Raw genomic sequence first — 1,153,433 nt, forward strand, 5'->3', positions numbered from 1 at the left:
GATTTATCCGCCCGCTCGCCGTACCCAAAAAAAGCTTCCAGATGTGAGAGAACACCTGAACTGGGTGCCGACTGTGTGGCGCCCGCTGGCTGGATCGCAGGCTGCGCGCCTAAAAGAAGCGTGCCCGGTGGGTGGGCGAGGTGCGGCTGCTGGGTCGCTTCGGAAGATGAGCGCGGGAGAAGTTCCACGGGACTGCTGGGCAGCTGAGACGCGACGGGTTCTTTTTTCTTCTTCTTTCGCTTCTTCTTGGCTTTCTTGTCCTTGATGGCGTCCTTTGCTTCGCTCGCATCCAACTTTTCCGCGCCGGCTTTGGGGTGGAGGACCTTCTTGGAAACGCTGGCCTTGCCATCAGACTTGCCCTCTTTGCTGGAGGACTTCTTAGAAGCCTTCGGCTTCTTCAGCGAGCCCGTGCTGCTGTCTTTGCTGAGGGCAGCTTGCGAAGCAATCTTTCCGACGCCGTCATGCGTGGCTGCGTCGTCGATGACCTTCTTTTTTTTCTGCTTCTTCTTTGATTTCTTGCCACTTGCCGACCCGTCCTCCCTGGGAATTTTCATGGCGCTCTTCTTCGGTTCGGAGCCCTCCGGCTGCTCCTCGCCTGGCTTGGCGTCGCTTCCTTTCACGGCTTTCGCCATGGCAAATCGCACACTGGGGAGCTCTGCGGAACGTCGGCTGCGATCACAAAGAGAGATCGAGCTGTTCGCGTGCGAACGTTCTTGTTCTCTTTCTTGTTCCCGAGCAGTAATTACCCACTACGGAGGAAGAAGCATGTTAAGAATGTTTGATAAACCAAACTAAGATTTAGCTAGGAAAGGGCGGACCAATGCCTTCTTTCAACCCAATTTCGTTAATTATCCAACCCAATTAAGTTGTCTGCATTTATTTGCAGACAACTAGGCTTACCGCGAACAGATTTGTACCCGTCATTGAAAAAAAAGTTATGATTACAGTTACCAATCATGAAAGCTATTGACTTGTATTGACGTTGCCTTACGTTAGCATGCTTTGCGAATTTCATGCAGTGCCTTTCAGAATGATGTCCGTTTGTAACCATTTCCACGCCAACTGGTGCTTCTGGCTATGCTGTGGTTGCTGGATATGTGCTCGAATAGACAGCTTGGGAATAGGCAAATTGGGCCATTGGGTATGTGCGGCTGGGCATGTGACACTAAAGGTACGTGAACATTTGGGCAATCCTCCAGAATAGGTTTGTGCCACAGCGTAGGTGGCCCGCATAGATAAGCAGAACAAGCGGCAAGGAGAAGTCGATATATAGCAGAAAAAATCGAGGAATGCACTCCCCCTTCGTGTGACAAGTCACCCTTTCAATAAAGGTTCATTCATTCATTCATTCATTCATTCATTCATTCATTCATTCATTCATTCATTCATGTCAACTACGGAGAAGGGAAAAGGTTGGCATAGAAAGCAGCCGTGTGTGGAGAAAGAAGTGAGAAGAATGGGACCATGAAGAGCGTGCACTGAACTGTGCCCGGTTCTTGGCCAATACCCCAGAGTGCGTGTTGGCTACTAACATGTAGGCGCTACATCTAGCGCGGATATGTAAAATGTCATAAGGTATTGAGGGACGTAAAAAAAGATGGTTTCTTTCATGTTTTTTTTTTACTGGAAAATTAAACGGAAGTTAAAAAAAAAGACAATTTCACGCAGAGCTATGAAAAACCTGACACCATTTATTTCTTTAACACTAAAAAGAATATAATTGTTACATTATTGCATCACAAAAGTCCCAGCAGAGCTTCAGGGCTCAAAATCTAGGCGCGATTGTCACAACCGCTGCTAGCACACGGTCCAACAATCTGAATCAAATGTAGCCAGAGGTTTAGCTCACTCGACATGACGGTGCTGGCGACAGCCTTTTAAAAAGAAGCTTTTACATCCGTCGAAAGGAGTCGCACCGTAACAAAAGCATTCCGCGGGGAAGCTCTGTTTTCTTTTCTTTTTCAATTTTATTCTGACTGAAAAAAAAAGAGCCTGTTTTCCCCCGACATTGTCAATGTCGTTTTCAACCGCTTACATCTCTAATCCAGTGTGCGTTGAGCTTGAGAAGTGAAGGAGATGTCGGTAGCGGAAGTGTGAAGAAGTCGGTCACGCAGAAGTGAAGAATTGGGCGCTGCATTGGTGCGTCGCTACGTTGATTCAATGCTGTAATCGCATCACCGTCGACATTTATCGTCCAATGGGTTCGCGGGATTTCTCTTTCTTTCTTTCTTTCTTTCTTTCTTTCTTTCTTTCTTTCTTTCTTTCTTTCTTTCTTTCTTTCTTTCTTTTTTGGTTATTATGCGCTGACTGATTCTTTAGTTTTGCTTAAACAGCGCAACAAGATTGCATTGTTTAGTCTGTGTCGTTCGACAAACTATCGGGCATTTTCGTTAGCCCGGTTTTCCCTTATAGGCGGCGAAAAGGAGACTATTACAGGTGGCGACAACATGCAGTCTTCACCTCTGCAGCAGCTCACTTTCCCGCTGTCGAAGCTGCAAATGCAGCCATGCTGTTTCCTTTTTCTTCTTTTTCTTTCTTTGTTTACAATACAATACAATACAATACAATCTTTATTGTGCATAAAGAAAACAAAGTACATATAGCAGGCCTACCAAAGCCTCAGAGGGTTTGACTGGCAGTGTCTGACAGTCAGGTCACACAAAATTGCACAGGGTTAGCGGAGGTAGCTATTAGTGGGTCGGAGCAAAATGTTGAACAGTTATACAAAATGTTACATTAAACATCGACAATTCTAAGTAGTTTCTTAATCCCACGTCTTGTGTTTGCTTCTAACACAGGCGTTGGCAATTTATTAAATATGGCTGGAATATAGTATTGCCGGGTTCTCCTTCCGTATTTTGTCGCAGTCTTGGGGATGACGTAGGGTTCCTTCGGTCTTAAGGAGCGGACAGGCGTATATCGTGTTTTGAAATCATTATTGCAGAAGTGTTTAATTACAACACTTTCGACAATCAGGGAAGTGAAGTTTGGCAAATTCAACAACCTAAAGATGTCTGCATCTTGCTTTGGACACAAATCGTAAGCCACCGTTGACAGCAGTGAACGTAAAATTGAATTAATTCTTGAGCTCCACCTAAGAGTACAATGGCCATATACAGTCAAGCCATAACGTAGCACACTGTAGACTAAAGCATGGACAATAATTTTTCGAACGGAGATTGGCATAGGACATCGTATATTGTATAATACACAGGAGACCACGCGCAGCCTTTTACAGACGTGGGATAATTGCGAGTTCCATAAAAGATCACAGTCAAAAAGCAATCCAAGATACTGAACAGAAGATGCATTTTTAACAGGTTGACATGTACATTCATAACAGTCCGATGTGTGTAAGAATAATGATGTCGTAGGCAGGACTTCTTTTGATGGTGTTATGGAAACAGACAAGTCTCGTTTTAGAAGGGTTGATGCTTATTAAGTTAGCCGCAAACCAGTCCATAGCTTTAGTTGCCTCATTCTGTAAGGAGCTGATTGCATCAGAGTAATTAGTTGCACAGGATGCAAGAACAGTATCATCGACATATTGATATATATAATTACTTACTACACTGGACAAATCATTCACATAAATGTTAAAAAGCAGGGGGATTAAGAGGAAGCTTTAGCTCGGGCCCAACTCCGACGCGGCCTATTCAAATACATGTAAAACGCAAAAACGTTTTTATGAGATAACTCCTGGACCGATTTTGATGAAATTTGTTGCATTTGAAGAAGAAAGTTAAATTCTAGTGACTGTTGGAAGCGGAATTTCGATTTAGGGCTTGAATTTTCCTAAAACGATTTTCAAATATTTGACCGTTTGAAAAGAATAGAAGCACGAAGTTTACAAATTGATAGCTATGCATCAAGAACTGATATCGCTGTTCTGTAACCGGCATCCATTAGATCATTCAAAGCGGACAAATCCAATATGTCATTTTACATCTTACATGAATTTGTTACGTTGGTTACAACGGTTTTACAAAAGTTGTATTTCCCTATGATTAAATTTTTTTATATTCATGTGTAACATATCAATTTTGTCCGCTATGGATGTACTTTTAGATTCAATTCACAGAATTGTATTATAATCTTTAATGGTTGAGTTACAGAGTTGTAAACTTGATAGTTTCGTTTTTGAAAATTTTTGATTTTCGCCAATTTTTAATAAAAGATTGACGACCTAACTCCAAAATTCGAAACCAACAGTCACTAGATTTTAAGTTTTTCTTTTAAATGCAACAAACCTCGTCAAATTTGGTGCAGTGGTTGCCGAGAAAAACGAATTCTCCTTTTACGTGTATTTAGATAGGAGCACCCGAGCTAAAGCTTCCTCTTAATATTGAGCCCTGAGGGACTCCAGAATGAATACTGGTAAAAGCACTTAAACTATTTCGCACCTTTACACATTGTCGTCTATCCTGCAGAAAGTTTTTATTTATTTATTTCACAATAACCCTAAAGGCCCTCTAGGGAGGGTATTACATAGGGTAAATGTTACATAGGTGAGGTGAACAGTGCGTAATGTAAATACAATGGAAAAACAAAACTAGGAAAAGATTAATTACAGTGCATCAACGTACAAACACAAAAAAATAATGATAGTTATCAGTACAGGAACTCTAAATGGTTTGTACAAAATGTGACACTGTCGTGGAAGCTTGGTTAACGGCTCATTAACAAACAAAAAAAGAAAAAAATATGTTTACAAATCAGAGAGTCAGACGTGATATATTAGGTATTCATGGTACTGCGTAGAGCGTCTGTAAATTTTAAGGCATTTGTTTCGGTGACAATGTGCGATGGCAGATTATTCCATTCTTTCGAGGTGCGAGGTATGAATGACTGACCAAATGCGAGGGAATGACACACTATGCATTTAACTTTGCAAGAATGATCCCGACGCGGAAAAATGACTGAGGGTTTACGCATGAACTCGTTATGAAGGGATACGCGATAGTAGAGCTTATGGAATAGTGTTGAACGAGATATATTACGGCGAAGTGACAAGGCTTCAAGTTCGGCGCGATTTTTTAATGCTGTTATACTTGTTTCTCGTGAATAATCTGAAAAGATGAAGCGTACAGCACGGTTCTGCAGGGCTTCTAAGTCAGTTATTAGGTATGCTTGATGGGGATCCCATATGGCTGACGCGTACTCTATTTTACGGCGTATTAGTGTTGTGTATGCCAATTTGCGTAAGTGTACGGGAGCTTGTTTGAGGTTATGTTTAAGGAAACCAAGCGAACGGTTTGCAGAAGCGAGGATATGGTTAATGTGATCATTCCACGTCAAGTTAGGGGCTAAGTGTACGCCAAGATATTTGTAGTTGGAAACTTGTTCAAGAAGGCTGTTGTTTAAGATGTAAGATGTTGATGTTCTGGGCACCTGATTAGTAAAAGACATGAATTTAGTTTTAGTAAGATTTAGAGGCATTAGCCAAGTTGAACACCATACGTTTATTGCGTTTAGGTCAGATTGAAGAATGTCGTGGTCATAGTTAGAGTGAATATTACGATATATGACGCAATCATCAGCAAATAGTCTGATATTGGATTTGATGCCGTCTGGTAGATCATTAATATAAATTAGAAAAAGTAGGGGCCCAAGCATACTTCCCTGTGGTACAGCAGATGTTACGGGGACTAGAGATGAGTTGTGATTGTTAACCGATGTAAATTGCATCCTGTTAGAAAGAAAGTCTTTTATCCATGTTACAACAGTAGAGTCAATGTTCAGCTGTGTAAGTTTGTGAATAAGTCGACGATGAGGGACACGGTCGAATGCTTTTGATTAATCTAGGAATACGGCATCTACTTGAATTCCGGTGTCTATTGATGAATGTATGTCGTGAATAAAACCAGCGAGCTGAGTGTCACATGAATAGCCTCTGCGAAAACCGTGCTGTTGCTTAAATATGAGGTTATGTTCTTCAAGGTGGTTAATGACCTGGGAATGTATGATATGTTCGATTAATTTACAAATGTTACTTGTTAAAGAAATTGGTCGATAGTTAAGCGGTGAAGAACGATCCCCAGACTTGAAAAATGGCACTATCTTAGCCACCTTCCATTCGTGAGGGATAACGCCTGTTGATAGTGATTGTGAAAATAAGGCGGACAGTACTGGAAAGATGCTTTGGGCAATATTTTTTAGAATTGTCTTATTTAAGCCAGTATTATCAGCGGAAGATGAAATCTTAAGATTAGCGAGGAGAGAATAAATTCCAGAATCGGTAATTATTATTTCCGGCATAAACGAATCAGTGCTAGTCATGGTGGCTAACGGTTCCAAACATTCGCGCGTGAATACCGGTGAAAACGTTTCGTTCAGTAGTTCGGAACAATCAGTGTCAGTTAACGCTGCGCCGTCATGATCAGTAAGGACGATGTCAGAATTATGCTTGGGATTAATGACACGCCAAAAGCGCCAAGGGTTAGTTGTTAACATCGATGACAGGTCCCGTTTATAGAATTGTCTGCGCGTGGCTTTGAGTAAACTTTGGTATTCTTCGTCACATGCTTTGTACCGACGCCAGGATTTAGATAATCCATTTCTGTCAGCTTGCCTGAATAATCTTTTTTTCTTGTTATTTAGGCGACGAAGGTTCAGCGAAAACCAAGGAGCAGTGTTATCGGATTTTATGGAAATGACCGGGATGTATTTATCTATGAGATTAGTGAGTACGTTTTTAAGTAGTAACCAGTTTTCTTCTACTGTCCGCCACAAGTAATCTCTCAGAAAGTCGGTAGAAAAAAGCGATAGTTCATTGTTAATACGATCAAAGCTAGCTCTTTTAGTTAATAATAAATTAGTTAATTAGTTAATAAGCTAGTTAATAAATTCAAGAATGATGCACGAAGGCCTATAGTGGTATATATATATATCCCCAGCCCCCCTCTCCCTCCCCTTCACCCCCGGAAAAATGAAAACTTTCCGCCTATGGTCTCCCCGATTCAGTCTGGGTACATAGACAATATCTTTTCCCTAACACTGTTCATATTAAAGGGACACTAAAGGTTACCGGAAAGTCAAGTTAAAGTGGTAGAGCAATGTTCTAGAACGTCTAAGGCGTCAATATAATCGAGAACAGAGCTTTAGTAACCGAGAAATTGAGGTAAATGCATGACACAATTTGAGACCCCCCATGCGACATTCCGGTACTAGTCCGATGACGAAAGCACTCCTCATAATTTGTGTTACTAATACTCAACTACTCGTATTGAAAATATCATTTCATTCGATTATAAGACGGAAGAAAATGCTACTTGTCTACGTCTATTCGATTCTAAGAAAAAATAACATTTTGACGTTACCCTACTGTAGTATGGGTGGTCGAAAGGTTTCGTTTTCGCTCGACTCTGCTCGCTCGACTCTGCGCCGCGCACGCGTTGGAGTTTCAGTAGTTTCGTTATCGCGTCGTGCTGTGCGGGTTCTGCTGGCTCGCGAAACTTTCATTTCGAACAAGCAGTGAGAATGCCACGTCCTTGTGATGTCGTGGGAAGCCCTCGTTGCTTTCCCGCTCCGGAGAGCCGGTGTCGAGGCCGCCGTCATAGTACGCAACGACGCCGGCAGCGCGAGCCCTCAGCAGCAGGTCGCGCTCGTCAGTGCTCAAATCGCTGAAGTTTAGCCCAGCATCGCGAGCCAATCTGTCGTTGTCAGGGTCCATTGCAACGAGCGTCGAAATTTGCGTCATAGAATAAAGTACCAGCTTATATGGTCGCGCGTTTCTCCTTCCGCTAGCCACCATACTCCCGCTTTCGCTCTGCTGTCGGCTCTGTCTTGGTTCTGTTTCTGGCCGCGCGTTTGCGTTTTGCGCGGAAAAGCCGTAGCGCCGTCTGCGGACGGCGTTCTACTCACCGATGGCGCAACGTCACTATGAGACCGTGATGTCAGTACTCCTCGATCGGAGGGCGGGCGATTTGAACTGCGCTAGAGGTACGCGGACGCTTCAGAACGCATTTTCTCTTAAAATAAGTCTCTCCTTGGCACGAAACAAGCGTTTCGAGGTTTCTGGGATGGTATTTCAACAGTCCACGTTCACTTAATAGTAACCTTTAGTGTCCCTTTAACGTCCAACGATTGCCTTGATTACTTTTCTCGGAAGGTCGATTGGCTTACCTGGTGCTGGTGCAGCTTTTAAAAGAGACACGCTCACTCCGGTCGGGAAAATTCATTTTTCTTCAATCAGTGCATTTAGAATATTTGATATTCTTTCTCTCACATATATGTCGGGGATATATATGTCTATGTACCCATAGATATACCTCGAAGTACATTGGTCATCTGCATCCCTTCGCGCCACGCAGTTAATAAACCTGGTTTATTTCACTATAATATTGTTTTCTTTCATCATTGTCCCTGATGAATATTCTACCAGCAAGAAACGCGCGTAAAATGACACGATATCAATAAAATTTTCTTACGTAGCTTCATGTTGCAGAAAGGCGGCTTCTGTGGCAAAAATGACGAGTTGCTTTTAGAAAACAAAGTTAAAAACAACAGTTCACCTGGCTGAAACTACAATTGGTACCGGCTGACAAAACTCGCGGGCGCACCAAAGCAACTGAAGCCACAAAGAATTTTACTGCAAAGACTTTCTGCATGCTTTCTGCGAGAAAAACTGGGCGTCCGCCAGCGTCCGCGCAACGAACGCGAACTCGCTAGCAGAGTGAATAAAGAGCAAGGTGCTGAAGAAGAACAGAAACGACAGGACTTCTGTTCTTCTTCTGTCCTGGTCTATACTGCGCCTCGCTCTTTTCATTCAGGCATGAACCAACTAGCCCAAGCAAGAGTTTTGCTTACTCACTAGCAGACGACGCACTTGACGACAGCTAAACTGAAGACGTCACATTGTATAACCCATGCTTCAGATATGTATACGAAGCAAAAAGGTGTCAATGTAAATTAGCAGTTGAAATAAAGCACCATTATAAGAGCGTACCGGCGCAATCGGTCTCAGCGCCCTCAGAGAAATTACGTTGAATATGCCGCGAAGCTAGTCTCCGCCCCAATGGATGGATGGATGGATGGATGGATGGATGGATGGATGGATGGATGGAGCATCCCTTTTGAAACGGGGTGATGGCAGTTGCCACCATGCTCAGCTTTTTATTTTTGTTTAACTGTGTGTTATTAAAATTGGCCATTTTCTTTAATTACTTCTTCCTACACTTTTAACGTTATGTCACCTCTCTGCTTTTGAGACACCAATCTTCCAGTCTCTTTGCTAATTTCCACCTCATATTTATTTACATGACTGTTGTTATCTCTAAACCCTAGGACCCCACACTCTAAGAGCAGTTTACACCCTTTGGCAATTGCCCCTTTTGCCACATAAAAATAATCGTCATCTGCCTTGATGCGTTTCCTTTCTTAATCGCTGCGAGCCCAGAACTTTCCAGTAACGAATGGCACGCGCGTTATCAGCATAGAACAGTTTACACCCTTTGGAGTGCCCCTTCTGATAACGCGCGTGCCGTTCGTCACTGGAAAGTTCCGGGCTTGCAGCGATAAAGAAAGGAAACACATCAAGGCAGATGACGATTATTTTTGTGTGGCAGAAGGGGCAAGCCAAAGGGTGTAAACTGTTCTTAGAGTGCAGGAAGCGTGACTCTGCCTGCATCGACATTGGGATGGATACCATCACATTTTAATGTGAGGTGTTCTATTGTTTCGACAGGTTTACCACTTATGTCCAGGAAGGCTAAAAACAAAGGTCTATTTTCCGCTTTAGCTATTTCTATGCACTGGGTAAGCACGAACAGGCTATCACCTAAACGCCTACCACTTCTGAACCAGTTCTTAAGTTCTCCGAGTATTCTATTACTTTCTACCCATGACTGCATTTTTTAATTTCACCGCCTGCATCGCCAGCCTATATATAACTGATGTTATTGTAATTGGTCGGATGTATTTTATGTTCGTCTTATCGCCTTTCCCTTTATAAATCAAATTCATTTTACTCTGTTTCCAGCTGTGCGGAATTTGCTTATTTGTTATGACTACCTCCAATGCTTTTATCAGCGTTTCCTTGCTTCTTGGGCCAAGTTCATTAATTAACTTGATTGGAATTTCGTCTATTCCTGTGGACGTGCATTTTGGAACGTTTGCTTCTGCCTTTTTCCAGTTAAGATTGGTCAGTTCTAAGTTGTTTTCTATTGTGCTATCCTGTGTTGCTCCCTCATTTGAGGCGATTACCCTTTCGTCTTTCCTAAATGACTCAGCTATAACTGAACTAATGAAGTTCACAGCGTCATCTCCCTCTAAACATTTTCTCTCGGCATCGTCAATCTGTTCGTGCTTTCTGTAATTCGTTTTACCCAGCCAGCTTATATGGTTCCAGAATTTTCTTGACCCCCCTTTAGTTGCATCGCGAACTTCAGCCAGCCAGCAATCAGAGGACTGCGTTATTTTAGCCTGAACGAGGACCTGCACTTGTTTCCTTTGTCGATAAGATTCCCATTTTTGGCCTATTTCCTCTTCAGATAACTGTGCCCTCTTTGCTTCTCTGTGTTCCCGTGATGCCAACCGTCGTAGTTCGATGACCTCCCTAATTTCCTTATTCCACCAGCTTCGTGGCTTCCTGTTTCCTCTCCAGCGGTTTACTCCTTTTACTTCTTTTATTTTTGCACTAATGAGTAGTTCTAACTGATTATAATCCCACTTTTCCATGGGATGTTTCTCTATTGCTTCCTCTATGCCAGCCGCTATTTGCGCTATTTGCTCGTCATTTAATTTTGCGTACTCTTTTTCACTTCCCTGCATTTCTCTTTTGAGCAGGGAAGTCAAAATCCGCTTCAGTTCGATCACAGCGCCCTCGCACAATTTTTCTACACTCGGCACCTTAGCGTTATGCATGGATGGATGGATGGAGGGCCTGTTTGGAACGGGACGGTGGGTTGTCGCCACGAAGCTCTTTCTATTATACTGCCTAATATCCTATCTAGGTTAAAAAAGAAAAAAAAAAGACGCTACCAACTCCCACAACCAAATTTTCTGACCTCCTATTGGGAACTTTGCTTTTGTACGTCTCCGTTCTTTTGTCGTTTCCCTACTTCTCTTCCACCAGTCTTCCAATCGCCTCTTACTAATTTCTATTGCGGACATGTTTACTTTTCCCCTGATCTCGCTGAATCCAAGGGCTTCAAGGAGGCCAGTGGTGCCTAAATCGACCGCTGGGCAGACGTCTGCACATTCATAAAACTTGCTCCATCGTTTCCCTAGCTTTACCGCCGCAAGAACATGTTTCTTCCTCCTTCTTATATCTCGCTTTATAGGTGCGTGCATGTTCTAAGGCTTGTTCTCGCTTCGAAAAGTAATGAGCTTCCCTTTGAGTTATCATAAATTGTTCCTTTCCTAATTTCGTTTTTTCCTCTTAAGTAGTTACTCACGGCAGGCTTCTTTTCCATTGCCGCCACCCATGAGATTATAAGTGGACAAATTCGATATGTCATTTTCATCTTACGTGAATTTGTTACGTGGGTTACAAGGGTTCTGCAAAAGCTGTATTTCCATATTACTAAATTTCTTTTTATATTCATGTGTAACATGTCAATTTTGTCCGCTTAAGATGTGCTATTAGATGCAATTCACAGAATTGTATTATCATTTTTCGTTGTTGAGTTACAGAGTTGTAAACTTGATAGTTTCGTTTCTTGCAAATTTTCGATTTTTGCCAATTTTTAATAAAAAGTTGACTATTTAACTCAAAAATTGGAAACCGACAGTCACTACATCTTAAGTTTTTCTTTTAAATGCAACAAACCTTGTCAAATTTGGTGCAGTGGTTGCCGAGAAAAACGAATCCTCCTTTTACGTATATTCATGTAGGAGCGCCCGAGCTAAAGCTTAAGAAGTGCTGTCAGTGCGTTTCTTTTGCGTGCATCGTGCGAGCTCCTGATAGCAGACGACATAGCGCTGCGCTCTGCCAACTCATTTACGCTTGCGATACCGCCTGTCGGCTGAGAATGAAAAAGAATGACGCCACCAATCTGGCCGCTCACGTTTACGTGAGCGGCCAGATTGTGGCGCTAAGCTCAACCACACAAACACAAAGCTAATTACTATATTCTGCTTAGCTGCTGGTGTAAATTTTCGACAACAGCGTAATCGTGTTCACAATTACGCCGCTGCCACAAATTTGCACCAGCAGCGAAGCAGGGTATAGTGGCTTGCTGCAGTTTTAGCTCTGTGCTTGAGTCTCTAATAAATTACTGCTGCATTGCGTAAATGCCCGGTACACACGCTTATACTTCAGAACATGCCGTATAATATTTAATTTATATTTTATATTTATTTAGCAAGCACAAACCTTCCGCAGTACCTCGATTAGCTCATCATATAAATGACGTACACTTCGGAGGTCGCACCCTCTCATCTATTGATCGTGTCTTTCCCTTCCACCACCGGATTGGGAGTCGAACATTTAGTGACGTAAGCGGCAACACGAACTGTTCGTATTTCGAACCGTTATACGACTCGGCCCCTGCTGAAAAGCAAAGTGACGTCATTTTGTTCTTGAAAGCGCGAAATTTGTTTTGGTGGACTGCCATTAGAACTGTATATTCAAATGCCCCGCCATTCGACTTGATGACCGTTTCGAGCTTTCAGCGCAGAAAGCAATGCAGGAAAAGGCCATCCGTACGGGTGTCGAAATCGCACCAGTGCGCAGAGCATACTTTCTTTGGAGGCCGACGAAAGCTAAGTGTGGAGTGATAGTCCTGTGGGCGTCTTGCGCTGGTGTTTGAGATATAATAGCGGCGCCTGGTGGCAGCGCGCCAAACGTTATCTGGGAAGTACCAGCTTGGGTTGGCCTGTGGCGGAGCACGTTTCTAGCCCGCGTTTTGCGTCGATTCGCGCTTTTTTCTACACTGTTGCGAGTGCGAAAAGGCTCGTCACTTCTCACAGACCACGCGGACTACGGTGCGGGCTCGCCGCAGCCTATAGTCACGAAAACGGACTCTCCGTGAGACGTAATGCTGGAAGCAGAAGGAATCGGCGACGCCGATCCGGAGAGGCCTATAGCTCAGCCTCGAAAAAGCGCCACCGTCGCTACTTCTGCGTCGTGGGCTGCCATGAAAAAGAAGGCCTGAATCCCAACATCAGATTGTACCGTTTTCCTTCAAGGCCTCACGAAGCGGAGCGTCGGGCGCGCTGGATAGCTGCAGTTCGTCGCGCTGGGTAAGCGAGACTTCGCGCCATGCTGACTGCCTTGTCTGTCTTGAAGGTTGCTTGATTATCTGCGTTCTAAAATTCGGTCTTTTGCACCTACAATCCCGACGGCAGACCGACATAGCAGCAGGCATGGCTGGTGATTCACGATTCGAGACCCGGCCACAACGACAAATAAACATTCGACCGGTGCGAAGTGGTGAAATGACCAGGTGTGTTCGAATGCGCACAAATGTTCGGGATGATCGGTGACAATTCACTACCCCTCTACGAGCAGCACAAGTTATAGAGTTAAATGTGCTCATCCTTGACCTAAATTAAGACAGCACGCTGTAGCGCGATTCGCACGTACATTACTGCGAGCTGATATGCATTGCATCAGATATTTATCAGTTGCTAAAGGGACAGATGGCCGCTACTACAGTGCAGGCAGAACTACTTGTCTAGCGGCATGCAGTCAACAAAGATTGCAGGAGGCCCGCTGTTTTGCGGCATTTCGAAAGACTGCTGCCGTCGCGGCGCGTGCGATCGTACGCTCGAGCAATTCGTACATCGCGGCATGCTGAAAGACCGCTGCCGTCGCGGCGCGTACCGTCCTGCGCTCGAGCATATCCGTACACATGATGCCTGCTTATCGCTGCTGTGAATTCATTTATAGCATGCATTTCCTCGAGTTTGTGCGACTGAACCTCGCAGCGTGCAAACATTACCTGAAGTTCAACTTCGTACGCGACTCGCTTCACTTGCGATTGACACCGCGCTTAAACTTCGCCGCTTATTTCTTGAACGGCGTACGCGTATTCGGCGTTGCATGATTTATTGCCTTTACGCAGCGTGCCACCTCTGAAAATATCTTCGGCGCCCGATATTCGCTGCAAGCCGTGGTACAACAAAACCGAAAGTGGCGGGTCCATATTGTAAACGTGCTTTCCGAAGCAGACGACCGAGCTTAGTACTACCCAGTTCACGACAGAAGGCGCTTTTTAGCGCCATTTTCGCGCCGCCGCCGCCCGATTCATAGGGTTGAGCCACAATCATCCATCCATCCATCCATCCTCGGCAAACCAAATCGGCATTGGAGACATACAGGACGTTTAAGCAAGAAATAGCCAAAGAAAATATTTACGATAACTCTAAGGGAAGCTCATTGTTGTTTGAAGCCAGGACAGGTGTACTGCGGACTAAAACGTACCGAGCCAGATACCAGGAGATAGATTTGGTGTGCGAGGCGTGTGGAGAGGAGGAGGAAACGGCTGAACACCTGATACTTGCTTGTAAACAACTTCACCCTGCAGTTGAATCTAACGGGGAACTATTCAAAGCTTTGGGTTTTAAAGACAGTGAAAGTAGAATAGACTTTGAACAGGTAGAAATAACTAAACGGAGACTATCTGATTGGTGGATAATATCAACACAAAAGTAAAGGAGTAAATACATAGGTATGCATGCATATAGAACCATTAAAGGCTAGGTGGCGCGCGCTGCCACCGCCCAATTCAAAGGCTTGAGCCTCAATCACCCATCCATCCATCCATCCTCGCAGCGCCACCTGAGCAATGCAAGAGCCCCGATGCCAACCCGTCTGCTAGCGCAGTTGCACGAAAACGACTAAACAACTGTCTGGCGGTCGTAATTCACTACTTTTGTCTGAAAGGTTAAGAAACGATGAAGCTACCCGCGTCACCAAATACAGACAAGCGTAGACAAGCAAAACAGAACAACGTGCTGGGGGGGAGGGGGGCGTATTGAACAGATGAATTTTCCGTGAGCGCCTTTCTGCGCTGCATTGCATTGCATTGCATTGCAAATAATAGCGACGTCAACCAACGTTCTCAGACATACTTCAGTATCACATCTCCACTTGGGAGGTGGCCGAAGTGGTGGTCACGCGAACTAGTGGCGCTGCGATCGCGTCTTTCGCCCCTTCTACCTTTTCTGGTTTTGCTTCTGCTTTCATTTCTGTTTTCATTTCGGTGGTGCTGCTTCGTCTGTCGCTACTGTGGTCATGTTGTTGGCGCTGTGCGATGTGCGGCGGTTTCTTCTGGTGAAAAGCTTCACGCTGAAACGTTTCGGCGTCTCATAACAGGAAGAAGTTTTCTATGCAGTTCTGCTTTGCCCACGGCTGCTCCAGCGGCCAGATTCAACGTGATGCTGGTGGTCACTATTTTTTTCGCACCGTGACGACGGCAGAGAGTTTTTTATATGGAAATACATGCTGTGCCGAAAGAATGTCCCACTGTTAAGTCCGACGTGACCCGCCGTGGTTGCTCAGTGGCTATGGTGTTGGGCTGCTGAGCACGAGGTCGCGGGATCGAATCCCGGCCACGGCGGCCGCATTTCGATGGGGGCGAAATGCGAAAACACCCGTGTGCTTAGATTTAGGTGCACGTTAAAGAACCCCAGGTGGTCAAAATTTCCGGAGTCCTCCACTACGGCGTGCCTCATAATCAGAAAGTGGTTTTGGCACGTAAAACCCCAACTATTAAAAAAAAAATTAAAAAGTCCGACGTGTGTGAACATCATGTTGTGGACGGCGATCTATATTTCAATTGTTGAGAACAAATATATATTAATTCAATCGCTGGAAACATGGACGCTTTTTCACGGCGCGTTTCCGCGACTTAGTTATTCCCGGTCTTCGCGAACACATCTCGAAGCGAATAAATGTGATGCAAAAGCAAAAATCACCAACATAAGCAGCTCGAGTGTTGGCAGGCACTTCGGCAGAAGCTTGCAGGGATGCGCAATCCATGCAGGTAGCAAACCAATTGTACTTGAATGTTGTAGCGCTTGCCTTCGAAATATGCGCTACTGACTGTGATCAACAAGGTCACGACCGTGATTTTGCCTTCTGTACTCTGAAAGCTTTAAAGGGACACTAAAGCGAAGTAATAAATCAGTTGAGACTAATAAAGCATTCTTTGAGAACCCTGCAGGCAGTCATTTCAAAATAATAATTTGATTATTAGATGAGAAAATGAAGGTCGAAGTATCAGTATTTGAATTTCGCGCCGAAACCCCGATGCCGGTACGTCAGTGTGACGTCAGGGATTCCAAAATATGTTTTCGCATTTGGGCCGCGTTGGCTGAGTAAAGGTTCCAGAAACTTGCCATGTTTAACATTTGGTTCCTTAAGAACACGATGTGGTCAACCTGTACCGCTACATAATTAAGTAGGTCCTAGAAGATGCCATCAAAATCCATGACGTCACAGCGACCAGGTGCGGGAACTTCAAGGAGACGTCGCCATTCGCCTTTCGTTTTTGCGCTTTTTCTGGCTTACCAAGCGTCTTATCGCGGGAAGAGTGGTGTTTTGGTGTCATAGAAAGGTAATTTACTTATGCAGAAGAAATCATCTTTCTCTTTAGTGTGCCTTTAATGTGTTGAAGATTACGCCATGCAGCAGCGACATGTGAATCGTTTCACATGAAGCAACACGTAGGTGGAATCTTTTGAGTTATGAAAAGTGTTGTCTGTGAAGAGTATCGCACCTAATTTACTGCATCTAAAGCTACAACAATATCCACGAAGTGCTATTTCGAGCGGATATACTACCTTCAAAAGCATAACTGAAATCCTCTTCAGAGGAGCAGGCGGCTTGACAGTTAAGCATGGCCAGTAAAACAGCAACATACAAAATCATATGTGCACCACAAACAGTGTAGTGCAGTACTTGCAAAAGCTTGTGAACGTTATGTCTTGCTTTAGAGGCAACTTTGTTCGAGCAAGACTCTGAACACAACCCTTAAGCGACTACAGAAACATAAGTATGGGCAATACGATGAAGAAAAATGCCTGTAGCTTCAAATGTACGTGATTCTGTACCCCCACAAATCCCTTTATTCGCAGTGATATGAGGTCGTTCAAAACAATCCTGGCATATTCACCGTTATTGAAAGCGTACAGAATTAAACAATAATTCATCACACTTTACTGAATCCTGCTTCTGGCAATTTATTCTGGAACATCCCAGCCAGGCTGGAGAAACAATCTGTGCCTGCATTTGGATGTGAAGACTTGTAATCGTTGACATGACCAATCAAGTTTTGTGTGGGCTAGTGCGCGCCCTGAAGGACCCTAATAAAGTTTTTCATCCATCCATCCATCCATGCGCATTCGCTTGACAAAAAAGAAAAAAAAAAGAACGATATAAAACGACCGTTTACAGAGGACGTACACGTGACCCGCCAATACAAAACGCAAGATTACTTTGAGAAAATGTTGTTCAGGTAAATAAAAGACTTCACAATGTTAGTTGCGAATTTTATTCGTAGAAAATAAAATAATCCTTTGACCTATGAATTTTCACTCGTCGAATCGGTTCTTTAGACTTCCTACCGATCACATTGAACGTACATATCTTTATATGCGTGAGGGACGTGTAAAAAGGCGTGCAAAAATTAGGTTTATTGGACAGGGAACAGATGGCGAGCGGAGAAATTCACCGAGCACATTCAGTTTCCAGACAGGAATTTCGTTTGTTTACGGTTTTATAGCTTATGCAGATACCAACCATCTACATTTGCACTGCTTTAACAATGAAATGTACGCTTTAACTTCGCAAATTACGCGTTTTTGTGCCGACACAAGTCATTATACACTTTTCGCGTGACAGATTTTGCAAGGGTACTCGCCAAAGAACGTTTATGCATTAAAACAACGAGCTTGCTTATCAGCAGTGGAGTATAGCATTTGATGCGCCTTACAATACAGGCACTCGTCTTTATTACACACAGTATAAATACGCTGCCAGAAAAAAGCACTGAGCAGAGCAGTATGGTGCTTCTGACTAGGACAAGTTGGTTGGAAAACCGAATCGTCGCACCCGGCCGCTCATTTTCGCCGTACAGCTACAGCATTGATGCGCCAGCCACACGTGCATATCGAGGTCGGCGCAGGCAAATATTGTTTTTTGCATTTACCTTGGCATAAAAATTTGAGCGGGCAGCTAAACCACGTTCACTAACGATCAAGCAGTACAGGTTAGGTGGGGCAAATGATGCATCGCAGCAGTTATAGTAGACCAAGCACCGTGCGTGAAGAGAAAAGCGACTGCAAGACCATTAACTCAGATACACCGACACAGTGAAGTGGCTGTTGCTCAAGCGCCGCCGGTTTGTCACATAACTCAGAGTGCGTATCTAAACTACATTTACCGACGGATAAGCAGTACAGGCCAGTTGGCGCAAACGACGCATCGCACAGGAGCAGACGACGCGCGGCGCGTGACGAAAGACGCGACTGCAGCGCCGGTAGTCGCAGCGCCGCAGCGCCGGTAGCCGCTGCGGCCACGTCGGCCAGTGCATAGAGTTTCCTACAAAAATTACTAGAGGTACAGTGGCTAGACTCATAGAGTTTCCTACAAAATTTTGTAGGAAACTCTATGGCTAGACTCATAGAGTTTCCTATATGGCTAGACTAGAGGGAACTCTGGCGCTGCAGTCGTTGTCCTACCATGGGAATGATGAGAAGTACATGCATTTGTCTGATCTTCGTGCTTGTGGATTCAGACGTTCTTGTAGCTTTGTATATTACGCTATATAAATCTTATTGTCGTATATTTCAGCGCAATCTATATTCTTTGAAGTGCAGAAGACGCCGGGAACGCGTACAATTGCTATTAATTGCAGCGATTGAGCTTGTCCAGGTGGCCAAATCGAAACGCGCCAAGCGTCTCAAAGCACTGGCATGCCCGCGTTAAATTCATAAGGGTGTTTCATTCGCTTGTCGATAAATGCGTCCGAGGTTTAACGGTTTCAGTGTCAAGCTTCTGTGCTAGAGTCCCTGTGTTCGAATCCTGCCGTCGGGCAATTTTAATGATGTTTATTTAATTATTTATTGCGTAATATACTGTTGAAAATGACGAGTTTACAAAGTCACAAAGCCGTTTGAAGCTAAAAGGACGAAGTTTAGTCAAATCCATGTACTTCCCATAATTCCCATGCTGGGACAACCGCTCCCATTGCAGCTTCCATAGAGTTTCCTGTAGGAAACTCTATGGCAGCTTCCGTAGACACTAGCGCCAGAGTTCCCTCTAGTAATTCTTGTAGGAAACTCTATGGGTCAGTGGGCTCGCATAGGGAGCTGTGAAACTGTAACATGTCTACCCACGACCATAGAGTGAGAAACTCTATGCCCACAACGAAGCTATAACGAAGCGCTGCATGCGGCCGTAAAACAATCGTCAGTGTGGTGCAATAATAGTGTCCTCGATCACCTTGCCCCGGGATTGCCCCGAAACCAAAAAGGTGCGCTTTGCACCGCGGTGGTGGGGCACTGCGGAGCATAGAGCACACAAGGCACGAGTGTGTGTGCCATAGCGTCCGATGTCGACGCGCGATCGCATGTCAAACCTAAACTGTACGAAACTATTACGCATCCAAAAAACAGATTCGAAACCGAAATTCGCGTCATCCTTTATTGCATGAATGCGTACATCGTAATTTACATAAGTCGCGGACTTAGCGATCGCTTTCTGTAAACTTAATATTAACGTACCACCTTCATAAAGCCATCAGGTATGCATTTTTAGATGAGAAAGCTTAAGGTGACCTGTACTTGCTTTCAGCTTCTTCAATAGTAATTGCGCTGGCCACATTGACCAGTAACAACAGCATAGAGTTTCCTACAATTCTTGTAGGAAACTCTATGAGCAACAGGGCGGCGCCCTAGAGGTTCCCACTTTTCCGGCGCAGCTTTTCCTCTAGAGTTGTTCTACTAATTCTATGCTGCAGAGGGTCAACATCGAGGACAAAACTGCACACCGTGCAGGGTGCTTGCATGCAGCGCCACTTTACCCCTGGCGTGCAAAACGTGCGCGAACACGCGCGCGCGCACATTTTATTGTTTGCAGGTGCTGAGCATCCGCGGCAAGCGCTCGAACCTTGTCAAACAGCGTGCTCCAACATACCTGGTTGCAAGCAAACACCAATGGATATTATAATTAATCCTGACGACCCGTTCCTGACGACCCGTTCAACGAACCTGTCCACTTTCGGTCGCTCTTCACCACATTGTTTTTGGACCAGGTCGATCAGCATGTTCGTCGTCTTCGCTGTCAGACGAACTTGAAGAAAGCTCATCGATTGCGGCAACTACTAGCGCTTCCTTTCTCATTGCCGACATCTCTACTAGCTAACTCCGTCAACTCCGTTGCAACCGCAGCTATCGGGCCAGAGCGTCTGCGGTTCTGCCATGTTCTGCAGTCAGCTGTGCGCGCGCGTCCCGCAGTGCTTGCTGGGATTGCACCCCGGCGCACCGCCTATTTTCTCGGTGCGAGACGGGGCAACGGAAAACCGCTCCAACAGGGTGCGCTTCCGGTGATCGAGGACGCTATAAGTAGCGGTAAAATGAAACAGTTGCAATAAAATCGTATCGAGAGCGATAAAATAGTTAACTCACAAAAGCAGTACGTAACAGTCCGATCGCATCAAGAATTATTTTAGTATATATATATATATATATATATATATATATATATATATATATATATATATATATATATATATATTGTTTTTGTAGAAACAAGAATTAATTAGAAACGTGTTAACTTGTGTCCTAGAGTGGCCTAGAATATATATCATCTGATTGCTCTGGAAACAGCTAAACGTTTGGCTGGTGCATGGCCTTCGCGATTGCTGACGACGCAGATCGCGTGCGCGCCATCTCAAAGGCCATGGCTGAGACAGGCTTTCTCCGCCTCCAATCTCTAAAGGGCTCCGCATCGCATGAGACTCATTTGTTGCTACTCAGAAGAGAAAAGTAGAGAAATCCCATTGATGACTGTGAAACAGAGCTTTGTCGCAAAAAAAAGAAACACTGAATTGAAATGTTGAGTAATTGGTCACGCAACAACAGCTTGAGTTCTTCGGACTCTTATATAAGGCGCATCAACACGCATTGTATATATTATATACTACTGCGTCATTTGTCTGTTACTGACTGCATACCACTTTCAGCTACTATATTTAAGATACTAGTTTTCACGGCAAATTTAGCGCACAGACGCCTCGCTTCCAGATAAATATTACTGATGCACTGCGCATTTTTCGCCACCACTGGCTAGCCTAAGCTGCAGAGTTAGAGAATATATATTTAATCTAGTGCTTACGGTTAGTAGAGGTTTGTTATGCTTTAGTAACGAAGAAACTCATGCACCACACGACGTACGCGTCTACTGTAATAGCACAAACCGTATCTTTTCCTCGCCACTGTATACTTTAGTATATCTAGCTTCATCAAAGGGTCAAAAACCTGGCCGGCGTTAAACATGTGGTTTGCATATTGTACCTCGACCAAACTTCAAAGCTCACGAAACGAAAACTCGCGGGCCGTCATTGGAGCGCAGTACGGCGGCACTCGTAGCATCTTCCTGTAAACTGTTGCTCCCGTAGTTGCCGTAGTAGCGAGTATGCAACGGAAGTGATGTGACGGTTGCACTTAATGCAACAAGATTTTAAAAACGGCATGGACCGATGTGCCAATTTGGATGTAAACGATTAAATGTGATGTGGTAAATTGCAGGTATATTCTTCAAAAGACAAAGGAAGCGAGTTATAACAACACGCCTGTGAAGCATAGTAGCAAAATGGGTAGCGTAGCGCATCGCTAGCTACGGTAGCTTGCCGGGCTTGCCCGCTCCTCTCAAAATCGCCAATCAAAACAAGGATGGCGCCTTTTCTTGGGTAGCGCCCCTTTGCGCAACGAAAAGTAGTTCCCCTAACATCTGTGTTTTTTAACGTATACAAACCTATTATCGTGAAACTGTGATAGCAGATTTTCACAAAACACCGATTCATATTCGGCTGTTCAATTTAACTAGAAACCTATGCTGTTTTACTTGCCAGTCGAAGAACGGCGTGGCCCTTTGCAATACTGCGGCCGCCCCGTGCATGTGTCACTCACGTTGTTGCCCATTCCCATTAGGTTGGGTCTGGGACAAATTTTGTCCCCTCGAATCGGGATCTAATTTTTTCTCGTTTTAAGTAATCGGCTTCCAAAGTGAGTACAAGAAAGTTTTCTACACGTTGTTCGCGTTGCTTTAATAGTAACGAGCTGCATGAAGTGCTGTTCGCGCTGTTGAGGCGCGCTCACCGACTAGAGCCGGTCAGTCCTACGCCGGCCCTTTGTTTTGCCTGCCCTTGCGCGCGTTTCACTGAGAGTGAACGACAAAGATTTACAGGAGTCCGCGCTCTCCCAGCCAAGCGGAGTTAGGAAAGTGGCGGTAGGATGCAACGGAGCGGAGTGTAGTTGCAGCAACGGTAGTACCTAGCGTGCGATGCTAGCGAGGCCTAATTTGGCAGTTCGCCTTTTTGACTAGCGCCATGGCGGGATAGACGCCGGTGCACTTGGGTAGCGTGCGTGCAGTGATTCCCGGCGACCCGGGTATGCCCAGTTGAACTATGTGCTGCGATTGGCGTCCCGCTCTCGATTTGGGGCGTCGGTGAGGCACCTGGCTTGCGCGTCATCAGTGGCGTTTCCTTTCCATTTTTGTGACGCAGAAAACGATGGCCGAGGGTAACGGGGACGCAGCGACGGTGGAGCCCATGGACGAGTCGAGCGCGACGGAACACAGTGCCGACTACGCCAAGCTTGTGGGCCACGGGCTTCAGGAGAAAGTGGCTGCTCAGCTGGATGCCATCTTCCAGACGGGCAAGCTGGCCTACGCCGACTTGGACGAGCGCGCGCTGGACGCGCTCAAAGAATTCCCCGCCGACGGCGCCTTGGCCGTTCTGAAGCAGTTTTTGGACAGCAGTCTGGAGCACGTGTCCAACAAATCTGCCTACCTTTGCGGCGTGATGAAGACGTACCGACAAAAAAGCAAGCTGCCCGGGGCGTCGGGCTCGGGCGCCAACAAGGGCCCGGACGAGGAGAAGATCCGCGCCATTCTCGACCGTACGGGCTACTCGCTGGACGTGACGACGGGTCAGCGCAAGTACGGCGGTCCACCCCCCGGCTGGACGGGACCGCAGCCGAGCAGCGGCTGCGAGGTGTTTGTCGGCAAAATCCCCAAGGACATGTTCGAAGATGAGCTCATACCCCTGTTCGAAAAGTGCGGGAAGATCTGGGATCTTCGGCTCATGATGGATCCGCTCTCGGGCCTCAACCGAGGCTACGCCTTCATCACTTTCTGCAACCGCGAGGGCGCCCACAACTCTGTACGCGAGGTGAGTACCGTGAATCAGCCTGCGCGCCCAGCATGCGCATTGATTGTGCTCTTTGCTCGCCCCGCAGCTGGACAACCACGAAATCCGGAAGGGCAAATACATTGGGGTCACCATCTCAATCAACAATCATCGGCTTTTCGTGGGCAACATCCCAAAGAACAGGGGCAAGGAGGAGCTGTTTGAAGAATTCTCCAAACATGCACGTGAGTGTGCTTTTGCTTGATCTTGGGCAGAAGATTTTAAACTAGCGAACACGAAGGTTATGAGCTTTTTTATCGCCACTACGTTGAGTAATAAGGTGCAGCAGTTGACAGCAATGATATTGGTTCTCTCGTTTGACAATAATTAGGCGAATTAAGGTTTGGGGGCTTCTGTAGCAGATTTGGTTAGATTGCAGTGGAGCTGATACATTCTTTTAGTTAGGTTGTATTGTGAGCCAATTTCTGTTTCTGGTGCACTGCTCTTGGTGCAGCTCAGGTTCAGCAGTCGTCCCTGATGTAGCACGAATAGTGCATCAGCTTTGTTTTGAGTTTCAGTGTACATATTGTTTGTTTGAATGTGCACAGCAGGTCTTCATAACTGGTGAGTTAAAAGGTCTCAATGGATGCTGTGAGGCACACTGATAGATGGACTGAGGTTTTTTGTATTTGGAATTGACAATTTAGTAAGTTCCAATGTAAATGGTCTTCCAGTGATTGGCGTTTGAATGATCTTTCCCTCTTTTTGCTGCTGCTATTCTCAGTGGTGCGAATGTGTGCGTGCTTTTATGTCGGCACCTCTGCTGCTCCAGTTGACTGTTTCAGTACTGACAGGAAATGGGGAAAGACCTGTAAGCTATTCTCAATTTTCAATGAAGGATGGCAGTGACTGGCTTGACCTGTAGAAACAAAAAAAAAATGCTATTTATTGTAACGCCTTCTAAAAAGCCATACACATTTCAGCAATCCAAGATCCACAGTGTGGCAATAACTGTTCTGGACTACACAATAAAAAATGCCATGACGAGCTGCACATTTCAGCAAAAATTGGATAGAGGAGCTGATCACTTGTGTACCAATGTGTGCCCATTCTGTAGGTATCTGCCTCAGTGGCATTGTGCTGGAGAGCACAAGGTTGTGGATTCCACCATGGCAGCTCTATTCTGACAAGAACGGAATGCAAAAAGAAAGAAAAGAATAGGATGTTGTGGGTTGGGTGCCCAAGAACTCCAGGTGGTCTGAAGTGGCATTACACTATGCACTTTTGGAAAATTAGATGCAGTAATTTAATTCTATGGTGGCATCTGTAAGCACCTTGCTTTGTCATTCACAACTGCAGCAGCGTCTGGAACAGCAGCACGAAAAGGTAAAATGCTTGAATATTATAGCAATGCATTTAAGTGATTTCTTAGAGCAAAATAATATTACTGGTATGAAGCAAGGGTTTTGGATGTGGTTATTCCTTATTAGTTACTGTAGACTAGTTTGCCAGAGTATTCAGGAATTGTGTTGAGATTGGTGGTATTTCTTTAGTTCCTTGTTCAAAGCTTGGTTTGCTGAAACACGAAGTGAGTAAATCTGCTGTAGACCACTACCTCGTGTTGTGGCTATAAACACTTTAATCAGCAGGACTTCATGAATATTGCAATTTTCAAACCTAGCAACCTTGGAACAGAGAACAGCCAGGCAGTTTTAATGCGATTGGCATTCTTTGGGAACTTCACGCAGTTTGTGGTATGTCTTTATGTCCATTTGTCCACGGCTAACTGTTTTCCCGCCAACTTGGGTCACTGGGTAGTCCATGGTCTAATGGGTAGAGCATCGGGCTGCTGCACTGAGGAGGGAACCGGGTTCGAAACCAGACGTCGGAGCAACTTGGGTCACTGGATATGTAACACTGGGTATGTGCTGCTCTTCAATGAACCTCTTTCACACTGACATGGCTTGCATCCGCGAGCACTAGGATGCTGCTCCCACTGCTGCTTGCATCTGCAAGCAGCAGTGGGAGCTCGAGGAGGAAAGCTCTGTCTGGCTGGATGCGCCCCTCATAAACGACACATTTCGGCCGCGGCCATTCAGTGGGGTTACATTGCTTCAATGCGAGCAGTACTAACGTCGACATTCATTGTGCAATGGGCTCTGCCACAATTTATTTTCTGATACAAATCTCTAGTAAAACACACCTAGGGCTCGATCATGAACTGGAACGCACTTCCCAACAATTTATGGCTAATGTTATCTGCTTGACATTAACTGGTATTTGGTGTTTTACTATATACTTTTAAATGTTCCAATTATTCAGCATACTTCTTTTTTCACTTCATTTGAATTACTCTTTCTTTTGTTGCCAGGAATGCTCTTCTGAAAAAAGTGCTGCATTTGGTGTTTGTCCCTCTATGCTAGTGGAAAAATGTAGATTGCACTGGTGCAGAGAGATGCCTTGGCTATTTCGCAACATTGAACATACCATGGTAACATGCAAACAGCCAAGATTGGAAGGTATGGGGGTGAACAGTGCTTGCACCAGAAACACGCTAATACAGAAATCAAAGAAGATGCACTATTGTGGCCTTGTGTCCAACCACCCTTCTTGCAATCTGTACTGACAGCGTGGGCAGCAAGATCTGTACTGCAGATGTGTATTGAGAGTGCTCATTTGTGACAATCTCTACCACTACAGTGGTTCAGCAAGGCAAGTGTGAATTGCAAGGATTGATGGAATGGGTAGATGTCATCAGCTGCCACATGTGCACAAATTTTTTAGAGGGGATTTTTCTGCTGCCTCTACCTTTGTTATTGGTCTGCACTCGGCACTTGTTGGTTTTCAGTTTTGTTTGCTGCTTCTGAATATTTTATGGTCTATACACATGGCACAACAGAAGGTTTGATGGTCAATTCACTCGCAGACATGTGACATTGCTGTTTACTTTTCATTATTGCAGTACAGTGTATGGTGGCTGGCAAGCGCAAGTAGCTTTGCACAGTAGTCTCCTGATAAGCCAAATATTTGGATATGCAGAAGGAAGCTCACTTGGTTGGTTTTTCATGGTCATGGGCATGAAAAAAAAAAAAGCCCCCCCCCCCCCCCCTTATTTTTTTCAGTCAATTCAAACTTTTATGCTGACTGCAGTTCCAGGAGTGCCTTGTGATTGTGCCTTAGTCGTTGATGCTGAGCGTGGAACTTTTAATGACTGTAACCGTGGGGAAAAAAATTTTTTTCTTGGAAATGACTTAGTATGTCTAAAAAGCTCATTTATCCTTATGTGTGCAAATGTTCCTTGCAAGATAGCAAATGAAATCTGATTCACACAAACATGCAAGGAGTTTTCTGAATGTAAGAAAGAAAGGTTGTTTTGTCTCGGTCCTCAAAAGTTTTGTTTATTGAACCCACTGAAACATAGTATCACTGTCATCAGAACTGAGATAGAGAGCTCATGACTTACCAGGTTCGTTTATGGCCAGTTCGATATCCCTTCCACTTCGGGGCACTGATGTTTGGAAAGTGCATGTTTTCTTTTTGTATGAATACCACATGCTGATTTATTTGTGCTTCACACAGGGACTGCTATCTTAAAGTAGAGTGTAGCTGGTGCAACCAGCTCCATTCGAAGAATCTACCTTTGCTGGGCATTGTGCACCACCTGGCATTGTTATTTACAAATGCAATGCAATGGATGAGCAAGAGCTGTCTCCAGTACTGTATTATATATAAGGCCAAGCACCTTTGAACGAGCTTGGCTTGACTTCCACATTTTCTGCGAATAAACCCTCTGAAGAGCTGAGCTTGTCTTCTACTTGGAGAGGGTTAAAGAGCACAAGGAAACGAAAAAAAAAAAAAATGTTTCGGTGTCATGAGGGCTGCAACAGGAGTCATAACTGCTACATAAGCAAGGGATGAGGCAATAGAAAATGAAAGTGATCATCATGCTATAATTAGACTGGTCGGGTAGGTGGGCAAAGGAGTTTGTAAATACAAATATGCGAACTTTGATTGCTGTGCGCCATGCCTGTTCCAAAAACAAAGGTTGTGCAGTTCAGATACCTTTTGTAGTGTTGTAAATATTGCCAGGTGTGCAAGGTGCATGTCCAAGTTTTTGTAAGACTTAGCACATGCAGTGCAGCTGGTGTGGCTCTGACTTGACTGATTTTTCCAATGAGCACGAAGGCACAGAAGGGTTCCCAAGTAGTCCGAGGTGGTTGTTTGCATGCCGATTCAATCGGAAATGCAGTCGAAGATCACAAGTTGGTCCAAGTCAGGCTTGCAGTTACCCAGTGCAAAATTGGCTGTTTCAGCATAGAGCAACTGTAATTTGTAACATGCCAGTCGAGTGCTGCTTTTCTTGCTAGTTCACCTGCTTGTTCACACAGCCCATATACAGGGGTGGCATAGACCATAGGGTTTCCTTGATAGATTGTTAGAGGGAATTGAGACACTGTTGACTGTGGGAGCTGCAAGTTTAGCGAGCAGTTCAGCCAGCATGGAAATGATACTTGAATTTGCCTAAACTTTATCCTTGCGTCAAATTACATTGCAAATTGATCATTTAAAGTGAGTGTTGTAAATGCAACAATTAGCTATCATTATGCACATGCACAGATACTTGTTGCCTTCGTGTGTTTAGAAAACTAGAATTGCTTGGAAATTTAGAGAGCATAATAAAAAATTGACTCACCATCCTGGCCCTGCGAAAGTGGATGTCCAGCAAAGCTGTTGAAAACACCACTAGAACTGCTGAGGAGGGTATGCAATGCTTTATGCTTTAGAGTAATGGTAGTAATGGCAATTTTGACAGCATGCTGCCACTAGTCATATTGCTATTTCTTATTCCCTTTGCCACTCCTCGTATTCATGCTGCACCTCGGGAGTCCTAGCAGTGCGTTGTGTACCCATACTGGTGCTGCAACAATGACGAAATCAGTTGCTAGACTGGTTTTTTCATATATATATGAAAAGCTACTGATGGCACTCCCCGTGTTGCAAGCTGTTGTCGCCATGGCAGCTTGCGCAACAGTAATCTTTACCAGGAAACCTATAAAGGGGGCTACAGCATGCTTTGCATTGTTATCAGGAGCACCTTATCATCACTTATGTGATTCAAATGCTTGTTTTGTGCTCTCTTTATTGAAACGAATGCTGTTCTATATGTTCTATGCGTGATTCCTAAGAATGTATGCACATTTTGTTTCACTTTGCCTAGTGCTTCAGGCCTGCGTCAAAGCACCTTTGCGTGGGTTGGCCTGGTATTGCACTACCTCTGGGATTGGCCCACATTTTGGCTACCTCCGGGATTGGCCCACAGGCCAACTAGAGGCTAACAATTAGCTTTGCTGTAATGAAACCACAAGCACGAAGATTTGACAAATCTATGTGCTACCCATTATTCCCATGGTAGAACAGTCACAGCACCACATTTCACTTATGTAATTTTAGCAGAAAACGCTGATGGCGTAGACTAGTAGCTGACATCCGCCATAGTATTCCAGTGGCTATGGTGTTCTGCTGCTGAGCCGGAGGTCGTGGGTTCCCGGTCACATTTCGCAGGAGGCGTAATGCAAATGGAGTCCCTGGTAGTCAGAATTATTCCAAAGCCCCCACTACAGCCTGTGGCATAATCAGATCGTGGTTTTGGCATCCAAGACCCCAGATATCTTTTGGTAGCTGTCATTGGCAGAGCTGCAGGTGGCTGAGAGAGTAACTGTAATGTCATTCCATGATGCTAAAATGCCTTGTTTCTGGTATCGCATTTCGTTTGTGAAGGAATGGGCACTGGGAAATCCCTGCAGGTGTTTGAATATTCTTTTGAGCCGAACAACCCGGTATCATTTGATGTGGGGCTAGTGCTTTTATGCATCTAGCCGCACCATCTCTGCCATCATCAGCACAGAAGTTCCTGACAAACAAGCCTGCTGTGGAGCAGCTGGCTGTGCGTGTAGCCATGCATCCCCTACCTTGAGAATCATGGATGCCAGTCACTTTCCTGCTTACAATTCCCAATTTATAGGCATTTTCCTCTTGCATATGCTTGTTGATGTTGACCAGGAATATTGTAAGGGGCAAGTAACAAGCAGTAGTAATACCCGTGCTCTGCTGTTGACATCTAACAAGTAGCTTTGAAAATCTGCTGTCATTAGTTGTGATTACCGAGATTCATTTGAAGGCTGCATGCTAACTTGACGTTCAGTCTTTTTCTTCTTGAATTTGCAATTAATTGATTGATAGGTTTTGTGTGATAGCAAGAAGCTTTGGGTTTGACGACATATAGATGTGGCCAGAAGGGGAAGCTGTCGTGGCCACGGCTTATTCACACCGGCTAGTCATGAGAGATGTTTCTTTGAGAGCGGCAGGCAGATGTTGCAGCTCAGGCCGAGTGCACTAGCATGTTCTATACATAACAAAATCTACACACAGCAGTATTTTTATATGTAGTTTTGTAGCTGAGTGTTGCACTGGCTCACTGTGATTTCTTAGCATTCAGTACTTTGGGCTCCTCAACTATGATTTATTAAGAAAGCTGAGGTGCACAATGAAATTTTTACCTGCCCATGACTAACGCAGTGTCCCTTGTGTTTTTCCAGCGGGCCTGACAGAGGTGATCATCTACAGTTCACCTGACGACAAGAAAAAGAACAGAGGCTTCTGCTTCCTGGAGTACGAGTCACACAAGGCAGCCTCGCTGGCCAAGCGCCGCCTGAGCACAGGCCGCATTAAGGTGTGGAGCTGTGACATCATAGTGGACTGGGCAGACCCACAGGAGGAGCCTGATGAGGAGACAATGGCCAAAGTGAAGGTCCTGTACGTTCGCAACCTGACAGCGGACGTGACGGAAGAGAAGCTCAAGGAGCTGTTTGAGGCACATGGCCGGGTGGAGCGGGTCAAAAAGATCAAGGACTACGCATTTGTGCACTTCGAAGAGCGGGACCACGCTGTGCATGCCATGGAGCAGCTTCAGGGCAAGGACTTGTGCGGGGCCCCCATGGAGGTCTCGCTGGCCAAGCCCCCGTCAGACAAGAAGAAGAAGGAGGAGGTGCTGCGCAACCGGGAACGTCGCATGATGCAGATGATGCAGCAACGCATAGTGTGAGCACTCTATCCTCTCCCACCGCTGGAACTTGAATGGTGGCTCATCCATAGGGCCGCGTAGTAAAGTGCCCTGTGCATGACGTCATAACACAGCCAACTACTGCCGAATGGATTACATTCTGCTACACCACAAAGTGTGTGCCAGCTAAATGGGATAAATATGCACTCCAATGGTGCACTTGCATCACGTTCGTGTTGCATGGAATTGGTGCAAGCCTTGGGTGCTTCTCATTGTCAAATGGAGTTCCAGTTTAAAAAAAAAAAATTTTTTTTTTGTTGCAGGGACGTGTCGGACTACCGCATGATGGGCTGCATGCCCCCGCCGCCGCCCCTTCGGGGGCCCCGGGGCGGCGGGGGCGGCCGGGGCCCCCCCGTGGGTCCCAGGAGCTACGGTGAGTGTGGGGGCACCTGGGGGCACGGGGGTGTGCGTTTTCCCGGCTGGCTCAATCCTGATCCTTGTTGGTCTCTATGCTGCTCCGTAGATTACGACTATGACTACTATGGGTATAGCGACTACCGGGGCGGCTATGCGGATCCGTACTATGAGGACTATTACGGCCGCTATGATGACTATTATGACTACGGCTACCCAGCTGCGGCACCCCCCCGTGGCCGGCCTGCTCCAGAGCGGGTGGGTGGTTCCTCTTTTCCTTCCTTCTCTTGCCGACGGTTAGCATATCCGAGCGGCCGGGAAAGCGGGCGCCCCCGCGGTGGTTGAGGTGCTCGCTCTCGGATATGGTAGCCCGGCGCGCGCCTTGCCCGTGGCCGGGAGAGCAAGCCCCTAAGTCGGTGGGCCCTGATTAGTGTGGTGTTCGTGTTGCAGGCTCGTGGTGGCCAGCGTGGGGTGACGCGTGGGGGGCGCGGCCGTGGGCGGGCCCCCCGCGCTCGCGCTGGCCGGGGGGCGGGCCCTGTCAGCCGTGGGGGCCGTGGGGGCGCCCCCCCCCGGGGAAGCCTGGCCGGTAAGCGCAAGTTCGACGGGGGCCACCAGAACCAGGGCGACTCGAAGCGCCGCTTCCACAACAGCAGCCAGCAGCAGCAGGACGACGGGCAGCAGTGGTACCAGGACTCCTTCAAGGAGACCTGGGGCTGACCGCCACCGCCGCCGCTCGTGTGTGTGTCTTCCCGCCGCCAAGCACTCCTCCTTCTCGCGGGGGGGCCGGACTGTGATGGACAGGCGACGTGTAACCTGACAATGTGTGGAAAATAAAAGTGGCCGTTTTAAAAACTCCGGGCATTCTCTTCCCTGACACGGCTGTGCGCGAACAGCGCTCACAAGTGGACGGACGACTACGACGCCCACCAGGCACAGGTTTGGTATCGACGACCGGAGACTTATGTTTCTACTTACTGTTGTGCATAACGCTTGTTGAGTGTACCGCGCAACGCGAACAGCTGTTAAAATATCGGCTGGTCCAATAGAACGCTGCGTACATCAGCCCGGTGCGCGCCGTAGGGAAATGTAGGTGGCGTGGACGTACGACTTGTTTTGGAGAGGTGAAAGCACTTGAGACAAGTTTTTCCTCCTGTGTGCATTCAACGTGTAGCTGCCTTGCAATGGCGGTTTTAAGCAAGCTGCTGGAAACTAGCCTGCCATTTCGTTGCTATGAAATCGCGCACCCGTGGGAGCCTTCGTGCACTGCTAGCTGGGTGACACTGTTTTTCGACACCTTCAGCAACTCCATCAAGCTCTACAGTGTGCTCTACTTGGTCAGTGCGTTTACTTCCCACCACATATAAGCTGTCGTACTTGAAGTGGAAAAAAAAAGTCTGCGTAGGTCTGTAATACGCTGTGATCGCTAATACAGATGGTCGAATATGTGCATGAAACGTTCGTTGCATCGTTTTTTCCTCTCGAGGCGCTGCGTCGTTACGCCGTATGCGCGAGTCAGCTGACCGTGCGGACGCGCGTTCTAGTACGTCCCAAAGAGCCTTGCTAGGCCGCCCCATACGTAAGCAACTCGCGCGCACGTGTGAAAGCGACGCCGTAGGCTACTGCCGATAATTTGTGTGACATTTTTTTAGCGGATCTCCTGCAACGAAACTTTTGACCAGCCACTGTAACCGGATAGAGGATACTCGGATAATATCTTTGAGATTCGGTTGGGAACTGGCAGAGCCTAGGAAACGTTCATGCATGCAGTATGTACCCTTGACCGCTTTTAGGCGCCTCGGGGTTTGAATTTAGGTTCAGAGTACGACTGGAGCGCCCGAGCGGTAATCCGAGGCGTCTCTCTTGCGAGCCGCCGATGTGAAAGAGGTACGACGAGTGCGCCTTCGTTCATGCACACCAAACAAGCGCCACAATTAAATGGCGTTAGGTTAATAAAATATACATTGCGCGGTGTCTTTGTTATTGCTGTTATGGGCACTGTCGAACATTCTTTCTTTGCCTCTTTTGTCTCTGCTAACGCTAGCGCCCTAGCACCGTGTGGAGCGTGCGCCAATCAATATTTCGTGCTCGGAAAAAAAAAGAAAAAAGGAAGCGGCAGTAACTGTACGGTGTTGCTTTGACCATAATGTACCATGAACGCAAATGTTAAAGCATAAAAAGAACAAAATCCATCTATGTAAGAACTGAGCTGAGTGCGCGCCTGTAGCAGCGCCTGCGAAAGCGTTTTATCTCGCAGACGTGAAAAGCACATGTTCGCTCATTTGCTGTAATAAACTTGGCGTTTTGCTCTTGGTGGTGCTGTGTGAATTTCACTTTGTGTAGAATTAGCTGATCAGAACTAATGCTAAAGATGCGAACAAAAACGAGATAATATTTTGCTTTTATAATGCGTGGGTTATCGATCCATTCATTATACGGCAAAACTGCTCCACCTCATTGCACATGACTAAACCCCGTTTTTTTTTCTTTTTTTAATAGTATTTATGCCTCGACTATAGCTGGGGGGGGCCTTCAAAATTATGCACAGCCCACATACCGAGGCACTTAGTTATCACAAAATAGAATTGCCAGCGTTGTGGGTTCGTTTGTTTTGGTGTGTGTGCATGCATGCATTTGTTTGCTGGATTTTTATGCTTTATGTGAAACTAGAACATGGTCTGGTTGATTGCAAACATCACTTACAGTGCGTACACAGACAGGGACCAAAAGAGTGACGAAGACAAGCGCTGGTTGATTAACTGGGTAATGCACCAAATATTCCGGCAATAAAAGTAAATGAAGACTGCAGTAGAAATAAAGCAGACAGAGGGGATGCTGGACTTGTACAACTAGGATTTACTGGAGAAGTGCTGCTGTGGACGGGAAAGAATTGGCAAAATGGAAACAATATACTCGTGATGCTTTCTGCATACAAAGGAGGCTTTAAACACTTCTGTTGGTATGACACGTGCTTGTTAGGTTTCATTTTGTTCTGTCTTCATTCCTGCACATAGCAGCATTGCTTCAGCAAACCCTCACAAGTTGTAAGCCCAGCATCCTTTCTGTCCACCTCATTTCTGCCGTAAACTAGTTTTACCCCTGGATAACATGGGACATTACTTGACCTTTGTGTATTGTGGAAGTGAAAAGTATCTCTTGTGACAATGAAGACAATGCAAGTAAAATCACTATTTTATAACAATGGCTCATAATCTAGTACAGTTCCTGGATGTTACTGCTTGCCTTGGTCCAGCAAAGCGTTTTTCCATAACTTAGTTTGATGTCTCTGAGAGGTCCCATTTCCACTTTCCTCTTATCACTTCTCCACTTAGAGCAGGAGTGACATACCCCTTTTCTCATTTTTCTGTTGGGGAAGAAAAAGATACTGGCTGCACTACTTTGCCAGGCTATGTGGCCAAGCTGTAGAATTCATGCAGGTGGCGCAGCTTGTTAGCCGCAGGACCTCCAGACGGGCATTTGCAGAGACAGTGCTGAGTAGTATACGGTCAGCATCCTTCCTCGGCTATAATGTGATGCTCTTCATGTTCGTCATCTGTGCACTGAGGTGAGTAACTGTGATAGCAGTGGTGCACGCTCGCCTCCATCCTCAGGTGGGGCTTTGGCCGCCTTTATCTGCAGAATTCCACCTTCGTGGCTGGGCTTGCCTCAGGCTTTCTTTCCATTTTCGTCGAGCATCCGAGCAGGTAACAGCCTTTCTTGTCTGTCCAAGATGTGTTTTTCTGTGTCTATCACTGTTTCAAGTTTCAAGCCATCAAGCATTTCGTTCAAATGTTTGGCATGTCTTCTCTTTCTTTAATTTTCAGCATCAATGCCGCCTGATTAAGTTAGCTTTTAAGTATGAAACGCTTACGTGTAGTGTTAGCCAGCTCTCAGAGAGAAAAAGATAAGTGAGGTACAAAAAGTGAAATCGCAGTTGTGCCCATATATTGTAGCCCCGTATCAGTCTTTGGATAAGGGATTAGTGCAAGGAAAAGACTATTTTGTGACAATGGTTGAAGTGGGTGCAGAAGCCCAAGTATCTTGGTTCAAAGGCTGCCAATCTACTGCCCATGCCACTAGCTGATCAATATTGGCACGCACCGTACGAAGTGACCACTTCTGGTTGCAGTGATATTTTGCTATGTATTTCTTTCCATCTCATAAACAAACTTTGTCCCCAGGACTCTGTCTATTACTGCACAAAACTCTGTGTTGCCTTTCAGAATGCAGAAAAAAAAAAATCGAGAGCCACTTGATGTTTTTAATTAAAGCTGTGAGCATAAGTGTAACTTTTGAATGAACTTTCTTGGTGCTTGCTTATTTTGCTAGGAATGAAAATCTCAACTTGCTGTTCTATAAGCAAATTCGTGCAGCTAATATTGTAAAATTGTAGAAAACTGGTTAAGTTGCTATGCTCACACCTTGAAGATAACAGGGCCATCAGTTAAAGCAGGAAGAGGAAAAGAAACTATGGGTGTTAAATGTGATGTCGCAGCTATGTGCAGAGCATATTGCGCCATTGATCTATAAGCTGTGTGACATGGACTTTCATTTACAGTTGGTAGCACTATAAGTGTGAGAGAGGGAAGGAAAAAGGGCGCGTGCTGTAAGAAAGTGAGAAATGTGCTGCTGCAGTCAATTTGCAAAATGAGAGGAGAGCAACAAAAAAATTGTGAGAGTAAGACTTCCATCCGGCTGAGCACCACGAGGGTAATGTAATGTTCTGTGGACATTTACTACCATGTCTCTCCTGTTTCTCATTGTGAATGCTACCCACCACGGTATGGCGTTGTACTGCTAGGCTCATGATTGTGGGTTCCATCCCGCCCACAGTGGCCACATTTAATTGTGGGCGAAATGCAAAAACACCTGTGTGCTTAGATTTAGGTGCACATTAAACCTCCCGCCACCCCAAGTGGTCAGAATTATTCCAGAGCCCCCCCACTACAGCATGCCTCATAATCAGATCGTGGTTTCAACTTCTAAAATGCCAGAATCTAATTTTCTTATGACTGTTACGCTGGCATGTGGCAGGCTTGAGGCTTCGCAGTTGGCAATAGTGCAGGGTCTTCCACTAGTGGACTAAAATTCTTCACTCTGTCATGTTCCCCATGGCCTTTGAAAGGTGTCAATTCCCACCTTGGATGAATGTGATCAGTAAAACAACTGACGAAGCTTGTGGTTGTTTCACTTGTTATCATACTCAATCCTGTAACAGAATACACGGTTTCCACATTCCCTTTGTCACCAGCATCATAGTTGCGACACAAAGCACTGTGTCAGACAGCAGAGTACACACTATGGATGCTCTGAATTATTCTGCAAGCATGGGAGGAAACTATACCCACACAAGACCTGATAGGCAAAATGCCGGCATGGACAGGTGCGTCATGCTCTATCTCTTGATGAAATCGGCTATTCATTGGCTAGTAACTGCGTTTCATTGCCAGGTGTGACAAATTTCAAGTTTGTTAAAAACACAGCATATGCTTACCATTATATAAGGGATATGCTTACAGACTTCATTGGCATAATTTGAATCTATTTGCTGTGTGCATTTACAAGGATGACTGATTGTGATGCTGGTGGCAGTACGTTGAGAGCTATGAACTGCCTAAGACAGGATGTGAGAGTAATTGCTTAGGCTGTGCAGAATTTTGGGGTAGAATTTTACAGATCTTTTTTTTTCCCCTTTAGCCGCACGCATGCTGTGGGTTCTTTGAACCGACTTATACCCATGAAGTAGATGCCTTGAAACTCACCAGACACATCGGCGATAGCTGGTGTAATGCCAGGCTCTTAGACCATTCGGCAACTGTGCCGAGAGGTTGAGAACCAGCGTCCCTGCCCTACTTGCATGGAAACTGAGGTCCTGAGCACGCAGGCAGCCTGAAACAGCCAACAGACATGCAGTTGAAGCTCCTTCCAAATTGGTAACTTCCGAAGGTCACATGAGAGCTTGATGCGTAGGAGCTGTGATAGTGCACATTGTTTTTGGTACTTCTTGAGTAAAGGCCACTTCTTGATGCAGAACAGGAGACTGGCGTTCACCAGCACTGACACGCCAACACTGCCCCATCTGAAGGTTCAGTGAACTGAAAGTTTCAGTAGAATTAAATTTGATACTAATATCGAATTCAGTGCCGAGGTGTGTAAATTTTCTTCAATGTCATCTGTGTTGCTATCTATAATGGCCAGCAGCCTGCCATGTTTGCTACAACCAATTCATCTTGCAATATCTGGAGCATTACTTTGCCTAGACACTATACTGTAACATATATTGCAACATTCACATTGTGAGTTAGCCAAGCTGCAAGCGTAATTCTTGCGCTTTTTGCCACCATGTCCTGCACATTCCCCTGGTACCTCATTTAGAGTTGCTGGTTGTGTCTTTTATTTGAAGTACCTCCATAAAATTTGGGGATATCCTTCTTGGTGGCTTCAGACAACAAAGTTGTTTCATTGCTAGTACGTATCCTGATGGCAGATCTTGCTTTGCTAACAGCTGTGTCTGTTAGTGCACAGCCTACTAGAGCATGCTATAAAAATTGAAGATGTCAACAATTTGATTAATGCTCACCAATTAACGCTTGAATTTACCACCTGGTTGGCAGTGTTGGAAAAAGCAGAAGTTGAGTCTCATGGCATATTTGAGTCGTATTACTTCCAAGATATATACATTGCCTGCGTATGTCACTGAATGCATGTGATTATTGCTGCCATTTTCTTTTTGGACAACATTAGCTCCAGTTGTCCAGAAGTAAGCATCTGTTGTTATGACATAACCTTTCAGTTGTCTCTTCCATTGATAAAAAAAAGAAAATTATGGAGTTTTATGTGCCAAAACCACGATCTGATTATGAGGAACGCCATATTGGAAAAACTCTGAAAATTCGGACCACGTGGGGTTCTTTAACGTTGAAGTCTGGAAATCGCTGGTGTGCTGTCATTGATACTTAGTGTGTGAAAGCTGCATTGCTTGATCCTTAGCTTTTAAAGGCTTCTTGCTGCCACTGTTACATCACACCTATTCACAGAAACTGAAAAGCTGCAACATAAAAGTTATGAGCATAGGCGTGAAAGATTATTTTTCTGGGTGGGCCAACTTTCTTGAAGAAACTATGTGTAACCTCGAAGCACAAGCATTGTTCACTGAAGCGACGGCCTTATATATATATATATATCTCCCAAGGCAGGAATCGTGTTTCCTTCTGCTCATTAGAGAAAGAAATGACAACTGGAACAAAACAAAACGCACCTTTAAACCTTTGAACTGACATTGTCAATTCACTTTTGTGGTGGTAGGTATTGTGTGGGAAAAAAACACAGCTATCACAGCTTGTTTCCAACTAACACCAAATGCAACGTGTTACTTCAGCCGGGGCACAGCAGCTAAGGTTCGATAATGATGTTTTCTTTATTTCATGCTGACTGACACAGAGGAGCCTGTTTGATGGCGTTGCTTTATGATGCGGGTGGGAGTGCAATGGTGGTATTTTTCATATGTCTCTGGGTTCATTTATCAGTTGGAAAAGATTAGTGTACAATTAATACGTCGCTGAAAATATCGCAGTTAGATGTCCCTTGGCTGTGCCTACAAATGCCTCATTGACACTTTGATAATTAGGATAGTATGTCTCGAGTTAGATAATTAATTACAATTAACTCTCAGAAATGAAAAAATTACTAGCGGCTGCTCTACTGTACTGGAAACAATATGCACTAGGCTTTCTTCGAGTAACGCAATTGCTCTTTTTTAAATCTTCGTGCATCATAGTTAATTGGTGCACCATGTATATATTTATGACCTCTGCATGCAAGTGACGATGTTTCTATCCCTAATAAATGTTGTAACATTAAAAGAGTTCTTCTTTTTCATGAGTCATTGGCATTGCTTACTGGAAAGAGAAGCAATACTGAAACATAACATTCACATGCATTTCACACACCGTTGATAAAAGCCTTTGCCGAAGGGGTCACTGAAGTCTGCACATTTTTTTCAGGGTAGAAAAGCAAGCAAAGGAATTTGAGGCGAGGTGAACATACAGCAACACATTCATTCTCTAGGCTTAGGCTGTCCATACCTTTAGAAGTAATTGTTATTTGGCTACCTCCTCGTCTTTCAAAAATATAATAAACTTTGTCCTGTGTATACATTTAAATATATTGTGCATGTGCAGGGTGTTTACAGTGAAAATTTAAAACAATGTTGAAGTAAAAAAAATACAGATGAGGCAGCTGCCGCTGATGTTTCTAATGCATTTGCCATCCTATTGTCAGGATTTGAAGAAATAAAGCAAAATTATGAACTAAAAGCCATTGACGTCCATGCCAACAATGCTGCTGTAAGCTATTAGCCCTGATAAAATTTTAGGTGGAACGGCAGAGGCAAGTCAAAAGAAACCTCAAATGATTTTGGTGACAAAACTCTGGTAATGACATTTTAGGTGGGGGGGGTGGGGGGGAGATAGGCTTCGGCTCCCCGCTGGGAGGGCAGGCGCTCGGGGCCTGGAACCCCCCTCTATTCGGCACCTACGGTTATCAGTTCAATGTGTGCTGGAGACAAGGATTCTTTTTTTCCTATGAAGGTTTCTTTAATGACTTAACTGACTGAAGGAAGAAAGGCACTATGTGAAGACCTGTGTTTCATCTGTGAGTGGCTATTGCTACTGAATACATACACAGTGACTGCAACTACTTTTCTGGGTACACGTGACACCAAAAGTTGTCCAGGCCACATGCAACACATGTGATACATGCTCTAAAGGTAACCAGATTTCTTATCAAATAGCACAACTGAGGGCTGGCTAACAGAGTTTTCACACTTTACATGCAGTTTTGTGTTTCCCATTTTGCAGTATCAAACTGCACCAATAGCCTAGCTATCAATTCTGCCTGTAGCAAATGAATCTTAAGGCACTGTCTTGGAGCAGAGCAAATACTTTCTGTGTTCTGCATGGTAGTAATTCAGTATAGTTGGCCTGTCATACTGGGAAACTGAGTTGTGCTGCAAAGACAAGGATGGACGTGGAACACACATATTTTCGTGCTTCATAAACAGCCTTGACCTTTCAGTGCTATTTCAGTTTCCCAGAGTTGTGCATGCTATATGTTAAGCCATGTGCTGAACTTTAAAATGAACAGTAAAGAATGATAGAAACCTGTTTGCCTTATCAGAAGTTCTGCTTAAAGGCAGTGCACAGAATCTGTGGGAAACAACAAAGCCAGCTTATCAGGGAAATTATTTCAGAGGGGAGTCTAGGTAACTGTACCAGCAGTGAAAGAATACACCACAAGCAGTGTCTTGGAGTAAAATCACCTTGTTTCGCATTTTACATGCTAAGCCTCAACCTCTGTACTGTCCTTGGCGACTGCATGAAGTGCTCAAAATTTTGTTTTCTTACCTGTCACTTTCAGGCGTCGAGTTCTCTCTGTGTACATGCTCAATCAGGTGAGCTGGAATCAGTGTGTCTAGATGGGGTGGTGGGACATCCTTGACTGAGTGCTAAGAGATACGAATTTGGAACCACTTACTTCCCTCTAGTGCTCGGAGATCGTGTTCAACAGCCTGCGCAGCCGCAACATTGTGCATGATGTTCCTCATGGAGAGGTATGTCACCATCTTGAATTTATTTAAGAATGACATTGCCACACAACTAAAAAAATTGTTTGCTTGTCAGTGCAACATTTCTAGAAAGCACCCACTTAAGAAAAAGCGCTCTCACTGTTAGTGGCTGTAAGCCAAGCATCCTTGGTAACTTATAATTCCCCAGTTCTTAATCCTTTTCTGCAATAAATTTTTATTTGTTTATCTTTAAAGGCAAATCGCTGCTGCCAACATTTTGTTGGCACATCAGTGCTTTCACATTTATCATCCCCAGTGGTCTAAATTTAAGGATGCAGTACTATCCACTTCTTGATAGCTGCAATTGTTATACACAAATTCTGGCATACTTGTTCACGCTTTACAAACCTCATGTGACAAAATCATCTGTTTCACAATGCTGCATGCAGAAGCTTTGTACACCAGAGAAAGTGCACAAAAATATGATAATTTGCTGTTGCAGGGCACACAAAACAAAATTGTAATAACCACACTGCCCACTGCTCAATGGCTGCAGCATTCTGCTGCTAAGCATGAAATAGCAGGTTAGGTTCCTGACTCTGACAGCTGCATTTTACTTGAAGGCAAATGTGGAAACACTCACGTACTTGAGCTTATGTGCATTCATGAGGCCCAAAAATAATTCTAAGCCCACAACCATGACTTCTTTCTTACATTACTGTACATATTTGAAACAGAGAACTTCATCAGTTATATAGTCAATTCTATTTAGATTTTACTCGTAAAAAATCGCTCATTAGTTCAATATAGCATGTAATTAGATATAATGCTTTATGAAATTTGATAGCTAAAAGCATTTCTGAATATAAGGTTTATTATTTTTCTTAAATGCTTTTTTTTACGAAGAGAGATGCTGGTTAACTGTTATGTAAAAGTTCTAACAATATAAAATTGCATGCTCATTGACCGGGCCACATGAACTCGTGCATGTCACACCAAGTTATGGACGTTGTCACATGACCAAGCGACCATCTGCCTTTACCTGATGCCACCTGATGTTGTGGCCTGGCAACAACAGGAAGTTGAAGGCAATTGAAATGGGTGGCCGACTAGAAGCCTAGTGTTTTTATTTGATGTAATGTGATTGAATTAAAGGCGAACTGTCGCTTGATCACACAACATTATCGTGTCCAGATAATTGTGAGTGCATAAAAAACTGCAGGAGACAAATAGTTTCCTGAGAGCACACCAGGAGGAGTTCCTTCCCATATAAAAAGTGGAAATGTATTGTTGCTCCAGGCATTTATCTTAGCAGTGGTATAAACAGTCAGAAAGAAAAATAGAAGTTTGTCATCCTCGAGGGACAGTGACGCTTCATTCGCTGCTTTTACTTGCACTCACCTTGTCTCCAGCTATATGGCGAACATTTTATAAGGCATGTGCACTTGCTTAAGGAAACGGCTGACTTGTGGTTAAATATTTCATCCGTGGACTGACTGTTTTAATGTATCTCTTACATGCCATGACAGTTGACCTTTAATTCCGCCATGTTTGATTAAACAAAAGCACTAGCCTTCCCACTGGCCAGCCAGTTCAGTCATCTTCTGCTTCTTCCTCTTGATGCTAAGCCACAACATCAGGTGGCATTATGCAAATTTTTTGTCTTGAAGATGTGCCATGTTAGCATGACACACCCTCGTGCATGGCTGTAGCACTGAAAAGCTGTGCATGATGCATACCATGCCAAGAGAAAAATTTATTCTCCAATTTTTTTTCTCCCCTAAATCGCCCCTCACCAGGCCCCGTTGCAAATTTTGTTTATATACTGGAATTTGTAGGGTGCCATCTAGGGAGTGTTTCAACACGATGATTTCTAAAATTGATAGAGGAGACAGGAAAAATTAGGTGTTTGATTGTCTTGCTAGCAGCCAGAATGCAAGCTTCACTGCCAGCATAGACACTTGCCCCCTTTATCTCGAGTAGTGTCTGCAAGTGACATTCCTTCTCTGCCTTCTTCAATACCGGACCCAAAGGATTGTGTCATGTTTACATCATGAGCCCTGCTCCCACTTCTTTTCTTAATATTTTTTAGTCTCTTTCTTGCTGCACTACTCACTTCCAGTGACGTATTGTGCGTTCTGCGTTGGACGATTTACTGAAGTCATGTGTCACAAATCGATGTAGTTTCAGGCAGTGCACCTTAGCTAGTGCTTTGTGCATGTGACCTTGACTCTATGGGCAGAAGCGGGGCGCGAACCAAGAATGGTTCGCATGAAACATGTCTTGCACAATATCTCATGCTGTTGTAATAATAGTGAAAAAATATAAGATCAAGCTGGCTTGATGACAAAGCTACTGCATTGTGTGCATTGCTGTGCCATCTTCAGAGCTGTCACTGCAATGTTGAACTTGATCCGACTAACACAACTTTATACACTTGTCTTAAATGTCTGCAACTTTATATTTTCAGGTGGCTATGTTTGCTGTGAGTTTGGCAGGCTTCCTATATTGCATTCGGTAAGCATTCTAACGTGTGCAAAGCATGCTTGAAATTGACAAAAAATGTGCTTCATACAGAAAGTCACAGGTGTCTCTTGAACGGGTATTATAGGCAGTAGCTAAGCGTGGGAACTCATAAAGCAATCTGTTGGCTCATTATGGCATGGAATAATTGTGAAAAATGAAATGTTCTTTGGCTGTAACAAGGATTGATCTTGTATCTTTTGTGCTTTGAAGCCATCAAACAATACTCGGTCCGCCAAGCGTGTCTCGCCTTACTGGTGCCACACGCCTGTTCGAAGGGGACACATTGTCGGCTTCATGAAGCGATTTGTTGCAATGGGGCAGGAGAGGCTAGGTCACTACCCCGGCTGGCCGATCGTAACAGCTCCTCCATCGCCCGGAAAATCTCGACAGGCCAGTGCTGATAACCGCTGGGCAGGAAGAAAATGCCTGGTGACAAGGGGGATGACTTGGCTTGCAGTAACCAGTTGCAAAATGCTGACATACACCCTAGAATATCTCACTATGACAGGCAGCAGTAAAGCGAACCCCATAACACGGCTCTGCACAGAGATGAAGTATCTTAGATCTCGCTTTAGACTCGCCAGGCTTCAAAGAAAACATGAGTGCAAAAACAATAAATACTGCATTTCGCTATGCATATTTTGAATGAATTTAGTGCCGACAAAGTTAGCAATCATGGATGGAGTCCTGCTAAATGAAAGGGGATTGTCTTGGTGTAACAATGACAACAACAACAAAAAAAAACCTAGTCAGGATCTCTAAACGCATAACGAGTTTCATATTAGCCTGCTCAAGCCATGCATATTGCTATGCAGCTTTCTCTTCTTATATCTAACAGAGAAGTTGTACTGTTGGAGGGTGAGGCTCCATCGGAGCAAGCAACCATTTTTTTGTGACATTTGATTAAGCCATGTCAAAGGTGAATCTCGCTCCATACAAATAAGATGATAACTTCCGGGCTCCCCATTCCTTCTTTGAAGTGCTATAGGCTTCCTCTGTTACAATTAGTTTACGACTGGCATAGAGAATACGATGTTCCTCATTATCATCTCCGATCTGACTAAGTAATGCACCCATTCTCCTGTTGCTTCCTTCACACTGAACTATGAATTCCTTTGTATAGCCTGGTGCGTGAAGCATAGGACGAGAAACTAATAATGTTTTCAAACCTTGGAAAGTGTTCTCTTTGTTCTTATTCCAGTGCACATTACTCGTTGTTCCCTCTCTGAGTGAGTCCATTAAAGGACTTGCTATTTGCGAATAATTCGAATGTACCGTTAATAGTACACAAGTCCAAAAAATGGACAAATGTCTGTTTTTGTGCATGGCTGTGAAAAATCTACAATCATAGCTGTTTTCAGCTCGACCGGCCGTCTCATGCGCTGGCTGACAACATGGCCCAGATAACTTGGAAGCAGCCAAACCTACATTTTTCCGCCTCCATCATTAAGCCTGCTTCCTTCAACCATGAGAACACCTGCTTGAGGTGCGATAGGTGCTGTTTCCACATGTCAGAAAAAATTGTGACATCATCAAGATATGGCAATGCGAACTTCTGCAAGTCTTTTAGGACAAGATCCATCAACCTAGAGAAGCTAAACAGTGCATTCTTCAGCCCGAAGCTAAGAACAAGAGGGTGAAAAGTGCCAACAGGTGAGATAAATGTGGCATAGTGGCTGGCACTTTCTGAAAGGGGAACTTGCCAGTCCGCCTGAGATCTAGAGTTGAAATGTATTTAGCAGTGTTGACTCTTTTGATTCGTTCCTCAATGTTGGGTATCAGGTACAACTGATCTCTGGTGATGGCATTTAACTTCCTGTAGTCAACACACGGACAAGGGTCTGTGTGTACAAGGGTAACAGGGGGTTTCCACAAGTATTAGCGGTGACATGTAGTCACTCTCAGTGCGATCAATAACTCCCAACTCTAGTATGCGCTGTATCTCTGCCTCCATAATTTCTTTCTTTCATGGAGACACCTTGAAGGCTTTGATCTTACAGGTTCGGTTGATGTGAGCTCTATTTCATGCATTATTAGTTCGGTTCTACCTGGCTGATTGTTGAATCCGTCGAGATATTTCCCTAGCAGCTCCTTTAGCACATCTAGCTGCTCAGGTTTAAGAGCGTCCATGCTTGCTGAGTGTTCTACAACTTCTTCCAGGCTGATTTCAGAGTTGGAGGTCGCCTTACACTCATTAAACTCAGTATTAATGTCATCTGGCTCTTTGATGGTAAAGTTAACAACTCTGCTCCACTCCACGTGTGGCTTCATCAAATATTCTCACCTCCTTCCTGTGACCGGGCACTTTCAGAGCATAGTTAGTATCTGAAAGTTTGTGCAACACTTTAACGGGTCCATCCCAGTGAACTTCAAGCTTGTTCTTTCTTGAAGGTCTGAGGATCATTACCTGGTCCCCAGCATTAAACGTTAGAAGCCTCGCATTCCTGTCGTAATAAAGCTTGGCGTTCTTTTGTGGCACGCCCATGTTCTTCTCAACTAATGTTTGTGTTGCACTTAGCTGTTCCAGCAGATTTAGCATGTACTCTACCATTGTTTGACTATCTCCTATTTCCTCCCACATCTCTCTCAACGTTCTGAATCGAGAACGGAGTGTCCTCTCATACACTAGTTCTGCTGGTGAAAACCATGTAGCCTCATGAGGAACTGTTCACAAAGCAAACAAAGTAGCCGAAAGACAATTCTCCCAGTCCTCCTTGTGCTCTTAACAGAGTGCTCATAAAACTCATTTAAGCACTGGATGCCACCTCTCTGCACTATTCGCATGTGTATTAACTTTACCCCACACTATTCTAAGAATGTGGAACTCAGTGAGCTGGTGAATACTGACCCTTGATCCACCTGAATTTCGGCTGGAAACCAGACTCAGGTGAATACTGTCAAAAGTGCATCTACTACCTCAGTGGAGCTGAGTTCTTTCGGAGGGATTGCCTCCAGAAACTTTGTAGCCGGACACAGCATGGTAAACAGGTACCTGTAACCCGACTTTGTCTTTGGTAGAGGCCCTATCTTGTCTATCACAATTCGTCTGAAAGGTTCTGATACTAAGGGCACTACCTTTAGTGGAGCTTTCCGTGTTTCCCCTGGTTTACCCGAGCGCTGGCAGGCGTTGCATGATCTTACAAAGTTTTCTACATCCTTGAAACAGCCAGGCCTGTAGTATTCCATAATCAATCTTTCTTTCGATTTGTTTACGCCTAGGTGGCCAGACCACCCATTTCCATGACAGAGACCCAAAAGGTCCTCCATGTACTTAGTAGGTACAACTAACTGATCCAGAATCCTGACCTTTTGGTTTTTGTAGTGCCTATATAACAAGCCTCCTTTCTCGTGCATTGTCGCATTGCGCCTTGCAATGCTTTCTTTAGCTGTTACATGTAATTTAGCTATGCTGACATCATTCTTTTGCTCAGCTGCCAGTGTCTCTCTGTCCACACTCAAGAGCCGATCACAGTTCTTTGAGACCGGTGACAGTAACGACCCTGTCTCGCTTGCAAGTGCATCAACTGGCTCTCCGTGCAGGCGTGAACTTTGACACATGCCTTGTGGTATGCTCTCGTTGAGCTGGTCAGCTGGCAAGATTTCTTCAACCACATTTTCATCCCTCAAGCCTAGCTCGGTTTCTGTTGCCGAGGCAACCTTTTTTGCTACTTCTGCTGGAGTGGCTTTGCATTTTCAGATGAAAGCGATGCGATTTGACGAGCTTGGGATCGCGTCAATGCCTGTACTATGCCCTCTCCAAGTTTCAGCTCCTTCTCATGCAGTAACTGATCTGACTGATTCAAAAAAATGTAAAGGTACTGCAGTGACAAGAATTTGGAAACTGCAGCTTCGGTCAAGAGCTCCCCGAATGGCCCTCTGATTTTGGCTTTCGTCATCGGCAGAGACACGCTGTGTTCTTCCACAACCTGTTTAATCCGTGCTACTTTTCCAGTGAAGTCATCTACCGTTACGCAAGATGGATGGACAGTGTCCATGGTGGCGGCGCTGTCTCCTAGTACCTGGCATGGTTTTCCACTAATATGCAGGTCGTGAAGATATGGGCTTAAAAGTTCCATGTTCTTGCCTCTTTTGTCCACGTAGGAGAAAACTATGCTAGGCTTCCCACAGTTCACAGTGATATGTCCGAGATTGTGACACTTACAGCAGCGGATCGGTCTAAAAGACTTGAATTCCTTTTTCTGCTCTTTTTCTATGGGTTCATCATTTGACTTCTCTTTGCTCTTTTCTGACATTCTTTTCTCTGCATCTACAGGCTCCGGTCGTTTCGTCTGCATTCTCTTTTTGAACAGAAGTTGCTTCCGCGGTCCATTTCGACCGTCCCAATTTCCATCCTTGGCACTTGGCTTTCTGCGTGTTACGTATTCTTTGGCTAATTCAGCCGCCCTTTCCACTGTGTTTACATTTCCTCTGCCTTGCACCCACAGCTTCACAGATTGTGGGATGCTTTTGTAAAACTGCTCCAGACACATGCATTCAATAATCATGTCGCTGCTCTCGTATGCTTCCGCGCATTTTAACTACTCGACTAGGTTTGCCTTTAAGCCATATGCAAACTCCGAATATCCATCACTATCCATCTTGCCTGTGCTTCGAAACGTTTGTCGAAAAGCTTCAGGTAAAGGCAATACTTTTTCAAAAGGCTAGCCTTAAACCTTCGCGTAATCATATGCATCTTGTGTACCGAGTCTGGCAATCACTTCAGCATCTTCACATGGCAACGTAGACAGCAACCGATGTCGCCATGTACTTGGAGTGAAGTTCATCTTCTTGCAAGTCCTTTCAAAATTTCCTATGAACAACCCTATGTAGTTCCCGACTTCAAATGGCTTTAACAGCCTGTCCATGCGGTATGATTCTACCTCACTTGATCATTCCAGAGCCCCTTCACTTGCTCGAGACAACTCCAAACGTTTACTTTCAAGGCCAAGTTCCATATTCCTTAACTCGTGTTCTGTTCTGTCCGTTCTTCTTTCTCTCTCTGTCCCATTTCTCTCTTTTCCTAACAAGTTCTAACCAAATTCCAATGTCCCCCTCACTGGCCTGTTTGGAAATCAGCTTTAATATTCTCAATTTCTTCATTTCCTTGTTTACCTCTAGGCCCAATTCCTCACTGACAACCAACAATTCATCTGTCTGCAGTGTCCTCAAATCCATGATTGCTGCTTTACTGCCTTGGTTCTGCTCACTAAACATAACTAGGTAAACACAACCTAGCTAACCATCAATAATCCAGCTTCCTTATTGTTCTAAAGTGAACAACCACAAAATGAAGCCTAGACAGTCAAAGCAAAAACCAAGCACTCAGTGCGGACACAGCACTATGTTGTTGCAAAGTCAATCCAACCGCTGCCACCAGTTGTAAGAGTTGGGGTCAGGCATATAAAAAGGGGTAGCTGGCCCATGCCATCATCCGATTCATTCACGCTAAGCACGTTGTTGAAGGGAGGAACTAGGAGTACTGGGTTTATTTACAATATCTACATGACTGAAGTGAAGCACCCCAAGGAGCCGAGAACGTCAGCTTAAACCCCCTCTGTCTTCCCTAGATTTCTAGGCCAGGGAAATTGTCGTCCAACCTTCATCTAATCGGAGTGTCCGAAGTCGTCAAAGGACCTGCGTTGAGGGGGAGGGTTCACACACTCACACCTGCACCTTTGTTCACTGAACACACAGAAAGTAGGGGAGCCTCTCAGACAGGGTTTGTCACGCTCGACTCAAGCTGGCGCCTCTTGGTTACTGGGATGACCGAGCAGTTAGCTGGGCCATACATCAAACGAATGTGGCGGTTACTAGGGTCCGTGAGGAAAATTCCTTAGAACACCCTTTTCCAGGAGTTTTTTTGCTCCCATAGGTCCGTGAAGGCGACAGTGAAACAACAAACAATACTTGGTCCGCCAAATGTCTTTGCCTTACCGGCGATGACCAAAACGAGAACACGGTGAAAGCAGGAGCCAACATTTCGGCAAGTGGACTTGTCTTCTTCAAGGTGTGTGGCGCCAGTAAGGCGTGTGGCACGTTACTGGTGCCACACACCTGACCAAAGGAGACACATTATTGGCTTCATAAAGCAGTTCGTTGCAGCGAGGCAGTAGAGGCTAGAAGGTCATTACCCCCGCCAGCTGATCGTAACAGCACCCAAAATTGGCACTCAGCAGTGCAACATTCCTGGCAATGAATGCCACATTGGTTCACCTGATCAGAGGGTGCCTGCAACACTAACCTGGATGATTGTGCACACAGTGAAGTGTGCACCAGTTGTTTTTGCTGTGGTGTAATGTGAATAATGACAAGCATGCAGGCCAACCAAATGCAATGTTGAGTTTTCAGCCCCATTCTTGAAAAGGCAACAGACAAATATGAAGTATAGGAAAGAAAAGGGGCAAGCACTTCCAGAAGTCTATACTGGGCACCACAACAAGCCATTGTACGTGAGGGCATACAGGAGTACCTTCCGTTCTGCTGCAAGAATGGGAGAGCAGTGCATTGTGCTTGCAGTGGAGAAGACGTAAAGACAAGAAAGAAGATGATCGGACAGGGCCAGACCTATTCCTGACATTCTTTACTGTCCATTCATTTTCTTACTTTATTTTGCATCTTTTGCACCGAAATACATATGAACCAACTAGCCCAGCGACAAGTAGTAGTAAATGCATTGTAAAGGGTCATGGATTAATCTATTGATATTTTATAAAGGTATTGATTGAACACACTGCTGCCGTTTGGTTATTGCAAAAAGCCTTGCTGTTCTTTTTCTTTTGCTCTGATAAGTTTTGTATAGCACAACTCCTAGCATTCATATTGGATGTACTGTCATTTGTTGCAATGAAGCTTTCTCGTTATGTTGCATCTTTCTATTGTAGCTATCACAGCTACACATCTTTATCTCATGCAGGAACAACAACAAGCTGAAGGACCCTGTTTGCAGAGCTTTAAGGTTTGTATGAAGCACATACAAATACAACTACATCCATGTTCTATACTACATCTTTGCTGTGCATGCCACAGTGACAATACAGCACCAATAGGTGCTCTTTATTAGGCAGTCTCTTTTGATGAACCAGCAGCGACCATATATGTTGACAGACTGTATTGTACTTATCAGTCTGCAATACGTCTGTACACCTTGTCACATGGTGCAATAGAAGAGCAGTGAGACAAATTTGGTGGCACTCTCTTTTAAAGAGGTCTTTGGCAATAATTTCATTGCCTAGTCACAATGCTTAAACAAAACAGCTTTCCTGCTGGATACAAGTGTGGATCCATCTGTGTTGCAGTGGGATGTCAAATGCAAAAGCACAGGCCCTTACAGTAAGGTTCTACGATATCCTTGCATTCCAAGTATGAAATTTACCACAAGGAGGTGGAATCTTACATGGTATGCTCATGAAATAATAAAGCTTATTCTTGAAAATTTGCTTAACCCCTTTTTTAACTTTTTTAGGCCTGCATATCTTGCGCCAATTCTTTCTAAAAAATATAATACTAGAAATGCCTATCGCATTTTTACTGGTCTTATTGAAAAAGATAGCAAAAGTAATTGTATATTATTCCTAAAAATTACAAGAAACTGCACAAATACATATGTGCAAAAATAGCAGAAAGTTCACGAGTTCATCAGCAGTTAAAGGGTTAATTGAAGATGTGCTCACATACAGAAATTATTCTTCGAAATAGCATAGCATTCTTGAGCATCAATACGCAGTTACCAAAAATTTTGTCATGTGTTATAGCCTGCTTGGAAGCTTTGAACAGGGATCTCTTTCAAAGTACTCATCAAAGCAGCCGTGGAGGAGGGGGGGAGGGGGGTTTAAGAGGGAGTGTCACACAACAACCTTAAAAGCCTAGTCATACAAAAAATAAAAAGGACGATTAATGGAAAAAGCACCCAAACACATCACCATTCACATGATGGCAAACGATTGTTTCTAGCCAGCCCGCACAGCTGTGCTGGGTTCGTCATCTACTCATCTGCTGTGTCCCTTGGAAATTGTAATGCATGGTTAATCATGTGAGCACTCTGGAGCAACTATTGCTGTTGCAATAGCGACAATGTTTCCATATGCCAAGGGAGAGAACTAGCGGCCTTAAATGAGGCAAGCAGAAAGCGAGTGTCAAGGGCTGGAGAAAGCGGCGCCAACTCCAGCAACCAGCGGCCACGAAACTTGCCATTAATCAACACAACATTGAGATATGTCTGGAAGCTCTGGAAGTTATGGAAGATGTGTCTGGAAATTCCTAGGGTTAAATGTGCAATGCACATTGTGCAAGTGAAGGAACAGAGAAAATCACATCATAGAAGGATGTCATGCTCCTCTCCTAAGATTTTTTTTTCCTTTAATGTAGTGTGCAGCTTGCATGTTTTCAAAAGTCCCAGAATGGTATCCTTTCAAGCGAGATTTCAGCAGGGCGAAAGCCAGCCTGGACAAGATCTGAGCTATCGGAAGGTTGGGGTAGTGTTACAACAGCCTGTATTGCTAGAAACTGCATTGTGTAAAGCTGATCAATGACGCACTGCACTTTCACTCATGACACATTGCTCAAACAGCCTTCAGTGAGAGTCTTCAGTAATGCATTGCTCTGCTATCTGTTTCATGCATTTTCCAATGCCGAATGGGAAGGTTCAGTTCAAGTGAGATAATAGAAGTTATAGAACTGATTGTACTGAAATTTCAGAACATTTTCAAGCTTCATCTCAGAATTTTCTTCAGTTAAACGCTGCTCTACTGTCTGAAGCTGCAAAAGCGATGCTTGTGTCTGCCTCTGTTCATCATCCATTTGTGCTTTTATGTTGCAATGTGTGAGAAATTTGGGCCAAGAAGTGTGCTAATCTACCCACTTTTCAATCTGCTTGGTTTTAACTGTGACAGCTGATGCACGGTCAACTTTTCGGCAGAATTATGTTGAAAGCTGGGTGGGCAGCAGGTTCATTTCCATTAAAAAAAATAACTATGGGATTCATTGCGCTTATCTGGGACTGAATTTCCTCTATCACAATTTAAAGAGCCACGTAGCCATATTACCATGCGCCAAGAGGAAGTAACATGCCAGATTCAGTACCACTGGCACCAGTACCTTGCAGCCTCACATCTCTGCAGTTTGGTGTGCATATTTTCGTGGCAAGCTTGAAGACAGTTTTTGCAAGCAAGTGCGCTTAAAAATAGGGATAACCAGTCTGAACAGGCTGTTGTGTGGTAAGATGAAAAAGACTTTGCCCATCTTCTGAAACAACACGGTAAGCTACCGTGTGAGCATCACTTGATGAAAGAGCAGCGGGAGTAAGTGGCTGGGTTTTAGCAAAGGCTTATATATGATTAAGGAGATGCATGATTTAGTGATGTAGGCTCTACATGGTGTGAATGCATGCAATCCAACACTGAATTTCATTAGTAAGGAAGTAGACAATGCTCTTAGACTTTCCTGCATTTCCCACAAAAAATAACAGTGTGCATCTCTCCCTTTTTATCCTTGCTAGATCGCATTGCATCTTTCCTTTAACATAGTAAACCAACCTATCCGAGCATCAAGCTCCATTGAATAAAAATAAACTTGTGGCTACTACTATAATTATTCATTGATGCTAGGCTTCAAAGCGATCTTTTCTTGTTTTCAGCATATCAGCTTTATCTTTCCTCTATCATTTTTACACCTGTTTGTTCATGCATGCAGAATTTCACCTATATCAAGAGAGCATAAGTTAAGATGCAGTCAGGCAGGCATCTGCCTATCATTGGATGTCCCATTGAAAAAAAAAGAAAAACACGAATAAGTGATAGTGCTCCTTAAAAGCTTACTTGACAAAATATGTTTCGCTTGAAGATTTTGTGCACAAGGTACATTGTTCACAATGCAGACTCCTCATGGGTGCAGAGGAATTTGCGGCCCCCATAGCCGCGACTGACACGGGACAGCCATGTTGGCACTTGGGAAGCTGTTGGCGGCATGCTGCTGAGGTTAGTGCTGGGGAGCAGAGCCACCTGCATGTCCCGCTGTCATTCTCAAACATAAAACCCTCTCATCTTATCATCATCCTCACTTTGTTAAATTTACCGACCAGCCCACCCTCCTCTTAACTACTGAGAACTTATCAGCCTTCCCTCATCCTTCACCCAGTAGCCATTCTGTGCCCTCACATTTAGGCAGATTGACATTTTCAGGATTGCTTGCTTTCTTGATGGCATCCTTATCATCAATTGTCTTCACTGCTACACTGCAAGGTGAGGATGGGTATAGCAAAATCACTGAGGGAAGACGGAGATGGTACAAGGTAAGATACCACAGGTGCATACTATTTCTCGTACAATCTGGTATGAGAGATGATACAAGGCACACTTCAGGAGAAGTTTGCACTCTTTGGGACTTGTCTTGTCGTCAGGCAGTAATCTTCATCTATCTTGCATGTATAATGTTATCTGCCCGGTGCTTTCAGGTCATGAATAGCGCCCATGTATCAGCACAACAGAGCACTGTTGACGGGAAAGTTGCGAATGCAGAATGTCAAAGAAAGGAAATGCATGCAAAATGATGCTTATAGTTTGTTGTCAAGATAAGCTCCAATACATTTTAATGCGAAGCATCTTTGACAACTTCAGGCACTTTGAGTGTATCTGTCAATCTAGCCTCCTACGCTGCGGTGGTGGCATGGCCTACCAACTTGAGCCCCATGTATAGGCCCGTGTTCGCAGTGCCGTCATGGCCACCGCATCATGTCATTTGATCTCCGTCATCTGACTCTTGCCTCTTATTCTTGGGTAATACCTGTGCTCTAGCCAAGTGGTGCACGTAAGAAGATCCGGGCATTTTGGCTGCGGAACACCAGATGGTGGGTGCCTGCATATGAACGATAATTCAAAAGCAAGTTTGTCATAATTGTTGATTTCCGATTGCTGTACAGCAACACGCTGCCTCTTCCTTCCTCCCCACACTCGCACCAGACTTTCATGGCCCTTGTATTTACCAGGCCATTTAATCAAGCCTTGAGGCCTGCTTTTTTGTGTTGCACGTGTCATTAGAGTGAATCATACAACTTAAAGACATGGCACAAAAACTAGCAAATGCTTGAATCTGCATCTGCAGTCTAATATTGGAAATCAAAAGTTGTGCAAGTTCCAGACACTGTTCAACAGGCCTTGTCATGTTTCTGCACTTGCACATTTTGCTTCTTTCTCCTGTGCAGGGCATGCCTGCACCATTTCTGATAGGCTATGGGTTGCAAGCCCTGCTGTCGCTAGCATCACCTCATCTGCGTCGCAGACCTTGGCGGATACTTGGCCGGTGGGCACCCCTCGCACAGGGGGCATTTCTCGCCAGTGCAGTTGGGCTGTTCCGGGTGGGTCTCTCCAACCCGCTTGCTTTTCGATGCTTCACACATTGTCCCTTCACTGTAGTAAATGAATTTGCAATGTTGTAGGGGTGTGCAAATATTCAAAACTTTCTAATAATGAATTTAATATTGTCCTATTCAATTCAGTCCGAAAATCGAATAATCACTATTTGCAATTTCTAATACTTTTCTAATAGTTTTCATACATTTCACATAGTCAACCATGTGCTATCAAACATAAAACTGAAACAAAAGTGCAATAACTTTCATCCCAATGGCCATAGCTGACGTACATAAGTGGAAAAAGAGATACATTATTTTGCATTTTGGGTCTTATGAGCTAATCTGCGCAGGAAGTTGGAGGTGCATTATGCCAGACTGCTAGCCTTTGAACGTTCACCGCCATGTTATTTGCACGAAGTACGATGGTTACCCATTGTACAAAAAACTTGTGTACTCTAGGAATTCATCAATAGAAAACTATGCATCTCAACCAGTATGTCTAAAAATATGCACACGCTAGTGACAGAAAGAATACTGATAACTAGAGGCATTAGCTGAGCAAGAGGCTTGGCAAGGAAGTGCAGGTTTAATGTGTGGTAAGGAAAAGGAAAACAACGTGCACTTGCACTTGCACACAAACTTGTAAATATGAACAACAGCGAGCATAATGAAATGAACAAAGTGGAAAGTGAAGCTACAAGGCACCAGCAAAACAAAATATTATCTATCTCTGCCCCATGGTGGTAGCAATATACATCCTGTTTGACAATATAGAAGAAAGCCGTGATTGATAAAATTGTAGAATGAGCCTGAATTCGTAAACCTTACGGATAACTTGGAAGAATTGGCAAGTATGTAACAGTGAAAAGGCCTATTCATTATTTGAAAACCATTCAAAAGTATTCCGTATTTGATTTGATTAGACTCTGGCACAGTTGTATTTGTGTTTGAGTTGATTTCAAGCATTACTAATTCCTGCACCCATATGGTATTGTGTTACATTCCAAGTCTGTTTACTTACTTTTTGTTCCTTTCAAAACTTTTTTTCACTGTGCACTTGTATGAGCAGATGATGTGGAATACAGTAGCATGCTATTCTTGGAATACAGTTATTAAACAACTTCACCTTAATGAGGACTTCTTATACGAGCCAAAAGACATCTGTTGTATGCTTGACACCACTGTGTAAAAGGAACTGTTCAAAAATGAAAGAAACAGAAAATGGACCCTCAGAAATATTACATGGTTAGAATGGAATAAAGCACCATGCTTGCTTGAATATAATAAGACCATCTCTACAATGTTAGACAGACTTTTCTTGAGGTATGAGAAACAAAGGTGCATTATGAAATTATAATGCAACCAACTGTTGCATATGTCAAAGAGAGCCATACACTTGGGAAAACAGAAGAAATGCAAACAGATATTTATAAAAGGGTTCCTGTAGCTTTTAATGATATTGACCCCTCTGCTTAATTTCTCACTACCTGCAACTGGCAAGACCTGCCAACCTTACCCTGCTCCTGTCGTAGGGCCGTGCTGCATGCCTTGGACACAAAGTGGTGCACTCACAGAATATTGAATGATGCATGGGTTGACTTTATTCTATTGTTCAGCTTGGCTCGTGGCACAGCTGTGTGCTACACTATGTGATGCGTGCCATACTGCATGTCAATCTTTTACCCAAGAAAAGCCTAGTGTCCAGCTCAGTCTGACCCTCTGGTGTTAATGAACTAGCTTTTAATTTTTTTTAGAAAGCATTAATATTACCTGCACAAACAGTCTCATTTATTTAAGCCCTATGGCTCCCTGTGGACAGATCTGGTGGCAAAGAACTGTGATGATGGCCGCTATGCAGGCCACAGCACTGACAATGAGGCAAGAAAAAGCAAGCATAAAGCTTAAAGTTACAGGCACCAGTGTTAGGGAAGATGGAAAATAAGACATTAATTAAAAGCTACAATATAGGGAAGAAAGAAGTTAATTGGAAAATATTTTACGATAACTGGAGAGGCACTGCACTTCTTTCTAAGGCTAAGGCAGGCTGTCTAAGGATGTAAATTTATAAAAGGAAGTTCAACCCTTTACTCCACAATTTTTTGTTTCCTCAAAATATTTTTCATGGAGTTCTAGGGAAGGATAACAGTACCTGTACTCCCGTGGAAACTAACTTCAGCGAATTCCTGTGGTTTAAATTTGCAGAAGAAGGGTATGTTGCATATTTGCAACAACATGCATATAAAGAAGTTGAAGGTGAAAGATAGACTTAGTGCGATTCATACTCAGATGTTTATTTGCACGTCGCAATCATTGGTGCACCTATGATTTAGTGTAGAACAAAAAGAAGCAATTGTACTTGCTTGTGTACCACGGGTGATTCCCACACTTCGTGCACTACATCATGCAGATTCCCGTGCAGCCAGGAAACAATTCAGCGCTTTCACATTAATGCCAAAATTTAGAACATAGAAGCACAGACATAAGGCTGTGCCCATGACGACGTGACATAGCAGCGTGCGGATGCACCGCATCCTTCTGGAAGAAAGACAGACCAGAAAACATTTTGCACACATATTGAATCGAAACAGATTTACGCTTGGGGTTGTCATCACTCCTGGAAAGGTCGCTGTGTTCATTATCAGGAGGAATTGCTCGGCCATAAAAGCATTTGGGAGCCATTTCACTTTTCTGAAGAAAATAAACCATGTACAGTACACGTTGTTCCATTTGCGCAACATAGCAGCGTTCCGTCGTCAGGAACAAACTATTCTGAGATGGCAATGTTTTCATGAGTCAGGAGGATGTGGAGCTAAGCGTAAGAATGTTTTTGGGGCTTTGTCTTATGGAGAGATACATTTACAGTTGGCAAAACTTATCCGTATCACTGCTCGTGGGCATGCGCAGCCTCCGCCACGTTTCTTTTCGTAGAAGATGCGAAGGATGAGCACAGATGGCAGCACAAGGCGGCTCGCTTTTTAGACAAATGTTGTGGAAATGCAACAAGGTGCAGTAAAGGGTTAAAGAAGATGGCCTGTGCATAGCGTGCGAAAATTCCGCGAAAATGAATAGCACACATATCTTGTCAGAACATCAAAATATAGATTTAAATGTGCTTAAAAATGTGGTCACTCTCCATGAAGCCAAAGGATTTTAAGATAGTAATGAAGGGCCAAATATATTCGTGCAGTAAACAGAAGCAAGAGACGTTTGGAATATTAGTGGGCATAGTTAGGGAAGGACCAGAGTGATGTTGAAGAAAAGTCTGTGCTTAGCTGCAGGATGATGTAATCAAGTACTTATTACAGACAACAAGGAATGGATAATCTAAAAAAATATTTAATGACATCAACGCTGCATGTGAACTTAAATAGTATTCTGGAGTGTTTTGACACATGCCAACACCCAATTTCATAAGGGAATTCATTCATAATAATCATCATCCTGGCCCCTTGCACCACTAAGAACAACCCATCATCAGACCTGCTGGTGCACCATCCACGAGCCCCTCAACTATCTTGCTTCCAGAGAAGCTGATCCAGCATTCTCAACCAGGAAAAAGGGTGCGAGCATTTTCCACTCCTGCATAGTGTCAAAAGCTAATGAAACACGGAGCAAAAGTAACCAGAAAGTCTGCTATGCTGAGACAACAGTAGAGTCAAAGTGAGCTTTTCTTCTTCTTTGAGTGATAACCAAGGAATTCCTTTTTAGCAGCTTTATGGAGTGACTGCTTCTCCACATGGAACATGCATCTTAGCAGCTAACTTTATTGCCCAGCAAAGCTCACAGTAATTTTAGCATTGCTTGACTCACAGGAGCTTTAACATACAACTATGGTGCATAGTGCTAGTTTGCTAATCACATAATAAGCGAGTTTTGCGCCAAAGCCACACACACAAGAAAGGAGACAACACGGGCGCTTACTTCATCTGTTTAGTGAATGTAAAAGCATCCTACATATATAGCCCTCCCAGACCCCCGAGTGCATGTGCATGCGTACAAGGCACACCCCCCCCCCCCCAAGTGGATTCAAGTAAAAAAGACGTTATTGAGTAAGCATGAAAAAAATTTCTGCTCAGCCTCGTACAGGAAAACAGATGTGTCACGGACAAAATTCGGACAGCTATTCTAATGTAAAAAACTTCCAAGGTTTCACGTGCTGTTTGCTGCCTGCCTCTACCCAAAATCCTCACATCTCAGAACCGTGGAATGCAATTAGTGCAAGCCCTGTAGTGTTCTACTAGCTGTTCACCATCATTATTTTCTATATCTTTTGCATGTCTCCTAAGTCGGTCATACATGCAACTCATGCGATTCACGCCTGTCCAATGTAGGTTTTTCCGCAGGGCAGGGGAATTTCATTAACGGCGTTTGTGAAACGTTGGGCATGCCTTTTCTGACAGCCAACCTTCTGGCCTTCGCAAAATATGCGCCGGCTAAGCTTAAAGACTATTAACATTAAAGACTATTGTAAACTTTGTGCAGTTGCTTCCATAGTTTTGAATCCTTGTCACATGCTTTTAAATTCACTTCTCACTGCAGAGTTGAGGTGCCATATAAGTGCGCCACAATGGACTGACTGTACAGGAAGGAGCCCCGGCCAAATTTAACACAAAGCTGGTGTACAGCATTCTAGTAGAGAGGACTGATGCCATGACTTGCTTATATTTTTAAAGTAACAGATACAAATACGGAATAAACATGCCTTTTATAAAAATGGAATGAAACAAGATAGCATTGCACGTCAGCCAGGTCAACAAAATCATGACTATATCAACCGACCACCTGTGTGTATGTGACATGTCTCACAGCACTTCATCATCCATCATTTCCAGCATCATCACCACCAACAATCTCCACATCATCTGTGTATTGTGAATAAATTAGAGCTCAGAATCTGTGCCGAATGCTGCGTTAGTAACCTATAAGGTGTGGCCTACAAAATAGCTAAAACTAAATCTAAAATTAGCATTAGCATTTTTTCAGGGTGTGTCAAGGTTGCTTTCTTCACTTGTTCCACATTACTAAGCTTTCTTTAGTCTTCTGTCTTCACAGTTACTAAACTGGGCGTTTCTACAAATGACAAAATGTGCTTGCAAAAGAGAGGCAATCAAGAAGGGGGAGTGGACCGCACAAGCGAGGCTACGTTTATGTGCACAATATTCCTGCATCTCATCTTTCGCTTTCGTGCTTACAGACATATCTGATAATTTCCATCATGTGTGTGTCTGTTCCGTGATATCTGTTTCAGAGCTGCCGCTGCCTCCTGCGCCACTACTGTGGCTACGAGTCCCCCTGGCAGGCGTTTGCCAGCGGTCTTGTGGCTGGGCTCAGCATGGCTGCCAGCCCCAATACGACCCTCGCACTCTACCTCACCTGGAAGCTGATCGAGGTCAGAGTGCAAAGGACGAGTGCGGCCAAGCCTGGCCACTCTAGCTGTCTCATACAGGGCGTATCGCAGCTAGAAGAAACTAGACGACCTTCTCACTATTATCATACTTGCCATTACTTGACAAACTGAGGAGGCTATGCAGTGTTCAGTTTGCTCAGAATGCACTGCTTCAAAGGAGGGGACAACCGCTTTATTTTTTCTTTCAGGGCTAGACAACACTAACTTTTCAACACAAGAAAGGGCAGCTTCTGCTCAAGTCACATCAGGCAGCTGTACCAACTCACCAAATTTCAATTTTGCTTCAAGGCTGTACACAAGACCTTTCATTGTTGTAGATGCAGTGCCATCTACACTTTCCTATAATTTGCATGAATTTGTTTTCTTAAAATCTAGTCTGCCTCCGAAGCTACGTGTTTATTGTTTTAAATTATACAAGCAGTTGCAAAGTTACAGAAAGGTTGAAAATAACCGATACCTTTGGTGAATTGCATGGTCAAAACTTGCCAAAATGAATTCAACAATATTTCAGCTGCAACAGATGTCCGCTTGCTGGCCCATGGCAGCTAGTGTAGAAAAGCCTCACAACAGCAAACAAAATTTTATTCACTGTGCCATTTCAGTTAAGTTGAAAACTGAATGTTTGCTTAGACTAAACTGTGAAACCATGCTTGTTTGGCTAAAACTACAACCAAACCATGAACGGTACCTTTAAAGGGCCCCTCACAAGGTGGACGAGTGCCATGCAGCAAAAATGCAAGGGAAAAAAAATGAGAAAAGGCGGGGCTAGTGACATATGCATCGTTAGCCTCCAGCTTCGGTATAAGAGAATGTAGGGAAGGAATTTTGCTTGTGGAGGCTAAACGGGGCAAGTGGAGAGAGTATCTGTGTTAGTGGCGACTCTCGCCTCCGGAAATGATAGGTTTGTGGCACTGAAATATTTCTATCTCGGCTATTACTGAACCAATTTGAAAAATTCTTCCGGTAGAAACCTCCCTAGAGGGTATGTAACAACTTCTACTGTATAGCTAAAATTTGCCACGTGGCCTGGTGAGGAACCTTTTAATCATAAAGTGAGAATATCTTCCCTGTCATCAACATGGTACTTTTAGACTAGTTCTGTACCTGCAATATCCTGCTGAACCTGAAAATCGTTTCATACTCACGCAGTGTTACAATTTTACTGCCTGCCTGATACAGTGCTAAGGGGCATAGCTCAGCTTCTTAGAAATTGTTCGGACAGAACCTCATCACTGCGCTATTTAGTGCAACCTTTGTAAACCTCAGCATGTAATGCATCCTTTCTAATGCACTGGCCAAGCTGCTTGCTTTGAGCTGGCATGCTAATGTTTAGTGGGACTCCCTTTGAGAGACAGCTGTTGTAATTCTGCCAAGATGTGCAGTACTTGCTCAACAGACTCGTTTGCATGCATTGCAAAGCAGACTGCCATCATCTGCACAAAATTTTGTGAGTGGTGCCACAACCAATGAGCAAATTGTTTGAAAATTATATACTATGCTCATGGAGCAGTCACTTGTTCAGTCTGGGTGGGCTGGTAGATGTTAAACAGCACCAAACCACAACAGAGAAGAAAGACTCGGCAAGTGCTGACTCGCAGGATTTGTTTAGGAAAAACAGTAACTTCCTCCAGAGGAAAGCATTATTTTGAAAATGCGCGTGTGACCAAACAAGGTGACGAAAGCTGTAAGGTGACGATGATGATTGCCATAGAGTTTCTCACTACATTACCTAGAGGGAAATCTGGTGCTGCTGCGCTGTGGTATGCATGGGAATGCCGGTATATTGTGACTTCGGATCGGCATCGTTCTCGGAGAGACAGGACACCTTGAAGACGCGCTTGGCAAGCACCGTTCCGTCTGCCACGATTCAGTTTCTACTAAAACATCATGTAAAAAGCTGTTTTAGCTTTATTATTACACAAAAACATGTTTTGTTTAAATATGAGAACTTGTTATTGCGTGTACGACTATATGTTACGTAAAAAGTATAAGCGGACCGCTAAAGTTGGAGGACAGACGACAAGGTTTGCGCTCGCTCTGAAACAGTTTGTTGTCTGTTCTTGCTTTTCTTCTCTTGGTCATGCATTGTAGGTGAGTAAAGGCGTAATATGCGTGAATGGAAACATTTTATGAAGATTTTACTTTGAGAATGCGTTATTTGTGTAGCCATATCCACGTTTTAGATGAAGCCTCTTACAACACCAGCCAACGCGAGCTCCCAGATACATATACCGTCATTCCCATGCCGGCACGGTGCCCCCTTAAGAAACTCCCATAGATGGTGGCGCCAGATTTCCCTCTAGGTGTTATAGTGAGAAACTCTATGATGATTGCGTACATGTGAAAGCAATGAAGTCCACATTTAGCACTCGCTCAATAATCCAGGATATCATGCGTACCGTGCACTGGATGCAAACATTCCTACTGGAAGAAAGAAAGGACCTACCAGCACTGGAAAGATTGGCCAGCACCACTCACAGCCTGGCACTGGATGTAAAACATGCTTTAACCTGCGGGCATATGTTGCACATGATCTTAGGCACAGTCAACTAGGTGGCCGATAAACATCGGTGCCCTACCTCAAGGCACAAAGCTCCCAGAGTGAAGACCCCATGTATGCAATGAGCTGTAAAGCTTTTCGACGCTCCTACTGGTGGTTCTTAGCGATGTAGCTGTTCAGTGTAGTGGTCAGAATATTCTCCTATGTGCCTTTGCTGGTCAGACATACCATGAAGAAACGTATGTCATAATCTGGCTGTTCAAGTTGTATAAATGGATGACATTCATTGTAACACTTGCTGGAAGCACTACCAAGCAACATTTCAGTAAAATCACAGCCATTATGTGACATCAATTCCCATGCCTGCTTTTTCTAGGTGCTGTACTGCCAAGCAGCAAGAAAAGGCTATGCACCCACATTAACATGGGGCTCTGAACTACTGTTTGCCCTTGGATGTGGCGTCATGATGTTCTGTGTAAGTTAAAGCCTTGGGGTTGCAAACCATTGTCTACATCACATGTACAATGGCATCCAATGTGAGCTGCAACATGGTGCCCTCAGTCGAAGGAGTCCCAAGACTGCACGGTGGTGCCAACTTTACAAAATTGGAAAACTACACACTGTTCCAATTACTGCCATTTATTGTATCAATTTTTTTGTATGTCAGCACTGCCGTGCAGTCTTTGAGCCCATTTGACCATGGCTATTGTGTTGAAGGCCATATTGAACACAACTGTACATCACAGTACAGATTATATTATTAAATCGGCTGGAAATATACAGTGTGGTTTTTAAGATTACTAGTAGAGCTGGTAACTCCTAAAATAGGCGCTCTAAATCTGCAGGAAAATGCATCATTGTTCCAGTAATATGTTTCTGCACTGTGGAAAAATGAAGTGTGGAAAACTGTTAACTGAAACAGCAATTCATTTCAGAGTACACTTCGACAACATATTTCACGAAACGGGTGCTAGGCACAAAGTTTGGAGCAAAAGGCTGTGCTTTGAGTACTAACTGACATGAATTGCATTTACAACATGTCCCCTAAAGCCCGTAACACTTTCACAGACAGTAGAAAGCATGCTTCCCACCTGCAGCAAGGCCCATAGAAAGCATTATTCTCCCACAAGAATGTGTTGCCAACTTACAAGAACTTCGAGAAGGGATGGTGAGGAAGGAAGCAATCTGCTCGTGGCCTATGTTGTCGCAAAAATGAATCTACACTGTTTCAAGCAATCTCGGCAATGCTGTCTACTTGGATCATTTTGTGTGCATTGCAGCTTCTGAATGTGTGTAAACATTTTCAAACAATTTTATTAGCAACAAAACAGCATAATTTATTTGGAATTTTGTGACAGTCCGCTTTGTTGTGAATATATGCCAGCACGACAGCATAAGTCAGCAGAGAAGTGGACACAGTACATTTGCCAGAGCTGTGCTGTGCCACTTTGTACAGACCTCTGCATTTGCAGTATCAGGGAAGGTGAAGAACTGTTTAAGAATATTTTCCTTGCTTTGTGAGCCATAAGAAGTCTGCAAATGTGTAGCCCCACCCTTCTTTTTTTATTCAGTAATTCAAAAATTTGTTTGTGCACTTGTTGGGCAGTGCGATGAATATTTCCCACCAGAGTATTTACTCAAATTTGACAAAATCTGAAATTTTGCAGCATCTGCCGTAGCTTTGACCAGCATGTATTGTGACTTCAAAATGCTCTGTTGCAGCACCTACAATAACAGAATTAACATAATCTCTTAGTAAAACATTCTTGGGAAAAACCAAAAAGAAACCTACTGTTCTCATCCGAAGCTCCTTGTACTGTAAGAGAGTATACTATGAAATGTAGTGGATTTGGATTGTTTGCAGCATTGTTCATGCAGCTCAGACAGGATGATGAGCTTCACGAAGATCCCCAAAGAAATACCATATAGACTCCTGTGAAGGCCACACCCATGTAATGTAAGGGCAGCATCCCCAGCGCGCCAGCCCAAAATTTTGAAAAAAAAATTTCAATGGAGAAGCAATCGCGTTCTGTACCCCAACGATGTGCGCGTGCATAGGCAAATTTTCACTCACTGCGTACTTCTGAATGCCACTACTAGATGGCAAGATCTGCGTATTGACCTCTGATGCAATGGTACATAGGCTGTGCCAGCACCATTTTGACAAAAAGGTTCAGTCCTGTGTAAGGGCCGCACGTCACCAAAATTGTGGGAAAATAGTGAGACCCTTACACGAGTCTATACAGTGAACTACCAGAGAGATGTACATTTATAGCTGTACTTGGCGCCTTTGAAAGTTTGGCTGTTAAGGATTGCAAATTTTTTTGAAAATCCATGCCACCATTTCTTGACTGCATTATTTGCAATGCTTCTTATGGTGGTTGATGCAAATGACCTGGACCTTAACATTGTGCAAGTTTTCTCCTTTCTTTCAGGCCGTGGTGGAGCCTCACAATATGCGTCCATCGTATGCAAAATTTCTCAACGACATGACAGGTGATCGGTGAGTCAGCTTTGCTTGTCTGTTACCCAACTTGCAAAAATTGGCAACTTTACATCAAATACACAATGAAAGCTTTGAAGTAATGACAAGTAGTAGGGCTTTATTTATTGCCTTCAGTTCAAAGGAGAAATATATATTTTGGGCTCTTATAAGCAATAACGACTAGTCACAAATACAAGTTAACAACATTGCATGAGCGTACTGTAAAGCATCATTCAGTGTAAGGACTGTACGGCATACACAATGTGGCATTCCTTAATATGAAATAGATGCTAAATTGACATTTTTATACGGCAATATTATCAACAATAAATTGTACTTCAAGTCTGGCATAGAGGGCAAACTGTGCAGTGGCATGTGCAGCACAATTTTTTTCATGATTTCTGTACATGAGGGCAAATAGCTTGGGCAAAGCTCTAAGCTGCAATTTGTTAATGCAGGTTGCGTCGGGTCAATCGCCATCCGCTGGAAGTGCTTGGCTTCCACTGCTCCTCTGTGTACCCAGAATACTTTCCACAGCTTGATCAGCGATATGTCTCTCGGCATTTTGTGGAGCGTGTGCTTGTTTGGAGCTGACCCGAGGCCACTGCAATAGATTTGCACCCGCCTTTGCTTTTATGGCTGTTTCACTCTGACGTGGACACGGTACCAGGCGTTGTTCAGGACACCTCGCAGGTTCCAGACACCGGCAACACCTTCAGGTTGCGAATTGTATGAAGAGTCGACGGCTTTGCACACAATCTCCAGCTTGTCTGCGCCCTTGGGCACTGGAAGATCGAGCTGTAAAGCAGAAACATTTCATTTAGCCGTCAAGTATTTGTATGCAATGGCCAGCCACACAGATTTCTACGTAAAACAACGAGTAACATTCAGCCTAGTCAAGGTGTTGGCCTGCATAGCAAGGCTAATAAAAAGAGGCCTTGTATCTTAATTCGCAGTTTGCAAAGACCAGTGACTATGCTGCAAATAGCTGTAACAGAGTAACAGGAAACAAATAAAGCAGAAGATTATACAGAGTGCAACTAAATTTGTCCTTAGTAGTTATGCTGGTAATATAATATAGAGAAATTTAGTGCGCTTTGAAAACACTTTGATAGACAAGTGCAACATATCAGATGACTGCTGAAACTTTACAGCAAGGTCTGAGTGGCACATTTCACAAATTCTAAACAACGGAGACTTTTTTCATTCTACTGCAATTGTTTGCAGTTGAAACCATGTAGTTAGGTTTGTTTCTGGCGTCACTGTGTCATAACCCATGACCACAAATACACGTAGCCATGGCAAACTTGTCTGCAAGAAGTTGTACTGTCGCAGCACAATGTGTCATATTAGTCCTATCAAACTGGCTTGTAGTTTCTTTACTCCCATGTCCAGTTTAATTGACTCACTTAATCAAGTACCTTGTGTGCAGTAAAAAGTTAAGTGGTCCAGGAATCTGCACAGCCACTTGCATTGCATTTGGTGGAGCTTCAATACCCACGCAGGACTACAGAACATATCTAAACTTACTAGCTTGTACTGATTGCTGAACTCAAAGAAAATTAGAGAGTTGGAAGCATTTTAACTTCAGGTGAGTACCAATTTCTCCTTGTATTGTACACAAAATGAAAAAAAGCTATCACAAATCACCGCTATCGACAAAATTGAACCCTGAATGTCTGCATGTAACATGCAAATGATGCAGTTTAGGCAAATCCAGCAGAAATATAAGAACAGCTAGTGATGAAGCTAAATGGTGCAGCAATGCACACAGTATGCAGTCATTTGAGTTCAGCTGCCACTGCTGATTTGCTATTTTCAACTCAATGTAAGACATAAAGAAAAAAAAATTAAGAATGCATAATTACTGAAATCTTCATATCTAGTCTGATTACAGTCAACGTATAATTTTTCGGACTCCCTAGGAGCCCCGAGAATGTCCTGAAAAATCAGGCAGTCGGAAGAAGTAGACGGTCTGAAAAAAGCGAATGCATGTCTTTTAGTGCCCCCAAGGGCTCAAAGCGCCAGATGCACATCCAAAATAGCTCTGAAGGCCTGCCAGTACACTTATTAGGCGCATCGGTGCTCGTACAGTCACAGGAGACTGCAGGTGCATGCATGTATAAGGAATACATACTGTGTCCCGTATTCTACTTAAATTGAGGATTCTACTTAAACTGAGGACGATGCAACAAGCTATAGAAAGAAGAATGATGGTTGTAACGTTAAGGGATAAGAAAAGAGCAGATTGGGTGAGGGAACAAACGCAAGTTAATGACATCTTAGTTGAAATCAAGAAAAAGAAATGGGCATGGGCAGGACATGCAATGAGAAGGGGAGATAACCGATGGTTATTAAGGGTTACAGCATGGATTCCAAGGGAAGGGAAGCGTTGCAGGTGGCGGCAGAAAGTTAGGTGGGCGGATGAGATTAAGAACTTTGCAGGGACAACATGGCCACAACTAGTACATGACCGGAGTTGTTGGAGAAGTATGGGAGAGGCCTTTGCCCTGCAGTGGGCGTAACCAGGCTGATGATGATGATGACTGTGTTTCGTGACAATTGCCTCTGTCCGCTCTTGGTATGCTTCACTGCGCAACGCAGTGACAGGTGAAGCTGACTTTTGGGAACCGGCATTATGCAATGTGTCGTGCTTTTCAAACTTCGAAACCACTGGCAAGGGTTACAAAGGCGGAGTCAGCACCATTGCTAACAGCAGTGAATTGTTTTAATGAAAAACGGCACCGAACAGCAAGTAGCTTATTAGCGAACGTCGGAGTAGCTAGGCCTAGCGTTGCTGAGGTGGTGGCTACGGCTGCCAGCAGATCTACGTGCGAGAACGCCTGTTCAAGCAGCGAGATAATCAAAATGGCAGCAGGAGTGGCTTTGATCAATGCTGTTTCGAACCTGCAGTCATGGCAAAAAGCCCAGAAAATCGTACAGCGAAGGGTTTTTGCGTCCGAAATTTCAGACGGTCTTATACATTGACCCTCTTGTGTACTATGGCGGTGCTGCAAAGGCGTCCGAATTACCGGGAATGTCTGGAAAATCAGTCGTTGACTGTACTGTAAAAAGCTGCCTTTATTTTATTTGTTAAATTGAATACGCAATATTTTCTATACAGTAAGTATAGAAAAATGTTCTCAAGTATAGAAAAATGTGAAGTGGTCTAATGGGTAAACAAAAAACACTTGACACCACCGACGAGCGGAAGAAATAAAGATGAACTAAAGAGTGGGCAATGCGTAAATGAACATCAAGAGAAAGGTCACTGCTATGAGACCATGACAATGGGGAAGATGCATATGGAAGGATTGATTAATTACATACCACAAAGGAATGAAAACAACTACTAATAATAAGTAGCAAGTAAGAAATAAAACCGAACTCAACACTGCAAATAAGTGTTTCTAATGTGCTGTCCAAGTTACTTAAACTTTGGTGATAAATCTGCACACACTGTGGGAAGAAATCATCCTTATGGTGCACAAAAACACTAAGTGCTCACTCTGTGACACCTCCTGTAGTAGGTACTGTATCAATCAGAAAAGAACCTGTAGGAATAAATAGTTATTGCCATGTCCATTGGCTGGCTGGTAGCCATCATTTACACAACAGTCTTCAGCAAACCTACCATAATATACTTGGCAAGCATACATGCTTGAATAAAGCATGCATGTTGCCAGCAGCTTGTGCAACTATGCTTTCCAGGTTGCCCATTAACAGTGGCAATAACAAAAGTGCCAATGTTTAGCGATCGCTACTCATGTCCCGTGCCCATCATTACTGTTGTTGACATTTGGGGCAGAATATGAAGGGTTGCCAGGCTGAATGAACTGATGTCTGCCATCAAAAGCGTTTGCACCTGTTGAAAAAAAAATCCTTGCCCAATCTTGGCAATTCAGCTGCGATTACAGTGGAACGTGTCAGTCATGTCATGTGTGATCACTGTGAGCACCCCTTGGGAGATTTGTGCTGCTCATGGGTTACCTTCCAGAGTGTCCAGGCCCATGCCCTAAACAGAGAAGTGTCCTCGCTCTCCAATTGGGCAGGTATCCAGTTCTGGCCACCATCTGCACTCACATCCACACGCACCACCTTGCGGCCTCCCCCGCTCCAAGCGTAGCCCTTCACATGTATTTTGCCATCCTTGGGGGCCAACACTTCACCCTCAAGTGGCCTGCACACCACTGACGTGATAGGCAGCTCCTGAATTGCAGGTGCACTCTTGAAGTCCACCGTGTCCCAGTCAGTTGATGGGCAGAAGCCTGTGCACAAAATGAGTTCCCACTATGTTTATGCAAAAGTAGGCTAAAAAGCTTCTCTAAAACACATAGCGAGAAGAATAGAGGAAACCAAGGGGCTCGATTTTTTGTAAGTCACAATCACACAATATGACAGACGATGAAGCAAGAAATGGCATAGGGGAAGTTAACTGTTGTGTTGGATTAATATGTAGCTATAATAAGGAAAATAAAAATGAAAGTGGATGAAAAGATAGCTTGCTGCAGGTGAGGACTTCGAGACTAAATGAACGTACACTTTATGCACACTATACGTAGGAGATGTTCAGTTCTTGCAGGAGTGGAAGCTCAAACCTGTGGGTGTCAGTCACCTGCACCATTAAGACCCCACAAACTCCAACCATCCAGGTCAACAGCGTACAATCAAGTCAGTTGGCAAGCTGGATTGCATTTGCAAGGATACTTCAACATCTGCTCATCTGGAGCATCTTTGAGCAAAACCTGGCCTCAGCTATGACAACATATACCTGTGCTGTTGAAATGTATGCTTATGGCATCTGAAGCATTTCTAGCACTCCCAATACATTTTCTGTGCTCCAGCACAAATGGCAGCACTTTTGCATCAGGTCATTTCCTTAAATGTGGCAAAATTACAAAATTTTTCATGGTACATGGTCAAGTCCCAAAATGCCATGTGGCTGACCAAGTGGCTGCCCAAGGATCAAAGCAGAATTTGACTGAAAACATGCTCTGCCACCATTTTCTTGCATCGAGTATATACAACCAACTCTCACGACAGCCTACTGGGCTCTCAAGGAAATGTATGGCTGTTATGAGACATGCGAACTACTGTTCTTGTTCCATTAAACCTTGGGGCCTTTCAATTTAACTGAAGTTGAAGCATCAGGTGAGGCTTTCTAAATTTATCCCTTCCATGTGCCACTTATCTCTAGTAAGTTTGCACACACCAACCTTTGTAGTCGTTCTGTTGCCAGTGCGATTCACTCTCCTTAGGGCTCAACTGGATGCGTGAGAGCCACTTCACATTGCGAGCACCCACAATTCCCGGCGCAATAGCTCGCAGGGGAAAGCCATGGTCACGAGGCAACTCTTTGCCATTCATCTCATATGCCAGCAGTACATCCCCCTAGGGATACGAAAAGAGGAAAACAGAGTACAACACATTAAGCTGACCATCACTATGAGAACACTTGAGGCTTGATTGGATCTTCGAGGTCATTCCTTTTTCTGCATGTTCATAACAAGAGACGGCATGGAACAGTTGAAGGAGCGGCACTATAACAACAACCACATGGCTATTAACACCTAATGCTCTTAGCAAGCCAACAAAGTCGCTAATCAATGGCACTGCAAACATCCAATGCATATTTCCCTCTAAAGGCTTTCAGAAAGTGTGAAGATGTCTTCATTTTGTGCAGAAATATTTCTATACATAACCACTAAGATTATTATGTTTTATCCTCGATATATACAGTTAAACCTTGATATAAAGAAGTCTGTAAAATATAAAATTTGCTTTATTATATACAAATTTGGTTACATTGAAATTCGGCCTTTTATGCAAATGAGTACAGTCACCGATGGATTTTTCTTACATGAAAGGGGCTGCAAGATTTTCTGCATTATCGGGCAATTAGAAAAGGCAAATTTGAATGACCAAAAAAAATTTGTATTGTTCAATTTGAGAGTGGGTAATGAAAGATGTGGTTTCATGCCGTGTCAACGATATCTTCACATCAGTGGTATGAATGAAGTGAAGCCAACCACGCTTTCACGTTCACTCCATCCCTGTGGCTGGTAGGGTCGGCTGCAGTGGGACGATGCTATCATGAAAAGCGCTGACAGTAGAGAGCAGATGGTTTGTCTGCCTCTCGCTTCAACGTGTCTCTAAAACTCGAGATTGCGCAACCTCCTGTACTAAACGTGCAGGAAGACAGTGCACATGATGCCTTGCCATCTTGACACACCCACTCTTTGCACACGTGGCAGATTACCTCTAAAACGGGGCACAAGCCGCCTATGCGGTCAGCTGGGCTGACAGCCATTTAAAGCCACGGCCATGCCAGAAAAGGAGATGTGCACCAACCTGGCCCCCACTTCCTTCCCCATCTTCTCCCCTCCTGCGATCCTGATCGCATTATCGCGAGCAAGCTCGCCTTTCTCGCTGTTCGCGCAATAGGCCGGCAGTCATCAAGCCACCATCCTCCTAGGCTTACCCTGCGCTTGCTGTCACTTACCAAACGCATACAGTGATGGGGGCACGATAGTATCTTATCGTACTTGGACTTTAGACTGAACATGATGCTGCTCTGCTTTGATTGTCACTCTTGGTCACGTGTTGCTCGATTTGAGAGGTGTGTTTGCAAGCAGCCGCTTGTAATTCAACCATTTCACCATTTGCATCCGCGGCAGTTGCCATTTGTTGCCTCGGTATTTCTTGGCAGTGGCACTGAAATTTCGTTATATTGAAATTGTGTATAAACACACTTTGTTATTTTGAATGTCTAAATACATGATGTTCTAGGGACAATAAATTATAAAAAATTAAATAATTATACCGAGAACTTCATTATATTGAAGTTTGTTATATCGAGATTTAACTGTATTTTGGCAACACCGGGCCATTTCACTTACAAATACTGTTGTATTTCCGATTAGTTAACTTAATTAATCTCTCAATATAACAAAAGTGAAGCAAAGCTTGTGTACGGTGACTGTTCAGGTAATGTAAATACTGTAGCACTATCTTTTAGATGAAGCTGTTCTCTTGGCGAAACTCGGGCTGCAGCAGGGGCGCGAAACTCTTTAGGATGACACATGCAACAGCCGAGGCAAAGCAAAGGCAGTTGCAAATGCTGCAACACATACCAAACCGCAGCTCAACATTCATGTTCGGCAGCCCGCTTTTGCTCAAGCCAAGGAACTCGAGTTTCTGCGTTCTTCACATTTTTCTTGGCATAGCAAAGGCGGTCAGCCTTGGCAAATTGCCGCTCGTGCTCGTTCTTTGAGGGTATGCACCTTCGTGGGAAGGGGCATCTTGCTGCACAGTGGAGTGCTGGGAACTTTTGGTGGGAAACAGCCTTGTAGAGTGACACGGACTCAACGTCACATGCGCTCACTAATTCCCACACACCTCGATGTGTGTCTCTAGAAATCCAGAGGCGCCTAGGGCAGAGCGAACACAATGTATGTCTCGAGAGTGTTTTTGGAGCCATGCAAACACAGCTGGACTGAACTCAAGCAGACCCTCGCGCTATCACAAGGTTTGCTGTTTTTTCCAATGTAAATTATTCACTATGTATGTTCTTAATTCAGCCTACCAACAAACTATTCATGCATACTATTCTTTATTCAAAACTTAGGTGCCAGTGTGCTGTCTTGCAGAACACTGGCGCTCTCGCCAGTTCTGGGTGCTTTGCGAAAATGGGTCTGACAATGCCAAGAATGCTATTTGCAGTAATATAAGTTACTTTCAAATCTACTCGCTCAGTGGCCTAACATACGTGTGACAAATACCAGTAAAGTTGTTTTCAAGTACACTTTGAGGTACAGACTTTACAGAGGTAGAAACCTAAACTAAACAACTCGGACATGAATTAGATTTCTTTGTTCGTCCTATCAACAGTCACAGTGCTAAAGCAGATGACTACAGCAAATTGATAACTGTTTTGCAGAAGTAACAGCCTCTAGTGTCCATCAGTATGTTGTAAAGAGTCTATTTTCATTAGCTTAAACGGCACTAAAGAAGAATATCAAGTTAGGGCTACTCTAACTATGAGGAGAGGATTGCTAATCTACAAAGAAATGCAAAACAAAAAAAACAAGTGATGATGTCACTTTGCTCTTCCCATGCCAGCTCATCGTGTCTTTGTGGGTTATAAATCCTAAAAGGGGCCCTGAAATACTTTTCTAACTAATCATAATATGGCCTCACTATTAAAGGATGTCGTGTCATGAATCTGCTGCAATTTCTTTCTCTTTAATTCTGCAAAATAAGCATAGCTGGAGTTAGTTATCACACTGATTTGAGGCTTTCTCTCTCCTTTCTTTTCCATTAGCACATTGGAAACAACACAGTAGGAATGGCAAAGAAGCAAAGTCTTGACCAAAAGTTCTTTTTTTTTCCTTTACGATGCTACTTTCGGTTCAGGCGTGCACAGTACTCTCTTGGCGCAAGATGGGCACTTGAGCTGTGTCGCCCATAGAGACCAATCAGAGCAAGCAGTTGTCAGAGCATTTCGCTGACGAGACACTCTGTGGCAGCCGCAATATCTATGCTATGCAACGGACGCAGCCACACGCAACTGTGTTGCGTATACGTTATGCAAGGTAGGGCTGGGCATGCTACATGGTGTGGACTGGCTTTGTCCAGTACCAGCTTCGCTTTTTGAAGCGTAAGGCACTTAGCTAGGAGCAAGTGCATGCTGCTGTTTGCAAGGTGCAGCAGGCGCAAGGCATTAACTCGAACTCTGATATCTCGAAAGATCGGTCAAGTCGAATTTTTTTATGGCTGTGGTGTCAACCTATGCGTTTTTCACCTCTTACCCTAAAAAATATTTTGTGCCAAACTCCGGATATCTTAAAATCTTGACTCCTAAAATATTAAAAAAAAAAGCTATGGGGCAGTGTTGGCAGCACTCGTTTTCCACCTGGTGGCAGTGCACTAGCTGAGCCAGACACTGCGCCAGGCCACGCTTGCCATTAACGTAACAATGTGGTCATCATGATCATCATCAGCCTGGCTACACCCACTGCAGGGCAAAGGCCTTCCTATACCTCTCCAACTACCCCGGTCATGTGCTAATTGTGGCCATGTTGTCCCTGCAAGCTTCTTAATTTCATCCGCCCACCTAACTTTCTGCTACCCCCTGCTACGCTTCCCTTCTCTTGGGATCCAGTCCATAACCCTTAATGACCATCGGTTATCTTCCCTCCTCATTACATGCCCAGCCCATGCCCATTTCTTTTTCTTGATTTCAACTACGATGTCATTAACTCTCATTTGTTCCCTCACCCAATCTGCTCTCTTCTTATCCCTTAACATTACATCCATCATTCTTCTTTCCATAGCTCGTTGTGTCGTCCTCAATTTAAGTAGAACCCTTTTCGTAAGCCTCCAGATTTCCGCCCCGTAGGTGAGTACTGGTATGACACAGCTGTTATACACTTTTCTCATGAGGGACACCACAGCCCATTCTTATTCTGATTATTTCAGTCTTATGATCTGGATCCGCAGTCACTACTTGTCCTAAGTAGATGTATTCCCTTACTACTTCCAGTGCCTCACTACCTATCGCAAACTGCTGTTCTCTTCCGTGACTGTTAAACATGACTTTAGTTTTCTGCAGATAAATTTTTAGACCTACCCTTCTGCTTTGCCTGTCCAGGTCAGTGAGCATGCATTGCAATTGGTCCCCATGAGTTACTAAGCAAGGCAATATCATCAGCGAATCGCAAGTTACTAAGGTATTCTCCATTAACATTTATCCCCAATTCTTCCCTATCCAGGTCTCTGAATACCTCCTGTAAACACGCAGTGAATAGCATTCGAGAGATCGTATCTCCCTGCCTGACGCCCTTCTTTATTGGGATTTTGTTGCTTTCTTTATGGAGGCTATGGTGGCTGTGGAGCCGCTATAGATATCTTTCAGTATTTTTACATACGGCTCGTCTACACCCTGATTCCGTAATGCCTGCACGACTGCTGAGGTTTCGATTGAATCAAACAATTTCTCATAGTCAATGAAAGCTATATATATATATATATATATATATATATATATATATATATATATAAGGGTTCGTTATATTCTGCACATTTCTGTATCACGTGATTGATAGTGTGAATGTAAATTATTCACTATGTATGTTCTTTATTCAGCCTACCAACAAACTATTCATGCATACTATTCTTTATTCAAAACTTAAGTGCCAGTTTGCTGTCTTGCAGAACATTGGCGCTCCCGCCAGTTCTGGGTGCTTTGCGAAAATGGGTCTGACAATGCCAAGAATGCTATTTGCAGTAATATAAGTTACTTTCAAATCTACTCGCTCAGTGGCCTAACATATGTGCGACAAATACCAGTAAAGTTGTTTTCAAGTACACTTTGTTGTTGAGTAGCCTTTACGAAATCCTGACTGGACCTTTGGTTGACAGATGTCTAAGGTGTTCCTGATTCTATTTGCGATTACCTTAGTAAATACTTTGTAGGCAATGGACAGTAAGCTGATCAGTCTATAATTTTTCAAGTCTTTGGCGTCCCCTTTCTTATGGATTAGGATTATGTTAGCGTTTTTCCAAGATTCCAGTACGCTCGAGGTCATGAGGCATTGCGTATACAGGGTGGCCAGTTTTTCTGGAACAATCTGCCCACCATCCTTCTACAAATCTGCTCTTACCTTACCCTCCCCAGCTGCCTTCTCCCTTTGCACAGTTCCCAAGGCTTTCTTTACTTCTTCCGGCGTTACTTGTGGGATGTCAAATTCCTCCAGACTATTCTCTCTTCCATTATTGCCGTGGGTGCCACCGGTACTGTATAAATCTCTATAGAACTCCTCAGCCACTTGAGCCATCTTATCCATATTAGGAATGATATTGCCGGCTTTGTCTCTTAACACATACATCTGATTCTTGCCTATTCCTAGTTTTTCCTTCACTGCTTTTAGGCTTCCTCCATTCCTCAGAACATGCTCAATTCTATCCATATAATACTTTCTTATGTCAGCTATCTTACACTTGTTGATTGACTTGGAAGGTTCTGCCAGTTCTATTCTAGCTGTAGGGTTAGAGGCTCTCATACATTGGCGTTTCTTGATCAGATCTTACGTCTCCTGCAACAGCTTACCGTTATCCTGCCTAATGAAGTTACCACCGACTTCTATTGCACACTCCTTAATGATGCCCATAAGATTGTTGTTCATTGCTTCAACACTAAGGTCCTCTTCCTGAGTTAAAGTTGAATTTATTTTATCTGCAATACTGCCAGTCTCCGTGAGACCAAAGCAGGGGGGTACAGTTTTACAGAAAGAAACAAACAGATCATGTTGCATGGTACAGTAAAAGAAAGAAAGAAAAAAGGAAAAAGCTTCCTTAACTACTGCAGAAATCACCAATGATACAATACTTTTGGTTGGTATAACAAGATGGCTTTAACAATATAACGATGTAGTTGGTATAACAATATAACAGTATTGTATTACTAGAATTTATATAAAAAATAGCGAATGAATGACCCCTGTAAGATTAGAGAACTTGTACAGCTAACAGATAACCTTGCAGAAGTGGCCAGTTTGGGGGTTGAAATGCAGAAATTCCACGCACAGAAATAAGTATTACAGTTAAAGATATGTGGGCGTGTTAAGTGGCGTCTTCTCTGTTTGATGTCTCTAGCAGGTTGATGAACGATGAAATGACGGAGAGGAAACTATGTCTGAGTGGAAAAGATTCCATTCTCTCATCGCATGTGGGAAAATTGAAAACTTGAACATGTCATTGTGAACACTGTACTGGTTTAGTGTAACTGGGTGATTTTTTCGAGATAGACGTGATGTAGACAAAGTACCGTACTTAGTTCGGTCTATCTTATAACTGCCGTGTATTAGTTGCTATATTAACTTTAAGTGGGCTTGTCTGGCCCTAGCAGATAGTGTTTTGAGGCCTGCATCAACTAAGAGGTTTGTAGGGGAGTCATAGGGCCTGTATTTGTTAAAAATGAACCTCACATCTTTTCTTTGCACCTTTTCTAGTTTTGATATGCTAGTTAATGTGTGCGGAAACCAGATGATGCTAGCGTAGTCTAAGACAGGGGCGAACAAAAGTTGTATAGGCTAGTAGTCTGGTGTGTTTCGGTGCAAAACGTAAACATCATCTAAGGGAAAAAAGCTTGCGTAATGTGACTGAGGTAATATCAATGTGTAAGTTCCATGAAAGGTCAGAAGAGAATGTCAAACCTAGGTATTTGTGGTTATTTACTTTATTCATGCAAGTGCCAACGATGGCGTAAGAAAATTCCAAAGGCTTCTTTTTTGTTGTAAAGGACATGCATACAGATTTAGTGGTGCTAATTGACATTTGCCATTCTTTACACCAATTGGACACCAAATCAAGTGTTCTGTTTAATAATAAGTGGTCTGCGCAACTGACAATTTCTTCATAAATAATACAATCAACCGCGAAGAGCTTAATGTCACGTTCAATGTTAGCAGCAATGTCGTTAATAAAGATCAAAAATAGCAATAGGCCCAATACTGACCCTTGGGGAACACCGGAGGTGACAGCTACAGACATGGGAGGGGTGTTATCTACAATAACATACTGTGTTCGATGTGATAAGAAGTATTTTTTATCCATGCAGTAATCTGACCACCTCCGATTGCAGACTCTAGTTTTGCAACTAATTTTACATGGCTTACACAATCAAATGCTTTACTGAAGTTGAGGAAGATCATGTCTGTCTGGCTTTGGTTGTTTAGGTTAAGCGCTAGGTCATGCACCACTTCGGTTAGTTGCGTGACCATTGAGAGGCCACTTCTCAAGCCGTGTTGTTGAGGTATTAATGTATGTTATTGCTCATGCCTGTTCTGTAGCTTAATCAGGAATTCCTCTATTTCCCCTCTTACCGCTAACTCATTGATCGGCTTCTTATGTACCAGTTTCTTCCATTCCCTCCTCAAGTCTAGGCTAATTCGAGATCTTACCATCCTATGGTCACTGCAGCACACCTTGCAAAGCACGTCCACATCTTGTATGATGCCAGGGTTAGCGCAGAGTATAAGGTCTATTTCATTTCTAGTCTCGCCATTCGGGCTCCTCCACGTCCACTTATGGTTATCCCGATTGCGGTAGAAGGTATTCATTGTCCACAAATTATTACGTTCTGCAAACTCTACTAATAACTCTCCCCTGCTATTCCTAGAACTTATGCCATATTCCCCCACTGACTTGTCTCCAGCCTGCTTCTTGCCTACCCTGGCATTGAAGTCGCCCATTAGTATAGTGTATTTTGTTTTGACTTTATCCATTGCCGATTCCACATCTTCATAGATGCTTTCGACTTGCTGGTCATCATGACTGGATTTAGGCGCGTAGACCTGTAGGACCTTCAATTTGTAACTCTAATTAAGTTTCACAACAAGACCTGCCACCCTCTCGTTGATGCTATAGAATTCCTGTATGTTACCAGCTATATCCTTATTAATCAGGTATCCAACTAATTCCTCCAATAGCACTGCTAGACTCGCCTCACTAGATAACGTTCTAGTGTTAAACGTTGCCAGGTTCAGATTCCAATGGCGGCCTGTCCGGATCCAGAGATTCTTAGCACCCTCTGCTGCGTCGCAGGTCTGACCGCTGCCATGGTCAGCTGCTTCACAGCTGCTGGCGACTGAGGGCTGGGGTTTGATTGTTGTAGTTATATAGGAGGTTGTGGCCAAGTACTGCACCAGGGTGGCCAATCCTGCTCTGGTGAAGGAGTACGTTACCGGTTCTGGTCGCCAGGATCAGGCCACACTCCAGGCCTGTTTATGCAATTTTATCAACACGCATATATTTTTAAAAAAATCTAGTGGAAAATTGCATGGCACTGGGATTTGAACCACGGTCATTTTGCATGCAAGGCGAATGCTCTACCTCTACGCCATCGCTGCATCCTTGGTCACAGTGTGGTCAATGTGGTCACAGTGTATTAATCGCGACCTTGAGCAAGATGATGGGCACGTTTGAGCAGGCACAATCTGCCCATGTGCTGCACCCGAGAGAAGCCAGCATGTGAGCTCACATTGTTTCAGCGAGATCGGGGCATGATAAAAATGCTCCCTTCATGCTCGTGTGATGGGGAGGTATAAATGCCGCGTCACTCGTGGGCGTCTGCTGTGGCGGTGACAATTGCACAGTTCCGCAGTTGATTCTTGGTTTTCGAAGTGAAATTGTCCAGAATTCATTATGATGTAGAAAGCAGCAACATCAGCTTTTTGGATGTCTGGAATCGGTCATGCTCGGTTGACTGGCTTCAAATACATATTGCATTAGGATCAATCGTCCTGACTCAGCGCCAAGCATGTATGTCGTATTGGCACAGTGCCAGTAATGCCATTGCTCATATACGTCGACGTGTCCGGTGTTGATATATGCAAAAGTGACCAAGAATATATCACTAGGTGGCATTTTGTACATAAATGGTTTATGCGCCCTGTGTATGGCCAGTCAGCTTCTATTTTTGTAATATTGCTTATCTTGAAACTCCGCTTATCTCAACATTTCTTCTGGTTTTTAAAACTTAAAGTGAACAGGGTTTTACTGTATTTAACCAAAAATTAGCAATAATAGTATTACTAAGAATGTTCTTGTGGTCGTGAAATCTGCCAATACCTGTTAAGCTCGCTAGCTCCTGCTTGCAGCTTAGTCGCTGATGACATTGCAAAGGAGATAGCAAGCGATTTTTTACTGTTTTTGACCCGAGATTGTAAATTCCTTGCTGCATGGAGTGCAATAATGTTTGGCTTACATGTTTACAGGAAACTGGTCTACAGATCATCAATGTTTCCTTATTATGTTCAAAAGGTGTTTCAGGGCTCTTTTAATGGCAAGTTCTGATAACTTCTGTGCGAGGATGGCCCAAGTACAAGGAAGTACTTTGAAATCCGCGATGTCATATTGATATACAGACATTGCAAAACCTTTAATATGGAAGTTTTTCACACTCTAAATTAGTAATAGACGATGAGCAAAACGAGAACAAGGTGAAAGCAGGAGCCAACATTTCGACAAATGGACTTGTCAAAACGTTGGCTCATGCTTTCACCTTGTTCTCGTTTTGCCGATCGTATTGAATTTCCGTCTCCCACATTATCCGTGTCTTCCCTAAATTAGTAACAGACACTTTCTGCTGAATGAATACTAATAAGTATTCCAAAGAATACTTCGCCAGTATAAATTAATATACTATTAAACGTCGATATAACGAACTTCTATGTAAAGAAATTCTTGATATAACGAAGCATTTAACTTTTCACAACCTTTTGTCATAGGACACCATATAACGTCCACATAACGAAGTGTGTTTGTATGCGATTTCAATATAACGAAATTCACTTCCGCCAAAAAGGAATGGTGAGACAATAAATGGAAACATCTGCCAACGCAGATGGTCAAATGGTTGAATTACAAGCGGCTGTTTGAAAATGCACCTCTCAACAACCACCCCAGGCGACAAGAGTGACTGCCGAAATGGGGCCCCATCATATTCCGTATAAAGTCCAAGTGCGGTAAGATCCTATCGGGCCCCACGCACTTTGTGCTATTGGTGCGAGTGAAAGTGTGCGAGGGTGAGACAAGAAATATGATGGCTTCAGGAGTGCCGCCTTCCCACGCGAGCAAATGGAAAGAGGGAAGGGGAGTGAGTTCGCAGTAACACAATCAGTTGGGGAGGGGGGGGGGGGTGTAAGTTGGCGCGCGTCTTGGCTGTGGCTGTAAGCGTGGCTAAGCGCATATGCAGCAGTGCACCCTGCTTTAAAGCTAATCTACCGCGTGTGCAAAGAGCGGGCATGCCGAGATGGCGTGGCATCACATAAGCTGTCTTACTGTGCGTTTAGTACTCGATGTTGCGTAATCTCGAGTTTCCGTGACGAAGCATTCGCTCCCCCCTCCCATGACAGCATCGTCCCAGTGTGAGCGACACTATTAGCCGCAGAGGCGGAGTGCATGCGAAAGCATGGCTGGCTTCGCTTAATTCATACCGCTGATGTGAATATATCGTCGACGTGGCATGATACCGTATCATTCGTCACCGACTCCCAAATTCATCAAAATGAATTGTTTTATCATTAAAATTTACTTTTGTTGTGATAGCAATTATATGGACACTCCAGGCGCATTTCTACCATTGCTGTTGCCATGATGTTATGTATGAGTGAAAGCATGTGAGGGTGAGCTGGCGAATGCGGTTCAATCTCGCCTGCACGAGTGAGGAACATGGCCCGGATGTGTGGCCTCTCCTGTGGTGTGCGAGGCAGGGGGTGAGGCGAGGGAGGAGGGGCATTCTTCTCCGGTGGCTGCTATGGTACCTCGATGTCCTCCTCGTCCACCGCTCCATACAGAGTGGACACAACTGCGGCATCTACTACAGCGTTGACCACGCGAATTGTGGACACCGTAGTAGACGCCTTTGGTGGATGCCGTATGGACGCGTTGCCGGCACTCGTGTCTTGAAAGCGTTCTGTGACACTGCTAAAGCACACGCGTGGGCCTCGTCTTCAAAGCAATCTGCAATGTTTGCAGAGTGAGTGTAGTGCCAGCAGCTTCATATGCACTGTGCTTTCGACGTATCGTACGCGTTGAAGTGACACATGCATGGAGGTCAACTGGCTCGTGGCTGCTGCCACAATTCCTAATTCCAGCGTTTTTACCAACGGTTTCCGCTGTCATCAAGCAATGTGTGTTAATGTTACCAATGCGCGCGTGACACCGTGCTGGTAATTTAGTTAACACGTTGATGGGCTAGCTGGTTTGAATCCATGATAGAATGTGTAAGCACGACTGAACAAGGACATAGAAAGAAGCAGACACACAAAGACGGTGCTGTCTCTGTGTGTCTGTTTCTTTCTATGTCTTTGTTGAGTCACACTTACATATTCTATCATTGTTAATTTATTTAGTAAGTGAATATTTACAAGTTTATAAGGCCGATAAAACTATTATCCTTACTTCGTACAGCTATCTACTAATTTGCTATCGTTATCGGTGCTTCGCCTTTTCGGTGGAACTACGATTTTTTTTTAATGTTTGATGATTAGGAAAATTCTGCGGCCACTTTCCGTGTATGAAAAATCGATCGGCGACAGTACTTATTAGCATAAAAGGCCGAATTTCAATACATAGAATTTTCGATATAACGAAGCAAATTTCCAATTTTACCATCTTTGTTATATCGAGGTTTAACTGTAGTGCCACTCTTTAGTGTCACTTTAGAGAGCAATCTCAACTGCTGCAGTGCAATGTGGCAAGCAAGGAAGATTAGTGTTGCAGAGGAGTCTGTATTTTCAGTCCATCTCCTCATGCTGCAAAAGATAAGAATCGTACTGCCTTTGTGATTCAACTGTTGTGCTACGCTGTAGCAGCAAACATTACAAAACATTTTTCAGCCAGCTGGACTGTTAGATAGGCAGTTCATAAGTCCCTAAATTTCTAAGACCATCATTTAATCCACAAACAATGCACAAAACTTCTAAGTACCAGTGTGTTGTGTGCATTTTAACTGCAACTGGGCAAAGGACTGCAGCGGTATGGTATTTGTAAATCAAGGGACAGAAAATGACAGAAGAAAGGACAGTATGATCAGATGATGAACGTAGAGCCATGTTTTCAGGAATTCATTTTGCAGAATACTGCAAACATTATGTAGTTTTAATCGTAGAACTTAAGAAGAATCAATAGCAAAGTACCGTACTCCATACACTGGACAGTCAGACCATGACATTAAATAGGTCTTAAATATGTCATGCCAAAATGACATTTATTGCACAGGTAAAGCAATGTGGTTCTTCCCTGACAACACTTATATTTACGTTTCTGTGGAAGGTATAAACATGCGTACCAATCTTAAAATATATGCTTACCATGCTGTATTAATTATACACATTATTTCTTTTGACACCAATCTCACAGAAAAGGGAGTGCTATATTCTATACTATAATTTCCTGGAGCAACAAAATGCACCACATGAGGTGCAATTTTGTGTGGGTACACCAATATAAGAGTGCATCAATGAAAATTTGTATGCATCAATGATATTTGCATGTTCTTTGCCATGATGATAGTAACGCTTCACTGAACATGTATGTGTACTTAGTTTGCAGAGGTAGCTAAAACATTCTACAAGTCTCAAGTCTCAAATTTTGAAAAACATTATGCGCTGACCTTTGGATCCAGACCCTTACTTGCTGGAAAAGAGGAACCGTAGGGTGTCCCCGTAGGGTCCGTGTCCAAGCCCTCCATGACAATGTGCTGGATGCGCTCATCGGAAAGGTCAACTCCAAGATAATGCAGTACATCCACCAGTCTTGCCCCAGACCAGGTCGCATTGCCAATGGCACAAGGACCCCAGTCAAGGCCTTTAACTTTTTTTATCTGCATGGAAAAAAACACTGGCTGCGTCATCAATGGCTCCTCTGATCTGGCCTGCATTGACCACACAGACGTTGGCTCACTTATTCTGGTAAATTAGCTATGCTCAGTCATCACAGAGAGATAAACTGCCTGCCTGTTTTATACATTCATAGTTAAGTTAGGCTGAGCACTGTTGACAGTACTCTTTAGACATAACAGGTGCCATGTCAACAGCATGTGATATAACCAGTACTCCAAATGCTGGATTGCAAAGATTGCTTTGGTGAATCGACTTTCCCACCATTTTGTATGAAATCCACAATGTGCAGCAGCTTTCTCCTGGTATTTCTTGTCCGAGCAGCTGGCTTTAGTTTATTATTACTCCATGTCATAGACAAATTAAAAATGCCATTTGAACTGGTAGTGATTACGTTTATTAAATACAGTCTACACTGGAAGCTAAAAATTATCAATGCTAATTTACCCCCTCAATTGCTGTTCTACAATAATGAATGTCAAATCAGTACACAGTCTTCAAACTTCATCATGTCATTAGTTGCCCAACAAAAGTGAGCAACAGTGGCGTAGCAACAGGGGGGTCCGGGGGGCCGTGGGCCTCGGGTGTAAGGGGCCAGTGGGGGGGGGTGACAGAAGACCTATGGGCCCCGGGTGCCAGACGACCTAGCTACGCCACTGGTAAGCAACCTTGCATCTCTGCGATTTCATGCTTTACTGTAAATGCAATAGAGAGAGCAATGTTCATCAAACCCTGGCCTGTGGGCCCCTAGGATTCTGCATAATGTTGAGGGCCATTGTGTAACGGCCATAGTGACACATAATCGGGTCATCTGTTAACATTAAAGGAGTACTGGACACAATATATTTGCCCTTTCTCTTGTTTCTTTATGGCTACTCATCGACCCAGTAACTGCAGTATAAAAGCTCAATTCCTAGAGAGTGCAGTAAGACGATAAATTGCATTGACATTTAATTCAACCAGTTTAATGTGTGCACTAAGTGCAGCATGGCTTCAGACATAAAGCAGGAGGATGGTTACATCTCTGAAAATGGCAGTGGTGGTCCTGCAGTCCACGACTGCACCATTAAAGGCCAACTACACTGAGCACTCGAGATTAGGATGTGCGAGGAGGTGAGACAGAAGACCCCGAGTTGCCAGAGAAGCGACAGCTGTAGGGCACTGAGTTGAATGCAAGTGTAGAATGAAGAAGGGTGGAAGGGCCAGTATAGCAGCATGCGACCAGCTTTCAGCAACACAGCCCATGTGTGGTCTTCAACCGCTACACTGAGATAAATGGTACATGCACGAGACATCTGACATAGAATATTCTATGTGATGCAACACTGTACACATTGATTCAGGTGTAGGTGTAACAGGAATTAAAAAGCAGACACGGCTGTTCTTATACAAAATCACAAGTGGCTTCATGATTAGAATCTGGTACGGGCAGCCCTGTTCTGGAGATGCAACACTGGCTTTCTCATTAATCACAGGGCACAAATGTTAAAGGACTTAACATAACCATGGCAAGATAACACACTTTCAGCTGTTGCGCATCATGCACTGTGCATGATGTTTTTGTTTTTATGCTTTCATTCTTTCAAAAACTTAAGAATAGGTAACATTTGAGAGGTTCTGTGGATAACTTGTGAGCAGATCAAAGGACCCATGAGAGCTAAAAAGTTAGAGAACTAGTGATTTACACTACTAACTGTACACTAGCACTGCCAACTTGCCTTGTTCTGTTCAGAGCGTCGATTGCCAGCACACTGGATAACAGAAGTGACGGACACCTTGGAGAACTTGGTTTTGATATCATCCAGGGTCAGCTCATGGCATTTACCATCTGGGTCCTCTATCTCTAGGACGTAGTCCTTTGGGTCCACGTCAGGCACAGGCATGTGGTTCCGCACGTAGAATAACTCACTGTGCTGGCAAAGGCAAACACCAATGTTACTTCCTGCTTAGCAACAAAAGACCAGTAACCCTGCTTGTTTTTACAACTTTTCCTTAACTAATCTTTGCCATCTCAACTAACTATAGATTGCTGCCAATGAACAAATCCCCATTGCAAAACTACAGAAGCATATTTGATAGCTTTAGTTTCCATCGTAGAGTACAAGGACACAATGACCTTTCATGTGAGGTCACTGTAGAAAATTTCAGCACACCGACCTAGCATTTTTATTTATAGCAAAAAAATTTTAAAATCAGCCATAAAAAAGAAAGTCAGCATCCACCTAAAAAGAAAAAGAGCATGACACTACAAAATAATTCCATATGGATTCTTCATATGGGTTTCCTTTGTATCATCACAGTCACATGACATTTTGAGCGACTGCTAACATTTCCTTTTATGAAACTTTCATTACCTTGTAAATTTAGGTAGAAATTGTTTTGTTACACCAGCCATGTTGCCTTTTTCACATGACTGAGTTAAAAGGCTTAAGTTGAACAAGACTGCTGTGGGCCACAGCCTGTGGCAACGGCACAACACTGCGTTCTAGAGAAACCATGATTATTCAGGTAAAATCTATGTACAAAGCAGGTGCAGCTGTGCGTGTCTTGCAGGAGAGATGGGAACAGCAGGGTTGAGTGGAGAACAAGGCCTGCCCCATGTTTTATCAAGGATGGAAATGGGAGTGTTGGCTAAGATTATACATTGATCTAGATTGAGCAGTAAACATAATGAAGAGTGAGAAAGTATACAAAGACACAGTGGGCGCATAATTTGTCAATATCCTTGGAGTGCTTTCACAGAGCCTAAAACCCAAACCATAACAAAGCTGAATCCTCTTAATACAAACTTTGTTCAGTCAAGTTCTTTAATAAGTGAAACAGTAACATAGCATTTGCTCAGTTTCCCATAGATCCAGTGTATCGCTGTTATGCTAAACATTTATAGAAATTAAATACCACGATGCTCCTCTTAAAGGGAGTCAACTGTATATGGTAAAGAAAATATCAGTGGTCCACTTTCAGTTAGCGTTTCAAATGCATAGACAGAGACATGTTCAGTTGTTATCCCAGCATAAGGCCTTGGTGAAACATGTGTTTATAAACATGTGCTACCCTATTGACAATGTCAAGTGTGTATGTCTATGGCTTTGTAAAGACTAAGATAATCTCGCACTATAAGTTCCATCAGTGATGAAGCCTACCCTGGGCCCTGGCTGAGAGAACCAAGCAAAAATGAATATATGAACAATGTGCAGCCCTGGCCCTGGCTGAGAGAACCAAGCAAACATGAATATGTGAAGAATGTGCAGCTACGTCCTTGTAAAAGGCTGCCAAGCTGGCCCCACCAAAGCACTTGGCGATTGTGGATTACCTTGATCAAGATAAGTAGGCAAAATCTGTCAAGTTCAGTCAACTAAATAAATTTATTGGGGACTGTGAAGTGTATCTTTGAGGCACACATTTGTGGTGTGCACTGTTATTTAAGAGTTGCAAAGCTCGCAGTCCATGTGCACATGTGCACAGCCTTTTTTGTTTACACTGCCATTGTTGTGAACTAGAGGTCAATCTAAACTCTCCTACTTTTGTTTCGAAACAATCAATTTGTGTTATTTATATTGATGCTGGTGGCTGAACGTACACTTTGTTTCATGCTCCCCATTCTACGCCTGTATCTAGTATTCTTTCCGTTACTGCAGCATGACCATAATTTCAGCAAAGTGGTGCTGTGACTGCAGCATTTTCACCACAAATTCAAAGCATGATCAGGCATGGCCACATGTGCTGTAAGCCACACAGTAAACAACAATATAAAGATGGTGCAAGTGCGTACATTGAGGGGTGCACTGGGTCAAAAGTATATAGGGTAACAGTAACAGTAAATGAAATTAAGCTGTGTCTGAATTATTGATTATTCAACAAAATTTATAATCAGAAGCAAGACTAAACTTAATGCAAACAAAATTTACTTCTTCAGTTATATCTAAGTATTGTGTTGAAACAAAGTACACACTTTAGCCGTAAAGGAAGGTCACCAAACACTTTAAGAAGGTGCTTAAAACAAAGGACAAGTAATCGTGATCAGAGGGTAGGGGAAATAGCTGAGGCTTTTCATATTCAACGAGAAGATATGTTCATCAGCCGTACATCTGCAGTGCTACTTTATAGTGAACTTAAGCTGCCAGCTGTGCAAAAATTGATCTTGTTTTGGTTGTTTTGTTGCCTTGCCTTGCCTGGCATGTAAGATAGAGGAAGTGGTGGGGATGTTCGGGTGGCGCACATGAACTGTCATGGCATGGTGTTTAGGTACTTTTTTTTTTCAGTGAAAGCTCAGTTGCAGCCGGTGCATGTGTCCTGTCTCCCTTCTTCAAATTGTCCTTCAATTTAGGTGTTTTCTTAGAAATGAACCAGTACCAACTCGTCCCAGTTTGCCACTATTATCGAAATCACCTAACTCACTTCATAAAAAGCACCATTAAACTCCCTTGGCTTCCATGTGACAGTGAGCTCATATCCCTTGAGGTAAGGACAAGAGAGTTGAAAAGAGTTCACAGGCGCCTGTGTGACAGAAGTATTAAGCTGCGCTACACAACTTGGTATTGTGGCAAGCTGGTAATTATAATGAATGCAGTAAGAACAGAGCCTTTGCGCACTTTGGTGTCCTATAGTTGTCTGCAAGGGTGCCTAGGGGAGGCTCTGCATTGAACGGTTTGGTGGAGGCCGGCTTCAGGTCACAGTGCCGCTTGGGGTCCAGCAGGTAAGGGTCCTCAATGCCCGCAGACGCAGCACCGACATCTTCTGGTGCCAGGTTGCCAATGCGAAATGTCTCCAATAAGGCGAGTATCTGCACAAAAGTAGCAATCAGTGCATGTAGAGGCTGATGGCCCATTTTGAGGTTGCTCTAAGGCATCAGGATAAGTTTACTATTGCTTGCAGATGATTGCATCCATTTTGTTCCTGCAGTGGCTATGACATTCTGTTGTTGAGCACAAGTTTGCAGGCTTGATTCCCAGCTCAAAAGCCCATGCTGCCACACCAGTGTGACATCACAAATTTCAAAGTACTTTTTTGTATTTGAGCCAGTGAGGCTCAACAGAACTTCTTAAATCATGCTAAGTTCTGTCTATGGCTTTTTACAATGCAATGCAGTACACCTTTACTGACTAAAATTTCGCAGGCTCGAGCAGATGTCAAAATCTATGACACCACTGTAAGCCAGTGCAGAAACTTCAAGGCGACATATCGCCACTAATCTTTCATTTCTGGATCTTTTCTTGTTTACCAAGCCTACTCTCATGGTAAGAGGGGCTTTTCTGATATTGTTGGGGCATAGCCTACTAATACAACATAACATATATTTTTCTTTAATATCTCTTTAAAGACTCAAACCCAAAGTGATACACTGACCTGGAACCCTAGACTACAACACATCTCATGCCATTTCATAGCTCATGTTTATATACTGAGCTTATATATTGGATGTTGCCTCCTCAAATAAGTTTAGCTGCAAGTTTGCTGCTTTTTCTGTCTCCTTTATTTTTTTTTTGCTCGGGTTTTTTACTTCACACCACAGTACATCAGATTAGCTATGCACCAACTTGCCTAATATAATACTATACTATCCAAGCTGGAGCCCCTCACACTGGTCTATTTAACTGCCTATTTAATGAAGCTTCATCAATTAGAGGCTGCTGTGGCTGTTGTGTACGTTTGTTTTGGCTGTTGCTAACTTTGACAACGCTATATCTCAATGATACAGAATAAGCCATATTTAGGTATTTGTTCGCGGACGATGCTTACTACGTCAATAACAATGTACAAATTTGCACAAAAATAATTAAACTGTATCAGTTCTTAAATGGAATATGAATATTCAGAAAATGCTGCCCTCAAAAGTTTTCTTCTTTATTTATTCATTTCAAATACTGTTAACTCCAATGATAGGGGTTCTGGCAGAGTGGTACAAACAATACAATAAATACATGAGGAATGTATCATTTAAACTTGTAGAGCAATAAATTCTATGAATAAGATATTATCCTCGGTAAAAACGAAAAAGGAAAGCAAGAGACATAACAAAGAAAAACAAGAAAGAACATGCACACATCAAAAGCACTTCATTATTCCAAAAGATCCTGAAATTTCTAAAATATATTTTGTTTGACGATATTAGTGTTAAGAGCGTTCTACGCAATTATTGTTCAAGGAATGAAGGAGTACTTAAAGTTATTATTTTGGAAGGGGAGAGCTAATGTAAATTGATGTCAGTGCCGAGTAGTAAATCTGGAATAAAATTTAATATTGTTCGTTGTCTGCGTGTTCAGCAGACTCTTGACTACCTTAAACATAAATGGTCCACTCAATTTCTCTGCGATAGTTGCTTCAGATTAGCTTTCGTCAGCAGTTGAGCAATTGACATTCATTCCATAGCTATTAAAAATAAATTGCCTTATTTTAAACTAATCTAATTTGTTTATATTAATGTTTGTAAAAGGGTCCCAAACAATGTTTGCGTAATCAAGAATTGGTATTTTAGAAGATTTATAAGCAAGAAGTTTAATACGACTTGAACTGTCACAAATAAAATGTTAAAAAAATGTAAAGTTTAGTCATTGCCTTATAACAGATGCAAGCAATATGCAGATTTCATTTGAGATCATCACAAAAGTGGAGATCGAGGTATTTAATATCCTTAACACAAGGCAGTACGCTACCATTCACTGTGCAAGAAAAAGTCAGAGGTTGTTTATTATGAGTTAGACATAATTACATATTTCTGGTAATGAATGGACATCTGCCAAGTCTTACACCAATGCATTAATTTGTTTACTTCTGATTGGAGCTTTTGCTGAACACTAACAGACCTTATCTCTGAATGCACTACATAATCATCAGCATACAATTGGACAGGGACCATTATATTGTCAACAATGTCATTAATGTAAAGCACTCCGCTCTTTAAAGAGCCATTCGCCTTTGGAACTATCTTCCTAACGTCATCGCTTATGAGAATGACCAAGAAAATTTCCGGCACCTTCTAGCAACGAATTTTGCTAACTCTACATAACCTAACGTGTTATTTTTTTCTTGCCTATCCCGTTATTAATGTGCTACTATCCCTTAAATACTGTTTTGTTATAACCAAATATGTCCCACTCGCTCTGTAATTCTATTGGTTATATTTTTCTTTCTGAAAGTTTATTGTTCAGTGACCTCTCGCGTTCAAAAGCATTTGGTTTGTCCATTATACAATTTTAACACCACATTACTGTATATTAGCGCATTTCTTACACTGTATTTTTTATACATGCATTCACATATGTATTCTAATTATTCTATATTATAATCTTTGAGTGTACTCTCTCCCCTTACATAATGCCTCTAGGGCCTGTAAGGTGTCTTTAAAGAAAAAATAAAATAAAAATAGAAATAATAACGGGCCAAGCACTGAACCCTGTGGGACTCCTGAGACTCCCTGTAACACTTTCAAGGGTGTTTATGATAAAGGACCATATTTCTGCCTCGGAGTAAGGTATGACTCCATCCAGTAGCAGATCTGTGTATCCTTTAAGCTATGATGTAGCTTTAAAACCAGTTTAAAATGAGAAATCTTATCGAATGCTTTGGTGAAGTCTAAGAAAACTGCATCTGTTTGTGTTCTGTTGTTAACAGCCTGAGCGAAGTCATGAGATATTTCAACGAGCTGTGTGGTGGTAGAAAAACCTCTACTAATGTCATGGTGAGATGGGGACAGGAGTGAATGCTTATCTAAAAGAAATTTATATGTTTATGAATAATGTGTTATAAAAATTGAATGAAATATTGAATACTCTTCTGTTAAAATTACAGGGGCAGCAACAAATTTATTAAAGATGCTTAGTGTCCCTTCATATATGCACTGTGCTTACAAGTTTAATTGGACAGCTTGCATTTGAGTAAGGATTGGAAGGCCACGGAATTCTGTTAATAATGACACTTAAAATAACAGAGCAAAGAACATCAAACAAGTGCAAACAAAAGTTACGCTAATTGCACACTAATATAGAGCAGAAAACACTAGTTACTATCTTGTGTGACATTCACAGCACAAGAAGCAAGCGCAAAGTGCAAAATAAAACAAGCCTTCCTGTCCACTATTTTGTGCCACCTACCTGCACATGAGCCAAGTCAGTATCACATACAAGAAGATTAAATATAACAGCAACATGTGAAAGAAACCTGCAAATACACGCAAAGTGCCTCGAGCAACCAGTCATTTGGCAATTTTGTGTACATTCGAGGGCGTCTTTCATGCTTGGAAAAACATTTTTATGCAGCACGTATTGAGCAACAGAAAGCTGTATCCGGAGTTTTTCATGGTGCTCTACAATTTTCCCAGTGACACTTTTCATCTAAATATAATATTTGAGAAGTTGATTAATTAATGAATTAAGACGGCAAGCTGGGTGAGTTGGTGATTGAACATGTTCCTATGGGTGGGCAGCGCAACCCGGACGAAGGACAAGAGGAAGTACACAACACGAGCGCAGACTAACAACTGGTTTATTATTTCAAGCAACGGACTATAATATACAGAAAATGTAAACACGTGTAAAATGACGTTTGCAAGGGTGTTAGCCTATCTTGCCATTCAAGAAATCAGCTTCTTTATCCTGTAGAGAAGAAATCAGCTTCTTTATCCTGTATCCTGTATGCGTCAGCCAGCCTTCCATCACTCTACAGGATAAAGAAGCTGATTTCTTGAATGGCAAGATAGGCTAACACCCTTGCAAACGTCATTTTACACGTGTTTACATTTTCTGTATATTATAGTCCGTTGCTTGAAATAATAAACCAGTTGTTAGTCTGCGCTCGTGTTGTGTACTTCCTCTTGTCCTTCGTCCGGGTTGCGCTGCCCACCCATAGGAACATAATTAATGAAAACTATTTCTTTAATTAGGCAGAATGTAAAAAATGTTCTTGGTATCTCCAAGCGACGGCAAACAATATTACCTTGGTTCTGTCTAGCTACATAGCATTTGCATATTTTTAAATCTTGGTGCATGATAGTTGGGACACCCTGTATGGGGTGCTTTCTTTACTTTTTTTAGACTACAAAATTTTAAAAGTCACCCGTGGCAGATAGCACAACTCTAATCCTAGAACTGGACTACTCAAAGAGGCGGACATCACTTCCACAAGAAACCAAAATGCATAAGTGACTAATTGGCAGTACCTCTCCAGGCTTGGAGTGGCACCTGACACTGGCATAAAATACCGAGAGCCAGTGGGGCTATACTAGTCTATGTGCAACCAAATTAGGAAGGCCCACTAGGCTTCAACAACAGATACTCCCTCAGCAGAACAGGAATTGGCCTCCCTGGTGCAGTATTTCGCCACTACTTCCCTCATGACTCCTTCAATAAACCCATGGCCCTCAGTCCCCAGCAGCTGCAGAGCACTTGACTAAGGCGGCGGTCAGATCTGCAACCCAGCTGAGGGTGCTAAGAATCTCTGGACTCGGGCAGGCCGCCACTGGAAACTGAAACTGGCAATGTTCAACACACGCACCCTCTCAAGTGAAGCTAGCTTAGCAGGACTCTTTGAGGAACTATCAGGCATTATGTGGGATATTATTGGCCTTAGTGAGCTTAAATGAACTGGTGAGGCTTATGCAGTGCTGAATAATGGCCATGTCCTCTGCTATAGAAGACTGCCAGATAAGAAGCAATACGGGGTAGGATTCCTAATCCATGAGAACATAGCGGGCAACATTGATGAATTCTACAGCATTAGTGAGAGGGTAGCTGTAGTTGTAATCAAACTTAATAAGAGATATAGATTAAAGGTAGTACAAGCCTACACTCCAACATCCACTCACGATGATGATGAAATAGATCAGTTTTATGAAGATTGTGGATTAGCAATGAGAAAAGTGCAAACTCAGAATACTCTAGCCATGGGCGACTTCAATGCAAAAGTGGGCAAGAAGCAGGCTGGTGAAAAAGCAAGTGGCAACTACGGCGTCGATTCTAGGAACGCTAAAGGAGAGATGCTGGCAGAATTTGCAGAAAGCAATAAACTTTGAATAATGAACACCTTCTTCAGAAAGCGTAGCAACCAAAAGTGGACCTGGGAAAGCCCTAATGGTCAAACAAGGAATGAAATTGATTTCATATTTTCTGCCAATCCCGGCATAGTGCAGGGATGTAGAAGTGTTAGGTAAGGTTAAGTGCAGTGATCATACGTTAATGAGGTCTATGATTCACTTGAATTTGAAAAGAGAAAGAGTAAAATTGGTCAAGAAGAAACAGGCCAACCTAGATGCAGTAAGGATAAAAGTGGACCAATTCAGGCTGGTACTTGCAAATAAATGTGCAGCCTTATAACAGCGAGATGTAGGTGACATAGAGGTAATGACTGAAACCGTAACTAGGCTGGCTTCAGAAGCAGCACTTGAAGTGGGAGGCAATGCACCAAGGCAAACGAGTAGGTAAGCTTTCCCAAGCAACGAAGGACCTAATAAAAAAACAACAAAGAATAAAACAGTCCAACTTGAGAGATCAGATAGGATTCACGGAATTGTCAAAACTGATCAACAAGGAGAAAATAAAGGATATTCGAAATTATAATGTAAGAAAGAAGTAATAAATGGACGCAGCATGAAATCGGTGAGAACAAAACTTGGCATAGGACAAGCCAAGCTGTATGCACTGAAAGATAAGCTGGGCAATATCATCAGCAATTTCAAAGATGTCATAAATGCAGCGGAAGAATTCTGTACTGACCTGTACAATACCTAGAGCAGCCAGGACACCTCCTTTGAAAGTAGTAATGAACAATTTACGGAGGCTCCTTCTATAACTTGCAATGAAGTTAGAAGGACCTTAGAAGACATGAAATGAGGAATGAGGAAAGGTGTCAGGATGGAATAACAGTCTACATATTCAGAGATGGAGGAGATATCATGCTTGAAAAGCTTATGGCCCTTTATCCGAAATGTCTCACGACTGCAAGAGTCCCAGAGAACTGGAAGAATGCCAACATTATACTAATCCATAAAAAGGGACACATTAAAGAATTGGAAAATTATAGGCCCATTAGTTTACTTCCACTATTGTATAAAATATTCACAAAGATAATTTCCAATGGAATAAGAGCAACACTTGACTTCAGTCAATCAAGTGAGCAGGCTAGCTTGAGGAAGGGAAACTGTAGAATGGATCACAGCCATGTAATCAATCAGGTAATCCAGAAATCTGCAGTGTACCATCAACCTCTTTACATGGCATCCATAGATTACAAAAAGGCATTTGATTCAGTATAGAGATACCAGCAGTCATAGAGGCACTTCGTAATCAAGAAGTAGAGGAGGCTTAGGTAAATATCTTTGAAAATATCTACAAAGATTCCAGAGCTACCCTAATTCTCCGCAAGTAGCAAGAAAGGGGGCAGACAAGGAGACACAATGGAAGAAGCTTGGAAGAAGTGTTCAAGCTACTAAGCTGGGACAGCTTACAGGTAAGCATCAATGGCGAATATCTCGGCAACCTTCGGTTTGCAGATGGCGTTTTCCTGTTCAGCAACACTGGGGACAAATTGCAACAAATGATTGAGGACCTTAACAGAGAAAGTGTAAGAGTGGGGTTGAAGATTAATATGCAGAAAACAAAGAACTGCTCAATAGCCGGGCAAGAGAACAGGAGTTCAGGATCACCAGTCAGCCTCTAGAGTCTGTGAAGGGGTACGTTTACCAAGGTCAATTACTCACAGGGTATCCTGATCATGAGAAGGAAATTTACAGAAAAATAAAGATTGGCTTGCGTGCATATGGCAAACATCGCCACATCCTGACGGGAAGCTTACCACTATCATCGGTAAGAAAGGTGTACAAGCAATGCATTCTACCAGTGCTAACATACGGGGTAGAAACTTGGAGGTTGACAAAGAAGCTCGAGAACAAGTTAAGGACCATGCAAAGAGCGATGGAATGAAGAATGTTAGGCCTAACATTAATATACGGGAGGAGAGCAGTGTGGATGAGAAGGCAAACGGGAATAGCTGGTATTCTAATTGACAATAAGAGAAAAAAATGAAGCTGCGCAGGCCATGTAATGCATAAGATAGATAACCGGTGGACCATTTGAGTTACAGAATGGGTGCCAAGAGAAGCAAAACACAGTCGAGGATGGAAGAAAATTAGGTGGGGTGATGAAATGAGGAAATTTGCAGGCGCTAGTTGGAATCTGTTGGCGCAAGACAGGGGTATTTGGAGATCACAGGGAGATGCCTTCATCCTGCAGTGGACATAAAATATGCTGATGATGATGATTATGTATATTGATGATGATTATGTATACAAAGTGTTTAATTCTCCAAACAAATGTTGGGAATCAACTTTTTTGTTTGTGTTTGAACTGTGTGGAGAACCTCGCTTTGCAGTTGTTCTTACTTGTTTTATCCATCACAGCGCAGTAAAAATTCGAGACAAGCAGACAAGGAGAGGCACTGCAGTGCACCTATGCAGTCCTTTCGTAAAGCGTGCAAGTGGTGTTACAGACATGATGGGGTTACAATGTGGGAAGACATATATGCAGGTCAAAAGCATAAACTTTCAATAAAAAACAGAAGTAATGACATTCTGACAAGTTAGCTGTTGCACACATTTCATGATAAGAGGCATAGATTGTATTATCAATATATCTGTTTATATTTTCACCAATGGATTCCACTTCGACAGATTGCTGTCAAGGAGACTTGAGTCAGAATCAGAATCAGTTTTATTCAAAACAAAAATGGGGATAATTACATGATAAGTATATATAGAAAGACGTCCCGTAGTTAGAAACTGAAATGGGACCTCCTATGCATGATGACTAGAATTAATAAAACAACAATGGCAACATGGGAAATTTCCGATAATAAAGGTTTTAGGGGACAAGGCATAAATGAACAGAAAAGCAGCAGATGAATGTATTAAGCAATAACAAGGCTTAGGATTAGACAACAAAAGGTGAAACTAGAAAATATAGCTTAAGAAGAAAAAAAAAGTAAGGAAATGCGAGAGACATATAGAGAAACAAAGTGAAAGTTTAAAATACGACACATAGTGCACTCAAATGGGAAAGTCGGAGGAAGCTAAAAGAAAATACTTAAGTTTTGCATGAAACCTGTGAGCTTTGAACAATTTTAAAGGGACTGGTAATGTGTTCCATAGAGATAAAGCTGAAAAGCGTAATGACTGCTTACCATAGTTGGTGCGAACGATGGGTAAAATGAAGTTCATATTTCCTGCAAATCTAGTATTATTTACATTAGCAAGGGATGTCTTTGGTATGACGGTCACTGGAATATCATTGTTTAATGCCCTAAAAATAAATATGACCAGGCTATATTTAACAAGATCAGTCACATTCGAAATATCATGTGCATGAAACAGCTGATTTGCGCTTATGCTACGAGGTGAAAATGTTGTTAGTCGAATAGCTCGATTCTGAATGACTTGCAACGAAGTTAGGTGACTGTTATAAGTGTTTCCCCATGATTCAATGTTATAGTTAATATGAGAAAAGGTTAATGAGAAAATTATGAGTGCTGAGCACATGGCCCTGATACTTTAGCATATGTATATATCTGGAGTTTGATTTCCGCGCTGATTTGTCCACATGCATTGTCTTTCAAGCTGTAAGCAAAACTTGTCCCTCCATAACTTCGAATGGCGGTACTTTTCACTTTAGCAACGAATCCGAAAATTGAAAAACAAATCCAATAAAACAGCGTTCGCGTAACTTCATAGCTTACGCGACCTCGATTAAAATATTGTAAGGGGGTAATTATAAAAGACCACTCCTTGGTGCCTGTTAGCAGCTAGGCGGCGGCAACTGTCCACAGCGGTCCGGTCCCATACCCTTGAAGCTCTTACCGCCTTCAATCTTCGAACGATGGTTGTGTTCTGAATTTGCGATTGCGAGAGCTAATCAAGCAGTGCAGATCAATCCCAGCTAATATGCGCTGAGAGGTGTCAAGAGAGGTACTACATCGTATAACATGACTGCTGTGGTTTAGGTAGGCGCTGTGACACCGAGTAAGTCCACATACCTCGGGAGTCTTGTGGACTGCGTAAATATTCCAAAACGGGTCGATGCCGCCTCCGGCGCCGAGCAGTATCTTGTCTCCACCCGGGTGCTCGTCCACGAAGTCGGTGACGTCGTACACGCCACATTTGAACGAAATCCATATTCTTGTCGCCTTTGTGTCGTGCTTGGCGACTTCATCAGCGGTGTAGACTGGCAAGCCGTCCACGGCTTCGTCTGCTTTCGTTTCTGCAAACCAAGCTTTTAAACAAACGAGCCGGCAACACTTTCACTGCTTTTACCTTGTTTGGCGTGGACCGGAGATAACGTCCAGTATGAGAAAAGCCCCAGTGTTATGCCGCCGCCAAGGAGAGCCCATGCGCTCCCGCTGCTGCGTCGAAATTCATCATCGTCCGTTCTTCCTTGTGGACAGGCTAAAGTTAGCCGGCTGGTGACGCGGGGCAACGGACTTTTTGGTTGCACAGCGCTCCTCGCGAAGACGTGCATCAGACGGGAATAGCGTGTGCAAAGTGCCATCTTCACCGGCGTGTAGACGGCCAACTGCAACACGTCAGGAGAACTTCCTCCCTCGTAGCCCCGATGCCATCTGTCTGTTAAAAAACATTTAACCTCAAACCACCTGTTCGAATAGCAGATGTAGATCCTTGTGATGGATTGCGCTAAAGAGATATCTTCAACCGCTTTGATTCAGTTGCCAGACTCGATTCGCAAATGTGCGGATGGGAGGTGATGTGTGGAGCAAGGCGATGACGGCGATGGTGATAACAACGTGACGGCGGGGAAGTGTGTCGAGACGTCGAGTGCTCCTTCAGCATCATGCGATGTGACCTATATCTTGCACGACAGCCACTTTGAACCACTGCTTATCATCTGAGAACTCGCGCCGACAAGTTGCAGACTACACCTTTTCCTTGTAGGGTTGAAGCGGTTGTGCGGTCAAAGCTGCTCATTCAAGCACCCACATCTGACATTTTATTGCACCAGCCATCCCCGTCATGAGTACCAACGACCATACCGGTGATTCTAGTACATACTCGATAAATATATTTTCTGCACTCGTACGGTCAACTGCTAGCGTGGAACTGGTAAGAAGTCCGCAGTACATTTCTAAACCGATAGGATGATTGCTACTGCGAGTGCCCTTGTACCGAGCATGCAGTGAAATGTGCTTTGCGAAGAGACCCGAAAAACTTCCTTATTCCTACATTATGATAGCAATTCGTGCAGCCGAGTAACGTGGATTTCGGTGCACATAGCTTAATTCTCTGTTTGTTTCTTGCACAAAACACACATACAATGTGAAGCAGTGTAAATGTGTTCTGTAGTCAATGGTGGCACAGAGTGCATGTCGCCTCAGAATATCCGAATGCCAACTAACTGATGTCATCTTCTAATGCAGTTGTAACATGTGTACTAAGAACCCAGATTCAGCCACTAGCCTAACTGATTCACAACTGGTTGTTCCTACTTGCCCCATGCTGGTGCTGTGGAAGCACATGAAAATTGGATTTGCAGGTCTTACCCAAATGTTTTCATCTTTTCACACAAGGTAAAACTTTGAAACACTATCTTTCCTGGTATAAGGACTTATTATTTAAATATTCATTTTCCAATTATTAGTAAGCATCCCTTACATATGACTTCAACAGAAATGCAGTGGTAATGTGCTGGAGGACCTTTATTAGAGTGAAACTCTGAGACTTAATTTTGTCTTCATATTATGTTTAGGACTAGCTGTGGAAGCTGCAAATGACACTACATAATCACATCTGTCATGTCTTTTATCACAGCTTACCATTTTATCATTAGAGTTCAGTGATAATAAGAGGTGCTATGCACATGAATGTTTGCCGTGCAATTGGGAGAGTCAAAATGCTCCAATATGGCATTCATCATGTCGCATGCGAACTGCTATATTATATAAAGCAGCTTATTATACCATCCATCACCATTTGTCAGTGAAACTAGTTAAAACCCTAGGCTTATAGAGTAGTGAACAAAAAGATGACTTCTGCATTCTAGGTTCCCGAAGTTAAATTTCTCAGAAAGTTGGTGCTGCATTATGCCAGACTGCTAGCCCACAGCAGTTGCCTCTTGAACACTGACTGGCATGCTACGTTATTTGCGCTACATAACCCTGCATAGTCAACAGATCTGCATAATCAACAGATTGCATAGTTGACAGATCAGTTGACTACATTTCCCAGTTTGTGTGTAACTGAAAGTGTGCATATTTTTTAAATTTTCTCTCCATTGAGCTGTGCTGATACATTAAACCTACAATGGCATGCCATGCCTTTAACTTAGCTAACCTCTCTAGTTATCATTAATGTTTCTCTCAACAGCACGCACATATTTTCTCATACTAGTTTATCAGAGCACAGTGAAATGATGAAATTGGAAAGTGGAGCTTTATGGCACCATCCATAAACAAAATGTTCTCCATCCCTGGCCGTTTGGCTGCAGCAGTGCACACCTGCTTGTTTAACATTATCGAAAAACAAACAAAAACAATGTACCTAATAGCTTAGAAACATATGTATTAAATTTTTCACAGAACACAACAATATCGTATTGTTCACTACTGTAACTATGTGTTAGATGCATAAAGGGTAAGTTTCTTATTCTCATGTTTGTTCCTTATTTTTCAGCATAATTCCACGCTTCATGCTGCAGCTTCAGAATCACATGGCCCGTTTGCAAGAAGCTCAGATCCAGCATTGGAAATTGTTATGCACTACATCAAGCCCTTAAAGTGTGGTGGCCGTGAATCTCCCGTAGTGGTGGTCGACCTTGCGAGACGATTTAGTGTCCTAGCCTTGGCACATCAAGTTGGCGAGCCATATCTGCTGGACAGCCTATCACGTCTGCATGTGGTACACTGCCCTTGCCCAGAGTCCATATTCTGCACAGTAGAGAAACTGCTGCTCAGTGTTGTGCCTATTGCACTGCTTGCTATGTATGCAGCACCCATGCATCGCTGGCACAGCCCTCAGGGAAACTTGCTGGTGGCACGCCTTCAAGAGCTGGCCACTGCTCACGGAGCCAAATTCTATGCGACACGACCCACAGTGCGTCTTCGGAGCAGACCTAATGAAGCACGTCTTGCGTGTGAATCTGGCATCTCTGAGGTGTAAATTAAACTGTTCTGGAGGAAACAAAGTACATTACTGCACTTAACAAAACTGTTGGTGCCCAGGTATGGCTAGAGATATCAGAGAATTTTAGTTTGTCCATAAACTTCTATGAATGAATGAGTGAATGATTGAATGAATGAGTTCTAGGTTTTTACATGCCAAAGCCACGATTTGATTATGAAGCACGCCACAGTGGGAGTCTCCGGATTGGTTCTGACCACCAGGGGATCTTTAATGGGCCCCAAATGCACGGGACACGGGTGTTCTTGCATTTCACTCCTAACGAAATGCAGCCGCTGCAGCCGCTGCAGCCGGGATTTGATCCCGCGACCTCATGCTTAACAGCGCAACACCATAGCTGGTAAGCCACCATGACAGGTTACTTGGTTATCGGAGCTGTGAATGGCAGTAGCAAAGTTTGTAGATACATCTTGTGGCGTTTTGTCCACCTACAATGAGTTTAAAATTTTTTTGTCTAGAATCTAGAAATATAATAAAAGTATTACAAGTTAATGATTTCTCACTACCAACGCTTTGCACCAGCACTTAAGCAGTGCACGGGGTAATCATCTTTAAGTTCCTCAGAATTTTTAAAAATCGCTTGTTGCAGATAGCATCACTTTTAGTCCTTGTGCTGGATTATTCAGAGAGGTGGACATTACTTGCACAAGAAATCAAAACATATTCAGCTTAATAAAACATCACTAATTAATTTTTCAATTAATTACATTAGGTCATATATTGCAAGTTACTAATAGTAGCCGGTGAGTTTGCAAGGCTACCCACTTGGAATGAACTTCCAGAATGACACCGATCCGAAGATATGCACCAACACACCGTAAAAATGCGCTGTTGTTCCTCTTACTTTAAGAAAATGCTCTTTTGTGCATTGAAGCACAAAAGTAACTGGAACACCCATGTTCGTCTCACACTTTGGAAAATATCTTGAAACTGGTGTCATCCTGGAGATTTATTTCAAGTATATATGTATTGCAAGCTCGCCACCTGCAATTTGTAAATTGCAATATGTGCCAAAAAGTAGTTATGAAGTAAATTCATGAGTTTTTGTTAATTCGTTGAATATGTGTTTTGCTTTCTCGGGCCAGTAATGTCTGCCTCTTCGAATAATGCAGCTCAGGGCCAAGGATTATGCTATTTGCTGCAGGCAACTTTTAAAAATTTTGGAAGACTTGAGAATCGTCACCCTGTGTACAAGTCGCTACAGTATAAGCTTTGTGTGCTCTCTGGTTAAATTCTGCATCATCAGATGTTGCTACCAGCATCATTGCTGTAAAGCCCCAGGGGCTTTATGTTGCTGCTGTATACCTCACTAGTAACTAGGCCTTTCGCAAATGGCAGTACATCTACAGATACACTAAAACTCTCTATTATAGCTTTTGTGCCCCATTAACATCTCTATGAAGCATTTTGTATGCTAGATGTGAGTGACGTGTTTTTAGCTGCTCCCACTGTAGTGTCATCTTCATCACTGCTGCTACTTATTCTTACATAAACTACATCCCATTTCTACATCTGGTAACTGTCCTTGACAAGTATCTTCCACTTTGCCCATCAGTCACCCACTCCTTCCTTAGCATGTCGGTGTTGAGCTCCACCTATATTGTTGCCAAGAAGTGTCATATAGTGGTGACTATATAGTGACAATATAGTATATAAGAAGTGGTCACAATATAGTGTCACCACTGTATTGTCTCATCACCTCTTTTCAGGCTGATCTCATTTTCTTATTGTCACCAGAGAAGGTGATCACTGCAGGTACAGGTCTAACATACAACCACACCATCTTCGTCTTGCTTGATTAACACAACACTAAATATCAACAAATCATTTTATAATGGAAACATATTCTTTCAAGACTGTTTCATCCATTTGGCAGAAAAAGGATGATTACTATTGCTGCACAAAATGAAGACCAAATTTGACTTTGTGCATAATTGTGCATTTTCACAATTTTTTTCATTCAGCACTGAAACTTATGCCTGTATGCATGTCATCGCGACATCATGGATTTGAATCTGTTTTCTTCTACATGGGTTGTTTTAGACCAGAAAAACTTATTTAAACTTGCTAGGCTGTATCTTTGGTTTCCTAGGAATGCAATGCAGCCCATCTTTATCGACAAACAATTGAACTGGGGCTGAGTAGACACTCAAAATCCACAACATCACGGTGAGCTGATGCGAAAACTTCGTGGTAGTGCCGTCACCAGTCTTTCATTTTTTCACCTTTTCTATCTTCCCAAGCTTCCTTTCACACTAAGAGCGGGAGTTTTGCTAAGCAGAAGTGTTGTTTATCAGTACAGCTTAATACTTCTCTTTACTGTCCCTTTGACATTTGCTACAATGCTTTGGACAATGTTTCATGAGCAATGCAATCACAAACATTCTTGATGAACCATCTATTTAGTGTCTGCAGTTCAGCCACTTGAAACTTCTGTAGATTGCATTTCTTCATCTCCTTGCAAAACTACAAGTTATACGACTCATAAACTTGTCATTTTTACTTAGCTAGTGCCTTGTTGCACCAAACTCCTAAAACAACTTTGCCATCTTGTCTTGACTCTACAGCCATCGACATTCCATGCTACTTTCTTTATCCACCACAGCACATGAACAAAGTCGTTGCCTCGACTGTTGTGCCATCCAATTTTAGGTCCTTGTTTAAGAGGAAGCTGTAGCTTGATCCCAACTCCAATGTCACCTATTCAAATACATGTAAAACACAGAAACGCTTTTCCGAGATAACCACTGGGCCAATTTTAATGGAATTTGTTGCATTTGAAAGAGAAAGTTAAATTCTAGTGACTGCTGGAAGTGGAGTTTTGATTTATGGCCTGAATTTTTTAAAAGGAATTTTCAAAAATTGATAAGCTTGAATAAAAGAATGGAAGCATGAAGCTTACAAATTGGTAGCTCTGCACTAAGAACAGATATTGCAGTTCTGTAAACTGCATCCATTAGAGCATTCGAAGCAGACAAATTTGATATATCAAATTACATGTTATGTGAACTTTTTGCATCTTTAACAAGGGTTTTGCAAAGTCCTACTTGCATATTACTAGTCTATTTGAGAGTCACACATAGTACATCAATTCTGTCCACTTTAGAAGTACTATTAGATGCAATTTACAGAATTGTGATATCGTATTTCATTGCCGAGTTAGAGAGTTGATAGAGAGTTAGGTTGAAAGAGGTTGATAGAGGTTAGGTTGATAGAGAGTTAGGAGTTGAAACTTGATAGTTTCGTTTTCTGAAAATTAGCGATATTCAACAATCTATTAAAAGATTGACGGCCTAAATCAGAACAATCACTAGAATAACCAACAATCACTAGAATAACCCTTTATTTTAAATGTGACAAGCCGCATCAAATTTGGTGCAGGGGTTGCAGAGAAAAACAATTTCTCCCTCCCATGTATTCAGGTAGGAGCACCCAAACTAAAGGTTCCTCTTACGGCCTTTCTGTATTTTATTTACAGTCATCATCATCATCAGCCTGGTTACGCCCACTGCAGGACAAAGGCCTCTCCCATACTTCTCCAACTACCCCGGTCATGTACTAATTGTGGCCATGTTGTCCCTGCAAACTTCTTAATCTCATCCGCCCACCTAACTTTCTGCGGCGCCCTGCTACGCTTCCCTTCCCTTGGAATCCAGTCCGTAACCTTTAATGACCATTGGTTATCTTCCCTCCTATTTACAATACTGCTACTCATTTGAGTGTCTTTCATTTGGGCGATACAGTATATCTTAATGTATGTCAGTACACAGTATTTAAGTATAAAACATGGTTAAAGAGCATCTAGGCAGAATAGTTAAATGAAAAAAAAAATGCACGATACTTCAGGCCAGGCGCTCCATTTTGCATCTGTTAAGCCCTCAAACAGCATTTTATCCAGTGCTCCAGCTTTCTTCTTGAAAGACAAAGGCTGAGCGAAACCGACAGAATGTTGCCCCTCAGGGCGACCGACCGCGGGAGTAACACGCGCTGGAGTTGAGTAGAGACCACCCGCTGAGAAGACGTCAAGGCCCGCGTCACGGCGCCATTTAGTCGTGTCGTTCTGCAGGCGACTACATGAAGTTGTTTCTCTCTCTCTCTCTGATGTAGTGCAGAGGCAAACTGACACTTGTGAATTCATATTACAAGAAAATAAAATATAATATCAACCATACCCAATTGTTCTAACAATAAGAAGGGCATTTTGATTTTTACATGAGAGCTTTGTCCACTAAGAAGGAAGTGGCACAGCATACCAGCCTGAAGTTTAACTTCAGCTATGTTGAATATGCAGGCACGGAAAGATAGAGTAACAGCTCACATCCCTATTGCATGGCAACCCTTGTATGGTAATTTCTGCTATATTGTAAATATCAAACCTTTTTATTGTCACAATGTTCCATACCTATTGACAACAACTTCAAGGTAATGGGACACAAGTAAGGGCCTATTTCTTTATCACCTCTGTTAACACATAGCAGCACTGCTCAAACAGCAATGAATCAGGCAGATATCAGGTTTTGCCTGAAATGAAACTTTTGTTCGTTTAAATTTTTTACAATGCTTATTTTTGGCTTCCAAGTTAACCACATTTACACCATCCAAGGTTAACAAACACACTGATACTTAGCAGTCAGATGCCTCTGGAAGATCACTGCATATTTGCATTCTCCTCAACATTGGCTCAGTATACGACTACCTCTAGAAACTGTTTAAAGTAGCAACTTACACAATGCAACCTTGTGTCTCAGCACAGCTTCACCCATTCCATTGATTATGGTCATGACATGCAAGCACGGCTTGAGTATGCCCTTCACAGAAATCTTAAGAAAGCAGTATTCATCAAATAAAAAATCCATTATGGATGGCCATATCAGCTCGATAAGGACGAGGTTCGCTCACATGCAAGGGATGGAGCTGGATTGCAAATCTGATTTAATGGAGTCGTAAGGCCTTTGAAAAATGTTTAAAAAATGAAACTGAAGTGATTGTCTGCTTCAGAAAACAGTTTAGCAAATAACCACAGTGTTCCTCTAAGCTGCATTTAAGCACACTGGGCTTAAGTGTGCTTGAAACTTCACAGTGCACTCTATTAAACAGAGTGAATGTCGCATTTTTCAGCGCTAATGTACTGTTCATTCATACATTCTACATCATTTACAGACAGTGCATTCAGAAGTTCCAAGCATCCCTTGCATGAAAGCAAACACGAGGATATGCAATGCAACTGCTGTATCAACGTCAATGGTGATATAACTAAAAGCAAACGGGATGCAATGTGCCAGAGTCACACGCAATGTGTTGATATTTAAGGAAAAGAGAATGTTACAAAGAAGCAAAATGCCAGATTTTTTTTAATGTTTGAGTGACATTACCCAATTATTTTCACACACATTCTGATGTCAAATTGTACAGTGCCTCTGAGCACAAAGGCAACAGCCGCTGGATAAATGAATATCAAGGCAAAATACTATCGTAACCCAACACTGATTTGCATGTGCAAATGGTGGCTTGAGAGGAATTTTGACCCAATAGAAAATACAGCCATGGCCTCAATCTCCTAAAGCCATGGCACACAAGCTGCCACCTGTAAACACTCTTGTGGCTTCATTATCACAAACTTCATATATACATTAAATAAGAATAGTGCCACAAGAGGCTGCAATGCTGACACGTATGTCTGGTACTATTATCGCACTTTCTTAGCGCCCACAGCCAGTAACAGCTAGAAGTGGCGCATTGTATAGTCGAAGTCAACTGTTTGTGTGTAATAATTTTTGCAGAAACAGTGTCACTTGCTCAAAGCTTCACGATGCAAATGACATTTCGAACCAAAAGGTGGTGTTTTATTATGCTGAATGTCAGCCATGTGAATTACCCATGTCACTGCTAAGGGTTTGTCATGTATGTGCTGCTAGGGGCAGAGCCAAGCACAACAGTCAATTGCTGGGCACAGCTGCAAGCAAAACTAAAATGTGGCACAGTGCACGAAATCCTCAAAGCCGATATTAGCACATTCTATTCTGTATCAACATACTTTATTTTTTGTTATAATGAAGTATGGAAAATGTGACACATCAACAACTGCATATGTAAGTACACATGCATGGAAGAATACCAGCTCTTTGCCTGAGTGCTGAATGAGAACCTTTGGCAAGATTAAAATACCATGATCCCAAGAATTGGGGACGTGAGCAAGAAGTAGCGCCACCTTCAGAACAACGGTGAAGAGGCTTGTGACACCGTAAGCGCACCGGGTCGTGTGCGGAGGTCACAAGCACACATGGACAGCTTGGCCGCCTTGAGCACATTCAGTTGCACTACGTCCGGAAGCACACAACGCACAGGCCGCAAGAAGCTGGGAAGCTCCCGCAGAGGAGTCCTGCCTAGTCGCATATGGCCATTAGTCCAAAGCGCCACCTCCGACGGTGTCAGACGGCGCAGCTTGACACGCAAGTCTCTGCACCTATCCAACTGGTGCAGAGCCCGGCGGCTCAGACCAGTGCGGAGTTCACGCACGCGCTTCCAACGCTCTCGCTTGTTGAAACTGTACTGGTGACCTAGGTAACGGTGCTGTCTCGTGGCACGGTAGACGACGGGGTAGGACACTGGCAACGCTGGCGCGTGCAGGCGACCTCGCGAGCAGCAGTACTTGCTGTAGTTGGCGACCGCCGCTTGGGCACCGGGCCACTCACCGCCGTCGCAGTCAGCTGGCAGGCGCTCGACCACGGCCCGGGGACCACATTCACCGCTGATCGGCTGCAGCTCTAGAAGTGACAAGAAGCGCTCCTTGCTCAGCTCGAGCGGCTTGTAGTTGTTGGTGCCAGGAGTGCATCGGCGAGGACAGCGCAGGCGAGACTGATATGTTGAGGACAACGGGACATTGGTCTTGCTTGTACTTTTCTCTTTCACGGTGCAGACGAGCTCGTTGGTACTAATCCGGTAGACGTGTGTTACGCCCTGCTGCCCCTCGACGACCCGAAACATGATCTCATCAGCGGAAACGCATACGTAAAGCCGGACTCCCTTACAGTAGCAGAAAATCCACCTGTTGGCCAAGTCACGGCCTACGCCATTGCTCCACTGGCTACATCCTGCTGGACTTGTCGAAGACGACGTGCAGCCTTCGAAAATGCCGCGAGCACTGACCGAAGACGACAGCAGCTGCTCGTTTCCGCTTTCGTACTCATGAGTAGTCTCGAAGTCTACACTTTCGTACCATCAAAAAACTGAAAAGGTCAATGTACACGATGGATGTCAGGAACTGAGCTCTTTTCGGTGAACATAATGACTCCCACAGCGCATTTGGGTCACTCACGTAGTGGGCCGCGACATGTCGCAATGACACAGTGAAGCTCTGCAACACCACGCTGCAAGATGCAGATATACTCGGAATGGTTTCAGGGAACCACCGTCCCATTCAACTGTCACCGTACCATAGTTCAAAACCACTAGGCCTATCCAGCATCTGCCAAAAGAAGTGCGAGTAGCTTTCCAGGCTTTCCACTGCCCTTTCGCTCGTTCTTTCGCCCTCGCTCGTCTTCATCTGTCTATCCGTTGGTTCTCGGATCGGTGGCTCGGTTTCACTTGCGGTGTGAAAAAATACCACCCACAACCAAATTTACGCAAATCAGCCCATTTACTGAAATTAAACGACCACCGTTACATGATGTTCCCCAATAGCTCTATAAGTAAAATTGAACTTGTCGTTTAAACATTTAATAAATCGTAGTGGTCTCATAGACAAATAGCGCCTAGCTTATGATGCCGACGATCGCACATCATTTGCATTTTACACGATAGCGGCAGTATGCAAGGAAGAGGTTGAGACAAACAAATGATCTGGGGTAAGTTATGCTTCTGTTGCTGTCTGCGATATATATCGATACATATGTTTCGTGGCCTCCTTGAAAGTTGCCTACGGTTACATTTTGAAACGTCACTTGCGCCATCTCGCCGCTGCTAGAAAAAACTGCAAAAAGCGCGAATTTCAAATGTTCAGTACTGTGACCCACGAAAAGAACGGAGTAAAACATTCTGGAAAAACTCAACTCACTATGACTGTCGATAGTAATGCGATTAGCATTCAAGCAATGTAGCGACACACCGTAATCACAGTTCTCGTTTCTTTTACCTACATCTTCGTTTCTCTGTATCTCGACGCTTATTGCTCAAAGCTGCTCCTATTCACTTTGTTCTCCACACTCGGCTGCTTTTGATGCCGACTTTTATTGCGATTAGCATTCTTACCCTACTTCAGCAACTGTGTCTGCTATATATCTAGCCTCCTTACGGCGCTCTTCCTTCTCGCACGCCACCTTATCCTATTGAGCCACGCAATGTTTACCACTTTTTGCCTGTTTGGGCCACATATGTGCTGGCTGTTGTCTTGCCGAACGGGCAGCATGGGTAGAGTGTACTAGATACGGGGGAGGGGACTGCCCGCTGAGGCCTTTTTTTTTTTTTTTAAGTGAAAAGTTTATGGTGGGGGGCCACCGTCGAGGCTATCGCTTAATCAGAGACGACGACGCTTCCTTTCCGTGAGGGACCGCCGAAGATGCTGACGCACTGTGCGGCCGCTTACTTCGCCACGGCCCCCGCGCACGGTTCTTTGCACGAACCGCAATTGAGAGCTAGTGCGTGCGCGCAGTCACGCGGTTTTATTTCATATATCACGGGCTTTCTTTAAACGCCAAAAAACATCACTGCGCAGCATGTACATACGTTGCCAGAAAAAATTGGATCGGTCGTTTCTGAGCCCCCTCCACAACGCAACGAAAGGCACTTGGCCCTAAAGTGAATATTAAATATTTTTGCATAATTCATATTAATTAAGTAAATAAGCGGAATATAAAAGATACACTAAAAATAGGAGTGCCACATGACGACAAACCATATGCCGTTGGTTTCATTCAGCTGTTACTAACCACTTTTTTTTTAAATCCTTGGCACAAGTTACGTGAAACTATGCGTGAAACACACGAGAAGTTCATTTGAGGGATCGCCAGCAGTCTGTGCGCCGGCGCGAGCAAGAGCAGGCGCGCGAGAGAAAATCTGGGGGCTTTTGTTCCTTGAATCAGGCACGTACCCAAGGGGGGGCCCGGGGGGGCCCGGGCCCCCCACTCCCCGCTCACGCCACCATTTCTCACACACATTCCTAAGGCGCCGCTAAATCAATGTTGCGACTTGACGGTTATTCGGCGGTCAACATTTTGCTGCCTTTTTCACTCCTTTTGGATGGCGGTAGTTATCGGCGTCTCCTGGGATGTGATGGCCAGTTTCCTCATCAATTCGGTGCCTGCGCGATTAACTCGAGATGCATTCAGTTGTTGCCGTCTATTCAACGGTCACACCCATCGTTGTTGCTTCGTAAGTTCAACCTTCTTCGTGTAGACTGATCCAGGGACCAGGAAAGGGATTCAGTTCGTGGTCAGCTGGTCTGTATGCACGTGGAACGAGTTGCGGCCAGAGAAAACGCCAATTGCGTTTAACTTTTCTTTTTGTTTCCATATTTCCTCGAGTGACGGCTCGCCGCGACGCTGACAGATTCTCGGAACCATATACCCGTGATATGGGTTAGATAAGGTGGAAAATAAAATAATGCGGGATAGCATTCATCATCAAGCCCTGTAATAATCTTGAAACTTATGGGCAAATTAATATGACTGTCACCTGTTAACTCGTCTGGTTTTTCCCTAATTGTACAGCTCTTTTCGTGCAAAATTGCCTACTGGAAACGAGAGTCGCAAGGACTTGAGAAATTAAGTGATGTACTAAGGGAGATAGCCAAGGCAACAGCCAAACAGGAAGGAAAAGCGAGAATTAACAAATGCAACCATTGTTTATGAAAATATTCATGGATCAGCATCTTTTTATTTAAAAAGGGAGTAGAGAAAACGCCGCCGGAAGTGGAGGACAATTCCGTGTGTTCTGAATGACGCTTCTACAGTTATCATTCGAGCCGCTTAACGTTGCCACTTCTCTGCTGTGCTTGTGCAGGTGTTTTTCCAACCTTCGGCGGTAGGCGCAGTACGTGCAGAGTCGCAGCTTCCTGTGCCATACGCGGTTGTACGCGACTGGCGGCCACGCATCGTTACGTAACTTCCCAAATAACCATAAGAGTCGGTTGTGACTCTTAAAGGGACACTAAAGGTTACTATTAAGTCAACGTGGACTGTTGAAATACCATCCCAGAAACCTCGAAACGCATGTTCAGTGGCGTAGCAACAGGGGGGGCCGGGGGGCCGGGGGCCCCGGGTGCAAGGGGCCAGTAGGGGGGGGGGGGTCATATAAGTCTGAAGACACCCCTATTTCTGCCGGCTACACCCGGGGAGGGGGGTGACAGAAGACCTATGGGCCCCGGGTGCCAGACGACCTAGCTACGCCACTGCGCATGTTTCGTGCCAAGGAGAGACTTATTTTAAAAGAAAATGCGTTCTGAAGCGTCCGCGTACCTCTAGCGCAGTTCAAATCGCCCGCCCTCCGATCGAGGAGTACTGACATCACGGTCTCATAGTGACGTTACGCCATCGGTGAGTAGAACGCCGTCCGCAGACGGCGCTACGGCTTTTCCGCGCAAAACGCAAACGCGCGGCCAGAAACAGAGCCAAGACAGAGCCGACAGCACAGCGAAAGCGGGAGTATGGTGGCTAGCGGAAGGAGAAACGCGCGGCCATAAGCCGGTAGTAGTAGTAGTAGTAGTAGTAGAAAACTTTTAATGAGATCGTTTAAGAGATTCGCGGATTCGAAGCCTCCGTCGTCTTTCTTGGCGCCGGCGACTTGAGGCTTCTCTTCAGCAAGGTTGGGCCCCTAGTCCAGGGCTCCACTGAGTCGCGCTGCATCAGCAGCGTGCCGCACTAAGGCCCTTTGGGCCGCGAGCTCGCTGCTGGTGAGCCGGCTCTCCCATTGCTCCGCACTCGGGAATTCGTGTTGGTGGAATGCTTTATTTCGTTCGCACTCCCATGTGATGTGGTATAGTGTGGGTGTGTCGCCGCACCAGGGGCAGTTTGCTCTGTATTGTGTTGGTGACATCTTGTTATAGATGTACAAGTTGGGGAAGGAGTTCGTTTGTAGCCTACGCCAGCCGACTGCTTCCTCCCTCGTGAGGGCTTTGTGTGGTGGTGGGTACTTGAATCTAGTCCCCCTGTATAGTTGTAATGTCTCTGTGTATCCCCCCTCGCATGCCAGTAGCTGAAGCTCCAGAACATCTGACATGCCTGCTCGGTATGTAAGCCCTCGAGCTAGGCTGTCTGCTCTTTCGTTCCCCGCTACGCCTGCGTGGCCTGGGACCCAGATTATGTGTTGTATGGGTGTCTGCTCAGCAGAGGCTGCTGCCCCACTGATTATCCTGAGGGCCATGCCGCTAATTCTGCCCTTCGTATAGTTTTTACACGTGTCTTTCGAGTCTGTTAAGATGTTTAGGGATCGGCCTTGCCTATAGCCTTCTGCTACCGCCAGCGCGACGGCAATTTCCTCGGCCTCCGTTATGCCCACGACCTCCACTGAGGCGCATGTGGCCATGTCTCCTGTGCTATTAGCTACCACCGTAGCGGCTAAGCGCTTCCCTGCATGTACGTACATGGAGGCGTCCGTATAGACTGTGTTCTCTGACCGGCCTAGCCTCCTTTCTAGCTGCTCGGCCCTTGCTGTTCGTCTGTCCTCGTGTAGGTTAGGATCCATGTTTTTAGGCAGGGGTCCTACATTAAAGGTCTTTCTAAGGTCGTCCGGTACGTCCGCGTATCTGTCTACCAGTCCGCACGTGTTCCGACCCAACCTTCTCAGGAGCGCCCTTCCCGTAGAGGAGCCTCTGAGTCTGATGAGTTGTGCCCCCAATCGAGCCTCGGCAAGCTCATCGAAGGTATTGCTGATTCCGAGTTGGAGTAGCTTCTCGTTTGATGCGTTTCTGGGTAGGTGTAGAGCAATCTTGTATGCCTTCCTGAGAATACAGTCGGCTTGCTCTCGCTCCGCCTTTGTTGTTGCGTGGTAGGGCAAGGAGTACATAACTCTGCTAACGATTAGGCTGTTGACGAGTTTGAGGGTATCTTCTTCTTTCATCCCGTACCTTCTCTGAGAGACTCTACTGATCATTCTGCCAACCTGCTCCGCGGCTCTTCTCAGCAGGCTGATGGTATGGCTGCATTTTCGGCTGCTCTGCAGCCACATGCCTAGGATTCGTACCATGTTCTGCTCTGGGATCAATTGCCCCTCTAGAACTACTTCCAGCGAGGCTTTGGTAGGATTTCTTCCGATCCTGATGATTTCCGACTTCTCCGTCGAACATCTGAGGCCTCTCTCCCTGACGTAGGTCTCTACGCAGGTCGCAGCTTCTTGTAGTCTGTCCTGCTTCTCCCCTAACGATCCTTGGGTGACCCACACCGTGATGTCGTCGGCATACATCGCATGTTGGATGCCCGGGATTTCCTTGAGGCGTCTTGCTAGCCCGATCATCGCCGGTACTTTATTCTATGACGCAAACTTCGACGCTCATCGCAATGGACCCTGACAACGACACATTGGCTCGCGATGCTGGGCTCAACTTCAGCGATTTGAGCACTGACGAGCGCGACCTGCTGCTGAGGGCTCGCGCTGCCGGCGTCGTTGCGTACTACGACGGCGGCCTCGACACCGGCTCTCCGGAGCGGGAAAGCAACGAAGGCTTCCCACGACATCACAAGGACGTGGCATTCTCACTGCTTGTTCGAAATGAAAGTTTCGCGAGCCAGCAGAACCCGCACAGCACGACGCGATAACGAAACTACCGAAACTCCAAAGCGTGCGCGGCGCAGAGTCGAACGCGCAGAGTCGAGCGAAAACGAAACCTTTCGACCACCCATACTACAGAAGGGTAACGTCAAAATGTTATTTTTTCTTAGAATCGAATAGACGTAGACAAGTGGCATTTTCTTCCGTCTTATAATCGAATAAAATGATATTTTCCATACGAGTAGTTGAGTATTAGTAACACAAATTATGAGGAGTGCTTTCGTCATCGGACTAGTACCGGAATGTCGCTGGGGGGTCTCAAATCGTGTCATGCATTTACCTCAATTTCTCGGTTACTAAAGCTCTGTTCGCGATTATATTGACGCCTTACACATTCTAGAACATTGCTCTACCACTCTAACTTGACTTTCTGGTAACCTTTAGTGTCCCTTTAGCTCTTAACTTATCAGAGCAGTAAACGAGGGATCGAAAAGAACTGTGACTGTTCTGCAAATATATATTTCTGTATATTTCTTCCAGAGATAATTCAAAAAACGCTGCTATGGTGGCGTACAATTTAAGAGGAAGCTTTAGCTCGGGCCCAACTCTGAGGCGGCCTATTGAAATACACGTCAAACGCAAGAACGTTTTTCTGAGATAACCCCTGGACCGATTTTAATGAAATTTGTTGCATTTGAGAGACACAGTTAAATTCAAGTGACTGCTTGAAAAGGAATTTCGAATTAGAGCCTGAATTTTGTTAAAAAGATCTTCAAATATTCGACAGTTTGAAAAAAAATAGAAGCACGAAGTTTACAAATCCATAGCTCTGCGTCAAGAACAGATGTCGCGGTTCTGTAAACAGCATCGATTAGACCATTCGAAGCGGACAAATTCGATATATCGTTTTACATCTTATGTGAATTTGTTACGTTGTTTACAAGGGTTCTGCAAAAGGTGTATTTCCATATTGCTAAATTTTTTTAGATTCATATGTAACATATCACCTTTGCCCGCTTTAAATGACTAGATGCAATTCACAGAATTGCGATATCATTTTTCGTTGCCGAAAGACAGAGTTGTAAACTTGATAGTCTCGTTTTCTAAAAGTTTTCGATTTTGATAATTTTTAATGAAAATTGACAATATAAAGCGAAAATTCGAAACCAACAGTCACTAGAGTTTAAGTTTTTCTTTTAAATGCAACAAACCTCGTCACATTTGGTGCAGTTGTTGCTGAGAAAAACGAATTCTCCTTTTACATGTATTTAGATAGGAGCACCCGAGCTAAAGCTTCCTCTTAAGTCTGCAATGAAGCCCCGCGCCCTCATAGCCGCCAGCCACTGTTCCTCCGCGAGGCTGCAAATAATTCGTGCTTCAAACCTCTTCTGTTACCCAAATAAGGCGGTAGCTACAAAAATAAAATTATTAGCGTGTAATTTTATACCTTTCTCCTCGCCTATTATAGTTGAATGGCGAATGCCTAATTCATTATTGAACTGAAATAACATGCTTGCTTCGCTACAACTATTTGTTGTGAAGTTTCACTTCAGTTGGCAGTGAAGTTTCATGAGTAAAACGGGTTCAGCAGTGACATGAACTGCACAGCAGACTTTTGAATAGTGAAATGCTCAGAGTCGATACATTTTGTCCATGTCTGTTGCACACCTCATTGTTTCCGCCGATGAAAAGACTTTTGAAGAACAGCAGACGCTCCGGAGGTGTCAAGTACTACGTCATGTTGAAAAGGCCGCATGACGACGATTTTTTTTTTTTGCTTCTGTCATTGGCTGGCGGAGTAACACAACTCCGCGCGGTCCGTGTGCCTTTGTTTCCAACTACTGTTCTTAAAGTTCTATTCTACTAAAGTAATCTTCATTTTGCAGCTTCTCTTCTTTACTTGTTCTTGGCAGTGTTGTTCCTGCGCTTCTTTCCTGCGCAAGTCCATTTGGCGTGGTTCTTTGTTTGCCAAGTAAAGGAGAGGCGTATCGCACAGGCGTACCTGTAAAATACACCTTATTTCATTTCTTTTTTGTGGGTTTACGCGTTCTTATGGCGAATGGTGGGCGTTATTCACATTTGTACTAGTAAAGGTACCCCCCCCCTCATTTGCATAGAAAAGTTACCTTGGGTTACCCCTGAAAAAAAATCCTGGGTACGTGCCTGCCTTGAATATATGACTGACTAGGCACTACGGAGGAGGTTTCTTAGCGCGTGTTGTGTGCGTTTGTCCCTAGGGAGTGGGGTCGAGTTTGCGCTCGGACGCCGGCTGCCGGCGCGGTGAAATAGGTGAATCAGCGGGCACTGGCCGCCCCATTTGGCGACCGCTGTGTCGTACACACTGTCCGCACCTGCAGCGCGCTCTTAAGTCAGTCGTACCTGACCATAGCTATCTCGCGTCTTACGGACGTACCTTGGAAATAAGATCACAGACGTTTCCGTGGGAGCAGTAGGGACCATAGTAGACGCCGGACCACATATATTGGAAATCTAGAAGTCAGGGTGCCTTGGCAACCGCGTGTGAACGCAAGTGGCTGAAAGGCCGCCGGTGACGCTCGGCGCCCCTGCAACCACTATGAGAATACGTCACGCTACCCTAACGTTTCTTACGCTAACCTAACCAAACCAAACCTCACGTTAACCTAAGCAAACGTGGCCGAGACGGGGTATATTTATGCCCCGCCTGTACCCCGCAACAGTACCATCAGGCAGGCACGTAGTGAAGCCATTTGGCGACGCTACGGTTCGCAAGCTGGAGTGTACGTGGTCTACACAGACGCAGCGAGGCACCCTCGTGCCGACCTCATGACTGCGGTGGTAGCGGATCACAACGGAGGATTGATAGGGCATACATCAATCACCTCTATAGCGGCTCCACAGCCACCGTAGTCCTCCATAAAGAAAGCAACAAAATCCCAATAAAGAAAGGCGTCAGGCAGGGAGATACGATCTCTCGAATGCTATTCACTGCGTGTTTACAGGAGGTATTCAGAGACCTGGATAGGGAAGAATTGGGGATAAATGTTAATGGAGAATACCTTAGTAACTTGCGATTCGCTGATGATATTGCCTTGCTTAGGAACTCAGGGGACCAACTGCAATGCATGCTCACTGACCTGGAGAGGCAAATCCGAAGGGTGGGTCTAAAAATTAATCTACAGAAAACTAAACTAATGTCCAACAGTCTCGGAAGAGAACAGCAGTTTACGATAGGTAGTGAGGCATTCGAAGTGGTAAGGGAATACATCTACTTAGGACAGGTAGTGACTGCGGAACCGGATCATGAGACTGAAATAATCAGAAGAATAAGAATTGGCTGGGGTGCGTTTGGCAGGCATTCTCAGATCATGAACAGCAGGTTGCCATTATCCCTCACGAGAAAAGTTTATAACAGCTGTGTCTTACCAGTACTCACGTACGGGGCGGAAACCTGGAGGCTTACGAAAAGGGTTCTACTTAAATTGAGGACGACGCAACGAGCTATGGAAAGAAGAATGATAGGTGTAACGTTAAGGGATAAGAAAAGAGCAGATTGGGTAAGGGAACAAACGCGAGTTAATGATATCTTAGTTGAAATCAAGAAAAAGAAATGGGCATGGGCAGGACACGCAATGAGGAGGGAAGATAACCGATGGTCATTGAGAGTTACGGAATGGATTCCAAGGGAAGGGAAGCGTAGCAGAGGGCGGCAGAAAGTGAGGTGGGCGGATGAGATTAAGAAGTTTGCAGGGACAACATGGCCACAATTAGTACATGACCGGGGTAGTTGGAGAAGTATGGGAGAGGCCTTTGCCCTGCAGTGGGCTTAACCAGGCTGATGATGATGATGATGATGATGATGATGACATCAATCACGGCTGGCCGAGTGGTGGAAGCGGAGGAAACCGCAATTGCCATGGCCATGCATGCGGAAGCGAATACCGTGATCAGCGATAGCAAGCAGGCCATCGGCAATTTCGTCCGCCGTAGAATTTCCAAACAGGCGTACCATGTCCTCACGCGGCGCACCCTAAGCGGCTTGAAAACCCTCGGGTGGAGCCCCGCTCACGCGGCTGGGCCCGGCAACGCGTCGGCTCACAGTTTGGCTCAAGATCTCGCGCGCCGAGCCTCGTCCGTGGATGCGGACGGCGTGAACGAGGAGGAGAGACACGACGAATCCTGCGAGACTTATCACGAAATAGCCCATAGGCATCGCTTGATCCGTCGCGCGCTCCCACCACCGGCCAAGCAACTCAATAAAACACAAGCGGTCGCGTTTAGGCGACTCCAGACAAACACATACCCACACCCAAACTACATTAACAAAATCACAGAAGGCAAGGAAAGCGACCTATGTAGGCTCTGTTCACAAACAGGGACACTCACACACATAATGTGGGAATGCACATCGCTCCCGTTTTCTCATACCCCCGTCAGCAGCGTGACTGGTCAGCCCAGCTGCCTCAGTTCCGGGGACGTCGACCGACAGCTTGAACTGGTGGACTGGGCGGAGAAGGCCAAGCAGGCCCAGGGCCTTACCCCAGCCGGATCCCTCAGCAACCTCCCCTTTCCCCTTCCCCCTTTCAATAAGGTTTACCACCACCACCACCACGAAAAGACAATAATCCTCACGGCGTGACCGCTGTGGGAATACGCCGCGCCGTCCTAACGCCTTCTACGCTAACATAATCTAACCTAAGGTACCCTGAACCTAAGCTAAACTAAGCTAACGTGGGCGAGACGCAAAGCAAATGCTCCCTCACGGCGCGATATCACGCAGTGGCGTTCAACCGCGGTTGTAAGGCGCTGTGCGTTTATTTCACTGAAAGAAGACCACTCAAAAATGCTCTTGAGTAGTCGCAGACAGCAGCATACGAAAAGCTTGACAAGAGCGAAGAAGATACTGCACCAGGAGAGCAGGCCGGGCCTCTACTACGGCCCCTACTGCTCCCCCAGAAAAATCAAAGAGAGAGAGAAAGAAACGTTTATTATACGAAACAGTGTCCCGAGCGAGGACGCGTATCACCCTAAGGTGGGAAGGCTCCTTAGTCCAGGAACCCTCTGGCTTCGACTGCCCTCTTGGTCCTGGCGACGAGTTGTCGTTGGCCTTCCAGGTCACCGAGGGTTAGCTTGGCCTCCCACGTTTCGAATAGGTCGTTTGCTTCTATTGCTCGTTTTGCGTGCGTCTCTGGTTGCATTTCGCTGCCTTCCTGCCACGGGCATTCCCGGAGCAAGTGTGCCAGAGTGTCGGGTACGTTGCAGACTGGGCAGAAGTAGCCGTAGAGCGTCGGGTAGAGGCGATGTATTATCGTTCCGTGCGTGTACGTATTACTTTGCAGGCGTCGGAGGATCAGGCTTCTCTGTCGAGTTTAGGGTGCGGTGGAGGGTACACTCGACGCTCGAGCCTGTAATGTTGCAATATAGCCGAATAGTTGGTGGGTACGGCCTCCGCCTCTTCTGTCGCGGGTCCGAGAGCGCGTGGGGAGAGGGGAGCCCGGCTGACGTGCTCGCGGCCAGCGGCGTGGGCCGCTTCGTTCCCCTCTAGTCTCTCGTGTCTGGGTACCCACGTTACGGAGGTCTACGGGAGCGGAGTGCTTCGTCTTTTTAGTATCTTGAGTGCATCGGCCGAGATGCGGCCCCTCAAGAAGTTTCTGCAGGTGGCCTGAGAGTCGGTCAATATAACCGCTGCGTCTGTGCATGTGGTGGTGGCGAGAGCGATTGCCGCTTCTTCAGCCGTTTCCGGGTTGCGTGCCTTGATGGTAGCCGATGATGCTAGCTCGGAGCCTTGGGAGTCTACGACGCTGAGAGCGTACACGTTTCGATGCGGATACTTGGCCGCGTCGGTGTAGCGGGCATTCGGGTCATGCTTGAAACTTTGTTTGATGGCGTTGGCTCTAGCCTGTCTTCTACTCTTGTGATATATGGGATGCATCTTGCGCGGGACACGTACGATGCGAATGTACTCGCGAACGTCCGGTGGTATTCGCTCTTTCTTGTCCGTGTCTGCGACATACGTCTCGCTGTAGTTTAGGTGTCGCAGTACTGATCTCCCTGTGGGCGTGAGCTTGAGTCGTTCTAGCTGGCTGTTCTTGTGCGCTTCGGCGAGCTCTTGCCACGTGTTGTGGACGCCCATCTTAAGGAGACGTGAAGTAGAGGCCATGGCGGGGAGTCCCAGGGCGACTTTGATTGCCTTCCTTATCATGATGTTGAGCTTTTCTATTTCACCGTTCTTTAAAGCCAGGTACGGCGTGCCGTATGAGATGCGGCTGGTGAGCAGTGCTTGTATTATTCTTAGAGTGTCTTGCTCCTTGAGCCCGCTTCTTTGGCTGGAGATCCTCTTGACAAGGTGCGAAAAGGTGCGTTCTAGTCTCGGTAGGCTTGCAGCTCCCGATCCGTCTTTGTGGATGTGGAGTCCAAGTATTCGCATGGTGTCTACTTTCTGGATTGTTGTCCCGTTGAGTGTGATGCTGGGGTCGGGCTCTTCGTAGTTGGGTGGTCGGCCTCTCGTTCTTGCTTTCAGGACGAGGTGCTCAGACTTCTCTGGGGCGCAGCGGAGACCGCAGTTTCGGAGATAGGTTTCGATGGTGTCGACGGCTTCTTGTAAGCTACTTTCTTGCCTTCCAACGTTCGTAGCTCTGGTCCAGAGCGTGACGTCATCAGCATACATCGCGTGACGAAGATCTGGTATGGTCTCGAGGAGTGGGGGCAGCGTGATCATAGCTACGTTAAAGAGTAGCGGTGAAATGACCGACCCTTGCGGGGTGCTTCTGTTTGGAAGTAGGAAGCTTTCACTGCGGATGTTGCAGATTCCGACTGTTGCCGTGTGGTCCATCAGAAAGTTTCTGACGTATGCGTAGGTCCTAGTGCCGCAGCCGGTGTCTTCGAAATTGTTGAGGATCGCGTCTTGGCTAACGTTATCAAAGGCTCCCTTGACGTCTACTGCCACTATGGAGTATTTGCTTCGATTGTTTAGGTGATCTAGAAGGCCTTCTTTTAGTTGTAAGAGCACGTCCTGCGTTGAGAGGTGCTGCCTGAAGCCGAACATGGTGTCTGGTAGGTGGCCGTTGTCTTCCAGGTACTGGGTAATGCGGTCGTGAACCACATGTTCGAAAAGCATTCCCGCGCACGAGGTGAGGAAAATTGGGCGTAGTTTCTCCAAGCTGAGAGGTTTGTTGGGCTTGGGGATCATGGTGATGTCCGAGTGTTTCCACACAGCAGGCAGTTCTCCTTTCTCCCAACACTCATTGTAGTAACGGAGGAGAGCCTCGGTGGCCTGCGGCGGTAGGTTGCGTGGGTGTTTGTTAACGATCCGGTCTTTACCAGGGCTAGTATTTCTAGTCAGCTTGGATAGGGCTACGCTGATTTCGGCCTGCGTGAAGGGTCGGTCGAGTTCTGGATTCGGTTGGCTCTAGCCTGTCTTCTACTCTTGTGATATATGGGATGCATCTTGCGCGGGACACGTACGATGCGAATGTACTCGCGAACGTCCGGTGGTATTCGCTCTTTCTTGTCCGTGTCTGCGACATACGTCTCGCTGTAGTTTAGGTGTCGCAGTACTGATCTCCCTGTGGGCGTGAGCTTGAGTCGTTCTAGCTGGCTGTTCTTGTGCGCTTCGGCGAGCTCTTGCCACGTGTTGTGGACGCCCATCTTAAGGAGACGTGAAGTAGAGGCCATGGCGGGGAGTCCCAGGGCGACTTTGATTGCCTTCCTTATCATGATGTTGAGCTTTTCTATTTCACCGTTCTTTAAAGCCAGGTACGGCGTGCCGTATGAGATGCGGCTGGTGAGCAGTGCTTGTATTATTCTTAGAGTGTCTTGCTCCTTGAGCCCGCTTCTTTGGCTGGAGATCCTCTTGACAAGGTGCGAAAAGGTGCGTTCTAGTCTCGGTAGGCTTGCAGCTCCCGATCCGTCTTTGTGGATGTGGAGTCCAAGTATTCGCATGGTGTCTACTTTCTGGATTGTTGTCCCGTTGAGTGTGATGCTGGGGTCGGGCTCTTCGTAGTTGGGTGGTCGGCCTCTCGTTCTTGCTTTCAGGACGAGGTGCTCAGACTTCTCTGGGGCGCAGCGGAGACCGCAGTTTCGGAGATAGGTTTCGATGGTGTCGACGGCTTCTTGTAAGCTACTTTCTTGCCTTCCAACGTTCGTAGCTCTGGTCCAGAGCGTGACGTCATCAGCATACATCGCGTGACGAAGATCTGGTATGGTCTCGAGGAGTGGGGGCAGCGTGATCATAGCTACGTTAAAGAGTAGCGGTGAAATGACCGACCCTTGCGGGGTGCTTCTGTTTGGAAGTAGGAAGCTTTCACTGCGGATGTTGCAGATTCCGACTGTTGCCGTGTGGTCCATCAGAAAGTTTCTGACGTATGCGTAGGTCCTAGTGCCGCAGCCGGTGTCTTCGAAATTGTTGAGGATCGCGTCTTGGCTAACGTTATCAAAGGCTCCCTTGACGTCTACTGCCACTATGGAGTATTTGCTTCGATTGTTTAGGTGATCTAGAAGGCCTTCTTTTAGTTGTAAGAGCACGTCCTGCGTTGAGAGGTGCTGCCTGAAGCCGAACATGGTGTCTGGTAGGTGGCCGTTGTCTTCCAGGTACTGGGTAATGCGGTCGTGAACCACATGTTCGAAAAGCATTCCCGCGCACGAGGTGAGGAAAATTGGGCGTAGTTTCTCCAAGCTGAGAGGTTTGTTGGGCTTGGGGATCATGGTGATGTCCGAGTGTTTCCACACAGCAGGCAGTTCTCCTTTCTCCCAACACTCATTGTAGTAACGGAGGAGAGCCTCGGTGGCCTGCGGCGGTAGGTTGCGTGGGTGTTTGTTAACGATCCGGTCTTTACCAGGGCTAGTATTTCTAGTCAGCTTGGATAGGGCTACGCTGATTTCGGCCTGCGTGAAGGGTCGGTCGAGTTCTGGATTCGGTTTTCCAGAGTATTCTTTGCTGCGTGTTGACACACGGTAGAGGGTGCGTCTCCGCATAGTTTCTGTTGTAGTTCTCGCAGGAGGTGTTCTTCTGATCCGGCGTGGTTGTGGATAAGACTGTGAAGATGTTGCTTCTGTTTCGTTTTGGTGGGTTCAGTGGCCAGGAGTGCGCGTAGGAGGTGCCAGGTCCTCTTCGTGCTCAGAGTGCCCTGTAGCTTGTCACAGAAAGCGTGCCAGTTCTGCCTGGCGAGGTGGTCCGCATAGTCTTGAGCCTGCTTGGTAAGGAGAGCGATACGTGTTTTTAGCTTTGTGTTAAGCTTTTGTCTTTTCCATCTCTTCAGGAAGCCACGTCTTGCCTCCCAGAGATGGAGGAGGTGCGCGTCCACCGCGTGTGTATCGGCATCGAGTTGTATGATCTTGGTGCAACGTTCTACTGTGTCTAATACATTTTGAGACGATGAGCAAAACGTGAACAAGTTGAATGGAGGAGCCAACGTTTCGACAAGTGGACTTGTCTTCTTCAAGGCGACATATGCTTTCCTCGCCACAGTATATATAGGTGGGGTTCTTCTAAAGAGGAGGGGTGTGAGGCGGAACGACGCGGAAACGAGGGAAAAAGTGTTAGCGTGTCGAATTGAGTGTAAAGGAACGCCGGTGCACAAAGTCAAAGCCAGCCCCCCCCCCCCCCCCTCCGGTCTGTCAACACACGCGCGTTAGCCGGCGTGTCAAGGGCGTCTGACACGCCGGCTGACAAAAAAAAAATCAAAGGAAAGGGGAAAAGAAAAGGGGGGGGGGATACGCCAAGAAATCAAACTAAGTGTTGTTGCCTACAGCTTGAAGTTTAGCATAGCGAATAGATTCTAAAGCTCCCTTTGAAACGTTTATGCCTATTGGTTGCAATGTCTTGAACTTATGGATAAGGTATGATTCTCTGTATTTTCTTTCTCGTTCAGAACGGAAATTTGACTGTAAGATGTAGAGCTTAAGTTCATCAAAGTAATGACCTGGTTGGTTGAAATGCTCGGCGACGGCTTTGGGAAGCTTTTTAGCTGTGTCCGCGCGATGTCCGTTTAATCTGACGTTCATTGATTGTCCTGTTTCACCGATATATTGTTTCTTACAGAAGGAACATTCAAGCATATAAATCACATCCGAACTTGTGCAAGTGAAGCTAGATTTGACTTCATGTGTATAACTATTTGCGGTGCTTTTAATTTTAATGTCACTTTGAAGGTGCCTGCAGGTTTTGCACCTAGGGCGACAACATGCTTTTATTACGGGGGAATGCTGCTGGCTGACTTTTGCGTGCACTAACATGTCTTTAAAGTTCTTGTTTCGGCGATAGGTAACCCTGGGTACATCCGGGAACGCTTTTCGCAGACGCTCGTTACTTGATAATATCGGGTGGTATTTTCTTAGGATGTTGTTTATGTTTGGGAGTGCATTAGAATGCACTCCCAAATTAGAAGAGGGTCGTAGAGATGGAAGCGAAGTAGTGGCCGATCAAGAAGCCCGAGGTGGTGGGATGGCCGTTAGGCCATCCGTCTTTGTAGAAATGTCCTATAGTCTCGCCGAGAGCCCCGATGAGTCGAGGTACTCGATGACACTTAGGAAGGCTGGTAGCTGATTACGACAGGGGAAGAGGATATCTTCCTGTCGTGAACATGGGTGCCCCAGGCGGTGGAACTCTTGCAGAAGTCGACCGCGGTGCTGCAGGTGAGCAGGGCAGGCCAGCAGGAGGTGTTCCAGAGTTTCTGGTTCACCACAGGAGGCACAGGCTGGCGAGGTGGCTTTCCCAAGGCGGTGCCGGCGGGCTGCCGTCCAGTAGCAGCCAACCCGCAGTCGGAGCAGCAACGAGGCATCTGTTGTAGCTTCGACGGGGCGGCCGGACGAAAGGGTTACGGCATGAGGCCTAAACGGCCGGGGCGCGCAGCGCCGCAAGAAAAGAGCCGGACTGCTCCAGTCGGGGACCAGACAAAGAATGCTCTTTTATTTCTCCGAGGGGAAGCAAGAGGCAACTTACAGCGTTTGGCGCTGAGTGGTGCCCTGATGTAAAGACCCAAAACCGAAACCAGAAGTTAACTTAGGATACCACATCACCTCTCCCTTGAAAGGAAAAATGCTCTACTCGCTCTCCTCGCAACAAAAGTAAGTCGATCACGAGTCAAAGAACACATGTTAGCACTGTAACATACATGATTAGTGATGACATCTTTACAGAATAGAAAATTATATCTTTGGCTTCCCCATTTAAAAGAACGCACAACGTGAAAACTGAATATGAGTTATTGCACTCCAGTTCTGCAGTTCCAGTACCCGTCTTGGGAAGACGATGAGATGCAGCCTTGCACACACAGATCACACATGAAAAAAAATTCACTAAGTACAAAAGTAGAAAGTACAAACATCTGTGTGCCTCCTGGGACAGCACTGATGGGTGGCTCATTTTTTTTTTATTGCGATGAAGGCTTGCCCTTAAGGCATAATTCGTGGAGCGTATATCTGTATTATGTGTGCTGTGAGGCCGATTCGCCCTGAGCCCGACTCGAGACAGTCTCTGTGGCTGTCGTGGATTTGGCATTGTGCGTAAAAGCACTTTACACTCCATAGTCCCCCCCGTAAGAATGGTAACGACTTTTAATGTTAAAACTTTTTTGGCATGAAAGACAAATTAGTATGGCGGTCAGCACCGTAGTAATGATGTGCGTCCTGCACGATTACGCTACAAGAAACGTAATGTATCCCCTATACCAGTAGTAAGTGGAAGAAAAGGTGGGAGACAATCATCAAGGGAAGGATAGTCACTGGAGTGATTCTTTTCAGTGAATTTTCCAAGAAAATCCTATAGTGCAGGGCATTTCACAAGTTTGGATGCATTCCATCGTTTGCCATTTTCAAGCGTGAAAGTATTACGACCTACCCTACGGCTAATCTTAAATGGACCCGAGTATTTAGGATCGGACTTTCCCGAGTTGCGTACTCGAACAAGATCTCCTGGACGAAATTGAGATATTGGGGCACGACGGTCCACGTACGTCTGAACACTTTTGGCGTAAGAGCCGAATTCGCATGCAGTCTCCTCCTTAATGGTCTGGAAGCTATACTCGGTATCCTGATCCCAGACAAACGGTTGTTTTTGCTTTAGCAGTTTCTTAAGCGGCTCTACCAATTCACCGTACTGCGGGATCAGTTTAGCGTACACTATAGTATCGCGTGACACCGAGAAATGAATGCAGCGACTTCTTGTCAGTTGGCTGCGGTGCCTTAACAACTGACTGAACTTTGTTTTCCCGCGGCGAAATACCGTTTGCAGTGCAGACTTGCTCACGGAGAACCCGAGGTTGAGGACGCAGTTTCGCGGAGACTGGTTGCACTGACGCTCGAAGATGAACGTCGCGGATGAAGTCATTTGCAAGTTCTGATTGTCCTGAGTACGACTGGGCGAACTTCGAGGGAGCGTTGTGCGGGAGAGACGGAAACTGAACGCTTGCGTCAGCTGGAACTCCCGACACCTGCTGGCATGTAGCGAAATCAAGCTGCGTACGAGCAGGGTACTGTCGATGCTTTCGGTTCCTCGAACGGCAAACCGAAGCGAAATGTCCTACATTTCCGCACGCACAGCAGGAAACGTTCTTGGCTGGACAGCCTGGATCGGATGCGATGTGGTGAGGTGAACCACATCGGTAGCAATAGCCCGCGATGTGTCGACTGGCTTCGCGGAGTTCGGGCCACGCGCCATGTTGGCCGGCCTCCCCAGGTCGCGACTTTCCGCCATGCCGCCGCGAGCGCCATTTTGAAGCCGCCGGGTCGAGGGAGAAGGGTGGCGGGAACCGTCATCTTGCGCGCCCGGGCGAGGAAGGTGATGGCTGTCGACGCCATCTTGGCGTTGCGTCGAGACGCACTGAACGGACGAGCTGTCGAAGACTTGAAGGTCTTTGTGAACTTGCTGTACGGCTCGTCCGATTTCCTGGGCCTTCTATAGCGTGAGGGACGTACGCTCCTTCGTACAGTAACCTTTCTCTAATTCTTGTTGATGCGACGCCTTCGAGAATTTGGTCGCGAAGGGACTCGTCGTGCTCAGCGCCGAACGCACAAGCAGACGCTAGCCTTTGTAGTGCGGTGACGAAGTCCTGGAAGGTTTCTCCGGGTAGTTGCTTCCTTTCCCGGAAGATAATACGGTGCACCAGGGGGTTGGTGCTTTCTTCGTAGTGCTGGTCGAAGATGCGGAGAAAGTCTTCGAACGTAGTAGCCGTCTGGTCCGTTTGCGACGCGAGGTCGTAGTAGAGACGCTGCCCCTCGAAGCCTAAGTTGCTCAGTAAAATGGCTTTCTTCCTCTCGTCTTGTAGTGCCTCGCCTCCGGTTGCCTCGAGAAACGTGCGAAAGTACCGTTTCCACGTGAGCCACGGTACCGCAGGAGTGCCGGGTAGCGCCAGGAAAGGCGGCATGTGGGGTACGAACGCCATGCCGGGCACCGAAAACAAAGGCGGAGGAGTTGCAGTTGACGGAGAAGACGTAGCTGCGGCGTCTTGCACGACGGAAGCAGGAGGAGGAGCAGAAGTACGGCAAGGGCACGTAGGAAGCAGAGCAATGGTTTACCTCGTCAGCAGTTTGTTGTAGCTTCGACGGGGCGGCCGGACGAAAGGGTTACGGCATGAGGCCTAAACGGCCGGGGCGCGCAGCGCCGCAAGAAAAGAGCCGGACTGCTCCGGTCGGGGACCAGACAAAGAATGCTCTTTTATTTCTCCGAGGGGAAGCAAGAGGCAACTTACAGCGTTTGGCGCTGAGTGGTGCCCTGATGTAAAGACCCAAAACCGACACCAGAAGTTAACACAGGATACCAGAGCATCCCTTCGTAGGAGGCAGTGCTGTGGAGGAGGCCGTGGAGGCCGGCCCAGGGATACCCGTTTGTCCGGGTGGCATGCGATGATGTGCCGGCGCAGCCTGTGCCTCGAGAAGTCTGCGGCCGTTACAGCAGGGCTGAGGGGAACGCTTGAGTGGTGGGCACTTTTTGCCAGAGTGTCCGCCTCTTCATTGCCCGGGATCCCCACGTGTGCCGGTAGCCAACGCAAAGATACTGAACATCCTGCGTCCTGAAGGGCCGTCAGTCTTGAGGAGAGTAGCGCTACCCCAAGGCTAGCCCTGTCAGGGTTCTGCAGGCAGAACATCGCCGCCTTGGAGTCGCAGAAGATGGCTGCCGGGGTCGCTGGTAGCTCCTCTGCAAGTAGGTCCACAGCAAGGTGGAGTCCTGCTAACTCTGCTGCGGTAGAACTTGCGTGCCCCGGGAGACGGCACAGCTTGCTCTTTCGTAGGGCCGGTGCAACGCAGGCTGCTGCGGATGAGCCATTCTCCAGTATCACGGATCCATCGACGAAGATGTGAAGGTGGTCCCCAAGTCTCTCTTGAAGGAGAGAGGCTGCCGTCTGCTGTAGGGCACATGTTGGGGAACGGTTCTTCGAGACACCTGGCAGCTCCGTCGAGATAGGGATTGGTGGTCGATGTGGGGCGAGGCTGTACAGCGTTTGCAGGAGTGTCCCCTATGGCCTCCTTATAGAGGCCACACAGCCGTCCCATGTGTGATGCTGGCCGGGAGCATAGGCGGGTCAGGAGTGCTTGACCATCTGCGGCATGGTGTAGGCGATCAATGTGTTGCTGCCATCTCTTGTTCAGTTCGCTGGTTACTCGCACTGCGTGAGGAAACGTCAAGCCGCCGCTAGGCACCACCTTACGTACATTCCTTTTAGGGAAGGAATTAAGAGTACAACTGTCGAGGTACACAAAGGATTAAGTCAAGGTTGTCCTCTATCACCGCTCCTCTTCATGCTTTATATCATAAGTATGGAAAGAAGGCTACAAGGAAGCAATCTAGGATATAATCTGTCGTACAGATTAGGCGAAAAGGTTGTTGAGCAACGACTACCGGGTTTAATGTATGCGGACGATATTGTACTGTTAGCAGATAGCCAGGAAGATTTGCAAACTCTGGTAAATTACTGTGGAGACGAAGGAGACAGTCTAGTAGTGCAACTAAGTCCGGTGGAATGTTTTTCAACGATACAACTGATCAGGAGCTTACATTACAAGGCCATGAAATACCCCAAGTGGCCGAATACAAATATATCGAGGTATGGATAAACAAAGGGCAGAGGTACACGGAAAAGCAAGAACAGACTCTCATAGCAAAATGGCGAAGAGATGCCGGGATAATGAAACATAGGGCATTGTGGGGGTACAACAGGTATGAGGTACTGAGAGGTATTTGGAAGGGAGTAATGGTGCCGGGCCGGGGCTTACTTTCGGGAATGCGGTCCTCTGCTTAAGGGCAGAAGTTCAGTCGAGACTAGAAGTAAATCAGAGAGCTGTAGGAAGATTAGCACTAGGTCATCATCATCAGCCTGGTTACGCCCACTGCAGTGCAAAGGCCTCTCCCATACTTCTCCAACTACCCCAGTCATGTACTAATTGTGGCCATTTTGTCCCTGCAAACTTCTTAATCTCATCCGCCCACCTAACTTTCTGCCTCCCCCTGCTACGCTTCCCTTCCCTTGGAATCCAGTCCGTAACCCTTAATTACCATCGGTTATCTTCCCTCCTCATTACATGGCCGGCCCATGCCCATTTCTTTTTCTTGATTTCAACTAAGATGTCATTTACCCGTGTTTGTTCCCTCACCCAATCTGCTCTTTTCTTATCCCTTAAAGTTACACCCATCATTCTTCTTTCCATAGCTCGTTGCGTCGTCCTCAATTTCAGCAGAACCCTTTTCGTAAGCCTCCACGTTTCTGCCCCATACGTGAGTACTGGTAAGACACAGCTGTTATACACTTTTCTCTTGAGGGATAGTGGCAACCTGCTGTTCATGATTTGAGAATGCCTGCCAAACGCCCCCAGCCAATTCTTATTCTTCTGGTTACTTCAATTCAATTCAATTCAAATTCAATTCAAAGAGTTTATTCAGACAACGTGGTACAGTTGCCTAGGGCGCAGACCAAAAGGCAAGTGGTTGCCTGACAAGGAGTCTGTGCCCTTGCTCCCATTCGAGAGCACAAGACATTCAGCGCATAAAATAAACACTAAACAAGATCGAAATACAGAGTGGTTGGTAACATTGAGACGAGAGTTATTTCATATTGAATATGTACGTACAATTGGGAAAATTGCTGTAAGAGACAACAAAAAAAAACAAAACAAAAAGGAGTGGTTATGCCTGCAGTGACAATAGATTCAGTCTCATAATCCGGATCCGTGGTCACTACCTGCCCTAAGTAGATATATTCCCTTACCACTTCCAGTGCCTCGCTACCTATCGTATACTGCTGTTCTCTTCCGAGACTGTTAAACATTACTTTAGTTTTCTGCAGATTAATTTTCAGGCCCACCCTTCTGCTTTGCCTCTCCAGGTCAGTGAGCATGCATTGCAATGTGCCTCCTGAGTTACTAAGCAAGGCAATATCATCAGCGAATCCCAAGTTGCTAAGGTATTCTACATCAACTTTTATCCCCAATTCTTCCCACTCCAGGTCTCTGAATACCTTCTGTAAACATGATGTGAAAAGCATTGGAGAGATCGTATCTCCCTGTCTGACGCCTTTCTATATTGGGATTTTGTTGCTTTCTTTATGGAGGACTACGGTGGCTGTGGAGCCGCTATAGATATCTTCCAGTATTTCTACATATGGCTCATCTACACCCCGATTCCGTAATGCCTCCATGACTGCTGAGGTTTCGACTGAATCAAACGCTTTCTCGTAATCAATGAAGGCTATACATAAGGGTTGGTTATATTCTGCACATTTCGCTATCACCTGATTGATAGTGTGAATACGGTCTATTGTTGAGTAGCCTTTACGGAATCCTGCCTGGTCCTTTGGTTGACAGAAGTCTAAGGTGTTCCTGATTCTATTTGCGATTACCTTAGTAAATACTTTGTAGGCAACGGACAATAAGCTGATCGGTCTATAATTTTTCAAGTCTTTGGCGTCCTCTTTCTTATGGATTAGGATTATTTTAGCGTTCTTCCAAGATTCCGGTACGTTCGAGGTCATGGGGCATTGTGTATATAGGGTGGCCAGTCTTTCTAGGACAATGTTCCCACCATCCTTCAACAAATCTGCTGTTACCTGATCCTCCCCAGCTGCCTTCCCCCTTTGCATAGCTCCCAAGGCTTTCTTTACTTCTTCCGGCGTTACTTGTGGGATGTCAAATTCCTCCAGACTATTCTCTCTTCCATTATCGCCGTGGGTGCCACTGGTACTGTATAAATCTCTATAGAACTCCTCAGCCACTTGAACTATCTCATCCATATTAGTAACGATATTGCCGGCTTTGTCTCTTAACGCATACATCTGATTCTTGCCTATTCCTAGTTTCTTCTTCACTGCTTTTAGGCTTCCTCCGTTCCTGAGAGCATGTTCAATTCTATCCATATTGTAGTTCCTTATGTCAGCTGTCTTACGCTTGTTGATTAACTTCGAAAGTTCTGCCAGTTCTATTCTAGCTGTAGGGTTGGAGGCTTTCATACATTGGCATTTCTTGAACAGATCTTTCGTCCCCTGCGATAGCTTACTGGTCTCCTGTCTAACGGAGTTACCACCGACTTCTATTGCGCACACCTTAATGATGCCCATAAGATTGTCGTTCATTGCTTCAACACTAAGGTCCTCTTCCTGAGTTAAAGCCGAATACCTGTTCTGTAGCTTGATCCGGAATTCTTCTAGTTTCCCTCTTACCGCTAACTCATTTATTGGCTTCTTATGTACCAGTTTCTTCCGTTCCCTCCTCAAGTCTAGGCTAATTCGAGTTCTTGCCATCCTATGGTCACTGCAGCGCACCTTGCCGAGCACGTCTACATCTTATATGATGCCAGGGTTCGCGCAGAGTTTGAAGTCGATTTCATTTCTACTCTCACTAGCGCTAGGTACCCACGGGAAAACCACAAACGAAGCAGTACAGGGGGATATTGGCTGGGCATCGTTCGAAGCACGGGAAGCTCAGAGTAAAATCCTATACGAAAAACGCCTGAGAAAATTGGATGATAACAGGTGGGCAGCTAATTATAAGGTATTTAAATACCTATACAGGAAGAGCGTTGACTCACAATGGCGGAAAAGAACTAGGAAGCTAACCAGTAAGTATGCCAGACACGAGGATGGAGAAAGACAGAGCATTAAACGACAGGTTAAAAACGCGGAAGGTAAAAATTGGATAAATTCAATGGAACAGAAGCATAGTGTTGAACTATATCGAGACTGGAAACAGATCAGGAAGGAAGCGTTTTATGATAACTCAAGGGGCGGTGCTCTTCTCTTTGAAGGTAGATCAGGATGTCTTAGAACGCGGAGCTATAAAAAGAAATTTAACGAAGAAGACACAATGTGTCTTCTTCGTTAAACACACACCACATCGTTATCATATCACTTCGTTACCACACACAGTACATGTCATGTACTGTGTGTGGTAAATCTTTAGAAACAATAGAACACCCCATACTAAAATGTGATGGTATCCATCCCGATGTCGATGCGGACACAGTCACGCTTCCTGAGGTCCTATAGAGTTTAGAGATAACAATAGTCATGTAAATAAGTATGCAGTGTAAATTAGCACAAAGCGATTGGAGGTTTGGTGGCTCAAAAGCAGAGAGATGACATAAGGTTAAATGTGTAGGAAGACACATTTAAAGAAAATGGCGAATTTTAATAAATTCCAACACAGTTAAACAAAAATAAAAAGCTGAGCATGGTGGCAACTGCCATCACCCCATTTCAAAGGGGACGCTCCTACCTTCCATCCATCCATCCATCCATCCATTTCTATGTATGAAAAAGACGCCGTTGTCATAATTTGTGATTGTGCGAAGACATTAATCTTGATTACAATACAAACGCAGCAGTGAAAAGTGGACAACATTACAGAAAATTTGCTATGTTCAACCAATATTATTTCACATAAACGCGTTCTTTTAAAAAATGATGGCCCAAAACACAAATGCTAACACCACCCGAGAGCGATGCAAATACTATGAGCACGCGTTATGAACAAAATATTTTCATGGCGCCAAACGACGGGGAAAACGTGATACCAATTCCTCTCGGCCGCCATTGCATGTGGCTGCTCATTAGCATAATTCGCGCGGCTCGCGCACCTCTATGCGTCGCACCACAATTTCTAGGGGAAAATCTCTGCAAGGGCGGCCCAGCGCAACGTCAAATTGACGTTTACGAAACGGTCATTCCTGTGACGCTCGCCACGGCATATCCATTCATCTATAGAGTTTCATTGTAAGAAACTCTATGCATTTAGCCAGTCAGCAAGCCGACATGGCGCCTATCATCGATCACCACCAATCACAATCACGTATTCGTGAAATTGCAGATGCATTGCGCTGGCTTCTGTACGCTACCGCTCACTTTCTTTTTGAAGCGCCAACGTCCAAGGACGAGCAAAATGTGTAAAATTTGCAGCTCCACGTTACGTTTCGTCATCTTGATGAAAACGCAAAATTGCATTTTGCAAAACTTCCGTTTCCCGGCACAAATTTCAAGACACGTGAGCTCTCGGCAGCCAGTAAGTCATCATAGCGGATAATGGCGGCCGTGCAGCCGCTATGCGTGTCGAGAATATAGCTTTTGTTTAAGAGTGGGGTTTCTCGTCCCCACAATAATCGCACTGTAATTTGAACCCCTTGGCGACTTGTCTTGATTGTCCTCCAAAAATTATCGCCATCTATCTTGCAGGCCTTTATTTAACGCTGCATGCCCGGTACTTTGTCAGGAACTGCATGGACGTATTTACATAGCATTATTGATAGGCATGCGTTGGTCTTACCTTCCCCCGACTCTAAATACAGGGGGCTATCTTTCAGCGCTCCAAGGGGTTATGTCGCAGTCATAAATATGACGTAGGTTTCTTTTTAGAACTCGATATCTCCACGGCACAAATAAAGGCATTTAAAGGTAACATCTTCCTAGAAATGGAAAACACAAGACTTGCTTTGTACTATTTAAGGTAGAATCATCAAATCAGGATGCGATCGAGCGTAGGATCAGAAACGTAGACAATTTGAAGAAGGTTCTAGCGCTTACACATCATGTCCCTTTATTTAAATCAAAAAGCCTGCAAGCTTATTTTGACCAATGATCGAAGCTGGTACACACTGCAATGCCCTGCTCAAAGAAAAGAAATGCAGACGCAACCACTGATGGCGCTCATGGGATGTGGAGCTAATGACCTCGCTTTTATTTCCCAAAAGCTGTAAAGCTTTTGAGTATGATGTCAAGCTACACACATATACATATATATATACAATCCTACACAAAAATAGACCAAATCTCAACGTTCGTTACGCAAACATACAAGAAACACCACTTTCTCAGTTGTAACCCCTAGAGAACCGCAACAGTGAGCGATTGACGTACACACCAAGCAGACATATGTGTTTCATCCCATGTACGACGTTGTCCACGTGGAGGGGCAACAATAACAATTTTTGATGGTCAAATTCCAAACGTACACAATGCACAATCTCTCTCATTCTTTCACTGGCACTCTGTACGTTCCTATTTATCTTTAATGCGACATACACAACTATATCAGGCCGGAACAGCGTCTTTATTTCGGTACAAACGCCGCGAAATGGTCAGGCTACTGAGGCGCTCGTGACGTGACCACGGATCCATGCCAAGTAACTGTCCACGCGCGTGTACACGCCGAAGGTGAAGGGCCTCGCACATGCGTGCCCCCAGCTGACAACGCCCAAGAGCACGGGTCGCCCGTCCACGAATCCGACCAGGGGCCCCCCGCTGTCCCCTTCGCAGGCGTCGGCGCGGTAGGCCTCGCCAAATCCGGCGCAAAACGCCGTGGGCGCCACGTGCTCCACGGCCGCCTCGCAGCGCTCGCGGCTGGTGATGGGCAGTAATGCCTCCTGCAGCTTAAGCGCGGGGCCACCGCGGGGTCCGACGCGGCCCCAGCCGAAGAGGATGCCCTGCGAGAAGCGCTCGAGGTAGGCGTCGGCCGGCGGCAAGCAGGCCACGGTCAGCCGCCCGGCACGCCGTTCCAGCAGCAGCAGGGCGACGTCGTGCTCCCGCGACGGGGTCCCGCGCACGTAGTCCGGATGCGGCACGGCGCGCAGCACGCCGATCCGCGGGCCGTTCTGGCGCGTCGCTCCCAGCAACACGGCCAACTTGGTGTCGGCCCGTTCTGGCAGGCAGTGGGCAGCCGTGAGGGCCCACCGCTGGGCGATCAGGCTACAGCCGCACACGAAGCGTCCGGACAGCAGCAGCTGCGCCACCCAAGGTGCGTTGCGCGCGCGGACGCCGTCTGCCACGCGACGGCGGCGACTTCGGTCTTCGTCGGTGGGAGGGCCCGCGGTGCAGAGACCGCCGTCGTCCTCTTCTGTCACGAGCAGCGCCCACTGCAAGCTGGCCGTGAGGTTCCCTTCTCGCACACACAGGTAGGCGCCGGGCTCCCAGAACCGGTCGGGCGTGGGTGGCGGCAGCCTCTGGCCGTTGCGGAGCCAGTAGAGCCGGTCGGCCGAGCCGGGCGCCGAGTCGCACGCTTCTGTGGAAACACCGGGCGCCACTCGCGACCAGGGCAGCTCGGAGTGGGCAGACGCGGCGGCTGGCCCCAGGAGGGCGGCCACGAGCACGACCAGCATGACGACCGCCTGGCGGGACTCGTCACGCGCCTTCCTGCTGGTTGACCTCGATTGCAAAAGTTGCTTCGGTCGAACAGGCGTTTTTAACGACCTCCAGCAGGGCGGCATGAGCGCGCCGGGTTTCATGCATCGTACGCTCTAGGAGTCGACGCGCGACGGTGTTCGCATCTCTGGCACCGGTGATGAAGCACAACTCGAGAGGGCCTTGTCGCGCCGTCCTCGTCGCGCCCTCCAACACCTTTTTTTTTTTTTTCTTAGCGAGTTAATGGAAGGCACGAGGTGTTGATTTTTTTTATCCTCGCTGCTGTCTGTAGTCTCGCAGCTTTAATTCTTTGGCGAATTTGGCAGCGCCCAATTAAACGGACGCATGCTATGCGTTTGCATTTAGTGTGAATTATTCATTACAGACACATGTGTCCATATTCACGGTTGTTCTTGCAGTAATTTTACGGCCGCCGCGCTGCATATTTTTTGCCCCTCTCTTTCTGGTCAGATGCAATATTCATTACCTCCAGACTGCCTTATTCAATGCAATTTCATCCATTAACTGGAATAATGGCGGAACAGCATGCCTGTGACTGTTGTTTTAATGTTACCACGTGTTTTGCTGTTAAAAATATATGTATAAATAAAAAAATATTAAACAAATTTGCTCTTTGACTGGCATATACTCACAAAATAAAAGGAGAAAGAAAGCTTAGATAAACCACTTTGTTGCTACTTCACCTACATGGCAAAAAGCTGTGGCATCTGCAGTTAAACCAAGCTTCATCATCATAAACACATGCTATTCACAGAGGTCATCAGGTTGAACCCACAATGTTTACAAGCTTACAAGCACTTGCAAGAGATACAACCAGAGCGCTAAGGTCCTGTACATTAACAGCTTGTTGTTTGCTGCATCAGTACACTAAAATGAAAACTGTCAGTCTGAAGGTTTAATTATCACTTGGAAGTGAATTTCAGGCCCACATTCACTAATTTCCTATGTAACCACCAGCTATGGCCAAGCGATTTTGCCTTTTGTCACTGACAGAGCAGCCGCTGGCAACAATTGTAAAGCTTCTGATTAATCAGTGCACTTCACCAATAACTGCACCGCTTTTAACATGCTGGTCAAACAGCCTGCTCAATGTGGGAGGGAATAGAAAGAAGCAGCTGAATACAAGGATGAGGCACTCTGGTAGATGGGACAAAGTTTCATGGTCAATTTGAAAGAGTGTGTGCTATGTCACTTGTGCAGAGTGACTTGGCCTTCAGTAGGCCACCTTTAGTGCTTGTTGTAGCTTCAGCTGATGCTCAGGTTAAAATCTGCTATGCCATTCTGGCCTTTCCTGGCACTATCTTTATATAGAACATGACCATGCTTCCAGGAAATGCTTAAGTTGACCGTTCCTGATGAAAGCATGGTTCTAACTTTTTTTTGCATTTGTAAGTTCACATGCTGCCATTGTTTGCTTGGTAATATGGGGCGCGATTGGGGATCGTTGTTTGGAGCACATGGCTGACGAAGTCGGCGCGGCCTAGGCCAATTGCTCGCGGCACTACCGAGCGTGTGCTCCGAACAATGATCTCCAATCGTGCCCATGGTCTCTGTAATGCAACAATGCATATAATATTTGTCCATTGTGATGAGAAAATGAAGAAAAGGTAGAGGGGTCAGGCCAAGGAGCCAGCCTAGAGGGATGGGGGACAGGAATAAGAAAGGAAGGTGAGGCATGGAAAACAGTACTAAAGTCTACGGTTAAGGTGACATGAACCAACTACGTTAGGAGCGCTCCTGTTACGCAGCACATTCACGCTCTTTTGCCAGGCTCCCAGCATCTGCTCTGAAAGTGGGTCCTCATCTGAGCACCAAACACTTTACTAGTTATTTGTTTATTGTGATGAGGTGTTTGATAAAGGCACCGGGATCTCTCAAATACAGCTGCAACATTACCATGGTAACTTCTTCTGGATGTCTTTTTGCATGGGAGTCTGTGACCATGTAGCCTGGTGCACCAAGGCCTTGGATACGAGCAGGAAGTTACGAGGAATGCTGTACACTGACCCCAGACTTGCACTAACCTGCTCATCCATTTCCTGAAACAGCTGCCTGTGGGCCCCTATTTTCTCTGTATGGTTTGTGGCTCTGCTCTTTGTCTTATGTCTTTGACTCGAGCTCCTGAGACTTGGTGCGTTCCTCAACTTCGGACTAATTATGGCCAGCAAATGTTATGCTACTGGCTGCCCAGTCTACTCAATGATCTTACCAGATGCAATATCGATGTGTTGACTTGTTCCGCGAAAAATCTGCGTGATATGTTCCTCCAATCTTGACTGTGTACCGTTGTACTTAGTGATCTTTTGCCCTTAGTGCTTTTGCTCTTCTCTCTTTTCTTTCCTTCTTTTCTTCTCTCTTTTTTTTTTCCCTTACCGTTTCCCACCTGCCCTGCTGCTGCCATTGTAAACGGAACCTGGGGCCAGTCAAGCTGCTTCTCCGCAGCTTTTTTCCCCTTGTTTTTCCGCCACAACCATGTACCTCCTTGCTTGTGGAAACAAATAAATAAATAAATAAAATAAATGTTGAATTCCAATGGCGGAGTCGGAGCAAGTTTTTCTGCTCGTTTCGAAGCAAGTTTGTTCCAATGACAGAGTGGAGGCGGGAGTAAGGTGTTCCAATGAGAGAGTCGGAGGGGATTCAGAGCGGGAGTCACTCCGTGGAGCAGAAAAAGATGCTCTGCCAAAATCGGCGGAGTGATCCGGAACTCTGCGTGACATAATTCCTTTACCACGTTTGTCTGCTGGGAGGCGCCACCGGTCACGATTCGCGAGGAAGCAAAAGCTGCTGCGCGCTTGGCGAGATATCCATTCCGCACTTTAAAAAAAACAACAGGTGAACGGCGCTGAAGAGACAAGTGACCGGTGCGGCGGTGCTGGGAGCAAACAGCGGAAGGAAATGACAACACGCAAGGTATCCTGGGTAACTCGGTGATAGAACTTTCGCTTCCGCCTTGCTCCGGCGGCGCAGGTTGTGTTCCACTCGCGGATCTGGAAGCGTTGCTCTACGCCAGAGTCGAGTGCTCGCTCGCGGAGTCCGTCGGCTGCTCCGACTCTGCCATTGGAATTCAACATTACAGACCTGGCCAGTTTAGCCACATTGAAGGCATCTGGACCATCTGACTGCAGTGCCATAAGAGAGGTCATTATCTTTATACAGTGCCAAAAGCTTGGCATGAATCCCCTTGATATTTTTTCTTTTCAAATGTGGAAAATTGACAAATTCACAACAAACACAAGCGTAGACATTCCAGAGTGCTGGCACCACTTTGTTTCTGCCACCCCAGTGGTGTTCTATGGTGCAATAGCATGAATACTTATATGGCACCAAAACTAGAAGGTTGTGTTTGATGCCAGTTGTGTAACACCATTGCCTTTTTTGAAGGGGCTGGTAATTTGAACTCTGAGTGACCCTGGTATTTGTCAAGGCATGGTCAGTGTAACGTAAAACTATTCCGATCTTGTCTTTATTCCAAATCTGCCATCAGCTCTCCTTGATAGATCAGAATGGTTCGGGTACAGCACATGTGGCCGAGCGCCACGTCTATATAGACAGAGCCCAAGCCATTTTGACCTATCAGGGAGGGCCAATGGCCAATTTGGAATGAAAACAGACTGAAATATTTTCACGTTATACCGGCCCATGTCTACCACAAAGAAACATAATATTCAGCAGCAAGGCTTGTCATTTGTTATAAATATGTTACTACATACAGTTATTACATATTTTGCTTTCAACAGCACTTTTTAAGCATTTATAGTAACATTTGCACTTGTCAAGGGCTTGGACTCATGGATTTTCCAGCAGATAACCGTTTAGAACTGGGACAGAATACATAGATTACAATCACTGCAGGAGAGTCTGGTCAGGCTGAATACTAAATTTAGAGCTCCCACTGTGTGAAGTGAAAACAAACGCAGTGACCTGGAAGTGAGGAACATTTCTGACTTGCTAAATTAGTTTCAGAATAAAAACAACGAGACTGAGCAAACTGATGGAGAAATAAATTTACAGTGCTGCTACTAGTCATCCTCTTCATCGTCGGAGTGCTGCCGGCGGTTTCCAGCATTAAGGCGAAGTACAGCACCGGGACTCGGGTATGGGCGCATCTGGTAAAGTGGTCCACTTGCAGTCGTGTCAGCACCCGTTTTGGCTTCATTGCTCTTCTCCAGGCCTGTGGACCACTTCCCACTGCACATACACATGTGAAAGATTCCTTCTTTGCAACATTGGCTCAAATCAGCAACTCCAGCAGGCTCCCATAATGACTAATTCAATTAGGTCATATTCAAACATGCCGAGCAATATGCCAAGTGATTGGTTGGTTTCTCATAAATTCTATGCAAAAAGATTTGCTTAACACGAACTGTCAGTTCTCTCAAGCCGAACTTCTGTGGCCACCATTGATGCTTGCTAATTGGCTCAGCAAGAGGGTTGGAGTGACCTTTCACTCCTGCTAAAGCAGGCAGTTTTTTTATGTATTTAAACACTGCCAGTATTGACAATGATATGAAAACATGCAGAGTTGACACCATGGAAACATGAAGTCAGGAGATCCTCGAGGTGCCTTTGCAGGCTGATAGCAATGGTGAGCACACTGCCAAAGAGCCATGAACAAATGGCGCTCACACATGATGTTGCTGACAATGCTCTATTTTGACATATTGCTCCAACATGAGGGCAATGGATGACTTTTTAGCAAACTAGGTGAAATATTAGCTTCAAGAGAGCACACAGGTTTTAGAAGTGCCAGCATGCAAATATTACCAACCAATAGAAGTACACAAATCGATGCTTTGAATCATCATCATCATCATCAGCATCAGCAGCCTGGTTACGCCCACTGCAGGGCAAAGGCCTCTCCCATACTTCTCCAACTACCCCGGTCATGTACTAATTGTCGCCATGTTGTCCCTGCAAACTTCTTAATCTCATCCGCTCACCTAACTTTCTGCCACCCTCTGCTACGCTTCCCTTCCCTCGGAATCCATTCCGTAACTCTTAATGACCATCGGTTATCTTCTCTCCTCATTACGTGTCCTGCCCATGCCCCCATTTCTTTTTCTTGATTTCAACTAAGATATCATTAACTCGCGTTTGTTCCCTCACCCAATCAGCTCTTTTCTTATCCCGTAACGTTACACCTATCATTCTTCTTTCCATAGCTCGTTGCGTCGTCCTCAATTTAAGTAGAACCCTTTTCGTAAGCCTCCAGGTTTCTGCCCCGTACGTGAGTACTGGTAAGACACAGCTGTTATAAACTTTTCTCTTAAGGGATAATGGCAACCTGCTGTTCATTATCTGAGAATACCTGCCAAACGTGCCCCAGCCCATTCTAATTCTTCTGATTATTTCAGTCTAATGATCCAGATCTGCAGTCACTACCTGTCCTAAGTAGATGTATTCCCTTACCACTTCCAGTGCCTCACTGCCTATCGCAAACTGGTGTTCTCTTCCGAGACTGTTAAACATTACTTTAGAATCATAGAAGTGCAATAATTTTTTTTTCGCATATGCTTTCTGATTTCAATATTCGTGTGTGCTTAGAATGGTGCTTGTTTTTCTCCGTAATGGTAAACTTCTGATAAGACGAACAAATTTTCTTGGTTCCTTCGAGTTTGCCTTGACAGGCATTTACACTATCAAGCGTACAAATGTGACAAACTTATGCTCATCTCAGTAATAAAGTTCTCCCAGGGCTGATGATACAACACATACGGCAAGCATAAAGTTCTAAGCAAGTGCTCCTGCTCCCACAAACACCTGGTACCCCCATTTTCAGAGGTGGTGAAAATTTTCTCATAACGATTGAAAATTTTTAAGTGGAACCGAAAAAGAGTGCCCTTTTAAAAACGGTGAGGATGGGGAGTGCATGGAATATTATGGTGCATACAAAATAGACATCTGCTAGGTATGGGACATGATTACTTTTCTGTTGCGATATTAACACTTCCATCACAATTACCTATCTTTACCATTTAACTGGTTTAAGTCAAGCGAACTATAGATGCACTTCTGCACATGCTTGTTTGAGGTTTTTGTGTTCAAGTAATTTGTTCTTATACACAGCAGGGTGTACTGTTCTACGTAAATAATTGAATTAGTCAACTATGTGAGCAATTTAGGGCTTAGTCCAGTTAGACGTTTTAAACCAAATGAAGCTCTCATGTACGCAAATCGTGCTTGCATTTGAGCTCTTTGGTATGCCTCTGTGCCACATATAGAACTTTGATCACATATTAGCTTACATAACTGCCACCTGCTAGTGGTCTCGACATATTAAAGAAAAAATACATGTATTTAATATAGTATCCTAAGAAAAAAAAGAATGGTGTGCCGAGACTGATAGCTCGTTTTGTACCGTGGAACGTCCGAGTATGCAGCAGGATCCATGGGGTCAAGGTCGTTGCTGCGTGATCGGTCACCTGGAAGCAAAAGTGTGACAGATACATGCACCATGTGCAAATACTGATCTATCTATAACTTGTATAGGAACGTACTGCTTATTTCCATCATTTGCATCAACATATTGCATGAGAATTTCTTGATTCTCTCTATTTTTTGTGACTGCTTCCTCCCTTTCCCTAACCCTTTTAACTAGCACCTGAACAATAATCTGCATTAGGGCTAAGCAATGACTAAACATTTTAATGTGAATAATCAGGACTTTTTAATTATTAATTAACATAATAATCAAATTTGTTTATTTATGTGCGTGAGCTCAGAAATCAAAACTGGTGGTTTAAGTAGCACAGAATCTTTTAAGCGAAAGTCAACATTGGCACAAAGTGGCAGTTACCTATAATATGTTAACAACACTTTGTTAGTGGAAATACCAAGCATATCGAAACTTACTATACCTCATCTAATAGCCCTTAACTAAGGGCTCTTGGGGTAGAAAATAAATATATAAATAAATCACAAGCTGTGATGGGAAAGAAGCTTGTTAATGTTCTCTGACAGTCCAATCATGGTATATGCGAGCCTTCCTAATGCAGCTCCGGCAGTTTGTTTAATACTCATACAATAGCACATGCTATCAGCGACAGATCACACATTTTAAAATATTTTTTTTTTTATTTGGGCAAGTTTGTACATCTTTAATGCAATGTAGTACATCTTTACTGATAAGAGACTTAAATATGCCTGGGCAGACACTGTCAAAATCCATCACTTTACGGCAAACTGGCACGAGAATTTCAAGGCGGTGTTGCTACCTGTCCTTCCATGTTTGCATCTTCTTAGTATTGTAGAAAGGTAATTTACTAACGCAGTACAACAAATTTTTTTTTCTTAAACTTTTCTTTAAAGAAAAAAGGTAATTATAAATTTGTAGCTCTAGAACAGAGGTGTTTGCACAACTCACCACGACGGTCTGAACGGCTATGAGATGACCCTTTAGAGTTCGCAGACTCACGAGAGCGCCGGGGTGGAAGTGGAACCTCATCGTCATCTAGCATGTCTTCTTCTGAGCCCTGCCAAATAGACAATGTGTGGTACACTTGTAGGAACAACAGCTGTCCCAATACCTCAACAATCAAACACAAGAGAATGCAAAGTGTGTGGTTAGTGCAAATTCTTCCCTAGCAGCCCGTTATACCGAATGGGAGGAAGAAATTTTCATGCAGCTTTGGCCTGCTTACATCTTTTAAATTTGGAACATTAAAAGTGAGAACATGTTTTACTATCAAGCTAACAGCAAGGCACTTCACTTCAGATATTGCACAGCATGCACATGGTTTTGTTAATGTAGAGATCACGTCTTGCTATATTAACTTTTGAGGATATTTCAGTGCAGAAATTTTAATCACAGCACTTTCTCTGCACCTTTTAAATGTTTGAACCCAAAGCCTTTCTGCTGATGTTTTTTACAGAAACGTAAGGATGCAAATTTTACTTACAGCACTGTCCAGTTCCTGGCCATCATCAGCATCGGATATGAGTTCTGAGAAAAAAAAGCACGAAAGTAAACATTTATGTAGATTTCTTCGATTTTTTTACAAGGAAGAGGAAAAAAACGCACCTCGGAGCTTCTCAGCTGGCAGCGAAATCTTTGCCCTTGGGTGCCGAGGTGGCATCCAAGTGACGTCCTCGCTCCCCTGCCTCCAGTAATAGTGCCTGCCCCTACATACACAATCAGGGGTCACAATGGAGGGATTTCAGTGTCCAATGGTATCAATACTTGCAGAACTGCACAACAAACCTGTACAAATACAGTTATACCTCTTTATAACAAAGTCGGTAAAATCAGCAATTTGCTTTGTTACATCGAAATATTGTTCTATTGAAATTTGACCTTTTATGCAAATAAGTATCTTAGATGAAAAGGGGCCGCAGAATTTTCCGCATTATCGGGCAATCGAAAAATACAGATTTGAATGAGAAAACAATTCATTTTGATAAATTTGGGAGTCGGCGACGAATGATGCGGTTTCATGCTACGTACGTCGACGATATCTTCTCGGCAGTATGAATTAAGCGAGGTCAGTCACGCTTTCACATGCACTCCGCCCCCACGGCTGATAGGGTCGCCTGCACTGGGATGACAACATCAGGAAAAGCACCGACAGCGGGGAGCGAATGCTTCATCTGCTTCTCGCTCTAAAGGGGTCACCAAAACTAGAGATTATGCAACCTCCAATACTAAACGTGTGGAAAGACAGCTTGCACGGTGTCACGCGGTCTCGGCATGCCAACTCAGTGCATACGCTGCAGATTACATCTAAAGCAAGGTGCATGGCTGCGTATGCGCTCAGCTGCGGTTACAGCTGAGCGCAACCACGGTCAAGTCGCGCGCCAACTTAACCACCACTCTGCCCCCTCACACGCGCTGGAAGGCGGCACTGGTGAAGCCGGTCAAACTACCATCTTTCTTCTCTCACCCTCGCACACTTTCACTCGCACCTAAAGCACAGAGTGTGCGGGGCGCAATAGAATCTTACCGCACTTGGACTTTATACGGAATATGTTGGGGCCCCACTTCGCCAGTCCCTCTGGTCGCGCGATTTGAGAGGTGCGTTTGCAAACAGCCGCTTGTAATTCAACCATTTGACCATCTGCATCCGCAGATGTTTCCATTTATTGCCTCTGCATTCCTTTGTGGCGGCAGTGCAATTCCGTTATATCGAAATGGCATACAAACACGAGGTTTAACTGTTAGCTTCAATCTCCAGCTATAAATTGGGAGCCTTACTTTTTTTCATGTGTATATTGGGAGAACTATGTGCACACTTTATTGTAAAGTGTATACATTCATCATCCTTTATTGTCTATTTCTTCGGTGCTGCTTCACAGTATACTCTATATATTCCTATGCTTTTACTATTTGCTGGCCGATGGTTCAGGCGTCAACCTCAATGTTAGTTACAGCGTGGCCAGCAGCCACTTCCTTTTTCTTCCACATGTTATTTTATTGCTGCAATAAACAACCACTTCTCTCTCTCTACACAGTGTGTACACAGATAGGCACCCTAGCTATGATGCTCTTATAGCACCACTTTACTGGAAATGACGTACTCATGTTTCTATTGCCTGCCTGATGTTTAAAACAACTAAACTGAAAATCAAATCCATTTCTGCAGCCTATAGGCAGGCATTCTGGAATGTTGCAGTAATTGATGACACACTTAAAGCAGACAAAACTGGTTGATTTGGTAGTTTTTACATAATTTATGTGCGAAAGAGAGTGATGTGGATCAGAGAGCAAATGGGGATGGTCAATATTCTAGCTGACATTAAGAGAAAAAACTGCTGCTGGGCAGGCCCTGTAGTGTGTAATAATTGGTGAACCATTAGAGTTATGGCATTGCTGCCTAGGGAAGGGAAGCGCAGTCAAGTACAGCAGAAAATTAGGTGAGGTGATGAAATTAGGAAATTTGCAGGCGCAAGTTCGAAGCAGCTAATGCAAGACAGGGATAATTGGAGATTGCTGGCAGGGGCCTTCATCTTGCAGCGGACATGAAGATTGGCTGATGGTGATGACATGATTTATGTATATATGCGGACCGCCCTACAAGAATCAGACATAAGCATGAATGGCATGCATAAATGCTGACATTTATTGCGGCCACTGTTATTTCCTAACTGCCTGAAATTAATAAGGCTTAACAGGTGCCAATTTTATTCACAAAAATTCAACTTCTTGAAGCAGAAGAGATACAAATGCAGTACTCATCTATGGCACTAACTTTTTGTCATATAAGTCTTACTTATAATTTAATATATTTGATTATAGGAACAAGTACCTCCCCCCCTATTTGATTATACATCCTGTTCTTGTACTGCAGTTTCTATGCTGACACAGTTCAATATCATTAGAAGCTGTTGCTTTTCTTTGTACATACGTGCCAGGATCATACAGCTCACTCCAGCCCTCTGGCAGCGGGTACTTTCGCAGCATTCGCAAGCGCTTGCGCTCAGTGTGCGGGGACTCCTTTAATTTGCCAGCACCCCACTGCTGTTGGCAAAATGCACTGCATTCGTGGTACAAGTTCCACTTGTTGGGACATCCTGGGATGGGCCCGCCTACTCCCGTCTCGCCACCTCCCACAGGTCGACAGATGTCATCGTAGTCTTCAGCGATGACCTCTTCCTCTGGCTGATCAGCTGCGCAGGTGCAGTGAGTCAGAGTGATTTGCTTCCCAGAAAAATGCTTCTTGGGTAAACAGACTACAAACTTTTAGTGGAGACAATAAGCAGCACAAACAGGTAGCACACACAAGGGCAGATGGGGTATGCTCTGCTCATCACATCTCATAATGAATGAGCCCGCCCAACAAAAAGTGGTTAGCAGAGGAATTATGGGGCCTAAGAAAACATTGCGGGCCACCATGCAACCAATGCCACAAACATCATACTGATGGAAAATAAAAGAATGTATACTAGCATGAACTATAACTGCAAGAGAAAAAGAAAGGAGAAATGTGAGAGCTACATTAGGCAATGCATTGCACAGAAGGCCATTATAAAAATATATGATACACTGCAATTGAGAATGCACTCATACGTAGTGTTCAATCGCCATCACACAAGCACAGAACACTGGCTGTACTCGATCGCAGTAATAAAGGATGTAGTCATTACTGTAGCAAAAATAAATGATATACTTTTACAAGAATAATTTTAATCATCAGACTGAGCATCATGCGCTGTTGGAAAGCATTTTACATGCTAGGAAATTTTTACGGCGAAAATGCGTGTTCCAACAGTAGCATGGATTCTGCTCTCAATATATGCACCGTCCGCCCCGCATGGTTGATCAGTTTTCTTTATTTACCTTTTTTTTTATCAAAGGGCATGGTAGAAAGACTACAAATTTCTGCTATGCCAATTCTACCTTGGTTCATCTGGAGTGTGGCACTAGGTTATTTTCATAACTATTAGCATCAAAGTGAATCATTACTAAACCAAAACTCTCACTGCAGGGACATCAATCAGGCGTACAGACATGCCGGCTGCCGAAATGATTCAACATATCTCTGTCGCAAAGTTGCGGCGCACAGCAGCATAACAGGTACGGGTGACATTTTTTATTGCGCTTTGGACGCGCTTACTGTTGGAACACAATGCTAAGTAAGCTTACGCATGAGTGGCACAAAGATCGACAAATGTTATATTTTGAAGCGATTTGCGCGGTGCTTACCTGCCGACGGTTCGGCTTCACTGGCTTTTACAATTCCCCGCTTCTTCAATCTTGCAAGAAGGGCTGGTGGAAGAGGCATCAGGCCACCTATCCAAAATCAACAGCGAAGAGAACAAACAATATAAGTTTAAAGAGAGGCCACACCACACGTCATACTACAGTAGCAGCAACAACCGTAAAATAATTTTCGAAGCGCCGAAACGCCGAAACTACAAACTACCGCTTGCTACGCACTCGCCCACACACTTGCCGCAGTTACCGTAGTGACGGCCAGCGTGCACTCTCACTTCCATCGAGCCGCTCACTGACAAGTTCTATGAATATATCATATTGTAAAATTTAGGCACATATTTCTCAGCTTCTTAATTAGTGAGTGAACGACCAGTTACCTCTAATTAAGCGCCTGAACACATATCTTCAAATAAGCGCTGGTAAAATTTAGTACAGCCAAAAGAAGACCAAGCTAGCCAAACCACGCCAAATCAAGCCAAGTCTGTTTGAGCTGGAGTTCAGCTCAGCTGCCGAAGATTTACGGGCCCGGTGTCGGTCTGGCAGCTCTATCACGAAGACGTCAGAAAGTGTGCCATTCGCTTACAAAAACCAAATACAGTGCCCAGCTGGCTTGTGGTGCTGTGGATATGCCGTAGCTCTCACTTGCATTCTTGCGCACAACCTGCTCAGTCCGTTTTCAGATCCCGTGCGCACTTGTGCCCCAACACTGCCAAGTTTCGATGGGAGGTGCGGCTGTAACTTTCCTGAATGGACTGCTTGCTAACTCCTTACGTTGAATTGTACGCTGGGAAAATCACTACAGCCAGAAGGCTTCGTGGAGGTGTTGGAGAAGTTCGGCAACATTTCTTGGCAATTGGCCTTGATGTAGCCCGTCCTGTGGAAAAAGCAGTGACCAAGCCGCCCTGGCTTGAATCAACTGCATTCTCACTTGTGCAACGCTCGGGTAAACACATCAAATATGTGCGACTTGATCGGCACTTCGAGCTTGCTCCACATTGGAGACATCGTTTCTCTCTACGCCGAGGGCACCGTCTCCGGTTTCCTGTGCACCTTAGGGTGAGTTCTCGTGCGTCGCACCGTTTCCTAAACCGACTCGTAACGTATTTCTGACTCGCAACCTGCGTCCTTTCTTCTGCAGCCTGGTCGATGACCGGTGCGTGGTGCAGCCAGAGGCTGGGGATCTGGCCACCCCGCCCAAAAAATTTCGAGGTTAGACGGCAAACGGCCAGTGCTTAGTATTAAAGCGAAAATAACTAAACGTAATTCCCATATTTTCGATGGTCTTAAAGGCTGCTCGTCTGTATTTCAGATTGCCTTTTCAAGATGTGCCCCATGAACCGGTATTCGGCCCAGAAGCAGTTCTGGAAAGCAGCCAAGCAGAGTGCCTCCAGCGCAACAGATGCCGTGCTGCTGAAAAAACTGCATGTGAGAACTTTTATATCTCATATAGTAGTAATACTCGACCGTCGTATAGAAAAGCGCGCAACAAACGGCAAAGAATATTAATTTTGCGGAATTTAGATTTTCAGAGTTTCTTCCCCCGTTCAGTTTCCATAGGCTGAAGACATCCTGGATAATTTTGGCATACTTTTACATTTGTTGGAGCAAGTTGCTGCAATTGATTTTTGTACGGTTGAAGTCAGAGTTGCATGGATTGTACCAGTGAACCTGGATGCGGATCGTGTGTCTTCTTTGTTCTGTTTAGTTTTTAACCATCAGTTATTTTGATTCAACTGTGTTTTAGCAGTAAGTCACGCATGCATGCATGTGTACGTGTGTGTGCGTATAACGCAGCTTTGCAGAAGAGCTCTAAAGTCTCAATGAGAAGTTTGTACCCACTTGCTGATTGAGTGTGCACTGATAATTAAAACAAGTACAGTGGCATGGGTTAACGTCAGATGGTTACGGCACTGAAGTGAAATGTGCATTTTTTGAGTTTTTACTACCTAGGGCATGTGTTACTAATAGAAGATGATAATTTTAGTGACAGCTGTAGCTGAAGGTAGTGCATCCGAGGTGTGGGAAGCAGCAAGTGATAACCTATAGATAAATCATTGTTGTTTTCACACTCCTTTTTTTTGCCTTCTTGAACTCATTTTGATGCGAGTTAAATCTTTTTCTGCTGATGTTTTGTCCACTTTCTTTCTCTCCATAAAAACCCGCAAGAACCACATAATACCTGATTTGATCACTAATTAAATATAAACCTGTATTGAAAGCCTATTTTTATAATTGATTGTAGAGCTAGTTGATCACAGCACAAAAGCGAATTCCATCTACACAAATTAAAAGGGCTGTTCTGTGCTTAAGTTATTAAAAACAATGAGAAACCATATTTTAGACGAATATATACCAGACGTTTTTTTATCTGCACCAAGTTTTTTTAAAATTGCCTGGCTGATAGAACAATTCTGACTATTGATCTAAATTACTTGATGAGGAAGCCATTACTTACATAAGAAATCAAAATGCTCAATCTAATAATTAGTGTAATTATGCTAACTATATTTCTAATTAATCACTTTACCACACTATGAATTGTAGCTAGTGAGTATGCAAGGCATATCAAGTTAGAACAAATTCTCAGGACTACACCAGTTTCAAGATATTGATTTTCAGCGTCTCTGACAAAATGCATTGGAATTCCAGCTACTTGTGTGCTTCACTTCTTAAAGCAGCATTGTCTTAAAAAAGTAAGTGGAACAACAGTGCATTTTTACAGCAAGTTTGATGGTGCATATCTCAAAACAGGTGCCATTCTAAGAATTCGTTCCAAGTGGATACACCTTGCAAACTCACTGGCTATAATTCGTAGGTTGAAATATGTGCTGTAAAGTAATAATTAGTATGTTAATTATTCAATTAAGCATAATGATATTTCTTAGCAGTAATGGCTGCTTCATTGACTAATTCAGATCAAGAGTTAGCATTGTGCTATCTGCCACAGGCACTTTTTAAAAATGCTGTGCAGCTAAAAAAAAGAAAAGGAAAACACCCTGTATATATATTTCTTCCCCCTCACATACCTGCTATACCTTAATGATGTTTGAGCTTAAATTAAAACGAATGATAAGTTCAGCAGAACTTTTATTATGCTGACCAATTCCTATTTGTGATGTCACTCCCTCAAGGTGCTTGTATTTTATATATACACCTGTGTTTAAAGATACATATATGGAAGACTTACCAATGAAAAAGGTACCTTCATTTTTACTTGTATGCACAGGCAGCTTTGAATGCAGCTTTAATTTTAAATAAGTGCGAAAGTTTGGAGTGTTCTGAATGATGACATGATTGTCCAATCAACATTGCCCTTTTGGTTCGTTACCTGGTGATGTTTTTCACATTGAATGCCAGTGCTATTATTAAGAGGCATGCAGTCTCTTCAAAAATTTGTATTGAAAAATTATTTTTCATGTCGTTTCAAAACATCACTTAACATTTTTATTGTGGCACCACTTTCTGAAGTCTTGAATCCTGTGTGGGAGGACCCACTGGTCGGTCATTTGTCATATTTCTCTGATGCGTCGTGACCCACTGGTGAGTCGCCAGGGGTTGTGCTCCATTGAAACTTCATCAAGGTGCAGACAGATGACACTATGACGCATCAAACCAGAAACAATCAGTTATTATTTTCATTGGTTTCTAGAAAAGATGTCACTTGTGCACTGCCGAAAGCCCTGCACAAGTGCACGGTAGGAATAACTGCTATGACCCACCAGTGACCCACACCACAGTGAACATATTAAAATGAATTGACAGCTTTGAGCTCATATTGGCCCTGCAATGGTAACTCAGCAGTGCCTGAATAAGGGAAGCCTCCCACTATGGTGGCTCAGTGGCTATGTTGTTGTGTTGCTCATACCTACCAATTCTAGACTTTTTCATATCATTTATGAATTGGGCTTCGTTCTATAAATTTATGAATGTTCTGCCAATTTTTACAATAAAGAAATGCTGTTCGCAAAATAGCTTCATTCGTCGACCTCCAGTCATTCACTTGGAAGCCTTCTGATGGTGAAAGAACACCAGGAGGGTATTTGCTTGGAGCAAGTTTATTCGGACGCATTCTCGAAGCAGGCAAAATTAGCAACAGCATAGTCACTGAGAATGTTGCTGTGACATAAAAACAGTGTTGCTTGTCAGTTCTTGCTGGTCCAAGTTCACAACTGCATCTGTGCAAATGTATCCCACAAAAAATATGTATTGTGCTCAATGCAAACTTCAAGAAAAAGAAAAGAATGCGTGCTATTCTATATTTCCTTATTGGTGTCATGTCCATAGGATTCTCAGAAATTTTAAATTTCACTTGTTGGCAGGTATGTTTGCTGAACATCAGCTTGTGGGTTCGATTTCTAGTCACAGCGACTGCTTTCTAACGAGGGTAGAATGCGAAAATGTTTGTGTATGAGGCTTTAGGTGCACATTTAAGAACCGCAGATGATCAAAATTAATATGGAGCTGCCTGCTATGGTGTCTCTCATAGCTCCTGTGTTGCTTTGGGCTGTTAAACCGCATCAACAATCAAATCACTGGTGGCTGGTGTGGTTGCAGCACGCTGCCGAGTTGGAGAAGAAGCAGAATGAGAGCGAGAAGCGAAAGCTGGTGGGAGAAGTGGTGCAGTACGGAGGTGTGGTGCAGCTGCTGCATGTTAAGAGCAACAAGTACCTGACCGTCAACAAGCGGCTGCCTGCACTGCTCGAGAAGAATGCCATGCGTGTCTCCCTTGATGCCAATGGCAATGAGGGCTCTTGGTTCTATGTTGTCCCCTTCTACAAGTTGCGTTCGACTGGTGACAGTGTAAGTGCCCTTGGCAGCTGATGACAATGTAGACAGTGCAGTGCACCATGTTAACCATTGCTCTCCGATTCTTTACTCTATTAGAGGAGGATCATGAGAGCTTGACATTTTTAGGCATCCATTTAAGTCAAGGTTTGTTTATTTATACAAATTAAGTCTGGCAAATGATCTGAAAGGCACTCTTTTCTGATGCACAATAGTTGTGCACATTTATACAACTGCTTTTATGTACACTTCCTGTTTAATGATGAGCTCTAAAAGCCATTTTCTTCCATGATAACTTAAAAAAAAAAGCTACCTTGTCCCCATTCTTCTCCTGTTGCCCTGTTTGTTATAAACATTAAAAAATAAAAAAAAAGTGAGGAAGAGTTATGTCCAGAAATGTTCTTTGAAGTTATATGCTTCAATTGACATGATACAGTTCCCTCTATGAATATGACTACATTATCAGTCTTTCTGCATGGTGCAGCACTGTTCTGCATGCCTTGATATGGTTTTAGGAACAGCCTTGGTTCATTTTGTGCATGTCAGGAGACGATGACCACGTAACGTAGCACTAAATTTTATGATTACATTCGCCTTTTGCTTCATCTCATGTAAAGTCCTGAAGACCCGAAGATAGTGTTTGCTGATGCTGAACAAAATGTTTTAGTATGGAGCTGTGTCAAATATCTTATGTCTTCAACATCTGCTTGCAACTGGAGATTTGAACTTTATGTCTTTGTTTGAACTCCATGCCAATTTGTTAATGCTCTACCCAAGGAAAAAAAAAAAAAGCTTGGCAGAAGATCGGGCCAGTGTGCATGGCCAGTTAAAAAATAGATGGCCCGATATTGGTTATCTGGGTCAGGCCCAGGCTTGGTTTTTGCATATGGCCAGCCTGTTTGCCGACCACGAGCTGGTGATAGGCAGATGACATCAGGGCGATGTCATGGCAGCTGGTTTATTCATTGTGGCTGCGTTCGGCTCACGCATGGGCCGATGACTATCCCATGACCAGCGTTTTTTTGCCGATAGTCATACCGAGATATTTTTTTGTCACATATACCTGGTGTTTTTTTTATGTTGATTTTTTAAGGCGCTTGTCGCACATACAAGCTTATTCCGCTTCTTCAACTGGGTTTCCTTAACTGGTAGACGTTACATTCTGAATAAGTTGCAGGTGCAGGAGTATTTAATTGAAATAATAATGCTAATTTTGTTTTTAATTATTGAGTTGAGGGCATATGTTGAAATACTGGAATTGGAGCCCGTCAACATGCAGGGCCTATTCACGGAAACACAAAAATTTGTAACTAGCACCAGTTTTGAGATATATACCATAAGTCAAAGTCAGCAAATCGAGTTGGTGTCCTAATTATTTCCCTTGAGCTTCGCATATATTTGCAGTGTAGCAGGAAAATAGCTAGGACACCAATGCATTTTCGCTGCACAGTTTGATGTTTATCTTGAAACTGGTTCTAGGTACAAAATTGGTTCTAACTGAATAGGCCCTGCATGCTAATGGACTCATTTCTGTCATTGTAACTTATGCACTAACATTATTAGCTAAATGGTAATTAACATGATCTTCTCAATTAGCAACTTCTGCTGCACTACTCATGTGGAAAGTAATGTTTGCCAATGAAATGTAAAACCCAGCTGAAGAAACGGAATGCTGGTATCTATGAAAAAATGTTTTTCTTGCCTTTGCTTTGAGTTGTTGACAAATTCGACTTCGCCCTGCTATCTGCTAGCCACCTGGTTAGCTCAGATGGTAGAGCGGCTGCCCCAGAAAGGCAGTGGTCCCAGGTTTGAGTCCCGGACCAGGACGAATTTTTCTTCAACCGTGAAGCTTTTCTTTCGAGGAACCCGTATGGGTTTCCTTTGTAGGAGTTGCTATGATTGGGTGGATGTCTCCTTTTCCCTTAATTAATTACTTCTCTCCACCTTGCAGGTTTCCACAGAATTATTACGCCGAACTCTTGCCTTCGCTTCGAGTTGTTGACAAATTTGACTTCGTCCTCTTAATTCGCTTGCCCAACAAGCTCTGGCATGTTAACTCTTGCCCATTAAGTGCAGCTACAAAGACTACAAGGCATTGATTTTAAGCCACGCTGTTAACATATCACTTTCAACAGATTGAAATGTGCAGAAGAGCTCTCAAAACAATCAGAAACACAACCTCAACAGTACTTGTGCACTTTCTTTCCAAATTAACTCTAACGAAATGTAGGCTCGAATAGCATAAATAACACATGTGACTTACGTGTAAATATGGGGGCACATTTACATGTAGGAGTTAGAAATCTGCAGGCTGGAAAGTTCGCAGACCCTTCACGAACAAGAAGCACAGCGCTGAAAAAACTGTGTGAGGCTGCACCAATTGAGCAGCTTCTGAACATTTTTCTCCCACCAGAGGTTCCCCAGTCCCCCTTACCTTCTTACCGCTCTTTCTCATGAGGTAGTAGACAGAAGAGGAGAAAAGAAGTTGAACAGAAGAGAAAAGTCACTATCTACATGCATGCCCCATTGCTGGTTCCTTCCCTATTAATGCTGCCCGACCCGACTGCCATAGACGATTGAGGGGACCTGCTGCTCTCTCTTCTTTTGCTCCCCAATCCCCTTTCTCCAAAGGCGCTGCACCACATGTGCTCGCTTGTAGCAGAGATCGGCACTTTTTCAACTACCACCACCACTTCTAGAATAGGAGAAATGAAGTCGGCCCCGACTGGTGGATCCTACATGGTTGAGCAGCGGTGTCGGACCAGCATCAAGCCGATGTCTGTGGCCAGCCAAAACTTTCGCGCTTGGCATTAGGCTGCCCTACGCATCCATGCTGGCATTCGTGGCTGAGCCAGTGCCAGTGAGGTCGGCAACATAGATTGGCCTTTTCACGGCCCAAGCTCTTCATGCTGACTTGATTGGCTTTCAACGATCTGCCGAGCACTGATATATGGTCGGCACTTGGCCAATTTTTCTTGGGTATTTAGCATTGATTTTATTCAACAAGCTATGAATTTTAGTGGAAAGAGAACATTTGATAACAATGAAACTAGCATTATATACTTATTTTTGATTAACATGCTACTTCTGCAACTCCTTTGTTTTTCAGTCGCTGATTCCTGATAGGTACTTAAACATCGACAACCTAATCAATTTTGGTTGTTAGCTTTATCCTAATGACCAACGTAGAGTTTACTTGTTTCGTGCTTACTTATTGGCTTGTATCTTTTGTACTAGGTGGTGGTAGGTGACAAGGTGGTGCTGACGCCAGTGAATGCAGGACAACCGCTGCATGCCAGCAACCAAGAGCTGCCTGACAACCCAGGCTGCAAGGAGGCAAGACATATTCTTTAGTCCCATTCTCTGTTGATGCTTGCAGAGGAAGATTGATTTTAGTTACATATGCATTTTACTTGAAAAATGTCTTTATTCTGTACGCAACATAAAAAGGCTATGAGTGTAGCGTACATGGTGTGTTCACAAAATAGGTGTAAGGTAAAGCTTACATACTTTGTGGCATTAACATATATTTCAGAAGACTTTAGAAGTGCTTTTTGAGCTGTTGCTTCTTCTACATCAAGCACATGATTTTTGTATGAAGGGCTTATCAGAACTTGTTCATTCATGAAAATGCATGAGCTGCTATATAAATAATGATGCACCTATTACAAAATGAAAGTAACTTGTCAAGCAGTTTGATTATGCATTGCTGCTATGTTACTTTTCAGGTAAATGCTGTCAACTCCAACACGAGTTGGAAGATATCACTGTTTATGGAACACAAGGAGAATGTGGATGATGTACTCAAAGGGGTATGTGAGCATAATTTATTTTTATTTTTTGTTCTCCACTTATATCATTCGTGCATATATAATGTTTATCATGATTCATCTGCGTGCACCATTTCTTGTGGACATTACTAGTGCATTTGATTCATAATAATTTTGGAAAGTGATATTGCCTTTATAAGCAGAAAAAGTGCACATTATTTACAGTTGAATCTCAATATAATAGACACGGATATAACAAAATAATTAGCATAGTAAAGTAAGCATCAAAGGTCTCTCAGATACCATGCAAGTAATATATGATTATAATGAATATTTGATATAATGAAGGCTTTTTTGTGTCAGATGTGTTTTAGTTATAGTAAAGAGGGTCTATTGTAATTTTTCCAACCTTTGTCTATATTTATTTAATTGGATCTTTAGGTCTGCAATGTGTTTCATACACCAGTGCTAAGGTGAGGTCATGGTGAAGCTCTGTACAAATGTTCATAGCTATATGTGGGCAGCACAACAAAAGAAAAGAGGCTAAGATAATTTACTGGGAAACAGTGCATGTCCTGTCCATTTTCTTTGTCACTCTTCTTTTGTCCTTGTTCTATTGCCCTGCCTTGTATAACTATGAATTAGTTTCTCATCTTTTACTTTTTTTACATCACGCTACCCACACATATATATGAATTTGTGCCAACTTGCTTGCCTTTCAGTCATTGTACATTGTGCAAATGTGGTCATTGCACTTAACATGCTAGCTGACAGTTAATGAAGGAAAATTTCAATTAAGCGCAGGGGATAATGATACAACCGCTGAAGAGTGGCTTGCCTACAGAAGTTGGTCTTCTTACTGAAGCATTACATGCTATGAATTTTTACATTTCTGGCTTGAATATTGTCTGAAAAGTTAACTTTGTTGTAATGGTACAACAAAAAATATGTGCAGAGACCCACACAGACGGTCATGATGGTGTGATGGGGATAAATAATATGATGATGATGCTAATAGCAATTATGTATGCTCGGATGACACAAGGGGGTGAAGGACGTGGACGCAAGCCTTGGCATAACATCTGCTTGTTCCTAATGTCTTCCTGTTTCCTTTGCCTGTGCTGCCTGGCCACGTTTTTTCAGCGTTATATTTTTCTTCACTGGTGCTGGTGGCAGTGAGGCTGTTGTTTGATTGCTGATTATGATAAGAAAGAGGATGACAGAAAAGTAATCATTTATAACAAAATACACTTGCTTGCATGAGCAGCTCAGCATAGTTAAATGCCAATGATGGGTCTGACTGTGCCTCAGCTAGAAACTGTTTCATGTTTTATACGTGGTACTCAAGCTTATTAAATACAGATTTGAGTGTAGTGCTTCTTCATGTGGTTCCCAGAAAAATATTATTTGGCTGATATTGTGTGACACTGTAGGCTCTCATGTATATGGCTCAGCTACTATAGTTTTACATTCTTGTTTATGTTTATAATATAACATTTGCTGAGGTGATCTCTGTCAACAACATTGCCTGCTCAGGCTTTTAGATCAATATGTACATTTGGTCAATGTGTACTAAGTGAATGAATTTTTAACTGCGGCCTTTGGGCAAAGCACATGCTGGTGTACCTAGCGCAAAAATGTAAAGGACGCTCCACTCTGTGTGTGTACTCATGCAGGGAGATGTGGTGCGACTGTTCCATGCGGAGCAGGAGAAGTTCCTGACGATGGATGAGTACCGAAAGAAGCAGTATGTGTTTCTGCGGTCCACGGGACGCACCACTGCAACAGCAGCCACCAGTTCCAAAGCCCTGTGGGAAGTGGAAGTGGTACAGCATGACCCCTGTCGTGGTGGGGCAGGGCATTGGAATAGCCTCTTTCGCCTCAAGCACCTCGCTACGGGCCAGGTTTGTTGGGTGCCTCTTATTGGGATTGCAACTATACATGCAAGGGCAAGCCAGGAAAACTGATGCCTTGATGGGCATTGTCTTCCCGCACACCTAACATAGCGCTCATTGTTGGATGGCACATGATCTGCTGAGTTTCGAATGAATAGCGCAGTTGAATTAGTGAAGAGTGTAGTAGTTTGGAATGTTTGATTAGTACAAGTGCGCACTCCCAGCTGAAGATAAGTAAGTAAGTAAGCAAGTTTATTTTCCAGGTTCAACTGGAGGGTTTTCTGGCAAAAAGCTGCATGAGCAGCTTGACTATGTCCAGAAAACCCTAATCCAGATCCAGATCCAGATGTTCCTAATCATGCCAGCAATGTAACCGCAAGTGTCCAGTGGTGTGCGACACCACATTTATTTATTAGTAAGCTAATTTTTACTGCAATTTATACTGCCCATGGAACTATGTACCTTTACTTCATGTAATAGCCTTATACCTTGCTATTGCTGTGAGTGCTTCGCCTTTTGAGCAAAGCTGCTAAATATTGGCTAAGCATTATTCATGGTTGCCAGTGAGGGTATAGGAGCTAATGTGGACTGTGCATTTATGCAAGCTGGGATAAAAGCTCTTGAAAGTGATCTTCACAGATCATAGTTATTTAATAGAGCATACAGCTGCTTGATGAAACGCTGTTGATTCTGCAACCATAGTTTCGGTATGGCTGAATAGCATTATGGCATGTAATTCACATGTGGCCCATGAATTTTCCCGTGCTATAGTGAAAAATTACAAAATAAAAAAAGTAACAGGCCTGTATGGCACACACACAGCACAGTCACAGCGTAAACTGGAGGAGCGGCTACATGGGAGCTCCATTTTTGGCACCACGCACTACATGTCTCCGAGGCGAAGTATCTTCAGGTAGTTTTTACGAGAACGATCTGAATTGTCTGCCCAGTGTTGATGGTGAGCTCCGGCTTGTCCTGCTCTCTGCACAGCAGTCTGCTGAGCTTGATGTTGCCTGGTTGCAGCCACGCACGTAGCTCTACGAATCACTTCTTCAGGTTCGTCTCTTGTGAGGAGGTGCCATAACGCATACCGATGAGTAAACACAGGTATTTAAACACAGGTATTTTATCCCGTGTCACATCGCATGTCTCCTCATGCACTAGGGCATCTTTACACGGGATTTTTCCGCTGCAGTGGTAGAGTAGCTGACTCCCACGCAGCTGCCCGGGTTCGATCCTGGCGGGAACTGGGTATTCTTTTCTCATTCCCGGCTATAGCTGCTATGGACACCGGACACTGGCGGTGGACACCATCGCCACCCAAAATGGCTGTTGTAATGAGCCCATAACAACTTATGCTGTAAAAGCCTCAGAACTTGTTCCCATGAGTAAACATAGAGAAACAAGTAGAAATGCACAGAGCTTGGCTCTTTGTTCTGTTGTGTGCAATAATGATTGCAAATTACCTACCCAGTGCTCTTCTTTTATTGTCATAGAACTCAGGACAAGCATCTACATAAATAAGCACTTGAAAATTTCATTTTCACCTTTTCAGGGAAAGGTGAAAACACCTTGCACCCTGCTGTTTATGCTGTGTGCCTCTGCCTTGAATGCGAGTGACCTTCCATATCTTCTTTGCCATGCACAGCGATTGCTCGCTAATCTCAAAAGCAGTATCATCGTCGCGGTTCGACCGAAGCAGGGCACGTGCTACTGTGTGCCCAGTTTGGTCGCGCTTCCATGTTTTTGCACTTCGCGTGTGCCCTAGCTCTTTTTACCATGACCAGGTTCAAGGTGTTCATTATAACAGTGTGGCGATCTAAAAAATGTGTTATATCTGGAAGCAGTTTCAATAAGCAAGCTTGGAAAAATTGCTAATGCACTGAAATGTGGTTGTTATAACCGATAGATCATTATATCTGGAATCGTTATAAGGTCTGACTGTATTAATAGAGACTTTCCATCTCCATTTGCAGCATGGTTTTAGATTGTCGTCAGTGCAGCTTTCTGGTAAAGATCATTGTCATCATGTTGTTATGCCAGAGGTAAAATAAAATTCAATGTGCACTTATAGTTATCTCTATATGGATGAATGTGAAAGCATTGTGACCACCGCGCAATGCCTATGCTCTTTTACACGTTGAGGTCAAGGGTTTGACTCCTAACAAAGGTTGTGGGTTTGAATGCCTTAATTAACGTTGAATTCCAATGGCGGAGTCGGAGCAGCCGACGCACTCCGCAAGCGAGCACTCGACTCTGGCGCAGAGCAACGCCTCCAGATCCGCGATTGGAACACAACCTGCGCCTCCGGAGCAAGGCGGAAGCGGAAGTTCTATCACCGAGTTACCCAGGATACCTTGCGTGTTGTCATTTCCTTCCGCTGTTTGCTCCCAGCACTGCCGTACCAGTCACTTGTCTTTTCAGTGCCGTTCACCTGTTGTTTTTGTAAAAGTGCGGAATGGATATCTCGCCAAGCGTGCAGCAGCCTTTGCTTCCTCGCGAGTCGTGACCGGTGGCGCCTCCCAGCAGACAAACATGGTAAAGGAAATACGTCACGCAGAGTTCCGGTCCACTCCGCCGATTTTGGCGGAGCATCTTTTTCTGCTCCACGGACCGACTCCCGCTCTGAATCCCCTTTGACTCTCTCATTGAAACACCTTACTCCCGCCCTCACTCTGCCATTGGAACAAACTTGCTCCGAAACGAGCAGAAAAACTTGCTCCGACTCTGCCATTGGAATTCAACATAACTGTGCCTTAATTACCTTCACTTTAATGAATATCAAAGGTAGTGGGTTCGACTCCCTCCAGTGGTCGTAGGTTCGACTCCCACCAAAGGTTGTGGGTTCAAGTGCTTTAATTAACTCCGTCTTAATTAACTGTGTTTTAATTAATTCCACCTTATTTAACACTAAAAGTCATGGGTTTGACTTCCACCAAAGGTAGAGGGTTCGTAGCCTTAATTAACACCGAGGGTCGTGGGTTCAATTCCCACCAGAGGCTGATGGTTTTTAGCCTTTTTGTACCATTCTGTGGTCACACCTACGTCAATGATGATGATGTGGTCACACCTACGTCAACAACTACGCCGGATTTTCTGCCTCATGAGCCATATAATGCTTTTGCATTAATAAAGGGATAGAAGGAAAGAAGGTGCCTTCGCACACATTTTATGAAGAGGTCCCCCCGACAGTTTTCGAACTTTAGGGCCTCCGGATTTAATACTAATACTGTGTTCTCCCTGTAATGAGTTGCTGAATAAACTTGAACCTGGGCTTTAAACTTCTGAAAATTGATGTTCTTATCAAGTGCACCACCTGCATATTGACTAAGTTTACGCACCAAGAGCAGCTTTATATCTAGTTAAAGGGCCCCTGAAACAGTTCGGACAAATTTTGTAGATGCGTAGAATACAGCTACAGTTAACCATTCGCACCACAATTCGTTTGAAGCGTCTCATATTAAAGAGTTACGCACGATTACAAGTTACCCTCCTCAACAGCCATGCATTTTCTCCTCAACTCACTCGCCGAGTGATCGTGGCTAAGCTCCGCCTTCACTGGCTCTGCGTCATGATGGCGCATCGTGTCGTCTACTTCCGGTTGTCTAGGGGTAAGCGCGAAGCCTCCCCAACCTTTCCACCAGCTGCTTGGCAGTCGACCCCCAGCGAGAGCTGTCGAAGCCGGGAGCAGTGAAGAGTTATGAGCTTTCGATCCCAGCACCGAGTGTGTCCGGTATCCGGTAAGCACAGGCGAGATGGGCATTTCAACCAGAGGCATAGCCAAAGGGGGGAGGGGGGGGGGTGCTCATGGGGCTTCAGTCTCCCTCCGAAATTTTTTCATTCTGTGATGCGCCGTCAACGAAAACAACTTCCGGCGCCAAAAATCGTGCTGGTTTTTGTCTAGAATGTCCTTTTCACGCTCAAAAAGACATTTCAGCGCGAACATTGCGAAATCAGGCTGGATTTCGTGGCAACGCTCATGCATGAGGAGTCGCATATCGTAATGCAAGGAGCCCCATGCAAGCACAAAATTTCAAGGGCGTTTTGATAGTGAACGGGCTCGTTGCGGCATCTCGTGGAGGCCGCAGAATCTACAGAGCGTATGGATTTCAATTCTGAAACTTTATGGGTATAAAGTTCTCATAAGCTTTTGATGCGAAAGGTGCATTAACATTTTCAAAGTCGTGCTTTAGATTTTCAATTCCGAAACTTTGTGGGTTTAATGTTGAACATTTGATGCCAAAGGTGCATTGACTTTTCTAAAGTCAAACATTGGACTGTACAATGATACAAGCCAAATCAACACACTATCAGACAAATTGACAAAGTACGTAGCAAGGTCCGATGGGATGAAGCATTGTAGTGATTCATTTGTGGCGTTGCAAATGAGAGAAAGGCAGGGAGTGCATTTCGATGGGGGCAAAATGCGAAAACACCCATGTGCTTAGATTTAGGTGCACGTTAAAGAACCCCAGGTGGTCAAAATTTCCGGAGTCCTCCACTACGGCGTGCCTCATAATCAGAAAGTGGTTTTGGCACGTAAAACCCCAAATATTATTATTATTAAAGGCAGGGAGGTTAACAAAGTTTCATTGAAATGTTTCTCCTCTACTTGGTCATTTCATGGCCTTTACATTTTTCAAATCAGCGCCATGCACTGCTTTGCTGGTTTCAAACTGATGTAGTTCTAAAGTTCGCGTGATAGTTCCTTTACTTATTAATAAAATAGACAGAAAACATGGAAGCGTTGATATCAGTTATTTCGGCCACGTTCAAGAATTTGTTTGCAGCATCTTTGGCAATGGCAATGCAGTTATTATTAATGTATTTGATCCCTCGACAAATTATATAAGGAGGAGGCTGAGCTGCAATGTGAGCCCCCCCTTGAACGAAATTTCTGGCTATGCTACTGGTTTCAGCGGATGGGTGAAGGCATAAACTCAAGCTGGTAGAGTTTTAGCATAGACATACGTGAGCGGCCTGATCAGTCTGCATGGTCCAGCCACTTGGTGGCGCAGAGCTTGACCAGCCAAACAAAGAGCTAATATTGCTCTAACAAAGTGTAAAACATTTCAAACATTTACAAAAACATTGTGTTCACAATTACGCTTTTGAGAAAAATTTATACCAGCAGCAAAGTAGAATACACTTCGTTACAGCTACTGTGTTTGGTTAAGCTCTTGCCACCAGGTGGCTGCACTGTGCAGACCATTCACATTTGCTCTGCTCTTCCCGTAAAACGGCACGGTCAAATGGCCAGGTCCAGTCCGCTTGCGCTTGTGTTTACCCTAATACTGGACACGTGAAACACTATTGTGGTAGTAATTCTCCAGCATAAAGTGATGGCCACAAACGTGTAAATCCTGGCGCCGATTGGATAGCAACAGTCCGATGCGCTGCAGTCACTCCGCTTGTCTGCTGCCTTGCAGAGGGCCGCGATGTTGCAGCTTGACATATTGCCAGTAGCTACGTTTGCGGCCCACAATGTAGCAAGGGTGAATCATGGTGCTTGTGAAAATGAAGATTGAGATCGACACTGACCCGGAGCTCTCGTCAACATGGAGAAGGTTGTGATACAAGCAGACGACACTTGCTTTGTGTCGGAAGTGCTCAAGTGTAGTGAGAAATTGTCCTTGGGCATTCTCTTTCTGTTACTTTCTTTTTATAGAAACAAATTAACATTCCAACTATTATGAACAACATTTGTTCACCGTAAAGTTAGAAAAATTATCGATGACGCACCCTGGGCAGCAGTTCGAATAGCTCACCATACTGGCGTCATTAGGGCAACTTGCATCAAATGGTCGAGGGCGGCTGAAAATTCAGCCAAGTGACGTGCTGCGATTGGTAGCGATGTACGTTTTTAAAACTTTATAATAAATTACAGGCTTTACATGGAGCACTTAAATGCACCAATTAACCATCACAAGGACCTACCTTAACGACTCAGTATACTTGTACAAAATCGTCAAAATCATTTCAGGGTCTAAAATTTTTAATAAGAAATCGATAGGCTAAGAACTGTGCGCTTAAGTTCATGCGGGGGTGTGACATCATGTGTTGCAGTATCTAGCTGCTGAGGTGGATGAAGACCCGACCCCTGACCCAACACGGGCCAAGCTGCGGGGCCCACCAGGGAGCCCTGTGTACTGCCTTGTAGCTGTGCCACAGAGTAGCGACATTGCCTCCATCTTTGAGCTGGATGCGACCACACTCTCCCGTGCTGATGACCTGGTGCCCCAGTCTTCCTATGTGCGCTTGCGCCACTTGTGCACCAACACCTGGGTGCACAGCACTGCCATCCCTATTGACCGAGATGAAGAACGACCTGTTATGTGGCGCTTGGGATGTGCGCCGGCGAAAGAGGATCGGGAGGCCTTTGCAGTGGTGCCAGTGTCAGCATCTGAAGTGCGGGACCTCGACTTCGCCAATGACGCTTGCCAGGTGGGTGCTATTGTGCAAGGCTTGAAGCCCTGCAATTAACGGTGTGCCAATGTTCGAAAATTTCGAATATCATCCAATAGTAATATGTAATAGTCATATTCGATTCGAAAACCAGGTATTTGAAAATTTTTGAATATTCAATTGGGATACAAATGTTCTAAACAAATTGGTTATATATTGCTGGCTGTGTGGGAGCAAACACGTTACCTAGCATTTTTTTCTATCTAATCTAAGAATATGTTCTGATATTGTGCTGAATTTCATGATTTCTTGCAGCCCCGCAGGGGCATCTGCATGAGCAGGCCTTTGGTGCGTTGCGACACCACGTACACCATGCACATGACGGTTAGACCCTCCCGTATGTAGCCGTGCGTGGCTTAGCTGTCTCTGCGAAAGGGGGAATCTTGGGGGGGTTGAGCCGATGCCGGGTGTTCGGACCTTCAAACCTCCCTGGCGGAGGCAACACATCTCTTTGGCCTCGGCTTCACATAGACGGCACCTCCAGACTGACCCACCTGGAGGAAACTGGCAGTCACCTTTTCCTGTCTCTCTCCCACTTTTTGCACTTTCCTATCTTCTTCTCTCTTCCATTTAGTTCCTTTCTCCTTGGCGGCAAGAGTTAACCTTGTGTGGCTATCCAACCTTGGGTAATCCATATTTGGTTATAGTGGCGGCGTACGACTGGCGTCATGCAGGCTTGATTGCAAGCTCTGCTGCGTCCCCCCATTGGGCTCTGTGGTGAGCAATCGGTGCTGTTGCCAAATTTTTTATGTTTGTTCCTGGAAACTTCCTTACCCCCATTACCTAATTGCCCTCTTAAACGAGGGCGCACCAACATCTTTCAGTTTTCAGGCAACCGAACACATAACTTTCCCCGCTATCACATCGTTCACTTTGATCAAGCTGGAAAGACAGTGAGGATGATCTCCTCGTTTCTTGTCTCGAAATTTCTGGCTGAAGTCCTTGGACCAGGGTACAAAGCATTGAAAATGGCAAGCGGTGATCTGCTACAGGAGCTCCGCGATCAGAAACAGCATGAAAAACTAGCTAATCTAGTGTCCCTCATGGATGTTCCAGTGACAGTTGCCCCACACCGTACCATGAATACCAACTGCATCGTCGTCTCTGATGCCGATTTGTTGGAGCTACTAGTATCTGAAGCTGAACTCCTGGAGGGCTGGATTGATCAGAACGTTATCAGTGTCAAACGAATTAAGATGAGGCGGGATGGAAAGGAAATTCAGACCAAACACCTTATACTTACTTTCGGTTCTAGTGTTTTGCCCGAGACCATCGAGGCTGGGTCCCTCAAGATTGATGTTAGGCTGTATGTGCCAAATCCCCACAGATGCTTCAAGTGTCAAAGGTTTGGCCACAGTTCACAGAACTGTTGAGTCTGGCTGACTTTTGCCAAGTGTAGTGATAATAAACACTCCTCTGAAACATGCCAGAACACTCCACACTGTGTCAACTGTGATGGCAAGCATGCCGCATACTCGTTGTTCTCCCCGTCTTGGAAAAAAGAAAAAGAAATCATCACAATCAAAGTAAGGTAAAATATAATGTTTAAGGAGGCTCGCAGGTGGGTGTCATACCTGCCAGCAAACAGCTTTGCCGAAGTGGTGCGTCAAGGGGTGGTGCCACAACGGCTCCCGGCGACTGTCCGGCCCACACGCAGTGAGCCGGTGGTGACACCATCTGCCCCCTTGGCAGCTGCAGCTAGCGCTGCTCCGCCACCCCAGCAGAACGGGCCATCGACCTCCAGGCTGGTGGCCTCAAAGGGCTCTTCCAAAGTGTCGAGGCCTTCAGGTCAAGCACAGAGCTCGGAAGAGCGCATGTCCAGCGCCTCGCTAGAGGCAATGGACACAACCACCAGCCAGACGGTGTCACCAGCGCCTAGGGAGCGGCGAGGCTCTCGCGGTCGCTCCAGAAAAGACAAAGCTCGTGTCGCGATACCTGGCAAGGGCCCATTAGCTAATCTTTGTCTCCTAAACACACAGCACACAACACATTTATCAATAGGGAGACACAAATACTACAATGGAACGTTAGAGGACTAATCATAACCTTCATGATATTAGAGAACTCCTACACAAACATAATCCAAAGTTGCTGTACCTTCAAGAGACGCATCTAACATGCACACAAACAAACTTCCTTCGTCGGTACTCCATCTTCCGAAAGGACCGTGACGAGGCTAACGCCTCGTGTGGCGGTGTAGCAATCCTTGCAGACAAGTCTGTAGCTTGTCGTCACATAGCCTTACAGACACCACTTGAGGCAGTGTCAGTTAGAGGGGTTCCTTTCAATAAGTTGGTAACTGTTTGTTCTATATATGTATACATCCCCAAGCTATCACCTCCAAAAAACAGATTTCTGTAAACTCGTAAATCAACTTCCGGAACCCTACATACTTGTGGGTGATTTTAACGCCCACAACACTTTATGGAGAGATGGCGATGCGACACAAGAGGCCGACTCATTGAAAATTTTGTTCTTACATCTGGTGCCTGCCTGTTTAATAAGGAGGAACCAACCTATTATATCATCCAACACAACTCATATTCATTGATACGTCTAGCAATGGGCTTTGCTTCTCTTCTGCCTCATCTGGAATGGAATATCAACAATAATCCTTTGGTAGCGACCGCTTCCCTGTAACTTTGAACTTAATAACGCAATACGACAACCCTCCCCCTGTTCCTTTTTGGAAATTAGCATCGGCGGACTGGGAGAATTTTAAAGAACCATCTTATAGACATTTTATAAATGATTTTACTATAGATGATGCTGTTGCATAAGTTACTGCTTTTATTGTTGATGCAGCTGAAAAGCTTATCACGCAATTGAAAGGTGATTCACTTACAAGAAATGTTCCCTGGTGAAACGAAGACTTAGAGAGGTGCGAAAGAGGCAGAACAAGGCATGGGGCGTATTTTGCAGATCGCCAAATGCAGAAAATCTAATTCAGTTTAAACAAATTAAATCACAAGAAAGGCAGACGTGATGTCAGGCAAAGAGAGAATGCTGGGTGAGGTTCCTCTTGGGTATTAATTCGTACACGCAGGACGCGAAAGTGTGGAATGGCTTAAGAAAGCTAAAAGGGCAGCTAATCCATCCGTTGCCTGTGGGGGACCAGCAAGGGAATACCTTGCAAAACCAGGCAGACTTTCTTGGGGAGCACTTTGAGCGTATGTCGAGCTCAATTCATTATTCTCAATCCTTCCTCAAATACAAACAAGTAGAAGAACTTAAACTGGTCTTGCGTAAATGCAGACAGAACGAACCGTACAACCGGCCTTTCAGTATTGCTGAGTTGAGAGCTGCATTGATCGCATGCAAGAGCTTTGCACCGGGACCTGACAGAGTCATGTTTGACATGATCAAAAACTTATGTACTGACACACAAGTTACACTACTCGCACATTTCAACACTATTTGGGCTGCCAGATACCTTCCATCCACATGGAAAGAAGCGATTGTGGTCCCTGTTTTGAAGCAGGGTAAAGGCCCTTTCTTGATGGCAAGTTATTGCCTGATAGCTCTTATGAGTTGCCTGTGTGAGCTTTTTGAAGAAATGATTAATCGTAGATTCATATATTTTCTCGAACTCAACAACGTACTAGATCCCTATCAGTGTGGCTTCAGAGAACAGCATTCTACAACTGATCATCTTGTGCGCATTGAAAGATGTATTCACGATGTATTTATACATAAATAGCTTTTTTTATCGATATTCCTCGATATGGAGAAGGTGTACGACACAACATGGCCTCACGGAATATTGCGAGACTTGTCGGGAATGGGCGTCCATGGAAATATGCTAAACATAATAGAAAGCTTTTTGTTGAATTGTATCTTCTGCATGAAAATCGGAAACGTAGTGTCACTAGCTTTTATAGAAGAAACTGATGTACCTCAGGGAGGCGTGCTTAGCTGCAAGTTCTTTATCATGAAGATGAATACGCTTCGTACTTCATTACCCCCGGCCATTTTTTATTCCATCTACGTAGACAACATTCAAATAGGCTTCAAATCTTGTAACCTCGCAGTATGCGAGAGACAGGAATAGCAAGGCTTGAACAAGGTGCCCAAGTGGGCAGACAAAAATAGATTTAAAATCAACCCCCCTCGAAATGTTCTTGTGTTCTTTTCACAAGAAAGAGAGGCCTGGTTCCAGATCCTTGTATAAAACTGTCTGGACAACGAGTACCTGTCAACAAAGAGAATAAATTTCTGGGTATTATACTTGACTCCAGGCTTACTTTCATTCCACACAATAAATATCTTAAAGAAAAATGTCTAAAAACAGTGAACTTACTGAAAATTCTATCCCGCACAACATGGAGTAGCGACGAGGACTGTTTGATGAACCTTTGTAAAAGCCTGATTTGATCACAATTTAACTATGGTGCCGTCGTATCTAACTCTGCCACTTTGAATGCGCTAAAGATGCTAGACCTGTCCATCATCTAGGTATCCGCTTAGCCACTGGTGCTTTCAGGACAAGCCCTTTTGAAAGCTTATACGCAGAATCAAATGAATGGCCACTCCATCTGCAGCGTACTTACATAAGCCTCACACATTTTTTGAAAATACACTCCAATCATGAACGTCCATGTTTTAATACCATTAACAATATGACGTGTGCTACACTTTTCCATAATCGTCCCTCTGTAAGACAGCCTTTCTCGCTGCGTGTGAGGGAGCTTAGCGATGAAATGCATGTCCCCTCCTCGAGCATCGATTAATGCATCCAACCAAGCTGTTACCTCCTTGGTAGTGGCAGGTGGTAGAATGTGACATATCCTTTCTATAAGTCGCAAAGCACGCACCAGAGGTCGAAATCCGAATGCATTTCCTAGAACTCCACTACAAGCACTCCTATACAGAGTTTTACACAAACGCATCGAAGTCACATGCAGCCTATGCAGCCATCGGTCCATATTCCTTGGAATCCAATGTACTGCATCCGGAAACAAGTATCTTTACGGGTGAGACCCATGCTCTATTGTCGGCTTTGAAGCGTATTAGGAAATCAAAACTCCAAAAATCAGTTATATATACAGACTTCCCAAGTGTCGCGAAGGCCTTGATGTCACTCTGCAAGCATAAAAATTCAGTACTTAATGAACTCTACTATGTCCTGTGTAATGCGTATATATCTAACCAGCATGTCATTATATGCTGGGTGTCTGGCCATAGGGGCATTGAGGGTTATGTTCTGGCGGACGAGATGATCACGTCAATTGCATCGCAAGCTATAAATCCTACCGCTGCTGTCCCTGCCACAGATCTGAGGCCTTTCTTACGAAGGAAACTGCGAAACCACTGGCAACACTTGTGGGATGTGGAAACAAATAATAAGCTGCATGTAATAAAGCCACAATTAAGCTTTTGGCCCTCCGCAACAAAATCACGGTGAACAGATATCCTGTTCTGTCGTTTCAGAATAAGACACACATTCGGCACCCGTAATTTTCTACTTACTGGAAATGAACCTCCAACCTGTGGTAGATGTGGTGAGAGGCTGACCATCCTCCACAACCTCCTGAAGTGTCAGGAAGCCGAAGCTGAGAGAAGGAAACATTTTTCTCTTGCATGCTGTTATTGCGTCCCTCTTCACCCGGCTATGTTCCTTCGTAAAGAACCGCTCTTTAACACCTAAGCAATCCTCGATTTCCTGAATGATGTTGTTCTACATGCTCCAAGTCCATTAAATTCATAGTGCATCCTCTTTCCAGATGCTGCTGCTGTGATAATTGTGTTGTATGGCACATGCCTTCAAGCCCTTGTGTTTCAAGGGCTCTAATGAGGCAGCAGTGCTCTAGCCAATTTTAGCATCAGACATATTTTGTATATCATATCATTCTCTCGCAATGCATCTTAATGCTCATAGTGCCCGTCATTTGCCACCGCCATCATCTTATTACGCATAGATTTCATGCACTTTATAGCGACTATCTCTAAGGCCCCTCTACAGCCACGTCACATCAACTTCATAGAAATCATAACTCCACTGCAAACTCATTAACATTGGCATGGCGCTCTTTGGCCATACCTGGCCCTTGCGCCACTAAACACCGCACATTCATTCATTTATTTGGTGAAATCTTGTACGTAAAGTGTGCTCAGCCGTTGGATGCCTAAGCTGTGCGGTAAAGGCAGCCTCTCAGTAGCAAAGGTCACGGGTTTGCGGACAAGGGTGCACTTGTAGCTTCGCTAAAGAGGATGGAAGTGACTGTGCAAAAGAATCCAACTGCAGTAAGATTGTTCTTTCCGGGAGTATAGCCCCAATAGGCATGTCCTCAGCAGCGATGACCATTCACGTGGGCTCACTATGCAAATACACCAGCTCTCTGTTGTATGCCCATGTCGTGCTTCTGTGCAGCATATCGGATGCCTGTTGCAACATTTCATACTAGAGCGATGACCGATCTGCTATCGCAATGCATGCTCGAGCGAGATCCGAGACATAGTACTGATATTGCAGGGACTGGGTGTTCAGTGACGGGCATTACCACAATGCCTGCTTGCATTATGATATGGTAAAGGGCGCTATTCTAAGCGAATATGGATGCATTACACATGCTTACTTGGAGTTATAATCAAAACATCTTTTTTATACAATTGAAGGTGTTCTTTCCCTTCTTTGTATGTACAGTGAGTCGATCAGATGTCTCACACTGAAGAAAAACCACAGAAGGGGCTTGTTGCACAACCTGTGCTACAGAAGTCCTGCTTGCTTGTGGCATAAATCATAGTGTCATGTTGTGTGGATGTGCGACTCTCATGTGTGCCTTGATATGTTGTTTTCCCGCATAGCTCCTGTCTCCTGTAACTCGGCTTCGCCGCGTGGCCCGATGCCCATGGCAGACGGTCTGGTTGAAGCGCAGTATGAGAGATGGTGCGAGTGTTGTGCTGCTAACGTCACCTAACGGCGGGGCTACTTGGGCGTGGAAAGGAGAAGGCGCTTCCTCTTTGGCTCGGGTTCGGCAAGTGGTGTGGATGTCCCGGCAAGTGGATGTCCCGCGCATGCGCCGATCCATGCTTCAGCGAGACCTTCTCGCGAGGCCTCGTTCGGACACGCCACCATTCGCGTGACCGTACATGCGAATGACCAGGCGTTAGTGTCCAGCATGGGGCGAACATATTCGCTCGTTATCTGGTCGCGGTGAGTCGGACTTTCGCGATTTGTCGCGCGCCCATCGGCATGTTTTGTGGATAGCAACTCGGCTAGCAGGCATTGGTCTACAAAGGATGCAATAAATGCCCTTGTGATTGTTTGCATTACTGTGTTGTCGTTCCTTTGTCCCAAGAGCACGCATGAGAATCCCACAACGTAGTAGAGACAGTTAATAATACAGTGGTAAAACTGGGAATGATGGAACTAAATTTTTATTGAGCGAACTTGTGCCCACAAAAGCAAGTTACACTCAAAGCACAGCAATAGCGGCGAACACAGTCGGCAATTGTCGTAAATCTAGTCAGCGGATCAAGCATGTCGGCTTTTATATATCAGTCATCGAAGTTTCCAAAGTAAGTGCTGGTGCCCATGTGTCTTTCAGAAAGTACTACACCATTCATGTCACGCATACAGTGAAACCTCGTTAAACCGTAGTTGGCCAGAGCTCAGAAAAAGTATGTACTAAACGGTAGTACTGCTTAAACGAAATAGCGTGAGATTGCCCACTTACCTGTCAAAAACGGAACAACATGGCAGTATTTATTCACTTCGCACGACAAAGGTTTTATTTTCGTTTGATGCCGCGGCGGCCCAGCAGCGACGACAGCGGCCTGTCGTCGGCTCAGTCATAATTGGCTCATTTGCGCAAGATGCACAAGGCAGCCAATCGCAGTTGACAATTCCGATCTGCATCGGGCTTGATCATGATCAAAAGTGTTTACTGGTATTACTGAAGCTGCGAGTCAGCTTTTCCGCCAGCCCCCTCTTCTCTCCAAGAACTCGCATTGCAGATTCCTCTTTAGAATTGCATGTTCTCCGTGCGCGCAGGTGGTTGCGCTGCAGAAGTCGTGCGGCGCCCTTTTTCGTTGCAGGGTGCTGTTCTCGTCGCGGCGATTGCATTCATGAGGCTGACATAATGCGCAGTTTCAGCCACTGTCGGGCCTGAATCGTCCATGCTGTCGCTTTCCGTATCGTCCTCGTCACTGTCGCTGGTGGACACTTCGGCAACAACAGAGGCAACAATGGCGAGAAGTTGAACCTCGTAGCTGACATCTCTTCGCGGTCGCAGCAGCACTGCCGAGCAACTTCTTCGCATTCCAAATGCCACACACCGTAGTCAACAGTAAACCCACGTCGCGTGCCAGTGCCGGCTTCTTCATGGCACGTTCGATAGCACGAACAATGTCTAATTTTTCTTCTATGCTGAGCACCCGGCGTCTTTTTTATCTGAGCTTCGGCATGATGCAAATCCTTTGCATGACGCCGCAATGCTCTCTAGCACAGTGTCAAAATAATGTTGATGTTGATGTGTCTTCACACGCAAACGCACAGGTCGCTTGGAGGCCGTTCTGATCTCTGAGGTAGTTTGGCAAGGTGCAGAAGACCAGGACTCGAGAAGAAGAACACAAACGACAGGACCGGCGCCACTCAAAACTAAGTTTATTTTCGCAACAAGCCTGCCTTATGTAGGTTATTCACGCCAAGTCGCGCACAAAACTTTAGAAGTAAAAAACAGCAATCTATTGACCACTCAGGAATCTTATCTGGCACATATTATCGAATGAGCAAACAAGACCCACACGTGGATCAGCACAGGAGGCAATTGATCTAGTATAGTCTTTTTCCAAGCCAATGGGGACAAAAACCAGACATAAAAAGTACCGTCTACGCTTCACTACCAAACTATCCACAACGTAACACACTTCAAACGCCTAAGGCCCAGTCAGTGATAAAACTCGCACGACTATAGGAATAATGACCAACGAATAACACGGAAAAAACATAAAAAATGCGTCTAAGTACAGTGTCTGTGTCAAAACTAAAATCTCTAATAGTCACTCACCTAAAAAATTGATAAAACATGTGACCGCGCGAAAAAAGAACCACGTGACAAACAATGAAATGGACAAAAGTGTTGAACGATAAAGGTCTAAAGAACAGCGTCTGCTTCAAAAAAGAAAAAGAAAAAAGTGCAACAAAAGCTTAAGAGCCACTAGAAAATCGTCAACAAAATAAAAACTAGTTAAATAAAAGGAAGAAAGACGGTAAAACCAAATGAAATCACTGTAACATGAGGCCTAAATGAAACCTCCTAAAAAAGTCGTCTCCTTGTCACTAAGCATAATGGACAGCCTGCTGACGCATGCGTTTCCCTCTTTTTTTGATGAAATAGGCTTCCACAATTTCCCGCTCGAACCTGACTTTTCCAAACTTCAAAAATTTAGTTTTGTCAAACTGAGGGCGGCAATTAGAGCAGTCTCTGCAATGCTCTGTGAGGAAACTCCCTTCCTTGTTGCGCAGATTACGACAATGTTCCATTGCACGCTCATTGAAACATCGGCCTGTTTGTCCGATATAGCTGCGACCACAGCTCAGAGGGATTTGGTAGACTACACGTGTCCTGCATTCAGTGAACTTCTTCTGATGCTGAATTAAACAAGCCGGGCGTTTCTCTCCGTTCATGGCACAAAGCTTAGACAGCTTGCAAGGCGCCGAGAAGACAACCTGAACGTTATGCCTACTCGCCACTTTCTTAATGTTGTGCGATACCTTATGAAGGTACAGAATTACCTCAACAGAACTGCGTGAAACTGGCTCCCTGATAAGAGGTGGGTGCTTTAGTTTTTGGAGCATCGTTTCGCAGACAGCTGAAATCAGACGTGGCGGGAAGCCTGCCTGTTGTAGTCGTTGCACTTGAGCGCTAAAGCTACTTGACACCAAATGGATACAAGACTTAGTTAAAGCCATTTGCAGAGAATTGGTAGCAATTGCACGCTTTATAATCTTGGAATCGGTGCTCTCAAACGGTAGTAGGCCTTTCAAAGAACGCGGATTGTACATACAACAAATGCCTTCCTTTGGAAACACTAGCCTGATATCCAAGAACTGGAGTTGACCACAGCTTGGAACTTCCTTGGTAAACCTGAGACCCTGACTGTGGTTCGAGAAGATAGTCATGGTTCTCTCAACTGTAGAAACTAATTCGTGCTCAGGGACGTCCTTCAAAATGTCCAAGAAATCATCAACATATCTGTAAATGGACACTACATGAGGATCACGAAGATTATTACTGATCTCAGCTCCTACAACAGATAGGAAGATATCGCAAAGGACAGGAGCTACAGAAGATGTGGGGGTTCCACTCTGCGTGTGGCTAGGGCTGAAGGCAAGCTCCGGATCTAGCCCCACGCAGTCGCTTCGTGGTACTCCCAACCCGTAGCACGGGAATCGCGGCTACGCCGGGTTCGAACGAATAAGGCAACCAGCGGCGTCAACGGTAATAACGTTTATTGCAATTAGCAATAATGAACACTCGCAGAGGGACGTCCTCTCAGTAATAGTAGTAAATAGGCTTGCCTCGTTGTCTAGGTGGGTCAGACAAACGAGGTCACACACGGGATGCGACAGGTGCTTTCGTCCAGGCGGCAGGTGTCCGGCGTCCCAAGAGAGAGAGTCTCCCCCGGTGGCGCGCTCTTATGCTTTTTTACCTTTTTGCGAGGGGAAGTCCTCCTCGCTTGCCGGATACGTTTCCCTTTCCCGTGAGCCGCGTAGGGGAAGAGGGGTACGCGCGTCAACAGAGCGACGGAGAAAGGGAGGGCGCGTAGTGCCTCTCTCCCATGTCTACGCCGGCGCGACCCGTCGCCACGTGCGAACGGGATGCCGCGGGTACGCGGGAGGAAATGGAGGCGGGTGCTCCCCACAAAGAACCGATGCATATCCCTTTCTTCTGCACATAAAACTTGCCTTCAAACAAAATGGCGGTTGAGTTCAGGTAGAACTCTAATAAGGAAATGAAATTGTCTGTGCTTACACCTGCAGCATTCTGGAAGCGGACTTCACCAGTTGATTGGATCTTGTCCCTGACCGCCGCTAAGAGACCTTGGTGAGGGACCGAATAAAAGAGATCTTCAATGTCTAAGGACAATGCATTGTATTCACGAGGCGGCAAGTTGTCCAGATCCTTCAGCACTTCCAGAGAACTACGCACCAGGAAAGGGTCGTTGCTCACCACGTTTCCCAGATGTGTCTGAAGGTACCGGCAAACAAGACGTTGCCATGTTTCCCTTTCTGAAACAATGGTGCGCAGCGGACATTCAGGCTTGTGTGTCTTCACAGTGGAGAAGATCTCAAGAAACCTCCCTTTTTCATCCTTTGCCATCTTGTGCAGGTTTTCTAAATTCATTTCTCCCAAACGTTGAAGAGCCTGACCTTTTTGCTTCCGAACCTTGAACGCCACTTGTTTCTTCCTCTCTTCGTCTTCCTCTCTCGCCTTTTTATCTTTTGTCTTGTTTTCACTTCTCACTTCCATATTCTGGGCGGGAAGGTTAACCTAGTTTAATTATCCAGCCTTGGTATTTTATATTAAGTTATAGTGGCGATTCATGGCTGGCGTCTGCAGGTATTCTCCCAACCTTGTAGCGTCCCCTTGTTGGGCTCGGTGGTGGGTGACCACCACCACCGCCAAATTTTCCAACTTTGTATGGCAAATGCTTTTCCCCCGCTGCCTGATCGCTTCCTGAAGACGAGGCGCACCGATGAACCATTCAACTTCTTTATGCAACCGAAAGAGTCTTTTCCCAAATACCATGTTGTTCATAGTTGGCACAAAACTAAGACGATCCGAATGATCTCACTATTTCTCGTAGCCAAATCTCTCACTGAAGCTATAGGCCCAGGTTATAAAGTAACGAAGATGGGGAAGCGGCAATCTTCTTCTCGAAGTCATGACAAGCCACAATACGACAAGCTCTCAAAACTTGTAGCGTTTGGGGATATTCCCGTTTCAGTAGGCCCGCACAGGTTGATGGACACAGTGTGCGGTGTCATCTCGGAAGATGACCTTCACCAACTTAGGGAAAGTGAACTACTAAAAGGATGGCAAGAACAGGCCGTGTTAGACCTGTGGGATTCTCACACCCGTGCTCTTGGGACAAAGGAACGACGACTCAGTAGTGCAAACAATCACAAGGGCATTTATTGCACCTTTCATAGATCAATGCCTACTAGCCGACTTGCTATCCACAATGTACAAGCCGATGGGCGCTCGACAAATCACGGAAGTCCGACTCACCGCAACCGGATAGCGAGCGAATATGTTCGCCCCATGCTGGACACCAATGCCTGATCCTTCGCATGTACGGTCACACGAATGGTGGCGCGTTCAAACAAGCCCTCGCGAGATGGTCTCGCAGAAGCACAGATCGGCGCACGCGCGGCACATCCGCGCTGCTTGCCTATCTCGAGCCAAAGAGGAAGCGCCTTCTCCTTTCTGCACCCAAGTAATCCCGATGTAAGGCGACGTTAGCAGCGCAACACTCGCGTCATCTCTTGTACTGCGCTTCAACCAGGCCGACTGCCGCGGGCATCAGGCCACGCGTTGAAGCCGGATTACAGGAGACGGGTGCTATGCAGGAAAACAACATATCAGGGGATGCGTGAGAGTCGCGCATCCCCACAGACCGTACATCCCAAATCCGCGTCGATGCTTCAAGTGTCAGCATTTTGGGCATGCGTAACAAACCTGCAGAGGGTGTGCTACTTGTGCTAAGTGTAACTCCATTGAACACTCTTCTGACGTTTGCACTTCAGCAACCCACTGTGCCAACTTTGAAGGAGACCAGCCTGCTTACTTGCGATCCTGCCGCTCATGGAAAAAGAACAAATAGAACTCAAGGTGAAACTAAATCTGTTTTTCCCAGAGGCATGTAAGTGTTTCTATTCAAACAATCAGTCCAGTCCTTTCTACACTGATGCGGCGCGCTGGGGGAAGCACCACATCATTCGGCGACCGCCCAAGTCACGCGGAGAGTGACGGCAGTCACGCCATCAGCCCCCTTATTGAAACGGCCAGTGGTGTTCCGTCCCCCACAAAGGAGGGCCAGCAGACTCCAGGGCTGCCAGTCCCGGAGCCACTGCCCATGCAGATTGGCCCAAAACTCCTGCAAAAGTGCCCGCAGCGCGGGCTGTATCCACTGCCACAGATGAGGGGATGGATACGAGCACAACTCCGGCATCTCAGATGCCCAAGGAACGGCGCAGCTCCCTCGAGCGCACCGGGAAGAAAGAAAAATCCCATATCACGGGGCCTGGAAAGGTCTCGTGAGCTAATCTAATCTCTTCCACACAGCACAAAACACATACATTATGGATACACAGATATTACAGTGGAATGTCAGGGGTTTGCTCACAACCTAGACGACATAAGGAACTCTTACATAAGTACAATCCAAAGGTGCTGTGTGTCCAAGAAACACATCTTAATCCTTCACGCACGACCTTTCTCCGGCAGTATGCTATTTACCGAAAAGACTGCAACAAGGCCCTTGCTTTCTCGGGTGGTGTGTCAATAGTAGTAGATAAGGGTGTTGCTTGTCGGCAATTACAGCTTAAAAACACCCATAGAGCCAATTGTGGTCCACGTGGTACAAGTTGATAACAATTACCTCCCTATACATGCTCCCAAACTACCATCTTTCAAAAACAGAATTTGACAGCTTAATTTATGAACTGCCCGAACCTTATATTGTCGTAGGATATGTTAATGCACACAACACCCTTTGGGGAGGTTGTCGTTGTGATGGCAGGGGACTCTTAGTAAAAAAACTTCCTCTTCACTACAGGTGCATGCTTACTAAATAATAAAAAGCCTACATTCTATAGCATGGCAAACAAAACATTCTCATCTATCGATTTAAGCATTGCATCTGCTACACTTGTACCGTATCTAGAGTGGAATGTGATTAAAAATCTATATGGGAGTCATCATTTTCCGATTGTCATAAAATTAACAAAATGTGCTGAATGCTGTCCACACGTCCCCCACTGGAAAGCCGAGTCAGCCGACTGGAAACGCTACAAAGAACTCACGAGCATGACCTGGGAAGACATTTCTACACTTCCTATTGATGATGCAGTGGCGTATTTGACAGCATTTATTGTTGATACGGTGTCATTATGTATCCCTGAATCAAATAGATCGCCCTCCAAATGATGTGTTCCCTGGTGGAATGCGGAGTGTAAGGAAGCTCGTAGAAATAAAAATAAGGCTTGGAGTCACCTTCGCGACTCTCCTACTGCTGAGAACTTGATCAGTTTCAAGAAAATAAAGTCACAAGGTAGAAGAACATGCCACCATGCTAAACGGGAAAGCTGGGAACAATACATCAGTAGCATCAATTCATATACAGACAAACGAAAAGCTTGAAACAGGGTGAACAAACTAAAAGGCCGCGAAACTCATCCTCTACCTTTAGTAAACACACAAGGAGACACTATTGAGGACCAAGCTGATTCTCTAGGGGCACATTTTCAGTACATCTTTAGTTCATCCCATTACTCAGATGCATTCCTAAGATACCAGTGACAAGTGGAGCGACAGCTTCGGGATCAATAAGGAAATAAAAATGAGCCTTACAACTGTCTATTTAACATGGTGGAATTTCAGGCTGCACTAAATTGTTGCAATAAATTGGCTCCTAGAAGCGATCGAATAGTTTATGAGATGATCGAATACTTACACATCGAAACACACAAAACACTACTATCACTTTTTAACGCCATATTCTCTGCCAGTCATATTCCATCTGCCTGGAAGCAAGCAGTCATAATTCCTATTCTCAAAGAGGGCAAGGGTCTGACTTCGGACCCGCCGTGGTTGCTCAGTGGCTATGGTGTTGGGCTGCTGAGCACGAGGTCGCGGGATCGAATCCCGGCCATGGTGGCCGCATTTCGATGGGGGCGAAATGCGAAAACACCCGTGTGCTTAGATTTAGGTGCACGTTAAAGAACCCCAGGTGGTCAAAATTTCTGGAGTCCTCCACTACGGCGTGCCTCATAATGAGAAAGTGGTTTTGGCACGTTAAACCCCAAATATTATTATTATTATCTGACTTCGGCCAGCACCTACAGGCCTATAGCCCTGACAAGCTGCTTATCCAAACTCTTTGAGAAAATGGTAAACAGATGCCTAATTCATCATCTTGAAAGCAACAAAATACTAGACCCCTTGCAGTGTGGTTTTAGGGAAGGTAGATCCACAACAGATCACCTTGTCTGCATCGAGGTGAATATCTGAGATGCCTTTGTCCACAAACAGTTTTTATTATTGGACCCCGCAGGGGCGTCTGCGTCAGCAGGCGTTTGGTGTGTTGCGACACCACGTACCCGAGCACACGAGGGTTGGACCCTCCCGCGTGTAGCCGTGCGCGGCTTAACCGTGTCTGGGGAAAGGGGGATCCTGGAGGTTGAGCCGATGCTGGGTGTCTGGACCTTTAAGGCCCCCCGGCGGAGGCAACACACCTCTTTGGCCTCTGCTTCACATAGACGGCACCTCCAGACTGACCCACCTCGAGGAAATCGGCAGTCGCCTTTTCCTGTCCTCCTCTCCAATCTTCATCTTTCTCTCCCACTTTCCCATATTTCCTGTCTTCTCTTCACTTCTTATTACTTCCCTATTTCCTGGCGGCAAGGGTTAACCGTGTGTGATATATTCAACCTTGGGTATATACATTAGGTTATAGTGGCGCTGTATAGCTGGCGTCTGAAGGTTTCTTGGAACCTGTAGCGTCCCCTTGTTGGGCTCCGTTGTGGGTGGCTACCACCGCCGCCAAATTTTGAAACCATCCAATGGCAGAAGCGTTCCCGTGACTTTCAGATCGGCCTCTGAAAAGAGGTCGCACCGAAGCAACTTTCCAGTTCTTTTTGAAACCAAGCGAACACACATTTCCGAAATACCATGTTCTTCATAGTGAAGGCAACACCACCGTTAGAAAACTGTCACCATTCACAGTATCGAAATGCCTAGCAAACACAATTGGATTGGGTTACAAGGCCTCAAAAATGGCTAGCAGAGACCTCCTCCTTGAACTGACCAAGAAAAGTCAACTAGAAAAGCTCGCCGAACTCACCAATATCGGTGACATCAAAGTAACAGTCTCTCCACACCGCTCACTCAACACTAGCAGGGGAGTTATATCTGAAGAAGACTTCTTGAACCTCAGTGACGAAGAGCTACTCGAAGGATTTCAGGAGCAAAACGTAATTAAGGTTCAGAGAATAACACTACGACGAAATGACCAACAGATCCCGACGAAACATGTGATTTTGACATTTGGCAGTAGCACTGTTTCTAGTTCTCTCGACGCAGGATATCTGAAAATCAACGTCAGACCGTACATACCCAACCCAAGGCGGTGTTTCAAGTGCCAGAGGTTCGGGCATGCATCTCAATCATGCAGAGGAAAGGAAACATGCGCGAAGTGTAGTGCCAACGACCATGCATCTGACAACTGCAATGCTCCCGCACAATGTGTCAATTGCAAGGGCGATCATCCTGCTTACTCGCGGAGCTGCCCTTGCTGGAAAAGAGAAAAAGAAATAATTGCAATCACAGTAAAAGAAAAGATTTCATTCTACGAAGCGAGGAAAAGACTAGGGCACTTACCTCAAACAAGCTATGCCAGTGTGACGCGGCAGGGGGCAGCGTCGCACCGGCCTCAGGAATCTACAGGATCCACGTCCGGTACCCCTGTAGAAACCCCAACCGCCCCCTTGGTGGCTGCAGCCAGTGCTGCTCCATCAGCAACGAAGACGGCCCAGCAGACCACAGTGCCGCAGGGCCCGAAGTTGAACCGTACTCCATGGCCCGAGTCGCGCGTCTCAGCGCCTGGCTCTCGATCGTCCAGCGCCTCGGAAAAGGCGATGGAGGTCGATCCGAAAAGCCCTGCGTCATTGACGCCAAAAGAACAGCGCTCTTCTGAGTGCTCCAAAAAGGACAAGGTCCTTATAACTATACAGAAAAAGGGACAGGCAACCTGAACGGTTACCGCCCATTAAATGTGTACTGTCCCATACCGCATGTCACCTTTAACTTTTAAGTTTGCAAACATCAGTACATTTTTTATTTTACAACCATGGCTTTCATTGTACACTGAAATTGCAGAGGTCTTGTACACAATATAGGTGACATCAAAGACATTATCAACACTTTTTCGCCAGTTGCAGTGTGTCTTCAGGAAACGAATCTTGGCCCAAAATATAGTAACATTCTCAAAGGTTTCACCGTTGTCCGAAGGGACCGCGAACACTCTAGCCGTTTGTCAGGAGGAGTCGCCATAGTCGTTCAGGGCGGCACCCCTACACAAAATGTTCAGCTGAATACTACTTTCGAGGCTGTTGCCGTCACCGTTCTATCACATAAAACCATCACCATCTGTTCACTCTACATCCCACCCCATACTCACTTTACTACTAGACAACTGGAAAATCTAATACACCAGTTGCCGGAGCCTTTTATTCTAGTAGGAGATTTTAATGCCCATTGTAGCCTCTGGGGCAGCGATAGAACAGACCAAAGAGGGCAAGTAATCTAAGATTTTATTTTGTCTAACAGCATATGTCTTTTAAACTTGGGTTCACCAACATATTTCTCACCAAGCTCACGCAAATTTAGCTGTCTAGATTTAGCCTTCTGCTCGCCGTCTGTTTTTACTGATTTTAAGTGGGAAGTCTTGGACACTTCATATGGAAGTGATCATTTGCCGGCATTTATCAAGCTAACATCGCCATTACCTACCATAAACACTAAGCCACGCCGCTGGAAAACACATCTTGCCGACTGGCCGCTTTTTATTAAATATGCAAAACTCGAAGAAGTCCTTTTAAATGAACTCAGCGTAAATGAAATTAATGAGAAGTTCGCTGCGGTTTTAATTTCAGCGGCAGAAAAATCAATACCTCAAACATCCAGCCTTGTGCGAAAAAAACATTTCCCTTGGTGGACTCCTGAGTGCACAGAAACAAAGAAGCTTCAAAATAGGGCCTGGGGTATGTTACGAAGACACGTCACCTATACCAACCTTTTATGCTTTAAACAGGCCAAAGCCAAGACATGATTTATCAGAAGGCAGGCAGAAAAATCATCGTGGAAGAAATACGTATCGTCCGTAAACAGTTCAGTCATGTCTAAACGCATGTGGGAACAGGTAGGAAAGTTTCGGGGAGATTACTCATCTTACACAATACCGTTACTTACAAGTACAGACACACAGACAACAATACAAGATCAGGCAGATATACTTGGTGAACATTTCCGTGATGTATCCAGTTCAGCAAATTATACAAAGGAATTCTTACAGTACAAACAGTCTGCTGAAAAACAGAGGCTGCCCACTACTGGGGCATCAAATGAGCCGTACAATTCCCCCCTCACACAACAAAAAATAAACAGAGTCCTTTCTGCAGGGAAAAACACAGCGCCAGGACATGACCGTATTCACTACGCCATGCTGGCTCATCTATCCCAGGCATCTGTAGAAGCTCTCCTTAAGTTTTTCAACATAATCTGGGAATCAGGTATAATGCCCGAAGAGTGGAAAAAAGCCATAGTAGTTCCATTTCTAAAAGCCGGTAAATCCCCAACATCCGCAAGCAGCTACAGACCCATTGCCCCCCTCACGAGCTGTTTGGCAAAATCATATGAAAGCATTATCAATATCAGACTCTCATTTATTTCAGAATCAAGAAACCTCATAGACCCTCACCAGTGTGGATATAAAAAGGGTTGTTCAACTACTGACCATCTTGTCCGTCTTGAACATGAAATTCGACATGCATTTTTACACAAACAACACTGTCTTGCAGTTTTCTTCGATTTAGAAAAAGCCTATGATACCACATGGAGATATGGAATTTTAAGAGACCTGGCTGACCTCGGCATCCGTGGTAAAATGCTGAATTGCCTAACTGATTTCATGTCTAAAAGAACATTTCAGGTACGTCTGGGTACAGTTCATTCTAATACATTTACGCAGGAAAATGGCGTTTCGCAAGGCTGTGTTCTCAGCACGACGCTGTTTATAGTAAAGATGAATTCAGTTAATAAGATTATACCGTCGTCTCTTATGCACTCTGTTTACGTAGACGATCTCCAAGTGGCTTGCCGTGCTTCAAATTTGACAACCTGTGAAAGGCAGCTTCAAATAACAATAAACAAACTTACACAATGGGCCAACAAAAATGGTTTCCGTTTCTCCACACAAAAAACAGTTACTGTTTTGTTCTCTCAGAAACGAGGGCTACACAGCGATCCAGTCCTAAAACTGAATGACACCATACTGCCGGTGAAACAAGACCATAAGTTTTTAGGAGTAACCTTTGACACCAAACTTAACTTCCTAACTCACATAAAAGCACTAAAGATTAAAGCAAATAAAGCTCTAAGTATCCTTAAAATGTTGTCTCATAAGCACTGGGGTTCCGACCGAACGTGCCTTTTACGTGTTTGCCGGTCTCTTGTGCGTAGCCTTTTAGACTACGGCTCCGTGGTTTACGGCTCAGCCAGACTGTCCTACATCCAACGACTTGATCCGGTACATAACGTTGGACTGCGACTGGCAAGTGGTGCCTACCGAACTTCACCTATCCCAAGTTTATACGTCGAGTGTAATGAACCCTCCCCTCCTTACAGCAGCGCAGAGCATTCCTCACTTTTTCCTACATACTCAGAATTCAGTCTTCACCACAACACATATGCGACAACATCCTCACACAATGCAACACACGTCAGAAGAAGCCAACAAACACTGACACCAAGGACAACATAGGGGAAATTACTTTGTGCTTTAATGAACGAAATAAAGAAACGATAAATTAATGGAAATTAAAGTGGATGAAAAAACAACTTGCTGCAGGTGGGAACCGAACCCACAACCTTCGCATGTCGCGTGCGATGCTCTACCAATTGAGCTACCGCGGCGTCGTTTTCCCATCCACTTTCTTGGGTATTTATGTGTCCTAGTAGAACCCTGGGAGTGTTAGCCAGCGCCACCACACGCAGACCTTGGCGGCGGACGTGGAACGTCCTTCTTGCCCCAGGCGTCACGAGAACGTGATCTTTTTGGGTGAAGGCAACTGGTCAATAAACCCACATATGCTACCTGAAGGCATCAATGTTGCCGGATTCAAGACCCTCGTTATGTAATCAACGAGAAGAAAGGGGGTTAACCGAGGGGCCCGATTTTATTAGTCATATCAGAAGAAGCCAACAAACACTGACACCAAGGACAACATAGGGGAAATTACTTTGTGCTTTAATAAACGAAATAAAGAAACGATAAATTAATGGAAATTAAAGTGGATGAAAAAAGAACTTGCCGCAGGTGGGAACCGAACCCACAACCTTCGCATGTCGCGTGCGATGCTCTACCAATTGAGCTACCGCGGCGTCGTTTTCCCATCCACTTTCTTGGGTATTTATGTGTCCTAGTAGAACCCTGGGAGTGTTAGCCAGCGCCATCACACGCAGACCTTGGCGGCGGACGTGGAACGTCCTTCTTGCCCCAGGCATCACGAGAACGTGATCTTATTGGGTGAAGGCAACTGGTCAATAAACCCACATATGCTACCTGAAGGCATCAATGTTGCCGGATTTGAGACCCTCGTTATGTAATCAACGAGAAGAAAGGGGGTTAACCGAGGGGCCCAATTTTATTAGTCATATCAGAAGAAGCCAACAAACACTGACACCAAGGACAACATAGGGGAAATTACTTTGTGCTTTAATACACGAAATAAAGAAACGATAAATTAATGGAAATTAAAGTGGATGAAAAAACAACTGCGAAGGTTGTGGTTCGGTTGTGGTTGTGTTCGGTTGTGGTTGGAAGCGACATGCGAAGGTTGTGGGTTCGGTTCCCACCTGCGGCAAGTTGTTTTTTCATCCACTTTAATTTCCATTAATTTATCGTTTCTTTATTTCGTGTATTAAAGCACAAAGTAATTTCCCCTATGTTGTCCTTGGTGTCAGTGTTTGTTGGCTTCTTCTGATATGACTAAGAAAATTGGGCCCCTCGGTTAACCCCCTTTCTTCTCGTTGATTACATAACGAGGGTCTCAAATCCGGCAACATTGATGCCTTCAGGTAGCATATGTGGGTTTATTGACCAGTTGCCTTCACCCAATAAGATCACGTTCTCGTGATGCCTGGGGCAAGAAGGACGTTCCACGTCCGCCGCCAAGGTCTGCGTGTGATGGCGCTGGCTAACACTCCCAGGGTTCTACTAGGACACATAAATACCCAAGAAAGTGGATGGGAAAACGACGCCGCGGTAGCTCAATTGGTAGAGCATCGCACGCGACATGCGAAGGTTGTGGGTTCGGTTCCCACCTGCGGCAAGTTCTTTTTTCATCCACTTTAATTTCCATTAATTTATCGTTTCTTTATTTCGTTTATTAAAGCACAAAGTAATTTCCCCTATGTTGTCCTTGGTGTCAGTGTTTGTTGGCTTCTTCTGATATGACTAATAAAATCGGGCCCCTCGGTTAACCCCCTTTCTTCTCGTTGAATGCAACACACGCTTACACTACACAAATAAACCGAACACGATTAGGCCACTTGTCCTGCGGTATAAGCAATACTGTCGGGACTATGACATTCCCCACGAAGTCCTCCAGGTTGCCAAGAAACCACAATGGTTGGCCCCGTGGTACGATTTCACACACTTATGTGATTGGACGTTAACACATCTAAAGAAAAGAGGCATCCCACACGAACACATTATACAAGAATTCCGTGCACTTCAGGACAAATTTCAAAATAACATGCAATATTACACTGATGGCTCGAAAACAAAAGGTCACGTGGGTGTGGGGGCCGTAATGGAAAATTGGGAAACAAGTATTCGATTACCACAACATGCCTCTGTCTACACAGCCGAAGTAAACGCAATATGGACTGTAGTTAAAAAGAGCATTGCTGACAAACACGAAAACACAGTAATATACACTGATTCATTAAGCACTCTGAAGGCTCTACAGGCGAAATCCGAATATGAACCCCTGATAGGGGACATTTTAAACATGGTAACATTAAACAAATACGGCCGGTCAATTAGGTTTTGCTGGGTACCAAGCCATGTCGGTATACCGGGAAATGAAGCAGCGGATAGGTGTGCATCAATGGCAGCGCGCAAATACATAACAAACACGGCGCTTCCATATCGGGATAGTATCACGGCGATTAGGAAGGCCTTGATGGCCAAATGGCAACAGACATGGGACCATTGCTTAAGCAACAAGCTACATCTTACTAAACCCGTAATTGGTGAGTGGAAGTCGTGCACTCACCAGCAATGGTTCTATGAGGTTATCCTGTGTCGACTTCGAATTGGACACACACATTTAACACACAACTTTCTCCTCCGTAAAGAAAACCCGCCGACTTGCGAAAAATGCAATCAACCTCTTACAGTAATACATATCCTTATAACATGTCCACAGTTTGAAACACAGCGACGGAAGCTTTTACACGACCTATATAATTTAAATATGCCTTTACACCCTGCCCTATTACTGGCAGATGACCCACTAGTGCCATTTACTAACCTATTCCACTTTTTAGAGACAACTGGTTATTTACGTGAACTATAATGTAATGCAGGTTTGCCTGCTTTAACCTTTCGTTTCCTTTTGTCTTGTGACTGGCACAGCATGGCCTTAGTTGCCTTTGTGCCATTAAACCCCAACTAACTAACAAACTATTATTGGTATTTTTAGATATGAAGAAGGCATATGATGCAACTTGGCGTTTTAGAATTCTTCGTGTTCTGGCTGGTATGAGTGTCCGAGGCAACCTCTTGAACGTGATTTAAAGCTACCTCTCTAATCATACGTTCCGTGCCAGGGTTGCTAATGTGTTACCTTGTCCATTTACACAGGAAACGGGTGTACCACAAGGTGGTGTGCTGAGCTGCACCCTATTCATTGTAAAAATGAATTTCCTTTGTAGGGTCATACCATGCACAATTTTTATTCTGTGTATGTGGATGACGTGCAAATAGGATTTAAATCATGTAATATTTCTATCTGTGAGCGATGTGTACAGCTTGGCCTAAACAAATTGTGTAAGTGGGCTGACGAGAATGGATTTAATTAAACCCCCAAAAAAGCATGTGCGTTCTATTCTCAAAAAAGAGAAGTATACTACCTGACCCTGCTATCTTAATGGACAACGCTATCTGTCAGCCATGAACATAAATTTTTAGGAACTATCTTAGACTCCAAACTAACATTTTTTCCTCACCTTAGGTATCTGAGAGCGAGGTGTCTGAAGACAATGAATTTACTGAACCTCTTGTCACGCACATCTTAGGGAAGTGACAGGAGATGCCTTTTGAGCCTCTACAAAAGCCCTATATGGTCCCGCCTCCTCTATGGAGCTATAGTATATAGCTCTGCTGTGTCTAGTGCTTTGAAGATGCTAGATCCCGTTCATGACTTGGGTATACGCCTGGCTACAGGTGCATTTAGGACAAGTCCTGTAGAAAGCCTCTATGTGGAGTCTAATGAATTGTCATTACATCTCCAAAGGACATATCTAAGTTTTTCCTATGCTCTCAAGGTTAAATCAGACGTGGAGCATTCATGTCATTCATCTATTTGTAATGTGTCTACTGCTAGGCTATTTCGTAACCGCCCAGCTATTAGGGCTCTGTAGAACCTTTGTTTAATAGCACTGGCAGAAGAAACAAGTGTTCCATTTCCAGAGAATGTCCTAATGGCTCCCACTCACCTGCCCCCACCGTGGGAATGGCTGACCATTGAATGCGACATCTCTTTTCTAGAAATATCAAAGCGTGCACCAGAAGCACATATACAATTCCATTCAGGAGAAGTACTCTTATACAGAATACTATACAGATGCTTCGAAGTCCTCTAATGGAGTTCCTTATGCAGCTCTCGGACCTTCATTTTCAATATCCGGGGCACTAAATCCACACACAATTATCTTTACAGCGGAAGCCTACACTATACTCTCGGCTATTCAAAACATAGGGCTCACAAATCTCACTGTGGCTGTTGTGTTTACAGATTCATTAAGTGTAATCAGAGCCCTACATAGTCCAAGAAAACATAAGAGCTCAGTTTTTAGTGAGCTGTACAGTCTGTTCTGCTTTGCATATATGTGCAATCAAGTGATTGCCATGTGCTGAGTACCTGGTCATAAAAGTATAAAAGGCAATGAAGCTATTGATGAAGGCACTATGTCAGTAACTTTTAGCGACACAGATACAAACATTCCTGTCCCTTCCACCGATCTCAAGTCTTTTCTGCACCATAAGCTAGGGAAACATTGGCAAGGACAGTGGAATACCCAAGTATTGTATAAGCTGCACAGGATAAAACCAAAACTAGGAAACTGGATAACTGGAAAAACAGCATGATATAAGGTAGTACTTCTTTGTCAATTAAGAATAGGACACGCTTACAGTACTCACTCTTACCTTTTGACTGGCAGCGGTCCTCTGACTTGTAGTAAGTGTGGCAATAATCTCACAGTTCTCCATGTTCTTATTCAATGCCCTGCAATAGAAGCAGAGAGGAAAAAATATTCCCCTTCTGCATATCGCGAAAACATACCCCTACACCCGGCATTTTTTCTTAGCAATGAATCGCCTTTTATTCTGCAAATCGTCTTGGAGCTTTTAGCTGAAATGGACACCCTGAAAATCATTTGGCCAGGTAATTTTAGCACATGATTAACAGCCCTTGTATACAAGAGCTCTTTTGAAGTTCTTGTGTCACTGTTATGCTTTGCTGCATCATGTTTTAACGAAACCTTGTTGCCACAGCCTGCATCACTAACTAGACAGTGTCATTATTTTAGTACCTATATGTTTTATGCAATTTACAGCCAGTTTTCTAGGCCTTTTTACAGCCATGTCGCTTCCACCATGACAATTCATTGTCCATGCTATCCACAATACATTGATAACATTACAATGTTTCATGGTGCCCTTTGGCCATAACTGGCCCTTGCGCCGTAAAACACAACACATCAAGGCGCAGATTGGCAAGAGCAAATAGCGGGAATTACTCCATTTCTTAAGTAAACATGAGTCAAATACACAATCTTTTAGAATAATGACTTACTAGCCGAATTATTTATCGTTGACAACATAATTTTGATGTTCCAACATGTTAAAACAACTAAACTTGCTAATAAATTCATGTGGACATCATTATTCAATATTTGAGGCCAATTATTCGTATTCCATTCATATGCGGAAATTTTTCTTTTCGTGCACCCTGACCTGCAATGCAATAGATAACCTTACTGACGATTGAAAGTTGCTGTTTGGATCTTCTAGTAACCAGCGGCTGGGTTAGGTGGAAGAATTGTGCTGATTCAAGCTGCCGACCACGGCTGTTAGTTAGGGTTAAGAGTACACTGAATTGGGAAATCCAGAGTACTTGCTTCGCATGAACAACACTGCAGCTTTTACACTGCGGGAAAAAATGGCTGGAATTGAATGGGGCAAACGATAAATTGTTCAGATAAAGCAATGCTCCATGAAACCTTCATTTGGAAGTTGACAACTGTACTTCCTTTTCTTCATCATTTATTTTTTCTACAAAAAAGAAAACCCAGAAGGACATCCGGGACTTCTTCCATCGTGAATAAATTTCTAAAAATGAGTTTCTGGGTCTGTAACATGCTGATGTCATATTTTTTTTTGGTGATAAGAATTTCGGGTGATATGAATATCTTATGCAACCCCTTGAGTTTTTTATCACCGAGGTTTTACTGTAGACCAGTATGATTCTTGGGAAAAGATTTTGCCTCCTGTTCTTGCATTTATGTGCATGTGTTTAGGTTCCAACTCGGTTTTCTTGCCAGAAAATGTATAATTCAGAGAAATCTAGGTACCAGAAAACATAACATCCACACTAGTGCAGCACATAGTACACCATGGTTTGCCATTATATCATGTGTTGAATATTGCTTTCTCTTGGAAGCGTGATGTGACATTGCTATCAGTGCTGTTTCTGTAGCCCTTGTTGTCATGTCATGTCTAGGTTTTGCAGACACTGGTTGGCGCTTTGGAAAGTGGCCGTGCAGGTGTCACGGAGCGTCGTTCACTGCTGCAACTGCTTCAGGAGGTCATCTATTTCACGGCCAGTCGTGAGGGAGATCCAAACAAATCTGACCCTCTCGAACTAGTAGTGACTAAACCCAACCGGGAACGGCAAAAGCTGCTGCGTGAGCAGAATGTTCTTCGGCAGCTGTTCCACATCTTGCAGGTACTCCTTCATCGTACTTTTGCAGCCTTGAACTCTCTGTTACGGGGTTTTCCATAGAGTAATATTTCTTCTGCGACAAGTCTGCGAGCTTTACATTAATATACATGAGTTCTTATCAGTCAGCACAGAAGTTAAGCGACAGTTGTTATAGTGTTTAATGGCACAACAATTCTAACACCATCTTGTGTCAGGTCAAGCCATGTAAGAAGTTAAACAGACAAGGGTTATTGTCACACCATTACCAGTCTGCATGCCATCAGTGTACTTGTACAGTCAACTCTTGTTACAACGAACCCTGATAATCTGACAAAAAATGCCCGTTTTATTCAAAGTCTGTAATATCCGAAACGCCTCACTTCTGAAACTTTGGTCCCAATGTGTAACAATGATATTGTAATGAGTGAGTGACGAACATACAAAGTAAAAAACAAACAAGAAAGGTTGCAGTTTCACCAGAGAGGCGAAGCATCGATTGTGATAGCAAATTAGTAGACAGCTACGTGAAGTAACGATGGTAGTTTTATCGGTGGTATAAAGTTGTGAACATTAACTTACTAACCAAATTAACAAGCAGGGTGTCACGTGCTTGCAGGTAAACATGAACACATCTTGCTTGATGAACGCAGAAAGTAGCTGTCAGAACGTTGAAGTGAGTAATCGCGGCAGCAGCAGCGATTGAATTGACCTTCGGGCATCTCTCGCTTCAACGCAGACAAAGTGTTGAAAGCAAAGCACATACAAAGCTACCAGCACTGCGTGCGCTCTGCAAGCATTGCAGATCACTTTCAAGATGAGGCCCGCACGGGTGCGCACTTTGTCTACATCGCAAATAACTTTCAAGATGTGGCCCCCGCCCAGCCGTGCCGTAAGCAGCAGCTGCTGGAGTAGAACTCCCCTTTCCCTCGCCTCCCCCCCATGCCTCGCATGCAAAAGACGGAGCACTTTCCACCCGACTTCCTGTTTCTCTCTCTCTCTCGCACACGCGCGCAATGTTGAGCCACGATTGTCCGCCGACCCTAGCAAGTCAGTTGCCAGCCTGTGTTTACCCGGCAAAAAGTCTGTTTTATACACCCGATTTTGAAAGAAAATTGCTACTAATTTCATCCTCTGTAGCCGGTAGTCTATTGTAGTGTGGTCCATCAAAAGCAAACTTTTTAAGGGGGGGTAAGGGTTTTTTTATTTACAGTAAGCAGTATACAAAGCTCACTGCAGGGGCAGGGGCTAAAGGCAATCAAGCCTGAGAAAGGTCCCTGTCCCTCCGCAGTTCGTGGCAGCTCATACGCTTCGAGTTCAACAGCAAAAAAAAAAAGAGAGAGAGAGAGAGAGAGAGAGAGAGAGAGAGAGAGAGAGAGAGAGAGATCGCAGTACAGCATTTTCAGGAAAATGGACAACTAGCTACTTGCAAGAGTACACATAACAAATCACATAAACAAGAGAAATATTTATATAACATCTCTAAATAATCATACAGAAGAGGTCGCACGCACGCCATAATATATAGCTACACAAAATAAATTCAAGAAATTTGAAAATAAGAATGCATGAGAATACAATGAAATTTCATTATACATGGAAACACTCAAAATACTAATTTTGAATGATTTAAGCATTGGTCGAGGCATGAAAATTCACAGGTTAATGTTTATACTGTATACATGTGGTAATTAATAAGTTCTTTGCTTGTTTTTTAAATGCAGCACTACTACCCTTAAAGTTCAATCTATCTGCAAGGATATTCAAAACATGATGTGTCTGGTACGCAGCACTTTGTTTTCCGTAATTAGTTCTTACTTTAGGTGCTCGTATCCTTTGTTCTCGTAAACAGTAGTATGGTTTTTCGATGCGGCTTTGTTCATATAATTTATTTTGTTGAATTACTTGGAGCAATTTAAAATAGTATAACTGATCAACCCTGAGCATGGAATGTTTTATGAACAGTGGAGCAGTTGGCAGATCTTGTAATTTTCCCCTGTACTTTTCGAAACAGCGCAATATTTTCTTCTGCATAGTAACAAGTCTATGGTAATTTCTTTGCGATGTTGTTCCCCAGACTAATATCCCATAAGTTACCTTAGAATGAAAGAGTGCATAGTACATATTTAGTTTTAACCTTAATGGGATTAAGTGTACTGTTTTGTGAAAACAACCAACCATTCGCGCTAATGCGGTAATCAGGTGATTTACATGTGTATTCCAGTTTAATTCCTCCTGAAACCACACACCAAGAAATTTTTGTTCCCTAACGTGTGTAATACAATTTCCTTCAAATGTGACACGTATTTTGCTGATAGGCTTGTTTATAGGTCGGAATATCATATAGGTTGTTTTTTTGGCATTTAAGCGTAGCTTATTTTGCCTTAACCATTCTGAAAGATGCCCTAAATAACTATTTACACTGACTTCAAGTGATAATAAATTGTCTGATGAAAAGAAAACGTTTGTATCATCAGCGTACATAATAAGTTCAGGGGAATCAGGAATTTCTACAATATCATTTATATAAGCAAGGAACAATAGTGGCCCCAATATGGACCCTTGGGGGACTCCTTGGTTTAATTTTATCTTTTTAGACATTGTGTTATTAATTTGCACGAATTGATAGCGATCTTCAAGGTAACTTTTAAAGAGTTGAAGTGCGACTCCACGCACTCCATACCTCGATAATTTCTGAATTAACAGTTGGAATTGTATGGAGTCGAATGCTTTTTGAAGATCAAGAAAGAGCCCAAGTGTGTATTTTTTCTTTTCCATATGGTCGATTATCTTATCCTTGATATATAATAGAGCTTGCTCCGTCGACTTATTTTTTTGAAAACCATGTTGACTCTTTGTTATTATTTGATGTTTATCAAAAAAGGATGCAAGTCTACTGTAAATTACTCCTTCAAATATTTTTGATATTGTTGGAAGCACAGATATTGGTCGATAATTTGCCAAACTATTGATATCACCACCTTTATGTACTGCAGTGACTTTTGCCACCTTTAACTGTTCCGGAAATACACCGGCAGTGAGGGTGAGGTTGATAATATAGGCCAATACATCACATATCAATGGTGATATCAATTTTAACTCAGCAGAACCTATTTCATCAATACCTGATGCAACGTTATTTTTAAGCTTTCTGATGAAGTTTTCTACTTCGACCGGATTTGTGGGAACCAAAAAAATAGAATAAGGTACAGTAGACCTATCAGCAGTTGGGGTACTTTCCGTATTTCCATCGGTTGCAACATAGGAGCCCGCGTTTATGAAGTGTTCGTTCATGACATTGGCCAAACTTTCGCCGCTGAGTGTTTCGCCATTAATTGTTAGGTCCTGTGTCCTATGACAGCCTTTATTCCTGTTCGTAAGCCCATTTACGACTTCCCATAATTTCCTCTGATTGGCGTAAATTTTTTCAAATAACTTTTCATAGTAGTTCGTTTTAGCCTTCCTTATGTCTGAAGTTAAAACATTTCTATATACCTTATATTTAGTGAACGCGTCGGGCTCTCTCGAATGGATGAAATCGTGGTACAACTTATTCTTTATTTTAATGCGCCTGTAAAGATCAGAATTTATCCAAGGCTTTCTGCATTTTTTATTTATATCACGTGAGAACTCATGAAGTGGAAATGCTGCATCATAACTAGCACGCAACAGCTTTAGGAAGGCGTTATAAGCTTCATCAGGGTTATTTTGCCTATAAACAGTGCTCCAATCTAGGTTCTAAACTAAGTGAAAAAAATTTTCCCGAGTTTTGCTGTTTTTAGTTCGATGTAGAAATGTCTGGGTTTTTGGTATGCAAAGACGAGAAGTAGATAATACCAGAAAGAAGATGGGCATATGATCACTGATGTCACACGAAAAAACCCCGGTTTTTATATTCTGCGAACTTAAATTTGAAGGACATATATCAAGCAGCGTAGCGCTTACTGATGTAATCCTAGTAGGTAATTTTATAAAATTTGCACTTCCATATGTAAGCAAAAGCGTTTCAAATTCTTTCGCATAGGGATCATTGGAGCAGAGGTCAATATTTATATCGCCCATAATTATGCAAGGAGTATTCCAGAGAACAGTTGATAACAAAACGTCAAGGAACTGAATAAATTTCTTTTTGTGGCCACGGGGTGGCCTATACGTATACACCAACTACTAAATATGGCCCAATACACATAGTCATGCATTCAATATCATCATTCATGACAGAATACTTATCAAGCAATTCACAAGAAAGCGCAGCCTTAAAATAAATAGCAAGACCTCCACCTTTTTGTTGTTCACGACAAAGGATTTCATTTCGATAACCTGGAAGGAACGGTGCATCTTCTTTACAAGTGATCCATGTTTCTGAGAAAACCAGCACATCAAACCCAATTGATAGAGACTGTAGAAAAACAGCAATATCATCGACTTTTCTTTTTATACTTCTACAATTCATATGTAATGTCGAAAACAAGTTCTTGCCAGAGTGGAATTCGCTATTAAATTCTGCAACATCATAATACTTTCGGTTACTAAAAGGATCAGACATAATAAACCATTTTCAATTTCGTATTTCGCATTGCATGTTCAATTTCCTATTTTAGTCAGGCTTGCCTCATCCGCAATGTGTATCACTCGTGAACCTTCATCTTTGCGTGCTAGCACTTTGCCACCAGATGTCCGGACAAATTTCCAGCCAGTTTTTCTTTTTCTGTATTGCCGCTGCAAGCAAAGCCTTGCCCCTCTGAGTCAAATGCTCATTTACAAAAATGGGCATTTTCTTCTTATCCCCAAACACAGAACTATCCAGCCTTTTCTTTCTACACTTCGCCAGAATATCGTCACGTTTTGTTCTTTTGACAAAACGAACGATTATCTTCTGCACACCTGGTTTAGGGGTGTGAATCCAGTGGCATGTGTCGATGTCAGCCGGATCAATCGTCGTGCCGACAGCTTCCCCTATCTTTGTCACAACTGTCACTGGATCATTTCCCACCGGGGCACCTTTTATCTCAAGATTGTTTAGGCGCTGATACTGCTCCAGCTCATCGCATTTTTGTGCCAGTTTCTTGTTTTCTGCTTTTAGTTCCATGTTTTGCCTGATAAGTTCTTGCATTTCAGTTCTCATATTCTTAATATCGATGGCTGCATCTTTCACCTCACTGCAAGTATCAGAGCAAAAAGTTATGCTGTCTTTAATTTCCCTCATCTGACTTCTGAAATCACGTTTGAAGTTTTCAAACGCCTTTGACAGCTCTGCAAGATCTTTTGTGTCAGTTGTGTCCTTCTCTGCATCTTTTCCGGCATTCTTTACGGAGTCTTTCCCCATTAGCAAAGCAAATACACTTCACGCAAAACAAATACACTTCACGCTGTGTTCGGCAGCAGTGCACAAGAACAGAAGCAAATTTAAAAGCAAGTAACACCAATTCTCACCTGCAAAGGAAGAAGGTGTGTTACGATTTGCACTGTTTGTGCACCGCCGCCGAACTGCGTGGCCCACTCGGTGAAGCCGTCCTTTTATGCGTCTTTCACGACCAGCTGGCGTCGCGGCCACGTGATGATCCAAGCGCAGGCGCAGGACCACGGTGACCAAGCTTGCAGCGGGGCGTCCGTCCACGAGGTTGATAAGGGCGGTTTTCCGTGAGTCGAGCTAAGGACAGCGAGCTGCAAAGGAAGAAGGTGTGTTACGATTTGCACTGTTTGTGCACCGCCGCCGAACTGCGTGGCCCACTCGGTGAAGCCGTCCTTTTATGCGTCTTTCACGACCAGCTGGCGTCGCGGCCACGTGATGATCCAAGCGCAGGCGCAGGACCACGGTGACCAAGCTTGCAGCGTGGCGTCCGTCCACGAGGTTGATAAGGGCGGTTTTCCGTGAGTCGAGCTAAGGACAGCGAGCTGCAAAGGAAGAAGGTGTGTTACGATTTGCACTGTTTGTGCACTGCCGCCGAACTGCGTGGCCCACTCGGTGAAGCCGTCCTTTTATGCGTCTTTCACGACCAGCTGGCGTCGCGGCCACGTGATGATCCAAGCGCAGGCGCAGGACCACGGTGACCAAACATTATTAACTGCAGTAATAATGTTGGTAGAGCAAACTAAGGTTGAAATATGGTCCGTTATATCCAAAAGTATTATATACACGAGTCTTATATATTATAAGTATTATATACACGGGTCCGTTGTAATGAGCGTAGACTGTATATACTTATGGAAATTAGGGAAGTTCACAGAATAGAACCTTTTCCTTGTTCACAAGCTTGCTTCTCTGCTTTGCACATTTGCCTGACCAATAGTAGCACTGGTCATGGTGCAAATGAAGGTAACATGCTAGCTGCACATGCTGGGGCTTGTCTCTTGTATGGTCGCATTGCTAGAGACATGTCTGCATTTCTTTTTCTATTATAAGACAAGCAATCTGCACATGTACCCGCTGTGTGTAATAATGACTATGTCACCATTAGTTTGACAAACTCCCTCACAGGAAAACTATCAACTATAAAAGAGGTTCATTGCTACTGTGGAAAAAGTGAGGTCAGTCAGAATGTCTCCAGTTTATTGATGAGTTCCATGGCAGTGCATGACGTCCAAGTAGAGATGAGAGAAGACGGTGCCTCGGTTGCAGCCATAGCATTCGGGAACTGGCTTTGTTCTTTACGCGTGCCTCGCATGCTCCCTGAGTTGGTGGCAGTGGGGTTGTCACACCACGAAGACTATTCATACAATTGAAAGCAGGTGCGAACATCTGTGAGTTTAGTGTTGTTTGATTTATTGACCTCCTGATGTCCTGGTAGTAGCCACTTTTTTTTTTGCCTGAACCATTCTAATTGTCTGAGGCTTGCTCAAGTAATGCTAATGAAAACTTGCATGTTCTTCAGGTAGCCCAGTTTCGCTAATTCTGTGGGATAATGGAAACAAAGTATTATTGTTTCATTCTTTCAGTTTGATTTGAATGTTGGAAAAACTATTGTCCTTGGCAAACAGTCGCATTCTCTATTTTCTGCATTACATATGGTGTAAAAGTGTTTTCAGTTAGGGATTTAGCTTTGACATATACTATTAAGTACACAGTTTAAAACCTTCTGTGCTATGCACTCTTTGTTTTTTTGCTTTGTCAGGTCTTATATGGGAAAGAGGAATATGCAGCACACAGCCACAGTGCACATTTGCATAAAGTGAATGATATGGAGATTTGTGAGTGTTATGTGAGTGTCCTGCAAATTGTGCAGAAAATGAATTGATTCCATTGCCTAGTAAAGCACTACAAATTTCACGTTGATTTCTGTGTACCAAGTACCCGTACAAGTTTGCAGATATGTAATCTCATGTCTTGGCTTATTAACAGGCGCCGTTCACAGACAATGGGCAGGGCCCACTGCTGCGCATGGAGGACCTTGCAGACCCACGCTATGCACCTTACAAGCACATGTGCCGTCTCTGCTATCGTATCCTGAGACTGTCCCAGCAGGACTACCGCAAGAACCAGGAGTACATTGCCAAGTGGTTTGGGTTCATGCAGAAGCAGATTGGCTATGATGTGCTGGCTGAAGACACTATCACAGCGCTGTTGCACAGCAATCGCAAGCTTCTTGAGAAGCACATTACAGCGGCTGAAATCGAGACATTTGTCAGTTTGGTGCGGCAAAACAGAGAGAGTCGTTTTCTCGACTACCTTTCAGACCTCTGCATTTCCAACAAGCAGGCGATCCCTGTCACCCAGGAGCTCATCTGCAAGGCCGTGCTTTCACCCCACAATGCTGACATCCTGATTGAAACCAGGTAGGATCTGCAGGAGATGCATTTCTTGGTGTTATACCCTAGCATAGAAGCTGCAATTGTGGGAACAACTAACATCAGCTGGAGTACGGAGCACGATATGTTAGCCTAGTGAGGACAATTTTTAATGCACAACTGCTGTGCTGCTGAGCTTGAGGTTATGGGTATGACCTGGGCTGTGGTGGCCTCATTTTGATAAGGACGAAATGCAAAAACACTTGTGTACTTAAATTTAAGTGCATGTTAAAGTACCCCTGGTGGTCAAAATTAATCCGGAGTCCCCCAATATGTTGAGCCTGACAATGAGATTTGTGTTTTGGAATGTAAAATCCCAGAATTTAATTTTTAATTTTGGCACCTCTGCTAGGGGAAATTAGTCTCACTTTTACGAATAAAGTATTGCTATGTGACGTGGTACATGTGCCCAGGCATTTGAAAGCGCTGCTTGCGCGAGAGATGAACTGGTAAGGTTGTCATTCTTTTGAGCTGTGCATGCGTCAGTGACTTAGTGGGTGGAGCATTTGCTGCTGTGCTGATGGACTTGGGTTCAAAACCCACCATTGGACACATACGCTTTAGTTTTCTTAGTATTGAGGCTAATCAGCTGGACGTATAAAGATGTACGACAGAAACCCATGCGTCTATCCTAACAATGCTTTGCATTAAAACGCGGAAACACTTCATTGCAGTTTCTGGCCTAACCACCTTCACTGCTGTACGATAGTGCGAATTGTATGAGTGTCGTGAAGAGGGACGTTCCCTCTGTTTTCAGGGTGGTCCGCAGCCAGGTTGAGCTGGAGATGGAAGGGGGCCCACCAACCTTAGCTGTGGAGGAGCAGGTGCTGCTGCTGTGGGACAGCGGCCGGGAGGCGCGCAGCATCGTGGAGTTGGCGCAGGACACCGAGTGCCTTAGTGCACGAGCCACGCTCGACTACTACAGGTCAGGCTGGGCTGGCAGCTGTTAACAGCCAACGATCTTGGCCAGATCAAAATAACACATCTACAAATTTACGAGTCAAGGCCCCATGGGGAGTGGACAATAAAAATAGCAAATGAGCGGTCACAGCAAAAAGTAAACATTTGAAGTAAAATGTTTTTGTTGGTTCACATCTTGTGTATCTGCGAGGTGTTTTCTTCCCCCTGTTTTATGCAGACAAGAGATTTTGCATTTTATTGCTGTAACATACAATGGGATTGTGGCAGGGGACAACTATGCATTTTTCTTTCTCTGTTATGGACATACGAAATCATCGTCTCACGGTGAAGTGCCACATGCCATGCATTGTGAGGTCACTGGATGTTCAGATAACCTTCACAATACAGCATGTGGCACATGAACAGCATGGTTCCTTGCATTAGGCATTCTTTGAGATGGGCGTGTGATGATTAGATTCTTTGAGGTGCTGTATTACATCGGTGCATTTTATAAAAGACAAGGCTGCTTGCAAACATACAAAAGATGACTTCATCTATAACAGAAACTGACACTCACATTTTAAAACACCACAAAAACTCGGAGTTAGGTTACACTAACATTACATATACAATACAGAAAGATGGCTAAGGCATGTCACACATTGATAAGCTACATAGTCAACAGAGAGTTCACTGAGTTATCAAGAGATAACAAAATCAAAGAAAGTCAGGAGCAAATAGCAAATTCACCAGTTAGCTCTGATGATAGGCTTTGAGCAGTACAGATTAGGATGGCAGGAACCAAAATAGGTAGTAGTCGGAGGTGAGTAACCGGCTAGAGGCAGCCTACATTATGATGCATTCGAATGTCAGCTTGAGTCCGGGAAGTCGTCTTAGCAGGACATCCCAGGCACTGCAGAAGACAAGCAGCGATCGAGTAGAAGTCGCTAGGGTGTAAGTTCAGACACCTGGCAACCCGCTCTTCCGCACCTCGTTGCCCTGCTTCAGGAGAGCCGTCATGCAGGCTGCAGCCTGCTACGAAGAAGACACCAGGTTGTCGGAAGGCACAGATCTGGCCAGGTGGAAGCATCGCGAGCTCGGGTCCAAACGCCCGTCAAGCTCACATCTCTGCACCCTAGCTGCCTTCCCTTCTTCCAGCCCTTCTTCCTTCTCTCTCCTCTCTCCTTTCTTCTTCACCTTCTGCATTTGCACCCCGTGTACTGTGCCAGTTGGTGCTTCTCTTTTTTTTCGTTGTGACACCTGGCGCAGTCGTTTCAAACTTGTGCAGCACGTCGTCTTTGTCATCATCTATTGCTCCCGGCCATTTGACGCACCATACTTGTATCATCTCGTACACTTCACCTATCACATGGCATTGCTCAGCTTCTTCATATAGGCCGAGTTCATTCTGCCCTTCAATGTTGTCTGCACTGTGAGGCAGTGATGCACCGATGTCCTCCTGAGTGAGAGCATTGGGAAAAGTAAGGGTGATGCAGACGAGCTCTCCAGATGCTGTGCACCAACATGAACATTTGATTTACATTAAAATTATGGTTCCTGCAGGCACCACACTTTTTGCTACTGCTACCTGCAACATATTTCTCATGACGAATTGTTAGTCTCGTGATACTCTTCCAATTTCAGCACAGGGATAAGCAAACTAATGTGTATCAAATGCAAATATAGTGTTACTTTTCATATTGGCATGCCATTATATGAAGTCACTGAGCATGTGCTGGTGGGTGAGTTGGTAATGCATGATTACAACGAAGGAGCCAAATAAACGAAGGCGCCATTATATGCAAGGTGGTGTGGCAGTAACCTTAGTCAGCATCATGAACTAAGAAAAAGGGTAGGGCTGTCTTGGCTTGTAATGTAAAGCTATTAGGTAGTTTTGATTAGAGGATGCAAGCAGCTTGCATACTGAAACACCCAAAGTCTGCTTAGCTCTTGCTGGGATCTAAGTGGCTTGTGTACACAAGTGGAACTCAAGCCTTTTGCATCCCAGATTATAAAACTCTCTATTTTGCCTTTCCTATAAGCCCCTTTTGGCCTTTCACTTTTTTGCGCTTTTCTTGAGGAGGCTCTTGATTGACCTCCAGCTGTCTTGTTCGGAACACCGGTCCTCTCAAGACAAGGAGCCTGTAACAAGTGTTTTAAGCAATCCCATATTTTTTGTCCTTCTGTACAGGCACCAACTCGACCTATTCTCAGGCATGTGCTTGGACAGGCAGTACTTGGCTATCAACAGCCTGTCGCCTCACCTGGATATTGAACTGATCCACAAGTGAGAATGTTTCCCTGGCAGCAGCCTAATTTCCAGGGGCTGCAAGTAACACACTGAACTGTTTTATTAGATGATTTCTAAATTGTAGCAGAATACTGCCAGTTGTTTCTAGCAGTTTCTCTTCTGTTAAAACGGAACCAAGGTCAGTGCTTTTGCTAGGATAAAATTTTGTTTAAGCTTCGAAAAAAATTTACATAATTTCTTTTGTAGGTGAAACTGGGAAGCTGGTAGTGCAAAGTATCAGACATGAAAATGAAAGGCCCGAGATGAAACAGCGGATATTGCACCATTTCTTTCTTTTTGCCTTTCTGAAATGTATTTCTCAAACGCATTGTTTGTGGGATTGTTGATGTGCTTTCTATCTCATAGTTTGCCTTCTGATATGTATGCTGGTTGAGAATGCAAAATGTAGCTGTAATAAAAAAGCTATGCATGAAAAGCATGCATAGATTATGTGAACACAAGATCAAAAAAATTTTTATTGGCAGTCATTGGCATTGTGTGTTGCACAAGCTGCAGATGTGGGAAAATGAGAGTGGAGAGCAATGGTAAGACTTAATGTCACTCTTTTGTTTTGTTGATAAATTGAACATATTTATATAGAATCACCTTTGATGGATGGCGCGATTTTGTTTCTTTGGCTTGATGGCTTTCAAGAGGGGACACACAAAAATTAAACTTGCGGTGTGCGATTTAACAAATTGTAGCAGATCATTTGGGGTGGTGGTGGACTGACAAGCGGTGAAGCAGATGCAAACAAAAGTGCCATGCAAAACTTCAAAAATTAGAATTTCAGTTGCGGGGATTACATGCAGTACACGCACATTATGTAAAACAATGCTTTGACCACGTGTGTTTCATTGTCCCTGTGTATAGTGCTCTGCTCTTCTTTAGTGGAATACGAGCACACCCAAGCCTACACTATTTAACAAAATTACTCATGTCAATCCCATAATTCTGTTTGAATTTTTAAGAAATAGGCGGTATATTGTAACTGTGTTGCAGCAAGCTGATTGCTTTTTTGTCGGGTTTGTACGTCATTTCTCTTGTATTAAAATTCATTGACTAACTTATAAGATGGACAAAGCATAGTCTTCAACCCATTTTTTGATGCTTATCGATTCTAAAGCATGGCCTTCGGGTGCTATCAATGCTTGCAGGTGCATGGCAGATGAAAACCTGCCATATGAGTTGCGGGCAGCGTTTTGTCGACTCATGCTGCACATGCATGTGGATAGGGACCCTCAGGAGCTGATCACACCTGTCAAGTATGCACGCCTCTGGTCCGACATTCCTGAGCAGCTTTCCATTCAGGAGTGAGTAACCCTGTGCCAACCTTAATTTCCTCAATGCTTTCTCAATGCCTTCTTTGGTTGGCATATTTACTTTGGGCATATTTTCAAGCTGATAGCACTCAAAAATTTTTTTTGCTAACTTGTATGCTGCAGGTTGGTTTCTAAAACAATGAAACAGTAGAGGAGTAACTGCGGTATGTAATTAAGATATATGTATTTCTTTAACTATCTACTTCTAGCAATGCACACACAAGAGGCAAAATGTACATGCCCCTTGCCTTAATTGTTGTCCTTGTTGCTATTTTAAAATCAAGTATATTTATAGGCAAAGAGAATTGTCAGTCAGACAGCTTTGCAGTAGACCTGCTGACATGTACTCCATACATTTATTGGTTAGGTCTATTGGTTATAATGATATGAGGCATGTCGGGTGCCCAGGGTCAAGGGTAGGGTCCTACAACTGCAAGGCTTCAATTCATGAATAAAGCACAGATGGAGACTGGCAAATATACCCATAAATTCCTTGAGCAGAGCCCGTCGTCAGTGTGAAGACCACCCAAGTGACAGTCTGCATGAGGAAGTTCATTGCTGCTCCAGAACCTTAAGCAAAATTACATTTGAGCAAGTAGAAGTAGCCTTGGAAGGGAATGCCAGACCCTTAGGTGACACAGGACAGCTCACCCAGGAACAGGCTCTTGACAGCCGTCTTTCAAAACTGAAGACCGTGGTCCAAGGAGCTAGGCTTACAAGCTTGGACCCTGATAACCAAGGTCGTCTTCATGATCTGGCAGAGCAAACAGAACTGGAGCCAAGCAGACTGCTGGTTCAGCAAAGAAGTAACAAGAAGGTACCATGGCTACCTGATACCCTCTGACACCTGGCACTGGAGAAGGTACACTGCCACCTAACTGCAGGCCATGCCGGATTTTTCAAAACTACCAGACGTGTCTCAACATGGTTCGTCTGGCTGGACATTTGGGCTGACATATCAAAGTATGTGCAGTGCTGTGCTGTACACTACCACCTAACTGCAGGCCATGCCAGATTTTTCAAAACTACGAGACGTGCCTCAGCATTGTTCGTCTGGCTGGGCATTCAGGCTGACATATCAAAGTATGTGCAGTGCTGTGCTGACTGTCAGCGCACAAAAGCTAGAAGCCAGAAGCCTGAGGGCCTCATGAGCATTCAGTGGGCCACAGCTCCCATGGAAGAGCTTAGTGTCGATATCGGGCCCTTGCCATTTACACCTCGTGGCCACTAATACTTGCTGGTGGCTATCGAAAAATTCACTAAGTTTCCAGAGCTCTTCCCTCTGCAAGCGGCAACAAGTATGAAAATCTTAGATTGTACGGTTGCAGTTTTCTGTCACCGTGGCACACCTATGGCCATCACAAATGACAATGGGAAGCCTTTCGTGAGCACTTCATGGTGTAATCTCCTAAAACACTGGGGTATCAAAGACCGTCACACTGTGCCATATCGACCAGTGAGACAAATAGACGAGTTCCATAATGGCACCATTTAGCAGTGCCTACGAGCACGCTGCTCAAACCACAAGGACTGGGACCAGCACGTACCTGAGATCGCTCTTGCCATGCGTAATGCAGATAGTGTGGTCAGTGGATATACTCCAGCCTTCCTCTGTTACGGTCATGAGCATCACACCTCATGGAAACCCGCAAGTGACAAGATAAGAGCCTCTAGAAGCAGCACACTGTGCGTTTGCATCAGAACTCCAGCAGTACCTTGAAGCAGTACCTCAAGTTTGCTCAGAAACATCAAGCAGCTGCTTGGCAAGTGCAGAAGTCCAGTTACAACCGTCATCGGCAGCCAAGAGCCATTAGGGATGATGGCATCATGCTTTTGGATAGTCACGCCTTGAGTGATGCTATGAAGGTTCTCCCAGCCAAGTCGGCACCATGGTGACGTGGACCTTATCGCATGGTCAAGCGGTTAGGCGACATTGACTTTGTTTTGAGTGGCCCTACTATGGGACATTGTCGAACTATTGCCCTCGCAGACCAGTTGGTGCTTTACCATGGACCACAGCTTCTCTCTTCCCGTACTCCTTCACGTTTTGAGGGGGTAGAGACTTGAGGAGAGAGTGGTGGCAAAAGTGGACTGAGAGCTCCAAGTGAGGCGAGGCAAGGCGAAAGAGGAAGGACGGGTAGTGTGCAATGTGTGTTGCGAGTGACGTGCATGGATGGTAGGAAGAGGGAAAGGAAGATGCAAGTGGCATTAAGTGTGTGTGTTGTGGTGTGTGCGGATAGACAGAATGTAGACACCGTGGTCGAAAAGCCACTAAGTGCGACTCTTCCACCAATAAAGTGAATGTTTGCGACGAACATGTCTGCCTGTAGTTGTTCGTGACATATGCATACGTACACATAGGGCATGATGCCAACGCTGACACTGCAAGTGTGGCTGGAGTGTCTCTAAAATTGCTATCACAATAAAACAGTCCAGTTAAAAGCAGATTCTCAAGTTTGTATGGTTAGCTCTAAAGCTGAACACCTTGAGTCAAGTTCGCATTTGGAGTGTGGAGGTAAAACGAGCCCAAGAAAATTTGTTTCTTTCGAACCAAATTTGTTTCCACACCTTTATTGATTACTTCAAAATATTGCAAGCCAGAGCTATAGCTAAGTGGCAAACAGATAGAACAGAGAAGAATAACAAAAAGAGTAAAAGCAGTGTAGGTAATGCTGTTTAGAGAAGAGCACAACTAATAAGTTGAATCATTCATAAAGGCCAACAAGTACTTCTTTTAGCTAACTGTACTCTAGGTTTCCCGAACTTGTTTCACTTCCTAATTTAAAATAAGTTTTGTATTATTATTACTATTATGTGAAAAGCAGCAGCTGCCATCATTAGAGAGTGAACTAAACCTCTTTCCTTTATTTTCATTAAAGAAAGAGAGAGAATGTACAATAAAGACCACAAACACGGAAATAAGAAAAGTGATCAGCAATCGATAATAAATGCTTTGCAATAGCTCTTTGGCAAAATCAGGAGACATAAATAGCGCCTCTTGCTGCTAAAAAGCAATACAATCCAGTGAACACTGTTTTTTCAGGTATGGAGCTGTGTACTTTATTTAATTTTCTGCCTTCCCATTTCATACTGCTTCAGTAGAAAGACATTGCTAAGCGACTTTCATTGGGCAGGGTGACGTCAATGCTCACATCAGTCGAGACTGGTTGCAACATTGAAATTGCAGAAGAGCTTGGGCAGTGGCATGCAACATGCTTCCTGCTCTTTGGTTTGGTGTCAACAGCTGGCACTGAATTAACTCCTATTCTGAAGATTTTATGGATAAAGTGACATTTTACTAGGTGATCTCTAAAATAAAAATTTGGTTATTCTATGGAGAAAACCAAGCAATCTCTGATTACCTATTATACCTTAGTTGATAATGGTTTCGAAATTAGAGGTTCCAGCTCCCAGCATTGAGATGATGCTACCTGAAATCCAGACTTGTTTTTTTCTTGCACTTGAATGACTGTTAACAAAGATCACTAGTATTGGACACATTTGCAATGTTGTATCCAGTTAGCTCATACGTGTGTTATGTGACCTCTTATGACTTTGACGCAGCTATGATGCAAATCGTCATCCTGACTTAGGGAAGGAAGTGGTGCAACGCAAGTTCAAGCCCACCATCACCTTTGTAGAGGACTACCTTTGCAATGTGGTTGGACACGTGTGGTCTTTTGCAGATAGGGAGCAGAACAAGCTCACCTTTGAGGTTTGTTTTGTCTGTGTATTTAGTAATTTCAAAGGTGGTGTAGCAACATCTCTGTCCATGAGAAAATTTAGAAGGGAAATATGTTTCTTCATTCTATTGAACCCTAGGTCAAAACATTTATGTATTTTGAAAAGTGTGTAAAATTTCTTGCAATAATGTAATGTGTCAAGTCTTTTGCAATAATAAATGGCTCTACCTTCATCTGATGGGTTAGATCACATATTGCAATTCTAGGAGAAGGAATGCAGTGAAAAAAGTGTTTTCACTTATCACTCGCCTTTTAATTCATCTTGTCATTTTCATCATATGGCAGCTACACTTGTGCTATAGAGGTAATGGATGGTGGTGCATTCTTATATGACCCCTTATAGTGGTGCAGCTTGTGAAATTTTGACATTATACATATATGACCAGTACATAGTGGTATATTTAATGTATCTATAATGTAAGATAAGCCAGCCCAAGGTAATGCTCTCTAAGTGCATTTTTTAAAGCACAACATAAAGCATTGTATGACAATTTGGAAATAATAGTGTTGAATAATTTAATCTGCAAGATAAATTAAGGCATGTGCAATTCATTGCAAAAATTCATTCTAGTGGTCACTCCTTTTTTTCAGGTTGTTAAACTTGCTCGAGAGCTCATCTACTTTGGTTTCTACAGCTTCAGTGACCTACTCCGTCTCACTAAAACGCTCCTCAACATACTTGACTGCGTACCTGAAGCTGCCATTGCCAATGGTGAGTGCTCACTTAGAATCCTTAAGCTGACTTTGCTGATGTCTGATCTACTTTCTTGATAAACAAGCCCCTGAAAAGGAGTTGCAAAGTGAGTAGGATGGATATCCTGTCCATATTTGCCTTTTTCATTGCATGTGTTTGGTCTTCACTAATGTGTCATTGCTCTTGTTTGTGATCCTGAGAACCTAATTGGTAAATGTGAAGAAATTCACAGGCAGTTTTTTTTCACAACCAAGCAATGCTGTATCTGATAGCATGCTTGTCGTGTCCTGACTGGGAGTGCTTTGCTCTATGGCATTTTTGTCTTTGTCTTTTAAGTATAATTTATTCCTTATGATGTTGAAATGCCCATCTTTATTGTGTCTGATGCTGTATCATAGTTTCACTGCAGCTGCAATAATTTGCATATGATTGAATGAATTGTCTAAATTGCCTCTTGATTTCCCTGTCCACCTCAACCATGCAACTGTAATTGCCATTTGATTGTGCTCTTCCTGCATGCTGTTAAAGGCAGCCAGTTGAACAGGCAGCATGAATTTGGTTGTTATTGCCCTTTCTTGAATTTTACAGCTCCGTTTGACTGCATGTAAAGATATGCATTTTACTTGCAACATCTCGCTTGAAAAACATCCTTCTTGTGTACCTAGTTGCTGATATGTGCTTATTTGCCTGTGGTATGCAAAATTGAGGATGTGTTAAATCCAAACAGTTCTATGGAGACCTGTAAGGTGTAGGGAGTTTCATGAAAGAAACATTTGCTTCAATGCATTGAGCTTCCAGTGGCCTGATTTTTCATTTCATTCAGCTGTGCACTACTATCTGCTTGCATGATGTGACTAGCAAGTAGCCTGCCGGCAACCAGTAAAGCAGTTTTACAAGCTTTGATCCCTACCTAAACCAGGATGAATTTGTCCTCAGCTGCGATGTTTACTTTTTGACGAACCACGTGGCTGCTGTTGCACCATTCTGCAACCACTCAGGCAAATGTAAATATTCCACTTTTGAATTTTGTATGTTTGCTGAATTCTGCAGAAGTTTATAAACCTTTAAACATTGTTAGCTTGTGTACCAAATGAATGCTGTTGTCATTTCTACGTTGACTGCACTGACTACTTCAATATGTGTCGATTGTCGTTCTGCGGTATGTTTTAGCATGTGTCTCATCTTATCAGTGACTCTGAAGCATTTTGGGTACCTGTGCAGCCCAGGGCAGTGTATTGAAGTCTCTGGGAGATGTTGGCACAGTTGTCACAAACATGGTGCTTGGATCTAACACCTTGGCCAAGGCGCCTACGCCGGCACCACGAAAAAGTGCTGCGGAGGACACCCTTGTTATGGACACGAAGCTCAAGATCATTGAGATCTTGCAGGCAAGCATACATTATTTTTAGTCTTGTAATCGTACTCGAAGTTTTAGCATGTGGCTTTTACCTAATATTTTATTCCTGCCCATGTGCCAAAAATGTAGTTTGCGAGAGGAAATAGCAGTTTTTTTTTTCCTTTAATTGCTAAATACAATATGTGGTGTTGTTCTGCTCAACACTTGTTTGGTAGAAGGGCAGTGCAGCTCTTATTCTTATTGCATTTCTTTTAAGTATTTAATCTCATTTGTTTCCATCACCATAGCTTATGTATTATGTTTTCTTTTAATATACATTAACATATTTTTTTCAGTCCATCACACAATAATGAACATTAATAGCTTGTACCTTCTACAGGATCACACCACCTATTTTTGGATTGTCCTAAATGGAAAATGAAGGAAATTGTTATACCAAGCTGGATCAATACATGTTGCACTTCTAAAATAGAAAATAACATACTGAATCTGCTATGTGTGCAAAAAAATTATGCAGAAATGAAAGGCAGGAGTCAATACCACCATTGAATTCCTGCAGCAGCTTGGTGTGATTTCACTGACAGTGCCAACAACAGCCCTATGCTAATGAACTCTTTTTAGAAATGAAAGCAATGTTGCGTTCAGAGAACAAATAAAAAAATTGGTCTTGGATTCATGTTTCAAGCCAAAGATAAACCCAAATTTACGAAGGCACCAAAAAGGCTACGACATTTTGCAGTGATGCTTCCATTATAGCATTGCTCATGAAAAGAATTGTGAGGGCCAAATTCTATGTTCAGTCGAAAAGATGTCTTTTAATCAGCTGTATTTTTTTTCCACCAAATAAATGCTGAGAGAGTTTCAAAAGTGCATTTTACCAGCCTGGTCGGATTTAGTGTTTCACTTTAGTACCTTATAAATAGATGAGGAAAGGTTCTGTGCTTATTTTTGTGGCCACTGTTTTGCACTCAGTTCATCTTGAATGTGAGGCTTGACTACCGCATCACGGGGCTGCTGACTATCTTCAAACGGGAATTCCAGCAGAGCCATGAGAAAGCTGATGAGACCATTGTTGTTGGTGACAAAGGTGTGTATGCATAGCTTGAAATTCTTGCCTAGCTTTTTGCTGCCATTACAAGAACAACACAAAATGGATAGATCATTTTTGTGAAGAACACTCCAGACAAAATACAACTCCATATATTGGCACATGACTAAGGTCATATCTGATAAAGCTCAACAGCCAACTTATTTTACTTATTTTCTCTTGATACAGTGAAAATGTTGCTGGTTTCTTTTTTATACACATGATGTTGCTTTTATAAAGAGCTCAAAAATAAGAAGTTATTGCCTGTAATGCATAATTGTGCAGTCAAACCGTATTTTACAAAGCTTGGTTTAGTGGAATTTTTGGAGTAATGAACTTTGTGAATTCACCATGAGTGCTTCCATATGAGACCATATATGACCTCCTCTGATTCAGCAATGTATTTCTGGAGTCAATGAAGCCTTCAAGCATTGTACACATGCATTGTTCAGCTCTGTAAGGATTCGCATGGACATGCAATGCAAATTGCATTGCTCTGATATTTTCCAGCCAGGCATCTTCTTTGCACCCACACTGGGCATGTCCAATTTATGCAGATGAGGACACTCGGGTACAATAAAATGGGAAAAGGAGTAAGCCTTGGTGAGCTTATGGTGACAGCTGAACCTAGCTGTGTCTGTTTGATTTTTGATAGGCTTTTATGGCCAACTGATGGTGTCTGGGTCATAATAATGGATCAGTAAGTGGGATGTGGCATATGTCTTCTCACATTGTTTGTGCTGGCATATGCAGCTTAGCTAAGCTTTCATGCAGACTGACGCCTAGCTTGCCTCAATATAAAGCTAGAAAAGTGTCAGCTAAATATCGACGTTAAAGAAGACAAGGTTGATGTACGTGGTTGTTCAAATAATCCGATGATTAAATGTTGAGCATATGTCTCTGTTCTGTCTCTTTTTGATGTTTATTATTCACCTAATTCGTATCCTAATCGTATCGTACCTCACGCGTAGTTACCGTGATGACCATCAGGTCTCCTTGTCTGTCCTGCAATGTAGGAGGCGCTCGTATTCTTCAGAAGTTTCTGTCGCCACGAATCTGTTTTGCGTGACTCTCTTCTGTTAGGGTCCCCCCATGCTGCTTGACGTCCTGTGGCTCCTGGGGATGCATATGCAACAACAGCCCTATGCTAATGAACTCTTTTTAGAAATGAAAGCAATGTTGCGTTCAGAGAACAAATAAAAAAATTGGTCTTGGATTCATGTTTCAAGCCAAAGATAAACCCAAATTTACGAAGGCACCAAAAAGGCTACGACATTTTGCAGTGATGCTTCCATTATAGCATTGCTCATGAAAAGAATTGTGAGGGCCAAATTCTATGTTCAGTCGAAAAGATGTCTTTTAATCAGCTGTATTTTTTTTCCACCAAATGAAACATGAATCTTAACGATCCTTGGCTGTCTTCTTGCTGTGGCTGGCACGTGCATCGACACTCTCATTGGCCCGTCGAACATGCACAGCCTTGGTGCGATTGTGTTTCCTCTCTTCAGCATTGACAGCTGTGTTATAATGTGATGGCATATTGCGGTTACGAATCCCTCGGGGGCAATTTATATAGCCTGGCATTTTCAGCATCAGCAGTTGGTGAAGTCGAATATGTCACGCCGGTGATGTCAGAATTACCAAAGATTTGCCTCCTATGTAGTTTGTTACGTTGAACGTGGCCCACAGCAGAGCGGTGATCAGTTGTTGCCGCAGCGCATGCACACAAGTTCGTGGCGAGCGAGCCCTTTTTTATATTTGGTGAAACCACAAACTCAGCATGCTCTCTTCAATGCACCCAATGTTTAGGCCTGCATGCTGCAGACCAGCCAAGCTAGAGCATGAGGGACAGCACCCACAGAAGCAGTTCTGTATTGTTTTTTAAATTCTTATTTTCTTCTTTTTCTCTCATCTTTTGCATCCCTTTCCTCTTTCCCCTGTACAGGGTAGCCAACTGGAGATATCCTCTGGTTAACCTCCTTGTATTTCCTTTGCCTTTATATCTCTCTCTCCCTCACTCTGGTCTAGTGGATTTGGCTTGAGATAGGACATCTTCTATTTCTGTGCCAGAGCCCACCGAATGCTGCTAGTCGCGCTGACTGTGTCAAACTCTAGACTGTATGAGCGGCCATTCTTCACCAATGTAGCAGAACTGCTCCGCCCAAGGCGTGTGCCCGTGCTATGCTGTAGTATAACTTGCCCTTCACAGAGTCTGAGATACTGTGCAGCGCTAGGGCTTCAATAAGGCCAGTGAATGAAAACAGATTAGTAAGGCCGGCGCACTGCTTTTGCCTCCCCACGCATTCAAGGATGACAGGGTGCATACACACTCAGATGCACTTCTCCAACTCAGCTCTTATCCCTCCCAAATTCTAGGGTGCCTCCAGTGTGCGCACCCTTCCTCCCCGATAGGGTGCGAGGCACCCTATCGAACTCTAAAGTCAGTTGAACTTTTTCAAACTTGAGCACTCCATGCCATCTGCCAGAGAGTGCGACAGTTAAGTTAGGTGGCACTTGGTGGTGGCGCGGCAGAGAGCAACAGTGACACAGAGGCTCACATCCCATCCTCTTTATGGCTACTTACACTCGTTTTTTTATTATATCCTTAGTTGCTGACGATTGCTGCATATTCTCGGTATGATGAGGTACAATTTAATGGCATTGTAACATTTATTTATAGATACCTTACAGCAGTTTGTCGGAACGAAACGAAAACGAAATGAAAAACTAAAGAAAAGTTATTTTTGATTGGAACAAAATCTACCAAACGTTATTTATGGTTTTGTTTCGGAGTGAAACTGAAATATTTTTGATTGGTTTTCGGTTCAAGGCGAAAGTTGGCAATCCGAAACAACCGACGTAAGGCAACGTTGGAATAAGTGCGCATCTCAGCGGTTCGCATAAGCACTTGTCTCAGGCAGGGATAGCGCGAGCGATAGCCGCGGTCAAGCACTCCACTAATCTAACACTACTGCTCGGTGCATTTGCAGATTGGTAGCGCAGAGCAACCCAGGGCTTGCGTGCTGGAGAGCTTATCGTTTCATTTTCTGTGTGTACAATGCTCTGTTAGGAAAGTTTTATCATGAGTTCATGTTCGTTTAAGTTGATTTTATCGTAACAGCGGCCTTGCATTTCAGCGAGTACACTCGATGATGTGCTGCTTCTGAGATCAAGATCTCAGAAATCATAATTCACTCATTGAGAAAAATAAATACTATGTGCTTATCGTTGCTTTGCTTAGAAAATTTTAGCATGTGAACCGAAGCCGTTCTGAACTGTTACAGAACAGTTTCTTTTTTTCATTCCAGAGCAGAACTGAAACGTAACTTTTTTAAGTCGAATGCAACTAAAACCATAACGAAAAACATTTTGTTCCAACACCCTGCCTTTGGAGAGCCCTAGCTCGTGGGGCATTATATTAAAAAGGCAGTACAATAAACACATGCGTAATGATCAAAATACATTAACACTTTAACAAAGTAAAACATTGATTAGTGCAATAGGATGCAGATGAACCCAATAATTAAATAGGTACACTGTAAAAGCAAGAGAATAACAGTAGCATTCAAAATTGAAAAAACAAAAATGAAAATGCTATGACGAACAAAAAAAGCAACTTTAACTTAACAGCAGCAATGATATAAGCAAAGGCAGTGGTGAAATTGGCCACTGTAAAACGTCAGACTTTGGAGCATATATATATTTTTTTAGATTATCGTAAAACTTTTGGTGATTTTGCTCTTATACAAGGTTATCTAGAAAGTCATTCCAGAAATGGATAGCTTGTGGAAGAGCTGATAGGTTAAGTGTGTCAGTATCACCGTAGACGCACACTAATTTAAGGTAGTTATGCAGTCTGCGTGAGTTTCCATGAGTGAGATCATACTGCACAAACATAAAAGCTTCAGTTGAAGGAATTTTTCAACTTCAAAATGTTTAGATGGAAGTATGAGCATATCAAGGTGACGTTTGACTGTGCCTTGATTTTGCCACTTGCAGATTTTACTTTTATAATTCTATTTTTCGTTTGATCAAGTTACCTTATAGTCACATAATTTTTTGCATTGTTTATTACTTTCCTATAAGCATGCCAGTGCCTTCACAGCATATGCTACTCGGAAATAAAGACTCTGTCAGTGCTAGCTTTACATGGGAATGAAGACAACAATGCCCTTGATGGTGGTAACTGATCTATTGTTTATCACTACAGGTGTGGATATGGAGCGCATTGGCAGGGAAGCTGAGGCCATCTTCGGAGGCACGTGAGTAGCAGCTGACTGCATTGTCATTGTCTTCTACTGTGAGAAACGATGGCAAATGAACTGTCAGGGATTGTTTGTTTATTTTTGTTTCATTCAGCATCCTGCAACCCTGAAAGGCTATCGCTGGAGTGGGGAGTAGAAAATACAGAGATGGACAAAGAAGGAAAAAAAGCAGGAAACAAAACAGCATGCTATAAAAATCTGGTTAACAATATAAAAGAGGAATTAGCAGACAATGAAGATCTAACATGACCGGGTAAAGCATTTAACAGTTGTATAGTGTGGTAAAAGAAACTGTATTTAAACACATCAGTGTGGTGATGAAAAGGAGACACATTCAACTCATGGTGGTGTTTGGTGAATAGGTCTAGCAGGTGTGATGTAGCTGCTAAGTACAGGAAATTGTCGAGAGTTAGTCAAAGTGTGGAAAAACTTAGACAATTTGACGTGACAATGGGAAGAGAGAGTGGCAAGCCAAAGATTTTGAATATTGGAACTAAGTGAAAAATACCTGTCGTAGCAATGATAAGTGAAGCTTACAGCTTTCTTGTGGACATGCTCAATTTTATTGATATCAGATATTTTGTCTGGGTTCCATACGACCAAGCCATGCTTGAGTACTGGATGAAGTAGTGCTATATAAGTGAGGAGCCTTGTGTTGATAGGGGCCAAACGTAGGGTACGTTGCAGGTATCCTAGCTTTCACACGCACTTGCACATCTGTTCAGTGTGATGTGACCAAAACAGATCCTTCGAGAATATAAGACCAAGGTACTTATACTGTGACACATTTTCTATTGGAGAACCATTAGTCTGCCTTCAATACACTGTCATTGTGCTGACAGTGACAGTGTATTGAAGGCAGTTGTCATTGCAATGCCGTTAACTATGTAGGTCAGCGGCTGTGTTACTCAATAAAAGGTTGTACTGTTTACACTGTGAAAAGTCCTTGAAGGCTGTATACTCCTCGATTTTCCATATTTGATAATCTTCAAGTACGCAAGGACAACTTGCCTGAATTTTCATTTCAGGCTTGTTTACACCCTTGTCTTGCATCATATTGCCTATTTTTTATTTCACTTCATCACAATTGATGTCTGTTAAGGACACTCAGTAGATTACATCAAGAAATGCTATTGTTTCTAATTTGTTATCTGTTAAACTTAACAAATAACAGCCTGCAAATAATTCAACTTGCAGACAGTTGCTTGTTTTTTGTTATGCATCATTATTTGTTTACTGTCATGGCAGTGAAGTATCATAGTCAGGAAGTACATAGTTGCAGCTTAAATCTCTTAGAATGCATGTTGATAAGTCATGCAGTCTGTCGCATCATGCAATGAAGTAGCACAAGGCAATGGTACATATCCAGTGCAGCTCAAATTTTCCATTATCTTTTGGCGGAACTTGTCTCAGGCTTTCTCAAGATCCTGGCTGTTTCTGATGATATGCTGGGACATTCATATGACATTCTTTCTTCATACTTCCTTGTTTGTTGCATAAGGGATGCTCACTTCTGACATCTTTCTCTTCTCTTGACTCTGACTTCTCTTGACTCAACCACCTTCAATATGGCGCTTGCAATTTAAACAGGATATTTTCCATCTGGTTAGAAGTGGAATCTGCTAAAATACTGGATGCAGTAAATTTCTGTTAATTCAACTGGGGTTAATTCTATTTTTTGGTTGATTCGATCCTGACCTAAGTTACTTGCCGGCATCCACGCATTTCTGTGAGCCCAAACTTTTGTTATTTCGGTCCTAAAATTGGCCTTCGCCATATAATTCGAACTTGACCAGTCAGCATGCATGTGCCCGACCTCTATGGTGACCCCAATAGCGACCATTTTACTTGCAGCATCTGTCTCGGCAGAGCTTACGGGACAGTGAATGCAGTGAACATACGTCACCTCCCATAGAAAACGCCTATTTTGAGTCTGCCCTGGGAAGACATTCAAGGAATACCGGACGCTCATAATGTCTGATTACGGTATTTACCTGTTTCTAACGTGTGCCTCTTGTTTCTTATTTTATTTTTTAAGAAAATTGGGTCGGAAGCCGCGTTCGCGGCGTTCGTATGCTTTGCCGCATAATTGGCAGCACTGCGGCGAAGCTGACTTTAAGAAGCCGGCTGCCACTGTGCGACACATATTAAACCTTTGGCAATTTTTCTTGCTAAAGAACTGGGCGTGCGTTTGATTTCTGCTTTGATTAGGAGCTTTAATGTTATCACTACGTTTCCTTTTTTGGACACATAGAAAGAGGGCGCGCATTAGATTTAGGGGTGTGTTAGAATTGGGCAAATACTGTCAAATTAATCAGTGGTGTGTTTTGACATTTTTTGACATTTAATTCGACCCGCCGGATAATTTGATCGATTTTTTTGGTCCCGTCAGCGTAAAACTAACAAGTCTACAGAATTAGATTACACACACACACACACACACACACACACACACACACACACACACACACACACACACACACACACACGCACACGCACACGCACACACACACACACACACACACACACGCTATAGCGGTAAAATTGGTATAGTGTAATGTGCACACCAATTATTGTGTGACTCATGTCATGACTTACATACAGTATTTTAATATTTGGGCATCAGTTGCATGTGCAAAGAACTCTGCTGTTTAGACTCCTACCTGGCTATCTGTGTTACAGTTGTAGTGTTCCTAAGATGCAAAACTAAGGGGAATACAAAGCTTAATCAAGACTAATGTATTTTGCCGTTTTATTTAATAGTTTAAACACAGCATGCTTCAGCAATTACCTAACAACTCACACCACTGTAAACCCTGCAATATGTGCTCATTATACAGCTACCAATGTAGAACACTTAAATAGTGCCTCACTAGTGTGAAACACTTTCATTGCCCTGTGCTCTTCTTTGTGTTAAAGTCTGTCATCTTGTTTGCCAACATGCAGGGAAGACTTGGGTGATGTTGACTTGGATGGCGAGGGTGGGCGCACATTCCTCCGAGTGTTGCTGCACTTGACCATGCACGACTACCCTCCTCTTGTTTCGGGGGCCCTCCACCTGCTCTTCAAGGCATGTTTGGCTTTATGTATGGTGCAGCATTACTGACTGCCCCATAGCAGTTGCACTGAAGGAGTCATCTAGTCATCTTAACCCTTTTTGAACTACAAACAACTCCTCGTTCTTTTGGCTGCTACTGGTGCCATATTTTCGTTAGTATAATGTGATTTCTTTTTTTGCTGCAGTTGCAGCTTAAGCTCGTGCTTTTCTTGTGGTAAGCTCAAATGCGAGGTGACTGAGCTTTTTGTGAATGCCAAAATCAGTGAAAACAGTGACATGCATATGCAGGAGGGGGAACATGTATTTTAGAAAATAAACTCTAGGAAAGGGAAAGAGGTGGATATGGATGATGGTGCCAATCTATTGAACAGCCTCATTAGTGCAATCACATTTTTTTATAGCATCATACATGTATGTACCCATGTGGACCTCTGTGCAAGCGCAGCTAGCACAGGTAATTTATATCTGGTTCCTTGATGCAGTTCATCGTAACCTGTAGCGTAATGCGCAATGTGGTGCCGTCATGCATGTCCACACAGGCTCAGATCTTTTTAGTGGATTGTGAATCACAGTGTGCTAAAATATTTCATTCTATGCCCATGTCAATGGTTGAACTGTGCATTAATGATTGATATCAGAATCATAATACTGACACGTGTACTTATCTTTATCGGGCGACCTCGTTTCGCCGCCAAACAAATGTTATCGCACGGCGCGGGACGCGCCTGCATGTATCTGAAGTTTCTGGAAAGTTATCGATGCTTCTATCCGCTGTCTGTTTATCGAGCCTCCTTGCCGACCTTTCCAGCAGATCGGGATGGACTTGTTGGGGCCGTTTCCGACGTCAACATCCGGAAATAAGTGGATCGTCATGGCGACGGACTACTTCACCCGCTTCGCTGAAACTAAAGCTCTGCCGAAAGGTAGCGCAGCCGAAGTGGCAAAATTTTTCGTCGAAAGCATTCTGCTACGACATGGCGCCCCAGAAGTCCTCATCACTGACAGAGGAACGGCCTTTACAGCAGAGCTCACCCAAGCCATTCTTCTGTATAGTCAGACAAGGCAGAGGAGGACAACTGCCTACCACCCACAGACGAATGGTCTTACGGAGCGCCTGAATAAAACCCTCGCCGACATGCTAGCAATGTACGTCGACGTCGAACACAAGACCTGGGATGCCATCCTGCCGTATGTACAACACAGTGGTGCAAGAAACAACACAGATCACGCCGTTTAAGCTGGTTTACGGCAGGAACCCGACGACGGCGCTAGACGCCCTGCTGCAGCACGTCACTGAGGAGGAGAATATTGACGTCGCTACCTATCTCCAGCGCACCGAAGAGGCCCGACAGCTCGCCCGCCTACGGATCAAGAACCAGCAGAGGACCGACAGCCGACACTACAACCTCCGACGACGCTTCGTCGAGTACCAGCCCGGCGACTGTGATTGGGTATGGACCCCGATACGCCAATGAGGACTCAGTGAGAAACTACTGCGACGCTATTTCGGGCCCTACTAGGTCATCCGACGTATTGGCGCACTGGACTATGAGATCGTGCCAAACGGAATTTCGCATTCACAGTGGTGCCGCACACGATCTGAAGTGGTCCACGTTGTGCGCCTCACACCCTTTTACGGACGCTGACAAACTTCTTCATTTTGTTGTTTTCTTTGCTACGAGTGCTTTTCTTTATTACTTTCGTTTGTTTGCAGCATTGGGTCGATGCTTTTTAAGAGGGGGGTATTGACACGTGTACTTATCTTTATCGGGCGACCATGTTTCGCCGCCAAACAAATGTTATCGCACGGCGCGGGCCGCGCCTGCATGTATCCGAAGTTTCTGGAAAGTTATCGATGCTTCTATCCGCTGTCTGTTGTCGCCGAACCTTGTGTTATCTGATTTCATCGCCTGACGCGAATGGTGTAGAACTTTGTGGAAGGCACGCGGGTCCCAATGATTAGTCTGGAACATTCGACGACTGCTGTATAAAAGCCGACGCGCATGACCCGCTGATCAGATTTTCAATGATCGCCGACCGTGTTCGCTGCTATCGTTGTACTATATGTGTAGCCTGTTTTGTGGGCACAGGTTCGTCCAATAAAAGTTAGTTTTGTCGTTCACAGTATTGCTACTGTGTTTTTCAATGTCACCACCACATGACAATACTCTAAAACCTTGTTGTAGCAGTAGTTGAAGAGAGAGCCAGAATTACTTCGTTATAGTATCTATTACTTGTTATATTCATTATTGCATCTACTGCAGTATGAATATCTATGGGGATTTCAAAGGGAATTTTATTTGCTTTGTTATATTCATTATTGCAATATATCCTGATTCATTATCACAATGTTTGACTACCCGCCGTGTTTGCTCAGTGGCTATGGTGTAGGGCTGCTAAGTAAGAGGTTGCGGAATCGAATCCCGGCCACTGCGGCTGCATTTCGGTGGTGGCGAAATGTGAAAACACCCGTGGTACTTAGATTTAGGCGCACATAAAAGAACCCCAGGGGGTCCAAATTTCCGGAGTCCTCCACTACGGCGTGCCTCATAATCAAAAAGAGGTTTTGGCACGTAAAACCCCACAATTAATTAACAATGTTTGACTGTATTGTTATATTGATCTCCACTGGGTATTGCGGATTCATAAACGAGGACTTTTTCTGGGTCGTCCAATATTTGCGATAATACTGTGTTAACATTGTTAATCACTTATTCATGCGCGGCTCACCAATGGAAGCAAGTAACGATCTTTACTTATTACTGTGTAATGAATTGTGGCTTTTGTCACAAGCTAAGAATGCTTGCTCTGCTGTGGTATATCACATCATTTTGATACTTTCTTACTTTATTTTGTGACTTGCATAAAGAAGCACTGTTGTTTATGCACAAACATGCATGTGTACAGCAAAGTTTGTTGCACCAGTTTAAGCAACCACGAATGGGATGTGAGGTCACGTGTATGACCGGAGAAATCAGTAAGCCACCTATTTACTGGACACTTTCTTTTTGTGCCGTTGTGCTGCTGGGCCATTATGTGATGCAGAACTGTGTGCTGCTGTGCTTATAGAAAGCAATGCTTTGCACTCAGTCTGCAAGATTTTTTATGTAATTATGCTCTTGGCCACTGCTTAGTGCATAATTTTATTTACTTATAGCATTAGGGTGTTATTGGCCAAGTGTAGAGAATAGCAGTTTCACTACTGGCTGACAGCTGTGCAACCATTTTTTCTTCTCCTTGACTTTCTCTTGCAGCACTTCACCCAACGTCAGGAGGTGCTGCAGGCATTTAAGCAGGTGCAACTACTGGTGTCTGCCAGTGACGTGGACAACTACAAACAGATCAAGGCCGATTTGGACAAGCTGCGTAACCTGGTAGAGAAGTCTGAACTGTGGGTGTTCAAGGCTCGTGACGAGGACCCTGACCACGACCAGGAGCTTGACAAGAGGCTTGTGCTTCAGGGTGATTCACTGCGACCTGTGAGCCTTAACCTAGCCTTGGATTTTATTTTCGTTTATTGCGGTTCATGTTCACAGTGTCTGCACTGCTGTTTATGTTAAGGTATGCTTAAATGTGATATGCACATTTCTCAAGTTGTGGAGATGGGTTTGCACAAGGCTCACCCTACAACCGACAGTCATGAAAGGGCATGACGCTCCTCCGCTCCGTAATGCACAAAGGCACTACGGCAGGGTTTGTCGACTCTCCAACACAGCGCGGAGAAGGCTCCAGGGTCAGATCGCCAACAAACACAGGTTTATTCACCCAAGATACAGCACAGTGCGACAGTCACAGTGCTTACGGGGAAAAGCTCACCACGAGGCCGATTCAGTATGTGTGCCCGCTGCACTAGGGCTAACTGGGAAGCGGTCCACCAAGCGTGAGAATGAGAAGTCGCGGGAGCAAAGGTCCCATGCAGTCAACTTGTTGTGGGCCTGTGAGCACCTGCTGCGGCGATGAAGCGCTCAGTGGAAGACAGCTAGGGTGAAGGTACCTGGGGGCTACCACTCGAGAATGCAATGAGGGCACATCCCAGTGATGTATGCCTGTGTGGTGCCTCGACATTGGGGGATAGAAGCACAGTTTGCATGGGAAATTAACTCCACCGTGCTAGCCGTGTCCGCCATGTTTCCGTTGCAGTGGCAGTTCCCTGAGATTGAGCTAATCATAATGTGCGAGGCGGGGGAAGGCACCTTAGTTCCCACACCCTAAAGGCTACCAACAGTGCTTTCTTTTGTTCGTGTACGTGTAAAGTTTAGAGAGTTCATAGAGCTGTGCAAGAAACTGACATTAAATGTTATTTATAGGCAGTATTTCTGCCATTTCCTGCATTTTGTTGAAAAAAACATTTGATCATGGAGCAGTTGTGGTCGTGGCAGCTGGCATTATGTCTGCATTTTGAAGGGTACTGAAATAAAACAGCAGTTTTGATGCTCCAAGTTTATTAATGAGGCACTAAGGAGGAAAACAGTCAATGTTAGATTTTTTTTTACTCACTAGGGACCACCGTGGAAATGTCCAAAAAATTGAATGGATGCCTTTTATTGCCCTCATGGGCGCAAATCGGCACAGGCATGACCAGAATAGCTCTGAAAGTCCGCCAGTACACATATAAGGCGTATCGGTGCACACGTGTATAATTAAAGAATGCATACTGTGTCCAGTTACGATGACCCCTTTTCTCTCTTGGAATGTTTCACCGCATAGCACCGCTGTATTGCGGCCAAGTTGACTTTTGGGAACTGTCTTTATGTGACAGTTGACTCTTGCCGTGCCTTTTGCGCTTCGAAGCCATCGGCGAATATGACAAATGCGGAGTTGGCGCCATTGTTTACAGTGGCAAATTTTTCAATGAAAAACGTGGTATCTAAAAGCAAGAATCTTAGTAGTGAACATCAAACAGCTAGGCGTAGCATTACCGCGGTGGTGGCTACAGCTGCCAGCAGATTGGTGTGCGAGAGTGCTAGTTCGAGGCTGCAAGATAATCAAAATGGTATCAGTGGTGGCTTAGATTAATGTTTCGGGCCTGCGGTCACGACAGGAAGTCCAGAAAGTCGAATGGCTAAGGGTTTCATCGTCCAAAATTTCAGACGTTCTTATACATTGGTTTTGCGAAGTACTTGGCGGTACCGTGAAGGCATCCAAATTATCAGCCATGTCTTAAAAATAAGGCATCTGAAATATCAGTTGTTGAATGTATTACATTAAGCACGATTGGCAAATTGCAATTCTGTAATACCAAGAAGGTCAGTTTTACTGTGAATGGAGTCCTTCTAAAGCAGAAAAGGACGCAAATGCAAAACTGGTAGTGATGCCACCTTGAAGTTTCTTGTGTCATCATGTACTGTAAAAGCATCTGCTGGGTATTACTTAATAGTTCATCAATAAACTACTAAATAAATACTGTTGCAGGAAGAAAGCAGGCCCACAAGTGTAAAATAATGTATATTTACAACTGGCGTATATGGTGTTCAGGCAACTGCGAGACTTCGTCTTTGTCTAGTCCAATCCAACTTCTTCGTTCCCTTCACCGTAACATCACCCTCCTGGTGGAGTAGCTCCGTCCCGGTGCAAATTACAGAGCCTCACTTAATGGGGGGACATAGGGCTTAAGCCTGGCGACGTCAACAACATTGCTGGTGACGTTGCGATGCACTGAAGGCTGACCGACTGGGGCGATCTCGTATGTCATGTCGGACAGTTGGCGTAAGATCTGGTATGGACCAGAATACCGGGAAAGTAGTTTTTCCGACAAGCCGACGCGACGTGAAGGCGTCCAGAGAAAGACAAGGGAACCAGGTGAAAAATGGTAGTCTCGGTGCCGAAGGTCGTAGCGTCGCTTTTGAGAAGCTTGCGAGACTGTGAGGCGATGACGGGCGACATCTCAGGCCTGGGTAGCTAAGTCAATAGCATCGCGAGTGTAACCAGTGCTGGGTGATTGTACTGCGGAAGGTAGCAACGTGTCAAAGGGCAAGGTGGGGTCGCGGCCATACAAAAGGTAAAATGGTGAAAATCCGGCATTGTCGTGACGGGACGAGTTGTATGCGAAAGTGATGTATGGTAAAGCGACGTCCCAGTCACGGTGATCGTCGGAAACATACGTGGCCAGCATTTCAATTAGCGTGCGGTTGAGTCGCTCGGTGAGGCCGTTCGTTTGAGGGTGGTACGCAGTAGCAATCTGGTGTTCTGTTGTGCAGGAGCGGAGCAGGTCATCGACGACCTTCGATAAAAAGTAGCGGCTGCGATCCATCAGCAACTGGCGAGGGGCGCCGTGGTGCAGGATGACGACGTATACTAAGAAGTTTGCGACATCTGTAGCGCAGCTGGTTGGTAGCGCTCGTGCGATGGCATATCTCGTGGCATAATCGGTTGCTACAGCAATTCATTTGTTGCCTTTGATGGAAATTGGAAAGGGGCCCAGGAGGTCTAGGCCCACACGAAAGAAAGGCTATGTGGGGATATCGATTGGTTGAAGCAAACCAGCGGGAGGCGTAGCAGGTGTCTTTTGGCGCTGACACAGGTCGCAAGAAGTGACATAACGGCGCACAGAGCGATAAATGCCGGGCCAGAAGAAGCGGCGCCGCAGGCGGTCGTATGTACGAGTGACGCCCAGATGTCTAGCAGTAGGAGCGTCGTGAAGTTGCTGGAGCACGGCTAGTCGAAGGTGCTTGGGAACAACTAGGAGGAGCTCCGGGCCGTCAGGACGAACGCTACGACGGTATAAAGTTCCATCGTGCAAGGTGAACATGCGGAGGGACGGGTCATTAGGCAAGGAGCTTAGGTGTTTCAGAAGTGTTCGAATAAAAGGATCTTTGCGCTGCTCGTCGCCAATATGGAGGAAGTCAGAGATGGATAGAACACTGATGTCTGAGTCTGCATCAGTATCGTCCGGTTGATCCACGGGATTGCGGGACAGGCAGTCAGCGTCTTTATGCAGGCACCCTGATTTATACATAATAGAATATGTATATTCCTGTAGACGCAATGCCCAACGTGCAAGTCGTCCAGTTGGGTCCTTCAAAGAGGGGAGCGAGCAGAGGGCGTGATGATCGGTTACGACGCAGAAGCTCCGACCGCAAAGGTACGGCCGGAATTTTGCGACCGCCCATACGAGCGCGAGACATTCTCTCTCGGTAATGGAGCAATTTCGCTTGGACGTGGAAAGAAGGCGGCTAGCGTAAGCGATGACATGGTCTTGGCCCTGTTGACGCTGAGCGAGGACAGCGCCGATGCCATGACCACTCGCGTCAGTTCGTACTTCAGTGGGCGCAGAAGGGTCAAAGTGTGACAGAATCGGGGAAGTTGTAAGCCGCTCAATCAGGGTAGAAAAGGCTTTCTCCTGCATAGGTCCCCAAGAGAAAGAGACGTCTTTCTTAAGAAGGTCAGTGAGAGGGTGAGCGATGTCGGCAAAATTTTTCACAAATCGCCGGAAATAAGAGCATAAGCCCAGAAAACTACGGACATCGTTTGTTGAACAAGTTACAGGAAAATTTCGCACGGCGTGAACTTTCTGTAGATCAGGTTGGATTCCAGCGGCGTTTACGGGATGGGGGGGGGTTGCGAGCATGTTAATTTCACGGTGACCGAAATGGCACTTGGAGGAGTTTAGCTGAAGGCCAGCCCAGCGAAACACTGAGAGTATGGTTGTGAGGCTCCGCAGGGGGCTCTCAAAGTTCGGCGAAAGCACAATCACATCGTCGAGGTAACAGAGGCATGTAGACCATTTCAAGCCGCGCAAGAGAGAGTCCATCATGTGCTCGAATGTAGCTGGCGCATTGCATAATTCAAACAGCATGACTTTAAATTGGTACAGACCGTCCGGTGTGACGAAAGCTGTTTTCTCGCGGTCCATCTCATCGATGCTAATCTGCCAATAGCCGGAGCGGAGGTCAATTGATGAAAAGTATTGGGATCCGTGAAGGCAGTCAAGAGCATCATCAATGCGCGGCAGGGGATAAACATCCTTCTTTTTTATCCTGTTGAGGTGACGGTAGTCAATGCAGAAGCACCACGAGTTGTCTTTTTTCTTTACTAAGACAACCGATGATGACCACGGGCTACTGGAAGGTTCAATGATGTCCTTGTCCATCATCCTGTCAACTTCTTTCTGTATGATGGCCCTTTCTGTTGCGGAGACACGATATGGCCGCCTATGAATGGGGCTGGCGTCACCGGTGTTGATGCGATGCGTGACAACAGATGTCTGGCCAAGTGGAAGGTCGTCCAAATCAAAGATGTCCCGAAAAGATGACAGGAGGTGACGAAGAGCTGTTGTTTGCTCGGAAGGAAGGTCAGGGGCGATCATCTTAGAAACATCGTCCGCAGGCGTCGAGTACGGAGGAGTGGGTGACAAAGGTCCGTTGGTACTGACGAAGGATTCAGAGGTCAAAGAAGAAATCTCAAATTCTTCCAAAGGAGTGATATGCGCTATGGCGATACCGTGTGGCAGCACATGCGACGAAAACCCAAAATTGAGGATGGGCACGCGAGCGCAGTTTTCGCGGATCCAGATTAAGGTGCTCGGTAGGGCAATATTGCGCGACAAAACCACGTCAATAAGCGCCGACACGACGTACTTGCCATCAGGTACGGGAGGACAGGACGTCAGGAGGACATTTGTAGCCGCTTGTGGAGACAGCCTTGCAAACTCAGCAGAACATAAGCAGTGTGAAACACAAGTTGTTGCGTCGGCAGGAAGCGGCAGATCCCACTGTACAACACCTGCGGAGCAGTCAATTTGGGCAGAGTGTTTCGAAAGGAAGTCGAGGTCGAGAATTAGGTCGTGTGGACCGTGTTCAAGGACGATAAATAGAGCAACAGCATAATGGCCCCCAATGGTCACACGTGCTGTGCACATTCCAAGGACAGGTGAAGTACTCCCATCGGCGACTCGCACAGTGCGCGGTATGGCGGGTGTCAGAACCTTTTTGAGCCTTCGGCGGAGAGCAGCGCTTATAACTGAAAGCTGCGCTCCTGTGTCAACGAGAGATCTAACAGGAACGTCATCAACTTCAATGTCCAGTAGGTTTCCACATGTAGGCAGGGTCAACAGAGAATTTGTGGGCCGGGTCGGAGGTGCAGCTTCACCTCCGGGAGCTGCACCGCCTAGTTTCACGAAGCGAAGCGACCGGTTGCAGAAGGGGACGAAGAGCGGTGAACGAGAGGCGAACGGGACCTACGGCCTTGCGGAGACGGGGAGTGGCTGGATCTTGGTGGAGCACTGTCGGCGTTGATGTTCCTAGTCGGCGTATAGGGCGAGAAAGTACGATTGTCTGGTACTTGGCGGTAGTGACTCGGAGACGACCACCGAGGAGGCGACGACCAATGGTTGCGGCAATGAAGGGCGATGTGTCCAATACCGGAACAATTAAAACAGATAGGTTTATCATCCACTGTGCACCAGTCAGCTGGGTTGTGATGAGGGGGCGGAAAGCTTTGCGTCTGGGAGCGAGCAGCCGGAGAAATCTGGTAGGTGTTTGTATGGCGGACTGAGCAGAGAGGTGGAACGCCCAAACTTGCTATTTCCTCCCGAACGACCGCTTGTATAAGGGAAATAGCGGGCACGCTTTCCCGACAGTCAGAACGGAATGGAGCCGGAGCCATGGCCTCAAGCTCACGGCGAACGATGCGCGTGATTTCTTCCGGTCCTGTGGGCTGAACGAAGCGCGGCGGGTCTTCGCAAGAAGATATCGCGGCGGTATTGGGCAATCGGTCAAAAGTCTGAGCGACGCGGCGGCCCTTCGCTTGTTCGAAGCGCCGGCACTCCTTTATAATTGCATCCACAGTGGCACAATCTTGCACATCAGGAGATTGAAGGCATCGTCTGCAATACCTTTCAATATGTGACCAATCTTGTCTGCCTCGGTCATGTTTTATCAGCCTTGCGACAGAGGGCCAGCACATCCTGTATGTAGACGACATAGGATTCTGTGGACGTTTGAGCGCGACACGCAAGTTCTTTTTTTGCCGCCAGCTTGTGTCGGTTGATTTGCCATTGTGGCGGCGGGTAGATGACGTCCGCTGCGAAGTTCCGTGATTTTACCCCGCACCTTCCACCAAAATGTTGCAGGAAGAAAGCAGGCCCACGAGTGTAAAATAACGTATATTTACAACTGGCGTATATGGCATTCAGGCAACTGCCAGACTTCGTCTTTGTGTAATCCAAACTAACTTCTTCGTTCCCTTCACTGTAACAATACTATAATCAGACAGACATTGTAAGCTACGGTTATTGCTAGAAAATCTTCCCGGGCGAGCTGAAAAATAGGTGTTTTTGATGAAAAATGATGTGTGCTCAATGCATAAACTGTCCCATAAGCTCCACTGAAACAGACACTGCAACTAAATTGGTTCTTATTGCGGTCACTATGAATGTCAGGCACACGTGTGCTAACTGGTCAAGTTTGAATTTTCTGGTGAAGGGCAATTTTAGGATCGAAATAATCAAAGTTTGGGCCCATATAAATGCATGGGTGCCAGCCGGGATTTTGGGCCGGGATCAAATTAACCAAAAATCGAATTAACTAAAGTTTACTTAATGGAAGTCTGCTGTATTCAGTTTGAATCAGAAATTTCACTATTATAACACCCCTATAACCTTCTGGTATAGCTTAACTGATTTTTCTCTTTAGTGTCTTTTTAAACATGCATGTGTGATTTCATGAAATCAGCTTTGTTGTGGCTTCAGGAGCTGGTTTCAGCAAAGGAGGCTGGAGAGCACGAAGGTGCGCCTGCAGCAGCGGACAACTACTCAATCATTCGTGAAGTAAGTGGAACACTGTGTGAGGCCTTGATAATGGTGTTTCACATCAGCAGTGATGAGTTGTAATTATGACTGCCTTTCACTTATTGAATGGATGTGGATAAAATCATAGTACTTACCGGAGTGTAAGAATTGTTTGACACAGTGTAGAAGAACAGGCTGATGTACCTATCTGTTGAGGTTACTGTGAAGCACCCACCGCTTTGTGCTTGCTTTGTTCACTCTATGATCATGAGCCATGTGCTTTGACAATAATATTTTTTTCTTTTCCTTTGATATTTCATCTGATTCTATATTCCAGTACTCATCAATATATTATATAGCCTTACTTGAGGTGAGAGTTTTAGTAGCGAGTAAAAACTATAAAAAAGGCCATATTCCACAGTGTCAGCTGTACTTGTGAATTTGAGTATTTATAGCATGTGTGGACATTGTGTAGCTATTTGCCTCCTATTATCATAAAATTAGTGTAACTATGCATGTTTCAAATGAGAAGCACATGTGGCTGCTAAGTGGTGGTACTGCTGTGCTGAGCAGTGGAAGGTTTGTCTGGTGATGTGTTCAAGAGTATAAGAAGCACACCGCATTGTGCCTGGTACCTTTCATAAGGATAACATTATTGTGAAAGGTAGTTACTATAGACAAGATTGCTACAGTCGAGCCTGGTCACAACGAACATCTTCATTGCACAAAATGTGTTTGCTATATAGAATATTATTATAATTTGATTTTCCTTCCAATCTGCCGATAAAAAACAGAGTAAGGCGCGGAAGAGCTGCTTTATTCCCAAAAGTTACGTGCACTATGCTACACTAGTAGAAATTGCTATTTGTCTCAGTAATGTCGACCCAATAACAGCACTCTCCAAGATGCACATGGTCTTAGGAAAGTCCCTTGCATATACAAATGCTTGAATATGGTGCTTGAACAAGGCGGTTCAGCAGTGAATGCCTGTGTGATGTCACATTTGCGGCAGCACATGTGTGAGCCAGAAAGAGTAAACAAATAAACTAGAAAGAAAACTGAGGTGCTGCACTGATTGGCTCTTTCATGCGGCATGTGCTGTGGAGGCACCATGCAGCCTTCTCCCAGCCCGCGGCCCATTAAGACACAGTCATGCCATAGTTTATTTTGTTCTTCATTGTAACCAAACTGAGTAGGGTGCCTGGTTGTTATAAGTGGGCAGCTCTCCCGTAGCTTGTAAAACATTTTGGGTGTGCAAAAACTGTTTGTAGTAGCCGAAAGTTCGCCCTAAATGGGATTGTTATATGTCTGCTCAACTATAAGGAAAGTAAGGAAGACACGCATGAAGAGCCTGTTGAGCTGGAATGAGTATGAAGGGTAGGTAGAAATATACAACTGAAATTATCTTAGGCAAGCTTAGCGAGAAATGAAAAGAAGGCTTGGTGTGCAGCAAGTAACACGTGCAAGTAACACGCCAGGAGCGAAGTAACATCTTTGACGCCATCTATGGGCTGAACAGTGGCTTCTTGCCATTTCTGCATTCCAGATCTTGGAACGCTTCACCAAGTTGTGCTACCAGATTGGAGTGGGTGGCACCAAGAAGCAGCGCAAGCATGAGCAGCGTCTGCTTCGCAACATGGGAGCACATGCTGTGGTCCTTCAGTTGCTGCAAATTCCCTACGACAAGGTATACCAGGGGTCCCACCTACATATTGCAGAAGACTGGGTGCCCGATTAGCTGCGGAGGAAGTAGCATAAAGATTTGGTTAAATTTTCACGGTGAAGCTGTTATTGTGGATGGGGTGAAACATGTCTGCTGCAAAACATACACTTAAACATATTTTCTAAAAGTTGGTAGAAATTAAACAAGAAGGTTCTTGAAGCTAGAGCAATGAAATTTGAAGAAAATGTTCAGGGTACTTCACTGCACATGCATGGCAGTGACAATCAGCTTTAGGGTCACATATGGTACATTACTGTAGGCTGTCATATATTTGTACATTTGCAATACTTCTGGCGCCATTTGTGTGCATTATTAAATTGTTCCATTCTGTGCAGTTTGGAATTTGTGAACTTGGTGAATGGTTTTCTTGCTGGGGCTGTACATTGACTTCAGCACCTTTTGGAAACCTGTGTAATTTGCTGTGTTACAACAATTTACTTGATATGCGAATTCAGTAAAGCAATGTGAAATTTTTTTATACAGCAAAAGAGTCTTTGCATAAATGGTCTTCTGTGTGGCCTTGTTGCAGCCATGTAAATGCTACTACGGACGGCAGCAAGGTTTACATTGCCAGTACCACTAGTTATTACAGCCTTTTGGTGTACTCATAAGTCTGCTGTTGATTTTTAAATGGATGACACTTTTGTTCATAACATTAACATTGTTATTGATATTTCAGTGTTGTTGCAAGTAAATGAAAATATTTGAATTAACTTTTTATAATTAGGGAAGTGTGTTGATGATAGCATATCGTGTGCTTTGCAGATGTTGAATGAAAAAATGGTAAGCATTTGGACACACTATTACGTCCAGGTAGCATCACAGTGCCAACAGATTCACAGGATGAAACAGAGAATTTACGATCTCTGAAAGATGTCGTGCACTGTATTTGCATTGCTCGATTCTGATGCACCTTCTTCTTCTTGGAAAAATCACTTTAATGGTGATTGGTAATTGGCTCACACTGCATGAGGAGCAACATGTAGCAATGGCTGTGATGCTGTTTATGTGCTAAAGAAAGGTGAAGTTTCTTTGCTTAATTCATTGCACAGTTACAAAATAACACCTTAGTCACTGCTGTATATAGTAGTTTATTTCAGTACTGTGGGGTCCTCCTCCGTACTCTTGCGACAAAGGGATGACACCACAGTAGTGCAATCACAAGGGCATTTATTGCACCTTTCATAGATCAATGCCTGCTAGCCAAGTGGCTATCCAGAAAACATGCCGATGGGCGCGCGACAAATCTAGAAGTCCGACTCACTGCGACCGGATAGCGAGCGAATATGTTCGCCCCATGCTGGATCCTAACACCTGGTCATTCACGTGTACGGTCACGTGAACGGTGGCACGTTCCAAAGCGGCCACGCGAGACGGTCTCGAAGAAGCATGGATCGGCGCACGCGCGGCACGGCACTTCCGTACTGCTTGCTGTCCCAAACCCAAGAGAGCAAGCGCCTTGTCTTTCGGCACCCAAATAACCCCGCCTGTCGGCGGCATTAGCAGCGCAACACTCGCGCCATCTCTCGTACTGTGCCTCAACCACTCCGACCGCCGCGGGCACCAGGCCAAGCCGCGAAGCCGAATTACAGGAGACGCGCGATGCGGGAAAAACATATCAGGGGACGTGTGAGAGTCGCGCATCCCCACAGTACATAGGCGATCTGATCTTATCATGCTGTTGGTTTAAATTTATCAGTGTTTCAAGTAAACCTTCACAGAACTTGAGCATCATATTGAAAGAAGTTGTCTTAATATTTGAAAATTATTCGATTCATATTCGTGCTCAATTTGGTTTTAAAATTTGCCATTTGCATGCACTATACTCGTGGGCAACTTTCTGTGGCTTTGAAAGAAAAGCTGCAGAGGCAAAGTATGCAAAAGTGAGAGCGCTTATGAAAAGAGTCCCGCATTTTAATCCACGTTAGTTTAGGCTGGGGAAGAGCAAACATAAACACCTTATTAGCAACAGTTAAATAACACAGAACACACCACTGAGTCTAAATGTTTACTTGTTTTGTGGCTTTTCTCTTCCGCGTCTGGGGAAACACGAAATCGTTGCACGTGGAAGCTGTGTCGATTCAGCGTCTGTTCCAAGCAACCAAAAGCGCTGTCAAATGTTGCCAGATTACTTGGCGCGGTAACACATGTGCAGCAGCCACGTACCCATAGCTTTCCCTTCATAGCCACAGACAGTTGTCCGCGAGTATAGTATATTTGCTGAAAGATATAGTATTTAAACCAAAAAAATGCACACCATAGCCATAAAACTTGGACAGTGACATGAATAGTAACTTCAAACAACTGATTTATTGAAGCTGCAGATTTGTGATTAAACATAGAGACTCACGTACACACATCAGAGTACTCGATGCCTAATGGGACAACCAGCCAATGTAAGAGATCTCCGAGCCGCATAGCATATTTGGTGTGTGAGTTACGCAGTCACTAGCTTTCTTTTTTATGTGTTCTGTACCTCCATTAGTTCTCATGCAGTTTGATATTGTGGCCTTGGCCAGAATCATTACCTCATATACATATACTACATGGTTTACATATGCAATCCTTGTAGTGTGTGGGCAAGTTTGCTACTTCATTTCTCAAATTGAGCAAGTAGGCTTGCTCATTCAAGCATTCTGGCAGAGGACTATCTGTCCAATGTAGTGCTTTAATGGTTCTAATATTCCTCTATGAAATATTGTGAATCACATGAGGTCACACAGTTGGCAGTGAGAAATATTACCTGAGAGATGTGCAGTGTTGGACACAGATCAATCTTTGTTGGGGCAATTTCTTGTTCTGCAGAAAGAGGATGTACGGATGGGCGAGGTGATGCGGTTGGCACATGACTTCCTGCAGCACTTTTGCCTGGGCAATCATCAGAACCAGGGACTGCTGCATAAGCACATTGACCTCTTTCTCACACCTGGGGTAAGCACAAAAGACATTTTGTGGACTCTCAGGGAGGAGGCAATATTTAAGCACTGCATGGCAGTGATGAAGACCGCAAGTGCAGGGTTCGGTCTAGCTTGAATTCTGGGATTTTTATGTGCCAAAACAATGATTTGATTATGAGGCACACCGTAGTGGGGGACATCGGATTAATTTTGTTCACCAGGGGATTCTTAATTTGCCCCTAGTGCATGTGACATGGGCGTTTTTGCATTTTGCCCCCATCAATGGTTTGGTCTAGCTAGAGGAAAGGCTGAGAGATGGCAGTTTTTGTTCCTTGTCCCATGCTTAGTGCTGTTTGCTTCCCAAACACAGCAAGAGCCGCAAGTGCTGGCAGGGCCACGGGAACAGTGAATAATGGTGCGTGGATGTGAAAGGACACGCTGTGTGCACACTTTATTTTCTATCAAGCTCTTCTAATATAGTGTCAGTGTTTCGGATGAAGTCATGTAGCTTCTCGTAACTGCCACACAATCCTTACAACTAATTGCTGTAAGCAGCAGATAATTCATTAATCTACAGGATTATGATATACAAGTCTTTGAGCTTTGTTGATAGATTATTAAAGTATGATTGCTGTAAGGCCGTGTTGGTAGTACCGTGATATTCTTCCTGCTTTAACAGTGATGAGCTGGTTATTACCATTGCATGACATGTGTGTTGAAGAGAGGCAAAGGGTTAAGGGACCCTACAGTGACTAAGAATAAAACTTTATACTCAGAATTAGACATAGGCAACAAATGTATGTTTCCTGTTGCATTGTCCCTATGCATTTTACTTTCAAGTTTCTCCTTAATCATGCCAGTCTTATGTACCAAGATGCCAGGGCAAGATTGTGGCTTTAAGGCAAACTGTTGATTAGGATGCTTTCTCATCCTCTAAAACTTTCCGTGTGGTTTGCAAGTACTATTAGCTGAATGCCGGCCCAAATATTGCAGTTTCCAGATTGTCCAAAGCGGACAAGTTCTCATCACTGAGAGCTTTCGCTACAGATGAGATGTTTTAGCGACACAATTCACTTGACTCCAGTTCGCACTCTTACAGTGATATCAGTTCCGAGGTCGCCTCACTGCCTTCATCCGGTTCATGGCTGACAAAAGGTAGCTTTAGAAATAGTGTCCCCAAGCAGCTTTGGTACTCAAAAACCCAAGCTCTTTTGTATGCCTTTTGCCTTCTTTTGTTCTCTGTTTGCATTGTTTTGTACACCTGACCAATGGTGTCTTCCAACTTGGGTCCCCTATTTCTAAAGCTCCCTAAAGCCTTGCACCTTGCAGATGATGCCCTCATCTGCATACATGACTGATTTTCCTTCTCTGCAAGTGCTGAAAATGTCATTCCAGCTAGCGCAGTTTTCATCTGTTAATACCGAGTGTTAAACCTTGAAGATGTCTCAGGGCCCAAGGGAGTCTCGATGAAGGAGGCAGCAAACGCTTGAAACACTATTAAAACACTGTTACATAAATTAAAACTACAAGCAACACAAATGAAGGCTTGTAGTTCAATCCACAGCGCCAAATAGATAGCCAAACATTCTCATTGAATGTTTTGTAGAGATTGTTTAAAAGCCTCACTCTGAGTGACACAGATTTAGGGTTCTTTCTAACGTTTCCTTTGGCATGTAAGGTTTTCTGCCCTCTGTGATGTTTATTGCATCATTGGTTTGCCCGTTTATATTACAAATCACTTCCATGCTTTTGTATGCAGCTGCTGGAAGCTCAGACACTGTGCAGTGTCTTCAAGGACAATGTAGGGCTGTGCACCGAGGTGACGGAACGAGTAGTGCAACATTTTGTCCACTGCATCGAGACCCATGGGCGCCACGTGGAGTACTTGCGTTTCCTCCAGACTGTTGTGAAAGCAGAAGGCCAGTATGTCCGAAAGTGCCAGGACATGGTCATGCAGGAGGTTTGTGCACATGGATTTTGTGTTATTCAGATCTTGTTGCATCATTTGAAGACATATCTTAAGTTTAAAAAGCATGGGCTGCTTGTAAGGAGCAACCATCGAGTGGCTTGGAGGAAAAATGCATTAACTAGCACCATTCAAGGTGCTCAACCAGAAATCTCCAGTACCCTTCACAGGAGAAGCTAAAAGGCGCTGAGGGGGTGTTTGGGCTAAGTATGACAATGACTGTATGTGAAATACAGTGAAATTCCTGATAATCTGAAATCTCTTAAATTGAAGGAAAATTCTAACTGCTCTGTTGGTTCCGGCAAAGTCCCGTGTAATTGAATAGAGAGAAACTCCTGCAAATTTGAGCTTGGAAGTACCATGCAATGTTTATTTTGGACAAACTCTCTCACTCCCATGCACTGCTTTTCGGAAAAACCCGAGCCAAAGGTAAAGGCTTGATCCATCGCTAGCTACCGGAATGTCGTTTGCTGTAAAAATGATGAGAAAAGATGTGCAGGAAATCGTGACCAAACCAGCAAGCAGAGCAGTGCACACTTGATCACGTTATTGCATGCACCCCCCCCCCTCCCCCTTTCGTCTCAGCATGCGTTTGATCACATAACCATGCACTCACCTATGCCCCCCTCTTAGTGTGCGCTAGACCACGTAATGTCTAACATTGGGCACATGGGAGTGGCGCACCAAGCCACCATCCTTCTCGACTCACCCTTGCACACTTTCCTAGGCGTGATCTTATCACACTTGGACTTCATATGGAACCTGGGCTTCTTCCGGCACATGTCGCACGCTGATGGAGGAAAGACAACACTTTTTCAATGCAAGCCAAGTGATGATTTTGGTTTTGCACATTGCACCACATAATTGATCGGCCACTATATTTAAAGGGCTCTCCTTCGTTCGAACTTCGTTTTATTTGAATAAACTTCCGGTCCCCTTAGAGACTGAATTAACGAGTCTACTGTAGTTACTGCAAGAGCACTCCTTCACTTCAAATAGTGGTGCATCATGTCTACCTGCCGCAATGGCTCACTGGCCACTTCTGCTGCTGTGTTCTGCTGCTGAGCAAAAGGTCACTGTCTTGATTCCTGGCTCTGGCAGCCACATTTTGAGGCCGGCTGAATGCAAGAATGCTCATGTACCATAATTTGCTACATGAACAGGTGATCCCAGGTGATCACGATTAATTTCCCCCACTGCAGTCTCTCTCATAGCTTGATTATGGTTCTGGGTATAAAATTACATAATTTAATTGTTTGTGATGGTGCTGTAATCATCTTGTCTCAAGCAGCTTTATGTGTGTTTTGGAACTGATTTATAATTTAGCAGAGAAAAAAGTTTTGTGTGAAGTTTACGTTGAGTTCAGCATTGCGGACTGCTGTGCTTCTCATGTTGCATATCGCTTGTTAAGTCAGTGGTATCGTACTGTACATTGAAAAGGAACTGAGCAGCTTTGCATGGAGTAACTTGTATGCTCTTGTGTGTGGCTGCACAGCTGGTGGGGGCTGGGGAGGAGGCCCTGGTCCTCTACAACGACAAGGGTACCTCGGAGCAGCTGGTGGAGTTAATGCGCTCCGAGAGGCAGCGGCTTGACCCTGGCGGACCACTTCGTTACCACATCGATTTGGTCCGGCTCCTCGCCAGTTGCACCGAGGGCAAGAATGTGTTCACTGAGATCAAGTGCCACTCCCTGCTCTCCCTAGATGACATCTGCAGGTACGGCACTCAACTTCATTCATCCATTTGCCATTGTACAGCTAGTGACTTACCCAAGAAGGCAGGTTTTACTGTAGTGTTCTTTTATGTGTGTATAGGAATAGAGAAGTACCCTGATTTCGCAACTTTTGTGCCAATACTCTGATGTTTGGGTTCATTTTGATATTAGTTCTTTTCTTTTTTCCATCTTGTTAGCACTGCAAGCTCATGCTAGTAACTATATTTTGAAGTTTCACACGGCAAGCACACTTTAAGTGACTGTGTCTTCTCTAGAATTCTGGCCTCTTTCTGATTTTACTCTTCTGATAGCCCAGGAAGATGCCAGGAATGGGCTATGTATAGCAAAAGCTGTTTCAGACTTTGGTAGTGAACATGGTCTGGATAAGCAGCTGTGATTTGCTGATTCAATGTCTGTCATAGATTTAGATGTATTGTGCTATTTGAAACTATGATACGTGTAGATGGTTTGTGTATATAGCACATGCTTTCATATATGTACAGTGAAACCTCGTTACACCGTAGTTGGCCGGAGCTTGGAAAAAGTATGTACTAAACTGTAGTACTGCTTAACCGAAATACTAGCATGAGATCGCCCACTTACCTGTCAAAAATGGAACTCGGAGTGCGATAAAAGGGGAAAAAGACATGCAGTATTTATTCACTTTACGCGACAAAAGTGTTATTTTCGTTTGATGCCGCGACAGCCTAGCAGTGACGACAGTGGCCTCAAACTTACTGAAACTGCGAGCCAGCTTTTCAGCCAGCCCCCTCTCACAGATTCCTCGTTGGCGTTGCATGTTCTCCGTGCACAAGGGCGGTAGCACTGCAGTAGTTGCAGGGCGCCTTTTTTTATTGTGGGGTGCTGTTCTCGTCCTGACGATTGCATTCATGAGGCTGACGTAACGCGCAGCTTCTGCCACTGTCAGGCATGAATCGACCATGCTGTCGCTTTCCCTGTCATCCTCATCACTGTCGCTAGTCGACACTTTGGCAACAACAGAAGCAACGATGGCGAAAAGTCGAATCTCGTAGCCAACATCTCTTCGCGGTCGCAGCAGCGCTGCCGAGCAAATTCTTCGCACTCCAAATGCCACACACCGTAGTCAACAGTAGACCATGTCACGTGCCAGTGCCGACTTCTTCGTGGCACGTTCAGTAGCACGAACGATGTCTGATTTTTTTTCTATGCTGAGCATCCGGCGTATTTTTTATCCAAGCTTCGGTATGACGCGAGTCCTTGTTTGCACAATGCCACAACGTGCTTTGGCATGGCGCCGAAATCATGTTGATGTGGCTTCACGCGCAAATGCACAGGGCGCTTGGAGGCCGTTGTTCTGATCTCTGAGGCTTATTGTTCTGCCGGGCCACCCAATGGAGACGACGCACCGCCATGTTTGCACGACAAAAAGTGGAAACACTACGTGTTAACTGATACGTACGCAATAAGCTGGTACAGTTTATGCGGGTACAAAGCACATTATTTTCAATGGCCGCTGAGTCGGGGATTTGACTTTACTACTTTTAAAACAAAACTACTGTTTAAGTGGGTACAGTTTAACGAGGTTTTACTGTATATGTATAGCTTTAGTGTTATATGTATAGATAATGCGTGTGTTTGCGTATAGTGTAGATCTTCTTGTGCATTTGTCAGGGACACTGTTAAGTATGGCATCGTACAGCAGGTGGCTTAGCTTACTGTTTTACTATATCATCACTCTTCCTGCTCTTCTCTGCTTTCCTATGTTCTTCCCTTAGCACCAGTGTGGAGTAGCTCCACCAATGTGGAGTAGTAGTGGTATGCTCCATCCAGTCAACCTCCATCTTTTCATTAATTCAACCTCTCTCTTGGCACAATGATTAATCTTATATTGGCTTTGCCCTTGTTTGTTTGGTAGGAAGGAAGAAACCTGCCAATACTTGTTAATTCACGTTTCTTGTTGTTAATTCAGTTCAGCTAAGTGTGCTGGTGTCATGTTCACAAGGGGAGTGAATATGATAGGGTAGTGTGGATAAATAGGGGAGTGTGAATATCAAATTTTAAATTTTTAATCAAATGCAAATAATAAAAACCAAGTGCGAATTGAATAGAATATTTTTGTAATAAAAATACTATTGGTTATCAAAAGTAAAATTTTTTTTCGCCAACCAGAGGTATGAGAGAAAAAGAAAGAAAAAGGAAGTATATCCCATAGCCTACAGTAGACTCTCGTTACAACGAACTTCACGGGACCGCTGAATTTAATTTGTTAATTTAAATTATCAAAGTACTGAAAAACCAATATTTTCATATCAGTAATGTAACACAACAATGAAAATTACATACCTTTGCAGCAGATGCGCGTGCTCGCACGTAAATAATAAACGAGAATGCTGGACACAGTTTAACTACAATTTATTGCTTGAAGAAGTCTGTAATCTTCTTCTGGTGAGTAGACAGCAAGCGCTGCAGGACGAACGCTTTGACATTCTCGATCTTCCTCTGAACGTCATTGGGGACATCTTTACAGTGCTCGAGGAATGATGTCTTTTCTAGAAAAACTAAAAGATCTGAATTGGAAACAGTCTCTTCCTCTTCGTGTGTTGATCCAGTATCGGCATCGCCTTCGTCACTACTGCAATCTTCTTGCTCACGCACTTTATTCACGATGTCTTCGTTAGTGAGCTCTGCAGAAGTAGCCGCTGTGCTACAGCACAGCGGCTACGTCAAGCCTTTAAAAGGCCTGCCTTTCACCAGCAGTTGCTGATCGTGCTTGCCTTCACATTCCACCATGACCCTGTAAGCCTTTCTGCAGCTTGACGGATGTTTACCTGTGTGGGCAGCTTCAGTCGAATATTGATCAGGAGGCGCTGCGCAAGGCGCTTCCGAAATTCTGCGTTCACACATCTGATGATGCCCTGTTCCAAAGGTTGGAGCAAAGAAGTACAATTCAGGGCATAAATTCAAGTTGCACATTGCTCAATCGCACATTCATGATATGCGCTGAGCATATGGCTTGCATTGAAGTCAACAATGAGAATTTTTCTGTCTTTCTTCTGCATTGTGTCATTGAGCTGCAGCAGCCACTGAGTGAACAATTCTCGCGTCATCCACGCTTTTCTGTTGGCTCGGTAGTCGCAAGGTAATGAGACAACGTTTTTCAAGCAGTGCGGCTTAGCAGACTTGCCCACAGCTAGCAGCTTGAGTTTTTCTGTGCCCGTGGAGTTGCAGCAGAACAGAACTGATACTCGTATACGTAATTTCTTTCCGCCCTTGCACCTATCACCTTTGAAGTTCATCGTTTTATCAGGCAACAACTGATAAAAGAACACCGTTTCATCGTCATGGGAAACGTTGTCTGGAGAGAAAGGCTCGATGATCTCTTGAAAGCGCTCGTTCCGCCAGGCAACTGCACTCTGGGCATCTGCTGCCTTTTCTTCGCCACAAGCAACCTGCCATGCAATGCCATTCCTTTGCTGGAAGCAGTAAAGCCATCCGGCACTTGCATCGAAAGCGGAGATGTCCAATGCGGCCGCGAACTGTAGCGCCTTCTCTTGAATAATCGGGCCTGACAACGGCACATAGTTTTGTCTGGCATCCTGAAACCACGTGAGGACGACGGCGGCGACATTCTGGTAGTTGCCAAGCTGCAAGCGTTTCCTTGAGGGAGCCAGCTGTGACTCTCGATGCAATTTCATGATCTTTTCCCGATCCTTGAGTATCATTGCCATTGTTGACGGGGGAACATCACGCTCTCTGCACAGGTCTACTTGCTTTCTTCCAGCATTCAGCTGCATCAAAATGCCCACTTTTTCTTTGAGCGAAAACTGGCGTCGCTTCCTTTTAGCGGCGGCGGCCAGGAGAACTCATTGTCAGCAAAGCGAACGCACAACACAATCACAGCACCAATAACTTTGGAGCTTCTGCCGATCACTATCAACGTGGTGACATAGTAGGAGAGTCTGAACATGACCAGATGCGACGCTCACGCTGATGCCAATGCTGCTGGGGCTGTACCCATTGAAACGGTTTCCCCAGGGCATGACTGCTGCTGCTGTGGATGATGATCATAGGTGTAAGCCTCAGGGATTAGGTACCGAAACTTCAACGGAACTTCGTAATAACAAAGCATCTTGGTGATTACAGGATTGAATTACGTATGTTATTCTGAAATATTCGGTAATCTGAAATTTGTAGTACTGAAAGTTTTTTACATTGAAAATATATGCATTTTGGTGGGGAGCTAAATAAATTCGTAAATCTGAAAAGTTTGTTAATGTGGTGTTCATAGCAACGAGATTTTACTGTAATACCTTACACTAAAGATAGGCTTTCTGGTCAACAAAATTCTCTAGTACAAAACTTTTGCTTGACGGTATCATAACTGCAGTCATGAAGGATGAGTAGCTGCTTGACATGTTCGAGGAGCAGTGACGCCCTCCTGCATGTCACCAGTTCCTTCAGACACCAAAAAGAGCTGCTCAAAGGACACACTAGTGTCTGGTATCGGCAAGTATCAGTTCGCAAGCCGAGCCAAAAGCTTCTTTTTGTCCCAAAATTTCACCATGCACATATCTTTCAACCTGTGCTTTTGGAAGTGAAAATTGTTGACAGAAGCAATTGAATATTGCTACTAGTTGATGAATTGATAAAAGATATATAAAAATGAGGCTGCAAAGAATAAAACCTTGATCTTTGGGTTTAAATAGCTGCGAATGGGTTTAACTGCTTTAGGCATTCAGCTCTTTAGGTATGCTTCAGGTCGTATGGCGTCCCCTTGAGTAGTGAATAGTGCAGATACATCATAGGGAGTGGTAACTTGCCGTAGTGCGAACACAAATTATGATGAATAATTGACAAACTAGCGCCAGTGTGTATTAATGCTTTCACGTGTACTACTTCTACTAAAACAGATAGCATATTATGCTGACGCGCTCGAGGAATTTCTTTCCTGTTGTGTAATGCAGCTTTTCCTCCAAAAGCTATGTAATTTATTTTTCTGGGCGATGGTCGGCGAATTGAGAGGCTGGCCAAAATGGCAACATAGAGTGACAAAGGGGTGATGGCGAGCAGCGGCTGGCAGGACAGCAGCTAGGAACCATTTCAGACGTTGCAGGTGGCGATGGAGAGTGGCCGGGACGCAGAGCATAAGGACGGCGCTGGAAAGTGGCTCCAGCAGAAAAGTCATCCCATTCATATGTGTCAAATCCGCAACACTCGGCTTGCGAATGCTTGTTACTGAAACGTGCAGTGTGGCCATGATATGCACAGTAATAGCACATAGGTTGAGTCGGACGCCATGGCAGATACTAAGGTTGGTTAGATGTGTGGGAAGACACCGAAGCCAAGTGGGCTGGCGTAGGTTTTGGAGGCATCGAAGGAATGATGGCTGGGGTAACTGCGGCTATGTGCACGTATGTTAGTGGGGGCCTAGGAGCTAGAGGGTGTATGCAGTACCAGCCATAGTCACCAACTCCTCCTTGACAACTTCACGCAAAATAGTACTGGAGGCATGGGAAGCAATGGGACCTGCCACGAAGCCAAGAGACTGCAGCTCTTCTCGTATGACTGCGCAGACCATTGCGTGCAATGAGGGATCGGTAGTGGAGTTGTTTTCAGGGGTGTCCAGCGGCAATCGTGCAGATTCGAGTTCGTCAAAGCACTGGCACGTAGCTAGAATATCAACAATGGTAGCCGGGTCCTTGATGGCCAATGCATTGAAGGCGATAGGCCCGATGCCTATGAGTATGTGGCGTACTCTTTCTGAGTCTGTCACGGAAGCATTGATGTGGCAACAAAGAGTGAGGACATCCTCTATATATGACGTATAGAACTCTCTGGGTTGTTGCTTGCAACTTTCAAGTGTCTTCTTCGCGAGGGCGGAACGAACCGCCAGAGTACCAAAAAACTTGTCAGAGCTGCAGTCAGTGAAGTTGACCTCTTGGATGAAAAACCAAGTCTTCGCTATGTCCGTGAGATAGAAGAAGATGTGGCATAGCTTCAGCGCAGCATCCCAACGGTTAGCAGAACTCATCCGGTCATAGTTGTCCAGCCAATCCTCCACATCTTCACCACAAAGACCAGCGAACAGGTGGGGATAGCGCCGGGGGCTACTGATGATCCAAGACAGAGAAGCTGTGGCAGGCAGAGCCGAGATTGTAGATATAGAAGTACCAGATGGCTTGTTCTGCGGCATGCTGTTAGACAGCTGGCACAAACGGCAACTTGAGTGAAGCTCCAGCAGGTAAAGTGGGTGAGCAGGGGACAGTCACCGAGGAGCAACCTCCACCACATGTGACGTAGGAGTTAGTGCGGCCTTTAAAATGCCTCGAAGACGTTGCACAGATCAATCTCAAAGTGAGTCCCCACAAGTGATGAAGATGAAGAACCTGATGTGATGATGATGATAATGCGCAGACGATGAAGAAGTGCCTAAGAAATGCCCACGGTATGCTTAATCCTGCTGCAGCTAGAGCTTCACAAATGCATTATGTATGGAATCCTTGCTGCATTATATATGCTGATAGATGTCCTTTGTAATAATGTAATGCACAGAACTGCACGTCGAATTGCGCAGCACACTTGTAGGCCTGCCTATAATGATCCTGACTGATATCAAGGCTGCTTATTAAGTAGTTTCTCCATTTTATAGCGTATGGTAAGCAGTTTTTTTTAATGAAAAACCTTTTGGGGGCCAATCATTTTACTTAATGACAAATTATGGGCACGATCTAGTGAAAGGATTCCTTTCATTAGATTCTAATTCCTTTATGTTATCTGCTGCTCACGATTTCAAAATAATGTAGATGGTGTGCCAATTGGACCAGTGAGGAAGCTGGAAAAGAAATATAATTGGGATAGAATTATTGCATGGCTATGGGTGTATCATTATGTGCTATTTATTTCCTAAGTTAGCCAGGCTCAAGTGGCTTATCACAATACAGCAACTTTACTGTGCCTGGAAGTGGACACTAAAGTATAACTTTGCATAAAGCAAGAATTTTTATTTAGAGCTGTGCTTCTCTTGGTGACATTCACCAGGTTTAACTATTTCATCTGAGCTACTCATATGTTAGTGCATTTATGGTTAATAAAGCCAATCTCTTCAGTCATGTTCTACATTGAGCATCTTGGATTACTACCATCATTAGTAACTTGTAAGCGTCATAGCAACACAAGTTAATGTGGGCCATAATTGTTAGAATTATAGTTCCCAGAAAACCTTCCCCCCATGCATTTAAAGCTTATAATTGTTTAAACCAGGACATCTCTTTTAACTTTAATTTATTGAAAATTAATTCCTTCAATCTTTAGTAGTTGTTCTCTGGAGAAATTTTGTATTTGTGTTTGTGCATGTTTCGATTAATTATTCACATTATGTGTGAAAAGAGAAATCATGCTATTTTGTTTTCAGCAGTGTGCTGAGTTGTATAACATGAGTGCAGTTCAACTGAAAGCACTAGTACATCTAAAACTAATGTCTGGTTTGCATGAGTAGTTATAGCTCCCTGCTACATTGTTTTAGCTCTAACACATTGCATGCCTTTTGCGCAGGGTTGTATCCCATCCTGACTGTCTTCCCGAGGTGAAAGATGCCTACATCAACTTCCTTTCACACTGTTTCATTGACACGGAGGTGGAAATGAAGGAAATTTATGCATCTCACCACATATGGACACTTTTTGACAACTTTCTTGTCGACGTGGCCATGGCATGTATTACTTTTTGCACATGCTAACTTTGCCGACATGAGTAGCAGTGTTGGATAACAAAAACTTACTCCATTCCTGTGCTTCTCCATGTTTTATTTAGTGTTCGAGTAGTCAATAAATGCACTGAACTACAAATTTTTACTTGAACAATAGACATAGTGCAGTAGAACCTCATTGATATAATACCAATACATATGATTTTCTGGTGCCAACATTCGCAATCGAGAACACGAAAATTCACCCAATTAAGTTATGCTTATTTTTTGCCGGTTCATACGTTCCTGGAGAACACGATCTTTCGGCATCAATGTTCAACACATCGGAAAACTGCGATCGTATTATACATTTTCTGGCCGCCATGCCATGAAGACAAGAAAAGGCGTGAGGCTCGCATGAGGCTCACGCGATTGAGAACAGTAGTGACCCACCGCATAAGCTTCCATGCAATAGTCGCCCACCTGTCTCACGTGAAAACGCAGGCGTGCACTCGGTTTCTTGTTCCGATGCCAGCAAACCTCCTCCATGGCTGTCGCTTTCACAGCTATCGCCGCCAAATCCATTGCGATAAGCAGCTTCACCTGTCTGTTTCACAGCATGTGGGGCCTAGTGCCGTTGGTACTGTGCGCTTTTGTAGATGATAATGCAAACACGCCGCCATTCACTGCTGCAGCTGGTGCGATGTGAACGTCACATTTTGCTTCGGTGGCATCCGGTGTCACCCATCAGCTCGATTTCATTTCGGTTTCCTGTTGCTGTCTTAAAACACTACGCAATAGGAAAACAAAACGTGCCTCGGGCCGCCGAATTCCCACCAGCTCGATGCGCGTCTTGTGCAAAATGATTTGCATTATATAGATATCAACTGCAGTTGGAGTCTCTCAAATGTTTTAGCCACTTCGGATTGTGTATTTTTTCGGTTAGTAAACTTTTTCTTGCATTTTCAGTTTTTTTTTTCTTCAGAATGTATGAATGAGGTTCTACTGTAGTTGCACTTCTAGAGCTGTATGGTTTTACAGGATGAAGGATTTGGCTGTGTGTGCTTTGTGACTAAGTGAAATGTGGGAAACTAGTTATTTATGGGGGCAGAATTACCACATGGACTGCATCTTAATTTCCAAATGCAGTGATGGAAGCGCTGTGCCAATTGCGCCAAACTGGACCGTGAAGGAAATCCCAATACAGGCTGCGAAAAATTGTCATTTATCACATTTATTGCACCAGGCCTGTGTGGAAATGCACCTGCATGCTCCGAATTGGGAATACTTTGCACATGCATTAAACAACCATCCTTCATGACTTTACCCTCGCACGTTTTCTACAGCATATTAGTACTGCGGACGGCCGCCATCTCATCGCACTTAGACATACCATGGAACATCACGGCGATACTGACACCGGCAATGACCGCGCTAATTCGCCTGGAGTGTCCATATAATTGCTATCGCAATAATAATAATGTAATGTAATCATGGTGATGCACAACTATGAGGCTACAGCTTGGTGCGCCTTGCTCACGGTCGCATAGTGGTATATCGACTAGTGCTTGAGGCGCATTTCATTACGACTAGGCAACCCTGACATGGACGAAAAGTTCGAAAACGGGACAAAGGAAGTAGTCACGGACGCAAGTCACACAACACAGGTGCTGTTCGACCTATACCTACGAAAACAATCACAATAGTATCATTGTTTCTGTTCCATTTGGATTTGCGCCACTTAGTCCTGCTTCTGATCAAATGCCAGCTTGCTCAGCTACTGATTTCAATTTTAGTCATATATATTGTTGATATACTACAGCCACCCAAATCTTTATTAACATCGCTTGAGCGCCGAACAGATAGTGCACCAGTGCCTTGCTTCTTAACAGCCTAGATGACCATACGCTGTCACTAGCATGTTTAAGCGCATGAGATTATCCTTATGCATTATTGTTAATGTGCCAGGATACAGCCATATCAATGAAGAATCGGACAGCTGTGAATATTTAACTTGTTTTAGTGGATTAAATACCCTAAGAGATGAAATATTTACCAGATGAAGTGACTAATGAAGCCAAGGACAGCTTGGGGGTGGACGGGTTAACGTTTTATTGAAATGCAGAATTAACTGTGAATTAGGATTAAGTTAGTGCTTATCTTGATCTTCTTAGAACATAACAATAAAATGGAACAGCAAGTTGAAGAAAGAATGCTTGCATCTTAGTATAATACATATCCACTACAACGTTTCATGAAATTCTAACTTATACAAAGCTTCCTTTTTGCACCAGAATAGTAAGTTATTGCTCCAAAGCATTCTTTTCTCACTCCAAACAGCAAATTTTTCTGCTCCATATTGCGATTTTTTCTGCTCCAAAAACTGCTGCAAAAGACCAAGTGCTACGTCCATCACTTCAAATGGCAAACTCATGACCTAAGTCATAATGGGGGCTGACAGATGGAAATTCACTGTGGCATAAAAGGTGGATGAAACAGGGTAGAGTGCCTTAGAGAGGCTGGCCAACGTTTTGATAGGTAGGCCTGTCGTTTTTCAATGGGCACGCCTTGTATGAAAAAGAAAAAAAAAATACAAATTGCCTCTTGGTTCAGCAATTTTTCGCAAAAAGGGGAGTGTTTCATATGAGTGTGCCTTGGTGGTGCACCCATACAATTAGTATTCTAATTCTTCCCTGGTGCAATTTTTATGACAGAATGACATTTCAAGAAATGCATACTCTAATGATGCTTTACGCACTTTAGGACTTCTCTTGTCCACAAACAATAATTGCCACATATCTTGCATGCATTTTCTTTCTAATACTCTGCTTCCATTGCTTTCTTCTCAGGAACGTTATGCCGTTCAGGACAAGAAAGTACTGAGAGTGTTTCTGTAAAGGAAGGATATTGCCCCATAGGGTGCCAATTTTTCTTAAAAGTGTCGAGTATAATTTTTATTATATATATTTGCTTGTTTTTTCATTTAGCACTGCTGTTGTTCACCCATTGAGAGTGCATAGAGACATGCTAAAATTTTTACTGTTCCTTCCCATAGGTTTGCAATGCCACACATGACCGGCGTCATGCTGACCAGCAGTTAGAGAACTACGTCACAAATACTGTCATGAACATCATCACGACTTTCTTTAACTCGCCTTTTTCGGAACAAAGCGCCACTGTGCAGGTAAGATGTATTACAATGGTGAAATACTTGACAGCATTGCAGGAAGGAAACTGGTGGCTGCGACAGCAACAACACTTTTTTTCCACTTCCGCTAACGTTACATAAATAACATTTTGCAAAGATGGTTTTGTAAGTTCTGTTAAGACTGATACATGAATAAATAATATAAATCTAAGTCTCTTATATTTTTTCTTTTTACAGCCTGTCCTGGTAAACAACATTTTATTATACTTTCTTTTTCAAATTGGTAACTGTGTGTCAGATATGGCTTGTGCAACAGCAACCAGGTCAACTCGTCTTGAGTTAATGCCTAGCTTCTGCCATATTTTTCTTGTTGGTTGGCTACGCCTTTCATAATTGGTGTACATGAGCAGGGCACTTGATGAATTGATATGCATGGCATTGATGCCATTTGTTTGCATGGTGCAACACATTCACTTAAAATGTTGTTTTATTCTTGAGATAACAATATCCACAATTTAGCGTAAGGTTGTGCAAGTGCTTCTGAAGCATTGATTTATTTAAATGCAGGATAAAGGCATTATTTTTGTGCATGTTTGTGATCTGACCTACAGAATCACTAAAAAATAAAAATAAATTAATAATGTCATGCTGGAGGCCATTATTAAGGGCCGTGGATCACATACTAATCATCTTAGGTAAAGCAACTACTCCTATTGGCCACAAGACTATGTACAGTGCTTTCCCATCTATTACGCAGATTGAAAACATTCATAGAAAAAAGTGTTTATTGGCTACTCACTTCTTTGATGTGCTGTTTCACCTAATAAAAAGTGCATGCTATATGGCATAGAAATTGAATCTTGCACAACTCCCATAAAGCTTGCATTGCGACAGCTTGGCCGTGAATGCACGCTGAAAATTTTTAGAAGTGCTACAGGCTAACTTTTTTTCTATACTGCATCTGTTTTCTTCTTAACATGCTGCTTTTACAACTAGGGACAAGTAAGTGATTTGATAATTGTGGCTGAGGCTTCATCCACAACCAGATCTTAAAGCGAAAATCTATTTTCTTTTTTAGACTCACCAACCAGTTTTTGTTCGGCTTCTCCAAGCTGCCTTCCGATTATCCACCTGCACATGGCTTTCACTTCAACAGCGAATGAATGTTGAAGGTTGTATACGAACTCTGGCTGAAATAGGTTTGCACTGCATTTTGCTTATTTTATTTACTCTGTGTTTTATTACTTCGATTGGCTGTTAGCAGCTTGGCATATTTAGCGTAGTGCACAACATAAAAATTAAATGCAAGTGAGTAGAGTTGAACCCACTTATAACAATATTCAAGTGCCAAGAAAATCCTATTATTAGAACCAATAATTGTTATAACCAGGTTGCGCAAAAAAATATAGAGGGTACAAACATGCAGAGATCTTAATTAGACAGAAAGAAGTACAGTCAAATGCACTTATAACATTATTGGTTTTAGCAATACTGGAATGTACCAATGAGATGCTGCCCCACTGTGAACTTTTGCGTGTTCCATGGTAAAATAAATTGTTTACTTCAATGTTTCCATGCAGGATTATTGGCTACAGCAATCAAATTTGGCTACGGGGTGCCTGCATAGAAAATTAAAAAAAAATGCGCAATCCTGGAAAAGTAAAAAAAGAAAAAGAAAAAAGTGCTGCCGCAGCAGCCTTGTGCCTCACATAATTTCGCCACACCTGCCTTTGTGCTACGCACCCTGCACGGCACGCCTTCATTGCATCACCCTATTCAACGTGGGTTTTGCCTCTCTCCTGTCACCACTCCTCCGATATACGAGCCAACTATGTCAGACTAACCAACTATGTCGGCAGAGTGGAAAAAAGAATGGAGAGGGTGTGCTAGGCTAGGTCGACAAAGACGTGGTGCCATGTCAGGTGTGCGACACAAAGGCGAGTGTGGTGAAGGTGTGGGGCATGCAGGTTAATGCTGTGGCTCATGGCCATTTTTAAATGTGAAGCATTATACGGCTACTCACACCAAGGTCCAGAGGTGGTTTTTTGATCAGTCTCAAATAGACCGCTTTGGGGTGGCCCTGCTCTTTGGAGTCGAAAATTGTGCCAATACCTTTATGCATTCCATTGCCCCAGATTGGTGTAGAGCATTTATTCTTGCTTGATCGGATCCCTGATTGATAGACGATCCTTGATTGATTTGGCCTCTGCTATAATCATCATAAACAGGCTGTGGAATGTTTTTCCTCATTTTCTTACAACAGCAATTCTGGTGATGTCACCGTTTTGGAGTGATAATATCTCTGGTTCTACTTATCCTATCACAATACCACAAAAATTATATGTTTCTCGGAAAATTAGACAAATAGAGATTGCAGTGGGAATATAATATAGACAAATATTATGACAGAAATATTAAAAAAGTAATAGTTGGTCCTGAGTGTTTAAATAGTTTGGCATGCTGTAACTTTGGTTGAAATCAGTCTAGAGCATTCAGTCTTGTACCACTGCTTACTCCGATTACCAAAATTATTTTTATATGTGGATATATATTGACCACCGCCGCCGCTGCCGCTGCCGCCGCCGCCGCCAACAACAACAACAACAACAACAACAACAACAACAACAACAACAACAACAACAACAACAACAACAATCAGCCTTTTTTATGTCCACTGCAGGACAAAGGCCTCTTCCTGCGATCCCCCAGTTACCCCTGTTCTGCACCAACCAGTTCCAACTAGCACTCGCATATGTCCCAATTTCATTGCTCCACCTAGTCTTCTGCCATCCTCAACGGCGTTTCCCTTCTCTTGGTACCCATTCTGTAACCCTAATGGTCCAACGGTTATCTAATTGGTGCATTACATGACCTGCCCAGCTCCATTGATGTCAATTAGAATATTGTCTATACCCGTTTGCTCGCTGATCTAAACCGCTCTCTTTCTGTCTCTTAACGTTATGCCTAGCAATCTATTGCTCTTTGCGCGGTCCTTAACTTGTTCTCAAGTTTGTTTGTCAGTCGCCAAGTCTCTGCCCCATATGTCAGCACTGGTAAAATGCACTGATGGTACACTTTCCTTTTCAATGAAAATGGTAAGCTTCCAGCCAGGAACTGACAATGTCTGCCGTATGCAATCCAACCAATTTTTATTCTATGAATTTCCTTCTCATGATCAGGGTTCCCTGTGATTAATTGACCTAGGTAAACATACTCCTTCATAGACTCTAGAGGCTGATTGGCGATCCTGAACTCTTCTTCCCTTGCCCAATTATTGATGATTATCTTTGTCTTCTGCATATTAATGTTCAACTCCACGCTTACACTCTCTCAGTTAAGGTCCTCAATCATTTGTTGTAACTCGTCTGCATTGATGCTGAATAGAACAATGTCATCAGCAAACCGAAGGTTGCCGAGATATTCGCCACCAATCCTTACTTTTAAGCCTTCCCAGTTTAATAGCTTGAATACTTCTTCCAAGCATGCAGTGAATAGCATTGGAGAGAGTGTTTCCCTGCCTGGCCCCTTTCCTTATATGTATCTTCCTTCTTTTCTTGTGTAGAATTCAGGTAGCTGTGGAATCTCTGTAGATATTTTCCAAAATATTTACGTATGCGGTCTGTACTCCTTGATTACGTAATGCCTCTATGACTGCTGGTATCTCCACTGAATCAAATGCCATTTCGTATTCTATGAAAGCCATATAGAGAGGCTGATTGTACTCTGCGGATTTCTCGATTACCTGATTGATGACATGGATGTGATCCATTGTAGAGTATCCCTTTCTGAAACCTGCCTGTTCCTTTGGTTGACTAAAGTCCAGTGTTGCCCTTACTATATTGGAGATTATTTTGGTAAATATTTTATATAATACTGAGAGTAAGCTAATGGGCCTATAATTTTTCAATTCATTAATGTCTACACTTTTGTGGATTAGTATAATGTTTCCATTCTTCCAGTTTTCTGGGACCCTTGCATTGTATAGACACTTCGTATAAAGAGCCACCAGTTTTCCAAGCATTATGTATCCTCCATCTTTGATTAAACTGACTGTTATTCCATCTTCTCCTGCCACTCTTCCTTGTTTCATGTCTTGCAAGGCCCTTCTGACCTCATCGCTAGTCATAGGAGGTATCCTGGGTATCCTGTTCATTATTGTTTCTAATGGAGGTATCCTGACTCCTCTGAGTATTGTACAGGTCAGTATAGAAATCTTCCGCTTCTTTTATTATATCTTCGAGATTGCTGATGATATTACCCTGGTTATCTTTTAGTGCACAGTGCATACATCTTGGTTTGTCCTATGCCAAGTTTCTTTCTCACTGATTTTAGGCTGCATCCATTTTTTGCGGCTTCTTCAGTCTTTCTCACGTTATAGTTTCGAACATCTTATTTTCGCCTTGTTGATCAGTTTTGACAGTTCTGCGAATTCCATCTTATCTCTTGAGTTGGACACTTTCATTCTTTGTCGTTTCTTTATTAGATCCTCTGTTACTCGGGAGAGCTTGCCTACTGGCTGCTTTGGTGCCTTGCCTACCACTTCTATTGCTGCCTCTGAAGCCAGCCTAGTTACGGTTTAATTTATTAGCTCTATGTCATCATCAGCTCTCTGTTCTAAGGCTGCATGTTTCTTTGCAATTACCAGCCTGAATTTGTCTGCCTTTATCCAGTAACCAGTGATGCAGATAACCAAAAAAAGACATAGGTGGAAGTTTCCCTATAATCTTCCTACTCATCCTCTCATTGAAGTAAATTAATATAAATATTTGTGTGTGACAATAACTAACAGCCGAAGTTGGAAATTTCATGTCTTAAATGTATGTCGTGCATCATTTCGCAAACTATGTATTCTTCATCATAAACTAAAACAAGTGCCCCCAGAAACTAAACTTCATACATACAAATCACTCATTAGGCCGAAAATGTATTATGCATGCACCGTCTGGGATCCATGTAATAAACACAATATTAATGCACTGGAAATTATTCAGTGTGAGAAAAGGTTTATTGGCGGCTCCTAATGCAAAGGCACAGCAACCGGGAACGGCGAGGCAGCCCGAAGCACTGTCCAAACGGACGCCAGCAATCAACAGCGCGAGCCGAGACGAGCCGCGCGTTGGCGATGCGGCTGTGCCGCGAGGCGCGTCTTCTTCCTAACAATCTCCCCCTGGACAAAAAGAGCCATCCTGGCGCCTTAAGAATCGGGAGGCAGTGTGTCGTGGTAGTGCTTGAGACGCGAGACATGGACAATGTCACGTCCACGCCGGCGCAAGTCTTCAGGTGGTGACAGGGGCTCAATGAGAAAATTCACCGGGGATGTTTGCTCCAAGACTCAATAAGGCCATTCGAATTCTGGGACGAGTTTCGAGGAAAGCCCCGGCGTTTGGAAAGGGACCGACAACCACACAAGAACGCCTGGAGCGTAGATGGTGTTTGGAAGCGTGTCGATGCGGTTTTCTTTCTGGCGCTGCTGTTGCTCTGCCGTAAAGGAGGCGCGCTAGCTGGCGGCATTCTGCGGCTTGTCGGGCGACGTCAGTCACAGGTAGACACTTGGAGGCGTCAGGATGGTATGGAAGGAGCGTGTCGATGGTATGCGTAGGCTCGCGGTCATACAGGAGGAAGAAAGGTGAAAATCCCGTAGTGGCCTGGATCGCGGTGTTGTACGCGAACGTGATGAATGGAAGGATGCGGTCCCAGTTACCATGATCAGATGCCACATACATAGAGAGCATATCACCAAGTGTGCGGTTAAATCGCTCTGTGAGCCCGTTAGTCTGTGGATGGTATGCCGTGCTTGTCCGATGAATAATATGGCATTCCGAAAGCAAACTTTCGACGACTTCAGAGAGGAAGGTGCGATTTCGATCGCTGAGGAGTTCTCGAGGTGCGCCGTGTCGAAGCACGAAGTGATGTAGGACGAAAGAGGCTACATCCCGCGCTGTAGCACTTGGTAAAGCAGCAGTTTCGGCGTAGCGTGTCAAATGGTCAACAGCAACTACGATCCACCGATTGCAGTCTGGCGTCATAGCAAACGGGCCGTATAGGTCGATGCCGCACGATCGAAGGGTGTGGCAGGGCACAGGAGCGGCTGCAAGGCACCAGACGGGCGTAAAAGCGGCGATTTGTGGCGTTGACAGTCAAGACAACACAGAACAAACTTGAGTACAAAATTGTACATGCCGCGCCAGTAGTAGCGGTGGCGAATTCGTTCGTACGTCTTGAAGACTCCGGCGTGGCCACACTGGGGATCGTTGTGGAAAGCGGCACATATTTGACCCCTTAAGCTGCGGGGAACCACCAGAAGCCACCGACCACCTTCAGGAGTGTAATTGCGTCGGTGCACAGCTGGTCACGAATGGCAAAATCAACTGCTTGGCGTCCGAGGGTTCGGGATACAGGGATGGTCGATGATCCAAAAAGATAGTCGAAAAGAGAAGAAATCCACAGGTCATGACATTGTGCGGTGGCAAAGGAGTCCATGTCGAGAGATGACACGGAATGTGCGGAAGTTGTTCCGCAGGCCGAGTCTGGAGATAAAGGTGAACGAGACAGGGCGTCTGCGTCGGAGTGTGTGCGTCCGCTGCGGTATACGACGCGAATATCATACTCCTGGATTCGTAGTGCCCAACGGGCTAGGCGGCCAGTGGGATCTTTCAAGTTGGCGAGCCAACAAAGCGCATGGTCATATGTGACCAAGTCGAATGGGTGCCCGTACAGATATGGTTGGAACTTGCCAAGTGCCCATACTAAAGACAAGCACTCTTTTTCGGTCACGCTGTAACTGGCCTCAGGCTTCGTCAGCGTGCGACTCGCATAGGCGACTACGTATTCGGGGTAGCCCGGCTTTTGTTGGGCAAGGACGGCGCCGAGACCGACCCCGCTGGCATCTGTATGTACTTCAGTTGCAGCTGACACGTCAAAATGGCGAAGAATAGGTGGGGAGATGAGAAGACGACGCAGCGTAGCAAAGGCGGAGTCACATGCAGGGGACCAGCAGGAGAGGGCGGCGTCACCGCGTAGAAGCTTTGTCAATGGCGCCATGATCGATGCGAAATTTCGAACAAAGCGCCGGAAATATGAGCATAGGCCCACGAAGCTTCGAAGTTCTTTGATGGTCTGAGGCTTCGGAAACTTAGCGACTGCTCGAAGTTTTGCAGGATCGGGTAGAACGCCATGCTTGGACACAACGTGGCCTAAAATGGTAAGCTTTCGTGCGGCGAAGCGGCACTTCTTGAGGTTGAGTTGAAGGCCAGCGTTTGTTAGAGAGGTCAAAACTTGTCTGAGGTGGAGCAGGTGAGTAGGAAAATCAGGCGAGAAAACCACGACATCGTTGAGGTAACACAGACATATAGACCACTTGAGGCCACACAGCGTGTTGTCCATGAGTCGTTCAAAGGTGGCAGGGTCGTTACAAAGCCCGAAAGGCATCACCTTAAATTCATATAAGCCATCAGGTGTAATGAATGCGGTTTTCTGGCGATCGGCCGCAGCCATCGGGACCTGCCAGTACCCTGAACGCAAGTCAAGGGACGAGAAGAATTCTGCTCCCTGAAAACTGTCGAGGGTGTCTTCGATGCGCGGCAAAGGATAGACGTCTTTGCGTGTTACCTTATTTAATCGACGGTAGTCGACGCAAAAGCGGATAGACCCGTACTTCTTGCGAACGAGAACGACAGGAGATGCCCAGGGACTCTGCAAAGGTTGATTAACATCACAGCGCACCATATCTTCGACTTGGGTGGTAATGACACGACGCTCTTCGGCAGAGACGCGGTACGGTCGTTGACGTAACGGCTGATGTGAACTGGTGTCAATGTAGTGCTGCACTTCCGACGTGTGGCCCAAGTGAGGTTGTGAAACATCGAATGAACTTCTAAAACGGTGCAGGAGATCAAGAAGGTCGGCGCGTTCGGCAGGTGTGAGGATATCGGCGATGGCACTCGAGAATGCATCCCTGGACGTCTCCTCAAGCGTGGAAATCGATGATGACTGGCCGGAGTCAACATCAAAAGTGTCTCCGGGGACGTCAACCAAAGATGAAGAGTCGAGGAGTTCCACAAAGCCAAGGCATTCACCAACGAGCAACGTAATAGGGGCACAGAGGGGATTGTAAAAGTATGTATTGCTGCAGCCGCCAGCCATGTCAAGTGTCGCGAAGGGTAGTGGGAGAGATTTACGGCTCATGAAGACATCGGACGGTGTGAAGAGGACCGTTGCATCAGCAATGGCATCGCAAGAGACGGGTACGAGGGCGAAGGAGCCAGGTGGAATATCTGTGTCCTCGCGCACGGTAAGTTTAGAAGGGCGGTCGCTATCTTCGTCCAATTGTGCGTCACAAGGGGAAAATTCAACTTCAGCGCGTGCGCAGTCGATCACGGCTTTATGACTGGATAAGAAGTGCTATCCGAAGATGACGTCATGCGAGCAGGTGGGAAGAACAATACACTCGACGATGTAAATAATGCCGTGAATAAGCACACGTACAGTACAGGCTGCGTGCGGAGTGACGTGCTGCGCGCTTGCCGTACGAAGCGACAGTCCAGAAAGCGGCGTGGTCACCTTGCGCAGCGAATGGCACAGTTTGGCGGCTATCACAGAAATGGCTGCGCTGGTATCCACAAGAGCGAATGCAGGAACACCTTCTACAGAAATTTCGACCACGTTAGCAGGAGAGGCGCAGGACTTAGACAGTTTGAACGGGGTGCAGTTCTTGCCTCTTGAACTGCGACGTTCAGTTTTCCTGGTCAGGTGGTGCGGGTCGCCGACACATTGGGGAGAGCGAGCCTCGGTGAGGGGATGGTGAGCGACGCGAAGGAAGTTCTGGGATGTCAGCACGAGCGTACGGTTATTGGGAAGGAGCGGCGTATTGGCGAAATGGCTGGCTGCCGTACTGGAAGGGCTGCGAGGCGTCGCCGAACGCTTGAGGGCGACGGCGGCAATATCGGGCGACGTGTCCGGGAGTGCAGCAAGAATAATAAATGGGTCGATTGTCAGGTGTCCTCCAAAGATTAGCTTGCGGTGCGGTCAAAGATGCAGCATGGTCTTCCGGTGGCAGCAGTTGGGACTGGGTCGCGAAAGACGCCTGTGGAGGCCTGCGTACTGCCTGCGCGTACGTAAGAGGTGCGGCCAAGGCAGGACTGGCTGCGCATAGGTAAGAGGCGTGGCGACAGGCTGCACTGCCAGTGCAGAGTTGAGATTTGCAGCTGCAGGCGGCTGATGGTGTGCGGAAGGGACAACTTGGGCTACCTCTTCGGTAATGAGGGTGTGGAGCGTGTTTGTAAGACGGGAGGTGGGCTCCTGAGTGAAGGGGACTAAAGAAAGTTGGCAGGCAACTTCCTCATGCACGAAGTCCTTGACCCGCTGAAAGAATGAGGATGGGTCGTACATGTTGGCAAGGCTCGCCAACAAGTCATCGCTTCCCAGAGGACGCCGAGTCGAAGCGCGTTGCTTCCTTAACTCATCGTAACTTTAGCATAGGCTGACAACTTCAGACACAGTGCGCGGATTCCTGGCTAGGAGCATCTGGAATGCACCGTCATCGATGCCTTTCAGTATATGGCGAATTCGCTCAGCTTCGGGCATTGCAGCGTTGACTCGTTTACAAAGGTCCACGACGCCTTCTATGTAGCTTGTGAACGTTTCTGCCGTCTGCTGTGCTCGGGCGCGCAAGCGTTGTTTGGCACGCAGCTTGCGAACAGCGGGTCGGCCGAACACTTCCGTAAAGGTTGTCTTGAAGACTGACCATGTGGGTACGTCACTTTCGTGGTTGTGAAACCAGAGTTGGACAACATTAGCCAGATAAAAGATAACGTGGGTTAACTTGGCTGGATCATCCCACTTGTTGTGTGCGCTCACCCGTTCATATGACACAAACCAGTCTTCTATGTCTTCGTCGTCTGCACCACTGAAGGTCTTGGGGTCCCGTTGTCGTGGAACGCCGGCGCAGGTGACGGACTGTGGCGTCGGTGCCGTTTGGGATGAGCTGCCGGTCATGGCGGGCGGTAGCGTTTTTGATCTCAGCTCCAGGGTTTCAAGCGACGGGGTTTGAGTCACAGCACCTCCACCTATTGAGAAAAGGTTTATTGGCGGCTCCTAATGCAAAGGCACAGCAACCGGGAACGGCGAGGCAGCCCAAAGCACTGTCCAAACGGACGCCAGCAATCAACAGCGCGAGCCGAGACGAGCCGCGCGTTGGCGATGCGGCTGCGCCGCGAGGCACGCCTTTTTCTTCACAAGTGGAAAGCAGGTAGGTTTATCTTTTGCATGTACCGTATAACTGGCGATATAACTAACGACGATATTACTGCCGTGGAATGTACTGGTTTGTTAAGTAGTACGTTCGATCATGCACCACCTGCCAACAAAGCAACACCCCTCCACGGTGCTCTCCTAGCCCACTACAGTCGCTGCTGTGTCCTGCTCGACTGTTTGACCACATCCACATCAACCTCTATGGCCCACTCCCATATAGCTGATGTGGAAACCGCTGGATTATTTTTGGCGTCGAATATCTGAGGCGCTACAGTGAGACTGCAGCCCTTCCCGCTGTGACGTGATGTTCATTCTTCGTAACTTTGTCCTTTGCCACGGTGCTCATCAAGAACTACTCAGTGATAGGGGTTATGTCTTCTTGTCATAAGCAATACAATCCCCCCTTCAGTGAGTGCACGATCATTCACCGGAAATCGACCACATGTCACCCGCAAACGAATTCTCTCATGGAGCAGTTCAGCGGCACACTCGGCGACATGTTGATGTACGTTGTGGGGTCTCACACATGCTCTTGGGACAAAGGAACACTAATGCCTGCTAGCCGACTCACAACACACAGAACTTTCCGATGGGTGCGCAACAAATCGAGGAAGTTCAACTTACTGCGACTGGATAGCAAGCAAATATGCTCACCCCCATGCTAGACACCAATGCCTATTTGTGTGTATGGTCTCATGAATGGTGGTGTGTTCGAACGATCATGTACGTCTATTCCGGTATCATGTGAAGCCGGTCAGTGCATGCGCAGAACGTCCATGCCGCTCACCGACCCAAAGCCCAAGAGGAAGAGCTTCGTCCCTGTCACACCTGACTAACGCCACCATCAGGTGGCGTTAGCAGCGCCATACTTGCACCATCTTTCGTAATATGTTGCAACCACATCGACTCCTGCTGGCGCTTAGCTACGGGGAAAAGTCAGATTACAGGAGACACCAGAGCCACGTGGGGAAAATAACATCAGGGGATGCGTGAGAGTTGAGCATACCCACAACGTCACATCCGACCACACCAATTAGGACACCATAGTCCTGTTCGTTATGTTTGCATATAAAACCATGATGCAAGTGACCACTGGTCTTTCACCTTTTTTTCTCTTGTATGGACGTTAGCCTTTGTGTCCACTGGATACTATCCTGCCCTAGTGATCTGATGCCTCTGAGTGCATTACAATTTCAGAAGTCGCTTGATACGCTGAAGATTGCCGCCAGCTGGCTTGCTCACTGACCAGCAAGGATCAGGGGTGTCAGAATACAAGACGGAACAGTCATCAAGCCATGCCCACCTTCCCTGCCGATTTCCTTGTTTGGCTATAGATACCACCTCAAACCCCTGGCCTTTCTTCTAAACTACTTGCATGGTACCATGGTTGGTACCATCGATGCCACCTCACCTGTGAACTACAGTTAAACCTCAGTATAACGAAGTCGGTAAAATTGGCAATTTGCTTCGGTATATCAAAATTTTGTTCTATTGAAATTCAATCTTTTATGCAAATAAGTACAGCCACCGATCGATTTTTCTTACTAGGAATGGGGCCGAAGAATTTTCCAAATTATCGGGCAATTGAAGAAAGCAAATTTGAATGAGAAAATAGTTAATTTTGATAAATTACAGAGTCGGCGACAAATGATTAGGTTTCATGCCACATACGTAGACAACATCTTCTCGGCGGTACGAATTAAGCAAAGCCAGCCACGCTTTTACATGCCCACCCTCCCTCTCCCCCCTCTGAGGCTGATAGTGTCGCCTACACTGGGACAACGCTACCCGGAAAAGTGCCGGATTCAGGGCGCGAATGCTTTGTCTGCCTCTCACTCCAACGAGTCACCGAAACTCAAGATTACCCAACCTCCAATACTAAATACGTGGTAAGACAGCTTACATTGTGCCATTGTGCCATTGTGCTATTTTCTATGCATATGCGTCAAATCACCTCTAAAGCAGGGTGCGCGGCTACCTATGCATTCAGCTGTGCTTACAGCCACGTGCAGCCAGGGCCGAGACGAGTGCCAAGTTACCGCGCCCCCCCTTCCCCCTCCTGCCCCCTCCTGTGCACTTGTATCATGTTACCATGAGCTCACTCCCCTCCCCTCTTTCCCTTTCCTCCCCTCTTTCATTCTTTAGTGCGGGAAGGCGTGAAGCCACTATCTTTCTTTTCCCACCCTCGCACACTTCCACTCGCACCTACAGCACACAGTGCGCAGGGCGTGATAGGATCTTATTGCACTTGTACTCTATAGGGAATGGGATGCGGCTCCACTTAGGCAGTCGATCTTGTTGCACTGCATGCGATTTGAGAGGTGCGTTTGCAAACAGCCACTTGTAATTCAATCATTTGACAATCTGCATCCCGGGAACTTCGCATTTATTGTCTCTTCATTGCTTTGTGGCAGCAGTGAAATTTCGTTATATTGAAATTGCATACGAACACACTTCGTTATATTGAGGTTCCAAATACATAGGTTTAACTATATCGTGGAGCCTGTCACACCATTGCTGTACCTTCGTTGTTGGGGTCGTGAGATGGTGCATGTTAGCCAGCTGAAGCCATATTACGACCCCCTCATCTTGTCTGCTGCCTGAGTTGCCAGGATAACTCCGTTTTACACCCAGGGCCAGTGTAATGAAGCAGACGCGCTTCGCTTTTTTGGTATAGCAGCTCGAAGACGATGGTCACCTGTGCTGTGATTGCAAGAGAACTCGGGCTGTTTGCTGCTGCTAGGCTGATGCTAGACTAATTATCACCTTTCATTAAATCTCATTACATATCAATTAGTAGTTGAGAGTTAACAGTATAATGTACAGTTATGTTGGCATGAATTTTTCTTTTGCATTTCTCACTGCACATGGTAAATATGTGTAACTAAATAAGGAACAGCTTTGCTCAGTATTAAACGCTCTGCTGTGTGTGATATTTCTGTCCTTTTTTAGACTGCTGGGACTGACAGTTTGTTTTTTAGCAGCTTCGTTATTGGTTTCATTGTTAGCAAAAAGTAAAAATCATTTGATTGGGGTGTGTTCAAGGGAATTTCAATACTTGGAACTGGACAGAAGTAGAGGGATGGTCACTTTCCTGTGTTTACATTTATCAAGCAAGTGGGTTTTCTTGCTATTATTTGTTGTGAGTGCATTCAAGATTTCGTGAACTTGTTGCAGACATACAGTAGTAAGAAAAAATAAATTAATAAAAGGAGAAAAAAAGAAGAGAACAGAAAAATGGCTTGCAGTACAGTAAACAGTGCTTTTTGTCCACCAATTCTATGGAGTCTATGGATTATTTCTCCTGTGCATCCTAGGGCTAATGCAGCATGTGTTACTGCTCCGCACATAATTTACTTCAAGGAAAAGAAAGGGCTATGGTGTTGTATTACAAATGTTGATAGAAAGTATATAGAATGTATGATGTATCCACATTGAATTGTACTCGCTAAAAGTCTGTATTGTAAGAGGTAATCTATGTGACATGTCAGCAAATTGTTAATGGCTACTTAAGTTCAATGAGCTGGTTCTATTGTAGGCTGTCATGAAAGCTAGAAGGCCAGAGACACAGCAGTATTGGTGGTTAAAAATTTAATGCCTTACCAAGAATCTTGCACTTCAGTTCTTTTTAATAGGCTCAAGATTAGTTAGATTGGGAGGAAGTTACTGTTACAGAAACCTTATTTAGCACCTGGTAAAAACGGAAGGAGGGGCAGGGGGCATAACATATGCTCATGCTTATGATTTTTGTGGTTGCAGTTCATACTTACAAGTGCAGTAATCTAACCTTGCCAACCTTTCTCTAATCTCACCTTGATGTGTGAGCTGGTACTTGTGTAGTACACAACCATGCTGTGTTGCCTGCAGCTAAAAGCCGTGGAATTGCCATCCCCTTGGACCTCGAGTCTCAGGTGTCAGCCATGTTTGACAAGACTGCTTTGATCAGCAAACACACGCGTGCCTGGCTTTCCTCTGCCCGGGCACCAAAGCGAGAACCTGTGGAACAATCACCGCAGAGGCCTACTGTACGTATTGACTCGGTCAGAATTGGTACTTCAGATGGGTGTTGTACTGCATGAAAATAGCATTTTTTTTTTTTTTTGATTTGGTGTTTGGCTATAGGATTTGCATCATATCAAGCATAAAAGACTTTAGTTGGGCTGTCTGGCAATAAGACCAATAACGCCAAAAATAATGCTAGTTAGATCTGTTCTTAATGCCTTGCTAGAAAACAACCTCACCAGGCAACCTACAGTATTGGGCTAGCTATTAGTCTATAACTTGAACACTGCAGCACAGAAGTGGACAGGAAAAAAGAAAGGTTTATGTGCTGACATGGACGGATTTCAAGCAGCATATAATCAAAAACAGCTGTGACGGCGTTCTAAGCAAACAAAGATCACAGCGACATGTTGAAAAAAACAACACGGACAACAGGACTATGGAAAGAAAACAACACAGTGCTCATGTTGTTGTCTTACCATAGTCCTGTTGTCTGTGCTGTTTGTTCAGTATGTGGATGTTCAACCAACTAGCCCACATTAACGTTCCTGAAAAGTCACGAAGTCTGAAAACATTACAGAGAGCATACCTCTCTAATGCTGTGGCCGCATGCCCACTGTCTCTAGGTGCTGTAGTATTTCTAGCAGTGTTATGGCCATTTACTTGTTACATCTTGGCATAATGGCACTACTAAGATTACTGAATATGAAGTTTGAAGTTTATTTTAAGCGACCAGAAAAAAATGTACAGGTGCCTAGGGTACCAGTGACAAGGCAAAAAGCCTGACATGATGCCTGCCCTCCAAAAACCCAATTCGCCCTCAATATGACACAATGCTTAGTGTTAAAATTCTTTAAAAAGAATTGTGCACAAAATACCAATAGCTACAAGCACAAGAAATAGATGTGTGCAGTAGCACATTTTGACATAAAATATATGGAAAACAGAAATTATTATATTGAAGTTACAATAGAATATACAAGTGAGCTGAATAAATAACAAATATTATGTTGATAAATGTTAGCAAAAGATTGCTTTTTGTGGCTTCCAAATAACACAAAAGGTAAGAAAAAGAAAACGAACAGCAAACACTTCTTAGACAACATGACGAAATGGTTAGATTTGTATCAATAATAAATACGAATGTACCTTTCTTTTAAAAAAATGGCATGAGCCACTCTCCTAATTATGGTAGCTGCAAAAGGGTGCTGATTTTAAAAATGAGGAATCTGATAGCTTAGTTTTTAGTGCCGTAAGTCTTGCGAGGTTTTTCTTTTCTATAAGGAGTAGGCTATGGCTCTGGTTTTTTTGCATGAAGAAACTTCCTTATAAAACCCGTAGAGGGTCAGATGATGGTAAATAACTACGACAAATTTTTTCTCTTTGACATTTGTAATGCTTAGTACTTTGTGTTTTTTAAAAGGAGGCACCACTTCAAACCTGTATGACACTCCTCCTATTAGCCGTAGAACTTCCTTTTGCAAGACATGATTACTACCTCTGTTATCTTTAGTCGTATTCCCCCATACAAGAAGACTGTAATGCACATGCGAATGAACTACTACTATGTAATATGGTTTCTTCTTTAACCATTATGGAAGCAGTTGTCATGATTTGCAAATAATACCAATAGATCTTAAAATGCTGGAGTGGACATACTTAGTGTGCATGGACCAGTCTAAGTTCTTTTGAAAAGGTACCCAAAGAAATTTATCTGCTGTGATGTGTTCTATTCTTTGCCTCTCAAAAGTGATGTTAGCTTCTATTGTGATAGTCTTATTGCATGAGCAGAATAAAACATATTTGGTTTTCTTAGTGTTTAATATGCCTCCTACAAAAGCAGAGTTTCCCAATAAGTCACTCTAATGTGCTCCAGAGCATGCAGAATCCTTTAGCAAAGCTACATCTTGCACTCACAGGAGTTGTTATGTTATGGCAACAACAGCTGTTACCACAAAATACTGTAGAAGCACCCACCCCACTTTCACTAAAAATTGGGTTAATCTAGATATGGGCGCTTGTCCAGCCAAAGCAGTAAAAACCAAGATTGTGGTCAATGAAAAACTTCGAGGCAGTGCTACAGTGGCTACGAAATTGAAGAAAGCATGTTTATTTTCTAATGGTTCACAGTATTTCCCGAAACGCGGTGCCACTCGATGACTTCAATCTTCCTGGCGAAGGTGTAGGAGTGCATCGTTTGGCTAGAGGATTGCACGTGAAGTGTGGGAACAGCAGCTGTGTGCACATTTTACCAAGATGTGTTTCGCAAAAGCCCTGCTACTACTGGGTTTTCTTTTGAGGACTGTTCATTGTCACTCTGCATTATCGTCACCCCCATTGGTCTTTCCTTTCCACCGCAAGGAAACGAATATCACCATCATCAGCCCTAGTGGTCTCTTAGTGACTGCATTGGGGTGAATATTCTGGCTGATGCTGGTGGTTTGGAGGTGGTAGATGCTTAACATATAATTTTCAGAATTTTTAAGTTTTGAAAATGTTCACACTGGGTGCTTGTGTGAAACTGGGTGCTTCTGCGCTATGTTATGGTAGTTCAACATGCTTTGTTTCCAACAAGCGCACTTGTTTGTATAATAAACTGAATACTACTATCTTGTGGTGTCTGCCTAGTCCATCCAAGATACTGATGCACAGCAGCTGTTTGTTAAGTATGGGCTTAAGTATGGGGCTGATGCCGGAATTCTCATTGTGTACATCATTGTAACTGCGTTAGTGCCTTGTGTTGAAAGGGCGATCATACAAACTCTTATTTGAAGAATGCCAAGAAAGCAACCTGTTGACAGATTTTATGTGCATAATAAAAGAATATACAGGCATTTGTTAAAGATATTAGCATCTGCATCGGTCTGTCTACTAACAGGGGCCCAACTGGCAGTGGCTGTAGGTGCTGCTGTTGCAGTGTTCATTAGCTGTACTTAAGCAAGTGCCGCTCTGTGCTACGAGATTTCTGTGGAATTGCGTGACTGTGATTGGTGACTAGTAGCATGAGTGGAACATGTAAAGTGAATGTGTAACCCTGCTGCTGGTGGAAGCACATATCCAGAAGCAAGTCACGTTGAAATAGTAAACACATGCCTGTCAAGCTTAAAGATCAACTGTAAAGAAATTTTCGACTGAGTAAAAATGCCTAGTTTCAGATACCGTACGTATAGAACGTCTGCGTAAAACATTACATTTAATATACTAGTGCATCACAGAAAACTGGCAGGAATAGGTGGTTTTTGATACCGAAGCTGGAAAAAATTAAGCCATTACTACTCACCTGAAATGATGCAGAACCTAGAATGTTGAGAACCAGCACGCCTCTTTGGCATGACTTCCAAGGTTAGGCCGCACCTATGGCAACTCTGAATATCTCGGAGCACAAGTTCTGGGATATGCAAATAGGGGATTTGTGTCGTGTGGGCTAACCACCAGGTGCATGCATTGTCTGCTTAGATGCTACCATGTGCTGTTATTAATATTAAGGCTGGTAATAAGAAAATAGGAGAGTTATCATGCTTGCAAGGAGCGTTATCATGGTTGCATCTTTTCCAAGATTTCTTCGATAGTGTATATGTACTACAATTTAGCTAGAGTGAAATTTTGTTGCATTTTGCCTTGAAGCACTCTGTTGTTGCCATCCGGCAGGAGGTGTCACGCGGCCATCCAAGTGATCGAACAGTGATTGAGGTGCTGCAAGAGCTAGTGCTGGTGCTGGAAGAGCAGCTCAGGCCACTAGTACAGAGCGAGTTGTCGGTGCTGGTGGATGTTCTGCATGAGCCTCAGCGGCTGTTCCCTGCACGGCCCCAGGCACAGGCCCGCTGTGCCTCCTTTGTCTCCAAGCTGGTGCAACACACCCAGCGCCTGTTACAGGAGCGGGAGGAGGGGCTATGTGTGCGTGTTTTGCAGACACTGCGTCAAATGATGGCTGACACCGAGCATGGGGAAAAGGTGTGTGTTGGCTGTTTCCTTGCTCTTTCTATATTGACTGTGGAGAGGGCGGTGGGGTTTGTTTTCCTCTGATTACAAGAGGTATGATGAGGAAGAAATTTATAATAACCACTGCAGTAGATCTGTGGCTATGGCATTCCTGCTGTGATGGCCACATTTTGAAGGGAGTTGCATGCAAAAACACTTGTGTATTGAGACCTGGGTGCATGTGAAAGAACCTGCGGTGGTCAAAATTAATCTGGAGTCTTTCACTACAGCATCCCTCTGTGCAGTTTCTGGATGTTAAACCTCATGATTCTTAATATGTACAATACATGCACACATGGCAAAGGGAGCTGAATAAATCAGATGAAACATGAAAAAGCAATGGGGAAGCACTGCCAGACAGCCTATGCATTCTAGAGCGGGATCTCTCTTTCAGCAGCACTTCTCTTATAACAGTGCACTCTAACTGCCGCATGCAGCAATCACGAAAAATCTTACCAGCCTTTCACGCCGGACAGGTGCTGAACTTAGAGCTAACATTTGTCAATGTGATTGCTTCCCTGGAAGCCCTGGGAAGCACCTATGAAAATAAATGTTGCATAGCAGATAGGACGAATGCAGAGTGCCAAGAAAATCTAGCTATTTTTTACCCATATAGTAGCCATATTCCTTGTCTGTCAAGCTTTGTTCGTGCAGCAGTTGTTTTGTCCGCTTTCTTTTTATGCAAGTGTCTCTTCTCGTCACTGGTTGCCTCGTTTTTTCAGGAGTCTTTGTACTCCACAAGTGTAACTCGTCCTTTCTGTGCTTGGAGAGATAAGTTTTATCTGTGTGCACCCAGACTAACCAGGCATGTTTCAAAAGCAAAACAATTGCAACCAGTCAATCTTTGGATATGTCAAGGAAACATTCTGGCATTTAGGATTTGCCAGTCTCCATTGCGCTGTGACTACACTGCACAGCCAGGATGTACATGTGTTAAAAAGAGATTGTTCTCTCCTCGCTTTTATGGCAGGTGCTGCTTTACACTTGTGCATGAAGTAAATCTAGAACTTCCACAATTCTTGCAATTTTGAAGGAATTAAAAACAGTTTCCTGCACAAGTGATTAGGATGCCATAGTCACATAGGCAGTGAAAATCAGTTCAATCATGTCTATTAAATCACTAGAAAAAATAGAGAAAACCTGGACAGTATGAACAACTTGTAATTTTCTGGGGCTCCCAATGTAAATCTTACACATTCTGGACAACAGAATTGCTGAAATCCAGGTGCAAGCAGTTTGGTAGATGCATGTACATAGCTGACACTAACATTGGGACATTTTTAAAACCAAGATGTGTTGCAGAAATCCCAACTCTAGTTAAATTAATAAATTGTGTTGGCTACTGTTGACATATTTATGCATTATTTGTCATTGTCATTTATTCTGTTTGTGCTTTAAGGAGAGTGGTTATGTTTTCATTAACCAGACTTTGCAGCTATGCTTGTAAGTTGCCACACAGGCACCAACTTAGTATTGTCTTTTGCCACCACTAATGCAAAATCACCTTGTGTGGACACCAGTCCACAAAAAAAATGTGATGTAACCTTGTTACAAATATATAAACTCAGCACATTGCACTTAGAATGATTTAAAATGCATTGTACAGGGGGCTGGTTACTTCAAACTATAGTTGAGTTCGTTTCTGGTTTTAGGAATTCGAAGCTGTTGTCTTTGAATCCTAAGTTGGAGCCTTTGATTACTATCTCTTGCAAAGCTGAATGGCCTTTGTATTTATTACTGCCGTGTCGAAGGTCACCCATATTTTCTGATAGGAGCTGGAATTCAAGCCTTGTACTTTCCTGATTGTGGGCAAAGATTTCACCTGTACCGTGGTATTGACAGATAGTGCAAAATATCCCCAGTCTTCAGCTTCATGTTCTGCTATGTGCTTTTGAGTCTGTTCTTCATAATTGTGCTCTACAGCCACTGCCTCTCTGCAAATCACATGCAGTTAAGCTGTTTGATTTCTGTCCCTGTGCAGCTGCATTGATTCTTGCCTCAGCTTCCAAATGAGCCACTGTTGCCTCTTTGCATACCAAGTGTCACACATTTGTCGCGGCATGCCAAGATGAGACTTCATCTTGTAGCTTGTACTGTAGTGCAGTTTTATGCATAATGTACTTGACTGTTTCATGTAACACCCCACTTGTTAATTTTATTTATATGTATATGCTTTTCTGCTACACATTTATACAAATGCAAGGGTGTGCTCTGTGAATCAAACTTGGAACTTAACAAGCCAGTGCTTCAAACAAGGACTCTTGGAGCAGTATATGCCATGGTGTTTCAGTGACTATGGCATTCTGCTGCTGACTATGAGGTCACAGGTTTGACTCCTGGTTACAGCAACCACATCACAATGGGGGCAAAATGCAAAAATGCTTGTGTATCATCCTGCTGGTGCGCGCTATGAAATTACAAGAGCTCCCGGCTTCATATTGTGTTTCTCATAGCTCTTCTGTTGCTTTGCGACGGTAAATCCAATGACACTCTCAGTCTTTGGACAATGTCAGACACTTTGTGCTGCACTTGGTATAGAAGCGCTGGTTCATGCACTCCTCATAACCAGGAGCATTGGCATCTCTTGCGAAGCTCCTTTCTCTCATTGCTGTGCTTTTATGGTGTGGGTGGTTTCTGTTGCTTGGCCCGTTGTTTCCCCTCCCCTTGTGGTGGGTGTCCTTTGAGTGAATGGGGAGGGGGAGTCATCTCCCTTTGTTGGGAGTGAACTGCCCCCCTCCTGTGCTCACCCTGCACTAACCGCCTCAGCTCTCTGTCTTCCTGTGCTGCTGCCGCCTGTGGACTGCCGTCAGGTTGATGCCAACTTGCTCACTCAGAGAGAAATCTGTGACCTCGCACGGGTGAGGCTCTTTTGTTATTTCTCGTCTTTCTGCCTTCATGCCCCTATGGATCTACTTGTGCTCTTTGTGCCATTATTGTCTGTTGGCAGTGTTGTTCCCATAGAATGTGCTGCGAATAACATGCTGCTGTTAATACTCTTATGGTCACTTTGCATGCGCGCTCACACACACACGCACATGCACATGCACACACACACACAGTGGAAACCTATTGATAGGCGTCTCACTGTTGCATTTTCCAGGTTGCTGCCACCTAAAACCCATTGACTCCTATGTATTATGTTCCTATTGGATGCGTCGCCATTCTATAATGTTTCTACATCTTACATTTTATTTGAATGCAGCAGTCACGTAAATTTAGCTGTGCAGAGACGAATTTATTCTCGCACGTTGTTCTGGAGACGACAGATGTATATTCGCGGTTAAGCTTGTCAAGTCCTGCTCGTGGGCCCCACCCTGAAACCCTGGAGATACGTGAACGTCGGTCCCGATAAGCGCGTCTCGGCACGGTTGTAGTTGTTGCTGGTTTCCTAAAGTCAGCTTCGCCGCAGAAGTGTTGCTATGTGTTGAAGCATATTAACAGTGGAAGGGGACCATTGTCATGGAACATAGTAGGTGTAGTGCGGTAGCTAGCTGGCCGAGTCGGTACATCTGCATTATGATTACTTACCGCGCGCACTAAAAACAAAGAAGAGAGACGAAACACGTGTTTTGTCGCTCTTCTTTGTCCGTGTTTTTAGTGCGCGCTGTAAGTAATCATAATGTAGCAGGTGTACCTTAATTATACATGCGCGCACACGCAGTCTCCGGTCGCAGTACGAGTGCCAAGAAGTCTAACAACACTACTGGCAGCCATTCAGAGCTGTTTCTAATGTTGCTTTGGCGATTTGTGGCTGTCCTTGTTAGTTATTCCGGCTGTTGTGTTTTCTTTTTTAATTATCCCTTGGAAAACATATCAACGGGGTTATACTGTGCATGCGTGTGTGCATGTGTGAGGTAAGATGTGTCTTTGATAGGACACACCTGACTTCTGATAGGACACATCTGATAGGAATGATAGGATGCATGAAACGAAAGCATTTTATTTTTCCGATGTTTCAACCGGGGTCCGGCCTTTGTTAAATTTTTTTAAAGCCTTTGATGATTTGAAATTGTGCTTGAAAGGCAGCATAATAATATATATACTTGAGCTCATCACTTTGCATGAGTTGCAAGAACGAGCTTTTTAATCAGACATCTCAAAAATCAAAGTATTGAAAGCTCAAACTGCATTTTATTTCTACTATATATAACCATTAATGTGGTCTCCCGTTTGAACATCTTGTGCTACAATTTCAATTTATTCTGGTCATTCTGTATTTTTAATGAATATCTGAATATACTTGCAGTACTATGGCACGTTGATGTCTAACCACAGTAGTTTAGCTGGAATTCATTAAAAAATTACAAATGTATAAATAATTCAAACAGCAAGTTGAAGGAGTATGGAACAGTGCCTCACTTGCTTGAGACTGCAGTACATAATTAATCCCATTGCCTTTTATTGCAACCTTTGTCATGTGTCACATGTGCATGTACCGCAGTTTAGGAAATGAATCCCAGGGCTGGATATGTCATGTAACCTCAAGGTGGTTGTTATGTGGTACTATACTTCACTGACGCATGCTCTGACACCACAACTGTGTCGCAGAAAGCTGAGCTCACTTAGCACTCAATGGAGTGAGAGTGACCTCCTGCACCACATTGTCACATTGTAGTAGTGACAGTGAAGAAGCAGAAACATTGCCAGACTGTGAGTTAAGAGTCTAGCTCTTTATTGGATTAGCTTGTGCTCAGGGAGACAAGCAACACAGAAATCACAATGATAGTGGTGAGCACAGTTGTCGGTCATTGAAGCTGAACTTGCAGGTCAAGTTTGCTCCCTGCTTCTATATCTATCACTGTACATTCCAGAGTAACCACTGGTGCTTGCTGACATTGAAGAATGTGCAACACTATTTGAACCATGTGTGACTCCATAAGTGACTCCTTTAGCCAAACCACGGACTTATTTCTGCTCAAGTTTCACACAAAGGCAGCATCTTGCAGTGGGTTCAGTTTAAGACCACATTTACGAGTACTATTTGCCTGTTCCATTCACAGGAAAGTTTAAGTGTGCATTGTATGTGGTTACACCATTAAAAAAAATTTTAATTTGGGTGCAACATAATGGTGACAAATGGTGCTACCATTGCATGATGCTAGATGGTACTGTAGCTGCAGCTCAAAACTCGCCTTTAAACTGTCCAAATTTCAGGTCTTAAATTGTGCACATACTTTACCTGAACTTCACTGTTGGTAAGTTTTGACGTAATGAATTTGAGAATCATGTGACTGCTAAATGTGCGAGAAAAGGAGTACATCATATGATCAGAATGATCCTGTGTGATGCAGCAGAACAAAACAGAGCTTGCATTCAGTTTATTTCCTGATCTGGCTTGATGCATCTGTGGCTTTCACAGCAGCACATGAAACCTTTAACATGGCTTTTAGGCAATTTGGTGGCTGAACCATTTTACCAGCTTATACCATGATGTGCAGGGTGAAGCACTGCGGCAGAGCCTTCTTGTGCGTTATTTGGGCACACCACCCAAGCAGCCACAGCCCAAGCGTGGCTCAACGGAAGGCTCACAGCCACAGCAGCAACAGCCACAGCAGCAGCAGCAGCAGCAGCAGCAACAGCCACAGCAACAACAGCAGTCACCTCAGCCCCAAACACCCCTTGGTCGTCCACCTAGCCCATTGTCTGAAGTCCAGTGCCAGCTTGATCGTGAGGGGGCCTCGGATCTTGTTGTGGAGCTTATCATGATGAGCCCCAGCCTGGCCATCTTCCTTGAGAGTGTCGAGCTTGGTATCGCACTCCTGCGTGGTGGAAACCCTGTCATACAGGTGGGATTGTTGTGCCTGTTGCAGTGATACTTATTCTTACAGGCAACAAACAACACACACTGAAAGTGTGTTAAGTGGGAGCTAGCTAGGTTCATTTAGGACTTGCCTACATGTGGTTGTCCAGAGTTCAGGGTGTGCTTACCGAGTCATGGGCTGTAATTATGTGACCAAATAAAAAAGAATAAACAGTTGTGGGAGTCAAGAAGAGACATATGTAGAGATATAACTTCAGCCATCACCAAACTTGAATTCTGCTATGGCAGAGGATGTTAAGAGCACATATCAGAAAGATTGGATTGGTGCACTGTGGTACTGTGGTACTTTCACACGGGTGTGTGACACTACCTCCAAAAACCATCTTTAACAATACCCTTGCTGGGATCAGAACAACCTTCCTACATAGCTTTCAGTTGATGTGCATGTCTGTCTTTCTGCTTTGTTGTGTTCTTGCAAGTTTTTCTGTCCAAGCACTAAATAAGTGTGCTGCTCTTTTTGTATTTTAACGCAGAGGTCCATGCATGCAAAGTTGACTACTGGCAACAATGCAGAGAAGTTTTTTAAGGTATTTTTTGACAAAATGAAGGCAGCGCAACAGGAGATAAAGTCTACAGTCACTGTCAGCACATCTGACATGGCTGCCCGAGCGACCTCTGAAGAGAAAGACTTGCTGCGCAAGGACAACCTCCGGGAATCTCGCAGCCGCTCTCGAGGTTTGTGGCACAGTACACTGTCGTCTGCACTCAGCTGAAACCTAGGGTGATTGTTAATGCCTTGGTGTGAGCGTGACTTTTAAGAATGGTAAAATATACTAAACTGATTTGCGTATCTTTTTTGCCTTTTTTTCAACTCTAGTTTTTAGGAATGCTCACAATTGATTTTGTTTCATGCTTTTCTGATCGCTGCCTCTTTAAATGGCTGCAGGCAAATCAGCATGACTATACAACTCGCATTATGGTTGCCAAGGTGACTACATTCCCTGCTTTATAGTTTTCTTACCTTTTTGATTAGTTTCCATGGCAACATTAGTTCTTCTTGGGGAAATAATTTCTAATGATCTCATTGAACTAACAGGAAAAAAGTTAGTTTTAGCATTTGCTTAGGTTGTATAATATATTAAGACTTATTTGACATTAAATTTTCTTACAACTTCGTTTGGGTCTACACTTGCATCCATCTTGCATCCTTATTGGACATCCATGTTGTGGGTAGCTGTCATTTTTCTATTACATTTTTAGTAAGTGTCATACATAGTGTGACTGACATAACATAGAGGTCTTTGATTAATGAAGTCTTCAAGTGAATGCATGCACACAAAAGATTACCTTTAATATTGAATAGAACACTCAACATTCTTCTTCACGAGATGGAGGTGAAGAGCATATACAGTTAAACCTCAATATAATGGAGTCGCTAAAATTGGCAAATTGTTTGTTATATTGAAATTTTGTTTTATTGAAATTCGATCTTTTTGCAAATAAGTACAGTCGCCCATGGATTTTTCTTATGCGGAAGGGGTCACAAAATTTTCCGTATTATCAAGCGATCGGAAAAAGCTAATCTTAATAAGAAAAAAAATCATTTTGTTCAATTTGAGTCAGTGTCGAAAGGTACAGTTTCATGCCATATTGATGATATCTTGACATTGGCGGTACAAAGTGAAGCCAGCCACACTGTTGCATCCACTCCGCCCCCACATCTGATAGTGTTTCCCGCAGTGAGATGATGCTGTCGTGAAAAGCGCTGGCAGTGGGGAGCAAATGCTTTTCAATGCATTTTCCAAATTCAAGTTTATATGCAACCTTCAGCAAATACGAGAAGACAGTGCATGATGCAACAGCATATCAACTTGCCCAGTCTTTGCACATGCAGCAGATTACTCCTTGAACAGGGTGCACTGGCTGCGTATGCACTCAGCCATGCTGACAGCCATGCGCAGCCACAGCCATGCTAAAGTAGGAGATGTACGCCAGGGGAGCATCGCCGCTTGGCGGGAAATGCAGTGGCATTTCGTGCTGCTGTCTGGCAACCTTCACCACATTGCTGCTCGAGAAGATAACAGATGAATTGCTGTTGCCTTATTGCTGTGGTTGCTGCGCTCACAGCAGCTTGATCATATTTTTCAAGGCATGTTTCTCGTGTGGACGTTATAATCACAAAATTAGTTGATGATGCCACTTGCGATGAAATGTGCTGGTTCTATTATCATAAAGAAGTGATGAAGCGTGGTACCAAGAGTGGAAGCCACCAAACTAATCTGATAACACTGGCTTCCTTTCCCGATCACCTCCCCCATGTAAGCGGGGGAGTTCGACGAGGAATTCACCCTGGCGACCGATGTCAAGTTGTTCCTCTGATATCCTTCGCAGAGATCTCTACCATGGGAATACCTTTTAAACATGGCACCACCAAGTACTACTCGGAAACAGCAGAACTAATGCTTCATTACACTAATTATATTAATTACACTGCACATTATGAATTTAAACATATGGGTAGCGCCATTGAAAGTACAATAATTAATGTTACCTTGTCTTCTACTTCATTTTCAACAGTTGCAACTCTATGTATAATATACTGCTACTTGCACATAAATGTTTGATGATGCATGCATCGTCTGAAATCTGAACTATTGTGTTCTGTATTACTCTCGCAGGAGGAAAGGGGAGCCTGATGGTGTCTGATGAGCTGCGTGCCCAGTTGGAGGATGCTGCACAGGTCACAGGAAAAGCCTATGCCCATGTTCGGTCTACAGTGGGTGGTCTGAGTAGTGACACTGGTGGTGAGCGTGTTGTCTGTGTAAATTGTCTATGTAATGAAGCAAATCCTTGCCCTTTCATATTTACACTTGTATAGCTTTACCACTAATGTGACATGGGAGATGGCACTGCGAGGCCTCAAAAGTTTTCAAAAATAAGCTGTTACGCTTGTGCCTTTACTTGGCAATAAACAAAGCAGCCCCAGCCATGTGCTTAGATAAATAAAAGAGGTACTGGCTCAAAAGGGAGCCTGTGCACTATTAATTCATTCTGTCCTTATTTTCTCATATAACTACATCTTGCTGCCTTTCACTGGCACAACCAAATGGAGGTTTTTTTGCCAACCTTCTCTGATGCCCCTCTTGCATAATTTTCTACCATTTTAAATCCTTGACCTGTCGAGAAGTGCACTTACTCTGAATAAAGCACACTATTGATATATCACCTCAGTTAAAGTACTGCTTGATTACCAAGGTTGGCCATTGAAAAAATCACATGCAGTTAAACATCAGTAGAACAAAGTCGGTAAAATCGGCAATTTCCATCATCATATTGAAATTTCATTATTTTGAAATTTGGCCTTTTATGTAAATAAGTACAGTCACTGATGGATTTTTCTTACATGGAAGGGGGCGCAAAATTTTACGAGTTATCGGGCAATTAGAAAAAGCAAGTTTAAATAAGAAAGCAATCCATTTTGTTGATTTTGACAGTCGGGAACGAAAGATACAATTTCATGCTGTGTTGACAAAATCTTCACGTTGGTGGCAGGAAGTGGAGCCATCCAGGCTTTTGGTCCATTCCACTGCTGCTATTGATAGTGTGGCCTGCAGTGGGATGACGCTGTCATAAATAGTACTGGCAGTGGGGAACTAATGCTTCGTTGGTCTCTCGCTTTAATGCATCTTCAAAACTTAAGGTTGAGCTGCTTCCAGTGCCAAACGTGTGGGCCGTGCCATCTCAGCCCGCCCACTCTTTGCACTTGCAGTAGATTATTTCTAAAACAAGGCATGTAGGCTACGTGCGTGCTCAGCCACGCTGACAGCCTTGCGCAGCAATAGCCACGCCAGAAAAGGAGCAACATGCCTCCCATTCCCTCCCTACCATCCGTGTGCATGCTTGATCGTGTTACTGTGAGCAAGCTCTCCTTGTCCCCTCCCTCCCTTTCATCTTGCTTGCACGGGAAGACAGAACTCATCAAGCCACCATCCTTCTCGGCTCATCCTTGCATGCTTTTGCTCACACCCAAAGCATAGAGCATGTGGGGCGCGATATGATTTATCATACTTCGACTTTATACAGAACATGATGTTACTGTGCAACTCCGTATTGAAGGTGGCTGTTGGTCACGCAGTGCGCGATTTGAGAGGTGTGTTTGGAAGCAGCCGCTTGTAATTTTACCATTTGACTATCTGTGTCCATGGAAGTTTCCATTTATTGTCTCGATATTCCTTCGCGGTGTTAGTGAAATTTCATTATATTGAAATCTTGTATATGTATCGCTTAGACGGACTCGAAGAATGAAAAGAATGTATATTCAGGAACCGCCCAGAGTGTGTGTGTGTGTGTGTATATATATATATATGTATATATATATATATGTATATATATATATATATAGTCGGCATTCGCAGACACGTGATGCCGTAATGTTCGTGCTGTTAGTCAATGCAAGCTGATACGTGCAACGCGTGCATAGTCTGCACGATACATCTTCCTCTGTTTAATAGTTTCTTAAAGCTGAGATACACGATGCACTTGATTGAAATTGTGGTCGTACTGCAGCCATCATGGCTGACGAGTTATCTGCCTAGACTGTCTTGGCAGCGGTGTTGGGAGTTGAGCTGGGTTTGCGTGCACCCTAGGTAGTGATGTTTCTGGCTGGTCGTCCTCGCTTTCCAGCTCATCACAGTCGAGATCATCGTGTCAAAATTGCTCATGCGTTGGAATCAGGTGTCACCGGTTCTGGTGAAGTACTTGGTCATCTTCAGTAATGATGCGATAGGATCTCGGCATTGCCGGTCCCATGACCTGTGCTTTGCAGGTCCATGCTTTATCTGAGATCATCACCACTTCCCCTTTTTGGAGCGCTGGTAGGTCCTTCTTGTGGGCTTCGAGTTGTCTATGCTTAAACACAAAATTTTTAGGTTGCAAGCTGAAGTCTGGGAGCCTGGTTCGTAGCCGCCTGCCTTGCAACAGCTCGCCCAAGAAACGACCGTCCTTCAGTGGCGTAGTAGATCAGTAGCTGAGCAGGCCCAGCCAGAAATTGTCGTGATTTTCTTGTGTTTTTTTTTTTCATAATCCATTTTACTATGTGGACACCTTTTTCCGCTAGTCCATTGAACTGTGGAAAACCAGGACTAGATGTCATGTGCTTGAACACGTACATGGACTCAAAGATGGCAGATTTATGAGACACGAACTGGGGGCCGTTGTCACTGCATATCTTGCCTGGGATTCCATATTGCGCAAAAATGCAACTCAATTTGGCAATGACTGTGCCCGATGTGGTGTCGCTCAGTTTTTCCACTTAGAGGAAGTTTGACTGCACGACGAACACGCACAAGTACGAGCTTCCCCATGCTAAAAGATATCAGCGCCAACTCTTTACCAAGCATAATCTGGCGTTCGTCTGCGCATAAAAAACTTGCTCGGTTGCTTGTATGCATACTTTGGCATACTGTGCAACTCTTTATCATAGTTTCAATATCAGCATTAAGACTGGGACGAAACACCAATCGTCGGGCTCGTACTTTGCATTTGCTTACGCCCAAATGCCCTTTGTGTCTACGTTGAAGCATTTCGTCCCTCATTGACTTTCGAACAATTACTTTGGTTCCTTTTAGCACCACTTCCTCTGTTAACCCTTTGAGGGTCGATTTATTTCACCATACGTGATCGCCAAGGGTCGATTTTTTGTATTGCGGATTCCAATTCTTCTTAGGGACTTATTTCGAAAAAAATGTACCGTAATTGTTCTAGGGTGACCGTGAAATGAGAAAAAAATATTTTGCGTTGGTATATATATGTACTCTTCATTCATGAATAACAACAATGAAAAAGGAAATAAACTTATAAGAATAAAAAAATTTGATGCATTGTTATACACATAGATCAAGGCTTTGAAAATGCGCGCAAGAGAATATTTCACAAGTCTCAAATGTTCCTGCTCTTACACTAATATGTACGTCCATAGCGTAATCAAACTGCATAGGTACGCGCACTCAAGAAAACCATGTGGTTGTGTGCCCGTCAAAAAAGCAAAACGTGGGACAAACTTCCGCTAATCTTCATCTTATCCCCAACCAGAGGTAATTATTGCGAGTCTCCTTCCCCCAAGAAAAAGAAAAGAAACGGAAACACATGCATGGCAGCATCTTTCCTATGCGCACCCCTGTGAGCACTAAATGAGTGAGAAACAAGCAGTCACACTTTTGAGCAATTAGTAACGAGATAGCCATCAGTTTTGCAAGTGCAAGAAGCTGAAACCACCTGCAGAACAAAACCCAAACCGCTGCCTGTGCACACGCGCCAATGCGCGGGAGGTAGTATATAGACACGCTGGAGCAAACTAGATCTAAAACAAACCATGCAACAAAAACCGAGTGAGGGAGGTACGCGAAAAAAATTCCCTGTACTCCCACATAGTGGCAGCACATGACAGAAAAGAAAAAGTTGGGAAATTGCCACGCTTCTTAAATGTACAGGCGGCACCGTAAACATACGGTGTCGACCATTTTGGACTTCTTTGCGGCGCCGTATATTTACGTCAGTGACCCTCAAAGTGTGAATGACAGCTCAGCAGCAAAAGGTTTCACGGGAGCACCAAAATTGCTGCTGCCGCTGATATAGCACACCACTTTTTGCAACACAGGGTCACTTGCGTGTCGGCAATTAAGCGATTCAGAGTTTTTCTGCTTACCAAGTCTGAGATTGTGCCAATTACATGAACCTCTGTTTCTTCTGTTGAGCCACTCGCATCCCCTGGGTGGTTGATGGGCGTCGACCTTGAGAGAATGTTGGCCAGCAGAACATACTTCATTATATTGAGGTTCCAAATACATGGTGTTCCATAGACAAGAAATTATAAAGAATTAAATGTACTTTGCTATATCAAAAATTTTGTTATATCGAATTTCGTTATATCGAGGTTTAACTGTATTATGTTTGTAGCATGCCTTCATACAGGGTTTGTCAGTAAAGTAATGAGACTGGGTCTGGTAAAAAGGATTTATTGATCTGATCACTACATATTATTAAAATTCTTCAAAATAGTCTTATTGGGCGTTGATACACCGGTGCCAATGCGTTTCCCATGCTGCAAAGGCTCTGTGGAAGTCAGCTGCCACAACCTCTTTCAGAGACTCTTTGACAGCCCGTTGGATGGTAGGAACGTCGTTGAAATGGTGACCTTTCAGGCTTCTCTTGAGCTTTAGGAACAGGAAAAAGTGTGCCGGGCTCAGATCAGGGCTGTACGATGGCTGTGGCAAGGTTGCCACCTTTATACAGGTCAGGTAGGCGGTCACAATGAAGGCGGTGTGGGCTGGAGCGTTGTCGTGGTGGAGCTTCCAGTGATTGGCAATTTCCAGTCGTTTCCATTTTATAGCGCTGTGAAGGCACACAAGAACTTCTTTGTAGAACACGGTGTTGACGGTTCGTCCCGGGGGTACAAATGCTTTTTGGACCACCCCACACTTGTCAAAAAAGACAATGAACATTTATTTTACCTTGGACTTGCACGTTCTCGCTTTCTTGGGGCATGGGGAGTTTGCGGTATGCCATTCCAAACTTTGGCGCTTGGTTACGGGGTCATACTGAAACACCCATGATTCGTCGCCTGCTATTATGGCATCTAAAAAGCCACATTCACTTTCTAACTGCACCAACAGCTCACGGGAAATGTCAACTCGTTGTTTTTGTTCATCAGTGAACACTTCTGGCACCAATTTCAAACAAACGAGTTCAGTTTCAGAAATAATTTTGTGAACCGTTCTTTTGTAAAAGCAGTTAAGGTCTTTGGCGATCAATCTGATACTCAAACAATGGTCAGAGTCCAGGAAATTTTGCTTTGGCCACATTTTCATCTAAACCACTCGTTGAAGAGTGTCCACATTGCGCCATGTCTTCAACGATCTCCCGTCCATTCTCGAACTCACTGAACCACCGGAACACCTGGGCCCTTGACAGGGCATCGTCTTTGTAAGCCTCCTTACCCAAGGCAAGTGTCTCAGAAGTGGTTTTGCCCAGGTGAAAGCAAAGTTTAATTGCATTTCACTGCTCCAGCGAACGCTCCATTAGCTCAGATGTGACTGCTGCCTGGTGCGTTACTTAGCTTAGAACCCCCACCACAAATCCCACCTCTGGGGAGGCGGGATTTGTGGTGGGATTTGCGCTACTGGCAACTGCAGCACTGCATAACAGGCAGTTTCATTACTTTATGGACAAATCCTGTAGTTATCTTTTGGTACACTTTCAAGCTGCAAACCTAAAGAAAAGCAAACACAACGTAATAGTTCAAATACTGTAACCCCATGGCAATAAAATGTTTGCCCTCTGTGGCCAAAGAGAAAAAGCATTGCCAGATATGACAGACTATTGTCACGTGGTGGTGACGTTCAAGAACACAGTAGCAATACTGTGAAAGACAAAACTAACTTTTATTGGGCGAACCTGTGCCCACAAAAACAAGCTACACTTATAGCACAACGATAGCGGTGAACACGGTCGGCGATCGTCTAAAATCTGATCAGTGGGTCAAGCGCGTCGGCTTTTATACAGCAGTCGTCGAATGTTCCAGACTAATCGTTCGGACCCGCCTGCCTTCCACAAAGTTCTACACCATTCGCGTCACGCGATGAAATCAGATAACACAAGGTTCGACGACAACAGACAGCCGGGTAGAAGCATCAATAACTTTCCAGGAACTTCGGATACATGCAGGCGCGTCCCGCGCTGTGCAATTACATTTGTTAGGTGGCGAAACGTGGTCGCCCGTTAAAGATAAGTACACGTGTCACTATTTTCAATAAAGTGCAGAAGGTTGGTGATGGCAGCCACAGCAAATAATGAGGAAAATGGCAGAAGAAGTTAGAGTTGATGAGTATTGTGCTGGGCATGTCAGTCACGAATGCATCTCGGTGTTTTACATCATGAAAAGTGGGCACCTCATGATTGAGAAGAGCGTGCAATTTTGTGTCATTTGGTTGAAGCACCTGTTTAACGAGCTCAAGAACCCCAAGAAGCAAGAGATGCTCTAGTTCTGATTCCTTAGCTCTTCTGAGACAAAAAAGAAAAAGAGCTTTGTTCAGGATAAAGTCCTGAACATAAAAATGAACACATGGCATTGTTTGCACCACTACAGAAGTTGCCGTTGTTTTTAAAAACAAAATGCTTTTGGAGCCATATTGAGTCAGTCAGTGTACAGGGTGTTTCACGTAACTTGAACCCAGCTTTAGAAAAAAATCTGGTACATCTAATGGGAACAAGACCAACTGATCGCTGTTTACACTCTTCTAGAAGTGCATTTGCAGTGCAAGGAAAAGGCAGAGTATGAAATGGCTACCCTCATTTTAAAGGCTGTTTCCCTCCTTTTTATAAACTCAAGCAGAGGCATCAAGGATGTGACAGGACGTGTAGTTAATAACGACAGATTGGCACATGAAATCAAAAGCAAAAAATTTTGTGCAATGGCTACAAAGGTGCCAAAACTCAAGGCACTATCTTGGTGCACGCATTGTCTCTTGTCTGTGATTTATTGCCACATGAGGCTTCAAGCTGTCAACTAATTTCATAGGACATGCAGCTTCGCGCCTTCAAACCATTTTCAATCACTGTTTTCGGTGCATGTGCTCTAAGGTCTCTTCTTCATTTCTAGTGCGCACATTTATATATGTAAAATGGCAACAAAGTTTGGAACACTTCACAGCTTTGGAAAGCACACTTCAGACGCACAACTCGCGATAGGTGACAAACCGTGTGCAAAAGTTACTTCAGGGTGTCTACCAACCTGGAAAACAGGGAATTCTCATGGATTTTGAATAGTCAGGAAATAAAAGGGTCGTTTGGTAAGTATGGTAAAAATACAAGAGATGGCACTACAATTCTGTTTTTTTCTAGGCGGTACGCATGAAGCACCCTTCATGTGAGGGTGGAACTTGTTAACGCTGGTACCGACAGTTAGTAAGCTTCTGACTGCCATTGGCACTGAGCTGTGGGGTGATTGCTCCCAAAATGGAAAGAGGTGAATTTTGAGCAGTGATCAAACATCTTTATTTAAAACACTGGACGGATGCCCAAATTAAAGCTGAGTTGAGTGAAGTTCATGGAGGCTCTGAAACATCACTGAAGATCATTTACTACTGGATAAATGAATTCAAATGTGGCCGAACTTTGACGCGAGATGAAGCACATCCTGTATGTCCAGTTGAGGTCACCACGCCACAAATGGTATCGAAAATTTATGGAATTATCATGGAAGACCACCGAATGAAGGTACCTGAGATAGCTTAAATTGTAGGCATCTTGGCAGAGAGAGTTCACAATATTTTTCATGAGAAATTGCAGATGAAGGAGGTCTGTGCACATTGGATGCCGCGACTGCTGACGATCGATCAAAGGCGCATGAAGGCACAGATCTCGAAGCAGTGTTTATCGATGCTTGATTGCAATCCGCAGGACTATTGGTGTCGATTTGGTACAGTTGATGACACGTCAATACATCATTACACTCCAGAGTCTAAACAGCAGGTAAAGCAATGGACTAGGCCTGATGAACGTGCTCCAAAAAAAGGCAAAAACTGTTTGTTCAGCCAGAAAGATGATGGTGACTGTCTTTAGGATTCATGAGGAATAATCTTTGTAGACTACTTACAAAGTAGCAAAACAATAACAGGACCATATTATGCAACACTCCTAGATCAACTGAAAAAAAGAATTGCGCACTAAATGACCTGGGTTAGCACGGAAAAAACTCCTCTTTCACCAAGATCGCTTGTTGCAATGGCCAAATAGCATGAGTTAGGCTTCAAGGTTGTGCCTCATCCACCCTATTCTCCAGATTTGGCCCCATGCAACTTTTTTCTCTTTCCAAACCTGAAGAGTTGGCTGGTTGGAAAGAAATTTTCTTCAGATGAATAGGTTATCTCAGTGGTAAATCACTATTTCAAGGGCCTCGAGCTATCCTTTCTTTCTGAGGGAATAAAAAAATTGGAGCACTGCTGGAAGAAGTGCGTGGAGCTGGAAGGGAACTATGTTGAAAAATCAAATATTGTTTTCTGCGAACATGGTCTCTTTAATTGCTTTTTACCACACTTATCAAACAACCCTCGTACTCAGGGAAAACTCAGGCAATTTGTGCTTCTGTCAAGGAAAATGAGTAGTAAGTTTTGTTGAAAGGGAACGAAAGTCGGGGTGATGCTGGCTTGAGTAACAGAGAGGAATCGTAATGAATCTTCTTTGACGCCTTGTCGTCTGCTGGAGGAGTTGCCTGTGTACAGTCAAGACAGACTTTCCAGATGCCCAATAATTCGGACGGCTTCGTGGCACCACCACCAGCACCACCCTGATTTATGTCCACTGCAGGATGAAGGCCTCTCTCTGTGATCTCCAATTACCCTTGTCCTGCGCCTACCGATTCCAACTAGTGGCCGCGAATTTCCTAATTTCATCACCCCACCCAATCTTCTGCCACCCTCGACTGCGCTTCCCTTCTCTTGGTACCCATTCTGTAACCCTAATGGTCCAACGGTTATCTAACCGGCGCATTACATGACCTGCCCAGCACCATTTTTTTTTCCTCTTGATGTCAATTAGAATATCTGCTATAGCCACTTGCTCTCTAATCCAAACTGCTCTCTTTCTGTCTCTTAATGTTATGCCTAGTATTCTTTGTTCCATCACTCTTTGTGCGGTCCTTAACTTGTTTTCAAGCTTCTTTGCCAGTCTCCAAGTCTCTGCCTCATATGTCAGCACCGGCAAAATTCACTGATTGTACACCTTCCTTTTCAATGATAATGGTAAGTGTCCAGTCAAGAGCTGACAATGTCTGCCATATGCACTCCAACACATTTTTATTCTTCTGTGAATTTCCTTCTCATGATCAGGGTTCCCTGTGATTAATTGACCTAGGTAAATGTACTCCTTCACACACTCTAGAGGCTGACTGGCGATCTTGAACTCTTCTTCCCTTGCTCAATTATTGATGATTATCTTTGTCTTCTGCATATAATCTTCAAAGCCGCTCTTACACTCTTTCTGTTAAGGTCCTCAATCATTTGTTGTAACTCGTCTGCATTGATGGTGAATAAAACAATGTCATCTGCAAACCTAAGGTTGCCGAGATATTCGCCGTCGATCCTTACTCCTAAGCCTTCCCAGTTTAATAGCTTAAATACTTCTTTCAAGCACACGGCGAATAGCATTGGAGAGAGTGTTTCCCTGCCTGGCCCCTTTCCTTATATGTATCTTCCTTCTTTTCTTGTGTAGAATTCAGGTAGCTGTGGAATCTCTGTAGATATTTTCCAAGATATTTATGTAAGTGGTCTGTGCTCCTTCATTACGTAATGCCTCGATGACTGCTGGTATCTCTACTGAATCAAATACCATGTCGTAGCCTATGAAAGCCATATAGAGAGGCTGATTGTACTCTGCGGAATTCTCGATTACCTGATTAATGACATGGATGTGATCCATTGTAGAGTATCCCTTCGTGAAGGCAGCCAGTTCCCTTGGTTGTCTGAAGTCCAGTGTTGCCCTTATTCTATTGCAAATTATCTTGGTGAATATTTTATATAATGCTGGGAGTAAGCTATGGGGCCTATAATTTTTTTCAATTCTTTTACGCCTCCCTTTTTGTGGCTTAGTATAATGTTTGCATTCTTCCAGTTTTCTGGGACTCTTGAAGTTGATAGACACTTCGTATAGAGAGCCGTCAGTTTTTCAAGCATTATGTCTCCTCCATCTTTGATTAAATCGACTGTTATTCCATTTTCTCCTGCCGCTTTTCCCTGTTTCATGTCTTGCAAGGCCCTTCCGACCTGATCGCTAGTTATAGGAGGAGTTTCTGCAACCTGTTCATTACTGCTTCGAAGGGAGCTATCATGGTTCCTCTGGGTACTGTACAGGTCAGTATAGAATTTTTCCGCTGCTCTTACTATACCTTCAAGATTGCTGATGATATTACCCTGCTTATCTTTCAGTGCATACATCTTGGTTTGTCCTATGTCAATTTTCCTTCTCAATGATTTCAGGCTGCGTCAATTTTTTTTACGGCTTCTCCATATCCCACAGAGTCAATGTAAAGAATGCCTGAAATTTCGAACGCGAGAACCCTTCGCCGTCCGAGTTTCCAGACTCATTGCCGTGACCGCAGGTACGAAACGGCAATAATCAAAGCAACCACCACCTCCGTCATTTTGATTACCTTGCTGCCTCGAACTGGTGCTCTGGCACGCAAATCCGCTGGCAGCCGTCTCCACCACCACGGCAACGCTAGGCCTAGCTGCTTCGAAATTCGCTGTTAAGCTTCTTGCCATTATGTGCCGTGTTTTTCATCTAAAGAATTGGCTGCAGTCAGCAATGGCACCGACTCCGCCTATGTGGCCCTTGCGATTGGTTTCGATGCTCGGAAAGCGCGGCGCGTTGCCTAATGCCGGTTTCCAAAAGTCAGCTTTGCCTCAGTACAGTAATGTTACGTTAGTAATGTTACGTTACGTTACGGCAATTCGACTGCTGCAAGAACTCGACAAACTACGCCGGAGTTCAGTCACTGGCCACCGACGAACTATGTGAGACTATCCGAGCGGTCGTGCGGGAGGATGCTACAGAAGCTGTTCCCATCATCACAGCCTCAAGTGGCTTCGATTGCCGACGCCGTTCGTGAGCAGCTCCGACAACAACTCGGAGTAGCCCCTGAATTGCCGCAGCCTCAGCTGCAAGCGATGACCTACGCTGCCGTCGCCCACCGTCAAGGTCCCCCTCCACGACTGTGCCAGGGCCCTGTAACGCTGCAATTCCGTCGACCACCACCACCACCACCGCCGCCAGCACGCCCACCCGTCGCCCAGCGCAGCTACCCGAAGAAGACAGACGTTTGGCGTGCTCCTGACCACCGCCCGCTCTGCTACCACTGCGGAGAAGTGGGTCACGTCTGTCGACGATGCCCATACTGGGAGATGGGACTGTGAGGTTTCGCCGTTAACGCACAGTGCCCGGGGGAAGGTCAACGCCCTCATGACATCGCCGACTACCTCGCTGCTACTCAGTGGAGCCCTCGACGACCGTCCCGTTCGCCGTCACCAGGCCGCTACCTGTTGCCGCTGCGCGGAACATACACTGGCCCAGCCCGGGGCCAGTCAGCAAGCCCATATTCGGAAAACTAAAAGCAGCAACCGATGGAGGTGCGGTTGCTGTTCGTCGAACTGACAAAGATCCTCCGCCGCCGCCGAAGACACCGAAGAAACTACCTCGACGACATAACGACACGCCCCCGTCCCGACGAAGTCTGGAAGCAAAGAATACGACGACGAAAGACGACCTGATGTCGCAACATTCCAGCTTCAGTTCAACACGACGCAGCCACGATCCAACGCCGAGACCTAACTGCAACGCCAGACAAAGAACCACCGACCTTGACGTGCTTCTCAACGGCCACGCAGTTACCGCCTTAGTGGACACAGGGGCCGATTTCTCCGCAATGAGTGGACACATCGCCGCCCAGTTGAAGAAAGTTAAAACTGCATGGAAAGGCCCTCAAATTCGAACCACTGGAGGACACCTCATTACGCCGACTGGAATCTGCACGGCAAGAATTACCGTTCATGACCGTACTTACCCTGCCACCTTCGTCATCCTCCAACAGTGTTCACGAGACGTCATTCTCGGCATGGACTTCCTGAACCAACACGGTGCAATCATAGACCTGAAGTCAAAATCGATAACGCTGTTGGAAGATCAAGCGATACTGCCAGGCAGCTCTCATGGTCACCACGCCTTGAGTGTGCTCGAAAATCAAGTGAGCATCCCGCCTCGCTCGAGCATCGTTATTTCAGTCGGCAAAGAAATAACCGCTGACATAGAAGGCCTCATCGAAAGCGACCAACGTCTACTGCTCGACCGTGAAATTTGCGTCGCTAGAGGAATCACTCGACTGCACGGAGGAAACACGAAAGTGTTGCTGACAAACTTCAGCCAGGAGTTCAAGCACATCAACAAGGGCACGACGATCCCATACATCGAGGAAATTCTGGAAACCAGCAATTCGTTTGTCCTCTCGGATTGTGCCGCTTGTACCCCGACGGCCGTAGCCTGAACCAGACTTCGACATAAATCCATGTCTCCCCATGATTAAGCAACAACAGCTGAGAAGCTTACTTCGACGACACAAAGAGTGCTTTTCGACGTCATCAAGGATTCGAGAAACGCCAGTCGCAAAGCATCGCATAATAACCGAAGAGTGTGCTCGACCACTCCGGCAGAGCCCTTATCGAGTTTCTACACGAGAACGTGAGGCTATAAGGCGCCAAGTCAACGAAATGCTGCGCGACGACATCGTCCAGCCGTCCAAAAGCCCATGGCCATCTCCTGTAGTCTTGGTGAAGAAAAAGGACGGAACCCTATGTTTCTGCATCTATTATCGTCGTCTGAACAAGATCAAGAAGAAGGACGTATACCCCCTCCCACGAATAGAACGACGCATTGGATCGGCTCTGCAACGCTAAATACTTCTCGTCGGTGGACCTCAAGTCTGGCAATTGGCAAATAGAAGTCGACGAGAGAGATCGCGAAAAGACCGCCTTCATCACGCCAGACGGCCTCTACAAGTTCAAGGTCATGCCATTCTGACTGTGCTCGGCGCCTGCAACATTCCAGCGCGTCATAGACACGGTGTTAGCAGGATTGAAGTGGCAGACCTGTCTTGTTTGCTTGGATGACGTCGTTGTCTTTGCCGGAAATTTCGACGATCACCTTAGGCGGCTTGCGACAGTACTAGAGGCCATCAATTCATCAGGGCTCACTTTGAAGCCAGAGAAGTGCCACTTCGCTTACGATGAGCTTCTGTTCCTAGGCCACGTCATCAGCAAGTCTGGAGTCCGCCCCGACCCACAGAAGACTGCTGCCATTGCAAACTTCCCGCAACCCATCGACAAGAAGGCAGTGCATAGATTCCTTGGCATGTGTGCCTACTACAGGCGCTTTGCCAAGGACTTTTCACGCATCGCTGAGCTGTTGGCACATCTAACTAAATGTGATGTTGAGTTCAAGTGGGAAACGCCGCAGGCCAACGCATTTGAAGAACTCAAACGACGCATGCGGTCGCCGCCGGTACTTGCGCACTTCGACGAGTACGCCGATACAGAAATCCATACTGACGCCAGTAGCCTAGGCCTCGGTGCCGTTCTAGTCGAGAGGAGAAGCGGGGTTGAAAAGGTGATAGCTTACGCTAGCCGGTTGCTGTCAAAAGCGGAAGGCAACTATTCTACGACCGAAAACGAATGCCTTGCCATCATTTGGGCTACAGCTAAATTTCGCCATTATCTTTACGGCAGGCCATTCAATGTCGTCAGTGACCATCACGTGTTGTGTTGGCTAGCGAATCTAAAGGATCCTTCAGGACGACTGGCGCAGTGGAACCTCAGACTACAAGAATACGACATCACTGTAACCTACAAGTATGGACGAAAACACTCCGATGCCAATTGCCTATCACGCGCCCCCATTGACCTGCCGCCGCAAGATGACGAGAATGACAACGCCTTCCTTGGAATGATAAGCGCGGAAGACTTCGCTGAACAGCAACGGGCAGACCCGGAGCTAAAATGCCTCGTTGAATATTTGGAAGGGCACACCGACGTTGTCCCCAGGGAATTTAAGCACAGATTATCTTCCTTCACGCTTCAAAACAATCTACTCGTGAAGAAGAACTTCTCACTAGTCCGCGCCAACTACCTTCTTGTTCCGTCGGCGCTGCATCCAGAAGTACGGCGTGCCCTACTTGACAATCCGACCGCCGGGCACCTCGGCTTCTCCCGGACGCTATCGAGGATACAAGGAAGGTATTACTGGCCGCGCCTAACCGCCGACGTTGCCCGCTACGTCAAGACATGCCGAGACTGTCAGCGACGCAAGGCACCACCCACAAGGCCAGCCAGATTACTACAGCCGATCAAGCCTCCTTGCCGACCTTTTCAGCAGATAGGGATGGACCTGTTCGGACCGTTTCCGACGTCAACGTCCGGAAATAAGTGGATCATCGTGGCGACGGACTACCTCACCCGCTTCGCTGAAACTAAAGCTCTGCCGAAAGGCAGCGCAGCCGAAGTGGCAAAATTTTTCGGCGAAAGCATTCTGCTGCGACATGGCGCCCCAGAAGTCCTCATCACCGACAGAGGAACGGCCTTTACAGAGGAGCTCACCCAAGCCATTCTTCAGTACAGTCAGACAAGGCACAGGAGGACAACTGCCTACCACCCTTAGACGAATGGTCTTAAGGAGTGCCTGAATAAAACCATTGCCAACATGCTAGCAATGTACGTTGACGTCGAACACAAGACCTGGGATGCCGTCGCGCCGTACGTAACCTTCGCTTACAACACGGCAATGCAAGAAACAACACAGATCATGCCGTTTAAGCTGGTTTTCGGCTGGAACCCGACGGCGACGCTCGACGCCATGCTGCCGCACGTCACTGAGGAGGAGAATCTTGCCGTCGCTACCTATCTCCAGCACGCCGAAGAAGACAGCTCGCCCGCCTACGGATCAAGAACCAGCAGCGTACCGACTGCCGACACTTGTGGGGTCTCTCACACCCGTGCTCTTGGGACAAAGGAACGACAACACAGTAGTGCAAACAATCACAAGGGCATTTATTGCACCTTTCATAGATCAGTGCCTGCTAGCCGAGTTGCTATCCACAAAACATGCCGATGGGCGCGCGACAAATCTAGAAGTCTGACTCACCGCGACCGGAAGTGAGCGAATATGTTCGCCCCATGCTGGATCCCAACGCCTGGTCCTTCGCGTGTATGGTCACGCGAATCGTGGCGCGTTCGAAGGCGGCCACGCGAGGCGGTCTCGCAGAAGCATCGGTCGCCGCGCGCGCGGAATGTCCGCGCCGTTCGCCGACCCGCTGGGGAAGCGCCAGCCCCTTGTCTCCCCTGCGCCCCCAAGTAACCCTGCCGTGAGGCGGCGTTAGCAACGCAACACTCGCGCCATCTCTCGCACTGCGCCCCAACCACATCGACCGCCGTGGGCATCACGCAGGCCACGCGGCGAAGCCGGATTACAGGAGACGCGCCATGCGGGAAAAACATATCAGGGGACGCGCGAGAGTCGCGCATCCCCACACACTACAACATTCGACGACGCTTCGTCGAGTACCAACCCGGTGAGCGTGTTTGGGTTTGGACCCCAATACATTGACGAGGACTCAGTGAGAAACTATTGTGACGTTATTTCGGACCCTACAAGATCATCCAACGTGTTGGCGAACTGGACTGGTCGTGCCAGACGGCATTTCACAGTCACAGCGGCACCGGGCACGACCTGAAGTTGTCCATGTGGTGCATCTGAAGCCCTTTTACGCATGCTGACGAACTTCCTTATTTTAGTTTTCTTAGCTACGAGTGCTTTTCTTTATTACTTTCGTTTTTTTGCAGCATCGGGTCGATGCTTTTTAAGAGGGGGGTATTGACACGTGTACTTGTCTTTATCTGGTGACACGTTTCACCGCCTAACAAATGTTATTGCACAGCGGAGGACGCGCCTGCATGTATCGAAAGTTTCTGGAATGTTATCGATGCTTCCATCAGCTGTTTGTGACCGAACCTTGTGTAATCTGTTTGTACGTGTGCGCAACGCGAATAATCTAGAACTTTGTGGAAGGCACACGGGTTTCAGCTATTACTCTGGAACATTCGACGACTTATGTATAAAAGCTGATGCACTTGACCCGCTCATCAGATTTTCGCCGATCGCCGACCGTGTTTGCTGCTATCGTTGTGCTATAAGTGTAGCCTGTTTTGTGGGCACAGGTTCGCGCAATAAAAGTTAGTTTTGTCGTTCACAGTATTGCTACTGTGTTCTTCAACGTCACCACCACGTGACAATATTTTATTCGCTGTGCATTTTACTAACCCTACCTTTCTCTTTGCTTTTTAAATAAAACAAACATTACTTTATACTTTTCAAACTGCATTATTATATTTTTTTTATCTTGCATACTACAGAGGGACAGCATCGGGCGACATGGTGTCAACCCTTCTTGACGTAAAACGAAGTTTTGTGTCACTTGAGAATCTTGCAAAGGCACTCAGGGAAAAGCTGGAAAACTCAGTGAATTTAGAGATGTCAACTTGGTAGACACCCTGTAACTTGCACTCCAGGCTTTCCAGGCCACCGTGAGAGATTGACACATCTCATTCCGTGATGCTCTGGTGTTTCAAACAGCCGCAGTCCTGGCAGTATTAAAATGCTTAATACGAATGTATTAAAAGAATTTAGAGAGTGCTTGAGATGTTGGGCATTGTTTGGACATGCACATGGCACGTCATTTGAAAAAGAGCTTTGGAGAGTACCTGTTCCTGGTGAGAGTGAATGTGACAGAGTGTGCAAAAGTGGCCAAGAAGAAATGGAAGGTCAAAGCCATTCTTGCAGGATAAGATAGAATAATACAAGAAGACCCCAAATTAGACGTGTGCCTGAATTTATTCATGTTGTATGCAAATGGTGTAATATATTTCTTACTATACTGCATGTTAAATATCGTGTTGTTGTGAAAGCATGTTTTTTTATTGTACTTTTTGATGAAGATAGAAGAATTCTGCTTGACGCCGATGAAAATCAGCAAGATTGTTATGTAGATGACACCATCAACATAGGCGATGTCTAAGGAATGTATAAATCTTTGTACAGTATAAGCAGGTGTCTGCATGTGGTGAAAGCATGTAGTAGGTAGATGACCAGCTGCACTTACAGTACAAGTCATCAGTTATGAGATGAACTGATTTATGTGAACAGAGGGGAAGACTGTGTGCATACTTACTGCACAACTGGATTGCTATGACATCTTCATACAAAAGCAGTTTAAGTGACTTCCCAAGAAAATGTGTGCAGAATGAAGTTACAGGTCTGTTCCATTAGCTGTGATTGTTAGACTTAAATTTTGGCTTGCCAATTTTCCCTTGTTGACCATGTAGACCAGTTGTATTGACTCCTGAATTCCATCTAGTTGGGCCAGTAAAGAAAATATTTTGGTGATAACAGGATGGCGCAAGCAATCTGAAGATGTCTGTGAAGTGCCTGCATCATAATCTTTTTTTTCCTGAGCAAACTCAACACTTGGGCTTGACAACTTTGCAAATGCACCACTTGCACCTCGTTGATACGATCCCATTTTGTACGATTTCCTGGCGCCAATGTTCATCATTGAGAACAAAAAAAAAAAAGAAAAGACTCAATAAACTTGTGCTTCTATGTAATGAGTTAACACGTCCCCGGAAAACACAATATTTCGGCACCAACATTCAGTATATCGCTAAACTGCAGTTGCATATGTTTTCCAGCTATGAAAATGCTCTAGGCACACATGATCACGATCAAGAGAAGTAGGTGCCTGCCATGACAGCTTCTCCGCGGCACTCACCCGCCTGTGTCACATGAAAATGCCAGCATGCACTCAGTTTTCTTTTTCGGTACCAGCAAATCTCCTCGCAGGGCTTCACACATCGCATTCACAGCTGTCACTGCCAACCCTATTGCGATAACCATTTTCATCTATCTGAAGCACATGTAGCGTAGTGCCGCGTGAAGTGTACTGCATGCTTTTAATAGGTGATAACACAAATGCACCCCGTTTTCTCCTGCAGGCAGTGTGAAGTGAACATCCTGTTTCGATCTGGCTGTATCGTTCTAGCGTGGCTCACCAGCTCAATTTCATTTTGGTTTCCTTTCACTGTCTTAAAACACTACGTAAGAGCAAAACAATAAAGTGTTCCTTGGGTTGCTCGGGGCCCAACAGCTCAAGGCGCGTTGGCATCTTGTGCCATGAAGTGTCAAAACTTCCCACCAAAATGCTCTGCCCGAAGAAGCTGTTGAACCAGGCTGAATTTGAGGAGCGCAAACATAAACGTGTTGAAGCCGCAAAAACGACAATGCTTGCCTCGGGCAGCTCGTGCTGCAATGCTTCGCATTACATAGATGTCAGCTACAGTAGGCTCTACGAAACTTTTTAGTGACATTAGATTGTATGTTTTTCAGGTTAGTATGTTTATTCTCGCATTTATTTCCAATATGTAGGGTGTAGGTTCTACTGTATATGGTAGTACTCTTGCATACAGGAAGAGTTTGTCCATCTATGAAGCGTGAATGTTTTATAAGTTAGCAGATTTCTTGTCTCCTTCTGCATTTTCAGTTCATTCCACATATGTAGTTGATCCTGGGTGTAGTGTCTGCATGCAGTTGTACCGTGCACTTCTGTTTGAGCAGGCGGCAGCCCATTGTCCCCAAGTGAGGAAAATGAACGGCCCCAGGAGCCACGCCTGGCACCCGAGGTGTTGGTCATGCAGCCAGTGTTGCGTTTTCTTCAGCTGCTATGTGAGAACCACAACCGAAGTCTGCAGGCATGTCTGCTTTGTTTGACTCTATTGCACAAGTGGACAGTCCTTGCTGCTAGTTGTAATATTCTGGTTGCTGAAACTTCATTAAATTTGGTTTGGTTTTGATACTTGGTTTGAAGACACAACATTGTACTGAAGGCTGCTTCTGTGAATATCTATTGTTGCTTGGTTTAATTAATAAATTATGCATTTGGTTCATGTTCTTGAACTTGAGAGGGCATTTCTATGTGTCATTGACGTGAACATAATTGACCTAAATAAATTATGTTGACTATTGACTGAATTATTGTTTTAGTAAACAAAGAATGCCTTTTTCACTGTCTTGGCACCAGGAAGAGAAGAAGCTTGTTGCATAGTTAATGCTAAAATTGGGTCGTTTTAGCACAAAAGTGAGTCTTAATTATTCAGCCACGATACCAGCATTGTTCCGTTCTCCGAGTGTTGGATTGTTGTATGCAGTATATCATAGGCTGATGACAGTGTCTCAAGCTTTTTGATTAATGTTGTCCCTTTTTGCCAAGAAAAGAAAGGCAAGTGGGGAGAGAGCAAAGGGCTTATTGTTCTGAAAAGTACTGCATGTAAGAAATAGATACAAAATGAAAACAAAGTGAAAATACACTGAGTACAAACTTTGCATGATTTCAATTTACTGAAATGTATTATATAATATTTGGCATGCTTATATTGTCTTTAAAAAGACTAGCAATTACAGCCAAGATACTGCTGAGCATGATTTCCAAGGCCAAGGATTGTGTGAGGACATGAGAACAAACAATAACCATCTATTTTGCTTATGTAGCCCATGCTGGTCATGCCAGCTGATGCTGTAAGTGCCAACAGTAGGTGGTTGCCACGAAGACATACCAGAGAGAAACAAAGGATGCACTTTGTGGGGTCTCACACATGCTCTTGGGACAAAGGAACAACAACAAAGTAGTAAAAACAATCACAAGGGCATTTATTGCACCTTTCATACACTAATGCCTGCTAGCCTAATTTCTATCCACAAAACATGCCGATGGGCGCACGACAAATCTAGGAAGTTCGACTCACTGTGACTGGATATCGAGCAAATATGTTCACCCCATGCTGGACACCAATGTCTGGTCATTCACGTGTATGGTCATGCGAATGGTGGCATGTTCGAACAATCATGATTGTACATTCCGGTGTCCTGCCGCTAAGCCTCATGAGACGTTGTTGCAGAAGCACATAACGGCGCATGCGTGGAATGTCCTTGCTGTTTGTTGACCCCAAGCCAAAGAGGAAGAGCCTACTCCCTGTTGCAGTCGACTAACCTCACCGTTAGGTGGTGTTAGCAGCGCAACACTCGCAACATCTCTCGTAATATGTTGCAACTACGCCTACTGCCGCCGGTACTTAGCTACAAGTAGAAGCCGGATTACAGGAGACGCAAGAGCCATCTGGGGAAAACATCAGGGATTGTGTGATAGTCAAGCATCACCACAACTTAAACTCATAGGAGAAAGCTCAAAAAGAAAGAAATGATAAAGAACATTAACATAATGTTAAGTTCAGTCAGGCAGCCTCGGTGAACATGCCAACGAAAAGTTTAGCTAAAATTAAATTCTGGGGCTTTACGTGCCAAAACCACAATCTGATGATGAGGCATACCATAGTGGAGGACTCCAGCTTAATTTTTACTACCTGAGGTTCCCTTTTACACCTGCTGGGGTTCAAAAAATGTGGGCTACTTGCTGAATCCACACAAGTTTTCATAAAGTCAAGCTGACTGAGGTTGCCAATAAGGTAGCAATAGAAGTTGCAGAGAAATACACGCCACACTAGATACTATTTACCTGAGCAAAGAGGACCTGTAGCTTCTTTGAGAACAAAGGTTGTGTGTGCATTGAAGCTTGTCACAAAATATTTACATTGTGTGTGTTGCAGATATGTTGGAATCATGTGTTTAAATCATGGGAAGTTACTCAGAAAAAATTTCAGTGTAGTGATAGAAATAACAAGGCAGTTTGCTGCAGTGAAACAAAAGTTTCAAAAAATATGTCGAGTGCATACAGTGTGTCATCTTTTTTTCACTGTGAAGCTTTCCCCATTTTCATTTCTTAATTTGATTAGTTTGTAGATGGTGTTAATTTCTCTTTCTTTTTTTACCTACATGAACTTATTGCTTTTCGTCCTGCCACATTGACTGCCTTGCTTATGTGCAGGATTTCTTGCGCAACCAATGCAACAAGAACAACTATAACCTGGTATCAGAGACATTGTTGTTTCTGGACTGCATTTGTGGCAGCACCACGGGTGGCTTGGGCCTGCTTGGTCTCTACATCAACGAACACAATGTGGATCTTGTAAATCAGACCCTTGAGACTCTGACAGAATATTGCCAGGGCCCCTGCCATGAAAACCAGGTGATTTGTCAAAAATTGAACTCTCAGTGCCAAGGAGAACTCTCAAAAGCTAGATGTTGCTTTTCATATTTTTCATATTTTTTCACATTTTCATATATTTCATATTTTATCATACTTTTCATATTTTTCATATTTCAATAAATAAAAAAATAAATATATCAAGCTTTGCATTTTGCTCACGTTAATGTTACATTCGCTTATGTGTGGAAACATTCTTGAGCAGAGTAAATTGCAGAAATATCAGATGCATTCGCCTTTTGTGAGGTACTTCAACAGCTGCACATAGTACTGAGGTGCATGTATTTGAGTGGCTGCCTCTCTTCCTAATCTCTGCCCTGGTTGAATTATGTACACATTCAGTCATCACTGTTGCTCATAGGATTTACTTTCTTTTTTTGTCGTTGTTATTTTAGAACTGCATTGCCATGCATGAAAGCAATGGAATTGACATCATCATCGCCCTGGTTCTAAATGACATCAACCCACTTGGAAAAAAGCGCATGGATCTTGTCCTTGAACTGAAGGTAGTACATCTCATGCCTTTATGTTCTGTAGTCCTTCAGAACTCCTAGTTATAGTCTTATAGCTCCAGAGTGCTTTTCCTACTTATCTTATAGTGCACTAATTTCTTGCATCAGAAATTTGAGTGAAAGCAACATTTCACTACTTAAGGGGGAGGTTGGTCTTAGAAAAAAATATAATTCTTAGAGATATGGCGCTGAAAACTTGTACATATGTGTAATCTTATGTGCTTCTTTTGAACATGCAGTCCATTTTTGTTTATCTCTTCTGGTTCTAATTTTATGCGAGCTTCTTTTAAATAATTTTTAGTAATGATTTGAAAAGTATCAGTTCCTGAAATCTCGCTAAACAGAGTCCAAATGGCTTCTGTATGATTCAAGGAATACAACAAGACCAACCTTATTGCTCTGCCTTACCTAGAACAAGACCCGCCGTGGTTGCTCAGTGGCTATGGTGTTGGGCTGCTGAGCACGAGGTCGCGGGATCGAATCCCGGCCATGGCGGCCGCATTTCGATGGGGGCGAAATGCGAAAACACCCGTGTGCTTAGATTTAGGTGCACGTTAAAGAACCCCAGGTGGTCAAAATTTCCGGAGTCCTCCACTACGGCGTGCCTCATAATCAGAAAGTGGTTTTGGCACGTAAAACCCCAAATATTATTATTATTATTACCTAGAACAAGAGTTGCGAGACTTCAAAGTTAGTCACCAGAAAAACACTTTTTTGAGTTTGAAATAATTCAATACCCTGCAACTCGTGTTCTAGGGAAGGTAGAGAAATAAAGTTATTCTTATTGCATTTCTTGAATCGTGCAGGAGCCGTTGATACCCTATTTAGTGAAATCTAAAGAACAGATGTTTTTGCAAATCTTTGCAGAAGATAATTAAAGAAATCATGCATAATGAAATTCAAACCAAAGGAGATAAAGGAGATATACGAAAATGGACCTTACATTCTAAATAAGCATATAGCATTACATTTATGCTGAAGTTTTCAGCACTATAACTTGAAAAAAAAAATAGTTTTAAGAATTTTTGGTCTATGTCCCACATTCTCCCTTAAAATGTTTATCAATTTCTTCGTGTGCTTATAAACTTATTAAAAAGCCCAGCCAAACTCTAAGGAAAATATGAGCAATTGCGATTGAAGTAGGACAGTAGTTTGTGTGCTGCTCTAAAGAACAGACACAAGAGAAGAAAGACTACTTGAATGTCACTAAAAATAAGAAGTCTGTCTGGATTGTCATTGTGAACTGCGATGCCAAGGAGGAAGATGTGAAACTTTAAAAGGGTTAAAAAGTCATCAATCGTCGCACCGGCAGAGTTCTGAAAAGAAATAGGATCATTCCTTTCAATGCACTCCCTAACTGCAAAGAACAGAGCATCATGGGGAACAGTATGAAATAAATCAACAATATCCACAGAAAAAGCAAAGCCTGCACTACCTTCAGTTCCCAGGAATTTACTTCATCCGATCTTTTTGTTAAAAATGGATCTTGCACATTTAGTTTATGCAAATTCTTTAACAAGTAAGAGCTGAGTTGCTTCTGCCATGACCCTTTTTCCTATTCCAGTAAAATCGACAAAAGTCAAAGCCACCGCTGTGGCAATGTGTGAGCATCTGGGGTTGGCCAGCCTTGCCAAAGAAATTAACAAAAGCAAAAGTAACGCGCCTAAGGTGTTATTCTCAGTAAAAACGCACAAGAAAGACCTGCCTTTCAGAACAATAGTGACAGAAAAAGGGTCATGGCAGAAGCAACTCTTGTTACTTACTTGTTAAGAATTTGCGTAAACTAGAGGTGCAAGATACGTTTTCAACGAAATGATAGGATGAAGTATGTGAAGTCCTGAGAACTGAAGGTAGTGTGGGCTTTGCTTTTTCTGTGAATATTGTTAATTTATTTTATACTGTTCCCCATGATGCTCTGTTCTTTGCAGTTAGGGAGTGCATTGAAAGGAATGATCCTATTTCTTTTCAGGACTCTGCCGGTGTGTCGATTGACGACTTTTTAACCCTTTTAAAGTTTTACCTGGAGTCTACTTTTATAGTGTTTGACCACCAGTTTTTTCTGCAGAAAGCTGGTATATGAATTGGATCCTGTGTCGCCCTGTGTTATGTAACATTTTTCTTTCACAAATGGACCAAGTATTGCACCAGGTTTTACCAGCTAACAAGGTTTTTAAGGTTTTTAGATATGTAGATGATTTTTTAATTATTTTAACTAAGGATGGGAGTCTAAACTCCTCAGAAGTAGTGGCTAGTGTTTTATCTGTTTTTAGACAACATGGAAAAGGCTTGGATTTTACTCGTGAACTGCTGCAAGGAAATGTTTTACAGTTTTTAGATCTTAGCATTGAGTTTGGCAAGGATCATGTCTGTTCGTGCTATGCTCCATGTGCAAAGAAAGGGCTTCTGCCATTATATTGAGCGCATTCGAAATTGGTGAAGAGAGGAATTGCGTCACTCTGCCTCGAGTCTGCACTCAGGAAGTCGTGTGTTCACAAGATGGCATTGAGTTTTGACAATCAATTGGCTAGGCTGGCTTCAGCTGGGTTCCCTGGCTCGCTCGTAACAGGAGTAGCCGAAAGCCTCTTACAAAAAATGAAGAGAAAGGCGATGAGAGCTGGAGCAGAGGCCCCTCGGCAAGAGGTGAGACTGGTAGCCGTGCCGTATGTGCACAAGGCGGCCCACAACCTGAAAAAGGTAGCGAGCAGACATGGCGTCCCGCTTGTGTTTTCAGCTCCAAGGAAGCTCGGAAGCCTTTGCTCTTAAATCGCGAAAAGAAAAGAAAAAAGAACTCAAAAAGGCTGTGAAACCAAACATGGGCGACCTTTCATGAAGTGTGCCGAAAGGGTTGTGTACGAGATTCCCCTCTCGTGCGGTCGTTCTTATATAGGTCAGACCGGGCGCCGTGTTAACGAGCCTGTCAGGGGTCATGAAAGAAATGTTGAGCAAATGAAAGAGGGCCCAAATTTGCCTAAGCACATCGGGATCTGCCCCCACACTCTTGTGAACCACATTTTTCAGATGTGTGCATTCTTGCCCAAAGTACTGATACTAGAGCAAGAAAACTGGTTGAAGCCTATCACATAGGCAAGAAAGGCAGCTTGTGCATTAGCAAAGCTTCGGTATCATTTCATAGGGCCGAGAAGTTTCTTGAGCGTTATGTATCATGAATGTTTGATTAGATGCGTGAATGAAAACTTGCTCTGTGCGCATGTGTTGACTGATGGTATATATATGCCTGCATTCTGTGAATAATGCAGTTCCGAACGGCGCCCTGTCCCGTTCTATTTTCTTGTGCGTGTCCGTTTATTTGGCGTCTTCATTATTATATTTTTTGTATAAGTTTGCAACTCTTTTGATGAGGTAGAAATGATAGTGCGTGAAGTCTAAAGGTGTCTTTTTGTTTGTCTGAACTGTATTTCTCACCTTTGGAATTAAGAATTAAAATCTTGGAACATGTTATTTTTGCTGCGTGGTTCTGTTAAAATTCAGTGGCTGTAGATTGCACCTGTTAACGGAGCCTTTTGGTTGCTCTTGACGTGCTGTAACCACATTGCAGCTTGATTGTTCTGTCAGTATAGTTTGAGGATTGCAAGGTCTTGAAATGGGTGCTGCCAACAATCTCTGTAAAGTTATTTTGTTCTAGTTAGTCCACAATCTATTAATTGTTTCACATTGCCATAAAAAAGTTTCCAGTTTCGCCCAGAAGACGAAGCTTTCATTGTGATAGCTAATTATTAGACAGCTATACGAAGTAAAGGTAGTAGCTTTATCTGCCGTGTAAACATGTAAACAATTGCTTACTAACTGAATTAACAACTAAATAACATGTGCACAGGCAAGCATGAACATATCTCACTTGATGACTGCGGACATTCACTGTCAAAACACTGGCATGAGGAAGAGCAGCAGCAGCAGAATGCGAACTAAGCATAGGGAAAACAGTGCACACGATGCCATCAGCCCTTGGTGTACCTAAAATCTGCACCCACCACAGACCGCTTTCAAAATAGTGTCCATGCAGCCGTGCTCAGTTGTGCCATATGCAGCCGCCAACAGAGTAGAATGCAACCCCCCCCCCCTTCCCCGCTGCTGCTTTGCACGCAATGGAAGAGGGCTCACTTCCTCCCTTACGTGCGCGAGATCAAGCCGACAACTTTGTTGACTCACCCTCACACGCTTTGTTGGGGTCTGACATCTCACAATAGCACTGATCACCACGAGTTCGGGCTTAGTGAGCCACAGGGTTGCATTGGCCATCCCCTTGCGCAGTCTAGTGCACCCGCTCAGGCTGCAAAAGGGGGTGGCGGAGCCACCAAGCACTGCACACGCAAGAAAACACAGTATTGCCCTAAGTTAGCGGAAACAGTTTATTTGTCTCTGGCGACACCCAACACTGCACAAACACCTGGCCTCGGGCTGGCACAGAAATCAAAGGGGCTCCCGCCCCTAGAACGATAAATACAGACATAGGCGCCGCTAGCACATCACTGCAGTAGGATGGCTTCCCATGACATGCCGCTAGGAAAGTTCCCCACGGCAATGCTGCTTGTTCTCGCAATAATCAGTGGGCTCAGTCGCGAGAACTTGGGCAATCTCCATCAGCTTGGGCCTCCATTAAGTGCAGCTCAGCGTATTATGACCACGCATGAGCACTAGGCATCACTCTTCAGCTTAGCGTTCAGAAAAGGACCAACACAAGGTAAGGGGAGGCACTGCAGACCAGCTCAAGTCCAATGCCCAAACAAAGGGGCCAGCAGACGAGATGGAAAATGTCTATGTACTGAATGATGTTCCGATAGCTCTTCCTCATGCTCGCTCTGATCACTGCGCTGGTCGCGCTGCGGCCACCGTGGCCAGCAGTGTGAATCGTCATGTCTGTGAATTGGTCCGTGGCAAAAGCGAGTCCTGACAACCATCGTGAGTGGAAAGTGAGAGGCGTAGAGACAACAAAACGGGAATGCCTGCTCGAGGGTGCCAGGGTGCACCTCCATTACCAGAGCTTTCACTCAACCCACAGCATACGGCGCGTGACCACAATGTTATCGCACTTGTACTTTATACAGAACATCACAGTAACGGCGACAGTGATGCAGGTGGCAGAAGTGCACCTGGAGTGTCCGTATAATTGCTATTGCAATAAAATTTTGCTTAGTGGCAAGTTGCAGTTGGTGCAGGTATATTACACGCTCTCCTTGTGCTGGTTTCAGAACAATGCAAGCAAGCTGCTGCTGGCTATCATGGAAAGCCGAGGGGACAGTGAGAATGCTGAGCGCATCCTCTTCAACATGAGCCCCCGGCAGCTAGTGGAGGTAGCATGCAATGCATATCACCAAGACGAGGATGAAGATGAAGATGATGACGATGATGATGATGCTGTTGGGGACAACCGGGGTACGGGCGGAGGAGACGGAGTAGGTGTGTCTCCAAAGGAAGTAGGCCACAACATCTACATCTTATGCCACCAGCTAGCCCAGCACAACCGAGACCTGGCTGGGCTGCTGAAGCCGCATGAGAGCTCTGATTGCAAGACAGCCCAGGCTCTGCAGTACTATGCCTCCCACACGGCACAGATTGAGGTGCAGTATATGAGCATTGATTGATTAAATTTTGTGACTGTAAAGAATGCCATAGTCATGATTTCCATATATGTAGTACATTTTCAATTACCTGGCAGAACTGTCTAAAATTTCAGTAGGCGAGCATTTTTGGCATTCCACTTTGTCCACAGTGTAGTTCCCATGTATGTGCGCTACATGCATGATACTGAACCACTATGGTGGACTATATTAGAGGATGCTTGACGCTTTGAGCCTTGCCCCACTTGTAAAACTCTGTGGTGTGTGTGGTACTAGTGGAGGAGGATGATTAAAGGTAGAAAAAAGCTGATGCGAGCTGTTCTAACAAAGTGCCAGGTCCCACAGTACCAGCTCAGGTGTTTTTTGTTTAGCTGAGTACCATATTGTTTCTAAAGAGTCATTTTTCTTTCTTTTATTTTTTTTTTTTGCATTTTGACAGATGAATTGACAATGTATTTACTGTAGTACAGTCTAACCCACTTATAACAATACTGGTTTTAACAATATATTGTAAGGAAGATGACGAACGTGCGCACAGAGTCAGCAGCTTCGGCAGCATCAAGCGCGCAGCAGAGGCTCGAGCTCGGGAACTGCTCGGTGCATCCCAGGACCGACGGTTGCTACGAACCACAATAAATCTCCTTTATAAGTGGTGGAGGTTCTTGGCAACGTTCCATTCTACCATCCTGGAACTCTGTTCTCGGACGCTACCCTCTGCCATGCCGGACGTCGACCAGCAGACTCTTCCATCGCCACCTGCCCCTTGCGCTGGCACCGTTCGCCAGCGGGAGCCTCCTATCTTCAGCGGAACCGATGACAACGACATTGAAGAGTGGCTGTCATCCTACGAACGGGTGAGCATTCACAACAAATGGAATGACTTGGACAAACTGGCTTATGTATCATTCTACCTCGCGGGCGTGGCCAGTCTCTGGTTCAGAAATCATGAGAAAGATATCCGAATGTGGTCGGCGTTCAAGATGTCGATTACGGAAGTATTTGACTGACCCGCCGTCAGGAAACTATGAGCCGAGCAGTGTTTGCGTACACGCGCACAGGACACGGGTGAGACATTCACCAGCTATATAGAAGACGTGCTAGATTTGTGCAGGCGCGTGAACGCTGCCATGATGGAAGCGGAAAAGGTCAAGCACGTCATGAAGGGAATCGATGATGATGCGTTCCAGATGCTTCTGGCCAAGGACCCGCGCACTGTTGGCGACGTCATCAGCTTGTGCCAGAGCTATGATCACCGATCACCCTCTCCACGTCGCCGATCGCTTTCCCCTATGCGTCGACGACCCGTCTCTAACGAAGAGGGAAACTAGACGACGCAGTTCCTGAGGCAAGAACTGCTCAAGTGTCGACATGCTGAAGTCCTCCTCCTTTACCTGCCAATGTCATTGATGTGTTTATCGAAAATGTTGCCACAGTCGCCCTCGTCGATACCGGTGCCGCTATTTCAGTTATGGATGCCAGGCTTTGCCATTCGCTTCGTAAAGTGACGACGTCTCTGTCTCGATTGTCGCTACAAACGGCGAGTGCTCAACCCATTTGCCCTACCGCTGCTTGTACTGCCCGTGTGACCATACAGGACGTTTTGTACACGATTGAATTCATAGTTCTTTCATCGTGCTCCCACGCCGTTATTCTAGGATGGGATTTTCTCTCGTGCCACAATGCCATCATCAATTGCGCTCGGGCTGAGATTGAACTTTTACACTTTGGTGACCTGGCCTCCGCCGATGCTCATCCTGCCGCTAAAATTCTTGTGAAAGAAGACACCTGTATTCCCCCGTGCTCTACAGCATTCGTACTAGTCTTCTGTAGTACCATATCCGACGGGACGGTCTTCTTCATGCCCTCTCATCACTTTGTTACCAGAAAAGCGCTTCCTTTGCCCTTTGCAGCTCTTGACCTTGCCACCGGTGTCAGCACGATGCCCATTTCCAATCATCTTTCATCGCCGCTATCACTGCTCCGCCGCGAATGCCTTGGTTACGTCGAGTCGGTCGATTCAACACGAATTGTCTCCGTCCTCAACAAAGTGCCTTCTACTGCCGACCATGCACTGAGTGCCCTTTCCGTACCCGACTCAACATGGACTGGTGTGTTCAGCCCATTCATCGCCGAAAATCTGACGCACTCGCAGCGATCTCAACTTCTCGCAGTCCTTCAGCACTTCCGCCATTCTTTCGACGTTGCGCAAACATCTCTTGGCCGTGCATCGACGGTCGAGCATTACATCGACACTGGCTCTCACTCACCACTGCGACAAAGACCATATCGCGTGTCCGCTACGGAACATCGCGTCATTGCAGACCAGGTCGATGACATGCTCCGTCGAGGCGTCATTCAACCTTCCCAAAGCCCATGGGCCTCTCCCGTGGTCCTTGTCACAATAAAGACTGTTCCATCCGCTTCTGTGTTGATTTTCGACGGTTGAACAAGATCACTCTTAAGGACGTCTACCCCTTCCATGCATCGATGATGCTCTGGACTGTTTGCAGGGAGCCGAGTTCTTTTTTTCACTGGATTTGCGATCAGGCTATTGGCAGGTTCCGATGGCAGAGGCCGATTGCCCAAAAACTGCCTTTGTTACACCAGATGGCTTGTATGAATTCACCGTCATGCCTTTCGGACTTTGCAACGCACCTGCTACGTACGAAAGAATGATGGATAATGTTCTGCGTGGCCTCAAATGGAAAATCTGTCTTTGCTATCTTGACGACATTGTGGTGTTCGCCCCTGATTTCGCAAAGCACCTGCTCTGCCTCCAGCACGTACTCACTTGCTTGACCAACGCCGGGTTGCAACTCAACCTGAAGAAGTGTCGATTTGCTGTTCGTCAGCTCACAATTTTAGGCCATGTCGTGTCAAAGGAGGGCATTCGCCCGGATCCCGAGAAACTACGTGCTGTTACTGTGTTCCCAAAACCTACCACTATGAAAGAGCTACGCAGTTTTATTGGCCATGATGTCTGCTCTTACTTCCGGCGATTCGTTCGAAATTTTGCATCAATTATATCGCCTCTCTCACGCAGCTCCTTGGCGGCGCTAGAGATCTCTCATCATGGTCTTCAGTGCTCCAGTGCGTGACGACGCTTTCAAAACCTTGCGCCGCCTTCTCACGACGCCACCCATTCTTCGCCATTTTGACCCTCAAGCGCCAACCGAAATCCATACTGATGCAAGCGGTGTAGGCCTTGGCGCTGTGTTGGCACAGCATCAACCTGGCCACACAGAATACATCGTCGCATACGCCAGTCGCACGTTAACCTAGGCGGAGACGAATTACACCGTTACAGAAAACGAGCGTTTGGCCATTGTGTGGGCGCTTGGCAAGTTTCGCCCATATTTATACAGCCGATCGTTTGACGTAGTGACCGACCACTACGCACTATGTTGGCTGTCGACGCTCAAAGAGCCATCGGGCCGCCTTGCCTGCTGGGCATTGCGAATCCAAGAATATGACATTTGCGTGGTTTACCGTTCTGGGCGAAAGCACTCCAATGCTGACGCGCTATCCCGATCGCCGCTTCCCCCGAAGGCCAGTGACGACTCCGCCTGCGAGTGTACATTATCCTCTCTGGACGTTGACACTATCGCTGCTGCACAGCGTAATGATCCCTGGACTGCATCTCTGCTAGACCTCCTCTCGGATACGTCGAAAGTTCCGGCGTCACATGCGCTTCGGCGCCAAGTTCCTCATTTTGCGATTCGCGACCAGCTAGTATATCGACGCAACTATGCCCCAGAGGGACGCACCTGGTTACTCGTCATTCCGAGAATCTTGCGATCAGAGCTCTGCTCCTCGTTCCACGTCGACCCTCAGTGTGGCCACGCGGGAGTCTTCAAGACCTACGAAAGACTTCTTCACCGCTATTACTGGCGGGGAATGTACAATTTTGTTCGAAAGTTCGTCCGCTCTTGTCATGAGTGCCAACGCCGCAAAGCGCCACCGCACAACTCCGCCGGTGAACTCCAGCCTTTACAGTGCCCATCCCGACCCTTTGATTGCGTGGGCATAGATCTCTACAGGCCACTTCTGTTGACTCCTACCGGCAACTGGTGGATAATTGTTGCGGTAGACCACTTAACCCGTTATGCGGAGACTGCTGCTCTACCAAATGCTACAGCGCAGGAGGTCGCCAATTTCATACTTTGTCGTTTTCTCCTTCGTTACGGAGGTCCACATTTAACTTTCAACTTTTAAGCGACAGAGGCCACGCCTTCTTATCTGAAGTCATCGAACGACTGCTTGCTGAATGCGCCATTGTTCATCGTAAATGCACTGCTTATCACCCACAGACTAACGGTACCACGGAACGCTTTAATCGAACTCTTGGTGACATGCTCACCATGTATGTCTCACCTGATCACTCTAATTGGGACCTAGTTCTTCCGTTTGTCACGTACGCCTACAACACTGCGACTCAGGCCACTGCCGGATTCTCACCCTTTTACCTTCTTTACGGCCGTCATCCTTCGCACACAATTGACACCATTCTACCCTACCGTCCTGACCCATCTGAATGCCTGCCGATCTCGGAAGCCACCAGACATGCCGAGGAATGTCGCCAGCTGGCCCGCCGATTCACCTCGGACGACCAGAACCGTCAAAAAGCCGTTCACGGTGCCGAGAACTCGACTCCCACTTTTCTCCCGGGCGCTCTCGTTTGGTTGTTAGTGCCACACCGCACGCCTGGGCTTGCTTTAAAACTCCTTCCGAAGAATGACAGGCCATACCACGTCCCAGAAAACTTAAGTCGCCAGGATGGCTCCTTTATTTCCGCGGGGCCATTGTAAGGAAGATGATGAACGTGCGCACAGAGTCAGCAGCATCGGCAGCATCAAGCGCACAGCAGAGGCTCGAGCTCGGGAACTGCTCGGTGCATCCCAGGACCGGCGGTCGCTACGAACCCTAATAAATCTCCTTTATAATATCACTATTGGGGGCAAGCTCCACCACTGGAAAAGCTGGTGCCACCGTTGGCGTGACGTAGCATGCGGGATCACGTGGACACAGCCGCCACGTTGGCTGCTTTGAAAGCGCCGAAGCTAGCTGAAAACGAAAGTTTATAGAGTCCCACCTGCGCTGCTGTTCTGATTAAGTGGTGAGGCTATCTCGCCTTGGGTGTCTGCTTGAAAACATTTGAAAGCACTATAATAGGCAGTGACTGCCTTTGGAGATGTGCAGCATGGCGGGCTACTGCTCGATGCCGCAGTGCCGGACGTGTGCAACAGAGCCCAATGTCAGCCTTATCCACACACACGTAGCTGCAGGACGAGAAGCTGCGATAAGTTTGGCTCGCGAAACTTAGAACCGGCAAACAGCCATCGGCTACAACTTGAGTGTGCAGCAAGCACAAACGTGAGGAAGATTTCTAATGCGGTGTCGGGGCTGCAATGTTTGGTGAGTAGCAGAAAGCGTGCACTGAGATGCTCACCCGTGCATGCTGTCCAGCTTATGTCATGAAGTTTTGGCCTATGAGCTTGTTCATGCTAGATACTGGCAAGTTCGCAGCAATGGAAAGGGAACAATATAAAACACATAAAGAAGGCATGACATATGCTCACGCTTTTGTAGCACCAAACAATGAAATGTACTGGATTAAATAAACGAAGCAGTGGGTAATTGCTTGCTGAGAAGACCGATAAATATACAGTGCGAGGCAACTTGAGAAATAATGGTATTTAAACGTCCAAGACCTTAGAAAAAAACAAAAATTGAATCATCGCGACAGGACATCCCAAATCGCCCTGGTAGGTGTCGAAGTCCGTAGTTATAACGAAATTAATTTTGAACAGCTCTGATAGTTTTCACGCAACACTGGTTGCTTATGTGCTGTGAAATGCTCATACGCTGCTGCCCAAAGTTAAGGACACGATGCGAAAATGCGCTCGTTGCAAAAGGGAAACATTGTGTGTGTACATGGATGCAGGCGCGCAGTCGGTCATCGCCAACCCGTGCGATCTCTGCATTGAGGCCAAATTCTTTTATACTCCATTTAGTTACACAGACAGCCCACTATAAGAACATATTTTACATAGTTTACTCACAGCGTTTGCGTAGCTTTCACGCAAGAAGCCGGTTTGGGAGACTCCATCGCGGCGACCGCACGCTGTGTCATTCACTGTATGTATTCAGTAAAGAGACAGCGTCTGTAAACCATTCTGTGCTTTCAGTTTACCCAAGATTATTATTTCGACAGTAAAAAATTTCCCTCGATTTAAGAGTACTTACAGGAATGTCCAGGAGAGCTGCCGTGTGGTGTTTTTATTAAACGAACCTGTGAGGAGCGTGCCGCATGATCCCTCATACTATGCAAGGGAGGCGCTTCCGAAAGATGGCGACTCCGTAACTCCTTGCCCCCAATACAGGCACCATCAGTGTGACAGAAGGCTATGCAGGGTGCATGGCATAAAGGCAACTGTGGCGAAGTGGCTCGCATATCTTTTTAGGATTTTGCATTGTTTTTTCTTTCAGTGCAAACACCCAGTAGCCAGATTTAATTGTTATAGCTGAAAATGTGGCAAGGAAGTATTGTAGTAAGTGGTTTATTTTACCACAGAAGTTCACTGCTGCTCATTGTTACATTCAAGTATTGTTAAAAAGCAGTAATGTTATAAGTGGGGTTCCACTGTACTTCTGTCTACTTAGACTTTAAATTATGTCCCCTGTGCATCTTTCATGCGGCTAGGTCATAACAGTTGGATTTTCTTGGCACTTGGATATTGTTATAATTGGGCTAGACTGTAGTACTCTTAAGGTGTCTGCACATTAGAGAGTTGCTTCTTTAGTGACCATCGAGTCTTTGTCAAAATTTCATCACACCTTTATGTCCCTCTTCCCCCTCCCCTCTTCCCCCTCCCCTATGTGCAAAGTAGCAGGCTAGAGTGTGCTAACTCAAGCCGACCCCCTTTTTTTTTTTTGTAGTAACAGCGACAATGGAGTCATGTTGATATGTTTTAGTGATTTGTGGTGATAAAGTAAATGTGACATGCTAAAAGACACAAATAAGCGTACATGGTCTAACAGTATGCAGTACTACACAGTGTTTCTATAATTTTGTTTGGGCTCTGGTAGGGCATAGGAGTAGTGTCTATCTTTTGTACTAAACTGTGACACTGGTTATTATCTTTTGCATGCAGATCGTGAGGCATGACCGCACAATGGAGCAGATTGTGTTCCCTGTGCCACAGGTCTGTGAATTTTTAACACGGGAAACCAAGGTAAAAGTGTACAACACAACAGAGCGAGATGAACAAGCTAGTAAGGTGAGTGCTGCACATTGATTGTTCTGGGCTTGTGTGTTCAGTAGAGTGTCTATTTCAGGTGTCAGACTTCTTTGAGCGAACAGAAGACCTTTTTAATGAAATGAAGTGGCAGAAGAAACTGCGAGGTAAATGTTCATTTCTTACGCTCATACTTGTGTGTAGGCATTGCAACATTTTGAGTGTATTCTTGTTTCTTGGGAATGGTGTAGTCATTCAAAAAAATCATGTTTTCAGGTCAACCAGTGCTCTACTGGGTGAGCCGCCACATGTCAACATGGAGTACTGTGGCATTCAACTTAGCCGTTCTCGTCAATGTCATCGTGGCAACCTTCTACCCATTTGAAGGAGCCAAAGGTATAGGCATTTGCTTCTTTCAGCTGTTTACTTCTGATTTGATACATTGCGCTTCTTTTAAAGGTAAGGAACAAACTTGACAAATCAGTAAATTGGAGTGCTAGGGTTGTCATATACCATTTCAATTAAAATGCTTGCAAGGACGTTTCAGTGTCTACATTATCCTAGGTACTGCATTTTTGTGGGCATGTGCACATGTACAGGTAGAACTTTTACAATGTGCATCCCCTAAGCTGGCATTCTCACTTATCCTCCTCACCTTTTGTTTGAAGCTCACATATACTATATGGGAAGCCATTTTACAGAAATGCCACTACTTCAGTATTTAGTGCACTCTTACTGCTTCTCCAGCCAGTGCAGTAGTGTCGCTGAGGAATGAGCAGCACTGTGAATAATTTTAACTTGGCTGCTGGTTACAGTTAGAAAGAGGGTCCTCTGTGTATTGTAATTTAAATGCAGCTTTTATTTCCTCCCTTGGTCTTAGTTCCCAATTCCTTCAATTTCCATAGCTGCTCTTGAGCTGTAAGAATGTACTGCTTGTGGAATTGTCCAGACAGCCACGCACTCTGAAGAGATACAATTTTTGGCCTTGGAGAATAACTGTGTTTATAAGTAGAAACTGAGCTCATTGTGTAGTATATGCTTACATGGTTTCTGGTGGAAGCGCCTATCCTTTTAACTGTTGCATATGGTGTGCGCAGAACTGGACCCACGGCTGAGTGGCCTAAGTTGGGCACTGATGCTGGTATCTCTGGCAGCGGTGGTTGTGGCACCGCGACCATCATCTATACGAGCACTTTCTTGTGCCTGCATTCTGCGTCTCATGTCCTGGCTTGGCTTACAGCCTACACTGTGGTTACTGGGCACAGTAAATGTGGCCATCAGGTCAGTAATCATTTTCTCTATGCAGTAGATAGTGAATCTGTTTGCATTTAGAGACTATGCCTGGTGACTGTCCTTACTTGGGTACTCCAGCAATTATTGCGTTTACCTTTAAGTTCAAATTTTTGTAGGACATAAATTTTATTAAATGAGTGCATGCCACAGCTATTACATTGTCCTCTGTTATGCTTTCTAACATGTAGCAAGTCTTGTTCTGGAGACTATCTGGAGATTTTCTAGCCATGAAGCATGCTGTGATGTGTCCTTGTTGTCATCTGTGCTGAAATATATATGATGTGTCAGCAGGTTACTCTGTGAGAATCAAGCTTCTGTGACCAGCTTATAAGAAAGTTATTTTCTCTTAACACTTTGAAATTACAATCATAATGTTATAATTTATGGATACTGGATTACTGGAGCTGCAATGCTGGTTGCATCTTATCACACCTTGTCTGGCTGTAAAGTGTTCGAAATGTTTTTGTGTTGTGTAAGCATTCTCCTTGAAGGGAAATCATAAAAAGACTGCATGTGAGCGATTATGTTGCTATGTTAGTTAAGTAGAATATGGTGCATCACTGCAGTATTAGTTTGTGCAGTCTCTGGTTAAACTTTTCTTAACAAGATGTCGCTACCAGCTGCTACCGTTACCATTCTGTAAGCGTTACCATTCTGCAAATGGTAACATGTTTACAGACAAGCTAAGATTCTTTATTGCCTATTTCCCTGTAGTTATAAATGACCTATGGTTCAGATTGCAGGTACCGGTGCTTATACAAGTGTTTAGGACATGGAACAAAAAAGCTAAACATCTTTATAGCACACTAATATAGCAAACATTGAGGGGTGCAATTTGCAATGTTCTGTGATGTACAGAACAGACATCTCAAGCACTGATTGTATGCCTTGGTAATGAGATCAAGTGTTTCTGAGGTTTCATGTTTGAGAAACTTCTGTGAGCAATGGTGCATTTCTGTAATGTGGAGATTCTCAGTGCCTTTATCTTCTTTTCAGCACGGTGCACCTCGTGAGCATAGTGGGAAATCATGGGACATTTGCACGTAGCCTTGGCCACATGCTGTCCGATATGGAGCTCCTGTACCATGTCTGCTATTTGGTTTTTTGTGCACTGGGCTTAGTAGGACACCCACTGTTCTACAGTGTGCTCCTGTTAGATGTGGTCTACCAGGAGGAAACACTCCTTAATGTCATCAAGTCGGTAACACGAAATGGTCGCTCAATCATTCTCACAGCAGTGCTTGCGCTAATCCTGGTATACTTGTTCTCCATTGTTGCATTCCTGTTCTTCCGGGATGACTTTCTCATTGAAGTCGACAGCCGTGCTGTTCAGAGTGTGCCGCGAGGTAAGTGAGCTCCAATTCTATGTTTCGTGCTGTCATGGTTGTATTGCTTCTTGGTGCCACAACTGGAATAACCAAAATAAGAGAGAATTTGATGCAGATGTGTAAAGTGACAAGCTCTATGACAGTGAACACGAGAGTGCGTGCCGTAAGTTACCAGCAGAGCACTCTTGACTAAAATGACGAACTCTGACAAGCAGCTAACACACTCTTGTGGTTTGTAAGTTCAGCGAACACACTCCCTGGTAGCACACCTGCATCATCTGCTACTGCCACCACTAGATCCTGTGCTCTGTAAACTTTTGTGGTTGACTGTACTTCTACATGTCATCTTCGCTCTTACTTTTTTCATTCCACTTGCACTGCAACTTTTCAGAATCATCATGCACTCACTCTCCCATCAGACAAATGTACATAATTTTGCTGGTATGAATTCACGGTAGTGTTAATTTCATATTGGTTTAGGCATATTGGAACAAGTAGGTAATTGTATGTCATAAAATTAGTTGGCACTAGCATACGTGCAGCTATTTGGGCCTGCTAATCATGTCGCTGTTGTGACATTGTGCTCACCTGAATCCTGTCATGGCTGGCTAATGTATGTCAAATGCATCGGCTACTCAAGCATGTAAATAGGTGTTGAATACAGACACCTCTAAGCCTGAACAATGCATATAGAGCCTTGTTTCCTCATAGTTGGTAATATGTATCATTTCTTGGCTTTTATGAACTGTCGCATGTTGGAATCTTGTCCTGTACGTTACAACACTGCTGCCTGATGGTGATGATGGCACTATTGATGCTCTCTCTGTTCCAGCAACAGGGACTGGCCCTATATCTCATTTGCACTAGTTACACAGTTAATAGCTATGTTTTGTTAATTTCCGACAGTAAGGTAAATTTATTTTACTGACTGCCTGTTATAGTGCCCTCTTGAGCGAATAAAGGCAACAAAAAAACAAAATTAAACTTTATAATCAGATATCTTTGTACAGTCAACTTTCGTTAATTCAAACCTGACAGGACCAACGAAATCGATAGAGTTATTGTGTTATGCGGCAAATCGTGCAAATTTTGCGAAGGCGGTTTTGGTTTCATATCCGATTGCACTGTGCAGGCAAACTTCAGCCTAATTTTATTTTTAAAAGAAAGCACGCATTATAATCGGGTAAATGCGATAATCAAATATTGTGAGTTACGGTTGCTGCTTGAAAATCTTACTGAGCAGGCCGAAAATGGGCGTTTTCGGTGAGGGATGACATGTGCTCAATTCATTCACTGTCCCCTAAGCTCCATTGCAGCAAACGCTTGCAGTGAAGGGGTCGCTAGTGGCATCACCATAGGGGTCAGGAGCGTGTATCCCGAATGGTAAAGTTAGAATTATTCGACGAAGGCCAATTTTAGGATGGAAATAATTAAAGCTTGGGCCCACAAAAATATGAGGCACCAGTCGGGAGCTCTGGCTGCGATCGAATTAACGGAAGTCTACTGTATTTGGAAGGACTTTGTGTATCTTTTCAAGTGGTGCAGTAACCAGTAGTACCTATCTTTACAACCAGCAATCATTGTAAATGGTATTGTTATAAGTGGACTGCACCACAATATCTTGGAACTATATGTTCAACCAATTAAGTGCAATTGATATGGTATGATCTTGGTGCTCCTATTGCCTCTCTCACTTGTCAGTTTCAGGGCCAGAAAGTGATCCACCATGCCTTGAAGGTTTTTGTGATGCGTCTGAGCGGCCCAAGCTTGGCAACAAAGATGCCAGTGATTCAGATGATGATGACACAACAACCGAACGAGCTTGTGACTCACTCGTAATGTGCATAATCACCACGATGAATCATGGCTTGCGTAATGGTGGAGGTATTGGAGACATTCTACGACCACCTAGTGCTAAGGTGTGTACATCACCCATGGTATTTTTGTGCTTATCACCAACATGATCTGATGTTTGTGTTTACAGACCATGATTAGCACTGAATGCACATTGGTGATATTTGCAGTTTGTAGGTGCAGTATGTACTGAAATCCTATTGCGTGCACTGCAGCTGCATTTGTAAACACAGGTCTATGGCAGAAACAAACATGTGCATGTTTGTGCAGGAACCGCTATACTTTGCTCGAGTCGTGTATGACCTGCTGTTCTTCTTTGTGGTCATCATTATTGTGCTGAACCTCATCTTTGGCGTCATCATCGACACCTTTGCTGATCTGAGAAGCGAGAAGCAGCAGAAGGAAGAGACCCTGCGAAACACATGCTTCATCTGTGGTTAGTGAACAGCTGACCCACTTTTGAATGTTTTTGCATGCCACTGTCAATGCAGCTGCAAGGTTAGTTCTAGTAGTAACACATAAATACCAAGAAACTGGATGGGCAAACCACGCTGCGGTAGCTCAATTGGTTAGAGCATTGCACATGCAATGCAAAGACGTATGATCATTCCCCACGTGTGCCAAATTGTTTTTTCATCCACTTTCATTGCCATTCATTTATCATTTCTTTAATTCAATTACTAGGTACAAGTAATTTCCCCTATGTTTTCTTTGGTGTATTTGTTGACTTCTCACAATCTGATTAATAAAAATCGGGCCCCTCAGTTAAACCCCCTTCTTCTCGTTCTTACATAACGAGAGTCTCGAATCCGGCTACATTGATGCCTTCAGGTAACATGTGCGTTTTTATTGACCAAGTTGTCTTCACCCAGAAAAATCACATACTCGTGATGCCTGAGCCAGAAAGGATGTTCCACATCTGCCGTCAAGGTTTGTGAGTGGTGGCACTGGCTAACACTCCCAGGGTTCTACTAGGACACATAAATACCCAAGAAAGTGGATGGGGAAACAGCGCTGCGGTAGGTAGAGCATCGCAGGCAAAATTCGAAGGATGTGGGTTCGGTTCCCACCTGCGCCAAGTTGTTTTTTCATCCACTTTAATTTCCATTAATTTATCGTTTCTTTATTTCATGTAATTAGCACAAGTAATTTCCCCTATGTATCCCTTGGTGTCTGTGTTGGCTTCTCATCATATGATTGTCTCTGTCCATTACTTGACAGGATTATTTGGCATATTCATATTGTTACGGGGAGGACAGGGTGTGCCGGCTGATCGGTAGTTGAGTCTGTTGACTGGGCAAAGTGACTGGAGTCTAACATTGGCCAATTCTTGCCATACAGGGGTCTAGATGAGGTATATTACGGTGTGGGAATCGTCTGGGGCGTGAACTTGGGTAGGAACTGGGGAGGCAGCTTCAGTCTCCTGGCAGACGATGTGCACAATACTGTTGGATGGAGCCAGCACGGGTGGGAGACAGAGGTCCTCTCAGGTAGATATTGCAGCCGTGTTAGGAAGCAAGAAAAGTGGTGAACAATGCGACAGCTTTTGACTTCTTCGAAGCAGCGGCATTCAGCAATGTTGTCCTGTACTGTAGAAGAGTTCTTGAATACGAGGAGAGTAAACGTATCGTTGGCGATTCCTTTGAGAATGTGCACAACATTTTCTGCTTCCGGTACTTCCTTGTCAAATTTGCGACAACGCGCAAGCGTGTCTTGACTATATGTCACATAGCACTCTATGCAAGTCTGAACTCGGCACGCAAGGTCTTTCTTCGTGGCATGCTGGCAGCAAATAGGCTTGCCAAACAAGTCAGTGAGCTCTTGCCTGCGCAAGTCCCGGCTGGTGAGTTCCTCTTTGTGGGTCTTAAACCAGATGCTTGCCGTTCCCACGAGGTAAAATATCAGGTTAGCGAGCATCATGGTTTGGTCCCAGTGGTTGCTTGCACTCACATGCTGGGAGCAGGTGGCGATGTGCCCGAAGCATTCTCGCCTTAAACTGGCATGGCAGATGTAGCCAAGGAGTGCTTACTGCGTAAATCCATTGTGTGTTCAAATAAAGCCCACAACCTCCACCAAAAATTTTACGGGAAGGATCTATATACAAAGGATATGCATGTATTTACAAGGTAAGGCGCACAATGCTGCAGCAATGGTAGGACTAGTGCGTGCACCCCAGATAGCTGCACTGTCATTGTCGTCCAAGCATCGACCACAGTATCACCACCCGTGACGTTATATTTACAGGGTATTTATAACATCTTGACTGCCATTCAAGATGGAAGACAGTCTGCGCGACATCCACGAGCATTGTCAGTGCTGGTATTGCTTGGTAACAATATTTAACTTCACCATAATGAGCATTTAAAAGAATTGTTATCACATAGTTTGGGCTTCCTTATTAAAACACCGGGAGTATGCATCCAAGACATATCTGGAGGTGGAAAGAAAAGTCAAATAATTGATGATTCAGTATGTATGAGCTCTGTGGTGTGATGAGTATTGGGAACATAAAAGAACACTTGTACTTAAGATGGCCTCTTTATGTATTTCCTTTTAAGAGAAAATGTTTTGTGCAGCTTGACCACTTATTTCCTTGTCTGCAAGATATTTTTTTTTCCTTGTGACCAGGTCTGGACAGATCAGCTTTTGACAACAAGAGTGTGTCATTTGAAGAACACATTCGATGTGAGCACAACCTGTGGCACTACCTCTACTTTATTGTGCTGGTGCGAGTCAAGGACCCAACTGAGTTTACGGGGCCTGAAAGTTATGTGGACTCCATGATCAAGGTTAGCTGGACATCTGCTGCATGTTACTTCACTTCTTTTGCATTACGAGCAGTTTCTGAAGAGTATCCTGAACCCAACATAAGCCAGTATGAATCCAAGGGTAATGAGGTCCAGTACAAACCAATATAAATTGCTGTATTTATTTGATTATAAGGCAGTCAGAATTATAAGGCAAGGGTGGAGCGGGAGACTCAAGAAAAAGATCAAACTTGAGTATGCACACTATTATAAGGCCATCTGGAGGAGCCGTAAAATTATTAGACTCGGCAGGAATTGCCTGAAATAATGAATTGCTAACACGGCCAAAACGCAAAATGGCGACCATGAAATAGGGGGAGGAGAGCTTCAACATATGAAGTGCAGCTTATATGTGAATTTTGCCTTTAAGTGTGGCTTCACAGGAGTGCAAATTTCGCTTTATAGTGTGGCTTCATGACATCGCGGTGCACACTGCCGTAAGGCCACACTGTAAGGCGAAATTCTCACTGCTGTGAAGCCACACTATAAGGCAAAATTTGTGCTGCCATGCAGGCACACCAAATAGCAAAATTCACGTATTAGGCGGGGGGCAATTTCAAAGCTAAAAAGTCTGGGGAAAAACCTTGCCTAATATTGCCTTGCCTAATATATGTGCATTTTGTGCAACCAGAACTTTTTGAGGGCATCTACTGTATATAGGTTTACTACTGAGCATCTCATTGGATTTAAATGAGCTGAGCATAATTAAAGGAAGGGTTTATTGCCTGGCATATGGTATGTCCAGCAAGTATGATCTGTCTGAAGTGTCTGAAATGCTAGGGCAACAGGTAGATTACCTGGATACCAGTGGCTGCCGTAAGCACATTGTAGTGCTTAGGGTAGCCACTAGTTTTGAGACAAAATGCCATCTGCTAGTTGCCTGGTTAGCCCAGATGGCAGAGCGGCTGCCCCGGAAAGGCAGTGGTCCCGGGTTCGAGTCCCGGACCAGGACGCATTTTTGTTCAACTGTGAGGCTTTTCTTTCGAGGAACCCATATGGGTTTTCTTTGTAGCACTTAGCTACGTTTGGGTGGATGTCTCATTTTCCCTTTAGTAATTACTCATCTCCACCTCCTGAGTTTCCACAGAACTATTATGTCAATATATTTAAGTCTCAAATGCTATTTACTGCATGCTTAGAAGAAGTATTCAAGCTATTAAACTGGGAAGGCTTAGGAGTAAAGATCGACGGTGAATATCTCAACAAGCTTCGGTTTGCTGATGACATTGTTCTATTCAGCAACAATGCAGACGAGTTACAACAAATGATTGAGGACCTTAACAGAGAGAGTATAAGAGTGGGATTGAACATTAATATGCAGAAGACAAAGATAATGATAAATAGCCAGGCAAAGGAACAGGTTCAGGATTGCCAGTCAGCCTCTTGAGTCTGTGAAGGAGTATGTTTGCCTAGGTCAATTAATCGCAGGGAACCCTGATCATGAGAAGGAAATTCACAGAAGAATAAAAATGGGTTGGATCGCATACGGCAGACATTGCCAGTTCCTGACTGGAAGCTTACCATTATCATTGAAAAGGAAGGTGTACAATAAGTGCATTTTATCAGTGCTGACATATGGGGCAGAGACTTGGAGGCTGACATAGAAGCTTGAGAAGAAGCTAAGGACCGCGCAATGAGCGATGGAACGAATATTGCTAGGCATAACGTTAAGAGACAGAAAGAGAGCGGTTTGGATCAGAGAGCGAACGGGTATAGACAATATTCTAATTGACATCAAGAGGAAAAAAAATGGAGCTGGGCAGGTCATGTAATGCGCCGGTTAGATAACCGTTGGACCATTAGGGTTACAGAATGGGTATCAAGAGAAGGAAAACGCAATTGAGGATGACAGAAAACTAGGTGGAGCAATGAAATTAGGAAATTCGTGGGCGCTAGTTGGAATCGGTTGGCGCAGGACAGGGGTAATTGGAAATCGCTAGGAGAGGCCTTCGTCCTGCAGTGGACATAAACAGGCTGATGATGATGATGATTTAAGTTTGTAATATCGAGGTTAAACTGCAAATGAAATCATTGAAGTGGAGGACATTGTGCATTTGTGCAATATTTGTGTGAGCACTCCATCAAAGCTTTATCAACAAGAGAGTTAAGTTTCCTCAATAGACATTATGGGTAAAAGTGACATGCCATGGTGAAGTTTTTGCTTTCCATTTGGGTCTACACATGCTGTTTGATGAATCTTTGCATGGTGCACCAGCATGACTGTGACATGCTGGTGAGATTGAGTGAATACATATTGCACAGCATTTAAAAAAATAAAATGAATAAATTTGTTGAAAGTCAGCGCTGTGTGCATCTATTCCGGACTGTCCTGTCTTCACCGTGCTGTACGTATAGTAGTCATAAACCCCCAAAAAGCCCAACTTTCTACCCTACTGCAATTATACTACCAATTATGAAGACCGCCATTTTAATTACTTTTTTTTAATGGTTGTGTGAGACATGTTCACGAGTTAATACCTGAAAAAGACTTGAAAATGAGATGCATCTTAAACTGTTTTGGCAAGGGGTGTTGTACAGCCAATTTAATAAAAGGACTTGTCAGGAATATGTAACAAAGCATAGTACCTTGACTGAAAGCCTTAGACTTCACAAAGTACTCTTTAACAATGAGAATGCTTTCTACTAGTGCGAGCAAACACGAAATATTGCAGCTGTGCAGTAACTTAAGCAGGCATCACACGAACAATTTTCATTGGAAGTGTGATAGGGAATGTGGATTGATGGTATTGCCTTCCAAGACTAAATGCTAATTTGTTTAACCGTAGCTCTTTATTATGCACCAAGATATTAGTACCTGGACTCAGCATTGACCTTGTTTAAGTGTAGCCGCTGCACCTTGAAATCGAAGCATGGCAGCTGGTGGTAAAACAAACTAACCACTGTTCTGTTAGCTTAGGTTCCAAAATATAAGCAGAATGTGTAGCGAAGCCATAGCTGCATATTTAAGGACCCTGTGACATTGTTTGTACTTTGTGGTGCTGCAGGAAAAGAATCTGGAATGGTTCCCACGCATGCGTGCCATGTCACTCGCAGCAGATGAGGCAGATGGGGAGCAGAATGAGATGCGCACACTGCAGAATCAGTTGGAGGATACGCAACGCTTGGTGACTACCTTGTCTAGGCAACTGTCCGAACTCCGAGACCAGGTAACATGCTTGCTCCTTTTGCAGACCAATGGCAGCCATTATCTCTCATGTGCCATCTGCCCCCTTAGGAAACGTGCAGAAAACAAAATTTTTGTGGAATGCCGTATGTGCTTGTGAGTTTATGTACTGGACTTGTCACTAAATTTTGTGTGTTCAAGTCATGTAGTTGTGAGGTTTGCCTATGGACACATGGCAAAGCACTTTCAAGAAAAGAAATTTGTGTGCTTCAAAGGAGTGCCCAGAATTTAAGATTTAGGAAAAGAAAATAAACGTTGCTTGGTAGAACAGGAATGAAATGAGCATAAATGAGCAAGAGTTATTTTGAATACTTAAGGAAACACGCACACACAGTAGACTACTGTTAATTCCGATTTTTCAGTTAATTCAATCCTGAGCGCAGGACCTGGCTGGAATCCATGCATTTCTATGGCCCAAAATGTTTGTTATTTCAATCCTAAGATTGGCGTTCGTTGAATAATTCGAACTTGACCAATCCGCACTCACACGCCTGACTCTCATGGGGACCTCAATAATGACTGGTCTAGTGGCAGCGTCTGTCATGGTGGAGCTTAGGGGACAGTTTAGGCATCATCTCCCGTCAACGCCTATTTTCGGCCCGCCAAGGAAGATTTTTAAGCAATGACGGTAGCTCAGCATGTCTGATTATGGTATTTACTCAATTATAATGGGCACCTCTGGTTTTTCGAGGAAGTAGGGCCGAAAATTGCCTGCACAGTGCATTTGGATACGAAACCAAAACCCCTTTTGCGGCAAGTACTATTTACTGCATAACATGACTGTATAGCGGCGGAGCTGACTTTAGAAAAGTGGCCGCCATTTAAAAAAATTAGGTGCACAATATATTTCTACTTTGGCTAGAAGCTCTAAGTTATTTAAGTTAGTTATTAAGGCATTATCTTCTTCGGACACACAGAAATTTGACGCGCATTTCATTTGGAGGCATCTTAAACTTGAGTAAATAGTGCCCAATGGATCAGTGGTGTATTGTGGTGGTTATTTTTTTCATGTTTAATTCGATCAATTTCGTCAACTGTGTCAGCGTCGAATAACGGAAGTTGACTGCACATGTTTGGAAATTTTACATACCAGAACACACTTTCCCTTAGTCTTGATGTCTGTTTCCATGTCAGCCTTGGCAGAGGCATTCTACCATTTCATTTTATGTGTGATGCAGATGACAGAGCAGCGGAAGCACAAGCAGCGTCTGGGACTTCTAGCTCATCCCAATTCGGTGCCATTGGCTGCCACTGCCAGTCTGAGTATGCATTGACTCTCGTGCTGCCAACACATAAACAAACAAGTGGCTCTCCTCACAAAGGTCACCATGCATAGTGAGCCTGGCTGGGCCACCAGCATGAAGTGTGCTTGCTATGTCACTGCCCCGGTGGTGATTGCGAGATTGGGCCAAGTAAAACGGACTATGTGTCTTCCATCAACACGACAAGCTGTGTATGCAAGGGCCACAAGAACCACTCAGCTCTCTCATTGCACTTGGAACATCTGCGAAGGAGAAAGGGGCCACATTTTCCTCCCTCTTGCCAAAGTGCACAAAAAATATTCTGGATTAGTCTTTCAGCAGTCACTACAGCACCTTTTTGCAACTCTTCTTTTGGCTTTTTTTCAGTATTGTGTCAAGCACAACTACACTTAGGAGATAAGAAGCAAGAGTGGCACAAATTCCCATATACAATTGTGCAAGTAGGACGTTGTGATCACTTCTCACATTGACAGTGGTGCCTGCAGTGAAGCAGAACAAGGCAATCGCCACTTTTTTTGATGTGGGTTTTTCCCACCTCTTTTAATGAAACAAAAACATTATTATTATTATTTTTTTTTTGCCGTTGTCATGCGAGCATTGCATTCTCTATTAGTCTGCGGATATGATCTTAACCCATGTACCATGATCGAAACAAAGCTTCTTGCCGCAGTTATCACATAATGCAATATTTTTGCTGTTTTCGTGACTTGTGACAAACTGTATTAAGTGTGATTGTGGGAGGCAGTGTTTGTATATTGAACAAATTTTTGCTTTGCACACTTTTCACAATGATGGCTCAGGCTGCACCCTTGGGGTGAAATTTACTAGAAATCTAACATGCAACTTTCACACGGCAAAATGAACCAGCATCAAAACATTGCGTCACATGCTGCTCGATTCAAAGCAGAGGAAGATGGAGAGTCAGTATTTGCTTGACTGACCTACTAACCTCCCCTCTATTTGTCTACCTTGCCAGAGTCCTGCTGCTGCCGGTTGGAGGTTTTTCGCATGCTTCCGTGACTCCAGTTGGCCCTACAGTGTTTACTTGTCTGTGGTTTTCTTGTTTTAGCTATTTAATGTGTAGTTGTGTTCTTTCTTACACTTGTTTTTTCCAGTGCACATTTACACGTTTATATATGATGGTTTTATACTGGTATGCCGCTTTATATATTTAGATTGTTGGTGCATCTCTACATTACTTGTTGCATCTTTATTTTAAAGGTAGTTTGGATGCACTAATGCATAGAAATTTTAACAAATGTGTGAACAAATACTTATCATCTGGGATGGCTTTGCACATTTGATACCACTTTTAGTAGTATGGTGCAATTTACAAGCGTCAGTAATGGCAGTGTTGTGTGAAAGGTGCTTGCTACTCAGGCATTAACAGCAGAACTGCTATTGCAGTTTACTCACAGCTACTTCTCCTGTTGTTTTTCTTACCAAGTGCATGGTTAAATATGTTGCAATAGGTGCTTTCACTGCTACCACTGACTTGTACACATTTGTTTGTTTAGTCAGGGCCTGGTGTAGCAAGTGAAAAAAAAAGAGTGACGGCCTCGCATTGTTGGTGTCAAACGATTAATGGACGTAGAACCTGTGAAAAAGCTTATTGCCATGAAGCCTGAGCATGTGTAGTAAAGTTCAGAGTTGCAGCGTTCAACAGAATGTGCGCCCGAAGCACATTGGCCTACTTTTTGTATGGCCATGTTTTGTGGTATGTAGTTCGTTTTTTTCACAGAAGTTGCAGCCCATAAATTTTTTGTTAAAAGTGCATTGTGTTTCCCATTACAGGCTTTGTTCTTGAAGTTTTTCAGCCCTGAGGCACCTATGTTTGCAGCCTAAATTTCCTCCCACAAGCACTTCATAATTTGCAGCCATAACTATTGCTCAGTTCTTATGTTTTAAGCACATTAGAAGTGCATTTCTGATTGCAGAATGTGTGTCCGTAGTTTCCGCAGTTGCTGCAAAAATTCTTATGCGAGCAACTTAATTTACCATGCATGCATACGAAATTAAAGCTTCACTTTGTAACATATTCTTTCCCCCACTAGTCAGTGAACAAAAGAGATTGGTATTTATTACAGCACATTGATCAAGAAAATACCTTTTATTGTCTTTTATCAAGTGTACAAAACATCAATATATACATGTACGTATGTCTGTGCTCAAGCGTGTTACTATATCTTACTAAGCACCTGATAGCTTTCACTGTTCCATAATCAAATTTCAACTGTGATTTCAAGTGCTTTACAGAAACCGTAGCTGCCATGCTGAAAGATAGGGTACACCTCTTTCTCTCCACATAATTATGAATACCATGTTTTGCAAGAAATAGAAACGGTACTCAAGCAGCACAAGCTCCTTATCCTCGTTAGTGGTTGAAATTAAACCTAGGCTGAACTAGGAGGAATGCAGCACCCAATCTCATGGTCTTCATGTGAAGAATACTTCTTTCGTGCCCTAAGAGCACTTCATGGCAACACAAATACGATCTAAAGCCTCAACCATGCACGCTGAGAATTTCCTGGCATCTCGATGGGGGCTGTAAGCACTGACCAGGGCTCCTAACTTGTCATCCACCATGCCATAGCCGATGCCATAGCCATCTGGTACTACAGGCGCAAAGCCACCACCACTGAATGCCATACCATGTAAAGTGGATGTTGAAAGGACAAAGTGATTTGCCTTTTCGAAGCATCTGTCTGTGTAAATAGCGGGCAAGGCCTGGCCCTTCTCTTCAGCCAACACCCTCAGGGCAAACAAGTGACGGTCAAACCCTTGACCTGCATGTAAAATCAGAGGCACACCTCAGACATTGTGTGAAAGGAACGATGTTGGAAATATGCAAAAGGTAAGCAAGCACAGCCAGTCAAAGTTCTGGGCGAGAAAAATGGTCAAGTACTTTTCCTCTTATTCCTTCCAGAAGGTTGCTCAATTCCAAGCCATATCCAGCGTATTTTGCATTAAAGATGTAACATGAGCTAAACATAATTCAACTGTGGCAAACGTTATACAGTTAAACCACAATATAACGAAGTTGGTAATTTTCTTCATTATATCATAGTTTTCTTTTATATAGAATTTGAAACTTTTATGCAAATAAGTAGTCACTGATAGATTTTTCTTACACGGAAGAGGTTGCAAGATCTTCATAATTAGCGGGCAACCAGGAAAGACAAATTTGAATGAGAAAAAAATTAATTTTGTTCAATTTGAAAGTTTGTGATGAGAAATACAGTTTCATGCCGTGTTGGTGATAGGAAGTGAAGCCAGTCACTCTGCCACCGTGGCTGACTGTGTCGCCGGCAATGGGAAGAGAATACTTCGTCTGCCTCTCACTTCAGCGTATCTCCAAAACTTGAGATTACGCAACCTCCAGTAATATAAGCACATGATGCCATGCCATCCCAGCACACCCATTCTTTGCACATGTGGTAAATCATCTCTAAAACTGGGCGCGCAGCCTGCGTATGCCCTTGGCAGTGCCAACAGCCATGTACAGCCATGGCTGCACCGATTGAGAAGGCGACACACACCAACCTGCCTCCCTTTTCCTCCCCTAGAATGCGATTGATTGCATTACTGCTAGCTCACTCTCTTCCTCCCTTGCTTGCACAGGAAGATGGCAGTCACCAAGCCACCATCCTTCTCGGCTCACCCTTGCATACTTCAAAGCGTGGGGCGCGATAGGATCTTATCGCACTTAGATTTTATACAGAAAATGATGCTGCTCTTGGTTGCGCAGAGCGTGATTTGAGAGGTGTGCTCGCAAGCAGCCACTTGTAATTCAACCATTTGACCATCTGCACACGCAGAAGTTTTCATTTATCTCAGTATTTTTTTGCAGTTGCAGTGAAATTTTGTTATATTAATATTGTGTATAAGCACACTTTGTTATACTGAGGTTTTAAATACAGGGTGTCCTATGGACAAGAAATTATGAATAGTTCAATACTTTATTGCATCGACGTTTAACTGTAGTATAGTGAGACTCACGGCCACAGGCACACATTGCACTAACGTGTCGCCATTGCTCTGATAAACCAGATGAGCATGCATAGGAGTCACTGCTTTGCGCACATGGGACAGCGCAGGCATGCATCATGATAATGGACTGAGCCCTTCAGGTGCTTTGCATTTTCGTCTCCTTTAACCTTCATTGTGCTCTCGCTTCTTTGCTCACATGCCTTGCTCCTGCGCTTGTGCATCTGCATTCCCCCAAATCATCAAAAGGTTGGCTTTTCTGCACATCATAATCGCCTGATGGGTGAGCTTGACGGATGATATGTGAAATGCTTTCTCATGCCGATACTTTACTGAAAGCCACATAACATTTGTACAAATACTATAATTTATGTGATATACTACAGCAGTATCTTACCCATGGCAGCCTCCTTCGTGAGCTGGTTGTGGACTCTGGAACATTCCTCCAGAAGTGGCCGAGCAAGGTTCAGCTTTTTGTCCGAGCTGAGTGCCTCCACGCAACGTTTTGTGGCCATTGTTGCTGGTCGCACTGTTTCAGTTCGCCCATGCTTGAAAGCAGATGTGCTGCATGATTCATAAGTCGCTGCCGTGCCTCCATGTGCCAGGAAATAGGACAGCTGCACAAAGTGTGAGGAGAGCCGGCACTCTGTCGGTGCATGAGCAGGCATGCCTTCTTGTTCTGACTCAAATTACAAAGACTTGTCCTCAAGTATGCATAATAATATGCAAAGTTATCTTAAATGAACCATTGGTATAATTATTTAAGTTGGCTGCCTCGAAACGATGTTTACCAACCAAAAAACACTTGCCCAGAAACGAACTGTGAGAACAAATGCTTTTTGAGATTTATTCTGAATATTAAATGTTGTAATTCCCCCATGTCTTATCCCCACTGAGAAGGAAGGTATGGTTCTGATTGAATAGTTTTCACCACTGCCTGCTGTGTAAAGAGGTGTGCAGGGTTTCGGAAGTAGTCAAGGTGGGGCTGTTGAAGGGGGTCGTACTGTATTCCGCTACAGTCTGGTCAAGAGCTTTAGGGTGGAAAACAGCCTCTCTCGCATATGCGCTGCATGATTTCTGCAAATGGTCCATTATTTGAGCTCTTAAGAGACTCCAGTCCCTCTGTGGCCCATGGCCATGTTTAGTGATAGCAGAGAAACAAATTACAGCCATCTTGGTTGTGCTAGTACCTGGAAAGAGAGCTGCATGACTGAATCGGGACTGAGCTTGCTCTGCTTGATGAGGTCCCTGCTGAGGCCAGAGTGCACCATAGCAGCTAGTTGAAGGTTGCCAGTCTGCTCCTCGTAATTTTGCTGGGCTTTCTGCACAGCTGCCTTCACAGCATCGTTGACAATGAAGTCTGCACATGATGAGCAAAAAATGCTACATTGCATTTTGTTGCAGCTTGGATGAAAAAAAGGTTAATTCCATAACTAACTTTTGAAGACAAGGAAGCAGGTTGCAATTATAACTAGGAGAACACAATGTCAGCCACCAGTTGAATATCTTATAGTTACATATGCAATGATGTTTCAGCACTGATTGGTGTGCCTTGTAATGTGACACATTGTCAGTTTGTTTTGTGGTCCTTGTTCACTAGTACACAATACTGAACACACATATGAGCTTGGATATTCTGTAATGTTACCCAGTTTAAGTATCCCTTGAAGGTCATGAAAGACGGGCACAAAAACATAGTGCAGTCATAATGAAATGCACACTATATCATTGCTCTATACGAGGCCCACTTACCAAGCCGCTGTACGTAGGGCTCAGGATTGATGTTTGCAGACTGGCCAGGATGAATGTAAGGTTGCTCAGTGCTGTCAGTGTAGATGTCATTAAAATAGCGCAGTACAGCCACTCCATCACCCCATGAGTGCTCAAAGTTAATAGCTGCGTGCCCTTCTGCTGTGAGAAGCAGTGAAAAGGACTTGTCGAACCACCTGAAAGAATGTAAAGCCCAAAGCACTGAGTATACTTACAATGTGGCTGCTGCTAGCATTTACAGTGACTTCCATTAATTTGATCCTCACTGAAGGTTCCGGCTGGCAGCTGTGGCCTAAACTCGTTCATCATCATCAGCAGCATCATCATCAGGAGCAGCCTATTCATGTCCACTGCAGGACGAAGGCCTCTCCCTGAGATCTCCAATTATCCCTGTCCTGCGCCAACCGATTCCCAACTAGCTCAGCCATAACTTTCATTATGTCAATCTTAAAATTGGCTTTTGCTGGATAATTTGCATTTGGCCAGACAGCCCTAGAAAGATATTCAAGCAACAAATGTAACTCACAATATCTTATTAGGGTATTTAACCAATTGTAACACACACCTTGTTTTCTTTTTTACCAAGAATATTGGGCCGGAAATCGCATAGTGCTGTCAGATACGAAATGAAAACCACACTGTGTCATTCGCTACTTGACCGTATAACAGTAATATAATGTGGCGAAGCTGACTTTAAGAAACCGGCCACTTTTGGGCAACGCATATTAGACACTTGCCCATTTTTCTTGCTAAAGAATCGAGTGCATGTTAGATTTCTTATTTGTTTAGGAGCTTTAATGTAATTTCTATGCTTTTTACTTTGGACACATAGAAAGTTCATGCACATTTGATTTGGGGAAGTGTTAGATTCGGGCAACTACTGCCTAATGAATGAGCAGTGTATTTTGGCTTTTTCTTTTGTTTTTTTTTCTGTTGTTTAATCTGACTTCCTGGATAAATAGACCAGTTTCGTCAGGGTCGAATTAATGGAATTCAACTGTATTTCGAAGATGACATGCGAGTCGCATCATTACGGCATTTCCAGGCACATACCAGACTTCGTTTGCAGCTTTGTCACAGCAAAATTTGTTTTGATAGATTTTAGCATGAAGTGTCAAAACAGCTTTTCAGACAGGCAATTAACGTGCTATAATAAAATATTACAATGCTCCGTTTGTATTTGCCCTGGGGCAAAGGAGTCTGGGAAAACATGGCACATGCCTGTTTTGTGATGTGCACTCACAGTTACCTGTGAATGGCACATCTGCTAAAGCTTTTGTTGGCAAAGTTCCAGTGTACCCACCTATTATGGATAGGACCATGAAGAAAATGGTGGGCTATCTTCTCCTGTTCTGTGCCCTGGAATGCCTCGCTGTCTAGCACCAGCACAAAGAGGGCACTGTCTATTTGCCGCAGTGTGCTCTCATTTTGGGCAGCCAGGAGGTCCTTGCGTGCCCTAGCCCAGTCATCCCGAGGCCCTGCTGTCAGTGCTGACACAGGAACAGCGGGCGCAGGCCGATTGTCAGCCATGATGCGACTCAGGCATGCTTGGTAATGCTCAGGTCCAAAGAGGTTGCCTGCAACAAAATGTCCATTAATCTCCGAGAAAGGGGTACCAACATGAATAAAGGATTTATTTTTTTTGTTCATGCAAGGCAGTAGATCCTAGATGAGGAGAGGACTTATTATAATAAATGCAGAGAGGTAAGTTCGAGATATGCATTATCGTGCTACTACCTACAGGGGAAGAAACGTGGATAAAGAAGAGAAATAACGGAAAAGCTACCAACCTGACGGTATGTGTGGGCAATATTGTAATGAATACAAATAACTACAGTAACGCACTGGTAATACCCACTATATCTTACTACTGTGACACTTATTTGTTCTTGAAGTACGTGACCATAATTTCTATGAAGGCTCTGCATTGGGACTATGTTGGGACTCTACATAAACATTGTACAGTAATTAAAGCATTTGCAAACACAGCATCAAGCTGGTAGTACAACTGAAAGCTATGATGGAAAATGACATTCAAGTGTTACATGTCCACAATGCTGCGGAAGAAAAATCGGATAGTTATAACTGTCTCTTCATCATAATATGCACTTGTGGAAGGTACACACATATTTTTATGACCGCAGCAAAATGTAGCCTTAGGCATATTTTGAAACGGCTCATGTCTACTTGTGTACAGATTACTCACCAACATTAAAGGCATTACATAAAAGAAATGCTGTCAAAACTAGAATACCTTCATTACAGTGCTTGGGCAACTATGAAATGAAACAGTGCACTGGGAATTAAGCACACCAATATGTCCGAAACCTGTCTTTCTCTGGAAGATGGTGAATGACTGATGAGGTGCATCAAACCTACATAGCCTGTTTTATTGTAACTCGGCAAGCTGAAAGTGCTATGGAACAAAGCAAACCGATGAGAATGTGGCAACCTGAATGCCACACCAGCAGAATGCGCGTGCTCAAACTGAATAGGTGCCTTTCCCACTTCAAAGTTCTAGATGCAGCAATTAGGTAGCACCTAGAAGGCACCTTCTAAAACTGCCACTGGTGTGACCAACCTTTCTACGTAATTTAAAATTGAGTGATGTCCTAAGGCATTGTAACGAGAATCTGTTATAAGCTAAGCTGTCTGAAAACTAGTTTTTTGTTACCAGCAACTTGCTAAAATGCCTCTGCACCAAATATGTTTTGTTTTAAGGAAACAAGTTTGTTCTAATAAATTTAAACAAAAATTCTCTTTCTTATGGTAGTAGTGCCCTTATCTCTCCTCATTTGCCATGTTGCAGAAACATGGACTTAGCTGCTCTGTTTACACTGAAGATAGTAGGTGGGATTGCGGGATGTATGTCCGCAATTCGAATGACAGCAACATCTTGCAAGTAGATATTGGAGTTGAACCTGTAGCAATGGTTTGCACACTAGGATTTAACTATATAGTTTCATGTGTGCCTGTCTCAGATAATGTTGCCACTAAAAAAACGAAAGACAGAAATATACAGTAATGGGGCGTTTGGTTGGCACATTTCAAATGCAATAAATAGGGTGGCACATTTCAAATGCGGTGGCGTAGAGGTAGAACACCCGCCTCGCGTGCAAGAGGTCCGTGGTTCGAATCCCGGTGCCGGCAATTTTCCACCGGATAAAAAAAAAAAAAAATCCGCGTGTTGATAAAATTGCACAAACAGGCCTGGAGTGTGGCCTGATCCCGGTGACCAGAACCGGTAACGCACTCCCTCACCAGAGCAGGATTGGCCACCCTGGTGCAGTACTTGGCCACAACCTCCTATGAACACAACAATCAAACCCCGGCCCTCAGTCCCCAGCAGCTGCGAAGCAACTGACCACGGCGGCGGTCAGACCTGCGACGCAGCAGAGGGTGCTAAGAATCACTGGCTCCGGACAGGCCGCCATTGGAATATGAACCTGGCAACGTTTAACGCTAGAACGTTATCTAGTGAGGCGAGTCTAGCAGTGCTATTGCAGGAATTAGAGGGCAGTAAATGGGATATAATAGGGCTCAGTGAAGTTAGGAGGCCAAAAGAAGCATATACAGTGCTAAATAGCGGGCACGTCCTGTGCTACCGGGGCTTAGCGGATAGAAGAGAACTAGGAGTCGGATTCCTGGTTAATAAGAATATAGCTGGTAACATACAGGAATTCTATAGCATTAACGAGAGGGTGGCAGGTCTTGTTGTGAAACTTAATAAGAGGTACAAAATGAAGATTGTACAGGTCTACGCCCCTACATCCAGTCATGATGACCAGGAAGTCGAAAGCTTCTATGAAGACGTGGAATCGGCGGTGGGTAGAGTGAAAACTAAATACACTATACTAATGGGCGACTTTAATGCCAAGGTAGGCAAGAAGCAGGCTGGAGACAAGGCAGTGGGGGAATATGGCATAGGCACTAGGAAGAGCAGGGGAGAGTTATTAGTAGAGTTTGCGGAACAGAATAATATGAGGATAATGAATACCTTCTTCCGCAAGCGGGATAGCCGAAAGTGGACGTGGAGGAGCCCGAACAGCGAGACTAGAAATGAAATAGACTTCATACTCTGCGCTAACCCTGGTATCATACAAGATGTGGACGTGCTCGGCAAGGTGCGCTGCAGTGACCACAGGATGGTAAGAACTCGAATTAGCCTAGACCTGAGGAGGGAACGGAAGAAACTGGTACATAAGAAGCCGATCAATGAGTTAGCGGTAAGAGGGAAAATAGAGGAATTCCAGATCAAGCTACAGAACAGGTATTCAGCTTTAACTCAGGAAGAGGACCTTAGTGTTGAAGCAATGAACGACAATCTTGTGGGCATCATTAAGGAGTGTGCAATGGAAGTCGGTGGAAACTCCGTTAGGCAGGATACCAGCAAACTATCCCAGGAGACGAAAGATCTGATCAAGAAACGCCAATGTATGAAAGCATCTAACCCTACAGCTAGAATAGAACTGGCAGAACTTTCGAAGTTAATCAACAAGCGTAAGACAGCTGACATAAGGAAGTATAATATGGATAGAATTGAACATGCTCTCAGGAACGGAGGAAGCCTAAAAACAGTGAAGAAGAAACTAGGAATTAGCAAGAATCAGATGTATGCGTTAAGAGACAAAGCCGGCAATATCATTACTAATATGGATGAGATAGTTCACGTGGCTGAGGAGTTCTATAGAGATTTATACAGTACCAGTGGCACCCACGACGATAATGGAAGAGAAAATAGTCTAGAGGAATTCGAAATCCCGAAGGTAACGCCGGAAGAAGTAAAGAAAGCCTTAGGAGATATGCAAAGGGGGAAGGCAGCTGGGGAGGATCAGGTAACAGCAGATTTGTTGAAGGATGGTGGACAGATTGTTCTAGAGAAACTGGCCACCCTGTATACGCAATGCCTCATGACCTCGAGCGTACCGGAATCTTGGAAGAACGCTAACATAATCCTAATCCATAAGAAAGGGGACGCCAAAGACTTGAAAAATTATAGACCGATCAGCTTACTGTCTGTTGCCTACAAAGTATTTACTAAGGTAATTGCAAATAGAATCAGGAACACCTTAGACTTCTGTCAACCAAAGGACCAGGCAGGATTCCGTAAAGGCTACTCAACAATAGACCATATTCACACTATCAATCAAGTGATAGAGAAATGTGCAGAATATAAGCAACCGTTATATATAGCTTTCATTGATTACGAGAAAGCGTTTGATTCAGTCGAAACCTCAGCAGTCATGGAGGCATTACGGAATCAGGGTGTAGATGAGCCATATGTAAAAATACTGGAAGATATCTATAGCGGCTCCACAGCCACCGTAGTCCTCCATAAAGCAAGCAACAAAATCCCAATAAAGAAAGGCGTCAGGCAGGGAGATACGATATCTCCAATGCTATTCACAGCGTGTTTACAGGAGGTATTCAGAGACCTGGATTGGGAAGAATTGGGGATAAAAGTTAATGGAGAATACCTTAGTAACCTGCGATTCGCTGATGATATTGCCTTGCTTAGTAACTCAGGGGACCAATTACAATGCATGCTCACTGACCTGGAGAGGCAAAGCAGAAGAGTGGGTCTAAAAATTAATATGCAGAAAACTAAAGTAATGCTTAACAGTCTCGGGAGAGAACAGCAATTTACAATAGGCAGCGAGGCACTGGAAGTCGTAAGGGAATACATTTACTTAGGGCAGGTAGTGACGGCGGATCCGGATCATGAGACGGAAATAATCAGAAGAATAAGAATGGGCTGGAGTGCGTTTGGCAGGCATTCCCAAATCATGAACAGCAGGTTGCCGTTATCCCTCAAGAGAAAAGTATATAATAGCTGTGTCTTACCAGTACTCACCTACGGGGCAGAAACCTGGAGGCTTACGAAAAGGGTTCTACTCAAATTGAGGACGACACAACGAGCTATGGAAAGAAGAATGATCGGTGTAACGTTAAGGGATAAGAAAAGAGCAGATTGGGTGAGGGAACAAACGCGAGTTAATGACATCTTAGTTGAAATCAAGAAAAAGAAATGGGCATGGGCAGGACATGTAATGAGGAGGGAAGATAACCGATGGTCATTAAGGGTTACGGACTGGATCCCAAGGGAAGGGAAGCGTAGCAGGGGGCGGCAGAAAGTTAGGTGGGCGGATGAGATTAAGAAGTTTGCAGGGACGGCATGGCCACAATTAGTACATGACCGGGGTTGTTGGAGAAATATGGGAGAGGCCTTTGCCCTGCAGTGGGCGTAACCAGGCTGATGATGATGATGATGATATATACTTGCTAAAATTTAATTAGCACTTCTTTTTTTTTCATTGAAGCAGCAAACATTTTAATGATGCTAAGAAAGCTTAGTGTTAGCAGTGCATTGTTATGCGTGACATTGTGTAAGTGGGCCACACTGTTGCCAGTTCCACAGAATGTGTTTTTTACTGGCCTATGCAAAACTGTAATGTACTCACCTTTGTCATCTAAAACCTGAAGGGCATAAAAGTGGCCATTGCGAATAACTAGAATGTGCTTGGAGTCTGAAAACGCCTCAATGTTGTCACGTCCAATCAGTGGTATCCGTGTGCTTGCAAAGAGGTTGCGAAACTGGCTCATGTCGAGAGGGTAAGCCTTCCACAGCAAAGCACTTGCGTACCATGCCATAGCTTCTGGCAGCATCCTGCAAGCACATTAGTGATAAATAAATGAACTGTGAGCTCTTTAAAATCCTTTTTTATAACAATGATTCTGTAAGCACACTTCTCAAGAACCAAGTGTGACAAGCATTGCCAAGTATCAGTTATCAGTAACTGCTCTGCTCATAGCGACAGTTTAAGTACTGACTGTAAACTACCTTTCCTGTTTTCTCTTAAATATATCCCTTTGCTCCCATTAGTGACATCTCTGAAAAATTCACAGGAGTAATAACATAGGTGGGACACATCATTATTGCTATTAACCTTAAGCTAGGATGGTGCATTAAAATTCCACAATGGCAAATAGATTTATCAAAAGTAGAGGCTTGAAGATGACAGAGCTGAAAGACTGGTGGTGACACAACCTTAAAATTTGTGTGTGGGCTCCCCATGACACCCCAGATGGTGAGAAATGTCTGGCTGAGGCCACTTGTGTCTGTTTATGATTTTTAAAAAATCCCCAGGGTTCCAAAGAAATTCTTACATATGTGTGCAACCTTTCAGGAAAGACATCAAATACTGTGTGAGAAGTTAATGTTTGCCTCACAAACACTTAGTGCTCACAGGGTGTTACTTATCGTGGTGTAAATTTTGCATATTACCTGCAATTGGCAAGGATTCTGCATTAGGGGTGCGATCAGAGATCGCTGTTCAAAATGTGCATTCAGTTTGCGTTCAGTTTCGCCTCATGCGATTGGCCTCAGCTGCACTGAGTCATCAGCCACCCATCGGCCGCCTGGCTGCTTACGGGCGGCTGACAACTTGGCGCAACATATCGCGTGAAGTGAAACTGAACACAAACTGAACGCACACCTTGAATAACAATCTCCAATTGCGCCCCAGTTATCCAGTCCTCCCTTTTGCGCTGCCCTGGGCTGCACACTTCCTTTCAGCATTTATTTACTTATTTTCATATTCTCAGGGCCCTAAGGCATTACAGAGAGCAGTGGAGTTACAAAATATCAGCAACAGCATTTTTCAAGGTGGTGGTATCATTGTTGGTAGCAATAGAAGAAGGAAGGTAGTTCCATTCACTGCTAGTTCAAGGGTTGGCATACTCAGTGTGGTGAGCATCTGAAGCTATCATACAGCACACCACCACTCCATTCCACGTGTGCTGTGCTCTTTTTTCTGAGCTGCTGGTGTCCTACATTACCCCACTACATTGTGCTGTCACTCAAGCAACTGTGTGCCATTCTATTCTGAGTGATGTCACATTCTCCCCGCATGCTGTGTCCACTCCAAGGCCCACCAGCAGGTACCATGCTGCAATTTATGATTCCTGTACTTAATTATTTATTTCTTTCCGATCGTATGAAGAAATTTTACGAGATGTACAGTGGCTCAACTAGATGCATGCAAAGTTTCAGTCTGATATCTTTATTCCCTCCATTTGGATTGATTATTTACAAATCGCAAACACACCTGGGCTTCTTCGCTAGGCAATTTGTTAAAGTCAGTAATTATTTGCGTTGATTTTGGTCATCCCAGTGCATTTCAGAAAGCACATTGAATCTATCCACACTAGGCACTACAAATTTGCAATGTTTCAGGTGCTACAACAATGCCTGTCTGCAGCAACTCTTTGGAAACTTTTTAACAAGTTGTGCAGGCTCTGGTCACACGCACAGCATGGATGTAAAGGCAAAAAATACAGTTTGGAACTAGCATTAACTGCTGAAGCAGTAAAAACACTCGTCATGCACACTGTGATAAATGATTTTCTAGAGTAATAATTGACTGTATTTTGCAAAATTAATGAAGACAGACTTTTGGAAAACACTTTAGGAGCATAAACTGATTTCGTGTTGCTGTTGAGCGTTTCTTTAAAAATAACACTTTAGCAGAACACAAGAAATAAGTGCCATTGCTACACTCTAAACTTCAACTACTGACTTTGTAGAAAAAGTATTATGCTATTAGGGCACATCCAGAAGTAGAAACTGAAAAGATGCTAATAGCTCCAAGATAGCAAAAGGACAACAGCAGCTGATCAGTCTCTCTTAAATTATTTGTTTCATAACATAAAACTGTACACCCAACCACAAGCACCATGCAATGATAAAATTCTAAAAATTATGCACCTTTGAAAGTGTAATTATGCCACACAACAATAACTTTCATCAATCATGTGTTCATCTATCTCCTTTTAACATTTTGTACCCGGTATTTTCCTGTTGGGAATGCCACCAGGCTCTGGATGTGCATGGTGTTCCTGAAAGAAAAGTGCCGGATGTGCATTGATAGAAAAAGTAAATACAGAAGAGGAGAAAAAAACTGGGCCCGTTGGTACGGTTTCATGGTTAAGACTAATAGTGCAGCGAAGACAAGGAGGAAGACAAACAACACGGCAGAAGTGCTGACTATCAACTAGAAATTTATTGTGTTGCTCGGGTGGCCGGCACTGTAGAAAAGATTTTGTTGTGTGGCTAAATTACAACCTAAAGTATTGCTGTTTTTAAGAGCGTACTAATATCCTAGATGAAGAAAGCATTACTTGATGGTACGCCTGTATGTCTGCGTGTCGCTCTTTTTGGCATTGAGATGATACACCATGGGTTCCAGCTGATTGTTTTGTAGGGACCGCAAGAAGCGCAGAGAAGAGATCACCATGTTGCACGCACGAACAGTCTGCAAGGTATCATGCAGTAAATTCATCTGTTACATGAGCACATCCATTTGTATGAAGTATGAGTCCAGCCAACCTAAAGATTTTCCTGTTTAAGTTGCACTGCACAGATAAAAATGGTATAATCCCTATGCCAGGAGTGGCAAAACAGTGGCCGAGGAACCACATACTCCAAGTGTGGGTTTCACTTAGCTACAGGATCAGTAAATCCCCCTACCCCTCTTCCCTTGCAGTCTTTACCCTTCTGAATATGCATCCCAAACTAAGCATGTAGTAGCTGCATGAAGGAATATAAATTAAAATGTGGAGTTGAGCCAGCAATACCATGACATGCAACACATGATTAGTAACAAAATGGTTGTTTTTGTAGCTTTAAGGTTGAAGGTACAGAATTTACTTCCTAGACACTGTTCTCTGCATAGCAGTCAACATGCTGATGTACTGCAAAACACCACTAAAAGCTACTTATGGTACAAATTATATTAAAATGAAACCTATATATGTAGCGCTGCTGTATGTAGGGCATATTTGTATTCAAACTTGGATAACATTTTAGCGCTGGCGAACAAGGTGAGCGCAGAGGGGAGGCAGTTAGCACGAGGTTTATGTTAAGCAAAATGTTTTCTATTCACAATACACATTATTCCAGGCTTGAAGTATTATGAAATTACTGGGTGGCTGTAAAATTACACAAAAGTAAGATTATTAAGTCATGAGCAACTTCAATATTTCTAGAGATAAGAGGAAAAGAAAAAGTCCAGACAGGAAACTGTGTGGCAAAGTGGAACTAAGGACAAGCTTTGTTATACACAGTTTAATTTTCTAACTGTGCTGCCTGAAAAATAAGCAGCAAGTCATGTTGCTTGTGCAAATGAAATGTGGAGACATCAGTTATTCATTTTTGCTGGTGCTCAGACGTATTAACTTTCAGAAATAAATTAAAGTGGCTATGCTGGTGCTAGCCAAAAAAAAAAAGAAAAAAAAAAAGAAAAAAGAAGAACAGCTCAAGAAAGGGCTGATAATTTTGACAACAGGAAGTGCACTTTACCTGATCCATATATGCAGGCCGCATATCATCTTTCCATGCCAAAAAAGGATTGAAGTTGAGTGGAAGAGGTTTTCGAGAAGTCAGGTACATGTCAAACCAAGGACCTGAGAAGGAAACAGTGGCGACATTGTATACTAGAAATCAAGATTTCATAAAAATTGGGTTGTTCTACTAATACACACTAATACAGGTTATATCCTCTTCTATTATAAATTATGACTGACTGTCAATGAATTAATTGAAGTTGCATAATTTGGTACCCAGACCCCACAGACTCCACTGAAAGAAGGTCAAAGTGGTAATGGTAGGATGATCCGTTGTGCACTATCCAGTGAGTTTTTTAAATACAGAATAATTAATCAGTATAATGTACCATTTGTCTTGCAACAATTTTTAAAGAAAGATTTGAATCCCCTTTTCAAAGCACATGTACAAGTTAGTTATTGGCTGCAGACATAATGCAGGAGAATAAAACTATTCCTTATAACCAGTGTTGACAGAATGTGACAAGGTGAACACACCGTCAAACATGTTAGTGTCTTCAGTAGAGTGTTTGTGTGTGTGTGACAATAATCTGCACACAGAAGTGAAATGGAGTGACGTCAGGTAACCAGAGTGTTCAATTGACTTGTAGCTATATCTCCATGGTTTTCTCACTGTCACTAATGTGCAGAATTGGCAAAAGCAAGTTGCATACACAAATGAGTACACTGCGACTCATGGCGATACCAAACCATGTGCAAGAGGCATGGGCTGTGCCAGAGAGGGAAGTGAAGCATGCAAGAAAGCTATTTTCAACAGAAGTAACAAAACCTCAGCACAAAGACTACATGCACTCCAAGGCTGGCCTATTCAAGAATGAAAACAGCACGCTACTTTCATTGCGCTGTTTTCATTCTTGACACTATGTACCAACTAGCCCAAAAGAAAACTCTCCTGAACTATTGCTTGTCCATGCTGACTATGGCTTTTTGATATGCTGTGTACTGTAATTAATGCTACCACCATAAGCTGTTCACATACCTGAAATGTAGCTGGTGTGCTTGTTGGCCTTGTCCTTCTTTCTCAGCAGGAGGTCCAGTTCTAATAAAAGCAATCACAAGTGCTTATTTATGAGGCTTGTGTCTTGTCAAGAAATAAGTTTTAAACTTCTGACCAGTAACAGCCAGCAACAAGAGGAAGTTTACACCACAAGATGAACAAAGGTACAGAAAAATCCAGAGGCAATAACCAGTGTTACAGGGTTGAAAAATTCCTGCAAGGAAATTTCACATGTAACTGTATTAACAAATGTTTGCAGTTGCAGCGGAAGTGTAATGTAGGAATTGTTAATGCAACTTATATGAAAGAGTTGGTATTAAAATAGTTAAAGTAATTAATGGCCTGAGCACATAAAGCAGGTTATATGGCAACGAAAGTCCGCTTCAACACTATTCTGTAAAATTTTTTTCTTGCATTATTTGCAGAAAGGCATAATGAGAGAAATAAATAAAGCTTACAGGCACACCTTATGCAGATACTGCAGGTATGACTTATAACCGCCACATGAACATTGTTGGGGTGCGCTTGGTTGATGCAGGTGTAACTTTCAAGTTTACTTAACTTCAATACTGTTATACGACATGGACACTTTCAAGAACCATTTATTTCGTGGGTCCCAGCAGCTCCCTACTGTGTGCTTGAACAAAAGAATCAATTAGGAACATGGATTTCAATGGTCACTGAAAACGAGTGTGACTGCACTATTATGCTCACATGTGCTTCGTGCTTTGATCACGCTGGAAGTTACTATGTAGATTGAGCACAGTGAGTGTCTGTGTGACACTGGTGTCATAAAATCTGTCGTCCAGAAGCTGTTTTACTCATAACTGATGAAACTTGTGTTCAGTAAAAATTGTGTGTTCGAAATTCGCTAGCTTGCAATGTATTCTAATTAATTTTAATATGAGAAAGACCTTGCAAATGAGAGCATAGATTATGTCAATCTTACCTGCACCTTCATTATCCTTGAAGGCATAAACAAGAGCTCGTGTCTTCTCCAGTTCTTCTGAAGTAACCAGAGGCTCCAAAGCATGCAGGTAACGCTCGCAAGTTTTTTCCAATTTTGGAATAGGCAGTCGTGGAAGGCTCTTCTGAAAATGCATGGTGGGCAAGACACTCCGTTCCAGGAACTGGTACTCTGCTGAAGTGGTGTCTACTGACCTGAAACCACAACGAGCACTGAATCGTTGAGCAAAACTGTAATCTATTAGTGAAGGAACATAAACACAATCATATAGCTTAGTTTATTCCTTACTTAGAAAGCAAACCTGCAGGCAAATGTAGATTGGACTGCAAGCAGGGAAACAAACATATGCACACTATTTATGTCATATTTATATAAAATGGCTTGTGTAAAGTTTAACTTAAAAGACATAACGCGTACACACTTGTCTAGCTGTCTTTGATAGAAATGGCTTCAGCTAGCTTGAGTAAAGAATTAATTAGGCCAAAAATAGAGCACACACACACACACACACACACACACACACACACACATATATATATATATATATATATATAGTTTTGTCGGCCTTTTATCTTACGTACATTGAAAACAGCAAATTTGATTGCTGTGAACTTTCAATACTTTCAATATAATGACCTTAAAGGAAAGATTGATTGACCTACCCAGGCGTACTGCTAGAAGACAAGCGTTGCTGCGACGTGGACAACAGTCGCATCTTTACTTGCAAGCACGAACAGGCTGGCAGCACGGTTTTCTTAAGAAATGGCAAGTACCGTGCTTCGCACATGCGACTGCAGGCGTCGGAAGCTCTTCGGTACTGACATGCTCGTTGCATTGCTGCCATGGTTCACCTGCAGGTTTACCCAGTCTTATAGTGCAAGGTGCAAAGACGTTTGCCCTGTTCAGGCAAACGCTACAATCCACCAGGCAGACTATATTGCGCGGAAACTTCCTCACCCCGCAACGCGGACTCGATTAGCTCCGAGCTAGGAGTCTACACGTCTACACCCTCTATACTGTCAAGACACGGTTGCTTGCACCTTGCCTGTTTGTTAAACACCGGCACCGCCGCACCTTGTTGATTTCGCCATTTCGCCCGGGCGTCTTGGTTGGTTCCGTCAGTTTCGCTAGGTCACTCTAGTTTCGTTTTTAGCGGATCTGGATCCGCCTGCTGGGGATTCGAAAAATGACAATACTGGTGAAGCCATGCCGAGCCAAGCCAAACATGCTCAACCATGCGCTCAAAACGATGCGCAAAACGCATGCTCGTAAGGCGCAAACCGAAGAACACGTGTGTGGTGAAACTTTTGGAAAGCAAAATGCGCACATTGTGAATGAACGTAGTGGTATACGTGACTGAGCAAGTGATATGGCCAACAGATTTAAGGACACGAGTGGCTGCGTCCTTTCTAATTATGACTTGACGTGTGCAATCTCTATTCTATGTGAGCGCATCGGCAAACCGTGCCGGGGGCTCAATCAATGGCTTTGTAAAGAGGTGAGTGCTCTTGCTGCCTTGAATTGCTCACGACTCTGTGAAAGGAAAGCAAAAACAAAACAGTCTGATAGCTGGGAATGTTACCCGTACCTTGGTATTGCACGCGCGTTTACCCCCTTTTTACGCGTTGGAAATTCTTGTCAGAACAGATCAACTGTTTTGAAATTCCACTCAAGTAAAAAAAAAAAAAAAAGATATCCGACAGAACTTATCTTGCGATGACTGTCGACGTAACGCGATTAGCCTTCAAGCAATGTAGCGACACACCGTTTTGCTGAAGGCACCTTTATTTACAATCTGTATGGTAAATCTGAGATTTCCGTTGCTGCAATTATATGCGACATAACACTGCCTGCGGTATCGGCTCACTTTGCTATGACACGTACTCGTTCCTGGGACTCGCTTACCAGGGTGGCCCATGACCCTGTTGACGATGGCGTAACGACGATTGTATGACGAAGCTGGATTGATGACGATGGCCTCACTACGATATCATGACAGCGCGCGCTTGACGACAGCATGCATATTACGACGAAACTACGAAAGCGGTATGGCGACATTTGAATTATGACGGCGATAGCATGACAACGGCGGCATCATGATGATTGAATGACGACAGCATGATTCCAATGAAATGACAATAAAACAGTGAAATGACAAGGAAGGAATTATGTGGATGGAAAGATGAAGGCAGTATGACAACAATGGAATGCCGTTTCTGAAATGAAGATAGTGCGAAAACAGCGTGAAAACGACTGTATGATGATCATGATGGCATGGCAACGATGGCGTGACAAGAATGGCATGATGACTATGAAACGACAACAACGGAATCATGACAATAGTAGGGCAACGAATGCATGATGAGGACGTCAATGGCACAACAATGGCAACATGATCATGATTGAATGACGACAGCACGATGACGGGATGGTCCAAGTTAGTTGAAAACTTCAGTCATTGCATCAGCATAAGAGGCTAGAAAGATAGGCTCAAAGTGACTGAATGAGGCAAAGAATGCTAATCACATTAAAGGAAACCAAGGTCCTTGCGACTGTGCTGACTGATTTGGCCAAGCAAATTGGCATTTGCTCTGCGGTTGAAAGCAAGCGCACATGTTGCTTATATACTAGAATGCATTCGTGTTCATCATCAGTTTTACTTGCTCTTGTGAAAAGAAAGTATTGATCGTGTGCTACAACTGAGTGGGGATATCATGCCGGAAGCTGCTGTGGTCTGGAAACTTCTTGCCTTGTGAAACTAGAGGTTCTTAGGGATCTTGTATGAGTTATGAGTTGGAGCTAAGTGTAAGTATGTGCAGGGAAACCTTATCACGAAGCTCGAGCAGCTGTTGTTACCATTTGTTGCCTATAATGGTATGTTTCTCCTGATAAAGGTTGGTGCATTACACGAACTGGACTGTCTTATCCCAGTCTGAACATGCAAATGCTGTGCAAATTTCCACACCTAGTAGAAAAGTCAGAATTGTTTGATTTAGGGCAATAACATGAAAAAATCTGACAGAACCCATCTCGAGATGAATACCAACGTTAATGTGACTGGCATTGAATTAATGTTCTGACACACTGTATTGCCACTGCTGAAACACTTTGTGTATTCGAGGTGTGTAGTCAGCTAGGCTCCTCTCTAGTGCCTCTCTCTGGACATGCTGTGCCACCGTAGTGAGGTCCCCGCATGGCGCATGTGTGAATATATATTCAGACAAGATCGTCTAAATATTTCTGCGCCCAGCACCGGAGAAATTTAATATTCTTTTTTTGTCATTTAAGAGCAGCACATAACTAGTTGCACGTACCCAGTGACCCAAGTTGGCATGAAACAGGTTTATTGAAGAGAGCGGCACATACCCAATTGTACATGCACAGTGACCCAAATTGCGGTCAAGGAAATTCATTGAAGTGTAGCACATAAATAGTTTCACATGCTTAGTGACCCAAGTTGGAATGAAGGGGGTTCATTGATAAGTAGTGGCACATGGGCAGTAACACAAGTTGGCATTAATAGGTTAACTGTTGACTGGCACACACCTAATGTTACATACCCAGTGACCCAAGTTGGCCCAGCTATTGGTTTCGAACTGGGTTCCCTCAGCACGTCAGCCCAATGCTCTAACCATTAGACCATGTGGATTACCAGAGACCCATGTTAGTGGGAAAACGGTTAGAGAGACAGAAAATTGTGGCAGAACTCACGATAAATCTTGCTGTTAATGTGATTAGCAATGCAGTGATACACCATATTGCCACCGCAGAGACGCATCATATATGATGCTTGTATTGGGCTTCTTTCTCGCACTTCCCTCTGGACACACTGCATCATTCTGTGGTGATCTATTCTGTTCCTAAAAAAGCTGCCAGAAAGGTGTATGCGTACACTAGAGCAAATTATGATGCAATTAATTCGGCATTTGAAACCTATTTTCCCACTTTTGATACACTAGCAGCCGAACTGAATACTGAACAGTTATGGAACGTGTTTAAAGAAAAACTATTTGATCTGCGTGAAACTTTCGTTCCCATTCGAATCTTGTTTACTAAACGCACTAGAGATAAACCATGGTTTAACACTCTGCTGCGTACTCTACTGCGACGTATAAGGCGAATGTACAGGAAATGTAAAAAAAATAATTTTGTGGAAAACAAGTGTGAACTGAAAAGAATGAAACTTAACTTTCAAAGTCTAACTAAAGTAGCTAAGAATTCTTACTTCTCGAGTCTTGGTAAGAAGCTAGTGGAGGACTCGAAACAGTTTTGGAAATGCATTCGTCTCAATGGTAAAGAAAATACATCTATTCCTCCTCTAAAATATTCTCAAACAATCGTTGACGATGATGCGTCTAAGGCAGCCATCTTTAGCAACTATTTTTCGTTCGTGTTTAGTCCAAGTTTTGCACGCGTTGTTAACATGGTTTCTCCAACTGAGGCAGAAGTGATGCCCGAGGTCACTTTTAGTGTGCCTGGTATTCGAAAATTGTTAGAAAATCTCAAACCAGCTAAAGCGTGTGGCCCAGATGATATACCAGCAGCGGTAATAAGGAACTGTTCGGCAACGTTATCGTTGTACTTTCACCGTCTATTTCAGAAGCGCTTAGTTGAGAAAGCACTACCTTGTGATTGGAAGTTAGCACGTGTTACACCTGTTCATAAGAATGGGCCAAGAAATGACGTTGAGAACTACAGGCCGGTGTCGTTAACTAGTATACCATGTAAAATATTTGAACATGTCCTTTATATTTATATAATGACACATTTGGTTAAACATAATCTTCTGCATTCTAGTCAACACGGTTTTCGGCAAGGTTTTTCTTGCTCATCACAGCTTGTTGAGTTCACGCATGAATTGGCTCTAGCAATAGATAAGTGTAAAGTAGTTGACTGTATTTTCTTGGACTTCAAAAAAGCGTTCGATGTTGTTCCCCATGACCTTCTTATTAATAAATTACGGGGCTATAAACTGAATGAATCAGTTATTGCATGGACAGCCGAGTATCTCTCTCTAAGACAGCAGTCGATAGTTCTCAACGGTTGTTCCTCCGGATATGTTCCCGTGACCTCAGAAGTTCCTCAGGGCTCAGTTCTGGGCCCTCTTTTGTTTCTGATGTATATAAATGATATTACTATTGGCCTCAAATCTTCGTTCAGAATGTTCGCGGATGACTGTGTATTTTACAGGATTATAGAGAGTGAACATGATTCAGAATACCTGCAGCACGATTTGAATGTAATATCATCCTGGTGTGCCCATTCAGAAATGTCGTTGAATGTTAAAAAGTGTGTTCACGTCACCTTTACGAAGAAACGTTCATACCAGTTGAATACGTATACCATAAATAGCGCTACTTTAAGCACGGCCAGGGAATATAAATATCTAGGAGTTTATTTAACGAGTGATTTGAGGTGGACTAAGCACGTTCACCACATCAAAGTAAAGGCTGCACGTGTTTTGGGTTTCTTAAGACGAAATTTCAGCGAACTTCCATTTAATTTAAAAGAACAGCTGTATTTCACTCATGTGCGCTCATTGTTGGAGTACACATGCGTTTGCTGGGATCCGTATACCAAAGAGCTGGCCAATACGCTTGAAAAAATACAGAATAGGGCAGTGCGATTCGTTCTAGGTAATTGGGATCGTCAACTTAGCATGAGAGAAAGCAAACATAAACTTAAATGGGAAGAATTGAAAGATTGTAGACGAAATCTCAGGTTGAAATTTTTCCATAATATCTACCATTCTAAAACTGGAATCAATAAGGAGAAGTACATTCAAGAGCCGTCCTATATATCCCAAAGAAGGGACCACAGTCTCAAAGTAAATGAATTTTCCTTTAAAGGTGACGGCTTCCGCTATTCATTTTTTGTTAGATGTATAAGAGAGTGGAATGATCTTTCGCCTATGATTGTATCCAATGTGTCGAATGGTGCTTTTCACCGCGCTTTGTGTAATTAGTTTCTTTATTTGTCTCAAATATGATGCTTATTTTTATGTATCCCCCTGCTGTAATGCCTGCAAAGGCGAAGCAGGTGTCAAATAAATAAAAATAAATAAAATAAAATGATGCCACAAAGTCTGCACGTCGCGCTTGTATGAATATACATTCAGGCAAGTTTGTCTGATTATATATGATGGAGGGTTCGATTCCGCCTTACACTGGACAAATGTTAAATTAACTTTTTTTTCACCATTGAAGAGCAGCACGTGCTAGGTGGCACATAATTATCCATGTTCGTGTCAGAGGTTCATTGAAGAGCAGCACAAACTCAGTGGTGCACACCCATGACCCAAATTGGCATCAAAGTGGGTTGATTGAAGAGTAGCACATAACAAGGGGCACACACCCAGTCGCCCAAATTAATGTCGAAGGTGTTCATTGAATAGTGGTGCATACCCACCCAGGGGCACAGGTTGAAGTCGAGGAGGAGGTTCACTGAAGAGTGGCACGTACCTAGTGGCTCATGCCCAGAGACCCAAGTTGGCATCAAAGGGGTTCACTGAACAGTTTTATTTACCCAGTGAACCAAGCTGGTCTTATGATTGGTTTTGCACTCAGTTTCATCAGCACTGCAGCCCAATGTGTACTACCCATTAGACCATCGACTACCCACTCCCAGTGAACCAAGTTGCTGGCAAAACATTAGAGACAGATAGTTAGCCCCTGGATAGTGTGTGAAGTACAATAGGAAATATAAATGCATTAAAAATATGTTCTTTAACCAAAACACTAATGTGAAGGTGCATTAAACATTTGTGAGACCCTGCAGAATAATAAGGGCACCTCAAGCTACTACACACTACTTGAAAAATATTCTGGCGGAACCTATCTCACAGTGAATGTTGATGTTAATGTGATTAACATTGAAGCAATGTAACGACACATTGAATTGCCCATGCTGAAATGTATATGCAGCTAGGCTCCTTACTCGAACTTCCTACTACATGTGCTGCACCATCTAGCAGCACTCCTGTGAAGTTCACACATGTCGCGGGAAGAAATTTTAAAGGATCTTTTTTTTTGTCAATAAAGAGCGGCACATGCGCAATAACACATGCCCATTTACCCAAGTTGGTGTCGAAGAGGTTTATTGAAGAGCGGCAAATACCTATATGCACATACCCAGTGACCCAAGTTGGCGTGAGGTCCATGGAAGAGTGACACAGACCAAGTGGTAAATACCCATTGCTCCAAGTTGACATCAGAAGGTTAATTGAACAGTGCGAAATGCACTGTCAACAGTGTGAATGCACATTCACAGTGTGAAGTACCCAAACACACAAATTGGTCTGACAATTGCTTTCGAAACAAGTTCTCTCAGTACAGCAGCCCGATGCATTACCCATTAGACCATGGACTTCCAGTGACCCAAGTTAAATCCAGGGAAAACAGTTACAGACAGACAGACACACATAGTTAGCCCATGGAAAGTGTGTCAAGTACCCTAAGAGTGCTAATCACATTAAAAATGCCGTTTTTCAACAAAGTTGGTTCTTAAGCAGCATACTGTTGTGTTAACCTATGGACTTTGTTTCATGACAGGACTGGAGCCTGTCATCCCGGACAGCACTCCTCGATCGTCTGGCATCACTGCTGCACCAGCGCAGCTGCACAGACTTGGTTGCTCAATTGTGTCTGCCTTTGTTAACTGAGCTTCTGGCACGTTCCATTCTGCGTTCACACAATAAGGAGCAGTTTTGTGTTGCCCTCGGGCGCCTCGTTTCGAAATACCCAACTGCTGCACTCTTTGTGGACACCTACCTTGAACAAGAATGTGACCTGCCAACACTTTTGCGGGAGAGCCAGCTCGGGGGTGAGGGCGATGCTCCGCCTGCCAAGAAGCCTCGCACTGCTTCTGTGCCACTGAATGTGGTGCGTTGTTGCTGGCAGTTGCTAAGCAAGCAGCCTGGCTACCTGGCTCGACGCTGGGACTGGACACCTGTGCTGCCCTTCCTCAAGCATTCATCAGCTTCTGTGCGCTGGTAGGTGTACTGATTGCTTACATCTGCATAGCAAATTTCTGTGGCAGATTCTCTGAACACTTTGTGTGGTCCTCTAAGCCCAGCTGTGACAAAATTTGACTTTCATGATGCAGGGCTGGTAATCATCTAATTTTCTTACTTGTGCACCCAGTGGTTAGTGTATAGTATGACACAAATCCCAGACCGTGGCCTCCAAAGTACTCAGCTGCGGAGGCCATGCTGTCTAATCTCTCAGAGGCAGTGCTGAGGAGCTGTGCTGGTGCTCAATGTTCTAGGTCCTGTATCATTTCAGGTAAGCGGTAATGGTTGAATTTCTTTTTAGCTTCAGTATCAAAAACATCTGTTATTGCTAGCTTTTTGTAATTGCATCCAGTTGTACTTTAAACGCAAGACTTTGCGTGGATGCTGTTCTATATCATCTACACTATCTTAGGTTAGGTTTTTTAAGTGGTCCAAAATTCCATTACAGTTGTTCTTAAGACAAAGACACAAAGTGAATATTGTATTAAAACAGGCATATTGTATCAACATAGATGGTGAGTTTTGCATCAGCACTTTGTCTATAGTCTTGTAAAAGAAAAAAGAACTTTATCTAAACCAATTTAGGCCACATTTACATGATTAAAAGATGTGAACCTATTTGACCAGTGAACTAACAGTGCACTGTTACATACTATGCAGTGATGCACTGCATCATTGCATAGGTAGTCTTCACATGACGTCACCTACACAACTTGTCACCATGCTAGTACCAAAACATGGCAGCCACGATGATGTTGGTGCACTATAGTTTCAAACATACATTAGATTCGTTAAATTTGCCTGCACTGCCTGAATCAGTTCTTGAGGTGATGCACCCTGCCATTCGTTTCAGCAGTGCAGCAATGGAACCCTGTGAATTGCGCTGTTCATTTCTAGAGGTGTAGGAAAAGTGCAGAGCTGGTTCACAAGTTTCCACACCTTCCTTACTGACGGTACCAATTTGAAACAAGCAGGTGTGAAGCAGCAGACGATACAGCACACAGGCGCAAGCATTGTTGAAGCACTACTTATGGTATTTAAAAGGGTACGAGCTTGGGCTAGTTGGTAATGATGCATAGCTAAATGCAGTGCAAAATAAAACTAGGCCTGAGCGCTGGTCCTGTGTTGTCTTTCTTGTCCTAGTTTTACTTTGCGCTGATTTTTAACTGTTAAGTGCAACTGCTGTGTCCATGAAACACTGGGTGTGTTATGTGCGACATGTACGCTAGCATGTTGTGTATGTTTGCAGTAGCTCGCAATTCAGCTGTTCACGCTGATATAACCAATGATACTTTGGTTCAAACAATGTGTCTCTGTCAATATGTCAGCACTAGTATTCTTCTATTCTTTATTGCCCTGTAAAACCAAGGTAAAAAAATAGAAAACAGAAAAAAATCTCCTGCCTTCTCACCAGTGAAGGCACGACAAGTTCAGTTCTAAATGTATGCTGACAGCGCACAATGTTCTTCTGTAGTGTAGGAACAGTTGCTTTCTGCTGTTTTCAAGACTAAACACCTCAGAAGCGAACCTTACTTGCAATTTAGGACCCATCACTGTGCTTTACCTTTCCTCTCAAACTCGTGTGGATGGTGCTCATTAGGTGGAAAAACATAACACCTGATGCACCACTGAACTCAAGCTGCACGATTTTCGAGCTTCTGATTCACAGTAACGTAGAGGAAACAAGCAGACCTATTGTTTTGCTTTGTGACGGTGACCGGCTCCTACCTGATTATCCTTGTTATTTATTTGTCACTACTACCGTATTTACTTGAATCTAGGCCGACCCCGATTCTAAGCCAACCCCCTAAAGTCTGAACAAAAAAAAAAAATTACCTCGAATGTAGGCCGAACAAAAAAAGCGAGGCCAGCGTTCACAAAATGCAAACAGCATTTATTGAATCTGAACGAGCAGAGCTCCTTCAACGTCGTCGTCGCTGTGTTCCTTATCACTGTCACCTTCAAACAGTGCACTATCTTCGGTACCGTCAAGCGCATTAGATATGCTGCACTTTTTAAAGACACACGATCAAAGTACCTGGGATGTCATCCCACGCTGCAGCTACCCAGTCCGCCAGCTGCTATAGCAATGCACGTTTGATGCGGCTCATTGCCGTTAGCATGTGGTCTTCGTCAGTCAACCAGTCCATGTAATATTTCCGCAGACGATCCTTGAAAGGTTTGTTGATGCAGACATCAAGTGGCTGCAATTGGCCCATCATGCCGCCCGGTATGACGGCGAGGTCCGCGTTCGCTTGGGCGAACGCAGCCTTCACATTGTTGGTCAAGTGCCCACGGTATGAGTCGACGGCAAGGAGCGAGTTCTTTGTCGAAAGGGCTCCTGGATGCCGTCGCCACACAATCTTAACCCACTCTCCCACCATCGCACCCGTCATCCACCTGCTCTCGTTTACCCGCACAGTGACATACATTTCTTGGGAAAGTTTCTCGAGCAGGCAGTGCCTTCCTTTTAAATATCATATAAGGAGGGAGTTTATGTCTATCAGCTGTGCAGCACAGCATCACAGTTGCGCGCTGCTTCTCGTAGCCCGCAGAGCGCACCTTCACCTCCTTGGCACCCTTTTCATTCACAGTGTACACCATTGGCATATCAAAATATACAGCCGTCTGGTCGCCGTTGCCGATTTGCCCAATATTGTAGCCTGCCGCTTCTCTCTTTCGCAGCATGTAGCGCTGAGAAGCTATCAGCTTTCCTTTGAAATCACTTGGCAGCTTCTGGGGGATTGAGGTGCGACGTCGGAGGCTGGAGCCGCAGCGCTTCACGAATTTCTGAAGCCAGACCCGGCTGGCTTTGAAATCCTTTGGCGTTAGGCCTAGCTCTCTCGAAAGTTCCCTAGCTTTCGCTTGGAGCACTTCTGTTGTCACTGGAAGGGCAGCTGCTCTCTGCGTCCGAACAAAGTCCACCAAAACTGTCTCCACTTCGTGGTGACGGCCTTTCTTGGGTCCGCTAAATGCCATCCTTGTTGTGGCGTATGCGAAAAGCTGCTGTCGTCGTCCCTTCCAACGACGGACGTTTTTCTTGTCGACGCCGAAGTCCCGCCCGGCTTGAGGGTTCGACGATGCCTCTGCGGCTATCACAACTTTTCGCTGGAAAGCGGTAGTACTGTAGTGGCATGTCCTGCATGGTGCCATCGCGATAACACCACACTGCACACCGATACGGCCGACACGACACAGGTCAAAATGGTGACCTCGCTTGTGTACGGTTGGCTACTGGCGCGGCTAGTAGCGGCTGTGATACTGACTTTTCTAGATGGCGCTAGCTATGCACCATATTTAGCAGTTTCAATGAAAAACTGGCGTGTTCTTTAAAATCCTCGAATCTAAGCTGACCCTAGAGTTTGGAATATGATTATTTGAAAAAAAACTATGGGCCTAGATTCGAATAAATACGGTACTAAAATTACAATTTTGCTTAGCAGTTTTATTACTTTATTATGTTGACTAAGGTACTAGTATGAAAAATTGAAGTAATGCCATTATTGTTATGATCATTTTCTTTCAGATGTACTTCGGGAACATAATTTTACTGCAGAGTATGAGTTATGAGGTCTGGTCATAGCCACACGTAACATCGAAAACATTAGGGTTATAAATGATGCGGCGTTAGTAATTGCTGGCTATGTTTTTTTAAGACTTACAGGATCTTGAAAATGTTTGGCTCTTTTCTTTTGCTCTCTTCACTGCATGCATAGTGTCGTGTAATGGAAAAAGGCTGCAAAATATGCCACCGTTAGTTTTCTTCCTTTACAAGAATAAGACGAGTTGAAGTTTTCTTGACCCACCGCGGTAGCTTTGTTGTTATGGCATGCTGCTGAGCATGAGCTCATGCGTTTGATCTCAGTCATGGCAGTTATGTTCTGATGGGGGTGGAATACAAAAACACGGATGTACTGTGCATTGGGTGCACGTTAAAGAAATCCTGTCAGTTAAAATAAACCAGAGTCCCCCGCCATGACATGCTTCATCAACACCTGTGGTTTTGTTATTTATAATTCCAGAATTTAATATTAATTCTGAAGTCTTGTTGCATCTTACTAAGTTGTGCTAAATTCTTCTCTTCACAGTTAGTTGAGAGAACATGAGAAGCTGACTATCTGGGTTGTTTGACATTCTTAGCAATGTCTTGCATGATCAAGTTGCATGGCTTGCCCTTCTTTGACTTGTCAGGAACAATATTTTTTGAATATCAATACCATAAAATCTCGAGAGGTAGCCCACCTAAAATCGAGTGAAAATATGGGGTGGGGTAACTGTCAGGTGGTTAACTTTCAATTTTTAAGCCGAGAGTTTAGTGAGGGGTGGGTTGTCTTTTGGGGTTTCTTGCGTTCTCCAGGGTAGCGTACCTCACTGCTGCCGACCAGTTGTTGTGACGCCTGTTTTTTGAAGCTCGACCGACGTTACTATTCAGTAGCGTGGCGTTGGTGCACCAACTACAGGCATCGGGTAGACCATGGCAATCAGGCAGGAACGAGACGATTTCTAGTGCGAAACTTGCATAGTTTATTCAATGGTTGGTGAAAGATGAGAAGAGAATGAAGTGAAAAAGTACATTGTGGGGCCTTTTAAATAGACCCACTAAGGTCGTAGGCGGGATCTTGCTCGCGTCAACATCACGTGACATGCACTGAGTCCCACGGTGCTTGGCGGCGGCACCCAGTCGCCCGGCGACCTTTCATGAGCCTGCCTCCGCCGGGGCAGGAGTCTTGATTGGGGATAGGCGGCAGATCCCTTTTCTTTCGAGCGTCATTGGTTCGCGGAAAGGGCATCTGGTTGCGGATAGGCAGCTGATTCATTGTCCCAGTTGACGTCTTCACGAGCGTGCCTCCGCTGGCGGCAGTCCGCAGGTCCTGGGAATCGTAGACAGCTGATCACTTCTCTTTCGCACGTGGCTGGTTCGCGGAAAGTTGTGTGTCTGGTTGTGTCTGGCGTCTGGTTGTGTGTAGGTGGCTGATCCATTGTCCCAGCTGACGTTGTAAGTCCTCGTCGTGGCTTGATCCTTTCTTCTAGGCGACGTTGGTTCGCGGAAGTTCTCCTGGAGAGCTTGGCAGATCGAGGAAAGGGTCCTTCTAAAGTCTCACACACACACAAAGGGGCCTGTAAGCACTGCGGGGTGCCAGCCAGACCTGCAACTCCTCGAGACAACCACAAAAAATTGGGAATCCACCCTTTGTTTCGATGAGGCATGGTGCTTGAGCATCCTTTTTGCACGGGGTGCTACATGCCAACCATAACAGGGTGGGGGCATCTTTCAGGCGGGGGGCATCTCTCAGGATTTTATGGTATTACGATTATTTTTTTCAGGTATGCAGTGCAGTGCATGGTTCAGCTATTATGCCTCGGTGAGTCAGAACAGCAGGCGCTACTTCAGCAGCTGTTATTAGGTGATGAAGTGCTGCAGACAGACCTAAGGTAAGTGGAGCATATTGCCATCATTCTACATGACTATGTAACAAAAGGAGAAACAGTTGAATATCGTTAATTCTAACATGCTTAATTCGAACTTCCGGTTCATTTGAACATGCTATGGTCCCATCAAAGTTATGTCTCTTCCAATGGCCGAAAATGCCCGGTAATGTGAATGCGAAGCATTTGTGACGGTTAATTCGAACATATTGCGCTTCGACAATGCTCTCAGCAGCACGCCAAATCACGTGGCAGCGGCTCCGACCAGCATTGCTCTGATCCTTCCATAAAGGAAAAGCTTAGGAGAGACCCATCAATGCCACGCGCAATGGGGGAAAAGAAAAAAAAAAAAGTTGTGTTAATTTTATTCTCTCTCAAACAACAAGGTCGCCGTTTCTGCATCGCACCGTAATGCCCCAGCCACACTAGTGGCAAAACAGACGCTGCGGGAGGGACCGGTCCTGGACCAATTTTTTGCGACTCGCCAATGACCAATGAGAGTGGTCCCTACAGTGATGTATGTGTGGTAAACTGGTGTCGTGCGGACACGCCTGGCTGCTGTATTCGTACTCATGTATGGTTCAGCTGGATCGCTTGTTTCGCACTATCGTCTGCTCGCGTCGCCTCGCGCACTTGTTTTGATTGGCTTGGTTTGGCCTCGTTCATGCTTGTTTTTTTATAATGACAAGTCTAAACCAAGACGTCCCGATGGAAATGTTGCTGGAGACAGTGCGCCGTATCTGATTCTGTATGACAAAATAGACCCTGAATACAAGGACGTGAAGGTGACACCGAGTACCTCATTCTCCTTGTCTTTTGAACCCAGCGATGCCGCGACAGAAGGGAGCACACCAACAGATTATGAACAGTGGCAACAACTTCGTCACCTTGTTAAGACATAACTCGCATTAAGAACGTAGGACGAAGAACATAAACACAGCGCAGCAGGCGAAGAAAAAAGCATGCGAGCACACAGAGAGAAGCAGCGGCAGAGGCCCAGTCTGGCTTCGGCAACTCTGCTGCTTTGGTGGCAGTCTTAGGTGGCAGTAAAGTCCCTTGATGTACCCTCGAAAATACTGCAACTCTTCGAACTCTGCCGCTGCCGTGCGACCTTCTCGCCCTTTGCATGTCCCCTCCATGGGAACTAGTCTTGCACCCGTTTTCCTGCATGATGATTGGTCTCCTTGCTGTTGCCCTTGGAAACGCGTGCATCTTGCGTTTTGCTTGTGTGTTTTTTTTTTTTTTGGCTGGTGTCATTTTTATCCTTAGCTCTGCCGGCTCGGTACAGTGAATGTTGCATCTTGTGTTTCCTTCAGTGTCGTGCTAGCACTTTGCCATGCTGTAGCACATATAACTGCAGCTAGAAGCCTGAATATGGTTATACATATGATACCACAAGGAAAGCTTGATGGCTTGCACAAGGAGTAGTGGCTGCACAACATTGGCCGAAAGAATTTTGTTCCGACAAAGAACACTGTTGTTTGCGAGGTAAGGCGCCTTTCTTATTGCTCGTATCAAAGCATCCTCTAATGCTTCATTTTTCAAAAATTCTTCCGGCCTACTCATCAGCGTTGTTGCTGTGCCAATTTGTAAGTTGCATAAATATGGGGGTGTCCTGTGTATGCTGAATAATCTGCTGAAACTCGTCATCTCGCACAACGTCATCTGTTACTCAGTCGCAAATGCAGCACTATAGGTTCTGCTTTCCACCGTTAACAATTATGTGCAAAGATACAGCGTCTTGATCGCACTTTTCGTGATTATTAAGATCCGTTGCCCATTATACTGAACATCAATATAGTGACTTGTAGAGGAGCGTTCTTTCCAGCTTACTTCGATGTTGTTTGAATCCCACCGATGGCAACGGTTGTTGTGGTCGCACCGATGGTACGACCTGTTGGGAACTCGGCGCTGACGCCCGTTGTTGCACCTGGGTCGCAAGCCCCAAGGGTAGCGTTGGCCTGGCGGCCTGGGGTACAACTGGAAGCATCCGAAGGTCCCGGCAAAGCATGAGTCGACTGGTAACAACAAAACAACTTGTTTATTTTAACATCGTAAAGAGTTGGCGGTCAGGTTGACCAAAGTAGAGAGACGGGAGAGCACTTTACTCAACAGAAGAAATCGGAGCCCTCCTTTTGGCGTCCGGGGGCAGCTGTTTTTATACTCTCGCAGTTGAGGGCAAGAAGGAACCCCTCAATAGACGAGCACGTGATTGTACAAAGGGATAAGGTGACGCATACTGTCGTAGCGCCGCCGGTCGGGCACAAAGGCTGGGAGGAGAAGGTGACTCCTACTGTCGTAGCGCCTCCGGTCGGGCACAATGGCTGGGAGGAGAAGGTAACTCCTACTGTCGTAGCGCCTCCGGTCGGGCACAATGGCTGGGAGGAGAAGGTGACCCCTGCTGTCGTAGCGCCTCCGGTCGGGCACAATGGCTGGGAGGAGAAGGTAACTCCTACTGTCGTAGCGCCTCCGGTCGGGCACAATGGCTGGGAGGAGAAGGTGACCCCTGCTGTCATATCGCCTCCGGTCGGGCACAATGGCACATACACTCACACACGCACATGAAGACACGTGGCATCGGAACATGCCTGGACGCGCTTGGCGGGGAGCGTAGCGGCGACGCCGAACGGGCCAAAATGTCTGCCGCTTTGTTGCAGTCGCGCCGGCTAAACCGCGCGTCGTAGGCGAAACGTAACAATGTGTGCATCAGTAACATAAATAATATGAATGTAGACCCTGAACTAATTAATGGCAAGTGTACCTGTGGCATTGCGGGGGATGAGCACTAGCTAGTATACAATGCATTTTAATGTGTAAGCATTCTTTGGCGAGTATGCTAGCCCTGTCACTTGAAATGTGTGATGCCTTGTACCTGCACAAAAAATGCGTAAATTGCAAACTTTAGATATGTAACCCTTTCAGGGTCGATTATTTTCGCTGTATGTGACCGCCCAGGATCGATTTTTTTTATTGCAGGTTTAAATTCTTCAGAGGGACCTGCTTCGAAAAAAAATTTGACGTAATTTTTCTAGGGTGACTTTAGAGTGAGAAAAAAATATTTTAAGTTGGTATATATGTACTGTTTATTCATTAATAACGACAATAAAAAAAAGGAAATAAACTTATAAAAATTAGAATTATGATGCATTATTATATGCATAGTTCAAGGCTTAGAAAATGCGCACACAAGAATATTTCACAAGTCCCAAATGTTCGTGCTCTTACACTAATATTTATGTCCATAGCGTAATGGAACTGTGCAGGTGAACGCACTCAAGGAAACTCTCTGGTTGTGTGCCCGTTAAAAAAGCAAAACGTGTGACAAACCTCCGCCAATCTTCATTTTATCGCCAATTAGAGGCAATTAGTTCTTGCGAGTCTCTAAAAAAAAGAAAAGAAAAGGGACCGTATGCACGGCGGCATCCTTCCTATGCACATCCCTGTGAGCACTAAACGAGCGAGAAACAGGTGGTCGCCCTTTGAGCGATTAGTAACGAGATAGCCATCAGTTTTGCGAGCGCAAGAAGCCGAAACTGCCCGCGGAACAAAACCCAAATTGCGGTCCACGCGCGCGTGCACCAATGCGCTCCGGACATAGATGCTCCGGAGCAAACTAACTCTAAAAGAAACCATGCAACGAAAACCAAGAGAAGGAGGCGCGAGAAAAAAAATTCCCTGTATTCCCACATAGTGGCAGCACATGCCAGGAAAGAAAAAAAATTGGGAAATTGGCGCGCTTTTTAAATGTACGGATAGCACCGTAAATATACAGCATCAACCATTTTGGACTTGTTCGCGGCGCCGTATATTTACGTAATTGACCCTGAAATGGTTAATTGCTATAATATTGTAAATGTAGATCATTGGTAGTGAAAAGGGTGTTTAACTGAGCTGATTGGTTCATTCTTCGAGGATTGCAGCAGCATAACTTAAGGAACACGGGCGCAGAAAGAACGAATAGATGTGGACGCAACTGCACTGTCAACTGATTTCTTTATTGGAATCCCTGCACTTTTTATTTCGTCGCCACATTTCGTTTCTTTTTTATCTACCTGAGGCGTCTCTTAAAAAGGTGACTTCTTTTCTTGTCAAGGCCACTGACTGTGTGCTTACACATTGCGTTCCTGTTTGACTTTTCTCAAATGCCTCAAGAATCTCCGGAGTTAGCCTATCGTTGTTCCTTTTCAGGACTTGCACATCATGAAATTTGGGGGTGCACGTGTGTACTTGGCTATCTTTTTCCTTTCTGTTCATTTCGCAACGTTTGCAGTGCAAGGCTAGATTGCTGTCAGGGGTCCCTGAAAGTGATGATGCATTCTCTCATGTTCGATCATTTAAGGCATCTTTCTGTCTGCCCTATGGAATGTTTTCCACAGGACAGAGAAATGGTGTACACTACTCCTTCGAAGCAATCACAGTACAGTCGAACCTCAATATATTGAACAGCGCGATGATTGCAAAATAGTTCGATATAGCCAGAATTCTATATATAAAATAGCATAAAAAATGCGTCAATAACTTCTGCAGATCAATCAATGAACCAAGGGCGTGATCGGGGATCGTTGTTCGGAGCGTGCGTTCGGCTGCGCCGTACGCAAATGGCCTAGCTTGCGCCGACTTGATGAAATTGTGGGTTAGTGCATGCTCATATAAAATTTTTTCACAATTATTTTAATTTTTTGCAACTTCAGGTCCACTTTTGCTTCCTTGTTTTCTTTTAATCTTCTCTACGAGGCCTTCAGCTATGCTGCATAGCATCGACACGGGGTACCCTGCATTTTTCAGCCTACTTAACTGCCGCTGAAAATTTTGTTCAGTTTGACGCTGGCATAATTTATTCAGTGCTTAACTAAATGCTGCACTCGCTATTGCCCGTTTTACTTTCTTGGAATGGCTTGACGTGAAGGGAAGCAATTGTTTCTTTGCTCTGGGCGCATACCTCCAGCATAGATGTCCCGGTTTGAATTCTATGAAAATGTCAAGGAACTGCAGAGAACTGTGGTTTGGAAGCTCATAAGTGAAGTTCAGCTCCAGGCACATTGATCGAAAGGACTCCAGTACGATGTCCTTAAGTTGTTTGTAATTGGTTGCATTCTCCGTTTGGCACAGTATCAAGAACTCATCCACGTATCGATAGATCCGTGTGGTATGCCTTTCCTTGATGAATCCTTGAATTTTCTTGTCGCATGCTGCCAAGTACAAAGCACTCAGGATTGGTGCTTTTTTTGATCCAATGCAGACCCCTCAGTCTTTTTTGGACAAACAAGGTCCCATTATGCACAGCGATTGTTCTTTCTGTGTCTGTGTTCCTTAAGCTCTGCTGCTACAATCCTTGATGATTGGTAGCTTTATGAGTGATAAGGAACTATTTAAACCCCCAAAAAAATAAATAAAAGGAGAATAACCATAAAGATACATAGGACTCCTTAGAAAATGCACGGGGCAGCTTATGGTAGGGGTGGGTCGACTAAAATTTGGGGGTGGGCCAACTTGAAGTCTGGAGGTGGGACAACAGAAATTTGGGAGTGGGCCAAGTTGAAATCTAGGGGTGGAGCAACTTAAGTTTGGAGATAACAAAAGTTGAGATTTGTGGGTGGGCCAACTGAAATTTGGGAGTGGGCCAATTAAAGTTTGGGGGTATGCTTACGCATATCTATACAACTATAGTGGAGTGTCTACATTACTTTTCACTTCTTCAATATGCTTTGAATTGGGCTACCGTGCATGCATGAGTGGGTTACAATATTTATTTGGCTTTGTCACGAGTACAGGCAATATGTCAGGGTTGTTCACATAATCGCACACGCTTGCTCACACTGAAATTGCACAGCTGTCCTATTCAGTCTACAGACAACAGTGAAAAAGCTACTTTCACATTGAAAAGACCAACACATGTACGGACAATGCACTCTTGATGAATTCATTATAAGAAGGCATGCTGAATATAATACCTGCAGTGGACATGCATGCACAGGCAAGAAAAAAGAAGTCAGACACAGAGGGATGTGCTACAAGGAATACTAGATCAGATGCACAAAGTAAAGCATCTTATCATGCCGCAGAAAAAATGTCTGGAGTATGGAACTTGCCTCAAAGCTCCTTTTACATCAGTATGCCCCATTCATACTGCTTTAAGAAGAAACCAACCTGCTTATAAACATTACCTTCAGCATTATATATGCTGTTATCACCATTTTTCAAAATTTTCTAAACCACTGAAGCGTGCAACTTGCCCAAAGTCATGCTCCTCCATTGAATACTGCGGCCCGTCTGTGGAAGCCAAGGAGCAACAGCGTACTGTGCACAGCGCACATGGCTGGCATCTGAAGAGAATCAAGGAGATAAGTGCTGCGGTGAGGAGAGTGTTGCTACTTTCAAATGATCAAGGGGCTTCAGGTGGAAGAGGCAATTAGCACCATTCGTAAAGCTGGCGGGAAAGCAAATCTGCTTACCCCTTATGCAACTACGCTCCCCGCACCCTCCCTCTCAACTCCCTCACCTTTGAAAGTTTCCATGCATGCCCACCTCCAGGCCTGTGCCACTAGCCTTGCTGGCGCGGCACCAGCTTAGCCTGCTCCTTGTAGTTCCGTTTTCTGCTGTTATTGGGAAGCGAGCGTTTGCCGGCGTGGGTAGTTTCGTGGCCCTCGCTCACCGTGTGCTTGCGCACCACATTATTTCATGACTTGCACCATTCGTACATTGTGTTATGGTGCAAGAATAGTTCAATAACAAGTCCTTCTTTTATATTGAACAACTTTTCGGGCCCCTTCAAGTTCGAATTATCAAGATTCGACTGCATAACTGTAAAGTCCCGAAGATAGTCCACACTTGTCTTTTTGCATGATTTTTTATTTCTGCGAAAAGATCCACATCCATAAATTTCAGGCTGCAAAATCAGCCCAGATGATTTTGGCCAAAATCAGGCCTTAAAAGCAAACCATGTAAAACTCTCATATTTCAATAAAAGGACTGGGAATGGAATATGTCTTGACAAGTTACCATGAACCATTACCAACTAGTTACTGTTTGCAAAGGTAGTTTATGGTAAACATACACCGTATGCTCCCTACATAACTTACCAATCTTGAGTTTATCACCATACACTGTTATCCAATAGCCACTAGTCGATCCAATTAATTAAGTAGGCTTAGTTTGTTGTCCTGATCTATTGATTGAGAATCAAGTTGGTAAAAGAAATTCCATCTTTCTGAAACCATTTCTGGATTTGATAAGACATTCTTCTTAAATTATTTTTGGCAGTGCACCATATGGTAGACTAAGCCTTAAGCAAGTCAACTTGCAGTGCACGTTGGGTGGGATATTCCTTGAATTTTTATGGCACTGCTGCATTGCATTTGTGTAACCGTTACACTAGTCACTGAGGTAATGCAGCGGTTCTTGTGAATTGCCCGTTGTAGTACTAGTTAAAGGGGAATCGCCTATGACTTGGGCAACTTGTGGAGTGCAGTCAAGGCATAAAAGAGCTTTGATCTCATAGACGAGTTCTGGGGGGTAGGTGATTAGGGGGGTGGAACACCTCGGCTATCGGCTGACCACCTCTTGAATACTGAATTGAATAAAAGATGAAAATTTGTAGAATTCTTTTGACTAGCTTCAGAATAGCTTTAAAAAATAAAAAAATAAGCTTATTTGCAGTGGACTTTGAAGCAAAATGTCACTGACCATTTATTTTATTTATATTTATTTTTCATGTACTGCAGGCACAACATGGTCCTTGTGATATGTGCATACACAAGTACATGCAAACATTATCAAGAAGAACAATTCTAAGTAGCTTGTCAATGTATATTATGTAGTCAAAAATTGTGTTTCATTTGCCATTTGGGTTGCAATAATTGTAAAATGCTATCACACTATAAAGCAAGAATCTCATGCAATCACTGAGATGCACAACCTACATGTGGCATAACTGGTGGTTACAGGTATCCTGAAACTTCCTGTATTGGATAACACTCATTGTTCTTTCAGTGTTCTTTGATAGCATCAAGATAACATACCACTTCCTAGTGGTCAAGTGTACATGTGAAAGACAAGAAATTGCTTGAATGATTGGCTGAAATAGCATGCCAATGCCCTAAGTATACCACTTGAAGCAACCTAAAGGCAGCAACAACATTCAAGGGAATTGAAAAGAAGGCTATGGAGAGCAGAATTTCTGCACATGTGCCAGACTACTGCTAAGCAGTCCAGATTAGTTTCATGCTGCTGTAGCTTCTTACAGCTGCTGTGCCACTAAAAAAAAAAAAGTTTTAGCAAGACTAATAATGGCTTTGCCGCTATCTTATTGTAACAAATAAATTGAAGAGAAGAACGGCAAAAACGAAGCTATTGAACAATAAAACAGGTATGTTTTGAACGTCCTGCTTCTTCTAACATATTGGTGAAGAGATATTGGTGAGCTAGTTTTAGACACATGTATTAAAACTGAAAGAGAAATGCTGATCAGCACTTGGTGTTTCTCTCTTTCAGTGCTCATACATCTGTCTAAATGTGTGCTGTCTTTTGACAGGCTTCTGGGGTGACACATCCCTGCTAGGCCTACAGATGATGAAAACTACAACACAGATTTAAGAATGGAGGCTTTGCAAAAAGTTTTCACAGTCGAGGTATGATTAGCGAAAGTGAAAGCCTCCTGCAGTGTTCTCTGCTTAATGTAATTGACTATGTATGGACCATGGTGAATTTGTATTGAAGTGAGAGGAATGGGTGCTGCCATGCTCTTTGTGATGTCAATTTGGTGTGCGTACATTCTTGCTCTACAAGTTTAGATTTATCCGCTATGCAAACACAAAAACTAATGTTTAAGCTTTCTGGAAACATCCTATGTTAATAATAAAAAGGGCCCATAACCATATAACACTATATAACTATAAAAATGGCTGATAATCGACACAGGTTTAACTCTTATGTTTTAACTTTATAGCTTTGCCTGCAGTACCACAAATAGTTGTCACCAACTTTAATGCTGCACTGCGAGTAGTGTTGCTGTCTACCAGGGTTTCAAGAAACATCACTCCTCAAGCATCATTGTTGTGTGCTGACAGGAATTTGCTGAGACACATATGATGCATGCAATAGGCAACAAGCCTGTGTATTCACTATCAGCAGTGGCGTTATAAAAGACATTTGTGCTAATTGAATGGCCGTGCATTACATCCTTTATGTATTCTTTCATGCGAAATAATGTGCAATTTATGGTCTGGCCTTGTGCGAGTTCTTGATTGTGTTTCCCATTATAGGGGGGGAGGGGGGATTCAGGCTAGTTGATTATTCATCATCATTTATAACACCGCTGACATCCAACTCAGTTGAAACTCAATTAGAAGTTGTCAGCATTGTGTATGTCCCTTGTATGTTTGTCTATCCTTTTGTGCATTGTTATTAGAGGGTCTTGTTTCCCACTGTTTCCCAGTTAGGCATCAAGATGGTCCACAAGGGTTGCTATTGAACTTTGCTTACCACAGAGTAGGGACCATAGATGCCTTGTAATGCTGCTAAAAAACCAGGACTCTCATCCAATATAAATATGAATAATATAAAAGTAGCATTTTAGAAATTTAAAGACTACTTGCACATTTCAAATATTGAATATTGGTTCTTTATTTGAAAAAGCCAAGTATTTGTAGGTGTTGACATACTACTACAGATGACACAAGTACAGAAAGGAACAAGCACGGAGGCACCACCCTATTTTTGTGCGTCTTTCTTATCGGTCCTGTCTCACCTGTAGCACTTCTTTCTGAGAATAAGCTTGAATTATTCCAATCATGAGCTACGTGTTTGAGGCGCTTAAGATAAAACAAATCAGTCTTGTTTATAAGAAGGCTTTCTTAAAAACTAGGGGTGGGCAAATATTCAAAGTTTCAAATACTAATCAAATACTATGCCCTAATTATTCATATCTCAAAAATAAATATTCGGTACTTTCAAATATTGGAAACTAACCAAATATTTTGTAACAACTAAATTTTAAAGTATTGTTACTATTCTTTATCTGCTAGACAGTATTGGAAATCATCAGAATTGAGACAAATCCATGCAGAAAGAAAATTGGTAATGCAAGTATTGTTTCTGATTTTGAGGTGGAAGCCTGCATGAAAAAATGTGAATTTTGATTGTAGTCTGTCGTTTAGTGTTTGTGGTAGTCTAGTCATGTAGTAGTTTTGTCTTTTACGCTACAACTTGTGATGTATTGCTTGATGCGAGCCCTTCTACATGTGTCTGTGGCACACAAGTCCTTCAGCAGCTTTTTTTCCCCCACAACATCTGACCTTTTTTTCAGCAAACAACTATTATGCTTTCTTCAAAAGCTTGTCATGCAGCAGCAGCAACTTCCTTAGAAAGATTGATTGCAGCTACACTCTTAAGTTGTTGAGAGGAGCTATTTGTGTAGTTTTTTTAAGACTACTAGGGTTCTTGTGTTTAAAACTGATTCTTTATCCTGTATAATTAGCTGTTTGTTTTCCACAAGCAAGTGGAAGCGTGGTACCCAATTATGTGGAAATAAATATTCGTGCTGTAAATACATGCTTGGGCATTTGACTATTTGATATTTGATTCTATATTTGATACTTAATATTCATATTTGATTCATATAAAAAAAATTGATATTTGCCCACCTCTATTAAAAACTGTTTTGAATTGATAGCACAGTGTTGGACTCTATTTATCATGCTTGTATTGCTCCATGCAGGCTGTCCACAGAGGTTGCTCTTGATGCCCTTCGCCCGCCATCATGGCCCCCAACATCTGAAAAGCCAGGATGGCAATTGACCAGTTCAGACCTCAGTCCAGGTGTGATCTGTGTCTCTGGTCTTTTCCTGCAGCAAAGGAACGCTCCAGAGAAGGCTGCTGCTCAAGTTTTTTATCATGTGAGTCTGACTGCCTCCCAGCAACCTTTAGGTACCCTAATTCGCAGCAGACATGTTGCTTGCTCCTCAAATAATTTCGCTATCCTCCCAGAAACAATTTATTCTTTATAATGTGGTTAATGTCTCTAACTTAATGTTGCTAAAGCAAAGATTGTTTTCAAGTCCCTGTACAAAAATGCCAATGGATTACCTCAAAAACTATGGCTTAGCATTCATGAACTGGAAGAAGTGTGTCATATTACCTATCTAGACGTAGAACTAAGTAGTGAATTTAGCTGGAAATCTTAGATATATGCCTTATGCAGTCAAATGGCCAATTTTTCGGAATTCCGAAGAGCTGCGAGAACATCAGAAAAATTGGGCAGTACGAAGAAATGAATACATACTCTTTGCTGCCCTCGAGGGCTCAAATCACCACAGGCACATCCGGACTAGCTCAGCCAGTACACTTATCAGGCTTATGGTGCTCGTACTGCGAAAGGAGATTGTGGGTGTACACATGCATTTTAATAAAGGAATACACACTATGTCCCGTGACAGTGGCCTCTTCTCTACCTTCGTATGCTTTAAGTATAAACCCCATGCAAGCGATTTCTTGCGCGACAGCGACAAGCGACGCGATGGAGATAGAGATGGCTGTTGCGTTCGCTCGTCGCCCAGAAGTCAAACTCCAAGCGAGCGACCGCTTTGCGCGACAGCTCTCCAGTGTTGCTGATATTAGGGGATCGAGTTAGCGCCAAACCTGGCGTGGCATTTGCTATAATTAATTAAGTTGATTTGTTTGGCTGTACAAAGCAACATAAAGTATTTCTGGAGGTCCTGCAATAGATTGATTTTGTTTACATATCAAAATTTGGTAGTTTGCTCATTCCGTTTGTATACTGAGAAACGCGCACGTGCGCTAACCGGTAGTACGTCACTAATGTACATCCCATTCCAGCTGCTTACTATTGGCTAGTCGCTCATAGCACTTGCGGGCGATGAATGACGAATTCTGGATTTGCAGAACCGAGCGATCGCTTGACAAGACCGAGCGATCTGTTCAAGCGACAGCCCGATCCGTCGCTCGAAGCCGTCGCTCGTCGCTGTCGCGCACAAAATCGTGCTCATGGGTTTTAGCCTTTACCGCAATATACTGCTTATGCTTGACTGCGTAACACTGCTGTCTTGAGGCTAAGGAGATTATGGCAATTGGCATTATGCAACGTTTCACACTTGCTGTGCTTCCCACTTTTTGGAGCCATTTGCGAAGATGACACAGGTGAAGTCAGCATCATTGCTGACAGCGGTGAGTTCTTTAATTGAAAAACATGGCACCAAAAGCAGGAAGCTTGGTAGCTAACGTTGAAGCAGCTGGGCCTAGCGTTGCTATGGTGGCTATCGATCCATCTGATGCCATCGATCATGTGCTGCCAGATCATCAAAATGGCGGCAGCAGTGTCTTCGATTAATGCCATTTTAGACCTGCGGTCACAGCAAAAACCCCTGAAAATCAGACGGCGAAGGGTTTCGTCATCCGAAATTTCAAATGTCCTTATACATTGGCTCTATGATGTATGCGGCAGTGCTGCTAAGGCGTCAGAATTGTCGGGCATGTCTGAAAAATTTTGTGTCCAGAAAATTGGTCATTGACTGCATAAGAAACTATGACACTCGTGTTTTGTCCTGAGAAAGGCACATCAGTATATTACCTCAGATATACTTAACTGATGCTGTACCTATGTTAGCTTTAAAAGTTGCACTTAGCATACATTATTGAATCCTGTGCATTCACTTATTGATCTTACAATAGACATATCATGTTATTTTTTTTTACTTTTATGTATTTTTTCTATTTTAAGAATACTGTAAGCCTTGACAGGCTCTTACAGGAGTGGGAACATAAATAACAAAAAGTACAGAATGCTAACAATACATCATAGAATCCAAATATCAAAAATAAAACAAATAAAGAAACAGTACAGAATAACAGGAAAGGGTACACATTAGACACATTAAGTTTGGAATAAGAACTGCAAGGGGTGTACATATGGAAAACATACACTAAAAAGAACTGCAAGTGGCATACACATCAAAAAGGTACATACCGTGAGTAGCGCATTTGGGCCATTGGTCATAAATGAAGTTTTTCTTTTTTTCTACAATGGCACAACGTGTTGACCAAAAGATTTTTCAGTCTTGGCAGCAAATGTGTTGACAGATTCCGAGGACACAATGTCGTGTGGCAGTCTATTCCATAATTCTACGACTGATGGAAAGAAGGAATGCTTGAATGTGTTACAGTGAGAGATAAATGGCCTGATACTCTTCTTGTGGTTTGTTCTAGCTGAACGCTGGTATGGTGATTTTATTTACTCGTGCTTGTTTATATGAATGCTGTCATTATAAAGAAGATAAAGAAACTTTGAGGCAGCAATGCATTGCAGGATTGCCGAAGATTGAATGTTTGCTCTCTTGTGTAGTGTGGTTATGCTGATGTCACATGAATACTGCGCATACACAAACCAAAGAGCTTTATTTGGAATTCCCTTCAGTTGCTTAAGTAGGTAGGTTTGGTGTGGACTCCAGATAATGCTGCCGTGTTCAAGGGTGGGCCATACAAGGGCCTTAGTATAACTTGCTAGCCTAACTTTGGCAGGTGTAAGTGCAAGTTTCCTACAAATATATCTCAGCTGTCTATATGCTTTTGTGCACGTCCGGTTAATGTGAACATCCCATTTTAATGCGTTTGTAATGGTATCACCCAAGTATATAACTGTGTTGGCTCCTGTTACTTGTAATCCCATTCAGTTAATTAAAGGGAAAATGAGACATCCACCCAATCATAGCAATTGCTACAAAGGAAACCCATACGGGTTCCTCGAAAGAAAAGCCTCCAGTTAAAGAAAAATTTGTCCTAGTCTGGAATTTTTTTTTTAACTGAGAGGAAACCGTATTGGTTTCCTTTGTAGCGATTGCGACGATTGGGTGGATGTCTCATTTTCCCTTAATTAATTTCTCTCCACCTTGCAGGTTTCCGCAGAGCTATTGCATCAATCCCATTAGATGATACACATATTTTTGTGGAATAAAATATTGCACAAAATATGCAAATATTGTGGAAGAGAGCTTTTAAGAATAATAAGTTTTGTATGCTTGAGTCGCCCATCAGGGTCTCTGATCATGAAAAGTAATATAATGCCCTTTTTAGAACTCAGAAACTACTGCATTCATTTACTTTCAAATAATGTAACTTTTAAAGAGTCTTACTTTTCAGCTAATACAGCCAAACCTTAATATAACAAAGTTATCCTTGCAGTGTAAAACTTCATTAAATTGTGAATTTCGTTAATTCGAGCTTTTAAATTTTCAGCAGTAGAAACAACGGCAAATTTTCCCTGAGATTTCTGGTGGATAGTATCTGGGCAGGTCATGTAATGCGCAGGTTAGATAACCATTGGACAATTAGGGTTACAGAATGGGTACCAAGAGAACGGAAACACAATTGAGCACGACAGAAGACTAGGTGGAGCGATGAAATTAGGAAATTTGTGGGTGCTAGTTGGAATCGGTTGGCGCGAGGCAGGGGTAATTGGAGATCACAGGGAGAGGCATTTGTCCCGCAGTGGACATAAAACAGGCTGCTGCTGATGATGATCTTGTCAGTAAACGATTACAACCAAATTACAAGAAGGTTGAGCCACAATAGTGCGGTTATCAGTGCCAGCATGTGCAGTGCAGATTGTTCTGAGAACAGTGCATCGACATGGCTCACGGTGTCCGAGATTTGCAAGGGTTGTGTGGCGCAGCGCCGTAAATCTTCGACGCCATGGCTTACCGCGCTTAGTTCCCACAACCAGCACCTATAAATAAAAAAGAAAGTGTAAAAAGATACAAATATTCATCCTGAGCTAAAAAAATAAATAAATGAATAAAATAAAAGAAGTCACAACCCCACAAGAAAGGTGGAGCAAAGAGACAACTACACAAAGTAAGGTTTGTAGCTTTATCATTGTCACATGCTCAGGAAAACATGAACAGACCTCAATAGATGATGACGAACTCACTGTCACAATGCAAGTGAACGTTTCAGACCATGTTTGAATGTTTGACCATGAAATTTTTAACGGCCAACACTAGGTGCACGCAGGAACCCAGTGCACATCAAGGCACCAACCGTCTCGACTCAGGCGTTTCACTTGCCGTGGAGAGATTACCTCCAAGATACGGCGCGTGGAATGCGTATGCATGCACGCGAGGAAGAAAGGGGAGATAGGCGTGCGTTCCTGACGCCTCCGCAAGTTCATGCTTGATCAATTCATTATGTGTTCGCTTCCTCCCCTTCTCCTTTGAGCAGATTGGATTGGCAGCTCTTGTATTTCTCCGAGTGCTGCGAGCTGTCGCGCACTACGTGGTCTCTGCCAGTTGTTTACCAACGCGATAAATGGTGCAGTGTAGCCGTGTTTCCTGCTTACCGTGCCCCATTCTCCACGCTTTGACAGTGGTTTTACCGCTCAAACGTTTAATGCAGAAGGTCGCTTGAAGTAACTTTAGCCTTGGACAACATTTTTATAGTTTTTTGCCAGATTTACTAGCCATACAGGCTGCAAATAGATGCTTGAAATGTCTGAAAACATCGTTAAATCAAAACTGTGTCATACAATTACTTTGCTAAATTGCAAAAGAAAAGAAAATACACGGTTTTTAATGGAACTAAGATTGGGAAATGAAAATAGTTTGCTACATTGCGAATATCGTTATATCGAGGTTGGAGTGATGTCTCCTTTACTCGCATGTGCTCACAACATGCATTTTGGAGTAATGTTTAAGAATGGCTATGGGCAATGAAGTCCAAGACAGTGAACACTCGTTATTTGAGATTTCATGGCACCAAAAAAAAATGTCCGTGTTAACTGAATTGGATATGTTAACTGAATATGGAGTCGGATGGGTCCAAGCATATGCGTACTTTTTCTTTCTTTACTACCACAACCATGTGACTAGACCAGGAAGTCGGTTCCGTTACCTTAGCAACGACGCCGTCTCGCTCCATGCGATCCAGTTCAGCTCGGACGCGCTCCTGAAGGGCGATGGCTATTCGTCGCGCTGGCTTGATGACGCCTCGAGCTTCAGGTTTCAGCTCCATGTGGTAGGCTACGTCTTTGATTTCTCCCAGCCCCTGGAAAACATCTCGAAATCTTTCTACTATTTCGTTAGTCTCCAAGGCGTCCACGGTGTTTATGCGGCCAATCAGCCCTAAGCGTTCTGCCACCTTGCCACTCAATGTAGCAGGAACCGCTTGTTTCATGATAAAGAATAGCGCCGTGGTAGACTGCGTTGTACTGGCGACCTGAAGCTCGATCTTCTTCGTCGCCTTTTCTATATGCCCGAAAAACGACCGTAGCGTAGAGCAGCAGTCTTGTGCTGGCTTCGTAGTTAGGTTTCTGAGTGTCACTTCGGGCATGACGCAACAGTTGGCTCCGGTATCAATTTTGCAGTGTATGGCGGAACCTGCAATGTCAACAGTCGCTGACCAGCGGTCGTGGCCATCAATTGCATTGACTTCGAGTGTTTGAAGAAAATAGCCCTCGTCCTCTGCCATTTCGACCTGTTTTATCTTACATGCTTGGCCCCTCGGTCTCGCTTCTGGTTGGCGACACGCCCGCGCGAAGTGGTTTCGGCCGCCACACTTGTTACAGCGCTTGCCTTGCGCAGGGCACTTTTCTTTTCTGTGTGTGTAAGAGCAGTTTGAGCAAATTCCGAGGCTTGCTTTTGATTTCACAGCATGTACGGTGGCCTCATCGCTTGCACTTACTTCTGCCTCCCTGATCTCGTTAAAGTGCTCCTTCGCTTGTTCCCTTGCTCGGCATATTTCCACTGTTTTGGCATACGACGGATTTTCAGACAGAAGTTTCTGCTGCAGGTCCTTGTCTCTAACTCCTAGAATTATTTGACTACTCAGTAATCTGTCCTCCAGTTCTCCGAATTCACACAAGCGAGCAAGGGTTCGGATATCGATCAGCCACTCGTTAAAAGATTCGCCCTCACGTTGATCTCGGGAGCCGAAACAAAACTCGTTGAACGTTAAATTCTTCGCTGGTTTGTAATGGGCCTCGAATTTTTCAATGAGCTTATCGAGGTCTTGCTTTTCGTCCTCATTTGCGAATTTGAAGGTATAGAACACCTGCCTTGCTTCTTCACCAACTGTCACAAGAAATGTTGCTGCCTGAACTTCTTTAGGCCGCTTCCTTAGCCCGGTCGCCATAGAAAATAGAGTAAACTCACTTTTCCAGATGATCCAGTTCTGGTAAGCGTCACCCGTACTTTCCAGTGGCTTTGGCGGTGGTAGAACCGTCGACGCCATACTTCTTCCGCTGGAGTGTACTAGGGGTGCAGCTGGACGAGGGGGCGGGGAAGAACAGCGGTGAACGCGGCTTGCGAAACGCGTCGCCGCTCCACTTCTGACACCATGTGAACGGTCGGGAGGCAGGGAACAAAGTGTGTTTATTATCAAACAAGGGGCTGCATATATAGGGACGGATACAAATATGGGCATGCGCACTTTGTACCATAAGGGCACGTGTTAACATGACAGTGCGAATACTTACACCTCTATGAACGAAACCATGGTTGCTGTCGGTATAATTGGGGATGGAGCATGTATAAAGGCACTTGGCCGACGCGCACACAGATTCAAAACGAATCTACTGTTCGCTGCAACACCTGCAGAAACAACTGTGGCCGCTATATTTGCAACCATGGGTGGCGACTGCGCAGTTTGTGGGTTTTTGACCCATGCTCTTCGGACAAAGGAACGACAACACAGTAGTGCAAACAATCAAAAGGGCATTTATTGCACCTTTCATAGCTTGCTAGCCGAGTTGCTATCCGCAAAACATGCCAATAAGCGCACGACAAATCGCGGAAGTCCGACTCACCGCGACTGAATAACGAGCAAATATGTTCGCCCCATGCTGGACACCAACGCCTAGTCGTTCACGCGTAAGATCACGCAAACAGTGGCAAGTTTAAACGATTGTGTTCGTCCATTCCGTGGAAGGCCTCACGAGACAGTCTCGCAGAAGCATGGATTGGCGCATGCGTTGAACGTCCGCGCCGCTTGCCGATCCCGAGCCAAAGAGGAACAGCCTTCTCCTTTTTGCACCCAAGTAACCCCGTCGTTAGGTGGCGTTAGCAGAGCAACACTTGCGCCATCTCTCATACTGCGCTTCAACCAGACGAACTGCTGCTGGCACCAAGCCACGCAGCAAAGCCAGATTACAGGAGACAGGAGCTATACGGAAAAACAACATATCAGGGGACGCACGAGAGTCTCGCATCCCCACATCCCCCCAACCTTAAATCACTACATATACCGGTGAAACATGCCACATGGTCTAACATCAAAGCGTGCTTCACGAGCAAGGTAGTACGTGCAACAGCGGCTGCGCTGATGAAATGTCCACACGCTGTCCATAACATGCAGCCGACATTGTCCTTGGGATATCACCAGCGTCCGCTGGTCACAGCAGCAGCTCTGCGGACTCGACAGCACGATTCCAGGCCAGGACTCCGGAAATGGCGACGCAGTAGTCGGTACGAGCCAGCATCGCTCGCGCCAACGTGCCCTGCTGGCGAGAGCAGCAGTAGCTGTTGCAGCAAACGAGGTTGTTGTATCTCCTTTCCATCTCTATCTGTCTTCTTGATTTCACAGCACACCATTTCTCTGCGTTGTGCGGGTCGTTGAAAGACATCCCTCCGTGGGCGCGGTTACTTTCGGATAGCTTACTGTGCGAGGTCTTCAACTGTGGACTGGAGCAATGACTCTTCTGATTCCAAATACAAGCCAAGTTTTGATTCTGATTCTGAGAGCTTCTCATCCGAGGAAAGGGTGAGTTCCGCAGCGTCAGATTCTGATGTTGAAACGGTGGGGTCATCATCCCAGGAGCGGGCACAGTTCTTGAAAGCGAAAGGGAGCCGCACCCAACAGAGGTGTCACGCGTGTGCAAATGCTGTTCGAGGGGAAAAGGAAAGGCACCCTTGTTATGTGTGCTGAGTGCAACAAAGGATTGTGCCTGGACCCATGCTTCAGTATCTACCACACTGTGAAGAAGTACTGAGAACAGTGTGTTTTTTTTTGTATGTGTTTCTCATTTATCTCCATCTTGTTTATTAGCAACACCTGCAGAACACTAAAATATGCATATTTTGTTGGCGGTGTTGTATCGTAATCATAATCAAATAAATAACTATGCTCATTCCCTGATATTCTCGAAACCAAGCCGACACGGGGGTGCGTCACGGCCAGAAACACCCAACAGAGAAAGGGTTAAATGTACTGAGCAGTAGTACCCACAAGAACCTTGCTGAAGGTGCTACCATGTTTGACTGATGTATGTTTGATGTGGTGCATTCTGTCACAGTGGTGAAAAAAAAATTTATTTTGCTTTCTTGCAATGCTTACAGTGAACAATTAACCTGTGCATATGCTCCCAGTCATTTATGCGATTCCTTCTATGACAAGACACTGTACACTTAACTGTATAACACACTGGAACCTCGTTATTATGAAGTTCAAGGGGTAGCTGAAATAATTTTGTTATATCCATTACTTTGTTATATTGACTATTGCCCTTCACTGCAGTATGTAGCCAGTAAGTAGTTAATACTGCACCTGGGAGGCAGATTCCTGTTCTGGTGAGGGAGTGTCATTGTTGAAGCTTGGTGGGCCTTCTTAGTTTGGTTGCACCTGGACTAGTATAGCTTTGCTGGCTGTTGGCAGTTTCTTTTATTTTTTCTTGCTGTTGTTAGGCGCCACTCCAAGCCTTAAAATGTAGTGGAAGGGAGGAGGATTTGAAATTGTGATGTACAGATTAAAAGCCTGATGTTGTACCTCTGTTCCATGCCACCACTGGACCAGAGAAAAAGACATGGATAGCTGATATTGTAGTTGACATTAAGTGAAGAAAATGGAGCTGGGCAGGCCTTGTAACGTGTAGGGTAGATAACCGGTGGACCATTAGAGTTGCAGAGTAGATGCCAAGGGAAGGGAAGTGCAGTTGAGGGCAACGGAGGTGGGGTGATGAAATTAGGAAATTTGCATGCGCAAGTTGGAATCAACTAGTGCAAGACAGGGGTAATTGGAGATCTTTGTCCTGCATTGTACATAAAAATAGGCTGATGATGATGATACCCAGTGGTGTGCACAACTTTAAACATGCAAAAAAGACTACAGCTCCGCAGCCTGCCAAACCGCTACGCAGCTGTGTATGCAAAGAGAAGACTCTTTCGCATGCGCAACATGCAAATATTTAGCATCTGGCTCGACAGCCTTTACTATAGTGCCCTTATGTTCCAATGTGATGGTCTTTCGCTTCCTCTTTCCACTTGGCTGAAACCAGCTAAACAGTGATGCGATCGATGGGAACAGCTAGCATGATGCCACGTGAACAAAGTCTGTCGTGTTTGAGCAGCACATGACACACAACACGGTGCGCAGACTACGCAACTGGGGCGGTATTCTCGGGCGACCTCCATGACTTTTGATTATAGTTTCACTTTCGTGTGATGTCACGAACCTGTTGAAGTGTGCGGCCAACAGGGCTTGGTACAGCGGTAGTATCTCAAATGTGCTTGGCCCATAAAAGAAACTCTCTCTTGGACCCACGGCTCCGTAGTCCTGTCAGGTTTAACTCTATGTCTGCTATGTGAGTGCATCGGCTTGGCTTGGCTGGCTCATGCTGGTTTCACACAATCTTGGAGTTCATGCTTAGCTGTGGCAGCCAGTGCGGCATGCTGCCATGAAAGAAAGAAGGGGAAGCACTGGTTTCTTGGGATGCCATGTGCATGCATCATCACGGATATGTGGCGCAGCGCAGCTAGATGCGGCCTCCCGAGATTGTGATACCAGAGGGTGCACTCAGCTGCCTAGCTTTGCCAGTTATGTGCCACAGCAAGCGAGAGGTTTGATAATATAAGAAAGAAGTGGTGCTTGTACGCAGCCGCCATGTTTGTGGCGGTGAGAAAGAAGTCTTGCTCTACGGCATATTTGACGTGGGAATTTTGAACTGCTGCAAACGAATTAGTGTGGAACTTGGTGGAAAGCAATGTGCTCAGTGCACAACAGCTGGTACTTTTGGTTTCATAGACGAATCCAGTTCGTTAAATCAATTGGCAGAACAATTTTACTTCATTAAAACCAGGTTTTAAATACATGGCTCTCTATGGGTATTTCAAGGGAAAATATATTTACTTTGTTATGTCCATTATTTCATCATAGCCCGTCTTGTTATAACGAAGTTCAAGTGTAAATTGAGACTTAGTTACTCAGTCATTACGAGAACTCACTAGATTAGGTGGATGTCCAATTTTTCCTTCATTAATTACTTCTCTCCACCTTGCGGGTTTCCGCAGAACTACTACGTCGAACCCTTGCCTTTGCTTCGAGTTGTTGACAGATTTGACTTCACCCTGCTATCTGCTAGCCTCCTGGTTAGCTCTGATGGTAGAGCGGCTGCCCCGGAAAGGCGGTGGTCCCGGGTTCGAGTCCCTTACCAGGAAGAATTTTTCTTCAACTGTGAGGCTTTTCTTTCGAGGAACCCGTATGGGTTTCCTTTGTAGCAATTGCTACGATTAGGTGGATGTCTCAGTTTTCCTTGATTAATTACTCACTAGAAGATGTACAAAGCACGATCTCTATCGCCTTGACTCTTTCTCAATAGTGTCTGCAGCACCTTGGAATAAAATCTTGTAAATTTGGTACATTTATTGGTAGTTCGTCATAATTTTTGACTGAAGGGGTTATTTACACTGTCTGCAGGACTGGCTGGCACCATCGGCTGAGCAGGCTCTTCGCTGCCTAGCCGAATGTGTGGCTCGGGGACAACCCTGCCTGGTGCGGGGTTCCATAGGTGCAGGCAAGACAAGCCTGGTGCGCTCCCTGGCTTCCAAGCTTAACCAGCCCCTTGTAAGCGTGCAGCTGGGTGACCAGGCAGATGTACACACCTTGGTAGGCAGCTACGTCTGCTCTGATGTGGCTGGCCAGTTTGCTTGGAGGGAGGGGCCTCTGGCCCGAGCTATGCGCCAGGTAGGTTGTGATGGTCATTCTGAAGCGCTCAAACCATATCACAAATGTTGTGTAAGGAAAAACTAAGGTCGCGTTATGAGAATGAGCATGTTTTAGTGTGACATGGGCTTTGTTATCATCACTCTAGCCCACCTCAGCTTGAAGTACAGCTCTGTTTTTGTCCTACACAACCTGTGTATGACTGTCAGTGGGGTATAATGGCAAGTTGAAGATGCTGTAAGGGTTGGTAACTGGTGCTGGCCTAATTAGCTTATTGGCATGGTATGATCAGTGAAATGCCATGCTGAACTAAAAATGGTTTATATCCATTTCTAGGAAACTTGCTAGTTAACATTAGGTTTTAAATCAATGTGTTTAGTGAGAATCTCAAGGGGAATTATAATTGCTTTGTTATATTATTTTGTTATACCCTCTTGCATATAATGAGATTTTACTGCTTCTGTCACACTGTAGGGCAGCTGGCTGCTACTGGAGGACCTGGAGAGAGCATCCCCTGATGTGTCAAGCCTGTTGCTGGCAGTGCTTCAGTCGGGGACAGTGCCAGGTTTGCCACCCAGGGCAGCTGGCTTCCAGTTGGTGGCCACACATCGGGAATCAGTCCATCCAGTCATGTTGGCCACTGAAGCCCTGTGGTCCAATGTTCACCTGAAGCATCCCTCCCGTCAGGAACTGCTTGAGGCAAGCATTCGCATTCTTCATTTCCTTGTCGCCTTTCATATTCCTTGGTGACTCATAGCTTGCAGACTTCTGCTACTGAGTTTGAAGCCATGATTTCTATTCCTGCTGTGGCAGTCTCATCAGGCCAGTGACCCTGAGATTTCTGGTCCTTCCAGCCATTTGCAGTGATGATTAGTCAGGCCTGCTTAACCCTTTGAGAGTCAAACACATAAATATACAGTGCCATGAATAAGTCCCAAATAAACTGCATAAGGGATTGATGTTTGGCTAGTTGGTGTTGCATTTGGATGAGGAAACAGTGCCTAAGACGAGGACAATGAAAAATCAACAACACATGTGCTGAGAAGGATTGTATGTGTCTTTCATTGCCCTCGTCTTAGGCGCTACTTCCCCATCCAAAAGTCCCAAATGGTTGATGCTGTATATTTAGCCGCTGTCTGTATGTTTGGGAAACGCCAATTTCTTAACTCTTGCTTGTCCAGCAAGTGCTGCCACCCTGTGTGAATACAGTCAACTCTCGTTACAACGGACCCTGACAATCCGACAAAAAATGTCCGTTTTATCCAAAGTCCATAACATCCGAAATGCCTCACTTCCGGAACTTCGGTCGCGAAATGTAACAATGTAATTGCAAAAAGTGAATGATGAATGTCCAAAGTAAAAAACAAACAAAAGAAGTCGCTGTTTCACCCAAGAGGCAAAGCATTGATTGCGTAGCAAATTAGTAGGCAGCTATGAAAAGTAAGGATAGTAGCTTTATCGGCGGTATAAAGTTGTAAACATTTCCTTACTAACTAAATTAACAAGCACGGTGTCACGTGCGCCCAGGTAAACATGAACACATCTCGCTCGATGAACATGGAAAGTCGCTGTCAAAATGTTGGAGTCAGGAATCACGGCAGCAGCAGCGATCGAATTAACCTTCGTGCCATCTCTTGCATCAACATGAACAAAACGTCGAAAGCAAAGCTCATACAAAGCTACCGGCACTACGCACATTCTGCAAACATTGCAGATCGCTTTCAAGATGAGCCCAGTGCGGGTCCGCACTTGGTCCACATCGCAGATCGCTTTCAAGATGCGGCGCCCGTGCGGCCACACTGTAAGCAGTATTGAGCCATGATTGTCTGCTGACCCTCACAAGTCAGTTGCCAGCCCGTGTCGACGTTGCAAAAGTCCGTTTTATACACCTGATTTCAAGAAAAAGTGCTGCAAGTTTTGTTCGCTGTAGCCGATAGAGCGCGGTGCGTTAAAAGCGAACTTCGTTGCAATAATAATATAGGTGGAGCAAACTAAGGTTGAAATATATTCTGTTATATCTGAAAGTCTCTTGCACACAGGTTCATTGTAATGAGCGCAGACTGTACGAGGAATTTTAAAGAAACTGATATCTATATGGTTTCTAACATTTCAAAGGGGTCAAATGCTAGATGCTCGCTCGTTTATTGCTCACAGGGGTGCGATTACATTTGTTCACAGGCAGGCACTGGTGTATACAAATGATGCTGCAGTATATAAACAATACTGCCATGCCTGCATTTCTTTTCTTGAGACTTGTAAAAATTGTTAGCCCCTCGTTGGCGATTGGACGAAGGATTACTTCAAGTTTCTGACCCGTTTAGTTTTTCTGGCGGGCGCATAACGATAGTTTTCTTCTGTGTGCTTACATACAGTGATCGATTACCCTGTGGGCGTGTGGGCTGGTTGCTCTGCTGCGAGTCAAGTGGCGATTCCTAAGATGCCGACTACTGACCAAGTGCTGAATCAGAATATATTTTATTTCAATGTACAGTCGCCGACTGATTTTTCGGACTCCAAAAATTCGGACATGTTCGATTATTCGGTCTGCTTCGCGGCACTACCATTCTCCCGATAGACCATAATGTATAACAACTGTCGAAAGTTCAAACACCTTGCAACCTCTCGTCGAATTTTTCGGACACTTCTTGATTGAGAGCACCATGCGCCGACTCTGACCGGTGCATGGTTCGACTTGCTGAACGCCATTTTTGTTTTGAACGGAGCCTCCTTGCTGCCCCACGAAGTGGCGCTACTGCAAATCCCCGCTCATCATCGTCGTTTCTGCCTGGTTCATGGCTACAGCAGTTCTGGTCTCAGCTTAGTAAGCCATGTCAAGACAATCCAGCAGCTGATATGTTTCTTTCTTCGTGCACGACGCTGCGAGTAGGCCACATTTTTTGTTTGTGCGACTGGTATAGGCCTGACGGCATGGTGATGTTTGCTTTGTGTGCTGTGTCGAGGTTGCGGTGATGCATTGCGGCATACGGAAACATCGCATCAAGTGTCTAATAGCGCTGACAGTGCCCGCGCAGACTGCGCTGGGGAATGCCGGCAAGCGGGTGCCGGGAGGCCTAGGATTTGTCGCCTTCCGATGTGCACCCTACTGACACCGAAAATGTTCTGCCGATACCTGCGCAGTGGTTCCGGACACCGTCTCATTTGACACTTTCACAGGTGCTGACACTGCTGTACTGACACTGCTGTACTGACATGCGCAGAACTCGACGACGGCGAGATCATTCGTTAGGTTTCTGCTGCACCGCCGGACGATGACCGAGTCGGAAGATGACGCACCATATGCTACGCTGCCGTCGCATGCGGATCGCGTACAAGCAGTGACTGTGCTTTCAGCCGCCTATAGTGACCGTGCAACACTCTCTGAGATTCAGGCTTATCTGATTGCACGTAAACGGAACAGCGTGCAACGGCACATTCATGATTTCTTCAAGCCTACTGCTGAGCGAATAAGTGCGTGGAAATAAAGAATTTTTTTTTTCTTAATCTGCTCTTTCGGACACCTGTTTAGTCGGACATTTCCGCAGTCCCCGTGAGGTCCGAATAAACGGTTGGCAACTGTATCTACATTTTTATTCTTGTTATAAATATTTATGCTAGCCCATCTGCATTCATGAATAAACAAGACTTGAAAATATTTTTTTGTCACATTATGGTCACTCTAAAGTAATTGTGGTAGATTTTTTTCGAAATAGGTTGGTTTAAAGATTTTAAATCTGCAATGAAATAATTTGACTCTGGGGAGTCGAATTTTGTGAAAAAAGTTGACCCTCAGAGAGTTAAATTTAACTGCTTTACCCACTCTCACTCTTATTCACTTAACCCTTACTCCTTACTTCACCTGCCACCGGGACTCTCCCGTCGTGAAACAATTTTGTGTGAAGCACGAGGTCGTGGGATCAAATCCCAGCCACGGCGGCCGCATTTTGACGGGGGCGAAAAGCAAAAACACCCATGTGCTTAGGCGCATGTTAAAGACCCTCAGGTCGTTTAAATGTCTTGTGTTCCCCACTACAGCGTGCCTCATAATCAGATTGTGGTTTTGGTACATAAAACTCCATAATTTAATTATTTTAACTTTATGTGTCGCATATAGTTAGATGCCGCATTCATGAACGTTTACAGTCAAAGACCGATTTTCGGATGCCCGATCTTTTTCTTTCAGAGTCCAAAAAATCGGATGTTCACTGTATTCATTCCTTATTGGAATGCACGACATGGTTACCCTTAGGCCGCCAACTAGGCTAAGTTCAAGTACTTTATTGGAATGGCTAGCAGCGCTGCACACAGTTCTTGTTGGTGTGAAAAAGTATAGAGCAAACTTTTGTGCCGCTGTTATTCCTTCAACTCAAAAGTTCCTCATATTCTCCATGTGCTGGGCTAAAATATTTTAGTTTAAACAACAGCGACATGAGAGATTTTGCAGTAAGATACAGTTTTACAGTAAAATTTTACGGTAAAATAGGTTAAATTTCACCTCAAGATGTGATTTCACAGCAGCGTGAGCCATGCCACCATGAAGCCACTTTCATGGCGAAGTTCTCCGCCATCAGCGTTGCCAAATAGGTTGGGAACAAAGCAGCTGGTTGAAAATATGACATGGATGATTAGTGCATCCATGAATGGAGACAGTTTTTACAAATATTCGGGCATTGTATACAGTTGTTTCCATGAGTTTAACGCACACCTTTTTTTTAACGGGGTATTGCAAATGGGGGTGTGGCTTGTATGCGGAAAAATATGATATTCCTTTGTTTCGAATGCTTTGAAAACTTCGAATACTGAAATTCTACCTGAAACGAATGTTGAATAGCATACTATTCAATGGAATATTTAAAATATTGAATATTTGCCTAAGCCTAGTAACTGTGTCTGTGAATGTTATTTAGCAGGTGTTTCCATTCTTTCTTTAAAATTTTCTGTTTCCATTTTCCTGAGTGTAGGGTTTGCGGAAATGTATGACCCCAGTTAACCAACCTCCTTGCATTTCATTCTTTATCTCTCGTAATAAAATAAAATTTAATACAGTCAACATCTGTTAATTTGACCCTGACGAGACTGATGAAATCGATGGTCGAATTAAACAAGATGCAGAAAGAATTCCAAAACACACTGCAGATTCATTTGTTAGTATTTTCCTATTCTAACAAACCTCCGAATCAAACACGCGCCCACTTTCTATGTGTCCAAACTAGAAAAGTAGTGACAAATGACATTCAATCTCCTAAAGAAAGTAGTAACCTAATGCGCACCTGTTTTTTTTTTTTAGAAAGACAAATGGGCAGGGGTCTAATATGCGTTGCACAACCGTGGCCAGTTTCCTAAAATCGGCTTTGTTGCATAATTATAAAGTCACCTTTGTCGCTATACAGACATGTTATGCAGTAAAGCATATAAACATCATGGAGGTGGTTTTGGTATTGTGTCAGACTGCATTATGCAGGCAATAATTAGCCCAATTCTCATGAAAAAAAAAAAAAAAGAGGCCCACGTTAGAATTGGGTAAATACTGTAATCAGACATTGTGAGCTACGGTTATTGCTTGACTGTTGCTGGGGTAGGCTGAATATATGTGTTTTATAAGTTCCTCCGGGACAGACACTACCATTAAAGGGGTCGCTATTGGGGTCCCCGTAGGGTTAAGGTGTGTGTGTGTGCTGACTGGTCAAGTCCAAATTATCTGGTGAACTCAATTTATAGGATTGAAATAATGAAAGTTTAGGCCCATAGAAATACAAGGGCATCAAGCGGGACCTTTGGTGGGGATCGAATTAACTGAGAAGTCTAATGAGCCGGAGTCAAAATAACGGAAGTCTACTGTAAAATCATACCACTCGTACCTATGTTCTATTCATCAGCATTAAAGACAACCAGGCATTACAACTGCGCTTCATCTATTGTTGCTTTTTGCCTGCATATATTAAGTGTTGCTGTTGGTGCTGCTGTGCAGATGATTGTCCATTACTGGCCTCAGCTGGAGCCAATGGCAGGGCGTCTGCTTGATCTTTTTTACTGCCTTCGCGAACCTGGCTCACCTGTGCGGCGTACCATCTCCCAAAGGTAGGTCCCATCATGAAGAAGTGATCGTGAAGAATCTGACCTGCCGGTCCAGTGCATCGGCTTTTATACGTGACTCGTTGAAGGTTCCAGCATAATCGCTGGTGCCCACTTGCTTTCCAGAAAGTACTACACTATTTGTGTCACGCATAGAATCTGATTACACAAGCTTCAGTGATAACATTTGTGAAACTTCAGTTACAGAAAGGTGTGTCTTACACTGAGTGATAACTTTAAACATTTGTTAGCTAGTGGAACACAGTCAATAATAGAAGATAAAGAAATAGGTGTATCAGTATGTTCGTACCTGTGGATATTTACATAGAGATTGGGCATGTGATCACGTGCATGGGCTGAACTGATGGAAGTGACTATTAAAAGTATTTTGGTTTTGTGGTTTTGCGGCAACTACTGTGAATGCGTATAACAAATTCGTATGTGTCGGTAGGAATGGCGGAAGCTAGCATGTGGACATTTGATTGGATTGAAGCCAACTTTATTTATGCCTGCAGTTGGGCGCTCATGCGCCCCGACGAGGGCCTACGTCATCTCCGAAGTCGCCGTTACTCTGCGCATGTGGACAGGATGAATGATTTGAACTTAATTTGTGGAACATAGCCTAAACTGACAGCATTGCGGAGTCAAGGTCGTGTGTACAAGATTGCCCTTCGCGACGGTGCGCACCCGTAGCCTTAACCATCATGATATATTTTCGACCCCATCCGCGTCCTGGAAAAAAAAAAATGATATTGGCGACTTTTTACTTTTCGCACCCAGACTGAAGAGCCAAACAAAGAGCGACATTGTGCACAGGTTTGTTGTGGAGCTTGTGCTGCTGACAAGCGGCTGAAGCAACGGTTCCTCCATCACTTAGGCAACCCTCATGCATCCACAGAGTGCGCACATATGGCAGGTTGCTGCTGCATTTTTATTTCTCAGTTTCCTGTTTGTTTGTTCAGTATCACTTTCTCCTCCGAATTGCCCATGTCGCTCTCTTCTCGTCTGGTGCACCTTGCCACATTATAACTGGTATTTAATCTCATGTGGCTGCATTATAAGCGACATGCATCTACATGGAGTTCTTTGGGAGGGTAAATGAGAGTTAGAAAAAAAAAAAGAACGCTTTATATACACTTCTACACCATAAGTGCTTATGTTAGAAATGGTCTGTACTGTAGTATGTCTATATACTGACCTCTGTTCAGCTGCCTTAAGGTTTCCATCCGTCGCTTGTGTGTTCACGGAAGATCCTGATGGGCTGGATGGTTGAACTGGTATGCAGGGATCTGCTGAAGCTGTGTCAGCGCCTTGTGCTGCGTGGCTTCTCTCTGGAGGGGACGCAGGCTGCTGAGCACACATTCCAGGACACAATGGACTGCCTCTGCCAGAGCATCCGGGATTTGGCCAAGAGGCAGGCTCTGGCTCAGCAGTGTGGAGCACTCCTTGGACTCACCAAGTCGCAGGTCTGCACTTGCACAACTAATGTGGAAAGGGCAGATTATAGCTTATGGATGGGCAGTAGCATACAGTCACTGACTTGATTTCTCAGACATAGATGGGCTGCTAAAACATTTGAATAATCTGGCAGCTTGAAAATGCTAATTTCAATGGCAATAATAATTTCATTGTTTCTTTACCATCCCAATCGGGCAGAAAATTTGTGAGCACCTTGCTTTACGTTGTGCTTCATTCACGCAGCCCGACTAGTGACATCAACATGAAGCAAATAAGGCTTCTGTGACTGTCGTAGCCTAGACTCTTGGAAGACGGCTTTCTTGTCATTGTGTGTAACATTCAGTTACACATGTTTGATGTGGCCTGGGTTTGATTCTCACTGCTACCTACGGGTCAAAGTTGTTTTCTCTGTCGTTTGGTGAACAGATGAGTTAAGTTGGCTGCAACACAAATTCTCAATGATTTTAATCACTTTATGCCTTCTTCACTCTCACACCAAGAAAAAAAAAAGAAGAAAGAAGTTGTTCATATAGCTGTAGCTGTGATAAAAATCTGTTATTGTTCATAACACAGTTACACTCAAAGTTCGAGCTCTTTGGGCATATCTTGTTCTCAAATAATAATTATGATCTATCTCAAGTGCCTTTTCTTTCCTTTAGTGCTGTGTGCCAGGTCATGAATGCATTGCACATTATCAGCAGGACATAGCATTCCTGACAGAAAAGTTGCAAGTGCAGAGTTTTCTAGAAAGGAAACGCAAGCAGGACAGATAACGATTATTGTTTGGGGACAAGGTATGCCCTTAAGGGTATAAATATTTTTATAGTGTATCACCTCAGCACTTTTTTGTTTGTCATACTGCATTCTGCTGCCCTGATGAATGCTTTGGGTTTGTTTTCTTTTGATGCAGCTCACATTGCTCAATTGAATCTTTGCAGGCACTCTTTCTTTGCACAATGAACAAACCAGAGGTCAAGGTGACTGCATCATTAGTGACTGTGGGTCGTGTTGTGTTGCCTCGGCGAAGAGCTCAAGCGAAAGACCGATTGTCAACAGCTACAAAACTAAGCACCTTTGCTGGGACACGGCATGCCTTGGTGTTGACTGAGCAGTTGGCAGCTGCAGTAGCCAGTGAGGAACCAGTGTTGCTTGTCGGTGAGACAGGCGTTGGAAAAACTGCGGCTGTTCAGCATCTGGCTGAGCTCACAGGTAGGCACAGGAAGTATAGACTTGTATGTTGGTTATGTAATTGGCCTATCAAACACATAACGAAACACAACTTATGAATTATGTAAAATGTACTGAAGTAGAATGCAAAGGTGAACTAGTTGTCTAGTTATCACCGTGTAAAAAACAGCATGAAAAACATAAAAAGCGAGAGGACAGTCCTGCATCCGTGTCCCCTCACTTGTCCTGTTTTTCACACTGCTTTTTAATGTAAGATGTTTCAAACGTACACTCTATATGACATCTGAATCAAGAAAAATTTATTTAAAGTTGACTTGTTAATAGTGTTGTGCCATTTGCTACAGCATAGCTAGTAGGTCAATAATGCAAGATTGCTAAGGCAATAACGTCTTTTTTTATTGGATGACCTCTTTGCTTTTCTTGACATTTCTCATTGATCACCTCTCACATTGCATTGTGCCCCATTGCAAGATATTGTCATGAATTCAATATATACCTTTTGCATGATGTTGACAACCCTGTGCACGCGTTGGGTTCTGGTCACCATTGGAAAGATAGACAGGCGGGCAAGTGCTTGGCATGTGCAAATATTTGTGGGCCACATGCACTCTGCTACAGTTCTCATTGCATTTGCTGTAATGTACTGACATGCACATAGTGTGTTTGCCACATAACATGGCCCTACAAACGCAAGTTTTGGTTCCCTGCAACTGGATAGGCACAATATCTCAGCAAGTTCCCACGTTGGCTTCATGAAGCCATTGTTGACTGCTGTAGAGCAGTAATGGGCAATGGGGAGAGACTTGGACTGGAGGAGATAGGTGAACCCTGATTATATGACTTTCTCAGGACTGAAAAAGAAATTGTAGTATAATCCTAGCGTCACATAATCCAAACAAGAAAAATTAATTATACAATACATGATGAATGTGCGACAGAGTTGCGAGGAGCTTCAACTTAAGCTATAGTCAAAACCACTTATAATGATCCCAGATATAGCCATCTATCGGTTATAACGACAACATTTCAATGCATTTGCGATTTTCCTATCCTCCCTATGAAAATAAACGTTTTTTAAATCACCGTAGTGCTGCAATAAATGCTTCAAACCTAGACACGCTAAAAATAAGGCACACGCAAAGTGCCAAAGCATGGAAACGTGACCAAACTGGACATACAGGCACACGGCAGTGCGCGCCCTGCTCCAGTTGAACCGCAAAAATGATGCGGCCTTTGAGATGAGCAAGCGACTGCCTCACACGGATTTTGGAAACTGCAAAAAAGGTCACGCATGGTCACCTATTTTCACGGCATGCCTCCAAAGCAGAGGTGTGGCGCGTACAGCATAAAAATCATGGTGCGAGGCAGGTGCCGGTGCGATATCAGATGATGCGATGGCATCACTCTCGTTTTTTGCACAATTGTCCGTGCGGCATCGTGGTCATTATGCCTGTTTCAACTACTGTATTTGAAATGACCATCAATGTTTTTCCACCGTGGGAACAATGGCCGCTAAAGTGTTCCTGTCGACACAGCCCTACGTGGCCCGAGTTGGCGAGAATGCTGCACCATGCCCTGCCGCTGCACAATGTAGCAAAGGAGTGTCGATTACTAGCCGTTATCAAAAGATCACGGTTTGGTAGCACTTTATGCACTGCCAATTGCTGATAACTTTTCGTAGTGACATTTTACCTTTCGAACATTGCATTTTTTTTTCCTCTGAAGCAACATAGGTAACATAATTTTACAGCTCTGGTGTGGCTGATGTGCAGTCCTAATGCTGTCCGAGATCTTTGCAGCATGGCAGCATGCCACAGTAGTTTTCTAAGTTTATGCTTCCGGCCAAATAGAAGGCTTCACTCGTGTGAAGAATACAGCCATACAGCAAAATATATCATAAGCTCTCGAATAAAAATGGTGGCTGTGCTTGCAGTTTTGAAATGACAGGTGATCGGAACCGGGCACAGTTTTGAAAGAGTGACACGATGCCATATTCCGTTCTTTAGATAAACATTTCTAATGGAAGTTTGCAGTTAGGTGTGGGAATGCACCTGTAACAAAAATGACACTGAAAGTCTGGTTTTCCGGCCAAACTACTGCTGAATTGTAACTGCTGAAACCAACTTCAGTGTGGTTAATTTTTGAGCATTTTTAAGGGTGAGTCCATATTGGCGGTGAGGGCTTACAGGGTCGCCATCTGTTGGAAGTGCATTGCTTGCATAGTACTGGTAGTGGTGCGCTCAATAAAAGCACTACGAGAGAGCCTTCCTGGACATTTTTGTAAGTACTCTCGAGACGACAGAAGCGCTTTACTGTCAAAATAATAAGCTTGGGGAAACAGAGAGTACAGAGTAGTTTACAGGCGCTATCTCTTTAGCGACTATGTACAGTGAATGCCCACTGCGTGCAATTGTCATGGTGGAGTTCCCTGAACTAGTTTCTTGTGTGAAAGGCAGACAATCACTGAGAGCAAACTATGTGAAATATGTTCTTTTAGTGGGCTGTCTGTATAACCAAATGGAGCATAACAGAATGAAGCTTCAATGCAGCGATCGCAAGGGTTCACCGTGACCGACTGTGTTTCTGCGTGCATGTCCGTGCACATTCTTTTCGCTTTTGCTGTGAGCACGTTTTCACAACGTGCCATGAGCTTTAGGCCGCAACATGTGAGAATTTGACAGTACACAAGCGACCGTTGTTGTGTGGACCCTATCAGAGCTGTTAAAAATAATTTTGTTATAATTAGGGACTTTGATGCCTACGGTGACTTGTGATGTGCCATCGCAATGATTCAATTTGTTTTTTTCGTTTATTTTAAATTCTTGGACATTTCAGTATAATTATTTCTCAAGTTGCATTGCATTGTATATTTATCGGTCTTTCATCAAGCAATTTCCCACTGCTTCTTTTTCTTAATCCAGTACATACATTGTTTGGTGCTAACGTAAACATAAGCATAGGCGATGCCTTTCTTTAATTTTTAATATGCTTCTTACCGTTACCTTTCCACTCCAGTGAATTTGTCAGTATCTAGCATCAGCAAGCTCATAGATCAAAGCTTCATGACATTAGCTGGGCAGCGCGCACGGGCGACCGTCTCAGTGCTTGCTTTCTGCTACTCACTGAAAATTGAGCCCCGATCTTCCTCGCGGAAGTGCTTGCTGCACACCCAAGTTGTAGCCGATGGCTCTTGCTGGTTCTAAGTTTCGCTATCCTAGCTTCACGCAGCTTCTTGTCCCGTGTGTACATGTGAAGGCTGATACTGAGCTCCATTACGTATGCCCGGCACTGCGGCACCGAGCAGTAGCCTACCATGTTGGATGCCTTCAAAGGCAGCCACTACCTACTATAGTGCTTTCAAGTGTAGTCAAGCAGACACCCAAAGCAGGGAAAAACTCCCCCCTTAATCAGAACCGCAGCATAGGTTGGACTTTAAACTTTCGTTTTCAGTTTGCTTCTGTGCTTCCGAAGCCGCTGACGTGGCAGCTGTGTCCATGCAATCGCTCATACCACGTCATGCTGACGGCAGTGCCAGCTTTTCCAGTGATGGAGCTCGCCCCCGTGTAACGAACTACTGATATAACCACTACTTTTCGTGGTACTATTGAGTTCATTTATATGGTTTCAACGGTATAGGCTAATACTTTGTAGGACTCAGAAACCAAAAATGCGAAGAAAGTACAATGCAGTCCACTTATAACAATATCAAGAACGAAAAGCCCCATCATTATAACCGATCATTGCTATATCTGGACTGAAAAAAGACCTACCAAACATAGCTTTGAAGCCCTGAAACCAAATTTGCCACTTGTGCTAAAAATAGACATTGCAAAAAGTAGGCAGTGAAAAATAAAAAGTTTTATACAGTTAAACGTCCATATAATGAAATTTTTTATATAACGAAGTATTAAACTTTTCAAGACCTCTTGCCTACAGAACACCATGTATTTAGAACCTTAATATAATGAATTGTGTCTGTGTGCAATTTCAATATAACAAAATTTGACTTCCGCTGCAAAGAAATGCCGAGACAATAAATGGAAAATTCTGCAGACACAGGTCGTCAAACGTTTGAATTACAAGCGGCTGCTTTCAAATGCACCTTTCAAATTGCACACCGCGCGATAACGCCGAAGCCAGGGTGTCTACCAACTGGGAAAACCTGGAATTCTCAGGGACATTAAGTAGTCTGGAAAAACTCGGGGAAAACTCAGGAAATTTGTGCCTCTATAAGGGAAAATTTGCTGTAATTTTATTGAAAGGGTCGAAAGTCGCGGTAATGCTGGCTCGAGTAACAGAGAGGAATCATAATAAATTGTCTTTGACGCCCTGTCGTCGTCAGGAGGAGTTGCTAGTGTACAGTCAACGACTGCCTTTCTGGATTCCTGATAAATTGGACGGATTCGCCGCTTCACCACGTGCCCCATAGAGTCAATGTATCAAAACGTCTGAAATTTCGGACGTAAGAACACTTCGCCGTTTGATTTTCCGGACTGTTTGCCTTGACCGTAGATCCGAAAAGATATTAATCAAAGCGAGCACCGCCGCCATATTTATTAGCTCGCCACCTTGAACTGGCGCTCTCACACGTAGATCCGCTGGCAGCCGTAGCCACCACTGCGGCAACACTACGCCTAGCTGCTTCGACATTCGCTATGAAGGTTCTTGTCATTGGGTGCCGTGTTTTTTATTGAAATAATTCTCTGCTCTCAGGAATCGCACGAACTCCACCTTTGTGGTTCTTGTGATTGGCTTACAAGAGTGGAAAGCACGGTGCATTGCATAATGCTGGTTCCCGAAAGTTAGCTTCGCCTTTGTACAGAGATGTTAGTTGGTGAAGCATACATAAAAGTATTGCAGTGAAACATAACAAGCGTGGGACGGGGATATTTCCATGTGACACAGTATGTATTTCTTAATTATACACGCGTGTACTCGGTATTTTCTGTCACAGTACGAGCATCGATATGCCTAATATGTGTGCTGACAGGCCTTCAGAGCGTTTTCGAATGTGCCTGTGGCGGTTTGAGGCCCCTAAGGGCAGTAATGACAGGCATTTATTTTTTCCAACTGGCCGATTTTTCGGAAGTTCTCGCGGCCCTTTGAGAGCCCAAATAATCAGATGTGGACTGTGCAACTGACCAAGAAGATGCTTCAAATGGTCCGTGGGGCGAACGAGTGGCGGAAGGAGGACAAGAACAGAAAGAACCTACGTATACCACTGGGCTTGCTATCAGCTGATAGAAATGGCTCACATTCGAAAATATTTGCTTCTGTATGCATCTCCTTTTTATTCGTATTTGAGAATGTCCGACTTCATTTGCAATTTTTTCGAATACATTTTATTTGCTGTGCATTTTACTAACCCCTCCCTTCTATTCTCTTTTTGAATAACATAAACACTACTCCTTAGTTTTCAAATTGGATTGAGTCGTGCGTGTGTGTGTTTTTTTTTTCATATGCTTACTAGAGAGTGACAGCATCAGGCAATATGGTTTCAGCCTGTCTTGACATAAAACATAGTTCTGCATCACTCAGGGAATCTTGCAAAGACACTCAGGGAAAACCTGGAGAACTCAGGGAATTTGGAAATGTCAACTTGGTAGTGTGAGTGACGTGATGGGGCTTGGCCAGTTGGTGTGGGCTGCTACAGATGGCGCAACGTGACCTGCGCAACAAGTAGCCGCACCGACATCGTCACCTACCTAGTCCTGCTTCCGTTTCCGGGAGCCTCGCTTGTTTTTGCTGTTTGCCCGCGATGGGCGTCAGTCAAGCCATTGCCGCTGGAGTGATCAGTCGGTGTGTTAAATGTAACCTTAACCCGCATTAAACCGTTACCCTACTATGCGAGTCTTCCTGCGTTCAGCCCAAGCCTCACATCTGGCGCAGTCGACCCCGAACCTCTGCCAAGCCATTCAGCCATGGCAGCGCAAGAACGACGGTCAGTACGCCTCTTCAGCCGCATTCGGCATTGTAGTCGCGCCCTCACGCCGCCGAAGACTCACGCCTGAAGATACTTCAGCCATTTTACCGCTCGTCTGTGTTCACTCCGCATCAGAAGAAAAGCACGGCCGTCAGATGAATAGTGCCGTGAATGTTCACAACTAGCCCGGAACTAACTTGAATCCCGCGCACAACCTGTGGCTTAGCGCTCACTCACCTAGTCTCCCGTGCGCCCAGCCTCGCTTTGCGGTGCATCATGCCAGGAATTATTTGGGAGGAGCTTGACTCAACGACCATGTCGCGGCTTGGAGTCGACCTTATCCGCGATGAATTGGCCCGGCGCGAGTTAGAGAGCACCGGCTCTAAAGAAGAGCTCATTCAGCGCCTCAAAGCTGACATTCACCAACGTCGCGAGGCAACGCCACGGTCAAGCGTGGAGAGGGCGTTTACCGCCGGCAACTCAGGTTTGACCCTTGATACCGCGACGCTCGAAAGTCTGGCACTTCTACTTCAGCAGCTGCCACGCCCCTCGACTACAGTTACCACTCTGCCAGACCTATCGTCATCGATTGCTTACTTCGATCAGTCTCCAGCACAAAATGTTAATGTCTGGCTCAATGACGTCCGCCGGGTACAGCAGCTTGCCGCATGGGACGACGCCACCACCCGTCTCATTGCCGCAAGTAAACTGAAAGGCACAGCTCGTAATTGGCACCTCGCTTTTGGAAATCACCATTCAACTTGGGAAACATGGAGCGCCGCCCTGAGGGAAGCATTTTCATCGGAGCTGACCCTCATCGAATGGCAGGAACGCGTCATAAAGATCAGACAGGGCCCAGGCGAGAGCCTATAAGAGTACGCTTACGCAAAGCTGCGTGTAGTTGAAAGCTGCCCCGTCACCCTTACCGACGCCCAGAAGATTGATTACCTCCTACAAGGTCTTCAAGAACCACATGTCATTGCTGCCATCGCGGCTAATAGGCCGTTAACAGTGCGTGACTTCATGTCCACGTGCACAAGCCTAGACAAGTGCACTCAACGTGCCCATGACAGGGCAAGCGTAAAGCAACCGCTGCTTCCACAGAAGCCACCCCCTCATTCATCTCAAAGTGGCAATTCAGGACGTCAGCAATATAACTTCCAGCCACCAGCTACGCCAACAGCTACGCCAACAGCTACAACAGCCCAGCCAAGACAGCGCATTTCCGAGTTGCCCAAGGAACAACAGGAACGAAGATACGAAGCCATTTCTGCACAGTATGGGGCCCCAGCATTCCGGAGCGGCCAAGACATCGCACAAGCAACTTGTTACAAGTGCGAAGAGTTAGGGCATTTGGCGTCGGCATGTCCCTCGCGTAGCAACAGGGCACCACCGTCAACCATCCCTGATGCCCAACAGCCACGGGCCTTTCACAGTATGCCTGAAAAACTTGAAGGCTCCCAACATCAATGTCCATTTTTCACGGCGGCTATTGCAGGAGTCGGAGAACATGAAGCATATCCGGACTCTGGCTCGAACGTGACATTGATTTCTAAAGCCGTCCTACCTTCCGCAATGATCTTGCCATGGACTAATTTCCCTCTTGCCGTCGTTGGAGGTGGTACAGCGCTACCAGTTGGGTCCGCCCTCCTTAAGATAACTATTGGCCCTATCACTGGTGTGGTTGAGGCAGCAGTTTTGGAGAACAACGTCCTACCCCTTATTCTGGGTGAAGACTGGTTTTTGGCAGCGCGAGCCCGCTTGATCTTCCAGCCACCAGAGCCCACTCAGCTACAACATCCAGCCACGGGTGTAATGATTCTAGCCACTCAGCGTCTGGTCCCGCGAATGGCCAATGCCGTCATTTTAGCCCGCTCAAAACTTTTTGCGCCGGCAGAAGCAACGTTACAAGACTGTCTACAACGAGAACCCTTACCTTCGCCAGAAGAGCCTCCCTGGCAAGTTCTGGCGGCGAAGACAGTGCCGCTGGAAAGCAGCACTGCCACACAAGTCTGCACTACGGTGCCTGTGACCATCCACCCCGAACTTCCACCAGCCAGCCTAGGCAGCCAGCTCTCGCCTGAACAGCAGTCTGTCATTGCTGACATACTGGCCAAGAACAATGCCGTCTTTTCTCGCCATGAAGATGACATTGGTCACTTTACTGACACTCAACATCGCATTGATTTGCTGCCCAATACCGTGCCGTACAGCCGCAGCCCTTACAGATATACGCTAGAAGACAGGCAGTTCCTCGAAAGGCAAATTAAAAAGCTTCTTGCTCAAAATATCATCCTCCCTGCATCTGGCCCGTGGGCATTCCCAGTCGTTGTGGTGTCTTGCAGTGGAAAGAAACGCTTGTGTGTGAATTACATTCCACTTAATGAACGTACGATCAAGGTTGTGCACCCCCTACCTCTGGTGGATGACATCATTCAGGACATCGCTGGCTGCGCCTACTTCGCCACAATGGACATTAAGTGCGCCTACTGGCAAGTCAGCCTGAGACCCCAGGACTATGAGAAAACCGCATTCATCACCCACCACGGAACTTACATGTGGACCCGAATGCCATTCGGATTAAAGAATGCGCCGTCCACATTTCAGCGAGCCATGCAACTGGTATTCCAAGACCTTCAGCCTCGCCCGGATAAAAGCGGCATACGAGTATATCTCGATGACATCCTTATCTATGCAGAGTCATTCGCCACATTCGCAGACTTGATGGAAGAGGCCCTCCAGTTGCTGCATACCAGTGGACTTAAGGCCTCACTTGAGAAATGTTCCTTCGGTCTCGCTTGCATCAAATTTCTTGGGTTCATCATTTCAAGCGAAGGCCATCGCCCGGATCCAGAAAGAGCAGCTGCCATGTACCGTATCGCAACTCCCCGAAACCAAAAGGAAGTACTTTCCTGGATACAGACAGCCAGCTTTTACCGTCGATTCATCAAGGGCTTCGCTAAAGTGGTAGCCCCTCTTCAAGCCCTTGTCAAGTCGTCCACATTTCTGTGGTCCCCAGAATGCGAAAGTGCCTTCCAAGCTATTCGCTCAGCCCTTACAAAGCCACCGCTACTTGCTCATTTCAATCAATATGCAGCAACAACAGTAACCACTGATGCTTCTGGTGAAGCCATAGGAGCAGTGTTGTCACAATTTCAGGATGGCAAAGAACGTGTTATTGCCTATGCTAGCCGATCCCTGACGCTAGACGAACGCAAGCTTCACAGTAACGTGTGGGAAGGCATCGCAGTACATTGGGCAATAACAGTGAAATTTCGTCAGTATCTAATCGGAATCAAGTTTGTCCTAGTTACAGATAACTGGACTGTTGCTTGCTTGACGAAGTGTGTGAAACCATCTCGCAGATTTACTTCCATGCTCATGGACTTGGTTGAATTTGACTTCTCGGTCAGACATTTGCCTGGACGGCAGAATGTTGTAGCTGACCATTTGTCTAGACTTTCGTGTGCAGTCACACACTCCGCTCAAGCGCTGGTTACCGTTCAAGAAAAAGACCCCGAATGCAGTGCAATTCTTCAAAGCCTTGCTAATGGAGATGCCCCGGCCGAGTTCAACCTAATCGACAACGTGCTATACCATCGGACACCTTCAGGAACATATGCTGTTGTAGCGCCATCGTCATTGCGTCCCGCCATTCTCCAGGCACTACATGATGGTGCAGGTCACTTCGACGTCAAGCGGACTTTACACAAAGTGCAAGACCGCTACTGGTGGCCAGGTATGGAAAAGACAGTCAAGAGCTACGTGTCATCCTGCCAATGCTGCCAGCAGTATAACCGTCCAACCTCAAGAAGTGTTGGTTTTCTTGGCAAAATGCCAACTTCAGATGTTCCATTCTCGAGCATTGCTATCGACCACATAACTATGCCTCCCAGCAACTCATCACGGTACATACTGAACGTGATTGATTTTGCAACTCGCTTTATTGCTCCAGGAGCCGTTCCGTCAACCTCGGCACGCGAAGTTATTCAGACTTTGCATAAAGTATTTTATTGCTATGGTGCACCTGACCACTGTCTCTCAGACCATGGGTCGGCCTTTGAGTCGACAGAGTTCAAGCGGTTCATGCATTTACATAACGTTGAGCTGCACTATTCAACAGCCTACCGACCTGAAGGGAATGGCCTCGTTGAACGAAGCAATGGAACATTACTTACAGTATTACGGAAAATATGTGCTTTGGAACCTTTATCATGGCCTGCAAAGCTCCATGAAGCAGCCTTTGCGGTTAACACTTCGGTGAATTCGAGCACCAGCTTTTCGCCATTCCAGTTACTCTTCAGCTACGTGCCTAAGGTTCCTCTCCAGCAACAACGGTCGCTCCAACAAACCGGCCTTGTTGAGCGCGTCCTTGATGTAACAGCGCAACGTTCAGAGGCATCTGCCAATTCAGAAGCAGCTCAAGCCACCCGCAAACGCCACTATGATAGTACCCATCGCTCTCATAGCTTCACAGTAGGTGACCTAGTATGGATCAAACGTCAAGCGCCAGCGCCCCACGAGAAAATGGCACCGCGCTTTAGAGGGCTCTACCGCCTCACTGAGCAGTTGACTGCATCCACATTCAAGGCTTTGCGTGTGTCAGGAATGACAGCTCGCCTGCTTAACCAGCCAAGAACTGTGCATGTTTCGCAAATTAAGTTGTATGTGCCTCCGTCATCTCCTGTGGCACACCTTTCGTCCAGCCTTGAAGGGGAAACATCCGCCACTACAGTCCCTGATGATGAAACTGCCATCCACCAAACACAGCCTCAGCGCCAACAGCGTGTGCGCCACCTTCCCCGTCACTTGCGAGACTTCGTGCTTGAGTGACTATATGGACGCCAAGTTAGACCAAGGGACTTGGTCATCCGGACGGGGGTGGAATGTGAGTGACGTGATGGGGCTTGGCCAGTTGGTGTGGGCTGCTACAGATGGCGCAACGTGACCTGCGCAACAAGTAGCCGCACCGACATCGTCACCTACCTAGTCCTGCTTCCGTTTCCGGGAGCCTCGTTTGTTTTTGCTGTTTGCCCGCGATGGGCGTCAGTCAAGCCATTGCCGCTGGAGTGATCAGTCGGTGTGTTAAATGTAACCTTAACCCGCATTAAACTGTTACCCTACTATGCGAGTCTTCCTGCGTTCAGCCCAAGCCTCACAGTAGACACCTTGGAAGTGGAGCTGCATCAAGTTTCATATAAAGTCCAAGTGCAATTAGATCCTACCGCATCCCCACGCACTTAGTACTTTAGGTGCAAGTGAAAATGTGCGAGGGTAAGACAAGAAAGATGGTGGCTTCACAAGTGTCGCCTTCCCATGCAATCAAAGAGAAAGAGGGGGAGGGGAGCGAGCTTGTGGTAATGCAATGAAGGCGTGAACGTAGGGGCGGGGGGATGGAGGCGCTGGAGCACGCCTTGGCCGTGGCTGCGCATGGCTGTAAGCGCGGCTGAGCACATACGCAGCTATGCACCCTACTTTAGAGGTAATCTGTCGCATGTGTAAAGAGTGGGCGTGCCGAGACAGTGTAGCACCGTGTAAGCTGTCTTTCTGTGCATTATTATTGGAGGTTGCTTAGTGTCAAGTTTCGGTGACTCGTTGGAGCGAGAGGAAGATAAAGAATTCACTCCTCGCTGCTGGTGCTTTTCTTGATAGCATAGTCCCAGTGCAGGTGGCGCTATCAGCCGCAGGGACAGTGTGCACACGAAAGCGTGGCTGGCTTTACTTAGTTACGTCGTGACTTGGCAGTTGCGACGGAACTGTGAATGTTGTGTTAAATTATGTGCTTCTGTATACGCTCACATGCGTTTTTTTCGACGGTGATGCCCAAGCTTGCACACAAGGTTGGCATGGAACAAGCTGCGCCTGCGTGCTGCTGTGCGCGTGCGTGCTACTGCTGCGTCCTACCATGTGACAAGATGCAGTCTACAAGAGGAGCATTTCCGTCACCAGCTGATTCACTTGGCAGTAGCGACGGAACTGTAAATGTTGTATTAAGTTTTCTGCTTCTGTACAGGTCAATGTATATGCACATTGCATTTCTTACTAGCGAATTTTTCTGTCAAGTGTTCTGCCACTGCTGCCAAGTTGTCGGTTCTATTTCTGTTTTGCTGCATCTGTCTCTCATTTCCATACCTCGGTTAAAAAGTCAGTAACTGATTTGTTATGGCAGAAATCAAAGAGGAAGTAAAGACTGAATGCCTGAAACTTAACGAAGAAATACAGCAGGAACTTAAAACGTTTCGTGAGTCTGTACAAAGAGATTGCATAAATGAAATGCGAGAATTGAAAACCTAGAAAAGGAACATGACCAAAAGTATTGACTATACTCATGACACAATGGAGGACTTAAATAAAAAAACTGGATGAAGCTGTTGCAAAAAACGTCCAGCTCGAAACTGTAAAGGCTACTCTGCGCCAAGAAAACGCAACCCTAAAAAGCTCTTTGAATGATCTAGAGCATCGAATAACTAGCAGTGAGCAATAACCTAAGATTGTGAATTTGGAGCTACAGTGTATCATTAACAAAGAAAATGAATCTGTCGATGACCTGCTCTGCAAACTTGTTGCAGCCATTGGTGAGCCGATTGCTAAAGGTCAGGGGTGTAGCCACGGAGGGGGGGAGGGGGCTTATGGGGCTCCAGCTCCCCTCACCCCCCCAAAATTTTTTCGTGCTGTCATGCACCACCGACTAAAACAACCCCCGGCGCCGGAAGTCATTCTGGATTTTGTCTAGAATATCTTTTTCAGGCTTGAAAAGACATTTCAACGTGAACATTGTGAATTAGGGCTGGATTTTGCGGCAACGTCCATGGACCAGGAGTGACATAACGCAAGGAGTGTGGAGTTCTCACCCATGCTCTTAGGACAAAGGAACGACAACACAGTAGTGCAAACAATCACAAGGGCACTTACTCAGTGCCACCTTTTGCATGCCTGGCATGCCCAATGTCACATAAACCAAGACTGTATTGGCTCTCTCCTGCAGTTTGCGCAAAGAAGCCAATTGTGACAGAGAAATTCGATCCCGATCTGGCTCTGTCACGATTGAAAAGGCGCTACTTGGCACTCATATTAGATGTCCGCAGAGTTATGCTATTTTAGCTCTATCTTTTTTAGCTTTTATGGAGTAATTTTTCTTATCGAATTATTGCTAATGTCGGATTTTTTCGTCATCCGTTTCAATTCTTCATAATGAGGGTTTACTGCATCTCCCAACGTGATTACTGAAGAATATTGCCCCTGCTTTTGTCGCTGTTCCTTCTTTCTGTGTAGCACATAGGAATTGGTTCACTCAGTCATTGTGGTATCCTTCTTTCACGGATATTCTGGAATCTTGGGTGATGCTGGCCTTTGTGGCTCCATGTCATTTCTTCGCATCTTAGATGATCTTCAGCTTGTCCCCGAGTGGCAGTGCTGTTTGTTTCCACGACATTGTGAATTGCAGTTGCTGACACACCACTGAGGATGTACACGGACACGATTCAGTTCCTTGGCTCTCTGAGTGCTGTTCACTCTGATCACAACTGATGAAGAGAAAACATTGAGGACCTTCCTGATAGGAGCAAGTGCTGCTGAGAGAAAATGTCAAGAGTGCGAAATTGCAACAAAGACAGGTGGTGGTTGAGCAATGTGTATAGGAGCAAGGGATAGAAACAACGAGACAGAGCCACAAGGCTATATTGTAACAGGGCAGTGGACATGGAGGAAGGGAAATAGGAACAATACTAGAAGGGAGCATTCCGTAACAAATTTGAAGCCAAGTAAAGTGGCCCAATGCTTTAACATCATGTCATGGTATGATTTAGCATTTACCACCGCCATGCTACGGTGAGGAACCCCCATGCTCAGCACACGCTTGTCCGAAAAAAACACTAAGAGAAGGACGGCGACGTGCATCTGTTGTACTTGCGCATTACAACAAAGGCAAGGCTATAAATGTACACATTGCAATAAACACAGAAGTTGCATAAGCATGTAGAGAGGAAATGTGCAGAGAGTGGTTGGCGAATCTAGCAAAAATCCCAAACATCTGCATGTCAAATAAAACCTATCGGAAAGCAAGCACACTGGGCCTAGTCTGCAGAGCATGTTGCTGAGCAGAGGATCGCGTGTCGGGCAGACTTCATGAGAGAGAAAAGACGATGGTATAGTGTACTTTAGCAAAAGGGATGGCTTGACAGGTTTTGCTTGTTAAGGCTTGCTGCGTGACACTATTCTCCCTCCAAGATTATTCTTCTCTCTACAAGTAGTCGTCAAGCTTGGCATATGGTGGTCTCCTAGTCTTTTTTCTTTTTTTTCCTCCATGGCAGCCAAGAATGCTGCGCTGGTACTAGCTGGATCCAGTCAGATCTCTCCGCATGCAAAAGTGCGCTCTCCCCCTCCTAATGGAGGGTACAGCGCACGGTTCGTCGTTGGGTTCCTGGCTTCATGCTGGTGGTCATATGAGACGGGACATGCATAATCTTGGCTCATAAAAATGAGGTTTTCTAATGCATTGTCTCTATGGAGAGTTTGCTGGGACTGCGCTAATCTGTCGTAAAGCCCGGGATGTTGCATAATTGGGGGACACACTACTGGGGTTCTGCTCTACAACTTTGTCAAGTCTAATGTCATTCAGGATTTCATCAGAGCAAACTACACGCAAAATATGGAAGCAAATAGAGAAGTTTGACTTGCTGCAATATCTTGTGTACTGGTGTAGCAATTTCACGTGATGATATTCTCGCACAGCTGAAGTGGTCTCACAAACGCTAGAATTTTTGGTCACTTTGTTTTGGCGACTGTTAACTGCATATCATTCTTAGTTCAAGAGAGATGACTGTTGTTGCCTCCACTGTTTTAGGCAAGTGGTGCATCTCATTACAACAGCGTGCTGCAGCTCGTTAGTGTGAAAAATGCTGTACACATTCCTTTAGATATACTGTGTGACTGTTGAATCAAACATGCTGCACTTAACTTACAATTACTGCGAAATACAGCTGAATGTTTGGCACGTCCACGAAGTGGCTGAGTTCACAGGTGAAGTTAGTACATTGAATGCCATACTGAATCTTCCGCACTTATGTATATTTTACAGCTGGAACTATACATGTAGACAAATTGCTTGTATAGCGGCACGCAGCCGTAAGCCGGCATGTCGAGTTTCAGTGAAAGAACGCTGTAGAAACAGCATGAAACATACATGTATGCAGTGGGGCAGGTAACCTGCTACTGGAGCCTGCTTGTGTCTATTCCTCACAATGGCAGCTGAAAACTACCATCATCTGTCTACAGCATGGGGTTGTCAGCATTGTGCAAATTCCAAATAAAATGTTCTTGGCTGGGAAGGCTGGTTTTTATATGCAACGGGTGGTCATGTTTGGTTTATGCAGGTCACACTTTAGTGGTGCTCAACATGAGTCAGCAAAGCGACAGCAGTGACCTACTTGGTGGCTTCAAGCCTGTCGACATCAAGCTTCTGTTGTCCCCAGTTCGGGAGGCATTTGAGGAACTCTTTAATGCCACATTCTCACAGACTCAGAATGCGAAGTTCCTCAGCCACATCACTGTGAGTGGTGTCTCCTAGCCATTCTGTCTTTTTTCTAATTAGCTCATTCCTGTTGCAACCTTAAAGGGACACTAAAGCGAAACAATAAATCAGTTAAGACTACTTAAGCATTGTTTGAGAACCCTGCAGGCAGTCATTTTAAAAAAAAAATATTTGGTTATTAGATGTGAAAATGAAGGTCTTAGTATCAGTATTTGAATTTCGCGCCGAAACCCCAGCGCCGGCACGTCAGTGTGACGTCAGGGATTCCAAAGTATGTTTTCGCATTTGGACCGCGTTGGCTGAATAATGGCTCAATGTTTAATATTTGGTTCTTTTAGAACACAATGTAGTCAATCTGTACTGCTATATATAATTAGTAGGCCCTAGAAGATGCTATCAAAATCCAAGACGTCACAGCCCCCAGGTGCGGGAACTTAAGTAGGCGTCGCCACTCGCATTTTGTTCTTGCGCTTTTTCTGGCTTACCAAACGTCTTATCGTTGTAAGAGTGATGTTTTTGGTGTTGTATAACGGTAATTTACTGATGCAGAAGAGATCATTTTTCACTTTAGTGTCCCTTTAACTTTGTTGTTGTATGTTTAGTGTATGAAATTCAATACTACTTTCCTTGTGCATCTTGCAGCAACATTACAGTAGCATCTTCTTAATGTGAACTCTAGACCAGAAAATTACTTTAATAAAATGGAATTTAAACAAAGGAGAGCCCCTTTGAATCTAGCGCCCAATAAGTTGTGCGGGGCTGACATTGAAAAAGGTCATAGTCACTTAAGTATCCTTGAATGATTTGAAGGTGAAGGCATGAGGACTTGTCTAAGTTATCATCTTAAATTAAAACTCTACCTTAATCCACCTTGCTCTAAATTGTACCAATCTTAATTCACTTCAGCCCATATTGATCCAATTTTGGGAGTGGGTAAGATCTGACGCCGTGGCTGTTCATCGTGGCATTTCGCAGTGCGAGCCGCAGCAGATGCAGTGCCAGCAGCGTGACGTCACTTGGTCATGTTGGTTTTGGTACCATCGTATGGTAATGCCAGATGGCATATTTCTCGCTTCGTGGAGCAAATAAGGCTTTCGCCTTAGAAGTCTTATCTTTTCTCTGCTAGTGCATTACGGCATGGGCAGAAAGAAGCTTAGTTTCTATGTAAAGTCCAAGTGCGAGGGAAAACATAAGAGTGAACTAAGAAGGATAATGGCTTGATGTGCACCATCCTCCCACGTGGCCAATGTTGGAAGTCACTTAATCGAATGCTTGCTAGCCTAGAAAGAGGTGCTGGGGTAGGTGTGTGCACGGTTATGTGACAAAGTGTGCTCTGGGGCAGAGGGGAATATGCGCTGGTCACGCGCCATCTCTTGAATTTAATCCCTGCAGTGGGTGCAAAGTTTCGGCAAGCCGAGATGGCTGGTTGCTTCACATTCACCTAATATTGTATGTTGTGTAATCCCAAGTGTCAGACATGCATTGGAGAGAGAGGCAGGCTGAAGCGTTTGCTTTCCAAGGCCAGTGCTCCTCATCACGCTAGCATTGTGGCGAATATATGTTTCCCTATGTGCTCTTGACAGCGTGCTTGTTAATTTAATATGTAAGCGAATGTTTACTGCAATTTATACAGCCAATAAAACTATGAACCTAATTTCATGCAGTTATCCTACTGTTTTTCTAGCGCTATCAATGCTTCGTCTTTCAGGTGAAAGTGCACCTTTTTTTTTCTTCCTGCTCCTTTTAAAGGGAAGCTGAAACGGTTTTCAATTTCCACGAATTGCTGGGATTGGGAAGAACAGACCTAATAATTTACGGTTCCGAATTTTTTTTATTCGTTTTGTTAATATAAGGGGCGGAAATTGCTTTCTAAATCACCCCCGCGGACACGCCCCCATCGCTTCCCGGTGCGCCGGGTGAGGTGGTTGCCAGAGGAAAGAACCGGCGAGAGTGACGTCATTCGCGACGACCGAGCTGCCGGACCGGCGTGCCGGCATATACTGGCATGCCTCTTTCCGTCCTGCGCTTTACTGAAGGACGCTACGAGAGATCTGCTGCAGCCGCCGCTCACGTTTGTTTTCTTTTGCAATTTTCGTAAAATGTTCTTTCGTGAAGCTGCCCGTCGCGGCAGGTTCACGTGCATGCTTGCGCGAGCAAACGCCGCTGGCACGCTGCGAAGCATAGACGGAAACGCGCGCAGTAATAAATTTTAGTGACCAGACTTCGTGCGTAGCTTCTACAGCGTTGCACCTGAGGTATGAAATAGAGTATAGGCTTGCCTAGTGACATTCGACGTACGGTTGCAGTTATAGTGCTTACCATACGGCGGTGCTAAAACTGCCTAATATCTTTATGTCAACACTAGCATGGAGCACGCATACCGATTCTTGATCGAGCCACAATCGCAAAGTCGTCGAACCATAGTATGAATATTGCACATATAATACCTCTGGCCATCTCTGGATGTGTATGATAAGCAACTTCCGTAACTGTACCTCGCAGCACTGCATGTGTGCGGTTTGAAACGCGGCACTTATGTTCGCAATCGTGTATCAACACTCAAAAAACCACGGGACTTTAGACAAGCAGTGGCAAGGTGCTTGACAACGCGGAATTGCACCCGTGTTTACAATCTAATCAGAAGTTAGTGCTTTGGCATTCTTCCAGCAGCAAGTTCCCAGTGACACTTTAGCGCATTTTTTCTCTCGTCATTGGAACGTGCAGCTACATGAAAAAAAAAAAAAAAACATACGTACCAGCTAAGATTTCCAACGGCGCGAGAAGGTGCACAAATAGCTCTCGCTGTTGGCACACTCAACATCGTCGTTGCCGCCGTTACCGCCATTGCCGCCATCGTTTTCCGTATCGGCTGTCGGTTCGAACATGTACGGCGAAAATACAAGCTGTCCGAGACAGCGAGAACGTTCCATAATGCTTACAACTCAGCTATGAAGCCAGAACAGAACAGCGTGCTACGCTCTGAAACAGCGGCGTGTGGCGGCGCTGACCGGCGACTGCCGCGATTGACGTCACAGCGGCCCCGACCAATCACGGGCAACAGCGGCGTTCTCGCGATGCCCTGAGGCGCTGGTGCGCGTTTTCTTGAAAAAACAGCCGCTTGCATTTGTTTCCGCCCTTTTTGAACCAGATATTCGTGTTCAGGGGACTCAAAACTGTAGAATGCCGCAGAGAACTCATTTTTTTCTAAAAGTGTTTCAGCTTCCCTTTAAGCCGAATGGGAAAGAAGGGCACAATCTGCTTTGGTTGCTCCAGTTCGGTCTTAGCTCCCTGCGTGTCTTTCCTTGTCATATTTATGGCATGCGACATTATGATAGCTAGCAAAGCATCGAACCTTTGCCTTTGGCTTGGTTTTGTTCAAAATAACCATTGCACAGTTCTGGGAGTCTGAATTTATGGGAGTTTTTTTCCTATTCAGATACATATGACTTTGTTGGGACCCATGGAGCAATATAAGTTATCTGTCAATTCGAATTAAGAGATTTCAAATTATTGGGATTTCACTGCATTTATGATTCATTTATTTATTTGTGATTTACCCACAGCACCAAAAAGGCATTACAGTGGTAACAAGGGGGAGGGTTTCAATTTGTAAAGCAATAGTAATATCAGTAGAAATTCTTTCACAATACATAGAAACAAAGTTCAACAACATGAAATAAACATGGGCTGCACAAATAATAAGTAAAAGAATAATAATAATATTAGAAGACCTTTCATTGAAATACATATAAACAAAGTGCAAAAGTAGGAATCAATTAGCACGGGCTGCAAAAACAATACAAAAACAATTATAGACAGAACACTCACGACATCAGAAGGCAGCCTATTCCAATCATGAATAGCTTTTGGAAATAGGACATTTTCAGCAAATCTGACTTGCAGGCAGGTTCACGAACTTTTAGCGAGTGGTCAACATAATGTCACTGGTAATGGGGTTGCATTATATATCTCTCCCTTTGTATACCGACTGTGCCATGATAGATAGTGTGGAAAAGATTCAAACAGAATCTTTTTTGTTGACTCTGTAGGGTCTCCCACTTTAGTTCTTTCTTAACAATTGTCATACTGAAACTTGCACCTTATTTTCTTGAAACATACTGAGCAGCTAAGCTGAATTCTGTAGTCTCTCAAGCTTCTCTGTGTCACATGCTGTCGGAGGGTCCCATACCACACATTCTGTGTAGTTCACGTTTACAGCCCTCGGATCTTTCAAGCTATAGCAAGCATGAACCTTGATGAATACTCCTCAGCTTATTAAGCATCAGTATTGCAGTAACAATTACACTATATGCGCAAACCTGAGTGTCATGCAAAAGTTCTTGGAAAGGTCCACTCTGGATCAGTTTTCTCTTTGGTCAACTCTGGTAGACATGCTTTATTAAACTGAGCGCTAGTACCCCGCCACCTGTGTTATGTGTAAACACATTTCTGGATAATTTGTAGATTTATTCTATCGATTCATTTGAGCATACAATTTTTGAGCACTGTAATGTTATATTTTGGTGGGGACACAGATATTTATGCTTTATGTTGCTTCATTACAGACTTGTTTTGCTGGGCGTCGGTGGCGTGACTTGTTTGATCTGATGTCTCACACCCAAAAGTCTGCTGTGTCAAAGCTTTCAAGTAAGATAACCTCATTTCAATAGGAATTGGATTGAACTGCCTTTGCTAGCTTAAAGGGGCCCTGAACCACCCGTCGGGCTTGGTGAAAAGACAGTCCACGGATAGAACACACTGCTGTGAACATCTGAGCCAAATTTTGCAGTCGTGTGCAGCATGTGGGGCTTGCAAGTGGAGTGCGAAGTCACCTTTCTCTCAAACTTTTCTTTTCAACAGAAGCCTGCTTATCACTCTTCTCTAGCTGCTTTCTATCATAATAAAATGGATTTTCATACGCGGCTGCTATTGGCCAACAGCTGATGTCAATCAAGACGGGTGTTTGGATCAGTGCGCTTCTTCGTACTGTTACTGTTTATATTTATTGACGAAGTTTAATAAACAGGCTAAAGTAAGTAAAAATCTTCTTTCGAATTTCGATAATGATTAGATAGTACCGGAAGAAGCCAACTATCGTCTGCTCATCATTGCCGCGACCACGGGTGTAAGCCCTACTTGGAAAAAAGCAAAGTGCTGGCTAAACATAGTTCACAGCTGACACGTGAAAACATTGAGGCAGATTTCATTAGGAAGTTTGATAAATCATGCGTCAGTTCTCCTTCAATTGCACTTTGGTCTCAGGAAATGGCGTATCTTGACAGAGTTTGAATGGCAAGCATTCTGTGTGCTCTGTAGGTACATGGCAATCATTACCAGCATTGCGAATGATGTTCCAAGTTTTTTGCCAATCATTCACATATTGCGCACGGTGGCACCCTATATATTTATCCCTTCATGGCTTCATGACCAAACTGTTGTAAGTCAGCGCTGTGTGCGTGTCACTTTCGCATGTCCTTGTCTTTTTTGCTCTAGATCCTTTTTTTTCAATGAATCGCCAACAAGCCCAAGCTCCCACGCTAAATGGAGCTTATGAGCGCGAGAATGCACTCAAGCCCTGTCGTGCACAAAGTAAATGCGGTGCATACACACTACAATTGCATGTAGCTGTGGTCTGCTACGTAGCATTGATACCGTGGCCACCACGGGGTGCTACGCGAGTCTACTGGCTAAGCGCACTGCGGCTTACCGAGGACAACCATGTTTGGCTTACGTTTGGCGCGTCATAGGCGGCAAAATTGGAAGTAGTGGTGTCTGCGCTAACATCCAAAATTAAATGTTTGAACTGTGTGTCACGGGGACGTTCAGTATGCGGAGCATTGTGGACACACACCGTTTTGCCATATCTTTTGCAGTTCAAGGCATTGAAGAATGAGCTGAAGCATCGTGAAGTGTGTGTTTGATTGCCAATAACTCCGCTTATGCTGAATGCATTGAAGTACTTTTTGCGGCAAAGCATTTCTGAAATAGCCTATTTTACCTTCAAATGTATTTCTCCACTTCCATAAAAAGTGGTCCAGGGCCCCTTTAAGGCATTCTTGTAACTATAGTTTGTGGTGTTCTGCTATAGATTACATTTTTCTTTAGAGCTTCTGGAGCTATTAAAATGTTTATGAAGAACCCTAATTAAAAAGAATAAAAAAATTCTGGGGTTTTACATGCCGAAATCACAATATGATTATGAGGCACTTGGAGAGTGTTGGAGTAAGAAATTATCTTGAACAACCTGCTTTGGCTAATTGAAATGTTTGATTGCAGTGGAAGTTCTTTCATGGAACTAGTTTTAACTTGATAATGATTCTGCGAAATGCTGCACTAGCTGATTGCCATTCATTAGGACTACGAGCATACTTGTTTGTCTGCCAAGTGTAGTTTACTTGCTTCATTTCATGCACCACAGAGCCGGGCTGCAACAAGGGTCAGTTGGAACGCTGGCGTGCGCTTGGGGAGCAGTTGCAGAAAGCTGAGGCACAAGCACGCCAGGCTGAGAACAAGTTGACATTTGCTTTTGTTGAGGTGAGGTGCATTCTGAAGCTTGAGTGTGTAAGCAGTAAACAAGGGCAGATGGGACAGATGCAGTTCTTTGTGCACCTTCTTCATGCATTAACTCTTTGTTGGGATGCATGGACTGACTCGATTGCAAGCAACACAGTGGAAATACATTATCAGTCTCTGGTCAGTGTGGATGACTGAACAGAATGATCACCAAGAAGCATTTTGTTCCCACATGCTCTCCTGTTATGGCACTTTGTTGAGTTGATTATAAGAGCTCTCAATGCTAGAAACATTTTGGAAATCAACAGTTCACCTTTCCCAGAGGTACCACCCATTAGTTTATTGACACATGATGAGTGCATCCTGAAGGTGTTTGACTTACACAGTTCATTGCCTGAAAGACCTTCTATAGAGAATTTGAGGTTGCCAATGAATCTGACCACTTCAGCTTGAGTTGTCATGCAGGTCATTGGTTTCTTATGTGCAGGGAGCCCTTGTAAGAGCTCTGAAGGAGGGTTCCTGGGTTCTCTTGGACGAAATCAACTTGGCCGAAGGAGAAGCTCTGGAGAGCTTGGCTCCTGTACTGGATGGTAGCTCACTGGTGCTATTCGAGCGAGGGTACAGTGCAATTATGTTTTAGTTAACCCTTTGAAAGTTTTTGCCGTACATGTACGGCAGCGGTTTTCTGTCCCACAAGGTCTTTGCCGTACGGGTACGGTTCCGACCCTCCGTTTCAAATTTCGCGCCATAATGACGATGCGTGCTCACCGGGAGGTGCTGCCACCTCTTAGCACTTACAAGATGCGTTTGAAATTGGTGCTACCGTCTTGGCGAGATAAACAGAGCTGATTGCTAGCTTCAGCGCATCGCTCAGACTGCGGCAACGCCCCTTTGGCGGTTTCGGTGTCGCCCCGTTATCACAACGGAGGCGTGCGAAACGTTATTTTTTTTGTTGGCACTCTCTTGCAGGGTGGTGGAAGTTGATTTCTATCTTGATTGGCACTGCTCTTAGCTTGTTTATCACCGCCGCTCATGAGGTATTCTCGCTCTCTGCGGCAACGCGCTTACGCGAGAGGGTGCATCAGACCTCTGCCCAAGGCAGCCGCACGCAGATATGTCATGTTTGCGCCAACACAACTCCTCGCTCCAAGAGAACAGACATGCATTTTAGGTGTGCAGACTGCGATAAGGTGCTGTGCGTAGACCCGTGTTTAAAGGAGTACCACGCTCGGAAATACTATTGAACATTTTGCAGTTCTGAGTGATGCCGACACCAAAATACGGTTCCTAATTATTTTTTAGTATTTATTCCTGACTTTATACATTTTGTACATTCAAGATCCGCAATAAGGTAATTTGACCACCTGGGAAAGTTTTTTTTCAAAATAATTCGACCCTCAAAGGGTTAAAGTCCTTCTGTTATTATGATATTTGTTTTTATGAATGTTGCATGTAAAGAATGTGTTATGGAAAAGTTAACTCGCGCAATACAGTTGAACCTTGTTGATACATTCTCATTACATATGTTTTCCTGGCGCCAATGTTCACAATCGAGAACACAAAAAATGACCCAATAGAGGTATGCTAATTTTTTACCGACTTATACGTTCCCGGAAAACACTATGTTTTGGCACCAATGTTCAGCGCATCGCCAAACTGCAATCATATTTCTATCGAACCTGGGCTGTCTGACCATGAACTTATCATTGTATCGTTGTAGTTGAATGTTACCCGCGCGCATGGCACGCCTGCGACTACAATTGTGAAAAATTTTGCGCAGGCTGATGATGTGCGAATAACAGATTATCTTGATTCTTGCCTTTCTCAATTTGGCCAGAATGATCTGTCCTGTCGAGCCGGACAAACCTTGTACTGACAGATGTGGACCCGGCCGATGTTGCGCCAATCTGAGATTTGCAGTGTTTGGGCACTGGGTGTCTGATTCTTGCGTCAGGCTGACATCAGGGAAGGCTAGAAGTGACAAAGTTTGCTACCGTATCAACTGGGGTGACCGATCCATGGCATGCTTGCGGCTCCTTTTGCACAGAAAACGAAAGTGAAACATGCGCTCGGGTCGCATCGAGCACGAGGGGCTTTGTAGTGCACATTGCATGTGGCACTGCGTGGGTCTCTACACAGAATATATAAAATATTAAAAAATGAAATAGTAGATATTTGATTAGTGAATCAAATTATGCGGACGTTCACTATTTATTCGAATCAGTGATATTCAAGTATTCGAACATCCCTACAATGTAGGCGTGGTGGGTGCTGTCTAGCATAAGAGTAATGGTGAATGTGTGATGGGAAGGTGACTTTTGAAAGCAGATGGTTATATATCACAATACATGTAATGTTAAACAGTAGGCCACCACATAAGTTTTGGCACGGGATTATTACAAATGCTTCTCTGGCTCTACATTTGATTTTAATGTATGTGCAGCTGTAATTTGATTGCTCCCCAACACATGATGTCCCATTTTGTGAACACAGTAGTTGCAGTACATGAGACTACTGTGAACGTCTGTTAATTTTACTCGTAGTTTTGGCAGAAATGGTTACTTCCAGCTTATTTGAGGAGAACTCTTATTTCACGGCTTTCAGCGACCACTGCAAAAATTCCATGTGATTAGGTGTTGGATAATGTGGAAAGGTCATTAGAGTTATGACATCTGCCTCTGTGTAGTGAAATATGGGGAATGTCCAGATAACTGTTTCATCGGTGACCTAGATTTTGAAGAAGCAAGCACCATTAAATAACTAAAGAACCACACTTCACAAATTGTTAGCACTACTTCCTATTCCAACTTTCAAAGTTAAAAAAAATAAAGATCAATGGTTTTTTATAACCTCCCTTCTCCACCCCTTCTTTCTAATTAGGTTTTATAAGGTTACCAACATTTTTGCCAAAGGCTGCTAAATTCAGAGGAAGGTCACCAATAAGATGTGCACACTTAAAATACTTCATATTGTCAATGTCGTGCAAACCTTTCACACAGTCAGGAATGCAGAGGTTTGCACCTAGAGGACTGCTATCATTGCTAGAGCTGTCCGCGACATACTTGTTGAGTATTGTTGAGTTGTTGTTGAGAAGAAAGGAAAAGACAACACAGTGGTACAAACACAGAGAGGCCACCTTTTGTACAATAATCTAGTTAGCTGAAATATGACTACGTCTGTGCACTCCACTATTGAGGGTCTTCAAAGTTGTCTTATGACCTCATACAAAACCACAGTGTTGAAATGAGTTTGTGACATTATCCTTTGAGGTCACATCTTATGAACTTACAGTACCGCACACCACATCAAATGCGGAACGATTTTCAGCTTCCTCACTTTCTATACCAGTATACCGTCCTTTCCTCAGATACTTCTGATACCTTAGTTTGATATATTTGGGGTTCCTGAATTAAGTGGTTGTAGGTGACTTGTACAGCTGGGCAAAAGAAACAGTACCTTGGTGTTTCTCAAGTTTGACGTGTCCGTAGGCTAGCAAGGTGGTACTCATTACACTTGACTAAATACTGTGAATAGTTCTAATTATTAAGTGGCTTATTATGTTAGGTTGTATGCTCACATTTACATTTTTCTATTCTTCTTAGCGACCAAGAGCCCTTGAAGAGGCACCCCGAATTTAGGTTGTTTGCATGCATGAACCCTGCCACAGATGTGGGCAAAAAGGACCTGCCTGCAGGCATTCGGAGCCGGTAAGTGAAAGGCCCTGGATTTTCACTTGCTTGTTAAGTGGTTAATAAAAATGAGTATTAGTACCTCGTAATTTTTGTGGCTTTGATTATACACTGGCATTTCTTCTTAGCTCTTGTATAAGTTATGTAAGCTATGAAATGTTGAACATTCATGAACCTCCCTTGGTGACAGCCTCTATTCCATCTGCCTTGGACCTTTCTTAATGAGCGGCCAACTGGCTGAAGTGCACGGCTGTAGAATTGTACAGCCAGATGTGTTTGTGTTGTGTTTGAATCATCTTTTTCAGGACTCGACCTGAGCGCTCTATGAAATTGTCCAGAAAAGAAAAACACTTCAAAGCAACTAACTTATGTGTGAAATGCAGCCTTGTTGCATTTTATTTTACCACCAGCTGGAAAGCTCATCAATGCTCATATTGTTCGATCCTCTACTTCAAATATCTAGTAACTGAGTATTGTTATGTGCTTTGTGTTTGGCAAATGCATAGTCCTACTTGTGCTGTGCCAATCTGGCAAATTTTCAAAGTTTATGAGTGTTCTGAGTGCAACTCACCGACAGACAATAAATTGCAAGCTTTTGCCATTCTTTCTTGATTGCTCATGCAGAGTTCACTGCTAAGCACTGGCTGCTGACAAGTGCAACACTTCTTATAAGCCAGCACAGGCTGAAAGTGCACACAATCTATGTTGATCACTTGCTAACAAAACATTAAAAAATGTGAGATGATGACAGGCAGTGTGATCAGCATTTGTGTTACTTCTGGCTCACATACAACTTCTAGTTTTTACTTTTTTTCATGACCTTTGTTAATGGAAGTGGCTTCTAGAACAATGATCAAAACTTGTGCTTATGGTTGTGTGTTAGGATCATTTTGCTGTTAGGCATAGCAGCTTAACAGCACTCTGAGACAGAAGAAATTGCCTTACTATAAAAAATATGGAATCAGTGAAATGAGATAATTTGAGAAGTAGCTGCAGCTTAGGATTGTTAAGACATATTGCAGCCTTGTGCAGAAGCAGCAATAGTATTTCATTTACTGTTCACATTTTCAATGAGATATATATAGTTGAATTTAAAATGGCTGCTGAGTGAAAAGGGCCATGGAGGTACAGATGCATCAAATTACCATTTCTTAAATGAAAACATGAACTAGTCCAAACACTATAAAACTGAAACAAAGTGACCTAAGAAAAAGAAACGTCATATAGAAAGGCTGGGAGGCTTACCAGAGATGTAGTTTTGATCGGCTACTCTGCGCAAGTGGGAGGGGGTAAGGGAATAGAAAGAGAGGCAAGGAGCACAAACGACGTATAGCCATTATGTCATTATGTTATGGGGAAATACATTTCCCCATTATGTGATGAGGAAATGCAGTCTACACTTGTTACAACAGACCCGCATACAACAGACCCACTTACAAAAGACCCATGTACAACAGACTGCCAGATATAATGGACCATATTTCAACCTTAGTTTGCTCTACCTATTTTAATAATACAACGAAGTTTGTTTTTCATGGACGGAGCTACAATGGACTACAAGCTATAGCCGACGAAATTAGCGGCAATGTTTGTTGAAATCGGGCATATAGAACAGACTTTGCCCATGCCGACACAGGCTGGCAACTGACTTGCGAGGGTCAGCCGATGATCGCGGCTCAATATTGTGCACACGATGGGGGGAGGGAGGGAGGCGGGGCGAAAGTGCGCTTTCTGTTGTGCGCGAGGCATGGGGGGGGGGGGGGGGTAGTTTCGAATTGTCATCGAGTGCTGAAGACAACGGAAGGTGTGGAATACAGAGATAAGGCTACTTATGGGAGTGAATGCCACCGGTCTTCTTCTTCTTGTTCTTTTTTCTTTTGTGCTTTTTTTCATTCTGTTTTGTTTTGAGGAGGAGGGAGCTGAGGGTATGCATGCCAGTAGAGTCAAGGCAGAGTGACATAGGTCACCTTGGCTACAGGAATGCGACTGGCACATCGGCATGGCTGCTTTGGTGGCCTGACAACAGCCAGTGCCTGGCGCCACCAGTGCATTGGGAATTCTGTGGTGTCTGAATTGTTTGTATCAAGCACCTTGGGGTTCTCAGCAGTTGGAACTTAGCACGTTGTAATGTAATGACTTTTCGAAAATTCGTATACTGAAATTTGTACCAGGCATGATCGTATCACCGAGATTCTTCTGTATTAACATAGTTTCAGCTTTTAGTAGAAAGAGAGAAAAATCATGCATCTAACTAGGGCTAAAAAGTGGGAATACGCTTATGGGTGAGTAGGGCCACTGTATTGCAGCAATGCCTTTTCCAGTGTTAATGCATTTTTGCACTTCTTCAGTGGCCAGAACGACGCTCTGCCCGCATTATCAATGGCATCAGCCAGCCATGAGCAATGGTTGATAAGACTGGCATAGAATAGAGTAGAAGGGCTCGCTCGAAATTGCAGCCCAGGACTGACCTCTGTAGAAAATGTGAGAAAAGAAAATGTGAAAAGGAAGGTAGTTAAGAAGTGTTTTTGTGTGACAGCTTCACGGAGGTGTACCTGGAGGAGCCCTTGGAGGAGGGTGATCTGGAGCTGGTGGCAGCTGCCTATCTGGGTAGCAGTGGGTCACTACCAGTACGTGCTTGTGTGTCCCTCTACCTGAATTTGAGGAAAGCTGCTCAGGAGAACCTGACTGACGGCACAGGCAGCCGCCCCCACTACAGCTTGCGGACACTGTGCCGTGCCCTGCGCCATGCCGCCCCCGACCCCTGCAGTAGTTGGCCGCACTCACTCTACCAGGTCTGTACTGCAGGAGAGCTGCTTGCATCCTTTAGCTGCACTTTTCAGAGTGGTTTTTACCCCACTGTGCCACGCTGTGTGTTGAATAAATAGGATCACCAAGTGCACATGACTTTTTCAGCTAAGTAGCTGGCTGATTTCAGCTCAGATTTTTCACTTTTTTGCAGTGGGTTCAGTTTATTACCACATTTGGAAGCATTACTTGTGTCATTAACAATAGCGCCAAAGTATGTGCATAATTTGTGGTGACACCGCTACAATATTCATGCAGAAATCATTGAAGATGGTTATCTAAGTTACCCGCCGTGGTTGCTCAGTGGCTATGGTGTTGGGCTGCTGAGCACGAGGTCGCGGGATCGAATCCCGGCCACGGCGGCCGCATTTCGATGGGGGCGAAATGCGAAAACACCCGTGTGCTTAGATTTAGGTGCACGTTAAAGAACCCCAGGTGGTCAAAATTTCCGGAGTCCTCCACTACGGCGTGCCTCATAATCAGAAAGTGGTTTTGGCACGTAAAACCCCAAATATTATTATTATTATTATTAGTTATCTAAGTTGCTAATAGTTTGGCCTTCATTCACCTGCAGCGGTTGCTTAGTGGCTATGGTGTTCGGCTGCCAAGCATGAGTTCGCGGAATCGAATCCCGGCCACGGTGACCGCATTTCGATGGGGTCACCGTGGCGTAGGTGGCTTAGACCACCATATGCATAGGTCGTCTAAGCTTGTGTGTTGGTGCTACTTTGGTTATTCTTGTCTCACTTGGATGACATTCAGTCTGGACATTTTGTTTATGTTACTATCGCCTTAATTTTTGGTGAAATCCTTTTTAAACGTGCTAATACACAACACAGAGGCCATTCTTGTGTACTGTAGAACCTCACTCAAACGTTTTGTAAAAGAACGCGAGAAAAAGCTTTCTAACTGGCAAAATGTATGATTGGAAGCCACTAAAAAGATGATAGGCTCAACTGTAGTTGACACCTACGTAATGCAAAGTGTTGCATAAATCATTGTGGCGTCAGATGCACATTGTCATTTTTATGACTTTGGCAAGCTTACATTTGTGCTCCTCAAAATCGGTCTAGGTCAGCAGCTTCTTCGAGCGGAGCATCTTTGCAAAAAGTTTTGACGTGTCCACTTGGTGAGAGTCGTGGCACGAGATGCTGCTGTGTGTTGAGCTGGTAGGGCTCAGACGACAGGAGATGTGCTTTGTTGTTTTCCTATTGCGGGGGGTTTTAAGGCTGCTATGGCTATCCAAAACAAAATTGAGGTGGCGAGCAATGCCAGAAGACAATGCCATCAAAGGAGGAGACACGATGTTCACTTCGCGCCGCCTGCAGCAGGGAACAGCGGCACATTTTGGTGATGGCCTATTAAAAGTGTGCAGTATGCTTCCAACTGCACTAAGGCCCACGTGCTGTGAAACAGGTAAGTGAAGATGCTTATCGCAATAGGGTTGGCAGTGATAGCTGTGAATGCGGTGTGTGAGGACCAGGGAGGAGACTTGCTTGTACTGGAATAAGAAACTTAATGCGTACCAGCATTTAGATATGAGGTGGGCAGGCGAGTATTGCGGGGATGCTGCTGTGGTGGGCAGCTACGGCTTTCGACCACACGTGCCTCAACTGTTTTCTTTTTTTACATGGGATCCAGTGCCGGAAAGGGTATTATATGTTTACTGTTTCGTGATCTACTGAACTTTGGTCTCGAAAGAGCGTGTTTTCCGTGAACATACGAACTGGTAAAAAATAAGCGTAACTGTATTAGGTCATTTTATATGTTCTCGATCGTGAAGTTCGGCACCCGGAAATTGTGCTTAATGGCATCATATCAACGAGGTTCTCTTGTACTAATATGTGTGCAGCCATTCAGTTGATTCATTACAGCATTCATCATGAGGCCATGGATAAGCACGTTCATGGGAATAAAGATTGTCAGGGAGGCGGGACTGTCTTCGTCCTTTGGACAGGTGAATTGCTGCTAGCAAGATGAACTAACTCCCCCATATCGAGCTGACAGGACACAAGGAATTGCTACCTTATGTGGCATGCTTATTTCTTTGTAGTGTGATAATATCTCTGCAACGTCCACTTCAACATAGATAGTAATAGTTACTTTGTAATAGTCACTAAATTTCAGTAGCTAAAAATGTAGGCACGCCTTTTATAACAAAAATACGCCTTCATTTATGCTACTCTCCAGGGTATCTTCATTCACTGATGCTGTGCCCTTTTGAAACTTGTAAAAAATGTAGCTGTTGTGTGTCTCTTGCCTAGTGATACACATTTGCTTAGCAGCCAGAATACAGTTGAAACAAGCTTTTCCTTTGGTTCTCAATTGCTCCACAGGGCTTCTGTCTAAGCTTTCTGACATCCCTGGACCGCAGCTCTCATGCTGCAGTGGAGTGTATGATCCGCAAGACTCTGCTCAACTCCAAAGTGCCTCGGTCTCCACAAGCACCCTCTGGTGTGAAGGCAGTGCAGCTTGAGGGCTACTGGGTGCCCACTGGTCCACTGGAGCCCCACGATCCCCCTGGCTATGTGCTGACGTCCACCGTGCGAAACAACCTGCGTGACCTGGCCAGGGCAGCATCGTGTGGTCGTCACCCTGTGCTCTTGCAGGGTGAGACGTCTGCAGGAAAAACCAGTCTTGTGCGCTGGCTTGCTGCTCGCACGGGACATGTCTGCGTTCGTGTCAACAACCATGAACATACTGATCTTGAGGTAAGCTAGCATAAAGATTGAATATTGAACTTTAAAAAAAAAAGAGAGGATTAGTTATATATATCATCTAATTCATATAGAACTTTTGAATAATTGGATTACCATACATAAAAGCTTGTACCAATCGTGACAGCACTGTAGTGACGAAATGCAATTATTTTTGGCTTACTGTGGCATGAAATAATCCCTGATCTTCTTCAACATCTTCACTGCTTGGGAGAGCACGCATTTTTCCTTGTTGCTCAACGACTCAGAGCAGCTGAGGCAGCACCCTCTCACGTGCGGCAGAAGTGCTGGACTAGGGCAACAGTACACATGACGATGGAGCAGGTGGGCGCAGAATCTGAGTTGTCTTCTCTGTTCCCTTCACTCATGACCTGACAAACAATTTTGGTGATGAAGTCCTCATTCTCAGGCTCTATTGTGACAGTGACAACTTCCTCCATGGACGCAAACTCATGGATCGTTGACCTGTCAACGGTTTCTGGAAATGGGCAACTCGCTCCAAACTTTGTCAAAATTGGTGACAGCTTGGTTGCACTCATCAGGATAACTTTCACTGCATTACCTGAAATGAAAAAACTGGTATGATGGGAGCAGTTTTGGATTATTTTCTTTGGCCGAGCCACTCATCATAGAAAGTGCACCAAGCAAGTCAAACAAGGAATTTTGTATGCTGCAGCGACGTCATAGTTCTTCTCTTCGTGCTCGACTCGATTGGTAATTTTCGTCCTTACGGTGAATGGCAGATTCTGCTGTCATTCACACTGACCATCACGCAGCAACAAAGCAACGTGTGGAAAAACAGCAGAACAGAATGATGGTGCGAATGTCTACAAACGATATACATGGAAAAAAAAAAGAAGCCAGAACAACTAGAAATTCTGATTGGCAGTGTGAGCGAGCACTGTGAGGCAGGTGAGGTTCATTGTATAGGGGTACTGGCAGCTTGTCAGGTCGTGCCTGGTAGAGCAACACCTGGGTGGAGTCACAATTGCGTGGCCGAGTTGAACCACTATTTTTAAAGAGGGTATTGGCAGCTCAGCCGGCAGCAGTACAGGAAAGCCAACTTCTGGGGCAGTTTTGCACTCCTTGAAGTTCAATATACATATTAGGAGGGGCTGTTACTTTTGTTCTGTGCAACTGTACTTTTTGCTATATATTCTCACTGTAATTTTAGAGTGTTCAGAAATCGTTCAGTATAAGGGAGGATTCAGTCTAAATGGGTTCTATATACAGTAAAATCTCAATAAATGGAAATCGCTTAAACGGAACACCATTCTTATGGTTGGTTGGTTTTGTATTAATGCAATTGTATTCAGCTTTGTCTCTCGTAAATGGAAGTCCTGATAAGCAGAACCGATTTCCCTGGTCCATTGAGGTTCCGTTTAAAGAGAGTCCACTGTAGTCGTTTTCTACTGTACGTTGGGGACGCAAAACTATTGATAGTAGTCCACAGTTGGACAAAAACTGGTCAAACGAGTATGATACTTGGTCGCTATGAAACAATATCAATACAGTGGAACCCTGATTATACAGCTATCTCAGAACCGGGAAAAAGTATAGTAAAATGCGAGTGTCGTAAAATCCAAACAACAAAAATTAAGCCTATAAGAACACTGTTTCGTGCAACAGATTTACGAGAAACTTCAATGTAACCTACAAACTAATACTCTGCAGAACTTTTAAACCCAAATCACCAAAGGAGTAAATACGAAGAGAATACTGCAGTAAAGGTGCCAATCATGCTTTATTAAAACTAGCCTTGCTTCATACACGTTATGATGAACAGCATCCAGCGGCTGCTGCCGGCTTTATTCAGTTTGGCTGAAAAAACACAACCTTTATATTTCTCAGGCTTAACGTATCTGGTGGGTGGCACGGTGCATTGTCCATGGAAAGCAGTATCTTCCTCACCTTAGCACCCTTTTTGTTGTTGAGCTGCTCCAAAAAAATTGGTGAAGAGGCGAATTTTTGCCATCGCCGTTGCTGTGATGTTCCGTATAAAGTCCAACGGCGATAACTTTGTTGCCGCACGTTGTATGCTGTATGTGCGAGTGAAAGCAAGTAAGGGAAGCTGATGATCATGGCTCGATCTGGTGTGTGTGAAGAAGAAAGCGGAGAGCAAACGTGCTATCTTCTGCGCGAAAGGCCGTGGGGGGATGGCAGGGAGGTAGGTGGGAGGCGGCATTGTGCTCTGGCAGAAACTGCGCATTTTGTGACCAGGTGCTAGGGGAACTGACGATCAAGGCTCAATCTTGCATGCCATTTGGGGAGGAAAGCAGGGAGGCAGTGCCGGAGGGAGGGGGGGGGGGCAGCTTAGACTCCACCAACAAGTGTGTACTTTGCACAGCCGCACGTGCCGTATCTTGTAAGGGATCTGTAGTCGGCTCATATCTATGTGGGTGCTGTGTTCTGGCCGCTCTTGCCTCTTGCGTTGAAGCGAAGTGATGAAGGTCACTTTGCTCGCTGCTGCTGCCGCACTTGCTCAAACCAGCATTTTGACAGCAAGCGTCTATGCTCATCCAATATGATGTGTTCATGTTGGCTTGTGCATATTGACACCATTCTTGCTGACTTAGTGAGAGAATGTTTCCAAGTTTATACGGCCAATAAAACTACTATCCTTACTTCGTATTGCTGTGTACAGTCGAACCTCGATATATTGAGCAGCATGGTGATCACAATATAGTTCGATATAGTGAGAATTTGACTTATAAAATCGCGTAAAAACGCGTCACAAACTTAAACAAATCAATCAATGAACCAATCATGGTGCAGTAAATACTCACTTGAAGCTTTGCACAAAGTATTTATTTCTTTGGCTGAAAGTACTCCAGCAGTGTAGCCTGCTTCTTCTTGGAAGCCGCTTAACCATGGCACATTAGCCCTTTGAGGGTCGATTTTTCTCGCCAGATGCGACCGCCCAGGGTCGATTTTTTTTTATTGCAGATTCCAATTCTTCTTAGGGAGTTATTTCGAAACAAATTTACCGTAATTTTTCTAGGGTGACCGTAAAGTGAGAAAAAAATATTTTGCGTTGGCATATATGTACTCTTCATTCATGAATAACAACAATAAGAAAGGAAATAAACTTGTAAGAATTGAAAATTTTATGCATTTTTTATAGTTCAGGGCTTTGAAAATGTGCACACGAGAGTATTTCGCAAGACTCAAACGTTCGTGCTCTTACACTAATGTGTACATCCATAGTGTAATCGAACTGCGTAGGTGCGCGCACTCAAGAAAACTGTGTGGTTGTGTGCCCATCAAAAAAGCAAAACGTGTGACAAACTTCCGCTAATCTTTATCTTATCACCAAACAGAGGCAATTAGTTTTCACAAGTCAAAAAAAAGAAAAGAAAAGCAGCGGAAACGCATGCACAGCGGCATCCTTCCTATGCGCACCTCTGTGAGCACTAAATGAGCGAGAAACAAGTGGTCGCCCTTTGAGCGATTAGTAACGAGATAGCCATCAGTTTTGCAAGTGCGAGACGCCAAAACCGCCCGCGGAACAAAACCCAAGCCGCCGCTCGCTAATGTGCGAGCGGTACTATATAGATGCGCGGGTGCGAACTAGTGCTAGAACAAACCATGCAATGAGAACCTAGTGAGGGAGGCGCGCGAAAAAAATTCCCTGTATTCCCACATATTGGAAGCACATGACAGAAAAGAAAAAGTTAGGAAATTGGCACGCTTTTTAAATACACAGACGGCGCCGTATATATACGGAATCGACCATTTTGGAGTTCGTTCACGGCACCGTATATTTACGTCATTGACCCTCGAAGGGTTAACATAGTCTAAATGATCCACAAACGATAGGCCGGTGCCTTCTATTGCGTCGCAGTTGCGGCGTAGAAGGGCCAAAGCAGCTACTGCCACAGTTGAAGTCGGGCGCCGGGCAACATCAGCCCTTGCGGGATCAACCTCAGCAGTGTCTTTGTTTGGCCGCTACTTCCGCTGCGATCTCCACATCCGTGAAACGAAGCATTTTGAAACACGTCAGTAACAAATTATGAAGTGGTGTCTGCCAAGGCATCTATTAGTGAGTGCAGTGAACACACGCTGTTGCGCGTCTTTGTGGATGCAAACCGCCATTCCTCGCGAGGTGCGGCAGTTGCAGAGTGCGGCACCGAGGAGGAGTTGTTTTATAAGGCGTCGTCACTGCCTACTGCAGCGCCATTAGAAGGCGCATGCTTGGAGCCGCCTAAAAAGAAGAAAGAGAGGATGTAATAAATAGGGAGGGACTGAGTAATGTCTTCATTGATATCGTACTGAGTACTATGCACAATATAACGTAATTGGCGATGAGGGTTTAGCAACCCATATGCTATCGGCTTGCCCTTCATCTGTGCCATCGATTGCTACATATCATAATACTCTGTGATGAGTATTCCGGGGCTATAACCACCACCCCCATTCCTGTCGTCACCTGGGCACCCGGTCATCCCTGGGAGCAATGGTTTCAAGTGCTCAAGAACTACATGGTGGCATCGGGCGCCTCTGACCTACCTGCCATGTGTTGGAAGGTGATTCTGCTCAACTGTTTGGGCTTGGAAAGACAACGTATATTCCAGACCCTCGCGTTGGAGGACGACCCGGGCTTTTTGGCTTTGAGCACCACCGGAGGGATGTTGATGAGATGAGTTCGATCATGCTATTGCAACGCGTGAAGGTCACTACAAGAGTCTTGTCAATGTCACAACCGTGCGTCACCGCTGCGCGCCGTGCACAAGCCCCAGGTGAGACTGCGGTCAATTACGTCGCCGCACTCCAAGGTCTTGTAGGAGCATGCAATTTTGGTGACTTGGCGGACGACGTGATACGCGACCAGCTCATAGAAAAAACTACTAGCGAATACTTGCGTGAATGTCTTCTGCTGGAAGAGTCTCTTAGGCTTTCTCGGGCCCTTACCATTGCGAGACAGCATGATCAAGTGACTAGAGAAGCAAGAGAACTTGCACGACGTGAAGCACAAGGGATCATGTTAAAGACACAAATACTTCAAATACGAGAGAAAAGCACTGTGGCACATGCACATGCTATAAGATGCCAACTGAAGGTTGCCGAGCTTTGAAAGAGCAAGAATGTTATTGTTGTAGTTCTTTGGAACATCTGGCAAATAGCCCTCACTGCAAAGCTAAGACACATAAGTGTTGCAGATGTGAAAAGACTGGCCATTTGAAAAAGGTGTGCAAGTCTCTCCGAAAGTCTAAAAAAAAAAAAAAAATTCAGCATGTTGCGGAAAACGACACAGATACAGCTGACACGGATGATCACATAAGTGTTTGTCACATCTTGAGCCATAAGAAGCTAATTTATGCAGTGTTGGAAATTGAAGGAATTTCTGTGTCGTTCCTGATTGACACTGGGTCATTGGTTTCATTCCTAGCCTAAGAACTTTACCGGCGTCATTTTGCTTCTGTATTTCCTCTGAGATCAATGTCCGTCCAGCTCCTCGATCATTCTAAGTCAGTAATTCCTATAAAAGAATGTTTCATTGCTACAGTTTCATTTCATGGTGGATGCACTTCTTTTCTTCTGTACATTGTGTCTGGAGGAACAGCCATTCTTGGTTTAGATGGTATCGTGGCTCTGGATATGAAGATTCAAGGGTCGCCGCTCAGGTGTCTGCTGATGACACAAGAAGCTCCTGTGCTACCTCCTGAATTATGTTCCGAGTTCGAACACTTGTTTGAAAAGCAGCTAGGAACTGCCAAAGGTTTCACTCACAAGGTCAGAGTTCGCGCGTCCGTTCAACCAGTGGCCAGCAAACTGAGACGACTACCACTCGTCATTCGTGAGCAAGTCTTAGCAGAAGTACAAAACTTAGAAGCTCAGGACATCATTGAGTGCGTCGATTGTTCACAGTGGTTTCTACCAATTGTCGTAGCTAGAAAAAAGGATGCCTCGATTCGAATGTGCGTAGACCTACAAGAGCCAAACAAAGCTATAGTAGTGGACAGTTTTCCCCTGCCACAAACTAAGGAACTTTTGAACAGCTTGGCTGGTGCACAGCGATTCTCCAAGCTAGATTTAGCTTCTGCTTACCATCAGTTACGACTAAGCCCAGAGAGTCGTGATCTTACGACGTTTATAATGCACGACAGACTATTTCGCTGCAAGGGGGACCTGGTGCATGAGCAGAACTTTATTGTTTTTAACTCTGGAGATTTGAAACTTTCGGCTTACATTCAGTTTAGTGAGCTGATTGCAAATATGTAATCAGTTTTTTTCAATGTTTAATGAAAAAAAAGTTATGCAATCTAAATTTAGTATTATAAATTTGGGATGTGACTTGCAAGAAATTTATTGTACTGAGAGACCTAAAATTAACTAGGTATGTTTTTGAATGTTTGAAGAGTGCACATTTTCGTATTTCTATCTACATATTAGCCAAAGTTATCAAAATTTGAATTAGCAACTTTGGAACACAATTTTATGTTGTTAATTCTTGCAAGATTTGAAAAAGTTGCATTGCACTAGCATACTGTATTATAGTTTTCTTGCACTCTCTGACTGCTTAGCATTCAGGAAAAAAAAATAATCATGCAAATCGAAGAACTAGCAAAGACACAGTGCACATCCCAAATCTTCGGGTGTACGAAAATCATGATCTGAGAAAAATGTAAAAAACTTTTAGCAATGTGAAAAATCCTTTTTATGTGACAAAATCATGGAATTAACCACTACAATGAAACAGAACGCTACTGGAGAATAGTCGGAACCATGCTTTTCTTTGCGTCTCTTCTTGATGGCTTCCTGGAATGCTGCCCATCGATGCGCGCTTTCTGTCTGCGTTGACCCCATGGCAGCTGTCTTTCTCGGCTGCTCGCCTACTGCCTGTGCAAGTTTGTTGCACGTGCAGCCCACTGAGTATGTGCGAGCTAGACTGGTGGCTTCTGAGGTTGAACCGCATAACAGCTTCTGCCACGGCAGCCTCAACAGCAGACAGTGATGCATTCTTTTCTTTTGGCACCAGGCTCCAAATGATCGAATGCAGCGATTCATTGGCATTTTGTGTCTTCACTCTCTGGTACCTCTGCAAGAGCTTCTTATCAGAGAGGCGCTCGTACACTGGCCACAGTGCATTGCTTACAGCATATGGCAGATTGTATCTGCTTTATGGGGGGATGGGGGGCTCATTTTTTGCAATGGCTGCATTATATTTGCACCGTGAATAAGGGCCATGGGGACAAAAGCTATGGTTGGGCTTCTCATCAGTTGAGGTTACGTGGTAATATGTAGCCCATACTGCTGTGTGCATCTCATCCACATTTCCTGAGTGTGATTTGAATGCCCAACCATAATAGCTTGTCATCTTATTTATGAGGTCTCCTTGTCAGGCGGCCCTTACCACTGGTTCGCTCACCATTTTCCCCTTTCTGCTTCTGCACAAGATTCCGCAGCGCCGTTCCCATGCGTTTCTGCACGTGGTTTGCGCAGTCTTCCTTTTCCACGGGTACGAAGCCATAGACTTTTGCTTCATCAATGGCACTGTATGATCTGCTTTCGCCATGGGAGAGCATGGTTGTGTACCTCAGGCAAAGAAGGGAAAGTGAGCGCTGAAATAAAATTAGTGCTGCCTCCACCTCCATCTGACCTGCCTTGGAAGACATTCTCTTTTGGCATAAGTGCTGCGACTTGGCATAAGTGCTGAGGTTTAGGGCCAAGCTCACAGCCAAGGCAGAAATTTGAAAGGACAACATAGTACAAAACATAACCTGAAAAAAAGCTCTATAATTGTGGCCACTCGAATGTGAGATGAATGTTCCCAAGTGTGCCAAGTGCCATCAAAAGAAACTGCAATATTACCTGCATTTCCAAAATTCAGGCTTCGGTATGCATTCTTCCCTGAAGTGGTACACTTAGCCATATTCTCAGTGCAGGCACTTGTTGCAGCTGGATTTAGCTTTGATTTCAGATAGTGCTGATAGGTCTTGTTGTGAAGGCCTCTGTGCAAAACTCCGACAGCGGCAAAAATATCGTTAAAAGCACCGTCTGCCTGTTTCCCGTGCTCTATACAGCACGCGCCGCAAGAACGTTAATCTCTAAAGGATTGCAGTTGGCAGTGCCACCAATTCGTTGCGAGCTCCATTTCGTGTCAATTTTGCCGCAGTTGCTGCACAGAACTTTCGGCTTCACGGCAATGCCATACTACCGCGAGTCCCGCTCGATAGTCACCGCTCCACGGCACACTCGGCAACCAGCAACTTTCAGTAAACAGTTTATCATGGGGTGTCTGCTGTATGGTCACTGTCTGCCGTCGACATAGCAAGCGGCACCAACATTTTCTGTAGCACAGGCCGAGCGCCAACGCCGTCAGCCATCACGATCGCCTCTTCCCGTTGTGTTGCACCCAACTCCTCAGTTGTTCCGCTGTTCCGCGGCGTCTGCAAGTCTACCTGTCCGACAAGGTCGTCAGACATCACTGGTAGTTCCGATGAATCTTTTCGCTGCACCGCGCGCTTTCTTCTACGCTTCCAGAATTCATGCACTGTATGGAATTGCCGTGCACGGTTCGGCATTTCGACTGATTACGTCCATGCTGAGCGATGGTTTAGGCAAAATGGTGTCGCCAACGTGCAGCGTTCCAGCGCTCCAATCAGAAGGTGTTATTTAGTCACTTTATGGTCGCGTACCAACAGGATGGCGGGATTGTCTCTCTGTCTCTCTTGTTCTTGCCTGGTTGCTCCCTCCTGAAGCAACCAAGATGCTCGTTTTCGACGGGAAAGGAGCGGGAAAGACATGCTTTCAAACGAGACCAAAATGGCGGCACTCCGTTGATCGGTTTCCAGGAGCCCTTTTGACAAAGAACTGGCTCCTTGTCGTCGACTCTTACCGTGGGCACTTGACCAACAATGTGAAGGCTGCGCTCGCCCAAGCAAACATGGACCTCGCTGTCCTACCGGGTGGCATGATGGGCCAGTTTCAGCCACTTGATGTCTGCATCAACAAACCTTTCAAGGATCGTCTGCTGAAATATTACATGGACTGATTGACTGACGAAGACCACATGCTAACGGCAACAGGCCACATCAAACCTGCATCGCTATAGCAGCTGGCGGGTTGGGTAGCTGCAGCGTGAGACGACATCCCACGTACTTTGATGGTGCGTGCCTTTAAAAAGTGCAGCGTATCTAATGCGCTTGACGGTATTGAAGATAGTGCACTGTTTGAAGGTGACAGTGATAAGGAACACAGCGACGAGTGTAACAGTGACGACGACATTGAATGAGCTCTGCATGTTCAGATTCAATAAATGCCGTTTGCATTTTGTGAACCCTGTCCTCGCTTTTTTTGTTCGGCCTACATTCGCGGTAATATATATATATATTTTTTTTGGCTTGAGATTTTAGGGGGTCGGCTTAGAATCGGGGTCAGCCTAGATTCGAGTAAATATGGTATTTGCAATATATATACAAAACGAGTCAGATTAGATAATATGGCTGACCACCAACAGCATGCAGCAGCCAGTGTCTCCTATCTTCTTCTTCTTCCTATCTCTTCTTTCATTCTTCCGTAACAATATCGCTGTGCACCTCATGCGACTACTGGTGTTGCACCTGCTGTTCTTCTTCATGGATGCCAACCTCTAACCAGACTTGACATTGTTGGATTGCCTGAACACTTTCTATATCACCTGGAAAATCGCATGCATTTTTAATTTTTTATTTCGAATGGGGCTGGACGTAAAATGGCTATATCAAACTCCGCCACGCTGAGACCACATGCATTCTGTTAACAGGCGGTGAGCTTTCCCACAACACCCTCAAAGATAGCGGTGGCGTGATGGGCGTTCCCGACTCTGTGCACTACATCTGCACACATCGATCGCGCCGAGGGCGCCATTTGAGCATAGTGGCGTACACACGCGTTGTGGCTTGGCTAGTTCGACAAAGTCAACGACGCACTGCATTTGCGGCACTGACTCCATGTTGGTGCCACGCTCTGTGCCTGCCGCGCCTCGTGAGAACTGGCGGTTTGCATTAGTACACTCTAGTTTGCATCCACAAAGACACGCGACAACGCACGCTCACTGGGCTCAATCATACATGCCTTGGCAGACGCCACTTAATACTATGTTATTGACAGTGTTTCAAGATGCTTTGATTGATGGACGTGGAGATCGCAGCAGAAGTATCAACCAAACGAAGACGCTGCCGAGGTTGATCTCGCAAGCGCTGATGTTGGCCCGCTCCCAACTTCAACTGGGGCTATAGTTGCTTTGGCCCTTCTAGGCTGCTACTGCAGCGCAATAGAAGGCACTGGCCTATCGCTTGTGGATCATTTAGACTATATTGAGGACTTCGTATTTAAGCACGCAGCTGCCAATAAGAAGCAGGCTACACTGCTGCAGTAGTTTCAGCCAATTAAATAAATACTTTGTGTGAAGCTCCAAGTGAGTACTTACTGCGCCACGATTAGGGTGTGATCGGGGATCATTGTTTGGAGCGCGCTCGATTGCCATAGGTCGCACCGACTTCGTGTGGCGGATGAAGTTGACGCGACCTAGGCTAATTCGGCATGGCCTAGGCTAATTGCATGCCGCAAAATCGACTGCACGCTCCGAACAATGATCCCCATCGCACCCTTGATTCATTGATTGATTTGCAGAAGTTTTTGACGCGTCTTTTACGTGATTTTATATATCGAATTCTGGCTATGTCGACCTATTTTGTGATCACTGTGCTGTTCAATATATCGAGGTTCGACTGTACTATGGATAATGCACTAGCGATAATGCAAAATCAGAATTGAGCACTGCATGTAAACATTGCAGCATAAACTTGGCGAATTCTCCTTGTTCTCTATTGCAAGAACATAATGTTACCAATGGGCCAGCTATTATAACATTTTTGGTAATATCACACTGTCAATAGCAAACTATTGCAGTGCTATCAATAGTACTACTATCGGTACACAGTGATGCACGAATACTATCGATAGTCAATTTACCAATAGTTTTGCACCATTACTGTATGTACAACCCATATTCATGGTTATGAGACAAGCTGTAGTGTGGAAAGGCAAGTGATATGCAGTGTGTGATATATTGGGCAGTTGTCCTTAATTGGAACAGCAGGCCAGCACCCCCAAGGGAACTTTGTACTGAAGGGCATGCCTATGCTGCTCCATTTCCTAAGGTCTACTGGCCTATGAGATAAACATTACTGTACTTTACTGTAACCTAACCATGAGCTTTACTGTATTGTACTGGCCTACAAGATAAAGCTCAATTTTGTTTTTCTTTAAAACACTATGCTGCAGTTTAAGACACCAAAGCACCACGCAATAGGAAAACAACAAAATGTGCCTCGGGCCCCCAAAGCCTCACAAGCTTGATGCATGTCTCATGCGTTGTGTGCAACGATTCATACAGTGCTTCACATTACATAGATGTCAACTACAGTAAGTTGGTTAGTACGTTTTTCTCATGCTTTTTTTCCAAGAACATATGAACGTTGTTCTGCTGTAGTTGGTCATAAGCATAATGAGTGTTATTTAAAACTTAATTAGGGAATAAGGAGCTTCACGGATCAGGAACGTCCAAGTACGAATAAATAAATTCTGCAGTGCCTGTGTATAGCGATGTTGTTCCGACGATGGAGAAGAATATTAGAAGGTTCTGCGTGTATATTTGGGTCTACAAATGTGTGCAAATTTGAGATCTCTTCTAACAGTAGTAGAAGGTTGGATGAGAAGTCATTATATTGGGCCTTTACTTATTTCTTAATCGTATCCTTTTTTGAGTGCCACATGCCACACCTGCTTTTGCATGCACTGAGCTTATTTCTCAAAATCACAAATGTCCACAAAACCGATGACGTTTAAAATATATTTGCTGTATTCTAAGATTGATACTACATCAATGGTTCTATAATATGGGTCCGCAAAAGCATGCTTGTGGTAGTGTCAAGTGCGATGCATGGCTATAACAATTAAATCTGGCCAGGGAGTGTCTGAGCCAAAAGGAAAAAGAACACAAAATTTGCACTGTGGGCGTTGCACACAGGCAGGTGTGCCACAGGCACGCGGTACCACACTGCGGAGGCTTTAATTTTTTTTTTTTCAAGGACAATAGATTGCTTTGGTGCAGACACCCAGTAGCCAGATTTGTTATAGAGAATGGTGCAGCATGTGATTATTGTAGTAGTAAGCAGTTTATTTTATCATAGAACACACAAAAATTCACATTGCGGCAGCTACTCATTGCTTTAAATTCAGTATTGTTATAAGTGAGTTTGACTGTACTCACTTTATTTGCTGCAGTATCATACATGATGTGCTGCTTGTGCAATCGATAAACATTGTCAATTTTACATCGTAAATACAATCAATTTCCATTAATTCGACCCTGATGGGGCCAATGAAATGGATCAAATTGTTCGGTGGGTCGAATTAAACAAGTAGGAAAAATGGTAAATCACACTGCTTATTCATTTGGCAATATTTTTCAAATTCCAACATGCCTCCGAATCAAAAGCGCACCAAATTTCTGTGTGTCCGAAGCAGAAAACTAGCGTAGAAATGCGATTAAAGCACCTAAACAAAGTAGAAACCTAACGCTCATCCAATTTTCTAGCAAAAAAAAAAGGGGGGGGGTCTATTGTCTAATAAGTGTTGCACAGTGGCAGTTGGTCCCCTAAAGTAAGCTTCGCCGTATGGTTTTCAAATTGAGCTTTGCGGCAGTACTGCCTCATGATGCGGCAAAGCATGCTAGTGTGGGTATGTGACTGAAATTTTTTAGTATTAAAAAAAAGAAAACGTAGGTTACAGTCGGCTAAATACCATAATCGGACGTTGTGAGCAACCGTTATTGCTTGAAAATCTTCCCTATGGCAGGCTAGAAATAGGGGTTTTCGACGGCTGGTTTTTTTTACATGTGTTGAACACAGTCACTGTCCCTTAAGCTCTGTCGAGACAGATGCTTCCAGTAAAAGGTCCATTAGTGGGGTCACCATATGGGTCAGGCATGTGCATGCTGGCTGGTCAAGTTCGAATGACTCGGCAAAGGTCAATTTTAGGATTAAAATAATAAAAGATTGGACCCTTAGGAACGTATGGACACCGGCTGGGACCTTCAGAATTCACCTAAATATCGAAATAACTGCAGTCAAACTAAATGTAATCTGCTGTACTTCCTTTTTTTTTTTTTGTCACTGCATCCTACTCGAACTGCCACTCTTGCATGTTGACAAGCATAAGTATTGTGGTCATTGCAGTAAACTGTCGTCATCATCAGCAGCAGCCTATTTTATGTCCACTGCAGGACGAAGACCTGTCCCTGCAATCTCCAATTATTCCTGTCCTGCACCAACCGATTCCAACTTGTGCTTGCGAATTTCCTCATTTCATCACTCCAGCTAGTTTTCTGCCGTCCTCGACTGTGCTTCCCTTCTTTTGGCACCATGAACTAGCTTGCATGTGCACCCTGCTACAACAGTACTCCTAGTTACATTTTTAACAAACTGGGCAAGCATTAAAGTGCTCCTCACCAAGCTTCATTGTAAATTTTGGTTTATATTGAAAGTTGCTAAGCTTCATCTAAGGAGCACTTTACCAGAAGAATTTTTAAAGTGGTTTGTTATTGGAGGAGTTAGAAGAAATTGAAATGACATATTGTCATGCTGCCAGGAGGCAAGCTTCACTGACAACATGGGCACTCTCTCCCTTTGCCTTAACTAGCAGCCGCAAGCGACAATCCTCCCCTGCTTTTTCCCATACTGATGCTGAGGGATGAAGTCACATTTGTGTCACAAGCCCTCCCTTCTTTATTTTTTCTTCTCTTCCTTTTTTGTTGCATGGCATAGTTGCTGTAGTTGTATTGTGTGTTCTACATTGGATAATTTACTGAAGTCACATATCATGATTGGTGACATCTCAGGCTATGTGTCTGAAGTAGAGGTGTTGAGGGGTGTGAGCTTGATTCTCTGGCAGTCAGTGGGACTGCCTTGTGAGGAAAAGGTGCATAGGCTTTTATTTCATATTTCAGCTGTTTCCATGCCTTACAGTAGTTTCATACTTCGCTGACACGATTGTCAGTGTGTGATCTACACACCATACTTGTCTGTTTGTAAAGCCCAAATCTAGTGAGGGCCCCTTTAAGTGTCACTAGAGAAATATCTTTGAAAATCGTGTAGAGTAGGATGAAGGTAACACAGATACTAAAACTTTTGTAATGTGCAAATAATTTAAATATTACATGAATTTTAAAATGATGTTTCTGATATAAATGGGGTAAATGTTTGGAACTGTAGACTGGATACCTTTCTTTGGGGTTGGGATTGAGCATTCACAATGTACTAGTCTCATGGAATAAAACACATCAATTTAAGCTTAACTAATATTCTACTTTTATCCCCACAGTTTGTGTTACGTTGGTGCAGTTTTGACTCTTATGTTTAGATCAGAGTTTATGCCACTGTTTAGTGACCAGATGCATAGTACCATGACATTGAGTAATTGTGCTTGTGGGCTGTTCTGCTTCAAAATTTCCCATTTGCGTTTCATTCCATTAGTATAGTACATTACATGCAACTCTCTTGTAAAAATTTATGTTCTTGGCTGTTGTATTTTGGGACATGTTGAGGTGGAGAAGCTGCTTCCGTTAAGGGTAAAAAACTTGTGCCACAATTTGAAGATTGCTTATCTTGCTTTCTTTTTGCAGGAGTATCTTGGCAGCTATGGAGCTGAAGCTGGCACAGGCCGGCTGATCTACAGGGATGGCATACTTGTAGAGGCCATGCGCCAGGGCCATTGGATCATCCTGGATGAGCTGAACCTTGCATGCTCAGAAATTCTTGAGGCTCTGAACAGGGTTAGTGCATGGTGGGAATCTTTCCCCCTAGCCCCTAGTTATTGAAGGCCTTTGACATTGCATAATTGTGTGCTTATGCAAAATGTTTGTTTACCATGTTGAGAGATGAACTGGCTTGCATGTGCTCCCTGCAGTATTCAACACTTGTGCTTACATTGTTAACGAACTTGGCAAGTGTTGAAGTGCCCGTCACCGAGCTGCATTGTAAATTATGGTTATACATTCGAAGTTGCAAAATGCCATCTATGGAGCACTTTTGATTTGAGCACTTTATAATCGAATAAACAAACTGGAGATTTTGCAACTTAAAGGGACTGACAACTGACCAGAATATGTTGTGAAACATTTATGAAAATGAAAGGACCATGATTCATAGTGATAGAATCCAGCATGCTGTTTACGATTTAAGTAGGAATTATAATTTTAAATTGGCAAGGAAAGTCTCAAAAACCAGTAAGTGGCGAGGCCTGGCGGTGGAATCTTTGTACTTCGGATATATTCTATGGTATTGCTGTAGGTAAGTCGACTGTTATTAAGTACAGCATAATTATTGCCTAATATTGCAGTTGGTGTTTATTAGACACTCATGCTTTGTTCTATGCTTTGGAAATCAAAAGCACATGCATGGCTACGGCAACATGCTGAATTGCATATCACATGTAAAAGCGTCATTTCGTTCTCGATCCTATTAGTTTTAATTTTGACTCGTTAAATATGTACCAAAGCAGTTGGACAGGAAACCACGAAAACATGTAGCTATTGCCGCAGAAGTACTTTAACACTTTGGAAAGCATGAATCACACGACTATCAACTTGATAAGCAAAATAATGCTTTTTTACAACTATGGCCACACCTGTCATCTGGCTCTCACTAATGACGGCATATAATAGCTATAACGCTCACCTATCACTGTTTTCAGCATGCTTCCAGTGAACGACTGCCTCCTCACTGCAGATAGAAAAATTCGGAAAAAAAAATTTTCCACGGCGTTTTCTGCATTAACACTTCATGATTAGACCGTCTGACCAGTAAGCTTTCCATTGCACTAAAAAAAAAAGGCACATTGTTAATTGGTTGTCAGTCTTTTAGTGGAAAAGCCTGTCAAGTAAATCAGTGTGAATGTTGATATTATAAACTAATTGTATGTGTGTCATGCAAGAGACAAAAATATAAAATGTTGACCAGTCAGCGTGCATGTGCCTGACACCTATGGTATCCCCAATAGCGACCTGTTTAGTGGCAGCGTCTGTCTTGGCGAAACTTAGGGGATTGTGAATGCTTTGAGCACATGTCATCTCTCGTCGCAAACACCTGTTTTTAGCCCTTCCTAGGAAAATTTTTGAGCAATAAACGTAGATCACAATTTTTGATTAGGGTATTTACCCGATTAGATTGTGTGCCTGTTTTAAACTAATATTGGGCTAAAAACTGTCTGTGCGTTGCACACGGACAAGAAACCTGAACCAAAAGTGCTTTTGCACCGTTTGTGTGTTTTTCCTCCTAACGCGGGTGTATTGCGGCAAAGCTAGCTAAAATCATGTGGCGAAGCTAACTCTAGGAAACCAGCCACCATTGTCCAATTATCCTCTCTGCTAAATATTCTTGTGCGCGTTGCCTGTTTACTTTGTTTAAAAGCTTTAATGTAATTTTTACTTTAGTTTATGACTTAGAACACATAGAAATTGTGCACGCATTTGATTTGGGGGTGTGTTAGAATTGGGTAAGTGCTGCTATATAAATCAGCAGTTTGTTTTGACGTTCTTCTGCATCTTGGACTGTACCCACATATATACACAGTCTCCAATCACAGTACGAAGTCTGAGCTGTCTTAATTAGTGTCACTGAGATGTCTAATCAGAATAAAAGCATTGGTACGGCACTACGTTCTGTTGAAGCTTCCTCGTGTCATTGCAGTAGTCTAGCTTTTTAATTTCTGCATTCTTTTTCTTATGTGTTCTTCTTGTTAACCTCCTACATGCTTTCACTTAGGCAGTTGCTTTATGGTTTGCTGCTCATTAACCTTCTTGTATCTTTAACATCTAGTTAACAAGTTCCAGTGCATTAAATTTTGGCCTCATCCTTCCAAAAAACAATTACATTTAGACTGATATAATTAATTTCAATATAACGAAATTATCGGTATAACAAAATATCTAACTTTTCATAACCTCTTGTCCATAGAACACCATGTAATTAGAACCTCAATATAAAAAAGTGTGTCTGTGTGCGATTTCAATATAACGAAATTTCGCTCCCACAGCAAAAGAATGCCGAGACAATAAATGGCAACTTCTGAGGACGCAGGTGGTCAAATGATTGATTTACAAGTGGCTGCATGCAAACACGCCTTTCAAATCGTCTCTGGTGCGACAAGAGCGACCGCGGAAGTAAAGCTGTATCACATTCCGTATAAAGTCCAAGTGCAATAAGATCCTAAAGCGCCTTGCCCTTGCACACTTTGTGCTTTAGGGGTGAGTGAAAGTGTGCGATTGTTCGAAAAAAGATGGTGGCTTCACTGCTGCTGGGGCAGAATGCACACGAAAGTGTGGCTGGCTTCACTTAATTCGTACCGCCTATGGGAAGTTAACGTTGACGTGGCATGAAAACGTATCATTCTTCGCCGACTCTCAAATTCATCAAAACGAATTGTTTTCTCATTCAACATTGCTTTGTTCAATTGCCCGATACCGTCGAACCCTCTTATAACGATACCGGTTTTAACAATATATCGGTTATAACAATGAGAAGCTGCTGCACCGTCGACTTTTGTATGTTTTCCATGGTGAAATAACCCGCTTACTACAATGCCCCGATGCCACATTAGCGGTTATAACGATGAAGTCTGGCTACTGGGTGTTTCAGCCGAAAGGTAGTGAAGTGCGGAATCCTTTAAACGAAAAAAAAGAAAATGAGAAATTCGAGCTGTTGCACGATGGGCCGCTCCTCCATCAGCTGCTGCGCGGCTCTCTCCCATTGCCCTTGAACACGAATCTCCCATTGAACACGAATCTCCCATTGAACACGAATCTCCCATTGAACACGAATGGGCTGTGCCCATAGCTTTACGCCGCCCCTCCCTCCGAAACACAAATGGACTGCGCCAACTGCGCCGGAAGCAGACTAGACAGATTGCTCGCATGTTGCTCGCTGGCTCCTCATTCAGTGCAGTTCTGCGAATAGCTTAATTGCTCGCGTTCGTTTTTGTTGGTTGTGTCGAAGTCATTCCTGGCCACGCGGTTTCTCAACTTCGCTTGAGTCGCTGCTGAAACGGAAGATGGCTGATCCGCCCGCTGATCATCAGCAATGCACGACGTTGCCGGTGAAAAGAAAGCGCACGGCTATAGATTTGAAGACTGACTGCTTCTAATGGATGAGACGATCGTCGCGAATGTGCTTGCATTGATTGGATAGCGACAGCGACAACGGCAGCGATGATGCGGTAGGGCAGGCTGCCTCAACGTTGTCCACACAGGAGGCTCATATTGCAGCCCCTCCGGGGTTTCGTTTTTGCAAGGAACCTTCCACTGCACTAAGTGGAGTGCTTGGATGCCTTGGAGAAGGATGTTGGCAAACTTCGCGTAAAGTATGCATGGCTGACGGACACAGGTGTTTCTCGTGCATGCCAGTGAGAAGCATGTCACGAGATGCTTGTGGCGATCTCTCCTCAGCGTTTCTTCTGGATTTCTCAAGCTGACAGGCTGCCACGGCAGCCTTCTCGCAATTTTTTAAAGGCTCCTTTTGGCGCCACCAAAGTGATGCTTTGGCGGTGCTCGCATATCGCTTGCCACCCGTGACACCTCTTTGCAGTTGTTATTGCAGTGCCATTCTTTAACACCGGCAGCCGCAGCTTGTTACACGCTCGGAGCACCCAGGAAGCAGTTAAACGAGTGAGCACAATGAGCAGCCGGATGTAGGAAGGTGGTGGGGAGGGGCACATGCCTCCCGTCCATTTTCTCACATCAGCTCTGCCATCCCCCTATTTTGATTTTTTGATGCAACCCAGTTATAACAATTATCGGTTATAACAATGGAATTTTCGTGGCACTTGAATGTTGTTATAAGTGAGTTTGACTGTAATTCAGAAATCTTTGCGGCCCCTTTCCATGCAAGAAAAATCGATCGGCGACTCTACTTATTTGCATGAAAGGTTGAATTTTAGTACTATGAAATTTCGATATAACGAAGCAAATTGTCAATTTTTCCTGCTTCGTTATATCGAGGTTTAACTGTAATTCCAACATACAGTAGTTCTTTACACACGTGTTTGCAGCTGCTTCTCTGCACGACAGCTATTCAATGTTCGATTCGAAAATCAATTCGAATTTGCCTCAAACTCAATATCTGCTATTTGCACATTTTTTTTAGGTGTGTTTCAAGACCACATGAAAACGTTTTTAAATGTTATGTGGTACAGGTCCACCTGGTCAGAAATCTTACACTGCTCACACATTCAACAAATATATATTCTAAATTTATTTTCAGGCACGAATGTCACGTGCCAAACGAGAGAATCCTCTGCCCTGAGCCATTATTTCGACAGTGGCATAAGACAATAAATAATTATTAAAAGCCCCAGGCTAGATTTAGGACCTAGATATAATAGTTATTGTAAACATTTATGTGAACACTCACATCTTTGGAAGCTGTTTTGTCCTTGTTAAAGCACTGGGCCTCTTTGATTTTCGGAGTTCTGGCAGCCCGCTGGCAGCCAGATGGCAGCCAGCTAGTTCCAGTCCTGATAGGAAGTCACGTGGGCTGGGATCCCAAGATGACCCGAACCTGCCCAAAGTTTGCAAAATCGAACACCGGGACAGCTGGCCGAATGTGAACACGCTACCAGCATGGTAGCGCCCGGCGAGGCCAATGCGCGCTTGGCGTAGTCGGCCCATTTCTGCGTTGCCTGCTTGAAAATATATAGTTGGATTCAGGGATACGATCACTCTCACGCAACTCAGCGCAAGACGCGCACTGGGCCAACCTCACCTTTCGCAACGCAACAGATGACCTCGGATGCGTCCGATGACAAGACGCGAAATCGCGCGTAAGTAATTGTATACTCGAAAGCGATAGCTCGAGGATCCCTGCTCGCAGCGATCACGTCCCCCACCAGCGACGTTGATGAGTTGGCGTTGTGTCATCACTTAACAAGACATGAGAAAGCAGGATATCGGGTACGTCTCATACGCATAAAATTTCGTGCCGACCTGCTTGGGCTTCGGTTTCAGAAAGTTTGTTGTGGCTCATGGTGCTTCTCATTTTGACCTTTAGGAGCTGGGGACGCGGCTGGCGCACGAAAATGCACGCCGCCTGTGACCAGAGAAACGTTTCACACGAAAAACAACGTTGGTCGCGATCATGAGAGCAATAAGCCAATGTACGTGTGTCTAATGTACGTGTGCCTATTACTCAATCAATGCATTCTTAGATCAACGGCCTGCAGTTCGAACACATATCGGTTTCGAGCTGCTGCCCAAGCATACGACGGAGAGACAGAGTGAACACGGGCTAGCTGCAAAGCCTTCGCTAACTGCAGAAAAAGGAGATACAGTGGAATCTGGATGATACGATCACGGCTAATACGAATTTCCGGATGATACAAATTTTTCTGTGGTCTTGGCCGAGCCCCATTACTTTGCAACGTGTTAGAGAACGGTTGTTATGAATCAATTTTCGACCCGTGTTAGTTGATACGAAAATTACCAAAGACACTGGAAATTCTAAAGTGTGCTTGGCGAAAGCCAGACGCTGCTGCCGTCTGCACTCCGTTTCCCTGGCTGTGCTGTTCGGTGACATAGCCAGTCGCTGGTGAACGTCTGTGCTCCAATTCATTCGCTTTGGTGTTCGGCGATATCGCCTGTCGCTGCCGCCGCTTTCATTCTGCTTCCCTGCCTTTGGTACCCGGCGATCTAATCAGTCGCTGTTGGCATTTCCGTTCTGCCTCCCTTGCTTTCGCATCCGGTGACATGTTCGGTCGTCACATGCGCATTCGCTCCTTGTTCTTCTGGCGTTTGGTGTTGGGGGAAGCTGACGTCCGCTGCCGCTTCCCCGAACCGCTTGGCGCAGAATCACTGGGCCGCTTCAAAGCCATGCGTCTCACTCACTCGACTGCAACGAGACATCTGGCGAAGGAGCAGCGGGGCGCATGGCCACCACCGACGCATGGCCGACGCGCACGCGCTCATTCTACCGCTACTGTGTGACCTCACGGTTGCTACGCACAGCGGTGCGACCCCCCCCCCACCCCAAGCGGCGCGCCGGTTGTTTAGGAGTGGAGCAGGTTGCGCCACTGCGCAGAGGAGAGGCCACAGTTGGCACGATTCCAATGCATGGACGGACGCGACCGTGCATAGTCATGCAATTTCTCCCTTTCTCTCTTGGTGCGGAGGCGCGGACGCGGTGCCGGACAGTGTGGAGGCCGCGACTGGGCGCGAAGAGTTTGAAGCGGTGGTGCTTTTGTTGCTTTTGTGTTTTTCCTACTTTTCCGCGTGCCATCGAACGGAGTAGCTGCTGTGCTTCGGTCCGCGTTCTTTGTGTTAGACGTGGGCGACAGCGAAGTTCCACCACCGGTGGCTGAAACGCTGCACGCGCTCGATGTTCTGAGGCATGCTATGGCCGCGGATGAAATCAGCGACACGTGCACGCGTTTTTATGGATTTGAACAAAGTCTGCTAAGTGACCTGACAAAGTAAAACAGGCAGAAGGACATTAAAGACTTTTTCTTCAAGAAATAAATGCTTTTTACGTACGTGTGCCTGAGTGAGTTCACCTCAGACTCTGTAATTTAGCTAGCTTTAATTGTTTCGATAATACGAATTTCGGCTAATATGAATATTTTTCGTGACCCCGTGAGATTCGGATCATCGAGATTCCGCGTATATACATACGCCAGATATATGAAAAGGAAGACCACCAGAGAAAGATGAACTCAAAATGTACCGCAATGTGTCAATGAGCGTCTACAACTTGCGTGGAACATGATGCAGATAACATGCACGCATGAGAGCGTAGTGCACTGATCACCGCCGCAAAGAAGCCTTCAGAGGACACATACACACACGAAAGCTTCAAACGGTTCACCACTGCTCGTATCACACGGCTTCGCAATGCGGAACGAAGTGTAAGCACCTAAAAAAGATAACGCTAGAAGTTGTGGGGTTCTCACACCCATGCTCTTGGGACAAAGGAACAACACAGTAGTGCAAACAATCACAAGGGCATTTATTGCACCTTTCATAGATCAATGCCTGCTAGCCTAGTTGTAATACATAAAACATGCCGATGGGCACGCGACAAATCTAGAAGTCCGACTCACCGTGACCGCATATAGCGAGATGCCAACGCCTGGTCGTTCGCGCGTATGGTCACGCGAACGGTGGCACGTTCGATGGATGCCACGTGAGACGGTCTCGCAGAAGCATAGATCGGTGCACGCGCAGGACGTCCGCGTCGTACCTCGACCCGCAGCCAAAAAGCAAGCGTGTTCTCCCTTGCGCCCAAGTCACCCCACCGCAGCTTGCCGCAGTGCAACACTCGCGCCATCTCTCGTACTGCGCTTCAACCACTCCGACCGCCGCGGGTTCCAGGCCAAGCGGCAAAGCCGCACTGCAGGAGATGGAGCTATGCGGGAAAACAAGATATCAGGGGACGCATGAGAGTCACGTATCCCCACAAAGTAAGGAAATCCGAAGATGACCGTAGACGGTTGGCTGAGCGAGGTAAATTTAAGTCCTCAAGTGCCCGCGTTGCAGTCCGTGAAGTCCCCACAAAGATGGCGGCGAGCGCCCATCGCCTCTTTTAGTTGTCTGCTTGCCAGAGAACTTCTAGAGAGCAGCCAGACCAAAATCGTCCTGGCAGGTTCTGACAGCCCGCGGGTAGCCAGAACCGTCCAGCTTGAGCAAAACGAACGCCCAGCGAAGTGCGTGGCACGGTGGGCGGAGCAATCCGAGAAAAATGAAGGCGCTCTGGCTGGCTCTGGCAACCCGCGGATAGCCAGAAGTGGAAAATCAAAGAAGCCCACTGCTTGAACATCTGAATGGCTTGAATATGCTAATACAAGCAAAGAATAGGCGTGTTCAAACTACAGATGCTTATTGTGACATTGCTTGTGTAATGCTTTAGATTTCAATTGTTCATGTAACCATTTTTTAAAGAGTCTGTTTCTGTGAAGCGTTGTTCATGGGGTTGGCAAACCTTGATCTGTTCGCAGGTGCTGGATGACAACAGAGAGTTGTTTGTGCCTGAAACACAAGAAGTAGTCCGGGCCCACCCACATTTTATGCTCTTTGCAACCCAGAATCCACCTGGCCGCTATGGTGGTCGGAAGGTGAGTACATAAAAGATGTCATTCACCATGTTCTTGGTAGATTTCTTAAGCATGGGCAGTTGATGCTTGTTTCTGAAAGTTGAAATCTTGCCCAAATATTGCATCTTGAACCTTTCTCTTGACATTATGCTGCACTTTTCAGACTCCAAAGTAATGCGTTCTGTTTCTTGTACATGTCGTAGTGCAATAACGATTCACTTTTTAACTCCTCTATCCATTCATAGTATAGATAGAGACAGTCGACTGTGAGTGACTGTATATTGTTGTTACTTTTACAGCATTTATATCAGCTCTGGTTTCGGATCTCCTGACCCATATATAGCTACTGCCAGTTGCATTGATGCATAATCAGTAAGCTTGGCATTTGCCTTAGCAAGGGAGCTCATAATTTTTAATGAAACCCGTCATGGGAGCCAAGTAGTTATACTCCTTTTCAGTAGTTCTGTGCAGCAGAGCCAAGGCTACACGATTCACGAGCGCAGATTCTTGTGCAGCGAGATATAGTGCCACAGAGATGTATTGCTCGTTAAACTAAATGGGCTTGACAAGTGGTCTTGTCAAGAGCCGTTTACTTGGAAGTTTCTCTGCAGGTTGCACGGCATTTTATTGCTTGAGTTTGTTTCATTCTTCAATAACATATTTATTGAACCTCTATGATACTGCAAATAAAGTTCTCGTTTTGTTTGAATTGAAATTTGCAGCCAAAAAAGTACACTGCTGTCTACACGTATTCACACGTGTAGACAGCACAGCCACAACGCCGCAAAAGACTCCCTCCTGGGTAGTGCTTTGTCCTTTGCAACAATGCTGTCCGCAGACTTGCTTGTCTGGTATCATTCCAAGGTGCTTATTGGTTCCAAGGTTCCAATAAGTTGGCGTTAAACGTGCATGGAACAGTGTGGAAGGAGTGCGGTAAACGTGCACGAATCTTAATTAAGAAAACGGCTGCACTTCCGAATGTCAGCAAGTGCACCGTTTACAAGTGAATGTTACAAGAGTGATCAAGAGATGGCGTCACCATCGTGTGTGACACGCTGGCCAAGTGCTCCTTCTGAACCCTCTGCTTCCGCTATCTGCAATCTTTCTCTATATTTCGAAATATATCTTTAAGACATGCACCATTTCGGTGTGAATGCAAATATGGAACGAGTTGTCTACCGCTGCTATCACAACAGCTGATCTCGCTGTGCAGTTCCAACCTTAGTAGCTGATGCCGCCGCCTGTGTTGTAGCGCTGACTTCTAGCAGATGACAGGGCACGGAAGGGCATCTTTAAGATGTGTTTGCTCCCCAGATTGGTCAAAGATGCCTGTAGGTTCCACAGTGCTGCACAGGACTACTGAAAAAGAGTATAGCATGTTCTGCTGCTGAACATGAGGTTGCAGGTTTGATTCCTATTTGTGGCAGCCATGTTCTGATCGGGACAGAATGCAAAAATCCTTGTGTACCATGCTTTGGGCGCACATTAAAAAACACTAGATTGTCAAAATTAATCTTAAACCTTCCACTACACCATCCTTCATAGTATATTGTACGGTTCCAGGACATTAAATCGTATAATATTAATTTTTGTTAGGACATTTTTAGTAAGCTGCCATGACAGGTTTAACGGGACATTAAATTTATAAATCTCTCTGACTATGCTGTTCTGTAGGTGCTGTCACGTGCTTTCCGCAATCGGTTTCTTGAGCTGCACTTTGAGGAGTTGCCAGCAGAGGAGCTAGAAGACATCCTAGAGAAGAGCTGCTCTTTGCCACGCTCACTCAGTGTCAAGATGGTGTCTGTGATGACAGAGCTTCAGCTGCGCCGTCGTGAAACAGGTGTCTTTGCCGGTCGCCATGGTTACATGACTCTCCGTGACCTCTTCCGTTGGGCTGAACGCTACCGCCGAACTCCTGACCCGGGTGGCTTTTATGACTGGGACCAATTCTTGGCTAATGAAGGTACTAACCTTAACTTATGTCAATTGTTGGTCTTTGTTCAAAAAGTGTTGAACTAGGTGTGCAAATTGAAAGAAAATGCATGAGACAAAATATCAAGATGGTGTCACTACTTCTAGTAAAATTAAAATGTCATTTTTATGCAGTGAGTGCACAGAAATGTTAATGTGCTGGGAATTAAGGCATACTGTAGGTGTTAGGCATTCTTGCAGAACCTTTTGCTGTCTATTGCTAGTGTCTTCATCTATTTTATCTTCAAAGAAGGTTCCGTTAGATTCTTATAAACAATCAGCAAAACATTTACCTTAGACAGTGACTAGCCACTTCTCACATTTGTTCCATCATGCCTTGACTTGTTCTTAGTACTGTAATATTAAGTAAGCCATCCCTGAAATAGCAGCTGTGAAAACAGGCTGCGCTTGTGCTGTAGGTACCTTTATGCTTGGCTGTAGAACATGTAGCGTCACATTAACGTCTAGTGAGTGTGACACGACTTGCTATCAGCATTTGTTTCTTTGTTTATTGATACTGTCAGCACTAAGAGGGTGATTACAGCAGTGAAGTAAGTGAAGAAATAACAGGACAACTATACAGTGGCAAGAAATCTCAATGAAAATTTACGTAGTAATAGGTGCAGACATGCAATGCACAAGCTCAACGTAACAATTTCAGGAAATACAGTTGCAATAATTTACCCTATACTGTTTACATGAACCACTCAATCAGTGCTACATCACAGCAATTAACATAATTTGTTTGATATTTGTATTGCACTGCTAGCTATGGCAATTTTTGCAATGCTTTAAAGGGGCCCTGAACCACCCCTCGGGATTGGTGAAATAACATAGTCCACGAGTAGCATACGCTGCTGAGAACATCTCAGTCAAGTTTTGCTGTCGTACACAGTGCATGGAGCTCACAAATGGATCGCGAAGTCACCTATCTCTCAAACGCTCTGTTTTCAATGGAAGGCCCTGTCCTCACTCTCTTCTAGACGCACTATTTCGTCATCGGACACACTATTTCGTCATTACCTTGGATGGCTGCTATTGGCCGGTAGCTGACATCAAGCTGCGGTCAGCTACATGGCGTAGATACCTCGGCCGCTGCGGGGTGCCGCCATGAGTCCACTGGCTAAGTGCACTGCTGCTTGCAGAAGACAACATCTTTTGGCTTATGTTTAGTGCATCATAGGCACCAAAGGCGGAAGTCGTGGCATCTATGTTAACATCCAAAATTAAATTTGAACTGTGCGCCACGGTGACATTTAGAAGGCGGAGCGTTGTGGGCACGTCCCACTGCACTGTATCCTTCGCAGTGCAAGGCATTGAAGAAGGAACGGGAGCATAGCAGAGGCCATGTTTGATTGCCTGTAACTCCACTTCTGCTGAATGCATTGAAGTACTTTTTGCGGCAAAGTATTTATGAAATATCCTATTTTCATTGCAAATGCTTTTCTCCACTTCGATAAAAAGTGGTTCAGGGCCGCTCTAAGAGTTCTGGGATTGGTTTCACAATAGAATTCTCATCTCTCACCTAACAGACCTATATTTGATAACCAGATTTGGTTCCTAGCTCAAATGAGATTTTTTACTATGGTGCTGACATTGTTTGCATAGTTGTTTCCTTCTGTTCCAGAACATTGGGTAATGTTGCATAAACAAACATTACCTGTAATTAACCCTTTGAGGGTAAAAGATGTAAATATACTGGGCCGCAAGCAAGTCCTAAATGGTCGATGCCGTAAATTTATGATGCCGTCTGTTTGTTTGAGCCAATTTTTCAGTTCTCTGTTGCCCAGCAAGTGCACCTGTGCATGCGTGGTCATGTGGCTGTTAGTTTTGGTTTCACCTCGTGGGCTATTTCTGTTTGTCACGCTCGCAAAAGCTGATGTCTACTATCTGGCTTCTAATCTCTCGAAGGGTCACCATTAGATGCTCACTCGTCTGTTGCTCACAGGGGTGCTTTACACCTGTTCACAGGCGAGCGCTGGTATATTAGCAGCGATACCTCCATATACTAACAATTCTGCCATACGAGCGTTTCTTTTCTCAAGCCCTCGACTTTCAAAAACTGATTGCCCCTCATTGGTGACGGAGTGAAGGATTACTGTGAGTTTCTGATACATTTTGTTTTTTTTCTGGCAGGCACATAACCATAGAGTTTTCTTGCGTGTACTTGCATAGACAGTTTGATTACCTAGACAGTTCCATTACCCTATGGACGTGCGCATATGGATGGACATGCATATGGATGGTCTCCTGCAAGTGAGTCAAGTGGAGATTGCTTCAATGCGTCTTGCCCAAGTGCCAAATCAGAATATATCTATTTCAGTTGTTACGAACGACAACAAACCCGTACATTCGTCGCAAATATTCCCTTTATTACCACACTCTGCGACTCTTCCCCATGCTGTCATCTTGCTGTCCACCTGCACACATCATATGCAACACGCTGCGTGCCACCCGTGTCTTCCTTCCTCTCTCGCTGCTGCGCTTGCACCACCTAGACCTTTCCCTGGCAACTGCAGCCAACCGCACGCACAGCCTCCAAGCCTCACCTCACCTAGAGCTCTCGATCCACCACTTTCTCATAACAACTCTCCCCCCCTCAAAATGTGAAGCAGTATAGGAAGAAAGAGTTGTGGTTCATGGTAGAGCACCAACTGGTCTGTGTAGGCAATAGTCCGATGATTTCTCATAGTGGAGTCACTCAAGACAAAGTCATAGTTGCCTAACCACTTGACCACACAATAAGGTCAAGGTTGCCGTGGTGCCAGCTTGGCTGACACACTCTTGGCAGCATCTTTCAAGGTGTGGCTATTTAAGAGCACGAGGTCACCATGTTTAATGGCTGTTCGCTGCCGATGACAGTTGTAATTGGACTGCGCTTGCCAAGCAGCTGCTTGACGTTTCTGAGCATACTTGAGGGCCTCTTCAAGGCACTGCTGGAGTTCTGCATTAAAGGCAGGGTGTGCCACTGCTAGAAGCTTCGTATCTTCCTTCTCACCTGCGGGTTCCCATGGGGTACAGAGCTCATGGCCGTAACGTGGCAAGGCTGGAGTATATTCACTATTACAAATGGGCGCAACGTGATGTAGAGAGTGCTGCTGTTTCTCCTTTGCAGTGGCTCGCAAATTCTGATGGGGCCAGGCAGAAGACATGGCGACGACGTAGCGATGAACAAAGATGTTCAGTTACATTGTTACGTAGCGGTCAGCTCTACGGGCTCCATGATGGAGAGCGACACATAATCTTGCCTGTACTGGACATGGCTGAAAGGTGAAGTCCTTTGGCGAGGGAGTCTAGAAAGCTCTCACTCAGTAGAAATAGAGGGCAAACCCTCTCCACACTTGCATCTATAGGTGCTAGAGTAGGGGTAGTGGGCCGAGGAAGAGGTGCGGGCAATGCGCGCAGGAAGCAGGAAATCCGGGAAATGTTTGTTACCACGAGGTGGCGCTATGGAGCCTTTCACCTGGGACCCGCTGTGCCACCGCCGGGCTCGCGCATTGGCCTGTCGCCTGCACTCGTCCACATATTTGTGTTCTGTGTTCTGTGCGCGCATTTGTTATTTCGTGTGCAGTTTTTTCTCTGACCGATGAGGTGACATGACGAAACCTCATAGGAAGCAGTAGTTCGCTCCCAGTTTCACAAGTGTGTATAGTGGCGTGCAGAATGCGCCAAATTTGTTTGGTGTCCCCGACGATGACAAAAGGCGCTGTGTTTGGAATCGGAACATTCACTGTGCTGATAGGCCCCTGGAGATGACTTACGCTGTGTGCGAGCTACACTTAGAAAAACATACTTGCTTCGAGACTATGTTCACATCATTGATGGAAAGGCAGTGCAGATACCATGTGGATAGCTCTCACTTTCACCGGATGCAGTACCAACCATTCTGCTGAATGTTCCCAAGTACCTGTCGAAGGTGCCAGCACGCGAAAGACCTCCAAGAAAAAAGGTGTGAGCAGAACCTGCAGTGTTTTGCTTGTCTAAGAAACCTTGCTTGCAAGTTGATGAGCTTCAAACGAATGTGCCGGCAATTGATGTGCAGTACATGCCGTTTGGCTTATCGAATGTGTCTCAATCGACAGAGCAGTCGGCCGCTCATAAATTTTCCAACTGTGCTCCTTATATTCACGCCTCTTTTAAAAGTCAGTCTTACGCTGTCATGATTGAAAAGACTGTCTTCATTAATTCCGGAAGTACACAAGGCGACGTTGTCTGCCGGACATATGTTTGCCGTTCGTTGATATCAGAACCACTCTTGCACACCATGGAAGAAGCTAAACAGGTCCTGTGTGACTCTTTTCGTCCTGTTTTATAGCGAACCTGTCTGTGCCTGGGATTCCGGGATTTCTTCGTGGCGTAACATAGACGGAAAACTATTATCATCTATGGCTCATACCTTTGTAAGGCAGAGGCTACAAGCACTTACCAAAGTGAAGCGAACAGTGCATACATTCTCTGGAATCACATATACAACATACAGAGCGGCATACGTTTCAGTAAAGTATAAGCTTAAAACAAGCTTCCAAACCATGTGCATAATTGATGATAAGACAATCCTACGCCTACATGCAATGCGAAGCATGTAGCACTCCCCGCATATGTTTCCCAGTAAATATTAGCGTTGCGCAAACTGCCGCGGCGACGTCAGCTTGACTGTTGCATATGAAGCAGGTAGTGACGTAACTACACTTGCGCATATGCAGGAAGAACCCGCCTAGTCACTGATTTGTATCGTAATATGCACATATAATGAGGACTACTGAAGAGCAGCGGGCATACGAGGCACGGTGAATTTTTCTTCTCTCAGGCTCACTCTTTGTAGGTGCACGAAGTAGCGGCAAATGCCAAGTCGCAGGCCGTCGAAACGTAATAATTAGGTAAAGTTCATGTGAATGTTGCCACGTGAATAATTTCAACCTACATTGCAAAGGGTAATTGTTCTAGTTGTCATTCACAGCTTCGCTGTCCAACCACCTTTACAGCATGGATTTGGGCACATTTTTTATGTGTAAATAAAGCGCTCTCTGCAGAACTAAACCAGTGTGTACCCTGAATGTTTTCTAGTCAGTGCAGGTTCTGATAAGGCAATCGTGCCACCAGCACATGCTTGGACTCGCATATGCCAATGAAACCTTTTGAGCTTGTGTCCTCGCAAGAAAAGACAAAGCAACTCGGTTTCTTTCCCCTCTTTATCTCTCTTCTGTATATTAGAGAATGCGGTGGAGCGAATTGAAACGCATTTTTCCAGCCAGGCGAGGAGGCATCCAACGCGTATGCATGCATGAAGGGCCCAGGTGAAAGGTGCAGCAGCGCTACCTGTGTGTTTCTGGGAAAACTGCTTCACTGCGGAGCCTTCCTATGGCCCCCTACCCCTAATCTAGTACACTATACTTGCAGCTGCCACTCGGTGCATGGAAGCCAGCTCAACGGATTTTCTAACTGCCACTGGCCCAGCAGAGAGAAAGACACCACAGGCGTTTCCCTCATTGAGAAGGAGAATGCACACGTGAAGCTTAATTGTCTCGCTCACTGAAGGGAGACAGCACTGGCAAGCCTACACAGACATCAGGGCATCATGCGCATCATGGGGAAGGTGGAAAGAATGTGTGCACAAAGGGCTAACTTTTTTTTTTCTTTTTTTTTTTTTTTGCCATTGCAGCCTTCTAGGCGCTTTTTCAACGGTTGCGGATGATACAGCATATTTTAAATGTCTAGGCTTTCTCCGTGTCTTTGGCGGCATGACACAAATTGTTTATCATCCAGGCTAATTGTAACAGATGGCTCTGCCAGGGGAGGGAAGTCCCGATGGGCAGGGGACTGATTGTACTGTTGGTCGTAGCCGCAGGTAGTTGTCCCATGCTTACGTCCTGTAGACATTTGCTGAATTTCTTCCAACAGGTGCTTTGTGCCACATCCAGAACACCGCTGAATGCCTTGTGAGGTTGAGCTGCAGTCCCTGGTTCACAGCAGGCATCAGTTTGAACTACACCGAAAACACAGCCACTCAGCCGCCAAGCACGAGGCACAATCTCACTTAGCTTCGCGAGGCTTATTTTCCCATTTAAATGTCATGCTAATCTACCGAACTAAAGCAGCAGCACTTAAATCTCACTCATGAATTAGTCCTCCTGCGAAACACTTTCTTACAGAAAAGCATAAAGTAAAACCTTTAGTTCAAAAACTTGAGTCAGGAGGAAAAACAACACAAAGTTGATACTCATTGAGGTTTATTTGTGCGTTAAGCGCTTTGATTGAGCTATTGGCTTTACCTTTGAGTCACCCCCTTTTTTATGCACCTCGAAATATTTTTTGGCAACGCAAGGTTCCAGTTCGGGAGAAGACTCTTTTTGGAAAACGTAGTTGGCTGCTGTTGGAGAACATTGAGGGCAGTGACCCATCTCAATAATGGAACCGGAACATGCAAGGAACTTGCAATCACAGAGTCAACAGTTAGCCCTACTTTGATACTGTTTCTAGGAACATTCACTCTTTGCATTGCTGAGTTTATTTTCCATAGTACATGTTATACTAGATGTAATTTCTTTGTTAAGAATGGGCATTGTTATAATTAAGACTATGTGAGGTGAGTTGCACTGTTAGTATAAATTGGTAGCCAAATATGCAAAAATAAATGAGGAAACCTCTTGGGCATAATTTTTTGAAAGCTTGAAGTGACACAACAGCCTATGTACTATCAGGGCCAAATGAAACGTGAGCAGCAGATTTCGTGGCCCAAGCATAAGTGAAGGTATAGTGCACGCCGCCCAGTCATCACCATTGACACACACGCGCATATCTGGTTTGGTCGCACTGCACTATGCCCCTATAGAGAGATATTTTCGCTTCTGTTCTGGTTCTTATGTTTGAAAGGGATAAAATAAAAATAAAAACTGAAGCACAGTTCGCCGAAACCATAAGTGCTATCGGCGTCACACGAAACGCAAACAGTGGTGCGTGTGGTGTCGTTGGCACCGTCGTCATCAGAGATAGATTCGCTCATGCAGTTTCCGCTTGTGTGCCACATTCATTCTTTGTGTCGGCAAATTTGTGCACCGTGGTATTGGTGGCAACTGTGACAGTGGTTGGTGTGGGTGTGCCGAGCGTGTTTGGCCATTTGACCGGTTTGACTCCCAAACGAGCGCAGTATGGCCAAACTGAATGTGCTTGCCTGTCAATGGTTATGACTGAACGGTGCACACTATACCTCACTTATGCTTGGGCCACATGCTCTGCTGTTCACATTTCATTTGATGCTGATAGTACTCAATCACAGTACATGCTGTTACGAACAATGACAGACCGACACGTTTGTCACAAACATTGCCCTTATTACCACGCTTCGCAACTTTTCCTCATGCTGTCCCCATGCTGCCCATCCATGTACACCACATGCAACACGCACACTGCTCCACCCGCATCTTCCTTCCTCTCTCGTTGCTGCACTCGTGCCTCCTGGTCCTTCCCCTGGCAACTACAGTCAGCCGCTCGTGTGCAGCCTCTGAGAACCGCTTTTCTTGCCTTGCCTCACTTGGATCTCTCGGTATGCTTACGCTTCCACTTTCTCCTCACAACTCTCCCCTCTGCAAAACGCATGCTTATTTTACAGAGCATGCTCATCTCACACATGCCTCATCTTGTTGCGAATATTTGCTCCGGCATGTTTCTGTCCTTAGGCATCCTGCTTGAGCCTCAAATAACAAGGTACTGCCCCTTGTGTTATCATACAAATTTTCTCTTCCGACTTATTTCTTCCCATTCTTGCAATTCTCCACAGTCCTTTTTGTTTCCATTCTTCGCATTCAATTCGCTATCTCTATTTATCTCACTTTCTTTCTGATAACACCTGGTTGTCCATTTACGCTTTAAATTACCCTGTACTTGGTTGCCAACTTTCTTGACCTCTTCCTTCATTCTGCGTCCATGCTTTTCAGTTACAGACACTTGTGCACTTTAGCCGCCCATTTATTTTCACCCATGTTCCTGAGTCTTTCCTCAAAATCAATTTTGCTCTGTGTTTCTCTGACTTCAAACGAGGGACAACGCATATCCCCTTGCACTGCCTCATTTGTCGTTTTGCCGTGGGCTCCCAAAGCCAACCGGCCTGATCATTTTTGGTTAGTTCCAACCCGCACAATGTATACTATTTTAAGCATAGAATGGCATTTGTGAACGTTAATGCTAACACCATTTCTCCTTTCCAGATTTTACGTGCCACTTCATACTTATTGTGGCCCCAAAGTGCTCTATATTTCGTTATTGCTGCATTCCGCTTCCCCTTTATTTTCGGATTGTCTTGGTGGGTGCTTGAGTAAGTTTTTCCTTTGTTTATATTGTACTGTAAAATAGGGAGCAGTGGGGCTGTGGCTAGGAGAGAGACAACGACGACGAGAAAGAACAACCTTGTTTCGGTGCTCGGTCGGCTACCTTACCTCTCGCTGTGCCAACGTTCTAGTCGCGAATGCTTACTGCTCAAAGTGCTTCGCGACATGTGGTGGAGGTGCTCCAGTGCTCCATCATTATGTCCGCTCCTGTTTGGTTTGCCAACGCCGTACAGATCCCCCTCGTCGTTCTACCACCCCATTGCAGCCTTTGCCTTGCCCAGCACGTGCTTTTGATCGAGTCGGCATCGACATTTATGGACCTCTGCCAACCACATCAGATGGCAATCGCTGGGTAATCGTGGCCATCGACCATCTTAAGCGCTATGCGGAAACTTCCCCTTTGTCCAGCGCTTCTGCACGTGACGTTGCCTGGTTTCTCCTGCGCTTCATCATCCTTCGCCACGGTGCTCCCAGGGAATTACTCAGTGACAGAGGCCGCGTCTTCCTCTCCGACGTCAACGAGGCTCTCCTCAAAGAATGCCGCATCATTCATCGCACCACTACTGCGTATCATCCACAGACTAATGGCATGACCGAGCACTTTAATCGCACTCTTGGTGACATGCTGGCCATGTACGTTGCATCCGACCAAACCAAATGGGACCATGTTCTACCTTTTCTGACCTACGCTTACAACACCGCCACGCAGACTACCACGGGATTTTCGCCCTTCTTTCTCCTGTACGGACGCGAACCTTTTTCCACAATGGATACTATCCTTCCGTACCGCCCTGACTCCACGGAAACAACTACCCTATCCGAAGCTGCTGCACACGCAGAAGAGTGTCGCAAGCTTTCCCGTATATTTACGTCAGAAGACCAGCAACGCCAGAAGCACCATTGAGAGAGTTCCGATGCTCCTGTATCCTATGCTCCTGGCTCGCTAGTGTGGCTTTGGGTTCCAGCCTCTACCTCTGGACTGTCACCGAAACTCGCGTCGAAGTACCAAGGCCCATACCGCGTGATCAAACAAATGTCTCCAGTCAACTATATTGTGGAACCCCTCGAGCTACCTTTGGATCATCGCCGTCGTGGCCGCGAAATTGTGCATGCCCAGCATCTCAAGCCCTACTATGATCCGCCTGTGCTGTCCTACCCGTAGATCACCGGGACGGCTTCCTTTTCCGCGGGGGAGATAACTGTACTGCAAAATAGGGAGCAGTGGGGCTGTGGCTAGGAGAGAGAATGACGACGAGAAAGAACAACCTTGTTTCGGTGCTCGGTCGGCTACACTACCTCTCGCTGCTCCAACGTTCTAGTCGCGAATGCTTACTGCTCAAAGTGCTTCGCGACAATATATATGTCGAGCTATTTATATTGCTTGACTGTGGATATGACTTGCTGTTGAATTGACAGCACATAATTGCTCATCTTTTTATTAAAGATAATAATTTCCAATTTCTCTGTACTAAACTTAGAGACTAGATTTGTCGCTGCATTGCCACAGATATTCGCAAGTGTCTGTAAACCTCTTGTCCACTAGTAGCACTGTATTGTCCACATACATCAGTCGATGGACCTTCTGTTGCGCCATTTGTCCATTATGCATGTAGGATAAACCAAACCCTAATTCACTGTTTTACAGTCTTTCTATGCCTTTAACATCAGGTGTGAACAAAATTGAAGAAAGAGGGCATACTTGCTTGAGTCCTTGGTGTATTTCTGCTACTTCATTACATTTTTGGCCTTCCCATACAACTTGTACTTGGTTGTCTCTATAGTAGGGGCTTTCATAAAGTCTGTATTATCACTGCCATAAATTTATGAAAGGTGTACACCATAGGCATCAGAATGAATGTGCATCTGTCTACTTTTAGTGCAATGTAAAACTTGTGCTCTATATAGTACCGGGCAACACCGCTAGGGCACCAAAACAAAAACGGCAGTTCCGATAGGGAAAGTTGAAACACTTGCAGTGATTTGCTTTCTGTATTTGAAGGGACAAGATCCCAGAAGATTCATGCTAAGCTGATGGGGGGGTGGGGGGTGGTGTACGGGGACAATGCCCAAACATACGATGCTCTTGTCAAATGGTGCAGACGATTTCAGTGCATCAAACATGCCTGGACGACGAAGAATGAAGTGGCTGCCTGTCACTCGATGGTGAACCACAGATTGCTGTGCAAGTGGAGGCTCTAGTGCTCGCTGGCCGGTGGATAACTGTTAAAGAATTAGTAGACCAGGTTATCATGCGTGCAGGTTTTGTGCACAGCATACTTCACAACAACCTGCACATGACAAAAGTTGCCGCATGTTGAGTTCCACATTTGCTGACGCCACTGCAAAAAAGATTTGCAGGAGGAAGCAGCTGCAAAAATGTTGAAGCTTCGCAAGAGTGACTCCAGCGACTTTTTTGACTGCCTGATAACCATGGATGAGTGTTGGGTGTACAGTTATCACCCGGAAACTAAACTGCAAATCAAACAATGGAAGCACAGAAACTCACCCGCGCCAAAAAGGCAAAGGCTTTGCCATCATCAGGCAAGGTCATGCTGAGCATTATTTGGGACTGTCATGGTGTTCTCACAGATTATGCTCACAAAGGCAATACTATTACAGGAACGTAATATTGTGAGTCTCTCACCAAATTGAGTAAGAAGTGCTATCAAGGCAAAGCGCAGTAGAAAGCTCACGAAAGTCGTCTGTCTGCTCCATGACAATGCACCGGCTCACACAGCACAGTTTACAGTGACATATGCAGCCTCCTTCGGCTGTGAAATTCTTCCCCACCCACCATATTCACCCGACCTCGCACCAAGTGACTTCTTCCTCTTCCCTCGCATGAAGAGCACAGTGCACGGGAAACAGTTTCGGTATGACAGAGAAGTGATCACTCAAGTCGAGCACTTCCTGAACTCTCAAAATGAGGAGTTCCACTGCGATGGCCTGCGGCAGCTCATCCATCATTGGCAGAAGTGCATGACCTTGGGTGGTGATTATGTAGGGAAAGAATAAACTTCCACTCACGTTTCATTTCTTGGTCTCTGTTCCTTCATGCCAATAATACGAACTTTGTCACAAACGCCCCTCATATATCTCCCTCAGCAGCTCGATGAAATTGTCATTATGCTTTCGTACTTGAGAATATCCCATAACAATTCCCTGTCTACATTGTCGTAGGCAGCCTTAGTATCTAGAAATGCTATCCATAAAGGTCTACTCTGAGCTACTGAAATCTCAATGCATGAGTTAGTACAAACATAGTATCCTCTAAGCGTCTGCCTGGTCTGAACCCATTCTTTAGTTCCCCCAGTACATCATTTTTCTCCACCCACTTCGACAGTTCTAATTCTATGGCTTACATTGCCATTCTATATATCATCAATGTTACTGCAATTACCACTTTTGCCTTTGTATATGACATTGATCTTGCTTTCATGCTGTTCAACTGGCATTTTGTTTGTTAATCACTTGCTCCACGACATTAATCTCAGCACTGCCTTGCTCTTTGGACCGAGGTTTTTGATTAGCTGTATTGGGATTTCATCGGGTCCTGCTGATGTGTTATTAGGGACATTTTCTGTGCAATGCCCTCTGTATCCTACATGGTTTACTTTCAGTTTGCTTGCACTGAGTGCGTAAGCTTTCTGTGCTGGCATTTTCTTGTGAGTGTATTTCTTTTTGCTCTGCAGTTTCGCTGTGAAATTTCAGTGTCGCTGTTGCCTTCTGTTAGGATATGCCCTGTTGGCTGGACGAGTTCGCCGCCCCCAAGAGGCACAGCTCGTGGCAGAGGTGCTGAGCAAAAAGCTAAAGCGGCAAGTGGATCCGGAGAAGCTGTTCTCTAGGGTGCCATGCACAGTTGCTCCTGAGGGATTCAAGCATCTTGTGTGGACAGCTGACGCTCGACGCATGGCATACTTGCTGCAGAGGGCACTTCAGTTTGATGAACCTGTCCTGTTGGTAGGAGACACAGGGTGAGCAGCTAGCTGTTTCCTATTCTTGAGCGTCTCATTTTATGCCATTTGTTGCACTGTCTTTTCCAGGTATTATGCCTTTTTATTCATGTTAGAAGAAACTAGAAAAACAAAGCGCAATAAAAGATTAGTCAATCTTCTTAGTAATTGCTATGCATTCGTTAAATTGAGAAAGTATGGATTCTGTTTATGTTGCTCTGCTAATGTTGTGGACCTTCATTGTTGATGTGCTCATGGTGTTAGTTTTCATGCCAGGGCATTCTTCTTACTACTAATTTTCAGTGATAAATGTTTAAGGACATATTGGTGCACTGGTGAAAGTGAAGGTGAGGCACAGTTGAAAAGGGTGTAGAATGTAATAAAATAGTAAAGAAATACTCACTGATGTATTTTATTGAAAATTTAAATTGAATATTCTTGTATGACTCAATTTGAATAGTCAGTTCAGCTGTGGTGCTCGGTCAACTGCTCCTCAAATGCATTAGGCTGTGGAGAAGGCACATATTCGCTCATATCAAAGTAAGCCAAAGAGTAGGTTGAATTCAGCTGCAGATGAAATGCTTTCTTTAACACTTGTTGTTGGCCGAATTGGTTCATGCTGTGAGGAAATCTGCAAGGTTCATACTGCGAGACAATGTGATTGCATGTTTCACATATGTTCAACTAAAGACATATATTGACGAGCGACGAAGAATAAAGTTATAGCTGAACGTTAGTGCCTGTTTGTGTGCCTTACTGCGTCCTTGTCTTGAATTCTGTGCAGTACATTTATTTCCTCGTGAGATCCTTTCTTTTCAGGGAATTAATGCAGGGTTTCATTCATTGCTTCGTGCTCCATTTTGTGGACTTCCACTGAATTAATTCCTTTGGCTGAACAAACAGATGAAACAAGGAAGAAAGCATAAGAATTACGAAGACAAACACCGGTGCAGTTCACACTTTCATGAACATGTGTGAGAGATCATATAGCCTTGTTAGTGGCTGTAGAAAGTACGGGATAGTCTCGAGGTTTTCATGTGCAAACTGCTGCTGTTCATATGTCCCCTCTGTTCCCCCAAGCCTTTTGTCTCACCTGCTTCTTTTTTTTTTTTTTTTGTCAGGTGTGGTAAGACGACAATCTGTCAGTTGCTGGCCCTGCTAGGAGGACAGCAGCTTCGTACTGTAAGCTGTCACCTACACTCAGAGGCGGGCGACTTGCTGGGAAGCCTGCGACCAGGCAGGGAGCCAGAGGGCCCCCTTTTCCAGTGGGTGGATGGTCCCCTGGTGGAGGCAATGCTTGGTGGTGAACCCTTTCTGATTGATGAGATCTCCCTCGCTGAAGATGCCGTGTTGGAGCGTCTGAACAGCCTGCTGGAACCCGAGCGCACCCTGCTGCTACCAGACTGTGGGCGCGAGCTGGTGGCCAGCCCAGGGTTTCGTCTCTTGGCGACCATGAATCCAGGAGGCGACTTTGGCAAACGAGAGGTGAGAACTCTTTAGGCCCAAATGTGGAACACTGCTGTTGCAGATTGCAGGTTGACATGAACAGGTCTCGCACTAGGCAAGGTGTACTAGCTAACACAGACTAAGTATATTAAAAAAAAGAAAGAAAGAAAAATTGACTCCTTCTGTGTAGATGAAATCAAGTGTATGATGTTACAGCATAGACCACTTGTAACATAAGTTTCCAGAGTCACAAATTTCCGCACTATAAGCAGGGTCGCATTATAACCAAAAGACCATTTTTCAAAGGCTATGCACATGCAAAGCATGTAGGCCAAGCAGCCCTTTGTGTCCAGGGATTGAAACATATGACTAGGATGTGCCCTGATCTTCAGTGGTGATGTGGCTTCCCTGCTTTCCAAGTAGCATACAGCCACTGTGAAACATTTCGTTGACTCCACTTCAAACTACAACTTTATCCGCCGCCGAGACGGTGCTGGTTAGGCCTATCTGGCGGGAGTTTCAGTCTGCATGCCGTCGCAGGTAGCCTGTTGCAGATAACATAATTCTAGTCCTAGAGCTGGGTTATTCAGAGAAGTGAACATTACTTGCACGAGAAATCGAAACATATTGCTACAGGGTTAAAAAGTCAGACGTGTATTTACAGAATATTGTCGCTATTGTTGGCAATACAATACAATAATGACAATAATTATATCAGCTGACAAGATGGTAGGCAGCGCCTGAAGACCAGAACATTGTCTTCTTCCGCTGATGATTAAAACATGTTCTTCGTCAGCGTGTCACATGACCCCCAGCGGCTGAGGCACCGGCTCGGTGCTGGTTAGGAGGCGGGCGAGTGATACAACTTAAGACGCGTGACGTGCACCACGTCGGAGCATTGCTGAGCTGTGGTTGGCTCAAGAGGGACGATTTCGTATGTGACGTCAGTTACTTGACGCAAGACACTGTAAGGGCCGGAGTAGCGTGAAAGTAACTTCGAGAGGCCAATGCGTCGCGACGGCGACCAAAGGAGAACCAGGGCGCCCGGTGTGTAATGAACATCACGATGGTGGGCATCATATAAGCACCGCTGATTGTCCTGCGACTCTACAAGTCGATGTCGGGCAATATGGCGTGCTTCTTGTGCTTTGAGGATGGCTTCACGGGCGTACTTGGATGTAGAATTCAGACTAGCAGGCAGAACGGTGTCGAAAGGTAACGTAGGGTCGCAGCCAAACAAGAGGAAGAATGAAGAGAAGCCTGCGGTATCATGGCAAGACGAATTATAGGCGAAAGTAACGAACAGCAGCGCAACGTCCCAGTCGCGATGGTCATCGGAGACATACATGGACAGCATGTCAGTAAGGGTGCGGTTATGGCAATCAGTTACACCGTTCGTTTGTGGATGGTAAGCAGTAGCAAGTTTTGTTTAGTCACGCACGAGTGTAGAATGTCATTGACAACTTTAGAAAGAAAGTAACAGCCTCGGTTGGTGAGGAGCTGTCGAGAGGCGCCATGGTGAAGGATGACGTTTTCTAGGAGGAAGTCGGCGACATCGGTTGCGCAGCTTGTCGGAAGGGCCCGTGCAATTGCATATCGGGTGGCGTAGTCTGTTGCTACAGCAATCTACTTGTTTCCCAAAGCAGACGTAGGAAAAGGGCGTAAAAGATCAACACCTACACGGAAGAATGGTTCTGATGGTACGTCAAGTGGTTGAAGGCGACCAGCAGGGAGTGTGGTCGGCTTCTTGCGTCGTTAACAAAGTTCACACGCGGCCACATAACGGCAGACGTCACGGTATAGACCAGGCCAAAAGAAGCGCCGATGAATGCGGTCATAAGTCCGTGACACGCCAAGGTGACCTGCAGTCGGTACATCATGAAGCTGGGCGAGACCAGTCTGACACAGATGCTCAGGCACAACGAAGAGTCAGGCAGGGCTGTCCGGGCGCATGTTAGAGCGGTAAAATATACCATCTTGAAGTTCAAACATGCGAAGGGAAGGATCGGGTGCCGTTGAAGTGAGCCGTTGAATAAGGTGTTGCAAGGAGGCGTCCCGACGTTGTTCGGCTACAATGTCGCGAAAAGCAATCAGAGAGAGAACGGGGACAGGTATGCCGGCCGCAGAAACGTCAGGAGGGTCAACAGGATGGCGCGACAAGCAGTCCGCATCTTGATGTAACCGGCCGGTCTTGTACACAACTGAATAGTTGTATTCATGGAGGCGCAGAGCCCAGCGGCCAAGGTGCCCTGAAGGATCTTTGAGGGACGAAAGCCAACACAGAGCGTGGTGATCAGTGATGACCAGTCCGTCGTGCCAGTGATCAGAGCGTGCTGACCAGAGAGTGACCAGAGCATGGTGACCAGAGCGTGGTGACCAGAGCATAGTGACCAGTGATCAGTCCGTCGTGCGCCAAGAATTGGCGCACGACGGACTGTATCAATGAGACTAGTCGCCTGGCAATTGTCGGGGCCATGGGTTGGGGTCGTGACAGGGGATGCGACTTCTATTTCACGCCGGATGACATGGAGGATGTCACCAGAGCGATTAGGTGTGGGCGGACTGCGAAGGTCTTCGCAGGTGGATGTAGCAGCCGTGTTGGGAAGGCGGGAAAAAGGCTGGGCAACGTGGCGACTCTTGGCTTCTTCAAACCGCCGGCATTCGGTAATGATGGCTTGCACAGTGGAAGAATTCTTGAAGACAAGGAGATGGAAGGCATCATCTGCTATGCCCTTAATGCCCTTAATGACATGTGCAACCTTATCAGGTTCGGACATCTTCGGATCCACTTTGCGGCACAGAGCGAGCACGTCCTGGATTTACGTGAGATAGGATTCAGTGCACGTCTGGACACTCAAAGTGAGGTCTTTCTGGGCGGCACGCTGACATCTAACAGTCTTGCCAAACAAATCTTTAAGTTTCTGTTTACAAATGTCCCAGCTGGTAAGTTCCTCCTCGTGGGTCTGAAACCAGACGCGTGCTGTGCCCACGAGGTAAAATATCAGATCAGCGAGCATGATGGTCTGGTCCCAGTGGTTGCTGGCGCTCACCCGCTCATATAGTTGAAGCCAGTCTTCAACATCAGTGTCGTCGGTGCCAGAAAAGGTTCCTGGGTCGCGGGGTTGTGCTAGAATGACGGTGGGCGTGGGTGCCGACGGGCCCGAAGCATCCTCGCCTTGAACTGGCATTGCAGATGCAGCCAAGGAGCGCCCGCTGCGTAAATCCGTCTTTATAACGATCCCGCAACCTCCACCAAAAATGTTACGGGGTTAAAAACAGTCAGACGTGTATTTACAGAATATTTACAATAATTATATCAGCTGACAAGATGGTAGACAGTGTGCGAAGACCAGAACATTGTCTTCTTCCACCGATAATTAAAACATCTTCGTCAGCATGTCACAATATATTCAACTAATAAACAAAAATTGACTAATTATGTTATGTATTAATTACATTATGGCACATATTGCAGTTAATGAATTATAGCCGGTTAGTTTGCAAGGTGTATCCATGTGCAGTTAATTTCCATAATTATGTCAGTTTGGAGATGTGCATTATAAAAGTTGCCAAAAAAATGCACTGTTGTTCTAATTACTTCTTTAACGAAACGCTCTTTTATGCATTGAAGCACAAAAGAAACTGGAATGCCTATGTGCAGGGGACTCTCGTTAAAGCGAACTTGGTTAAGCCAAATTCTTGCATGTAACAAACAACATGAGAATGTTTGTTTGGTTTTGCCTAAACTCAATGCAAAAAAAAAAAAATAAGCTTAAGACAAACTGCCTCAGACGTGCTCTTTGGTTAAGATGAACATGCTACTGCTACTGATCCTGGAGGCTAGGGTGCCTCGATGCACCGCGCCCGGGGGTGCGCACATCAAGGCACCCTGCTCGATGGCTGCACATCGCCCATGGACAGAGGCGAAAACATGAGAAAACAAAAGGAGTCGGTGACATTTCACTTCATAAACGCAGGTGACGTGCAAGCGCATGGGCACTGTAGCGCATACAAAGCTATCGGCCCTCTGTGCGCCTAAGCTGGCTGCATCGCAGGTTGTATTCAAGACAAGGCTCACGAGTCCGTGCCATACGCAGCAGCCGCCGGAGTTGAATGTCTCCTTGTAAACATTCGCCTGCTACTAAATTAACAAGCACAGTGTAAGTGCGCACAGGCAAACATGAACACATCACACTTGATGACCGCGGACGCTCACTGTCGGAATGCTGGCGTGAGGAATCGCAGCAGCAGCAGCAGCGAGTGAAGTGACCTTCGCGTTATCTATCGCTTCAACACAAACTGAGCGGCGAGAACACAGCGCACGCTAAGCTACGAGCCATTGGCCCACCTGGACTGTTCCCCCAAAGCAGGTCGTGTTCAAGATAAAGCCGAAGTGGCTGAAGTACAACACCCCCCTTCTTTCCCCTCAGTGCTATGGTGCTACGGAAGATAGCGCGCTCCCCCTCACCCCCCCCCATTTCCTCATTTGCGCATGCGAGCTTGAGCTGTCATCGTCGGCTCACTGTCGCACGCTTTCGCTCACACACACAGCGTACGGCGTACGTGCACGATGTTATCACGAAACGAACCTGGTACGTCCATTTTGTAAACGAAACTTGTAGCAACTGCCAGAGGAGGTCAACCCAGCGTGCCTCCACCTACCTTCCTCCTCCGTGATGCTTCGCCTCGTTTCTCCTTCCCCACTCCGCTTGTTGCCACCTAGACTTTCCTCTAGGTTGCATTGCTTTGCCGCGCACTCAGCACGCTCCTTCGCACTTTCACTGGCTCAAAGCCTGCACCAATAACCTGTGAGGTGCCAGGTGCCTGCTTTAACTCCCTAGTGAACTTCTTCAAGCAGCACGAAGGCACAGAAGGATTTATAAAGTGATTAGGTGAGATGACATCGTTCGTAGCTGCTCGCTGATTTGCACAGAAGCGCCAAATATCCATCATGGAGTCGATGAAACCAAGCAAGAGTACCACTTAAAAACGGTTTTCTATCAAGTTAAGCTAAATAAATGCTTTTTCGCATTTTTCCCCTTTCTAAGTCTCCTTCATTTACCATTTTGAAGTAAGGTATTTGGATGCACCTGGTCATGCTGCAAATAATATATTGAAACTGGTGCCTTCCTGGAAATACATTTCAAGTGGATATGTCTTGCAAGCTCACTGTTTCCAATTCATTAATTGGAATATGTCATAAAGTGATTAAGCTAATTAATTAATTTACATTGATTAGCTAAATGTGTTTTGATTTCTTGTGTTAATAATGTCCGCCTCTTGAAATAATCCATCTCAAGGACAAGAATTATGGTGTCTGCCAGAGGCGGTTTTTAAAAATTCCATATAACAAAAATGATCACCGTGTATGTTCATACCTATAGGTTAATACACATTGATCTGGCCCGAGATCACACGCACAGACTGCACTGATGGCAGCATGTGTGAAGCGGGGCTCATGGCCAAACGATCAGTTGCCAACTACCAAACTATGGCAACTGCAAATGCATATAGCAAAAGATTGTATTACTTCCTCAAATGCCCCTGTAAGGGTATTACATGAGGGGTGTGCTGGCTAATAAAAAAAAAAAATGCCTTCGATAGTGGCCTTGGAGTGCGCTGTTCTGCAGTGGTACATGGCTTCTTCCAGCAGATCATTCCAGTCCCTTGCATTCTGGACAAAAAAAGGACTGGGAGATGTGAAGTACGTGCGAGTGGAGGATATAGAGCTTTCTGGTGACTGACGCGTGAAGAGTGGTGATGTATAGACAAGATTTTAGGTTGACTAGTAGTAGTTAAGTAATAGAATTTATTAAACATGTGCAGCCTTGCAATTCACATCTTACTTTTAAGTCGTGTAGATTATCTCGAAGTTTTATGTGAGACACACTGCTTGTCAGGATTGGGGGCTCAATCCCATCGCTCGTGATTCGTTGTCAAGATTGGAGTCCGGCATCAATTCGAAGGTAGCTGGCCCATGCCGTCGTCCAACTTATCCACACTAAGGACGTTCATGAAGGGAAGGACTGCTTCTCATCGAGAACGAGGAATATGGGTTTATTTACAGTATTTATATCAGTCTAACATGACTGTTTGAGAAAGTACATCAGTCTAACATGACTGCTTGAGAGAGAGTCCTGAGCAGCCGCACAACAGTGGTTTTTAAACACTCGGTCCTCCCTTGATACCCAGGTGAACAGAAACGGCTGTCCAAGCACCGTAGGCGAGTTGACCAGGCAACATAGGGGAGAACGAGGCACCGTAGGGGAGAACGAGGCACCGTAGGGGCATTTATTCCCTGAACTGCAGTGCGCTCGCCGGCAGCCCATTGTCTGGCGTCTTGGTCGGTGCGTGGGAAGGTGTGTCAGTAGAAGTTCCCGCAGCTCAGTAACAATAGTTGATCAGCCGAGCCCGTTTACTTACAATGGCGAGTTCGTCAAACTCGGCTCCAACGACGGAGAGTCGAGGACGCACATATTGTTGTTCACACACAGTCGACTTAGTTACGCCGTGGCTAGAGGTGTGCGGCGACGCTCCCGGAATGTTGCCACCATAGTCGCAACTGAGTGGCAAAACTAGCACTGCAGCTGGCCATTCTTAACATGCTGTAGTAGGAGTATTCATTATAAATAAATCTGGATGCATGGTTTTGAATACATTAGAGGGAGTTAGAAAAGTTACATAGATGAAGATTCCAGCTGCAGATGCATATACTTAAGGACAACATTCCAAACTGAATAATTTTGGAACACAGTTTAGACAGCATCGTGGAGTCAAGGTTACATATGCGATAACTGAACTTTGTGACGATGCACATTGGATGGGCGTGGCCTCGATTGATTTTTCCATGGTGCTTGAGTTGTAAAAAAACAACCAATTAATTCTACCGTGAAATTTTTTTTTTCTGGCCTGTTCAATAGTTCAGACATTTTATGACTTTATCTGTGTTCAAAAAAATTCAGTCGGTGACCATATTTGCTTTTCGCACACAAACAGAAGAGCTAAAAAGCAGCAATGCACAGACATTCCATGTGGGCTATGCGCCACTGACAAGCTACTGGAGCAAAAGGCATCTTTGTTACCTTGTCCGCGCGCCCGCTAAGCCATCACGCTGCCATCATATTTTTTTTTCCATCTGTTCCTTCTTTGCTCGCTCGATCTGCATCACCTCCTCCTCCTCCACATTGCCCTCATCGCTGTCCCCTCAGCCGGCACACTTTGTTGAGAAGCATGCTCATTGCTTCGCTTGTCTTTGAGATTTCCTGGCAACCAGAATATAACCAGTATTTTGCCTCGCGTGGCTGCACTATAAGCATTATGTATATACATTGAGTTCTATGGGAAAATAAACGCGAATCAGGAATGACTGCATTCTACAGTAGAATCTCATTAATTCAAACTCCAGCGAGGACTGGAAATTTATTCAAATAAAACAGAGTTCGAAATAAGGAGATCCCCTTTAAATATAGTGCCCGATCACTGAACTTCGTGGATCACTTGTGATAACTTGTGGAGTACAGTGCACAAAACCAAAAGTATCACTGGGCTTGCATTGAAAAAGTCAGATCTTTTATCTGTGAGCACCCTACAATATGTGCCGAAAGAAGCGTGGGTTCTGTATACACTATGCGCAAAACTCCGACAACGCAGCCTCTCGCCAAGGCTGTGAAGCGTAGGCGGGCTCAGGCGAGCGCTGTTCCCGTCTGCGCCTATGTGCGAGCTGTCATGTTGGCATTCTTGATCATGATTTAACGCTTCTGTCAGCCTTCCGCGATGTCTTCAAACAATTTTGTCTTGTTGGGGGCTTTAAAACGTACAAAAAATTGCCAGGCAACCACTTAGTTGCCAGTGCTGCTTCACCAGCAAGAGTGACGGCGGCAGTGTATCGCGGTTGTTCGACGGAGAAGATAAGCAATCACGCTTTGTTTACTGCAGTTTAGAGTGATTACTATGTTTTCATTTTTTTCGTGATGTCGTTGCGCCTTTAGTAAACACTTTCACGTTTACTTGAGGGTCGATTTTTTCCGCCATATGCGACCGCCCAGGGTCGTTTTTTTTTTATTGCAGATTCCAATTCTTCTTAGGGACTTATTTCGAAAAAAATTTTCCTTAATTTTTCTAGGGTGACTTTTATGTAAAGTGAAAAAAAATATTTTGCGTTGGTAGATTCATTCATGAATAACAACAATAAAAAGATAGGGTGTCTCCCAACCGGAAATTTTCCTTAATTTTTCTAGGGTGACTTTATGTAAAGTGAGAAAAAATATTTTGCGTTGGTAGATTCATTCATGAATAACAACAATAAAAAGACAGGGTGTCTCCCAACCGGGAAAACCGGGAATTCTCAGGGATTTTCAATTGTCTGGAAAAACTCAGGAAAACTCAGGGAATTTGCGCTTCTATCAGAGAAAATTAGCTGTAATTTTGTTGAAAGGGAAAGAAAGTCGCGGTAAAGCGGGCTTGTGTAGGAGGAGTTGCCAGTGTTTAGTCAACGACCGACTTTCAGGACGGCCCTATAATTCGGACGGCTTCGCGGCACCACCAACGTACCCCATAGAGCCTATGTATAATAACGTCTGAAATTTCGGATGCCAGAACACTTCGCCATCCGAGTTTCCGGACGTTTTGCCGTCATGGCAGGTCCGAAACGGCATTAGTAAAACCACCACCGCCGCCGTTTTGATTACCTCGTCGCTCCTCGAACCGGCGCACTCTCACGCAGATCCGCTGGCAGCCGTAGGCACCACCGCAGCAACACGAGGCCTAACTGCTTCGGCGTTCGCTATTAAGCTTCTTGCCGTTCTGTGCCGTGTTTTTTTCATTGAAAAATTCGCCGCTGTCAGCAATGGCACCGACTCCGCCTTTGTGGTCCTCGCGATTGGCTTCGGAGCTCGGAAAGCACGACGCGTTGCATAATGCCGGTTGCTGAAAGTCAGCTTCGCCTCACAACAGCAATATTACGCGGTGAAGCGTGTGCAAATTATTGCGGTGAAGCTCAACAAGCGTGGGAAGGGGCAGTTGTCACGGGACACAGCATGTATCCCTTAATTAAACCCACGTGCACCCGCTGCCTCCTGTCACAGGATGAGCACCGATATGCATAATAATAAGGCAGGCCTTCAGAGCTTTTTCTGATGTGCTGCGGCAGTAAAAGACATGCAGTGGCGTACCAACTATTTCTAGAGTGTGTGTGTGAGGGGGGGGGGGGGCGAATCGCAGATGGTCTGATCTTTCACTCTCTCTGTATATATATATATTCAGTTCATTTTTCGGGCCCTCATGCTTCACTAAATGTGATTCATAAATAGGTCCCTGTTTGTTAAATATACATATAACAGAAGCATTTCCAGGCTATTTCACTTATTGTTATTATATTTATATATATATATATATATATATATATATATATATTATAACAATAAGTGAAAAATATTGTTATAGTGATTGGCAATATATATATATATATATATATATATATATATATATATATATATATTGCCAATCACTATAACAATAAGTGAAATAGCCTGGAAATGCTTCTATTATATGTATATTTAACAAACAGGGACCTATTTATCAATCACATTTCGTAAACCATGAGGGCCCGAAAATGAGCTGAATTTGCATTTATCTCTTGCAACTATACAACATCTCAAGATGATACAGGGGCAAAAGGCAATGAGTGCACCAACAGTGGTCTCGGATCGCACCCAGTACAGCGTACATAAAAAGGCACATTTCCTACAAAGAATTTTAATAATTCAACAAAGAATTGTACTTGCTGCTTAAGTCTACAACATAAATGTATCGCTAGTTTAGGTAATAGTACTGTCGAGGTTATATGCAATGACGTACAATCAACATAAATTACTTGCAATATTCACACATAAAAAAATAAATGGACTTGCCATCCCGGACCTGCGACAGTGGACGTCCAGCGAGGCTGTTAAAAACCTCCACTACAACTGCTGAGGAGGAGGGTGTGCGATGCTTTAGTGCTTCATAATGCCCCCCTCCCCCAACCCTTCCCACCGCTCAATTTCCACTAGATATGATATCGGTTGAGTTCACAGTTATTCTAGGGCAATTGGGCAAATTCTTTGTTCGCAAAGCAGATTCATAAAGCTCTGAATAGCATACATGCGTAATGTACTAAAAATATCATAATTACTTCTCTATCTTTGAAGTTTGTCTTTATTTTCGCCAAATATAAACAAAATGTATTGTTTAGTTCATGGAGGACATCGCTGAAACAAAGACAGAAGTTGTTATGACGCATGAAAATAAGGAAAGAAAAATGACGGCTAATTATTATTTACGCTTTTAACCGGACGAGGAACGTAAAAATTTTGTCATACATTGCAGTTACAATGGCCCCCCTTCACTTTCCACAAAATATGAACCTGTTGTAAACTACAGCTACAGACACTGGGAAGCATAGTTGATAGCGGCCATATCACACGCTCTAATGCTTGAATAAGAAAATTTTACAAAGGCTGTATTTGATCCAACCACTTGGCTCAGGAAGTTTGCATTGGGCACCACCAATTTTCGTAAAATTTTGTCTTGGCGGCTTGTATAGTGCTGCCAGAACAGCGGGCTCAATTCTTCCGCTCTCGTCAGACATGCTCAAACACGCTGGAGTGCTTGCATACATAATTTATTACGAAAGCCATCTATTTTGAACTTCACCTCCACACCACCCATTAATTTGCCCTTACAGTCACCAAACCTAACGAAGCTGCCTTCTTTAGTTCAGTGAGGACACCAGCCGAAATTAGTATGTCATGCCTGACAAAGTAAGAACAAAAAAATGAGGGTTCAATGATTATTCGTAACCCTTCACAATAACCCAGAAATATTAAAACTATGCGAGACATTCCACTTGAATTGCTGCCTATTCCTTCAAAGTATAAAGTATCGTAAACTCTCTTGGGACAATAGCAGTAGCGTAATAATTTAAAACCCTTGTTCACCATTTTTTGATGCTGTATTTCATCAACACGCATTTACCATCGCACATAAACTTGGTGTATTGTTCCCCTTATGTTCGCACAATTTTATCTCAGTTGTTATTGTAATTATGCAAGTGCAGCTGTCTAAGTCTTACATCGCTCGTAAAACAGACCAATAAGGCTATGGACCACTGGCATACCTATTTTACTTGAAAATGCTCATTTAACCCATCAATTCGGAGCATCGCCTAAACCTTATCCATACCATGCCCCTAATTTACCCTAGAAATAAACAAGATGCCTTGTTTAGCTTACCGAGAACACTGGAGAAACAAACTACGAATCTCGTAATATCCCCTTCAGTCACGGCATAACATTTGCGAACGCAACTTACTTTTGTCATTACTGTGTAGTGGTTACAAGGAATAGACAGTGAACATTAGGCTTTGAGTAAATTGCACATTCTGCTTTCTTAAGGTACACCCATTCCACTATTCAGTGAAATGTATCACTTCAAATGACCGCTTTCAAGAAGGCGTTGCACTCTTTGATGTCCCTTCAAAGAGGGTAATGCTTTTTTGAAAGCGAAGTTCGGGGTTTGGGTAGTAATCGCAAAGGATTATTTCTCCCTTGTTGTAATGCTTGGGCTAAATAATTAACCTTTGCAAGTAATTTGAGTGGGTGATTCAATATATTTATTGAAGAAACGTAGCACGACTTACTCTACAATTAATGAATATTAGTTACTATGTATTTACGATGAGTCACTATAAAATTCAGAGGCATTCTCCCACCTTGACTTGCCTTCTATATGGAGTCTCCAGCACTTTGGGATAAAATTGACAGAAATAGTTCATATTCGAAAATATTTGCTTCTGTATGCATCTCCTTTTTATTAGTGTTTGAGAACGTCTCACTATGATCTTTACGCGTTTTTTCCAATATATCTTTTTTTCGCTGTGGATTTTACTAACTCCTCCCTTCTGTTTTCTTTTTGAATAAAGTAAACACTACCCCTTACTATTCAAGCTGGATTAAGTTGTTTTGTATTTATTAGCATGCTTACTAGAGAGTGACACCATCGGATGACATGGTGTCAGCGCGTCTCTTGACATAAAACAAAGTTTCTTGTTGCTCAGGGAATTTGGCAAAGGCACTCAGGGAAAACCTGGAAAACTCAGGGAATTTGGAAATGTCAACTTGGTAGACACCCTGAAAGAAAATTACCTTAGAATTAAAAATTTAGTGCATTGTTATACACATATTTTATAGCTTTGAAAATGCGCACACGAGAATATCTCGCAAGTGTCAGATGTTCCTGCTTTTACACTAATATTTACATCCATAGCGTAATCGAACTGCATAGGTGCACATACTCAAGAAAACTGTGTAGCTGTGTGCCCGTCAAAAAAGCAAAATGTGTGACAAACTTCCGCTAATCTTCATCTTATCGCCAGCCAGAGGCAATTAGTATTCGTGAGTGTAAAAAAAAAAGCACCAGAAATGCATGCATGGTGGCATCCTTCCTATGTGGAGCCCTGTGAGCACTAAACGAGTGAGAAACAAGTGGTCGCCCTTTGAGCAATTAGTAACGAGATAGCCTTCAGTTTTGCAAGCGAAAGAAGCCGAAACCGCCCGTGGAACAAAACCCAAACCGCCGCCCACCTGCACGCGCGCCAATGCGCGAGCGGTAGTATATAGACGCACGGGAACAAACTAGCTCTAAAACAAACCATGCAACGAAAACGTAGAGAGGGAGGCACGCTAAGAAAATTCCCTGTTTTCCCACATAGTGGCAGCACATGACAGAAAAGAAAAAGTTAGGAAATTGGCGCACTTTGTTAACGTACGGACGGCGCCGTAAATGTACGGTATCGACCATTTTTGGAATTGTTCGCAGTGCCGTATATTTATGTCATCGACCCTCAAAAGGTTAAACTTACATTAGGTTATTAGATTGTGGAGTTTTACGCATCAAAACCACGATCTAATTATGAGGCACGCAGTAGTGGGGGACTCCGAAAATTTGTACCACTTCGGATGTTTAAGGTGCACCTAAATCTAAATACATGGGTGTTTTAGCATTTCTCCCACAGCGAAATGCCGCCACCGGGGCCGGGATTTGATCCTGCGACCTCGTGCTTAGCGGCCCAGCACCGTGGCTACTAAGCAACCACAGCGGGTCGTTTCAACTTTGTCGCCTAGTCTACAGTCCAGAAGGTACAATAAACATTAAGTTGTCGTTACTAATGAGACGGGATGCCTTCCTTAAAAATAAAAAATAAAAGATGTGAAAAGCTAAGTCAGAGAATACGAAGCGAAGTTGTGGAGAGAGAGAGAGAAAGGAAAGGCAGGGAGGTTAGCTAGAGGCGAGTTTCTGGTTTTCTACCCTGCACGGGGCTAGGGCATATAGGGTTTGTAAAAATAACAAAAAGCGAGAGGAGAAAAAAGAAAGTAAAAAAAAAGAAGGAAAAAGAAAACAAGTAACAGAAAAAGGCATTCCAATCACAGGCGTTCACACAGGCCGGTCGATCTCGAGAAGCGCAGTAGTTCTTGCACTGCCTTCTGATGCGATGTTAAGTCATGTAGATGTTGTAAAATTCTTTCTTCCAACAGAGGCTGGTCATCCAACTGGTTCAGCTCGACGGAAAACGATTGTTTCTGCACACTGTACTGCGGGCACTGGCATAGAACATGGCGAATGGTTAACATGGTGAAGCTTTGAAGCGCTCATTGTGTTTAGACGCTTTGAACAAAGGGCTCCATATTAAAAATCACGTGATAGTACCTTCAAAAAAAGTTGTCACGCAATCTCCCATGGGTGGCATGGAATCGGCTGTTGCTCTACGTATTGATGGCACTGAAATGCGGCCTGCGGCATAGAACGTTCAGTGTACGCTCTCCTCAGCTGTCTGCATGTTGAATGTACAACCTGGCGCCTGTGGGCATTAAAGGCTTTTGACAGGGCATTCAACCGCGTTTCGAATGCCTCTTAATATCACTTTGCGGTAACGGGAAACGCCTTAACTTGAGAGCCCTGATGTTTACAACTAATGCAGATTCACTTTACCCCAGCTGTGTCATGCTTTGTGGTCAATTCTGAAACCTTCATGTTTCTTTGCTTTCTTTACTTGCTAGTGGTGCTAGCGAGTGCTTGTTCTCTTTTTCTTCTTTTGCATGAAATGGGTCAATATATGTTCATGTTGATTCATTATCGTGTCTCTGCTTTGAAAATGATTCCAGTGTCGCATGTGGTTTGCAATAATTATTTAATGCCATGTTTTGTACTTGCTTTCAAACTGTTGATATTGTGTCAGTGTACTCTTATAACTAATTAAAAAGTGCTGCATTGGCTATTCAGACTTGGGGCACTACAACAGACAATACAAGATGCAGTTTAATTCTGTATCTGGGTGCGAGGGTGGTACTAGGAAAAATGGCGGTGACACTAAAAAATAACATAATATATAAAAGTAAAATGCTCTTGACTCACCAGGCAGGCAAATTTTCAGCTATGGCATCTTCTGATATCTCACTTACATGCTCCCGTGAAATCATTGAAACGCTCTGCTTGATTAACGATGGAACATGTGAAATCCATGCTGTGCAGACAGTGGTTAAACGAAAGCATAAAAACAATCAACCCTTATTTATTGCCAGAGTCCTATACTTACTATTTTGCTCAAGCTAATAGTGCTTGTTTGCAAGCTTTACCGTTGCTGGCTTCTCACGTGGCCACACGTGTACAAATCATACATTCGCAGGCGTGACAGCGCTCTCTCAACCTACTGCAAAAATACACGGCATGTAAACAAAGCAAGTGTGTGCATAAAAAATGTTGGTTCACGGGCCAACAAATGAAGCCGTTACCGGCCAGGGCGTTGTAATGAAAGCGGCATATTGGTGATGAGCTCCACTTCGTAGGCAAGCTCATTGATGCTTATCTGCTGCAAATACTTGGTACGTAAGGAGATAATGTCATCCCAGACAGTTGTGAAGTCAAACACATGTCCACTATTGTACAGTGCGATTTCCTTGCATACACCGACACCGCAGAAGTAATTATCTGAGACGCACACAAGCGGCAAATCGCACTCACACACTTCAGTCATGCCTGCATTGGAAGCAGGCGTCTCCGGCGCGAGGCCTGCCTGCGGTTACAACGACCGCCGCTATGCGGCTTTCAGTGGCGCCCCTATAGGCGTCGTGCATGGCGTATAAAGTCAAAGTTTGATAACATTGCGCCTTGCACATCATTTGCTATGGGTGGGAGGGAAAACCTGTGAAGGTGGGCCGAGAAAAATGGTGGCTTGATGTGCACCACCCTCCCATGTGCCCCATATTGAAGATGACGTGATCGAGCTTGTGCTAGAAAAAGGGGGTGAGGAAGGGAGAGGCATAGGTGAGCACGCGGTAACGTGATCAAGCAAGCGCTGCGGGTACCTTCCTGCCCCTTTTAAGCAGGATGGAAAATAAGGGTGTGCGCTACTTTGCTTGCTCAAGTTCGGTCTCAGCTTCCTTCACCTCTTTCTTCATAATTTTTACGGCATGTAGTAGCTAGCGACGCATCGAACCTTTGCCTTTGGCTCAGGTTTGTCTGAAAAGTGGTCCATGGGAGCGACAAATTTTGTTTGAATTATTCGTTGTGCGGGTTTTAAAGTACGAATTAACTTGAGTGTTGTTCTATTAAAGTACATTGGACTTTGCCAGGACCAACGGAGCAGTGCGAATTATCCGTCAGTTCAAAATAAAAATTTTTAATTAATGGGATATCCCTCTATATGATCCTGCACTGTAAGTGGTTATGTTATAAGTGCTCTGAGCTGTAGCAGCCTCCAGTATTCTTTTTGCTTTAATAGCATAAATAGCAGTAATTATTTTTTAAATTAACTTTAGGGCAATAATGGGAATATGCAAAGTTTGTAGAGCAAGCACATTATAAAACGGCACTTTCAGTGGTTTGCAGTGTGTTACTTGTGGGTTGCATAGCTCTCTTTTCTATGCTTGAAAGAAAGCCTGCGAAACTACTAAAAAGTTTTCGCAGTTGGCCACTTGTACACTAGACAGCGGCTTTCTTTTTAAGAGTGGAAAAAACAGCGACTCGAACAGTAGCATATACAAACAATTGAAAGTGATGTTTTCAAATGTCTTTACAAACCTTGCATGGATGTTGTGGCTATAAATTTAATAATTAAAAACTTGGATAACAGTTCACAGCTAATTATTTCACAAGGTACAAAAAATACTTCTACGCAGGCTTCTACGCATATTGTTAGCAGGCTTCAATATGTGGTCGGTTTAATCTGCATTGCCATTTGTTGAGCGTGTTGGTAAACTGACTTGGAAAGCGTATTTAGCGCCACCGAACAAGGACAGAAGGGAGACGACACCACAATGCACTAACTTCAACAACTTGATTTTCAGGAAACACCCATGCACAGTGGCGCCACCTCATCCAAATTTTAACCATCCAAGAAAGCCGTCTCCTTATCTAACGAGTCGACCGAAGGAGCACTAACACACGTATCACTATTCCGACAGATAGCCTGAGCGTCAGTAATTTCTCGCACATCTTTATCTTTGTGCTTCGCAAGAACCCGGCAGGGCCCATACACCGGCACACAGCTGCATTCCTGACAGTGAGTTGACAGATGACCGTATTGCTTATTTCTCACGTTTAGTCTGTGTGCTCGTAACCGGTCATTAAGACACCTTCTGGTCTGTTTAATGTATTTTTTCCTACAGGACAGCGGAAGCTCATAAACAACATCTTCTATGCAACCCACTGGTGATGATTCGTAGAGCATCCGACAGCTGGCTTACGGTACGGGTCCGTTAACCGACATATTTTCGCGACTTTTTCTGGCGCTGAAAAGACCACTTTTGTGTCCACCTGGCTAGCCATTTTCTTAAGACTATATGCTGTTCTATGCAGATAGGGCACTACCGCTGCCTTCCCTCTGCGTTCTGTCCTCTGCGTTGTGCTGTCTGATCCGTATCTTTTTAGCAGCCCCTCTATGACCGAAACCTGAACTGACTCCGGAAACCCTGCTGCTGATAACCTTCCAACTCTGGACGCGGCAAATCAACGGACCATACAACTGATTGAAATGTGGCACACATATCAACAGTTGACTTACGTTGAATGAATTTGGTTACATTCTCCAGCTGATTTAATCAACCTTTTATCTCCTGTAGACGAGCTGAAATCTTCCTGCCATTGCCACATGAGCATAGACGAGCTTAGCTTGTCCATAGTACAGTAGCAAGGACTACTTGATTTGTATCGAATTCATATTGATTTGTATTCAAAATTTTAAATATTGTGCACCCTTATTAATAAAATATCTCTGCTTTTATTGAACAACTTGTAGGTGTGGCATTCCTGATACTGGCTTTTCCATATAGTAGTAGTGCTCAGCATGATTGCTGCGCACAACTGAGCATAATTGAGCTAATCATGTAGCAGCTAATGATATTGTACCATTGCCTGCAGTTGTCACCAGCATTGCGGAACCGCTTCACAGAAATCTGGTGTCCTGGTATGGCATCATCAGCCGACTTAGCAGCCATTGCAGACCATAACCTGGGCGCCACCATACATCTTGGTTCTTGTACTCTGGGGGCCGCTATAGCAGCATTTCTGGACTGGCTGCGCTCTGATGACCTGGGGCGGCGTTGCGTAGCCACAGCACGTGACATATTGGCTTGGACAGAGCTCATCAAGCGCACCATGGGCTACCTAAGCCCAGCAGCAGCCTATGTCCACGGAGCTATGATGACTTTTCTGGATGGCCTGGGAACAGGTAAGCTCTATTCTACTGGTTGCAGGGCGGGAATTGTGGAGAGCTTGGCCAACAGAGATTTAGTGTCAGAATGAATTGTACTACTGCTGCATTCAGGATGCTTAACACCACGGTATTGGCAACAAAACTGAATTTACTTGCTAATATTGCACAGAGTCTCGAAATATATACAGTTGATCCTCATAACAGTGGACTGTTATACCCCATTGAAAAATGTCTGTTATATTCGAAGCCTTTTCAATACAAAATTAGGGCAGCAGTATGCTGTTTAATGGCAGAAGTTTGCATGTACTGCTGTCTTACCAGCAGGTGATTGCAAAAATGATAAAAAACTCTGAAATTAAAATAATGAAATAAAAATAAATGAGCTTACATTAATTGTGCAAGCACGTGGTGAGCCATCTTGTTCGTTGTTTTCCGGACGTTAGTTGCTGACAAATGGCAGTTTCCCTGCTTCTAGAACAATGGCAGCATTAACGGCCAGCACAACAGTGGAGAGCCTGTCTGTCAACGCTGCCATACCAACCGCCCAGCCCGAGAGTGTTCCCACCACTGATGACACAAACATCGGTTACAGTTTGTTTTTTACAAGACAGCGGACAGCAGAGTAAACTCAAGTTTCAGTTTTATGTTTCACGACAAGCGACGACCACTTTCAAATATGTAGCATGAATGAAAGCTGCCGTATGAGGCAAGTTCAACTCGGAGCCCACGTCTGGCCGCTGGTGCACAGAATGTGAGACGGCTTGACCACATCAGGCACGTTGCAGTCTGGATAGTGCAAATCTTCAGCTTATCTTCATTTTTGTGCGAGTTGACGCAATTATGAATAAAGTGTTCACAAAACGACACATCTTGCGATCGCCAGCACTTGTTTTTGAAGCGCCGTATACTACGGCTTTGCTTCGGAGCTGATTAGGCCTAGCGACATCATTGACACTTGCTCGGCACCGAGTTGGCAGTGGTGGGCGGTACTGAGCAGCTTGCATGGTCGACACAAAAACTCTCTGCTGGTGGGGCGCTGTGCAGCACACTGTAGCGGGGGAAGTTTGCCACTAGTGGAATCATTCCCTAAAAAAAGTGCACTTTTGCAAAATCAGCAAGTGGCCACAGAGCACAATTTTGAACTTTTCCCAGATTATTGTCATGAAAGTAATTGAAATTTGCTCCAGATATCGTTGATGTCGATGGTGGGTGAAGTCCACAAGAAGTACTCAAGTTTGGGCATGTTAGTAAACTAGCACCACTTTAAAAATCTCTTTTAAGAAAAGGCCATCTTCGATTCTTTTAAAAATTTCCACAAGAAACTGAATTGACATGTGCTAGCACAATCCGGGGACTTGGACGGTCACTTTTGAAAATATCACCTCAGTGCACGCTGATTGGTTGGTTGAGTAAAACTGGTTGAGCTGATTGGCTGGTTGAGCAAAACCTCTCGAATCATATAGTGTGCTGTGTACTACGTCACACGAAAAGGATAGTATCACCGAATGTGATTGTCCGAGGATTTGTCGCCTGGAAAAACGTATTGCATTATTCTTTTGGCCATCCATCTCTAATGGAAACTAGGAAGGAATACCTAGTCTATGCACTGTTTTTGATCCTCCCAGTGCCTGTTTTGTAGACTCTGCAATTCTCCCCATCAGCAGTTCGTCTCTTCGTGATATTAAGCGTATTCATTGCCAGAAATGCCAAGACTCTATTCCGGGCACAGGGCAGACCGCCTCCTTATGCATTGAAGCAGCAAAATTACTGGAACGCCAATGTATGTTATTGCATCTTTTTGGAATGAATATTTCAAAACTGGTGTTGTCATACAGCGAATTTGTTCTAAGTGTATACGCCTTGCAAACTCAGCAGCTGTGATTTGTTTGTTGCAATACAGTTAAGCCCAACTATATAGAACAATTTCTGAACACGCTAAAGTTACAATAAAAATACTGTATTCCAAAAAAGCCATTAACAATATAGCAGCCACTAACAATATATCAAACTTCAAACAGCGAAAACTGACCCAGAAGTTGGCTTTCCTGTGTGGTGGCCAGGTGAGTTGCCAACAACACTTCAGAAAAAGTGATTTAGCCCGACTGCGCCTACATGGATATACCGCTCCGCATCTGGGTGCCCCCCCTACAAAATATTATCCTGGCCTGCCCTGCAGCACTTGCTTATACAGCCAATCAGAGTTTGTCATAGGTTCTCCTGCTGCACATTTGTGGCTTGTGGAGGTTTGTGCTTTCGTATTGTTGTGTTCTTTTCCCACATGTTACCTTTGTTTTTGTGGGATGGCTAGCGCGAAGCAGAATCTTTCGTTCACTGTAAAGTTGAAAATTATTGAGTCGAGCGTGGACAGAAAATAAATCTGACATTGCTACAGCCTCCTGGGCTGACAGTAAGAAGGAAACAGTCGATAGCTGCTTCTGTTGCGCTGGTTTTCACATTCCCGATGAAGACAGTGAAAGGTGTTCTGATGAGTCCAACGGATTTGTTACCGTTTTTTACGAAGTTTGGAGCAGTCAGGATTTGAGTTATTGTTCTTGTTGTTCCCTTCACTCGCATCCAGATTCACAACCACAGATTCATGGTCAACAAGTTTGTGTCCGCAGGCGAAGGTGCTGCAATCACAGGAGAGCATCAGAAGAAAGACTGCATCATCGAAGGTGTGAATCTGGACACTAGTGAAGGGAACAGTAAGGACAACAATGTGGATCCTGCACCCCCTGCTTCAACGTGATGCGTGCGATCTCCCCATTCCGGTGCTTCTGCACAAACGTGGAAGGTTGCGATCTCAGCAGTTCTGAGTGCTTGGACAATGTGGAAAAATGCGTGCTCTTATAGGCAACGAAGATATTAACGGAGAATTTTGGGGACTAATAAGTGTCTCAGTAAACCGAAAGTAGGCCCATTTTGTCATTAAAGTGCACTTAGAAATGTTATGTGCTTTTATGTTGTTCAATTGTTTAGAATGCTTATATAAAATTATGCCCCGTATTGAACTGGCAGGTGTTTTCTTGCTTGTTCGATATAACTGGGTTCGTCTGTATCTGCATGCATTTTGATTTCTCATGCAAGTAATGTCCACCTGTTAAGTTATCTAGCTCAAGGACTTGAATTGTGTTGCCTTCCACAAGCAAATATTTAGAAATTTTGTTTGTAGTCAAAAATTGTTATAAGAAACAGAATATAACGAAGTGAAATTTTAGAATCCTGTTTTAATGAAGTAAAATCGTCCTGCCAATGGATATAATGAGCTAGATTTGTCGGCAAAAAAAAGTCCCCCAAAAAGCCCAACCCTTGCACACCAAATATATTGCTTTCCGTGGGATTCTTCGCAGATACAGTGGAGTTAAAAACTACAGCATCCTCTCGTTGAATACTCTGTTGAGCAATGCTGGTCTTTCCCAATACCGCACGTAGCTGCGTGACATGCCATATTGAGAAAGAGAAGTGTGATGGAAATGGTGAGCCACTACTTGCGTGTGGCGGTGTAAAAGACCAGTGCATCCACTTCTCTCTCTCCCTGTGGCGTGCCACGCCGGCTGCGGTAGCTAGGCTTAGAATCCGAGATCGCATCAGCGACACTGCAATCTCGGGTGATCAAGCTGGCCTGGCCAAGCTGGCATGGCAAGGTTCATTGGCCTCATCATGCACACAGTGGAGCCACAAGAGTGCGGCAGATTGGCCTGGATCAGCTGCCAAGTCTGCATGTTGTGTTGTGGGCCGCATGCAGCTCGACGATGACAGGCTTCGTTTACGTCACAGGGTGCAATTTGTTTTCTTCGACCACATCACTGTTTTGCCGGTTTCATGGCACTATAGACAAGCCAAGTGAAAAGTGGAAACGGGAGACCATCACATTGTAACAGAAGGCTGCTAATGTAAAGGCAGTCACTTCAGCTGCTAAGAAGTTGCATGTTGCCATTGACAGCTATCGCCGCCAACCTATTGCGATAAGCATCTTCACCTATTTGTATTGCAGTGCATATGGCCTAGGAAGTGTACTGCACAATTTTTTTTAATAGGCGATAACCCAAACACGTCGCCGTTCTCTGCTTCAGGAGGCAGGAAGTGAGCATCATATTTCACTCTGGTGGCATCGTATTCCAGTGTTGCCCACCAGCTCAATTTCATTTTGGTTTGCCATCACCATCTTGAAACAACAGTGCGCATCTTGGATTGCTTGGAATCTGCGAGAGCATGTCAGCATTTTGTGCCACAACAATTCTTGCTAAGTGGGCACATCAAAACTTATTCCCCTAATGCATGCCCAGAGAAATTGCTGGCCCAGACTGCACTCAAGGAGTGGGAACGTAAGCTTGATGGAGCTGCAAAAACGACAACGTGTGTCTCGGACCGGTCAGGCATCACCAGGTTGGCACACATCGGCGTTTCATGCTGCGATGCTTCGCATTATGTAGATGTCAATTACAGTTAACTCTGCCGAATTTTTCGGTGACTTCTGATCGTACGTTTTCCCCATTAGTATGTACTGTCTTGCATGTTTTTCCAAAATCTATGAACGAGGTTCTACTATATCTTGTTTCTTTTTCATCTAATCAGTTAACTGCAGTTTCTTTGCTCCTTGTTTTGATGTTGCTTGTGATCACTCATGCTTATTTTCAGGCACTACTAGCAGTCAGGAAACCAGTGCAGTGGCTGCCTTGCGAAGGCGAGCTCTAGACATGCTGGGCAGTCAACTGAGGCAGCAGCTGGCTGAAATTCCAGATGATGCTCAGGAAGCTCTCCAAGAGATTGACGTGACTGTGTCTCAAGATGCCACCAGCTTACATGTGGGCCCTTTTCATCTTACTTCAGGCAAGTGAGCAAGCTGCAATGTTAACTGCAATGAAACATAAGTGTAAAGTACAGATTTCAGTGCAAATGTTGGATGACAGAAGCTGTTGGTTGTATGGCCAGTATGAAGTGCCCTACCATCACCTGTTAACTACAAGCTAGCTTGTGACATGTCTAGATCTTGCTCCTGATATGACTTGATGTGAGTGAATGAGAGAGCATGCACGAAACATAAAAGCACTCTAACTTTATTGATGTTCTTAAAATGCTGTATATTGACGCGAAATAAGTTTGCACATGATGACACGGGACCCTTAAGGCGAGAACGACGAAGTTCGTGGTTGCACGCGCGCTCTCTCAGGACCAGCCATCGCTAAAGGCAGACGTTTTTTTCTAAATCTGTCGGTGGTAAACTGTTTTAGTTGCAATAGCTGGGTGACATTTCTAGTGGACGTGCGGGGTACGATCGATGTTAAGTTCTCAGGAGCGTACCCCAGACCTAAGCCCGGCGATTAGTTCAACCGAGCTTACCCCTGTGCACGTAAGTGCCAGCCGACGTCTCCAGGGACTCCAGCCACAGCACGGTCTGCTACCCGAACGAACTAGAATGACGAACCAACCTCCTCCTGCCACTCCTGCAGCATCGCACGTTGTTGTCAATCACATCCGGACGCCGAATCTGTTCCACGGAAGTGCTTCAGAGGACGCCGATGACTGGCTTGACCATTTTGACCGGGTTGCCAGCCTCAACGACTGGAACCACGAGCGTAAGCTACGTTACGTTTACTTCGCTCTTGAGGATTCCGCAAAAACATGGTTTGAGAACCACGAGACGACACTGACGTCATGGGAAGAATTTCGTAGGCAGTTCCTCAATGCCTTCGCCAGGGCGGACAGGAAGGAGAGGGCGGAGTTAGCATTGAAGGCAAGAACTCAAGGCCCGAATGAGCGAGTGTACGTAGAAGACATGAATCGGCTTTTCAGACGTGCGGACCCTTTGATGACTGAAACAAAGAAGGTGCGCCATCTCATGCGCAGGGTCAAAGAGGAAATCTTCGCTGGCCTCATTCGAAATCCGCCGACAACACTTGCAGAGTTCCATGATGAAGCCACTACTATGGAAAAGGCCCTTCAACAGCGGGCCAGGCAAAACAACCGTGACGCCATGATTTCAAGGGAGCTCTTTGCCGTTACCCTCGGTAACGACATTGGTGCCTTGCAAGAACTCATCAGGGCTGTCGTCAAGGAGGAACTGCAGGAGATGCAGACGACCACTGCCCCTGTGGGACAACTTTCCGTTGCGGAAATGGTGCGTGCCGAGGTTCGACAGGCCATCCATATTCCTGGACAGTACGAGGCACCACAGCAGGGACCACACGCCAAAATGAGTTACGCTAAAGCAGTACGCTGTCCGCCACCCTCAAGTGCATGCGGCATGGTACACCCCACTCAACAAATGGACGTAAGCTTCAGGCCGCCTCAGCCCACCGCACATCGCCAAAGCGAGGACTAGGAAGAGCGACGTCTGGTGCCCCACAGACTACAAGCCCCTTTGTTTTCATTGTGGCGAAGCCGGACACATCTACAGAATGTGTCCTTATCGTCATGTGGGGCTCTGTGGATTCTCGCCGAATGCACCTCGTCCACGACCTGGTGAGCGGCCACCGGAAATAGAGAGTTCTGTCGCGAATCGTCGCAATGTTGATCAGCGATGGCAGGAGCCCCGTTCGTCGCCTCCTGCTCGTTACAGGTCACCATCACCAAGCCAAGCCTTTACTCGCGGCGCTCTGAGACGCCGCTCGCCTAGCCCGGTGGGTCGAGAAAACTGAGTTCAGCGACCTTCGGAGGTGAGGCCGCTGACGACGACCGTATGCAAGATCCTCGACTACGATGACAACGACGAAAACAGAACGACGCAGACGTACAGATGGAGTCAAACACCTTACGAGAGGTAGTAACGTCGAACATTCCCGTCACCATAGACGACAAAGAAATAACGGCGTTAATCGACACTGGAGCGGACACCTCAGTTATGAGCATGGATCTTGCCTGCACGCTGAAGAAAGTTTCTACCGAGTGGACTGGGTCTCAGATTCGCACTGCAGGAGGCCATCTGCTAACCCCGGTAGGAAGATGCACAGTGCGCGTGAGCATTCGTGGGTTTACGTACCTCGGAGATTTCGTTATCCTCCCAAGCTGTTCGAGGGACCTAATTCTGGGAATGGACTTTCTGCAGGCTAATGGAGCTGTGATTAACTTACAAAAGTCGCGGGTAACGTTTTCGACGGCGCAGGCGTTAGCAGGGAGCAGCACTGACGACACTTATGTCAACGCCTTGAGGATTGTTGACGAGAACCTCACGGTGCCGCCACAGAGCAGCGTAGTGACCCTCGTCACCTGCAACGCATTCGACGGCTATGAGGGTATTGCCGAGGCAAATATCCCGCTGCTGCTCGAAAGACACATCTGCATCGCCCGGGGCCTTGTTCGAATACAGCATAAGTTCTTGCAAGTTTTGTTGACAAACTTCAGCCATGAGTATCAGCACGTCCCTCAAGGTACAGCTGTGGCATTCGTGAACGACATCGGCACGTTACATGTGACTTCACCGGATGCAACAACTCACGCCTGCCTGAATACCCGTGTCCACATTAATGCTGACTTAGCAGATGTACAGAAGGATCAGCTGCTGGGCCTACTGACAGAATTCTCCGGCTGTTTTTCCACGGAATCCAAAGTCCAGCGCACTTCCGTTACGCAACACCGGATCGTTACAGAGGAGTCGGCGCGACCTGTTCGTCAGCATCCGTATCGCATGTCACCTTTGGAGCGGGAGGCGATTAAGCGTCAAGTTCAAGAAATGCTAAATGATGACGTCATCCAGCCGTCGACAAGTCCGTGTGCATCGCCTGTCGTACTAGTAAAAAAGAAAGACAACACACTCCGCTTCTGCGTTTACAGACGGCTTAACCGAGTCACCAAACGCGACGTTTATCCCCTGCCACGGATCAATGACGCTTTGGACCGTCTGCATCATGCTCAGTTCTTTACTTTGTTAGACCGAAAGTCAGGCTACTGGCAAATCGAAGTGGACGAGCGTGACCGTGGAAAAACTGCCTTCGTGACTCCCGATGGGCTGTACGAATTTAAAGTGCTGCCTTTCGGTCTCTGTTCCGCTCCTGCTACGTTCCAACGAATGATGGACACTGTACTCATTGGACTAAAGTGGCAGACGTGTCTAGTGTACCTAGACGACGTTGTTGTGTTTTCCAGCACGTTCGATGAACATCTCGCCCGGCTACGAAGTGTCCTTACCGCAATACGCAAGGCCAACCTCACCATCAAGCCTGAAAAATGTTACTTTGGCTTCCAGGAACTCAAGTTTCTAGGCCACGTGGTCAGCTCCCAAGGAGTACGACTAGACCCAGGAAAACTCGCTGCCGTTGCCGAGTTTCCTCGTCCTAAAGACAAAAAGGCTGTTCAGCGGTTCCTGGGACTCTGCGCTTACTACTGTCGTTTCGTTGAAGGCTTCTCAAGGATTGCTGAACCGCTCACGAAACTGACGCGACAAGATGTGCCCTTTGCATGGATGGAAAAACAAGAGCAGGTGAATTGCGTAAACGCCTTCAATCCGCTCCAGTGCTGGCGCATTTCGATGACACCGTGGCAACTGAAATACACACCGACGCCAGCAACGTAGGACTCGGGGCCATTCTGGTTCAATGGCAAGATGTCGCAGAACGTGTAATTGCGTACGCGAGTCGTAGTCTGACAAAAGCAGAAGCTAATTATTCAACGACCAAAAAAAAATGCTTAGCAGTCATGTGGGCCATCAGCATGTTCCGACCCTACTTATACGGCCGGCCATTTCGAGCGATTCGTGATCACCACTCGCTTTGCTGGCTTGCCAATCTACGAGACCCGTCAGGTCGTCTCGCTTGTTGGAGCCTCCGCCTTCAGGAATACGACATAACTGTTGTCTACAGATCCAGCCATAAGCATAGCGACGCTGACTGCTTGTCACGTTCTCCTATTCCCTTGACATACTCCGACTTGGAGCTAGATTTGCTGTTTCGTGGTGTCGTCGACGTGGTGCGCATGGCTGACTATCAACGTGCAGACTCTGAGCTGCTTCCAGTCATCCAATATCTCGAGGGAGCTGACGTTGTCCCTCGCCCACTTTCACGAGGATTGACGTTGTACTGCCTGCGAAACGATGTCCTGTACAAGAAAAATTTCGAGAACAGCCAGGAAACGTTCCTTCTCGTCGTTCCGATAGCACTGTGCGAGGAAGTTTTACAGGCGTGTCACGACGATCCCTGTGCCAGCCACTTAGGCTTCGCGAGGACATTAGAGCGCGTACGGCAAAAATACTATTGGCCACACCTATTTTCGTCGGTTCAGTGCTATGTGCAAACATACCGTGACTGTCAGAGGCGTAAAGTTCCACCCGTCAAGCCTGCCGGCCTCCTTCAGCCTTTGGATCCGCCTCCGGCACCGTTCCAGCAAGTGGGAATGGACCTTCTTGGGCTGTTCCCCACGTCATCCTTGCAAAATAAGTGGATAATCGTGGCAACTGACTATTTAACTCGTTATGCGGAGACGAAAGCTGTACCGCGGGGAACTGCTGCTGAAGTCGCCGGCTATGGTGCTTCGCCACGGTGCACCCGCTGTACTCATTACTGACCGCGGTGCAGCGTTTACAGCGGAGTTATTGCAACAAGTCGTCAGACTGATTCACACTGACCACCGAAAGACCACAGCCTACCATCCCCAAACTAACGGCTTAACAGAGCGCCTAAACAGAACATTAGCCGACGTGCTATCCATGTACAGTGATGTGGAACACAAAACATCGGATGAAATTTTGCCATACGTCACGTTTGCTTACAATACCACTGTGCAGGAGACCACCGAATTTACACCATTCGAACTTGTTTACGGACGTCGCGTTACAACCCCCTTAGACGCCATGCTCCCGGTAGACCACGGAACCACAAAGAATGACACCACTGAAGATTTTGTCGAGAAAGCCGAGGAAGTTCGCCAGCTTGCTCAGAATCGCATCTGCACCGAGCAGAATACCGACGCCTACCGTTACAACCGGACCCGACGGAATGTCCAGTATTTACCAGGCGACCGCGTGTGGGGTGTGGACACCTATCCGACACTGTGGGCTCTCAGAGAAATTGTTGCGCCGCTATTTCAGCCCCTGTGAAGTTGTACGCTGCTTCAGTGGGGTGGCGTACAACTACGAGGTGGTGCCTCAAAGCTCTGATCCTGGTTCGAACCTACGCCGTCCCCGTGCTGAAGTCGTCCAGGTAGTACGGATGAAGCCGTACTACGCACGCGAGGGCTAAGCAACTCTCACAAACCGCTTCAGCATTGTGTACATTCCTGTATGTTTTTTTTTTTTTTTTGTCTTTTCATGTTGGGGCACTCTTGCGCATAGTGCGCGCCCGCTGCCTTTGAAGCGACCGGGCCGGTCGCTTTTGAGAGAGGAGCAATGACGCGAAATAAGTTTGCACGTGATGACACGGGACCCTTAAGGCGAGAACGACGAAGTTCGTGGTTGCGCGCACGCTCTCCGAGGACCAGCCATTGCTAAAGGCAGACGTTTTTTCTCAATATGTCGGTGGTAAACTGTTTTAGTTGCAATAGCTGGGTGAGAATATTTAAATGTGAAGCTTTTTTAGGCTCTTCAGGTGTCTTTTCATTAGGTATGTTTCTGTCTATCTTTCATGATTCATCTCACTGCATTAGTAGGTGGCAGAGGAGGTGAACAGCGCAATACATGCCATCATAATCACATGGTCATTGTTGTGCCATTGCCATCGCAGTAATTTTCGTGCAATCATAGTTGTCGTCATGCTGCTGTCAACATCCCTTCGTCATGTTGTTGTCACACACACACATGCCTGCATCACATGCACTACAGGTCATCTTTCATGGACGTGTCGTGCCATTGCGATCCTAGATATCCAGCTACCTACAAAATGCTTCACATAATATTGATTCTCACAGTGTGTGGGATCTACAGAATTCTTCTAAAGTGTTTGTTTATTGGAAGGCTCTTGTCTTTGTAAAAGGATGAGCATCGAAGATCAGCAAGAGAGTGGTCTGTGTCAACTGGGTGATCATGTGTGCAGGACCTATGGGACCATGCCCTCTTGCACATGCTCACTACAGCCTACAGGCATGCACACCACGTGCCAATGCACTGCGACTTGTGCGAGCTCTCCAACTGGAGAAGCCCATTCTGCTCGAGGGCCCACCTGGAGTGGGCAAGACCAGCCTGGTAATCGCTCTAGCAAGAGCCACGGGTAACCAGCTTACCCGCATCAACCTCTCTGAACAAACGGTATGTGCCATTCCCTCATTTTTTTACGTACTCTGCTGCTGCTTACATTGGGCCTAAACAAAAGTAAATAATCTCCATGCGTTCACCTGCAGAGAAAGGCCCCTACTTGTGTTGTGTACATCAGAAAAATTTATCTCAAGAGCTTGCCCCCTATCATGTTTATTGTGCTTGTATAATTGCACATAAGTAAAGAAGTGTAATGGAGCAACCTAACTATTGTTTTTGAGAACCGTGTGTAGGGAATTTACCTATTTGACATGTTGAGGATGGCCTCAGTAACTTGTTAAACTTGCTTAAACAGAGAAACGGTTAAGGTCTGTGACACTGGCATAATTTTACACATGGTCTTGCATGGTGTGAATTTTTAAACTGTTTCGCATGAGGGACATGTAATTAAGGCGGTTTGAGCAAACTTTTGGACATAATGGACTGACTGGGCTCTGATCTTATGAAGATACCCTACTACCATTGTTTGTGGTGGTCCGATGAGCTAACTGGCAGTAAGGGCTCTCACAGCCTAAGTGCACCGCCATGAAGGATAACATATGGCCATTTGAGTGTCACACTGCAATGAAATTTTACATTGCTGTTTAAATATCTTTGTGGAATCTCTTCACATGTTTGGTACTTAGTTCCACAGTAACAGTACCAATTGTGGTTACATAAATTGGTGACACAATGGATGCTTGTTGTATGAAGCAAAAATGGGCTATTAATAATTTAGGAACAAGTTTATTAGTTGGAAACATTGCACGCTGGGATAGAAACACACATTGTATGTGAAATATATTACATAGTACAAACATTTTGATGAACATTTGTTATGAGGAATGATATAAGCTTGCTGTCCTTTGGCACACAACATTCTTGCTTCACACTGCAAGGTAAACACATAATTGTCCTTCATGAAATGTCTGAAAGCACTAAAACAACACTGTTAGTAGACAGAAGCATTTACATTTTTAAAAAATGATGTACCGTAAGATTTCGAGAGATGGGCTCCACCCCCGAAAGATAACCCACCCCTGACTAAGCGCCCGGCTCAAAAACTGAAAGTTACCCACCTGGAAGTTACCCACCACACTGAAAGTTAGCCCACCTCATATTCTCACTTGATCTTCCTTCGATTTTAAGTGGGCTATCTCTTGGGATTTTACGGTACCATCTTATCCACCAGAACAAAACATCTCAAGCGTTCTCTATACCTTTCCTATATTCCACTGCACAGAAATACAACAACAAGAAGTTCAACATTTCTTGCTTTGCACAGCACTATACCATACAACAATCATATTGGGTGCGATTCTGAACTTGCCTTGATGTGGATTCCACCAATTACCCCTTTCACGTAATATTTTTATGCCCTGTCGTACTGGCAACACATTGGTCAACACTCACTGCTCACATTGTATTGTTGGTAGCTTTTTCTCACCACAGCATCTGTTAGGATGCGTGATGGGAACATGCATCCTTATAACAAAGCCAACAACAGCACTTTTTTTTTAAACATTGTTGGCAAACTTGTTGCCCTACATGGCACTGTCCTTGAAGTTTTATGCTGTGTATAGAATTGTTGGTGTTTGCTGGTTAAAACTTGTGCAGCAGTGACATGCTCTTATTCACTCATTCCTAGTTAATCTGATAGTGGCACTGCATTCACATCTCTTTGCATTTTGGTGCACATGAAACTGCCTCATCAGACTTTGGCAATGCTTGCACTTTTATATTGTGGATGTTTGGGCAACCTAGGCAGGTTTGATTTTAATGTGCTCCGAAATGCAGGACATTTCCGACTTATTTGGGGCTGACCTCCCCATGGAAAACCAAACAGTGGGGCAATTTGCTTGGAGGGACGGACCACTGCTGCGAGCCCTTCAAGAGGGTCACTGGATCCTACTGGACGAAGTGAGTTGTGTAGTTTTCAAATCACCATATGTCCCATTTTCATGCTTTAAATAAGATTTTTTAGAACAGCTTGCTTGCTGTAACAGTAGTGCATTCAGTAGCTCTTTTCAAATGGTGGGCAGATGTGCCTCATTCTTGTGGAGGGAGTAAAGAAGAGAGCAGTGAGCCTTTTTTTATGAGGTTGACCATATTTGGTGGTGAGGCAATAGGCATGGCCAACCCACATCACCCGCTTGAGCTGTGGAGGATCTTTTGGAGTAGTTGTAGATTACATCCTTTCTTGCTTTTTTTTTTCTGGAGTGCAAGCACACTGGCTTAGAAAGCAACACATTGACACTTGTTTCATGAGCATCACACAAGCCATTGTTCTCAAGTTCTCGTTTCTATTCATTGTGGGTCGGGTTATTTCAAATCACCGTTTGTTCGCCGAGATTTCTCGAGAATTGCTGTATGCAGCACATGGCAGTGCTGCATACATCACGCAATGCAGTGGCAACAGTAAGTTACAATTGGCACTACTAGTGTTGCAGTAGTAGTGCCAATTGTAGTCCAAAACTATGTGCTATTAGCAACAAGTCTGGCAACAATGTGCAGACTGACTTCGTCTCGAGCAAAACCAACCATGTGCTAGGTACATGAATATAACCACCTTGTAGATGAATTTTGAAAACCAAAGCACCAATGATTTCAATCACTGCAGTTTTTTTCTACCTGACCTTTAATGCATGTGCTTGTGATCTCTCTTTTTGTGTGTTGATTTGTTACAATTGCTGATGAGGAAAATTAGTGAAGCAGAAAGACTGCACACACAGGAAGGGAAGACCCAGAAGACTTATTGCACTAGTTTTCCTTATCAGCAATGCAAAACCAACCAGACCAACAATTAATTATTCTTCAATTGCTACAAGCCTGTTTGAAACTGCATGTGGCCAGTCTAAATGCAGTTGAAGTAACTGAAACTTGTTGAGGGCATTCTGTAGTCAACTTCGTATGTTACCCTAATCACTGCATATAAAAAGACAAGAAAAAATTAAGTTGAGCTTTCGCAGTCTATTTGTGCTCATCACAGTATTGGCTATTATGGAGCATGTGTTCGAAATGAAGGCATCAGAGACTCAAGCACGGCTGTGCTTCTAGCAATGCTAAGTTCCCACCATTAGACAGCACTTGCTCTCTTGCCCACTTACAGTCATGTTTACTTGTTTCAGTTGAACCTGGCCTCTCAGAGTGTCCTTGAAGGACTAAATGCATGCCTCGACCACCGGGGTGAAGTGTTTGTGCCTGAGTTGAACCGCAGCTTCAGAGTGGGCCGTTCACGGTTCTTTGGCTGCCAAAACCCATATCGCCAAGGTGGAGCAAGACGTGGCTTGCCTCGCTCATTCCTCAATCGCTTTGTTCAGCTGAGCCTAGAGCCCCTAAGCAGAGATGATCTGCAAACCCTTGCGCAGTACTTGCACCCCATGCTGCCTGAAGACACCGTGAACAACATGGTTCTTTTCAGTGAGAAGGTAAGTACTAGCTGTGTGCTTCCAAAGAGTGGGCTTAAAAAGCATTGTGTGCACTTATAGAGTAGTGCGCCAACTTAAGAACATCTGTGGCATAAAAAAACCTTGTATGAGCATATCCAAATCTTCAATGTGGATGCATAGTTCGCAGGAGCTGGACAGAAAGCATTGCTGATATTGTAGATGCCTGATTGGCTGCTGTTGCAGTTAACACTCTCTCATTTCAATGTCACCTGAATACTTTATGCTATTTCTGGTTCAAATTAGCTATGCTTATAAGAAACATTATATGCTAGTTTTGTGAAATAAATCTTTATAAGTAATGTGGTCATATCAGGTGAGATATATCATGTGTAAAGCCTTGAGCAATTTATAAAACTTAATTGCCTTTTTCTGACCCTTGTTGAATGCTAAAGCGACAACCATCTTAATGCCTAGTAACTAAGCTCTCCTGCTTCGTCGGTGCTGCTGTGTGCAGAATTTCCAAAAAGTCAGTGTAAATAAAATCATGCAGCAAAAGAACATGTTTGGTTCTGCAATAATTGCTTTCCTTTGTGTAGTCATGATGCCTTTGCTGCATAGAAAAGTGTTCATCATGGGATACTCAGTGCTGCATTCCTTGCTCCTCTAGTTGGTTGATCAGGTGCAAAGCCAAAAGCTCTGGGCTGCCTCTGGAAGCCCGTGGGAGTTCAACCTGCGTGACATCTCTCGGTGGGCTTGCCTCATAGAACGAGGCCCGCCAGAGCCAGGCGCTCACGTAGGACTCGTCTATGCTGCACGGATGCGCACCCCTGAGGATCGAAGCAGGGTCAGTGCGGGCACTGTCAACATTCACAAGCTTTTATGTATAGCTTAGTGGAGTACATTTTAGTGCTAGAATTGTTCAGCCACCATGGAAATCATTAACAATTGATGGATGTTTCTCCTTCGAGTGACATGTGCATTGCCAAGTGTGTTTTATGGTTCCCTTTGTAATGCTTTGCTTTCTGCTTGCCTCACAATGTTGCTTTACTATGTTTCAGAAGCTAGCTAGAAGGTAGCTTCACACTTCTTCTACGGGTTTGTGCACTTCCTTGAAAACCCTTAAAATTGGAAAAAAATAATAATTCAACAGCCCTTAAAGCTTGTTGAAAATAAGTGTGCTCCTCTTGATTTTCTTAAAATCTAGACTTGGGGGCAATTTCTTAATACTCAAAGTAACAAACTCTGAATTGGCGCTATGCCGTGGACACTATATCGAGAAATGATTCCATATATTCACGTTTGAGTGTTTTGCTAAGCGATTGCAGTTTGGTATGTCCACATAGACTGTGGCTGCTCAGGTATAAGTCATTCAGCTAAGGAAATTTGAATATTTTTAGTGTATGTGTTATGACTGAAGTTTATTTCAACCTCCTTGAGTATTGGCCTTCAGCAACCTGGAAATCTTTTAATTGTCCTTGAATTTTACAATGGTTCTGTACAAACCCTGTTTTCATAAAAGGTTCCATTATATTTTAATTATTCTTTTGTATTAGACATTGTTTTACAGCAAAGCTGTTTATGGCTAGGTTCTGGCAGATCTCTTCTCCGTGGACACCGACCAACAATTTTTCATACTTGTGCTGTTCCCGAAAGTAGTGCAATGCCGGGCTGACTTACGGCGGTGGTGAAGCAGGCGTTTAGCACTCCCCATGCATAGGCCAATCCCGAAGATAGTGCAATGCCAGGCTGACCCGCGGCGGAGGTGAAGCTGGTGTTAAGCACACCCCATAGGTGGGCTAATCCCGAAGATAGTGCAGTACCGGGCCGACCTGCGGCAGAGGTGCAGTTCACAATCAAGGGGCCCTCATTCACAGCTTTGCTGGCCATCCTTCTTCACAGAGCGGAAGGGCACTGAGTTTTTTTTTTGTGGATTAACCAAAGAGAAGTATGCTGCATTTGTGTTAATAAAAGACGCAGGGTAACATTTGACAGCTCAGATTAAAAAAGATTTGCTGTTAAACCTCAATATAACAAAGTCGGTAAAATTGGCAGTTTACTTCATTACATCAAAATTTTGTTATTGAAATTAGACTTTTTATGCAAATAAGTACAGTCACATTAAACGGAAGGAGCCGCAATATTTTTCCAAATTATCGCACTATCAGAAAATGCAAATTTAAAAATGTCACAAATTTGTTTTGTGTAATTTGAGAGTCGATGACGAAAGGTAAGGTTGCATGCCATGCCGACAATATAATCACATTGGCAGTACAAAGCAAAGCCAGCCACACTTTTGTGTCCACTTCGCCTCCAAGGCAGATATCGTCGACTGCAATGAGACCAAATCTGCTGACAGCGGGGAGCGAATGCTTCATCTGCCTCTTGCTTAATATGTCTTCGAAACGCGAGATTATGCAACGTTCAGTACTAAACACGCGAGAAACAGTGCACATGATGCCGCGTCATCTCGGCACGCCCATTCTTTGCACACGTGGCAGATTGCCTCTAAAACAGGGCATGTGAGTGCTGTGTATGCACGCATCCGCAATGACAGCCATGCGAAGCCACAGCCATGCGAAGCCACAGCTGCGGCAATAAAGGAGAAGCACGAGAGATGCACGGCAACCTGCCCCTCCTCCACCCCCTTGTATTACCGCAAGCTTGCTCTTCCCCTTTCTCCTTCCTCATGCAGGAAGGCTGCACTTATCAAGCCACCATCCTTCTCGGCTCACACTCGCACGCTTTCACTCACACCCAAAGCACACAGTGCATGGGGCGTGATAAGATGTTTTTGCACTTGGACTTCGTACGGAACATGACGCTGCTCTGCCTCAACGCTCGTTCTAGGGTGCAGCGCACAATTTGAGTAGTGCTTACAGAGCAGCCTCTTGTAATTCAACCATTTGACCATCTGCACCTGTAAAAGTTTCCATTTGTTGTTTTGGTATTCCTTCACAGCAGCAGTAGGATTTAATCATATTGAAATCGTGTGTCAACATAGTTCCCTATATTGAAGTTCTAAATACATGGTGTTCTATGGACAAGAAGTTACAAAAAAAGTTGAATACTTTGTTATATTGAAAATTTCTTTATATTGAAGTTCTGTCATATCGACGTTTAATTGGGTTATCATTACCTGTGATCTGAACTAATGAATTGCAGTGCATCTGTATTGGTGGGCTTGAAATGTCTTTGAATAACATGATGCATGTTTGAATGATGTGTCATACTCGTTAATGAGTTGCCCTCAACAACTGAACACATGCATTCTGAATTATCTAATTAGCTAAATTGGTTGAGTGCGCTGCATTTTTAACTACACAATATGTATTTGTTTGCCAGTGGCACAATTGTTGCTATTATTGTACCTGTGCTGTTACCATGTTGCAGGTTTTACAGGCTTTATGCTAGTGGATATATACTTCAACAGCAACACATGGGACACTTCTGTCTGGCACACCTACTTCTTTCTGTCTGCGTTCACGTATTTAAAAGAAAACAAGATGTAAACATTTGTGTTTTCATCTAGATCATGGGGAAACAGGATCTTTAAATTTGGCACCCTTGAAAAGTTGTTTTTCTGTGGTCTCCAACACGAGACATGTCTCATGACTCCACTGTACAAGCATCCAAGTGATTTCAGTGTTGGGCCTGCTTTGCTATAAGCAACCACACAGCTTGAAACAGCCCTATGCATATTCAAAACAACATTATCTATGCTTCCTTTGGCATCCACATGCTTAAACAAACAAAGAGCAAAAACATTTGGACAAGCTAATACAAAAACCATAGCACCCTTGGTTGGTTTTCACAAGGTCTATCTAATTCCTATCATTTTTTAGTTTTCATATGATCACAACACTATATTTCTCTTTAGTATGTTTTTCTAGCTACTGTAATTTTGATGTCATTAGTCCCATTGTTACTTTCTTCACCCACCACCCTATTCCCATGAAAATCACATTTAGAATGGGCGGATGACAACTGTTCATTCAGATTATGCTCTATTAGCTGCTTTTTCAAAATGCTACCATTTTGATGCAGATTAGGGGTTTTACATGCCAAAACCACAATCTGATTATGATGCATGCCTATGTGGGGGACTCCAAAAATCTGGACCACCTGGGTTCTTTACCGTGCACCTAGATTTAAGTACACAGGTGCTTTCACATTTCGCCCCCGTTGAAATGTGGCCGCCGTGTCCGGCTTAGCAGCCCAAAGCCCAACACCACAGCCACTAAGCAACGACAGCAGGTACCATTTTGATGCACACAATGCACTCTTTTTGCTGAACTAGTGTATCAGTCAAGCACACCTTTTAAATGGCTCATTGAACTATGTCTGTTAACCATTATTGAAGCCTTCAAGCAGACAGCACATCAGATTCGTGAAATATGTGTGGACTGAGGTAATTCCTCTGCTCTGTAAAACCCATCTGCAGCACTCCTGTGGCTTAACACGAGGGAGCTACAATAAGCCTACATTCTTTCTTCATCCCTCAACCTACCCTGTGTCTGCCTATACAGGTGTTGGACATTTACAAACAAGTGTTTGGCAAGGCAGCCCTAGTACGGCCACCCGAGATGCACGTCACTCCTCACTGGCTGAGCATTGGCGGCGCCATTTTGCCCCGTAGAACTCCTGTGCAGGATCCCTCGTTGAGATGCAAAGCGCTTGAAGATCTGCGGCTCCTCCACACTCAGGCGCCTGCCATGGAGGTGAGTCAGCCTGAGATTGCGCACTTTTGTCCATTAAGTGTGATCTGTTTCTATGTAACTCAGGGCCTGGCGAAGTGCCTGGAAAATGGCCTGGCGACATTGCTTGTCGGTCCATCTGGAAGCGGGAAGACGACACTGGTGCGAAGCCTGGCCAGGCTGGCCGGTCATCCCCTGGCTGTCTTGGCAATCGCCACATCAACTGATGCTCTTGAACTCCTCGGTAGCTTCGAGCAGGTAAGTTTCTGCTAGCTGCAAACACTGTCTTTTTCTCTGGAAGATTGTCACGTAGCATTTTGGCAGGTACGCCTATAGGCCATCACAGTGTGGTCTCCCTGAAAAAGGAGAGAAGGAGAAAGAAAGGTTAATTTTTACATCTATGACAACAAACAAGCATATTAAAGCCACATAAGTAATTACCCAGCAGTCTAACTAGGATTCTAAAATTGCTATTTCAGCCAAAATATACAAAAAGCACCTGTCGCCTGTACAAAGAACACAAATAGATCAAATTCATCTCTGAAGAGCGCATAAATGAACACTTGCTGGTCTATGCTGCTCAATACTCTTTGAAGCCACATACATGACAGTATTCCCTATACGAGTACAATAGTTACATGCTAATTGAACAGGAAGATGCATCAATGTTCACTTAGGGAAAATGAACTACGTATTCTTCTCAATGCTATGTTATCTCTTCTTTAGTGACACTGAAAATGGTACTAAATAAACAGGTCAGTGTACATGAGACTTAGCATTGGTGTCCTAAATAAACTAGATTAGGCTTGTTTTATGCTCACATTCTAACAAGACGAACAATTTGCTTCCATTCATGTGCAAATTTGGGCCTTTTTAAAGGGTGACTTTGCTGTGAATCTTTTTAATTTGATAATCAGCACTTTTCATATCTTCACTCAAATTGTTAATTTAAAATTAACACCCAAGACATCTGTTTACCTTTTTTTGTTTAATAATGCTCCAAACTTATATGCATGAAGCTGCTTGTTAAAGCAAGAAGAGTGCACGCATTTAGTTGTTAGCAGTCTCTATTTGTGTAGTCAAGCATGTGCTGCTATTACATTGTGCTGATACAGTAAAACCTCGTTAAATCGTATGCACTTAGATAGTAGTTTCGTTTTAAAAGTAGTAAAGTGCAATTCCTGACTCAGCGGTCATTGAACATAATGCATTTGTATCCGCATAAACCATACCAGCTTATTACGTACGTATCGGTTAACGCGTAGTGTTTCCACTTTTCGTTGCGCAATTGTCATCCATCAATCGTCATCAATCGTCAGCAGTGTGCCATCCCCATCGGGTGGCCCATCAGAACAACACTCAGAAACCAGAACAATGGCCTCGAAGCGCCCTGTGCGTTTGCGTGTGAAGCCACATCAACATCATTTCAGCGTCGTGGAAGCAAGGACTTGTGTCATGTCGAGAGAAAGAGGGAAAGACAAAGGAAAGACAGGGAGGTCTCTCGAAAGAGGAATGGCAATGCAGTTGACGCCGTCATGGGCAGATCGGGCAGCTGCGTCTGCTTGATCATTGCTATGTATACCACAGTGACTAGGCAACCACTCATATATTATGTTGTGTCCTTCGTCAACTATCTGATGGTGGGCTTTTCTGATCTCTGCGACGAGCTGATCATGTGAATGTGTCATGCCGGAGCTCGGGAAAAAGCCCTGGGTGCTCAGCATAGAAGAAAAATTGGACATCGTTCGTGCTATCGAACATGGCACGAAGAAGTTGGCACTGGCACAGAACAGGCATCTGCTGTTGACTACAATGTGTGGCACTTGGAATGTGAAGAAGTTGCTTGGCAGCGTTGCTGCAACCGTGAAGAGATGTCGGCTACGAGACTTTTCGCCATCGTTGCCTCTGTTGTTGCTGAAGTGTCGACTGGCGACAGTGATGAGGGCAACACGGAAAGCGACAGCACGGGTGATTCAGGCCCGACAGTGGCAGAAGGTGCGCGTTACGTCATCCTCATGAATGCAATCGTCGCGATGAGAACAGCACCCCGCAATGAAAAAGGCGCCCCGTGACTTCTGCAGCGCTGCCGCCCCTGCACACAGAGAACATGCAACGCCAATGAGGAATCTGTGAAAAGAGGGGGCTGGCTGAAAAGCTGGCTTGCAGCTTCAGCAAGTTTGAGGCCACTGTCGTCGCTGCTAGGCCACCATGGCATCAAACGAAAATGAAAATAGCACACTTTTGTCGCGCGAAGTGAATAAATACTGCATGTTTTGTCCTTTCATCGCACTCTCCCTGAGTTCTGTTTTTGACAGGTAAGTGGGCAATCTCATGCTATTTCTGTTAAGCAGTACTGCCATTTAGTATGTACTTTTTCCAAGCTCCGACGAGCTACGGTTTAATGAGGTTTCACTGTAGCAGATCTAAAAGTTCAGTACACTCGTTTTCGAACCTGATAAAAGAAATGCTTGGTAAACGAGTTGCCTGAACCCATGCTGTCAGCGGATTCATTCTTGTGAGGCTTTGGTTGCCAACTCCCAGCGAAATGGCGCTGGTTAGGCCTAGTGTCGTAAGCAGTGCGGCCGGCAGAGTGGCTGGTTAGGTGTCGTGGGAAGCTCGCCATCAATATGTTCGATAGGGTGATGAATAAGATCACCTTATCGGTGATTGAACAAGAAATCAGACACACATACAGGCCAGACTGACAATTGTAGCTGCAGAGTGCATCCACGAGCGGTTCCCACCATGTCCAACTATGAGGTCTCACCCGTGCTCGTGGGACAAAGGAACGACAACACAGTAGTGCAAACAGTCACAAGGGCATTTATTGCACCTTTCATACACTAACGCCTGCTAGCCGAATTGCTATCCACAGAACATACCGATGGGTGTGCAACAAATCTAGGAAATCCGACTCACTGCGACTGGGTATCCAGCGAATATCTTTGTCCCATGTTGGACACCAACGCCTGGTCATTTGCATGTACGGGCAAGCGAATGATGGCGCATTCGAACAATCGTGTTCGTCCATTCCAGTGTCCTGCGCTCCTAGGCCTCGTGAGACAGTCTCGCAGAAGTATGGTCCATGCCGCTTGCTGACCCCTGGCCAAACAGGAAGAGCCCACTCCCTGTCGTGGCCGACTAACCCCACTGTTAGGTGGCATTAGCTGCGCAACACTCGCACCATCTCGTAATGTACTTTAACCACATGGACTGCCTTCGGCGTTTAGCTGCGGGGAGAAGCCGGATTACAGATGGTGCAAGAGCCATGCGGGGAAAACATCATCAGGGGACGCGTGATAGTCGAGCAACCCAACACAATTTGAAATGACATGTACTGGATCCAAGCGTCTGTTTTGCTAGTAGCTTGGCTGGTTAGATTGTAGTCAGCAAGCCAACCTGCCAATGCAGGGTGAAAACACTGATCGGGTAATTTTGCATTCATAGCAATGTAGGGCACGAGCATGTACTGTATTTTTTCGCCTGTAAGCCACACCAAGAATTAGTAAAATTTGACAGTAATGTCAGGGCGCGGATTATATGCAAATTTTGCCTTGAGGTGTAGCTTCACGGCAGTGCGCATGGCGCTGACATCAAGCTACACCTCAAGGCAAAGTTCTCCGCCATCTAAAGTTTTGTTATCTCCTAGAAACTACCACCCATGCACGTTGAAGCTACCTCTCCATTTCATGGTCGCCGATTTGCCTCTTGTTGTCGGATCACAATTTTATGTTTTAGCTGTATTAGCAGCTGGCGAATAGTGCATGCGGTGCCAGCGAACCATAACTCGAATCGTGAGAGCTGCACGTGATGGCAGTCTTTTACATAGCAGAAGATTGTTAGCATTGCCAAAGAGGTGAAGAACAGAGCCGCTGGCCGAAGATATAGAGTGGAAAAGTCATGCATCCCCGAGACTTATTTCTGTAGGTTCCATGCACATATATATTTTTTTCTTTCTGGGTTGTTCTAACTTGGGGTCCAGGTTATACATGGAAAAACACTATATTTATTGTTGCTCTCATGTCTCCTATTGGCACTTACGTATCCCCACTTGCGTTTCTTTTGCAAAGACTTAACTGCGATTTTTTTCCCGCCGATATCTGTGTGTATGCTTATGACAAATATCAGATGTAGTCAAACTTTGATATAACGAAACTTGACTTAACGGTATTTGCAATGTAACAAACTATCTTTATTTCATGGTCTTAGTTCCATTGAAAACAGTGTATTTCTTTCTGCTGTTTAGTGAAGTAATTTCACACAGCTTCGATTTAACAGTTTTCAGCAATTTCAATCGTGTACCTAGAACCTGTCTAGCTAGTGAGTGTGGCAAAGAAAGCTATAAAAGTATCAACCGACGCAGAAGTTATTTGCAAGGCTCTTTCGGCATAAAAAGTATGAGCGGCAAAAACCCCATCGAAGCTTGCGTGCCAGGACATGGCATGTTGGAAACACTGCTGCTGCGCATGCCGTATTAGTAAACAAATTGTGGAGGCTGCCGGGTGCGGGGCAGCTCGGAGTGCTCGGAGAAACACAAGCTGTCGATCCCTTCAGCGCAAGAGGGGTGGGGAGGGATTGAATATGCCTTAGCGTGAGCAAGCACGTACTAAAGGCAGGGGGGCGTGATGATGCTCCTTCTGCCCCCTCCCCTTAGCACATGTGTCTCCTCCTCTACCCTTGCCATGGCTGCACATGGCTATCTATGCACGGGACACATGCTGTATCTTAGAGGTAACCTGTGGCAAGTGCAAAGGCCGAGCTGATGGTTGGTGCCTTGATGTGCTCCATTTACGTTATCTCAAGTTTTGGAGACATGGTGCAAAGCATTCACATGCATTGCAGCAGTGAGGGTTTGTGGTCGAGTGAGATCTGTTCATGTTGATGCTGATAAAACTACGAACCTTAATTTGTGTAGTTGTCTCTTTGTTATTGCCATCAATGCTCCGCCTTTCTGGCGAAATTGTGACATTTCTTTTTCTTCTTCAGAATGAATACCCGTAACTTCTTATACTCTTGTTTTTTATTTGTTGGGTAACATCTGATGATCGCTGTGGGGACTACTGAACAGATATAATCGCCTGTCTCACGTCAAAACGACGGCGCAGTTTCTTATTCCGGTACCAACAAATTTCCGCCTCAGTCATTGCAAGCTGCATTCACAGTTATTGTTGCCAAACCTATTGCGATAAGCATCTTCGCTTTTCTGTCTTACAGCGTGAGATGCGTAGTGCCGTTGGTACTGTACTACACGCATTTATTAGGCGATAACCCAAACGTGCCGCCGTTCCCTGCTGCAGGCGGCGCGATGTGGGCATCATGTTTCGCTTCGGCGGCATCCAGCATCGTTCATCAGCTCGATTTCGTTTTGGTTTAAAGGGACTGAGAAGCAATTTTCATGGTAGCTATTTTTTTTTTTAGCGCAATGGAAAGCTTACTAGTCAGAGTGCTTAATCATGAATGGCTAATGCGGAAAACGCCGTGGAACAGTTTTTATCAGAATCTTTCGATCTGCAGTGAGTACTGTATTTACTCGATTCTAACGCGCACCCATTTTCCATGACCAAAAAAAGGGGGGGGGGGAAGCACAATACCGCGCACCTCGTGCTTTCACATAGAAATACTATTTTGTCTCATTTGGAAAACAGATTTATTCCCAGTACACTAAAGTTTCGATGAATAAAAACACAAATGGAAGCGACGTACCTCTCCGCCAAGATTTTCACTGCGCCGGTACGAGTCGTGTGGGGCAATTGATATCACTCGTCGTCACTATCAGACAACTCCTTATCGCTATCAACAGACCAAAGCGTTCCATCCTTGGTGCCGTCCATGGCATTCGAAATCCCACGCTTTTTAAAGGCCTTGACCATGGCAGACGAGATTGTGCACCATGCATCTTTCACCAATCCAGCAAAGCCCTGCAGCGAGGCATGCTTCATTTTATTGGCGGGCGTGAATTCATGGCGGCCACTGACAAGCCATTCGGTGTAGAGTGCCTGAATTCTATCTTTCACTGGCTTAGTCAAACAAACATCGAGCGGCTGGAGCTGCAATGTCATGCCGCCAGGTATGAGGACATGGTCGGTGTTGCATGCAGCCAGCTTATCCTTGAGGCGCTGGTCAAGGTGGCACCTGAAAATGCCGAGCACAAGCATCCCACGCAGACCCAAACTGCTGCCGGCTCTCTTCCGCCAAACATTATCAATCCAGTCGGTGACCAAATCTGTGGTCATCCAACCTTTTTCATTTGCGTGCACAATCTTGCCACTCGGAAACAATATTCCTTTCGGGAGCGTCTTCCATCTGAAGATAAGATACGGGGGCAGCTTGTGCCCATCTGCAGTGCAACAAAGCGTTGCGGTGACTAGTTTTTCATGACCGAAAGAAAAAATGCGCACTTGCTTCGCCTCCTTCTTTTCAACGGTTGTGGTGGCAAAGTAGAGCGGCGTCTGATCGGCATTTCCAATCTGTCTGAAGTGGTAGCCGTTTCTAAGGTGCAACTTCAAAGCGTACCGCTGAAAACTGCAATTTTTCATATTCTTCGAGCAATTTTTGGCATATCCCTGTCTGCCTTCGAAGAGAAAATGCCTTTTCTTTTAATAAAATTTGATAGCCAGCACCTGCTCGCTTTAAAGTCACTCCGTATTAGCCCTTTGTGTAGGGCTAACTGCATCGCCCGTACTTTGAGCAGATCAGTCATCACAGGCCGCTCACCGCTCTTGCACGTATTCCGCGAGCAGCTCTTCTATTTCAGCAAAGCGGCCCTGTTTCGGTCCACTGAAACCCTTCCTTGTTGCTTTGCTGGTGAAAATATTCTCCTTCTGTTTACGCCAGTCCCGTACCCAAGTTTCGGGAACTCCAAACAGCCGTGATGCGGCCTGATTTCCGTCCATCTCTGCGCACATGATGTTTTTTTCTAATGCAGCATCATGGTGGACTCGGCGTGTCTTCGCACTCGGCACTTACATGCTGATTGAATAAACGCAGAAAACGGGAAGACAGGCAGTAGACTAGGTTACACCTGCGCCTGGTTACATGTACAACATGGAGGTATGCACATGGAGGAAGCTATGGCAGCTAGGCTAGAATTGCGTATGAGGAGCCCATTTTTCTAATGCCGATGGCGATATGGTAACGCGGATTTAGGGTCATACTTGATTCTAACACGCATGAAATTTTTGGACCTGTTTTATCGGAAAAAAAGTGCGCATTAGATTTGAGTAAATATGGTAAGTGCGATCAGCCATGGCGTCTAAGATTTATGACAATGCGTGGTGCAACACATACAAATCTCAGACCCTTATGAACCACACTGACCTATGGATCAAAAGTGAAAAGTGGGCAAGTTGGTCCAGTCTTTTCTTGTGCCTTAGCTTGTGTCCCAGCAGTTCGCGCTCCGAATTTAGTCATGATCTGTTTATCTCTATGCGATCTGCACCGCATGCTCAGAACTGTGCTGATTTATGCAGCGTGAAATGTCCCAGACCCAAAAAGCAACAATTGTTGATTCTCTTGGAAAAAATTGAGTTGGTTGGTGATAGTATGATTGAAGTTTCGCCAAAGTATTTTTCACCAAAACATTTTTTTGCTGGTGTAAGCGCTCTTTAGAGTTCCAGCAAAAAAGCAAAAGGTGGTTGGAGGTAAATATTTTTTTAATCAAGTGTGAAACTAGATACAATGACAAATATTATTTCAGAATATTGTACTGGCGTGGTTCTTTTAGGTAACGTAATAGGTGAACACATGTGAGAATTTAGCCCATTATGCGCTAACACGCAAAAAGCACATGCAAAGTAGACAATGATGAAAACGCGACTTGAAGTTCTGGTCTGAGTGTGCCTGGCATCAAGCCATGTGTTTTCTCTGAGATTGCTCTCACCTGCTCTTAAGGAACGTGCTGACAGAACAGAGTTCCGCTCCCCCTCAGGCAGCAAAGAATTATGAAGAAGCAAAGTAAACTTTAAGAAGGAGTTTGGGGATAATGGAAAGGAAGCGAGAAATCGCGTGTCGCTGCGGCGTTCTGCCAGAGTTCTTTTTACCATTGTGGTAAATGAGGAAACAAAACGGCATTTTTCTCAAAGTGCCATTTTTGCATTTTTTGCATTAGTGTGCCTTTTCAGGATAACTGCATACCAGATTATAGTAGAACATTTACAGCTTATAGTGGAGCTAACAGTCTAGACCTAATACAGTAGAATCTCATTAAACGAAACCTCAAGGGATTAAAGAAATATGTTGCGATTAACAGGAGTTCAGTTTACTGAGAAAAAAAGTGCAGGACTACATGTCATACACTGTCATAACACTCTTAGATATGTTAAGCATAAAGAAGTCAATGCATCAGCTAGTTTTTCGCATGGCTTGGGTGCAGTTGATGGCTACTGGATTGACTGGACGCTTTGCTAGTTTAAGTTTTTGAAGGCGCTGGCAACATATCAAAACAAGAAAGTAGGTCTTACTGCTTCAGTCGGTGGCGAAATAACATGCAGTCATGCGGGGAGAGTCAAACTCATGAGACAGCGTATTGTAAAGCCTTCCATATATCAGCTGTCCTTCTTTCGGTCATCTATCGGGCACACCGCTTTTTAACGATGGCTTTCTGGCTAGAAGACAAGTGCTGCAAAAAAGATATACTTCAGGTCCCTCCGCCTTCTGAAAAAAATCTTTTAGAGCTTGCTCTTATGGTTCTGTTTGCAGAAAGTTGCAAAATCTTTTGTTGCGAATAATGAAAGTCTATTTGTGTTACCAAAATACAAAACTAATCAATTTATTGGCCGTTCTGTATTGAAATTCTAATGTATATTAAAACACTCGTAATATAATATTGGTGAAAAAAATTAAAATCCTGAAGCTCTGCTCTTATAAAATTCTTCAGGTGTGAATATTTTTTTCTTGAGCACTGCTAGTGCAGACCAAATCTTTTAGGTTCTGTTTGAAGGCAGTAATATATGGAATACCCCTGCCAATTTACCTAAATAGTCATCCTGTTTAGAGTTCGTGAGAAAAAGTATGTTGAAATCTGAAACTTATTTAAAATTTCATACATAATTAGAAAAGCTGTTGAAAATGGTGCATTGGAAAAACTATTGAAAGTTAAGCAGTGAAACCAAGGTGACCCATTTACCTTACTGTGCTCGCTTATCTGTTTGCTTACTTGAGGAACAGCAAAGAGACAGAAGCTTCTTTTTCTTATATTCTCTTATTTTTTGTGTGTGTGCGTTTAGTTAGAGGAAGTTAGACACATCAGCATTGGGATGCCTCCTTTTCCCAAGAAGGAAGTTTATGAGTGGGTTCAAAAATGTTGGACATCGATCTATGACGCCATTACTGGCAGCTGTGGAGTAGCCAGCACTAATGAAAAAGTGAATTGTAGTGGCATAATTTTCTGTAAGAGTACCTACTGTGTGCACATTAACCATCTTGCCTGGGAATTTATTATTATCGTTGTGTCTGTGAATTTAGTTGTAACTCATTAGCTTTTTTTGAATGTGTGCATGTGTCTAAAATGCTGACTGTGACTCACAGTTTGATTTCTATTCACATGTCCACAGCATTTTTAGCATACCATGATGAAAAAACAAATTTGTCTGAAATTGTAAATTCTACAGCACTCCCTGTACAGTTCTTATTTAGCCTTGTCTAATTAACACATTTTTTTTACTGCTGAAAGGCACTTTGGGGAATACTTGAGATTGATGGCAATGTTGAAGTGCCGCACACCTAACCTGGAGCAGAATCGCAATCTTATTTTTTGGGAATATGGAGGCTGGCGCACTGGTACAACTGATCTAAAAAAACAAAAATAGCTGGTGATGTATGTGCAAAATGCAGTAGATGTGCCTCTTCTCAGGTGGTATATCTTAGATAAAATTTGGCATCAGTTTTTGAAGGGCTTTTACACTTATCATTAAAGATCATTCATCATTAACATAAACTTTCTTGTGTTTATGCTTATCATTTGGGTTTCACTTGTGGATATGTTGATAGTTTCATTACAAGGGGGTACAGGCAAGGCTTATAGTATTTAACATGTTTGGAAGTTGCATTGCTCCAGATGTGGGTTTATATCAACAGCACACGGGCACATTTTAATGGCCGTCGATTTAGTGACTGTCAAGGCTAATGCTATTGAACTCAAAGGAGTTGTGTTGCTAGTACTCTGCAAACCCAGCGGCCAGAGATTTTTCAGTAATTTGACACCAAGCATTTGTGTTACTGCCATCCCCACTGGAAGCTCTGTATCTCTGAAAGGAACCAGGCAAGTAGATAACATAAAGTAAAGTAAAGGTTATTTTTGTTGCTGCACAGTGTTTTTTTTTTAATGTTCAATGAAACGGCTTTAGATCTTTAGTCACAATCATTTCCCGCTGTTTTCATGGGCTGGGCATCCATGTTGTATAAGTGTTCTGGCAACATTGAGATTGCTGGCTTGGGTGTTTTCATTATGGCATGATTATGGAGAATCACTTTTATGGAATCTCGCAAGGTGGAAGTGTCACGAAAGGGAAAAATTGTCATCCAGTCGAATGTAGCATTAAGCTGCAACGGAAACCCATATGGGTTTCTCAGAAAGAACGCTTTGCAGTTGAGGAAAAATTTGTCCTGGTCGTCATGGACCAGGACAAATTTTTTGCTCAACTGCAAAACATTCTTTCTGAGAAGCTCGTGTGGATTTCCTTTGTAGCTTCATGATATATTCAGGTGCATGACAATTTTTTCCCTTTCATGGAATAGATTGTGAGCTCTTCCTTCATTCATGTACGAGAAATAGTTTCTTATTATTACTTTTGTCAAACTTTTTTGTTATGGAACTATAGTGCAAACAGGCTGCCGATGAAAGTGTGCATCACCACTGTTCAAAGGCCTTCGAGATTGTGATAGACAAGTGTCACTTTATTGACTCGACAGACTGTTGACTCTGTATTCATTGAAGCTTCCTACGTAGCAGTATTCACTCAGCCGTTCAGCCAAGAGACTATAGATTTGAGGGCCTTTGAAATGCCCATGTGACACTAGTATTAGATTCTTAGTCAACATATGTGCCCTAACAAAATGGATATTGTAGGCCATTGTAACGATATGGCTGTGATTTGCTTTGGTATACCATTGTTCCTGAAATAGGTGAGAGATGATAAAGTGAAGTGGTGGCTACAGTGTTTACTTGGCCAATGACATAGTAGTGCCTTCCAAAGTTCTTTTCTAACCCTGCCCATGCTTAACAGGACCTCTAATCAGACCCCATTGGTAATTTTGGCTATATGCTGGAAGTTGTGAAGTGCCATCCAGATAGTATTTTACTAGCCAAGATAAAAGCAACTGAAATAATGGAAGGCTATTATGCAATGAGGCAGTATACCCTCCCCGTAGCAGATCTCTCTCTGTTGCCTTCACTGGCAGCTGCAAACGACATTGCTCACCTGCCGTCTCCCACATAGGAGTTGAGGACATGCCTCATTTTTTTTTGTTGTGACCCTTCCTTCTGGGACTGTCTCCCTTGTCTTTCTGGTGCTTAGCATATTTCCTGAGGTAATTATGCACGCTCTTCATTTCACATGACTTGCAAAGTTTGTTCTTCTGCTGGCTATTTGTGTGCTGCACGCAAAACGCCTGTCACATGGAAGCACCATGTGTGCGATTCCATCTAGTGAGTGGGCCAAGGCTCTTCAGCAAGAAGGGTGCACATGCTCTTGTTTGTATTTTCAACTGTTTTAGTGGCATATGTCAATGTTGTACTTTGCAGACATGATTGTCATCGCATGGTCTACCCATTGCACTATGTCTGTTTGAAATGCCCATGCTTTGCAAGAAGCCTCTCACAGGGTTACGATTATGGCATATTGGCAACTCCAGAATTCGTTACTTGTGCTGGCAACACTGTACAAGATAACAAAGATGGCTACGACATCCAGGTTCACAGCGACTCTTTCGCTTGGTGCTGTGCTCACGTTTATCGTTTGTGGTGTGGAATCGAGGTGTTTCGACGAAGCCAAGCGGGTCCTTGCTGCATGTGTTCGCGGTGTTGCTCCCCTGGTACATGTACTGTGCTTCTTTGTTTTCAACCTTCATAGGCAGCTCTGCACTGCGACTCATGTTGTAGTGTACCACATATAGCAACCCACACTAAATAGGCAGTAACGTCTGCCATTATTTTAGAAGCTAAATAAGCATATTCTGCGCTGATAGAATGACACTGGTAAGGAGTCGTGTATACTTCTTCAGGCCAAGAAACAAGAAAAAATAAGAATGCCACAGTTCTTATGGATAAAAGGAATGTGCAGTGTGCAAGCCTGAATATAGATAATTTTATTTGGACTTATCTATTATTTTGTGGCACATTATACATGTTGATGCAATTCAAGTGCTACAGCAGTGCCCTGTGCCATCAACAATGTACTGTCTTCATACTCAAGACAGTTTCATTTCACGGTGAAGCTTTAACACTTTATTAGTCTGAAATATGGCTACAAATGGGCCATTAGGGCATCTAAGATACTGCTACACACTTGGCTTATGAAATCAGACCTAACCTATCATATTGAAGGGAGAAAAATTGTGCAGTTTGAAGCAAGTATGTGACTTTGTAGCGTGAGAAAAATATTATGGTGACAAAGCGCAACATTTCCCCTAGGTTTTGTATTATGGAAGAGTCGAGAGCACTGCTTACACTTGTGCAACGGAGGCTTCACTGCATTGCATGGGAGAAAAAAGTGTAGGACCTCAACTTCTAAGCCTGCGGATGTGGAGAAGGCACAGTGAGGCGTGGGCATACTTACAAAGGCACCATCTGGTCAACGGGCAGCTGCAGGGGCGTCGCACCAGGGGAGCCCCGTGGGTCTGTGTCTAGCACGAGAAGCAGTGCAGGGTTGACTGTGGCGTGCACAAAAGCCACATGCATGGCAACCTGGTGCGGTAGGGGTGCCTTGGGCTGAACAAGCGTCACCACAAACAGTGGCCCCCAGAAGAGCATGTAGGCAGCCAGCAGCAGACCGAAGGCGCGCAGCCGCCGCAGCCCCCACCGCTCCTGGCGCTCCACGTAGTCCTTTAAGAAAAGCACTTGCCTTTAACCTCAGGGCAAACAGGCAAGCCTCGTTTAAAGAGAAAGATTATGCGTACGTATTTGTTGGGTTGAGCTCCTGTCTAAATGTGGATTCATGCAGTGGCTCGAGCCGCCGATTTAGAGTCCACGGACGTAGTGGGCGACTCTGCCCATCGTTAATGCGCCTCTGTGCTGTCTCTATGCTGACTTCCCCTCACTCTTGTGTGTGACTGCTCGGTTGGCTGACATTTCTCTGTATTTTAATCCCTGTGTATGACGATCTTTTTGCCTCACTAGTTGTTGGAAGTGTTGTTTGCCGCCCATGCTTTTCTGCATGCGGGGGAGAGCTTCTCGAGAAGGGCGACTGCCCATCCGTGTAGCGTGGGAGGAGGCGGTGCGGTGTCATCGAGTAACGTGTATATTACCGTGAGTGGGCCGCCATCGCGTGCCTGACGGAAGCGCAGCCAGCGATGGCGAGACGTTGCACGCACCTGCATGGTCCGGTCACCTGGCGAGGAGACCATCATCGCAGTGACGAGCGAGGCGACGCGCGCGGCCTCCACCTTGGAGCGGCATAGATCCCGGTGCAGCCGCCGCAGGTGCATGGCGGTGAGGAGCACGCAGAGCGCGTTGACGCCCACCCAGAGCAGGCCGAGCACGTAGTGCGGTCCCGGCTGCACGGGGCAGAGGTGCGCGGCACGGGCGCCCGCCAGGAACGTCGGTCCCAGCTGGACGGTGACCGACGCGAACCACACGAGGAAGAGCGCGAGCGCGAGGCACTGCGGCGAGTCCGGGCCGCCGTCGCTGAGCACCCACGTGAGCAGGTTTACTGTGGAGACGGTGACGAGCAGCAGGAAGGCCGACTCAAGCACGGGGCACCGCGGCGGCGCCCGTTGGCACAGGAGCAGGGCGAGGCCTAGCGGTAGTAGTAGACCGGCGCGCGTGCAGTCGACGAGGCCCTGATGGAAGAGCAGGCCCTGCGCCCAGCCGCGGCGGCGGGCGGCCACCTGGCCCATGAGCAGGCAGTTGGTGCCCATGCCGAGGGCGGCGAGCGCTAGCAGCAACGCCGCTTCGGCCGCTGCGCCGCCCGCCCAGGGCCCGGCCCACGGGCCCGAGCACGCCGAGCTCCCGTTGCCCGACGCCACGCTGGTCACGCCGCTCCTCTCCTCGCGGCAGCCATGCGCGCCGCTCTCCCTGCGCGGGTCGCTGGGGGAGGGCGGGATGGAGTCCCCTGGCGGCAGTTGCGGCAAGCGTTATCGAGGAACGTGACGCACAGGGGAAGTGATGGCTTCATCCCGCTGCTCTCCTCTTTCTCGCGCCTTCTCGTGCGCTTTCGACTCCTTTGTTTTTTTTTTTTTTTCCGTTTGGGTCTGCGCGTCTCGCCGGCGCTCTGGTCGGGACTCGCTGCGCGTAATGAACGCTCCACACGGATGCCGTGGCTAGATATTAAACGCACGAAAGCACTGAGACGAGTATCATTGCTAAAGTCGCACTTCGGCCGCTGTCTGCGTGTGTTTGCACAAGCGGCCCGCACGTCAATTGCGCCAGTATTTCCTTTGAGTCTATAAAAGTATTTGCTAGTAAGGTTAAGCGACGATGTATCCATCGTCAACTGAAAACGCTGTGCTGGTTTGCTCCTGTAAAGCTTGTTTTTCTGTTCGTCACAGGTGTTCACTAGTATAGCCTGTTTGAAGGGGGAGGTTATATGAGCGGAATGATAATCGCCCACCGCTCCTTTCCATCCCGAATTTTTTTCTTTTTCCTTAAATAAGCTTTTATGCTGATCCTCTATAAATCCTGCCACATTTTACCATCTGCTATTTATGCAAAGTTTGCCGCACTCTTTGTGTCAAAGAAACATGTTCACATGCCTTCTTTGGCTTGAAACTTGTTTTGAATGATGATTACATGCCAGTGCGTAATACAAGAGTTACTCGCTCTGTATTTTAATAGCGTTTATGTGCCGTCTGGCAGTGCCATCTTTCTCGGTTTCTTGTGTAACTTTAGTTTAGCTGCATCCCAGTAAAGAACAACAAAACTGCACTAGTTCAGGATAAAATGGTAGAAATGAAATTGCATGTTTTTTTACTTCTCATGTGGCCCTACAGCGCAATTGGCTGCCATATAATTAGTCATGTGGGCACTACTAGGTATTGTGTATTTTAGTTTCAATGACTTTGCACTTTTTTTTTTCCTGAATTTATGTGTTCGAAAGCTGCCTCCTGGGGCAGAATCTTATGACGGTTTGGAAAGTGAACTATTCACTTGGCCTTATGCGATTGGTCAGGATTGTGCTTGCATCACTGGCTGGCAGAGTCTGCGAGGCGGCACCGCAAATTATGAACACATCACGCATCTGTCAATCATTTTCAAAGCGAACTCATCATTGGCTAAGCGCAGAACTGGCGAAGAAGTAGTTTGCTTTGGATTCGGTTGCCGTGACTAGGCTGTTAGCTTGTGACCCTGGCCGCGTGACCTTGGAGCACGGAGTAAGACATTTTAGGAGGTGAAACTCCCGTCAGCGTGAGCGAGCGCGGGCGACCAGATAAGGTCATAATTGTTGTATGCGCCGACGGGGCCATATACAGTGGCGGCACCATGCGGCGCGTCGTAGAAGCCGCAACGAAAAAAAAAATGCAGCGCCCGGGCAAGCGGCTCCAGCGTGCTCTCAACAGCGGTGATTTCTTTTCAGGTTGCGAGGCGCCGCCAGTACGATAACGGCTCCGCGGGCATGTGACTTTTTCTGCTCGCCGCAAACAGCGGAGTTTCCACTCCTAAATGTTTCTTGCTCCGTGCCCTGGAGACACGCAGGCATCAAGCCCGTGTGTTGGTTGCTTTGGGGGATATCACTTGCCCATGTTATCTGCTTGGCATTGCTCTTTCGGTGCCGACGACAGCGGGAAGTGCTTTACATGTTCAAAAAGAGCGAAGAAAATTATTTGCACCGCCCCTGTCGGATTTCTAAGGAGACCTTTCGCAGGCTACGCTACGAACTAGAGGAGGCTCGGGTACAAGTGTACCAGTGGCCATTCCACGGAGAGGGAGGAATTGCACACTACAGTTCATCGCCACCGGCCTGGAGTGTCAGAAGCAAAACATTAATCAATGGCCTCAATCTCTGCTGCTGACACTGTCCACGAAGGAGGTCTTGCAATTACTGTGTCGGCCAGTAGAAGGGCTGGGTCAGCTTTCCTGTAACCCCGCTATCAAAGCCAATGCCAAGCAGATATTAGCTTGGCGAGATCAAATTCCCCATGCTATCGCCGGCATCCATAGCTTGCAGAACCCCATTCAGCAGTCAGAAGGATTCAACCTAGGCAGCTCCAGTGTTTCCTTTGTTCAACAGGTAAAACTTCAGACTCAGGACAGGAAGATTAAGGAGATCTCTTATTTGGCTGTGCTTCTTGCTCTAGTTTGGGAGTGCCACACTTTTGTCTTCAATTTCACAGTATAGCACACGCCGTCAACACCATGCTCTTTGATTTTACTTCGTGCAGGCAGTGCAAGGCCCGTATGTCGATAATGTTCGATTTCATGCTCCATTGCTTCTATCACGAGATGCTCCTTGAGACAGCGGCACTGCGGCGGCATGCGAGTCATGTCCTTGCCGATGATGAAGGGCGAAAAAAAGAAGGAAAAGTGATATAGACTGTTTGTAAAGGCGGCCCTAAAAACCAGTTCACGGTTCTGTTGCACTCGCTACTTAAAGTCCTGGCAGTGCATTCCTGGCACGTGCATCGTGCAAGCTTCTGGTAGCAGACGACATAGCGCTGTGTTCTGCCAACTCATTTACGCTTGCAATACCACCTGGCAACTGAGAAAGAAAAAGAATGACATTAAAAATCACTTTAAGCACTGTGTAAACGCCCAGCACAGCGCGTTTACAGTTTAAAGCTTGCTAGATAACATTTAATTTATATTTTATATTTAGTAAGCAAGTAGAAAAATTGCGCAGTTCTTCGACTAGCTGCAATATGACGACGCGCACATCAGAGGTGGTGCCATCTTATCTATTGACTGCATCTTCCCTTTTTTCCAACTCCAACTTGGAAGCGGCCCATTTAGTCACGTAAGCGGCAAAGTGAACCATTTGCTTTCCAAACCGTTTAAGATTCTGCCCTAGATTGTGAAGTTTTATTTTGGAATGCAGTCCCTGGGCAGTCAAGTGCAGCTGATGTATACGAATGAAGGGGTACTAAAGAGGAATAGTAAGTTAAGCAATATTTATAAATTATGCTCCTGTAATAGTAAAATGCCCATCTTCACCATGAGGAAAAAGCCAAAAGGAAAGAAGGGTGGCAGTGTTGTCTTCAGTTCCCACACCAGCTCACTGTGATGTCTTGAATTTTTACAGCATCTATTTGGTCTCATGGACTGTTTGTCAGCTGTGGAGGGCTGTATTGCATTCTAGAAGAACCAGAGGCTTCACCCAAGAAGTTTCAACTTTTTTTACTCTAAAACCAAGTACAAAAACATACTTTAAAACCTTTGACATCACACTGACTTACCGTCACAGAGGTTTGGGTAGGAAATTTGTTGATGGAAAGCTTGGCCTTTGGTTCCTTTATTAATATTGAACATTTTTCTGACAGTACAATAAAAATGGTTATTAAATAAATACTTCACCAGTCTAAACAGACATAGTGTTGCTCATTCCTACCTCTTTGTCACCCATTGACATTTCATGGCATCAAGCGTGATGTACTAAAATGGAAAGCTCGGTCTTGTGTCCGTGTTTTGTATGCTTGCTTTTTTTTAAGCATGAAACTTCTGCTTAAATGATGTTGCAGCACTGGCTGGACATTGACATCAATGTCCAGACTTCACTTGGAGGCACTTAATCATTACTCACACAGCTCACTGCCAATCTTGGTGCTGCTTACGGTTCGCTAGTGTGCAGTCATTGCTCATCATGGGGCTGCAAACTTCCACTTTAGCATTTTGCATGAAATGCTGATAAAATAATTAGTGGAAGCATTGCCAAGACGAGGGTCAAAAATAATATTCTTCTGCACCAGATAACATTTCGCATCTGTGCCATCTAGATGAACTCTGTCTGGCACTTTTCCACATTTGCTTCCCTGCTTGCTATGATCATGTCCAGCTTTGTCCTTCTGCTCAGAGGAAAACACAAATGCATAACTCAATGTTAATTATAAATCGCTGCCAGTCATTTGTCTTATTTTCTCTTTTTTTATGTTGTTGTCATCTTCGTTATGCTGCACTAGGAAGGTTTCTTCAGAGTAAGAGTTATCCATTCATAGCAGCCTCGACAAGCAGGGTGTCGAGAGTATCTGGAGTTTAAAGGGGATATTTTTCTATATAATGGACTGAAACACATGGGGCAATAGGAGCTGTGCCTGCAGTGTGACACCTTTTCGATTTAGCTGAAATTTTGAGGCATTTGAGTTTGAATTAATGAGGGTGTATTGTTATTGAAGGCCACATAAAAAATAGCTTTATTACCGTTACTTGATTGCAGGTGAAAGTCTCTATATTTGTGATTCTGAAGCAGCCAAAGTTATTTCACTGTCATTGTAAACAATTAAGTTTATCCTTCTTTTTCTTCAAAGTGTACAAATGCTGTTCATCTGCATTTGCTAGGTACAAGAACGAAGAGGTTCTTGTTTTGAAGTCTTCAGTCATCCAATCATAATTTTTCCAATTCCTAAAGTTCATTAGGAATGTAGGCTCACTTCTAAATATTCGTCCGAGTTTAGTTCTAAATTTTGACTCAAGAAACATTTTTATCAGGCAACTCATCTTTTCATTCCCTCTGTTTTCATAAAAGATTGCATGTTATTTTTGCTCTGCTTATCAAATTCATTCCACCGTGTCATTTTGATTTAAATAAGCTTCCACTCATCATACATAGTCTTATGCAGCTTCCTTGACGAACCAAGTGGTAGCAAGGAGCGCAATGTATTGCTGAGTTGTTTGCCTGCCTGGCATCCTTGGCACTCGCACTGGGTGCATTTAATTTCTGCCTGTGAAGATGTTGAGTGAAGCACAGCAACACTCAGTGAAGATGTGCAAAATGTGTGTGTGCATCTCAATTGACTGGATTGACTAAGACAGCCAAATATGGTGGTATCTTTGTGATTCACTTCTGTGGGGAGTGAATGGCAGTTGGTGCATACTAATGAAGGCGCAGTGAACGAAACATGAGTAAGCTTTTTACATAATTTTCAGTCTTGCATAGGCACACCAAAGTTTCCATGTCGGCTATTCTTTTTATTGCATTCTGGTGTGTTTCTTTGAGCTTAAAAAGTATGTGCACCCCTTGAAATTGACTGACTAGTCAGTGCCCCAAGAGTGCTAATTAAAGATGGATCACTTCCCATGCAGGTGGACCTGGTAAAGAGGTTCAAACAATTGCTCTCATCTGTGGACAGTCAATTGGACAAGCTCCTCAAACAGGCATCTGAAAGGCTGATGGATTGTGACATGGAGGAACTGCTGAAGCTGCGGCACCAGCTACATCAGATTATGCCAACAGACATGGCACAGCTTGAGGATGTGCTGAAGGGCCTAAAGCGACTCCGTCATCTACTTGGCAACAGCCTCGAGTCCAGAGGTGAGTGGAATTTTCTGCCTTGCGGTGCTGCACTAGGATGTCTTTTAAAGACATCCTAGCGCAGCACCGCAAGACACAGCACCGCAGATAACATGTCCTTTAAAGACATGTTATCTTTCTGTACGTGTGCATGTGTGAAGGAGGGGCTGATAAAATATATAATATTTATATATATGCGTGTGTATATATATATATATATGTTATATGAATGAGTAATATATACCACTGAAGCAATCTTGGCAACGCTGCAGTTCTGGTAATTGTATAGTTTTCGTGTTAGAAGCCTTTAAACGGCACCTATGCAGAAAAGTGCTTTCACCTGGTGGTTGTTGCTATGACGTATGAGCTGAGGGACGGAATAATCCAGAAGCAGGATGAAATCGTTGTATGCTAAATAGAGGTAATTGGAAAGAGATAGAGAAACTTTTATCTTTGACAACCCCTACCTTTTGTCATCTATTGAGCATTAGGTCATGGAGCATTAGGTCCTGCTATCATGGAAGGGTCAGGTGGTGGGCCCTGAAGATTGCTTTGAGAGGCCTTCATGCTGTGGAGCACATTTGTTCTTTGGCATTGCAGCAAGAACTTTAGGAGAAAATTAATGGTTTGAAATAACCAACCAGTTGGCTTACCAGAGGGATTCAGATTGCAGTTGGAGCATGCCATTCGAGTAGCTAAATTCATTATTCATTGGAAGTTCTGATAACGAGTGCTTACTCCTATAGAAGCACTGGCCACTGTTGAGAGTTGCACAGGCATTTCACTGGTTATTTGTAATGTGCATTGCTCTTCTCTTTGATTTTGAAAGGAAGGGCAAGGTGTGCTGCTTCAACATGAAGCTTGTTCATTCTATTGCAGGCTGGAAATCTACATTGAAGGAGCTTGAGCAACTTGAAAAGGCTGCCAACCGGCCTGGGACTGTCAGTGGGTGCTTTGAGTGGCAAGACAGCGTGTTGGTGACGAGCCTGCAGCAAGGCCAGTGGCTCATGCTGAAAAATGTCAACCTATGCACGTGAGTGTCTCAGCCTTGGTAGGTTCACTTTCAAGCATGTGAGCTGGTGAGAGTCAGTGCACATCTTGCAGTGAGCAGTTGTGTTGCTATTGGTTGAAAACTGCAGGGCACATTATCTCTTTTTCCAAAAAATCCTTCCCATCTGTGCATTTTTATCTGTGTATCCACCAATGCATGTGTGGGATAGCCTATCTGACTCGATTGTCACTTTATTGCCTGAAGGAGCACTGACACATACCTTCTATGTTGTGGAAAGTCTAACACACTCTCCTCACACCTAGAATGTGTTGCTCATAAAGAAATGAACAAGTGCTGTGTGTGTTTCTTTTGGTTGTGCTCACATGTGGCAGCCACAGTGATCACAGGAATGGAATGAGCTAATGTGTCATGATCTCTTGGCTAATCTACATCCTCGGGGCCGAAACCTAAACCAGTTCATAGAAATGAGCCTTAGTAGTAAATTGTTTAGGGTGCACTGGCACTTGGAATTATTTTCTCCAAGGTTTACAGGGCTCAGACTTCCGCATAGCTGGGGGGGGGGGGGGGGGGCGAAAAAGAGGCAAGGCGGGAATGTCATGTCGGTACTTCTTTAAAGGGCCCCTCATCAGGTCTGGCCATTTTGAGCTGACGAGCACACAGCATACAATGCACTCTAATGATTGTGTTTGCAAAGTATTACATCTCTATGCGCCGCGGAAAGATATAAAATTTGAATCAGAACTCCATTTTCCTTTTCCCTCGCGGCGACCGTGCTCCAAGCCGGACGGTGACGTATACGTGTCCCTGCGCCTGCGTACTCATGTTCGCAGTGTGACATCAATCATCGAGACACATGACTTCGAGAATTATTCAAGGCAACATCTGTTATTTATGTGATCTGTTGCTTGAATTAACGAATTGAAGTTTAAAGAAATAATAAAACACAAACGGAATGTCTTTGTGTTTTTCGTTTTACTTCACACCGAAGCAAGAAGCAAGAGAGGCGTGCTTCCGCTTCATCTGCTTGTTCCCACAGTCATACAGTCACATGCCCAGGTTCCGAAACTATGCCATTTTTTTACCGTGTTCCATCGTGTGATCACGCTCTGCGATCCGCTTGTTCTGCCTCAGTATTCGTGTAGCACTGAATTTACCGCTAGTCATGCGTCCTTGTGCACAGCGTGCAAAATCGTGCACTGTGTGAAATGGGACAATCACAACAGCTCGTGCGCGATGCCGTCAGCGGGACTGCTCAGCGCTGGAAAAAGAAAGAGAGAGAGGAGGGAGAGAAAAAAAATTGAAGGCGGGGCCCATGACACATGCGTCACGCGATCCTCGAGGTCCGGTATGGGAGAACGCAGGGAAGGAATTTCGCTTGCGGAGGCGAGACGGGGCGAGTGGAGAGAGTGTCTTGCTTGGAAGTGGAGCTCGCCTGCTGAAATCATAGGTTCGCAGCACTGGAATATTTCTGTCTCGGCTATTAATGAGCCTATCTGAAAACATTTTTGCGGCCAGAACACTCTCTAAAAGACACGTAACAACTTCCAGCATATAACCAAAATTTGCTATGGGGCCTGGTGGTGAGGGGCCCTTTAAAAGGTGTCAGTGAAATTACCCCTGTTAACTTTCCATGTTATCATATATATATATATATATATATATATATATATATATATATATATATATATATATATATATATATATATATAAACGAGAAGAAAGGGGGTTAACCGAGGGGCCCGATTTTTATTAGTCATATCATAAGAAGCCAAAAAACACTGACACCAAGGACAACATAGGGGAAATTTCTTGTACTTAATAAATTAAATAAACAAACGATAAATTAATGGAAATTAAAGTGGATGAAAAAACAACTTGCCGCAGGCGGGAACCGAACCCACAACCTTCAGGTAGCATATGTGGGTTTATTGACCAGTTGCCTTCACCCTAAAAGATCACGTTCTCGTGATGCCTGCGGCAAAAAAGACGTTCCACGTCCGCCGCCAAGGTCTTTGAGTGGTGGCACTGGCTAACACTCCCAGGGTTCTACTAAGACACATAAATACCCAAGAAAGTGGATGGGAAAACGGCGCCGCAGTAGCTCAATTGGTAGAGCATTGGACGCGAAATGCAAAGGTTGTGAGTTCGGTTCCCACTTGCGGCAAGTTGTTTTTTCATCCACTTTAATTTCCATTAATTTATCGTTTCTTTATTTCATTTATTAAGCACAAGAAATTTCCCCTATGTTGTCCTTGGTGTCAGTGTTTGTTGGCTTCTTATGATATGACTGTGTGTGTGTGTATATATATATATATATATATATATATATATATATATATATATATATATATATATATATATATATATATATATATATATATATATATGTATGTATGTATGTATGTATGTATGTATGTATGTATGTATGTATATGTATCATAAGAAGCCAACAAAGACAACAAAGGGAAATTACTTGTGCTTCCAGCAGTGGCCTGGCGGTAGAGCGTCTGTCTCATATGCGGGAGGTACCGAGCTCAAATCCTGGTGCCGCTGCAAACCAACTGGTTTTTTCTAATGGGTAGAGATGTTTCCTGCCTTGGTGCTTGGACCTCTTGGGAGGTCACATGTCGAATAGGGGGCCCCAGTAGAGATTTATGAGTTATCTCTGGGTGTCTGGTTGTCCAACCACAGACAGCCTTCTTGAAGAGCATTCACCGCGGCTGTGGGAGGCAAGTGCCGCTGCGGGTACCTACCGGTAAAATAGGTGCTCTCCCGGCCTGGTACTCAACCATTATGAGACCTCAGTGCTTGGGAAGGGGTGTCTGTCCTCAAACTGAAGGCGCCCCCACATAATTTGAGGCGCCACATGGGAAATAGCTGTCATGGGAGCGGTCCAAACATCAGTTTTTTTTAGGCTCACGATGGTTTCAATGGGAGTTTAGGGTGCAGGCTCCTTTCCCAAGTGTAGCACCCCTGAAGAAAGCCGTACACCAGGCCGGTGTATACTTGTGCCCATTTGAATCAGTGGGTGCCCGGCGGTGGTGGAAATCGAATCCACAGCCTCCCTCGGCTAAAAGAGCATCGCACGTATACAGTGAAACCTCGTTAAACCGTAGTTGGCAGGAGCTTGGAAAAAGTACGCATTATGTGGTAGTACTGCTTAACCGAAATAGCATGAGATTGCCCACTTACCTGTCAAAAGCAGAACTTGGAGAGAGTGCGATGAAAGGGGAAAAAACATGCGGTACTATTTATTTACTTTGCGCTACAAGCGTGTTATTTTTGTTTGATGCCGCGGCGACCTAGCAGCAACGACAGCGGCCTCAAACTTGTTGAAGCTGTGAGCCAGCTTTTCAGCCAGCCCTCTCTTCTCAGCAAACACTCGCATGGCAGATTCCTCGTTGGCATTGCATATTCTCCGTGCACAGGTGCGGTAGCGCTGCAGAAGTGGCGGGGCACTTTGCATTCAACAATTGCATTCATGAGGCTGACGTATAACTTCCGCCACTGTTGGGCCTGAATCGCCGATGCTGTCGCTTTCTGTGTGTCCATATCACGGTTGCTAGGCAACACTTCCACAACAACAGAGGCAACGATGGTGAAAAGTCTAACCTCGTAGCCGACATCTCCTTGCGGTCACAGCAGCGCTGCTGAGCAACTTCTCATTTCAAATGCCACACACCGTAGTCAACAGTCAACCCATGTCGCATGCCAGCGCCAACTTCTCGTGTCACGTTCGATAGCACGAACGATGTTGAATTTTTCTTCTATGCTGAGCACCCGGCATCTTTCTTTTCCGAGCTTTGGCATGACGCGAGTTCTCGCTTGCACGAAGCCACAACTCTCTATGGCACGGCGCCAAATGATGTTGATGTTGATGAGGCTTCACGCTCAAACACACAGGGCGCTTGGAGGCGATTGTTCCGATTTCTGAGGCTTGTTGTTCTGCCGGACCTCCCGATGGAGACGATGCACCGCCGTGTTTGCGCGATGAAAAGTGGAAACACTACGTGTTAACCGGTATGTATGAAATAAGCTGATACAGTTTATGCGGATACAAAACATATTATGTTTAATGGCCGCTGAGTCAGGAATTTGACTTTACTACTTTTAAAACCAAGTTACTGCTTAAGTGGGTACAGTTTAACGAGGCTTTACTGTAATGCGAAGACGTGGGTTCATATCCCACCTCCACCCAGTTGTTTCTCATCCACTTTCATTTCCATTAATTTCTGTAATTCAATTAGTAAGTACGAGTAATTTCTCTTATGTTGTCCTTGGTGCCTTTGTTTGCAGGCTTCTTATGATATGATTAATAAAAACTGAGCCCTTTAGTTCTGTTTCGTCTTGTTCTTATATCGCATTTACTTATAGCTTTATGCAAACAGTTTGACTTTATTGTGCAAAGCACCACTTGTGCAGCCCAGACTCTACTAATTGTTTTCTTTACTGCACCTTTTTTTTCTGTTTGAACTGATGATAATTGCTTTATAGCATTTTATATTCTCATTTTAATTTGTGATAGTGGCATTTAACCTGCTCATTTTTGTTCTGAAACATTTGCAACTCTGATTGAAATGTAGGGCTTCTGTGCTTGACCGACTGAATGGCCTGCTGGAACCTGGTGGCGTGCTTCCTCTGACAGAGCAGGGTGTTGTTGGTGAAGCCCTTCGTATCATCAGGCCGCACCCAAACTTCAGGTAAGCTTTACAACACTGGTTTCCTTTATACTTGCATGATAGTGCTGCTGCAGAATCGGAGAAGAGTATATTTCGTGCTTGCAGTAACATTCTTGGGGAGCGAAAAAGAGGTTTTGTTTAAAGCTCATCTAGTCGCTAAGAATCATGAAATTAAGTGATAAAGAACACTGACTACAAAATAAAATGGAAGGAAAGATGTTTCAGCTTCTCCTATGGGGAACTTATTGTAATGAAAGCAAGGATACCAAGCTGTGTCCTCAATTTTACTATGAACAAGGCTCCCGTCAGGGGAGCCAAACATTTTTCTTTGGTTAGCACCCTTTGTTACTTATTTTCACTCATGGGGTGCACGCACGAGGTGGGAAGGATAACAAGATGGGCAGATGCCCTGCTTTTGGTGAATACAGTCATAAGGGGGCCATTTTTTTTTTATTCCCTACTTTATGTCCACCAACTCTCAACAGCTTGCTCTCAATAACTTGTGTGACCGTATTTACTCGTTTGTAACACACCCTCGATTGTAATGCACGCCCGTTTTCCGTGACCAAAAATAAAAGTATACTTCATTATTGCGCACCTTATGCTTTCATACAAAAATATACCTTTCTCTCGCTTGGCATAACAAAGATTTACTCCCAATGTACCAAAGTTGCGATGAATAAAAGAAGTCTCAGTTTCGCCCGAAAGGCGAAGCATCAATTTTTTATTTATTTCATTTATTTCATTTATTTCATTGCCTTTAATGCCTGAAGGCGTTACAGAAGGGAGTGGAGAAAAAAAAAAGACATGATTGTTGTGATTGTTAGCAACTAGTGCATACAATAATAGTCATCCGCAGTGGATTTAAATGCAGCACTTAAAATGGTGATGACAGAGGTGGGCAGGTGGTTCCATTCCTTTGATGTCTTTGGCAAGAATGAATCAGAAAATAAGTTAGTATGGCCAAAAGAGACTTCAACTTTACGATGATGATTCGTGCGACAAGACAGATAAGATGACTCATTGAGAAGTTCATTTTTCAGATGTGGAATATGAAACATCTTATGAAATAAGGATGAACGAAACACTTTTCTGCACAGAGAAAAGTGATAAAGTTTCACAGTGTGTTCCATCAATGATACACTTAAAAAGTGGGAATAATTTGACAGAATGAAATGCGCACTACGGCTTTGTACTGATTCTTAATGGTTAATAAGAAATTCTTTACTGGAATCCCACAAAGCATATGCATATTCAAGCTTGGCATAACTTTAATTAAAGTGACCTAACGTGTGATTAGCATTGTTAACTAGCATTGTTAACGACATAGTTAACATGGTATTGCGATAGCAACTTAGTAGACAGCTATACGAAGTAAGGATAGTAGTCTTATGAGCCATATGGACTTGTAAACGTTTGCTTACTAACTAAATTAACAAAATGGTGTCGGACATGGTGACACCATGGTGTCAAGCATGGTGTCACTCAATAATCGTGGAATCTTGCTATCAAAACATTGGGAGTAAGGAAGTGCGGTAGCAGGAGCGACTGAATTGACCTTTGCGCTACCTCTCAAATAAAGGCACCGCAGTGGTGGCCGCAATGGTGGTCTAGCGGTAGAGCTTCCGTCTCGTATGCGGGAAGTACTGAGCTCAAATCCTGGTGCCACTGGAAACCCACTGGTTTTTTTCTATGGGTATATATGTTACCTGGCCTGGTGCTTGGCTTCTTGTGGGGGTTCACATCTCGAAAGAGGACCCAGTAGAGATTTACGGGTTGTGGGCCAGATAGGCACCCAGAGACAAGAGGGTTGTCCCACAGACGGCCCTCTTGAAGAGCATCCGCCGCGGCTGTGGGAGGCAAATGCTGCCGCTGGTACCTACCGGTAAAATAGGTGCAAGCGCGGTGCTGGCCTGGTGCTCGGCCATTATGGGACTTCAGTGCTTGGAAAGGGCTGTCTGTCCTCAACCCGAAGGCGTCCCTACCTCATTTGAGGCACCACATGGGAAACGGCCATCATGGGAGCGGCCTAAACATCACATTTTCTTTTAGGCTCACAAAGGTTCCAATGGGTATTTAAGGTGCAGGCTCTTTTCCCAAGCTTATCACCCCTGAAGAAAGTCTAATGCCAGGCCGAGGAGGTGCATTTGTTCCCATTTGAACCGGTGGGTGCCTGACGGAAGTGGGAATTGAACCCACAACCTCTTTCAGCCGAGGCAGGTGCTCTACAACTAGGTGACATTGCTTAGTTTGCTTCAATGCGAACTAAGCGCAATGCGAATTGAGCAATGAAAACATGGCACACACGAACCTATTGGCCCTCGGCGCACCTAGATGCGCAGACTCTGTCCCCATCGCAGATCGCTTTAATGATAGGGCCCTTGCGGCCAAGTTTCGGAAACTCCGAATGCTCGTCATGCGGCCCGATTACTATTTGTCTCTGCATGCATGATCACTTTCCTTTTAATTGTGGAATCATGATCAACTCCACATCTCTTCATAGCCGGCACTTCCATGCTGATAGAGAAAACAAAGAAAACGGGCAGACAGACGGTAAAATGACCTAAGCACTCATACTACAGCACATGGAGGAAGTTACAGCAGCTAGGCTCGAAGCACGTACGAGGCGGTCATTTTGAAATACTGATGGCGATATGGTAACGTGGATTTAGGGTGGTACTCAATTCTTAACAAGCACACAATTTTTGGACCTGTCCTATCAGAAAAAAAAGTGTGCTTTAGGTTTGAGTAAATACAGTAATTTCTTCCCTGCTACATGCCAATTGAATGCAGTTTGTCAGGCTGTGACATTGCAATGTCAACCATCTGCTGGCTATTAACGTGAGAGCATTGCTTAGCTCATTGCGTGACCTCGCTGTCATCAGAAAGCCGTGGCAGAAAAACAGCACATCAGTAACATCATCTTCATCGAACTAAATAAAAAGTGACCACGGTGAGGATTTGATCTTCAGCCCCACCACCACTGCTACTGCTCAGTAGCTGAGTGCGCTAATCACTGCCCCACTGTTGCATTATACCACCAATGCAATAGGCAACAGTGATGAATATGTTCGAGCCTGTGCATGTGGTTTGGCTCTGCCTGGTGAGCGATTCACTAGTTGGCAGAGCGAGCGGCTGTAGAGCGAGCACAGCGAGGTGCAGCCACTCGTTCTGCCTTTCACGTTGTCAGCGGCCCACAGACAACATTGCGGGAGCCCAGGGATGACGACGACAACGAATGAGATGCAACACGCTTCAGGCGCTCGTCAAACGATGATTACTACATCCACCCAGGGTACGAAGAACTGGAGTTCACCTACAGTCCTGATGAAGAAATGTAGTGTCAGCACCATGGTGCCACTCGGAAAAGGGCTGTCATTGCTCGGCAAAGTGGTGGTGTCATCCTTCGGAAAAGTGGTGTCATAAGGAAAGAACACTCAATGCAATGTGCGTGAAACACTAATGAGAACTCCGGAAATAACAATCAGCTGACAGCTCGCAATATGGCCGGTCTGTCGTCTTGCGTTGTTGTGACTTAATAAGCAACAACATTACGCTCAGAAACATAACGTAGCAGCACTAAACCTAACCACATTTCCCTGCAATGCCAAACTCAGCGACATAACTGAGTAAACCACTCAGCAACAAGTAATGTTCTCACAGTTGCATCACGAGAATCGCTTCGAGTAATGCTCTCACACTTATATCATAAAAATTGCTTAGATGCCCCCATAGTTTTTGTTTCCTGTCCGTGCAGTTATTCTGAAAACAGGTGGCAGAGGTGCCTAGCCATTCTTCTGAATTCAGATGCTGTTCTTGTGTTTGCCATTGCAGGCTTATTATGACCATGGATCCAAAGAATGGAGAGATTTCAAGGGCAATGAGGAACCGAGTTGTGGAGATATTCGTGCCTGGAGAGGTAAAGTAGCTTCCAAGTGTGCCGTTTCAGTTTATGATCATTTACATGTGCTTCTTTTATCTTCTTAGCCTTTTAAAAAAGCAGTAGTCGAAAGGGAAAGAAATAGTATTCAGCAAATGCTAGTCTTACGTGACCTCTGTGAATAAAACATCTTATAAATAACTAAATACTTTGTAACATACCGGTGCTGAACAAGCATATTCAGATTGAGGTCCAAATTAATGGAAAGCTTTAATCTAAATAAAACATCTAAATTGTTTTTTTATAAGCAATGATTTAAATACAAACCAGGGCCACATGAACAATGTACTCTCTGTGAAGGTGCCCTGTGTTTGCATTTATCCTGAGGAGCCTACAAACAAAGGCACCAAGGAAAATATAGAGGAAATTACTAGTACTTACTACGCATGTGATTCTCTAAGAGCATCGCACGCGTAATGCGAAGATGTGGGATCTTTTCCCGCCTGCAGCAAGTTGTTTTTTCATGCACTTTCATTGCCATTAATTTATCGTTTCTTGAATTCAATTAGTAAGTTACTAGTAATTTCCCTTATGTTTTCCTTGGTGTCTTTGTTTGTTGGCTTCTCATGGTATGATTAATGAAAATCTGGCCCCTTGGTTAACTCCCTTTCTTCTCGTTCTGTGTTTGCACTGTGTTTTGAGTAGGAATTAATGTGTCTAGGGCTCATGATTATATTACATGGAATGTTTCGGCCATCTTATTCACACTAGAGGAATACTTTTGTCTGCACAGGTGTCCTTCTGCCTAGTTCTCTGATTCACTCACCTACTTCTTAGCACACTGTATGTAACATGCTCTTCTTAAGTGGCATGTCAAAGGAGGTGATAAGAAAGATCACGTGAATGTGCAGTGAGCAGTGTTGGGTTTTCTTGAGATCTTGTTAGTGTCAAATTTGTTGTTTTGGGAAGCTTGTGCCAAAGGGCTTCATTGTAAACCCCTTTTACTTTTTTATTTATTTACAGAGTACCTACATTGCCATAAAGGCATTACGTAGGGGGGAACAAAATATAACCAGTAATACAGAGAAGCTTTCGGACAGATATACTTACAAACAGAATCATTACAATAGCTTTTAGAGAAAGGCATACAAGTAACGTGAAACAAGCAAGTTCCAAGATATATAACACATACATTTGTTTTACAAGAGCGCCGTCACAGCATTGAATAGAATAGTTCGTTATTTGACACATTTACTATATCATTTGATAAACTGTTCCATTGTCTAATTGTTTTGGGGAAAAAAGAGTAGTAGAAAGGGTTTGTTCTGCAGTTATAGGCTGAGATCTTTTTGTTGTTATCACATCGAGTCGATATATAATCTAGTTCCAAGAGATAGTTATAGCGATTAATACCTGTCTGATTATTATATATTCGGTGCAATAGTTTAAGCCTTAACTTCTGCCTACGCATATGTAGTAGATCCCATCCTAAAGTGGCCTTCATTTCGGAAACGCTAGAGTACGGGCTGTAATTATTGCAAACAAACCTTGCTGCTTGGTTCTGTAGTTTTTCCAGTCTATTAATGAGGTAATCTTGATAGGGATCCCATATTACACAAGCATAATCAAGTATTGTTCTAACATGTAAGAAGTATAAAGTTTCTTTAACTTCGCGTGTTGCCTGTTTAAAATTTCTGCAAATAAAATGTAACATCCTGCTAGCTTTTGCTATGACAGTGTCAATCTGTTTATGCCAAGTGAGTGATTCGGTAAAATAGACTCCTAAATACTTATATTCCAACTGTATGTCGATAAGCGTGCCATTGATGTTATATCGGTGCTGAAATTTGGATAATTTTCTGGAAAAACTAAATACTTTGTAACATACCGGTGACAATTTTGGAAATTTTCAGTGTAATGTGAATATTTCTTTTTTTTTTTTTTTTTTTGCATGTGTTCAGGGTGACAATGGCTATGTTGACCTGTGGGACAGCCACAGTCTTCTGGCTTCAGCGGGGCTAGCACTTCCTCAAGCCAGTGGGCCATTTCTTGAATCTCATGCAGCACTGGCAAAGACATCTGGTAAGAGTGAAAGCATTTCTAAGTTTGGAATTGTGAAAAAGCCTACACTTCTAAGTGGAAGAGTGCAGATATGTTTCATTTTATTGTGCATTCTTTTTCTTTACTTCATTGCAGTTCTGCTATTTCCCTTCTTTTTCGCAATGCAAATAGCAATAGTCGCTGTCCTGTAACGTGATTGGTAGTTAGAATAAGTTGTGCATGTAGGAGCTTTGTGTTGGCCATACATTTTGTGTAGTAACGATACATTGCACCCTTCATGGTGACCATTGTGAGCCAGATGTAGCCCCTCCTTTCTTCCACTTTCTTTTCTTTTTAACATATGACATTTCTTGCAGTGCACAGTAACAAAGTCTCTTTGGCAACCCTGCGGAAAGCAGCAGCGCTGTGTGTCCAGCGGCTAGAGACTGGCTTGCTTCCAAAAGAGGCTGTGCTATCCAGTTTGGCACAGACCTACCAGGCCACTTGGGACACGGAAGAGGCTCAGGTGCTTTCTTTACAAAGTTGTGATGTTGACTAGGAAGTGCTTGTGGCCAAGGCAGTGTGATTGAGCATGCTTGATTGATTGATGAAATGTTGGCGACTAGCACATTTTGTTGTGGGCTTCTGTGCAATGTTAAATTGTTAAATGAATGAAGGATGGTGATTGGTGAAGCGAAATATTTAAGCTGTTTACCAGTCCACAGCAAACACCAGGCAGTCACTCTTTGCTTGGCTTGGCTTGGGAAAGTGTGTGGAAATGATGGAATTTTATGGGTCCTTCAGGCTAGCTTAGTCTACCATTGGTGTCCAAATTGTGACTATGATGGCATGCTTTAACAATGGCAAGCTTGGTGCTGTGAGCGCATACATGCCTGCTTTACGTGTTGGTAACCATTAAAGCCCAATAAAAAGATCACCAGCTAGATATGATTGATTTTTGGTATCCACTAGTCTTCATAGCTTAGTCTACCATTGGTGTCCAAATTGTGACTATGATGGCATGCTTTAACAATGGCAAGCTTGGTGCTGTGAGCGCATACATGCCTGCTTTACGTGTTGGTAACCATTAAAGCCCAATAAAAAGATCACCAGCTAGATATGATTGATTTTTGGTATCCACTAGTCTTCATAATGTAACTGCATTGTGGAAGTTTTATGAATACTTATTTTGAACACTACGATGGGTCACATTATAAAGTATGCTGGGCCTTTATGGAACCAAAACTCTGTGCAGGTCCAAAAAGGCATGATATAGTTTGGAACTTAAAACAAAAATACTTGTATTGAATGGTGAAATGAAACGTAACTTTATACTGGCCGACTTAGCTTCCTGAGAGCAAAGTTAATATATTAGTGGCAATTATTTCTTGTTTGGAAGGTGTTTGTGCTATTAACTTCTGTAACATATGACTTCGGCATATAACCAGGAAGGGCTTTGCTGTTGCTTTCATAGGTGCCTAATACTATATCAATTCATACAGTGCAGTCCACTTTAACAATACATGTGTCAAGAACGAAAAATCCGATTATTATAACTGGTCATCACTATATCTGGGCTGCTGTAAAAAAAGCTGCCGAACATACCCTTGTAGCTCCGAAACCAAAGTTGCCACTTTAGCCGCGTTTACATGAATGCGACAACGTCGCATCGCATCGCATTTATAGCGCATCACATTCATGTAAACAGCAGTAATGCGCTAGGAAGGCGCATCGCATTAGTGCGCCAGGCGAGGGTAGATTTACGGGCGCGAGTCGACTCTCGCGGAGCATGTAAACGCAGGATCGTCGCATTAGGAATGATGGGAAGGAATTGGCCACCAACATGGCGGCGGTCCCGGCTGCCCGCTTCGAATTGAATTTGGCGTTGCTTTTGTAAAATGAACTTCGTTCGCAGCAAATGATTGTGTAAACGGCTTTCGCTTAGTCTCAGGCCGCTTCGACGACAGAGTATTATGGCTAACCTTGTAGTGTTTTCGAGATCGCAGCTCGTTTCGAACGGGTCGAAGCCTAACGAAAGAAACATTCGAGATGTCAGCGCTACCTATCTCTAGAGTCGGGAAATAGCCACAACGACGGCATATGGCCTCTGAGATCCGAAGATCTCGCTGGTCAACTAAAGCTGTAAAAAACGTGCGCTGCTTAGCGTACGCTAGACTATAGCGTATAGTGTACACTATAGCGTATAGTGTACGCTATAAGTTGCGTACGCTAAACCAAAACTGTCTATTTCTCGGCACTCAGCCACCAACGTGCACTCCGCCCACTACCGGATACCAGTTAGACCGGAAGTCGGCTGCACTTCCCTTATGCGACACCTTGCGGCGCTGCGTTCTCGCGAGAGTTAATGCGCTACATGTAAACAGCGCCGCATCGCCTTTCCCAAATGCGCTGGGAAATGCGATGCGCCACTGTCGCATTCATGTAAACGGGGCTTTTAGCTAAAGAATAGGCATTGTATAAAGTATACTGTGAAAAATAAAACATTTATTGGTACCTCGAAGCAGCATATCAAGCGTTAGGCTTGCTGAAATAGTAAGAAATCTGTACTTTTTTTCGCGGGAGTTTCAGATTCACAGTGGCGGTGTCCAGCTGCTGTACGAACACTGGTGGCAATAATTTAGTGGGCATGAAATCAATGAGTGACTCGATCGACGACAGTGCACTTTGCACGAGCATTGGTGTGCATGTATAAGACGGGTCATATCTCGTCAACCCTGTTGCGCATGCCAATGTATTTCGCAACGATAGCCCTGTTGGAGATCTCTTCGCTGGGAGTGTGCGAACATCAAAAATTTCAAATACGAATACTTAGCTTTGAATATCTAATATAATATCAAATAATGATATGCACTGCATTTATTAGCAATTCTGACATTTGTCCTGACATTAGCCGGGCAGCAGGCGTGGGCGAGCGTCTCAGCGTGCATTTTCTGCTACTCATTGAACATTGCACAGTCCCGGCACCGTAGCAGAAATCTTCCTCGCGTCTGTGCTTGCTGCATACCCGAGTTGTAGCCGATGGCTGTTTGCCAGTTCTAAGTTTCGCCAACCATGCTTCATGCAGCTCCTTGCCTTGCGGCTACGTGTGAATAAGGCTAACATACGTCCGGCACCGAGCAGTAGCCTACCATGCTGCACGCCTCCAAAGGCAGCCACTACCTATTATAGTAGTTTCAGATGTTGCCAAGTTGACACCCAAGGCGGTAAAGCCTTATTACTTAATCAGAACCGTGGCGCAGGTGGGACTTTAAACTTTCGTTTTCAGCTCGCTTTGGCACTTCTGAAGCAGCTGATGGAGCAGCTGTGTCCACGTGGTCCCTCATGCCATGTCAGCTTTTCCAGTGGTGGAGCTCGCCCCTGATACAGTATTAAAGCTTGCGTCACACCAGTTTCAGAATGTGCTTGCTGCCCTCATACCGGCAGCACTTGGGAGAGATAGCTCAAAGTCGTCGCGCGCATGGAATTTGAATAGTAGACGATGAGTGGATGCAACAGCCATTTACATCCGGTCCCTCGTGTTGGTCGCGTGAAGTATCGCTTACATTACATTTATACTTAAGGAACACATACTAGGCTCTAGTAACGGTCCCGTATATGGGGGGGGGGGGGGGGCACGCATTAGTGGTTGAAACGAGGGCTCATATCACCACAGAAACGTCAGAAACAGCTCTGAATAGCTGCCAGTATGCTTATTTAGCATCTAGCTGCTCATACTATGACTGGAGATGGCGCGTGCATGTGTGTATTATTAAGGAATGCATATAACGCACTTTGCACGAACATTGGTGTGCATGTATAAGACGGATCATATCTCGTCAACCCTGTTGCACAATGCCAATGTCTTTCGCAACGATAGCCCTGTTGGAGCTTCTTATGTATAATCCGTTTCATTCAATGTCGACCTGAAGTCTTTTAAAGGAGTACTAAAGAGAATATTAAGCAAAGCAGTATTACAGTAAAATCTCGAATTCAGAAATTCGGGTAATTCGGACTCATCCTCCGGTCCCGGCAGGCATATGCATCTGGCTCCTTTCCATTCTTTGTACGATTCACTGCATAACACAGCTGTATTGCGGTGAAGCTAACCAGTCAAATTTTAATTATATAGCAAAGGCAAATTTGGTGACTGAAATAATGTGCATCTGTGCCCATAGAAATGTATGGGCACCTGCCTAGACCTTAGGTCAGGATCAAATTAGCCGAAAAATTGAATTAGATGGAGTCGAAAGAATGGAAGTCTACTGCATTTGGAAAGCAAATGAAAGAATGTTTTGCCTGAGAACATCTTGAAGGGCTAGGTGGTTCACGATGTAAGAAAGGTACACCACATGAGAAGACACATAGAAACAGTGTAATTGCAGACTGCCAACTGGTCTTGTTGAAGTCAAAAATGACCTTATATATTTGTGGTGCAAAAAGCACAGCACATCTACTTGCAGCAAATGGCAACTGTACAGAATTTAAATGGAACACGCAATATTTTGTCTTGCTATTGTATTGCCCTGGTAGCTTAATGCTTTGAAACTCTTTATGTGCCTGTGTTTGCCATGCCTGGCATGGGCACAAGGTGCACTACCATGAGATTTTTCCAGCCACATAACAGCGAGATTGTAAGGGTGTTCTCAAGCAGCTTCTTGAGCCTCTACTGAATTTGTGGCAAATGCCCTTAAGCTAAGGAAGCACGTTTGAGAAACAATGCTTCAGGCCACTCTGATCCATGCCTAAATGTTCTTAGTTGCTGACTATGAAATATTCTTGTACTGCATAACTGATAGGCATTCAGGAAGATTTAGTTGAATGTTCCAGGACTCCATGGTGCTCTTTGTCCATATTTTGCCCTTGCGCCAATAAAATTCATAAATCGTCAGGATGTTCCAGGCAAAGAGCAGAATACTAAGACAAGCATGTTATTAAGCATAGCTATTTGGTGTAAGCATATCATTTCTCATTTTCTGCTTTTACACATCCTTGCTTTCTCTGCAGGTGGCCTGCAAGTCTCTCCTGAACATACCCTGGGACAGCCATGGGTTTCCTGCAGACCAGCAGCTGCTTCTCTCCCTGGTGGCATCACAGCCCCTGTGGTGCCTGGAACAGCACAGCACTGTCACTGAAATTTGGAGAGACAGTTTGCCGTTGTGTGCAGTTCTGGCATCTGCCTCCGACCCTCCTAGGTACTGCAGTTAAACATGTTTCCACTATAGTGCACGATATGGCTTTGGGGTGGTTTCCCTTCTTATGTATAATCCATTTCATTCAATGTCGACCTGAAATCTTTTAAAGGAGTACTAAAGAGAATATTAAGCAAAGCAGTATTACAGTAAAATCTCGAATTCAGAAAATCGGGTAATTCGGACTCATCCTCTGGTCCCAGCAGGCATATGCATCTTTTAGTGCAATCAAACTCTTGTTAATTAAGACATATTTTTCTGCACATCGTTTAATTTGAACAACTCTCGGAGCTCGGCGAGCATAGAGCACTGTAAATGTGCGACGCAATAGAGGAAAAATGGCATTGCGTCCTACCGAAATGAAGTGGCAGAGTCTGCATCGCTATATACTCATCAGAGAAAATCGTATGTGAATGACAGCAATGACGGAACACTTCGTACTTCTTTGCGCCTTTGAAGCCTTTAATCTTGCGTTTACCACCGTGCATAATGCTACATCGGCCACGTGTCTTCCTAGCTGCATAGTCACCGTCCATGATCGCAGTGATAGCCACTACGGTTTTGTCCACAGTGGTTGCGGCAAACAATAGTTCCATTTTGAATTGGTGAGCATGTCGGCTGCATGCCTTCAGAACTGCAAGATCACTGTCCGTGATAGTGTTGATAGCGACCGTGGTTTCATCTGCAGCGGTTGTGGCAAGCAGTAGTTTTGTTTTGAATTGCTATGTGTGTTGGCCACTTTCCTTCATAAATGTGTAGTTGCCATCCATGATAGTGTCGACAGCAGCTGTGGTTTCTTTCATAGTGGTTGTGGCAAACAGTAGTTTCGTTTTGACTCGGCGCAAAGGTGTCAAGGATGAAGGGCACCGGCTACATTGCAATGGATGGACGATCTGCTGGCGACTAGCTCACTGATGAAAAAGCAATTGGTATATGTGCACGGTAGTGAAAAGTGTGTCTCAGATAAAGGCATGCGCCGCGGCTAAGCTGTGAAGTAAATTGTAAGGCCTTCGTCGCTTCGAGCACCACTTAGTCATGAGAGAACGAGAATTGCAGCTTCCGCACTGCTTTTGTACAAAATAGAAACAGGGTTTGCTCACTCATTCAGTAAATAAAAGCGTGTTGATCTATAAGCATTTGTTCATTGTTCATTGTTCACTATGATGTTGTGGATTTTGACAGCGCCTGCTCAGGCTTAGTTAATTTATTTTGGTAAATATGAACTATACATTTTATTATGAAGGAGCCAAAGACTGAATGTTGCATCTACACAGCCCAAACACGAAAAAATATGTTAGAATCTGTGACGTTAAACTGATATACCAGCACTGTAGTTTCTGCGCAACACTATAGAAATTGAGGTTTAGCCCTCATTTTCTCTTCCAATAATGCACCTCTTGAACGAATTCTTTGTCAGTCCAAATGGAGTTGGTCTTTATCTTTAGTGGCCCTTTAGGGGGAACATGGCAATTGAAGTAGTAAAAGTGTTAAAATTTTCAATTTTCTGATTTATTTACTTTTTGCGATCCACGGACCTGTTACCTCGTGGTGAAATATTATAACAATACATGCGGTACAGATTGAGAAAACAACACTTTCCTTGAGTGCTGTCATCAAAAAATTGTAACAAAATTGGGCTTCAGAAGGTGCCGTCGCACCGAAGATCGTTCAGCTATCCGTTGACGCAGCACTGCCGTCTTGGTATCATCGTAAACATTAGAGATCAGAGCTCAAGATAGCCCTAGTGACATGTTTCTCCACCGAAAAATAAACCAACAAACGCAAGCGAAAATAAGGCAAAAGCGGCACTGCATTTCGGTGCAGTAGTCACGTGGGGTACACGGCGCACTCCTATTACCTGTTGTAGATTTGAATTGCAGGCGAATCTCTGTCAGGTGCATTTGCGTTCTGATCAGTGTGATTGATGATCATGGCGGCTTAACACACGTGTTCTGTGATGAGCCGCAAAGGAAGTAAGTTCCGAATGGCTCACGCGTACAGAAGACCACGAAAGCTACTCATAGAAGTGGATGCCGCCGACCGTGTTGACGAGGCACGACCGGCCCACATGGGTGACCAAGAAAGCGTGTCCATGTGCAGTGCTGACGACACATCCGTGGGCCATGGTGACGGTGCGTCCGCGTGTGGTCGTGATGGCAACCTGACAACGGCGAGAGCAGAAATTTTCACATCAAATATTTAGCTGTGGATTTCAGCTCCAACTCTCACTAATGAAGAGGTTGTGCAACCAGAGGAGACAAGAGTGGTCTTTTTGAATGCGCTGTCATCTACCTCTGCACAACGCATGGATGCACGACGCATCGAAAAGGCGACTAAGGTGCATCAAACTGCTGCAAAGAAATGAAAAACTACATCAAAATGTAAAGAAAATGTGTCCTCACAGGCAAAGGACTACATCCCAGGCGGGTTTTAGGTGCTCAAAGTAAAGATTTAAATGTTTACAACAAATGAAACTTTGAGCTCAGTTTTCTCAGCTTTCATTTTTTGTGCAGTTGCCTTTTGTGCAGTTGTCAGTCAGCCGAGTGCCATTTCACATTGAATCAACACAAAATTATTCTGTATATTGCACCTTGACCCTGAAACATTGGTGAGTGCTATAAATCTATCCGTTTTTATCTTCACTTCATAAAAAAGATTATAATAGTTTTTTTGCGGAAGTCATTAGTTAGACAATATGCATAGGAAAGTTCAAAAAAAAAAATTATGCTCATTTCGGCATTTAAAAAATAAACCAGTAGCTTTATTGCACAGAATGGGCTTTTGTGAACATGCTGATGTGAAAATCTTGGGGAACTTAAGTGTAATTAATTAATTAATTAATTTGGGGATGACCGTCAGAGGCTGTCAAGTGTTGCAACTCGAAAACTATAATAGATTGCACCAAACTGGTTTCAGTTATGATATCAGCATAACAAATCACATCTACATGCCAGATTTCGTCAATTTATTCCCATTAATAAAAAAAAAGTTTTCATTGCCACGTCCCCCCTTTAGTCAGCCACACTGGCATTGCTGTTTTTGCTGTTTTACCCCTTAATGTGACGATCTTTCTGTTCATCTGTATGAATATGTTGACGTGTATAAATTGTGCGTGACGTAATAAAAACTTCTGAATTACAAACATTGTCACAAGGGAATGAATTTGACTCATGTTCCTTGCAGGGGAGCACTGCCATTGCCGCTTCAGCTGCAGATGGAACCTGAGAAAGTGGTGGACACAGCATGCCTGCTACTGCTAGAGCGGGCCAGTCACGGTGACTGGTGCCAGCGTTTGCAGTGGTTGCGACAGCTGGGCGACGCCCTTGGGTCCCAGCAGCAACTCAGCATAATTGAGCAGCATGTGGAGCCCATGCTGCACTCTCTGGCTTCCCTTCAAGGACCATCCGGCCTTCCCACATCTCTCACCACAGGTCACAAATTTACCCTCATTACAGATGAATGTAATTACCATAAAGGAAAACCTTCTTTTAAATATGTAACGTTGGCTCCATGAGTGTCCTGTACTATCTGGACACATAAAAAGCATAACAAGTTAAGGCTAAATATTTAGTACATTATTTCATTTCTGCCTTTGTGTGATGTCAGCATGTTTTCATATTGTTACAGAGATGTTGGGAGTATAGACAGACTGTATTTACAATGTATATACAAACCGATTCAGTGGGGTTAAGATGGCTGAGTAGCCATAACACGCAGCAGCCAGTGTCTCGCAATCTTCTTCCTCTCTTTTCTTTTACCATTCCGTAACAGGACCCCCAGTTGCTGAAGCACCGTCTCGGCGCATGGTAGGCGAAGAACTGCGAGCAAAGTATGGCTTCAGCTGTGAAACGTGCACAATGTCAATAGGCGACGGACTTGAGGATGGATGAAACTGTAATGGTGCGATCTCGTAATTGACGTCGTTAACTTGACGTAGGCTTTCATAAGACCCTGTGTAGCTAGAGAGAAGTAGAGGCCGACCAGACGACATGGTGACCAAAGAAGCACCCAAGCACCTGGGGCGAACTGAACATCGCAATGGCACCGGTCATAACGCTCTTTTTGCATATGCTGCGAGACTAATAAACGAGATCGGGCAACTTGACACGCCATGTGAGTGCGATTGATGACTTCACGAGTGTACTCAGTGGCAACGCGTGGTACAGAAGGTAGGATGGTGTCTAACGGCAATGTGGGGTCGCGACCATAGAAAAGATAAAAGGGTGAATATCCTGCGGTGTCATGTCAAGCCATCACGAAGGTCACCGGATCATGCGCAACAGCATCAGGGGGATCCACGGGGTGACGGGAGAGGCAGCCAGCATATTTGTGGAGGTGTCCAGTCTTGTGATTGAGGACGGTGATGCGACGTCCACTGCGAAGCTCGATTTCCAACCGTGGTACCCCGCACCTCCCACCAATATGTTACGGGCATGTTGGGAGTATAGACAGATTGTATTTACAATGTATATAGAAGCAGAGTCAATGGGGTTAAGATGGCTGACTAGCAACAACACGCAACAGCGAGCGTCTCGCGATCTTCTTCCTCTCTCTTCTTTTATCCTTCCGTAACAATATTCTGCACTTCGTTTCAGGCCTACGTCATCTTTAACAACTGGATAAGTAGCTGCTTGAAATCACATTTTTGAAAGTTGCCAATGTTCTGTGGTATGCTTTTTATGTGTCATTTGTCCATAATAGTAAGTTGTTGCGGTAGTATAAGGAACCAAAAGTGCACAGATTCCATGCACTAGGAATCGATCTTATGCAAAGCATTTTGCAGGTAGCTGGTTATCAAGCATTGTCTGGGCTTTTGCAAAGCATTACCAGGTGGACAAACATGCTTGTGTAAGACAAGCAATAGTGAGTGTACATGAGCATGTGTGTGACGACAGCAGCAAGGCAAAAATGAAAGTAACAGCAATAGTATGATGGCAATGGCAAGACAACAGATTTGATGTACTCTCGCAAAGAAACACTATGGTGTTATGCTGCACAGGGCACAACAGTGTAGAAATCTCATGAGTGCTCCTGTACACTGAAGCCCCTATTAGTGTCCTTCCTGCAGTGAGTTTCACATACTGCATGCTTCCTAAGCTTGGAGGGCTATGTAAAATGATTTCATGCATTCCTCTTACAGTTGTTGCCTATATTGCCTATATTTCTACAGAAAGCTTACTTAAAAGTGTTTCGTGGCACTGTGTCAGTAGGGTTGTTTATTAAATAAACATAGCATTACACTCGAACCTAGTTAATACAAAATTGAAGGGGAAGCCAAAATTACTTTGCTATATCTGTTACTTCGTTATATCCATTATTGTCATTTACTGCCATATATACCCAATGGTGTGCATAGTTGTAAACATAGAAATAGGAAGACGACTCTGCAGCCTGCGAAACCGCTACATGGCCAAAAATGTGATTTAATTTTAATAAAATAACAAAAGAATCTTCGGCTTGCACAACATGCTACTTAGCACCTGATGTGGCAACCTTTAGATAGCTGCCTTCAGTTCCGTTGTGATGCTCTTTCATGTCCGCTTTCCATTTGGCTTGTCATGGTTGAGCAGCCTGAGGCACCCAACGAAACGTCGTGCTGTGTGATCAAGGAGGCAAGCGAACTTCGCCACGCCGGATTGGCTAAACCAGCTCATGGCCTCCAAGATTGCACTGATGTCAATGCGATCTTGGAGGTCAGCAGCATAGCTGCTGCTTGTGTGCAGGTGTGCAGCTACACGTGGCGGTGAGACAGACCAGTGTTACTCAACAGCGTATTCGAAGAGAGGGCTCGGGAGTTTTAAACTGCCGTAGTGAACGAGTGCTGAAGCCCACGGAAAGTGATGTACTCGGCACGCAATGGTCGGGTATATTTTGGTTTTGGAGATGAACCTAGTTTGTTATGTCCATTGGCTGTACAATTTCACTTCATTAAAATGAGGTTTTGAATACATGGCTCTCTATGGAGATTTCAAGGGGAATTTCATTTACTTTGTTGTGTCCATTATTTAGTTATATTGCGTTTCGTTATAATGAGGTTTGAGTGTAATCGCATGGCTAAATCTTAGCTCCTGGGACCCTATTCTTAGTTGATCACTTTAGGGAATACTTTCAATTTTGCACAATCTGGTGTCTGGTTCTATACCTCACTTGTGAGAAGGATGTCAATCAGTGTCCACTGAAAGTGATTGGTCCAGAATACAGCCCTTGTATTTAATCCATTTTCTTTTCCAGCCTGTGCTCAGCCAGTCAGCCCAGAAGAGGCCAAAGTGCAGCTGGGCGACGCTGCCCCGGCCACTTTTAAAGCAGCTGTTTTGACAAGTTTTTCATAAATGGAAGCACACTGCAAATTATTTTCTAGTTGTTTTGGGTTTTGTGCACTAGATAGATATACTTGTCCACACTTTCAGTACTAGTTGATAGCAAAACAATGGCAACCTTCGCCCTTGCCAGACTTCGCTCTGTTGTTGAAGCCGTTCCAACCGGAGTACCAGACTCAAAAAGGGCATACAGGCTTCCGAATAGGCTCTTTCTTTACTGAAAGTACCACCAAACATTGTGTAACAGACCACGGAGCATTGTGTAACAGAACTTTTCGAGGTTGTGCATAGTTTCTAAGACCAACTCCAGAAGTCCAAGAGGCGTTCCAAGTTCAAAAAACGCAAAGCTGTACTTTGTGTTCCTGCACCTTTTAAACTTCTTATACTCACTTTGCAATTTCTTTACGGCATCTGATGTGCGAGCCTTTTGTAAAAAAATATATAACATTTTTTGACTTTGATGTCTGTAACAGATTTTAGAGAGACTTTTTTACTGCACGGAGTGCGCTAAGCGAAGCAGGAAAACACGCCTCGGAACACCAGGCACCAGGCACCGAATGGGCGAAAGTTAAGGGGTTATTAAAACTTTCTCTTCAACAATGTTTTTGTCCTCACCCTCAAATTCATTTAATTGAGGAGTAACCATATCCCTTGCATTTCTTTCCACTTAGATGCACCACTACTCCCGGAGGATCTGCCTTTGGACATTTGCCATTTTCCTGATCTATTATCAAGGCTGGCACTTCAGCCAGTGCAGTCCTCACAGGCTGAAGCCATAGGCATGAGGTTGGTATCTTAGGAAGCCTTTGTTATTCTATTTACCGTGCCCTTCTTCTATCTAATGCCTGCCCTGTTTCTTTTTTTCTTTCCCTTCTTTTTTTGCATTTCAGAGTCCAGCTTGTCCTGCGACATGGGTGCTTGGAGGCAAGGCTTCCCTGTCTTACTGAGAGTGAGCAACTAAAGGCCCTGCGTGTCGGCTCATTGCTGGAACAAGTGCTTTCTTCTGTGAGGGCTTACCTGCTTCACTCATCTTGCACAAGTAGCGATTTCTACTGCAAGGTGAGTAGTGCACATTGAGCATTCATGCCATGTCCCAAAATGCATCTGATTTATGTGGGCTGTGATAGAGGGGGAGGCTGCTACTGTATGTTGACTGCTTTCTGTGTCTACATCATACTAAAGTACTGGTGAGTGGTGAAAGAAATGTTTAATTGAATTTGCACTGTGCACGCCAGGAAGGCACAAGTGATTGGGCATTGTCTCATGTTGAGCTCACAATCACAAACCTTTTCACTGCTGTCCTTGAGAATGGCCCAAACAAACGAAGAGCTACAGTGTGGTCGAGGATTTTAAGGTGCACTTATGAAACAAATTAATGGTTGGATGTATCACCAATATGGCAAGTATGGCTGTGACTGTTGCTCCTGCATCTTTTAACATGTTGGACAAGACTGTTAGACATAAAACAGACAGGGGCGCTTACAAGCATGAAGCTTGAAGTGCAAATGCAGCTGAAAGGAAGATGTGACTAGGTTAAAGGGACACCAAAGGCAAATACGTGGACTCTTTAAATATCGTTCCAGAAACCTCAAAAGGCTTGTTCAGTGTCAAGAAGAGACTTAATTTACGAGAAAATTGTATCGGGAGGGTCCGAATACCTTTATTGAAATTCAAGTTTCCCGCCGCACAGCCGGGGGAGTGGTGACGTTGCATTCGCCATTACTGCCCTTTGCTGCCGTCAGTGAGTAAAATGGTGCCCAACAGACAGCAGCACCGAGCCAAGACAGAGCTGCTGATTCGCCACTGCAGCTGCTTTTTGGTCAAGTGACGTAAGCCGTTCGGGCATCCCACTACATCACATGGAAGTTGAATTCTCTGCTACTTGCAGTTTATGCGAGTTTCGCGAGCCAGCAAAACCAACACAGCACTACGGGATCAGGAAAGTACTGAAATGCGAAAGCATGGGCGGCACGGAGTCGAGTGAAAATGAAACCTTTCGGCCGCCCCCGTCGTTGTCAATGGTAATTTCAGTGAGTTCTTGCTGAGCATGAAATGGAACTGGACAAGTAACATTTTATTTCCCTACGCCACGCTGGTCACGCTGCTCCTCTCCTCGCGGCAGTACGCCATGGTTGCTCAGTGGCTATGGTGTTGGGCTGCTGAGCATGAGGTCGTGGGATCGAATCCCAGCCACGGCGACCGCATTTCGATGGGGGCGAAATACGAAAACACCTGTGTACTTAGATTTAGGTGCACGTTAAAGAACCCCAGGTGGTCAAAATTTCCGGAGTCCTTTGGCACGTTAAACCCCATAATTTAATTTTTTTTTAACATCCTATTTCATCTTATAATACAATATGAGGATGCTTTTTGCAATGAGTTGTTGAGTGCTAGTGACAGAATTTAACTTAGAAGTGCTTTCGTCATCGGGCAAGTGCTTGAATGTCCCGGGGGAGTCTAATCATGTCCTGCATTCACCTTGATTTCTCAATTATTAAAGCTCTGTTCACTATAATATCGACACCTTAAAGATTCTCGAGCACTAATCCATCACTTTAGCTTGACTTTGTATTTGCCTTTAGTGTCCCTTCAATGACATGTTTGGTGCCCCAGTGCAAAGTGAGTACAAAAAACACATGTAAGATTTTATTCTTGTTTCTCAGGCACGTCTGGTGCAGCAACACCTTGAGCATTTTTGGCTATCAAGCACAAACACAGATGCTTCTGCTGGTACCCGCACCTCACGAGCTGCAAGGATTGCGCAACACTGGAGCTGGCTCTGCAAGCATCTGATGCGCTTGCTCTCTTCTGGAGAGGGATCTGTGAGTCTGCTTAGTGGGGACCATACCGGAGAAACTACAGTCCACTGCTACCAGGAGTTATTCTCCATTGTTGCCAGCATGAACGATGCACTCGGAACTGAGCTTTCGCCATTACACAAGGTCAGGAAACACATGGTGAAGTGCCTTGGCCAGCCCTGCACCATGAGCAGTGAAGAGGGTGCCAGTGCACTGGAAAAGGCTTCTGGGTAAGCACTGGATAGTGTACACCCATCTTTATGTTTTACACCAAACAGCAGCTAAGAGCTAGAAAACAGGCCAGTTTTGTTAATTTCTGTGCAGTTTTATTCATAGTGCTTTGCTTTATTCATGTCACAATGTGGAGAACCACCCATGCAGCTTCAAGCGTAGCATTCTAACTAGAGGTATGTGAATATTTGGATATTCGATTTCGAATCACAGTAAATGTCAAATGACTCAATTTGCAAATTGAATATCTAGTGTTCAATTTCTTGAATATTTTGTATGTTTCGTGAATGGACTCGTCCATAGTCGGTGCCTTTACACATGCAGCATTCCCACGGTGTGCAATCTCTATTGGTACAAGGTTCAACCAGGTCAACCAAACCAATCGAAATGATTAATGCTACGCAGACGGAGGGAACAAAAACAGTACATATGGACAGAACAGCACCATGTGCAAACATCGGGCTGATTAGCTACTGGAAGACACGCTGATTGTATTGGATGTGCGTGTTCGGTGTTTATGCGTGCCGATTCGCATATTTCAGAGCTGTCTGCTCACGTCTGAGCACATAGCACTTGGCACGCACGCTCGCTGTAGTTGCCAGCCTGCAGACTCAAACGCCACTTCAACAGCCATCAATCTAACCTGTATGCGTGATCTCGTGACCGATCACTGATAAGTCACCCGTAAGAACATATTAGCAGCAACCTTTCTGTGATGTTATGCGGCGTGTTTTCACATTGGCCAGTGGCTAATTTTCGTCACGGCCACACTATTGGCCACAGCTAGCCCATTAGACCTAATCAGAGCTGCATCGTCGGGTGTTGGCGACTGAAGATACTCTTTCATGCCGAATCAATGCAGATCTATTGACAAAGGCTGCATGAACCTCAGAAAGCCAACAAACCGTCTTGCCAATGAAAGCGAGGGTACAGGATGACTGTTGTTCATGGCTGCCATCTTTGTAAAACACAGTATGGTGGCCCTGAGCTCTTACCAAACATAGTTCATAGGTGCACATAGGTCTGTTATCTTAGCTTTGAGCAACCCCTCACAAGACTAACTTTGGATTTAGATGGTGGGCTCTAATATATGCTGTGTGACTATAGCATAATTACCCCCTGGCTGCAGGTGCATTTATACTGATGGCAAATGAACATGGACTGAAAAACAAAAGGGGTTGGGGAGAAGGGGGGACCATGACTACCATGCGCACCAGCCCCAGTCGACTCACGTAGCATCAATGATCCTGCGGAGCAGTGCCAATCATCACGTGATACGTATTTCCCACTTTTGTTCGTCGTGCAGATTGGCCTTAACGAGCTGACAATAACTTACAAAAACCACCTGCCATAAATAAGAAAGAACTCTCCTGTGTCCTGGAATAAAACTGGAAAGCAAAACTTTTTAACCAATAAAACATTGCCATTTGGCACAGTATGGCCAACTATTAAACTGAAAACCCCATTGGTATTTAGGACAACTTCGCTATATGTTCAGCTTCAGAGGGGAAAAAGCATTTGATTTGATTTGACAGACAATCTGTCGATAAAAAGATATTTTCCGGAGCTTCTTATACAAACTGAGTTGTTATCTGCGCTGAAATACTAATTTCATGTTCCATTTATAAGAGCAGAGCACATTGTACATTTTTGATTCCTAGGTACCTAAGTTACTCATAGCTAGCTACATTCTTGCTACATAATGTGAGTAACCTCCCAAGCATGCGTAGCACTGCATTTTCTTGCTGAAAATTTGTAAGCGTTAACTTTGGAATAAACTTTCTGATATTTGATTTGATGTTCAGCTTTACTTTCTTTTTCTTGATTGGATTTGATATTCGATTCGCAATCCTACTATTCAGTATTTGCATACCCTTAGTTCTATCGACTACACCACAGTCGCCTTGGGCAAGTGAACAGACCATATCTGCATTGAGTGCCAGCAACATTTTTATGTCAGGATCACTTCGTGCATCATACCACAGCACCTGGCCATGCACATGCACTTCAGCCCATGCTTCCTTCACACAACTTGTGTTTACATCATGCTGCATGTACTTTTTGCAAGATCATTAGATTTGTGATGTAGATGTACAAGAAAGTGCACAAAAGAGTAACAGCACACTTGGCAAAAGCCATTTGAAGAGGTTTTGCTAACTGGACATGTCTTGCATGTCCTGCTTGCCTTTAGATGGCACTGAGGACAACATACATCTGTCGCTACACGCAAGCTGCATGCTTCTTTTGACTGTGGTGGAGCCATCCAGTTCTTGAAGCAGCGCTAGAATTTCCTCAGAGATTTCCATGGGTACCAAAGGATTCTTCTCAAGTTTATGTTGGATTCTCTAAATCTATTAAGTCAGGCACTCATGATTGATATTTTTTGTTTTGTTTAGTTGAGTTAAAGGAATCAAAAGAGTTACTGAGTCTGGCGCTTTATCACAAGGAGAGTTTTATCTTTTCACTAACTGCTGTTTGCCCACTTTTTCTGTCTTGTTTAATATGAGTAACATTTTACATGGGTTGGCACTCGCAGCGCTGTTTGAATTTAAACTGTGACATTGCTCCAGTGATGCCTTACATGGCATTGTGTTATTGTTTTTCATTTCAGACTATCTAGATGTGCATGGGATGCATTGTGTGGACGAGAGGCTATCGGAAGGCTTCCTTTACCGCTTCACCAAGCTTTGCACATTCTGGCCCCTTTGGAGACTTCCATGTTAAATCTTTTGCAAGGACACATTGAACAAGGTCTGTTCGTCTCTGAGTAGCCCAGAAACATTTCTGTCTTGTGTAATAGACAGTGTAATGAACAGAAAAAAACGGTTACTTGCATACTTTCACTGATTTCAACATTTGATATTTTACAATACCTGTTGTGGTTGCTTCGTGGCTTTGGTGTTGAGCACGAGGTCGCGGGATCAAATCCTGGCTGGCCATGGTGGCCGAATTTTGATGAGGGCGAAAGGCGAAAACACCTGTGTACTTATATTTAGGTGCACGTGAAAGAACTCCAGGTGGTCAAAATTAATCTGGAGTCCCGCACTACCACATGCCTCATAATTAGATTGTGGTGTTGGCATGTAAAACCCCTTAATTTAATACTGATATTTTACATTGACATTTTTACTTTCTGCAGTTGGATCTTGCTATTGAAAGAAAAAAAATTTGAGAAAATCAAGTGGCTTAAAGAAGGAGCTTAGCACTGATCAGTTCTTGGAGTAATTGTACTGGAAAATGCATATCACAATTACCATTAGGTGGCATTATTTATATAGATCCATAGGTCAACAAATTGACTTCTGAGAAATAGAACATGTTAGAGGAGACTGTTTTATTATAATTGTACTGGACTCTGTTGTGTTCCAGTCCTTGATTTTGTCTGGCAATCATTATCTATACAAATTTGTGTTGATGAAAACAAGACAGGGTGAGAGATGACAGGTGCAGTGGAGTTACAATTATTACACTCACTCTCGTTAACCAAAACAGGGTCCTCTGATTGAAAGGGTTGTTATGAATTTCTTGAAGGGGATTTAATAACCACCAAAGGGTTTGTAATAAAGTTCACTGGCTGGCTGAGATAAAAGTTGTGGTTGCAAATAAATATCATGGTGGTTTTAGCAACGTCTGTTAGAGCAATTTCTTTGTGGCCTAAGGGCCCTTCAGGCTTCTATAATATTTCTCGCAAGTTCCCAGGTGGCATTACTTGTGCTTTGACCACAAGAGTGTTGTTGCTCTGCCCCTTCTTTAGTCACTCTTTTAAACACCATTACTGACTACCGTACTACGTATTTCCATAATAGTTGTACTTTTTATTTTCCCCCTTAAGTATTTGAGTAAAGTTGGTTCAGTTGCTGACTGATAATTCAGACTTGACAGGGACCACCAAAAGGTCAGAATAATCAGGAGTCTGAAGTACCAGATTCACCAGAAAATAAGTGACTATTCCACAAGTGCCAAAAAAGGTGGGTCGTATTCTGAGATGGTCTCTTTTGGGGTTACCTTTAATTGCACATGACTATCTCAAGACGCATCGGTGTCAAGGAGCTGCAGCATTTTTTACATAGTGCGAAGCACGCTGTCAGTGCTAAGTACAGTGAAATCTCGATATAACGAACTTCAGGAGACCGCGATAAATTGTTTGTTATTCTGAAAGATCATTATAGTGAAAGCTCCAGAACTAACCATGCCACTCATCAACACATCAGTTCATAAGTTGTCATCACATGAGCTATCGACGAAAACGTCACTGTTCGTGCTCGGCACGCGCTGTTGACTTCCAAAGCACCATATAATAAGAGTCCTGAGCGCAAACTAGACGCTGACACTGAGAAAACTACCGACAAAAAGGTAGCTTCATGTAGCCTCCAAAGTGCAATGTTTCTTGCTTTTTATTTGTTTTTCACATTTCCTACTATGGGCACCGCAACTGTCTCGCTCGAGGTGGACACCTGAACTATGTCAAAGTACAAGTGCGCATAAATGACACCATTTGGAAAGTGCAAAGTGTGACCTTGTGGCATCCCCGTAAGCATGGAGGTTACATTTCACCGTGCGCTTATCTAGAACGGCTGCAGAAAGAAGGAAAAGACATGCCTCCGTTGCTAGGCGACACTTTTCTGGGCAGAGCATGTGCTCGCAAAATTTGATGCGTCGTCACCTTCGCTTGCCCACATTCTTTTTTTGTTGGGCGCCGTGTCATGTTTTTCGAACCTTGTGCCGCGACGTCTGCTCCGCGCCTTGTCGTCTGCTGGCCTACTGTTTCGGCTGCTGTGAAGGATACACACAAATCTAAGAATCCCCAAATTTTTGAATATTAGTTCGTAGTACTGAGGCGTTAACCTCACAGGGAAACTGAATAACGATCGTTATTCTGAAAAGCTCGGTATTCTGAAGTTTGTAGTACTGAAATATTTTTACGTCGAACCTATAAGAAATCAGCAGGGGATTTCTGAAAAGTTCGTTAATGCAATGTTTGTAGTAACGAGGTTTCACTGTATAGAAAAAGTAAAAGTATCGTCAAAAAGTTGGAGGACACTTAATCTTTGCCTTAAAGAGTGTGAAGCGCAGTAGCATTATCGGGCCCCATTGGCACTGACGCCAACAGCAGATATTCTGTGACACGGGACCCCATAGAAAACAATGGTGGGCTGATCCCGGCAGCAGAGCAGGGCAGAGCAATGGCTCATGCCCCTGTAAGGCAGAGGCTATGAGCAGTGACTCATCAATGGCTTATACCTCCGTAAGCAAGGAAAAAGGGGTTTGTGCTTGAGTTCTTGGGTAACAAAATGATGTTTTCTCGTTTATTGAAATAATTTTCTCATATATTAAAATTACAATCCGACAATATCATGTTTGTAGGTTGTATGTAAGTCATACTTTGCGAATTTTCTGATGCATTTGAGAAATTAGTTCAGCAATGCCTATGCGCCACGTGGAGGGCCTGTGCAGGTGTGGTTCGGGATTATTTTTTCTGATGGACAACGCGGACTACAACGGATCATTCAGTTGTGCACATTGTGGTGGACATGTGAACTTGGGACACACATTGTGGGGATGTGCGATGCAGGCCTCCTATCTCAAGGACAAGAACAAGTGGGACGGTGCTCTTAGGAGCAGTGAGCTACAAGACCAACTTTGGGCTGTCCAGAAGGCCCACGAAGCGGTGGAGAACCTAGGGCTCCCCAGCCCAACATGGGAGGTGCCCTCTACACCTTGAAGAACAGTCGGGTATCCTTCAGGACCCTTTTCAGAAATGAAGTTTTACCACCACCACCAATGCCACCAACACCGGATTTTCTGTGACACGGGGCCCTTAACACTATCGGGTTGAAAATAATAGTCCGAAAATATGGCCTATGTTTGGCATTGTGTTGCTATGGCCACGTACGCTTGCCTTTAGGCTAGGCAGTTCATGGCCATGATTTTCTAGCAATGCACCCACATTAGCAACTAATTCAGCCGGCCATGAATAGTGGATGTGAAAGTTGAACGGAACTCGCACGACAAATCGCGCAAGTTGGAAATAGTACACGGCTTTTACAACTTGGTGGCTTGCCTTGTCATGCAGTTTGGGTGCGGTCGATGACTACCAGGTTGACTAGGCTTTGATAGTTTCTGGTGCTAAAACGGCATTGGCGAAATGGCCGACAACCATGCTGGCAACGTATCAGAATGAAATTATCTCCAGTTCTGCTCCAGTCGCTGGCCAAATTAGCACATGGCTGTGCAGTCGTAGTCCGAATTATCGCACGATGCACTGTAAGAAGTTCCAAATTTGAGTCGCCTCTATACATAAAGTCTATGGGGCCAGTGATGGTGCCACGGAGTTGTCCATGTTACCGGTGTCTGAATTATCGGTTGGCAACCGTATACAGTCAAAGCCTGATATAATGAAGTTGTACTTACAGTGAAAACTTCGTCAAATCACGGATTTCATTAATTTGAAGCTTTAAAGTCTCAGCAGTAAAAATAATGTCACAAGAAATCCCAGAACATTCCTAGGGGAGAGTATCTTGTCAATAAGCACTTATAAACAAATTGCAAAAAGGTTTGGCCATAGTAGCGTGGTTATGAGCGCCAGCGCGTGAGGTGCAGATTGCACTGAGAGCAATGAATCAGCATGGCTCACAGTGTGCATTATGTGCATGTGTTGCTTTGCACAACATGACCTTAGTAGCACAAAAACTCAAAAACAAAAGATTACAGTGAGAGGAACAAGAGGAAAGGAAAGACAAGTGCTACTACAACTTGCCCAAAAAGAAGTTATTCTGAAGTACTTTGCGTTGCACAGTATTGGTAAATTTTGAATGTCATGGCTGATTGTACTTAGTGCCCGCAGCTGCCATAAGATGGCATCCACAAATTAAAAACGAAAGGGTAAGAAGCTACACATATTTTACTGCCAGAAAGGTAGAGCATTGATGATGATAGTAAAGAGGCAACCACACAAAGTAAGAATCGTAGTTTGATCAGTGTTGTGTGTACTCGGGCTAACTTGAACAGATCTCACTTGCTATAACAACACGAGGGCATGCTTCGGACCATGTCTTGGAAACTTTAGATTACATGACCGCCAACAATAGACGCGTGGGAACGCAATGCGCATCAGGGCATCAACCATCTTGGCTTGTCCTTTGCACTTGCTGCCAATCACCTCGAAGATATGGTGTGCGACCCGCATGTGGACAGCTATGAGCAGCCACGGCAATGGTAGAGGGGACATGTGTTAGGGGGAGAACGCAGACAGGTGCACATCTCTTGCCCCCACTTCGCCCCCTTCTCCCCTCCCAAGTCTGTGCTTGATCAGGTTAACACGTGTTGAACCCCTCCCCCCTTGCGCTGAAGGAATAGTCAGCTATCGTGTTTCTCCAAGTGTTCTGAGCAGCTTATCAAATTGCATAAAGGCAGGTTTGCTTGAACAATCTTTTGTCATGGTATGATAGGACATAAAACAATGTGAAGTAAGAAAAGAACAGGAGAGAGCATCTCTAAATCTTTTGTTTTAGAGATGTGCTGAGGATGTGTTGTGCTCAGGTGCTCTGGTTTATTTGCAGGGCAAGTTGCTCTAGCCAACTTGGAATCTGCATGTGCACCAAAACAAGAGGATGATTCTGAAGAAGATACTGCAGCAGTGCAACCAGGCAATGCATTGACCCCTGTGTCTGCACTCAGATGTCTGCTACAGTTAGTCGACGAGAGTGAAGTACTTGGAGCTTGCCTGAGAGGCCATAACGCTGCCCTCCCATCACTGGAATTTCAACACCCATTACATGCCGTGGCTGTAAAAATGGCTCTAAAGGATCGTTCACAGGTACATACCTTGAAGACATGGCACTATGTGTTGTCGGTTAGCTCCTCCAAAAAAACTGTTGATAGAGGATGTAAAACTGTAGTGCTGCAACAAAGTAACAAGTACAAGCTCTCATGCTCTTATGTTGGTCGTAGCATATTTTAAAATACTGTCAATACATGTGATTGCTTCAACTTTAATTCATTCCGTGTTGTACGCAAAACTGCATTTTTAGTGAAGCATATGAATGAAAATGAAAGGACTAGGTAATTTGATCACTGCATCTACTTATTTCATTCTTAAAGAATCAAGACACAGGGTTGAGGAGAGGAGGTGAAATGTTAGTCAACGTTTGTCAAGATTTCTCAATTGTGTGATAGAATTTGTGCAGTTTTGGGTTGAGATAAGCTGGAAGTTGGAGCCCCATGTATGTGCTCTTTTATCTCTCCTTAGCTTATGGTACTGGCACTGCATTTTTTATGTGCAAGTGTAGCTCCGTCTGTCAAATCGGCGAGATTATGTTTGTCCCTGCAAGAGAAGCGAGCGCCGGAGGAGGAAGGTGCCTGCAGGTGGAGAAGAGAATCGCCACGTTTGCACCCTTCCGATTTGTGCTTCAACGCCACGGTGCTTGCTGTGCATGTTCGCGGCATCTCTTCTTTGCATGTGTAGCAATATGCACGTTCCCTGTGTCACACTGGGCATAGCACCACAGACGTCACTGTAGCACCCGTGACCGCGTCCACACCCTTTTCGTTTGTGCTTCGATGCTGCACTGCTCGCTGTGCATGTTCACGCATCTCTTCTTTGTATGTGTATCAATATGCGCTTTCCCTGTGACACGCCAGGTGTCACACCATTGAGATTGATGTAGCATCCGTGACCACATTTGCGCCCTTTCCGTTTCTGCTTCGACATCATGGTGCTTGCTGTGCATGTTCATGGCATCCGTATGCTTTCGCGTAACCCATGTTCACGAAGTGAAACGTCACTGTAACTTTTTGTAAGGAAACAGTGCCTTGCAAAACTAAATGCTCTCTGATTCTGTATCTCCTCTTTTTTCAACTAGGCAAGAAAAGGTGGGCAAAGGTGACATGATGGTACATAGCGTAGGAAGCCTGCACACCTACAGGAAACGGAAAGTGTGCAGGAATTATTTACTGTCATTATTAGTTGATTTGGAGAACACAGTTCTTTTAGTTGGTTGGCTGGTGTTGTGTTAAAGAGGTAGATTGGGGTTTGTTGGTTGGATACCCAACTATTACAAACTGTGGCACCAAAGGAAGAGGACAAATTTCCCATTGTACATCTCCTATACTTCTCACACTACATGTGCTTATTGGTAGTGTGGTGTTCTGCGTTCTGCATGTAAAACATATACATGCATTAGGAGAACATTAAATGTTTCCTGAAAGGGAACATGTTTTCCCTTATGAATCTTTCTCGAACATAGGAAAATGGGGCATTCTTAGGGATCTCAAAGCTGGAAAGTTCAAGGACTAAGCAAGTTATGGTGTAAAAATATAAAGGTAACTAAAAACAGTGTGAAAAATAGGGCACAACTGTTTGAAGAGAGAAAATTAGGAGCATGAGAAATGTAAAAAAAAAAGATGCAACTAACTGTGTGACAGCTTGATCATGTAATATGCCTGATTTCTCACAACAGAGTCTCTGAGAAATTTTTCATGTTCTCTGCAGGGTGAAATTACAGCCTGGTGGGTGGAGCACCTGTGTGGCCTGTGGGATGCACCACGAGTACTTGAGGTGGCACTGGCACACAGTTTACCAGACACCAATAGAGCGTGCCTACAAGTAGGTGCACTAAGTATTTTCAGATTGTAATAGTTAGTGGAATGAAGGTGCAGATCCAGTATCAAAGATGTAAGATTTTTTTTTTTTTTCATGTGTCAAACAAAGCACTTCACAAGTGCATTACTTTATGAATGGATACTTCAAACATGGTGTCCCATGTTAGAGTGTTGAGCATTGACCCATAACTGACTCAAAGTTGCTCTAATGCTTTTTGATGCAGGGTCACGAAGTGTACTTGACACCCATTGTGACAACTTCCTGTTGCCTGATAACTGAGACAGCCATGGCATCCCAGCTTGCTGTGGGTGCTCGGAAGGACAAATGCTCTGAGCTGCAGCTGCTCAGGACTCTGCTGAGCAATTTGAGTGGCCCTAGGTCATTGTGGTATGTCCAATTTGCATGTGAAAATAAAGCTTCAGACTTTACACCAAAGCATTCTTGACAACACAGCTGGTGCTGCTGCCTAATTTTTATAGCGCAGGAGCCTATGCCCAACAGTCCTTTCTTGGGAGGGCATAAGCAGATAAAACATGAAAAAAAAAAAAAAGAGGGAGATCATTAATGGAAGGCGGAGAGGTTAGCTTGAGAATTTGCAAAGGAAAGAAAAGGGAAAGTGGTGTTATTTCCAGAGCTCATTTCAAAATGGCTGCCAGTTTTGCCTGCCAAGCTTTTATTGTGATAGTAAGTATATGGGCACTCCAGGCGAATTTCCACGATTGTCGTTGTGAGATTCAAATGAAGTCCAAACATGATAAGATCGTAGCCGCATGCTATATGCTGTAAGTACTAGGGAGCGCATGTAACAGTGAGCCAAGCAGGATGGTGGCTTGCTGCAGTGGCTTCTTCTTGCACACGCAAGAGAGGAAGGTAAGGAAGGTGCGTGCATTAGGAGGGGGAAATGTGGGGGGGCAGGTTACCGCCTCTTCTGCTCCGGCTGCGGCTGCACATGTTGCAGCTGAGCATGGCCCTGCACACCTTTCTTTAGAGGCAATCTGTGGTGGGTTCGAAGGCTAGGCGACTCGATATAGCTGATGCCTTTGTGTGCGCTGTGTTATCGCGTGCTTAGTTTGCATTGAAGCAAGAGGCAGCATGAAGAGGAATTCGCTGCTGCTGCCTCTCATTATCGCGCCAGCATTCTGTCAGTGAGTGTCCACAGCCATTGAGTGAGATGTGTTCTGTTTGCCTGTGCATGCTTGACAACATGCGTATTAATTTAGCTAGTAAGTGAATGTTTACAGCAGTTTATACAGCTGATAGAACTACTAAATGTACTACGTATAGCTGTTTACTAATATGCTATCGCAATAATGCTTTGCCTTTTGGGCAAAACTGCCACTTTCTTCAGCTGTTCCTTGATCTTCTTCAGATGCTGAGATGCAAGTCTGAGTGACACCCTCTCTTTCTGTATTTCTTTTTCTTTCTTTCTTTCTCTCTTTCTTTCTTTCTTTCTTGCTTTTTTGTTGCAGTGTCTTATGGTCCAAGTCTCTCGTACAAGGCCAGTAGACACGTTTAGGTTACTTGTGAAATTTCTACCCCCAGTCTGCAACACTCATAATCTGTTCACTTGCAGCTGAGTTTGCTGGAGGCATATTCACGAGCTTGTTGGTCAATCATTTCTTTTATGGCACATAGTCGTAGACAACTGCAAAACAGGCAAGAAAGTTAAACACTAGTGCAGGACATTTTCATGACAGTAAAATGTTAAGTAGAGACAACTGAAAAAAAGAAACAATTATTATGCCTTTTCTTTCTCCCCCCCCTTTTATTTTGACATTGAGTTTTAAGTGGTGATTTATTTAAGTTCTACTCATCCCAGTTTTGGCCAACTGAATTAACTGCCGACATTCAGCTGTTTAGGATTTTGGAGCCGAGTAGTTGCATACCACCTTTAGCATAGCTTTCCAGAATCCTAGAAGCAGTAGTGAAGCGACCTTGAAGATATCCTGAATGAAAATAGAAAGTTGAGCTGGAATGGCAGTTCTCACTTGTGGAACGCCACAGGGCAATTTTTACTGAGAATGGAAGCCTCTTAATTCTTATACATTCTATTAATTCAACTTCAGTTGATTCTATTTTTCGGTTAAATCTCGACCGAAGGTCGTGACTGACGCCCGTAGCATTTCTATCGGCCCAAACGCGTTATTTCGATCTCAAAATTTGCCTTCGCAAAATTATTTGAACTTGATTGGTAAACTTCTCCGCAATACCGCCGTGTTATGCGGTGAAGCATACGAAGAAGGGAAAGATACAATATCACTACATATTTCTTAATTATACAAGCGCACATGCGCTGTCTCCGATCACAGTACAAGCACCTAGACGCTGAATAAGCATAGTGGCAACCATGCAGGGCTGTTTCTGATGTTGCTGTGGCGATTTGAGCCCTCATTTCACATGCCATACATGTATCGTGTATAATACCCGTGCCATACGGGCATTTGGAAGGCCTTCCAACTGATAGTCAGTTGACTCAAAGTTCAAGTTTGAGCTGCTACACTAGCGGTTCGGAAGGCCGCCGAGTCAGTAGTCTATTGAGTCGACGAAGTACCCTACAACTCTATCGAACTTTCAATTGCCTTTCGATGGCCTTTGAGCAACGGAAGCGGAAACAGCGTGAACATGCCCTCTCGTTCACAGTGTGCTTGCACTCACAGTTAGAAAGAACAAGTCAAACCAACATGCTCTAAACATACTATGTATGAACGCTATTAATTATTCAATAAAGTATTTTTGCCACTTGATATGTGCGAAGTGCAGATACTCTCGACAACAGCGACGTGCTTGTGTTCATTCCTTCCTACATGTTGTCTAGTACACTCTCCCTCTACTCCATGTGCTTGCGGCTGCCGTCATATCGCCGCCATTTTGCTCTCTGCATTCTTCTTTTTTTTTTGCCTGTGTACTTTCTTGCTTTTTCTTTTTCATTTCTGCGTGTTAGTTTTGCAGTGTTTTTATCATTAACGTAATAAGTTGTGTAGCACTTTTTTTCCCTCACCTCACAGTGAATAAGTGTTTTCTCAGGCGAGTGAGTTTTTTTGTGTGTGTGTGTGTTAAATGGGGCACGCCAGAAGAAAAATAAAGGCGCCCCATCGTAGGCGCGGCAACTGTGAGGAGAGCACGAAACAGAGCTCCTCATAGATTTGTGGGAGGAGGACCGCTTTATGGACCTATGCCATCAAAAGCGAAATAGCAGCGTTTATGATGACATTGCCGCGGCCCTGTGACAGGGGACTTTGAGTGCAGTCACAGTGCACTTTGAAGTTTGAAACGTGTAAACACACACCGAAACGGCAGCCACATCGAGCGGCACAAACGTTGCCGCAGTTTCGCTACTCAGCAACTTGAAAACTAAACATATATGTATGGCAATGTATAAACAATTTTTCTAAAATGTATGAACGAAAATAAAAGAAATTAGTGCTTTTAAGTGGTTTTAATGTTGTTTAACTTTTCATGACATGAAACGAAAAGAAAGATCCGCAGCGCCACACAATTTTGCGAGAAATGCCTGAATCACTCAACGGCCTTTCAAAGGTGCCGTGTAGCAGCGCGACAACTTCTTTGAGTCGATAGAGTTGTGGTATTTCGAAGGCCGTCGACTGGAAGGCCTTTCAAATGTGCCCATGTGACACAGGTATAAGGCCGTTAATGGGACCTAGCACGCGTTCCTTAATTCTACACGCGAGCATGCGCTGTGCCCCGGGAAGCGAAGGAAAAGCATCTATGTTTTGGGAAAGCTTGCAAAAAGAAAATAGGTAAAATGAAAGAACATTAAGTCGAGGGGACGCCAAGAAAAATGAACAAAAGAGCTGTGGTCTACCTTAACTCTAAAGTCCTGTCAGTAAACTTATTAGGCTTCTTGGTTCTTTTACTGTGACCAGAGACGGCACATGTACTTGTGTAAATTAAGCAACACATGCCATGTCCCTTAGCAGTGGCACTTTTTTTCTCTTTGGTATGCTTAACCGCATAACACTTCTGTAGTGCAGTGGTGCAAACTTTAAAGACAAATACTGTCAAGTGAATTAACGGCGTGTTTTGGCATCCTTTTTTTAAATGCGCAAGCATTTCATGCTTACACAATGAGCAAAACTGTCCGTCTGTCCATCTCACAAGACAATCGTTTTCAAGATAACGTTGCAGCAGCGAGCAAATTCACCTTCGTGCTGCCTCTTGCTTTAGCATGAACTAAGTGGTGAGAACACAAAGCACATGAAGCTGTCAGCACTCGCTGCACTGAGCCACCATCGCACATTGCTTTCAGGATTGGGGCCCGTGCATCTCTCTTCCAACACAAACTCAGTGGTGAGAAGACAAAGCACATTAGGCTGTGAGCAGTTGGCACTCTGTGTCGCCATCGCAGATTGTCTTTAAAATAAGGCCCTCGCAGCCAGCTACCACCAAAGTGCAGTTGATCACAGTTCATAATGGTTTAATGTGGATGGATAAGGTGCTAAAGAGCACTAACGGCTTATAGTGATTGAAACGTCTCCAGTGCATATGGCGCCGCCACCTGCAGTAGTTTGCTTGGTCATCAATGTACCTTGCAGCACCGTCGGCAGCAGTTCATGTTGTTGAAGTGCTGACGTTTGTACTGGTCAGTTCAAGTTTCGTAACGTTAATAATGACTCAGGGCTGCGTGGAGATGAGCAGGTGGCCCAATGCTTATACATGCTTAGACAACTCCCTGAGGAGTTTCTGCATAAATTTTTTTCTTTTGTCTAGTTCGACCCACTAGATAATTCGACCAGTTTAGTCAGTCTCGTCAGGATCAAATTAATGGAAGTCGAATGTATTACAGGATTTTTGTAATGTAGTAAGTTTTGGTAAGGTCTTGCAGAATGTATTTGATTCTTTATTATTAAAAAGTGCTGGATCTCACTTGAGACTAACCATATTTACTTGAAAATATGTCAAACACGAATATAGGTCAACCCATATCTTTCTAGAAAAAGAAATTGGAGGACGCTTAAGCTTTGCCTTTAAGAGTGGAACACGATAGCATTAAAAAACCCCTGACTGCGTTTCATGCTTACCGGCAACTGCAGCTTATGTAACCCTAACGTTTACCGGGAAACGCTGGCGGTGAACGCTATGCACGAAGGCAAGCTTTCTTGTCGAAATGTGGTCCCTTGCGTGGGTCTATGTCCTTTTATTGTTTCATGCTTTCTGAGAAGAGTTTACATAAAAGATATGCACTGTCGGTGTTTTTTTTTTCTCCATTACATTTGTTTGTGGGCTGCAGTCTCAAAATTCCAAGGAATAACTTTGTAAAGAATGAAAGACAAGGTGTGAGCAACTTTAGTAGTAGGAGAGTGGTTGGGTATATGTGGTTTGGAATTTGGTTCGAAATTTTTTTTGCCGAAGCAACATACGATGTTGGATGCCAGACGTGGGGCCCTTAAAGCTATCGCATTAAACAAAAGTGCTTTGGACATGGCGCACCTTTATTTACTGTAAGCTAGGCTTCTAAATTTTGCTTGTCAATGCTGCAAACTGGATCCTTGCCACGACTGCCAGAGAAGTCGTCCTCATTGGATGTTTCGCAGGCATCCTTGGCAGCTGAAATGACTTCGCCCTTGGTGCTGTTGAGTGTATTGGATATGCGGCATTTTTTAAAGCCACTCTTGAATATCTCCACTAACAGGTCCTGCTGTACACCCCTAACCCAAATCGCAACTTTGCTGGTCTTCGAACAATGGTCTCCGAACATATTTTATTAGTTTTTCTTTATGCAATGTTCTTTTTTGGCTTGTCTATTTCTATTTACAGTTAAACCTCGATACTATAATGAATTTTAATATTATGAAATTCTCGGTGTAATGAAATTTCACTGCCGTCGCAAAGGAATACTGAAACAGTAAATGAAAACTTCCACATACGCAGATAGTCAATTGGTTAAGTTACAAGTGGCTTCTTGCAAATGCACATCTCAAATCGTGCACCCCTCGATCTAGAGTGACTGCCAAGTGGAGCAGCGTCATGTTCTGTATAAAATCCAAGTGGGATAAGATACTATCACGCCCCACGTGCTGTGTGCTTTGGATGCAAGTGAAAGCGTGTGAGGGCGAGCCAAGACGTATGGTGGCTTGGTGAATGACATCTTCCCCTACGAGCTAGGGGAGGGGGAAGTGAGCTTGCAATAACACAACCAAGTGTGCATGAGGGGGTCAATGGAAAGTTGGCATGTGTCTCCTTTTCTAGCGTGGCAGTGGCTAAGCATGGCTGTCAGTGCAGCTAAGCACATATGCAGCCATTGTACCCTGTTTGAGAGATAATCTGCCTATGTGGAAAGAGTGGGCGTGGGATCATGTGCGCTGTCTTCTCATGCATTTAGTACTGGCGATTGTGTAATCTCTAGCTTCGGCGACTCGTTTAAGAGAGAAGCAGACTAAGCATTTGCTTCCTGCTGCTGGCTCTTTTCATGATAGGCTCATTCCACTGCGGGCGACGTATCAGCCACAAGGGTGGAGTTAGCGGGAAAGTGTGGCTGGATTTGCTTTGTACCTCTGATGTGGATATTGTTGACACAACACGTATCTTTCATCACCGACTCTAAAATCCGACAAAATTAATTTCTTTTCTTATTCAAATTTGCTTTTTCTGATTGCCCAATAATTTGGAAAATTTTGGGCTCTTTCCATGTAGAAAAAGCCATTGGTGACAGTACTTATTGCATAAAAGGTTGAATTTTAATGTATAGGAATTTTGATATAACAGAGAAAATTGCCCATTTTACTGACTTTGTTATATTGAGGTTAAACTGTTCCACAAATATACGTATATAACAAAACCTCGTTATAACGAAGTTGAAGAGGGAGCCAGAATTACTTTGTTATACACATTACTTTGTTATTTCCAGTATTGCATTATATCCCATTTTGTTAAAATAACGTTTGAGTGTATAATATGCCAGTGCAGTCGGCACCGGAACTGCTTGGAATACAGCGGGTGCGAGAGAAGAACTATGTTGTGCTTGTATTATTTAAACAAAAAAAAAACCTTTTTAGTGTGCAATTCATACGGATTAAGAAGGCGGCAGGACAGAGAACACCGATTTTGTTTAACCAATGTTTCAGCAACCAGCCCAAGCAGCCACCCTTTTGCCTTTGTTCTTTTGCTAGCTTTGTTGACAAATATAGGTGGGGATTGTTTCATCATGTATATACATCAGTAGATCATTTTCATTAACACTTTCCGAAAAAATAATGATAATCGGATAGTTGAATAAATTCGCAGTAAGTAAATACTCAAACCGGCATTTTAAAAAAAAAAATTTCTGCTTAGAAAGCACTCTGGTATGAAAAAATGCCATGAAATTCAGGACCACAAATGGATGTTAATGAATGCCATGATTTGAGTGACTCATCAAATTAAGCTTGGGGTCTTTTTGTGCTTCAACATGTGCATAGCTTAGAGAACATGCTACAAGTGTAACTTGATCTAGTGCTTTTATTTTGTGCTTTAACTTCTTATACTGTCAGAATATGACAGCAAGTTCTTGCCTGTAGTTCTGCAAAATTACTTTCACATCTGGGCACATACAGGAAATGTCGATAACTAATGGTTCCTCCCTCTGCAGGCTTAATCACTCTGATGCCCTGGCCAAGTGGTTCTCCATGCTGGCCACTGCGCTGCCCAACTTCGCATCAACCAGTGATGACAAGAACTGTTGGGATGTCTTTGAACTTCCTGTGTGCTTAAAGTCACTTGTTGAGAGCACGGCCTTGCAGCTGCAAGAGTTAAATGCGAATGATGGTGAGTGTGTGTATGTGCGTAGGAAAGCTCTGCCTTCTGTATGGTTAGTAACCCAAAAAAAAAAAAAAATTATTTGCACTTAGTCTCTTACGCACCAGTTGTGCTGCAAAGCCACAATATGTAAACCGACCCTTTAATTGTGACTAATGTTCATCGTTTGTTTGATCACTGCCTTTGTTCGTTTATTGTGTGGGAAGAAACTGCAGACATGATTTAATTAAGGGCATGCAAATACAGTCGAGCCCGCTTAAACGAACCTGAGCTTCACACGGTGTCTTTTCGTTTTATCCCAAAGTTCGTATTAAGTGGACCACTGTTTAAAAAAAGTGCCTAGTCAAAACACAAAATTTATTTCTTTGCAAAGAAGTCCGTGATGCTTGTCTGTTTCTGCAGTGCATATCCAATGAGGGTGGTCTCCAGTTTATTTAAAGCAGAAGCGTGCTCTCCGCCAAGGCCCTTGGCATAGACAAATTGAATGAGGCCCTGTATGTAGCCCATTGCTACAGGTGCGCTTATGGGTGCTGGCTTTGAAGTTTGATCGTGATCCGATTCCTCTGCATCGCTCTCTGCCCGCACTTCGCAAACGATGGCCTCGTCCGTGCACGGTTCCACATTATCAGCGTCTTCATCAGCAGAAATAAAGTCGTCCCAACCAATGTCATGGCCCCCCATATCGGAGTCGACGCCCTGCCACAAATCGCCGCCGGACTGATCATCTTCGGAAGCATCACGCTCGGCATCAGGCACTGCATCGACGAAGCCAGCCTTGTGGAAACAGTTCCAAGCACAAGCGGCCGTCACCTCTGCCCAGGCCACCTTCACCATCTCAACGGCTGAATTCAGTGAAACTCGAAGCGGCAAGTTGGTGACCGGGCAGTCAACAGTAATGAGCAAGTGCTTCACAATGCAGCACCTATACAATGCCTTAAATGCGCATATTATGCCCAAAACAGGTGGCTGCCCTTTCGAAGTAGTATTGGGTAGCAGGAAGAGTAGAGTAACTGCCGTCAGAGAAGTTCGCACGTCCACTGAGCAGTTGTCGAGCGCGAGCAGCATGCGCCTGCCTTGCCTCTGCATGTCGCGGTCAAACTCACCTAGCCACTCTGCAAATAAATTGGGCGTCATCCACACCGTAGTATTGTGCCTGTAGTGCACTGGTACGTAGCTGCAAAAACAACATGGCTTCTTCGATTTTCTGATTACAAAAGGCACGCGCTAGTCGCTGCATTTCATATTAGCACTAAGAAGTACTGTAACACACATTTAACTATGCTTGCCGTCAGCGCATGAGTCGCCATTCATGGTGTGTGTCTTGTCCGGCAGCATCTGATAAAATAACACAGTTTTGTCTGTGTTATACACATCCTGCTCTGCGTAGCTTGCAATAATGACTTGGTTTCTTACAAGCCCACTGGCAATGTCTTGGTCACTTACCAAGGCTGCCTTGCTGACAATTGATTTAAAAACAATCCTATGCCGCACTTTGAATCGATGTAGCCAGCCATTACCTGGGTAGGAGTCAGGTAAATCTAGCAGAAACGCAAAATTTTTGGCTTTGCTTAGCATCATTGGCCCACTTATCGGCATGTTGCAAGCCCGTGGGTCGACGAACCACTTAAGCAGCACGTCCTCTACGTCCACATAGGTAGCCTTCCGGAGGCGTGCTTTCTTTTTGTCGAGCCTGTGTAAGAGCTTGCAATCTTTTCCTTGCCCTTTAACATCATCGAGATGGTTGATTTCAACACGTTGTACTTCACCAACTCCCAGTTTTTAGCACCTTGAGACAGTTTTGTCAAAATTCCTCGCTTCTTTGCCATGTCCAGCGCTTTTCGTTTCATGACCACTGCAGGCATGGCATTCCCGTCCGCCATTTTGAATACAACTCGGGCCCGACTAGAATGACACACGTAAAAGCGAGGAAGTATGCACACTAGTGTGGAGAGGCTTGCTTCGCAGTAACAGCGAGAAAATGAAACTTCTGAACTTTATCCAGCAACCATAGCACGCCCGTTGAGATAGCAAGGGAGTTGCAAAAAAGAGTAGAGAGGGGGGAGCGATAGTTGCAAGGATGGGCGATAGGGCAACCTTGGAAGGCATACGCCGACACTCGTAGGCTGTGCGTGACAGTAGGGAGAGGGTAGTCGGACACGAAACGGATAGTTCACCTGCAAGAAGGCTTGGGAAAACAGACCGCACAGGTAAAGGGGTTGGAGGTTGTCGTTATCTCACATCGCGGCACTGGGTTTACGCTGTCCATTTGCTGTAACCGACTGGCAGGGCTCAAAGATGTTCGTTATACGTGCGATTTTATACCATTGAAACAATGTATATTTTGGTGGTCGCACGGATCTCGTTCGTCTTAAGCGAAAGTTCGTCTTAAGTGGGGTCGTTGTATGTGGGCTCGACTGTACCAAATTATAGATTTTGTAGCTAATTCAAATGAAAATTAAGTGCGAATTGAATGAAATTTTTTAATTGGGAATATTATTGTTATGAAAATGAAATTTTTTCCAGCAACCAGAGGTACAAAAAACAAAAACAAATTTATTCCACAGCAAACAACATACAGGAAAATTATGTTTTGTAGTGACCAAAACTCTCTAGTACAACAGCTTTGCTTGACAGTATTTAATGTTGTCATGAAGGAAGGGTATCTGCTTGACATGTTTTGTGCACCGCGAAATGATTCTGCATCTCACAATTTCTTCAGGCAGTGAAAAGATACGCTCACAGGACATTCTGCTGTCTGGAATCGACAGGCATCCCTTTGCAAGCCGCATCAACAGTTGGCACTATGCTTACAGCACCACTCACATGGATCTTCTTTTTGGCTCAAACTTTCATCACGCACATATCTTTCAACCTGTGCTTGTGGCAGTCAAAATTACTGCCACAATCAAGTGAAAACTGCTGCTGGTTGATGAGCCTATCAGTCTTTACACAGTGCTGATGGGGAAGGAGCCTCTTCAGAAGCTTTCGTTGTGGAAGACATATCTAGACTCCTTAGTGTTAAAATTTTCCTTGCTTCTTTTAAAGCAAGGTGTTTAGTCCGGTTTGCCTTTCAAGCATCCTGGTGACACTCAACTTCTTTTCTTCTAAAAACATTGCCAAGCTTGCTACTTGGTCAAATCTGTTGTTTGGAAGCTGTGTTTTTAGGCACTTAGCTACATTAGTAGCATACATAGAGGTTTCCACCTAGTGGCTGGTGTTGTCCAGATGCATGAAAAGGGAGCACAGTGTGGGTACTTGAGCTGATTAGGTCGAGTGTCCATAAGTACCAGCAGAGGCCCCATGATAGTGCCCTTTCTCACCTTTAATATGCTTCACTGCACGGCTAATGTTTCGCCGCAATGCAGCTTGTATGCTTCGCCGCTTAACACGTGTGTACTGCGGTGAAGCTGACTTAAAACACCAACAACAAATTTTTGAGGTTTCGAATATACTAAAAGTATCTTTCAAATTGAATCGAATACCAACCGATTTGAATGGAATATTCGAAGTTCCGAATATTCGCACTCACCTTGATTTAACCTCTTAAGTGGGATGTACAGTATGCCACTCAGTTAGAGGGAACACCTTGTTACTGTTATGGCATTGGTTGTAGCTTAGATTTAGCATGAAGGCCTGTAGACAAATGTTTCTTCAGTGGACGTCTGCTAGTTACATTTTGCTGACCACTTTTGTCAAAAAGTGGTAGAAATTAGTGGTTGCCTAATACAGCAGGCTGTGCAGTGCGTGTGGCATCTTGTGTAACTAGATTTTGATGTTTGATGTTAGGTAATAATTACGAAAAATGAAGGGGAGTTTCCATCTTTAGAAGCAAATGGCCTGGCATGCACATGCATGCATGTGCTTCAGTGTTGATGATGTAAGGAGATCTTGTGCTCTTTGGTTGATGTGCATGAGGCTGAGAAATATTGAAAAAGGATAGTGTAATCCTAGCGACATTATTATTATGGATGTATATGAATGCTGGGGAGTATTGATCACAGTTGGCAATGTTTTTACTTTTGTGAGGCTCACAACCACTGCAGTTCATCACTAGCAGCAGGCACTCATTGATATTCCTATGGCTGTGCTGTTCATCCTATCGAGTTGTGACGCACAAGGGCCTGGGCAAGCGAGCTGTTAGCCTCTAGGTTTCTTTGCAACGAGCACTGAAAAACTAGTTCAAGGGCTGGTGCTTCGTCTTATAAGGCCCTGTTTTAGGAGGCCATCCACTCAGCCCTCTATGATCTTTTGCTTCTTCACATTCACTGGGCGTAACTTACATCTCACGAGCACACTGTCCCCTTTGTCAATGCGGTGCTGAGCCAGGGTGGTACATCCCTGAATTGTAGTAGACAGATGGCTAAAATCATCAAGAACTTTGCTCATGCTTGGCTGTAGTTCGTTGGGGCCAGCCTGGTGCATGTTCTCTATGCCCGGAACTACAAGCACTTTTTCAAAGAGGCTGTGCAAGTGGTACGACTCTTCATCTTCTATTGCAAGTGCTGTCGCTGGGTCCTTTTTGTGCTTAGCAAATGGCACCATGCACTGTGGATCGGTCCCAATAGTCCATCCACCACCGATAATTGTAAAGAGATGCCTGTTGCTGCCAAAAAAAATTTCTGCCCAGCACAATGTCCCAACACAAGTCTGGCACACACAGGAAGCATTGACTGCGACTGCTTGTGGCCCACTGTATTTTGCATTTGAGAGAAGTCGTTGACAGAGACCAACTTGTTGCCAGGCACTGTGCTTGTTCCTGTGTCTTGGGTTTGGCACCCGCCTCGACCGCTACCCTTGATGCCGGCACTCCAAGGAAGCTCACACTCGAGCCTGTGTCCAGTAGGGCCTGGAAAGTGATCCTCCCAATCTTCACTTCCAGGAGAGGCTCCTTGTTGCTGGCCCAGGCCGCTACTTGCAGCGCAGTCTCGTAGATGCTTGCCGGTGTAGCACCTACCGTCCCCCATTTCCTGTACACTGAGAGTGGATATTTCCGATCTCGTTGCATTGGTAGCAGCGGGGCGGGTCGCCACGCTCACCTGTAGGGCACTCACGAGGGATGTGCAGGGTGTCTACCAACCGGGATAACCAGGAATTCTCAGGGATTTTGAATAGTCTGGAAATACTGAGGGAAAATTCAGGGAATTTGTGCTTCTATCAGAAAAAATTAGCTGTAATTTTATTGAAAGGGAACGAAAGTCACTGTAATACTGGCTCGAGTAAGAGAGAATCGCAACGAATTGTCTTTGACGCCATATCATCGGCTGGAGGAGTTGCCAGTGTACAGTCAACGGCTGACTTTCTGGATGTCCAATAATTCGGACGGCTTCACGGCACCATCACGTACCCCATAGAACGACTTTGAAAACTATCTGAAATTTTGGACACAAGAACCCTTTGCCGTCCGATTTTCCGGACTTTTTGCCGTGACCGAAGGTCTGAAACGGCATTAATCAAAGCCACCACTGCTGCTGTTTTGATTACCTCGCCGCCTCGGAACCGGCACCCTCGCATGCATTGCAGCCGTAGCCACCACCGCCGCAACGCTAGGCCTAGCTGCTTCGACGTTCGCTATTAAACTTCTTGCCGTTCGGTGCCGTGTTTTTCATTGAAAGAATTGGCCGCTGTCAGCATTGGCACCCACTCCGCCTTTGTGGTCATCGCGATTCCATGGCTTCGACACTCGGAAAGCACAATGCGTTGCATAAGGCCGGTTTCCAAAAGTTAGTAAAGCCGTGCCGTGCGGTGAAGCCTACGCAAATTTATTGCGGTGAAGCATAAGTGTGGGAAGGGGCAATTCTTACGGGACACACTTATGTTGAGACAAATTGCAAAAAAAAAAATGAGGACAAAAGAAGCAAACGAAGATGCAGCGCTAGTTATGTAGCACCAACTAGCCCACCAATCTGTTCTCTTGAACACATTAGGTATTCCTTAATTATACACGCATGCACCCGTCATCTCCTGTCACAGTAGGAGCACCAATATGCCTAATAAGTGTACTGACAGGCCTTCAGATCTTTTTCGGATGTGCCTGTGGTGATTTAAACCCATAAGTGCAATAAAAGACATGCATTCCTTTTTTCGAACTGCCCGATTTTTCGGACGTTTTCGCGGCCCCTAGGAAGTTCGAAAGATCGGATGTTGTCTATACAATTGACCAAGAGGATGCTTCAAATGGTCCATGGGGCGAACACACGGTGGAAGGAGGACGAGAACACAAAGGATCTACTCATTAAGGAATGAACGGGAAAGGAAACATGCCATCGCTTATTTCAAGGAGCTTAAGGACAGAAAACAAAGTGGTAGCTGATGCCAAGATGTAAGTGACCATCATCCAAACCAAATGAACACTTGAAAGCGGTGAAACACAACACTGAGGCGTTGTGCGCGGGCTGACAGTATGTCGGGACAGTTGAGGTTGACTTTCCAGCCGCTGAGAGAGAATCTCACTTGTTACAAAGTTCGGGCCTCATACCAATGAGCTTGCTATAAGTTGATAGAAGTAGCTCATATTTGAAAATATTTGCTTCTATATGCAGCTCATTTTTATTCGCATTTGAGAATGCTCGACTCAATTTGGAATGGGTTTTACCGTTTTTTTATATATCTTATTCGCTGTGCATTTTACCAACACCTGCCTTCTGTTTTTTTTTTTTTTTTTGGAGCAAAGTAAACGCTGCTCCTCAATATTCAAACTGGATTAAGTAGTTTTCTTTTTTTAACATGCTTGCTAGAGAGTGACAGCATTGGGCAACATGGTGTCAGCCCATCTTTATATAAAACAAATTTCTGGGTCACTCAGGGAATTTTGCAAAGGCACTCAGGGAAAACCTGGAAAACTCGGGGAATTTGGAAATGTCAACTTGGTAGACACCCTGTATGTGACCGACGCCTCCGCAGCGATGGCAGGTGAATTTTCCGTGGCCAAGTGGTTGGTAGTTTTGCGGCTGTGACGACGCTGAGAGATGTGGCGTCCTTGTGGCAAATGCGGCCAATCCATGCGATTGGCCTTGGTGATAGGAGGGCTGTATCGCCGCGTGGTGCAACAGCCAGGGGGATGCCGCCGCCGGATACTGGAACGGCGTGGCAGCCACTGTGATCAAACCTCCAGGTTGTGTTCCCAGTAGGTCGGCCACGTTTATAGCCGACTAGAAGGCCAAGTCCCGTGCGACTTGGTCAGTTGGAGGCGGTGCTGGCTTGTACTGCATACGCCTCCAGAAACTCTCCATGAGGCCATCAGCGGCCTTTGCCAACTCCGTGAGACTGGTGAACTGCCTTCCCTCCACCAAATCCTGGAGTTGCGGGTGCCTCTGCCGCAGCACGCGGTCAACCTTTTCCGACTCGGGCACTTCGCCGCCAATCCGGTCGTAGTAGGCCATGATTGTATATATGAATCCTTTTAAATTTTCTTGGGGATGTTGTGTCCGGAGCTCCAGCTCTTGTTTCAAGTGGCGCTTCGCGTCAATGAAGGAGAACTCCGCAAGAATTGCTGCAGTGAACTCCTCCCATGACGCAAATGAGTTCACAAATCGCCACCACAACTTCACGCTACCTTCCAGCGCAGCGGGCACAATGTGCCTAAGCCTCTTATCAGCGGCGACACCGCTGACCAAATAAAAGGTTTCAAGCCGGTCCAAAAATTGCTTGGGGGACTGAGGGTCGTTGAACCCCTTATACCTTGGAGGCTGACCTGGCTGACCTGTGGAGCACAGTCGCTCGCCGGTTGAACTGCCGCCGCCGTTGACGTAGAACCCGTAGGCACTGTCTCGGCCACCATCAGTCTTTGTCTGACGGCTGCTGTGATTTGCTCGCGTTCTATGGTGGATCCGTTTGTCTGCCCCAGCAGATGCTGCACTGATTCTTCGGAAACATTCACTGTCTCCATGTCCACATAAACCCCGGACGAGCCCCCACTTGTCACACTCAACGACACGACACATGTTCGTTGTGAACTTGTCCTTTATTTCCGCACGCCAACCATGCGCACCTACGACCACACTCCAAGTCCCCCCCGTTCCCCCTCTCCTCCCGCCCACTCACTCTCTCCTGCCGCTGTCTTCCCCGCACTCACGCCACCTCTTCTCCGCCTAGTCAACTACTGTTAATACCGCGCTTGGCCTCCGAGAACCAGGGCTCCTCACTGCAGGTTTTGGGCTCACTTGCCCCGGCCCTTGCGCATCACAAATATACTACTAGATAGCTATGATACCTGAAAATAACATTTATGGGAAATTCATTGACCTGCAGACCTCTTTGCCCACATCTGCTCTTACTGGTATAGGCAGTCGGCATTCATACTGAAAGTGAATAGTGGAGAATATGAACCTTGAATAATCAAGGAGCTAGATAATCCTTGAATATCGGGGCTATGGGCAGCTGAGACTGCCCATCACTCACTACTGTAGTTTTGTCAACCCTTTAGTAAGTGTTGGATTCTAAATTGTGTAGCTGTCTAAAAGTGTTTATCTGTCATGGCATGAATGTTCATGGAGTAAACACATTAAGCTTTAGTTGAATTGATGATATAGTCTTATTGAACAGCTGTGGTTAGTACACGTGAAGATTATATTTTTTTTAGCATATCCTGATTTAACACACAGACATGCAGCAAAGCTTATGCGGTACTTTATACTGCTGACAGGTAGTGTCCAATTGTGGTTCTGCTGCCTGAGATTGAAGCCTTGAAAACCCTATTTTTTTACTGTTTGCAATTCTTGGGATTCCTCAGGTTCCTGCAGCAGGGACTGGCTGTGGTCCTTCGGACTGACATGGGCTCGAGTGGGCCTCTGTGCTCTGCAAATGTTCGTTCCATGGGACCCAGTTGATCCACTGTACAAGGCGGCACTAAAGCTGGCACATGCGCAACAAGAGGTCAGTTTAAGGCTGAACTAGTTTGTATTGGGGTGGTATTGGATGGACGCAAACTGAGAGGTGCTTAGGTGCTTGTTTCTCTCAATGGTTTATAAAGGGACCCTGAATCACCCCTTATGCTTGGTGAGAAAACACAGTTTGCAGATAGCATATGCTGCTGTGAACATCTCAGCAAAATTTTGCTGTCATGCGTGGCGTAGGGAGTTCACAAGCAGAGTGTGAGGGCACCTTTCTCTCAAACGCTCTCTTTTCAACAGAAGCATGCTCCTCACTTTTCTGGACACTTTATTTCCTAAGATAGCAGATTCCCATACGCGGCTGCTATTGGCCAATAGCTTACATCAATCAAAAACAGTGTTTGGATCAGTGTTCTTCTTCCTACCGTTATTGAGTATAATTATTGGCACAGTTTAATAAACAGGCTAAAGTAAGCAAAAATCTGCTTTCGAATTTTGATAATATTGTCACATAGTGACGGTAAAGAACACAGTAGCAGTACTGTGTATGAAGTAACTAACTTTTATTGGGCGAACTTGTGCCCACAAAAACAGGCTACACTTAAAGCACAATGATAGTGGCGAACACAGTCGACGATTGGCGAAATCTGATCAGCGGGTCAAGCGCATCGGCTCTTATACTGAGCCAGCGAACATTACAGAGGGATCACTGGTGCCCGCATGTCTTCCAGAAAGTTCTACATCATTTGCTTCGCACATACATGCAATCAGATCATGTCTTTTCAGAGTAATTGCTGGTGCCCGCATGTCTTCCAGAAAGTTCTACACCATTCGCATAGCGCATACATCCAATCAGATTACACAAGGTTCGGTGACAACAGGCAGCGGATAAAACCATTGATAACATTCCAGAAACTTCCAATACATGCAGGTGTGTCCTGCACTGAGCAATAACATTTGTTAGACGCAGTCCCTCGATAAATAAGTGCACGGGTCAATATAATTAGGATTTCCGGAGGAAGCCGACCGTTGTCTGCTCACACTCTGGCGTAGCCACCTGCATAGGAATTAAACTTTGGCCACCCTGCTTATCGGTGTCGTAGCCGTCGGGTCTCACTAATTTCGACTATTTTTGACCACTGAACTAGCCTCGAACCACGCAAAATGTAAGGCCAGACCACACGCGTGTTTGCCAGCGCACACTCACTCCTTGCCGCTCCTTGTTAGAGGCCTTGGCAGGCTTCACTTCGTAATGAGCTTCAAAATGTGCAACTTGGATGTGGCTATTGTTCATTGGTCAAGCTGTGTACAGGACAAAGCCAGTTGGCACCACATAGCATAGCCTGACAGGAGCACATGAGTGCAAGTGCACACTCTAGGCCTGTCATGCACAAAGCCAATGCTACAGTTGCATGTAGCTGCGGTCTGCTACCTAGCGTAGATACCATGGCCACTGCAGGGTGCCACAACGAGTTCACTGGCTTAGTGCACTGCAGCTCGCTGAGGACAACCGCATTTGGCATGTCTTAGGTGCCAAAATCGAAAATAGTGGCGTCTATGTGAACATCCGAAACCAAATTTGAACTATGTGCCATGGTGACGTTCAGTACACGGAGCGTTGTGTACGCGAGCCCCACTATGTTGTATCCTTCTCAGTGCGAATCATTTAAGAAGGAGTGAAAGCACCGCGAACAGCATGTTTGATTGCCAATAACTCCACTTCTGTTGAATGTGTTGAAGAACTTGAAATTTTTTTCTGAAATAGTCTCATTTAACTTTAATATGCATTTCTTCACTTCGATTAAAAGTGGTTCAGTGCCCCTTTAAAGAAAAAAAAAAAACTTGTGCGATCCAGTGTTGCACAAAACTTTTATCGGTGCACCCCCCTCTAAAGGCAGGAAAGCCATTTTGAGGAGCTGTCCTATGGGGCAAGCTGCATACCTTGTTAGATGTCTCGTTCACATATGGTGGTCATCAATAATGTGTCCTCTTGGAAGCTGTCTAGAGAGTTGAGTAGGGTATATTTGTCGAACCTGCTGATATTTCAACCTTTACTGTGCAGCTGAAATGAAGCTAAATGACTGATTGCCAGTGTCAGCAACAAAATTTTTAAAGGGTGAGATTTGGCCTTTGCTCAGCAGTCACATGGTCTACTCTGACACTTAGAACAACTGAAAATTGTACAAGTTGGTAGGGATTCCTTCCAGTAACTCGGCACCACTTCTGCTACTTTATTTCACCTTGTAAGAATTACTGCTTTATTGTATTTGTATAGCTTTATTTGGCTTCTTCAAAATTTCCTGGCAAGCATATTGATGCAGACATCATATTTTAATTATACAGTCGACTCTCGTTACAACGAACCCTGATAATCCGACAAAAATTGTCCGTTTTATCCAAAGTCCCTAATATCCGAAATGCCTCACTTCCGAAACTTTAGTTGCGATATGTAACAATGTTATTGCAAAGAGTGAGTGACGAACGTCTAAAATAAAAAACTAATAATCAAGAAAGTAGCAGTTTCGCCCAAAAGGCAAAGCATCAATTGCGATAGCAAATTATAGACAGCTATGCGAAGTAAGGATGGTAGTTTTATCGACCATACAAAGTTGTAAACATTAGCTTGCTAACTAAATTAACCAGCTCCATGTCATGTGTGCACAAGTAAACATGAACACATCTAGCTCGATGACTGTGGAAAGTCATTGTCAAAACCTTGAAGTGAGGAAGCACGGCAACAGCGGCGAACGAATTGACCTTCGTGCTGTCTCTTGCTTCAATGTGAACTAAACGTCAAAAGCACAGCGCATACGAAGCTACCGGCACTGGACGCACTTTGTCCACATCACAGATCGCTTTCAATATACGGCACCTGCGCCGTTAACAGCAGCCACCAAAGTTGAACCCCCTCTCCCTCACGTGTCACCCGTGCCTCGCATACGAAAGATGGCACGCTTCCACCCTGCTTTCTTCCCTCCCTCATGCGTACGATATTGAGCCGTGACCGTCGGCTGACCCTCTCAAGTCAGTTGCCAGCCCGTGTCGACATGGCAAAAGTCTGTTTTACATGCCTGATTTTAATAAAAATTGCCGCTAATTTTGTCTGCTGTAGCCAATAGTCCATTGTAGCGTGGTCCATTAAAAGCTAACTTTGTCGTGTTAATAAAATAGGTAGAGCAAATTAAGGTAGAAATATGGGTCCGTTATCTTTGAAATTCTGTTGTACACAGGTCCATTGTAATGAGCGTAGACTGTAATGTAAAAGTTAGTTTTTATGGATTAATAATTATGAAAATCAAATGATTTTGGCTTGAATATTCCTGGTAATATTGTGTGACACCAAATACTTGTTAAATTGGATGCGTTTAGCTGCACCCTAATTGATTTGAAGAAGTGAGGAAGCACAGCAAGTGTGTTGCTGATGATGATGGTGAATGTGCAGAGCATGTCTGAATTTTCCTCTCTTGCAAGAGTACAATCACCTAGATTTGCAGCAGATAACTTGTGGTTGGTAGTGTGGACTCCTTTCGACATTCCTAGGCAGTGCACTGACATTGCTTTCACAGCCACTTGCAGCTAGTGCGCGAGCAATGCGAGAGACACACACGTCTAAGAGTTCCTTTTAAGAGTGGACCGCAAAAGGGGGTGTTAGCATCATACTGGAATTGAAACCAGTGCCAGCTGAAATGAAGCCCAGGATAGTTGAGTATGCATCATTGTAAAGGTCATTTGGAAAGGGACATTGAACACAGTGGGAACTTATACATTCCATTTTCTTTCACTTATTTTTTTACTTACTCCCATTGCTATGCGCTTCGAACTCGCACAGTGATGAGCAGTTATTTCGTTTTCATTCAGATTGAGGTATACAACAACAGTAACTGATAGGGAAGGGAAAGATACTTTGAGTGCATCTGCATACTGCCATTCAGTACACCAACCAAGCTGCAATGGATCACATCCCTGACAAATCTGAAACAATGTAGATACACTCCTCTTCACGGTGCATGGTCAGGCAGAGCCTGTTTTCATTTATTGTGGTTAAAATGATGAAGGCAATGTGGATATGCAATGACAACGCACCATCTATGTGCAAGGCACCATAGAAAGAATGCCAAACTGGGCTGTAGAGGTTCTGTGTAACTTGCATTGAGTGATAATGGAGGAGCTTTCTTTATTCTTTCTGTTTCATTATCAAAAATGTGCACTTTCGCCAGCGTCCTGTGACGCATTTACTCACATTCAAACATACAATTTTGCACCAAGCCTCCTTCATACCTACATTATAGAAACAAGGCACCACTAAACAGTATTTCTTTGCTGCTTACCTTGAAGCTTACTGCTGCAGCAGCTGTTATTTGTCAAAGAATGCTTCCTTTACACAATCTTTACTTATTGTTTATGGGTGAAACAGTGTTACTCCGTTGTGACATTAACTACTTTGTCTTTGATGACCTACACTACCTTTTTGACAGCTGTCGTACCTGGAAGCAGAGCAACAACTTAGGGACTGGACCATCATGGCCCATTTGGGAAAGCATGAGAATCAGATAATACATCCTGCACTGAAGCTGGAGCAGTGTCGCCAGCAGCAGCTTAAGGTGCAGATGGAGCAGCTGACCTCCAGGAAGGCCTACAGGGCACCTAACTCACAGGCAAGTGCTGGACTCGCTATTTAATGCTTTACCATTTCAAAATCAATTTAGAGCTTTGGGGTCTTGGCATTGCCATTGAAGTCATTGACTAAGTCAATGGTCACAGTGTGCTGCTTTTATGTAGTGTACTTGCTGTTGATGTCCAGTGATCTTGACATGTGTAGTGTAAAATTTATTGCTTATTGATCACCATGTATTTAGAACCTCAATATAGCGAAGTGTGTTTGTATACCATTTCAATATAACGAAATTTTACTGCCACCACAAAGGAATGCCGAGACAGTAAATGGAAACTTCCACAGACGCAGATGGTCAAATGATTGAATTACAAGTAGCTGTTTGCAAACGCACCTCTTAAATCGCGTGGCACAACAAGAGCGAGCGCCGAAGTAGAGCCGCATCATGTTCCATATAAAGTCCAAGTGTGATAAGATCTATTGCACCCTGCGCACTGTGTGCTTTAGGTGCGAGTGAAAGTGTGTGAAGGGGAGAAAAGAAAGATGGTGGCTTCATGAGTGCCACCTTCCCATGCGAGCAAAGGGAAAAAGAGGGAGGAGAACAAGCTCATGGTAACATGATCAAGCACGCGCATGGGGGAGAAAGTTGGTGCACGTCTCAGCTATGGCTGCACTTGGCTGTAAGCGCAGCTGAACGCATGCGCAGCCGAAAGATAATCTGCCGTGCATGCAAAAAGTAGGCGTGCCGAGACATTGTGGCACCATGTAAGCTGTCTTACCACGCATCTAGTATTCGAGGTTCCATAATCTCGAGTTTCGGTGACCAATTGAAGCAAGAGGCAGACGAAACATTCGCTCCCCGCTGCTGGCGGTTTTCCTGGTAGCATCGTCCCAGTGCGAGTGACGCTATCAGCCGTGGGGTGGAGTACATGTGAAAGCATGGCTGGCGTACCGCCGAGAAGATATCGTTGACATTCGTGGCATGAAACCGTATCATTTGTCGCCGGCACCCACATTTATCAAAATGAATTGTTTTCTCATTCAAACTTGCTTTTTTCGATTGCCCGATAATTCAGAAAATTCTGCGGCCCCTGTCCATGTAAGAAAAAATCGATGCGACTGTATAAAAGGTCGAATTCCAATAGAATGAAATTTCGATATAACGAAACAAATTGCCGATTTTACCGATTTCGTTATGTTGTTATGTTGTCACTATCGCAATAAAAGTGCCAGAGAAACGCTGAAACATGCCATTGACTCACTTGGCAGTATTTGCCCTTATAATTAGCTTTGCCACAATACAGTAGTGTTTTGCTGTGAAGCATACCAAGCGTGAAAAGGCGCCACTGTTGGGGTGCATAGCATGTGTTCCTTAATTTACGCATGCACATGCACCTTCTCCAGTCACAGTACGAGCGCCATGATGCCTAATAAGTTTACTAGCAGACCTTCAGAGCTTTAGATGGACACCCTCTCTTTTGTTGGCATTAAACATCCCCTCGCCTTTTTGCGTTTTTCTTCTTCTTTTTAGATGGCTTTCCCAAAACACAGATGGTTTTTCTCCTCTTCTCGTTGCACCTGGACATAATTGAGGAATGCGTACTAGGCCATGTTAAAGGTGTCATATATGTGACACGCATGGCAGTCAAAATGAGGGCTCAAATCAGCACAGCAACGTCAGAAACAGCTCTGAATGGCTTCCAGTATGCATATTAAGTGTCTAGGTGCTCATACTGTGACCAGAGATAATGCCATGTGCACTCGTATAATTAAGAAATGCGTTCTATGTCCCATAACAGTAGCCCCTTTCTATTCGTGGTATGCTTCACCACAGTAATTGCATGACACAGCTTTATCGCAGTGAAGCAGGCCAGTCAAATTCAAATTATTTGGCGTAGGTCAATTTTGAGATTGAAATAACAGAAGCTTGGGCCAATAAAAATGTATGGGTACCGACTGAGACCTTTGGTCAGAATCGAATTGACCGAAAAATCGAATTAACTGGAGTTGAATTATCGTAAGTCTAATGTACAGTGGAATCTCGATGATATAAGCATGCTTGATATGAATTTTGGAATAATATGAATTTTCCAAAAATTCTGTTTCAAGTTATATTATCTTACAATGTGCTAAATTAAAAATGTTGCAAGCAGATTTTCACACCATTGTGGATGATACAAATAATTGAGCCGTTGCACAATTCTTGGCAGAGCGGCCGAGTAGGCCCTGATGTACCAGTAGCACCAGGCACTGGCTGTTGTGAGGCTGGCTGAGCAGCTGCGCCAATGTGTCAGTTGCATTCCTGTTGCAAGGGTGACCTACAGCACTCCAATTTAACTCCACCAACGCACGTCCTGTCCGCCGCCCCCCTCCCCCTCTAAAAGAACTCTTTTGCTTTGTGCAGTATCATTCAACTTGTCAGCCGTATTAAGCACCTTGCAACTTTATCAAGAGCCGTCAATGACACACGACCCAATATTGACGCGTCAGCAAGATTGGCAGCATTCGCTTCCATGGGTAGTTTCATTTCTGTATTCCACGCCTTCCATGGTCTTCAGTGCCCCATGACAATTTGAAACTTTTCTGCCTTGCATCTGTCAGAACCCACAATATGAAGTAGCCTCGCCGCCATCAAGAAAACAGATTCCTTTACGCAAATCGTGTCTTTATCTCAATCAGGCAGCTGCTAGGATGCTACACAGAAAGAAACTCGTGATAACCAGGCAGGTCTTCAAATGTTGAACTCAAAACATCCAATGTGTGCAGCTTGCTTCTGCCAAAATGTGCACAAAACAAGTACACCAGTGATTCAAATTCGCATTAGTGAATACAAGTGCTCCCTGCATGCCTCATGACAGCCATAACAAATCGCGATGCTAGTTCTCTCTTTTTGTGCTTGCTTCTGTTACTTTTATTCCCGCATAGAGGAATACAGCACCGTGGCAATCTGGATCTCTAATCTGTCCTGTTTTCAGCGATACTGAGATAGTGGCGCTGCGTCAACAGAAAGCCATGCTCGCGCAATTAGCGGTGTGATAACACCTCTCAAAGCTAAGAACACTAAAGAAAGTGCAATTTTCTCATATTTTACAGCGCATTTCTTCCAAATATTTCGCTGAGATGAAGGAAGGCTTTATGATTGTGGGGAAAAAAACTAATAATCAGAAATTTTGACGAAGTCTGTCATTTCATTGTAGTGTCCCCCCATAATTTTCAGCTTTTTTTTTTTGTGTGTGATACGAATTTTTACGGCGTCCCAAGAGATTCATAGCATTGAGATTCTACTGTATCCTGCAGTATAGAGAGGTGTGCTTTTTTTTCTGCCATCTCCGAACGAGATGGCAACGTGCACGAGTAAGAATACTCGTGCACGTTAAAGTACCCCAGTGGGTCAAAATTAGTCCAGAGTTTTCTACTATGGCTTGCTTCATCATCAGATTGTGGTATTGGCACATAAAACTCCAGAATTTATTAATCAATTTCAGATGATATGAATATTGTGCATGCTGTTGAATTACTGTGTATTTAGATTCCAATACTGTGTAGGATCTGCAGATTTTTTAGTTCATCTGCTCCTTATTCATTCATTCGTTCATTCGTTCGTTCATTCATTCATTCATTTTTATACCCTCAGAGCCAGAGGCATTACGGAGGGGAGTGATTATAAACAATAAACAGAAACAATGAGGTGTGCAGTAGGTTAAAGTATGTGCAGAAAGATGTAGTGACTAAAACAATTTAAGCTATTGAATAATAACTGAAAACATAAATATAACGTTGTAGGCTACATTCAAAAGGCAATTTTTTTTGTCACAAAATAGATTTCTTGTTTTTTTACATTTTATGCATGCCTAAACATTCAGAAACATGTTCCAAAAAAAAACATCTTCCTATAGTTATTAGTTTGGGAGTTACAGTGAGTTTCCCAACCGATACCCTTGTATTATGAAACTGAAAATCAGCACTATTTCTTTTATATAAATTTTATTCAAAATACTTTTTTCATTTTATGTTAGCCTCACAAACAAAAGGGGACTGTAGTGTATCATCTCATGGGGGCTCCGGCTATGAAGCTGGCGCATTTTAGGCCTTAGTGTAGTTTTGTCATCTTTCTCATGGATTGATGATTTGCTTACGTGTTTCTGAAAACAAGATTTTGCTCTACCTCATGTTGTGCAAACTTTGGTAACCTTTTTTTAATGAACATATTGATATAAAATTTTGCTCACTCATTCCTCACATAGAGATGTGTGCAAGGAACTAGAACAAAAGAAATTGATGCAATATTTTTTTGCATTTACGGCTTAATTTGGAAACAGATGTGGTCAATATTAGCAATTTGTTTCACTTTGCGTAGTTTTTTCAACACTACTTTCTTACTATTTATCTTATTGTATGGACTCCCAGGTCTACATGGTTAGCTACATAAATGCCAAACCTTTACTCAATTCAGCAATTCATTAGTTACTTATTACTGCTGGTGCGACTAGCATTTTTACCACACTTTGAGAAAAATTACATGCCAAAAATTAAAATGAACCATTTTCTACACTTTAAAAAGCTGAATAAGCTAAATAAGACATGCTTATTCAGGAAAAACAATTATTTGAATCCTGGCTCCTGATTTAAAGAAACATTTTTCTGTGTGTGGCCTACCACCTTAAAGCAAATTACAAAGAAAATGCTAAGTAATAAGCAGTGTGGAGTACAAATAACAGCAGCTATTTATACAATGCTAGCTAATGCTTTGTATTAACCCTTCAGGGTCCAAAACTTTTACCCCCTTTCCGGTTGTTCCAGTCTGAAACTATTTTGCTAGTTTTGGGCACCGTGAAAGAAAACAACTGCGAAAAGAAAACCTTACAGGATGCCTATTTTTTCAGTTGCTTTTTGTCCCCAAGTCTTCCAATGACACTTGAGCAGCGTATGAAAATGCTCAAAGCATTCTCCTGTCTGTAGTCCTGGATTATTGCTGCCAGTTTTTCAGAACAACACCAGAGCCGGCGTTTGCAGTGTCGTTGTTTTCATTGATAGCTTCTGTAGAATCACCATCTTCATAATCTGGCGGAGGCACATACAGTCGAACCTACTTATAACAATGTTCAAGTGCCACGAAAATTTCATTGTTATAAACGATAATTTTTATAACCGGGTTGCATGAAAAAATCAAAGTAAGGCGGTGATATGACAGACCTGATATGAGAAAACTATATAGGCAGGGAGGCCAGTGCCCCTTCCCACCACCTTCTCCACCTGGCTGCCGATTGTGTTCACTCGCTTAACTACTTCCTGGGTGCTCCGATTGCATTAACAAGCCACGGCTGTCGATATTAAAGAATGGCACTGCTATAACAACTGCAATGAGGTGTCACGGGTTACAAGCAATATGTGAGAACCGCCGAGACATCACTTTGGTGGCCCCAAAAGGGGCCCTTTAAAAATTGCAAGAAGGCTGCCATGGCAGCCTGTCACTTTGAGAAATCCAGAAGAAACACTGAGGAGAGATCGCCACAAGCATACCACGTACTTCTCACTGGCTTGCACGAGAAAAGCCTATGTCCGTCAGCCATGCATGCTTAATGGCAAGCTTTTCGAAATCCTTCTTCAAGGCATCCAAGTGCTCCACGTAGTAGAGTGGAAGGTTCCTTGCGAAAACGAAGCCCCAGAGAGACTGAATCATGCCGTTCCTCCTGTGAGGACAACATTTAGGCAGCCTGCCTTACCGCGTCATCGCTGCCGTGGTCGTCGTCGCTATCCGATGCAAGCACATTCGCGACGATCGTCTCATTAGTTAGAAGCACTTAGTTTTCAAATCAATAGCTGTGCGCTTTCTTTTCACCGGCAACAGCGTGCATTGCTGATGATCAGTGGGCGGGTCAGCCGTCTTCCGTTTCAGTCAGGCGAAGTTCAGAAACCGTATGGCCAGGTATGACTTTGTCACAGCCAACAAAAACAAACGCAAGCGATTAAGCTGTTTGCAGAACTGCACTGAATAAGGAGCCAGCGAGCAACATGTAAGCAATCTCCTTGGGGCGCAGTTGGCGCAGTCCGTTTGTGTGTCGGAGGGTGTGGTGGCGTAGAGCTATGGGCGCAGCCCATTCGTGTTCGGAGGAGTGGAAGGGCGATGGAAGAGAGCCGCACGGAGATGGCTGGAAAATGAGCGTGCGACAACTGTTAGAGCAGCGGCCCATCGTGCAGCGGCTCAAATTTCTCGTTTTCTTTTTTTTCTTTTCAAGGATTTCGCATTTCACTACCTCTCGGCTTGGACACACAGCAGCTAGACTTAATCGTTATAACCGATAACGTGCAGCAGCTTCTCATTGTCATAACCAATATATTGTTAAAACTCGTATCGCTATAAGTGGGTTTGTCTGTAGTTCTCTTCCTCACTAAAATCGTCTTCACTTTCACTAAAAGCTTCAAAATTATCACTGTAGAAGGCACTCGGCGAGAAAGCGGCCATGCTGCGCTGCAGGCAGCACCAAAACAGAGCTAAGTCTATGTAGCACTCGAATGATTAATTGTGCAAGCACCGCTATTTAGTGTAAAAAAAGCAAAGCTCAAATAAAAGAAGTTTACTCACTCCTTAATGGATGGTACTTCATGCATAATGAGAAAATTCATGCGCAATTCAACCACGAAAAAGCTTGTCGGGCAGTGGCCGACAGTGGACCGCTACGCCTGTGTTGTCGGGAGGGGCCCGACAACTCGCCGCAAAGGGTTAAATGCTGTGAATCAGTTGGCAGCAAACACATCTCTCGTGTGTTTATTTTTCCACCAATGCAGTATGAAGAACTTGCCCAGCAAATGCGCCACTGCGCCTCCACACTGGCAAGTGCTGCGCGGGTGGAGTCAGTGCTGGAGGGCCTCTGTACTGCCTGGCAGGATGCGCGGGCTCCAGCTGCTGACATCTGGCCATGGCTGACAGCCCTTGAGGCACTCTGCTGCGAGCTTCGTCACGAGCACTCATCCTTCCGTGACCTTTGCTACCCTTTCTTGACTGGATTGGCACAGGTCAGCTGGCGGATAAGATTTGGTGTTGATTGATTGATTGATTTATAGGAATTTATCTATTTATTTGTTCTCATCATATGTACACATAACTTGCACCTATCGGACTAACAGCCCTAGGCTGGTTTGGGTCTAACTATATAAACAATTTATAGGCAAACATTATAAATGGTTTCATACAGTGTAAAGAAGTCATGAGCATAAGGAAATCAAGCAACAATTTATCATGCACAACAAGCAAAGAAATCACAAGGCAGGTATATGCTGCTATTCAACAAACAAACTGTCTGGACAACAATAGACAATTTTAGTTTAGCATATGCTATATCATTGCATATGTTATCAAAGAGCGGCTCATCACTGCGCATGCGCAGGATGCTAAATGACCCATCACTATCAGGTACAACTTTGACCCAACTGATCCAAATGACCCAACTTTCTATCAGGTCCAGACTAAAAGTATTAGAGATTACATTAGAGATTACAATAGGGCCGACTATAAAAATATTAATGCTGAATTGGCTATCTTTCTTAGTGAAGTGTTTCTGCCATTCTTTAATTCAAGATCGGTAAACGACAGCTGGGAACTTTTTAAGAAAAAATTAACAGCTCTTGTAGAAACTTACGTGCCAAAAATCGTTATAGTGAATGACAGATCTAATCCTTGGTTTACAAAGCACCTTCGAACACTAAGAAACAAGAAGAAGCGTCTGTATCGGGCGGCCAGAAGGGACAATCAAGCCTCATCTTGGGCAACATACAGTGATTTTCTAACATTTTACTGCAAAGAGCTATGCGCAGCCAGAGACAAATATTTCTCACGTGACCTGCCATCTCTTTTAATCAACAATCCCAGAAAATTCTGGCAAGTCATATCACCAGCTAACACTGTCCGCAATATTGTGCTACATGATGATGCTGAAAGCCCTCTGTCTGACGCTGATTGTCCAGCAGCGTTTAACAATTTTTTCACATCTGTTTTTACACAGGAAGACTGTTGCACTGTTCCCATAGTTCCCGACTTTGAATATCCTTTTATGGATCCAATAGATATTACAGCAGATGTCATTTCGTCTTTAATAAATAATCTGAAATTATCCACATCTTCCGGTATAGACAATATCAACTCCAAAATACTAAAAAATACCGTTACAATTTCAAGCCAAATTTTGTGTCATATTTTTAGGAAATCCTTAGCATCTGGTGAACTACCCCTGGACTGGAAAATCGCAAAGGTTATCCCTGTATTCAAGGGGGATAACAAGTACTCTCCGCGAAATTACCGTCCCATCTCATTAAGATGCATCTGCTGTAAACTACTGGAACATATCATAGCATCGCATATCTACCGCCATTTAGAATCAAATAACTTTTTTTATTTTAACCAGCATGGATTCAGAAAAGGCTTATCTTGTGAAACTCAGTTGCTTGAATTTACAACAGAATTACATTCCAGCATGAATAACAAACAGCAGACTGACTGTGTATTCTTAGATTTTTCCAAAGCATTTGATCGTGTCGCTCATTGTCGCCTCATCTCAAAAATATCCGCGCTCCGGCTGGATTCATTAACTTTATCTTGGCTCCGAAACTTTCTCTCCTTGCGGCAACAGTTCACTGTTGTTAATAACCACTCATCGCTTACTTCTGACGTTACATCTGGCGTACCGCAAGGCAGTGTCCTTGGTCCTCTTCTTTTCTTAATTTTCATTAATGACCTTCCACAAAACATATCATCGCAGATAAGGCTTTTCGCCGACGATTGCATTTTATACCGTACAATAAAAACATCTGATGACCATTTAGTATTGCAGAACGACCTTAACCTTGTCAGTTTCTGGTGCAGTACGTGGCAGATGACCCTGAACTCAGACAAATGTAAAGTTATGTCCTTCTCGCGTAAACATTCAAACTCTCACTTTTCCTACGTCCTAAATAACACCGCCGTACCTCCGACATTGTCCTACAAGTACCTTGGCATTGAACTCACAACTCATCTTTCCTGGAGTACACATATAACGGCTATCTGCGCAAAAGCTTCGAAAACTCTGGGTTATCTTCGACGGAATTTGCGTAAATCCCCTGCTACAGTTCGTAAATTAGCATATCAGACTTTTGTTCGCCCACAGTTAGAATTTGCATCATCAGTATGGTCACCACATCTAAATTATTTAGTTGATATGCTAGAAAAAATTCAGAACAGGGCATCGCGCTTCATCACAAGTAACTACGACAGAACTTGCAGCGTGACCAAGATCAAAGCAGATATTTCGCTCCAGCCACTTGAAACTCGTCGCACGATAAGTCTTCTTTGCCTTTTCCATAGATACGTCCATGGTAATCGAGCTCATGTGTTGCCGCTTGAAGTACCAGCGCGCACGTCACGTCGCCTTAACAATAGCCATAGTTTCATGCGCATATTCGGTAATACACTGTCATTTAACGCATCAGCACTGCCACGTGTCATAACCGTATGGAACAGCCTTCCTGATAACATTGCGAGCATAACAGATCGTGACGCTTTTCGCGAAGAATTGCTGAATTTCCTGTAGAAACATTGTATAAGGATGTTATTGACCTGCTTTCCTTCGCTGTTTTTCACACTTGTATTTTTATATTTTTGTGAGCATGAGTATATTACTGTGTTTACGCACTCTAAAACTTAGCCTAGACAAACATTTATTGAACTTCGCTTTACTTATCTTGTGAATGCATGTATAGATATTTATATTCTCTACTCCTGTACTGCTTTACTTATCTTGTGAAAGCCTGTATTGATGTTTATATTATTTACTGCTGTTGAAACACTTACTTTGTGTCCCCCCTTACCCAATGCCCTTAAATGGGCCTGTAAGGTATTTTAAATAAATAATGTATAGCGTACGCACGCTTTTTCTCAGATTTAGCTTTGCCATCTTTGTGTCGTTTACATAGTTTTCGTAAGACATGGCAGTGGTCCTGGCTGCCCGCTTCGAATTGGATTTGGCGTTGCTTTTGTAAAATTCAATGTGTTCGCGGCAAATGTCTGTGTAAATGACTTTCACTTAGTCTCAGGCTACTTCGACGACAGAGTATTAGGGATAACCTTGGGGAGTTTTCAAGATCGCTTCTTTTTTCGAACAAGTCAAAGCCTAACAAGAGAAACATTTGAAATGTCACTGCCACATATTGGTGAAGTCAGGAGATAACCGTGACTACCGAATGTGGCCTCTGAAATCGGAACATCTTGCATGCCAACTAAAACTGTAATAAACATGTGCTGCTTAGTGTACGCTGTACTATAGTGTATAGTGTACGCTATAGTTGTATACGCTATACAATAACTGTCTAATAATGTGTGCTAAGTATGCAGTCAGTATGTTGGAGAGGGCAGTTCTGTTCAGCTACTTGAGTAACGGTAATATAGAAGCACTGTGATAAGATACAGGGAAATTGAGGACTGGCAAAGATAGCTTATTGTAAGTGACCAGAACTGTAGGCAGCGAAGTAGCGCTCAATTAAATGCTTTAAAGTGACAGAGGGCTGATGTTATGAATATATACAACTTATAATACAGCTTAGACCACTTATAACGTAACTGCTTATAGTGCAGAACCAGCTATAACACTGCCTTTTCCGACTCCCATTTACCCTCCCATAGAACTCCATATGTGCACATACTGCTTATTGACGCTTTTTGTGGAGCAGTTCATTCTAAAGAAATGAGATGGCGCTTTCGGTGGCGTGCCTCGTATCGCCTCAGCGGAAGCGCCAGCAGTGCATCATAAATGATTCACTGCCCCGATAGCACCCAAATAGTCAAAGCTGAATGTTTTGTGACGGTCCACAAGAGTAAGCAATTAAAAATTATAGGGTTTTACGTGCCAAAAGCACTTTCTGATTATGAGGCACGCCGTAGTGGAAGACTCCAGAAATTTTGACCACCTGGGGTTCTTTAACGTGCACCTAAATATAAGTACACAAGTGTTTTCGCATTTCGCCCCCATCGAAATCCGGCCGCCGTGGCCGGGATAAGAGTAAGCGAGTTACCAGCGATAATTCATCTTTATTACAAGGTATTGCAATATACAAAATAGCTACATTTCAAGTCTTGCGCGTAGCAAGAGCAAATCTATCAACTAAGCACACCTGCCAGCGATTAGGCAGAAAATAATCAGATAGTGACCGCGCCAAGGAAATTTATTGAGTCAGGAATGTGACAAGCCGCTGCTTCAAAATTTTGCCAAATAAAGAATGAAAAACAAAACAAACTAATCCTGATTCAATTCAGAAGCGGAAAGTTTGGATAGCTTGGAATATGTATTTAGCTCTGCTTTTAGTTTTTCATGTGCCATATACGCTGCTCGCACCATTCAGACATAGCTCAATCAGCTCCGAAAGTGCTTTTGCGTGCTCTTCGACGCTGTGGTCAGAGCGTTCTATTGTCCACCCATTCATTGTCTACAATACCTCCCAGCCGCACCGGTGCCTTACACACCCTCTGTAAGCACGGAGTCAACGGAGGCATCGACGTTGATCGACGACGTGTGATGGCAACGACGTGTGATCACGTGGCCACGTGATCACACGTCGCCACGTGATCAAACATGGCAGTGCTCATGGGAATGCCATAAAAAGGGTCAATAGTGCAGTCGTGCAATGGCAAATAATGCTTATGATGTGGCTTTTATTGGAAAATCTTGCACGCAAGCACGGTAGTGAGTGTGCTTCTTAATGAGGTACGCTGGCCGATGGGAAGGGAGAGCAATGAGGGCAATGCAAACGAGGAGGAGGAGATGCAAACAGGGTGTCTACCAACCGGGTGTCTACCAACTGGCAAGACCGAGCAAACTGGAAATTCTCAGAGAGTTTGAATTGTCTAGAAAAACTGGGGGAAACTAGGGGAATTTGTGCCTCTATCAGGAAAAATTAGCTGTAATTTTATTGAAAGGGTCGAAACTCGCGGTAATGCTGGTTCGAGTAACAGACAGGAATCGTAATAAATGGTCTTTGACGCCCTGTTGTCAGCTAGAGAAGTTGCCAGTGTACAGTCAGCGACTGACTTTCTGAATGCCCGATAATTTGGACGGTTTCACGGCACCACAACGTACCCCATTGAGTCAATGTATCAGATAGTCTGAAATTTCGGACATACGAACCCTTCGCCATCCGATTTTCCAGACTTTTTTTCCGTGACCGCAGGTCCGAAATGGCATTAGACAAAAGCACCACCGCTGGAATTTTGATTATATCGCCGCCTCGAACCCGTGCTGTAGCACGCAGATCCGTTTGCAGCTGTAGCCACCACCATGGCAACGCCAGGCCTAGCTGCTTCTACGTTTGCTGTTAAGCTTCTTGCCATGTGGTGCCGTGTTTTTCATTGGAAGAACTTGCCGCTGTCAGCAATAGCACCGACTCCGCCGTGGGAATCCTTCAGATTGGCTTCAAAACTCGGAAAGCACAATGCCTTGCATAATGCCGGGTCTCAAAAGACAGCTTCGCCTCAGTGTAGTAATGTTATGCAGTGAAGCATATGCAAATCATTGCGGTGAAGCTTTAGCATGAGAAGGAGCAATTGTCACGGGACACAGTATGCATTCCTTAATTATACATGCGTGCATTATGAGCACCGATATGCGTAATAAGTTTACTGGCAGGCCTCCAGAGCTTTTTCGGACATGCCTGTAGCAATTTGAGCCCTTAAGGGCAGTTAGACATGCATTCATTTTTTCGAACTGCCCTATTTTTCGGACGTTTTCGCTGCCCTTAGTGTGCCTGAAAAGTTGAACATTGACTGTACAACTGACCAAGAGGATGCTTCAAATGGTCCATGGGGCGAAGGTGTGGTGGAAGGAGGACGAGAACAGAAAGGATCTGTTGATTGAGGAATTAACGGGAAAGGAAGCGTACCACCTCCTCTTTGGAAAAGCTTGAACTCAAAAAACGAAGTGTTGGCTGATGCCGAGATGCATGTGTCCCTCATCCTAAGCAAAATAAATGTTAAAGCAGTGCAACCCAACACTAAGGTGTTGTGTACGGGCTGAGAGTATGTCAGGACAGTTGAGGTTGACTTTCCAGCTGCAGAGAAAGAATCTTAGTTGTGACAAAGTTGAGGCCTCATACCAATGAGCTTGCTATCCATTGATAGAAATAGCTCATATTCGAAAATATTTGTTTCTGTATGCATCTCCTTTTCATTGGTATTTGAAATTGTTTGACTCGATTCTGAATGGGGTTTGCCATCCTTTTCAAGTATATTTTATTCGTTGTTCATTTTACTAGCTGTCATATATAAGAGGAAAGAAAGAGGCAGAAAGAAAGAACAGGACGATGTGGACGAATTGGTCCAAACGGCACAAGCCTTTGAGGCGCGTGACACGAGCTGTGATCGAGGGAGTAGCGGTGCCAAGCTGGAATTATCGACGTGGCTCTGGGCCAAAAAGGTTGTAGCGTAAGTTGTAGAAGGTTGTAGTGTTTGGTCAAGTCCGTGACGCTGGTGGTCCAGGGTGTGGCCGTCGACCTCAACTCATTCGTCTCTGATGCCGGTGTCCTGAACTCCATCAGCGACATAGCACCCCAGCCTCACCGGTTCAGCCTCACTCCGGGTTCCGCCGCTACTTCGAGTGCCGACGAGACACCCCAGGGACTATCGTATGTGCTGGCCTGCCTCTGAAGGGTGATCCTTGCTGGAGTGCCCAGCACTGCCGTGAGAGGCTGTAACAAGTCCAAAAAACCTCGCTCGAACGTCGCCGAGGTCAACGGCCACACCCTGCACCACCAGCATCACGGACTTGACCGAACCTCCATGGCTCCTATCGCCAGTGCGATGCTGACACTACAACCTTGTTGGCCCAGTGCCATGTCGATAATCCCAGCTCTGCACCGCTTTTCCCTCCATCACAGCTCAGGTCATGCGCCTCGAGGGCTCGTGCCATTCGGACCGATACATGCACATCGTCCCCTTCTTCCTTTCTGCACTGCATGCCTCTTACATATGACATGGGTCCCCTTTTTAGTTTTCTTTTTTCTAAAAACTACCTTCTATTGGTCTTCTTGGTGGCGAATTTGACTCTCCCTTGGGTGCTTTTTCTTAAGTCGTCGTGGCTCACAGCACGTCACCACACTGTCATGCACATTTCACCACATGCACTGTTCAGAACGTTTGCGAGTTCATTGTTCCCCACCACTTGACTTGTGTGCACTTGCTCCATCCGCGTTAACCTCTTGATACTTCATCACTGCATCGCCCTACTCATGAAATCCGCCCCCAGATTCTGTTGTCCTTTAGTGTACTCTATATGGAAGCAGTATTCTTGCAAGGTGAGGCTCTATCTCATTATTCTGCCATTTGTTAGCTTAGTTTTGCTCAAAAACTCCAGGAGCTGGTGGTCTGTTTGCACCTAAATTGTTTGCCAAATAAATAGATGTGGAATTTCTTTATTGCCCATGCAAGGGCAAGACATTCCTTCTCTATGGTTGAGTAATTCCGTTCTGCATTGTTAAGTCGCCTGCTAGCAAAAAAGTGCCGGATGGAATCTCTTGTCTTTCTCTTGCAGGAGTACTGCTCCTAAGGCGTTATGGAGGCATCATTGCGTAGCACAAACTCCTCCCGTATGTCTAGTGCTAACACCACTAGCAGATGTGCTAAGCTTTTCTTTAGCACTTCAAAGGCTCTTTGTTGTACCCCACTCCACTAAGTTGTTTGCTCCCTTTTTTGTCAACTCTATCAATGGTCCAGCTACGTCAGCATACTGTGGGATAAATTCTCTATAAAATCCTGTAAGTCCCAAAAACGATTGTGCTTGTTTCTTTGTCTAATGCCTGCCCACTGCTTCTATTTTGTCTAGGGTAGCCTCCTGGGGCTCAACTTGTCCCATTGCCAATTTTTGTCCCAAATGTGCTGGCAGATACCTATCCCAGTCTTTTGGTGTTTCCTGACACATCCTCCTTATCATTACCTTCAACATTCCGTTAAACCTCTCTACCAAACCATTCGCCATCAGGTGGTATGGAATGGTTAGCTTTGGATCTGTGGACAACAGTCTATTTACCTCCTTCATAACCTCCGATGTGAAATTCGAGCCTCTGTCACTCAAAACTTCCCTGGGCACACCATACCGGGCGAATATCTCCAACAATGCTTCGGCCACCTGAATGGTATCTACCGTTTTCAGCGCTACAGCATCAGGGTACCTGGTAGCTACGTCCACTAGCATGAGCACATACCTATTTCCTTTTCTGGACAGGGGACTAATAGGCCCTACAATATCAATCACTACTCTGTGAAATGGCAGCTCAACAATGGGCAACTTTCTTAGAGGCGCCTTTCCAACACGTCCTTTAGCCATCGTTTTTTGGCATACGTCCCATGATTTCACATACCGTTTCACATCACTCTGCACCCCTATCCAAAAGAACTCTTCCGTGATCCTTTCTAACCTGTGATTTATTCCTTGGTGACCTGCCATTATGCTATCGCGCCCTATCTTCAGTACTGTATCCCTCAGCTCCTTCGGGACCATCAACTGTAGTGCTTCCCTACATGAACTAAACACACACTTCTGGTACAATAGGTTGTTCTTCTTTATAAACTCCACTACTGTCCCACTCATTTTCCTTTGCACCAGTTCCCCTATCTCTAGTTCACACTTTCGTATTGACTCATCCTCTTCCTGTATTTTTTAAAATTCTGCTGTGGTTATATTTTATCCATTAATGGCTGTAACCTGCAATGCTGTCAGAGGTTTGGCACTACTGCTTGCTCGTGTTTGTACTGCAGCTGCTACGTCTGTCTCTCGCATCCCCTCTTTTGGCGCTTCCGAGTGTTCTTTCTCTTCCACGTCCTTCCCTGTCCTCTTTCAATTTGGGTCTAGGTCATCTGCCTTCCTCACCCCAAGTACATTTCCCACAATCAAATCATAAAGGGAGTCCTCCACACATCTAGCTGTAACCAGCCCTGTAAAAAACGGTGTCGATATTTGAATCTGTGCCTCTGGAAGATAGTTAACGGACTTATCTACCAAGATTACTGGTTTAAAATACCTGGTCATGCTTTCTGGTGGCACTAGACTCCTCCTTACTAAAATGATATTGGTTCCTGTGTCTCTCAAGACTAGCTTTGCATCCTTGTCCCTCGCCTTCCACTTCAGGCCCGTACTGCTCTCTCTGTCCATCCTCTCTTGACCTCGTTATACATGCCGTCTTACCCATGGATCTAGTCCTGCATTCGTCTGCTCTGTGACCTTTTTTTTTTTTTTTTTTGGCACAACTGGCACACTACCACTGCTTCGTGACGATTACCTCTCACTCAGCAGTTCACCGCTAAGTGACCTAACCGGATACATCTCAATCCTTGTGCCTCTATGAACTGGTCTGTTTGTTCTGCCATTTGCTCCACAGTTTACAGTTTTCTCTGTTTAAGGAATATTGCAAACTGCTGCTACACCTGGCAAGAAATTGTTCACCCATGACTTTGTCGCGAACCCCTTCATACGTTTTGTCTGTCTCGGACAGCTCTATCCACGTCTCAAAATAATTCGTTAGACGACACGCACACTGCTTGCCTTTTTCTGAATCTTCAGGCTTACATGACCTAAACTTCTCCCAGAACCCTTCTGCAGTCAACCTGAGTCTCTGCAATAAAGTTTTTTCCCCCTTGTCATAGTCTAGTGACTCTTCTGCTGGCATACGCCCGAAGAGACTCGCAGCCTCGCCCACTAAACACAGGCTTAAAGCATTAGCCCACTCGCTCCTCTCCCAGCCTTGCCCAGCTGCTGCCTTTCAGACCGATGCAAATACGCATTCAGGTCCTCCCTCTGCTCAGTGAAAGGTGCCATCAATTTCCTAGGGAAAATCTGTATTGTCCTGGAAGAAGGTGAGTTAGTTGATGCTGATCCGGATCAGGGTGTCTACCAACCGGGAAAACCGGGAACTCTCAGGGATTTTGAGTAATCTAGAAAAACTCAGGGAAAACTCGGGGAATTTGTGCCTCTATCAGGGAAAATTAGCTGTAATTTTATTGGAAGGGTCGAAAGTTGCAAAAGTTCAGCCTGTGCGCGTGATCGCATGCCCAATCTTGCACGGGTACAAACGTATCAAGGGTGAGCTTCCCGCAATGGCATGCCACTCTACACTGCCACTGGCTACAGCCCGCATCGTTGGGAAGAGCCAACCAAAGTTGCAACCAAAGTTTCGAGAATGAAAGTGAGGGCACAGATGGCACAGGCAACACTCGAACGGCAGCAACTTAGTTGTGGTCGCCGTGTGTTTGATACTACAGATCACAGCACGAGGATCTGTTCGAAAAATTGAACAAAACACTGTACAGCATTCTAAATTTCAGTCACTGCTATATATTAGTTCTGTGGAGTAGGTGTCAGAACTGCGGAAAATTTCGATTAAACGAGTGGGTCTGAAAATTTAGTCAGCGACTTACTTTCCGCTGTGTGGTACTTTTTTCTTTTCTTTTTTTTTCTGTTTTGCTTTATCTGCTTCAAGCGAGGACCGCAGGTTCTTGGATATCAACCTTCCAACGTTCATAAATTAAAATGGATGCAAACATCTCGATTGCATGGTTTGATTCACAGATAAGTGCGGCTGCTTGGCCTACATGTTTTGCACATGTGCAGCATTGAAAAATGTTTTGGTTATAGTGCAGTGCCGCTTATAGTGTGGATATGTGCAACTTCAGCGACTTACACTATAAGTTATCTATGCTACACAAGCCTTCAGCGCAGTCACTATGAATGGCTGTGCCTTGTCACTTTCACTATAGCTTGGCATCCATGACAATATTTTAATAGCATGAGCATTTGCAGTTATTAAGTGCTGCTGTTTTGCTCTCATTGTTAACCAGCTAGATTTGTTCCCAAATGGAAAGCCCTCTTTTTAATTTCATTTTGCAAGATGCAAACATCTTTATTTTGTGTTATGTGATTATGGTAGAGCTCTGGGATCACTCCCATGGTATTTCTAACCGTTTTGTTATTTCTTCCTTTTTTTCTTCCTCACAGCTGGCGCATGGCATTCGAATGCTTGCTGTGTTGGCAACGTCCAAGTGCAACGTTTCGAGTGTGGGTATCAGGGCTGCACAAGCTCTTTCAGGCCTTTGCTGTGGCATTTCAGTGGTTTGTCTAGCAGCAGCATACATGATGTCTATGGTGTGCTGTGCAGGAAGGCTTGCACCTGCTGGAGCAGTCATTGGCCTTTCCATCTGCCCTGCTGCCTCACCACTTGTCTGCACTGCTCTCAAGTCCACAGCTGATGACTCTTATTACTAACAGGCGCCACCAGTTCCTCTTGCTTCGATCTGCACTGCAGGAGCTTGTCTCTGGCCAGAAGCAGGACCATAGTAGGGCAGTCGACTGGCTGAAGGTAGGTTGTGCTTTTGGACATGGTGAGATGAGGCAGGGTAGACATGATGAATTCATTATGAGCCACTCTTTTATTACCACGATTCGTAGCAACTCTTGATACCCTTAAACATCAGAACTCCACTCTAAAGACTTTGGGAACCCTTAAATATTTGTCTGGTGCACAAAAACATTTGAGTTTTGTCTTATGCTAAGCTAAGCAGGTTTTCTTTGGACCTCCATAGGCAAAGTCTGTGCAGTCCAAAAGTCAAGCCATTCCAGTTATGTTGGTAGCTTTCTGGTGGTTGGCGGAGGTTCGGGTTTATTTAAGCCTTTTTTTCTTTGTTTAGTAGTAGTGTGCGAAAACCAAATAAGTTTGCTCCTTGCTGAATACAGCATTTAACTTCAAGCTGTCAAACATAATGTTTCTTTGGGGCTCGAAGGTGCTTTGTAATGCACTTGAAAGTCTTAAAATCCCTTAAAATTTATCCGCAAAATCTGCTCCAGACAGTGACCAAGCACCGCATCTGATAGGCAGGCTTAATACCCGTTAGACAGACATGTATAGTGCCATGACAAGCAATGTTCGCTTTATATTCAGTGTGCAGTCAGATAGCAATAGCAATCTCTGTCCTTTTTTGCTCGTCCTGAGCGGCGCTACTAGCCTCAAACAGATAGCAATACTTCTTACAGAGCATACTCACCAACTAGCATCTTGGTTGCTTCTTCACATGAGAGCTCACTTCACTTGATTCTAGTGCATAGTCATGCTTGATGATGGCATTGTTCTTGTACAACATTTAGATACAGTTGAACCCACTTATGACAATACTCAAGTGCCATGAAAATTCCATTGTTATAATTGGGTTGCATGAAAAAATCAAAATAGGGGGATGGCACAGCTGCTGTGAGAAAACTATAATGGCGGGTAGGCCAGTGCCCCTACCCACTACCTTCCTCCATCCGGCTACTGATTGTGTTCACTCGTTTAACTGCTTCCTGGGCGCTCTGATCACGTGTAACAAGCCGCAGCTGTCAGCATTAAAGAATGGCACTGCTATAGCAACTGAAAAGAGGGGCCACCGGTGGCAAGCGATATGCGAGCACCTGCGAGGCATCGCTTTGGTGGCCCCAAAAGGGGCCTTAAAAAATTGCAAGAAGGCTGCCATGGCAGCCTATCAGCTTGACAAATCCAGAAAAAACTTTGAGGCGGGATCGCCACAAGCATCTTGCCACGTACTTCTCACTGGCTTGCACGAGAAAACCCTATGTCCGTCAGCCTTGCATGCTTTACACGAAGCTTGCCGACATCCATCTCCATGGCATCCAGGTACTCCAAGTAGTGCAGCAGAAGGTTCCTCACGGAAACGAAGCCCCGGAGGGACAAAATGATCAGCCAGCCCTCCTGTGAGACAACGTTGAGGCAGCTTGCCCTATCGCATCATCGCTGCCGTCGTCATCATTGCTGTCTGACGCAAGCACGTTTGCGACGATCACCATCGGTTAGAAGGACTTAGTTTCCAAATCTGTAGCCATGCGCTTTCTTTTCACTGGCAACGTCGTGCATTGCCGATGATCAGCGGGCGGTTCAGCCATCTTACATTTCGGTGGAAAGTCAAACGAGGCTGAGAAACCGTGTGGCCAGGAACGATTTCAACGCAACCAACAAAGATGAACGCGAGCGATTAAATTGTTTGCAGAACTGCCCTGAGTGAGGAGCCAGCGAGCAACATGCAAACAATCTGCCTAATCTGCTTGTGACGCTGTTGGCGTGGTCCATTTGTGTTTCGGAGGGAAGGGTGGCATAGAGCTATGGGCGCAGCCCATTCTTGTTCAGAGGGGTGGAAGGGCTGTAAAATAAGCGCGCAGCAGCTGTTGGAGTAGCGGCCCATCGTACAACGGCTCAAATTTCTCTTTTTCTTTTTCTTATTTTTTTTTTTTTCCTTTCAAAGATTTCACATTTCAGTACCTTTCGGCTTGGACACCTAGCAGCCAGACTTCATCGTTATAACCGATAATGCGGCATCAGGGCATTGTTGTAAGCGGGTTATTTCACCTCAAGAAAACATACAAAAGTCAACAGTGCAGCAGCTTCTCATTGTTATAACCAATATATTGTTAAAAACCATGTGGTTATAAGTGGGACTGTATGTATTCATTTTAGGCTAATAAGTATGGTCGACTTCCGTTAATTTGACTTTGACGGGACTGGTGAAATTGATCAGATTATCTGTCAGACAGAAAAAACACCAAAAAATAGTGCTACTTCGTTTGGCGAGATTTCCCCGAGTCTAACATGCCCCTGAATTCAACATGTGCCCACTCTATATGTGTCCAAAGTAGAAAAACAATGTAGAAATGCCAATAAAGCTCCTAAAGAAAGTAGATATATAATGCACACTCTATTTTTTGGCAAGAAAGATGGTCTAAATAAATGTTGCTCAACAGCAGCAGGTTTCTAAAGTAGCTTCGATGCAATACATTTGTGTAATGCTTAAAACATACGAACGTTGCAAAGGCAGTTTTGGTGTTGTGCAAGCAATATCCGGCCCGAATTTCTTGAAAAGAAAAAGCCACCTGTGAGAATTGGGTAAATACTGTAATCAGACATTGTGAGCTACAGTTATTACTTCCTAGGGAAAGACGTAAGCAGATGTTTTTGACGAGAAATGACGTGTGTTCAACACATTCTTTGACCCCGGAGCTCTGCCGAGATAGATGCTTCTATAATGTCACAATGAGGGTCAGGCACGTGCATGCTCACTGATCAAGTTCAAGTTATCTGGCAAAGGCCAATTTTAGGATCGAAATAACGAAAATTTTGGTCCATTGAAGTGCTTGGGTGCCAGCAGGAACCTTCTCTGAGGATCGAATTAATAGAAGGTGACAGTATTACTGCCTGTGCATTCATCCTCTGACTGAAAGTCCATTTGTTTCTTTGTGATAACAATGGAACCAGTGCAAATGCAGTTACCGTATTTTTCTGCATATAACCCGCCACCACATGTACCTCGCACCCCCAATTACAACAGCCCTGAAAGAAAAAAAATATCAGCACATATGATCCGCAAAAGTAACTGCATAAAACAACACTTAAATTTTTGCAAAAACCATGTCAATTTGCAGATGCACGACTCGTCCACATCGTATCTTTGGCCGGCAACTCTGTTCGCCCATTCTTCAGCGATGCTGATAAAGCTGGATTTGCACGCTGGACCCTCGCGCTCTCCCAAACAGAGGTTGAAGTCATAGTGACTGACTCCCAACAGGCGTGCCGCAACTTTGCTAGCGGCAGAATTCATACCACTACGCTCCGGATCATCAATCAAAAGCCGCCAACAAGATCAGTCATGATCATCTGGGCGCCAGCTCATCAAGGCATTCCTGGCAACGAGGTTGCCAACCACGTGGCTCGAGATATGACCCACCGAGCTAGATGCCGAGGAATCTGAACCCGAGCGCATGCACCCTCTAGTCTCGTACCAAGGCATCACACAACAATACAAGCTAACCCGCAGAACATATGCTCCCCCACACAAGTTACTACCTAGAAAGCAGGAGTGATTCCTCCGAGCTCTACAGGTTAATACATTCCCCCAACCAACCAAAAATCACCTCATAGACCCTACACAATTATCTCCGCAATGCCGCTTCTGCGGAGAGCCCGGGTCCCTCAGGCACATAGTAGGGGGTTGCAGAGCGGCACCATTAAATCCTCCGAACCCTTACCCCACTAACGAGCTTTGGGAGAGAGCCTTGGCCAGCTCCGACCTCGAGGATCAGCAACAGCTGATTGCGAGGGCCCAGGACGGGGCCCGAGCTCAAGGCATTCTGGAATGAGGACGCCTCTCCAAAGCTGCATTCACCCAATAAAAATTTTTATTCTCTCTCAGTAATGTGGTATGTAATGTGAATTGGATCACTTCGCAGCTAGCATTCACACAACAGAGGATCACAGTGTGGACGGAGCAGCTATTGCATGAGCCAAGACGATGGAGTAAACGTAAACGAGCCAAAATTCCCAATTATTATTTGAATCATCACCGTATTGCGAAGCACTTTAACGTGTGGCCTGAGGAAACGCCACGGGAATGGGTGACATATAAGTTTGCTGGCGGCACGTGCACGATTCGCTGACTGTAAATGCAAAATGGCACCCAGTAAAGAGTAGAATAAGCGACCATGAAAGTGGGGAGAAAATATCTTCAACATGCAGGAGTGGAGAGAGGGTAGGGTTCCCTAAGAGATGGATGGATGAATGGAAAAATTTATTGAGGTCTATCGGAACGTACACTAGGACGTAGCGGGCTGCTCCCACATCGAGACAGACAGGCCTAGCCTCTCTGCCCCGTCGCGGGCCTGAACTAGGCCTGCGACGTTGGACTGCCCATAGTTAACAAAACTTTAAATAGCCAAAAATCTTGCCTTGAACTGTGGCATCACAACAGTGTAGCACATAATGCCGTGAAGCCACAGTTCAAGGCAAAATTTGCATATAACTCACACCCCAACTTTACTGTTAAATGTTTTGAATTATCAATACAGGTTATACGTCCAAGAATACCATCACTTTCTTTCTTGATTGTAGATTCCTCGAAGACCAATCTGTTTGAATCTGATTTAAACAACACGTGTTATCAAAAAGTGGGCCATACTGAGGTCTTCAGTAGTGATCAGCTGGATATCCTGGCCCTGCTGTTGCTTCTATATGCGCACAGTGTTCTCTCAATCTATAATTTTGGCTCCTTCCAGTCTGACATCAAATACTACCAGTCTTGTCTGCATATTCTTCTTGCATCCTGTTTAATACCACGTTGGTACCATGAATCGGGACTCCTGTAAACAACTAACCTGTCTAACAGCATTACCAGTGTCCTGAAGCAGGTGAGGTGGCCATGGTTTGTCTTGTAGGCAGCACGTCCTGTGCTTGGCCAGCTGATGTCATCCTGGCTGCTCAATGAAGAAGAGGAGCGGGAGAAGAAGGAGCGGGAGCATAGCCTCTTCCAGTATCGTACTCATGCTGGTGAGGAGAGCCAGGAGGTATTGGATGAGCAGCAGCGCCAGGCTCTCTTCCCTAGCTATACACAGGTGAGCTATACACAATGAGGCTAATCATTGTAGCTGCATGAATATAAGGTCAGATTTTAATGTGAAATTAGCAGAATGACAAAGCCCATCACTTTTATACGGAACCATGCTGCAAATAGAAGGTGAGATTTCTTTCTTCTTCTTTGTCCATTTTCATGCTTCATTACATGTGGAGCTCAACCACTAAGCTTCAGAATTCTGCAGAAAAGCCATGCTATTGATGTCTTCAGAGGTTTATACATCAGTTTGCAAAGGTTTGATTGCTGGCACCACGTTCGCATCTGGGTTATTAGGGGCATGTGCTTGCTAACACAGCTAAAAAGAGAGTGTAGGTACAAAGGGCACCTACATATGCTTTCAACACCTCAGAAAGGGATGTTCTTCATCTTCATTTTGGTGTTCTGTGATATCAAAAGAAAAGTCTACAGCTATGAAAAAGGAGAGAGCTTGAGTTGGCAGTGCAGCAAGAGCATAATGAAAGTAGCGAAGGCACGTGCTGTCACCTCTCCACAATCGACCTCATTCCACCATGCAGTCCAATACACCCAATATGATCTGTCCCAGTAAATGTGCACGCGTCCCTTTTAGAGCAGCATAGAGCCGTGGGCCATCCATGAAACTATATTTATTTATTTATTTATTTATTTATTTATTTGTTTATTTATTTATTTATTTATCTATTTATTTATTTATTTATTCATTTATTTATTTATACAAATACACCACCCAAATCCGGCATTGTAGGGGAAAAGAGTATAAATAAGGTACAAAACTAAGTCTAATCAAGAGAGGCATATGAATAATATTGTTTGACACAGCACAGGTGATCAGCTTTCATATAGAAACACATTTCCTTGCACTAGTGCCATTGCACTCAGTTTTACACCAAACTTGTTTGTTTGTTTGAACTTGTTCTGAGTGGGAGCTGTGGCCCACTGAATGCTCATGAGATCCTCAGGCTTCTGGCTTGTAGCTTTTGTGCGCTGACAGTCATCACAGCACTGCACATACTTTGATATGTCAGCCCGAATGCCCAGCCAGACGAGCCGTGCTGAGACACATCTCATGGTTTCGAAAAATCTGGCATGGCCTGCGCTTGAGTGGTAGTGTGCCTTCTCCAGTGCCAGGTGTCAGAGGGGATCAGGCAGCCATGGTACCTTCTTGTTACTTCTTTGCTGAACCAGCAGTCTGCTTGGCTCCAGTTCTGTTTTCTCTGCCAAATCATGAAGAAGACTTTGGTAATCAGGGTCCGAGCCTGGAAGCCTAGTTCCTTGGGCCACGGTCTTCAGTTTTGAGAGATGGCTGTCAAGAGCTTGTTCTTGGATGAGCCGTCCTGTGTCACCTAAGAGTCTGGCACTCTCTTCCAAGGCTACCGCTACTTCCTCAAATGTAATTTTCAGTTCAGGTTCTGGAGCAGCAATGGCAAACTCTCTCATGCAGACTATCACTTGGGTGGTCTTCACACTGAAGAAGGGCTTTGCTCAAGGAATTTATGGGTACATTTGCCAATCTCCATCTGTGCTTGATTCAGCAGCTGAAGCCCTGCAGTCGTAGCACCCTACGCCTGACCCTGGGTGAAGCTTGGTCAGTGCTCAAAGGACAAGTGGTCACAGTGAATCTCAAACTTGGTAAATTCAAGGTAGGCCCTGAACTTGTCCACTGCCCATATTACTGCAAGGCACTCCCACTCCAGGACAGTATAATAGCTTTTGACCTCTGTAAGACACCTGCTAATGAAAGAAACAGGCTGCAATTCATCAGGGCCAGCCTGCAGTAGCACAGCTGCAATGCCAACACTGCTTGCATCAATTTCAACCACAAAAGGTCGATTTAGATCTGGAAGGCCCACAATTGTATCCTGAGCTAAGGATTGCGTGAGTGCAGCGAAAGCCTGCTCTTGGCTCTCTGCCCACTGCCATGGCTCATTCTTCTTCAGAAGGTCCGTGAGCGCAGCTGCTGTCAGTGAGATGTGTCGGATCAAGTTCCTGTAATAGTCAACAAGCCCCAGGAATGCCTGAAACTGCTTAATTATGATGGGCCTTGGGTAATCTAGCACTGCACGCACCTTTTCCTAATCTCGTCTGCACTGCCCAGGTGAGTTGATGTGGCCCAAGAACTTAAAGGACTGATGGCACACCTGTATCTCGTCAGGTCGTAAGGTCAACACCTTCAGTATATTGCAGCACTTTACTTGCCTCCTCAACTTGACTCTCAAACATCTTTGAGTAGACTGGAACATCATCTAGAAATGCCATAGTGAAGTGGTGATTGATTCCCTATAGCACATCGTCCATCAAGGTTTGGAAAGTTTCCAGGCCACCTGCCACCCTGAAGGGCATCCTGACAAATTCAAATGTACCCTGATAGCAGATGAAGCCCGTCTTTATAATGTCGGCATTGCAAACAGGAATCTTAAAAAGCCCTTGGGAAAGATTGGAGTTTGAGAATCACTGAGCTTGGCCAAGTTATGTTAGAGCCAGTCCATTCGAGGCACTGGGTAGGCAGGTACTTTGGTTCATGCATTCAATGGTCGGTTGTGTATAGTAAGCCGGTAGCGTCAAGACTTCTTCGCGACGAGCACTGGGCGCTAGTACAAGGACTGCGGCTTTGCATTATAACACCCTGCTCTAGGAGGTTATAGACGCAGCCTTCATTGATTTTCTGCTTCTCAGCATTCACTGACCATGCTTCCATCTCACAGGCACACTATCCCCTGTGCCTATGCAGTGCTGAGCGAGTGCGGTACACCCAGGAATTGTAGTAAACCAGAGGCTTAAGTCGTCAAGCACTTCCTTCATGCTTGATTGTAGTTTTGTTGCTACAGCATAATGCTTGCCTTCAGTTGGAATGCTAGTCCGTTTGACAGGACCTGGAAGAACTTCTTGGAAGAAGGTGTGGAAGTAGTAAGACTTTTCATCTTCCTCTATTGCAAGCACTGTGGCTGGACCCTTGTCGTGCTTAGTGAATGGCACAATGCAATGTGAGTCAGTGCCAATAGTCCATCCACCTAGTGCTACATGTATAGAGATGCTTGTTACACTGAAAAAGTCCCTGCCGAGAACAATGTCCCGAAATAAGTCTGGCACACACAGGAAGCTCTGGTTGCGGCTGCCTGTAGTCCAGTCGATATTGCACTTCAGGGATGTGGTAGACTGGGATCAACCTGTTGCCAGGCGGAGTGCACGCACTTGCGTCGCCTGAAAGATGAACCACTACTGCTGCTGTCACAGAACTTGCCAGAACTGCCTTAGCCACCATCAGCTTTTGTCTAACTGCTGCCGCAATTTGCTCACATTGCATGGTGAAGCCATTAGTTTGCGTCAGCAGATGCTGCAGCCACTCTTCAGGCACGTCCACTGCCTCCATGTTGATCCCAGACAAGTCCCCACTTGTTACAAATGACAACAGGCTGACATGTTCGTCACAAACACTCCCTTTATTGCTGCACTCTGCGACTCTTCCCCTATGCTGTCTACATGGTGTTCATCCGTACACACCACATGTAACACACTGTGCACCACCCACGTCTTCCTTCCTCTCTCACAACCGTACTCATGCCACCTTGTCCTTCCCCTGGCAACTACAGTCAACCACATGCGCACCGCCTCCGAGAACTGCACCTTGCCTCACTTCACTTGGAGCTCTCAGTCCACTTACGCTACTACTCTCTCCTCACAGTGGTGTGAGCACAAAGCTGCACACCGGGAATAAAATGCACCCATGTCACAATCACACTAGCAAATGAGGAAGCTTTGGAGCTTTGAGGAAGTGTGTTACAGCTAGTTTTGGCTTCCTTGAGCTTTTATTCACATGGCAAACTGGTGTTGCATCTGACTGATGTGGCTCTAGTATTGTGGTATGTAGGATTGGTTGCATTCAAGGCCTGCGATCTTGCCTGCTACAGGAGTTTGAAGACAATGAAGATGGACCTGCACAGACCGAGAAAATATTGCCAGTGGCACAAGCAATTGCCTTCAGTGGCAGTGAAGCACTGGAAGTGTGGCAAGCTTACTGCCTGCTTGCTGACCCCAACACAACAGAAAAGAAAGCTGACTGCCTGGGTGCTTTGATGCTGCGCCACGAGGCACTGCGCAGCACTTTGCAGCGGCATGGAGCTCACCTGGGTAAGGTGATAATTTGTGTATGAAGCTTTCTGTTTTGTTTCATTGGGGGTCTTGGGTGCACGCTTATAGTAACTTATTTTCTTGAAAAGGAACATTTTGGTCATCCACCTGGGATCAGCTGTGTGAGAAATCATTATAAATTTCTTGAAACTTCCTCCCCATTGCAGATTTCTGCAGATTTGATTTGCCGATTCTTCTGAAATTTGTGTTGTGGGAATAGGGAAGGGTTCAAAAGGCAGTAGAAACCCTTCCACCTCTCCAATTTTCATTTGTTATACATGTGCTCAACATTCATGCTGAACTAGTCTCTGTAAATCAACTAGCCCAGCAAAATACCACGTTAGTGTTTCCTTGGTTTATTCAGAGTTCTCAGAGGCACCCCTACAGTGTGTAACTAACAATCTGACAGAGTTCTGGTCATGTGACTGTTATGTTGTGCTGTTATGTTGGGTGCCTTGTGTGTCAGCCATGTTTGTTTGCAGTTCGAGCAGTTCTGATGTGTTTCTGCTTTTGACCTTAGCTGTGGAGCATTCGGCTAGGGCACACTTTCTCTGGCTCTGATTTAGAGTAGGCTCGCTTCCATGTGACTTTAGTTCTTGCATTGTGGAAACCAATGAACTATACCATTACTGGCATTTTTCTGCTCTGAGATTACATTGGTCCTTTCCAACTGGCATGCCATATTGTACATTTTCTCTGATTCTGATGCCTTTTGTACATGCAGATGCAATGCTAGATGTGGCCTTGCAAGGCTGCCATCTGGTATCTTGTTGGTCGTTGGAGTTGGGCCTAGACACAGCTCCCCTGGAGCAGGAAGTTCTGGTGGAAGGTAAACAAATGAAAAGAGGTCACGATTCAGGCCACCAACTTGACCTCTACCATGATGCTGATCTGCAAGAGACATCTCTATGTGAGGGTCCCTTGCGCCGCTTGGTGACAAGGATTCAGGACCTTCTGGTGGAGTTCCCTGGGCATCCAGGTTTGACTAAGGTGTGCTTCTCATCAATGTGGTGTGTGTGTTGCAAATGGAGAGAGGTAACTGTACAGCAGAAATGCTCAGCTTATAAGCAAATGTAACTTCCTGAGCTTGTGCATTGAAGGAAGAATGTGCAGACAAATAACTCTGGAAATTACAGTATTGTCACAGTAACACCGCCTCACATTAAGCAAATGAGTAACAGGAATGGGGAAGCAAAGTGTTTCACAGTACTGCAGACTTCTGTTAATTAGACCCTGGTTTATTAGATTTTTTGGATAATTTGATCCCGGCTGAAGGTCCCAGCTGGTGCCCTAACATTTCTAATGGCCCAGACTTTTGTTATTTCGATCCTATAATTTGCTTTCGCCGGATCAGTCGAACTTGACACATGCGCTTGACCCCTATGGGGGCCCCGATAATGACCCTCTTAGTGGCAGCGTCTGTCTCAGTGGATCTTAGGGCACTGTGAATATGTTGAATGTATGTCATCTCCTCTTAAAAACACCTATTTTCGGCCTGCTGTAAGAGGATTAACAATAGTAATAACCATAGCTGATGATGTCTGATTATGGAATCTGCACAATTATAACAAGTGCCCCCCCCCCCTTTTTTCTCTTTCTCTCCAGGAAAATTGGACGGTAAATTGTCTGTGTGATGCAATTGAACACGAAACCAAAACCGCATTTGCAGTGTTTGTATGCTTTACCGCATAACATCGATGTATATACTGTGCAATGAAGCTGACTTTAGGAAACCACCCACCGTTGTGCACCGCATATTCGACCTTTGCCCATATTTATTGCTAAAAGATAGGGTGAACTTTAGATTATACTTTGTTCAGGAGCTTTAATCTAATTTCTATGCTAGTTTTCTACTTCAAACACCTATAAACTGTGTGCTGTTTTGATTCGGGTGCATGTTAGAATGTGGCAAATACTGCCAAATGAATTGGTAGTGTGTCCTGGTGTTTTTTCTGCATCTGGCTTAATTCACCCCACCGGGTAATTCAGTCAATTTCGTCGGTCCTGCCAGGGTCAAATTGAAAGTAGACTGTATTTATTTATCGTTAGTTAGGAGTATTTGCCATAGTACGCAATGAGAAAAGTATTGCACATAAAAAAATACGAGAGTTGATCCAGAAATAAGGTTCCCAAAAAGCTCTAGCCACACAGAAAGGTGAGAGGTGAAATCCGGCAACACTGCTGCCATGCGGCTGTTCCTCCACTCTCGGTTCCCCCCCCCCCCCCCCCCCGGCCACGTTTCGCTGCACCACTCATTCTTGGCTTAGCAGCCATCCGATATGAAGGTTCCCATTGTTGATCCCGCCAAGTGCGAGATTCATTCTGTAATTCGCTTTTTGCACGCCAAAGGGACTCCACCTGTGGATATTCGTCAGTTGACAGAGGTGTATGGCGACAAATGTGTGTCCGTTCAACATGTGCGAAAGTGGTGTAGGGAGTTTAGTGCCGGTCGGAAGGAAGTCCACGATGAAGAATGGAGTGGAAGACCGTCAGTTTCGGAGGCAGTTATTGAGATGGTCCAATGCGAAGTGCTTCAAAACACGATGATCACCATCCGTGAACTTGTTGCTCAGAGTTCTTACAGTTCAGTGGAAAGAGCTGTGACTGAAAAATTGGTGTATCACAAGTGTTGTGCTCAATGGGTGCCGCAGCTATTGACATCAGACCACAAGGAGGAACGCTTTGACTGTGCTCACAAATTTCTTCAAAAGTGTCAAGAAAATAAGGAAAGATTGTTGGACTCCATTGTTATGAGAGACGAAATGTGGGTGTTTCATTTCACTCCCGAAATGAAACAAAAATCCATACAGTGGCGTCACCCAGAGTCACCAGTCACAAAGAAGTTCAAACAAACTCCTTCTGCTGGCAAAGTCATGGCCAGTGTTTTTTGGGATCGTAAGAGGATACTGCTGATCGATTTCATGGAATGTGAGACAACAATCAACTCAAGACAGTTATTGTGCATCGCTAAGAAAACTCAGGTGAGCTATCCAGAACTGCCGGCGAGGACGACTGGCAGCCAGTGTAACGCTACTTCACAACACAGCCCGACCTCACGTCTCCTGTCAAACCCAGGAACTTTTGGCAAACTTTAGGTGGGCTGTCATGCTCCACCCACCATACAGTCCAGACCTTGTGCCTAGTTATTATCACTTGTTCCCCAAGTTAAAGGAACATTTGAGTGGCTAACGCTGCCGGAGCGATGATGAAGTCAAAGTGGGGAAACGTTTCCTCAACAGGTTGGCGGGGGAGTTCTACGACATTGGGATGCAGAAATGGGAGTACTATCTACAAAAATGCGTAGAAAAATATGGCGATTATGTAAAAAATCTAGAAAAGTTTCATCTTTCTAATGATGTAAATTTCTGTGAGGACAAACAATGTCATCTATTTCTAAAATTGATGGGAACCTTATTTCTGGATCAGCCCTCGTATAAAAGTGTGAAGCTATGGAATGCGCAGGAATTGCAGAAATTAATGTTTTTGCCATCCAAGTCCCTAAAACCTGAGTGAAAGAAAGGGTGCCTGTAAAAATCCCTCAGAAAGCTAACTTCATACTTAAAAAATTTTGTCCTGGTCCAGAGATTGAACCCAACTGGAGCACTTTGCCATTTAAGGCTAGAAAATAATGCTTCACCATCTGCTTTTGTAAGAGCCCCTATTGCTTTCTATCCATGGCTATTAATCCAGTGAAATGTGATTTTCTTTTCTACACCGAAGTTATGAGGTCTCATAGTGGACATCTATTTTTTTTTTCTTTTTTCTCCAGTTGAGACACGTGTGCAACCGTGTGCTGGGCCTGCCCGTGTCATCACCAGTAATGAAAGTGCTTCAAGGACTGGAAATACTGCTTGCATTGGGACAGGTAAAGATAAGATATGTAATGATAATAATCTTCATTTTCTGCAACGTGAGTTTTGTGTAGGGGTGTGCAAATATCAAAATTTTCGAATATGAATCAAATACAAATACTTAGCATTGAATATCAAATAATAGTATGCACATGCATTTATTAGCAAGTTGTTTTATTTTAACATGTTGGAACATTGCAATTACATTGTCATTGGTAAAAAAATTAAAATTAGAAAACCATTATACTAAAAGATTGTGTATTTGACTCATGTTAGCTTTGGAAATTTGAATAGTTTCTTCTAGTTGTCTGTTCTCCCCAACCTGTGCGCTATTATACCGCATCAATTTCCTGTAAACTCAGAGGCATTTGACCCTGTACCATTCGTCACTCATTGCATTTGCTGTCAAGCAATGAGCTCAGGATTGAGGGTCAAACCTGCAAAAGGGCACACCTTCTCTGTTCGCAAACCCATGTTCCTTGCTACTGAGCGGCTGACTTTTCTGTAGAGCATAGACATCCAGTGGCTAAGCCTGTTTTACAGGCGAAACCTCTCCAGCAGCATGAAATTATCGCAAGGTTGAGCAGAATATCAGACACATTTTCTGAGTTTAGATAAAAATAAACCCTAAGAACCATGTATGCTCCCGCACAGCTAGCAATATATTTTATTTGCTTCGAATATTCGTATCCAATCGAATATCCGTTTCGAATACCTAGTTTTCGAATCATATACGAATATTAAAATATAATATTTGATAATACTCGAAATTCTCAAATATTTGCACACCCCCTAGTTTTAGGGCCTTTTACCTTATAAGGGCCAATTTCGTTCACCGAATGCGACTCCCCAGGGTCGATTTTCTTTATTGCAGATTTAAAATTTTCAGTGACCTATTTCGGAAAAAAATTATCGCAGTTTTTTTAGATTGACCATAAAGTGGCAAAAAAAAAACATTTTCCATAGGTAAACATTCATTGTTTATTCATGAATACAATGGCATTGCATGAATACTTAACATAATAATGACTAGATACACTGGAATAGTGTATATAACGAAGCAAGCAAAATTCCTCTTCAAATTCTTGTAGAGATACATACTGCAGTAGATGCAAAATGAATATACTGAAGTAATTGTGACTCCGCCTTCAACTTTGTTATAACGAAGTTTTACTGTATTTTGATTTGGCACTTGGGCAGTAGTCTGCTTCAACTCACGTAGAAGAGCAACCAGTGTGCACACCCATAGCCTAACCGAACCATGTATGTTAGTACAAGCAAGACAACTTGATGGTATTGTGCCTGTCAAAAAAAACCAGACGAGTCAGAAACTTGCAGTAATCCTTTGTCACATCGTCATCAAGGGGCAATCGGTTTTTGTGATTCCCAAGAAAAGAAATGCAGGCATAGCAGCATCATTCGTATACAGTGGCATAGTTTGTATATACCAATGAACATATGTAGTTGCACCCCTGTGAGCAATAAACAAGCAAGCATCTAGCAATGACCCTTTGAGAGAAAATAAACCAGATAGATATGAGTTTTTGTGAGTGCGACAAATGAACCAAAACTAACTGCCGATCTGGCGTGGGTGCACAAGCGGTTGCCGACATGCTGGCGTAAACAAGCCGTGAAATTAAAGCAAAAAAACTATGGAGCAAAAAAAGAAAAATTTCTTGTACAGTCGACTCCCGATAATTCGAAGCCGCTTAATTGGAATTTTCGGTTAATTAGAAGTGAAGTGCTGGTCCCGTCAGTTTTGCATGTAATCCTATAGAAGAAATCGCTCGATAATTCGAAGTCCTCATCCAGTAATATTGTTTAATTGGAAGTTAATTTTCAGCCGGGATCCTCGAGGTGACCGTCATTCTTTGTTAGAATGTGCAATTTTTCAAGTGTTGCAACAGTTCCGTGCTCCGCGTTGGTGTCATCGCCACCGCAGCCGCCCGCAACGCCATCCTTCTTGGAGCGGCGCGATTATTCATTGCTACGGCTGCCGTGGCCTCCGCGATCAACTCCGGCGGGAGGCGAAGCGGCTCCCGCCGGAGGCCACGCGCGGCTGCCGCTCATGGCTGGAGCTGATCGCGGAGGCCACGCGGGTGCCATAGGTGCACGCAGCGCTGCATACTGGCAGTGGCGAGATTGAGCGAGATTAGTCTTGCAGCGTGCGCAGCTATGTCGAGGCATGCGTTGGTCGAACGCCTTTGTGCAGGAAGCTCGTAGGCTAGGTTGTTCCACGAGTGATTCGGAATTGACTGTACCTAGTCGCGCAGTTTATAGCCATGGCAAACCATGGCTCTTATCGCACGCTCGACCTGGCAACGAAAGTCGAGGTTTTGAAGGAAGTTGAGAAGGGAGGTGCCGCCAAACAAGACATAGCGCGGAAGTACGGGATCAAGCCGAACACGCTCTCTAACTACATCAAGAACAAGCGCACAATAATGGATGCATTTGAGAACGACAAGTTCAAGACTTCTCGGAAGCGAATGCGTACCAGCGCTTAACCAGAGTTGGAGAAGGCTCTGCTGGTTTGGATTAGGGAGGCCAGGAGCAACAAACTTCCTCTCAGCGGAGACATCGTTGCGATGAAAGCCCGAACGCTTGCAGCAATGTTGGGGATCGAGGACTTCATTTCGTCAGATGGATTGCTGACGCGCTTTAAAGATCGCCATGACCTGGTTTTCAAGAGTGTGTCATCATCATCATCATTTATTATTCCCTTAAGGGCCCCATGTGGGGTATTACATAAGGGGGAGGCAAAACAATAATACAAACATCGAATGAATAGTCATGTCATGAAAAGGCGTCCGTTAACCAGGAAACATGCGCCACGTGGAAGGACGGAAAGCTGCGTGAATATCTCGCCGAATACAGACCGGAAGACATCTTCAATGCAGATGAGACTGCACTCTTCTATCGGCTTCTACCAGAGAAGACCCTGACATTCAAGGACGACGACTGTGCTGGGGGCAAACGCAGCAAGGAGAGAGTGTCGGTGCTGATCGCGGCAAACATGACTGGCACGGAACAATGTCGGTTACTTGTGATCGGGAAAGCCGCGAAGCCGAGATGTTTTAAAGGCGTGAAGACACTGCCTGTGGACTATGAGGCGAACAAAAAAGCGTGGATGACAGCCGAAATCTTCAAGAGCTGGATAAGCAAATTGGACAGCAAGTTTGCTGCTTCGAATCGCAAGGTGTTGTTCCTTGTCGATCACTGCAGTGCTCACGTGAATGTGCCAGCCTTGAGTGCAATACGCCTCGCATTTTTGCCTGCAAACACAACGGCTGTTTTGCAGCCAATGGACCAAGGCATCATGAAGAATGTTAAAATCCTGTACAGGCGGCACCTCCTCGAGCGCATGATTTTGTGTATGGATAGCTCCACAAAGTACGAGGTGAGCCTGCTTAGTGCCATCCACATGTTGGCGTGAGCATGGGATCGTGTGAAGCAAGAAACAATCGCAAACTGCTTCAGGGCATGCGGTTTTGTGGCAGCTCCTTCGGAGGATGCCTCTGAAATTTCAGCGGAGGAAGCGTCAACAAGCGAGCTTGACGGCACTGATTTTGGTGATGCTCTCAGGGACGTCAATTTTGAAGATTACGTCGCCGCAGACAAGGCGGTCGAAACGTGCGGTGCGCTGACGGATAGCGAAATTGTAGAGATTATTCGGCCCCAGGAAGCGACACAGGAAAGCGATGATGACGTTGAAGGCGAGCCGCAACCTAAGGCTGCCGATGTAGCTGCGGGCCTTGCTCTTGCGGAGCGCTTCTTTACCGCTGAAGGTAACGCGGAAGAAGCGTTCCGCCACATCTACAGCCTGCAGAACTTGCTTTCAGCAGCGCGATTCGGCAAGAAGAAGCAAAGCAAGATGACAGACTATTTTTCTTAGAGAAAATACTCGATTTCGCCACAAATAAAGTGCTGTTTTTTGTGTTTTGTGTTTAATTGGAAGTCCATTTAATTCGAAGTTTTTTGCGCTCCCTGTGAACTTCGTATTAACGGGAGTCGACTGTATTCACACAGGGTGGCGCACTTGCTGGACAACAGAGAGTTGAAAAATCGGTGCATTCTTCAAATAGACAGACAGCGTTGCAAATTGACCATTTGGGGCTTGTTCGCAGCACTGTATTTACGTCTTTGACCCTTGAAGGGTTAACAATATTGCAGTGAAGAAGAAGAACACTAAAGTGGGTCAAGCTCTCCTGCGCTGTTCTCGGGGAACACCGCTTGTGCGGAGAATCCGTGCCCTGCGCTGATGTTCAGCCCAACCACTGGTGGCTAATAAACGCCCTTACAAGTGGTGGAGGTTGCTTTGGCCTACAACTTCAACCCTAGAACTTCGATCCCGTATGCTGCGCTCAACCATACTTGAAGACGCATCCCAGCAAATGCCTCGTACTCGATCCAAGCAAGCGCCTCCTCAGTTGGTCCTGTGCTTTGGTGTGCCTCGCCACAGGGACCCTGCCATTTTCAGTGGCATGAACAACACCGACATTAAGGACTGGCTGACGACATATGAAAGGGTAAGCGCCCACAACAAATGGGACAATCCCGCTTAACTGAGCAACGTGCTCTTCTATCTTGCGGGGGTCGCCAATCTCTAGTACGACAATCATGAGACCGACTTTCTGACGTGGTCTTCGTTCAAGACTCTCTAGTGGCTGGGTTTGGTTGCCCTGCTGTGCACAAGCTACGAGCGGAATCACGTTTGCGAGAAAACGTGCGCAGCAGCCGGGTGAATCATTTATCAGCTACATTGAAGATGTACTAGACTTGTGTAAGAAAGTCAATGCGACGTTGTCGGAGTCCAACAAAATCAGAAATCTCTTAACAGGGATAGAGGATGATGCTTTCAACATGTTGCCTGCCAAGAATCCTCAGTCCGTGACAGACATCTTCACTCTATGCCAAAGCTACGAGGAGCTACACAGGCAGTGCTCGTTGACTCGTGGCCCTTCCTCGCGCGACGACCTCATTGCTAGTTTGGCTACCATCTCCGACCAGTCAGCGTTGCTTGCTGAAATGAAAGCGCTCGTTCTGGAGGAAGTTGCACACCAGGTCTCCTTGATATCCTTTGCTCAGCCACTGCACCTCCAACAGCCTGCATTGAATTTTATGCCTCTGCTCCGCCGCGTGATTGAGCAGGACATCGCCAAGGTCTTGCCAGACCAGAGCCAACATCTTCTTGCGGCTGCACCACTAAGCTTTGCACCATTGCACCACTTCAACAGGTCCCGGTGGCTGCACCACTCAGCTGTGCTGAAGTCATCGTGAGGACCCAGCCACTCTTCAAGTATGCGTCTCTGTTCTGCCAACTTCTTGCCTAAGCCCCGACTAACATCCACTGTGCAGTCATGTCAGCCGCCGCCTCATACAACGCATCCTGTGACATGGATGGATCCTGCCCCAGTGAGCCAGTGGCGTACTGCTGACGACCGGCCAATATGCTTTGCATACAGCTACGCCAGTCACGTCGCACGTTTTTGTAATAGTATGCATCCACTTAGGGCCGCACCGCCCATGACAGTCCAGTCCAACCGTTTATATTACGGTTCCCGTTGGCTATGTCGCCAACATTGCACCCGACGACAACTACCAGCCATTCACCGTCTCCATGCCGTCGCTCACTGCTGTCGATGCCACCTTGCCATATAACTCAGGACGAGGAAAACTAATCGTCGCAGTCCAAGAGACAAGGGCTGCGACAACGTCAAAATGTGGAAGTCCTCACTGCAGTCCTTCGAACATAATCTAAGTGCTTGTTGATGGTGTTCGTGCATCTGCACTCGTGAACACAGGAGCCATCGTACATGTTATGAACACTAAGCTTTGCCACTTAGTTCGAAAAGTCACCATGCCCCTTTCTGGACTGTCCTTCCACACAGCCAGTGCTCAGCATATTCACCCCTTGGCAGCTTGCACTGCTCGTGTTGTCATAGCCGATGTTCTATATGCCATAGAATTCATCATTTCCTCGTGCTCTCATGACATTATCCTTGTGTGGGATTTTCTCTCACACCAGAATGCTGTTAGTCATTGCGCATGGGGCGAAAATAACTTTCGCCAATCTTAGATTTGCCGCTCACTGATAGCTCTTCGCTTTCGAGGAAACTAATTGTCCAAGCTAACACCCACATTCCTCTGAACACCTAAATGGTCATGCCCATGTCCTGCAGCAGAGTGTCAGACGCTGTTGCACTGCTGTCTCCATCTGACCGCTTTCTCACTCGGAAAGGTCTGCTGCTGCCTTCTGCGACAGTAGACATCACACAGTGCTACAGCACCATTTGCATTTGCAACCCATTTCCATACCTTGTGTTGCTGCTCCGAGGCAACACAAGTCTTTGCAATGTCTTGGCAATGTAGAAGCAAACAAAGACATGCAAGTTGTGGACATGCCCAGTGGCAATTACTGTGCTAGTTCCAGTGTGCTCAGTGCTGTTTCTACGTGTGACCCATCACCCAGTCATGTGTTCAGTTCTTCTATTGCCAATGCTTCTACACTGGTCCAGCGGTCTCAGCTTTTGTACCTTCTAGAAGAATTTCTAAAGAATACATTGTTGCGCCAAAAAAGGAAAATAAAGACTTGGGAAGGAAGAGTACGAAAAGAATAATTTCCTTCTTCCTTCAGTGTTGGGCAATCTTCCCTGGGTCGGGCGCCAACTGTTACACATCGCGTCGATACTGGCCTGCAACTGCCATTGCGGCAACTTCCGTATCGTGTATCTCCTGCAGAACATCGTGGAATCACCGAACAAGTTGATGACATGCTTCACCGCGAGCTGATACGACCTTTCAACAGTCCATGGGCATCCCCTGTTTTCTAGTTCTGAAACAAGATGGTTCTGTGCGGTTGTGTGTGGAATACCGCCGCCTCAACAAGATCATTCGCAAGGACCTCTACCCTCTCCCATGCACAGGCGATGCGATTGACAATCTAAAAGGCTTAGAATTCTTTTCATCTCTATATTTACACTCGGGGTATTGACATGTACCCATGGCAGACGTCGATCAGCCGAAGACAGCTTTTGTCATACCCAACAGCTTATGCGAGTTTAACGTAATGCCTTTTGGACTTTGTAATGCTCCCACAACGTTTGAGCACATGATGGACACAGTTCTGCGTGGCTTGAAGTGGCACACGTGCTTGTGCTATCTTGACAATGTTATTGTTTTTGCTCTTGACTTCACCACACACCTTCAATGGCTTTGGTCTGTTTTGACGTGTTTAACAAGCGGAGGACTACAACTAAACCTCAAGAAGTGCCGATTTGCTGCTTGGCAGCTGACAATTCTAGGTTACATCGTATCCAAGAATGGAATTCTCCCCGATCTGGCCAAACTGCAGGCTATCGCTGAATTCCCTAAGCCAATGTCCGTCAAAGAATTGCACAGTTTCGTTAGTCTGTGCTCCTACTTCAGACGCTTCATTCACAATTTTGCTGTCGTCATATTGCCCCCGACGAAGCTACTTAGAAGCAACGGGCCCCTCACTTCATGATCGTCCAAGTGTGACGAGGCCTTTGTAAAGTTCTGTCGTTTGCTAATGTCTCCTCCAATTTTGCACCATTACGACCCGACAGCCCCTACGGAGGTGCACACAGATGCCAGCGATGTTGGGGCCTCGGCGCTGTTTTTGCCCAGCGCAAACAGGTTTCCTGAATATGTTGTGGCTTATGCAAGTCATATGCTTATGAAAGCTGAGACAAGTTACACTGTAACAGAAAACGAATGCCTGGCCATAGTTTGGGCTCTCACCAAGTTTAGGTCTTATTTGTATGACCGGCCATTTGATGTAGTCACGGACTACCATGCACTACCGTAGTTACCTGCATAATTTGCGCACCCCTAATATTTAGCCAGTCTTACAAAAAAAAAATTTACTCGCATATTTTGCGCTCCCCGTCCCGCCCAAGCCAGCTTGCATGTGCACAGAGAGACTTTGGACAGCCGCACCCCTCGCCACGCAGGCGAGCACAGTCATACACAAGACAGGCTGCGAGTGTGACGTCCCTTCTTCCGAGGACTTCGTTCTTTTCTCCGGAAGCCCCTGAACTACGGTATTCTAGGGACCGTACCTGAACATGCGAACCTGTTAATGGGTTGTCGGAACTGCTCAAGCGTTTGCCTCCCTCTATTTCCCCTTCTCTCCCCGCCATCAGAATAACCTAACCTAATCTAACCTAACTTAGTGCAATAGTGAGCGAGAAAGGCGTCTCGTCCGTTTCTATTAAGACAACCGACTGTGAAAAGCAACACTGCACGGTTGTGCTTGCCGTGACAGCTGATGGCCAAAAACTACTGTCGTTCGTGATCTTCAAGGGGAAGACATTGCCCAATTTAAAGGTTGAAGGTCGTATACACATGCGTGCCCAAGAATAAAGGCTGGATGAATGAAGAACTGATGAATGACGGGCTCAACACTGTCTAGGGTAAGCGACCAGGGGCCTTACTGCGACTGCCATCACTGCTGGTGCACTCGACAGTCTCAAAGGCCATTTCGTGGACAGCGTAAAGGAGAAGTTGCGGGACATGAGCACCAACCGGGCTATTATCCCGGGCGGACTAACATCTGTTCTGCAGCTCTTGGATGTCTCCGTAAATAAACCCTTCAAGGACTACGTGCGCAAGATGTACGTGAAAGGGATGGCCAGCAAAGAGCATGGGCTCACTCCCACTGGCAGAATAAAGAGACCGCCACTAGAGATGGTCTGCGAATGGATACTCGCAGCGTGGGACCTGGTTTCTCCCAGTATTGTCAAGAAGATCTTCAAGCAGACGGGGCTGTTGAACACGCTCGACAGAAGCGAGGACGATGCGCTTTGGGAGGACGGTGACAGCAGCCGCGACAATGATTCCCAGTCAGACCTGTCGACCAGTGATTCTGACTAGAGCATGCATGACCGGATCTGGCTGGTCAAACTACGTGCTCTTTCTGTTAAACAAGTACCCTTCGTTTGTGCTATAATTTATTTTCTTTTTAATGTATATACTGCACGCATTACTACATATTGCACATTATTTCGGATGTGTTCGCAAAATCTCCGCATAATTTTCACACCCCCTTTTTGGAGCTCTAAAATTGCGAAAAAAAGTGCACAAGTTATGAGAGTAAATACGGTATGTTAGCTGTCATCCTTGAAAGATCGCTCAGGCCATCTATGACTACAATATCTGCGTGGTGTACCACAGTGGACGGCCGGCATTCTGACACCGAAGCCCTCTCGTGCTCACCCTTGCCTGATGACAATGCCAGCTGCTCATTATCCCAATTTACCATTTCTTTGCTCAACCTTACCACCACCGCGGCTGCGCAGCACAAGGACCATTGGATTACCTTTCTTATATGCTTGCTTTCTGGTTCATCAGCACCACTAACCACTTGCATGCTGCATCGTCAAGCTCACCATTTTGCCAATCGCAACAACCCGCTTCACTGATTAAATTATAACCCCGACAGGCGCCAGTAGTTATTAGTAGTACCTTGCAGTGTCCGTTTCAACATATGCGCAGCTTTTCATGCCGATCCACACTGTGCACACTTGGGAGTTTTCAAAACTTACCAGCACCTTTGACAGCAGTACTACTGGCGACGGATGTACAGCTATGTTCAAAAGTTTGTTCGTTCTTGCCCCGATTGTCAGCACCATAAATTTTGCACCCCACCACCCCTCCACCACCAGCTGGTCTGCAATGTTTATCTTGCCTTACCCGGCCGTTTGGGTGTGTCGGCATCTATATACATGGGCCCCTTTCCCTGACATCGGCTGAAAATCGCTGGGCCATTGTGGTGGTTGACCACCTCATGCGATACACCGAAACTGCCGCTCTCCCGGCAACTACAGCGCGTGATGTTGCCTCCTTCCTGCTTCATTGATTCATCCTGCATCATGGACCACCTGAGGAGCTGTTCAGTGATCGCAGACGTGTCTTCTAATGCCATGTTGTTCATTGCGCAATTACGGCATACCATCAAACCAGTGGCCTTACAGAACGCTTAAACCGCACGCTCGGCAACATGCTTGCAATGTGCGTTGCCTCCGACCACACAAATTGGGACGTCATTCTGCCCTTCATAACCTATGCGTACAACACCACCACTCAGAACACCACCGGCTTTTTATCCTTTTTCTTACTGTACGGTAGACTGTCATCGCACACCATCGACACAATTCTACCATACCGGCCGGATGCATCTGAATGTGCACCCATTTCTGCCACAGCAAGACGTGCTGAAGAGTGCCTAGACCTCGCACAAGCCTTTACCTCCAACGACCAAGAGCGCCAGAAGAGCACTCGCAGTGTCACCACCTCTGTACCCACCTTCCTTCCTGGAGCGTTTGTGTGGCTTTTCCTTCCTTCCGCTGCACTTGGGCTCTCTTGAAAACTACTGCCCAAGTATGAAGGGCCATACTGAATCGTTGAGCGAGCATCCCCCGTTAACTACGTGATCTAAGCCATCGAACCTTCTTCGGACATGCACCGTCATGGACAAGACATTGTTGACGTCGAATGCCTCAAGCCATACTATGATCCACTCATATTGAGGAGCTGTTAGGTCGCCGGACGGCGCCCTTTTCGTTCCTGGGGGGGTAATTGTAGAAAAGAAGATTATAGAAAAGAAGAAGAAGAAAAGAAGAGTGGGCCATCCTCTCCAGCACTTTCTAGTGGGTCGAGGACTCCGTCGCTGTTTTTGGCGAGCACCACTCATGCTGAGAGTCCATGCCCTGTGCCGACGGTTGGCCCAACCGCTGGTGGCTAATAAACACTTGGACAATATAATTATCTTTTGCAAATGTGCAAAGGTGATCTTTCAGAAAACTTGACGTTACGCATTATTTGTAAACATCTGTGGAAAAGTTATAAAAATCCCCTTGCATGGTTGACTTTTCACTCCTGACAAGCTACAGTTTTCGATACTCATTGAGCCATGGCAAATTGACATGTCAAACTCGACAGCATGCTTGCAGAATGTGCAGAGTGTTAGGCTTCTAGTGCCACCTCGTGCAATATTTTTTGCATGTACATTTTCATGCTCCTGCTAGGTTTGAGCTTTCTGTTTACAGGCATTTAGTTCACATCTGTTTCTGCACTATTGATGTTATTGCTGATGGTTGCTTTGCTTCTTGTGCAGGACTGGGAAAAAGGGGCCCACAGGAAAATTTCTATTGCCCCTGAGCTGAATGCACTCACGCACTTGGTGGTGCGGTGGCGCAAAATGGAATTGCAGTAAGTGATGCTCGCTGAATACCGCTATTTCAGGTCTCACCTGTGTGCATTGAAAAAAAAAAAAACTGAGAGAAAGGGCTGAAAGGCGCACTCCAGTAGGTGCTGGGGAGCTGCTTTTACAATCACCTATTATTGTTATAGGACATTAAACAATAAAAAGTACAAACAGGACAACAACGATGCTCTTTCCTGTCCTGTTCTTACTTCATAATGTTTCACATCTTATTACACCAATAACAGGTATGCACCAACCTGCCGAGGAACGCGTAGTAATATCTTTGACAATTAGCTTGAGTCTTTTCTTTGACTCGCCTAACTTAGTTCTGGACAGTACTCATTCTTCATGTATGTGTACGCTTTGTTACTGTTATTTTTCGTGCATACATGGCGTCCTGTACTTTGGCTGAGAACTCCAGTTTTATTGCATTGGCGTCGTGTTCCAGCCAACTTGAGCCTGCTTCAGGCGCTAAAAGAGAATACAGAACTTGTGATGTTCCACTTGCACCACACACATCGTTTCTTTGTTGAGCATGATACAGTTTGCTAGAGTACCAACACGTGAAATCAGCATTAAAGAAAAGCACTTTGCATCATAAGCAATGCTTCACGAGACACTGACCACAGCGTATTTGATGGTATAACCATACATGCAGGCAAAATGAACGCAATAAAAGTTCGTTTATTCAGATTTTACGGGACCGAAAGAAATGTCTGAATTATTTGAATGTCGAATTGCCGAGGGTATAAAAAAAAGACAAATGCTTACTGAATCAGCACGCATTTACTTACTGAATCAGGTTGCGCACAGGTCCTTTAAACCCTTGAAATTGAAAAGCATGTTTTCAATGCCTTTGAAAGTCCTGTAATTGTTTTTTTCTCCCTTGAAAACCCAGTTTCAGTCTAAGTCTGCTTTCTATGGTAGATCAGTGTGGACCCAGCAAACTACCCATTTTAGAAACAATGATATAAAAATTTAAAGCCAGCGTGAGTGCACATGCATTCCACTTTGTACAACTACTTACGCAGAACTGAAAAACCACGCAGTGAGCAAGAGCGAGAGACACTGGCGGTTTGTGCTTGTTCCCCTCCCATGTTTACGCTGTTTTCTTCGCACCTCACTAGGAACTTAATGTCATCAAGGCTCCACATTTCCAATATAATTTTTGTATCCCTTGTGCACAAAAGCTATCTGTAGTGCTTTGGAAATGTTGTTATAGTTAAATATTCGTACATCAGATGCCGCTCTTCACCCTTGAAAAAGCTGTGACAGGGCCTTGAAGGTCCTTGAATGCTCTTGAATTTTTGTCTATGAAACATTTACGAACTCTGTGAATGAATCAACAAAACTTGTTTCTGTTTAGCACAAAAGCAGTGCGGAAGCTGCAATTCTCGTCATCTTGTGATGTATTAGCGAACGCAGCTATGAACGACTCATGCTTCTTTCGCAATGTAGTCATGGCACAAGATCCAACTCTTAATTTGAGACATGCTTTTCAATAGTGTGCGCACATCCTAATTATTTTTTTGCCAGTAAGCTCGTCAGGAACATGGTGTCCGCCCATCGTGATGTCGCCGGCAGGTTTTATGCCAGCATGCGGGCCCACGGTAGAATCACTGTTCATCCTCGACGGCTTCCTCTATGTTTGTGACATTGCGCACACGTTGCGCTGAGTGAAAATGAAACTACTGTTTGCTGTAACTGCTGGAGACGAAACCGTGGCCGCTATTAATGCATTCATGGATGACGGCCACGCATTTTTGAAGACATGTGGCAAACTCGCACACCGGGTCTAAACGAAACTACTGTTTGCCACAACCGCTGTGACCAAAACTGTGGTCACTATCAAAGCAATCATGAGAGATCTAAAGGCACGCGGACAATGTGGTGTCATGCGCAGCAGTAAACTCAAGAATAAACGCACAAAAATGCATGAAGCGTTCTGGCACTCCTGTCGTTCTTGTACAATGGTGATGTGAACTCCACTGCTTTGTTAGAGTTGGATGCAAGTGCCACTTTTGCACATTTCCATCATACATTTACTGTGCTCTGCTCTCACCACGCTCTGAGAGTGGTCCAAAGTGACTGGTGTGAGGCCAACTACATCTGCATTGATAAGAGTTTGATGCCTGTATACGCCTGTTGGGACCAGAGGACAAGTCGAAATTATCTCATTTTATTGCAATAGCAATCATATGGCTACTCCAAGCAAATATTTGCCATCACCTGCAGCATTGCCGTGGGGCGCTGCGTATATTTAGGTATATTTATGCTATAGTCGCAGTGGCGGAGTCCACGTAAGAGCGTGGCTGGCTTCGCTTAATTTGTACCACCTATCTGAAGATATTGTAAACGTAGCTTGAAATCATATCATTCATTGCGGACTCCCAGATTCATCAAAATGAATTGTTTTCTCATTCGAATTTTCTTTTCTCGATTGCCCGAAAACTTGGAAAATTCTTCGGCCCCTTTCCATGTAAGAAAATTGACCAGTGACTGCACTTATTTGCATAAAAAGTTGAATTTCAGTACAATGAAATTTCGATATAACAAAGCAAATAGCTGATTTTACCTACTTCTTCATATCAAATTTAACTGTACCAGGTCTTATGTTCTTGACTAAATTATTTCTCAGAATTTTGGGAACGGCAGCCCACAAACAAATGTCATGAAACATAACATTCCCAGTGCATGCCTTTTATCTTAAATCTTCTCAGACTATAGATATTAAAGTCCAAGACAATATCAGTACTCAGACCAGAAAATTATGTCATTTTACTACCGCGGCTCTTTACAGGCACCCTAGTGGCACCTTTGCGATGTCATTTCAGGCCCTGCATGGTGTATTAAAGCTTCTAGGGGTGCTATAAATTTTGACAAACCCACATATATCAGAACTCTACACCTTGCTGTCGCAGTCAGTGCTTCGCCCTTCTGGCGAAACTGCCTACTTTTCCAAATGAATGAGGCTCAAATTAAGGTTTTACTGTACCTCAGCATGTCTCTTGTCTCCTTTTATCATGAGGCTGCAGACTACTTGCGGGGTGTACACTGATGTGTCCGTATGTCACAGCACCCACATGCCCTATAGCATGAACCAATAGAGCTAACCAATAAGCGTCCCAGCAGCATACCTCAGCAGGTCTATCAGCAAGCCATCACTCTACTTTGACAATTATCCTCCAATGATTCCTGCCCTTTTTTTTTTTTTTTGTAACTTTCAGCAACTGGTCCCAATGTCTGGATGGAGTACTCAAGAAGCTCCAGGAGACAAGTGCTCGATGGTGGTTCTTCCTGTACCAGCTTTTGGCACCTGTTGTGCAGGTACAGTTCTAACATTCTGTGCTAGTCCTTTTCACAAGATTTGTTGTTTTTCACTAATGTGCAATACGAGGTGGTTTTCTCAAAGAACTAAACATGCATAAAAAATAGGGGTGCTAATCTAAACCAATACGAGTATTCGAGAAGAAGGACCTCCAAATATTAAATTAGGTATTGAATGTTTTCTCATTTCTAAACAAAGGGAAATATGAAAGTGGCACAGAGTCTTTTTGGCAACAGAAGGCTTATTCAGATTATTTTATACATTTAATACCCTTATCAACTGAGTTTCAGCTGAACTGAAAAGTTTGTAAGTGAGAATCAAAGGAAGAGTAACTGTTATCTACTATAACAGTGACAGTAATTAAACGAAGAAACAGCATGTTGGCAGGTGCATGTCGTAGCGTACCATAATGCTCACTGAAAGAGCTAAGTGCATTGCCATAGAGCACCGCGCATTATTTTAAAAGAGTCCAAACGTGGCGAGATTGGACAAATAGTAAATTGCATTACCTACTGTGGCGGACTTGTGTAAGAGCCACACTTTTTGTTTTCTCACAATTTTGAAGAAGTGCGGCCCTTTGACAGGACCAAACCTTTTGGTCTAAATAGTGCTGGCACAACCTTGAATTGTGCACACCCCGGATCCCCTTGTGCACCATTGTTTCAGAAGTCAACGCGCAGCTCTTGTCATCTGGTAGCAGCACATGGAATTATGCAGCGCCCAAAAATTGGACGATGCGAATGCGGCATTGGTGCACCAAATGTGGTTTCTTCTCCATCAAATTTTTTTTTCTTTTTTTTTTTGAAATTTTGTGCTGCCAAGTTGGGGGTGCAGCCCTTACACAGGTGCGGCCCTTACACAACTGTAGTACTTATACAAGCCTATACAAAAAATCTTGACAGCAAATTCGTAGGCAGCCTAAAGCAAGACATGCTTGTTTAATAACTGGTAACTATATTGTGCATCTCCGTGAGTTCGCTTAGGAACTCGTGTGTCTGCGCAGTGATCGCGGTTCTGCCGCAGAATTCTGAAGAGTCACCTGAGTGACCATTTGCAAAAACAGTTGCTGCCCATTAGTGCCCGAATGGAATGAATATTTGACAAATTCGAATAGAAAATTCTCGAATCGAATACAGTCGAACCCAACTATATCGAACCCGTTTACATCAAATTATTCTATATATCGAACAATTTCTGAACACGGTATAGTTACAATGAGTATAATAGCAAAAATTACGCTTACATCGAACAAAAATAGCAGCGACTCCCGATATATCGAACTTCAAGCAGCGGAAAAGAGCCCCCAGAAGTTGTCTTTCCCTCATGTGGCTGGGAAATTCGGCGGCGCGGCTCCATCCAACCGCCCTCCCTACTGTGACCGCGCTGCATCGGGCGAGCCGGCAACACCCCCCCTGCAAATCCCACAGCGCTTGCTGAGACACCTAATCAGAGGCTCTTGTGCCCTCGTCATGCAAGATGGTGCATGTGCGAGTCATCTCGCTGCTTTTCTAGTTCATTGTGTTTGTGCCTTGTGGGCCTTCTCCTGCAGTGTTGTCGTGATGAAACAGCAGAATTCACCTTTTGTCGTGAAGCTCGAAATCATAAATCGATCGAACACGGTGAGAAGTCGTATGTCCCCGCAGTGTGCAAGATTCTGAGGAGCACTCAGCACAATCTTGAAGAATAAGGGGTAGATTAGGGCTAAAGTGGCCAAACTCGTGACCCGGTGCCCGTGGCGCCAGACGCGTATGCACGGCCGTGTACGAGAGGTTCATCCAAAATTGCTTCAGACGTGCCATCTTCCACATGCTGTAACATTCGCGGTGCTGGTCACATTCTCCGTTGTAATCTACAGATAAGATTGCCCCGCTTCCCACGATATCTTCCTTTCTTTTGCCACTCCCTAATTGGCTGCTTAGCGCTCAAAAAGCACGTCGCCGAACAAATAAACGTTGTTGTCTTCCTGGTGCTGCGTGGGTCGTCTGTTCCTTGGGCCGGTCGTCCTGCCGCCCTCGGCGTCTAGCCGTCGAATACGTAACAATGCTCGGTGATGACTGTAAATTCTGATGAATGCGATGAACCCGTTGGCGGTGTTGCCGAAGTTTGGAGCGAGCTGTTGGAATTTCCGGAAGCTGTTGACAAATCAATGGTTGACGAGTTTGCGAGTGCAGATGATGGTATCACGACCACGGGAGGGCCCGAAAAGGGAGACTGCATTGCTGGCATTGTACCAAGCACAAGTGAAAGTGGGCACAATGAGGAAAGCAACGACGGTCCTTTGCCCACATTCTCCGAGGTGATTGGTGCACTTGCACTAGTCCAGTGTGTCTGCGCGAATGTGGAAGGTTGCGGCCTCACCTTTGCGACTGTGCAAAGAGCGATGGAACGAAGATTGCTAGGCATAATGTTAAGAGATAGAAAGAGAGTGGTTTGGATCAGAGAGCAAACGGGTATAGACAATATTCTAATTGACATCAAGAGAAAAAAATGGAGCTGGGCAGATCATGTAATGCGCCTGTTAGATAACCATTGGACCATTAGGGTTACAGAATGTGTACCAAGAGAAGGGAAACGCAATCGAGGACGACAGAAGACTAGGTGAAGTGATGAAATTAGGAAATTCGCGGGCACTAGTTGAAATCGGTTGGCGCAGTACAGGGGTAATTGGAGATCGCAGGGAGAGGCCTTCGTCTTGCAGTGGACATAAAACATGATGATGATGATGATGATGATGATGAATAAAAGATGAAGGAAAATGTCACACAATTCGTTTCATTCTCCTTTATTTCACTGCCGAAATAATGTCTCTACTGAAGCCAGTACACTGTGAGGCGTCATGGCTGTTAAACTGCTTGAAGTTGAGCAGTTTAATAAACAAATGAAGACATCATCTGATCTGTCCCTACTTTATATAAACATTCACAGCCTGTAGAAGCACTACAACAAACTGCTTCATTTGAAGACGTCCTGTAAAGCATGCATTCCATGTGATTTCACTATCTGAAATGTGACTCTGTAACTTCTCTGACATTCTTTATCCTATACCAGGCTACCAACTTGAAACGACAAACAGATTGAACTTGTTGTCAGATCAGGCATGCTGTGCTGTCGCATGGAGATGTAGCACTTTATATTAATGCATCAATATCTTATTCTGTCAGACACAACATCGCCATTACGTCAGACTTATGTGAAACTTTCTTTTTTGAAATTCAACCTGATTTTACCGTGAAAGGCTTGCTACCATAGTAGACTAAGAAAAGGACTGATAGGAGTCATATATAGGTCACCTCTTAACAAAATAGAACATCTTTACCAAGGACTCTGAAAACTACTCGAGACCTACATTAAACCTAACACTCATGTCATTTTGCTGGGCAATAGCAATATTGATGTTGCTCAAGTTTACTAATTATTAGTATACTAATTTACTTGCTTGTGAAGGCCTGTTGCAACTAATAACATCTGCCACTCGTATAACAAGCTCTTGACAAAGTATACTTGACCACATTATAACTAGTCTTACCCAAACCCCCTACTTCTTCACAAGGTGTACCCCGAAATTCAGACAACAAACGCATGTGCACTATGCAATGATTTAGCGAATTTACCTCACATGCTCTGGCGATGTCCCGCGTTACACAGCGATAAAAACAACACTTCTTCACGTTGGGATGCGGTCCTACACAGCCCCAACCTCAAAGAACAGTTATGGGCTGTCCAACGGGCCCGCGACGCGGCGGAGAGACTCGGCCTCTCTGTCCCGACGTGGGAGCGGCCTGCTGCGCGCTAGTGCGCGCCCTAAAGGACCCTAATAAAGTTTTTCATCCATCCATCCATCCACCACCAATGTTTGTAACAGGCACGATCTCATGTTACATTAGTGGTCATTTGCCAGTTTTTTTCAATATCGAATCCTACTAATAAAACAACAAAATCTAAAGTCACACGCACAAATTACAAGATTTTCCACTCCTTAGCGTACGAGCACTGGCAAGAAATGTATTGTGCAGGATCAACTGAGGATAAATATAATGTGTTTATAAACATTTTGCAACGTCACATGATGGCTGGAGAGGCCACAAAACAGTTACCAGAACTAATTACATATGCAAACCATGAATAGCTACTGGCCTTTTGTGCTCCATTGATAATAAGAATAACATGTATAAAAAGTTAGTGACAACTGCATAATGTTAATCTCGAAGCTAGGTAGAAGCATTGCAACAACCACCTTACTAAACTTGTGGAAATTTCAAAATGTAACTACAGGTGACTCTCTTTAAATGGAACCTCAAGGGAAGAGGGAAATTGGTTCCTTTTATCAGGAGTTCCAGTTACTGAGAGACATTGCAGAGAGCATTGCATGAATACAAAACCAACCAGCCATGAGGATAGTGTTCAGTTAGGTGACAGTTCCATTTAAGCGATTTCCATTTATTGAGATTCTGCTGTCAACAATTCAAAATTAACACAAGCAAATAATGACAGTAAGGCAACGTGGAAACTTTTTGATGAAGCCCTCATCAAATAAAAGATGGCTAACAATGTGCCAGGAATTATTGATGATGTTACCTTTACAACTAATAATACTACTGTACGCAATGCTTTTAATTATCACTTTGCTAACGTCAGTACTACCAACAACACAATTTCTTGCAACAACACTGAAAAATAAATAAAATAAATAAATGTAGAGTGAAAAGTGGTGTTCCACCAGGATAAATTCTAGAGCCATTTTTGTTCTTAACTTCCATTCATGATTTACAATCCGTTATATCTGAAGAATGTAACCTTTACACAGACGATACTAACATATTTATAACAGCGAAAAACAAAAATTAGCTATACAACAAAGCTACAACAGCCTTAAAAAAAATAAATAAATGTAGAGTGAATAGTGGCGTTCCACCAGGATCAATTCTAGAGTCATTTTTGTTCTTAACTTACATTCATGATCTACCACCTGTTATATATGAAGAATGTATCCTTTACGCAGACAATACTAACATATTTATAATACTGAGAAGCGAAAATGAGCTATACGACAAAGCTACAACAGCCTTAAAAGAATTATCATTCTGGCTTCATGCAAATTAACTTCTCGCTAACACTGCTAAAAGTAACTATGTTCTGTTTGACTCTAAAAAGATTCATTTTACATCTAATAACACACCTTTAGAAAGAGTCAGTAATATAAAATTTCTCGGTGTACAATTGGACGCACAGCTTTCATGGCACACACATGTTCAGAAACAACACTTAAGATTTACGGGATGGGAAAATACCTCTTACAGTTTGTTACATTTTCTTATTAAAGACATTGTTAACATTATATTATTCTTTCATACATTCACATGTTACATATGCTGTAGCAATTTATGGATTTACCTACCAGACAACACTCAAACCCCTTAATGCAGCACAGAACACAGCACTACGTACTCTTCTTTTTGAGATTTCAGATTCAGATTAAAATTTATTGGTTCCAAGAAAAGAAGTAATTACATGACAAATATACAGACGAGGGTCCCAAAGTGAAAACTGTAGTGGGACCCTCGGTTAATAATAACAACATTAATGGTGATATCAATAGTCAAGCAAATTAGCGTTATTATAAACAACATCTACAGATCAAATAAATCATTAGACATGTCATTTACAAACACGAAAAAGCACGTTATAAAAGAAAGACGGAAAAAAGCATGGATGAAATACAAGAAATGACATGTGAGAGAAAAGTCAAAGGTACACCGCCAGATCATAGTTAAGTTATCATAGGAAATCATGCTTAAGGTGATTTTTTAAAATTTCAAGAGAAGTACAGGATTTTATGGTTGATGTTAATTCATTCCAAAGAGAAATTGCAGCGAAGGAAGATATTTTTTTGCCGTAATTGGTATGAACTATGGGTAACAAGAAATTGTTGTTAGCCGCAAATCTGGTCATATTTTTATTCTGCAAAAGGTCAACTGCAGTGAATGGAAACGTGAGGTTATTATGAAGGAACTTGTGGAGTAAGATGAGTATGTTAAACTGGAACAAATTATTAATAGGCAAGGTATTACACGCGCAAAGTATACGTGCGCAAACAGACTCAGTTTCATACGCTTATGGATTCCTAACTTACAACCCATAACAGTTTGTATCAATTATCATGTTTTACTTAAAAACTTTGACATAACGCTGTTAACATATCAAAAACCCACACATTCACTACTTTCTACCTCAGCTGTACCATTATTACCCTACATAAAGACTAACTGTGGTTTATACTCATTTTCTTATATTGCCGCGAAACTGTGGAACACTTTACCGTATAGCATCACACCATTCACATAATTTTATTTATACAAGCAACTTGTTTGCGTTCATCTACTTACAATAGTAACCATGTTAACCCTTTACCTCCCATTGACGAGTAGAGTGGTCATTATATTTTGTGCCAATATAACCAATGATGACTATAGTCATAAATAAAAATTTGTCACACAGTGAACCTATGACGATTATACTCATCCTATTGCATCAAGTTGCGATTCCTGACACTAGATAGTGACACCTGTCCATCCTGTGCCATTTGTGTCTCGCCTTTTATTATATTGCCGCCTCTGTCGCCCCCGCATAAAGCATAGCTGCCTCCTCGAAGCGAGGCAATGAATGCATGCTTAAAAGAAAGTATTTTGACGACTCTTCCTTAGACCACAGCTCTGTAGAGTTTTGCTTGGAAACGGAAAGTGACGCGTTCTCATCTGATGAGACTCATGACGGCTATTGTATGGATGGCCCGGAGAACCTTGCGGCTGCCCAAGAGTTTACCATACGAAGACAGTCTACTAACTGGTTTAGGAGCTGCATAAAAGTAGCCACTATTCATTTGCACGGTTCTCCAACGTTTAGGTTATTTTTTCTTCGTATTCTGTTTTTTCATAGTGTATCGAGCCCTGCAAAATGCCTTTTGGCAAGGCACCAGGGCCATGCAGTGAAGGCTTCTTCAACCTGTCCTTTTATGCGATTTGTGAAATAAAAAAAACTCATTGAATCGAAATAATGATGCTGTTTTATTTATTTAAGAAAAGCTCTACAAACAGAGTGAAAAAAGAATTGCAATAAATTTGGTACAATATTCTTCTTTTTTCGTGATAGAGGAAGGGCTAATAAAAAAAAATTTTGCATGCATTTGCAACAAAGTTATCACTTATGGTAAAATGGACCCCTGTCACAACCCTTGAAAGGGCTCTCGGGTCCTACCTGTATCAAAATAACGTCATTATATATATGTGTCGGAAACAATAAATATTGATTGATTGGTTGATTGATTGATTTAGTTTAGCATCTACTTTTCTAAAGTTTAGTCATCCCTTTTATTGTGTGGCTATAAAGATGTACAAAACCAGCTAGTTTGAACATGTAAGCTCCCATAGCAAGACATTTTCAGTAAGTGTTTGATGCATACTTCAGGTACATTTTTGATTTCGGTTAATTCAAAACAGCTCTTCCATTAGAACTGAAGTTGAATTACTGAAAAGGTTACTGGGAAGTTGTCTTGCATGAATATTGCGAGGTTTTCTGTTGCGACCCTTAAAACATGTACGAACAGCAACCACTAGTTTTCTTTATGTCTTCTCTCTGAAGAAGGTCAATAAGATAAGTTGTGGTTTCACTTAAGCACATTAAAGAGAAGGGCATGCATTACAATGCAGGAAAAGTGCCAGCTGGATGCAGATACTTCACACCAGGTGAGGGACGAGTTGGTGCGTTTCCTGGACAGGAGCCGACTTGGGGAGTTTGAGTTTCGTCTGCAACTGCTGCGGCCCTTCATGTTAGAGGCGCAGTACTCAGGCTCTCTGCTGACAGGCCTGCTCTACAACCTGTGGCACTTCTACAGCCAGTACCTGCCATACACTCGTGCTCGCATTAAAACAGACAGGGCGCCCATTGAGAAGAAGCTCAAGGTTGGTTTTGGCTGAGTCTTGGGTGGGCCAATAGTCGGCTATTTCAGGTGCAGCTTAATGAAGGCAGCATGAACTCGGAAACTAAACACATGCTACAAAAATAATATATGAAATAAAGAGTGACGGGCCGTAATTTATTTTATGTGTGTCCTTGGGTGGTGCACTTTAATCCATGCTCATGCTGCCACCATCCAGCAAAACTAGAAAGCCATTGAATTTGGCACCAAATTCTGGTATTAGTATCATGGTTAAACGTCCGCCAAGGATCAGTTCTGGGAAGTAGCAAAGATATTGTATTGGCAAACCTAATGGCCTCCTTTATTTCTACTTGTAGTTACGAGTAATAGTCAGTAAATATACTAATAATTTTGTTCTCATGTGAAAGTGAAACAATCTCGAAAGTGATTTTTTTGAGCTTAATAATACATGTACAGCCGTTTCGTAATGCTTTCATGTAACCATGCGAGTTCGAAAAAAAGACTGTTGCCGGGCCACATGGGATGTCCTCTGTAGCACTGTTGTCACCCTAAAGCAAAATAATGAAAACTGTTGCTCTCTAGCTGTGGAGCACTAAACACACCAGAACATAGTTGTGGAACAGAGCTTTGTGATGCCTCATTTTGGTTTTGACATTTGGCAAAGATTAAAATTGGACGCACATACTGTCCATTTCCTTTTAATTTTTTGCTGTAAGATATTTTCTTTTTACTTAAATTAGAATTTGTGAATAGCTCTTAAAGGGTCCCTCACCAGGCCCCATGGCAAACTTTGGTTACACGCTGGAAGTTGTTACATGTCCTCTAGAGAGCATTCTGCTGCACAAATTTTTCAGATCGGCTCATTAATAGCCGAGATGGAAATATTTCTGTGCCGCTAACCCATGATTTCAGCAGGCAAGCTCCACTGCCAAGCAAGGCGCTCTCGCCCCATCTAGCCTATGCAAACGAAATTCCTTCCCTGCTTTCTCCCATACCGGACCTCGAAGATCGTGAGACTCATACGTCACAAGCCCCGCCTTCATTTTTTTTTTTTTTTTTTTCTCCGACAGCGTTGCGCGCAAGCTGTTGTCTCATTCGTGCAGCGCATGATTTTGCGCGCTGTGCACAAGGAAACATGACTAGCGGTATTATTCAGTGCTACACAAATACTGAAGCAGGACAAGCGGGATCACAGAACATCATCACACGCTTGAACACGGTAGAAAATGGCATAGTTTCAGTGCCTACGCACGTGACCGCATGACTGTGGGAACAAGCAGACGAAGTGAAAGTACATCTCTCTTGCTTCTGTGCAAAGTAAAACAAAAAACACGCAGACATTTCGTTTGTGTGTTTTATTATTTCTCTAAACTTCAATTCGTCAATTCAAGCAACAGACCGCACTGATAACAGATGTTGTCTTTAATTCTCGAAGTGACGTGTCACCACGAGCGACATCACACTGCAGACATGACTACGTAGGCGCAGGGGCACGACTACGTCACCGTCCAGCTTGAAGCACAGCAGCCGCGCAGAGAAGGAAAAACGGTGTTCGGTTTGAAATTTCATATCTTTCCACGGTGCGTAGTGATGTAATACTTTGCAGACACAATCGTTATCGTGCAATGTATGGTCTGCACGTGTCAGCTCGAAATGGCCAGACCTGGTGAGGGGCCCTTTGGAGTTTTTGTTTTTGTTTTTGTGAGGTTAGAATATGCAAAATTACTTTCACATCATGTAATACTCCCTAGTGAGATTTGTGGCCTTATAATATACAGTCGAACTTCATTATAACACACTTGGTGCTAATATGCCATCATCGTATTCAGTGTTTGTTATAAGCACATATACATTACACATTAATATCAGAGGGAAACATTTAGGATTTTTTTTGTTTTTTCTTGCAGTTCGTTATATTCATGTTCATTATATTGAGGTTAGACTGTAGCGGGTTTCTAGCGTCAATGAATGCCCTTATGTCCACATTTTTTCTGACTCTATGCCATTTCACCTGCAAGGCAAACAATCTTGTAACTTATGTTAGCCTGTATATAGTGATGACTTCAATTTATGCATCTGAATGGATGTAGACGTTCGAGTTTCTTGGTTGTTCAGCCTCACCAGAAAATCCACTTGCGGAGCAATGGCTTTCTAAGCAAAAGGATATAATCAAGAGTTCGACAGAATACGATCTGGTCAGGTAAAAGCATTGTTAGAAAATGAAGCAGTTCACTGACCAAGGTCAAAATGAATATAGTATGATGTTTTGGGATTCGTACGGAACCCTTGTTCACAATGGAATGTCAGCTAAGTACAAGGTTCTTAAATAACGTTCAGCATATGACGCAAAGTTCGGGAGTACATGTGGTTTAGAGTGTCAGGTGATCTATTGATTGTGTTATTTGTTGTTTGAATTATAAGCGTTTCGAGATTGAGCCTCGTTGTCAAGTTTTTCTCTCTGGCCATGATACACACATTGTCCCAGTTTATCTCGTGACCCGTCTTCTTGGCATGCTCTGCAAAGGCATTTGTCGCTGTGTGGCTTTTGGCGACATCATTCTTGTGCTCTTTGAGAGGCCTGCAGAAATTTCCGCTTTCACCAATATACACTGATTCGCAATCAGCGCAAGGAATCTTGTATACCACGCCGGGAAAACGTGCCCAAAGGAGAAGATCCTTCATGTTCATCAAGTAATATTTAAGCTTGCTTGCTGGCACATGCGCTATTTACACCATGTTTCGTAAAAACATGAGCTAGGGCTTCGCTAACACCTTGAATATACAGGACAGCAGCACCCTTCTGATTCGATCCTGAAGCGCCCATGGCTTGTCTGTCAGTCTGCTGATTACTCATCAGGAACTTCATTGTCCTCCTAATAAAATGCTTGAGGTACCCCTTCTTCATTAGCTCCTCTTCAATGATCGGAAGCTCCTCTTGCAGGCTGCTTGCATCAGAATAGGTGCGGATGGCCCATTCAACTAAGGAACGAACCACTGAGCTTTTGTGAGCTGCCGGATGAACGGACTCAAAACCAACCCAAGTGCGTTGGCTTTCGGTACACGCTGAATGTGAGGCCATTGGGAGCATGCTTGAGCAGTGCGTTCAAGAAAGGGAGGCAACCGTCTTTTCCTTCTTGCACAGTGAATTTGATGGAAGGCTTGACGCCATTTTGGCAGTCGTGGAAACGTTGCACATTCTTCTTGTCTTTGACACAGAAGCAATCGTCCATGTACCTCAAGAATACCTTGGGTCTAGGCTGAAATGACTACAAGGCCTTGGCTTCAAGTGCTTCCATCATCAGGTTTGGAGTCGTGACTGAAACAGATGCTGCCATTGCCGTACCACAGAGATGACGGCACGCCCACTTATTATTAGGCAGCTACATGACATCAAAGTTAATCCTTGCCCCTGCTTGAACACTTTGTTCCAATTTAGCTCAGAACTGGTGTGTTGGGAAGTAGCGACAGTGGTCTAGCAGAGAGGTTAGAAACTGCGTGCCATTTGGAATGACTGCTCCCAATGACCAAATTTAGTTTGTTTATTAGAATGAAGTTTTCCAAAGCAACGGTGTAGTTTAAACACCACAACTCCCTCGCCTGGCTTGATGTTAAGGTATGATTCTTGCTTGCTTTCACTGCCTTCCACACAAATTTGCTGTGCCTTTGTTCCTGTTCTTTATTCACATTGCAGCCCTTCCACAAAATATGTGGCAATTCTCCTGGGACTTGCAACACAGTTTGGGTAACACTATGCCAAATTGTTGTCAGTTGCAACTGCATGCTTCCATCTATTGAGCTCCCTTGCAGGGCTCCCTTGCAGGGCTGTTTCTACATTTGGTGATGAATGCTTGAACATTTAGTGCTTTGTTGTATTATGCACTATAGTACATTCAAAACAGCTGATTCGATTGCAGTCACCCTTACACACAAATCAAACATTTAGAAGCTATTTTGCTAAAATTGAGAAAATTACAAAAATTAATAAATTGTCGTTTACCTATAGCCTAGCATCCAAACCTCTTACGGAAGTGAATGAATATAAGTACCTCGGTGTTACAATAGCCAGTAACCCTAGTTGGAACTCGCACATCTCTCGTCTTTGAGACTCAGCTTTTAAAAAGCTTTGCTACCTCAGGCATAAATCAAAACACACTCCTTCTGAAACCCGTCTTATTGCCTTATCCGTCCTAAACTCGAGTATGCAGCTATTGTACGGTATCCCTATACTAAAACTAACATCGATGTGCTAGAAATGATACAACGTAAAGCAGTAAGGTTCATCTTCTCTAAATATCGTTCAAGTGATTCCTCAATTTAGTTAATGGCTGAACACAATATTCAGTCTTTGCAACTAAGAAGAAAAATTCACAGGCTTAAATTTCTCTTCTTACTGAGCAACAATAAACTATCTCTTTCTGCCGAGCCTTATATAACACCCCTTACTGCCTGCCGAACAAGACATCGCCACGCTGCCTCATTAACGCCTTATAATGGTAGAACCAATGTCTTTATGTATTCCTTTTTTCCTCGAACAGTAACGGAACGGAACTGCCTACCTTATAGCAAACTTGTCAGCACTGACTCAATAGCATCTATTACTATCTAAAATTAGTGCTTGTTGTTACGAAATATTGTTTCAATTTGTATCATTGTGCAATATTTATTTATTTACGCATTGTAATAATTTTGAATTATGCACTCCTGTTTTTCTCTATTACATTTCCAGTGCTTTGAAATTGTGTTTATGAAACAGTGTTTCAATTTGTATTTGTCACTCTCTATGCATTATCTAGTTGCTTTACTCATCATGCATTCTTACTTTCTATTACATTTTTCCTGAGATTTTTCTACTTCTTCGTCAATCTGTTGTGTTTTCTTTTTTGTATGTACCTTTCCCCTCCAGCCTGGGCCTTCTAAGGCCTGCAGTATTTCTAAATAATAAATAAATTATAATGCTGCTACACTTACTTCTGTAGGAAGGAGCAGGCAACAGTTGTATAGGCTGAGCTTATTTTTCTCTGCTTTTTATGCTTGTAACTGGTTTTTGTGGGCTGCAAGGGGCCGATCAGGACTAGTCAGGATGTGTAGGCTTGATCTTCTTTGCACTTAGAGAAGTCATGTGGACATATAGAGTAGATGCTGGAATGCTTTCTTCTATTTCACTCTGCAGGAATTTGTAAAAATTATTCGCTGGAAGGACATCAGCTTCTGGGCCATCAAGCAAGCTGTAGAGAAGTCCCACAGGGTGCTGGTCTCGCACGTGCGAGATTTTCAGGTGACTTACCAAATGTGCTTCTATGGTCTTTGTTTTTTGTCAGCACACAATTCTTCCATAGTGTAGATATTCAAAATGTGAGTTCACTCAAACATGCAGCAATTCGTTACCACACTCATTCCTGGATATATCAAACTTGAATATATGATATTATTGTCTATGTCAAACAGTAGTAAAATCCCCTTAAAAATACCATGCAAAAGTATAAGGATGTACTATGCATACATCGAACATTGATTCACTGCCACATTCGATATATTGAACGCTGCGCCATGTCGTGAGTGGGAATGGACTCGGATATTCTGTAAGCTGAAAGTCACTTTTGAAACTAATAGTGTGGGTGTATCATCAATCACTGGCGCAGGGGTCAGACAGGAAGGGCCGAGAACAAAGGGATGTACCAGTCATAAGGCGTCGGCAGAGCGCTGAGTGGCACGCAGTAAGAGACGCACTGATTTTTTAAGGCGGATGAAAAGAGAAGGCGACTGCTTCTAACAGAATGTTAGTTCTGAAACACAGCACAGTCTGCTTGACTCGTTGCCCACATATGACAATCAGGCGCATTTAAACGCTGTATTGTTGGTATTGTAACAGACGCACAGCTGGGCACGTTCATGCAATTCACAGTATAAGTGGGCTCATGGCAGCAGCGCGTGTATTCATGCAGGCTAGTTTTCTTCATCGGTACGTCCATTTCTGCTTTATCTTGAATAAAAATGTGCAGCAAGCACTTCAACACGTCCAAGCCACACTATGGTCTCTCGTCTGGGTAACACGTGTTAAGGATTAGCATTGTGATCAGTATAACAAGCACCATTCCGCAGCACGAGTGACTTGCAACATTCGTGAGCAAGAAATAAGGATACTTTTGTGCATATGACACGGCCTTAGAGGAGCAAATCGGTAAGTTGCCGTTATTCATGAGCTCTGAAAACTGCCCAAGATGTGCGAACATTTCAGACGAGGTTCAGATAGACGTATATTATATTTCTAATTATTGACATATCGAACTATTTCATGATTCTTTTGGAGTCGGATATATCCCAAATCGACTATACATAATAACATAAGTGCCCAGGCAAATTTTTTTTCTGCATGAAAGCAGTTCATTGTAAGATTATGCTGGTAGTTTTATTGCATAAAGTGAGTGAGTAGTCAGCATAAATTGAAGTTGTAAGTGAAGTCCTTTCTACTTAACAAAAATCATAAGAATAGCACCAATTTCGAGATATGTTATCTTAAAATATGCTATGAAATACATTGGCGTTCCAGTTGAAAGTTTCCCAAAAGCAGGCCTCCAGCAGTCTGCGACGATCTTTATTGAAACGCCAAGTCAAGAGTTTGATAAAAGCTTGTCTGGTCAGTATTAATCGTAGTGAAAGGTTAAAAAGAAAAAGGATACTAATCTAACAAAAATACAAACGTTTCAGGCTCCCATACATGAGCCTTCTTGAGATTGAAGTAAAATAAATGACTCTTATATCACCTTGTTAAATAGACATTTGTTTTCTTTCTTATTTGGCTGCAGCGAGTGCTTGACCAAGATGCCAGCTGCGCATTTGGCAGTTTGACTAAGGAGGCAGAGCCTGAAGAGCCAAGTTCCCTTTGCCTGAGCTTCAGACCTGGCCAGTTTCTGGGTTCCGTGCCAGAACGTGGGGTTAGGCCTATATTGATCTTCACTTGTGTTGCTGCTTACTTATTTCAGTGTGTTTCTTCCCCTCTTGCTTTTCCTTCCTTCTCAAATGTTTTCAGTATTTCAAAGCAAGAGTAAATGGATTAGTAGACTCCTGCTCGTCTCTTGCTGACAGCTTTTTTTCTCAGTAGTGTTGCTGACAACTTGTCCCTGTGAAGTGAGAAGTACATTTGTGTTGCCTAGCTGCCTGTCCTATAAAAAAAAAAGAAAAAATACTGGATTATTAAAAGGAAATGAGACATCCACCCGATTGCTATGAACGGGTGGATGTCTCATTTTCCCTTTAATAATTACTTCTCTCCACCTTATGGGTTTCCGCAGAACTATTACGTCAAACTCTTGCCTTTGCTTCGAGTTGTTCACAAATTCGACCTTGCCCTGGCGCCTGCTAGCCGCCTGGTTGGCTCAGATGGTAGAGCGGCTGCACCGGAAAGGCGGTGGTCCCGGGTTCGAGTCCCGGATCAGGACGAATTTTTCTTCAACTACGAGGCTTTTTCTTTCGAGGAACCAGTGTGGGTTTCCTATGTAGCAATTGCTGCGAACGGGTGGATGTCTCATTTTCCCTTTAATAACGCAAAGTGCTGCATGATAAGATGGAAGAAAAAAATCACAGTAAATGGCACTCAGAAATGAAACGAAAACACCACTGCTATGTACGCATTGCAACACTGTATTCAGGTCTCCACACCTCCCCTCCTTTGTAAATAATGTCAGGTTTATATCGGGGTTTAATTGCAGGTCTGTGCTTGCCTTCAGCAGGGGCAAGTTCTTTCTTTCCACTGTATTTTTTTTTAATGTGATGTAAGGAATAATTGCATTGAACTTATCTTTAGGTTGTTCATTTGTTGGCATTTCTGTTCATATCTTTCCCTCACAAGCAACTTTCCCTTAAACTGTTTTCTTGCTAGATTGGGCAGCATCGTTATGCATTCAGGATGCGACAACTTCTGAACCATGTGATGTGCAACATGGAGCTGGTTGAGCTGACACAAGAACTGGATGACCTGGCCGCTGAAGTAGCTGCCACTGTGGAAGCCTTTGAACAAGAGGATGCTGTCTTGGTGCGTGGGCATTTCCCGCTGCTCTTTTCGCACTGGCTTAGTCTAGCCATACCTGTAATTAGTGTAGTCTTGTAAATAAATTTCAGATTTAGTTAACAAAAAGTAGCTCCCCTGGACGCAGCCATAGAAATTTCTACGGTTATTATCTCATCTCAGCAGTGCAAAATTTCTGTAGCATTAGATTCAACTAACCATGTTTCTCATAAGCCAAGCAATACCGAGCTTTGCTATGCTTTGTATCAATTACAGTCGACTTCCGTTATTTACATTCTGACGAGACCGAAGTAACTGGACAAATTATCTTGCGGATCAAATTAAACAAAAGGCAGAAAAAACATGCCGAACACGCCATAAATTTACTTGGCAGTGTTCACTTTTGCCATTAGCTTCACCACGATACAATTATGCAGAGAAGCATATCAAGTGGGGAAAGGTGCCACTGTTACGGGACATAGCACGTGTTCCTTAATTTACAGATGCACATACGCCATCTCCAGTCACAGTATGAGCACCAAGACACCTAATAAGTTTACCAGCAGGCTGAGCACTATCTCAGGAAAAGTCTATAGGTGGTGTATGCATCACATGTTAGTTGAAAGTTCCTTCAATATTACAAAAATTAATCGGAGATACATCATAAAGTGGAAGGAAAGAGAAATGTAAGGACAGCTCTGCATTGTTGCCATGACATGGTCGCAGTGTCGAACTGGTCAGGAAGTGATATGCATGCACTATATATTCATTGAGTACTGTCCAACTTGTAACTGTGTTACAAAGTTCTACATGTGCATCAGGTTTTGCATAGTCTCTGAGATTGCATCACTCTTCTGTTGCAACAGCGTGTCACATAATTTTGAAAGCCATTCTTTTGGCACACTGGAGTGTTGCTGCTAGTGCTCAGACAAGCATAATTCATCGATCCCCTTGTGATGGCAGTATATTCAAATAATAACACGAGTCAGCAGTTAAAAAAAAATAACACTGTACCAAAACTGAAATGCATGGAATAAGCCAAGTTTGTTCTACTGATTTTCATTCTCGGAGTCTGAGGCATGGATAGACAAGAATAGACTCCAAAGCACCCATTGGTATCAGTTTCTTTCAGTATTGAAATGAAACAGCAGGTGCCAGAAACGATGGGAAATTAAATATCAAGCATTGTTTGGGAACCACCTAATTCAAAGGCTCCATATCACGTGTACCCCTCCAGCAGTGCATCAAAACTGCTCTGCCTCCTCTGTGTTTTAGCCTATGTTTTGTGTTTGTTTTGAGGTAGTGTTATGACTCTGGCTTCAAGCAGCTGAATTTGTTCTAACATTGTGTAAATGCTTAGACAAATGCATGGGTTTGTTTGTAAATGCAGGCGAAGATGGGCAGTGGCCAGTCTGAAGCAGAATCTGAGCGCGAGAAGCGCAAGAAGCAGGTGCACCTGATCCAGCAACGCAAACGCAAGGCCCTGGCTGATCTGCTTAAAATGTTGGCTAACATGGGTGAGTGCAAGAAGACAACCAACAGGGTCTGCAGCTGCTCTCTGTAGAACTGAAACTTGTGTGAGTTGATATAGATTCAGTGTATTGTCCCTCCTCTTCTCTTGTGTTTTGCTTGACAACTAAAACATGACAATGCATTCTGTACTTTGCTAACTCTCTCTTTATCACGGGTATGTTCCAATATTTGTAACTTTGAAATAACAGATCAAGTCCTCAAATAACAGGTCCTCAAGTGAAATACGTTAGACTCCACTTAAACGTAACTCGAAGAGGCAGAAGAAAGTAGTTCCGTTTATGCGAAGGACGCAAAAATAAAAAAATAATTGTTATTATTTCAAAAGCTTCAACGGATCTAATTTCTGAAGTAAGGCATGCTGTTGGGCTAGTCGGTTCACAGATTCATCAAAACTTTAAACTGCGTGAAGACAGGACATAAACAGAAACTGCGTTTTGTGTGTACGTCTATGTTTCTGTTCATGTCCTGTCTTCTTCACGCAGTTTGAAATTTTGCTGGATTTAATTTCACTGCGGTGAAAAAGAAATACTGTGCTGTACTCTGCTTGGAATAGCACAGCTTCTATTGCACAAGGGATTTGTTCATGCGGTCACACATTTTGACTGTCACAATCATGGTGCACCAAGGGATATGAATAATAAGCAAAGTAAACACCGCAAAGGAGCCACTAATGCGACAACAGTACAACTGGCTAATAGATTGGATATGCTTGACTAGTTGACATCACCATTTAACATGTTTGTTAACTTACTCCTGTTTCATATGAGGTATGACAGCCGATGAGGTAAGTACCCTTTCTATTCCAGTTCCCAAAGAAGCGTTCCCTTTAAATGAAGTTTGTTAACATTGTTCCTATGAGTGGTGAACCAATGTTGGGATGCTTGTCCTGCTTATCTAGCATTTCTGTTTGCATGAGTTTCGTTTATCTGGAGTTCATTGTAGCTGCTATTTGATGCTGCTGATGTTTCTTCAAGTGGTTTTCAGCAATTCGTGTCAGTGACACACATTCGACAACCAAAAATAAACTTCTGGGTTAATTTATCTGTCATAAGGCTCATGCAGGCACTCTAGCATGCTGCCCAGCATATGATGATTCTTAAAAAAAAAATTATGGGGTTTAACGTGCCAAAACCGCTTTCTGATTATGAGGATTATGATTCTTACATTCTTGCTATACAGTATGATGCAATATATAGTACATTCTTGCTTAAGCAAGCCAATGAGCTCCATTTAGCTGCTGTAATTTTACTGAAGAGTCAAATCAAAACTATTTCTGTAATGGACATCAATACTTATCAAGTTCCTCATGCAAATAGTGTTATCAGCAGTGGTCATACAGGCTAAATTTTTCTAGGGTTGTGGAGTGGTCTCACACCATCGATCTTGGTTTCTGTATTTACCTTGGTCATTTTGAAGAAAAGCTAAGCTTCCTTTGCACTCAGTGCTATACAGTCGAACCCGTTTATAACAACTCATTATCCTTGTGAAAAATTTTTGTTTTATTAAAAGTTCATTATATGTGAACTCACCCTTCAAAACGTGCAAAAATGAAAAACACTGAAGCTGGCATCAGCAGTTATGGTTCAATACATCTTTGGCCTGAAAATTGGATTTTCAATCTTTTTACATGTAGCTTATGCATAAGGCTGTTTACAATATATTTACATGTAAGCCAACGGTGGCTAAGGTATCGACCATATACAGTTGACTCTCGGTACAACGAACCCTGATAATCTGACAAAATATGCTTGTTTTATCCGAAGTCCGTAATATCCGCAACACCTTACTTCCGAAACTTTCGTCGCGATGTCTAACAACTTTATTGCAAAGAGTGAGCGATGAACGTCCAAAGTAACAAACAAACAAAAAAGTTGCAGTTGGCTGGAAGTGGAAACTACTGTGGCATGCTGGCGCTTTGCAAAGATCTTGCCATTATGGCTGCAGCATCAGTTCCATGTGCACCAAGAGCTGTGAAGTTCCAGAAGTTCTAACCAGAAGAGCTGTGAGCTCTTCTGGTTAAAAAGTTAAAATTTAAAAAGGTAAATTGCATTGCGAACTGTTATCAGCAATGACATAAATGAAGCATCGATGCACTGTGATCTCCCAGTAATGGCATAGTAACTGCCAACTCTTTGTGCCATTTCGCGTGGCAGCGGTGCATCAAAGTGCTTGAGAGGGCGCATGAGAGTGCCGTCGCGATGGCCTCCGAGATAGCACTGGCGCACGCGCCACTCTTGGAGGTGAACTGCTGCCATAGGCTGTACCACCTTGCCCTGAAGCACACTGGAGCCTTGAAAGCATGATTACCCTAGCATAGCTGAAAGCGAGGGCTTTTCCTCGTGACTTCTGACAACCGCACACAGAACTGGCTTATCTCGGCAGTCGAATCTTCGTTGCGGTTGGACTGGAGCAACGTTTATGGAGGACAGGAGCGAGGGGGGGGGGGGGCTGCTGCTGCTGCTGTGTGCCCAGTTCACTTGCGCTTTCGTGCTTTGGAACTTCATGGGTGCCCTCCTTTTACCACAACCAGGTTTGAAGTGTTCTTTGTAACAGTGGGGTTCTTTTGAAAATGGTTGATGTATCTGGACACAACTTCAATAGGCAGGGCCAGAAAATTGAAGCTCTCATAGCTATCATATTAAATGAAAGAGGAAAATGAAGGGGAAGTGAAGTGAATGTAGATGTGATTTTATTAATTGCAAAGAAACTGCGCATATGTCTACTTCTTTCAGTGTCTTGCATCTTGAATGTGCTTTTTACCACAGCCTTTAACTCTGCACACCGCCACATGCGCAGGCCTGTCGTACCGCAAGGGCCAGCTTTTTGGTCCAACAGCTCATAGCATGCTTGAGGCACCAGCACTTGAGCTGCCAGCGGCTGTTAAACGGCGCTTGTCTTCAGCTGTGGATGACTTCATGAGCCAGAACTGGGCCGGGTGTCATCGCTACTACTATCGCTGCATTGCAAGTGTTGCTGCCTTGGCTGGCAGCTGCCCTAGCAAGGTATCTGTGCTTTTGCTGTTTCTTATTCATTTGTCTGTCTGAACTCGTTCTTGACTGTAAGTGGCAGTTACTAGAGGAGACAATACTGAAACTTGTGCTGTTTCATGCAGTATAAATGCAATAGATAATGTGTTCCAGCGTGCTCTGCAACATAACCCATAATTTTGATCATTACAGCATTTACCATTGAGAAACCAGGTGCTTTAGTATCCTATGTCTCCATATTATTGCAGCTAGACGTAGTAGTTCTGCGGAAACCCGCAAGGTGGAGAGAAGTAATGAATAAATGGAAAATCAGACATCCACCCGTTCGTAGCAATTGCTACAAAGGAAACCCATACAGGTTCCTCGAAAGAAAAGCCTCATAGTTGAAGAAAAATTCGTCCTGGTCCAGGACTCGAACCCGGGACCACCGCCTTTCCGGGGCAGCCGCTCTACCATCTGAGCTAACCAGGCGGCTAGCAGATGGCAGGGCGAAGTCGAATTTGTCGACAACACGAAGCAAATGCAAGAGTTTGACATAGTAGTTCTGCGGAAACCCGCAAGGTGGAGAGAAGTAATGAATAAATGGAAAATCAGACATCCACCCGTTCGTAGCAATTGCTACAAAGGAAACCCATACAGGTTCCTCGAAAGAAAAGCCTCATAGTTGAAGAAAAATTCGTCCTGGTCCAGGACTCGAACCCGGGACCACCGCCTTTCCGGGGCAGCCGCTCTACCATCTGAGCTAACCAGGCGGCTAGCAGATGGCAGGGTGAAGTCGAATTTGTCGACAACACGAAGCAAATGCAAGAGTTTGACATAGTAGTTCTGCGGAAACTCGCAAGGTGGAGAGAAGTAATGAATAAATGGAAAATCAGACATCCACCCGTTCGTAGCAATTGCTACAAAGGAAACCCATACGGGTTCCTCGAAAGAAAAGCCTCATAGTTGAAGAAAAATTCGTCCTGGTCCGGGACTCGAACCCGGGACCACTGCCTTTCCGGGGCAGCCGCTCTACCATCTGAGCTAACCAGGCGGCTAGCAGATGAAAGGGCGAAGTCGAATTTGTCGACAACACGAAGCAAATGCAAGAGTTTGACGTAGTAGTTCTGCGGAAACCCGCAAGGTGGAGAGAAGTAATGAATAAATGGAAAATCAGACATCCACCCGTTCGTAGCAATTGCTACAAAGGAAACCCATACGGGTTCCTCGAAAGAAAAGCCTCATAGTTTTTCTTCAACTATGAGGCTTTTCTTTCGAGGAACCCGTATGGGTTTCCTTTGTAGCAATTGCTACGAACGGGTGGATGTCTGATTTTCCATTTATTCATTATTGCAGCTAATAAGCAGCAAAAATATTTGCTCAAGAAGAGTGCCTTAGTTCCAAGATTGCACTAGGGCTGATCGCCAATGGCTGAATCAATTGATAATGTGTCTATTTGACAATACACTAGACTTTCGTTAATACAACTCTGGGTAATTCAATTTTTCGTTTAATTCGATCCCAACCGAAGGATCCGACTGGCTTTCATTATTTAGATCCTGAAATTCACTTCCACAGAGTAATTCAAACTTGACTGGTTGCCAAACACGCGCCTGACCCCTATGGTGACCCTATGGTGACCCTAATAGTGATCCCTTTATTGGCAGCGTGTGTCTCGGCAGAGTGAATGCATTGAACACACTCCATCTACCACTGAAAATGCCTTTTTCGGCCCGCCCTTGAAATATCCTCAACAATAACAGTAGCTGACAGTGTCGGATTACGGTATTTACCCGATTTTAACGCCCGCCTTCTTTTTTATTCCCCAAAAGAAAAAATTTGTTTGCCCGGTGCAGTCCGATACGAAACCAAAACCACCTTGGCGGTGTTAGTATGGTTTGCCGCATAACATGTATGTATTGTGGCGAAGCTGACTTTAAAATTGTGAACATGCATTTGATTTTAGGGGCATGTAAAAATACATCAAACACTGCCTAATGTATCGGCGGTATGTGCAGGCGTTTTTTCTGCATCATGTTTAATTCGACCCGCCATATAATTTTTTTGGTACCGTCAGTGTCAGAGTAACGAAAGTCATCTGTACATGAATAGATTATTGTCATGGTGCTTGGTCATTACAGTTTGTAATTGAGGTATCTTGACTCCTCTGGGTACTGTACAGGTCAGTATAGAATTCTTCTGCTGCTTTTACTATACCTTCGAGATTGCTGATGATATTACCCTGCTTATCTTTCAGTGCATACATCTTGGTTTTTCCTATGCCAAGTTTCTTTCTCACCGATTTGAGGCTGCGTCCATTTTTTATGACTTCTTCAGCATTTCTCACATTATAGTTTCGAGTATCACTTATTTTCACCTTGTTGATCAGTTCTGACAGTTACGCGAATTCCATTTTATCTCTTGAGTTGAACACTTTCATTTTTTGTTGTTTCTTTATTAGGTCCTTTGTTACTTGGGAGAGCTTGCCTATTGCTTGCCTTGGTGCCTTGCCTCCTACTTCAATTGCTTCCTCTGAAGCCAACCTAGTAACGGTCTCATTCATTAGCTTTATGTCTTCATCATTTCTCTGTTCTAAGGTTGCATATTTGTTTGCAAGTACCAGCCTGAATTTGTCTGCTGTTACCCTAACTGCCTCTAGGTTGACCTGTTTCTTCTTGACCTATTTTGCTTTTTCTCTCTTCAAATTGAAGTGCGTCCTAGCCCTCACTAACCTATGATCACTGCACTTTACCCTACCTATCACTTCTACATCCTGCTCTATGCTGGGACCAGCAGAAAGTATGAAGTCAATTTCATTTCTTGTTTCACCATTAGGGCTTTTCCAGGTCCACTTTCTGTTGCTATGCTTCCTGAAAAAGGTGTTCATTATTCAAAGTTTATTGCTTTCTGCGAACTCTACCAGCATCTCTCCTTTAGCGTTCCTAGAATCGACACCGTAGTTGCCACTTGCATTTTCACCAGCCTGCTTTTTCCCCACTTTTGCATTGAAGTCGCCCATTACTACAGTATACTTAGTTTGCACTTTTCTCATCACTAATTCAACATCTTCATAAAACTGATCTACTTCCTCATCATCGTGACTGCATGTTGGAGCGTAGTCTTGTACTACCTTTAATCTGTACCTCTTATTAAGTTTGATTACGACTACAGCTACCCTCTCATTAATGCTGTAGAATTTGTCGATGTTGCCCGCTATGTCCTTATCGATTAGGAAACCTACTCAGTATTGCTTCTTATCTAGGAGACCTCTATAGCAGAGGACATGTCCATTATTCAGCAATGTATAAGCCTCACCAGTTCTTCTAATCTCACTAAGGCCGATGATATCCCAAACAATGTCTGATAGTTCCTCAAAGAGTCCTGCTAAGCTAGCCTCACTCGAGAGGGTTCGGGTGTTAAATGTTGCAAGGGTCAGTTTCCGTTGGCGGCCTGTCTGGACCCAAAGATTCTTAGCACCCTCTGCTGCGTTACATGTCTGACCGCTGCCTTGGTCATGTGCTCCGCAGCTGCTGGGGGCTGAGGGCCATTGGGTAATTGAGTGAGCCATTTTGGGAGGAGGTGGCCGAATACTGCAGAGGGAGGCCAATTCCTGTTCTGGTGAGGGAGTGTCTCGTTGAAGCTTAGTGGGCCTTCCTAATTTGGTTGTACCTGAATTAGTATAGCCCCACTCGCTCTCGGCGTCTCTTGCCAGTTACAGGCATCACTCCAAGCCTGCAGATGTTGTGCACTGCAGGAGGTGAATTTCAAGCTCACCATCGAGGGGGGAGAGCTCTTATAGCGGGATTTGAACTTGTGACTATCGTAACCGAGCATTCGACATAGCTCAGTCAGCTAATCCCACAGGCAGCGAGGCTACCTTATCGCCAACAAGTACAGCCATGAGGGCCCTACATGCCTAAAAACTTCTTTGATTTATCCGCGGTAGAAGTGTTTTCCTGATCGCGATGGGTAACTCAATATAGAACGATTTCTAAACGGTTCTGGCCTCGTAGTTCTGGAATCACATCTGCGCGGATGGCCATGAACTTGACTAGGTAAACCCTACAGGCGTACTGATGACCACAGATACGCAGGCGGTCATGAATTCGACTAGGCAAAAAATATACAGCCGACTCAAAAGTAATTATATTGTGCACGATGCGCTCACTTTGAGTCAGTCAAAGTCAATTTCGTATATCTCAAATGCTTTAAATTTCTCGCGCAATAGGGACTTTGCTGATCACAGCAGGTGACACTGCATAGTATTCCTCAGTGGTTCTAACATTGTGGTTTCGGAGTCACCTGTACTTATGCGGCCATGAACGCGGCTAGCTATACGATACATTTTCGACGAACTTAACACTACTTAAATGTAGTGTGGAAAAAAAAAGGAAGAAAATGAGAAAAATAACTCAATGCTTACCGGGAATTTACTAGTCGCGTGTTGACGGTGGTACATCAAACAACTCATGGTCTCGGCTGCCTGTCTCATGCATCGGAAAAGTCATTCCTAACTAGGTGGAACTGATACTGAATCGCTGCCCAAGACTGAAATGCCAAATTAGAGAAGGATGCCTAGGCAGAGACCTTCACTCAAAGGGCAAATCCTCAGAGTTGGGAGACGGGCCGCTGACAATGGTGCTGAGCCGCGCGTATGAAAGGTGTCCTTGGAAGGCGGCCTTGCTCTATGCTTGGAAAGCGTCTATACATCGCCTCTTTTAAGCTACAGCGCATGCGTCTGCGATCGGTTAGACATTGTTTGTACAGTTCGCGCGCGGAATCGATTGAGGTACCTTTTACTGCCGCACTTGCAATACAGTAAAAGCTCATTAATTCGGATCTCACGGGACCAGGAAAAATGTCTGAATTATCTGAATGCCGAATTACCGAATGAACAGGAAAAACCACATTAAAATCAAGTTGGAGTAGCATACCTTTATTTACTTAAGTATTTGGCAATAGTCGTCTGCTTTTTCATGCAGATTCCGGCTGACATCACAATTTTTCTTAACTCTTCCAAGTGGCCAACGCCCCACAAACTATCAGAAGTGCTCCAGCAAACGTCCTCCAATATCAAAAGCACCTCCGTGACTTCTCATGAGGTGCGATGAGGTCGTGGCTGCACCTGCTCGCATGACTCTTCGTCTGAATCATGGTCTTCCAGGGCGCCCGTGGCATCATTAATAATTTCTTCATTGGTCAGGAGACCAATCGTGGCGACACATTCATCAATCGCGATGTAGTCCTGAATAGTCACATCTTTTTGGAAGAACAGCATCAAAGGTTGGGGAGTCGTGATCGGTGGACTCGGCTGACACCTCGTCGGCTACTGCCGCATGCTCGGGCCTCACAAAACCGCTGACAAGTGATGACAACAATCAATCGGATGACAACAAGTGGCAAGCGCTCCGTGCCAGTCATATTGGCGGCAAGAAACACAGTTATCTTTTGCTTGCACTTTTTGCCACCAATGCACGGGTCCCCTTTGAAAGTCACCGTCTTGACGGGCAGAGCACTGAAAAATAGAGCAGTTTCATCTGCATTGAACACGTCACTTGGTTCACATGCAGCGATGTGCTCAAACAGCTTCACATTTTTACCCTGGGTGGTCACGCTTTCATCAACGCTGCCCTTTTCACCGCACACTCTTCTGAAGCTCTGGACGTGTCAGTGTTCATCATTGCAGCGTACTTTTCACCTTGTGCCATGATGAGAAGTCCGCTCAAAGGCAAATGCGCATTGCGACAGTCAGTAACCCACTGGAGCAAAGCTTCTTCGAGCTGGGGATGAGCTGCGGTTCGCAACCGCTTTCTTGATGCATGAAACTCCTCGCTTTCGAAGGCTTGAAGAATTTGTTCATTTTTATGTATGTTCCAAACGTGCTCTGCTTTACGTTGTACTTGGTCATAACATGCTGTCGCAATTCACTGTTTTTCAAAGCCTGCACAATTTCCACCTTTGTCGCCAAGTTCTTGGCTTAGTACTTCTGCCGCTTTGCCGGCGTTGCCATCACTGTAGTGCACGATGGTGGTGGCATGCGAAACACAGTCACTACGAAAAAGAAAAACTCCGCAAGAAGAGATGATACCGACTCAACAACACAAGGGAAAATGGCATCGAAGGCGCAGTGGAGCGAAGAAAGAAAACACCAGTGTTCGGTGATGCTGCGATCGCCCCCACTAATTGATGACGATGGCGATGCCTCTCAGGTTTCGGTTTCACTCCTGTGGTGCCAGCGCTGCTTTACCACACCTTCGTGTAGCGGCAGCCGTCAGCATTTGTCCGAATTAAGCGGTGCGGGGCCGAATTCTGACAAATTAACGAACGTTTGGTCCCATGGACTAACATGCACTTTGGCCGGGACCAATAGAGCCGTCCAAATTATCCAAATTTCCTAATTAATGGGAGTCGCATTAACGAGCTTTTACTGTACTTGCAATTTAGCAGTTGCGAACGTGCACTCATGAACTAGGCATCCCAAAAATGAATGACTCAAAGGCTGAAAGAGCACAGGCATCACGCAGTGGTCGCAATGCTTTCGCATTCGTCTACATGGGGACAACAAAGTGCCCCTTGAATATTTTGTTCCCATGGTAGTTGGCCAGATAATTGCATGACTTACCGGTGGGTGAGTCATGCACATTTTAAAAGTGAGACACTGGAACTGGGATCTCAAAAAATATAGACACAGAAAATATAGTTGCAGCTTTACAATGAATGCATGTCGGCATACTTGGCAGTGTTGCATGAGATCTCTTGCACATTTTTGTCACCAGGAGTTTGACCCACAAGTGATGGAAAGGTGCTGTGGATTTGTGGGCCACTTGGCGACCCTTGCTGTGGAAGACCGCAGTCGTTCCTGTGATGCAATTCACAAACTGGAGAAGCTGCAGTAAGTAGATTGGAGAGGAGTGATTGCCACATTTTCCTTATTGTGCTTTTTCTATTTCTGTAGGAATCTAGCAGCTTCTCTTGAAGAATCTTCAAAAGGATCACTTCTACAACAGACCTTCCTTGACCAATGGAAGGTGAGTGCTCGTCAAACAAGCTTGTCAGAGCAAGCTTGTCAAACAGCCCTGTGTTTTCCTGTAAGACATCTGTACAAACACATGCTCTCAGCCTTGTTTACTGCAGCAAAGTATAGCTGTGACAGCCACTGACAAGTGTAGCAAGCTGCGCTGTCAAGTTGTGCAAACTATCTCATTGCAAACTACTATTCTTACACAGAATAGATCAAGCCACTTGCTTGTCATAGGAATCACAGACAAGGGCATTTGCATGTGTATGATAGCTCAGTCCAACAGTTAGTCCAACATGTTTCAGTGAACAGTTAAACATACATAGATGTGAAAATTAAGGGGGCCTTCTGTGTGTATGTCTAGTCTGGAAGTTCAGCTTGCTTTCCAGGCTAGCAAACAGTCATTACGTACACAACATTATGCAAACCCCTTCTGCTATGCCGCAAGGGGCACCCATGGCAGGCTTGGCTAGACAAGGCAAACACAGCATATAAGACAATGTGTGTTTATTACAACACAAGAACCACAAGCAATGGTGTAAATGCAAAGGAACTTTCTCCCTGCAATGATATTTTGAAGTCAGTCTTGCCTCCATTGCATTTTGCCTAGGAAAAGAGGTCACACAGGACAGGAGACCAGAAATATATGTGCTGTCTTTAACTAGGTCTAATTCTGAAGAGCAAATGACTTTATTAACCTGGCAGACTCTATGTATGCATCCCCTGCTAGCCAACATGAGTTGGCACGGGCGGTCCCCCTTACTGACGGAACTTGCACGTTTTCCCCCGCGTAAATGCCAAAAGCATTGTGTGCGTAAATGCCACATGCATAAATGCCACATGCATAAATGCCATGTGCTTTTCGAAAGAAAAGCCTCGTAGTTAAAGAAAAATACGACAAATTTTTCTTCAACTTTTCGAGGAACCCGTATGGGTTTCATTTGTAGCAATTGCTACAATTGGATGGATGTCTCATTTTCTCTTAATTACTTCTCTCCACCTTGCGGATTTCCACAGAACCATTACATCAAGCTCTTGCCTTTGCTTTGAGTTGTTGACGAATTCGACTTTGCCCTGCTATCTGCTAGCTGCCTGGTTAGCTCAGATGGTAGAGCAGCTGTCCTGGAGGAAAGGTGGTGGTCCCGTGTTCAAGTCCTGGACCAGGATGAATTTTGCTTCAACTGCAAGGCATTTTTTTTTGAGGAACTCGTATGGGTTTCCATTGCAGCAATTGCTACGATTGGGTGGATGTCTCATTTTCCCTTAGTTAAATAATTCTCTCCACCTTGCCGGTTTCCCACAGAACCATTATGTCAAGCTCTTGCCTTTGCTTTGTGTTGTTGACAAATTCGACTTCGCCCTGCCATCTGCTAGCCACCTGGTTAGCTCAGATGGTAGAGTGGCTACCCCAGATAGGCGGTGGTCCCAGGTTTGAATCACGGACCAGGACGAATTTTTCTTCAACTGCGAGGCTTTTCATTCGAGGGACCCGTATGGTTTTCTTTTGTAGCAATTGCTACGATTGCGTGGATGTATAATTTTTCCTTAATTACTTCTCTCCATCTTGCGGGTTTCTGCAGAACTATTACGTCAAACTTTTGCCTTTGCTTTGAGTTCTTGACAAATTAAACTTTGTCCTGCCGTCTGCTAGCCGCCCGGTTAGCTCAGATGTTAGAGCAGCTGCCCTGGTAAGGTGGTGGTCCCGGGTTCGAGTCCCAAACGAGGACGAATTTTTCTTGAACTGTGAGGCTTTTCTTTTGAGGAACCTGTATGGGTTTCTTTTGTAGCAATTGCTACAATTGGGTTGATGTCTCATTTTCCCTGAATTAAAATTGTCTCTTTGAGCAGAAGCTTATCACTTACATTGCCGGCAATGGGCAGACACATGTGCAATGTCATTCTTGCCCAAGGACATTTCACACTCCCTAATTCTTACATTGATGCACCAGCCGGTTTGCCTTATGTACACTCGCCCACACTTGAGCGGGCGAGTAAGCATACTGATGTATACACCATATTAGTCTTGATAGCAGCCCACATTGTGTGAAAGGGCACGTGTTGCATTAGCCAGCCTTCGATTACACTTTCTCATCAGGAATTAATTTACCTAGATAGCGTGATACGGTAAGAGATTCCCTGTATCCACATGGCCTGTTGTGCGTTCCTCGATTGACCATGTGATCGCCTGTGTCGCTTATATTGCTTGATGTTGTGGGATTCTCGCCCGTGCTCTTGGGACAAAGGAACGGCAACACAGTAGGGCAAACAGTCACAAGGGCACTTATTGTACCTTTCATAGACTAATGCCTGCTAGCCGAGTTGCTATCCACAAACATGCAAATGGGCGTGCGACAAATCGCGGAAGTCCGACTCACTGCAACCGGATAACGAGTGAATACGTTCGCCCCATGCTGGACACCAACGCCTGATAGTTCGCGTGTACAGTCAGGCGAACGGTGGCGCGTTCGAACGAGGTCTCGCGAGACAGTCTCGCAGAAGCATAGATCGAAGCACCCACGGAACGTCCGCGCCACTTGCCAAATCCGAGCCAAAGAGGAAGAGCCTTCGCTTTTTCACGCCCAAGTAACCCCGCTGTTAGGTGGCGTGAGCAGAGCCACACTCACGCCATCTCTCGCAATGCGCTTCAACCACACCAACTGCCGTGGGCACCAAGCCACGCGGTGAAGCCGGATTACAGGAGACGGGACCTATGCGGGTAAACAACATATCAGGGGATGCATGAGAGTCGTGCATCCCCACAAATGTGTGTTTCAGTAAACTTAGTTGTGAGTTCTGGGGATGCACAACTCACGCGCGTCCCCAGATATCTTGTTTTCCCCCATCTCCTGCAATCCCGCGTGGCCTGCGTGACGCCCGCGGCGGTCTATGTGGTTGAAGCGCAGCGCGAGAGATGGCGCGAGTGTTGCGCTGTTACCGGCGGGGTTACTTGGGCGCGGGAGCGGAAGGCGCTCTCTCTTGGGTTCGAGATCGTCAAGCGGTACGGACGTGCCGTGCCGCGCGCGCCGCCGACCCATGCTTCTGCGAGACCGCCTCGCGTGGCCGCCTTGGAACGCGCCACTGTCCGCGTGACCATACACGCGAATGACCAGGCGTTGGGATCCAGCATGGGGCGAACATATTCACTCGCTGTCCGGTCGCGGTGAGTCGGACTTCTAGATTTGTCGCGCGCCCATCGGCATGTTTTGTGGATAGCAACTCGGCTAGCAGGCATTGATCTATGAAAGGTGCAATAAATGCCCTTGTGATTGTTTGCACTACTGTGTTGTCGTTCCTTTGTCCCAAGAGCACGGAGGAGAATCCTACAGAGTCAGCGCTCGTCCTGTGTTCTTTCACTCTGTTGTTTTGTTTACACTGTTACCATTATGAATAATGTAATAATAATAACTTTATTCAGATCAATATACAAGACTGGCATGCGACATCTGGATCCTTAGCCATAGGCTAATTATGTATCCATGCAGTTATACAAAGAAAAATAAACGATTCAGACGCAGGCACAATAATTTTTTTGTGGGGGGGATCTAACAAACAAAAATGAAAAAGAAAAGAAAAAAATGCAGCCAAACAAAAGCCAATAAACTATGGTGCAGACCACCGCAGGAGCAGAAAAGCCACGGCCCCTCCCGGCTCGGGCGCGTGCCTTTCCCCACATGCCGACGACACAGCCATCAGCACCCAAAAGCGGAAAGGCTTAGTTGCTGTCCAAACTGCTAAGTGTCACCCACGACAGGAGCCCCCCACCGCCAATGAGGCAGCACATATCTGAGACAAGACCCATGGCCTCCCTCCCACGGCAGCCCGCACACATACATGCTAGTGATAAGAATACATGAAATGGTTACACAAAAAAGAATGCATACCAACTCATCCAACTTTCCACCTTAATACGGTAATTACATTCTAGCATTGTTGGGCTACTTGTGTGCCCTACATGCAGCAAGCATTTTGCGTTAACTTAAACCAAGTTTGTAGGAGTACATTTATCTAGGCCATGTAGTTACAAAGGACCCAGATCATGAGAAGGAGGTCTTCAAATGGGTTAGAGGGCACGTAGAAGGAGAAGGCATTCTCAAGTCATGAATGGCAGCATATTGATATTCTTAAAAAGAAGTATATACCACCTGTTTTTCACTTTGGACAGCATTAATTTAGCAGCCAAAAATGATCATTTAGTGCCTCAATGGGTAAGACCTCTTCACAGGCAAGTTTAGCAGCCAAACCATATTTGGAAGAGTGGAATAGCAATTCGGCAATTGAAGCAGTGGTGCAAGCAACAACCTTGATAGTGGCAACTTTGTTCACAGCGGTGTTAGGCAACATTTCGGACATCTTGCTTGCTAATAATCTGATAAATCAAGCAGGACACCATCCAGCATGTGAAATTTTGCACATGGAATTGCACAAAAATTTTGCAATTTTTGGGTTCTGTGTTGTGCGTGATAGTGCAATGGAAAATCAAGCAGGCTTGAAGTGGGGGTTGGCACACTTCTCCCCACATCTGGGGTGCTAAGTGGTGCTTTATTGTGTCAGGTTAATGAAAGACCTGCATTTCTACTCATGGGTGATAAGGAACAGGTTATTAGCAGCTTGCAAGGCCTCTATTTTACTAGCAATTGCACATGTTACTCTAGCTCAGAAATATTAAATTTGATTTCAGTGTATGGTGCCAAGTTGCATGTTAACCATAAACACAAGTTGGTTTCTTTCTGGTTTATTACACTTTCTTTACTTTATTTTATTTATTTATGTATTTATTTATTTATTACTGGTGGGAGGGGGGCAATCTATAAAAGCAGCCATGATGGTCATGTTGGTGGCCATGTTATAATCATGCAAATGAAGTATTGTATATACCTAGTCAGATTATTTACAGGTGGGCTTTACAAGTATGCTTTACAGTCTAAGTTCTTGAGTGCCGATCGTATTAAAAATGTTCAACTCATTTTGTGTTAATGTTTCTTTTCGTTTGCTTCAATGTCTGATTTTTGGAAGATGACACAATTTTTGCCGTCCTTGTTTTTTTATGAACAAATGTGCACGTTGGCTGGCAGGACAAGCTGGCCTTAGCAATCTTCCAGAGCACCTGGCAGCTGGAACAGACATTGGTACTGCTCAAAGCCTGGCCAAAGCCTGCTGAACCGGTTGAAGACCCAATTGACGAAGCCGTAACCAAGCTTCAACCACAGCTAGCATTGCTGCAAGAGTGTGGGCAGCGACTGTCACATCCTGCCTTCAGAGGTAAGACAGGATATGCTGACTCTCTCTGAAACCTCTTGCTGAGAGACTGCTCACCTTATCAAGACAACTGCGCAGGTCACCAATGCATCTCATGGCAAATACAAGTGGTTGTTCTTATGTGGGAACTGGCACACAAAGTGACGGTGGAAGATAGTGGGTAAAGATTTTTGTACTACAGTGCAGTCCACTTATAGCAATATCACATATAACGAAATATCAGTTATAACGATCAGTCAGCTTATGTTTTAGGGCTATGAGAAAAAAAAAATGTATATAGTATAACGATTTGTTATGACCTCATGTCAGATACAGTGACCAAAATTTTGCTTCTGGATGTTGTTTTCCATGCAAACTGAGCTTGACTTTTGTGTTGCTAAGTTCCCTATAAACGAACAATGCCAAGACTGTGCGAAAATTTTGCCTACGCAAGTTCGTATCTGTCGCCATTCCCATGCAGCCTGTCCTGCTTGTGCCCCACTTGCGCAAGCCACGGAGAGCATCATGAGTTGGCGCAGCACGTCGGAAGATGGGGCCAACTGCTTTGTATCCAACAGATGGGTAACATTTTCATTGGAATTCTCGCCACCAGATGACATAGCACCAGAATGTCTCCAAAGCAAGGTCACCCTCATCCACAAGAGAGCCGTAGACCCTGAGGTTATGGGCTGGTCACAGTTACATGTGCGTTGTACAGGGTTTACGCCAAGGTACTGAAAGCATGTATGGGAGCTTGGACAGAGGGGAACAGCCACCTCACAAAGCTCTAAAATGGATTCCGCCAGGACGGAGGGCTGGAGGATAGCCTGTCTGTCCTGTGCCAGTGCATAGAAATCGCAAGATAGGAATCACATTCTTGTTATGCTGCTTCCTAAATGTGGCGAGGGCCTACGATAACATCCCACATCAATAGCTACTTCAATACCTGCAAGATATTAATATGCCACATACATGGACAGCTGTTCTTCACCGCCTCTACAGGGGCAACAAGGTCGCTACAACGATGTGCGGCATCAAATCGCATGAGGTAGACGTGGACATAGGGTTAAAGCAAGGATGCCCGTTGTCCCCTCTGCTATATATGCACTACAGGTGGAGTGCGAGCTTCTGAAGTAGGGGCTGGGCTTTACCCTCAAATTCGTCGGGATAGGTTGTAGGCAACAGTGGAATTTACCCGGGTTAGTTTTTACAGATGACATCGCACTGCGGCTTGACAGTGTTATGCAACTGCAGACACAGATTAACAGCTGTGCAAACAAAATGGTGGTGCCATTTACCATTCAACACCAAAAAGTCTGGGGTGCTGTGCTTGCATGATGGCTCGGAAGGCACAGGAGCACCAATGTTTCCATGGGGCCAGGTCGTACAGTAGGCGACAGAATCAAGGTACTTCGGTGTGAATCTCTGTACTCAGCATGAATACACACTCTCACATGAGGAGCATTTAGGCAAATCGCCAAGCCGCGCCTGAAATGTCCTTCACAGGCAAGGGCTCTGGGGCTCTGACCGCTTACTTATGGTCGGTTAATTATGAAAAGCGGTGCACACCCTGCACTTAGCTTTGCCAATGCTGTGATATGTCTGGCAGCTCAAATCCGGGAATGGCTGAAGCGAGATCAGCAAGCGGTGAAATGCTTAGGAGTGGGCTGTTATGGCAGGGTCACCAATGAAGCTGTACAGGGATACATCGGCTGGTCAAGCTTTGAGGTCAGGGAAACGCGCAGCAAGATTGCATATGACAGTAGACTGTGGCTGATGGCAAGACGACACCTGGCACTTAAGGTGTTCAATAACATAAGTACGAACTGCATCCGCACAAGTTGGATGAAGTGCCTTCAACATCTGCACTGGAAATTTGGCTTTTTCGGTGACCTTCTGCATGATGATAATGCGCAAAAATGGGCCAGAGTGATTGACAACTGGGTACACCAACAGGAGGCAGAGGCAAGGACATTTGCCCGGAGCCTATATATAACAGCAGCATTGGCAGTGGACTGTTGCTCCAGGCACGAGCATGGGCCATAAGAACTCTAACCTACTGCAGGCAGTTCGAAACCACTGTCAAATGCACACTGTTTAGGATATGCGCTGAAGAATACGAAGATGTAGAGCGCGTCACGAAGTGATATGCGAGTCTCCAAACACCACTGCTAGAGGACACAATGCTCCCAACTGCACCAGGTTTTTGTTTGAATGGAGAGGGTACCAAGGGACCAGCAGCATCAGTGACAGTGACTAAGCACCGTCTCGCAGAGTGATGGATGCTCGTCTTACTGGTTGTACTGCTGAGCAAAGTGCATAAGTGACATGACAGTGCAGGATGGATTTGTATGTTTATTTATTTATCTATTTATTTGTTCAGACCTAGATGACAGTATACCCGCCAGTTACAAAGGGACGGGTCGCAAATCATCAGCAGCAGCACCACCACCACGTTGCCCACTATCGTGCTCCATACACCTCCAGAGCACGGAGTAAGACATTTAGGAGGTGAAACTCCCGTCAGCGCGAGCGAGCGCGGGCGACCAGATAAAGTCACAATTGTTGTATGCGCCGACGGGGCCATATACAGTGGCGGCGCCATGCGGCGCGTCGTAGAAGCCGCGGCGAAAAAAGAAATTGCAGCGCCCGGGCACCGGCGCGCTCTCAACGGCGGTAATTTCTTTCCAGGCCGCCAGGCGCCGCCAGCACGATAACGGCTCCGCGGGCTTGTGACCTTTTCTGGTCGCCGCAAACAGCGGAGTTTCCTCTTCTAAATGTTTGTTGCTCTGTGCTCCAGAGAAAGAGAAAAATAAAGACGAAAAATACAAAGTGAAGCGGCATGGTGCTGCCTGCCCTTTTCTACAATCTCTCTCTCTCTCTCACTCACTCACTCACTCACTCACTCACTCACTCACTCACTCACTCACTCACTCACTCAACAAGAGCGCAGAAGCAGCTCCGAAGCAATGGGCAGGCCAGTTTTTAGATGGGGCCAACAAAGCTCAAAGCTGTGTTGCTTGAGACAATGCTACAAATTTTGCAAGGCTCAAGTATGAGCTTGTATAGTCAACAATATCGACGATTCTCAAAAACCAGGATCATGAAAGCTGGAACCAGTGGCCATGCTGATCAACGGAAAAAGGCTAAAGGCCAAACTACACATACGCATGCCGGCCCATGAAAGCTCGCGAGTAATGGTGGTCTGAGTCCAAATGCACACCAGTGCATGTCCAGTTGGCCCTCGAGATGTGCTCATCCGGGTCGTGTCATCTGCACAGCTTGCTTGCCATCCTGTAAGTACATGTTCCATGGTTGGTGGATTGACGTACAAAATGTTTTGACACCCTAACGATAAGCTCTGTTTACGTGCATGCAACAGCAGGGCTTCACTTCACCTGTACACTTTCCCTGCATTTACCTTGCAGCCTCCTTACCAAGTAGCAAGGATGAACATCCTCATTGATGTTCACCTGCAGCACAGCGTCTGCTCGGCCTCTACTTGGTGTTTGCTCGCTACCATCATCACATACCATGCTAGAATGGGGTAGTAAACTAATTATGCAGTGAGCAATTAGGCCTTTTTTAGTGTTCCGCATCATCAATGCATCACTAGTGCTAATGCTGTGGCACCATCCACTAACTAGAAATCAAACCTGTTTTAAGGCTCAGCACCGTGTCTGTAGTCCTATCAGTATGAAAACAAACAGCCTATCTCAATAATTACGGTAAGACATACCTAATGTTTTGACCTCAGGTTGAGACAAGACTTAGCGATGACAGATTTTGTCACTTGTTTCTTGCCGACAGGGCGAAGAGCCAGTAACAAGCGCAAATTCAGATCAAAGCGGGTGGTCGCTGCTGTATGGGGGCTGCCACATTGCTATAGGTGATCATGGTTAGGGTAACTATTACTGTTACCGGCAGTAACTGCCATAATAATTCTTAGTATATGACATGGATGCGTAAAGGCCATAACAAGTCTCGTATCGCTGTACCGTATCGTGTAGTGAGCAAAAATAAAACTCTCTAGTGCAGCCAATAATCTGCCAGTCACGCCCGGAACTATTTACCACTGCGCAGGGATATTGCCTGTGTACACCTCGTACCTTCGGCAGGGCTGTAAGGTACTTGTGGGATAGAGTATATGGTTGTGTGGGAAGGATATCTGAGCTCGCACTGCACTTCTGTCCTGTCCTGCACCATCTGCACACTCGTAAGGTGCGTGGGCGCGAGCTTTCGCACGCCGGCAAGCATATGTGTAGTCTGGCCTTAAGGCCCCTTTTTCACCCTAAACATGTTCAGAAAGATGGGCTTTGTGTGCCAGGGCAAAATCCCCTATGATAATGAAACCAACACGGTGGAAGGTGCTGACGTTACTGAGCTCTAGGAGCACATCGCAACTTATGACGAAATGTGGTGCTTTAGTGGAGGAGTTTCTGAGTGCAGATAGTGCTGCCTCATTCTGCGAAGAGATCTCTGACAAGGCGATCGCTGTCGCGACAGATGATGGCATTATGCGACGTAGGCGACAACAGCAGCAACATGGACAATGGCCAGCTTTTGACCCCCAACCCCAATGTTCACGCAAAGTGTGCTGGCGTCGATTGATGGTGGTGGTGATAAACTTTATTGAAAGGGGGAAGGGTAAAGGGGGACATGGGGACGATTGAGTCGCTCATTGATTTTGTGCATGCTAAAGGATTACCACCAGTGTTTGCACAGCAGCTGGATGCAATGCACATTGTGGTTGTAAACCTGAAACTTCAGCAAAAGCAAGTGCAAATTTCTTACTATTTCGGCACACCTAACGCTTGACGTGCTGTTAGAGGTATAAATAAACATTTTATTTTTCACAGCCTACTTTCTATGTTTGTTTTTTAGCCCAAGTGGCAAACTTGAGCTCAGAGCTACAAAGGTATATTCGGCAGCTTTTTTTATGGCAGTCCAGATATAGCAATTATCGGCTCTAACGATCAGATTTTTAGTTCGTTTTGATATTATTATAAGTGGCCTGCACTGTATACACTTGCTTCCCCTAACTGGACAACCTTTTACATTGTGCAACGAATTCCTGCTACACTCAACTTTCAACACATGAAGAGTATGCAAATTTGGTTTGAATGATTAGAAGTTAAGATTAAGAGTTTAATTAATTAATTTATTTATTACATACTGCCAATCCCAATAGGAACTATCGCAGAAGGGCAAAACAAAAACAAGAAAAATAATTACAAATAAAGAAAGTGTCAATACGCAGTTACATAATTTATACAATGTTATTTGGGGTTGAGGGAGCAAAAGTCATATGGTAAATACATTACGAACAGACATACAGCACATAATGATCACATTAAAGAATTGCACTAGTACATAAGGAAAGGACACAAGATTTTAACTGTGGGTGGTACGCAAGTGATCTTCAAGTAATGTTAAAAATTTGCTCAGATCGTTGCAACTTGTTGTACATTCGGGTAATCTATTCCATTTTCTATTTGCCTGTGGGAAGAAAGAATATTTGAAACAGTTTTTGTTGAAACGGTATTCTTGTAAGTTTATTGGGTGTCTGTGGCGTGATTGTCTAGTTCACACTTAGATATAAACCTTGAACTGTCGATCCTAAACTGCTTATGAGGGAATTGGAACAGCATATCTTGGCGTGTGAATTTAGTGCGATTACTTAATGTTCAGAGTCCAGATCTTTCAATTAATTCTGAGAGTGAATCAAATAAACCATATTTGTTGTAGACAAACCTAACGGCTTTTCTTTGCACATCTTCCAGCTTGTTAGCTAACTTGTTTGTGGCCGGGAACCAAACTATGTTGGCATAATTTACTCATGACCGCTTGATAAAGAAAAGGTGCAGCCTGCTGCGTCGGGTGGGCTGCAATGGGAGCAAACGTGACAGCCGTAGTTGCATTCTCAGTCACTTGGCTGGGCCAAATGGCACTAGTTGCGGAGAACAGGGCGCCTCAGGCGACGGCGTTCAAAGCGCGTTCCTGACGCATTTTTGTGTGTAAATCTCAGACAAACAGTCCCAGCTAGTGACGCCACGGTGGAGGACACCGTTTTCGATGCACGTGACAGGCCACACCTTTTTTTTTTTTTTTTTTTAAAATCCAGTAGCCGTGTTCTACTATAGGTCAAATAAAGATACTGTAGGCTAAGAGCTTTGTTTTAGGTGGTGCAGATTGCAGTCGCCTTTTTGAGGAAGAATAATCTTTTTAAGGTGGATGATGTATCGTCGTTTACGTGTGCCTGCCATCTAAAGTCACTTGAAATCGCTAATCCAAGGTACTGGTGCTGCTTGGCTATACTTAGTATCATGTCACCAATGGTGCAGGAAAAATAAGATATGTTTTGTTTATGTGTTATTCTTAGCAGAGCTGATTTTCTTACATTTAAAATCGTCTGCCATTTCACGTACCATTCTGACACTGATATTAAGGCATTGTGGAGGGCAATATGATCAGAAGGAGAGTTAATTTCTTTATAAATGACATCGGCGAAAAGATTTGTTAGTTTATTTATTTATTCGCGTTACCTTACAGGCCCATTGAAGGGCATTGAGTAAGGGGGGCAACAGTAATTACATGACGAAAATAGCAAAGTGCTACATCGTTATACAATATTAATACGCAACGAATTCAGGTTATCACAAAATGTTTCACGATTGGAATGTAATGTGATCCGGGAGACTGTTCCAATGTGCGATAGCTCTTGGTAGTGGTGATGAGTTAAATGCCTGCATTTGACCATGTGTGACCATTTGACCTTTTGACTATTTGAGCTGAGTTAATTGAAAATCCCGACAAAAAGTTAAAAATGTTGCTTTCAGCTGACTTGTGTTTTAAGGAAACCGAGTCTCTGCCCACCTGATGTCAGGAAAATTGCAGTCGTCAAGTATGAAGAGGGGAGATTTTTGGGTCTCTGACGAACAGCTGATTGACAACATCGTGCAGTTCATTACAAAAGGACAGCGATGCAGTTGGTGACTGATAACAGACACAAGAAATTATTGCGCGAGAATCAATGAGCGCGCCCACACACGCAAGCTTAAGTGAGGATACAATTGGAATGACATGAGAAGCAAGGCTATCGGCAACCGTCAGCAGAACACCACCACCAGACCAGTAATCATGATCACATCAGTAAAATTTGTAGAACTTCTCACAGTCCAGAATTTCTTAATTTGTTAACTTTTGCAGGAAGCCAAGTCTCCGTCAGACCAACAATATCAGCAGAACAGGAATCAGTAGCAGAAGACAATTCAACACGTTTATTCAGGATACCCCACACATTGGAAAGAAAAACAGATGCTTTTTTTTTTTGCGCAGGATCTGGGCAGACGTAACTATGATGCACTGGAAGTTCCAGCACGTGCAGATACAGTACCCATGCTATCATGCGTATCTGCCGATCGTGGTAAAGCAATTTCGTGTACGCTGTCACTTACTGCGCAGTAAACAAACATTTTTTTTTTTTTCATGATCAGTTTATCCATGCAAAGCGAGTACGGCTGCCATCTACCTTTGTAAATTCTATTGGTTTCCTCCTTGAGTTTCGCGTAGCTCTGCAATAATCTTCGCTAGCTGATACACCAGTCCCCTTGAGCTTATATTTCTGCGCCCAGATTGCATCCCTTACTTTAGATGACGAAAATTTGATGATAATTAGTCAAGTCTTTTTATCAATGTAGGATCCTAACCTGTGCACTCAAGAAACTTCCAAGTTGGAAATTGTATTTTAAGGTGACGAGACAAAACATCTTGAACGAGGCCTTCTGACTGAGCCCATGTCTCAGTCCGACAGTCCAATATTCCAAAAAAACAATAGGTTATCTAGTTTGGATCTGTCTTCAAGACCATCCAGTTGAGAACTGAGTGCCTGGCCTTCCATTCTGACAGCTTCTGTGATTAGACGTGGTGCATCATTGAGAACTGCAGAACCATCGAATGATTCGACGAAGGATTCAACCACGGATAATCTTACTGTTAAGTTTGGCGGTTTGTACTAAGGCCTTCTGTTTCGTCTTTAGGTCATGAATACCTTCTATGACTTCAATGTGATGGGGGTCTACTTTTTCAGAAAGTTTAGTGATAGCATCAAGTATTTCTTTGTTAGTAGGACCAGGGTTCAGTTCAATGTCACTGCAACATATTAAGAGCTTTGTAACAAATACACATTCGCACAAGCACTCAAAGAGCACACAAAGGGCACGGTAGGAGCAGCAGGCAGACGTTGCTAGTCTGCTTATGATAGAGAGAGGGGTGTTTACTAACCTGCACAAAAAGCAAGATTGGGTTCTTGTGTGACTACATGACTTCCGCTCCACCGTGCCCACTGAAGGGGCGTAGGATTTCCAATGCCCTTATATCCTCGTGCGTCACTGCAGTCGCCAGCAGTGTTGTCGACCTGTTGACCATGGAAGGGATGCCACCGTTAAAGCAGGGCTGATGACATAAAGACACATTATTGAAAATTGGGGCCCAATTGGGCCCCAATTTTCAATAATGCATCTCTTCCGTGCCCACTTTGTGGGCACGGTGGAGCGTTATTAGGTCAAGCACGGTGGAGGTGTAATAGTGCAAGGTTCCTTAAGGTTAGCTGGCCAATGTTAGAATATTGCAGTCCCTCTAATAAATTTTCTTTTGTGTGTGCCTTAATAAACTGAGCTTGCAAAATGAATATAACGGTCAGGTGTCCATTTGAGATATGGAAGCCACAAGGTTTAAAGGGATGCCAGAGGCCAACATTGAATCAATCTAGAATGTTACCCTTCTGGAAACTCTACACAGCTATTTTATTATCGTGAGATGACTTGCTTGCTGTGAAAATTGGGAATTCTGCTAACTAAACCATCCTTGATGAATGGGGTTCTTGTGTAAGGAGGCTGGCACTCTCAGAGGTGATACTTTATTGGATGCCACTGTCTGTCTTGAGCATTGGTCATACTCCCCCCCTCAGAGAGCACTGACAGAGCAGCATGAAGAGGTAGCATTAGTCACATATGTTGGAAAATGTATTAAACTTAGCCAAACCACAGTTCCTTTCTTGTCAACTTTTTTTAAATCAGTGGTTAGCATTAATTCACCCATTATAAATAAATCATGTTACATCACTGGAACTGTTCCCACACTTTTCACAGTAGTTGTGGGTGCCAGTTTTTTCCTATGCTAACAATGTTTTCTTGCTCACAAAAGCTACGCTCTTGATAAAGGTGCGATTTACAGATCTTGAAGCCCAAATTTGTCTCATTGGTTTTACTTCATATTTGCAACAAGGTATAAGAATGGCAGATAGTTGGTGAGTGAGTGAGTGAGTGAGAGTGAGTGAGTGAGTGAGTGAGTGAGTGAGTGAGTGAGTGAGTGAGTGAGTGAGTGAGTGAGTGAGTGAGTGAGTGAGTGCCATTAAATACCATTTGCATTCTGTGCCCTCATAAAAGGTTGTGCACAGCCTCTTTAAGCATTGTTTCAGCCATGAAGGAGAGGAAAAATTCTCTGCTATTCTGTTTTTGCACAGGTGTGCTTGGCCACCCCAGCATAGAGTTGCTTGCAGACACAGTGAGTCACCTAGCGGCTCTTGGCTGGGATGCTGAACAGGTTGGCCAGACTCTCCACCCATCACTAGCCAGGAACTTGCGTGCTCTTGCTGAGCCTTTAGGAGTGCTCTCCAGGGAGTGGCAACAAGTGGGACTCCCAGAACCTAAGCCACACAACAACTCTGCCATGGACAAACTTGTTAAGACGCTGCTTCTAGCAGTACAGGCTTTGCACACAATGCTTGGTGAACCAGGAAAATCCAAGCCGGAGCAGTCACTGCAGTACTTGAGAGAAATCCTGCATCAGGCATTTGACAAGCTCAACTTGGAGAGGGTAGAGCGGTGCGCCAATCGCCTGGTGCAATGGCTTGCACAGCACGGCACCAGTGTGGAAGCCACCACCCAGGCAAGGCAAGTAGAATGCTGGCATATATTGGAGGCCTCTTCCTCTTTATCATAATTATGCAGTTATGGTACAGCCCTGTCAGATGCAACAGCACAGCTGTGGAAGCCATGCTTTCTTTTTTTTTTTTTATTCCTTGTGTAATATGTCATTGTTTGAATTTAATTTCACTGCAGTGCCATTTTGATGGTTTTTGAACAGTTTATGTCACATTGCGCTGCAAAAATGCTTATGTGGGGCTAATATTTGCAGTGTGTTGTATGTCCTGTGGTGTTGCTGTCGCTGTGAGGAGTTCCCCAATTACATATACATACTCATTGATATGTTGACTGTGAAAACCGTTATGGGAAATTTTTGGGCATTTAGAAACTAGGAGGGTATAGTAACAAAGGGTACTTGTCATGAGAGTCTAAACAAAAAGAAGAGGTCACAGGAAGGTGGAGATGAATTGTCTACTATGGGTGAGCATGTGAAGCCTTAGTTCAGGGCCACTGTTTCAACAAGAGGACTTGTCTTGGTCAGCTATCCCTGACGAAGGCATTTGCCCTTGTTGAAGCATTGGCTCCAGGCTTCCCTTGTTCAATCACTGTCGAACATTCTCCCTGGCATTGTTTTTTGTTTTCTTTCTTAAGCATAGCCATCCATCACAGTAGCTCAGTGGATGTAGTGTTGAGCAGCTGTGCAAAAGTTCGTGGGTTGAATCGTGCCTGTGGCAGCCATATTTCAGCGGAGGTGTAATGAGAAAACACTCCTGTGCCATGCATTGGGTACATGTTAGAGAACCAGAGGTAGTCAAAATTAATCCAGAGTCCCCTACTTTGTTGTGCTTCATTATCAGATTGTGGTTTTAGCACGTAAAATCCTAGAATTTTTTTAGAGCACAGCCAAGTGTTTTGTTCACAGGATCTTTCCTTGCTCTCATTTTGTTACCGGTGCTGAAGGTGGAAGCAGATGAAGATTGCCTTTAAACCCATGTTCACTTAAATAGCTTTGTTTCCAACAAATTCTGTTTATTTGTGCTCAAGCCACTTGCATTTCTTGGAGTGCAGAACACCATACTGGGAACATCGTCACATATGAACTGATAGTGTGGCTCAAGGGGTGTGACACACCTATTATATCTACAATATCAGTGTCCATTGAAGCAAGATAGGATTGAACACTCATGGAGGGGCCATTCACGTGTGCTAGTGCTGCATAGCACATCTCAGTAGTCATTGAGAAGTTTAAATGCATTCATAGGGCAGTATTGGCTGCACTTAACTTGAGAACGTATACATTGACGGCACCTTTTGAAATGAAGCAGCCAGCATGTGTGAGGCACATTTAATGATAGATGTGAGACAACTGCTTACATGTTGCCACCTACAGTGCTCACAGCAGGATGAACATGTTGCCAAAGGATTCTTGTGTGACATAGTGTGTCACATGATTTTACGAACATGATTCATGTGCATGATGCTGCCGACAGGGCAAACGTGGTAGCTGCAAACACTGTTGCCGCTGGTTAGGCCTAGTGGCCTAGGCGGTCCGGCTGCAACAAAAATTTACCAACAGTATTCAACAAGCCATTGCACAAAGCTCTCTATCAGCATTTTTGAGCATGAAGTGACACCCATGAGCTGGACTAACAGCCGTAGTAGTGGAGAACTGGTCCTCTTCATGTCTGAAAAATCAGTCGGTAACTGTACTTAGCAAGCATAACTTGAAATGCTTCGGAGGAAAGAAAAGAACAAAAAGTGTGCAAATTCCACGCACTGTGGGAATTTATATTATGTGAAGCATTTTGCAGGTACCTGACTATCCAGCATTGTTTGGGTTCTGCAAAATGATACGATGTGAGCCAATGTGTTCCTGTAAATTGCATGTAAAAGCAGCATGACAACAACCACATTGTAGACAATTGTATGACGGCAATGGCGCAATTTCTACGCTGCCCGTTCGATGCGAGCCTCTGACATGACGGTTGTTGGGTTCTACATAGGTAGTGGACAAGTTTAAGTGAGAGAAACACAGATTGTGATGTCATCAGTAACTGCGTGTTCTACAATCGTACATACATATGGCCATTTCATCTGATGTATGTTAATATGATGATAGCAGTTGTGCTTCGGCAGAGAAATGTTAAGACTTCATTAAGTTGGGTGATCATAAAGCCTGTACAACACCACACAGTTTCTACTTACCATAAACCACTATGAGGAAAGCACTGGGAAAAATAGGCCAGTTCAGAAGATAGTGCAGTCTAACACAGCGCCTCAAAGCATGAGCATCACAAGGAAAGATGGCGACAAAATGGCACGCAGTCCACGCGCCAAGTGTTTCAAAGAGTTGGCTGGCTTTGGAACTAGAGAAACATGCATGTGATTGTGGCTTAATGGTTAGAGCACCGAGCTGCTTTGCTCGACAGTAGAAGTTCAATTCCCACATCAGTTACACATTATCTTATTTTTATTGAAGTGGGAGGCGAGACAGGAACCTACCTACCGCAAAGTACCAAGAATGAGGCAAAGAATGCTTCGAATTAAAATTTATTTCCTCTATGTTGAAATGCCGAATTCTGGATGGGCATGCACATTTTGGCATGTGGATTGGCTTGCTTGGATCACAGCTGACATGCCAATATGGCAGTCCCGTGTGATCACACCTATCACACTGGTCGGACAGTTGTGGTGCAAAGCATGTGCATGTAATTAATCGTTATTCTCATGCCACATATTTTTATTGACAAGCTGCCAAAAGGGGACAAAAATTTGCAGGAGATACTTTGCTGGCCGGTTGGAGGCATTGCACTTGCGTTTCTTTGGCATAGATGTAATTGCAGTTCATTTTTTATTTCTTTTGTTTTTTATAGCCGCGTATAACTATTACCAAAATGGAGATTTCTTGACATATGATGGAACAGTCTATGGAGTAAACCCTTCCACACATAGGCAGCAAACATTCAGTCAGACAGTTTTGAACACTCTGAAGAGAAAATAAAAATTAAAAATAAGGTTACAAGCATGTTTTATTGCATAATTTAACAATATTTTACCCTTTTGAGATTTCAGTGGTTATTCACCAGCCTTTATCAACTTAATCATCATCAAAGTCATCGAATGTGACCTTGAGACATCAGCTTATGGCCATTGATTTCACTTGTGATTAACTCTGTGGTTATTGAATAAGCATGTGGGACAGGAGTGCTTTAAATCATCACAGCATCTTATGGCTTCTTATGTTTCCATTGTGAACTTAGTTCCAGAGTGGTCCCCCTGCTGCGGCAGTATTTGGGAGTGGCCCAGTACCTGGTGACCCTGCAGCTTGCATACCACCGAACCGAACTGAAGCTGCTGTATGTGCTCACGTCCGTCTTCACTAGTCTGGCCCAGAAGGTGAGTGTTATTTACTTGCTTATTCCCTATTTCCTTATTCCTTATTCCCTATTCCCTATTTCTATGCAGCTCCTGTAAGATGAAAAAAAGTGTAATGACCCAACACAGTAGCCCAGTAAGCTATGGCGTTGCGCTGCTGAGTTGGCAGTCACCGGTTTAATCCTGGCCATGGCAGGTGCATTTCGATAAGGGCGAAGTGCGAAAATGATCGTGTACCACGCATTTGGTACACGTCAAACAACTCTAGGGGGTCAAAATTAATCCGGAGTCCCCCGCTACGGTGCCTCATATTCAGATCGTAGTTGCAGCACATAAAGCCTCAGAATTTAATATTTTTGAATTATAAATTCCTCATGTAAGCTGCCACTGTATTTTTAAATTGCTTTGTTTACATTGAATGCATAGTACTGCTTAGTTTCCATTGAGGTTCGAAGCATGTCAGAATTAGGCATGTTGCACCGACGAATGAAACTGGTCTCTGATGTGGCTATGTTTCTCGCTAGCTATGTAATCTTTCCCAAAGTTCTCTGTAATGCAAGAACTTTAGTAACGTAAAACTGTAATTTATGCAGGAAATATATGCTCAGGAAGCATACTTCTATACTTCTTTTACAGAAGTCCAAGTGAATTTAGGTGTACAGATATGACGCCTGTGAAAATTGCAAAATATTGACACGTGCACTTGCCTATCTTTATCGAGCGACCACATTTTGCCACCTAACAAATGTTATCACTCAGCGCGGGGCGCGCCTGCATGTACGGAAGTTTCTGGAAAATTATTGATGCGTCTATCTGCTGTCTGTTGTCGCCGAACCTTGTGTTATCTGATTTCATCGCGCGACGCGAATGGTGTAGAACTTTGTGGAAGACACGTGGGTCCCAGCGATTAGTCTGGAACATTCGACGACTGCTGTATAAAAGCCGACACGCTTGACCCGCTGATTAGATTTTCGCCGATCGCCGAGTGTGTTCGCCGCTATCATTGTTCTTTTGAGTGTAGCCTGCTTTTATCAGCCTTCACAAATTCTGAAATTATCATCTGTAGTTTGCTACATTGTTAACACAAGCTTAAAATCTGTACAAGCCACATTTTCATTATCTACTCCTTAATGTAGGTCTATCTTTAGCCATCTTGGAAGTTGAATTATTTTGTTTCTTGCTTTCGGAAGCAAAACATCTAAATTAGCCTCCAGGAGCCTTGTTTAATGCATTAAGGTTTATGAAAAACATATTGGGCTGGTCATTATTTTGTGGTTAACTGAAATTGAACAAAATATCAACGTATGAGCCATTGCAAGTCAATCACACTTTCGCAATGGCAACACCCCAGCAGGCTTTGGCCACCCTTGAAGCTCATTCTTCTGTACACCTTCTGCTCTGTACATGGTGTCACCAGGGCCTGTGCATTCCTGAGGAATGGCGTGAGGAGATTGGCCGAGAAGGGGCACCAGAGTTCCAGGAGATTGAGGATGGCGGGCTGGGAGAGGGTGAAGGTGCCAAAGATGTCAGCGACCGAATTCAGTCGGAAGACCAGTTGGAAGGCCTGAGCAATGAGCAGGAGAAAGAGGACACTGAGAAGCGGCCAAAGGTGGAGTCTCCTTTGCAAGTCCACTCGATCAGCCCGCCCTGTCACATTCTTTTTCTATTTTTATTTTTTATTTTCTACTTGTATTCACCTTTTAATTAGGCAGCCAAATTAATGAAAGTACAAATTTTGCATTGTTTGATTTGGGAAGTACGCTAATTTTGGCTACTACCTGCCATCAAAGCTTCAAAAATAAAAGTGCAGCCTTGAATTCATGCAGCATTGTTTCACCTTAACATTTTGACTGTTCTCAAAGAAGTGTGCACACTAATTAAATTCAGTAAGCCTAAATGAAAATGGAAGTGAGAAATGTAACCGGACAAGGAAGTGGCTATATTTTTTACTTTTCCTCACTTGGTGCTTTTATGACTGTCTTTCATAACTATGCTTTCATAGCTGACCCCAGAATCAATCAGCGTGTAAGGCATGTTTTGAACAGAGGCGGCCCCTATATTTTTTATCATTCTCCATTTTCTGTTTTGGTCTCCTTGTATTTTGCAGTTTGTTGTACTATTTTGTATTTGTCCTGCTTGAACAGTATTAATTTATGTACAAGTTGTGTTCTGTGCATCAGCAAAGTTTGCAACATGGCTAACCCTTCCAGGCATAGCAGTGAAGTGACGAGGAGTATCCAGAACCTGACCCTAGCATAAACTGTTCGCCTGCACTGTGAGCATGGTGTGATTGGTCTATTGCGTTACTCTTTTCCTGTAACTTTAAGTCATACCTTGATACTCCTGAAAGGGCAAATCATTGAATATTCAACAACTGCTCCATTTATAAAGTAGTTGGTCCATAATATCTTTTCATTTGATTTGCAGGCTGTGTTCGCTTCTGCTTGTTCTTTACAACCTTTTTGACACTGATAGTGCTGTTTCTGTGCTACTTGTTTGTATAGCAAAGCCCTGTGTGGGCTATTTTGAACACAGGAAGAAGAAAACGGGGTGGAAATGTCTGAGGACTTTGACGCCACCGCTCAGGCCCCAGAAGAACAAGAGGATGACAACAAAGGGAGTGATGACGATAAAGATGATGAAGAGGAGCTTGAGGACCAGATGGGGGACGTTCAAGCTGACCAGAAGCTTGACCAAGAGGTATTAAAGCAAAGCTTTCTTTGCCTCTTCTTTTGACTTTCCCACTGCTGCTGCTGCTGCGGCTGCTTGTGTCCAGGACACTGCGCCGGGAGGTAGTTCAGTGGTTCAGAGTGTGTGTATACACGACAGGAGCACGGAAAAGAGGAAAGGCGACGCAAGGAACTCGTTTAGACCCCACCGCGTCGAATGCGCACAATACCCTCTAGAACTCCCTGGTGTTGCCACATTAGCCTCTTGATAGCTGTAACTATTCGAGACCACCCTCAAACGCATTGTAGAAACTGCAGCCTTTCTTTTTCTACTAACGTGCGAGTCTAGAGGGGAGGTAGATAGAAATATAGAGAGAAGGGAGGGGAGGAAGCAGTTCCCATACAAGGGGTGGGGTAAGGTGAAGTGAGAAGGCACGGAAACCCTGGTACTATACGACAGTGTTTGCGGGAAAACTGGATAACCTTAAGTTCAAGGTACAGTGCAGTACATTCCTACTACTTCTGAAAAATAAATACCATGCAAATATGTCAAGCGGACAAATTAATTAGGGCTGCAGAAGCAGAGCCGCATTAATTAAAACGCACCACAGGGTCCAGGCGACACTACGGAAGCGGTCGACTGTCAAATCAACACTTCTGTGCTGGCCGCGGTACTCTGCGACTACGGCATTGCTCGAGGTCATGGGTTTGATCCCGACCGCGGCAGCCACATTTCGACGGGAGGGAAATATAAAACGCATGTGTACTTAGATTTTGGGATGCGTTAAAGAGCATCACGGTGTAAATTAATCCGGAGCCCGCCGCTACAGCGTGCCTCATAATCCAATTGTGGTTTTGGCACATACAACCCCATAATCCAATTCAAGTTTAGAACTTCTGCCACGATGCGATGTGCCATGTGAGGCAATAACAATGCTCAACTGTCTCAGAGGTTATGAAATATGGCTCACAACACTGCCTCAAGCAAACACCTCTCCCTGTGTGTTCTGTGTACTACATGGATAAAACAGCAGTGGTGCACGCAAGGTAACATTTAACATCAACTCACCACTCTCGTATTAGACTAGACATTGAAGAAATTAAGCTTTCGCTGTCAGCATCACTAATTATCGTCAGTCAAAGAAACCAGCGCAGAAAGCTTCACTTACATCGATTCCCACAGTGTGGGATCTGCATATTCTTTGTACACATTTTTCTCATAATATGTTGTGCTGTCAAAGTGTGACATGTACTGCCTAGTGAACAAGTAATCACTGTGCCAGAAAAGACTGATTGAAACCTGGAAAACTATGTTGAAAAGACAATTTTGGCACCACCTAATGGGGACTTGAGAAATAAGTACGAAGGCTAGCAATATGCTTAAAATGCAAACATAGGAAAGCAGAGCTGGACGAAAAAAGGAAACGGTCATATTTATTCATGGGCCAATTGCACTGTTCTGCTTTCAATATTTGTCTCTTTCCTGACCCATCACTTTAGAATGTGAGGCGCTAATACGACACCTGTAAGCCATAAAAAATTATGCATAACAGTGAAGGAAAGTGTCACTTCTTTATTGCTGGTTAACGTTTGGCTCCGTTATTGGTAACAAAAAATGAAAAATCAAGTCGCACTTGATAAGCAAAGCTGTTTTGGTACTCAACTCCCATTATTTATTAAAACTTCACCATAGAAATTATTGAGGGTGATTACTCCAATCTCTAGTTCAACTGACATGTTTTTATTGATGGCACTTGTGTACGGGATGATAATACAGCGTGTGTTGCTTTTAATAACCTTTTCAAAACCGCTTTCACTGCTGACAATGGTCATCCACAACCTTTTAGTTTTTCTTTACCTCCTGTCCCTGATGTTATCATATCTGAAAATGGAGTGTTTAATCTACTGTGAAAACTTCATGTGAAGAAATCACCCGGTCCAGATGACATTCCAAATGCCTTTCCAAGCAGTATGCTGAATGGTGCTCTAAATATATAAGTGTGATATTTAGAAGGTAGCTTGAGGAAGGTACTTTACCAGATGACTGGAGAGTTTAAAGAAAAACCTCTATATAAAAGTGGTGACAAAAAATGTATACAAAGTTATAGGCTAATCTCACTTACTTCTACTGCATGCAAGCTACTACTTGAGTATATTATTCATAAACATTTAACTGACTTTCTAGAAGACCATAACGTAATATCAAAAGTCCGACATGGCTTCAGAAGGAGATATACTCAACATGCACACAGTTGGTAGAGACTATTCATGATTTTTCAGAAGCAATTAATGAAGGCAAACAAACTAATGCAATATTTATGGACTTTCACAAGGCTTTTGACACAGTTTCGCACAGAAAGCTTATTCATAAGTTAAGTTTCATAATAAATGAAAAGCTAATAGCCTGGATCGAGGCTTACTTGTCAAATCAGCATCAATTTGTTTATTTTAATAATGCCCACTCCCACAATATCCCGGTCGAGTTCAGAGTCCCCCAGGGATCTGTTCTTGGACCATTGTTGTTTCTTATTTTGATAAGTGATATTTCTACACGCATGTGGTATTTGATTGCTTGAACGAGGCACGTGAGCGCCATCACTCGAGAAAAGAGGAGGAAGAACGAACTAGGCTCGCGCTGTGAATCTAACCGGTCAGCGCTGCAACAGCTGTTGTAAATATAACGTGTAAATAGTTGCTCGTCTTACTGACTCGTCCTTCGCGGAACAATAATGTCCGTGATCTTTCTGTCTGTGTTAAGTTATACACTGATGACTGTGCCCTTTATGAAAAAAATTCGATTGAGGATCAAATTAGGCTACCTTCAAAAGGTAAAACGTTGGTGTGACATGTGACAAATTGTAATAAGTCTTGATAAAACAGCATATATGAGAATAACACTTAAAAGGAACCCTCTCCATTACCAGTATGGTGTTACTGATCACACACTTTCCAAAGTCACATGCTGCAAGTATCTGGGCCTTTGGATTTCAAATAACCCTTCTTGGAGTAAACATATTCATACCGTCTCCACTAATGCTCTTTGTAAACTGTTCTTTTTAAAGCAGGCATTACAGTTAGCTGATCCTGAAACTCGCTTGCTTGCTTATAAAGCTATTGTACGACCAGTCTTAGAATATGCTGTTATATAATCTGGGTTCCCTTCACTAAAGCTAACATTTACAAATTGGAAAAGGTTAAAAAAAAAAGAGCAGTGAGATTTATCTATAATTCCTATATATGTACATCCATCACAGACCTTCTTAGAAAAAGTGATTTGCCATCTGTTACTAATAGGAATCGTATTTCTTGCTTGAAATTCTTTTTCCGGTCGGTAAATGGGCACTTCAATTTTGACACTTTGCAGATACTTAGTTATTCCACTGGCTGTGCTACACGCATGCAACATTCTCTCTCACTAAAACCATTATTAGCAAGAACTAACTGTTCCAAATACTCCTATTTTTCTAGAGCCATAACTGACTGGAATAACCTTGCTGATAGTGTAGTAACACAAAATTCATTGTCATTGTTTGAAGTGCATGTTCAATAATTAGTGATTTGTGTGTTGTGTATGCTTGGTGAGCCACACTCAGTGCTTGTAAATTCTGCATTGAAATTAATATGTATTCTGTTGCGGTTTCGTATGTGATAACATTGGTGAACAATTTTCTTCTATGTATAAGTGTTGGTAAAGCCCTTGCCTGAGTGTATTTCATTTCTGTCTCAATATGTTACTGTACAAATATGTATACCCACCTGCAAAAGTCTTGTGTTCAAGACCACAGTGTTTAGTAAATAATAAAAATTGATAATTAAACTCTGAAAAGGTGTGCATGATACAATTTCAAAAAAAAAAAAGAACTTGATTTCTAGGTGACGACAGCAATGTGGTAGTAAAAGGCTATATTTTAATCTTTGGATGCTCTGGGGAAAGAGTGAAACAGAAGCGACTTGAGTGCATGTGCGAAAAATTATGAGTTCATGGCTGGTACTGTGAGAGACACACAAGTTGCAAGGATTACGTGAAGCATGCAATGAAGTTCTGAATGGGAGAGATAACGAATAAAGGCACTAGTTGCTACACACTCACCGAGAGGGAGGCTTTGCTTTCACAAATGAAACATTGATGTCGTACAAATATGAAGGATGAGTGAATTGGCAGTGCATTTTCTAATATATTCATATTCATTTCTATGAACCCCTTCAAGCATATTCCAGACAATGTATATTCTAAAATTAGTCTGACTGGCGATTTTGAACCCCTTCCATGTCATGGATGGGCTGGATTCGTCCGTGCATTAGTTAAAAATGCTGAGAACAAGCTTATCTCATTAATAATCTTTTAATTTTCTTGCAATTTTTATTTTCTTGTATTTTCTTGTAAATGCCGTTAGGCTTCACTTTTGCAATAAATTGTTAAGATTGCATATAAAGAAACACTTAAAATATTTTCTACATTGTTTTTCAGAAGGGATTGTGCTGTAAAAACAGTTAGGTCAGGATTCAGAACACTCTGTATGGCACAAAAGCATTAAGCAAGTAGTTTTTCATCATGTTATGGTGCTTGATGCAAGTGTTGTATCAGAAGGTCCAACGTTTTGTCAACTTATGAGCTGGCTTTAGACATGAGCACATTCCATCACAGGATTTCAGACAACGTTAGCTCAAGATATCCCAAAGTGCATTGTGGGGGGCCACCTGGCCAGTCATCACGTAATTCATGTATGCAGTCAGAATCTTGCTAGAGGGTCATTTGGTATGGCTTGCTAATAACCATTCTGCCATAGTACAGTCATCTGTAAACATGTTTATATTAAAAGATTTGTGCAGCTTTGTTTTGCAAACCATCACGGGTGCTTCATGCATGTGACTGCAGTTCTCTTACACTGTTGTAAAGCAAAGTTAGGCAGGTCAGGTTCAGCACACTGCTGTTCCCACGAGGCATTTCATTACCCTTTTAAAGACAAATTTTTTCGAGAATTAAATCCCCCCAGAGTCACACATTAATTGCAGATTTAAGCACTTCGGTGCGGCTTATCTTGAGCAAAAGAAAGCAGATAATTTCCAACATTTCCAGGCTATATTTAAGGGCATGCTTCAGATATGATGGGAAATCTATTATTTGGTGCACCTCATTCAGCTGCCAAAATTCAAGCCATGGAAGCAATGCAGGCTGAGCACTTACCCCATATTTTGTGGGTGGGTTTTCCCACCTACCTGGTTTGCAGAATGGTACAATGCAGTGTGGCAGCCTTAAGAGCGCCGTGAGGGCCTCCTTTTCCACCAGCCCAAGGCACTTGTCAGCATTGAAGAAGCAAAGTTGACATTGAGTGAACAGCTCAAAGGAACCGATTTCACAAGCACTTGTGTGTGCTTGCGTTTGAAACCCTCCGCATTATGCGACATTGTTGTCCTATTATGGAAATGTTTTTTATTTTCAAGACCTCGAAAGTGAGCCTGTCACATTATGTTTATGTTTGCATTATGCAAGCAATTATGTTTATGTTTGCATTATGTAGGCAATTATGCAGCTTCATTATTTGTGGATTTAAGCCAAAGCGTTTGAGAAAAAAAATCATCACATCTTACTTCATAAGCTTGAATCATTAGGAATTAACGGCCCAGCACTTTTGTTACTACAAAATTACTTAACAGACAGAATGCAGGTAGTAACTATTTCAGGTGTTCATTCTATAACCTTGTTCACTAATACTGGCGGGCCCCAGGGTTCCATATTGAGTCCACTTTATTTTTATTATATGTCAATGATCTGGCTAACTCTCTCTGTTCTTCGACATGTATACTTTATGCAGCTAGATGATACTACTATCATTAACTCCAATAAATGTCTTAAAACTTTAGTATCTGACCTTAATGGCGATTTACACAGCCTGCTGGAGTGGCGTCATACTAACCAGCTACAGATAAACCTGTCGAAAACAAAATTTGTTATATTCACTTCCCACCAACGAACACTTCACTCCATTCCTCCTATTTTTCTTGGTGCCAGTTCTATCACTGCAAGTTTTTCCTGTAATTATCTTGGTGTAGAAGTATATAGAAATCTTAAATTTATTGAACAAATAACCAATGCAAAACAGACGATTACCTCAGGGATCTGGGTACTTCTAAAGGCACGAAACATATTTAATCATCAAATATTACTATCCTTATACTTTTCACTTATTCATTTCCACATTAACTACTGTGTTGCTTACTGGGGAAACACTTACATAACCCATTTAAGCTCATTGCAGATCCCACAGGATCATGCTATTAAAATAATTACATTTAGCCCATACAACCACAATGCCTCATATCTTTTATGAACTAATCACATTCTTTCAGTTACATAATTCGTTAAATATAAGCTCAGTACCTTTTTGTTCTGTCAAATCAGTTACACACAATGTGATAGCTTGATACCACAATCTTCTCTAATGAATACTAATATTACCAGGTTTGCAATAAATAGGAACTTCATTTCACCCAATATAAATACTAATTGTGCCAAGCACAGCATCCATTTTTCATTATCACATTCTGGAACACGCTACCATTAGATATAAAAACACTTAAAATTCACGAATTCAAGAAACAACTAAAAGAATATATTCTGTCGAATACTGATGCCTAGTTCATACTCACAGTCATTCTTTCAGGGTGCCTTCATTTCATTTTCATTGTCATGCCGTTAGGTTTCTGTTTGATCTCCTTGCCATGCATATATATTCGAGTTCGTAAATTATGCTATGTACGTCATGTCATTTACGCTGTTAATTTATTAGTGTTCAACGAGGTTTTACTACTGTGCTTTTTTATAGGACTCTTATTTGTGCACATTTATTTCTTTAGCTATGCTATTCATACTAAAACCTGTAATTCTTCCTTGTTAATGATTTGTTCAAACTGCTGTAATCTGTGTTTTATTACGTTTAGTTTGTAAAAGAGGTTCCATTGCAGTCTCTGACTTCAGGACCTCCTTCTGTATATTAACACCCTGTAGTTTTCCTAATCATCACAATAAAACCGATTCTGATTCTGGTTCTGATTATAATCCTGTTAACATGGCACATTCTCTTGTTTCTCCCAACAGCTGTGGGACAAAGAGGAGGAAGATGAGCCCGAGGAAGCAGGTGATGAGAAGAAAGAAGAAGGTGCTACGGGTGAGGCCTGCAAGCAGCCACCTGAACTGGGTGCCAGGGACGAGTCTGCTGCACCACAGACTGAGCAGCCACCAGCCGCTGGTTTGGAGGATGACGGTCTCGGTGAAAACACTGAAGAACCACCACCAGACCCGAGCTCTGCACACCCAGAGGCATGCATTAATTGCTTTGTTTGCACAAATATAAAACATTTTCTTTTCAAGAATACTTTCTGCAAAAATGCAAGTATACCTTGCATTTTTATTTAGAACCATGCTGTAAATTTAGTGCCTAGTTTTGTTTATTTTGATGCATTAGGCTTGACGACTGCATAACTGAGCTATACAAGAAAGCCACTGCAGGCTTTAATGCAGCAACTGTATGGAATATCCAGTTTCTTCTTAAATATAATTGTAGTAACTTAGAATGATAAAAATCACAGAGACACGAAAGGTAGACAAAGACAAGCGCTACACTTACTGTTGTTTAATGGAAGGATCGAATGGTACATATATATCCTCTTGTCACGCGTGCGCACACCAAGCAAAAAGAACAGGCACATGCACATCAAAGGTGGTTGCACAAGAAGTCAAATTCGTCATCAAGTAATGAGATGGATGGCTCACTTATACATCTATCTCTATTCTTCTTGATAAAGAAGGCCTCATGTGTGAGCCTAGAATAGGTGTTGCTGCTCCTGCACAGAATGGTTGTCTCGGGCCTTCTTTATCAAGAAGAATAGAGATAGATTCTATCCTTCCCTTAAGCATTTGTGAGTGTAGTGCTTGTCTTTGTTCACCTTTCTTGTCTTAGTGATTTTTATCACTCTAACTACTTCAATTATGAAAAACCAACTAGCCCAGCAATCAACTCTTCTTCTTATATATGACCAGCATTTTTCTTTTGCCTTCACCTTACCAGTTTTACTGCTGTCATATTCTTTTTTTATCTTTCTACATTTATAGTCTATACTATGCTTCTTGTTTTGTCACATTGAGCTCCCGTTTTTCCCCGCATGCCTACTTGCAACGTTTATTTTAAATAAGTATTTCTTACACATTTTCAGCATGTTGCTATCTTGCATTGGCATTGTCCATTTTAAACTGTTCGAAACCAGTGCAACACAATGCAACGGTGGCAGTAAGACTAGGTAGGCGAGGGCTTCACTTATTTTCTAGGTTTTCCTGCTAACAAGCTATTGAGAAGAGCTAATCAGAGACAGTAGATGAACAGGTTACGCACATCTGTAAGCTCTTGGCTTTTGTTGCTGTGTGTAGTGTCAGTTTGAGTCAAAAACGTACTAATTTTCAATTTTTAATTATTCTTTAAGCGTCAAAATGTCATTGTCGCAATTATATTGTTCTTCAGTAAGTTTCTGGTAATTAGACTCCAGGTAATTTCATTTTTCAGTTAATTTGATTATTAGGTAATCCAATCCTGACAAAGGTCCCGGTGGGTGCCCATGCATTTCTATGAGCCCAAACTTTCGTTATTTCAAAATTAAAATTGGCCTTTGCCGGATAAGTCGAACTTGACCAGTCAGCACACATGCACCTGAGCCCTACAGAGACCCTGATAGCAATCCCTTTAGTGGCAACAACAGTCTTGAGGGAGCTTAGGGGACAACGAATTTGTTGAGCACGTGTCATTTGTCGTCATAAACGCCCATTTATGGAAGAAAGAATTTCAAGCAACAATCATGGCTCACAATGTCTGATTATGGTATTTACCTGACTTGAATGCATGCTTTTCGTTGTTTTTTGTTTTGCTTTTTAATATTTTTTTTCACCAGGAAATTGCGTAGAAAATTATCTGCGCAGTGCAATCTTACACAAAAGCTAAACGGTGTTCGCATCAGTCATATGCTTTACCGCCCAACACGGATATATGGCGGCGGAGCTGGCGTTTTTGGAACCATGTGGCAAAGCTGGCTTTAGAAATTCAGCGGTCATTGTGCAATAATTTTTCTTGCTAGAAAATCAATCATCAGTACGTGTTAGATTTGAACTGTGCTTAGGAGTTTGAATGTCATTCCGACGTTAGCCTTCTACTTTGGACACAGAAAGTGGGGGCAGAGCGTATCTAATTTGGGAACATGTTGGAATAGGGCAAATACTGCCAAATGAATGAGCGGTGTGTTTTGGCACTTTTTCTGCACCTTGTTTAATTCGAGCTGCCGGATAATTCGATCACTTTCGTCGGTCTCGTCGCGGTCGAGTTAACGGAAGTTGACTGTGCATGTATTTTGTTAAAATAAAATGTGGTGATGCTCATAAGAACTGCAAAATGTAGGTTAGTGCAAGAATTATCATTCAGTACTGTAGTTACTTGCTGAAAAAACACGCCATAGCTTTGGTTTTGTGAAAACTGTTGATTGTTGGTGTCCTCAAAAGCAGACTTTGAACATTGGTGCAAGACCTGCTTGAAAGATCTGCTGATCCTGAATTTGTCCAGGAATCTGACCCAATGGACATTCCTGAAGACATCGAGATTCCTGAAAACATGGACCTGGGTTCTGACGCAGAAGACGGCGCTAATGATGATGATGAAGTTCCTTTGTCAGAGTGTCCCAATGAAGACGAAGGCACTGCTTCAGACGCTGAAGAGGCTACTACCGAGGCAACCCAAGAGGAGGAGCCTGGTGACCCAGAAGAAGGACCTTCTGAAGAGCAAGCCGCTCCTCCCCTTGACATGAAGGATGATAGTGCAGCAGGTCAGTGCTCCTGTTGCTTTCCTGCTGGCTTTGTCTGTCTCCTAGTATGATGCAGTGTGGTCATTGCAATTGCAGAAATTGTTAGCTGATGCCACCTGCCGTGATGTGTCAGAACCAGTAAAAGTCAGTCCTAGTTGTTGGAGCTGTTTATGGACCACAAATTATACCTGCCAACATTCCCAAATTTTTCATAAAATTGACAAATTTGGGACTATATTACGACATTACTAACATTGCACCAATACAGTAGAAGCTCAGTTCATACATTTTGGAAGAAACTGCTAGAAAAAACATACTAACTGGGAAAATGTACGGCCCGAAGTAAAAAAAAAATTGACAGACTGAACTATTGTTGCTATCTACGTAGTAGTGCGAAGTATCGCGCAGATCGTTGTGGCACAAGACACCGACGGCGTCAAGCCGGGGGTGCTCCACCGGCCTGAGACGATTTTTTTTTTTTTCCCTATTGCGTTGCGTTTCAAGAGGGCAACACACAAACCGAAACGAAATCGAGCTGGTGGGCGACGCCAGATGCCGCCGAAGTGAAATGTGATGCTCACGTACATCACGCCGCCTGCAGCAGGGAAAGGTGGTGTGTTTGGATTATCGCCTACTAAAAGTGTGCACTACGCTACCAATGGCACTACGCACCATGCTCTGCAAAACAGATAAGTGAAGATGCTGATCACATATAGGTTTGGCGGCTGTGAATGCGGCATACGACGACCGGGGCGGAGATTTGCTGGTACCAGAATTTGAAACTGTGTGCTCCGTCGTTTTCACGTGAGACGGGCAACGGTATACTGTTCTCTATCACTTGCAACTTGTGGCTTTTCTTGTTCACATGGGGTCTAGCAGCCGGAAAACACACGATCACAGTCTGCAGCAGGGAGCGGTGGCGCGTTTCGGTTATCGCTTATTAAAAGCGTGCACTACGGTTCCAACGGCACCACGCGCTGTGAAGCAGATAGGCGAAGGTGCTTATCACAATAGGATTGGCGGTGTTAGCTCTGAATGCCATGGGCAAATACCCTGGAGAAGATTTGCTGGTACCGAAATGGGAAACTGAGTGCATGCCGGCCTTTTCACGAGATACTTGCGGGCGAGTATTGCAGTGAAGCTGTCGCAGCAGGCAGCTATATACTGTTCTTGATAGCGTGCACCTCGTGCATTTTCTTGTTTACATGGGATCTAGCAGCCAGAAAACATACCATATGATCGCAGTTTGGCGACACACTGAATGTTGGTGCTGAAAAATAGTGTTTTCTGGGAACGTATGATGTGGTAAAAGATTAGCATAACTCTATTGGGTCATTTTTTGCTATCTCGATTGCGAACCTTGGCGCTGGGAAAACACACGTAACGGGAACGTATCAACCATGTTCTACTGTATTTACAAAAAGTACGATGCTCATGAGAAAGTTTCACTGTTCAGTCTTCAAACCTTCCATTAGATGTCTTCTGATGGTGAAATGACGCCAGAGTACTTGCTATGAGATTATTTATCCACAGACGACACTGAAACAGGTGAAATCGGCAGCCGCAATGTTGACAAAAAGGCCACTGTGATCTAAAAAGAATGTGTTGCTTGTCAGTCTCTGCTTTTCCAAATCTGTTGCTGCTTGTGTACAGTCTGAATGTAAATCGTTACTAAAAAGCATACGTATCCCTTAAAAGTCTAGGCAAGCTTTAAAAAAGATTCTTACATTGAAAAAATGCATGGCATATGAATAAAAACATCACATATAAATTATGTATATCACAGAAATAAAAATTAAAACAGTGCATATATTACAAACTAGCGATTACAAGCACTGCAGCAATTGAACAACATATGTAAATGGGGGATAGGAGGACCATTCTTTGAAGACTACCTGCAAAGGCAGAGCTCCCATATTTAACAAGTGTATTTAAGAACTCTTAGGCTCCGTCTTTGTTGAGCCACCACTGTGTGATAGTGTGTACATGTGGTCAGAGAACTTGAATAAGGATTTGACTGGGACTGCACTATAACATGTGTGACATGTTATAAAACTGTTAATAAATAAAACAGCACGTAGTATAACTACATGTCCTCTCTATTCAGCTTTAAGAGGCAAATAGTACGTGATTTTCAAGTGTCAGGACAGGAGGGCCCTGTCATGCTTTCATGTTGCATTGTGGTGCAACCACATAGACTTGACATTTCGAAAATAAGTAGCGACAATGTTCTTGACGCGCAGAATCATAGAAATGTGTGAAATGGTGTGGTTTCTTTGTTTAAAAGAAAGAACCTTATGCTTGTTCAAGCAGACAAAGAGACAGGGTTTGTTGTTCTACCAAAGGGAATGTTCAATGAAAAAGTGCAAGTGGCAATCAGTAAGAATTTTGAGCCCATTAAGAAGAGTGCCGTTAGGGTCAAGACCAAGTTTATTAACTTCTGCAGGGAATTAAATCTTGACAAACTTGCGAGGGATATTGCTAATAGCAGAGGTAGTAGCCTAAACTCATTTTTTACAGCCAAGACCCACAAACCAGATATTCCATTCCGGACTATCGTTAGTGAAGAAGGTTCGTGGCAAATAAACGTTAGTCGGTTTCTGCAAAAGCATCTCAAAATGCTTGCTTTGGATGATCCGTTCTTAACAAAGAAATCTACGGATGTCGCGCTGTTTCTTGAGAGCACAGACAACATTGGCTTTGGCTTTTCCGTAGATGTACAAGACTTGTTTTATTCTTTGCCTCAAGATCAGCTTTTGTTGGCTGTTAGAGAATGCGTAGAAGCAAACAGCGAAGTGTCATTCCGGAATTCAACAGGCTTGTCAGTAGATAATTTTATATCGTTATTGCAGTTTTACCTCAAATCTACTTTTATTGTTTATGACAACCTACCTTTTTTGCAGCGCAACGGTATCCGAATTGGGTCCTGCGTGGCTCCAATTCATTGCGATATTTTTTTAGCAAAGGTAGATAGATTTTTAGATAGGTCTTTTTTGGGGGGGTTCGTTTTAAAGGTTTTTAGATACGTAGATGACTTTTTAGTGCTTCTAAAAAAGCAGACGGCCTTCACCTACCTCTCTACAGTAGGTGAAGTTTTAAACGCATTTGACAAGCATGCACTTGGGCTAAATTTTACCCACGAACTACCTGACGCAAACGCCTTACAGTTTTTAGACCTGAGACTAACCTTTGATGAAGAGCACGTTTGCTGGGGCTACTTCCCTCGCGCAAAAAAGGACTTGCTGCCATATGATTCAGCGCATTCCAAAACTGTAAAAAGAGCTATAGCGTCGCATTGTTTGGAATCGTCTCTTCAGAAGTCGTGCCCGCACCTGATGCAGACAAGTTTTGAGAATCAGGCCAGCCGACTTGTGGCGGCGGGGTTCCCCCATTCGGTTTTGATTGCGGTGGCTGAGACCCTCTTTCAGAAGCTAAAACTGGGAACACGAGTAAAAGATGACCGTTGGAAGACCGACAAGCCTTTGGTTGTGCCGTACCTGCACAGGACTTCGCACAGTCTTAAGAAGGTAGCCAACAGGCATGGTGTTTCTGTTGTTTTTTCGGCACCCAACAAGCTGGCACAGTTATGCCCACGCATCTGCAACTCTAAAAAAAGAGGTTGCCAGCTAAAACATGAGAAGCCGTTCATCAAGTGTGCCACAGGAGTGGTCTACGCCATTCCCTTGAAGTGTGGAAAGGCTTATGTCGGCCAAACCGGCCGCTGCATTAATGAACGCTTGGGGGAACATGCCCGAAATTTAAGCAACTTAAAGGACAAGTACGCACATTTGGTCGCGCATGTAATTGGATGCACAGGATGCGAGGCCCGTTTGGGAGAGACGAAGATTCTCGGCAAAAGTGCCGACGCGACGGCGCGCGTCAGTTTGGAAGCGTTCTACATACACAAATATGGCAGCAAGTGCGTAAGCACCCCTTCTGTATCGCTTTTTGCGGCAGAGCTTCATTTTTTGGAAGCGGCTGCTTACTGATTTCATTGTATCTTAGTATCCCTCGCCTTTTGTTAGTGTTTGTCTACTTTTTTCGTTTTCTTGTTTCTTCGCATCTGAATGCGTTGACTGCTGGCACATTCGTTCATCGATGCGCATCGTCAATTTCCCCGATTGTATCACTCCCTTCCCCCTTCACTTCTGCCTTTCCCCTTATATAAGGCACCCGTCTTCCGTTAATAAAAGTTAGTTGACAGTCAGCGCTTGTGTCCTGTCCCTTATACTTTGTGGTTGCATGTGTTTGCGCTGTAAACAGTTTTCATGTTAAATGGTAGTAGTTATTGCTTGTTTTAGAGCGCAGCTCTGCGCACATTTCCTGTGTTGAGTATCAGCATGCCTCGGCATCTCTTGTATTTGAGTGAACGAGCACAGTGAAGGGTTAAAGAGCGAACGCGGAACACAGTGGGAGATGAAAGACAGCAGTAGCGGAGAGAGCGCAAGGAGGAAAGCGAATGAGGAGAGTATAACAAAAGGGTGAGAAGGAAAGCACAGTGCCGCACAAGACTGAGATGGCACCATATTAGAGCGAAGGTCTTAGGCGCCCATTCCTGGGTTGGGTGTCTCCGTTCCTTGGCATAACCGCATGAACGCGCTCGTGCCACTGCTCGCGCGTTTGTTGTGATCTTCCACAGCTGGCTCACGCCGCACGTTTGATTCAGGGGCGCGTTAGTATTGGGCAAATTTTGCCAAATGAATCAGCAGTGTGTTTTGGTGGTGTGTTGGTGGGTAGCAGAGGATAGAGCAAAGAACTATTTACATATGTGTGTGTGCTTTACTTCTTTGCTATCTTTAGGAATTGTTGTGCACTGTCAGGTGCCACATACTGCCCAGCTGTGTGACAATGTTTCACTCCTCCCATGCTAGGTGACGCATCAACTGACGCTGAAAATGTTGGCAGTGGGGCAAGTGCTGGCAAAGCAGAGCAGGGATCGTCACATGAAGATGCCGAGGAGCAGGAGGGCACCTTAGACATTGGTGAGCCAAGTAACTTGCTTTTCAGGTCTGCTGCATTAGAAGCACCACTTACTTCTGCACATATTGATGAGTCTTCTTGGCTAACAGTAGTGTGCTGCTGTTATATTTTTGTCCAAGCACTTGGTGTAGGTTCAACTGTGCCATTTGCACCATTTTGCTCCAATTCTACTTGTTTGTGTCATGCTGCGGCCCACTCAATTGCCATGTTTGTCAACTGCACCAAAGTGTGCTATTTTTGCCTGCTTACACTGTCATGGAATTTCTTCAATAGAGGTGTGCGTGTGCATTAGGGGTGTGCATTAGGGATGTACGAATACGAGTAAAATATTGAATGGTAATTCAATTCGTGGATCACTTGTCTGTACTATTCAACTTTTCTAATATTCTGTAATACACATGGCTGACGTTGGTGCCTTGCACTCAGCCTTTCCACAACCCTTTGTCTATGTCGGTACAATGTTTGTCCAGGTTGACAACACAGATTGAAAGAATTCCCATATGCGATGTCAGCAGAGGGAACAGCGATGAAAGCAGAGCACTACGGAAAATGCATTATCGTGTGTGAAGATAGGACAGATTAGCCATCAGAATAAGGCACACGGATTCACGCATTTAGGCATGTAGTTCAGAACTTTCTCTCAACAAGTAACTTTAAGTGTGCACAGAAACAAACGTCTACAAGCTCTCGCAGTAGTTGTAGTCACCCACAGACCAGAATATCGCCTCAGTGGCTGTCGAAAGCCCTACGCATGGTCTTGAAACAAATTGCCAATTAGCCACTTGTATGAGCATTTAGCAGCAAGCTTTCTGCAACAGCTGTTAAACCGTAATCGGCGTCACTGCTTCATCGGGTCGGTTGAGTGTCATTGGCTAAAGTTATGCATAGACTCATATCTATTTGTAAAGGTCACACGACACCTAGAAAACTGACAAACCACCTCGCAGTAGAAGTGATTCTATGGCATGGTACCATGTTTGCAGCAGCAATTACCATCTTTGCGACACACTGTATGGCAGCATCTCATCCCCGACACTACTTGTATATGCAATGTCGGCCTCTTGTCATAACTTTGTGCATCATTATTGAATGCACTACCCATTTTGTGTATTTCCCTAAATAGCACAAAAGCGCATCTGTCATTTGGAATGCACATAAAACATTTGCCATCACTTCTTGTGTTATGCTTGATGACATGAATTGTTATAGCGCTGTTGTAATATCTTGTGTGTCTTAAGGCTGGCCACATAGCCTTGTTCTCGCTAGCCTACAAGATTTTATGTAATTGTCTACAAAAGTGTCTTACCTCCCCAAATAAGTCTCTTTGCAACATACTGTTCATGACATGCCATACATGGGAAGACACATTTAACTAGCTGCTGCTCACTGTTGGCCTTGTGTCTTCCTTTACTATGGAGCAGCATTTATTGATTATGCAGTTGTAACAAGCTGCACCAAATGGCTACACCAAACTCATCACTCGTGTACAGCTCCAAGTGTTTCAAAAAGGCCTCTTTTTCTGCTCAAACTGCTCCATAATTTATTTTTTTCTGCTCCGAAACCTAAACTATCTTGACCACTACTGAGTACTGCATAAATACTACATCAGAGCATGTATTGAGTCAAGTTTAGCAAAAATGTAACTGAGTGTTATTTTATCCCAGGAAGGCATAGGGAAACCCATTCCAACAGGGGCATGAGACACCTCTGTCACACAAACAAGCTTGATGGTATTGACTGCTAATGCTTGCATTATGAATGCCATTCGCACACTGGCAAATTTATTGGCATTAAATTTTGATGCTATTAGCAGTGTGCTGGTTTCTTGATAACTCAAAGCACTATTCAATGTGTGCTCTCATTGCTGATAAAATTGATGAGCAGCAAAACACTAATACTATGTAGCAATATTATTACCATGACCATTTGTTTAAAGAAGTTGTCAGCAGAGTTAGTTTCCATTTTTAATGCAAAGCATTATATGCACCCTTACGTGAAAATATGGCAGCATCAGCATGACTGAGTGATGGTACCAAAAATGGCCGATGGCACAAAGAATTTAAAACGCATAAAAAATTGCTCAGATCAATGTCGGGCTTCTCAGGGAGGTTTCTGAAAACAAAGTAAGTTAATGGCTTTGAAAAGAAAATTTCGTACATTTCGGTCTGGGTGGGAACCGAAATCGGACCTCCAGGGTCACGCTTCTCTGACACCACGGCGGCTCCACAGTTCTGGCTGACTAAAGGTGTACCTGGTGCGTGCATCATTGCACACGTCACGTCGCAGCTATCTGGCTGACTAAAGACGTGGCCTAGTGCATATGTCATTGAGCATGTGACGGCACAGCCGAATGACGAGGAGGTAGCGCCACGTCACGAATGTATAAAATAAAAACATCTCACCAAAGGAGCCATAATGCTTTCGCATTCCCTCTCATAAGCAGTCTTAAGTGTCTCTCGCAAATTTTTTAAACACTATCAGTGCATTTTGCTTGAACCAATCCAGCTTTATAATTCAACATCATATGATAGGTGTGCTTCTGGACACGAAAGAAAACTTCTGAGAAAGCAAACTCCGTTTGGAAAATGCCTATTAGCATACTTTAAAGGGCCCCTCACCAGGTCTGGCCATCTTGAGCTGACAAGCGCAAAGCATACACTGAGTGATAACGATCGTCTCTGCAAAGTATTGCATTGCTACGCACCGTAGAAAGATCTGAAATTTAAAACCGAACGCCGTTTTTCCTTCTCGCGGCCGCCGCGCTGCAAGCCGGAGGATGATGTACTCGTGTACCTGCGCCTACGTACTGGTGTCCACAGTGTGACGTCGCTCATGGTGACATGTGTCCGAGAATTATTCAAGACAACATCTGTTGTCTGTGCGATCTGATGCTTGAATTGAGGAATTGAGGGTTAGAGAAATAATAAAACACACAAACGGAATGTCTGCATGTTTTTGTTTCACTTCGCACTGAAGCAAGAGAGGTGTACTTCCGCTTCGTCTGCTTGTTCCCACGGTCGTGCGGTCACGTGCGTAGGTACCGAAACCATGCCATTTTCTACCATGCTCCAGTGCATGATCATGCTCTGCGATCCACTTGTTCTTCCTCAGTATTCATGTAGCACTGAATTATACCGCTAGTCATGTTTCCTTGTGCACAGCACGCAAAATCGTGCGCTGCGCGAATGCGCACGACGCCGTCAGCAGAAATGCGTAGCACCGAAAAAAAAAAAATGTGAGGAGAAAAGATAAATGAAGCCGGGGCCTGTGACGTATGTGTCACGCGACCCTCAAGGTCTGGTATGGGAGAATGCGGTGAAGGAATTTCGCTTGCGAAGGCTAGACGGGGCAAGTGGAGAGAGCGTCTTGCTTGGCAGTGGAGCCCGCCTGCTAAAATCATTGGTTCGTGGCACTGAAATATTTCTATCTCGGCTACTAATGAGCAGACTTGAAAAATTTTTTCGGCCGAACGCTCCCTAGAGGACATGTAACAACTTCCAGCGTATAACCAAAATTTGCTATGAGGCCTGGTGAGGGCCCCTTTAAAGACATTGTTTGCACTTTCAAGCTACAAGTAGCTTTTGTTTTTGGATATTTCAACTGTAAAGTAACCTGCTGCACTGACATGTATTGTCACTGTAGCATTGAATGACACTAAATACGCCTGTGTAGCACCAGATATTAGCCTTAGCCACAAAAATCACTAACCTTACTTGTGTGATATGCATACTATACCACATAATGTAGCTTTTTCTTATGTTCAATGTTGAGCACAGGCAACATAAATGTGACATTGTTCTATGTTAATTTAATACCAGGGTTCATGTAAGCCAAATATACATGAATGTTACAAGAGCACATTTCTGCATTGTGTTGGTCGTATTTAAATCATGCACTTAAAACATATTTGCTTCTAGTTGTGGGCTGTAGTATTAAGTTTTAACCAATAGTTCTTGTTCAAATGGGGCAATTGTATGCTTTCTTGTATGCATTGACTTTTAATATACTCTGTTTGTAATTTGTGGGGTTCTCACCCGTGCTCTTGGGACAAAGGAATGACAGCGCACTAGTGAAAACAATCACAAACGCATTTATTGCACCTTTCATAGACTAATTAATGCCTTCTAGCCGAGTTGCTGTGCACAAAGCATGCCGTTGGGCACGCGACAAATCGCGGAAGTCCGACTCACCGCGACCGGAAAACGAGCGAATATGTTCACCCCATGCTGGACCCCAACGCCTGGTCATTCGCGCGTACGGTCACGCGAGCGGTAGTGAGTTTGAACTATCGTGTTCATCCATTCCAGGGTAGGCTTTGCGAGACAAGTCTCGCAGAAGCACGGATCGGCGCACACGCAGAACATCCGTGCCGCTCGCCGACTCCGAGTCAGAGGGGAAAAGCCTTCTCCTTTTTGCGCCCAAGTAACTCCGCTGTTAGGTGGCCTTAGGAGAGCCACACTCGCGCCATCTTTCGCAATGCGCTTCAACCAGACCGCTGGCACCAAGCCACGCGGCGAAGCCGGATTACAGGAGATTGGAGCCATGCGGGAAAACAACATATCAGGGGACATGCGAGAGTCGCGCATTCTCACAAATTGCACAGTCTACTAAATTGTTGCAGTTTTTCTCAGATTTTAAGTTGTTTCTCAAGGAATGTAACACTTGTTAAAACATCCAGTACTGCAAACTTCCACCATTTAGCATTGCTTGGTGCACTAGAATTGTAAACTGGTGTGCCTCTTCCGAAAGTTTGTGCATTGTTATATGTCACATCAGTCATGTTGCATTGCAGCAGCGAGTATTACGACATATTCTATGTTATATTTTTCTGCATTTTTTTTGAAACTTCAAAGCTATAGTCTCCATTGACAGGAATCTATGCGCATTACCTTGCCCAACATACTTTGTACGCTCTTGGTCTATACCTATAGAGCTGGGCTACTGTCTTGTGTTACAAGCAGGGACAAGGCAATTTTCTTCAACTTCTGCTTTCACACTGTTTGCACGCAGGTGGGCAGACCAGAGGTCTCTCTGGGTCTGGCCCAAGCAACGAGAGCCAGGCTGATGATGAGTCAGTGCCTTTCAAAACATCGGAGATGCGCACCACTGCGGACCCAGAAGGTACGAAGCCCCGCAAACTGCACACCACCGAGCATCAGAGCACACAGCCGAAGGACAAGGAAAGGGCCGAGCTCTTCCAGCATGTCACCAGTGAGGAGGTGCACGATGAAGTCGCACTTGATACAGCTACACCAGAGCAAGCGCAGGCCGCAATAGAGAATGCAGAGGAGGAAAGAATGCCAGACCAACTAACGGAACAAGACCAAGAAGAAACTATGGAGGAAGACCAAGATCATTCAGAAAAGCCTCCAGCCACACATAGAAAAGCAGCCACTACAGAGAAGGCAGAAACAAAGGAGAAGCCAGGCACTGTTGTGGAGACTGCATTTGTGGAACGTGGCCCTGAACCAAGCTTTCACACCAGTATTAATCTTGTGGCAGAAGTAGAAATGGATGAGGAAGTACACCAGCTGGCCGAGTGGGAAGTGGCCACCATCCAGCCAGGGTCAGAGACATGGGCAGCCTGGGAGAAGGCAGAGCGTGATGTTGCTCCACTGGTGCAGGAACTTTGCGAACAGCTCCGGCTTGTGCTAGAGCCAACCAAGGCATCCCGGCTTCGAGGCGACTTCAGGTCTGGCAAGCGGCTCAGCATGCGACGCGTAATTGCATACTTGGCAAGCCAGCTGCGCAAAGATAAGATTTGGCTGCGGAGGGTGCAGCCTTCACAGAGACAGTACCGCGTGATGCTTGCCATCGATGACTCGCTCAGCATGGGCCCTAGTGGGCCTCTTGCTCTGCAGTCGTTGGCACTCCTGGCCCAGGCACTAAGTTTTCTGGAGGCAGGGGAGCTGGGTGTGGTGAGCTTCGGTGAGCAAGTGCGAATACTGCACTCGTTGGGCCAGCCATGGACACGGCAGTCGGGTGCCACAGTGGCTGGGCTGTTGAACTTCCAGCAGACACGTACACGTGTAGCTCCTCTTCTGAGGGCGGCAACAGAGCTCTTGCCCCCAGGCCCAGACACGGCTCGATTACTGCTCATCATTTCGGATGGCCGAGGCATCTGCAGTGAAGGGGACGTAGCAAGTGCAGTGTGCAAGGCCCATTCACAGGGACTTCTTATGGTGTTTGTTGTGTTGGACAGCTTGGGTGGCAAGGCAAGTGTGTATTTTTTTCTCATGTTCCAAAGTACCTTCATTTTTGCTTTGTTCACTCCTTCACTTTGTGAACTGCATTTGTTACTCAAGCATGTTGGCGGCTGCAAGAACAAACCCTGTGCCTCAACATTTTGCCAATTCTGCCAAGCATAGCATCTGAACCACAGTTCTGTCCACAAAGAACACCTGATTAGTATTCCACCATTATTACAGCTAAATATGGCATGAAGGCCTGCGGGTTATTTTTTCACGTGTATATGTTCATTTATTGCATCATATGAGCCGCTCGTTTCTGATAAACATTAAGAAATGTTACAGTTACATTGCCTACCTCATTACGTGTTCCCTTTAAGTGTGAACCATGCTGCACAACCATATGAAGTGAACAGATAATGAAGGCTGGGAACGCATAGGGCAAATTAACATATTTTTAATTGAAATGTGGAAATAATAAGGAAAAGCAGATGTGAAAGTGGACAAAAGGACAACTTGCCACAGGTGTGAGCTGAATCCACATCTTCAGCACTATGTGTGCTTTACCAATAAGCTGCCATGACGGATGTCCTTGCGTAAACTTTCTTGGGTATTCATCTATGTTAAAAGATTAGCCCTAGAAGTGTTAGCCAGCACCACTCGCGGCCTCTTGGTTACCGTTATTCCTCTTGACCATACCACGTAAATATTTTACCTTGGCATGCCGCAACTGGTTACTAGTAGCACACTTGGAGTTCAACATTAATGATATACATTTGATGGCTTGATAACAACGGGAAGAAATTATAGAAAAAGAAGTCTTTTTTTCTCTCAATGGCAAGAACATGTGGCACAATAAAGTTGAAATGAGGGCAACTTATATCACACGTGACGTTTACGAGGACTTGGCCCTTATAGTTATTGTGCACAAGTGTTTCACAACTTCAAGGAATTATTTAAGGAACTTGCTATGCCTCTGTAAGAATGCTCACCTTAAATTGCAAGATGTTTTTAGACCTTGGGTAAGTTCTGCATCTGCTTTGCACACGACAAAGGCACTTTTGACCTGTAGCATTTGCTCAGCCTGCATATCCATTTTTATTAGTGTGTGGTAAAAATTTTTTATTATTATTTCATCGTTTACCCTAGTCATCTCTATTAGCATGCAAAGTTAACATCTGCAGCTGTCGCTAAGGTCTCTCCCTCAGCTCTAGCAATACTGAAAATATTCTCTCTTTTAGCCATTTCTAGTTCGAATATTAATTTTTAGCTATAAAGTCTATATTCTCTACATTTGAATGAGCAAAAGGAATGAAAAAGAAAATGTTATTGCAATCTTTCACATTAATTTGAATGCTTGTCATGAGTTCAGCAGATCACAAGGAGCAGTCTTCTAAATTTACAATCATGAGTGTGCAAAATGGCCACAAATTATCTGAAGACTGCTACATGGCATAGGTGCCTGGCTTCAAAGGTATGGCAAGAAGGCCCGATCTAGGCTTGCTGCAGCCTATGGACTGTTGCAAAATTGTTGGAAGAAATTATCAGTGGCCCAAGTCTATGTAATTTGTGCAATTACTGTGGTTGGCAGTCTTATTTCTTCTATTATTTTTAGCTTTTGTTTTTCTACAAGCCAGATATTCCTTGTAAGGCATTACAATATTCCTGCAGAAATCATTGGACCATAAATGTTCAAAATTTTGTCTTCTCGGTGCAGTATGTGCGAGAGGGAGACTGAACAGGGCGACTCAACTGATTCAACAGTAGGCAAATGGGTGTTAATTCGTGTAGTTCACATTTAATCTTTAGTATCATTCATGGAATACAGAATCAATAAGCAAACATCAAGTGAGCATCGCAAGGGCTTGCTCATCATGAATGATGTCTTTAGAGATGCTGCTAGCACTCTTTCATTGCTTTCTCCTTGAATCAACATCTTAGTTTTTATACATCAATGGTTACTTTAGCTAGTCTAAAAATTGGTTTGTTCTGATATAGAAATATAAGACAGTAAAGGTTAACTTTACTCATTGTGACAATGCAGAACATTATCTTCAAAAGAGCTTTTGTATATGAGTGATGTCACTGCTGTTACCCATAGATTTAGCAAATATTTTTCCATTGGACATATGCTTAATACATCAGGAGACAGATAAAAATAATTGCTTCAGTGTTTTGCCTTCTTGCTAAAGTCATTTTTGGTGTTGACTTTGGCTCACTAGGACTCCATCCTTGAAATTCGGCAACCAGAGTTCGGGCCCTCAGGGCAAGTCAAGCTTCGCAGTTACATGGAGCGTTTCCCGTTCCCCTTCTACCTGCTTCTCCGGGACCTTGCTTCAATGCCAGCTGTCCTGGGTGAGGCACTGCGCCAGTGGCTTGAACTGGTCTTGCAAGCCTAGCAGGATTATGTGTGAATAAATTTGCTTTGTACCATTCCACAGTCGCAGTGTTCACTGCCCAAGAGGCCCATTGCGCTTGTGTGGCTCCCAGAAGGGCAAGCCCAACCACTCAAACACATCACGTTCACTATTTATAGGCAGAGGCTCCCCTGGGATGCCTGTGCAACCAATTGGACGTAACGCGTATTCACTGAGCTTCATATTCTGCTGAACGGCGTGCGCACGCATGCTCTGGTTAAACAAGTCACTGCCTGTGAAGTACAGCAAACCGCAGAAGAACTGATCTTGAGGAAGTATGCGGATGTCTATGCGTCGGTGAGGCCGCGAAGAATCGAGCTGGCACACACCCGCAAACTTTGTTTCTCCCAAAGACATTATGTCAGTGATAAAGCCCACTTGACGAAGGTATTCCACGAGACGTGCCAGCAGTTTGGGCGGCCTCCTGTCTGTAGATCGATAGCTTTTGTGGCACACCAACAAGTCGATGTCGCCGCTCGTAGGCAGGCCTCTTCGATAGCTGCCGCACGCTAGTGCCTCGTAGTCTTCATCAAACTGGTGCAGTGCGTCAACAACCCTGGCCTCCAAAAGACCAACTTCTTCTCGAGGTATGCGCTTCTCGATGTCTTCCAAGTAACGCAGCCCTATCTTCTGGTGTTCCGTCAGACAGTCCTGGTTCTGACGCAGGTCCTCAATGCTGTGAATGCCACGGTCATAAAGGGACTTTGCGTGCGCTGGTCCTATTCCCGATACCCGAGTTAACTCTTGGATAGCATTTGTACTTTCATCGCTACGAACTTTCTCTAGTTTCGCAACTTTTCCCGTTCGTAGGAACTCCTCTATCTTTTGCGAAATTTTCGTGCCGATACCGGGAAGGGCTTTTGCTTCTTGTGCACTTTCCACTCTTTTGTCGAGCTTCTCAAGCGTCACGGCTGCTTTGCGGTACGCGTTGCTCTTGTAAACGTTACGCGTGACGTTCTTTTCGTAGTCCGCTAGTTCGTTCAGGAATTCGCAAACATCACTGTTCGGATTACCCGTCTCGCTCCACTTCTTCTTTCCCATGTCAAAATAACAGCTCCACAAGAACACTCGCGTGCCTGCACCAGACAAACAGCCCCAATTTCACCTACAAGATGCGCTGTTGCTTTACTATTGATCTAGGTTCGTCGCCAATCGTACTGTGTATGGTACGAAAGCACGAATGTAAACTGTGTAACCTACGATGTTAACCACGACCAATGCCACGACCCAACGCCTTTGCTACGACCTATGCTACGACCACGACCTACTGGAACTCCAGACCTGCACAGATATCCGGCTTCTAAGGGAGCAGCTTGCGCCCACTTTCGTTCAACCGACGGCCGTAGGTGGCGCTTTTATAACCTGTTCGTCTGCTACGCGGTGGGCGGCTGTGAGGCGTTGTAATTAGTACGGCAGCTGTTGTGTTGTGACGACCTGCTTCTCTAGTTGATGATTTTTGCTAACACAGTGACAGTGATGTCACAAGGCTTTGATCGGTTACTTGGCTCCAAAAGTTGACTGCCCGAACCTAAAAAATGTCGGAGCATGTAGTCCGCTGCTCTCTAAAATAGCGTTAAATAGCCGCTCCTATTGCCTTTTTCAAGCAGATTATTATAAATCACATTGTGTATAGAGTTCGCAACGTACACAACAGTTTCATTGTACACGTTGTAAAATTCGCTTCTGCGCTCTTTAGAAACTTGAAGCCACCGTAATGTTCGACGACAGAACGATTACCACTCATTTTAACTCTTAAAAGTTGTCCGTGAATGCGTCGCGAGTTCAAAATGTGAATTATGCACACAGCTTCACTGCGTACGTATGTTAAGCACCAACGTTATGCTGCCGCCGTACCACGCAGAAAAGCTAGCTTTACAGTTTGAAAAGAGTTCCGTGACACGATCTTTAAGGCCTGCAGTGCAGCACGTTTAGCACTGGGATCGCTTAATTTTTTGCAAGCTTTCCACTGAGCTAGACATCCAACGACATTAAAAACAAGATGTGCTCACCTTCCCTTGAAACAGAATCGATCAGCCTATTGCACATATCGGGCGGAGGACTTACTCGTGAATACTTTTACTAGATCATCTGCCTTTCACTACGGCACACAGCAGCAAATCCTAATGTCATCTACGACATTAGGCTCTCTGTAATCAACTAAACAAGGCTAGATTATCCTATGAATTTTTTAAAACAATTTTTCCAGTCTCTTAAGGAGGCTAGGAAAGGGAAATTTATGCTGTCGATCTAGCATTGCAGCGGCCACCTATGCTCGTTGTTTACATTTCTTGCACCGCTCCTCCTCTTCTAGTTTCACTATTAAAACGCAAAGCATTCGTAAATATGTCTTCTTTTGTGTATTTGTGAATTTATTCATTTACCGCCAATAGAAGCGCTCTGTGCCTGCCGAAGTGGCAAGACAAGCGCTGAACAGAACGCAGAAGCAGACGGCAGCGAACAGGTTATAACTAGCGCCAGTTTGCTCGTACGTTCTTTCCCTAGCGGCAAAATGTGCGAACTAGACCAGGCGTGCTGGAGGAGGGAGATCTGTGCAGGTCTGGAGTTTAGTAGGTCGTGGCTACGACCACGACCATTGCCACGACAGGCGTTGCCATGACATAGAACAATGCATAGAATAAAGGAGCAGACCCACACAGATTTCCCTGCTTCACCACGCCTGGTCTAGTTCGCCCTTTTTACCGTTAGGGACGAAACGTACGAGCAGAGTGGCGCTAGTTATAGCCTGTTCGTTGTCGTCTGCTTCTGCGATCTGTTCAGCGCTCGTGCTGCCATTTCAGCAGACACAAAGCGCTTGTATTGATGGTAAATGAATAAATTCACACATATAAAAAGAAAACAAGAATTTGCGAATGCTTTGCGTTTGAACGAAAATTAGAGGAGGAGGAGCGTTGCAAGGAAGGTATACAATGAGCATATAGGTGGCAGCTGCAATGCTAGACGGCATAAATTTCCCTTTTCTAGTAAGAGACTGGAAAAATCGTTTTAAAAGATGCATAGGATAATCTAGCTTTTTTGAGTTGATCATAGATAGCCTAATGTCGTAGATGACATTAGAAATGACTGCTGTGTGCTGTAGTGAAATAGAGAGTATCTGGTATTCACAAGCAAGTCCTGCGCTCGACATGTCGAGTTTGTTTCAAGGAAAGGTGAGCATAACTTGTTTTTAATGTTGTTTGGTGTCTAGAGCAGTAGAATTTTTGCAAAAGCGATCTCAGTGCTTTAAAACGTGCTGCACTGCAGGCCTTGTGTCACGGAACTTTTTTCAAACTGCAAATTTAAATAAGCTAGCTTTCCTTCGTGGTACGGCGGCAGCATATAACGGTTGTGCGAAAGATACGTACGCAGTGAAGCTGTATGCGTAATTCTCTTTTTGAACTCGCGACGCATTCACGGAGACATTTTAAGAGGTAAAATGAGTGGTAATTGTTCTGTCATCGAAAGTTACGGTGGATTCCAGTTTCTAAAGAGCGCAGAAGCGAACTTTACAACGTGTACATTGAAACTGTTTACGAACTCTATAAACAATGTGACTTCGTGTACAATATCTGTGCGGCTTGCTACTGACCGAAAGAGGCAATAGGAGTGGTTATTTAACGCTATTTTAGAGAGAAGCGGACTGCACGCACCGACATTATTTTTCAGGTTCGACTAAACTTTTGGAGCCAAGTGACCGATCAAAGCCTTGTAACATCACTGTCACAAAAAGTTTCATGCAATAATAATTACTAGCAAACTCTATAGCCACGATGGCATGCCTTCTGCATAAAAAATCATCAACTAGGCAAGCAGTTCGTCACAACACAACAGCCGCACCAGTCAACCGCAGAGTAGCAGACGAACAGGCTATGAAAGCGACGCCAACGGTTGAACGAGAGTACAGTGTACTAGAAGCCGGATATCCGTGAAGGTCTGACCATTGCTCTGACGTTCCAGTAGGTTATGATGTAAACAAGCAAAACGGCTGCCACTGCTAGCTGCGACGATCATAGTTTATAATTACTAGGAAACTCTATGACCACGAAACGATGGCACGCTTCCTGTAGCAACCGAGTTGACCGAGCCGCAAGGACATATTCGCTCAAAAGCCCAGGTAGGGAGGGTGGCTAGCCCAGGCTAGATTTAAAGTCGAATGTGAGTCATTCCATAGCCATAATCTATCCGGCTGGCGAAATTTGCTGCAAGTGGGGCGGGCAAGTGTGACGCCACACCTAGAAACAGAGTGCATTCAGCGACGCGTCTCTGGCATCTCTGTCTGCGTTCAGAAAACCGACGGCTGCTGTGCTTCCCATGTCTGGAAGGTAGGAAGCGCTCCCGGACACTTCAGAGAAACCCTTTTTCTGCTGCCAGGCGACCGTGACACCAGCGCAGACATGTTTTCCTCGGGTCCCAACTACGCCAAGTTGAAGACCAACTTGAGACTAACGATAAACCGTCTGAAGTTGCTTGAACGTAAGAAAACAGAGCTAGCGCAGAAGGCTCGTAAGGAGATCGCAGAGCACCTGGCAAATGGGAAAACTGAAAGGGCAAGGATCCGCGTGGAGCACATAATTCGTGAGGATTACCTCGTCGAAGCTATGGAACTCGTTGAAGTTTACTGTGATCTTTTGTTGGCACGTTTTGGTCTCCTTCAACAAATGAAAACGCTGGATGAAGGTCTCTCGGAAGCTGTCTCAAGCCTCATCTGGGTGGCGCCGCGGCTACAGGCTGACGTCGCCGAGCTGAAGGCGGTCGCCGATCAGCTGGCGATCAAGTACGGTAAACCTTACGCACAGGCGGCCCGCGATAACGGGCTGTCAACGGTGAGTCCAAAGCTGATGCAGAAGTTGAGCGTCCAAGCGCCACCGCGACTTCTTGTAGAGCAGTACCTGATAGAGATAGCGAAGAGCCACGACGTGCCCTACGAGCCGGACAAATCTGTCATGGAAGAACCAAGCGACGAAACATCGCAGCCTCCATTGATCGATCTTGGCGCTGCGGCTAGACCACCCGGTTTTATCACCGATCCCTACCCCCAGTTTGTGCCTGGCAGTGTAGCGCAGGGCGTAGACTACGCGCCACCGCCGACAGTGGGACCGGACTACAACGCGCCACCATTCAAACCTCCGCCAGGATGCGACTTTCAGGCTCCACCGTTTGCGCCCCAGCCTATGAACTTCCCTGGGCCTCCGCCAGTTCCCAAGGCACCACCTGTCGCTGCTCCGTTCCCAGCTATAAACCCGCACACTGTCGGCTTCGGCGAAGGGGGCCTGCCACCATATAGTGCAGTGAGCGGACTGCCTGACTTGCCGTCAGTACCTTCTGGCAGCTTGCCGAAGCCGCCTTCCAAGGAAGACGACCTCGACTTTGACGACTTGACGCGCCGATTCGAGGAACTCAAGAAAAGGAAGTAAAGCGCGGCGCGTTTGCATATTTCTGCTGTGCATAGAATAAAGGAATGCTTGTGCACTTCGTTTTTTACTGTTGAATTTATTGGTCGGGCAGTTTCAGGAAGCAAGCATGCCGAGCGACTTGCGCACCAGACGGTCGGCAATGCGATTGAACTGCTGTCTGTCCTCGCGCCACATCTTGGCCGCGTCTACATTGGCACCACTCTCGTCGTTGGGCTCGGCCAGCATGGAGACCACGGAGAGCAGAATCTTCTCCACGCTTTGCACGGGGCTCCAACGCTCGGCGCTGGACTCGTAGCCCATGGGGTCTTCGCCTGGCGCATGCAGGATTGATATGCATACGCGGCCGTCCGCGTAGATGTTGGGATGGTACATCTCGCAGGTAAACTGCATCTTCGGTGGACTGAGCGGGTAATCTGGGGGAAATGTGAGCTTGGCCGGAAAAACGCCGCCTTCGAAACAGGTGCCCTCAGGTCCAGTGATGAGCGCTTCCCATTCGAAGAAGTTCTCCTCGCTCACCGGTCCCGCTATGATGCCTTCGGGCGGGTTCAGCGTAAGCTGCTTGTACTCGGCCATCAATCTGCGCAACGCCGACCCGGCCATCACTCGGTACGCTGGCTGTCCTCACGAAGCCACGGCGATGTTGCGGAAAGGAGCAGGAGCTCGGCCCTATCAGGTGGTGCTTCCACTGAGCGGCGGAAGCCCTCGCTCCGAGTCAACTGCGAGGCCGCACGATTTCGCTGGTCGTCGCTGGTGCCCCTAGTTCGGTAGTGGATAATTTGCCGACCGTCTTTCACGTATCTTCACCTGATTTAGGCCGAGGCTTCGCCTGGCCTGGCCGACCTCGCTCCGCGACGACGCCAACGACGCACGCTCGAGAAGCTTGCGCGGCCGCTTCTGTCAAAGTCAAAAGTGTCGCAAGAGGGCAGCATGCGCTAGCTGAAATTTTATATAGGTTGCTAGTTGAATCGCTAATGTTAATGATGGACAAATAAAGCTTGAAAATGGTATTTACTACTGTTGTAAGTGCCACAAGTATAGTATTTGTGCTCGGAGGCATTCAATCTATTGAAGGGTTCGACTGCTCCTGCTCTGCTCCTGCTCCATATGGGAAGTCGCGCGGGCGTCTTCGGCGTTATGTCATTTCTCTATGGGTATGTTTTGACGCTAGTCGCTTGCGCAAAGTGCGAACGTAAATTGAATCTTTGTTCTTTGAGTGGACTGCGTCGGTCGCAGAAATGGTGCAGGTAAATGTAAAGTATGTCGGCACAAAGGTGAGCCGCGTTCGTTTTAAACCAGAAAGTCAAGGTCTACTCAACACGCACGAGTATTGCTTGGTTTCTGGCAGCTGGGACGACAAGGTAAAAAGAAACGTGCTCAAGCCCAAGATGGCAATTTATGTCTGCATGATTGTTTCTTTTATGGCAACTGCATTATTGAAATTTCGGGAATTGTGCTTCTTCAGCCGAACACTTTGTCCCTGTGGGCATGCTCTGCCAAACCGAGCGAAGATTCCCCCGACGCCGGCATGCATCGCCTTCACACGGTTGAACTGGTGTCGGACACGGGTGATCTCTGTGTGAGTGCCAATCCTGCTGAAGCATGTTCATGACATTTTAAGTCGCGATCGGATTCCTTGAGCGGCTGAATTTCACGATTGCTGCTTTTGCCTACACGAACGACTCATTGGCAACCTGCCGAGGGGGTAAACATGAGGGGATGACGAGGCAGTGGAATATGTGGGACCAAGCAGGGTGAGGAGCATGTTGCAGCTGGCAAACATTGAACGACAGGGGCATCATGTCATCCAGATCTCGTCAACCTCGCCTGGGGGACGGTTTCGGTAACACTATAAGATGCAGAAGCTACCATGTATCAGTGGCACGCGGAAACCGTGACACACCATAGTGCAGGAATTGTGCAAATGAAGGCAGAAGGTAGCCACAGTGGCAAATTAAACAAAGAGGCGGCATCAGGGTCAGGTTGTGACATGGTCAAGAGTTGCCACATAAGCCAGACAGTAGTTCTCTGTATCAAAAGGTGGTTACGTATGGAGGGAGTAATCGAGAGTGTGACGGAATCAGGCTGGCCAGGTTAGAATATAAAATGAAAGCCAAAGACAAACAACCGACCACAAATGATTTGGTAATGTTAACATTACCAGTTCTTTTGTGGTCACTGTTTGTGACTGTAGGATTTCTAGAGTGCTCTGGTGCACATGGATACACCATTCTGTAGTTTGCAGGTGCAGACATCTTGGCAGCTGCTCTGTCTTCTGGAGAAGTACGGCTCTACCGCTGCTGCAGCAATGAGGTCTGTGCACAACTTCACATTCATTTCAATCACAATGAGATTTGTTATTCAGGGACAGATTTTTTTATGTGAACAATAAAAGCCTACATAGACAGCAGCAAAATGCATCCCAACACAAATGGTGTTACTTACATTTCACAATGGAAAGTGCAGACTTCCAAAGCCGTTGATGCAGTTGGAAGGGCAGAGTATGGGCATTGCTCAACAGCTCAATATAGTCGCCAAGGTTATTGCAATATGCTTTTGATGTTCTGGCGAACAGAGCAGAAATGGGTATGTCAGCCATCATTTTCCTAGGCTATGGATTACCATACACAGTGACTGCAGGGATGTAGAGAGGCTTTTGCTTTTTGGAAAGAATGCAGTGCCTTGATAGAAGGCTGGAATGGAGAGAAGTCTATGTTTTCAGTGTGATGTATTTTTCTTTTTTTTCTAGTCATGTAAGCTAGCCTTTGTAGAGTGAGGCAGTATCATCTCATCCATTGCACATTTGCTCTTGGTAAAGAAAGCACTGAAGCAGCTTTGCTTCTGAGCATGTGCTGCCTAGTGTCACTGTAATAATGGCCACATTGATTGATGATGGCATGAACATCGCTAAGTCACTTAGTCACTTTAGTCTGGCTGCCTGGCAATTGTTAAGGCTCCATAGAGGGTGATGTAGAGATCAGTGGTGATGTAGATCAGTGGCAACTGTGAATAACTGTTAAGGCAACGACAATCCAAATACACCCTCAGAATCAACAGAAGTGCTCGGTCTCAAGCCAAAGGTTCCTCCGGTAAATGGTATAAGCATGTGCCAGTGCATATTACTGTCGCATTCTACTCCCTTGGTGTGAAAGTTGGACTATAGGAAATACTAACCACAGCAGAATTGACAGATTTGGACTCTTGATACTTGTAAGGTGCCTTGTCTACACAGGAAAACAAATGTATCAATACTTTTGGTAGTGTTACTCCACTGCTCTCTAAATGTGTAATTGTGCAGGAGACTTCTGTAGAGGATCAAGGGTGGGATTATCCACGATAATGTTTTAGGCAGGCCTCCTTTCTATTCCCTGTAGGCAGTGAGATCACATGCTGCTGCTGAGCAGATGCACTAGCAAAGTTTGGGTACTCATGCCTCCCCAGCCGTGAGGGCTGTTTCCTGGCTTTCAGGCATAGTCCTTCCATCTCCATAGGGCTGTACTACCTGTCGAAAGCGTGACATCATTGTCATGGGGCGCTCTCCCCTTGCATTGGGGAAGCAAATTTCTCGAGTCTCGTGTGACAGTGCTTGAAAGGTTGAGTACCTGCATAAAGGTAGCAATATTCTGGCTGTATGATGAGAACCTTTTTCAAGTAAATGCTGATGCTAGCAGACTTAAGTATTAAGGAGAGGCAGTTGTGAACAAGATGGCCATAATTTGTTATGCATGTGGCTAAAATGAAATTAAAGGATGGCAGAAATCATTTTTTTTTAAACCTAGGAGAATCCTTTAGACCCAGAGAACTTCTCTCAAGCAATGCTATCTCACAAAAATTTTATCATAGCGTGCTCTATTAAATGAGCATAGTGTGGATGATTCAAAGCCACACTCCTTTCCGTCCTCTTCCTTGACCCTCGGCTCATATTCTGCGTAGCTATGCCCCCCTGCTTATGCACCTGTCTGCACTTGCATGCACTTATGCAATGTCTGGTGATGTTGCTGTGCAGCTGCAGGAACAGCAGCGATGGAGCCACTTGCATCCTGGCTATCCATGCACTGCCATTGCAGCCCGTGGCCCAGCTAAACTCGCCACTGTCGGTGAAGATGGCAGACTGTGCCAGCTCACTCCTGGTCGTCCTGAGGCATCAAGAATTATTGGTAAGTGTGCAATTCATCTTTCTTTATTGTAGAGACTTGTAGCAAACCATGACAAATACTTTGTATGAACTTAACTCTCATACCACACAATTAACTCCCTCAGCTGACTCTTCCAAAGCACTTAGAAGTAGGTCATGCTAGAATAGAAAGGTTTGTGCTAAACTGTTTCCCTAGCATCATGTTCATCAGTGACAAAGCTTGCCTAAGTGAGAAAACGATGTAAAGGAAGGATGGAATCGGTGCTGCCACTGTGAAAATATGGCATAGCTCTCTTGACGTAACTCTTTATACCTAGAAAGCTGTTGTAAACCACTCATGATACAGAAAATTGTATTCGAGAAGAAAAATGACCGAGGGACTCGATTTTTATTAATCATATCATGAGAAGCCAACAAACAGACACCAAGGACAACATAGGAGAAATTACTTGCACTTACTAATTGAATTAAAGAAATGATAAATATTGGAAATGAGTATGGATGAAAAAAACAACAGGCCACAGTTGGGGAACGATCCCACGTCTTTACATTACGCGTGCGATGCGTTCAGGTGGCACGTGCGAGTTTATTGACCAGTTGCCTTCACCCAAAAAAGATGGCATACTCATGACGCCTGTGGCAGAAAGGATGTTCCACATCTGCCACCAAGGTTTGCGAGTGGTGGTGCTGGCTGACACTCCCAGGGTTAATTCTACTAGTAAAACATAAATGAACTGGTGAGGCTTATGCAGTGCTGACTAATGGCCATGCCCTCTGCTATAGAGGTCTCCCAGATAAGAAGCAATGCGGGGTATGACTCCTAATCCATAAGGACATAGCGGGCAACATTGACAAATTCTACAGCATTAGCGGGCAACATTGACAAATGTTATGATCTACATGAGCCAAATGGAAAAGAGACTAGAACAGAGCACAATAGGAACTGACATAAGCTATATGCTGGAAGGGCAGAAGGTAGCTCAAGTACTAGCCGGACTGATGTATGCAGATGATATTGTACTGCTTGCTGACACCCGAGTAGGGCTACAGGAACTAATGAGCATATGTGGAGAGGAGGGGGAAAAATTGGGACTACAATTCAGTAGAGAGAAGTCGGGGATAATAGTATACAATGAAGAAAGGGGGGAACCATTAGAAATACAAAGCACTAAGATTGATCATGTTGAAAAATACAAGTATTTGGGCATATGGCTAAACGAGGGCAAAAAGTACTTGGAAGAACAGGAAAAAATTATCATCGAAAAAAGGAAAAGGAACTCAGCTGTAATGAAACACAAGGCACTTTGGAACTATAATAGGTACGAGGTGGTTAGGGACGTATGGAAAGGGGTTATGGTACCTGGCCTCACATTCGGAAATTCAGTACTGTGCATGAAATTGGAAGTTCAGGCATGCATGGAAACGAGACAGAGAAGTGTAGGCAGGTTGGCCTTAGGAGCACACGGGAGCACCCCTAATGAGGGAGTGCAGGGGGACATGGGATGGACGTCATTCGAAGGTAGAGAGGCAATAAGTAAACTAAAATTTGAACAGAGACTCCCAGCATTGGAGGAAAAAAGGTGGGCAGGAAAAGTGTACAAGTATCTGTACATGAAAAGTTTAAACACAAAGTGGACACTCAGAACGAGGAAGCTGAGGAATAGATACCTACAGCCGAGGGAGGGGGTCCAACGTGGTTCTAGTGTGGGAAAGGAGGTGAAGGAGACGGAAAGAAAAATGTGGGAAGAAAGAATGCTCGGAAAGCCAGCGCTATCAATGTATAGGTCACAAAAACAGGAGATTAAGAGAGAGCTCTTATTTGATAACTTGCGGGGCAGCTCACTATTATTCGAAGCTAGGACGGGGGTTTTGAGAACGAAAACATACAGGGCTAAATTTGAAGACGTGGACCTTCGGTGCGCAGCTTGCGGAGCCGAAATGGAGACCACTGAGCATATAGTGCTGAGATGCACAGACCTTCGCCCGACCTTGGCAGAGGGAACAGTGGCAGATATGGAAGGGGCATTAGGTTTTCCCGGGGAACGAGGGCAGATAGACGAGAAAAGAGTGGCAGTAACGAAGGGGAGGCTAGAGGATTGGTGGAGGAAGTCAAGGGATAGATAATACCATAAACCGGGGAGATAATGGTTTCTCTACTTTTTTAGATAGTTATTTTGGGGGGAAGGAGGGGAGTGAAAACTAGGTTAAGGAAAAGAGGATATAAAGAAAGGGAAAAAAATAATAATAAAATAGGAGGGGCATCCATCCATCCATCCATTAATGAGAGGGCAGCAGTAGTCGTAATCAAACTTAATAAGAGGTATAGATTAAATGTAGTTCAATCATACGCTCCAACATCCAGTCATGATGATGATTAAGTAGATTAGTTTTATGAAGATGTTGAATTAGCAATGAGAAAAGTGAAAGCTCGGTATACTGTAGTAATGGGAGACTTCAATGCAAAAGTGGGAAAAAAAGCAAGCTGGTGAACAAGCAATTGGCAACTACAGCATAGATCCTAGCAACGGTAGAGGAGAGATGCTAGTAGAATTCGCAGAAAGCAATAAACTTTGAATAATGAACACCTTTTTCAGGAAGCGTAGCAACAGAAAGTGGACCTGGAAAAGCCCTAATGGTGAAACAAGAAATGAAATTTACTTCATACTTTCTGCTGGTCCCAGTATAGTGCAGGATGTAGAAGTGATAGGTAGGGTAAAGTGCAGTGATCATAAGTTAAGGAGGGCTAGGACTCACCTCAATTTGAAGAGAGAAAGAGCAAACGTGGTCAAGAAGAAACAGGTCAACCTAGAGGCAGTAAGGGTAACAGCAGACAAATTCAGGCTGGTACTTGCAAACAAATATGCAACCTTAGAACAGAGAAATGATGATGACATAAAGCTAATAAATGAGACCGTTACTAGGTTGGCTTCAGAGGCAGCAATTGAAGTAGGAGGCAAGGCACCAAGGCAAGCAATAGGCAAGCTCTCCCAAGTAACAAAGGACCTAATAAAGAAACGACAAAAAATGAAAGTGTTCAACTCAGGAGATCAGATGGAATTCGCGTAACTGTCAAAACTGATTAACAAGGTGAAAATAAGTGATACTCGAAACTATAATGTGAGAAATGCTGAAGAAGCCATAAAAAATGGACGTAGCCTCAAATCGATGAGAAAGTAACTTGGCATAGAAAAAACCAAGATGTATGCACTGAAATATAAGCAGGGTTATATCATCAGCAATCTTGAAGATATAGTAAAAGCAGTGGAAGAATTCTGTACTGACCTGTACAGTAGCCAGAGGAGTCAAGATACCTCAATTACAAGCTGTAATGACCAAGCACCATGACAATAATCTATTCATCTACAGATGACTTTCGTTACTCTGACCGTGACGGTACTGACATAATTATATGGCAACAGCAGAGGCAACGATGGCAAAAAGTCGAACTTCGTAGCCGAGATCTTTTTGTGGTCGCAGCAGCACTACTGAGCAACTTCTTCGCATTCCATATGCCACACACCGTAGTCAACAGCAGATCCCTGTCGCTTGCTAGCGCCGACTTCTCCGTGTAACGTTCGATAGCACAGATGATGTCTAATTTTTCTTCTGTGCTGAGCACTCGGCCTCTTTTTTTTTATCCGAGCTTCGGCATGATGTGAGTCCTTGCTTGCACGACGCCACAACGCTCTCTGGCACGGCGCCGAAATGATGTTGATGTGGCTTCACGCGCAAACGCGCAAGGCGCTTGGAGGCCGTTGTTCCGATCTCTGAGGCTCGTTGTTCTGCCAGGCCGCTCGATGGAGATGACGCACCGCCGTGTTTGCACGACGAAAAGTGGAAACGCTACGTTTTAACTGATGCGTACGCAATAAGCTGGTACGGTATATGCGGATACAAAACACATTATGTTCAATAGCCGCTGAGTCAGAGATTTGACTTTACTACTTTTAATACGAAACTACTGTTTAAGCGGGTACGGTTTAACAAGGTTTTACTGTAGCATGTCCCCTTAAGCTCAAGCCGAGCTACAGTTTGCTGAATACCGTGAATGAAGTGGTGCAACATCTTCAGCTACAAAAGTACAAAATCTTTATTACCATGCCAGTAAAGTTTCTTTTCCCATGGTGTTGAGAGACAAGGTCCCTTTGAGGTAGCTCGGCAGCATGAAGTAGCAGACAGGAAACGTAGAACAAGTATAATGAGCTGTATTCTACAGGCGAACTATTTACACTTACAGAGAGTGTGAAGTGCTTTAGCAGGCTCTCACTCTTCTACACTTAGCTGGGTGTTAGAGCCCAGGATGCTGCTAGGATGTACGTAACCTCACCGTTGCGTGGTTACAGTTGGGACTTCCCGTGAGTGCTCTATACTGCAGTTATCAAGGCAGTTAAAAAATGAAAGGAGAAAGGAAAGCAGTACAGCCCGGCACGGATGGAGTTGTGCTTTCTCTCGCTGCTAGCGCTGGTTGCCTAACTGGCCTTCCCCTATCTCTGCTCGTGGCTCTCGCATTTCGACGCATGCCTGTCGATTCTTACGTGCACTGACCCCTGTTTCACCCACTATAGTCGCCATACGGGAGGGGAATCGGTTTTACGATTCGTTCTCCTTCTCATATGACAAGGGAAGAAAGGGTTCAGCACCCGGCTGAACAAATTTGGTGCTTGGTTGACCTGGTGGAGAGTAAGAGCCGGGTCATTCATTTGAGTTAGCCCGTCCTTTCTGAGGGAGCGCAGTTTGTCACTGCTGTTATTCTTGACCTTACAATGACGGATGCTCAGCCTTACAATACTTTCACCATGCTAGCAGAGGCTTCTTGCAGTTAGATGCATCTTTTCATTCAGTAGCAGACAGATTGTGTCATCCAAACATATGTGGTGGGGCTGTACGTAGTATAAATACTTATGCACCAGTATATTGTCTGAACACCCCACTCATACCTTTTATTACTCGTAAATATCAATCCCATCATAATAAAGCAATTTATTTGCACCAAGTTTGTATGATTATATAGCATTGTGATATTGCTTGGCCTATGTGGCTGCGCCAACCTTCAAAGGTAAATGTACAAGTTACTTCTGAGTGCGTAATACAAAAAGAAAAATGTGAATTATTGGAACAAGAGAAAATTTAGGAGATACTTGGCCAGAGTAAGCGGGCTGCCATCATGACAATATCAGAAGCAGACTTCATATTGGCTGCAATGTTGATGCTTTGCGGGTGTCCTTGTGCTTTCAATACTATATGTCGTGGGGGTCTAGTATGTCACAGGAGCATCGACCACTGTGGCTATGAGCTTAGCGAGCCACAAGACCACATCCGCTATCGTCTCGCGTGCTCAGGCCGCTGAAGGGGGCACCGAGCACTGCATATGCAAGAGAAAACAGTATTGCCCCGAGTTAGCAGAAACCATTTATTGTCTCCAGCTGCACCCAACACTGCACAAACGCCTGGTCCCAGGCTGGCGCAGGAATCAAAGCGTTCCCGCGCCAAGGGCAAAAGTACAGACAGGGCTGCCGCTAGGAAAAGTCTTCTCAGCTAGGAAAAGTCTTCGGCTATGCTGCTTCCTCTTACAATTACCAATGGGCCCACTCACGAGAGTTCGGGCTATCTCCTTTGGCTTGGACCTCCGATAAATCCAGCTCGGCGCAGTACGACTGCATGTGGAAAGGGTCAATACAAGGTAGGCAGAGTGGCATAGTTAGTCCGTCTGGCACCCGGGGCCCGTAGGTCTTCTGTGCATTGTTTGTTCATATGCCTTGTTCAGTAATGACAGTGGGAACTGACGTAGAGCCGTTGTTGAATGATGGGTCTTCGTAATTCCCAGAGTCATGAAGCGTGCTTGTGGCTGTCATAGGCACCAGAGGGGTAACAGTGGTCTTGGTGCTGGTGTAAAGCCCGATAGAAGGTAGCCTTGATGTGTCGCAACAAGTTTGGAAAATGTAGCTTCATGTCTTTGCGCTGGCAAAGCAGCGATTTAGTGACTTGGTATGCGACACAGATGTCGAATGTGTGCTCTAAAGTTGTCAATCGTTAGATATGTTGGAACCAAGTAGTCTTTATCAATCATGATTGTTGTGTGAGTCGAGGCGCATCGTGGTAGCTCAAGACATGTAGACCGTAGAGACCGTAGAGCCTGGCCTTGCATACTTTCAAGGGTATGAATGTTTGCTTTAGATGTGTTCGCCAAACCGGCAAGCTGTATCGTAAAAAGCCCAGAAACAGTGCTCTGTACAGCTGCAGCATGGACCGTACCAGCGTGCTCCAGGTTTTTTCGCACAGGAACCTCAGCATATGTACAATTAAAATTAGTCCCCGTTTCAGGTAGATGCAGTGGGGGCTCCACAAAATGTCCCTGTCAATATTCACACCTAAGAAGTGGTGAGACTCCTGTTATTTGATACCCTGGCCATTGAGAGAAACACTGGACAGTGCCATGGGTTTGCACGTAAACGCTATTAACACGAATTTTTCGGTGGACACACTAACGCCTTGTTTGTGGAGATATGAACAAGTTCTGGTGGCTGCCCGCTGAATTCTTGCGCGCACTTGAACACAAGTCACCACAGAAGACCAGAGACAAATATCATCAGCGTACATTGATAGGTGAATTGTCTTGGGTAATATCTCAGCAGGGCCAACCACAGTTAGGCTAAAGAGAATAGGGCTCATTACCCTGCCTTGTGGGACGCCGTGACAAGAACAACAAAATGACACAGAGACGGTTAGCTATGACTTGCTATGACAGTGCTTTTATTCAACACCGTGAAACTGATACAAAACTAATACAAACGATACAAAACTGATAAATGGAACACTGTATACATACTGACAACGCACAAACCATGGTGGGACATGAGGGCACCGCATATGGCGCGTTCTGCTAAAACGATTATAGTTTAGCGACGAGTTAGCGAATTACATTTTTTGGCCTGCACATTCGTGCAATTGTTACGTAGGATGTTCATAAAGCTGCAGCCAACAATTCTGTGGCACTATACATCTGGTACATCGGGTGCATGAGCTCGGGCTGCCGATTACCGGAGCATTCTTTACCATTTATGTTCAATCAAGCCGGCGGAAGGTGGGGGGGTCTCCAGACATACTCCGCCCCCCAACCTGGCACCCAGGACCCTCCCCCACTCCCCCTTTACCATGTCACTGGATACTTGCTCGCTGTACCTGAAAAGGCATTGTAGGCGAGCTCAAGTCCGACACACAGAGGAGCCAGTGGACGAAAGGAAAGTGCGTACATACCTAGTTCTGTCGCGGAGAGATCTCCCACGCTCACTCAGCAGACAGCAGCGAGCTGCCGCCAACAATGCAAGTGCTCCCACTGTGAACCACTGCGAGTGGAGCGTCACTGCCAACAACCTTCGCATGTGGAAAGAGAAGTGTAGGAAATAGAATAGGTGAATGCCCACACAAAGGCGCTGGGGCATACCTCAGTCCCCACAATGTTTAACTGTCTAAGCAACCATAAATTATTCAGATGTCGCCTGTCATTCTTAAATTATGAGTGAATAATATTTACGACCTTATCTATTATTAACAGGCAAACATTCTTCTGTTACCAGTGCAACTACCGTTAGAATCCAGGCGCCGCTAGTGTCGCCTGCAAACATCAATCTCATTGGCTGTATGGGAATGTCATGGGTTCACAGCCAAAGAGGAGGAATAAAGTACGTCTTGTGCACAAGTATCCATGACGTTAGGTGGTAATAGGATCGCAACACTCAAGCCATCATTCTATTCGCAAGTTCTACTTGCAACATTCTGTTTGCAAAACTCGTGCCATCGGCTTTTCCAGAATGCACAATCTCCTTTTGCTAAATATAAATAGTGAGTGTGGTAAGCAAACTAGTTTCTTTCTCCCATGGCTTTTTGGAATTCCTTAGAAAGAAATGTTAAAAACACAATGGGCTTCTTCGATTTTCCACTTCTGGCTACCCGCTGGCTGCCAGAGCCAGCCAGAGCGTCTTTGTTTTTCTCGGGTTGCTCCGCCCACCGCACTATGCACTTCCACCGGGCGTTCGTTTTGCTCGCGCTGGACGGTTCTGGCTACCTGCGGGCTGCCAGAACCTGCCAGGACGATTTTGGTCTGGCTGATCTCTGTAAGTTCTCTGGCTAGCAGACACCTAAAAGAGGCGATGGGCGCTCGCCGCCATCTTTGCGGGGACTTCACGGATTGCAACGCGGGCGCTTGAGGACTTAAATTTACCTCGCTCAGCCAACTGTCTACAGTCATCTTCGGATTTCCTTACTTCTAGCGTTATCTTTTTTAGGTGCTTACGCTCCGTTACGCATTGCGAAGCTGTGTGATACAAGCAGTGGTGAACCGTTTGAAGCTTTCGTGTGTGTATGTGTCCCCTGAAGGCTTCCTCGCTGCGGTGATCAGCGCGCTACGCTCTCATGCGTGCATGTTATCTGCATTGTGTCCCACGCAAGTTGTAGACGCTCATTCACACATTGTGGTACATTTTGGGTTCGTCTTTCTCTGGTGGTCTTCCGTTTCATATAACTGCCGTATGTATATGTCTCCTTTTTCTGCAGTTAGTGAAGGCTTTGCAGCTAGCCCTTGTTCGCTCCGTCTCTCCGTCGTATGCTTAGGTGGCAGATCGAAACTGATATGTGTTCTACTGCAGGCCGTTGATCTAAGAAAGCACTGATTGCACTCAGTACATTAGACACATGTGCATTAGCTTATTGCTGTCATGATTACGGCCAGTGTGTGTAGCGTTTCGCTGGTCACAGGCAGCGTGCATTTTCATGCGCCAGCCGCATCCCCAGCTCCTTAGGGTCAAAATGAGAAGCACAATCAGCCACAACATACTTTCTGAAATCGAAGCCCAATTAAGCAGGTCGGCACGAAATTTTATGCGTATGAGACATACCCGATAACCTGCTTTTTTCATATCTTGTGATGACACAACGCCAACTCGTCAATGTCGCCGATGGGCGACGTGATCGCTGCGAGCAGGGATCCTCGAGATATCGCTTTCGATTATATAATCACTTACACGCAATTTCGCGTCTTGTCATCTGCCGCGTCAGAGGCCATCTGTTGCGCTGCGCAAGGTGAGGTTGCCCCAGTGCGCGTCCTGCGCCAAGTCGCACGAAATCGCCCAAAAGTGATCGCATCCCTGAATGCAACTGTACGTTTTCAAGCTGGCAACGCATAAATGGGCAGACTACGCCGAGCGCGCGTCGGCCTCGTTGGGCGCTGCCATGCTGGTAGCGTGTTCACATTCGGCCAGCTGTCCCAGCATTAGATTTTGCAAACTTTGTGCAGGTTCGGGTTGTCTTGGGATCGCAGCCCACATGGCTTCCTATCAGAAACGGAACTAGCTGACTGCCAGAGCTCCGAAAATCGAAAAGGCCCAATGTCTATCAAACTGTGTGGGGGATATGGGGTTCTCCTTCGTGCTCTTGGGACAAAGGAACGACAACACAGTAGTGCAAACAATCACAAGGGCATTTATTGCACCTTTCATAGATCAATGCCTGCTAGCCGAGTTGCTATCCACAAACATGCCGATGGGCGCGCGACAAATCTAGAAGTCTGACTCACCACGACCAGAAGCGAGCGAATATGTTCGCCCCATGCCGGACCCCAATGCCTGGTCCTTCGCGTGTATGGTCACACGAATCGTGGCGCGTTCGAAGGCGGCCACGCGAGGCGGTCTCGCAGAAGCATCCGTCGGTGGCGCGCGGGATGCCCACGCCGTTCGCCGACGCGTCGGGGAAGAGACAGTCCGTCCTCCCCTGCACCCCCAAGTAACCCTGCCGTGAGGCGGCGTTAGCAACGCAACACTCGCGCCATCTCTCGCACTGCGCTTCAACCACATCGACCGCCGCTGACGTCACGCAGGCCACGCGGCGAAGTGGGATTACAGGAGACGCGCTATACGGGAAAAACATCAGGGGACGCACGAGAGTCGCGCATCCCCACAACTGTTTAAGATTAAATTGAAATCATTTTTATTTGTTGTATGGCTTCTTCTCTTTTCTGATCTGTTATGTCTAGTTAATATCTTAGGTTATTCTCATTTGTATTTTCACACTTGCAAACATTTTATCGCTAATGTGCTTTGTTCTTATTTTCCTTTTTCACTCTGACAGAAGGTTTTACCTACAGTTCTTAAACTATAGGACCTTCTACTGTTAACTTTGCAATATTTCATGCAATCTTCTGAAATAAATATGAGTCTGAATCAACTCTCGTACTAGTATGCAGCTACACCAACTTTCTCTAGCGCATGTGCTATGCGAGGAAGCCAAATTCCAGGAGATGCAAGAGCCATGCATGGAAAACATTAGGGGACACACCAGTGCTGAACGTCCCCACAGTTTTAGTACGGAGTCCACATTCTGTAAACTTTACAAAACTTATTGAAGAAATTAAAATTCTTAGTTCATTCTGCAGCTTTACGCTTTTCATAATTCGGAAGATGCAAGAAATGTGGTGAAACTAAGTTTTCGGTAGACATAATTAATTGGCCTTCATTATTTCCATACTTGCACATTAGCTCATGCATGGCTTATGCTTTACTGGCCTGACTGCATTTTCAGAAGGAGCCAACAGTGGATGTCCTACTTGCCTCTCCTATGTACGCCAGGAGCATGTGATCGTGGGAAACTTGGCTGGGCACTTGCAACTCTGGGACTTGGCATCACCCGACCGACGACCAGCACAGGACCTCGCATGGTGAGCCACTGGCTCTCGCAATTGCACTGATCCTGCTGCCACCCTTTCTCTACACCACCTTGTTCGTCCTGCTTAAATTTATTCTAAAATAAATAAAATCTACAGGGCATACCTGCCAACTCTTTTGAATTTTTCATAAAGTACAAACTTGGCCTCATTCTATGATTTTATAAAAGTTTCAGTAAGCTTTATGAAAAATATGTTCTGTTCACAAGAATGTATTGCTTGCCGGTCTCTGACCATACCCTCGAAAGTTTTCCGATTGTGAAACTATAGCAGACAGGTACCTTTTTCAGGCATGCTTATACAGTAAGTTCCTGAAGCATGCAATATTGGCAACAGCAAGGTCAATGGAAAAGTCATTGTGATCTAAAAACAGTGCATGGCTCTTCAGTCTCTGCTGTTTCAAGTTTGCTGCTGCTTGTGTGCTGAATCTAGAAGTAAATCCCACAAGAAAATGTATGCCTAGAGCAGATTTTGAAAACTCAGTGCCCTTCCACTCTGTGAAGAAGGATGACCAGCGTAGCTGCGTATGCGAGCCCCTTAATGGTGAACTGTCCCTCCGACACTGCTCGGTCCGGCATTGCACTATCTTCAGGATTGGCGCACGTATGGGGAGTGCTTAACACCTACTTCACCTCCGCCGTGCGTAGGCCCAGTATTTCACTATCTTCGGCATCGGCCCACGTATGGGTGTGCTTAACGCCTGCTACACCTCTGCTGCGGGTCGGCGCGGCATTTCACTGTCTTTGGGATCGGCCCACGTGTTGCGTCTACACATGGACACGATCCTGGGGTAATGAGCCCTTAACAGCTTCACTGTAATTTGCTGTAAAATTGGTTACGTCTTTGTATTTCTTAATTAATTAATGACGACGACAAATGCGGGAGCAGTGGCACAAGCGTGCTTGCACAGTAGTGTCGAGGAGCTCCAACGAGCCGACGCTGGAGCCAATCCTGACGATGACAGTTTTGTGTTAACACATGGAAACAATCCTAGGGGAACTAGCCCTGAAAGGGCCCCTCACGAGGCCACATAGCAAATTTTGGTTATATGCTTGAAGTTGTTGTGTGTCCTCTAGGAAGCGTTCTGCCGCAAAAATTTTTCAGGTCGTTTCATTAATAACCGAGGTAAAAATATTTCAGTGCCGCAAACCCATAATTTCAGGAGGCGAGCGCCACTGCCAAGAGAGAGACTCTTTCCACTTGCCCCGTCTAGCCTCCGCAATTGAAATTCCTTCCCTGCGCTCTCGCATACCGGAACTCGAGGATCACTTGAAACATATGTCACGGGCCCCCGACTTCATTTTTTTCTCGTCGCTTATTTGCAGCATGGTGCACTTCCGCTGATGGCATCGTGCGCAAGCTTTGCGATTGTCTTGTTTCACGCAGTGCACAATTTTGCGCGCTGTGCACGAGGACACCTGACTAGTAGTATAAGTCAGTGTTACATGAATACTGATGCAGAGACAAGCGGCTCACAGAGCATGATCATACACTGGAACATGGTAGAAAATGGCATAGTTTCAGTGTCTGATGCGTGACTGCACGACATGGGAACAAGGAGACGAAACGAAACTACACCTCTCTTGCTGCAGTGCCAAGTAAAACAAAAACACGCAGACATTCGGTTTGTGTCTTTTATTATTTCTCCAAACTTTAATTCATCTATTCAAGCAACTGATTACACAAATAACAGATGTTGCCTTGAATGATTCTTAAGGTCATGTGTCACTACGAATGACGTCACAGCACAAATACATGTACGTAGGTGCACTAGCACATGTACTCTGGCTTGGAGCATGGCGGCCGTGAGGAGTAGGGCAAATGGCATTCGGTTTGAAATTTCAGATCTTTCCGTGGTGCGTAGCAATGTAATACTTAGCAGACACAATCGTTAGTGTGCAGTGTATGCTCTGTGCCTGTCAGCCAAAAATGGCCAGACCTTGCGACGGGCCCTTTGAAATTTTTTTTGTGTGTGTGTGAGGTTAGAATATGCAAGCTTCGCTGTAAAAAAAAAATGCCTGCCCCCCCCCCCCCTCTTACCGGTATTGTGTCAGCTACATTATACGAATGTTGAAGTCCATAGGTTGGCAGATATCATGTTACGATACATTCCTTTGCGCTATAGTGTTCTCTAAATGTGTGAGTAATATGCATTGTGGTAAGTGCACACTGCAGGCTCACTGGTCGAACCCACATTTCAGGTTTTTCTCCTTTTCACTCCATCTTCTCTTCCCATGTGTGCTTTATAAAAGAGCTTGCTGCTATTGCTTGAATTTGGCAGTCCTATTACGTCCTACCTTTGACTTTCAGCACACTGATGCTGCTGAAAGTTTCAGCAACTTTCAGCAGCTGATCTTCATTCCTACACATGCGTCTCCACTCTTGTACCGAGACTTTGAGGGTGCCATATCTGTATGTTATGTGTCGGCTTTCTGTACGTGTATACCTTGCTTTTTCCCGTTGTGCACTGCAAGTTATTCATCACGAACCATCTAGCCCAACAGTCTATTCTTGTGTGTAGCCACCAACTGAAAAATAAAATAAAAGATTGCACACAAGCATTCTTTCCACTGTGCATCACTGCTTACCCTCATATTCTAAAACATCTCTCCGCCCAATGCTACCTCTTGACTCATGTCATAAGGTGATGGCAGCATTGCCGATACCTTTGAAAACAGTCAGTCAAGTTCACAACTGTGTTGGCTAATACAGTTTCTACATTTGCTTTTGGACCATCTCCTATGATGTCGTCATTGTTCACAATCCATGCATCTGGGTGCCTTCCTTGACTGTTTGTCTTGGTTGAAAAAGCCTCCAAGACCATCCTTTGTAAGGGCAGTGGTGAGGAGCTTGAACTCATGTGCATTTGCTAATGTTACTGTGGCCCAGAGATTTCGCTTGACAGCTGCGAACTTATGACTGCATCCAGGACTGGCCAGCAGGTGACATGTCTGGCGCAGCACCAGAGCCAGGGCCACCTGGTTGCCTGTGGTGCTGTAAGCGGCCAGCTCTCCCTGTGGGACCTACGCCAGACACGCCTAGCCACGGTCACACTGGCAGCGCCCACCCAGGGTGCTCTCTCAGACATGGTCTTCCATCCAGATGGCAGCCTGCTGTTCTGTGCACATGATGGCTCACTATTGTGCTGGGCTGCACCTGGCGCTGGTTTGTGTCACTTCACTATGGCCTTGCAGTTGCTACGCTAAAGATGAATATAAAGTTAAACATTTGGCTGTATTAAGAAATCACACTTCCTCAATCGCAGAGTTCCTGCTCTTACTGGTAGGTGAGGCTTGGTAAGAAAGAAAAAAATGCAAAAATCAAAGGAAGGTGGCACCACCACCTAGAACTTCTGGCACCAGTTTGCATGAGTTTTCACAGCATTTTCTCAGGTCTATTTAACCGTTTGTCAGTAAAGAAAAACTACATTTAATTACAAAGAAACAAAAGGCCTAGCCTGTGAAGTTTTATAACTCTTCCTGTGACAAAACAGCTCAAACTTGTAAAAGTATTTTGAAAGCCATGACATCACATTGATGTGCAGACTATGAGAATTAAGCAGGAAATTCAAGAAAGAAAACATTGGCTGCTGTTTTCTCCAGTAATAATCAACATTTTCTTGCCTAATGAATGTGAACAGAGTAATAAACATTGTAACCAATAACCACCCAATCTAGTGAATTCTTCTTTCTTTAATGCGAAAGCACTATATGCGCTATGAAGCAGTAAATCTGGCATTAACATCCCCTGGTACCGAAACCTGCATGACCAAGTGATGACATCACGTTCCCAGCGCTGGACCTGCTGCGGCTCATAGTGCAAAATTCCATGGTGAACAGCCACGCATCAAACAGACGTCATGGTCCACACTCGAAAAATTGACTTTGCCCAATTCGAAAATTGAGTTGACCCACATCTAAACTGACCTAGCCCACTCCCAAAATTGGCTTTGCCCAATTTGATGAGTTGACCCACGTTCAAAATTGACCTCGCCCGTTCCCAAAATTTACTTGGCCCTCCCTCAAAATTGACTTCGCCCAATTCAAGCCTATGACAAAGTGAAAAGTATCATGTGGAAGACTCTGAATGCTTTCACATTCAATACACGTAAGCAGACTTAAATGCCTCTATAACTTTTTTCTCTCGGTGCTTGATTTGCATTCATTATTTGGTGGAAAAATATAGATTTCAGTTTATTAGTAAAGAAATTGAAGGCAGAGTTTCCCTTTTTGAATTTCGTGCCCAAATAGTAGCACTGGTACACTAGTGTGAGGTAACATATGTCACACTGTTTGGGCTGTTCTTGTTCAGAAAATTCTTATAAAACTCACTGAGCTGAATCTTAGGTTTCTTTACAGTGCATTCTAATCCTTGTTTCAATAAGCTACTAACTAGTCTCAATTATAACCTGACTAAATTTCATGCAACTAGCACAGGAACATAAAACCCTACTAAGACATCCAGAACATCGTCACATAACCAATACTTTGCATAGTATTTTTGTCTTCATACTCGCAGTCTGCAGTACTGACCCCTCGACGTTCTCAAACCCTGAGGGCAGGCACAAAATTCTATGCCAAGAATATGACACCCTTAGCGCTTGAACTCATTGGAAGAGGAATAATGTAATAATGTAATGCGAAATGTATCTCTTATTTAATGAATGACCGTCTTTGCTGTATTTTGTTTATTACTTCTCATGTTTTTATATTTTTTATTTCATCTTTCACTTTAATCTTGATTAGCATGCCAGGCATTTGGTTAGGCTAACAGCTACACCTCTTAGTCTCTTTCTTTTCTTCAAGGTGAACATTTTTATTGGAATGGCCAAAATTAATAAGCACAGAATAAAGGCTGATCTACGCTCACGCCCGTGCAGCCTGCCACATGCGTGTGAAAAACTGCACATCGCACAAATTTCAGTTTGCACTGCATGTGCGGACCCAGTGTAAACCGAAATTTGTGCAGCAGTCTGCGACATGTGCAATTTTTCTCACAACCGCACGCATGCAGCAGGTGGGTGGTGCAGCACGCGGCTCGAGTGTAAATCGGCCAGAAGGCAGCAGCTTTGGTGCACTGTCAAAAGAGCTGTTTTTATCACTGGTGTCCTTCTGTACTTTTCATTTAGAGCCCTGAACATTTCATAGTGCCAGTGCAGCATGAGCAGATTTGATAAAGTGTCAGGATTCCCTTCGCAATGCATCTCATTTAACAACTAACAGGTGGCTCGGTGAGTCTTGGCACTGACTACCTTTACAACCGCAGACTCGCAGCTGAACTAGAAAAATAGCAGTCCAATGAGATTTAAGCTGCAGCCGTTATCATAATAAGGCTTTGCATAGACTTCACAGAAAACACCCAGTAGCAGGTGCTTGGTGGACACAAGCCACAGGTTTCAAAAACAGCAGTTTGGAATATGGTTGCATCCAACACTTTGCTTGCCGCTCTCTAGCCAAATAGACGTGATGACATAACGCTTGGGAATATTTTCATCTTCAAACCATGAGGTTATTACGACATACCGATAGGAGAAAAAAAAAATCTGTGCTTATCTGACATCTTCATCACATAACAGTAAGAATGTTATGCTAAGTGAGCCTTGTGTATGGAGCCACTAGTGTAAAGGTGTGGGGGGATCTATCAGTATTTTTGAAATGAGACACCAAAGTCGAGCATTTGCATAAATGAAATTTGGGCCTTGTAAATTGTGAATTTCAGCATTATAAATTTAAATTTGTCAATTATATAAGGCATTGTGGACGCTCAATCGTGAATAGGGCTAATGGAACAGTTTGTGCAATGCTTCTACACACTTGCCAGTGTAGCTTGCAGTGCCGGAACTCTGTTTTTCTGAAATTTAACAAGCATGACAGTCAGTGCGCTCACTCTTGCATGTATGATCTTGCACAGGAATGCCGCAGGGTGAAGTAGACATGGATGCCCTGGTTCGTCCTCAAGGGAGACCGCTGAACAGCCTTGATCTCCAGGGTCCCTTGGTAGCGGCTGGTTCTGACAGTGAAACGCTCCTACTTCTCTCTCGCTGACATTGAACAAGCCACAGTATGTGGAAATAAAATGAGTGCCCTTTATTGGTTCAATCGCTGGCGAGATCCATGTCCCCGGACGGGGGAGAACTGGCTGGGCTCAGTTCGCGTGCCGGCTCATAGCCTTTTTCTTCTTCGTCGTAGTCCCTCGCAACGGGGGCCTTTGTGTCCTCTTTCGGAGATTTGCGACTCTTAGATCGCTTTGGGCTGCGCGACTTGTGCCGCTTCTTGCCGCTACGGCGCGGTGGCGTCAGCGGCGACGAGCCCCGCCTGGATTTGCGAGGTGTGTGCGACCGCTTGCGGCGGCGCCTCTCCCGGGGGGAATCGCCGCGACGCCTGTCTGGATCCTTGAGTCTCAGCTTTCTGCTGCTGGGAGACCGGGACCTCGAATGGCGCCTGGAGCGGGACGAACGCCGGCTGCTTGAGGAACGCCGCCTGCGTCTAGGCGAGCGATGCCTGCTTCTCGACCGCCTGTGAGATCGCCGGTGTCGACTGGTACTGGTCGAGCGTCTACGACTGCTGGACCGACTCCTTCGTCGGCTGCTGTGACTCCTGGAGCGGGTGCTGCGGCGTCTCGAGCGGCTCTTCGAACGGCTCCTGCGTTTGGTACTGGTCGCCACCGCACCAAGTTGTAATGGCGAGCCAACCGTCGGCTGCTTCACCATTTCTGGCTCAATGGCAGCCGTAATGAGCGACTGCGCTTCGCGCACGCGTCGCATAGCCTCTTCAATCTCTTTGTGCGCCGCCTCGGAGCTTTTCGCCTGTGGTTTGACGATCGCGTTGTTCGAGTGGTTTATCTTAAGCGAACGACCACAAAACTCGATGCCGTTGAACTGCAGCGCGCGGCCCACGCTGCTTTGTTCGGTGAACTCGACGAAGGCGAACCGTGTCGGCTGGCTCTCACCGCCAGCCATGCGCACGTATTTCACTTCACCCATCTGACTGAAGAACTTGAGCAGTTGTTCAGTAGTGGCTGATGAGTCCAAGTTGCCGACGTAGACGGTGCGCCGGATCTCTTCCACTTTAGCGGGGTCCATCGTAGCCGGTAACGGTGGATACGGCGGCAAGCCCAAGGCGGCCAGCGTGGGATCTTGAGTTGTGATCACTTGAATACCACCAGCTCCCATAGCAAGCTGGTTGACCAAACCAGTGACGACAGGCGCGGGCTCCTCGACGGGCGGCGTCGCCGACGCTGTGAGGGCCAACGCCTTGCTCTCGTCTGGAAGTTTACCATCCGCCACCGGTACAACAATTAGAGCACGGTCGACAAATACCGTGTTCGTGAGGTGCTGCGCTACGCCGACGCTCCAAGATTCTTCGAAGCGAATGTAGCATACCTTGGCCACAGGGTGCACCAAGAATTCGTCCGCTGGATACATCTTCAACTCCAGGATTTTGCCCAAAAAGCCGAACAGTGTGGACATTTGCTCCACCGTGGCTGTAGGGGCGACGTTTGTTACTTGGATCACGCAGGTATCCATTGCTTCTATCTCGTCGTTAAGTTCATCAGTCGAAGAATGGAAAGGACAGACAAACGTTGCTGTGCAGCAGCGCCGGCTGTGTAGGTATGGATTGGCTATTCTCTGCGACCGTACACGCTTTGTGTAGTTGAAGGCAAAAAAAAGAGGCATAAAAACACAAAAATATTTATGCTTAAAAGATTTAAAGCACCCAAACAACTCAGATTTATTTAAACATACGCAGTTTTATTATGTGCTTAAAACATGGCGATCATGACGTCACTTTTAGTAAATGTGGGTATCATGATGATGATGATGAGTATCACGACACCACCTATGACCATCCACTTGAATCATGGTTGGTTCCACTTTCATCGTTTGCGTTTCGGTATGACCGTGCGACCGTGCCGTTAGCAGCCGAGCAGCTGATAGTAGTGAGTGATTCGAGGGGTGTCAACACGGTAGCTGCTAGCAGGTCGAGGCTAGGTATTGAGGGCTGTGTTGCTCTATCGGGTTCTAGGGTGCCCTTCGCTATAACTGCTTGTTCCTTCTGCGGCGTTTGCATGAACAAAAATGTGCGATCGCCCGGTCTTGTCTGCTGCGTCAGTTAGCTGTGCGAAGCAGCGGCAGTCCTGAGGTCACGTGCGTGAATACGCTCAGCTGGGTTTGTGCTGTTGTGTGCAGAACCGCTGTCGGCCACTCGCTGTCTCCGGTCTGCATTGCAGAACGCCCCCTTTCATGAGCTTGTGTTTGCATGACCCTCAGAACTAGCGGCATTACTATACTAGCTTGTACTCAGCTCAGCTGGCCTAGCAATGGACCCGTTGGGCTCACCGTTGGACATTGTAGACGTTGCGGTCCTGAAACGATGGCACCAAATAGCCCCCCGGGAGCCTGTCCTTGAACAAGAGGACAGGCCGGATGCCCAAGAGAAGTACTGCCGCGAGTACACACCGTTTCCTATCAACGAAGAGCTTAACCGAAAAATTGCCCTTTGGTAAGCTTCTTCACATATCACTTGCCGTTAATGCAAAGTCTGTTCCTCTGTTCTTGTTTGCGGCATCAAGTGCATGCAGATTTGACAGCTGTGTCGCACGTTTCTCCACGCATTCAGGGTTGGCGACGTGACCTGCCTGAATGCCCACGCCATTGTCAACTCCACAAACGAAAATCTGACGGACAGAAGTCCTCTAAGTCAAAGGCTCGTAGCGAGGGCTGGACCACAATTGAAGCAGGACTTGCTCAACGAAATTCAGTGTAAGCATGAAAGCTTACTTGTTTCACAGGAGCATTTTGGATATACGTGGCAAAAGCGAGTCCCTGTGTATGTAGTTTGTGTCGCTAGATCTAAATGGAAAAGTAGGTAGAATTTTTGTATTTTTTGTTGTTCAGCTGCAAGTGACAGTTATAAGAGCCACAGGATGTTTATATGATACATCACACTAGCTGTGCCATGTTTGTGGGCTGGCGGTATGCCTGCAATTTGATTTAATTCAGAATATGAGCTGCCCATTTGCTAACCTTTGTGGGATATATACAACTTGTTTTCATTGTCAAACTTGCATAAGTGTTTTTGTAATATAATGCTTATCCCCTCTGCAGCATGCCGCACTGGAGAAGCCAAGTTGAGCAAGGGGTACAACCTTCCAGCACGTTTTGTGATCCACACTGTAGGGCCCAAGTACAATGTCAAGTTTCACACAGCTGCAGAGACAGCACTACATTCGAGCTATTGGCGGGTGCTGCAAATGATACCTGAGCACGGGCTTCGCACCCTTGGGCTCTGCCCAATCCATTCCATGCGCAGGTCCTACCCCGCTACAGAAGGAGCCCACATAGCTCTTAGTAAGTTCAGCCGAGTTTTTCGCTAGGTGAGTTGGTAAATGCTTGTAAACATGGATGAAAGAAACAAAGAGAAAAAAAAACTTAGATGGGAGCATTACGTGACAATCTTGAAGCCTAGTAATAAAAAATAGAAAGGGCTTGTGGGAAAAGCACCCAAGCACGGGTGACAAGTGATCATTTCTAGTCACCACCTATCATGGTGGCCTAGTGGCTATGGCATTGCGCTGCTGAGCACATCATCACAGGATCAAATCCCCACCACGATGGCTACATTTCAGTGGGGGCAAAATGCAAGAATGCCTGTGCACTGTACATTGGGTGTTTGTTAAAGAACCCCAGGTGGTCAAAATAATCTGGAGTCCCTCACTACAGTGGGCGTCATAATCAAATTGACCCGCTGTGATGGCTTAGCCATCGTGGTGTTCCACTGATAAGCACAAGGTCGCAGGATTGAATCCCGATCGCGGCGGCTGCATTTCGTTGAGGGCAAAATAAGACACCTGTGTCATGTGCACTAGAAGCATGTTAAGGATCCCCTGGTGGTCAAAATTAATCCGGAGTCCCCCACTGCGGTGTCCCTCATAATCAGATCGTCATTTTGTCACGTATAACCCAGAATTTAATTTTTATTTTCTAGTCGCCCTGTGTAGCTGTGCTGGGTTTGTCTGCTTGATTGCTGTGCCACTCAAAAGTTGTAATGTGCAACTAATCATGTGGATGCTCCAGAGCAAGTGTTGCTCTGGCAATGGTGACAATGTTTCCAGGCATCGAGGCCAAAAGCTATAAAAGACCCCAAATGTGGCAAGCAGAAAGCAAGCAGCACAGACTGGAGAATGTGGCAACAGCTTCAGTGGTACTCAAACCTAGCATGAACCTAGCAACATAAGCGGTGTGGCTCCCTAGTTTCAACATGCAATGTGCCCATTTGGCGGGGGGAAGTAGGACCGAAATAATGTTAAAGGAGGATGACTTGAGAAGGCTGACTGCCTGATGTTGTGCTTTTATATATTTTCTTTCCTCCATGCTTATGCACAAACAGGAAAAGCTGTGAGTAGATGTGTATGCAAGAGAAGATTGGAAAAAGTGAATAAAATGCACATCTTGTTTCTCACCTCCCCTTGTGTACCTGTCCATTTGTCTGCTTTTGCCGAGTACCTCAGAATGGTTATGATTTAGTTGGGAGCTGTGTTAGACTGGCATGTTTTGATGAGCAAGCAAGTACTTTGTAGCCGGCCAGTTACGCAGTTTGTCTGTTTATGCTGATTGATAGCACATCACACCATGCTAATATTTTGAAGATTTTCTTGCAAAGGCTATGCATGAAGTGCTGTGCACAGGTGCTTTAATGTCAGAATGTCCCCTTCTCTGTTTTTAGCATTGGAATGTACCTGATAGGTTCAATTCTGGAGGTGTATTATATTGAAAAAGAGTATAGTGAACATTGCATAATTAAGAGTGCCAAATGCACAGAATTCATCTGGCTAAACTGCTGGCTTGTTTGCATTCGAATTCCACTTAATGGTTGCATTTTGCAGCAGTTGTACTCCAGTGATATGAGCCACACACTGGGTGTTGCCCTAGGACTGGTGGCACCTTTAGTTTGTTACGGCAAATTCAATTGTTCTCTGCCATTGCAGGGGACAATGCATTTTCCTTATTTATTGTTAACAAAAAAGGGCATCCTACATGGTATTAAACTGCATCCACTGTGGAATTCCACAAATTTAAGCGTGGAGATGACAGCAATTTAGCCAGAAGTCATGCCCGTGTAGTGCTATTATGGCCGCATTCCGATAGTCACCATAGAGGCTAAATAGACAGCAAAGCAGACAATGACCATCGTAAGCCTCATTCCAATTCTGATGAAGGAGAGAGAGAAGGCAGTTTCGTGAAGACATTTAAGTCAAGGACAATACAGGCTACTTTGCTGTCCAAACAAGATTGCAGCTGAACAGCCTGCCTGGTGCCTGCAGGGAAGCTCACCAGCACGCCAGAAGCGTTGTCAGACTTTCCTTTGCACTAAACTAACCCTCATATTGTTTTTCTTGCGTTGTCATGTGCAAAGAAACTACAATGTTGTTTGTCGATGTGTGGTGTCGCATTAGAGACCCCTTTCAAATGCATTGCAATACTCAGCCTCAATGATAGACAGAATTTGTACACACCCTTTCTGTGCAACATTTGTAGATGCTATTTTGTCCAAGTTTTAGTTGCAGCACTTCTAATCCCTCTAATGTTGTACCCTGGCTGAACAATGCAGGAACACTTCGTCGCTTTCTTGAAAAGCATGGGGACACAGTGGACCTCATTGTCGTCACTGTAGAAGGTGGTGAGGTGGGCACTTATGAGCAGTTGCTACCACTGTACTTCCCTCGCACCAGCCTGGAGGAAGAGCATGCACGGCAGCGGCTTCCCAAAGATATCGGTGGGCCTCGTGGAGAACCTCTACTGCCCGAGAGGGGTATCCGCATTGTTGACAAGCCCTTTGGAGGTAAGCCTAAAAACTGATTGGTTGGTTTGCAGCTAATTTGAAATGCAAATTTGGAAATTCATTGTAGGGTTGCATATTTTTTGTTTGAGTTTAAAGCACATTTTGCACAATGTAAAGGTATAGTCAAGAGCAGAAATCTGGCAAATGTCTTATAGCACAGCCTTGTAGCGTGGAGTTGTCTAAGTGCATTGTGTTAATTCAAGATGTGCATGTAGGCCATACCACTTGATCTATGTGCTTACACTGCGAAAAAAACATTGGCAGATTTGTAGTCTCCAGACTATTGCTCACTGGAGTAGCCACAGTGGAATGAAACACGAGCACAGGAAAGTTAACCAGATGGCACATTTCCCTTTCCACGTTCACCACTGTGTATGACAACTGGCTCAGAAAATAGCGCTAGCCTTTTCTCCTTCCCCTCAAGAACCACTTCTCTCTCATTCATTGCAATTTTGTTGCAAGAATATACATTCTTGCATCAAAATTAATGGAATTACCTTTCTTTGAATTACCTTTCACTGTAACAAAATCCACAAAGAAAAAAAAATCCATGGATAACACGCGATGCTATTCACCTTAAGCGCAAGATCAAAAGACTGAGAAAATCAAACAAAATACACCTGGTTCCAAACTACTTTACTTGGCTTCACTCTCTAACTAGCCTATTAAAAAGTACAATCAGGACTGCTAAACTGACTTATTGTAATAGCACACTTAATGGTTTCGTTAAATCAGCACCCAGCAAATTCTGGAGATACATAAGTTCCCAACGCACAAACAGCGAGACAAAATCCACCGAAGGAATTGACGCTGACACCTTTAACACTCACTTTCAGTCAGTGTTCACACATGACAACGACTGCTCTGACCTTGCCCTCAAATTCGAATGTAAGACCACGCTGACAGGTACTCCACTAATATCCGAGGCGAGAGTGCTTATAATGTTGTTAAACATGGATGATAAGAAATGTGATGGACTAGATGGAATTCCAAACAAATTTCTCAAGCGGTACGCCGAGCCTATAAGTAAATACCTCTGCCTGATATATCAAAGATCAATCGATGAGTGTAGCCTTCCTGCTGAGTGGAAACTAGCGAAAATAATTTGTGTGCATAAATCTGGCAATGTTTTATCGGCAGCTAATTATCGACCAATGTCACTGACATGTACATGCTGCAAATTACTGGAGCACATCATTTTGAAATTTGACAAATTTTGTTGAAGTCAATAACATACTCCACAGAAGCCAACATGGATTTTGTAGTGGCTTGTCAACCGCTACGCAACTAGTAGAAATCATGCATGATTTTACACAAAGCCTCGACAATCAGTCGCAAATCAATGCCCTTTTCCTGGATCTATCGAAGGCTTTTGACTGAGTCTCTCATACTAAACTTCACTTTAAAATTGAAACGATATTTGGCGATGGACTACTGGTATGCTGGATTTATAATTACCTCTCTGATCGTTATCTATTTGTGCAATACGACCGTCATGCCTCCAAGTTAGTACCTGTTCTTTCAGGAGTACCTCAAGGTACAGTTTTAGCCCCGCTGTTTCTACTTTTTATTAACGACATGTCAAATGAAACTGATGTAAAAATGCGACTGTTCGCTGATGACTGCGAGCTATGCCAAGAAATGAGGCTCTAATGACCAGGAAAAACTTAACAACGCTCTAGGAAAAATTGCAGAATGGTGTAATAAATGGCAGATGGTAATTAATTTCGAAAAAACGGTCTCTATGTCCATTACAAGGAAAAATTGTAAATTAGATTACGTATGCTCTTGCAATAATGTGAATGTCAGTAGTGTGACTGAATATCGGTACTTGGGTGTAGTCATCACTTCTGACTTGAACTGGACTATGCATGTTCAAGGCATAGCTAGCAAAGCAATGAACAAGTTATTTTTTCTTGAAAGGGCCCTTCGTCATTCTACATCTGATACAAAACTTCTAGCTTGCGTCACTTTTATGTGCCCGGTCTTAGATTACGCTAACATAGCTTGGTTCCCCCACCCTAAAAACAATGTTAAAACACTCGAAATGGTTCAAAGGAAAGCCGTGCGCTTTATCTTCAATGGTTATGGATGCATGAATTCACCCACAGATCTTTTACGCATGGCTGGGCTTCACACATTGTCCAGCCGTGCTAAATTGCACCGTCTAAAGTTTTTGTATTTAGTTCTTAACAATGCATTAAAGATGTCTCCCACAGATTTTGTTCGTATAAACACTACAAGACTAACACGTCACAAGCATGCACTCACCCTTGAAGAATATTTCTGTCACAGTAATACTTTCCAATATTCTTTTTTTCCACAAGCTGTCCGAGATAGGAATCGCTTGCATCCATCAGTCACGGCCCAGCGCGCCATAGACAAATTTATTACCCTCACTGAGAGCTCTGTGCTTACATTCCTCTCAGCATAACCTTGTTCATAATCTTATATTACAGTGTTCCTCTCAGTGTAGTTATAGTATTCAAGTGCCATCATCAGTTTTACTTATTATTGTCATATGTACTGCATGTTTTGCCTTTATTTTTGACTCTTAAAAATATATATATATTAGCACTGAACCTGTATATGTATGTTTTCCCCTCACCTGTAAAAATCCCAAGAAGGGATTGACAGTATTCCGAAATAAATAAATAAATAAAATGAATATAGTTGGGTCAACATGTTCTCTGTCACAGCTACTGATCGCAATGCAAAGCAATGTCAGTGCTGCATTGTGCTTTCTAGTGCATTACTGCTGTTTACATGTACGTGATGTGAAGGAAGTGCGATGCAATGTGCTATTGTTGTATTCTGTTAAAGACAGCTAGTAATAAAGCAACAAGCTTTTGTTCACGGAACGTCAGTAGGTGCTGAATGCATTACATTTTTGTATATGATGGTTATTGCTCAAGTGTTAAGTGAAAACGAGGCATACACCATATTTACATGTTATTATAATACATCTTAACCACTTGCTCACAAAAGATGGGGAGCAGTCATTAGCTTTCTAACGGCTGCATTTGTTATTATTCTTTAAGGAAGAGGAAACTTTGGGAAGAAATCGGGTTTAATCTTATTTTATCAATTTTATTAGGGGTACAAAAATTGCGCATTATCAGGTTTTACCCTAAAATGAAGGATCTTATGTATACAGTCGAACCCACTTGTAATATTCAAGCGCCACGAAAATTCTATTGTTATAACTGAGAATTGTTATAAACGGGTTGCATGAAAAAATGAAATGGGGGATGGCAGAGCTGTTGTGTGAAAACTATAATGGCGGAGAGGCCAGTGCCCCTCCCCACCACCTTTCTCCATCCGGCTGCTGATTTTGTTCACTCATTTAACTGCTTTCTGAGCGCTCCGATCGCATGTAAAATGCCACGACTGTCGGTGTTATAGAATGGCACTGGTATAACAACTGCAAATAGAGGTTACGGGTGGCAAGCGATATGCGAGCTCCGCCGAGGCATCGCTTTGGTGGCCCCCAAAGGGGCCATTTAAAAAATGAGAGAAGGTTGCCACGGCAGCCTGTCAGCTTGAGAAATTCAGAAGAAACACTGAGGTGAGATCGCCACAAGCATCTCACCATATACTTCTCACTGGCTTGCACGAGAAAACCCCATGTCCATCAGCCTTGCATGCTTTCAGCGAAGCTTGTCAACACCATTCTCCAAGGCATCCAGGTGCTCCACGTAGTGCAGCGGAAGGTTCCTCGTGAAAACAAAGCACCGAAGGGAGGACTGAATCATCTGCTAGGCCTCCTGTGAGGACAACGTTGAGGCAGCCTGCCCGCCTGAATCATCACTGCTGTCGTCGCCATCACTATCCGATGCAAGCATGTTTGCAACAGTCGCCTTATCGGTTAGAAGCACTTTCTTTCCAAATCTGTAACCATGTGCTTTCTTTTGACCGGCAACCTCGTCCATTGCCGATGATCAGTGGGCGGATCAGCCATCTTCCGTTTCGGCTGCGACTCAAACTAGGCTGACAAACCACGTGGCCAGGAATGATTTAAACGCATCCAACAAAGACGAATGCAAGCGATTAAGCTGTTTGCAGAACTGCGCTGAATGAGGAGCCAGTGAGCAATCTGGGAGGAGCACTAGTTGGCGCAGTCCATTCGTGTTTCAGAGGGTGGCACAGTGTAAAGCTATGGGCACAGCGCATTTGTGTTCGGAGGGGTGGAAGGGCGACGGGAGAGAGGCATGCAATGAAAGCTGGAAAATGAGTGCGCGGTGGCTGTGGGCAGCAGGCCATTGTTTAGCGGCTCGAATTTCTTTTTTTCTTTTCAAGGATTGCACATTTCACCACCTTTTGGCATGGACACCCAGCATCCAGACTTCGTTATAACCAATAATGCAGCATCAGGGCATTGTAGTAAACAGGTTATTTTACCACGGAAAATACACAAAAGTTGACAGTGCAGCAGCTTCACATTGTTATAACCGGTATATTGTTAAAACCGGTATTGTTATAAGTGGGTTCTACTATATAAGACTATGACAAAGCAGCACGCAACTATGCCATCATTTTATTGTTTATTCTGGATGTGACATCACACTACGTTTTGTTCTACGAGATATGTTGCATGGATGATGAAACTGGCCGTGAACTACCATGTTATGAGCATATGGGCTTCTATAGAAGCTTCGCTATGCTATACCACATGTACTTACCTACCTTATGCTATCTGCAAGCACTCGCAAGTTCCCTGGAGCATGCGTACATTGAAGTATGACACATTACTTAGCAACACTTGTATTTGAAATGATGAGACTGCAGAAATTCCTCCAATTTTCCAGGATACTGAATAACCACTACACAGTGTTTTACTGTTTTCTTTTGGCTATTGCTGTCACTGCCTCAGACTTTGAGCAGATTGATTCTTTGTGGGACCTTTTCACATTGCTTGAGCTAGGTGACATCAGTGTTCTTGCTGCTGCCACCATGCCTGTGAAGTCCCTGACCTAGCAGCTAAGGTGGTAGATACTCCTGTTGCAGAGGAAGCAAGTGAAGAGAAGGAGCTGGATCCAGGACCTCTAATGGAGGGATCGGTGTGTGTTGGCCGCACAGCCTTCGCACGCATGCAGGGAGATGTTGACAGACAGGGTGGCCGTGTACTCTCAGACCCTATGACACGGGAAATCCAACGTTCCCATAGGTCAGTGAATAGATGTTCTTTTGAACCTGCTTGTGCAGGACTGGTTACATCCTGTGGGAAAAAATCCCACCAGGCTGCTGCTCTGCACAAGGATGTTAAAGTGAATTCTAGCTGTGACTACATTATGTCTTCCTAAGATACCCTTTATTACATTAGACATCTGTTCTATTGGACATTGGACATCGGTTTATTATTGGACATCTGTTCTAATTATTTTCAATATTAACCCTTTCAGAGTTGATTCTTTTTTCCGCATACGCGACCGCCCAGAGTCGATTTGTTTTATTGCATATTCCAATTCTTCTGAGGGACCTATTTCGACAGAAATTTACCATAATTTTTCTAGGGTTACCATAAAGTGAAAAAAAATTTTTGCGTTGGTATATATGTACTGTTTATTCATGAATAACAATAAAAAAAAGGAAATAAACTTATATAAGAATTAAAAATTTAATGCATTGTTATACATGTAGTTCAAGGCTTAGAAAATGCACACACGACAATATTTTGCAAGTCTCAAATGTTCCTGCTCTTACACTAATATTTACTTCCATAGCCTAATCGAACTGCATAGGTGAGCGTACTCAAGAAAACTGTGGTTGTGTGCCCGTCAAAAAGCAAAACATGTGACAAACTTCCGCTAATCTTCATCTTATCGCCAACCAGAGGCAGTTAGTTATCGCGAGTCTACAAAAAAAAGAAAAGAAAACACATGCAATCCGCCGTGGTTGCTCAGTGGCTATGGTGTTGCGTTGCTGAGCACGAGGTCACGGGATCGAATCCCGGCCACGGCGGCCGCATTTCGATGGGGGCGAAATGCGAAAACACCCGTGTACTTAGATTTAGGTGCACGTTAAAGAACCCCAGGTGGTCAAAATTTCCGGAGTCTTCCACTACGGCGTGCCTCATAATCAGAAAGTGGTTTTGGCACGTAAAGCCCCATAATAAAAAGAAAAAGAAACACATGCACGGCGGCATCCTTCCTATGCACCCCTGTTAGCACTAAACTAGCAACAAACAGGCGGTTGCCCTTTGAGCGATTAGTAACGAGATAGCGATAAGTTTTGCGAGCGCAAGAAGCTGAAACCGCCCAAGGAACAAAACCCAAACAGCCGCCTGCCCACGCGTGCACCAATGCGCGAGCGGCAGTATATAGACGCACCAGAGCAAACTAGTTCTAAAACAAACCGTGCAACAAAAACCAAGAAAGGGAGGTGCGAGAAAAAAGTTCCCTGTATTCCCACATAGTGGCAGCACATGCCAGAAAAGAAAAAGTTAGGAAATTGGTGTGCGTTTTAAACATAAAGATGGCGCCGTAAATATACTGCATCGACCATTTTGAACTTGTTCGCGGCGCTGTATATTTACGTCATTGACCCTCAAAGGGTTAAATCAGAAGTTAAAATTTTAAGATTCCCCCATATTTGAAGCCAGATTATTTCAATTTCTTAGAGACACTAAAGGAAAAGAGCTAGATTGAAAGATTAGGCTTCTGTAAAAACACATTTGTCAGTCGCAGTGAGAAGGCTATTGCAAGTGAGAAAATGGAAAATTTGAGCGGTGCCACCTATTCTGCGCTATGCGAGCTTATCCGATTGGCTACCCGAGTTGTGTCGTCAATCATTTTCCCAACTTTTTGGTGAACAAATGTTGTCTGTAATAGTTGGAATGTTGGTTCATTTGTTTCCATAAAGAAAGCTACAGAAAGAAAATACACAGCAACAATTTGTCAATGCACTCAAGCGCTTCTGGCACACAGCAGGCGTTGTCTGCTTGGGTTAAAAAGTTCTCAGTGTTGATGCCTGCTGCGCAGTCAGTGTTGATCTCGGGCCACCAATTTTGCACTATGGCATCCCTCATGTGACGTCAGCACTGGCTGAATTGTAGAGCAGCAGAGAATGAGGTCACATGGGGATTACGTCAACTCGTCCATTTTGGCATGGGCAATTCAAATCAAGGAGTAGTAGCGAAACCTTTTGTGGCGATTTTCTACACAGGGCATATATTGGCACACAGAAAATTATAAGACTTCTAGATTGATGAATAATCTATTGATTTAACTTGATATTTTTCTTAAAGCATATTATCTTTCTTTAGTGTCTCTTTAAAGATTTATATATATATATATATATATCCTTCTGCTTCCTGTTTCTTGTTTGTGCCTTGCTCACTGAGTTGCATGCAGGTACACCCGACTGCTACGAAAGGCCCGTCAGGAGGATCTGCGCATGGTGCGAGAAGCACGTTTTTTTTATGAAGCTGGACGAGATCGAAACGGGCGCCCCGTGTTTGTCTTTGTGGGGCGGAGGTTTCGAGGCTTGAACCCAGAACATGTGAGTAATTGCATTTGGCAGAGGTGCTCAGAATGTAGTGTAATTGAATGCAACATTCTGATAACAGTGCCGCAGACAGGACATATTAAGGTGGGTGGCTCAGATTCTGACTGTCACGAATTCTGGCACCCAAGAGAAGGACAAGGGACACAGTGAGAGGAATTAAATTCCAAGTAAGACTGAAAATTACTGCTGCAAAGCTCTTCTAATATTTCCCATCCAGCCAGACAGATCTGTCAAAGATGTTTACTTTTATGTTACTACATGACCAAGCTAAATAAAAATGTTCTGATCATCACTCTACAGGTCAATGCAAATTGACTGCTACAGTACAAGATGGGGTCGATGTAGTGCTGCATAATAGGGCCCTTTTCTCTACCATACCACTCTACAAAGCTGGTGAAAGCCAAAGCATGCAAGAGCCATTGCTGACAAGACACAGCTGGTGGGGAACTGTCATGGATGATGCATTGGCCTTCCTGGCACTCGTAAAACATTGCAAGAGGCCATGGTGTCCTGCTAAGACACTGTCGTCGCAGATCAGGAGGGGAAGATCACATCAAACTGCTACAGGCAGGATCCCTCTTCGGCACTGAATTACACAGCTGTCGACTGACATTCCCAGAACATAGCTGGAGAACTGTCTTCACTGGAAAACTGGAATACACTTCAACACTCCTCGCTACACTGCCTGCTCCTTTGTTTTTTTATTCTTTTTCAGTCACTACTTTCCTCGCAGTGCACAAATCTTTTTTTGTCTACCGCCTTGAAATTTCTTTTGTTCTGTTTCCTCTCCTGCTTCTTCTTGCATTGTTACAATGAATTGGCATTTATTATAAAGAGGCATTACAGCAAACCACAGGCCCCACAGCGCCTGCCGCGGTGGCTCAGTGGCTGTGACGTTATGCTGCTGAGCACAAGGTTGCAGGTTCAGTCCCAGCCAGGGTGGCTGCATTTCAATGGGGGCAGAATGCGAAAGCTCTCGTGTACTGTGCTTTGTTTGCACGGTAAACCCAGGCAGTGAAAATTCATCCAAAGCCCTCCACTACGACCACCCTCCTAACCTACTGTGCAGTTTCAGGGTGTTAAACTCCATAATTTAGTTGGACACGATAGCACAATCGGTATCAAATGCCTTATTACAATGTTAAACTCAAATGAACTAGTCCAACTTCATACACTTGTGAAGTTAATGTGCTTTTGATGCAACATTTTTTGAGTAAGATGTAGCTTTCCTCCTTCTTCGAGTCCAGCATTGCTTGCCTGACACTCTTGGCACGTAGGGTGTGCTGCTTTCGACTTCAGCTCTGCAGGGATGGGAGATCGAAAAGCTGACACGAGTACTCGTAGTGAAACCATTCTGCCCAAATTCTGAGAACTATTTGTCCGCTCATGTTGGGAATCTTATTCTGTGACGTGAAATTACCACCATCATATTTGAGTGTGCATTTTTAAAGTGCTTTGCACATGTACATTCTTTGATGTGCACATAGGATGGGATACAGTCTGCGCAGGATGGGATACAGTCGCACAGAGGACAGGTTAATGTGGAATGTACAGTCGAGAGCAAAAGTCCAGAGGCCACGACATTAGCAAAAAAATTTAATTTTTTTCTTGCACAGCCGTGCAGCGTGAAATTGTCTTAATGCATGACAAACAGGCGCATGTAGGCAGTACCCCTTGAGTACCACTTTATGCCTAGGCTGCGAAGAGGAGGAATAAACTTTATTTTAGGACAGCAGATTTGAGACCTAGGCCATCGTCTAGACCTAGATGATGGCCTCGAGCCCTGGCGGCATCTTCGGCCTGCTGGATTGCCTTAAGTTGGTCTTCAAGTGCACAGCTGAGCAACATGGTCTCCCACTGCTCTCTGGTCTTGTGTATATTATTCTGTATGTGTGTCCAAGGACAAGCCCAAACCATATGTTGTAGGTCTGCCCTTTCTTGACAGAATCAGCATCTACCCTTGTGAAGGTCCGGGTAGTAGCGGTGGTAGTCCACTGGCTCAGATATGTATCTGTTTGTAAGAGGCGCCATGCCGTCTATTTAGTGAGGAGTGTGCCGGGGGGAAATGCACCCTTCCCAATTTATATGTTTGGTGATCTTGTTAAAGCTGGTCATCCGGTCACTCTCCTTTCCCAGTACATTTGCATGTCACCTGCTCGGCCCGTCAGTTCTTGAGCCAGGTTGTACGCTATTTTGTTCTCGGTAAGAGAGAAGCGTGCAGGTGCCCATATAATGTAAACGTCTCGATCTTCACAAAGGTTGGTTAAAATTCTCAGCGCTTCTGGTGAGATTCTTCCTTTGGCAGAAACAAAATATTTTACCAGCATCTCGGGTCCCCATACTTTTGCTCTCAACTGTACAGTGCTCAGCGATTGAGATGCGCTACTCACACAGCATAGCGGCCTGCACTTTTTGCGCCACCGGTGATTGCTGGGTGATCAGTGAAGAGGCCGAATGGAGTTACGATGCATCAAAAAAATTCTCGCTTTTACGTGACACAAAAATGCATCATCTCGGTGTCACCAGCACCCACCGGTGGCGCAAGAAGGTACTGGCTGGCAGGTTGTCCGAGTATGGCATTTCAATCGCTGAGCACTGTACATAACATTTTAGACATTTGCGGTACTGTTATTCAAAACAAGTAAAAGTAATGATGCCCTCAAATCGCTGCCTAGGTAAATGAAAATTCTCCTACTTACCTAACACACGACTGAGAAACATGGAAAATGGACAGATGCAACACAACCTATGTGTACTTGTCAACTCCCCTGAATTTTTGTAATGCTTACGAATTTGAACTCTTCTTGCAATTTTATTAATGTTGCTTCAGGATTTAAAAAGAAAAACCTGTTCACAAAAACATTTCAGTCTTTGGTCTCCAAAACTTCCGTTGGAAATCTTCTGTTGGTTAAAGGATACAAGGGTAATAGCGTCAAGCAAGTTTATATAGAGGATTTCCTGGGGGCAAAACACCAAAGTCACTAATGGAGTCATTCTGACCTGAAAATAATGTGATGCTTGTGAGTATTTGCTTTACCGCACCCCCATCCTTTTTTGGTGACAATGTGCGGTATTTTAAGAATTTTAATGTTCACAGGTTGGTAGGTGTGACTATGGTAACCAAATGCTAAGGTTTACTTAACTGACATAGCTAAATGAATTGATGAAAGATGGTACAGAGTTGGAATGGATCTTGTTGAAAAAAAGACCCGTTGCAGTGGCTTAACAGCCATTGTGTTGCGCTGCTAAGTACAAGGTCGCGGGAAATTCCTGCAGCTGCATTTCAGTAGGGGGCAAAATGCAAAAACATCCTGTCCCGTGCATTTCGGGCAAGTAAAAGATCGCCTAGTGGTCAAAATAAATCTAGAGTCCTCTCCTATGACGTACCTCATAATGAAATTGTGGTTTCATCATGTAAAACCCCAGAATTCTATTCAATCTTCATTCTTTGTTTTTCTTTAATGCATATATGCCTCTGTACCTTTACTCTGTCTTTTAGTTCCCATAGTTCTTGTTTCCTGCATAACTTTCTAAAAATTTACTTTTCTTGTATGTATATATATGGAATTGATACCACTCTATGCCATGCTCTGGGGCACTGACCTAGTCAAGCTTTCTTAGACCTTTTATCCAGCTCTAACAATATTATGTTATATAAAGCTGAATTGAATTAAAGTTGAAACTGGTATTCAAGTAAGAGCATTCATGCTAAATGAGGGCTATCCTTTACAGAAGAGGCACATATTTGCTGTGTGAATGAGTGTAACTGCTCATAAGCTGGGTGAAAAGCGAAGAACTTGTGCTTTGGGGATTTGTGGTCGCACCTGTTTTGTTCCAAGCTACTGCCGTCTTCTCTGCACAGGTGCTGCTGCAAATCCTGTTCACCCTGGACACAGTCACACAGCCATTTGTGGTAGTGTACCTTCACACAGTGGCACAAGAACCGGCCGAGTTGGAAGCTCTCCTGAAAGATGCACTCGAGCTGTTGGGCCCCAAGCACAGGCAGAACCTGCACTGCCTGTACCTCGTGCATCCAGGCTGGTGGACGCGGGTGAGCTCTTTTCTGCACAAGAAGCTTGTTTTCAAGTTGGCCCCAGGAGCCAACTTTCCTCTAAATGAGACGAAGCTTCCTAGATTTTCCTCGGTTTTTGTAAGCACTGTGTGGTTGTTCATTATGTTGCTATACTTTGTGCAAAGATGAACTTACGGCAATTTTAATGCAGGAAAAAAGATTGTAGGTTCAAATTTTATTTTTATACGCTCATTTTAATACACTTTACTTTTTTGATCATAGTGCTTGAACTTTCAACAGCATTTAGAAGCACAAAATTCAACCTATGGAGAAGGATGAAATGGAAGTTAGTTCCTACGGAAGTGCCTCTATTGCTTTTTGGAAGGTGCACACAGTTCTCTTACAAAAATTTTCTCAGTGTTGATCAACAGTGCCGAGATGAAATATGGCTCAAAATATCTCCGCGTAGACAACAGCAGAGGTAATGCCAGATATTGTCCTTAATTTGTAGTTGGTATTTGAGGCTTCTCTGAATTTTGGAAAACTTCCCATTTTCTTTGGAACAGTGCCTGTTATGTCTGGACTCAAAGTAATTTCCTTGGTATTGGCAGAACTGGTATGGAGATATCTTCATGTGCAGCATATGCAGTCTGCATATAAAAAGGGCTAATACAATCATAAAGTGCATTCACAGACAGGTTGAAAGGTTACACTATTGTGGCGCCTTGGCAGTGCTACTGCGAGACATTTTGTGAGCGTTCTCGATGTGGCAGTCTTGCAGCTAAGTGAGTACATTAGATATGTGCTAACAGGATGTACTTGGGCAGCAAGTTGTGCAGTGGCAAGTGGTAGAACCAAGATTGAAAAAAATATTGGCTTTTGCTTGGCTTTGACTTCAAGAACTGTTGATTTCGCAGTTCACAACAGACAAATGCTTCCTTCTCTAATTTATGACATTTTAATGATAAACGTTTATGTACTTCTTCTATGTCATAAAACATTCCAGATTACAAAAATGTCAAAAAACATTCTAAATAACAAAATTTAGAGCATGTTTGCTGACATGTTGTCTACATTTTTCATGCAATACTGCACGAGGAAAAAAAATTTTCAATAAAGTGAGACATCGAGTGCTAGGTACAACCTGGTCTTTCAAAGCACAATATGTGCAAAACAAACTTGTGCACTGGGACACAGCCAAGCTGGTGTCTTCAGTTTCTACTGAACTGATCTTTATTTAGCTGATTGTCTTGTGTGCTCATAGCTTTTAACTGTATAAAGTATTGTGCACAATTTTCATTATAAAAGTGAGAAGCTCTAAGATTTCATTATTAACCTTATAGGAATATTACTCAAGTTCACGCATGCGCATCTGACCTTTCTCTGGATCACATTGTGATGGCGGAGTGGCACTAGCTCGCTAGCACTTTCGCAGCAGCCCTGAACAGAGCAACGAGCAACGACAGAGCAACGAGCAACCCACAGAGCAATGACACAGCAACGGAGTGTTCCGCACGTCTGAGGTGAAAAACCGCACAATGTGGAAACCATGAAGAGGCTGATAAGGGCTGTTCAGCTCACCCACAGTGGATCTGCGCTCAGGCCCTGGGGTGGTCAGTCGCTCACGAAGGCGGAGCGCTGCAGGGGTGCAATGCGTGGCAGTCTCAGTGGCTGAATTGAGATGTGGCCAGTTGCAGGCTCCTCAGCCGAAAGACAAAAACGCATTGAGGGCATAGCACTTCTCCCCAAGTGGCAGAGAGGGCATTTCCCCAGTTCCAAGAAAGGGAATGGAGGGAACGGGGTGTCCCGCTGCGGTGTCGTGGCCAGGCGCAAAGAGCAGCGGGAGCGGTGAAACGTGTCCTCTCCTTGCTACCCTTCATGAGCAAGCACGTGGTCATCGCGTGATAACCTCGCGGCTGCTTCGGAGATATCGGAATGCACGTCCAATCACGCAACCGCTGTGCAACTATATATAAATTAATTCTGCACCATTCAAGTTTTGCATTCTTGAAAATGTAGGACACAAAGGTTAGCCTTGATTGTTGTGCTTATAAATAAGATGGCAGAGAAATTGGGAAATTAAAATTGAGAAGCTAAGAAATTTTAAAAGGCAGTGATTCACTGCTCACTGAATCAAGTCGTTGGGACAGGAATTGGATCAGAAATGTGGCTTTCCACTTCCATTAATATTTCACACTTCTGAAGTATTCCTTTTTTCTTTTCTCATTTTGCTTGCACAATTATTCTAGACTTCTCTTTGGTGTTAGCATGGTAGACCTTTAAACATGTCTCAACAAAAGTTAAGCAATGGCTTCAGTGTTGAAGTACACAAAAATCACAGCACCAACTTGTGCATTACAGCAGGCTGAAACCTCTCAACAGCTCACCCTTGAGATGAATTCTTTAAGTGGACAGTTTTGGGACTTTGATTAGTTTCCTATAAAGTCAGTGCACTTCCATAATACTGAACTTCTGGCCACCTTTGGGTTACATAAGGTTAGATTAGGCTAGGCCATGGTGGTATGAAAAACAGAAGCCAAGAACTTTGGTGTTTCTGTGTATTCAGGTTATGATAATACAAATGCTCTTCAAACAGAAACATGAAAAGTTCTCAGTTCTAATCAAATCCACTGTCTTCTTTCTTCTTTCAGCCTCCTTTCAAATTGTGTATCTGTGCTTTAAGAACACTTCTGCAACCACCGTACATTTACACCTTGGATAGCTTTACTTTTGGCTTCATCATTTTTGTTTACAGTGTGCGAGGGACCACTTCATCACTCTAAGTTGAGGAAAAAGTTGTTTATAGCACTTCCTTGTTCCCATTGCATCATATGTTTGTATATGCATGTTAGGCTCAGCATTCTTTGAACACATGCACATTTCATGAAAGGAATTATTTAAGACATTCAACGTGCAAATAGCAGGAAAATCTATTTGAAAGATAAAAGGCTCTTGTACCCAATATATGCAAAATGTAAAGAACCGATTGCCTTTTTAAAAAATTGTTTGGAAAAGTTTGGCACAGAAAAATGTTGAATGAAATTTTGAATTTTTGGCTGCATTTAGAATGCTTTTATTTTCTTTCGGGAATCCTGGCACCTACTTTAATGAGCTACACATCTCAAAATGAAATTACTTTGTGTGGCGTCTGTGTGGACTTGTGTGGTATGTACTGGCATGTGTTTGTTTGCTTATTTATTTATTTAGTCATTCTATATTTGTTTGTTTGTATGTTTGTTTGTCTGTTTGCAGATATGCCTAGTGTTCTTTGAAGTACACTTATATTTGGAGTGCACTTCTTGTTTCCTTGTGCTACCAGGTGACAGCGTGGTGGTTCTGCACATTCCGTGCCCCTGATCTGAGGCATCGGTTGTGCCTGGTGTCCAAGTTGGATGAGCTTTACCAGGACATTGCACCTGACCAGCTGGATTTGCCACGATTTGTGCTTGAGCACGACTTTATGGTGTGTGTGCACAGGCACGTCCTTGTTCAAGTACAAAAAAAGGCTGTAGCTTCCTAGGCAGCAGTCTCAGTAATATTGATCTCAAACTGTCCTGTAGGACATAGCTTCCGCAATGGAAAGTACTGTTCAATTGGAGAAAAAGGTATGAAGATCTTGGTAGGGCAATTACTAGGCAATATTATGCAGAAGATAATTTTGGTAGTGGGAAGAGCCTTTCACTTAGAACTAAATTAGAACAAGCATGTTTTTGACCCTGACATCAACTACCTGCACCAACAACTGGACAGACGTGTATGAGAGAGAAAAATATCCAAATATGGAAATATCTCTTCACACAGTAGTCCCGTGATTCTTTTGTTGACCTTAGTTATACATTCTCATACCTAGTCCTTTTTCCTATTATATCTGACAAGTGCAACTACAAACATCCTTTTATCCAAGAAGATGGCAAAATTATACGTTATAGTGGTATTTATTAGCAAGTGTATACACTGCACAGTGCAGTTAGACCTCCTCGCTTTATGTACTTAAAAGGGCACAAAGTATTGGAACATTTTTTTAATGCTTTTCCAAAACTGTTGGCACATGGACTCCAAAAAACAATTACATTCAAATGTACATATAGTGAATTATTGATTATAACAAAGTAAACGTAAATTATTTCTTGCTGGTGTCAGCACGGGACAAATAAATTATAAAAAATATTGAATATAATTTTCCAGGTACTACGTGCACAATTGTGCATGCAAAGGTAGTGCATCAGAATCAAAAACTCTGATTAAAATTTTAATATTTAAAATTTGTTGCCAACATCTTGAGGTGCTCCTGATTGGACCTGTGGTACAAGTTTGAATAATAAATGTAAAGTTTTTTAGTAATACGAGTTGGAAGTTGAGCGGCTGGATGTTTGCCCTCACGGTGTCAGTTTGTCTTCATGTAGCAGGTTCACATCTTTTATTGTTTTCCCAACATATTACATCAAGTATATATTTGAAGTGTCTAGATAGCTGCTCTTAAAGTATGCTAGACATGAAATAGTTGAGATTGCCATCCCTGAAGTTCGTATAATGAGCTCTTGCATGGAATTTGTATTCTATAAACTTGAAAAAACTCACTGAAGAATTGAAATTCCTAATATGTTCCTCATCTGTACAAATTTCTTAATTCTGAAGATATGACAAATGTTATGAAACTAAATGCTTGATAGACAGAATTAATTGATGTCTTAAGAGGATAAAAGAGGTGCTTTTTTTGGCAAAGGCGACTTTATTATAATGAGTTTCTGTACTGGCATGTTTCCATCAGATGTCAGCATTTTAAATGACTTCTGCTGCTCCACATAAAAGTTTGATCTGGAGTTGCTCACCACCCACTGTGCTTGCTCAGTGGCTATTGCGGTTGGCTGCAGAGCAGAAGTGAACTCAAATAGTGGGATGATAGGTTCAAGTGGATTCAAAACGCCATCAGTCAATCAAGTTGCTCGCTGTAAAATGCGTACAGTCGAACTTCTTCGTTATAACAGTCACGTCAAACATAAAAATACCTTCATTACATCTAATATTCATTATATAATCATATATTAATTATACACTGATATCTGAGAAACATTTAAAGTTTACTTTGTTATATCCAATAGTTTGTTATATCAATGTTTGTTACATTGAGATTTGACTGTGAACATGCTGTTCACATTCAAATTTTCCTTATTTTTGTGAATAGCCAGTTTGTGAAAAATTCATCCTGCAAGCAATTTCTAAGATGCCTTTTTCAGTTGTGCACTCCTGCAGCAGCATAGGAACAGTGCAACACTTATGACCATAGATTATTCAGATATATGCATGAAATCAAATTGCAGAACATAGGGCCTGCATAAAGAAATACATATATTAGAATATGCAGCTGTGTATCTCCTGTCGCTGTTCCCATATGTACAGAAGTGAGACTTTGCTCTCCTTATTTTTTATGCCATTATGTGCCACCTGATAGCACTGTTGCTCTTCTTTGTTGCTTATAGTGCAGTCCTGTTCTTGAACAACTTTCTTAGAGAAACTCAGATGGCAATGTGGATTTTTTGCAGTTAACAATGAAATGAAAATAGTCAGGATCGCCACATCACAACAGAGTGGGTCATGGCACTTAGTCACCTTGCATAGCTGTTATAATTCTGGTATTTTTCTTTAGTGTAAGACTGATACCTCTATACAAGATCAAAGCAGGTGAAAACAAAAAATTTTTCCCTTCTAACAGCAGCTGCAATGGCACTGTCTTGCTTGATCTTGAGAAAGATGCAGAAGTTTATGGTCCACTGATGGATCATGACACACAGGAATCGAAATCCCCAGAAAGGGCTGCTGCTGTAGGGAACATTTAATGTTTGCGAATGTGCTACAATATATCACAAATGGATGGCTCATGTAGGCAATCCTTGACATAAAAACATCCTTATAGCTAAGTAAAACATTTCATTTTATTGCCCATGTTAGCATGTATGTATATGCTTATAACAAAGATAGGATTCAATGAAGGCATTTTCATGCTGAATGCAACTTTGTTATTAGATTTCTTTGTATTATAGTTTCTAGCTCTTTGGGATGAATGCGAATTTTTTAATGCAAAGGCATTATATGGCTCGTGAGGCAGAAAATTCGATGTCTGCATGAGCACACGATGGTACAAAAAGGCTATGAGCCCTCGACCTTTGGTTAGAGTCAAACCCATGACCTTTGTTGTTAATTAAGGTATAGTTAATTAAGGTACCTGAACATAATTTTTGTTAACATGAGGGTTATTGAGGTGTAGTTAATTAGGAGTTAATTATGACACTCTAACCCACAACCTTTGGTGTTTATTAAGGTGACGTTAATGAAGCCACAGTAAATTAATGCAGTTGAACATTGCATTGCACAGTAGTTGCAATGCTTTCGAATTCATCCACGTAGGGATAAATAAGTGCCCTTTGAATTTTTATTCCAACTTGCTTTCTTTATGCCACCAGCGGCAGTTCTATCAGTGATCCATAAGCTTATTATTCCCTGTGCATTAAAGGACTACTGGCTCATAATTTCAAGGGTGGAGAAACTCTACTGCACACTTATTGGATGTAAAACAGCCACACTTAATAGGTTTAATAGTTGCAAAACACATATAAAATATACTTAATGCTAAAGTTGTCTTGAAATGCCAGAGCTGGCACCATTGACATTATCGTGACATCATGACACAGCAGTTTGCTCATGTTGTGTAGCGATAAGGCTGGGTATGATGGTGCTGCTTATAGAAAATAAACAGAAGTGCTATGTACATTTTTTCTGGCAGCACTCGTATGTGGCAGCCACCCCGATCACAAGAGTAGAGTGAGCCAGTGTACGAGTCTTCATAACACATTCAGCTTCTGTTTAAAAACTGCTTTGCAGAAACAAGTATCATAGTAAATTATTTAGGCACTCAGACACCTACCAGCATCATTTCTATGGTTTGGAGTGTTTAAACTTTTATTTAACGCAGAAAAAAAGTGACAAGTCAGAAATGCTTTGTCAATATACCTTTAAATAAACTCCAGCCATGGCAACTCAAATGTTTTTTTCCCCAGAAAACCATATGAATTGCCTTTGTAGCTTCATGCTACAGTCAAGTAGATACCAATTTTTCCTTCCATTAGCTTGTCATTTTTTTCTTCTGAATAGTCACATTTGTCAAAAAATTGTGGCGCTCCTGAGGTTGTGTTGTTCCACACACAGCACAATGTTTATCCCTGCTTGCCACAAATGCCTAGGAACTCTGAAATTTGCACAGCATGTAGTTTAGGTTAGGCTGAAGTAATAAGTACATTTTTCTGTGAGCTTCAATAAAAAGCTGAGCTTTTTAAGCCTTTCATCATTCTCCCTCTAAAATCGTATTTAACATTGTTAGTGCTTTGTTAGTCAAACTTTGTTTGACTTAATTTTCTGACCTTAAGAAATTTAAAAATGGGCCTATAAAGTATAGATGTGATGCCCTAAAATATTTTATACCCCTGTTATTATTATCATAAACCTATTTCCTGTCCACTGCAGGACGAAGGGTTACACACCTAATGATCTCCCATTAGCTCTGTCTTGTGTCCCTCTACCGAATCTGAGTTTTCTAGCTTGACCCTTAATTTCCTAACCTCATCACACAACCTAATTCTCAGTTACCCTCAATTGAATTTTCCTTTTTTTATTTTTTGGCACCTATACTTTTAGTCTAATAGACAACTGTTTATCTGCTTTAAGCATCACTTACCCTGCCCAACTCCACTTTTTACTCTGTATGCATAAATTTCACAATCCGTACTGTTTGCTTTTTTGTATCTTAATATTGTGTCTATCATTTTTTTTTCCATCACTCCTTTGTCCTTAAGTTACCCAGGTCGCTCCAATCCTAGTTGAAGTCTGTAAGCATTAGATCTGTTGAGAACTACTGGAGTGAGGCTTATTTCGTTGACTTGGCTTGCTGAGAGGTCCTGTGTGAGAATGAAAATGCATTTGGAGTGCCTCTTAGAGGTATTCGTTATTGATCTGTGATGCCATTTTCAAAATAGCAATTAAAGGCATAATACCGTTTTTTTTTGCTGATACTGATCAAGCTGACTGGATGGCCTGGTTTGAAAGATATATTAGTGAACTGGCATTCAATTAGCAGTACTTATATAGTGAGCTAGGTGAAAGCACTTAAAAGGATACTAAAGCCCAACATTATATAAGTTCAGACTGATGAAATATTCATTCAAAACCCTATTTTCTTTCATTTGGTGGGAAAAAGTTGATTATTTAAAAAAAAACACAATGGCCAAAATTACTTCTTAACTTTACATCAGCAATAGTTTGTCAGTGCAAAGTCTTAGATTTAGAAGTATTTTCTTTTATCTTTTGGCACAAGGAAAATTGTCAAGGCTTGCCTAGTTGACCTTTTGTTTCAATAGTAAGCAATGTAGTCCTTTTTAAGTAATTTCTGGCTCACCAGTTCTCCATTTACAGTAAAACACAACAGTGGCTGTTCTGCTGTTGCAGAACCATAATTTACTGGAACAGCTCAACTTAATATTTTTCTGTAGCGACCATTTATGAGGTTAACTCTCTTTGCAAAATTTTGATCATTTTATTTTATTGAGTCTTGTGAACCAAAATGACAGTAAAAAAACAATGTATGTGTTCGTGGTTTCACAGTGCTAGAGTGTTTTGTTACTTTGTGTGAGGACTGCAAATTTTATTTAACAATTTTGGCACATTCAGCGTGTGACTTTCTGACATTCAGTAAGCACAGCATGTAGATATGAAGCAGATGGTTAGCTCATTTTCTGAAAGTATAAAGGATGTGCAAAGCAGAAAACAATTACAAGCAATTTTTTGATTGCCTGATATTGTACACTTTTTATTCTTTCAGAAAATGTCACACACGCACACTAACCCAGCAGCAAGTGGTTCTAGGCTGCTGTATGTCTGACTTTACTTTTATTTACAGCTGTACCTTATGATAATTATGAAGTGTTACCACACTGTCCAGGTGCTCTGCTTATGGGAAGTTGCTTTACTCTCAGCTCACCCTTATGCCCTTTTCTAGTGAGAACTAACTACTAAACAGGACATAGTTATGATAGCAAGTGAATGGGGAATACTTTACCAATTCGTGATCCACTTATGACATTTTCTTGTCATATCAACCTAACCTTTAGCATAGGTGATGTTCATGACATAGGCTCATGACAGATGCTAGACAAATTAGCATTTAATTCTACTGGGAAAGTAGCTTACAAAACCAGACATGAAATATGCCTGTAGGATGTTTTAGTTCAGGAAATGCACATTAGCATCATACTTTGCTGAAGATTGACAAGCTTGCTGAAAATGGAAACATTTAAAGTGATGCAGCTAGTTTATAACTAATTCAGCAATAAAAACAACTGCATATAGTTCTATAAACCACATTTGTTAGGACAACTAAATCAGACAAAATTGATGTTATTCACTACTAGTTTATACTATAGCAATAATTTGTAAATATAATTTTAGCAATGATGCAATCATCTCACATTAGCCATAAACTAAAATTATATTTGTTCTCTTTTAATGTTTACAAATTTTCAGCTGTTTATGTACAGCATTCAAGGCACTAAATTAACATTTTTCTTTCAACCGACAGTAGGATTTAGCTTGCTTTCTGAATCTAGAATTTTGGAGAAGATCTAACGAATTTCATTCAATTAACTCAATGGTTGCCTATAATGGGTGCATTTTTAGAGTTTTACATATTTCAATGAGGATATTGAAGTTGCCCCTGAGCTAAAGGTTCCTCAGATGCATAAATGGGGCACCCTGTTGTTGCTTAGCTGTTTGGTAAACACTTGCAAGTCTTGTAAAGCATATTGAAAAAAAGAAAAAGAAAAGCCTTGAGCTAGCAACAAAGAAAAATTGGAAGTCATTGCACTATAGCATAACTTTCACTAAGCTATAGCATTGCATAGCTTGCATAATAGCTTACATTGCATAGCTTGCATTGCATTGCATAACTTGCACAAGCTATAGCATTGCACTAAGCATAACTTGAATCACACATTAAATTCATTTGAAGGACAGCCTAGCTGACAGGAATTAAAATTTTGAAGTGGGTTTGACCACAATGCCTGCTGCACATTACTGACAGGAGACAGACAGGGGCACGAACAGTATGAATGCCACTGGAACAGAAAAGCAGAGAGGCTTGAGATAACATTTAGTCACAAAGAATAGATGACGCACAATAAAAGCATGGCTGGACAATGTTGAGAGGTGCCTTTTTCTGCATTGGGCATGATAGGACTGTTAGTGATAACTTTTTTTTTTCTCGAACTTGTACAGCATATTGTTTTTGTGATCACATGCTCCTGTAGCTGTGTGCAGTCTGAGTGAACACTTTTGTTTGCAAGAGGAAGCTTCAGCTCGGAGCCAACTGTTATTTCTCTATCTAGGAAATAAATGTGAAATGCAGACATGCTCTCATTGAGTAGCCACTGAGCTGATGGAAATGACATCTGTTGCATTTAAGAAAGCTAAATTCTGCCGACTTCCTGAGCAAAATTTTAATTTAGGGAAATCTTTGAAAAATGTTTCCACAAATAACTTAATTAAATAACACTAATAAAGGGTGTCGTTCAGAACTACATAACTCTGCACCAAGAGCATTGCAATTCTGTTAGCCGTGTCTGTCAGAGCATCTAAAACAGATAAATATGATGTATTTACAATTTGCGTGAGATCGTTGTCGTTTATGTAAGTTGCAATACTAGTCATGTTTACAATTTACCAGTATAATTCAGAATAGTGTATAATGCACAAATTGTGTCCACTTTATATGTCAATTGTGATGTAATTACTGACTTAGTGTTATAAACTTCATCAATATTCATCAGTATTTTCCATTTCTCACTTTATTTCTGTGTGTGCAAAAAAACTGATGGCCTAATCAAAATCCTCTGGTAATAGTAGGTTGATTTTAACTTTATTGAAATACCACAATCCTCATGAAAAGTGGTTCAGCAAATGAACAATTTCTGTTCAAACGTACTTAGATAGCAAAGTTGCCTCTTAATATTTATCTGAGCTTCTAGTAGGTGCTGCAGAAGTTATTGCTAGCCTATGCTGATGTATACTTTTGTTTCTTTCCTTTTTCTATTTCAACAGATAAATGGGCCACGGCGACAAGAAATTGCACCAGATGTGGAATAGCCTTTTTGCCTCGTTTTACTATGTGGTGCCATGCCTCTTTGTTGATGCTTTTATCTTTCATTTTTGTACAGTGCTGAACCGAAAGCTCTTGCCAAAGTGGGAAGTTGCCCTACTGTGCTGCATTACAGTCAAGATTGTGTGTGCCATTTCTTTATTTCTCGAGGGCTGTGGTGTGCTTAAGTTAGGTGCAATTTTTAGGTGTCATCCTTTCTTGCTAGTCTTAATTAGTGGCTCACTGAATATTATCGTGTTCGGAGCTGATAGGTTGCAGCCTTGGCAGCTGTATAAGACGGGATCATGCTTTTCTTTTTTATTACCTGTTTAGATTACTCATACAAGCTGATGCACCGGATGTTTCACCAGCTGAGCAGGACCTTTTTAAAAATTGTATATATATTTTATGCAAGTTATTCTGTTCGCACAGGTCTGTTATATGCAGTGGACAGATATGGGATGTGAATATATTTTTTCCTACAAGACTTGCAGGGTTGAATCTGTAAACATTTTTTGTATGTATAAAGATTTTGTATGACAGTTTGACCATTGCGTTCTGCATGCTTTCTTTATAATGTTTTAGCCTCACCATGCATTGTTGCTGTTCAAAAAGTACAATTTTAAACAGCGTGACACAGGAAAAAGAACAGGGGGACATGGCGCTGCACTGTTAATTATTCTGCTGTTTGGCAAGAGGTACCAACCAGCCCAAAAGAACACGCTGTTATTCAGGTGACCATAACATCAGCAGTGACGCCGCCATAATGTTCAAAGCATTTACGTAAGCACTCGCAGTGCAGGTAATGTAGCGGTCTTCGGCAGTTCAGGTAATTGCTTATATCTTAAAGTGACAAGCATTAAAGATGTGCTATCGAAACACTTTTGTCCTTCTATTCGCGCCTTCAGCCCTAGAATTCCGCGATACGGTAACCGTACTGCGCGTCGGTTGCGCAGTAAGGTTGACCGAATCTTAGCGACCCAAACGGCGTGACGTCAGCGGCACAACGATCCCGATTCCCTAAATATAGCCGCAGGTTCCTCAATGGATACGCGGAGTGCTGCTGCCCACGTCAACCGAGTTGTAACCGACGTCACAGCCCCGTCTACGCTGAACGCACATCGATCGGATCCCAGCTGCGGCGTAAACACGGCGCCCACGCAGCCCTCGGAACTGCGCACTAGCCGGCGCTCCGCGCGACAGCTGGAAAACTACCCGTTCCGGATAGTTTGGCGGTCATTTTCAGGCGCTGTTGTCGCAGGCTTTCTCCGTGCTCGTGACGGGCGGGCGCCACACGTCGGTCGGGCGACCACAAGACGCGCTCAAGGCGCCCCGAAGGAACGGCGGCGACGGCGGCGCAAAAGCAACAAAACAACGGCGCCTACAACAGCAGCGCCTTTGACGCAGTTTTCGCGTCTGTTCCGGAGCACGCTCGCTGTTACGTGCATGCGCGCGCGCGCACCGTCGCGTGTGCGGCGCACTTGCGTCACACGGGGAGGTCGGCGCATGCGCAGCGCGTTTCCCCTGGCAACGAAGCGACCCGCCGCCTAGCGGTTGGCCGCAGTGGCCACACGAGCAGCCGTCGAGGAGCCGTTTTGCCGCTACGCCGTCGGACCGCTCGCTGCTGAAACCTCTTGCCCGCAGTCGCCGTGCGCTCCTGGGAAGTGGTCGTCCTCGGCCGGCCAGCTGCAGCGAGTAATACTTGAGAACCCTGAGTCGACCGACGTTTGGAATCATGAGGCAAGCACTGTTTTGCTCGCGACATATGGCGCGCGCCGGCTGTCAGCCGACGTCTCTTGACACGTCTTGCCCTTTTGGCGCAGTGTCGAGGAGGCCCGGTTCTCGGTGCTGGGCTACGACCAGGTGGTGCGGCTGCAGGAGCTCCTGGAGGAGCCCGTGTCCGTCCAGGGTCGCGGCAACTTCCCGGCGCTCGAGACCCGGCTGCGGGACCTGGTGCAGCGCGTGCGGTCGCAGCTGGGCCGCCAGGGCGTGCCCGTGCGGGACGTGCGGCTGAACGGCGGCGCCGCGTCCTACGTGTTGGAGCCGGACACGTCGGCCGAGTACAACGACTTGGACGTCATCTTTGGCTGCGAACTTGGCAGCAGCGGCGCCGGCGGCTTCGAGCGCGTCAAGACAGCCGTACTTGACGCGCTGGCCGAGCTGCTGCCGGCCGGCGTCAAGCGCATCAATGCGTGCGCCCTCAAGGAGGCCTATCTGCACAAGCTCGTGAAGGTGGCCACTGACGAAGACCGCTGGTCGCTCGTCTCGCTTTCCAACAGCCTGGGCCGTAACGTCGAGCTGAAGTTCGTGCATCGAATGCGGCGACAGTTCGAGTTCAGCGTCGACTCGTTCCAGATCGTGGTGGACCCGCTGTTGCTGCTACACCAGTGCGGCGGTGGTTCGGCGGAGGCGTTATTGCCGCGCTGTACGCAGGACTTCTTCCCCAGCGTGCTTGCCGAGTCAGTGTACGGCAACTTCGGCCAGGCGCTGGAGCACCTGCGGCGGCGGCTCATCGCGACGCGCAACCCCGAGGAGATCCGCGGCGGCGGCCTGCTCAAGTACTGCCACTTGCTGGCGCGCGGCTTCCACACAACTGACTCGACGCGGGCCCTAGAGCGTTACATGTGCTCTCGCTTCTTTATCGACTTCCCCGAGATACAGGCGCAGCGCGCAAAGTTGCACAGCTTCCTGGCCAACCACCTCTCGCACGAGCGGCTGCGCTATTCGTTCCTGGCGACCCTGTACCGCGTCGTGGACGGCTCTACAGTGTGCCTGATGGGCCACGAGCGGCGTCAAACGCTGCAGCTGATCCAGGAGCTGGCTTGCCGCGCGCTGCTTGTGCAGCAGCAGCCGCCCCGGCTGTGCGGATTCGCCCAGCCCTGCTGGCTGCTCGGACTGGGCCCCACGTTGGGCCCTGCGGGCTTGAGCCCCGGCCTGGCCGCTGGACCCCTCTGAGCGCAGGCGTGCGTCGTGGTGTGCGTGTGTGTGCGCGACGGTATGCAGCGCCGGAAGCCGACAGGGCGGCCTTGGCCGCCCGCGGGGAGGACGCACGCGCGGACCGACCCGGGTCTTCCACGGCCCCCCTTCCCCCCCCCCCTGCAAGTCACGTGAACTGCGGTCAGTCGGACTCCTTGCGCGCGCCGGAATGCAACAGCTGAGCGGGACCCAAGGCCGCCCTGTTTTTTTGCCATGTCCAACTGGGCCGCTCTGTTTCCCTGGGCAAGGCCGCCCGGCAGCCCTAGATAAGGGCAAGGCCGGCCGCTCCGAACCGCGAGGCCGACGGCCGCTCTGTAAGCTGCCGCAACCGGCAGCTCCCTTCTCCTCGCAAGTCCTTTTCTGTAACAAAGCATAAAACCAATGCGATGTGTTCGGCTCCAAAACTGTGTGTGTGTGTGCGCGCGTTATTCACTGCCCGCCGTCCCGTGTGCGCCGAGAGGGCTGCGGCCACCCAGTCGCACTCTCCGCGCCCGGCGACGGGCCCTTACACAACGGATTTCACCGCCGATAAGGCGGCCCTTATCGGGAAGCCACCGGTGCGCGCCGCTTGCATTTTATCAGGGCGTCTGCTGGCGGCAGCGCTTTTCCTTCCGTCGGAGGGGCTGTTGTCGCTTTCGTTCGCCGCCGCAGGCGCCTTTCCCGACGTGGCGCACCTGTGCCCCGACCGGAATTCGGGCCTTCCGTGCGTGCGGATTGTTCACTAATGCGCTTAACCGTGCTGCGACCTTGCTTGGCATGCCTGCCACTTAGGTCGCATATGATCGAGGACACGCGCCGTAATACGTCGGAGGCTCTCCCTGCGTGGAAATATGTTACGTCGCACTTGCAGCTGAATTCATTTATTTGTCGTCGTTTCTTCGCCATACGATTACAACGGACGTCCGAGCGTAAAATGTAGTTTCGTGTATCATGGGTGCGACGTAGTATGAGGGCCTTAGCCCTTTCTTTTCTGTGCGTCGTATCCATTCTACAAAAGCAGCCTGCTTGACTAGTTTACAGCTGTGCCTGAAGTGAAACGTTAACTAATCTTTCACAATTTCGAAACAATGCACAAAGGAGCATGCATCACTAACTGGTCACGACGCACGCTAGGGAATTCCTAACCATGCGCGTATCGAATTCCTTTTGTTTCTCGAAATGTTTTGCGGGTTTGCAGAGGCTTTGAATACTGCTGCAAATGTTCACAAGGCCAGAACATTCGAAATCGCTTGCGAATCTTGCTTTCGCCCAGCTGTAAGCGCTGGCAACTCGCATGTACAGTCGGCGTCAAAAGTTTACGAACCACGGCATGAGAAAACGCTGTAGCCTTGTATTCGGATTTTCAGCCTGTACAAGTATATGTAACATTGCTCTACAGTTTTACTGGCTGCGATCACAAGCGGCTGTAAAGCTCTTATTTCAGAGTTGAAAAGGTAAACAAAATCAGGCAATTTATATGCTTACCTTTCGTCAGTTTCCGCAGACTAAGTTGGTTCAAGGTATATCAATTTATACTGCTTTGTAGAAGTGTTGCTTGGATAGAAGTGACAGGCAGATGGATCACTAAACTGAAGTAATGAAAAGCATAGTAAAGAATGTTCTTGCATTGAGGCTGGTGGCACCAAATAGATGAATTAAGATAGAGAAAATAGAATTCTGAGCATGAGTGGCATAAATACTGGGGTGGAAGTCTTCCCATCTACATTCCCAAGCATTTGCGCATATATGTGAAAGTAATTCTTGAGTTCAGCAATCCACCCAGCCACAACATGCACCCCATTTTAGCTTTCTAGCAAATGAAAGGGAGGTTCACTGACAATCTGAACCCATTGTTTCAGACATATAGCATCCTGACGTATGTATTGGTCATTATAGTCAGCATAAACATTGCAATATACTTACCTGCTTACGGCACAATACTGCAACTGCAATAATTATCTTCACATTTGTACTTGTCGACCTTTGAGCCCGCCACGAGTATTTCAACACCAACACATGCAGCTACAACCCATACCAGTGCCTCTTTATTTTTTCGGAACCTGTATTTGCCAACACAGCTGTTTCAATGTCTGTGCTCGTTGACTTCAGATTTACAATGCTGGGGAGCTTGCAGAATAGAAATTCTAGTAGTTCATCATTTTCTTGATGGCATCGAAGCATCGCCACTTGTCTGGCAGGTAGAATGGTTCGAAGATATGTGGAAATGGAGTGTCAAATCCAGTTACCCTCTGCACTGGAGCTTCAAGGCTCAGGAAACACTCCTCCTGCATGAGCCATCAGTTTTAATTCAGTAGGGCGCCACATGTTTATGCACAACGTTCAAGTACAGTCACAACTCGGCATAATGAATTTAATAAAATGTTTCTCACGGATGGTGTATAATGAACAAAGGGTATAATGAAGGTATTTTTGTGCTGGTTATAATTTCATTATAATGAGGTCTGACTGTATTACAGAAAAATTATAAATGTACATTCATGTTGAGTAATGATTCTGCAGGGCCCAGCTAGCGGCTTAGGCAGCACTTTTTATTCACGCCCTTATTGAAATGCAATTCTAAACCGTTCAATGCAGAATAAGTTTGCCCTGTTACACTGTGACCAGTAACACGCATCACACTGCAGTAAAGATCATAAATAAGTTATTACAGCAGCATGAAAATATTTCTTCATGCATATGTAATACAACATAGCCCGAAATATTGTGAATCATTCTTACATACACAAACAGCTGCAGAAGAATCTGACAATCAAATTATCGCTTTCTAAGCTATCACCTCTGTAAATGTTTACAGAGGTGATAGCATTCGTTTACAGCACATCTGTGTAAAAACAAGTGCCATCTTGAGTAACGCGTGAACTTTTCACACAATAGATTTCAGCTATTTTAACGAAACACTGGACACAGCAGCAGACGAAGCGAGTTCACTACCTGTTGCGTAGCGTCTTGGCAGGTGTCAGTATCTGGCACCACTGTTGGTGTTCAGAGCTAGATAACCCGCAATGGAAAGTCCATATTCTCTTCCGCACACGAGCATGGCAGTTCGCTGCATTTTGTTACGCTTCCGAAGAGTATAGCTCATACGATGGTGCTCACAAACCTGAATTGCGGCAGCGATCTCCGCTCCGAGCCCCGCAGTAAGAGGTGCCTCGTGGGCAACTAGAAGCCTCCCGGTCTTCCGCACAGACTGCAAATTCAGGAAAGAAACAACTCTCGTTCACCTTCGGCTGCGAAGAAAGCCACTTTGTTTGAATGCGCGCACTGAATCTCCACGTTACAAATTGGGAATGCGGACAACAGTCCGCCGCATACCGTGCGCCCGGTCACGCGAATGCGACCGGCGCCTGCGCGCCAGGTACGTAATCCACACCGCAAAAGTTTAGGGACCGCGGAAAACCCACAAACTAACGGCCCACAAATAATCGTCTACTCGAATGCATCAGTGCAATGGGGCGCAATTATTATTACTATTATTTCTTTTTTTTTACCCCAGTTCTATGCTCTAAAGCTTTTGCGTCCGCCGATTCCAAGCGCGCGCGCAACGGTGAACGCGGATTCGCAGGGCGACATCGGAGTCATTGCCTGAACCATGCCTGAACATTGACGAGAGCCTGAAGCTCTTATCAATGCCCTCATGCACGTCAAGAGAACGCGGGGCGCTTTATCTGATACGCCTGCGACCGCGCTACGAAGCGCTGCTCAACTGAGCATAGCGCCGCGGACTTTAAAATATGGGGTTTTACGTGCCAAAACCACGATTTGATAATGAGGCACGCCGTAGTGGGGGACTCCGGAATAATTTGGACCACCAGGGTAGATCTAAAATCTGAGTATGCACATGTGTGTTTTCGCATTTCGCCGCCATCGAAATGCGGCCGCCGTGGCCGGGATTCGATCTCGCGAACTCGTCCTTAGCAGCCCAACACCACAGCCACTGAGCAACCACGGCGGGTCAGCGGCGGACTATTAACCAGAAAACTGTTCTAGAGGTAAGTGGTACGTCACTGTTCTGAACATGAGTGTGCACACCTGCGGTCGGACCATACGGCATTTATTTGGTCCTATACCAGCAATTTACATGCACTTGCTGGGGAAAAGAACGGCGCAGTTCCGCGTTTGTATTGCCCCGTTCGCGTTTCATTTGTCCACGAAGGGGCCGTAATGGGGTGCCACGGAGAAGGAACCTAATCCGAGGAGCAGGTCTTGCGCGTAATCACAGTTAAAAAAAAGTACTGCAAACGCGATTACGCTTTGCGACCGGTCGCGCAGAAGTTCCCCGAGACTACATTCCGGAAATGAATGACGCCAGTGCAACACGCACTGACAATCGTAGAAACGACAACACGTGTCAGTCTGCTCCGGCGCTGGCGGGAGCATAACGCGTGGCCGAAACGTGCAGCGCTCATTCACGCGCCGAGAGCATGATGTTTCGAGCATGTTCCAACACGCTTGCTCGCAGGAACGTTCTCGAGTGACTGCATGTACGGTTGTCGCGTACTGTACTAGATACAGCCAAGCTGTGGGAATCTTCCCGAGACACGGCGCGAATGTCGCGGGCTGCTGTTCACCGATAAGCGACTCTCCTGCCCGAGGTGCCGTCGCTACGTATGCGTTGCCGCGGCTGATCCGGGCAGACAGCTTTAATCATGAAACGTTCGAGCGCAGCCGCGTTTCCGCTCTACTGCTACTGCTATGCTGCTACGGCACCAGCTGTGCGCTTGGTTGTTTTGCCGCGCCGACTCGGATAGGGCGGTGACGCCACGCTAATTGAACATGTCTGCCCCCTCCCCATCCCCTCTGGCACTTAAAATGGTCATTCAATTCGCAGGCTAGTTATAATCGTAAGTCGGCCTTGTATAGCCGAAGCAACACACAATGGTGTGCCTTCCATTGGCAAGATTATTCTCATTCTGAAAGCACACTCAAACAGCTTCGTCTTCCACTAGCACTAGTACTGCATAACAATAATTGGCCTTTACTGTAACCTTTCTTCACACAAAAATTTACAAAAATGCAGAAGCCCAGTTCACCATATAATGTCAGCTCAAGACTACAAAATATTACACAGAAGGTGGAATGGGTGTTGAGTCAACTTTAACCTGCCAAGTTTCCTTAAAACTTTTTATTGTATAACACAGAAACTTTCACCTTTTGGCTGTAACAAAGTGCTATTATAGATATGTATGAATTAGAATTTTTGCCATTACTTTGGACATGCTACTCTGTAATAAATGATAGCATAATGAATGCACTAAACAAGTTGATCAAGAACCCACATTGGCCACAGTCTCCTTGTCCCATGGCATCAGTGTGCAGAGGTCGACGAGCTCGCACGATGCATTCAGCTTGTCCTGCACCATTTGAGCCACCTCCCGCAACACGTGCACCTGTCGTTACAAAAAGACATTGCTGACGTCCCAACTAAATGACAGTCGTTGCACTCAAGCCAAGAAATCTTCCAACTAAAGACACTGCCACACGTATATGTCAGACAAAAGGTCACCTCTGGATAAACACAGCTGTTTGAAAACCTGTGCTGTGCTGCGCCATGAAGGAAAAGCACAGCAAAGAGATGATTTTTTGTGACAATTGTTAGCCACTGCAGTTTCTAGTGAAATATGAACCAACAATTTTTTTTTTCTATTTTCCACTAATGTGCAGATAGAGTTAACTGGTAGCATACCAGATTTTTTTTCCCATAATAAATACAGAATCATAGCCCACTTGGACTGTATTGCTACATTTTGGGGCCACTAAAGCTACTATTCATGCTAATGTACAGCCTGCTCTGACATATGCAAAGGAAAGGAATTAAAAACTATACACAAACAACTCGCCTTTTTTTTCCTTTTCTTTTTTTTTTTCAGCTTGCAATTATATAATTGTTTGCACTTTGAACAATGCTATTGCCAAATTTTGGCCAAGGTAAGTAGACATGCAAGAACACATGAATAAATGTCAACTAAAAGTTAGACTAGAGTAAAAGTGCACAAGATATCCGTGGTTTGCCCTAGACAAGCCTGCCTAAATATTTGCTACAGTTAGCAATGCTACATAAATGCAGATGCAGCCTCAACGAAAAAAAAAAAAAGATATTTTACTCCACTTGCAGCAGTGCAGTAAAGAGAAAAAAAGTTTCAGCACTCTTTTCAGCACATTTTTTAATTATCTTAGAGCTGGGTCAGCTCTGTGATGTTGGCAGAGCACGGTCAGTGCAATGCAATGGCTCTTTTCAGTCAATTCTAATCCATTTTTTTATCATCTTCTGCACTAAGCAACAAGTTTTGATACCGGCAAAATACTGCTCCGGCTAATGATGAAGGGTAACAGAATCGGGAACAATGTGTGTTACCAGAGCAAAGGCATTTGGCTTTAGGATTTTTGCATTAGTTGTAGGAATTCAATAAATTAAAATTCAGGACCTGCCTGATTCAAACACTATTTCTTGCAAGGCCATAAGGCAGCAAGCAAAAAAATTCAAGGGGCACTTAGTTACCATTAAGTGGATGAATGTGAAAGCATTGCGACCATCGCGCGGTGCTTAGACATTATGCCACAACACAAGGTTGTGAGTTTGACTCCCACCGAAGGTTGGGGATCTAACTTCTAACAAAGGTTGTGGGCTCAAGTGCCTTAATTAACTTTACCTTAATTAACACCAAAGGTCATTGGTTTGACTCCTTCCAAAGGTACTGGGTTTGAGTGCCTTAACTAACTTCGCCTGAATTAACAACAAAGGTAGAGGGTTCAATGCCTATCCAAGGTTGTGAGTTCAAGTGCCTTCATGAACCCTATCATAATTAGCCATGCCCTAATTAACTTAGCCTTCATTAACACCAAAGTTTGTGGGTTCAACTCTCACCAAAGTATGTGGGTCAGAGTGCCTTAATTAACTCTATCTTACTTAACTGTGCCTTCATTAACTTCACCTTAATTAGCACCAAAGGTTGTGGGTTCAACTCCCACCAAATGTTGATGGTTCGTAGCCTTTTTGTACCATCGTGTGGTCACACTAACAATGCCAGATTGTCCACCTCATCAGCCATTTAATGCTTTCTCATTAAAAATAAATAACAATAATAAGTAAAGCAAGCAAGATGCAGTTGCTGGTCCACCTGTGTGCCCCAACCAAGGAGGGTGATGTCATCGCCTTCTTGTAGGACCTGCGCCTTGCCAAGTGGCAGGGTGTAGTCCTTCAGGGGAACCTGCTCCACAGCCAAACGATACAAGATCTTGGGCTCGAAAAAGATGCATGGGTCCGGGTCCTGGACACATGCCCGCAGAAGACCCTTGGCCTGTGCAGAGATTAGACCATCAAATATGGGATCCATCAGTCCTTCAATGCTTATTTATACCAGTTATAAGCCAGGAAAAGGGACACTGAGGACTCCAGACAGCCTCTCTATGTGCAACACTTTTCAGAACAGCACTCCATTCCAAGAAACATTAGCATTATGTGATTCCTTCAAGCTCTAAGGCAGTGTCATGGTTGTGAAACACGAAAAGAAGGATATACAGGGTGTCCCAACTAACTTCAACCATAGTTTAAAAATTTGCCAATGCACTCTAAGGCGACGCGACCAGATGCATGTTGCCGATTATTGTATGAAGTAAGCCACACTATTTTTGTATTCTGCTTATTTGCATAATTATTCAATATTAATTTACTAACTTCTGAAGCAACAAAGTTAGGCAAAAAATTCTGCATAGAAAGTTAGTATATAGAGTGCTTTGCAATATGCCCGATTAAACAGTTTCCTACTTTCTGTCTATTAGGCATTACTGTTTTTCCACTTACTGTACATCGTGATTGCGGCACTCCAAAACATTTCTCATACAAACGAACATAGCATCTAGCAGGGTGTGCCACCGCTTAAAAGGCGACAGGGCAGTGTTGCAGGTGTTGGCTGTAAGATTTACGCCACCAATGTGCTTCTCTTGTGGCGGTTCATGACAGCGATAATCAGGCGCAGCGGCAGCACACCCGGCCAAATGCTATGTTTGTTTGTATGCAGAACGTTTTGGAGGGCTGAAATCATGGCATGCAAGTGGGCATGTCACTTGGTATTTTTGTGTATGTCGTGGGCATCTGAAGTAAGCAGAAGAACACTAATGCCTATAGACAGAAAATTAGAAACTGTCTAATCGGACGTTTTGCAACTCTAACGGCTCTACAACTTTCTAACTAGAATTTCTCGCCCAACTCCGTTGCTTCCGAAGTTGGTCAAATAATCTTGACTAAATATGCAATTAAGCAGTTATGCAATGAAGCAGCATACAAAAGATAGTTCGACTTACTCCATAAAGTAGTCAGCAACATGCATTTGGTCACATCGCCTTAGAGTGCATCGGCATATTTTTAAACTCTGGCTAAAATCTGCTGGGACACCCTGTATAATTGCCAGTCATTTTCACTATAACTGCCAGATCTATCAGCTGTCAGTTGACGATTTTAAACACACACCAGCCCTGAAAATGAGACACCATACTTTATGAAACTGCAACAATTAGTGAGCACAGCCAGCACTTTGTATGCTCTTATTTTCTTTTGCAAGAGAACTGATTTTTCACTTCAAAAGAGTTGAATGCTGGGCTAGTTGGTTTTTTTTTCTGCTATATTTCAAGATGGTTCTCATGTTAATTTCACTTCATATGCAGGTACCTTCTACACGCAGAATATCCCAACAATAATTGTGACGTTTCCTTTTGCATTACCACATATCAAACTCAACTCTCCACTATTTTAGAGAAGCGTGGCTCTAACTGCATGCTCTTCATGTCTGAGGCACAAATTTAATGAAGTGAACTTTCATTTTGCAATATCTTTGTTGGACTGCCTGTTACTTCCCTTTCCTATAGGGCTCTTTCACCTTTTGCTGACGTTCACTAAAGTTAAAATGCATTTTGTTCAAGCAGGTAACGGAGATAATGAACGTCAGTATGTACGTCAGCCATGTGAATCATAAAGAAGATTGTCAGCTGCATACAGCTGCCAGCTGTCGCAAGGCCTATATGATATCCTGTTTTTAAACCACAATTATAAATGAATGTTTTGAACGTCGACACACTTCAGTTAAGTACACACTGTGATGCACTCTGTACTACTATGCACATACTATCAATCTTGTAAATGAACATAAACATTACGAATGGATGCTTCGAACTTTTAGGTCAACACATATCTGTCATACACTTTATATTATTTGTGATGCACTTTATACTGCTATGCACCTGTGTAGAGTGCACATACAAGCAAACAACTTGAAAATGGAAACAAACACTGCAAAATGCAAACTTAGGATAACATGTTCTCATCTTAAAGATGACAAGACAAATGTTTTGAATGGCCAGCTTTCTGCTTTAAAAGCTAAAGAAGAAGAAAAAGAATGTTTCAAGAGGAGATGAAAGTACAAAAGACCTGTGAATGTAAGCCTTGTCTTCATCAGATTAAATGTAAAAAAACACTGAACATGTATATCCCATTTGACATTTGCTTGTTTGAAAGTACTCCACAAGACAGATGGAAAAGAACATAAGCAGAAAGAAAAGGCCACAAGACAAATTAGGCATGCAATGAGTTTCACACTTCTACTACTCTGCCACCATTTCCACTCATGCATTTTACCAGAGTATACTGCCTTCGATCATCAGTGCCACACTTATTTGTACTTGGTCCTAACCCACGGCAGTATTATACATAATCTGTTACATTCATGTTTGGAAAAAACAGCTGAGGGTTCACAGACATTATATAAATTAAATGTTTAGCACTGTGGAGCGGTTCTTGAAAAGTTTAGAATTTCCCAGCGAAAAAAAAAGAAAGAAAACAAAAGAAACCATATGCAAGCAATAGCTGCAGGATCAAACTCATAGTGACTCTTCAGGATACTTCAGCACTATGATGCCCTTTTGCAGAGAGCACCATAATGACATTAAAAGTAGTTGCTTTCTTTGAGTCTGTGCCTGTGATGCCATAAGTGCCAATAATTTGTGACAGTAAAGGTGCGATCTTGTATGCGTTCCAAAATCGAACGGAGGCGGTCCGTTCTGTTGCGTTCATCCGATAGCAGACAACACGGAATGATTGACAGCAGATGTCACGTCACAATTGATGTCATGGCCTTTGTCACGGTTCAAATTGTCCAATCGTGTGCCGCTCGGTGGAACGGACCACCTCCGTTCTATTTTGGAACGCGTACAAGATCGCATCCCAAAGCTCTGTCACCTCATACAAGTGACATCATATGTGCCTAATATTTAAAACCCTTTGTTTTTCAACTAAACTGAGAAATATCCAGCAATGTAACCAGACAAGCATTTGAGGCAAGCCTGCATGTAGCATTTGGAAGCAAGATGCTAACGCTTTCTCTCCTTTATAAGTGCAAAGGTACCAAATACTTGGCATATTGTTCAAACAGAAAGTACAGATGACTTCACAGCAAGCAAATGTCAGCACTGTGCTTCTATCCATCTGAACAGAGCATTCAAGAAACAAACAGAGCAGCGAGATAGAAAATGCAGCTGGCAGCCATAGCCAGCATTTAAAGAAATTCCACATAATGAAGCCATCTGAAATTTCATGCTGCTGCTCTCGCAGGGCTACTGCTCCTATCGTTTTGATCTGCCCAATTTCAGTAACCAACCTTGGTGTATTTGCATAATGTATAATTTGCATAAAGCACAACTTCAGTATTAACCTTTGCCAATTATTAATTGCTTTGTATTTACTACCCTGTCTTGTATGCTGGTAGTACACATAATAGTTGAATGTCACTTACATTTCACTTTCTTCTGCGCTTGTCCCAATGTGTCTTTGTTGCTTAGTTTGCACTGACTTGGCTTACACGATGTGTATCTTAATAGCCTGAACAGGGTTCATAAGGTGTCTTTATATACAAATAAAAAGCTAAAATAGTCTAAAATAAATAACAAATAAATGAAACCCTTTCAGCACAAGAACTGTGTCAAATGGCTAATCCACAAGCGAGTAGTATTTTCTTTTCCTGTGTTTTGCATGATTTAAAATCGTGCATAAATACGTTTGACGGCATTTTCCAATGGTAAGCATCACCTTTACAAGAAGCACTGAGTTCCAATACATACAAAGGGAAAATAAAACCAAGTAATTACTGCAGGCCTTTATTTATGCGTATTCTGCCATAAAATCAGCAGCAGTGAATGACATCTTTAAAACAAATTAATTTTCAGTCTTTACTACCTCAATCATGGAAAACCAACTAGCCCAACAATCAACTCTTCTTCAACAATGCAAATGTTACACCAGTCAGAAATTGCCTGTTTTTCCGCTAAAAAGGTTGCAATAAACATAAGCTCAGAAGCCCTGTCAGACTTAGAACATTCAACTAATTTTTAACATTTCCCGCAAGCTTTTGTGTCTGCTGTGAAAAACACAGCCATGGGAGTCCTAACATTTTGAATGATACAAGGTTCACATTAGCTTCCTATGGTGCAATAATACCATGGAACAGCCTCATCCCTTGAAATAGTTGCATTTAAACAGTCAAGGTTGCATGTACAAGGAAGTGTAACTTACTGGTGCAGCACAAGCAAAAATAAATCAGCAACAAAAATAATCTGGTTTAGCCATTCCTTCCACAGCCTTAACTAGCCTCTGTTTTAAAACAGCAGGACAATGTCTGCAGTAAAAATAAAAGAATAATCAAACAAACAAAAAGAGAGGGGGTGGCAGCTGTGTAGGTAGACAGGTGTCCTTGCTCCAAGTTGTGCTTGAACCCAATGAGAAGGGGCTGGGCGTCCCACTTCTAACACCTTGCCTCACATTGGTGCGAGAGCTGTCATTGCTCGGTGCGGTCGGCTGCTGATAACAGCTCTGGCATCCACACCATCAAATGCAAAAGTGGAAGCCAAGCACACTCACTGACAGCAGATAAACACAGCACCAGAATAAGAAAGCATGAAAGTCCATGTTTTGTAAATTAGTGGCTAAAAGCTAGTTGAATGATTATCAAAAAACGTCAAAAATCGACATCAAGAGAAACTGTAAAGCTCAAATGCTTCGTGTTACTAGTAATATGCTTCCTATGAGCTAGGCAACATTTGACCACTGTTTTACATCTACTTCAGATGATGTGCAGCAGCCCTTGTGTGTCCTTTCTTTTACAGTGATGAGAGTGCCATGTACCTTGTTTTCTTCTTCTTTGTTTTTACAATATTTTTTTCATATGGCAGTGTGAAAGTGTGCTGCCGTGACTGAAGTTAGAAAAATTTGAAGTTTGAGGTTTACATGGTGCTCAATTGTACCTGACCCATCTGCGATGCTACATATTTATAACAAGCATCAATATACAGTATAATGCTTTAGTTAGGTATAATGGTTACTCCTGTGTGACTCATTCTTTAGTATATCTGAGTGATTCACTTATGTAGATCTTTAAGCTTATTTATTGTGTATGTGTGAGGTGTGAGAGAAAGATCTTTGTTTCTGCTCATTTTACACATGCACTTTCAAGAAAAAGTAAAAGGCCACGGCCCTACCTGTACTGGATCGTGACAACACGTTTTTTGATACTGTTTATATGGATTTGGTCAGTGAGAAGGAACAGCAGCAGTTTTGTCATCACAGCAGTCCTGCCAAGTCTGCAAATCTGTATGGACATCTACAGCTTTATTTTCCCTGTTTTTTTTTTTTTGTACAAATGTGTCATACTTGTATGAATGAAAGTAACCATCAGCCCACTTTTTTCTGGGGACTGAAATCCCTTTGATTTACGGCTAAAGAACAAGCACTCAAACTCGCAAGGTATTGGCACTAGTGGCCAGGATATGACAGCCACGAGGGATTATGCATGTTTGACTTAGGGCTTCTCTCTGAGGCATTAGCACTTGACTTTTTTACAGGAATTGCAATTCTGAACAATTGTAAGCGTATTATGAAAAGAGGCTTGTACTTGTTTTTAAGGCCTCCCTGTGTAAGCAAACAAAAGTGTTTGCACTAATTTTTTCCACAATTTGTCCTGCTGCAGTGATTTTGTGGCTATGGCATTTACGCTGCAGAGCATGAGGTCATGGGTTTGAATCCCGACTACAGCAGCTGCATTTCGATGGGAGTAATATGCAAGGGTGTTTTAATGATAAAATTTCAGTCTATATTAAAAAATTCTAAGTTTTTTTGTAGCAATTTTTTGCCAAAGGAGGTATTTACTATGCATTGTTAATATTTATATCGTAAGGATATTTATGAACATACACATGCCATATAAATATATCTGTAGGTGGGACTGAACCAAATGTTCTTGAACTTTGTTACCATGGCCATAGACAATACACAAGTTTTGACGCAGATAGGCTCTGCATTGTACACAGTAACCTTAGCAAGTACAGAGAAATGAGGGGACATGTGCAAAAAACATGTATCTACAGCTACTCTTCACATAAAAAGAAAATCAAGAATGACGTGTTTTGACAACAGACTTTCCAATGTCAAAGCTGTGTCAATGCTATCCACCCACTGACATCTGTCAAGCAAGTCCATTGTGCCAGTACAATGTCTTCGAATATCACAATGTCATTGCATTCGGATTACTTTATGTACATATACGCAATATGTGACATGACCTGATTACCTGGAAAGCTTGCATATGTTGCAAGTTCCCAAAGACGATAGAATATTTTATTTCACTTTACTCCTGTGAAAAACTCAACTTGTACTTTGACAAGCATGGCATGAAGCAGGCCAAGACAATGGTAAATTACTATCGAAAAACATTCTTAAAGCTCTGCAGCTGGCATAGCCTGTATGAGAAGTATTTTTCATGTGATTAGGCCTGGGCCTATGTTACATCATGAAATGCAAGTGTACGTTTCATCTGGTCTGCCAGGACTAATCATGGCTGACTAATGGCTGGAAAAAAAGGATGCCCGTGACAAACCAAAGCAGAGACTTAGTAGTTTATGTGGTTTGGGAGGCTGCAGGGCAGAAAGTTAAAAAACAGTTGTGTGTTATTTTGATGAAGTTTACAGGAGATCAGTGGAATGCCGCCAGCACTACTATGTACCACTGTTTTCTTGCAGCATTATCAAGAAGAAAAGTTGTTAAAGGCCAAATGCAATGAAATGTAACTTTGGCTAAATTCATAATAAGTGAGTAGCATGCACTATTGAAGGTGAGCGCGGTCTAGGGCTGGTAATTGTATCATTTTCTTATTAAAAGAGTTTAAATAGCACCTAAGCAGACAATGCATGCACCTGGCACTTAGCAAATACAATGCAAATCCCAGCACATTGCTTCAGAGATTCCCAGTGCACTGCAGGAATCACCTAATCTTGGAGATCATGCCAAGCAGCCATGCTGGTTCTCAATATTCTGGGTTCTGCATCATTTCTGGTAAGTGGCAATGGCAACATTTCTTTTTCAGTTTGTTATCAGAAGTGCCCAGTTTTATTAGCTTTTAGTGATGCATCTAATTGTAATCCAAACAAAAAAAGTTTGTGCTGAGGCTTATCCATACCCTCGTATGTAAAGGTAGGCTGTTTACACAGTCCAGAATTTAGCTGCAGGTGGCCTTTTGGTGATGCCCAGCATTACTTCCTCAAGCCAGAACATCTGGAAAGTACATTCCTTACACAGCCACAGGTACAATGACACACAAGTTGCAAGGGCACGACCCTTTAGCATTCCTTCCATTTCACACAACTAGCAACACCCATCCACCATCACTGATGACTCATTCACTGTCTGCATTATCATAAAGTGCACGAGGTGTGCCTTCCTTGCTGCTGCTTGAATATAGATGTGGGCTGATAAGGAAATCCTGAGCTGCAACAACTGTGATGAGGAAAACAGCTGGAATCTGAAAAGGCAGAGGCAAATGGTGCCGCTGTTGTGCTTCTGATGTTCAGAGTTGTGCCCAAACAAAAGTTAGGCAGAGCAGAGAACAATCCGATAGAGCCTAGCGTGAACATGTGACCTTCAGCATGGCTGGTGCCTCAATATCCTGAAACTGGTAGTTGACAGAAAATTTTGGCTTTGAATTTTTTAGCTTAACATGACAGAAATGTCACTGTCTCCCATTGAACAGAATACAGTCTCTCTGAAAGCACTGTGAATTATACTTTCATGCCTCTGCAACTGAGTGGTCTTGTTGTCCTTGAGTGATGTCATAACTGCAGAGCAGCATGTGTACTGAAATACTGGCCTGTCTGCAGTGCATTAAGGTTTAACAAATAAAGGCATTTCTGCTTGCTTTCCATTACTCTCCCATATGAAAAGCATGCATTTATTGTTTTCTGTGTGTGTTGTAGTAGCAAATTAGTGTCTGTCATAGTGTTTCCACCCTAACTTCATATCTCATGTTGCTGCCAAATACATTAGGCTTTGTAATTTCCAAGACCAAAACCATGCTGGGCTGGGCCACTGCCGGCCATGCATGCTGCATGGTCAGCTGGTAATGCTCTCAATCTATAAGTCTTCACAGTGATCGGCCAAAGACACAGTTAAAATTGCCCAAGGACATTCTTTTGCACTAGCCCACAAGTGTTAAACTGGCACTACGACTTCGATGCAATGCAGTTCTTTCTTTCGTGGAACTCTTATGTCCCCACAGTTCTTCCAAGCTGCATAGAGGCTTTTTTTTTTTTTATTGCTGAAACATCCCATTTATTTTGCCATGCTTGTAAACCATTCCCACCTCTTGCTACCCTCCGCAAGCTTCCTCCTGATCTCAGTCGGCACGGTGACGGCAGCATGAACGCACCTGAATTGGACCACGCGGCATGACGATCCTCAGTCCCGGAACATGGGCGAAGAATGCTTCCGGACTCTGCGAGTGGTACAGGGCGCCGTGGCCAACAGCACCACACGGTGCTCGCACCGTCAGGCCACCACAGTTGAAAAGTCCTCCGGACCGATAGCGGTATTTGGCCGCCTCGTTGACGAGCTGGTCGAAGGCGGGGTAGATATAGTCCGCGAACTGCATCTCAGCGACAGCCGTAGCGCCGGCCACGGCCATCCCAATACCGAAACCTGCGATGCCTTGTTCACACAGCGGCGTGTTGAACACGCGGTGTTTGCCTGCACATGAGATATAAGCGCGACCATAAATTGGATTGCAGAAAGTGTTGCCGTCTATGCATTCCCCGTGGTATGGATCGTTGAGCGAGCACAGTAAACGCACTGTGGCTCCACGACACAAAACAGAGTAGGGGTGCTTCTCGACACCGACTAGACACTGCCTACGAGTGAATTGAACGCTATGTCTTCAAGTGATGCGAGAGAACTAGCTGCAGGTTTTGTATACGCTGGTGACCGAATGTGCCGCATGATCCATCTATTAACGCACGCCACTGAAACTGATTGCCAACGATCCGAATTCAGGAATGGCAGAACACGTAGTACAGTTGCAACGAGCGAAACCAACCATGTGCTATCCACAAAACCTTTCTTGCACTAATACTATACGAGAGTCACATGCATACGCACCGTACTTTTCTTGCAGGCCAACCGTGCACCGAAATACGCCACCGAAAGCCACGTCTTCGCCAAAGATCACGGCAGTCGGATCATTGGACAACGTTATGTCCAAGGCGTTAGTAATGGCTTGATAGAGGTTCAACCGTGCCGTTTCTCCTTCAGGAAGAGATAAAGGAAAATTATATTTTTGTGGATTTGTTCAGAACTAACGTAACTATATAACACCCCTAAGTTCCAAGTACTTAAATATACATGGTCACACACCATCTGACGACGACGGTGTGTCTGGAACAAATGTGAAGTGGCCCGCTGACCGCTTCTGCACCTCGCAGCTGGATGCCACTTGTTCCCATCGCAGTCTTCGTGGCGAAACTTTCTTTCGCAGAAGAGCCCGCACAGTAAGGCTGAAAGATGTCAGACTCATGGTGAACTCTGGAAGCGTATGGTCATAGAATAAAGAACCAACGTATGGTTAGACTTCCTAGCCAACCGCGATTACACCACAGGCGCGACCACCATACTTGCTGCAAGCGCAGTCACCGTCAAGCCGCACTGATAGGCGACGTTTCGCAGTCGCATGCTCGCAACTGCTCGCAACATAGTCATCCATATAGCTTTACGTTAAAAAAATGATAAATTGAACGGTTTGTAAATATATGCCCTGTGCAGTTTGTTCATTAGTTTTATTAACAACCGCTATAAAACGAAGCTACGAAGCTAAATATCAACACTGGCACTCCGGAGGCTTGATTTGCACGAGATTTGCGTCCCCCTCTCTTTATATTTTCGTGTGTTGTGTTTCAGGGGATCTGCCGAAGCAAGCTCATTTTCTCTAACACACTGCGGCACTTATTTATGGAGATATTATTATAAAAGTGCGTACGCCCCGCACGCCCATCTTGCTGTGCGAGGGTGCAACCGATGTGCGATTTCAGCGCGCGATCGTGAAGTTCCTCTGCCGCGGCATGTAGTTCACGGCTCTCTGGGTAACGGACGTCGACTGCACCTAAAAGATTGACAAACCTACGCTGCCACCAGCGACCCGCATCGGCCGGCGTTTGGTGCTCTAGCTTTGCAGTTGAAAATTACATTAATGTCACTGTAATGGAGAGCGAGCGGTCGAGACCAGGGCATGCGAGGAAGAAGGTTTCGCCTGTCTGCAGCGTCGTCGTCTAATTCGCCCGTGTCACAAGGCAGGTGGCTTCAGCTAATTCTCTTTAGCTACAAAGGAGAAAAAAAATTTAAAAAGAGAGGGCCCGTGCGTAACGACGCATGACAATCGTTCCACAGTCGTTGCCTGATCGCCGCCGCAAGGGAAAACAGCCATGAGTGCGCAGTGTCCGGCAGCCGTGAAAGATATTCTTGCTCCAGGAGACTCCTGCGTGGCCGTATCCTTTTTTTGGTAAGTTCGATTCCCCTCGCAAGGTCATTTCTGTTGCGGCAGTGTGATCGCTTGACGACCAGCAATCTACCAGTGGCTGGAGGCGGGGCTTGTTCAAGAATGGGTGAAGACCGGTCGATTCTTGCTGCTCGTGCAGCATTCGGACACAGCGCATGGGTGAGTGCGCACCCGAAACTGCTGAGGACGTGTTCGGGTCTGACACGCTTCCCAGCCTCATCTAACGCTCGTGAAGAGACTGCGTGATCTCTTTCGGTTCTGTTTTCAGATTGCTGGTGTGTCCACGCTTAGGCGTGGGATCGACAGGGCGTGCACCCGATGTGACTTACATGGCTGAGCATGCCTTCCCCATTGACCAAGATTTCAAGTGTGAAATTGGTGGGTCCATCGCAAGGTGTCGCTTGTTTAGGCGCGTACCGGAAACAACTAAAGAAAAGAGACAAATAAATGTCGGGTTTCGCGTTCTTTTAGATGTACTGAAATTTATTCGCAAAAAAGAAAGCAAGAAAAAATTATTTCTTATATATACTTGCCTTTAATGACCAGCCTTGAGACATAGAAAATACAAAACTGAGCAATAGTGAAGCTGTCCCACATGATGCCAGTCATGTCCTCTTAGCCATAACAGTGCTGCATCTTTGAGTTAATTGCACACTTGTATGTACGGTGTCAGGCAGTCTCTCATGACACTTGCCTGTTTCATGAAACCAACAAAGAATTGTTTTAAGGCCATTTTCACTTCGCAAAACTTCAGATGTAGTTGAAATAGAACTTCTGCATTTACTTGTCGCATGATATATAGAAATAATACCTAATTTCAGAAGTGGTTTAGCGGAGAGTCGAGAAACATAATGTTTCATGAAAATAGTATGCAGCCATGACAGCAGCTCTGTGTACCAACATCGCAAAGTGAGAATGTCTAGAGTCATCTTGAAGAAGCGGATGAATAGACATGCGCGGGATTGCAGAGTGGTGCAAGTTTCAGTTTATTACGAGTGATCAACTACAAGCAAGTTTCTCCGTTGCACAAATCATTATAGGGCAAATGTCTCTGTTTCTAGGGAAGGTAGCAATCAATGCTCCATTTTCTCTGTTGCATTATGCACTGTGACAAAGCTTGCTTGCTTAATATTTAATATCACCCTGTTCTTGGCGTGCAAAACAGAAAAAAAGCCATTGCACTGTAAATGTGCTATTCAAATCCTTTTCACACTTTGTAAGTGGTCTGAGCAGTGCTCTGCCCATATTATCACTGGAATTCACCGGCCAGGCACAAAGAATGATAAAGAAGAAATTGAATCAACCAAAAGAAATCGTTAAAGAACCCCAGGTGGTCGAAATTTCCGGAGTCCTCCACTACGGCGTGCCTCATAATCAGAAAGTGGTTTTGGCACGTAAAACCCCATAATTAAATTATTAAATTAAAAGAAATCGTTACATTATTTTCCTTATCTCATTAACATTTAGTGGCATATCAGTGCCATTCCTCTTTCATCTACTTGGCATTAAGGAAAAAGTATATGTATAACCTGTTCCTTAGCCACACACACACACGAGTGTTGGGAAAAACTGAGATCATTTTTGTCAAAAGAATACAGGATGTGAGATTACACCAAGTCATGCAAGTGGGCTTCCACCTGTATTCTTGCATAAGCACTTTGGTAAATAAAGTGACCTTGTGAGCATGAAGCACCACAGGAACTTGACACCACTCAGCAACAGCTCTGCATTACGCAGTGACCTGTGTACTTTTTACTAAGGGTGCACAAGTGCAATGCAAAGTGTTGCTTGTGCCACCATGCCAAATTGAAGTTTTAACATTCTTTGAAATGGCATGTACTGCATGAATGAATGTGCTGTTTCACAAGACTGCATATCCACCATTTGCAGCCGTGTTCACAGAAATGTGTAGGAGACGCCAAGATTTAGTGCTTTCTAGTGGATTGTTCTTGATGAAGAAAAATGAAATTTTTGTCTGCAGAAAAGACCAGTTTAGATTTCTTACTGCCTACTTGGCTTCTTTTATTTCAGACACCTCTTGTTCACATGGAAAAGGTAAGTATGGCTGCCGTGATATTTCCTTAGCGCAGGTGGTTTTTGTTAGATGAACACATGCAGTGCACAAACAGTTATGTTGACTGAAAATGATATGAACTACAATAGACTGACACTAATGGGAGCTCTATCTGTAAAGTTTTAAAATGGATGAAATGTAAAAAATATTATTAGCTGTTTCTGTGCCTACACTGCAGGTGAGGTTTCAGGCATTGATAATTACCGGTCTCAATATCAATATTAAACATCAATATTTAAATATCTATACTTAGTGCTACCTCACGGCTTTCATAGAGAAGATAACAAGGCTATTAGTTAAGTGAATAAAAAAAATAGCATTACTTTTTTAAACACCTAAATAGTGCTAACAAAATTGGTCTTTTGCACCTCCTTTGCTAGTGCTTGTGTCCTTGTGGTTCTTTCTGTGTTGTGTCATAGCCACTGTTCCTCTCATCCTTGTTAAAGGTATGCTGAGTTCATTTATCTTGTGTGTTTTGTGGCATAAATATAGATCATAGATGCAGTTTGTTTTTGTTAGGGCTGGCTTGCTGAGAGTGTGATTTCATGTGCAGCCGGAGCTGACATGTACGTGAAAGTGGCCCACAAGCGTCGAAAATTGTTGCTTGAGCTTCCAGCCACGGACGGAGCCCGATCATTCCTGGCCCAGGTGGGCAGGGCTGTGGAACGTAAGTGTGCAACACATCACATGCTTTATTTAACCCTGTCTGACCAATTCGCTTGTAAGTGGACTTGAGCTGGTTGCTTTTGGTGGGTTACTTATAAACTTCTTCCATTGTTTGTCGATTTTGGGGGCAGCTTGTTGGCTTTTGAGCTATCTTAACTTAAAAGAAAAACTACAATTTGATGTGTACATTTGCTTTCCTGAGCCAATTGGTTCATACTGAATGTTGCAGAAATAGGAGTACCAGATATGCACAACTCTTACAGCTAGACCACTGCCGATTTTTGCAGAAGTTTTGTGCAGAGGTAGCATTTTGTGGTGGGTTCATCTTTGACATTTGTTGGGCGTGTTGGTAAACTGAAAGCATATTTGGCGCCAGCAAACAAGTACATCGCATTGTGGTGTCGTCTCCCTTCCGTCCTTGTTTGCTGGCGCTAAATATGCTTTTGGGTTCATCTTGTTGCAAATTCAGCCTTGCTGCTACCTGCCCTCCATTCACACTGGACAGCAGTCAAAGTTGCACGAACAAAAAGGAACTGTTTATTATGTGGAGACATTCCTAAAAAAAAAAAAAACATTAAAAAAATATTTGTGCTAGAGATTCAAAATTTCACCCACTTACTTAAAAGGATTACAAGCAGATTTGAAGTATTTCATTAGTTTTTATATAGCCGCTATAGTTCTCGAGTTATGTCTTACACAATGGAAAAATAGAGTGATTTTGTGGGCACTTTATTGTGTAATAAATTTTTGCAAGAAGCTTTGTGCTGTAGCTTATTTAGCTCTTTGTAAACTACTGAGTGCCTGTATCTATTCGAACAGCATATACAATTACTGAAAAAAAATATTAGGACACTTCAACCAATTTTTTTTCACAATCACATGAAAGTAACCTTGTACATTTATAATTGTCTTATACTAATGAAATTTGGCATACATACTCTTCAATATATGTACAGTGCTGACACCTACTTGAATTTGCAATATCTCCCAGCAGAAGTTGTGAAAGTACAAGATTATATTTCAGGGAATCAAGAAAAAAGATTAGTTGAAATGCTCTAATCCTTTTGCATAGTTCCAGTAATTGTACACACTGTTTGCCTAGATATCGGGACTTTGTGATCTACAAAGAGCTAAACAAGTTACAGCATGCTGCCTTTTGTGAAAATTTAGTAGACAAAAAACTGCCCACGAAGATGACTTTATTTTGCCATTGTGCATCAAATAACTCAAAAACTATAACAGCTGCACCATAAGTAATGATATTATTACGATATCATCGAGCGATGCTGAAGGGACGTCGCCGCTTGTGAACTTTGCCAACGACGCAAGAAGCCTTCCCAGCTCCCCGCTGGTTACCTGCAGCCGCTCGACATCCCCGCCGAGCCCTTCCATTGTGTCGGCTTAGACCTTCTCGGCCCATTTCCGGAATCTACATCAGGAAACAAGTGGGTTGCAGTCGCGGTGGACTATGCGGCCCGCTATGCCGTAACCCGCGCTCTTCCGACCAGTTGCGCAGCTGATGTTGTGGACTTCCTCCTGCATGATATCATTTTGATTCATGGTGCCCCGCGTCAATTGCTAACAGACCGTGGCTGTACGTTCTTAGCCAAAGTCATTGACGACATCATGCATGCCTGCTCAATACAGCATAAATTTACCACCTCCTACCACCCTCAAACGAACGGCCTCACTGAGCGTTTGAATTGCACCCTTACAGACATGCTATCCAAATACGTTTCAGACGACCACCATGACTGGGACCAGGCTCTACCTTACATTACATTTGCGTATAACTCTTCCCGTCTCGAAACTGCTGGATTTTCGCCTTTTTACCTCTCGTATGGCCGTGAACCGACGCTACCACTGGACACTGTGCTTCCGTCCACCACAGCTTCAACTAGCGCTTATGCCCGTGATGCTATCGCCCATGCTGACCATGCTCGCCAACTTGCGCGCACTCATCTACAAGTCTCTCAAGGCAAACAAAAGCAACGCTACGACCTCCGTCACTGTGATGTCCATTTTGTGCCCGGCACCCTCGTGTTGCTTTGGTCACCATCACGTAAAGTTGGGCTTTGTGAAAAACTGCTGTCCTGCTACACAAGCCCATATCGCGTGCTTCGCCAAGTAACCGAACTCACCTACGAAATCGCTCTAGCCACGCCCACTACGTCCTCCACTGTGACAACCAGTGACATTGTCCACATCGCCCGACTCAAACCCTACAACTCTCCACGCGCCTTGGATATTTAACAGCACCGTGACGGTGCTTTTGCCGCCGGGGGGTAGTATTACGATATCATCGAGCGATGCTGAAGGGACGAGTCGCTGCGAGAACGACAACGAAGTGGGTCGGTGCCTTTGGCGCGAGCTAGTGTGGGACTGGCGATCTGGCTCCAGTGTAAATAACCTGTCCTGTATATAGCCTCTTTAATCTGTGTCTTTCCACACGTAACAATATATTTGAAATCTGCATAGAAAACTCTATAGTTGGCTGAATTTTGATACCTCTAGTACAAGTAGTAATAAAAAAAAAGTTGTTTCGAGGAGTGCCTCCCCTTAAAACTTGCACAATGAAGCAAATAATCAGCGCATTGCCTTCGTGCACAAACATAACTGCTGGCCATCATCTCAGGCCATCGGCGCTGATCTGCCGTGGCCCTGCGGCGCACAAGCCATTAATATGTTGGCTCTGTGGATCAGTGTGCATCGCAGTGCGCAGCTCCTGGCAGTGATGCAGCATGTCTTAAGACAGGGATGGTGCGGCATTCCTTGCAATTTGAACGCCACATTTTGGAGCATTTACGTTTTTCGTTCACAATAAAGCCAAAAAGCGATGCCATTAGAAAATGATGCCAATTTTGCTGCAACAGAAGGATAGCAGCATCTGTCACAGCTGTGATGAAATGCACCTTTCATTGTAGTGTTGACAGATGGCGCCACTGTTTCATTGCAGCAAAATTCACATCTCAGTGCACCACTGAAAACAATGTGCACTCCAGCCTTACTGGGAATGAAATAAGTGGTCTACGCTTGTAAACATGGTAATAAAGTGAACCCATTGCAAAATTTAAGTGGAAATCAGTCAGCAGTTTAGCCTGAAGAGTTTGGCTGCATCTCTTTATGCTACACTCAGTAGTGTGGAGTGCTAACAGCAATGTCCAATCCATAACCATGATAACATGGTGCTTCATACCAAGTTACTAGGGGATAATCTTCTGCCAGTGTCTGTGTGCACCATGAGTATTGCTGTTTGGCCAGCACAGGAGCGATGTGCAGTACACGGATTAGAGAAAGCTTTGATTTTCAAACAGTCTTTTAAATTCTTACAGGGACCTTCTTAAAGCTAATCTTTCGTTGAAGATTCACTTTATTGCAACAATCCATCTGATTTAGCCTCTGATTTCTACCATTTGATTGATTTCAGAAAATTATGTAAACATAATTGCTTAGAAAATAAAAAATGACACATGATGAGTGTTAATTGCCAAACTTTATTTCAATTTTAGTAATGTGAACACTTGAAAGTGTTGTGATTAATACGGCTGTCGCACAGTGCATATCCAATCACAATCAAGCCCAACCGAGATAGAATTTGCACCGTGTGACGCCCATATAATTTATGCACTAACAATTGCATAACGAAATGAAGTAATTGCGAATTTAGAATGTTTCACTGCTTTAACTCTTTCAATGCTGGGTCCAAGTATACTCATCTTCGCGCCGATGCACATCCCTGGCCTTGCCCGAGATAATTTGTGAACCTGAAACATCTGTAGACCTGTTACGCCATTTATTAAGAAGTTGGTGAAACTAAAATTTTACAGTAGGTTTTGTTTTTGAATAAAGGGAAAATCAGACATCCACCCGATCGTAGTAATTGCTACAAAGGAAACCCATACGGGTTCCTCGAAAGAAAAGCCTCATAGTTGAAGAAAAATTCGTCCTGGTCCGGGACTCGAACCCGGGACCACCGCCTTTCCGGGGCAGCCTGTCTGATTTTCCCTTTATTCATTATTTCTCTCCACCTTGCGGGTTTCCGCAGAACCACTACGTCAAACACTTGCCTTTGCTTCGTGTTGTCGACAAATTCGACTTCGCCCTGCCATCTGCTAGCCGCCTGGTTAGCTCAGATGGTAGAGCGGCTGCCCCAGAAAGGCGGTGGTCCCGGGTTCGAGTCCCGGACCAGGACGAATTTTTCTTCAACTATGAGGCTTTTCTTTCGAGGAACCCGTATGGGTTTCCTTTGTAGCAATTACTACGATCGGGTGGATGTCTGATTTTCCCTTTATTCATTATTTCTCTCCACCTTGCGGGTTTCCGCAGAACTACTACGTCAGGTTTTGTTTTTATATGACAGATGGCGTGACAAAGTGTATAGACTTGCTGTTGCCTATGTCCCTTTGTCCAATGTCTTGCGCATTTCTTGAACAATGCAGAAAATGAAGAACTTTTTTATGATCTCTGGTTAAAAGAACTTTGATATTGATTACAAGGTGTCTTCAAGAGGCAACGGCAAAGAGGCTGGGCTGCTTTTGGAACACTAATTATCGTAATTAAATATATTAATTTATATAAGTGTTAGATTTTGTTTGAACTTTCAAATTAAAAAAAGATTTAATGTTCAGCAACATATTGCCAATAAATAGCATTTTAATTTAGAATTTTCTAATCTGTTACTTAGACCGACATTGCACATGTGGCTTTGTCAGAAAAGTACCTGGAATCCGAAAGGTTAAAGGGACACTAAAGGCAAATACTAAGTCCAGCAAAAGTTATAGATTAGTACTTGAGAGTCTCTGAGGCATTAATGTTATCACAAACAGAGCCTTAATAGTTGAGAATTTAGTTAAATGCAGGACATGACTGGAGACACCCCTGGCATATTCAAGCACTTGCTCGATGACGAAAGCACTCCTCAGTTAAATTCTGCCACTAGTGTTCAACTACTCGTTGCACAAAATATCCCTGTGTCGTATTATAAGATGAAATAAAATTTTACTTGTCCAGTTCTATTTCATTTTTAGAAAAAAAAAAACTCATTCAAATTGCTGCTGATGATGATGCTGGCAGTCGAAAGGTTTTATTTGCACTCGACTCTGCGCTGCCCACTCTTTCACGTTTCAATACTTTCCTGATTGCATAGTGCTGTGCTGGTTTTGCTGTCTTGCGAACCTTGCACAAACTGCAAATAGCAGGGAATTCAACTTCTGTGTGATGTCGTGGGATGCCCTTACGGTCCATGCCACTTGACCAAAAAACAGCTGCAGTGGCAAATCAACTGCTCTGTCTTGACTCGGTACCGCCATTTGTCGGGCGCCGTTTTGCTCACCAACGGGAGGCGGCAAAGGCATATGCAATGTCACCACTCCTCTGATTGGGTGGCAGGAGATTTAAATTTCGAAAAAGGCATTTGGACCCTTCAGATGCAATTTTCTTGTAAACTAAGTCTTTTCTTGGCACGAAACAAGCGTTCAAAGGTTTCTGGGATGGTATTTGGTCTGGGGGGAAACATCCTTTGCAAATTTGCGAAAATTACACGTTCAGCAGAAAAGAATGCTCAGAATAATATACAATGTAGCATATGACCACCCATCTAAACCGCTCTTTATGAAAGACAACATAATGCCGATTCATGATCTGTACGCATACCGCCTAATCACTAAATACATTACCGAGGTCAAAAATAACGTCTCGTTCATTGCACAACTGGCATCACTGCAGAAAAGAAATTTCGCTTACGCAACTAGAAACACCGATATTTGGCACATACATTCATTCAGAACAGGTTACGGACAACATATGCTCAGAAACACTCTTCCACATCTCTTAAACCTGTGCCAACATTACAATTTAAATCTCCAACGCACCCGGTCAAAAGATTTGAGTCATTTTGTTTCACTTATAAGTGGAAGGGCAGCACTTCCTGTTTGAAATATACGATATGATATTATGCACATCGCTTTGTTTTTTTGGAATTGTACATTTTTGTAAAAATTGTCATTTGTGATATTGTGATATTGTGATATTTTGTCTGTACTCACATGCTTGTACTGTTTGCCTTTTTTTTCTAAACATCATGTATTGTATCGGGGAGGCGAGAGCCCGTCAAGCTGGATATCTAGCTTTTTCTCTCCCCCTCCCTCATCCTTGGGATGGAAAATAAAGGCATTATTATTATTATTATTATTATTTAAACAGTCCACGTCGACTTAGTAATTGCCTTTAGTGTCCCTTTAAAGAAGTGGTGATGTTAGTGCACAATACATTAGAAAAACTAAACGTAATAAGAAGAATAGCAGACATGGCTTCCTAATGCATCCAATCAGAAATGTAGAAAAAAGCCAAGCACTGCATACAATTGAACTGCCAAGTTCTCCAGTAAGAAACTCTAGGGCGCAGGCATGAGTTTTGGTCGTAAGGAACCATTCATTCGATCAGTCAGTTGCCCTGTGCTTTTTCTTCCATCAGGGCATGCCCTGCTGCGTGGTGGAGTGAGTGACTTCTCTTGGCTAGGCCACTACGGTGGAACCCAGGAGCTGAGTAATGACAGCCTGCTCAACAGCCCTGGTGAGCCACCACGGCAAACCATTGCCGAAGGGGCCACGCCGCTTGCCGCCCGAGAAAGTGTGGTGCGCCTTCAGTTGGCCATGCGTGAAGACGACTACACTCAACTTGAAGAGATCAGGTACTTGTCACAGGGTGCATCTTTGCAATGTCGGCAATCTACACTAGTCCGGTTATGCTGCTTGATAAGATGTTAGCTTAGACTTGCTTCATAAGAACCTTTTGTGGGGCAAGTTGTTTGATCATAATCATAGGCAGTTTTTTTTTGTTGTTGTTATTGTCGTCATCATCTTTTTAATGCTCAATTTTAATTAAAAAGATGATGACGACAATTTTAATAAGCCACCATGAGTTTGCCGGAAGCAGAATAAATTGTAATGCTCCAAATGAGGCATAATTTTTCTGCATTACTTCGAACTACTTTGATGGGCAGGGATTAAACCTTGGGGACCTCTTCAATTTGAGTTTTGCTTGATTGTCAGCAGGGTTAGTATTCACAAAAAGTTTAATAGATCGAAAAAAAAAAAGAATGTTATTACACAAGTAAGTAAATCTGAACAAGTTTTGTGATATTTGAAGGCTACTGGATTGAATCAGCGTCTGGGATCTGGACTGAGTGACCGAACGATATACCCAGTAGACTTTCTTTTCTTCTTTTAATCTTTCCGTCCCCTTTTCCCTTTCCCCAGTGTAGGGTAGCCAACCGGGCTCAGTCCTGGTTAACCTCCCTATCTTTCCTTTATCATTTGCTCTCTCTCTGAACAAGTTTTGTGATTACTATTCCTGTAGATGGATCATTTGATGCCTAGACGAAAAGAAAAGCGATACACGTTACATGTTCAACGTCTTGTATTGTAGACAGTGAAATCTTTACAAGGAATATATATCACGGGCACTATTGTACGGTCTTGCTGAGCAGTCTACATAACATCAGTTTGCTGTACAATTGTCGTACCTTGTACAGTTGTCAGAATGGATTACTTGCATAAAAGCATGGCAAATATCTCATTCCTGTTGTAGCGGCAGCTTCTGTTATTGATTATATAGTATACCTAAAAATTGTGGCTCACCAGGTGTGAAGTGGACCAATGTTGACACTGACATATTTCTTTGCATATGGTATGTAATTGACTGTATGCATTTGTAACTTATGTTGGTGCCTAGAGAAGAGAATGTATATATATATGGACAGCGTATCTCCTGTCCATTGCTTTCCTAAGCTGACTCCTCCAAGACAAACTATTATATAACAAAATTTCCCAAATTACACGCTTCAATTTTGGGATCTTATTGGAGATGTGCTAATTGTAGGTAATTTTTTTTCTACAACTTAGTAAAACTTGGTTTTAAATTAAATTCTATGATATTTGCTTTAAAGGGACACTACAGGCAAATAATAAGGTGATGTGGCCTGTTTAAATGCCATTCCAGAAACCTTGCAACGCTTGTTTCGTGCCAAGAAAGGATTTAGTTTACGAGAAAATTGCATCTGAAGGGTCTGAATACCTTTTTCGAAATTCAAATCCCCCGCCACCCAACCACGGGAGTGGTGACATTGCATACGCCATCACCACCCTTTGCTGCCATTGGCGAGTAAAATGGCGCCCGACAGATGGTGGCACCGAGCCAAGACAGAGCAGTGGATGCGCCATTGCAGCTCCTTTTTGGTCAAGTGGCATAGGCCATTCGGGCATCCCGTGACATAACATGGAAGTTGAATTCTCTGCTACTGCCAGCTTGTGCAAGTTCCGCGAGCCAGCAAAACCAGCACAGCACACTGCGATAATGACACTACTCAAACGTGAAAGCGTGAGCGGCGTGGAGTCGATCGAAAGCTAAGCCTTTCGACCGCCCACATCATTGTCAAGGGTAATTTCAATTCTTTTTTCTAAAAGTGAAATAGAATAGGAGAAGCAGCATTTTATTTCATCTTAGAATACAATACAATGATGGTTTTTTGCAACGAGGGGTTGAGTACTAGTGACAAGATTTAACTGAGGTGTGCTTTCGTCATCAGGCAAGTACTTGAATGTCCCGGGGGAGTCTCTAATCATGTCCTGTGTTTACCTCAGTTTCGCAATTATTAAGGCTCTGTTCACGATAATATTGACGCTATAGAGATTATCAAGCACTAATCTATTGCTCTAGCTTGACTTAATCTTTGCCTTTACTGTCTCTTTAAAAGACCAAGAAACAATTTTTGTGGTACCTGTTATTTTAGTGCAACGAAAAGCATACTGGCCAGTGTGTCCAATCCTGCAGTGGTAATGCGGAAAACGCTGTGGAAAATTTTTTGACGATATGCAGTCATGATCATGATCATGAGGTCGCGTTCTGGGAACTTACTGGAAACAAGTGATAGGTGAGTGTGATAGTGATTGTATGTCACCATTGGTGGGAAGTGGTAGGATATGCCACTAGTGCTATTCATGTAGTGCTGGTACCTGTTGACACTGCAATCTCACAGGGAGACCACAGAACTCTGGGTATTTAAAACTCGCATCGAACTACGTATATTATATGAATTTGAATATCGCCGGCGGCAGATTATCTGTAGATGAAAAGAATATAAAGAAACGCTCCTAGACAAATTTTTTTAGGGAGCACCAGATATACTCCTGATATGTCCAACTGCAACTTTGGTGCTTGTCTATTACAAGCGCAACACATATGGCATTTTCCACTTCGGTCTTCAAATGCGCAGTCAGGATACTGCGTTTCAGATGTGCAAATACAGTCTAATCTCGATAATTCGAACTCGAAGGGACCCGAAAATTTGTTCGAATTAAAGGAAGCTAATTGAATGGAGGACTTACCTGCAGTGGCATTTGTGCACTGAGGTAACACATGAGTGGGAGGTTCCACAAGATTTATTCACACTTATTTACAAGTTACAGCCAGTTATTAGGCGTGTCAGTGCTCATAAGTAACATGTCCCGTGAAAATTGCCCCTTCGAACTTTTGGTATGCTTCACCGCCTGAAGATTCTCTATTGTGGCGAAGTTGACTTTCGGGAACCGGTATTATGCAACGCGCCGCGTCTTCCGCGCTCCGAAGGCATTGGCGATGATTACAAAGGCGGAGTCGGCGCCATTGCTAACAGCGGCGAAATGCTCCAATGAAAAACACGGCACCGAACAGCAAGAAGCTTGGTAGCGAAACTAGCTAGGCATAGCGTTGCCGTGGTATGGCTACGGCTGCCAGCGGATCTGCGTTCGAGAGCACCGGCTCGAAGCGGCGTGATGATCAAAATGGCGCTGGTGGTACCTTCGATTAATGCTGTTTCGGACCTGCGGTCATGGCAAAAAGTCTGGAAAGTCGGACGACGAAGGCTTTTTGCGTCCGAAATCTCAGACGTTCTAGAACGTCTCAAATACATTGACTCTATGGGGTACATGGCAGTGCCGCGACACGAACAGAAGTCAGTAACCCTTCATGAACAGAGGTAATCAGTGATGCGTGCCTGCACATGCCTGCACACAAATTTCCGCCACGTTTTTTTTTTTTTTGTCATTGCATGCAACGTTGAGAAGTCTCTCCTAAGCATTTCCTCTATGGCTGAGTCAGAGGAATGCTAGTCGGAGGCGCCGCCCCGTGATTTCGCGCGCAGCTGACAGCATTGTTGGAGCGCAGTATGTTCGAATTAACCGTCATGAATGCTTGCACTTTCGAATTACTGGGCGTTTTCGCCCATTGGAATACACATAACTTTGACGGAACAACAGCGTCAGTTCGAATAAACCGAGAGTTCGAATTAAGTGTCTTTGAATTAACGAGATTCGGCTGTAGAAAGTTACTCACATGCACCAATATAATTAAATTTCTTGCAGAAAAAACTGCATAGAAAAGAACAATACACAGGTGTTTAATGAATGCTGATTCAATATTGCAGTATGAATGGAAAAAAAATGTCCATAATATATATTCGCAACTTAGTAAAGTCCCTTGTTTGAACCCAGCAAGAGTTGCATCTCGATGTTGGTGTCTGACAGACAAACACGTTTTTTCGTCAACATTTTGTTGGCAATGGCAGAGAGCCATTCCACCGAAATGCTTGAGGGTACTGCCGTGTTGTACTTGGGGAAATGTTGGTCCAGTCGCTCGACGCTCTTCATCTGTGACAGAGGGTAGTCAACTGGTACCAGCAGCTACTGCGACAGCCCATCCTGTTCCTCGGCTGGAAGGGTTTGAGGCCCAAACGAGAAGCCTTCAGGGGTGCATTAAGTGGCAATATCTGTGCTGGCTGGTTTGGTCACTGCAGCCAGCTATGTCTTGATGGTTGCCTGGTCTCTCGTAGAACTGTCTGGGATGCATGATAGCTTAAACCTTTGGATTAAGCAACTGGCGACGATGAGCTCCTGCTTTCCTTTGAGTCGCTAAAACCTGCAATCCCGAACAATCTTGGTGAGAACTGCGTTTGCCAGAGGGCCACAATATGTCGGTCCCTTCAGTGCCATGGAATGTTTACAGAAGGAATGCCATTCCCTCTGCTGTTCCTTCGTAAACCTAATGAGTTATCATTATAGTTCCACCTACCCTTATTGGAATGGTGGCGTTCCTCCATTCCTCCCGAAAGGAACTAGCTCTAGGAACGCTGTTCCTTGGAACACCATTCTGTGCAACATTGGTTGTTGGTCCCTCTAAGTTTAACGTGATCAGTTCATTATACCGTATAGACTCATGTAAGGGCCACACCTGTGTAAAAGCCACACCCGTGTAAGGGCCGCACCCCTAACTTGGCTGCCCAAAATGTGGTAAAAATTTTTCAATGAATAAGCAATGGTGTTCGGGGTCTCGATGCCGGGCACAAGCATCGGCAAATTTCGGCGCGGTGCCTACTTCCGCATGACGCTACTAGATGGCGAGATCCGGGGTGTGCACAAGTCACCAGCAGGGCCAGCACCATTTTGACCAATTGGTTCGGTCATGTTTACGGGCCGCTTCCGTCAAAATTGTAAAAAAAAAAAAAAAAAAAAAGTGCGGGCCTTACACGAGTCTATACAGTAATTGCTTTTGTAATCATTTCTCTAGCTTTAAGCCTGGAAAATTGCAATTTTTTTGCCTGCAGTGCATCCAAGTTTTCAAACCATATTTTGTTTTTTATGTTGAACATTTATTTTTAAGAAAACAAACAAAATTTACTTGGAATTATGTCATAACAGTTGCATTATATGCTAGGCAGATACTATTTGCAAGAAAAATCAAAGGAATCAATTCACTATTCAAACGAATTACATTAATTAACTTCTTAGTTATAAACTTCATGGTGCATGTTTATAATGGAAAGTTAAAGACAGTTGCCATTATAGTGTAGTTCCCTGTTTCTACTAATTGATGCATTTACAGCGCTTTGGAAGAAACAGAAAAAATCATTAAGTAAAAGAGAACAAGACAGAGAGGGTGCTGGATAATTTTTTCTGTTGCTTCCAAAGTGTTGGAAATGCATCAGTTATGAGAGATCCAACGAGCACAGGTTTCTGCCATAAGCCCTGTTTCTAAATTTCAATATGGCCATGTAGGCCAAAATAACTGCCAGCATGTTATTTGTTAAAGGGGCTGACAAGCAATTTTTAAGGACCCAGTTTCTTATGGTGCAACGAAAAGCTCATCCTCGGAAGCGTTTATACCTGCAGTGGTTATTTCCAAAAGCATGTCATTTGGGGGTGCCAAAAGCAATTTTTGTGTCTTGTTGTGAATAATTAAAAATATAAACCCTTGTTTCATGAAGAAAACAGCACTCATTTCAGTCAATACGAGACACAATCTTTCCATCAGCAGCGCTGTCTCGATTCATGTTATTCTTGATATTATGCTTGCTTTGAATGTTGAACAAATTGTATGTGATTTTACTAGAGAACAAGCACTTCTGGACCTTTTTTTTGTAAGTGAATCCTTTTCTAAATGTACTATTCCTGTTGAGCCGGGTATTTCAGACCATAAATTGTTGTTTTTCACCTGGTCATGTCCCAGGGACGCCAGATACAGTCGGTATAGTGCGACAAATCATAGAGATTTTGAACGAAGTGATGATACCTCAATTATTGATTATTTAGAAAAAACACTAGTTATTGATGCTCATTCTGGGAATGTTCAGGACCTATGGTGTCATCTTAAACAAGTAGTCTCATTCTGTACTAAAAACTTTGTACCTATGAGGAGGGCTACTAAAAATCGCAAGAATCCGTGGGTTAGTCATGAAATCATCCACATTAAACATAAACTACAACGATTAAGAAAGAAACAAAATATGTATAAGAAGACCCTCACGAAACTGAAGAATAAATTGGCAATTAAGGTGCAACAAGCAAAGCATAATTACTTCACTTTTTCAATTCCAAAATTTCTTAGAACTGATCCATCAAAATTTTGGCATTACCTCGGAAAGACAAATGAGTCTATAAGAAAAATTTCAGTAAATGATCACCTTGTCGAGAACGTAGCTGATATAGCTCACGCATTTAATGTATATTTTCATAGTGTTTTTTTCTCCTAATGACAACTACAGCATACACAAGGAACTTTTGAAGACAGACGTACCAGTAATAACAAGCGAGGGGGTTCTATCTATACTACGTAAATTGAACGAGAAAAAAAGCGCGGGTAAGGATGGCATCCCTACTGCGTCCTTGAAATGCTTTGCAGCACAGATTGCAGACTACTTGGCAAATCTTTTTCAGCTTTCTTTAACCACTAGTGAGCTTCCTGATGACTGGAAGATAGCACGCATTGTGCCGATTTTTAAGAAAGGCGACAAGCTTAACATAACAAATTATGGGATGTGTTGATTATATCTTCTTGTTTGAAACTTATGGAACACGTCAAAGCTGGATATATAAGGTCTTTCTTGTCTAATAATAAAGTTTCATCTCCTTATCAACACGGATTTACCAAGGGAAGATCTACTATGACTCAGTCACTCACCACTGCACATGACTTTATTATGACATTGGACCACTCTGGGCAAATAGATACATTCTTTATAGACTTTAGCAATGCGTTTGACAATGTGTCGCATAAGAAACTAATACATAAGCTGAAATTAAGCGGCCTTCCCTGCTACTTAGTGAAATGGGTTGAAGCATACTTGCATAGCAGAAAACAATTTGTTTTAGTGGATGAGTGTGCGTCTAATATGCTCCCTGTTTCTTCTGGTGTGCCTCAGGGCAGTGTACTCGGACCCTTGCTTTTCTTAGTTTATGTGAATGATCTCATTGAATTTTTGTCTGATACAGTGTGTATAAAACTTTCTGCTGATGACTGTACTGTATACAAGGAGATATTGTGTGAGAGTGATCACATTGTATTGCACGACCAATTGTTCCAGATTGGGCAGTGGTGACGAACTTGGGATATGGAAATTAACGTGCAAGAAACAGTCTTATTAACAGTTACACGTAAATTACAGCCTAGTTCTTATTCCTATACTCTTTGTAACGAAGAAATAGCAAAGGTTACAAGCTATAAGTATTTAGACGTTACACTTACTTCTAAATTATCCTGGTCAGGCCACATTTCAGATATATGTGCATCAACATTTAAGAAGTTCTGTTTCCTAAGAAGGAAATTAAACAAAGCTGCAGCAAAGTTAAAGTTACTAGCATACAATACTTACATAAGGTCGAAATTAGAATATGCTTCCATAATTTGGGATCCTGAAACTAAGCAGGATATATATAAACTTGAGATGTTGCAAAGAAATGCAATCAGGTTCTTTTTTGGTGAATATAGAAGGTGCGACTCCCCTACTAAACTTATGCAAAAACACAGGATTACAACATTACAGGTGCGTTGAAAATATATTAGGATAGTGTTCTCGCATAACATGTTGAAAGGTAAATTTGACATGTCCATACCTTCATATGTAAAACCCTTAGACACCAGAAAGACTCGACACAATCATGACCATGCACTGAAACCAATATTTGTTAAAATCAGTGCATTTAAACAGTTTCTTTCCACAGACAATTTCTGACTGGAATGCTCTTCCTAAAACCATTTTTGAGAAGGCTGATTTTCGAACAGCACTGGAAAAATTGTTGTTTTAGTTTTCGTTTTTGCTTGTTACCAAGTACGTACTATATGTGTAGTGATGTAACCCTGTTTGATTGCTGATGGCGTTATTCATTTGTAATCCCGACTTATACTAATTATGTTTTGATTTCCCACTCCTTCTTGGGCCTGTCATGGCCTGCAGTATTGTGAAATAAATAAATAAATAAATAAATAAATAAATAAATAAATAAATAAATGTTCTGAACGGTTGTATGTCCCTTTAAGGAGAGACATGGCTTCCAGGAAAAACATTTTTGGTATTGACTCTCGACACATGAAATTTTCAGCAAATATTCAACCTTGCTTGCCGATTACAAACATGCAATCGGCTTTTTTTCTGAATGAATCCAAAAAATAAAGTTAAATATTTTTGTGTGTTATAAATTTGGGAGGTGAGTTTTTGAAGATGTGTTGCAGCAATAAAACTAGAATTAAGCATGTATGTTTATGAATGTTCAAAAGTGCAGATTTGCATTTTAATGTTTGTGTCTCTATATTCAACAAAGTCATGAAATTCTAAAGTTGGACCAGTGCAGTTGTGAATTTTTGTTGGTGATTTCTAAGACTTCAAGATGTGGCTGTATCCTAAAACTCTATATCATAGTGATTCTGCACTCTCTGACTCTAGCCATTCATGCAAAAAAAAAAAGAAAAAACAATAATAAAGAGAATAGAGTGAATAGTAAAGAGGCAGTGCTGCTCTCAAAATTTGCGACTTCCAAAAATTATTATTTGTTAAAAATGCAGATAACTTTTTTTAAAAAGTGCAGCGCCTTACATTTCACACTACCAAACCTGGTAGCTTTCTTCTGAAGAAACATTGAAGGCTCATTTTATGGCAGAAAAGCAAGCTGGAAAGAGTTGCTTTGCGAGACCATGATAGCTTGGATCTGGTGAGTATTTTTGGAATGGCCAACAGCACAAAATGGATCATTTTCACTGCTTTAATAGGCAAAACTAAGCATTTCATAAAATTAATACTGTGCTTTTTTGTCAACGACACATTTTTGAGCTAGTTTTAGCTAGTTTTTTGCCTGCAGAGGTGCCATGATGTGTAGGTTATAAAGATAATAGAAATTGCCTATGTGCTCCTTAAGTTGATCTCATAACATACATGACCAGTAAATACCTATGTGTAGCATGTTAGTGACACATAAATGCATTGTTTTACACAATGTAGATTCTTCCTGGGCACATGGAATGTCAACGGCCAGGCATGTGGCAGCGTGACTCTGCGTGATTGGCTGTCAGCAGCCGATTCTGAGCCTCCGCAGCTCTATGCCGTGGGCTTCCAGGAGCTTGACCTTAGCAAGGAAGCTCTGCTGTTTACCGACAGCCCCCGCGAGGAAGAGTGGCTCAGGGCTGTTGCCCTTGGTCTCCACTCAGGTAAGCTTGTTTTCTCAAGGCTTTTATCATTGGAAAGCCCAGCTAGTTTTCGTAAGTGCTTAGTTGGCTTAAAACTAGTCTCATGAAGGGAATACCTGGGCCCTGTGTTGAAAGCATAACAGATTAAGTTCAACACGGACACATGTCTTGCCTTTGAGGAAAGCCTCCATGTTCCTTTTGAATTCAAATTTAAATGAGATCATTGATTGACAGGTTTCATGTCTGTAATGCTGGCATGGTAGTTGAGCTGTATCATTACGATGTCACGGCTGCATGTGATACATGAAAATGCAACCATTTGTGTCCATAGCTGTAGTTGTGGCTGTGGTACTTTGCCGTGAAGCACATTTATGATAGTGGCAGCCATACTTCAATGGACAGTGGCATGCAGAAGCATACTTATGCAAAGTCAGTGAACCCAAGTGGTCACAACTCACCAAGAACATAATGCAAAGAAGGGGTAAGGCGTGCAGGCATGGACATAAGAGAAGTTGACAACACGTGGCGTTTGTGTTCAGTAACGTGGAAAGTTGGGCTAGTTGGTGAGTGATCATAGTGTCGTCCTGTGTCGTCTATTCCTGCTTGTCTCCACTGTGTCCGTGTTTGTGCGCTGCTTCACCAGCAAGGTACTATGGCGTTTGTGTTGTCCATTTCTCTTTGTTTGTGTCCATGTCTGCAAGCCTTACCCCTTCTTTTCATTATGAATCCGTAACAACTAGCTCAGCTTTCTGTTGTTCTAATCACCAAGAACACTCCACAGTGCTACTCCTCATAGTCCAAGTCTTGCATAGCAGCAGAACCATAGTAACCACATTGTTATTATCATTAGTCATGGCACATGCACTGAGCCTGCCTGGGAAGTGGTTGGTATATTTGTAATAAATGTAGTTATGGTCTGACAGCTGCATTACACTCTGTCCAAAGTGCCTCAGTAACCTCACAATCAATACTGAAAACAGCGCAAAAAATACATAGACAGCAAGAAGATGCATATTTTGGATGTTTTCCGTGTGGATTCTAACCAACTAGCCCAGGGGGTATTCTGTAAGAGTCCACCTAGTGGACTGGCCATTTCAATTGGCGCTGATTGACTGGGGCTGCTCGTCTCCTTCTCGCTCACGCAACTCCATCTAATGAGCAGCGACCGAAATGGACAGTCCACAAGAGGGACTCTTACGGAATACCCCTCCAGGTCAACACCTTAATAACTTATAAGAATATTGACATGACCTTTTCGAGTTGTGATTTGTTTGCAGCAAGTGAAGGTCCAAATCCTCTAAACCACACAAATAATGATGGTAGGTTTGAGGGCATGCTAAATAATTTAGTATAAAATTGCTCCTGCTGGTCTAGGCAGTTCATATCTATAGAAAATTTTAATGAGCACAAAGTGAAGACAAAGGCCGAGGTATAAACACAAAGAAAAGGCATGCCTAGCCTACATGATGCCTATTGCTACACGATGTCAGTACATTTTGCTGTGTCATGATGCCACAGTGTTGCTAAGGCCAGGTCTAGCATCTCGAAACCACCTTTATTATCAAACTAAAATGTCTTAAATAAGTGTTTGCTAACTTTTATACTTGCCAAGTGTAGTTCCTTTGCATGTGAGAAGCATGTAGTAAAGTTTCTACATCTTCACAAACAAGTCAGTACTTGTTTAAATATTGTTGCGATACAGCAGACACTTAAGAGATCTGCTGAGCAAGAGACCGGTGCAAGGGAAGACGAAGATGGACACCTGAGCTTGGCAGGAGCAGGTTTCCATCTTTGTGCCTGGTTGCGCTATTCTTGTAAATAAATTGTAATTAGCCGCTTTTGTCTGTGTCTCTCCACATGTAACACTATGTTAAAATTAATCACCCAGTCAGTCACCACACTTGATTATGATGATGCTGGGTGAGACTGGGTGCCTTTCTATACCCCTTGATGCAGGGTGTCGGTACCGGCTGGTGAAGTTGGTGCGTCTGGTGGGCATGATGCTGGTGCTGTTTGTGGAGGAGCGGCTGGCATCCCACGTGCAGGAGGTGGAGGCCCATTGGGTCGGCACAGGCATCCTTGGCAAGATGGGCAACAAGGGCGCTGTGGCCGTCCGCCTGCGGCTGCATGCCTCAACCCTGTGCTTCGTCTGTTGCCACCTGGCTGCCCACCAGGACGAGTGCCAGCGTCGCAACCAGGACTACCAGGATGTCTGCGCACGCCTCTCCTTTGGCCCCACTGACAGGGTGCTCTCGGACCACGAGTGAGTCATATCGTGTAAATACATTTTGAAAAAGCCCCCAAAAAGCTGAAATAGGCTACAGTAGGACTGAAAGCAGTTCCATAGTTTGTAGTGGTTCATTACCATGAACATTCTGCCAAAAGCCAAACACACGGACTGGGAATGCACCACAGTTTGTTTTTTCTGCCTTTGGTTTGTCTTTCAATGTGCTGATTATAATCAATGTTGAAGATTCTGAACGGTTTACCATATAGACTCGTACAAGGGCCACACTTTTCTTTCACAATTTTGATGAGGTGCAGCCCTTACACAGTAATTAACCTTTTGCTCAAAATGGTGCCAGCTGCGCCGGCGACCTGTGCACACTCCGGATCCCTGGATATACCACAGCATCAGAGGTCAACGCGCAGCTCTAGCCATCTAGTTGTGACCCGCGCAAGTATGCAGCGCGTGCACGCACGGCATCAGAGCAGTAAACGCAATTGCTTCTCCGTTGGAAATCTCTTTTTCCAAATTTCGGACTGTCATGTTGGGGGTGGGGGGAGGGCGGTCCTTATATGATTCTATACAGTACTTGCCTTAACTTGCCTATGAAGACCCTATGCACCATCAGCAGGTCTTGTATAACTTTCTTTTTTCTAAGTATCTAAGATCTAAGTATTGTTTATTTGCAGTAAGTAGTTTTAGCAAGAAAGTCTTACTATTAATCCTTTGCCTACCAGTGCAATTACCGAAAAAGAAGTCCGGAATACCTCAAGCGTCTGTTATGGGCCTTCTTTTGTTTCTGCTCTTCATAAATGACATGGCTGATAACATCCCTGTTAAAATTTGACATTTCACAGACGACTGCATATTATATCAGAAAATTTCTTGCAAATGAGATCAGGCCTTATTAAATGATGCATTGATCAAAATAGAGGAGTGGTCCGCCACATGTCAGATGTCTTTGCATATTCGAAAGACCGTAGCGATGACAGTAAACCGGGGAAGGCGGAGAGACACCACTAAGGTTCACGTACAGTCTAGCCAGCCAATCTTTGAGTGTTGTACATAAGTATAAGTATTTAGGAGCAATGATGTCAGGCCTCTGGTGGAATGAACATGTAATGTATGTAGAAAAAAAGCATTCTGAGAATTTGGCTACCTAAGACAATCATTGGATCATTTGATGTATGAGATAAAGCTTTTGGTGCATAAAGCTTTTATTCGACCAGTATTAGAATATGCAGCATCTGTATGGTATCATTGGACAGATACTAACATAGCGAAATTACAGAGCATACAAAGGAAGTCAGTACAATTTATTTTCAACTCATACAGTTGACAGATATCACCATCCATACTTTTGCAAACTGCCCAGCTCGAGATATAAAAAGGCGGCAGTATCATGGGAGGCTAAGGCTTCTCTGCCTGTTATATCACAATGTGTTACAAATTGGACGTTCTCACTACTCGTTCACTTAACATTCTTACCATCCTGAAAAAGTCACCGAGTACGCATGTAAAACAAGTATACCTTAAAAAATTCATTCTTTGCTTGTACAATTTCCAACTGGAATGTTTTATCTGCAGATGTAGTCACATGTCCAACATTAGATTTATTCTCACCTGCAGATATACTCACCTGTACAGTACCCAGAGGAGTCAGGATACCTCAATTAGAAACAGTAATGAACAGGATACAGAAACTCCTCCTATAGCTAGCGATGAGGTCAGAAGGGCCTTGCAGGACATGAAACGAGGAAGAGCGGCGGAAGATGGAATAACAGTGGAGGAGGCATAATGCTTGAAAAACTGGCGGCTCTTTATACGAAGTGTCTATCGACTGCAAGGGTCCCAGAAAACTGGTAGAATGCAAACATTATACAGTGGAACCCGGATATATCGAGCTTGAAGGGTATTGCGAAATAGTTTGAGATATCGATAATTCGATATATAAAATTAAAAATTTGATACAAAATTCTTCAGGGGGATTTTGCAGCTGTTTGTTCTACACAACAATTTGTTATATTAAGGTTCGATATACCCGAATTCGACTGTACTAATCTACATAAAGGGAGACATTAAATAATTGAAACATTATAGGCCCATTAGCTTACTTCTAGTATTATATAAAATATTTACCAAAATAATCTCCAATAGAATAAGGGCAACACTGGACTTTGGTCAACCATGGGAACAAGCTGGCTTCACGAAGGGATACTCTACAATGGATCACATCCGTGTCATTAATCAGGTTATCGAGAAATCCGCAGAGTATAATAAGCCTCTCTATATGGCTTTCATAGATTACGAAAAGGCATTTGGTTCAGTAGAGATACCAACAGTCATAGCAGCATTACGTAATCAAGGAGTAGAGAACGCTTACGTAAATACCATGGAAAATATCGACAGAGGTTCTACAGCTACCCTAATTCTACACAAGAAAAGCTGGAACATACCTATAAAGAAAGGGGTCAGACAGGGAGACACAAACTCTACAATGCTGTTCACTGTGTGCTTGGAAGAAGTATTCAAGCTATTACACTGGGAAGGCTTAGGAGTAAAGATCGACGGTGAATATCTCAGCAACCTTCGGTTTGCCAATGACATTGTTCTATTCAGCAACAATGCAGACGAGTTACAAGAAATGATTGAGGACCTTAACAGAAAGAGTGTAAGGGTGGGGTTGAAGATTAATATGCAGAAGACAAAGATAGTGATAAATAGCCGGGCAAAGGAACAAGAGTTCAGGATCGCCAGTCAGTCTCTAGAGTCTGTGAAGGAGTATGTTTACCTATGTCAATTAATCACAGGGAACACTGATCATGAAAAGGAAAGTCACAGAAGAATAAAAATGAGTTGGATTGCATACGGCAGACATTGCCAGCTCCTGACTGGAAGCTTACCATTATCATTGAAAAGGAAGGTGTACAATTAGTGCATTTTACCAGGGATGACATATGGGGCAGAGACTTGGAGACTGACAAAGAAGTTTTAGAACAAGTTAATTACCATACAAAGAGTGATAAAATGAAGATTGCTAGGCATAACGTTAAGAGACAGAAAGAGAGCGGTTTGTATCAGAGAGCAAACGGGTATAGACGATATTCTAATTGACATCAAGAGAAAAAAATGGAGCTGGGCAGGTCATGTGATGTGCAGGTTATATAATCGTTGGACCATTAGGGTTACAGAATAGGTACCAAGAGAAGGAAAACGCAATCGAGGATGACAAAAGACTAGGTGGAGCGATGAAATTAGGAAATTCACGGGCGCTAGTTGGAATCGCTTGGTGTAGGACAGGGGTAATTGGAGATCGCAGGGAGAGGCCTTCATCCTGCAGTGGACATAAAACAGGCTGCTGCTGTTGCTGATGATGAATGGCCAATTTGGAATAAAAACAGATTGGAATAGTGTTACATTATAAGGCTCATGTTCTTCGTTACGTAAATCCTTCTTTCTTTCGTTGCAAAGTGTATGTTACATTGCTGCAGAATTTTGTACTGAATACTCACACCTGCCTAAGGCCTGCAATACAGGCTGGCAGTACTTAATAAATAAACATGCAAGAACACTCTATTTATTTTCCTGATAATATTTTTGTAATGTATTCAGGTATACAATTAGCACTAAAGTATTTTATAGTGAAGGAAACTTTTTTTTAAGGGGCAGCTGTGTGCCTTCGCTGTAAGGTTTTTCTTCCAGATGTAAAGCCCCTTCGATAAGTTACATTGAAAATAGATTCCCCTCCAACCAAAAGCACAGCAGTGAAGTAAAATGATTGAGTTTGAAATGTGAATTCTGTATTTTCTTTCTTTCTTTCTTTTTCATTCACTGTGAGTGCACCAACATCAGTTTTCAAATATTAAAATGTGGCTATGTGATGGTTCACTGCTTCTTCTGAATAAGAACGACTGAGAAGCATATTGTGTTCAGTGGCCATTATTTTGCTCACACTTGCCATTCTTTTGCTTGCACTTGCCATAACACTGCCCACTGCCAAGTGACAGCAATGTCATTTTTACTGCACTGGGTCCATATTTGCATGTGTTGGTTGGACATGCCAGCATGAACTCTGTCGCTCCAGTAAAGCATCGTGCTGGATGTTAAGGCATGCACATGTTAATTCAGTCTGCAAAACGATCAGTCACGAATACTGCCTCTGGTTACCAAGTGTCTGTGCGCTAGCATTCATGGTATAATTTATCTGCCATGTGCCCATTTTTGGACAGATAACTCACCTGGTGCAACAAAATTAACGCAGCTTGTATTTTTTCGAATGAAAAATATTTCTTAGAGCTCACAAGCTGAGCTTGTCCATATTTAAGGAACACATGAGGGAACAGAAGTCCCAAACTATGAAGCCACACAAATTTTGTTATATATTGACTGGGCTTGGAGTAAAATTTAAGAAAGCAGCTGAAAAGACACAACATGCCACTAGTTGGGGTTTATCTCATAGCCTTCACATGTTGTGTGGAGTGCTGCAATAATTGAGCTATGGAGGTGGCTGTCCCTCCTGCTCTCTGCTTATACAAGTATGTACAGTCAAACCTCGTCATAACGAAATGGGGTATTATGAAATAACTGGTGTAACAAAGTAATAGATATAACAAATTAATTCTGGTTCCCCCATCAACTTCGTTGTAACACAGTTCTACCGTATGTGTATGAATGTCCATGTATCCTGGCCTTGGCAAGGAACATTTGAAATAGCAAGAGAAATAGTTAGGCTGTTTTAGTACATTGTTTCAGTCATTTGCGTAAACAAAAGGAAAACAGCTCTGGAAGCACTATGTGCATGTCCTCAGGGAGTGCTTTTTTAGTGAAGGTTTCTTCATCACTGATGTGCAGCCAGCAGTAAATTCTCTGATACCATATAATTGACAAAAATTAACTCTTTTCTTACCACTAAAGATGTACTGATTTTTGGTGCCTTTATATTGTAGCACTTTATTTCAGGACATAAGTAGTCACAACGTATACTGCAATAGATAAAATTATAGCCTGAGCACTGGCGTTTTGAATGGATGTATCATAGTAATAATTGCTCAGCCAGTTTTTGAGAATTCTTAAGTGAAATTTCAAAGAAGCACTTCAAGGAACACGAGTAAAAGTAATAATTCACTATTCTTAGTACAGGTCCTGTGAGCAAAAAAAAAAATCTGAAATGTACAAAATATGTACCTTGTTCCTAGCGCCCAGCTTTTGTAAGTCAATTCATGCAAAAAATAATTATGGAGAGTTGTTGGCGTCAATATTAGCCATAGTGATGCCCATACTATGTGGGAAAGCAGTAGCTTTGTAAAATTTAAAATGGTCAAGTTCCTATTACACCGTGAGCATTTGTATTTGCTCATTGCAGCAGACACCTGGTTTGTTTTTTACTGCATTCTTTATGTTTGCAAAGCTATGGTTGTCAGGTCAGGGAGCACGCAGGAGCCTCCTCATACTTGATTATTGCATTTGGTGAGCTTTTCTATGCAAGCAAAGTGGTCTAGTGTGCATTCAACTGGCACTGGAGCCTCCACATGCTTTGTTCAGTTCCTGTACAGTACTGCACAATAATGTGGAGTGTAGCGCAAAGTCGTACTTTAATGAATAAGGGCTCTTACACTTTCGGTGTTCAAAATTTAAGAGATGAGTTAGCTAGTCGAGCTTCGGTCGAAGGTTGGTCTGAAATTGACGGTGTACGCTTGTGTGAGCGAAAACCCCACATTACGGCAAGGATTGCTTGTAATAATTTGTTCATACGCTGTCAATGCACTGATGGATAAAAGCTGCCCATGGTGGGGAAAATAAACTTGCATTTGATATTAGTCTAACAGAGTTATCAAAACAACACACACTCATGAGCATCTGCCAATGTTTGAGACATTCTTAAACCGCCGATACTTCAAACTGGAAAATAGACAACCCTAGTGAAGATTATGTGCCTTCACTGCTGCTGTCATTTAAAAATGATGTTGCCAAGTCGACCAAAGCACAAATTTTGCGTCTTTTTATTGAATATGTACAAGGAGCACTAGAGGCTAGTTTCGACGATACCTCCAGTCGAAGTTTTATTTTCCCAGACTCCCCAGTCTGCCAAAAACTGTGAAATCTGACAAGTAAACAAAGTTCATCAGTGATTTCAGACAGTGCATCATGTTGCTAGGTGAAGAATTCCAACAGAAATATTTGACAGTGTGTAGAAAAACTGTTAATCAAGTTGATCTATATTTATAGGCACAGTAATGAAAGAGTTAAAGCACTTTTGAAGCATTGACTAATTTTTCACTATGCCTACAGCATCAATATAAGTAACTGATTTATAAAGCAGTGACAAAACGTTAGAGAGTTCTAGCTTCTCTGTAAACATATAACCATTTACAGAATGCTACTGGGTTACTGGAGCCATGGACAGCAGTAGCAGCGCTGGTAGGAACATCTTGTGCTGCTTTGTCAACTACAATGCATTAGAATTTTTTTCTTTTACATGAGTACGCTATCGAAAAGAAATAAAAGGAAAACCTAGCTGTATGCTAACCATTATGTTGCTGCCCACCTTTTACACCAGCAGCATGGTTGGTCCTAGCTATAATAGCTGTGTACTCTCTCTAGATTTTATTAGAGGTGGGTCAATATTCGAAGTTTTGAATACGAATCAAATATCAGACACTAACTATTCATATTTTTATATGAAAATGAACTATCAGGTATTTTTGCATATCAAAATTGATCAAGTATTTCACAACTGACTGTTAAAGTCAGGTAACTCTTCTCCATCTGTTAAACAAAGTATCGTCTACTAAACAAAGTCTGTAATTTAGTGTAATTTAGTTTGTCATGTAGCATGCAGTTTTATCTATTATGCTACAAGCAGTGATGTTTTCCTCAGGATGTGCCTTTTTACATATTGGTATGACTTCAGCAGCTTTTTCTTTTCTTTTTCCACAACCTCCGAATATTTTTTTCTTCAGCAACCATTTATTTAGCCTTTTTGAGAAGCTGGTCATGCAGTAGCCATTCATTATTGGAAAGCTTATTAAATATTGAGAGGCTATTCATGCAGTTCTTTTATTGACAACTAATGATCGTGTGTTTAAAACTAACCCTAATTGTTGGGGATAGTTGTCTGTCCTTTTTCACTAGTCAGCACATGTGTGGTACCTAATTATACCAAAATAAATATTCCATTTATATATGTGTGTGTTGTGTTTGGGCTTGACTATTCAATATTCAGCACTTACTACTCATATTTGATGTATATTCGAAAAATTTGGTATTTGCCAACCTCTAGATTTTGTTTATGCATTCAATCAGATATACTATTAACCCCCGCAATAAAGTTGTGACAGAGTGGTACAATGTAACAAACAGAACTACATGAGAATGAGAAAATATCTAAGTCAAACTTATGGCAGAAAACATATCAACAATGTAAGGGTATATAATGTTCAGCAAGAAAAAAAATACGCTTGACATAAAAAATATGCATTGCAAGTACCCCATAGCTCTAGGGGACCCTGGAATTTCTCCAACTAATTTTGTCACATTATATCAACGTCAAGTTCATGCCACCTGGTGACTGTTAGAGGAAAAAAGTATTTTAGTAATGAAGCTAATGTGAATGGGCATCAGCGCTAAGTAGCATATACATGAGAAAATTTAGCATAATTAATTGTTTGACCGTTCAGTAGACCTTCACTACCTTGAACATTAAATTCGAATGACACACTTCGTTTTTTTCTGAAAGCTGTTTCAAGTTAGCTTTCACCAGTACAAAAGAACAGGCTGTTGGGCTAATTGGTATGGCATCATGTACACCAGCACAAACCACACATTATAGTTGTAACACATTTGTTAGTTAGCGCTGTGTCCCATCCTTTCTGTCTATGTTTGTCCTAAGTGTACATTTTGCCACTAGTTGAGAAATCGAGGCTTTTCCACAGCTATTGAAAATGAGCCTTATTGCCTTATTTTGTACTTTAATTTGTTTGCATTAACCCTAAACAATGTTGCTTAATAAAGAATTGGTAAAATAAATATTTGATGTGCAAGAAGTTTGTTATGACTTGACACATCACATAAAGAATGTTTCAGGAAATAACATTTAAATATTGCCTTATTGAACATGTGACAATATGCTAATCCCATCTGAGATCATGACAAATACGGATTATGAGGTGGTACTTAAAATCACTAACACATATTCACTTGTTCAGGAAATGATAAAGGTTCTTCCTTATCAGTAATTTAATTGATCACTTAATCTGATTAAGTATTTTGCTGATCATTTACAGAATGTTTTTAATGCAATTTTCAGCATACGATCTGCCAAGGACTTCTATATTGTCAATGATATTATTAATATAAAGCAGGAACAATAATGGTTAAACACTACGTCATTAAATTTTGCTATTAAGGCAGCTGCTCATGGGAACATCCCAATTAACCGGTATCCTGTAAACTGCAATACACTACGGGCAGGCCAAAATTCTCTCCTGCTAATTTGTTCTCCACAAAGTGAGATGAGACCAATCTATATTCCACTAATGCGAGTCACTTTACATTGCAATCCACCTTTTGTGACACATTGTGGCACCATCGTGCGGTGGCCACGAGAAACGACTTGGCAGGCGCCGCGGCAGCCGCCCCACGCGACACTAGTGACCAAACAAGCAGCGTGTGAGACAAGACCGAAACAACGTGTACGCGCCGTCATCGTTAGCTAGCCATCGAGCCTTCTGGTAAATGCTTTGTACCCAGACGCATGTACAAAAATGCTTGACTTGAATAGGGCATGAGGTGTAGTTCTTAGGGCGAATATAATGTTTCACCACTGCATGTCTTGCTTTGTGGTGTGCCATAGTGCTAGGCATACATACATACACAGGCAGTGGGGAGGCCAACAGAATGCCAAGTTGCATACTTTATTTACCCACATAAAGTGTGTGCCCATCTACAAAAATGCAAAAAAAAAGGTCAACATGACCAAAATCGGTGAAATCGGTGTTTGTGGGGCACCTGTCTTCCTCTTAGAATGTGCCGTGGTGCGGACATAGCGGTCGACTGCATCCTTCATTTTTTTTTTTTAATCTGATATGTGTACTCAAACAGCGTCGGTATTGTCACGTAGCAGTGACAGCACAGAACACAGTAGCAATACTGTCAATGACGAACCTAACTTTTGTTGGCCGAACCTGTGCCCACAAAAACGGGCTACACTTAAAGCACAGCGATAGCGGCTAACACAATCGTCGATCGTCGAAATCTGATCAGCGGGTCAAGCGCGTCAGCTTTTATACATGAGCCGTCGAACGTTCGAGAGTAATCGTTGGTGCCCATGCGTTTTCTAGAAAGTTCTACACCATTTGCATTGCGCATACATGCAAACAGATTACACAAGGTTCGGCGACAACAGACAGCAGATAGAACGATCCATTGGAATGCATCATGTAACCGCACAAAAACAAGGGACAAAGAAGGAACACACAAGACAGGCGCGGAACTTCTTTGTCCCTTGTTTTTGTGCGGTTACATGATGCATTCCAATAACGACCACCAACTAGCCCGCTTATCCCTATTAAATAAAGAACGATCCATAACATTCGAGAAACTTCCGACACATGCGAGTGCGTCCCGCACTGAGCGATAACATTTGTTTGACGGTGAAAAGCGGTCACCCGAAAAAGATAAACAAGTACATGTTTCAGTATGAAGTCCTGATGTCTGGGCGACAGCAAAGGCGCCCCTGAAATGTTTCAGTTACACAAGACACGCCACTCGACTCCAGAAGATACTACACAGGAAACTGAGCCTTAGTGTATACCGTACTACATCCCGATTTGCTAAACAATCATAAAAGCCTTCTGCAAGTAAATATTACTTTACTTGGTGCCAACAAGAATGACAAAACGACAACTAGCGATGATTGCTAACTAGCACTATCAACTACTTCCACAGTGCACGCTGTTTTCCACGTCAGCCCGGCAGTGTAGGTGAGCTTGGCTCCAACAGATAACTACGCCGACATCGCGAACATTCGCTGAGCGTTTACAAAGCTGCAAGTGTGCATGGTGTGAAGTTGCGAAATGATGGCGTTCTAGCGACGGACGCACAGAGACGATAGAAAAAAAAACCTTCGTTTCACTCAGCCAGGTCGCGTGAGCTGAGAGATAGTTTATTTTGCTAGCTCAAACATACATGTGCGTCCTCATCGAGATTATTCGTTTGAGTCAGTCATGACAAAAACAGAGAGGTAAACTGCATATACCGATATGTACCTGTCACAAAGTGCAGCCATAATCCAGGCTTCATGGCGCTGTCGATCACATTTTACCGACAGAAATCAGAAAATTTGCATTGCCCTGCTGTGATGGTCATGGAAGGTGCAGCCATAAATGAGACACGACATTGGCATCGAGCAAAATTTTGATGGCAATAATGTTAGAAAGGCATTCCGTGCGCGCGGCAGCGAGAATGGCAAGGCTGACAAGTGAGTGAAAGAACTTTATTGGATATCGGCGAGGACGTGAACTCGTCACGCACCCGGCTAGTCCCACTTCGGGACTGGCAGGTCTAGCTCACCGGCCCGGTAATGGGCACGCCGGACAGCCAGAATTTGCTTGTCTAGAACGGGGCCATGCAGACGCGAGTACCACTCCTCCTTGCTGAACTTGGGGTACCTCGACCCGCACTCTCGGAGCATGTGTGCTAGAGTGGAGGTCTGCCCGCTGGACGAGCAGGCGTTGTTGCAATATACGTCGGGGTAGACAGTGTAGAACGGCAAAACGCAGATATGTGCCGGTCTGCAAGAGTCGAAGAGAAACGGCTGGCGCCCCATTCCACTGACAAGTGCAGTGCCTGCCGCGGCCGTACTCCACTCACTCGGAGGAGAGAGTCGAGTCCGGCCGTGTGCCTGCCAAATTGCTTCGGTCCTCAGCCGCTCGGGCACTGCGCATGCGCAGTTCGGCATCGCAAAAGACGGATTGAGCTCGATTAGGATAAAATTTTTTCGGCACCCCAATTGGCGCTCTTCCACTGCTTTTGCAAAGGAGCCAATCGCCATCAAGCAATTCGAGCCCAATTAGGCTTCATTGGGATCAAAAGTGCCCCGTGTGACTGCGGTATAAAAGCTGTTATTACCATTTAGATTTTGTGGTTGCAGGTAGCAAAGGTGAGTTTAGATCAAAACGGTTGCCTTTGGCGCCCAGTGTATTAATGCTAGTTACATGAGCCACGCAAATTCTAAAGAAAGGTTACACACTTTGCATCGACTATTTGATAGTGAACTCTGGGGGCTTTTGTAACTGTAATATTAGATCTCTATGAGAGGGCAGCAACCTCTTGACTTGTTATTGTTTGCTCATAGTGAACATGGTATGCACAGGCAGATCTTCTGGCTCGGGGACCTTAACTACCGGTTAGCAGACCTTGAGCATGACCGAGTGAAAACCATGGTAGAGCAAGGCCTTCTGGAGAAACTTTTGGAACACGACCAGGTGCGCAAGCATCATTATTTGTGTGTAGAGATTTCTATGTGTGTAAAATGCTGTTAATAAATGTAAGAAAATGGGCATATGAAAAAAACAGACTGCTATACAATGGCAATTTCCCGAAAATTTCTTAGCATTACCTACTTGTAGTCCAGTAATCGTGGTATACAGCTTGTCTAAAGAGTGCTGCTTTTGCTATCTATTTTGCAGACATTTAACTCAATGTAACTTCATGTCATTTGAATTTGGCCACTTGGAAAGTGGCAGGAGCCAGTGGCTGGAAGTAAATTGGTTTGCAATGTTTTGCAGTTGGGGGTCATTGCATTATTATTGGCTGGTCATTTGTAACCTCTCCTGTATGCGATGTGGTGGACTGTGCAAGGCAACCATCTTAGGCATTTATTGTGTTCACGGAACAGTATCATGTTTTGAGATTGTTGCGAGTGTAATTGACTTATTGTGAGAAAGCCAGCTGCAGATCCTTCAAGAAATCACAGGTTATCATCTTGGCTGTGCATTATACATCATTGCATTCAGGTTGATACTCTGTGCTACTGCATATGGCACAAACAAGTCACTGAGTGTAATCAATCATTGAGTGCCAATAATGTTAGCAACCGAGCACCATTATTAATGTCTTCTTGTTGCTACAGTGCGCTGCTGCATAGAGAACCAGCGAGTCATTAAATTATCTTGCCATTGAGTCACATTACCAACCAGCGAGTATCATTCTTGTTGAATTCTGATTTGCACCCTACACTACTGCATAGAGCAATGCCGAATGTAGTGAGCATAGACAACCATTCAGTGTCAATTATGGCACCATCCAATGAGTACCAACACGATGCAGTAGGGTTTAGAGGTGCTTAATGCTCTTCCATTGATTACTACTCGTGTAAGAAAGCTTGGATTAGAAAGTTCAGACAACTTTGTAGCTTTCTAGTGGTTTGCACAGTACAAATTGGATTAGCTTTTGTTTGTGTCATTTCACTTCCCCAGTTGCGACAACAGCAGCAGCAGGGCAAGGCCTTTGGAGGCTACACAGAGGGACCAATCACATTTCGGCCAACGTACAAGTACGCCCCTGGCACCCAGCTCTGGGACACTAGTGAGAAGCAACGTGCACCAGCGTGGTGTGATCGCATTCTCTGGAAGGTAGGCCACGCATGCTGCAGCTGGCTCCACTGCTATACAGTCTAAGCTTGTTATAGCAAAGTCGCATCCGACCCGAAAGTACTTTCATTATAAGCATATATCCGTTACATAATGACATGAAACTTGTGTGAATATGATTTTTTTAAAAAGTTAAATATGACTAGATTGAATAGTTGTGGTATTTGCATAAAATATTGACGCAAGTGCTGTATGTTAACAAATCTTTAAAAAGTTGGTTTACTTGTCAAAAGAGAAACAGGATCATCTCTGAAGTTAGTTTATTTTTGAAGTGCCATTATTCAGATATTTCCAGCCAAAAATCCAAGTTCAACATTGCTTAAAATTCCAGCAGTGCAGAAGATTTGCTTACAGGCTCTTGCTCAGTGTTGTGTTTCAGTCAACTTAAAATTTTGTGGTGTTTGAGGCTGCAGTAGTGTTTTGTGTTCGCCCGTCATGTGTCACCACGATGCTGTGAAGCACAACCTTGACTACATGGCGCTCGCTGTTTATATTGTGCTGTGCAAATTCAGCTTGAGGCTTTCTGTCGACATTCAGTAAGCACAGATATGAACTTGGTAGGAGTGCTTGCTGTTTTGCAATCCTCAGTCTTGCAGTCCTCCTAGGGCCCTATGACAGATGGCCGGAAAACTTCAGTTGTTGTCCACCACTGTGCCTGCCTATGCTGTTAGGCCTAACTAGTGCTGTTTCACCAGGTGTCAACCACCAAAGTTACTATTTAATAATGCATCGATAATTGAAAAATATAACAGTAAGATGGCGTTCAGAGAACAGACTGGTGGGGTAGTTGGTACTGCATAACTTGATGCAAAGCGCAAAAAAAACAAAAAAAAACCTGAGGACAAGAGAAGGAAACGAAGATGCAGTGCTTGTCCTCGTGCTTTATATTTTTTTGCGTAAGTAAAATGGGGGTGCAGGTTATATGTAAAATTCTCTTTAACAACCTCTAAAATTTTTTACACATTTAAGACAAATGCACGTATCGCGTATAGAATGCTGTGACCACAATTCTTGTCATATTTGGCAGCACTACACACTGTGGGAACACCACAAATTCAAGAAACGATCTCATGCTCCTCTTCTGGCTTTTCTGGTGCTTCCTTGGCACATTGTGATGTCAACAGGGTGCTCCAGGTAAAGGGTGCTCCAGGGTAAACACTGTCTATTCGTCGTCGATATAGGAACAATACCGCCAACATTACGAAAGCCGACTGAGTGCAGAGAATGGAGGGGAGCTTGCCCATTGTGTGCCACCAAATCTTTTATGAAACTTCTATTAGTCATATTCACGCAGAGGGCAATTTGGGGCAGACAATGGAGGATACCAGTAGCTTTCATTGCATTGCGTAGAGTTGGTGAGCGTAGGTGAGAAAGGGTGAGAGCGTGTGCGGGGAGGGTAGTGAAAGAGAGCAAGAAACAGCAGTGGCAGGGTTTTCGTTCATCAAATGCCTTTAACTTTGCTTTGCTTTTTTAACTTTGCTTTTTTTGTTTTCTGCACCATTTAAAAGAATTCTTGCAGCTATATATTCATATTAGAATAGTACACATCAGCCACTATATGACTAATTTTCGAGCTCTGGGTTGTTTCGGGGCCCTTTAATATATGGTTTCACAGCAGTGCAGCATCTATGAAAGGCCATGCAGCATACTAACTTTTAGGCAAAGTTCTCCACCGTCAGTGTCGGCGGAGGAAGTAGCTAATAGAGCTGCTGGACAAAGATACAACGGGGACGATTCGCGCATCCGTGGATGGAGATAGGATAGGATAGGGATAACTTTAATAAAGTGCCGGCAAACGACGGTTCAACGTGTCGTGACGCTGGCCAACTGTCTTTACAAAGATTTTGGTGTTGTAGGCAGGTGTTTCTGTTGGTTATAAGTGCAGTCCCCCCCCCCTCCCCCCGCCGGGCATTGTAGTTGGGGATGTGGCTTATACGCAAAAAAGTGTGTGCCACCATTAATTTCGGATATTTCGAAAACTTCGAATGCTACTGAAATTCAAGCCACACCAAATATTGAAGGGCATAATATTTGAGCAAATGTTCAAAAATATTGAATATTTGCACAAGCCTAGCTGATATTGACAAGAAAATTTGAGGTATACATGTTACAATTTATTATATCCATATTTAATGTATTGAGGTTTGACTGTAGTAATCAGATGCCATGAAGGCAACAGCTTCAGTATGGCAGTGTGCTGCCAACACCATGCTACTGAAGCTATTGTTGTTTCCAGCAGGAAATGGTGAAAATCATGACCTAAAGTTTCCAATTGAATTAAGTTGTCAGCTAAGCTTATGATGCGGCAACTTTAAGGCTCTACTAGGTGTATTTAACATGCAGCTTAAGCGCATGTCAGAGACAGATTAATTTTTGTCTGTAAATTATCATCACTTGCACCATCACTGCCAATCTCATTTAAATAACTCTGCTGGAAGAAAGCAACTCTTTGCTGTTCTCTTTTTTTTAGGGTAACTGTTCACACTCACAAGCTGGTTTTCTGTAGTATAGATTCACATCTCTCAAAAATGTGCAATGTTGTAATTTCTGTGGCCAGACAGTCACAGCACTGAATATCGTTTATGTGTTGAATGTAGAGTAGCCATAGGAAAATAGGCAGAATCTTCAAGTGCTGTGCAAATGCATTGAATGAAAGATTAAGGGCACTCATAAACCATATGTGAGCAATATGTTGGCCACCATACTATAGGCAATAAAGCATCATGTAAGCAGCAATAAAGCATCATGTAAGCATGAAATAGAGTCAGAGCTGTAGTGTTTGGATAATTTGAATATGCAGTGACTGCTTTCTTTGTATATTTCTGCATCTATTATTTGCCTTTTGAGTTAATGGCTTGGTCTATGTGCCACCTGCATTTTTGTGTACTTTTTGCATGTTTATTTCTATGTCATATGGCATCGGGGTGTACTATTGATTACTGTGCTTCTTTGTGTATGCAAGCTACCATACTTGCACGATTCTACTGCGCCACCGATTGTAACATGCAGTTATATTACCGCCCGAATATACAAAAAAATTACTTGGTGCCGATTATACCATGCACATCAAGTAACTAAACCTGATCAGACATGTACCGTGTTGAAATAATACTATAGAACATAGAAAGACACGCAGACATGTACACAGCTGAATCTTAGTGGCTATCGGAGTCCGAAGACACCTCCCAGAAAGTCATTTTTCGTTCCATTTAATGCATTAGAAATGACACACTTCTCGAGGCCTGCGCAACCATCATCTGTGGGAGGGCATTCCACGCACCATGGACACACCTTGCAATGTCTCTGAGCGTCACTTTCTTTAGACGGCTCGTTTGATGGCAGTGTTGCTGGTTACCTTACACTGTTTTTTTTTCTTTAGTAACAGTCTGTTTCATTTTTGATTTTGAGTAGAATTAGTTACATTTGTGACAGGCATTCGAATATGAAAGCACCTTTTATAAAAAAAGCAAAGAATGCACATTAGAATCGTGCAAATACAGCATACAGTAGAACCTCGTTGAAGTACGTTTTCCTGGCACCAATGTTCGCAATCGACAACACAAAAAGTGACCCAATAGCGTTACACTAATTTTTTACGGTTTCATGCGTTCCAGGAAAGCACGGTTTTTCAACACCAACATTCAGTACGTCACCAAACTGCGTTCGTATGATACATTTTTCGGCCGCTAGATCTCATGTAAACAAGAAAATGCGCAAGGCATGTGCAATCGAAAACAGTATATAGCTGCCTGCCGCAGCAGCTTCACCGCAATAGTCGCCCACCCGGTCACATGAAAACGGCAACGCGCATTCACTTTCTCATTTCGGTACCAGCAAATCTTCTCTGGGGTCATTGCACGCGGCATTCACAGCTTTCACCGCTAATCCTTTTGCGACAAGCATCTTCACCTATCTGTTTCACAGTGCGTGGTGCCGTCGGAAGCGTAGTGCACGCTTTTGGCAGGCAATAACCGAAACGTGTCGCTGCCTTGTTCTGCTGCAGACTGTGGTCGTATACGTTTTCCGGCCGCTAGATTCCATGTGAACAAGAAAAACCATGAGACGCAACATGCGCGATCGAGGACATCTCATGTGAAAACGACAGCGCACAGTTTCTTGTTGCGGTACCAGCAAATCCCCACCCGGGTCGTCACACCGCATTCACAGCTATCGCCGCCAAGCCTATTGCGATGAGCATCTTCACCTATCTGTTTTAGAGTGCATGGTGTGTGGTGTCATTGGTAGTGTACTAGTATACGCTTTTAGTAGGCGACAATCCAAACACGCTACCGTTCTCAACTGCAGGCGGCGTGATGTGCGCATCACGTTTCGCTTTGGTGGCATCCATTGTCACCCATCAGCTCAATTTAATTTTGGTTTCCCGTTGCCCTCTTAAAGCAACATGCAATAGGAAACCGACAAAACGCATTTCTGGCCGCTGGAGCACCAACAGCTCGACATGCATTGGCGACTAGTGGAGCAGCAATCTGCACGAGGCTTCCCGTTACGTAGATGTCATTGAGCCTGTCTAATATTTTTAGTCACTTCGGATTGTACGTTTTCCCGGTTAGTACGTTTTTTCTCACAATCTTTTTTTTTTTTTTTTTTTCAATAGTGTATGAATGAGGTTCTACTGTATTATGCTATGTTAGGTCTCGGTGATGTTATACTGCTGTGTAAACAGATACCCTGGACCTTTGTCAAGTCGTGAAAAGCAGCTCTTAGCCCAGGAAACCTTCCAGACTTGGAAAAAAAATATAGAATTACGTTAAAATAGTTGTAATGTGTTTGGCAGCTTTGTTGGGGGCTTCTGGTTGATGTTCAAGAATGTTGCAGGGTCCCCACGTGAAGCAGATGCGCTACAGTTCCCATGAATCATTTACACTGAGCGACCACAAGCCAGTCAGTGCCTACTTCAAGGTGGGCGTAAAGGTCATCGACACTGCGCGCTACCGCACCATCTATGAAGAGATCATGAAGAAGCTCGACAAGTTGGAAAATGAATTCCTGCCCCAAGTGGCTGTGGACCGGCTTGAGGTGTGTGGCTCTGAATTGACCTTTGTTATTGAGATGTGGCTGATTGATTGTTGAGAATTCATGATCCTGTCAGTTACAGTGTACTTAAATTATTATTTCTGTAAAATGTGCTACACTGTTGCACTCAGCTAGCATCTTTTGGTCTTGTCGAGTAGTATCAAGATTTAAATGCAATGAAAAATTGATTTAGTATGTGTATTTTTCAATGCTGATCTAATTCTAGCATTTACTCAAAATAAGGATAGCCACAGGTCTGAATAGTTTAAACCTATGACTGCTTTGTATAAGTTATTTTCTGTTGTTTGCTGCTTGCCGTGATGTTTATCAAACTAGCATAATATAATGTTGGTTGTCTTATGGATGAGGCATAGTATCATCAGTTCTCCCCTGCCACTTTTCAATTAATTGAGTTCTGAAACTGAGCCCATTGAATTCTGCAGGTCCAATTTGAAAAGCTGCACTTCATGGAAAGCCAAGTGCAAACCCTCACTGTTGCTAACACTGGTCAGGTAAGTAAGCTCACTGATTCTGCACAACACCAGGAAATTTGGTTGGCAAGCATGTCCCTGTATTCCATGCAGGTTCCAGTAGAGTTCTGCTTCCGCCCAAAGTTGGACAATGGTCGCTACTGCAAAGAGTGGCTGCGGGCCATTCCAGCATCGGGAGCCATCAAGCCAGGCATGGCTTCTGCTTGCTCTCTGCATAATATTTCTTGACCTACATCTTTTGCTCTAAAGAAATATTCTCTAAAAGACTGCCTTTGTGAACTTGCTACCTGCACAGGACCACCTCATTTCCTTTTTCTGATGTTATCATCAGTGTGCAGGTGCTCGCTGAAGCTCTTGGCACCAAGAATCTGCAAGACACACATGTGCATGTGCCTACACACACACAAAATACATGTTCTTAGTCTGGGAGGAAATTCAGTTCCTGTTTTTGTGGCTACCACACCTGGAAACATAGCTCCTGTATACACGAACTGTATACTGTACAGGATGTCACAGCTAACATTGCCCAAGCTATTAAAAATGAAATGTGCTACTTCGTTTTATAAGATAGTGTTGCACTCACCTTCCACAACTCAAAGCACTTTTTATGTTCAAATAATTAGTCAATTAAATGAAGATCAATTAGCAGAATTTATAAACATTGATCTTTTGGCTAAGCTTTGTCATAAAGTTGTAGATTTTCCTTGCAAGATTCAGATTTGACTGATAATACCATGTGTCCTTTTGCACAGCATTTTATATTTGGAATATAAAGCAAAAGAAAGTGAGAATGCATGCCGTGTATGCCAGTTTGTCATAGCTTTACTCTCATTGGTCACTTATTGTAATCATTAAACAGTGCACGCAGTTTTGACTTCAACTGTCTCGCCAAAGAAGCAAGTGATCGACATCAGTCACAGCAAGCCAGTGCACTTCAAGCCGTGATATCATGTAGGAAGGGCTACAACTTAAATATCTTAATTGAAGATGCAGATGATAATTAGCGTGATTGTACAGGTTTGAAAGTAAGGTTTCCTGTAGAAGCATCAACATTCCTAGTGATAATACAATCAGAGCACCTAGGCATCTTGCTGATCTAGGAAGTGTTGGGATTCAGCAGACACCAGCATAATCAGGTGCCTGGTGCTATGAATGGACTGCCAGATACGCAGAGAACTGGATTTGTTTGTTTGCAGCGAATTTGAAGGTATGAAATATACTTTAATGCTTAACATATATTACAGCAACACGGTAAGGTTCACAGAATTGTTTACTGTTTCTTTTAGCATCATATTAGGCAGGCAGTTCTTTTGTGCTGGGTGGCATTGTAGCATAATTGTCTTGTCAATCAGCATAACAGAATAAATGGAGGTTACAGAAGAGTGAAAAGAGTGCTGTACTTTTTGTCCCCTTCACCTATTTTGTTGTGCTGATCTTTGGGACAATTAAGCTATAGCTTACCAATGAGCCCAATGCTGCATGCTTCTGGGCACTTCGTGGTTGTCCAATATTTCAAGGTCATGTTGTTCAGTGGGGCACAATTTCTTTTCCCTTTTTCTTTATTTCAACAGGAGAAACATGCCAGGTGTCCCTAGAATTGTGTGTAGACAAGCGGACTGCATGGCAATTGAACAGTGCCTCAGACAGTCTAGAAGACATCCTAGTGCTTCATTTGGAGCGCGGAAAGGACATTTTTATATCCTTTCACATACTTACCTGTTGTCAGCATCCTGTTTTCTTTAAAGTGAACTGGCCTTTTTGTATTACAAATAAAGATTATGGCTGTAGATTAGGTTGTTTCAATCAATTTCAATTAGGTTGTTTCAAACATGCACTTAACACAACTGTGTGGCACTAGGCTGTGTTACTTGTGTGCAGCTATTCTCAATTGCAGTTGGTGTTTCCTTGAGTTGCTATTTGCTGTTGCAGTTGTTATATACTGAGCTTTCTCACCCAAGTTGTCATAACCCTTTATGTTGGTCTGAGATTTCCATAGTCCTTTTTTAAAAACCTTGTGCTTGATCGTTTAGTGCATTAAGCACAGAGAATTTTAATTTCTGTGAGAGCTTTAGTGACACGTGTTCTGGTGCAGCTTTGTCACTTTGTGCCTCAGCCAGCCTGCCTGCACTACTCACAGTGTTTGCATGAAAGCCACATCGCACAGAAGCTAGTGATTTTTCTCCTTGACTGCCGTACTCACGTGACTGTGTCTGGAGAGTATGAGCCAAGCTGCTATGGGTGCTCCTTGGAAGCCTTGGCTCGTATACCTTGCCCTGTGCGAGAACTGGGCAGAGGGCAGCTCCTCAAAGTGGTGAGTGAGTGCTTGTTTACAGATAGTTTACCTGCTTCTGTTAATTCACACTTGCCATGAATTTTCGTCTGACTTTAATTCTGCATACAACTGGCAAGTACTTGTACACCGAAATGTGGTACAAAAATAATACATTATGAAATGCTACATCTAAGTTATCCATCAAAATTAGCCTGTGCTTTATATTTGCAAGTCATCCACTCTGGTGGATACAGTATCCCAGATTATCCATAAGGCTTAACTTTATGCTTTGATGTCTTTGCAGGAGCAGAGCCCCTGTGAAGAGGGCCTCCTGGCAGTCCCTTTTGAGGTGCCCAAGGAGCTATGGCTCCTAGTTGACCACCTGCACAAGTACGGGCTCACTCAGGTGAGCTTAGGCAAGAAGCTGTGCAAGTTTTCGACTTCAGCTGGCAAAGCTTTTCAACGTTATTAACATAAACATTAACGGAATGTAGTGACATCTACATTTTGATTACATTTTCTTTGTAAGCATGTTGCATCTGCAACCACTGACCACAAATTGAGTGTAGAACCTACAAACATGTGGTAACTAATGCAATAATGCAATGATTTGTAACCATCATCCAACTTATGAAGGCATCAATCTTAGTGGGATAAACACTAGCACAAAATCACAAAATATTAACCTAAATTCTGTGAAGCTCAGAAAATTGGCACACATAACACACGCTGAACAAGCAAGCATGCAGAGTAGCTGAAAGTAGTGGCGAAACCTTGACAAACCCTTGATGATATGTCTCCATCATTTTGGACCACACAGCATTAAATCGGCCACCACTTTTGTTCACATGTTGTTCAGGTACAGTGACATTGAAGCCAGCACCTGGGTTCCACAGAGTGAGACAACAAAACTCTTCACCGAAAAAAAAAAAATGTTGTTCAGGAGTTCACTCGACACATCTTCTGCCTCTTTGAGGAGTGAAGTGCAACTGACGGTGGTCCAGAGCAGACCACCATCAGTGGCACTTCACTCCTCGAAGAGGCGGGACATGTCAAGTGAACTCCTAAACAACATTTTTTTTTTTTTTTTTTTTGCGGTGAAATGTTTTACTGTCTCACTCCGTGAAACCCGGATGCTGACTGGAGCAGACAACCGTCAGTTGTACTATATATTATATATACATTGGACATAGCATTGTCATCATTAAAAAAAAAAAAGAACAAGGCTCGAAAATTGGTGCCAGTATTCCTTCAATCCAACACTGTCTATGCAGGCCTGCAGTGTGGAGGGACACCGATCCACCTTGCAGACCTCTGCACAAATCTCTGAGTTAATACATTCTTTCATCTTTCAAACACTTGAGGTTGTAAATTAATTCAGCCTTATGCTACTTGCTCCTACCCTCCTTGCTAACTTGGCATATAATGACTAACCTAGGCTGGCAGTGGTCCTGGGTCTGATTATAGAGAAGGAGCAGATTTTTCTTATCTATAAAATTTGCTTCTTTAGGAACGAACTTGGTTGGCTTCCTTTGCTTCTTCCTGGTTTCGTTAGGTGAAGGGCAGATTTCCCTTTTTGCGTAAACATGAAATAAAAGCGTGTAGATAACTGCTCAGCTATGCTTTTGAACTGTAGCTATAGTAGTGGACACTGGTAATGACCATGGTTTCAATAGAGCACTACACTCTTAGAAACCAATTCTGATTGGTTTGTGTCTTGTGTTAGGCATCAGGTGCAGATGTCGTGAACCTCCAAAGAACATACTTTTTTTTTTCACTGTCTCACGTTCAAACTGTAGATAAGAAACTGAGATTTGGATATTTGATAACATACGAATTCTTGAAGTACGCAAAGAAAAATTAGGGCTGAAATTTCTCTTTCAGTTCCTTTGTAATCAGCTAGTACCGACTTCTCATTCTGTTCATCCTAAAGTGACAAGACACAGCTGGCACTAACTTTAAAATGTGTTACAAATGAAGTCAAACTGTTTCAAATATGAAAGACTGCATTCCAATATCTTTTTTTTAGCAGTGCAAATGAATAGGACAGAGACAGGAAGATGCCTAGAAAAGTAATGGCTGTTAACTACTCTAAATAATGCGCTGTTAACATGAATAAACACCAATTATCCTAAGATTAAGGTGATCAGCAACTTATTTTGCCCGTGAACTGCTGCATAATAGTTATCATGCAATAATTAGAGGCACTGAATTAGGCTTTAACTCTTTCCTTACTGGGCACAAAAATATTGATGAATTTCATGGACAGTTTTTCAACAAAATTGCCATTGTAATTTTTCCACAAGCCACACATCGTATGAAACGATGACTGCGCTTTAACTGTAGACCAGATTTGGCAATTTTTATCACATTTGGAAGTATGGAAAAATAAAATGAACAGGAAGTATTATTGAAAATAATGTCCAGTGCTCCTAACACTACCTCCATCAATCACGTTGAAACTAACCTCCAGTGCTCCTAGCACATCCTCAATCAATCAACACAAAATTTGCACTTTGGTCAACTCGGCAACATAATTTTTAAATGAGAGCAGCAGTGAAGATACAGAAGGTTCTGTTGGGTTGTCTCATTTTTTTGTATGATGTCTGTGCTGTTTTACCAATGTCTGAAGGAACAGCACATTTTCAGGAGTATATGTTGTACTGATGATTGTGTTGGTCTAATATCAAGTTCAGTTTGATTTTTTCCCACTGTTTGTTGCTTTTATCCATCAGCATTTCGGCAGCCTATGTACAACATATTAGGAGTAGAGCTGTGCGAATACTGAGTAGTATATTTCGAATCGAATATTGAATCGTATCAAGAAAAAAATCTGAATATCGAATATCAGAAAATTTTGCACAACATTTAATGCTTACAAATTTTGGGCACAAAAATATGTTGCTGCACATGCTTGGGAGACTCCTAGCATTGTATTACAAGGAGGCAGCAAGCTATCAGTAGTTCATGTACGTATAAATCAAGATATACACTAAGGTCTACTCTTATGAAAGGGTAACCCGCCGTGGTTGCTCAGTGGCTATGGTGTTGGGCTGCTGAGCACGAGGTCGCGGGATCGAATCCCGGCCACGGCGGCCGCATTTCGATGGGGGCGAAATGTGAAAACACCCGTGTGCTTAGATTTAGGTGCACGTTAAAGAACCCCAGGTGGTCAAAATTTCCGGAGTCCTCCACTACGGCGTGCCTCATAATCAGAAAGTGGTTTTGGCACGTAAAACCCCAAATATTATTATTATTATTATGAAAGGGTACTCCAAATTAGTATGCCGGCACTGATAACAGCTCAATTCTGGTATACGAAGCCCTGGAAAATATTATTTTTGTCAATAGAATGTTTTTTTAATCGAATCAATTACCGTTTTCCCCTCTGAAGGTAATGAATTATTGATGTTCTGTTGTACTGAATACTAATGATGTTCTCAGTTTAATAGTAAACCTGTGTTTCGTGGCAATGTTTTATTTATTGCGTAGAAAGTTTTGCTTTCCAGTATTTTCTCCGAAATACAGAAGGGCTATCCCAACTTTACAGCAGTGTGTTATCGTAAGACCAGTCTATGCAACAGACAAAAGGACCACGCATCACATGACTTGCTCACCGCTGATTCTGAAATCTGGAGGGTCACGGCAAGTTCGTGTGATGCTCGTTTCCCTCTCGTGGATCCGCCATCCATGCAAATGCATGCAACTAGGTCATGACACTTTCACACCAACCGTGTAATTCTGGAGCTAGTCTTAAGAAGTTGTGACGAGTTGCTTGAAGCTACAAAAAGAGAGTAATGTGCGTCTACGAACAGCGTTGGAAACGAGCTCAAACATAGTGGGCGTGAATAACTTTTGCTGCCATCCTGTGCACTTGCTTTTGTTTGCAAGACGTTTTGTTGCCTTTCTGAGTGTCGCACGGCTGCTGCGAATATATCTGTATCAATTCAGCGCCAAACCGTAACTTTAGTCGCCAACGCCCGACGAAGCAGCGCCGATTAGGCCTAATGGCCTAGGCAGTGTCGCCGTGATGAAAATTCGCCTTTGGCCAATGTGGTAAAGGGTGCAGGTTGTTGCAGAATGCTTGCCGCTATATGTTCATATGGGTAGCTCATCAGTGATTGGTCCTGAGACCATGACTACAAATTAGATTGATGACTGTTGAAGCAGAATGAAGTTCATCACCCTGTATCCAACACGATCTGTGTGCCTGTCGATGGTATAATCGACTAGATCCTCGCAGATGCTGTCACACTTAACTAAATACCCAAAATGTTGCTTTTCCCTCCGTGTTTGCATTGCATTATCCTTACAATCGATCCTGTTGACTCGGACGGGCCTCATACCAACGAAGGTGATGAAGCACTCGCAGTGACGAAGTCCACTGCTGCATCAGCAGGAGTGGCCCTTCTGCAACGCTCCTTTTGCACTGAAAAGGAAGTTAAACGCTTGCATTGAGCACGAGAAGCACTGCGGCGCACGTGACATGTGGCATTGCGTAGGGTGCTACACTGAATATATCCAGTGTTCAAAAAATCGAATAGCAGGTATTCGATTTGCGACATCAATTATTCGAACGTTCACCATTGAATTTGATTTGGCAACATTCGAGTATTTGCATACCCCTAATTACGAGCAATCCTTCCCGTCGTGTGGAGTTTTCACTCTCACAAGAGAACACAGTCAATTTTAGACCAAACTTCAGCAGAAGTTTGACTAGCCGTGTAATCTGTTACTTTTGAACATTGCCTGTGCAAATGTCCTCATTCATTACTGTACGATCCTGAGCAACACTGTACATTACTGTACATGTATTGTACAAAGCACATGAAGGCACCAGCACCAATTCAAGTTGCATGACTACACCAGCTTGCTTGCACATACAAGTTGATCAAACTCAATAATTAGATATGAGCTAGGAGGCTTATGCATGCTCCGCAACATGACAGCCATTGCTTTGAGAGCAAGTAACACACTAAAAAAGGAACCAGGTGCTTGCTGGAACCAGTAGAAACAAATGCTCCCTGCACCACAGGCCCTTACCCGCTCTCACGTTGGTGAAGCCATGGCTTTTCCCCACATAGCGTGGGCTCACCACAATATTTGCCCCACGAAATCTGCATAATAGTTTTCTTTTTGTGTGTGGTCTAACTCACAGAAGCTGGGAACTAGGAGCAGGGCACATATTTTGTATATTTCCGATATTTCTTTTACTGCCAGAACTTGTGCTAAAAGTAACAAATTATTATTTTCATTCATGCTTGTTTAGGTGTTTCTTTGAAGTTTCACGTAATAATTATGAAAAATGTTCGGAGCAATTATTTCTGCTTTACTTCCATACAAAAATACCAATGACTAGGACACAATTTAATGTATCATGGTATGTGCTGGGACTAATATGTCGTGAAATGTTAAAAGATAAAAGCAACAAAATGAGTACATTTCTAGCTGTAAGGAAAGAGTCGAGGAGGTCAAGGATTAGGTACTGTGGCAGTAATTGTCACAATGTAGTGTGCATTTTACTTTTGCATGCAGTAGTTCAGAAAGAAAGAAGGAGAGACATCTTAGTAATTATTTTCAAAAGTTGGTGTTGCAGTCCAGTTGCTGATGTTGCGTAAACAGCTGCTGTTTATGCATGTTTATTTTGTATTCTCTCCTAGGATGACCTTTTCCAGCAATCTGGTCTCAGCTGGGAACTGCACCTAATAAGAGATGCCCTTGACGCACGTCTTGATGGCCACCTACGTATCCTTATATGTATAGTAACTAATAGGGTTTTCCCAAAAGTGAGTTTGGCAAGAAAAGGAGAAGAAATGATTAAAGGAACACTGTGGGTGAACATTGGAGTCAATCTACCGAGTGCTAGCTGTGTAAATAATAGCACCAACTTCATACACATTACTTTTCTAGATAAGCAACTGGCTTGTTTGCATTTTATGCAGAGGTGGCATCGTGTACTGCATGTAGTTTAATACTGCAGCTAGTTTATGCTCTTATTTCATCTAGAATAAATCAAAATTGTGCGTCCTCTGTGGTTATACCACACAAGAATAATTGTAGAAATTGCCACTATGGTGTTAGTGGCACACCACTCTCTCTAACAGAGAAACAAGGTATGTGCTATGCTTCACCCTAACAATGACAGATGGTGCCACCATTTTGTTGGTTGTACTAAAGCAAATAGATAGCCACTGCTATTTGCTTTCGGTGCCCCTAAAGGGCAGCACATTTCTACAAATAGTGCTGACAAAGTGGTGTGCAGAGGTTGCAGCTGTGAATTATTTTGTAGAAAAATTCAGCAGATATAGAAATTTAGGCATCTTTAAGCCCTAATATGTCACTGTAGCTAGGCTCAAGATTGGCATTTAGAGTCCCTGTTAAGCAGTGCCACGAAGAAGCCATTGCTTCTTCGTGGCACATCCTTCAATGAAACAACCAAGTTTCCCCAATTCGCTCAGTTTTGTGCTTAATCTTATTGCTATTATGGTACTTAGCAAAGCATCTGTAATACAGTAATCTTATTATGCAGCCACATGGCTTATCAAAGTTTGTGTGCTGGAGTCTGCATTGCACTGTATTTATTTGATAACTTCTATAAATATGCACAAGTATGTATATAGGTGACATTCGGAGAAATGTTTTGAAAGGACTTGCCTCTTAATGTGCCTCAGTAAATCTTTATTTAAAAAAGTTAGTTTTGATATCATGGCTCCCTTTGCAGATTTTCTTATGCCAAATTTGCTTTTCACATCTGGGTACAAAATAAATTCAGTATGATGAACATCACTATTCTTTCTGTGTAGATATATTTTGCCAGAAGAATGGCTGTCATTATTGCCATATTTATGTACCTTGCATAGCAGAAAATGGGTGCCATTTTCCAATGACTTTATACCATGGTCAGTCTTGCCAACAATTGAAGCTAAGTGGTGCAATGAATAGTTACTTGTTGATGGAGTTGTCAGACAAAATTATATCAGAGGAGAGCAGAACAATCAGTCAACAAGCACAGAATGCAGTGAAAATAAGCATTGATGTATCAGCTGCTTGGTTGATCATATTATACATGAATAAATTTGTTTTCTTTATCTGGTATCAACATTACGTCTCACGTTATATCCATAAGTTTCCAAGTAATGTGCAGCTGTTGATGGCAGTTCTCCATGCAATGTGTGTCTTAACATGCCCCAGTTTTGGTGTGGATAAACATTCCTTAGCATCGTGCACATCCCAGCTGGCAGCGTACATTCCATGGCAGAGGCACTTCTGCTGTTTCTGGACTCCTTGCCCGAGCCCGTGGTTCCATATGCCTGCTACCAGCGTTGCCTTGACTGCTCAAACAATTTCATTCTTTCTAAACAAGTAGGTCACATTCAACAGTTCTTCTTCTTGAGCTTGGACACAAGCTCAGTGTGTAAAATAGCCTGCAATAAGGGTGCACAAATATTTATTGTTAATCGCTACCAAACATTGTGTGCTGCAGTGCATCACTGGATATAGCATTATGCTGCTGGAAACGAGATCATGGGTTCGATTCCTGGCGATGGAAGCTGCTTTGCAATGAATACAAGATGCAAAAATGCTTGTACACTGTGGTCTAGGCACACATTAAGAGCAAGCTTTAGCTCGTGGCCTATATAAATATGTAGTATAATGGAGAAATCATATTTCTTGCCAGCCACTGCAATGATTTTGATCAAGCTTGCTCCATTTTAAAGAAAGAGTTAAAATCTAGTGACAGTAACAGACAGCGTTCTTATTTAGGTCATGAATTCTTTAATAAATGTTTTTGAAAGTTGAAAAAAAAAAATGAAACAAGGCTATCAAGTTTACAACACTATAACTCGGCAATGAAAAACAATGTCACAGTTCTGTAGACAACACCTAATAATACATCTAAAGTGGACAAATTTGGCATATTATATATACACTGGTGTGAAAGATATAATATGTGAGTAGGACTTTTGCAAAACCTTTGTAAACATTGCACTAACAAATTCATGTAATCTTTACATTCATATGTCGAATTTGTCCACTTTAGATGCACTAATAGGTGCAGTTTACAGAATTGTAAAATCTGTTTTTGGTGCAGTTACCAACTTGTAAACTTCGTACTTCTATTTTTTTTAACTTACCAGTTTTCAGCTGTTTTCGCAAGAACTTCCAGCACCTAAATCAATATTCTGCTTCCTACAATCACTAGAATTTAACTTTTTTTCTCCAATTCAATAAATTTCATTCAAATTGGACCAGCAGTTGCCTCAGAACGTCTATGTTCAGTGTGAGATGAGCTCAGCTAGATTTCTAAAAAAAATTAATATTACAGATTATAAAGAAGAAACAGGATGTGCATACTGGCGGCAGCATATATAAAAATATTTCTGCATTTTACAGTAAAACCTCATCACTTCAGATTTCACGGGACCCTTTTCGAAAAAAATTACTGAATTAACCGAATGTCGAATTATCAAGGGTGCCCAGGAAAAGGTTAGCTAATACTTACTACGTCAACATGCTCTTATAAAGTGAATGAATAGGCAAATCCTGTTTCTATTTTGTGGAAAAGCAGTGCAGAAGCTGCAATTCTCGTTATCTCGTGACTCATTGGCTCACGCAGCGGCGATCGAGGCCTCGCGAAATCCTTTGCAGCATCGCCGCGGCGTGCACATTCACTTGTGACACGCTTTGCTCTACTGCACGAACATCCCGATATTTTTTTTTTTTTTTTTTGCTAGTGAGCTGATTGCCAACAAATCGTCCATCCATTGCGATATAGCCGGTCCTCTTCATCCTCGACAGCTTTGCACCGAGTCAAAACGAAAAACTGTTGGCCGCAACTGCTGCGGTGGAAACTTGCGACCGCTGTCGACGCGATTATGAACAATGACTTTGCGGTGCTCAAGGCATGTGGCCGATGCACACACTGAGTCAGAGCAAAACTACTGTTTGTTGCAACAACTGCGAACGGAACCACCGTTGCTACCAAGTCCCGATCCAATCATGGATGGCGACTACGCAGTTTCTTAAGGCAAAGCTTTATTTGCGCCTTCCTTCGACTTTCCCACTGCTGCTGCTGCTGTCCGGCACGCCGTTAACGCCAGCCGCATCGGAACATGGTCGAGACATGGCCATGTCACAAAAACATAAAAGGCACTCGCTGCCGGTGTTTTTTTTTTTATCACATTTGTTTTTGAGCGGTCATTCTCAAAATTCCAAGGAATAACTTTGTAAAGAATGTAAGACAAGGTATGTACCACGTGGAGGGCCTGCACGGTGGTGGTTCATAATGATTACTCACCAAGCAACACTCATGGCATTGACACTAAATTTTCTGTGACACGGGGCCTTTAACGCTATCATGTTAGTACATGACAGGAGTGTGGCACAAAGGAAAGATGACCAGAGAGGCTCGTGCCAAGATTTACGCCACGTTGCATCTGCACAATGCCCTCTGGACACCTAACTAGGCGTGACCCCTCACAAATGCTGTGCAGGAGCTGCCGCGCTTGTCTCCGTGCTCACCCGCTACAGCTACGACAGTAGAGGGAAGAGGTGGGGAGAGTGTTAGCGAGGGAATAGAGAGAGAGAGAGGAAGCAGTTTTGCGAGTGACAACGCTACAGCCCAGAATGGCGCCAAAGCGTGCACTTAATGCCAACAAGGCAAAGGCTCGCATAAAGCATCAAGCGGAGCTGCAACAACAAACACAAGCGGAGCAGGTAAGGTAGCATTTCACATCCCGTCACAACTGTCGTATGCTGTCAATATATCACCGCCAAATAACACCAATGAACGCTAACAGCAGGCAAAGATTCGCTTACATCGATTCCCACAGTACGTGGGATCTGCATATTTTTAAAGCGAAGCTTTCTTTGCCTCTTTCTTTTACTTTCCTGCTGCTGTCCTGCACACCACTAATGCCGGTCGCATCAGGACGTGGTTGAGACGTAGCCACGTCATGAAAACGTAAATGCATGCGCTGTCGATGTTTTGTTTCACGAGATTTGTTTATGAGCTGTCATTCTCGAAATGCCGAGGAATACCTTTATAAAGATGTAAGACAAGGTATGAGTCACACGGAGGGCCTGCCTGCTTGTGGTTCAGAATGATTTCTCCGGATTTTCTGTGACACGGGGCCCTTAACGCTATTGCGATAATACATGACAGGAGTGTGGCACAAAGGAAAGACGACCCAAGAAGTTCGTGTCAACATTTACGCAGCATTGCATGTGCACAATGCCCTCAGGACGCCATCATTAGGCATGAACCCTCACAAATACAGTGCAGGAGCTGCCGCGCTTGTCTCCGTGCTCACCCGCAACAGCAACGTCAGTGGAGGGAGGAGGTGGGGAGAATGCCAGAGAGGGAATAGAGAGAGGGGGGGGCAGTTCTGTGAGTTGCGATGCTACAACCCAGAATGGCGCCGAAGCGCGCGCTTATTGTCGAGGAGACAGAGGCTCGCAAAAGCATCGAGCAGAGCAAGAACAAAAAACACGAGTGGTGCAGGCAAAGTAACATTTCACATCACGTCATGACTGTAGTATGCCGTCAACATCATCAACAAATAACATCAATGACCGCAAACAGCAGACAAAGCTTCGCCTAAATAGATTCCCACAGTGCGTGGGATCTGCATATTTTTTATAGTCCGTTCCATGCATAGCAGTCGACACTGTGGAGGCTAGATAGACTTCTTGCAGTGGCTTTTCTCGCACTTGGATATAGTTCGACGTTATTTGACCTTTAGTAGGACATTGTTGAGGGCTGGTTGGTTCATACTTGAAGGTAGGTTAAAACTGCGCTCGTGGTGTGTTGTGTGTTTCTTTCGCTGTCCTCGTTTTTCGCACAGTTTTAACCTATCTTCATGTTATTTGATCGCACTTGTGCACAACTGTTGTTTATATAGGCTCAATATTGAATGAAACAAATTTTAATCCTTAAGAACAAACACACTGTGGTATATGGCTCCTAATGATAAAAGTTAATGGAGAATACCTTAGTAACTTGCGATTCGCTGATGATATTGCCTTGCTTAGTAACTCAGGGGACCAATTGCAATGCATGCTCACTGACCTGGAGAGGCAAAGCAGAAGGGTGGGCCTGAAAATTAATCTACAGAAAACTAAAGTAATGTTTAACAGTCTCGGAAGAGAACAGCAGTATACAATAGGCAGCGAGGCACTGGAAGTCGTAAGGGAATACATCTACTTAGGGCAGGTAGTGACGGCGGATCAGGATCATGAGACGGAAATAATCAGAAGAATAAGAATGGGCTCAGGTGCGTTTGGCAGGCATTCCCAAATCATGAACAGCAGGTTGCCATTATCCCTCAAGAGACAAGTATATAATAGCTGTGTCGTACCAGTACTCACCTACGGGGCAGAAACCTGGAGGCTTACGAAAAGGGTTCTACTCAAATTGAGGACGACACAACGAGCTATGGAAAGAAGAATGATAGGTGTAACGTTAAGGGATAAGAAAAGAGCAGATTGGGTGAGGGAAAAAACGTGAGGTAATGACATCTTAGTTGAAATCAAGAAAAAGAAATGGGCATGGGCAGGACATGTAATGAGGAGGGAAGATAACCGATGGTCATTAAGGGTTACGGACTGGATCCCAAGGGAAGGGAAGCGTAGCAGGGGGCGGCAGAAAGTTAGGTGGGCGGATGAGATTAAGAAGTTTGCAGGGACGGCATGGCCACAATTAGTACATGACCAGGGTTGTTGGAGAAGTATGGGAGAGGCCTTTGCCCTGCAGTGGGCGTAACCAGGCTGATGATGATGATGATGATGATGATGATATTTTTGTTGTTCTTTTCAGGTTTCTTATTTGCAACCTGTCGCGTGGAGCTTCACGTACATGCTCACGCAAACGAACGCTGTTGGCACGCAGCAACGCATGGTCCAGCGAAGCATTGACGGAATGCGCAGAGTGATAACTTTTCTTGACCGAACTTCTTGCGTAGCTTCCACAGAGTTGACTGCTATGCATAGAACAGAGTATAGGTACTTGACCGATGCGTGTACCGAGTCAAAACGACACTACTGTTTTCCGCAACCGCTGCGGAAAAAAAACGCCACCACTATAGGCCCCGACCAGTGAACAGGCGACGCCACTGAGCAGCAGCCGTGTCATGCTGCTCAGCGCCGCCTGTGGTGAGCAGCATGGAACTGGGAAGGTGGGAAGACCGCGAAATTTAAACTTCATGCACATGTCGCCGAAAGCCGCACGTGATCCGTGATTAGCCGTTTTTTGTGTACATGAAAGTGCATGCATGGTCCTCGGTGATGTTGCAAATACTTTTTCTGGGTTTAGGTATAATAAAGGAATAGGAGAGTACTTTCATGCTGCTGCATTAACCAGTGGATTACAAGCTGTACGCTACTTCACATGTTCTCCCCACAAAAGAAATGGCTGGCCGTTGGACGTTCATGTGAAGTGCTGTTTGCAGCAGGGGAAAACAACTGTACGAAGTCATCCTGCACGTCAGTAAAGCCTACTGTGACACTAAGATTGAAGTCGCTAAACTGGCACCCTAAAAACATTGCGTTTCTAATAGGTTGACCAATTTTTAATTGATGTCTTGCTGTTGGCGATGCATGCCTCATTGTGCTCCGGCACGTTGTAAACTGCGGCCTATCATTTGATGCCCATGTCACATTGTCACTTTAGATCACCATACAGCTCGATCTAGACCAGTATAGCTGCATGGTCACATTTGCTCGATGTGCATTCAGTCGATTGTGATCCATGCATTGAGTTCGGGCTTCACAATCGCGATTGTATGCTGTTGTCAGCACCGTCATGCCGAGTGAGCTAAACTAACTCATTGCGAATTGTTGGACCGTGCAGCAGTGACTATGCTTGATCGAAATAGAGAAATTTGATCCAGTCAGGCGCGTCTTGATTGAAAGTGACTGTGTGACACCACGGTACTCTAATGTTCTCTGTGCTTCGTCATCTGGCAGGGTGTTGAATGCTTTTGTGGTTTTGAAGCAGTTGCAAGCGGTCTGTCATGGCTCACTGCTGAACACAGAACCGGGACCTACTTGCCAACGTAATCAGCGCAACTACAAGTCGCTTTATGCAGCTAGTGAGACAAACGAGCCCTTATTTATCAGGTCTTTTTATTCATCAAATTATTCTTGGCAGCTTGCTGCACTTTGTAAACGTCCAGAAATAGCGTTGGGTTTGTTGTCAGGATGACTTTCGATTGTGCTTTTTTCTCTATTGACGTAACGATTAGAGCATATCCTGGTTTATTTGTCTGGGCCCCATTCGGAGCCATCTGCAGCTGAAAAATTAGATTTATTAAACACGAGATCAGAATTTATATGACGCGAATTTTTGTTTTTCATCATGTACAATGATCGAGGTTCATTATGCACTTTGCTTTTGCAGGGCAATTTTGCAAATGTAAAGTTGCAAGAAAAATCGCACCATGTGATACCACGCCTCTGACACCAGCAGCTGAAACAAGTATCGTCTATGAATTAGCGCTCGCCAGCATCCTCGGCACAAAATATTGCTCATCATATACGGCAGTGTTATCTTGATCACACCAAATGCTAAGGCTACACTAAGCAGTCGTCAAATCTGCACAGTTGAGACAAATATCTTTTAAATGTATTGCGGCTGACCCGGCCATGACTGCTGGCGTCGCGCAAGCTGCAAGACGCACATGTGTAGCACGATTTACAAAACAAGCCTGTCTCACAAATGTGATGACAGAATCATGGCTAAATTCAGAGCACGAACTACTGGGACACCTAGGCACAGGAAAAGACAAGACACGGCTCTCCAACTCGCCCATTTTTCACTTATGATGACAGAAACTGACTTAATTAACTTCCCTCACAGTGGCAATCCATTTCTTTCGCCGTCCTGGTTCATAAGGCCTGCCAGGAAACATGTACCAATTTATCCCAGGCTGGCCTTCGTGGCTGTGAGTCTTATGCAGCAGTATCGCCGGTTACACTTCTTTTTCGCACCTCCATAATTTTGGCGCTTGTTCATGAAGTGCATGCCATTGCACTGTCGCAAGACATATCCGGAAAAAAAGGGGAGGGCTAATTAACAAAGCAAAACGGCCCCAACCGTGGCCAACACGAAGTGCATTACGTGTGAAGTAATATGTGTCAAGCCGGCCGAGCTACCTTCCCAGTTCTGTTGCATCGCTGGGCAGATGGCGCCAGAGTAGCCGCAAGTGTAGGGTAGCCAACCAGACTCTTGACTGGTTAACATCCCTGCCTTCCTTATATCCCTCTCTCTCTTTCTCTCTCACTGTACGGAGCCTATCGACATGATCGTGGATGGTGACTATGCAATTATGAAAGCACGCACCCAACGCGGTATTATGCAAGGTTTTAAAGGCACAAATAGGCATGAAGCGTTCCAGCACTCATTCACGTACAACTTCCGCTGATGACTACAGCGATGCGTACTCCGTCCTTTCGTTTTGGTTGGACCATAGAGTTTATAAATAAATATTCTAGATTGGAAATGTGGCGCCAGTATCTACGGGTGCTTTCCTGAGCGTTGCCTCAAGCTACATGGGAATGATGGGAGGTACATGCTTCGGATTGACTTCAGTCATTAGACTAGTGGTTTTTGCTTGTGGCGCAGTAAACGAAGCTGTATTAAAATATTTTTGCATAAAATCTAATTTTATTCCTGCACTATTTTATATAATGCACAATACATTGCATAAAGTTTGTATGACTTTGAGATTGAGGCACGGTTTACCATAGAGTTTCATACAATAATTGCTAGAGGGAACTCTGGCGCTAGTGTCTATGGGAGCTGCAATGGAAGCAGTTATACCAGCATGGTAATTATGGGAAGTGCATTGATTTGCCTAGACTTCGTCCTTCTGGCTTCAGATGGATTTGTGACTTTGTAAATGCTTCATTTTCAACAATGTACTGTGTAATAAATAATTAAATAAACATTATCAAAATTGTCTAACGGCACGATTCGAACAGGGGGCCTCTAGCACAGAAGCCTGATAATGAAACCATTAAGCTACAGATGCATGTATGTACAAGCAATGTAAAATGCCTTTATGAATTTATTGCAGCTGCCAGTGCCTTGATACTCTTGGCGCGTTTCGATTTGGCCACCTCGACAAGCTCAATTGTTGCAATTAGTAGCGATTGCACATGTTTGTGGTGTCTTCTGCACTGTGAAGAGTAGAGATTGCTTTGAAATTTACAACAAGATTTATATAGCGTAATATACAAAGACACAAGAACGTCCGAATCCACAAGCACGAAGATCAGACAAATCCATGTACTTCCCATCATTCCCATGGTAGGATGACAGCTGCAGTGCCAGAGTTCCCTCTAGTATGTTGTAGGAAATTCTATGCAGTTTACCACCGGGGCACACCAGGGTATGCATTGTTCTTCAGTTCTGTTCCCGATTTAGTGCCAGTGAATAATAATTTATGTATTTTTACAGCAGCAATAACAGCTGTGCAAGTGCTTATATAAAAGTACTCATCATATACTTATGGAAACAAAAGTTTTGTATTGTGAGAAAATGTTGTGACTTTGAGAAAAATGTTACAAGTGTTGTCTGCTACGACACCTGCTCACTGCGAACGCAAGGCTTTTGTTGCAGACGATAGGCACTTGTGAACTCTCTCGCTGTTTCGAAAGGCTGCGTTGGCTGTCGCGATTGCGAATGTCTTCAAGTACTTTTAAGCACATCTGCTGCAGTGCTAGCTAGGACACTTGTGGCCTCCTACGAGTACGCTTAATTATATTTTATGTTGATGGACCAGTTCTTCTGAGGCGTGCATCAGCAGCTGTTATGGCGTGGCTTTGCATTTACCTGTGTTACGACAGTAGACTACAGCCAGGAAGCAGCAACTTTTCCTAACACGTTTAAGTGGTGTTCTCAAATGTCCTGAAACACACATTTCAATGAGCACATAAATGAGCAATGAGTAATGAAACCCTCAATCTGATTGTCAAGCCACTAGAAGTGCGACTGTCTACATAGTAAACAAAATTCGTTATGCAAGCAGTTGGCTGTCTTTCCATATCACTAGTAGAAAAATGTTACTGGCAGGTTATTAAAATTCCAGCAAATGTGTGCAGCTAAGCTTTACAGCTTCAAGGCTCGCACTACAAATATAAGCATGTACAAGAAGCCAAACAGCTGTATCAAAGCATTAAGTTACCTATTCATACTGACCGCGCTAAGAGCGACCGAACGAAAAATGTTGCATGCAACGGTAGGAGACAGGAAGAGAGCAGTGTGGATTAGAGAGCAAATGGGGAATCTAATTCTATTTGACATTTAGAGAAAACAATCGAGCTGGGCAAGCCATGTAATGCGTTGGGCACATAACCGGGGTGCCGGTAAATGCCGGCCCGATCAGTCATCCCAAAAGAAAGCATCAGTAGATGCAGAATTGTGACATATTTTAATGAAAGCCACACTCAAGCTTATTAGTAGACACGCCATGTTTTCTATGTGCTTTAAAGGTTCTAAGCTTCGAACATGTACGTAGTAGTGTGCTTGTATCTGTAGTACGTTCTTCTTGCTCTTCTGAAGTTTGATAAAGCAGGCGCCAACCTACAACACTTATCAAATCAAGGTCAAAACAATCAAAACATGTTCTCTCAACGTTTACAATGCCGTCACTTTCTTGTCAAGGCTTTGTCACCACACCGCGACACAAACATCGACCCAGCTGCTAGTCCAGCGTGCTATCACCACTTACAGCAAGAGCAAAGTCAAAGAGATTTGTGCCGCACTTCCCAAATGTGAGTTGTAGCAATTGCGCTTGGAGCGAAACCAAAACTGCCAAAAAAATACCTGTAGACTAGTTTGCCAATCAACAGAATACCAATCCGTAGCCTCTACTTCCTGTCATCTCCATGATAGTTGAATGATCGCAGCGCCAAATTTCCCTCTAGTTATAGTAGTATAAAACTCTATGGGTTGGATGCTAGCATTTTTGCTTTCTTGTGTCGCAAATTTACGGTGCTCCTTGCTTGCCGAGCTTCGAAAGTTGTCTGTACTAACTGATGTGTGGCCAAATATGTCCAAATTAACGAGAGTTTCATTGCATTGAATAATGCATACGCCTGCTGGGACCAGAGGATGAGTCCGAATTATCCAATTTTGTGAATTAACGAGGGTTGAATTAACTACATTTTACTGTATTTGAATTGGTGGCATCGGAGTTAACCCTAAACTAAGGCTTCCTCTTAATGTATTCGAGGTAGTTGAAATGAATCTGGAACCCTACAGTACAATGTTTCACGTAGCATGTGAGCTGGTTTGGGAGGTTTAACACTGTGATTTAATTTTACCAACCATGGAACCTGCACACAGTCCTTAAAATTGTTGTGATGATTATTAGCTGGTTATTCATTTAAGATTGAACTTTCCAGCCAGTGAATATTTCTCTGAGTACTGCAATGAACGAGGCTAGTTAGTGGACGTTCGTCATTGTATTGCGCTCAGTGTTACACCGATGAACAAGGGACCGACATCCGCGTCTTGCCCCTTATGTTCGTCAGTACTCTCATGAATCATGAATCTCTGAGTACTGTTCTTAAAGGGACTGACAAACAATTCTTAAGGACCTAGTTTTTTTTCCTCAGTAGTGTTTACAGCTGCAGCGGTTACTTCCAAAAGCGGGTGGATATTTAGTTAGCAGAATGTTTTGATCTGAGCAGCCTTTAAAAAAGTAAGAGTCCCTCCTCCAGCAATGCTGAGAAGTGAGAGCGGTGTCGATAGCCCGCCTCGCAAATTGTGAAAGCTGCCCATCATTCTGCTTTCACAGGAGTGAGTGTAACTGCATTTTGACCTTTTCAACCGCTTTTGGAAATAAGAAGCTGGTGCAATAAGTTCGTGTTATTGTGCAGACATTTCTTATATTTGTACCGTGTTTTTTCCCCACGTACACGCCTATGTCATGGCTGGCTGGCCCCCATCGTTGTTGTTTGTCGATTGACGAGCCAAGCCAACTCATCAAAAATGCAGGCAAAGGCTGCATCACTTTTCTGCTCACTACAAATGAAAGCTTATCTGCACATCGTATGTCAGAAAAAACTTATAATAGTAGAAAGTATACTGCATTTCAATACTAATAAAAATATCAGGAACAGTGTACACTAGTAGAAGGTTACATGGTGGACCTTTTATGCAGCTTCATGTTTTTGCTGCGTGGTGTGCCAAAGGTAATTTTTTGCCATTCTTGGTGATGAATTAAAAATATAAATCCACGTTTAATGAGAAAAATATAGCTTACTTTAGCCACTCCCATAGGGAATCATTCCATCAGCGAGGTTATCTCGATTGATGTTCTGAGTGGTTGTTTTTTCCTTTAAGTTAATGTTTTCCACACACAGGAAGTACAAATTGTTTGTTGTTATATGAGTCGCTGAGCAATTTTAGCATGTAAGCAATGGTGGCCACATACCATTCCAATACAATTCTGGTAAATATATTCAGGGTTTGGAAATTATGCATTGAACGCAACTGGTTCACATTTCGTTTTTGTGAATAGTATTTGTTGGGCGCAATTCATACTGCTCTGCTGTGTTAGCAGCCGAATGAACAATTTATCCTGCTTTACATTTTTAACATGTGACAGCACGTGCTGCTGCAATCTCTAAAGTCATGTACTGTCATTTCAATGCTTTTCTGTGCTGTAAGGCTATGAGAAAGCTGCAAAGGAGCTTGGCAAGTACTGTGCACTGTGCAAGATGATACTCAGCATTGGCTCACTGTGCCACGAGCCACTTTTTGGGCACATGTGCTATGACAAATAAAAATAACAACTGTTAAGTGCCATAATCACAAATACAGAGTTAAAGGTGAAACAAAAAGAGCCACATTCTTCAACCACATTTTGAAAAGGATTTCAAGTTTGCCACTTCATTCATCTTTAATGCATCTTGCAGTCAAATCCTGCTGTGAAGGAAGAAAACAAACCAGTGACTGTCGGTGCATTGCCTGTACTTTTCATCGTTACTACTTTCAGTTTCTCCATAGCGTGTGTTGAAGCCCCCCCCCCCCTTATCTATGCAGGTTGTTTCCCAGATGGTGCCAGAAGTGCACAGGCATACGTTTCTCTACCTGGTCTGCTTTCTGAAAGAGCTTCTCGCACACTCCGCCGAGAACAAGCTGGATGCAAAGCTTCTGGGTAGGTCTTCAGGAGCAGTAGTGGTTGGACGAGTTGAAAGTGGCTCTCAAGCTGGTCTGATTGGTGCCAGTGGATAAATGGTAGCACTTGGAACAGCTCTAATGGATTCCCACAAGGGCTCAGTCAGGCCTAGATGGTACCAAGGCTAGTGCAAGCCCTCACAAGAATGCTTGTAAAGCAGATACAATTGTTTACATTCTATTACTAGTAGAAAGTGCCTTCAGTCACGAGAAATGATTTCATAGGCAGCAGTGAACAAGCGAGCCATCTTAAAGAAAGGAAAACAAAACAATATTGGCACTGTTGCACGATTAATTTGCATTGAGCAGCTTCTGAAGCTTTTACAGCGATGCCGTATATGGCTAGCCTGTTACCTGGCTAGCCTGTCACCTGTAAGCCGAAAACTCCTCCGGCGCAACCGCACGCATGTGTGAAAAAAAAATAAGAGAAAGAAAGAGAGGCGCGTGATTGGCTGCGCCAGTAGTGGTGTCGTTGCTCTCCGTCGCAGCCGAGGGCACGCGCAGCAGTTTCTCTCCGGCTCCGAAATGGGTAGGCCACGCATAATACATACTCCTGAGGAGCAGGCAGCTTTCGATCAGCAATGCAGCGAGCAGAACCGGGAATGAGCTCACCTATGCCGTGCCAATGCTGCAGCCCAGGCACAAGAAGAGACTCATGCAGCCGAGTACAAGCAGCAACTGCGTGCCGTGGATCCGGCAGCCTACCAAGCCGTCGTTTAATGAACCGTTGGGATTAACCTAGTGATAAACACCGGGGCCACATGTTTCAGCTTCACTGGTTAACCATCTGTACGGAGTGCTTGGGCGGTGATTTTTTTTTCTTCTACTTTAAAGAAGTTTATTTTGTATATAATAAAATTACCATAACTGCATCGAGCATAAAACTTCTGATGGAAGTCCATGGTGAGAACTGTCAGGGTCACCTCCTGTTGTTCGTGTACAAAATGATGCTTTAAAAGAGGAAAGCAAAGCATTGAAAAGAGAAACACAAGTTACAAATATTTTAATTAGTCAAACCTCAATATAACAAACATCAATACTATAACAAATTATTAGATTTAATGAAGTAAATATAACTTTTCGTCGCCCATGTCTTATTTCAGTGAGCATTCTTCTGCTATTAATGTTGGTAGTAGGGCGGCCAGTTTTACACTGTTCTTGTGCCAGGATTTCTGCACCTGTGTGGTGCTGCCACCTAGTGAACATCTGGTGCACTGTTAGGAACACGTCTGCCAATGTACGTGCTACAGGTGTCACCTTTCGCATTTTTGTTACACATTTGCAGTTTTCATTTGACTGATCCTCATAATATTCGTTGCTTGCAACTCAAAGTATGCATTTCGGTAGCAAAAATGTCAAATACTCAGCAGAAAACCAACATGCTGGTTCCTTGTTAATACAGGTTACATGATTGCAGATTAGTGAAGATGCATGGCATGTTTGTAATTCTGTGTTTCACATGCCGTGAGACCCTTTCCTGGATTGTCAGAGGCTTAAAAACATTCACGTTTCTTTTACATAAGCCAGGTGCGCTATGCAAGAGTGCCCGAGTTTTGAGAAGGTTGTGATCTTTGTGAGCTCTGGAAATACTCTGTGATGAATGTATGAAGGCAAGAAAAATAACCCCGGGACATGTCGAGTTCGACATGTCTCGTCAATTCAAGATCAAATCAACATCAATTCGACATCACGTCATGGGCAATTGGTGACAGGCTCACGTGGTGAAAGCGTGGGGTGCCTTCTTTCATTTGTTTATCATTCCGCTGAGTGCATATGCCACTCAAGAAGCATTAACAAGAAATATTTTATGTAATTTCTATTACAAGCTTTATGAAAGTTTTTTGAACATATTTTAGATTGCTTGAATTATAGTATGAATGTTTTTACAATAACTTGCATTTAATGAAAATGATGTTTGTGCCATTATGGAACGCAACGGTCGCAATGACTCGGTATGCACACCTGCACAACGCAGTGTGCGGTGCCCTGCGTGCCTACTTGCCTTCAGGAGTGCAGATTTCCTTTCTCAAGGTGGAATGATAGAATTCACTCAAAAGAGCAGATCCACCCACGAAAGTCCAGGCATTAGGTGCTTTGTGCAGTCTGCAGATAATAAAGCATTCACGTATACATGCCGCATTGCTGGCCGTGCTGACTCAGTCGAACTTTTGAATGTGCCATCCCTCTGCTAAAAGTATGGCCGGTGTGGCAAAGCTGTAGCTTGGAAGCTCCATTTTTTTTTGGCAACCATAGCACCAATTTCAATGAGGTTCATTGCATTTCAAAGAAAAGTTCATCTCTAGTAAGTGTAGCAACTATATTTCTCATTTATGCCGCCAGTATTTGTATACTAATAATTTTTCAAATTTTCAAAATACAAGAAAAAATCTAGTGTCAAGTTTACAACTCTGTAACTCAGCATTCAAAAATGATATCACAAATCTTTAAACTACACCTAATAATATGTCAAAGGTGTACAAACGTGATGTATGACAGTACACCTCTCTGAACTGAACCACTATTTTGTACTATGACTTTCGCAAAATGCTTGTAAACATTGGAACAGTTTTATATACACTGTAGTTTAATATATCGAATTTGTCCACTTCAAATTCTCTAACAGATGCTGTTTACAAAATTACGCTGTCTCTTTTTGGTTTACAAATTTAGTGCATGTATGTTTTTTAACTGACCTGTTTTTGGCAATTTTTTTAGAAAATGTAAAGTCATAAATTGAAAGTGTGCTTCCCGATTTAGATAACACATAACTTTATCTCTTAAATGCAACTAATTTTGTTCAAATTGGTACAGTGGTTGTCTGATGACAGTATTTCAATAGGGAAATCAGAATGAGCCCCAGCTGCTGCTCTAATTTAAAATTAAGTTATAGGGTTTTACGTGCCAAAACCACTTTCTGATTATGAGGCACACCGTAGTGGGGGACTCCGGAAATTTCAACCACCTGGGGTTCTTTACCTGCACCTAAATCTAAGTACATGGGTGTTTTCGCATTTCGCACCAATCGGAATGCGGCCACCGTGGTCGGGATTCGATCCTGCAACCTCGTGCTCAGCAGCCCAACACCACAGCCACTGAGCAACCACGGCGGATCTGCCTTCATAATGCATTTGTGGCACCACAAGTGCATTCCTGTAACCTTTTTTTTATGAACTGCTGCTTTCACATGCTCCACACTATCTTACTCGCTGACTGTCATTTTACAATCTTGCTAGAACTCGCAAGTGGTCCGAACTCAAGCCTTCCAGCTTAGCGCCCCAGATCGCAATTTTTTTTTTCACTAGTGTCAGTGTGTCAGCATTAGGTAATAACAAAATATCAGAGATAGCTATAGTTCTGCATTGTCAGAGTTTTTGTTTTGGGACAAGATTAGTGTTTTCTACGAGTTCATTTTTTCCATAAAAATGGGAATTGATCGGAGCTTTTTCTTACAGTGTAATAAAATACAGAAATTTCCAGCCTTTTTAGCGTTGTTCACCTTTCAGCATCTCACAAACCCCCATAGCATCCTTTATTTAAAAATAAGGAGAAGAAGAGAAAGAAAGCAGCTTGAGAAACATATTAATTTACAGTCAAAATTTACAATAGCAGCAAGGTTTATTGTTGTTACAAGTTTTTTTAATGTATGAATACTGTACTACATATTTGCCAGCGTTCAAATTGATCATTGCCGCACATTATTTTGTATTTACAAAATGAAATGTCAAGAACACCCTTTCAATGTTGACACTAGATGCAGATAAAGCCATTAGTCCAAACACATTCTCAGGCATGCATCCTGTAGAAAGCTTGAGGGCTCAGCGCTTTCTTCAGCAGCACATGCTTGATATTCTGAAAGCTCCCGTGCCAGCAAGAAACTACTGGTCATACGTGTCAACAACTGCCGACAATTCCTCCTTCATGTTTGGGTTCACACCCTGAATGCAGTACCAGAATGACAGACTGTTTTACTCTAAGTCATAAGGAATGTTTTGTTGCATTGTATGGCTACACTTTATCTACAACAGTGCAGTACTTTCGGAAGCAGTTCATAACTTCTCAGGACTTTCTTATCTGCAATGTCAACCATGCAGTCAGTGTCTATAATGAAAGTTGTTGCTGATGCACCATTCTGTTGACTTAGCAGTGCCTGCAGGTGCACAGCGTTGCAGATGGCACATGTCATGCAAAAGAGTAGACCCAACTTCTAGTTCTTGTTGTTGAATGCAGTCCTAATTTATCATTTCAGCATTGCCATTTCTTGGGCGTTTTGGTAAACTGACATTGAAAGCATATTTAGCGCTAGCGAACAAAGACAAAAGGGAGACAACACCACAATGCGCTAACTTCAACAACCTTATTTTCAGGAAACGACCACCTATTCAACCCATGCACAGTGGCGCCGCATCATCCAAGTTTTTAACCATTCAAAAAATCCGTCTCCTTATCTAACAAGTCGACCAAAGGGGCGCTAACACCCGTATCACTATTCCGACAGATAGCCTGAGCCTCAATAATCTCTCGGACATCTTTGTGCTTCGCAAGAACACGGCAGGACCCATACGCCAGTGCACAGCCGCATTCCTGACAGGTGACCGTATTGCGTATTTCTCCACGTTTAGATTATGTTCTCGTAACCGGTCATTAAGACACCTTCCTGTCTGTCCTATGTATTTTTTCCCACAGGACAACGGAAGCTCGTAAACAACAGCTTCTACGAAACCCACTGGTGCTTTACGATGATTTGTAAATCAATGGACGGAATGCAGAGGGAAGTGCCCTCAAGGAAGCAGTAGTGCCCTATCTGCATAGAATGGCACATAGGCTTAAGAATATGGCTAGCTGTGTGAACACAAAAGTGGTCTTTTCAGCGCCAGAAAAACTTGCGAAAATATGTCGGTTAACCGACCCGTACCATAAGCCAGCTGTTGGATGCTCTACAAATCATCATAAAGCACCAGTGGGTTGCATAGAAGCTGTTGTTTACGAGCTTCCACTGTCCTTTGAGAAAAAATACATCAGACAGACAGGAAGGCATCTTAATGACTGGTTACGTGAACATAGACTAAACGTGAGAAATAAGCAATACGGTCATCTGTCAACTCACTGTCAGGAATGCGGCTTTGAACCGGCATATGGGTCCTGCCGTGCTCTTGCGAAGCACAAAGATAAAGATGTGCAAGAGATTATTGAGGCTCAGGCTATCTGCCGGAATAGTGATATGTGTGTTGGCGCTCCTTCAGTCAGTCGACTTGTTAGATAAGGAGGCGGCTTTTTTGAATGATTAAAAATTTGTATGATGTGGCGCCACTGTGAATGGGTTAAATAGGTGGTCGTTTCCTGAAAATAAAATTGTTGAAGTTAGCACATTATGGTGTAGTCTCCCTTCTGTCCTTGTTCGTTGGTGCTAAATATGCTTTCAATATCATTTCAACTTCAGCTTGATGGGCAGCTTGTGCCAGGAGCTCATTGTCATGACAAATGCCTTCAGCATCTCGCTCTTCTTTATTAATGTTGTTACGGTATGATTACGTGTCACAAGTGAAGGCCCCAAAATTGAGGTTTTCTGATACATTCAAATCGTTTTTTTTTTTTAAATTTTAACTGGGGAGTGTTCTTTGAACTTTATTGGATTAATTATAGAATACAGAACCCATAGTTATAGCGAAAGCATTGTTATGTCAGATGTCACTTTGTTATAACGAGATCTAAGTGTATACTATAAGAAAGTAATATACATAATATATGTCACATACCATCTCCTACTTTTTCCAACTGTGAAAGCACGGCTCGAGAAACATACACAGCTGGGCTGCCGTGTACCACATACTTCTTTAAAGTAAGGTATCCCTTTGTCACGTTGATGCCTTGAAATTTGGAGCACATTTAAATAATGCTATATTTTACGATTCAATTCAGTGCTCATTATAGAGGCTGGCCTTCAACATTCGGTGGTACTACTACAACAGGTCATACTTGACACAAGCACTTTCAACAGTATAAAAAACAAATTGTGTTGATTGAACACACATATTAGAACCTATGTGAAGCAAAGCTTTCGTGAAGTGGTTAATGAAATGCTATAAATTTGCCCATTTAATTCCTGAATCTGCAGCATAAAGGAAACTGGCACGCATGCATGTGCTCTTGTGCACTCATGCTATGCAATGGGACAACTCTTATATTGCAGTGTAATTAATTTTATGTTAAATCAACAAAACATGCTGATTATCGGTGTTAATTGGCATGATAGAAGTACATGTGCAGTTGTGGCCTTATGGTTAGGAAAGTAGGCCTAGAAAGTTTTGCTTTATTAAAGGAATTGTGCTCTTGATGACAGGTACTGTTTTATCACCGAGTAATTCTGTAGAAAATAAGGCCAGCAGCCTGGACACCAGGCTGGCAGTGCTGTCCTGCGTGCAAGCTATATGGCAAAACAGCAGCAGCCGCCCCTACCCAGCCAGTAGCCATGACCAGGAAAGTCCGGGAGGGTTTTCAAAGAAGCCTTCACCTTAAAAACGTTTCTTAACAAAATGTGAGCACATTTATTTTGCGAAATTGGCTGCTGCTTAGTTGTAGAGTGGCAAAAGTGAATTTTCAGGTGAGATAGGGATCTTGACCACTCTTCTTGAGCACCGACAGCCTTTGATTATCAGTGACCATGGTCTTCGATGCTGTCAGGAGCAATGAGCATGTGGGCAAATGTTCATGTGATGGAGGCCCCTGTACATTTGTAGCTATGAACTGTTGGGAATCAGGTGGACAGTATTTGTAAGACTGACAAATGAAGATTTACTTGACCATAACATCTCCTACCTTTATTTTGCAGCAAATGTATTTGGCCCTGTTCTATTGAGGCCCAAAGGCCAGCCCTCAACAGAACTTGGCACATCCTCATGGGACACACGGAGAGACACTGATGAACGCAAGAGTGCAGCATTTATCTACCATTTTCTCATGAATGACTACACAGATTAAACACAAGAATGCACCTTTATTTGTTGTCTTTGTTATGCAGAGCACCTTTAGCAGGCCTTTGTTTACGTTTATTGATCCTATCTTTAGCAGATCTGCGCTGTACGTTAGCTCGTGGCCCACAACCTGGGAATGCCACAAGTGGATCAATGCGCTTGCCCGCCACACGGACAGGGTCAAGGCTGGCCAGCATCGGTGGAATGCGATTGACTGAGGCAACGGCCTTGGCAATGGCAGCCGTTGAGGGGTCATAATGCTTTCGCAGCATGTGCAGCTCCCAAAGTGGAGCACAGCCAGCATGGTCAGGGTCTCCGAGCAAGGGGCGAAAGATGGTTTGCGAGTCTGCTACCTCAAGCAGTCCCTGCAGCCGCGGTTCACTCCTGAGCAATGTGCCAAGTGATAGGGTTAGGCCAAGTGAGTGAGCATGATTAAGACATACTGTGGTAAACCGTTTGCACAATGCTTTAAGGCGGTACACTGACAGACTTCTGCAGCGGTTCACCACCATCAGCCGCCAGCACAGTAGCAATGTGCGAGCACTGGCAGGAGGGCTTTCCAGCAAACACCTGAACAATGCTACATAGAATTGCTGAGGGTCGACAGTGAGGGCTTGACCTTGCCCTGACAGAAGTGCAAATGCCGCCTTCAAGCAGCAGGGAGCATCCCGGGATCCTAGCAAGTTGAGCAGAGTGCCTAGTGCATCTAGAATGTCCTCCAGGAAGTCAAGATTGACCAGGTGCGCATACTGGGAGAGACCTTTGAACACTGGACGAAGCAGGGGCTTTAGCTCTGGCCTCTGAGGCACCTGTTTGAGAACATGGGCATACGTCCATAGCAGCTGCTGCAGTATCTGTCCTTGAAGGCGATCCTTACGGATGTCGCTTTCCTCTGCCTCTGTCTCACGGAGCTGGGCCTCAAGACGCCGCATGCGCTTGTGTTGGCGGTGCTCCTTCCGTGACATTTTTCGCAGCCCCTCGCGCACTTTCTTGAGATCAATGTTGTGACCCTGGTCTGCGGCCTTGGGCTGCCTTAGACGCAGGGACAGGAATGGCTCCAAGACACGGGGGTGCACCTGCAACACAAATCACATTTCAGAGTGCTGCACAAATTTAAAACAGTGCTGTACAGCTTCACAGACACTAAAGATGAGAAAACTTTAGGCCACAATATTCTCAGTCACAACTTGCGAACAGTTTCAAAGATGTGGGTGTTTTGCATGAGTTTCCAAGTGCAAACACTAGCGGAATAACCATGATGGAGCTCAAAGTGATGACTGATTGGAAAAAGACTGTATAGTACCATTTGCATGAAGAAACTGTTTAACCAAGCTAACCACTCGTATAATGCTGTCGAGTCTAATGTTATCACTACATCAGCTTGAAATGAGTTTGGAATATTAGTAGGTAAGGTACGAAGATTTTCTGACCATACCCTTATGCTATTTACAGCACTAGCTGTTGGGGTGGGGGGAAGTGGGGAGTTTCTTGTCTACTGGTTATCTTGGCAGAAGTTCAGAAGTTACAACAGTATTGAGTGGACTGGAGTGTTTCAGCAGCTTTGCATACATTAGGCGGTTTGTATTTGTCTTTGTGGCCACCAAGTTTGGGCACTAGTACAGCAAAAAAGATGACAGCGCGAAAGGATGTGGGGGTCCTGGCACGGATGCCAGAGACATTCTGGCCATATATCTATCACAATGAAGGCAGGTTATCCACAACAGTAAATAAAGTGCACTGATGGAATCACGCACACCATGTTCAGGTACTATTGCTTTGTTTGTGGCTACCGTTTAAAATGAATCAGCATCATGCCATCTGCAAGCCAGTTCTCACTCTTTCAGTGACTGTCTGCAATGTTTCTTCCTCCAAGCACAATGACTAAAATGACATTCTGTGTGAAGCTTGAGGCACATGTATGCTACACAAGTTGTTACAGGGTAATATGAGCTGTATTTATGCTCTCATCAAGACAAATTTGAATCACAAGGCCACTTCAGTACTGTAGAGAGCCAGCTATAGCGCTAGGTTTCCGCAACAGACAAGTGTGCCCGACACCCATTACATTTTCTCACAGAAGTTTTTTGATTTGGTTACAAACTGACAGACACCTTTCAGCGCACCGCTTGCTCTGACTTCCCAATTGCCTGTGGAAACGAGAAAAGCATTCCTAAATAAAAGTAGCGAATAACCATTAAAGCTTTCTTTTTAGCATGCAGTTAAGCACACATGCATTGATTCCATTTAGTGCCACTAGACCGCTCATTAAGCGCCATGCTTAAAGCTAGTTTACAGACTGTATGGTCCACTCTTAGAGGGAACACGTGAGTGCGTGGCCAGCGGTCTGCAGAACGCTAACTGCTGGTGAGATTTACAAATGTGGAGCATGCGCATAGACATATAAGGGTGGTGTGTGCCCCGTATCGTCTGTTACTTCTCCGCCCCAGCGCATGGCGCGCGATAGTGAGCGCTGGCCCTTATGGCTTTTTTTTTTCTTGCAGTGTGAAGCAACTGATACCAACCCTGCCTCCCACTTGTTGAATAGGTGGGCATTTTATGGTTGAAAGGGCAAGCTTGGTATGCTCGCTGCATCGGGCTTCAATTCCCTTCTCTGTTATGAAAAGTAGCCAGTTGCAGCAAGCAGTATGTGAAAAACGTGACTAGGTTATCAGTGAGCACTGACACAAGGTTGTGTAAGTGACATGCTTTAACACATTTGCAGAATTCCACAGTTAGGGTTTGCTTCACAACCATTATTTGCATAAATTTCCTCAGCTGAGATGGTCCTATTTTCATTGCGCAGGTTTGCATTATTTCTTCTTGCGTTTTATAGAGCATGGACAAGTGCCAACAGATCAGCTTTGCATCCTTCTAAAGTTGTGTGGCTAATTCTGACCCCATATACCCTGTGTGACAATAATATAATGAATAAATTTTTTCCTTCTAAAGTTTACTTTCATGTGTTTTTCTACGCACCCCTTATTTCCTTGTGCACACATGTTGGTGCAACAGAATAATTTTCATAAAACCGCATATCCAATTCATATCGCAAATATCCGAACTATGGAGCTTCTGTAGATGTTGCTTCAATGAGCAAGAACCTAGTCGAGTTGGAACTTGCAAGACTGCAGCAACAAATAATTTTTTTTTTCTGCTTGCTTGTTACTCGACGAGCAGCAGGCAGAGTGGCAGCTAGATAAATCGCACGGCAGAAAAACGAATGCGCTCTCCAACGCTTGCCGAGTGCAGGGGTGGGGAAGTAGAAGGCGAAGCGGGGCCCTGCGTCGCCCTTGCAACTCTATGCGTATGCGCCGCGTTTACAAATCTCTCCGTCAGCGCCGCGCGGGCCGCCGGCCACGCGCTCGCTTGTTCCCTGTAAAGAGTGGACCGTACTGTGCTTCCTTCCCGAAGAGTAGGCAGGCGTTGTGCCCCTTCTGGTGGCAGTTGACAGCCTACTCCTCGCTTTCCCTTTGTTCTCTTTGAAGTGTATATATGTTGTCACACCAAATAACAAATACTACACACGGTAAACCCACGAAACACAGGCGACGTTTCACGTTTAGCATCCACTCCATGCCAAAGTGGTGCCAGCAGCAGCTCGCGACACTTGCCTGAAGACCTCTAGCCTTCAGGAGGGCCCTGGTACGTTTGACAGCATCCAGTGTGCTCTCTCCCAGCCGGTCCTGGCGGTACAACAGGCGGAGTGCCTGAGACGCTGTCAACGACATCTTGTCGTCGGCACTACCCAGGCAATGGACGGCCAGTTCAATCAGCTGTCCGCGCAGGTTGAAATGGGGGTGCGCCACAAGCATACCGCATACACAGCGAGCAGCAACCTGGGCCAGCGTTGTTGACAGACGCAGGCGCATAGCGCTTTGGGGAGACTTGAGCCTCTTCATATGTCGCGCCAATATTTTCCGCAAGCAACCTACATACTGCCCGTAGTACCGCAGCAACGCCTCCTCGTAACTAATCAATGCTCGCGTCTCTTTCTTTAGCTTTTGCTTAGGCCCGGTACTATGCGCGGTTGGCACCGTGATGGCGTAGCCCGGCACGACGTCTTTGAATACTTCGAGCAGCGTAAGCGCTGCCAGCCTCTGCACAATGTGCGAAATGCCCGGCGCTCCGTCGCGAACGAAGGCGACAAGCTCCTTGAAATGACCTACTTTATCCTGAGGATCTTCTACAATGGCACTCGCAAGAGAGCCAATCTTCTGCTTGACTTGCTGAAGCTGCCGATACTTCTCGGACAGCGACTTGACTGCTGTGCTAAGAGTTTCCTGCTCGGGGGACTCTTCTGCGACTGGCGGCGTCTCCGGCTGATCTTCCACGTCGTCCTCCGAAGCAGACAGCCCGTGGGCTTCGTCAGATTCCAAAGGCCAGTCGTCCTTTCTGGCGAGCACCTGGGTCTTCTGCACAACACCGTGCTTCGTTTTAACTGGAAGGAGCACACGCACGCTCGGGGTGTCGTTAGCCATGCTTCGACGGGGGACCTTCTCAAAAGCGTGCTCATCGCTGTCATCCGCAGTACGCCGACGCTTGGCTAGCCGACCTTTACGCCACTGCTTTCTGCGCTGTGTATCCATAGTAAAATGATGTTCGGCGTTTTAAAGAAAGAGTCACATCACAGAACACATGTCGTGTTTAGTCATACGCATTCCCACGTGCACAGATGCGTTGCCCGTAAAGCGTGCTTTGGTAAAGTTGCCGGGAAGAGGAAAAGGAAAGTGTAATGATGATGGCTATGAAGCCGCTGCCCTTTGAGATGGGCGATCGCGTGAGTGGGTCCAACGTGTAATGAATCGGGTAAAAAAAACACAAAAAAGAGGTTATAGAAAAATTATCCACACTTTCGCACTATCACATCTTCTGAATCTGACTCCCTCTGAACTGGCCTGAACGACTTTAACAACACTAATCTCAAAGGCCATGCTTTCTTGCACTCCTGTGACTGTGTGGACCCACCACCGATCCTCGCATCTCGTGGCGCTGCTGTCGGATAACCAAAGCAAAATGCCTCCTTTACTAGATGCCCGCCGTGATGCTCGCTTTCCCATTCTAGCGGCGATTCCCTTAGTTCAGCATAAATTCCGTGAGGCGGCGCACGTTGCCTTTTCAACTTCCGGCGGATATGGCAGCGGCGGCTGAATGCATAGGTAGGGCCATAGAGTTTCTCACTACATTACCTAGAGGGAAATCTGGCGCTGCTGCGCTGTGGTATGTAGGGTGCCTCGATGGCGCGCGCATCGAGGCACCCTAGTGGTATGCATGGGAATGCCGGTATGTTGTGACTTCGGATTAGCATCGTTCTCGTAGAGACAGGACAGCTTGAAGACGCGCTTGACAAATATCGTTCCGTCTGTCACAATGATTCACTTTCTACTAAAACAGCACGTGAAAAGCTATTTTAGCTTTATTATTACGCAAAAACATGTTTTGTTTAACTATGAGAACTTGTTATTGTGTGTACGACTACATGTTACGTAAAAAGTATCAGCGTGCCGCTAAAGTTGGAGGACAGGCGACAAGGTTCGCGCTCGCTTTGAAACAGTTGGCCGTCTGTTCTTGCTTTTCTTCGCTTGGTCATGCATTGTGGGTGAGTAAAGATGTAATATGTGTGAATGGAAGCCTTTTATGAAGATTTTACTTTGAGAGCGCGTTATTTGCGTAGCCATAGCCACGTTTTAGACGAAGCCTTTTACAACACCAGCCAACACGAGCCTCGCAGACACATATACCGTCATTCCCATGACGGCACGGTGCCCCCTTAAGAAATTCCCATAGACGGTGGCGCCAGATTACCCTCTAGGTTTTATAGTGAGAAACTCTATGGGTAGGGCATAGAGTTTCCTACAAAAAAATGTAATTTTGTAGGAAACTCTATGAGGTAGCCACCCTAGCATAGGTGTTGTCATAGAGTTTTTCCCTACATTACCTAGAGAGAAATCTGGCGCTGCATGGGAATGCCGGTATATTGTGGATTCGGATTGGCATCGTTCTCGTAGAGACAGGACACCATGAAGACGCGCTTGGCAAGTACCGTTCCGTCTGTCACAATGATTCACTTTCTACTAAAGCAGCACGTGAAAAGCTGTTTTAGCTTTAGTATTACGCGAAAACATGTTTTGTTTAACTATTAGAACTTGTTATTGTGTGTACGACCATAGAGTTTCCTACAAAATTACTAGAGGGAACTCTGGCGCTGCAGTCGTTGTCCTACCATGGGAATGATGGGAAGTACATGGATTTGTCTGATCTTCGTGCTTGTGGATTCAGACGTTCTTGTGGCTTTGTATATTACGCTATATAAATCTTATTGTCGTATATTTCAGCGCAATCTATATTCTTCGAAGTGTAGAAAACGCCGGGGAACGCGTACAATTGCTATTAATTGCAATGATTGAGCTTGTTTATGTGCCCAAATCGAAACGCACCAAGCGTCTCAAAGCACTGGCATGCCCGCGATAAATTCATAAGTGCGTTTCATTCGCTTGTCGATACATGCATCCGTGGCTTAATGGTTTCAATATCAGGCTTCTGTACTAGAGTCCCTGTGTTCGAATCCTGCAGTCGGGCAATTTTAATGATGTTTATTTAATTACTTATTACGCAATAAACTGTTGAAAATGACGAGTTTACTACGTCACAAAGCCGTTTGAAGCCAAAAAGGACGAAGTTTAGGCAAATCCATGTACTTCCCATAATTCCCATGCTGGGACAACCGCTCCCATTGTAGCTCACATAGACACTAGCGCCAGAGTTCCCTCTAGTAATTTTGTAGGAAACTCTATGTGTACGACTACATGTTACGTAAAAAGTATCAGCGGGCCGCTAAAATTGGAGGACAGACGACAGGGTTCGCGCTCGCTTTGAAACAGCTGGTCGTCTGTTCTTGCTTTTCTTCGCTTGGTCATGCATCGTGGGTGAGTAAAGATGTAATATGTGTGAATGGAAACATTTCATGAAGATTTTACTTTGAGAACGCGTTATTTGCGTAGCCATATCCACGTTTTAGACGAAGCCTCTTACAACACCAGCCAACACGAGCCTCGCAGACACATATACCGTCATTCCCATAGAGTTTCATATTAGTATACCTAGAGGCAAATCTGGCGCTGCGATCGTTCAACCATCATGGGAATGATGGGAAGTACAGGCTTCGGATTGGCATTCTATTGACTAGCGAACTAGCCTACAAGTATTTTTTGGAAGTTTTGGTTTCGCTCCAAGCGCAATTGCTATAACCTGCAGTGGGACAGTGCAACGCAAAGCTCTCTGCCTTTGTACTGTTGCCCGAAGTGGCGACAGCGCGCTGGGCCAGCGACTGGGACGATGTTTGTGTCGCGGTGTGGCGTCGAAGCCCTGACGAGAAAGCGGCGGCATCGTACACGTTGAAAGAACACGCTTTGAGCGTTTGGACCTTGGTTTATTACTGGCGTTTTTCACTGGTCGATTCGGAGCAGGATTTCTTGCTCCGCGGCAACGAATCCGAATTTCACTGGTCGATCTGGAGCGGGTTCGCGCGTTCCACTGGTCGTTTCGGATCAACTCGCTCCGTGCCGGATCGCTCTCACTTGCTCCGCCGCCGAGGCGCGGATTCGGGCGGAAATAGCTCGCGTCACTTCCGTCTTCAAGCGAAATCGGTACCCGGTCGGTACGCACAACATTGTGTTGCTTCGCAAAATGGCTGCGTTCGGTGCTGCTGCAGCGCTCGCGTTTAGCGATGAGAGCGCGGACGACAGCGATTACGAAGTGACGCAGGTGCTGTACGGAGCCTTCTATGCACGTTGTCCATGCACAATCCTTGCGGGCGCGACATGGAAATGACGGACTATTCGACTGCCACGGTCAAATTACATACGGGGAACGGCGAGTTTGGTTGCCGTGGAAACGTACAGAACGGAAGTAGGGCATGGTTTTCGGAACCGGTTCGTGCGACGTGTGCGCAGACTTCCTGTATGATCCGCCGCGGAGCGTTTTTGCGCTCCGCTGGGCGATTCGGATTTGTGAAACCCGAGCGCTCGCTCGAGGATTTGGGCGGCCGCTCCAGATCGACCAGTGAAAAACGCCATAAGTGGGTTAGGTTGGCACAGTAGTGTTACGTGCTTTATGAAACTTCAGAATAGGAAAAAGAAGGCACTATTGATACAAGACATATACAGTTGTACTTCTAGTGGCTTGACAATCAAATTTTATTGAATGCTTCGTTATGCATTGCTCGTTTATGTGCTCATTGAAATGAGTGTTTTAGGTCCTTGAGAACACAAACTTACTTGTGGTAGGAAAGGTTGCTGCTTCCTGGCTGTAGTCTAGTGTCGCAAAATGGGTACGTGCAAAGCCACGCCGTAACGCTTCGGAAGCGGTACGTCAATATAACATATGATGAAGCATACTCGTAGGAGGCCACTATAGCGTCCTAGCTAGCACTGCAGCAGATGTGCTTAAAAGTACTTGAAGACGTTCAGCAATCATGACAGCTGACGCAGCCCATCGAAAGAGCGAGAGAGTTCGCAAGTGCCGGTCTTCTGCGAGAAAAGTCTTGCGTTTACAGCGAGCAGGCGTCGTAGCAGATGACACTTGTAGCATTCCGCTCAAGGGCGCAACACTTTCTCACAATACAACATTTTTATTTCCATAAATACTTGTTGAGTATTTTTATATAAGTACATGTACGGTTGTTATTGCTGTTGCAAAAATAAATAAATAATTATTCTCTGGGGTTAAATCAGGAACAGAAGCGCACAAGAATGCATACCCTGGTGTGTCCTGGTGTCAAACCATAGTAAACCATGCTTCCATCTCAAAGTCATACAAAGTTTATGTAGCGTGTTATACATTATGTAACATACTGCAGAAATAAAATTAGATTTTACGCGATAATATTTGATTAAAGCTTCGTTTACTGCGCCGCAACCAAACGCCGCTAGTGTAAAGATCGAAGTCAATCCGAAGCCTGTACTTCCCATCATTCCCATGTAGGTTGAGGCAACGCTCATGAGAACCCCCGTAAAAAACCCCGTAGACACTGGCGCCACATTTCCCTCTAGGTATTTATTTAGAAACTCTATGGTCATTCCCATGACGGCACGGTGCCCCCTTAAGAAACTCCCATAGACGGTGGCGCCAGATTACCCTCTAGGTGTTATAGTGAGAAACTCTATGGGTGTTGTAGTGAGAAACTCTATGGCTGAATGCATCCGCATCAGTTGGCATCCGCCGGCGCGTTATATGCGTGGGGGTTTGTTAGCGAGCGTTATTGCAAGCCTCCGAGATGGTAACATATGCCATTGTAATCTCAGAGGCCGCAGCACGTGACCTAAGTTGCAGGTGCTCGCCATGAGAAGCACTCGTTGCCCTTTCGCGGAGAAGAAAAAAGGGAGAGGGCCCGGAACCGAGATTACCGGACAACGCGGCAGGCATCTAGTAAAGAAGGCATTGACCAAAGAAACCGGCCATCGGCTCTAGTACGGCTTTTCGCCGCCATGCGCCGCCGCCGGAGTAGGGTCATCGTCGCTCATGGAAACGCAAGGCGCGACTGTATTCGCAGCTGTTAAATGGTTGAGCTTTCGACTGTATTCGCACTGTTTCAAGTACAATCAAGACTTTTCTAAACTCGAACCCTGAAGCACTTGTCGCTCTGGGCAACCAACCCATTTTAGAGGCATGCGTCGTTCGCGGCTATTGGCCTCGAGCTCCACCACTGGAAAATCTGGCGCCACCGTCGGCGTGACGTGCTAGGAGGGATCACGTGGACATAGAGGCCGCGTCGGCTGCTTCGGGAGCGCCGAAGCGAGCTGAAAACGAGTTTGAATTCCCTCGTACGCTGCGGTCCTCATTTAGTGGCGAAGTTTTCCCGCTTCGAGTGTCTCCTTCAACCCGCTTGAAAGCACTACAATGGGTAGTGGCTGCCTTTGAAGGCGCGCAACATGGTAGGCTACTGCTCGGTGCCGCAGGGCCGGACGCACGTAACGGAGGCCGGTGTCAGCCTTATTCACACGTAGCCGCAAGACAAGAAGCTGCGTGAAGCTTGGCTCGCGAAACATAAAACCGGCAAACAGTCATCGGCTACAACTCGAGTATGCAGCAAGCACAGACGCGAGGTAGATTTCTGCTACGGCGCCCGTTTTGCGATGTTCTGAATACGCGCACTGAGACGCTCGCCCGAGTCTGCTGCACGACTAATGTCATGACAGTTTGGTCTATCAACTTGTCGATGCTACATATACTGGCAAGTTCAGTGGAGTGGAAAGGCAGCGGTAAGAAGCACATTTTAAAAAAGCAATGCACATGGTCACATGGTCATGTTTGTGTTATGAATTAATGCACTGGATTACAAAAAAAGGAGCAGCGGGATATTGAACGCTGAGAACACCGATAAACATACAGTGCGACGCAACTCGAGAAATAATATTGAAAGGTCAAAGAATTTAGAAGAAAAAAAAAGATTGAATCGTCGCGACGGCACATCATAGTCCCTGTAGGCGTCGAAGTCTCTACAATGAAGTTATTTTTTTGTACAGCTCTGATAGCTCCCACGCAACAATGGTTGCTTGTATACTGTCGAATGCTCATATTCTGCGGCCTACAGCTCATGGCACGGTGCGAGAACACGCGTGCGGAGTGAGTGAGTGTCAACTTTATTATTAGAAGAAAGAGAAACAGTGCGCGGACAAGCATGCAGACGCGCAGTCGGTCGCTGCGAATCTGCGCGACCGCTGCATTGAGGCTTCTTTCTCTTACGCTCCATTTAGTTATACAAACACTATAAGAACATATTTCACATAGTTTGCTCTCAGCGTTTACCTACCTTTCAGGCAAGAAGCTGGTTCGGGGGACTCCATCGCAGCGACCGCGCGCAGTGGCGTTCACTGTACGTATTCGGTAAAGAGATAGCGTCTGTAAACGATTGTGTGCTTTCAGTTTGCCCAAGATTATTATTTAGACAGTAAACAACTTCTCTCGTTTCGAAAGTACTTACAGAAATGTCCGGGAGAGCTCGCGCGTGGTGTTTTCAGTGAGCGCTGACAGCAAAACCTATGAGGAGGGCGCCGCGTGATCCCTCATACTACGCCAGCGAGGCGCTTCCGATAGATGGCGACTCCGTAACTCCTCGCCGCCAATTGCTGTTCGATGCGCACGCGCGTCGTCTGCTGCGCCGATACGAGAGCACGCGCCAGTTGAAATCCAATGCGTGGGAAAATGTTCTGTCACCGTTATGTTCGCTTATATGAAAGTCGATATTTGAAAGCAGTGCTTGCCACCATATAATGGGAAAGCTTGGGCGCTGAAAGAGCCCCGGTGCGTCCTAACGTCTACTCATGTAGCAGACTGCACGCAAGCCGGGAGTTCATGCGCTAAATGGCACGTAATGTCGTGAGGCTGCTCTGCAGGAAAACGTGATGCCGCGTTCCCTTCTTAAAGTTTTTGAGAATTACATTTGTTGCCACCGCAAGGAAGCCACAGCTGGCGTCAGAAAATTAGGAGCTGTGCCGTGTCATTTAGGAACTCAAAGCAGTTGAATCGTGACGGTGTAAAAACAAACAAAAACAGCGCGTTCTGCCGCCCGCTTCCTGCAGCACACGAAGCACTGCAGAACCTGCAAGCAGAAATTACTCCGCAAATAGAGAGGTTCATGTTTTCAATATCAATGAGTTGCGAGTCATGACTTACATTGATTTTACCATTTCAATGGTGGAAATAAAAGCATTTATTGCGGAGGGAAACTATCGGATGTCATGGAAGCGTATGCCACTCTCATAGTTTCGCGTACTTTCGCGAAAGGGGCTTTCTTACAAAATGTTTAACTGCGTCGTGCTTATCAGTAACAAAGAAGGCGTAGTTGCAGAGGAGCGGCCTCAGGAAACGAACCGATATGAGGTTCATGATCTTAAGCCTGTGCTCGTTGCTGTCATTGCTCTTACACTTTTGGCACGTAAAACCCCAAATATTATTATTACTCTTACACTTTAGCAACATTGAAGTACAAAGAAGTGGGAGGGAGTAATCCACTAAGGCAGTCAGTGGCTTCTGCAAGGTCTAATGCTCCTGCAGGGCACGGTCAGCAAAATCTCTTAAACAGTCCAGGACAAAGAGAAGCTGGTACGACGGGTAGAGCAGCCCACCTCGATCTTGGCTCCGAGTGAGCTGAAAGAGCGACTGGTTACTCACCGGCTTCGTACACAAAGTAACACAGTTCTCGCAGTAAATACGCTCGCCTACAACCCTTGCAATGTAGCCTCCCACATAGGCGGTAGCCGAAATCTGTAACGATGACAGCAGCTGTGGCAGAATTGTGGTATTAAGTCTCTGCAACGCCCATCTTGCTCTCGAGAGCTGGGGCACTGCTTGCACAGTCGACGTCAGGGGAGGCATTGGAGCTGAAGCAGAGGCTGGTTGTGCAGAGAAAGTGTATCATACAGTCAGTGGCGTAGCCAGAAATTTTGTTCGGGGGGGGGGGGGGGGCTTCCATCAATGCTTCCATATTTTATGTCTATTTAATAAGTGAAGATAATATCACACGAACTTTAGAACTATATCAGTTCGAAACCAGCAAAGCAGTGCATGCCGCTGATATGAAAAATGTAAAGGCTATGAAATGAACAAGTTGAGGATAAATATTCTAATGAAACTTTGTCCTTCAAGAACTTTTACATTTTTGTGCATATGGCACGGCCAGGGAATAATCTCAATGACGCTGTCCTTTGTTCCAGTGTATTGCGCAGGAGCAGCTAGCTATCACCGGTCGTGTATTGTGAGTAATTGTACCGGAATTAAGAGAGCACAGCAGGAGTTCTGCGAGATATACGAGGGCGAGTCAAATGAAAGCGAGCCAATGCAAATATATGACAAACGGCCAGTGTTATATTAAAAAGTAGTCTCCATGAGCATTTAGACGTTTGTCCCACTGACTAACGAGTCGCGTGATTCCCGTGTCATAAGACTCCGTGGGTTGCTGCTTCAAAAATTCTGTAACTGACTCTTTCACGTCATCGTCCGACACGAATCTGGTTCCCTTGAGGTGTTTTTTCAAATGCCCCAAAAAAGTGAAAGTACCAAGGCGACAGGTCTGGGCTGTATGGCGGATGTTGCAGGGTTTCACTCTTGAACTTTGGCCGTTTATGTTGACCACATCAACGACGTGGGGACGGGCATTGTCGTGGAGCAAGATGACCCCATTCCTGAATTTTCCACGTCGTTTGTTCTTGATTGCGACACGAAGCCCATCCGGCGTTTCAAAATATCGGAAACGATTGATAGTCTATCCAGGTTTAGCAAATTCGATCAGTAATGGCTCCGGACGATCGAAAAAAAGAATAGTCAACACCTTTCCGGCGGCAATGACGGCCTTAAGGCCGTCATTTCTGAAGAAAGCAAATTTGCTTTCTTTGGGGGCGGCGAATTGGAATGTTTCCACTGTAAGCTTTGCCGCCGTGTTTCAGGTTCGTAGTAGTGACATCATAATTCGTTCCCGGTCACGATGGCAGACAAGAAGTCGTCACGCTCATTGTGACACCGGATCAGATGAGTCAAAGCATCGCCGAACTTCTCTGTCTTCTGGCGATGTTTCAATATGTTGGGCATCCATTGCGTGCACAAGAGCCGATAACCGAGGTGTTAATGAATTATGGTGTGAACCGAACCGTGACTGATGTTCGCACGCTCTGCCGGTTCATCGATGCTTATCGTGCGCTATTGTCTAATCAGCTCATCAACCTTGGCAACTGTGTTGGGGCGATTGCACGGTGGCTTTGGCCCAGTCTTCGATGGCCCTTGCAATTTCCACGTCCTTCTTTGAAACGTTTGCTCCAGCGCTTCACAGTGGCCAATGAAATGCAATGTTCAACGTACACGGCAGCCATACGGCGACTAATTTCTTTTTCGGAAACATCAGTTGTCAAAAGCCTCACGACACCACGGTGTTCAACTTTTCGAGTGTCCATTATGTAACGCAACCATGTTCAACCCATTGAATGAGAGCATTAAAAACCTTTATCCTCACACCTGCGTGTCACTTTTGTAAATGAGAGATGCCCCTGCGCTACGCGCATGCCTCGCACATAAAGAACCCAACCATTATTGCGTGGGGTGGGTTAGCTCATTTTTATTTGACTTGTCCTCGTACATTAGAAGATACAATGGAATATACAAATGTGAAGATACAGCTTGATAAAGGGCAAAAGAGTGTCACTGGAAACAGAGTTCACGTATACAGAAAACCTCGCAACAAGATATTTAAATATACATATAAGTCTCCAATTAATCTATCTAAGAAAAAGTCACTGTATATAATGCGTCAAACAAGGCAAGTAGACATGTTGCGAAATCAGAGATACAAAGATTACAGCACCCCCTCCCTCCACTCCGCCTGATGTATCGCATGCGACAGGAGGCGGCGCGCTTCCTCCTCGCTTTTTTGCCTTGCGCACACAAGAACTATCGTCAGCTCACACCATGCCAACCCCCTCCCTTAGCTTTCACTTGCACATACAGCATGCGGCGCGTGGTCACGATGTTATCGCCCTTGGACTTTATACGGAGCATGAGGGCGACGGCGATGGCAGGAATGCGCCTGGAGTGCCCATATAATTGCTACCGCAATAATATAGTAAGAGTATCCGGAAACTCAAGCGTCCCATTACTTTTCCGCAAAAGAAGTAACAAAATCGAACTTTCACCATGCGACAATTTGCGGCACCGCAACAATGTTTATATATGGTCTATATATACCAAAATGATACATGCTTCTAATTTCCTTTTTTTCAGCTGTTGACGTCCGGTGGAGATTCGAACGGCAATTACTGCTGCTTACCTGGTGCCACAACTTTGGATGAATGCACAAAAAGCCTGGAACGAGCATTTATACAGAGGAAAAGAAACATTTCATCATTTCAGAAGACACCTTGCGCTTACTTTATGAAATTGCACGTGGCACAGGTTCGACAGAAGCTTGTGAAGATCGTTCGCGATGATTTTTACGAAATAATAAAACAATACCGCGCCAAGGCTGCGTGTGATTCAGCAGCACAAGCTAAAGAAGAAAGAGAAAAAGGAAGAAAAAAATGCCGCGCCGATCAGCGGAGCCGCCGTGGCGTGTACCAGCTGGCGTTCAAAACGCGCGCGCCCGCAACCGAAACCAGAAGGTGTTAATCCCATCCGCTTGGTGCGCTACAGTCAATTCGGCGGTTTCGGTCGCTGTGCTCTATGAGAGTATCCGCTCTTGTTGATCTTGTTGAATTTCTTTCTCCATGCCTGTGTCTCCAACGGGTCTTGGGTCTTGTCTGAACCGCCGTTGGACGAGCCTACGCCGGAACGCGCTCTGCTGTTTCACGTACGTCTCCGCGACGCCAGTCGCGTCCCCGCACTCTCTGTGCACAGTGTTTCCACCGCACCCTTCGAGCTGCCAACTGGTGGAACACAGTCGACCACACGTGGACTGTTGCTTTTGTTGACCGACGCTAGCGCATAGCGCCACCCCTTCGGCCACAGCGATGGAGCCGGACACGTCCGCCCCCACGGTATCAACTGCGGAAGGAACACGGCGGTCAGGTACGCGTTCATCGCAGCACAAGCGCTCGGAGAGCGTTGCGTGCCTGCGGTCTCTTCGGCACATGATTGCCCAGTGCGAGGAGACTCTTCAACGCCAGGAGCAGGCACGGCGGCTTTGTGCGGCCGCCAACTGGCCCAAGCGTTCACGCGGATCACCCACTACCGACGCGATTACCTGGGCGATGCCGCAGGCTGCTCGGGCAGCGTCGGTGGGCTTACGACACCGAGGCACGAGGGACGCCAGCCGCGACCGGGTGTCTAGCTTCACCGCTGGACGTCCCCTCCCCCTTCTTGTCGTATCCAACTCCTCTGGGTTCCGGCTCATGCGGGGCACCCTGACAACGAGGCGGCAAATTCCATCACTAGCGCCTCGTCCTCGCGCCCGAGCGAGTCCTGCAGCGACAACGAAACCCCACGAAAGCTAGCAGCGACATGTTCTGACGAATCATTGCCCCCTCCAGTGACGCCCGTCTACGAAAACGCCGTGATGCAGGCGGCTGACTCTAGAACATTCCGACGACGGCACGGCCAATACAACGCAGAGCCAGAGCAGCCCACATGCCACGGAGCTCCACGATCAAGAGATCTTCACAAATGTGATCTCACGCAAGCAAAAACACCGCTTGCTTGCATCAACACGAGAAGGGCTCGCCGCTGGTGTGGCCCCTGCCGCACACCCCTCGGGACCCCTTGCAGCACCAATGCCTGCTGCCGACGCTGGTTCCCGCCTAACGGCTGTTCCCGCTGTTGCTGTTGGGACCACAAGGGCTGGCGCCCCTGCACCCAGCGTCGCTGGCACGGACCTCTTTAAGCCCGCAGCTTCGTTCCACCGAACATCTCGCCTCGCCATCGCGTAAGCGCTCTCCACGCTGCCTGGAGTCGAGGAGGTGCACATGAATACGAAAAAGAACATTGTGGCGGCTGACGCCGCAACACCCGTGCGACTACAGTTCCTGCTGGCTACGACCGAGCTGGCCGGGATCGCTGTCACTGCTCCTGTCCCTGCAGACAGTTCCTAGAGCACGGGCACGGTACATGGCGTCGACGGTGACTTCTCCGACGAGGCCCTGTTGGCGGCGGTTACCTCGGTCGTGCCGGGGACGGCGGTCAAGCGGAGAGGTTGCACCCTCACCCTGCGCTTCGCCGCCCCTAGCCCTCCAGCCCGCATACTCCTTTTCCGGTTGCGTTTTGATGTACGACCATCGCGGCCCTGGCCCTTGCAGTCATCATCATCAGCCTAGTTACGCCCACTGCAGGGCAAAGGCCTCTCCCATACTTCTCCAACTACCCCGGTCATGTACTAATTGTGGCCATGTTGTCCCTGCAAACGTCTTAATTTCATCCGCCCACCTAACTTTCTGCCGCCCCCTGCTACGCTTCCCTTCCCTTGGAATCCAGTCCGTAACCCTTAATGACCATCGGTTATCTTCCCTCCTCATTACATGTCCTGCCCATGCCCATTTCTTTTTCTTGATTTCAACTAAGATGTCGTTTACCCGCGTTTGTTGCCTCACCCAATCTGCTCTTTTCTTATCCCTTAACGTTACACCCATCATTCTTCTTTCCATAGCTCGTTGCGTCGTCCTCAATTTCAGCAGAACCATTTTCGTAAGCCTCCAGGTTTCTGCCCCATATGTGAGTACTGGTAACACACAGCTGTTATACACTTTCCTTTTGAGGGATTGTGGTAACCTGCTGTTCATGATTTGAGAATGCCTGCCAAACGCATTCCAGCCCATTCTTATTCTTCTGGTTATTTCAGTCTCATGATCCGGATCCGTGGTCACTACCTGCCCTAAGTAGATGTATTCCCTTACCACTTCCAGTGCTTCGCTACCTATCGTAAACTGCTGTTCTCTTCCGAGACTGTTAAACAATACTTTAGTTTTCTGCAAATTAATTTTCAGACCCGCCTTTCTGCTTTGCCTCTCCAGGTCAGTGAGCATGCATTGCAATTGGTCTCCTGAGTTACTAAGCAAGGCAATATCATCAGCGAATCGCAAGTTGCTAAGGTATTCTCCATCAACTTTTATCCCCAATTCTTCCCACTCCAGGCCTCTGAATACCTCCTGTAAACATGCTGTGAATAGCATTGGAGATATCGTATCTCCCTGTCTGACGCCTTTCTTTATAGGGATTTTGTTACTTTCTTTGTGGAGGACTACGGTGGCTGTGGAGCCGCTATAGATATCTTCCAGTATTTTTACATATGGCTCATCTACACCCTGATTCCGTAATGCCTCCATGACTGCTGAGGTTTCGACTGAATCAAACGCTTTCTCGTAATCAATGAAAGCTATATATAAGGGTTGGTTATATTCTGCACATTTCTCTATCACTTGATTGACAGTGTGAATATGGTCTATTGTTGAGTAGCCTTTACGGAATCCTGCCTGGTCCTTTGGTTGACAGAAGTCTAAGGTGTTCCTGATTCTATTTGCGATTACCTTAGTAAATACTTTGTAGGCAACGGACAGTACGCTGATCGGTCTATAATTTTTCAAGTCTTTGGCGTCCCCTTTCTTATGGATTAGGATTATGTTAGCGTTCTTCCAAGATTCCGGTACGCTCGAGGTTATGAGGCATTGCGTATACAGGGTGGCCAGTTTCTCTAGAACAATCTGACCACCATCCTTCAACAAATCTGCTGTTACCTGATCCTCCCCAGCTGCCTTCCCCCTTTGCATAGCTCCTAAGGCTTTCTTTACTTCTTCTGGCGTTACCTGTGGGATTTCGAATTCCTCTAGGCTATTCTCTCTTCCACTATCGTCGTGGGTACCACTGGTACTGTATAAATCTCTATAGAACTCCTCAGCCACTTGAACTATCTCATCCATATTAGTAACGATATTTCCGGCTTTGTCTCTTAACGCACACGTCTGATTCTTGCCTATTCCTAGTTTCTTCTTCACTGTTTTTAGGCTTCCTCCGTTCCTGAGAGCCTGTTCAATTCTATCCATATTATAGTTTCTGATGTCCGCTGTCTTACGCTTGTTGATTAACTTAGAAAGTTCTGCCAGTTCTATTCTAGCTGTAGGGTTAGAGGCTTTCATACATTGGCGTTTCTTGATCAGATCTTTCGTCTCCTGCGATAGCTTACTGGTTTCCTGTATAACGGCGTTACCACCGACTTCTATTGCGCACTCCTTAATGATGCCCATGAGATTGTCGTTCATTGCTGCAACACTAAGGTCCTCTTCCTGAGTTAAAGCCGAGTACCTGTTCTGTAGCTTGATCCGGAATTCCTCTAGTTTCCCTCTTACCGCTAACTCATTGATTGGCGTCTTGTGTACCAATTTCTTCCGTTCCCTCCTCAAGTCTAGGCTAATTCGAGTTCTTACCATTCTATGGTCACTGCAGCGTACCTTGCCGAGCACGTCTACATCTTGTATGATGCCAGGGTTCGCGCAGAATATGAAGTCGATTTCATTTCTAGTCTCACCATTCGGGCTCCTCCACGTCCACTTTCGACTAACCCGCTTGCGGAAAAAGGTGTTCATTATCCGCATATTATTCTGTTCTGCAAACTCTATTAATAATTCTCCTCTGCTATTCCTAGAGCCTATGCCATATTCCCCCACTGACTTGTCTCCAGCCTGCTTCTTGCCTACCCTGGCATTGAAGTCGCCCATCAGTATAGTGTATTTTGTTTTGACTTTACCCATCGCCGATTCCACGTCTTCATAAAAGCTTTCGACTTCCTGGTCATCATGACTGCATGTAGGGGCATAGACTTGTACCACCTTCAATTTGTACCTCTTATTAAGCTTCACAACAAGACCTGCTACCCTCTCGTTAATGCTATAGAATTCCTGTATGTTACCAGCTATTTCCTTATTAATCAGGAATCCGACTCCTAGTTCTCGTCTCTCTGCTAAGCCCTGGTAACACAGTACATGCCCGCTTTTTAGCACTGTATATGCTTCTTTTGTCCTCCTAACCTCACTGAGCCCTATTATATCCCATTTACTACCCTCTAATTCCTCCAATAACACTGCTAGACTCGCCTCGCTAGATAGCGTTCTAACGTTAAACGTTGCCAGGTTCAGATTCCAATGGCGGCCTGTCCGGAGCCAGGTATTCTTAGCACCCTCTGCAGCGTCACAGATCTGACCGCCACCGTGGTCAGTTGCTTCGCGGCTGCTGGGGACTGAGGGCCGGGGTTTGATTGTTGTATTCATATAGGAGGTTGTGGCCCAGTACTGCACCAGGGTGGCCAATCCTGCTCTGGTGAGAGAGTGCGTTACCGGTTCTGGTCACCGGGATCAGGCCGCACTCCAGGCCTGTTTGTGCAATTTTCTCAACACACGTTTTTTTTTTTTTGTATTTTCCGGTGGAGAATTGCGCTGAACCGGGATTTGAATCACGGTCCTTTTGCACTGGAGACGGATACTCTACCGTCCCCGCAGGAGTTAAATTAAAAATTGGAGAATGGGGTTTTGCGTGACAAAACCACTTTCTGATTATGCACGCCTTAGTGGAGGACTCCGAAAATTTCGACCACCTGGGGTTCTTTAACGTGCACCAAATTCTAAGTACGCGGGTGTTTTCGCATTTCGCCCCCATCGAAATGCGGCCGCCGTGGCCGGGGTCCGATCCCGCGACCTCGGGCTCAGCAGTCTAACACCATGACCACTGAGCAACCACGGCGGGTCCCGCAGGAGTTGTACGCCTCATTTAACCTACAGTGGTGCCCAATTTGATCAGTCAAGGTGGGCCAATCTGAGCATGGTTATACCGCATGGATGGCACTCGGCTAGAGAACCTGGTATTTATGACCTGCACATGTGTGGCCACACATAATTGAGGATATATAATTTTTTTTAGGAGGGTTTACGTACTGTGATAAAATGAAGGAAAAGACATTAAAAAGAAAGAAAAAAAAGGGGGAAAAAAAGGAACATAACTTGTGATTTGAACTCGTGATCCTTCAATGTTGCCCGGAAAGGTAGCTCAGTCGGTTGGTTCGTCAAGCCAGCGGTTACTTTCAAGCGCCATAGCTCCTGCTCCGAGCCTCATACTTATGTGGAAAGGGGCTGGTGTTGTCCGCGACAGGTTGGAAGGCATAATTTCTTGGAAAAATGGCCGCCAGAGGAGCAGCGTGAACTCGAGTGGCTTTAGAGACAAGGAAAACTGCCTTACAATATTTAGACTTGAGGGGAAGCTTCGTTAACAAACTATAACACGGCAATCAGCACTCGAATACGACGGGAGAAATTATTGAGACGTGGAAAATTCCCTTGAAATAAATCTGGTTTGCGAGACAAATGCTTGTATGTATTGAATCTCTTAAAAGATAAGGGGGGAAATATGCGCTCACCGAGAGGGCATCGTCAGCACGAGACCACCACCAGGCTCCTTACGGGGATGTGGAGAGCTTCGCGGCCGGAACGAAGCCTCCCCTCTCCGCCGGCCAGGCGTGGAAAACGCGCTTTCCGATCGCTCAAGGTTGCGCAGGAATAGTATAGATCTAGCGTCTAGGAAAAGCTTTCACAGGTGCGAGGGCGGCACGCATAGCGTGGGAAGCTAGCCGCCGGAATAGCTATCTTCGAGAGCTATGACTGGTGCTTTTCTATATATATGTATTCATCTCATCTATGCGATCGCATGCGCGCGCTATTTCTTTGTCTCTGCGTGTAGTAGTTAAGAGAGCCAGTTTAAGGGCGGAGAAGAGGGAAGGAAAGGAAAGCAAACTTGCAGCGCCGTGGTTTTAAAGCGCAACCGTGGTAGAGAAACGGAAAGACGATATAAGCATGCGTGGCCATGATACGCACACGACAAACTGCCTTACAATATTTAGACTTGAGGGGTAGTTTCGTTAACAAACTGTAACACGGCAATCAGCACTCGAATAAATTATAACCCTAATAATAATTGTAAATATTCATCTCATCTATAGGATCTAAAGCGCGCGCTGTTTCTTGCCTCTGCGTGTAGTAGTTAAGAGAGCCAGTTTAAGGGCGGAGAAGAGGGAAGGAAAGGAAAGCAAACTTGCAGCGCCGTGGTTTTAAAGCGCAACCGTGGTAGAGAAACGGAAAGGCGATATAAGCATGCGTGGCCATGATACGCACACGACAAACTGCCTTACAATTTAGACTTGAGGGGTAGTTTCGTTAACAAACTATAACACGGCAATCAGCACTCGAATATAATTATAACCCTAATAATAATTGTAAATATTCATCTCATCTATAGGATCTAAAGCGCGCGCTGTTTCTTGCCTCTGCGTGTAGTAGATAAGAGAGCCAGTTTAAGGGCGGAGAAGAGGGAAGGAAAGGAAAGCAAACTTGCAGCGCCCTGGTTTTAAAGCGCAACCGTGGTAGAGAAACGGAAAGGCGATATAAGCATGCGTGGCCATGATACGCACACGACAAACTGCCTTACAATATTTAGACTTGAGGGGTAGTTTCGTTAACAAACTATAACACGCCAATCAGCACTCGAATAAATTGTAACCCTAATAATAATTGTGAATATTCATCTCATCTATAGGATCTAAAGCGCGCGCTGTTTCTTGCCTCTGCGTGTAGTAGTTAAAGGGACACTAAAGGTTACCAGAAACTCAAGTTAAAGCGATAGAGCAATGTTCTAGAACGTCTAAGGCGTCAATATAATCGCGAACAGAGCTTTAGTAACCGAGAAATTGAGGTAAATGCATGACACGATCTGAGACCCCCCAGCGACATTCCGGTACTAGCCCGATGACGAAAGGACTCCTCATAATTTGTGTTACTAATACTCAGCTACTCGTATTAAAAATATCATTTCATTCGATTATAAGACGGAAAAAAATGCTACTTGTCTACGTCTATTCTATTCTAAGAAAAAACATTTTGACGTTACCCTTCAGTAATATGGGTGTTCGAAAGGTTTCGTTTTCGCTCGACTCTGCGCCGCGCACGCTTTGGAGTTTCAGTAGTTTCGTTATCGCGTCGTGCTTTGAGGGTTCTGCTGGCTCGCGAAACTTTCATTTGGAACAAGCAGCGAGAATGCCACGTCCATGTGATGTCGTGGGAAGCCCTCGTTGCTTTCCCGCTCCGGAGAGCCGGTGTCGAGGCCGCCGTCGTAGTACGCAACGACGCCGGCAGTGCGAGCCCTCAGCAGTAGGTCGCGCTCGTCGGTGCTCAAATCGCTGAAGTTGAGCCCACCATCGCGAGCCAATCTGTCGGTGTCAGGGTCCATTGCGACGAGCGTCGAAGTTAGCGTCATAGAATGAAGTACCAGCTTATGGGCGTCTTGCGCTGGAGTTTGAGGTATAGTAGCGGCGCCTGGTGGCGGTGCGAGAAACGACATCTGGGTCGTGCCAGCTTGGGTCGTATTGAGCCCTGGCTGTGGCGAAGCACGTTTCTAGGCCGAGTTTTGCGTCGATTCGCACATTTTTTATGCCCTGTTGCGAGTGCGAAAAGGCTCGTCGCTTCTCGTAGACCACGCCGACCACGCTGCGAGCTCGCCGCAGCCTATAGTTTAACGAAAACGGACTCTCCGTGTGCCGTGGGACGTAATGTGGGACGTAATACGTTTCTCCTTCCGCTAGCCACCATACTCCCGCTTTCGCTCTGCTGTCGGCTCTGTCTTGGCTCTGTTTCTGGCCGCGCGTTCGCGTTTTGCGCAGAAAAGCCGTAGCGCCGTCTGCGGACACCGTTCTACTCACCGATGGCGCAACGTCACTATGAGACCATGATGTCAGTACTCCTCGATCGGAGGGAGGGCGATTTGAACTGCGCTAGAGGTACGCGGACGCTTCAGAACGCATTTTCTCTTAAAATAAGTCTCTCCTTCGCACGAAACAAGCGTTTCGAGTTTTCTGTGATGGTAATTCAACAGTCCACGTTGACTTAATAGTAACCTTTAGTGTCCCTTTAAGAGAGCCAGTTTAAGGGCGGAGAAGAGGGAAGGAAAGGAAAGCAAACTTGCAGCGCCGTGGTTTTAAAGCGCAACCGTGGTAGAGAAACGGAAAGGCGATATAAGCATGCGTGGCCATGATACGCACACGACAAACCGCCTTACAACATTTAGACTTGAGGGGAAGCTTCGTTAACAAACTATAACACGGCAATCAGCACTCGAATACGACGGGAGAAATTATTGAGACATGGAAAATTCCCTTGAAATAAATCTGGTTTGCGAGACAAATGCTTGTATGTATTGAATCTCTTAAAAGATGAGGGGGGAAATATGCGCTCACCGAGAGGGCATCGTCAGCACGAGACCACCACCAGGCTCCTTACGGGGATGTGGAGAGCTTCGCGGCCGGAACGAAGCCTCCCCTCTCCGCCGGCCAGGCGTGGAAAACGCGCTTTCCGATCGCTCAAGGTTGCGCAGGAATAGTATAGATCTAGCTTCTAGGAAAAGCTTTCACAGGTGCGAGGGCGGCACGCATAGCGTGGGAAGCTAGCCGCCGGAATAGCTATCTTCGAGAGCTATGACTGATGCTTTTCTATATATATGTATTCATCTCATCTATGCGATCGCATGCGCGCGCTATTTCTTTGTCTCTGCGTGTAGTAGTTAAGAGAGCCAGTTTAAGGGCGGAGAAGAGGGAAGGAAAGGAAAGCAAACTTGCAGCGCCGTGGTTTTAAAGCGCAACCGTGGTAGAGAAACGGAAAGACGATATAAGCATGCGTGGCCATGATACGCACACGACAAACTGCCTTACAATATTTAGACTTGAGGGGTAGTTTCGTTAACAAACTATAACACGGCAATCAGCACTCGAATAAATTATAACCCTAATAATAATTGTAAATATTCATCTCATCTATAGGATCTAAAGCGCGCGCTGTTTCATGCCTCTGCGTGTAGTAGTTAAGAGAGCCAGTTTAAGGGCGGAGAAGAGGGAAGGAAAGGAAAGCAAACTTGCAGCGCCGTGGTTTTAAAGCGCAACCGTGGTAGAGAAACGGAAAGGCGATATAAGCATGCGTGGCCATGATACGCACACGACAAACTGCCTTACAATTTAGACTTGAGGGGTAGTTTCGTTAACAAACTATAACACGGCAATCAGCACTCGAATATAATTATAACCCTAATAATAATTGTAAATATTCATCTCATCTATAGGATCTAAAGCGCGCGCTGTTTCTTGCGTCTGCGTGTAGTAGATAAGAGAGCCAGTTTAAGGGCGGAGAAGAGGGAAGGAAAGGAAAGCAAACTTGCAGCGCCGTGGTTTTAAAGCGCAACCGTGGTAGAGAAACGGAAAGACGATATAAGCATGCGTGGCCATGATACGCACACGACAAACTGCCTTACAATATTTAGACTTGAGGGGTAGTTTCGTTAACAAACTATAACACTGCAATCAGCACTCGAATAAATTATAACCCTAATAATAATTGTAAATATTCATCTCATCTATAGGATCTAAAGCGCGCGCTGTTTCTTGCCTCTGCGTGTAGTAGTTAAGAGAGCCAGTTTAAGGGCGGAGAAGAGGGAAGGAAAGGAAAGCAAACTTGCAGCGCCGTGGTTTTAAAGCGCAACCGTGGTAGAGAAACGGAAAGGCGATATAAGCATGCGTGGCCATGATACGCACACGACAAACTGCCTTACAATTTAGACTTGAGGGGTAGTTTCGTTAACAAACTATAACACGGCAATCAGCACTCGAATATAATTATAACCCTAATAATAATTGTAAATATTCATCTCATCTATAGGATCTAAAGCGCGCGCTGTTTCTTGCCTCTGCGTGTAGTAGATAAGAGAGCCAGTTTAAGGGCGGAGAAGAGGGAAGGAAAGGAAAGCAAACTTGCAGCGCCGTGGTCTTAAAGCGCAACCGTGGTAGAGAAACGGAAAGGCGATATAAGCATGCGTGGCCATGATACGCACACGGCAAACTGCCTTACAATATTTAGACTTAATACTGGGGGTTTCACGTGCCAAAACCACTTTCTGATTATGAGGCACGCCGTAGTGGAGGACTCCGGAAATTTTGACCACCTGGGGTTCTTTAACGTGCACCTAAATCTAGGCACACGGGTGTTTTCGCATTTCGCCCCCATCGAAATGCAGCCGCCGTGGCCGGGATTCGATCCCGCGACCTCAATATTTAGACTTGATGGGTAGTTTCGTTAACAAACTATAACACGGCAATCAGCACTCGAATAAATTGTAACCCTAATAATAATTGTAAATATTCATCTCATCTATAGGATCTAAAGCGCGCGCTGTTTCTTGCCTCTGCGTGTAGTAGTTAAGAGAGCCAGTTTAAGGGCGGAGAAGAGGGAAGGAAAGGAAAGCAAACTTGCAGCGCCGTGGTTTTAAAGCGCAACCGTGGTAGAGAAACGGAAAGGCGATATAAGCATGCGTGGCCATGATACGCACACGACAAACTGCCTTACAATTTAGACTTGAGGGGTAGTTTCGTTAACAAACTATAACACGGCAATCAGCACTCGAATATAATTATAACCCTAATAATAACTGTAAATATTCATCTCATCTATAGGATCTAAAGCGCGCGCTGTTTCTTGCCTCTGCGTGTAGTAGATAAGAGAGCCAGTTTAAGGGCGGAGAAGAGGGAAGGAAAGGAAAGCAAACTTGCAGCGCCGTGGTTTTAAAGCGCAACCGTGGTAGAGAAACGGAAAGGCGATATAAGCATGCGTGGCCATGATACGCACACGACAAACCGCCTTACAACATTTAGACTTGAGGGGAAGCTTCGTTAACAAACTATAACACGGCAATCAGCACTCGAATACGACGGGAGAAATTATTGAGACGTGGAAAATTCCCTTGAAATAAATCTGGTTTGCGAGACAAATGCTTGTATGTATTGAATCTCTTAAAAGATGAGGGGGGAAATATGCGCTCACCGAGAGGGCATCGTCAGCACCAGACCACCACCAGGCTCCTTACGGGGATGTGGAGAGCTTCGCGGCCGGAACGAAGCCTCCCCTCTCCGCCGGCCAGGCGTGGAAAACGCGCTTTCCGATCGCTCAAGGTTGCGCAGGAATAGTATAGATCTAGCGTCTAGGAAAAGCTTTCACAGGTGCGAGGGCGGCACGCATAGCGTGGGAAGCTAGCCGCCGGAATAGCTATCTTCGAGAGCTATGACTGATGCTTTTCTATATATATGTATTCATCTCATCTATGCGATCGCATGCGCGCGCTATTTCTTTGTCTCTGCGTGTAGTAGTTAAGAGAGCCAGTTTAAGGGCGGAGAAGAGGGAAGGAAAGGAAAGCAAACTTGCAGCGCCGTGGTTTTAAAGCGCAACCGTGGTAGAGAAACGGAAAGACGATATAAGCATGCGTGGCCATGATACGCACACGACAAACTGCCTTACAATATTTAGACTTGAGGGGTAGTTTCGTTAACAAACTATAACACGGCAATCAGCACTCGAATAAATTATAACCCTAATAATAATTGTAAATATTCATCTCATCTATAGGATCTAAAGCGCGCGCTGTTTCATGCCTCTGCGTGTAGTAGTTAAGAGAGCCAGTTTAAGGGCGGAGAAGAGGGAAGGAAAGGAAAGCAAACTTGCAGCGCCGTGGTTTTAAAGCGCAACCGTGGTAGAGAAACGGAAAGGCGATATAAGCATGCGTGGCCATGATACGCACACGACAAACTGCCTTACAATTTAGACTTGAGGGGTAGTTTCGTTAACAAACTATAACACGGCAATCAGCACTCGAATATAATTATAACCCTAATAATAATTGTAAATATTCATCTCATCTATAGGATCTAAAGCGCGCGCTGTTTCTTGCGTCTGCGTGTAGTAGATAAGAGAGCCAGTTTAAGGGCGGAGAAGAGGGAAGGAAAGGAAAGCAAACTTGCAGCGCCGTGGTTTTAAAGCGCAACCGTGGTAGAGAAACGGAAAGGCGATATAAGCATGCGTGGCCATGATACGCACACGACAAACTGCCTTACAATATTTAGACTTGAGGGGTAGTTTCGTTAACAAACTATAACACGCCAATGAGCACTCGAATAAATTGTAACCCTAATAATAATTGTAAATATTCATCTCATCTATAGGATCTAAAGCGCGCGCTGTTTCTTGCCTCTGCGTGTAGTAGTTAAGAGAGCCAGTTTAATGGCGGAGAAGAGGGAAGGAAAGGAAAGCAAACTTGCAGCGCCGTGGTTTTAAAGCGCAACCGTGGTAGAGAAACGGAAAGGCGATATAAGCATGCGTGGCCATGATACGCACACGACAAACCGCCTTACAACATTTAGACTTGAGGGGAAGCTTCGTTAACAAACTATAACTCGGCAATCAGCACTCGAATACGACGGGAGAAATTATTGAGGCGTGGAAAATTCCCTTGAAATAAATCTGGTTTGCGAGACAAATGCTTGTATGTATTGAATCTCTTAAAAGATGAGGGGGGAAATATGCGCTCACCGAGAGGGCATCGTCAGCACGAGACCACCACCAGGCTCCTTACGGGGATGTGGAGAGCTTCGCGGCCGGAACGAAGCCTCCCCTCTCCGCCGGCCAGGCGTGGAAATCGCGCTTTCCGATCGCTCAAGGTTGCGCAGGAATAGTATAGATCTAGCGTCTAGGAAAAGCTTTCACAGTTGCGAGGGCGGCACGCATAGCGTGGGAAGCTAGCCGCCGGAATAGCTATCTTCGAGAGCTATGACTGATGCTTTTCTATATATATGTATTCATCTCATCTATGCGATCGCATGCGCGCGCTATTTCTTTGTCTCTGCGTGTAGTAGTTAAGAGAGCCAGTTTAAGGGCGGAGAAGAGGGAAGGAAAGGAAAGCAAACTTGCAGCGCCGTGGTTTTAAAGCGCAACCTTGGTAGAGAAACGGAAAGGCGATATAAGCATGCGTGGCCATGATACGCACACGACAAACTGCCTTACAATTTAGACTTGAGGGGTAGTTTCGTTAACAAACTATAACACGGCAATCAGCACTCGAATATAATTATAACCCTAATAATAATTGTAAATATTCATCTCATCTATAGGATCTAAAGCGCGCGCTGTTTCTTGCCTCTGCGTGTAGTATAGATAAGAGAGCCAGTTTAAGGGCGGAGAAGAGGGAAGGAAAGGAAAGCAAACTTGCAGCGCCGTGGTTTTAAAGCGCAACCGTGGTAGAGAAACGGAAAGGCGATATAAGCATGCGTGGCCATGATACGCACACGACAAACTGCCTTACAATATTTAGACTTGAGGGGTAGTTTCGTTAACAAACTATGCCGGAGGGATCACCAGTGCACAGCCAAGTCGAAGTGATTCCACTGTGGAGGCGCACACGCTGCTGACGCCCCTACCTGTAAGCTGTGGCAGGTGGAGAGGCGCATAGCCACGATAAAGGCTACAGCGCCGACCCACATGGCTCACCGGGAAGCTCGAGCAGCTATGTGTGCTTCCACTAAGACACAAGCCTCTCCCATCGCTTCGGGGGACCATGCACTGGAGACGGCGGCGCGCCCCAGCTATGCAGCTGTGGCCACTGGCTCTGCCAAAAGGACCTCATCGAAAGGATCCCGGCCTGGCCAAGAGAAGCTGGGGTGCAAAGCGGCCCCCGCAAAAGCGGGCAGGGGTGCTGCTGCTTGCGAAGTTAACGGCTCTAGCCACCGCCGGAATCCCAACATCCTTTCACTGGCAGCCCTCAAAGTCGGGGCAGCCGGTAACGAGGAGGCGGATGCCTACGCCAAATCTGCCCATCATGACGTAGTCCCGGTTACCAGGGCGGTAGCGGCTCAGGACTACACGAGATATTGGCTACGGTGCCTGCTCACCTCCATTCACACGGACCTCCGAGTGGCTAGTGGCAGGGCCCCCAAGCCGCTTAATTCCAAAGAACGGCCTCTCCATAAGAGACCGTTCCACACTCCTGCGCTTGCGGCCCGGCTGCACGCCAAGGGCCGCGCCACGTCACGTGCCTGCAAGAGGTGCGGGGACTCCAAGACTCTGGAACACCTTCTCTGTGCCTGCCCATCCTTGGCGCAGGAACGCTCCATAGTGATCAACACTTACAGACGCTACGGCCTTCCAGCGGCCACAGAGACGGACCTGCTGTTCCCGGTGTCTCCAGCTCCCTGCGCTGCGAAGCCTGCTGGAGTTTATAAATTCCACTGGGAATAGACACCCTGTAAGCGCCCGCTACAACGCTGGCAACTTTACTGAGGACTGCCACCTGTCGCGCATAGTGGAGTCTATTAGGCCACATCCTCCCTCTTGCTCTATCATCTTTCACTTCCCACTCCCTCTCCCCCTGACGACGCTTCGCCGAGCTCCCTCACGCGTTGCAGAATCAAGCGCCTTTCCTTTCTTTAGATCACTCAGTATCTGTGTCTCCAACGCCCACCACTGGCGCAAGTTCCGACCGGCACGCGCCCTCGGAATCGCGTTTCAGTCACTGAGCGCTGTAAATGAAATTTTTTTTTTTTTGCACACAAAAGTACAGATTGAACAGACGCAAATACCCACCACCGCATGTCAAACTAAAACAACAGAGGGTTGCCTGGAGGCAATTGCAGACACACACGTATTCGCACCCGGCGACCTTTCGCCTCTGCTACCCCGACCTTTATTCATCCGATGAGTGTAAAGCGTGCGGAGACAGAGCAACGCTGCAGCAAATGCTGTGGGAATGCACCGGAGCGAGCAGCAGGGGTCCTCGTCGAACGGGGTAGACATGGGAGTCTCGAAGCACGGGGTGCGATGGGAGGCGGTCCTGCTCAGCCACGACTTCGCCGATCAACTGCGGGCCGTCGGCACACCGAGGAAGCCGCCCGTATCCAAGCTCTCGAGGCAGTCACCTAGGCAGGGGTTCGTATGGCCCCACCCAAATTTCCGGGCATTTTGAGTAAAGTTTTCGCTCACTCCACGAGTACAAGGAGCTATGCATGTAGAAAAAGTTCATGTTATGGTAATTTACATTGAACTAAATAACAAGCGAGTTCAGGTTCGACATAAGGCAAAGAATGCAATTTTGTTATAACAGTGCAGCGACCATAGCAAGAAGTGCGATTTCCGAGAGCTCTCCGCGTAGGCGTCGCGGGCATACCGATATAGGTGCCTTCGTGAATAGGGGTCAGGCGTACAAGTTTGCAGTTCATGTGTGTGTGTGTGTGTGTTTTTTTTTTTTTTGAGAAGGAGACTATAGTGCTATGAAATGGGCGAGTAAGATAGCTCCCGATGAGCGTGATAGATCGCGTTTCATAGTAACGACCGTGCTGGCTTGAATGTTTCGTTGCCATATTTCCAAGTACCGTACTTTGACCTAGAAATCTCACATATTTGACAAGACTTACGACGAAAAGAAAAATGCAATGATCTGTTAGACGGAACCAGTATAGCTCGGAGGCGTGTCTAGCATGCCGAAAGATGCGTTACATGGAAATTTCACGACGAGACACTCAAACCAGCTTAAACGCTGACTGCGATGTTTCCAATGATTACCAACCAGTAGTATTGCGATTAGAAATAATCTCAGCAACACAGCAGGGCTGGCAATGTCGTACGTTCTTTAGAACTATAAGTGGTCTGTGTGCAATTAGCGGATACGATCTCGCACCATGGCCTTCAAGGCTGTCAGCTTGCTACAAGTACGCTGAAGATCGCTGGAGGCATATCAAATGCAAAAGAAAGACACTGCATTATGTACACTCTGGAATTAAGTCCAAAATTTTCTCTCAGTTGGCAACAAACACTAGTGAGTACCAAAATGTTGACAAGATGCAGTACAAAAAAGTCAAATCTTACATAAGTGCACAATTTTACGCAGGGGAAAATAGGGCTATGTAAAAACAAAAAGCCCTTGCCGTTTTATTGAGTTGCAGTGAGCATGGTTCAGCAAATACATGTTATAGTGAAGGACAACAATGCAAGCAGGTAAATTTACACAGGGCAGCGAACATTCAAGGACAAAAGGTGATGAAGCAGTTTGATGAAGTCTTAACACCGCAGGCATCTGTGGTGGTGGTATTTGATCAATGTTCAATGTTGCTGAAGGGAGATGCAGGAGCTGCTTTGCTGTGGAGTTGTACGCAGCTTTACCGATCACGTGATTAATGACAGCGGACAAGATTGAAAAATAAGCTTGGTACCATGCCAGCACCAGATAAAGGATAAGCTCACATAATTGTGATCCTCAAAATCGAACGTAGATGCTTTATTGCCTTTAATTCACACCATGCGCTTTTTGTAATGGTACGCTGATGTATCGCATTAGCCATGATGAATTGATCAATTGAGAAAGAAGTGGATAAGGAAAGTGTACCAACAGACACCGTCGAGTAGAAAACAATATAACAAGGCCATGGACAAATCTACGAGTGGACGACTGGACATCAAGTAAGGGGAATGCCCAGTGCCGAAGTTGGATGGGTTTCCGAGAAGATTGGCCACCATCACTACGAAATCGTCAATGACCTTTCTGAAGGAATTCACCGATTGAACGAAACAAGCCACCAAAAATTGCATGTAAGTGAGGACACACCCGAGCTAAAATGATGACAACCACCAGATAAAATAAGCGAAGTAGCACGCGCTTACAATAGACAACATACATGCAGCAACACACGCGCATGCTCATACGAACACATGCTCGCGCTACTTCGCAACTCCAACCAGCATCAGCGTACCATTACGAGAGCACTGAATGTGAACGTGCACGAGCTAGAATCCCACAGACAAACCGAATGCTAGACCCTGAGCAGCGTACCACAGATGAGCCAGCGCGATATCTGCAATTGTTTGAAATTGCTCGTCAAACGAGCCACGTGCTCTCAATATGCGTCTTCAATGAGCGGACATGATGCAGCTATAGTATACAGGGCGGGAAGCTGTCTTGCAAGGATGTCGAGGTCGGCGTTCGCATCATCACTCCGCAGTTGTGCACCGTCCTCGAGGCAGCACGGAGCACGCAGGGAGGTATTATTCCTGCAGCTCAACATCGTTGGGTGTAGCAGGGTGTTGAACAGTCGCAAGAGCAAGGCCTGCCGTACTGCGGCCAGCACTAGGCTTCATCGCCTACTAGGCAGGGGAGACAGATCTTGGCTGGCAGCGGATGTGAATACGAGGGTTGCAGACTGAAACGACAAAAGAAAGCGTGTTGTTAATTAGTAGTCAGCACACTGCCACAATATGGGTCGGAAAATCTAGATTTACTTACGCGCAGTCGGCATACTGCAGGGCGGGCAGTACAGGTCTCTTAATTTGTCAGGACAGCTGGCGTGACTGTGAGGCTGGAGCTGAGTGCACAGGCGGCGAATCGCGGAACGACATGCGCTGAACGTAACCCGCCTGGGACACGGCAGGGCAGAGGAAAATCCGTTGTGGGAAACTGAAACGACAAGGAGGCGTCGTGTTAAGCACCCGTCAGTACAATGCCACAATACGGGTCGGAACAACTAGATTTGCTTACTCGCAGTCGACGTACTGCAGGGCGGGCAGTGCAGGTTTCTGCGGCAGCTAGAAGCCAGTGGCTGTGAGGCTGGAGCTGAGTGCACAGGCGGCGAATCGCGGAACGACATGCACTGAACGTCACCCGCCTGGGTCACGGCAGGGCAGAGGAAAATCCGTTGTGGGAAACTGAAACGACAAGGAGGCGTTGTGTTAAGCACCCGTCAGTACAATGCCATAATACGGGTCGGAAAAACTAGATTTACTGACTCGCAGTCGACGTACTGCAGGGCGGGTAGGGCAGGTTTCTGGGGCAGCTACAAGCCAGCGGCTGTGAGGCTGGAGCTGAGTGCACAGATGGTGAGCCGCGGAACGACATACGCTGAACGTCATCCGCCTGGGACACGGCAGGGCAGAGGAAAATCCATTGTGGGACACTGAAACGAAAAGGAGGCGTCGTGTTAAGCACCCGTCAGTACAATGCCACAATACGGGTCGGAAAAATTAGATTTGCTTACTCGCAGTCGACGTGCTGCAGGGCGGGCAGAGCAGGTTTCTGCGGCAGCTAGAAGCCAATGGCTGGAGCTGAGTGCACAGATGGTGAGCCGCGGAACGACATGCGCTGAACGTCATCCGCTTGGGACACGGGACGTTGCTGGAGTGCGCCAGACGCGAAGGCCTTGGTTGCGTAACCGAAACTAAAAAGGGGCAACTTTTCAAGGAAGGAATATAACCAGAAAGTAAGTACTCACCATTACAAGCGTCGTCGCGCGAGCCGTGGTCGATCAACTCTTGAAAAATGGTCCGTGTGTCGAGCGACGAAAACAGCGTGGCACAAATAGAAAAAAGAGACACCTACTTTAGCCGCAACGCGCCGCGCTGCGGACCGAAGGCAACGTCCGTTCTTCAGTGCCGCTCTGGAAGAAAAACGCCACTGGATTAACCTGACACTAATTCCGGATGCCATTTACTTCCGCGATTCCACATTTCGCACCCGTTCGCGCACGTGGGCGCGAAATGGTGGCCGGGAAGCAATAGCACTCGGAACGGGCCGACGTTCGTGTCGCAAACGAGAGAGGACCCCTGCCAGCTGTGGCCTGCGCATCGTCAGCTACCTGCCTAGTGTTAGCTAAGCCTGAAGCTACAATCTCCCCACCCCGTCCCCTCCGCTTCCGTCACGGCGACGACCCGATGTGGCTGCGGCCGTCCAAGGAAGCTCGTGCCTATAATGAAGCACTACCGTTAACTGCACATATTTTGCCAATGTTGTCAATCAGTTTTTGATGGAGAAGTTAATAGCCGCGCCGCCCTCACAAGCTATACACACTCCCACCTCGTGAGTTAGCTGCCGAAGCTACGTAGCGACGACAGTTGCTGCGTTGTCCTTCGAAGTAGTGCCACGTTCACTTCGTTGCACGAGCTTCACCTACGGTTGGGGCAATAAAAAAAGTCATGGTAAGCACGCGCGTTTTGAAACTTACCGTATCACACGAGAATGCGACCACGAATACAAAGGGCGGAAGCGAGGGCGTGGGACTAGCGGTCCCAGAAAACATAACGCACACACAACGTAACATACACACATACGTAAGATACATATCAGGCACGTACCCAGGTTTTTTGGGGGGAGAGGGGCAACCCAAGGTTACTTTTCTATGCAAATGGCGGGGTACCTTTACTAGTACAAATATTAATAACGCCCGCCATTCGCCATAAAGACGCGTAAACCCGCAAAAGAGAAATGAAATAAGATGTATCCCACAGGTACGCCTGTGAGATGCACCTCTCAATCCTTTACTAGGCAAACAAGGAACCACATCAAATGGACTCGCGCAGGAAGAACACTGCCAAGAACAATTAAAAAAGCGAAAGTGTAAAATAAAGATTTCTATGGTAGCATACAACTTAAGAAAAAAAAAAAAACAGCAGTTGACAACAAAAGCACACGGCCCACGCGGGGTTGTGTTTCTCCGCAAGCCAATCACAGAAGCAAATAAAATCGTCGCCATGCGGTCTTTTCAAAATGGCGGCGTACTTTATACCTCCGGAGCGTCTGCTGTTCTTGAGCATTTTCATCGACGGAAAGAATGAGGTGTGCAACAGGCATGGACGAAGTGTATGGACTCTGAGCATTTCACTCTTCAAAAGCCTAACTGCTATGGTTGCTTAATGGCAATGATGTTGGGCTGCGAAGCACGAGGTCGCGGGATCGAATCTCGGCCACAGCAGCCGCATTTTCGATTGGGGCGAAATGCGAAAACACACATGTACTTAGATTTAGGTGCACGTTAAAGAACCCCAGGTTCGTCCGAATTTCCGGAGTCCCGCACTACGGTATGCCTCATGGTTTCGGCACGTAAAACTCCATAATTAAATCTGCGGTGTAGTTCATTTCACTGCTGACCCCGTCTTATACTGCACAGTTGTAGCGAAGTAAGCATTTTATTTCAGTTCAATGAAGAATTAGGCATTCGCCATTCCACTATAATAGGAGAGAGAACACGTAGGAATTCAGGCGTTAATAATTTTATTTTTACGGTTACCGCCTGGTTTGGGTAAAAGGAAAAGTTTGAAGTATGAATAAATTGCCGCCCCGCGGAGGAACAGTGGCTGGCGGTTATAAGGGCGTATGTGTGCGGGGCTTCACTGTAGAGTTGAGTTGTATCCGACTATAGCAGAGTCTTTTGAATTACCTGTGGAAAAATTAGAGGAATATACATTTGCGGAACAATCAGTTTTGGATCCCTCGTTTACTGATCTACCAAATGCCGAAACTGACTCGTATTGTTATTCGGGAAGTTGTGCAACGTTGCATGGCTGCCAGTCCCGTACAACCGCACAGAGCGCACGACGCTGCGGTTCTAGAAGTACTGCGCCCACCGCGGAAGGTTAGAAAAACCCCTATACATAAGCACAGCAGAGAGGTGGCTACGTCAGACGGCTCGACTGATAATTGTAGAAGAGTCATTCAAAACACACGGAATTGTTCTCCACTTCCCGCGGCGTTTCTCTACTTCCTTTTTAAGTAAAGAGATGTTGATCCAAAGGTTTTCATAAAAACGGTTAAATTTGTTAATATTGGCCGTTTATTCCTGTTTGGCTGTTGCCTTGGCTTTCTCCCTTAATAGATCGCTTAATTTCTCAACTCCTTGCGACTCTTGTTTCCAGTTTACAATTTTTTACGAAAAGTGCTGTACAATTAGGGAAAATGCTCCTATCTAAACACATGTAAAAGGAGAATTCGTTTTCATCGGCAACCACGGCACCAAATTTGAAGAGATTTGTTGCATTTAAAAGAGAAACTTAAGATCTAGTGATTGTTGGTTTACATTTTTTTTAGATCGTCAATTTTTTATTTAAATATTGGCAAAAAAATCAAAAATTCAGAAAACGAAACTACAAAGTTTACAATTTCTAACTCAGCAAGGAAAAATAATATCACAATTCTGTAAGTTGGATCTGGTGTTACAGGTAAAGGGGACAACACACGCACACACGCACACACGCACACGCGCGCGTACGCGCACGCACACGCACACGCACACAGTGGCTCACCTTGTAAGGTAGTTGAGACGCGTGGCGACGACAGTTGCTTCGTTGTCCCTCGGTTAAATGGCACGGTCAGTTCGCGGGAACGCGCACAAAAGAAAAGACCGCGGCAGGCGCGACTTGAAACTTATCGGCAGCAACGGCTCGAGACGTCGTTGGCGTCAGACGAGACATCTCGTGCGTGAGAACGGATGGAATGGCCGCCGCGCATCGCATACGTATTCCGGGAGCTCCAATGGGCCGTGCGAGAATTCCGGAGCAAAAGAGTCCCGCAACAACACTTACAGAAGTCCAGGCCATAAGTAGAGCAGCCGCGACTTAAAAGCTCCGAAGCACACCTTACATCAGGAGCCAGCGGCGGAACCCATGGCTGTCGGAACCAATGGTTCCGTGGTCGGTGAAGTGGTAGACACCGCGCCTAACGTCGCTGCCAGAGCATGTATTGCAGGTTGCGGAGGTACAGCCGACACGGGCGGCGGCGGCGGCGTGAAACGTAGAATGACGGGCGGCATTTTCGGCGGTCGCTTCTTAAAGCCAAATTTAAGCACGATTCTCAGCTGTTAGCGCATGCGCGGCTGTGCCGAGGCGTCTTTCCTTTGTGCGTCGTACGTCATCGCTCGTAGCCACTGAACTGCAACAGCCGTTATCACCAAGATCAACAACTCGGCGCAACCGCTGGTATGCGAGAATTAAAAAAAGAAGAAGAGAGAAAAAAGAGAGGGAAAAACAAAGGACAACGCGGAACCCGAAGGAAAATGATCGCACTGAGGATTACGATCCCGCCCGCAGCCGCATCGCCTATGGATGGGGCACGCGGGCGAAAGTGCCGCTCCGCGCACACCCCGCCGCCGTCGTGTTTGCGACGCGCTATCGCAAACTGCGTGACTTGCAATCCACGGGCGCGTACTACGTAACGTGTTAGAATCCCTTTCGAGTTTCAATATCAATTTTTTATACGCGCCATGTCGTTACGGGCTGCTATAGCGACCAGCAGGGTTCGCTGTTCATTTGATGTGACCCCGCATTCCAGTTTTTTCGATTTCACATCGCGCGCGCTTGTATCGCGATACCGACGTCGTGGAATATGCTAGCAGCGCGCTAAATGGCGGATAAAGGTTAAAAAAAAATTAAGCTAAAGGGCCGTTCCTTGCAGCGTTAGCTCGAATGAGGTCGACCGTCGAGGCAAAATGCGTGTCTCGACGACGATTGCTTTTGCAAGAAACATTTAGCGACGACGACACGGCTGTTTCATAACGGCTGTTTCTGCACCCGTTTTTCAGAGCGTGCTTTGCGGGACGGTCAGCTCACTGCGCCGTCTTTAGCTAGCCGCTTGTACCCCCAGTATCCTCGAGCTGCCCGCCGCAGCTCTGGCTGTGGTATATTCTGCTGCCCAACACGAGGTCGCCGGTTTGGTACAACCGGCCATGGCAGCCGCGCCCCATTCTAATGGAGTAAGACAAATGCTCGTGTACTTAGATGTAACGTGCAGTGCTCGCGGAATGAAACGCGTAAATTTAGGGCGTCTTTTAATTCCGTCGTCTTCCCTAGGCGAGTCGACTAGGGAATCTGAAAACTGTCCAGCAGCAAATCACCATCGTCGACTTCGTTGCGATACCACCCATACATAACCCGCAGTGACTCCGCCTCGAAGAAACTGGTTTGGAATTTGTGACAAAAAGAAATCATCCGGCGACACCTCGTTGATTCGTCATGGTCCGCCCCGTTCCTTGCACAGTCTGCAAGCTGAAGGTCGGGATGAGGGCCTTTCGTGGAATCCTGCAGCCACCGGTTGGCACGCTTTCTTCTTCGCTCAGCCTGCCAAGTGATTTGACTCGTCTAATTAACTGTACTTATCGGTTACTACGACGTGAACAGACCATGCTGCACCGTCTGTGGCTATAGGCGTTGCATTTACGAACTCATATGCTTTCCTTATTGGAATGGCCAACAGCCCCATGTGCGCCACATGCAACATCGATGAGAGGCTCGCACATATTATCTGTCTGCCCGCGATATAGCACCCAGAGACAAGTGCTGTGCATAGTACTGGACCAGTTAGACAATCGTCCACTATCAGAACTCAAAGCTTTAGGTCAGTGCTCCCAGATAACATCCGCGCTGAAGGCCTTACTCGCGTTATTAAGGTTCCTACGGTCTGCGGGGCTTCACGAAAGACTAAGAACGCCGCCCCCCTATCTCTCTGTAGTGTACGCGGCTTGTTCGTGCTAGTCTCTATTTCTCTCTATCTCCCCCTTCCGCTCTCTTTCACTCTTTATCCCCCTTCACCCTTCCCCCCGGGCAGGGTAGCCAACCGGAACTGCCTCTGGTTAACCTCCCTGCCTTTCTGTGCATCCTCCTCTCTCTCTCTCTCTCTCTGCAGTTATCCGCTCATTGACCGGTTCCCTCTCGTTCATCCTTTTCTCCGGTTTCCAAGTAATGAGGGAGGAAGGGAAGGGTGAGCGCTTTTAGTCGTTGTCCACGCTGCGCTGACGTATGGTTGGAGATGCGGTGGTTTGACACGTGGCAAACGTTCAATTGATGGTATTGAGACGTAATCAACACCTCTGCCGCCAAGAGATCCGACCTGAGGTGACCAGATGTCAGGTGGCCCGAAGCGTCGATGTTTGGTCGCGGCCTCGGGGATCGTTCTAGTTGTGATGGCTAATGTCACATGGCAGCCCGAGGGCTCGCTTCGTTGTGTCCGTACACCTCCCTGGGAATGCGCAGGCACACGCACAGACACACTCGTCGGTGTGCCCGAGCGACACGCCTACCGGACGCTATATGATCCTCGTATCGCTTTACTATCTTTTACCTCTCTGTCTGTCTTCCTCCTTTCTAGTCGTGGTCAGCTCTCTACTAAACAGAAATAGATTCCAAACTTAATAACATTACCAGCGATGCATACAAAACACGTTTCTTAAAGAAAAAAAAATCTGGGCTCATGGCTCCGGCCCAGCTCGTCTGCATTCTTATTCCGGCAAAATGCGACCATGTCATTCGTCTCCCGTTTCTTTCCGACCTTTGCTTCAGCCATGCAAGAGGGCCATGGTCGATCTAGACCGAGAATTTAGCGCCTTGAATATCCTATCCTAGCTCTTGAATTGTGCATTCCATGCAAAAATATAATTTCTCCGAGGTGCTAAACGCCTCTTCTCGCGGTGTCAGTTTTTGGCTGAGGTGGCACACAGGGTGCGCAGTTGCAATACAAGGGGGAGGGGGGAGGGAAAAGGTGACGTGAGGAGCAAGGAAACGCTACTATTATAGTTGTTGTGGGCAAACTGTACAACTTTAGAAAAAAAAAGGGGCGTTTACTTCACCAAGGCGCATGCACACGAGCCTGAACCAATGAACCCGCACTTTAGACTGACGTCACGAGCCGGACGGCCGGTGACCCACACGCAGTGTGTCTACCAACCGGGAAAACCGGGAAAACCGGGAATTCTCAGGGATTTTGAATAGTCAGGAAGAACTCGGGGAATTTGTGCTTCTATCAGGGAAAATTAGCTGTCATATTATTGAAAGGGGACGAAAGTCACCCTAATGCTGGCTTGAGTAAAAGAGAGCCATTGTAACGAATTGTTTTTGACGCCGTGTCGTCGGCTGGAGGAGTTGCCAGTGCACAGTCAACGACCGATTTTCCGGACGCCCGATTTTTGGGACATGTCCGATAATGCAGACGGCTTCGCGGCACCACCAAGTACCCCATCGAGTCAATGTATAAGAACGTCTGAAATTTCTGACACAAGAGCCCTTCGCCGTCCGATTTTTCGGAGATTTTTCCGCGACCGCAGGTCCGAAATGGCAATAATCAAAGCCAACACCGCCGTTTTGATTATCTCGCCGCCTCGAACCGCGCTCTCGCACGCAGATCCGCTGGTAGCCGTAGCCACTACCGCGGCTGCGCGAGGTCTAGCTGCTTCGACGTTCCCTATTAAGGTTCTTGCCGTTAGGTGCCGTGTTTTTCATTGAAAGAATTCGCCGCTGTCAGCAATGGCACCGACACCGCCTCTGCAGTCCTCGCTACTGGCTTCGAAGCTAATTGAAAGCATGACGCATTGCATAATAATGGTTTCCAAAAGGCAGCTTCGCCTCAGTACAAAAATGTTGCGCAGTGAAGCATACGTAAAGTATTGCAGTGAAGCTTAGCAAGTCACGGGGCACAGTATGTATTCACTAATTATACATGCGTTCACCCGCCGTCTCCTGTCACAGTACAAGAACCAATATGCCTAATAAATGTACTGGCAGGTCGTCAGAGCTTTTTTGGACGTGCCTGTGGTGATTTGAGCCCTTGGAGGCAATAAAAGGCATGCATTCATTTTTTTCAGACATTTTCGCGGCCCATAAGGAGTCTAAAAATCGGACGTTGACTGCACAACTCACCAAGAGGGTGCTTCAAATGGTCTGTGGGGCGAACACGCGGCGCAACGAGGACGAGAACAGAAATGATCGTCGCATTGAGGTATGATCGGGTTATGAACTGTGCCGCTTCTTTTTTGAAGGAGCTTGAGCTCTAAAAGGAAAGCGTTGGCTGACGCCGAGATGCAAGTGACCCTCATCCAAAACCAAAATAAACTCTGTAAAGCAGTGAAACGCAACACTGAGGCGTTGTGTGCGGGAAGAGAGTATGTCAGGACAGTTAAGGTTGACTTATGAGCTGTTGAGAAAGAATCTCACTTGTGACAAAGTTTGGGCCTAATACCAATGAGCTTGCTATCAGTTGATGGAAATAACTCATTTTCAAAAATATTTGCTTTTGTACGCATTTCTTTTTATTTGTATTTGAAGATGTTCAACTCAATTTGCAGTGGGCTTTACCATATTTTTTTTTCGAAGATATTTTATTAATTGTGCATTTTACTAACCCCTTCCTTGAGTTTTCTGTTTTGAATAAAATAAACATTACTCCTTACTATTCAAACTGGATTAGGTCGTTTTTTTATTTTTTAACATGCTTACTAGAGAGTGACTGCATCGGGCGACATGACGTCAACCTGTGTTGACAGAAAACAAAGTTCTGTGTCACTCGGGAAATTTTGCAAAGGTACTCAGGGAAAATCTGGAAAACTCAGGGAATTTGAAAATGTCAACTTGGTAGACACCCTGCACGAGACATTTATATGAGGAATCGCCAGCCGTTTGTGCACAGGCGCAAGTAAAGAGCGGGCGCGAGAGAGAAAATCTGGGGGCTTTAATTTGCTCCTTGAATATATGACTCTGCCTGGGCACTACGGAGGCGCGTGTTGTAGGCGTTTGTCCCTAGGCGTGCCGGCATTACGGAGTGGGGTCGAGTTTGTTTACGCTCAGACGCTGGCTGCCGGCGCCGTAAAATATGTCAAGCAGCGGGCACTGACACCCGATTTGGCGACCGCTGTGTCGGACAGAATGTCCCGCACCTGCGGCGCTCGTGCAAAGTCAGTCGTGGCGGATCATAGCTTTCTCGCGCCTTACGGCAATATACTTTCGTAAATAACATCACAGATGTTTCTGTGGGAGCAGTAGCGATCGTAGTGGAGCCCCGGCTGCATATATTGAAAATCTGGAAGGCAGAGCGCTTCAGCAACCATGGTTGAACGCAAGTGGCTGAAAGGCCGCCGGTGACGATGACTGACTCGGCACCAGCGCCGCAGGCGCGAGAAGGCCTGTCCGACGTACCTTCTGAGGCAAAGTTCTGACTGGTGCTGCAGAAGTCGCGGGCCGCGGTAGTTCTGAACTTAGCGGTACAAGGCGGTGGCTGGACGCAATTGTATTTTTTCAGTGGTATTTTTTTAGTAATTGTAACAACGTGCCATTATTTCGCATTATTGGCGGCGCCTCCAGGACACCAAAGCGGCAACGGGGACACCAAAGCTTGAACCAGGACTAGTCCGTTGGTTGGGGCTCGCCGAGGCCTGCGCGAGCCAGGGGTGTATAAGATCGGCTGTCCATGATAGCGGACAGCCTATTTTTTATGCGAACACCCCCTGGCACGCTTCGGCCTCCGCGGCTGCAACCCACGGGCTGCCCTGCTTCCAGCTTTGATCCCCCCGCTACTCCTTGGGTGCCCAGGAGATCTTGCGCCGCCTGCTTTATTATAACCTCAGGTGCTCTCCTGAGGCCTCCGTTTGCCGGTTACATGTGCCCTCCTGGAGCAGTGTTTGTAAAAAAAATCGAATTTGTCATGGCGGCAAAAAAAAGCGACCCACGACTTATGCAGCACCACTCAGAACCTTTCCCCTTCAAACACAGTGATCACCAAATGGGGCGCCCGTGCCCACTGGCTCACCGCGCGGGCAGCCAGCGGCGGAGCGTAAACAAACTCGACCGCATTCCGCAATGCCGGCATGTCTAGGGGACAAACGGGTACAACACGCGCTAAGAAACGTTCTCCGTAGTGCTCAGTACTAAAGGAGCAAAATCCCCCAGATTTTCTCTCTCACGCCCGCTCTTACTCGCGGCTGCGCACAAACGGCTGGCGATCCCTCAAACTGAGCCGAATCTCGTCAGTCGTGTGTGTCTGCCCCTAGTCAGAGTGAATTCCCCAACTGTTTGTGGTGGTCTATCGTGCCGGAAATATAACTGCGAGCCTGCGATGTACCATTTGTGCCACGTGCGTTCTGAGCCGTGATCCAGCGACGAAAGGTTGCAGCGAGCATCGCTTACGCTACGCTACGCGAACTGGCGAGACTGTAGGCTTGCAAAAAAGAAAAAGAAAGAAAGAAAGAAAGAGAGAAAGAAAGAAAGAGAGAAAGAAAGGAAGAAAGAAAGATCCTGAAGATGAAGCGAAAAAACCCTATCACATTCTTGAAAATAAGTTTGTGAAAACACAGGACCAAAAAATAAATAAATTTTATCCTATTTAAAACCAAGAGCATTTATTTAAAACGATAAATGCAGCATTTTTGTACTTTTCCTGCTTAGATCGTCTCCTCGCCCCAGGTTTGGAATGGTTTCGATAAATACATTGTGTTTTTTATAAATTACTTGTTAAATAGCAACTGATTCATTCTAAGCTCGGAAAACTAGTAGTAAATGTGCCGTGTAGATGTACACCAGCGCAAAAGCCATACCGAGTTGCTCTTTCTACTTTTGTCCCTTGCAATGAAGCTAAAAAGCAGACGACGCTCAACGTTGGAGATGGCATGGGGTTATTTTTCACTCGCGATCCGGCATGTGCTGTAGCATTCCAATCACGAGAGCTGTACCGAACCAGTCATCAAAATACAAAAGTGTTCATCTAAATCGAGAATTACCTGCCTTACAAGCACGGTTTCTTTAGCGGGACTATTTTAGTCGCGTAGGCAATCGGTTGTCGCGCTTCGGTCATCTGGGCGGGCATCCCCTTTTTTCTAAAGTTGTACGACATGACAACCCCCTCCTCCCCCTTCGGACCACCCCTTTCATCCATGCCGCTCTTTCGGAGCCCACCTCCTGAAACTTTGTATTCCGTGGGAGAGGGGACGGGGTTTGACCCCCGTCCCCCCGGCTACGCCAATACGCATACCCAACCATACTTTTATCACCTAAGTTGCTCATAGCTTGTCTTTAATTCTTTACAAAGTTATTACTCAGAATTTTGAGAATGACAGCCACAAGCAAATGTCACGTAAAAAAATAGTAATACACCAACAGCACATACCTTTTATATTAGGCTCTTCTCAGACTGAAATATTAAGAGTGCGAAACAGTAACAAGAGATCAGCCCACGCAAGAGGCCGTGTTTACATCAGAAAACTCGCCTTCGTGCGTTAGCCGCTGCAGCGTTTCCCGGTCAACATTGCGGGTACATAAGCTGCAGTTGTCCGGATGCGTGGAAAGCAGTGAGGGATCTTTGAATTTCCGCTCTAAACGGCGAAGCTTAAGCGTCCTTCAAAATGTTATTTTTTTTTCTTTTAGCTTGGGGACACTTTCTGCAGTTTGTCATTTTCTGCGCAAGCTAAAGAAGAGTGGCAGCCAGCGCCTCCTGCCAACGTTCTCTTACAGGAAAAGACACCTCCTAAACCGCACCTCATTATTGAAAAATCAAACTGACCAACTCGAAATACATGCGGCTGTATCATACAGCCTGTACATCTCCGTCTCGCTCGCATGTTTCGCTTGGACGACGTTCCGACGTCCTCGCCGATGCGTGTCACATGACCCCGAGTCGGCCGCAGCTGTTGCAGCCTGGAGGGAGCGCGCGCGCCACCGCGTCCCTGCCGCTTCGACACGGCACACAGTACGTCCGCAGCGTCGGGTCGGGCACACGCACCCGCGTCGTGGCAAAGCGCCGCAGCAGCGCGCTACGAGCGGCAGCATTCCGACGCAAGGAGCAAAAGCGCGTCGACCGACGGCGATCAGCACCACAGCAGTCTCCTCCCGCCGAACCATGGTGGCCAGTGCAAGGTGAGAGGGCAACTGTTCTGCTGCGGTGAAGTGCTGCGTGCCCACTCCGCTTTGTTCCCCAAGAATAAGTTTAGTTAGTGTTCCCGCTATCGTCAAAATCTGCCGGTTACTGAAGTTTTCGCCAACTATTGAACGAAACCCCCCCCCCCCCCCATCTCTTCCATTGTCACGTAAAATATTCTTAATTTCTCATTTCGGTGATTGGTTCTGCGGAAAGTACATACATCTCCAGCTGTGCGTACGCGCGTGTAAATGCGCAATTTGGTCAGTTCGGGTAACGAGTAAGAAGATTTCGCTTCTTTCTGGTTAGCGTCAGAAAATTTCTGTAACAGACAAAGGCTTTCAGGATGTCAACAGAATGTCAATTTCAAGGATGCCAAGAGAATCACGCAGGTGTGACACGTAAATAGCGATTTTGTAGTAGCTGTGTGTATGGGGTCACAAAACTGCTCCCACGATGGGTACAAAAGCTGATAGCCGCGACTGCAGTAAAGCGTGCATGCACATATAACAGGTTTAATGTGCGCAGTATCCCCCCCCCCTCCCTCAAAAAAAAAAGAAGGATGAAAGCTTAAGCGCACAAAGTTCAGTCGGGAGCGATACTATCCAGTGGTCACTTAGAATTTAAATCATTTTCTTTTTTTGCCTACCGTTCATCATTACTGCAAAGAACAGCTTTTTATTTTAAGGTTGTAATACGCGCTCATGTATATATGCAAAGGTTTCTGCTTTAAAAACATGACATTTATATACTGTGTATTGTATACCCCCGTCTGTTGGCCACACTTCAAGATGGCTTTGGGAAGTGTAAGGTCGCTATCGCACCATTTTGACAAAGGTGATACGCAGCTGTTCGCGTAGCCTGTATTTTCTTTCTTCTTTTACTTGGAAAGGTTAAAAAGAAAACCAATCATCCCCGTACAAGGAGTCTATCTATCCGGTGCAGTTTCACTCGGAGCTAAATTTGCTTTCCTTCATTTATATAAATGAACAGCTACATTCATAGCATTGAATTTAGAATCAGGAAATGAATACGAGTACATTTAAAAAAAAAGAATTATGGGGTTTTATGTGCCAAAACCACGATCTGATTATGAGGCACGTGGTATTGGAGGACTCCAGAATAATTTGATCTACCTGGGGTTCTCTAACGTGCACGTAAATCTAAGTACACGGGTGTTTTCGCCTTTCGCCCCCTCCCCTCCCTATATGCGGCCGCCGTGGCAGCGATTCACTCCCACGACTTCGTGCTTAGCAGCGCAACGCCAAAGTCACTAAGCGGACATGGCGGGTCATGAATACGAGTAAAACGATGCCTGAACAGATTACTGAAGCGATCTGAAGCTCGATCTTTTGAGCCTTTTAGCTCAGTGAACAAGGCTCGATTCCGTATGGAAAACGACACTTCAACCTCTCGACAACACCAACTTGGTCGGGGTTAGATATGAGTTATTATTATTATTATTATTATTATTATTATTATTATTATTATTATTATTATTATTATTATTATTATTATGAAAACGCACATGTACAACGGTGCTGAGAGGGAAATGGGCAGGGAGCAGGCTGACAACTGTCACCTGTGAGAGGGGCACAACGTCTGCCTACTTTTTAGGAAAGAGGACATAGAATAAGAAGCTGAAGATAGGAAGGGGAGAAGTAAAGAGAAAAGAAACAGCAAATATGACAGGCCACAAGGACTAGAGTAAAGCAACGACAAAGAATAGAGAACGCAACAAATGCAAAACTCGCACGCAGGAACACAAAGAAAAAAAAACGCAGATCTCACTACTTACAAAATAGTGTAAGAAATACACAAGCAGGATTAGCAATAAGGTTCTGTCCCTCGCAAAGTCTCTCACAAACGAGCCAGTTTCTTGTAGGAAAGTAAGCTGGACGCGATGGGCTCGGCCATGTCGAGAAGCACAACCACTCGAGCAGCCCACTTCAGCCTTTCATGTTATTGAACGCATTAGCTTGAAGCATTTTGTGTAAAGTGTAAGGACCAACTGGAAAGTGAAGTGCAGTGTTTCACTCTGGGACACGAGTACGGTGACACTTTGGAGATGGTGCCGCACAGGGATCACAACGCGAAGACAGTTTCGTCGATTTATGGCTATGTACATTTGTCGTAGACACCCCTGCTGTAATTGTCGTCAACGCAAGGCTGCACTGTGTGAGTACTAAGGGCCCGTGCACATACCTCACGGTAGTTTTCAAAACACAGTTCGAACAAAAATCAGATCACATTTTCACACGTTCTTGCTGCACATAATGAAATTCAGGGAGGTGGCACACATGTACTTACATTGGGGCCTCATCTTAGGGCTCTGCGAATGGCCTCCATTTCACCACGTGTTCGCGTGTTTTGCGTGAGCGTGTGTTCTATTTAATCATTCATTCCTCTCTCTCTTTATTTTTCGTTCCTTTCTTTCCTTCTTCTCTTTCACTTTCTCTCTCTCCTTTGCAAGCGGGTGGTCGCGGAGCCCGTTTTGGGATACAGTTGCTAGCTCGCTTTTCTTTCTCCTTATTGTGTTTGTATATGCTACATAATCAATCAATCAATCAATCAATCAATCAATCAATCAATCAATCAATCAATCAATCAATCAATCAATCAATCAATCAATCAATCAATCAATCAATCAATCAACGTTTATTGTAGTGCCCAAGAACAACTACGGAGCCTTCGTACTGGTGCACTTAAAAAGGAATACGCAAGACAAAATATCCAGAGAAGACAAATGTGGTAGAAAAAACAATGCTAAATACCGAAACAATTAAGGAAGCAGAAAACGAGGAGGCGGGCGTAAGAAAGAGTTAATCCTACATGATGATCTAGTATATACGCTATACACAGGATATTAACTCTGAATTATGTTGGTGTAGGTAGAACACTTGTTACATGTTATTTGGAGTCGAGCCATAGGAAAATCTTTAATGCCATAAGGCCGCGCAGAAAACGCGGAATGTTGCACTTTTGAGGCACAAAACATTGCCCATGATCGAGAAGTTTTGACCAACGTATAATGCCATGGACAACCTTATAAAGAAATAAAAGATTTAATGCGAATAGATTTTGGAGGTGCGAGTTGAAGTACACGAGTTTTTGACAGGGCTGGGTATGTGGTCGCCTGAACGGCAAATGCGGTGCTTGAAAATGGATATCAATTTATTGTGGACGCGTTCAATGAGGCCAGAACTAGATGTGCACGTTCCGCCCCAAACTACAGAGACATATACTCTAGTAGTGGAAGGCACACAGTAGAATACAATTTTAGAAAGGCAACAGGAGGGTGAAAATCATGCGGTATACGACAAACAATACCAGGAGTGCGAAGGGCACGTTGTTTCGCATATAGAGAAGCTTAGCGTTTTCTCGACGCGCACACTAAGAGCTTTCATTTCATTGGCACTGGGCAATGGAGCTTCCTAAAGGGTGTATGGAAACTGCACATATTGTGTTTTCCGCGTATAACTCAATACCACCATTTCGCAAGCATTTAAGCGTAGCTTATTGTCTCTGCACCAGTTTGAGAGTTAGAAAATGTCTTTTCGGTGGTCAATTCGGTCTGAACACTGTTGACAGAATCAATCAATCAATCAATCAATCAATCAATCAATCATCAGCCTATTTTATGTCCACTGCAGGACGAAGGACCCTCCCTGCGATCTTCAATTACCCCTGTCTTTCGCGAAGCGATTCCAACTTGCGCCTGCAAATTCCCTGATTTCATCACCCCGCCTAGTTTTCTGCCGCCCTCGAATACGCTTCCCTTCTCTTGGCGCTCATTCTGTAACTCTAATGGTCCACTGGTTATCTATCCTACGCATTACGTGGCCTGCTCAACTCCATTTTTTCTCTTAATGTCAATTAGAATATCGGCTATCCCCGTTTGCTCTCTGATCCACACCGCTCTCTTATACTGTCTCTTAACGTTACGCCTAACATTCTTCATTCCGTCGCTATTTGCGCGGTCTTTAACTTGTTCTCGAGTTTCTTCGTCATCCTCCAAGTTTCTGCCCTATATGTTAGCACCGGTAGAATGCATTGATTGTACACCTTTTTTGTTCAATGATAGCGGTAAGCTTCTAGTCAGGATCTGGCAATGTCTGCCGTATGCATACCAACCCATTTTTATTCTGTAAATTTCGTTCTCATGATCAGGGTCCCCTTTGAATAATTGACCCAGGTAAACACACTCTTTTACAGAATCTAGAAGCTGACTGGCGATCCTGAATTCTTGTTCCCTTGCCAGGCTATTGAGCATTATCTTTGTCTTCTGCATATTAATCTTCAACCCCACTCTTACACTTCCTCTGTTAAGGTGCTTTCCTTTCTTCCTTACAATCAATCAATCAATCAATCAATCAATCAATCAATCAATCAATCAATCAATCAATCAATCAATCAATCAATCAATCAATCAATAATTGACTTTCCGTGCCCAGGAACAACCATGAGGGCCGGGCGCTGGCGTGCGCATACATAAAAAAAGAAGAAAACGGCAAGGGAATATAAGTAAAAAAAGCAATGAATAAAAAGAACATTCTTGAAGAGTGTACATACAGCAAGGCACAAAAGAAAAAGGAGGAGAAGGGCAATTGGAACAATATGTGAGGCTATGACACAATAACGCAAAGCGTGTAAAGAACAGCATCAAATAGAACACTATCAAATACCATGATCATGGAAATAAGCGTTATAAATACTCTGTATCCTGTACATGGTTGAGTGCTGGTGGTGACAGGCAGGGACATATAACGATCTATGTTCTTTGGTGATCTTGCGCGGACTACGAAATATGATACAATTGAGGAGTTCGGGGCAGATGAAGATACCGTGAAGGAGTTTCAGAAGAAAGGGAAGGTCAGCGCGATTACGTCGGCAACGAAGTAAGGGCAATGACAATAATCAACAGTGCTAGAACAAGGTCCAGTGTCCGTGTTAGCAAAGCGGTGATGATATATGCTTAGAAACTTTTTTGGAACCGTTCTATTATGTCACTGTTGGATCTAGTAATGCCATTCCAGACGACTGACGCGTATTCGAGTTGAAGAAGACGAATTGTTGTATACAATTATTTTTTTTTGCGGAACTGTGTGGGAATTGAATTGCCTCGATAGCCTGCAAACAGAGCCAAAAAACGCATATCCCGCATTGTAACGCGCTTAGTGTGAACTGTGAAGTGTAAGGTTATATCAATCAATCAATCAATCAATCAATCAATCAATCAATCAATCAATCAATCAATCAATCAATCAATCAATCAATCAATCAATCAATCAATCAATCAATCAATCAATCAATAAATGTGTTTATTAAAGTGCCCAGGAACAAACTCGAGGGCCTTGGTGCTGGCGCACTCGGTAAAACAATGCACAGGAAGAGCAATGCAACCTCAAACGAAAATGCACACGCGCACACATAAAAAAAACGAATAATAATTTCGCAAATACAGATTTTAACATGTGTACACGAAAAGAATACAAAGAAAAATTGGAGAAACAGAAAAAAAGGATTACAGAATGACGGAACACACAACAGATGTGAGAGTCCTTGTTCAATAATTGAAATTCCTCTGCAACTCCTTTCAGGAAAATATTCAAATTAGGGATGAAGATATCCAGGCACTCTGAATGGCCGTTATACGTCGCCTGCACTCTAGATATAGGGCCACAAAAATCGGAAGGCTGGAAGGCGCGCTGTATCTTTGTGATTTTCTACGGAACGTAAAAGCGCACATAAGAAAGCAAGAGCGAGCAACAAATTTTTCCATGTATTTGTGAAGAAAAAGAACATCCGATTTGTCGCGTCTACAGGTGAGGGTAGGTAACGTGAGTGTCTGCGTTAGCTATCTATGGATTTAGGAGGCTTTTGACAGAATCGATGTTTAAATATAGATGTGAACTTTTTTTTTGCGCATGTTCGAGAAGTTCACATTTTGATCTACAAGTGCCGCCCCAAACAACGGAGGCGTACTCAAGAACTCGAAGTCATACGCTCTTATATAAAGTTACAAATGACCCAGGTTGTTTGAAGTATCTCGTCACCCGACATACTGTGCCGAGCGTTCGAAGCGTACGCTGCCTGGTCTGTTGAGCGTGCGGCGAGAAACTCGGAGAGCTATCGAAGTACACTCGAAGGTCCTTCGTTCCCTGAACTCTTGGCAGGAGAACGTCTCCAAATAAAGTCCTGTCAGTCCTTCGTGCGAAGCTTACAATATTCGTTTTTGATGCATTTATGAGCAACTTGTTTTCAGCGCACCATAACGAAAAATTTGCAACCTCCTTCTGAAGAGCAGCGCAATCATTAACATCTTTTACCGCTTTGAAAAGTTTCGCGTCATCAGCATATAATAAAATTGAAGAGTTTTGAATGACTGCCGAAACCTCGTTAATAAACAGCGAGAAAAAAATAGGGCCCAGGACTGACCCTTGAGGAACTTTACTTGCAACCGCATAACGGTCTGACTATTGACCATTTACCCTAACGTAGCAGTACCGGTCGCGTAGGTAGCTTCTTATCAGTGCTGTGACATAGTGTTGCAGATCAAGTTTTGTCCACTTTTGAAGGAGTATTTTGTGGCATACGACATCAAACGCCTTACTGAGGTCAACATAAATGAAATCCAGCTGTCCTTATACACTGATTGAGAGGCATGCATCATGAAGCTAACGAGGTTGGTAGTTGTAGAGCATCTGATATGAATCCATGCTGCTGAGGAATGATAGTATTTTTAATAGAAGCTGAAATTATTGAGTGCAGAGTTGACTCGAATAATTTAGATGCTGCGCACAGGAGATAAATAGGCCTGTAGTTACTCGCAGCAGTTGTTACCCCTGACTAAAAGATAGGAACGACGTGCGCTGTTTTCAAAGCCTTTGCAAATGCGTTCGTCGTTAAAGCGGAATTAAAAATACAAGTATAAGCGCTGGAACAAGCAAAGACTCGTACGTCTTAATCAAAGCAGGCGAAATGTCATCAGGACCGCACGAAAAAGACGGTTTTAAGCGTTTCATGCTCTTAAAGACAATTTCCTCTGAGGCCAATAAACTTGTATCCAGGGAAGGGTGATTGGAAAGCTCACTAACTCCGTCACTGTACCCTTCACCGTACACAGACCCGAAGTGTAGGGCTAAGGCGCCCGCGACATCTGGGACAGGTTGGCTGTCACCACTAAGCAGAGAGATATCTTGTTTCGTATTCTTGGATGACTGTTCACGAACGTGTCTCCAAAAGGACTTCGAATTTTTAGAAGTACCAGCTTCCAGATGTGCTATATAGATGGAATGATCACGCTTGTAAAGTCCTCTAGAGAGTGCCCTGTACATCTTAAAATCTATATGCCAGTGTTCCTGATTTGTACGCTGTGCCTTCCTGTGAGCACGGTCTTTTAAATTCAAAGTTGTTTTCATTTCAACAGAAAACCAGTGGGAAAATTTAGAGCGTCTAGTACATTTTAGTGGTATAAAGTTTTTCATTCAATTGTGAACAATATTCGTGAAGGCGGTGACTTGGTCGTTAACATCTCTTAGTTCTACTACTCAATACCAGTCCGCATTATTAAGATAGTGTAAAGACCCACGTAATCTCCGCTTGAGAAATTAAGAGACCGAGGTGTTGCTGTATCCTTTAATCTTCTGCTACTAGGTATCACGAGTTATAATGGAATATGAAGCGAGGGATGATATTTATCTGGCTTAACAAGGGAAAAGTCGCCACAGGACACATTCACAGCTTCTGCGATACTAAGGCATAGGTGTAGTACAATGCCATACGAGTTCAGAATATTCTTAAGTTGGCGCAGAGATGTACAATATATAAGATGAAGTAACGAGTTGCACTTGGCAGATAAGTAAAAAGAATGGGCGGAAATTTCACCAGTTTAACAACAACAACAACGACAACAACAACAACAACAACAACAACAACAACAACAACAACAACAACAACAACAACAACAACAACAACAACAACAACAACAACAACAACAACAACAACAACAACAACAACAACAACAACAACGACGACGACGACGACGAACGTCGTTCCCGCTTGTGACACGTCTCGCCAGGCTTCGAAAGCGCTGTATGTATGGCGTTATCCCAAGTCAAGCAAAAATCTTTGACTGTTCTGAGTACTGCGAACTAATATGAAACGAACGGCTCTGATACATGATTGTATCAAGCAAGAACTCATAAGCTACGCTCGCTGTAAGCAGTTTACCGTCATTCTTCGTACTCTACTGATTTACACATGCGGAAAACAACAAGATAAGGAAAGAACAGTAAAAAAAAAAGAAAACCAAATAGAAAAGGAGAAAGTAAAGCCGATGGATAATGACAACGACGATGCCCTTTTCTATCTGCTTTCTGTCTTTGGTCACACTGGTACAGTTTTAATCACGAACATCCACCAACGCGCCCAATGGTCAAATTTCCTGTAACATGCGTTGAATTGGCTAAGAGAAGCACGCAATCTATTTTTCTTGCGGACAAGTGCATGGCATGCTGGCTTACTTTATGTATCGGATCTTGTAGGGATCTTGTTAGTATATAACGGCAAGACAGACATTTCCAAATCCAAGCTGGAAAGTGAATGAAAGTGATCACTGCAGCAATCTGCCCTTATCGTGGTTCAGTCGCATGCCTGCGCTTTTTGTCACTTCCGTTATGTCCTGTTTTGTAGTTCCTTGAGATAACTGGTACAAGTTAGCACAGTTCTATCATCCTCTGCACGCCCACGTGCCCATCAAGTTCTTTCCTTCTCTCTTTCTCTGTCGTCCTTATGTCCGACATGTATTTTCGCGCCGTTCAGGGTAGTAAACCGGACGTAGAACGATTAACCTCCTAGCCGCCCTTCCGTAAGGTGAGTAGCCTGGAAGACAAAAATGCGACAGCAGACGACATCTTTGCGTTGTTCACGTACATAGAAAGTCTGCAGAAAGTCAATAAGCTGAAGAGGCACCAATATAGCGCGCGTTAAGTATTAGCGAAGCTCTCCGCACATATGTGAAACACATCAGTCAGATGCACTCGGCGTTCTCACAGTGCAACAACGGATGTGAAAAAGAAAAAGAAAAAAAAAGAAACGGAAAATCCCGCAGCTGGCACTCCTACCGAGCTGTTCAGATTTTATTGCATAGGATACGGGCGGAAAAATGGCTATAGCGAATGTAAAGGCGTCACGCTTCCTGTCGTTGTTTCGTCACGTCCTCCACTAAAAAGCTCGCCACTTGAACGCAGAACATTCGCTAAGGGCCGTGCTCGGCATTCCACGAAGAATGTGTCTGTTATGCCTATGTGTGTACCTTCGATTCCCCACAGAAGAGATTGAAAAAGAACAGCTATCCCTATAGCTCGACTGAGGCATATATTAAATAGAAACCGCTTTTTTAAGGCCAATTACACTGGCCTTGCGTGGCAGGTAGGCTCAATTACATTCTAAATACACATTCTTCCGTGGAGGGACCGACCTCTGTGTGTGTTCGCGTGCAGCTCGCCAAAATATTTCTACTGAAAATAACACAAGAAGTAACACAAAAAATAACACAAAAAATAACACAAAAAGTAACACAAAATACACAGTATTTTGTCAACGACACTCTCCAACGACGTCGTACAACGTGCTTGAACTCAAGCCTAACGCGACATCTATACATTATATATTACACTTATTTTAAAACGGTGAAACAGTAAGTGGACGACGTCACAGGACATGCAATTGACAGATACATGTGCTTCCTATGTCGTCCCGTTGCACGGTTTTTGGTTTTGTGTGAACTATAAACCAACTATAAGCTCAAAGATGCTAGTCGGCTACACCAGATGTCAGATCAACGCTAATTTTGTTTCGAATTCTTTAGCTTCCTGTTCAAGCATATACCAGCAGAAATTTTCTCTGCGCCATTTTAAGACTCGACATCGCTAATCAAGTTTCGTGGATTTTATTTACGTCTCTGACATTTCCTCTTATATTGTCACATTGTAGTGACTCTAAGTATACGTACCTCTCTTTATTCCCACCCTTTCCAACCTTTTTCACCTGGGGTAGCAGACAATGCAAATAGCAGGCTGAGATTCGCGCTTTCCGTTACAGTTTCATTTGCCTACACGATCTATAAAATTGTTATATTAGGGGCGTTTCCTTACGTAAATCTGAGGCAGTTGGCGTCATCTACGTTCTTTAAGTAATTAATGTCCACAATTAACTGGCTCGATCATGCGATTCTATGAAACGTCTCTCGCAAAATCAAACCCAGAAACGGATAAGCATGCAAAGCATGTGTAGTGCTGTTCACAACACTGGGGACTCGCCGCGGTGGCTTAGCGGGTGAAATGCAAAAACGCTCGTATCCCAGTACATAGGGGACACGTTAAAGATCCCCTGGTGGTGAAGATTAATCCGGAGTCCCCCATTACGGCGTGCCTCATTATCAAATAATGGTTTTGGCACGTAAAACCCAGAATTCATTCATTCATTCATTCATTCATCACAACGTGGGTTGTACGCTTTGAACTTCTGTGGAGACAACGGGACGAAGGAGAAGTTTGCAAACCGCCAGACGAAAATAGTGCAGTTTGTAGGGTAGTAATAATGTGGGGGAAAAAGCAGAAGATTTTAGAACCACAAGAAAGGCGCCGCTGTAGGTCCAGGATGCAGTTTTTCTTTCTGAATGCGGCGGTACGCGGGCAGCTTTGTATGTTTCCTAATAGGTACGTGCGTGCGTGTGCGCATGCATGCGTGCGCACTTATGCTTCATGCTTTTCGGTCACGCCGATTCAGATGACACTCAAGTAATATGCGTATCAAATACAGGCGTGCGCGCCCGGCCTTTTGCATGCAGCAACGCAGAAACACAATCACCACGTCACGCCTTACACCCACTACCACACTAAAAGAGAAAAGAAAAAGAGAGACAGACAAAGAAAGAAAAAAAAGACAAAAGGCTTCCATCTCTGCTGAAGACGCAGCTGGCTGGTACTGACGGGGCCCGAACTATGCAGGGGCGAATGCTCTTCGTTAGCCATTCCGCATCTGTTGCCCTCCTCGAGATAAAGGATATATAGCTGCCGGCTTGTTTCGCGTGATCCCAAGAGACATGTTCTTTTGCTACCGCTAATTCCTGTCTGTGTAGATGCTCTAGAAGCCATGCTACTGACGTAACCTTATAAAATAATGCGGGTTGTTATATTCGGCACAGACCAAGAAACTCCACATACGTATAGTTCTTATCAAATGTGACGGAGACATGTGCTGATCCCGAACAACATCACACCGCTGCACAATCACAGCAGAAAAAACTCTCAAGCGCACTGTGGATGCACTACTGGCCACAACAATGCAGCCAAGGGCTCACGCAATGCCACTTAGTCACATGCTCGTTTTCTAGTTGCCAAAGCAATGAGATATCGAGCGCAAAGCTTCCGGAACAAGCACAGCTGTGGCTTTCCGCAAAGGAAGTTCGCTGCAGTGCTAGTTCAAACGAGGCGAGGCTGGTGAATGTGCTGTCATTCATATAAGGTCAACCAACTTCGACCTCACATTTTCCCAGATTATACTTTTCGCAAGTCTTTTCACGTGTTTTGCTGGCTTTCCACACTGCGTCTCTGTATTGATCTTTTTTACATGAAACAAGCCAGTCAAAAATAAATAAATGTTAGTACTCAGCTCCCTGAAATTTCATGTTTGCTTTATCTATACGGCGAGCAAATTTGTTATCATCATCATCACCACCACCACCACCACCACCACCATCATCATCATCTCTACTTTTATTTTAAACAGATTTAAAAGTGGTGTCACTCCGTGCTCCAGGTGAGACCAGAGCACAGCTCCTTTCTTTCTCTCCTTGAATTCTGTGGCGTATCCTGCGCAGATAACGGGATGAGTAGGTTGTTATTTTCTCAGAGAGAGAGAGAGAGGAAAGGGGAAAGGAAGGGAGGTTAACCAGAGAAAAAGATCCGGTTGGCTACCCTACACTGGGGAGAGAGGGGAGGGGGAGGTAAAGTGGTAACAAAGTAGAGATAAGGAAAGGAAGGAGCGTAGACACACAATCACAATCGGTCACTGGCACCGAATACTGTCATCGCACAGCACAGTGACACTGTTGATTTGCTCAGTTAATCTGCATATGACATATGGCCTTCAAACAGAAATAAAGATATGTACTCAACCGACTGCCCAAAAGCGAGATATGAGCGATATGTGACATTGCCAAAAGGTTCTTAAGGAAAGCATGACTACATACAGCAAGAGTATGAGGGTAACAGGAGGAAGAATTAGGACCAGTATACGGCTACTTGGCAATGCAAACAGTAGCATATAGGCGTCGATGAATTGTCGCAACTGCAGCTGCTCGCGCGAAGATGGCCCGCTACACGGCTTCAGCCCGTCGCATTCTTTCTCCGCAATTCTCTAAACCGTCACTTAGGTATGCTGGGCAAGCCGGCAAAATGGCGATTTCAGAAGGGGAGCCTGAAGAAGTTACGTTAGCCTCTGTTGGCGATGTTTTTCATCGCACCGACATGATAAGTCTGATGTCACCTGCTGGCTGTTGTGGCGATCTATCCGACTGACAATGATCAGTACATCCGATGAGTCATGGGTGTAAAGCGGCAAACGCAGTTACATTGCCCACGTGCAAGTTAGAGTACGCAGAGAGAAGGTGTGTCGGAACAGTTGGGGGAACACCGCATTCAAAGCACAGCGCACACACACTACTCGTAAGGGGAAGGCGCGCTAAGAAATCGGTCCTTATTCCGCACTCCTTCACAGCGAACTCCACACTCGACACATAAGCTCGCGCAGGTGAGCTTCCCTCTCAGCACCTCTTATCCTGTCGAGTACTTAGTGCGCTAGAGGGTTGCAGAAAATAGCGCATTTTCCTCTTCACAATCACTCTCTGCTGCCACGATTTACGTGGCCCATGCTTCCACTGCGTTGGGCTGACTGGAGCGCACGTCACTGGTTTGTGACACCGCTAGACCGCCAGCTCTGGTGTCCGTGATTCATCATGCTTCACGTCTGAAGCTACGCGCTGCAGTTGCCGCGAGTTTTCAACGTGTCGCACTAGTAATTTAATTTTTACAGCGAAGCTGTATATGGCTAGCCGATTCGTCCGTCCGTCCGTAGCCTGTGCGCCGAAAACTCCTCCGGTGCAACCCCATGCGCATGCGCGAGAGGTAGTGACGTCGTTGCTCTCCGTCGCAGCCGAGCGCGCGCGCAGCAGTTTCTCTCCGGCTCCGAAATGGGGAGGTCACGCATCATGCGTACTGAGGGGCAGGCAGCTCTCGAACAGCAACGCCACGAGCAGAACCGGCAACGAGCTTGAAAGCTCGTTGCCGGTTCTCAATCAATCGGCAACGAGAATTATTCAAGACGACCTCTGTTATCTGTGCGATCTGTTCCTTGAATTGACGAATTGAAATTTAGAGAAATCATAAAACACATGCACAAACGGAATGTCTGCGTGTTTTTTGTTTTACTTCGCACCGAAGCAAGAGAGATGTACTGCCGTTTCGTCTGCTTGTTACCACTGTCGTTACCACGTGCTCAAGTACCAAAACTGTGCCATTCTCTACCGTGTTCCAGCGTGTGATCATGCTCTGCGATCCGCTTCTTCTGCCTCAGTGTTCGTGTAGCACTGAATTATACCGCTAGTCATGTTTCCTTGTGCACAGCGCGAAACATCGTGCGCTGCCCAAACGAGACAACAGCTCGCGCGCGGCGCCGTCAGCGGAAGTGCGTAGCGCCGAAAAAGAAAAAGAAAGCGACGCCGAGGAAAGCGACGCTGGGAAGAGGCGACGCCGAGTTGAGAATACCGAGTTTCAGTTCAGGGAACGCAAAAGTCGGCGCCTGAACGCTCGACTTTGCCGAGAAAGCGATCCCGGCCTGCGACTGTTCTAAAAGTTCCAGCGTCAAGCCCGCCGAGTCACGGAGGGCCAGCTGCGAACGGCCGATTACCGCGCGAAATTCTCGGCATGAAGTTTGGGCACGACTGTCGCGTCTGCGAGCTACAAGGAAGCTCGGCGCACGGCTCAGCGGGACTACGATCGACGAAGGAGAGCCGATCCTGCCCATCGCGTTGAGACCGCCGCCGACAAACGCCATCGCCGAGGCGAGGATCCCGAGTTTCGGCCCAGAGACAACGAACGCTGCCGACTGAATGCTCGAAGCCGTCGGGAATCGGTTCCGGGCCTGCGCGTCACCGAGAACTGCCAACGCCCAGCCGGTAAATCCATGGGACGCGCAAACGGCCGCTTCCAGCGCAAATTACTCGGCATAGAGGTCGGGCACAGCTGCCGCGTCTGTGACCGGCTCTGGTTCGACGTGAATCTCTCCACGGTGAGCTCAGTGAGGAACTTTGAACAGAAGAGCTCTGCCTTGCAAGTGCTTCGCGAAGCCTTCCCCGATGCCACCGACCACGACGACGGTCGGACGTCGAGGACCGGACCGACGTTGATGACGACTGGTACTGAAGCACTGTAAATAATAAAGTGTGATGCACGTGCTGTGTCTTGTATGCGTGTGACTTGCTAGGGCTTGTGTGGCTTACCGGCCTGGCCGTGATGACCTCGCAAAAACTTTGCGAAACTTAGCAAATCTTGGCGACACTTAAATGAGCACAGTTAAGCCATGCATAACCTCGCAAGACTTAGCCAAACCTAGCGACGCTTGGTATGAGCCTGGCCAAGCTATGTATAACCTCGCAATACTTAGCAAAATCCGGAACTAGCTCCAATGTGACCCAGCTCTGCACCGCTAGTGCAAACTGCCTACATATTTTTTTCCGTTTTGCTTTTTTAACGATGATTCGGGAGTGTTCTGCAAAAATCTTGATGCTCGGTACGGCACCCGCACTAGAATCGCGTCACATAATGACAAAGGAGAGCTAGCGCGGCGAAGGTTTCATATGACGTATGAAGTTTTCCGCGAAGGCATGCATGCCGGAGAACACGTGCTCTCGCCGGGAATGTGTACCAGCTGCGTTCTGTAGCTATCTCGCGCCGCACAACAGCAGCGTCACGCCGAAAGAGTGCAATCGTTATTGGAGTGGCGGCTAAAAGAAACAAAATCGTGGTTTGGATCGCGGCAATTAACCTTCCGTTTCTATCACTTCTGCATAAAGCACGCGGTCCCCACTGTGTGTTATGCCTTGCATATTGTCAGAACCTGAGTCATTTGCCCGTCTATACCGCCTACGCAGGCCTAAATAAACTACTGCCACTTGCACTCAGTCTTCTCTGCTCTCTTTGCAAACATTTTTTCACAACATACCTCAAGCGAAACATAGAGAGAGAGAGAGAAAGAGAGAGGGAAACAACGATAGCAGTGAGGAATCTTCCTATTTACGCATGCGCAAGGGTGTGACCTAATGTCATCATTGCAAACGTCAAAGGCAACAAGCGATGTGTGAGCTAAGCTTCGAGCTGCTGCAGTCGCGAAATCTATTCGAAACGACGCCGAGATTATGCACAGAAAAATGCGAACGCATTAAAGGGGCTAAAAACTGGATGTTAACGACCCCGCCTGTTGCACAGCAATGAAAGCATTGTAAGGGCAGTACATGTGGTGTGGGTAGACAAGGAGAATAGAGCCACACAGTGCGCGTAATTTCGCGCTACCCACGCTTTCATTGTTTCGCCAACTAACCCGACGTTCAAATCTACCGCTAAAAAATTACAAGGTTTTACGTGCCAAAACCACCATCTGATTATGAGGCACGCCGTATAGTGGGGGACTCCGGAATAATTTCGACAACCTAGGGTTCTTTAGCGTACACCTGAATCTAAGTACACGGGTGTTTTCGCACTTCGCCCCCTTCGAAATGCGGTCGCCGGCATTCGATTCCGCGACCTCGTGCTCAGCAGTCCAACACTATAATCACTAAGCAACCACGGCGGGGTAAAAATCTGCTGTTTGAGAAGCTCATTTCCAAAGCCACGTCAATGTGTTGCTGAAGGCACAACAAATGTATCTAAAGAGTTCTTTTCGTTCTAGAAGTTCTACTATTTACCTTGTATAGTGGGACGGTATAGGAACACTGACATTTGAGATCGATATAAATTATGAGCAGCTAAAGAGTTGTAGCCGACGGATTGGTTCGTGTACTTACCACGCTGCGGAACGTTTGTTCCACGCCACACCGATCTTGAAGGACATGCAACTGTTACTAGCTGTCGCGTAACGGCACTATACATCAATGTATCATTTCTGTACATTATCAGAAACTAAATGCAGGGGCTGTGGGTTCGGCTACCACCGGTGGGAAGTTGTTTTATTTCGTCCACTTTTATTTCCCATCACCTTATCATCAATTCCTACACATCACATAAAACCAACCAATAATTTTCCATGTGCCTCCCTTGGCTTCATGAACTGTTGAATTCATGTGGTAACGAAAAACAAAAGTCGGACCCATCCGTTCCCCTCCTCCTTTAATGAATGCAATGAAATTTCAGGTGGGCATCGTTGACAGAAACTTAATTCTTTCGACCACAGACTATATGCACAGTATACGGTGTCTACAACGACTTATCACTTCGGCTATTTCGCGTTTGTTTGGCCCTTAATTTGAAGTGACAAGATCACGATATTCGAAATGAAGACCACCGATCTCTTGTTGGAGTCTTCCTGCTTCCACCATTATCTTTTGGGCTATTTAGAAATGGCGCTCGATCCCATAACTTTGTGCGTTGTGCCACAGAAACTACATTTAAAGAGCAAACGCACGTATAATAATAATAATAATAATAATAATAATAATAATAATAATAATAATAATAATAATAATAATAATAATAATAATAATAATAATAATAATAATAATAATAATAATATTTATTGCCACATTGTAGGGGATAGAGAGAGCTTCAGGCCCGTCAAAGCCAACAGGAGGCTTGAAGGACTGGGCCCGGCAGAGGCAAAAAAATGGCAACAACAAGCATAACATTGGTTGAAAGGAACAATATAATCAGCTGAAGAAATAGAAAAACAAGGCAATCACAAATCCAGTACCAAGGACATCAGTGCTAACTCTAAGGAAACAAAACTCAAAATATATAATCTCATACTTCTAAGCACAACCGTAAAAGAATACAACAATCAACACAATGTTCTCAAATGCTTTTTTAGGTTCCGCATAGAGGTTACAGCAAAAAGTTATCTTGGTAAGCCATTAAAAATGTCAGGCACATAAGCACACCGTCTTGCCTTTCCATACTTTGTTAAGCTCCGCGGTACATAATATCGAACGGGTTTTCGCAATTTCCGGTTGGCATCGTATCTAAATAAAAAGCCTGAATTACAAAAGTGGCGATGAACAACTGTTTGTACGTAGAGAGAATGGAATGAAGACGCAAGAACCGAAAAATGGCCGCCCCGGATGGGATATGACAATTATACGCAATGCCCTTTAACATGTTTTTTTTAAGGTGCTATCAGTTCGGCAATGCCAACGGGAAGGACATGACGCAAATAATGTGATTCAATATCTAAGAACACTATACGCAAGTGCATAAATTATGCTTTTCTTCACATACATTGGAGCCAATGATTTGATATTAAAGAGCAGCCATGAAACATTCCGTAACCTGGCACAAACGTAAGCCAAGTGGTCATGACATGATAAACTTCTATCGAAAACCACCCCGAGATATTTGTACGAATTTACATATTCAACGGGTTTGCAACGACAAGAGAGAGAATCACGATCATGTAAAAATACTTGTGTGTCTATAAGGGCTGTATTTAGCGCACTTCTAAACATATTATTTTGGTTTTCTGTGTGTTCACTGAAATTTTGTTCTCAGCGAACCATTTCATTACACGATTTACGTTTTCCTGCAACACATTATCTGCTGTCTCGTAGTTTATATGTCTTGTGAGCAAAACAGTGTCGTCCGCGTACTGAAATATTAAACACTTAGAAGTTATTAAGCTCAAGTCATTTATAAATATATTAAAGAGTAGTGGAGATAGAATGGATCCCTGTGGTATACAGCAGCTTTCACAGGCAGCTTGCTAACATATTATGATTGGTTGTTTAACAATTTGAGAACGACCGCTCAAAAAATTCTTGAGAACGGCAAAAAAGGGACCTCGAAAGCCTAGTAAGTATAGTTTTCCGAAAAGAATACTATGATTAACCTTATCAAAAGCTTTCTTAACGTCAAAAAAGAGCGCAGCTAAACGAGTTTTCCTCAAATGCTGCGCACAACTGATCTGCAAATTCCTCCAGAAAATGTATGGTGCCCTTCCTGGAATAAAGCCGTATTGACGGTTTGAAAAGACAGTAAATTTGTTTAAGAAGGACATCATGCATTCAAATAGAAATTTCTATAGTATTTGGGAAAGTATTGGCAAAACAGATCGGCCGATAGTTCTCAACTGCGTTCTTCTGACCTCCCTTGAACAGTGGTCTTACAATAGCGGTCTTACAATTTTCTGGCAAGATGGCATGTTCTAAGAAATCGTTAATCAAAAAGAGCATAATGTCCGAAAGAGCGTCAAAATTCCGTTGCAACAATGCCGCCGATATGCTATCTGTTCCAGCGGCTTTACTCCGCTTGAAGCTAAACACTAATCTGGCAAGATCTTCCTTTGATAACTTTGGAAGATATGCGGAGGCTGACAAAGATTCTTTTAAAGTGCATTTTACGCCTTGTCGAGCTGGTGCCATTTCCGCTGCGAGCGTGAAATGCTCATTGAAACTATCAGCTTTTGAAACAGGCACTTCTAGTAAAACGTTCAACCTCAGCCAAACAGTAAACTTTCCCACACGTGGAAGTAACACCCTTGATTTAGTCTTTACGTCCAGCCCTGAACTCATCCAATCCATGTCGAGCACTTATGGTTTCAGTGACCACAAAACAGTTATTTTCAACCTATCACTTCCGTTTCCCCAACGGCAGCGCTCTGTTAAGTTCATTCGCGATTATAAAAAGGGAGACTTCGCCCGTATCAACTCAGAGCTTGAGTACTTTTTTTTTACATTTCAGGATATCCGCATCTAATAGGTCTGTCGAGGAAAGCTGGCTAGCTTTCAAAAATAAACTTTCAGAACTGGTCGAAACCTATGTTCCACTGATATGCATTCGCGGCGACTCCAACAAGCCCTGGTATTCTAACTCCTTAAGGAGGCTTTCTCCAAAGAAAAAGCGTCTTTTTCGTGAAGCTAAAGGAACTGCGCTGGCTTTTAAATGGAAAAAAATATTTTGCGTGCCTACAGGATTACACGCGTCTCCTTAGGTGTACAAAAAGAAAGTTTTTTCACAATGACCTGTATGGCATTCTACTAACAAACCCAAAGAAATTCTGGCGGATGTTAGCACCCAAATCAAGCAGCACTCATTGCATTACCCTTTTATATCCTGATGGTTCACAGGTGCCTCCAGAACTTCGATCTGACGTCGTGAACTCTTATTTTACATCAGTCTTCACACATGAGCCTGCCTGGAATACACCACACCAAACATTTTTTAACTTTCCTGCGATGGCCCCTATCAACATCACTACTGCTGGCATTTGTGCTCTAATAGACAAACTAAACTTGTCCAGTGCCACCGGGCCAGACAACATCACTGCGAAGATATTAAAACACACAAAAAATGTATCTTCTCATTTTCTAAAGATAATTTTTGATCAATTTCTTGCGAACAGTACTATACCTAGTGACTGGAAAATTAACAAAATTGTTCCTGTGTTCAAGGCTGGCAGCCGGAGCAACCCGTCGAACTATCGTCCTATTTCATTAACTTGCATACCATGTAAATTTCTTGAGCATACTATATACTCGCATATTGCATCCCACCTGAATTCCAACTCATTCTTCTTCAAAAATCAGCATGGCTTTCGTCATGGCTATTCATGTGAATCACAGTTATTCGAGTTTACCACGGACCTTCACCTAAACCTTGATTCTTTGTTCCAAACCGATGTCACCTATCTTGATTTTTCCAAAGCATTCGACCATGTTCCACATCAACGTCTTATGTACAAACTTTCAGGTCTTCACCTTCACCCACTTGTTTTAGACTGGATTCACAACTTTCTCACATCTCGCTCTCAGTTCACCGTAATAGGCGGACTTCCTTCAAGTTCTACTTGCGTCACCTCCGGAGTACCACAGGGGTCTGTGTTGGGCCCGCTTCTCTTCTTAATTTTTATTAACGACCTCCCACTCGACATCTCATCCACCATCCGCCTTTTCGCAGATGATTGCATTATCTACCGGCGTATAAATACTAAAGACGATCAAGCTGCCCTCCAGAACGATCTGAAGCTTATTGAAAATTGGTGCACATCGTGGATGATGGAATTAAACACTAGAAAGTGCAGTTTTATGCAAATTTCTCGGAAGCGGTCTAATTTAGTTTATCCTTACGCTTTATTTTCTGAGGACCTATTGCAGGTAGAAACTTATCGTTACCTTGGCATCACAATCAATAGCAAATTAACTTGAGTTGATCATATCACAAAAATCACGGCCGACGCTTCACGTACACTTGGTTTTATCAGATCACTTGCCACTTCCCCCGCTAACATACGAAAACTGGCATATGAAACTTTTGTCCGCAGTAGGCTTGAATATGCATCCGCGATCTGGAGTCCTCATCAGTCCTAGATAATTAACATGCTTGAATCCGTCCAGAACCGTGCAGCACGCTTCATATCGTCGACATACGACTTTCATTCCAGCGTAAGCTCCATTAAACTATCACTTGGCCTCACTTCCTTAGCTCTCAGACGAAAAGTTGCACGCGTGTGTTTATTCCATAAGTTATATTTCAATTTCCCCTATCTGCGTGGTTCCCTTATATCTCCTCCCATTCGTACATCGCGCCGCCTATTCAATTCAAATAGCTTCCAACGACTTCATGGTTCCACTAATGCTTTTAACAAGTCCTTCTTTCTGACCGCAATTGAAGAATGGAACCTGCTGCCCGATTCAATAACTAATGAGCACGACGCGACAAGGTTTAGGCGATGTTTTTAAATCATCTGGGTTGACATGTTTCTTTTTGCTTCGATTTGTGTTCACGAAATTTTATCCCTTTTCCTGCATTGAGTTTTTTTTTTCTTCCCTGTAACCATTGTGTACTCGCCCTGCTGCTCTAACCTTTCGCCGACATGTGTGGCGCTTGTGGCTTCAAGGCAATATTGGCAAGCACCGTGTTAACTATCGCGTTCCTTGCTTCTTTTTATGTCCCTGTGTTGATTGTTATGTTTTTGACCTTTGTTCTTATTCTACCTTGTATACGCTCCCCCCTTATGCAATACCCCGGCAGGGGCCTTTAAAGGTCAATAAATGATGATGACCCGCCGTGGTTGCTCAGTGGCTATGGTGTTGGGCTGCTGAGCACGAGGTCGCGGGATCGAATCCCGGCCACGGCGGCCGCATTTCGATTATTATTATTATTTGCTTTGAACACATATACACATATATACAGTTAACAGGAAAGGGAAGGCGAGGAGTAGGCTGGCAACTGCCACCGGAAGGGGCACAACGCCTGCCTACTCTTCTGAAGGGAGGTGACAGCGATGGGGGCGAAATGCGAAAACACCCGTGTGCTTAGATTTAGGTGCACGTTAAAGAACCCCAGGTGGTCAAAATTTCCGGAGTCCTCCACTACGGCGTGCCTCATAATCAGAAAGTGGTTTTGGCACGTAAAACCCCAAATATTATTATTATTATAAATGATGATGATGATGATGAACTGGGCACATTCGTGTCTTGTCCACGAATATGGTTAATCAGTGACCCTATCTTTGCAGGATTTTTAAACGCTTGTTTGAACTGCTGTTGAAAGTATAGCCGTCGAGCTGATCGAATAAGTGCCACAACTTCGTTTCTGGCGGCTCTGTAATCTGAGCGAAGGTCTGCGTTTTTAGGAGCATGCTTGGAACGTCTCCAAAGCCAGTCTCTGTTCGCGATTGCCTGTAAAATTTCAGGGATAAGCCAATCATGATTCCACCTTCTTTTTTTGCGCATAATTTTTCGCGTACAAGTTTTTTCGAGCTCGTCAAGTTTATGGCACATCTTTGAGTAAACGATATCTGCTGGATCGTTCGCAATTAAACTTGCCCAGTGAAAAGATGCCACTAATGCATCCAACTTTCTTTCATCTGTTATTGTCACGTGTATCTTATTAACATCACTGAAATTTGAAGTAGTTCCAGACGGGTTGGACTGAGGAGAAAAACGACAGGTGGTTAAATAATGATCTGCCAGACGCTGCGAAATGATACACGAGGTCAAAGTGTGATTCGGTGCACGAACATCGATGTGGTCAAGACATGACTTAACTTGTCGACCGGTAAAGAAATCTTCACGCGTTGCAACAGTGATCGCGTTTTCAATTCCATGTGCTGATAGTGAGCATAGGTAATCTGAAATAGAAATTCTGCTTGTGCTTAGGATATCAGTGTTCAGATCCCCTGTTAGGCTGAACAACTCAGCTTCTTTGTACTTGAGAAGTACTTCCTCGAGTTCAATTACAAATCTTGTCATGCTACCAGACGGTGGTCTATATTTTATTTATTTATTTTATTTATTTATACATACTGCAGTGCAATTTGCGCTATAGCAGGAGTGGGCTGAGAAGAGGTACAGAAAATGCATTGGAGTATACAGCGGTAAACACAAGTGAACGCTCTTACAAAAGTGAACTGATGAAGGAAAATACACAAGAAGTTATACAAATGCTGCCGGGCATGGGTGAGCACGATTATGCATCTAGGATGGCGGTTGCAATAATTCGGGATGAGCATGAGCGAATGGGCCCAGGTAATGAATTCCAGTCTTCGATTGAGCGGGGAAAAAAAAGCTGAATTTGAACATGTTAGTACGTGCGTAGTAGGGTATCAAGTTTAGATCATGATGTCTTCTCGTTAATGATCCTGGCGCGAATTTAATGTAATTATCATTTGAGAGTCTAACCAAAGAATTGACAATGCAATGCAAGAATTTTAATGATTCGACACGACGACGTGAAGAGAGCGTGTTTAGGTTCAAGGAAGAGAGTGTTGAAGAGGGCGAAAAGTCGCGATCGTAACGATGACATACAAATCGCACAGCTTTTTTCTGTATTCCTTCTAGCTTAATAATCTCTAACTGCTTATACGGGCTCCAAACTACAGATGCATAATCAAGAACAGGGCGGATTAGAGATTTATACATTAGTAACTTTGTGTCTTTAGGAGATCGGGTTAGCGTTAGACTTAGATCGGATACCGCGAGTAATGTAAAAGTCGCGTGTAATAAATTCACGTTTAAGGCCAAACATTCCGCATGCATAAACGTGATGTCAATAGCTGAAACATCGTATTGTTCACTCACAAAGATAGCGATCCCTCCTCCACGGCGTACACGGCGTACAGTAAAACTGGCACGATAACCGTTCACTGTGAACATATCTAAACAGGACAGTGGTGCATTTATCTCGGTGAGAACAAATATATCAACGAAACCTATAGATTCTTCTGCTAAAATCTTGAATTGTTCCCAATATTTGCGGAGACTACGAACATTCAAGTTTATCAACGTGAATTCTTGATCTTCGTTTCGGCCAAAGTTTGCCTTAAACGTGGCGAAGGCTGGAAATTCTAGTGGGCTAGGTAATGATCAGTCAGTCATTTTATCTTATCGATGTCCGAGTCGCAAGTAATTCGAATGAGTGTTGTGGCTTCGTCTTTCTTTGCGAAGATCTTGCCGCCTCTTACCCATATGAATTTGTAGCCTGCTTTCTTTCCCGCGGTCCTGGTCCTTGCTAACCAAAATAACCTCCTGTTGAACTGTGACAGATTTTCGTTGAAGTACAGGTGGCCCAATGATTCCGATTCAAAGAGGCTCTGGAGCTTGGCTCGTGCTCCGTACCAGCGTTCCCGAACAGCGATTGAAGCGAATCGTCCCAAGATCGGCGGAGATGGCTTCTTGCTTGGAAGACGGTGCATAGCCACCACTTCTCCCTTACGAGGCTTCTCTAGCTCGAGTTTCTCGGCCAGCTCATCAAGGAACTCAGTCAGGTTTTCATCTGTTCTCGATTTTAAGACAGGAATTTCTATGTTGGCGTTCCTGCTATGTTCGGAATCATTTAGGCCTTGTGGAAGCTGATGAATCAATGATTCTTGGGCGAGCACCTTTTCTTGTAGTTGTTGCACTTCTTTCCTGCAAGTCGATACTTCCTCTTTATCAGCTTTAAGTTGTTCGACCGCATCATCGTATTGTGCCGATAGGAACTTCACGGATTCCTCTACGTCATTAACCACTGTACAAAGCCTAGTGAATTCTGCCTTTAACAGAAGCAGGGAATCCACCTTCGCGTGGAGCTCTGGCAGCGATTCCACATTTCGTTTGATGCCCTTTATCTCCGCTAAAAGTGCTGCTAGCGTGTCAGAGCTATCCGTAGGTTGTGGCGCCTGTTGCGAACTGGAGTCAGTACGTTTTTTGTTAGTACGGCAGGTTTTGCACACCCAGACTTCTCGTTTTTGTGGTCCCACCGTATTGAATGTGTTTGGAGCAATGCCAGAGCAGTTCTGCCCCAAATGATTCGGCTCTTTGCAATCCATACATCTAATATAACGGCCATCGTCAGGCAACGCCTTCTGACACACAATACATTCGTCACCGTCACCCATAATAGCGCAACAATGCACACTAACACTCGGCAGTCAGCAGTCGGCGGCAAAAAAAAATATACTAGAAAACTAAAAGCAAGGTATAGAAAAGCACTCTACCTGTGCAGAAAATAAACGACACGCTGTGGCAAAAATCTGCCGCCGACTGCAGAAAGCCGGGAATCAGTCCAGGCTTTTAAAGGCAGCGCTGAGACGAACAGGAGCCCTCTGGTGCTCTGGCTGGTCGATGGGGAGGCGATCTTGCTTGTACCGGCTTGAAAACTGCCGCGTGAAAATCTTGCGGTTATCTCTCTTGGTTGCTGAATCCGATCGCTAGATTACCTGGGCTGGACGACGCATGCTCCTTGACTGCATTCCCTTGAAGTGCCTGTGCAGAAAATAAACGTCAGGCTGTGGCAAAAATCTGCAAAATAATAATAATAAAGAGGTAGGGAAAGTTAATCCAGTGCTCCTACTAGCGCGTTTCTCACAGCCCTTGAAACGTCTTGGGAGGTTAAATCTCGAATTATAATAACCCTAAAAACACATAGCTCGAAAGTTGAAGCCTCAACAACTAACGTTCGATGGACGCAATTCTTTCATTTAGGTTACAATTTTTTTCAATCATCCATGCGCGAAGCTTCGTTGCATGCTTGTCAAACCAAAAGGGACCTTTTTTGTGCTCGGCAATGATTCTAGTTAATAATAATAATAATAATAATAATAATAATAATAATAATAATAATAATAATAATAATAATAATAATAATAATAATAATAAAAAACTACTCGCCTCCTCACGTATAGATGTACTGGCTGATATGGTGATCATATATATGTATACACCTGGATAGACTTGTTTGAATGGCTTTTGACGCCAACTATGGCAAGGCGACTGAACTCTATCCTAATATTTCCGTTCTAATCTCCAGAAAAAAAAGCGAGAAGATTGTTATGCAGCAGCTCTTCCGAAGGTATTGACAAACGCACACAGTAAACATAAAGTCGTTGTTTGCAGCAGAGCACGGCATCTGTCGTTCGTCATGCAGGAAAGCTAACCCACGCTCAGGCTGTAAAATGGGGGCAGAAGGTGGCACTGACGAACGTGTGAGCAGCCTTTACGGTGCGAACTGGCGCTCGCTCATGTGCAGCTGCGGGCAATGCAACATGGAAGACAGATGTGGCGCGGTCAGCGAGAACGACACGGAGAGGCTACACAAATTGAGAATAGACATTGTATAATGATGGGATGAAATCGCTAGCTGGTGATAATGCAATTCTGAACTCATTGCTTCCGTTTCAGAGGATTGCAACAGTTTTGTGCAGAAGCGGTCTGAATTCCTGTCACACACTCGCGACGCATCTGACTGCACTGGCGGCGCACGCTTGCATATAGGTGACGAAGGTGCAAAATAGAAGAAACATGCTTACGGTTGCGCTGGTGCCTCTTTCGACTAACAAAACCCTGCCACTTGTTCGCTGCTTGATTTCTGCTTTATATATTACTTAGATACCCACATTTTGAGCAAGAACTATTTTGTTGTAATATATGACAACGCGTTAGGAGGAGGAGGGGGAAATAACATTATTGCGTGTCCTGCGAGTTGGTGGGGAGGGCAAAAGGCCCCACCGAGGTGACGGCCAGGACTTCGTGGGTCCTGGCGGCATCCTCGGCCCGCTGGACGGCCCGTAGTTGATCCACGAGGGCGGGGCTGAGCAGCGCGGCTTCCCAGCGCGTGCGAAGGCTGTTGCTAGAGGCCGCGTTCTCGTTATTTTTATGTATCCCTCGGCATTCCCATGCTCCAGAGTGGCTCTGGATTCGCATGTGTTGCATTTGCCCGTTTGATATATATCCGGATATACGATGTGCAAGAGCGCAGGATTCGGATACGTCCTAGTTTGTAACTGCTGCCATGCGACAGACTGCTTTCTTTGTCAATTTTGGGTGAGGTAGTGGGAATATGCCCCGCTGTAACCTATAGTGTTTCGTGATTTCATTATGTGTGGTCATTCTGCCTTCCCACTCCCACTCATTTACCGCACCGCCACGTCCGGAGGGTGTCGGGGCGTCACTTGCGACTGCGGCTCGGTCCGTAAGCCCTCGAGCCGCATGGTGTGCCGCCTCGCTGTTGCCGTCCTCCGCGAGGGTGTGAGCGGGTATCCATGTGATGTACACCTTTCTTTTGCAATTTTGACCTCCTGCATGCAAGAAGAATGCGTAGTGCCTCCGGGGAGATTCGGCCGTTGGCAAAGTTTATTATTGCCATCTGAGAGTCGCTGACTATCACGGTTGCATTAGTCTGAGCTACTGCGGACGCTATGGCTACTTCTTCCGCTGTCTCGTTACTTGTGGTGCGTATCGTCACGCACGTCTTGCACTGTTTCTCGCTATCGATTACGGCTGCCGTAAACCCCTGTCTGCGACTGTATCGAGCCGCGTCTACGAAGACTGCGTCCTTGTCGCTGCCGAATTTCTTTTGTATCTGCTTCGCTCTGTTCTCTCGTCTGTCCTTATTGTGTTCTTGGTGCATGCTCTTTGGTATTCTGGGTATTACCATTGTTTCCTTCGTCTCTCTCGGGATGTCCACCTTGACACCGTGCTGTGTGTGGTAACCTATGTCTAGTCTCTCTAGGATGCGTCTGCCTGCTCTAGTCTGAGAGAGGCGTTCATATTGTGCCGTACATTGCGCTTCAATGAGCTCGTCTATCGTGTTGTGGAGGCCTAATTGTAGCAACTTGTCCGTGCTGGTACTGATCGGTTAGCTATACTAAATTGAAAAAAAGAAAGCGAAATAAGTTCAGTAAAAGGGGGAAAAACATGAATTCTCTTTCTTTCTTCAACCACTCAGTTTCTTAGTCCGTGCTGCTTTATAATTTATTTTATTTATTTATTTATTCCTCAAATGCCCCTGGAGAGGGGTTTTACATGAGGGGTGGCAGCTTCAAAGAAGAAGGTGTTCGATGACAGTTAAGATAATGTTAAGCAATTCGCCTTGTTTACATCAAGCCTCCTATCATATAACTGTAACGGATATGGCGTCGGCAGTTTACACATACGCACCTGAACCAACGTGCTCTTTTACTTGTGACGCTCGAATTCAGTGGTGAAGCCTTGGGCATTACTAGTAATCAGCCAGAGCTACGGATGTTTCGTGCGCATTGATTCCGAAACGAAGCATCTGAGAACGAGCGCTGCACGCTTCCCCGACGCGCAGGAGAGAGGAGCCGCACGTCGCCTAACTGCATCTGCGGGCGATCGCGGGTTCGGCCGAGACGTCATGCGACAAGAGAGCTCCGGCGCCGCCAGCGGCGGCGGTCGCGCCGTCAACGGCGGCTCTCGCCTCCGGGACGCCGACGTGCCGACTCCACCGGGCTGCGATCCTTCTTCGGAGGAGCCTCACCATCCGCACGGTCCGTTGTGGTCCGGACACCGCACTTTCCTGAGCATCTACCGCGATGACGACGGAAAGCTGTTCACGCACCGCGAGTCCTCGTTCAAGTGTAGCACTGGCGACGACGGCAGCATCGCTTGGCTCTGGATGGTGGTGTGGTGCAATTGCTTCATCATCATGGGCCTGTCGCTGCAGGGATTCAGCCTTCAGTCGCTGGTGAGTAATAACCGAGAGCAAAAGAAAGCATGCGTGGTTGTTTTGATGTCACGTCTCGCAACCTTGCGGTCGCCTTCACCCTAAAATATGATTACACGCGTTGGGGCTCATCCTGACCCAAACGATAATTTGTTCTGTGTAACCCTGTGATGGTCAGACCCAAGTTCACATTAAGGAAAACAGAACTTGTGCACTTTTTTTATGGCATTTCTGGCACTTTATTCTGGTATGCATTTCGCGACCTGAAAATACCAGGAGCACAGTATTAATGAAAGTGCACGATAGATAGATGGATACTGTTTGGGAACCCAAGAATTACAATTCCTTTAGGCGTTCTTCCGCAGCCTCCGCCCTTCTTTGACATCCCTTCGACTACCTTCTGTCCTCCGAAGGTCCGTCACGTTTTATGGGCTGGCCTCCACTGCCTCCTTTCCATATCATTTTGAATACTGTCTATTTGCTTCTATTACATTCATTTGCCCTTGGCTTGCTTTGCATTTATTTTAACTGCGTAATGAGAGAAAAATTAGGATGCCAGCAGGTAATTTTGCGTAACTGCTTGTCCCACATTTAGTTCAATTAGAAATTACATACCGTTGTTTTACTGCGATATCCCGATATGATTATAAGACATGCCGTAACGGGGAGCTCCGGATTAACTTTGACTACCGGGGTTCTTTACCGTGCACCCAGTTCACTGTATACACAAGCCTTTTTTTTGCATTCCGAGCCCTTCAGAATGCGGCCGCCGCTGCCAGGATCGAACCCACAACCTCGAGCTCAGCAGCGCAACGTCATAGACAATGGGTTACCGCGGCGGGTAGCTCAATTTTCGATAAACTTTCCGCACCCCGACGGATGACGTCGACTCGTATGCGTACGCGTACACGACGGAGAAAGCGTTCACCTTGCACGCCTCCAAGCAGAGCTGTAACAAGCTGCATCGCAGAACAGTATAGAACTTTCACGTTCCAGTTGAGCTTCGCTAACAAGAACAACAACACTTAATGAATACACTTTCAATTCAAATTGCTTCAAATATTAATATTTCCCTGAAATAATAAGAGAAGGGAACCAATTTAGTCATTGTGTTACTAACACTTCATCTTTAAATATCTTCTTAACTATGGTGGAAATGGATGTACAGGCCGAGCAGTTTCTGTTGACTTTCTTTTATAACCGGTACCGGATTTTGTATTTCAATAACCTGATTGCATCATTGCGCACCCTCCCATTGCAATCGTCGTAATTTGTAATCTTGTCGTGATTTGTCGCATTGCTACTTGTCGCACTGCTACTACTGACGTTCATGTACTGATTACTTCAGCGTCTTGCATTGTATAAATTATTTTATTTTACTTGTTTTAACTTTATGTGTATGCCCTCCCTGCTATGATCTCTTATGACGTCGGCAGTATTGACATGTATAAAAATTAAAACAAAGGCACTGATCGTAGCGGCACGCGGCCCCACATATCCACACATTGTCTGCCGCTCGAGATGTTGAACCGTATTTGGGTACCGACAAGACCGTCTTGAACGACCACGTGAGGTTTACGAAGCATGACAGGAAGCTTTCTGACGTCTAGCCGTTTCTGAAGGTTGATTAAGCGGTTTAGTCGCTCGTGCTTCGTTTTTTCCGAGCTAAGTGGTGCACAAGATACGTACGAGTACGTACGAATAAGCACGAAACGCTCGCCTGAGTACGTTCATCTTATTAGACCCGCGTTCTTGTGAACGCAAGGTATGATGAGATCAATATGCACTGCATGTGAACCGACAGAATGTTAATGGGCTGTAGTTACAGCTAGACCACATGAAGAGCGCAGCAGGTGTTCTCAAAAGGGCACTCAGGCACTCTAAACCTTTTTGAGTGACATGGCGCGCAGTCAGTCGAGACGAAAACGAATGTATATACACGCGGCTGTGACGTCACGCAGATGAACTTACTATTTTTGCACGACCTATGTGAGCTCTTCAAATTTTTTTCTTCGTTTACTACCATAGGCTGCACGTCATCTCGTCACTATAGGTACACGTCATCTTACAACGGGACATTACACTCTGCTGGAATGCCTTCCGAGCGCGTTGCTTCGTACTTTCCACTTATGTACTGAGTCCTGACTTATAACACTATTTTTTTCAAGTTATTCTGGTATACATGTGTAAAGATCGTATAATGCTGTATGATATTAGAATGCCTGTTGTACTGTTTAGACGTATAATGCTTATTGTATTATTCCAACTTTTTATGTGACTCCATCTTTATTCATGTATACATGTATATTTGTTTTTGACACTTACCGACGTTTATTATGCTACTACGTTTGATGATTTGTAGTCAATCCCGCTCCTATGTAATGCGCCTACGGAGCCTTATGGTAAATGAATAAATAAATTAAATTTAATCCTAAGATAGCTTCCTATGCACATGAAAGAGCGGGTCCGATGGGCAACAAGAAAAGTGTGTTGTGTGTGAGAGAGAAAGCGCTCTAATTAATTAAAGGCAGACAATTCTGCCGGCGTCGGTACAGTCGCCCTCATGATACTTTACATGGAGAATGGGATGAGATATTGAAAGACCTTACGTAAGAAAAATAAAGAGCACAAGGAAGAAATAAAAAAGAGGGGGTAAGATACCCGAATTAAGTGGACTTCGTGTTTATGAGTAAAACTAAGTTCGATGCGCTACATGCAAAATGAACACGATGTAAAAATTAAGTTCGGCCATTCTAATGCATATAAGGTTACTTCCTAAAGCTTGCCAAGCAACCCAATGTCCCGAAGATAAGCAAACAAGTTTATATATATATATGCACGCATCAGGTATTGTGTTTTGATCTTTTTCACTAAATGTTTCTGTGAGCAATATATCATTGTAAAGTCTATTCATTTTAAGGATGTATAAGAACGTATCTTGTATATGTGTTGTACTCAATGTCTGCCCGTCCTGCAAGGACCACAATGTGGTCTGCAGTATGTACTAAATAAATAAAATAAATAAATAAATATATATATATATATATATATATATATATATATATATATATATATATATATATATATATATATATATATATATATATATATATATATATATATATATATAGGCTGGACATCTTGGTGGTACTGGACACAAGGAAGGCTCTGTTGTCACGTGGTTATATCGGTGCGAAGAGCTTGATTTACTTTACTGGAACTGTATAGTTATCGCATACTGAACCAGGCATGCTCGACATACGTAAACTCGTTTATGCGCGATGCGCTAAATCGAAAGGAAAAGGGAAGTAGGAAAGAAGCATACTAGTCATTGCCCACTTCATGCTACAACGACTTATCCTTCCTTTTTTCTCCTGTCAAGGTATGTATACAATTTGTTCTTCATCACAGATGTACGTGCCAGGAACGCATCGCAGTAAAGCGTCTACTTAATATGTCATAAGGATTACAATAGAACAATACCGTTTTAGCGGCTTGTTTGGCAGTTAAATATGCACTTTTACGTAATTATGTACTTTCGATGAAACCGTCAGATAATTGAATGCGCCATAATTGAAACCGTCAGATAATTGAAGTGAATGCAGTACAAGACAAGGCGTGAGCCTAGCGGCCAAGTCAGTGCCTTTGGCCAAGCCCGATTAACTATAGCGCCCGCCGTCGGTTTCAAGCCATTCGCCGTGCTACCATTGTGACAATGCGTGGGGCACGACAGCATGACATCGCTTCTGAGCGTGAGCCTGCGCAGTTGAAAGCAGCGAGCACGGAAGCGGAACGAAGGTCCGCGTGATGCTCGAAGTACAATGAAACGCCGTTAGGACGAAGCGCCCAGGGGTTGCGAAATTCTTCGTTATACAGGCCACTTCGCGGTAAAGGTCGCGCACCGTACCGCTCATATCAGAGGAGGCAAAGGATGTTTAGGAAAAGCAAGCCTTTATCTAACATGAATACAAATATATTTCGTGAAAGAAGTCGCTAATTTTCATTTTCACATATCGGAATGTGTGACTGCAGCCGAACTCATAGAATCGTGATCAACAGCATACTCGGCGGCGAAACACGGAAGCGACGGAAGGCAGCACTGCAGAGCGTGGAATGCGCTGTCCGTCCCCTTGTTGCCATAATTGCTGACAGCGAGTCGGAGTAGAGCGTGAATATCGTCATGGGCCTACTGTCGCGCTTTCTTCGTCTTTTATTTTTTGCCGGCAGGTCACGCTAATGCGGGTCGTCAGTGTTCGCCTGCTCGACTTTTTTTTCTTTTTTCTTTAATTGAGGGAAATTGGGAGCTACTATCATGCATATCTACTGCAGAGTCTACACCCAGACCCTCCCGCGCGGCCTTCGATCTGGTGTCCATTGGCGCTCCCCATGTATAAGTGGCGGCTGCCGAACGCCGTGGCGGTGTCGGTTTGTTCTAAAGCAGCAAATGAGGCGTCGGCGACTCCTTCGTTGTGCAAGCAAATTCACCGTACGCATCTTCACCGTAGAAGTGTCCACAGAACTTATGAAATCTATGTATGAATTCGGCGGGGACACATGGAACCCTTCGTTCTAGAGGTCATTTCGTTGTAGAGGCTTTCGTTGCAGAGGTGTTTGACCGTATAGGAATCAGAAAGATGATACGCAGATATTTATCATGCAACAAGCAACTCGCTAAAGGTGCTCCCATCTCAAAAATGAGACGCTTTCTTTTTTCATTTTTCCTGTTACAGGCGTCACGACACGGACTTACCTACTTCGACACTGGCTCCCTGTTCAGTGCAACTAAAGCCACAGCCATAGTTGGGTCCTTACTATCCCACAGCCTGGTATGCAGTCTATATTTGTTGAAATATCAATCAATAACGTAAATTCTGTCTTCCCGTGACATTAATCTGAAAGCTATACGAAGCACAGTGTTGCAGTGGGCACGTCTTGCCTTCTTAGCTACAGTATATATATATATATATATATATATATATATATATATATATATATATATATATATATATATATATATATATATATATATTCAATCATTCCGCGCTGCACTGGCTTTTTTTCCCTCCCTCCCTCTCTCTTTCTTTTTTTTTTCAGATGTCTGTCATCTACCCGAGCCACCTGTTGGTGTTAGGAGTAGTACTGAAAGCACTGGCTGTCGTTGCACTCGGGTAATTTCAGATTTACATTTCACACAGACATACACACACACACACAAAAAGAAAATAATATCTCTACCGGTACCTACCCTAGTCACATGGGCACTTTCAAAGGCCTTTGAACCAAAGATTATTTACTTCAATGAAGGACGCACGCTGTCACACGGTCGCATCAAAGGAGGTCTAGTCGAAGGGAGCTTTTAGTCAAGGGAGTCCACGTTGTCCTTTGAAATCTCAAGGAAATACTCTTGAGTGTAAAGAGCGTCCTACAGAAGAAAACAAAATACAGAAAAAATACGGAAGTTCAATTTTTTACCTGCTAAAAGCAAGCATCACTGTATTACAGAAGTTTCTAAGCACCAAACACTTTGTGACGCCCGCAATCTCAACCATGAACGCGGCGGTATACAGCAGCGCCGGCACAGCCTGTCGCCAGCAGCAACATCGACGCAACATGGGTACCATGTGCGATTTGCTTATCGGTTACTAGCCATTAAAGTGTCCTCGTTCCTTTTTCTGCGCGTCGTTAGCGTCTTTCGTTCCTCGACACTGTTACATTTTAGGGTAGGTAGCGGTTTATATTAAAAGCTTCAGCGAAAACCATCTTGAGACCGTGTAACACTGCCACATATACCTTGAACTAATGTTGCTTTGAAAGCTCTATTCTACTTGACTTCAAAGGACCTTTGGCATGCCCATGTGACTGGGGTATTAAGCTCAGCTTGTGGAAAGCGTGATTTTCGTCTTGTTTCAATGACTGTGCGAACAGCTGATTTTCTCGGTTTCGCGCAAGTAGTTATAGTCAATACCTTCTATTCTCACGCTGGTCGATTTCTGCAGTAGTCAAAACTCGCGGGATCGTCCACGTAAACAAGTTACCCTTTCAGCAGTCGGCGGCAATTTTACTTTCTACCGGCAAAGTTGGCATTATTTCTTAAAACAAATGAGTCTATTTCCTGCAGCTAAATTTGCCTCAACCTAGACGAAGTTTACTTAACCAGTGCGGCGCTCAAGAGCAGTGTCTCACTTTTCCAATTGGTTATGTACACTAGAATATCACACTGTTTGATAATGCTCACATCCAGGAACACCGAAGCATATGCCCAAAGAAGCTTTCTCACTGCGATCAAGTGCGCACGTCCCTAGTCGATATAGCGGGCGCGTTAAGCTCATGGACGAGTGCTCGCCTTCTTCCACAGAGCCCTGCACTGGCTTCCCGTCAACGAGACGGCATTCATGGCACTGGGCGCGACGATCAAGTCCGTCGGCGGCGTGGGTCTCGCCCTGTACTTCACGGCCATGTACAGCGTGCTCTTTTACAAGCATCAGAGCTCTTACGTCGTGCCGCTGGTGGGTAAATAAAGCTCACCTCTGAACTGAAGCGGGTGTATATATATAGTTCGGAACGTTGAGTGTATGGATGCAAAGAGACAATTGTGCACCCTCTTTGTGAGTGTTCTCGCTTCAGTGCGCTAAGAGCAGCGCCGCGCGTGTCATGCTCCGGACAACCTTCCCCTCAACGAAAACAAAATTCTTAGACACTGTTTTCAACCGACTTTGGCCCCAGTAGTTTTACAGCGAAACTGTCTATGGCTAGGTTCTGGCGGATCTCGTCTCCGTGGACATGGACCAACAATTTCTCATAGGTGGGCTGATCCAGAAGTTAGTGAAATGCCAGGCCGACCCGCGGCGGAGGTGCAGTTCGCCATTAAGGGGCCCACATTCACAGTCTCGCTGGTCATCCTTCTTCACAGAGTGGAAGGGCACTGAATTTTTAAAATCCCTCCTCTTTATGGAGTGCATCGGTACTGTTGGACAGACTGTATTCTTTCTATTTATTAAAGAGAAGAGCTTTTTTTCCTGGCAGTGGGGTGGGGGAGGGAGATGACACTCGTCTCGCCCGCTTTTATAATGGTTGGTGGTCGGTTCTAGAGGCATTCGGCTATTCGTTTACATTGACAATCATCGTCGTTGGTTTGTGCGCAATCTTCCTTTCATTTTTAAAGTGCGGATGGGAACGAAATGTATTGCCTAGGAAGAAGACGAAGTGTCTTTCAGGCAAAATGATATAGGGAACAAGAACAATTGCGCTCTTATAACCGGAGCTATAGATTTAAACGTCTTTTATTTTAAAATTGTAATTATTCACTCCTACTTTCCGCAGATGATTTTCGACATCTGAATTTCCGATGGAACACGAGCAAATGCCTTTCACGACAATGGAAGGTGACCTTTAAAAGCTTCCGTGGAAGAGTTTCCTGCCTAAATTTTTACCTTCATAGACCTGGTTTATCCATAACTAACTTCTCTTTTTTCAATGAACCAGAAACTGTGGACCATTTCTTTGTTTCTTGCCGCCGCTTCTCCTCCCTCAGCAGAGTGTTCCTCTTATTTCCAACTAGTAAACTGGGTTTAGCGCTTATTACACCAAACATCTTGTCCTTTGGCTCTTGTCAATCAGGCACAAGCCATGGGTCAATGATTACTGCTGTACACAAGTTCATTGAAGCGTCAGGAACGATTCGCTGCTAGCGTTCCAACTGTGGGACGCTTTACTTCATTTTCATTTATCCTAAATTTATGTATAGACCCTCATGAAATTTCTATTAGCATTTAGTTGCCTAATGCTTTCTTTTGAATGTATGCCTTTACCCTTGTTTGGTATTTTATTAGATGCATTTTTCAACCAGCCTAGTGTGGTCAGTCAACAACAACAACAACAACAACAACAACAACAACAACAACAACAACAACAACAACAACAACAACAACAACAACAACAACAACAACAACAACAACAACAACAACAACAACAACAACAACAACAACAACAACAATCTTCCAGCTCTACTCCTTTTGTGAATTTCTTAGACTTTGCCAGTGAATTGTTGTTTCCTGCTTAAATGCGATGGACATAGAGTCTCACGCACGTCCGCCGGGCTCAGCAGTGCCCGCAGCGGCTGCCCCAGGAACCGAAGCGGCACCGAGAGCGACACTGACAGCGACGACACCATGCAGTTCTATGTCAGCAGTGGAGAATCTCGTGAAGACACCTTCGAGCTGGTGCGGAGCCATGAAGCAAAAAGGGTTCTCATCACATAATCGCATATTCGAATTCGAGTGCATGCATCATGAGATATTCGCGGAATACCGAGGTGCTCGCCATCCTTTTCACGCCAGTTCTCGCCACTGACAACCTGAGACGCCTGCAGAGGCAAGCCCTGTCTTCACATCTAGAGGCGCTGGTCCCGAATGAAATCAAAGAAATTAGAGTAAACAACCGTAAGAACGGCCTAGCGATTGACGCGGAGCACGCGGCTGCGTTGGATTCTTTGCGCGAAGCCATGGAACTTGACGGGATGAAAGTCCGCCTTCATATTCCGCTAGGCAAAGAAGTCAGCACTGGTGTAATTTACGATGTTGACGAGACCATTGCCGACTCCAATTCGTCGGTCTTAATCAAGCAGTCTTAATGTCGGTCTTAGTCGAGCCAGCTACAGAAAACATTGTCATCACAAAACGTGTTTCGTCTCGGCACGTCACTGTGTGTTAAGATCGTATTTAAAGGCGAATCCCTATCATCACATGTAAAGGTGGGCCACTTCCGACACGCAGTTCACCCCTTTATACCAAAATCGCTGCAGTGCTGGAAGTGCATGAAGTTAGGCCATGTAAGTAGCGTGTGCAAAAAACACGACCACGTGTTCTCTATGCACTAGGCCCCACACCACTAACACGTGCGTGGCTAATGTGCTGAAGTGCACAAACTGCAGCGGCCCCCACGATACCTTCTCGAAGGAATGCCCTTCGATTCGAAAGGAAACGGCAATATTGAAGAAAATGGTCAGAGACCATTCGTCTCACTGAGAAGCAGTAACATCTATGAAGCGACGCCGATAACGTCGCCGACGCCGACCAAGAACCTCCGTATCCTCTGTACAACGCGAGCCACCCACATCACCACCCTCTCTCCCGCCCAATCAATACGCAGCTCTAAGGACAAAGGAGCATCGAACAGCAAGGCAACTGACGCTTGGCCTGAACTCACGAGGCTACATGCACCTACTGAGCGAGATCAGACTTTACAGCAAGGTACACTTCGTCTGTTCCTGATAAATTGACGGACCAACATCACCAAATTGTTGTCATGATCTGCTCTCTGGTGAGTGCTCTTCATCTTCTTGTGGACAAGTTACACACACCAACAGCTCGAAGTGCATTACAAGTGCTGGATGCCATCAATCCGGTTCTCGCAAGCCTTAAGAAGTCCAGCGCTTGAGAACTTATACAGCGGAACCATGGCTCATTGACAACACCAGCGATCGATCCGGGATAATGCCAGAAGCGCCACCATATTCCAATGGAATGCGAGAGGCATGAAGTCACGTATTTCGAATTTCCGGCAGTTCGTGTTTGAAAACCGCTCTTCTGTACTGTTCATCTGTGAACCGAAGTTATCAGCCACCATAAGACTACTAGGATATGAACTTTTCGTTTCAACTACGTGTGCCGAAAGTAGCAAGGTTCTAGTTTACAGTCGCAAGGTCCTTACATATTTTGCCAAACCCTTACGGCCACATGACGGTAACCAATACGTCTGTGTTACTGGAAAAAAGAAGGGGCTGTCTTTTACACTTATTGGCGTTTGCCTTTCCCCAACAAGTGAGTTTAATTGCAAAAGACAAAAAGATATGGCTGCGACTCCCGGTCCTTGGAAAATAACAGAGGATCTCTACGCTTACCCTCAGATATGGAGAAACTGCAGGATAAATTCAAGGGGCAGGTCACTCACATCTTTTGCATCAGGCCACAACCTGTCTTCTAAATGACGGAAGCCCGACATTTCTGCGAGGAACAACGTACAGCAGCTGCGTTGACTTGACACTGGTGTTATGTTGCCTGACTTCGAGCGTGCAGTGGTTCACTGATATTGAAACCCATGAAAGTGATCACATTCCGACCTATGTGAGAATCGATGGACTAGATGCCTTACTACCGGTTGTATCTCGTATCTCGCCAAATTGACTGCCAGTCTTTGAATATCTTGTAGAAAACACATGCAATAAACATCGCACGCAGGTTAGGAGACCTAATTGCAGATGCACTGCAAGATTGAACGCATTGCTCTACACATTCATCCAAGCGTACAGAGTAGGACGTTGAATTGGAAAGGCTTCGTGCACTACGTCGCCGAGCTGAAAGGCGGTACAGGCGCACGAAGTCAATTTTTGACCTCAGAGTAGCTCGGTGCATGCAAAAGAAGGTACAGCGCCGAATGAATAAGCTAGCGAATCAAAAATGGAAAATGCTTTTGAGAATCAGTGGACCAACGCAACCCTCTGTCCTGTGTGTAGCGTACCCTACGAGGTCTTTGCTCTTGTCCCCAGCAACGACACCCTTTTGATGTCATTTCTCTCTATCAAAACCACCGTGAGATAGACGTTACATAGGAATTTTGTGCGACACTCGCCGGCGGGGCAGTTTTAGTCCCTGGCATGGCTTTAGGCGTCATTTCCGGTCCACGAGATACAAGTATGGACGCTCCATTCTCTATGGAAGAGTTAGAGGCTACTATGGCCATCTGTAGGTGTTCGTCTTCACCAGGGCCCAGTGGAATAACATATACTGCGTTGCGCCACCTAGGTCGATAAGTGTGACGAGAACGTTTCAACCTTTTTGATTCGTCATGGCAAGATTCCACAGGAGTAAAAATGCGGCCGCCTGGTACTGCCGCTAAAAGCAGGAAAGTCACCGCCAGAACTGGCATCATATCGGCCTATAGCACTCGCCTGCTGTGTCCGAAAGCTAATGGAACGTATGATCCTCATGCATTTCGAATGGTGCCTTGAACACCACAAAATTTACCCTGACTCTATGGCGGGGTTTAGACGAGGCCGTTCATCGATTGACAGTGTCATCGATTTAGTACCACCTATAGAGCAGCAAAAATCTAGGAAGCGATTTCTTGGTGTGAAAAGTGCGTACAACGTTTCCCATCAAGCCATCGTAGACGCACTTTCAACAATTGAACTAGGAGGGCGAGTATTTTGATGGATGCGAAACTACTTGACACAAAGGTCCTTGTTTGTACATACTGGAAATGGTCCGACTACCGACCACTGGACATGCCGAGGCGTTCTCCAAGACGGTGCTCTAAGCCCTATTCTTTTCAACCTCGCGCTTCTTGGGCTGACCGAGCCCTCACCGGAAACAATGAGTGTCTCAAATAAGCCGACGATATCTGCATCTGGGCAACAGAGGTCACTCGCCTGCAGATTTGTGCAAGGCTACAGAAAGCAGCAACGCAAGCATCTAGCTATCTTTGCACACAAGGCCTAACCATCTCGACACAAAAACGCGCGTTAGTCGCTTTTACACGAAAAGCGATGTCTGGTTATTCAGTACGCATCAATGGCCAGCCAATCTCCTACAAAAGAAATAATCGGTTTTTGGGTGTCACTGTTAAACAGGATTTCTCTTGGAGCCCTCAGGTTGCCCATTTAAAGAAGAACCTCCCATCTGTTGACGTCTTCAAATTCACCGCTGGCAAAATATGGGGATCGTCAGCGGACTCCATGCTACAGTTGTACCGAGCACTTTTTATCGGATTCCTAGGCTATAGCTCTCCCATGCTTATTAAAACATGCAAGTCAAATCTTCGAGAATTTCAAGGCGTTCAAACACACACACTACGCGTTTGCCTCGGCCTTCCGCGGAGACCTCAACAGCAGGAACAGTTATAATGGCTCAAGAATATCCGATTACGACTTACGTTACCACCGACACTCTTAGGGACCATATTCGTCGCGTTTCACGGATGCAGTCAAGCTATCTTGCCTGCCTGCCAGGACGACGACCGCAGACGTCATTCTCCAATGTGGTCAGCACTCATCGTGCCTCCCTATCATCGGACTTCACACCCTCGGCACGTTCACCCTCAGTTTTGGAGTTTTTAAACCACTTCAAGTGCGCCTTTCCGTTCCAGGGCTAAGAAAGAAAACTGACCTGCCTACTTTGGCCTTGAAGAAAGCAGCTCTGGATTGTTTGCATACTTGCTACTGTTAGCGAATCCACATCTATACGGATGGCTCTTCCACTCAGACCAGCTACACCGGCGGAGTGGTTATGCCACCTCGATCAATAATCATCCGATATAAGATTTTTCAAGTCACAACATTGACTGGTCCGGAGCTTGTTGCCCTCCGAGGTGCCGATGATTATATTAACAACCAACCGGCTAATCAGTGGGCAATATTCTGCGACTCGAAGGCGGCCCTACAATGTCCTCTGTCAGCTCTTCGTCGCGGGTCCTGTGAACAGCTCGTGTCGGAGATGCAAGAAACGCACCATCATATGATCGCGAAAGGACACGACGTCGTGATTCAGTGGCTGCCGAGTCATTCTGGTATCTCCGGCAACGACCTCGCTGACGAAGCTGCTAGAAAAGCACAGGAAGGAGCAAAGCTTGTTTCTGTGCCTTTACCGAGGAATGACGCAGTCCAACACTTAAGCAAGCTTGTGCACCGTATGACATTAGAGCAGTGGCACACACCTGATTTCACCGAGCATCGATTACATACCCTCGACCCATCTATGCAACTGCGGCAGTTACCTGTGTTTCCGCCAAATGCGGAAACAATGCTGTGCCGCTTACGCTTGGGCGTCGAATATGCGTGTTTGATTGTAGTGGCTGATAGCGCCGAGCGAAATGCCTGCGGTGTCGAGGAGACTCCTGTGCTCCTGTCCATCTTTCGAAACTGAAAGACATGACCTCTGCAAAGCTTTAATCAGTTGGATAGAAATCCGTTCACCTTGGGCAAGATCATAGGACAATGGCCTCGCATATCGCAGCTACAAAATGCCGCAAAGGCGCTGCTGCGATTTTTGAAGGCTACCGGATTATGATCAGGATCACAATCCGGACTGTGATCAGGACTGAGTGACCGTCAGTTGATATAGAGCAGAAAACTGCTACCACGGCGATATCCACGGTGTACTTCCTTTCCTTCTCTTAATCTTTCCCTCCCCTTTTTTTCTTTCCCCAGTGTAGGGTAGCCGACCGGACTCAGTCCTGCTTAACTTCCCTGCCTTTCATTTATCATTTTTCTCTCTCTCTTTTTCTCTGGACAGTCCTGCTCCCATAGATTGACTAACGGGTTCTTGTACTGATCCATCTAAACAGTAGCCCCGTATTCGCAAACGATCCTCACTCAAAGCTCTTCGTCCACTCCACCAAGTTGAACACAACGCCGACTTTCGGTTGATGAAGCAACCACGCTTCTCAAGAATTGTCGAAGGTGATCATGAAGCGCAATGGCCAGTTATCATCAGGGGTGGCACTGATATATATATACATACTTTCTTAAGTCGAGGTCGAGTGTTCAGTAATGGAACGTTCTAGAATACGACGGTAAGAGATTGAAATCTACAGAGATACTGCGCTATTAAAATTGAAAGCTCAAATCATGCACCAAATATTTGATGTAGAAGAAAATATAGGTTGCACTAGCAAATCGACTCCAGTTAATGTTTATGTACCAATATTTAATAGTTGAGCCTCAGCTACGTAAAGCTGCCATAATCCACACCTCCGTCCCAAACTTCATTGATGACGTTATCCAAAAATAACACCAACATACGAAACGAACGCAATTCAATAAACTTACCTCTGGTATCAAGTTAATCGTGCTCTATTTCCGTAGTCATGTTACGATAATTTTCAAAGAGGGGATTTGGAGATGCGCAACTGTCTTTTCCAGTTCTCTTGTGCGTGAACAATGTTGATTTGTGATAACTTCAATTTAATTAAATGCCACGAAAGTTACTTCTCTTGTTTTTGATATGCAGATTCTATCCGAGGTCGCAGTCGGCATTGGCGGTTTGCTGGGACCAATACTGGGTTTCGAACTTATTGAGGTAAGAATAAATAACCATACTGACCTCAATGATTACAACACTGTGTTAGCGCCAAGTGCTAAAGCCCGATACACCCAACTGGAATAAAAAACGAAGATAACTTTGTAAGAGTTAACTGCTGGGCTAGCTGGTGATCTTGCCTACTAAAAAGATTTTGCGCCAAAAACAACACAGGCAAGAAAGACGACGACACCACGGGCTGACCCGCAATGTCGTCGTAACTTTGTAGTTCTGGAAAGTAAAGACTTGCAGAACTGGAAGATAAGCGTAGGTGAATCTCGGACACACATTACTGACTATAGAAATTCCGAGACTTATCCGGGACGTGTTGGACGAAAACAAATTTATATTGATACGTATGCCAGTGTATTGCTTCTTGCATCGAAACAACGCCGACGTATATGTATATATGACAGGCGAGGCAGCAAGTGATGCTTCATTATTTTCGCATGCACGCAAGTGGCCACGGTGCTCACCTGAACACAAGGTCGCAACGTCGGCTTCTGGCGGCGGCGGCCTCAGTTCGACTAGAGGAAGGAATGCAGAAAGGCCAGAGTTTTTGTCCATTAGTGCGAAACTTTCTTATTTGCGAACTCTCCGGGACTTTCCTGATCGTGGCTGATGTGTGCTGTCTTGCCGAAACGCTCACGATTAAGAAAACTCAGTGCCCTTCCACTTCGTGAAGAAAGATGACCCTTTAACAAATTTGTTGGGTCCCAAAAGTGTGTACTTTGCAATTGTACACGTTCATTATGTTAAATAAACTTTCAAACTTTGTGCAAATCTATGTGGGCCCCTTAATGGCGAAATGCACCTCCCCCGCGGGTCAGCCCGGTATTGCACTATCTTCGGGATCGGCCCACGTATGGTAAATGCCTAAAGCCTGCTTCACCTCCGCCGCGGGTCAGCCCGGCATTGCACTACCTTTGGGATCGGCCCACGTACGGGGAGTGCTTAACGCCTGCTTCACTTCCGCCGCGGGTCGGCCCGGCATTGCGCTATCCTCGGGATCGGCCCACGTATGGGGAGTGCTTAACGCCTGCTCCACTTTCGCCGCGGGTCGGTCCGGCCTTGTACTACCTTCGGGATCGGCCCACGCATGCGCAATGATTAACGCTTCCTTCAGCTCCGCCGCGGGTCCGCCCGTCATTGCACTATATCCTCGAGATCAGCCCACGTATGGGGAGTGCTTAACGCCTGCTTCAGCTCCGCCGCTGGCCCGCCCGGCATTGCGCTATCCTCGGGATTGGCCCACGTATGGGGAGTGCTTAACGCCTGCTCCACTTCCACCGCGGGTCGGTCCGGCCTTGTAGTACCTTCGGGATCGGCCCACGCATGCGCAATGATTAACGCTTGCTTCAGCTCCGCCGCGGGTCCGCCCGTCATTGCACTATATCCTCGAGATCAGCCCACGTATGGGGAGTGCTTAACGCCTGCTTCACTTCCGCCGCGGGTTGGCCCGGCATTGTACTACCTTCGGGATCGGCCCACATACGGGCAGTGCTTAACGCCTGCTTCAGCTCCGCCGCGGGTCGGCCCGGCATTGTACTACCTTCGGGATCGGCCCACATAGGGGGAGTGCTTAACGCCTGCTTCAGCTCCGCTGTGGGTCCGCCCGGCATTGCACTATCCTCGGGATCGGCCCACGTATGACAAATTGTTGGGCTACTCACGGACGCGATCGTCAGATCCTAGCCATACATAGCTTCGCTGTAAAATAAAAGTAAATGGTAGATTTCAATGGAGGGATTGTGGGGATGCGCGACTCTCACGCGTCCCCTGATATGTTGTTTTCCCGCACGGCGCGTATCCTGTAATCCGGCTTCGCCGCGTGGCCTGGCGCCCGCGGCGGTCGGAGTGGTTGAGGCGCAGTACGAGAGAGGGCGCGAGTGTTGCGCTGCTAACGCCGCCGTCAGGCGGGGTTACTTGGGCGCCGAAAGACAAGGCGCTTCCTCTTTGGTTCGGGACAGCAAGCAGTGCGGACGTGCCGTGCCGCACGTGCGCCGATCCATGCTTCTGCGATACCGTCTCGCGTGGCCGCCTTGGAACGCGCCACCGTTCGCGTGACCGGACACGCGAACGACCAGGCGTTGGGATCCAGCATGGGGCGAACATATTCGCTCGCTATCCGGTCGCGGTGAGTTGGACTTCTAGATTTGTCGTGCGCCCATCGGCATGTCTTGTGGATAGCAACTCGGCTAGCTGGCATTGATCGATGAAAGGTGCAATAAATGCCCTTGTGATTGTTTGCACTACTGTGCTGTCGTTCCTTTGTCCCAAGAGCACGGGAGGAGAACCTCACAGGATCGAACAGCACATCAGCCCGGCCGATTCTCCAACCATTAGGGCGCAAACGCACTTTCCTTTTCTTTATTACTTGTCAGCTACATCATATGCAGAAATGAAGAAAATGATGCATTTTACAGAGAAAAGACACTGGCTAATATTTGCAACCAAACTTTACTTTTCGAAGGGAGCCTTTTAAGAACGCTCCAGTGCGACAAGATAATGCAGAACAGGTATCCTGCGTTATGTACATCCCTGATGTAAGCCCTACTTTCATTTCATTTATTATACCTTCAAGTCTTGTGAAGGCTTTACAGAGGGGAGTGGGCTACACATAAATTCAAACAGTAAGTTTACAAGAGAAAAATATGCAGCATAAAACTACAATTTGACAAATAATTCTGTAGGAATACAATGAGCAATTACAAAAGTTATTCTCGGCGTGGGCTTACGTTAACGCCTGCGTGCCGCGCAACCATGCGCGTCTTCCAAACGGCAAGCACTCTTAACAGTGTAAACATATCATATCGTACGCCACTTTCACCGCGAACCGGCAAAAAAAGAAAAAAAAAGTCAATTTCGTATGGTGTTTAAGGAAGGTCTTTGAGGTGTGCTGTAAGATAATCTAGCGAGCTATAGCGCCACAAAAGTACAAAAATATTTCCGGTTTTCAGCATAACATAGGCAATAAATCGACCACGGAACGAATAGGCCTTTTTCCTGTAGCCATGGTCTTACGGAAACTGCACCGGTGTGTAGCTGAAAGAAAAAAATACCTTGACGGATGGGCGAACAGCCAATCTTTTGACTTTATAAGGAAATATTTTCCGCGACTAATTTTGGACATCGTGTGATAAGGCTCAAGCAACATTACGTCGATACTACCTTTACGTAACCTTCTTTTTTTGTCATCGCAACAACTTAGTGCAAAGAAATACACACTTTTAGTACGTTTAAAGCTTCACTACTTCATGCAAATAACCACGAATATATATGCACAACACGGAGACACAACAAATTGGGGTAGGATAACATAATCTGACTTGCAACATAGTACGCAATAGCGGATCACTCTGATTTTACAGAAACACAAACCTTGAAACAATATATCTTAGAGAAAGAAAGGCTAAACCCTGCCCGCCACCTTTCACTGGCCAGAAAATGTTTCTACAACTCGTACGTTCCCACTTGGAGACACAAACTAAGATGGCGAGAACTTTACTTATCTTTGGACGTTTAACCGTTTCATGCATAGCACCTGGAGCACGTATCAAACTTTAGCAGCTTAGAGCATATTGCACACAGGTGACGGCACGAATATAGAAAAGCTTTCCCTTGCCCACTGGAATAAGTGTGCATTTTTTTGGCAAGACAGCTGGGAAACAATGACAAATGTTTTCGAAAATGTAAAGCGGAGCGGCGTGCCGACTAAATATCTCAGTGTGACACTGAATTTGTATAAAGATGCTAAGGATTATTAGGAGGAAGAAAGAGATATTCAGAAAGAAAAATGCTACAATCGCACGTATACTGCTATCGTGCCAGCGCAAACTAGCTCTTCGAAATGATCGCCGAGTGTTGCTGAATTGGCCAAGAAGCGGCCCGATACATTTAAATTGAATAAGATACTCAATATACTGTAGTCATGGGCGACTTCAATGCAAAAGTGGGGGAAAAGCAGACTGGTGAAAGCAACTACGGCATCGCAGGCATCGTAGGCAAGAGGCAACTACGGCATCGATTCTAGGAACACTAGAGAAAAGATGTTGGTAGAATTCGCGGAAAGGAATAATCTGCGAATAATAATCGCCGTCTCCAGAAAGCGTAGCAACAGCAAGTACACCTCGAAAAGCCCTAATGGTGAGACAAGAATTGAAACAGATTTTATACTTTCTGCCGATGCCAGCATAGTGCAGGATGTAGGAGCGTTAGGCAGGGTAAAATGCAGTGATCAGAAGTTAGTCGGGTCTAGGATTGGCCTCAATATGAAGAGGGAAAGTGTAAAAGTGGTCAAGAAGAAACAGGCCAACCTAGACGCTGTAAGGGTAAAAGCAGACCAATTTAAGCTGGTGCTTGCAAGCAAATATTCAGCCTTAGAACAGAGGGATGAAAATGACATAGAGGTAATGAACGAAACCTTAACTAAACTGACTTCAGAAGCAGTAAGTGAAGTGGGAGGTAAGGCATCAAGGCAACCAGTAGGTGAGCTCTTCCCAGTAACGAAAGACCTGATAAAGAAACGACAAAGATTGAAAGTGTCCAACTCAAGAGACCAGATAGAATTACCGGAGCTGTCGAAACTGATAAACAAGGATAAAGTAAGGGATATTCAAAATTATAACTTGAGAAAGACTGAGGAAGCAGTAAAAAATCAGTGAGAAGAAAGCTTGGCATAGGACAAGCCAATATGTATGCACTGAAAGAGAAGCAGGGCAATATCATCAGCAATTTCGAAGATATAGTAAAAGCAGCAGAAGAATTCTATGCTGGCCTGTACAGTACCCATAGCAGCCACGATACCTCCAATCGAAGTAGTAATGAACAGGTTACAGAGGATCCCTCTATAACTAGCGATGAAGTTAGAAGGACCTTGCAAGACATGAAACGGGGAAAAGTGGCAGGAGCAGATGGACTACCAGTCGCTTTAATCAAAGCTGGAGGAGACAAAATGCTTGAAAAACTAGCGGCCCTTTATACGAACTGGCTATCGACTACAAGGGTCCCAGAGAACTAGAATAATGCCAACATTGCACTGATCCACCAAAAGGGAAACGTTAAAGCATTGAAAAATTATAGACCCATTAACTTACTTCCAGTATTGTATAAAATATTCACGGAGATAATTTCCAACAGTGTAAGGGCAGCACTTCACTTCTGCCAAGAACAATCAAGAGAACAGGCTGGCTTCAGGAAGGGATACTCTACAATAGATTACGTCATATGTGTCATCAATCAGGTAATCTAGAAATCTGCAGAGTGCAATCAGCCTCGCTAAATAGGTTTCATAGATTACGAGAAGACATTTGACCAGTAGTCATAGAGGCATTACGTAACCAAGGAATACAGGAGGTTTACGTAAACATCTTGGAAAATATCTACAAATATTCCGCAGCTACCTTGATTCTTCACAAGAAAGTAGAAAGGCACCTATAAAGAAAGGGGTCAGGCAAGGAGACACAATCTCTCCAATGCTATTCACTGTATGCTTGGAAGAAGTATTCAAGCTATTGAATACTTCTTCTGAAGGGAAGGCTTAGGAGTGAGAATCAACGGCGAACACCTCAGCAACCTTCGGTTTGCAGATGATATTGTCGTAATCAGCAACACTGTGGACGAGCTATAACAAATGATTGAGGACCTTAACAGAATGAACGTAACAGTAAGGTTGAAAATTAAGATGCAGAAGACAAAGATAATGATCAATATCCTGGCAAGGGAACAAGAGTTCAAGATCGCCAGTAAGACTCTAGAGTCTGTGAAGGAGTACGTTTACCTATCAAGTACTCACAGGGGACCCTGATTATAAGAAGGAAATTTACACAATAATAAAAGTGGGTTGGAGTGCATACGGCAGACATTGTCAGACCCTCACTGGAAGCTTACCATTATCATTGAAAAGGAAGGTGTACTATCACTGCATTCTATCGGTGCTAACATATGGGGCAGGAACTTGGAGAGTGAAAAAGAAGCTTGAGAACAAGTTAAGGACCGCGCAAAGAGCGATGGAACGAAGAATGATAGGCGTAACGATAAGACGCAGTAAGAGAGCGGTGTGGATCAGAGAGCAAACGGTTATAGCCGATATTCTAATTGACATTAAGAGTAAAAAATGGAGCTGGGCAGGCCATGTAATGCATAGGTTATATAACTGGTGGGCCATTAAGGTTACAGAATGGGTGCCAAGAGAAGGGAAGCGCTGTCGAGGACGACTTAAGACTAGGTGGGGTGATGAAACCAGGAAGTTCCCAGGTGCAAGTTTGAATATGTTAATGCAGGACAGAGGTAATCGGAGATGGCAGGGAGAGGCCTTCGTCCTGCAGGGGACATAAGATAGGATGATGATGATGATGATGATGATGATGATGATAACGACGACGGAATACAAGCCAATAATATAAAGGTTGCCACATTGCGTAACACGAGCGCGCGAGGGCACATGCGCGCGCGCCAGCTTCCTTTACGCCAGAGACACAGGAATGAAATGGGCACACTTATAGCATTTCATTAGGCGCTACAGGAAAAAAGCTCCGCTTCGCATATATATTCCAAAATGTGCTTTGAATCTTTATATTCTTCTTTTCTTTTTTTTTCAGTTTTGGTCTGCTCGGTCAGCGTTTTGATCGAGCGGCCATGCTCGGTACAGAGGTTAAAGACATAAAACTTGACGAATTATTATGGAGTTTTACATTAGGGAACGCAAGCTGCCTGCGCATGCAACAACCCAAACTATTTCGATATTGTTGGGATCCAATGGAAGCCGTTTGCCTCCGCTAAGAAGTGGTCTCCTTGCCACCAATATCTCATTCCATTTAATATGTCTTCCTGCTTTCAAACTCTGTAAGTGCATGCAGGAGGGTCAGGCACATAACTGTGCGTTGAGTCAGTCAAGCTTTAGCGCAAATACTTCCTTTGTACCTATGACCTATCTCGCAGCAGCAGCGAACGTAAATTGACGTGTCCTCTGGGATACATGTACTCGTTTAACAAAACAACACAAAGAAAAGAAAAGGTGTCACTGCTTTCGGCGAACCAGTGAATGCCAGGCCGCGCGAAAACAGCGCACGAAGGTCGCTGCTGGCGCACATGTGCGTTGTAGAGTGGGCGACATCACATCCATGCACGTGTGTGTCTGTGCGCAGGTGTGGATCTACCCACTTCCCTACTTCGCCGTCGGCGGCTGCATGCTGCTCGGAATCCTGATCGCGGTCGCCCTGCCCCTGGACTCATGTGAGATCACGTGACCGCATGCGGCGCCTGCTGTCAATTCCAGTGCACGCGCGCGCTCTCGCTTTTCGACGAGATAGCCGTGACCTTCATTTCCTGACCGGCCCTTCTGGCCCTGACCGGAGCGGGCTTCTGCGTTGTGCCCGCGCTCAGTGTCCGCAGAAACGCATTCGCAAGTTTCCACATGGGCTCTGTGCTTCGCAGAAACCAACGAGATAACTCGACGATCGAACAAGGGCGGAACGGTTATGATATGTCACACGTATCATTCCCTGTTTACGTCGAGGCTTATGCCCCGAGTGTGCCTGCATATGAATACCAGTATGTTTCGGATGAATGCGTCCAGTTCGGGGAAAAAGCTCACCACGTGCTCACGCCTGCATGCGCTGTGCGCTCGCTGCACGCACGACGGTTGCGGGCTTTGAACAACGGAAGCGGATGGATTGTCCGCGTGCATGAGGCTCGGCTGTCTCGCGGAAGATGAACGAAGTATTCGGCCCTGCGCCTTGCGGATCGGATGAAATTTCTCGCGTTGTGCGCACGTGTGATCACTGCTATAGCACGCCTGTACACACGCTGTATCTGCTTTCCCGACTCACGTGGTACGGCGCTGTTCTGAACAAATTTCGCGTGTCCCGTGCGCGGACGTGCGTTGTCGTTCCCGCGTTTAACGCTTGTCGTTGATTTAAATGCTGTAGTTTGTCCGGGGAGAATAAGGGGTTCTGAGGCGTTCGATTGTTCGTTATAGTTACAACCGTGTGAAGCAAGAAGACAATGAAAGTCAGACAAGCGTACGGGAAATTAACCGTCGTGTTTAATTGAAATGCACATATAATAAGGAAAAGTGAAGTGAAAGTGGAGGAAAAGACAACTTGCCGCAAGTGGGAGCTGAATCCATGTCTTCCGCCTAACACGAACGGTGCTTCACCATTTCACATAATATTATTATTGTTGTTTACAGCAACTCATAATATTACTTTATACAATAGAATTATAATATTACAACTGCTTCAAACTGATTATAATTATAATATTGCAACCTGACTTCTCGAAGGAGATATTTAAAGGCTGCAGTGGCCCTTTCCAATACACCTACAACATTGAAACATATTCAGCGTTTTTATGCTAATAACTGTTTCCTTTCTACGAAGTTTAATCCCGATACACCGAGTAGTTTGGAAACGCCATGAGTTCTGGTCCGTGGGAAACTATAGAAAATAACTACAATTGGCACAAATTGAACAATTCTTTAATGAAGCTCTCAAAGCACCTGCAAATTCAAAATTTCGACAACGCGTCCCCTCTAAGACACATTTAATTTTTATACCAGTACTGATATTGATGCACCCGATGGTTCTGACACGATGCACTGTTCTATTATATATACATATATATATAAAGAGCTCCAAAGCATATTTACCAGGATTCTGGTGACGGGCCACAACACGGCTAATTACACGCTTGGCAGGCTCGAGAGCTTCTCCATGCTTCACTGCGCCAGCTCTAACGGTTTTATCACAAAACTTTCGTCGAACTTTGAAACAGATGTCTGGTGTGGATTCTCCGCAGCATGTAGTCGCAATATAAAAACATTGAAGAAAAAAGAAAAGTGATTACGAAGTGTGACAGAAGTTCATCCCATTTAGCAGTGCGAAATATCAAGTGACAAGCGCCGCAAACTGTTAAAAAAAAGAATGCATCATTTGTGGTCGCCTCGTTCACGCCAGTAAAAAAAAAAAAGAAATTGCGCTTGGCGGTTATCTTCAACGTAACAATGGCCTCCTTGAACAGCTCATTCTATAGAAATTTTTCGCGGAGCAGTTAGCTCTAGAGAAACGAGATGGCGCTTTCGGCGGCGCGCCCCACGTTGCCTCGGCGAAAGCGCACGAATACGAAACCATTACCGCTTCTACCCCACTACTGTGCGATCAGCTGTCGGAAAAGCAACTGGGTGTTCGATAACGCACTGCGCTCCGTTCATGTTGCAAAACGTGGAACGGCAGAGGGAAGATGTGTGCCGTAGTTCACTGCAAAAATATTGACTGGCATATTAAGAGAGAGAATGAATCTGTGTAGCCATGTCCACAGAGTGCTGCCACGTAAGGACTGCCTTTGTTGCCGGCCAACCCCTTCGCAATGCAAGGCTTTCCTCGAGCACAAGAACATTGACTCCTACGCCATCATTGTATTACTTACCTCCAAAGAAAGGATTTCAACCCCGGGTCGTTGGCAAGAGTGAGTACCGCTCGTTACAAAGTGAGAGTAGCACCGCTTCCTGGCACAGTAAGTTTCTCGCACTTTGTCTACACACATCTACACCAACTCACACGCAAACTTACGCCCACTATGTCACCCAGGTGTTAAGAATAAGCGAATGGGCTCACTGTAAAACAATGCGCCGAAGCATGGGTGACGGCAACTACACCGACTACACACGAATATTCGAAGCTGAACGTTTCGTGGTAGTCCACAGGGACTAAGCTAGTAGCGCGATAATACGTCTAAGTTACTTCCTCCCCCCAAGTTATTGCAAAACACAGATCATCTACGTTCCAAGCCTTGTGCGCAGCAAGAACAAATCTGTTGCAACTGAGCGCACCCGCAAGCAATTAGGCAGAAAATAAATATCAGATAGTGAACGCACCGAGGAACATTACGGGGTCGGAAACATCGCAAGTCGCAGCTTCAAAGTGATTGGTGATTGCCAAATAAGGAACGAAGAGCAAAACACACTGATTCTGATTTAATTCATAAGCGGAAAGATTAGACAACTTGGGATACATTTCTAGCTCCGCTTATAGTACAAGCACAGTATAGGCTGCTCGCGCTGTTTGGACAAAGTGTAGTGAGCACCGAAAGTACTTACATGTCCTCTGAAGCTCTGACCAAAGCTTCGTGTCGTCTACCCTATCGCCGTCTGCGATATCCACCAAGAGAGGCTTGCTGAGCCACACTGGGCACCATGCAAATCCATTGTAATCATTGGAGGCAATGTAGGCAAGCAACGGACGCGTACCACGAGATGGAAATAACATGGCGGCGCCCATGTTATTTTCGTAAAGAAGATCAATAGGCGCATAGCATTTTCTTCGAACTTCTAAGAAGCAAGCTTATAGAGCAATAACAACAAAACGGAGCTTCATTAAGGACATTAACTTACAGATACGCTATAATCTGACACCAGACATTTTTGCCTCCCCCCCCCCCCATATTGCTATGTATCAAGTCAACAAACCTCTTTTAAACACGCTTGCGTAAAATTTGACGTGTCGCACATGAACTCATAAATGATGAAAAATAGTACATAATCATGTTCTCGTTATGCACTCATAGCATACGAGAAAGAAAACGCTGTTTTACAATGTCCAGTTTCTATGCAGTCTCGTATTAAGTAAATTTAGAAATATAGGACTCAAATTTAAGGGACGCTATTGGCTGAGAGTAAAAAAAAACGCAAAAAATGGACAAGAGAACGCGAGCGGGGAGTGGGGTTTTGGGTACGCAAGGTCACGTGGGAACGCTAGTTCTAATATTTATTGTTATCATGTCAGGTGACACAGCATGGTAAAACATTTCAGCAAACTCTTACCACACTGCGGAACACAACGCTTCCATGTGTATGACAGCAGCCACTCGTGTTTTGCCCGCCCGTACACTCTATAGCGATATGCAAAAACAGATATACCTGCATTGTGCGCGAACAACTTCAATCACGTTCTAAGGAATGACTCACTGCGTGTCTTTCTTAACTGGAAACATAGGAAGGTGCTTGCGTCAGCAGAAGCACTGCGCACGTTTGGCTACCATTTTCAAGCAGGTACAAAATATCCGTTGGTGTACTTCGGCGCCAGAACTAGCCAGGCGCGTTAAAGGGGCACTAAAGGGAAAAACAATTTTTGACGTATTGGCAAATTACCTCCCTAGAATACAAAAAAAGTAACGGTTACCGCGAGAGGAGGACTGTTAAGCCGGGAAAAATAAACATAAGTAAATACGAAGGACAGGTGGCGACTCCGCTTCGAAGTTCCCACACCAGTTCCACGTAACGTCACGAATTTTTAAAGCATCTGCTCGAGCTTAGTTAATTTTTTATCAGTAAAGATGAACTACGTTGTTTTTTAAAAGAGCCACAGAATGAACGTAGTGAGTGCTGAGAACGTGTACGGCGCCACTGATAAGAATGCGGCAGAACCCATCTAACGATGACTGTCGACGGTGATGCGTCTGCGGCGGCCACATTTCGAGGTGGCCCAAATGCAAAAAACGCCCGTGTCCTGTGCATTGGGGAGAGAGAGAGAGAGAGAAAACAAGGATAGGAAAGGCAGGAAGGTCAACCAGAACAGGATCCGGTTTGCTACCCTACACTGGGGGTGGGGGAAAGGGGAAGAGAAAAAGGAAGCAAGGGAGAGAGTAAGCACAGGGTACGTGTGGGAGAGACACCATACACAAGGACACTATAAACGGTCTCTCAAGCCGGTGCACTTCAAGTACTGCACTAGTGCACGAATCGCTTTTCGAGCCAGTGACGGGCGTGGCCACGGTCCGAGTATCTTTGGCTTGGTGAACGGTCTCGAGTCCAGTCGGCGTAAAGTTGCTCGCAGAGAGAGACGTTGGACATCGTAGCGAGGGCAGGTACACAATAGGTGCTCGATGGTCTCCTCGCACCCGCAGGAGTCGCAAATCGGCTCTCGGCCATTCCCATTGGGGAATGGCCGAGGGGAATGGCATTGGGGAAAAGTTAAAGATCCCCTGGTGGTGAAAATTAATCAAGGAGTCCTCCACTACGGCGTGCCTTATAATAAAATCGTGGTTTTGGCATGCAAAACCCAAGAATTCAATTCAATCGTCGAAACGAATTATGCATGAGGCGTGTACTCCAGCGCGACTACTCTTTCGCGCTCACCTCAGAACACTTGGCGCCATCTATAGCGCCGCCGCCACGGAGCCTGCGCATGGCCTCCGAAACTGAGGAACGCGTCATGCGGCAACCGGGCTCCTCTCTCTCGCGCTTCTCTATGGACATGCTGCGCCATCTAGTGACGCTTTCGAGAAGTCTGTGCTTGGCCTCCGAGACGAGCAGCACGCCGCACCGGTGCCGGCGAATTCTGAAAATTGTTTCCTCGCTTGCCGCACACTGAGCGGCACATTCTTAGTAACCTAAGTTGGCGAGAGGTTCGTCGAAGAGTGGCACGTACCCAGTGCACTTGTGGCGCAGTCTGTTAATGCGTTGGGTTGCTGTCCTTGAGTAACCCTTGTGACGTGGGTTCGATTCACCTGAGCATCGCAGGAATTTAAGGGATGTCTTTTTCGTCATTGTAGAGTGGCACATTCCCAGCGACACACACCTAGTCACCCAAGTAGGCGTCAAAAGCGTTAATTGAAGAGCGGTATATACACACCTGCTGGCGCATACCCAGCGACTCAAGTTGGCATCAAAGAGGTTCATTGAAGACCAGCACAGGCCGAGTGGCACGCAACTAGTGCTCCAAGTCGGCGTCAAAGGGCTTCGAACAGCGATACCTGCTCGGTCCCGCGTCCACAGTGACCAATGTAGGCGTAAAAGAGGTTCGTTGAAGAGCAGCGCGTGTGTGCACGTTGCCACGTACTCGGTGACCCAAGTTGGTCCGGTGGTTGGCCTTGAAACCCGTTACGTCAGCATAGCAGCGCGATGCGCTACTCGTTCCACCAGTGGCTATCCAGTGATCCAGGTAGGCGGGAGAACGATTAGATAAATAGATAGATAGCCCCCGGAAAGTCCGCGTAGTACCCTAAGAATGCCAACGTATTAAAATACGATAAAATGGCTTAAAATTCGTGACATCATACTGATGAACCGATTTAGTGTTCGTTAATATAATATATGAAAAAAATATGTGTGCTCAGTACTGCAGATACCGCAAGAGAGAGAGAGCACCACCCCCCATTGCGGGCTGGGGCAAGGAGCTGCTTGAAAGTAGATATCGTAAGACGTCGCGCACAAAAGGAGGAGGTGACGGGGAATGCTTCCGGGTATCGTGGCGTGCTCAGCAGAAACCAATAATCCGTGCGCTTTGCAGGCGTTCCCTTGGAGAAGACGCTCAAGTTGAGCTCTTGCAGCGCCATCGCCTTCCTGGCCGATGCCCGAGTGCTGGTCGACCTTGTCACGCTGGCCCTGGGAGGCATCACCATGGCTCACTTCGACACGACGCTCATCGCACACCTCACCTCCGTGAGTGCGGCTGTGTGTAGCGGAACACTGTAGAAATACCGGGTGTGCCTTTCTTTAAACCATACAAAAAAACTTATGTGGCAGATAGCGCAGTTATACTCCTCGAACAAGATCGCTCTAAGAGGCGTACATTACTTGCACAATACATATACATGCATAATTGACTCATTAATGAAAATATTCACTCATTTTGTTTTTATCTAATTACTTTACGGCACGTATTGCATTTTACGAATTGTAGCCGGTGTGTTGACAAGGCACGATGTTGGAACGAAGATGGCACAGGTTGCGAGATATGTGCCGCGAGACTTGCGTTGCGAGTGCGCTGTTGTCCCACTTACCTTCTTAACAAAACGTCATTTTATGCATTGAAGCACAAAATTATCTGGACTGCCAATTTATTTAGTCGCAAATTTCGAGAATTAATATCTCGAAACTAGCGTCATTATGAGAATTCGTCCGAAGTGGTTCCGCCTCGCGAAGTCACCGGCTAAAGCGATCCAAGTAAGTTGCAAATATGTCGTACAGGAATTAGTTAGAACTTAACTAGTGAAGTTTAGTTAATTAAATTTATACATTCTGACTTCTCGTGCAAGTAATGTCCGCCTCTTCGAGTAATCCGGCTCAAGGACTTGAATTTATACGTGACAGGTGATTTATAAACATTCTGTATAATTAAAAAAAGAAGAAGAAAGCAACTGGTACGTAGTATGACCACTCATTACCAGTAGAGTCACCACGTGACAGTTACCTCAGACACTGCAACTACAAAAGGTAGCTTGGGTACTTTAGTGCAGGAAACAGCGGCGAGTGAGGCCAGGAGAAGAAGGGGTTTACTTTTGTGTACGCTAATAAAGTGAATAGAATCAGACTGGCTATAAAAAAGGCAGTTGTTGCAGAAAGATGTTACATAATAATAATCTAATAGTAATGTTTATTTTGCAACCAAAATGTTGCGCGCGAAGCAATACGCACAGCTTGAGGGACCGTCGCCTTATTGTATACACATGAGGCAACAACGGCGGTAGTTTAAAGACAAGACAAATGCAAGCAAGAGAAGTGTGAAAAATGTGAAAATAGGCAGTAAATACAGGTGGACCCGATGCTGCAAAACTTAACAAGCGTCAGCAAACACATGTGTGCACGGGAACTATATATGTCAGGGTGTTTCTCTTTCTTTAGCTGCACCAAATCTTTAAAATTATCTGTGGCAGATAGCACAATTCTAATCCTTGATCTAAATTACTCGATCAGGTGGCCATTACTTCTACGAGAAAACAAAATACTTAACTAAACAATTTACATAATTACGATAATTACTTTTCTATTTATTAAAATCACGGCCACTATTTCAATTTACGAATTATAGACGCTGAGTTCGCACGGCGTATTCACACGCAACGAATTCTCAGGACTGCACCAATTTCGAGATATTAATTTTCAAAGTTCACTGGCGTTCCAGTTTGTGCTCCAAAAAATAAAACAGCGTTTTCTTAAAGTAACTGGAACGCCAATGCATTTCGTCGTACTCTTTGAAAATTATCTCGAAGCTGGTGCTGTCCTGAGAATTAGTTGCAAGTGAATACGCCGGGTGAACTCAGCGTCTATAATTCATAGATTGAAATAGTGGGCGTGATGTTAATTGTGCTATCTGCCACAGGCTCTATAATTTTGAAAGTGTTCGCTGAAGCATATGTTGAAGGCAATGTGTGATTCACCAACCGATCCTCATAGTAGGTCCGTGATTTTTTGTTTTTTTTACTGTAGCAACGATTCAGTATGTCGAGTACTGCACACTGGGCAGTTTTCTATTACTATTGCTAGCCTGATAATGAGTTGACCTTCTTAATTAGTCTGAGTTTAAAAGAACGGCAGAATTTGTAATCATCCATGAAGATTGTAACGGCCGTGGGATGGGTTTATCTACAAAATGATGGGTGGTTAGCGCAGCGCAAGGGACAGGATGGTCATCCAAGGCCTAGAGGTAGCGGCCAGCTCCTCGCGCACACTTTTTCTTCCTTCAGCTGCGCCGTGCAGCGTGACGATAGCTTGTCAATAATTTTGTGATTTTTGAATAATTCATTTGTATAGACCTCTCTACCAGCAACTGGTGCTGTTTCCTCCCAGAATGAGGCCGGCATGTCTTGCAGACAGTTTTTACAACTGTCACAGCTTTATCTTAATTCTGCTTTCATCACTTGGGATAACCAATGCTTTTTTGCAGAATAGCGGAGTTTGTATTGGCTCCTGCATTGCTCCCATTCTTAGTGACTTGTTTTTACCTTGTTTAGACCGTGACATTTCACTGCAAGTGAAAGGCACTGCAGTTTTGATGATATTGCACTGCACTTTTTTAGACTGATTGCTCTTCTGATGCCTTCATTCTGGAAACAAAGAAAGCGTTAGCAACGATTCAGAAGTGCTCAGTTCCCGTTCAAACTACTCATGAGTTGCCGGTAGAGAGGTGTATTCGCTTTCTTGATATTCGCCTGAGCTTTCAGGACAGCCATACGTGTTGGTCGTATGAGCCGCGAGCCAAGCCACTTCAGCCATATACGTCCGCACATTCTAAGCTTGCTAAGCGGGCCATTATCAGTTTGTGCTTTAAGAATGCCCTTAGCAAGTCTTGCTGCCATGTAGTGGACGTAAGTCTTGAAAAGCAAACTCGACGTTTGCCCTTGGCTGGATATCCTAAGGCGCTGCAAGTGTCTGTCGAGGAACGCATTTTAAGAGAAGCGCGATCCAGCACGCAGAAGTCAGTTGCCGATGCTCTTCCCGGTAAACGCCCTGAAGTAAGTGTTATACCTTACATGCACGGGATATTCCATAACTTGAAAAAGATGGCCCAAAGCGCAAATGTAAGTGTTGATTTTTCTGCTCCCAACAAGCTCGGCAAGCTTTGCAAGTTGACGGATCCAAATGCCGTCCCGTCCGATAAGTGCACAAAGCATCACTGCAAAAAGTTCGTCGAGTGTGTTCACCGGGTCGTTTACAACCTCCCGCTTTCATGTGGGAAGCGATATATGGGGAAAACTGGGCATTGCCTCAATGATCGGCTCCGCGAACACCGCAACAGCGTAAAAAAAAATGGAACCGGTGGGTTTTGGCGATTCATTGTCGCGATCATGGCTGCAAACCTATGGAGGACGAATTCGCAATTGTGTCCCGTGGAAGGACGCAGCTCAACCGTGAAATAACTGAAGGGCAGATGATTGCAAAATTGGGTGATAAGTGTGTTAGTTTCCCTTCACTGGCTCTCGCAGAAAAAGAACTAAGTTTCTTGGAGGCGGCATCACATGATTCATAACTATGCTAAACGAATGTTCAGTTCGTTTTCATGTAAGCGCATGCGCAGTGTATATTGCTTCACATGCATAAACCGATTCAGTGGCACAATGTATTTAGTTGAAAGTTTGCGCTTGGTGTGTCTTCTTCCCTTACGTCTTCTCTTACGCAATAATACTTGAGTAATGGATTACCAACTTGGCCCGGAGTGCTGCTCTCATTACGCAGATATTTATAAGAACGACATTTTTTCGCATACGCGAGGCTTTAATATCCACGAAGTTAGTATTACGGCGTTATACAAAGTTCGGCATAGTTTGCCGTGACTACAGCACCTACAGCATGGAGTTAGCCGACTTAACATCTTAGCAGAAAACAGGAACTGACGTTACGTAAGAGGGAAATTATGATACATAACTGGGTAAGAAAGATCACATTGCAGCAGACACTAAAGCTTGTTGACGCCTTGTAGAGTTGCTTCACATGTATCCCTATCTTATATTTATTTTTTTGCGGTAAAAATGCGCTTCAGCGACCTCTCCGCGTTGTTCGCAGATGAACGAGAGCGATCCTCGCACCGACTACTCATTCGCCGTCGTCTTCGGGGGTTACGCCATCGGAGCCATACTCTTCGGCGTCGTCACGGCGAAGTTCGTAAGTATGCCTCTCGACAGCAGCAATTTCTTACCTCCGTAACAAATGGTACTAAGCGTTCGCCTTTTCCTTCTTCTTTTTTCTCTACTGTAACAACGTGGGTGTTGGTCGGCGAAGCGGTTCCAGAATTTTCGATTCAAATCTAGGATGGAGCTACAACTTTTCAAGTTTAAAGCAGATTTGCTGTAATGCTGAAATCAAGCCTGGAGTAGCACGCGAGTCTAAGGCCTTAGAAGCCCCCGAGACGGGGTTCATTATGGTTTAGCGAGTCATAATCGTTTACAATTAAAACCATCTTTACGAGCGAAACTGAGTACATAATTGAGACTATATATATATATATATATATATATATATATATATATATATATATATATATATATATATATATATATATATATATATATAAAGCGTGCTTATTATTTCCCGGACATTATCGGAGTGACCGAGAGAGAAATGCAACCAATCTGCTGTTCACTGGCCCACACAGAACTAAAATAAAGCAACCAAACGACCCATTTCCTTTCTGCATAAACGCCAATAACAGAAGCTTTTGATGCACTTACCGCAGCGTCACGCTATTAGGGTGACGTGTGCCACGCATACATTTGTTCGTGTGAGTTGTCGGCCCTCTAATAGTTTGACGTAACATATCCTAGAACCCATGTCTTGCGTTTCAAAGTAATGCATCCACGCTGTACTACCACTAGTACGTGTTGAATTGAACGCAGAACGAATAAGAGCAACTTGCCGTGTCAGGGGAGCTGGGCGAGATATTCGTTTAACTGCTCCAGTTTGTAAGTTTACGCATTGCAAGCTCGAACGCATGTTCCTTTCGGCTGGAAGCTGAGGTTACGTGTTCAGTAACGACTTTCAGAAAGCACACAGTCCCGATAGTGTTCACGTGTCGTGTCATACGTAGGTGTTATTTTCTCTTCTTTATTTCGATCGTGCATTTTTTTAAAATCAAAACACGCAACCTGCTCTCGCAAAACACTCTATTCCAGTCATAGCTACACTGTTTTCTCCGTGAGCGTTGAATTGCAAAAAAAAAAAAAAGAAAATACAATGCGCACTTTCTGATGGAGACGCTCCGTATAATGTATCAGCGAAAAACGCTTCGTACAATGGCAAATTCGTTTCCATGAGCATGCTACATACCACGCACCGGGAAGGTACAGCAATGCTATACGTTTCCGGTGCTGGTAGCTTCTAACTGTGCTTCTTCTTTCCGGTGTGGGTAGCTTCTGGTAGTTTCCGGTATACTGGTATCAATCTGTGCTGGCATCATTGTGGAAAATTCCTGCAATGGGAGCATCACGTCGCGCGTGTATCGGCATGCTATCTATTCTGTATAGCGGCGCTACATGGCAAGGAGGCGTTGCCTTGCAGTGCCAGAACACAGCAAACAGAAACAAAACTAGTGTTTCGGCACCAACGTCATTGAAGGGGCAGCAACAACCTGCTCACTGTCGCAGCCAGGGTCAGCGTGGAGGGCGCCGTTAATCGTGTTTGTTTTGCTGCTGACTATGACCGAGTCACAAAGGTGGCGCCGATAAAAAGGCGACCCCGTCTTTTTGCAGGAAGCTGACGCCCTTGTTATTTTCGTTGCCCAACTGGTTTCCTGCGCGGCATTCCTCTTCGTGGGTCCTGTGCAGTTCATCCCGATTCCTGCGTGAGTATGAAAGCAGCCAGGCACAGATTCGTCCAGGAAGTGTATGCTTAGCACGCGCTTAGCGCTGGACGGAATTACAAAATAGAGTGGCCCGAGGCTCCTGGCTACTTCCCCTCTTCTATTTAAAAAATGAGAAGCTTTCTTTGCTTAATTACCTCCCTGATGTTTGGCATATGTCGTGTGTCTCTAGCCGAGTAAACTTTGCCGATCCTGGAGACTTCGTGGTCAAAGTGGGCCTATCCTGACAGTGTGTGCGATGTGTCTTCGCAAGGATTTCAACGTGTGTTGTAACGCGTTCCGATCTTGGAGGCAGTGTATAACCAAAGGCGTAGATGGACCAATCCTGATGGTTGAATGTAGACTTATCCTCTTTTACTCTTCATGTTGTGGGGTTGTAAAATAGATGAAGATAAAATGGCAGTCTCCCCGGAATATCTACGGGCACGGTGGTCGGCCGCGCTGCTCAGCTCAGAACTCCAAGACCAACTTTGGCCCGTCCAGCGGGCCATTGAGGCCGTACGGGAGCAACAGCTCCCAGTGGCCACCTAGGCGGCCCCAGGCCCGGGCCTCCCAATCGCCGGATTCCAAATAAAGTTATCTTACTCACTCTTGTCATTATCTTTAAAATACTGTCGCTGCATAGAAGTATGCTAGAGACTGTCATACAGCTTTTCTAATCTCAAACACAAACGGATATACGTTCACTTCGCATACGGTGCGCCATCATGAAAACGAACACCAGACCTGCGTTTAAAGCTGGTATCCCGTCCTAGCGCTGAAAAAAAGAGAAAGAACAGAGTTCGACGAGGGCGCTCTAACACGAGAACTAAATAGGAAATAGCAGTGAGGGGGCGTTCTGGCTTACGCGTTTGCAAAAGCACCGCCTGTGTGTTCCCTTTTATTTGGAACAGACTACATCCATTTGTGCCAATTCCGAAATCACTGTGAAACAAATGAAGCCGCTTTCCCCGTTCTCATACGTAAGGCTCCGGCCCACTACGACCTTAGCGCTTGGCTTTCGATGTTCGATCATTGTTGCGTCCGTATACGGGACTGAGCGGTGACTTGTTGAGTGACTCGCTGCCTTGTCGCGATGTTTTCATGTTTTTTTTCTTAATTGCAGAAAACTTTGGCTTACACGCCTTGGCATAGGCCTCGCCGGTTTCGCTGCTGCGGGTCAGTTTCTGCCCGTGATCGCCAGAGTTGTTCACAGCGCGACGTAAGTTGTTTACAGTTACCCATAATCTCCAAACACTATAGTTGGCGAACGTAGATTTCATAGTTGAAAACAGCGCAAACGACACGGACAAGAGAGACGCCGACAAGGCCAAAAATCGGATTTTCTGTTTCTTTTGATGCGATTAGCATTCTTAGCCTATTTCCCTCACTCTATGATTTGTACCGTGTTTATAGTTGTTTATGCCGGCGATCTGTCTAAGAGGAGAAAAGAAAGACTCGACAAACTTCGGTACTGATTAGTAATCGAGCCCAGGTCCGCGAGCATAGCAGCCCACTGCTGCAACCGCTCGGTCACGCTCATGGGCGCTGGGCGACGAGCGATCAATTGTCAGCGTTAGCGCGCACCGGCTCACCATCGGTGCAATCCCGGATAACACGCACAAGGAGAAGGGCTTCGCGCGCGCACCGCTAGACGGCGCAGCGTGTCCAGAGGGAAGAGCGAGAGAGGAGCTCGGCTACCGCACACGGCTCATACATGACGCGTTTCGACGGTGGACCTCTCAATTTTGTTCATTGACTTTTAGACCGGATCGCGCCACTAAAAAATTACATGTGCAACACCACTTGAGTGCTAATCGCATTAACGACGATAAACATCCCCAAAGGATGGGTTCGATCTGCCTGAATTGTCATTGCCTTAAATAGAGTGCAAAGAAACACATTATTTAGCGAAATTGAACATAAAGCGGCTGAGGCCATTATCTGTATCTTGTATCCATGAACAATATTATAGCGACTAAATAAAAATCTGTAAAAGCACAATCCTGCGCAAAATACCCGGTGGTTTGTTCATATTAGTGTCTTAGCAAAACTAGCGTTCTGCGTGGCGTCGTTATGCGATTACTCTGCCATTCATTTTATTGCAGATTAAATATACGGGGCGTCGACTATATATACGTGACAAGTTTTTTTTTTTAATTGAAACGTCTATGTTCAAGTTGCCTCGTTCCTCTGTAAGTATGGCCAGTGTAAGCCAGTGAATGGTATACCTTGCGCGTGTTTAACATTCTGTTAGTACGCTTACGCCGTTGTCACGGTCTTAGTTGAATTGTTCATTCTGATCTGTCACTTTATCTTTTATGATTACGGTGTAGCTTATAACTACCAATTTTTCACTATTGAATGGCGTGTTTCAGTGCGCAGAATCAAGTAGAGTTTCAAGCACATAGTATCGCTGCACCGAAACTTTTGTTGTTGTTGTTAAGCTTTGGTTTCAAGGCAGAAGTGGTTCACAGCATAGTGATCAACAAATATTGAAGCGAGCGCTACATTTTCTTTGTCTAGATCTTATATATATTAACGTCTATTGTACGACGATATTATTTCGAATCGCTTTCACGTCCAAGAGCAGCACGCTTTTGTCATTTTACGGGGCTTACTACAAAATGATTTAGTGTGAATGATTTTCAATACCGTGAACTTCATTCGAAAGGTGCGACAGGAGCTCATGTGTATACCGACAGAACACACAAACTTGGCATATCCAAAAAAGGAGCACGAATAGCATCACTGCTGAAGATATATAATCATTTCCAGCTTGTCCTTGTGTTTATCTTCTTGTGTCTGACAGGTGGCGTAATCAATCCAGCGATTTATGGACTATCACGGCAGCAGTCGCCGTTTCATACGCTGCATGCCAACTGGGGTACGTTGACTCTTAAAAGAAACTTTATTTTATAATTATGCAGTGACACTCGGATGATTCGCTATGAGCAAAACAAAGAAAGTCGCTGCGTTCTGGCTCACGTGACACGGTACATACCATTAAAAAATTGGGAGTTTTGCAGCGTTCCTGCACAACAGCATTGCTTATGCAGCCACCGCATTAGCACATCGTGCCTAGTGTAGTTTATTGTAAGGTGGAAAGCTGAGAGAGTTGGAATTGATGCATCTTTGAATCAGCGCTGAAAATCACGACAACACAAAAAAGGAAGGACGAGCGTGTTTCTACTTTGACAATGTAGACAGCAAAGCGTGTTAATTCTGAAGCTTTATGTGCCGGAGCCACGATCTGATTGTGAAGCACAATGGGCGGCGCCGGAATAATTTCGACCACCTGACGTTCCTCAACGTGCACCCGAAGCATGGCACGCGGGCGTCGTTGCATTTTGCCCCCAGCAAAGCGTGCTCTGTGCTTTATACCGCGGCGTATGTGGCCGATGGGTGAAGATGAACAAGACCCGTATCGGTGCATTTTCCATCAAGCGCGTTTGCTCGTTTGCTGTATTTTACACGGAATGGCAGCGAACATAGTTATAATCGTTTCAGCGTTGACATCAAGTTTCACGTCCAACAGCCGTAGAGGACGGGTCCGGACAAGTTCTGACTACGCAAAAATTTCTTAAGCCATGCCACTGTATCAGTGGAACGGACACACGTTCCCGTCGCGCGGCCGCCGTCAAAGTGTGATTACCGTTGACGTCGCATATTTGGACCAGCAACACAAAACAGTCATTAAAACATTCCAGACAACACAAGTGTTGCATGATTTCACTTTAACACTTCGCTATCCGCTACAAAGGGAGGACTGCAACTTTTTTGGGGACAGCTGCTACGAGCATGGCTTTTACAGTGGAATCCCGTTTATACGTTTCTTCATAAATTTTTTCGAGATAATACGTTACCCCCCTTTTCCCGGCCTACTTCCCGTAGGGGCAACGTATTTTCATACGGCTATCGCGTTTACATCTGAAATTGGATAATACGACTGCATAAGTGCACTTTTACTGGTATTTCTTAAGCTTGTAGCTTTATATTCCCGTATAATAGCTTAAATAACATTCCATCGACCCAACAACAACGTGTTTAGCCCCAGCAACGCTGCAGGAAAAACGCACGTGGCGCGCCGCCAGCGGTAAAACGCTGTTGCGGCAGAGCGGCCACACCGACTGGCGGTGCGCCGCCGCCAAGAAACGGCGGCTATTGTTTTTTTTTTTCGTTTTTTCTTTTAACTTGCAGAAGACCTTTTATTTTTCGGACATTGAAATGAGCAAAGTTCAGCAGGAACTGACGAGATATTTCAACGTTGCTGAATAAAAGTGCGTCAGATGCGGCTCGTGTGGCGTTAAGTGATGCTGCTCCGCATAATGTGTTATGCGGAGCAGTATCACTCGACGCCACACGAACCCTTGCTGTTGAGTTGGTCACCGAGTGAGCCTATTTTCATACTTTTTGAAACTTGCTTTAGATAATACATTTTTCGGGTGATCCGTATTAATTTATAGTTCCCTTGAAGGTCCTACCAACGAGATTTCGCGGTATCTGATTTGTTGTATTCTTAGCTGTTGTTGTTGTTGGTGGTGGTGATAATAATGTTAAATACCTGTGGCTAGTAGCAAGCGTGCAAATGCAGACAACAGGCACTTCGCCTGTCCCCCTCGTCTGGATTTTTGACGGCCCCTAGAGAAGCAGAAGAGGAGGACTACGGTTATCTGATTGATTCGTCTTTTGCGTTGCTGTTGCGTTGCACCAGTGCACTTACAATTACTTATGTCGCGTATAACTACATCTTCCCAAATCTTGAAGCGTATATGCAATCTCTTTTCTCCTCGTCAGAGGTCTCGCAGCGTCGTTGTTTTCTGCTTACGTGGCTGATGTCAGTGGCCCTGCAGCTGCCTGCACCGTTCTGTTTATCATACAGGCGTCGTGGGTAAGAGCTTTTCTAAACGTCATAATATACGTACAGGCCTTAAGAAAGCCTGTCAATGGTGCGTGTGCGTATCCGAGCATACGTATACGAACATGTGCATGTGCATGTGCGTGTGTGTGTGTGTGTGTGTGTGTGTGTGTGTGTGTGTGTGTGTGTGTGTGTGTGTGTGTGTGTGTGTGTGTGTGTGTGTGTGTGTGTGTGTGTGTGTGTGTGTGTGTGTGTTTAGAGAGAGAGATCACAATGTATACCACAACTATCACCCATCACCTGTAGTAGCGTGCCAGGTGATCAGCCGGATTCAAATGTATAGAGCTTGTCAATACTCGCTTTTGCTTTCTTTATCGTCCGACGAAACATGATGTAGACCTCTGAAACACCACAAGTAGTGAGTACTGAATACTTTCCTGTCAATGTTACTCGCAAGTTGCAAATAAACCGCCCGAAGCTTCCGACTCAAATGTATACGAACCTAAAGCAACTCCATCCACGCGCCACCACCATGAGAATGCATAGACCACCACACGAGGAATATACATAATTTTTAAAAACCACCTATGGCGAATAGCACATTTTTAGTCCTTGGGTTGGATTATTCGAATAGCCTCACATTACTAGAGCAAGGATTCGACGTGCATGATAGATTAATTAACAAATTATCACCAATTACCTTTTTACATAGCTACTTTGCGGCAGATATAGCAATTGCAATTTACGAACTGTAGCCTGTGAGTTCGCAGGGCGTGTCCACTTCGAATGAATTCTGATGGCGACTCGAGTTTCCAGATATTCATTCCGAAAGTGAACGAAAAGTATACTGGCCTTACAGTCACGTTCGTGCTTCAATGCATGAAACGGCGTTTTCTTTAAGAAGTAAGCGGAACAACAAAGCATTCTTTACCACAGGTTTGTCGGCACATATCTTGAAACTGGTGCCATCCTGAGAAATCGTTCTAGCCTTGCAGACTCACCGGCTATAGTTAGTAAATTGCAATATGTGCGGTAAACAGTTAACTAAAGAGTTGTCATTTTTGTTAATTAGTAAATTATGTATTCTGATCTACTGTGCACGCAATATCCACCTCTTCAAGCAATTCATTTCAAGGAACAAAACTGTGATATCTGATACACGTAGTTTTTTTTAAAACTATGTATAGACGCTAAAGAGAAAAGTACACTTGCGCACTCACAAGTAAAATGGAACAGGGAACATCTGCGCGATCTCTGAAATAGTGTAGCTTCAGCAAGCGGACAAAAAAGAATTTAAAAAATGCTACGCGATTGCGGTGCCTGTCACAGCAAGTAACCCTGGCGTGTCGTGCTGTCTCTTTTCAGGCCGTGGCCCGATTCCTGGTCTGGATAACGGAATGCGCGATGCACGCTCACGCAAGTCGCATGTCCTGAAGCACACCTGCTATTGCACGCCACGAGGCCTATACAGCTGCCGGCCATCTCAACGCTTCATCCACGGACTATCCTCATCAGAGTGTCAAATCAGTAGCGTTAACGACGTTTCCTCGTTCTTTATCGTGCTCGCAACAACCTTCCGCGCACTTGTCAATAAAACATGATAATTATCTGCCATGTGTTAGCACTTCGGCTAATTAATTAATTAAGTTCGGGGAATTTATATCTCGAAACTGGTGTCGTCCTGAGAATTCGTTCCAAGTGGATCCGCCTTGCGAAGTACACTGCTAGAATTTGTAAATTGCAATATGGGTCATAGGATAATTCGCTAAAAGTTAATTAGTGAATTTCTGTTAATTAGTACATTTTGCATTTCAATTTTTTGTGCTAGTAGTGTCCGCCGCTTCGAGTAGAGCGGCTCATGAACTAGAATTGAGCCATCGACCACAGGCCACCTTTAAACAAATCTTAAAGTGCTCGCTGAAACACTCTGTGTATAAATATATAGATATATGTGTAAGAAGATCGCGGCATCTATGCCGCAGGACACTAGGGGTGGTGGTTGCCTAGCAGCAATTGAAAAGCGAGTTTACCACGAGCGTTGATTTCTGGGCACCGAACAGCAATGCGCCGCGTCCTCGTTCTCCCCGAGGCTCTTACCGGACTTTCGCGGCCCTTCTCGTCGTTACCAGGCCACTTAATCGAAGATCGAGGCCTGCGTCATCTTTCATGGTGCACATAGTGCCCGAGCACAACAAATGTGCATCGAATTTCACTATGGCGGCGTCAGCACGGCTCGGCCAAGGCGAGCAGCTGCACCACACCACTCATCCGATTGGCCATAAGAGCCCACGAGCTTAAGGCTATGCTATAGTATCGCCGTCAGAGTCGCCCGTTCGCGCCCTCCGAGTGATACCACGTGCTGCCGTCAATGAGCATTTTAGTTTCTGCGTTTCTTACCTATCTCGCATTCTTTATGCCGCTCGTTCACATCGTTACACACGTTACGTCGTTACACACGCGCACTCTAAATTTAATTCTAGTTCACTGTACTCGCATCACACACACACACACACACACACACACACACACACACATACACACACACACACACACACACACACACACACACACACACACACACACACACACACACACACACACACACACACACACACACACACACACACACACACACACACACACACACACACACACACACACACACACACACACACACACACACACACACACACACACACACACACACACACACACACACACACACACACACACACACACACACACACACACACACACACACACACACACACACACCATTACTGGATTCCCACAAACGCATTGGTAAATGCGGTAACGCTTTGCGGAACTTCAAACAATGGTAGATAACCAGCTGCTTGCAAGATGCTTTGCATAACGTTGGCCCCCACGTTACGTGAGATCTGCACTTTTTTTTTCGTTCGGTATAGCCAATCTTCGCATATCCGTTTGCTCAACGCATGAATTGGCGGCGGCACATGCGGAGTGATGTATACGCCGAGCCAGCTCAACCAGGGCAGTGATGCGAGCTCGCTGGGCCGACGTTGTAACGGCCTATAAAGTTTTTTCTTTTTTTGCGGGATAGCCAATTTTCCCATATCCGTTTAATCATCGTTTAAATAATTGCAAGTACGAGCATTAGCATGAGGAATGTCCGCCGAACCAGCGCAACCAGAGAAGTGACTGGACCTGGCTGTGCTGACATTGTAACGGTGTATATATGCTTACTTTTTTTTTTACAGCGAAGCTGTACATGGCTAGCCGATTCGCCCGTCTGTTGGTCGCCTGTACGCCGAAAACTACTCCGGCCCAACCTCATGCGCATGCGCGAAAGAGAAAGAGAGAGAGAGAGGCGCGTGATTAGCCAACACCACCTAGATAGCGCAAGACCTGTTTATTCCGATCCATAACGTCACGCTACCCGGCCCGAAATTTACATTCACAAGGCTGGCGTGAAGAAAGTGGTGACATCAAAATCTCTGTCGCCTACTCAGGAACATCCTCATTAGATTCAATGGCAGTCGGCCCAGGTAGCATGACGTCATGGATCGGAGTGCAAAGGCCTTGTGCTATCTAGGTGGTGCTGGATTAGCTGCGTCAGTAGTGACGTCGTTGCTCTCCGTCGCAGCCAAGCATGCGCGCAGCAGTTTCTCTCCGGCTTCGAAATGGGTAGGTCACGCGTCATACGTACTGCTTAGGAGCAGGCAGCTTTCGATCAGCAGCGGCGCGAGCAGAACCGGGAACTAACTCGTCTACGCTGTGCCGATGCTGCAGCCCGGGCACAAGAACAGGCTCGTGTAGCCGAGCGCAAGCAGTAACCGCGTACCGAGGATCCGGCAGCCTACCAAGCGGTCGTTTAATGGACCGTAGGGATTAAACCAGTGATAAACATCGGTGATGCGCGTTTCAGCTTCGCTGGTTAACCATCTGTACGGAGTGCTTAGGCGGTGATTTTTTCCACGAAAGCCAATCTGTGCATGTCCGTTATTCATATCGTACATGTCGGCGTCAGCACGTGCAATAAATTGCATGTGGAGTGATACATGCGCCGTACGAGCGCTTTCCAGATAACTTAGTGGGCCTCACGTGCGCTGATATTGTAACAGTTCATAGGCTTATCTTTTATTCCTCGTGAAACCCAATCTGCGCATGTCCATTATTCATCGCTTGAATTGACGTCAGCACATAAGTGTATTAGTATGGGGAACAATTTATGCGCCGAGCCAGCGTTTTCCAGAGAATTGAGTGCACCTGCACGGCTGCATCCACATTTTAAAATGCTGTAGTTTACCTTTCTTAAAGCGAAGCTTTCAAATTTGCCTCTTCGTTCGATTTTTCTTGTACTATTATACACTACTACACTACTACTATGTATACTGTTACAACTACTAGTACTACTGCTGCTGCTACTGCTGCTGCTGATTGCAGGCTACTGTCTCGCTTGCCGGGTCGGCAGGTTGTTCGGCGCTCCCATAGATGGGGAGGGCGGGAAAGGGGAAAGGCGAAGAAAGAAGGCAAGGGCGGTTGCGTATACAAAGTGGATAAATTTAAGCGCAAGGTACGGTGCAGTATGTTTCTATTATTTGTGGAAAATAAACACCGTGTAAATTTGTCAAGCGGACAACTGACGCAGGCCGTGCAGAGGCAATGTCATATTAAAGCACCGTATAGCGTCTATAGGCGACACTGTATACGGAAGTGGCCGCACGACAAATGATCGCTTCTGTGCCCGCCGCGGTAGCTTTGCGGTTATGGCGTTGCTCGAAGTCGCGGGATCGATCCCAACTGCAGCAGTCGCATTTCTACCGGGTAGGAATACAAGAACGCTCGTGTGCTTAGATTTAGGTGCACCATAAAGAACTCAAAGGGGTCACAGTTAATCCGGAGTCCGCCACATATGGCGTGCCTCATAATCCGATTGTGGTTTTGGCACATGTAGTCCCATAATGCAATAAAGGTATAACACTTCTGGTACCATGCGATGTGCCGTGCGAGGCAATGAACAATGCTAACCTTCTCGGAGGATCAGTGGCGCGCAACAAAGCCTCAAGCAAGCTCGTCTCGCTGCGCGTTTGTGTGCGTTACTCTGCAGATAAGCAGCAGAGGTGCACGCAAGGTATAACGCTTATAACATCAACTCACCACCCTCGTATTGCACTAAACGCCTAAGAAAATAAATATTCGCCGTGAACGTCACCGCTAATTATGGTGACGAAAGCATATGTCGTTTTGAAAAAGACAAGCCCACTTGAAAAAACGTTAGCTCCCGCTTTTACCTTTTTCTCGTTTTGCTCACCGCTAATTATAGTCAATCAAAACAAACAACACAGAAAGCTTCGCTTACATCGATTCCTACATCGCGTGCACGGTATGAGCCCGATTTTTTTTTTTCTCGTAAAAGCGAATTTCCACGAAGTCGCGGGATCGATCCCAACTGCAGCAGTCGCATTTCTACCGGGTAGGAATACAAGAACGCTCGTGTGCTTAGATTTAGGTGCACCATAATGTCCCATAATTCCATATTCATCGTCCATAGTCCCATATTCATCGAATGAATGTATGTGCCGAACCTGCAACGCTTTCCAGAGAAGTGGGTGGACCTTGCTGCGCCGACATTTTGATGGCTATAGGCTTACCCTTCTTTCCGCGATCGCCATACTGCGAAATTCGTTTATTCATCGCGTGAATGGGCGGCAACGCTTGCATTAGTATGGACAGCGATGTGTGCGCCGAGCCAGCGCGTTACAGAGAAATGAGTGGCTTGCCTGTATGGGCGTCGACGCTTTGAGATCACCCTTTTTCCCCCGCAAAAGCCAATCAACACACCTGCGTAAATTCATCGCGTGAATTGACATCAGCACGTGTATTAGCATGCGGAGTGATGTATGCGCGAAACACATACATCACTCCCCATGTGCTATATCGCGACAAAGAACGGTTAGCCTATACGACCCGCTACAATCTCGTCCGAGCCAGCTTCGTTTAGCTTTATTGAAAGCGATGGGTCGACGCATACATCGTTACCCATGCTAATGGTTGTGTTCACACCCATTTCACGTGATGAATAAACGCACGTACGCAAATTGGCATTCGCGAAAAAAAAAAAGATAAGCCTATAGCCGTTATACTATGTCAGCGCAGCAGTGTCCACTCACTACGCTGGAAAGCGCTAGTGTGGCGCATACATCATTCACCATGCATGCTATAATGCCCGTGCTGACGCCCCCGATTCACGCCATGAATAAACGCATATGCGCAGCTTGGCTCTGACGAAAAAAAAAAAAAGAAAGACAGGCTTACAGCCCGTTGCAATGTCACTGCCACCAGGTCCAGTCGCTTCTCTGGAAACAGCTGGTTTAGGGCACACATCAATCCCCTCGCTACAATGCACGGGCTTATTCCTATTTACGCGATTAACAAACTGATTTGCGCAGATGAGTTCTCGCGCGCAGCCATGTCGCCCACTGCGACAAGGCTATACAATGCCGCCTCAGCCATATCCACTCACTTCTCTAGAAAGCGATCGACTGCTCGATGTATACATCACTACCCATGCTAATCCACTATCTGACGCCGATACACGCGATGATTAAATGAATATATGCACAATGATTTCTTCTGAAACAAAGGTAAGCCTATAGCCCATTACATAGTTGGCGCAGCCGTGGGTCCACTCACTTCTTTGGAAAGTGATGACTCGAGGAATACATCACTACTCATGCTAATGGTGATGCGACTGTGACATTGTAACGAGCGTTTACCATTTCCTTGCGCGAAAGCCTATCTGCACATATCCGTTTATTCATCGCGTAAATCACCGTCAGCACGAGCATTAGCAAGTGGAGTAGTACATGGGCCGAACCAACGGTTCAGGCGCTTCGGTAGCGGTAGGGCAGGAGGGGCTTGAGTGCAACCGGTTTTCGGGAACGGGAGGGCTCAGCTCCCACAACATTTAGCTTCCTTTATGCTTACGCAGGGCAGACCCAATATCCACGCCAACTGTGTGATCCACTTCACACTTTGAGTTGCGCATGAAACAAACGGACGAAGGACGGGACTAGACGACACGAGTGCAAAATGTCCTTTATTTTGCGCTGATGTCGTATAGTCCTGTCTTTCGTTCCTGTGTTTCATGCGCAACGCAAAGTATGAATATGATCAAGTACCAACTTGCTCAACTTTCAGACCTAATTAAACTGTGTGATCGCTGCGCAAAGGAACATCGCCCTTTAAATACGAGCACACGAATCCGCGCAGTGATCCTATTAATTGCCTCTTTCCATATAAACGCCTCCTCAGCGTTAGCCATGAAACGCACGGAACCATGACACGTTTCGTAGAAGCGGCTTCATTGCTTCCCTGCGGGTCTGCGTAAAACAGACGGTGCCTCCGCTTCCCGGACCTTGGAAAAGGGGGGGGCAGCCCCCCCCCCCTCGTATTTTAGCCTCCGCAAATGTTTTGAGCCCTCCCACTTGAAGTACACTTCCAAAACCGTTGATAATAATGTAACAAAAAACAAAAGGCAAAAGAAATATATATTGGCTTACGCGGCGCGCACGAGTTCACAAGCACTCTTCGAAGCTTTCGTACGAAATGTACCTCTGCAACTTCCGCGGCAGGGGTAATCGCTCCACTGCCGCCGGCATCGCTCGGAGGCTAGACAGCCAAGCCCGCAGTCGCAGCCTACACAGGTGCTGCAGGCTGCCTTTAACTCGAAGCAAGGTCTCGTACTCGTCCGCCGGTGTCACGAGGCGAGCGAAACTTAGACAAGTCTCACTGAGGACAACCAAATCAGCTGGCATCACAAGCATCGCAAGCTGGTGGCACTTCACAAAGTCTGCCGGGTGAGAATCGTCCTTGGCCAGCAGAGCAGGATGCCAGCGAGTGGTGCTAAGTGACTCGTACACCCTGATCAACGGGTGCATCATGTACCGGTCGCCACAGCGGCAGGCATCCCGAGGTTTCACTTCGGCGCCGTAGCGCAGAAGAAGCTTGAGTAGTTCCAGGTTGCTGTAGTAGATGGCCGTGTACAGGGGTCGCAGGATGCAGCCGCACAGGCCGAGATTCACGCACGGGAAGTCCACCAAGCCGCACGTGCCGCCGTAGAAGCACGGCAAATACGCCTTGGTGGCTCGCTTCAGCACGGCTTCGAACGTGGTCGTGTACGGAACGTGCAGCGGCGCCGACGGCGGCGTGTAGAAGCTGAAAAGGACCAGCCTGAACAGAGCTTCACTCTTGGCCGCAGTCAGGGTGCATAGCTCGCTCATGCAGGCGGGGCAGGTGAGCAGGAGGTCGAGGCTTCGCTCCATGATCAGGGCATCGTGGCTGGCCAGGGTGCAAGCGAGGTACGTTTCTATGGCCGTGGCGCGATGCCTGCGAAGCGTGTTGTTGGTGTGGTCGGACTTGACGGCGAGGAAAGAGTCCATATTGGTGTGGCATGTGTGGGTGCGAAACACAAGGACAATGGGGTCTTTGTGGCGCCGCGTTCGTCGGCGAGACGGAAGCCAGCCGGCGAGAGCTGACCGCGTCGTAGAAGCTGTGCTGCCCATCTGAGCCTTAACTGAATAAGGGCGTGACTGCTGTGTCCGTTTCTTCCCAAGAAATGCCGAAGAAGCCGCCTCTGCTTGTCACCGGGGTCTTGCTGCAGCGGCAGGCTAATCCCGGTGCCAGAAGCAGTGGGAAAAACTGGAGGATCGGATTTGCCGTGAAGCCTCAAAAGGCCGCGCGCTCCGCCGCTGCTTATACCGCTGCGGCTGCTCTCTGCACACGGGTGGGCACGAGCGTACAAATGCGTGGCTTTCTGATCTTTGAAGATGTTTCGCCGAGCGGGGATCTCTCCCGGAAGCAAGTCGATCTGTTCGCAGTCAGCAACAGAAAAAGGAAGGGAGTTGCACTAGAAGGTTTCGGTTTGGGGTCAGTGAGAGTCAAGGGAAGCCCGGTGCGCCATCCATATGTCCAGTTCTGTGAGTCACTATTCATAGCGCACATGTTCCTGGCGTGCCCATACGATGCCCGTGTAAGGACTCATTCTACGGCGGAGAAGACATAGACGTGTACGACCTGCTGGCCAGCGTGCCCGACCATGCCTATCTTCAACGATCACAACATGTCGCCCCCGGAGTTATTCCCATGCTACGCAAAAACAGCAACTATCCATGCGGTGTATACAAGGAAGGTGTGGACTGTATGCTTCAGCGCACTTTCTCTGCCACTCACACAAACGCGACTAGCACACCTGTGTTAATAGAAGGCTGACATAGCAGGCATCGTGAAGTCTTCACCATGGTGAACGCTTTCATGAAATGCACAATAATTTGAATGAAGGCATACCGTGCAGTTATTTACCTGCACAATTATATGGAGACCATATGTTGTAAATAGTAATCCAACTATAGAACTATATCAAGTATGCGACCCGTATAGTAAGCAACATGGGAACAAATAACGTTAAACGCAACATCAGAGAGGTTCCGGGGTGGCAGCAATGGAAAAGGAACCTCAAGAGTTAAAACTCAAGAATACTCAAGAGGTAAAAACGAAATCAGGAAAAAAAAGATGATAACTCAAAGGGAAGCTATTTAAGTTTCGAAAAGCGAGATCAGGGTGCCTTAGAACACGTACTTATAAAGCGATGTACAACAAGGAAGAAGAAGCTTGCGCTTGCTGCGGTAATACTAGGGAAACGATGGAGCATGTACGTTCGTTAGGATGTGAAGATATCTACCCAGCTGTCGGTTGAGGTTCCGCTGGCCTCCTTGCAAGCCCTTGCGTTCAGAGATACCAGAAGGAAAGTAAGTAAAAGGCGATTGTAAAGATTAGTAAAAGGCGATTAGGTGTTTGGTGGCTGAAAAGTAGGGAGACCACAAACAACGGGTACGTACAAAAACAATGTTCCCAATAATGGTTGAGAAGGTTTGTTGCAGAGATTTTTTTTCTGTTTGTTAAAAAAGAAAAAGAAAGTATAGGGGGGGGGGGACATTGGGCAAATTAAGAAAAAGAGCTTGGAGGGGTAACCCACCGCCTATTTCAAAAGGGACGCTCATGGCATGCATGCATGCATCCGTCCGTCCGTCCGTCCGTCCGTCCGTCCGTCCGTCCGTCCGTCCGTCCGTCCGTCCGTCCGTCCGTCCGTCCGTCCGTCCATCCATCCATCCATCCATCCATCCATCCATCCATCCATCCCATAGAGTTTCTCACTGTTATAGTGAGAAACTCTATGGTCCTTCCAACTGTCCGTCCGTCAGAGGGCTGCCTCAGTCTAGGCGGTGTTGGCTCTCCGCTCGGGGAAGCGGCGGGCGTTTGCTACGCGCCAGATATTTGCCCGCTATTAGCCATTAATGTGATAAAGCAGGTCCCGTTAAAGTTCACGTGACTGTAAAATAATTCTGCAGTGACTCGCTGCAGGAAGCACGCGCGTGTGTGTTGTCAGCACTGGGAATATTCTTTTTTTTCACGACTGCAGCTTTTCCGCCACAATAGTCCGTGAGCAAAGTGTTCGTGAGCAAAGTATTATAAATGAGTAAGCTGTGGTATGAGAAGCGTAAAACATGACATATTGTATGATGGAAAACGACGCGGACAACAAGCGTAACGTAGCAGATATGCGTAAAGCAAACGTCTAGCTCACGCTGTCTATTTCTTGTCTATTTCTTTTTTTAAATTTATTATTATCAACAAGGGGGCCGACAGATGTAGCAGCACACTGTGACATAAAAGTTACAAAAGAAAATGATGAAGTGCTCCTGAAAGGCTGGCCTAGTTTTCAAAAGGTGGGTCTGAATTTGTCAAAGGCTATTGAGATGTTTTTTTTGGCTTTACAAGATAGTCTTCCACGCTTTCGTATTTCCTTCCTAACATGGAAGTAAATAACGTTCAATTTATTAATGTTTGCTCGCCGGTTTCGTACGAAGCACATAGATCTGCTGGTAAATTATAGTGATAAGAGTCCATTTATTGAAAGGACATTAAATTTTCATGTTCTATCGCCATTGACAGTAACAGCGGTAAAATCGGCCTTTCAAAAATAGGCCATTGCAGTCTAAACTTGCAGTCCATGATAGTCCCTAGAATTTGCCTTTTATTTTCACGCGTTGGCGTTGCGAGCGAAATTAGTGCAGCGTTCACGTAAGCGTAGCGCACTTGCTTTTTCCGTATTCGTACGCAGCCAAATCGGTTTTGCATGCTCGATAAGTTATTGCAAGCTTCCAGTATACTCGGAAAAAGTCCTGACTTCTGCTAAGAAGAGGCCTGAGCAACAATAATATTGACAATAATAATAATTATTGCCATGCTTATTATGGACGTTACTTTATTTACTGATTCATTTATTGATTGATTATAAATTGGCTGTGACCTTTCCTTGGTCGAGACTCTCTCTCTCTCTTGGCTGTGGCAATTGATATGCATTCACTTGTAATGACGTCGAGCTTTCCTTCCCCTTGCGTTTATTTATATTCCGTGCGCAACACTCAACCAATCTCAGTTGACGGTCAGCGCTTCGTTTGCGTCCCATCGTTCGCGCGGTTTCGACTCCAATGCTGGATGTTATTCCAGGGAAGAATGGCGAGGAGAGGTGCATGGCAGAAAGAAGCAGGACGTGAAAGTATGTAGTTGCGTGCCTGCGTCTTTGGAGTCATGAAAGCTGGCACGCGCACGTGCTACATGATGCGATGCCTGGGCCAATGGTCTCAAAGAGTTTGCTGTTCTTGGCACAAGATGATTGCCTGATGCTTGAGCATCGGGCGGTTGTGCTGGCATAGGAGGCTGAGACAAAATCCGCTATAGCTACCGATGCTTAACTCGGTCGGGTCTTGTCTTCTTTCTTTTTCATCAGCGCGAGACAGCACGGTGTCCTTTCGGGTTGGCCTACGACAACACCGAGCAGCGGCAGCACCGTCAGCGCAACCTTCTGCTCAAGGCGTCAGTTGCGCGCCAGGACGGCGACTGGTTCTCCGTGCCCCTGGTGAACGCCATGTTCCTGCCCTACTGCCACATTGTGCTCATATCCACGCCGTGATGCTGCCGCCCTTCCTGGTTTGCGGGTCGCAGCCGAAATCAGGGATCCGATTATGACAACAATTATGATGAAGATGATGATTCTGCAAATACCAGCAAAAGCAAGAATACTGCGTAATGAGGTGGCAGACAAACAAACTAAACTGTCAAACGCGTTAAAAATGAGAGAGAAAAGGGTGCTGCAACTAAAAATTGAGATGAACTGAGCAGTGATTGGAGAATAAAAATAAAGGCACGGACAACGAAACTGATACGGCACGATATTCCTGCAGCCAAACTCACAAGAGGTAGTAGAGCTTCATTTGAGATCGGACACCCATTCGAACTGGCACTTGGAACGTGAAGCTGCTCATAGAATTTCCCGGAAAGCGGGGACCACTGAAGTATGCGAAGTTATTTCAGATCAAAACCGGGCTTCGAATATTTGTGTGCTCGTGCATTAGCGCTGCTACAAGGTAAACAGAACAAGTATTTAATTTCAACAGTTTTAATCGGTGGACCGATCTTCATCAGGGTTTACAAAAAAATACTTGCTCTGTTTACCTTGTAGCGCCGCTCAAGTTCTTTACGTTTGAAAGGTAGCCTGAAGAATTCGTCTTTACCTACTATATATATATATATATATATATATATATATATATATATATATATATATATATATATATATATATATATATATATATATGTGTGTGTGTGAAGCATGCAGTAAGAGAAGAAGAAGGCGGAGAACATCGGGGGGGGGGGGGGTCTTGGGATAAAGGAGAGTAAAGAAGTTAGAAATGGTGACATGACGTTTGTTTTATCTATTTGATATGTTCCCGCTTAATTACATATTATGGCACAGCCAACAAGTGAACAAAGATGTGGGTGACTTTCTTCGTGGAGAGGCACAACAACCGAGTGGTATTCAAAGGCGAACAAGTGCAGGATGATTCTCCGGTCAACCTCCCTGTGGGCACAACGAATGAGCTCCTAGATCTTGTTCTGGGTCGAACTTCTGTGTCACCGGAAGAGATTGTTAAACGAGGTTCGGCGAAGGCGAAGGTTGATCCCAGTGACACTGCTTAACCAGATGTTACTCGGTCGACCATTTGGTCGTGCAGCGTCATATTGTTACGGAAGGATGAAGGGAGGAAGAAGATCGCGGGACGCTGGCTGCTGCGTGTTGTTGGCGGTCAGCCATCTTAACTACACTGACTCATATTGTATATATATTGTAAATACAATTTTCTATGCTGCCAACATCCCCGTAACAATATGACGAGAGATCAACAGTTCTTCAGGCCATAGCGATACAACAACAATTTTCGCAACGGAATGCCATGGCGGAAGCTCTCCTTACTGCTTTACGCCACAAGAGAAACCGTCCAGTTGAAATTTTACGGCCAAATACTTTTGACGGGTCTTCTGACAAACCATAAAGATGGATTACTTTTTATGAGGCCGCAGAGAATTACATCGGGTTGCTGTCTGACCAAGACCGGGTCTTAATCATGCGACAATTTCTCAGTGGTGTGGCGAGAAAGTGGCTTGAGTTGCGCTTCTTAGAGCATGTTTGCGAACTTGTGAGAAGAGAGCTTTTTCGTCAACATTCCGAAGAAGTAACGTACAGCGACGGGACGAGGCGCTGCTTTAACATTTTAGGTTTGTTTCCCCGCTTGGCTACTTTCTTGAGAAGCAGCGACTTCTCCGACTTGCTGAACCAGATTTGCCATCAAGATCAGTCTTAGCGCTTGTAATTCATGGTCTCCCAAGATATTTGCAATGGCATGCACAAATAGAAAGGCCGGAAGCTCTCGAGGCACTATTAGAGCTGCTGCGAGTATTCCCTGATTACTGGTCTAAGCGTAGCTGCAAGATGCGGCCAGATCTTCACGGACAGTCAGATTCTGAGTCCAGCAACTTGCATGTAAAGTCGCCACAGCTTAAAGATAGTGTAAGTATTGCATTGCATGCTCACTGACCTGGAGAGGCAAAGCAGAAGAGTGGGTCTAAAAATTAATCTGCAGAAAACTAAAGTAATGCTTAACAGTCTCGGGAGAGAACAGCAATTTACAATAGGCAGCGAGGCACTGGAAGTCGTAAGGGAATACATCTACTTAGGGCAGGTAGTGACGGCGGATCCGGATCATGAGACGGAAATAATCCGAAGAATAAGAATGGGCTGGGGTGCGTTTGGCAGGCATTCCCAAATCATGAACAGCAGGTTGCCATTATCCCTCAAGAGAAAAGTATATAATAGCTGTGTCTTACCAGTACTCACCTACGGGGCAGAAACCTGGAGGCTTACTAAAAGGGTTCTACTCAAATTGAGGACGACACAACGAGCTATGGAAAGAAGAATGATAGGTGTAACGTTAAGGGATAAGAAAAGAGCAGATTGGGTGAGGGAACAGACGCGAGTTCATGACATCTTAGTTGAAATCAAGAAAAAGAAATGGGCATGGGCAGGACATGTAATGAGGAGGGAAGATAACCGATGGTCATTAAGGGTTACGGACTGGATCCCAAGGGAAGGGAAGCGTAGCAGGGGGCGGCAGAAAGTTAGGTGGGCGGATGAGATTAAGAAGTTTGCAGGGATGGCATGGCCACAATTAGTACGTGACCGGGGTGGTTGGAGAAGTATGGGAGAGGCCTTTGCCCTGCAGTGGGCGTAACCAGGATGATGATGATGATGATGATGAGGAAGTATTAAACTTCGTGCGACCGACTCAGGAACCGGTGACGCCTTGCAGTCATTGACACTGTTCAAACAGAAACAAATGACACCAAAGCCTCAGTGTGTTCAACCGAAACGAAACGAGACCGTCTTACTGATTTCTTCACTTTTACTTCACATACAACTTGAAGTGAACGGACAGAATGTGCCAGCTCTTGTCGACAGCGGAGCTTCAATATCAATACTCAAGAGAAGCAAAGCAAATGTCCGAGACATATTGGCAGGCAGATCAGTCCTTGTACGAGGTTATGACGGTCGGGAAAAGGAGCACTGCGAATGGATAAGCTCAAAGATAAAATATCACTTGCAGCACGCGGAAGCTCTTGGCTTGGTGAGAGAAGGTGTCGAATACGACTTTCTTCTCTCTCGCCCAGACATGAAATCGTTGAGGCTAAACATTAATTGGGAGGACATTGTGTCTGTCAGCGCCGATGAAGATAATTCCAAACCTATGACAGGGGCAAACCGGACTCGCAGGCCGAAAAATGGAGACAGTATTCAGAAACTCTACCCGGAATTGTTCTGCTTGGGAGGCTATCCTCCAGCTACTACCAAGTATGAAGTATTTTTTAAATTATATGACACTACTATAGTGCGGAAAAAGCCTACACCTATCGAGATAAAAGAAGGCACGGCTAAAAGAGGAGCTTCAAAAGACGTTAGATGCTGATATCATCCGTCCATCTGTACCGCCGTTTGCATCGCCAATCACCATCGCCCCAAAAGAAGACGGTAGGCTCAGTCTGTGCACTGACTGCAGAGCGATCAACAACCAAACGTATCGGATCCCATTTAAAAATGCCTCGAATAGACAGCATTATTGACGAAACAGGCGGAGTATCTCGTTTTCCAGGATAGATGCGTGCAAAGGCTTCTGGCAAATGCCGCTTCAAGAAGAGATCAAGCAATACACTGCCTTTGCGACTCCATTTGATATTTATGAGCATAACCGTCTTCCGTTTGGTTAGAAAAACTCGCCCAGCTAGTTTCAGAAGATGACGAATACAGTTCTCAACCCTTTTAGTGGTCGCTTGTGCAATGTATATGTAGAAGACATCATTGTATACTCTAAGAGCGCGCAGCAATATGAACACCTTGCGCATGTTTTCATTGCCTTGTCCGAAGTCATGCCAAATGTAAACATCAAGAAAAGCGAGTTCTTCAAGAACAGTCACTTTTTGGGGTCGAGTAGTGGATAGTACCACTATACGAATACCAAAGAAGAGTCCGTGACGCGCATCGCTAAGCTTGTGAAGCCATTTGACGGCCATTCGCTTCGCGTGTTTTTTGGACTAACCGGCCATTTCAGAGCATTTATTCGAGACTATGCTAAGAAGACACGGTGCTTAACTAGGTTGATGCAAAAAGATGTACCGTTTCGACAAACAGAAGAATGCGATTGCGCGTACGAGGAGCTCGTACAGATAATTTCGACTTTGCCTTCCTGACTTTTCTGTTCCATTTGAACAAAATACATATGCGTCGAATTATGGAACGGGAGCGGTTCTTTATCAACGAGACTCCACCCGGGCAACAAATCAACAGCTTCGCGTGGTGGGTTACTACAGTTACACTTTCACCAAGACGGAAGTAAACTACACAACAACTGAGAAGTAAAGAAGATCTCGCTGTCCTAGAGGTCATTCGGTACTTCCGCTCCTACTTCGAAGGAATCAAATTCAAGCTCTATACTGATCATGAAGAACTGACACTTTTTGAAGCTGGCGGAACTTAAAGGAAAACTCGCACGCTGTGTGAACGAGCTTCAGCCGTTTGTCTTTGAAATCAGTCATCGCCCGGAAGCTTTGATCAATGAAAGATGCTGATGCTTTGTCGAGGTTGGCGGTTCCGCCTGTTTCAATTCACCAAGAAGCAATAAACCGCGCGAAACTTTAGGAAGGAACTGAAGCCCTCCACAGCGACAGGGAAAGTTTCAGTGCCTCCCCCTCTTGAGTCGAAAATATTTGATCTCTATCACCCTAATTCAGGAGGACATGATGGGTTTGAGAACCTACGTGAAGCTCACGAAGCGATTTACATTGCCTCACATAAAACGAGACGCGAAGATGTATGTGCAATCATGTCACGAATGTCAACTGAATAAGGTGAAATTTAAACAACCAACCCAACAAATGACATTGCCGAGACATTCAGCGACGCCATTCGAAGTTGTCCACTTAGTCTTCGCCGCTAGCTCCGTAAGAAGTCAGAAGGTGGAAAAAAAAAACGCAAGCGTTCCTTGTGTGCATGGAAGAGAGCACAAGGATGGTAGCAGTAAAGCCAGGAAGAGAGGATACCAAAAGCGTGATCTCGTTGCTCAACATTTTTCAAAAGTTATAAACACTTTTTTTACGTTTTTCTTACGCCCATTCACGAGAATGAGTTCATTGATCAATGCGTGTGATCACCGAGACCTCCCGCACCGTACGTGAGCGTATTTTTGTTTATCCATATGCCAAGATATTTATATTCTTTCACGTGAGGTATTTCATGGCCCTGTACTGACGCTGTTTGTTCACTGTTTTTATTGAATGTCATAACACCTGATTTTTAACGCTTTCACACCAAAATTCTCACCTTCGTATCCACAAATATTAGCTAGCAACACAATGTCGTCTGCATAAAACAAACCTGGAAGTTGCTGCTCTACTATTGTACCCGCCTGTTTGTACGAGAGATTAAACCCGATATTGCTTCCTTTTAGCGCCCTTTCCATCCTTATCATGTACATCATAAACAACAATGGGGATATAGTGCTCCCCTGTTTCAGTCCCTTGTTGATATCAACTTTTCCTCATTCCTTCCCATTCAACGCAAATGGTATTTTTAGGCAAATCTCTCTCAAAAGCTGTATACGATTGTCGCCTAAGCATTCCCCTTACAGAATATTCCGCAAAATGTAGCGGTCTACGTTGTCATACGCTCCTGTAATGTCTAAAAAGGCCACATATAACGGTCTTTTTTCGACTCTGGATATTTCAATGCACTGACTAAGGACAAATAAGTTATCATCCATACGCCTACCTATTCTGAAGGCATTCTGAAGTTCTCCCAAAATGCCATTATGTCTACCCATGCTTGCAGCTTTAATTGCTTGCATTGCACCTGTATATTATAAATGTAATGGTCAATTGTCTATATGTGTGAATTTTATCTTTGTCCCCCTTACCTTTATAAATTCAATCTTTGTCGCCAACTGTATGGTATTCGTCTACCTTTCAAAGTTTTTGCTAATGTTTTCAACAGAGCTTCCTTACTGGTCCTACTTCATTAATCAGCCTAACGGGAACCTCGCCTAGCGCTGTGGCTGTGCGCTTAGGAATTTTCTCTTCGGCTTTCTTTCAGTTGAAATTTGTCAGCAACAGCTCCTTTTCCATCCGGTTCTCTTTCATGTGCTTTTTCCTCAAATACAACCTCGCCATTACCTTGGAAAGATTCGACTGTCATTTTTCGGATGCAATTTAATGCCACGTCCCCTTCCAGCTTGTTTCCATCTTTGTCTAGGATATGTTGTATTGTTCCAGATTTCCTGCCTAATAAGTTTATGTGGTTACAAAATATTCTAGCTGTGGCCTTATACTTAGCCACCCCTAGCAGAAGAAATATGAATTAAACTATATGACCAAATTACAGAACTCCACTTACGCGCTTCACGCAGGAATGCGAAGGATGGGTGGATGGATGCCATGAGTGCCCCCCTTTGGAATGGGGTGGTGGCTTGCGCCACCACTCTTGTACCTACGTTAAAAAAGAAAAAAAAAAGAAATACCAACGAAAAATTCCCATAACCAAACTTTCCGAGCCCCTATTGGGAACCCCCATTTCCGTGCGCCTTCATTGTTTGTCGTTTCCCTAGTACCACCAATCTTCCAATCGCCTCTTACTAATATCTATTGCGGACACGTTTACTTTCGCCTTGCTCTTGCTGAACGCAAGGGTTTTAAGGACGTCAAAGGTGCCTAAATCAACTGCTGGGCAGATATCTTAACACTCTAATAAGAAGTGCTCTATAATTTCTATAGCTATACCACGGCAAGCGCATGCTTCTTCCTTATCTCGCTTTATAAGTGCGTTTTCTAAGGCATCCTGACCTCGCTTCAAAAAGTAATGAGCTTCCCTTTGAGTTACTATAAATTGTTTCTTTCCTGATTTCATTTTTCTCATAGCAGGTCTCTTTTCCCATGCCGCCACCCGTGAGATTATCTCAGCCTCTCCGACTTTCCGCTTGAAAGTCTTTGTTGCCATGTTGCTCACTATAGCAGTCGCATACTTGCTGGTAAGCTTCCTAGTTCTTTTCCTCCACTGCGAATCAATGTTTTTCCTGAACAAATATCTGAAAACTCTCCCAGCCGATTTAATTCCATATTCCTCAGCTGCTCTTCACAATTTTACTGGGAGCTTCCCTCACTTCACTTGTCCAACCCATATCACTTTGCACAGCTTCATTTGTAGTCTCCCCATAGTTACTCTATGGTCTCCCCGTGAGCACGCAATGCGAGGCGTCCAACTGACCTTTGGTTGCCATCCAGTCCCGATTGTATGCCCGACTTCAAGCAAACAACCGCACTTCCAAATGTAAGTCCTGGAACCATTACACATTTGCACATACCCCTGAGCACCACGTACCTATTGTATCCCTGTAGCGCTGTTTTATTATGGCCCCATTTCTTTTTTCGCCTTCTGTGGCGGTTGCTAAAACTCTTTCCTCCCCCTCCAGCGATGGCTTCCCTCACCCAGCTCGGTGTCCTCCAACGTAATGTCGCGGTTGAGGTGTCCTCTGCTGAGAGACAGTTGCTGCGCTGCACTTTACCCCAACCTTTCCTTCCCATATTCAATAATCTCCTTCTCTCTCTCTCTCTCTCTCGCTGCCCTTCACGCCACAGGACACTTCTACGTGCGCTCCTGACATTCGCCGAGGCTGTCGGCCTCGCCGACCGCCTTTAGCTCCATCACATTTCCGCGGCGTGCTGCTGTTTCTGGTGCTCTTTCTCTCCCCCTACTTTCATTCCCTACCCCCTGTGCAGCGCGGTTGAGGTGTCCTCTGCTGAGAGACAGTTACTGCGCTGCACTTTACCCCAACCTTTCCTTCCCATATTCAAGAATCTCCTTCTCTCTCGCCAATATCAGACAGGGCATGCCTTATAGCTTCCTACTGTAGGGAACTCTGGCGCTGCAGTTGACCAACCATGGGAATGATGGGAAGTACATAAATTTGTCTGATCTTCGTGCTTCTGGATTGAGGCGTTGTTGTGGCTTCGTATATAACGCTTTATAAGCCTTCATTTTCGTAAATTTCAGAGCAATCTATACGCTTCGAACACGCACAATCGCTACTAATTGGAACGATTGAGCTTGTCGAGGTGGCCAAATCGAAACGCGTCAAGCGTCTCAAGGCAATGGCATGCACGCGATAAATTCATAAGGGCGTTTCACATCGCTTGTCCATGCATGCGTCTGTGGCTTAATGGTTTCACTATCAGGCTTCTGCGCTAGAGGCCTTTTGCTTGAATCCTGCAGATGGACAATTTTATTAATGTTTATTTCATTATTTATTACAAAGTACATTGCTGAAAACGATGAGCTTACAAAGACGCTTGAAGCCAGAAGGACGAAGCTTAGGCAAATAAATGTACTACCCATAATTCCCATGCTTGCACAACCGCTCCCGTAGACACTAGCGCCAGAGTTCCCTCTAGTAATTATTGTATGAAACACTATGGCATGCACGCAATAATTACAGCTCGCAGCTGACACCCGCCACTTCCTGTGCGATGGCAGATCTCAGCCTCGCAGCAGCAGCGCTGAGGCGCTGCTGCTCACTGCAAACGCTTCACAATGAGGCCACTGCTCTGGCCACTCCTCCAAAATATTTTAGTACACACTAGCCATTGCTCTAGCAGTAGCTCTGCCTGCAGAGCGGGAGCATGAAAACCTACCACGCGCTCTGACGACCTGTTGGGCCTACATGTTTGGCTTCGATGGTGTTGCGCAACGCCCTCTCCTTTCTCCATGTTAATTGCACAACTCATGGTTCTTCCATTGTTCCATGACCACCAGTCTCAGCCTCTAGGTTCGGAGTGAAATAGCCCAAATTTAAAACAAATTTTGCATAATATGCAAGAATATGAAATTTTTTCGAATATTTGTTTATAATCCCACTTTAGCATTTCTGCCGTCTCCAGTGGGCAAGGACGCCTGCAAGGAGCTGCTGTGTGATGGTCATATCAAGTGCTTTCCAACTTGGCGAGACAGCATTCACTATTTCAGAAATCTCTCTTCTAACTGCCGCAGTACTTGCTACTGCAAGTGTCTTAGTCAATGATTACAAGGCGTGGTTACCGAGCCAGCATCAGTTAACTTGCCCCCCCCCCCCCTATGCTACGCTTCCCACGAAAAATGATAGCATGTCTTAGCTTCCTCCTGCAGAGCTTTAGTTCGCTTAACGGAGGCTTATTTTTGTTTTGTGTATCTACTCATAAACACCGCAATTAGTTATGGCAGCATAAAATTAGGCATACTTCCTTTGTTCCACTGTATAGATATCAGTTCGAAGTCCTTTGTTCTTTAGAATTTATGTTCAATTAAAACACTCCACTATTGGGGGCAAGCTCCACCACTGGAAAAGCTGGCGCCACCGTCAGCGTGACGTGGCACGAGGGATGGCGTGGACACAGTGGTCGCGTCGGGTGCTTCAGAAGCGCCGAAGCTAGCTGAAAACGAAAGTTTAAGGTCCCACCTGCACCGCGGTTCTGATTAAGTGGTGAGGCTTTACCGCCTTGGGTGTCTGCTTGACAACATTTGAGAGGGAGAAGGGAAGGAAAGGCAGGGAGGTTAACCAGACTGAGTCCAGTTTGCTACCCTACCAGGGGAGGGGAATGGGGAGTGAAAGAGAGAAAAGTTAGGTGTAGAATGTCTATAGTCGGGCACTCAACCTTCAGGTAGTGAAAAATAACATTTCAGAGTAGGTATCGGCTACCTTTGGAGGCGCGCAGCATGGTAGACTACTGCTACACACGCAACGGAGCCCTGTGTCAGCCTTATTCACACGTAGCCGCTAGGCAACGAGCTGCATGAAGCTTGGCTGGCAAAACTTAAAACCGGCATACAGCCATTGGCTACAACTCGGGTGTGCAGCAAGCACAGACGCGAGGAAGATTTCTGCTACGGCGCCGGGAATGTGCAGTGTTCGGAGTAGCAGAAAACGCACACTGAAACGCTCGCCCATGCCCGGCTACATGACGCTTTATTAGGTCTGTGAACTTTATACTATATTCTGGCAAGTTCATTGGAATGGAAAGGGAGCGGTAAGAAGCGCATTAAAAAAAGGCATGGGATATAGTCATATTTGTGTTATGAATTAATGCACTGGATTACGAAAAAGAAGCAGAGAGAAATCGCACGCTGAGAAGACTGATAAACATACAGTGCGATGCAACTTGAGAAATAATATTGAAATGTCCAAGAATTTAGAAGACAAAAGAAGATTGAATCGTCGCGACGGCACATCGCAGTCGCCATAGGCGTCGAGTTTCTTTAACGAAATTATTTTTGAACAGCTCTGATAGCGTCCACGCAACAATGGTTGCTAGTGCGCTGTCAAGTGCTCATATGCTGCGGCCTAAAGCCCACGGCCCAGTGCAAAAACGCGCTCACACTGAAAGCAACATTGTGCGCAGACATGCATGCAGGCGCGCAGTCGGTCGCTGCGAACCCGTGCTATCGCTGCACTGAGGCTTCATTATGTTCTGCTCCATTTGGTTACACAGACAGCCCACTATAAGAACATATTTCACATAGTTTACTCTCAGTGTTTGCCTACCTTTCACGCAAGAAGCCGGTTTGGGAGGCTCCATCGTGGCGACTACACACAGTGGCATCCACTGTGCGTATTCGGTAAAGAGATTGCGTCTGTAAAAAATTCTGCGCTTTCAGTTTGCCCAAGATTACTATATCTACAGTAAAAAACTTCCTTCGTTTTGAGAGCACTTAGATAAATGTCCAGGAGGGCTGCCGCGTGGTGTTTTTATTGAGCGCCGTAAGCGAAACCAATGAGGAGCGCGCCGCGTGATCCCTCGTACACAAGGGAGGCGCTTCCGACAGATGGCGACTCCGTAACTCCTCGCCCCCCAAAACTAGTACTATATTACATGAACCATCCTCCTCCACCTTGCGGAATTCCACAGAGCTGATTCACTACACTAGATGCACAAATCCTGCTTTATCTCTGGTCTCTTGTCTCATGATCTGTGCTGTTCACTGGGTTGAAAAAAAAATCAATTAGTCCAATTTTGTACTTCGACTTACCTGCCTCACTCTGAAAACTGAAGGGCCAGGCTTTCATTATTAGCACTGCATCCGCAGTGCACAGAGGCCAAAGATAACTTTTTGCACCAGCTTTGAATACTACATGAAAAAGGCGAGAATGCCAAAGGCTACAGAAAAACTTGTTTTATTTTGCGAATGCAATCATCAGCCCCCTCCCTCTCAAATAATAGAGTGAAAAGAGAAGAGGCAAGGGTCTAAGGGTACAATGTGATGGCTGTGTGGCCAGATGGTCCGCTCCCAAAGTGTGCAATGCGTGCACACCTCCATCAAGCACTCCATCTAACCGTATGCTTTATACAAGATACAGTTTCGCAGTTTTTCATCATACAAAGTATACAAACACTGGATGCACTTAACAGAAAGCAGCCTGCTCAAAATCCACAATGAAGAGAAATGGTACTACATATCCTGCAAATTTTTTTTATAGAAAAAAAAAATGTACAGTTTAAACTAATCTTGCCACCCTGGCCCACAACAGCAATATGCACTTCTGTAAGCCAGAGCCCACCTTCCCTTGAGAAAGCAGAATGTGCAGCAATGGAAACATAATATGAGGAATACAGTTGACAAATCCAGAAGTGAACATCTTTGTATCAATTAAATGTATGGTAACAATCAAAGTGCAACACACTACTGAAAAGCAATGTTATTTGTCACATTCGGATAAGCTGCTAACAGTAACAGAACTTAGCAATGCTAAAGGATGATCACAACTGCAGGAGCTACAACAGGACACAAGTTACAACAGGAAACAAGACCGCTTGCATCCATGGCCCATTACGAAACATGCCAACTAACTGTACAGGTGCACCACAGGAAAGACAACTAGCATGCATGCCCAAGTAGTGGTACGAAATCTTTTTTATATGAATTGAATTTGAAGAGACAGCAATATCATTAATATGAACACAATCAAGACAAATCAGTTGCCATGCACAAATATATGAGGGACTATAAAGAAAAGCTACATGCAAAACTGATCTTTCTCCACAGGTAAAATAGAAAAATAAGACAGAACAATCACTCAAGCATCATGACATTCACTGTGGATTGTGAGCAAGCTTCTCCAGAGAGAAAAAGAAACATTGTCCCAGCCTGCCTGTCAATTGGCTACATTAACAAACACCGCCGTCGAGCTTCCTTGTGAATCGTCACAAGAGTGGCTGCCCGTCCGGGCCTTAGTCAGCGACCGCAGGGCTTTTTCACGCAACTTTCGCTCCAGCTCTTCGGCATTGTTTTCTTCCTCTGACCTCTGCAAGGAAGAGTGGCTCGCCGTAAGACACACTCTTCTAACAAAGGTGGCTGTGTAAGTTTAACATTAGGTTTATAAATTAGACACAGACTGTGTCCATGTGTCCAAAAGAGAGGAGGGATTTTAAGAGCCATGAACAATCATTTGTTCTGGTGGCGTAGCACAGCAAGGCAGTTTTCTGGCTGAGCTTTGCCTCACACTATGCATAAAGACAAGGTAGAAATAGCTGGAGACGTGGCTGCCTTGACTTCAACTATGACAATGGGAAAACATACAAATGTTGATATGGGCTGTTTCTATGCCCTGCGCTCAGCATAAGTGCACAGAACATGTAAAGAGGAGAGGGAGGCACAGAAGGAAGAAAAATGAAAGGCAAAGAAAAGACAGTCATCAAGGGGTCATATTCATAAGACAATTTTCGTAGCACTAAAACTCAGAAAGGGAAAAACAAGTAAAAGGAAAAACAGGCACTAAGACTAGTGGCTGTCTTTCTGTCTGCTCTTGGACTGGTTCTTCCTTTTATGAATTTTTGCACTACAAAAACCATGTCTATCTGCAAACACCAACTTGCCCAAGAAGTTATCTTGCAGGGAATATTGATGTCAACTTTTATTACTAATGTAGTAGTGTGAACCCTCTTCCAATGTGCAACAAAGGAGAAATAGTTTTTTTTAATTAGTTTTGACAATGATTTTTGTGTTCACTTCTCACTTTTACAGAAAAATTCCTGAATAGGAATTTGCCGCATCTGCAGTAGTTGCTGGTGTGCCAAGTCGTCAGATGCGAGTACACTATGTGGCAGTTAACAAACCCAACTTCATATGTTTCTGCAAATCCTTTAGTTTACTTTTTTGAAACTGGTCAATTCCTGCTGCGTAAAATCAACTGTATCTCACAGCTCTCAATAGAAATCACCTAGAATGCAAAAAAAGCCACGGTGACTGCTACTTTTAGTTTACATATACCCACCTTCAGCAACATCGAAAAATCATGCTTTATAGGTGCACGAAACTTTGCTGTAGTATGAAATACTCAACTCTGGTCCCTCATCCCCCATCTAAAAAGCAATAAACCTTGCAAGATATGAAACACATGATTTCTACTGGGACTGGCCATGTGACACCATTATTGTATGTTTCAAAGACTGTACCCTTGGCAAGTGCTGTATTGCCATCAGTTATGTTGCAGCACATGTCAAATAAATGCGAGTGCTGCTCAGAACAATTTAGAAAGTGAAACAAACTCTTGAGCTGCACTAACAACAGCCTATGCAGTGACCTTAACCAGTGACACATACTTGATCAAGAATAAAACATGTGCTAACATACAGTTTAGAAGAACCAACATACAGGTTTAACAAACTATACATGCACCTTTTTACACACGCGCATACACACACACACACACACAAAAAAAACACACAGCTTCAGGAAAGAAAGGTTCAACCTGGGTGTCGTCTGATGAATGGCATCCATTATGTATCTAGATCTGAAAAAAAAGTTGTGAATTTGACCACTTTCAGCATGATTGCAAAGTGCTTTCAATGGCTTAAAGCTCCCGCTGTGTTCCAAACCTTGTCGTAGTTGGCTAACTAGACAGTTAAGCTTAAAGCTCCCGTCGTGTTCCAAACCTTGTCGTAGTTGGCTAACTAGACAGTCAAGCACGTTTTTTTCTTTATGTCAAAAAAGTATAGATCATGGAGCACCAAAGACAGTTATTTAGTAATAAGTGTTTGAAAGTTGTTTATTGATCCGTCACTGAACACAATGAATGTGCACAATCTTTCAAATTTTTCAGCCTTCATGCGACTGACACAATGCTAACTTTGAGTTGACTGCAGTGGTATGTTCGTGTACTCATCTAACTTGCAATGCTTCATGCTTAGCTGCCCATAAGATGGCAAACCACATCCACTGCTATGCAAAAAGAACTGGCGTGCACCCTGGTAAGCATTATCCTCAGCAAAATTTTTACAGAATGAGTGCCCATTGTTAGTTGCCTTGCGCCTAATAAAACTTTTAAAAATATTGTTCCCTATCCTGCCTACTATACAGATTAATCACCATGGCCAGGAAGAATGATCTCATGCTCTAGCAATGACCCAATAAAATGCTCTATGTTGGACCTGCTTTCATTTTCACACCTCTTTCGCACTGCATCACGTCCAAGTGTCAGCCCAAAGTTTTAATTCAGATTGGCAAAAATGGACCTTCTCCATAGTCCTGTACGTTTACCACCCTGTAAAAGCTTCACACCACCCAACAACTTGTCCACGGACTACAGTGATTCAGTGAGCTCAGTGTGTGCAGAGTGAATTGCACTACCACTGTCAACAGCACTCTTTTATTTTGTTCCTTCCCCCCGTCCCTTCTCCTGTACTATTCCCATATCTGTATGTGAACCTTAAAATAACACGGGAATGACAATGTGGGCAGGGGCAGGAGGGGAGCATGCATTCTTTTAAGTTTGCCCTACGCATAGAGATATTACAAGATCCAATCGAACCTACCTATAACGACCACAGATATAATTATCAGCTATAACAGCCATATTTCATGGCACTTTCCGATCCACCTTGATTTTCCGATCCCACCTTTGGAAAAGGTGTCCAGATACAGTGAAATCTCGACATAACTAACTTCAAAGGACCGTGGCAAACTGTTCCATTAATTTGAAAGGTTGTTATAAGTGAAAGCCCCAAAACTAACAATTTTGCCCATCAGCCCATCAGATGTCACCGTATGAGCTATTCCCGAAAACGTCGCAGTTGGCTCTCGGCCCACGCTGTTATTATTTTCTATAGATTCTGCCACCACCTACTGCCACATATAGAGTGGCATGCACAAAAGAGACACTGCCACCTGAAAACCACTGACAAAGAAGATTTCTATGTCACCTATAAAGCTTAAAGTTTCTTTTTGTTTGTTTTTCACATTCCTTGCCGTGGACAGCGCAACTGTCTCGCTCGAAGCAGACACCCGGACAGTTACACCAAAGGACAAGCATGTGTAAACGACACCATCAGAAAAGTGCGACTGTGTGGCATCCCCATGAGCACGGAGGTTACATTTCTCTGTGCGCATTGCTGGTACGGCTGCAGAAAGCAGCGCGAAAGAAGGGCGAAAGTAGGAAGAGACGCGCCTTGGTTGCTAGGCAAAACTTATTTGGGCAGAGCATTCAGTCGCAAAACCCGCTGCGTCGTCGCCTCCGCAATGGTCTCCTCCCAAAGTTTTTTTCCCTTCAGTGCTGTCCTGGGTTTTCAGCACCCATGCACGTCGACGTCCGCTTTTTGCGCCTTGTCGTCTGCTAGCCTACTGTTTCAACTGCCATAAAGGATACATGGAAATCTAAAGATCCTCAGATTTTGGAATATTAGTTCGTAGTGGTGACATGGAAACTGAGTAACGATGGTCATTCTGAAATGTTCAGTATTCTGAAGTTCGAATTACTTTACATTGGAACTATAAGCAGTCAACAGGGGATTTCTAAAAAGTCAGTTAATCTGAAAAGTCCGTTAATGTGGAGTTCGTAGTAACGAGGTTTCACCATATAATGAACATGCTCAAAAGCACTGTACTGTTACAGTGAACACTTCAAGCCTGGTCATGGCAAAAGGAGAGCGCAAGCGAAGTTCCGAAGCCCAGAAGCACGACTGAACTGGTCGCACGGTGTGCCTCCAGCTCCAGACCAACTGTGACGAAGACAGATCCAGCTAGATGAGCGAGCGCTGTGAGTGGATTTAAGAAACCACGATGAAAGTCACTAGCTTTCAAAAATGCTTTGGTAACCATGCTTTCAAGGCATGTCTCCAGCGTACTTCTGGGCATGGAAGTACGGCGGCGGTGGCTTCCAAGATCGCTGCTGTGCGCCGATGCCATCTCGGGAGGCACTCTCGTTTTTGCAGTTTTTTGTGCGGCACTGCATGCACTAAGCCTATTTGAACCAATGGCTGGTCAAGTGTTGCAATTTTATCGTTGCTGTCGATATTCACGGGGTCCAAGTCAGCAACAGGCGCCACAACACGCCACTGACATGCAATGTTGCAAAGAGTTATTGAGAAATCACGATCCACAATAACTGTCCACCTTTACAACTTCCCGCTATTTCGGTTGAAGCGACATAGAAAATGTAACTTCGAAGCTCTCAGCATGCATGTGCCTGACCCCGCATGTGTTTGCTCGAGACGACTAGAACACTTTGTTATCATATGTAGAGTCCACTCGTGCCCTGCTGGTAGCAAAATATATCGCAAGCTCTTGAAGAATGATGGCAGCTGCACTGGTGGTTTCGAAATGGCAGGTGATTGGAAATAGTCGGGCGCACTTCTGAAAGAGCTACCATGTCGCATTTCATTCTTTAGATGATGTTTCCCGAAACTTCCAGCTAGATGCAAAAAAAGTTTGGGAACAAAATGAAGGTTCGATTTTTGGATGAAGCTATTCACCTGTGACTGCCGATGCCAGCTTTGGTGCCTTTAATTCTTGTGCATTTTGAAGAGCAATTCTCATGTAATGGGTTATTAATACAACCACTTTTCGCGGAACTATCAAGTTTGCTATACACAGGTTAAACTGTACATATGCATTTTAATAATAATTATTTGTGTCCAATTAATTATTATTGACAATTATTAGCATATATGGCAAGCCATATACAAGAATACTAATGCTGTTATACCTTCAGTGCCAATGTAGAGCCTGGGGTAGTGGGAGAGGAGGAAAAAGGATGTTGTATGGCCATTTTCGGGCCATCGAACAGGCACTGAAAAGCATCCTGCATTGCCCCAAGTAGCCTATGCAGATATAATAACAACGTATTTTTTGTGTATATTTCTTTTTGCGATCTTGCGCTTCTTCACCTTTTAACCTTTAAAGCTCTTTCGAGAACTTAATTTATTTTTTCAAAATATTTAATGCAACATTAGCAAAATTTTGCAATGAGCCTTAATTTGTAAACTTTACAAGAAATTTGGTGCTACAGCAAAACCTCATTAAACCGTACCCGCTTAAACAGTAGTTTCGTTTTAAAAGTAGTAAAGTCATATCCCCAATTCAGCGGCCATTGAACATAATGTGTTTCGTATCCGCATAAACCGTACCAGCTTACTGCGTACGCATCGGTTAAAACGTAGCGTTTGAACTTTTCGTCGCGCAAACACGGCGCTGCGCCGTCTCCATCGGGCGGCCCGGGAGAACAACATGCCTCAGAGATCGGAACAACGGCCTCCAAGCGCCCTGTGCGTTTGCGGGTGAAGCCACATCAACATCAACATCATTTCGACGCGGTGCCAGAGAGCGTCGTTCCGAAGCTTGGATAAAAAAGACGCTGGGTGCTCAGCATAGAAGAAAAATTAGACATCGTCCGTGCTATCGAACGTGACACGAAGAAGTCGGCGCTGACACGCAACAGGGATCTGCTGTTGACTACAGTGTGTGGCATTTGGAATGCGAAGATTGCTCGGCAGCGCTGCTGCGACTGTGAAGATATGTCGGCTACGAGGTTCAACTTTTCGCCATCGTTGCCTCTGTTGTTGCCGAAGTGTCGACTAGCGACAGTGACGAGGACGACACGGAAAGCGATAGCACGGGCGATTCAGGCCCGACAGTGACATAAGCTGCGCGTTGCGTCAGCCTCATGAATGCAATCGTCGCGATGACAATAGGGGCGCGATAACGTAACTCTATTCCAAATGAAAATTATTCCAAACTCCGGCACCCGTAATGAAAAAGGCGCCCCCGGGACTTCTGCAGCACTACTGCGCACGTGCACGGTGAATACGTAACGCCAACGAGGAATCTGCCATGCGAGTGTTTGCCGAAAAGAGGGGGCTGGCTGAAAAGCTGGCATGCAGCTTCAGTAAGTTTGAGGCCGCTGTCGTCGGCGTGCTAGGCCGCCGCGGCATCAAACGAAAATAACGCTTTTGTCGCGCGAAGTGAATAAATACTGCATGTTTTTTCCCCTTTCATCGCACTCTCTCAGAGTTCCGTTTTCGACAGGTAAGTGGCCGATCTCATGCTATTCAGTTAAACAGTACTACCGTTTAGTATGTACCTTTCCCGAGCTCCGGCCAACTACGGTTTAACGAGGTTTCACTGTATAACAGTTCTGAACATGGCACTTCCCAGCAACAAACTTCCAGACTATTATTCTTTGAAGAGCCCCTAGAAATGGTAATCTTTAATGCAATCAGCTATAATTCAAAGCTTACCAAGAACCCGAATCCGAACGATAAGAGGACATTCACCTTTCGCTAGTGACTATGGCAAAAATGAGTCATTGCATGACAGCTCTTGAGGCTTTAGTACATGTGCAGCGGGACCAGCTTACAGGACTGTGGAAAAGGACCACTTCAGTCTATTCGGTAAAGGGAAGTTGAAGATTTTTTTCAAGTGTGCCGTGAGCCTTGACCAGTGGAAATTTTATGTACTAAAAGTAAACTATGTACTAAGTACTGTTTCCTTAAGACAGCATGTCATCTACAGGCACTTCATTCAACTTAGTATGAAAATAAACTGCCCTTACAACCAGAGAATATCTGTGGCTACAAAAGTATTTATTGTAAATATCAACATGAGAATTTATGAAGTAACCTAAACCTTTAAGCAAATGCAGGTCATAGATAGCATCGACTCGCACTGATAATGCACATGTCAATATGGTGCACACTTTAAGTTTACCAACAAGCAGAGCTACTTCTCTTGCATCTCATTGCAAAAGACACCCTTCAATTATAAAAATACACCAATGAGTGTGTATGAGTGAATAGTACTGATTATTCAGTGTCAGCTCACCTCCTCATTTATTTCTTCGTCCTCATCGTCCTCATCCTCATCACTTTTCCGGTCTGATTTCTTGTGCTTGTGATGCTTCTTGTGTTTCCTGTGCTTCTTGTGTTTTTTCCGCCTCTTCTTAGAGCTCCCCTCAGACTGCAAGGCAACAAAAGCCAGCTGAAGAAACATATTCAGGAGCGTGACAGGCCAACCTCCCAAAGTATGTGAAAAAAGATTTGACTCTATAAAAGATTAAGAAGTTTGAAAAACACACATATTCACGCACACGCACACACACACACATCTGCTGCTCACGATGCCTTTAACACAGCTTTGGTTTCCTGTCAGGTTTAGGGCAGGAGCATTTTCTGGGCCCATTTTATTGGTATGAGGAAGCGCATTGAAAAAAGTCGCAGTTTCGCCAAAGGCGAAGCATCGATTGCGATTGCAAATTAGCAGACAGCTATACAAAATAAGGATAGTAGTTACTTGCTGTCAAAGGAAGCGCAGCAGCAGCAGAGAGTGAAGTGACCTTCGTGCTGTCTATCACTTCAATGCAAACTGAGCAGTGAAACACAGCATGCCCAAAGGTATGAGCCATTGGCATATCTACACTCTGCCGACTGCTTTCAAGATGGGGCATGCGCGACTGCAGAATACGCAGTTGCTGCCAGAGTATAATGCCGCCACCCTCCTCTCTCCCCTTCCTCACCTGGGATCATGTGAGCGACGGAAGACAGTGCGCTGCCTCCCCACTTTCCTCCCTGATCGTTGGCTCCCCTAGGATCTTCACCTATCTGTTTTACAGTGCATGGAGCTTAGTGCTGTCGGAAGCATACTGCATGTTTTTAGTAGGCAATAACCCAAACAGACCGCTGTTCCCTGCTGCAGGCAGCGCCATGCGAGCGTCACGTTTCGTTTCAGCGGCCTCCGTCGTTGCTCACCAGCTCAATTTCGTTTCGGTTTCCCGTCGCAGTCTTAAAACACTACACAATAGGAAAACAACAAAATGAGTTTCAGGCTGCTGGAGGCCCACCAGCTTGACGTGCATCGGCATCTTGTGCCTCGTGCTGTAAAAATTTGCACGATGCTTTGCATTACGCAATCCCAACTACAGTTGAGTCTCATTTTTTTTTTTTAGTTACTTCACATCATACGTTTTCCCGGTCAGTAGGTTTTTGTCTCGCATTTTTCCTGAAACATACGAACCAGGTTCTGCTGCAATTGTAATGTTTGCATCAATACCTTTCGATATCTGTTAGACAGGAACCAGTCAAGAAAACAGCCCTCACTAAAGCTCACATCACTTGATTCTGACTCCCTTCTCCGCTTCTTCTTAATCTTCTTTGAAGGTTGCCTGTCAGATGAGACTGGAGGGCTCTTGGCCACCACCTCTACCTCTTCATACTCCGACGAAGACTCAGATTCAGACTCGGGGTCAGGCCTCTCCGGTCTTGAGGGCTCCTGCTTTGCAGGCCGTCTCACATCAGCTACATCTCGCTCCTGGAACACAAAGTATCAGCATGGGTGACTAAATGGCACATCTCGACAGCATTTACACTGGCCCCATTTTCACGTGCACTTCCCAGCTTAGTTTTACGAGTTGAGTTTTGTAAAAATTCTGCTTGCGATGGCTTTCTGCAGTGCTGTCGAACATTGATAATAAGTGAAGTAGTTTAGTTTCCCACACTGAAAATAGTAAATCTGCATTCCCAAGCAATAAATGAGAAGACTGCATGCCCCTGCAGGAACAACATCCACCTGGAAGAAATAACAAATTTCCAAGAAATTTCTTAGTTTTGAGTTATTACTGATAAAATTATTCTTTGTCACTCAACTTTTCTTTCCCCCAAAATCAAAGCTGAATTCAAACAAGAAGTTAGTGAAAAATCAATCTTAATCGGTAGCAGTGCCTCTTGAAACTGCAAATGCATGCGCATGTTAGCTATCTTTGAACGCTTGCCTCCCAGAAGCTCAGTGTTGTCCACCATAGGGCATATTCCAAGTTTTGTATTTTTGCCATAAAAATTTAAATATGCCTGTTTCGTAGCCTGTTTTAAGCTTCTCTACTGGATACTTAAATAACTCTGAAATGCACTTTTCACGATTTGTGTTTTCGGGCACTAAAAATTGTCGGATCTTGCAAATATGTTGCACAGAGCCTCTTCAGACAGAGTGCCGATATCTATGTAAAGTGTTGATACCTCTTACATAATATTAAAAAACAAAAAACAAATTTAGATGCTGTTACAGGGAATGTAATATATATGCTTGGTGCTCTTGATTGTTGCTGTTGGAAATGTAGCATGTTATGCATATAGTTTTCAGCACTATACAGTAAATATGCAGCAAAATAAGGTATGGCATGATGCTCTGTAAAAATTTTAATAAGCTAGAAATGCATCTGTGAAGAACTTTATAGTTTGTTTTTGAAGATGTTGGAACTCAGCAACTGTTATAGCTACAGTAAAAGTGATTACAGTTTTAAGGTTACCATCACAAAGGCTATGACTGAGCAAAATTTCAAAGTCCGAACCCCTCCCCCCCCCTTCCCCCCCAAAAGAAATTTTTTTTTGAGGAGCATCTCTCCTTAATCTCTATGCTAGGCCTGCAACAACGCAACCTTGTTTTGTGAGTACATATTCCTTGAAGGTGGCACATCGCCAAAACTTTCCGATAAGCCATATGCATTGTGGGCTCCACTTTTACAATAACAACATATCCTCTAAGGCTGTTAACAAAGAACTAACATTTTAGTTATTTCCTTTCTTAAGATTGTTTCACATGGCGCAATTGAGGCAAAAGAAATCGTTCTGTTGCTCACGTCGCAGAGCGATCTTCGCTGACAGCGTTTACATGCATTTGCAGCAGCGGGATTTTCGTCGCAGCGATGCGCAAGGTTGCCCCTTGCTCACGAACTATCCACGCCTGCATAATTAAAGAAAAACAACATGGAAACTAGTCAAATATTAGAGTAATCCTATTATTATTCGATAATAGAAAAAGTACCCTATTTTTCAAGGTTTAAAAGCGTTGAGACTTCACGATCGCTTGCAGATGCAGTGAGTGAGACGCTGTAAAACACCACAAGTATGAGCGTGCGGCTTGTGCAGCATCAGTGGGGTGGTTTCGTTTAGCACACTCTAGTTTCGGTGTTACTATGGAAGCCACAACTCTTTTCCTGGAGGAGTATCTTCTATTGCAGAAGAACAAGCTACTAATGAGTGCGCATGTACAAGCAGATTGCACAATTTGTAGCGATGAAGAGGTTGATGATGGTGGCGATCAACTGGGTAAGTGCCTTATGTTGAGGCGGCGTCTGCTCCCGACCTGGATAGCATGCAGCTTCTCCTTTAAACGAACTGTGTGAGCGGAAGAAAAAAAAATGTTTATAAAGCTCCTAAGCCGTAGGCGCTGGTGGGTATGCCCTATTAAAACATAACTAAAGCTTGCGCACAACATTGCTCGACAGAGTTACCAATGTGTGGTAAAACAGGAAAGCGCCTTTTTTGACGGCGCTTTGTTTCGTCCCACATTGCCCCTCCCACATCGTGCCGATCGCTGCAACTCGGCAACGGCGCGACCAACTTGTTCGAATTCAGTCGTGGAGAGCCCACGATGTCGCGGTGGCCGCTGAGCGACGGAATTCGCTGTGCCGCTGAGTGAAAATCGCGCCATGTGAAACAGCCTTTAGTGATTCTCACGTGGATCCTTACATCCAGTGCTACGAATGATCTGTTGCCGAAAAAACTTTGTTCAGTTCTCCTGTGCTGTGTTTAATAATCCCCTAATATAATGATCAAATGCAGAAAAAGAGGGATAGAAAGAAACCCAACAACACCTACTATAATATACACTATGGACTAACCAGTCCAGCCTATTAACTCTTATATATGGCAATTCAATACAAAGCAAACAAGTGGTGCTGGTAATGCCCATTTACCCGTGATGACTCATGATCTCTGCCTGATGGCTGGCTCTTCCTGGCAGGTGGGGGAGATGCTTCCTTAGACATTGGTTTCCTGTATGGAGGCAAGTTTTGCTGCCGTCGGCTACCAGAATCCGGAGGTCTCACCTAGAAACAGGCATTTAGAAAGAGGTGGACAGGTACAATAATATTAGGCTTCAGCATTCAACCTATTGAAACTCGGCTCTAGTTCAAGTTTCCAATTTGCAAGCCACAATCGAGCAAATCTATATGTACAACATGCTCTTAAAAGAGTTCTGTCCGACCAATTAAATTAAGGCAAGGTGGCATAATTGAGTGCCATTCGCACAGTTCATACAACTGTTGCCAAAAATTGAAACTTGGGTCATAATAAGGGATGCAACAAGTGCAGATTCCTCTAGTTTCCACACAGTAGAAAGATTGCATGCTATAATGGTGCACGGCTCTACTAGTCACTACAGACCATGTGGTCACTAGAAAACAAATGATAGATGCAATATTATAATACAGACAGGAATTCACAAACCCAATCAAATTATAACGCTTAGTGGCTCTTTTATATTTGAATGTATAGCAGAGTTGTCGTTGACCTTGCCTTGACAGCTCCCAGCTGTAAGGTGCCTGAGGCGCTCTCAAGCTACTGAGTAGTAGCTTTCTGTCGAGGGGAAAAATAAAATTACCAGGTACTACAGTTAAATCTCGATGTAACAATGTCGGTAAAATCTGCACTTTACTTAGTTACATAAAAATTTCGCTATACTGTAGACTTCCATTAATTTGATCCCGACCAAAGGCCCCGGCCAGAGCCTATCTATTTCTATGGGCCCAAATGTTTGTTATTTCCATCCTAAAATTGACCCCTGCCAGGTAATTCAAACTTGACCAGTCAGGGTGCCCATGCCTCTAGGTGACCCCAAGAGCAACCGCTTCAGTGGTAGCATATGTCTCAGTGGAGCATAGGGGACAGAGAATGCGTTGAACACACATAATCTTATATCAAAAATGCCTATTCTGGCCTGCCTTGGAAGAACTTCAACCCCTAACCATAGCTCACAATCGCTGATTATTGTCCGGTACAATCTCGATGATTCGAACTCCAAGAGGACCGGAAATTTATTTGAATAAGATAGAGTTGGAAACAAGGAGAGCCCCTTCAAATATCACCTGATCAATTGTGCGGTAAAGGCCACAAAACCAAAAACCGTCACCAGGGCTGCATAGAAAAACTTATGTTTCCTCCACCAGAGCTCAACGACATGTGCCGTAAGAAGGCTAGGTTTGGTATAAATCTTTACGCACGATAAGATCTAGCCTAGCACGTTGTTTGCCATGGGTGTGAGGGTAAGCAAAGGAGTATAGTGGCTTCTGTTGGAGATTACATCGAGCACCCGCTAGAAGCAGAGGCAGGTGAGCACAAATTAATGTGATCAAGAGCATGTTGGGGCTCCTTCCTGCACCTTTTAAGCTGGTGAGAAAGGAGGGTGTTTACAGCTCTGCATGCTCTGCTTCAGCCTTGGCTCCCCGTGAGTCCTTCCTTGTCATTTTTACGGCGCCTGATATTACGGTAGCTAGCGACCCATCAAACCTTCGCCTTTGGCTCGGGTTTGTCCGATAAGTGCTGCAGGGGAGTGAGAAATCTTGTTCTGCTGCGTGATTTTCAGAGTTTGATTTGCGGGAGTTTTTCTCTATTCAAATACATAGGACTTTGCTGGGACCAAGAGAGCAGTTTGAATTATCTGTCAACTGAATGAATAGATGTTTAATTATTGAGAGTTCATTGTATTTAGCCCAATATAATGCAGGTTCTTTCCTTCTCAAGAAAATTGGGCCAAAATATGCTTCCACAGTGCAATACAGCACACAAAACCAAAACTGCCTTCGCGACGTTCACATACGTTGCCACATAACACAAATGTACTGCGGCGAGGCTGACTTAAAAAAATTGTGCAGCAAGACTTGCTTTAGAAAACTGCCTGCCATTGTGGAATACGTATTAGATCCCTGGCCATTTTTCTTTATTAAAGTTGGGTGCTCATTGAGTTTCTGCTTTGTTTAGGACCTTTAATGCTATCTCTACATTGTTTCTCTACTTTAGACACATAGAAAGAGCATAAGACGCATTTGATTCGGAGGTGTGTGCAACTCAGAAAAGAACTTCCAAATGAATCGGTGTGTGTTGGCGTTTTTTTCTGCAGCTTGATTAATTCAAAGTGCCAGATATTTAGATCAATTTTGCCAGTACCGACAGGCAGGGGCATAGCCATGGGAAGGGGCCTACGGAGCACTTAGATTTCAGTTCTGAAACTTTATGGGTATAAAGTTCTCATAACCTTTTGATGCGAAAGGTGCACTGACATTTCCAAAGTTGTGCTTTAGATTTTCAATTCCGGAACTTTGTGGGTTTAATGCTGTTATAAACATTTGACGCCAAAGGTGCATTGACTTTAGAATTCTAAAGTAGTACATCGGACCATACAACAAGACAAGCCAAATCAACACACTATTAGACAATTGTGCCGTCATTTGTGCCAACAACTGTGGTGGTTCATTTGTGCCGTCATGTCACAGAAAAGATTATCAACATTTCTTTTTCACCTGCGCCAAAGCACCCATGTCAAGACACTAAAGCCAGCAAAGATATAAGTTCTTATTTATTCTACTACCTGGACTTTCATTCGCGAGGACACATTGAGCCTCTTTTTTTTTTTTTTTTTTTTTTGCAACCCGCGGGCTGCTGATCCAGCCAGAGCGCATGCGCTTTTCTTGTGCTGCATCGATTACCATGCGGCGCACTTCAATGTGCGTTTGTTTTTCTCTGGCCGACTGCATTTTCGCCAGGCAGAGTTTTGGACGCTTTCTGGCTAGCAGACGAGAAAAAGAAACAATGCATAGTCGCTTGCCGCCAGCACTGCGGCGAGGACTCGACGGATTGCAATGCGTTCGCTTGAGTGCAGCCTCTCCGGAAAATTTTGCCTCGGCAGTGTAGGATACCAAGCAGTATGCATATGGTTCTCTGTGGACCAAGCATCTCATGTTTTCTTTAATATTCCTTTGGTAGCCACACTAGGTGCACAAAGTAGGCATACGACTGTAGGCAACATGCTTTCCTTTGCATTATTTAATTTCGGCGCCCCTCACCCCATGAAAGAAAAAAAAAAAGGACATTGTTGCGGCGCAGCGAATTTGTCGCACGGTGAAAGTTCGATTTTGTTACTACTTTTGCGGAAAGTAACAGGCCACAGGACGCTTCAGTTGCCGGATACTGTTATCATATTATTGCGATAGCAGCTATTGGAGATTCCAGGCGCATTCACACCGTCTTCGTCGCCCTTATGTTCCGTATAAATAAAGTCCAATCGTAACCGTGCACCACATGCTGTATGTGCGAGCGAAAGCATAAGGGGGGCGGCGGCATGAGTGCGCCGATGATGGTGGCTCAGTCTTGTGTGCACAAGGGAGAAAAGCGGGGAGGAAGCGCACCACCTTCTGTCGCACGCGATACATCAGGGGAGTGGAGGGGGGAGGGGGTTGTGACTGTGAATCTTTGGTAGCGCAACATGTCTATTTGCCTTGTTTTACGCATCATATGTAGTGACTTTTTCTTAGATACATAGATTTATTGGAGACTTATATGTATATTTAAGTACCTTGTTGCGAGGTTTTGTGTATATCCACAGTGAACTTTGTTTCCAGTGGCACTTTTTTGCCCTTTATCAAGCTTTATCTTCACCATTTGTATATTCCATTGAATCTTCGCATTTCTAATGAAATGCGAAGAGTCAAATGCGAGTCAAATGAAAGTGAGCCAACTCGCCCTGCGCAATAATAGTTCGGTTCATTATTTGCGAGGCATGCACATAGCACATAGGCATCTCATTTACAAAAGTGACATGCAGGAGTGAGGATAAATGTTCTTTAATGCTCTCATACACTGGGTTGAACATGGTTGCGTGACATACTGGACACTTCAAAAGTTGAACAGCGCGATGTCGTGAGGTTTTTAACAGATGAAGATGTTTCCCAAAAGAAACTAGTTGCCGTATGGCTGCCGTGTGCGTTGAACATTGCATTTCATTGGCCACTGTGAAGCATTGGAACAAACAGTTCAAAGAAGGACGTGAAAGTTGCAAAGACGATCCATGGCCGGGCCAAAGCCACCGCGCAATCACCCCCAACACAAATGCAAAGGTTGATTAAAAACAATGGAGAATAAGCATCAATGAATTGGCAGGGTGTGTGAACATCAGTCACGGTTCGGGTCATGCCATAATTCATGAACATCTCAGTTATGGGCTCTTGTGTGTGCAATGGATGCCCAAAACTTTGAACCATTGCCAGAAGAAGAAGTTCGGCACTGCCTTGACTAATCTAATCTGGTATCACGATGAGGGTGATGACTTTTTGTCTGCAATTGTGACCGGGGACGAATCGTGGTGCAGCTACTACTAGCCTGAAACACTACGGCAAAGCTTACAATGAAAACATTTGAATTCACCACCCCAAAGGAACGCAAATGCCGTCATTTCTGCTGGAAAGGTGTTGTTGACTTTTTTTTTTGACCGTCAGTGGCCATTATTGATAGAATTTGCTAAACCTGGAGAGACTATCCATCGTTTCTGATATTGTGAAACGTTGGATCGGCTGTGTGTCGCAGTCAAAATAAACAACGTGGAAAATTCAGCAATGGCATCATCTTGCTCCACGACATTGCCCGTCCCCAAGTCGCTGATGTGGTTAATACAAAACTGGCAAAGTTCAAGCGGAAAACGCTGCAACAAGGGTGCAAGTTGCACTAGTGGTGCAAGACTGGAGTCAACAGCGGAGCTTATGATCACCTAGCTTTTATGTGGCTTGCCTAAGTTGTTTGTAGGTTTTGCGAGGTTATGCTAGGTTTTCCTAAGTTGCTGGTAGGCTTGTCCAAGTCATTTCTAAGTTTTGCGAGGTTATAGTGGGCTTGGCTAAGTTGTTTCTAGGTTTTGCTAAGCTGTCTCAGTGGGCTTGACGCTGGAAGTTTTCGAGCAGTTGCAGGCCGGGATCGCTTTCTCGGCCAAGTCGAGCATACAGGCACCGGCTGATTCTTGCGTTCCCTGGACTGAAACCCGGGATCCTTAACTCGACGTCACCTTTTCAGCTGCAGCTTCGGTGCGGCGTTCCAGATCATCTCGGTGGCAATGTGTCGCTTCTCGCTTGGCAGTACGGCGCTCTTCCTGGTAAGTTTTCGCAAGTCTAGACTTTCTTCTGTCTTCCCATGGCAGCAGCACGTACGCATGGATTAGAGGAGGTGAGAGGTGTGCCGCCAGGGCGGCTGTTCCGAGCTTTTACTTGCCTGTGACGTCATGACTCCGCCCTACATGCGTGGGGTGCAAGGAGGTTAAGTGGCTTGGCGCTCTCACAGGTGGTTGCTAGGCAAGGCGAGGCGGTGCACAGCTGGGCTGAGTTTTCTGGTAACGCTCCACGGCGGAACTGAAAGCTTAAACAGCTCCACTGTTAAAAGCAAACTTGAGGGGGGGGGGGGGGGAAAGGAGTGCGGTTTACTGACAGCGATAGCAATGTATTAGACAGCTACATGAAGTTCATAGTCGTGTTGTCTGTATAAATTGCAGTAAGTGTTCACTTACTAATTATATTATCGTATTTACTCGAATCTAGGCTGGCTCCGATTCTAAGCCGACCCCTGCAATTCCGAAGCCAGGGAAAAAAAAAAAAAAAAAAAAAAAAGATCCGCAAATGTAGGCTGAACAAAAAAGCGAGAACAGCATTCACAAAATGAAAACAGAATTTATTGAATATAAGCATGCCGAGCTCATTCTATGTCATTATCGCTGCTAGCCATCAAATGCCATCCTCGTTGCAGCACAAGCACAAAGCATCTCCCGTTGCCCCCTCCAACAACGGACGTTTTTCTCGAAAATGTTGAAGTCCCACCCAGCTTGAACGTTTGATGATGCCTCAGCGGCTGGCACAACTTATCGTTTGAAAGTGGCACTACAGTGGCATCGCCTGTTTGGTGCCATTACAATAATGTCATGCTACGCCATCTAGCCACCGTAACCACACCATGGGAAGTAGTGACTGCGATACTGACATTTCTAGATGGCACTAGCTATACACCACATTTATAAATTTCGATTAAAAACTAGCGCATTTTTTTAAAATCTTCGAACCTAATCCGACCCTACAGTTTGGCATATGCTTATTTGAAAAAGCTATTGGCCTAGATTTGAATAAACATTATAACCCCTTCGCTGTTATACAGTGCTGTTATATAGAATTCTGACCAAAAATGGTCAGATTATTTTTAAAAACCCCAGTGGCCAATATGTTTTAGCTTCTCAGAAAGAATAAATTTGTTTTCTGCTTGCGCTATCCTATGGATTATGTGCTACCATCTACCAAAAGCTTGACTAAGCACTGAGACAAAGGTAGGCTTATCCATGGCATTGCTAGAAGATGCAAAGTATTGCTGACGAGCTGGGCTGCAATTTTGTAACAATGCCTTTTCCCCAATGCTAATGCCTTCTGGCACTTTTCCTGTTTGTGAGTGACCAAAGCAACATTCTGTGAACACAAAAAGCGAAGAACGGCATTAGCACTGGGAAATTGCATCACTACAAAATTGTAGCTGCGAGATCGTTTTTGGCAGTTTTACCAGAAACCTATGCACAAACCCAGCTTGTCCATGGTATGGAAGGGGGTTAACAAGCAGAGTGCACACATTGCAAGGCACACTGGCTGTGTATCACTCAGCCACGCAGACAGCCAGCGCAGCCATGGCCAAGCTAGAGAAGATGTGGACCTATCATCTGTTGGAGATTGAACTTACTGAACATGCTACAATAATCATTCAATTAACATGTTCAATAATAACTATTGAACATGTTACAATACTGTACAACCAAGGGGCTGAGCATTTGTACTACAGTTACAGATGGCATGTTAAAAAAAATTAACAGTTACAAGTAAGTGCTTCTCATGTGTACTCCTTCCCCTGTGCCCATCCCATCTCAACTATCCCACACCATGTACAGTCGAACCCGGCTATATCGAACTCGCAAAAAAACGCCTATCAGTTCGATGTAGAGCATAATTCGATATAAGCCTGCTAAATAATTGGATGCCATAAAAGCACGTACCATTTATGAAATCACTTTATTGATGAAACTAGCCTCGTTTCGCACGAAATAGTCCTGCATTTTCTTCTGCTTGGGCAATTTCGCTGCGTGCGAGGCACGCACTTCCCCACGTTGTCTAAGGAGTCGGAGCAGCTGAGGCCGCAACATTCCGCATTCGCGCAGAAGCACCGGACTAGTGCGAGCGCACCAATCACTTCGGAGGATGTGGGCCAAAGACGGTCGTTGCTTTCCTCGTTGTGCCCATTTTCACTTGTGCTCGGCACGATGTCGGCAATGTAGTCTTCGTTTCCGGGCTCTCCCGTGGTCGCGACACATCATTTGCGCACAAAAACGCGTCCACCGTTGATTCGTCAACAGCTTCCGGAAATTCTGACAGCTCGCTCCAAACTTTGGCAACAACGACAACGGCTTCGTCGCATTAATCAGAATTTACAGTCATCACCGAGCACGCGGAAGTCTGTGCGGCTGAAGCTATTTTGGATGAACCACTCGTACACGGCCGTGCATATGCGTCGGGCGCCACGGGCGCTACGGGCACCGGGTCGCGAGTTAGGCCGCTTTAGCCCTAATTTCCCCCTTCAAGATCGAGCCGAGAGTGCACCTCGGAATCTTGTACGTTGCGGGGACATCCGACTTGTCACCGCGTTCGACCCGGTTTATGATTTTGAGCTTCACGACGAAAGGCGAATTCTGCCGCTTCATCACGGCAACACTGCGGGAGAAGGCGCACACAATGAATCAGATAAGCAGCGAGACAACTCGCACTTTCGCCAGCTTGCACGACGAGGGCACAAGAGCCTCTGATTGGCTGTCTGAGCAAGCGCTGCGGGCGGGCGGGCCAGGATCATTATTTGTAGGGGGGTGTCGGCGGCTCCGATGTAGCGCGGTCACGTAGGGAGAGCGGTTGAATGGAGCCGCGCCGCCGGATTTTCCCTTTACCGTGAGGGAAAGCCAACTTCCGGGGCACTTTCCGCCGCTTGACGTTCGATATATCGGGAGTCGCTACTAGTTTTGTTCGATGTATGCGTAATTTTTGCCATATATACTCATTGTAACTATACCGTGTCCAGAAATTGTTCGATATATGGAATAATTCGATGTAAACGGGTTCGATATAGTCGGGTTCGACTGTAGTAATTCTTTAGTACTGTTCCACATATGAAGGTCTTCAGGACTCAGATACCATTTTGAGCCAACTAGATCTTGCCTGTGAGTAGTTGACAGGCGAGAAAACCCATTCAAATGAAGTGATCAGTTGAGCAAGTCAATAAGGTACACAACCATGCAGCATATCGTAGCCATCCCTGAAAACTGTGATCACAGTAGCAGAACTCACCGGCCTCTCGGGAGATGGAGATGCTGATGATGAAGAGCTTGAGCCCGACTCATCCTCAGCAGGGGCTTTCCTGCGTGGTGGAGGCTCTTCTACAGATGATGACGATGATGATGATGACTCTGAGCGCACTGGAGCTCTTGGCTTTTTTTGTTGATGACTGCTGCAGAAAAAAAAAAGAGCCAACTTGGTTTAGAAAATACCTGTCGCAGTATATAAAAATTTGTCCCTGAGAAATTCTCGCCTGTACGAAGTTAGGAACTTTACGAGGTCTCAGGGTACTTGAAGCAACCCCTGTAGTCCAAACCCAGGTAGCTCACCAACACCTAGGCCTAATTCAGAATTGTCCCTACTTCCACTTGTGTTGCTCTTGCCAAGCCTAAAATCCCTTATTCAGAGGTATAAGTTATATAGGAGCTGCCAAACACGCCATTCATTAGAATTTAAAAGAAATGAAAGGGAGAAAGGTTGCATGAACTTTTTGGAAGCATTTGTAAAACCCACAAGACCCACTCATTGAACCTACGATTACTCAGAAGGGATTTTAAAGAGATTCATTACAACTGCCAACATTGCCTGTAAAAATTTATAGTTGGTAAATTATATAGTAGGAGCATTCCAAAGCCAACTCAAACGGCAGAAAAACAGTTTCTTTCTGCAATAGTATAGCAAGAATACTTTGACTGACTGATCAATACTGAAGAACAATACAGAGGATGAGACAAGACGAAGTGCTTTGTCTTGTCTCATCCTTCCTCATCCCGTGTTTATGCTGTTCTATTCGGTGTGCATAAACCCATACCAATTAGTACAGTCCGACTTACACAGATGCAAGTCGAAATGGCAGCAGGAAGCAGTCATCCACACTGATTTTCTACACAATAAAACTTGGGAACTACTGGCCTTAAAAAAAAAAAAATTGTGAACGGCACATGTGAACCATTTCAATTTATTGGGTGGCATTGCTTCAACAGTTAATGCACAGAAACTCTGTACTAGTGTAGAAGCCAGTGCTGAGATATCAAGAGTTAATTGAAAAAAAAAAAGCATATTGCAAACAGATTTTCACAGAAAATTAACATAAACTGCCCACCAAATTTCTTTTTTGTTGCAATCAGATAAATTGCAAAACACAAAATATAAGAATCTCACAATAATCTGATATGCAATTACTGAGTGGTTATTTGGACACAGCGAGCATCACCTGAACGTGCGAATAATCAGAAGCCCATCAAAACGAATTTACAAGAAAAGAGGTTTGCCTATCATGCGAGCCAATCCCAAAGTCTTTTGCCCCTATATTTTTTAAAGTCAAATTATGGCTGTAACTGTGAAGCCAACATATTCACTTCCAGCGGTGGACCTTTCTTGGACCGGCCTAGCCTTATCTGCCTGTAGCTCCACGGCGCGGCACTGCTGTCAGTTGTTGAAGATGGCAGTTATGCTTCACACGTCCATGACGTAAAACGCAACAAAGTGTGATTCATTTTCTATGGAGTGAGGGACAAACGCCCATCGAAATCCATAGGGAAATGCAGCCAAGGAAGGGGGAAGGTGTTTTGCTTTGAGACGTGTGAGGTGGTGGTAGTGGTGCGAGATTGCAAAAGGCCGTGACGACTTGCATGACAGCGATCATTCGGGGAGGCTGCATACGTTCTGACTGGCCTCAAATTTAGTGCTGTGATGGGACAAATGTCTGAACCGGTGCGGGGACCATATGGAAAAATAGTGTAAGGTATGTGAATGGTATGTACATTTGCATTTACCTGTATGTATCTTACTTTGGCTAATAAGAAATAAGACTTTCTAATAATAACTAATAAGACTTTCTGATTCGGCCTCGTGTGTGACCAGGTCAGTTCTGTATTTCAGCCATTATCATGCCGTTACTATAGACATACAAAAATAGAGCCACTGCACCAAATCTGCACTTGCTGGCAATTTCGAAATGAGGTTGACAATGCTATTCAAGCATATTTACCACAGCTTTGTTAGCCATTACCACTGTCCAGCACTTCCCTTGCTTCATCATGGCCCTCAGTGGCAGAGCCAGAGAAAGTGAAGTTTATGCCATTTGATGCTGACTGATGATTCGGAGCAACAAGACTCATAACAGCAGACAACAAAAGGCACCCAAGAGCATGCCACCATTTAACACACTGCTCAACAAATGCTGAAAATGACGCATATGGCAAGCCCACAAATGCAGGCTTTCCAGCTTGTGGGTTGCTTTGCCTTGACTCGTTCTGTAGTTTGGAAGCAGCGAACAGCTATAGATTGAATAGGCCAAAATGGTAGCTTTTTATGCTACTAATTTCAGCTTCAAGAAGGCGCTGACAATTGATTTTTGAAGAATCGACTTTTCTGCTGATTGCGGAGGCATACTTCCTGATAGAGTGAAAAATAAAATGGCTGTTGTAAGGTGTCAGGTAGTTTGGTAATTCTTATTTCTATGGATACAATGTGGCAGTGCCATGAAAATGTCTTAACAATCAAGCATTTATAAATTTCTGGTGTCCAAAATATTTGTAGGTGACTCTGTCCATAATCTTTTAGCATTCATGATGTGCACAGAAATCAAATCATGCCTAGAGACATGCCCTAGGCCCAAGAACCATGCAATTGAGCTGTGAATAAAACCCCTTACATGTGGTGACTGTTCTGTGGAGGTGCTTGCCGCAATGAGTCTACATCTCTGTAATGCTCTACAGGTTGCAATGGAGTGTGAGATCTTCTGGCTTGGCCTCTTGAATGCTGAGCAGTAGGCCCTGCACACGTAAAGAAGAGCATGCAGATGAAATAAATGTATAGACTACAATCTCTTATCACCCAAATTCTTTTTCATTAAGAGGAGTAAAGTGCTCTTTGGAGCCAAAAATGAGCCTAAAAATGTTTTAGCACTCTTATGCTCCAGGGTGGAGTAGAGCATAAATTTTTGCTTGACTGCACCCTCGTAGCATCCTTGATCAATTTAGCCTTTGTAAAAATCACTATTGACATTTCGTGAAATGTATTTCATTTCCTCAAAACTACTTCAGATGGTGTCTCAATTTTGAAGCGACAATATCTTTGGTTCCAGTTATCCTATTGCAATAATTCTTTTTTAGACAGAAAAATACACAATTAGAGAGTGCAGTAGGCTATAAAAAAATACTGTATTTATTCAAATCTAGGCCGATAGTATTTTTTCAAATAATCATATACCAAACTCTAGGGTTGGCTTAGATTCGAGAATTTAAAAAAAAATGCGCCAGTTTTTATTTGAAAATGATAAATGAAATGAAAATGCGCCGCAGCAGTGACGGTCACAGACGAGGGTTCCTTGCGCCGGCTGATACGCGAAATTGTTCAGGAAGAGATTAAGATGCTCACTGACACGCCAAGTGAATGCCCAACTGCGTCTGTGGCTGAAGTTGTGCGCCAAGAAATAAGGCAAGCATTTTCAGCTCCTGAGCCACATTCCCAGACGTGGCAGCCCAGCTACGCCGATGTTGTCAGTTAACCGCCAGCTCCGATGCCGATGCCACAGTATCACCAGCAGTCAGCACTGGCATCACCTCAGTACCATAGGGTACAACCAACGTGACCACCGCTGCGCAGAACCGACATTTGGCGCACAGCTGACTACAGGCCCTTGTGCTTCCACTGTGGGGAAGCGGGCCACATCTGCCGTCATTGCCCTTATCGCGTTGCAGGGTACCAAGCATTTCCATTCCCTGCGTCTCGTCGTGCTTTCGACGGCAGCTGAGCAAACATCGATGCGAATTCGACGAGCCGGCAAGCCAATTCTCTCGGTTACCGGTCGCGCTCCCCTTCTCCGGGACGTTTTCCAGCTGCAAGATGCAGTTCCACCACATTGCCCGAGGGCGATCTCACAGCCCACGCCAGGAAAACTGAAGGCCGCGACCTCAGGGGAAAAGGTTGCCACACGTCGAAGTACCGAAAATCCCCCAATGCCATCAAACGAAAAGCCGATACGGCCAATTGATTTGATGACAGATGACATTTTTAGCGCCAATGTTACTGTATCAATTGATGGCCACAACGCGATGGTGCTGGTAGACACTGGCGCAGACTTTTCGATAGTAAGTGAAAAACTGGTGGAGAGACTTCTCAAAGTGAAGATGGAATGGTCAGGGCTGCATATTAGAGGTGCTGGAGGCCGGCTACTGACACTGACTGGCAAGGGTATTGCAAGGGTCAACACAGGGGATTCATAATTCGTCGCAAATTTCGTTATTCTTCCGGTCTGCTGCACAGATGTGATCTTAGGTATGGATTTCTTACGCAAGCACGGAGCCGTCATCACATACCAGAAGGTACACTAACCCTTTCTGGGGACGAAAGTGCAGAACTACAACGCAAGTCCTTGCGCATCATAGACAATGTGACCATATCACTGTTATCTTGCCATCTTGTTTCCGTCAGGTGCGACACAGTACAATGGGGAAGGTCTTGCTGAGAAGATAATTATGCGTTTGCTCACTCAAGGTGTTGCCATACCCAGAAGTCTTGTCAAAGTAATGCATGGGCAAACAGAACTACTGCTGACATATTTCGGCAAGGAACGACAACACATTGTAAAAGGCGTAGCAGTTGCTTACCTCGACGAGATTGCAGAATTCGGGGAATGCTTTGCATTACAACAGGGAGAGCAAGATGCTTTGGCACCGTTACCTGTTACTGATGTGAGTATGAACTTATCGCCAGCAGAAAGGCAGCGCCTTGTGGACCTGCTCCACCAGTTTCGCGACTGCTTCTTGTCGACACCCAGAGTCAGTCAGGCACCACTGACGAAGCACCGGATTATTACGGAGGAGACAAGGAGACCGATCCGACAAAACCTGTGCCGTGTAGCACCAAAAGAACGCAAAGAGATCCAAGAGCATGTGAGGAAAATGCTCGACGACGACGTTATCCAACCATAAAAAAAAGCCCGTGGGCATCACCAGAAGTGATGGTCAAAAAGAAAGACAGCAGTCTATGTTTTTGTGTCGACTACCGTAAGCTGAACTGGGTCACAAAGAAAGACGTATACCCATTACCACATGTCGACAGGCTGAGGCATGCCCACTACTTCTCGTCGATGGACCTAAAAAGTGGCTATTGGCAAATCGAGGTCGATGAGAGAGACAGAGAAAAGACTGCTTTCGTTATACCTGATAGGCTTTACCAATTCAAGGCCCTGCCTTCAGGTTTATGCTCAGATCCAGCAACTTTTCAGCGACTCATGGATACGGTTCTGTCAGGCCTGAAGTGGCAGACATGCCTTGCATAACTTGACATCACTTTTTTCAGTAATGTTTGAGGAACACCTGAGATGGCTGCTGGCTGTTCTACAAATGATACGGTCTGTTGGCCTAACACTGAAAGCAGAAAAATGTCACTTTGGTTTCGAGGAACTCCAGTTCTTAGGTCGTGTTGTGAGTCATCAAGGTGTCTGCCCTGACGCCGACAAGATCACGGCTGTCACAAAGTTTCCAGCGCCAACAGACAAGAAGGCAGTGAGGCGTTTCCTAAGTCTCTGCGCGTATTACCGAAGATTTATTGCCAATTTTTCACATATAGCTTCACAGTTAACGTGCCTTACAAGAGAAGCATTGCCTCCATATGAGGCAAAGAAGAACAAGCAGCGTTTAATGATCACCGATAGCGCCTGCAAACACCTCCTGTACTGGCTCACTTTGACGAGGACGCTCCTACCATAATTCATACGGACGCTAGCAACATGGGTCTAGGCGCTGTGCTTGTGCAGTGGCAAGACTCAGCCGAGAGTCATTGCATACGCAAGCAGGACGCTGTCACGTGCCGAGCCTAATTATTCAACGACAGAAAAGGAATGCCTTGCGGTGGTACGGGCAGTTATGAAACTGTGCCCATATCTCTATGGCCGTTCCTTCAGTGTTGTCAGCGATCATCACTCACTTTGCTGGCTGACAAACTTGAAGGATACGTCCGGTTGACTAGCATGTTGGAGCCTAAGGCTTCAAGAATTCGATTGTACAGTGGTGTACAAGTATGGACAACAGCCCTCCGACTCCGACTGCCTTTCAAGGTCACCAATTGAAGAGGAAGTCACAGAAGATGGTGAAGACATGGCTTTCATAGGAGTTCTAGACATGGCCACCATTGCTCGTCAGCAGTGGGAAGACAGCGAACCAATTCCGCTAATTGATATTTTAGAAGGCAGAATTTACAAGCGTGCCCAAAACATTTAAGCTTGCCATCATTCTGCTTCCATAATGATGTTCTCTACAAGAAATACTTCTCTGCAAGCGTAAGCAGCCATTTACTTGTTGTCCCAACGTCTCTCCGTCATGAGGTCTTGCAAGCCTGCCACGATGAACCGACATCTGGCCACCCCGGCTGCATGCGAACACTGGCCCAAGTCAAAGATAAAAATTACTGGCCAAGCATTGCCACCTTTGTGAAACATTATGTGCGCATGTGCCTCGATTGTCAACGACGCAAACCACCACATATGAAACCAGCTGGGCTACCAAAACCAGTCCAAGCGCCCACGACCCCATTTGCCCAAATCAGGATGAACTTTCTCAGACCATTCACAACTTCCAATACTAGCAATAAGTGAATAATAGCCGCCACCTATTACCTGACACGCTATGCAGAAACCAAGGCCCTTCCAAGCGACACCACCGTCGAAGCAGCACGATTCTTTATTGAAAACGTGGTTCTGAGGCATGATGTGCCAGCGGTGATAATAACGAGCAGAGGAACTGCCTTTACGGCTACACTCCTAAAGACAGTGATTAGCCTCAGTGGCACGGCTCACTGAAAGACCACAGACTATCAGAGTATGTACGCAGAGTATGTACACAGAGTATGTACGTAGACGTGGAATACAAAAACTGGGATGACATTCTACCGTACATCACATTCGCTTACAACACTGCGCAACAGGAAACAATGCACCATTTAGCCTTTTTTGTGGCCGTGAAGTGACAATGATGCTCGATGCGATGTTGCCACAAGATTGCGGTGATACAGGCACGGACGCTGAAGCTTTCGCTCAACGGGCTGAAGAAGCGAGACAACTCGCCTGTGTCAGAATCACCGAACAACAGGACTATGATGCTCGACGTTACAATCTATGGCACCGATACATCACATATCAGCCAGGCAACAAAGTGCGGGTTCGGAGTCCCATCCGTCGGCGAGGGCTTTCAGAAAAGCTACTCGGGAGGTACTTTAGTCCGACAAGGTTATAGGGCGCCTCAGAAACCTGAACTATGAGGTTATCCCTGACAGTTCTGCTTCCTCCAGGGCGAGGCAGCGTCCACCAGAAATCGTGCACATTGTGCACATGAAGCCCTATTGTTTGGAATGAAGTGCCCACATCTCGTCTGACACATCTTCCTGCTGCTAGGTGAGCATCGGGATGATGCTCTCTCAGGAGGGAGGGAAATGCCACATCTAATATGCCACATGTAGAGAAAGACGATCTCGCGCATTGCAGAAGAGAAGACGAGGTCCCTGCATAATCATTTTCAATTTGTGCATAATTAAAGTGTCCTGCCCTGTTTTATCAGTTCCTCCTGCTCATGAATCATGACAATATGGTGCATAGCTTGCGCCATCTAGAAAAGTCAGTATTGAAACTGCTACTCGCCGCTCCAGTAGCCAACGGAAGTACACAAGCGGCATTGCCATTTTGACCCGTGTTGTATCGGCTTGCGGCGTGGCGTTATCGTAATGGCACCAAACAAAAGAAACGAAAAATTGTGCAAGCTGTAGAGGCATCCTTAAACGTTCAAGCTGGGCACGACTTCAGCATTGATGAGAAAAATGTCCTTTGTTGGGGGGGGGGCAACGGGAGACACTGCTTGCGTGTGTCTCAGCGATGATGACCATTATAAGGAAGATAGCAACGAGGCTAGCAGTGATGATGACATAGAGAGAGCTCGCGATGTTCATACTGAATAAATGCCGTTTTCATTTTATGAACGCTGCCCACACTTTTTTCGGCCTGCATGTTTTTTTTTTCTTTTTCTGGCTTCGGGGCACTTGAGGTGGGCTTAGAATAGGGGCCGGCCTAGGTTGGAGTAGATACGGTATATTATTACAGAAATTTTCAAACAGTAATAAACCATCCTGGGTGTTACTATTGTTTATTACTTTAGAAAGTTTGACATGCTATAACATTGGCCCAATTCAGTCTGGGACATTCATTCTTGCAGCACTTGCTCTGATCATTCAAGATCATTTTGATAGGCCAGTGTTGATGATGATGATTTGGGATTTTTCTTCCCAACTATCATTTCATAGAGAGCTTACCACCAAACTAGCCCAAACAAAAAACAAATTTTCTAAGCTAGGGCTACCCATGAGTAGCAACACTACGCATGCACGTGTATCATCATAATCCTCATTATCATGACCTGTGAATGCTAGGCTGCCATTCTATTTGCAAAGCTGTTGCAACTCGAAGCTAGGATCCCCATAATGTTGTTTGCAAATTAAAATTTAACTCAATTCATAGGTTTTAGATGCCAAAACCCTGATTTGATTATGAGGCACACTGTAGTAGGAGACTGGTTTAATTCTGACAACCAGGAGATCTTTCACATGCCCCCAATTCACTGGACACGGTTTTTTTTGCATTTCGACTCTCCCGTGTGTTATGTTTCCATTTGATACGTCGCCATTCTGCTATGTTCCCGCATATTGCGTTTCGTTTGATTGCAGCAGTCACATAAATTTAGCAGTGCAAAGGAAAATTCACTCTCGCACATTGCTACGTAGATGATAAGTGTGTATGACCAAAGTTACACAAGTGAAGCACTGCACGCATATCAGGAAAAAACGTGCACAGAGTAGTAGGCGAAGCGCCCAAAGAAGTGTGCATTAGTTAAAACTTGTTGGGAACCCCACACACTGGGCCAAATCTGCCGAGTGTAGGGCTACATTTATTTGGGGGCCGGCAAGGTCTTATAGGCACTACATATTTGTTGATTTTTATTATCTTTGACGCAATAGAGCTTCATTATGCGGTGAAGCACCTCAAGAGTAGAAAGGGACCTTTGTTGTAGAACATCGCACGAGTCCCTTAATTATACACACACCGTCCCGGTACTGGTAGCCATTTAGAGTGGTTACTGATGTGTTGATTTGTGGCCTTCCCCAATGTTCCAATTTTTGTTTTTCTGTGGTCCCTTGAAAGATGTGTCAATGGAATCCTACTGTATTCAAGAAAATGTGGCGCGTGCCATTGAAGGCACAACGCAAGTAGAGACAACTTACGCTGTTCCCTACGCGGACTCATAGCAGAGCGAGGTGGTGGCCTGCGTTCATGTGGTGGTGAAGGCATCCTACGTCTCTCTTCGCGTGGGGGGGGTGGAGTTGGCCTGTGTTTCCTGCCAGGGCTCATGCTCCTTCGGTGCTGCAAATGACGGTGCCTTGGGGATGGACTCCTGTAAGGCCTGAAAGAACATTTAGAAGAGTCGCATAGCAATAGGGGTGGAAGTAACCTCTTGGAGCTGCTCAAGAATGCAGTTTCCCAGAAAAGTTACTAGAGATAACTTTGGTGGTCCAGCGAGCATGGGAATAACGAATTTGTCTAAACTTCGTCTTTCTGGCTTTAACCCTTTCGCTGTCGGACCTTTCTGGCCGTAACGTCCCCCAGTGTTGGCTTGGTTTCAGGGAACGAGCATAACATGGAAAGAACATAGCAATTTATTTTTGATTATGATTGGTATAGAAACAACATAGTCAAGGCAATATGCACATTTCAGTGTTCTGCAGCTGTTGTTAGTAAACATCATCATCATCATCAGCCTGACTATAATATCCGTTCAACATCCGAATCTGACGATGCGAAACTCACCTCTTCCTCGCATGAGACTGTCAGAGTCCGAATCCGAGTTCGGCTCGTATTCTGAATCGGAATTGAGCCACCGCTCCAATAAGCAGACGAAGGTCCGCACGCTCAGCCACACGAAAGTAACCGCGCACAGAAAGGATGCGCTTTCAGTCGCCCGCACAACGGAGAGAAATGGGACGTTGCGTGATCAAGAAGACAGAGGGAGATAGAAAAAGGCTAAAACAAAGTTCGAAGGGCTTTACGTTCACTGCTGCAAGTCGGAAGCGAGGGTGCGGCGAGAGAGCGAAAGCAGCAATCGAGTCACTCTTTTCGGAGAGGCAACGGCGCGGTGCGTGCCTCTGAACTTGACGCGCCGTACCAGACACACCAACAGAAGAAAAATAAAAACCTTCAAACCAGCGGAGATGGCAGACAACCCTTTAACCCATAACCACACGTGTGCAACGCATGATACAGCGAACGCGGAGCCACCGCGCCACTCAGCAAAGAGAGAGAGGCACGAGAAGCAGTCGCACCCTACTCTTCAATACATGTACTGACACAGGTCGAGGCGAAAATAGGAACTTGTAGAAAGAGCCAGCAGATGGCGCGGCCAGTCCAGGAGCACCAGCTTTGCACTCAGGCGCGAAATTTTGAACGCACGATAGAGAACGTACCGGTACATCAGTGACACTGTGGGGGGGGAAGCACGAAGCCGTACCGGTACGTCCGTGACAGCGAAAGGGTTAAATGACTGTTTGATTTTGCTGATTGAGTATTTACAACAGAACCTTGCATTACAAGTGCAGCCACTTGCAACGACTATGCATGTGCACAGAAACTTACTGCCTCCATGCATTTAGAAGAACATGATTGTTTGGAAATTTATAAAGTTAATAATGCAATAAATAACACCACAAGAATGTGTAAGGTCAGAGGCATGAAGATAGCACAAATGTGCTAATTCTCATGGTAGCTGAACGATGCAGTGCTGGAGTTCCCTCTCATGCTTGTTGTAGGAAGCTTTGGGGGCTCATGAAGCAGAAAAGCCTTGAATACGCATGTCTAGCTAGACTGTTGGTCCAGAGACTTGAACAACAATTTGGGTCTCCAAAACACTCAGGGGCAAGACAAGTGGAATCTTCAAAGACAAGCCTACCTGGCACGTGGAGGACTTGGCCGTGGTCTACGTCTCTCTGGCGATACCGAGGCTCCAGAACCAGAGGATGACGCTGAGCCACTTCGTCTGTGGCCACCCTGCCACATAAACACCAAGAAAGGCTTTTCACATGTGTTCAGGGACAACCTTCTGTGTAAGCTCTCAATCAAGTAGATAGAAATACAAAAGCAATCTCATTCAAGAACCTCCAGCACATTCAACCGATGAAATGCTTTAGAATTTAGGAAAAGCAAGAATTTGAGTGGCTGAGTGGATTTAAATAGGCAAATACCACATTTGCACGATTCTACCGCACTCCCAATTGTAATGCGCAGTTATGTTAGCGCCCAAATACATAAAAGATAATTTGGTGCCGATTCTAGCGCACACATCAAGCAAAAAAACCCGAGTGGATGCGTACCGCGTTGAAACAATTCTATGTAACACACAAAGGCACACAGACACGCACACAGCTGAATCTTAGCGTCTCGTGGCTGTAGGAGTCCAACGAGACCTCCTTTTCACTGTCTACCGACCGCAGAAAGTTCGAAGCTTATTTTTTCTTTCTTTGTTATAGAAAGAGGACACAAGAGCTAAAGGCCATGTGGCCTGACAGGGGCTCCTGTTCCTAAGCGCATTCGGCATACACATCACATCACTTTATTTTTCTTAAAGACCCCTTTTGGGGGCTGTTACATAAGGGGTGGGGCTTACAAGATGCAGGCGTTTACAGAAGCCGAAAATGTGGATGGACAGGTTATGGCAGCGATATAGTGGGGAAGGCTGTTCCAGTCAGTTGCCGTGCGTGAAAAAAATGAGTTCATTAACTCTTTCAGTACGGCGCCATAGGCCATCGGACACAGAGTTCCGATGACTTTGAATCTCCCGCAAAATTTTTAACCGCCGCGCTACAGACAACTAGCTCCATCTGGCGGATTCATTTAGAACTCCTCTTTCAGTTTCGTTTTTGTTTTTTGTTGTCTGCGTGCCGAGGCGCCGCTGCAAGTGAAATTTGAACCGAAGGTGGTTTCGAGTTCAGCGAGAATGGCATCCGGTCGTCCCGTCAGCGCACGACAACTGACTCCTGTTCCAAGCACTTTGACCGCTTCTGCTGCTGATTTTTGTGATCCAAGCAGCAGTCATAGCTCAAGCTACGATGCGGGATCGTCAGATTTTAGCTGTGATGAAGACGCTCCAGCTCAAGTGCCCCCAACGTCAACAGGTGCTCGCAGGTAGGTTTCGTTTTTGACTTCGCGCTGTAATTATACAAAAACGTGGTTCAGATTTGACGAATGCAGTTTTATTTTTGTGTTTAGGGTTTCAACAACCTACGGCGGGGATATTTTGCCAAGTACACTGCGCCGTATCGAGTTTCAACCCACGAGACAGCCCGGTGCCCATGTCGGAGCAGTGCTGCGGAGTGACGCGCGTCGGTTCTCAAGAGCGCTGGATTTTTTCCTCTTGTTTTTTACTACAGAGGTGATCAAGACTTTGTGTGAGAACACAAATAAATATGCCTGGATGCATATTTTGGACCGACCGACATACTCTCGACGTGACGGCTCTTGGGAAGAAGTCACTCCACTGGAGATGCTCAGACTTATTGGGATAATCATCTATATGGGAGTTGTTGAAGTGCCACGACTGCACTTATACTGGCGATCAACAGGAGTATTCAGTAATCTTCTCCCGCGAAATATTATGCCAAGGGACCGTGTTTTCGCGTTGCTGTCATTCCCAAGTGTAGGGGACCCGGAGGACTTGGCAGCTGCAGCATCTGTTGGAAAGACTTGGAGGGTGTCCTGGCTTCTGGATCACACCAATCAAGAATCTGCAAATTTGTTTCAACCACAGCGTGACCTCGCCGTTGACGAACGCATGGTGAAATCGAAGGCTCGATCAGGTATAAGGCAATACATTCGAGACAAGGTGACGAAATTTGGATATAAACTGTGGGTGCTGGCAGATTCAAGAACTGGATACACCCTTCAATTTTCAGTGTATACTGGCAAGCGTGAGGCACCAGGACCCCATGGCTTAGCCTTTGACGTCGTGAGCAAGATTTGTACAAAGTACCTTGGTCAAGGCTACAGAGTTTATATGGACAACTTCTACACTTCAAAAAAACTTTTTGAACACCTCCTCGAGCACAAAACTCTTGCATGCGGAACAACACGCAAAGATCGTCGCTGTTTTCCAGTTGAATTGAAAGACTCATCATGGGAAAAAAGCGCAGAGCGTGGAGATGTCCGATGGATTCGTGACGGCAACATCCTTTACATGCAGTGGAAAGACCGGCGTGCTGTAAACTTGATGAGCACGATGCACACAGCAAATGAGCATGTGCCTGCCAAGAGAAGAGAGAAAAGGGGGCGCCAATGGGCTCTGAGAGTCATCCGAAAGCCACTCCTTGTCCACGACTACAATGCCGGGATGTTAGGCGTGGACAAATCAGACCAAATAATTGCCACATACAACGTCCTCAGAAAATGCGTACGTTGGTGGAAGACGCCGTTTTTTCACTGTGTGGATATCGCGTGCGTGAACAGTTTCATACTGTTCCAGCAGCACCGAAAAGACAACCCAGCAGTTGGAGAACTTTCTCGAAGCACCTACTTTGACCAGCTTGCATTTAGGGAAGAACTGATTCAGCAAATATTTGACTATGATGAAGTCGCAGAAGGTCATGCTCCTTTCTCACCCCCCTTCTCACCCTTGGACCCCATTCGGCACCAACCAAAAAGAATGAAGAAGAGGAGTAATTGCAAAATCTGCTACCAAAAAACAAAGACACAGAACAGAACAAACGTCATGTGCTCCACTTGTGAAATATACCTTTGCTTCTTGTCCTCACGGGACTGCTTCACCGAGTGGCACAGCCGTCAAGGCTGCTAGATTGATGGGCCCCGATAAATGCAATACGTGGTGTACAGGACTGATATATATTGGAAGCATAGCTAAGGGGCCTAGTAACAGTTTGTATATTTCAGAATTCTCAAAATAATTTTCTGGCTAAGCACAGTCACTGATTTCTCTTTGTTTATACTTTTATGTGCACATTCTTTAGTTTATTTGACAAATAAAATGTGAACAATTCTAAATCTCACAGCACAGTCCTTGTTTATATAAAAAGCCACACCAATAAGCTACGATTTGCTGCATAGCAATGTTAAATGCGTTTCGTTGTTCAAGAGAAAAAAATTTTTTTTCTGAAAGCACTCTAAATTAGCCACTTTTCTGCCGTAACGAAAGAGTTAAAGTAGTAGTACGGGCTCGTGGACGCAAAACTTGAAGAGGGTGACCAATGCGAATAGATCTGCGTGGTGGGGGTGCGCAGATGTATGGTTCTTGTCTTAGGGGTGAATAAAAGAACTTGTGATACAAAGCATGACTGGCAATGCGATGGCGAGCAGAAAAATCACAAAAACCTGACTGCAATTTTGGAGATGATATGCTAACGTCGCATGAGTATGAAGAGTGAATAAATCTGGTATAGCCCGATTTTGTACAGCTTCGATGGCATTTGTTAAATATGCTTGATGAGGGTTCCAGATGGGTGATGCGCATTCCAGTTTAGTTCTGATAAGGGAGATGTATGCTTGTAGTCTGACGTGTTGAGGGGCTTCCCGCAGGTGACGTTTTAAGAAACCTAATGTTTTAATAGCTGATGATATTAGGTTAGTCACATGCAGACAGTTATATTAACAGGCAATGGCTTATTTATTGGTTTAAATATTACATACTTGGTTTTGTTGACATTCAATTGTAGTTTGTTTATGTACAGCCATTCAGATAATAAATGCAAGTAATTATTTATTTCTTTTTCTAAGTGTTGCAGGGGAGAATTCGCAAAGAAAAGATTAGCATCATCCACGCACATGATGGCATTAGGTGAGGAAGAAATGTTAGGAAGGTCATTAATATAAAGGCACAGGACCAAGTATGGATCCCTGTGGCACGCCAGTCTGTATTTTGAGAAGTGAGGAAGTCGCCTGATTAAATAAAATAAACTGGTAACGATCCATTACGTAACTCCTCCTTAGATCTAATGCTGTACCACGTATACCGTAGTCAAATTTGGACAGAAGTAAAACAAGATTTGCACTAAGAAACGCCTTATGTAGGTTCAGAAATAAACCTACCGTATAAAATTTTTTCTATATTTTGTAGTATTTCATGTTTTATATTTAGGAGTGCATTCTCAGATGATGTATTCTTTTTTTTTTTGAAATCCATATTGTGCCGTACTGATAATAGCATATTTCCTTAAGAAACCCTCTAGTCACGTGTTTAGAACGGTTTTAAAAAGTTTTGAAAAAAGAGGTAGTATTGATATACGTCGGAAAATGTTTACACTATGGTCAGCGCCACCTTTATGAATAGGGCAAACTCTGGCTACTTTAACTTTGCTAGGAAAAATTCCGGATTCAAACATTTCATTAATAATGTGAGCTAAGAAATTAGAGTTGATGTCAGACGCATATTTTATAGGCAAGATGCCGTGATACCGTCAAAACCTGCAGCAGTGTTTGACTTAAAGTTATCGATCATGCTTTCTACTTCGCTTGGCGTTGCTGGAAATGCATTAGAAATTCCACTCGTACAGCAAACTAGAAAATGGCGACCACAAACCCCCGAAGGGGGGAGGGGGGGGGGATCCGTTCGATGGCAGTGTGGCTAGCTACCTTGCAATGAGTTTTTTTTTTTTAAGTAGAAAACGGCTTTCTTTTTGATTTTGAGTAGAATTAGTTACAGTTGTAATGTGCATGCAAATTTGAATGCACTTTTATCTAAAAAATGTGCACGTTAGAATTGTGCAAATACAGTCATGCGAATTACAACTTTAACACTGTGGAACACACATATTACATAAGAATGCTAAACATATCCCTGTTGCATGTCTGCTAAACTTTGATTTTCTAACAACATTTATTAGGTAATAAATCAGACTACGATTGGTAAATATCTCCATTTGTCACTGCTTCCAAATATTGACATAAAACCAACTGAGACAGTGAGGACAGTACATCATGCTTCTGCATTCAAGTGCACGTTTTACAATTTTCAGTAAAGAGACATCGACCAAAGGTGGGACTGCTCTATCACCCTGTGCTAGGAAGCAGGCGTGGCCTAGAAGGGTACAATGGTTGAAAATAAGGCCACAAGATCATAGTTACTAACATTATCCACACATATGTCAAACATACTAAGGCCTGTTATGTGCATAAATCCGAGTGAAGCCCGGGCAACATGTTGCCCATACTGGTTTAATGTAACTGATGACCTAATGCAACAATCTGAACTGTCTGCTATGTACAAGGGTCGTTCAATAAAGATTTCCCCTGACCGACTTCCCTTTGGTGTGCATTCTTTACAGGCCAGATAAAAACACACAGCTCTGTCCTAATAGCTGTTTTCGCTTTACGGGTCTCAAGACTAAGGAAGGTGGGATGGGAAAGAAGGCAGTAGACTACAGTTACCAACTTTCTCTTTCACAAAGGCAACACAGCCTAACAGATTCATCTAGCTACCTTACGTCAGTATAATGAGCGACGCTGCGGCTAACGAACTAACGACATGTAGGGTTTCTCTACTACATTCTTGACATTGCTATGCTCCATGAACTTTCAGATGGATTGGATTGGGTTGGATTTTTTCGTCAATGTGACCAGACAAAGTGCTGGATGTGGATAGAAACTGGACACAACTGCATTTTCAGGGAGATTTTCCTGTCAACCATACAACTGGAAGAAATGGTCGAAATCTGGGAGACTTGGCAGGTATGCCCATCGTATGATGTTGTGTACTGGCATCAGCAGTTCAAATGTGGGTGGAACTTGGTAGGAGCAGCACCAAATTCTGGTGGACCTCATCCAGACATTAATAGGGAACACTGTTACAAAAGTGGAGGCTACCATTTGGAAGATTGCCTTATAAAGGTTCAACAACCAGTTGAAAAGGTCAAGATCAGTGTACGGTACAGAGGAAATATTATTCAGGAACATCTGCCCATATGAAAGGTGTCAGCACACATTGGGTTTTTCACTTGCTTTCCAATTTTCACAAGGATGATCAATAGACCTGCCGCTGCGAACTTTTGGCCGCATGCTTTAAAAACCAAGATGACTTTTTTGTAAGATTGACTACACTGGGTGAAGAAAGGGTTCATCATTGTGACCTAAAAGCTAGTTTCCAGACTAAACAATAGAAACGCTATGGCTTGCAATTTTCTGCTAGCAAGGTGAAGCTGTCAGTTTTCTGGTACCAGTGAGGGTTACGAGAGACTGCCTTCCGACAGGTGCCACTATAATGGCAATCTGTTATGCTAACTTGCACATAAAATTAAGGGAAGTCATAAAAATCAGCAGGCAGAGCATGCTGCCAAAAGGCATACTTATGTTGGAAGAGAAGGCTCCTGTTCACAACTTACATGTTGCACAAATGGAATCACGTTCCTGTGGATATAAAATTCTTTGCCCTCACCCGTTCTCCGAACTGCACTCTTACACCTCTTTCTATCTATGGCGTCATTTTTTTAAGAGCAGGCAGTTCACACACTCATTGCTGAAGTCAAGCCATGGCCAACCTTAGGACTTCTACAAGAGTGGCTGCAGCAGAGCAAAAAAATGGCAGAAGTGTGTGACACTCAGTGGCAGCTATGGAAAAAAGAGAAATAAATAGGCCACCTTTCGTGCTTCTCAGCCCACTGGAATTGGTTCAGGGAAAATCTTCATTGAATGCCCTTGTGCTATTAGGTATGCCAAATGAAAGAGCCAATGCTTGCTCTTCTAACGAAAATGGGGGGTCATAAAACGTATGGATGACAGACAAATGGATATATAGAGCTTAGCATCCCAAAGCATGGAGGGGCTATGCAGAGACTATGAGTAATGGGAAGTGGGGCTCTCCAAATTGATTCTGACCAACTAAGGTTCTTTGTTATGCCCAGAATGTTTGGTAGATGAATGCCTTTGAACTTGGCCTTTTCAAAATGCCGCAGTCACTGAACCACCCACCACGTCTGGCATAAAGCTCATATGAAGTCTCGCATGTTACAGAATTCTGTAATACTACCAATAACACACAGCACTGTGCGTTTCAAAACGGGAGACCCAGATAAACGTGCAGGTGCACACTAACCCTCCTGCGTCCAGCTCCTCTAGACTTGTCACCAGCTGGCCTTCGGGCAGCTGGGCTCTCATCTGAGCTGCTCGCAGACTCCTCCTGGCCCTGAGACCGGTAGTGGCGCTTCTGCTGCACCGAGTTCTTGCGCTGGCCCAGTTTTTCCAGCAGCGGAGAGACCTGAGCACACCGATGAGGCTACATAATGACTTCTCTGGTCGCTGGACAAGAGCCACGTTGACACATCATTTAACAATGCATTGCCAGTGTATGAATCCCCGCTGGCCCAAACTGTGCTGCAAACACAGCAATGTGTCCCTAAGAGCTTTCATCAGCCATTTGGCGTTCACTGAAAACGAGAATTCCAAAGCCAAAGAAAACACATCACCCTATTTCATAAATTGCCTCTGCGTGTTGCAACCATGGTGCACACCAGGACTACTGATGGGCCCAAAACTTGGAGAACAAAGAAACTTGAGAAGCTATAAAAGGACCGTAGTGTACAAGCGACGGAACAGAAAATGCATCTGTTGTGTTAGAAAGGAAGACTGCAGTGTTGGTGAAAGAGCAAACGAAAGTACAGTCATACCTCGCTATAATGAAGCTGCATCTGACATGAAAATACCTTTGTGATATCAGATATTCAACATAAGCGTATCCTCATTTCCCAGTGATATCGGTGACATATTTTAGACTTCTGTTACATTGAAACTCGATCTTAGTACATGTTCTAGTTAATATAGGAAGAAGCAAGTCATGTAATGCATAGAGCAGATATATGAGTCTATTAGAGCAAGAGATGCCACAGAAAGTGAAGCACAGATGAGGGTGGCAAGACAGTGGGTGATGCGACTACATTAGGAAATTTACAGGCATAGCATGACGTTGGCCAACGCAAGAAAGGCATAATTGGAGACCACAGGAAGAGAGTGACCGAAAGAAATAAGCTGGCGCCAGTGGTTCTCCCAGTATAGGTCTAGCCTGCAGACGTGCTTGAACGTGAAAACTACAGTAAAACCTCGTTAAACCGTACCCGCTTAAACAGTAGTTTTGTTTTAGAAGTAGTAAAGTCAAATCCCCGACTCAGCGGCCATTGAACATAATGTGCTTTGTATCTGCATAAACCGTACCAGCTTATTGCGTACGCATCGCTTAAAACATAGTGTTTCCCCTTTTCATCACGCAAACACGGCGGTGCGCCGTCTTCATCGGGCAGCCCGGCAGAACAACAAGCCTCAGAGATCGGTACAACGGCCTCCAAGCGCTCTGTGCGTTTGCGCGTGAAGCCGCATCAACATCAACATCATTTCGACGCCGTGCCAGAGAACGTTGTGGCGTTGTGCAAACGAGGACTCGCGTCATGCCGTAGCTCGGAAAAAAAAGACGCCGGGTGCTCAGCATAGAAGAAAAATTAGACATCGTCCGTGCTATCGAACGTGACACGAAGTCGGCGCTGGCAGGCGACAGGAATCTGCTGTTGATTGCGGTGTGCAGCATTTCGATTGTGAAGAAGTTGCTCGGCAGCGCTGCTGCGACCGTAAAGAGATGTCGGCTACGAGGTTTGACTTTTCGCCATCGTTGCCTCTGTTGTGGCTCAGTGGCTCAGAGTGGGATCAACAGACCATAACATATCTTAAAATTATAATGTTATAAAATGGTACGAACAATCACAGTTCTATCCCTTAGACAAAGAATTATATATTTAGAACAGCACAAGAGGTTGCGAAACATAGCACCGGTTATTCAACACTAATGAAATAGGTTTCACTGTGGTTTTCATTAAACTTGTTCTTTGTTACTGCCAAGCTTTTTAAACCTTCAAGTGTTCTTTTGTGTGCATGAACTGCAAAATCTTTGTTGAGAGACAGAGCATTTTTGAGATAGACATATTGTCACATTGCCTGCTATGTACAACACAGGGCCTTTATACCCGACTCTTCATTCGCACATTTTCATCATCTTGTTTGTCCCTTTTGGCTCCCTTAATCATTACTCTCTCACCTCTGCATTATCTAATCTGAACTGTGCTGATTTTTTTAATGCAAATTATATCACTGAAGATTAGATTGTTTTCTGCCATGACCGATGTTATGCAGTGACTGGTCAAATTTTTGGTGGCGGTCAGAAAAACTGAAAGCACACCTAAGGCCCGTTTTGAATCTTGGGAAGAGCGCCTTTGGGTAGACCTTACTTTACGTGACCATTATAATAACCTCATGGGTAATTACTACTTCCCACCTAATTTGGATTGCTCTTCCTTCGTAACACACATTGACAGCCTTTTTTAAGTGACACTGATCTTAGTGAGCAGAGAGTCGAAGTATATGGTGATCTTAACCTTCCTTGTACTGACTGGGTGTATAAAAGCATGGACCACTGTGATTTGGTCACTGAAAGCAAGGTTTCTTGGTTTCTCCTTTTTATCAACTTTTGTGGGCTCAAGCAATACAAAACCTTAAAATATCCTGTTGGAAATATGCATGATGTACTGCTATCAAGCTCATCAGTAGACAAGTCTTGTTCAAGCTGCAGAACCACTAGTAAAAATTGATCCATTTCATCTGACGTTCGCGGTGAATACAAGCTTGCTTTTGTAACCTGTGTGGTTTCTTTGAGGCCAGTTTACTGTACAGTAAAACCTTGTTAAACCGTACCCGCTTAAACAGTAGTTTAATTTTTAAAGTAGTAAAATACAATCCCCGACTCAGCAGCCATTGAACATATGCGTTTTGTATCTGTATAAACCGTACCTGCTTATTGCGTACGTATTCGTTAACACGTAGTGTTTGCACTTTTCGTAACGCAATCACGGTAGTAGGTTGGCCAGGCAGAAGAACGAGCCTCAGAGATCAGAACGACCTCCAAGCATGGACGCAGAGGGTGCTTGGAAGGGCGAAGCCACATTAACATCAACATCATTCGGCGCCAAATCGGAGAGCGTTGTGGCTGGCTAGTGGTTGCCTGTGTTGTGGAGTCGTGCAAGCTAGCACTTGCATCATGCCGAAGCTCAGACAAAAACTGGGTGCTCAACATAAAAGAAAAATTGGACATCGTTCATGCTATCGAACGTGGTACATAGTCGGCGCTGGCACGTGAGAAGGATCTACCGTTGACTATGGCGTGTGACATAAGGAATGCGAAGAAGATTCTCAGCAGTGCTGCTAGGACCGCAAAAAGATGTTGGCTACGTGGTTCAGCTTTCCGAACCTCGACTTTTCGCCATCACTGCCTCTGTTATTGCTGAAGTGTCGCCAAACAGTGATGAGCACGACAAGGAAAGCAACAGCATGGGCGATTCAGACCAGACAGTGGCAGAAGCTGCGTGTTAGGTCAGCCTTATGCGGGTGTTTGCTGCGAAGAGGGGGCTCGCGGAAAAGCTGGCTTGCAGCTTAAGGGTGTTTGAGGCCACTGTCGTCGCTGCTAGGCAGCGGCAGCATCAAATGAAAATACAGTCGACTCCCGATAATTCGAAGCCGCTTAATTGGAATTTTCGTTTAATTAGAAGTGAAGTGCTGGTCCCGTCAGTTCTGCATGTAATCCTATAAAAGAAATCGCTCGATAATTCGAAGTCCTCATCCAGTAATATTGTTTAATTGGAAGTTAATTTTCAGCCGGGATCCTCGAGGTGACCATCATTCTTTGGTAGAATGTGCAATTTTTCAAGTGTTGCAACAGTTCCGTGCTCCGCGTTGGTGTCATCACCACCGCAGCCGCCCGCAACGCCATCCTTCTTGGAGCGGTGCGATTATTCATTGCTACGGCTGCCGTGGCCTCCGCGATCAACTCCGGCGGGAGGCGAGCGCGTGGCCAGAGCTGATCGCGGAGGCCACGCGGTTGCCATAGGTGCACGCAGCGCTGCATACTGGCAGTGGCGAGATTGTGCGAGATTAGTCTTGCAGCGTGCGCAGCGTATGTCGAGGCGTGCGTTGTCGAGCCCCTTTGTGCGGGAAGCTCATAGGCAAGGTTGTTCCACGAGTGATTCGGAATTGACTGTACCTAGTCGCGCAGTTTATAGCCATGGCAAACCGTGGCTCTTATCGCACGCTCGACCTGGCAACGAAAGTCGAGGTTTTGAAGGAAGTTGAGAAGGGAGGTGCCGCCAAACAAGACATAGTGCGGAAGTACAGGATCAAGCCGAACACGCTCTCTAACTACATCAAGAACAAGCGCACAATAATGCTGCTTCGGACCGCAAGGTGTTGTTTCTTGTCGATCACTGCAGTGCTCACGTGAATGTGCCAGCCTTGAGTGCAATACGCTTCGCATTTTTGCCTGCAAACACGACGGCTGTTTTGCAGCCAATGGACCAAGGCATCATCAAGAATGTTAAAGTCCTGTACAGGTGGCACCTCCTTGAGCGCATGATTTTGTGTATGGATAGCTCCACAAAGTACGAGGTGAGCCTGCTTAGTGCCATCCACATGTTGGCGCGAGCATGGGATCGTGTGAAGCAAGAAACAATTGCAAACTGCTTCAGGGCTTTCGGTTTTGTGGCAGCTTCTTCGGAGGATGCCTCTGAAATTTCAGCGGAGGAAGCGTCAACAAGTGAGCTTGACGGCACTGATTTTGGCGATGCTCTCGGGGACGTCAATTTTGAAGATTACGTCGCCGTAGACAAGGCGGTCGAAACGTGCGGTGCGCTGACGGATAGCGAAATTGTAGAGATTATTCGGCCCCAGGAAGCGACCCAGGAAAGCGACGATGACGTTGAAAGCGAGCCGCAACCTTAAAGCCCCTCAATTTTTCAAAAGTAGCGCCATTCTTAGATCTTTCCGCCACCCCGCTCACCCTGGCGCGTCCTCCTCCACGCTTCCTGTCGCCCGGCCTCCTCCGCTCCCCCATTGGCCAATCTGTGTCACGTGGAAGCAGGCGCCGCGCTTTTGTATATTTTTTCTTTCCAGCGTGGAGCAGGCGCCGCGCTTTTGTATATTTTTTACTTTCCAGCGCGCGCCGACCTCCATTGTTGGGCCTGCGCGACGAAAGTACGGCATGGTACGGCAGGCGGACTGACGGAGTGCGGTAATATAATGTGTAGGGCCGAGAACTTAATTGCGATGTCATGCTGCTGCGCCTTCGGTTGCCGCAACAGACACAGCGAGGGCAAAACGCAAAAAGAAGTGCGAATTCGCAGGATCAGGTGGGCTGACTTCGAGGAAGTGGCAAACAACGCACGGCTTAGTGAAGTAAGGGCCACGGCTACTCACAACCTCTTATTTCGAGCCTAGATCACGCCTTCCGTTTCGAAAAAGTGTGTGTTCATGCTCTGCGTGGTTTTTAGCGCGTTGTCTGACTTTTTTTTTTCGAATGTGCTCTCTTTGTTTCGTGTAGTTTCGTCTTGCGGTGAAATGCACGCATCTGCAGCTGGCCTGTGACATAAAAGCGACTTTATTCAGGGTGTGTTTTGAGCTCCACCAGAAGTTAGCACATTCTCGACGCTTTTGCAAGGCTCAGTATGACTTACGATGCAGTCTTTTAGCTTCGAATGTACGCCCGCATGTATTGATTTGGTTTGTGGTGATTAACGTTTTTAACGTTCCGAAGCGACTAAAGCTAGGATGCAGGTCGTAGTGGATGGCTCCGGATAACTTTATCTAGCTCGCCTGGGGATGTTTAACGTGCACTTTGATCGTAGAGTCGTACGTGCACGGGCCGGTAAATTCCTCGATGGCGTTTCATAATACTCGCGCGGGCGCGCTAGCGCTGCTTTAGAAGTTGGCGCCTCGGCGCGATTGTATTTCTTCAATAAATTTTATTTACTAGTTGTAACACCTTGTCATTCTTTCGTATTATTGACGGCGCCTTCAGGGCACCAAAGCGGCAACGGGAAAACCAAAGCTAGAAGCAGGGCTGGATGGGGCTCGCCGTAGCCTGTGCATGCCAAGGGGGTGTAAGATCGCGGACAGCCAATTTTGCATGTGAACACTCCCTGCGACGCCTGCATTATTGTAATGTCACGTGCTCTTCAGAGGCCTCCGTTAGCCATTACATGTGCCCTCCTGGAGCAGTACTTGTTCACACAGCCGCACACAGCCATTCCGGCCGTGTGCGGTCAGCAATCTCTCACGCACCGGCCGAGCAAAAGTATCCTGCAGGTACGTAAATGAACCTACGAAACCACGTAAAAATACTTTCACGCTGTCAACACCTGAAACTTTGATAATTACGCGCGTTTGAGTACACCGCGAGCTTGCGTCGTGTTTCAGCAACACGAACTCTCAACGTCGCGCGCTTTACGCCTTAAATACGCCTTGAATAATGGTAGTTTTCTCTATTTCTTCCGCAATTCCAACACGAAATTCTAAAGGCCAGTTACCGACTGACGAAGCAAGATCTCGATTGAAAAAACTGCTCCGCAGGGCTCAAACGAACTTTTCTGCGGATTTCCTCCCGTAGCGTGTTAGCCGTCGTCTGCTACGGCAGGCCCACCACCGGCGGCGCCACCATCGAGGCCGCGCCGAGCGGAGGAGGAGGGAAGCGAATGGCGCTACTTTGGGAGATTCAGGGGCTTTACGCAACCTAAGGCTGCCGATGTAGTTGCGGGCCTTGCTCTCGCGGAGCGCTTCTTTGCCGCTGAAGGTAACGCGGAAGAAGCGTTCCGCCACATCTACAGCCTGCAGAACTTGCTTTCAGCAGCGCGATTCGGCAAGGAGAAGCAAAGCAAGATGACCGACTATTTTTCTTAGAGAAAATACTCGATTTCGCCACAAATAAAGTGCTGTTCTTGTGTTTTGTGCTTAATTGGAAGTTAGTTTAATTCGAAGTTTTTTGCGGTCCCCGTGAACTTCGTATTAACGGGAGTCGACTGTACTGCTGTACTGAAATGCGCAGAACTCGACAACAGCGAGATCATTCGTCAGGTTTCTGCTGCGTCGCCGGACTATGACTCCGAGTTGGAAGATGACGCACAATGTACTACTCTGCCGTCGCATACGGAGCGTGTACAAGCAGTGACTGTGCTTTCAGCCGCCTATAGTGACCGTACAACCCTCTGCGAGATTCAGGCTTATCTGATAGCGCGTAAATGGAACAATGTGCAACAGTGCATTCACGATTTCTTCAAGCCTACTGCCGAGCCCGAATAAGTGCGTGCAAATAAAGGATTCTTTTTTCTTTTTCTTAATCTGCTTTTTCGGACACCTGTTTATTTGGCCATTTCCGCAGTCCCCGTGAGGTCCGAATAAACGGTCAGTGACTGTATTTTGTTTGTATGGCCTTAGTTGCATGTTCTTTAACCCTTTCAGGGTCAATGACGAAAATATACGGCGCCATCTGTATGTTTAAAAAGCGCTAATTTCCTAATTTTTTCTTTCCTGGCATGTGATGCCACTATGTGGGAATACAGGGATTTTTTTTCTTGCGCCTCCCTCTCTCGGTGTTCGTTGCATGGTTTGTTTTAGAGCTAGTTTGCTCTGGCGCGTCTATATATAACCGCTTGCACATTGTCGCGCACGCGGACGGTTTCGGCTTCTAGCGCTCACAAAACTGATGGCTATCTCGTTACTAATCGCTCAAAGGGCGGCCGCTTATTTCTCACTCGTTTAGTGTTCACAGGGGTGAGCATAGGAGGGATGCCACTGTGCATGCGTTTCCTTTTCTTTCTTTTTGGGGGGGGAGACTCGCAATATCTAATTGCATCTGGTTGGTGATAAGATGAAGATTAGCGGAAGTTTGTCACACGTCTTGCTTTTTTGACAGGCACACAACCAAACACTTTTCTTGAGCGCACTCACCTAAGCAGTTCGATTACACCATGAACGTAAATATTAGTGTAAGAGCAGGAACATTTGAAACTTGCGAAATATTCTCGTGTGCGCATATTCGAAGCCTTGAACTATAACAATGCATCAAATTTTTAATTCTTATAAGTTTCTTTTCTTCTTTTTATTGTTGCTATTCATGAATGAGGAGTACATATATACTAACGCAAAATATTTTTTTCTCACTTTACGGTCAACATAGAAAAATTACTGTAAATTTTGTTCGAAATAGGTCCCTCAGAAGAATGGGAATCTGCAATAAAAGAATCGACCCTGGGAGGTCGCATATGGCAAAAAGATCTACCCTGAAAGGGTTAAATGATTTGTAGGCATACTTAGAAACACATTATGCAAAAGTCTGCATTTAGTTAATTTATCAGTACAACAAGGTTTGTTCTACTTTGTTGTAAATCAGGCAGAATGACAGGGACACAGAAAGGCACACTAGACAAATACACAGCAGAAGCAGAAGACAGCATACCAACAAGCACATGTAGCTGCCCTCATCGACAATGCTTGTGTTTGGGCTTGAATTTAAAAAAACTATATTTGCTAAAGTATTTCAAGCCTAATCTGCCACCACCAAAAACAAGACGGATCTCCCCATGCATGGCTTACATATTGCAGATTTAAAAGCTAAAAAGACCAGCATCAAAAAGGAAAGCTTATTCCTCTATTCTGAAAGACACTACGTCTGATGACACATGGTCAGCACACACCCAATGCCTCCTGTCTGTTGTTTTTAGTAAATACAGTTAAACCACATACAGTTGCTGACCGATTTTCTGGACCTCGCGGGGACCGAAAAACAAAAAAATCTGAAAAACTTGTTCACCCCAAAACATAATATTTATTAGGCTTAGAGCTGCTTAAAGATGTCTGATAATGCCCTGCCTCATACTATGTTTGGGTGCGATCAGATTTCTTTGGATTTGCACAAGAGTGATATCGTCTCCGTATACAGTCCGATAAGAGCGTCATCTCATTGGCGATATCCGGCAACGGATATCGCCACTGAGACAGAAGAAACGAGACACGTTTCTTCGCACCACTTGGCTCTTGTGTAGGCACACGAGGTGATGCTGATCACACAAATGCAGAGTTGCAAATGGACGGCCATCAGTCATACATTCGATTATCCAGACTCTGTCCGTAGCTGCAGCGCACGCCGACTCTGCTGCCATTATCTCCTCTGGCAACCATGACGAGACATCAAGTATGGCCTCAGAGATAACACACTAGATGGTAGTCTCTGAGGCCTAGCTTAAGCCGCTGTTCTATGCCTCAGAAATTTAACGGCTAATGCCAATCTTGGAGGCATTGCCTAAATTGTGAGGTCGCATCAGCATCACTATCATCATGCCCTATTCCGGCACCTGTGCATGGCCCGCTATCACGATTCTGTTTTCTGAGTTTGCCTTCCAGACAGTGTTCTGCCATGCTGTGCTTTTTTGTTTAGTTTGAATTCTAGACAGTGCTCTGCTGGCTCAGAAGTCTTTCTCATGCAGTCATAGAGAGGCTGCGTCATGTGGCACCAGTGGTGCCCTCGCAGTTCGAATGAGCCCGACTCCGCAACTGAAGAGGCTGAACTGCCACTGTTCCATTGAAGAAGACTTTGCAGACATCGATAGCGCTGTTTCGTTGTGTGCCAAACTGAATGATTATGAAATAATTGAGCAAGTTCTCCCACCGTCAAACAGCGACTCTGACTCGGATGATGATGAGCTGTGTACTCGGGAGTTTTCACATACAGATCTGACTCAAGCCTTTGCAGTCCTTGCATCGGCGCATAGCACAACTCAAAACTGGCAGAAATACAGAGCCACTAGGTTGCACGTAAGCGGAAGTGCATGCAGCAATGCATCAACCCCTTGTTCCGTGCACAGGGGCCTTAAAACATAAATAAAGTAATCTTTTTTGGATACATTAGTTTTTTCAGACATTCAATAGTTCAGACTTATTTACGTTACCCGTGGAGTCCGAATTATCGGTCGTCGACTGTATAAGCATCAGAAATACATGGAGGTGTGACGGCAGTGACAGCATAGAACACAGCCACGGCTGGACGAACCTGGACGACTTGTCACGGCCAACTTTATCGCAATAAACATCTTCCCCTATCTGCTCGGCAGAGCTGAAAGCATGCTGCAGGTATGATAAGCAACACGAACTGCTGCCTCCTTTATCTGGGCCAGTTCAAGTGTCGATCATGGAAATGAAAGCAGGAAGCAGTGATTGCAATGCCATGCCGCACTCACGCACCACATGCACAGCCAGAAGCAGTGCAGGTGCGGGAACAGCTTGCTGCACAGATGCTCACATGGATGCAGCCTGCCAGCAAACATGCATGCATCCTTACACAACGACAGCTTGTGCTCAGCAGGCAATGTGCTGCACACAAATGACAGGCACTCTGCTGTGGTGGGCTTTCAAAAATGCAGTGCTGATTCTCGCTCATTAGATCATTGTAGAAGTGCGCACGCGACCCACTCGCATACTGTGAAGGCTCAAACGTCTGCTCTGCTGCAATACTTCCTATTGAAGCTTTTCATAAGAAGCCAACCAACAAAGACACGAAGGGCAACACAGGGGAAATTACTTGTACTTACTAATTGAAAATAAAGAAATTATAAATTAATGGAACTGAAAGTGGATGAAAAAACCATTTCCCACAGGTGGGGAACAATCCCACGTCTTCGCATTCGGAGCATCGCATGCGTAATGCAAAGACGTGGGAATGTTCCCCACCTGTGGGAAATGGTTTATTCATCCCCTTTTAATTCTCTTAATTTATAATTTCCTTATTTTCAATTAGTAAGTACAAGTACTTTCCCCTGTGTTGACCTTGGTGTATTTGTTTGTTGGCTTCTTATGATTAATAAAAATCGGGACCCCCTTTCTTCTCGTCTATTGAACTTTGAAAGACTGATTGGCATTATCTGGCCACACTGTGCATGACCGTACGAAATAGCAAAATTTTAAAAACTACTTCAGGTGAGGGGATGGCGACTAAACCAAAAATCGCTTTGTGCATATTCTAGGTAACATTTGCTGCAGTGTCCAATTTTTTCATATCCATATTAGCCGTGGTGCACATAAACGACACAAATTTACAGTTGCTGGTTAGTTCATACTACCACTTAGTGTGTAGATATGCTGCGATATCTAGCCAGATATGTCATAACGAGATTTCACAAAACGAACTGACTGTCACATTTAAGCACACACACATTACTCGTTAAACACTTTTCATGCCTACACATTGAAAAAGCGTGCACTAATTGCAAGAAATAGCCTTTGTTAAGATAGTATGAATGGACCACGGTACAACAGTTAACAGATGTTTATTGAGAACAAGCAGGCAAATGTAATGCAACCAAAGAAGTTGGTCAATGAAGCAGTCGACCAAACCTGAATGGAAAGTTGTATACAATTACTTGCACCGAGAAATTGTGATAACGCCTGCCATTTTGCCAAAGCTTCCTGTGCACTCCTAAATCAGTCCAAATGTCCAAAGTTCTGGATGTCTACGTGAGCCACAGAGCGTGCAAGTAAGGCGTGGGCAGCAGTGTCAAACCCAACCAGTCCCCCAGAAGATGCACATGCTTGATGTCATAGTGTGAGCACAATCTGTGCAGGAGTTCATACCGCTTGCTGTTTCTCTGGTTTTGCCTTTTTTACAGAACCATGGCTTGAGCTCGAAGCTGATGAGGAACTGGAAGTGGACCTGGCTGGAGACTCGGAACGACGCCTGTTGAAAGATGAAATGAGCAATAAGGTGTTTGTGATGGCATCAGAATCTACGTATCTGTAAGGAAGAGCCCAAACAAAGAAGGAAAATCTGACACAGTGGTGGGAATGACCAAGAATGTTTTGGAGCCAATTTCTCAGAAAAAAAAGAAGAAGAAGAAGAAATGGAGCAGCTGGATTACAAGCCAAACATACTGACTTAATTACAAATCAAATACAGCAGAACTTCATTGATACGTTCCAATTACATACGTTGTCCTGGCACCAATGTTTGCAATTAAGAACACAAAAAAGGACACAATAGAGTTACACTCATGTTTTACTGGTCCATACATTCCCGGAAAACACTAATTTTCTGCACCAATGTTCAGTACGTTGCTCAACTGCAATTGCATGATACGTTTTCCAGCTGCTAGATCTGATGTAAACAAGAAAATGCGCGAGGCACGCGCGATCAGGAACAGTATATAGCTGTCCAGCGTGGCAGTTTCAATACAATACTCGCCTGACCGCCTCACGTGAAAACGCCGACACGCTCTCAGTATCTAATTTCGGCACCAGCAAATCTTCTCCAGGGTCGTCGCACACAGCATTCACAGCTATCACCGCCAATCCTATTGTGACAAGCATCTTTGCCTATCTGTTTCCCAGTGCGGGGTGCGTAATGCCACTGGTAGCGTACTGCACACATTTAGTAGGCGATAATCCAACTGTGACGCTGTTGTCTGCTGCAGGCGGCACGATGTGGGCATCACATTTCGCTTCGACAGCATCCGGCGTCGCCCTATTAAAACAACAAAATGTCCCTTGGGCTGCCAGAGCACCACCAGCTCGACGCACATCAGCATTTCATTTCGTGCCACAATGATACGCACGAGGCTTCGCAATATGTAGATGTCAACAATAGCTGAGCCTGTCTAATTTTTTTTTTAGTTACTTCGGATTGTACGTTTTCCCTTTATTCTCGTGGCTTTTTTAAAAATTAATGAACGAGGTTCAACTGCATACACTACGCTCGTTACAACGGATCCCTATGCAACAGACTTTCGAATATAACGGACCATATTTCAGCCTTAGTTTGTTCTACCTATCTTATTATAATGCAACAAATTTCGCTTTTAACAAACCACGCTACAACGAACTATTGGCTTTAGCGAACGAAATTAGTGGCAATTTTTTTCAAAATCGAGCGTATAAAACATACTTTTGCTGTGTCGACACGGGCTGACAATTGACTTGCGAGGGTCAGCTGACGATCGTGGCTCAATATCGTGTGCGCGAGAAAGCAAGGCGGGGCGGAAAGCGCCGTCTTCTTTCGTGCACAAGGCACGAAAACGATCTGCAATGTGGACAAAGTGCTCGTCCGCACCGGTGCCGTATATTGAAAGCGACCTGCAATGTGGACAAAGTGCGCCCAGTGCCGGTAGCTTCATATGCGCTGTGCTTTCGACGTTTAGTTCGCGTTGAAGCAAGAGACAGCACGAAGGTCAATTTGCTCGCTGCTGCTGCTGCCCTTATCTTGCTTAATTTGCAATTTCAATCGATGCTTCGCCTTTCGGGTGACACTCCGAGTACTTTAATTTGTTTTTTACTTTGGACGTTCATCGCTCACCCTTTGCAATAAAGTTGTTAGACACTGCAACGAAAGTTTCGGAAGTGAGGCATTTTGGATAAAACGGACGTTTTTTGTCGGATTATTAGCGCCCATTCTAACGAGAGTCGACTGTATACAGTAGGATCTTGGTGATATGATCCCACCTGATACCAACTTTTTAAAAGTGCTGGTCCAAGTCCATTAGCTTACAACATGCTAGAATTCGACTGTTGCGAACTAGTTTTCGTGCCCTGACGGATGATATAAACAACTGAGCTGACACAAGACCCCTGGCAAAGCCGGCGAGGAGGTCCTGACACGACGATGCACCGGTTGCATTCCTGTTGTCAGGGCGACCTACGTCACTTTGCCTCCAGTGACTACACTAACGAATGGCGACGCTAGTTTTCCCTTTTCACACTTACTATTGTTGCTTTTATTTATGCATTGAAAGAAACAGCACTGTGGCTATCAATCTCCAATCTCTCATGTTTACGGCAATATGAACTCTTTCAGTGTCGCTGACGTACTGGTATGTTTTCGCATTACAGTACTGCACGTTACAGATAGCAATGGACCATACCGAGAGAGACATTTGTTATTACCTGTGTCTTATTTCCCCTGTGCGTAACCAAAGATAAAATTTGTGTCAGTTTTATAATATCTGAGAAAAAAATCCTGATGCTGGAGGTGTGTCACCTACGATAAAACCTGCTATGTCTAAGGAAAGCTGAGCTCCTGCCATCAGCACTGCAATAGCCCTTCCCAAAACCTGATTTTCTTCCAGATTTCAAAGGCAACACACTAAAAAGGTGCACATTTTCTCAAATTCTCCTGTGTATTTGTTTCAAATATATCACCATGAGATAAAAGAACTTAAGTTACAGGAAAAAAGAAAAACTTACATTTTGAGCAAGTCGGCCATTTTATTGTCGCTTCCCTCCTTGCCGTATTTTAACGATTCTAAGCGCCTCCCGCTATTTTCCCTCACAAAAAATTAGAAAAATGTTTGCACGCGAATCTAAGCACCCCCTTTTTTGCACTAAAGAGCACGTAGCTGAGACTGCCAAGCACGCTTGATCACTCTGTTGCCGAGCCAGAGCTGTCGGAGTCTCGATGTGGCACGGCCGCCTATATTGGTGCGCATTGGGGATTCCCTGCCGCTGTGCGCCAATACAGGTGGCCGTGTCTTGCGTTGCTGCATTCCGACACTACACGACAGATGGCGGCACAGAACACGAAAATTTAAGCCCGTCCCCTAAACCAGAGGAAATCGACGCCTGATAACTTTTATTAGCGTGTTGTCACGTGGGCATGGTATCGGCGCCGTTCGGCAAGTTTCACAGGCGCGCATTGCTTTGTGAACCCACACAAGTGGTGGGTTCACCGTCTGCACCTAGGCAGCTTTCCTTTGAATGTTTGCAAACAAAATTTTATTGCTCACGCCCGTCTCGTCGAGATATCGCGTGGAAAGAAGGGAGGGGAGGAGTCAGTTTAGACTTCTTGAATCTAAGAACCCTGCTCACTTTGGGCATCGCGATAGTGAAAGAAAGGGGATGCTTAGAATCAAGTAAATACAGTAATTTCCTATTTTTTCTTAGCATTTTTGGGTGACACAAACTTTTACACCGTCCTGAAAGATTTGCATCATTGAGATTCTACTGTACCTTTTTAATTGCCACAGAAGTACCAATCATAGTTGCAGAATAATGCTAACTTGAATGCTGAATAGAGTGAATATTCACTGAATAACCATAAAATACAGCTGTCAATTGATTTTTCATACACCTGATCTTTTGGACATGCTCAATGATTCAGAGTTCCCCACAGCACTGCCACCTAGTCCTCAGAACCAGTGTGTCATAGTGACTAAAATTTCTGACACTGCGTGGTGTCCTAAACCATGGTGGCCATGAACAATGCTCCCGCCCCACAGCCTATCACCCGTGCCCTTTCACTATTGAAGCCGATTCATCGGCTTTTTGAGTGCTGTGTGGCTGCTGTAAAGGAATTTTCATCAACTTGGCAGCAAACCAAACTTTCATCACTGATTCCAATGAAGTGGCACGTAGCTGGCAGGGGTGGTGAGCTTTAAGCATGTTTGTACCAGTTAACTGCACTAGAGATCGGGTGTGAGATCCTGCGTGTGGGCTGGACTGATGGTCGCACACATGTGAAATTGCTCTGAGCTCTCAGCACACTCCTTTTGTTGGACACAGACACACTTTATTAGTGAGGTTTTACTTTCAGGTGCAGAACACCAGCAGCGGCAAGCTTGGGACAACATAGACTGACGACAATGTTTCCAGATCAGTGACTTTATCAGCTACTCTGCTGCTCCCAATTTCCCCTGCTACAAGAACATGTCTAAATGAACTTGCACGAATCAGTTACTCCACTGGTGCAAGGCATCTTGCACTGCTTACAATCTCAATTTTGATTTTGCATACATTTCTTGCAAATTTGCACTGCCCTGTATCTTCCACTGACTTTGAAAATTTTTTCGCTAACAATTTAGTTTTCATAAAACTTGATGCAACATTTGTAAAATCATAGAACAAGCCCAAATTCGTAAACATTATGAAAAATTAAGGAGAGTAGGCAGGCATGGAATATGGAGCAGGGTGTACAGAAGTATGTTTAAGCATGTTTAAGAGCAAGTTTAAGTGACACTTTAGCTTACGAGTGGCGAGAAGAGATGAAATGACATCCTTTGCATATAGGGGGGTAGATCCTGCCACCTGCATTGACCGTGGCACCTCTTAGTGCAGCTTTGGCACACTTTCATTCGTAGATCATCGACATAGAAGCTTTAACAGAATGGTGCAGAGCGGCACAGAATTCCCACAAATGCCAAAACAAAAATATCCACGTTTCCTAATCATAAATATAAAAGAAGTGTCAACATTTAATGTTGTAGGGACCCGTGCACCCAAAAACCTAAGAAAATTAAGAGCCTTTACCAACTACACACAGCAAGACAAAAGTGCGTCAGACAAGAAGCTACAACACACTACTTTGAGCGTGTCGCTCAGCCTAAGAACACCGGCATAATCAAAAGGAATGTGCCTCCAAAACAAGTCGTGTTCCTCATGTCAAGGAGCTATACTCTGTTGATGAGTCCCCCTTCCCTTCTGTCCGCTGCAGTGGGTCCTCTTATCCATCTCAATTCACTGTCTACCATGATTCCTTCACTTCTCAAAAAGTGAAGAAATCATGATGTGATGAGCTTCTATGCCAAGACTACAATGCAAACTAATGCTCAAAGCAAAAATCAAACTTTTTATGTCAGTAGTTCAAGTTAAAATTTATGCACACAACCCACAAGCCCACTAATGCATTGACTGGCCAGAGGGTATTGCTGGAACACTTACCGCCTGTGCCTTCGAGACTCTGGGCTTCGGTGATGGTGTGGAGGATGCCTGCCATGGTGCGGGGACCTACGCCTACGTGGACTGCGTGACCTCCTCGGCGATCGGGACCTGGAGTCAGGAATAGCAAGTCAAAAGTCTCAGCCAAGCTGCATGGTCCGTGAAGCTATTGAAGTTTGGACAGGTGAAACAAGCACAGTGAAACTGCTCTCATGAGGACCTGCAATTCCCAGTAGTCATACAAGAGATGGGGCAAGGGCACAACTTTCTACTGGACAAGTAGCAACAGCCTCACTGTGTAGAGAGCAGCTAAGAGATTGTCGCTCTCTCACTGATGAAAGAGCAGGAAGAAAACCATGCGGTTTTTGTGGCATATCCACCGATGCCATGCAACTAATCTGCTTTTTGTCCACAAGCACAAAGAAATAAAGTGACAAAGAACATTATATAACACTCCATCTCAGTCTTTTCTTTTTCTTAACCTTCGAGAGCAGTACACCAGCTTCCCAACTCTTGTAGATGAACATTCAACTGCATGCAGCCTGGTAGGGAAACACTAGAGAAATTTATGAATTACGTAAACGCTAATTAATTAGTAGGCTTACTTGACTCAAAATTTCAGAATCGTTCAGACTTCATCAGGGAGTTACTATGGTGGCTGTCTCATGCCATCAAACCCCATACATCACCATCACCACGGCAGTTGTTTCTGTGGGAGGTGATGTTGCAAAGGTGCTACAAGCAGGTAGCAAAGCTGTCGCCATACGTCCCCTGATGGAGTCGGAATTGCTTCAAAATGCTGGTTTGAATTAACTAAACCTACTATGGTGAAGACAAAACATGTTACATGCACACACAAAGAAGGGGTGTGGATTGGTTTGTGCATGGCTCTGGTGCTCAGCAATTTGTTGACGTAATATAAGAGGTCTGTCTCTGTCCTACACCAATGGACGAGGCAGATTTGCTCAAGCTCTTTCCATACATAGACCACTTCCTTTACTTTGGCAAGGTAATTGACCGTGGTGTACAAGCTAGAAACCTTAAAGAGCTTGAGCCTCTTGGGCTTGAATGACTACAATTGAACCTCACAATAACGAAATTAGCGGATAATGCAAAAAAAAAAAAAAAAAATCACTTTCGTGAGAATTTCGTTGTTGCGAAGTGAGACAGCACAGATAGGTAATGCATCACAGAACGAAACTTTACTGTCGAAATTTCGTTAGCCTACTTTGGCAAGCTTGCTCAAGGATATCGAACCGCATCGCCAACAGTAAAAACTGCACCGCATGTGCCGGTCAGCAGTGGCAGCACTGCCGTGAAGCAGTATTCTCGGTGAATTGCTCTTGGAGATACAATCACTTTTGCAAGATTTTGCGCAACTCAGCTCCGGACACATGGTAACAGTGCTCCAAGCATGCAGCAGCATTTCTCCAGTACAAGCCCGCAGGTGCCGAAGCGTCCAGTGCCGAGCGCAAAAGTGATCGTATCTCGTATACCTCGAAGGAAGTCGATCGAGATTATGGCCCCTTAACGCAAATTTACGTCTGGCATTAAATACGCACGCTATGTCTGTCAAGCGGCACCAAAACCAGTGTTCTTGAAGCAACGAATGCATACTCCCAGACAACTGTTCAATCACTGCCCGATGCGTGGCACTTCCATGCTGCGACCACCATCTTAAAAGCACCATAACCAAAACCACGTCAGAGGGACATGGATTTCCTTGTTTTTGCTGCATTTTTCTTGCTACTCACTGCACTAGGTGTGCAAAAACCGTTGTCGCATGTCGGTAGCAACATGTGTTGCCGCTTCAAACGGGTGATCAATGAACAAGACAGCGGCCACGATGCATTTCCAGCGTGATCACTTTCGGTGCTTGCTTGTTTTTTGTAAAGAAAAATGTCGGCACCCACATAAGTATAATGTGGTGCTACTTTACGCAATTTTAGTGCAAAGTAATGGATTGAGCGCATTTTGTAGCCTGCTAGTCTTGCGTGAATAAGTACAGGAAGACCTTGTTAAACCGTACCCGCTTAAGGGGGTACCCCTTGAAAACCAAAAAATCGCGAAAAGGTTGATTTTGAAAAACAATATTTTTGGGTTCTATGTCTCATAAACTACCTGTTCTATAATTATCAGCACCTAATTCAACCGCGAAGTAAAACAAAAAAGTGCTACTTTTGAGGCCATTGTGGCCCACAAGACACGCGCAAGTGCCGAAATGAAGACAAACTTACAGCGCGCGCCATTCCCGGCCCATGTGGCCTGCCCGCACCATCTTGGTTTAAAGTGTGACGTGTCGTACATCGGCAAGAGTGGAAATTTTAAACGGCGCTTGAAACAACACATGAATGACGTCGCCAAGGGCCACACAACCGCGAATGCCCTGGTGGAACATCACGAACTAACCGGACATATCATTGGCTGGGACTTGGCAGCCATCATCGCAATAGAGAAACACTTATCTGACCATTTGCTTTTAGAATCATTTTACATCCAATCAACTAGATGCACGATAAACAGGATGCGAGGTAATCTTCCTGACATAATACACCCGCACGCTGCGCCACCTCCCCCATAAATAGCCGGGTGCCCATGCTCATATCTTCGTTGTGATCAAGGGACCTGTAAGGGGCCCGAAATGCATGTTTTTTTGGCACCAATACGCTTCCTCACCAGACGAGTTTTCATCGAACACTTGACTAAATTCAAAGTTGTTAAAATTTTTTGGAGGGGAAATTAAAAAAAAGGGGCTTTGTAGCCCCCTGGGATATCTATCAAAGGATCATCACAGTGAATTTCAGCTTCCTAAGATGTCCTGGGATTTCTCCAGGCTCTTCCTCAGGCATACACATGAACCACCTAGTTAGACCTCAATAACCCGAACTAATAAACACATCTTCATGAAACTTCGCAGTTTCTCATAGTTCGGTTGTGTGAAAATACGCTTAAAGTTTCATCCGGATATTTTAAAATATAAGAAAGTTCGGTATCCAGGGTAGCCTCACCCCTTAAGCTGTAGTTTTGTTTTAAAAGTACTTAGTAAAGTCAAATACCCAGCTTAGCAGCCATTGAACATAATGCGTTTTGAATCCACATAAACTGCACCAGCTAATCGCGTATGTATCGGTTAGCACGTAGTGTTTCCACTTTTCATCGTGCAATCACGGCGGTGCACCGTCCCCATCGGGTGGCCTGACAGAACAACAAGCCTCAAAGATCAGAACAATGGCCTCCAAAGCACTGTGCGTTTGCGAGTGAAGTCACATCAACATAAACATCATTTCAACGCTGTGGCAGAGAGTCTTGTGGCGTTATGCAAGCTAGGGTTCACGTCATGCTGAAGCTTGGGTAAAAAACACCGGGTGCTCAGCATAGAAGAAAAATTGGACATCATTCATGCTATCGAATGTGGCCCAAAGAAGTTGGCACAGGCATGTGACAGGGATCTACCGTTGACTATGGTGTGTGGCATTTAGAATGCGAAGAACTTGCTCGGCAGTGCTGCTGCGAGCAAGAAGAGATTGAATTCTCTCGGAATTCTATTTTTCATAGGCAAGTGGGCGACCTCATGCTATTTCAGTTAAGCAGTACTACCGTTTAGTACCGTATTTACTCGCATAATGATCGCACTCGCGTAATGATCGCACCCTTAAATTTTGTCGTCAAAATTCTATTTTTTTTTCTTTCCGGTGTAATGATCGCGTCCTGAACTTGTCGCACCAATATGTCGTGTGCCAAATGTAGCTAATGATGATCGCGCTTACCATCTGTAGAATGCTGCGCGAACGACTCTTGAAGACATACCAAGCGGTCTGCACGCACTCAACATTCTTAAGCAGATGCCCCATTTCATTCCTTTCATCACTTTTTGCACTTCCATGAAGAAAAAGAAAGCTACAACCAAACTTGCCTTGGCTTTATTATTTGTAGGCTTCATAATGGTTTCGGTCAACAACAACAACACAAAGGGCGCCTTTCGATTCTTCTCGTCTGCACTCGTGGGCACGCGACAAATCGCGACCGGCAACGATAGTGGCCACGTTTACACTGATATGTTAAAGTGTACCCAATTTATACGCCGACACTTGTAACACGGCTAAGATATTCGCCCACCCTTTGCAGGAACGTGCCGTATTAGAATAGCAGTGAAGACAAATGCCGCAGTTTCCGCAGCATGCCCGCCATATGTTTCTATGTCACTGAAGTACTAAAGCGCCAAACAGATGACACAAGAAGAGACACAGACAAGTGCTTCTTGTATCGTCTGTTTGGCGCTTTAGTACTTCAGTAACATGCCCCAACTAGCCCAACAAAAAGTTCTGCTTTAGTTTCTATGTCACTGGCAGCTAAGTGCACCCATCTCTGTTTCTGTCCCCTCAAAGTGGACATGGCTAAGTTATTGTCGCAAACTTGCCGATATTAACGATATTATTCATTACTGATGGGGAAGAAACTGTTTCAATGCACGTAATGTACTCACGGGAAGAAAAATAATCGCGTTCGGAGCGTTCGGCTTGCTCTGCCGACCGCCGTTTTTGTTTTGGTGTCCCGCACTGACAGCGGTAGCCGGGCAGCCGCCTGCTTGTCATACCGCTGCAAATGCGGGAACAAAGAAGAAAATGTTTCTTTGCGTGGGAAATTTAACCCGCGTAATAATCACACCCCTAAATTTGCATCAATTTTTTTTTTACAAGAAAGTGCGATAATTATGCGAGTAAGTACGGTACATACCTTTTCTGAGCTCCAGCCAACTACGGTTTCACTGTAATAAGCGGGGTAACATTCCGGCGAATTTCGTTGCCGAGAGCTACGAAATGTTCACTGGAGATATGAAAATATTTCGTAGTCACGGGATTTCGTTATTGCAGGTTTTGGCTGTATCTAGTTTCTAGATGCCAGACAGCTTTTTCCAACTCTGTTGGCAGTTTGTGCCTGTGCCTGTCATGTCTTCTTGTATAGCTGTGTGCACAATAACACAAAAATGTATAATTGGAAAAATTTGCCGAAACATTTACTCTACTTAGTAACTAAACCTAGTAGTAAGGCGCCCATGCACATATGCTCACCCACTGGAAGTTGCATACAAGAGTGTGTCGATTATTACTGTAGTTGCCACTGTACCTGCGACGCCGATCCTTGGCTGGAGAAGCGCGCTGCCTTCGTGGGCTCTCAGGCCTGTGTTTTTCTGCAGAGTCTTTCCGTGCTTCGCCAGATGGTGACGCAGCCCTGAGAAGAGACAACGCACTTGTGCAGATAGCACAGAATAATTTACGCCACAAATCTACAACTGAACAATGAAAGGAAGCCATCACATGGCGTTCCCTAAAAGGTGGCAAAAACTGCTTTTGTAACAGTCACAGAATGTCTTTGAAAGACTAAGACCTCACAAATATCATAACCACAAGGATTTCTTCAAGGCATGGCACCAATTTTCATGTAACTTATTTGAGTTTGACCTTAAAGTTATTACATGACTGACTTTTGAAGGGATGGTGGAAATTAAAGATGTTAGTGTTATACAAATACACTATTTTAGATCCTCCACACTGATTTTTGCACATTTTAGTTTGAAAATCTTATACAGTGGAACCTTGGTTATGCATCCCTTGATTTTGCGACATCCCAGGTTTTACGAGGGATTAGTGCAGTCCCGCAGAACTCTCGATGAAAACAATGCTTTAAACACGTCCATTATATAATGCAAGATTATGAATGTGCCCACTCATCCAACGACCCATGCAAAACTGGAAAACCAACGGTGGATGCGTGAGAAGCGCCACCAGCCTCCGACAGCTTCCTTTCGGTGCCGTCCCCTCTGCCAAGAAGAGAGTGCCCCTTCGCATAGCGAAAACTCTGACATGCTTCAGGGTGTCTATTAAGTTGACATTTCCAAGTTCCTTGAGTTTTCCAGGTTTTCCATGGGTGCCTTTGCAAAATTCTCTGAGTGACAGACAACTTTGTTTTATGTCAGGACAGGATGACACCATGTCGCCCGATGCTGTCACTCTCTAGTAAGCATGTTAAAAAAAATAATAAGAAAAACGACTTAATCCACTTTAAGGAGTAGTGTTTATTTTACTCCGAAAGAAAACAGAAGTGAGGGGTTAGTAAAATGCCCAGCGAATAAGATATCTTCAAAAAAAAATGATAATACCCATTGCAAATAGAGTCGAACATTTTCAAATATGAATAAAAAGAGATGCATACAGAAGCAAATATTTTCGAAAATGAGCTATTTCTATCAACTGATAGCAAGCTCATTGGTATGAGGCCTGAACTTTGTAACAAGTCAGATTCTCTCGCAACAGCTCGTAAGTAAACCTCAACCATCCTGACACGCTCTAGGCCAGCGCACAATGCCTCAATGTGTCGTTTCACTGCTTTATAGAGTTTATTTTGGTTGGTATGAGGGACACATGTATCTTGGCATCAGCCAACACTGTTTTTTGAGCTCAAGTTCCTTCAAAGAAACAGCGACATGCTTCCTTTCTCGTTCATTCCTCGATGCATAGGTCCTTTGTCTTCTTGTTCTCCCTCCACTGCGGGTTCACCACACTTCTAGGAGCAAGGAGGCTCTGTTCAAAACAAAAATGGCGTTCAGCTAGTCGAACTGTGCACCGGTCAGAGTCGGTGCCTGGTGCTCTCGATCGAGTTGGCTCAAGGAGTGTCCGAAAAATCAGATGAGAGGTTGCAAGGAGTCTGAACTTTTGGCAGTTGTTAATACATTATGGTCTATGGGGAGAATGGCGGTGCCGCGAAGCAGACCGAATAATTGAGCATGTCCAAATTTTTGCAGTTCGAAAAATCAGTCGGCAACTGTACAGTACAACACAATTTGCATCGCGTATACAATCGATTACAAATACTATGGCACCATGTTGTAGTCTCGTGCGGCACTCTGCTTTCCTCCTCACCCTTTTGCCATACTCTCCTACACTTTCCACATCATGATTTCGTTGTAGCCTCCTGCTCCACTTTCCTCCTAGAGCTCCCTTTTTCCATCTCCCACTGCACTCCGCATTAGCTCTCATCTTTCGCCGTGCTCGCTTGCTTGGTTACACCGAGGAATGACACCGAGGCACGTCAGCACTCTACACAGAAACGGGCGCCTAAGAGCTGCACTCTGAAAACATTTTAGCATGCTGGCGGTTGCAGATAACGATAAATGGTACATTTAATTCCTCCAATAAACCATGATTGCTACCTGCACTGCAGCATTCCTTTTGCATTTACTTGTTTAGTGGTTTTATTTTCTGAGCTCTGCAGAGTGTTAGCCTATAAGTTTAATTTGAAGCTTCTCGCAACTCTGTCGCGCAAAGCTATGTGTTATATAGACAATTTTTGTTGGCTGGATTATAGGATGTCCTTGAGCGGTCCCGTGAAAGTCATATAATCAGGGTTCCACTGTACTAGGCAGTCAATTCATACACTGTAACACGATGCTGCATGAGCAAATCCTGCTTGGAGTGCATTGTGAAAGCTTAAGCTCCTACTAGCTTATGGATGAAGGCTGATGCATGGTGTAGGGCTAATAACAAGAAGACTTAATGTGCGGTTAAATTAAATTCAACTTACTTCTCTCTGGGCTTTGGCTCTGACGACTCTTTCCGAGGCGCAGGCTCAGGCTCCTTCTCGACAAACACCCTGGGTGGCTTCTCCTCGACTGGCTTTTCCTTTGGCTTGACTTCAGTATGGTTTGGTCGCTCTTTTGGCTTCTCAGGTGACCGGTCTCGCAGGGATGCTGCTGCTGCCTCCCTTGCCCTTTCAACCATTTTCTCACGTTCCCGTTCTTCTGCTCGTTTCGCACTGTCGTGCATTCTCTCTTGCTCCTCCTAATGGCAACACAGACAAAAACAAAATGCCCCCATGTCCACAAATTCATGCACTTGCAAGGTAAGAACAGGAGCCAAAGGCTGAGCTGAGTGAGGAATCAGTAAATCCTTTTGTCATGGCACTTGTAAGTAGCATTAATGCTTGCACATGGTCAATGTAAACTGTTGAAAACATGGAGACTGCATTTGCATTTCCTAACAATCCATGTGATTTTCATTGGTATTATCATCTGCTGTCCCAAGTGGCTAATTCTGGTGACAACGGCGGTGCAGCAGCACTCGTCAATGACGAAGCACAATGTAAAATGAAGTGTTATGAAATACAGGCTGTCTCCTAGTAGCATAACCACATTTTTACCTGTTACATGTCACCAACTGCACCTTTATAATTTTGTTCTGAGCTCTATGACGCACTAATATCATTCTTGTCAGATATTCTTATTCTTCAATCTTCCTAATGGGTGATTTTAATTTTCTGAAAGTAACATGCTTTGGCATGTAGTCAGTACATACCCATACAATGGGATCAGCAGCTGATTTTGTAAATTTATGTTATGACTAATTTTGGCAAACAAATAACTGAACCTACTCAAACTATGTCATCCACAACTTCTACCATACTTGACCTTATCCTCACAAATTCTCCCCACCTTGTTAATGTTGCTTACCCCAAGTGACCACACTGTTCCATCAACTTTATGCTTTAGGTCAATGTCAAGCATGTTCCTAAGAAACCAAATCACATACAGGATTATACTAAAGCTGCACTTTTTCTTATTAACAAAGAACTGTCACGTTTCATTGACAATTACATGTCTAACTTTCTTGAACAGTTGAGCCTAACTGGTCTATGTTTAAGAGCAAAGTTAAGTATCTAATTAACAAATACGTGTCATTACGTGCCATTCCTTGCAAACATTGTTTGGTCTGGTTCAGTACCTCTTTAAAACATCTTAAAAAATATGGAAGTAAGAAATAAAATGCATACATTCTGCAACGCTTAAGCAATCTAACAATTCTGAGTTGTGGCATAAGCCCCACCACACATCTCTAACTACCGTACTTACTCGATTGTAACGCGCACCCATTTGCCATGACTTACAGTACCTTACAGTACTGCACACCTTATTCTTTCATACAGAAATACAACTTTCTCTCATTTGGAAAAACAAAGATTTACTCCCAATGCACTAAAGTTGCGTTAAATAAAGTCGCAGTGTCGTCTGAAAGGCGAAGCATCAATGTGATAGCAAATTAGTAGACAGCTATACGAAAAAAGGATAGTAGTTTTATCGGCCTTATAAACTTTTAAATGTTCACTTACTAACTAAATGAACAAGCATGGTGTCACATGTGCACATGAAAATATAAACACGTCTCACTCAATGACTGTGGAAACTTATGAAAACGGTGGAGTGAGGAAGTGCGGTAGCAGAAGCGATCGAATTGACCTTTGTGTGGCCTCTTGCTTCAACGTGAAATAAGCGACAAGAACACAGTGCAGTGCACCTAGATGCGTAGACTCTGCCTACATAGCCGATTGCTTTCAAGACGGGCCATGCGGATGCGCCATACGTAGCAGCTACTGGAGTAGAATGGCTCTTCTGTTTGCGCCAGTCCCGCAGCAGGCAAATTTCGAGCACTCCGAACGCCTCTGATGCGGCCCGATTTCTGTCCGCACATGTGATCACTTTCCTTTTAATTGCGGCATCGCGTGTTTTCGCAGTCGGCGCTTCCATGCTGACAGAGCAAACGCAGAAAACGGGAAGACAGACAGTGTACTAACCTAAGCACACATACTACAGAACATGGAGGAAGCTACGGCCCCTAGGCTCGAAGCGTGCACAAGGTGGCCATATTTAACGCAGATTTAGGGTCATACTTGATTCTAACATGCACACAATTTCTGGACCCATTTTATCGGAAAAAATGAAGGCACGTTAGATTCGAGTAAATACAGTATTTAAAGATGTGATTAGTGAAGTGAAACATGTTTTCTAAAATAGAGCTCTTCCACCATTACTTCTAAAAAATCCTAAAAAGCTTTGGTACATAATGGGTGGTTCTAAAGATAATACAATAACATTGAATGACAGTGACGGTGTTCCTGTCCCATCTTCACAACATTATTCCGTAATAAATGAAATGTTCACCATGTCTTTTACCCATGAGTTAACTACCAATCTCACCGAGTACTTTAAGCTGGTTTGAAGAATGTAGCATCCGAACATGATGACCGGTTTTCGGCGGGGTCGTTCTTCAATTGACAGCGTCATTGACCTCGTTACAACAGTGGAACATGAAAAACGTCAACGCCGACTCGTCGCCGCTGTTTTCTTAGATATCAAAGGGGCCTACGACAACATCCTTCATGAAGCCATTCTCGATGCCCTAGATGACTTGGGTATTGGCGGCCGGCTCTACCTGTGGATTGTGAGCTACCTCAGCAGCCGTTTCGTTTACATGTCCACGCCTGACGGAGAGACTAACCATCATCAGGTATGCCGTGGAGTTCCTCAGGGAGAAGTTCTCAGCCCAACATTATTTAATGTGGCACTGATTGGCCTGGTGAGCGAACTTCCACCTCACATCCACATCAGTGCATATGCAGATGACATCTGCATCTGGCCTTCTGGTACAACACGCCCACAACTACGTGCGAAATTACAACGGGCTGTGTCATCTACTTCACGATACATACGGCGTCAGGGTTTGCGCTTAGCTGCCGAAAAATGTGCTGTGGTTGCATTCACGCGCAAATCCATCTGCCGCTACCCGATCTCCATTAACGGTGTCATAACACCTTATGTCTCCCACCACAGATCTTTGGGCATTATCATCGACTGCGGTTTGTCATGGACGAGGCATGTTAATATGTTGAAGCAAAAACTTATTCTGTTTTGCCATGTTCTTTGCTTCGCAACAGGCATGAAATGGGGCCCCACGGAAGGCTCATTACTAAGACTTTATCAGTCTCTTTTCGTAGGCTACATTTGATACAGCCTTCCGATACTCTCAAACTTGAGCATTTCCTGCTTACGGACATTAGAGAGCATCCAAGCGCAGGCTCTCAAAATATGCCTCGGGTTGCCACGGCGTGCCTCCAACAAAGGCACAATTGAGGAAGCCCACGTATGCCCATTATCGATATACCTGCCCCACGAACCACTTCGTGTATATTTACGCTTACTGACACGACACCATTGCCATCCATTGACGTCGGTTCTACATGAGCGGCCGGACAGCAGTTTCACAAGTGCACTCTGCTGCCATCTACCCCACATAACATCAGGTTATGCCCTTCCATATCACCCCGTCAAACCACCATGGGTGGTGGTTCAACCTTCCGTATGCGTACATGTCCCCGGCATACTAAAGAAATCATTGGTTCCCGTCAGTGGACTACAACAACTTGCTCTCGCGTACATCTGGTCAGAATACCAGACATATGTTCATGTTTACACAGATGGCTCCCCGTCACCAAAGGCATCGACAGCAGCTGTGGTGATACCAGCCCAACAGATGACTTGAGGTTTCATACCAGACCATAATTCTACATCAACCGCTGCAGAGCTTGTTGCTATTCGGGAAGCGATTCGCCACATCTGCGGGGAAAGACCTCAAGAGTGGTGCATTTTCACGGACTCAAAACCCGCGCTACAAATTTTGGGATGCTTCCTGCGCCACACCGCATATCAGGTTCTGGCACTGCAGATCACTGAGCTACTTTCATGCGCTCAGGAAAAACACCACCGCATAGTGTTCCAATGGATCCCTGGACACTGTGGGCTCAACGGTAATGAGATGGCCGATGCTGCAGCAAGACGCGCCCTTAGCAATGGCCTGCGAACTGTAGTGCCATTCTCCAGACCGGACATCACATGCCTCCTGTCGGAATTAATGAGGAGTGCGACGAGAAGATACTGGGCCCAGCCAGACGCTCGTCATGTCCGCCTTAAAAAGCTGGATCCCGATATGAAATTTCCTATTCTGCGTGGAATTCCACGCCCTCATACATGCCTGATACACAGACTGCGATTAGGCGTCGCCTTCACGCGCAAATATTTGCACATTATTGGACGGACAGACTCCCCGGACTGTTCAGTGTGTGGCGCTGTAGAGATTATAGAACATGTGCTCATGGTGTGCCCTGAGTATGCGCACGAAAGACTGACAATGGCAGATACATTGAGACATTTACGAAATGGACCACTGTCGGAGGACCTCTTGCTAGGCGCATGGCCACAGAGTTGGCAGACGACAGGGACAATGCGTGCACTTTCACGTTTCCTAGGTGACACGGGCCTGGACTCACGCCTGTGATACCAGTTGTGTAATGTGTCCTTCACTTCGTTCCTCCCATTATCATCCCCAATTGTGACCCTTTTTTCCCCTCTTCCCCCCATTGTGACCCTTTTTTCCCCTCTTCCCCTCTTCCTCTTCCCTTACGTAGAGTAGCAGGCCAGATGCTCCATTATCCGGCCGACCTCTCTACATTTTCCAATCATTAAAATACTTCTTCTTCCCCGAGTACTGTATAATCAATTACCCACTGATGGATCCTGTGATCATAGATTCTTTTGGTGTGTTGCACTTAATGAAAAACTTCAAATTGTCTTCCTCATGCAGAATGGATGGTCTTAACTCGAAATTTTTTTTAACACTGAAATGTATAATTCCATAATATTAACAGAACTTTTTTCATACTCTATTTCTTCTGGCCAATTACCCAGCAACTAAAGAGTGGGCAAGGCAGTACCATTGTTTACATCTAGCGGCACTCACTCTTCTCTAAATGACAGCCCTACATCACTGACTAGCATCCCCTGCAAGCTCTAAGAACATATAATTTACTTAAGTTTAGCTAGCTTCCTCAAGCCTAATGTATTTTTTGCAGCTAAACAGCATGGGTTTTGTAAATAATTTTCTTGTGAAACGCAACTGATTTGTTCTACTAATGAACTCTTCGCTGATTTTGACGAGCGTTTCATTGATTGCATATTCCTAGATTTTCAGAAAGCATATGATCTTGTGTCTCACCCACTACAACGTATTAAGCTAACCAAATTAAACATTGATCCCAATAGTATTGCCTGGATTGAAACCTTCCTTTCTAACAGAATGCAATTTGTTACAGCTAAAGATTTTGATTCCCCCTAATATGCAGTTACTTCAGGTATGCCTCAGGGTTCTGTCCTCGGCCCTATTCTACATTTAATTATGTTAACGACCTGACTAATGTATGTGTAGTTCAATCGTTTATAAGGCTATATGCTGATGACTGCATAATTTATCACGTAGTAAACGCAATAACGCTGATCATACATCACTTCAGTCTGACCTTAACGCTATTACTGACTGGTGCAGTGCATGGCAAATGCATTTGAATGCTATAAAGAGTAAAGTAATGAGAGTTTCCCAAAAATTGACCATTTGTAAGCCTCCTCTTTATAACAGCGATGGTTCCATGTTTGACGAAGCAACCTCCTATAAGTACGTAGAAGTTCCCATAACTGCTAACCTTTTTTGGCAAAACCATGTTAACTACATTGCTAATAATGCTAATTGCACATTTAGTTTTCACCACAACTTTCCAAGGCTGCGCTTTGAAAGACCTTAGTCACACATTTCTTATCGATCAACTAGAATCGGAGCAAAACAGTAGTGTGCATTTCATTTTGTCAAATTATTAATGCTCTTCCAGTGTATCATTGATTAAACTCATTTTGCAGCTTCCTGGCCTCTCTCTGCATAGGAAAATGTCCCATTTATCACTGTTGCATTCGAATTTTCCTAATGCACCTCTGAAAAATGAACTCAGTGACCCGACTTGTCTGTTGTGTCGTACTAACCACTGCCATCCCTTTTTGACATCCCTTGTTGACATCCCTTTTTGTCGCACTATTTGTATTCAGATTACTTCATCCCGAAGACAGCCAAGGAATGGAATCAACTGCCCGCCCTCGTTGCCACCATTCTCAATGTCTCAGCATTTGAATCTGCTGTTGAAGATTATTGTATGTACTAACTGCTTACGATATACACTTTTTTTTCACCACCCCCTTCTGTAATGCCTTTGGGCATTGAAGCTATTGAAATAAATAAATAAATTTGCACGGAGGCATAACATCCACTGTAAGAAATACTAAGCTCAGTTCCTAAACTGGTCTACAAGTGGAAGTATTTGCTTACATTTCAAGATCACGGCAGATCACGGCAGATCACGGAACAAGACATGATATAGTGCTGGCTCGTTGTTTTAACGATGCATGCAGAATGTACAATATGGCGGCAGGCACTACATAATCGGTATGATATTGCAGGACTGTCATTTTGGCTACTGGCCAGTCAAACCAAGCTCTGGGCCAAAATATACACAAATGTCCAAGTTGCTCTTGCTGACTATTTGATGTTTCTGCTACCAGAATACATACTTTGAGCTGCCTATTCATGTTCATGTATTCATGTTGCTATAACTGATGTTGTCTTGGATAGACCTTTCCATGAGGGGAAAGACCATCTCTTCTCTTGAGTGTTATGCACGAGTCGAAAGGCCTGTGCTGCAGCTTTCGCAGTGCTTTGGTGAGGGGCTTACGTGTATTCTCAACAGTCCACAGTGCATTATAGCATCTCTGGGCACTTTCATTGGTAATGTCTAGAGCAGCATAATAGTTAATGAAAGGCCAGCCTGACCAGACAAATTTCAGATTTAATTTATTACATCCAATAATTTTTATGTGTGTGTTTGTTGTACCACTGTTCAACTATAATATAGCATACAACCATTTGATTTATTGTATATTTATGAGTATAGCCCACACCAAACGTTTTTAAATTTATCAGTAAAGTTGGGGTGTGGGTTACTTAGAAAAAAAAAATGCCTTGAGGTGTGGCTTCACAGCAGCGCAGTGCGTGCTGCCATGAAGCGCGCGCTGCCGTGAAGCCACACCTCAAGGCTTGATTTTTCGTCTATTCAAAGTTTTATCATCCCCTAGGGAACCCACTCTCTCCCCACCCCAGTGTGTTGCAGTTACAGAGCCGCTGGTCGAAGATATACAATGTGGATGAATCATGCATCCATGAATGGAGACTGTTTTTGAAGATTTGAGTGGTGTTATATGCAGTTATGCATGCGGATTCTTTCTTTCTTTTTTTTCTGGCTATTGTAATTGGGTATGCAGCGGAAAAATATGGTAATTCACGGTACCGTTCAACAAGAGAGCATGCTCGAGTATATTGGAGAATATGTGGAGTTCCGATAACATGGTGAAAGAAGGTGTGGTTCACCAATGCCAGAACGTGGGAGTCTTGGTTACAGAGAACGGTGACAAAACACCCACTGCACCCACAGGTGTGTTGAACTCTACAGTCCAAGAACTTTCATCCATAGCAAAGTGCAAACCACAATTTTAACAAAACTTACTTCTGCTTTCACAGGTCACAAAAACAAAGGCAAATAACCTAGCTCACTGTTACAAACTTACACATTTACTCATGGGAGATGCTTCTAGTGCCTTTCTTTTTTCTATCCAACGAGCAGTACGATGAAAGTAACAGTTACACCTGCGTGAAAACTAAAAATGGGGAAAAACACAACATCTGTAAAAACAGGAATTTCTAAATACCAAGGAGGTTAGCTTTTGTCAGAAGGAGATAGGAGGTTAGGCTCTGTTTTATCCTTAGGCACTGCCCAGACTTCGTGCATATAGACACTGTTGAAAGCTTACAGTAAAAACAAGCGTATAATACGACCCCGCACATAGTACGAGGTGAAATTCTTGGGACGCGAAATGGAAAAAATAAGTTTTATCCATGTATAGTACGAGTTAGGAAAACTCGAGGAAAACATTTATTTAAATTGCACTCCACACTTCAATCACTGTCTTCCTCAGCTGCACTCTCTTCGGATAGTTATTTGTTGGACATATCTTCCCAGAGGTACTCATCCTCTGTGCCATCAAGCGCGTTCGAGATGCCGCACTTCTTGAATGCGCGACACACAAGGTCCTCTGGTATGCAGGCCCATGCGTCCGCAATCCACTTGCATAGTGCGGCTGGCAAAGCCCGCTTCAGCCGCCCGGTCGGCGTCATTGCAGGCTCACCTGAGCGGATCCAGTCTGCGTAACATCGCTTGACAGCGTCCTTGAACAGCTTGTTCACGCAAACACCTATAGGCTGCAGCTGAGACATCATCCCAACCGGGATAACGCCAAGTTCAGTACCGTATTCACACAACATCCTCTTTAATGAGTCAGCCAAATGGCAACGAAATGCATCCAGCATGAGGATGGACAGGAACGACAACAGTGTGCCGGGCTGCCTACACCAGATGGACTTTATCCAGTCGAGCACAAGATTCTTGTTCATCCAGCCTTTCCCATGGCATCTCACGACTACATGTTTTGGCACCTCCTCACCTTTAGGCACTGTCTTGCACTTGAAGATAACATGGGGCGGAAGCTTGTATCCATCTGCCATGCACGACAACATGACGGTAACTCACATTTTCTCGTTGCCAGTGGACTGGACATAAACTTGTTTAGAGCCCTTTCCTGCACGGTGAAGGGTGATGGCATGTCCAGATAAACCAGTGTTTGGTCAGCATTGCCGATTTGCCCTAGCTGGAAGTTCTTGGAGTTGCACAGTGAAATAATGTGGCACTGGAAAACCACAAGCAGCTCTTCGAACGATTTGGTCAGCTTTTGTGAAATCGAAGTTCGGCGGCGTAAGGAAAAACCATCACGGCACATGTAGCGATAAATCCAGTGCTTATTCACTTTGAAGGCGGAACTCGGTAGCCCTTTTTCTTTTGCAAGCTCCTTAGCTTTTGCCTGCATAAGGTCCACGCTCACAGCTAGATGCGCGGCTCGCTGTTGGTGTACTAACTCCATCAGGGCGAGTTCGATTTCCAAGAATGTCCCACTCTTCAGGCCGCGAAAGCTTCTTCGCGTTCCACTGCGCGCGAAAAGCGCTTCCTTCTGTCCACGCCATCTGCGAATGCTTCCCTAGTAGAGGCCCAACTGCCTCCCGGCCACACTCTTGCCAATGTCCTGTGCGGCTAAAATAACCTTTCTCTTGAAAGCAGCAGAGTACTGTTTTTGTGGTCCAGACATTCATTGCAGAATAAAGAAGATGGACTTCGCGAAGCATGGTTTGCACGTGTGCTGCCAAGGTGCGCACTCAACAATAATGAAACTGAAAGAAACGATGCTGTAGTCACGCAGCAATAACGAAACCAAAAATTCTAGCCCAAATTTCTGACTGAAATTTTTGTTCAGATTTGCATATACAGTAAAAGCTCGTTAATTCGCACCTCGTTAATTCGAATTTTCGAATAATTCGAACTAATCGGCACGGTCCGGCCATGCTCCATAGAGCCCCATGTATTGAAAAGCTCGTTAATTCAAATGCTAATCCGGTCCGCCACGGATAATTCGAACTGCGCGCCGCCGTAGCCAGCTTGCAGTCTCTGCTGTTAAGCGACAGATGGCGCGACATACACTATCATCATCGCGTGTTTTTAGGGGGCTGCACTTGCGTTTATTCGCAAATGCTCTGCCGCATCGTCATGGACAGCAGGATACGCAGTGCGTTCGGCGACAACCGCGAGACCGGCCATTCTCTCCGTCGCCTATGCGATCAGAACGTCGAAGCCTAAAAGTGCGCCGTTGCTCGCTTTTGTTCTGTACGCGTCCGTCGCAGACTGACACTGCTCGCGTGCCGCGATGTCGTCACGTGGAAAGTATCGTGCCAAAACGTTGAAGGATAAATTAGAAATTCTGCGGGAAGTTGATGCAGGGAAACTGAGCAAGAACGAAATTGCAAAGAAGCACGATATACCGAAAAGCACGCTGTCGACATACATCCAGAATAAGAGGACGATTGAGGACTCTTACGAGGCTGAAACTTTCGGCAAGGATCGGAAAAGGCTTCGGACAGCTAAGCACCTGGACCTGGAGGCAGCGTTGCTCACATGGATCAAGGAAAAACGGAGCCAGGAGATCCCATTGAGTGGCCCCATTATCGTAGCGAAAGCGGCTGATTTCGCGCAACGTCTGAACGTCTCCGACTTCGCCGCTTCGGACGGATGGTTTCACCGCTTCAGAGACAGGCATGACCTCGTTTTCCGCAGTGTGTGCGGCGAAGCCAAAGCCGTAGACGCAGAAACCTGCACCGTGTGGCGGAATGGTGCGCTACTAGACCATCTGAACAGGTACGCACCATCCGATATTTTCAATGCCGACGAGACTGCCTTGTTTTTTAAACTCTTACCGGACAAAACGATCACGTACAAGGGGGACGTGTGCGCAGGCGGCAAGCGCAGCAAAGAGCGCATGACGGTGTTGCTCGGGGCGAACATGACTGGAACAGAGAAGCTCCCCCTGTTTGTGATAGGGAAGTCACAGAAACCTCGATGTTTTAAGAACATCCGCACGCTGCCGGCCGACTACGCAGCAAATAAGAAGGCCTGGATGACGGGCGAGCTTTTCAAGCAGTGGCTGAGGAAACTCGACCGAAAATTTGAGCTTGCCAAGAGGCAGATTCTCCTCCTCGTCGACAACTGCTCCGCGCACAAGGTGGAAATAGAATTGAGAGCCATTGAGCTCGTTTTTCTTCCGGCTAACACCACCGTGGCTCTTCAGCCTATGGATCAGGGCGTTATAAAGAATTTGAAAAGTTTTTATAGACGTCACATTCTTGAGAAGTTGCTCCTGTGCTCTGATAATGAGAAAAGCTATACCGTAACTCTGCTCACAGCCCTGCACATGCTTGTGCGTGCCTGGAATCAGGTAACCACAGAAACCATTGCAAATTGTTTCCGCCACTGTGGTTTCGGAGCCCTTAACGCAGACGCTAATGAAGTTGAAGAGGACGTCCGCGCTCCACTTCATGTACGGGAGGTGCTCTGCGATACGGACTTCAGCGACTACGTGAATGTCGACAGCTGCGCCGCGGTCTGCGGTGCCGTGACCGATGATGAAATCATCGCCCAAGTCATCGGTGAAGACGAAGAACCGGCCGTGGACGATGACGACGCGAATGATGAAGATGATGATGTTGGTGAAACACCGGTACGACATTCGTTGGCACAGGTGATGGACGGACTGAATCACGCCTGTCTTTTCTTCAGTTTCGAAGAAGGCGAAGACGATGCTTTTCGGCTCATTCGAGCTCTGGAAGATAAAGCGACAGCGATCGCTTTCAGAGGAAAAAAGCAAAAAACCATTACGGACTTTTTTTCCAAATAAAAGTACCCAGAGTTGCTGTACTTTTTTTTTTGTCATCAGATGTGGCCTTTTCTTAATCACTTTCGTTAGTTCGAATTTCGGTTAATTCGAACTCGTTAAGTGTCCCTGTGAAATTCGAATTAACGAGCTTTTACTGTAGTACGAGGCGAAAATTTCGGACGCTAATAATAATAATAATAATAATAATAGTAATAATAATAATAATAATAATAAAAAACCTCGTATTATGCGCGGGTTTTTACGGTAACTTTAGGGGTGTGTGAATACTTGAAATTTTCGAATAACGAATCGAATAGTGTCTTTTTCGTAATTGCAAATAGTTGTCGAATACTTTAAAATGTCAACAGTGCCCAAATAAGCATAAAATTTGAGCAAAAGTACGGTAAGTTTTCATCCCCATCGCATAGTAAGGACATAAAACTCTACAACTTGTATAGTGGAGCAGGCTTCATCACTTAGGTGGCCATACTTTACAGGCTGTACAGCAATCATCCATGCTCTCTGAAGAATCCTGTGCATATGATGAAGCTACTTGTTTGCTCTTAATGCTTCATTTGTGATTTTAATAAGCAACGATTAATAACATACTATGTAATGTCAAAAACTTGCTAACATTAAGAATATTTGGATGTGAGAATTGTTTTATAGTATTTGTCACAATGGCTATTCATTATTCAAAAAATTTCAAAAACTATTTGATATGTGCTTCAATTCGTACTTGATTTGGTCTCAAAAATCACTATTCATACAACCCTACTTGTATCATGACATCACTCAGCTTAAGAAGCACCAACACATACCGTATAGTGCGGAATAGAGGTCGAGGTTTTTTTTCAAAAAAATGCTACTGAAAGGTCACCCCTCGACTTACATACCTGCCCTTGGCACAACCTGAATTATCGTCTGGCAACATGTAGGAGGGCAGATCTTTTGACATCTGCATCGTTATCGCCTCCATGTTAATGTGGCCTACAAAGTTGGACCGATGCCATCTTCCCTTTTTGTGGAGCAATCGTTTCTGGCGTTAGCTAACTTCCCGACAACCCACAACATGAGTACAAATACTTGACGTCAGCTCACCGCGGCATTTAAAAAGAAAGTTGAAATGCATGGGAACATGTCCGCCCAGTGGCAATTTGGCGTCTCGGAAAAAAGCGTTTGGTACTGGTGAATGCAGAAAGTCAAGCTGTCTGCCTGCAATGCGCGGAAGACGTCCTTTCGTGGGTGCCATGCAGTGCACCCGGAGCTCGAAGACAAGGCGGCTTATTTTGTCCGCGAGCATAGTGCCAGATCTTTGCCAGTGACAGCGGAACTCATCCGCATCAAAGCTATCGAGATTGCCCGAGAATCCGGACTGCCCAAGGAACAATTCAAGGGCTCCATTTACTGGGTTCGTCGCTTCATGCGACACAAGGGATTCACACTTCGACGGCGCACATCAATCTGCCAGAAGCATACGAGGAGAAGCTGGTCGAATTCCAATGCTATGTTATCCGTCTCCGGGAGCAGCATGGCTACATGCTAGGAGAGATCGGCAACACTGATGAAATGCCGGTGTGGTTCGACATGCCGTCGCCCACCACAGTGTGCGAACGCGGCGCAAGTCAAGCTTCTTTCTACGGGGAATGAGAATTCACGCTTCACTGTGATGCTCGCGTGTACTGCAGACGGCAGAAAGCTGCGCCCATACATAATCTTCAAGAGGAAGACACTGCCGAAGGAGGCTTTTCCGCGGGATGTTGTTGTTCGCGTGAATGAAAAGGGCTATATAGATGGGGCCCTCAGGCTCAATTGGATCAAGACCGTCTAGAATCGGCGACCCGGCGCACTCCTGCAGTGTCCAAGCATGCTCATCTTGGATGCATTTTGCGGGCATTTGATCGAAGGTGTAAAGCAGGCACTCCGCGATGGGAGGACGGAGCTAGCCGTCATTCCGGGAGGCATGACGCCAACACTTCCGCCACTGGATGTCGCGCTCAACAAGCCCTTTAAAGACCATGTCCGTGAACAGTATAATCAGTGGATGGCCAACGACAACCCGACGACCCCAACCGGCCGGCTGTGCAGGCCGCCTCTCGCCCCTGTGGCCACATCGGTGTCGCAGGCTTGGCGCTCGCTGCCCAACAATATGGTGGTGCGGGCATTCAAGAAGTGTTGCAATGGCAACTCCTTGGACGGCACAGAGGATGACATGTTGTGGGACGCAGCCAGTGAAAAGCAGTCGTCTTCGGACGAGAGTTCACACAGCTCAAGCGAATGAGCAGGTGACGAGTATGGCGGCACCACTAAATAAAACGAAGTTTTGTGCTTTATAATTTTTATGTTGACTTCATTGCTTCAATGTAAGGGGGTCGACCTATATTCCGCATTATACGGTAGTTTCGAAGCTATGCTATGTGCTTTTCACACACACACTGGATCTGGAGTCACTGACATTCAGAGAGCGATATTCGGCGACATCATGTAGCAGTAAGATCGGGTATGATAATGTTGCTCTTAAACAAATGAACAGAATGCTGTGGACGTTTCTTCTGGCTACATTCAGGCAGCTACAGTAATCACAGGAGTGCACTGAGACAGTGTACCATGATGTTGCATGAGCTGTGTGCTGAAGACACTGTCTTCAGCACACAGCCAGCTCTTGTCACATTGGCGTACCCTTGTGCCTCAATGGTCAACCAATCAACAATGTTTACCCTAGTGATGCCATATGCATGACCCTGCTGGCATTGCAACGTGTGAAAGGACAAACCATGACGGACTGCATTTTGCATGGGATTGTTTTTACAATTTGTGACTCCCTGCAGCACATAGCCCTGCTATGTTCGCAAAATTCCGTTCGACATTCTGCTATGTTCAGCATTCTGTACACGATACATGTGTTATACATGCACATGTTAGAGGTGACCTAGGGGCCCTTTAATAAAGTTTGACATAGTCAGGTGTTTTAAAATGCCTTAGAGAGAGGGAGAGAGAAGGGGGGTCTCTCAAATGCACAATATTGCTTGAAAATCATATAAGTTCACTTTTACGAAAAGCACAGCAACAGATTGAACAACCATTCGGCACTTGCAAAAATAATCTAGAGAATTTGTTTTACTCAAGTTAAAGAAAAAATGGCTCTGGAGATTTTTGGCACTGTGCGTGTGATGGCTGCTATGCCATGAATAGGCGGCTGCAGGATTTAGCTTGCAAAATTTTCTTTTTACTGCAATGCTCACACGACTTGAAACAAGAAAACCGCAATGCTGAACTGACCTGGCGCCTCCTGATCTCAGCCTTTTTCTCCTCAAGGATCTCGGCAGGAATGCCACCAACAGTCTCCTGTGCACTGAGCAGGAGGCTCCACAGCTCACCCATGAAGTCACGGGCATTCTTGCCATTCAGGAAGCCTGTCAGGTTGATCTGCATCATCCGTGGGTCTGGGTGCTGGAAAGGGAGAGAGACAGGCCAGGCCCAAACATCATCACAAACCATCCCTTCCCTGCGATTTGGCCCCAAGGATAACAGAAACTACGTGAAGCTTCAACTACAAAAAGTAGACTGCAATGAAGTGCTAACTTGAGCTAACTGGTACAAGTTGCATAAAAAAAATGTGTAACAGTGCAAGATACAGGACATATGAAGGAATGCTTCGTCCGTCTCCTTCTTATGTCCTGTGCCTTCCGATGTTACTTACTTTTTATGCAAGGGTAGACTAAGAGCTAAGTAACTGGCTGACATGCCTATACAACTTGTGCTTTTAATTTTAGCACCAACATATAGAGATCTGTAAGCAAATGCTTTGTCTAGCTAATGAGTGCAACAAACTAAAAAGACAACTGTTCTCTTTGAAAATTTTGAAACACAGGTTGTGGAGCTGTAGGGGGCACGCTATTACAGTCGTGCACAACCGTGAGGTCAATATTTATGACAGCTTTTGTGACCCATTATTAAACCACAGGCTGGTCTTCAAGAAGTCAACTAAACATAGAGAGGAGTGAGTCAACTAAACATAGAGAGGAAAGTACTGCTGTACAATAAGCCCAATTCATGATGTTCCAACCCCAGATGCTATGAAACTGTTAACAGAATATATTAAAATAGAACAGCACGCAAACATTCCACTACTGCTCAACAAGGATACATAGTACAGAAGTTTCTTCTCAATATCCCCCATGCCTAAGAATGAGTGATCAATGATACTTGCATTATTTAGACTGGAAATGTTAATGGTAAGCAAGCACTCTGAAAGTAATTAAAGAACATTCTTAAAAGTCAGTACTTGTAAGTATTCAGGCAGATTTATTGGCCTCACAGCAAAGCCAGCAATCTTCTTACTGGCAATAGACCAGAGCACAAATGTGTGCCTTCTGACAATTGCCAAGAGTACACATATTAAAAGGACACTAAAGGTAAAGATTGTCAAGCCAGACTGACACATCAGTGTTTTCAAACAACCAACATGTTGCCGTCACTGAGACCAAAGCTAGTGCAATCTAGTAATTTACACACATGATCGAGGTAGGGCACACCCCGCCGGCAGAATGGGAGCAAACTCTCTCTGGTGTACACTGTTGTGGCGGACTTTCTAGCATTGCAGATGAAAATAAAAGAAAATGCAACCAGTAAACTAATTTTATCAAAAAATGCAATTGAGCACTGTTACACTACCGCCTGACAGCACTGCAAGTTGCACCTAGCTCACGGAAGCATACGACATCATGCTGAAAAGGCCCCTCACCACGTCTGGCCATTTTGAACTGACAAGCACAGTGGGCACATGCACGCTGATGATCGTGTCTACTAAGTATTAAGTATTACATCGCTACGCGCTGCGGAAAGAGCTGAAATTTCAAACCGAATTCTGTTTGCCCTTCTGCTCGCAAGTGCCATGCTGCCAGCCGGAGAGTGGACGTATATCGCGCAAGTGCACGTACATACATTGTACTGCTGTGACGTCGCTCGCAGTGAAACGTGACTTCGAGAATTATTCAAGGCAACATCTGTTATTTGTGTAATCTGTTGCTTCAATAGACGAATTAAAGTTTACAGAAATAATAACGCACACAAGCTGAATGTCTGTGTGTTGTTTTACTTTGCACCACAGCAACTGTTTTGTCTGCTTGTTCCCACTTCGTGCAGTCGCACGCGCAGACAATGAAAGTATGTCATTTTCTACTGTGTTCCAGCGCGTGATAATGCTCTATGAACTGCTTGTGTCTGCCTTAGTATTTGCATAGTACTGACTTACCGCTAGCCAGGTGTTCTTGTGCAAAGCACACAAAATCATGTGCTGCGCGAAACAAAACAAACGCAACAGCTCGCGCGCGACGCTGTCAGTGAAAGTGCGCCGCGTAACAAAAAAGTGAGGAAAAAAAAATAAGGAACTAAATGAAGGCGGGGCCCTTGTCGTATGCGTCACACAATCCCAGAGCTCAGGTATGGGAGAACCCAGGGAAGGAACTTTGCTTGCGGAGGCTAGACAGGGCAAGCGGAGAGGATGTCTCTTGGCAGTGGCTCTCCTTCTGAAATCGTGTTCGCGGCACTGAAGTATTTCTATCTTGGCTATTAATGAACAAATTTGAAAAATTCTTGCGGCACAACGCTTCCTAGAGGGCACGTAACAGCTTCCAATGTATAACCGAATTTGCTATGTGGCCTGGTGAGGGGCCCTTAACTAAAAATGCTAAAAGTGCAGTGTAATGTCCCTTGCTCTCCTTAGCCAATTTTTCCCTGTCTGTGGAAACAATATCACAAAGAGCATTTGGATGCCACTATTTGACAAGACCTGGTGCAGTAGATTGATGTCCTGCTACTTTGTGTTGCCACTCTGTAAACACTACTTAGGTGTACCCTCCTCATTAAATGTGCTGCTCTCTGACTAAACACAAAAATTGCACAGTATGCTCCGACAGAGTGCTGGCACAAGGCCATAAATGCTTCATACTAAGATTCATAGAAGGAAACCTGGCACTCATGCATAAGCATACTAACTCTACAGAAATTAGGTCACTATAAAGATGATGAAAAGCATCTGGATTTGTCTAAACTTTATCCTAATGCCTTACAACCCTCTTACTTCTGGTATTATTAACATTCTTGAAGCTGATTTATCTTTGCAATTTCACTGTAGGTCAGTGATTTATCTCCCTTAGCCTCTTACTGTTGCCATATTTTACTTTGATCAGAACATTGCAGAACAAAGAATAGCTTACGATGTCAAAAATAATATATACATACTTATTAAGTGTGTTGCTGCCCGAGCATTGTCTGGAGACGGACACTATGGTTTACTTATCTGCTTGAAGTTATATGACAAAATAAAGTGGCTATGAATGTTTGATTAACTGCTACAAGGAAACATACAATGCAAACACACTTCCTAAGTCAGCCTCAAATAAAAGTAAATGTTGCTGCTTTTCCAGATTTTCCTCTTCCAACAGTAGTCCAATGGAGGATGTCTCTGATATCTGGGCTCTGATGAAGACTGTTGTCGAAACATTGGCTACAGAGACATCCTTTGTTCAAGCACTGTTGAATCACTTTGTCACCATTCTCCTGTGAATTTCTTTTTTATTCCCTGTATTAACATACTATGAAATTCATGCCTATGCCTTGCCCAAACCCTGAGAGAGCATGGCTAGAGGATGGCATGAAAAATTTCTCGCAAGAATGATGCACAGTTGCTGTACAGTGAAGTCTACTGTTAAAGGGAACACACTAATGTGTGGCTCTCACTCTGCTGGCACTGTAGCTGCAAATGTCTGCTGATGCTATGTCAATACACTGCACAGATGTGTAGGAAAGTGCCAGCGCCACCAACCACAAATCTACTGCAAAGCCCAGGAATTGTGCACTTGCCAGAAAGCGTATTTCGTGCATGTTCGATGCTCATGTGTCCCTTTAAGCAGTGGATCATACTGTACATGTTTCTCCATTCATGGTTGATTGTATTTGAAGATGAGTGCCACTTAACTGCAGTTTCAATTACGATTATGTCATAACTTGGCCGAGAACAAACACTCCAGAACTGCCAGTCCATCAGCTAAGCCCTGACAATGTATATCTTTAATGTCCCTTTAAAACAAAGTCAATGAGCGCAAGAAACATACACAGTGCTACAAGTGAGTTCAAGCATCAAGAGCTGTAAGAAGCATACAGGTCACACTAGAAGTAGCCAGAAGCGACTCCAGGACATGATGCAAGGCTCTCCTTGCACCTCGGCACTAAGGAGACTGGGGAACATGTATTTGCCAATTAGTATCACACTTGTAGTATCGCAGACCATGTTCTTGAATTGGAGTGGAAACATTGCGCCCACTAGCAAGTTTCTTTCATAAAGACCTCTTTGGCTGATTTGGCAAACATGCCTACACTGTGAGTGCCTTCTTCAACAGTGAATATCCAAAAATGCAAACAGGCCAAGTAGTGCAAGAGGAGCCCTGCCACATGCCACAAGCAACAATGCAAGTTTTGTGCAGTGTGGCCTGTGTACTTTTCACGGCGTGTGTACACAATCCTGCATTTTGTGCAAAGCTAACCTTTGCCTCACTGCAAGCTCCTTCAAAGGAGTGCAGCTATAGATGCTGATTCTAGCTTCCTGGTCTTTTTCATTTAAGCCAGTGTCATAACAGCAGCAGTGTTTGGGCAACCAGCACACTTGAGCGAAAGAACAGCGCGGCCTTAGCGTGCGCAGAGCACAGTCAGGCCACACTGGGAAAGAGAACCATTACCACCTGAGATGTGCACCACCTGTGTGAAGGCCGGAAACAAGAGGCGCGCCGTGGCCAAAAGCAGACATAGCCTAAAAAGACTGAACAAAGGCTACGTAAGGGCAACGCTTTCTATTGCCTCCCCCACCAGACGAGTACATACATGGGCATTTCGGGTCCAAAGGAACCTTAGTTTGGATGCAAGAGGTCCTTAGCTGTGAATGTGCTGGACTGAAAGATTCAACAGATCGCGTTAGTTTGTTTCAGCTCCAGGAAACAGCTGGTGGGCTGCCCCTTCACACAAAAATATCTACATCTGTCAGCATCACCTACCAACATCTTCCCTGCTAGGAGCTACTGTAACTGAGCCTTACAGCAAACTTCTACCAAAACGTCAAGTGCAATGAAGAACGGGAATATGAAGGAGACGTTCCTGTACTACCATAAAACTGTCGTATCTTACAAAAAACACTTTATTTTGCATTACTTAGGCTCACATTCACTATGAGGCATTACTATGACATTAAACACAACTACAGATAACGTTCATACGTTCAGTTTTCACATTTAACCTCATTAAAAGGACCCGCAAGTACTCATGCCTGTAACCAGCTTTTGACCAACCTTGTCTGCCTCTAGTTGGTTAAAGACAAACTCGACCACGACTTCATCCTCCATCCCAAGTAAATCCGTTATCTTTCTCGTGATCCATGGCTTGATGGTGTCCAGGTTCACTTTGGTCATGTCAACCTACACGAAAATGAACACGTGTCAGCCGACATGTAGGCACAAAAATGAGCAAAAATGAAAAGAACCGCAACCTGAACTTACCCTCTTAGTGAGGACATCGTGAAATCTCAATTGCTTCAAGAGCTTTTTCTGTTTGTCAGTGAAGCGGTTATCTTGCTCTGCGCTCGTCCCCTGTAAACAAAGCAGCAACACACTGAAAAACCCAGATTGAAAAGCACATTACAGCGGTAGGCCAACAGTGAAGGCGAGCCTAACTTTGGCACAACATGCGCGTCAGGTAACGTAACCGTCACGACACCAACCATTGCACTTTTCATAAACGTTTTGTCGAAATACGGTCGATTCTAGTGCCCGCCTGCGAACACTGGCGGGCCAAATTCGAAGCTTCCGAGTATGTCACCATTTTTCGAACATACGAATAGATGCGACTTATTACTTTTCAAAATGAATTCGCCCACGTTTATTGCACAGGTAACCACAGTAAGCCAGCTATACATCGCTGAAGTCATCGTTAAAGTTAAACGAATTTACTCGCACGTCGACGACGCAACGTAGTGCCTCAGTGGTTAGGCCTAGCCGTTCTGCTGCACAGGCCAAATTGTCAGCGTAACAACACCAGCTAGACGGTCTACCTAAAAGTAATTTTAACGATACTACCTTTGGAAACATTTCTTGACCGTGTGATCACGAGAAACTGTTCGTGAAATTGGAAACACTTACGCGAAAAAACCCGGCATCGGTCATTGTTTTCAGTCACGACGGCTACAGCGCATTGTTGGTTGACGACATGAGAAATATACCGCGCTGAGCCGGTTTCTCCAGACCCTGCTCTCGAGAAACACGAAACCGAAATCAAAATAAACGGTGTGCGCTGGTTCACTCACACACATATTTAGACACGTATATGTGTATAATTATTTCATACAAACAATTAAGAAAAAACTATGTGGTTACCAAACGGCGTATTGCAAGACAATTAATTTATCGTTGCTCGTATACAGCTCCTGTTGGACGGTAGCTGCTGACGCATTGGCAAGCAGGGGTTCGAGGGGAGCTAGTTCTTCGCTCCGGATTGCTTCATCAAACTCTAGGCCGTCCAGCAGGTCCACGACGCCGCCAGGAAACTCAACCTCCCGGTTCCGTCGTGGGAAACGCCCACTCCAAGAAAGCCCAAAGCTCGTGGCCTGCAGGACCTCGAATAAAGTTGATTTCCTTCCTTTCTCCGAACCGAATTTCCTTCGAGTTTGGTTCGGGTACGCGCATTTTGGAAATTGGTTCAGCTTCAGCTCCGGAACGAAAATTATGACGGTTCGAATCGGATCGGAGTTTTCTTAACCAACTCGTTTCTTTTTGTACGGGCATTATTTAAAAAATAAAGGATCACGTGCGGCCACGGTGTTTATCACCGGGTTAATCCCGACGGTTCATTAAACGACGGCTTGGTAGGCTGCCGGATACTCGGTACGCAGTTGCTACTTTGGCTCGGCTGCACAAGCCTGTTCTTGTGTTCTGGCTACAGCAGTGGCATGGCGTAAACGAGCTCGTTCTCGGTTCTGCTCGCGACGTTGCTGATCGAAAGCTGCCTGCTCCTCAGGTACGTATGACGCGTGGCCTATCCATTTCGGAGCCGGAGAGAAACTGCTGTGCGCATTCGACTGCGACGGAGAACAACGATTGACGTCCCTACAGGCGCAGTCAATCGCGCACCTCTCTTTCTCTTTCTTTTTTTCCGCGCATGCGCATGGCGCTGCGCCGGGTAAGTTTAAGTATAGGGTAAGGGTAAGTATAGGCGACAGACGGACGGACGAATCAGCTAGCCATATAGAGCGTCGCTGTAAGAAAAATTACGATGAGGCTCCATGCAATGTTGCATATAGGCATATCGATGGCATATCGTAATTTGGACACTCAGGGTAAAGCTAGTAAAGCGCCTCTATTCTTTAGTTCAGGGGACTTCGTGGAGTCTTATGAGGCTATTCATTGCGTTACCACTCGCTTCTCCCAAATTTTATTCTTCATTGGATTCACCAAGGGACAGTGAATCAGTTTAGACTTCCAAAGCACTTCTTCAAAACACTGTTTTCGTTTATTTCATGGAAATAGGTTGATTAATAATTGATATAATGAAGGTCGATGTTCCTTCATTGAATTTCGCACGCAGTCTTCAGCTCCGGCACGTAATTAGTGTGAGGTCACATAGTTTACAAATGTTTTGCGTATTTGGGCCATTTGTGGCTCAGCAAATGCACTTGAAACATTTTAACTTGAGCCATTCGCCCTTCTACCGTTTAATCTAGTCCGTCTAGACTCAATCAGGCTCCATTAAAATCTGTGATGTCACACGTGCTGGTGCGGAAACTGCGAGGTGGCGCCGCCAACGGCGTGACATAAAGGGACGCTAAAGGACGAAATAATAAATCAGTTTAGACTAATGAAGCATTGTTTGAGAACCCTGCAGGCAGTCATTAAAAAGATAGTTTGATTATTAGATGAGAAATGGAGGTCCAAGTATCAGTATTTGAATTTCGCGCCGAAACCCTCAGCGACGGTACGTAAGCGTGACGTCAGGGATACCAAAGTATGTTTTTGCATTTGGGCTGCGTTGGCTGAATAAAGGTTCCCGAAACTTGCCATGTTTAATATTTGGTTCCTTTGGAACACAATGTAGTCAATCTGTATAGCTATATAATTAGTAGGCCCTAGAAGATGCCGTCGAAATCCAAGACGTCACAGCCCCCAGGTGCGGGAACTTAAGTAGGCGTCCGCCCTGCTTACTGCTTTTATCCTCCCGCTACCGCTTGGGTGCCCCGCAGATCCTGCGCCGCCTGCTGTAACATAACCCCAGGTGCTCTCCTGAGGCCACGGTTTGCCGGTTACATGTGCCCTCCGGGAGCAGTGCTTGTAAAGAATGCAATCTATCGTCGCGACTAACAAAGTGACCCGCGTCTTAATACAACACAGTCAGAACCTTGCCCCTTCAGATGCAGTGATCCCCAAATGGGGCATCCGTGCCCACTGCCTCACCGCGCGGGCAGTCAGCGGCGGAGCGTAAACAAATTCGACTCCTCTCCGCCATGCCGGCACGCCTAGGGACAAACGCATGCTACTGGCGCAAAGAAACTTCTCCACCGTAGTGTCTAGGCAGAGTCACATATTCAAGGAGCAAAGGCCCCCATATTTTCTCTCTCGCACCCGCTCTTACTCGCGCCTGCGCAGAAACGTCGAGCGCCGTCAAAAGCGCCACGCCCCGCTGTACCTACTAGCAAATGTAAAAACGCAGCCCGGCCGGGCAGCTTAGTGTTCCTGTACGAGCTTATACAGGAACACTAGGGCAGCTGTATCTTGTATGCCATCTGGCGGGTGCAAAGTCCGCGCTGTTTCGCGGCGTACTTCGCTTTGATGCACATGCACGAAGGTCAATTCGCTCACTGTTGATTCCACGTTTCCTCACTGCAGCGTTTTGAGAACGAGTTTCCGCGGCCATCTAGCGAGATGTGTTCATGCTGGCTTGTGCGCGCATGACACCATGCTTGCTAATTTAGTTAGTATGCTATGCTTACACGTTTATACGGCCGATCAAACTACTATCCTCATTTCCTATAGCTAGCTGTGAACTAATTTGCTATCGCAAACCATGCTTTGCCTTTCGTGCGATACTGTAGTTTTTTCTTTCTTTTTAATGCGTAAACATTCTTTGGCGAGTACCCCAGCAAAATCTATTCGTCTCATGACGCCTTATATCTGCAAAATAAATGCACAATTGGTCAAGTTAACACATGTAATCGTTATACTAGTGTAATAGTGGATGATAGTCGATGAGTAGTAGTAGCGGTGGGTAGACATGCATAAGCTACTTAAATAAGTCGATGAGTAGTAGTAGCGGTGGGTAGACATGCATAAGCTACTTAAATAAGTAAGTAGAAGTGAAGTGGCAGCCGAGCCAAAGAATGCTTGCGCATTGGTAGACAACTATCATAATTTTTCTCGCATTTTTATCGTAGAACGGTGATTTATTATTACATATCTTAAACATTTTTTTCTCTTTACCGTCCCTATGAATGACTACTGATCCAAAATTATTTGTACCTTGGTTCTCCCCCTTTTTTTTTTCTTGCTTTGTTATATAGCTGCTGCCTAGGCAATCACGGTTGAGACCGCTGAAACGCGCACCAAATGGAGCTCGGCGTCCTGAAGTACGGTTTGTATGAGACGGATCCTCTACAGGCGTCATGAACACTGTGGTTTGGGGATCACGTTGTAAGACTAATGCGCGGATCGGTGCAATGGTCGAAGCCTCATTGAAAGCTTTACGCGATAGCATAAATGGAGAGAAGGTGAAAGAGCCAATATATGTGTTCTGAAAAGCGACAGCAGAGGACCAGGCATATTATCCCGTGTCAAACACAGGTAGACGTGCAGAGTGAAAGAGGAAAGAATGGCCTATGCGGCGTTCATCTAGATTTCGGCAATATGTCCATAGTGTTGCTTGAAATTATTACACAAGGTCGACTGACGCGTGCGTCAGTAGTTCCGGATACCCCGTGAACACTATCTGCGATTTTTGTGATATGTAGATGAGCCCTTGTAAACAAACATTATGCCAAGATTCCGCGCTCCATTTATCGCTAGTTGCGATAAATTTTGTCAACAGGGTAGACGGCGATATATTAGAGCGAAATAAGCAATCGCTACTCCGCTATAAGCAATAAGCAATCGCTACTCCGCTATAAGCAATAAGCAACCGCTACTCCGCTAGAGCTGCTCGTGCTCGTTGTCCCAATTTTCCTTAGAAAATGAAGAAACATGGCTGATATAGCACGGGGAGCCTCATGTATTACGTATCAGTTTTTGTAAATATGAAAAAAAAATAAATGAAAAAGGTGCCTGGCTACAAGAGAACACGTAGTATGATTTTGCAAACGTGAGCACTCTTAACTAGCACAATTTTACAAATACTTCTTGCATCATAATAATATTTTAACTAAGGTGTGTAGCCGCGGCAAAAATGCAAGGAATGCAAAAATAATTATTGCAAAAATTATTCAAAGTTCCTAATGTCGACTAAAACACCATGTAATGCAGACAGTGAGCAGCACGGTAGACATAGTGAGTGAGTGAGTGAGTGAGTGAGTGAGTGAGTGAGTGAGTGAGTGAGTGAGTGAGTGCTTTATTGAAAATAAATAAAATAAGGCACGATGGTTGGGGCCCCTATTCCAGGGCCCCACTGGCACGAGTGGCTCGCTGGCTTAGTCCAGGAGAGCCAACTGGCTCTCCCGACCCTCGTCCGCAAGCCATGCCTCCCACTGTCTATTCCTCATTAGTGGATGTTGGTGTACCATGGGGTTGTCTATGTGCGGAGGCATCTGGGGCACTCCCATGTGATGTGTTTTAGTGTGGGTGTGTCTGTGCACCACGGGCACACGTCAGTGAACCTCGTGGGGTGTATTCGGTGTAGGTGGTGCATATTGGGGTATGTATTCGTCTGAATACGACGACAGCCCCTCCTCTGTTGGCTGTTTAAATTAGAGTGAGGATGTCCAAAACGCCTCTGCACCTGCCTTTGCTGTAAGAGGATGTCACGAGAATTCGGTGAAGGTCGTCGCTGGCCCATACCGTCGCTCGGACGTTTACTCCTCGAGCAATACAGTCTGCCCTCGCGTTTTCTGCCAGTCCCTTGTGTGCCGGACACCATATGATGGCATGGTGCCCTTCTAGTTGATTGCCTAAAATTTTGATAATTGATTGGGGTGCCGTTCCATTTAGAAACAGGCGGCAAGCCGTTTGTGAGTCGGATATTATGACAGCTGAATTGGTTTGGCGCTCGACGTCCTGAATGGCCAAGGCGATGGCTGCAGCCTCTGCCACGCATGTCGAAGTGGTTTGAAGGATGCCGTTATTATGTTGCTCTGACACGTAGAGGCTATGGTGAAGGTGTCTGAGCTGGTTCGACTAGCATCCGTATTTCCGGTCCCATGCCAAAACGTTTGTGAAGAGTCTTTACCCTTGCTCGGTGTCATTTTTCTCTGGGAGATCTATAAACGTTGACAATAATTGTTTTATTACTGCCCCTTTTCTGCGGCCAAATCTTGATTATATTGTGCTGAATAGGTTCTCCCCTAAAATAATGTGCATTAATCGCGACATCATTCTTGGCAAATGTGGCTACTTGAGGGTAATCTGGGTGAGCATAAAGCTCGTATCCTTTGTGTTTTTGATTGTGTTTACCTATTTCCTGAATACAAATAACGCCGGGAGGGATTGGCGCCGAATTTATGTAGTGCGTGCAATTAGCAAATTTCTTTCGTAACGTGCAGCAATTCTATTGCCATATTTAAATGTGTTCGGGCTCTGTGTTCTTTGACATCTTACCCATGGATGGTGCTGTCACTATGAGTGTGCTCTATATGGCTTTCGTTGTCTTGGCAGGAGCTCCCGGGCTTTGGCTGATTCTCTTTCGGGGGACGGCTGTGGCTTTTGTTTGCATACCCTCAACCTTTAGCTTGAGTTTGTGTACCTCTGCATATATTAGTTGCATGCTTTGTTCTAACTGTTCCAGCGTTACCGATTGAGCGCTGGAGGTGGTACTTTGCGGCAGTGATGTCCGCGGTGGTGCTTTGGAAGTAGACATCGTGCGACATTTGTTTTAGCTTGGATGAGTGGAGATCTCGATCTAATACAACTCTTTCTTTAGCATTACATAACGATACATCTCCTATTAATAGCCGAGCATCGCGAAAGAAAGTCCGCTTTCTCTTTTACTTTATTCTGTTGCCGCCATCTGCGCTTTGCCGTGGATAATTTCCACCAAACCTCAATCGAGCTGATCCTCCATCAGCAGTCACTGAAGGTAGTACAAGGACCCTGGTAGTACAGTGTAATGAAACTGCAACACGCGTGTCGGACAGCAGGCACCTTGAGAGAGAGAGAGAGAGAGAGCGCGCAAGGAGAGGAAATACAGAGAGGTCAACGAGGTGAGCGACCGGTCTGCCACTATAAATGGGGGAGACGGAAAGGGGAGTAGAAAAAGGGAGAGAGGGAACACTGCGTATGCACGCTCCACGGCGTGCCGCGAAGCGCCATGACACAAATGAGTGACGGCACCGCGTGACCTGACACATATCAGGGGCCCTGAACACAAGCAGTATCCACCAGGACGACGCTGTGTCTGGACAGCGTACAGTTCAGCCGACCATGCGTCCAGTTGAGTGAGCCAATGAGATCGCTGTGATGAGCCACATGACTGTTTTCGAGGCGACACTATACCCTACTAGAATGGGAGAAGGGGTCTTATAGGATCCACTCTTCCATTTGTGCGTGCGTTGTGTTGCCAGGTGTGATGTGCGCGTGGTGTGTTTTTGTGCGCGCAATGTCTTATAGCAAAACACCGCGAGTTCGAACATGACTCTGGCCTGAACCTGTGGCCGAATCGGTTCAGAACAGTTCCTCCTCAAAGTTCCCGCACGGGTTCGATTCTAAGATGGCGGCAAAAATATTGATTCGATTCGGTTTTGGTTCCGCTGAGCATAACGGACCAGCTCTGGTTTTCGTTCAGTTCCAGTTCGGTTGTGGGTGCCAAACCGAAACTTTTTTGGGTTCTTCTGGAGTTCGGGTTTACGCTTTTGGTTCGCTTCAGGTGCAGCTGCGGAGCGAAAAGTATGACGGTTCGAACCAGTTCGGAGATTTCTCAACTATAGTTAATTCTGGTTTTAACGGCTGTGAGAAAGAAAGAAAGAAAGAAAGAAAGAAAGAAAGAAAGAAAGAAAGAAAGAAAGACATTCGTGTGCCTCCCGTTTCTACAAGAACGCAGCTCATTTATAGAGACACGTTCGCTTGGGAATTGGGTAGAACTACCACGAACCGTTCTCTTTTGCACTGGTATTAACGTGGAAAAAAAAGAAAAAAAAGAAAGAAAAGGCACCTTGCATTGTTGTATACATGTTGTTTCAGTTATATTTGCCAATTAAGCCTTAAAAAATGCACACGTACACTGAGAGAATACACTTAGTGTCGTTCAAGGTCCTCTTTTCCAAACCGATGTACTTATTCACGAGAGTTCATTCATCAACAATAATCAACTGCGCGTGCAAGTGCCTAGTTAGGAGGTGCTGAAATCTCGTGCGCTTTCTTTGCAGCGGAAAATTTAAAACCACAGCAGCTATCTTCATGGCAAGAAATTATTTGGACATTTCTCAATAGGCTTTACAACCTCTTCACTGAAGATTTGGCAATACTTTAAAAGTTGCAATGGTCAGCTAATTATTTTAATTAATGACCTAGGTTCAAATCAAACACTCACTGACTTGCTTAAAAGGACAATGATAATATTAGGTTGATTTATTCTTGCAGCGCATGCGTGGATTTTTAAGAATTGGCACAAGTTAGTTCAAACTGGCGCCCCTGAGAAGCCATATACCTCCCAATTCCGCACCCAGAATCTTTTCCCTTGGATTTCTAGAGCAGTACTAATACAAAATTGTTGCCCAGCCTTTTCAATCTTTCTTTTTTTTCTTCGCTTTGTTAGCTACTGACTCTTCCATAATCGCAATGTGAGAGCTGCATTACTCCAACCAATCATGAATTATATATTATTCTTTATTGGGAGAAATTCTAAATGCGCGCGGCTCTTCGGCGTATATGGTTTAATTGTTTGCAAGGGCGCCTCAAGACGTCATGAAAATTGGAGTTTGGTGGTCACGTGGTATCACTAATGTGGCGAGTAGTTGCGATGGTCGAAACCACTATGAAAGCTTTACATAGACTTCAGCATTATGTCACAGAGAAGGTGAGAACGGCTCAGCGCGTTCTGAGATAAGCGACTGCAGAGGACCAAGCTTATTATATATGCTGTGTTGAATGAAGCGAATTGAAAAGTGAAAGAGGGAAGAATTGCCTATGCTTCCGGTGATACGTTCATCGTGTGGATTGCAGCCACTACACCAGGCTGACTGATATCAGCACGCACTTACTTATACCACTAGACCATCACCTGCGATTCTCGTGGCGTGCATAGGGAGCCCTTGAACACAAGCCCTACTCCATAAAGCATCGCCCCATTTATATCGATCGAGTTATATCAACAGCTAGGTCACGTTAAAAGAAAATATATTTAGGGATTTTTTTGCGAGTTCTAATAATTCCGGCACCATGCTGCATAGTTGTGCGGTCAGCAGCCATCTAATAGAGCAAAAAATCCTAGGACACCTAATCACTTCTTATGAGTTGTGAATGCGAAAGCATTAATGTCCTGTTGAACGTCGCTGAGCGGTCTTTCGAGTTATGAACTCCTCGCGGGCAAGCGTGCGCGTTGAGACACTTGGCCAATGGCTTGGCACGTTTCGGTTCGACCTTACCGAGAGAGAGAGAATTTTTTTTATTTTTACGCCAACGTCCGGCGCTCCCCTCTAGTCGGTCAGCTACCAGTCCTCACCCAACACTTGTCTAACGTGCTTGACAAGCACCGGTAGTAGAATGTTAGTTGCGTAGAGTGGTGGAGTGAGCCGGTCCGTCCATGACCGAGGCGCAGTTGGAAGGCAGGCGACAGTTTGCGCGAACAAGGAACGCGCGGGTGACGTGGCGTCACGGCGACGCCCTCCCCCTCACGCAACACCTGGTGCGCTATAGCAACACCCTCTCAGCTAGAGCGATGACAGGCGTTCCCTCTCGCCCTCTCTGCTCCGTCGAGGCGCGCTCGTGACGTGGCGTCGCAGCCAATGCGAATTTAGGTGCCGTCTCGCGCTTGTTAAGATGACAGCTAGACGCTGGGTTTTTTTTTTTTGCTCAATGGGCCATTTGATGCTTTCGCATCAATAAGCAGGACAGAAACATTTGTGTCGGTACTCCGATAAAGTTGTTCGCGCTTGTTGTCAACATTGCTTGTAAAAATTAAGCAATATACCTCGTTTAACGCTTAACAGCCCAGTATTACGTGTTCATTTTTGCAAAGATGAAATGGTGCCTAGTTCGAAGAGAATAATGTTTCGAAATACTGAGCAGTCACATTTAACACAACTTTACAAATACTTGCATAATTAGATGAATTCATGAATTTACAGCTCAAATATTTGGAGGAGACAAATTAATACCGTAGTGAACGCAGTCAACAAATATATATCTTAGTAAAGTGCGTAGCAATAGCAACAATTCAACGAAATTAAAACAATTTGCGCAACAAATTATTTAAGGGAACACTAAAGAGAGATGCCGAGTTACCTTTTACTAGCAATTAAGTTACTTTTTGCAATAAAAAAAAAGCCACTCCTAACGCAAGACGAGGCTAGGTAAGCCAAAAAAAAGATGCTAAAGGGAAATACGGATTGCGACGCCACCTTGCAGTTCTCGCAAGAGCTAGCCATTACGTCATGAATTTTGATGGCGCCTACTCGGGCCTAGTTAATTTTCGATCGATAAAGATCGTTGTATTAGAAACAAGCCACCTGGGGCTCTTTACTGCGTGCATCTAAATCTAAGTATACATAAACGTTCTACTTTGTTTTTCTTTTCCTTTTTTACGGCCATCGCGGCCGGGATCGATACCACGCCATCGAACTCGACATATATATATATATATATATATATATATATATATATATATATATATATATATATATATATATATATATATATATATATATATATATATATATATATATATATATATATATATATATATATATATATATATATATATAATGTTTTTTTTCCGAGCGTGAAAGAAGTCTGCAAATGTTCGCAAAATATCCGCGCGACTGGCCGCTCGAGGAACTCTGCGTGTACTCGCGGGATTCTTTCACGCTCGGAAAAAGACTTTTGTGTAGCACGTATTGAGCAACAGAAAGCTTAATCGGGAGTTTTTTATGCCGCTCTACAATTTTCTCATTGACGCTTTTCATCTAATTATAATATTTGAGAAGTTGATTAGTTAATTAAGGTTAATGATCTAATTAGATGCAATGAAAAAAAATATAGTTTGAGTATTTCCAATGACGGCAAAGAACATTACTTTTGTTCTGTCCAGCTACGTGGCATTTGCATACTTTTAAACTCTGACTAAAGCTTGCTGGATCGCCCAGTATATATAACGCTTGCATTCTGACCGACAAAGCAGTGCCAGTAAGCGCAGCTGTGTTCTGCGTAATACTAAAAAAAAAAAAAGAAAAAAGAAGAAAAAAAGAACTTTTGCATCATATCTGGATGTATAATGTCGGCGCATCTATGATGTACACCGACATCTTAATCGAATAGTGCGTTATATTTGACGGATTGTTTTATTTACTTAGATTTATTTGACTACCATTCGGTATGCGCCACTGGATGTGTGTCCATTTTCGGTCAATCCTCCAGAATGGAAGGAAGGAAGGAAGGAAATCAACTTTATTCGAGGTCCTGCAGGCCACGAGAGCTTTGGGCTCTCATGGAATGGGCGTCTCCCACGACGGAACCGGGTGAGTACCACTGGGTGCCAGAATGGGCATACCCCGGTGCGCAACAGAATGGGTGCGTACCACTGTGACGCCAGAGGTGCAAAATCCCTAAATGTAGCAAGATACGTGTCGTACTTCTCTGTGCATACACTTGCCGTCACCATTCTTCTGATCGACCCATTGATCTTAACCCTTTCCTTCACGCAGGAATTTTCCTTCATAAAAATTGTCGCAATCGCTTACTTCTGCAAATTCCGTACCTCAATCTGTTAACTTATGCTACCCTGAAGTCGGTTCGAGGATTCTTCAATATTCAGCCGTTTACGCGCAAGAATTCCCTCCGCGTATTCCGTGTTCTGTATGTTCGATGACCTCTCATTTGCTCCAAGGCCCACCAGAGATCACAGAGGTCACGTTTGGTTAGTGAGGTGAGCAGATGACGGACTTGCAACATAATTGACACACATCGCGGACCCTCCCAACAACACCGCAACTCCCTTGCTGAATCAAATTTGAAAATACGAACGCATACTCGTCGCAAACTTGCGGAGAGGTGTACGGTCTATAGCTAACAGATGCAAATGAGCAGTGAATGTGATTGAAAACAAGTCTTTCCCATTTGAAGCAAAGCCACGCTCACTTCCCACAAGCTTTGTTGGTTCATTTTATCCAAATAACAAAAGGACGAGTTTTGTGAAGAAAGGAGCAACGCGCAAGCGAAGCGTTTAAACCAGAAGTAGCTTTGAATTCGAGTTTCCTCTTGCACAAAGAAAGGCAGAAAAAGAGAAAAGGGGAGCAGCGAAGCGAAGGCAACGTTACGCGCCATCGATGCAGTGCGCTCCTTCTCCTCGCCGGAGCCAGTCTCGGTTAAGAACGACGCGGAGAGTCGGCGAAGCCGTCAGCCGCGGCACCCACGCACGTGGAAACTCAGGGCTGTCGTATAAAAGAAAGGCCACTGCAGAGGCCCTCTTTAGCCAGTTCACAGCCAGTTCGTAGCTCGGCCGGGCAGACACCCGACGCACAGTGACCCACCTGGCAGCAGCTATGACGATGGTTCAGGTAATTCAGTTTGTCTCCAATTCCTTTTCGGTCGAGCTGCTGTAGTCCTCCATGATGAGTCAAATAGTTCTACGTGTCCACTTATAATAACCCATTCCTTTCTGCGTACCGGCGCGTAGGCATTGTAAAGTGGATGTCTGTTATAAAAATAAATTGAGGAAATAAACGAATAAACCGAAAGGGTAAAGCTCATTAGTTGTTCGCGAATATATAGACAACACCGAACAATGTGAGCTGATAATACTGACACCTCACATTTGCTAGGCTCAACGACGCAATTTATACGCATCCATGAAACTTTTTTACCCTCCTTATAACTACTTCGCTGCATGATATGTTACAGATTGGTAGCCGCAACGCGACATTTTAGAAAGAGTTACCTTCCGTTTAGACTTCCGTGTTAACAGCTCAAGACGGCGGCACCATGGAAGGCTCGATTCAAGCGGGCTGTAAAAGGAAAGTAAGTGCTCGCACGTATTCTATTCGTCAGGAGTTTCATAAGACACCGAGCACGCGTGCAGCTCAAAAACGGTGAGAGGTTGGTACATGGCATCTATATATAATTTTGCAACGGCTGAGTAATAGGTTATAGCTCCTTCAGCGTTGTCCTGAAGTTTTAAGCATATTGTGAGTTATTTTCACATCGTGCGCCAGCCGTCAAACACAGTAATTTTAGGACGCGACGAAACATCATTCGGCTATACTGTGCTAGTGTACTAGAATATTGTAGTATACTATAATTTGAGTAAGTCAGCGTAAGCGAAAATGTTTGTATGTAAGGCAACCTGCGCCAGTATGTGGACTCGTGGTACCTTCAAAATGCTTTATAAATACCCTAATAAAATCTTGTCGCACTTGACATTTTAATTAATACCACTAATATAGCAAGAATTAAGCTATAGACAGACTGTGGGGCTTCAGGATTGAACTTGTGTGACACAGCTAAACAACAGCTACCACCACAGACGAAAGAGGCGTCCACAGCTCCAGAAACTGCGTGGGTGCTCAGGTTCTGAGAGGAAATTCACAGACGAACCTCCGTGGCTCCATGCCAGACTATTCTCTGGCACGGAGGGACGGAGGTTCGTTTGTGAATTCCCTCTGATAACCTAGCAGCCCATGCAGTTTCTGGAGCTGTAGCATTAGTTTTGATTTAACTTTGTTTCCTTAAGCGTCCTTACCAATGGGCATTGCTTAAGGGGTGGGAATTAAATAGAAAATAATTCATGATAATGATTACACCATGACTGCGTCAATGACGGCTGATGGACTGGATATTGGTGATAGCGGCGACGGAAGGCCGTTGCAATCGATAGCTGACGAAAAGTGACAGTATATACAGGCACGAGGGTGAACGAAATTGGGAGAACGATCTATGCGAAGCGACAAGGGCGCTGGTGGCAAATAAGGGGCGTGGTTTAAGGGATATTTGAAAAACGTATGAAATAACTACAGGCTTGCAATACTACGTAAATAAGCTCGTAATTTCAATTGTTTCAGTTGTGCGTTATTCTATTGGTGTGACAGGAACATCGACAAATGAAGTACTGAGAAGGATACAACCAAGGCGTCAAATTTCAAATAATGACCTATAGGGAAGAGAGGAAGCCACGCAAGCACAGTTGGGGGATAACTTCCCTTTGTCGTAAAAAAATGTGCTTGAATTTTGCGCAACCGGGTGGCGCGATGTTCTCATGCCGGGTGCAGTGTTATACTGTCCAATACTAATGCCGGTTTAGAAGAGAGAGAGAGAGAAAAACATTTTATTGGATCGATCCTGGTCACTGTGGAGCGTGGGAGCCTCCAGTCCAGGCCTTCACCGTGTCCCTCAGTGCGTCGCAGATAACGACCGCAAGGCATAGCCACAGGTATAGCTTTAGTCATTGTATGAGGTTGCAGCGGCTGACTCTCACTAGTGGGCAGCGCCAAAAAGTATTGAGAGAACGCGGGGTATTCGCTACAGGGGCGGCTCAGTGCCAGTGGGTGCGCTTCCATCGAGCACGCCGCGGTTATAAGGTGCACATGGGTGGCGGTCAGGAGAGTGCCGGTTAGGGCATGGCTGATGAGGAGGCATTGTTGGCGAGCGAGATCGGGATTCAGCTTGGGGAACCTCCAGCTTGGGGGTCTGGAGGTGGTCGCTCCCTTCCTCTACGCCTTGCTACGTGCTGTTGCTGATGTCGTCATTGCTGGTACCAGGCGCTGGCGTTGGTCGTTACTCTGGGCGCTGTCCACAGCAGCGTTGGCCAGAGAAGCAAGGCCAGAGTGCTGCTCGCAGCGAACGACTGGAAGGGGGAGGCCGTCGTGACGCAGTCCATACGAGTGGCCGCGGACTCAAAAAAGGAAGCGTCCGTCACCAAGCGTTACGAGGCGCCCGCGTCCAAGCGGTACGCGAGCTCGTCAGAATCCGCCAACTTCGTCCACCCGGGAGCAGTACTACGGCGGCCTGCGGCTTCGGGCGTCACGTACGTGGCTGAGCCGACCGGGGCCCAGGCGGTGCCGACGGCGGTCGCACTTAAGACGGAACCTTCGGCGGCAGCGACTGGCCATGGTGGCGGCCACGGCGGGGGACACGGAGGAGGATACTTCCAGTGAGTTCACGTTGATTATGAATCATAAGCGGCGCCTTTAAACAAGTCGGAGAAAACGACTGACTCCTGCGAGCAAAAGGGGCCCGAAGGAGGGCCGTCGCTCAGGCTTATCAAATTTTTTGCAAGCTTCCGGGCACTCTCTCTCGCAGGTTTCTTATTCGGCGTTGCACTTAAAGTGGTTATCGGTTTTTCGTTGTGATGTCGGCGTTTACTGTAGCGGCGCTTGGATTTGTCAGTGTAATCATCAAGAGGAATTATGAACGTTCAAAGGTGCGTTCAGACAGCTGGAATTAAATTTATAATTTTGAGATTACTTAGGATACGTATAGTGTTTGCGCATGCGCATTGGCCCAGAAAAAGACTGATTTGAATACAAGCTGTATATAGGCTTGAATTTGTCGCAGAAATAATTAGAAATTGTTGTGATATCTGAAAGCTTGTCTACTTAAATGTACTTTTATTGCTTTTGTTGCCTTGTACTCTTGGAGTCTATCACAAGATCTTCAGAGGTGGACATTTGCTATTTTTGCTATACTGCTCAACGACCGCACATAGTGCTGGTGTCTCCCGCTTTCACTTCATTTTGCACCTTCACCAATACAAGGAGCGCGGTAGAAGAACTCACACGTGTTGGCTTGCGGAGAGTCGCGCCCCACTTACACACTGGCGAAAGTAGCAGCAAGAACAGATAAAACACCCATATTGTAGTAATTAAACGCCGAAACACACAGGAAGTATTAACGTGCGATAACAAAGAGTATGTAAAGTTACTATCATGGTTGTTTGACCAGATAAAATTTCCAATCAAATACAAATATTTGAAAAAATAACGCCCTTCGAATATCAAATCAAATGGCGAATATTTTCTCATTCCTTAAAAAAATACTGAAGTGTAAGAGTTGCGTGGAGTTTGTTTGAAAAAAAAAAAGAAGAGAAAAGGGGGCATGCATATATACATTATTTGATACAATACATGTAATGTCGTTCAGAACTGCACGTTCGGTCAACCGAACAGTTTGTAAATGACAAACAACTGAAATGTGATCGTATATGCTGCACCATCGCAACGACCGTAATAAAACACAGGAACAGCACGTCATGTGGCGCAATATACGATGCTATAAATTTGCTGAAACAACAACATGTAATACCGGAGCACCACATGTCGTTTTAAATAGATGCGAACATGCTGACTTTGCTCAAATATTGAATTGAATTGAATTGAATTTGAATTTATTTGCAGCAAACACCAACAAAGGCAATGCCGCGGCTGACCAGGTAAAAAAAGAAAGCTGTTTAGGATAGCTTGAGTAGACCTGGTCGCAGCAACACTGAGCAGCACACGGAGGATTGGCGAAGCATGCAGTACAATACGACCATCACCCAATACAATTAAACAACAATGTTTCATCCGGCAGGTTCCTGAAGTTAGATATGCAAAGCAATAATAAATTGCTTTGCCTAACTCGAGAACGCAAATTTGTAAACTGCCCAAGGCGAGGCATCCTTATTTAATAGCTGAAGATTACTGAGCAGAAGTTAGCTCTACTCATGCGTTCGCTCACCAAATGGTGCATCACCGCATCAGAATAATTTGTAACAGTCATCACCTGCTTTTGTAGACTGCTATAAGTATGGTTATTCGAACAGAAACGAATATTCTGTCACTTCGAATAACGAATTCTCGAATCAAATACGAACAGAATAGCAAAAGCTATCCGATTCGTATTCGAAATTTCGAATTGCGCACACTCTAACTTAGTAACGTCTTGCTAAGCAAAATATATAAAAAGACAAGCAGATCAAGAAATAAACAAATTTGTAATGCTCAATGACCCGCCATCCAGAATGCTGATGACTGGACGTTCTTTAAGCGCAACATGATGGTTTTCAGCATCCTGCTGTTCATGCTGTCTCGATTTAATGTCAAGTTTCTGCTCCTCGTCTTGCTGCAATGCTCGTTTTGCTGCAATGTCAAGTTTCTGCTCCTCGTTTTGCTGCAATGCTAGATGTTATAGCGAACTCTAACCGAATGTAATAAAGATTGATTAGATACATAAATAAGTTCTACATATTTTCATGCTTTGTCAATGCTGACTAAGTAAAATGTGATGGAGCACAGTCCCTGCCGCACTTGCAGAGACAATTACAATCGTTTTATTGCAGTAACACTGTACAGAAAAAGGACACTAACGCGGCACTTCACAGAGACCGAAATAATCTTAACGTTTATGAAATTCAGTGCATATCTGTATATTCCGCAGTAGTTAGGCAGAAATCCATGGAAACCTGTATATATGGGAATACTCGCCTAAAGCGAATTCCGACAGCTTAGCTGTGCTCCTAGAGAGAGAGAAAGCTAAGGTCGTACGAGGTTCGATTAGTTTTTGTTACGAGCTAAGAGGGCTTTATGGAACTCGCACCTTGCACATTACTATTTTCCCAATCATTCCAACAATAACATGTATCCACCTTGCCTCCAGAATACTCAGACATGTACTTGGACACGTATACGGAATCCGTTACCACCACTGCAGCCTGAAGGCTCTCCACTGTATAGCACTGCAAGAAAAACTTGCGCTCATTGGGGCTTGTCCTCATACGGCAGTCGAAACTGCGTGTTTCCTTTCTCTAAGGCTGCGTACTCAGTACTTTCAGGTCACGAAAGGCATGCGCATGTCAGTGTGTCATGTCGTGACAGGAAGGAAAGACACACAACGATTATTGTCAAGTTGGAGACGAGATAAGCCCCAAAGGGTGTAAAAGTTTGTTTAGCGTGTGTACAGCTGCTGCATGCTTGTGTCACTGCGTAAATGTAGAGACGGCAATCAATAACAGTTACGTGTACGTCAGGCTAAAACATTTTCGTTGTCACTGCTGCAGGTGAAAGGTCCTGCAGCGAGACGAATTCTTTCGCATCCTTTCCCCCCCTTTGTGGCAGACATGTTGTCGGTGTGGATAGCGCTAATTCTCGCACCCGCTCTGCACGCACGCAGGTACGCTCGTGTTCCCGGCTACGACACGTACGAGTTCGGCTACCGCAAGGGCAACCCGCACCACTTCCAGGAGCGCCACGAGACGCGCCACGGACCCCACTTTCGCACTAAGCAGCGCTGGGGAGACAAGTACGGCGGATACGGCGAGCACTACTGGGAGTACAACCACGCGCCAAAGTATCACTGAATGTGAAAGAGGCCGTGGAACGGCTGTCATTTCACACCAGCCAGCGTTTTCACTGCACATCTTACTACCAGTGACTTAAGCTCAAGAATCCACTAGTACCGGAACATCATGCACTGGCAGTCACCCTGCACAAGGTGGAATCTGTTGTCATGACAGGAACTTTATATATATATAAATTAAGGCGACAGAAGCATATCGCATTTGAGCGATATTTGAGCGAAATGCGTCATTATTTATGTGTATGCACATCTAACCGTATATATGCGAGGCTACTCGTGAGCGACTTTCTGTGACAATGAAGAGAAAGCTACGGAGACAAGGCAAGCGAAAATATAAGAGCGCTCAGGAAAAAAGTCCCATGTTCTCATCCGCGTCATAATTAAGCTGGGCAAGAGAAAACATTGACATCTTACATACAACCGCAGAACAAGACAAAGTACGCGTTATATTTACCTTTCTTTTCTGCTATTATCTTCCTCCACGTTTGGACAAATGGGAAACCCTCGCACGTGGAAGTTGCGCTGATTCAAGTATCGGCTTCAAGAAACCAAAATAGCTGTCAAACGCTGCCGGGGTATTATTCTGAACATCATCGAATTCCTTCAAGTTGCCACATTCTGTAATGGCGGCATCTTGAGCCAATCAGGGAGGCCGCAGCAGCCATCTGGACCAATCAGAGCTGACAAGATGGCGAATTCGGCATAATGGCGGAGTTCGAGGATGTCTAGAATAAATACCCTCGGACTACTTGGCACAGTAGCGCATGCATGTGGATATGCTCCGCACTTCTAGTTTTTTCCTTATTGCCACAGACAATCACTCACTTAATCAGTTTTGGGAGACATACCGCACTTACACATGATGCGGTAAGCTTGAAACATCATACGACAGGCTTCCGCTGCATTCATCTTAATGGGGCTATAGGTAGGCGAAACTGCAATGTCTGGAAACATTTAATGGGTGACACATAATGTGTTTCGCGTGCTAGTGATCGCATCATGAAGTAGTTTTGGCACCTGATATTTCAACTAGGCATGTCATAGTACCTGACGAAGATATTAACACTGACATGCGTAACAATTATCTGCACTTTACCAGTTTCCCAGGTTCACCAGACATGAAAGTTGCTTTCACTTTTCCCTCGTATAGTTGAGCAACGCGTGCAAATAATTCGCGCGTTTGTGAGTTGAAAAGGTATAGGAAGGAAAACTTCAGCAAAAATTAGAGGAGGCGGGGGGGGGGGGAGGTGAGGAGATGGCAGCGATTGATATCTACAGCTTCTGAGAGATCATGATAAGCCATTGGTGTTCGTTTAATTGACGTAAGGTACGAATTTGGAACTGAGTAAGAGATTCCCTATTCGAAATTATTTTGTTGTTACCGCTGAACCTAAATTTGCTTGGCACAGACATTTGCGAAAACATAAAATAAATTATGATTGAGAAAAATTCCTTGAAAAATCCATTCCTAGGACACTTTCCTGGGTGTGCGTGTTTTGGCCCTGACTATCAGATATCTGCAACCTGCGACGAAGTTCACTGCGGATGAATGTGGATGCCGAGGCGAATGGTGGAATTTCGCTCTGGCAGCGCTGTATCAATCCAAACTGACATTATTATTTTAACGTGAAATAATTTTTGTGAAAAGTTTAGATCGTCGGTGCGAGCTGTCATCAAATTGCAGCCATCACTTAGTCTGTCACGACTGTATGCTCATTATTGTATTTGCTGTTTTATTTGTTTCACTACATTATGTCGTTGTACTTGTCCGTTCAATAAAAAAAAAAGATAAATATCGACCACGCACTCATGAAAGCTTCTTATCATTATTTCGTTAATTGCTGGAAGGTTAATGCTGAACGTATACCCAAGTATTGCATGATGCATTCCCATACAATCAGCTCCATGGGACTCTTCGCAAAGCCACATTCACAGCACGAGCTAATGGCATGAAACGGTTCATTAGCCTTCAGACATAACTTAGAGCGAAGTAACCATTTCGCTATACAATTTACATGTTCATGGCGCTTTCCGTATCAGCATGCTGAACCCCAGCGATTTTCCTACCAAAGGGTCATCATTTGTTCTATTGAGTTCAGCCTAAAGACCTGGGAATGTTCATCATAGCCGTTTCGCTTCTATAACTAGAGCAGCTCCTAAGCTGGGCCTGAGAAAACGGATCTTTGCCTTGGCTCAAAACGCACCCCGTGCTCCCTTGGCGAGCCCCCTTGCTCCCTGAACACTTCCATTCATACAACCCGTTCCTAGGCTTTGAAGATTGCGATTCTCCTGTGTGCTAATAGATGGCAGCACTTGGCGCAGAAACGAACATGGTGCTCGTTTTGGCGCGCGAGGAATAAAGGACGGGCAGAGAAGCCGGTTTCTTATAGGACGTAAGAAAGTAAACAGGGCAAGTTGTTGCCTGCCTCTGTTTTCCTGTATGTTTGCTTCTTCACTTCTGCTACCTACGTTGCCGGTCAGGAAGCAACACGACCGGAACGGACCCAAAACACTGAGGAATAATCGAGCGCGACCCGGAAATACCGGATGATATGCGTGACTCCGTGTTTCGTGATTGTTTGTCCTTGTTTTGATTCGGTATGACGTCGGTGCTTTCGCTGCCTCGCCGCGATAGTGATATCGTGTGTTGTTCTTTTGTTCGTGTTCAACATATAGTTGCTTGCCTTCCGTTCTCCTAAGGTAGGTTCGATTTCGGAGACGACTTTTGTTTCAGAGTCGGATGGTATTACGTCTGGTCGCGTTTGAACACGGACGAACGGCTAGTAAGGCAACGTATGCGACCAGCGCATGATGTCTGGTTGAGGCATATACAGGTACAACGCTATGATATGTCTGGATTTACACCTTCCATTTCACAATATTTTTTTCTTTGTTCTCGGAGGAATTTTTGCCTTATCTACTATGAATTTGGTTTGCGAGCTTCTTGAGGCTATCTCAGAACCGAAATCTTTTCGAAACTATCGCTTCAGAAAAGAAAAACTCAAGCTGAACGCATCTGACGTGCCTTTGGCACCTTGAGTGAAAAAAAAAGAAAAATAAAGGGCCTGGTCAGAATATCTAGAGATCTTGCTTATGTCATTTACTTTTGTCTCAACAGGAATGTTTCAAACAGGAACCTTAATTTTATATATGCTTCACGTCGCTGATGATGCCAGTACAGAGAAAAGCATCAAGCAAGCAAGCAAGCAAGCAAGAAAGAAAGAGAGAAAGGAAATGACATTGTCTATTCTTGCTCAAAAAACATCCTCTCCATTAGAAAGCATATTCATCGTACCATGGCTGATATGCCATTCAGGATGCATATAAGCAACGCAAAGCAAACGGAAATATAAAACTTTGTCTCCTGATTAGTATTCACACTGCACAACAAGGGATAACATTTAACGCACTAATTCGTAAAGCTCTTTATCAGGCTGCTGTAAGCAGCCTGATGAAGGCTGCTTGTTGTATTACCTTATACATGTATAAGATTTCCCACAATCTGAAAAGAATTGGACAACGGGCGAATGCAACCGCCGTGTTCTCGGCCCCGACGAAACTTGCCACATTGTACAAGATAGGAAACGCTGACAACAACAAAGTGCGAGGATGCATGGTCAGACATCAGAAACCTTACGTCACTTGCGATGACGGTGTCGTGTCCCGAATTCCCTTCTCACGCGGGAACCACTATGTTGGGCAAACTGGCAGGCGCTTGAACGAGCGCCTCGCTATGCTCGCAATATCAGGTACGGGCGAGGGGGAACGCTTGCTGATCACATCCTCTCCCGCGAGTCAAAAACGTGCAAGCCGTTCCTTGATAAATGTGTTGTCATAGGAAGGAGCAAAGATAGGGCAACTCGAGAAATCATTGAAGCTGAAAAGATGATCAGAGCAAGACGCACATGTGTGAGCACACGTTCTATTTTCCTCTGGGATAAAGAGCTAGATTTTCTGAGACTCTGGTACCGGTTGTACAAGCGATAGGTTCTGCTTCGGGCGTATAAAAGTGATGTATCTGAATTTTGCCGTCCCGTACTCTGCGCGCTATTCATTGCTATCCAAATTATGCGCCAACAAACCCCAAGGAAGGAAGGAAGGAAAAAGTGGAGAAGGAAGGCAGGGAGGTTAACCAGTTTTGCCTAACCGGTTTGCTACCCTACACATGGGAGCGGGATGGGGGGGGATGAAAGATGGGGAGAAGAGATAGAGGGCACATAACACGGCACACACATCGTTGGTTACAGTCTGTCACTCTTGTGCGGTACGTGACATCACTGTCACAGCCGCTTGTCCAAGCCCGTATCCTTCATAAACCGAAGTAGTCCCTTCGTCGCCTTCAGCTGCGATGACTTCAGTCGGCGATATGTGAAAATGGTTGCAACTGACAATGGTCTATTGTCAAGGTGCGCTAGAACGGACGCCATGGACTGTCTCTGAACATTATATTCAGGACAGTCGCACAGAATGTGTTCCAGCGTCTCCTCGCAAAGACAGGCATTGCAGAGAGCGTTGTCGGCCATTCCAATGCGAAACGAGTAAGATTTCGTGAAGGCCACCCCTAGCCATAAGCGATAAAGCAGGGTGGCCTCACTTCGGCGGAGTCCGGTTGGCATACATAGATGCATCAAGGAGGGCAGGTCGTGTTGATGATTACTGCGGTTGGTCTGGCTGCTGGGTGTGCACCATAGAGAGAGCGTGATCTCCCGTGCAAGCACTTGAAGTCTGCTGGCTGCGTCGGACCGTGAAAGTGGTATGGCCTCTTCCTGTGTGTCTTCAAGAGCTGTCCGAGCGGCTTTATCGGCGTCTTCATTTCCGATGACGCCGCAGTGACTTGGCAGCCACTGAAACGTCACGTGATGTCCTTTCTCATGTGATGTATGAAGTAGGCATCTAATATCGAATACGAGCTGTTCGAATGGCCCGCGACGCAGAGCTGATAGTACAGATTGTAGGGCTGCCTTTGAGTCGCTGAAAATTGACCATTGTCGAGGTGGTTCCCGATTGACAAAACAAAGTGCAGCTCGAAGAGCAGCTAGTTCCGCAGATGTAGAAGTCGTCGGGTGGTCAGTCCTAAAGCTGATGGTAATACTTCTTTCTGGGACGACTACAGCACCGGACGAACACTGGATGTTTGTGGAACCGTCAGTATAAATATGTGCACGGTGTGCGTACCGCTCGTGCAGAAGAAGCAGAGACAGTTGTTTCAGCACAAGCGACGACAGCTCAGACTTTTTCCCGATTCCTGGCACGTTGAGATGGACAGTGGGGCTGACAAGGCACCAAGGGGGCATCGATGGTTTAGATGCAGCTGTGAAGCCCGAGGGAAGTTTGTCGTTGTACTTGACAATAGTTTTTGAGAATGATGCTTGGTGCCTGTCTGAAGGTAGTGTTGCAAGGTGGTGATAGGGGGCCCGTGCCAAATGTCTGATATGCGTTCTCAGGGTTTCCACCGTGATGTGAGTCTGCATTGGATGGTCCCGAGCAATCGCAATAGTTGCCTCAGTTGACGTGCATCTCGGCAAACCAAGACAAACTCTGAGTGCTTGAGCTTGCGCTGCTTGCAGAACACGAATATTTGTCTTGCAGGTGTTGTTCAGTACAGGTAGACTGTATCTTAAAAAACCGAGAAAGAGAGCTCTGTAGAGTCTCAGCATTGCGTCTACTGACATCCCCCACGTCTTTCCTGTCAGGTATTTTAACAACTGGGAGGTCGCTGTTAGGCGTCGTTTCATGTAAGCTACGTGCGGGCTCCAACAGAGGTCTCGGTCGATAATTACGCCAAGAAATCTGTAGGTTCTGTCATAGGAAATGGTCCGCCCATTGATTGAGATGACATAAGGCGTCATTGGTTTGCGAGTAAACGCCACTAGGGCGCATTTTTCTGGCGATATGCTGAGACCTAGTTCACACAAGTAGCTCGCTGTCAAAGTAGCCGCTCTCTGAAGCCGTGCACGTATCTGAGGACGTGTGACTGCCGAAGTCCAGAGACAGATGTCGTCTGCGTATACTGAAATTTTGGTGGTAGTTGGCAAGTGTTCAGCAAGCCCAATAAGAGCGAGGTTGAATAGCGTCGGGCTGAGAGCACCGCCTTGAGGAACACCCTTGCTGGTATAGCGTCGCGTAGTTGGCCCATCGTCAGTTAATACATAGAATGATCTTGCAGATAGGTAACTTGCAATCCATAAAAATACTCGACCACCTAAGCCAACCGTCACAAGAGCGTCGAGAATAGCCTCATGTAATACGTTATCGTATGCCCCTTTCACATCTAGGAATAAAGCTGCAGATAAACGTTTACGGGACCTTTCGTGCTGGACATATGAAACGAGATCAACTACATTGTCGATGGAAGAGCGGTCACGTCGGAAGCCAGCCATGGAACTCGGATAAATCTTGTAGTGTTCAAGGTACCATTCCAGGCGGCCAAGGATCATCCGTTCCATTATCTTTCCTACACAGCTGGCCAACGCTATCGGGCGGTAAGAGGTGAGCTCTAGCGGGGATTTGCCCTGCTTCAAGATTGGCACCAGGCGGCTCACTTTCCATTCGTCAGGAACATTTCCCTCCTGCCATGAGGTGTTATAGAGACTCAATAGTGCTATCCGTGCGGATTCTCCGAGATAGCACAAGGCTCGGTATGATATACCATCTGGACCCGGAGATGATGAGCGCCTGCAGAGAGCTAGTGCCGCCTCGAGCTCCTCCATTGTAAAAGGAAGGTCCATGCGGCAATCTCGGGAATGGGGGACATCATCTCGGGCTGGAGGATCTGGACATGTCGCTTGGTCTGCCATTCGCGCACAAAACCCAAAAAGCTACGCTGCTGCAAGCAACCTAGAGCAAATTGAAATATTAAAAAACAAAACAAAAGAACAAATAAAGAAATGAAAAAAGCAAGGGAGCAAGAAAGAAAGAAGATAATGATAGCGAGCTGAATGTGTTTTTTTTTTTTTTGCAGGTAGTCTTGTTCCTAATAATCTCATCTGGCATTTTCTTTTGCCTACACTAAGGCGATACCACGCGATCGCAGATCGTGCGTACGCATGTAAAGAAGCGGCATTTACGACCGCTCCGTCCGCGATTGGATCAGCGAAAAGCCGCGTTACGTAAACGCTAGAAGTAAAACACTCCAGCTGCCTTTGCCGACAGCTGGAGTGTTCACGCTTTTCTTATTCCCTGATTCTACCTTGAAAAAGGCGCGCAGTACAAAAATAAATAAAGACCCTGCAATGCAGCTCCCCAGCAACGTAGCGGGTTGCGTAACACTCACAGCGTATGTAAAACACGTGTCCTTTTAAAGTAGGCAGCGCGCTGTGCTCGTACAGCGATGGGGAAATTGAGATCTGAAGTTCGGTGCTAGCTGTAAGCTGCAACTGCGGTCTTTTCGGCACGGTAACGTCATATGGATGTTGACTGAGAAAGAATCTCAATAAGAAAACGAGAAATATGGAAGAGAAGAGGGCGCCGCAAGATAAAAGGGCACAGTCTTTGATGCCGGTTATCTTGTTTTTGTCTCCACCTATCGGACGCAGCTGAACAGAAGACTTAAGCGGGACGAAGCATCAAAGGAAATAGTGAGGAGAAGTTTGATCGGCTATTTGGGGGCCACGGAAAGCGGCTCGCCCGAAGAAAAAACAAAACAAAACAAAACAACAATATATGCGCGTGTGTGCGCCTCAAGACAACCAAGAAGGTTCTTTGAGTTGAAGCGTGTAAAGTTGAGAGGGGAAGGAGGAGGGGAAGTGCTGGTAGAGAAGAAGGCGCACTGGCAGAGTGAGAATAAAACCCCCGAAGTGTCGCCTTCTGCAGAGGAGCATAGAAGATCGCATACACATATACTTGGCCGTAAAATACAAGCTAGAAGAAGAAGAAGAAGGAGAACGTCCTTCGCTCCTGCCCGAGTTGCCTAAAACAAGAGTACAGTAGCGTGGGTTCCAGGTTGATTCTTCGCCCAACTTCCTCCATCGAGCGGAATCTGCATTTTCCGCGGCAGTGCCAGAGCTCCTCCTCTCGCTTCCGACGCCTTGCTGTTCTGGGCGAACGCGTTTTGCCAGAACGAGATTCACCTAGATTCTGCTCTTGTTGCTGTTCCCTCGGTTTCCTCTCTGCCTGCAGCAGAGATCAGGGTTGTCTTCTTTGTGCCCATGTGCGTGTATTTGTATGTTTGCGGGCACACGTGCATATGCAAACGACAAGTGTTGCGCCCGCCATCTGCTTTTCTCGGCGCGGATATATGCAGCCCTTTCGGGATGAGAAGTCGGTGACGCGTGTGCATTAAAAAAAAAGAAGGAGAAGAACAAGAAGAAGAAGCACCGAGGAAGCAGCCTGTATGGCATGCACGCCATAAAGTTGGCCAGTTCTTGCGGACGTCGCCGCCGTGTCTGTTCCTTGCGAGAATCAGGTGTCGAGGTAAAGCTTGTGGCATTCAGGGTATCGGGTAGCGAGGCGCGTTATATTAATGTTACTTGTATGCAAGTGCTGTTTTATGTTACCTTGGCATCTAAAGAAGTTACACGTGTAGCCTCCATTACTTCTACTTTTTGTGTGTGCGCTCGTGCCACCTTGGACGTACGAACAATTGGATCATCATAACTCGTTGGTACAGTGACCCCAAAAATCGGTTTATTCGACGCCTCAGTGATGTGAAGAAGTTCACGACATGATCGCCCATGTATCTTCTGTCCTTGTGTATGCATATACAATATTTACAAGAATCGCGAACTCAAGCAGTATTGTGCTAGATGCTTGACCTTTACAGTCCATGAAACCAGCCTCCTCATATCCTAACACCGTTGACTCTATATTTACTTCTTATGACGCCGTCCGTTATATGCCTCAGAGAGCTCCTGCATACGCCGTGTCTGGATAACCTATGAAAATTTTCACTCATGCGCCAATTCTCTTGGCTTGTGCCCTCTTGCGAAATTTGCTCACAGACATCTTTAGTAATGTGCACACTACCCTCGCTGCAAATATAAATGGCTCAACATACACATGTACTACCTTTACGCTCACACTGCAATATAATTAATAGCACTGTGCTCCGAGTCTTTCAGCAATTTAACAGCCCAGAGTATACACCCGTACCGCCGTTGACAAGCTAAAGTATCTTATTTTATTATTATCTGCGTTTAAAAAGGCCTTGGCACATTTAGACGGCACCGGTCATTCTTTTTATTTTTTATCTGACAGACGCGCTTAAATCTACGCAAATATTAAAAGCAGAATATATAAAATGTATGTATGGAGAAGCATTAATACCGTCTTTTTATTTAGAAATCAGCAAAATTGGAGAGTCGCCAAATCTGATTACCGCACCATTAACACCTTCTTAAAAGCTTTGTCTCTGCTACGATTGTCGTTCACACTGCACGACAGGGGATAAAAGCCTGCGTGCTAATTCGCAAAAAAAATATTTGTCATGCCGCTGTAAGGAGCGCGTCTGCGCGCGGGCACCGGGTGGTGTATACGCGCTCTGCAGACGATGCGGCGTGACACGCACAGCCGAAGACGCCGCTGCACAGCGCCGGGTCAGAGGCCCATTAAAGCGGTTGCCGGTGGCGATGTCGGCGCACCGAGCGCGCGGACGCCTTCCTGATGTTTCGGCAATCGCGCGCACTTGCGGCCAAGCGCATAATACGACCTCGCGCTGACGCTCCCTCGCGCCGCACACGTACGAACACGCACAGGCACATTCGCTTAACCCAATTTCGGCGTCTGCACCGCGGCCCTAGAAACGGAAGTGGAAACGGAAGGGGGGGAGGCCCCCGCCGCGCCACCGTCTTCGGCCGCGGTGGTCAGCCGCGTCGTCGGGCTGCGCTGTATACCACGTCGACAGATGCTACGTGACACACGGGGCACGGGCCAGGCGGTGCGCGGTTGGGGCGAAGCACGCTATTGGGGGGAGAGGATCATCTTTAAATCATGGGGTTTTACGTGCCAAAGCCACTTTCTGATTATGAGGCACGCCGTAGTGGAGGACTCCGGCAATTTCGACCACCCGGGGTTTTTTAACGTGCACCTAAATATAAGTACACGGGTGTTTTCGCATTTCGCCCCCATCGAAATGCGGCCGCCGTGGCCGGGATCATCTTTAAGCACACCGTAAGTTTCCAAAATACCCAGTTGCAGATAGCATAGTTCTAGTCCTTGAGCTGGAATATTCAGAAAGGCGAACGTTGCTTTCACGAGAAATCAGAACACATATTCAACTAAATAAAGAACTCACTAATTGCCTTCCGAATTAATTGATTTACGGCACATATTACAATTTACGAATTGTAGCCGGTGAGTTTGCAAGACGTATCCGCTGAGAACGAATTTCCAGAATGGTACCAGTTTGAAGATAGGCGTCCCTAAACTTGCCGTAAAAATGCATTGTTGTTCCGCTTACTTTATTTAACAAAACGCATTTTTATGCATTGAAGCACAAAAATAACCTGAACGCTCCTGTATTTCATCCCACCTTTGAGAAATAAATCCCGAAACTGGTGTTATCCTGGACATCAATTTCAAGTGGATACGTCTTGCAAACTCACCGACTACAATTCGTAATTGCAATATGTGCCATATATACTTAAAAGGTTAATTCGCGATTTTTGTTAATTAGTTGAATAAGTGTTTCGAAGCCTCGTGCTAGTAATGTCAGCCTCCTCGGATAATCCAGCTCAATGACAAGAATTATGCTAAATGCTACAGGCAATTAAAAAGAAATTTCGGAAAACTTGAAAATGACCACTCAGTATAATCATGCGCAGCATCAGCGGGAATCGGGCAGCATGGAATAAAGCACGTGAGAACAACGGAACATCGAGGCATCCAAAATAGACAGGAATAATTCAAGCGTTTTTCAAGACAATGCCATCTTTGGAGACTTCTGATCGACTGGGGGTTCAGGAGATCTGGGAATCTGGCAACGTTCGTCTCGTCAATTTAGGCAATTCGAGTCTTTACGGTGTACAACGAAAAAAGCCTCGAAACGAAGCTTGAAATGAGAAAGATGCTCCTCGTTAACGTAGAGTTATGTACGGAGCAACACTAATGAGTAATTAGTGCAAACACGTGGAAATTAAACCAAAGCCGACTTGTTCAAACTGCGCCCGCCTAGAACCGTAATTGGAATGTTGGCTTTACTAAACAAAATATATGGGTCGATCCAGGAAATAGTTCAGTCTAAACGTGTGGGCTGATCCCGAAGGAACTACAGTCTAAAGAAGAAGCCGCATTGTACACTAATGCGCCCAGGAAGTCATTGCCTGTCTTCGATGTCAAGGCTGCAGACTCGCCTTTTTCCTCTGTGACTGAGCAATGTCACCGCGCGTGTGTCAGCGCACCTTCGGTGGTCTTATATATGGAGTCAAAATGGTATTCTTAAATGAAGTGTTTCGCGGAGGATGATAACTTCCGCTACATCTTTGTCGCACGTGTTTCATGCGCCATGCGGGACTTCATTTGCGATTGCATGCCGATTATTGTGTCGCCATATCTCTATGGCTGCATGCACGTGTGTGTGCATTCCACAATCTGTAGAATGCATATATGTATGACGAGCGTCAAGCGAACGAATAAATAGTTGCTAGCTCGCAAGTTCCGCTTCCTGTTTACGTGTCAGTGTCCCGTCAACTCGAGACTTTCTCTATGGTAAACCAACTGCATCGTGCCTTTAAGGCATGAGTTCAGCCCATGGTTGCAGAGATTCAAGGGTATTCGTAACTATTTTACAATGACCACTGTTGAATGTAAGAGCACGGTACAGATGGTATAGAAATGGCAGGTATACAGGTGGGAAAAAAAAGTACTCTTAGAGAAAGGAACCGAAGGAAACTATGGTAGAAGACGAAGGGACGGAAGCTAGGCCTTTTCTGGCCCGAAGGGCCTTACATGCATCGGAGTACGTATGAAATCACATGCAAATGATGACGAAATAAAACGGGACTACGGGGCGCTCATTAATGTTGCAGGAGAACTTAGCCGAGTAAAGTCAGTCGCCGGTTTCACGAGCTGAGTTTATCTTTACTCGACATAATTATTGGTCACCACGCAGGTACCTAAGTGTCCAGCATCACGCAAGGAAGCTCTGAAGAGGCGCAAAACCTGCCTAGGGATCCGTGACGTCTACAGCCTCAGGTTATGGAGGTAGTATCTATTGTATGTAGAACGTATAAAAGGTGTGCGCTAAATGTGAATGACGTTCGTGCGTTTAGTTTCGCCGCAAGAAGCTTTCTGGAAGTTTTTGTTTTGCATCGCTTTTTCCTTTTGTCTGTCTTCTACACGTTCTGTCTTGCCTTCCTTTCTTTCTCGAACGCGCGCTCGGTTGTAAAGCATTGCGCTCGTGGCCGCCGCGTGCCGGACTCACGCATGGCTCGCGATTAGCGCTGCGCACGCGTTACATCAGCCGTGCAATGCGCGTGTGCCAGCCGACCGCCGATGTTGGCCGGACGTGACGCACGTGCCAGGGCGACTCCCCACTGGCTTGGCGTTGCAGGTGGCTCCTATAGGCACTCCGTGGGTGTTCCGGGATCAGCGGGGTCTGCACGAGCATCGCCGACCAGGATGATGCGATTCGGTGCAGAAAGTAGCGAATGTGGCCCAGAATTATGCGCCGTTGCAGAAGTCGGGTCGATAATACGAAGAAGCAGCACGGTCAGGGAAACGCGTATGAGCGAGAAGGCAAATATGCGTGCTTGCACTAAGCGCCCCACTAAGGCGCTTGCAGCCTTTCCGAGAAATGCACGCCTGAGTGAGACTCGGCGAATAACATTTGTGCTGCTGCATTTCGCGCGCGGCTTTCTGTAAGGGTGCACATGCACGCGTGTTCATTTGTGTGTTGGTGAGGGCGTGCGCTTTTTTTCTCACTCCAATACTTGCATTTTTAACCTTCTCCTGTGAAGTAGCTTGTCAAGCCTGTCACCATAGACTAATCTCTCCAGATACCATTATACTATCTCTCTTTAGCACTACCTAAAAAATATTCGAAATTTGCGGAAATTAAAACTGAGCCCTTAGGAAAACACACACACACACACACACACACACACACACACACACACACACACACACACGCACACGCACACACACACACACACACACACACACACACACACACACACACACACACACACACACACACACACACACACGCACGCACGCACACACACACACACACACACACACACACACACACACACGCACGCACGCACGCACGCACGCACGCACGCACGCACGCACACGCACACTCACGCACACGCACGCACACACACACGCACGCACACACACACGCACGCAGTGCGGAAGTTATGCAGTGAGGCTGTGGTATCGACGGGCCAGAAGTATCTGATTGCACTGGGTGGCGTAAGTTCGCAACAGATGCAAGTAAACCATTACACAAGTAAAAAGTATATTATTTCTTTACGCAGTGGAACGTAATCTCGGAATGATGCCTCTCCGTCTTGCTCTCAACTCCGTGTTCCCTTTATTTTTTTATTATTTTTTTTCCTGATCAACACGTTAGCTGAAGACTACGATGACCCGGTAGGCATCACTATATAGAAGCAGGCGCTGCTTGAATGGCGTACAAGTTAGGCGGCAGGACGGTGCCGTGCCGAGTGCCCACTGCACGGGTCAACTAATCCACCGGAAACTTTGGGAAATATTCTCCCACGTGCGGCGAGCTGCATCCGGCGGGAGCCGCAGACAGCGCCAAGAGCCCCTGCCATGGGAGGGCCCAAAATATCCTCGCGCTGCAGACAGCGTGCCCATGACTCGCATTTGCTCGCCGCACATTCCGGCACCACGCCGTGTCTGTAAGCGAACAGGTACAAATTATGGTCGCACAGGGAAGGGGCGAAGAACGTCATCGAGCGGTAACCCAGTTGCATTCAAATGGCGTCCGCAACAACTATAGCGCACTCGGCGCCTAAATTGCTCTCGGTTGGGCGCACTATCCACGAAGTGACCCGTAGCTGTTCTTTTGGCTTAAGCTGGGCCATCGAAAAACGATGCTATCGCGAAGGTGGGTTGTGCGTGAAAAAACATCGATCTTGATTGGGAGGCTGTTGCGCGAGGCCCATGGATGAAAGTCAAATAGTGGAACGCGCTTCCGCGGCTGTATATGTCTCGTTGTTTTTGCTTCTTCCAAAGCAGTCAATATGCGATTCCGTGTGCCGGAAATAAGCATAAAAGCGATAAGGACTCCTTTCGTGGGAGCTGATTACGGGGGAGGTCTCACGGTACCTTTTGTTCGCTATACAAGAACCACTTCGTTACAAATGAGCGATTCGCAGCGATTTATTCGTGCGTGTGGTGTATATACACAAGCCGCAGAGAAACGACCTAATAGCGAGGCTGCGGAGTCGGGAAAGTTATTCTGCGCATTGTGCTTCAAAAGATGCGGTTCGTTTTGCTTTTAGTGCCGGGAATCACCCTGCCAATGCGAGTAGAGTACACAGAACTACTATTAAGGTACCGAGGTGGTAAGCACTGATGCAAACTGCTGATTATTCAAATATGTTTAAAGCGTTATCTTCCATTGTTGGCATTTTTTTATGGGAGAAATAAAAGCTTTAACTTCTAAATATTTTGCATTGTTCTTTGGAAAAACCTCATTTATGGCATGATAAAAAAACCAGGAAGCGTGTTCCAGCAATGAGCTGGTCAAAATACTATGGTGCGCAGGTGTTACGCCTGGCTTCTGCGAAAATATCGGACATGTAGCACATGCACATCACAAAAACCCTTATACGCTGTGATAAAGAGCTGCCGATTGATGTCGTCGAACTATGTTTCTACTAATTATGCAGTCTTGCTGCTAAACCTGCGTATGTGCATTTGACAAAGCGTGATATTTGTCTACTCAACAATTTAGCGCATTGCTCGTGTTCATTGCATTTGACACACACACACACACACACACACACACACACACACACACACACACACACACACACACACACACACACACACACACACACACACACACACACACACATACACACACACACACACATATATATATATATATATATATATATATATATATATATATATATATATATATATATATATATATATATATATATATATATATATATATATATATAGGTTCATGGATCCGTTTAACTTTTGCTTTCGTGCTTAAATGGGGAGCCTCTTCGAATTCTCCTTGATTTTGTTTTCCTGGATGGCACACTGTTACCCATGTTTTCGGTGGATGAAACTGACGGATAGTTTTCTAAGTACCCGGCGCAAATGCTTGATAAGTATATCTCGCACACGTTCTTCGAAGCAACGGTGAAATAACTGTTAAGTAGAGGCGTGTAACTTGGCACGTACTCGCGGAGGTGACAGACCATCGAGAATTTGAGCGCGACAGCATTAAGGGCCCCGTGTCGCAGAAAAACCGGCGTCGGCCGTCCTGCGTCCAGCGTCGACACTCCGTTTCGGGAATGATCAATCCGAACCACGCATACCCAACCACGCAAGCCCTCCATGTAGCGCAAGGAAGTTGCCGAACTAATTGAATTTCTCAAAGGAAAATGCGTCAGAAAAATTTAAACTATGACTTACACACAACCTACAGACATGATAGCGTCGGACTGTAATTTGAATATATACGAGAAAGCATAATTCTGTTACGCGGAAACTCAAACATGAACCCATTTTAACGCGATAGCAGTTTTCAGCTGCCGTTTGAGGTCTGTCTTAATTCCATCCTCTGAAGCAGGGTCGGGCAGATCCGGCGTTCTCCGAACTCAGAGTTAGAGGACAAGCGCGAAAGCCGAACGTGTGACTCGATCTCGGAGCAGGAAATGGCAGGTGCGAAACCACGTGACTACTGCCAACGTTCGATGTTTCGCCTATTCAAAGCTCCCGCCGCTGTCGGGAAAACCACCGGTGGCACGAACGTTCGTTGAAACACCAGCATGCAGTGGCCTATAGGTTGCCTAGGTTAAGGTGGACCGTCGCCAACAACGGCGACGCTGTGCTGTGACGACGTTGCTGGAAGCGCTCTCCATCTCGGTGACTGCTCTGAGGACAGGGCTCGGAGCGCCTCAGAGCGCTCGAGGACGAAGGAGAGCGATCGAGAAGAACCAGCCGAACGCAGAGCGCGCACCATCTTTCAACCAGCCGAAGACAACGCCGCTCGTGAGAGCGGCCTACAGAGCGCTCCGAAACGGCCAGCCGAAGATACCATTAGTAGCAGCGGCGTGGCCCCCTCGGTTCCTTGCACCATACAGTTTCATACAATAATGCCTTGCACACCACAATAATAACAATAAAAAAAATGCACCACAAAGCTCGCCTTCGTGCATAGCGTTCACTGCCAGCGTTTACCGGTAAACATTACGGTTACATCTGCAGTTGCCGAGAAGCACGAGAAGCACTCAGGGACATTTGAATACTATCGTGTACCACTCTCAAAGGCGAAGCTTATGCGTCCTCCAAATTTTAAGTACAGAGAGTAGCAGCGCGTGCAACAACTTCGAATAAGCATTATAGCGCTCTACTCTGCGCTACGCATGAGCCGTATGCGTGTTGCTCAGCCGGGGCTCTTGCGTGTTAGTGCTATACTTTCGGGATGGTGGTGCTTGAACCTATCCGGCCACCAGTGCTGCATTGTTCGGCTCTTTCGGTTCCAGTACGTGCTGGCACCGGCTTCAAATTTGTCTCTCGATAAAGTGATGAGCAATGTAAGGACGACAAGTCGGCGCAGCTTTCGAGAGAGGATGGGACCTGATGCTATGTGGCACACGTGACCATCGAAGTGACTGAGGCACCGGATCGGCTCGAAATTTGATTTATTTCTTCTTCCCTTTCGCACACCTACAAGACGGTATACCACATTTCGTTTTATTGTCCCACTTGCTGTGTGAAATATTACCGTTGCATGTTCCGAGGCGTATACACGCGAGTGTCAGCACTGCGTCGAACGCGTGCATCGCTAACGCAAGTGCGTCAAAGGCTGCGTCTGATATCGTGCCCAACACACGCCACTTGTTATTGGAGCAATCAAAACAATATGCAGCATTGCAAATGATTTGGCTGAGTCTATAGAAATATATAAAAAAATTCAATAAAAGTGAAAAAAAAAACATCTGCATACAGTGCGCGAGCTATAGACCGTGAGGCGTACTACCCGAAACCTGTCTAACCTTCAGACATTTCACCTGTATATTCGCACAAACGAATCAAACTATATGTAGAAAGGAGAAAAAGTAAGCGAGGCATGCAGTGTATATTAGTGTCTGTACATGAGATGTCCTATCGCTCAGTCGGAATGCCTTTAGTATGCGACGGGCGTTGCTTCAATCTTCTCATCAGGGGGCCTCGTTTTCAGGGAAAGGTGCCAAAGGTGAGGTGTGCGCTTCCCTACTGTGTATACCAGTGACCTGCATCGGCGACCGACCGCCGCCCCCATCTCTTCCTATACACACGGGCTAACTTCTGAGCACAGCCGTTGGGGTCGAGTGCGCCGGCGGTTTTGACAGCAACCGCTCAGTCCGTCTCCGGACGTAAAAAGGTGGGGAAGAACGACGCCCTGAAGCTCGGGTCAACAACGTCCAACACACGGGTCGAGGAGACACCGTGATTTGGCGCTATATTTGAGCCAAGCACGGACGTGTGGCTGCACAAGCACATGCGCTGACCTTGGCGCCCGATGTGAACAGTACCGCCTGGGGTGCTTTTGCGGGGAATCGTGCGCTCAGCAAAACCAAGTACTGTGCTGTGCAACAGAAGCTACAGAGCTGAAGTCAGTGATGCGATCACGGGCCGCATTCACACAAGTGTTCGCAGTTGTGTGAAATGAGCCCTTTCGCAAAATTTGTGCGAGACGGTGACTTCGTTGGCCAGAGAGAGAGAGAGAGAGAGAGAGAGAGAGAGAGAGAGAGAGAGAGAGAGAGAGAGAGAGCACTTTATTGTTGTTCAGTGGATTAATTAGCAAGTGGTCTCAGTGCAGGCAACAAAGAAAGTTTACATCAGCCTATACCTGAACAAACACCCGTTAGAAATATTATACTTATGAGCATAAGTGAGTCAATATAGGTGTAACTGTATCCTGATTTAGTTGCACATAAGTTTAACATTCTTACCTGCCCCCTGCCCCCCACACCAATTGAATTTACAGGTATGTCGTAATTACGCATTATTGTGCGTTGGATATGACCGGAATGTTGCTTATTTAATTTCTTTTAAAAAGAATGCATGCTGTGTAAGTTAACAACAAGGGCGTTATCATATTTTCTTTCTTTCTTTATTTATTATGCAATGAGTAGTTAGTGGTACTTCAAGGAGCAAAAAAATAAAATAAATAAAATCGTTTGTTTGTTTATTTGTTTATTGACAAAACAACGCTCAAGAGCGGTTTGTCTTGGTGCCAAGGCAAAAGGCGGCACTAAAAGCCACCTGACTAGGCCTTTGACACCATACAGCACGCGCAGCACACAACATGAGCGCAACATGCTTCAAAACACACTGCAAAATATCAAACACATACAAATAAAAAATGCATGTACAGAGTATCAAAGACGATAAAGCAAGATAAGGAAGAATGACAGAATTAGTCGTCAACACATTCATCATCAACAAGACACAGAACTATTAAGGCCAATGGACTACAGTTGGATTTGAAGAGAACAAAACAAATGTACAACAAAATTACAACTGTTGGAGGAAATACATTTCAGTTAGTTTTCTGAAGGCAAGCAAGGAGGGAGAACTCTCCATTTTATCTAAAAACGATGGATAACAATTCAGTAGGTTCGGAATTTGTCATTTTAATAATTGCACACCGTATCTAGTTCTCGTTTTAATCTTTACAAAGTTTTTATTTCTGAAATAATATGGTGTCTCCGTATTTGTATATGTATGAAAAAAGAGCTCACGATTTGCTTTTAATTCGAGAAATATCAATTCCAACAAACGCTGTTTATATAACATTTCTATGTGAAGTATTCGGTTCTCGGCAAAGTATGGGGATGTATGATCACGACTAGATAGGTTTTGAATGAATCGTATGCTTTTCTTCTGCATTATGTATAGTCGTTCCAAATTATACTTTGATGTAACCCCCCAAACTAGTAGACGATATTGTATACGGGAATGTACTGTACTAAAATAAAGTTGCCGTTTTAATCTTATTGGCAACAACGTCCGAAATCTATTTTGCATTAAAATTGATTTAGCAATGATACCTTTTACAAAATTCACGTGACTTGTCCATCGAAGATTTTCATGAAATATTACCCCTAAAAACTTGTATTCTGAAGCCTGCTCTAATGGACATGATTTAAACGTTATAGAGCTATCAAGGTGAACTGGTTTATTAACGGATGAGAAGACAATGTATTTGGTTTTCCTAACATTCAATAAGAGTTTATTTGCATCTAACCAGCAGGACAGATTTTGAAGCCATAAATTAACAGTACGAGTGAGAGACGAAAGGTTATTAGATGTGAAAAAAACATTTGTATCATCTGCGTAAAGGACAATATCTGTGGTCAGGGGGATGTTGACAATATCGTTTATATACAGCAAGAATATTGTTGGTCCTAATATAGATCCTTGCGGAACTCCATAACTTATGAATTCCGTATCCGACTGTACATTCTTAATTACAACGAACTGAGTACGGTTAGTCAGGTAACTACGCAGTAACTTAAGTGGAAGTCCTCTTATTACATAATAACGTAACTTTGCAAACAGTATGGGATGTTTAATAGAATCGCAGGCTTTGTTAAAATCTAGGAAAATGCCTATTGTATACAGTTGATTTTCTATATTAGTTACAATTTTTTCTCTGATGTTTAATAATGCTGACTCAGTCGATTTACCTTGTTGAAATCCGTACTGATATTCGGATATTAGTTTGTGCTTACATAAATGCTGAGAAATTCTAGAATTTATAACTTTCTCTGCTATTTTGGAAAATATGATTGTGAATGTGATTGGTCAATGCCATTACGCTGACCATTCATTGTCGGGAACCATACAATAACATAGGAGACGGCCAATAAAGCATGTTTTAAAATTACCCTTCAAATAAATCAATTTTGTCGTCAAGTCTATAGCCATTTATCCATAATGGCAATCACTGCATAATTTAGAAATTTATGCAGGCTGTGTACAGTCCACAGACGGTGTACAGCGGGTTTAGAGACGTGTGATTTTTGTGATCTTAATCACCTATAGAGCGCACTAAAATTCTTTAGGTAAAAGAACCTACAGAGAGGCAAAATATAGTAAGATATGCACAGTAAATCTGTTCTGTAATTAGAGAATGTCCGAATGTCACTGTATATAAGGCCTATGTAATGCAAAAGTAGAGATGTAAGGAAGTTTGTAAGTGTAGACCGTCTATAAACTAATTTAAAAAATTTTACAAACGACATTCGAACGACACTGTCTTTAAGCTGTCTATAGGTTATGTAAAAGAGGAGGAGAAGGAAAGAAAGAGAAGGCAGGGATGTTCACCAGAAATGTGTCTGGTTGGCTACTCTACTCTGAGAGACGGGAAAGAGGGAATAGAATATAGGTTATGTAAAGGTAATAACATACCTAAAGGCTTAAAGTAGTTAAAAAAAGATATGTGGCATGTGAGCGTACAGACTACTTTAATATATCTTCTTAAGCAAGTGCGAATGTCGTTGCCTTTAAGCTGTCTGTAGGATATGTAAAGAGAGATGGGAATAGAAAGAGGAGAAGCGGGAGGGACTGAGCAGTACGCGCAGTAACCAGAGGGAGCTGAAGTAGTGCATAACTATGCATAGTATTTAGGCTATATTCAAAAACTAACTTACGAACGGACCTTGTTATCCCGTATTCTCAATATTCTACGCCTGGTCTAGCTTCCCTAATACTGCACGGCTTTAGAAAGACGTGTCACAGATGGAGCTCCCGTTGATGGGTCCCCACTTAAGACCACGCGAGCGTTGTTATTCGTGACCTCCAACTCAAGCTGTCGTTTTTCGGCCTTGAAAGGGTCACGACCTCTGGTGGATAGAAGCGTGCTATAGCCAGCCAGTGAACCCGGCAGACAGAGTGGTAGTCGCGAAACGAGGAAATACAGCGCCAAAATGGATGTAAATGACAGTGGCTCCAGCGGTGAGGAAGATATATAATGGCCGAAGCGGCATTCTGATGACACATTTCACACGTTTTACGCCGCACGCTATCTATGGATATATAGTTTATTTTCCACTGAAAACATTTTGCGCGCCTAAAGTTGATGGCACTCGATCGAGGATTTTAGTTTGTTTCTAATTTAAGCATTTGCGCGCTATATATAGTTAAACTCAATTCTATTGTATACTTCCGTGAAGTAGTCCGTGGGGTATGAAAATAAGGGCTGACAAGAAATATGAAAAAAGAAGAAGGACGGTGATAAAAGCAGCAGCGAATGATCCAATGAACTTGATGCATAAAACGCAAGTTGAGATATTATATTTCCTTCATATTTAACGTTAATTAAAGAAGAGCAAACACTTAACACGAAGTTTATGTATATAAGAAAACCAAAATGAACTCACGACAGTGTGACAGTTCCAGCAGGTAGAGACACGAGCAGTAAGAAAAAGGAATAAAGGCACCAAACGGCACAGTAAACTACTGTACTAAAAAAAAAAAGAGAGTATTGTAGACCACAATGCATGTGTGCAATGCCCTTGTCCTTCTCATCACTCTTATTTTTCTCTCGTTTTCATGCTTCTGCAGACGAAAAAATATGCATTGCTGGTTACTTTACTTCACCTTAAGAGAGAGAAGTCAGGAGTGTGTGTTTCTTTAGTTTTCTTCCTGTATTTATATACAAAAGAAAAATAAACCGAAAAAGCTTTAAACTTTATATCTTCCGGCTTCGCTAATATTGGCATAAGAGCTAATCTTACCCATAGCGACCACGTAGGGACCGGATCAGATCTCCATGCTGATGAGCACTAAGAAAGCCATTTCCTGTCCGACTCAAAACAATCCAGGTGTATACAGTCATAAGCTGCATAGCACGTTGTCATGCTGACAGTTTTTTCATGGGCACCACCATATAGCGTACGCAGTGGCGCCATCTATGGGCAGTCGGCATGCTGGCTTGGGCGAGCGGTCCGTCTTGTATGTCAGGTACGCTCGGCGCTGGTTTCTGGTGTTTGTTTTCGCGCTCGCGCAGTCTATTTAGTGTTGGAGTGTTCTACTTGGAAAACGGTTCTGCCAGACGTACTCATCATCATCATCATCATCATCATCATAAGCCTGGTTACGCCCACTGCAGGGCAAAGGCCTCTCCCATACTTCTCCAACTACCCCGGTCATGTACTAATTGTGGCCATGTCGTCCCTGCAAACTTCTTAATCTCATCCGCCCACCTAACTTTCTGCCGCCCCCTGCTACGCTTCCCGTCCCTTAGAATCCAGTCCGTAACCCTTAATGACCATCGGTTATCTTCCCTCCTCATTACATGTCCAGCCCATGCCCCATTTCTTTTTCTTGATTTCAACTAAGATGTCATTAACTCGAGTTTGTTCCCTCACGCAATCAGCGAGACGTACTGAAGTGGTTTAAGTCGGCATGGCCGGACTTTCTGCTGGCGTTGAGGTGGACGGAGCACGCAGCGCGATATGTGCGCGCGTGTTTGAACCATGCAATCATCCTCGATATCAATTGTGTATTTCTTAAAATTCCATTCACTAATGTGATTTTATATCAGTATTCTCGTTTAGTTCTAAGCTGCGGTTTAGGAGCAATGAAGCATATGCGACGATTGTAACAGCGGGGGTACCGTTCAGCTACGGTAGACGTTGTGCAGTTACAATTTGAGAAGTATTAAAACTGTTAGCTGTAGATTACCTTGCGTGGCTTCTAGGTTCAGTGGACGTGGTATCCACCCACGAATAAAATAGTCTGGTTAGTAATAACAGCATACCTTACAGTGTGAATTACACTTGTCCAGCAAAGCGACCGTTTACGAAATGCGCGAGCGTCCGAAGCAGTGGTAGATGTTGGATTACAGTTATCATTGCTCTATGCAGCGCATGGCCCAAGCATGCAACATCAACGTTTACAGCTCTGCAAATGTTGTGCGGCATGACCATGCGAGAGTTTTCTCTTTTTTTTCGAGACAGAGGATGATAACCAAATGTTTTGTTCGTTTTTTTTCGTCCCATTCTCTACACGGCGCCCTCACACGTGTTACGAAAGTTTGTCCTCACTAACAGCCGTCACATTCTTTTTATGCGATCCCTCTCGGATATCGCGGCTTTACAGGGCGAAAAAGGCAATGCCGACGCAAATAGCTTATATATGTATCATGCTGGTTCACCAAACGCACTGATCGCTGCATTGAGCAGCCCCATCGGCCTCATACAGGCGGCTAGCGTAGATATATCAAAGCAATTTCAAGTCTACTAGACTTTAAATGCGTGAGAACGATGCCGGTATATCACAAATATTCGATAGCGCCTGGCGCTTAGATGTTTCGGGGTTGCCTTACGTTCACCGTACACGAACATGCGTTCTTATGTTTTAGTTCCTACGCCAAGTGATCAGATATTGAGCAGATTTTCAATTTCCTGGCAATACACAGAAGCCGGTTGTCTTCGTTGAATTAAAACCGATACACCCAAAATAGTTCACAACACCTACACACCACGGCTGATGATGCGCGTCACATGTTTGCGCATACTCTGTGCATACACTGTGCAAACATGTGCAAACATGTTTGCACATGTTTGTTCAAGAGATGCATTTTCCGCATATTGTAATTACCGATGCACTGAAAGGCTACACACTGGTTCCTCGACGACCTTGTATGAACAGACACTGCGTACATTTCACCAAGTACGAGCTAAAACATCTCCAAAGTGTTCCGCAGCATGCGACAGCAATACTTCCAAGCAACGCCGCGCCGGATCGCACAAGCCAGAGAGGAGGAAACGCTCGTCGCGCGCCCTTTCCTCGTCGCCTGATGAAAAGGTCTATAGATCAAGAACATATTTTAAAACCCGCAAACACATTTCAGTCTTAATACAGCACCAGTGCGCAAAGAACTCCCGCCAGTGGCGTGTCAGAGATTATATTATTGCAAATGATCGAGCGCTCTCGCATCGAAAAAGTACACAAGCGCGCGACGGAAGGCAACCAAGAGAAATAAGAATCGACATCAGACAAGAATATAGGCGTGAGATTGGACAGACGAGAGAAATACGTGAGTCGCATTGTCGTTCTTATAGTTGATGCTGTATGCTTTACCCGTAGTGCTTTGTACGTATACGAGGATTTGAAGTGTCGCAGCGCCCTTGCCATAAGCCGACACTTTGCGTCATTAAAAGAAATTCAAAGGAAGCATGGGCCTACCGGAACAGCCCGCGGCGGAACATTAAGCCTCGCGAGCTTCGCAAGGTCCGCCGGGAGAAAATAACGAATGCGTCAAAATATCGTTTCATCTAAATAAACTTCGAATAACAATAACGATAGTAATCAAATTGAGGAAAGTGTCAATGTAAATATTTTCTGCGTTCAGGGAACGAAAACATGTCGCAAGGGAACGATTAGTCGTCAAGGTTCACTTGCAGTTGACTTGGCTCTCTCAAATTTAACCCCTGCAGTGGCGGCTTATGATGCACTGTCAGTATATGTGTAAGTTACGCAATTTTATTTCAAAGTGCCGTAGTCTCGATTGAAAGAAAGTAAATGTGGTAGTATGAAAATTTGTGCGTCTCGTCACTCCACATAGTTACAGAGCAATTAAATGTCGATGGAGCATAAAATCATTCATGTCGCCTTGTTTTTCTTCATAAAATGATTTCAATCACCAGTCCAAAGCACATGCGCAAGTTAAGTATTGACTGCAGGCTCGGACATGACTCATTTGCAACGACTGTGCAAGTGTTCGAATAGCTGAAACGCGTCATGTGTGGGTCACGTGCTGCAGCCGGGCTCCTCTCGCCCACTTTCCCCTGGACACGCAGCGCCTTCTGGCAGCGCCGCCATGAAGTCGGCGCGTACCGGTTGGCACATACACGGTGACCCAGTTTGGACACAATGACCGAAGAGCGGCACGTGCCCGATGGCATATGGCCGCGCAAACGGCCCACATTTTTAGACTGCACTATCTCGCTCATGTTATAGGTGCGATACAGGGATAGCTATATAGATAGCCGAAAAGAAAACTGGTCTGAGTATGCCAAGAATGCTATTCGCGTTGAAATAATTCCTTCACCATTTCTGGCGCACTTAGGGATGTGGTGGTGGTGGTGAGCTGTAGCAACAGGTGGGTTTAGCCTGGTGATCAAGGCCGGCAGTTGCTCGCCCGAGCATGTCTTATAGAATCGCTGTGGTGTTTCGCCACATGCCCATCAGACCAGCCTCTCTTAATAATGCGATAAGGAGACGTGAAGTTTTTTTGGTGGGATATGCCTGGTCTTTTGGGGAGCACCTCGGGACGTCGAACGTCCGGTAAAATTCCGCAGTCTTCATCAAAGTGTTCGTGTGTAGCAATAACTCTGACGTATGAAGTAACATGCAGCCGCACTGCGTTAGCAGAGTGGTAAATTGACCTCCGTCTCAATTCACTTCGTTTATTTAAAGCAAAGCTTTCTTAGTGAATCCTCCCGGTCTTTCATGACCGTGGCTGCTGTCTTGCCGAATAGATGCGTGCGTCATGTCGCGTAGCATGTGCGCGCCCTCCAGTTTTCATTAAGCCATGGGCACAGGAATGAAACGAAAAAGTAAACGATAGTTGATCTTACACCTGCCTTTCGCGTCGTACTTCTTTCTGCGTACATCTCTCCTCACCGGTCTTCCCTCGGCAAACATCACCTTCGTCCTCGTGTGGTCACCGCGTCGAGGTCTTACAGCGTGAATTCGCACGAACTGTTGTTTGAATATTGGCTTAGATTGTGAATGAAGTTTTGCGTAAACCGAAGGCATTGCATCGCATTAAAGTTGTGATCGGTATGGTGCATATGCATTGCAGGAAATGACACTTTGAACGGATAAAAATAAGGAAAATCGTAAGCGTCAAATTTACTTTTACCCGCCGTGGAGGCTTAGCGGCCATGGTGTTGCGCTGTTAAGCACGAGTCGCGGGATCACATTTCGGTAGCGGCGACAGCATTTCAATGAGGGCGAAATGAAGAAGAAGAAAAAAAAAAGCGCCCGTGTCCCGTGCATTGTCGCGGCGGCAAAGATCCCCTCGGCGGTCAAAATCAATCCGGAGTCTCGCACTGCGGAATGCCTCACAATCAAATCGTGGTCTTGGCACGTAAAACCCCAGAATTCATTCACATACACTTTTAAAGCGTTCAAGTAACCGTTTATCGAAAGCTTCGTTTCACACAGATTCCAACATATGCTTTGGAACTGCATAATTATCTATCTCGCCGCTACTGGACAAAAATAAAACAGATTGCGTACACAAACGTGTACACCATGATTAAAGGGGCTAATTATTCGCGCTCTTCTTTTTTTTTATTAGCTGCGAAATATGGGAAGCTTTGTCACTTCAAGGGCCGGATGTGTCAAAATGCTATCAATTATAATGAAAAGAGAGGCAGAGATATAACAAAACTCTATGCAAACCAATAGAAAATGAAGAATAAACCGGGAAATAAAGGTAAATAAAATACGGCAAACAATCTTTCGTGGCGTATGCGTTTGTTTTTATCTTATCAGCAGAGCAGTTTTTACGAGCACTACAGACGATCATCAGGTAGTTCTATATCTGTACTGTTAATCACAATGTGTGTGCAGTACGCACACTTATTTTTTGGTTCGTTTAGCAGATCAGGCTGTGCGAGACATTACGAATTGTGTCGCCATGAGATTGCTATAGGAGGAGTGCTCATGCATATTTTTTTTCCAGATCACGCGCGCGTACTCGAGGTCACGAGATGGTGTCTCTGCCATTTACGCTCTTATACTAAAGGTTGCGTTCGCCTTCGTTAAAGTGGTCATTACTGTGTAAATTTGTCCAACGAAAGCCAAGCACCATTGAGGCGCCTAGAGCTGGCCCCTGCTAGTCAAGGGTCCAAACTGACAGGGCCCGCGAAAAATGATTCGTGGCTGTACGGCCCTTGCGTGCTCGCCAACCGCGTCATGGAAACATGTAACTTTAATATTGGTGGTCTTATGTTGCAGGAAATAGCTGGCACTACGGGTTTCTTTAGTGCTGCGGAGTTTTATTGACACAAAAAGAAACTTATCTGCAGCATTATAAGGGCTCAGATCACTCACGTATGTATACCTTTGATATTTTTGTTTGTTTTGTTTTCAGATGTTTTTCCATTAGGAGCACGCGATAGGATGCTATAGCTGCGTAAGAAACTTGTAATTAGGACTACTGACAACTTAGCTCATGAGCACGATTCTGGACTTAAAATTCATGACAATAACGTGTTGTTCTTTTCCTTCTCGAATAAAGTCTTGACGTAGATTCGAGACGTTTCTGATTATACGCTATTATATTAGTAGAACATTTCTATTTCCGCCTTTCGCCGTACACTGCCCTGCGCAGCCACCCATTTTTGGTGCCTCCGCCTCACTAAGTCACGGAGGCTTTCGTAGCAGTCGCGCTTGAAATTCCGAAATTGTGCCTCGTTGCCCGTTCAACTCTGCCGCCCGCGGCCAGAATGGCCACTGTGGCACAACGAAAATGAAATAGGCGATGGCTTGCCATTTTGTTAGCGCACGATGCAAGAAAGCTTTCACACGCCAACGAAACGTAACACATGGCGTGTATGCAATGCCCAGCTCACTTCGCCCAGGCTTTAGGCTCGTGTGACAGACATTATTGTGACAAAACGTCAATGAATGAGCTCGGAGAAAGGTACAAAGAGGCACCATAATAGTTTGCCCATGACGTCACGGACGCAGCCTCCTCACCATCCTGGGTACCATACCGTGGAGCTATTCCAAAGTTTTCAATTCCAATTCTGCAATCAGCCGTCCACGGGTGTCAAAACATGTTCGAGCCACCACCCACTGCACCTGTGAGTCACGCGACGTCACGAAAACCGCGAGAATGCCGAATCTTATATGATACGTGCACACTGATTATGCATGATTAGACCAAACGAAAAAAAAATCTCATTTGGCGCTTTCTTCACCATTAGCGACAAAGGCACCATTTGACAAATTTCTATCGGTCAAACTTTTTCGGGCTGCGCCCACTTTGCCTGTCTGTCACTCGACGTTAGAAAACCACGAAAGCTCACCACGTCAAAGTAACGTATACGCGTTAAAGACACATTAATGTGCTGAACAAAACTGAAAATTTTTCTGAATAGCCGGAGGCTGCCCCGTTCCGAAATCAACAGAAGATGGCTGCCTGCCGATCGCTGTGGCACTGGCCGCTAGGAGCTGCCGGGGACATCGATTTATTTGCGCATACTGAAAAATTTTGCGTGGCAGTATAACGTTATCGAGACCTTTCGGCACGTATGCGACGTTACTCTGCCAACTCTACTTTCCTGATGATCCGTTTGAGAGGCATTTGTAACCTTGGGCCCTATAACGTAACGCCATTCCAATCTGTTTTTATTCCAATCTCCTGACAGCAAATTTACGTAACTACCGACGCAAGCATCGGGCGGTAACCAGCAGCGTTGTTTGAACAGTCCATATAATGCGCTTCTCGTTTATAGGACGTCACTTTCTTTTGCTTTCAAAGCGAATAGCAATGCCTACAATGAGAAGTTTTTGTTATCTAACTGGCTGAGAAGAGGCGAGGAACAAGCTCAAGTGGCGAGAGTTCCGACAGGGCCGATCCAGCGCAGTGAAAGTAGATAACCAGATGAGCAGGGTGGTGCCGGCGTCTGCGATTGGTCCGCCTCCCCTTACTTACCTTGCGGTGGCTGGTCAAAAATCGCGGCGGCGTGCTAATACTTTTACTAATATTTACTTATAAAAATTAACTAGGCCCGACCAGAAGCACTCAAAATTCATGACGTCGTGGCAACCTAGTGTAGAGATTTCAAGGCGGCGTCACCACCCGTCTTCCGCTTTTGAGACTTTTGTGGCTTATCAAGTCTCCTTAAGAGCGGCTTTTCTTTCTTTACTTTCTTTTGTTTGTAATGCAGAATAGTAGTATACTAACACCTCTAAAAATTTTTTCTCTTTAATGTTTGTTTCTGAGCGTGAAGGAGGCTGTCCTGCTGCATTCTTACTGGGCTAAACACAGGAGAAAGAACAGCCATACTTAAATATACACCAGAGAGTGTGGACTTCGCAAGTGTTCGAGCTATTTGACTGTATCCTCTGCTTATCGCTTTTGATCTGCCTTTAGTTTTGCTTGCCCGACGAAGTGGAGTTGTCGGTGCCTACAATGGTGCCAACCTTTCCTTTAATTTCGCATTAATAAATTAAAAAAAAAGTTAAAGCCAGTCAAAGCTGTCAAAAGAGTGAAGCTGGTGGTCGTTTTCTCAAGTTGGAACTCGTGTTAAGCGCGATTTTAATCAAAGTATTTTGTCTCGTTGTCATCGTTTTGGTAGATTCGAGCTTCGGTTCCGGATTGCGCACACTCTTCAGTTGCGTGAGGTTGGGATCAAACCACAGTCTATCACACACTTTGCAACTGTGACCACACTCACGGTTGAGGAATTCTCTCTTGAACCGTCCATCGGCACCCTATGTGGGAGGAATATCTGCGTCGACGACTCTGCTCAATCTCCTACCCTCGAAGTTAGGGGTTAGCTTGGCTCTGCTGGCGCTTTGCTTGCGCTTCTCGCTCTCGAAGCTCGGGATTTTCACGATGCCTGCGCTGCCTCTCTCGTGCGAGCTCCTGCTGCCGCTCGCGCCGAACGAAATCCATGGGCCGAAAAGGCGCGCGCTGGCGAAACACCTGCTCCTATACCTCTCTCCTCCTCCTCTGCTCCCCTTTCCTATATCCCCTGTAGTGGGTTGGTGCCAATAGCTTGCCCCTCTGTGTGAAGACCGGACGCCGGGCGGCGAAGGTTTGACTTAGAACAGCTCCGCTGTTAAAACTACCGCCCCTTCAAGTGCGTGAAGATGGTCGAACGGATAAGCTGTGTTAGTTGCACCGAGTGTTACACCATAAAAGCCAAACTTCGCAAGCAGTCAATATTGTAAATCTTTTGTTTCACCATTCTTTCAGATTCTTTTCGCTTTTGCGTTCTTCGCGTGGTGAGCATGCTTTAGGAGTGCTTTCTTTTTTGCGGTTCTTCCAGTGCTCTTTTTTTCTGTGCGTGAGCTTTCTGTCTGTGAGTGAGTGAGTGAGTGAGTGAGTGAGTGAGTGAGTGAGTGAGTGAGTGAGTGAGTGAGTGAGTGAGTGAGCGAGCGAGCGAATAAACATTTGTTGGGTCCAACAAAAAGCGATAAAACGCGCACCCGTCTAATCCCACGACGGGTTTGACAGATCTAGCCTGCCGGCCCGATCGCGGGCGCGATGGACGGCCAGGATTTGGTCCTCAAAGGCGGGACTTCGCTGGAGCGCGTCCCACTCTTCCTTGGTGAACTTCGGGCCCAGCGACTCGCACTCCCAGAGCATATGAGGCAAAGTAGCAACCTCACCACAGGTTTTGCCGTGCTTTTTATCGCGTGCATGTTACTCCACCGTTTTTTTTTTGCGTGCCAGTAATGAGAGCAAGGTTTAGCGTGAAATGAAAACCATCTGATTGTTTGTGTATTTATTTTGCGTGTAATGTTGTATTTGCTTGGTCTTGTATTGTCTCCGCTACCGCTTGATCTTGAGTTGTCGTCTCGTGTCTGCGCTGCTTGGTGTGCATCCTCCGCTTGCAGTGCATTGTCTGGAGACGTTAAATCTTACTTTGCTTTCTCTTGAGTTGACGGCAGATGACGCCGTTAACATTTCACAATCACAGGCTTGTGCTTCAAAATCAAATTTCTCCATCACGTAAGATAATGAATTGCTCATAGCTCCGTAAACGTGGCCTCCCCAATACAACGACAGAAGGTAAGTGAAATTTTACCCTGGAATAACGAGTGGCAACGGAACCAGCTGTGGAAGAAGACACTCGAGCCATGGCTGATGATAATAGATTTAGCGAACTCCGACAACGATGGTAAAGGGTCCGGATATATATATATATATATATATATATATATATATATATATATATATATATATATATATATATATATATATATATGTATATCATCGCGATCAACTTCTTACGCTCCACACACAGAAATTTTCGTTCACTTTGAGACTTCTAGTGCTAGCGTGTGATAAAAAAAGAAAGGAAACAGCTGAAGGTAGAGAAAGGGTCGCCACGTATGGAACGAGGTATACCGCTCCGGTAAATGTGCAGCATAATGTCTCACCTGCTTGACCCGGTGGAAGAGGACGCATAAACTACGCAAAAAAGAAATGTTTGTTGTAGAGAGGAGGACATATAGGTAGCGGGAAACTTGGACAAAGAGGGGAGCCGCGCAATTTCAGGCGTTCAAACGTTTCGTGCACGCCGGCGACGTGCTACATCCTTTCGTGGTCCGTGCGAGCAAAGGTTCATTTCGTGCGGAGAGCGCGAATCACGATTTCCTGTTTCTATTTCTACGTTACTTTTTTCCAGTGGTACGTATTTCTTTCAAGATGAAGCGATATTCGGTCGACATGAAGCGCGTATAAGAAAAAAAAAACAAAGAGAAAAGCAAACAATATCGTTACCACAGCGCACGGTGAAAGAGCGGTACCAATATCGAGCTGAAGATTAGGAAGACTCGTAGGTATTGCATAGAAGTGTGCAGTACAGCAGAATCTGCTGCGTGTGCCAGACATCCAACATAGTGGCCGTACCAGTAAACTGCTTTACTCCGCGGCTTGCCCGTCAACGAACCACTTCGCTTACATTGGCACGGTATTCAAGACTCACGCGTTGACATAGCGACCCAACAAGTGCTGCCACGAACATCCTGTTTGGAAATAGCTAACATTTATACAGTATGAGAGCTGCCGACATTTGGGAATATTTTCTTTAGCTCCTGAGAACTCCTCGCCGTTTCATCTTGCTGCGTGATTAGTGAAAGACGCAGCGTATATAAGCGCAACGATAATTGTACGCTTGCTCCGATTTTTATGAGCCACGTGCGCCACGACATTTACTCGAAATAAACGTTGGTCTATATGAGTGGGCTAGATTCAAGATGGAACGTTTCTAAAGTAAAGTACGCTTATACATTCTGAAAGGTAATGAGACGAAAATAAGTGCTGCTAAGGCATAGAGAGTACGTCGGCATACTATTGAAGGGAATCGTATACTTCGAAGAAAAGAACGGGATTTGTCTGGTGGTTAATCACTCCTTTTAAAGCGCGTGTCTAAGTGAGTAATAACTCATATGGAGAATAAGCTAAATCGTTAGCCACGCCCCCTCCCAATATATATATATATATATATATATATATATATATATATATATGTGCGGTATTTGCGTGCGTGAGAGCACATTGCCTCTATTTTACATTGCTTCCATTTTTTTTTATTTTAACGGCTGGTGGAATGATGGAGAGGGATCCACGTGTTTTCCTTTCTTATTCGCGCCAACTAACGCTGGAAAATGGAACTGCCTGGCCAGCAAGCGACAGGAAATAACCGCGAGCACTCTCAATGTTTCAAAGGATAAACTTCCACGCTCCGCGCGAGGGGTGCAAACATAGCCGCTGCACAGATGCCGTACGCTGTGACGTGTTTATGCCAGCGCAGCGACGCTGCAGATGATATGACCGAGATACTTTATGGCATTTCGCACTAACAAGGCGTCAGCGCTCGTATACAGAGAGCCGGTGCATAATTTATGTCCCGGAGCCACATACACTCGATATTTTCACTCGTGCACACAGCCTCCAAGAATCACTCCCATCCCAGCCTTCCTCGAACGACGCTTAGCCGGCAAGAAGTAAACACTGTTATGAATAACGGAAACTCTGGACCAAAAATAAGCACGCGCCGAGGCCCGAGGCACAAAATTAAATTTCCTATCTCATTTTCTCCAATTTATCCGCCTCAAAGGAAACTTTCTTGAGTTTTACTTCGCCAGTTCTTTCTTGTCGTTGTGAAGATGTTCCAAAAGGCGAGGCTACGTGAAGTATAGATTGATTGAACAAGGGAGACTTGTTTAGAGCGAGCACGAGAGAAAGAAACAGAGAAAGGGCGCGGAGGAAAAAAAAAAGAAAAAAGAAAAGCAGTACGCCTCCAATCGGGCAAACCTAGTTTTGCGAGAAAGGACAGTGCAGCGCATAAGTCAAGTTTTGTAGGAATGCAAATGACTCCCGATGCAGATTTCCTGTCAGTTTCCGCCGTGGCTTTGAAAGAAAACGGCGCATCGCCCGGAATAGATGTGCGCCGGCTCATTTTGGTTGTCCGCTCGTGCGACCGGACGACCAGGAAGCGGCAGCAGTGAAAGCTCGTTCGCGGCTGTTTTTTCTTCGCTGACTTGACAAGTTGCGCTCGGTGCAAAAGTTGTATATAGTTACCGTGCCGGAGCCTATACACAGGCTTCTTTAGAAACGAGCACGCATGTCTGAAAGTGGTCTTTTCTCATACTTGCGTGCATTGAGTTGTTGTAATCTGGTTTGAATGTTAATACTTATAAGTATTTTCTTTCGTTTTAGGCACTATAGGGACAGCATTTGCGAAGCCTTACATGGTTAACAACAAGTTGTCCTTCATGCACCAGCCTTCGCTGATAGCATGATCGCCATGCTACATGTCTGGCCGGCACCTCTTCTTGAAAACCACTCTTACGCGCGAACTTCTTTGTGAATACGGGCTCTGAGCTTGTATTCACAAATATCTCCAATACATACCTACACGAGAAAACCCACCGTAATGTCCACGCGTATTCTAGAGCGTTCCTCCACTGAACACTTCAATTCGGCTAAAAAAAGAAACTCTGATGGCAGCACCGCCCCTCGAGAGAAACGGCTACTGCACAACCGTTCTTGAGAAGCGCAGCGCGTCTCGTTCGGTGGAGGGGCTGTGCTGCACTCCACTCTGTGGAGTGTAGGAAGAGCTTCGAATTGAGGATCGTTTGAGAATGCAGGCGTTCGAGACCGCCACCACCGTCACTGAGAGCAGTCAGCTTAAGAAACCGGAGCAGCTTTTTTTATTGCAGCAGCAATTATATGGACACTCCATGCGCATTTAATTCTGCCGTCGCCATCGCCGGGATGTTCCGATAATGTCCAAGAGCGGTAACGTCGTCGCCGTGCGCCGTGTGCTGTATGTGCGAGTAAAAGATTGCGAGGGCGAGCCGACGATGGCGGTTCAATCTCGCGGGCGCAAGGGAGGAAAGCGGGGAGGAAGCGCGCTGTCTTCAGTCGCGCGCAGCGCGCCAGGGGCGAGGAAAAGAGTTGCTGAGCATGGCGCGGCCGCGCGGGCCCTAACTTGAAAGCGATCGGCGATAAACACAGAGTCTGTACGCCGACGGCTCGTAGCTTCGTCTGTGCTGTATTCTCGCCGCTTCGCGTTAAAGCGAGAGGCAGCACGAAGGTAAACCGCTCGCTACTGCTGCCGCGCTTCCTTACTCCAGCGTTATGACAGCGAGTTTCCGCAGTCATCGAGTGAGATGCGTTTGTGTTTGGTTTTGCGCGCGTGACACCGTTCTTGTTAATTTAGTTAGTAAGCGAGTATTTATAAGTTTATACGGTCGATAAAACTACTATATATCCTTCCTTCCTATAGCTGTCTACTAATTTGTAATCGCAATGGATGCTTCGCCTTTCGGGCGAAACTTCCACTTCTTCGCTCCTTGCATTGCCGACGACATGCGAGGATGCGGTCGCGGAACCTCCCGCTCTCAAAAAAGCGAGATTTCGTCGTTCGAATGTCGGTTCGCGTTTGTACTGCGTTTTTGATTTACGTGTCGTTTGCTTGTTGTGCCGTCACATAAAGCTAACGATAGCCAACACGACCGTATGTCGAGAGGGCAGGGAACGGAGATTGAAGAGACAGAAACTCCCTTTCCTCCCGCCTATAGAATGCTTCCGAGACCCCTGGTGATGGCGACCAGTGCCGCGAGATAAAGTGAGGCTCTCGCACCAACGGTGTATATATTTCTCTCTAGCTGAATGGGCCCCTATCTTGGATGAGACGGCGAAAGCGAGAAATTCGATTTCCATTGTTATGGTAGCGCCATGAAAGCTCCGATTTAATAACCTGTACGAAAATGGGAATGCATTCACTTGGAGTCAGATAAGGAATGAAAGGGAAACGGTGCATGGTAGTTTTTCATATAGGAATACATTAAGAACAGCTGGCATGAATTGGCTGTGCTTATATGTGTCAAACACCTGAAGGGAAAGGACGTCGGAAGAATACAAAGAAAGCTGATGAAAAAGGAAAGTCAACTTAGGTTATCGACCTTATCGGTCTGTTTCATTAGAATGGGTTGCTTCCTTGATGAAGATGAAAGCCGGCAGATCGTCGCTTGCATCACAACCGCAACGACCCGATTCGCAGTCTTCGAGGGGTAACGATCGGCGTGCACAGCAAAGGCGAGCCACTGTGGAGCGTACGTAATGGATGGACGTGTCTGTTCTTCGAAGACGCCCTCGCTAGCGGAATGCGGCGGGCACAGGTTGCAGCGTTGCAGCGGTCATGTAAAGAAGCCAGCGCAGGACACTTTCCGCAATGCTTAATGCACAGAAAAGCGGATGCTTTATACCGGTGTCCGGTATTAAAATGCTTCCTTGAGCTTAAAGAGAGCCCTGCTTGACATCCTTTCACTTGGTTCTCTGATTGCGAGCAACTCGCCACTGTACGCCCCCCCCCCCCTCACAACCCGCCCCCTCGCTTTTTTTCCACCTTCTATTATGCGCGTTTTTTCACTCTTCTCTCCAGAAGCATGGAACGGTGCGCATTGAGCATAATTTGAAACGCTTTGTAGCGAACGTGGCCATAATGAGCATCGAGATGTTTCCGGATAAGACGTGCTTAGTGCGCGAGAAAATGTATTGTTCAGGAAAAAAAGAGCAGAATATTTTTTCTTTAAGTTAAAGGGGGTCACCTCGCCAGCAGCGCGACAAGAGCAACGTGATGTGAATTCTACACGAGGGTCTTTTGACCGCTCCTATATAGGACGCGTAGAAAAGGGTCCTATACCGTGTTAACAAACGCGCACAATAAAGCAAAGGTGCGACGATTGTGTACGAAACAGTTCGACCACAGTGCGGTTGGCTACAAGGCACTTTTCTTTTTCCCCCCCAAGTCATGCCAGCAAGCGTCTACTGGGACGCTAACGTGAGCCGCCTTACATCTGGACTAAGTCGAACCAAAAGCCAGGGTTGACTCTTCTAATTAGGCTAGTTTGTACAAGGGAGCTTATTTTGCTTAGACGGGTGAAAAATAACGAGAGAGACAGAGATAGAGAGGGAAGACAGAGAAGTTAATTATGAAGCAAGTCTCCGGTTTGCTACCCTGCACGGGAGGTGGGGAGAAGGGTTTAGAAAGAAGCGTGAAGAAGAAGGACTTGAGAATATACGAGCGAATTCGTTACGCGGAAAACGTATACACGGTTTCGCCCTGCCGCTAACAAAATGAGCGCAACAAGCGGCTAAGCCAGTTGCCATCGTTCTTCCTCAGGCATGGCGTTTCAGCTTTTCTGCGAGCAGCGGCAACGACCATGGTCAAAGCCGTGGCGCCAAGCGTTGGTGCAGAACGGGGTAACTTATTCTCCGTTTGCCAACGAAAACTCGAGATTACCGCTCCACTTGCAGCAAATTCTTCCTAAAACATGAATTTTCGTTCAAACAGAAAAACAAAACAAAGTCAAAACAATTAAATAAGAAGGTAAAAGAAAGTAAAAGCGTGATATCGACATTGAATAAAGTTCCTGGAGCTTCTGTTGCCTATAGGTTTTCGCCAACTATAATTAAATACGAAAATAAATCATAGAAGCGTAGAGACAATACGCTTAAGTGTTCCAAAGACACGAAGACGTGTAGAGCAAACGCGTTAATTCCAAAATAAACATCGTGCGAATGCAAGAGCTCGAGATGGCCCGCCATTCGAGTCTTGTTGCTTGCGCGGACGGAGTAATCTGCAAGGAACGGCGTCTGCGGCCGAGCAAGGCCACCAGTGAACAACTCTGTTTGCCAAACCTGGGCGAGGGCTTTTCTTTTATGTTTTTAAAATAAAGTTTATTCTGTCTCTCTCTCTCTCTTTCTCGCTCTCTCTGTTTGGTCTACTGTGGAGTTCCTATTCCGAGCTCGCGTTGTCCGTCTTTGCACGGAGAAACAGCGAGCGTTGGTGGGTTCTTTTAATGACGTGAAGAAGCGGTCACGAACGTTTGCGCAAACAGCGGCCGCTAGAGTATGCTGGAGTGCTTGCCTATACACTGCGACCGGGCCGTTCAGCACATAGGCGGAGAGAGGCGTTTGTATAAACGGAATTTCGCGCGGACGAATGATGTTCTGTGGAATGCCTCCTTCATGGTAAAATGTTTTATATACCATAAAGTGGATTGTTATATATATATATATATATATATATATATATATATATATATATATATATATATATATATATATATATATATATATATATATATATATATATATATATATATATATATATATATATATATAGGTGCCGTTGTTGCGCTTTTACCTACTTGATCAACAGGAAAGCGATGATGTTTGCCTACTAGATGTTTGGTTATAAAGCCCGAAAGCGGCGCCACAGAGTTGGCAGTTCTGTAAATGGTGTACAGGTACAAAAACAAATCTGTCCAAAAAGAAAAAAAAAAGGCTACTCTGCTGAGCTGGTGTATAGCTTCTATAGTTAGTGGAAAATATAAATCGGTGCAATGAGGCTGTCCAACAGAAAAATGACAGCAGCCATAACGAGGCGGTGTTGTCTTACAGAAATTTTCCCGTAAGCGCGTAAAAATGTTCGCATTGCTTTACTTAAGCAAATTGGAGTTTTTAGATAAAAAGAAAGTGAAGCTGGAAAACACTACAGTGCACTGCACCGTTGGCTTCTTGCACCGGAGAGTTGGTGTTGTAGAAAACGTAAAAACGGCTGGTAGCGGTTATCGTGCCCCCGTTAATTCACCGCACACGCTTGCATTAATTTGTGCCAGAAGCGCAGGAAACAACCACTCTATCTACACAAAGAAAAAGAAAAAAGAATGTCCGACGATTACGATACTCCATAATCGAAATTTGAGCGTGGCGCGTATGTGTTTTCATTTCGCGATATATTGAAGCAAACCATTTGAGACCAAGGTCACCGCACCGACACCGGCAGCGGGCCTTGTGGCGCCAGCTCCTTCGCAGAGGGAGGGGCCGCAAGGGAACGCTGGCACGATGAGCGGCATCGGATCCAGCTACGGAAGAACGCGACGACGGCAGTGGCACGAGCGCGTTCGCGTGGTTACGCCGAGGGACGGCGACGCTCAACCCAGGAGCGAGCGGCTAAGAGCTGCGCTCTAAATGTTCATGTTCGTTATGGATACCTGGAGGTAAAGCATGACTAGCGAAATGAATAAACTAGGCGAGTGCAAAGGAACTCGTGTAGACAAACTTTACCTATACACAGGAGGTTGTTTACATGTGTGCTTTCTCTTCGTGCCTATACACCTGCATGTATAGCACCAGCGAGTTCGCTACATGTATGACTGCCTTCTCCCGTTCTCTCATTTGCTTTCTTTGCGAGGCGCACGGCTAGATTACGCAGGTTCAGGTGTCAAAGTTCGAGGGGTCGCAGGGCGCTAACGAGCACCTGCTGGATCGTCAAGCAAACTTCATTAGAGCCCAGCTCATAACGGCAGGAAAATGGTGTCTACATTAGTTAATTCCCGCATGCTGTTTAGTGACCAGCTAAGTGACTATTACGCTTATATTTTGTGCTCCACAAAAACTCAAGGCTTCAATAAAAGGAAAGTATTAAGAAACGTAGTCTTTATGCAGGACACCTGCTAATACTTACCACGTGTTTCTTGCGTGTGCCTCGGAGATTGCGGCTGTTTCTGGTACGTCTCGTTCCGAGGATTACAGGAAATAAGGAAATTGCGTCATAATAATAATAATAATAATAATAATAATAATAATAATAATAATAATAATAATAATAATAATAATAATAATAATAATAATAATAATAATAATAATAATAATAATAATAATAATAATAATCCTATTTTATGTCCACTGCAGGACGAAGGCCTCTCCTTGGGATATGCAATTACCCCTGTCCGGCGCCGACCGTTTAAAACTAGCACCCGTGAATTTATTAATTTCCTCGCACCATCTAGTCTTCTGCCGTCCTCTACTGCGCTTCCCTTCTCTTGGTAGCCATTCTGTAACCCTAATGGTCCAACGGTTATCTAACCTGCGCATTACATGACTTGCCCAGCACCATTTTTTTCTCTTCATGTACGGCCCAAAGGGCCTTAGTGCAGCACGCTAGTGAGGTAGCTAGGCTCAGTGGAGCCCTGGAATAGGGGCCCACCCTTGCCGGAAGAGGCTCCAAGTCGCCGGCGCCCAAGACGACCGAGACCTCGAGACGCTAAATCCTTGAAGGAACCAAATAAAGTTTCTCTCTCTCTCTCTCTCTCTTGATGTCAATTGGTATATCGGCTATACCCGTTTGTTGTCTGATCCAAACCGCTCTCTTTCTGTTTCGTAACGTTATGCCTAGCTTTATTCGTTCCATCGCTCGTTGCGCGGTCCTTAACTTATTCTCAAGCTTCTTTGTCAGTCTCCAAGTCTCTGTCCCATATGTCAGCACCGGTAAAATGCACTGATTGTACACCTTCATTTTCAATGATAGTGGTAAGCTTCCAGTCAGGACCTGACAATGACTGCTGTATGCGATCCAACCTAATTTTATTCTTCTGTGAATTTCCTTCTCATGATCGCGGTCTCCTGTGAGTATTTGACCTAAGTAAGCGTACTCCTTCACGGACTCTAGAGGCTGACTGGCGATCCTGAACCCTTGTTCCCTTGTCCGATTATTCATCATTATCGTTGTCTTCTGCTTATTAATCTTAAATCCCACTCAATTATTCGCTGTAACTCGTCTGCAGTGTTACTGAATAGTATGTCATTGGCAAACCGAAGGTTGCTGAGGTATTCGCCGTCGATCCTTACTCCTAAGCCTTCCCAGTTTATTAGCTTGAATACTTGAATTACGTACGTGCCTTATATAAGAATCAAAGAAACGAAAAAATAAATAAAAGCAAGCGCTGTGCATTCTGGTGTTTTATAATACCTGACATGTTTTCCGCGAGTTATCTTTTGGAAGCTTCACGCGCGCGCGTACGCATGCACCTCCCTCCCTTTCCCCTCCCCCCACACACGCACCACACGCGCCCACACGCACACGCACGCACACACACATGCACGCACGCACAAAGAACCGTTGATCAGTGAACCAAAATTGTTACGAATTCGCAGTCCAAGGCACGCGTTGATACTTACCGAGTGCAAAGGTCGACTGCAGTTGCCTCACGTTCGGAGGTATAGCCAAGGCTGAACAAGATGTATAATCGAAGTTCACTGAAAATGCCTCCTTTCCTGCCTTCTCCTTTGATGGAAGATAAAAGTCACGTTGTACACGTTTTATGCACCCTCGTGGTAGCATGGTAATTGATGGATACCGCCTTCTTTGAGTGAAATAGCAGCTTAAGGTTCACTTATGTGCAATTAACGCTTCACATACACCTTTATATATTTAGTATTTGTGGTCGTGTCTTGAACTCAATCGCAAGTCAACGTAAGATGGCTGCGTCTGTACGCAAGCGGTTTCGGGTTCCCTCTTTAAAATTTCCAAAAGACCGACATTATCCGCCGAGTGGTCGACAAGGTTGAAGACGCGAAGTAGTTTTATAGGAACGTTTTCATATTGCCAAATCGAACAAATGCGATTAAGGATATATTTCGCAGGACGCAAACATTCGTTAATGACGGCTGTTGCAAGCAGTACGGCGCTAAAGGCACAAGTTGGGGCAGCGGGAGCGGAGGGGGCGTATTTTATTAGCGAAAGGAACGTTAGCCACTCACGCTCCTCGAACAACAAATGTGGCACTTAATTATGCAAATGAACGAACGAAGCTTTCGCGCCTAATTTGTGCCATTGTGTCGCCGTCGCTCGAAATACCGGTGGACGGTCGATCACACGCGAATGGACCCTACGCGTGCGTACACATGCGCGCCTTCATTTCGCTCCTGCCAGACCTCGACCAATCGGGAAACTTCCTGGTATACGGGAGTAATCAGCCGTTCATGTAACAGGTGAGCGCGCACACTTCTCGCGCGCTCCGCATTGCGCGTCCTCCGCTGTATCACGTGTGCACAATGCGTCGGCGAGGTCCGATCACAGGCGCGCACATAATGGGATCAGAGGTCTAAGCGCGAGGTACGGTCGGGGTCGTGCGCATGTTGATGTGCACGCGCCTTCCGCCTATTGACAATCGCGCAACTGCGTGGCCTTTCCCAAATTTAGCAACGCCTTGACTACAGGCATTCGAGGCACGGGGTATACGTGCTACGGTTGCCGGGGCACGAGTTCGCGATTCACGAGGGGGAACACTTGGTGTCGTGATTCGCAGCGTCATAACGGTGTTCTTTATTCTCATCAGCGACCAAATTGAGCTTCGTAATTTTACCATATTATGCGATGGATTTTCGGGAGCAGGGAGGTTTTATATAAGAACCAGCAAGCGGCTGCACCACATCACGAAGCCGTTGCGCCAGCAATTAGCGCACCATCGGCGCGCTATTGTTTCATTTTGTCTTATACTTAAACGACCGTAAAGTTCACAGGGTCCGACTCTGAAAAAGTGGTTTTTATAAAAGACGTGTGTGTTCTCCAGCTTACGTGAAACTTTGCACCCAAGTTGACGGCAGAAGGCACAACCTATTAAATATAGTTAGGGATGAAGGTCAAAAGCGTGGCAGTTTGGGCGAGTTGGTATGTCATTACTTTTTAAGGCTTGCAGCGCAGCTCAGAACGAGCAAAAAAGAAGGTGGAAGGGGTAATGAAAAGAAACGGAGAACTTCCTCCGTTCGGCACTTCCTCTGTTCTACGTTCCTTTTCAATACTCCTTCCACCTTCCTTTTTGCTCGTTCTGAGCTATGCTACAAGCCTAAAAAAGTTAATTAGAGATCTTACGGGCCACAACCACGATCATATCATGAGGAAAAGTGCCGTAGTGGGGGACTCCACATTAATTTGGACCACAGGGAATTCTTGCACGTGCACCCAATGCGCGGTACACGAGTGTTTTTTTGCATACCACCGGAATCCGGCGGCCGCCGCGGCCGGGGGACACAGCCTGTGCATACATTTCAGAATGCTTAGTCTGTCGGTGTTTAGGTGCAGCGTGAGCGTGCAGTCGTGCCGCTGGTGTGCTGTGCACGTGGTACTATCCCGTGGACACCATTTTCCAGGGATAGCTGTTAATGTCGCGTTCGGCACCAACTCGTTCAGCCGCGCTTATCGCATCGCCCAATCGTTTCAAGGAGTGGAAGGCGCCGCCAGATGGTGCCACCCTCGTGCGTCAGTGGCAGAAAGAGGTCAGGTTGGTGCCCCGCACGTATTTTACCGCATTTATTTCAAGTTTCGTCTGCTACCAGTTAAAAAAGATATTGTCAGCACCAAGGTACAGATAAATCACGAGTGATATTCCGAAATTTAATCGCCTACACGTTATCACTGCAGCGGCGCAATAAAAGTGACTCGCTGTCTCTGGTGCATATAGGTTTTGAAAGTGCAGCCAAATCGGCTGCCCTACTTTGCGGTTAGACAGCGTAGCCGCACTAAGCTCTGTGCCCGTTGTTTTGTACAGACAACGTCATCTATAGAAAGGTCACTCATAGGAACGCGACTCGATAAGCTTTGCTACACTTCAACGACTATTGGTTTCCGTTATCGGTCTGTTGTCATTTGTTACACTTTTCTTCCTTTTCTTTGATCATGAATGCAAAGAAGAACCTTTTCTGCGAGACAAGCCATTCTTAATATAGTTTTCCTGTCTTCAGTGACTGTTGGCCGCTGTTTTTACAGAAAATTAACAGCACCGCAGCTCGTGACCACGTGTGGAACAAAGCTGGACTGACGGAGCACTGCACACGGCACATCTAATCTAATACGAATCAGGATTACATTTTGGTCGCAGGGTTGCAAAATGCATTTCCGCTTAACCTCAGCAAGAACCGAAAAAGAAAAGGAGAATATTTCAGCTTGGCACTTTACCTCAAAGGGGCGTTAATGAAAATAATAATTTCAAATGAATTGAGTTGTATCAGAAATTACCTTTCAGCAATATGAAGAAGGTTAATGGTCGAATCGATCCTGTAGGTAGTTCTTAATCAGTAAACATGGACTAGATTGTATGTGAAAGTAGCCAAGGATTGAATTTAACAAGTTTCATGATCTTTTACTAGCCACTGCAGCCCAAATCCGAAAGAAAAAAAGATACATTGAAATCCATGACGTTCCAATGACGTATTGGCGCTGGCGCTTCTAAGCGAGATTTAAAAAAAAAAAGGCCTCCTTTTTTATTGAAGTGAAAATAGAAGAAATATATTTACTGATCTATAATGGTGATGGCTACCTTTTACCTCGTAACAGTAATAATAATAAGATAATTATGGGAAAATAAGAGATAACATCGGAAAACCTAGAGCGGAGTTACCTTTATTTTCTTGTCTAATATACAACCTATTACAACGAAATTAACAAAAACAAAGTTTTATAAGAATACTTCATTAGTCTAAACTGATTCAGCGTTTCTTATTAGTGTACACTATAAATGGCTACGTTACATTAATTTCCTAAGTTTGAGCGTATTTACCGAGGGCAGAATTCTTCTTGCATCTACGCCACTTGTCTTCACTGCACTCACGTGCGCAGTACCGGTCTTGCACTGCAAGGAAATGTTAAAGATGAGGAAATGATTGCGGACATAAGAGTAACGAGAAAGTACCTTGGCTTATTTCTTTTTGCAGAGCTAAATAAGTGAAGAAAGAGCAGCGCCACTCACAATGTACGTGGGCCAAGACGATCTTTATATAAAAAGAAAGTGCAAGTTAAATAGGTTAGCCTGATGATATCGTGCGCTAAACGTTTCGTCCTTTTTACCCGGCGCTTTCTCCAGAGCACCCGAATGCTCTTGACCCTACAGTCCTCAGAAGTGACTTCTTGGAACGACACGGGGTTAACTAGCTTTGTACTGTGACTAAACTGTTTTGCAAGGTAGACGACAGTGTTCTGCATTGCATACGATTCAGCATAGCCTATGCAAATAAGTCCGTTCTTAAAATACACCGGACCACCAGCTGCCGTGCGCAACATTCGAAACAATATCCGGTTCACCAGACACGCTGTCACGAGCTTCGCTAGCTCGCACTGTTCCAGCATTGGTACGTCAGTGATGAGAAAGTAAGGTGAGTTCTGGGGCCGTGCGACAACCGGAGGCAGTCTGCTACTCTCATTCGAAGATTTCGCGTTCCACTATCGAGGATGCCGCAAGAATCGGGCCACTTGGATAAACCTAATGCCCGTGCATACTTCTGTGTGCAGCCTGTAATCATTCCTTATCTGGTTCGTCCAACGCGGCCGGCGAAGATAGAGGTTCCGTTTCAGTTGACATCTCCACCTCTTCCTCTGCAATTAAAACCTTCTCTTCCTCGAGGTTTCGCAAACCGATCACTCGACCGCCACCTCTTCCCCCACCACCCCTTCCTGCCTACCTTATAAAACATTCACTCGCACTTTCCTCTCCGTCGCCTCAAACCCGGTCTCGCAGTGAGCGTGCGCTTCGAACGTGGAGTGCAGGAATGGTCCAGGTTGCCCGGCTGCGCATTCCCGTTCGTTTCTAATCTGGACAAATGAATGCGTTTCTCGGACCCGCGCTGACCGTGCCGCACTTCCCCGCCGCGACGCTTGTTACTAGCGCCCGGAAACTTGTTCCGTCGCATAAGCGCGCGTCCGAAGCACGCGCTTCTCCGTCCAGAGTGGAAAGGATGCGCGAGCAATCAGCTGTTCTCTCCCTCTCTCCTGCAACGTTCCGGGTGACTCTCTCTCAATGCATGCGCGCACGTTGCGCATGAATACGATCGGAACGCATGTCGCAACCGCGGCGGCATAGATACTGAGCTAATTTTGTTGTGCGCACGGCCGCCCTCGCAGTGTATTCCTGCTGGAGCCATTACTGTGACGCCGTCTTGTATGTAGCGCGTTGTTTGCTGCCGTTCTCCGGCGCCGGAATAACAACACGCTGCGATGGCGTCCCCTCTCCTAATGAATTCATGAAGCCAGGATGACATGGATAGGAATGCTGCATTGAGACCGTCTCCAGTTGTGTGCCGCCGACGTCGACCGAGTATCCGCTTATGAATCAGATGCGCTAGGTGTGATAAAGCGTCCGTGAACATGGCGACTCGTGGACAGTTCACTGCTCAACCCAATAGCATATTCTTTGCTTTTCACAAGGCGATAGTAAATTCGTGACCACCCGCAGAAAAAGGAGGGGAGTAGGCTATTTGAGTACCCGGAACACGGCCAGCAGGAAGATACGGGCGTGCTCAGCAGTATAGATGTTGAATTGGTGCGAGTTCCAGTGAGACACATGGAAAGCATAATCTGGTCAAAATCATTAATATAAATATGATCGCATAAAAGGGAAATTTTTATACATTAGAAAGAAATTATAAATGAATTATAAAATTATGTATTATGAAAATTTGGGGGAAAATGAAAGACTACGATTCCATAGCAGACGACCAGTCCTTCACTATAGAGACATACTTCTGTCTCGTGTTTGTGCTCGAGTGCTTTTTACTATCTCGTGGGCAGATTACTCCACTAATCCCAAAACTCCGCCAATGTAAACAAAAGCCCAATTGGTCCGTAGCAAGACGGTCTGGACGAACAAAATATCATCCCCCCTTCCGGGAGCCATTTACTCTCTAATCTAAGGCATTAACAACATCATTCACTGCAATCATACAATATTTGCACGGTAAGGTGGGTCCCCATTCCAAGACTCCAGTGGCCACCGCAACTCACCCAGCTTGATCCAGGAGGCCCTTCTGGGCCTCGAGATCACCCACCCTGCACCGCTGCCTTCCCCCATTCTTTTTTCTCATCAATAAATCTTTATTAATAAATCAATAAATATTAAAATGCTTATTGTTCTGTGTCCTCTATTCAAGATGAAAATAAAACAAACGCGATCGATTATTTGATTAATTTATCATTCCCTGTGCCAGCTATCATTATATATATATATATATATATATATATATATATTTAGTGAAAGTAGATCGTCTTCGTTGTCAGTGTGATTTGTCTCAGTCCATGCTTTTTCCGCGAATTTTGCCCTTATTCTGTTGACCCTGTGCGTGTACTAGCTTAACAAAAATGCAATTCAGTGCAACCAATGCATGTGGCTCATAATGTGCTAAAAACAGCCGTTAGGATGAGAGAGAGCGGAAAAAAAGAGTAAATGAAGAACGTGTAATCTTACTCAGATACAGTCTAAAAAAAAAAGAGAGAGAGAGAGAGAGAGAGAGAGGTTATAATGCGTCTGAGGCAGAGCTATGCACGAGCTCTGTCAGCGGTCTTCGGATATATTGCAGGGTAAGCATGACGCGGACGAAGTGCGCTGTCAAAGCAGGCTTTGTTACCCTTCGTACCGTTAATACAGTTCACATACGCTTGCATAGACTAGCAGGAGAAAGTTGCTATTACAGATACCCGTCCTCGAGTCCTTCCCTCGCCATTGCGGAAACAAAAAGCTGTCTGAGATCGACAACGTCTCCGGTACTCGGGGAAGAAATACGGGCGTCCGAATAAAAGTCAAGAAAAAACAAGAGGGCAGATTAGGCGGAAGGGGAGCTTAGCGTTCGGGGAACAAAAAAAAAAAGGAAATAAGAAAAGCGAAACATTGAGCCAGAATACAGAGGGCACTGGACCGAACTGCGATGGTCACGATTTCGGTCGCACGCTTTTCGTTGCAGCCAAATACAGCGGCGGACCTCCGTCCTTCATGTGGCGCCGGCTGGTGGCGACGGCGAAAGCGGCAAGCGTGGCTGCCAGCGGACGCCGTGGAACGCTCCATTTTATTCCGTACCCCGTGAAATGATCAGTCAGTGATGAGCGCTTAATGAAGGAGAACTGCCCGCTTTTCTCGGGCACGTGCGCGTCGCCTCCTACGTGACTACCGTACTCTGGCCGTGACTTTGTCCGGGCCTCACAGCGGACATATCTCACGACAATCACGAATGTCCCGACTTGTTGCGGCGAGGAAGAATATGCAGTCTCAGTTATCAGCCAGGTATCGTGCATGTAGGCGTGAGACTACGAGGATATCGGCTTTTTAATTATACAAGCACTTACTGTGTGCCCGGACATGTAGGTGAAGATGGCCGATGCGTTCGGAAAGTGTAGCATTTCTGCCAGGCTCGCCAGGCGCTTAGCTTCCGAAATGCGTGACCAACGCTCCACGGCGGCGGGTAGACATCGTATCTGGATCGTCTTTGAGGAGAGAGAGGAAAGGCCGGTGGCCAGTCACGGATTAAACCGGGAAAGGTGATGGCAACTGGCTTGTTTGCATGAGGCCGTAATGGCAGAAGATGCAATAATAATGCACCATCTGGACGCAGACGCTAAATTGCTCACCCTGATGGTTAAGGTTGGTCTAAAAATGTTTCAGGAAGTAACGTTCCCAGCCTGACGAATGCAGTCCTGTGTGAGCAGCTGGAAGGGGATGCAGCGAAATAAAGAAGGATGTAGGTTCATGCCACGCGCAGAATCACCGAGCGCAAAAGGAAACGATATCTCATTTGCGTTGGTCGTAGTAAAATGGAATGGACAACGTTCCGCTCTCCCGGTATGATAACATACATGCACTAATATAAACTTTACACTACTAGTTAATATGTCCGGTAACTGCGTCGAAGTGTTGCGCTGTTTGAAATTTGCACACAGACCACATTTTACAAACCCTGAGCAAGCCTACACTGAAGAAAAAATAAACTCTGGGGTTTTACGCGCCAAAACCACAATATGATTATGAGGCGTGCCGTAGTGCGGGGCCTCCCGACCGATGTTGGCCATCTGGGGTTGTTTAAGGTTCAACCAATGCACGGTACACTGGCGCTTTTGCATTTCGCATACACTGATGACGCATGGATGCTATTTAATAAGGTTTCGTCGCTCGAGCTCTTCAAGAGCGACGAGTCATTTCATCCTTAGATGCTAAAGAAACAACTAACGGTGCGAGTAACAGGAACGTATAATGTCTGCACACGACGATAAAAGGTAAACCGAGGGCGGGGTTCAAACCAACGAGCCCGCGTAAACGTTTCACTGGAGTGTCTTGCGTACTGCAGAAAAATAATACTACGCCAATTTTTCTAACGCCAGACTCAAATCACGCTTGTGCTCCGTATTTCCACAATTAGGCTTGTTTGAAGGCTATATGTTGCCTTGTGATTTACGGTTCGCTGCCCAGGCTTCTCATGTTATATGTGTTCTGTATAAGCACACGGATTAAAGAACGTCACACGAGTTATGGTTGACTTAACTCGTGACGGAATTTTTAGCTCTGTAACTAGGAATTCGCTCGCATGAGGCCAAGGTTGCTTTATTTCATCCCATATTTATGATAAGCTTTCTCATCGTAACTTCTTTTGGGGGGCCTCGGTATTTCGCTTATATATTGCTGTCCTTTAAAGCGAAATTCTTACACAGGTGTGAACCTCTGTGCGTGTTCTCGGACTCTTTTGTGCACTTCTACTTATTTTAGAAACTGTGAATGTCTTTGTACCCACGTCGGTGTCTTTCTTTACGTCTGTGCAGAACTTTGACTGCATACAGTGCTTTTCAGTGCTTTTAGTGCTTTTATTTTTTGTTTGTCCTGCGACAAACAGCAGTCAGAGCAACTAAAGGCGCCCCTCTCTTTTAAGTTCATACTTTAAAAAAAAGTTTGAAAATGTAGACTCGTGCCTTGAAATGGCAAAATAAACTGTCAATAAATAATTAATTGTCGAACCAGTTGGTCTTACATTGCTGATGAGAAAAATTAGCGCAGCAAAAGGACAACACACTCAGGGAGGGAATACGAAGAGAAGTGCTAGTTTTTGTCTTCTCTTATTGTGTGTGTTGTCCTTTTGCGGCGCTAATTTTCCTGACCAGAAACTGCCAATGCCACAAGTACAACGTCTTCAAACGTTCTTACCCATCCAATGAAAGACAACATGCTACCAATAGCAGGAGATGTGGAACAAGATGTGTGTGATGCGAGGGTAAAGTTACCAGTGCGAGCGTTAATTTGGTGCGTTGTGAAAAATAATCCATATTTCTTTAATGAGGGGTGTGTTAGTGAGGTGAGGGGTTGTTCATGTGTGTGTTTGCGGGGGTGGGGGGAGGGAGTGTACAGTGGCGTAAGTCTGCCGTGTTATCTTCTGGTCAGTAGAGCCGCAAGGCTGCCTGCTGTCTTGGTTATACCACTAGAGTGAACCACTTTCGGCGCAGCACGTACGCCTATAGATGTGAACTCGAGCAAGGCCCAACAGAAGGTCTTTGTCTTTGATGTCTTGTCATGTGCTACCATGTCTGTAGACAATACAATGTATGTTCGGAAGTTATCTCGCAGAGGGAGGTAGTCATTGAAACTTGGGCTTCGGTTAGGGTATAGAGATCCCGGTACGGAAATAATTGGAGCAATGTAAAGTAAAATACGACCATGTGAAAGAGATCCGGGAGACAGAAATAAGCTATTGGCGTGCACGCACACGCACACAACTACACACGCACGCACGCATGTTGCGAGAAACTATATAGGCTGACTGAGGTGACGACGGTCTGAAAGGGGCGTTCCCGCGGTGCGCAATTTTCTCGCGGAGGGCCTTTTTCACGCGCATCTATTTCGCTTAAGCGTGGAGTATGGCAGCACACGACGTGTACTGTTCACACGGTATTTCTTGCGGCATGCAAACTAGTCCGCCGGGAAACGCGCGCAAAATGCCGCGAAGCCGCCGAGACGAGCGAACAACGGCGCTTCACGAATGCTTCCGGCACAACCTAGCGCTGGTCATTGATGTGGCCAGAGCGGCGTCCTAGAAATGAAGCTGTGGCACCGCTACGCCTTGCGTTCCCGCTTCCTTATTTGTTACGCCCCCTTTGACAGTCAGCCTCAATGTGCCAAAAAACTAGCTTACAATGCCCTTCGCCGCTACGAACAAACTTGTAGCGATAGATGCTCACTGAGATAGATAGAAAGTATATTTAAGCTGCGAGAACCAGATCAAAAACAAGATCGTTTTCAGCGTTCCGTTTTCAAAAGCGCCTTCCTTTCACCGCAGTTAACTCACCATATCCCGATCCCGACTTGCCGTATATCATTAATGCATGTAAGTACCAACACGTGACCTATATATGACGATTACGCATATCGGGAAAAAAAACAAGATGCACACAAGGAATTAAGACGATGCGCGTCAATTCTCGAATATTTTTTTTGTCACACTTTTGGGACATGTGTGTTGTTCTGCCTGCGATGTGTGTTTATTTTTTTTCCTGTAATCTGTTTATTATCATGCTGCACAGGTTGTGTTTTGTATTAAATCTGCATGTTTGGATGGGCTCCTGATTTACTTCTTTGTTCCATTTCATTTGATGTACCGTGAAACGTTCGCATCAATAAAGATTTGAAAGAGCTGTGCGTTTCCTCCGACATTGGCGCTTCGCAGGGATCGCAATTACAGCTATGGTTGTTTACCCGCCGCGGTGGCTTAGCGGCTATACGGGGTTGCGCTGCTAATTAAGCGCGAGGTCCTGGGATCGGATCCCTGCCGCGGTGGCCGCATTTTGATGGGGTCGAAATGCAAAAACGTCTGTGTCCCGTGCATTGGGTGCACGTTAAAGAACCCCAGGTGGTCAAAATTATTTCTGAGTCCCCCACTACGGCTTGTCTCATAATGATATATCGTGGTTTTGGCACGTAAAACCTCAGAATTTAATGATAATTATTTAATAATAACACTTTTGTTGTTTGTGATCATATTAACTAAAATATTTAGAAAGAATACACTGCCTTCCACGAGACAATATTTTCGTTCTCGCAGCAAATTATTATTTTTGCTGTTATCAAACATTTCCTGGTGCGTAAAAACGGTTTAAGCTTTGCTTCATTGCGCACACGTATCTGTAAAAAGTGCCTGTGAAATTATGATGTGACTGGTTATATAACGTCGATTGCACGGTATTGCGCGGTTATCACAAGTACGATCTAAAGGATCATTAAAGATTCAATAATCATCGTTGAATTCGTCAAGATCAGACTGAGCGATTGTCACAGTCACCAGCACTCGTTCAATATTTGTCATTTGGATGTTTCTCGTCAGGCACGCAGATCTCCAACGTTGGCGCCGACCTTAAGTACGCTTGAATGAGCTGCGACGCTTCAATGGTGACAGCATTAAACGATCACTGAAAGCGCACTTGTTGCACGATCATTAAGGAGAGAAGACACCTCTTGGCGCTTTTCCGGATTTCTTCCGATGCTATACACCTCATATTATTTTCTGTTCTGCCCTGCGCGCATGAAAGCAGTCAAATTCGCGTACCTCAAAGTGTACTACGTCTGAAGGCAGATGCAGCAATGCGTCGCCTACTATGAGGCGTAACACTGCAGTCAATTCCACTGCGCTGCGTTATTTGTCATCATCATAACCACCATCATTATTTTATGTCCAATGCAGAACGAAGGCTTCTCTAAACGATTTCAAGCTATAGATATACACCAGTCGTGCGTCAGCTCAATGAGCGACGAAAGGCACTCCCTGTCGCCAGAACAGTGATTGGTCCCCGTAAAGCAGTAACTGGCCATCACGCCCGACATAATATCATCACACAATAAGCTCCATGGCCTTCAACGGCGGCTGCATCTAACCTGACCGAAACGGCGATTAGACCTGCTGCGTAGCAGAGGGAGCGAAGAATCTTTGGATCCGGAGAGGCCGCCACTGCATGGAGGCTGAACTTTACAGCGTTTAAAAGGAAAACTCGATCTGTTGCTTAGTCGGGCACGTTGGATAGAACAATCTATGAGATTACGTAAGAGACAGGTATATAGGATGCAATCGAATGTTATAAAATCGTGTTATTAAGCCTGTTACTGCGGGTTAGTGAATTCTGCGCTGTCACTTATTATATGTTATAGCGTTCGAAATAGTCTAAAGAACGAACTAGAATTTTTATTCTCCGTTCACTTATTGAAGGTTTTTGTCGCCGTTTCTTCTCCGCGCTTTTCCCCTCCAACTTTCGGCCGACTTTTGTCAAGAAGGAAAGCGCCATTCCTTGTTTTCAGTAGCGGCTGCGACGGTGATCGCGCCGCGCGACGTAGGGGACGGCGGTACAATCCTGACGGTGTCCTTACACGGCTGCCAGGATGCTTTTCGGAATTGTAACGCTGCGCGGAGGCGTAAGAGCCTCCACCTCGAAAGGAGGAAGTTACGCGGAACCGGTTGCAGCAGAACAGCTCGCGCTCGTCATGTTCGAGGAGCGTTGGCTTCTCGGTCAGCAGCCGCCGCGTTTCTCCTAAGAATACTCGCCGTCTTTGCAGCCGCCAGCCATCGCGGTGCAGTGCTGCACCACCGCCGTGCGGCGGACACCCCGCCGCGGCATAATCTATATCGGGCTCCCCCAATGCCTCGGAGAAGCGCAATAACAGATTGGGATGACGCGCCGGTCGGCGTTGCGGCGGAGACGATGCGCCGGCCCTCTTAAGCTCTCGCCGTGTGCACACGAGCCGTCTCGCCTAGTCCTGGAATGCGTCTCCCCTGGCAAACGCCGTGGCGCGGCCATAAAGCGTCCCCCGGCCGTCGAGGTGCGTCGCTTCTTCGGGCAACACTGGCGGTTTCTTAAACGACCGTTGTACGATTCTCCTCGAGTTCTCCCGGACGCTTCCTCGACGTCCACTCCACCTTTCTCTTCGTATTCTTTCCCCACTGTGCTTTGCCGTCTATTTATTTAGTTTCTTTCGCAGAGACGAATACCCGATTGAGCTCCGGCGAGTGTTACGCGAATATACTCCGGCTGTATGACTGTTGTGCGTCTTTTTCCTGTGACCCGATTGACGGGAGAGCACGCTAAAAAAAAGTTGGCGTCATCTTTCAATTGCGACTACGATTGCGCAAAAGCAAAACAAACAGGAAGGCGAAACGTCAAGAATAGCAGCTGGAATGATGTGCACCATAGAAAGCACGCCTGCAACTCCATTGGTTCGTTCGGCACGTTCTTTCGTTATTTCAAGTTTCTGTCGTTTCTTGAAGCATTGTTGAAGCGCACCTAAACGCAACAAAGTACGAAAAGCGAAACTGAGCAATTACTGCAACGATCAGTGGTTTTAATGACGGAATCACGCATGTTAGCGATCAACGTGGGCAACAAGAAAATTCAAGTACCAGGAGAAGAATGGTAAAATTTTGGTTCACCAAGTTTGTGTAAAGTTCGTTTTGAGGGCTGTTTAAAAAAATATGGGTAAGCAAAATTAACGGAGATCCCCAGCACTGTGAGAATCGATGTTATGCGACGCATTTTTCAGGTGGCTGGCTCAACAGCATCGTTGGGGATTCTGCAAAGCGTTACCAGGTTCACCAACACGTTTGTGCAATTGGACAAGAATTCTGTGTGCGATGCGAATGTGTGCGCCGATAGCAGCAAGGCGACAACGACACATGGCATGCCGACTGATTTATTGGATGGCGGCGATGATACGTTGCAACTTGTTCCGTTACGATCACGGCCGATCCCGAAGGTGGTACAACGTGAGAAAACGTCTGAAACCGCTGGCTGCCACTATGGGGCAGGGTGGGGAAAACTGGCGCGCCGCCGCGTTTATAATCTGCTTGTTGCTATGTGACGTGACGGATGTGACAAATGCAAAGTACCGTTTTAAGGTTGGTAATTATTCGCGCGTTCGATTCTAACGCCTGTGGCCTAATCGAAACAGGCGGTGCTCTAATTTCGTTCAGCGAATCGTTGCTAGGCAACGTCACGCACGTGTCAATCATCTGAAAGCGCTTTTCGCGATGGTACGGGGGAAGTATGTGGATGAGTTTGTGACGTTATTGAAGGCTCAAAACTAGCTTTTCTCTGTCACTGTGACGTACTGGAAGCCACTGAATAATGTTTTAGTAGCTGCAAAGATACCCTCTTAAAGCAGGAGCGTTAACAGTATGCTTTAGCTCGGGCCCAACTCCGACGCGGCCTATTCAAATACATGCAAAACGCAAAAACGCTTTTCTGAGATAACCCCTGGACCAATATGAATGAAATTTGTTGCATTTGAGAGAGAAAGTTAGATTCTAGTGAATGCTGGAAGCGGAATTTCGATTTAGGTCCTGAATTTTGTTAAAAGAAGGGAGGTAAGGGTCTAACATCTAACTACCGCCCTATTGCTATACTTTCATTCTTTAGTAAAATTGTCGAAAAACTAATCATACCACGCTTGTCAAGTTATTTATCAAAATTTCGTATTGTATCACCAAACCAATTTGGGTTTAGGGAGGGATACTCAACTGATTTGGCATTAAGATTTCCAACAGACAAAATTCGGCAGGCAATTGACACTGGAAATTTTGCTGGCGCATCATTTATTGACCTTTCTAAATCGTTCGATTAACCTGTTCATAACATACTTTTTGCTAAATTAGACTATGTTGGTACAACTGGCCCGGCACTGCGATTATTACGTAACTATTTGAGAGATAGAGAGTATTCTGTATCAATATCCAGCACTTACTCACACCCTAAAAGAACTCGGCGTACCACAAGGATCTATAGTAGGACCTCTCTTGTATTTAGTATACATTAACGACCTCCAACAGTGCCTAAAGTCCTCTGACTGTATCCTTTACGCTGACGACACTACCGTCTTCTCCTCAGACAAAAGTCCTGATTCATTAATTTGTAAGCTTAACCACGACGCGGCTAATATTGTAACGTGGTGCCGTCTAAACAGACTGCACATTAATACTGTCAAATCTAACTTCGTCATCTTCTAAGCTAAACAAAAGCATATCTCAGTGTCTCCATCGCTAACCTTTGCTTCCAGTGCACTTTATCCTACTGATAGTGTACTGTTTCTTGGCGTCATATTAGATAAACCCCTAAAATTTGACGAGCATGTTTTATCCTTAACAAAGAAGGCAGCAGTTGCAATTAGGCTATTAATTAAAGTTCGCAATTTCTTTAATGTGAAGACACTCATCTCCCTCTACTACTTTTTTATTTACACGCATATTAATTATTGCATATCATTATGGGGAAACACGTATCCCACACATTTATCCTCACTACAGCATACCCAAAATCACGCAATTCGCGTCATTACACGTAGCAGCTCCACATCAGAAGCACCTCCATTGCTCAGACCTAACGGCAGTATTTATCGTTACAGAAACTAAATAAATACTCACTTGGAATACTTGTTTATAAATCTGTTAATGGAAAGCTCCCATTCTATATATTTACTAACAGCCGGTATCCACATTCCACGTCTACCCGTTTCGCTTCTACCAAGAGCAATTTACTGCCAAAACCTAGAACTAATTATGGTAAATTTACTACTAATTTTTCAGCCACACAACTTTGGGACTCATCACCGTGTCATATTAAGATACTCTCTCATTTTTACGCATTCAAATCAAACCTTCGTAACTTTTGGCAGTCAACATAACAATTTGATCGTTATCATTATATTAATAATTGCTTTGTGTAAGCAAATATTTTACAGCGTTAGCTAGTGACTAACTTAATATGGTGTCTTGTGTGTTTGCATATAGCTACTTTGTATTTGCATATCCTACTCATTTGCAATGGGAGGTCCCTTGTACAGTCTGTTGACTATGGGACCTCCCTCTGTATGTATAATCCCTATTTGTAACATTATTATTATTATTATTATTATTATTATTATTATTATTATTATTATTATTATTATTATTTATTTATTTATTTATTTAGATAGGAGCACCCGAGCTAAAGCTTCCTCTTAAGGACCCGGTGTCGTACAAAGTTCTCCGTGAGCGGAAATTTCCGTATATATTATGGTATATGTATATGTCACACCTTGCTATATGACACGCGGTATATGCAGGTTATATTACCACACCATTCTATCGCTAACGGTGCTCATACTTTGTCTTACATTCTTGACAAAATATTTCCTTGGAATTTTCAGAATGACAGTTCACAAACAAATGTCATGAAAGAAAATGCCGACAGCGCATGCCATTTATGTTACATTTTGTCAGACATGAATATTAAAAGTGCGATACAGTAACAGAAACCTGGAAATGATGTAATTTTCTTGGCGCGACTGTTCACTGCCGCCGGGAAGCGCCGATGCCATGGAGAGGCCGCGTTTCTAACAGAAAGCTCGCCTTCGTGCATAGCGTTTGTCGCCAACATGTCTGGGTGAACATTACGGTTATGTAAGCTGCAGTTGCCGGGAAGCGTGAGAAGCAGTCAGGGATCTCTGAACGCTATCGCGTTCCACGCTTAAAGGTGAAGCGTAAATGTTCTCCAAATTTTTATTTTAAAACGTTTTCTAGAGAACTTGACAAAAAAGAATTTATTTCCAAACCTCATGCCACACGATATCTTACGCCATCTAACAGCGATTTGACATGCTTGTGGGACTACACAGTTTATTGAAAACGTGAATCTTCTATGTTTATTTATATCTAGAGACATGGGAAGGTACGTCACATCCAGCTATCCCGAAATGCCAAATTAATTACAAAAGCAACAATAAAATAATCAGATAGAAGGAATGTCGCAAAGCACGAACACACACGAACACAAGCGCACAAAGATTTTGTCATTTGCGGTCACCAACGCCGACGGAACAGTCCAGTAACTACTGGACGGTCACTCATTACACAGGAACGAAGGATTCCACTCAAGCCGAATCATGTATACATAAGGACAACACCACCGCGAGATTATCTCGTTAAAAAGGAAGTACAATGAAGATAACAAAACAGTAATTCCACTTATAGGCAGTTTGTAAGGTTAGTCTCCACTAAAGATTGCGAAGGCCAGTTACAGCACGCCTCTGTTTATCAGAGCATAACCCCGGCCCAGACACCTTGTTCACTGTGAGAGTACGCATGTCAAGGATGTTCAAACGATCACGCAGGCGAACTCGCTGTTGTTCATGTTGAATCTTATATCAATATGCAGAAACAATTGTTTATATTCAAACTCACACTTCAGTCAAACAGCTCTACAGTTAAAATACCTTTGTAATAAAAGCGACTTCCCACCAGACTGGCATTCCTTGTTGATGAAGTGTGCTTTCAGAACACCCTTTTAGAGAACTGTTTACACTATTAATTGCCCCGTGCAGGTTTGTTTCGTGCTTGTAGACGCAGCTTAGCTGTTTTGGCCGATATGTATATATGTATACTGAATCACCGTATGTTTTTTTTTTCGTATATAAATGCTATATAAAAAAGAGCATCTGTGGCCTACTGGGTAAAACATCGGGCTTTTTTGGTGAGATGCTATCGTATAATCCCACCCAAGGACAAGTAACTGCTTTTTTAAAAAGGCCTGATACGATGCGCTACAAGAATCTGCCGCAACTGGTCTGGTATAAGGCAACGAACGCTTCGCATTACGGAAGAAAACGGTGCGCTGCAAATTGAGGTTACAATGAACCATAATGCCTCCATGTACAGCATTGCATACTTTGCTATCCTGATGTCAATTTTGCTGTCTTTTCCACATTTATGTACGGCAAATGGATGAGTGAATGGACGAGCTCTCCACCGGCCTGACTATGGCCGTCTCGCCTCTTCTTTTAGCTAAACGGAGCAGCTTCAGTGCGCGATCTCACGAAACTAATCAGTTAGCGGCGCCCTGCGATTAATCTGCGCAGAGCCCCATGCGTACGCAATGAAATAGTCCAGACGCATCGGGGGCCGCTCTTGAAATGTTTAGCGGGCCCGAAAACGGCGTCGCGCGAACAGGCCAGGGCGCGACGGGGCCTCCAGTTCAAACTTGTGTTGTCTTCCGTGTTGCGCAAGCTGACCCTCCGAGTCGCTGGGGCTCGCGTTTATTTGCCGCGTGCTTCGCGTCCCCGGAAGAAGGACCGCGTGGAGTCAACAGGCCACCAGAGGAGGGGGCATTTAAAATAATCTCGCGCTGCGCGTTTGAGGCCGACTGTTGGTTTTCCGGCAGCACCGAGACCCGTGAAAAAAAAAAAAGGGTGACGAAGAGACAAACTCGTCGCGCTCGCGGGTGCCTAAATATTTCATAAGGCCGCAGCAAACAAGCACGGCTTATCCGAAACCCGCCCGACCGCCCCCCTTTGGCGCCCGGGTGCATGCGCCAGTAGCCGACGCGCTTCCCTTCACGCGTGGTCTCGGTCGGTGCCGGCTCGCTTTGCTTTTCATGTGCCGGCCTGCTGTTGTTGTGCATACATGGCGTGCGCTTGCATTCGCGGCCTGGGTGCGAACTGTGGACGAACGCGCGTCGCCTCGCCGAGCAGGATAAGCGGGACACGTGTTTGGAGCCCCCATTTTTTTCCTGCGCTTCGCTTCTTCTTCTATATACGCAGCGGCCTCTACAAAACGGCGCTGCCATTTAATTCGTTTCTTTTTCGCTGCCGCCCATCCCGTTAATCGTTAATCTTACGAGAGCGCGCACATCTGTGAGGTCCGAGCATTACTGCTGGGTGGAAGCTGTGTGATGTGTCAACACGAGCGCGATTAGGTGGTAATGAACGCGGAGAACAGAACGATTTCTTTCTTTTTTGATCCGCTCGCCTGTTTACCCTCGTTGGATATGCAGGATCTGCCGTCGACAACGGCCGCTCCGGAGAAGAGCAGTTGCACATTTAGCCGCAGAGCCACGCACTGTGCACGACACTAGGGGAAAAATACGTTATTGTGCGCATTACTACAAATGGGAGGAACAGTGGCAATATTGTGTTTTCTTCCTTGTAAACGGATTCCTATACTAGACCGGCGTCCTAATAATATTTACGCGTTCAAAGCGGTGATAGAGCTTTAGCTTTTGCTTCAGCGCATTTGATTCTATGTAACTTAATTTCTGCTCCTTCCAGCTCAATGCACTGGCGCGACTTGATCGAATTACGAAGTTTAGCGCTCAGCATGGATTAAATAAAATATTCATGTCCGCCACGTGTGCTAAGCTCCTCGTGGATGAAGGATTCAATTATCGCAATTTCGCAGCTCACCACGCGATCAAAAGTTGGGAAACAGCCAGCGACGAATGCTGACATCATGTTCAATAACATAAAAAAATCAATCAGTTCCCTTCAGTCAAATCGCGAGAGAAAGAGAAATAATTAGTGCGGAATTTAGCTACAGTAATTATCAAAGTATGTGTGAGCATTCTTGTAAGCTCGAGATGTATATATCTTTTTATAGTCCGAATGATGTCAGATTAAAAAAATATAAATTACGGGGTTTTAAGTGCCAAAACTCCGATCTGATTATGAGGCACACCGTGGTAGGGGACTGCGGAAATCTGCACCACCTGGGGTTCCTTAACGTGCACCTAAATCTAAGCACACGGGTGTTTCCGCCCCCATCAAAATGCGGCCGCCGTGGCCGGGATTCGATCCCGCGCCCTCGTGCTTAGCAGCTCAACACCACAGCCACTAAGCAACAACAGCGGTTGACGTCAGATTCAACGCACATGCTAGAATCTAAGTGAAGCGAAGCTTTCTCGATGCGGTTATATAAGGTTTTGATAATAATAATAATAATAATAATAATAATAATAATAATAATAATAATAATAATAATAATAATAATAATAATAATAATAATAATAATAATAATAATAATAATAATAATAATAATAATAATAATAATAATAATAATAATAATAATAATAATAATAATAATAATAATAATAATAATAATAAAAGTTTTACTTACCAGGATGGCTCAATAAAGCTGTTCATATTCTGCACCACATTTTGCGGGATTTTCTGCCGCAGTTTACCATTACGCTGTATCCAGGATCCGTCAACGTTTAACGTTATTCCTCCAAATTAGGTGAAGTACGCCTGTAATGCGGTCGCATTGAATACATGTAAATCGTTGTGACAGCGAATGTCAGCTGTTCGCAATAAGCCAGCAAGATCTATACGACAATATTACCTCTGACGTCCGCGGATGACGAACGAACCAACTGCGGACTCCATGAAGCAGCAGAGATTAGCACAGTGATCTACCGCGCTTCTTCTCGCAGCTCCCGATAGAATGAAACGGAGCAAATGAAACGCACGGGACCAGCGCTGCTCAATCGTGGAGCGAATTGGACGAACGGTCACAAAGTTGTCCAGATGCGCAGCGCCTCAGTGCCATGCGTGGATCCAGGTTTTTTTCAAGGGGGGAGGTCTGACTTTGAGGTGGTGATTTATGATGATGAGTTTTTTTTTCGTGCTGACTCTTCAATAATCACCTTTCAGTGACCATTCATTATACCTTTGCTGTCTTTGCAGTGAAAAAGAACCGTAACAGATGGAATAAAGGACTTCCTGAGTTTGTCACGTGCCGTGCGCGGGCGCTGCGCACACATACATTAAGGGGACATCTGGACGTACCCCTGAGATCGGCGCATGATCACTGCACATGCCTTCTGAGAGACTTTCTGCTTATTCTGGCTGTGTGTTTGCTCTCTCTCATTTCGCCTCGGTTTTCTAAAGTGTCACCGCTGAGAGCCGCTGTCTAACACAACTTAATAATTCACTCACCGTTATTTCACAACCTCCTCGAAAAGCAGGTGCTGTACCTGCTTTCGAAAGTGATGTTAACGTAGCAGTTTATATATTTTTTATATATATTGGGGGCGTTTTCAGCAACGCGTATAGTAGTAAAAAAAAAGAACAAGGAGATGCATCGAATAAACGTCTGGCCTGTGTGATGCAGGTACATCAGCAATGAGGTTCCACCGTGTGCGGCCCGCTGGAGCATTAGGCTTGAGTTTGGCCTTTCTGAGAACCTTGTGCCTAATATCCTGAGCACAAAGGCACAGCCACAGAATGTGAAGAATGTTCACCATAGGCGCATGAGCCGGAAACTCACGACACGCTACAAGATTCATATTTTTAATGTCTGTAAGGCAATGTCTTGAAGCAGCTAAATTCGTGCTTGCGGCTACATGTACGCCGCGAAAGAAGTTCCGCTTTACAGCTGGGAAATGCACCGAATTATTTGTGCATGCCAGAATACGCTAAATTCATGTACCCGGAATGTATTCCGTACGTAGTTGATAGAGTGTCTATTCCGGCCTTCGTTATCAAAACAATCACACAATTCGTCCAAGAGTTGCAAAGCGTTCCAGCCCACTTACACAACCGTTATCGGAGGCTGATCACGGTCCTGCTTTATATACATAAAAAAAATTGCGTGGCGATGTTGTAAAAATATCGAACCCCTTATACCGTTAAAAATACCTTCCAAGGAAACAATGAGACCTCGAAGCCGCTTCGCTGCCGCAGATCGTGGTGGAGGTACCGATGGACGAGTTTCTAGCGTAGTTACGCGATGCCGTCGCTGCATGGTGTGCACGCCCAGGCACGAACAATGAAACGCGGTCCATCCGAATGGCCCGAATCGTGCATGTTCAATGAGCCGACGCCGGAAATGGAGGGCCATCGCGTGATCCGGCGGAGCTTTTGTGTGGTTCTGCAGGGCAACTCTCTCAGCCCGCGTTAGACTTCTCGCGGCATGGGTTGTCCAAGAAGCCGCGGTGAGTAGCTTTACTTGCGTCGCCATTTATACCCTCAGCGCAACCGACGGCGCCGTGCACGAAATGCGCAGAGCACGCGCTGTTCAATCGCCCGTTACGCAGGGCTATCTGCGAGTCTGACCGGTGATGCAACGCGTCTAAATTCTGCTGCGTTCTTAAACCGTGCGCGTAATATACGCACCCCACGAAGCGAAAAGCGTTGCACAAAGCCGTGGGCGTGTCGGTCTGCCATGTTTCGGCGGGCATATCTCTGCGCATAGCTCGTCGCCGGCCTGGTGTTTAAACGTATATATATCGCCGATAGTGCTTGACCCTGCAGAGCGGTGTTTCGAGATATTTCTGGCACTCTAATAGCAACATGAGCTCGCACGCATGGCCAACATTCGCTGCTTCGGCACTGTGATTCGCCAATTTTCCTACTAAGGCAAATGCCTTATCTGGTCATTATACTGTATGCAGTGAGTGAGTTTCATAACTGGAGTTGGTAGCGATGCTAGAAACACCCAAATTCTCCGCGCCGCTGTCTTCCCATTAGCTGGCCTTTAACCAAACGTCTTACAGAAGGACGCTTATAGTCAAATGGGTTTAGTGGGTGTTTAGCGAAGTCCGTCACCATAAAATTCAAGACATCGCAGTTCCATAAACAGCTGCAGAACCCGCCGCCCTGCATACTGCTCTAGAGTTCATAATTGAAGAACCGTCACAGGCATGGTCGATCTTTTCCCACTCCAAGGTCACTCACCAGTTCATTATGTTGCCATTTCGTCATGGACCGAATGAGCAATCAGCCACGGACATAAAACTTTTTCACCACCACGCAATAGAGAAGGAAACACAACAAAGCAGATCAGTGGATACCGGGTCATTGCGGTATCTACGGAAACGACCGTGCAAATGAGGCCGCCCGATCCGCTCATGGTGGTCCCCACTGTGAAGCTATACCGTTATCCAGAAGAGACGCATCTACAGGGCTTCGTTCGTACGCACGGGAATTTACACTTGCACAGTGGAACTAGACGGAATTCACCAAGGCTCGTCTCCACAACTTGGATCCGAATCTACGGCTCCGCCTTCCGTCGGGACTACCTAGAGCTGAGGAGACGCTTCTATGCCGCTTGTGGCTTGGCGTGGCCTTCGCGAATGCGTACTCATTTCGGATCGGAATGGACAACAGCCCTACATGCGATAAGTGTAACGGCGAGGAAACGATCGCTCACCTTCTCTGTGAGTGTCCCCGCTTCAGTACGCTCGAGACAGAACTTTCAAGAGTGCTAGATAGTCTTGACAAACGTTCTTTATCGGAGGAAAAGGTCCTGGGACACTGGCCGAGGCGGTCGTCAGCCCAGAAGAATTTGAAGGCATTGTTGCGCTTCTTTCGGAGGACTGGTCTTAGAGAGAGACGTTAAGCAGTGCCGTATTCTCCTTTCCTTTGTCTCTTTTATTTTTGTTCTTCCTTCCTTCCTTACTTCCCTTTTTTAAATATATATTTTTTATAATATTTTATTCCCCTCACCCTTTTCCCTAGCACAGGATAGTCAGCTGCTTTGTCTTGCTGAACTTCCTGTCTTTCAATCTATTTCTCCTCCTCCTCCTCCTGGGTGCAAATAATATACGACTATAGGGATATGGCACTTTCACAGTAATGTAAACAACTGTCTTTAACACAGATGAAGGGCGGCCTCGCTTTACTCGAATGAAGCCTGTTCTGTTTCATACACTACACACGCTGAGGCATTGAATAAATTGCACTTAGCAATAGTCAGCTTTATACGCTTCTTTCCTGCCATGTCAACATGCGCGTTTCTCAAGCGCTCTTTCTGCTCGGCTTTAATAAGGCACCACTCGCTATAGCTCTTCGTTTCCACCTCGAGGAGAAGACAACACCGAGGTCTCAAGTTTACGTCGACGGAAGTGTGACACCAGCACTGCCGTTTTATCCCGTCACCGCCACGGACTTTCTCGACGACGCGGTCACAGTAATGAAAAATACATGCCCCACGACTCGCGAGGCCGCCACTAATCTACATGCGTAAGCGCGCGTGCCTGTCCCGGCAGGGCCTGCCCGAGCCTCCTTCCAAGTTACGCCGGATCACCAAAGAAAATAAAGCAGAACGGGAGAGAGGGAATTAACAAGGGAGAGGGACAAGAGGAAGCAGCTTCTATGGGACAGCGGCGTAATCAAGACGAAGCTAATGACACGTCGCAGCGGGAGCTCAGATTATGATTGACCATTCGTTGCGTACGCCTAGCGCGCGCCACTGTCGCATCACGCACACGCGATGAGGGTGAATAAATGAATGCGCACGGTACCGCCACTTAGCCTTTCCTCGTCGTCGTAGTGGCTTGGGTGTTTGATTTACAGCAGCCGCCCTACAGACCTGCAGCTCCCGAGAGACACGCGCCGACTTTTTCTTTCGAGCCAACGAGTCGACAAATCAGGCGAGTCTCTTGCGGGCCCCCGTCATACGTCGAGACGCCTCCGGCGCCGCTCACGTCAGGTGACCCGAGAAAACGACCGCGCTTCCGTCTCGGGCATCGGTGAGGATTCCTGGGAGCGAAATTGTGCCTGTGACTTAAGAGTTAGCGCTGGTAGCGGTGAGATTAAAACGGCGCGTCCTCTCATTAACGGAGCTTCTCCCGTTTATGAAATGTGCGCCTGTGAACGTCGGTGTGTGCGCGAAGGAGTGCCGACTGTATTTACCGAATGTTGCCGGTTGACGTCACGGCTGCGTGCGAGCGAGGAAGTAACATTGCGCGCTTCCTTTATTAGGTCCTTTTTTCCTTTTTTTTTACGAGGATAAGAAACGTGACGTGTCACTGTGTCTTGAATTACGCCGCCCTCACTGAGATTGACAAACAAAAATGGTTTCATAGCACGTTTCAGTCAATTCGATGAAAAAGCGTTTTTTAAACACCATCGTGTCACAGTCTTTCTTTATTATTAGCTTATATAAGTGCCATGCCAAGTGCTCATTACCACAGCGCACAACTTACAGTTTGCTTTAACTCTACGACTGGATCCCGGCGAGCCTCAGTATATTTCGGTCACCACGAAACTATCGCATGGGACGTTGACTTTTGTATCACGTCATACGTATGGTCTTTAAGACCAGATGGCTCTGCTGTAGGTCTCTGTTGCTGAAGCTGGTAGGTTTAATGCTGTATGCTATGCACATTTGGACTAGTTGATTGGCTTAATTATAAGCAATGTTTCTTTAACTTCTGTGTGTCTTCTTTTTTTTTTTTCATTCGATAACGAACAAAATATGCATGCAACACTATATCTATGGCAAACGCTTCATCAGGTGCAAATTGCAGGTGGACATTTACATTAGTTCACGAACTCAGTTTAATAATGGCCTTGGTTGGCGCAAATGTGGCACCCATTGTGATTAATAAAAAAAAGATACCTGGGTGATCGTCATTAGGAAAACCTACACAGATTTGCTCGCAATGGCCTTGTTTACCTCAGCATTTTTCTGTATTTAATCAGTGAGTTAATGTTTAGGGAAATTGTTAAATACTGGGTAAGCCATCAGGTACTTCTATAGGAGTATATAGGGCAGATTTGGCAGGGTGATGACGTCATCAAAGGGCATATTATTAAAGCTGAAATTGTTACTTGCTGCGAATACTCTCACGAGAAATACATCTCCTGCGACCTTCCCGTGACCCTTTTGCCAAGAGCCATTATACTCGAAACAAACACAAGAAGCTATAGACTGTCTCTCGCTACAAACTGTCGTTCCTCCTTTCTTTTATTTAATTGCTATATAATGAGAGCCTCTGCAGCTGCTTTCCAGAAGGGGTTACTATAATAACGCGGCAGATAAAAGGCTCCGACGGGCCGCGTCCGCAGAATGCATGTAGTAGCATGGGGTTATACTGTCCATCACTGTTCCCTGCGAGCGCATTCATCGAGCGACCGGCATTCAGCGGCGCAGTAATTACTTACGCCTCGCGACGACTCGGGCGCTGCACGACGTTCGAGGTGACGCGAAAAGCAAACGCCGAAAGAGAGCGACAGCTCGAATCGCAGCCTGCCTCGCAAGAGACGCTGCCGACGGGCGGGCTACTCGAAAGTCGAGCAGTGCCTGTTTCTCGCGCTGCGCGCATTGTTGTGGACCGCGCAGAGTCCAGTTCGGTCCCCGCGCGGTTCCGGCTTCTGCCAGTTCCCATGACATGCAAACTACGGCCCAGAGTGGCCGCTCTCGTTATGACCTTACGCACTGCGTTTATAGGTATGTACATATATAGCCTAGCGCACAATGAGTGTCTGGCGCCTGCTTTCGTCCGCCCGGCGTTCCCTCAGGCTTCTTTGATTTCAACGGCAGCTGCACTCGCCCTCCTCTACCTTCCTGCTCCAGTGCTGCACCTCGGAAGAGTCCACACGAGCGTCGAGGCGCTGCTGACGCGAGATGATGCAAGCTATTTGAGTTTAATGAGGGCCGACATACCCTAAATACAGCGCGCTGGCTCGCTGTCACCTTTGTGCTTTGACCTGTAGGGTCTTCCCAATGTGAAAACGACAGTACTTATGCTGAACACGCGGCATATTTACGTTCATTTCGGTCACGTGCAAACCTATGCATAATTAGGATTTAAACTTTGATGCACCTAAGTTCATTGATTTATTCATTTATTTATTATGTTATTGCAAATGTTATCATCAAATGAGCAGAATGTCGCCGGCTTCTCCCCGGCATGAAATTGTTGTGTGAATGAAGGATGATGATACGCGAAGTGAATCGTCAGAGCGAGCTGCTTATCAGTTGGCCACCAGTGGGGCAGTCAGTGGCAATAAAAGAAAGTTAATGCCGTTCCAATGTTCTCAGGTGCAGTATAGCCTTTTCTCACGATGCTGTGAGCGGACAGCCCAGTTGTCCTTGCAAGGGTGAAATCGAATAGAAAATAGTCTGTACAAGATTTGTTTCTTTAAAGATATACTTCCCAGAGGTCAGTATACGTAGGATGAGTAAAATACTAATTTCAGTGGAGAGAGAATAAGATGGCTTCGATGGAAGCTATGTATATGTCAGCCTGCTGGCAGGCTTGAGGTACTACTTCAGGTGACGAACAATGAATCAAATACGAGGAAAAAACAGCCTTCGAATAACGTACGGTAGCAAACGTAAGAGACAGGCGCTGACGAGAAAAAAAAAAAAGCGGGTGCGCTGTAGTGGTCACATGGCCTGAGCAATTGAAATGGACTTCTCCTGATCAATTCCTGTCGACGTTCGGGTGTGCAAGGAAGGTATGCAGGCGGGAGGGCAGGAGAGGGAAAGGCACGCACAATGTTCGTCAAGAGCTCTGAACAGAAGACGACGAAGCGTTTTTTGACACAGTGCTGTTCTTTCTAGCACCGGTTCATTTTTGTGAAAATATAAGTGCACCCGCTGGTCCTCGCTCCCTGCTCGGTCGTGATGGAAGTGGACCACCCCGTCCGTCTGCCGGCGGCGTCAGCGGCGGCCGCCTCCAGGAAGCGGATCGGTCAGCAGAGCGACAGCGAGGATACCCATGTTTGCTCTCTCAGCAGTGAGGACCCTTCCGATGACGACTTCGAGCTTATGCAGAGCCGCAGAGCGAAGAGAAGAAACACCAGGACGTATCCATCGTCAAGCACGCAAACAGTAGGACACACACAGCGGCCGGACGCCAATACCATCATATTTGTGTCCGTGCTTCCCACCGTCAACATGAAACTACTTAACAGGCAATCTGTGTCGATATCACTAGAAGCCCTGGCGCCAAACGAAATATCGGACATTCGAGTGAACACCCGAAGAAATCTACTGGCGGTTGATGTCCAGCATGGGGCTGCTATGACCACTCTACACAGCGTAACATACCTCGATGACATACAGGTCCGCTTTTACACTCCTCTGGGATCTGCTCTAGTCACCGGCGTTATCTACGTTGTAGACGTGGCCATCTTTAATAACGACTTGCCGATTCTTGTCAAGCCAGTAAATGATGAGGTCATTGGTGATGTTACTCGGCTGGGCAGTTCACGCTGCGTGAAGATTGCATTCCAGGGTAAATATATACACTCACATATTAAGGTGGGACACTTCAGACGTGGTGTGCGACTCTTTTCATTCCGAAACCTTTTCAATGCTGCAAATGCATGAAACTGTGACACGGGAGCAGTGACTGCGAAAACCAGGCATAATGCCCCTCGCTGCGACGAGCCCCAGGCTGCAGATAAATATGGCGCGACTGTAATGATGTGTTCGAACTGCAGCGGGTCACATGAAGCTTCATCGAAGAATTGCCCACATATTAAGGAGGAAATGGACATCTTGAAAGAGATGGCGAGAGATCATTTATCTCGTTGCGAAGCCACCGATAAAATCAGGAGGCGACGTTTCCGTCACCGACGATCTTCAAAGATGGCTGTTGCCTCTGCGACGCGCATGCCACTTCCTACAACACCACCTCTTCATATGCCGCCTAGGCCAGGCACTGTGGAAAGGACTACGAAGAACAAGGCCACTGAGTAGACCACATCTGCCAAATCTTGGCCTGCCCTACCAAAACGACAGCAATTACCAACATAATCATAGCAAACTTTCGATGTACAACCCCCGGCGTCTACTGTCGGTGATTTGTGCGACCAGGACAGGCAGTTGGCTGTAATGCTGCAATCACTAATTAATACAATCCGCATGATACTGAACAAGCTGCAAACACCAGCCGCTTGAAGTGCTCTGCACATACTGGACGCACTAAGTCCAGTGCTTGCTAGCATCGTCTAAGCACCATGGCTCGAACAATGGTCCCCTTCCGCACTGAAGTTAAAGTGCGTCGATCTATCAATTAAATGCCAGAGGTCTCAGGACCCGTATAGCAGACTTTCGCCAACTCGTTTTTAAAAATCGCTTCTCCATACTGGTCATTTGCGAACCAAATACATCAACTCCAATCAGACTGTCTGGTTAGGAATCTTTCGCCTCGTCCACATGCTGTGCGCGCACCAAAGTAATCATCTACATACTCACGGACTTAACATATGTCGCTAACACGGTAGAGCCTCATGGCGACAACCAATATGTCTGCCTGCATGTCAAAAAGAAGGCTGTGTCTTACACACTAATTGGTGCCTGCATATCCCCATCGAGTCAATTTGACGACAAAAGACTTAAGGAAATAATACTAATAACCGATGGCCACTGGTTTATCACAGGTGACCTTAAGACTCATCACCAGCTATGGGGAAGCAATAAAATTGACTCCAGAGGCAGGAGTCTTGCCTCATTTGCTGCCCACCATGATATGTGCTGTGTGAATGACGGCATGCCCTACATTTCTGCGAGGCACGACCTATAGTATAGCTGCGTGGACTTAACTTTGGTGTCACGGCGCTTTGCCTCGAGCGTCCAATGGTTAAGGACAAAGAGACACATGGGAGCGACCATATTCCAACATATATAAAGATTAGTGGAGTTGAGCAATGCTCCTCTACTGTCTTGCGTACAGTTGATTAGTAAAGATTTAAGAAGCATATGGATGACGCATGTCGGGAAGGCCTTTCATACAATCTAAGACGCTATCGTAGAAGCCGTGAAAGCATTCATCTGTTACAAGGCCACCAAGGCGAACATACTTGGACATAGAACTGGAGAGGCTGCGTGCGGCACGCCGACAGGCGGAGAGGAAGTATCGGCGCACGAAGTCCGTCTTGGATCTGAGGGCTTCACGACGCATACAAAAGAAAGTCCAGCGTCATATGGGTATATTGGAAGACAAGCGATGGAAAACGTTCTGTTAGTCACTTGATCCCCGACTATCGCTCTCGCACATGTGGAAAACGGTTAGGGGTCTTCGCTCATGTCCGCACCAAAGGAAACCCTTTGCTGCTCTGGCCCTCTACCAACGCCGCTCGCTGCTTGAAGCGGCTGAAGAGTTCTGTGGACGGGTTGCTGGGTTCGTGATCATCAGCACTGACGCAGCACAGAATGGCATCCCTGATGCACGTGCACCGGAAATGAACGTGCTATTTTCACCCGAAGAGCTCGACGCTGCGTTGGCGACCTGCAATCGTTATTCGTGACAAGGACGAGATGGCATCACTTACGCTGCCCTATGCCACATTGGACATAACGCACGTGGTAAGCTACTCAACTACTAGAATGAGTCTTCGCACAACGGCGTCGTTCCTAGACATTGGAAATCGAGTTGCTTGATCCGCATTCTGAAACCTGGAAAGTCTCCACTTGTGCTCTCATCATATCGTCCGATTGCGCTTTCGAGCTGCGTCAGCAAAGTGGTCGAAAGAATGATTCTTTCTCGCTTAAAATGGTACCTCGAGCGATTCCGGACGCCATGGCGGGCTTTCATCGAGGTCGCTTGTCCATTGACAACGTCATTGACATCGTAACCTGGGTGTAGAATAAAAAAAAAAAGCCTCAAGCGCCTGTCAGTGGCACTTTTTCTAGACTTAAAAGGAGCATACGACAACGTCGCCCATGAGGCCACACTGAATTCACTTGAGACTGTTGGAGTTGGTGGCCGGATGCACCAGTGGCTTCGGGACTATTTGACCAAGAGGTGCTTTTTCCTACAGACCGAAGACGGCCCAACTTCAGAACATTACATCTGCCGTTGTGTGCCGCAGGGTGGAGTGTTGAACCCCATATAGTTCAACCTGGTCCTGGTAGGACTTGCGGAGTACTTACCGTGGGCAGTTCATGTCTCAATATACGGCGACGACTTTTGCATCTGGGCCTCTACGGTGACTCGCCCTCAGGTACGGGCCAGGCTGCAGCGGGCGGCAACCATGACGGCGTCTTATCTCCGAGAACAAGGTCTCAACGTGCCTACCGAAAAGTGCGCATTTGTTGGCTTTACGCGTAAATGTCATTGTATCCCGTTTCAATTAATGGTAAAGCTGTGTCCTATGTTAAAACGCATCGCTTTCTGGGCGTCATCATTGACGCAACCTCTCGTGGAGCTCTCCCTGCGTCTATCTGAATAAGAAGTTACCTGCCATTGCTCAGGCCTTCAAATTTCTCTGCGGGAAAAACTGAGGTGCACCAGTCCATTCTATGTTGCATCTATACAGGGTACTGTTTCTCAGACCCCTAGGTTACAATCTACCAGTTCTGTCAAATACATGCAAGATGAACATTCGTGCTTTGGAGAGCATACAAGGTCAAGCCTTACGCACGTGTTTAGAGCTGCCTAAGTGGACCTCAACAGCAGCAACAATTGCCATCGCGGTAGACCATATGATCGAGACACACGTAGCTGTCGATTCTCTCAGAGCCCACATTCGCCATCTGACAAAGATCCCCAACCATCACTTAGCCTCCCTACCAGGCGAGATACCTCAAGCGACCTTTTCAAGAGTAACTAGCGCTCATCAAGCGCGCATACCGTCATCTTACATCGGTGGCGAAGCTTTCATCTCCACCGTGGTGCCTGCGACAGCCTCAAGTGAATTCAGCTATTCCCAGAATTACAAATAAGGCCAATCATCCATCGCCGGCTCTGAAGCAACTGACGCTCCTATTACTGCAACAGACATATCTAAATACATATTGTAACAATGTTGAGGAACACAAGTTGACAAAACAAACGATATTTATTAAGGGCGAACCTGTGCCCACAACTAAGTCACCACGGTCGTGAAGAAATCCCCGGCGGTCGCGTTCTAAACTGCCGCGCACCGTCTTCTTCTTTCTTCTCGCGTGATAATTCGTGCGCGTGGCGCATGCAAGCGGGGTCCAAACGGCTACTCGTGCCACGAAGATCGCTGCCTGTTGTTGCTGAACAACACCGCGGTACGGCGCGCACAGTGTCCAATACGAAGGGCCCTCAACTTGAATGTGACCCAGTTGTCGCGGCAATATACACCGATGGTTCGACCTCACCTACCAGCTCAACTGCCGCATTCGTCGTTCCAGCTAAGCAGGTTACAGTTAGATTCAAATTGTCACACACGAATACATCTACGTCGGTAGAACTAGCCTCTCCCCATACCGCTATGACGTACGTCACCGAAGAGCCGACAGAGAAATGGGTCGTATTTTGTGACTCAAGGCAGCTTTTCCCAGTATCAAGTCTGCGTTACATCACAGAGCTCAGAGCAGATGATATCCGGCATCAGGGAAGTACGCCACCGTGCTCTGGAAACAGGACAAAATATAATCTTTCAGTGGAATCCTGCTCACTGTAGCGTCATCGGCAACGACTTTGCTGACAGAGCTGCCCGGTCTGCCCACGAAGACACCCAGACGCGTAATAACTTTGGCGAGGCCGGGCGCTGCCAGGGAACATCGCCTGCTTGCACGCTTGAACATCACCTGCCCTCGCTACGAAGGACAACGCTTCTCTCTGCGGACAACTTTAAACCGACTGGACTCGAGACCGTTCGAATCGAAGATACTCAAACCGTGGCCACTATCGTCACTGGTACAAAAAGCGATTCGTGCACTAGCACAATACTTGAAATGCACCGGCTTAAGAGACCACTGATAGTGTGCCTGCACATCTTCCCACACTGACTCAGTGCTCACTCTATCCAGTGGCGTAGCTAGATCGTCTGGCACCCGGGGCCGATAGCTCTTCTGTGAGCGTCTCCCCCCCGGGTGTAGTCAAGGAAGGCGAGGATATCGACAATTTCTGGTGTCTTCAGACGTAATGACACCCCCCCCCCCCTACTGGCCCCGTGCAAACGCCCCCCCCCCTTTTTGCTACTCCACTGACTCTATCCCTCTTTCTATTCCCCTTTCCCTCACCCCTAGTGTAGGGTAACAAACCGGTTGCTCGTCTGTTTGACTTCCCTGCCTTTCCTGTCCTTGCTCGCTCTCTTTCTCTCTGATCCCACACCGCGACTCCAACGAGCTGTCTGCTTGCCGATACCGTTTAGGGCTTCTGTAAAGCCGCCTTGCACTACGCGTCTCAGATGAGTGACCCACGAATATCTTGGGTTTTGGAGCAACAAAATTTAGGCAAGAGCTCGACTATGCGAAGCGGTCATTATCGCATTGACTAATAAATAAATAAATAAATAAATAAATAAATAAATAAATAAATAAATAAATAAATAAATAAATACGGAGACCATGCGTTGATCGAACGGTCGGAACTATTTCAGAATTTGGGAACTATTTGTTTTTAACTTGCCACCATTACGAGATTACGCTGCTGCCTTTCCTACACTGCGTTCTTAAAACTTGCTTTTTCATTCTGCGTACCAACGATGACGGAAATACCATTAAACCTTAAAAGTTACATTCTGGGGTTTTGCGCGCCAAAACTCGCTTCCGGAGACTGAACGCAGATTTCTCTCGTTCGCTGCCGGAAAAGGAGTCGTTACGCCTCTTGTGCTATTTTGCCTGTGCCGACAAATCTTCGAGAAGAGAGATAACTGGGCACTAAAAATTGATTCTGAATAGCTCTTTTCGGCACTTTAGCAACACCATTTTTTTCCCCACGCATCATCTTGCGCATTTCTGTTTTTATTCGTCAGAAAACTTCAGAAAAAAAAAGGACAGCGTAATGACGCTCGAACGCGTTTTTTCTCTACTACGCTTTCTCACTTTTTTCTGTCTCTTTATTTTCTTTGGGGGGGGAGGGGGGGAGACCCGGAATAGGACCATTTGATACACACGAAATATTGAAGAAAGAAGAAACGTTGATATAACAGCCGAAAACGTCCTACCACCGAATATTTTGTAATGGCTCATTTGTTTTTTTCCTGCGCGTGGAGCGGATAGCAGTTTATTCGCTCTGAGGAAAAAAAAAAGACAGAAACTGCCTCTTCACTTGAAATGCCGAAATGCTCAAGCTATTACTCGATGTGTCTGGCTATGGAATTTGCTGCTGCTACTTCAAGATTGCCTCAACAGTAACTCAGAAGGCAGATAAATATAAGTATAACAAAAATAAATAATTTTGAGATTGGAATGAGAACAGCATCTGCGTACTCTTCAGTAGGGGGACTAATCCAAGCCACGTTTTCTACAAGCAGCAGCGCCGACACGCCATCCATCGCGCTATCACTGTACATGCGCACGTGAACGTCACTGCACGCACGTCCTCTGCAACCACGGGCTCTGGCTCAAATTGTGGTTTGCTGTGGCAGCGGCTTCCCTGCTCGCCATGTGAACGTGAAGGTCTGTGAACTGACCACACGAAATCTTCCTCAACTGCTTTTTGTTTGTCACTCTCGCTTTATTTTACGTTGAGTGCTTTCTGTGCTTTCTCTTTACCAGAGGGGCAACCGGCACCTCCATGAGGGTCACAACTTCTTACTAGAGTGTTTTAATACTTCTGGTCTTACGTACCCTTAATAAACAGGAGGACCTCCTTGGCGATATTGCAATCGTACGTGTATGGCCATGAAACGAACCTCTCATCAAAAGTGTTTAAAATTAGTCAACGTTAGCGCTGTCGGCACTGGCCATACGGCATGGCTGCGCTAGCTGTGCAGGCGGTCATGATAAATCTTTATGTACAGCCGTGGCAATTTAAGACGCGAATCGGGATGGCTCCTACGAGGCGAACTAAAAAAAGAATTGCTCCAAGGAAAATAAGGTCACAATACTGCAACGCATGAGCGCGACCAGTGGGCACACAAGGACGCGCCAGCATTAGTGTGCCAGCGGAGGTAGCGGTCACGTTTTCGGCAAACTCAATATCAAAACCAGAGGCTCTTTGCTACAGCTACGACGGTCCGGAAACAGGTATTTAAGACGTTGTGGGGGGGAGGGGGGTGGATAGAACCCTTCTCCAAGCTCATCATGGTCATTGGTTAATTAATAACCCACTACTTCGAGAGGCGATGCATAAAGTGAACAACAGCACAGGCCCGGACGCGGCGCCACTTTCCACCGCGAGCTCTGAACATCATCGAGACGCACGGGAGTGCCACGAGACGGTCCTCATCGAACTCGGTGATCAAGGCGGTGCGGCGGCACATAATTGACGCCCTGCAGTTGCCAATCTCTCCTTTAATATGGCTAAGGTGAGGACTTAATTGAACTCAATATTTCCGCGTGATTTTTGTTTCCTGATATGGTAGTTGTCTTCCCTTTCGTAGGTTTCTCAAGTGCGATTTTGTGTTCGCGCGTGCATTCTGCTTTGATGATATATCATGTTTTTCTTGTGGTACTGTCAAAACTGCGTGGAAACGTTTTGTTTTCTTTCTCTTGTTTAGAATGGCTATTTGTCAAGTGCTTGCTAAATGTTTGCGAACGCTAGAAGACTGTTTTATAGAGTCTCTACATCAGACTACGAGGAAAAAGAATCATAGATGGATAACAATAAATTTTACTATCAGATTGACTCAGGTGCTCGCCCCTTGTATATCTGGAGGCGAAAGAATGCAATAGAACTAATACAATGCAAGTCAGCGATTTATTTTGTCTTTTTATTCCTGTCCTTTGTTTATTCCCGATGTGCCTTTCCTTCATTCTTTTTTGCAGTGTCATGTAAACCGTCTCAGTGAATTCTTTTTCTGTTTTTGTTATAAACTTCTGTCTTCTGTTTTCTTCTTTATAATTAATAATACAGAGTAAACAGCCAGTTCAAAGCGTAGCGTGTTGTTCTGTTCTTTCGTCCATAGACACTACAGAGAAACACTGCATCACTTTACACTGACAAAGCATTCTCCTAAAACTCTGTTTTCGCTAATTTCGCGGAACGAGGTTGACTACTAGAAAGAAAATTAAGGCCAAGTTTCATTTTGCTGAAGTTCTGCGGTGAAATCATATATATCCCCCCCGTACGTCAGTGTGACGTCACGAATTTTAAACTATATTTTCGTATTTCGGCTCTCGTGACGCTGTAAAGGTTCTCAGAGATCGCCGATGTCAGACATCACGGCGAGCGGGTAGGGGAACTTCAAGATGGCGTCGCCACGCTTGCGTTCATTCTGGCTCATCAAGCCACCTCTTACGAAGAATGGTTTGTTTTGGCATTGTAGAAACGTAATATACCAATACAGCTCAACATTTATAGGTGGTGTCCAAATCCACGCCCTAGCAACGATTCCCTCTGAGTAACAGACACAGATGTCGAAGGCTGTGCTTCTGCGGGGTGTATGCGCCAAAAGTCATTGCGGAGCCGGAAACACATCACGGCCGCCATGATTCAGACACCACCCATTTTTCATTTTACTGTCCCTTTAACTGTGAGTTTGTTCCCACTAATGGTGCAGTGGAGACTTCTCAAGGCACACATTTTATCCTCGCTCGCGGTGCGCAACACTCCTGTGTTCACGCGTTCAAATAGTGTACATATATTGCGTGACCCTTGCTGTCTGCTCAGAAAACGCGGCGTAAAAACCACAGTGGAATGGAAAACACGCGGATCTCTCCGCTAATCGATCCTCCTAGCCTGGAAACTATTGTTGACGCGGACTGGTAGGGCAGCATAAATTGAGAACGACGTCCTCTCGAGCTCATTAGACGACGACGCTTATACGCCCTCCTGAAAGTTCATTTGCATCGGCAGTCCAGTCGAGTTCTGCGAAAGCGGGCGACTAGTATCAGCGAGAGGAACTCGATTAAAGTAGAGTTTAGGCAGAAATCTGCGCTAAATGTCATGATAGGTGCCTCATGCATATTCAACATGAACGAACCGATCCTCTTGGGAGGAATACACGGCCGAGAAGACGTGTACCAGGACCCGCTTCATAATTTTTTTTTTCAAATATTCTTTTTTGTTGTTCAAGCGCCAGTTGAGCATGATGCACGAAAATATTTTAAAGAATTCGCTTCACTGGTATAGTAAAGCGGTGAAAAGAAATGTGCTGCATATGGCTGGCTTCATCGAAAACGAATTTATTTATTTATTTACTTATTTATTTATTTGAAATACTTTCAAGGCCCGAGGGAAATATAGAAATGAGTCTTAATCACATACAGTAGTGTACAGAAAGCACAAGTTTAAGAAAAAGAAAAAAAAATCATCTTGTATGACGCCCTTTTGAAGTTGGTGTCGCTAATGACAGCGACGAAGACGGAGTGGTAGTTCCATTCAGTGCTGGTTTTATGGATGAAAAGGTCATTATACAGGTTAGTTCGGCAAGATGGGACACCAATCTTAAATTTCTGATCCATAAGTGATGAAATGTAAATGTGTACAAAAAGAAGATCGCTTCTTAACACTTCCCTTTGATGATAAATTTTGGGAAAGAGGTGAAAACGTTGACGGTATGAAGATAGATCGAGTGCGAAAAGAAAAAAATGACATCCACCCCGAATCGCAGGACGAACCTACAAAGGATGGTTGATGCCAATTTGTACCTTTCATGTACTTGCCTCCACCTTGCGCGCTTCCGCTGAACTGATTGGCCATTTTCTTTGTCCTAGTGCCTCGAATTGCCGATTAATTCTGCCCCCCCCCCCCCCCTCTGCGGTCGTCTGGCCTCCTGCTTACCTGAGATGGCAGAGCGACCGCGCGTGAAGGGCGATGGTCCAGAGTTCGAGTCCCGGACCAGGACAAATGTTTCTTCAACTGCAAGGCTTTCTTTTTGAGAAACGTGTATGGGTTTCCTTTGTAGCTTCGTGCAACAATTCGGGTGGATGCTAATTTTTCCCTTTCATGTACTTTCTTCCACCTTGCGGGCTTCCGCATAACTGATCTGCCGTAGATCGGCTTTGTTTAGCGTGTTTTGTATTGATGAGACAGAGAATTGACAGGAATAAGTTGATGAGTATAAATGTCTACGGGCTGCACAAAAATAGTCATAAAACAGAAGTAAATAATATGGGCTCACAACAGTGTGCGCGAACACCTTACTTCCTTTCATCTGCGGGACTTGCAAGTATGAAGCTTGTCACCCAGTTAAAGAAAATTGTGATGTAGAGTGTAAAAGGCAGAATAAATCTTTGTAATCCACACGAATTGAAGATGCGTACACGTTGAGCCTTTATTTTTGTCCATCTGTGTGCTTTTTACCGCGGCGCAAGCTTTTGCACGCCGAGCCAATCTCCAAAAACGTGCGCTCATTGTGTCAATCGCACACGGAAATTTGCTGTTTTGTACTTATAAGATCGCGTCTGTCTACAGTAAGCGATGTACGCAGGCTATTTTTCAGTGTTGAATACACACTTTTGTAGATGATTTCAAAGCATCTGTACAAATGTTCATATATGTACAAATAGGCACCGAATCAATCGGAAGAGTTGCCGCATGTAGCTACCTTTCTCCCTATAGACTCAAATGGTTGTTGTTGTCCCCTCTATTCGAACAGAAGCGAATGTTCGACAATTTCGAATAACGAATACTTGAATCGAACCCTCGCACACCCCCGTATCATCACAGCACCGGTGGTCGCTTTTTTTTTTTTTCGCAAACGGAATGCACTCGCTGAACAATTTCAGCCGTCCATTTCGCAATTCGGCTTTCCCGAAGATCAAGCAGGCACTGTGCCCTTACCATTTTCTTCTTTTCCTCTATACGTGTGTGTGTCTTCAAATACACTAATGATAATAACGATCGTTAAAACTCAACTATGAGCTGGCAATTACGCTTGGCAGACGAGCATCGTGCGAAACATTTTGAACTAGACAGGCAGCAACGAATGAGGCGGTAGATAGTAAAATATGACGCCTTCGAGAGGCTACTCAGTTTGCCGACCGGACGTCGGCGTCTGATCTGAAACAGAGAGTCTGTTTCTAGAACAGCCATATTAGTTTTCGAACAAATAGCTTTGGCCACTCATTCTAAGTAGCGCTGTCCTGAAGATTTAACTTCTAGTTAACGCTGTCACGTTAACGCTTCTGGCACCTATATAGTGGAATCAATCGTTTTCCTTCCAGAATATCTGGTCACTTGCGTTGTTCTCGCCTCGAACAATTGACTCGTATATATATAGTCGAGAGAGCCGGTAATCGAAAATGTCGGAGGTGGTAACGCGTTTACGACTTCGTTTTACGCTGGTGTCGAACAAATGGGCGCGGGGCATAGGCAGTAACAGCATCAGTGGCGAATAACAACAACCGCCCGGTTCGTCGGAAACGCCTTCTGTGCCTCCTTTTCCGTCCAACGCGAGGAAAATTCCGTTCCCATTAGGGACGAAATTGCAGTCTAATGGAGCGTGGCGATGCCACAATGTAAGAGCCGTGAAAGTGAAAACAAAGAAGAAAAAATGGAGAACAGAAAGGAAGGCGTCGTCCCTGTTTTCAGGCTTCCACTAAGCACGACAACATAAAGGCGCTAAGGAAACGAAAAGAAAGAAAGACAGAAGGAAAAAAGAAAAACGATCATGAATCCAATCATGGACGTGCACTTCTAAAACGGCCATCTTTATGGAGGAGCATGCAAAACCGAAAGGCGGTAGTAGAGATGGAAAAGAATGTAGAAAAGAAAGCGGACTAAGGAAGTGTTCGCGCATCAGGCGGCTTTAGGCACAGAATGCCTTCGATCATCTCGAGCTCCACGGCCAATGATTTGGTGAGGCATTGAATGGGAAGGTGGAAGTTAATCGGAAGCGAAAGCGTTCGCTTCCGGCACAGCTTCCGGGCCGCGTCCGCTCGGTGTTCTTCCTTTTCAAAGGCGCCGACACGGCGGCAGCAGCGGCCGGTCGCCAAAAGAGGCTCGGGCCACTTCCGGCGCCCACCGCGCTGTTCCGCCGCCGCGCAGCAGCCCCCGAGACGACATAACGGCCGAAGAGCGTCGCGGGCTGCAGGCGGCGGTAATCGCAGCTCTTCCTCGGGTGGACGACGAGACGAAGCAAAGCGACAGTGGATCGGGCAAGAGCGTGACCGTCGGTTTTACCTGAATCGATGATCTCGGGGAGTGGCACGCAGCATTTAGAGCGGTACACTAGCATTGCCGTAAGGTTCATAACGGCGCACTTTTTCACATGTGACGGTTATGATCATGCTGCAATCTTTAATATAGGTAGCAGCCGTGCTGGTTATTATGATTATTTTTATTTTATTTTTGCTATTCTCACGTTTGAAGATATCGCGAATCCAGTGAAATTTTAATGTACTTAAAGGAGGAACTTATCAGAAACATAAATCATTCCAGGTACGCATCCGAACACATTAAATTTTGATTTCAGAAACTTTCAATTCCATTTTGAAAAGTTTCCCGAGAGATGGTGTAACGAAATATAAGAACCATATATAGGTACTTGAAATTGATACCTAGTCTTCTGGTGCGGCCTGCGCTACTTCAAGTGTATATCATCGCCAGTGATGTTGCGAAGTAATCATAGTATTCCGTTGTGCCGGCGTGCATGTTGCCAGTAATCGTAATTGTCCCCACCCACTATTTTAAAGAAAATGAAGGTCTGATTTGTGAACGTTATCGTAAAAAGGTTTAAATCCACTCTTCTAGGTACAAGGTCTTTCTCTGGGCGTTGTTCTGGGAGGGACTCCCGTAGCATTCATGGCTTGGCGAAGCTCAGGGAGTACTGCACTGTATCTACAGTACAGTGTACAGACACAGCACTGTATCTCTTTGTATGTGGATTTCGCTGGAACAATAAGTGTTCTTCAGAAGCACAGAGCATGGTCTGACGACAGGTCTGACACGCAGGCCTTGGAGAGAGAGAGAAACGAAGAGAGAAAGGCCGGAAGGCGAATCTAGGACGTGCCCGATTGGCTACCTTGCACTTGGGAGAGGGTAAGAGTGGATGAGAAAAAGGAGATAGATCTTCTTACAAAGCCTCTGCATCTATCTTCCAATATTACACTGTCAAGGCTAAACTGCATAATTTCGCCTCTTACGATCACAAACGAGAGCCGCCCTTCGTAGAAAACGCAATTTAAGTCACACTCCGCTGACCATCAAACGGTTTGATAACATCACCGCTAGGCCGTGTGTGCCAGCTAACGTTAACCAAGCTGTTGAACGAAAAAGAAAAGAAGAAAATTTAAAAAAAAGACGGTGCAAAATACAATGATAAAACCTACAGTGTTCGATTGTCAGAGGTGGGGTTTGACCGAACAAAGTAGGTGTTATGATTGTATCTTGCACTTTGTTTTTTAAATCTTCGCTGTACAGCTTGGCTAACGTTAGCTGGGATCGGCCAGCCGGCGGGGGACATCGTTTCCATTCAGTCGTTCCTCTGTGCGTGGCACGCGTTATCTGGAAGGCGCACACGTTGATCGCGTAGCTGATGACCCCTCGTGCCGGCAAGCGCCTGAACGTCGTCGCAACCTTGGTCACAGCGAGTAGTCAAGAAGGAGACATTTTGGAATGGCCCCATAACGATGGCGACATGAGGTGCATCCTCTAGACCCTCGAGTTAAGCGGGGCGGCTTCTAGGAAGCGTGCAATGTTTAGAACTACGCGCGGCGTTAGTCGCTCTGCTGGGGACAGCAGAAGAACTTTCGCTTCTCTCTCGCCGAGTTTCCGGAAGCTGCTTGTTATGCAAATAGCCCAGTGCGCAAGCTACGCTCCTGCTGGTTTCTTAGGAGGCGCGCTTTTTACGAACGGTTCAAAGGCGTACCGCTATGTCGAAGGTCCGCCGAGAAGTGATAAGGAATCTTTGGAAGAATGTACCCGAGAACCACGTCGGTGGCGCTGTAGGTTTTTATTTTATCTTGCTCGCAGATGAATGGCCGGAGAACGTGCAAAAAAGGGGCACCCCACTGCTTTCCGGTGCAACTGTCTTTTGTCTTCTCATCCCGCCTGAATACCTGGACGCAAAAGCTAACATTTCGAGAGAGTGAGAGAATGGCTCAGAATAAGGCAAGCGCTATTTATTTATCCCATATGGTAGAGAAAGCACGTTCGTGCTTTCTCGCTCCTCGACTCGCTTGTGCGGGCGCCTTTCACTGTGTCGTGCTGTCCACGCACATGCACACATTCATCGTGTTTCTCTTATTTTATTCTTTATATTCCCCCATTCTCTTCCCCAAGTATAGGGTAGACAACCAGACATTGTTCTAGTCAATGTACCTGCCTTCTCTCTCTCTCACCGATCGCATTTTCAAAGAAGTTCGTATGCCGGAGTTGTTTGAAAGAGCAGGCGCTGGCTGACACTGATGGCGTGAGTATACCTTTAACGTATACGGTAGGCCGAGGGCAAATTATTTCATACGAACAAACATGTTTGGGAATATGGTCCATAGAGTCGGTCAATAGCATTTTTAAATAAAGGCAGACAAGCGTAACAGTCTATCGTGTTCCTTGCGTCTATGACAATTTGGTATTCACGTACCGGCCTTATGTTTTGCTCGTAAGCTTCAGTTTGTTGGATAAGTCATAATATCCTGGTCTGTATCTACTTCACTTCTCTTACCTTAAGAACACTTCCGGAATGACCGGCATTCGGGATACCGTCACTCATGACAGTGATCACCGTGACAACAAGACATTTAACATGATTTTGTGTCGAAGAAGTCTTGTTAAAAAGGGCCTCCAATTATTTATTTATTTATTTATTTATTTATCTATTATGTTGGAAACAACTACACTGTATAACTGGCTTGTCCACATTCTTAAATTGTTAAATGATGAAAGAAGATGATAGGTGTAGTGAAACATTTAAGTTAGCACGTCTCAACCAAACGCAGGATGTTCCTTTGCAAATAAAACAAAAGCTCACAAATATCAAGCACATCACATTCTTCACAGTCTGACGTATAGCCTGTGCAGAAAACAATCTTATAGTATTTGCAAGCATTTCGCCAGATTTCGGCGTTTGAACGGCCCGGTACTTCCGCAGCTGAAAAGTTTCCGCGTTCTTACCACTTAACGAGGAACAAGAAAGGAAAAGTTGGGAATGACGATAATTGTTGCAATGAAACTGTTCTTGCTTATCGTTGGATCAGCCTCGAAAAAATACAGCTTTAATGAACAAGGCTGTTGATACCAAATGCGATTCCTAGACAATTCAAGCCTATCGGAGTCGTATCTTAGGCGCAGGTAGCTTGGTTGGGTTCAATAACGATTGCCAGGCATTCCCTGGCCTTCCAAGCATTGTACTAAAGAGTAATGTGTAGGACCGCTTTACTACAACTGCGTAAAGAGCAAATACTGATCAGTAATGTAAGAACACCAATACATTCTTCTACTTTCATTTAGCGCCAAAGTGTCTTGTTCAATGACAGCATCCACGGCCTCAGGGCATGGACCTGCTGTTTAGCAGCGGACACACGAAATACCATCAAGGTGATAATATCTTATCTTGGCGTGGGAACGTGTCAGCTACCACCGCACAGTGAACGGTTAAGATCATTCTCGGAACAATACAGTAGTACGTGTGATACACGTGAATCGAAGCGTAGGGTTGTTCGCGGCATATCGGTGGCCGAAATCGACACAGTGAACTGCTCCTAAACGAAGCCCTGCTGCACAATGTACCCACTTCGTCTTTTCATAATTTCTATTTTAGCAAAGAAACTGTGCCAAGCATGAGGCCATTGATTATCTGAAAGGGATGAAAAGAAAAAAAAAGAGAAGGGACGACACTGTAGATTCTACCGCAAAAACAGCGCAAGTTGCTCATATTATTTTCTACATTTTTTTTGGGGGGGTGGGTGGGGGGGGGGGGGTGTTCCGAGAGAACGCTAGTAGCTTTGTTCGCTTCTTTCTCTTTGTGGTGGCGGTTAGGACGCGTTGTCAACATGACGAGTTATTGCTCCATTGCCCAGCGTTGCTGAAAACTTGATTCATTAGCCTTACTTAGACACATCAGGGGTGCTTCGCTTTATTCTAGCCAGCCGGGGCACGACGCAATAGACCATTAACGCGATAAGCGTATCTGCTCACTCGTATAGCCGTCCCCAGGTGATTGAGAGGGGAATCGGCCCACTCGTGTAAGGCCACGACTCAAGGGGCCCAGATGCCCGTGTTCGCAACGGCATGTTGGCTGTATCAAGCTCGGGCTCCCGTGGCCCCTCCCATGCAAGCAGCCCCAGTGCTGTACGTATAATGCGACGATAGAAGTGTGATCCTCACCGCACACACACCTCGTGGGGGATATATTAGAGATGGGAGCACTATTACATATTTTAGCATCAGTTCTGGTCAGATGCTATTCCGAAGGTAACATATTGAAAAAGGACGTGCAAGTAGAAACCGAGAACGGTAATGCATTTCGTGATCACGCAAGAATAGACCGTTCTGGCTTAGAATAAAGGTGAAGCACCGTGAAAGAGAAATGAAATAATCGCGCTTTGTCCGTTCCCATCCTTTAGGTATGAATGATCGCGCTCACAGAATGAAAATATCCCATTGCAAAGTTATTTTCGCGAGACCATTAAGCGAGTCGGCCAGCGCGAAAGCCGGGAGGAACGCGCTTAGCAGAAGCGAGACGCCAATCTCGAACGGCGTCGTCGCAGAATCGAGCACGGTGCAAGAACTGCGCGCGCGGCTCCCATATTTAGTCGCTCGTGGCTTATGGCCGCGGCGCAGCAGCTCCCGATATAGTTTCCGCCGAGTCCGAGAGAGCGCGTACCGGACTCACCGGACCAACGTGCATGGCACGCGCGCTGTCCACCACGGGCAGGTGCCGTATCGGTCCGAGAGATCGCATTAATCCGGCCGACCTACATCGCACCGCGAGAGCAGCCGTGCACGTGGGTTGGCCGGTCGTGCGAGAGGAGATGGCCGCTCGCATCGGCCTCATCGGAGGAGGGTCGCCGCGGAGGTCGCGGTGATCAGCGGGGCTGTTGCGCAACCTCTCGCGGAAAGCATGCGCACGAGTGGGACGTAACACTCGCCCGGCCCCGAAGCTCGGATCGTAGGCTCCTCTGGAAATGCGGCTTTCTTGATAAAGCGTTCATTTTAGCAAAGAGCGCGCAGCCGTTTAGCCCTTGACGTCGGCTTTTCCCTCGCGATAAGGTAACAAAAATAATAGCGCACGTAGCGTGAGAATTCATACCGTTGGTTGGGCCTTAGCAAAAAAGAGAACTATAACTTGCGGCAAATGGAAACGCAAGTATCTGCCTTTTCCTGTGCAATGCGCTGTGAGTGGCACGACTGTGTAGTTAGTGCACTCGGTGCACTAACTTTTTTTTTAGCGGAATCGGTGTAGAAAATTTTCTTTTTTGACTGACAACCGATTTTTAAGGACCTAGCTTTTTTTTTTTTTGTATGGCACAACGCAAAGCTCACCCTTGGTAACGTTTACAGCTGCAGCGGTTACTTCTAAAAGCGCCTGAATATTTCATAATCTCATAATCAGAATTTATTGATCTGAGCCGCCTTTAAAAAAAGAAATAGTCCCTCCTCCAGCAACGCTGAGAAGTGAGAGCGATGCGGATAGCCCGCCTGGCAAATTGTGAAAGCCGCCCATTGTTCTGCTTTCACAGGAGGGAGTGAAACTGTGGTTAACCACCTAAATTTTGACTTCTTCTACCACTTCTGAGAATAAAAAGCTGGTACTATAAGTTTGTGTTGTTGTAGAGAGCTCTTTTGTATCTGTACCTCGTTTTCCCCCAAGTACACGCCTACGTCATGACTGGCTGGCCCATATCGTCATTTTTCTGTCGATAGACGAGCCAAGATAAATAACCGAAAACGAAGACGATGGCAGCGCCACTTTACTACCCACTACAAGCTAAGGCCTAACTACACTTTGTAAGTTAGAAAAAACAACTGTAAGTTAGAAGAGAAAGTGTACTGCAGTTCAATGCTAATAAAAACACCAGGAACCGCGTACACTAACAGAGGTCATGTGATAGGCCGATTATGCATCTTTACGTTTTGCCGCGTGCGATGCCAAAGGTCATTCTTCGCGACTTCTACTGAAGAATCGAAAATATAAATCCACATTTAATAAGAAAAATATGGCTCGTTTTAACCAATACAATAGGTCATCTTTCCATCAGAGGGGTTATCTCTATTCGTGTTCTGAGCGGTTGTCTGTCCCTTCAAGCTACTTATCTTTGTTATAATTTTCTAATGCTTCGATTTCCTTCACTACTAAAATTTAGTCACGGCTAGCGGAGTATCACCGATTTATCGACCGAATGATTAATTCATTGCATTAGTTGAGCGACGTGGCCAACAGTGAGCTGTTGATTGAACACTCCTTGATGTAACTCTTATTTTTGGTGTCGCCTTTTATTCGTGAATGAATCTTCGTTTTCTTAGAAGAGAGATAAATGGTGTAACCTAAGTATTCTTATTACCCTAAATGTATCCGTAGCAACCAGAACAGACTGGTTTATTAATTAATTAATAGACTGATTACTGATCACTGAGACGTCAGTTACTACGAGAGCAGCCGTATAGAAGAGCTCCGGATACGCCCACTGGGGTTCTCTAGTTTGCCTCAAAACATCGATACACGAATGCTTCTGTGTTCTGTCTTCATCGGGATGCGGTTGCCGCGCCCAGCGGTCAAACCCGCGACTTCGTGCTGAGCAGTACAACAGCGCAGCAGTACAGCAGCCAGCACCACTCTGCCACCGCAGCGCCAGATGGTGGATGTATATATATTCGATTTACAGGATTTACACCTTCACATAACACGCATACTGAACGGAAAACACGAAATGAGTGCTAATAACGATAGAGAAACAACACTGTCGCGTGTGTTACGGTTAATACCTGGCGATCAGGTGTTTGATATGGCACCTGTTCTTCCTTTCCTTCTTTCTGTTTTTTTTATAGTTTAAATGAATTAAAGTAAATATGTAAGCGACGGATAGCGCTGTTCTACCTTTTCAAGTGCATTTATACTTGCACAACAAATTGGAATGCGCAAGTCGCTAATTAATAAATTCGCTAATGAACTCTGCAATTATTTGCTTTAGGGTACAAAGTGCAATTGCAAAATTGAAGCGGAGCAATTGTGAAATCATGTTGCATTAGTTGAAATCTTAAGACTATAGCTTCACTTTCAAGACATCTGGCCTTAAAGTGCTCTAGGAAATACACGCGCGAAATATATACAGATGAATGTTTGCCAAAGGCGTTCATCAAGCAGTTCGGCATGATGTCGAGTGTAATGTCAATAATTTTTTTAAAGGTCTTGCAGTAGGATATCTTGAAGGTAACCTTGGTTATACAATTTATGTTAAGCAGACGTAATTACACAGCTTCATAACTCCAGTTTCGCAATTATATGTTTCCAAAAGTGAATAATGAGTCCGTCAACTAATGAATCTGTTACATTAGCCACTCGGGCATTGCGATTTTTAGTGCCAATAATGTCCATCGCTTCAGGTAATCCACCTAAACCAACCGAATCGTTATATGGCACATACATATTAATAAAAAGCACGGTATATTAGATTAGGAGGCATTTTTCACTGTACATTGCAATTACACGGGTCTAAAATTTTTAATATTTACTGACTCTTTAAAATTTCCTGTAGCAGACAGCATAATTCTACTTATTCAGCTGGCTTATTCAGAGATGCGGACACTACTTTCAAGCGAAATGATAACATTTATTCAACTAATTAACAGAATATCACTAATTAAGTGCTTAATTATTTACTCTATGGTACATATTGCAATTGCGAAATGCAGCAGGCAAGCTTGCAAGGCGTATCCACTTGGAATGCATTTCCAGAAGGACACCAGTTTGGAGACACGGACCATCAAGCTCACCGCAAAAATGCACTGTTGTTCCACCTACTTGTTTAACAAAACGCTCTTTTATGCATTGAAGCACGAGATTAACTGGAACGCCTATTTATTTCGTTCCACACTTTGGAAAATAATATATCGAAACTGGTGTCCTCCTGGAAATTCATTTCAAGTGGATGCGTCTGGGAAACCCACCGGCTACAATTCGTAAACTGCGATAAGTGCTCTAAAGTAATTAATGAAGAATTCATTTAATGAATTTCCGCTCGTTAGCAAAATATGTGTTTCAATTTCTCCTGCTAGTAATATCCACCTCTATGAATAATCCAGCTCAAGAACAAGAATTATGCTATCTTCCGCATGCGTTTTGTAAAAATTCCGCAAATCTTAAAAATGATCACCTCATATTTTTTAAATAACAACTGGTGAACCGGTTAATTTGCGCTATCATTAGCAAGTTCACGGGCAGAATATATCACTTCAGTGGCTGCCGCTAACATGGTTTTTGTTCCGAAACACTGCATTAACTTATTTCTCAAATCTTTCTTTATATCACTGTTTATCTGTCAGACTTGCTTATGTCACTAAAGTTGATACCTGTCACTAATTCATATACCTCAGCATTGGCGAGCAACCATAGAAACAAGAATTTCTTTCTTGTAAATTAGACAGTTTAACTCTGCACGTTAGGCTCCATATCCAACCCGCACATATGTTGATTTGTTTATACCGTGTGACAGGACAAATAACGGACGCCAAGAACTTCGCTTCCGGATTCCTAAATATATAGGATCAACTTGAGTTACACCAATACGCGTATAAATAAGATAAGTCAACTCACAATTTATCGCTTGTTTCGAAGGGCGTTGTTAGCTCTGTTAAACGACGAATTTTTTTCGAATGTGTACACGAACATTTGTACGCTTCAATTCTCATTGCATACCGCATATATGCGCGTGTAGTTGACCTTTATAAATGTATCATTTGTCTTTCTGCATTCACACGTTGTAACTGTTGTGTTGTAAAGCGGCCGCAGTCCCCGTCAAGCCGATGAGCGGCTTTTAGAATGCAGTTCGTAGGCGCCAGTTCCTGCGTTGGCCGTCGGCGTTGCCTCGGCGTCCCTCGGGATACCTCGTGAGGGATCGAATGAGCCGAGCGAAGCATGAAAGAGCGAACGCGGAGCGTAGTGGGTGGTGAAAGACGGCGATAGCGAAGAGAGCGCGAGGAGGAAAGCGGAGGAGTAGTGTATGGCGAAAGCGGGAGAAGAAAAGCGTAGTGCCGCGCAAGACGGGCTCTGCGGCGACGATGACTACGAGATGGCGCCAGAGTAGGGCGCGCCAGACGTGAAAACAGGGCGTGGCATGAGCGGAAGTCTGCCTGCGACGGCTGCTGTGAGCCGCGCCAGCGGGTCACCTCCGCTCTGCCTCTCGCCATCTCTGGATTAGCGAGGCAGTCGCGCCACACTTCGCTCCGTTTGCAACGTGGCGCACAAGACAGCTGATCCGCGCCTGCTAATGTATCGCGAAATAAAAACACGTATAGAGCTGCGCTCAAATTTAGCATCAGCGGGTATGGTAACCGCCGGTGAATTTTTTGGCGTCGTCGTCAACATTAGGTATGCAAGTGAGATGTTAACAAAGATTTGATTTGATATTCAGACAAGGATAGGGCGTGTATATATATATATATATATATATATATATATATATATATATATATATATAAATCACATAATTACAAATTACATAATTAGTCCTAACTAATTAATCTGGTTCTCAAATATTATAATCAGATGAAAAGTGTCAATGAGAAAATTTCAGGGCAACGTGAAATACTCCTGATACAGCTTTCTGTTGTTCAATACATGCTATATAGATGTGCTATTCCGAGCGTGCGAGAAGCCCGCGAATACAAGCAATATTGCCGCGCGCGGCCATATTGCTATCACAGGGGGTTCTCATACTCCTATTAATGTTGCTCACACTATATGTCACTAAAGTTGCTCGTACCTTGTCTTACATTCTTGACAAAATTATTCTGGATTTTGAGACTGGCAGCCCACAAACAGATGTCATGAAACAAAACACCGACAACGCATGCTTTTCATATTAAGTATTCTAAGACTTACATACTAAAAATTCGAAACGATAAAATAAACCTGAAAATGATGTATATTTCTGGCGCGGCTGTGCACTACCTCCGGGATTGGCCCACGCAAACGGCCGCGTTTCTACCAGAAAGCTCGCTTTGGTGCATAGAGTTTGAAGCAACGGGAATTTAGGTGCCATTTCGCTGCTACAGACGCCGGCTTTTCGCTGAATGAGTCATTTGATGCTTACGCAGCAATGATTGGTTCTCCCTGTGGCTGATTACTGAACCGAAGGAGTTTGCTCAGAGGCAGTGCTACGCCTTCTGTTTTTTGAGTTTTCTTGACGTTCGGTAGCTTCGTGCAAAGCTAGGCGTATGCTAGGCTCGCTCGCTTGCTTGATAGGCAGACCAAGCAGACATTCGTCACTTCCAATATACACTGCGTTTTTCTTTCCAGTACCTTTTGTATTGTTTTACTCTTTCACTTGCTCGCAGACGACATGCTTATATCCAACATCTATGCTTATATGAATGCGCCCGCCTAAGCAGCGATTCTCTGCAACCGGGCATTCTCCGGCCTGTAACCTGAGGCAGCTTTCCGGTTGTTAGATAACCGAGATGCAACAGCGGAAAGCAAGAATGAGGCCGCCGTGCGCTTCACTGCACTGTGAAGTGCCCGCATAGGGCCCTGTCCGGAAACTTAAGCCCACGTTTGAACAGCTGAGGCACAACTTGGCTTTGCTCGCGTACGGACGCCCACAGATGTTCCCCGACATAGACTGGCGGCGCTGTTTGCTCGTCCGCGGGCCCGTTTGCGCACGCCACTCACGCAGCGCACGTCTGAACCGCGTGGCGTATGCGCATGAGATCGCGGAGAGCGCCTTCGCGGGTTGAGCATCCTGCAGAGCGGCTGTTTATAGAGCTTGCCTAGCGTGTCTCAAGAACTCGAGTGTCTTCTCGCTACTCTAAATATAAAAGCACGGGTAAAAAGCAGCGGTGCAGTTATCCCGAGAGATGGAGGCGTAAACGCACCTGCTGCCCACGCCGTAATGTACGGGCTTTGCTTGTACAGGCACTGCTCTGGTGCAGTTTTCTTCTTTGACCACCCCGCGGGGCAGTGCTTCATCTGTCTGAGCGTTGGCTCTCGCCTTCCTAATCTCGGCTAGGTAATTAATGTTGGTGAAACATGAGGTGAAATAAAAGTGAAGGCAATGAATCTCTTATTTGCCTTCAGAAAAGAATTGAATAAGTAAGAAATAAACTTCCGCGCGTCGTCTGAATTCACCTGTGCTGCACGGTGGTTGGGGCGTAAAGTTCAGACGGAAGAAATTTTATGCGAGACTTACGAATCTTGTGCCAGCATCGATGGAAATCCGGGTCGGCACCGCAGTTAATATCATTCTAAATAACGGCGCAGGGCTATTAGCACTCATATTTTCAGTAATGCGCTTCCGACAACAATGTGTGTCGGAAGCGCATTACTGAAAATATGAGTGCTAATAGCCCTGCGCCGTTATTTAGAATGATATTAACTGCGGTGCCGACCCGGATTATTAACATGTGCGCGTGGTGTTCGATACCGTAATACACTCGATCCAGACCGAGGGACACGTAAGGGCTCGATATATGAGCCATCTCGCTTTCACGTTCCATTTAAGGATTAGTCAGAGAATTGTGCAGATGGTTGGTAACAACGCAAATCTTTACGCTTTGGCACTGCTGACAACGTGCCTAGTTACATAATACATTCCGGACACAAAGCACGACGCTGCTATAGATTTCTATTGCTACGAGGTACTGTATATATATAAGGAACGTTGAAAGATCTGACGAAAGCATGACGAGACGGTAAGTTGGAAACACGTCGTCTGAAGAACGAGCACGCGAAGAGCCTAATGCCCCTTAAACGCGCACGATGTGGGAACAAATTTCTGAAAGCGATTCCGGAAGAGCGCGCCGCGTATCTCGACGATGCAGCGGCGAGACCAGGCATGCGAGACGGGCGCGCATCCCGGGTTAATTACGGGAGGAAAGGCGTCCGGGCTGATTCGCGTTGGGCGCCATTTAAAATGGCCCGTCCACCTGGGCAGCACCGGAAGCTGCTGCCGCGCGTCGTGGTCGGCAACTGATGCGCGTATACTTTCACGCGGCGAGAACGCGCTCCTCCTCTTGAGTGCCGTGCAATAAGGCTTGCGCAATTTCCCGCGTTTCAAACGCCCGGCTTGCACCTGTTCCGCGTCGCACATTTCGCGGGTTTCCAAACTGATTTCTTCTTTCTGGCGTGTGTTCAGTGTGTAACGAACGCCTGCGCGCAGATGTGTAAGTTGTATGCATGTGGTTGACTGCGTCTTTACGAGTGCACGTATGCGTGTGTGCTAGGTCGCGTGTCAGCAAGCAATTTCACCTAGAATTTTACCGCAGCCATGAATTGGTTGTAAAACTAAATATGTGTTGTAGTGGGTCAGTTGGCTTTGTGACATGGTGGGACACTGTGCTGCGAAGCAATACTTTCGACATGGACGAGACGAACTGAGACATTCAACCCGCATGAAGAGTAGTAATGCGCATTACGGGAATAGGGCAAAATAGGAAAGGGAGGATGACGAATATTATCGTTTTCGGGTTTCCGGGACTGTTTCCCAACTACGCATCTTCATTCATTGTAAAACGGAGGTAGAACCAATGGTTTTGTTTGGCAGCTCCGGGACAGAACCCACTGAAGAAGATGAGGTCCAAAAAATTGGTGATTATATGCAATAAGAAGAATAATAACACCATTGGAGAAGCTGGTGTTCAGATCGCAACAGTGAGCTCTCGGGGTTTTGGCTAAGTGTCGGGCGGACTTAGTCCAGTTTTGTAGATACCAAGCAGGGTTTTAAGATAAATTTATATTGTCTGATACGGAGATAGTGCCACAAATGTCGAAAAGTTCTCCAGGGGATGGCACGGGGCGATCTCCGCCTTGGTCGGCCTCGCTATCACCTGATCAAATGCCTCTTGAAGCTTTCTTTCGTAGTGGGGTGAGCAGCATTCCTGTGGCGCTGGTGCCTCTGCATGGAGGAGCCATCCTGCTCAACAACCCGAAGGCAGTGCGGGCGGAACTTCAGGCGGCAACGCATCACTACTTGCACTGATGTGCGACAGTTTGGCAGAGGTGGGATTGTTTGCCGTTCGCCAGACCAGGCGTGTGTGTACGACTTACTTAAGTGCTCATCAGTTGGATCGATACAAGTGAGTGCCTTCATTCCGCGCATCTTGCCTGCACTAAGGAATAGACGTGGTGCAGACTCCACTTTAAGTCCGGCAGAGACTCTAGAAAAGCTCTCCGTGGCTGGGGTAATTGCTGTTTACCGGTGCAACATAATGGTGGACAATACACGGGTCCCTACTGAGTCAGTAATTTCCACGTTTGCAGGTACATCTTACCCTACTGAGGTAAAAGTCTGGCCTCTAATATTCAAAGTGGACGCTCTTGCCTCGCGTCCATTACAAATTCGCAATTGTTGGCGCTATGGTCATAGCATGGGTGTTAGCAAATCCAGCCTTCGTTGTTGCGTCTGCGGCGGGAGCCATTCTGCTAGTGATTGCTCGGCCGAGTCGGATTCTTGCTGCCTCTGCGGTGGAGCCCACAAGGCTGATTGCTCAAACTGCCCTGCTAGAACTCAAGTCCAAATACTGGAAGTTATGGACAAAAGGTGCTGCTCAGGCCGAGAGGCCATTGCGGCGGTAAAGGAAAGAGCCCATGGTTATGCGAGTGTGAAAGCACGACACCATGCTGTCGTTGATGGAAGCCTGTCCGAGGTAATCGCACAAGCTATTGAAAAGTCTATGGCTAAAATTATGGAGCCCATTGTAGAAAGCGCCACGGAATGCTTTAATGGAGTGGTATCCTCATAGTTAGAACAATTATTACCGAGTGCTGCTGCTCTGCCATCAAACTCTGACATGAATGCTTGTTTAGCCCACTCTCAGGAAAATGGGGCAATTTCGTCCACAACCCA

The 1,153,433-nt window shown here is 44.8% G+C and overlaps 24 protein-coding genes, 1 long non-coding RNA gene and 1 other non-coding gene across 39 annotated transcripts; 11 read left to right on the forward strand and 15 right to left on the reverse strand.

Annotated features, from left to right (window-relative positions):
• The first annotated feature begins 22,017 nt into the window (after window positions 1-22,017).
• Window positions 22,018-31,629, forward strand: Syp (synaptotagmin binding cytoplasmic RNA interacting protein). 3 transcript variants are annotated; one of them, XM_075696959.1, is made up of 7 exons: window positions 22,018-22,176; window positions 22,677-23,342; window positions 23,410-23,545; window positions 29,897-30,398; window positions 30,684-30,793; window positions 30,884-31,032; window positions 31,225-31,629. In XM_075696959.1, the coding sequence occupies exons 2-7, from the start codon at window positions 22,683-22,685 to the stop codon at window positions 31,489-31,491; spliced, it is 1,824 nt and encodes a 607-aa protein (XP_075553074.1). In that variant the 5' UTR covers window positions 22,018-22,176; window positions 22,677-22,682; the 3' UTR covers window positions 31,492-31,629. The 3 variants fall into 3 exon arrangements, with proteins under 3 accessions (XP_075553074.1, XP_075553076.1, XP_075553075.1); XM_075696960.1 differs by lacking the exon at window positions 22,018-22,176 and adding an exon at window positions 22,412-22,560; XM_075696961.1 differs by lacking the exon at window positions 30,884-31,032.
• A 105-nt stretch (window positions 31,630-31,734) lies between these two features.
• LOC142585883 (transmembrane protein 135-like) lies at window positions 31,735-65,628 on the forward strand. 2 transcript variants are annotated; one of them, XM_075696963.1, is made up of 13 exons: window positions 31,735-32,108; window positions 34,209-34,336; window positions 34,383-34,475; window positions 40,189-40,222; window positions 40,316-40,381; window positions 42,807-42,853; window positions 49,776-49,817; window positions 52,734-52,833; window positions 54,057-54,209; window positions 59,455-59,595; window positions 62,490-62,588; window positions 64,549-64,616; window positions 65,057-65,628. In XM_075696963.1, the coding sequence occupies exons 1-13, from the start codon at window positions 31,956-31,958 to the stop codon at window positions 65,190-65,192; spliced, it is 1,260 nt and encodes a 419-aa protein (XP_075553078.1). In that variant the 5' UTR covers window positions 31,735-31,955; the 3' UTR covers window positions 65,193-65,628. The 2 variants fall into 2 exon arrangements, with proteins under 2 accessions (XP_075553078.1, XP_075553079.1); XM_075696964.1 differs by lacking the exon at window positions 31,735-32,108 and adding an exon at window positions 32,151-32,540.
• shop (sulfite oxidase) lies at window positions 64,696-97,530 on the reverse strand. The gene is made up of 8 exons (XM_075696962.1): window positions 97,296-97,530; window positions 97,019-97,242; window positions 87,595-87,785; window positions 84,721-84,910; window positions 82,777-82,986; window positions 69,815-69,989; window positions 68,589-68,866; window positions 64,696-65,396 (listed from the first exon to the last, which is right to left on the reverse strand). Exons 1-8 carry the CDS (start codon window positions 97,528-97,530, stop codon window positions 65,232-65,234), a joined length of 1,668 nt encoding a protein of 555 aa, XP_075553077.1. The 3' UTR covers window positions 64,696-65,231.
• A 429-nt stretch (window positions 97,531-97,959) lies between these two features.
• LOC142585885 (uncharacterized) lies at window positions 97,960-100,284 on the forward strand. Its single transcript, XM_075696966.1, has 2 exons — window positions 97,960-98,099; window positions 99,666-100,284. Exons 1-2 carry the CDS (start codon window positions 98,010-98,012, stop codon window positions 100,149-100,151), a joined length of 576 nt encoding a protein of 191 aa, XP_075553081.1. The 5' UTR covers window positions 97,960-98,009; the 3' UTR covers window positions 100,152-100,284.
• A 1,698-nt stretch (window positions 100,285-101,982) lies between these two features.
• Window positions 101,983-107,866, reverse strand: LOC142585884 (uncharacterized). The gene has a single exon (XM_075696965.1). It carries the CDS (start codon window positions 107,154-107,156, stop codon window positions 106,383-106,385), a length of 774 nt encoding a protein of 257 aa, XP_075553080.1. The 5' UTR covers window positions 107,157-107,866; the 3' UTR covers window positions 101,983-106,382.
• Window positions 107,867-132,829: 24,963 nt separating this feature from the next.
• On the reverse strand, window positions 132,830-138,605 carry LOC142585896 (complement factor D-like). Of its 2 annotated transcripts, none has more exons than XM_075696981.1 (2): window positions 138,471-138,605; window positions 132,830-134,464 (listed from the first exon to the last, which is right to left on the reverse strand). In XM_075696981.1, exon 2 carries the CDS (start codon window positions 134,416-134,418, stop codon window positions 133,402-133,404), a length of 1,017 nt encoding a protein of 338 aa, XP_075553096.1. In that variant the 5' UTR covers window positions 134,419-134,464; window positions 138,471-138,605; the 3' UTR covers window positions 132,830-133,401. The 2 variants fall into 2 exon arrangements, with proteins under 2 accessions (XP_075553096.1, XP_075553097.1); XM_075696982.1 differs by having other exon boundaries at window positions 132,830-134,452; window positions 138,471-138,595.
• Window positions 138,448-146,341, reverse strand: PQBP1 (poly-glutamine tract binding protein 1). 2 transcript variants are annotated; one of them, XM_075696986.1, is made up of 7 exons: window positions 146,100-146,341; window positions 144,802-145,063; window positions 142,482-142,582; window positions 142,360-142,403; window positions 141,876-141,933; window positions 140,820-140,883; window positions 138,448-138,649 (listed from the first exon to the last, which is right to left on the reverse strand). In XM_075696986.1, exons 1-7 carry the CDS (start codon window positions 146,176-146,178, stop codon window positions 138,481-138,483), a joined length of 777 nt encoding a protein of 258 aa, XP_075553101.1. In that variant the 5' UTR covers window positions 146,179-146,341; the 3' UTR covers window positions 138,448-138,480. The 2 variants fall into 2 exon arrangements, with proteins under 2 accessions (XP_075553101.1, XP_075553100.1); XM_075696985.1 differs by having other exon boundaries at window positions 141,825-141,933; window positions 146,100-146,339.
• A 234-nt stretch (window positions 146,342-146,575) lies between these two features.
• Itpr (Inositol 1,4,5,-trisphosphate receptor) lies at window positions 146,576-320,590 on the forward strand. Of its 2 annotated transcripts, XM_075696968.1 has the most exons (48): window positions 146,576-147,167; window positions 147,250-147,320; window positions 147,421-147,536; window positions 150,666-150,911; window positions 154,134-154,232; window positions 154,625-154,708; window positions 156,343-156,570; window positions 162,628-163,005; window positions 189,047-189,271; window positions 196,584-197,017; window positions 197,787-197,954; window positions 200,121-200,216; window positions 201,377-201,532; window positions 205,106-205,256; window positions 205,876-205,996; window positions 207,200-207,366; window positions 208,308-208,422; window positions 212,633-212,684; window positions 215,634-215,757; window positions 219,000-219,224; window positions 226,433-226,510; window positions 228,018-228,158; window positions 231,000-231,125; window positions 232,851-233,051; window positions 234,553-234,773; window positions 242,305-242,461; window positions 245,493-245,621; window positions 246,664-246,784; window positions 259,704-259,861; window positions 263,487-263,789; window positions 266,627-266,674; window positions 269,255-269,602; window positions 270,111-270,312; window positions 272,256-272,381; window positions 290,839-290,972; window positions 293,159-293,359; window positions 293,773-293,883; window positions 299,097-299,465; window positions 306,620-306,745; window positions 306,804-306,870; window positions 306,980-307,099; window positions 307,801-307,984; window positions 308,993-309,342; window positions 311,026-311,243; window positions 311,449-311,614; window positions 313,807-313,967; window positions 316,991-317,152; window positions 318,348-320,590. In XM_075696968.1, the coding sequence occupies exons 1-48, from the start codon at window positions 147,070-147,072 to the stop codon at window positions 318,441-318,443; spliced, it is 8,178 nt and encodes a 2,725-aa protein (XP_075553083.1). In that variant the 5' UTR covers window positions 146,576-147,069; the 3' UTR covers window positions 318,444-320,590. The 2 variants fall into 2 exon arrangements, with proteins under 2 accessions (XP_075553083.1, XP_075553084.1); XM_075696969.1 differs by lacking the exon at window positions 266,627-266,674.
• On the reverse strand, window positions 309,201-318,441 carry LOC142585903 (uncharacterized). The gene is made up of 2 exons (XR_012829146.1): window positions 318,260-318,441; window positions 309,201-309,404 (listed from the first exon to the last, which is right to left on the reverse strand). It is a non-coding gene; the product is annotated as an uncharacterized LOC142585903 (long non-coding RNA).
• On the reverse strand, window positions 320,523-337,696 carry CPT2 (Carnitine palmitoyltransferase 2). 3 transcript variants are annotated; one of them, XM_075696971.1, is made up of 12 exons: window positions 337,602-337,696; window positions 337,219-337,407; window positions 336,539-336,750; window positions 335,572-335,631; window positions 334,549-334,652; window positions 333,369-333,502; window positions 330,650-330,855; window positions 325,492-325,765; window positions 324,171-324,364; window positions 323,609-323,778; window positions 322,816-323,035; window positions 320,523-321,217 (listed from the first exon to the last, which is right to left on the reverse strand). In XM_075696971.1, exons 2-12 carry the CDS (start codon window positions 337,398-337,400, stop codon window positions 320,895-320,897), a joined length of 2,079 nt encoding a protein of 692 aa, XP_075553086.1. In that variant the 5' UTR covers window positions 337,401-337,407; window positions 337,602-337,696; the 3' UTR covers window positions 320,523-320,894. The 3 variants fall into 3 exon arrangements, with proteins under 3 accessions (XP_075553086.1, XP_075553085.1, XP_075553087.1); XM_075696970.1 differs by having other exon boundaries at window positions 337,514-337,692; XM_075696972.1 differs by having other exon boundaries at window positions 337,631-337,648.
• Window positions 337,697-337,772: 76 nt separating this feature from the next.
• Window positions 337,773-682,207, forward strand: LOC142585886 (midasin). The gene is made up of 74 exons (XM_075696967.1): window positions 337,773-338,054; window positions 344,107-344,546; window positions 349,893-350,000; window positions 360,709-360,886; window positions 371,685-371,951; window positions 372,405-372,629; window positions 377,896-378,005; window positions 379,285-379,465; window positions 380,396-380,666; window positions 395,940-396,115; window positions 400,663-400,744; window positions 402,516-402,631; window positions 403,098-403,228; window positions 406,213-406,317; window positions 408,836-409,091; window positions 411,441-411,815; window positions 426,490-426,639; window positions 434,847-434,963; window positions 436,617-436,905; window positions 448,968-449,208; window positions 450,309-450,672; window positions 468,085-468,394; window positions 473,018-473,209; window positions 479,338-479,549; window positions 481,332-481,454; window positions 482,663-482,962; window positions 483,591-483,767; window positions 487,450-487,641; window positions 487,705-487,875; window positions 507,002-507,230; window positions 508,089-508,242; window positions 512,805-512,921; window positions 516,735-516,819; window positions 518,742-518,862; window positions 519,198-519,346; window positions 523,825-524,012; window positions 527,193-527,440; window positions 530,998-531,112; window positions 531,217-531,385; window positions 532,990-533,354; window positions 535,967-536,106; window positions 540,915-541,171; window positions 542,846-542,959; window positions 543,180-543,343; window positions 550,542-550,717; window positions 559,437-559,579; window positions 564,012-564,191; window positions 570,935-571,162; window positions 582,151-582,210; window positions 582,311-582,511; window positions 587,401-587,577; window positions 591,482-591,701; window positions 592,426-592,691; window positions 595,471-595,566; window positions 606,690-606,784; window positions 610,007-610,106; window positions 617,811-618,062; window positions 623,211-623,315; window positions 624,844-624,972; window positions 625,917-626,069; window positions 627,433-627,559; window positions 630,372-630,577; window positions 637,318-637,433; window positions 637,497-637,569; window positions 642,632-642,818; window positions 652,318-652,747; window positions 655,981-656,116; window positions 657,513-657,704; window positions 658,631-658,795; window positions 665,861-666,082; window positions 668,364-668,622; window positions 673,473-673,583; window positions 678,592-679,796; window positions 681,992-682,207. The coding sequence occupies exons 1-74, from the start codon at window positions 337,926-337,928 to the stop codon at window positions 682,166-682,168; spliced, it is 14,790 nt and encodes a 4,929-aa protein (XP_075553082.1). The 5' UTR covers window positions 337,773-337,925; the 3' UTR covers window positions 682,169-682,207.
• On the reverse strand, window positions 486,796-503,511 carry LOC142584525 (uncharacterized). Its single transcript, XM_075694639.1, has 4 exons — window positions 503,508-503,511; window positions 501,145-501,884; window positions 500,391-500,656; window positions 486,796-487,973 (listed from the first exon to the last, which is right to left on the reverse strand). Exons 1-4 carry the CDS (start codon window positions 503,509-503,511, stop codon window positions 487,958-487,960), a joined length of 1,026 nt encoding a protein of 341 aa, XP_075550754.1. The 3' UTR covers window positions 486,796-487,957.
• Window positions 631,521-631,595, reverse strand: TRNAS-GGA (transfer RNA serine (anticodon GGA)). Its single transcript has one exon. It is a non-coding gene; the product is annotated as a tRNA-Ser (tRNA).
• On the reverse strand, window positions 677,652-684,920 carry LOC142585897 (DNA polymerase beta-like). Its single transcript, XM_075696983.1, has 2 exons — window positions 684,790-684,920; window positions 677,652-683,450 (listed from the first exon to the last, which is right to left on the reverse strand). Exon 2 carries the CDS (start codon window positions 683,225-683,227, stop codon window positions 682,220-682,222), a length of 1,008 nt encoding a protein of 335 aa, XP_075553098.1. The 5' UTR covers window positions 683,228-683,450; window positions 684,790-684,920; the 3' UTR covers window positions 677,652-682,219.
• A 1,206-nt stretch (window positions 684,921-686,126) lies between these two features.
• On the forward strand, window positions 686,127-687,652 carry Ist1 (increased sodium tolerance 1-like protein). Its single transcript, XM_075696980.1, has one exon. It carries the CDS (start codon window positions 686,578-686,580, stop codon window positions 687,595-687,597), a length of 1,020 nt encoding a protein of 339 aa, XP_075553095.1. The 5' UTR covers window positions 686,127-686,577; the 3' UTR covers window positions 687,598-687,652.
• A 1-nt stretch (window position 687,653) lies between these two features.
• Ubc7 (ubiquitin conjugating enzyme 7) lies at window positions 687,654-688,500 on the reverse strand. Its single transcript, XM_075696987.1, has one exon. The coding sequence runs from the start codon at window positions 688,195-688,197 to the stop codon at window positions 687,691-687,693; it is 507 nt and encodes a 168-aa protein (XP_075553102.1). The 5' UTR covers window positions 688,198-688,500; the 3' UTR covers window positions 687,654-687,690.
• A 162-nt stretch (window positions 688,501-688,662) lies between these two features.
• On the forward strand, window positions 688,663-708,538 carry Nup43 (nucleoporin 43). The gene is made up of 7 exons (XM_075696984.1): window positions 688,663-688,955; window positions 689,060-689,173; window positions 689,833-689,907; window positions 691,601-691,751; window positions 702,299-702,434; window positions 705,370-705,605; window positions 708,351-708,538. Exons 1-7 carry the CDS (start codon window positions 688,833-688,835, stop codon window positions 708,482-708,484), a joined length of 969 nt encoding a protein of 322 aa, XP_075553099.1. The 5' UTR covers window positions 688,663-688,832; the 3' UTR covers window positions 708,485-708,538.
• LOC142585891 (putative splicing factor, arginine/serine-rich 7) lies at window positions 708,504-710,066 on the reverse strand. The gene has a single exon (XM_075696974.1). The coding sequence runs from the start codon at window positions 709,963-709,965 to the stop codon at window positions 708,535-708,537; it is 1,431 nt and encodes a 476-aa protein (XP_075553089.1). The 5' UTR covers window positions 709,966-710,066; the 3' UTR covers window positions 708,504-708,534.
• Window positions 710,067-710,308: 242 nt separating this feature from the next.
• Window positions 710,309-737,522, forward strand: LOC142585892 (protein GDAP2 homolog). Of its 2 annotated transcripts, none has more exons than XM_075696977.1 (9): window positions 710,309-710,941; window positions 711,059-711,201; window positions 711,547-711,789; window positions 714,050-714,280; window positions 719,288-719,447; window positions 721,633-721,780; window positions 725,649-725,837; window positions 729,118-729,275; window positions 736,938-737,522. In XM_075696977.1, exons 1-9 carry the CDS (start codon window positions 710,760-710,762, stop codon window positions 736,939-736,941), a joined length of 1,458 nt encoding a protein of 485 aa, XP_075553092.1. In that variant the 5' UTR covers window positions 710,309-710,759; the 3' UTR covers window positions 736,942-737,522. The 2 variants fall into 2 exon arrangements, with proteins under 2 accessions (XP_075553092.1, XP_075553090.1); XM_075696975.1 differs by having other exon boundaries at window positions 729,118-729,261.
• Window positions 737,523-738,518: 996 nt separating this feature from the next.
• On the forward strand, window positions 738,519-740,359 carry LOC142585894 (terminal nucleotidyltransferase 5B). Its single transcript, XM_075696979.1, has 2 exons — window positions 738,519-738,714; window positions 738,798-740,359. The coding sequence occupies exons 1-2, from the start codon at window positions 738,710-738,712 to the stop codon at window positions 739,927-739,929; spliced, it is 1,137 nt and encodes a 378-aa protein (XP_075553094.1). The 5' UTR covers window positions 738,519-738,709; the 3' UTR covers window positions 739,930-740,359.
• A 1,593-nt stretch (window positions 740,360-741,952) lies between these two features.
• Window positions 741,953-756,951, reverse strand: BckdhB (Branched chain keto acid dehydrogenase E1 subunit beta). Its single transcript, XM_075696978.1, has 7 exons — window positions 756,665-756,951; window positions 756,410-756,556; window positions 755,685-756,001; window positions 747,066-747,245; window positions 745,227-745,337; window positions 743,051-743,137; window positions 741,953-742,214 (listed from the first exon to the last, which is right to left on the reverse strand). The coding sequence occupies exons 1-7, from the start codon at window positions 756,822-756,824 to the stop codon at window positions 742,074-742,076; spliced, it is 1,143 nt and encodes a 380-aa protein (XP_075553093.1). The 5' UTR covers window positions 756,825-756,951; the 3' UTR covers window positions 741,953-742,073.
• A 141-nt stretch (window positions 756,952-757,092) lies between these two features.
• Ocrl (Oculocerebrorenal syndrome of Lowe) lies at window positions 757,093-825,380 on the forward strand. Its single transcript, XM_075696989.1, has 21 exons — window positions 757,093-757,593; window positions 757,691-757,788; window positions 757,876-757,958; window positions 758,068-758,177; window positions 759,831-759,854; window positions 760,427-760,540; window positions 767,011-767,227; window positions 776,339-776,544; window positions 778,480-778,786; window positions 790,122-790,233; window positions 791,227-791,382; window positions 796,237-796,437; window positions 796,878-796,946; window positions 797,019-797,115; window positions 798,497-798,621; window positions 799,126-799,236; window positions 799,502-799,603; window positions 804,858-804,942; window positions 806,432-806,559; window positions 818,252-818,366; window positions 825,213-825,380. The coding sequence occupies exons 2-21, from the start codon at window positions 757,726-757,728 to the stop codon at window positions 825,359-825,361; spliced, it is 2,574 nt and encodes an 857-aa protein (XP_075553104.1). The 5' UTR covers window positions 757,093-757,593; window positions 757,691-757,725; the 3' UTR covers window positions 825,362-825,380.
• On the reverse strand, window positions 825,358-830,081 carry Noc3 (Nucleolar complex protein 3). Its single transcript, XM_075696973.1, has 2 exons — window positions 828,966-830,081; window positions 825,358-826,430 (listed from the first exon to the last, which is right to left on the reverse strand). The coding sequence occupies exons 1-2, from the start codon at window positions 829,938-829,940 to the stop codon at window positions 825,378-825,380; spliced, it is 2,028 nt and encodes a 675-aa protein (XP_075553088.1). The 5' UTR covers window positions 829,941-830,081; the 3' UTR covers window positions 825,358-825,377.
• Window positions 830,082-856,433: 26,352 nt separating this feature from the next.
• LOC142585904 (uncharacterized) lies at window positions 856,434-862,255 on the reverse strand. The gene is made up of 6 exons (XM_075696990.1): window positions 861,771-862,255; window positions 858,734-859,641; window positions 858,486-858,652; window positions 858,238-858,404; window positions 857,986-858,156; window positions 856,434-857,902 (listed from the first exon to the last, which is right to left on the reverse strand). Exons 4-6 carry the CDS (start codon window positions 858,344-858,346, stop codon window positions 857,847-857,849), a joined length of 336 nt encoding a protein of 111 aa, XP_075553105.1. The 5' UTR covers window positions 858,347-858,404; window positions 858,486-858,652; window positions 858,734-859,641; window positions 861,771-862,255; the 3' UTR covers window positions 856,434-857,846.
• Window positions 862,256-869,956: 7,701 nt separating this feature from the next.
• LOC142585905 (uncharacterized) lies at window positions 869,957-937,936 on the forward strand. The gene is made up of 14 exons (XM_075696991.1): window positions 869,957-870,131; window positions 897,972-898,364; window positions 903,074-903,169; window positions 903,438-903,511; window positions 904,699-904,849; window positions 912,347-912,415; window positions 919,561-919,648; window positions 925,702-925,853; window positions 929,694-929,792; window positions 931,376-931,467; window positions 932,591-932,686; window positions 934,277-934,351; window positions 936,262-936,355; window positions 937,688-937,936. Exons 2-14 carry the CDS (start codon window positions 898,035-898,037, stop codon window positions 937,754-937,756), a joined length of 1,485 nt encoding a protein of 494 aa, XP_075553106.1. The 5' UTR covers window positions 869,957-870,131; window positions 897,972-898,034; the 3' UTR covers window positions 937,757-937,936.
• A 21,550-nt stretch (window positions 937,937-959,486) lies between these two features.
• Srrm1 (Serine-arginine repetitive matrix 1) lies at window positions 959,487-1,042,741 on the reverse strand. Of its 5 annotated transcripts, XM_075696995.1 has the most exons (18): window positions 1,042,637-1,042,741; window positions 1,041,998-1,042,087; window positions 1,041,791-1,041,916; window positions 1,036,731-1,036,901; window positions 1,021,967-1,022,223; window positions 1,019,513-1,019,617; window positions 1,014,392-1,014,499; window positions 1,009,322-1,009,424; window positions 997,935-998,096; window positions 990,795-990,892; window positions 989,077-989,255; window positions 982,463-982,583; window positions 979,819-979,978; window positions 971,344-971,475; window positions 968,703-968,903; window positions 967,422-967,556; window positions 962,077-962,118; window positions 960,403-960,630 (listed from the first exon to the last, which is right to left on the reverse strand). In XM_075696995.1, the coding sequence occupies exons 1-17, from the start codon at window positions 1,042,658-1,042,660 to the stop codon at window positions 962,113-962,115; spliced, it is 2,178 nt and encodes a 725-aa protein (XP_075553110.1). In that variant the 5' UTR covers window positions 1,042,661-1,042,741; the 3' UTR covers window positions 960,403-960,630; window positions 962,077-962,112. The 5 variants fall into 5 exon arrangements, with proteins under 5 accessions (XP_075553108.1, XP_075553107.1, XP_075553109.1 ...); XM_075696993.1 differs by lacking the exon at window positions 962,077-962,118 and having other exon boundaries at window positions 959,487-960,630; window positions 979,819-979,975; XM_075696992.1 differs by lacking the exon at window positions 962,077-962,118 and having other exon boundaries at window positions 959,487-960,630.
• Window positions 1,042,742-1,153,433: the final 110,692 nt, after the last annotated feature.

This window comes from Dermacentor variabilis, chromosome 6, assembly GCF_050947875.1.
Source record: "Dermacentor variabilis isolate Ectoservices chromosome 6, ASM5094787v1, whole genome shotgun sequence".
In the NCBI taxonomy this organism is placed as follows: domain Eukaryota; kingdom Metazoa; phylum Arthropoda; class Arachnida; order Ixodida; family Ixodidae; genus Dermacentor; species Dermacentor variabilis.

Coding starts and splice junctions, on each gene's coding strand:
- Syp (XM_075696959.1), top strand. CDS start 22,683: ATGGCCGAGGGTAACGGGGACGCAGCGACGGTGGAGCCCATGGACGAG. Junction 23,343..23,409: donor CCCACAACTCTGTACGCGAG/GTGAGTACCGTG, acceptor CTCGCCCCGCAG/CTGGACAACCACGAAATCCG. Junction 30,794..30,883: donor CGTGGGTCCCAGGAGCTACG/GTGAGTGTGGGG, acceptor GCTGCTCCGTAG/ATTACGACTATGACTACTAT.
- LOC142585883 (XM_075696963.1), top strand. CDS start 31,956: ATGGCGGTTTTAAGCAAGCTGCTGGAAACTAGCCTGCCATTTCGTTGC. Junction 54,210..59,454: donor GTGCAGTTGGGCTGTTCCGG/GTGGGTCTCTCC, acceptor TATCTGTTTCAG/AGCTGCCGCTGCCTCCTGCG. Junction 62,589..64,548: donor GTGGCGTCATGATGTTCTGT/GTAAGTTAAAGC, acceptor CCTTTCTTTCAG/GCCGTGGTGGAGCCTCACAA.
- shop (XM_075696962.1), bottom strand. CDS start 97,530: ATGGCACTTTGCACACGCTATTCCCGTCTGATGCACGTCTTCGCGAGG. Junction 82,987..84,720: donor GACGCTCTGAACAGAACAAG/GCAAGTTGGCAG, acceptor TTTTCCATGCAG/ATAAAAAAAGTTAAAGGCCT. Junction 69,990..82,776: donor GTAAGGGTCTGGATCCAAAG/GTCAGCGCATAA, acceptor TCGTATCCCTAG/GGGGATGTACTGCTGGCATA.
- LOC142585885 (XM_075696966.1), top strand. CDS start 98,010: ATGAGTACCAACGACCATACCGGTGATTCTAGTACATACTCGATAAAT. Junction 98,100..99,665: donor CAACTGCTAGCGTGGAACTG/GTAAGAAGTCCG, acceptor CTTATTTTTCAG/CATAATTCCACGCTTCATGC.
- LOC142585884 (XM_075696965.1), bottom strand. CDS start 107,156: ATGTTTCGGGTCGTCGAGGGGCAGCAGGGCGTAACACACGTCTACCGG.
- LOC142585896 (XM_075696981.1), bottom strand. CDS start 134,418: ATGCTGGTCGTGCTCGTGGCCGCCCTCCTGGGGCCAGCCGCCGCGTCT.
- PQBP1 (XM_075696985.1), bottom strand. CDS start 146,178: ATGCCTCTTCCACCAGCCCTTCTTGCAAGATTGAAGAAGCGGGGAATT. Junction 142,404..142,481: donor GCCAGCTGAGAAGCTCCGAG/GTGCGTTTTTTT, acceptor TTTTTTTCTCAG/AACTCATATCCGATGCTGAT. Junction 140,884..141,824: donor TAGCCGTTCAGACCGTCGTG/GTGAGTTGTGCA, acceptor TTTTGCTTCCAG/GTGACCGATCACGCAGCAAC.
- Itpr (XM_075696968.1), top strand. CDS start 147,070: ATGTGCGACTTGATCGGCACTTCGAGCTTGCTCCACATTGGAGACATC. Junction 208,423..212,632: donor CATTGTTGTTGGTGACAAAG/GTGTGTATGCAT, acceptor TTATCACTACAG/GTGTGGATATGGAGCGCATT. Junction 290,973..293,158: donor ACCACAACCGAAGTCTGCAG/GCATGTCTGCTT, acceptor GCTTATGTGCAG/GATTTCTTGCGCAACCAATG.
- CPT2 (XM_075696971.1), bottom strand. CDS start 337,400: ATGGCAGCAATGCAACGAGCATGTCAGTACCGAAGAGCTTCCGACGCC. Junction 335,632..336,538: donor CAAGGATAATGAAGGTGCAG/GTAAGATTGACA, acceptor TGCTTTTATTAG/AACTGGACCTCCTGCTGAGA. Junction 321,218..322,815: donor CACGAAGGAGGCTGCCATGG/GTAAGATACTGC, acceptor TTTTACATGCAG/GTCAAGGGTTTGACCGTCAC.
- LOC142585886 (XM_075696967.1), top strand. CDS start 337,926: ATGGCCAACAGATTTAAGGACACGAGTGGCTGCGTCCTTTCTAATTAT. Junction 481,455..482,662: donor ACTGGATCCTACTGGACGAA/GTGAGTTGTGTA, acceptor TACTTGTTTCAG/TTGAACCTGGCCTCTCAGAG. Junction 487,642..487,704: donor CTCAGGCGCCTGCCATGGAG/GTGAGTCAGCCT, acceptor TATGTAACTCAG/GGCCTGGCGAAGTGCCTGGA.
- LOC142584525 (XM_075694639.1), bottom strand. Junction 500,657..501,144: donor CAGGTGACCGGACCATGCAG/GTGCGTGCAACG, acceptor CTTTTCTTAAAG/GACTACGTGGAGCGCCAGGA.
- LOC142585897 (XM_075696983.1), bottom strand. CDS start 683,227: ATGGGAAAGAAGAAGTGGAGCGAGACGGGTAATCCGAACAGTGATGTT.
- Ist1 (XM_075696980.1), top strand. CDS start 686,578: ATGTTTTCCTCGGGTCCCAACTACGCCAAGTTGAAGACCAACTTGAGA.
- Ubc7 (XM_075696987.1), bottom strand. CDS start 688,197: ATGGCCGGGTCGGCGTTGCGCAGATTGATGGCCGAGTACAAGCAGCTT.
- Nup43 (XM_075696984.1), top strand. CDS start 688,833: ATGGTGCAGGTAAATGTAAAGTATGTCGGCACAAAGGTGAGCCGCGTT. Junction 702,435..705,369: donor CCAGCACAGGACCTCGCATG/GTGAGCCACTGG, acceptor GACTGCATCCAG/GACTGGCCAGCAGGTGACAT. Junction 705,606..708,350: donor CTGGGCTGCACCTGGCGCTG/GTTTGTGTCACT, acceptor GATCTTGCACAG/GAATGCCGCAGGGTGAAGTA.
- LOC142585891 (XM_075696974.1), bottom strand. CDS start 709,965: ATGGATACCTGCGTGATCCAAGTAACAAACGTCGCCCCTACAGCCACG.
- LOC142585892 (XM_075696975.1), top strand. CDS start 710,760: ATGGACCCGTTGGGCTCACCGTTGGACATTGTAGACGTTGCGGTCCTG. Junction 719,448..721,632: donor GAAATCCAACGTTCCCATAG/GTCAGTGAATAG, acceptor AGTTGCATGCAG/GTACACCCGACTGCTACGAA. Junction 729,262..736,937: donor TGCTTGAGCACGACTTTATG/GTGTGTGTGCAC, acceptor CTATTTCAACAG/ATAAATGGGCCACGGCGACA.
- BckdhB (XM_075696978.1), bottom strand. CDS start 756,824: ATGAGTCTGACATCTTTCAGCCTTACTGTGCGGGCTCTTCTGCGAAAG. Junction 747,246..755,684: donor TGCCGCGTGGTCCAATTCAG/GTGCGTTCATGC, acceptor ATCTCTGCACAG/GCCAAGGGTCTTCTGCGGGC. Junction 742,215..743,050: donor AGATCGCTGCCGCAATTCAG/GTTTGTGAGCAC, acceptor TGGCTCATGCAG/GAGGAGTGTTTCCTGAGCCT.
- Ocrl (XM_075696989.1), top strand. CDS start 757,726: ATGAGTGCGCAGTGTCCGGCAGCCGTGAAAGATATTCTTGCTCCAGGA. Junction 757,789..757,875: donor CAGGAGACTCCTGCGTGGCC/GTATCCTTTTTT, acceptor GCAATCTACCAG/TGGCTGGAGGCGGGGCTTGT. Junction 796,438..796,877: donor TGGCTGTGGACCGGCTTGAG/GTGTGTGGCTCT, acceptor TGAATTCTGCAG/GTCCAATTTGAAAAGCTGCA.
- Noc3 (XM_075696973.1), bottom strand. CDS start 829,940: ATGGATACACAGCGCAGAAAGCAGTGGCGTAAAGGTCGGCTAGCCAAG. Junction 826,431..828,965: donor TGAAGGCTAGAGGTCTTCAG/GCAAGTGTCGCG, acceptor TTTGTGTTGCAG/GTGCACCCCCGTGTCTTGGA.
- LOC142585904 (XM_075696990.1), bottom strand. CDS start 858,346: ATGTCGTTCCGCGATTCGCCGCCTGTGCACTCAGCTCCAGCCTCACAG. Junction 858,157..858,237: donor CTGCAGTACGTCGACTGCGA/GTAAGCAAATCT, acceptor TTGTCGTTTCAG/TTTCCCACAACGGATTTTCC. Junction 857,903..857,985: donor CTGCAGTATGCCGACTGCGC/GTAAGTAAATCT, acceptor TTGTCGTTTCAG/TCTGCAACCCTCGTATTCAC.
- LOC142585905 (XM_075696991.1), top strand. CDS start 898,035: ATGCGACAAGAGAGCTCCGGCGCCGCCAGCGGCGGCGGTCGCGCCGTC. Junction 925,854..929,693: donor TCATCGCACACCTCACCTCC/GTGAGTGCGGCT, acceptor CGTTGTTCGCAG/ATGAACGAGAGCGATCCTCG. Junction 929,793..931,375: donor GCGTCGTCACGGCGAAGTTC/GTAAGTATGCCT, acceptor GTCTTTTTGCAG/GAAGCTGACGCCCTTGTTAT.
- Srrm1 (XM_075696992.1), bottom strand. CDS start 1,042,660: ATGACCGATGCCGGGTTTTTTCGC. Junction 1,042,088..1,042,636: donor CCGATGCCGGGTTTTTTCGC/GTAAGTGTTTCC, acceptor CTTTGTTTACAG/GGGACGAGCGCAGAGCAAGA. Junction 998,097..1,009,321: donor AACCAGAGAAACAGCAAGCG/GTATGAACTCCT, acceptor CGGTGTGCTCAG/GTCTCTCCGCTGCTGGAAAA.